Source organism: Lissotriton helveticus, chromosome 11, assembly GCF_964261635.1.
Source record: "Lissotriton helveticus chromosome 11, aLisHel1.1, whole genome shotgun sequence".
NCBI classification, from domain to species: Eukaryota; Metazoa; Chordata; class Amphibia; order Caudata; family Salamandridae; genus Lissotriton; species Lissotriton helveticus.
This window is the reverse complement of record NC_136072.1, coordinates 834650136-835803568: the sequence shown is the minus strand read 5'-3', so window position 1 is coordinate 835803568 and position 1153433 is coordinate 834650136. Positions and strand designations below refer to the sequence as shown.

Sequence of the window (1153433 nt, the reverse complement as noted above, 5' to 3'; positions counted from 1 at the left end):
TTTTTGCTTTGTGACTTTTATCACATGTGTATTTAGTTTCACCTCTTACTTGTGTTTTAACACTATTTTATGATGTACTTTTCCTCATTACTTCCTGTGTTATTTGGAAGGAAAGGGGATATGTTATATTAATTATTAGCCTATGTTGCTACCTCAGATCATACTGGCTCACGGGGCTACCTGGGCTCGTGGTCATGTTGTACTTTATTGCCTTGAGCCCCGGGTTCCGTGATCGAGCCGTTAGAGAGTAGCGGTTTCTTGACTGAGCTGGTCGGGTTGTTCCTTACGAGCTTAGAAATAAATGCTTCCTTCAACTTACGACAGACTCCGGCTTAATTATTTATTCCAGTCCCAGACCCAAAGACTCAGATGAGACGCCCGTGAAGAGGCAGCTAAGGCGGGTCTGTGCTGCTGACAGGTGACCCTTGTGAGCCACCTTTGGGGCCGCTGTAAATTGTTGATAGCCCTGATGACGCTCCAGTAAAAAGAAGAGATGACGCTGTTCGGCCCCCCTTCAAAAGTGACATGGAGCAGGGATAACTGAAGTCGGTGGCCACCGCAGTCGGGCAGTGGAAAGTAGGAGGTAACCTGACAACGATGCGAGAAGGAGCGAGCGCCCCAGAGGTGAGGAGAAGCGGCACTTATGAAAGGAGGGGAGCTCACCTGCGATTGAAGAACGGAGGGATCTGTAGCAAACAGGGAGCCGGGGACAAGGAGGAGGCGGCTGAGCGGCCCAGGCAGACAGGAGGAAGTATGGCGAGAGGGAGGCGGCCAGCCATTGCAAGGGGAAGGCCGCAAACACAGAGGATGTCCTCACGCATTTGCGGGTGAGTGCAGGCCCGCGGAGAGTGAGAGAGGAGGGGGGAATAAGCGGGACATTCACGCAGAATACTACAGAGGAGGCCCACTCTTAAATTGGGGCCGAGTCGGCCGAAAAGGCAGAAGTGGCCCTCTGGTAGTCGGGGAGGGAGACAGCCTGAAGAGCGGAGGCCTACTGCGATAGTGAAGACGGCCACAATACATGGGGCAGTTGAGTGCAAGAAGCAACTCCTTGGGGGGGGCAGAGTGACACATAGCAGAAGGGCTGGATAATGAACAGCTGATGCCCTGTACAGAGAGGGGGAAAATCCTATAAGCCTGCCTCTTCTAGAAATGCTAGGTGAAGGTATCCGAACACGATTAAAGCCCTCACTCAACAAACACAAAAGGGAAATAGGCCCCTGGAATCTAGAATTGGAGTGGGCCAGATAAATAGTGGGCCAAGAGAACCCCAAGCGCACACTACCAAACTGCCACAGGTGAGAAGCTGCACTTAGAGAGGAGGTCTACAAAACTAGAGGTGTGGCAGGAAGATTTTCCCAGTGAAGGCACCAGAGATATCCAAGGACAGTGTGCCTCAAGACCAAGGAATCACGAAGACAGAGACCACCCAAAGAAGGGGCGGAGGTCCCTCTGCCCCCTCAGAACAGGCTCCCACCGCAGAAGAAATGAGTTCACACTTGCTGGGAATGTGGAGAATATCCAAAGACGTGGGCAGGACAACATGGATCCTGGCAGGAGACAGGAACAAAAGGACGGGGAAGATGATGCCGGGGAGCGACAAAGGAGTTGGCCCAGACCTGTCACATATTGGCAGACATCACACAAGAGATCACAGCATCTCACAAAGCCCTTGAGACTTAGATAGAAGCCACAGGGACAGACTTGAGCCTACTAAAGGATGACCATCGCCGTCTTGCAGAAAGGTTAACAAACACTGAGCACATAATGGCAGACATCCTGTCAGAGGTCGCAGAGTTGAGTATATCCCTGTCAGAAGTAAGGGCCAGCATGAGACCCCTGTAAATGAGGGCAGAAGACAGTGAAGGAAGGTCCCGTAGGAATAACATACGCATTGTTGGGAGACCGGAACGAGAAAAGGGCAACAACATTGTACAATATCTAGAGAACTGGCTGAAGACAGAGGTGGCCCCAGAGGGCCTTTCACAATTCGATGTGCTGGAGAGGGCATATAGGGTCCTGGCATGACCTCCAAAGCTGGGTGTTCCCCCACGCCCAGTTGTCGCTCGCCTGCTCCACTTCAGGGACTGAGACCATATTCTGTCACAAGCCCGACAAACGAAAAACCTACAAATTGGACATAGAAAAATCATGACATTTCCGGACTTCACAATTGAGGTTGCGAAATAGCGTGCCTCCTTTCTGGGCGTGAAATGGCAACTTAGGAAACTACAGTTACCCTATGCAATGATGGTTCCGGCCCAACTGAGAGTGGTCTCAGCGACGGAGACCCATTTTTTTCACACTCCCCAAGAGGCATGGTACTGGTTGAATACTGTCCAGATAAGGAGATCACTGTAGAACTCCCCAGGGGCAACCTCCAGGAAGCAGCAAAGAACCCCTGTTAAAGCCAGTACTCCATCAACATCCCGAAACTCTAGCTAGGCGGAGGACTCTGACACGGACCTTCCTAAAGTCACCCCTAAGTCGGTTGACAAGCTCATCTGATTGCAGCACTACAAGAAGGGCATGTGGAACTGAACAATGACTCTTAGCTATTGTATTGTATCCTTTTGACCCTACATAAGGGGTAAACAAAAACGCATGTGGAGACAGTCAATAATAAAGTGAGGGAGATGGGGGTAATTCACCCACATTTATGGAGGGGGGGAGAGCCGGGAGGTGGGGATCCCAGAGGCGATAAGTCAAAAATGTGCCCCTGAATACAGCTGTGCAGGTTCTCTGTTAAGCGATAGCGAGTGGTATTGAGTTTGGATACGTATTGGACTGTCACCTGTCCTGGGGAAGGGATGTTGGGGAATTTGTTTTTCAAAGGGTTTTCAAGTTGGGACCAGGCATATCTGGGCTAGAGTAACTATTAGGATACTGCTGATACCATCCTAATGGGCTCCGCCGTAGATGTTAAATTCCACTAGTGAAATGTGAGTTGAATGCACACCATGACTAAGCGCCAAAAAAAACATGCATACCTGACTAGGAGGGGCGCACATATAGCGCTGTTGGAAGAAACACATATCACTACTAAGGAGGAGGAGGCCCTACAGAGAAGATGGGGAGGGCAGTTATACTATACAAATTATTCGGCTTTTGCGAGGGGGGTGCCTATATGAGTAAGAGCAGGAGTAACCTTTCATTGTAATAGACACATAGTAGACCCAGAAGGCCGATATGTAGTCCTAGTAGGCAAATTAGACGGTAAAGACATAACAATTGGAAGTATACATCGGCCGAATACAGATCAAGCCTCCTTCAAGCGGCTCTTTCAAGAAACTTGATAGGTTGATAGGTTTGGTGGTACTTGGTGGGGACTTTAACTGCATCACAAATGTTGAATTAGATCGCTCCCAACCATCCCCGAGTGATTCCTTCGTTACCCGAGCGGCCGAAGTCTGTAGAGCATGGCAACACCAGTGGGGACTGATAGATACTCGGAGGGCATTACACCCAAGAGACAGGGATTACTCACTTTTGTCATACCTGCATGATCTGCATGTTAGGCTAGATGTCATACTTTGTTCCCACGACGTACATGAACCCACGAGGACAAGCGAGTACCTAGCCCAAATGATTTCCTACCACAATCCCTGTTGGTAGGGCTTTGGTGGACAAGAGAAAGACCGAGCATCTCCACGTGGCGACTAAGGCCAGGAAGCCTTGGAAGACCTGATTTTTCAGGCAACAATAAGAACAGAGATAGAGCAATACTTTGAGGCTAATGCAGGGAAGTTGTGATCAGGGGGAAATGCATCTCTGAGGTGGTGAGAATTAGGGGGACACTCCCAAGAGAAACACTGAAAGCTGAACAGCACCTTAGGGACCTGGAGAAAGTGAGACCAGAGAAAAGCGAGTTGTAAGAACAATTTCCGGCAGCCAAAGAGACAGTAGCGGAACATGTTGAAAGAGTTTGTTGTTTCGATTATATATCTATATGATCAGAGCCTATGCTGAGAGGGACAAATCTGTTTGATGCAAGCATCGTAGGCAAACGCGGCTAAGAGAGGATCCATTAAACTTGAAATCAGGGACGAATTAGAAGGGGAATCATATAAACAATAACATATTAATAAAGGGTTCTTTAAAAAGTATGCTAAATTGTATAGGAGTAGGACAACGTGCTTAGAGGCCGAGACTGAGGACTTCATATGGTCCCAGGCCTTACCAACTATAGGCGAGGGGGCTGCTGAAATGCTGGGACGAGATATAGAGTTACAAGAAGTTAGGGCAGCTATTAAAACTATTGCCAAAAATATGACAACACGGGGCAGATTGACAAGCCCCTTGCGCCCCGGGTGTATCACTTTTTTGTGACACACCAGCAGCTTATTTTGCTGCCCCATATCTACAAGGGCAGGAAAAGCCACCCTGTGTGACTTTTTCTGTCCTCGTAAATACGGCCCCTGTACACGCAGCACTTTGCGTGAAAGGGGTGTTGCATGGGTGTTGCTGTGGGTGCTCCCATGCAACACCCATGGAACTTGACACATTACCAGATTTACAAGAAATTGTAAATCTGGATATGCGTCTGAATGCTACGCCTCCCCAGGGGAAGGCGTAGGGAAGTGCAACGAGAAGAAATGTATCCATTTCTCTTTGTTTTTTTCTCTTTCTATGCATGCTGCATTCTGCAGCACACATAGAAAGAGGAAATCTCCTCTGGTGATCGTTTATGTACAGGAAGGTGTCCCTTCCTGCACATAAACATTCATTAAAACAATGACGTTTTGCAAGTTCTATGTGTGCTAATGCAGCACACATAGAAGCTGTAAAACGCCATTCTGATTGTTTATGTGCAGGAAGGGAACCAAACTAACGCAGCACAGCGCAGCAAAAGGACTTGCTGTACCGCGCTGCGTTAGTTTATTGTAAATCTGCCCCCAGGTACGGACGACTTCCCAGTCGAGTTTTACTCGATGTATGTAGACATCTTAGGACCTCGGCTGGGTGAAGTGTATAACCAAGCAAAACAAAGGGGGTCACTACCAGGGTATTATGAGAGACATTGATTATCCTGCTGCTAAAACTAGGTAAGCCAGCAGTGGACTAGAAAGCATAAAGACCACTCTCCAGGCTAAATTTAGATTATAAAGTGTTAGCAACACAGCAATGAATATTAGAATATTAATACGTATCCTAGAGTCAGAATCCTACGATAAATATGAGGCAGTCATATTTGCAGTCAATATTGAAAAGGCATTTGATAGCCTAGAATGGCCCTACGTATTCAGGGTAATGGAGAGATTTGGCTTGGACCTAGAGTTTGTAAAATGGATTGTTCTACTATAATCAGATTCTAGGGCTTGAGTCAAAACTGTGGGACTGATTTCCGATGCCTATCAGGTGGGGAAAGGAATGTGGCAGGGGTGCCCTCAATCCCCACTGTTATTTGCTTGGCCATGGAGCCTCTCGCAGACAGGTCCAGAATGGGTCTGCACAATAGGGGTTTGGAGGCGATGGGCCGAACCCAGCATATAGTGCTATATGCTGATGACTTATTACTATTCCTTCAGAACGAGAGAGATTACCTTGTTGGAGCAGGGGAACTGCTTACATCTTTGGTAAGAGTATGGGGTCTTAGACTTAACTGGGGCGAGAAGTCACAAATGAATGCCAATGTTTTGAAAAATGTATCTTATTTTTTGATGTTGAGTATTGTAGCTTCGGATAAAGCGGGATCCTTGTTCTAACTGTGACTGATTTTTTTGCCTTATCTGGGAATAACAACTGTTATCTAGGTTTTTTATTAGCGCTAGTCTTTGCATCCTCCAAGACTTGTTGGCTGTAGCCACGTGCCGCAAATCTATCGCTAAGATCTTCTTGTGCTTTATGAAGCTAATCTGCATTACTAAAATTTCTCCACATGCGTACATTTTCAGCTTAAGCAATGCTTTTCTTAAGTGTGTAGGGGTGTAAACTATGGGCATGCAACACTGTATTTCCCATTGTACTTTTACGGTACGTCTTAGTATGTAAACTTCCATTCTCTACGTACAACGTTAGGTCCAAAAATTGGACCTCATTTTCACTAATGTGTGATGTAAAGTGTAAATTCATTTTTTTATTATTGAGTCTAACTACAACATTTTTAGCTGAAATCTTAGTGCCTCGCCGTATGATAAAAAGATCGTCTATATAGCGTGACCATAAGACCACATTCTTCGTAATTTCTTCAGCATAGTAATAAGCCAGCACCTGCTCCTCCCACCAGCCCGTATGCAGATTCACATAACTGGGGGTGAATCAGGTGCCCATGGCTGTCCCTCTAAGTTGATGATACAAATCTGAACCATAAAGAAAGATATTATTATACAGACACCAATGCAACATACTCAAAAGCATCTCAGTATAGTTATATAGAGTTAATAATCTTGAGCTCAGAAAATTTCTACTGCTCGGATTCCATCAGAGAGAGAGGTGCTCGTATAGAAAGAAGATACATCCAATGACATCAGAATGTAATCTTCCTCCAAATTCATGTCGTAAACTTTCGTTAAAAAGTTCCCAGTATCTTCAAGTCAAGTCAAGATTTGTATAGCGCACTACTCACCCGGAGGGTCTCAAGGCGCTTGAGGGGGGGGTCGTTACTTATCAAATAGCCAAGTTTTGATTTGTTTTCTTGAATAAAAGACGACAAATTCCTAAATGAGTCCTGAAGAAAGTAGTCTAAATATTTCGATGTATTTTCAAACAGACGCACTATAGCCAAGATGATTGGATGGCCTGGTGGTTTACTCACATTATTATGTATTTTCTGTATTAGGCACAGAATGGTTGTAGTTGGTAAATCTATTTTAAGGAACAAGAATTCATCTTCTTTAATAAACCCCAAAGATTTCCATTTGGACAAATCTGAATGGTACCCAGTAGTTACATCTTGGCCAGCTCTCTTATCTATTTTTAAATAGCAGTCGCTGTCACTCAATTGGTTAATTTCCTCTTCATGATACATATCAATAGGCCAAAGGACAATAGTACCTCCTTTGTCTGCCGGTCTCACTACTATGTCTGATCGTGAGCTTAGCCTGGTCACTAAACTTCTGTATCGAATCTCAAATGGATCTTCAGATGTATTAATATCCGCATACAGTTTCTTTAGGTCTAGTACCACTACATCTGAAAACATGTCTATTGAATCCCGTTGGATCATGGGCAAAAAAAGTGACTTAGGTTTGAAAGGTTTCACTGGCCTATCAAAAGCATTGAGATTGACAGATTGCCCATTTCTTCCTGCTCATGGGGATATTTCTGCCCAACTAACTGCATTCTTATTATCAAATAATTTGGTCAATCTTAAATTCTAACAAATTTAATGCAATCAATTCTGGTTTGGACATAGTCCATATTTATTTGGGCACATTATGACAGTCCAGGGGACAGAATCCTATTGTCCTCTTCATTCAGTTCAAAATCTGATAAATTCACTATATTAGTGCTTTCTTGTCCATCTCTTATTTCTTTTTCTGAACAGATTTGGTGTTGCCTCTTTCTCCTAAAGTGCCTGTTCTTCCTCTGCCACCTCCCCGAACATTTCTGTCCAGACCTACCAACGGTTTGAGGTTAGTGTTTCAGTCCCAATGTAAAAAACGTAGCTCATCCTCCACCGATGGTATCATTGGCAACTGACGATTATCCTCATTATCCCTGTCAATCTCCGAACTCAACTCTGAGCTCGTTTCATCATGCCTCTTGGCAGCATTACTGTGTGGGTTACACAATAACTTTTTGTGGCGTATATTGTCAAACCGTTTTGAGAACATAAAGATCTGACCTCTCTGATGATCTAGTTTATCCCTTCTATATTTGATAGCCTTTCGATCGTTAACATTTTGTTCATATTTTTTCACTCACTCTTTGATTTCTGACTCTAATTTCTTAATAGTTTCTTTTTCCGGTAGTTTGCTTAATTGTTCAGTTAGAGTTTCTATTTCTTTCAAAAGACCTTGGCGGTCCATTTCCGCATACTTGACCAAAATAGCCAACATTCTTTTTGATGATTCCGCATTGTTTTCTGCCTACTCTCATAGCATATCAGGGTTGGGATTCTCATAGGTGGGAGCTATGAGTATCCTCAACCCTCTTGACCAATTCCAAAAACTGTGGTAAAGATCTGCTCTCTCACGATTTTGAGGTCTCTTTTTTAATTAACTTCTCAAGTGCCTTGAGTATGACTTTGCACTTCTTTGGTTTGTTTATGCTATTTCCAATGCCCAAAACACTCATCTCCTCTTCAGCATCCACATAGCTGAATAATTTCTCTGCTGCACTTTCCCATGCCTTCAGCCATTCCATGTTCAATGCAACAATTAGCCACTAACCCTGTCCTCTCATGGCCCCATTTGCAGACAAATGCCTCTATCCTCTCTACCCGCTGCTTTCAAGATTATAAATCTTGGCTTACCATTCACCCGGAGATGTTTCGACTTTCGTTTTCTAGGTGCCGAGATAGTCTTGTTGTGCTTCCGCTGGTGGGGCTCCGCGTTGTGTACGGTGTACAGCGTTTCCCTTGCGCCGATGACTGCGGTGCTCCAAACAGAGAGGGCGTGCCTAAATTCAACACCGGCTACGAACATAAATCTTCAGTTTGCCTGCCTTCCAATAAAAACAGGCTCCAGCACTCTCGGGCTCACTTATCAAAAGGATTTTATTGTGGCTACTGGTGACGTGTTTCGACCGCCTCTGCTGTCTTTCACAAAATCAACTAAGTTGCCATTTTGCTTTCTTTTTATACCAACAACGATGTTTTAGAAATACGATTATCGTTGAGTTTAACAGAATTTGGAAATAACTTGACCACTCGGAAAGGTGACAAAAACAAAATGTAATCACATTTTCTCTGTAGAAGTTTAACCTTCACCAAGTCCCCAACTCTTACTTTACTATGACTTACAGCTGTTCATGTGTCAAAGTTTTATTTCCTATTCCTAACTCTTGTTGAGATATCTTGTATTCACCCTTGTCAGGTAACACACTCATAGAAGGGGTTACATAGCATCCATGCTGGTGTTACCATTGTGTTAGGCACCCTTCCCTTAAATAGCTCAACCAGTGACAGAATGATGTGTCAAGCAATAAACTTCGATTCACTCAAATAAATCTTTTCTCCACTCTTTGTTTTAAGTTTTAGAAATCTGAATAGACTCTTCTAATACTCTGTTGAATCTCTCTACCATTCTATTAGTTTCAGAATGATAGAGAGAGCAATGTTTATGTCTAACCCCCCTTAGGGACAAGAACTCTTCATTTCTCGAGACACCAGCTGAACACCATTGTCCGTTCAAATACTGTCCAGAAGTCCTTCTCTGCTGAAAATCTCTTTGAGAAAGGCAATTACTTTGCCCATCTCACACTTTTTGTGATGCATATTTGTGGCCAGCGTGAAAACATATACATTAGCACTAAAACATGTCACTGACCAGCCTTTCCTGTGACTGGTCCTAGAATGCCTAATGCTACTTCCTGTCACACTTTTTCATGGGTGTCTCCCCCATCATTGGTTGGACCTCGTACCACTACATACAATCCCATCACTCGCAGACAGTCGTCCTTCATGTTCCAAAACTTCAAACTATCTTCACTCACACCCCTTTTAGAGTCCCACTCTTTTCTGACTAACTTCGTCACCTCCTTTAAAGTTACATCCTCATTTAAAAATGATTTCTATTCCAACACACTAACGACACCATCAGTAACTTCACACACTTTTCAATCACCTAAATCCCAAATATCGTCTTCCTCCTCAGTTTCAGAATTAGTCTGTCCTGGCACTAAGCGTGATAAATAATCGTCTACTCTGTTCTCTGTCCCAGGAATATATTCCACCCTAAAAATATATTCTTGTAAGGCTCCAATCCATATGCAAATATGGCCCAATTGTACATCAAAACTTACCAAATATATCTTTGAGGGGCTATTGGTCCGTCATCCCCCCAAAATCCATCCCCCCAGAGAAATATCTTCAGTTTTATTATGGCCTGGTAAGTACAAAACGGCTACCCTCTCAATTACAGAATACAAGCTTTCGGGGTCCCACCAAACTTCTAGAAATTATCATTATTGTCCTTTCTACCCCCTCCTTTTCTTGCTTGAGCACCGCACCCAACCCTTTTGAGCTAGCGTCTGTTATTATAATGGAATGATCTCTGACATCAAAATTTTGTAAAGAGGGGATGTTACTAAAAGCAGACTTCATGTCTCCAAATTCAGTTTCAAAATCTAAGGACCACATAAATTTCACACCCTTCTTTAACAAAGACCTCAAGTTATGGGTATGACTGACAAAAGTTGGAACACATTTGTTGTAGTATTCAGCCGTTCAGATCTGAGGAATGTTACCAATTCCTCCTTGTTATAGGGAGCATGCAGGATCTCAATGATACGAACCAGTGCCTATTCACACCATCCTTAGTCAATTTATGACCGATCTATTCCATTTCTGTTTGATTACATTTACATTTGTTCCTTCAAAAGGTAAGACCCCTCGTTTGAACCTCTCCAAACCTGACCTCAATCTATAGACATGTTCTTCTTTGTTCGATCGATATATCAACACATCATCCTGATATATCTATACCCCAGGAACGTTTTCTAGAACACCTTCCATAGCTCTTTGGAAGACCACCGCAGCAGAGTTAACCCCAAATGGTAATCTGGTGAATTTGAAATAAATAAAAGGGCATGATAAAAGAAGTGAACTCTGTGGTTTCATCATCTAAGCAAATCTGATGATAAGTAGAAAAAACTGCAGCTACCTCTAACTGGACAAGCATCTCTGAGATGTTCGAGAGAGGATACTTGTCCACCACTATTGCTCTGTTGAGACTCTAAGTCCACACATAGGCATATATCACATGACTGTTTGCATGCAAGTACCATTGGCATAAGCCATTCTGTTGCTTCAGTCTTAAATATTATTCCTTCCTCTTTAATTTAACGAGCTAAGCCAGCATGTGATGTTTCAGTGTAAATGGTACTCCACGCAATTTACACTCCACAGGGGACACTTTATCTTTCAGGATAATCAGACAAACATCCCAATTTTTCTTCAAACACAAATTATGAGGAATGCTATTTTTACCCTTCTTGACCTCAATTACTGAGGCGCAGGACACAACAGATTTGCCACAAACCAACCCTACCATATCAGGAGAGAGTTTCAAAATAACACATGGCTCACTGTTAGATTCAACATTCTGGTGGAACCAGCTAATGATGCTGTCCCCTCTACAAGAGACATATTTTCCCAGCTTTAAGTCATCGTTGAACTACCCTGGTAACTTTATGGGCTGACCACAGTAAGGTAGGGGCCTGCTGTCAGGTTTGAAGAGTTTGACTCTCCCCATGAAGAATTCATTGAGTATCAATGAGATTTTGCAAAACAGTCAAACAGCATATCAACATATTGTCCATTAACTCTGACTTTACCAACAGGCCCTTAAGTACTCTGTTGTCCAATTTGAAGTACCACCTCCCCACAATGCAGTTCCTCATACTCTATATCATCTTCATCATATACTGATACTTCTTTTACTTTCTTGACTTCACTCTTGTTTGGGATGACCTTCTGTTCTTAACAAGGTTTCCTACTTTGTCACACAGAGACATAATACTTAGCTAATAAGGTAGGACACATCTTGTCATTAGCTAGATAACCAGAAGCACCACCTAAAAAACACTTCCAACTGAAAGGTTTTCTTTGAACAGAAGGATCATTATGCTTTGACAACATTTTGCTTACCACATGTACCTTTTCTAGTGTGGCAGGATTATGTTCTTTCTTTATAATATCAATACAGGCTAATGAGTGTTCACCCTATTTAGCAATCAATGAAACCTCATCAAGTTTAGATCATCCTTTTGCCATAATTCATCTCTGACCTTTTCAATGTTGCATTCTAACAAGATTTGGTTGAAGATGCCTTCTTCTACACATAGCTGCTAATTTACGGAAACTTGTAACATAACTCTCTAAAGATTCCTGTTTTCTTTTATCCTCTTACCAAAATGATGCCTCTCTGGGATTGTACTTACTTTTGAGAGATAGTGTCTGTCTAGTTTTTTTATGTAAAGTTGAAATTCATTCAGCCCTTCTGCTTCACCACCTGTAATTTCTGGAAGATGTTCCAACACGTCTTGACCCTCCGAGCCTTACCAGTTGAGAAGAAAGGTGGTCCGCATAGAGAGAATCATGATAACAGCTTCACTCTAAATCACACAAGCGTCAAGATTATGTGCTTTGTAGAGTTGATATTCAGAAAATAAACCGCAGAAAAGTAAAACCACACAAAAAACGATTTGACTCTGTGAGGTAACGTTTGGGATAGGAAGTATACAGAAAACAAGGCGACTCATGTTGTAAAACTAGAAGTGTTCACCCAATTAACAATGTCTTTTCTAACTAGAGATGCATCGCTTAGGTTGCTGAGAAAATCTGGTGTGCATCTTTCACTATATTTTGCATGTCCTGCCTAGTGTGTACAAAATTGAGATTTGAAAGCCAGTAACTATCATACAGGTTGTGTCACACTCACAACCCATTCAGTGGTACTGGGCCACACAGACATTACTGGGCCTAAACCATGGAAGTTGAGTCCTCCTATCACTGATGTCCCAGGCCTAAGCTACGATGGCCAACAATAACTGAGCGCAAAGTACACCTCTTTAGTACTTCACTCTAGGGTAGTAAGGTAAACAGTCCAAGGCTTCCTCGGGGGGGGGGGAGATGGAATTAGAGACTCACACAATAGTTCCTTATGATAAATGCCCAGATCAGCACTTTTACTTCTGAATAGGTAAATAATTTTAACATAACAATGATGCCACATGACACAAAACTATTAAGTACAAGTAACTCGGGGTATAACTACAATGCCCAAGAAAGGTATTTAAAACAAAATATAAAGGGGAATTCCCAGGTGCAGACTCACAGTAAAGGATGCAAGCAGATTGCTGTGTCAATGACCAGTGGGTCAACTTCTTGAGCATGTTCCTCTTTAGCTAACAGTTTTGAAATCAGAACGAGGAGTGCCTGTGGAATCTCAAAAAATGTCAGGGCCTGCAGATTTACCAGTGTGTTGCTGTCCCACTGGTGCACAATAGGTCTTGGGATGACCTTGGATTGCATTCACTGAGTTACACCTGAACCCTTCAGGTAGCGTTTCCCCAAACGTTTTGCTTTTTCCTCCTGGATTTTGCTGATTCTCTTTTGGTGGCCTTATGGCCTAGGACACTTTCCCACTGTAAATACAGTGTGAAAGTGTGTGTGCCTTCCTACACACAGTAGTGTTAAATATGTGTCCAAAATGGTAACTTAATCACAATTAATGCTGTGTTAAATAATCAAACCAAATTTTATATATCAAAATTATTCATAGTATATACAATAGTCATGGAGTTTATTTCATAATGGTTGCTCCAAATAGAGTGAAAAGAGAAGTGTTTGTAGAAGTGCTCATGTGCACAGTGATCAGAAAGAAGAAGAAAAAGAATTAATAACTGTTAACACACTAATCATAATTTAACATCCATGGCTATGAGAAATTCGAATTAGCCAAAGCCAAGAAGCCTGTCTAAGAGGTTTATACACTAGTAATATTCCTCATTCAAGATGGTGGTGACTGAATTAAAAATACACCCATCAAAGGCATACATATATTCAATCCTGGCTTAGAGTGTAAATGTTGTCGATGTTTCGACCCGACTGTTGATTGAAGTTGATTAAGCCCTTGCATGAGGGTCTTTATCAGGACGGTAAATAGTGGGGTGATTTAATAGGGCAACCTCAAAGCGTTGCAGCCGCACCACAGGTTGGAAAAGGTTTTCCATCTCGATACACCCTTCCCTCTTGATCAAAAGTAAGATATCCAACACCTTCACCAATTCAATCTCATCGTGTGGAGCCAATCTCAGCTAGATGAGTCAGATATAGTTATCCATTAATGGGGGCATGTGGTTCCTGTATTGATCAGAAATTCAATTTCAAAAAGGCCGTGCAAGATGCAAGAAATTAATTCCAAGGCAGCCACATGTAAATGAATAACTCATTATGGGAGCTCTCCTGAAGTTCAAGGCAGAGTGTCCATGCAGGCTGAGACAAAGTGGTAAAGGCTTTGGATATATTTCTTTTGATTAAGAGGGAATGGTGTATTGAGAGGGAACAGTTTAAATATGTCACAGATACTTAAATCGCGCCTGTGTCGGCGCACGCACATTAGATCTGTCTTGCACTTTTCTGAGGCGCAGCTGGCAAAGTTAGGCTCTGCACCTAATTTTAAATTAGGTGCAGAGCCTAAATTTTAAATTAGGTGCAGAGCCCAATTTTAAATTGTGTGTTTTTAAACTTTGCTGTTCGCACTACGCGCGGTGTTTATTTCACCCGCATCGCTACCCCGATTCCCTTGCAGCAGAATAGGTGCTGCCGTGGGAGTGACTCGGGGCTAGACGCCATCTTAGGAGGACTTTTGGGTGGCGGCATAGTTGTTGGGAGACTCCCGCCCTCTTCCAGCTCCTATAAATGGCCGCCATCAATCGACCGCGCAGCGGGCGCACCGACGGCGCGCAGAGGGCGTGCCAAATGTAAGCCCGTCTGCGCCCGTCCGTGCCTGGACAGGCCCCTGGGTATCGTCTCTCGCCAAATCCCTGGCCAATTCCTGCTGGAGCCTCTTTGCTACGATAGAGAGACCCTTCTAGCATTAAATCAAGGTGTCAAGAATTGCGGTGAGTTACCATCTCATTTGGGTGAAACACACCTGAAATGTGCCATATGTGACTTGACCACACCTGCACCTCGCCGTGTGCGAGGAGCAGTGGGAATAGCTCAACAAGTTCAGCTCAAGATCTTCTAACTGAACGTAAGTTCACTTGTCAAGCACCACATGGAAATCCAGACTTTGATTTCTGAGGAATCCCCAGACATTCTTTTTGTCTGCGAAACATGGCTTAAGGATGACATGCCAGGCGTACTGAATCTTACACTCCCTGCAGGATACTTGATCAGTACTATAAACAGGGACTCTAGGGGAGGTGGTATTGCGATAATTTATAAATCACAGTATCCCTGTTCTTTTATTAAGGAAAATATTAGGGAATGCGAATGTGCCCATTTTAGGATAGAAATAAGTGCACATTTTACCTTCTCTGGTCTGTATATTTATCGCCCTCCTGGGCCAGCGGCTAAGTTCATTGAGGGACTATTAGAGACGGTCAGTGCACTGGTGGTTGGATCTGCTAACTTCACGATCTTGGGAGATCTTAATCTCCACATGGATCAGACCCAGGACAGTGCCATCCGTAATTTTTCAGCCGATCTGGTCGCCTTACAGCTGGAGCAATTAATATTTGAGGCTACGCACATAGCCGGACATACACTAGATCGGTATTCTCTAACATCCCTGCTATGAGCACAGTAAAGCCCAAGCCCATGGCCTGGACCGACCACTTCTTGATAGAAATTAGGTTGTGTATCACGGAACCATTTAAGGACGACATTGAGAACTCGATCCTTAGACGCCCATGGCATAAACTTAAATTAGAAGAATTCCACTCCTTCCTGGTGGCCATTCCCTTAGAGGACTTGACTAGCCCTGAGGTGGCTTATAATGCATTCTGCGGATGGATCCTAAGGGGATTGATACCTTTATTCCCGCAAAATGGACCAAAGGGCGTACATCTAATACGAGTCCATGGTACAGTGAGTCTCTGAGAGCCCTGAGGAAAGAATGTAAGAAAGCGGAACATGTGTGGAGAAGGGAATACAAAGGGGGGGATAAATCAACGTGTTTGTCTAAAGTCAAGCTCTACCATAAAGCTATTTCTACTGCACGTGCTGCTTTCTATGCTAACCAAATAAAATCTAGCTCTAATCCTACGAAATGTATATTTAAAATTGTCAAAGAACTTAAAAATAATAAAGCCGCTCTACCTAGCATAGTACCTACACAACACTGTGAGGAGCTTGCGACCTTATTTGTGGAAAAAGTACAAAAGATTTACCAATCCTTTCCACAGGTGTCCCCTGACTCCACCGTTTCAGCGGTTAGGGATGAGTCCTGTCCTATTCTGCCAGCTATTCCGGAGATCTCCAAAGAGGAGTTAACCAGATTATGTGGTAGAATTAAATCTGGGTCTCCTTCGGACCCTATGAGGCCAGCCCAATTTATTGAGTCACTGCCGCACTTTCAGTAGCCGCTGTGTCAAATACTCAATTTGTCCTTTTCCATGGCCAGTGTCCCTGTTGCCTGGAAACAGGCCTGGGTGTATCCTATTAATAAGAAACCCACGTTAGACCCCTCAAACCCTGAGAATTTTAGACCTATCTCCCTTCTCCCTTGGGTGGCCAAGATCGCAAAAGCCCATGTTAACAATACTCTATCCCAATTTCTGAGCTCTCATAACATTCTGGACTCGTCACAAAATGGTTTTCGGCCGGGCCACAGCACGGAATCAGCCCTGCTAGCCACTACGGAACATCTTGGGGAGATTTTGGACGCCGGTCAAAGTGCAGCGTTGATTTTGTTGGATCTCAGCGCTGCCTTTGATACGGTGTCACATGACATTCTCCTTCATCGTCTAGAGGCAGTAGGGGTCACCGGTACCGGCTTAGAGTGGTTCAGGTCATTTCTGACTGAAAGATCTTTTCGTGTGTCGGCCCCTCCGTTCCTTTTTCAATCCCATACCATCGGTCAGGGGGTCCCCCAAGACTCAGGATTAAGCCCGTCTCTGTTTAATCTCTATGTACAGCCACTAGCGGCTGTGGCAAAAGAATGGGACCTAACAATGGTGTCCTATGCTGATGACACCCAGCTTGTTATCACCTTAGCTGAAGGACCATCAATATCAGCCACTAGATTCAGAGATGGGATGGCAGCAGTGGCCCAATGCATGGCAAAGAACTGTTTACAGCTAAATGCAAGTAAAACCGAGGTTTTATTGGTAGGAAAGAACACCGCCCTTTGGAATGAACATTGGTGGCCGGCGTCCTTGGGTACTATGCCAACGCCTAAGACATTGGTAAAGAATCTAGGAGTCTGGATGGATTCTTCACTTAGCTTCCAGACTCACACAAAGAGAGTCGCTGCCACATGTGTTGGCTTGTTAAGGGGTCTCAAGCCTCTCTTGAAATTTTTTGACCCAGCAGTACGACAGCTCATTGTGCAATCTACCATACTTTCACGATTAGACTATGCTAGCTCTCTGCTCCTGGGGGCTAATAAAGCTGAGATACGGCGACTGCAACGGGTTCAAAACTCGGCAGCCAGAACTCTGGTGGGACTCCCCCGACGGTGTTCGGTTAGGACCACCATTCAAAAGCTTCACTGGCTCCCGATTGACACCCGGATCCAGTTCAAAGCTCTTTGCCTATCTTTCAAGATCTTAAAATCTGGGAGCCCGGAGGTACTGGGCAATCTTTTGACCCCGTACGTGCCCCACCGGCAATTGCGCTCGCTGGGACAGCACATGGCGGATGTCCCACGGTTTAAACTCGGCCGAGGAGGTGGTCGCTCATTTCGGTACCTGGCAGCCAAGCTGTGGAATTCTCTGCGGGTACACATTCATGGGATGGAGGACTTGCTTGCTTTTCGAAGAGCCATTAAAACCTTCCTCTTCCCTTTAATATAGCTTGGGAATGACTATGGCTGTGATGTCTCCGGGCGATGTGTGATTCAGATTTGGCAGCGCCGGGACGCCCCTTTGCTGGGGCAGCTGTGCGCTTTAGAAAATTATTAACATAACATAACATAACATAACATAACATATGTATTCAGCCTGCCATTGCAGACTAGGGTGCACTTTTCATTGACGGTGCTCCTAAATATGTGCCCAGACTGCCATTATAGGCTGTTGGGTGCTCTGCCTGCGCTACAGATGCTCTTAAATATGTTTCCAGCCTGCCTTTGCAGGCTGATATGTGCAGTTGTGTGTTTACTCAGACTGGTCTGTGTGTGTCACTAGCCATCATGAAAGGACCTTTCCCTTTCAACCGACACCTGAAGCGTGGTGCCCTCTCAGGTGCCCACATCCTCTGCTGGATTCCACCTGGTAGCGCAACGTACGTGTGAAACTAAGAATTGTGCCTGGTGACTAGATCGCTTTGTGCAAAGCCCTGGAGTCTGACCTGCACCTAAGGCATATGCTCTCCCAATGGTGGGGACCTTGGCATGCATAAGCATCTAGTTGGGGGGTAGCAGATTCACCATGTGCAGGACCCAACATGTTCTGCTTCGTCAATCATGCTGCATCTCTCTTGTGTGACATGCCGAGTGCATGTTCATTGCATGGGGTGTCCGATCATATGTTGCGGCTCTTGGAGGCAGGGCGTAACCATAGTAGTGTCTCATTCTAACTCGTGAGGCATTGTAGAATTTGCACCTGTTTGTGTGACCGGAACTGTCTAGTGCACCGGACATTGTGCCTCATTTCCAGGGAGATGCGAATTTGCAAATCTTCAATCTTGTGAGTGACTGGAGCTGCCAGGTGCAGCCACAATGGACATTCACAAGGCATTTTGCTCCATTTCCAAGGAGGTACGGATTTGGTGTGACCAGAATGGTCTGGTGTGACATGTATCATTGTGCACCCAACGTTGTGCCTGGATTTCCTGGATTGCCTTGGTGTGACTCTGAACAAAGTGTACCTGACGGGATGCCTCCTCCTTTTGAGAGCCCCCCATTTCATTCTCCATTCATCTACTGTTCCCTTACTTGGCCCTCAGCATGGTGGACCAACTGCCCTCTCCTGACCTGGCCTTCCTCAATGACACTGTGTTGACAGGTAGGATTGGCCAGCTCGCGCCTGTGTGGTGAGAGTGACTAAAGGAGCTGGAGGAATGCTTCGGAGAACTAGAAGAAAAGGGTCAAGAGACTGTATTACCCCCTGTGCTTCGCAGAACTGGGCTGCTCCTGGGAGGCCCTTAGGGACCCCTTTGGTATGACTGTCCTCTGCCCACGGTCCGTGTCTGCTCCGCATCCTGTGGGTGAACTTCTCAAGTGGCTGCCAAGCCTCTCTTACCTTTCTGCCTAACCCCACCTGCTTCCTGAGACCCTGATTAAGAGTGACTACAATTGCATGTATCTTAGTGTCAAGGGGTAGGACAGGGGTGTCTCCAATCTGTCGGTGTAGGATAGTCGGGTAAGTTGGGAAGCGGAGGGAGGCTCAGGCCACAAGGTCTGCAGAGTGTAACCAATTGACCTGCTGGGTATCAGTTGCACCACATTAGGGTGTTAGGTGCGTGTGAGTGAGTGCTGACATATGGACTCACTTGTCTGATATCCGTTGCACCGCAAAGTGGTCTGGAGTGGGTTTGTGTGTGTGTGGGAGTGACAGTGGGGAACTGCCTGTGATTCACGACACTGGACGGAAGTTTGGCTGATATGTTGATTTCCTGCCAGAAAAGCATTTCATTTTACATCATTTTTTACCCCGTGCAGCCCACAGTTCTGCTAAAAAGTGGGATCATTTTGTGTATGTACATATTTCTGATATCGTTGTGAGCTGGGGTGATCCTTCTAGCTGTGTAGTATTAAACTATAAGAAATGCTATGGTGGGCCTGGGATGGACAACGTGTTGCACTGCATAAGAGTGCTGGGGGTGTAGATTACAATCTTTTCCAAGTGCATATATTGCTGGTGTCATTTGAACACGCTGGGCTTAGTACTATTAGTAATAATTCCAAATGTGTTTTATGCTCAGAAATACATGATGTTCATGTTGTGTTGATTATCATGTGTGTTGAACATAAAGGTTATTTGCATACATCATATGTGAAGTCTCTTTTGTGATGCTCAAGGTACTTACTGTGAGTGAGTGTTGTGCCAATGCTTTACACATTGCCTCTGTGGTAAGCCTGACTGCTCAGTGCCAAGCTCCCCAAGGGTGAGTGGGTTATACAGTGTGTGTAATCACCTGCCTCTGCGGCGGTTCCACCAAGCATACTACTGCCTCCTGACCACCTCAACACCGCCAGGGAACCACCGCTGCAGCGGAACAATGGCGGTCCAACCGCCCTTATTGTAATAAGCCGGTCGGGAGACCACCCAGCCTCCATGAGTGTGGCGGTCCGTGGACCGCTAGACTCATAATTAAGCCCTAAGTGTTATAAATAGGAGTTTTGGATGATTCCACAATTCACAGGCATTGTCTGAGAGGTCTCTTGAGCCCACTAAACACAGGTTACTCTAGGCCTCACTCACATAACACGAGTCATTGGTCACCTAAGACTAACTTGGATACATAGATTGATAAGAGTGTAAATTCTCATTGTGTACTCACAAAACATTAATTTACACTTGAGATGTTTTTTTATTCAAACGTCCTATATCAGTATGTTGTGACATTACCTGATAGTGAATGCATTCTCAGGGTCTTCCAGTGAAATTTCTGGGTGGGTATACCTGCAAAAGTAAATGGTCACAGAATCCTAACTGAAGGTGTGCCATTCTTATGTATTCGCTATTTTAACTCGTCACATTATTCAATGTGTTAGAAATTGAATATTGCTTTCTGAACTAATAATAAAGTGCAAATGCACTATAAAAATGACCTCTACACTGCAAACATTTACACATGTAAATGGTAATAAATGTGAGTGACATGAAATTCTCAAGATAATTCCATGGCTACTCCTTGCAATCTGTTACTAACGCAGATTCCTTGGGGGAGTTGCAGAATCCTTTGTTAATGCCATGGTTGTCTGGAAATGTACTCCAAAGGTGGGAAGAAACCTACGGGAAGAGATTAGAACTATTCCAAATTTCCCAAAACAATCTACACTTCCTTCAATGTTTTTATATTTTGAGGTTATTGAGAAAGAATCTAAACAATGTATTGCTTAATCTCACACCCTGACCACCCTGGCATTCTTCACAGCAACAGGTCAGGTATCCCGGGAAGAGGGCTGTTAACAACTGGTATAGCTCTCAGCAGAAGGCAAGTAATCCTATATTATATTGAATGGACATGGATATCCAAAGCAATTTGTAAGATTTAAACTATGACAATCCTTGGCATTTTGTGGTATCATTTATCTTTTGCTCATGTGCCAAGGCTCAGGTATAGTTACTGCTGAATCTTTGGTGAAGTTGCTATTTCTCTGTACCCTTATGTATTCCCTGGTGCAGTTATTGCTCTAGTGTGGTTAATAATTCCTCTAGCAAAAGTTGATCCTTTTGTGCAGTTACTGACCTTTAGTTTAATGTAGTTATTGGTCCTATGGTGCAGTTAGTCATCCACTGAGAAGAAATTGATCTACTGGAGCACCTATAAATCACCCATCCCAGCTAGTGGTTGTCAGGTGCAGTTTTTGGTCTGATGATCTGGTGCAGGTCTTCACCATTCCCAAGTGCTATGAACCAAATGGTGCAGTTGTTTGTCATCTAGTGATGTTATCACACACTGGTACTGTTACCGTTTGTTGTGGGCAGTTATTGATCTTACGGTGCACCTACTGATCCATTCATGCAGTCACTGATTTTTTTGTTGCAGTTATTGATTCCCTGGTGCTGCTATTCATCTCCTAATGTGGGTACTGATAAGCCTCTGGTAGTTATTCATCTACTGTTCTATTATTTAATGGTTTGATGTAGGTTTTCATTCTCTGTTGGTTGCAATTATTGTCACCTGATCAGGACTCTGCTCTTGACATGCAGCTCCACAGTAAGTACATCGTTCAGCTCCACCTGCAGACCCCGGTTCGAGGCCCTGTGCCCCTGACGCCGGGTTATTCTCTATTTTTCCTTTTCTGCCTGTTAGTCTTCTTTTTGTCTGTGTATATTTCCTTTATCCTTTATTGGCTGTGTATTTCTTCTTCATTCCTTACTTCTGCTCCTTGGTTTTTGAATTTCTCCCTATTCTCCTTTTCTCTCTGTCTTTCCTGTTTCTGTCTCCCTTTCCCTGTGCCACTGCTGCCCCCATGGCGCCTCCTGCCCGTTGCCGCTCCCGACACCCGCCTCCCAGCTGCCCCACCCCGCCCCAAACCACTACCTAATGGCAGACGCTGTGTGGCCGTGCAGCTGGCACGCCAAAGGCAAGCCCGTCTGCGCCTGGCCGTGACCAAGCCACGACCAGTGCCAGGAACCCTGGTACTCCAGCCCACCAGAAACACAGCTCCTCGACTCTCCACAAACTCAACGTCGGCAAGTAATTCAAGCTCTCCTCACCTCTCGACACACACAGACCTTTCACCTGCCATCATTGCCGCCTTTTTTTCACCTGTTCCAAGACCAAGGACCCTGTAGCTCCCTCCATCTACAACCCCACTGCACCCCAAACCCTGCGATGCATCCTCCTCAATGTCCGCTCCCTCCACAGACACACCACGGAAATCTGGGACCACCTCAACAGCCCCTCCCCGGACATCGCCATCCTCACCAAAACCTGGATGAACGCCTCCTCCAGACCAGACATCGCCATCGCCATCCCCGAAGGATACAAGTTCACCTGTAAGGATCACCCCAAACGCCTTTGGGGAGGCATCGCCATCGCCTACAAGGCCAACCTCTGACTTAACACCTACACCAACGGGCCCACAGACCTGATGGAACACCTGCATTTCAAGAAACAGACCAACGTGTCCATCACCACCTGAGCCACCCTCATCTACGGATCCCCGCACCTTTCTCCTATTCCATCAACAACATCATCACGCTGCACGCCATCACCTCCACCGACTACACGCTGCTTGGAGACCTCAATTTTCACCTCGACAACCGCCAAATAAGTTATAGCAAAACAACAACGGCTCCAGTGGATAGATATGGAACACTTATAATAAGTATTTATGCACAATGGCAATATGGGTGTTTTAAGGTGGACATCAAATAAAGGAGCTGCATACACACTTCGTAAGTTGTTAAGATATTTCCATATTTTATACACACTTAGAAAATGGGGATTAACAATACATAGTATACAAAACATATACATACACAATATATCAAGTGAAAATGTGTCCCATGATTGTGTATGTATATGTTTTGTATACTATGTATACATTGTGCATAAATACTTATTATAAGCGTGCCATATCTATCCACTGGAGCCGTTGTTGTTTTGCTATAACCTTACGCCCAGGCTCCAAGTGAGTAGGGTTCCCTTGTTTTCCTTCGCAGTGCCCAAGAAGGGCAGGGTCTGACTGCAGACTGAGTACCCAGCTGTACCCGTGCCCAAGACCTCGGGAACGGCAGGCCCAAACAATACGAATTCCGACCTGAAATAACCTCAGAAGGACTCCATTGTGAGGTGACACCCTGGGCTGCTGTGCCTGCTGAGGAAGACAACACACCGGCCACTCCCTCAATTGAAGGCACCCCCGGGGCTACTGAGACGACCACCCATCAAGCCAGAGTGATATCCGGCTCACGGACCGGGAGTCTGACTGCAACAAGGCCTGTAATATGAAGGCCGATGGGTCTACGCTCGTGGAGGCTCCAAGAGTTAAAACAATCCCAGCCAACCCCTCACAAAAAGAAGTAAAGGCCCACAATCCATGAGAATCATTTAAGCGTCCACACACCGAGATGGTCCCACACCCTAGCGGTAAGGGCAAAGACGGCAGGCCCAACAAGAATGATCCCAGCCACCTCCACCAAGCAGCCTAAAGTGAATCTGAGTAAAAGCATATAGGCCGTGGGAGTCTCCAAGAGATCCAGACACGTGCAGCATTGCACACCTTCGCTGTAACCGAGGAAACGAAGGCCCAACCCATAAGAACGGGGTCTGACTCACAGACCTGAAAGACCCGACTGCAGTAGGGCCCGTAGGGCGACTGACCCGTGCTTGCAGAGGCACCACAACTGAAGAGACTCCGGACACCTCCGCTGAGCAGAGGCAGAGGGCAGAGGCCCACAGGCAGTGGAAGTCTCCAGCTCACCAGAGAGGTCCTACACCCTAACTGTCTACAACGCTGAGTGGAAGGAGCTAACAGCAGGACCAGGATACCCCATTCCCCCCCCCTTCCCCAGGATTCGACCTGGCCTGGGGGAACGGGCACATAACCCACGGCGCTCACCAGGCACGCCGCGACCAAGATATCCCCCTTCCTGAAGATTCACTTTCATTCCTTGCTGCAGGAAAACAGTGCATACGACGACGGTGCCCCAGAGGGATCTACAACAATGAGACTGAGCCCCCAACGAAGCATGAGCCTGAAGAGATGAGAGGGTGTGGAGAAGAAACACGGTGCAGCACTACAGATCCGAGAACCCAGGTGGCGGAATCCCACAACCACCAAACACGGCATTTCCCCCGAAGACCCGCACCATGTTACGTTCCTGAAGTGACAATCACAGGCGTGAGACAGCGCTCACGATCTCCTGACTAAACGAAAGGGGTTGATGAAAGAGAAGCTTTGAGGGCCCTACGGACCCAGCCACATCGCTAACCAAGGCAAAACAGAGGAAGACAGATGGAGCACACGATCCTCCGGATGAACGACAAACCACCCCAATACACCGCCCAGGTAGAAATGAACTACTTGCCAGGAGTCCGTAGAGATACCAAGGAGACTGGGCAGGCTCCCCACCTGCTGGTCCATCAGCCAGGGGAAAAGATAAAGCAATAAAGCCTCCCTCAACACAAACCCGAATGGATCAATACACCACAAGCAGGACTGGGGCCAGGAGAACCCATCCATGGGAAAGCCACCCACCCCGAAGGAGATCTCGCCGCAATTTGAATTTTGAATTTTTAGCGATTTATAAAGCGCACTTTCACTATGCAGTTTCTTGGCGCTAGAGGATTCCTGAGCTGGGGAGGACACCGGGGACTATGAGCTAAAAGCTTGCTGAAACAAAAAAGTCTTAAGGGCTTTACGGAACTCAATGTAGGAGGGGGAGGATCTGACGGGGGCGGAAGAGTGTTCCAGAAGGTGGGCGCTAGGACCGAACATTTCTGGCCTCCCGATTGTTTTTTCTTAAAGCGGGGGATGACTAATAAGGATTTAGTGGAGGAACGTAGGTCTCTGGAAGGGCTGTAGTTGGTGATGGCAGAATTAATGAAAGCAGGAGCAGTGCCCGCCCGGGCTTGAAAGGTGAGGCAGTCGAGTTTGAAAGGGCTCGTTGTTTGATGGGGAGCCAGTGAAGGGCCGTGAGGAGGGGTGAGGAGTGATGATATTTAGATAGGCCATGCACCAGGCGGGCTGCCTGGTTCTGCACCAGCTGAAGGCGTTGAAGTGCATAGGCAGGGGCACCATTATAGATAATGTTCCCATAATCAATCTTGGATAAGACCATGGCCATTACAATCAGTTTGAGTGCAGAGGGAGAGAAAAACCGGGATACTTTCCTAATAATACGCAGGGAAAAGAAACAAGAAGAAACAACAGAGCTAATGTGGGTGTGAAGTGTCAAATGATGATTGAGAGTGATACCGAGGGTCTTAACTGAATGAGAGGGGATGGGAGGAGGGCCAAGAGAGGGGGGCCAGAATGATGACGACCAGGGGTTGCCACTGCCTCCAGTCAAAATCAGCTCTGTTTTATCCGGGTTGAGTTTGAGATGGTTAGCATTCATCCAATCCCGGATAAACAGCATGACAGACTGGAAGCTAGTGATGCCTGGTGAAGGGGAAGAAAAATGAAAAATAAGTTGGAGGTCATCAGCATAGTTATAAACTGTGACCTCTATTTTTTGGAGTGCAAAAATAAGAGGAAAAATGTAAAGGTTAAATAAAAGGGGAGAGAGAGAGAAGAGCCCTGAGGGACACCACATTTCACCCTGCGGGGCGGGGCCGAGAATTCAGCAAGGTGGACCACCTGAGTACGGTCCTCCAGGAAGGAGCCTATCCAGGTCAGAACCTGTTCCCCTATGCCCGCCACCTTGGCATGGGACAAGAGGATGGAGTGGTCCACCGTGTCAAAAGCGGCGGACAGATCCAGGAGGACCAGGGCCTGAGGGGTGTTGGTATCAAGTCCCTCCCTGAGTTGGTCCATGACTGAAATACCCAGCTTCTCAGAAGAGTGGCGGGGGCGAAAGCCCGCCTGGCAGGGTGTAAGGTAGTTACTGTTCTCTATGAAGGAGATGAGCGCCTGGGTGACAATCCTAAAAGCTTTACTGTCCTCACAGGACTCAGTGGAGAATAAAATAGGTGAGGTGAGGTTGGACATGGCCCTCATCAGGGAAGACCTTTGCAATGCTACTGCTCATATAACGGAAGCAGAATCCCGCTTAATCACAATGGAAGATGATGTTCACTGTTTAGAAGAATAGCTCTCACTACTCTAATCCCACACAAGAGAGGTACACAGCACGCAGAGGATGCAGAAAACCACTCACTGCGCAACAACTTCCAGATAGTAGGCATTCCTGAAGGAGCAGAACCCGGGCAAGTGGAAAACTTTGTTATGACCTGGATCAAGTCATGGATGCCGATGGACGGACTATCATTATGGTTCGCAAGTGGAGCATGCCCACTGAGCTCTAGCACCTAAGCCACAAGTGACCCACACAGGCCGATAATAGCCAGAATCCTCAACTTCAAAGACAGGGATGCTATCCTACAGGCTGCTCGCTCCCAGACAACCCTGTCCTACCAATGCCACAAAGTCATGATCTTCCCTGACTATACTAAGGAGGTCCAATCATGGCGCTGCTTCTATGTGGAAGTACAATAGAAACTGTGAGCTCTGAACCTCCAATACAGACTGCTGTTCCCGGCTCGCTCGTCTAAGAGTGGTCTTCCAAAATAAAACCTTCTTCTTTGACACCCCAGAAGAGGCATGAACTTGAGCATCTGAGGAACGTCTCCTCCCTGGAACTGCGAGACCACCTCTCCCCTGCATTGTGCTCTGGAACTACGGCACCCAAAGGCCCTAGGTCTCAAAGACAATGCACTCGCTCTTGCAGGGGACGAAACAGCCACAGAGAGACATCCAACCTCAATCACGGCTACCACCAGAACCTCCAATGAATGGCTCAACTTTCTGCATTTCACAGACCTACAGCAAGATCAAGAATTGGAGGAAAGAAGAACCGAAGGGAGACCACATTCACCGGTGAACGTTAGATCAGAAGACACCGACCTATCAAAGACCCTGACGATCTAAAAAAAACTTAATTGGAACCAACCCTTGCAGCCATCTATAGCTGACATCCACTAAAAGCTGACCTTAACATTTATGGCACTAGTGTAATAAATATAACTTGATTGAGACAACCACATTCGACCACATGGAGGGGTCCATTGTTTAGTCTTGCTGCACACCCTGTTCTAGTTAAGGTGACAGATCAATCAATCAATCAGGGAATTGTGAAGCGTGCTACTCACCCGGGAGGGTCTCAAGGCGCTGGGGGGGGCGGGTTTAGCAGCTCCTTTCACTCGCAGAGATAGGTTTTGAGTGTCTTCCTGAAGATGTTCAGGGAGGGGGCGAGTCTGATGTCGATCTGGAGTGTGTTCCAGGTCTTGGCTGCTATGTGGGCGAATGCTCTTCCACCTGTCCTGGCTTTGCAGATACGCTGGATTTCGGCGAGGGCGAGGTGGGCAGATCGGAGGTTTCTCTTGGATACGTGGAAGGAGATTCTCTCATTTTGGGATTCAGGGTTGTTGAGGCATTTGTAGGCTTGTGTGAGTATCTTGAAAGTGACTCTCTTCTCTACAGGGAGCCAGTGGAGGTTGGGCAGGTGTTGGGTGATGTATTCCTGCCGAGGGATGCCGAAGACGAGCCTGGCTGCGATGTTCTGTATGGTCTGTAGTTTGTGGGTGAGACACTTGTTGATTCAGGCGTTAAGGGCATTTCCGTAGTCCAGTTTGCTGGTTATGAGTGCATGGATAATGGTCTTCCTTGATTTGGGGGTATCCATTTGAAGGTCTTTCGGAGGATGCGGAGGATGTTGAAGTAGTTGGAGGCGACGGCATTGACCTGTCGGGTTATTGAGAGGGAGGAGTCGAGCACGATGCTGAGGGTTTGGGCGTGGTACGTGGGTGTGGGAGGGCTGCCGGTGGCAGTGGGCTACCAGGTATTGTCCCATGCGGAGGGGGAGGGTCCGAGGATGAGGACTTCTGTCTTCTTTGAGTTGAGTTTCAGGCAGCTGTTGCTCATCCAGGATGCGATGTCCTTCATTGCTTCCTGGAAGTTAAGTCTGGTGGTGACGGGGTCCTTGGTGAGAGAGAAGATTAACTGGGTGTCATCTGCGTAGGATACTATGCTGAGTACGTGGTGTCTGACGATGGCCGCAAGGGGGGTCATGTAGATGTTGAAGAGTGTTGGGCTGAGTGATGATTCTAGGGGTATTCCATAGTTGATTTCCATGGGTTCGGAGAGGAAGGGTGGCAGTCTGATTCTTTGGGTTCTGCCGGTGAGGAAGGAGCTGATCCATTTGAGTGCGGTTCCCTGTATGCTGGCTTCGTGGAGTCTAGCAGTGAGTGTACGGTGGGAGATAGTGTTGAACGCTGCAGAGAGGTCGAGTAGGATCAGGGTCGTGGTGTGTCCTTGGTCGAGGAGGGTGCGTATGTCATCGGTGGTGACGAGTAGAGTGGTCTCGGTGCTGTGGTTGCTTTGGAATCCGGATTGGGAGGGGTCGAAGATGGAGTTTCTTCGATGAATCTTGTTAGCAGGGCATTGATGATCTTCTCTGTGCCTTTGGCTGCGAAAGGGAGGAGGGAGATGGGTTGGTAGTTCTTGAGGTCCGTGGGGTCTGCTGATGGTTTCTTGAGCAGGGGTCTGACTTCTGCACGTTTTGAGTCGGCGGGGAAGGTGCCAGTCTTGAAAGTGGTGTTGATGGTGCGTCGTAGTTCGGGAGCGATGGCGGCTACGTGGTAGATGTGAGGTGGGCAGGGGTCCTTGGGGGCTCCTGAGTGGATGCTTTTCATGGTCGAGGTGGTGTCCTTGGTGGTTGCTGGGCTCCAGGAGGAGATGGTAGGCCCATTGGCATTGCTGGAGAGGGCTGTGGTTTCAGTGTCAGGTGTTGTAGAGGCCCTTGATTTTCAGATGGAAGTAGAATGCAAGGTTATCGCAGAGGTCCTGGGAGGGGGTGATGTCTGTGGTTTTGTTGGGGGGCTTGGTGAATTCCTGGATGACGCTGAAGAGTTCCTTGAAGTTGCTGGAGTTGGCGGTGATCTTGTTTCGGATGAAGGTCCTTTTGGTGGATCTGATGTGTTGGTGGTATTCTGTCATGGCGATCTTGTAGGTGGTTTGATCTCCTGGGGTTTCGCTGTTTCTCCAGTTCTTCTCGCGATGACTGCAGGTGCGTCTGGGGTCTTGTAGGTCGGTGGTGAACCAGGTGGCCTTTCTGGGGCGGTGTCTGTTGGAGTTCCGTAAGGGTGCGAGTTTGTCTGTGCAGTTGGAGATCCATGTGTGAAGTTCTTTGGCAGCGAGGTTGGCGTTGGTCAAAGTTGTGGGGGGCATCGCAGATGAGGGTGTGGTTGAGCTGCTCCTCAGTGATTTTGCTCCAGTTCCTTTGTGGAGGGCTTGTTTCCGATTTGGGGGCAATGAGTTTGTCGATGTTGAAGTGTATGCAATGGTGGTCCGTCCAGAGGGATGCTTGGTGTGGCTGACATGAATGTTGTTATCTCCTGCGAAGATGGGGTCGAAGATGTGTCCTGTGTTGTGGGTGGGCATGGTGACAAGCAGTTTCAGGCCGATGTTGGGGAGGTTGTCCAGGAGGGTGGAGGAGTTGGGGTCGATGGGGTTGTCGAGGTGGAAGTTCAGGTCCCCGATGAGTATGTAGTCCATGGAGCCGATGGCGTGGGATGCGACGAATAAGGCGCAAGGTTCAGGGGGTCTGTAGGTGAGGGAGCTGTGAAGAGTGGTTCTCAGGCTTTTCTGTATCTGGAAGTGAAGGTGCTAGGTAGTGTAGAGGGTGTCATTTATGGTGAAGGTGGAGAGTCGGAGGAAGCTCTTGTGTGCGGTGGCGAGTCCTCCTCATGGGCGGTTGGGGCGGTCTTTCCTCTGCATCTTGTTTCTGTCGGGGATGGCGGTGGTGATGTCGGATGTGGAAGAGGCATTGGTCCAGGTCTCTGTAAAGATGGTGACATCTGGTGAGAGGGTGTCGAGGAAGTCCCAGATTTCAATGGCGTTTCCATACAGGAAGTCAAATATCTACATAAAGACAACTGTAAGCCACTGTTGGGGCTCTGGCTCCCAGTCAACTTCCCTTTAAATATGGCACAATCTTAACACACTCTTCCGTTCACATAACACTCATCACTTCTCTTTGTATCTCATATACTTCCACCTATCCGGCATTCAGCAGATTCACAGTGGATTACAGTTGTCTTCATGTAGATATTTGACTTCCTGTATGGAAACTTGAATTATAAAACAAACTAGAGGAGGGGTTGGAAGATACCAGGATGGAGGTTAACATATTTACTGCATTATATAGAGTGTCTTTGGCTAATGCTTTGGAGAAAGGAATGTTCCACAATGTTTTTTGGAATCACCAATGACTATGAACATGTTTTTATAGATGTATTGATAGATGGTCTGAAACTACATAGAAATAATGATTGTATTCTATTGTAGGTGGCTCTATAAGGTTTTTTCCATCGAAACGCGTCGATGCTAAATCTTAACACACAATCCGCCCATTGGGCATTGGTGTAAAAAAGCCAATTATAGATTGCTTAAACTCCATGCCCCTACTATGATATTATGACGGATGTGTAAATCGTTAACACTGAGTTGTTCTGTCTAGCTCTTGTTTTTGCACTCTTCTTATATTTTCATGCATATTGTGATATATATTTTAACTGTATTGTGTTTTTATGAACTTTTGTGATATCAAATGTATTGAGTGACGGGTTATTCCCATGTTTTTATTGATGTTAACAATAAATACATGTCTTATATTTTTTTAATACAAAGTGTTATAGTGATTTCCCTATTACATATGGCTTAATCCTGAATGGTGTGGATAGTAATGATTGAGAATATGAGTGCATAAGGGTGAATGTGACTTTTAGTTAAGTTCTACGCTGTTAAAGAATTTTACCCAAGGGGAATTTTCTTCGTTCACTTTGTAAGTGCCCTATTCCCTTTGGTTTTAAGGGGCCCCTCTCTTTCTCCAAATATGACTAGATATCTAGACAGAGCCGGCCTCAGGCACCCCGGCCCACCAATTACACTGCTGCTGCCCCCTAACCCAGTGCACGTAATATGGCCATAACCCAATATCAGGGACAAACCCTACAACTCCCCTCCTCAAATGTAAGTGGGCTCCTGGACAAAGTGAAATACACAGCAGTACTGAAACACTCTCATTAGGCCCCGATGTCCTTTTGTCCAGGAGACCTATCTCATGGGCAACCACAGCCCCTACCTTGCTTGCCAAGGGTTCAACAAGGTCTGGCATTGTGGGTTTGAACAGGGCTCTCGAGGAGCTACAATTCTCCTACGCCGTACCCTCCATCACACTCCCACTAGCATAACCCGAAATCCACAGGGCTGGTTGGTGTCCTTTACTGGGACCCTAGGAGATATGACCATTAACCTGATCTCACTTAATGCTCCTCCAGCAACCTTTACACCCACCCTGAAAGTCGCGGTCAATGCCATCTCCTCTCTACCCCGGGCCTAACAATAATTGGAGGCAATTTCAATGCTGTCATGCAACCATCCCACAACGCCACCGGCGCACCATCTCCATATAGGTCCCAAAACGCGAAATAAATGACGGAGTGGGCAGCATAGATGGGGTTATGCAACGTCTGGCGTACCTTGAACCCCAGAACGTGACAGTTCACTCACAGTTCAGCGGCACACCATACCCATGCGTGCATTGACCTATTATTCATGCCAGCCCCCAACTGTTGCACGGTCATATATGTCCGTTTCCTCCCTCGAGGTATATCGGACCATTCTCCCCTCTTCCTCCGGATTGGAAACCCTACAGATACCCTGCGCCCCCTCTGGCGACTCAGTGACTGGTTCCTCCAGGGTGATAAGTTTCAACACATACTTGAGAAAGATATCAAACAATACATTCAAGATAACCAAAACTCAGTCCACTTACAATTCACACTATGGGAAGCTGGCAAAGCCACAATTCGCAGGTTCACTAGGGGCCATCTCAAAGCTAAGCGATTGGCCAATGAAAGCCGGTTCTCCCTCCTAGAGGCCCAAGCAACTCGCCTGGAGCAGACCGTGGTTGAGACAGGGACAGAAAAAGAAACCCAACAACTTGATCTTCTGAGAAAGGGGAAGAAACATATATTGCTTGAATCGGCAAAATTCTTATGGAGGTCCTCTGAATCCCATGTTTACAGGTGGGGAGATAAAAATGGCAAGTTGCTCCACTGGCTGGCTCCCCAACCCTTGGCAAACTAGATTGTCCCAGAGAAAATCGACCAACAAGGTCACACCCATCGCGCGCCTACCTCCATCGCCCAAGCCCTCGCTAATTACTACTCCTGGCTCGATGCGTCTGGCCGGCACCACAGCTCCGATTCTAGGACGCTGGACCTCACTCTCCTTCCCTGTCTCACAGGGCCAGAAAAGACTCTGATGGTCCAATCTGTCACAAAGGAGGAAATAGGAGAAGCTATCTCCTTAACCACTGCTGGAAAGACGCTCTGGCCCAACAGGTTCCCAGCGAATACTATACAGCAAACCATGACACCCTAATATCTCACCTACATGCACTTTATGAGGAAATGGTAGAGGCAGGAGCCTACCAGCCGGAGATGGATATGGCAACAATAGTAGTCATACCCAAGACGCAGCCCCCATTGGCCTCCTACTCAGAATAACACCCAATCTCATTAATCAACACTGAAGTCAAAATCTATGCAACAGTCATAGCCCTGCACCTTAAATTGATCCTCAACAGCCTCATCCACCCAGACCAATACAAATTCATGCCATGCCTCAGCATGAGACACAGCATAATGTGCCTTCACCTGGCATTGGCCTACTGCCACCTCCTCCACCTCACCCCTCACCTTGCCGTGCTATTGCTCGACTTCAAAAAACCTTCAATACTGTTGACTGGCAATATTTGGAGGCAGTACTGGAGGTGGTGGGTACGGGACACCACTTCCTCAGTCTAGTGTGAGTATTATACTCTAACCCCTCGGCACGGGTGCTCATAAATGGAGACCTCTTGAACACTTTCCCCATACAGCAGGGGATTAGACAGGGGTGCCCTCTGTCACCCCTCCTCTTTACCCTGACCATTGAGCCTCTAGCCTACCATGTCCGTGCAGACGCCCAGATCCAAAGGTGGCGCTGGCAAGGAGAGCATGAGAATTGCATCACTTTCTATGCGGATGATGTCCTCCTATTTCTTGCAGATCTGACCCGCATGGGTCCCAGATGCCTCCAGCTCCTCCACTCCTTCGAAGCGGCTTCAGGCTTGTGTCTAAACCCAGTTAAATCGACTCTGATCCTGTTAGAATTGGGGGTCTCTGGTTGGCGCAGGTATACACGTGTGTCAAACAGGGACACTCTCCTCTAGTCAGGGCAAAGGACTATTCCTAGAAATGTAGTCCTTTCACCCTCTAGGCGGCGTGGCGCGAGCAGACAAGGCTAATCCCCAGAGTACATATGGTTAAGCATTTGTCATAACATACACAGTGACCTATTAACCCACCACACAGAGACACAAGACTGTTGTTTAGTAAAAATATACTCTTTATATATATACTTTCAAGCAGGCTTGCATTACAGACTTCACGATTCCAGTTACTCTTAAAATGTTGCCACAGTTCTTAAAAAGCAATGTTCAGTTCTTTGGGAGGTATCTACAACTCTAGAAACGGCTCCACAGTAGTCAAAGTAGTGTCTAAATCGTGCTTATCCCTTTCGTTAAAGCTTGTGCGCTTCGCAGCGCTCTGGTACGTCTCGTACTGTCAATACTGTTAGGGCCTCGCTAAACCTCACACGTCTCGCGTACCATGCGTACGGCACGGTCGAGGTAACAAGGCGTACGAGGCGTAAGGCTGCTGTGCGACTCGTACGGCGGCAGTGAGACAGGCTGGAGGGGTCTCACGCGTACGGTGCGCACAGCGTTGGAGGGCAAAAGCTTTTACAGCAGGTGCGCGCCTCACGGACACCTCAGTCCGGAGCGCTGTGCACTATACAACACGGACACAGTACCTTTGGCTTTGTAGGGGTTTGAGGCGGACAGATGTGGGGCTCAGTCATCCCACGTCGCGGTGTCTTCCCGGGGGCGACGAGAGCTACGGCTCGAGGCTCCAGTAGGCGCGGTGCACTTGGGTTGACGATCCTTTGTGGGGCGGCAGGTTGACACGCAGCATACGCTTTGACCCTGGAGGGGGAGCGGCCGGCTGCGGTGCGAACGGTGGCACGATCCTTTTGGACACCACGTACCCCACTCGTAGTACGCGCCACAGCTATTCACTTCAATAGCAGTGGGGCGCTTCTGCAGTATGCTGATCAGGAGAACAGATAACACAGACGGAGTCCGACGTTACGGTGCGAGCCACGGCTCGGGGCCAGTAGATCGCGGTGCTTGGAGCGGACATGTCTCGGCTTACGTTGTGAGCTACGGCTCGGATTCCTCCACAGTCACGATGCTCGTGCCGGCGGGGGGCTGGTCCTTACGGTGCGAGTGCGGCGTAGCTTAGCAGAAGTTGCGTTGTTCAGCGGGGACGGAGTGGCACAGGTTCTCAGAGTGCATGATGCAGACTCATGACACACTTCGCTCTTCTTGATCAGGGCTGCAGGGATAAGTGATGGAGCAAGGATTCGCACGTTACGCGACTTGCTTGTACTCATGAACCTCGTATAGCGTTAATAGTCTAATCAAAATGTTTGTCTTACTAATATTGTACATTTTACACTACACGGGGGTGTCCCAGTGACGCTTGCCTATGTGTACTAAACAGTAATAACGCTTGCTACTAAAATGGCCGCGGCCTCGCGGGAATAGAGTCTGCGCATGCGTCGGTCATAATCACGTGACATGACGTACTTGCAGTTCTGGTGGGAAACGTTTGCTCATGCGCAATACTGCTAAAATGGCCGCTTTGTTTTCTCATATGCTCCGTGCTTGCAAAGCTGCTTTCGCAAAGTTGCTTGTTACGCACTTATCCTAATGCTATAGTTATTATAAAGTAAGGGGTATAGTGTAGCTATTCATGGTATACAGTGTATTCAATTTTTCTGTATTTCTAAATTGTTTTCCCTTACTTTTCATGTACTGCATTCTTTGGGGCCTGAGGAACACTCGTGACTCCATCTTGAAAAGCCTTTCTGGTACTTGTCACGTGATGAGGGAAAGAACCTCATGAGGCAGTGGAACCCAGCCAGCTGGCAGCCAAAGCCAAGATGCTCCTGGGAACCTGAACTACGACCCAGCTGCAGAAGCCGACTTGTACCTAAAACTGTTACAATTGTATTTCACTACTGTATACTCTATTGTATTCTGTAAATCTAGTGTCACGAGAAGATAGAACTTAAGGGGTGGGTACGAAAACTGAATATTAAGTCTGGGAAAGTCAAAATCGTAGGTAAATGGTGACCTAATCCTCTCCTTTGTCCAATCAGAACTTGGGGACCCTTTCACTTGCAACATTAGTGGGTGGTACACTGACCCGAAAACAGTATAACTAGCCTAGGTTTAGCTACAGAATTTGTCCGACTTGTACGAATAGCTGACCTGTCACTGACCCAACGAACTCTATAGGTGATTGATACAGAGAGCTGCGGAGCACTCTGTCCGTAATTTCCACAAACTCAATCGGGGTTTGGAAACCTTAAGTGCTGGCGAAGCACTTTGCTGGGAGATTCGAGAACCCAATCGGGGTTATTGGCAGATTCCTTGCAGAGAGGGAGTAGCGCAGGCGTTGCATCCGAAGCTGCAGGTGTTGGTCGTACCCTTAGACGAATCTGGTCCTGATCAAAATCCTTGGGTTATCCTGTCCTGACTGTCCATGAGCCGTACCTGTTCGCCTACCGGCAACCTAAGTCCTTGAGGGTCCTGTCCCCGCTTTTCCCAACTGACCCGTGGCCAGGGTTAGTTCTTTAATCTGTCCTAGGTAAATATAATCCATGTGGGTGTCCGTCATTCTAAACTCTTTCCTATTGTTTCGAACGAAGTATACTTTTACATATATCATTTAACCTTCTCTCCTTAAATGAGATTTTTCATGTTTTATTGTTTATTAGCGTGTTCCACTTTTTTACCTACCTTTAGTAAATGCTAAACTGTTTGCATATATGGTTGTTTCATTCTTACCCGTCCTATAGAGAATAAGCATATCTGGATAAATCAAATAGTCTGAGTCTCATTTCCTCTGAATCGTTAGTCAGTTTCAAAAGTCTACTTTGATTAGTATGTTCCCTTTCTTTACCCGCCTTTAGTGAAGTCGTGAAGTTCTGTTTATCTAAAATAGCGTGTTCCTTATTTTCCCTTCCTTTATTTTTCATGATTCTAAATGTTTCTTACTTTCATACATAGTTATACAATTGTTATGATTCTCGTGATAGATAGTTTGATTGGGGTGAACCTTTGGCTCATGACACTAGAAGATAATAATGATTAGATAAAGGTCTTGAAAACTTCACGAGTCTGTGGTTATTTAAGAGTACAAAAACATTATTAAACTGTATATATTTTTGTTTTGCTTACTTATTTTCACAGCTAGCTCCCTGATCCATTGTGATCATAGGTACCCGTAACAGTGGAGTGGTAAGTCGGGTACATTGGTAATACAATAGGAAGGAACAGGGATACTGGTAGTAGAGTGTAAGGTTACCCGATTGATAAATATGGAAGATTGAATTTATGGGCCCAATGCGTATATGGTAAAATTTGTGAGCCGGGTGACCTGCGCGCTCTATCAGTATTTTTCTGGTAGCAGAGGATGGTTTCGATCCATCGACCTCTGGGTTATGGGCCCAGCACGCTTCCGCTGCGCAACTCTGCTTTGTGACCTGCGCGCTCTATCAGTATTCTTCTGGTAGCCAGAGGATGGTTAGGGACTAGTTAAAGATAGGTAAGAACTAGTTAAGATAGGTAGGTAGGTTTTTTGCTGCTAATTGTGAAAATTTTGCTGCTAAACGTTCGAACAAATTTACAAATGTTTTATTGCTTTGAAAATTATGAAATGTTTTAAGTTGGTTTTCTTGCTGCTATATTTATATATGTTTTAACAAACCTCGTTAATGATTGTTATATGTTTGTCTGGAATCCCCGGGGAATAGAATAGCGAGTGGTGAGGAGAATCCACTTCGCTCTGAGGTCAGTGGCTCGAGGAAAATTAGTGCATGGTTAGGCAGAACTGGAAGCGCTAATCAGGGTTTCTGTAGGAATAGTTGAATAAATTATATCAACGAGTTCGCTAATGAAACTTCAGTTGTGATATAACCTAGTAAGGGTCACACGAGAAAGGAGTAGTAGGTTCATCGGAGCTTGAGTGATAGCAAAAGAGTTCGCTAGTGAAACTTTAGACTTAGTATATATCCCGGAAAGAGTGGATGAGTCGAAGAAGTAGCAGGTTCTCTAATGCTTGAGTGAAGGGTAGGCAGAAGAGATCTATCCGTAGTGTATGAAAAGTAGACAGAAGAGGTTTACTTGCAGTAAAACAAATCTTTCCTTTCTAGACACTCGAGTACAGTGGCGAATGTTTTACGTTGTAAATTAAATAAAGCACTTGCACTTTAAGAAAGAAATCAAGTTTCCGTTACCTTGTGAAGGAGGGAGTCAGTTGCGGAGCTGCTCTGACGTCACTCTGTACCGCGCTGGTATTGGTAGAGACAGCGGGTGTGTAGCGGAGCTGGTATTGTAAAGGAGGGGTGAGCGCAGAAGCGTGAGAACTTGCCTCACGAAAAGGCCGCGCACCCATTGGTCAGAAATATTTGCAACCACCGTGTTGATTGGTTGCTGAAGAATAAAAGACGCATTTGGATTGAGAGTGATTTTGTAAACAAAGTCGCTAGTGGAAAAGTATATGTGGCATTCGTATACTCCGGAGACTAGACCGGATCCACGATATCTAGGGTTTGGAAAAGATCAGTGGAAAGGTCGTAGATACGACATTATGTACAGAAACAAGAGGAAAATGACCTTAGTAAACAAAGTGAAAAATTATTTCAAAAGAGACAAGCCTATCAAAACTAGAGAAGGAGTTGTCATCCCACCACCTAATACTCCCGCATCTTTCATGATGTTTGATAAAGGGTACCACTCTTGTGTATGGTTGGAAAATTGGGTGGAATACACGAAGAATGACGGAGTTTTGGCATTTCCGTTAGATGGTACATTTAATAGCAGGATTCTATTCAATTTGAGAACCCGAATGAATGACTTGCATCCCAGACCCAGATTGACACAGTACGAAGCCTTAGAAGAATGGGAGATAGAGGCTTTTGAGAGAGACAAACCTAGAATGGATAAAGGGTTAACCAAATGGTATCCTAAAGTGAAACAAGAAACCCGAGAGAAAAGAATGAAACAATGGAGACAGAATATGATAGTAGAAGGACTGTACCCTATGATGGCACTAGAAGAACCTGTGGGAGGGAAAAAGACAGAAAAGACCAAACATTGGGTGACCAGTGGGGATTCAGATGACGATTATTTGGAGGACTTGTTTATGAAGAATCCACCTCCCTATAATGAAGGACCCAGATCCTCAAGTGTAGGGGATGCTTGCCAAAGACCCCCTTACCAGGAGGGATCAACACCAGTAAGTGTAAGAGACGGCTGTCAAATACCTCCTTATCAGGAGATGCCGAGACCTTTAACCACAGGGAATCCATTCCTGAAACCTAACTATGGTGAGGGACCCAGTATGATGTATCCAACTGCCCCGACTTATGCCCCAACCCTGACTCCACAAATAGTACATGAAACAAACCTGGAAAGAGTACTGCAGGAAAGAGAGCGAGAGGCTATAGCTAAACAGAGAACAGAATTAATTCAGAAAATTTCCCAACTAAATACAAGTCCTGAAGCCTTGACAATTCCAGTAACTATTGGACCAGTTGTTCCTTTGTATGGGGATAAACAGGGGTGTCCAAAGACTCCAGTTATTACCCCAGCCGTAGTGCAGCCGAGAAAAGATCCCTTGATTGTAGATGACCAAGAAAGTGAATGTGGGTCTGTGATTTCCTTAATGGATTTACAGATAAGGGAACCAGAAAGGGGTTCAAGAAAGAAGAACACTCCTTTCAGTTCAGGAGAAGTACAGGTTGAGTCAGCTTCTGGTACTAGAAGTGCCACCGTAGTGACTCCTGAAGAAATCGAGAGATGGAGTCGAGAATTAGAGAAACCAAATCCTCAATTGAAACCATTAGATATTTACAAATTAAGAAAAGAATTGATGGCTGGAAATGTGGGGTTAGACAGACTAAATACCTTTTCAGAGGAAGAGTTGCTGTTTATCTGCAAGAGTATCACCCGTAATACCAGGGTGTTCCATGAGAAATTAATGGACACCGCGGCTAGTATGGGAATAGATATTGGGAAATCTACAGCGTTGCAGAAACCCTACAGAGCAGAGTTCTCAGACAAAGATTTAGAAAATATGAATGTGTCAGGGAAAAAGGTACAGATCAGAGAATTATTGAACCTGTTGCAAAAATGGGGAGAATTAGAAAAATGGAAAGCCTGATGGGCAAAGAAAAAGGAGGAAATTAGATCAAAACAGATGGCTTCAGAGTATGTCTTAAAAGAAGCAGACAAGGCAGAAAAATTATATCCTATGCGAGAAGTGCCAGGTGGAAAATATGTGCATGTTCCTGGTCCCGACAGGATATTGTGTCCTTTACAAATGACTTCCCGAAATTACGAGAGAAACCTGCAGGTTGGTACAGACAGGTAGAAAGGTTTGTGAAGGTACAAAAATGCCTGTGGAAGGATCTGGATGGGTTTTTCGATATTGTAGTTCCTGTAGATTTGTGGACAGAATGTAAAATTGCTATTGATTGACCTATTGAGGAATTCCCGAGGGACCCTATCACTGGGGTTCCTTCTGATGATGTAATGAAAAAATACAATCAGGTAATATTGCATCTGAAGGGAAAAGTGCCTGCAAAAGAAACTGATTGGACCCGGATAGATAGAACTACCCAGGATAGAGATGAAACTGTGCATTCTTATTATGAACGACTGTTACAGGTGTTCAAAACGTACAGCGGCATAGATAACATAGAGATGAAGGACATGACTCATTTCATTTACAGGTTTGTATCAGGTTTAAGACCTGAAATTTCACAATGGATCAAAGACAATAAAATCTGTTGGCAGTCTAAGAAAATTGATGAGGTTTTAAGGTACGCCAAATATTGTGAGGATGAGATGGCTGACAAACGAAAAGCAGTGAAGGAAAAGGTCATGTGGGCACAAGTAAAATTAGCAGAACAACAAGAAAAGCAGTTGAGTAAAATGAATAGTAATACCCAAAATCAAGGTTCAGGGGGTGGAGGGAAACCCAGAGTAAAAATGAGCCGAGAGGAGGCCAAAAAGAAGTTCCCCTGTCACGGGTGCGGACGGATAGGTCACTGGAGAGACGAGTGTCCACATGCACAGAATGGTAACATCCAAATTAATGATGTAAATCCAAAGACGCAGAATGAGAAACCAAGAAAGACCCAGCAACAGGTAAAACAGAATCAGTTGCCCCGTGCACCTAGACAGAATTTTAGGAACAAAGCACAGCAGGGTGAAGACACCGAGGTTTGGGAAGGAAAGGAGGATAGAAATGCAGCAACTTCGCAATTTTTGTTGAATGATACCTTCCTCTGTGATGAACCTTACTGACGGTGCCTGAGGGGGGAGGACGAGGAGTGCGTGCTTGGCGCCTCCTTGCCGGTGGACCAGTCAGGGCCATACATTGAAGGAAAGGTTGAAGGAATTGATGTCACCTTTCTGTTGGACACTGGGGCTACCCGTTCTACTGTGAGAACAGCAGATGTTCCAAACCTACCCCTCTCGGGAGAAGCGATCCAAGTAGTGGGCGTATCTAATCAATTGATTAGTACCCCAGTTACCGAGCCCATGGAGATTACAATAGGGAATTTCAAAGAAATGCATAGATTTGTTGTCTGTGATTCCAGTCCTGTAAACCTATTGGGACGTGATTTGTTGTGTAAAATGAACTGTACCATCTTTTGCACACCAAAAGGCGTCGAACTTCAAACCCCAGACGAAGATGGAATATACAAATTAATGCTAATAAGACCTGACTCAGAAATTAAAAGACTGACAATACAAGACTTACCTGAAGAACTCCAACAGACAGTGAAACCAGACGTATGGGATTTTACTGGAAAAGATGTAGGATTAATGGCAAATGTTGACCCAATTAAAATAGCCATAAAAGAAGATGCAGTTTACCCAAATACTAAACCATACAAAATGAGTGCAGAAGTGAAAGCAGGAGTTGCCATTGAAATAAAAAGATTGCTAGAAGCAAACGTCATACAAGAAGTGTTGAGTAGTCCTTGTAACTCCCCGATAATTGACATCAAGAAACCTAGTGGTAAGTACAGGGTAGTGCAGGACCTGCGCAAGGTAAATAAAATCGTTATTCCTTGCTGTCCTATTGTTCCGAACCCTGCGGTGATTTTGTATCAAATTCCATGGAATGCTGAATGGTTCACCGTTATTGACTTATGTCACGCATTCTTTTCAATCCCATTGCATCCAGACAGCAAATTTCTTTTCTCATTTGATTTCGACAGTCACGTGTACGTCTGGAATCGCGTCCCTCAGGGGTATACAGAAAGCCCCTCAATCTTTAATCAGATTCTGAAAAAGTGCCTTGAATCCTTGGTTTTACCTGGAGAATCAGTTTTAGTGCAATATATAGACGGCCTCTTGGTGGCGTCTAAAAGTCAGAAAGACTGTGTTGTTGACACCATTGCCCTACTGAACCACTTAGGTGAAGGAGGACATAAAGTATCACCTGACAAACTACAGTTCTGTACCTCTTCAGTAAAATATCTGGGGCACCAGATAGAGAAGGGTATCAGGAAAGTTACTTCAGAAAGAATTAGAATAATTCGAAACCTGCATTTACCCAATACTCAGAAAGAGATCAGAATGTTCCTTGGAGTTGTAGGATACTGCAGACAGTGGATTGTGGGATTTGCAGTCCTAGCAAAACCTTTGATAAAAATGACAAAGAAAGGAGCTAAAGACCCAGTTGAATGGGATGAGGAAAGCATGACAGCTTTTACAAAATTCAGAGAATGTCTGTGTACAGCTCCCGCATTAGGAATGCCTGATTACTCGAAAGAATTTGCACTGTTTTGTGATACACGAGACAATTGTGCACTGTCAGTCCTAACTCAAGAGCATGGTTTGACTAGACGTCCAGTAGCATATTTCTCTGCTACTTTGGATCCAGTGGCTGCTGGCTTACCTGGATGTCTGAAAGCAGTAGCTGCAACTTGCATGAGTCTTGAACAGAGTGAATCCATCATTATGGGACATCCTAAACTGTGTATGTTCCACAAGCAGTTGTAATCCTACTGACCAGAACTAAAACCCAGTATCTCACACCTAGTCGGCTGACTAAGTATGAGATAATCCTTGTGGGTGCAGCAAATGTAACCATTACTCGGTGTAACATACTGAATCCAGCTACCCTATTACCAAATTCACTGATTGCAGAAGCAAAGGGAGAGGTCGAGCATGACTGCATTGACCTGACTGAGTTTAGTACCAAACCACGCCCAGATATCAAGGAAATGCCCCTGCATGTAGAAGATTTCAAGCTGTTTGTAGATGGCTCATGTCTGAGACATGAGGATGGAGGCCTAAGTGCTGCCTATGCTGTAGTTACAATATCACGTGCCGTAGAAGCATCCTATCTATTTGGAGTAAAATCTGCACAAGTAGCCGAATTGATTGCATTGGCAAAAGCCTGTAAATTTGGGAAAAATAAAAGAGTAACCATATATACTGATAGCCAATATGGTTACGGGGTTGTGCATGACTTTGGCCAATTATGGCTGCAAAGAGAGTTCCTGACTTCTTCAGGTACTCCTATCAGAAATGGAAAAGTGGTACAGGAATTACTGGAAGCAATCCAGTTACCAAAAGAATTGGCAGTGGTCAAGTGTGCTGCTCACAAATCTGGCGATGACAATGTGACAGCAGGTAATAGATATGCTGACCAACTGGCCCAACATTGTGCAAGACATAGAATGTCAGTCAATATCAAATTGGGGGGAAGCGGAAACAGCTGCCAACTTATGGTGTTTGAGAATGTACAAACATGGGAGGAACTGAGAGATTTACAGAATGCAGCAGGACCAAAGGAAAAGAGAAGATGGAGAAAGTTTGGTTGTCACCAGAGGAACGAGGATGGTATCATTGTTTGCTCTGAGGGTATGCCTGTATTGCCTGATAGCTTGCTTGCTCCTATGGCCCAGCTAATACATGGAGATGTGCACATTGGTAGGGATGCCATGGTCCGTGTCTTCAGACAGACATGGTTCCATTCGAAATTCAGGAAAGTAGCAGAGAGACTCTGCCAGAGATGCTTGACAAGTCAGCAATACAATGCCGGGAAGAAAACAGTAGTTTCACTGGGTAAAATTGGGAAAGCAGAAGGTCCTTTTATAAGGTTACAAATTGACTTTATCCAGTTACCCCCTTGTAAAGGAATGAAGTACGTCCTTGTCATTGTTTGCCTATTTTCAAAATGGGTAGAGGCTTATCCTGCAAAGAAAAATGATGCCATCACTGTAGCCAAATTGTTATTGCGAGAACTAATACCTAGGTACGGTTTTCCAGTCGCAATTGAATCAGACAGAGGTGGGCATTTTCAGAATGAAATAATAAGTCAAATCTGTGAAGCATTCAAAATTACTCAAAAACTGCACTGTGCATATCGCCCAGAGGCTTCTGGAGTGGTGGAACAACTGAATGGCACTATCAAGTCGAGACTAGGAAAGATGTGTGAATCTACTGGCATGAACTGGATAGACGCTTTACCACTTGTCCTAATGGGAATCAGAAGTATTCCAGACCGAAAGACAGGCCTGAGTCCCCATGAGATCCTGATGGGAAGAGTAATGCGACAAGCATGGGTACCAGGACACAAACTGATAAGCATTTCTGATGATTTGGTACTAGAGTACTGCAAGCAACTGGGTGACTAAGTGCGTTCTATCTCTCACCAGATTGTGGAAGAAGCCGTCGCCAGGCCAGCAACTCCAGTCCATAATCTGAATCCGGGTGATTGGGTGGTACTAAAGAAACACACCAGATCAAGTTGCCTTGCACCGAAGTGGGGAAAACCAAGACAAGTGAATCTGGTAACCACAACAGCGGTGAAGTGTGCCGGTGTGCCAAAGTGGATCCATGCCAGCCATACAAAAAAGGTAACCGAAGACGAAGAAACTGACGCTGAAGGTTGTCCGGCTGAGGGGTCTCCTGATGTTGGTCCTGAAGTAGCTGATGACGAACAACCAAGCACCAGTCAAGATGAATGGATTCCAGTAATCGACCTGACATTCGATCCAATAAGAACCAGAAGTCAAACATATTCAGACAGAGAGTGGTGATAGTGAGGAGGAGACAAGAATAGAAGGAGATAATCAGATTATCGAAATCCATGTCAAATCTGATGAGGAAGAAGGTCATATAGGGACAGAATAGGCTATTGACACACCTCCAAGAACTCCTGAGACTGAGAAGGGACAGATAGAAATTAGGGCGAAAGTTCAAGCGGAAGAAAATCAAAGGTTCGAAGTGCTTGAACAGGATCAGATAGAAATAGACGAATGTGTTCAGGACACAGAAATTGAAACGTCCAAAAGTCAAATCCAGCCTACACCTGAACAAGGCCAGCTTAGCAACCAGGCAGAAGAAGCTGAAACAAGACCTGCGACTAGTCAGACAGAAAGGGAAGAAGCAGACGTTGAAGCAGAAGTGCCACAACTGAACGAAAATAAAAGAGCATTAGAAGAAAGGCAAACAACAGTGCCAGTTAAAAGATTCAAGAAAAAGAATAGAGAACCAAGATACATCAAAAGACTAAGACTGAGACTGAAAACAGTAGAAGAGAAGCTTGAGCAAAGGAAACAGGGTTCCAGTAAAACAGAGCAAACTGGAGAAAACTCTAAGCGAAGAAGTGCCCGAATAAAAAGACTGAACGAAAAGTATCAGGATCCTGAATGGACTTACCTGGTGTTAGAGGAATTCGAGGATCTTGATATAAGTGACGAAAGTGATGAAGAATTGACTGCTGACCAGTCTACCGAAGAAGAAGAACCAACCTGAAGTTGCCCTGTGTAAGCAACCTGTGCAAAGTTACAAAGAGGGGTTGGAAAGCTTCTTTTGAGCGAAAATGTCTGATTCCAATATGAATGGAAGACCTAGACGCAATTGTTGTAAAACATGCTGCAAAGTATGTGTATGTAGTGTAGCTTTAGTACTAATATTATGGATAGGATTAACAATTACTATTCCTTATATGATGAGTAAAGATACTAATGTTGACTCTACAAAGACTGTGACAAAGGACACAGATGAGCTGCAAACGAAAAATACACCACAAAGTGTAGAAGGACATGAGAAAGCACTTAGCATTAGACAAACTAAAATGGACTGAGAAGCATCAGATGAGTAAGGACTACATTATCACAGAATCAAGAACAGGACTCATTTAAACGTATTCGCAAACCTTTTAGTACATTAGGTAGAAGCCATGGAAATAGAAGACTGTTTGCATGAAGCTGCCTACTTCTGTAGCTGAGGGAGTGACCTACCATCACTTGCCACTAACATACGGAATTTCCTGTAGTATTTTAGCTAGCTTATTCTATAAAAGAGGACCGTTACAGTACTATTACTCTAACTCAGACGTGATATTTTCTGAACTTCCTATACGTGGAAATCTGAACCCTGTACATACCAAAAGTGATGTAACACGTTATATGGGAGAATATTGTCTGCCTATAGGTACCATAGATTTAGGTGAAGCACATAGAGATAACTTGACCTGTTCGTTACATGAACAAGAAAAAATGTTTCTAAACATGGCAGAGAAAAGAAGAGAACGTTTCCAAAGAAAGTCGAATGATAAAAGACAGAAAACTCCTAAGTGGGCTGAAAACATGGGAAGCACCTCAAATGGTGGAGCTAATCCTGCTTTGTTGCTGGATTTCGAAAGAAAGGGGAAACTCTGTCTTCACAGAGAAAAGACTAGTTATTATAATAACATTTTCATTGGTTCCAGTCAATGTGAACACAATTACAAGGTAATTGGAGGTTGGGGTTTCAAAAATGGGTCAGAACCTGTGTTTCCCGGAATTTATTACATATGTGGAAACAAGGCTTATTTCAAATTGCCGGATCACTGGTATGGAAGCTGCTACTTTGGAATTGTCTTCCCAAAAATATACCATGTGAATGAAATTGCTGGAAGCAATGAAAACACCAGCAGTGGGAGTGACTCTGAACACACACAGAATTTGCAAATTGTCAACAGTAGTGGATCGGTTATCTACTGACACTACTGCAGGTTTCCTGATGGTCAATATCGAAATGGTTGCAATCAGATCTATGGTTTTGCAGAACAGACTTGCTCTTGACACCTTATTAGCAAAAGAGGGCGGAGTCTGTAGAATGTTGAAAGCGCAACATTGTTGCACTTACATACCTGACAAAAGTGTCGAAATCAAAAGGTATGTTGGAACATTACAAATTTGGAAAAACAGCTCAAACCACTGGAGGTTGACAGTAACCCTGGGCGTCCGAATCGGCTACGCCCACGGAGTAGGCGCAGTGTTGCCTCCTACGCATTTTGCATAGACAGCGTAGCCGGCAACACTACGCCCACTCCGTGGGCGTAGCCGAGTCGGCCGCCACCCGCCTCCCTCCCGCCCTCCCCTACATACATTATTTAAGCAACTAGCCTTAATAAAACAATTTTAAAGCACTTACCGTGTCCAGGGCTCGTCCGGGGCTCCCTCTTGGAATAGCATCCTTTCCTGGATACCAATGCGCATGCGCGGCCGCCCGCGCATGCGCATTTTTCGGGAGAAATGCGCATGCGCGGCCGCCCGCGCATGCGCATTGGTATCCAGGACGACGCAATTCCAAGAGGGAGCCCCGGACGAGCCCCGGACACGGTAAGTGCTTTAAAATTGTTTTTATTAAGGCTAGTTGCTTAAATAATGTATGTAGGGGAGAGCGGGAGGGAGGTGCGTAGTGGGGCTACGCGGAGTGCGGGAGTGGGCGTAGCTTCTCGCCCACTCCGCGTAGCTCCGCGGAGCCCCACAACGCCCACTACGCCCAGGGTTAGTTGACAGTGCCTGGAAGAGACTAACTGATGGTCTCTCCTCTGTAGGTCATTGGTTTTCTAACATAGGTAAAAATCTTGTGAGTAAAATACTGATGCCAATAGCAGGTATAGGTTTAATTGTGCTAATTGTCGTAATCTGCTGCAAATGTCGAAAACACAAAAAGAAATATGCGATGAATAAAAGAGGAGTGAAACAGAATGTGGATGAACTAGAATTAGAGGAACTGAATAATCAAATTTAGAAAAGGGTGAAGAATTCTCACCCTAACAAAGAAGTAAAAGAAAAATTGAATCAAATGTTTGAAGAAATAGAATTGGGAAAGCTGTGAGAAGTTGGCATCTGGTTCCATTAATAGTGATGATAGTAAATATCATCAAAGAGGGGATTGATGGAGCAAGGATTCGCACGTTACGTGACTTGCTTGTTCTCATGAACCTCGTATAGCGTTAATAGTCTAATCAAAATGTTTGTCTTACTAATATTGTACATTTTACACTACACGGGGGTGTCCCAGTGACGCTTGCCTATGTGTACTAAACAGTAATAACGCTTGCTACTAAAATGGCCGCTGCCTCGCGGGAATTGAGTCTGCGCATGTGTCGGTCATAATCACGTGACGTGACGCACTTGCAGTTCTGGTGGGAAACGTTTGCTCATGCGCAATACTGCTAAAATGGCCGCTTTGTTTTCTCATATGCTCCGTGCTTGCAAAGCTGCTTTCGCAAAGTTGCTTGTTACGCACTTATCCTAATGCAATAGTTATTATAAAGTAAGGGGTATAGTGTAAGGGTGGGCGGCCAGCTACGCTCCGTGCACGGAGTGCGCGTAGTGCCGTCTCCTATGCATTTTGCGTAGCGGGCGTAGCCAGGCGGCACTACGCGTGCTCCGCAGACGGAGCGTAGCCGGCCGCCACCCGCCTCCCTCCCGCCCTCCCTAAATATGCAAATAAAAGGATTTAAAGGTTTTAAAAACACTTACCTGTCCGCCGCGTCCCCGGGGCTCCCTCTCCCGTCCCTGAAATCGCGCCGCCACCATTTCGGATACTAATGCGCATGCGCGGCCGCCCGTGCATGCGCATTAGTATCCGAAATGGCGGCGGCGCGATTTCAGGGACGGGAGAGGGAGCCCCGGGGACGCGGCGGACAGGTAAGTGTTTTTAAAACCTTTAAATCCTTTTATTTGCATATTTAGGGAGGGCGGGAGGGAGGCGGGCGGCGCGTAGTGGGGCTACGCGGAGTGCGCGGGTGGGCGTAGTTTTGCGCCCACTTCGCGTAGCTCCGCGGAGCCCCACTACGCACACTACGCCCAGGGTTAGTATAGTGTAGCTATTCATGGTATACAGTGTATTACATTTTTCTGTATTTCTAAATTGTTTTCGCTTACTTTTCATGTACTGCATTCTTTGGGGCCTGAGGAACACTCGTGACTCCATCTTGAAAAGCCTTTCTGGTACTCGTCACGTGATGAGGGAAAGAACCTCATGAGGCAGTGGAACCCAGCCAGCTGGCAGCCAAAGCCAAGATGCTCCTGGGAACCTGAACTACGACCCAGCTGCAGAAGCCGACTTGTACCTAAAACTGTTACAATTGTATTTCACTACTGTATACTCTATTGTATTCTGTAAATCTAGTGTCATGAGAAGATAGAACTTAAGCGGTGGGTACGAAAACTGAATATTAAGTCTGGGAAAGTCGAAATCTTAGGTAAATGGTGACCTAATCCTCTCCTTTGTCCAATCAGAACTTGGGGACCCTTTCACTTGCAACATTAGTGGGTGGTACACTGACCCAAAAACAGTATAACCAGCCTAGGTTTAGCTAGAGAATTTGTCTGACTTGTCCAAATAGCTGACCTGTCACTGACCCAATGAACTCTATAGGTGATTGATACAGAGAGCTGCGGAGCACTCTGTCTGTAATTTCCACAAACTCAATCGGGGTTTGGAAACCTTAAGTGCTGGCGAAGCACTTTGCTGGGAGATTCGAGAACCCAATCGGGGTTATTGGCAGATTCCTTGCAGAGAGGGAGTAGCGCAGGTGTTGCATCCGAAGCTGCAGGTGTTGGTCGTACCCTTAGACGAATCTGGTCCTGATCCAAATCCTGGGGTTATCCTGTCCTGACTGTCCATGAGCCGTACCTGTTCGCCTACCGGCAACCTAAGTCCTTGAGGATCCTGTCCCCGCTTTTCCCAACTGACCCGTGGCCAGGGTTAGTTCTTCAATCTGTTCTAGGTAAATATAATCCATGTGGGTGTCCGTCATTCTAAACTCTTTCCTATTGTCTTGAACGAAGTATACTTTTACATATGTCATTTAACCTTCTCTCCTTAAATGAGATTTTTCATGTTTTATTGTTTATTAGCGTGTTCCACTGTTTACCTACCTTTAGTAAATGTTAAACTGTTTGCATATATGGTTGTTCCATTCTTACCCGTCCTATAGAGAATAAGCATATCTGGATAAATCAAATAGTCTGAGTCTCATTTCATCTGAATCGTTAGTCAGTTTCGAAAGTCTACTTTGATTAGTATGTTCCCTTTCTTTACCCGCCTTTAGTGAAGTCGTGAAGTTCTGTTTATCTAAAATAGCGTGTTCCTTATTTTCCCTTCCTTTATTTTTCATGATTCTAAATGTTTCTTACTCTCATGCATAGTTATACAATTGTTATGATTCTCATGATAGATAGTTTGATTGGGGTAAACCTTTGGCTCATGACACTAGAAGATAATAATGATTAGATAAAGGTCTTGAAAACCTCACGAGTCTGTGGTTATTTAAGAGTACAAAAACATTATTAAACTGTATATGATATTTTTGTTTTGCTTACTTATTTTCACAGCTAGCTCCCTGATCCATTGTGATCATAGGTACCCGTAACAGTGGAGTGGTAAGTCGGGTACATTGGTAATACAATAGGAAGGAACAGGGATACTGGTAGTAGAGTGTAAGGTTACCCGATTGATAAATATGGAAGATTGAATTTATGGGCCCAATGCGTATATGGTAAAATTTGTGAGCCGGATGTCCTGCGCGCTCTATCATAAGCAGCACAGCTAGCAGCTCTTCCTACAGGGGGGGATAGCGCCCAATGTTCCTGGGGCACAGTTCAGGGGGCAAGTTCACCAGCAAGCCCTTGGAGATTGTTCACAAAGATGCACAAGTAGATTTTAAAAATCCTTCAGTCTTTCTCCTCTCCTTCTTGCAGCAAGGCACCCACCACAGGCCAGTCTCTCAGGCTAGAGACAGTAGTCCTCCATGCAGCTTTCCCAGGTGCTTCTCTTCCGGCAGAGTTTTTTCTTGGCGTAAACAGGATCTAATTTCTTGGGAGCAGGGCTCCTACTTTTATACACCATTTATTTTGTCTTTACAGGCCAGGGGGCCTGAGCCTGGTTCAACCCAGTTTTGGAGCACTTTGTTGACAGGAAGATGCCTTCTTCTTTCAGGGAGCAGGGCAGGGAAATCAGACGCTCCGCGGGAGGTGGAGCCAGCATTGTGGTGGCAGAGCACAGCCCTATTCAGAGTCAAGGGGCACTCCTCCCACCTATCCTGGGGGTAATCCCTCTATTCACCACCTGGCAGCCCAGACTATCCCCTGGAATTCCCCAGCCCTGTCACTCACAGAAACCAGACAACAGATACACATCCTAGCAGAAGCGGGCTGAAATAGTCAGGCAAGCAAATGCTAACTTTCTAAAAGTAGCATTTGCAAACACAGGATATTAAAATAAACTTTACTAAAAGAAGTATTGTATTATTCTGAGCTCAGGCATACTAAACTTGACTTTCTACCATGTTCCCTGAGCCTGCTGGGATTATAGAGTGTAATAATTACCGCAGCCTATTCTGGGCTTTGAGAACAGGTAGCCTTACAATAGTGAAAAACGAAAATGGCTGTAATTCACTATTAGGACATGCCACACACATCAGGGCTTGTCCTACCTTATGCTTACAATGCACCCTGCCCTGGGTCTACCATAGGGGTGACTAATATGAAGTTAAGGGAAGGTTTAGGGACTGGCAAGTAGGTGCACTTGCGCAGTCAGCATGACAGTACCAGACTGCACGCAGGTTCTGCAACGGCAGACCTAGACACATTTTGCTAGGCCGCTTCTGTGGGTGGCACAACCAGTGCAGCAGGCCCACCAGCAGCATTTGTATTTACAAGCCCTGGTACTCCTGGTGCACTTTACTGGGGACTGACAGTAAACCAAATAAGCCAATCATGGAAACCAATCAATGTATACACTTTTCATAGGGAGCACTTGCACTGTGGCACTGATTGGCAGTGGCACAGTGCTCTGAGCAGCTAACACCAACAAAACACATGAGGCACATCAGCAAAAAGTGGAAGGGAGACTCACGCCAAGGTGCCAGGTCTAACAGATCCCATTACACATGTCTGTGCATGGACTGAATCCCTATAAAATGCCTCTTTTTTAAGTATTTGAGCATTTGGGTGGCACTGCTCCCAGAACTCACCTGGTAGCTCAACGTCACTCACTTACTCCGGAGAACAAAAACTGACCTCCGCAAATGGCAATCCCTTCCTCACAACCTGATGGATAGAGTTGGCTTATTTAAAATGATGGTACTCAACCAGTTCCGATACATAATTCCGAATATTCCACAACACCTCTGCCGTGGACGGTTCCGAACACTAGACAGACTGGCCATGGCTTTCCTATGGAATACCTTAAGACCGAGCATGGCACTCACCTCCTGCCAAAAGGCCCCTTACGATGGTGGATTGGGCATGACCAATCTTTTTCGATACTACCTGGCTACTCGCCTCGTGGTGATACATGACTGGTTCACCGGCGGATGGTCCGACCCGGCGTAGCCAATTGAGCTGGAGAGCCTCTGAGTCTCTCGGATTCAATCCATGCTCTACGGAGTCCTGATCCCCTGTACACTCCCCGCAGTCACTAGACCGGTTTTGGTCGCCTGGTGCTAAGCGCTGTATTACACACAATGGGACAATAAACTGATGTTAGAAACACCCCTGTGGCATGGCACCTGGCTTGGTGAGCTAGGAACACTAGAGGGTTTTCGTAAATGGTACTTGGTTGGAATCTCGCAGCTTGGAGACGCATGGAGAGGTAATCACATGTGTTCATTCTGAGACTTACAGAACTCGTATTCACTGCACCCTACCCAGTTCTATAAATCCCTGCACTCCAACATGCCCTCGCCCCGTACACACCTGCAGACAACACGCTCCCAGCATTTAGTCCTTTAGAAGCCCAAAACCAGATGGGTGACCTTGGGAAATGAGGGGTATCCAAGATCTGCCACTTCCTAGTCAATAACTCCCGACCTCCCTAGACCCCCTTGGATGTCTCTGGGAGGCCTGGATGCCCCCCGCCCCTGGAGGAGGAGGACTGGAGAGACACCCTGATGGGCTCTACATAACCACCATGTCTGCTAGGTTGAGCCTAACTCAGCTATATTACCTACATTGTCCATACTTGACCCCGGACCATCTACACTGAGTGGGGCTTCTGGCTACCCCATGTGCCCACGATGCCAGATGCAAAATACAGATTTCTATCACATGGTATGGACCTGTGGCCCTCTCACCTTGCACTGGGAGGAAATAGTGTCTGAGCTGAGCGCTGTCCAGGGTTGAAAAGTCCCACTAGCCCACTAGCCCTGCTCTTGGGAGTAGTGGACGGCAGAGATGGGTCCAGGCTAGAAGTTTTTTTTCCTCCGAAGAGCGATTATGGTGGCCAAATTCGACATAGCAGTGGTGTCGAAGGACCCTGCCCCCTTAATATCAATAATGGCATTGAGGGGTAGGTAGGAGCGCAGCACAAGAAAAACCCATATACAAAGCGAGAGGCTGTCCCGCCAAGCACGGACGCATGTGAGGGAAATCATGGCTGGGACTACTGATTTGATTGGGGATAAGGAAACAATGGAGCATGAAATGGAGATCAACATGTCTAAAGTAATTTCGCACTGAAAATATACAACTAGTCTTGTGATAACACTTACTACACAAATTGTAAGAGCTACCTATGCTGCCGGTTTATCGTATTTGTATGTTTTTAAGAAAACCAATATGTTATGTTATGTTATATTATTAAGACTTCTATAGCGCACAGCTGCCCCAGGAAAGGGGCGTCCCGGCGCTAGGACAAGCAGAAGAAACACAACACCGCAAAAACAACAGAAAAACCAGAGAACGAGAAAGCAATATACTAAGGTACAGGAGGGAACAGATAAGTTTTAATGGCCCTTCTGAAATCAAGCAAATCATCAAGTGAACAGATATGATATGGAAGTGAATTCCAGAGTTTAGCAGCTAAAACACGGAAAGATCGCCCACCTGCTCTACGGAGCTTAAACCGTGGGACTACAGCCAGGTTTTGACCAAAAGACCTCAAAGAACGAGAAGGAACGTAGGGGGTAAGGAGATTCTCAAGAATCTGAGGGGAAGACAATTTGAGGATCTTAAAGGAAAAACATAGAGTCTTGAAGTCAATCCTTTGCGCCATCGGCAGCCAATGGAGTGTACAGATAGTTTCTTTCACAGAGCAGAACCTCGGTAGACCTACCAGGGCCCTAGCCGTAGCATTCTGCACACGCTGCATCCGGGCAATTTCCGCCTGATTAGCCCTCAACAGGAGCGAACTGGCGTAATCAAGCCGTGATAGAATAGTTGCCTGAATGATCAACTGCCTAGTAGGGGCATACATTTTTTTAAAAATAGGTCTAAGTCCACGCAGAATCCCGAAGCATGTGGCTGCCACTTTTTTTGTGTGGCCACAGAAACTGAGGACGGGGTCTAACCAGACACCTACATTTTTGACCTCAGATACTGGGATAGGAGTGACACCTAACTCTGGAGGCCACCACTTGTCACCCCAGAGATTGCTATGCTTACCCACACTCAAAACCTCTGTTTTCTTAGCATTAAGCTGAAGACAGTTAGCTGTCATCCAGCCAGCCACTGCCAAGAGACCATCTCGAAACCTGGGGGCATCAAGGTCGGAGTTCCCACTAAGAGCAACCGCCCGCAGCGTGTCGTCAGCTTAGGAGACCACAGTCATACCACAGCGCTTGGCGACCGCAGCCAGCGGCTGCACGTGGAGATTGAACAGTGTGGGACTCAATGCCGATCCCTGCGGCACTCCCAGTTCTAAAGGGTAAAGTTTGGACTCAATGGGTGGGATGGCAACCCTAAATGAGCGATCCGCTAAAAAAGACCGGAACCAGTCAAGTGCTATGCCGGAGACACCTGCTTCTCCCAGACGTTGCATCAATATCGTGTGCGAGACCGTGTCAAATGCGGCACTGAGGTCAAGTAACACCAGTGCCGCAGTTTGACCGGAATCCAGCACAGACCGCAGATGTTCCGTCATCGAGAGAAGGGCTGTCTCGGTGCAATGGCTAGCATGAAATACGTTCTGGGAGGGATCCAGAATATTGACCCTCTGCAGATGTTCAGACAAGATGCCATTGACATGAGCCTCAGCAACCTTCGCGGCCCATGGGAGAAGGGAAATAGGTCGATAATTCTCTAGTTTAAGGGGATCCAGCGTGGGTTTCTTCAGAATAGGGGTGACAACAGCCTGTTTCCATTTAGTTGGAACTATGCCTGAAGAAAAAGATTGGTTTATGAGGTGGCGCACAGGGGGAAGACATAGGATAGATGATTGTCTAAGCTGTGCCGGTCTAAGTGGGTCGGCAGGAGACCCAGATTTAACCTTAGTCGCCAACCTGTCGAACACCTCCACCGACATACCAGGGAGAATCGAGAGAACCACATTCGAGGTAGAATTGGGCCTCAGGGCCTCGCTCACAGAAGTGGAACTAGGAAAAGAGCGATAAATGGCCTGTACCTTTCCAAGAAAAAAGGCCGCTAAGTCTTCACAATGGGACGCTGAACAAATTTCAGCTGCTGGGGCTCTCTTGGCAGTCAAGTCTTTGAGAACTTTAAAAATCAGCTTCGAAGGATTAGGGCTGTTTTTAAACTCCTGGGAGTAGTAGGCCGCACGGGCCCTACATATGGCTCTATGGTAGATTTTGACTTTGGTAAGATATAGTATTTTTTTCCCAGCCTCGTAGGTTTTACGCCAGCGCCTTTCCGATTGTTTACAAGCTTTTTTCAGAGGCAATAAGGTACTATCGTACCATGGACTGGGTTCTAGGGAGCGACACTTGCTCCAGGTGGCAGGGATCAAAAAGTCGAGAGCCCGAATAATTCAGTCACAGAAGAGATCGTAGCCAGATTCAACATCAGTAAGATGACCAAGCGGATTTTCCTCAAGTAATCGATGGAAATCTTCAAGCTTTAATTTTTTCCAGGAGCGTTTGAGAACAACTCTATCTAAAGGTTTAAAGAAGAGGTCCTTGATCGTAAGGTGCAATTTCACTAGAAAGTGGTCGGACCAAGCTATTGGGCTTGGCCGTGACACCTTAGCCCCTGTCAAATTCGTGAATATGGGGTCCAATATGTGTCCACCCACATGCGTAGGGTGGATCACCAGCTGACTTAGTTGCAGTGCCTCAAGATCTGCAAGAGTGCTGCTAATAGCTGGAATATGACAGAGATCAAGGTGAAGATTAAGATCTCCAAGGATGCTAAAATTAGCAGAGCCTATAGCAAGAGAGCTCACAATTTCTGCAAGAGCCTTCCTAAAAGCAGTATCATTACCAGGAGGTCGGTAGATCAAAAGTCCAGAGAAAGTGAAATGGTGGCTAACCGTTATCCTAAAATGCGCACTCTCGCAGCCATCCAAATTCAATACCTTCCAAACACAAGGAAAGCATGACTTCACTATCACAGCAATACCCCCACCCCTAGAGTTACGATTATGGGTGTAGATGGAATATTCAGGAGGGAGTGCAAGATTCACTATAGCCGTAGCTTCATCCTGTAGCCATGTTTCAGTCATAAAGAAAATATCCGGGGCCTCCTCAGTAATGAGATCATGGATAACAGAGTAATGTTTGGCCAAAGATCTAACATTGAGATTCCAGATTATAAGATCTCGAGGGGCCACAGACTCTGTGTGTGGAAATACACCCAGAGAGGACTCAGTAACGACTGAAATAGGGACTGGGGTCTTAAGTGAAAAGTTGCCACATGCACATTGGAAAGGACCGCACAGCGGATCAACAGATCCAGAAGCACAGTATGGGGACAGCTGCCGAATACTCAGGAGCTCGTCCCTCAAGTACATACCTCCATTAGACTTAAAAGGTACAGAGTCCCTGGCGCTAAGCGCCTCCTTAGCGCTGACGGGCGCAGACGGGCAGGACTCTGGCACGACTCCGGCGCGATTGCGGCGCACCCGCTGCGCGCAGTCGCTGCGCGCTTCCATTGCAGGTTTAAATAGGGCTCAAGCGTGGCCGCCGGAACACTAGAGCGCTCCCTAAAATGGCGCCCGCAAGACGTCCCTTTCTCCCCCCAAGATGGCGGCAAAATATCAAATGCACCGGCAAAGGACCCGCTCAAGCAGCGGTGGATTACACAATTATAGTGCAAGTATGCTCGAGTGACTAAATCTAAAACAGGGGTCAAGAAACAAAGAATGAACCAAAATAGTAAAAAAGGGAAATAGTATTAAAATCACAAAATCACCAAATGATTAAGGCTAAGAGCGCGCGAAGCCTAATGCGCTAGTAAAACAAAGGGTACCTTGTCCAGGCTAACCCAGCTGAAGTAATCGCCTTAAATAGGGCTCAAGCGTGGCCGCCGGAGCACTAGAGCGCTCCCTAAAATGGCGCCCGTAAGACGTCCCTTTCTCCCCCCAAGATGGCGGCAAAATATCAAATGCACCGGCAAAGGACCCGCTCAAGCAGCGGTGGATTACACAATTATAGTGCAAGTATGCGCGAGTGACTAAATCTAAAAACAGGGGTCAAGAAACAAAGAATGAACCAAAATAGTAAAAAAGGGAAATAGTATTAAAATCACCAAATCACCAAATGATTAAGGCTAAGAGCGCGCGAAGCCTAATGCGCTAGTAAAACAAAGGGTACCTTGTCCAGGCTAACCCAGCTGAAGTAAGAGCCTTAAATAGGGCTCAAGCGTGGCCGCCGGAGCACTAGAGCGCTCCCTAAAATGGCGCCCGCAAGACGTCCCTTTCTCCCCCCAAGATGGCGGTAAAATATCAAATGCACCGGCAAAGGACCCGCTCAAGCAGCGGTGGATTACACAATTATAGTGCAAGTATGCGCGAGTGACTAAATCTAAAAACAGGGGTCAAGAAACAAAGAATGAACCAAAATAGTAAAAAAGGGAAATAGTATTAAAATCACCAAATCACCAAATGATTAAGGCTAAGAGCGCGCGAAGCCTAATGCGCTAGTAAAACAAAGGGTACCTTGTACCTTTTTTTGTTATGAAAAAAAATAGATCCATTCAGCAAATTCATGAACTAAAAGCCTTTTTGGTTAAGTGTTATAGATACATACCTCAAGGTACATCAATAAACACTCACTTTGCACATATAATCAATGCAAACATAAATGTATTCAGCCGCCTTATTTCCTTTTGTTTTGTCGCACAAATATGCTTCTGTTGAAGGACCTTGGGTCCGAAATGAATTGAGAATTGTTTTGAGGAGCATCTTTGTGTTATGTTTTAATCAAAATGAGATCAACATTTCTAATATTGTTTTGCCAACACGTTCAGTGTTGTATGTTTTCGTTTTATTTCCACGGAGGATTGATAAACAATAACTGGAACCCATAAGAAGTGCGGGTGGAGACACTGCACCAAGTTCGGTATAGTGCATTGGTGAGTAGTTACCGTTAGTGCAGCAATTACCATCCACTGCATCCCAACAATGGCTTTTAACACCTAATGGCGTGGGGTGGGGGTGGAAATGAAGCATGTTTTTTGCTTGATCTGGGTCCCTGTTGGCTGTGCTACGCCTCTGGACACCTTGGTGCAGTTATTCATTCTGTGGTATACAGTTATGGGCCCCCTGGCACGGTCATTACTCATTTTGTGAATGTAATCGCCTGCTGGTTAACGGCCCTCGTGGTGACAGTTCAAGGTGTTCTCATTGTCGGCAGTTCAAGGTGTTCTCATTGTCGGGGCCTTTACCTGGAACATGAACCCATTGCACGTGGCCTCGCCTGGGCAAACCCTAGAATAAACAGGCACTGCGTCCTGCTGCTCTGTAAATCTCTGACGAGCTGCGAGCAGCTGTGTGCGCTTTATGTAATCACCGGAGGCTCCACCGAGTGACGTCAGGATTTAACCAAAGGTAAATGAAGAGCCGGCCAGGCTTTCGCTGCGCTGACAGACAGGCCCATCTCCCGTGGATGAGACGTGCTACCGAGCTGCGCTGCTGCAGCGAGCGCCTACACGGGGCAGGGGCTGACGACTCTTTCGTACCGCTCAGAGGCACAGCGACAGCGCTGTCGGCACACTGTGTGAGGGAGGCAGGCCCGCTCAGCAGGGTCAGTACACAGCTCCTTCACACCTCTCTGTGAGCCACAGCAGAGTCAGTAAACCTAGCTCACAGACTGACGGTTCCCTTATACCTACCTCCCTGTGAGGCACAGCGATGTCGGTACACCTGCTGGTACACCTACCTAAGTAAGTGAGGCACAGCACAGTAAGTACACATAGCTCACAGGTTGACAGCTCCGCGAGGCATAGCACTGACGGGCGCACGACGCCCATTGGCCTCAAAGTACTTAAAAAAAATACGCCTCAGGACCCTCTGACGCCTGTGTCTAACGAATATTCATAGGCCACCTGAGGATGAAGGGAGGACTCTTGAAGGGTAGGTTGACGGGCAGGGCGGATAGGCAATAGGACACTCATCTGTTCCCTGATTGGCCTTGGCCCTAGGGCAGCTGGTTTGTTTTCTATTGATGAAGTGCCCCCACCTGTCAGGATGGACGCGGCTGCTAAACCTAAAATGTTGCTGCCTTTCAGAGTGAGCAATGATTGGCCTTGGCCCTAGGGCAGCTGGTTTGTTTTCTATTGATGAAGTGCCCCCACCTGTCAGGATGGACGCGGCTGCTAAACCTAAAATGTTGCTGCCTTTCAGAGTGAGCAACACAAGTTGATACAGTTTACAGAGTGTTAGTACGAAGCTAAACTGCTCATTGTCATGCTTAGAATTACAACAGGCCTGCCATAACGGCCACAGCATGAGATACACAAACACCAGATCCTCAAGTGCATCTCCCAGTGGTCCTGTATTGAAAAAGCCCCACAGCTCAGAAACTATCCTAGGTTGGGGGAAGGAAGGAGAGGAAATAGATTGGAAGAGAAGGGCAAGGTCTGTAGTGGGGACTGGTGAGAGAAGAAGGTGGTCAGCAAGTACATTCTTCTGTTTCATTCATCCCCTGTGGTGCAGGCCTCTCCTGAGCTTCAGCTAAGCGCAGCATAAACATTAGGTAAGGTGGCACCCCTCTCACAGGCAAAGCAAAGGGTGGCCTCTCACTACCCATGCCTCACCCTCCCATTTCTTGTTTTTACTAATGTGACATTTTGGTTTTATTATCAGAAACGAAAACCTTAATGTATCCAGTGTTTTATAACAGTAAGTTTTATTCATAACATTTTTGTTGTTGTCATTGTGTGTTAACCCTAACATATACATACCCAGTGGGTGCCCACCTCTGCCAGGATACAAGAACCGTGATCTGCATATCCCTAGATCTATTGTTAAGGGCTAGCATTGAATACTGTGTGATTGTGAGCCCCCAGATGCCTTGGTATGTATTAGCACAGACTATTAGCTGATCTTGAGCCCCTGATGAGTGTGTATTCGTTGGTATGGGCTAGCGTTGACCATGGGCTGATGTTAAAACCCAGAAACATCTGAAGCAACACCAGCAGGCTAGCATTGACATAAACTGTGATTTGGCTTTACTTGCAGTGGTTGACAGAGAAGGCAGATCATGGGAGGAAGAGACACTCTAGTAGAAAGTCTTTAGACACTGCAGGAACAGCCAGGAATATCTAGTACCCAGTGGGATTGGGTGATTCTTGGACTTAAGACCACTAGGGATCCTCATGTCGAAATTCTCCCATCCCCAGGAGGGATATCGGCTTAGCCAATATATATAGAGTGTACAATATAGAGCTGATGTTCAGTTAATGCACAATTCAAGGAACACACACAAGCTGTTCCAAACAGAACTAAAAAAACAAAAATATGTAGATCTGAGGGACTGGGACAAAAAAACGGATATTATTACATAAAATTATGTTTTCATGGGGAAGGGAAGGCCTCATTACAATCATGGGGATATATGTACACACCCTGGCTGGATGCCTATATGTGACATTTCCATGGTTTATGGCCTGGATCATTGATGCTTATGTGTGACATTTCCACGGTTTATGGCCTAGCCCTGGCCTGGATGCTTATGTGTGACACTTCCCCGGATTATAGCATGCTTTCTGGCCTGGGTGCTTATGTGTGACATTTCCATGCTTTCTGGTCTGAGGGCTTATGTGTGACATTTTCACGGTTTATGGCATGGGTGCCAGTTGAGGGTGTAGGTGGAGCCAATAGAAGAAGCGGGTGGAGCCGGGGAAAGTGGCTGTGGACTCCGACAAACATTTGAGCACCTGGACTTCATAGTTTACAAATTAAGCTCTGCTTCCTGCACTAAATTTATGCTGACACACACTAAATTAGTTTATTCCTTGTCCTTCATTAATGGTTTAGCTGTAAAAGGTTATGAATACTGGAATGACATGGTTAATTTAAAATCCATTTGGGGTACTAAAGAATGGCAAGTGCAGGGCACTGAGTCATTGCATCGAGCATGTCTGATACCATCTCAGCTCATATTTTTAAATGAGACGGTGCAACAGACTACTTGTTTTGGTTTAGCCATGGCAAAAAAATGGAATACTCCATCCACTCTATAATTGGAACCTTATGAAACATGGCAAACGCGTACCAACTGCACAATTGAGGACGTTGCAGTCAAGTTCCAGAATGGCACACTTCCACTATTGAGCCTTTGACATGGTTACTTTGGTCCACGAACCCTAATGCATGTCAATTGTGTTTTCTCAATAAAGGGTTTACACCAAGTAGACCTGATCCCCGTTTACCACAGTCCCATACAGTTACCAAATATTCAGTGGGTAAATTGAGTCAGCAATGGTTACAACATTTCACCCTTTCACCTGTGAAACAACATCTTTTTTTTTTTTTGTTTGTTTTTTTTTGTTCAAAAACCTTTATTGGTGACCAGGAGAATGTACACAGCCAATCGCCTACAACCTGTCTCTCACAGGCCGGCAGCAGTACCAATGCAAGTAGACACGGAGGCGAATGGGATCGTGGAGACAGAAATGATGAAACAAGGCAGTTTATAACCACAGCAAGTCTCCAACAACCCAGCGGCCGGCCGCGTTGGAAGGAATATTCAAACTATGACTCAGTGGAACAACAAGCTTGCAAGTCGGCAATGTACAAATACAGTAGCATGGTATGAGGTTTCATTTTATGCAAGTAAAGCAATCAAACATGTAACAAACTAAAACAGTCCCAACTGTGATGCTCTAAACATTTCGAAGGGTGTGAAGCTAGCGAGGTGTAGAACCGCCAGCGACGGAGTAAGGGAGAGGGGGGGAGGAAGGGGGGGGAGGGGGGAGGGGAACGAGCCGAGCCAAGTAAGGGACATTCAGGACATGACCAAGGTGGCGTTGTCCGCGACGTGGATAGTGCGGTATGGCAGCAGCTATGAGAGGGAATTGACTACCGCACGGCAGCGGCGTGGGGAGGGGGGAGGTGGGGAGGGGGCTGGGTGTTACTGCTGAAGTAGAGGCCTATACGTGTGTGGACAGGTCCGTGATGTTAGCCTACCCTATGTGAGGCGCTTAGCAACATGCATGGAAGAGGTCAGTGCCCCGGAGTGCAAAAGAGGGAGGAGGAGAAAGGAGGGGCCATGGCGGCGGGGGGAAGGACGTTCGTGGGATGGGGGCACATCTAGTCATCAGGATCGCCACCGGCCACTCGGGGGTCGTCCGTCTCTGGGAGTGAAAGGAGATACGAGGTCAGGGGGGCCCATAGGTCTTTGGGGCGCGACTTCGGGGGCAGCAGATCAGCATATGTGTGCAGGTGTTCCTGCCATGTTGTCATCGTGGAAAGCCATGTCTTAAATTTGGGTGCACGGCCCCTACCCCAGCGGCATGCTACATGTCTCTTGGCCAGCAGAAAACTCAATGCCAGGAACTTAAGGTGTGTCTTGACTATTGGGGGTAGGAGACCCAATAAAGCGATCCTAGGGCAAGGTGTGACGTCCACTCCCGCCATGTCACATAGTGCCTGAAATATTTCTGCCCAATACGAAGCTACAGCAGGGCATAGCCAGGACAGGTGGAAAAAATCCGCTCCCTCGGAGCCACATCGCAAGCATCTATCGTCGTCGCGTAAACCAAAGCGGAATAGGTTGGCAGGGGTATGGTAGAGTCGGTGCAGAAATTTATAATGCGCTAGTCTGAGTCGTGCGTTGCTCGTGACTGCGGAAGTGTGCGAGCAGCTCTCTTCCCACTGCTCATCCGTCAGTGGTTCGCCGAGGTCTCTGTCCCAGTCTCCTCGCGCTCTGAGCGTCGGGGGGAATGGGGGGGCCTGGGAGCATTTATAGAGCATAGAAACCACGTGTTTCGGGGGGTCGGGTTGTAGGAGAGTGTGTAACGGGGCCACCGTGTCCGGCTCAGTTGGAAAGGTGGGTGTGGCCGCCCGGACATTCTGGCGTAAGCGGGTGTACAGGAAGGAGTCCATAACCGAGGGTGCAGTGTCTCCAAAAAATTGGGACGAGGTGCGAAATTGGCCCTCGAGATACAGGTCTCCCCAGGTGTGCATCGCGTACTTCTTCAGAAGCTGACGGCCTATTTCTTCGCATGCAACGCTCAACCTGGGATCGTGCGCTAAGAGCATGCGGGGCGAGTACAGGAACTCGACCTCCAGCCGGGCCGCAATGCGGTTCCAGGCCCGCACCGTGCAGTCAACCGTGGTAGGGTCTCGCTCGCAAGCCCGGGCGGGAGTGTAGAGGTACCCCGACGGTTGAGCCGGCCTTATATAGCCGTCTTCCACCGCGAGGTGAGCCATGAAGGGAGGGGGGTGTAGCCAGTAGGTGGCGAAGTGCCCCTGGGCGCAGTCGTAGTAGAGTTGGAAATTCGGGACGTCAAACCCGCCCTGGTGGTATGGCAACATCAATGTCCTGAGACTGAGTCGAGCCTGCTTTCCACCCCAAATTAGGCGGGACAGCTGGGAATTTAGCACTCGAAAGAAGCTGGCTCATGGAGAAAATGGGATGTTGGTGAAGAGGTAAAGAAGCTTGGGTAGAATGACCATCTTTATAAGGGAGATGCGTCCCGCCATCGAAAGGGGGAGGTGAAGCCACCTAGTGATGGTGTCAGTTATCTTGTCGATTGCAGTGCCATAATTGGCTCTGATAAGGGCTTCCCGATCCCTGGTCACAATAATGCCCAGGTATTTTATTTCGTCCGCCTCCCACATTAGGGGGTAATCCAGCGGGAAGGGGATGGTTTTGTCCGTCAGAGGAAAGAGGGCCGATTTAGACCAATTGATCTGAATCCCTGATATGGCACCAAACTTGGTTATCTCTCGCAGTAGAGGGTTAAGGTTCTCCCTCGGTCTATCGATGTATAAGGTCACATCGTCAGCGTATAAGGCGATCAGCAACTGTCGTTCCGGATAAATCAGGGAGCGATGGTTATGATGCTGCCGGAGTTTGGCCGCCAGTGGTTCAATGGCAATCGCGAAAAGGACCGGAGAGAGCGGGCAGCCCTGTCTGGTGCCCCTATGGATCACAAATGGGGCAGAGCGAGAGCCATTTAACAACACGGAGGCTTGAGGTCTGTAATAAAGCAGCCTGACCCAATCTAGGAAGGAGAAAGGTATCCCCATCCGTTCCAGAAGGGCAAGCAGGTAGTCCCATTCAAGGGAATCAAACGCTTTCGTTGCGTCTAAGAAGACAGCTGCCGCCTCGCATCTAGGGTTAATGTCCTGTAGGACCGCTTGCAGGGTGCGTAAATTATGGGATGTCGCCCTGTTGGGGACGAAACCGGCCTGGTCAGGTAGAACCAGGCGTTCCATCAGTAAATTCAGGCGTGTCGCAAGCACTTTAGCCAGAATTTTCACGTCCGTGTTGAGCAGCAACAGAGGTCTGTAGGAATCGCAGAGCTCTGGAGGCTTCCCAGGTTTCAACAAGGAAGCTATGAGGGCTTCCCGCATAGTGAGAGGCAACTCGCCCTCCTCCAGGGCAGAGTAGTAGACTCGCTTTAGGAGAGGGGCAAGTACGTGGATGTAGGCCTTATAGAAGTCTATTGGAAGCCCATCCGAGCCAGGCGATTTGCCAGATTTCATAGACATGATGGCGTCCTTGATTTCGTCTAGTTCGAGCTCGTGATGGAGAAACTTCTGCTGGGAGGGGCCAAGCCACGCGACTGCCGTGTCCTCAAGGTACGACTGCAAGTCGAAGGACGAGTGCCGGTGCGAAGTGTAGAGTGTAGAGTAATGCTGCGTGAGAATTCGCATTTGTTCCGTGAGGTCACAGTGAGGGGTCTGATGTTCGTCCAGAAGGGTCGAAACATAGTTATGGTACTTGATAGGTTTGACCGCAGAGGCCAATGCCCTGCCGGGCCTGTCGCCTTCTCCATATAGACGGGCCGTGTATGGCTTACCCAGGAATTTGCATTCTGTTTCGGCCGCTTCGGCGTACTCATTAAGTTTGTCTCGGAGAAGGGCCTTGGCAATGGGATTGCGTGGGTCTCTAGCCATGTCTCGTTCGAGTAACTTGAGCTCAGCTTCTAATTTACCCAAGTCGCCACGAAGCGACTTGAGGACACCCCCACCCTTCGCAATACACCAGCCCCTGACCGTGACCTTGAAGGCCTCCCACACAGTAGTGAAAGATGTAACAGATTCCGTGTTGCGCTCGAAGAAGTCGAGAATGTCCTGTTCTAATTCCACCCTGAACGCAGAATCTGTGAGATGGGCGGGATTAAGGCGCCAGCTCAGATAGGGGGAGACAATGACGGGTATGCGCATGTTAAGGAGTACTGGCGAGTGGTCAGAGAAAGTCCTGGCCAGGTGGAGTGCATCCTCTAGCCAAGGCAGGAGGCCAGCCGAAAGGAACACATAATCAAGACGAGCCCATGAAGAGTGCACCGCCGAGTGGTGGGTACCCTGAGTGAGAGTGGGGTGAAGGTGCCTCCATGCGTCTATGTAATGATGGTCCCGGACAAGATCGGATAGTGTGCGTTGGGTATGGGTGTAGTGTAGAGCCTGGGGGTGGGACCTGTCGAGGCTCGGCATCAAGGATGTGTTAAAGTCCCCCCCTAGTATGACATGGTTGATACCTAGGGTTTGAATTCTACCCCACAAGGTAAGGAGCGAGGAGGTATCATCCGTGTTAGGGCCATAATAACAAGCGAGAAGGATTGTATGTGAGTAAAGCATCCCCCACAACATGCAATATCGCCCACCCGAGTCCGTCTCGGTGCCAGCAGGTATAAAGCGAATCCCCCGTCTAACCAGGATAGTAACCCCTCTGGCGTAGTTAGAGTAAGAGGAGAAAACCTTACAGGAGGCCCATCTAGATGCAAACACAGGGGAGCCGTCTGGCCGTAAGTGTGTTTCCTGAAGCATGGCGATGGATACCCCGTGTCGATCCAGGTAGCCTAAAATTTGCCTCTTCTTGCGCGGGTCGTTGAGCCCCCGAACGTTCCATGTCATGAGGCAAAATTGCTGCATCGGGTTCGGTTGCCTCACGTCACCCATGCTGCCAAGTATAGCCGTGTGCAGCTAAATATTACCAGAAGTCGGCCTACAGCAGTGTAAAGGACAGTAAATAGACACACCCCCTCCCCCGCCCATCCCGCCAGCCCATCCCACCCACACCCCCGCACCAAAGCATCAATAACAGTGTAAATCAAGAGCATCCACCCACCCACAACGGCTACCCCAACTTGCCGTGCAATACTGTCCCACCCACCCACCCAGAATCTCAACCAACCTGGAACAAAGGCCGAGAAGTCGGCTACAGTAACCTCAGCCCGCAATAGGGGAGAGGAACAGTGGGGAATACCCATTGGTGGGTCCGAACTAGGGGCTCCAGACCTGCCAACCACCTCCCTACTCACACCCGCTTACAACCAGGTCGCCCCAGTTAGCACTATGGGACGGAGGTGGTCTAGTGAGCACACAAAGTTCATTAAAACCAGCCATAGATGTAATAGAGCAGAGACCTCACCACAGTACTTAAGTGTCCAATGCAGCAGGACCGCTGCACAGTGAATCAAGCGTCTTATGGGGCCATCGAGTAATGTCAGTCCTGCTGTGACAGCGGGGAGGGCGATCTAGAGCGTCGACGGGTGAATTCCTCTCTTTGCTGGGCCTTCTTACATTGTTTAAGATAGTCTTCAGCCTGTTGCGGGTTCTGAAAGAAGTGGTGTTTACCCTGATGGAAGACTTTTAGTTTCGCCGGGTACAGCATGGCGTAAGAAATGTCCTGGGACTGCAGTTTCTTTTTCACCCCCGCAAATTTGCGCCTGGCTTCTTGGACAGCAGGGGTAAAATCAGGGAAGAAAGAGAGCGTCGCATTTTCATAAGGCACAGATTTCATTTCCCTTGCCCGGCGTAGCACCGCATCACGGTCTCTGTAGTTGAGAAAGCGCGCTATTATGGGCCGGGGAGGGAGGCCCGGGGGAGGGGGGGCAGCCAGGGAGCGATGGGCTCGCTCTACAATAAGATGAGGGGAGAAGGATTCCTTACCAAACAGTTCTGTGACGAGGTTTTCAACAAATAACTCCATCTTCCCCGTGTTGGTGGACTCCGCAAGGCCCAAAATTCGGACGTTGTTCCGGCGCGATCTCGCTTCTAAGTCCTCGTTCTTGTCCGCTATTAGTTTGAGCAATTTGTCCATGTGCGTGAGTTGGCGATGCGAGGAAGTGGCATTGTCTTCCAATCCTGAGATCCTTTCCTCAGCCTCCTGAAGCCGGGTGTCATGGTGTTCAAGTTTCGTAACTACGCTGTCCATACGTGCATTAATGGTGTCGATCTTGGAGTCAATGGATGAGAGGCTTTGCCTCATACCCAGCAGGAGCGTTTTCCAGTCCTCCTCTGGGGGGGCCGATGTAGAGGGGCTCCCCCCACCCTCCGGCGTCACTTTGGGAGTCTTTTTCGATTCAAACGGGATTTTCGATTGTCTGGTATCGTTGCGGCCCATGGTTCGTAGTGGCGTCCGGGACGCAGCAGCAGAAATGGCCGCCAGACCTCCGAGGAGAGGAGACAAGGAGGGGGATTGCAGACGTAGCTGTGCAACCGGGCCCACTAGCACCGACGCAATTGGTGATATGGATGCGCTTCAGGAGCCGAGAGAGGGGAGGAGAGTGCCGCCAGTGGACTTCGAGGACAGGCGCAGGAGGTGTAAAGCAGGTTCCTAGAGGCGATACAGTTCTCCAGGGGTGCAGTCCCCGTTCCAGAAACGAGCCCACCCAAGATGGCCGTGTGCGTTGATGAAATGGCGGTGAAATGGCGAGGGAGGAAGGCGAGCCCGCAGAACCAGGCTAGGCACACCAGGGAGCAGGCTGAGCAAGAGAGTCCCACGCCGCGCAGAGGAGGAGCCCAGGGGGCAGGTTCGGCAGCCGAGAAGACGCCGCCACAGGCAGCCGGCTCCGCAGAGCGCGCCGCGCCCCACGCCGCAGGTCAGGCAAGTACAGGCAGCTTTTTTCCCCGTAATTCGCTGTTGGTACCAAGTGCAGGCAGCAGTCCGTTGGGAGGCTCGGGGATCCGGCAGAGTCCGGGCACACCACCAGGGTTTTGATCGGGCGCACACCCAGCGCCGAGGCGGTAGAAGGGCGTCCGAGCCAGCAGCAGGTAGACAAATCCGGCCTCGCACAGGAAGGGGGAGGGGCCCACCCGTCTAGGCCGCGAAGCCCGGGCTGCCGCAGCTGAAGTGTCCAGAGAGGGCGAGGGGTCGGTTGAGCGCGAGGTGCCGGTATCAAATTTCAAGCCAATTTGCTCCGGCTCCGGGAGCGCGGCGTGGAAGCTGAGGATACCGGAGCAGTCCCCGCAGTGAGGAGGTCAAGATGCCGGTAAGCAGGAGACGTTAGAGCTGGTCAGGATGGCTTGGAGGATGGCGATGGGGCTCGACTGGGCGAGAGCCTCACAGCAGTGTGGCCATCTTGGTCCGGCGCCACCTAGCGCCCCCGTGAAACAACATCTTTCTCTTTTGTCCGGTGACTGTCCGCTGATTTTCTCTTAGGTCCAAGTCCCCTCGTACAAAACATTTTGTTTATTCAGCCTATAATGAATTTTGGAAGCTATCACAGATGGAAGCTGTGATTCTCCTGCACCAAATTGACCAAGCTAATTTGGAAAAAGTTCTTGCAATGGTTGCTAACAGCATTAATACACTGTCTTCCTGTATATGTACTTTAGATAATATTGCACCGTCAGCCATTGACATTGTTCAACATTAAATGTCTGTTTTGTACCATGGTCAAAATCAGTTATGTTCTGTGATGCATTTTGCATGGACCTTACAAACGCTCAAAAGTGGAGAAGTACCAGGAGATTACCTCAATGCTTCAGCACTAGTTTTGCCATTTAATTTGACTGATAAACAGAAATTAATGTCAATGAAAGATGCAACATATTGAACAATTTGAAAAGTTACCATTTTGTGTGGTAGAGACTGATTCAGCTGTGTAGTCAATACATGGGGTTATTTTGTTGCCTATCTCACTTTTTTGGTTCACGGCCTGCATGAAACACTATCCCGCAGGAAGATATGAGCCCCTCGGCACTAGTTATATTAATGAATTATGGTCCTTGCCATTCGCTTTTAGATGTCAATGCACAAATAGGGACGTTTTCCTTACAGGGGAGGATTGCGACTCCACAGTAGGACATTCCCTAGTCTTTAAACAAGTAAAACTTCACAGCGCCTATAACGTTTCGGCACCTAATCTGGCTTGTTTTTATAAAGGGTACCCCTGTTCCAGCTATTATTCCCGCATTAATTTTGCTTTCCAATGGCAGTTATCTTATTTTGAACAACAACAATTACTGTGGCTTGCGGGCAGGCATCCTGTATATAGTAAGAGTTTCTTGACGTGTTGCAGCAATGTCCTGTTTCCACCCCGCATGGGTTTGTAGATAGTTCGCTTTCAAAATACACTAAGGGGGGTCAGAGGGAAATTTAACGACCAAAATGCTACGTCCCTTAAGACTACTAAACACCAACTAACAAGTAGCATTAAGTCGAGGAACCCTAACACGTGAGGGTTGGATGAATGCGTGTGCTGATGGCAAAATCAATCATGGGGCACCTTCAAGCTTGTTACAGTGTTCCCATCAGAGTCCATCCTGTACCGCCCTACATCATTTGGGAAAGCCACCATAAGTACACACGGAGAGACCCAATGTGTGATTTGGCGCAGCGTAAGCCTGGTGGTGATCAGTTACCCAATGAACTATATCTAGCAGGTAGGGATCAGGATGTAACTAGTAAGCAGTGCTGAATAATAAAGAAAATAAAGAATTTTTCAAAAGGTGGTGGTTTAAAAATGGGTGGAAGAAGGAAAATGAATTTATTAGCAACCTTCTGCTCCCACTCTCTAAAAACAGTGCAAAAGGTAGTGTCAGCAAATAACTACCTAGACAGTTCACATGGTCATGGTCGACATGTTTCTGCAGCTTTACCTGTGCCCCGGGGTCACTTACTGCTTCGTCAGGACCTATGTTGCTACTGCTTAATTAGTGCATAATAAACAAGGAAACTCAAATAAATTAAATGTCACCTTCGATTCTCCTGATGAGAGGACCGTTGGGTTTCACAAAACAGCACATACACAAAAGAGAAAGAAAAAGAGAACATGCCTGTTAGCAAAACTCTCTTGCGAGGCTGAGAGTCTATACAGTGTCTCGCTTATAATGATGAATAATCCATTACTTTTAGCACTCATCTTGTTCTAACAAATATTCACAAGAGAGCCAAGTTACCACTCGTGTAAAAACACACTCACCCTGTATTAAGGAGAATGTTGCCCCACCTCACCCGGCATTAGCTCAGGTACTGCGGAGCCCCGCTCTGTGCAAACAACAAACACACAAAATAAACCAATTAGAAGGAAGTACTTTAGAGTCAAGGCAGGCCGATCAACATCACATGGTTCTAAACGGCCTGAATCGTGTCTCATAACTCACCTAACTGTCGGTACTCCAGACGTCCAACTGGGCTGTCTGTGGGAGGTACCGGCGGCATGAGTAAGCTTGCTTTTATAAGCCTGAACCTACATACCGGGTAGTGGACGCTGCGATCGTTGCTGGGAGCGTCGTCTGTCCATTTCCGGGTATGCTGAGGTGTTTCCTCATTGGTCGGCGCGGTGCGATGACGCACTTGCGTCGCACTCAGACTTCTGGGCAATGTGGTTCTTCTGAGGCCCGTTATGATTATGATCACGGACTCCTCAGTCTCCGTTGTGATGTTCACAAATGATTTATTTATATTAGTAGGGTGAAAGCATCACACCACATATTGTGGGATCCTCATAACGAAACACCAAAAATAACTTTTGAAGACATTTTTTTTATTTTTGGAACACTTCGAAATCTCTCGTGTCATTCTTAACAGCGGCACATACTACATCTAACCCCCGACACCCTGTTTTCAGCTGTAAAGCTCTTTTGTCAGCTGAATGTCAGTATCATTTTAACCTTTAGCGAGTTAAAGACGGCCATTTCAAGGTACTCCAAAGGAAGTCCATGAGTGATCGCGCCACTACTGCGACCTGTCTTCTCATTAGTGTACAACAAGCTGGTTAAAATTTGTACATAAAAGGGGGGGGGGGTTCTTGTGTCGCGTAGCCTTTTCCTCTCGTATCATTTACCTCTATGTCTCCTGCTTGAACAGTAAACACACCCAATAAGATCGTATCTGACGTCAGTGTATAGTAACGCCCCTATGGCATAAAGTCATCATGTAGGTTGTGTTCAGAAGAATTATTGCGAATCAGTCACATGACACTAGTAACAAAGGGAAGATTCATTAGTGATGTACCGCAAGTACATCTTTTGGGGTATACAGCTCATAAATGTCAAGGCACTGACTATTAGATGCTGCTAGCTTTAGAGTGACATCCAAGGAATATCTTCATTCAATCCTTGCTTGTCTGTCCCCAATTTGTAAATCCATCTCTGTTCACGTCGGAACAGGAAACTTTTAATGTCCGTGATATGAGTTGGTATCAATGGTTGCTCTATCACAGTCCAATGCAGGTCAGACGGAGTATGCTTGGTTAGTAAAAAATGGTTCGTCAGTCTGGTTGACTGTCTAGAGCATCGGATGGAGCTTTTGTGTTCACAAATGCGTGTCTTAATTTTGCGGGTGGTCATGCCCACGTATCTCTTATTGCAAGGGCAGCTGATCATGTACACCAAATTGGAGCTGTTACAATTTGTAAATCTACGCTGCTCCCACGGTCTGTCAGTCCCTATGTCAATGGTATGTGATCTAGTTGTGTTCGGACAGGCTGCGCAATTCCCACAGGGATGATGTCCTGTGGCCGCAGGCATGTCCCACAATGTGCCCAGAGCTCGTGGTAACTCTCCTTTCGGACGCGTATGGACCAGTCTGTCCTTTAGATTTTGCCCTCTTTTGAAGGCGAACAGTGGAGCTGGGATAGTATCACCTCCAGTATTAAGAATACTCCAACGTTTTTTTATAATCCTCTGAATTTCATTGGACTGTGTGGTGAACGTGCTCACACAAGTCATCCGATTGTGATGAGGTTTAGGTGGTAATACCTCCAATAACCCCTCGCGGTTGTTGTTAGAGGCTCTCTTTTTTGATCTCCGGACCAGGTATTTAGGATAATGCTTTTGTCCAAGATCTTTTTCAAGGCATTCGGCATGGTGTTCGAAACGATCTCTGGTGGAACAGTTTCTTTGTATGCGCAGGAATTGCCCATAGGGCAAATTATCTTGAAGAGATTTCGGATGACAGCTGTTATAGTCTAGTAATGAATTTCGTGACATCAGGATAACATCGCTTCACAATGGAGCAAAGTAGATCTAAATTAGCGTTTCTTGATATCCTGATAACGCCCTCAGCTACCGGTTTGGCTTCAGAATTATACCGCAAACCGATGTCACGAAATTCATTACTAGACTATAACAGCTGTCATCCGAAATCTCTTCGAGATAATTTGCCCTATGGGCAATTCCTGCGCATACAAAGAAACTGTTCCACCAGAGATCGTTTCGAACACCATGCCGAATACCTTGAAAAAGATCTTGGACAAAAGCATTATCCTAAATACCTGGTCCGGAGATCAAAAAAGAGAGCCTCTAACAACAACCGCGAGGGGTTATTGGAGGTATTACCACCTAAACCTCATCACAATCGGATGACTTGTGTGAGCACGTTCACCACACAGTCCAATGAAATTCAGAGGATTATAAAAAAACGTTGGAGTATTCTTAATACTGGAGGTGATACTATCCCAGCTCCACTGTTCGCCTTCAAAAGAGGGCAAAATCTAAAGGACAGACTGGTCCATACGCGTCCGAAAGGAGAGTTACCACGAGCTCTGGGCACATTGTGGGACATGCCTGCGGCCACAGGACATCATCCCTGTGGGAATTGCGCAGCCTGTCCGAACACAACTAGATCACATACCATTGACATAGGGACTGACAGACCGTGGGAGCAGCGTAGATTTACAAATTGTAACAGCTCCAAGTTGGTGTACATGATCAGCTGCCCTTGCAATAAGAGATACGTGGGCATGACCACCCGCAAAATTAAGACACGCATTTGTGAACACAAAAGCTCCATCCGATGCTCTAGACAGTCAACCAGACTGACGAACCATTTTTTACTAACCAAGCATACTCCGTCTGACCTGCATTGGACTGTGATAGAGCAACCATTGATACCAACTCATATCACGGACATTAAAAGTTTCCTGTTCCGACGTGAACAGAGATGGATTTACAAATTGGGGACAGACAAGCAAGGATTGAATGAAGATATTCCTTGGATGTCACTCTAAAGCTAGCAGCATCTAATAGTCAGTGCCTTGACATTTATGAGCTGTATACCCCAAAAGATGTACTTGCGGTACATCACTAATGAATCTTCCCTTTGTTACTAGTGTCATGTGACTGATTCGCAATAATTCTTCTGAACACAACCTACATGATGACTTTATGCCATAGGGGCGTTACTATACACTGACGTCAGATACGATCTTATTGGGTGTGTTTACTGTTCAAGCAGGAGACATAGAGGTAAATGATACGAGAGGAAAAGGCTACGCGACACAAGAAAACCCCCCCCCTTTTATGTACAAATTTTAACCAGCTTGTTGTACACTAATGAGAAGACAGGTCGCAGTAGTGGCGCGATCACTCATGGACTTCCTTTGGAGTACCTTGAAATGGCCGTCTTTAACTCGCTAAAGGTTAAAATGATACTGACATTCAGCTGACAAAAGAGCTTTACAGCTGAAAACAGGGTGTCGGGGGTTAGATGTAGTATGTGCCGCTGTTAAGAATGACACGAGAGATTTCGAAGTGTTCCAAAAATTAAAAAAATTTCTTCAAAAGTTATTTTTGGTGTTTCGTTATGAGGATCCCACAATATGTGGTGTGATGCTTTCACCCTACTAATATAAATAAATCATTTGTGAACATCACAACGGAGACTGAGGAGTCCGTGATCATAATCATAACGGGCCTCAGAAGAACCACATTGCCCAAAAGTCTGAGTGCGACGCAAGTGCGTCATCGCACCGCGCCGACCAATGAGGAAACACCTCAGCATACCCGGAAATGGACAGACGACGCTCCCAGCAACGATCGCAGCGTCCACTACCCGGTATGTAGGTTCAGGCTTATAAAAGCAAGCTTACTCATGCCGCCGGTACCTCCCACAGACAGCCCAGTTGGACGTCTGGAGTACCGACGGTTAGGTGAGTTATGAGACACGATTCAGGCCGTTTAGAACCATGTGATGTTGATCGGCCTGCCTTGACTCTAAAGTACTTCCTTCTAATTGGTTTATTTTGTGTGTTTGTTGTTTGCACAGAGCGGGGCTCCGCAGTACCTGAGCTAATGCCGGGTGAGGTGGGGCAACATTCTCCTTAATACAGGGTGAGTGTGTTTTTACACGAGTGGTAACTTGGCTCTCTTGTGAATATTTGTTAGAACAAGATGAGTGCTAAAAGTAATGGATTATTCATCATTATAAGCGAGACACTGTATAGACTCTCAGCCTCGCAAGAGAGTTTTGCTAACAGGCATGTTCTCTTTTTCTTTCTCTTTTGTGTATGTGCTGTTTTGTGAAACCCAACGGTCCTCTCATCAGGAGAATCGAAGGTGACATTTAATTTATTTGAGTTTCCTTGTTTATTATGCACTAATTAAGCAGTAGCAACATAGGTCCTGACGAAGCAGTAAGTGACCCCGGGGCACAGGTAAAGCTGCAGAAACATGTCGACCATGACCATGTGAACTGTCTAGGTAGTTATTTGCTGACACTACCTTTTGCACTGTTTTTAGAGAGTGGGAGCAGAAGGTTGCTAATAAATTCATTTTCCTTCTTCCACCCATTTTTAAACCACCACCTTTTGAAAAATTCTTTATTTTCTTTATTATTCAGCACTGCTTACTAGTTACATCCTGATCCCTACCTGCTAGATATAGTTCATTGGGTAACTGATCACCACCAGGCTTACGCTGCGCCAAATCACACATTGGGTCTCTCCGTGTGTACTTATGGTGGCTTTCCCAAATGATGTAGGGCGGTACAGGATGGACTCTGATGGGAACACTGTAACAAGCTTGAAGGTGCCCCATGATTGATTTTGCCATCAGCACACGCATTCATCCAACCCTCACGTGTTAGGGTTCCTCGACTTAATGCTACTTGTTAGTTGGTGTTTGATAGTTCGCTTTCACCTTCCATTGCAACTTTGAAAAAAGATTTCAATAAGCTAACCAGACTTAAAGTGCTAGTGTTACAGCAAGAAGTGTCTCTCATATCAGCTCAAAAGAACTTCGAATTGCAGGTGGCAAGAACCGCAAGTGAGATTCACTCACTGCTAAACATGAATCTCCCCCTCCATTTTGCAGAATCAATTCACAAAATAATTAATGCGTCTGATACCGAGGGCCTAGCCCACTTTTTTAAAGTTGTGGGATCCAGCCTCATCACCTCCTTTCAAACTATTTTTGGAGTACTCCCCGCTTTTATCCATTCTATTTTTCCACCGCCTTCGGAGGGTTTCCCCTGGCGCTCCTGCTAATTTGAGGCGTCCTTGTATTAATATTGCTGCTGCGCAGTAGCTGCTTGATCTGTGGAGCTGCCAAATCCAGTCCAGTTGCCGCTGTATTATGACCGGATGCGCCAGCTTTTTGCTGCATTGCCATTATAAGCTCTTGACATCGACTACTGGCTCATCTTCCATTATCCCTACTTCACTTGCGTGCAGCGTGTGTTTGATTGCCTCCGGTGTCCTTTTCAATGGGCCCTGGATGTCTGCCTTTCCAATACAACACACGCTGCCCTGAATTTCGACCTGTTAATGGGTCAGTTGAAGGCCCATGACCAGAAATGTTCCATGGATAGGGACTGGTGTGTGACCAATGGTATACAACCGTTACCACGCATCTTTTACCACGAAGTACTGTTACAACGAAACCATTACAACGCAAGGGTATTTACAACGCATGTATTTACAACGCATTACACTACAACGCAGCTACTATTACAACGCATACCATTACAACGTAAGTATAGGTAAGTTTATCTTTTTTTAATACATTTATTAGGGGTATTGGGTTATGGGTACAGGGGTATTTTTAGGGTTCAGGGCTAGGTTTGGGTTTTGGGGTACAGGGGTATTTTTAGGTTTCAGGGCTAGGTTTGGGTTTTGGGGTACAGGGGTATTTTTAGGTTTCAGGGCTAGGTGTGGGTTTTGGGGTACAGGGGTATTTTTAGGTTTCAGGGCTGGGTTTGGGTTTTGGGGTACAGGGGTATTTTTAGGTTTCAGGGCTAGGTTTGGGTTTTGGGGTACAGGGGTATGTTTAGGTTTCAGGGCTGGGTTTGGGTTTTGGGGTACAGGGCTATTTTTAGGTTTCAGGGCTAGGTTTGGGTTTTGGGGTACAGGGGTATTTTTAGGTTTCAGGGCTAGGTTTGGGTTTTGGGGTAAAGGGGTATTTTTAGGTTTCAGGGCTGGGTTTGGGTTTTGGGGTACAGGGGTATTTTTAGGTTTCAGGGCTGGGTTTGGGTTTTGGGGTACAGGGGTATTTTTAAGTTTCAGGGCTGGGTTTGGGTTTTGGGGTACAGGGGTATTTTAAGGGTTCAGGGCTGGGTTTGGGTTATGGGTCTGAGTTTGGGTTATGGGGTACAGGGGTATTTTTAGGGTTCAGGGCTAGGTTTGGGTTATGGGGTACAGGGGTATTTTAGGGTTCAGGGCTAGGTTTGGGTTATGGGGTACAGGGGTATTTTAGGGTTCAGGGCAAGGTTTGGGTTATGGGGTACAGGGGTATTTTAGAGTTCAGGGCTAGGTTTGGGTTATGGGGTACAGGGGTATTTTTAACATATATATTTACAAATTCTTAAATAAAAATTAATATAATAAATTAAATTAATTAAATAATTATTAGTTACATTATTTTACATTATTTTAAAATATTATATACTTACCTATACTTACGTTGTAATGGTATGGGTTGTAATAGTATCTGCGTTGTAGTGTAATGCGTTGTAAAGCCATTCGTTGTAATGGGTCCTGCGTTGTAAAAAATGCGTGGTAATGGTATGCATGCTAAATGTATGCGTGCTAACATCATATATCCGTGACCAATGGCAGACTTGAGTACCTGTGCCCGTGTGAAGCTCCTCATCGATCGGAGTTTCAATGAAGTTAATGCAGGTTGCCATGAAATTCTCCTAACGGCCTTTGGATATGAGGAGCATGTGTGCTTGTTCGATTTTCTCAATTGGATGGCATGCCTCTTTACTATGGAAGGTTCAGATAACATACTGAGTTTATGGCATTCCACTTTTCCTGCTTCATTTTTCTAAAGATTAGCTATGAATGAATATGTTTTTGTGTCCCCTATCGGCTTTTTTTTTTCTTTTGGTGACAAAATTATTTTTTACTGTGCACACAAATTTCCTAATTGGTTGGAACTGGAACGCTTTGCCTCTGCTTACCTCGGATTTTTGTTTTGGCATAGTACTACTGACCTGGCCAAGGGTAGGGTGTGGCGTGGCCCCTAGGGACATTGTCGCCTTCACTAACTTAGCTTGAGCACTCGGCAACTTGCCTGCTGCTTTTGCACACATTACTACAAGGGGAATATGGCCTTGCTTTTGCAAAGGGCACAGCTGGCCCATTTCCCTGAGCCCTCACTTTTGGAAAGGGCATTGTGGGACGAACCCAGGACGTGGCCCGAGGATATTTTCACCCTTTATGATGTAGGTGGGCATGTAGCCCAAGGAGCCTACGAGGGGGTGCCATCCTTAGAGTTGTCCTGACATATGATAAGTGTGCACACTAGTGAGTTGTATATCTTATGCCCTGAGATGCTACAGGAAGTCTGCAGGCGAATGTGCAAGTAACGTGTACCTGGTGCACTGTTGGCATGATGTGTTTATGAAATGTACACTACTGCAAGTGTTTACTTGGGTGCACTGTTGCTGAGGTTTAAGCATAATGCTGAAAGGTGATCCTACCAGTAGTTACTGGTCACCCTGATGATGTTGTGACAGAGGCCCAATTGCCCTTGTGATGTATGAAATGTTATGACAATTTCCCGATTGGCAAGGTGGTTTATATAATACCCGTAAAATCATGACAAGTGCCTGGTGGCACAGTGATATATGCGATTATGTTCTAATGTGTTTTTATGGATAATGTATAGGCTATTTTTATACAACCTTGTGTGGAGTTTATTTTGTGGTGTGCCTAGTGTGTCGTTGCTGTGTGAGTGTGTTGCTCAAACGCTTTACACATTGCCTCTGGGATAAGCCTGACTGCTCTGCCAAGCTACCAAGGGATTGGGAGGCGGATCATAGGTGTCTGGTTGGTTGGTGGGAGGTCATGCGTTTATTGATGTACGTTGGTCCCTTGTTGTGCAGGGCCTTCTATGCATGACGCTATCCGTCTGGGGATTTCGAGGATAAGTCTTGCGGCTGAGTTTTATATTGTTTGTAGTCTCTGTAGGAGGCGTGCAGTGATTTCTACATAGAGTGTGTTCCTGTAGCCCAGTCTGCTGGTGACAAGGGCCTGCGTGATGGTCCTTCTGTTGTTCGCTGGGAGCTCTTTGAAGCTATTTTGGAGCATGCATAGTGTGTGGAAGCAGGCAGATCAGACTGTGTTCACCTGTTTCTTCATGGATAGCTTTCTGTCTGAGATGATGCAGAGGTTCCAGGTGTGGTCTGTCAGAGCAGGGGAATACCTGAGTTCAGCAGGCCACCATGCATGGTTTCATGGTGAGGTGTCTTTGCGAAGATGACTACTTCCGTCTTGTCCATGTTGAATTTTAGACAGTTGTTCTTCATCCACTCAGCGACATTCATCATGCATCCGTGGAAGTTGGCTCTGGTGGTAGAAGGGTCATGACAGTGAGAGGATAAGCTAGGTATCATCAGCCTAAGAGATGATGTTCAGTCCTTGCGATCTGACGGTGGTGGCCTGGGGGTTCATGTACGTGTTGAAAAGGGTGAAGTAGAGGGACAATCCTTGGGGAATGCCCCAAATTATCTTCTTGGGTTACAAGGAGAATGGTGGGAGATGGATTCTCAGGGTTCTTCCGGTGAGGTACGAGGCAATTCATTTGAGGGCATCTCCATGGACTCTGATGGGGTAGGGACTGTTGATCAAGATGTGATGGGAGATGGTGTTCATTGCAGCTTACAGGTCCAGGAGGATGAGGGCTGCTGTTTCGCCACTGTCCAGGAGGATATTAGTGAGCTGCTGCAGTCATACAACATTGAAAACACACATCACTATCCCTGTATATTAGATGTAAACACATTTAGAATTTGAAAGTGTGTGCCTGTGCACTGTCAGTGACCTGGCTAAAGAGGTCATCGAAGGGCTGAAATTCGATCATAAATAAAAAGCTGTTCTGAACATGGGCCCCCACAATATGTTTGGCCCAAGGCCCCCAAAATCCTAAAGATGTCCCTGCTCTGAGCTCATGCTATTGGCTGTTTGATGCATTATTTCACCTCTAGCTGTGATGAGTAGGAAGTGAAGGGACAGAACCAGCAGTACTAGACCTATGGAAGACCCAATGGCATGGTGGAAGATCCAATGACAAGAAATGCTGTGGGACCTCCTGGTCTGCCTTTGCCTGAGCTGGCCAGTGAAGCCACCCCAGTGACCTCTGTGCACCTCACACCACATATTGTCAACACAGGCTTGCCATCAACAGGAATCAGCACCATTCAGCTTTGGAAGTTTCATTTTGATTGGAAAGGGAGTCATACAGTCAGAGAACAATGCCCTTTTATGTGGATGTGAGAATGTTCTCATGACGTGTCATGAATACAACCTCTTTCTCTTTGTGATTCAATGTTCATATCCAAGTGTCCATTTTCAGGTCCCAGAGTTATTATGCTTGTTCTCACAATAGTAATGTGCCAGTGCGCCTGCTAAGTCAAGGAAAGTCAGAAAACTCAGGAAAACAGACTCCTAACAGATGTTTATGCTTAATTTCTTCCTCCTAGAAGTTTGAGGGATTCACTTCTGCCAGCGAGAAATGGAGAAGATAAAGGAGTTGGAACTTGGGAGCTCAATGTAAGTGAATGCCAAGCAGTGGACTTGCATAGCTAAGACACCCCACAGCCAGACACACATACAATAAATACACTGAATAAATGCATGCAAAGGTAAAGTCCTTACGCCAATGACTGACACAGCACCAGTTTTCTTTGGAGAAAATTATGTTGCAAGTTTTTTTGCTAAGGTAATGACAACCTATAAACGATCCAAGGGCAACTAATGATGATATGACCTGAGCTGGATGCCTGCCTGGTAGACAATGAGCACCAGGAACACACAACATCTGATGCTTTGGAGGTTTACTCCACATCTGGATCCCATAGTACAGAAAATGAATTCATGCATAGAGGCAGAGCATTACTAGGTAAGCTCCCAGTTGCTCATGCTTACAAATGCCCAGGGAAATAACGGGGTGCTGTCGCTTTAATATCCTGGCCTTGCCATAAAGACTCCCTGTGTACTTGCATAAAGACTCTGTGCTCCTTCTTGTGGTTGCTTTGCACACTAAAATCCTTTGCACTGTACATATAATTCCTCCTGTAATGCAGAACAAGAGAAAAAGCATGACAAACTTACATTGCATTAGTAATCACAAACTTGTCAATAACAGTATGTGGCGGGGTGGGTTTCCCTATATTTAAAAGCGAACCCCCACGCTGCCGCAGAAATGACTTAACTGAAGGGGTTTAGTCTTCCTTCCCAAATAAAAGCACTCCACTCAAACCCCATTCATGCCACAGGAGAAATAAAGTGGGCGAAGAAAGGTATGTAGCATGGCAGGGGAATGCTGTACTGAGCTGCTGCCTGTTTAAGTTATCATCCTGAGTGCGACCTTGGCAGCCACAGTCCTGAATAGTAGACCCCCTTTTTAGGTCTCGGCTAGCATAGGCTGCGCATGTGCAGTCCCGCTTGCGAGATCTCATGTCTTAGAGTAGGGAGGCTTGAACCCGCCCCTCTTCTCCATTGGCTGGCTCCCTAAACGGCGGCCAGCCATTGGAGAAGAGGTTTCTATTACGTCATTTTTTGTAGCTAAGCCCCGTCCGTTTCGGATTGAGGGGCGTGTTTTTTTCATTTCTTTCTCTCCTCGAAAAACACGCCCCCCCAGGCTGCAAAGGACAGGGCTTAGCTTCAAAAAATGGCGGGCGCTTTTTTTTTTAACTGCGTGTAACCAAAAGCAGAGGGCGCGAGTCTAAGGGAGGCGAGAGTGACGTGCAAAGAAAGAACGCCTTCGAGAGCTGCGGGACCCAAGGATCCACCGGTGAGACCTCAGACCTGTCTCGGTTTAGCGGCTAGAAGTCTACTCACACCGGCACTGTGCCTCCTGGAACCCGTGCGGGAGCATGGCACGGTGAGAAGGCGCTGCAGTGCTTGCCGGTCTGCGCGAGACATGGCTCTGTGCTATGACGTATCTAGTGTGTTCCTGCTGTGGCCACCTTCAGGAATTCCACACAAAATCACAGCAGCTGGACAATGTGAGAGACATGGCAGGGCCACCCCGACAAGCCATTTCCTGAAATCCACATCTCTGGCCGACATGGCGTACCATACGTGTCTCTCCCTATGTCTTTCTTTGCTGTCACCAGGTTGCGGCCTGGTGAGCCTCACATACTACGGCGACCCCGCTGATAGAGCTGGGGCGTGCTCACCATAGGGGAGTAGCAGCCTGTCATGGTGCCACGCTTTGCCCTCATACCGTGGTACCACAATGTAAGCTGCTCTGCCAAACTGGCTGTTCCCAGGGCGCCTTCAACCCAGCAGGAGAGTGGATCAAAGTTCCCCGCCCCTAATGCTTATGGAGCACGGCCCTGCACCCTCCATGCATCTACATCCTTATAACCCTGGAATAAAGCCCGGTGAAGGGCTGTGGGGAATGAAATGTGGGTGTTAGGTCCGTTATTCACCCATCTGCATGCAAAACACATTTGTTTAATCACCCAGGATAGAAAGAGTCTCCTTGTCCCCCACACTCCACATAAACATCTTGCCATGTGCCCGGCTGGACGCAGGGGCCAGTTGTGGGCGCACAGCACGCTTGAGTTCATTTGTTGTCCATGACCCATAGTACTGTAAATGTACAGAAAGACAGATTGCCTAGGATAAACTGGTGTCCAGATACCGGAAGTCCGCCATTACTGTTTGACTAACTGCCTTGAGTAATTACTTTTGAGGCTCAGTAGAGTGATGTCACTGGCACAGGTTATTTATGTCCTGCCTCTGAGGTGTTGAGCCAAGGTGCTTTGGTGAAAACAGAGACCTAATCCTCGCATAACCACAGAGCTAAAGCAATTCAGTGGCAAATGTGTGTCTGGTGATTACAAAGACTAGTGTACTAAAAGTGTGTGTGAAGAGAATCCATGAATATTGGTGCTTGAAAAGATAAAGCATTGTTTGTGTGTCTTTTCCTGATACTTTGAGAACTTGAAATAAGTCACATTTTACAAGCAATCTTAAGAAGATAAGACCCTGGTACTTAGAGCTGCACCAAAGCATACTATTTTCAGACATCCACATAAGGTGCAAGCTTCTGCAGTGCCGGACTCATGACTTGCAGAGATGCTGCCCAACACATCTGCTTGTGGCAGCTGAGGAGCTGAGTGATGGAGGGAGGGTGGCATGGAGCAACCATGGGGTGGCAATGAACTCTGATTCCCGTTGGTGGTTTAAGGCTGGAGCGCCACCTTTTCTACCCTTAGTAGACCTCGGCAGCACCTCCATCTCTCGCTAGTTGCCCCCTCACTTCTGTCATGGTTCATTCCAACACCAGGTGTTTCCCAACTGGAAATGGGACAGAGGAGCTTCCAAAGCTGTACTCTGTCCAAACACAGAGGGCGCGAGGCTGCTGCTCTTCCATCTAGGGCTGCTAAGAACAGTGAAACTCACTCTGAGACAGGGTCTGTTCCTATGGTGGCCCTTAAATACACACAGGTGGTGATACAGCACTGAACGCCAACGGCTAACAGTCCTAGGGCGCGCTGTGTGGGTGGTGCACTTCCAGAGGTGTAATTGTAACAAAAGAATGTGTTGCAACTGTGAATGACAGGCAGGAAATGGGAAAGCAATGGATTACAGGTTAGATGCCTCCCAGGCTATTGGCACACAAGTGAAATCATTAGATTCAATAGCCAAATAAAAAGAGATTTGTTTTCACTGCTAAAGGAAGTATAAGAAATGAGAAAATGGTTATAAAAATTAAAGTACTGTACAAAGGGTAAAAAAAAACACCACAGTGGAACTCACCTCCATTTAGCTAATGTTCATTTCAATGTCTCTGCCAACCCCATAGGTTTGCATCTACAGCGGAGCTTGTGAGATAAAATTAGGAGAATTTGGGTGGGGTTGGGGCAGGGGTGTAGGCTTTGTCTACTGGTTAGTGCGGAGTTCTTGTTTTCATTATTATTTGTCCTTCCAAACGAGAGAGTACCCTGTCTGCCAAACTCTGATCAATCTGCCTCCTTTAGAGGAGGGCGGACACTGAGTTTTCCATTGATGGAGCCACTGTTGGCTTCATCAGTGGAAAACTTTCTCTGATGGCCCGATGGAGTAGGACAGTCAGTGGAAAGACATTACATCATCTGCCATATTTTTCTTGTCTGTCACGAGTCTTGTCTTTTCTAGGAAAAGCCTGATGGTGAGAGACAGAAACAAAATAATGACACCCACCCCCTGGGAGAACAGTACCAGAGCATGGGTTTATTTGGTTTTTTTTGTATTTCTGAAACAAACTCCCATTTTGGTAGTTTGTGTCAGAAAAACAAAAACTTTGGAAAAGGTTGGTGAACTACCATCAAATCTGACAAAAAAACTGTCCACCAAACGTTTTGTACATTGAAGGGAACTAGAGTGATTGCAGCTCCTTTCAATGTACAGAGATGACTGCTGGGCTGGCGGCCGTCTCTAAATTTGACAGTCAGAGTACCATCTGTCAAACTATAAAACAGGCCTTGCATCTGGGAGTGCCCAGCTTTAGCAGAGCTTGGTTTCTTAAAGTTCTGTTTCTGCCAGGGAGGCCAGCCGCACAACGGAGAGACACTCTCCCCCCCCCCTCCCCGAGCCGGTAAGTGAAGCCGGCTGGTATTTTTCGCTTTTCTTGCCTCTGTTGCCTGATTGTGCTTGTTTTTGTGGCCTCTGTTCCCTGATTGTGCTTGATTTTTTTGCCTCTGTTCCTTGCTTGTGATAGCCTCTGTTCTCTGCTTGTGATTGGTTTTTCTTGCCTCTGTTCTCTGCTTGTGATTGTTTTTTCTTGCCTCTGTTCCCTGCTTTCGATCGTTTTTTCTGGCCTCTGTTCCCTGCTTGTGATTGTTTTTTCTTGCCTCTGTTCCATGCTTGTGATCGTTTTTTCTTGCCTCTGTTCTTTGCTTGTGATCGTTTTTTCTTGCCTCTGTTCCCTGCTTGTGATCGTTTTTTCTTGCCTCTGTTCCGTGCTTGTGATAGTTTTTTCTTGCCTCTGTTCCCTGGGGCGTTACTGGGCAGAGAGCTCTGTGTGTGTGTGGCTGTGTGTGTGTGTGGCTGTGTGTGTGTGTGTGGCTATGTGTGTGTGTGGCTGTGTGTGTGTGGGTGTGTGTGTGTTTGGCTCTGTGTGTGTGTGGCTCTGTGTGTGTGTGTGTGTGTAGCTCTCTCTGTGTGTGTGTTGGGCTCTGTGTGTGTGTCTCTGTGTGGCTTTGTGTCTGTGTGTGTGGCTCTGTGTGTGTGGCTCTCTGTGTGTGTGTGACTGTGTGTGGCTCTGTGTGTGTGTGTGTGTGTGTGGCTCTGTGTGTGTGTGGCTCTGTGTGTGTGTGTGTGTGTGTGTGTGGCTCTCTGTGTGTGGTCGTGTGTGTGTGTGTGGCTCTATGTGTGTGTGTGTGTGTGTGTGTGTGTGTGTGGCTCTCTGTGTGTGTGTGTGGCTGTGTTTGTGTGTGTGTGGCTCTGTGTGTGTGTGTGTGGCTCTGTGTGTGTGTGTGTGTGGCTCTGTGTGTGTGGCTCTGTGTGTGTGTGAGACTCTGTGTGTGGCTCTGTGTGTGTGTGTGTGTGTGGCTCTATGTGTGGCTCTGTGTGTGGCTCTCTGTGCGTGTGTGGCTCTGTGTGTGTGTGGCTATGTGTGTGTGTGTGGCTGTGTGTGTGTGTGTCTCTGTGTGTGTAATGTAATGTAATGTAAGGTAACCAGTTTTATATAGCGCGTGGTTACCCGGAGGCATCCCAGCGCTGCACTAGAATCAGACTCAAGAGGGAGAAAAGAGAACAAGGGGTCATTTTGGAAAAAGGAAAGTTTTCAGGAGCTTCCGGAAGCTCAGATGGTAAGGTTCCACACGTAGTTTCAAGGGAAGAGAGTTCCATAGCGAGGCCGCGTTCACAGAAAAGCGGCGGCCTCCTGTGCGTGCTTTCTTGAATCTAGGCACTCTCGCCAGGTACTCATTATCGGAGCGCAGGGGCCTATTAGCCTTATAGGGCGTAACTAGACTCTTCATAATAGAGGGTCCTTTACTTTGGAAAAGTTTATGAGTAATACATAGGGATTTAAATTTAATCCTCTTCTGTATGGGGAGCCAGTGGAGCGAATTAAGAGCAGGTTTAGCTGATGTCCTAACTGAGAGACCCATCAATAGCCTAGCTGCGGCATTTTGAGTCTGTTGAAGTTTATTGATAGTGGCTTCAGGGGCTCCCAAAAAATCGCTTTACTGTAATCAAGTCTGGACAGAACCAGTCCTTGTACTAGTAACTTCCTGGAATGCTGCGGGAGAAGAGGAAGGACTCTCCGGGCAGACCGAAGAAGACCAAAGCAGATTCCTGCCGTTTATTTTTTGCTTGTGTTTTGAGCGAGAGGTCCTGCTCCAACCAGTCCCCTAAACTTTTAATTTCTTTTTTTTGGGCTAGGGGAATCCCCCAAACAAGCAGGCCAGATGGAGGTGGGTATTGAAGTCGCCTTGTGACCAAGTAACATAATTTCAGTTTTCGACCCGTTTAATTTAAGGGAGGAATCACACATCCAGGCATGTATTTTCGTCAAGCATAGACGAAGATTGTCAGGGCATTGATTAAGATGGGAGAGTCAGACGACAAGTTGGGTGTCATCTGCATAGCTTACAATTTTGATTCCAAACGGGGCAACCACATCCTCCAGGGGGGCCATATACACATTAAACAATGTTGGGCTTAAAGATGAGCCCTGCGGCACACCGCACTGGAGGGGGATGGCGGCAGATCGTGCGTTACCTTCCCAGACTTGAAAGGTGCGGTTAGACAGGTATGATGTTAACCAAGTCAGGGCGGACTCCCCGTACTCCCACCTCAGCCAGGCGCTGGATAAGGATACGGTGATTCACCGTATCAAAGGCTGCACTCAGATCCAGGAGGATCACTGCCACTGATCCTCCCGAATCCAAGATGCACCTCGCCTCCTCGATGACAGAGAGGAGGGCCGTATCCGTGCCCTGGCCTGGGCGGAATCCGGTTTGAGAATTACGCAGTAGATCATTAGATTCCAGGAAGCGGGAGAGTTGGTAGTTCACCAGTCTTTCTGTGATCTTGCTAAGTCCTGGGAGTAATGAGATCGGCCTAAAGTTTGCCAGCTCCAAAGGGTCAAGATGCAGTTTATTTAGAAGGGCATTCACAATGGCCCCTTTCCAGCTGGGCGGAACCATGCCCTGAGAAAGAGAGGTGTTAATGAGCTCAGTTGCCGTTATAGCTATGGTGGTGGCAATCTGTTTGAGGAACCGCATAGGGACCGGGTCACTAGGGGAACCGCTTTTAATGACAGATAGGATTTTAAGAAATTCCTCGACTGAGACTGGGTTGAAAGCATTGAGCTGAGGACTCAAGTCCGGGAGCAAGTTAGCAGTAATAGCGTGGCCGTCCGAATGGCTCTGTGTGTGTGTGGGTGGGTGCGTGTGGCTGTGTGTGTGTGTGTGTGTGTGTAGGTGCAAATGCAATAGGTCTCGCATTTGCGAGAGATTAAGCTATTGGCATTGTAAATGACAATGCCATTTATTTATATGTTTTAAAAACAAAATAATGTCATGAGCAATGCCAATAGCTCTAACTTTAACAAGGACAAGACCATTGCATTGTAAATGTTTGTTAATACTTCAGTAGATTTGCAGTTCGCAACAAGGGGAACACCTAGCAACAATCAATGTTGATCCAGTATGGGTTCTAATGCAAGTGGCTGTCCGTGTGTCTGAGCGAAAGTACGTTTTAAACCTGCCTTTTCTGCATGGTCACCCCGTATTTTTTCTGGACGCTGTAGTTTTTGGTGATTTCAGCACGCTTTGCACTTTGCCCCTGCTAACTAGTAGTACATGTCTGTGCTCCCCTTTATTGGTATATTTAAATTACCTATATGTTCCTAGTGTATGGCACAAAAGGAGCCCAGGTCCTTCCATCACAAGAACAGAATAAACATGGCTTCAGGTCTACCATTGTACTCCGCTTGTGGCAGTTTAAACACTGTAATTCAACCTGTCAAAATATACTCATGTGTAGTTCTTAACACCCACAAGGCAGGGTGCATGCTATTTACAAGTAGGCCATGTAGAAATGTAATGTTAACATGTCTATACAATGATTAGCACTGAAAAGCTATTGTTTTCACTGTGGCAGGCCTAACTGCCCTATGTAGTAACATGGTAAAGATTAAAATGGTAATACTGTATATTGGGGGTGGGACTATCTACAAATATAATGAAAACACTATTTTTAATAGTTATGAAATATCAAATTCAGTGGTGAAGTTGCATTTGTAATAAATAGTATAACAAAAGTAACTTTTAGAAAGTTCCTTTTTCCTACTTGATGTTCCTAGATGGTAAATGTGCATTTGCTCTCCTACTCCTGCTAGCCAGTAATTAGTGTTTAAATAGGCTTGAAAAAGGTGTGAAATGCTCCCCTGTAGCAAAATATAGACTGACCTGAATGGGCAGAGACAACTCCTCTGAACCTGATAGAATATGCAAGATAGTGCTGTGAGCTTTTGACATTACAGTGTTTAATCCTACTTCGATGTTAAATCCTGCTTGACAGGTCTGATGGATTTATATATCACACTGGGGGTGGGAATCTTGAAAGGAAGCCAAACAGGAAGCCAAAGCAATTCTTGTATATCCGCTATCTGGTTGCTTAAGGATCTTCTTTGCCCCTCCAAACTTCTGTCTCTGGGTTTTACATAGAACACTGGGGTTGCACTTGAAAGGAAGGGAAACCGGGTTGGCAAAACTATTCTTGTGTATCCATATCTGCTTACTGAAAAACCCTATTTTTATTCTATCAGACTTCAGTCTCTGGATTTGTTTAGGGTTCTGTGACTTCCCCCAACTTGATTTTAGTGTTGCATGCAGGAGGGAACTAGGATTACAATAGGACACTCTCCATACACATACCTAGCACTCAGTGATTAAGGATGGCCCAGGGAACTTTTACCCCATTGTTTAGGGTGTGCCCAGGAGTCATTCCTACCAGGAATCATGGCTCGTGCCATGCATAAATGTGCCTAGGTCCCAGTCCACCATAACGATTGACTTCATTGGCCCTTTATGCTTCTTGGTGCTGTTCCTACTTAAAACTTTAAAAGTCCATATCTGTAGCACCCTTATTGCATTTTTTGTCATTTTTGTGTCATTTTACCTATTACATTTAGCTCTGTTTCTAAATCGGTTTGGGGTTTTTATTGTTTTGCCTTTTGACTTTACCACTGTTATGGGACTACATTAATAATTTATACAATGCTCTAAGTTAAGCTTGCCTGCTCTGGGCCGTAGCTACCAGATAGTTGAGCTCAGGTTAATTAATGAATTTGATGGTTCACCCTCACAAGGATTGAGATTAATCCTTGAGGAGGGTAGTTACACACCCCAAATAATATTCCAATTTCTTACAAAGTCCAACAGTGTGTCTGTAGTTTTGGTATTCCAAGAATGTTGGAGTCTGATAATTATTATCAAAATCCTATATAGCACATAGGTACTCAAGTTTTCAGTTCCTTGCGGAAGATAGGGCTTCAGAGAGAGTGTTCTATAGTTTGGGACCCAAGAAGGAGAAGGAATGGCCACCCATCTGAGTACGTTTGAATCTGGGAATTGTGTAAAGGAATTGGTTGATTGAATGCAATGCGTGGGAGGAGTTGTAAGGAACCACCAGCTTTTGGAATGCAAGTTGATTTTGTGCATGAAGTAGAGTGCCTTAAACTGGATTTGCTTGTCCACTGTGACCCATTGAAAATTGCGTAAGAGGCCAGACACAGAGGCATGTTTAGGGATACATAACGGAAGCCTGGCAGCTGAGTTCTGGACCACTTGAAGGCATCTCATCACAGCCTTATCTGCCCCTATATAGAGGATATTACCTTAAACTAGCCGTGATAGGCTCATGGCCTAGATGACTGTCTTTTGGTACGAAAAAGGAAGCATTCACAAGATCTTTTTAAGCCATTCAATAATGGCAAAGCATGTAGGGCTACTTTAGTCACCTGTGGTTTCATGGACAGGGTGTAGTCCAAGCAGAAGCATAAATGATTCACCTTATGGGTTGGTTCAGGAAGATCCCCTAAAGTAGCAGGCCAGTGTTGAGCTCCCAAGAGTCAGGGATTCTTTCCCAATACCATTACCTTGATCTTATCAGAGTTTATTGTTAGAGAGTTGGTGTTCATCCAAGTGGAGACAAGTCCGAGGGAGAATTATAGATCACCAGGGTTGTATTCCTGCTCGGACGACAGGGAAAAGATGATTTGGGTGTCATCTGCATAAGAAAACAGGGTGAGACCATAACTTTCCACTAAGTCCGCTAAAGGGTGGACGTATTTATTAAATAACATCGGACTGAGGGCTGAACCCTGTAAGACTCCTGAAGTAAGGGCATGTGAGCCAGACACTACAGTAGTCAAAAAAAAACTGGAAAGTCTGATTTGCCAAGAAGGAGGTCAGCCATGCGAGAGCCGTCCCTTGGAGACTAGCTGAGTCAGCCTTGCTACAAGAGTGTCATGTGACACAATGTCAAAAGCCGCACTGAGATTTAAAAGAATCAGATCAGCTGTGCTGCCCATATCCAGGAGCCATCTCAGATGTCTGGGACTCTTAGAAGGGCGGATTTGGTACTGTGACCCGCTCTAAAGCCTGACTGTGAGGGGTGAGGAGAAACTTGGGGCTCCACAAAGGTGGTCAGTTGGGCCTTGACGTGTTTCACTTATACCTTGGAGAGAATAGGCATTGAGATAGGTCTAAAGTTGGACCAGTTGGACGGGTCCAAATGAGGTTTTTTTCAATAAGGAGAGGACCATAACATGCTTACGTGATTTCGGTATGTGCCCCTTGTGAAGAGACGAGTTCAAGAGTCCCACCAGAAGTTACATGAGGTTTGGGCTCAAGGTTTTCAGCTTAGCTGGTGGGAGAGGGTCTTGAGGCAAGCCCGATTTTATTGACTGCAATAGGTCCGTATGGAGAGGAGAGTCCAAAGGGGCCAATAATTACAATCTCACAAGGGAGTGGCCCTTGTCTGAGGGATTTCCTTCCCTAGAAGAAGGTTGAGTAGAGCTGGTGTTCAGGGCTATTCATCACCAATTGGGATTTGTCTATCCTAGCTGTAGCTGGGGCGTGTTGGATGTAAGTCACCTTCATAACACAGAAGCTCACAAACTCCTTGCATTGAGATTGTGACAGCAAAGGGGATGGAACAATGTTGCTGGGGTCTGAAAGTTCTTGGACTACTTTAAAAAGTGTTTTGGGACAATGTTGTGCCTAGGAAATGTTGTCTGAGTAAAATAAGGCACAGGCATTTCTACAATGCTCATAATATTGGTTCACAGCTGCTTTTTATTTAAGTTTTAATTCCCATCGTATGATTTCCTCCAGACTCTTTCAAGTCTCTTACAGAGTTTCTTTTCTTCATATAAGGCCTCATAAAACCAGGGGGTAGGGGGGTGTTGCCTGGGTGGTGATTTAAGTTTGGCTGGCAAGATTGCATCTAGAGAATCTTGAAGCCAGTTGACAACCATAGGTTGGTCTAGAAGATCAACCTTCTGTGCCAGCTGTGGTGAAGTGTTCGACAAACGAGTGTTGAGAACCAAGATGTCTAGTTTAGAACAGTTCCTGGCCATGACTTGTGGCCCAACTACCTCCGAGGATGGTGAGTAGTGATAGGGTATGTGGAAAGCACTGCAAAGTTGTCTGACGAAAGTAGCGGTACAGAAGGATCTGAGGAAAGATCTGTAATGTTAGAGAAAATGGGTTTGAGCAGATGGCTCACCTTATGAGTGGGGGCAGATTTAGTGAGGTTACGGTTCAGAGAGCCCAGGTCCTCTATAAAAGCCTGGCTTAGCTTGCAGGTGGCATCCTCCAAGTGCATATTTAGGTTTCCAAATAGAGTCAAGTTAGCACTTTTAAGTATGTAAGGAGAGAGCTAGTCGGGAATTGTTCCACCAATTCCCGGCATAGCAGGGAGGATGTTAGATTAACACACCATAGTCTGTGTGTTTTAGTGTGGGGTAGAACGATGTGGAAGACAGGCAGCTTCCTAGTCTATCGATGGTGGGAAGGCCGGTAATGACGGAGCTGAGCAGCATGAGAACCTGGTAGTGTTTCAGTTTTGTTCGAGTCTTACAATGCAGGAGTCTGATTTTGTGGGAGGAAAGCAGCGTGGAAGGCTGCCAAAAGTTGGAAGTCTGGTAGGGTGATAGGCAGAGCCTTTTACTGTGGGGTTCCTGTGTTTTGGAATACTACAGTGTGGTACAGTGGGAGTCTAATTTGGGGAGTTTGTGAATATGGCTGCCCAGTTGTGTCAAGTGCTGGTGGTGTGGGAGTCTGCCAACTTTTATAGGAGCCCAACAGACCTCTACAGCCCCAGCAGCGAGTGCGTTCGGCAACACAGCAAGGGACACCCACCTCCTTCGAGGGGGCTGGGTGGCATTCAGCCCAAGGCCTATGAATTTTTGTAAGACATATGTCTCAGGGGCCCCATATCTTTTTTTTTACTGAGTTTTATACAGCGTGAACTTGTCCTAAATTGGGAATCAGAGCGCTTTACATAGCACCAGTGCACTACATGAGGACACATCCATTTTTGTTACGCAGGGGAGATTACGTGATTTGCCCAGAATCACAGGATGTTCAGCGTCATTGCCGAGACTCGAACCCAGTTCCCTAGAGTCAAGGTTGACCGCCCTAGCCTTTAGGCCAACTCCTCTCCCAAGCATTCTGCATTGCCCCACTCCATTTTGCGGTACTCCATCACTGTGGTAGCCTGGCAGTGTAGAAGTCTGACACTGTGGAAGTCCAGTTTGGTATAATACAACAGTGTGGAAGTCCAGTGGAGTAGAAGGCTGGCAGTGAGGGAGCCTGCCAAAAGTTGGAAGACTGGTGGCGTGAGAGCCCAGTATCCGACAGCCTGGTACTGTAGGAGTCCAGTGTTGTTGTGGGGGCTGTCCGTGTGGGAGTCTGACGACAGTGGCTCGTTAGGGTGACATGGTGATCTCACCAAGGCTGCGGCATCTCCAGCAGTCTCGGCCATGGATAGGGATAGCTCCACCTCATTGGCGCAGGTGTTTGGTCCGTCTTCGACATTTGCTGTGAACCTGGAATTAATGATTCTCCCTTATGCATGCTTGGAAGTCGCTGGCTGCTGTCTGCTCTATTTGAAGAGAGCCTATACTGGAGGTAATTGGCTGCTTAAAATAAAGAGCAGGGGCGGTGGGTTGCGTGGGGGGAGGGGGTCGAAGGACCGTGGGCGGTTTCCATGGGAACTGTCATTGTGGTGGGCTGATGTGTTGCTTGAAGCAGAGCCGGTAACTGGAAAATACATTTAACACAGAGATTTTGAGGAATACAGAAATAAAGTGCGCGGTCTGAAGGCCACCACGCGCACACACGGGACCCTACCTCTCACAGCCTTCATACACCTGAGTTAAGCTGAAGTAACCCCGGCCAGCCAACCGAGGGCGGCGATAGGCTAAGAATGCAGAGAGAGAGCGGGGGAAGGAAAGGGTGAAAGGTCAGTGGCACTACCTGAACATGATTCCAAAAATAGAAAAACCGCCTTCATGCAGATTTAATCTCTCTTTCTTTTAATAGGATATATCATAGCACATAGCACAAAGAGTACATCACAATTGAGCACTTCTCTTAAAAAAGCATGCTCCTTTCTGCGGATGAGCTTCAGTAACAGTTTATTTTTCATCACCATGTCCTACTGTTATAATATTATGCTTTCTGGCCCCTTCAGTTCAGCTCTGCTGTAAAATGTTCCATTCCGCTATCGTACGTACCCCGCGCGATAACATGTTGTGGAGCCATGTCTGGTGAGGTAATCTTCTGACACCCCCCTGCCGAGTAATATAGGTTTTCTCTCTGACTGTACAACGGTACGGTAAGAACCTCCTTTCTGTGAACGTACCGCCTCTGGAACTAAATGATTATGAAATGCGTAGTAATGGATTTACAACACTTGCCATATAATTCACCATCTGAAGCATCGTTTTCAGATTTCAATTCCAAATCGATCAACATTTTTTTTTAAGTGCTACTACCCTGGTAGCAGTGGTAGAGATGTTATGGTCATCATGCAGTTTGCTGCTTGCTTTATTCATCTGACACCTATGTGGTCAAACTTTCTCAGTAAAATGTGTTAAAATAATGTAGCAAGATAATACTAAAGTCACAAAGGGAGGGACGGGGGCCTAATAGGTCCAGCATACAGGCCCCAGGAAGACTGATAAAATGAAGAAGTATGCTGTTCCTAAGTGTGTTGAAGAATGGAAAGAGAAGGAAGTGACAGGCCATGTCAGTAATGGCTGTTTTCCACGAAGTGCTACACAGGACAAGGTCTGGAATACTCGTCCAGGGATAGCTCCAATAAGGAGTAAGGGCCCTCACACACCCCGAGGGGTGTCATGCTTCATTATAGGGTAGCTCCTCGTTGGGCCGGCGCTACAATGCCCAACAGGGGGGCTCTTTGCCAGAGGGCTTCTCGGTTTGCCGTTGTGAAGCTAGATGGTATTATGTGAAGGTGCCTTTATGTGGTGAGTAGTAGTGGGACAGTGTATGTGAAGTATAAAGTATAAAAATGGCTCCTGGATTCTCCAAAGACTTTTATTCGAGGAGTACCTGGGCAATGATTAAAAACAGACTAAAGAGTCGTGGACTGAGCAGGGAAAATTAAACCTGCATCAGTCCTAGTGAGTTGTGCAGGGTGTCAACATGTTTCTTGCCTCAATCTGTCCGATAGGTGACACCGCGCCGTATTTGCCACATAACTACACCACTACGTCTACTATGCAGCATGTGTGCATAGCAAGTGTGCCCCCTTAGAGTAGATGAGGATATACAGGTCCTGAGGAATTGCCTAGATTTTATCGGACTGATTGAGGCAAGAAACATGTTGACCCCCTGCACAACTCACTTGGGCTGATACAGGTTTAATTTTCCCTGCTCAGTCCACGACTCTTTAGTCTATTTTTAATAATAGTTCTAATCACAAATGGGAAAGGATCACTTGTCCTGCTTAAACCATTAGGTTTCACAAGTCGAGGAAGTGGTATCTCCCAAATATAACTCTCATACACGTGTCATTTTGATGGTTCTTTCTCAGCGGTATATAGTGGGTACCCGCTATTTTACACGTGCGTGCGTAATCATCGAGTTATTTTTAGTATTGTGCACCCTCCACCAGGAGGTTTTGCCTTTGGTTTAAGGCAGTAGTGATCGTGAATAGTTGGGGAGGGGTTGTGGTGATGAAAAAGACTTAAAAAGTACCGGACAGCCAGACTTGGACAATTTTAATAGGTCTGGATTCGGACTTGGTTAAAAAATTAATGGTGCACTTTTAGAATTGATAAGGGATTCAAGTGGTAGTTCCGGGTGACTGAGAGGCAGCGCCAGCACATGCGGCTGAGTCTGAGTAAGAAGGAATACAGTAATCCTCGCTCGACAAGCCCTCATCCCCGATGAAGTAATTCTTCATCATTGACAAGGTACAATGAAACCTTGAAACCCGAAGGATCAGGTCAATTTACCTTTTCTTTCTCACTAAATTTGCTTTTTTCACTATTTATTCACCCCCATTGGTCCTGACGAAAGCCTAAGATCTCCTGACTACCAAAGGCTGAAACATGTTGACCTCTTTTTAGACATGAAATGCACTTGAATCCCTTATCAATTCTAAAAGTGCACCATTAATTTTTTAACCAAGTCCGAATCCAGACCTATTAAAATTGTCCAAGTCTGGCTGTCCGGTACTTTTTAAGTCTTTTTCATCACCACAACCCCTCCCCAACTATTCACGATCACTACTGCCTTAAACCAAAGGCAAAACCTCCTGGTGGAGGGTGCACAATACTAAAAATAACTCGATGATTACGCACGCACGTGTAAAATAGCGGGTACCCACTATATACCGCTGAGAAAGAACCATCAAAATGACACGTGTATGAGAGTTATATTTGGGAGATACCACTTCCTCGACTTGTGAAACCTAATGGTTTAAGCAGGACAAGTGATCCTTTCCCATTTGTGATTAGAACAGTTAACTACGGAGACTGAAAGGATCTTCTCTCTACCTCCCCACCCTCTTGATGATACATATTTTTAATAATAGCCCAGGTACTCCTTGAATAAAAGTATTTGGAGAATCCAGGAGCCATTTTCAAAAACGGTGTTTAGAGTCCATGGTCATCCAATCGTTGGCCTCTCTGCAGAGTGCACAACGCAAATGTCTCCTATTCCAGTTGCAATTGTGATTCTGTGCAAATGTGTGTGATGGAGGTATATAGCTGTCAAAATATTGACAAGGCAAAAGTAAAAGAACATACAGTGCTTACAGGTGAATGGGTGCTTTGTGTTTTTGGGGGGTTGTGAAGTGAAGGAGATGCGAGGAAGTGTATTCAGGAGAGAGTGAAAACAGGGTGCTGAAAAGGAGATAGATGAGTTGTAAGTTATGCTGAGGGACGAGATGTGAAAAGAAAAATGTGTACACGTCAAACAGAGTGAACCAAACAGGAGTCATTGAGACACTCTGTAGGCGACTACCCCTTCCACAAGCCTCAGCAGTATTTAATTTACAGTCTCACAATTTCATAATTGAAACATTTTCAGTAGTCATTTTTTAGAACAAAATCATTGTTGTTACTCATTTATCTTAAACTGTTGAGAGCCATTGATAAGGCTGACAGTCATGACTGGTTTTAGGTATATGTCAGTACTTGTGCTACATGTTTGGATGCAAAAACGGAAAGCTCAGAGACGAACCAAAACAACGGTTGGTGCCACACTAAGGGAATCACATAAGATACCGTTTGGTTGGCACACTATGGGAATCACAGAAATGTATTGTACATGTGTAAGCCACACCCTTCATTACATAGGCATTGCCTCTTTTAGAGAGCTCTTCATTTTTTTCATTCCACTTAAAGCCCTGCTTCTACCCTTTGAACATAGAGTAATCAGATCTGAAAAGGTTTCCCCATTAGGTGTACGTTTTGATTCTTGGTGCTACGCAAACTGTTTGGCTGATGTCACATATTACAAGTGTACTGAAGTTTAGCTTGGTATAGAATGTGGTCGAATTTTGGCTTCAAAACAGATTTTGTGTGTTGGCTATGAGTGTGTTTTATGTGTACATATTACATCGTGTTAAGATTGTACAGATATCTTACGTTACTTGGTGTTTTATATAATATGCTGCTACCTTTGGTGTCTTCTGGCGTCCTTGTGGCTGTCCCGACAGATATGGGGGATCTTGCAGCCTTGAGTCTGATGGGTGGGATGCCGTCTCATTTTCCTTATTCTTGTCGGTCACATCTAAGCTCATTGGAAGTTTTCCCCAATCAGGATACACCAAAATATTCAGAAAGCTAAGGCAACATAGTGGCAAGGAAGGACAGACTATGCGGCATAAAAGGTGGTCAAATGCAAATGATTCCGCATATTCTGTGACATTTGCATCTAGCTTTTTTGAAATGTTAACATACATAAATATAAACTTATTCCAAACTCTGTTGAAAATATATATGTTTCATCCAATTCAAAGCTATAAATATTCAGTAGATCCTGTTAAAAATGTTATTCACCAATAATGTATTGCTTTGTGTTGCATGAATGTGCAGGTGCACACTTTTTTCAACACCTTTTCTATTATCTTTGTAGGGTTCTTGTCCAACAATATCATTATCTTTCCCTTAATCTGCAAATTTAAGATCAATAATACTATCCCCTCACTTAGGAATCATGTCCAGACTAGCATCATTCAAAGTGGTTGATTTCTAATGTTAGCCCTAATTCCCTTCCAGTAGGATCAAAGCTTTTTGCCATGTTAGAGGTGATTTGTAAAACAACTTTTGAGGAACATAAGGAGGTTTTACAAAGCGGAAATTAGGTGGGAATCTAAGTGATCACTTTGTAGCTGAGAAAACAAACTAAAAGATAGCTTACTTCTCTCATCCAGCCCCATGTCCGAAGTAGCTTTATGAGATTGCGTTTCTAGCCAGTCGATATTTTGGCTCTCACATTGTGATGGAGGTCACTGAGCACTATAATAACTACAACAACGGCCACTGCTTAGTGGTTTAGATTCCAGTTATTTGCAGCATTTCTTCTACTTTATGGGCAGGACTGAAGCTGGCACCAGTCCAATTTCTGTCAACATTCTGTAAAGGAAACCGCATAAGTACCTGCATAGAATCTGTGGGCATGTGCCTAGAGGACACTACAAATATTTTTCGACTTTCAAAGTTATAATTAAAACCTCAAACACATTAAATTCATCCTAACACTAGTGTAGCTAGGCAAGACATAATAGTAGATTGGTTTACTTTGTTTACTGCTGTGTGCTTTCCCAGAAGAAAGACTTCTTATCTCTTCCACTGTTGCAGATTAAGTGTTGACCTATTTATATATTGGATGTGTATTAATTTGGGTGCTTCTCTATTCTGATTAACCTTTTCTAAACTATTGACATTTCTGAACCCAACGTACTAGTGGTGATTAACACTGTTTTACTATCTGTGCCTCGGCCTCACCTTATACGGGATCCACATTTTGTAGTATTTAAGAAGTATTACAAAATTGCTGTTTTTAACATTTTTAAACCTACTGTATTGATTCTATTGATGATGCTTACTGTTGTTTGCTTTTTGTATGGGTCTCCAGGTATGGCACTCTTAGAGCCTTGATTCACAAAGGTAAATTTATACATATAGATTTACCCAGATAGTAACTTACAACTGCATCTATGTGTATATCTAAACTTTTTTTGCAATTCGCCTTTTTTGAGTATATTTACACATAAGTGTAAACTTACACGATTCCACCGCCATTGGAGTCTTCGATAACACCATGCATGACTGTAATGTTACTGCTTATAACTTTTCACACATAGGTGAAGATCTCTGCCACTATGGTGAAGATTACCCTGTGGGAAAGACCAAGGAAAAATATGAAAGCTTATGATTAAAAAAAGTCTTTAAAATATTTTACTATATATATATGTGTTTATAAACCTCCAGCTATTACAATAAGATGTTACAGCACATTGAATTAACTCAGTAAATTAAATATGTTTTAAATAATTAATCAAAATATATTTAATTTATAAATATTATTTGTTACATAATAAAAAATCTGCAACATTTTCATTTATTTAATGCACACTACATTTTGTTAACATTTTTGTTTAGAATTAATTTAAATTATTAAGATTTGTGTGATAAAAATGTAACAGTTTAATTGAATTTTATTTTTAAATTAAGTTTATTATTAAAAGTCAAAAATAAAAGTTAAAATAAGTAGAACATAAAGTTAAAACACTAAGATAATTATTTAATAGTCATATATATTCATGTAAAATATGTTATATTTGTTAACAAGCCATGCTGCAGTAGAGAATGGATTTGACACCCATACAGTGAATGTGCTACTGTTTTATTGCTGATCCACCATAATGCATTTCGCCTGTGTCATACAGCATTTTTCAACCACTCATCCCTCGCACTTTACTACTAAAACAAAGAATTACAAGTGCATAGATCTCTGCCAGAAAAGATAGGAGGGGCAAAGTTCTCTACCCATATGTTAGTGAATAGCATTTTGTAGTACACAAGTAGTACTTCTGTAGTACTACTTCACACACTGCAAAATATAGTTTGCAAATAGACCCCTTAGTGTTTGATTTTATGTAACAGAAATTGCTTGGGATCAAGCAACATACTAAAAAGAATGGTTAATCCCAAATGGGTGAATAATTTTAATTGCTGTATTCATTTTAATTTTATTGTATATCCATAACAGAATTGGTGATTCACCTAAATGATAATATATTTTATTTACCTATTTTATTATTGAATTTCTCCCAAATTTTGCTTTAGCTGTCAGTAACAGAACAGGAGATCAGGATGACGCCGCTGGCCCTTCGCATCCATGGTGACCCTCCCACCCGGCACCTAGTTCTGACTCCCAAAACATCTGTGCTGACATGTTGGATCCGGATGACATTCTTCATCTAAATCCTCAGATTGGGCCCCTTCGGATAAGGTCGCCCAATACGTCGCCAGCAGAATCCGCTGGCTGTTAAAGGCTACAGCCCGCAACTGTCTCAGAGCGGAATGCCCCCGGCCCTCCTTGGAGGGTAAAGTAGCTGCCACCCCCGAGATTGACTCCCCAATGGTGACGTTTCTTGAGAAATTCGTCAAGGACCCGAAGAAGGATATTGACAGGTCTTGGCGTGCTTGCCAAGATAAGCTCCTTGATATCCTACGGCCTATAACCAAAGTCCTAGACATGGCAGAAGAAGCCAAGTTGTCAGGGTCCCTGATTTCCCCTGAACACCTCTCCTCCTGGGCCCAGCGCGTGGTGGTGTTTTTAGGAAATACCAACTGGGCTCTTTCCACCAAGCAGCACAGATCTTTGCTGAATAAGGTGGACCCCAACCTTGGGGATCTAGCCGATTTTGAAGCGGGTGGTGTGGGGCATGGTGGCCTTTTTGGTGAGCCATTTATTAAGAAATTAGGAAGGTTCATTAACACCTTCACGTCTTTAGACAAAGCGCAAGCCTCCATCAGTAAGGTGTTTCACCCTCGGGTTTTCCGAGGGGCCGGGCGAGGCAGGGGCTGCTCGTCCGGCCGTCCTACTCCACACAGAGGACAAGGCTCCAACCATGGACAATATCAAGATCAGGCCGGATTCAGAAATTCCTATCCAACAAGAGGGGCAAGTACAGAGGCGGCAGAGGCGGTGGCGCCTCCAACTCTTCCGGTGAGTGTTTCCCCTTATTCCCTTCTAAAGGTGGGGGGCTGTCTGGCGCATTTTTTCCAGGCCTGGACTTCTGTCACACGGGTCGCCTGGTTCCTACAGACCATCCAAGGGTTCCACATAGAGTTTCACGGGAAACCTTCTCAACCAGCCCCTCCGTGCCCAATCTCCTTTTTGTACGCAGACACCGCGCTTGTCGACCAGGAGGTCCATTCTATGTTGGACAAAGGGACGATTGTGGAGTCTCTCCTCCACCCCAGAGGTTTCCTCAGCAACCTCTTCGTGGTGGACAAGACACACGGGGGCCAGCGGCCCGTCATCAACTTGCGCAAATTCAACAAGTGGCTGGTTTACCGCCAGTTCAAGATGGAAGGGATCCATCTCCTTCGCGACCTTCTCAGACCCAATGACTGGATGGCCCGACTTGACCTCAAGGACGCCTATCTGATGATACCCATTTACCCCTCTCACAGGAGATTCCTGCCATTTCTCTGGCAGGGAAAAGTGTTTGAGTTCATCACTCTACCATTTGGCCTTTCCCCTGCCCCTTGGTGTTTTACCAAGGTTCTCAAGCCAGTCATAGAGCAACTGAGGACGTCCGGTATGAGACTTATTGTTTATCTGGACGACATCCTTCTGATGGCCCAGTGCCCCAATTCCTTAGCACGTCAGCTTTAGATGATGGTCAACCTTCTTCAAAGACTGGGGTTTGTGATCAACGAGGCGAAATCCAATCTCGTGCCAGCCCAGAAGGTAGTTTTTCTCGGTTTCTCGATAGACTCCGTAAACACTACTCTCAGTCTCCAAGCTCGCAAGTTGGCGAAAATTCGTCATGAGATCAGGAGAGCTCTCTCACAGTCCCAACTCTCTTTCAGACAACTAGCCTGTATAGTGGGTATAGGGGGTCTCCTCTCGGCCTCAATCTAGGCTATCTTCCCAGGGCCGCTCAATTACAGAGCACTACAGTGCCTCAAGGCGCACAGTTTACACAGAGGCCTCTCGTACTCACAGAAAGTAAACCTCTCTGCGGACGCCAGGGAGGAACTTCACTGGTGGCTCACCAACATGGAAGCCTGGAATGGACATGCAATATTCGGTTCCGCGCCAGATATCGTTATCGGATCCAATGCCAGCAGGTCCGGCTGGGGCGCGAGGTGTGGCGACTACACTACAGGAGGTGTGTGGTCACCTCAATAACAACTGTTGCACATCAACTGTCTAGATCTCTTCGCGGGATCGTTTATGATCCAGTGTTCGACCAAGGACTCAATCCGTTCCTGCGTCCTCCTCAAGATGGACAACGTATCGGCAGTCCGATACATCAACCATCTAGGGGGCACGCGATCGAGAGCACTCTTGGATTTGGCAGCGAATTTCTGGCAGTACTGCCTACATCACCACGTTTCTGTTACCTTCTGGGTCAGGACAACCAGGTAGCAGACTTCCACACTTGCCATTTCCATGACGCGAGTCTCTGGAAGCTACATCCAGGCGTCTTTGTGGACCTGCAGAGTGTCTGGGGCCCATTTTTGGTTTATCGCTTTGACTCTCATCTAGAGCACCAGCTTCCCCAGTTCTTCAGCTTGAGATCGGATCCCTTGGCAGCTCGGATGGATGCTTTCCTTCAGGATTGGTGGGGCAAAACTGGCTATGCCTTTCCCCCATTCGCCATGATAACCAGGGTCTCGGCCCAAGTGCATCGCCAGAGACCAGTTCTAGTCTCGCCGATTTGGAGATCTCAAGTTTGGTTTCCAGTTCTTCTGGAACTTTCTTGGGATTCTCCAATCCCACTCCCCTGGTTTCCAACCCTCCTTCTCAGACCGGACAAGATTCCCCACCTGTTGATTTCCCAAGGCTCCTTAACCTTGATGGCGTGGAGGATTACAGAGGATGATGGGTGGTCCCAGGCCTTTCGAGAGCAGCTGAGAAATTCATGTCCAAGGCCTGGGCAGAAAATACAGTCAAACGATATCGATCCACCTGGAGACGGTGGTGTCATTGATGTATGCGACGGTGTCTCAATCCTTCTACCCTGAATTTTTGGCCTCTTTGGCGGAGGACAGTTTGGCTTATAGAACCATCAACAACTTCCGTTCGGCCATTTCAGGGGGTCATAACATTGTGGATGGTTCTCCCATGGGTGAGCATCTTTTGGCTAGCCGTCTTCTTTGGGGCATCCTCCTCTCCTTACCTCCTGAGCCTCATTATTCTCAGCTATGGGATGTCAATCAGGTCTTGAATTTGTTCCTGTCTTGGCAGCTGAACAGATTCCTCTCCCAGAAGGAGCTGTCCGCCAAGTTGGCCATGCTTCACTGCCTTATTTCCTGCAGACGGGTTTCTGATGTTAGAGCCCTGGATATTACCAGCAGGATATTCTCCCCCTCCGGGGTTACTTTCAATATTCGCCGCCGGACGAAGTGTGGAACGGCGTCTATTTCTTACCTGCCATTTCCGGATTCTCCAAAGCTAGCGTAATGGAATGTTTCAATTCTATTAAGGACTCGGAGGCGAAGATTATCCCACCCAGGGTACAACTGCTTGTAACTTCCCTCCCTCGTAATAGAGTAAGTAAACTGTTTAACTTTCTCAGGTTTGACTTGATTGCACATACTTTCAAATGCAGTTTCGTGTTTTTTCCTCCACAGGGCTAATCCTTAGCCAATGCTGTCGCCTAACGGTGTTGTTTGCTTCCAACAGGAGACTCCAACAAACAGGATTCCTGAAGCATTCGACCTGGCTGACCACGAGCGACGAAAAAGGGGGACTAGAGGTTGACAGAGGACTATGACACCCAGGGAACTCTGTGATTGGTGGATCTACATGGACACTCTGTACTGGAACACTATTGTTAAACTTTGTTATTCCCTATGTTTCTTGCGAATAGTAGTTTTTTACCAGTTTATCTGAATGGCTGCTATTCAATAAAGTGAAGAAAGAATAGCATAAGCCTCCGAGTCCTTAATAGAATTGAAACTTTCTGTTATGCTAGCTAGGAAATTTTTCATTCTCGCTTACTATCATCAAGCATGAAAGTGAAGATTTACACATCAGAAGCAGAACAACTTGGTTCCACGGTTAATGTAAGTAAATACATTTGCAGGTGATCACAGTAGTACAAAGGCAAATCGGAGAATTTCACAGTACCGTAGTGGCAGTATTGTTGGGCAACAGAAAGAAAGAATGGAGCAAACTAAAGGGTACTTGCACACAGATTATGTCATGCTACAACCTAGTGAGTTTGGGAACAAGACATTTCAGGGCAACCACTATACTTGTGCTGTCTCTATACACTTCATTGAAGTTCCTTTTTTCGCCATGCCTGTGTCTCAGCTTCTGGTGCCAAACCCTGCAATTCATTTAAATCTTTCATCTCAGATACAAGAGATTCAGTAACTTGGGCTATGCTGACCAATGCGGAATTTGGGAATAGCACTGCTTTCTTAGCACCGTGAACAGCAAAAACATAATGTATCCCCAGAGGATTAGTGGGCAGCACATTTAACAACAGCTGCAGAAGATAGGACCCCAAAGTCACGAGGCACTCCAATAGGATACTTCAAGTCAGCACATATGGTCATAATTGTTTGAGCACATATTATGTAAGTCTGGGAGAGAGCAATCAATTCAGCATCTTACGCACTTGAAGGAAACAACGATCGTCAATCAATTCATATAGTGAAACTAAGGCATACCTAATGTGTCATGATAATTTCTGAGGCATTAACCATCAACGTAATACGTGTTCCTATTTGATTATTGGTGCATCAAATAGATCAAATTGGGTCTCCGTTGGCAGTAACTAATAAATAATTGTGGGACTTATCATTTGAGCTGTAAGGAACAAGGTAGCAGGGCTCAAGACAGGAGAATGGAATAGAGTAATGTGTAAGGCAGACAAGAGAAGAATTTCATACTGAGAGAAAGTGGCTGTGAAAAAATGTTAGGCTGGGGCAAAATGCCTGCGTAATCGGAGTAATTTCATTAATTTTGCATTATTCGGAAATTCTTAAAATGATGCTGCTACTCTACGTCACATAATTACGTGTTGTCCACGGTAAGACTTTATTGCAAATATGCTCATTGCTGTAACAGCGTACAGTGAATGCATGGTAAGAATGCAAACCACTGAGCGTGAGTTGCTGTTGTTCATCATGATTTTTTTGTACTAATTTCAGCAACAATTGCATCCTTGCATCCTGTGGACCTGTGATGCATTTTAAAATACAGTACCAAATGCCAGTTTTGCATTCATGTAAGTCTGCATAATTTTGCCCGAATTTTATTATTATTTAAAAACAAATTACCCAGTTTTTTGTAAGGTTTTAATGGTGAACAGGAGGGCAGAAACAGCATAAGGCATAGCTGAAATGAGAGTGGAGCTGAGGTATTTGACGTGGCTGAAAACCCATCAAGACTGCATCAAGAGCAGAAGAGTAATAAGCTGCAAGTTTTTTTTGATCGCCATAATCTTGTACCAATAGCCCAGAGGCAACCACATTTTTTTATGAAAGTATGAAGATTGGTTTTGAATAATTTCAGCAGTTATTATATAAAAAAATAGAAAAATTAAATCATTTTACATGACACATTCCTTCTGTTCCAGATAGATGAGCCTAATTCCAACCTAATGCCTAAATATATGTATATATGGCCAGCCTCATAGTTAGTGTAATGACTGAACTGTCTGTAATTTCTCTAGCTGCTTTATACTAAGCCAGAAGTATGTTGGGCCTGCAGTTGGATATTGGTGCACCTTCATGTACCATGTAGCAATCTGCTCCTGCCAAATTCCCAGGTCACATTATGCTTTTCTCCCCAATGATTCTCTATGTAAAGAAAAGAGGCAGTGTAGTGAAGTTAGCAGGCTAGTGGTTGTGGGTGGAGCTTAGGGGGTGGACAGGAAGAGGAGGGAACCGACGAGGAAGGGGCAGTTAGAGTAGGGACAGGGGACAGGCAGGGAGCATGCTAATAAAGCTCCATTGATAGTACATATCTGTGTCTGTGATTATTGTAGCGGGATGCTACAACTGGCGACGAGGGTGGGATACAGTCAAACCCACTGAACCCACTGCCTGCAGAAAGTCTAGAGAGACACCCTGTCCCCGGCAGCATCAAGAAAAGAAAAGGCTGCCGAGAAGTGCGAGCCGCTGATGCCCCAGGAGAAGAGGCCAGCCGCAGGCAAACTGCGCCCCCCCCCCCCCCCTCAGGAGAGAGCTGTGAGGGGCTGCGCATCCGAGCGCTGAAAGGCTCGAAGAAAGAAGAAGCGGAGCGCGCCGACACGCGACCCCGCCAAAACGTGAGCATCAACAGTGCAGAGATCGGGAGCCTACTCCGACCCTGCTGTGTGCCTCAAAGTGAAAGAAAAGTGCCCCCCAGCGTCGAGTACGACGTCTGTCGCGACCGACCAGCGAGAGTGACCAAGCGCCGGAAAGCCCGAGCCTGAGATCCCGCCGTCGGTGAAATCCTCACGCTTGATGCGTGTAAGTCGGCAGGTCGCCGCGAAGAAAAGCGGGAAAGTGCAGAGCGAGGCGGGAGCCCACCCCAACCTCACCTGGTTGCTGTGGTGGCCAAAGAACAGTGTTGGCTGGAGCGCGCTGCCCTGTGACTGCTGGCCGGTGAGTCTGGAGTGCCTGAGCTGAGAGAGAGAGAAAGCATCGTGTACCGGTACTGGCGGCGGCCATCTTAGAGTCAGGCGCTCGTCAAGACAGACCCCTTGATTTTCAACGGGCGGCCATTTTGAAGTCAGGCACCAAGGAAAAGCAATAAGCATTGGTACCCAAGACAAACAAGCATTGGCAAGGAAACAAGCATTGGTACCCGAAAGCAAACAAGCATTGGCCAAGAAACAAGCATTGGTACCCAAAAGCAAACAAGCATTGGCAAAGAAACAAACATTGATACCTGAAAATAAACAAGCATTGGCGAGACCAAGTGAGTGTGACAAAGACACAAACAAACACTGCAAAGATGTCCGATGACAATAGAAATCAGCCGCCACCGGCAGATGCCAAGCCTAAGATTCCAGGTGGGTCGCACCTGCGAGCGCCTGAACCCCTAAAAGTGACCACTGGGGGAACCATGGGTCCCAAATGGCAAGAATGGCTCGAAGAATTCAAGGATTATATCGAAGGATCAGAAGTGACTGAGGATAAAAAGAAGTTGATTGCCCTGCGTAACTTGGCGGGGCGGGAGATAGTCAAAATAATCAAAGACCTTCCTGACGCTGAGTCGGACACCTATGACAAAGCACGTGACGCATTAAACAAGAGATTCCTTCACAAAAAGAATGTCGACTATGAACGCCATACATTTCACTCGGCTCGTCAAGGGAAAGAGGAACCAATGAGCGCTTTCATGATGCGACTGAGAAGACTAGCTAAGCATTGTGCATTTGATAATTTCTCGACAGATGCCGCGATTAAGTCGCAAATAATTGATGGATGTCACTCCGACCAATTGAGGAGAGGACTATTGAGAAAGGAACACAGCCTTGATGATATAGAGGAGATGACACGAATATTTGATCAAGCAGAAGAATATGCAGCAGACATCGAAACGGGACACAAAGGAAGTCGCGAACAAGTGCGACGCGTGCACGCCAAAAATGAAAGTCGAAGACGCTCGAGTGACAAACACTGGAGATCACGTCCGTCATCCCGTCGAGAGCAATCAGGACATCAGCGGCGAGAACCGTGGAAGAAGGAAAGGAGATCAGAGAACGTGAGGAAGTGTTTCCGCTGTGGGTACGATTACCCCCATGTAGACAGCTGTCCTGCCATGGTCCAAAGATGTCGGAAATGTGGTCGAACTAATCACTTTGAAGCGATGTGTGGGGAATACAACAAGGAGAGAAGCAATGGTGCCACAAAAACAGCTCAGCCCGACTCACGAAGAGGTACCCCGAGAACGTCCCGATCTGGCACTCGAAGACATCATGCCCGAGCTGTCCAAGACCAAGCTGAACGGTCTTCTGGGTCATCACACTCCAGCCGAGAGTCACGTCGGTCCAGGTGGGAACGGAGATCACCATCCCAGGAATCGAGACCGTCATCCAGAGACTCAACTTACACCATTGAATATCTAAACTTAGCCGTAGATCAAGACCACCTTAAGACATATCCCAGACTGGATATCAAAGTTGGCAATCATGACACGCAATTTGTACTGGACTCAGGTGCATCTCTGAACTATATTCCAGTCACCGAATATGAAAGAATGAAGCCACGTCCTCCACTGACCTTTGCACCAGTCAGAGTCTTTACATGGATGGCTAAGAAGCCACTCCCCTGCCTCTGGAAGTTTTCAACGACCCTCCAACATGAGGACACAACTATCCCAGCAGTAATCCACGTCATTAAGGGCCCGGAAGCGGACTGTCTACTGAGCCTCCCGACAGCTGAACGCCTTCATCTAGTGGAAATCCTTTTCAAGGTCAGCGGAAATCAAGATGTGACCCGCCAGTTTCCCAGACTATTCCAAGGACTAGGCAAGCTAAAGAACTGCCAAGTACGATTACACATTAATGAACAAATCAGACCTGTCGCTCAACACCCTCGACGGGTACCATTTCACCTCCAAACCGCTGTAGAAGAAGAACTCCAAGATTTGCTAACTGCTGACATCATCGAGCGCACCGAGGGTCCAACACCATGGGTGTCCCCAGTAGATATTGTTCCCAAAAAGGGCACGGCCAACAAAGTCAGACTCTGTGTGGATATGCGCCTGCCCAACACTGCAATTGAAAGAGAGCGACACCCGGGGCCGCACTTGAGTGATATGATTTCGGGCCTGAATGGAGCGAAAATATTTTCCAAGTTGGATTTAAACAAGGGGTACCACCAGTTAGAATTGGAGGCAAAGTCGAGATATATCACCACATTTGCAACCCACCTGGGGTTGTTCAGATACAAGAGACTAAGCCTTGGGGTTTCCTCTGCAGCAGAAATATTCCAGAAAGCCATTCGGCAGGTCATTCAGAATATTCCCAATGCCTTCAACTACAGCGACGACATCCTTGTCTATGGCTCAGATCTGCGAGAACATGATATCGCACTCAATCGTGTCTGCCACGCACTACTAGAAGCAAACCTGACCCTCAACAAAGAGAAGTGCGAATTCCATCAGGACACACTAAAGTTCTTTGGTCATATCTTCTCAGGCGCTGGCATGAAACCTGACCCCGACAAGATTGGGACTCTGAACAACACCAAGAGCCCCCAAGACGTAAGTGAGCTCAGGTCGTTTCTCGGCATGGCCAGTTACTGTGCTCGCTACATCAGGGACTACGCAACCATCAGCCATCCCCTTCGCTTGTTGACCAAACAAGGCCAGCCGTTTGAGTGGACTCCCCAATGTGAAAAATCCTTCAAGGAAATCAAGAAGGCGGTAGCATCTGCGGATCACTTATCCTATTTCAACCCAAAGAGAAAAACCGAAATCACTGTGGACGCCAGCCCCGTTGGTCTTGGTGCAATCTTGGCACAGTATGACAACGACTCAGACCCACGTCGGATAATTGCATATGCGAGTCGTAGCTTGACTGACCCGGAGCGGGCATACTCGCAGCCTGAAAAAGAAAGTCTTGCCGTAGTGTGGGCATGTGAACATTTTCATGTCTTCATATATGGAAAACATTTCACTTTAATTACGGATCACCAGGCTCTTGTTACCATTTACGGAAACCCACGATCCAAGATGCCCCTAAGAATCGAAAGGTGGGGTTTACGACTACAGGAGTACACATTCACCATCATCCACAAGCCAGGGAAGTCAGAAAACCCAGCTGACTATATGTCCAGACACCCGGCCACATCTTCAGTCTCTAAATCGTCCATTGCGGAAGAGTACATACACTTTGTGACCGATCAGGCTCTTCCCCCCGCTATCCCAATGGACACCATCAGAGAAAGCACAGCACAAGACATCATCCTGCAGAAGGTCTTGCGCAGGATTCGACATAACAGATGGAGGCATGATTCTCAGGATGCAGAGACTGATCCGGTCCTTAAACAAGAAATGCAAGCCTTCCGGCATGTGTGCAGTGAGCTGTCAGCCACCACGGATGGCATAATACTGCGAGACCAGAGAATCGTGATTCCCACTCAACTGAGACAAGGAGTGGTTGCCCTTGCCCATGAAGGACATAGGGGTATTGTGTCAACCAAGCGCGCATTGAGAGAACGAGTGTGGTTTCCGTATCTCGACCAAATGGTTGAAGCTACCTTGAAGGACTGTCATCTTTGTCAACTCACGAGCAAAAGTGATCCTCCAGCACCCCTAAACATGACCCCTCTACCACCTGGAGTGTGGCAAGAAATTGCCATTGATTTCTATGGACCCTTGGCATCGGGCAAGTATGTGCTGGCCATCATCGATGAACACTCTAGATACCCCATTGCACGTTTTGTGTCATCTACAAATGCCGTAAGCACTCTCAAGGTATTAGACGAAGTCTTTGCGGCCTGGGGCGTTCCCTCCACGGTTAAGACAGACAACGGACCTCCATTTAATGGAAATGACTTTGCAGCATTTGCGAAACACCTGGATTTCCATCATCGTAAAATTACACCCCTCTGGCCACAGGCCAATGGAACAATTGAAAGATTCATGGCCACGCTCAAAAAGACTTTTCAACATGCGACAGCGGAAGGGAAAGATTTACAAGTCGCCCTTAACGAGGTCCTCCGAGCTTACCGGACAACTCCTCACGCTACCACAGGAAAATGCCCGGCAACACTCATGCTGGGGCGTCCTATGAGAAATCGCATCCCAACGTGGGAAGGGGCATTACGACCGTCTTTGTCACCCACTCGAGATCATCAAGAAATGATGAAGACAGACCAGCGCCAAAAAGACAAAATGAAGTCATATGCAGATCACAGGAGAAGGGCGAGATCACTCTCGTTACATGAAGGAGATCGGGTGCTTGTCAAGCAAGAACAACAGAAAAAGACCGACTGCCTATTCAAGGACGAACCGTTACTGGTTACGAAAAGGAAAGGAACCATGGTGACTGCTGAATCAGAACAGAGACGAATCACGAGAAATATCTTGCATTTCAAGAAATTGCCACACGATGCCACTGAGACCTCAATGAGTGAAATGGACACTCCCGGTTCGGAAGAACCACCTTCAGTTAGTCGTGAGAACACTAGTCCAATCAATGAAACAAGGAGTGATACCAATCAGGAAATGAGGTCACCACGACCTCATCGTGACATACGTCCACCCAAAAGACTTATTGAAGAAATGGACTAGAAAGTCAGTATGTTGTTTGTTTTGTTACAAAGGGGGGAGATGTAGTGAAGTTAGCAGGCTAGTGGTTGTGGGTGGAGCTTAGGGGGTGGACAGGAAGAGGAGGGAACCGACGAGGAAGGGGCAGTTAGAGTAGGGACAGGGGACAGGCAGGGAGCATGCTAATAAAGCTCCATTGATAGTACATATCTGTGTCTGTGATTATTGTAGCGGGATGCTACAGGCAGCAATTTTGCAGCCTCTCGTATCTGCACTCAAAAGCACAATCAATGCTTCTGTTGCAGAAATATTCAAAAGGCCAGCAGTTTTAACCAAATCTGCCTCTTCCTTCCTCCCAAGCTTGTTCTGTCCAAGACTGAATGGTCTCATAGTGCTTATCACTACATGAAATGGAAGATCCTTTAAGCTGTGTTACTGTTATGTTATTTTTGTTAGCTCGACTAATGTCAACCTGTAGTAAAATAATAAGGCAATTTTGCACACTATGCCAGCTAACATCATCCTATCAAGCCCTGTCAAAATTTAATTCACACCAGCTTCCTGAATTTACGCCATTACATCATGTGACATAATTATGCCACTTTCTGGGCAAAATTGTTGCACAGATGCAGCACAAATAACTAGTGCACAAATGGCAATTGTTTGTGAAAATTGTATTGTTTGCCCTATTTTTTTAGAGCAAAATAGATCCTCGCTCCAAAATTTGGCGAGAAGGCTCATTTCAAACTAAAATATAGTGCTGAATGATAGATTAACCTTAATTTGGAGATATTACAAGAGAACAAATTACGTAAATTTCACACACCCCTAATGCCTGTTTGTATTAATAATTGTGAACTCATTTTTATACCTGCTTCAACCACACTAAAGTCTTAGCACTCTTGCATATTTAGAGATATTTGAAATGCACTGCCATCTATGTATGCTATTCCGTGTAGTATACTGTGCATGTTAGCATAACTGCTCGAGTAAGCATTGCCTCATTCTGAAGCAGGAACAATGAAGTGAGAAATGCAGATATAGTCAAGTCAGCCTTTTACCATAGCTTGTTCTATCTCTCCCTCAAGGTCTTCTCAAATTCTTCCCACGGGAAGAGCTCAGCACCTGCTCATTGTGTGGACATTCTTCTGTTTGATCACATGTCCTTTCCTCCACATATTAAATTGAGAAAACGTGTATATGCTTTATGGCTAGTTTGCACTATATACGTGTTAGACTTTTATGGGATTTCCAGCCTGTCGGTTTTCTTTCTCTGAATATTGGTGTTTTTTAGGCCCTAACCCTTATGCATTTTGCTCTAAAGGATTAGTGTCTTCATGCTGATACAAAACTAGGCCTGGTTAGTATGTAATGTGTATGTATTACCAAGAAAGCCCAGCCACACATAACACCCCATCTTGTGTGACAAACGTCATTATTTTTTTCTGAAAAATAGTAAACAATTTTTTGTTAATTTGGTAACATAGGTTAGACCTGGCATCCTTTGCATGGTTTTCCCAATCTTTTTGCCTGAACCTCCTGTATTTTTGACTGCGTGCTGTACTTCTTTTTTGCTGGTTTAGATAATCTAGTCAATTTGCCACTACTGATCAGTGCTAAAGTGCAAGTGCTCCCTGTGTAAACTACAATTCTGATTGGTTCTCCATGATTGGCATATTTGGCTTACTGGTAAGTCCCTAGTAAAGTGTACTATGTGAGCACAGGACCTGTAAATGAAATGCTACTAGTGAGCCTGCGATACAAAAGGGGATGATAGACGGAGCATTTGAGCAAATCAAACACTCACCCCCAGTCAACTGATCTGGGTTTAATCCATCACCATTCTTTAGCTCACTCAGCCACCCCATTTCAGACATGGCCATATGCAAATCAGTCTGACCCTGTGCCTCATGGGAACAGTCCAGCCCGAACTGCCAAGCCATGTCTTCCATGGACCGGAAACAAGCATCCTGGGACCGGTTTCAGATTCATAATCCTCATCAGCCAGGCTATCTTGAATCCAGTGGCCAAGTGAGCAAGGGACTCACGTCAAAGCATACCCTGTCACACTTAGGGCGAACAAAGCGATACAAAAGGGGATGATGGACGGAGCATTTGAGCAAATCAAACACTCACCCCCAGTCAACTGATCTGGGTTTAATCCATCACCATTCTTTAGCTCACTCAGCCACCCCATTTCAGACATGGCCATATGCAAATCAGTCTGACCCTGTGCCTCATGGGAACAGTCCAGCCCGAACTGCCAAGCCATGTCTTCCATGGACCGGAAACAAGCATCCTGGGACCGGTTTCAGATTCACAATCCTCATCAGCCAGGCTATCTTGAATCCAGTGGCCAAGTGAGCAAGGGACTCACGTCAAAGCATACCCTGTCACACTTAGGGCGAACAAAGCGATACAAAAGGGGATGATGGACGGAGCATTTGAGCAAATCAAACACTCACCCCCAGTCAACTGATCTGGGTTTAATCCATCACCATTCTTTAGCTCACTCAGCCACCCCATTTCAGACATGGCCATATGCAAATCAGTCTGACCCTGTGCCTCATGGGAACAGTCCAGCCCGAACTGCCAAGCCATGTCTTCCATGGACCGGAAACAAGCATCCTGGGACCGGTTTCAGATTCATAATCCTCATCAGCCAGGCTATCTTGAATCCAGTGGCCAAGTGAGCAAGGGACTCACGTCTGAGCATACCCTGTCACACTTAGGGCGAACAAAGCGATACAAAAGGGGATGATGGACGGAGCATTTGAGCAAATCAAACACTCACCCCCAGTCAACTGATCTGGGTTTAATCCATCACCATTCTTTAGCTCACTCAGCCACCCCATTTCAGACATGGCCATATGCAAATCAGTCTGACCCTGTGCCTCATGGGAACAGTCCAGCCCGAACTGCCAAGCCATGTCTTCCATGGACCGGAAACAAGCATCCTGGAACCGGTTTCGGATTCATAATCCTCATCAGCCAGGCTATCTTGAATCCAGTGGCCAAGTCAGCAAGGGACTCACGTCTGAGCATACCCTGCCACACTTAGGGCGAACAAAGCGATACAAAAGGGGATGATGGACGGAGCATTTGAGCAAATCAAACACTCACCCCCAGTCAACTGATCTGGGTTTAATCCATCACCATTGTTTAGCTCACTCAGCCACCCCATTTCAGACATGGCCATATGCAAATCAGTCTGACCCTGTGCCTCATGGGAACAGTCCAGCCTGAACTGCCAAGCCATGTCTTCCATGGACCGGAAACAAGCATCCTGAGACCGGTTTCGGGTTCATAATCCTCATCAGCCAGGCTATCTTGAATCCAGTGGCCAAGTGAGCAGGGGACTCACGTCTGAGCATACCCTGCCACACTTAGGGCGAACAAAGCGATACAAAAGGGGATGATGGACGGAGCATTTGAGCAAATCAAACACTCACCCCCAGTCAACTGATCTGGGTTTAATCCATCACCATTCTTTAGCTCACTCAGCCACCCCATTTCAGACATGGCCATATGCCAATCAGTCTGACCCTGTGCCTCATGGGAACAGTCCAGCCCGAACTGCCAAGCCATGTCTTCCATGGACCGGAAACAAGCATCCTGGGACCGGTTTCGGATTCATAATCCTCATCAGCCAGGCTATCTTGAATCCAGTGGCCAAGTGAGCAAGGGACTCGCGTCTGAGCATACCCTGCCACACTTAGGGCGAACAAAGCGATACAAAAGGGGATGATGGACGGAGCATTTGAGCAAATCAAACACTCACCCCCAGTCAACTGATCTGGGTTTAATCCATCACCATTCTTTAGCTCACTCAGCCACCCCATTTCAGACATGGCCATATGCAAATCAGTCTGACCCTGTGCCTCATGGGAACAGTCCAGCCCGAACTGCCAAGCCATGTCTTCCATGGACCGGAAACAAGCATCCTGGGCACTGGTTGTGCCACCCACATGAGTAGCCCTGTAAACTTGTCTCAGGCCTGCCATTGAAGTGTCTATAAGCACAGTTTTTTAAACTGCCATGTCGACCTGCCAAGTGTACCCACTTGCCACACCCTAACCTTCCCTTTCTCTGCTTGTAAGTCACCTCTAATGTAGGCCCAAGATGACCCCATGGGCAGGGTGCAATGTATGTGAAAGGTGGGACATGTACTGGTGGATTTTACATGTCCTGATAGTAAAAAACTGGCAATTTTGTTTTTCACTATTGCAGGGAATAGCTCTCCCATAGGCTATAATTGGTGCTGCCTTGTAACAGTTTACAAGTTTAACTGTCAATTGGGAACAGCTAGAGATTTGGAGTTTGGGCTCTCCGAGCCCAGAATTAAAAAAACTTATATATATATTTTTTTCTGGAGTCCTGGTGGAATTGGCCGCCCAGGTGCTGGCCTGGAGGGGGCTGCTGACTGCTGAAAGGACTCACCTGGGGCGCTGGTCGGGATGCACCAGGGGCATATCTGGACTGCTTGGTGTGTGCAGAAGCACAGGGCGCCATTGTGGAGCCCCAAGGAGCGGGTCTGGTGCATGTGAGGGCCGGCCCAAGAGATCCGGAGAGCGGTGTGGCCCCAGAAAGTGGAAGCTGAAGCACCGGCAGGTGACGGGGGCAATGATGGGAATTTTGTAGGGGGGAACCCTAATCTTGCTAAGCTAGTGGAGGACCTGGCGATTCTCCCTGTCTGGCTCACAGCCGGGAGGGGTTGTTGGGGATCCCTTTGACGTGCGTCCTGCGGGTGAGACCCTCGGATTACTGAGGCGGTGGTCATATGCAGAAGCGAAGCATTGCCGGCCCTCTTGTCGGGGGCGGCGGGGAGTCGCCACTGGGGCATCGGCGAAGCCACTGAAGCCGGCCGAGGCGCAGATACGTAGCCCATAAGACCCAGCGAAAGGGGGGTGCCCACTGCATCGGCGTTGGTTGCATGCAGGGGCTGGTGGGCACCTGTTGAAGCTGCTTAGGGCCCCTGGGGGGACCTGATATTTCTCTGGGAGCCGTACGGTGTGCCGGGGGCGGCTCGGCCTGGGTGGCTGTGGGTGCTCCGGAAGAGGAGGCTAGACGCGGCTAAAGGAGGCCAGTAGTTGACCACTGGAGAGGAGCAAAAGTGCGGAGGTCTTCCCTACTGCCGTGGAGTGAAGACGTCGAGAGGCGGGGGGTGAGATGGCGACCAGGACAGATCCGGAAAAGACCATGCCCCGGTCCTCCAAAGGGGCTAGAAATGTCCAGTCCAACAAACTGGACCGTTACACTACGCTCAAGGGATCCCCAGTGGAAGCGAAAAGGGCCATCACTGGGGGGGTGGGGGGGAGGGGAGACGGCACCTGCTGGGGACGAGCCGACATTGAAGGATCTCATGGCAGCAGTCACAGGAGTTCAGTCGTCCCTCGGCCAGAAGATGGAGGCCCTGGACACCAAACTCGACACAGTTACTATTGAGATGGGGCTAATAAGAGCGGACCTCGCAAAGGCTAATGAAAAGGTCAAGACTCTGGAACTCAAAATAGCTAGCCTAATAGATGACGTGAACCTGCTGCAGCAGGAGGTGCATGATCGTAAGGTCTCACTAGTTCAGGTGGATCGCAAGTTGGATGATTATGAAAGACGGGCACGACGAAACAACGTTCGAATACTGGGGGGTGCCAAAAAAATCAGAAGGCAAAACACCGGACTTGTTTTTGGAGGACCTCATCCTTAATCACCTTAAACTTAAAGGGCTTAGCAACTTCTTCATGATCGAGCGCGCTCACAGAGTTCCGGGGGTAGACCCAAATCCGGGGCGCCCCCCCCCCATCCGATGATCGTGAGGGTTCTACATTATCGAGACCGGGATGCGATCCTCCAGGCGGCCCGAGCTGGGGCTCCGCTGAAGTTTGAAAATGCGACTCTCTCTTTCTTCCCTGATTTTACCTAGATGGTTCAAAAACAACGCCAGGGTTTTCTTTCGGTGAAAAAGAAACTGAAAGATAAAGGGATAAAATATGCCATGATGTTTCCGGCCCGGCTCCGTGTGGAACTCAATGGGAAAGCCTGTTTTTTTTATAATCCTGAGGTGGCGACAGACTGGCTGGAAAGTATCCACAGGCCGGGCCCTGACAGCCAGGACCGAGGAGAGGGGGATGAACAATGACTCTGATGAAAATAGTGGTTGCATGGACCTCTATTATATTTCAGCATTGTGGGCGTGGGGGTGGGCTAATGTTGGATCCCCTGACCCATAGGGTTTAGCAGATATCTGAGTGGATTAATATGCCCAGGGGCTACGATGGGGTGGCGGGAGGGGGGGCGAGGAGCCTGTTCGTGGGCCCTCCTCTATTTTTCTACTTTTAGTTAGCTGTAGATTAGATCGGGGGCGACAGGCACACTGCTAGTTGGGGATGAGCGCAAGCTGCATGCAGGGGTGCAGGGTGGGGGGAGGAGGGTTGAGTGTTTTGGGGTGGTTTGTGTTTTTGTTCTCAGTATGCGCCCAAGCATTTGCTCTTTATTTTGGTTTTGTATTAGCATCAGGTGACCTCGGCAAGCTTTATCGTTATAATGACACTTGGTAGACAGGGTCTGGGGATTACGGCGCTTAGTTGGAACGTGAATGGCCTTGGTGACAAGATTAAAAGGGGGATGGTCAGCCAGATGATTAGGAGGCACTCCCTGGATGTTGTATTGCTGCAGGAAACACACTTGATCGGTAATCGTTGTATGGCCCTCCACAGGGGAGGTTATAAATTGGTGGCGCATGCTGGATTCATGACTGGGGCCCGGGGGGTGGGTATTCTGGTGAGGAACTCCTTCCCGTTGATTGTTCCGCCCACATGGGCGGACAAGAGAGGCAGATACATTGGCATTTCAGGATCGTGGGAAGGCAAAACAGTGACGTTTTTGTCGGTGTATGTCCCGCCGGGGCTGCAGTCTGACACATTTCGGGACCTGTGCAGAATTGTTTTGTCCTTGCCTGTGGGGCTTTTGATAGTGGGGGGCGACTTTAATGCTGTGATGGATGGTGAAATGAACAGATACCCGGCCCGACAGCTGACGCCATCTCAGGGGTGGTTGTCTGACTTTGTAGAAACCACTGGTCTCATTGACGGGTGGAGACATAGGAACCCAGGTGGAGTGCACTACACACATGCCTCTGCTGCACATCACTCCTTTTCCAGAATACACTACGTTTTGGTGCCGGCACTACAGGGGGCGGAGGTCTGAGAGGTTGGACACTCGGGTAGGGGGATTTCGGATCACTCCCCGGTCTGACTCAGTTTGGCAGTGGGACAGAGAGACGTGGGCAGGATCGTTCCGATTAGCGCTTGGCACTTAAAAGACCCGGATACTAAGAAAGAAGTGGTACAAATTACAGACCGTTATTTCCAGGACAACGTGGGGTCGGTGAAATCGGGGCGGTCCCTGTGGGAGGCCTACAAGACGGTCATTAGAGGGGAGGTATTGACGTTAGTCTCAGGAGAGAACAGGAAAGCTCGAGCTGAAGTGGATAGGGTGGAGACTGACTTGTCAGTACTGGAGGGGGAGGTCTCGGGTGAGGCCACTCCGGAGGGACTGCACCGACTGAAACTCCTCCGTGATGAATGTAGGAGCTTAGTCAGGGACAAGGCCAAAGTTCAAATTGCCGACACGCAAAGTAGGATTTATGAGCATGGCGATAAGGCAGGAAAGTTGATAGCGTGGTTGGAGAAGGGGGAATGGGCCTTGCGGTTAGTGCTGAAATTGCGGACGGTGGAATCAGGACTGGTGACAGACCCACAGCAGATCGCAGACGAATTTTCTACATACTATAAAAGGGTATATCAGTCGGAGGGGACCTACACAGAGACCGAAAACGCAGCTATGATACACGATATCCCAATGCCCAGCATCTCGGAGGAGGACATGAAGTATCTGGACTCCCCACTCACGGATGACGAGGTGGCGCAGGCTCTTAGGGGTGTCCGCTCTGGGAAAGCCTCCGGCCCGAACGGAATCCCCATAGAGCTCTATAAACTTAACGTGAATAGACTGGCGCCATTTCTCCATGCCATGTTCATCGAAAGTAAAGAAGCGGGCCAACTCCCCTACGACCAATGTGTTGCAAACATCGTTGTTATCCATAAAAAAGGCAAGCCTAAAACAGAGTGCTCTTCCTATCGGCCAATTTCACTACTTAATGCTGAACCTAAATGGTTGGCTAAATTATTGGCGACTAGGCTGGTTAAGGTCATATCTACTCTGGTCCACCCGGACCAGTCTGGCTTTATGCCACGCCGAAATACAGCCCTCAATCTCAGAAGACTGCACGGGATTCTGGGTGGTGCATTGCACATACACGAGCCTGCAGTCCTGTTGTCACTGGATGCAACCATGGCATTTGACAGGGTTGAATGGCCCTACTTGTTTGCGGTCTTAGCGAAGTTGGGAATCGGCAAGGAGTTCATTGACTGGGTCCGTCTCCTATATACTAGTCCTCTAGCCAGGGTTGTGGTAAACAACCACAAATCCGTAGACATTCCCTTGGGAAAGGGTACAAGGCAGGGATGTCCCCTCTCCCCATTACTATTTGCGTTGGCACTTGAGCCACTCGCTGCATGGGTCCGATGGAACCGGTCAATTCGCGGGCTGCGCTGGACGCCAGAGTGGGAGGATAAGATCTCGCTCTACGCAGATGACATCCTGCTCTATCTTACCAACCCCCGGGCTTCCTTGATCAACTTATGGACGTCCTGGCCGTATTTGGAAGGTACTCGGGTTTCGCCATTAATTGGGCGAAATCTGTACTTTTTGTCATTAGCGGTGACCCTCCGGTCGTCCCGAGTTCCTGCCCACTGCAGATTGAAAATGTGGGGTTTCGGTATCTGGGCATATTTGTGACCAAAGATCCGAAACTGAGGTACGACAAGAACCTGGTGCCCCCACTGGCCAAGTTCTGAAGGGACGTGGTGAGATGAAAACCACTGCCGCTCTCCTTGTTGGGCCGGGCTATGTTATTTAAAATGATGGCTCTCCCCCGCTTTCTGTATGCACTCCAAAACGCAATGGATCCAGTGCCCTCCTCGTATTTTAAGGACATAGAGTCCCTCCAGAGACAGCTTCTCTGGGAGGGCCGACCCCGTATTGCTTTCTCCAAGCTTAGTCTTCCCTGGTATGATGGAGGGATCGGTTTACCGGACCTACGTAAGTAAGTACTATTGGGCTTCCCAGCTGGCGGCGATCAACCACGCTATTTATGGGTCCCCTTTGGATCCTGGATATCCGATGGACCGTGGGCAGATGACCGGGGGTGATTTCACCAGGGCACTCTACGCTAGGAACGGGCGCTTTCCCCTCGTTGGACCAGCAGCACATGTGATTCACATATGGCACACTGCTACGCGATGCCTGCAATGGGAGGGGAGACTCACTATGGCAACCCCACTGTGGAGCTCGGAAAGGCTTGGCAGCCTGTGGAAGACGAAGGGCTTTGATAGATGGGACCTCATTGGGATCTCACAAATTAAGGACATGTGGGGGAAGGATGGGATAGTAACGTTGGCCGCCTTACAGGAACGTCATCAGATGCAGGAATGTGAGCGTTTTTTATATATTCAGCTCAGGCATGCCCTGCTCGCTAATGTTCCCCGTGGCACTGAACTCCCGGAGGCCTCCCCACGAGAGGACCGAGTACTGGATGGTATTCTACCGACCAAAACCATATCATTGATAGATAAAAAACTGATTAACCATATGAGCGACCCCCTTGTGAATATTAGGGAGAAGTGGGGCGCGGATGGCCTAGTCTTGGATAATGAAGACTGGAGAGAGGCGGTTTCCTCCCCAAAAGTAGTAGCCATCCAAATGCGACTTAGACTAGTGCAGTTGAAGATTTTACACAGGACATACATTACGGGTCCACGTCTGGTACATATGGGTTTTGTGGACAGCGGGGACTGTAGGAGAGGGTGTGGGGAGACCGCAACGTTCATGCACATTTTGTGGCAATGTGTAGCAATACAGGAATATTGGGTCAGGTTCCATGAGAGAATCCGTGAAGTAGTAGGGGTGGAATTGGCGGTTGAGGCATGACGTTGTATATTGAATGTCTGGGAGCCCACTGATATGACCATACATGAGAAGCAATGGGTGACCCTGGCATGCATGATTGCTAAGCGTAACATAGCTCAGCTGTGGGGGGCTAGTCAGGTGCCACAAATTGGGAAATGGATGGAAGATCTCGACTGGTGCATGTTCAGGGAAAGATCGGGGTTCGTTGCTAGGGGCCGGCCCCAGAAATGGGGGAAGATCTGAGGAGCGTGGAATGGCTACAGGGGGATATATGTACTCCACCGAGTGTTGGCGAGGAAACGGCAGCGCTGGTGTCCCAGTGACCCTTATTGTCATTCTAAATGTATTCTAATATATGGAATTGTGTAATTATTTACTGTGAAAGAGAGGTATGTCACCGGATGCTTTTTGTATTTGTTCACAACAATAAAAAGAATTTTTTTAAAAACTTATATTTTTGTAAAGGTGATTTTTAAATTGTGTGTTTGAAAACGGCACTTTTAGAATTTGACTATATGAATAAGAAAGATTACAGTATTCCGGCGTTTTATACGCTACCTAAAATACACAAACACAGTCAATGTCCCCCCGGTAGACCAATTGTGGCTGGATGTCAGTCGATACTTCAACCATTAGCTGAATATGTTGACTATTTTTTAAAACCTTTTGTTTGCAAAACAAGATCCTACACGCAAGACAGTAGGGATGTCATCATTAAATTGGAAGGAAAAACATATGATCCAGTCAATAACCTCCTTGCCACAATGGACATAGAGAGCTTGTATACAAGCATTCCACAAAGTGAGGCTCTCTTTGTCATTGGCAACGTCCTAGAGGACCGAGTCAGACCACACCAGGTCCCTACGGAGTTTATAGTAAACTGCGCAAGGATTGCCCTGAAAGAAAACTACTTTATCTTTGGTACAGATTTCTATGGCCAGCACAAAGGTGTGGCAATGGGCGCAATATTTGCTCCTGATATAGCCAATTTGGTTGTGGCTGCTTTTGAGGAGAGGGTGATTTACAACAATAACCCCTTTATTGACCATCTCAATCAATACCTTAGATATATTGACGATGTATGTATCATGTGGAATGGATCAAAAGAGCAGCTACTAGGGTTTCATCAGTGGCTCAATCAACAAGACATGAATTTACAACTCACGTTAGAAAGCCATGATAACACAATCAACTTCCTAGATCTAACCGTAACGAATGATAACAATAAACTAACCATGGGTCTCTATACAAAACCCACAGCAAGAAACACGTTATTGGAGTATAGTAGCCACCACCTACGTAATCTGCGGGATAACCTCCCTCTTGGACAGTTTTTGCGCATTAGACGCAACTGTACCAGGAGGGAGGATTATTTCAGGGAGGCCAAAATACTACAATCAAAACTTGTGATGAGGGCCTATACATATAGATTGGTGAAACGGGCACTAAAACGTGCATGGTATTATGACCGTGAGGCCTTGCTCACTAAGAAAGAAGAAAAACAAAGAGAGGTCGCTATTAACACTCAATCTATAACCTGTGTTTTGACCTTTGGAACAGAGTCCAACCAGATAATAAAGATCATAAAAAATAACTGACATCTGATCAAGAAAGTTGAACCTCAATTGAGTCTTCCGCGTTTCGCCTTTAAAAGAGGGACGAATTTGAGAGATCACTTGGTGAGGGCCTATAAAGAACCACCATCTGGCTCAATACAGAACCTATGGGGTCTTTCCCCAGTGATGGGACATTACCCTTGTGGTAATTGTGCTGCATATAGTACAACGAGTGTAGTAAAGAGTTGTAACATCAATGGGCAGGAAATCAAATTATATCATCACTCTAATTGTTTGACAAAAAATTTAATTTACTGCATAGAGTGTCCATGCGGTTTAGCATATATTGGAAAGACAACCCAGGAGGTTAAAAAACGAATAACACAGCACCAGTCACGAATAAGATGTAAAGTGACTTCGGCCCCTCTGGTCGAACACTATCAAGAAAAATCACACATGCCAACTGAAATGAAATGGTTCGTACTAGAGCTGGTCAAAAATTCCAAACGACACCGCAGTGTAGATCGGCTGCTTACCCAAAAGGAGAACAAATGGATTTGGGCCTGCAACACTGTGGAAAGGGGGTTGAATTCAATGATTGAGTGGCATGCTTTGGCCACTCTATAATGGCACACTATAGCTTTTTCTGGGGCTTTATTTGGTCCCTTGATGTGACCAACACTGAGATGAGGACAAGGTCCATAACTGATCCTCATGATTGCCTTGTGAGCCTTGCTATTCTGGGTTAGTAGGTTATGATTTATTATCAGTTTCTCTTTTAAGCAAGTTCCAGGATAGGTATGGGTTGATACTTAGATTATGTCACAATCTTTTTTCCGTTCTAAGATGGCCGCGATCGGAGAATACCTGTGTTATAAACATGTGTAAAAAAACATGCGTATAAATACAAACTAAAATCTATGTACACACCTATTATTTTTCTTTGAAGGCATCTTTTAAGGTATTAGTTTTGTCAGACGATATGTGATCTTGATTAGGAGTCAGTATATTACCTACTGCATGATTATTACAAACGTTTTACATAAATATATTTGAGATGTTTTTTGAATAAATCATTGTAGTTTGGATATTGGTGATGACTCTAATACCAAATGTGGCGTATTTTCTAATATATATCATTAACGCCACGATCATTTTAACCATTCTAAGATGGCCGCGATGGTTTGTTAGCATGTGACGTCACGATCTTCGACTATGTTTAGAGCGACTCCACTACACACCGTACTCGGTCTTTGTGAGTCGGGTGAATGTGGAGCTAACGCCGCGGGTACCACAGAACTGAAGTAAGTGTATCAATAGTCTAGTAAATTAATCAAGATATTGTTGCCGATTACTTTAGGACCACTGTACTATTGGGATTTAAAAGGTTTTTTCGCAATATAGGTAACTGATGTGCTTCCTCGCAAAGTTTTCTTGTGAGTATGTCTTGATTTGTACACATATTTGGGTGTTCGGGCAGGACTACGAATCGTGAAATTGGCCATTTTGATGGGTAACTGAGCTGTTGTCTTTAATTTTAGATAGAAATACGACGCAGCCTTGTGCAGAGATCTTTGTAAGTATAGGGTGTGATGTTCCAATTCTAGCTCTGGATCACTAGTGTTTTGACTTCTGAATTTCACATATTTGTGTTATTGTTGTTGTTGTTTTTGTGTTTAGGCATGGGGTAATCTCCTCCTAATATTAAGGAATACTTCCGGCTGGAAGTTCGTTGAATTGTGAGTTTTATACATTGATATGTTGTGGTGGTGGCTTAATTTTTCCTTTACCCACACTGATGTATGTCTTGGTGTGTGGCTCTCTGCTTTTACACGGGGGTGTGTTGCATTTGTTTGGGTCCCTTTTGGGTGAGCAGACGATACTTTATGTAGGGATATGTAAGTTTTTACATTGGTTGTATATATTTTAATCTTTACTAGATATGTATGTGCAACATCCCGTCCTGATGATGGTCCTGTGGATCGTGTAGACCGACGTGGGACCGAAACGTCGACATCTAACACCGTTTTGCTTATACATCATTTGTTTGGATTTTGAACCTAATGTTGTATAATATGAAATTAATGTGCTGTATGGTATTTAAGCTCCCCATACTCTGAGCAAAAGGTGTTTCTTGATACTACTAATATTTGTGGTTAGAACCTATGTAGTATATATGTGTTGCCATGTTGCAATTATAATAATGAAAAGTACACAATCTTATTAAACATTTGTGTAAAAGTTGTAAAATTTCCCTGCATTCTTTGATTTTGGATCACGGTTGTGACATCTCTGAAAAGTGTATATTCTTGTGAAACAATTCCTATGTGGGACAATTCTTCTTTTGTTATTGATAATACCCAGTCCTCATGGGATTATTGGGTGGCTCTATTGTGTTTAAACTTTTAGAAAGTGGGCATTTTCTTGTTTAAACATCTTTGTGCCTCTGCCTGACTGTGAACTCAACGTCTGGTTAGACTGACAGGGGCCTGTTTGTGCATTCAATCTAGACAGCCACACAAAGGGAAGTCAAGGTGTGCCATGCATATACTGATGGCCCATCACCAACTGATGGGCCTTCCTGAGCTAGAGTGGTGGGAGGAGCTGTTACTTGCACCTGAATAGGCCTGTGCCTCTACACTCACAATGCTGTCTCCACCCCCTGAAGTGTGTCTGGAGTCAAGGCCAGGAAAGGCAGGAACTGGTAAACTACAAAGACTTCAAAGGTCGAAAGGGGTAGCATGGGACCTAATACCTCAGACTTTTATAACACTTCTGGATCAAGAGGACCGTGCCAAGCAGAAGAGCTTAAGAGCTGTCAGGAGGAGTCCTGCTACTTTGCTATTTGTTGCTATGCTGGGTTGGCCTGCAGTTGCTGCTTCTGCCTCTGGGCAGTGGAAAGGACTAGACTCTTACTTTGCTATGTCATTCTCGGAAATATTCTCAAAGGGCTTGAAGTAGAGCTTGCTTCCTGTTAAGAAGTCTCAGGGACACACCTGCAGCATCCTTGAACTCCACTGCTGGGAGTTCTGACCTGCCTTGTGGTTCTAATTCTGGTTCTGGGCCCTTGGAGGTTGTTCCTGCTACACAAAGCATCAAGAAGACGTCAAAATTGACTCATCACCCTTCCAGGTCTTGTTTTCCTGACACAGCACCGCCATGCGTGAGAAATTTCCACGCACCATCGCCATGCAGCTGAAGAAATCAACGCAGTACCTGTCTCCGGCTGAAAAACCCTCTGCACGCCAAGTTTGGTACACCGTGTGTCCGAGGTCTGTACAGCTGTTAAGATTGAAGCATTGTGGGGCCATGACTGAAGAAATAGAAGCAGCACCTGTTTGCTGACGTCACATCGACCTCCAATGCTTCCGGATTTCCACACATCGCACCTGTGCGGCAAGTTTTGCGATGTATCACCCGCAGACCAGAACCGTCTTGGAATCGACGCATCACTTCCCCTTACAGTCCGATTCGAAGCATCACTTTTCCTGCATGCAGCGATTTGTCGCATTGCTCCCCAAGGACTCAGGAACTGATGCATCGCTGTGTTTTCTGACTCTACCTTCCTCTGCAGCTGTTTTGCCTTTTTGTTTTTGTGGCATTTAAGGTGCTTTGTGTAAAAATCACAAACCCATAGATTTCTTTGGACAAAATTGCTTGAAACCTTGTAAAAGTCATATTTTGAGTTGTGTTTGTTGGATTTTTTGTTGTTTTGGTCTTTTTTGGTTTAGATGAAGATACTTGATTTTTCTAAACTGGTTTGTTGTCCACTTGTAGTGTTTCACTGTGTTACTGTATATGTTATGTACAAATGCTTTACACATTGCCTTTGAGATAAGCCTGACTGCTCGTGCCAAGCTACAAAGGGGGTGAGCAGGGGTTATCTTGGGTGTGTAGTCCCCTTATGCTAATTAGAAGGAAGGGTCCATACTTGGACAGGGTATATATGGCTACCAACTAGAGACCCCCGTTTCTAACAATATATTTCATTCTAAATATGTAATATGACTGTGTGTATGTAGTACATTGGTATTGCAATGTAAAGGACACATGAGCAAAAAGAAAAGCTCACTGGGTTTTAAATGAGTACTCAGTGCTTCATACCATATTGTTTTATGGTATTATTCTTCCATGGATGAAGGAAGCACCAAGTCTCATCCTCCATGTGTTTGCAAGAAGGCAACTCTCAGATGAGATAGTCCCAATCCTCCATCAGATTAGGCCAGGTTATTTCTTCGGGTTGTAGGCCAGCCCATTTCTTTAACCTAACCCACCCTGTGACACTTTCATTAGTCTAACTGCACTGCTCAATTATTAGTTATCAGCATGATAAACAATGCAATTGCACCTAGCAGCGAATGGTGAAATGTTAAAGTGGTGGGGTGTAAATTTGTGGCCTGAATGCCACGTGGTGAGCAAGTGCAATTCTTTCAAGGTGTTTTCTTTCAAGGTGTTTTCTCCTCCTCATCCCTGAGAAATGTAAAAAAAAAATAGAGGGAAAACAACGCATTTTACAATATAATTTTAAAAGGTTTTTCTAAAGGGGTGCCATTGAAATATGTCAGAGTATGCGTCACTTACGTTAAGCCAGATGAAGAAAACAGTTCATGGGATTGTTGAAAAAGCTAATTGAAATGATTTGACTAATGGAAGTGTGCGATGTCACAGTGACACCAAAAGTGGGTGGAGGTGCAACAGCCTCCTACACTTGTAATCCTTGTCCTCTCTGAAGAGAGAGAGTGAGTGACAACTGCTTTTCTGCACACTTCAAGTTTCTGTGCCTGCCCAAATAATTCAAAATATATTTATTTATTTATGTTATGTTATGCTAATAATTTCTTATAGAGCGCACGTTCACCGGGAGGTTTCATGGCGCTGACTCTAACGAATGCCGGAACCAGGCAAGGTCTACATGTGTGCCTGTGTGAATAACCATGTCTTGAGCATCTTCCTGAAGCTCAAGAGGTTGTTGCAGGATCGAATCTCTAATGGGAGTGAATTCCATAGTCTGGGAGCCAGAGTTGCGAACCTGAGTCCGCCCTAGCGATGGAACTTAAAGGAAGGAGTGGCCAAGAGTTGAAGATTGGCGGAGTGGAGGTTGCGGGCAGGGATATACCTAGGTAGAAGGGATGTGATAAACTTAGGACTGCGGCCGTGAAGGGACTAAAAGATGATACAGGCCGTCTTACATGCAGTGCGTTCGGGGATGGGAAGCCAGTGAAGTCTTTCTTAGCAATGGTCTGGCAGACTGCCACCTAGGTTGTTGATGGATTAACCTGGCCGCCTGGTTCTGAACCAATTGGAGGTGTTTGCAGAGGCAGAGTGGATGGCCCAGGTATATAGCATTGGCATAATCCAGATGTGATAGTACCAAGGCTATCACAACCTGGATCAAGGCTGAGTGGGTGAACATACGACTGATTTTCTTGGAAGAAACAGGAGGACACCACCGTGCCTACTTGGGTCTTTAAAGACAGATCGTCTTTATAAAGTTTTATAAAGTGTAAACATGATCCATGGGTATCAGAGCGTTGTTCAACATTTCCCATAAAACCTCATACACATAAGAAAACTTAATGTTAAATATCATAGTAACATATCACGTTGAACCTCATACACATAAGCTTTATGTTCAATACCATAGAAGCTCTTATATCTGCATGACAGTGCATGCTAGCTGATATATATGAGTCTGTCAGAGCGGGAGCCCTGCTGGTGAGGAGAGCTTAATGCCTAAACCTTAATCTAGGTATCTGTTTCATAAAATCTTTTTGAGCTCTTTCCTGAAGGTGGATGTTGAAGGGTTCGACATGATCGCAGAAGGTAGAGTTCCAAATTATTTGTGCTGATCCAAAGAAGTTACGTGTGTAGATCTTCTTTTTCCTGAATCTGGGAGGTTCTATCAGGTGGGAGTTTGTGCTACATAAGGAGCGGCTGCACCCTGATATCGCGAGCTTATTTTTGAGGCACCTAGGTGTATCATTGTACAGGGCTTTGTGTGTCAGGCAAGCTATTTTCAATTGAATCCTGGCTTCTACTGGGCAGGAACGTAGAGACTTTAGAGAGGGAGTGGTCTTGTTGAATCGTCTCTTTCCTGGCATTAATCTTGCAGTAGCACTGAGTGTAAACTTTAGTAGTGCAGTGCGTGCATTTGGTATGCAACTAAGGTTGCAGATCCCTAGTCAGTCTTGGCACTACCAAGGATTGTTCAGCGATTTTAAATTCATGTGGTGGCATGGCAAAATGAACCATTTTACTCAATACAAGGGCTCTGAACCTTGTGGATTTTAGAGAGTCCTGCTTTGTGCATTTGCATTGGGGAAGGAAACACCCGTGTATAATGTGTGTACTGTACTTTAACCAAATTGTTATCTCAGGAACAACAGGATGTACAAACCTCATGAAGATGAAGGGAATTGTTGGAGCCTAGCTGTTTGATGGGATAATTTCAAAGAATACATGTGTGTTCATAAATTTAAAAAATATATGGGGCACAGTTGTAAAATCCCAAGATTCTTGGTAATATTATCGATTTTACAGAGATCCAAGACATATGGCCATATGGTTGCTGCTCTCTTTTTGAGAGAGCTATGGAGGAGTGATATGAACCACATTGTGATTCAGTGAATATTGTCATCAACTTTAAATAAATCTGGGAGCTCTGAGCCGTGCCATCAATTTCACTAAGACATGGAGCATCCTCAAATTTGCGGAAATATTCTATTCACCCAAAGTGTGACGCATAATCATAATGCAAACTTTGACATGTCAAACATGCAACGTGAAAACTAGACTGCTATGAATAAAACATCCAATTTCCTGATAACAAGAGATACCTACTTTCCTCTGCTTGCTGCCCATTTCCTTGGTAGTAATCTTTACTGTATCCAGCATGCTGTAGCCCCCAGTCAGCCTGAACAAAGTGATTTCAGAGACACATGTTTTCAGTACCTCTTCCATGTGAGAGTTACAGTGAGCAGCTTGTCTGGGACTACATGCAAAGCAAACCACAACATGAATACGCTCTTTGTGTTTTTTTAACTCTGTTTTTTTTAAATAATTTTCCTAATCAGTGGTAAAATTTCAGCACACATAGGAGACAATAGTCACATAGTTGTCGAGTTCAAGAGTTGTGTGTGACACCTTCAATCTGGTTGGTCTTGTGCGCAGTAAATTGTACTCTGGGGGTTGTAGTTCGTGGCAGGCTAAAACACTAGCGACAGGACTTGCTGCCATCCATCAACCAAAAAGAGTGGTGGACAAGGTTGAAAACATAGATTTCAACCTTCAAAAGTCAGAATGTATTTTTTTAAATGTAACACAATAGAGATGATCAGATACCAACCTTTTTAATTAGCGAAACTCCAGATGTGTGAAAGAGAGGACAGAATATCATTCAGCAGCATAACAGCTCAGTAGGAGACCTTTCATAAATCCTCACTTTGACATTTTTGTAAAGGGTTTAATGAAGAAGTTGTGCAAATAAAGATAACTCCAAATATGAGCAGTTTTTTTTTACCATTTGCCATTAACAAGGAAGTCCTGCACAAACCTGCATAGAGTCAGTGTTAAGCCCGGACTCAGGGCCACAGACATGCAGCTGTTCTTAACTCAGGTAAGTCCCGATGCTTCAAGAGTGATGGATACAAAGACAGTACAATAAATCACAGACAACTGATTCTGGGTTAGCAGCTCCACAACATAGTCTGTTCCTAATCCTTAACCATTCATCTAGTTCACATTTGCGACGGACTCTATATGTTCAATCATTCTCTGCATTGCTACTCACTCAGGTACTCCTGAGATGCCCACCAGGTTAGGGCTGGGACAAAAAAATAGGCCCAGGCACCAAAATAAACTAGTCCTCATTAGTGAACAAGTTGGTTGAAAAAGTGGCCCACATTTGCAAATCAGGTCAGTTTTGAACTTCAGTCAGTCAAAATTCTTTATTGCGATAACTTAATATCATATAAAGACAATGGCAATATACATGTTATTTAAAATCCATATACCAAAAAATACATATATACAAAACAGTTAAAACACTTAATATAGTAAAAACATACAACATGTTACATATACGTGTCATATCAGTATAAAATACAAAGTGCAAATGCAGAAAGGCTGGTAAACCCCAGAAAGGCAAACATTTCTGAAACCAGATATGTCCCTATTACAAATCCAATTACAATTACATAGTGCCTATTAAAGTGCTCAGTTTGTACAACAGTGGGGGGTGGCCATGCTTTTGAGTCTAATATTCCTGCTCCTTATAGCACTCACCAGGAAACTAGCCACATGGAACATGATCCTAGGAGTCTGTAAAAGCTGTAAATAAATAAGGGCAGGTTTGACTTGAATAAAGCCAGCCTCCTTAAGAATGGGCACTAAAAACTTCCTCCTTGCATCTATGTAATGACTGCAAAACATCACTAGATGCATAGTATTTTGTTCGGAGAAATGGTCACAGGAACATGGTATCGCTTTTTCAGGGGTACTCCATACAGGATAAAAACCAAGATTAAAATGTATTAAATTAAAACGAAAACGAGTTAAAATAAACCTGTGGTAAGGGTGAGTCACCTTATTCAGGTAATTTTCTGGGCCGCCAGGTATAGATAATAATAGACTGGCCCTGACACAGGGGTTTTTCAGCTCACTCTCTTCTCTCTCCAGAGATAAAAGCTCTCTCATTGCACTCTTTACGAGCACAATATCTTTGGGTGTTATGGTCTCTACTGCAGAGTATAACTCTGGCCTCCCCAGCCTGGAAAAGTTTTCCTTGATGTAAGTTAACCATTTAATGTTGTTAACTTTGTCCAAACACAAGCAATCTCTCAAGATAATATGATTTAAGGGGATTTCATTATTTAGCCACGTCCTCAACCATGCTACTAAAGGTGCTGTTTTTATCAGGTCTGTGATGTAGCCTTCCCCAAGTTCCAAATGGACAGTGTAGGACGGAGTTGATTGTGGAACACCAAGAACAGATCTAAAAAATTTATTTTCCATAATCTGCAGGGGATCCAGTCCCCTATAACCCCAAATTGAGCTGCCAAAGGATGCCACTGAAATACATTTAGCTCTATAGATTTTCAATATGGCTGTGATTGGCCTGGCCACCAATTTTTTAGAGAACCCCTGAAGAGATGAAGATGTTCTTGCTAAAGAGGTTACTCTATTCTTTACTTGGTTTTGAACTTGTAAAGGCATGCTGTATGTGTATTTTGCAAGGTATGGTAGATGTTTGTGTTTGTTGAAGGCAATGCTTCGGCAAGATCAGTGAAATCAACAGAATAAAATGGCACACCTGACCATAAAGAGGCCCACTAAGTGCTAAAAACCAGTCCACGCACTGATCTGTCTGAGCAGCCCATCGGTCACTGCCTGATTGCCCTTTATGCCATTCCAACCCTGATGCCCACTCTTCATTATTTCTTGATTTCTTTAAAGTATTTTATTCATACTTCTAGATCCAAAATCATGGATTCTTCGATTTCCTATAATTTCATAGACTTTCATATGTATCAACGTTTCTTATTCGTCCGTCAATTTATCCTGAATAACTATTTCCAATGCATTTCGGCATTAGCCTTCATCAGGGAAGTCTGTAAATATAAAAAAAACAACATTGTGGTTCTGTAACCGAATTTCTACCTCTGCAGTTAACTAACTCTATTCATGCCTGTATACGTGTGACTCGTGATGTTAATTACACATTACAGCTATACATTCTTGAAACACATGTTCATGTGTATTTACGCACTGGGATTACATTTCCATTATCGTGCAGTACTAAGGGTTAAAGTGGGTTGTGCAAAAGTGCTCATGGCAAGGTTCTATGTCGGCTAGGTGTTTCGGCGTGCGTAGCGTTGCTTGAAAATCAGAAAAAGGTGCTCAAATAATATGAAAACGTGATCTGTAGCGTTCGCGTGGCGTTATTCGTCATGCTTGATGCCAAAATCGTGACCATGAACGTTAAGTGAAGCGTGCGATGCGCTTTAATCAAAATCGCTCACCAGTTGACATGTAAATAAAAATAGCTTACCGCTATTAAATTGCAAAAACGCCTAAGCGGGATTCGGGGCTTCCGCCATGGTTCTCCTCACGGTAGTGTGTTGGCGTGTGACGTGCTTAAAAAGAGGTGTGTTTCTGACAGTGACGCTATGCCCTGATACCATGTTAAAGGAACAGGACATCAATATTCACTCGTGTTCGCCGCTGATCTAAATAATGATATTCAGTGAGTGCAATGAACCTCAAAGCAAACGCTCATGGACAACTATCTTCTCCGACGTACCAGTGATTTTGATATAGTGTACATTGGCATTATTATTTAAATAATAATAGTATGACTTTTTGACCAACATGTAAAGTGTGAGCCTCAACGTCTGTTCAGCTCTGCTCTGCTTTACTCATAGGAATCACAACAATGTATAGCAACATATCATATATAGCAGCCAAATTCAGTCCTTTCGTTCATCCCCCTAGGCTTAAGGGTCTGTAGATGAAATATCCAGTAATTCTCACGTTTCAATAATGTTTTCTTATTGTCTCTATCATCACGTTTTTCTACAACTTCCAAAATACATGCTTCAATTTGGTTGATTTGATGATTCGCTTCAATGTAATGGGTGGCCACTACTGATTTCATAGCTCTAGTCCTAATGTTACTCTTGTGTTCATTAAGTCTCACCTTCAGTTTCCTTTCAGTTTGACCAATATATGCTTTGCCGCATGGGCACTTAATCATATAAATAATGTTGGTCGTGTCGCATGTAGCATTCACCCGTAAACTGATTTTGTTACCCCTCATCGGGTGTGTAATTATGTTGCCTTGTAGGATATTATTGCAGTTACTGCAGTTTCTGCAGGGGACAGTGCCCTTGAACTTTTTTGCTGGTCCTTCAATGGGTGCTTGTTTGATAACTGCTCCCAAGTTTCTCCCCCGGGAAAATGCGAAAATAGGCATTTCACTAAAGATGTTTTTAAAATCCAGTTCTGTTTGTAAAAAAGGCCAGTGCTTCTTGATGATACTTTTATATTGTGGACTGACTGTAGAAAACGTACTCACACATGTGATTTTGGGTTCTTTTGTAACCTTCTGGTATGATAGCAATGATTTTCTATCGCGTGTTATAACACGCTCCATTGATTGTTTCAAAACTGTCTCCGGGTATCCTCTATCTCTGAAACGTTGGATCATTTTGTGTGACTGCTCCGTGAATTCCATAGGGTCCGAGACAATTCTCTTCACCCGCAATAATTGCGAGTATGGTAAATGGTGTTTAAGTGCTTGTGGTGGAAGCTCTGGTATGCCAACATGTTATTCCGATCAGTCTTTTTGATATATAAGGTGGTTTCAAACTTGTTGTTCTTCTTCATTACTGTAACATCCAAATAGTTTATAGTTTCATCTTGAACTTCAAAGGTGAACTGTATTCGTTCATCTACTTTATTTAGCTCCATTATGTTGTTTATCAACACTTCTTTAGTTCCTTTCCATAAGATAAATATGTTGTCTATATATCTTAAATATAGACGACAGTAAGAACTTCTAAATTTCACGCTTATGCACAGCTATTTCAAATGGGAGAACCAATGGTACCTTCAAAAAAGCGGCACATCTATGGGGAATTCGGCAGCACATTCATATGCTAATATCTTCATGCACCAATATGAAAATCAGCACATACTACAAAATCACATGTGGAAAGATCACCTACGTCTATATTTCAGATATATAGACAACATATTTATCTTATGGAAAGGAACCAAAGAAGTGTTGATAAACAACATGATGGAACTAAATAAAGTAGATGAACGAATACAGTTCACCTTTGAAGTTCAAGATGAAACTATAAACTATTTGGATGTTACAGTAATGAAGAAGAACAACAAGTTTGAAACCACCTTATTCATCAAAAAACTGATCGGAATAACATGTTGGCATACCAGAGCTTCCACCCACAAGCACTTAAACAGCATTCACCATACTCGCAATTATTGCGGGTGAAGAGAATTGTATCGGACCCTATGGAATTCACAGAGCAGTCACACAAAATGATCCAACGTTTCAGAGATAGAGGATACCCGGAGACAGTTTTGAAACAATCAATGGAGCGTGTTATAACACGCGATAGAAAATCTTTGCTATCATCCCAGAAGGTTACAAAAGAACCCAAAATCACGTGTGTGAGTAAGTTTTCTACAGTCAGTCCACAATATAAAAGTATCATCAAGAAGCACTGTCCTCTTTTACAAACAGAACTGGTTTTTAAAAACATCTTTAGTGAAATGCCTATTTTCGCATTTTACCGGGGAAGAAACTTGGGAGAAATTATCAAACAAGCACCCATGGAAGGACCAGCAAAAAAGTTCAAGGGCACTGTCCCCTGCAGAAACTGCAGTAACTGCAATAATATCCTAAAAGGCAACATAATTACACACCCAATGAGGGGTAACAAAATCAGTTTACGGGTGAATGCTACATGCGACACGACCAACATTATTTATATGATTAAGTGCCCATGCGGCAAAGCATATATTGGCCAAACTGAAAGAAAACTGAAGGTGAGACTTAATGAACACAAGAGTAACATTAGGACTAGAGCTATGAAATCAGTAGTGGCCACCCATTACATTGAAGCGAATCATCAAATCAACCAAATTTAAGCATGTATTTTGGAAGTTGTAGAAAAACGTGATGATAGAGACAATAAGAAAACATTATTGAAACGTGAGAATTACTGGATATTTCATCTACAGACCCTTAAGCCTAGGGGGATGAACAAAAGGACTGAATTTGGCTGCTATTTATGATATGTTGCTATACATTGTTGTGATTCCTATGAGTAAAGCAGAGCAGAGCTGAACAGACGCTGAGGCTCACACTTTACATGTTGGTCAAAAAGTCATACTATTATTATTTAAATAATAATGCCAATGTACACTATATCAAAATCACTGGTACGTCGGAGAAGATAGTTGTCCATGAGCGTTTGCTTTGAGGTTCATTGCACTCACTGAATATCTTTATTTAGATCAGCGGCGAACACGAGTGAATATTGATGTCCTGTTCCTTTAACATGGTATCAGCGCGTAGCGTCATTGTCAGAAACACACCTCTTTTTAAGCACGTCACACGCCAACACAATACCGTGAGGAGAACCATGGTGGAAGCCCCGAATCCCGCTTAGGCGTTTTTGCAATTTAATAGCGGTAAGCTATTTTTATTTACATGTCAACTGGCGAGCGATTTTGATTAAAGTGCGTCGCGCGCTTCACTTAACGTTCATGGTCACGATTTTGGCATCAAGCATGACGAATAACGGCACGCGAACGCTACAGATCACGTTTTCATATTATTTGAGCACCTTTTTCTGATTTTCAAGCAACGCTACGCACGCCGAAACACCTAGCCTACATAGAACCTTGCCATGAGCACTTTTGCACAACCCACTTTAACCCTTAGTACTGCACGATAATGGAAATGTAATCCCAGTGCGTAAATACACAAGAACATGTGTTTCAAGAATGTATAATGTATAGCTGTAATGTGTAATTGACATCACGAGTCACACGTACACAAGCATAAATAGAGTTAGTTAACTGCAGAGGTAGAAATTCGGTTACAGAACCACAATGTTGTTTTATTCATATTTACAGACTTCCCTGATGAAGGCTTATGCCGAAATGCATTGGAAATAGCTATTCAGGATAAATTGATGGACGAATAAGAAACATTGATACATATGAAAGTCTATGAAATGATAGAAAATCGAAGAATCCATGATTTTGGATCTAGAAGTATGAATAAAATACTTTAAAGAAATCAAGAAGTATGGAAAAGCTTTATTGAAGAACATTGGCTGTTGGAGAACAGCACCAATATCTGTGCCCGAGGAGACACCCACACATCTCGTGTCGGGGCAACCATTTTTCATTTGATTATTACTCCCGAGCAGGGAGTAGTCCTAAGGAGCACGAACTAAAGTGAATAACAGCTGAAAAATATAGCAGTGCACAGTCACACCACAGAACTCACTCTTCATTATTCTCACCATGGCATGCCCCTTCCCAGATCTGCGAGTCACATGGCTCTCCAACCGTCCCTGCGATCATGTAATTCAGGGCAGTGGGGATGGCTTCCTGACGTCCTAGCCCAGCCAATCCCAATACTGCCTCTCTAAAATAGTGTGTCAGACTTTCAGTAAAGCGTCTGAGAGCGGTATTGGGGTTAGCTTGGTCAGGGCAATCCAGCACTCCTGTAACTGCAAAATTGTGGCACTCTTCACATAATGTTTTATGAATGTTTTAAAATGACACAGTAGTATTAAAAATTAAATAACACAGTGCAGCTATCAGACATTGTGTGGCCTCTCCCGGCTAAACGGGCAATGCCTAATCGCCCTTACAGACTAGCTGCCACTGATTGGACCGTTTATTAGGGTTGGAGACAATCCTGTAAACATTTTTTACTGTATAAACGATATTGTTTGTACAGTTGATCCTAATGTGTATTTAATTATTCGTAAAATACCCTTTCCTGCTGCTTTTTTAAGTATTACATCTGTTGAGTTATAAACATTAAACATACTTTCTAATGCTTTAATGAAAGAAGGTGGTTATGCTGCCCGTAATCAATGTACTTTCTGCTTGCACTATATGAAACTTGAGCTCTGTAATAATCACTTACTATTCTAATGCTACATCTTTCTTTGATTACTATGAAATTATGCTTGATAACTTATTAAGATTCGCATACGAGAGCTTGTTAATATTTGGCCAAAGAAGTGTTGATTTCACTTCTCGTATTGGCAGGTATTGGCAGTATATCAGCAAAACACTCAATCAAGTCACTCACAGTCACTAAATATGTAAAATGTTTGTTACCGGAACAACATTTTTTTCTGAATCTCACAATATAAGACTGTTTCATAATTCTAAGATCTCAATATTTTCAGTTTTTGCTGATACCTTTAAAGTGCAGACATTATTAACAACTGTTGGATTATATTCATTGTAAAATAAATTATGTGTTTACATATGAGTGATATTCCCATCAGTCATGATAAACAGTGATTGCTCTTTCAAGAAACAATGCATTAAACATGGAGTTTTACTTATATATTAAAAGAAATATTTGAGTTCCCTACTTAAAAGTACCACTAAGCATTTGTCTTTATGACACCCTTCAAATTGTAAATCATGTAATACTTTATTTTTTATATAGCGTATATGGTATTAATTCAAACTTCTGTATTGAGACCAAACTATATGTACAGTTTTGGTATGTTATAATTTTTTGATGATTGCTTGAATTAAATATATGAAATATTTTAACATCATTAACCGGATTCTATGAAAGTTTTTGTGTTTCAACTCTTGTAACAATGGGCCTCTTTATGGTGTTGGTGGGACTGCCACTGTCCCACTGACAGACAGCCCTTCGGTCCGACCTCCGCATTAGGATGCAGGCGGTTAGACTGAAACCATTCAGGGGAAGACCACCACCTATTACAGGATCTCTGATCCTGTCAGGCCCGCGGTCGGAATCATATTAATTGAATGGTGGTGGTGCTGAGGCAGGCACCACTGTCGGGATTAAGATGTCCCTTTCCAACAGCATTCTCATGGTGGTCCGACCAGCACGAAAATGCTCTCAGAAAGGGGCTTTAGGGGCACCAAACAGAGCCTCTGTCCCTCGTGGGCCGCTGCAAAGTGATCCTGGGGGCATATATAGTGCCCCCACTCACATGCATGCACCATGTGCCATGCACCAGATGGTGCATGGCACACTGTGCAGGGATGTGCACTAAGTGCTCCTCAACACAGCAGCCTGTGCAGCAGCACTTTTCCTGGGCCCCATCACAAGCTACAGTATAAAGGAGCACTCTCCGACCGCCACTACAGCGGTCATATCGTAATGGGCAGACGGACCTCCGACAGCTTGTCGAGAGGCCTCCTGACCGCCGCAACAGCGGATGACAGTCGGGCCACCCGATATCATAATCGGGCCCAATGTCTGTAATACAAATAAAGCTTTGAACTCTTCTTGGTCACCTCTATAGCTTTCTAATGATTTTATAATAACATCGAAAGCATTTAAAATCATTCCGAAATTGAATACATTTTGTTCATTATAATTTCTAAATCATTGTCTATTACTTTAAATGTTTCCTGAATATTTTCTGCATTAAGTTATCTTATCTTTGAGGAGCCTCTCCAGCAGTTCTATGTGTTATAGCCATAACAATTAATGCAACTGAGTCAAGTTTTATTCTTTTCTGTCACCTTGGACAGTTAGGAAAGCATTAACAGCCGAACGTGTGTGGAGGACTGAATATACTTGGGAGTATAAGATATCCTACAATAGAGCACTACAACGGTATAAAGAAGCTATTATACTCGCTAAAAAGAGTTATTACTCAATAAAAATGAAGGAGTCTAACAACTCCACGAAGGTATTGTTCAAAAACATTCTAGTGTTATCACAACCACGTCAGAACACTCGTTTCATCCCTGATTCTGCTCTATGCACCAAAATGGCAAATTTTTTTCAAACCAAGATACAAACGATCTATGAGGACCTTCGGAGTACTAGACAGACAAATGATACTGGCCAAACCACTATAACAGAGGCTAAGTTGCAGCATTGTCAAGTAAATACGTTCATCACACTGGCTCCTATTGAAGTAAATAAACACCTTCTATCCACTAAGTCATGATCCCCAAGGGATCCGTGCCCGCCTATGGTCATGCATGGGATGTCGGGGACTGTTAGTATCCGTTTAACCTCATCCTAAACCAAGTGATTCAATTGGGGTTCTAGCCACTAGTCTGGAAACAGGCGTGTATTCGACCAATTCTCAATAAACCCCAGCTTGATCCATTGGAACCCAAGAACTATCGACCTAATTCTTGTCTGCCGATTGCAGCCAAGATCCTTGAGAGGTCCATAAATCAGGAGTTGTCGACTTATCTTGACACCAATAACTTGCTGAATGTAAGTCAACACGGATTTCGATCAGGTCATTCGACCGAGACCGCACTAGTCGAGGCAACAGAGGTTTCCGGAGATAGTTGGATGGGGGGGGGGAGCGAACCTCATCCTCCTCGACCTATCAGCGGCATTTGACACCGTGAATCACACGGTGTTAGTGCAACAGCTGAAGGCGATCAGGATTGGGGAGGCGGCTCTGTCCCTCCTGTCATCTTTTTAAGATGACAGGGAACAGACTTTGCATTGGGAAAATCTACAGTCTGAAACATTCCGCCTGCCTTGTGGTGTCCCACAGGGATTGGCACTGTCTCCAACTCCATTCAACATTTATGTCACCCCTCTTGCCAGTCTCATCGGACAGCATGGGTTCTCATTTGTATCTTACACATGTGACACATAGATTATTATCTCTGTGTTTCAGCAGGTGGCGTCTGCGGCTGCGAGTTACCATGCATGTCTGACTCACACCATGAGCTGGATGAGTAACAACTATCTGAAAATAAATACAGATAAGACGGAGGTGATGGAGTTTGGAGGTGGACCATCCCTGTGGGATCCTACCTGGCGGCCAACAGAGGCTGGCATATGTCCTATACCATCCTCCAAAGTTAAGTACTTGGGGATCATAGTCGACGAACAAATGGGCTTTGCGGCCCAGATTAACCGTGTTACCTCCACCTGTTTTTACATCCTGAAGTTACTCAGGAAGGTGCTTCCATTTATTCCCTGGGAATTACGGAAAACCGTGGTAGGGACGTCAGTTCTATCCCGGTTAGACTACTGCAATGCCCTGTTTTTGGCCATTGCCAAGGCACAGAAGTCCAAATTGCAGTCTATTCAAAATGCTGCTGCGCGGCTTTTGTTGAACATCCCCAAAGGTCACCCTACGTCGGATGACATTAAGTCATTGCATTGGCTTCCAATACAGCAGCGTTTTGAATTAAGATACTTTATGGTGGAGGGGTTGCGGACCTTCATAAAATCTTTCACTGGTACGCCCCCACAAGAAATCATAGATCTGCAAATTCAGACCTTATTGCTGCGACGAAAGTTAGTAGAGCCAGATGGGGTGGTAAGAGCTTAGCTCATGGCGTTCGTAGGCTGTGGAAACCAAGTACCTATCACAGCCAGACTCCAACCAAACATGACAGTGTTCAGGAAGCTTATAAAAACTTGGCTGTTCCCCAGGTCCTAAGGTGTCTGTTTAGTGGGCATTGGTCCTTCCTCTTTTTTTCTCTCACTTCAGCGCCACGACGCTTCGGCATTCGTCTGCTCTATAAATGTCAATCCAATCCAATCCAACATTTACATTTTCATGGAATGTGTCTGTATGCTGTTTCACTGATCTAATGAATGAATAATCGCTCACCCATCTTTGGTAGAATTTGCCTATGCTTCAGGTGTTAATGCGCACTCTGTCATATCTGGGGTCTGCTTTATTTGGTTCTGCTGCTCCTTTAGGAAATCTGTTCCAACATTCATGTGCTTGCGAACTCCAACTACAACTTCTCCCCGATTCGGGAGACACCTTTTTAAATGTACATTCACATTTACTGCATACATTTCATTATTACTCAATGATCTTTCTCATTTCAAGTTTGAGAAGTGAGAATGCTTCTCTTTCGGTATTAACGGTATTAGTGATTCATTAACGTTAGCCAAACCTGCTAACATTACCAGCTAAATAATATCTTTTGATTACAGGCATGTTGCAGAAAGATTTTTGTATCTCAATGGAGATTTAAAATGAAATAATTTTGCTTGAAACTCAGGTTTACTCCCTATTACAGGAACCTGACACGGTCCCCATTGTTATTGTTCTTGTTGCATTCGATACACGTAGGTACCAGTCAGCATATTTGGTTATAGCAGGACATCTCCTTGTATTTTGCACGGTGAGATCAGAATCAGTTTTGTACATTGAAACTTGTGTTCATAATTCTATGAGTAAATTCTTCACAGTGTCTCCGTACCAATTGTTGGTAAAAGTACTCAGGAGCAGGAAGACTAATAAATAGAGATGTGAAGTGTGTGGAACTCGTACAGTTTCTGCTGGGCATAGTACTGGATGCTTTAATTCTTCTCAGTTGACACCATCGTGTGGCAGGGTGACAACTCCATGTATTTCTTTTTGTTTGGTTTGCATTTTAATTGATGCAACTGGATTCTTTACATCTGGAACATATGCCCCATGCTCTATGCTCACAAATAATAACACAATTATGAGCGAAATCATCAGTGAAATGAAGGCCTATGTGAGCCAAACATGTATGGAAGGTGGTTTGATATTTTCTTTCACACTGTTTTCCAATTTCTTCCAATTATTTTGCAAGGGAAACTCTTTATTTCCCTGTTTTTTGAGTTTGTAGACTTTTCCACATTGCAGGCCTTGTTTAAAGTTTAGCGGATAAGATAATCGATCAAAATATGACGGATATCGAGTTTGCCATATTACAAGTGCTGTAGGCTATAATGCAATTGTACTGCAACAAATGGGATATATGCCACATTTGTGACAGAGTATTGCATCCACCAAGCTCAACATAGGGCCCTAAGTCATTTATTGGCATTGCCTCACATTCTGATACCTTGTATCAGATGTATGCGATAGGCACGTGATACAGTTTCACTGGTCCACTGATACCAGTCTCACCCTCTTCCGCCCAGGTAATGGTAGCAGTATCACCATTCTTGTCCTCCTCATCCCCAGCACTGGACCTCAATATGTCGGACCAATCTCTTTCTTAAGTTCCAATCCCTCATTTATCAGCATGCCAACCTTCGGTAAACAACTAACCACTGGATACAGGGTCAGACTTGCAATCTGACTTACACCACCCCAGGCATACTGCTAGTCCCACAACAGAGTAACATATGAGTAATATTGTGTATTCTCCCATTTTGGACGGTCAGGTGCAAACATGTTGACTCTGAACAGCATCTCATATGGAGAACAGTTGAATAGGACACATTCTGACCTATTATTTGTAGCTCTCTGCACTGAGCAGGTTCTGAACCCTCACCTCATCATTATCTAAGTCCTTACAAGAAAGGCTTGGTTTAACATGATGTTTGCTCTGTTGACAACACCATTTGCACTGGATGTAAAGGGGTGCAACTTTTGGAGACTTAGCCCCACCATGGCAAGTACCTCTGCAAATGCTTTAGAGGTAAAAGGTAGCCCTGGATCAGAATGAAATGCATGAACTCTGCCCACTGCGACTGAGCTTAGCAAGTCTTTTAAGACTGCGCAAGGGGTATTATGGCCACACACATATAAAACATGTAGGCAAGTCCATAGCGACCGGTATATATTTATACCTATCTACTGGCTGAATTGGACTGACTTGGTCGAGGTACAAGATTTGTAAGAGATGTTTTGCTTTATTCAACAGATGTTTGCAGGGGGTCTTACAGTTGACAAATTTCACAGGGTAGTGAATACCAGTGCTTTAAATAGGCAGGTAATCACCAGTACTTAGTAACAGCAATTTTAAATGTTCTCCTCTTGTGTAGCAGATCTCCTCTGACAAGGAGAGTACTCAAAGGTTAAGAGCTGCACAATTTCCACCCAAACAACCAGTAGCTGACTACCAAGACTGTACCACATTTTTATGAGTGGATAACTGCAACAAGGGTTTAGGTTACCCTCCGAAAAATGTTTATTCACACCTGCAGCTGCCTTTTGGCTGATGATGTTCAGCTGAGGCAGACCAAGCGACATGGGACGCTATTGTGTGTGCACTCTCTCCCTGTCTGTGCCCACTTCTGCTCAGCCCGATGCTCCTAGGGCCACCAGTGCATATATACTATAGGATGTGGAACCTGGCATGGGAGCACATTCTCAGTCTCATATCGACTGGCTGAACCCTTGCGCTCCATCACCTCCTGGATACAGAGGGGAGGCCTTCAGACTAATTAGGATGTGGATACCCATCTAGCTTTATCATTGGTGCAGCAGGTGTAGTTGTAGCTGGGTCCAGACTGGTGAGGCCCACTAGAGATGGGAAAGTTGGCAAATTAATTGAGGGATTTGAACCAGTGCTGAGCCGCAGGTGTAGTCTGGCTATATGAGGTATTAACAAATGTTGTGGGCAAGCCAGTGAAAAAAAGAGAGAGCTGAGCCAAGCCCGAAACAAGGGTCTGGCTTTGCCCTAAAAGTCAGGCCATTAATACATCTGTGGCATCCTGTGGGTGTAAACACAAAAAGGTGCTTGGAGATATCCCAATACCTAGAGGGTGAGAGAGGTTTATCAGTAATCGGAGTATGTCCTCCCTGAGTAGTATATATCACAAAAGAATACTCCAAATGACCAAACAGCGGTCAGTGGTGTTAATGAACTGACTATGTCTAGACCTGGGGACAAAACAAAAAAGAGGGAAAGAACTCTCTAGTGAAAGGTTGTACCTAACCCAACCATGTGGGGGAAAAAACTTTTATTGTTTTAATTACCCTCACACACCCTAGTGGTGTCATGCTTCATCCTCTGGTCACCCTGTCCCCTATACGTCAGGGTGGGCTCAACCACAGTGTTGGGAGCTCTTTTAATAGATAAAAGACAAGGGGGTATAAAGATAAAATACCTCAGGCAGATCCCCGGTTTCCCTTTATTCTTGGGTCTCTTTGGGTGATTAAAACTATCTAAAATGGGTCTTCGTTGGAATATTATGGTCCTAAGACCCTAGTGCCGACATGTTTCAGTCCGTAAATAATAAAGGGAAACCGGGGATCTGCCTGGAGTATTTTATCTTTATACCCCCTTGCCTTTAATCCATTAAAAGAGCTCCCAACACTGTGGTTGAGCCCACCCTGACTTATAGGCATCCTGTGGGTGATCAGAATGTATTTATTTATTTATTTTATGCATTTAATATATAGCGCGGACTTTACCCGAAGGTGTCAGAGCACTTCACAGTAGGAACAGAACTGATACATGAGGAGAAACATTACAAACGAACAAAGCAAACGTTAAGTTAGGTGAGGCAAAAATGACAATTGTGAGCAAACAAGATACAAGAGGTAGAAAACGGTGCATTACAGGAGGAAAAAGTGACATATGTGCAGTTTACAAAAGCGTACAAAGTACAAATAGAGGTATAATACTGCAATACATGGCAGACACTCAAGCACAAGAACAAACGTTATCTAAAGCAAGAGGTAGCAAACAGTGTGTTGCAAGAGAAAAGTGACGTGTGCATGTTACAAACGAGTACCAAACACAGGTAGAAGGATAATACTGCAATAACTGGTAGAACACACTGGGAAGGCACTTCCATAGTCATGGAGAAAAGGATTCTCTGTAATGGAGGATCTTCCTTCAGATAATAGAGAGTGTGTGATTTACATTTGGAAGTGTCTTTGAAGGAGGAGAACTTTGAGGTCAGTTTTGAAGCCCTGGGGGAAGGTGGTGGTCCGGAGCTGAGGCGGAAGTGAGTTCCAGATTCTCACCGCGTTGCCTAAAAAGGATTGGGCCATCGATCTTTCCTTCTTGAAAGTGGGAGGTTCAAGCAGTAAATTTTCCGCACTCCGTGAATGGTCTAGAGCAGTGGTTCCCAAACTTTTGACTCCTGAGGACCCCCATTGAGTCACCACTGGAAGCCGGGGACCCCCAAGCAATTTGTATGAGTTAAATTTCAAATATTAAAACAGTAATTCGAAAAAAATACACACGTGTGCACACAAAACAAATACTCAAAGTACTTAGGGGCAGATTTACAATAAGTGACGCATCCATGCATATCAGCAAGGATGCGCCACTTATTGTGCGCCATGCCTCCGCCACCATTGATGCGCCGTATTTACAATGCTGCACTTCATGGGGCAAAAAAGCACAGATGCATGACGCATCTGTGCCGTAAAGGTGGCGCATTGCTGGAGTTGCGTCGCAGGCGTGACACAGCTCCAGCAATGCTCTGGGGGGCCGAATCTTGTTAATGCTGCGTCAATCCTTACGTCTGCTTCAAGCAGGCGCAGGGTTTTGATGCAGCATGGGCCCCAAAGTGACTGAGTGAAATCTTGTAGATTTCACTCAGCCACTTTTAGGAGGCGTTCCTGCACCAGAACGCCTCCTTCTGGCGCACGGCTTTACAACGTGGCGCATCTCTCAGATGCGTCATGTTGTAAATACCCTGCACCATGGCGCATCTTTTGCGTCGCCGCTGCATCACGAAAGTGACGCAATAGTGGCGTAAAAGAGGAGCAAGGGGCTTGTAAATCTGCCCCTAAGGATTTTGGGGCCAGATGTACGATCATTTCATTTAGCGCCTCGCAATTGGCGACACATTGTGAGTGGCAAATTGCGAGTCGCTAAATGAAATGTACAACAGTGTGTTTAACACTGTTTCGGATTCCCAATGGGGTCGCAAATTGCGAGGTTCATTAATATTAATGAGCCTCTCGCAATTTGTGAGCCTATTGGGAATGCCAGCCCTCCTAGGTATGGTGCCTGCTGGGCTCTGCAGGCCACCATGTCTGGGACTGCTTTTAAATAAAGCAGTTTTAAAAAAAATGCAGCCCATTTACCATGCATTTAAAAAAAAAAAGGAAATGAAACGTTTTCGTTTCATTTTCTAAGGGCAGGCAGAGGTCCCTGGGACCACTGCCTGCCCTTAAAAAATAATTTTGGATGCATTTGCAAATGGGAAGGGGTCCCCAGGGGACCCCTTCCCCTTTGCAAATGCATTACCATCTACTTGAAGTAAGTGGTAATTGCGAGTGTTTTGCAACCGCAAAACATTTGTACATGGTTTTAAGACTCGCTATTTGGAAGGGAATGCCCCTTCCAAATAGCAAGTTGCAAAACCTATTTAGCGAGTCGCAAACAAATTGTTTATAGGTCCCTCTGCTACATTACGATTGTCACTTATGAAGTGCACAGTAACAAAAGAATCTCTGTGACAAAAGCAGTAACCACGAACCTATGCACATAAAATGCTGCTTTTTAAAATGCATGTTACACGTTCTTTGCAGTAGGCACATTAACACTCTGTGCTACATTAGTTAAGTCAAAGCTGCCACTAAACAAAACTCTCCTCACGCTCCAGCAAGTACATTAATCCCTGGCTTTATCTTGACACTTTTATTGCTGCTGGAAAGCTGCTAATTATACAAGAAACTTTTCTGTGCTTTTAAAACTGTTGCCTGCGGACCCCCTCGGAATGTGTCACGGACCCCTGGGGGTCCGCGGACCACAGTTTGGGAAACACTGGTCTAGAGCCTCCGGAGAGTTTCAGTTTGTTCGCCAGGTAGCAAGGAGAGGAGGAGTGCAAGGCTTTGTGGGTGATACAGGCAGTCTTGTAGATGGATGTATTATGTTACAACGCATACCTTTACAACACATTTTTTACAACGCAACATCCATTACAACGCAATTACAACAAATTTTTAAAAACTACCTTTACAACGCATTCCATTACAAAGCATGCTACCTTTACAACGCATTCCATTACAACGCATTACATTACATTGCATGTATGGTAAGTATTGGATAGTGCAGGGCTAAAAATTACTATTCTAACTCCAAGGGGGTGCAACAGTAGGGTAAGTGTTGGATAGTGTAGGGGTAAAAATTACTATTCTAACTCCAGGGGGGTGCAACAGTAGGGTAAGTGTTGGATAGTGTAGGGGTAAAAATTACTATTCTAACTCCAGGGGGTGCATCAGTAGGGTAAGTGTTGGATAGTGTAAGGGTACTATGCGTTGTAATGTTATGCGTTGTAATGGTATGCGTTGTAATGACATGCGTTGTAGTGGTATGCGTTGTAGTGTCATGCGTTGTAATGGTTGCGTTGTAATGGCATGCGATGTAATGGATGTTGCGTTGTAAAAGTTTCATTGTAATGGTAGTGCGTTGTAAAAGTTGCGTTGTAAAGGTTGTTTCCCCTTGTAGATAGATCTTGCCTCAATGGGAAGCCAGCGGAGGGTGGATAGCATGGGTGTGATGTGGTCGCTTCTTTTGGCCCCATGAATGAAGCGAGCTGCTGAATGGAGAATAGATTTAAGGGGGGACAGGTGGGATTTGGCTCAGCTAGTTGTTGCATGCAATATCTGACACTATGGGCCATATTATCAAGAAAGGGCAATACATTATCGACACTTTTATCGGCAGGAAACCGCCGCTAAAGCGGCGATAATGGGCTTGATAATATGCCCTTGTGAATACCCATAGAAGCCCAGGTTTACACCAGAACCTGGGCTTCTATGTGAATTCACAAGGGCATATTATCAAGCCCATTATCGCCGCTTTAGCAGCAGTTTCCTGCCGATTAAAGCGGTGATAATGTATCACCCTTTCTTGATAATATGGCCCTATGTTAGTATGAATGCAGTGCTCTCAAAGGTAGGGAGATTCACCCCACTCCCCAATCATGTGATCAGAAGATCACTGTCAATACCATAACCTAACCTCAAGCCCACGCTTATATAAAATGTTTACAGTCCACAAAAGTATGTCCAAAAATCACAATCTGTATTTCCAAGTTGTTTTTAAATGTTCAGCCTGTTGATCACTTCTTTCTTTCTAGCCACAAACCCAAGTTGTGTTTTGTCGTTAATGGGGATTAACCAAGGACTCTCTCTGGGCCAGGGGTCTCCAACCTTTTCTGTAGTGAGAGCTAATTCTCCTCAAGGAAAGTCCTGCTGAGCTACTAGCATATTTTATCACTATAAAATGCTGATGATATGTATTAACATTACACTATGACCACCCTAAGCACAATTATCAGTAGTAACCACCCAAAAATTCCAGGTGAAGTTATCAGCAGAATGCTAGGAAATCGTTTATCAATATTAAATGCTTGTAATCAAGTAAAATTCAAATCATCACCTGATGTGTGCCACAAAGGGGATTACCCAGCAGTAAGTCTCCCCAACTCAAATTGAATTATCATTCAACTTTAAATGTGTTTTACAATTGCAATTTATTGTCGTCATTAACATATTCGTTTTTGAAAATACACATATTTGTCGATCAAAATCCCTTTCCACTTTGAGCAATCAAACTCAATTTTCCAGAAGAAAAACCTTTTCTGAAAAAGCATAATGTTTTCCTTTAGAAAATACAGTCCCTAAACATCAGCTTTTTATTTTCATTGAGTACCGCCATGTAAAAATGCCTCTCATGGACAAATTATGCTTCAAATACCCAGGTATTGGAATCATAGGCCAATCTTCCTCACCATAACACTAAGAATGCCTCTGTTATGCCAATAATGCCTACCATTAAACCAGGGCTACCACTGTGACACAGCTGGAGGCCCAACATATATCAGTAATGGCCATTGTTATGGGAGAAGTGGTTGCCACTCTGTCAGGAATGGCTAAAAGCAGGCCAGTCATGCTCTTAATATGTCAGTGATGGCAGCAAGTATGTAATTACTAGACGTGTATGCCTAAAATAGTCAAGGACGAAAATATTATGGCTATGGCACAATTATACCATGAATGTGCGCAATTGCTTCAGAGATAATACTCTTATGATGTAGATCAGCATACATATTTAGCAGTCCTTGACGCTAGGAGTAGCTTTAAGGAATCAACACTATTTATTTAGGAAGGACACAATGTCACACACCCACACAAAAATGAATGTGATGCTTTTAAACTTCTCTGCCCTAGATGCATACTCTCATCTCCTCAGCTCTTTAGTTGATCATGCTCCCAACCAACACATTTTCACTCTAGTTCTTGCAGTCACACCCTTTGGTGGGTCAGCCCTGGTTACTGCTGATACTATTCTTTGATGTCACACACAGTGCGGCTGATCGAGCAGGGGGGATACCATGGCCAATCTCCTTCCTAGGCAGATTTAAAGTGGATAAAGATGGTTCATGTGGCAGACCCATAGGCCAACGCTGCAGCTTCCACATGCTTCACCACCCTCCCCATACTCAGCAAGACCTTCAAATGGACCCACCCTCCGAATCCAGGAAGACCGTCACCCATGCACTCATCACCAGCAGGCTGGACTACGGGAACACCCTCTATGCCGCAAACAACAAATCTCTATTCCACAAACTTCAGACTGTACAGAATGCCGCATCCAGACTCATCCTCAGCATCCCACGACAAGACCATATTACCCAGCATATGTAACTCTTATGGGTAGTGAAATGAGCAGTGCTGCCTTCTTTAATATACACAGAATCTCTGAGATTGGCTTGGCTTGGCTGTACCTCTGAGAGCTACTTTTAGGGTGCTGGTGAGCTACCAGTAGCTCCCGAGCTACTGGTTGGAGACCCCTGCTCTAGGCTGTATATTTCAAAAGAATATCCAAAACTTGTTGCTGGTTTTGCTTCTGTCCCAGATAAAATCAATATTATGCCCCCTTCAGTCTATCCCCTCTATGTCCTCAAGCGTCCTTTATTCAAAAGCAGTTCTGTGGTCACTTTAAATTGTGTTGCAAAGGTCTTGGATATTCAAAGATCACCATTCGATTATGCACATCTCTGTATAAGTTTTGTTGCGCATGTACACTCGATAGTCCGCATACGTAACAGCGTTTGTAATATGGATTGTGATTTTTGGACATACTTTTGTGGACTGTAAATATTTTATATAAGCGTGTGCTTGAGACTAGGTTATGGCATTAACACATCTGCTTTGTATTTTGTGTAACAAACCTCATGTGGAAATATCATATAGAGTTGACTCTTCATAGTTCAAAAAAGTGTATTTCTAAAACATGCAAATGCATGTTATTTTACTACATTAGATTGTTTCACCTCATTTGGTGGCATTTATTAGAACATTCATGCCCCCACTGCCATGATGACCATGCCATTAGTGAACCAAGGAGAAATTCATTTGTTATCATTCAATCAATCAATCAATACAATTGTAGCGCGCACTACTCACCTGTGAGGGTCTCAAGGCACTAAGGGGGTGGAGGGAGCAGCTACTGGTCGAACAGCCAGGTCTTGAGGAGTCTCCTGAAGGTCAGCAGGTCTTGGGTCTGCCGTAGGTGGGCGGGGAGGGTGTTCCACGTCTTGGCGGCAAGGTGGGAGAATGATCTGCCGCCGGTGGTCGTTCAACGGATCGGAAAGGGGGGAGGCAGACTCTCTGGGTTCTGACGGGGAGGAAGCAGGTGATCCAGTCCAGGGTTTTGTCTTTTGTCAGCTGGCTAGTCTTTATCCAGTCTGCGACGGCCTTCATTCTCTCGTGGAGGTTGGATTTGGCGGTGGCCAGGTCCTTGGATTTGGCGGTGGCCAGGTCCTTGATGAGGGAGAGGATCAGCTGGGTATCGTTGGCGTAGGAGACAATGCTGTGATGGTGTGCTCAGACGATGTTGGCAAGCGGGGTGTGGTGGCAGACGGTGTCGAAGGCGGCCGAGAGGTCCAGGAGGATGAGGGCTGCGGTTTTGCCATTGTCCAGTATGGTTCTGATGTCGTCCGTGGCGGCGATGAGGGCGGTTTTGGTGCTGTGGTTTCTGTGGAATCCAGATTGGGAGTGGTCCAGGACGTTGTTCTCCTCCAGGAAGCAGGTCAGTTGTCTGTTGGTTGTCTTTTCAATGACTTTCGTTGGGGACGGGAGCAGGGAGATGGGTCGGAAGTTCTTGAGGTCCTTAGGGTCTGCCTTGGGTTTCTTGAGTAGGGCGCTGATCTCGGCGTGTTTTCAGCTTTCCGGGAAGGTGGCGGTCTCGAAGGAGCTGTTGATGATTTTTTCGGAGCTGAGGTGCGATGATGGAGCTTGCCTTGTTGAAGATGTGGTGGGGGCATGGGTCAGAGGGTGAGCAGGAGTGGATGGTGTTCATGACTTTGATGGTGTCTTTGTCGTGGTTCCAGGAGAGCAGGAGGTCGGTGTGTTTGGTGGGTGTTGAGTCAGGGGTATTGGCATCTGTTGTTGGCGCCTGGGAGTCAAATCTGCTGTGGATGTCTGCGATCTTGCGGTGGAAGAAGGTGGCCAGGGAGTCATAGAGTTCTTGCGATGGTGGGATGTCGCTGGAGCTAGAGCTGGGGGAGGCGAGTTCTTTCATGATGTTGAAGAGCTTTTTGCTGTTGTGACTGTTATTTTCGATGCGTTCCTTGAAGGAGGTTCTTTTGGCGGATCAGATGAGTTGGTGGTGTTTGCATCTGGCGTTCGTGAGGGCGGCGTGGTTGCCTGTTCGTTGCGCCACTGTTTCTCGAGTCTTCGGCAGGTGTGTTTGGAGTTCCGGAGGTCGGCGTTGAACCAGATGGCTCTCGTGTTGGTGCGTTCGTTGGAGGGTTTTCTGATCGGGCGAGGGTATTGGTGCAGTCGTCGATCCATTGTCTGAAGTTGTGGGCTGCTGCTTTGGTCTCAGAGGGCTCGAGTAGAAGGTTTCGGGTGAGAGTCGCGATGAGCTGGTCTTCAGTGATTTTTTTCCAGCTATGATGTGGGATCTGTTGTGGTTGGTTGTGTGCGGTGTGTTTCTCGAAGGAAAAATGGATGCCGTGGTGGTCGGTCCAGTGGAGTTCGGTGGTGTGGCTGAAGGTGACATGGTGCTGGAGGAGAAGATGGGGTCGAGCGTGTGTCCGGCAGAGTGGGTGGGTGTCGTGACCAGCTATTTGAGTCCGAGGTTGGAAAGGTTGGTGATCCGGGTCGTGATGTTACTGTCGTTGGCGTTCTCAAGCTGGAAGTTCAGGTCCCCGAGGAGGATGTAATCTGTGGAGGCGAGGTGCTGGTGTGCACTGGCTGGTATATTTGCAGTTTTGACAGGAGAAGGGACCGTGGGTGAGCTTCGGGGTGGCCTGGAAGCAGATGGAGGGTCGGCCGGCGTTGAGTGCGTGGAGGGTGTTGGAGTTGTAGCGGCGTCGGGTGTCGTGGTGCTCGCGGGGGCCAGCGGGTCTGGCACTGGGCGCAGTCCAGGCGCGGACAGTCGCAGACAGGCTTGCCTTAGGCGCGCCATGGGCGCGCCTTTGGCGCGACCGCGCAGAGGTCTCAATTATGTAGGGGAGGGTGGAGGGTGCGGGAGTGGCTAGGTCAGGGGGCGGGGCGTGTGGGAGCAGGACCGGTTGAAAAGCAGGAAGCGTGGAGTGCTAACAACAGTAAAGCAGAACAGTAATGCCCCAGAGTGGAAAACACGTAATAACACACAATTACAATATCCCAATTACAGTACCCAAAAGAACACAAGACCTGGGGCAGAGTCGGGCACGAGGCTTGAACTTTGCTCGAGACGGACTGCGGGAGAGCAATCAGCTGGCGGAGCTGCCGGGGAGAGTGCTGCCTGGACCAGAGGTGAGCACAAGGTGATCAGCTCTGAAATGCAAAGAAGGAAAATGAGGCACGGTGAAATAAAGTAATTGCTTAGGATCAAACAGCTTGATCATTAAGAAAAATAAATTGATTCCAGATTTCATGGTGTCACATAGCATAATGCATCCATAGGGCTATCTCTTTCTCTGTCCTATTTTACATCAAAGGTTAATTCTTTGTGTTTAAAAGGCCTGGCTTAGCTCACAGAGTTTTCCAAAAACGCTGCCAAATTTCGCCGAGTTTCACGCGTGGTCCGAGTTCAAGGAAGGACTGGCTTTGAAGAACTTTTTATGGCAAACACATTGATGTCACACTTGAGTCAATGTTATACGAATCAAGTTTCTACATGGATTGATAACAGGATGTGACCATGTTGCTATGTGGAACTCGATCTACTTCAATATGATAGAGCTTTATGTATTAAGCATGTCTGTATTAGAGAGATCAGTCATGCCCCGTCTTTTTGGAGGTGACTGCAGAGTGGGCAATCGGTATGCCTCTCCACTGATATATATCTATTATGCAGACCCTGATGTACATAGATTGAAATGTGGCGCAAGGTAATGCTGGCTTCCCAGCTTTCATGGTGTGCACAGACACACCTAAAACTATGTGAAACAGTGCACTCCTATATCCCTACAAACCCAACAGCCCGCACCTAAACTATAACTAATATATAACGTAATTACACAATTTACATAATTAATAATCAATTAAATATTTAATAGTAAATTATTAATTAATTGTAAATTGATTATTTCTTAATTAACTTCCCACCCTTTACCCCTACTAACCCAGCAGCACACACCCAAAATATAACTAGCTAATATAATTATTAGACAATTTACATAATTAATTATCAATTAAACAATGAATAATTAATAAGTAATTGGTTATTAATAATTACTTAATTAACTTTCCAGCCTACACCCCCACAAACCTAGCAAACTGCTACAACACTATACATTACTTTTAGCAATTGAATCAAAAATGATAAATCGCTTAAAATTACAAACAAGATTTAAAAATGTTAACAATTATACAAACAATAGCACATAAAATTAATATATGAACTAAAACACATCAATGAAATTAAAAAGTTATATTTTATGAAATTATTACTAAAGAACAATATTCTTAACAACAATATTTCTACATGACTATATTTTTGTATCACAATTTTTTTCCCGATATTTCTGTATCCCGAAATTTACAACTCAACATTTTGTCTAAACACCACCCAGACTTTCACACAGAGCCCACACCTTGTGGGCTTTTTGCATTCTTCATTGCACCCCTGGGATGGGGGCAGTGGGTCAGAAGGGCTGATCATCAAGACACTATAGGTCTGCTCTCACAACAGACTGATTGAAAAAATATTAGCATAATAACATCTTCTGAACACCTACCCAGAATACTGCAGTGTCTTAACTCTCAGCCCAACAGCAAGAATTACAGCTGCATTGGGCAACACAGACAAACAGAATACTCAACAGTGGGTAGAAATAGCTCTGTATTGTTATGAACAGTTGCACACTGAGAAATCCTAAACTCAAAATAGATGTTTGGAACCCAGTGCCTTCTTGTCCCTCCCTGAGGAGCACACTTTACCCCACCCCACACTCTAACCCTAGTCCATGACTCCATTTAGTGAGTACCTGCTCTTATTTTTTTTCCACTTAAAGCACTTGTACATACTGCTTGAGTTTTTTTTATGCATAAATGGCTACAAGTATTTCTCCTGTAGGGTGTGTAGCATTGCAGACACCCTAGCCTGCGCAGCGCCTATTCACTCTAGAGTAGCTTTAATTATGCTCAATTGGTTAGACTCCTTTGGCATGGAGTGTTCTTCCATTTTAGGTATGCTAACTGCAAGGTAACCATGTTTTCCCAGAAAGTTATTGTACATCTCCAGAAAGCCAGGAGGTGGAGCTTGTTTACTGTGTGATGATAGGACTGCTTTGTCTATATCCAGATCAATCCTGGTCATTGCTGATACTTTACAAACCTGCACCTGCACTGCAGGGATTGCAGCCTGCTGAGCGACAGAATTGTGTTTAGAGTAAAATCCCTCACTCTGGTGTGCCAGCGTGTACTGGAGCGCCACCAATGGAAGCTGTCATTGAAGTGCAGCTATCCAAGCCCAGGGATGCTTAGCTCTCATCATCTCTACACCAGTCTTTGTAAACAATTATCTCCCAATGCTTTAAGTCAACTTCATATCCCTGAACATAAAATGATGAATCCATTACAATTAATTTAGGAACTGATTAAGTTGTTACATTCAAAAAGAACAGTTTAGATTTCCAGAAATAAATCATATAATCTACTTAAGCAAGCTCTCTATGTTGACCATGTGTTGTAACTTTTCTTCCAAACCATCATCTGTTATCCATAAGAAACTGACATAAGAAACTATACTCAGGCTACACTGCAGTGATTTGATTATTCTTGTAGAGAGCACTCCAGTGCTATTTTCATACCCCTGAGGGAGTTGTCTTAACTGCTTTGGATCCTCCTAATGTAAAAGTGATCAAATGATATGATTCTGGTGCTACACATTGTGTGAAAAAAACCCATTTGCTGTCCCTAAAGTGATTTTGTATTGTCTGCGAGTTAGCTGAATCATTAATCCAATGCTGCGCGCATTCTCTACTGCACATGTTTTGCAACGTAAGTTCATTGCAATTGTGATATTATAGTATCTGAAAGTTTTATATGATTCTCCAAGGCTTATCAGGCTTTAACATTGGGTAAACAGACCTATTCATCATGAATGGACACAGAACTACAATTCCCTGTTACTATAATTCACCTATAATTTGTTTCACATCTTTTTATGCCTCAAGCTTTATTGGATTTTGTTTTTTAATTTGCTGTTCATCTCTCACAGGAATCACATGTTTTGTTGAACCTCTATATGTAATGCAAGAGCCAGTTGTAATGGCCACTTAGTTGCATAGTGGTCCTTAAGTGGCAGGGGCACTATTGAGTCAATAAGATTATTCATTCAATATCTCTTTCAATCTATATTTGAAGTTTACGAATGAAATCTGGTCTGTTTGGAAGCACTTCATGTTTTTTGGTATTTGTACATAGTCACCAAGCTCCTACACGTTCAGGTGGGGGTTGTGATTCTGATGGGATATAGGGGCATATTACCAAGTGCCTTATCGCCGCTTTAGCAGGACTTTTTCCCGCTAAAGTGGCGATATTTTTATCGCCCTATTACCTAGCTGTCGCTAACACCAGTTAGCGACAGCTAGTAGGAGATAGCGAGCTTCTGGGGGCCCACTTTGCATGTCAGCGATATATATCGCTAATGACATGCAAAGTGGGTGTGCCAAGATGTTAGCGACTGGAAACAGTCGCTAACATCGCTAACTCCTATTACCAACTTTTGGAAATAATCACGCTAAGCGCGATTATCTCCAAAAGCTAACGCCTGCCCAGAGCAGTTCTTAGCCATGTTATCCAATGGTAGGTTGATAACATGGCTAAGAGCATTTGCTTGGTAATGCGTGAATATCGCTGACTTTTCAGCAATATTCACGCATTTCGGCCGATATTTATCGCTTAGGAGATAAACCTTGATAATAGAAAGGCTCCTAAGCGATAAAAATAGGCGAAGCACGGCGATATAAATATAGCCGCTAACTAAGCTTAGCGATATTTTACGCTTATGCTTGGTAAAATGCCCCATAGTTATTTCCATTGCACTCTGTAGTACAGCCATAATCCATGTTTCATACCTTATTAGAATTCTCTGTGAAGCAATGTTTTTCCTTGCTTCAGCTACCCCTTTCTTCATAAAATGTTGCTTTGATGGTCCTGGACCTCAGCTGTCACCTCTTCCATGATGATTAGCTTGTCCCTTCTCACAGCATTGAGAACAGGTAGCTTTAATCGATCTTGCTTCTCATCCCTACGATCCTATGAAAAATAAAAAATAGTGCTCATCAGAGGATTGATATCTCAATGGAGCTTTAGTTTCTCTCCCATCTTTGTACTCTGCACACTGAATTATTGCAGCTCCGGCATTCCTTTTTTTTGGGTGGGGGCGGGGGGAATCTCATCCTCTGCCCTTCTGCCCTCATTTTTAATTAGGGTCTCTGTGTTCTCGCCCCTTGGGTATCTCTTCCCAAGCAAATATATATTTGGGATTTTGGCAACTCCACCTCCTTCTGACCATCTCAAGTAGGAGCATATCTTTGGAGAATAGCCAGCAGTGCTGAATCGCATTTAATATTACCAAGGAGTCTCCATGTTACCTATAAGCTTCATCCAAAAGTCTACTGCAGGTAAAGCTCCATGTTTTCCTGTATCTGTTTCATTACTTCTGTCAATAGTGTGAGTGATGAAATGCCATGCATGGTCATACATATTGTAGCATACACACTTCCCTACTATTGGCCCATTTCACATTTGGTACCATGCCCATTGGTAAACGCATATTTAATATTCAGTGTTTATCATCTGGAGTAGAATGAAAGACCAGTTCTAATTGATGGGTATTTCTTGCCTCGCAGAGCCTTCCTGCCCCCGGGTCCGCCCTCAGGCCACGCCCCCCGCCTGTTGTTTCTTCCGTGTTGTGTACCACTGTCTGCCTGTTTCTGCTGTATTGTATTTTTACTGTCTGTGCCCTGATACTTTGTTTATTTTTGTCCCCGTGCTGCCCTCTGTACCTGGTTTCCCCCCCCTGTGCTCCTGACCCCTGCACCCGCTCCCCGCTGCCGATTCCCGCCGCCGGGGAGTGTAGCCACGCCCCCTTCCTCCCCGCTCCCGCCTCCCAGCTGCCCCTCCCTCCCTGCACTTGGCCATAAATGGCGACCGTGCGGCACAGGTGAGTGTGACCTACTTGTAGGACACCCCCGCACCGCACGGCCTCCAGCTGCTGCGTGTGCCCCCGCCTGCCGATTCTGCCTGCCTCGCAGAGCCTTCCCGCCCTCGGGTCCGCCCTCAGGCCACGCCCCCGCCTGTTGTTTCTTCCGCGTTGTGTACCACTGTCTGCCTGTTTCTGCTGTATTGTATTTTTACTGTCTGTGCCCTGATTCTTTGTTTATTTTTGTCCCCGTGCTGCCCTCTGTACCTGGTTTCCCCCCCCTGTGCTGCTGACCCCTGCACCCGCTCCCCGCTGCCGATTCCCGCCGCCGGGGAGTGTAGCCACGCCCCCTTCCTCCCCGCTCCCGCCTCCCAGCTGCCCCTCCCTCCCTGCACTTGGCCATAAATGGCGACCGTGCGGCACAGGTGAGTGTGACCTACTTGTAGGACACCCCCGCGCCGCACGGCCACCAGCTGCTGCGTGTGCCCCCGCCTGCCGATTCTGCCTGCCTCGCAGAGCCTTCCCGCCCTCGGGTCCGCCCTCAGGCCACGCCCCCGCCTGTTGTTTCTTCCGCGTTGTGTACCACTGTCTGCCTGTTTCTGCTGTATTGTATTTTTACTGTCTGTGCCCTGATACTTTGTTTATTTTTGTCCCCGTGCTGCCCTCTGTACCTGGTTTCCCCCCCCTGTGCTGCTGACCCCTGCACACGCTCCCCGCTGCCGATTCCCACCGCCGGGGAGTGTAGCCACGCCCCCTTCCTCCCCGCTCCCGCCTCCCAGCTGCCCCTCCCTCCCTGCACTTGGCCATAAATGGCGACCGTGCGGCACAGGTGAGTGTGACCTACTTGTAGGACACCCCCGCGCCGCACGGCCACCAGCTGCTGCGTGTGCCCCCGCCTGCCGATTCTGCCTGCCTCGCAGAGCCTTCCCGCCCTCGGGTCCGCCCTCAGGCCACGCCCCCCGCCTGTTGTTTCTTCCGCGTTGTGTACCACTGTCTGCCTGTTTCTGCTGTATTGTATTTTTACTGTCTGTGCCCTGATACTTTGTTTATTTTTGTCCCCGTGCTGCCCTCTGTACCTGGTTTCCCCCCCCTGTGCTGCTGACCCCTGCACCCGCTCCACACTGCCGATTCCCGCCGCCGGGGAGTGTAGCCACGCCCCCTTCCTCCCCGCTCCCGCCTCCCAGCTGCCCCTCCCTCCCTGCACTTCGCCATAAATGGCGACCGTGCGCACGCGCAGCGGGCGCGCCGATTGTTCGCCGAAGGCGCGCCAAAGGCAAGCCCGTCTGCGCCCGTCCGCGACTGGACCGCGCCCAGCACCAGGACCCCTGGCTCCCGCCAACACCAGACCACCCGCCGGCCCTACAACGCCACCGAACTCTACACACTCCCGGGTTGCTACCAAGCCACCCCGAGACGCACCCACGGACCCTTCTGCTGCAACTCATGCAAGTTCACCTGCATCCGGACCCGCACCACTCCAGCAGTGCCCAAGACCCCGACGAGCAACAACAGCAGCCACCTGAAGTGCATCCTGCTCAACACCCGCTCCGTTCACAGACACGCCGTCGAGCTCTGGAACCTGATCGACACCACAGCCCCAGACGTCGCCTTCCTCACGGAAACCTGGATGAACGCCTCCTCAGCGCCCGACATCGCCATCGCCATCCCGGACGGCTTCAAGATCATCCGGAGGGACCGCGTCAACCAGACAGGAGGAGGCATCGCCATCATCCACAGGAACTCCATCCGCATCACGACCAACACCGACGACACCTTCGCTGTCGCTGAGCACCTGCACTTCCAGATCCACATCGACCCCAAGACCACCCTCAGAGGCACCCTCGTCTACAGACCCCAGGGACCACGCACACAATTCAGCGAGGACATCGCCGACTTCATCACCCCGCACGCCCTTCCCTCCGCTGACTACATCCTCCTCGGGGATCTCAACTTCCACCTGGAGAAAAACAACGACCGCAACACCACCACCCTGCTGGACAACCTCGCCAACCTCGGTCTCAAGCAACTGGTGACCACCCCCACCCACTACGCCGGACACACACTCGACCACGTCTTCTCATCCAGCAACGACATCGCCTTCAGCCACACCACCGGACTCCACTGGACGGACCACAGCTGCATCCAGCTTCAGAAGGACCACGATCCACCACCACCAGCAACAGGTGGCCCGCAGAAGCTGGAACAAGATCACAGCCGAACAGCTCGCAACTTCCCTGAACAAGAGCCCACCCACCAACGCAACGAACCCCAGCCAAGCGGCCACCAACCTCACGAAGTGGATCAGCGACTGCGCAGACGACCTCGCCCCTCTGAGGACCCCGCCTAGCAGACCCGGCAGCAAGAAAGCCCCTTGGTTCACCGACGAACTCAAGTGCTCCAAGAAGAACTGCAGAGCCCTTGAGAACACCTGGCGCAGAGACCCCACCCCGGACAACATGAGTGCCCTCAAACTCGCCACACGAAAACACCACCAACTGATTCGCACCACCAAGAAGACGGCATTCAAGGAACGACTGGACAACAACGCACACAACAGCAAGGAACTCTTCAACATCGTTAAGGAGCTCTCCAACCCCAACGCCGGAAACAACGACATCACCCCTTCGCAAGACCTCTGCAACTCCCTCGCCTCCTACTTCCACAACAAGATCGCGGACATACACAACAGCTTCAGCACGCAACCGACGCACGCCACAACCAAACCGCCGCCCCCCACCACCACCCTCCGTGCCTGGAACACGATCAGCACCGAAGACACCATCCGCACGATGAACTCCATCCACTCCGGATCTCCGACCGACCCCTGCCCCCACCACGTCTTCAACAAAGCTGACGTTATCATCGCACCCCACCTACGGGACATCATCAACACCTCCTTCAACACCGCTACCTTCCCGGAGAGCTGGAAGCACGCAGAACTCAGCGCCCTATTGAAGAAGCCATCAGCCGACCCCACCGACCTCAAGAACTACCGACCCATCTCGCTGCTCCCGTTTCCCGCAAAAGTCATCGAGAAGACCGTCAACAAGCAGCTGGCCGCCTTCCTCGAGACGAACGGATCCCTCGACCTCTCGCAGTCTGGCTTCCGAGCCAACCACAGCACCGAGACCGCCCTGATCGCAGCAACCGATGACATCCGAGCCCTGCTCGACAACGGAGAAACGGCGGCCCTCATCCTCCTAGACCTCTCCGCGGCCTTCGACACAGTCTGCCACCGCACCCTAATACAGTGCCTCAGCAACGTCGGAATCCAGGAGAAGGCACTGGAGTGGATCATCTCCTTCCTCGCCGGTAGGACACAGAGAGTCCGCCTCCCCCCGTTCAGATCAGGAGCCACCGAAGTCATCTGTGGCGTTCCTCAAGGCTCCTCGCTCAGCCCAACCCTCTTCAACGTCTACATGAGTCCCCTCGCAGCCATCGCACGCCAGCACAACCTCAACATCATCTCCTACGCCGACGACACCCAGCTGATCCTCTCCCTCACCAACGACCCCGCCACCGCCAGAGCTAACCTACACGAAGGGATGAAAGAGGTAGCCGAATGGATGAAGAACAGCCGCCTGAAACTGAACTCTGATAAGACGGAAGTCCTCATCTTGGGATCCTCACCCTCCGCCTGGGACGACTCCTGGTGGCCCCCCGCCCTAGGCAGCGCACCCAAACCAACGGACCACGCACGCAACCTGGGCTTCATCCTGGACTCCTCCCTCTCCATGACCAGACAAATCAACGCCGTCTCCTCATCGTGCTTCAATACCCTACGCATGCTACGCAAGATCTTCCGATGGATCCCCACCGAGACCAGGAAGACGGTCACCCAGGCACTCGTCACCAGCCGACTGGACTACGGCAACTCCCTCTACGCCGGAACCACCGCCAAACTCCAGAAGAGACTCCAGCGGATCCAGAACGCCTCAGCACGACTCATCCTGGACATCCCCCGCCGCAGCCACATCTCCGGACACCTCAGAGACCTGCACTGGCTCCCAGTCAACCAGCGAATCACCTTACATCTCCTCACCCACGCACACAAAGCCCTACACAACCAAGGCCCAGGATACCTCAACAGCCGCCTCAACTTCTACGCTCCCAAACGCCAGCTTCGATCGACCAGCCACGCCCTCGCCGCCGTCCCACGCATCCAAAGAGCCACCACAGGGGGAAGGTCCTTCTCCTACCTCGCCGCCAAGACCTGGAACTCCCTCCCGACCCACATCCGCCTGACCCAGGACCACCTCGCCTTCAGGAAGCAGCTCAAGACCTGGCTATTCGAGCAGTAGCGGACCCCCCCCTCCCCTAGCGCCTTGAGACCCCCCGGGTGAGTAGTGCGCTATACAAATGCTTTGATTGATTGATTGATTGATTGATTGATTGATTGCTAACCAACATTGTGCCTCATTCTGTTTGGTCAGGTTCTTCTTCATTGTATTCCATGTATTGTCTTCAGACTGAAAGCTGTAACTTGTGCCTATGTAGTTGTTTGCACAGTCTCTTCTAGCTTAATGGTGTAGCATGTGTTGCATCGACTTTCTTGATAGGATTATAATCCCAGTGGTCTTGTTCTGGGTGAGGTATGTATGTAGTAAGCACTGGCCAAGTCTGCCCTGCCATTGTGAGTGGACCTAAGCATACGCTTTGCACTACATGTGGAAGCTTTCCCTGAAGCTGCACATTGGCTCCCACTTGCCTCTCCATAAAAGATCATTGAAGAGAAAGGTATAAAGTGATTTGGGATTTGTGTGTAACATACAATGGGACTGATTGCTAGATGGGAACATGTTGGAGCATCATTATCCTACTGAGGACCCATTCCGTCATGATCCAGGTGGCCACGTTGCCAGCATTCCTCTGGAGGATACTGACGGTGTTCCCCCCATCATCTCTATTATTCTCCCTTTGCTCCCCCCTGTCTTCCCGGTGAAGTTCACTTTGCATTATCCGCCACTAAGCACATAAATATAAGTGGATAACATGACCTGCCCCGAGTTGAGTCTGGGGTTTGAGTTTCCTTTTCTTTTTTTTAATGTTTATCTTTGTTATCTCTCCATGGGCCTCCCAGCTTTGGAGGTGTCTACTAGCAACATTCCTCCTAGGGGAGGGGGTTGGACCATTTCTTCCTGATCTAATTATAAGGGGAGACCCCCACCTAGGTTATTCCACAATTTGTACCCTAGCGGGAGTGGGGAATGCCCTACGATTATCTTGTAACTGTTGATGTGATGCATATATCTGACAGGGTTGCCTGCCCTGGTCTGCCTCTTTTACTCTTTTCCTTGTTTGCAGAAAAGTCATAAAAAATGTTTTTGTCTTAAAACAAATAAGGAAATTACTAACAGCTCAGCCAATACAATATCCATGAGGATGACAATGCATACATGTGTATATATATATATATTACCTACTGGCGGTCACCAGTAGGTATATATAGTTAGGACCTAGTTACCATAGGAAATTCCGAACATTCTATTGGGAATAACTTTGGCGCCGATTGAGGGATCTGCCTGTAATTTTCCTTAAATTTGCCTTTCTGCGCTCCGCTCCTTCCCTGAAAGTTTCGAGGGGATTTGTCAAGCGGGGGCCGAGAAAAAAAGGGGGTCCCAAAACGTGTTTTCCCCATGTTAATTTCTATGGGGACATTCTGACAAGGCTACAGCTCGAACGGCTGAACGGAACTACACCAGATTTGGCAAAATGGTAGGGACTGGTATGCAGCAGTGCCTTTTGTATGTTTGGTGTAAATCCCTCCTGTCGTTTTTGAGAAAATTGAATGTGAAATTGAGTCCAATGCAATTTTCCATAGGACCTTTAGACACAGCTACAGCCCGAATGGCTGAATGGAATTACTGCAAACTTGGCAAAATGGTAGAGCCTGGTATGCAGTAGTGTCTTTTTTATATTTGGTGAACATTGCTCCAGTAGTTGTTGAGAAAATTGAACTTTCCCAAATTATATATCTATGCATGGCACACCGTGAGTGCACTGTAAGCTTACTGTACTCTGTACCTTCCCGAGTATGAGCTGCATGCTGATTGGCTGCCACTGTCTGTCAACACTCCAAAACAGAAATTGTTGGCAGCCATCTTGTGCCTCGGTAGACTGAGGCACAGGAAAGCAGAAAAACAAACGTGTAGAACTCAAAACGGGGGCAGGGTAGAAGCACCCTGACCCCCTAGGCCAGCTCAGGGGGTCCCACAAGGCCCCCCCAGGCCCCCAAAAAATTCTTTTTTTTCGGAAAAGCGCCGGTGTACGCGCACCGTACAGAGTACAGTAAGCTTACAGTAAGCTTACTGTACTCTGTACGGTGGGCGTACCCCCGCGATTTTCCGGAAAAAAAATTGGGGGGGGGGCCTGGGGGGGCCTTGTGGGACCCCCTGAGCAGGCCTTGGGGGTCAGGGTGCTTCTACCCTGCCCCCTTTGCGTGTTTTGCACCTTTGTTTCACTGCTTTCTGGTGCCTTTGTTCTACCGAGGCACAAGATGGCTGCCAACACTTCCTGGTTTGGAGTGTTGACAGACAGTGGCAGTCAATCAGCAGGCTTTTTACAGGAAAGCAGCATGCTCATTGGCTGTCAACACTTCTAACCAGGAAGTGTTGGCATTCATCTTGTGCTAGGTAGACCGAGGCACAAAAGAAGCAGAAAAACAAACGTGTAGAATGCAAAAAGGGGCAGGGTAGAAACACCCTGACCCCCTAGGGCTGCTCAGGTGGTCCCACAAGGATATTAACATATTTAAACGTTATCCGCTAATAGAATTAGCATTTAAAAAACCTTTGAAATTCACTGAAAAAACCATAGGTTTCAGGCCTTATATAGTTAGGAATTAGCATTTAAAAAACCTTTTAAATTCACTGAAAAAACCATAGGTTTCAGGCCTTATATAGTTAGGAATTAGCATTTTAAAAAACCTTTGAAATTCACTGAAAAAAACATAGGTTTCAGGTCTTATATAGTTAGGAATTAGCAGGTTTTTTAAAATGCTAATTCCTAACTATATAAGGCCTGAAACCTATGGTTTTTTCAGTGAATATATATATATATATATATATGCATATACACACACACACACACACACACACACATCCACTGCATTGTTTGGAACCTCGAGACGCATAAGCGTCTAGTTGGTGGTGAGCAGATTCACTGGTTGAGGGATCCAGCGTGGCCCACTTCATCAATCGTGCTGCATCCATCTCGTGTGACACCCCAACTGCATGCTCATTGCTTGCGGTGTTCGATTCACTGGTTGCAACCCTGGGAGATGGGGGCATAACCGTAGTACTGCTTCATTCTACCTCGTGTGGCATTGCTAAACCTGCGCCTGTGTGTGTGACCGGAATTGTCTGGTGCGACCAGTATCAATGCCCACCTGGCATGGTACCTCATTTCCAGGGAGGTATTGTTTTGTACGATTTTAGATTACGATTGAATTTCCCAATTCATGCCCTTATATAGGTAGAATTTGTGTTGCTCTAATATAGGCATAGAAATCCAGTCCTTATTTAGGCATAGCTCATGCAGTCCAAATACACGCATGGCTACTTCCATCCATTCATCGACATCACAGCGATTTCTTGGAAAACCAGACTCTTAAGCCGTTAGCGACTTCTCCTTGCTTGAATATTGATTTCTCCAAGAACTCAGTTACTTTACATGAACATCTATTCCTTAGGGGTTCATTCATGACGTTCATATGCCCGACTTTACATCAAAGCTGGCATTCCTAAACACCTTCATGGTATAAATATACCTTCACTTGCTATGGCAAAGCACGGTGTGGTTCGGTGCAGTTCGACTACCTACTTGCACTACGCAGCTCGCTACAGCAAGTGCCGAAGGAAGCCAACCCTTCAGCTGACGCACTGATCAGAAGCTGTCCTCCTCTGAGAAATCCAGCTCCAGTGTTTCTGACTCCCCTTGCGGGGTGTTGGGAAATCTAGTCCGTGACAGAGATACCAACCTCTCTCATTCTAAGGTATGGAGCTGATTAGAGCCGAGAGAAACATTTGGCAACTCTTGGCAAAACAAAACCTTTGCTAAAGACCACACTTACTTCTTCCCTCGTACTATACCTAGATTAGGTACATTGAGGTAGGCGTATTTTAGAAGCACCAGTTGAGTATTTTAGCCTGTATTATGTATGTATGTATTTTTATATGTCATAGCACCAGACAATGCGATTACAGTATTATTTTATATCACTGTTTATGCTGTACGCATTATACTTTGCATTCTGTCTAACATTTGTAGCAGTTTACTTCGCTTGCATTAGAAAGAAGACTGTTCAATAAACACCTTTTATTGAAATGTCCGTCTCTCTATTTTGTCTGCAACTCTGTAGAAACGAAGCATGCACGAGTGACAGTGTAAAATAGTTATCTATTGTTTCCACGACTCTGAAGATACGTTTTATTCTTGGGAAACAAAGTTGTCATGTTTATGCGGTTGTCAGAAACGAATCCCTTCTTGTTTATTCGAGAAAGTTTCTAGAGACCTCTGAGCTAGCTGGCACTCACAATTAAGTTTAGTATACTCGATAGAGACATACTGACCTCAGTCCTATGTCATATCTATAGGGTATATTATTCCAATGCGCAGAGCCTATTGGGAAAATAGAAACTACACTACTTGGTGCCCAACGTTTGGTAAGGGACTAATTTAACGCTAGATACTAAAGTAACACAGTCGTGCTTTTCTCAGAAACCCCTTATTCCGTTAAATACTCCAATAGATGTTTGGAGTGGGTAAAGGGATAATATCCACCATAGCTGAGTAGGACGAAAAATCCTATGTATTAGCTTTTTTTGTTTGTTCAACGTCGAAGGATACAGTGTTCCAAAATATTGTGCACCTTATATTTGTTCCCTTGAAACTTGCTCTGCAAACTTTCAGTCAACAAAATGGCCGACGAAGATAATCCTGGGGCCAGTGGAGCTACAGGCGACAGCGCCGACAGAGCTTTAAACTATACAGGTTTCCAAGAAACCGACGAGGATGCTATATGCATTCCTATAAATTTAAGGAAAGCCATCACTATAAAACTTATAAAAAACATCGAGAGGTGGTAGAATAGTTTTTGTGATAGAGGCACATGAATATCACCAGACAGAGGTATTCTATTGATGGATAGTCTTCCCCGAAGCAAATCCACTAACACATGTGTTTCACATGTGTTTCACTTCTACAAAGAAGATGAACCACCAGAGGAATACATTCCTTTCGAGATAATTGAAATTCCACTAACTTACCAGGAGCATGAGCTCTGGTTTAAAGGCACCCTAAAACATTTAAATCCCATTACCAGGCTCCGTCCACTAGGTAGACCAGGAGCAAGCAACATTAGCCAGCTATACACCACATCCTGACATTAATGAAATGTCAGATGTAGAATTACGAACTCAACTAAAAGAGTGAATCAAAATTATAGACAATTGGTTCAATATGTCATGCAGACTCTTACAGTCCAACCTGCAATAATGATTCCACAACATACCCCTCTCCAGGGAAATACACTAAAAATAACACCACAGACTCTACACTCAGTCATTGGTAAATTACCTGCAAAGCGGGTACAAATTCCATTCTGGATAGCTCAAACATTACTCAAATCGAAGCAGTATTTCCCAATACTAACCCTCATGCGAAACACAGAATTTTAACAATCTGTCTACCAATGGGGATCACACCACATCTGGAGGAATGCACCACTTGGGGTACAGTCTTTGCTGATATTTACACTAAAACGCACGATGTTCTGTCCATGGCGGTAATACCTGATGTCCTGAAACAATTTCAGAACAAATACGGGGCAGAGCCTGCTTTAAATTTAGATATGAAACTACTGAAAGATTTCAAACGGGTCTCAGCAATAATATTAGCTAATATTAAATGTGAAGCAGCATCAGGGAATTTGATGTAACTGAGCAACCACAAGAATTAGCCAGAATAATTGAAAAATCCTCTGAAGAATTAGGCAGAGACAGTCAGGGTGGGAAACCAGTGAAACCCCAACTGTCTGAAAGTCCTGAAAAGGTTTTTACTAAAAATACTCCTTTTCCTTCTAAAAAGAAGTGGGAAAATAGCAAACAAACTTCTAAAGAGAAGCGTTCTCATTCCAGAGGTAGGTCTCCTCAAAAGGAGCCCGCTGAAAGGATGTATAACCTCAGGAATAGGGATATTTTGAGAAAATCTGATAGATATCAAGATACTGATACACGTTCCTCTCGTACCTTTCAGACTTCGTCACAGAAATCCAAAAGAAGAGGATGGTCAGAGAACAAGGAAGAACGCGTGAAGTCCAAAGACAATTAACACGTTCAGAAAAACAAGAAACCTCAATTCACCAAAAAGAAGGTAGCAGGTCTAAAAATCAGACATGCCGAGGATCTTGAGGACACAACTCAAGAACGGAGAATGGGCTCAGACAATGTTGGACAGCGCAGCAGAAGTCACCATAGCTCAAAAGAACATGAAGTATCATCTGGAGACAGTGGACTTGAATGAATTCATCCAAGGTGAAACTGCAGATACCAGGGTTAGTTCTCCACATAGGTTATATGAAATAACACTCCGGATGGAGGGAGACAAACCAAAAAAAGTGAGAGCACTCTTTTGGGAGCGACTTTCTAAGGGATATGACATTCTTCTAGCTGAACAAGACTGGCCACCAGAATTTGTCAGGGAGTGCCCACATGGCGAAGACATCTTTATGCCAGCCTTCTCCAACCACATTCCAATTCATTTAAAATACACTTATAACAGGAAATATGCAGAAGCCCAAGCTCCTGCATTATACACAAATCATGTAGGATGGGATGAGGATTCTCCTCACCATAAAATCCAGTTAAAAAATCAACCAACTGCACAGAGGCAGTACCCAGTTAAGCAAGAAGCTAAAACACAGGTCAGGGAGATATTAGATCAACTTGAATACCAAGGGGTGATTGAAACATGCACCTTGTCATACGGACATACTATTTTGCTTCACAACAGAACAGAACCAGATTGGAATAAATGGTTGATCTGGCCCACAGACAAAAACAACTGTCATGGTAGATTCCTGAACAGAACACAGGGTTTCACATTCAATACGCCAGACCGAAGATATGTTCAAAGACAGCATCCTGGAATAGTAACAACATACAGTGTAGGGAAGCTTTGCCTTGGTTGGCTACAAAGATCTATACTCAAGGATGTAAAGCAACACTTACTTTACTTAAAGATAGCGCTGATCTTAGGGAATTCTTGCTAGGACCAAGAACACCGCATCATAAACCTTTTATATATGCCGGTATCTATGCTGCTTGTAATGAAGTATGGAAGATTACGCAAGCAGAGACTGCAGAAAGAATGCGAGAAATTGATCGCATTAATTTAGAGAAAACTCTCTGTGGTTGACAATGGGTTAACAACTCTCTCGTCCAGGATATATTCATTGGACAGCATAGTGTCTTCCGCCATAGACATCATGGAACAGGATTTGGTCATGCTACAACATGGTCAGTCACAATTACGTTCTATCATGCTATTAGGCTGGACGTTGCAAAACCTTCCTTCAGGCTATGTGCCTTGGCGTTTAATCAATACTACGTCACTGTTTTCAGAATTTAATCTCACTGATAAACAGACCAAATTGGCACAAAGGGGAGCAGGCAATACGGTGCTGAGCATTGAAAAACTGGAAAGATTGACATTTACAGTAGCAGAAAAAACAGCTATTGAATGGATAATACATGGAACATTCACTCTGCCTGTTACAATTTTCCATTTTCAGTATTGCCTAAAACATATAACAGCAGGCACATATGAAAGGTTAGGTAAAGAATACATCAAGACATCTTGGGAATTACCATACACACATAGATGTTGGAGTGAGGAACGTGAAGTGTTTCTTAGCGGGAAAAACTGTGAAAACACACTTAGCGGTTCTCTCCTTTGTCAGGGTATTAACTTACACGGGGCCTGTGATGGTTCCTCTAACAATTTATCCTGCCACCTGCAAGGTTCACCAGCTGCAGTGATTGATCCAATTTTTTGACAACTCTCGAATGGGAGTCACCTCATGTTGAATGATCACAGATGCTGTGGCATGTTGCCAAGCGTACCATATCTAGTAACTGTGTCAGCCAGGGTCACTTGCTGTATGCAAGTATTGTTTCCTAAAACCAAGACAGACAATGAATCACCTTTATGACCTTCAGTGAACATCTCTTCTATATGAATTGATACGTTAAGCAGAATGAAAGCCATTCTTTTGCAAAAAAACGTGCCACTGACCTCAGCCAAAGAAACCTATGATCTACAAGTCGCAGGAACTTCTGCCGAGATACATGCCCTCTTAACTACAAACTGCCCTATACATTTCTCAGAAATGTTAAGTTGTATCTTCAACATGTCTGATACGAGTGGTATTGTACATGTATTTAAGACCGTATTTTCTGGACTGTTAGCACCCTTTAAAGCAGTCCTAAGAATATTTCCAAACTTCGTGCACTCTGTGTTTGGCAGACTGCCCCTCATTTTGGGACTCCCTGAAGGGATACTATTTTTGCTCCTACTGCTGCGATATGGCAAGCCAATTCACCAGCGACACCCAGTTCTTTATGGAGACAACTCTACTGATGATGAAGTGTCCTGAGCGCATCGTCCCAATTTTGGGACTACCTCGTCTTCGAGAATTAAATACCACATGGTTTCTGTCATTCAGACCAATTTGGAAAGATTGCATCTTACCTGTTCTACGCTCCCTGCTATACGGAGAAGAATGCGTGTTAGACACATGTCTCACACTGCCATCAGTCATGCCAACGGATGTTGATACTTTGCTTGAACCAGTAGCGGCCCATGCACTGTGTTGTCCCCAGCGGCTACCAATTCTGATGACGGCATTCATTGAGATCTCACAGAAGCTATTTGCAACTGCTGAGGTACGAGAGGAAACAGGCGCGCAGGTACTATCCATTACCAACATTGCTAATGCGACCAATGCTGATGGCGATGCTTCACATCTATGTGCGGTTAATCTTCTAAACGAGGTAATTCAACTTTCACCTACTATTAAGCATGGGCGGATTTTGCGGATCCACGATTCACGAATTTGCGAATTCACGGATCGTGGATCCGCAAAATCCGCGGATTTAGCGGATCAGCGGATTTGGGGGCGAGGCTTCCTCGAGTGTGTGGGCGGGGCCAAACGGACGGGGCTTCCATGCGAGCGCACATGCCTCTTGTGTGTATAAAAGGTCAGAGACCGATCAGAGCAGCAGATTAAGAGACAGAAGCCCCTGGTCACAGGAACAGCACGGGGAATGCGCTCGTGAAAGTCAAAGATGCAAATGCCTCTGGCCAGCATCACAGCGGATTTTCGATGGTATATTTGGGAAGAAGGCACATCTGCCCAGCCTCCCAACGCTCACGATTTTTTTTGGGCTGATGAATGAGTCACTGCATTTGCGCTTCAACTAGTTCCAGCGACCAAGTGTGTGTTACTATGCAATCGCGCCGAAGTGCGCAGGGGTCCCTTGAGTGAAATGTCCATCATAGTGGGTAAATGGCGGGAAGACGGTGCACACCTCGAGTGTGTGGGCGGGGCCAAACGGACGGGGCTTCCATGCGAGCGCACATGCCTCTTGTGTGTATAAAAGGTCAGAGACCAGCATCACAGCGGATTTTCGATGGTATATTTGGGAACAAGGCACACCTGCCCAGCCTCCACAACGCTCACGATTATTTTTGGGCTGATGAATGAGTCACTGAATTTAAGCTTCAACTAGGGCACATGCGTTATTGATATCTGCAAGTGTTTCCTGTTGAGGTTTATTTTTTGTGCCAGGACCGTCGTGCCAGAATGAACCCTGCCCTTCATATTTATTCAAGAAGACACCATGTAAATAATTTACGATGGCGCCGGCAAGCTGCCAGCGCCATCCTGCAAAAGTTACTTAATTAGCTTCAACAGGAAGCTCCAACTGATAAAATAAAGCAGGCGCTCGAGCCCCTGCTTTATCTTATCTGTTAGAGCTTCCTGTCGAAGCTAATTAAGTAACCATTTGAGGATGGCGCTGGCAGCTTGCCGGCGCCATCGTAAATTATGCATTAGGCTTGAACTTTTGACCGCAAAATCCGCTCCGATCGCGGATTGCGGATTCTCGGTAAATTCGCGAGAGTTCGCGGATCGCGGATTTACCGAAAATCCGCAAAATCCGCAAAATCCGCGATCGGAGCGGATTTTGCGCTCATGCTTACCTACTATGGTAGATGAATTTTTGTCAACAGACTTAGAAGATTTCATGTTTTCTCCAGGCCCGACACTGACTTTTGATTTGGCACACAGTGTTCTGAGAGACTTTGAATTCGACCTTCATTTTTTTAAAACAAAGTTCTAACTTTGGGACTTTTTTTTCTATGATTAATTTTTTCTTATGCAATTTTTTGGGCACAAGTAATCTGCTTAAAGTAGAACTATTCATAGAGAACAAGATTTCTTTGAAAAACTTCCAGAGACAATATTTGACCTTGTCCACATACAAACAGTTTTTTATGTGATCCGACATGAAATGGTTTCGGCACCTTTTTCTTCTGTATTTACGAGCCATTTCATAAATGTATAATTTCATGATTCATTCAGATAGCATTTTCAAATGTCAACTATATGCTTAGAATGAAACATTGCTTTGAATGCATACAGCACCAATGCTCTTTTGTGTACAGCCGGTACCAATGCATTTTTATGTGTTTTGGGTGGGTTTAAACACTTGTTGTGTAGGTATATTTTAGATATGTTTCAACATGTTTAGGACTTAGTATTTAGTAAAAGTCGTACATAAGAAAGTGGAGTGGGTGCTGTGTACGAGTTTAGATTCCGATTAAATTTCCCGATTCATGCCCTTATATAGGGACAATTCGCGTCGCCTTAATATAGGCATAGAAATCCAGTCCTTATTTAGGCATAGCCCGTGCAGCCCAAATACAGGCATGGCTACTTCCATTCATTCATCTACGTCACAACGATTTCTTGGAAAACCAGACTCTTAAGCCGTTAGGGACTTCCCCTTGCTTGAATATTGATTTCTCCAAGAACTCAGTTATTTTACATGAACATCTATTCCTTAGGGGTTCATTCATGACGTTCATATGCCCTACTTTATGTCAAAGCTGACATTCCTAAACACCTTCAAGGTATAAATATACCTTCACTTGCAATGGCAAAGCACGGTGTGGTTCGGTGCAGTTCGACTACCTACTTGCATGACGCAGCTCGCTACAGCAAGTGCCGAAGGAAGCCAACTCTCCAGTTGACGCACTGATCAGAAGTGTACTCTAAGATTCTAGCTTCATGCATTTCTAGAATTATTACACCACTAGTCTCAAAATACCAACATGAGTTTATTCCCACACGCGATACAACTGATCACATACCTCACGTGATTATATTTGTGGATTGGGCTCAGGCAACAGACTCTTCTATCGGTCTTACCCTGTTGGATGCTGAGAAAACATTCAACAGGGTTGCCTGGGCATATATGTGGGATATATTAACAAAAAAGGGATTCGGTCCCGGTATTTTAAAAGCTTTAAACACTATGTACCGTTCCCCGTTTGCCTCTATTCGCCTGAATGGGCAAATATCTACACTGTTTCAATTTCTCATGGCACGCAGCAAGGGTGCCCGTGCTCACCCTTACTCTTTTCTATCTACATCGTCCTTTTGTAAACTGTTTAAATTATGCCGAGAACATAAAACCAATTCACTTAGCCCATATAGACTATCGAGCCCTAGCCTACGCAGATTATATTGTGGTAGTCACAACGGATATCGAAACTGCTCTTCCAGTTATTAATGATTTAGCAGCACAGTTCGGGTCCTTTTCAAGCTACAAGCTGAACTTATCCAAAACGCAGATTTTGTATGTTGGAGGTACCCCGCCCATTAATGTACCAACTGTGCCAGAAGTTACATACTTGGGAATCAAGATCTCGCTCCCAGTCTCTAATATTCCAGAGCTAAATTTAAATCCGGCAGTGGCAAAAGTTATTACGACATTAGAAAGATTAGATCATCTTCATTTGTCATTATACGGCAGAGCAAATGTATTAAAGATGCTGATCTTACGCACATTTTTATATATGTTTCGTACAATACCTGTCGAATTCCCTTTTTCCTGTTTTAAAAAATTAGAGAGGGTAACCTCCAGATTTTTGTGGGGCTACAAACGGCAACGTAGAGTCTATAAAAAGATGATTCTTCCTACAGAGTATGGTGGGTGGAACATTCCGTATTTTCTATTTTATTATATTGCTGCGTCCTTACAACCCATTAGCCCACTTATAATTGGTGATAAAGCCCGAATCCCTTTTTTGCAATACTCCATCAATTTAGGAGCTAGTTTTGGGAGAAGAGATGAAAGGATGTCTTGTGAAGGTAATCGAACCTAGCTACTTCAAGAAGACTAAATTTAAGATCTTAAAAGCTGCCTTTGTAGTCTGGAAAGTTGTTCGGCGACACATGGGTATATCAAAATTAAATGTATATACGCCTTTTACCGCACCTGATTTATTACCCTATATTTTTAGGGATCAAGTTGCCATCAGGTGGGGGGTTGAAGGAATTTGTTGTTTAGGGGATTTGTTTAAAGAGGGTCACTTAGTTGCGTTTAATGATATACAAACTAATTTTGCTTTATCCAAAAATGATTTTTTTAAGTATCTGCAAATTCGCAGCTTCTTACAGAGTCGTCGACCATCAATAGAAAATCAAATGAACAAAATCCCCCTTATTGAATTTATGACAAAAAAGACACCTATTGGCCTAGTCTACTCTTGCTTGATTCAGGAATTCCCGGATGATTTGGTAAATTCTCAATTAAAGTGGGTGAACAAGCTCGGGATACCTGAAATCAATATTCTTGAATCTATCATGTTAGCCAATCGAGTGCTTATAATGGGGATAATGAAGTCACAATATTTTATGTCCATACACGATCTATATTATACCCCTAAAAAGGTATGCAAATGGAGTACAACAATATGGATAAAATGTAATAGGTGTGGCCAATTTGCCGCTGATGCGGTTCATATGTTTTTTCAATGCCCTAAACTTTGCGAGTTCTTTTTGCATATTGAACTTTTTCTGGCCGTAATTTTAGGATGTACAATTACACTAACCGCTGAGATGGTATTGATTGACCTTAGCTCGGGAACAGCTGATCAACAGATACCTAAAGCTACGACATCTTTTCTTTTTATTTGTATGGCCGGGGTACGAGCTTGTATCACAAGAGACTGGATTAATCCCGAGCCCCCTTCCTTTTTCAGTTGGCGTGAAATACTAATGTCAATATACAATTTTGAAATAGCTATTTATAAAACTAAAGGGATAAAGAGGAGGGCTATGGGAGTAAAGATGTGGGCACCCATTACAGAATAGATTTAGGAAACTGCAATGTGTTCAAGATGTATCTTTTTTATTTGCTGTTGATTGTTTTTGATGTAAATATTTAATAATTTTGCACTACTGTGAAATATTTGATTTGTATTTGCTGTTTTCGCCACCTTCCCGGAGAGCTGGAAGCATGCCGAGCTCAGCGCCCTACTGAAGAAACCAACAGCGGACCCCACCGACCTCAAAAACTTCAGCCCCATCTCGCTCCTCCCTTTTCCTGCCAAAGTCATCGAGAAGATCGTCAACAGACAGCTTGCCGCCTTCCTCGAGACGAACGGATCCCTCGACCCCTCGCAGTCCGGTTTCAGAGCCAACCACAGCACCGAGACCGCCCTCATCGCAGCCACCGACGACATCCGAGCCCTGCTCGACAACGGGGAAACAGCGGCACTCATCCTCCTGGACCTCTCTGCAGCGTTCGACACTGTCTGCCATCGCACCCTAGTTCAACGCCTCAGCAACATCGGCATCCAAGAGAAGGCACTGGAGTGGATCATCTCGTTCCTCGCCGGAAGAACACAGAGAGTCCGCCTCCCCCCGTTTCGATCCGAGGCCACCGAAGTCATCTGCGGCGTACCGCAAGGATCATCACTCAGCCCCACCCTCTTCAACGTCTACATGAGACCTCTCGCAGCCATCGCACGCCAACACAACCTCAACATCATCTCCTACGCCGACGACACCCAGCTGATCCTCTCCCTCACCAGAGACCCCGACACCGCCAGAGCCAGCCTACACGAAGGGATGAAAGACGTCGCCGAGTGGATGAAGAACACCTGCCTGAAACTGAACTCAGACAAGACGGAAGTCCTCATCCTAGGACCATCGCCCTCCGCCTGGGACGACTCCTGGTGGCCCCCAGCCCTGGGCACCACTCCCAAGCCAACAGACCACGCACGCAACCTGGGCTTCATCCTGGACTCCTCCCTCTCGATGACCAGACAAGTCAACGCCGTCTCCTCATCATGCTTTCACACCCTACGCATGCTTCGCAAGATCTTCCGATGGATCCCGACCGAAACCAGGAAGACTGTCACCCAGGCCCTCGTCACCAGCCGACTGGACTACGGAAACACCCTCTATGCCGGAACCCCAGCCAAGCTATAGAAAAGACTCCAACGAATCCAGAACGCCTCCGCCCGACTCATCCTGGACATCCCCCGACGCAGCCACATCTCCAGCCACCTGAGGGACCTGCACTGACTCCCCGTCAACAAGAGGATCACGTTCAGGCTCCTCACCCACGCACACAAGTCTCTCCACGACCTGGGCCCCAAGTACCTCAACGACCGCCTGACCTTCTACACGCCCACCCGCCAGCTACGGTCTACTAGCCTCGCCCTCGCCGCCGTACCACGCATCCGAAGAGCCACCGCCGGAGGCAGATCCTTCTCCTACCTGGCGGCTAAGACATGGAACTCCCTACCCATCCACCTTCGGCTGACCCAGGACCATCTCGCCTTCAGGAGACAACTCAAGACCTGGCTGTTCGAGCAGTAGCGGACCCCTTCCCCCAAGCGCCTTGAGACCCTTCCGGGTGAGTAGTGCGCTATACAAGTGTTATGATTGATTGATTGATTGATTGATTTTTCCTTGCATAAAATAAAAAAACCTTAAATAAAAAAAAATTTAAAAAAGAAGCTGTCCTCCTCTGCCGAGAAATCCAGCTCCAGTGTTTCTGACTTCCCTTGTGGGGTGTTGGGAAATCGAGTCCGAAACAGAGATACCAACCTCTCTCATTCTAAGGTATGGAGCTGATTAGAACCTAGAGAAACCTTTGGCAACTCTTGGCAAAACTAAACCTATGCTAAAGACCTTACTTACATCTTCCCTCATACTAGACCTAGGTTAGGTACATTGGTCTAGGCGTATTTTAGAAGCACCAGTTGAGTATTTTAGCCTGTGTTATTTATGTATGTATTTTTATATGTCATAGCACCAGACAATGCTATTACAGTATTATTTTATATTACGGTTTACGCTGTACGCATTATACTTTGCATTCTGTCTAACAATTGTAGCCGTTCACCGCTCTTGCATGAGAAAGAAGACTGTTCAATAAACCCCTTTTATTGAAAGGCCCGCCTCTCTATTTTCTCTGCAACTCCGTAGAAACGAAGCATGCACGATTGACTGAGTGAACTAGTTATCTATTGTTTCCACGACTCTGAAGATACATTTTATTTTTGGGAAACAAAGTTGTCATGTTTATGCAGTTGTCAGAAACTAATCCCTTCTTGTTTATTTGAGAAAGTTTCTAGTGACCTCTAAACTAGCTGGCACTCACAATTAAGTTTAGTATACTCGAAAGAGACATACTGACCTCAGTCCTATGTCATATATATAGGGTATATTATTCCAATGTGCAGAGCCTATTGGGAATATAGGAACTACACTTTGAAACTCTTCATTGTGTGTGACCAGAATTGTCTGGTGTGAACCCTATAACCAAGCTTCAGACATTATGACTCATTTCCAGGGAGTTACGGAAGTTGCATCTCTTCGTTGTTTGTGACTGGGATTGTCTGGTGTGAAACATATGAACACGCACAGGACATTGTGTCTTATTTCCAAGGAGGTAAGGAATTTGCAACTCTTCATTGTGTGTGATCTGAACGGTCTGGTGTGACCCGTATCATGGCACACCAGACGTTGTGGCCAGATTGCCTGGGCATGACTATGATCAACGCATACCTAACGTTGTGCCTCCTTCTTCCGAGAGGCTCCCCTGCTCCATTTGCCATTCATCGATTGTTTCCATTTTGGCCTTCAGTGCAGCGGACCAACTGCCCTCACCTTACCCGACCCCCTACGACATTGTGTTGACAGGTAGTATTCCATCTTGGGCTTGGGCAGTGAGAGTGATTAACTGGGCTGAAGGAACGCTTCAGAGAACTATCAAAAGTGGTTCAAGTGACTGCATGAACCCCCTATGCTTCGCAGAACTAAGCTGGTGACAGAAGGTCTTTGAGGAACTCTGTTTGAGTGACTGATTATTGCCCTCAGCCTGCTTTTGCTCCTCAGGGTGAACTTCCTGAGTGGTGGCCAAATCTCCTTTTGATGACTGCCTCCTTATTAGTCCTTCTACATACCCTCACCTGCTACCCTGGGACCCTGACAAAGTGTGACTTCGGCCGCATGCTTCCTAGCTTTCAGGGGAGGGCAGCTTATCTTCCATCTGTGGGCGTAGGATAGTCGGAGTGAGCTGGAAGGTGGAGAGAGGCTTGGACCACAGGGTCTGCAGTGTTCTATCAATTAACCTGCTGGGATCAGCATTACGGTGCTGTGTGCATATGTGCGCAAGTGCATTCTGTACGGACTGCACTGCATATCAGTGCGGTGTGGGTGTGTGTGTGGGAGTGATAGTCTGTGGGCCACCTGTGGTTCATGACACTGGCCGGTGGTGCTGCTTTACACATGGATTTCTTGCCAGGAGAGCACTACGTTTGACACTGGTTTTACCCATGCAGCCTCGGCGCAGCTAAAAAGTGTTATCACTGTTTATATGAACATATTTCTGATATAGTTGTGGCTGGGGGCACACCCTATAACTGTGCGGTATTGAATTATAAGAATTGTTAGGGTGGGCCTGGGGTTCCCAATTTGTTGCACCACATAAGGGTGCTGGTAGGGGGGTTAGAATAGGATTGTTCCCAACTGTGCATATTAATGAGGTAATTTCAACACGCTTGGGCCTAGCACTGCTAGTAATATTTACAAGTGTGATTTCTGCCTCGAAATACATGATGTCCATGTTGTATTGATTATTGTGTGTGTTGAATACATACATTATTTTCATATATCACATGTTAAATCTCTTTTGTAAACGTTACTGCTCAGTGCCAAGCTACCCAAGGGTGAGTGCAGGTTATACATTGAATGTAATCACCCACCCTTAATAGGAGTGGTAGGTTCTGCCTGTCTGGGGCCTTGCCTCAGCCAATCAGAAAGTGTCACTTCCAAACACACAGAGATGTGTATGTATATATATATATATATATATACGGTATGTTAACGTCCAAAACTCAGGAAATCAGCCACCAGAAGTTGGTGCAAATTATTTATTCTTTAGCCCAACACCAATCTGCCATGACGCGTTTCGGCTTAACGAAACCTTGATCACATCATATATATGTATATATGTATATATATATATATATATATATATATATATATATATCAACCAGCAACCAGGATACACGCGCAGCTACCAGCAACATCAGACCAGCCACCACACCATCGCACTCTTCAAAGGCTTTATTCTTGGCAAAAACACAATGACGCGTTTCGAGGTACAAATCCTCTTAATCATATGCTTAAAATCAATGGTGGGTTCGTTAGCTCTTATTTAAAACGTGGCTTGGGCATTGAAGAAGGACTAACGTCCGTTACTTTTAAAGAGGCAGTCCATTATTCTGTATATTTCCCCAAATAGATTTGCTCAGTTAAGGTTAAAGTACTTTCATAGTTCTTTTAACACGTTAAGTACACAGGTTTCGAAAATGTCACATTGTTCACCTTAACTTTCTGCCGTTCCGCAGTTTCATTTCATCATCGGACTGCAAGTCCCACAGTGCCTCTTGTCAGTACACCAACTTCCAATTATACTCCTATGCCGCTCTTGGCAAACTTCCCAAATGTTACCCCAACACTTCTCCAAAGCCTTCATAGGTTTAGTACCGTATTCGGCTGCATTCCGATGGTCAGGGCAACTTTGGTGATTTCTGCAACCACCGTTGTTCGTTCCTCCTTGCCATACAACATTCCTCGGTACGATGTGCTTAGGGAAATCCCTATTGGCAAACTCTGGCATGTTCAAAAAAAGCACATCAAAGATGAGGCGGGCCGAACCTGTGGCCTCTTCCTTTCAACTTATTCCGTGGCAATTATCTTCTGCCGGAGGGTGCTCCTTACGTTTGTTTCACACAAAAGTCACCAGAAGCCTGACAAACGAAGCACCTCTTCCTCTCGAGTTGGGGCTGGTCACAGGTGTGTCAGACACCTCGTAAATCAACCAGGATACACGCGCAGCTACCAGCAACGTGAGACCAGCCACACCATCGCACTCTTCAAAGGCTTTATTCTTGGCAAAAACAGCATGACGCATTTCGAGGTACAAATCCTCTTAATCATATGCTTAGAATCAATGGTGGGTTCGTTAGCTTATTTAAAACGTGGCTTGGGCATTGAAGAAGGACTAACGTCCGTTACTTTTAAAGAGGCAGTCCATTATTCTGTATATTTTGGCAAATAGATTTGTTCAGTTAAGGTTAAAGTACTTTTATAGTTCTTTTAACACGTTAAGTACACAGGTTTCGAAAATGTCACATTGTTCACCTTAACTTTCTGTCGTTCCGCAGTTTCATTTCATCATCGGACTGCAAGTCCCACAGTGCCTCTTGTCGGTACACCAACTTCCAATTATAATTAAACCTTAACTGAACAAATCTATTGGCCGAAATATACAGAATTTAAATGCGCGTGTATCCTGGTTGATTTACGAGGTGTCTGACACACTTGTGACCAGCCCCAACTCGAGAGGAAGAGGTGCTTCGTTTGTCATATATATATATATATATATATATATATATATATATATATATATACACATATGTATATATATTACCTACTGGCGATAGCCAGTAGGTATATATAGTTAGGATTGTTTTCCATAGGGAAATCGCAACATTCTATTGGGAATAACTTTGGCGCCGGTTGAGGAATCTTCCTGAAATTTTCCTTAACTTTGCCTCGCGGCGCTCCGGTCCTTCCCTGAAAGTTTGGGGGGGATTCGTCAAGCGGGGGCCGAGATAAAAGGGGGTCCCAAAACGTGTTTTCCCCATGTTAATTTCCATAGGGCGGTTGGACTCACTTTTAGCCCGAACGGCTGAATGGTTTTCCACCAAACTTGGCAAAATTGTAGGGACTGGTAGCCCGATGTGCCTTTGCTATGTCTCAAGATATGTGCTCCAGTGGTTTTTACGAAAATTACTTTGAAAAAATATATATTGGGCTACATTGGGCTATATATATGTTAGAGCCCAAATGTAGCCCAATGTAGCCCAAAGATGCCACCAGAGACAAAAAAAAGCAAATGTAGCCCAAATATCAGCCAGATGTAGCCCAACTATAGCCCAATGACAGAATGTCCCAGTGTGTTCTAAAGAACAACTAGAGCGCTAACAGTCTTACTTATGACAAAAGTATGGCACACCTGAAGTCATCTTGATTGGAATAAAGTGTTAACACTGAAAAATTTAATTTGCAAAGGAACAAAATGAGGGGGTTCATTTTGCCATAGAAATTATGATTAGTGCTGAAGAAAGAAAAATTAGGGCACATTTTTAGTGACTTCTCAAATCCTCTTATATTTCATTAAAAAAATTCTGATATGCAGTCTCCCAAGATGGCCACCAGAGACAAAAGAGCCTGTGCCTCAAAACTCTGTTAGCAAAGCAGGCATTTGAGATTTAAAAAAACGTTTTAATATATAAAAACGTTATCCGCTCATAGAATTAGCATTTAAAAAACCTTGCGAATTCAATGAAAAAACCATAGGTTTCAGGCCTTATATAGTTAGGAATTAGCATTTAAAAAACCTTGCGAATTCACTGAAAAAACCATAGGTTTCAAGCCTTATATAGTTAGGAATTAGCATTTAAAAAACCTTTGAAATTCACTGAAAAAACCATAGGTTTCAGGCTTTATATAGTTAGGAATTAGCATTTAAAAAACCTTGCAAATTCACTGAAAAAACCATAGGTTTCAGGCCTTATATAGTTAGGAATTAGCATTTAAAAAACCTTTGAAATTCACTGAAAAAAACCATAGGTTTCAGGAGTTATATAGTTAGGAATTAGCTTTTAAAAAACCTTTGAAATTCACTCAAAAAACTATAAGTTTTAGTGGTGTTATAGTTAGCTGGACATTTTACTCATACAAAACCATTGAAATTGCTCCTATATAGTTAGTTGTACTAACTATATTTCGCGCACCCGATAATCCACGGCTGATGATGTCACATATTAGATCATTCATGACATGGTCAGTGACATCACTGATGACATCTCAAATGACATCACTGATGACATCACTGATGACATCATCCACGTGACAATCACATACACCTTTTCATACACTATTACAATTTTTCATCACTCTTTGTAAAATACAGAGTATCATATTTAAATCCATTGTCACAGCAATACAAGTATCTAAAAATCCACTCAGTGATTCATAGATGTATACACACATCTAATCACTTACCTATGGATTCACTCATACATGCTGTCAATGAACAATAGAACACTATCAAAAATACTTATACATCTATATCGACATTAAACAACAGCACGCATCCTATTCACATATGAAGTCATCCTACTCACTTATGCAAACAATGGATCATACTTACATATTTACTTAGCAAAACACTTATACAAACACCACTTCTTCGATTCATTTAGATAGTAAGTCATACTTAGTGAATTATAAAATCATTATTACAAGTATACAGTTATCCATACAGTCACTCACACAATCATTGTGTCTTATGTATACTTATTTATATACAACAACTGACACATACACTGCCTTTTATTTTTCTAGTTTGTTGGACCTGTACCATTGAGAAATATATTTGCTCATCACCACACCCATAAAGATATTCACTCACCCAAACAACTGTTAGAACATGTAGTTTTAACTTCATATATCTACTGAATCAACTATTCACACATCTTTGGACAGTCACACCCCCCCCCCCACCGAACCACACACACTTTCACACTCCCATACAAATACTCAGTTAACTAATCAATAACTAATATAGACTTTCACATAGCTAGTAACCAACTGTAGAATCAGTTTACACAACAACTGACAAAGTGATACAGATATTCACACAGTTTAGTCACTATCCACTATATTTAGTGAGACATTATAAATTGGTCAAGTAAACAGTCAATTACACTGCTACTAAATCCTCCATCCAAATATTTTTTTATATATATCCACTTATTCTTCAATGCAAATTGCTATATATATAATGCATATTTAAATAACGAAGCAAACCACATTCACTGGATGATGTCATCAGTGATGTCATCAGTGATGTCATTTGAGATGTCATCCGTGATGTCACTGACCATGTCATGAATGATCTAATATGTGACATCATCAGCAGTGGATTGCGGGTGCGCGAAATATAGTTAGTACAACTAACTATATAGGAGCAATTTCAATGGTTTTTTTATGAGTAAAATGTCCAGCTAACTATAACACCACTAAAGCTTATAGTTTTTTGAGTGAATTTCAAAGGTTTTTTAAAAGCTAATTCCTAACTATATAACTCCTGAAACCTATGGTTTTTTCAGTTAATTTCAAAGGTTTTTTAAATGCTAATTCCTAACTATATTAGGCCTGAAACCTATGGTTTTATCAGTGAATATATATATATATATATATATATATATATATATATATATATATATATATATATATATATATATATATATATATTATATATATGTGTGTGTGTGTGTGTATCTTACATTACCTACTGGTGGTCATCATTAGATAGTTATAGTTAAGACTTAATTTCCATAAAAAAGCATTTTTGATTTTGCTAATAATTTTTCAGGTACATTTTCAAACTAGTTTGCCACTCACTTCTGCTGTTTGGAAAGTTGCAGGGTGATTGATCAAGTGGGGGCAGAGAAAAATGGGCAGTCCCAAAACTCATTTTACCCGAGCAATTTCCTATAGGGAATTTAGACACGACAACAGTCCAAACCGTTAAACAGATATACACCAAATTTGGCAGAAAACTAGAGCTTGGTCCAGAAAGAGTGCTTTTTATAATTTGACGTACAACTGTTCAATAGTTTCTGAGTAATTTAAAAATAAATGTATAGTTATGTTCAGATTTTACACACATAAAACCATAGAATTCAGCAGTTATAGTTATCTCAAGAAATTCCAACTCAACTTGTGCCCTAAGGTAACTATAACTCACACCCTCGCCTTGCTTTGCTTATTTTCCCACATATTACTTCAGTCATGACATCTTCAATAACATCATTGATAATATCACTGCAACATTTGCAATAAAATTATTGATGAGAAAACTGTGTATGGTGGGGCGCAAGTTTTAGTTACCTTAGGGCGCGAATGATAGTTTCTTGAGTTAATTAAACTGCTGAAATTCTATGGTTATACGTGTGTAAAATCTGAACCTAACTATAACGTCCCTGTAACCTTTTTTTTGTGTATTTCTAAGGTTTTCTTAATTCTATTTCCGAACTATAATGTCCCTCTCACGTTAGTTTTTTCCAGTGAATATATATATATATTTATATATATATATCTTTTGAGAAAAACAAACCTTAACATGATGTTATAGTTAGCTGAAAATGTCAGTTACAACTTAAATTGCACCTGCACCATGCACAGTGATGTCATCAATGATGTAATTTAAGTTGTCATCAGTGATGTTATCATGTGATAGAATGTTCCATGCAGGTTTGAAATGTACAGCAGCGGCTGCTCCACTGCTTTCTCGCTGTGCGAAAAATAGAAACAAAAAATTATATAAATACCATTTTATGTTTCTGTTTCTCGCACTGCGAGAAAGTAGAAGAAGGGTGTGGTTGGGGGCGGGCGGGTGGGCGGGTCAGGGAGGAGTGGCTAGTCCTATGTTGTGAGTGCTGAATGTTTGGTCGGCCCCAGGGCCATCCAAACCAGTCTTCCACACTCTCTCGTTTTCTCCATGTAGGCTGCATGCAGCCTGCGTTGAGAAAACGGCCTCCCCATAGACGCCTGTGGGGTTGGCGTCCCAGCCAATCACAATGCTGCTATTGCAGCGTTGTGATTGGTTTTGGGGAGGAGAGGGAGGAAAGGGAGGCTGCCTGCTTCTGCTTCCTGTGAGCAGAGAGAGGTGATGGGACGCAGGACCGGAGGCGAAGGTAAGTTTTAATTTTTATTTTTTTTAATTAAATTACCCCGCCCTACCCCCCCACCCTCGAGTCATGTGGGCGGCGACTGGAAATATATGAGGTCATAAGCAGTGCATGGTAAGAGTGCAATTATGGTCTCTTGAGTTCACTCTAACTAGTGAATGTAAGTAGCTTTTTAAATTTAAATTGTTGCATTTTAACTGACATTTTTCCTTGACTGTAATGTCATAATTATGCCAATCCCTCCTGCCACATCAACTTTGGCTGTGTGTGGTGTGCGGTTGGCTGTAGGCCCTGTGACCACCCCACTGTGGCTGGCCAACACCCACCATGCATCGACTTTGGTATTGCGTGGCAGAGTGTTGCACACAGGGCCTGACCACATGCCAGGTCCTGTCCCCGCTCCCCCATGGCTGGTCAACGCCCCACCACACACTCCCCTGCAGCCAACCCCAATTGAGTCAGCTAGAACTGGTAATTTCTTTGTTTTTTTCTAGGTTTCATTTTTATTGTAAAGTAAGATTTTATTTCCATACCTAACTATGCCAACCTCCCACTGTGTACGACCTTTTTTGGTGCATGCTGTGCCCTGAACCTGACTGGCCAACACCCCTCCCAGCCAGATGGCTTTGCAGTGCTAATCACTAAACAGCAATAGAAGATTGTGTTCTGCTGAGTTTCTGTAATTAATTTTTGTATTTTATATTTTTATTGAGATCCAAAATATAGTTATCAATACATCAAATCTTTACCATCCATAAATATTGTTCATTGACCAGTCATCCATTAACACATCATACATGATCATAAAGTACATGCCAGGTTGGACAGAGAAATGTTACTAGTTATAACAAAGCCCACATAGGGAAAAGAGACATAAAACAATGTAATTCTAGAAACCTCCCAAGATAAACATTGCATAGTTTGTAAAGTGCATCCAGTGCTAAAATGTGCAAAGTAGCAATATTGCAGCTGAACCTTTTGTGCTACTCATTGTTTTTGCTCAAAAAACAGCCCCCACAATATATCAAACTTCTTAATTCCCCCATTACATATTGCATATAGATCTTCGCTGTTTCTGATTTGCTTCATTTTCCGCACTCACTCCCCTATTGTAGGAACCTGTCGTGAATGCCATTTTTGGAGCAAGAGGGATCTAGCTTCCACCATTATAACATAAACACATTTTGCCCATTTGGTGGTTAGGCCGAGGGTCAGATCGTATCCCAAGACTTTCAACCAGGTAATAGATACTAGTCTGATTTGGCCTCCAGGAACAGGAATAATTCATTTTAGAACCCCTGGATAAAAGAACACTAGTCGATATAAACCCAGTTGGCTTCAGGCCCATCTAGACAACGAAAACAGTAACTCAATAGATTAGGATTAACTTGTGTAAGAAATTGTGGGGTTCTGTATAATAGCCATTTACAAAAAATAACATCCGCCGCCAATTAGCTCCTCTTAGCAGACAAAAATTAAGTTTATTCACTTCCTCCCACATCCTAGTTGTTAATACCAGACCTTCGTATTTTCCCCATTTTTCAATTGCTTTCTGGGAAAGATCGGGCTTTTTGTATAAACCAGCAGTCTTTTCCATTCCCCAGGATTTTTATTTTCACCAGCTTCAAATAATGTAAATGCCATATTTTTACCACAATTTATCTGACCCATATTTAGATTGCTAAGAACTTTAAACAGCATTCTATATGAGCCGAGAAGGAGGAAATCAGTTTGAATTAATTTACGGATTTCTGATTCACCGTCAGGAGGAAGGCTGATATTTTCCTAAACGCTACTTTCACCCACTTTTGGACTATTTCCGATGGCAATTTAGTCCCAGATTCGATAACGAGTTTGGACAGGGGTGTTGCGGCGTTAATATAGGGAATGGCATATCTTCTAAAAAAATCCCTGCACTCCTGAAAAAAACACTGCATGCTCTTATATCAGACTTTTTTCTGTGATTTCACAATTTTTAGCACATTTCCCATATATTCTGTTCAAATTAGCTGCATAACAAAATTAAAAAATATTTCAATGTGAGGTTTTGCTTTAAACCTGACATGTACTTGCAAAATAGGCATAATAATAATACTTAAGATTGGGGAGCGCCATCCCCCCTTTCTCCAAACCCTCATATAAAGTGCTTAATGTGATTCTGGTGATTTTTTGGGCAGATAGAAAGACGTGAACATGGGCTCTACCTTTTTGAAAAAGGATGCAGTTAATACACATGGAATAGCCAATAATAAGAAATGTAATAGTGGAAGAATAGACATCTTAATCAAAGAGACCCTCCTCACACTGGTCAGAGGGAGAGAGTTCCAGCGTGAAAATAGATCTTTTATTGTTTTAGAGAAATTGAGAGAAATTGAGATCATATAGATCCTCAATCCATTATGAGAACTTAATTCCCAGATATCTCTTTGGGTGCAAATTCATGCACAAAACGATATCTGCATGCAAGACGTCTGGGTTGCATCCGCAAAGTATTATTTCAATTTTTTCTAAATTAATTGTATATCCTCCCAGTCCTTCGAAATATGCGAAAGTCTCAAATAGTTTCACCTGGCTGCTCTTACTACTATTGTGGATAACATAACGTCATCGGCATAAATGTTATCTTCCACAATAATGGTAAAGTAGGACGAATATCAGCGTCTTCTCTAATTGCAATTGCCAGAGGTTCGATAAAAAGGGCAAATTAAATAGGGGATAGCGGGCAACCCTCTCGGGAACCACCCAAGACCTTTATTTTCCCCACCTTTACGGTGTTAACTATAATACGAGCTTCTGCATTGTGGTACATCCTTTGCATCAACCCTGTATTCTGAGGTGGTATTCCAAACCTGGTCAGAATACAAGACCACAAGGTCAAATGCTTTCTCAGCGTCTAGCAGAAGCACTAGGGCAGGTGTGTTAGCCACAAAGTATTCCAGTGCTTCAGCCAAATAACGTGTGTTTGTCCCCAACTGCTTCGTTGCAAAAAAACTATTCTGGTCTGAATGAATTAACTTTGATACTAATAAGTTGAATCTGTTAGCTAAAAGTTTTTTGATGATTTTGTATTCCGTATTTAATGGTGAAATTGGACAATACGAATTTGGGTCCCCACAATCCTTCCCCTTTTTAAAGAAATTTACGACAATGTCCTCATGAAAAAACGTCGGTATAGGTCCTCCCCTAACATTGCGTTGACGACTGATAGAAATTGTCTGACTAAGTCTTCTGAAAAAACTTTAAAGAATTCTGCTGGGAAACCATCTGGGCCACAGGGTTTGCAATTCGATAGATTCCTAATAACCTCAACCAGTCCTTCTTTTGAGAAGGATCGCATGACATTTACCCCTTCTTCTATGGATAGCACCAAAATATTCTGTTGCGCTGGAAACTGCTTGAGGAGCTCTTTATCAAGTGAATGATTGTGTGTGTAAATCGGACTATCATGTTCTAGCATGATTACCCCACCCGTGCCGTATCCTTACTCCTAATGCAAGTGGCAGGACATTTCAGAAAATCAATATGATTATTGGCAGCTTGTTCATGGGCCTGCCAAGCTAGAAACATCCCTGTAAAATTGCTTTCCTCATATGCTTTTTGTGTGTAACCGTAATTTAATGTTTCACATTTTACGTAATACGCTGCAATTAGCGCCTGCCTGACTTTATCGAGTTTTCTTTTATTAGACACGGATGGATTTCTTAGGAAATGTTGCTGGCTTTGCTGTACATTTCTCCTAGGGTTTGCTTTTGTAATTGACCTTTTTTCATATTTTTGTCATCATTACCTATCCCCAGCCTTTGGATATATGCCTTTAGAGCATCCCAAACAGTGCTTAGGGGTGAAGTCCCATGATTTATTGCGAGGAACTCCTTTATCTTGCTTTTACAAAATTGCACACACCCTTCCTCCTTAAGTACTGCTTCTTAAAAATCCAGTCAAGCACTTCCAACCCCTATCCCTCAAAGGGACATCCTGAGCCTTCAAAGGAAGGTTATTGTGTTTATTTCGGGTGGGGGCGCATTTCTCTTCCACAGCATTAATGCTGTCACGAGGCCAGGGAGGGCTGGCGAGCCCCGATTTTATTGTTTATTATTGGGCATCGCATCTGCGCTATGTCTCAGAGTGGGTGGCTCACGAAAGCGAGAAGCATTGGTTCCACATTGATAGAGCTGTGGCCTGCCGCCTGCAATGGGACCTGGCCAGGTTGCTGAGGGGTGCTTGCCATCGCAGCTCTTATATTGCCACCTCAACATGAACTGTTTTAGAGATCTGGGACAGAATTGAAGTGGCCCGTGGCCTTCTCTCCTTTCCCTCCCCTAACACAACCCTGGCGCGCAACCCGGGGTTTTTTCCCGGCACTCCACCTGGCGTCATTTTCAGCATGGGCAGCAGGAGAGTGTCATACAATCGCAGATCTATTTGAGGGGCGGATTTTTTAATTTTTTGAGCAATGCAGGCAGGAATTCCAACTCCCCAATGCAGCGCGTTTGGAATACTTTTAAATTCGCCATTGGCTATATATCCATCATACACAGAGGGCGCCACATGCCAACTCACCCCTTTTGAATCCTTAGTCCGCTCTTTTGATGGCTCCTGAGGCCTGATTTCTAGAACTTGCAAGGTCCTTCAACACTCACATGAGCCACCACCACATACCACACAGATCTTGAGGAAGGCATTCCCCCTGATCAATGGGAACAACTATGAAGAGACATTCCTGGCACTTTTAAAAGCATTGCACAACAGGAGAAAGCTTATAAAATCATGATCCGTTGGTACTACACCCCCCTCAGGTTGCAAAAGATGTTCCCCAATTCCACACCTATCTGCTGGCTTTGCCAGGCCGCCAAAGGTTAATTCATGCACATACGGTGGTCTTGTCCGCTGATAACGATTTTTTGGAAGGAGGTTTTGAGCCACATCAGTGGTGGGATATCCCATTCCGAGTGCCCCAGGCATAGTGATTCTAGGACTTTGACCGAAGTCTCTTAAAGCCATGACACACTCGGATTGGCACTTGATCTTCCACATGCTTAATGCGGCGAAGCAGGTTATAGTGCTCCATTGGAAGAAGGCCTTGAACCCCGCCCTCCTCGGTGTGGCTCACCCTTCTACGGTAGGTAATGGCGATGGAGCTCCTCTCGCATCGTCTAGCCCACACTGACACTAAGTTTAAGCGCACTTTGCAACCCCTAGTCTTACATATCTCTAAACTGGAACATGCTCGATCTGTCCCTCCCCGCTTACGAGCCCTCCAACTGTTCGATGACCCTCTGCTCCCTAGGGCAGGAATCCTATGAGGAGGATCGGGGGTAGGCGGGGTGAGGGTGGACGGTTCTCCCTGGGGGTGGTTGGGCGTGACGCTCTCACCCGGGGACTCAACCCTCTTCTTCCATAGCTCGTCCGCACCAATGGGACACTGTGCCATCTCCTCTTCCATCTTCCCTCCTCTTCTTCTTTTCTCTTATCTTACCCTCTCTCGTTTTTTGTGTGGGCTGTTTTTGTTTCTCTCCTTCTTCACAGGCTAGCAGAAATGGGGGCTTTCCCCTGATACCTTGTTGCAGGCTGCATTTTGCGCCTCTAGCGGCTGTTGGTCCTTGATAAGCTGGGTTCTAGCAGATCGCGACTAACCTATGAGGTTTTCAATGATATGTTACATACCACCAGGGCCTGCAGTGATAACCCACAGTCAGGACTCCCTTCTTGTTATAATTATTATTGCTATCCATGTTCTTATTCATTTGTTGTATTCATTGCTTGGCGATACACTACTGTCTAAGCAGCTCTCGTAATCAGTGCACTACAACTCTCCACAGATCTATAATAGACGCAAATGTATTCTCCCAGGTATCCTAGGCTCGAGTAACTGAGGGACCCATTTCTGCTTGGTTAGTATTGGTGTTTCTGAGCAGAGAGGGGGCTTCTCCTATCCATTTTGCCATACCAAGTCCTCTTGTTGTTTTTGTATTTGATGGCTAAGTGATGTGCCATATGTTTTATAACTTCACTGTGGACCAACGATGTATACACTGTATTCCCGCCTGACTACTATTGCCTGTTGCCTGGTGTTTGGTAATACTTTATCTTTTTTTATAAATTTAATAAAAGAGATTTGAACAAAACAAGAACCCAGTCCTAGAGCTCTCTCTCTCTCAAACTCGAGAATGACCATAGCATGGTCAGAAAAAGCGTTTGATAAAATGTCTTTAGTGTTGAAAACCAATTTAGACAGTAGAAAGAAATCAGTTCAGGAAATGATACTGAATCTTCCGTAGAAACTGGTATACGCAATTTCTGTGGAAAAAGCCTGGCCTCCAGGGATCAATTAACCAGAGAGTTTTACAATAGTTTTGGATAACTTTAAATAGTTTCTGTAATTTGTGATAGCTTGGCTAATGTCAACCTGCAGCTACCATAATATGGCATTCTCGCACACTCTGTTAGTTAGCATCACCATTCAGAATATTGGTTCTCTGAACCCTAAGTCTTATGCATACATACTCTTTAAGTGAGTACCCTTTATGTTGAGATTCTAGTCCTGGTTTATATGTAACATATGTATTATCAGGAAAACCCTAGCAAACACAAGAAGATGATGGACGGAGCGCTGAAACTTTTCAGACACTCACCCCCAGTCACAGATTTGGGTTAAATCCATCATCATTCTTTGGCTCACTTTGCCACCCTAGTTCACACCCAGCCATATGTAAAACAGTCTTGACCCTATTCCTCATGGGAATAGTCCAGCCCGAACTACCAAGCCGGTTCTTCCCTGGACCAGAAACAAGCATCCTGGGTCCAGTTTTGGGGTAACACCCCTCATCAACCAGGCTAGCTTGAATCCAGTAGCAAAGTGAGCAAGGGACCCACGTCTGGGCATACCATGCCAACTTAGAGTGAACAAAGCAAACACAAGGAGATGCTAGACGAAGCGCTGAAACTTTTCAGACACTCACCCCCAGTCACAGATCTGAATTGAATCCATCATCGTTCTTTAGCTCACTTCGCGACCCCAGTTCAGACTCAGCCATGTACAAATCAAACTTGACCCTATTCCTCATGGGAATAGTCCAGCCCGAACTGCCAAGCCTGGTCTTCCCTGGACTGGAAACAAGCATCCTTGGACTGGTTTCGAGTTACACCCCTCATCAGTCAGGTAAACGCTGCCATACACAAGAACACTACCTACAAAAAAGCATTAATTCAAATTTTAATACACCCTTCTCATCCTACCAAGTACTCTTACTTAGGGAGAGCCACCCTTTCTCCTTGTTGAAATACCCGCATCAATTAATTCCTGGTTATAGTTTTAGTGCCTGCACCATTCCACAGTCATTGACCGAGCAGCATGCAATGACATCAAAGAAGAATGCCAGTCTAGAAATACTTAATGCGCCTCACCACACATGTTTCCTTCACAATGGCAGCTTGTACACACTAACAGCGTAGGATATAATAGTATTGACATTTCACAATCTATTTGGTGTTGGTGGAAAGTTGTTTTCATTCTGCATGTGCTTACTTGAAAAAGGCTTTGGGTGCCAGGTATCAAGAATTCCTCTTTTATCGAGATTAGTTGAAATAAGATCAAAGTAGAGTTTACATCGCTGGTTGACAAGGCACTACCTACATGTCCTGACCAGGATGACCACCTCCCTACACGTCATTACGGACACTGTCTCCAGTCTTAAACTTTTCACCTACAAAATTATTGATTTCATGTTTGTACGTCTAGTTGATTTAAAGCAGACTAAGACTACAACACCAATAGTACATTAGCTACAATGCAAAAGTCCAGAAATTGAAACAGTGTCCATAATGGCCTGGAGCAAGGTAGGCAAACTAGTGCTGACAAAAACGCCTGTGAACCAATCACCATGCTTCTAAAAAGACAGCTGTCAGTTTACAATCCCATTACAAACTAATGGTGTAACCCAAAACGGCCAAAGACCCTGGGTGCAATACGATACAAACAACAATTGGTTCTATTGGCTAGGATACACACAAAAAATTCTCAATACTGTATTTACATCACATGCAATGTATATGCGAGAGAGAAAGAAAACACATTAGGACACTGTAATATGAAAATCAATTCAATTTAAAAAAAAATAAACGAAAAAATTCATTTTCATACAATCAGTGCTTTAAGGTTGCTCTCATAAGTGCATGAGAAAGTGCTCACAGAAGTGCTCACGTGACGTGAAAGAAGTGGAAAAAAATGGAGTGAATATTGGTGTGTATCCTAGCCAATAGGACCAATTGTTTTTTGTATCATCAGTTTACTATCGTCAGATGAAGCAACACTCACCATATGACTAGCTAACGTGGTCACAGGTGCTAACATCTATTAGCCAGTGGGGCCTGTGCCCTGCCCCGAGTGCATTTTTAGGGGCTCATAGCACTGAAAGTCAAAAAAGGGTTCTGAAGGCAGGTTTATTCATTCGCTCCGAGAGATGCAGTTCTGCTTCCAAGAATGCATTGGCTGGCAATCTGGTGGATCTTTGGCACAGAATAATAACCCACTTTTTACTTTTTCATAGCAAAATATCACTCAACATTCAAGTAGAATTGCTTCTGCAGCACTCATGTTAAATGCTTTGTTGACTATTGTTTGCTAATTTGAATCATTGCAGCTACTTTGTTTATCAAGAAGTTAGTTGCCGAGAATACTAGAGATGATAAGTGTGCATTGGAGAGAATATCTTCAAACACAAAAACACGTTCTCCGATTATTTCCAAGTAGAGTACTGCTAGTTCAAGAAATAACATGCATAAAATATTCAAGGAAGCACTAAAAAGAGTAAAGAAATGTACAGCTTTAAGAAAATATTTGCTAATCAAAATATGTTACAACATGACCAATTAGCAGCACTTCAATAGAAACTGTTATATAATGTAGCATTGGTAAACACAAGAAGTCTGGCTTATATTTTCAGTTATAATCCAGACCTGTTAGCTTTGTCAAAGACACTGGGCCTACTGAGGGTGCACTACAGCAGTCTCCCGGTGACATGAGCTGGGAAGCTCCCAGGCTCACTGAATCTTACAGAGCCCTGAGGGCTCAATGGGATCAGTAGAGATGGCAAAAAGGAAACCATTAGAGGGTGTTTCTCGAATGGAAACCATTATTGGAAGCCAATGGCCTTTTCCTGTCCCTAGCAAATCATTTGTTTTTCTCTAAAATTAACCAACGCGTCTTGCACTGGAAACATTTAAAAAAAATTGTATACAATGCATGTATGAGATAAAGAACTGAACGTGACAAAAATTGCATTGATTGAATGTACTTTTCAGATGTAAAATAGTCCATCGAGCGATACAGTGGGACCACTAGAGGTGGAGTGATACACAAAACAACCAGTAGCATCGTCTGAGCTTATCCAAGTTGTGCTGAATGCTAACCAGAAAAGAAGACCGAAGAGGGCTGATCAAACGCCTGCTCTATGCATATTTTAAACTGTAGGCCTTGCAGACAATTTGCATTGTCAAGCCAGCCATAAAACAAAGTCATTATAACTTATTTTGCAAATATTGATAATCTGCCATTCTGGAAGGGCAGGTGTGTTTGACAGAACATGAATATCAATAGGGAAGCACTTACTTCTTTAAAAAATAAACTTAACACTTTGCAGGTATGAGTCTGTGAACTTCACAAACATTTCTACCTGGTGCATTGATTGTCAAAGATTTTGGGTTGGCATTAGTGATTCCCTGCTGGTGCCAAGAGGTGGTGCAGTCTAGTGGCTGTATTATAGACTTTGGAACTAAAGGACCCAGAGACTACTGTCCAGTTTTTGACTTTTAATACTGGTTAATGTGGCCTGGTGGTTTGTGCTCCTCTGCTTCAATTTGCTTTCCAGTGGGCACAATGCAAAATATTCATTTGTTTATATTACCGTAAGGCCAAGCTCTTCGACCTGAATCTTAGTATGTTTGTATCTGTAGCAATGCTCCATATAGTCCCCAAGTCTACAACATAGCATCCCCATTAAAACTCACCAGGCTGTTATGAAATGCTGATTAATTGACACCTAGACACCCACCTGAATTAACCTCTCGTGGTTAGTCTCTTACTGGTACATCCTCCTAAATCCTAATAACTAATTCTGCTCTGCGCCTTACAATGGGGAAAATTAGGAAAGGCTATATCATCCTCACCCAGTGCATTATTAATGTGTCTCTGGGGAAAAAAAAGGCAGAACATAGATTCATTGCTCAAGATGGAAGAGGGGAACCACTGCCTGCCCCTCAAAAATGTTGGCACCCACATTCACAAAGGGAAGGGCTACCTTGGGTACTCCTTCCCGTTTGCGATCAGGTTACCACCTCCTTCACAGAGTCGGTAAAGTTTGGAATATTTTGCAACCGCATTCCGGTTGCAAAACATTCATACGTGGCCCTGTGACTTGCCATTAGGAAGGGACGCACTTGGCACTCCTCTTCCTACTAGCAATTTGCAAACCCTATTTTGCGAGTCAGTAAAATGTTACAGACTCGCAAAATAGGGTTAGTACATGCCGGAAGCCATTTTAGGAGTCGCAAATGGCCCGATTCTCCGTTCGTGACTGTTAAAAATGGTCGTACATCTGGCCCAATGTTAATTTCCAGACTTGCAAGATGTACCTAGCAACCGGTTGATAAATTGCATCGGAGCCCGTCTGAAGGCACAACATAATAGCCTCCTGATGCCTCCTTATGTTATATTTAAAAAAAATAGGGGTCTGAGTAATCATCTTCTTTCCTCCATGGTATAGTTGTAAAGGGGCATACAATGTACCAGAGTCTCTAGTATTCCAAATTTACACATGCATACGTCCATGCTCAAACTGTTGTTAGAGCATCCTTTTATAAAGGTCAATGATGGAAAATGCAAAGTCCACATTTCAGGTGCAGTCTCCTTTTCTCAGAGGGTAACACGTGATTCAGATACGGTGCATATGGTATTGATAATTTAAAATCCCAAAAGAAATGTGTTAGACGACCCCACTGGTTGGCCCGAGAGGCGACAATATGTCCCCAGGAACCCTCTTGAATTTGCTTCGTACTATCTCTGGCCGTTGAGCACGGGTTGTCCCAATACTCTAGGCATCCAAAATCTATTAAAGTTGTAGCTATATGGTCCAGCCAAGTCAGTAACAAAGGCCTGTTGATGACAAGACTATCCATGAGTGCTTTTCGATTAGTCTCTATGTGTTTGCTTCTCCACGGCCTAATCCTCTACAGAATTGGCTTGAACATCTCAAAAGCAATACTTCAAAGCCACAAATTTTCCCTTAACGCCTCTATTGGTGTCCTTGTTCCAAGGCACAAGAGATTGCAAAAGAATCTGTTCTCGACCTTTTGTACATGTTCTGTCTTCCAGTAGCCCTATAGCTCAGTTCCATAGGAGCCAGTGGCCGTAGCTTTGAATCTGTAGGCATTTATTGATGATTTAGCCAATCTTGTGCCAAATATGTTCGCTAAATTTATGATTGCGGCTGAACCCACTGCTAATTACATCACAGTACATGGAAACTACCCAGAAGGCTGACAGATGCAGGCACTAGCAGATGAATAAACTCTGGATCAGACTTTCACCAGGGGAAAATTTGGTTAAAGGGATGCAAATGTTTTTTCTTTCTTAATTCCCATTGTAAACGACCAATTTCTCCTACACCAATGCATGCTAGTATTAGTATTGTCTGTAAAAATTGATCACTACTTGCCTTGTGTGACTGATCACTGCCAATTAGTGCATAATGCATGATATGGAATGTTTGAAAATCACATACATTTTTTTTTTTAAATGATTGCGCTTGAACAAAAAGTCATTAATAACTCATTTTGTGCCAATTATTTAGACCAGGTCAGCTTCTCATCTGTACGAATGTCAAGATAACCGAATAGCACAACTCTTTTCAACTTTCCTCCATTGATCTTAAAAGCAGATTTAAACTTGTGGTGGGCATATCTCGTGTAATTCAGTGTAGCGTAATCATGGGGAATAACCCCAAAATTCAATGAGATTACGTGGAATTATGCGAGAAGAGTATTTCTGCATATAGCACTATTTTCTTAGTGCAAAAATGTGCCCTGAATATAAAATGAACACAAGGATGCATGTTGTGCTAAGAAATAGCACTAAATTCAACAGAACATTAATAGCGAGCACAAGAAGCCTCTCACCTTAACTAAATGTGCACTTGGGGTTGGATGTTCCCCCAATTTACTGCCAGCATTTGCCACTATTTTCTTAGCACAAAATGCATCCTCACATCCAAAATTAAAAATAGTGCTAAATGCAACAGAAAATAAACAGCAGCAGACAGCTTCTCGTGTTCACTAAATTTGCTCTCAGAGTAGGATTTTTTTCTCCCAAATTACTCTTAATTACACGAGTAGAAAATCATATTATTATCGGTATTTTTGTGTCAAAGTGTAATGCAGAATTACTGAAATGACTCTGGCTTAATTGAAATTCCACCCAGGCCTAATTTTAAGAAAGTCATCATATTTAATTGCACAGATTTTGCATTTGGAGTATTTATAGTACGTTTTTGGAGATTTGTATAATTTTGTTAACCTAGGAGCAATCAATGCATGCCTATCTCAGTCCATAAAAGTGGTACTGCTTTGTCAGTAAATAGAAGCATAGGAAGTCGAACACTGTCTATCTTCAGCACATCCACGTTCATGTTGGTGAGACATTTGCCGACATAGTCGATTAAACTATTTAATGATAGGAGGGCATGAACACAACCTTGTCGTTCTCTAGTTAGATCTTGAACTCAGGTGTGCATTCACTCCTTGGGCCATACCTTACCCGTGCCTTGCTCCCCTGATGCAGGAGCTGAATTGCTGAGATTAGTTTTATCGGTACCTATTGCTCTTAGAGTTGCCCTAGTAAACTTCTGTCCACTAAATTAAAGGCCTTCTTCTGCTTGATGAAGGCTGGGCAGATTGGAACTTTCTTAATTTTGGTTTATTTTAAGGATGTTAAGTTCAACCTCATAGCTTGATCTACAGTTTAAACTCCTTTCTGGAATCCAGCTTGGAGATTGGATAATATATTACTTTTCTTGCTCCAAACATTTAGAGAAATTAAAACACGATTACCATAGATTACTCCGGCTTCATCCAGTTATAAAATTGTTCTATTATTAACCTAAGTATTAGGAGGGCCTTATTAATGTATGGGTATTGTAATAGCCAATTTCCAAGACGCACATACTTCATTGTGGATCCAAATTGGGTTAAAAGGTGTTCTCACTATTGAAGCCCACACTGTAAGATTGTTCTGAAAAATGTCTGACAGCACCTTTTCTGGGCCTGGGGCTTTCTGTCGCCTTTGGCAGATTATAGGTGCTTGGATCTCCTTCTCTGTGAATTCCAGTAGTGCTTTACCGAGCTCTGGTGCAACCTAAGCTAACCAGTCACAAGCCTTAACATTTGCCAGGGTCATGTGCTGCACTCCGTAAGTTGGTTGCTCCTGATCCAATTTCGATTCTTCAGGAAGATTGGGTTTTTCCTGGTACATTCTAGAAAAATGTTCCATTGAATCAATGAGTTAACTCCAGATTCCAAGAGTCCTTTTCGAACCTAAACAACCCCGTCTAATTTGGTCCCAGAACCTTATGGTGTTTTTTGCCCCAGCAGCTATCTGAAGGGAACACCATGCTCTAGTCTCCAACTCATTCTTTTTGATTTTGACTTAGCCCTTAATTGGCCGACCTTAGTAGTCTAAGAGTTTCTTCAACTCTGACCACATCATGCCCTATTCATAGGGCACGTGCCACATAAACACACAGCATCAATCAATCAATCAATCATTGTTTCGAAAATGTACATTTTGGTCGGTCTTTCCAGAAGTTTGTTGATATTGCAGTAAGTAGAGATTTGGGGCTTTTGACTGCTTTCCTGTACGATGGTTCACCTATTTTCTGTAGTTCTTGTTAATTGCATTTGCAAGAGGATTTAGCCTTTATGGTTTGGCTGGTCATGGTTGTTACTTTCCCAGGCTACTTTTATGCGAATAGTGTTCTAGGCTAGAACTCTGGAATTCAAACAGGATTTTCTGGGCAGAGTAGGTGCAGTGCTGAACAGATTTAATCCGGCAGTTAGAGGATTTGTGTAGATGGGATTTGGCACCATTCTGCTTAATATAGCAGGTCCCACTCGGAATACATTCACTCTACGGATCTATTTTAATGGGATATCCCTATCCAGAAAAGCGTCACTAAAAGAGAGAAGAACAATAATTTTTGTAATCCCTGATGAAGTCCCTGTTAGGGACGAAACACATTGGTTGGGCTGCTGTTGGATTTTGTAAAGAATAAAGAAAAAGTTTGCTTTGAAACATCATGCCTGGTCTCCTATATTACACTAAAATCTATCAGAAGAATCTCGGTGTTTGAATGATCACTACATCAAGCCAAATTTGAAATAATTCTTACTGGGCTTCCCAAGCAATTTTTGTGCATTGGCTGGACCTGAAAGAAGATGTTGCATGATTGGAATAAGAATTTGGACTGATACTGTATTAAGTTAATTAAAATTTACATTAAAAAATAATGTTGGACTTCCTAAGCACTCCCTTTTTAAATATATTTGTTCACTGCAGTTAGAGGGTCGTGGTCACTCTCAACTCATTGGATAACTTTCATATCACTGAACACATGCAATGCTTCAAAATTGATCATGTGTGGAAATGGGGTGAAGAAAGAGAACAAAGAGGAAAGGGCAGAGGGAATAGAGGGAGCCAGGGAAATCTGCAAGGGGACAAATGCTTTAATTATTGGGGTATCTATGGGTTAAAAATGTATAGCAAGAACATTGTACAGAGGTATCCTTATGTCATACCCACGTACTAGCTCAATAATGTGTTCATGTGACAAGGTCCATCTTTAAGTTCAGTAAAAATCATGCTGCTTGTGAGCGTCACTAGGCCAAAATTTAGCCAACACACAAGGCACATATGAAAAAACAGTCTGTTGTTGTTATAATGTTTTGAGCATATACCCAGCTCAAAATATAATTAATAAAATCTGGGTTTACGGTGTTAGATATAGTAGGAGTGAACACAATTATTCCCACCCATCTTGTGGACCATTCCTCATGGATGATGGTCCCACGTATTAAAGGACAGAGGTATAGAAAGTGTATTTTACATCATGTTTCCTATTATGGTAACAAAGTGATGTAGTCATCAATTACAATTGTTATATTGGTGCGAAATAGAACTATTATAATACCCAATTTGTTGTTAGAAAGAAAGTGAATTTTATGTCCCTACACAGAGGCATAGAGCATGTGTCACATATCTTGCCTCTTCATATATGTGTGGGGTATGTGGTAACCAATTAGGGTAATTTTAGTAATAAACAGCAAAACATCATGCATCACCTATTCGATCATATCCAAGAAAACAAAAATGAGAACGGAACACCATTGAACAATGCATACACGCCAAACAACACTATACTCTCCATGCAGCATTTTTTGATGTGTGTCTTGTAGCCATTTACCTGAGTTTCTTGCCAGGGTGGCCTTGAGTGCAGGCTGTACAACCAACAGTAGCAGATAAGCATTTAATTGTAATTTTTCACTGATGGTGCCACAATTATTATTATTAGTGAGCATGTAAAGCGCAATGGTTACTCCAACCGGAGTGTCCCCGCGCTAAGACAAACAGAGCCCTAACAGCCCTCCCCAGCTGCCTCACACGGGGGCATCCAACGAGGTGGAACCCGACCACTACATTCCTCCATGGGAAGAGCAAAGTCTTCAGTTTTTTGCAAAACAAAGACTCCGACTCAGTTGTCCTAAGATCCACTGGAAGCTCATTCCTGGCCTTGGCTGCCAGAAAGCCAAATGATCTTCCGCCCAGTCGCGCATTAAGCACCCTGGGCACAATCACTCTTGCACTACCCAATGATCTTAGATAACGAGCAGGCTGGTGAGCTTTCAGGAGAGGCCATAAGAGGCGTGGTCCCCTCTCCCCAAGAATACTGTGACTAAGGCAAAAAGCCTTAAAGGTAACTCTAGCCAGAATAGGAAGCCAATGCAGTACCTTTAGGGCTTCTCCCACCGATGCCCACTTTGGTATATTCAGGATGAGCCGGGCTGCAGCATTTTGGACTTTCTGCAGGATGTTCAAATTTTTAGCCGTTACCCCATATACAGGACATTGCAATAGTCAAGGCGAGATGTCACCAACGCCTGTACAATCGACCTTTTAGCATTTAGGGGGAGAAAGTCCAAGATCTTACACATCACCCTCAAAATGCCAAAACACGCCACAGCTGATATTTGTGAGGAGAAGGAGAGAGCATCGTCGAACCATACTCCCAAATTGTTCACCTTAGCTTTCGGCACTGGACAAGATCCCAGTGCTTCGGGCCACCAGAGCTGTGTCCAGAGAGAAGGCTGTTTTCCAACCACCATCACCTCTGTCTTCCCCGCATTCAGCTGAAGACAGCTCAATCTCATCCAATCCATAAGTTCCCTCAAGCAGGCTCTAAAATCGGCCGCTCTTTCAGGTTCCTTATGTTCCAGAGTAACAACTAGCTGAGTGTCATCAGCATATGACACCAGCTGAATTCCATATTTCAGGACGATGTCTGCAAGTGGGCACATATAGATATTAAAAAGGGTTGGGCTGAGAGGCGAACCCTGCGGCACCCCCTGGTTTAGAGGGCAGATTCTAGAACTGAAAGGATGTTGCAAAACCTGGAAGGAGCTATTTGCCAGAAAATTCTTCACCCAGGTCCACGTGATACCTCCGACCCCAGCCTCCCTTAGCCTTTCTAATAGAAGGCCGTGGGAGACCGTGTCGAACGCGGCGCTCAGGTCCATCAATATCAGGGCCGCAGTCCTACCCTCATCAGCCGCAGCCCGCAGTTTCATTCGGTCGCCAGCAGGAGAACAGACTCAGTACCATGCAAAGTCCTGAACCCAGACTGTGTATCATGCAGGACCCGCATCTCTTCCAAAAACTTAGGAAGATGGCCATTCAGATGTTTCTCAGCAATTTTGCCACATAAGGAAAGAGAGATATTGGTCTTAAATTTTCAGGAAGAGCAGGGCCCAATGAAGGTTTTTTCAACAGAGGAACCACCATTGCATGTTTCCAATTACTAGGGACCTGACCGGTTTGGAATGACAAGTTCAATAGCGAGGTGAAGACAGGGGCAATCATTTTCTTTCCCAGCAGCAGAAATTTAGGAGGGATCGGGTCCAAAGGAGACCCAGATTTAACCACCTCCATTAGCCTGGTAACCTCAGCCTCCACCAAAGGATGAAGGACAAACATGTCCTCAGGCCCCGGAGTATCCAAGCCAGTTGCAGGAACATAACTCCTGCTGATTTCTGGAAAGGTGGCATAGATCTTAGCAATCTTATCAGTAAAAAAGTCAGCGACCTTATTACAGTAGTCCATAGAGGCAGGAAGTGCAGGTGTCACTCGTTCCAGAGAGGACAGTTGTTTCACTTCCTGAAAGATGGCCTTCGTTGAATTTTTAGCTAGTTCAATTTGCCCAGAATAGTATTCCCTATGCACTCCCCTGATCTGGCGATGGTAAAACTTTAAGGCCTCCAGATATTTCGATTTGTTCTCGTCCCTGTAGCTCTTCCTCCATTGGCGCTCAAGATGCTTACAACTACTTTTCATTAGCACCAAATCTGGTTAGAACCACTTTGCAGAGGCAGAGGTTCGCCCACTTTTACATTGTTTTAACGGAATCAGAGAGTTCACTGCTCCAACATCCAGCATTATCAGCATTCAGGATGTTATCGACCTCCTCTGGGAGGCTGTCCACCCATACTTCTTCAAAGTCATCCTGAGTTAATAACGCCCACTTCCTAACCAGTGTCGGTTTTGAGCAATGTGTGTGCACTAATGTTTGGCCTGGTGACTCTCATAGGCAGCATGAATTTTATTGCACTTTGGGGTGCACCTTGTCACATGAACACATTATTGAGCTGGTATGTGGTTATTGCGTGGGGATGCCTCTGTTTGACCAACGGTCTAACTATACATTTGTATCCTATAGGTACTCCAAGCGGTGGTTCCCAGCTGCCTATTGGTGACCCATTACATTTTCAAAATGTGTTATATTTCATATTTATCACATTCATTTTTCAGTAGAGTGACTCAATAGGTCCTGACCAATGGCCACCACACCTTGTAAAAGGTAACTTTAGGGCAAAAACATAACGACCAGCCTACATAGTCAGGGGTGAGTCTCTGCCCTGCTTCACTTTGCTGTTTTTATAACGTTATCCCTGACAGACAGAATAGAGTTGCAGGGTAAGACCAAGAGATAGTTTTAAATTCACCTCACCTTTTTTCTCCCAGGGTATGACCAGGAGATAGTTTTAAATCCACCTCACCTTTTTTCACCCGCCACTCTGCGCAATTCACCTCCAGTTCAGACTCTCTTAGGCCCGGTTTACGATCAAAGAGCTTCTCCTGTTCTAAAAGGTGTACCCCAAACCACAATAGGTTTTTGTGGTGTGAGGAGGGACACTATGATGAAGCATGCCACCTCAGGGAAGGTGAGGGTTCTCACCCAAAAGAAGGCTCTCTTCTTCGTCAGAAACATTCACCTTTGAACGGTTGTTTAAAGATTATATATATTATATATGCTAGTTGATGGACCCTGGTACATTTTGTGTGGTTGTAGGACCGGTTTTACCCTCATTAGGGCTCATCAGCCAAGTACAGCTTGGTTCCAGTGACACAGTGTGCACGTGACCCATGTCTGGGTATTCCAAGGTCAGGACCTGGGGTCCAGGTGCCACGGTATCCCAGGGAAGCACATACAGTGTGAGTCAGCAGTGGTGCGACCCCTGTGGCCTGGGCCCTTCTACTAATATTCTGCACAAGGGCTTTAAATGGGCCAGGCCCTGCTGCTCCAAAAAGCAGGTGCCAAGATGGGTCCCTATCGGGCTCTGCATTTTTGCTTTCACTCTCAGGGTGAAAAATAGAATCTTAGCTCTGCAGCAGTACCACCCTTCACTGCCTTTGATGTAACTTCAAAGATATTCGTTATAGTTCTTTCGCAGTCTCATCATTTCAGAACAGAAGCGTTTTCAATACTATAGACAACGAAGCCATAGATGTTGCTAAGTTATCTTGTGCAACTAACAACCCTTGGCAAAGCCAATAGACCTGGCTTGTTGTATGTGTAATATCTAGATGCAATGATAGAAACAGCAAAATACCAGTCGGACGGCACACTATGCTAAACACAGATTTTTAGCTTCAGTGCTTAAAGCCACGCCCTTAATTACATCGGCCACGCCCTTCCGAGAGACCCCACCCCCGCGCCCCCAGTTTTTTTATCCCACTAAAAGGCCTTTTCTGCAAGCTGCTCCCATGTACTTGGTGACAGGCGGGGCAGGATTTCAGACTGTGTCGCCCTATAGTATTATGGCTGTCATAGCAATAAAAACACAATTTGCACATCCTCAGAAGCAGCCTGGTGGCATTGGCCACCAGCTCAGAATTTGAATGCTGTGGTCGGAGAGTTTGTCCAAAAGCAATTCGTCACTGAAGTGCCTAGATCTCTTTTAAAACATCCGTTCCTCTCAGGTTTGGCCCTATTGACATGTTTTAGTTCACTGTGCGTGCCTGCTCTCTGGAAGATGTTTATGAGCGTAGCCTGGCGCCTGCAGGGAGTTGAGGGGTTAACACGCAGCTCCGTTCAGGGGCGGCATGGTGGGCGGGATTCCCTCCACGCAGGGGGCTGGCCCTGGTGCTGAGTCTATTCCATTCCTTCCTCTCACAGCCTAGAGATCAGCCGGCGTCCAGCAGAGAGCAGCCATGCAGGTGAGGAGGGAGCGCGCGACTGTCGACAAGGGACAGATCAGGGACTGCGAGACAGGACAGGGGTGCGGGTGGGCACGCCTGGCGGGTCCCGCGGTGACTGCCTCTCACTGAATTATGGGTGCGCGGCTGGTGTGGTGCGCTCTGGGGGGTGATGCCAACCTGGGCGGAAAGGGGGTGTGCCCCAGGGTAGGAAAGAGAAGGTGGTGTGCACCAGATAGGGGCACACATAAGGATGGCGGGGTTTACGCACCTGGCGATAGTGAGGCGTACGTAACGCCGGCTCCGGGGGGAAGGAAGCCTGGGCATTTAAAGGGATAACCTCAGGGGGCAACGGGGCACCCTCCTCCCTCTTTGGGGGTGGTGCACGGAAACCCCATGGATCAAAATAGGATGCGCACACCTGTGGGTGACAGGAGTACACATCTGGGAATAGCCAGGCGTATGTACTCTGAACAGAGGAAACGAACATACCTGGGAACGGAGAGGGGGAAGCACCTGAGGAAATAAAGGACCCTCCCGCGGGTGATGGAGCTAAATCACCCCATGGGATGAAAGTGGGTGTGCACACATGGCTGGTGAAGCTGATATGCACATGTGAGGATGGAGCAGGGGTCTGTACGCCTGGTGGTAGAGTGCACACCTGTGGATGGAGAAGGGGTGCACATAAGAGCAGATTGGGATGCACTCCTAAAGAATGCGGATGGGGTTTGGAGATCCTAGGGAGTGTGCACATCTGGGGAATGAAAGGGGAGCCCCCTGAAGGAGCGCGGTGCACACTTTGGTGCAGCGGCGGATGGATGGATGCACCGGGAGCGAGAGGCAGGTGCACATCTGCATGGATGTATCCCCGGGTGTGCAAAGGCAGTGAAATCCCAGAGAAGGAAGGGGGTGCATTCCTTGGACCCGAGCGGGCGAGCAGAGGCCACGAAGTCGTTAGACACACACACCCGTCAGTGGAGTCGGGGCCTCACCTGGGAAAGGGAGGGTGTGCACAGTTCAGGATAACAGGGTATTGCACATCTGTGCCTGACAGTCCGCACCTTGAAGGTAGTTGGATGAAAGCTTGCAATGGTAGCGTAGGGCACCGCTGCGTTTAGAGGGAGGACACCTTTGAGGGATGGAAACGGACCCTGCGGGAGCTGCCTTTCCGTCTTGGTGCAGGGGTGTATGTGAGTTGGAGAGTGTCATCAGTCGTGTGGCAGGGGATGAAGGTGTGATGGTGGCTGCACATACATGTGATGGGAAGAGTCTGTCGACACTTTGGGGTGCACACCTGTGGGAGGGGTGGGGTCATTACACATGCCCATTGCATGGGTGCATACCTGTGGGGTGTAGAGAACTTTCACACGTGTATGCAGGGCACAAGTCAAGGGTGAATGGCCTCTACCCACTTTTTTTCAGATGGTGAACGTTGTCTCGCCTGCTAAGTAGTTGGGCCCCACAGAAACTAACTGAACTTGTCCCGGTGTAGACACAGGTACCATTCAGCTGTTCCTGCAAGTTGTCTGCTTTCATTCCGAGCAGCAAGATGCATGTGGCCTTCAGCTCGGCCCATAACAAAGGCCAAAGATTAGGGGGCATTAGACCTCCTTTTGATTGAGTATCCTGTCTGGCAGCTAGCTGGAACCTCACACCTAGCTGCAAATGCAATGGCGGGGAAACAAAGGCTAGCAGCTTATTTCTTTACCTAAGAGATGCATGCTTATGACTTTGTTCAGGCCCTGTATGTAAGACAAATGCATGCACTGGAAAAGTGTCAGATGTGTTGGTCTGTCCCAGTATTTACACAATTGGCAATTTAAATACAACTATTTTGTTTTATTTCTTTTATAGTGCCACTCATCCAACTTCAGGGTGTAGGAGCGCTCTTTATCACACATACACATTATACATTGACAATAAATCATATGTGTGTAAATCAATGTACATTGCATGTGTTGCATAAGACAGTGAGGCTTACAAGGTGTAGGAATCATATGCCCTTCATAGCTCACTCTGTTATATTAGAAGGATTACAACTTATGAACTGCAAGTAGCAAAAGGATATCTGTGTTAAAAGCAGTATCCCACTTACCCATCAACATAAAATAAAAATCTGCCATCTGTTTCACATGATGTACTTTGGAGGAGGACAAATATTAACCCTAATTATTACTTTAATTCAAAACTGGAGCTAGACAAAACACAGATCTCTCTAGCAAGTGTGTTAACCTCCAGAGTTATCTTACCATTATTATTATTCCCTGGGATTTACTGAGCACATAAAGAGCCATGCAGCAGGTTCCTTAACCTCCATAAGATATTTTAAAATGCATACTTTGCAACCAATTAAACATGTTTCTCCTAGTTGCTAACTTTGTGGCAGAGTTAAAAAAAAAAATGTGTAAGTTGAGGCCCAGATGTCGGGTTGCCTCACTTTTTTTGTCACAGCCTTGATGCAAATTCTAATTTGTTAAATATTGTAATGTGCTCAAATGTACTGCCAAACATATTAGTGAGGTCTTAAGATCTGATGTCACTTCTTGTAATGTAACTTTTTATGAGGATCATGGGTTGTGATGCCACTTCCTGTGATGCCATGTGCAATGTCACGCTCCATGATGTCACTTGCATATTGCCCAACTTGGTTACTTCCCCTCCCCCTCCCCCTTCCTCCCCCGGTCTTTTTTTTTTTTTTTTTTTTAGGACTTCTGCCCTTATGAAGTGGGTGAACACCTGCATGTGGAGATTTGTACACATGAATGGGGGGAGTACACACCTCTGTGTTGTAAATTGTTTGTACACGCGTGGGTGGGGGATCTTACCCACGCTGAAAGAGGGATTCGCACAGCCTGTGGATGGGTTGTGGTGATTAAATGTCTGTAACGACACTCGCACATGGCAAATTGGTGCCTGCAAGGGTAGGAGGTAGACGCTGTGATAAAGGGCTGCGCGATTTTGCGCTAACGCGCTTATTTTTTTAAATGTAACATAACGTTTCATTTTTTGTGTGTATAATTTGTGATTTTACTACAAATACTATCCATCTGCCTTAGCGCTTGTTCTGGCCCCTCACCTGCATTTAAAACATTATTTTGCACCGCCGTTTGGTGGGCCCGGTTCTGGGGTGGTGAGGGAGCGCCATGTTGGTGTAGCCTGCGAAGCCTGACGCCGCCATCTTGGTGCGGGTCGTGGCGCCTGGGTTGCTCTACTTCCGCCGGCCTACTTAAGGCGGAACCTTCGGACGATCCTTCTTGGCAAATTGGTGCCTGCAAGGGTAGGAGGTAGACGCTGTGATAAAGGGCTGCGCGATTTTGCGCTAACGCGCTTATTTTTTTAAATGTAACATAACGTTTCATTTTTTGTGTGTATAATTTGTGATTTTACTACAAATACTATCCATCTGCCTTAGCGCTTGTTCTGGCCCCTCACCTGCATTTAAAACATTATTTTGCACCGCCGTTTGGTGGGCCCGGTTCTGGGGTGGTGAGGGAGCGCCATGTTGGTGTAGCCTGCGAAGCCTGACGCCGCCATCTTGGTGCGGGTCGTGGCGCCTGGGTTGCTCTACTTCCGCCGGCCTACTTAAGGCGGAACCTTCGGACGATCCTTCTTGGCAAATTGGTGCCTGCAAGGGTAGGAGGTAGACGCTGTGATAAAGGGCTGCGCGATTTTGCGCTAACGCGCTTATTTTTTTAAATGTAACATAACGTTTCATTTTTTGTGTGTATAATTTGTGATTTTACTACAAATACTATCCATCTGCCTTAGCGCTTGTTCTGGCCCCTCACCTGCATTTAAAACATTATTTTGCACCGCCGTTTGGTGGGCCCGGTTCTGGGGTGGTGAGGGAGCGCCATGTTGGTGTAGCCTGCGAAGCCTGACGCCGCCATCTTGGTGCGGGTCGTGGCGCCTGGGTTGCTCTACTTCCGCCGGCCTACTTAAAGCTCCACCCTATTCAACGCGCAGCGGTGACGCGCAAGGTGGCGCCTTCCCTGCGCCTGAGTCGTGCCAGAGTCCTGCCCGTCTGCGCCCGTCAGCGTTCCGGCAGCGGACGGTGCAGGACGGCTGGCAGGCTCTTTTTAAGTAGCTGGTACTGTACGTTTCTTAAAGTCTTATAATGTGCTATTTTTATTCTTCTGAGACTCTTTCTGATCTCCGTCCGCCGCTAGGGCGCTGCCACTCGGTTTTTCCGGGACATCGAACCTTAAGGAAAGGGTGTCAGGTTTGTGGTTGGCGAGCCCCTTCATGTAATAGACCAAAACATATTTCCTCGGAAACTACTATTACTTGTTTACTCCTTAATACACGTTCATTAGGCTGTCATGCCTTAGATATATGGAATTTACTTGATAACTCCGACATATCTTGTCTTTTTCTCACGGAGACATGGTTGAGTGATACCTCGGCCCCAGACTTAGCCAACGCCATCCCACCTAATTATTCCATCTTTAGGAGAGATAGAACATCTGGGCGTGGGGGCGGTGTAGCAATTATTGTCAACAATAAGCTGCACTGCACCACTTTTACGGTAGATAACATCCAGAACACCGAGGCGCTGGGTTTCACTCTCCATTTGTCTCCTCATTATGCTTGTACTGGCATTTTGGTATATCGTGCCCCTGGTCCATTAGGTTCTTTTCTGGACGAGCTACAGGTTGCTCTTTCAGTCCCATGTCTCAAATCTAAACATTGTTTATTTTTGGGTGATTTGAATATACATATGGATGAGGCTGTAAACCCCGACACGATGAAACTTCTGGAGGTTACGGCTACATTAGGACTTACTCCTTTCATTCATGATCCTACTCACAATAAGGGTCATACTTTGGACCAAGTATTTTCCACTGTTTCGATTAATGTACTCGCCCCCCAACCCGTATTATGGTCAGACCATTCCTTAATCACTTTTAGTCTTTCAAGTGTCTCTTCTGCCAGATTGAACCCCGTTAGTTCTGCCAAACGTTTGTTTAAGCCTTTTCATCTGCTATCTAGTGACACGTTACTCCAGGTCTTGGCTCGTTCACCCTGCACTTTGTCCGGTGAGGTGGAAGTTGACCTACCCCGTTATACGGAGTGGCTCACGGCCATACTGGCGGATCTCGTGCCTGAGAAAGTTGTCAAACCTGGAATGAAACGTTCTTCTGCTCCTTGGTTCTCATCTAAGCTTAGAGAATTACGTCAAAATTGCAAGAGAGCCGAAAGAACTTGGAGGAAAGACTATAACCCTCGTGAGAGAGAAAAATTTAAAGATCTGACCAAATCCTATCATAGGATGATCTGGAGTGAAAAAAAATCCTTTCTTGAACGGCGGATAGATGAATCGGATAATTCCTGTAAGGAAATTTTTAAAATTGTTAGAGACTTCACTTCCCCATCCTTAGCCACGTATGTGCAGTGTCATTCAGAATCTTGGCTGAATGAACTTGCACGTTATTTTGTTGAGAAAATAACCACTATTCAAGCCGACCTTGCCACTCATTCCATTCAGCCTCGGGCTGTGGATCCTGATGCTATCTCTCTTGCTATTCCCACTCTTTGGGAATTTCCGCAGCTAAGCCTTACTGCTTCACTGGATCATTTGACAAGCTTGAAATCGGGCTCTCCCCTTGATCCTTGCCCGGTCTCGTGTCTTAACAAAATAGCCTCTGTGCTAAATAGTCCCATTAATTCCATTCTAAATTCCTCATTGTCCGCCGGCATTGTGCCACAGGCCTGGAAGAGCGCCTGTATTATTCCTTTAATAAAAAAACCAACTTTGGATCCCATCATACATGCCAACTATAGGCCTATTTCCCTACTCCCTGCTTTGGCAAAGGTGGCGGAAAGACATGTGCATCGATCCATCTCCGATTTTATCGAGATTAACAACTTATTGCACAGTACTCAATCTGGGTTTCGTGCGAATTATAGCACCGAGACCACATTACTGGAAGTCACCACTGCCATTAGGGAGGTTTTAGACTCAGGAGGAAAGGCCATGTTGGTTATGTTAGACTTGTCGGCGGCGTTCGACACCGTTCCCCATGACACTCTCCTAATTCGACTCTGGGATTGTGGTCTAAGGGGGACGGTGTGGAAATGGCTTAAATCATTTCTAGCCAACCGTCGACAAACGATCTGGGCGCCACCTCACTCCGCAGCTATGTCAGCCCTGGAAGTGGGGGTCCCTCAGGGGTCTATTCTTAGCCCCCTGCTTTTTAACATCTTTATGGCCCCCCTTGCAGAGGTTGCGGAGTTGTTTGGCGCCCAGATCGTGTCTTATGCTGATGACACCCAGCTCTTGTTCACTCAGAATAAGAACGAGGTGTTTGATGGGACCCGCATCAGAGGCTGCTTAGAGGCAGTCTTTGATTGGTTCAGGAGGCATGGCCTGAAATGCAACTCCGATAAATCGGAGCTGCTCTTTTTCGGGTGTGTCTCCGAACCAAACTGGAAGAACTGGTGGCCTCAGGATCTTTTTCCCCCTGCCAATGCCAGTACCAAGGCTAAAAACCTTGGTATTATTGTTGACAACGAGTTGACTTTTGGACCTCAAATAGCCTGTCTTGCAGGGAAGTGCTTTGGTATCCTACGGATGCTTAGGAAATTCCTCCCTTTGGTTTCTGTGAATCATCGAAGGGTTATTGTCCAGGCATTGGTAGGGTCGCGCCTGGACTATGTTAATGTCCTTTATTTAGGTCTTCCTAAGTATCTTGTAAGAAGACTTCAGGTCGTGCAAAACTCAGCTGCTCGGGCCATTTATGGTCTACCTAGACGAGCTAGTGCTTCCAATCTGCTGAAGGAATTGCATTGGCTTCCTATAGCCAAAAGGGTGCTGTTTAAAAGCCTGACGCTTACCTATAAGGCCCTCCATGATTTGGGCCCTAGGTATATTAGAAAGCGCCTTGCTTTGTACCAACCGAGCAGAGCTCTTCGCTCCGCCTCCTTGTCTACAATGCGCGTTCCATCCATCAAACGAGCCAGACAAGGGGGGCGTTCGTTTCATTACCTGGCCCCACGTGCTTGGAATGAACTTCCAATTGCTCTTAGACAGGCCCCTAGTCTGTTGTCTTTTAGAAAGGCATTAAAAACATGGCTTTTTATTTAGGAATCGTGTTGTCTTTTATTTTCAGTTATGTTTCCTTTCCATTAAAGGTCCTCTTCGCCAAAGCGCCGGGACACTCCATTGTGAGTAGCCGTTGCGCTATAGAAGAGCCAATTAACATAACATAACATAACACATCTGAGGCATGGGAATAGTCTGTGCAAGTTTATGGAGGGGTGCGCATAACAAATGTAAATTACACATATAGAAAGTGGGGTGCACACCTGTATGTATGGAAGATGGAACGCCCCTGCACATGTGGATGGACAGGACGCGTTACTGTGTCCTGGAGGGAGTGCACTCATATGGGATGGAAGGAGTCAGTACATGTGTGAGTGGAAGAAGTGTACAGGTGTGGGGTGGAACGATCCGGTGCACGGATGGATGAAAGGAGTGTACCCATATGAGAAGGAAGGAGTCGGAATATTATACATGTGCGGATGAGAGAAGTGCACAGATATGGAATGGAACGAGCCTGTGCATGTGTTGATGGAGTGAGCGCACACCTATGGGCCCGATTCTTTGTTAGGTGTGATTGGGATCAGGGCTTTAAGCGGGCCGGGTCCTGTCGATTCTCAGCCCCGGCAGTTCTAAAAAGCAGCTGCTGGGACAGGTCCCCATTGCGCTCTCCATTTTTGCTCTCATCCTCAGGGTAAATAAAAATCTTAACTTTGCATCAGTATCACCCTTCACTGCCTGTGTTGTAACTTCTAAGAGACTCGTTCTAGATCTTTCACAGCCTCATTATTTCAGAACAGAAGCATTTTCAATATTATATACAATAAAGCCATAGTTGTTTCTTAGTTAATACATGCAACTGACCAAGCCAATAGACCTGGCTTGTTGTAGGTCTAATGTTACTTGTTGTAGTCAGGCCCGGACTGGCCGTTGCGGGCACCGGGCAATCCCCCGGTGCGCCGCAAGGGTGGGGGCCGGTTTTGGGCCCCTGGGGGCCGTTTTTGTTACAGGGCCGTTTTTGCAGCGTAACAAAATCGTCCAAAAACCGCCCTGGCAAAGAGAGCGGTCGCAGGGCGTTGGGAGGAGGCCAGCCGAGCACTTTGCCAGGGCCGGTTTTGGTTCCCAGTCCGGCCCTGGTTGTAGTATATATCTAGATGCAATGACAGAAGCAGCAAAATACCAGTTGGACGGCACACTATGTTAAACACAGATTTTCAGCTTATGTGCTTTTAAGCCACGCCCTTATGGCCATGACCCTTTGAGAGACCCTCCACCCCAGATGTTCCATCCCACTTAAAGCCCTGGTTAAGATAATGAACATGGAGGCTCCGTGGGTGCACATCTTTCAAAGGATGAAAAGAAGGACTTCTTTTCACTGTGTGTGTGTACACACATGGAGAGAGAGCGTGATGGCTGCAGTTTTTAAAATCTATTTATTTATACTTTTTTTCCGTAGTGGGAGCTTCGCCCTAGGGCAGTAGTGCGCTTTACTAGAGAACAAGAGCTCTTAGCAGTTGCCAAAAGCAAATAGTTAAACAACAGAGCAGGAGAGACGGCAAACACGTCAAATTAGTCAGTAAATAAGAAATCACGCCCTTAAACAACATTTTTGACAGAAATATAAGAATCAGTCAAGGCCTTGCCTAAAGTACCTTGGAAATAGGAGTATTTTATTTCTTTGTAAAGGTGGCATGACAAGGGGTCGTGCGGCTAATAGAAGAGAGTTCAAATCCTTTTTGCATTTCCTGAAAAGGCCTATTTCACGTAGCGTTATTGTTTACATGTGGGAGACTTCAGGAAAGGAGGTTCTGTGATTCCACCCCTTTGAGCACCAGAGAGTTTGTTAGGCAAGCAGGAGGGAGAGGAATCCTGCAAGGCCTTGTGCATCAAGAAGGCGGCATTAAATTGAACCCTAGCTTTTGTGGAGAGCTACTGTAGGGTTAGCAGGATGGGAGTGAGGTGGTCAAATTTCTTGTGGCCTGTAACACATTGAGCCTCTGAGTGCAGCCCTGAGGGAGCCTTTGCACACTGGAACCTAGAGGTGGGGCTCTGATGTTGCTTTTACCATTATAAAGGCAGAGTAACAACGACCAACGGAAGTAGTTTCAGGGGGGCGTTTGGGGTGTTTCCTCCCCTAAAAAATGTATTTTCTGAGAAATAGTTGGGTGCAGGTGCTTTCAGCGTGGTACAGTGAGATGTCTGTCGAATTTCACCAGGAATTTGTACAAATACACATAGACAAAAACGCATCAACACTCTCTCCCTTTCTGTTATGAAATTCGGCAAAAATAATGGTTATTTTAGAAAATATTGCGTGTTCCCTCTTAGTACTCCTACAAATCCGCATTGGGAGGGAGGAAGGGGGGCAAGCACACCGACTACCATTTTGTGTGTGTAAAAGGCCGCTTTATTGAAACAGGTGCACATCACATTTATTAAACTGGCAACTGCCTTACAAAACTGAAACCTCTCTAAACATCGAGTTACCTGACCCCTTTTTGTTTTACTCCCCCCACCCCTACGATCCCCACATGATAAAATCCCCCACCCTGCAATATACAAACATATAACTCAATTACATCATAATACTATCCAGTTTTATCCCCTACCTCCTAACTCCAAAACCTCCCAAGACCTACCTTCCTATTTGCCTTCTTGCAACTGTAACTAACTACCCTCTAATGTCAACTCCCAAACTGGTTACGCTTTCCCCGCTCCCGTTTCCCAACTCCCCAACTTCACGAGAAAGTACCGAAATCCAGCCAAACTTGACCAACATCAAAAACAACTCCGCCAGCACCTGTTCCAAGCGACAACTTACATATAAACACCCCCTGTGCACCTGTCCCAACCCAGCCACCTGACACAAAAACCCTTCCTGTCCTCACCTTCCCAGCACAACCAAAATCCCAAGCCAAAACCTGGGGAGGGTGGGCGGGGACAAAAAGCTCCTGACTAAACCCGTTCCCAGCCACCAGGTCTCAGTATCTAAAATGGTGGCTGGGAACACTCTGGAACGCTATTTAAGCTTTGGGCTTTGGGCTCCTTTTGGGCTGCTTTTGGTCCGACCCCAGCCAGCCCAACGCGGCAAAATGGCCGTTCGCTTGTTCTCCCCCCTTCCCCCTCCCAAATCTGCCCGGGGGGCAGACCTCGCGGCTCGGCTGCCCCCCAAACCCCCCTTGGGAGGGAGGAAGGGGGGCAAGCACACCGACTACCATTTTGTGTGTGTAAAAGTAAAAGGCCGCTTTATTGAAACAGGTGCACATCACATTTATTAAACTGGCAACTGCCTTACAAAACTGAAACCTCTCTAAACATCGAGTTACCTGACCCCTTTTTGTTTTACTCCCCCCACCCCTACGATCCCCACATGATAAAATCCCCCACCCTGCAATATACAAACATATAACTCAATTACATCATAATACTATCCAGTTTTATCCCCTACCTCCTAACTCCAAAACCTCCCAAGACCTACCTTCCTATTTGCCTTCTTGCAACTGTAACTAACTACCCTCTAATGTCAACTCCCAAACTGGTTACGCTTTCCCCGCTCCCGTTTCCCAACTCCCCAACTTCACGAGAAAGTACCGAAATCCAGCCAAACTTGACCAACATCAAAAACAACTCCGCCACCCAGGGAAAGGCCGAGGTTAGGTGCTTACACCGCCTCCCCCTTTTCCTGCCCCCCCCCCCCACCCCCCCTTTTTTGATGCAAAAATTTAGACATCAACCGCCTGCCCCCAACTCACGGCACACCCCCCAATAACGGGCCTCCCTGACCCATGCAACCTGCAACCATTCAGGATTGAGACTCAGCTTACCACCAAGTAAGCTATCCCGTGCTTGCCACTTGGCCTTCTTTACAAACGAAAGCTCCGCCATCCAACTCAACACGTCCCGGGCTAAGAAACCATTCCCGACCTGCACGAGCAACCATTGTCAATAACTATACCCCCTCACTTCCCGTGCGCGTTCAAAAGAAATTCGCTGCGCACATGACCCCGATACCACTGCGGATCATCGCCACCGACGCGTGAATGTCCCCCCGGCCGCCACACCGTCCATGCGTTTCCGACGCCCCACCACTCCGAAGCCGGAACGTGCCCTACCACTGCTATCCTCCCCCCGCCCTTACCTGAGGCTTCCACCCCGCTAACCTCCCCGACACGTACCACTCGCCCGCAAAACCACGGTGTCCCCCCAGCACATGAGTTTCCGACACTACCCCCATGTGCCATGCCACTAGAACTCTAGCAGCCCCGATATCCGCTGCTGCCTATCTGCCGGCAACCAGGCCTCCAGCAACACCCGCGTTCCCGACCCAAATATTGACCGCGCCAAGCCGGCCCCCACTGTCTTTGAATTTCCAACACTGGCACTTTGTGCCATGCCTCATCACCTCGAGCCGCTACAACACCTGCCGCTACTTGCCTGCCGGAAACCGTGCTCCTAGTAAACACCAATACCAGCTCAATACCCAGAAGTGACAGCGCCGTGCCTGGCCCCACTGTCTTTTGACGTTCCAACATTGGCACCTCGTGCCTTGCCTCCATCCCCTCTAGATGCCTCAACATCCGCCACCGCCTGTCTGCCAGCAACCGTGTCTCCAGCAACCCACGGCCCGTTCCATACCCAAATTTGTCCATGCCATGCCGTCCCCACTGTTTTTGTCACTTTCCATACTGGCACATTGTGCCTTGCCTCCATCACCTCCAGTAAGCCCCGAGACTAGCTCAAATCCAAAATTGACAGCGCCGTGCCTGGCCCCACTTGTCATTTGAAATTCCACACTGGCACTGTGTTCCTTGCTTCCCTCACCCCTAGCAGCCTCCACATCCGCCGCTGCTTGTCCACCGGCAAACGTGTGTCCAGCAACACCAAGCCCAGCTCCTTCCCAAAATTGACAGCGCCGTGCCTGGCCCCACTTGTCTTTCTGAATTTCCCCACACTGCCACTTTGTGGTTTGGCTCCATCACCTCGAGCCGCCTCAACATCTGTCGCTGCTCGCTTGCCGGCAACCGTGCCTCCAGCAACAACGAGACCAGCTCCTTACACAAAGGTGACAGCGCCGTGCGTGGCCCCACTGCCTCAACCGGCGCCCATGGCACCCCAAAGACCTCCGTGATCTCCTGAAACCTGTCCAGCGCCACCTGGCAGTTCGTGGAGTCCGGGGCCCCGCCACGAAAAAGAGTCATCCAGGTAGGGCTGAAACTCCCCAGTGACCCGTTCGTTCCATACAGCCATTGCTGGAACCTACGAAACCTTCAACCCCGCGCATGACCTCGCGCAGCCCATCGGCAATGCCGTGTCCACCTACCTAATGAACATACCTTTGGCAAAACAATATTCCCCAGGAACTGGGCCTAGTCAAAAACTATAATAAAGAAGTGGTCCTCAGGGAATTTTTTAAAGTTTTTTTTTTTTTTTTTTTTATTCTTTCAACTGTGTCACCATAGTGAACAACCTTCCATAACGCTCCAGGGATTATTATCAAATCAAAATGTTGCAGTGTTCATAAGCCACCTAAGAGCCTATCTTACGTACATCACCAATGTTAAGCCATATTTCATGCATGTCCGGCGACTCAAATATCCAAGCTACTCGGGTTTACAAAGTGCAGCGGTGTTTGACCCTTTCCCCCCCACTATGTGGTCAATCAATCAATCAATCACAGACATTTATAGAGCGCACTACTTACCCGGATGTGCCATTCGCCATATAACCTTATTCCCCCCTATCTACCTAAACCCAATACCCTGCACAGTAGTCTTATCCATGGAAGAGTGTCATAGCGTTGACGTTTGTTCTCACACACCATTATCCCAGATACCCTCGCCAGGACAAGTGTTGCACCATGAATCTATTGTAAAATCACAGATGCACCAACCAGAACATATTTACGACCCATCTCCTAAGAACATGTATATGTATCGTCTGCCCACCCCACACGGAATGCCCCAAGCGCATATTCATAATGTCCCTCACCTATTCCACTCCCAACGTGTCCGAACACCACTACCCCATCACAGCTTCGTGGAGTCAAACGTAACCCAGGTCCCATACGGCTGTCCCATCCGTGGTGCCGCCCCATACTACTAGGCGAAATGCACCCTCCTCTAACATCCATGTTTGCTCCTCATTACTCACCAACACGACCGGCAACGAAGACCTAACGTCTGCTCCTAAAAGGAACCAACGACCGCCACCGCAACCACCTGAATTGACGTCGCGTCCTAATGCTGTGTAACCATGCACCACTCCGTATCTTATACCCTCCGCCTCTCTTTGAGCAGAAACTAAAATTGCACACATGCCTCAACAGTACCGATATTCTATCGTGTTATGAGACCTTAGCGCCCCCATGAATGAATCCAACTGTACGTGCATCCCCTGTACTTTGCCCGTGCAACCTCGCAAGGGAACATAACGTGATAAACTAACATAATGACCGAGTTCCGTGCATAGCGCTGTACAACCCCACAAAAAACCCCCAGCCACGGTAGAAAACTTACAGACGCATGGTTGCCTGAATCATTCCTCCTCTCACGAAACTCGCTTCAACCGTCGAGTGCTTCGCTGGTGCGGTGCAGCTAGGCTATGGTCGCTCCTGCGATTACGTGACCCAACTGCACGGCAAACGTGTCGGCCATAATGGTATGGAGTCCCATGTCTGACTTTGCCTCTAACACAACGGGCACGTGGCTAATAGCCCCAATATCCCCAACTTCACTGCGACAACTTTGGACCACTTTAAAGGCATAGCATTACTGTCGCCGTTTACCCCGTCTAATGTCTCCCTTCCCACCTGCAATAGAGATCTCCTACGTGGCTGCATGACCAAACCTCACACCGGCGATTACCACACACTCCTGCCCGACCTTGCGAGCCACAACCTCTGTATAACAACCTACCCACTGCTACCCACTCAGGGGTACTCATGATCCCCAAAAAGCCCCTTTTCCTGTCCCTTACTGCCGCTTGTCGAAAAAGGAACACTGACCATACGCCGCGTCCTCCATCTGTAAATCTCGCGCTAGCTTATTCTCGTATATATTGGAACTAATGTGTCGGAAAAGAAATATACCACAACCTCCCGTCCAATGTAGTTCAACATCCACCCATAGCTTTGCATAACCACAGGCCTCATCCATTATTCCCACAACTATACAAAATATTGTCTCAGCTAACACCACCACCTCGTTCCATCTAAGAGCGCCTTACCCTTGCTGCCCGCGTAAGGACCACCCAATCCTCCCGTTAGACTGATTGTCGCAGGTTGCCCATCCATCTTACCCCACTGGCGACATACGTTGAGGTTCCCAGAAAGCCTGATGTGGTAATGACGAACTCCTATGCTAGATATAGTACCAGTGTGCTTAAGCGTGTATAAGGAAAAGCCCGTGACAATGAAATGAATATCCTCGGCCTCAAGGCATGTAAAGCTTGCATGCGAGCCTTCCACAATTGTAGCCCCCAATGTCAACTGCATTGTACTCGTGTAGAAGGAAAGCACAGGACAATGAATTGAATATCCTTGGCCCCAAGGCATGTAAAGCTTGTACGCGAGCATTCCACCATTGTAGCCCCAATGTCACCTGCATTGTCTTATAAAGAGGCGACGCCCTCACCAAGTCCCCCGCTGATTTGATTGGTAAACACAATTTCATCTTTGATACCAAGACTAGTCAAGTATTCCTCTGTGCCGTTGCTCCATGGCTGCTGTCGATCCCCAAGCCGCTGGGGGCCCTGTGGGTGTGAGGGACTGCCGAGCCCGCCTGGGGCCTTCTTACTCCCCAAGCCGCTGGGGGCCCTGTGGGTGGTGGGACTGGCGAGCCCGCCTGGGGCCTTCGTAACCAGCCGCGTCGAGACCCTCGCGTACTCCGGGCCTGCTGCAGGAAGCACAGCCCTCCCTTCTCCTTGGTGCCGCCGGGCCGCCCCAAGCCATACCAAGTCTGGAGCCCCACGCCGGCCGCCCCCCTGCCAAAGAAAAGTACTGCTGGTGTACTGGGACCCTGAACCGCGCCCCCCTCCCTCCCCGCCCCCCTTTTTTCCCCCCGACCTCCTCGTACCCTCTCCCTGTTAACCCCCCTTACCCCCGGTGTTCCTGCCTGTGCTGTGTGTTTAATGTTTTCATACAGTTATGTGGTGTTTCTAAAGAGAAATACCTAATAGAATTTTGTTTCCCACATCCCTGCACTAGTCAGGGTGGTCACACGAAGGGGGGCTTCACTGGCTGTGACTGACACTGGTGTCTGTGACATGGGTGGTGTCACACAAATTCAGACTTAGGAGAAAAGAGAAAGCAGGCGGGCTTCTATCAAAATGGACGATGATTGGGGTGTCTGACTGGGCTGCTGTTCAAGCCACCTCCCGACCTCGCGTCGTCCTCCAGAGCAGACAATGTGCAAAGATGCACTTGAGCCCTCCATATAGAAGTGGCGCAGAGCAGACCTAATTGTTTCTCACCCAAAACGTTATCTCTTTCTTGACAGATCGGCTATCCCTGCTTTATTTCGGGACACACGCGCCTCAGCCGGCAGTGCCTGAGGAGTACTATGCATGCGTGCATTAGCCTACAACCGCATTGTGCATGCTCCATTTACATACAATGGGGTCGATTAGGATCGCGGACGGACTTGAGTCCGTCCGCGACCCCTGAGGAGGAGGGAACGTCCGCATGGGCTGCGGCGTTCCCTCCGATCAAATTAGGATGTGACCGCCAGTGTGGCGGTCACATCCTCCATCTCTAACATTGCGGCGGGTGCAGCTTCAAGCTGCATCCGCCGCAATGTAAAAAATCCATGCACAGCATTTGCGTGCACAAAGCGGCAGGCACCGCGCGGTGCCTGCTGCATTGTGCACGCAAATGCAGGGGGGTACCATAGGTACCCCCCATGTGCACCCCCCACCCCACCTTCACCCAGGGGCCCCGCAACGGGCCCCCGAAGTGAAGGTCCGTATGCTTTTCCACGGCGGTAAAGTCGCCGCGGAAAAGCATATATTTTCAGACACCCTAATATGCCTGGCGGTGTCTGATAGACACCGCCAGACATGTTAGTGCTTTTCCGCCGCGGTCGCCTTCCGACCGCGGCGGAAAAGCGGCGGACAGATTATCAGACCCACCAGCCATCCTAATTTGGCGGTGGGTCTTTGGAGTCTCCGCCGCGGTTTTTCCGCATCCTCCAGGCCGGCGGACACTTCCGCCGGCCCGGAGGATGCGGAAAAACCGCCATCCTAATCGACCCCAATGTGTGGTCATTTCAATTCCATCCCAAAACCAGAATTACAAAATTGTCCTTTGGCTCTGAACCAAAACGCCGCCCTCCCCGCCGATTCCATTCCCAAAGACTGCGGGGCGCCGCTGCAGCGCGCCTCGTCGCCCTCCCTACATTATTTTGTTTCCCGCGCCGCCTGTCACAGACCTACCTGGGAAAGCGCAAACTTCTGTGGCGGCGCGCAGGCGATGGCCGCCCGCCTCGCCCAGCCGTGTAGTGCATCGAGGACTCGCCCCTCGTCAAGCCCCTTAAAAATAGCGAAAGCCGCCGAAGAACTAACAATCAATAAACTTAACAAGAAAGACAAAACTAGACAAAAAGCTCCTGACTAAACCCGTTCCCAGCCACCAGGTCTCAGTATCTAAAATGGTGGCTGGGAACACTCTGGAACGCTATTTAAGCTTTGGGCTTTGGGCTCCTTTTGGGCTGCTTTTGGTCCGACCCCAGCCAGCCCAACGCGGCAAAATGGCCGTTCGCTTGTTCTCCTCCCTTCCCCCTCCCAAATCTGCCCGGGGGGCAGACCTCGCGGCTCGGCTGCCCCCCAAACCCCCCTTCCTCTCCATTTTCACTGCCCCTTATGCCCCTCTCATGCTTTCTGCTTTTCCTATAATGTATTTAAACATTATATGCCAGCCTAATTGTTGGGAAATCCGAAGCTTCTATCCCCCCCTCCAATCTTACTAACCAGGCCATGCCCCTAATGACCAAATGCAAAGAAGAAACTGATGAGCCACATCTGGTGTGAGGCATCACATGACCTCCATTGAAGATGAAAGGACAGCCAGCTGCAGGATCAGGGGCTGCTTTGAATGGGTGTTTTATAAGTGTAGGAGCTGTAGACATGTACATATTTTACACCCGTTTTAAGTAAAAAATTTGCCAGAACATTATAACAGATTTAGGGTCTGAGTTTGGTGGTGCAACGGTGTACCCTCTCCTCCAAATGTGTTGGCTCAGCTGATTTAGAGGTCGGCGGACTGCCCAGTTTATGCTGACGGAGTAAGATTTACTACGTTAGTGTAAAATTCTTCTGATGGTCTAAGGGAGTTGGGCCATCAGAAGTGAACCAACCCATTTAAAGTGAGTAGTCACACATCTTTAATTAAAAAAATTATATTTTACTGTCTGTCGCCAACAGGAACACCCTGCTGGTGATAAACAGTAAAAAAAGACATACACTAGGGGTGAACTCCCATGGTGTGGGGTCAGTCATTTTTTATTTCTCAAAATCAAACTCTCTCTTTGGGAATTTGTTTTTGATAAATGGAAAAGAAATCAGGAAAAGTTTGATGGTCGGCTGTCATGTTTGGCGGCGATGTCCATCAAACGTTACCTATGTTGACAGGGTTCACCTTGACGGCAGTTTCTGCTGATATATAGAGATGTCAGTGGGGTTTGTGGACATCTCTAAATTTGGTGGGCAGAGTAAAGGCAGTGTGATGGATATAAAGTTCTCCTCTACTCTGTCTACCTTTACTCCCTTCAGCAAACTCTTAATCAGGCCCATAGTATTTTTAAAGAAATGCACATCTTATTATTAATGCTCAGGGTACATGCACGAATAACTCATGTTTAGTGCTAATAGATCTGTAGGACTATTATTTATGCTAGGATTTTGAGTGTTACCAGATTTGCTGAGTAAAGGGGGTGTCAGTAATCTACGGTAAAAAAACTGAGAGTTGACAGTTTTGTTTTAATCACAAAATGGGATAGGCTGATCCAGCCACGTACTGTTGTGCACATCCACCACATTATAGGGTTCTTTCCCTAAAAAGTAGGTGAGTGTGTGCGTTTAGCGACACCTTTGAAGCAAGATAAACAATGCCTGTGACTTCTATGTGCTCCTCCTGATCAATATAAACATTCATGCTCCCACTCGGAGCACTTTTTGACTGCGGAAGAGCTTTGCCCACAATGTTTGGTGGATTGAAAGTACATGTACAAAGCCACACTCAGGTGACGTTCAACCGAGTGCCTGATCTTGGGCCATGAACCATATATCGCTCTCTCCTTCCTTTTCCCCCAGAAAAATGATCCGAATCAAATTCTTTGAGTGAAGCTTTGGCATGTGCAGTCTGACCAATTACACTCCACTTTACATCTATGCTGTGTACACTTCCCTCTGTAAAAGTTCAAGAGGCCACCTTTTCACAGGTCTAATAGAGCGATAGACAATGCCTTTTTGCTGACCTGGCACTCCTTGCTGTATTTGTAAGTCAAAATATCAGAGTCAATAATGCTGCTCTACACTTATGTCAACTTCAGCATATCAACTAGCATACATATGGAAGTACATATTTACTAACCTTGGCTTCACATAGGCTTATTTTCACAATATGTTGGTTATCGATATTGTGCAGTCGATATCGATGCAGGGGTTATAAAAAAAAGCGGAAATTTTCTCACTGTGCCACCGGAACCCAGCTACACCTGACCACTGGGGCCCAATCAGAAGAAAACCAACCAGTCATGGGTTGCTTATATTCTGGTTCAGAGAGGACTGGGCTGTTTCTATTGTAGCAAGCACAAGACTGATTTGCATGTGGTTGGCTCTAATTTGAGGTGGCATGGTTGGCAAAAGAACGATGGGTTTGAATGCTCCCCCGAGCGATTGCTAGAAGTTAGACTTCTTGCAAGCATTCCACCCTCCCCATTACCTTTTGTGTGCATAATATTTTTCGAATGCTTGGCTCTAAAATCCAAGTATCTCTTTCTTTTCACTGAGTTTAGATTCATGCATTGTGACCAGTAACTTAATAGGCAGTGCTTTGGACCACCACACTGATGCCCATACCTCATTCAGTGACATGAGATCTCAGAGAAGTGTGTGAGGGCTTTCAGGAGCATTTTTTCAACCTCTATACTGCACAGCCATGAGGGGCCCCACCCAATAATGTGTCTTCTGTACACTCCATACATTGTTATTAGTGGGACTGGTATTTTAATAGCTCCTGGGTATTTAGTTAGTAACAGCAGCACAAGGATACAACTTGCGTTACCCTCAAGGTGAGAAACCCATGTTTGGCTTATCACAAATCGTGACCCTCTCAAGTTGAGACCAGTGCTGATGCCCAGCTGATCTTGTAGCGCTGGAGTGACTTCTAAGCATAGACCCTTATTATCCAGACTAGATTGTAGTGAAAGGGCCTTTGAAGGTTTAGTTAAAATTATCATTTTATTTTAAAACACTCTCTGGCATCAGTGGCAGCTTTAGGTCACAGAGTTACACACTTCCGGCCCGATTTATTTAAGGAAACGTTTTATGTTTTATACTCCGGCTAGACAGCTTTGGTCCGCGTCTCAGCTTCTCGCCCAGATACCTCGCGTTCACCTCCAAAGAATGGGTGGCAGCTCTCTTGCTTTTAGGGCTGCCACGGCCTGGAACTCTCTTCCATTTGCTCTTCGCAGCATCCAGGACCATATTATTTTAAAAAAAATTAGCTTGAAACGTTTCTTTTTAACTAACCGGTTCTTCGTCACTTCTCAAGGCTCGCGCCGGGACACTCTTTGGAGTATCTGTGCGCACTACAAACTTCCATAACATAACATTACAAAAAACAAGTTTTGGCAAAACCAACAGGTCTGGCGCTGGCAATGCTTGTTTAGTTTTTTCATGGTTTTTGTAAAACTTTACCATTAGAGCAGCTGCTGGGTCTTTGTCAATATAAAAAAAGAAAAAAATGACAACAAAATTAAATATGCTCTTTTCTCAAAAGCAGACATTACTGTTATAGTCACTGGGACTGAAGGGAACTATTTTGTGTGATAATGTGCTCTTTGTGAAAGAGAAGAAAGCTGTCAATCACAGTGAAGTTAGCCAATAGCTACTGTGAACTGATCCACTGCCCCTTGATGTGTGCTGTAGTGGGCAGACGAAGAATGAGTGATCAAGCGGTAGGCCAATGAATGAAAAGGTTGGCCGAAAGTCCCTATAAGTAGGGCGACTGGAACTATGTGGCAGGGAAGAACCAACTTATCCTATAACCTATAAGTAGATAACATATATATATATATGTGTGTATATATGTCACAGAGTGGCACTAGCCACTGTCACAGAATGGCGGTACTGCCAGAGACAACAATTCCTCAGATGTTTGCCCCTTAATAACTTTGCACATGTTTGACGAATCTCTGTGAAACTTTGAAGCTCTATTGCACCCAATACATTGGCAGAGGATGTAAAGTATTGCAGCGTTTGGTGAAGGGGGTGCAAAGATAAAGCATGTTTTGACCTGAAAGCATTTTACATGGACTTTTTGTATTGGCAGTAGTGTGAAAGTGGGCTGAACTGATTTACATGAAATTTGGCAGGATTGGACAGCATGCCCAGATGATCCTTTTTGGGTAATATAGGCAAGTAGAAAAAGTATTTAAGTTATAATCTATTTTAACTTAGTGATATCAGTTGTAGCTATATTTTTGTGACATTTTACAGTATTTAATGGCAGTACCATGGTACATAGTGATGACAAGTAATTAGATTATTGGCTAATGACTGACTTTACAAAAGTTAAAGGCAGCCATGTTGTTTTTAGGTACAGTTTGTCTGTGTTCTGAGTTACACCTTCAGATCTAGGTAAGCATAAGGTGTGGTATTTTTCCCCTACCTATTACCACCGTAGTAAAGTGTTAATAGGTAGGGAAAGATTTTTTTACAAGTATCTATATATTTAAAATAAGAATAAGAAGTATCTCGGTACTACCTCAGGATTATTATGGTACCAAAAAAATGAATAAATAAAAACACAAAAACTTTTTAAAAAAGACTGTAATACACTATATTTTAATAACACAGTGTACTAAAGTCTACTTTCTAGTTTTATTATATTTAAATATGCACTAAAAGTCTACGGAGTAGCAGGTTAATACCTACGAATTGCCATACTAATTAAAAAATATGCAGTTCTTACTAGACTGCTAAAAATATATATAGAAAAGTATAAATACAATTCTCTAGCTATTACCACTTAAATAAAGTGGTAATAGGTAGTGATCAACAATAAAATCTAATACTTATCTATATCAAAGGTCCTAACCCAGAACACGGTGAGACAAAAACTGCAGAACACAAAACTGTGATAAAAATGACATTGCTGCCTTTTACCTTTGGCAAATAGTCATTAGCCACTCACATACTGACTTTTTATCCCCATGTACCGCCCTATACTGTGAACCTGCCACGGTATACTGCAGCACCATATATAACTACACTTTTTAAAACTTATATCATTAACACTACTTACATATACTATCAAAATTTAAGATTTACACTTCATAATGTATATTCCTGCTACATAACATTTATATCCATTCACTACGCCACTACACTCTGCGATATCATACTGTACGCATCTGTATTCTATAACACTCCAGTCTACTGTTTTTATTTTATATATAGAAACTTATAAATACTTTCCCTGTCTATTGCCACTATACTAAAGTGGCAATAGGTAGGGGAAAAATACCTAACATAATACTTACTTGGATCCGAAGGTGTAATGGAGAACACAGGCAACTGTACCTAAAAACAACATGGTTGCCTTTAACTTTTGTTAAGACCGTCATTAGCCAATCACTTAATGACTTTTTAAAAAAAGAATAGCAGTTCCTGCCACCAACGCCGACAGCCGACTCAGTGCTTCTCTCCCGCAGTCACTGTAAAGCACAGGCTCCCCACCCTATCCAGATGCAAAAATACAGTGACAACAGATATCACTAAGTTAAAATGGCTTATGGCTTAAAAAATACCTACTCTGATCATCTGTGCACCATAATGTTTAATCCTTCCAAACTTCATGTAAATCCATTAAGTTGTTTTTACGCTACATTTAATACAAAAAGTCTATGTCAAATGCATGGGGGATGTCAAAACATATTTTGGAACCCACCCCCCTATTTTATCTTTGCATTCTCTTCCCCAAACAATGCAAAACCTTACATCCTCTGCCATTGTATCGGGCACAATAGATTTGCAAAGTTTTGTGGAGATTCGTCAGACAGGTGTTAAGTTATTATGGTGCAGAAATCTGAGGAATTACTATATTTAGCAATGAGAGAGAGATTTAGTGGCCTCAATTAGGAGTCGGTTCATTAGTGCCTAGTTCTTTAACACATGCACTTCACAGAAATGTTTAAGACCTATGGCTTGTTACAGTAGCTTGCACACTAGCAGTCATGGCATACCCTTCGGCAATCAGGGTATTCACAATGGCATGTAATCAAGCCTACCGTATATTGGAGGCATTTATAATGGTCTTGTTTCACAGAGAGAAATTGTGTGCCTGCGAGTGGGGGGGTCACCTAATCTCCCACACTGATACCCATTGGAAAAATAGTATTGACTGGTGGCTAATACATTACTATGCAAATGCTTTTGTTCTTTCCAGTCTTTATCTTTTTTAATTTTTTTAGTCATCCTTGAGTGTTCAAACCATACCTTGAGGTTACAGTAGTGAAAGCCAATAGAACCATTCCTTCCACCAATATGAATGTTATATTCCACTGATGCGCCTTTGTGGGGCGCATTAACACTAAAAAGGGTTCCTGTTCTAAGTACCCCTGCCTACCAGAAAATGGCTGTATTGCTATATTAAAAGTATAAAGAGTTTACACGGCGATTATTTTTTAATGTAACGTTTTTGTACCACAAGCATAGGACTGACGTTTTAGAGGGTTGCATTGTTGTCCTATTTAATTTTGGTGGTGTATGCTTTAGAAAAAATGGAACCCTCATTCCAAGGCCAGACTTTTTGGCTTTGTTAAGGCTAGTTATATTGGGCAAACTGTAAAACACACAAAATCAGTTGTAGATAGAAGTTGATGTCAGTCAAGCCAGATGTATGTTGCTCAGTGAAAAGGGCTTTATTACCTCATGGCCCAAGTGCAACACAGCCTGCAGTTGAAAAATACCGCCTGCACTTCCATATTTCGGTGTTTCACTCATTACATGAAGGCCACCTGAAAAGTGCTCAGTAGCCAATTACAAAAACAAACCAAATAATACTCCCACATGATTAAAGGATCAATATTGATTGTAGCTTTTGCTTGGTAAATTTCCGAACAATCCCCACAAGTGAAATGACTGTGGTATTGACTATTTCCGTGGAAGGTTGCTTGGCTAGATGCAAAGTTGCATATTTTGCAAGCAGTAGATTTAGGTATTTAATCATTTCATCAAATATTGTGATCTTGGGCATATGACTTGTTGCTTGTGCCATTCTTTCCAAAAATTATGCGTGCACAGAAGCTGTTCCGTTTGCAGTGTTTGACCAGTTTATACTTATTTTATTTGCTTATTGGTACTCGTACCTTTTTGGTTTTCTCCACAATGAGTGCAGGACCACAAATACCAGACTGTAAAGTAAAAACAGCGTTGCCTGAGCTACTCATACGTGGCATGAGTCTATCTGGTACAGGGCTGAGCTTCCAGCTCCCCACGACGCAAGGGTGTCTGCCTGGCTCCCTCACAGTGAGCATATTGCTTTCAAAGTCTCACTCTATAATCGGTATCTTATAGTATCTTATAGTATACATAGGCTGGCGCTAGATTTAAATCCATTACTGCAGGATGAAAGCAGGGAGCCTTCGCAGATTTACACACACATAAATTCACCTGGAGTTGTCCTGCCTCTTGTTCTGGCACAGCCTCACGCCTCCGAACTAGCCATGATGTTGACCGCACTTCAGATGGACTAAAAATGGCCATCATTGGAGTGGAGAAAGGCTTCCTGCATGGCTCTGGGGAGTGCGCACCTAGAATAAAGTTCGTCTTGGCAAGTTGTAGCTTTTCGATCAACACACAAATCGATCGTGCATGTGCACTGGAAGTATTTGTGTGTCATGGACTGAGACCCAGAGCGAGGCTTTGTGGTATAGAGGGGTGAACAGTGCAGCGGCAGTGGCAGCCGCAGCATAAGGCAAGTGGGTGTGTGAGGGGGAAGGGTTACGGGGAACTAGGGGAAAAAATAATACTAATTTTAAAAAAATATAGCAGTTCCTGCCACCAACGCCGACACCCGACTCAGTGCTTCTCTCCCGCAGTCACTGGAAAGTACAGGCTACCTGTAATGCCCAGCACAAGTCAGCATTCTAGTGCTGAGCCTGTATCTACACTGAACACCCACCCACCACTAATGTCACTGGTCAGGTGACACCGCATTAATAAAAGGGGCCGAGCCCACGTGCTCTGGGCCAGTTGCAGCCAGTGTGTCCGTGTCGCAGTTCTTTATCAGTATGAGGGCCTAAGGCCCAACCCTACAATGGCGATGAGGCGGTAACGCGATGCCACGCGTGCCAGCTACAAGAGATAGACATCGAGGGGAAATGGAAAGGGGAGCTGCCAGCAGTAAAGGCACACCCTCCTGAGAAGGAAGCCGGCCGCCGAGAGGCCCACGAGGCGTGTGTCGAGCCCCGGGCCTAGACAAAAGGAAAGAGGTGACCAGAGCCCACCCGCACCTCTCCAGCCTGCCGTGGCCCGCCCTGCCGTGGCGGTGCCCTAAGAGGACAGAGGAGCCATCGCGGTGCCCACCCGCGTGAGAACAGGCCCGTCGGCCGAAGGTGAGCTCAGGACTGTACAGCACCAAAAGCGGAGCCCACCCGCAATGAACTATGAACATTAACTGTGCCCCAGCAGTTGCAAGCGGAGCTAGCCGTTGCCCGTAATTAAGCAAGGCTCGCGGAGCCCACCCGCGGCCTGCCTACAGCGACGCGGCGTCGGCCGCAACTGCCCCCGTGGAAAAAAGCAAGGCTCGCGGAGCCCACCCGCGCCCTGCCTGCAGAGACGTGGCGTCGGCCGCAACTGCCCCCGCAATTAGGCAAGACTCGCGGAGCCCACCCGCGGCCTGCCTGCAGTGACCCCCGCCTCAGCGTATGACTGAAGCTGCGGCGGCGGGGGAATAATCCCGCAGCGTATGGAGGGCTGCCGGACATTGCCCAAGAAAAGCGAGTCGAGCGGAGCCCACCCGCATCGGCCGCAACCGGGACACAAACGGATGCCCCTGCGCATGTTGGTGAAGTGTAAGAAGCCAAGCGGAGCCCACCCGCGGCTACACTGAGCAGCGCTCCCACCCCGCGCCGCGTGTGATGTGAAGGCGACGGGGGTGGAGAAGCGAGGAAAAACAGCACCCAGCCCGCAGCCGGTATGGGCAGTGCAAGGTCCCCTGCGCAGCCTGATGAAATAAAATGACTCACTGCAAAACAGCGGGGACCGCCTGCCCCGTATCTGAGGCATAGAGGAACCGTCCGGAGACTGAGCTAAGCCCAGACTGCAGCTCCGACCCTCCCCGCCGCGCAGCGAGTGAGCCCTGAAGCCGCAGTGGCAGGGTGAGTAGGATTACAAAGCCCCCAGCGCAGCCCGGAGGATAGGAGGCACTGCGGAAGAGGAGCGGAGCAGGAGCCCAACCTGTAGGTGCCTGCAAGCTGCGCGGGCATGAGGTGAGGCACCCCCCAGTAAGGTGACTGTACTGTCGTCTGCAACTCTTGCCCCACGCCAGCACCAGAAACGAGAGATCCTGCTAGGACAGGCCGAGCACACAAAAGGGACAGTGTACTGCATGGACCCAGATCTATATGAACAAGTCACTGACTGCGCGTTGGGGTAGTCGTCCTGCGGCCTGTATGTGTCCCAAGCAGCAGCCATCGGGAAAAGGAGCCATCCACAAGGTGAGAGAGCGCCCGAAGCGAGACGCTCTGCATAGCAGTGCCACCTGGTGTCCACCAAACGATACCGCATTGAAGGATTAAAAGGACAGTGCAAAGAATCCAGCAATGCCACTCTGGAGCAGTGACTACACGTGTCAAAGCAGATGGTGAATGTGCAGAAGTGAAAGGGGCAAAGCCACCACCCCCACATGTGTCACTACCAAGTATTACAGAGGTCCGGCTGTCATGCATCATATGTTGGGCAGTTTGTACGACAAACAGGGGCAGTGCCGCAGGAAAAGCAACACTAGGACACAGTGGGTACTGCCAAGCACAAAAGTGGACACACTGCAGCGCGAGACTGGCGCAAGGACGAAGCGAGAAGAGACTACCAAGTGCAGCAACCTGCCTGCTGCCACGTCAAAGGAAGGTTGCAACTGATCACGCAGCGGGAAACAAATGACAGCACGCAGGTGTGCCAGAATGAGACAGGGACGTCTTCCAGTCACAAGGAGGAAGCTAGAGGACAGACCACAACGCCACGAAGAAACGCAAAATTGGCGCAGCAACGCCACACGTTACCAAAGGAGTATGAGGAGGATCTAGAGTGCGACACGGCCAGGAGCTGCTCAAGGGAAAAGACAGTGACAGTGGTCACGCGCAAGAAAGCACCAGGAGTGCCCAAAGTGCTCAAAGAAGAGAGCGAGGAACAAAGGTCAGCACTGCGACGCCAGAAGCGAAGGTACTCTCCAGAAAGCGCAAGGAAGATGCCAGGAGACAGCGGAGGAATGCGACAGGAGTGCAAGAATTCCACACCCGCACGACAGGACCGCGCAGCACTGCGCCGGAACGTGCCAGGAGAGTCAGGAATCAGGAGCGCCAGAAAGACGCCACACGGCGACGCGCCAACGCCAAAACACCGTGACGGTGAATAGCGACCAGGAATAAGATAGCACAGCATGACGACTCATGCCGACGGTGAAAGCCGACCACCCAGTATGGTCGCCAAGGAAGGAAAAGAAGCAACTGAGAAGATGGCGACAACCGGTCCAGTCACTAGAAGAGAAGACCAGTGTCTGAGAGCCATGCCCAGACCAGAGAGAACCAGGTGGAGTGCACGCTACCTGGAGAAGACTAGCTGGAAAGACCAAGGCAGTACAGTGACCAGATCACGTCGCAAGAAGGAACAGGCAGAAGAAGGGCGTGACGCCATAAAGAAAAGGAAGAAGGAACAGTAGAAAAGGTCGCGACGCTAACCCTGGAAGTGAGTGACAAGAAGACAGTGTCCTAGGACTAGGACAAGACCAGGATGACACGTGCAGAGTGCGCGCGCTGCATGGGGAAGCCTGGCCAGAGAAGATGAAGAAAAGGGGACCAGGGTACGTCGGGAGAAGAGGAGAAGAGAAGAAGAAAGATCGGAGTGGCACGCCGCCACCGAGGAAAGGAAGAAGGGAGAAATCGGAATGGCACGCTGCCACTGCAAGAAGAAGCCGCCCCTGCGGAAAGAAGCAAGGTGACCGGCACTGGAACACCTGAGTGCAATGGAAGACAAGCCTGGCATGAGCACCGGCAGCGCAAACCAAAGACAACCACCTACGAGCCATCCATCCACATGGCAATCGCAGAAGAGAGCAAGCTAGACGGTTGGCGACATCTACCTCTGGAGTTTGAGCGGAAGATTGGATGGCGAGACTACTCAGGCCTCCGGAAGTTGAGAACCTGACCACCTCGCACCAGCCCGTGGCAAACCAGAATCAGAGGCCTCGAGGGACTCTGGTGGCAGCAAGTCCCGCACGAGAGACAGATCTACCGAAGCGCGTCTGCAGGACCCAAGGGGAAGAAAGCCTCGCGAGCAATGAAGAGAGTCGACAACTCAACCTTCAGGTGGAACTAGGACACAACGGTGAGGCTCGTGGAGCGCCCTGCTCACGGCCCGAAGGCTATGGTGGAGCAACACGACCGAAAACACCAGTCCAGTGGAAGCCTAGCAAAGAGGTCCTCCCGGATATCTGGTGAGAGAGGAATACCGGAGAGAGGGGCATCCTAGTGAGAGGGATGTGTGCACCTACTCTATTCACCTGCCAAGAGTCAACACTAAAGCCTGCCCGGAAAACTTCACGAAGCCAGAAGAGAGAACAAAACCAGAAGACTGGTGACACCTGGGTCATCCAGTTATCTCTCGTCACCAACGGAGCGAAGCAAAGGCAGGGCTGAGAACAGCGGACAGACAGTACAAACAAAGAATGAACCCGCCGAACAACTGCGAACCGTGCCACCGAGAACTGTTAGTCCTGAATGCAAGAACTATACTGCCTGCGGCTTGCAAGCAGCCAAAGAGACTTGTTTTGAAAGCGAAAGTCCAATGATACATTTCTATGTTTTCCTTCCCCCACAGGTTTTGGACTTTTTCTGTTTGGTTTAATTTTTTTAACCAATTTGGGAAGGGATGTAATGCCCAGCACAAGTCAGCATTCTAGTGCAGAGACTGTATCTACACTGAACACCCACCCACCACTGATGTCACTGGTCCGGTTACACCGCATTAATAAAAGGGGCCGAGCCCAAGTGCTCTGGGCCAGTTGCACCCTGCAGCCAGTGTGTCCGTGTCGCAGTTCTTTATCAGTATGAGGGCCTAAGGCCCGACCCTACACTACCCACCCAATCCAGATGCTTCTCTCATGCTGAGAGCAACGCTAGGATTGGTCTCAGTAGCCTGGTCTGCGACTCAGACAGTGCTTTTAAGTCCAAGGAACATCCAGAACAACGAGTTCTGGAGTCACGCAAGTCAAACAACAACTTGCCCAAACAACGCCTTAGCCTGACCTACGCACATGCGTGGTTCAGGCTAAGACGGTCTAGTGTTCAGGATGGGCGGAGTTGAGAGGAGCGACAGAGGAACAGGACAGGTAGGAGGGGTTTGGGGGCGGGTTTAAGTTTAAGTTTAAAATATTTATTAAGCGCGACATACACCTAAACGGTTTCTTGGCGCTAAAGTCGAAGGCAGCCCACTGAGCGGGGACAGTCACTGAGGCAGCGGCTGGAAACTGGACAAAACCTAAGGAAGAGTCTGAAGGAATAGAAAGGTCTTCAAGGCTTTGCGGAAAGCGGAATAATCAGTGAGGGACCTAAGGTAAAAAGGGAGAGAGTTCCAAAACAAGGGGGCAAGAAAGGAAAATTTCGAGCCACCCTGTTTCTTTTTCCGGAAGCGGGGCACAACTAGGAGGAGTTGGGCTGAGGATCGGAGGTCTCTGCCAGGGACATAGGCCTTGATGGCCGATGATATGAATAGGGGGGCCAGGCCAGTCCTGGCCTGGAACACCACGCAGCCGAGTTTAAACAAGGCACGTTCCCGCACCGGGAGCCAGTGAAGGGTTTTCAGGAGAGGGGAGGAGTGGTGGAATTTGGGGAGACCAAAGGCAAGACGGGCAGCCTGGTTTTGCACTAATTGCAATTTACGAAGGCTGTACTGAGGGATACCATTATACAAAATGTTCCCGTAGTCCAGGCGGGACAGGACCAGTGCGGACATAATTAGCTTGAGTGCAGGGAAAGAAAAGAAGCGGGAAATAGAGCGAATGGTGCGGAGAATAAGGAAGCAAGAAGAAACCACAGAACCAATCTGGGAGTGCATGGTGAGTTGATTGTTGAGCTTGATACCAAGAGTCTTGACAGAGGAGACCGGAGTGGGAGGGGAACCAAAGGAGGGGGGCCAGAAGAGTGAATTCCAGGGACTGGAGCAACCACCCGTCACCACAAGTTCCGTTTTATCGGGATTGAGTTTCAGGTGGTTGAGATTCATCCAGTCCCTGATGAAAGATAGAGTAAATTGGAAATTAGAAATAGAGTCAGAATTAGAAGAGAGATTGAAGATGAGCTGGAGGTCATCGGCATAATTAAATACCGAGACCTCCAGGTGCTGTAGGGAAAAGATGAGCGGAGCGATGTAGAGATTAAAGAGTAAAGGAGAAAGAGAAGAACCCTGGGGGACACCGCACTGGACCTGGCAGGGGGTAGCTGAAAACTCCCCAAGATGGACCGCCTGGGTCCGGTCCCTCAGAAAGGACGAGAGCCAGATGAGGGCTGATCCTCCTACGCCCGCCGCCTTGACACGGGAAAGCAAGATGGAATGGTCCACCGTGTCCAAGGCGGCGGACAAATCAAGAAGGACCAGCGCCTGAGGTCTACCGGAGTCCATACCCTCTCTGAGGGAGTCAGATACTGACACCACCACTGACTCGGTTGAGTGCCTTGGCCGAAAACCCGCCTGACAAGGGGCCAACCTCCCGTTCTCCTCGGCGAAGGCGCTGAGTGCAGATGTCACATGCCGCTCGAGCACCTTCGCCAAAAAAGGGAGAAGGGAGATGGGGCGATAGTTAGCCATCACAGAAGGGTCGGCTCCCGGCTTCTTCAAGATGGGAACGATAGAAGCGGCTTTTAACGAAGGAGTAACAACCCCTCGGGCTAGTGAATCGTTAAGGAAGCCCAGAGGGGGCGACGGGCAGGCAGTGTAAATCTGCCGTAGAATATGAGCCGGGCATATATCAGATGGGGAACCTGACTTAATTTTAGGGAGAAGGGACAAGAGGAGTTCTTCAGAAAGTGGAGGAAAGGAAGTAAAGGTGGCAGGGGACGGGTGAAGGAGGGGGTCAACAAAAGAGGGAGAAGGCGGAGGGATATTGGATTTGATTGTCGTGATTTTATCGACAAAGTACAAGTTCAATGAATCGCAGAGTTTCTGGGAGGGGGGGGGCTTGAGTGTGGTCCGGTCCGAGAACGCCAAATCATGAGTGATGGTAAAAATCTCCTTTGGTTGATTCTCGGCCGCTAAGATTTTTGCCGAGAAATATGCTTTCTTGGCCTCAATGATTTTTCGCTTATAGGTCCCCAGGAGGTGAACGTAGTGGGTCCTGGTGTTCGGAGAGTAATCCAGTCTCCACTTGCGTTCAGCCCTACGAACGGTGAGCTTCAATTCCTTCAGCTCGATGTTGAACCATCGATTGGCGTCTTTAGGGCGCCTAATCGAGGTACGCCGGAGAGGAGCTAAACAATCGCTTCCCTCCGTGAGCCATGAATCAATGGCTGAAGCTTGGGCTGCGGAATCTAGTCCGGATAGCTGGGGAAGAGAGGCCAGGAGTGCGGTCGAGAGATCAGGCAAGTTGACCTTACCCCAGTTACGGGCCCAGGAATTTTTGATATACATAGGGGTCTTAGCTACTAAAAGACTAAGGGAAAACGAAATAATAAAGTGATCGGACCAAGTGCAAGGGGCAATCACCAGCGTGGAGAGGGTACAGTTAAGGGACCAGACCTGGTCAAGGATGTGCCCGTGAATATGAGTAGGGGAGTGGACAAAAGAAACAAAATTGAGAGAAAGAAGAGTTTCTGAAAAATCCTTAGATGACACGCACTCCTTAGGGTCCGAAGGCCAATAATTGAAGTCCCCGAGGACTAAAACCGAGGCATAGTTGACCGCCAGGGTGCCAAGTAGGTCTTGAAAGGCCGGGAGAAAAGAGGGAGTTTGTTGAGGAGGACGATAGACAAGGACTATGGCTAGATGGGGTGAAAGGGAGGAAGAGCGGACCACCAAATAGTCGATTCCGACCAGGGAGGGAGAAGGGAGGACTTGAAACTGGAAATCTGAGCGGGCGATAAGCGCAACGCCTCCGCCTGTTTTCCCGCCAGGACGGTCGGCGCGGATGGCATAATAAGTGGAGGGAAGGGTGGCCAAGAGGGAAGGGAGGGAAGCTTCAGTGAACCATGTTTCTGTAAGCAGTAGAAGGTCGGGTTTATCGGTGTCTAAAAGAGTAAAGATTTCATGATGATGTTTAGCAGCAGATCTAGTATTAAGTAATATGATAGATAATGAGGGAGGATGAGAGTCATCAGTGATGGGTGGGGCGGGGGACGGAGATGACACGTGAGGGGACGGGCAACCAGATGGACAGGCGTGACAGGGAGAGTTACAGCCCAGCAGTGCAATCCGATGAATAGAGCAGGGATCAAGGGGCCAATGGCCCCGCAGTCGGAGCAAGGCCGCGGCTGAATATTGGAAGCGAGAGCCAGGGGTGATGGCCCCTAGCCCCGGCCGGCCGCGGACGGGCGCAGACGGGCTTAACTCTGGCGCAACTCCGGCGCGCCTACGTCGCGCCCGCTGCGCTCGTCCGCTGCGCTTACACATAATGGGTGGCTATATAGGTGGTGACGCGGTGGGGGAGGGATCAGGAGGGCGGGGTGGGCGTGGTGAATTTTTAAAATACAAGTCGCTGTTCCCCGCTTGTAATCAGCGGGACGGCGGTAGGCAGAGCAACGAAGCCGCTAGCAGTCAGCAGCGCAAACAAGGTAGAATTAAAAGCAAAAAGTCAATCCCCAGCGCTCAGCGCGAAGCCCTCAGCCCTCTGCCACAGGGCTTTAGACAGCGCGCGAGGGGGAACAGGCAAGATTAAGTAGATAGTGACGCGGTGGGGGAGGGATCAGGAGGGCGGGGTGGGCGTGGTGAATTTTTAAAATACAAGTCGCCGTTCCCCGCTTGTAATCAGCGGGACGGCGGTAGGCAGAGCAACGAAGCCGCTAGCAGTCAGCAGCGCAAACAAGGTAGAATTAAAAGCAAAAAGTCAATCCCCAGCGCTCAGCGCGAAGCCCTCAGCCCTCTGCCACAGGGCTTTAGACAGCGCGCGAGGGGGAACAGGCAAGATTAAGTAGATAGTGACGCGGTGGGGGAGGGATCAGGAGGGCGGGGTGGGCGTGGTGAATTTTTAAAATACAAGTCGCCGTTCCCCGCTTGTAATCAGCGGGACGGCGGTAGGCAGAGCAACGAAGCCGCTAGCAGTCAGCAGCGCAAACAAGGTAGAATTAAAAGCAAAAAGTCAATCCCCAGCGCTCAGCGCGAAGCCCTCAGCCCTCTGCCACAGGGCTTTAGGGTGGGTTGGTTGTTCGTTTTTAGGGGGTGGGAGGGGTTTGGGGTAGATTTTAAGGGGTGGGGTGGTTTGAGTTAGTTTTAAGGGAGTGGGAGGGTTCGTATTAGTTTTTTGGGTTGGGTGTTTGTGATCGTTTTTAGGGAGTGGGAGGGATTTGTGATCGTTTTTAGGGGGTGTGCGTGGTTTGTGTTAGTTTTTAGGGGGTGGGAGGGGTTTGTGTTAGTTTTTATGGGGTGGGTTGGGGTTAGTGTTACTTTTTAGGAGGTTGTGAAGGGTTTGTGTCAGTGTAAGTTTCTAGAGGGTGTGAGGTGGGGAGGGCACAGGGTAAAAGAAACTGTGGTAAAAAAGAAAACGTGGTTGAGACGGGGTCGCAGTACAGACCGCATGGCTTAGGAAGTCATTGTTGAGGAAGTTGTTCCAACATACAACCTTCAAGTCTACTGCTTTTCTCCAACCAGTCTGAAACACAAGTGGAATGGAGAAATAGAAGTGCCCATGTTTGTTTGGCCAGCCTAAGACGGCCGACCAAACTTACATGTGCATTTCTAAGTGCCCAACACTCCTCCCTGTCAACGCCTGGCCCTGCCCTGCACAGGCATGCGGGCCAGACCCAGTCACAAAAAATATATATATTATGGTTTTATTATCATTTTATTTTTCTGTGACTGACTCTGACCAGTGGGGCGATGCTCCTCCGCCATTATGGAGCAATGAGCAACCTCATTTTACCAAGTGTGGCTGCTGTCTGCATACTGAGATGTGGGGGACTGTCAGTGGTGGAAGCGATACCATTTACATTAGGAAAGCAGGCCTGTTTTTTACCTGCGTTAGCCCATGAGCGTTGCTGACTGGTATCTCGAAGCATTCTGTAAAAGTGTTTGTTGGTCATTTGCAAACTGGTCCTTTGCCCACTCATGTGGGACATGGATGTGTGTGTGTGCCTTTCTGGGTGTACTCGGGATCCGTATTCATGTCTGGAACATATTTGATACACATGGACAAAGTCAAGGGGATTTATTTTGTGTTTGCTATTTCCGAATGGTACCTAAGATGAAGGGTTGGAGAGAACTCATAGTAGATGCCAATTGTTGGGTTCTTTCGTGAAATTCCAAAGATTCTTTTTAGGGAGTTTGGCATTTGGATGCGGAGGAGAGAAGACAAGACAGAGTCCTCTTTTGAAGCTAGAGAGTTCCCTCTGTGCACTCCTGTCTCATCCTTCTCTGAAAGGACACCTACCCTTTAATGGGCAGTCAATCGGGACAGCCACACTCTTTGGAACCTTTGATTTTGTTTTCTCCTGCTTAGAGACACCCAAACCCCAAGCAGACCTAGGCTGGACAGTCCGAGTGGAATAAGCAAAATGGGAGAACTACCCAGAACCAGTCTCAGAGCTGATTTTTGGAATACACAACTAATGTCTGCAAATTTAGTATAAAGATGGGGCAGAAATTCCCACCCAGAGTGCCAAGATCTTTCAACCTGAATCTAGGGTGTCCACGCCAGTGGTGAATGTCGAAACTCTTATGTGCACCAGGGGCGTGTAGGAGCTAGGGTGGAACAAGGCAAGGATGCCCATCGCCACATCAGGGAAAGAACTGCACCACACTACGAGGGTGAAGCTCATGGATCCGAAAGTGACCCTTCAGTGTGAGCAGAACTTTGAACCTCTGTGGGGTCGGAGGGTACAGAAGAACTAGTGTCCAGAGTTCAGTTGGTTATCTAAGCTCCAAGAAGCTATACAGCACTTAAGAAGGCTGCATCACAATCTGTGGCCGCTGCAAAGAAGAACCAAGAGTACAGAGGAGAGCCACAGTAACCAAAAGTCTTGCATCCAGAACTAAGTACTCAACAATACTGCACCTAGCTTGTTTTGCTGATGGATTTTAAATGTGGGCTTAAGGAAGCCTCCTCAACCGGCACCGACTCTGCGCACCTCATTATGGCACCGAAGATTTCGCCTCTTCACTAGTCGGCAGAGCTGAGGTAGGCTCCCCACACCTCTTGTGCTGTGGGCTATGCTTTGCACACCACGTCAAGCAGGGCCCTCTGTCAGCAGAATGCAGTCACAGCCTGCATTGCCAATGAAATGAGACAACAGAAAAGGTGGTGTTAATACCCAAAGAAACCAGGGGGTGGAGGGGAGGCCAAGATCTCCACCAATTGGGATGGGGGGCAAATATTGTGAGGCGTTAGCCAACCAACTGGCCAGTGCTTCCCTGGACCATCCAGATAGCTGACCCCTCCTAGGAAGGCCCCATAGACATGTGCTCCCACACGGAGAGTACCATTTGAGATTGTCATATGAGAGTAGCATTGGCTAGGCACTGAGTAGTTAATTAGTACTGGTTGTTTACAGAGTTCTGGGTCGCTAACTCCATATTACTTCCCTGAGAAAGCCTTGGACTGCTCGACTTTTCTAACCCGAGGGCCAGGTGTTGGAGGGGTGTACTTGGTGTTCAGCATTGGGCTCAGTAGTAGGGTGACGTCCCAGGACACCAATGGTTAAAAACTCCGATTGGCGCAATCTGAGCCCAGTAGCCATTGAGACTGTCCTAGAACCCCTGATAAAGTTCCGAAGCCATGTTATAAAATACATTAATCCCAATTATGAATAGGCAGAATTTAGTTGCCGGGACACCATGTGACCAGAAATGACATTTACAACCAGTATCTTCAAACCTAAATCTGTGTCTGAGTTGAACTCTACAGAACGTGAAAACACATACAGACCGGAGTTTTCCAGAGCAAAATATGCGCAGAATTTCCATTTAGATTCAATCTACTGTTACATTTACTACCTGGTGGCACATACTGGCGGTAGGTAGAGTTAGGGAGGGTGACCGAGGGAAGGGTAAGCTGTGAGCTGGCCGGGGGGTGGGTTCCCTGCTACCCCTATTGAGCAGGGTTTAGCCTGGGACTTTTTATGTTACCCAGGCCTCTTACAACTTTATTGGGAGGATTTTCAAAGTGGTGAAAACAGACAGTGAACACTGGGCCTTAAGGGCATTTTAGATTCAGCTCAGCTATGTTCTCATGGCTTAACTAAAAACAAACTACCCTTTTACCCTCCACCCCAAACCATCATCCTTTTAAGTGACAGCAATACAGGTCATGTCATTTAAACTGTCGCTGCAGACAACTGTATGACCTACAAGTCACAAGTCCCAGCAAAATCAACTGGGTTTACATCCTTTCGAATTTGATAAATTGGGTATCGTTAACCTGCGTATTAACATACCCTGTAAAGTTCTTATAAATTACAACGTTGTGGATTAAAATAAAAAACAAAAAAGTTACTTAATACAGAGAAATTCTGTCCTGCTGTCATTGGGCTGTGTCTCCCAGATTTAATGACGGTGGATTTGTTACCTTTACACAGGATTAAGAGCCTACGTTTTATAGCATGTGAGGGATTCACACCAGTGTGCAATCCTACACTGTTTGACAAGTACAAACGTTGTGAAAACATAACACCAACATTTTATTAGCAAATGAAGACACATCTTAAGAAAAAAAGAAAGTGATTAGAAGTGGAAGCCGGGCTCCCTGTCTAAAATAATCGTGATGGGTTTATAGAAACTCACACTTTTTTTATGGGTCGTATTATTGACAGTTTCTTTCTAGCAAGTTTCTGGGGAGAAGCTGTTGGCAGTGTGAAGGGGGGTGGGACTAAAGCATTGTGGAAGGTCAAAGGGAATAATGGGAACACATGTTTTGTTCTGAGAACCAACAAAAACCTGTGACTTCTGGGTCCTACCTGCTATTAGTTAGCCGTGGCTTCGGAAAGCTCAGTGGTGACATCACTGATCCAAAAATCATGACGTGCAATGAAAAGCTCTTGCCTGGACTACGCAGGAATGTTGGGCACTCAGTGCACTGGGGGTCCTTTCCATCCCTGGTCCCGGGATATCAAGAGCTACGTCAGACCCAGAGCCCTGGTCATGAGGGAGGCAGAGTTAGGCACAAAACTGGTCACAGCCTCAGAGAGGCAGCACTGAGGTACACCCCTGTGATCCAATGGATTCAGGACGAAGCATTTTGTCTCAGGCCTGCTACTTGGTGGAAGCCCATCTGACTCTGAGGGGAGCAGCAGTTGGACTATTCCAGGTCAAGTGTCTCCATGTTCGTGTGGCAAGCACATAGCAGCAAGCCAGGCGAGCGACAACATCATAAGGCTCAGTTAGGTCCAGCAGCGGTGCGTCCATTGGGGCGTAGGGGCGTAGCCCCACTAAGCCTGGTGGACGCACCTGCGGCTGCAGCAGAGAGAGAGCACCAAATAATTAAATCCAGCGCTTCATCGGGTTTTCCGACCGGGACAGACCCGAAGGAATAGGGAGTGAGCAGGGGGTGGGGCTGGGTTAGTGTCTGGCAGGGGGTGGAGCTGGGTTAGTGTCTGACTCGACTGACAGGCTGCGCATGAGGAATTCAGTAGGAAACTTCCCAGCGCATGCGCTTTAGCCGTCAACTTCGTCAAGTTGACTGAGAGGGAGGGGGGTGTGTCTTTTGCTGGGCCCCGTCCTTTAGAGAAAATGCCAGGGCGAGTGACTGTGTGCCCCCCTAGCCAATCCTGGCGCTTATGTAGCGCCAGGGGCGGTGGGTGACATTTCGAAGCGGTGGGGCGCAAAGTGATTTGCATACAGCAACGCAGCAAGCGAGCGAGCGAGCGCAGCGAGCTTGCCCGAACCTTAAAAGGGGGGTTTGGGGGGATAATCCCCCCCAAGAAAATTTTTAAAAAAAAGGAAGAAAAATCGTGCATTTTCAAGCAAATTTGAGAAAGCAGGAAGGTTAATAAAGCAATTGTGAAAGTGCAGTTATTACATTAATAGATGGCATAACATAGGTAGCTGCTTATTCAGTATAACCACAGAATGACCATGCAAGGTTCTACAGCATATTCTAAAGCAGAACAAAACAAGTGGAACTACCCATCCCTTAAACCATACAAAAGAGGATGAATGAACTAGTCAAATAGTGTCCACGAGGACACTAAATGAAGCACAACGATGTTAAGAGAAACCTGGAGCCACTACCAAAATGAAACTAGCCGGTGAATGAAAACAAAAAACAAGGAGGAGGGGCCATCACATGCTGTACAGTGTGATGGCCAAACAAAACGTTCTCTGAGTGAAATCGCCTGGGGCGGAATTAAGCAGCAAAGGAGGGGCATTTACACAAATGCAACAGTAACAATTAAGCATTTCTGAATGCCACAGATCGTAACCAATGGCTGTAGGGGGTGTGCCAAACCCCACAGAAGAGATATAACAGGTTGATCGAAGCTCGACTTAAAAATGGTGAGCGAGATAGAAGCACCTGGGAAGAATGGATAAGTAGCGGGTGAGACTGAGCAGATAGAGTGCAGGAGCAAATGATTGTGTGTGAGTTTCTACCTTGAAGGATGCCTACATCCGTGAAGTGCCATTGACAGATGTCAACACTGATGGAAAATCCTGGTAGCCAATGCCAAAAGTTCACTCAACCACATCAGCCAATGAATTAAATTGGCTGTTCAAAAACCCCTGCTTGTCTATGTATGTTTTATGTTGTGTTCTGTATTGGGTGTTGGGTCTGACAATATCTCTTACCATACAGCTAAAGCTACCTCTAAGTACCACTTGAGGCCCGGGGAGATAAGATAGCTTGATAGCTTTCTCTTCCTCACTTAATGGATCTGTTCTCTGCAGTGTGCAACAAGTCCGGATGTACACTGCCTACAAGTTGGCATTACTGTTCAATACCTCTGACTGCGCAATACCTCATTCACTGCACAAAATGTGTGCAATACAGTCGACTGTGCGTTAACTTGCGCAGTACCTTTGAATGAGCACTGCTATGTGTAAGAGTCCGTGACGCCTGCCTCTGCACAAGCTCTTTAGTATTGAACGGCTCAAACAATGAGAGCAGGTATATATCACCCACTCATGACAGGCATATCTCATTCATTCATAGCAGGCGTATCTCACCCATTCATAACAGGCATATCCCATTCACTCATAGCAGGCATATCTCACCCACTCGTAGCAGGCATATCTCGCCCACTCGTAGCCAATATATCTCACCCACTCATAGCAGGCATATCTCATTCACTCATAAGAGGCATATCTCACCCACTCATGGCAGCCATATTTCACCCACTTATAGCAGGCATATGCCACCCACTCATAGCAGCCATATCTCACCCACCCACAGCATTGAATACACATTTCACCCACTCATAGCAGCCATATGTCACCCGCTCATAATAGACACCTCACGCATTCATCACTGTCACATCTCACCACTCAAAGTAGGCACATCTAACCCACTCATAGCAGCCATATGTCACCCATTCATAACAGACACCTCATGCATTCATCGCTGTCACATCTCAACCACTCGTAGCAGGCACATCTGACCCACCCACATCATAGCAGACACATTTCACCCACTCACAGCAGCCTTATGCCGCCCATTCATAACAGACACCTCACTCACTCATGGCAGGCATTTCTCACTCACCCACAGCACTGAATACACATTTCACCCACTCACAGCAGCCATAACCCACCCATTCATAACAGACACCTCACGCATTCATCGCTGTCACATCTCAACCACTCATAGCAGTCACATCTCACCCACCCATAGCATAGCAGACACATCTCACTCACTATAGCAGCCATACGTCATACATCGTTTGCATACATAACCCACTACTCCAAAATTAGGTTTGAGTAATTGTGTAAATTGCTTGTAAAAATGTCTTCTCTCTATTTTGCAAAAGTTGTGGGAATGGTTTTTCCCAAAAGGAAATCATTTTAATCGTGGATAATGTTTTCTTCAAAAAGTGTAGGTTTTTCCATTGAAATACACCAGATAGTTTCATGCTCCATGTGGATGAAAGCGCTGCTGTTGCACTCGAAGATGACCAGCACACTGATATCGGATGTAGTCCTGTATGTTACACACCTCCCAGAGTTCTTTTCGGTGTGATTCGACACCTGGTCTTCTAAGTACAGAACAGTGCCTATTTATTATTCATTTAATTTTGAGCGCTAGGTAATGAAGTAAACGTAGAAGGCGTTGCCTTGCCATATACTTGTCAGCAGCTGCTCTTTATGTATTTTAATCTCTATTATTTGCCACTAGTTTTCAGATCACTTGTTTTTGCCTAATGTTATTTATTTTGCTTGCTGTGACTTTGGTGGGCCCAGTGGATGCCAGAAGAGTCCTGGGAATGCTATGCTTGTTTAACATAATTTGGTATTTGGCCTGCCTATGGAATCTATGCATCTATGGTTGTCGACTGCTCTAATTTATGTGCTTCATTCAGAGGATGAATGTTCTTTACAGAGCATGGATGTGTGTGGTGCTCTCTACTTGTTTGAACGCACATAGAGGATAGAGATGAATCAATATGTTACAGACTAATGCACAGATCTCGGTGTGGACATGCGCTTGTGTAAATGTGACCAGCTGATTTTTCTTGATTCGTTTGCCTTCATTTGCATTTTTATACTTTTGTAGTTGTATTTGTTTTTTCTAGTCTGCTGAAATATCTTGACAGGGAGTGAGGTCAGCCAAAAGATCGGTTTGGCAGTAACTTTTGCGTGAGTAAAATTGCACATTGAATATATAGCTGTCAAATGACCCTAGATCAATACTTTGGCCTGCTTTCGAGCTAATACTAAGCATGCTTGGAGGAGTTGTGTCACTTTTTACACGCACTCTTCAGCAAATCACGACTTGAAAGTTGTTTCTACTAAGTCCAATGGAGCAAACCCGGGAAATTACACAACTCATTCACCTTCTGAAAGTCGTAAACACATGGCTGTTAAAGTTTAAGCCCCCTAAGTGTCCCACATTTCTCTACTTGATAATACCAGTTTGACTCCTTAATCACAGTAACCTAGTGCACAGTAAGGCACTCCCAAAAAATTATAGTCTAATGCAAATCGACACAGCTTATCTCTGTGCTCCACACCAAGAGCTCAGACCGAAACCACAGACACCATGTTGTGACTCATCAACTAGGTACGTAAATAAATACTGTGTGAAGCGCTCTTTATCCCTTCTTGCATTCCTCTGTAACACCGGGCTTGCATACCAGCAGCGACAAGTTCACCATGTCACAACAAGGCCACACATCTGGGCCCCGCATCCTGCACCCGCCTCTTCCCATGCAGATCATACTACTCACCCCCCACTCAAGCCAAAGATTCAGAACTACCTGTATTCACTCCTGACAGTGTGGGTACTACAATTCCATACTAGTGGCAGTCGCACACTTCACAAATGCTAGATGACAAAACGTGTGTGGGTCTGAAAAGTCTGAGCATGCCTAACTCAAACTCCCACGCGGTCGGTGTGGTACATTCTGTGCCCCCTAGTGGCGGGTCCATTCCCGGGGGAGGTGATGGGTGGTGGACTGCCTCCACAGGGTGTAGGCTGCGGCCTACAGGATGGGACATCGCGTGACATCGGTCCTCGCGCCGATTACCAGCTGGGCCGACAGCCCGATGCCAAATGTCCGAGCCCGCTCAGACACAACACGCAAGCATGGTTGTTGAGAGAATTGTGGCGTTCGAAGACACAGTAGAAAAATTAAATTGGATAATTAAATTGCACAGGCAGGCAACAACGCCAGTACGCATGTGAGAATTTCCACTTTCCAGATCCCAATGATCAAATTAAAAGAGTGCATTTGTGTCAGCGTGGAAGGTGGGTGTGTGTCTGGCTCCAGGATTAGGAAAAAAAAAACAGCTTCTGCCTCAGTGAATATTTCAGACAGTGGCGGCCAAAAGCGGTACAAAAGGGGGTGGTGATGGACGGAGCATCTGAATCAATCAAACACTCACACCCAGTCAAAAGATCTGGGTTTAATCCATCACCGTTCTTTAGCCCACTCTGCCACCCCAGTTCAGACATGGCTATATGCAAATCAGTCTGACCCTGTGCCTCATGGGAACAGTCCAGCCCGAACTGCCAAGCCATGTCTTCCCTGGACCGGAAACAAGCTTCCGAGGACCGGTTTCTGGCATGGCTTGGCAGTTCGGGCTGGACTGTTCCCATGAGGCACAGGGTCAGACTGATTTGCATATAGCCATGTCTGAACTGGGTTGGCAGAGTGGGCTAAAGAACGGTGATGGATTAAACCCAGATCTTTTGACTGGGTGTGAGTGTTTGATTGATTCAGATGCTCCGTCCATCACCACCCCCTTTTGTACCGCTATCAGGTAACTAGGGCCCGTGATTATGGGGCATTGATGATTAATGTCATCCCTCTCCAGTCATCTTTTGCTTTTTGCACAGTGCTCCTTTTTGGTCTCGTGTCACAACCTTGTCCCAGAGGCAATGCTTCTCAGGTTTGTGAATATCCACTCCCAGAGTCAGAGCATTCGGAGTCACATTGTCCTTGTATTGTTGGGCCTGGTGTAAGTGTATTTCTTGTCAGTGCTTTGGGTTCCTGTGTCAAGTCCGCTGGTTTACCTCATGGAAGTCTGAAATGGATTGGCGTCCCGTGACTCCTCCCTAAATTAGCACCAGAAGGAAGATCCAAATAGGTAGGGGTTCTTCAGAGTCTGACAGATGCACCTGCTTGTAGGGTCAGGTATGAGGGGTCCATAGGACCCTGTTTCTCCCCCTCCCCAGAGGGCTGCCTTTAAAAGTTGCAATGAAAGTGCTACCTTTTTGTGGCGCACTTTCAGTGCTCCTCTTAAAGGCATGTTTTCCTCTGCGCCCACATTGGTAATACGGCACAGGTGCAAAAGCAAAGTGATTCCCTCATTTGCATGGAGCCACGCCTGATGCAAATGAGGAAACATCCTCTCGTGATAGTGCTGGCGTAACATGTTCATCAGTGCTATCAGTGTTACAGAAGGGGACGCGCAAGTATCTGCAGCCCCTTTTTTGCAATACCATTGTGCCCCAGGGGCACTCAAAGTGTGCACACACGCCCGTTGCAACCCCAGAGCACAATGAATATTGCGGGCCCAGGGGTGCATATTTTTGCAAAGCTGAAAAGCTCATGATGCTCCCATCAATACCAGCAAGCAATATACAATTCAACCCAGCTCCCTGGACAAAGATGTTCCTTGCTCTTTATTAGAAATGCATGCCCTTTTCTATTCTCTCTTATAGGGTGGAAAACCATATGTTACAGACCTCTCTGTTTCTCAAAATGTTCGTGAGAATATGTAATGGGAATTACAGATATATAGCATTGTTTATCTAGCTCTTATTTAGTATCACATTGTATATGTAAAAGCAGCAGTAGTGTATTCGAGGAGGAGAAAATCTATTACCGAAAAACGACCATAAGATCAATTTCTATCTAAATACACACAAGTGTATATAACACAAGTATGTCATGTATGAGTGAAAATGCACAGTTGTCTTCGTTAAGGATATTGCAAGTCACTGAGGTGTTTCTTGACCATACAGAGACACGAGGCCGCAATCTGAGTGCTTTTAATGGCCAAGAAACTCCGAGGTGACTTGCAATAACCTTCATAATGCAAATTAAAGGGGCATTTTATTCCATCTACTATGGGAACCTCTTGCCGCCTGCTTCTCTCAATATATATTACATGTGTGACATGCAGCACTATTACGTGTGACACCTTCTGTTGGGACTGATTATTGAGGCTATGACGGCATGACCTGCTGATAGTGTAACATATGAAATGGGCTTCTTGGCAGCTAACTTTAAGCAGCCTCCAATCAGCAATAGCACTGGCCCATAAAAGAAACAAAAATAATGTATTCCATCAGGGAGAGAAGCCCATTTGCACTCCTAAAACCTTCTTCCACAAAAGAAATCATTTTTTTGTTTCTTGCAGAGACGGGCGCTGCTCTTTCCTGCAGGCGGCTAAGGTTGTGTTTAAGATTTAAGAGCTAGCTAGGGACGTTGGAATGTGGGCCCAAGTACTGTCTATGTGCCGAGATATATAGTTTTACAAACTGCTCCTGCACACCAACTTCATTCCCCTTAATTTCCCTGGGGCGCTATGATGGCTCGAGTTGCCCGTAATAACTTATTACAAACTAATAAGTGCATCGTTTTCGTATAACACATTCTGATGCTGGAGCGCATTTGTAATAAAGAAATAACATGCAAAGTAATATAGGGAAATTACAGTCTCCACTTGTTAGAAAGATGCCATGCTAAATGCCATCAGGATATAGGAAACAGGTTATAGGTTACACAGGCCATAGTGTTAGCGGGCACATTCCTTATCTAAGTGTCTTCCTGCACAGAGATGGCATTTCTCTCTTTATAACGCGTGGGAACTGTAATTTCGCTATATAAACATTCAGAATTCAGACAGGGATAGAATCACACCGGGAAGGAGAAGAGGATAATTTGTCACTGTATCCCTGTTTCCATGTCAGTCTTTTCCCTTTTTTAGTGACAGTCTGATCTCACTCCCAGAATCTGTTTATTTCCTCTCAGGATTAGAGTATTCTCTGCCCATCTGTCAATGAGTTATTCCCTGACTCCTTGTCAGTCTGTCATTTGCCCAAGTGCCTGTGTGCCCCCATGGCAGGCTCTACAGAAGAGTTCAGAGGAGCAAGAATTGTAACGCGACACAAGGCTTTTTCATTAAACATGCTCGAGTCATTAAACATGCTCGAGTCAGCAGGAAAAAGAAGGCCACGGGAAAGACGCAACACTGAACGGAGCCAGGATTGGCTAGGGGGGCACACAGTCACTCGCCCTGGCATTTTCTCTAAAGGACGGGGCCCAGCAAAAGACACACCCCCCTCCCTCTCAGTCAACTTGACGAACCCAGCTCCACCCCCTGCCAGACACTAACCCAGCCCCACCCCCTGCTCACTCCCTATTCCTTCGGGTCTGTCCCGGTCGGAACACCCGATGAAGCGCTGGATTTAATTATTTGGTGCTCTCTCTCTGCTGCAGCCGCAGGTGCGTCCACCAGGCTTAGTGGGGCTACGCCCCTACGCCCCAATGGACGCACCGCTGCTGTGTAGCGCCAGGATTGGCTGGGGCACACCGCGCTGAAATACAGAGGGGAGCCGGGGAGAAAATCTGAGGAGACAGACTCCCTTACCGGTCCACCCCGCCGAGCTACCGAGGAGCTGTTGTGTGTCCAGTGCCGGGGTACGGTATGGCAGGTACAGTGTGTCCAGGTGCTTCATATTCACCCACCGGGGACTCTATGTCTGTTTTTAACTCCGTTCAGTGTTGCGTCTTTCCCGTGGCCTTCTTTTTCCTGCTGACTCGAGCATGTTTAATGACTCGAGCATGTTTAATGAAAAAGCCTTGTGTCGCGTTACAATTCTTGCTCCTCTGAACTCTTCTGTAGAGCCTGCCATGGGGGCACACAGGCACTTGGGCAAATGACAGACTGACAAGGAGTCAGGGAATAACTCATTGACAGATGGGCAGAGAATACTCTAATCCTGAGAGGAAATAAACAGATTCTGGGAGTGAGATCAGACTGTCACTAAAAAAGGGAAAAGACTGACATGGAAACAGGGATACCGTGACAAATTATCCTCTTCTCCTTCCCGGTGTGATTCTATCCCTGTCTGAATTCTGAATGTTTATATAGCTAAATTACAGTTCCCACGCGTTATAAAGAGAGAAATGCCATCTCTGTGCAGGAAGACACTTAGATAAGGAATGTGCCCGCTAACACTATGGCCTGTGTAACCTACAACCTGTTTCCTATATCCTGATGGCATTTAGCATGGCATCTTTCTAACAAGTGGAGACTGTAATTTCCCTATATTACTTTGCATGTTATTTCTTTATTACAAATGCGCTCCAGCATCAGAATGTGTTATACGAAAACGATGCACTTATTAGTTTGTAATACGTTATTACGGGCAACTCGAGCCATCATAGCGCCCCAGGGAAATTAAGGGGAATGAAGTTGGTGTGCAGGAGCAGTTTGTAAAACTATATATCTCGGCACATAGACAGTACTTGGGCCCACATTCCAACGTCCCTAGCTAGCTCTTAAATCTTAAACACAACCTTAGCCGCCTGCAGGAAAGAGCAGCGCCCGTCTCTGCAAGAAACAAAAAAATGATTTATTTCGTGGAAGAAGGTTTTAGGAGTGCAAATGGGCTTCTCTCCCTGATGGAATACATTATTTTTGTTTCTTTTATGGGCCAGCGCTATTGCTGATTGGAGGCTGCTTAAAGTTAGCTGCCAAGAAGCCCATTTCATATGTTACACTATCAGCAGGTCATGCCGTCATAGCCTCAATAATCAGTCCCAACAGAAGGTGTCACACGTAATAGTGCTGCATGTCACACATGTAATATATATTGAGAGAAGCAGGCGGCAAGAGGTTCCCATAGTAGATGGAATAAAATGCCCCTTTAATTTGCATTATGAAGGTTATTGCAAGTCACCTCGGAGTTTCTTGGCCATTAAAAGCACTCAGATTGCGGCCTCGTGTCTCTGTATGGTCAAGAAACACCTCAGTGACTTGCAATATCCTTAACGAAGACAACTGTGCATTTTCACTCATACATGACATACTTGTGTTATATACACTTGTGTGTATTTAGATAGAAATTGATCTTATGGTCGTTTTTCGGTAATAGATTTTCTCCTCCTCGAATACACTACTGCTGCTTTTACATATACAATGTGATACTAAATAAGAGCTAGATAAACAATGCTATATATCTGTAATTCCCATTACATATTCTCACGAACATTTTGAGAAACAGAGAGGTCTGTAACATATGGTTTTCCACCCTATAAGAGAGAATAGAAAAGGGCATGCATTTCTAATAAAGAGCAAGGAACATCTTTGTCCAGGGAGCTGGGTTGAATTGTATATTGCTTGCTGGTATTGATGGGAGCATCATGAGCTTTTCAGCTTTGCAAAAATATGCACCCCTGGGCCCGCAATATTCATTGTGCTCTGGGGTTGCAACGGGCGTGTGTGCACACTTTGAGTGCCCCTGGGGCACAATGGTATTGCAAAAAAGGGGCAGCAGATACTTGTGCGTCCCCTTCTGTAACACTGATAGCACTGATGAACATGTTACGCCAGCACTATCACGAGAGGATGTTTCCTCATTTGCATCAGGCGTGGCTCCATGCAAATGAGGGAATCACTTTGCTTTTGCACCTGTGCCGTATTACCAATGTGGGCGCAGAGGAAAACATGCCTTTAAGAGGAGCACTGAAAGTGCGCCACAAAAAGGTAGCACTTTCATTGCAACTTTTAAAGGCAGCCCTCTGGGGAGGGGGAGAAACAGGGTCCTATGGAGCCCTCATACCTGACCCTACAAGCAGGTGCATCTGTCAGACTCTGAAGAACCCCTACCTATTTGGATCTTCCTTCTGGTGCTAATTTAGGGAGGAGTCACGGGACGCCAATCCATTTCAGACTTCCATGAGGTAAACCAGCGGACTTGACACAGGAACCCAAAGCACTGACAAGAAATACACTTACACCAGGCCCAACAATACAAGGACAATGTGACTCCGAATGCTCTGACTCTGGGAGTGGATATTCACAAACCTGAGAAGCATTGCCTCTGGGACAAGGTTGTGACACGAGACCAAAAAGGAGCACTGTGCAAAAAGCAAAAGATGACTGGAGAGGGATGACATTAATCATCAATGCCCCATAATCACGGGCCCTAGTTACCTGATAGCGGTACAAAAGGGGGTGGTGATGGACGGAGCATCTGAATCAATCAAACACTCACACCCAGTCAAAAGATCTGGGTTTAATCCATCACCGTTCTTTAGCCCACTCTGCCAACCCAGTTCAGACATGGCTATATGCAAATCAGTCTGACCCTGTGCCTCATGGGAACAGTCCAGCCCGAACTGCCAAGCCATGCCAGAAACCGGTCCTCGGAAGCTTGTTTCCGGTCCAGGGAAGACATGGCTTGGCAGTTCGGGCTGGACTGTTCCCATGAGGCACAGGGTCAGTCTGATTTGCATATAGCCATGTCTGAACTGGGGTGGCAGAGTGGGCTAAAGAACGGTGATGGATTAAACCCAGATCTTTTGACTGGGTGTGAGTGTTTGATTGATTCAGATGCTCCGTCCATCACCACCCCCTTTTGTACCGCTTTTGGCCGCCACTGTCTGAAATATTCACTGAGGCAGAAGCTGGTTTTTTTTTCTAATCCTGGAGCCAGACACACACCCACCTTCCACGCTGACACAAATGCACTCTTTTAATTTGATCATTGGGATCTGGAAAGTGGAAATTCTCACATGCGTACTGGCGTTGTTGCCTGCCTGTGCAATTTAATTATCCAATTTAATTTTTCTACTGTGTCTTCGAACGCCACAATTCTCTCAACAACCATGCTTGCGTGTTGTGTCTGAGCGGGCTCGGACATTTGGCATCGGGCTGTCGGCCCAGCTGGTAATCGGCGCGAGGACCGATGTCACGCGATGTCCCATCCTGTAGGCCGCAGCCTACACCCTGTGGAGGCAGTCCACCACCCATCACCTCCCCCGGGAATGGACCCGCCACTAGGGGGCACAGAATGTACCACACCGACCGCGTGGGAGTTTGAGTTAGGCATGCTCGGACTTTTCAGACCCACACACGTTTTGTCATCTAGCATTTGTGAAGTGTGCGACTGCCACTAGTATGGAATTGTAGTACCCACACTGTCAGGAGTGAATACAGGTAGTTCTGAATCTTTGGCTTGAGTGGGGGGTGAGTAGTATGATCTGCATGGGAAGAGGCGGGTGCAGGATGCGGGGCCCAGATGCGTGGCCTTGTTGTGACATGGTGAACTTGTCGCTGCTGGTATGCAAGCCCGGTGTTACAGAGGAATGCAAGAAGGGATAAAGAGCGCTTCACACAGTATTTATTTACGTACCTAGTTGATGAGTCACAACATGGTGTCTGTGGTTTCGGTCTGAGCTCTTGGTGTGGAGCACAGAGATAAGCTGTGTCGATTTGCATTAGACTATAATTTTTTGGGAGTGCCTTACTGTGCACTAGGTTACTGTGATTAAGGAGTCAAACTGGTATTATCAAGTAGAGAAATGTGGGACACTTAGGGGGCTTAAACTTTAACAGCCATGTGTTTACGACTTTCAGAAGGTGAATGAGTTGTGTAATTTCCCGGGTTTGCTCCATTGGACTTAGTAGAAACAACTTTCAAGTCGTGATTTGCTGAAGAGTGCGTGTAAAAAGTGACACAACTCCTCCAAGCATGCTTAGTATTAGCTCGAAAGCAGGCCAAAGTATTGATCTAGGGTAATTTGACAGCTATATATTCAATGTGCAATTTTACTCACGCAAAAGTTACTGCCAAACCGATCTTTTGGCTGACCTCACTCCCTGTCAAGATATTTCAGCAGACTAGAAAAAACAAATACAACTACAAAAGTATAAAAATGCAAATGAAGGCAAACGAATCAAGAAAAATCAGCTGGTCACATTTACACAAGCGCATGTCCACACCGAGATCTGTGCATTAGTCTGTAACATATTGATTCATCTCTATCCTCTACGTGCGTTCAAACAAGTAGAGAGCACCACACACATCCATGCTCTGTAAAGAACATTCATCCTCTGAATGAAGCACATAAATTAGAGCAGTCGACAACCATAGATGCATAGATTCCATAGGCAGGCCAAATACCAAATTATGTTAAACAAGCATAGCCTTCCCAGGACTCTTCTGGCATCCACTGGGCCCACCAAAGTCACAGCAAGCAAAATAAATAACATTAGGCAAATACAAGTGATCTGAAAACTAGTGGCAAATAATAGAGATTAAAATACATAAAGAGCAGCTGCTGACAAGTATATGGCAAGGCAACGCCTTCTACGTTTACTTCATTACCCAGCGCTCAAAATTAAATGAATAATAAATAGGCACTGTTCTGTACTTAGAAGACCAGGTGTCGAATCACACCGAAAAGAACTCTGGGAGGTGTGTAACATACAGGACTACATCCGATATCAGTGTGCTGGTCATCTTCGAGTGCAACAGCAGCGCTTTCATCCACATGGAGCATGAAAATATCTGGTGTATTTCAATGGAAAAACCTACACTTTTTGAAGAAAACATTATCCACGATTAAAATGATTTCCTTTTGGGAAAAACCATTCCCACAACTTTTGCAAAATAGAGAGAAGACATTTTTACAAGCCATTTACACAATTACTCAAACCTAATTTTGGAGTAGTGGGTTATGTATGTAAACGATGTATGACGTATGGCTGCTATAGTGAGTGAGATGTGTCTGCTATGCTATGGGTGGGTGAGATGTGACTGCTATGAGTGGTTGAGATGTGACAGCGATGAATGCGTGAGGTGTCTGTTATGAATGGGTGGGTTATGGCTGCTGTGAGTGGGTGAAATGTGTATTCAGTGCTGTGGGTGAGTGAGAAATGCCTGCCATGAGTGAGTGAGGTGTCTGTTATGAATGGGCGGCATAAGGCTGCTGTGAGTGGGTGAAATGTGTCTGCTATGATGTGGGTGGGTCAGATGTGCCTGCTACGAGTGGTTGAGATGTGACAGCGATGAATGCGTGAGGTGTCTATTATGAGCGGGTGACATATGGCTGCTATGAGTGGGTGAAATGTGTATTCAATGCTGTGGGTGGGTGAGATATGGCTGCTATGAGTGGGTGGCATATGCCTGCTATGAGTGGGTGAGATATGGCTGCCATGAGTGGGTGAGATATGCCTCTTATGAGTGAATGAGATATGCCTGCTATGAGTGGGTGAGATATATTGGCTACGAGTGGGCGAGATATGCCTGCTACGAGTGGGTGAGATATGCCTGCTATGAGTGAATGGGATATGCCTGTTATGAATGGGTGAGATACGCCTGCTATGAATGAATGGGATATGCCTGTCATGAGTGGGTGATATATACCTGCTCTCATTGTTTGAGCCGTTCAATACTAAAGAGCTTGTGCAGAGGCAGGCGTCACGGCCTCTTACACCTAGCAGTGCTCATTCAAAGGTACTGCGCAAGTTAACGCAGTCGACTGTATTGCACACATTTTGTGCAGTGAATGAGGTATTGCGCAGTCAGAGGTATTGAACAGTAATGCCAACTTGTAGGCAGTGTACATCCGGACTTGTTGCACACTGCAGAGAACAGATCCATTAAGTGAGGAAGAGAAAGCTATCAAGCTATCTTATCTTCCCGGGCCTCAAGTGGTACTTAGAGGTAGCTTTAGCTGTATGGTAAGAGATATTGTCAGACCCAACACCCAATACAGAACACAACATAAAACATAGATAGACAAGCAGGGGTTTTTGAACAGCCAATTTAATTCATTGGCTGATGTGGTTGAGTGAACTTTTGGCATTGGCTACCAGGATTTTCCATCAGTGTTGACATCTGTCAATGGCACTTCACGGATGTAGGCATCCTTCAAGGTAGAAACTCACACACAATCATTTGCTCCTGCACTCTATCTGCTCAGTCTCACCCGCTACTTATCCATTCTTCCCAGGTGCTTCTATCTCGCTCACCATTTTTAAGTCGAGCTTCGATCAACCTGTTATATCTCTTCTGTGGGGTTTGGCACACCCCCTACAGCCATTGGTTACGATCTGTGGCATTCAGAAATGCTTAATTGTTACTGTTGCATTTGTGTAAATGCCCCTCCTTTGCTGCTTCATTCCGCCCCAGGCGATTTCACTCAGAGAACGTTTTGTTTGGCCATCACACTGTACAGCATGTGATGGCCCCTCCTCCTTGTTTTTTGTTTTCATTCACCGGCTAGTTTCATTTTGGTAGTGGCTCCAGGTTTCTCTTAACATCGGTGTGCTTCATTTAGTGTCCTCGTGGACACTATTTGACTAGTTCATTCATCCTCTTTTGTATGGTTTAAGGGAGGGGTAGTTCCACTTGTTTTGTTCTGCTTTAGAATATGCTGTAGAACCTTGCATGGTCATTCTGTGGTTATACTGAATAAGCAGCTACCTATGTTATGCCATCTATTAATGTAATAACTGCACTTTCACAATTGCTTTATTAACCTTCCTGCTTTCTCAAATTTGCTTGAAAATGCACGATTTTTCTTCCTTTTTTTTCAAAATTTTCTTGGGGGGGGTTATCCCCCCAAACCCCCCTTTTAAGGTTCGGGCGCGCTCGCTGCGCGCGCTCGCTTGCTGCGTTGCTGTATGCAAATCACTTTGCGCCCCACCGCTTCGAAATGTCACCCACCGCCCCTGGTTAGGTCACTCCACCGCCCGTTCTACAGCACACTGGCCAAAGCAGAGGTTCTCTTCGCCTCGCTTCCCCACAGCACCTGTAACTTTGCCCAGAATGGCTCAACTCTCCGCTATGAAGGCTTCAGAAACATATGGCACGTCACCAGCCTGAACCGGTGTGGGACAGACAGTAGTCACACTGGGAAGGTAACATAGCTCGCAATCACTCACAACAGCTTGAAGGGGGAAAGCAAGGCTTCTCGGTGGTAGAGGATCCAGCCGCATGAGATTCATTGAATAGTATTTTCGATGATTTAGGATAGACAGGCTGCTAGATCTTCCCTCACCCCCTCGTGAAGTACCTCCTCTGCACTAATGGACTCTAGCAATGTGAGTTTCATTTCCCAAGGAGGTGCCTTTTCAAGTATTAAGACTTTAGCAGCGGGTCCTTCCTCCAGCGGTGACCTTTGGGCGACAGGACCCCAGTGATTTGAGCTTTCTTTAGTGGTGTTTTTTCTTTGCATTTGGATCACATGTACTGCTGGCTTCCTCCAGGACTGCCTTCAACGTGACAGAAAGCATGCTATCCATTTTGCATATCATTTTTTCACAAATGTAATCCTAAGCGCCACAAATTCTTATGTTCAGACACGTTTACAGATTCGTTCAGGCACTGGGGTTAGAAACAATTATGGGTGCATTACTGCTAATGCCCTGAGGTTGTCCCTGTTGCCCCTAGATTTTTGCTATCTCCATCAACTTCTTAGTACAAGAAACTTTATGAACTAGGTCACAACCCACCAGAAATGTTATTCAATATTGTGAGCAACCCTATATGAAGTAGCCGGGCTTAATCTCTGGAGCTACGGTAGTTGCAATTGAAATCTTTTTATCAAAATATAGAACGAGATTTCTACCTGGAAAGACCGAATTGCCAAAGCCACTTTAATTAAGTATGTGGGAATGGAGGGCCAAATTGTGGCAGAGATGATAAAAGTATACGGCAAGAAAGGCAAATTATGGGGCATGATGCACCACAATCTCTCACAGTATTATCATTTCAACTCCTATTGATGCTGTTTATTAATGCTGCTCTATTGGCACATTTTCATCTTATTAGAACCAGGATAGCACCTTAATAGCGCAATCAGCAACTGAAAGATCATTGGTTAAAGTTTTCAATGGGCTTGGTTCAGTCCTCACTTGTGGCTCTACCCACCCTCACCTCCATGTTCCCTTTATGTAGGTATGTTCTAGTATTGTCCGTAAGAATGTGTCTGGTTTTGTCTCTCGTTCTTTAAGTTGCATTTCCCTTATTTCTTCAATGTTCTCCACAATTTTTTTTCACATGCTTTCTTGGTGTCCTTAATACTATTCTCTGTTACTCTTTCTTCCATTTCTTTCTTAAACTCATCATTGCATATGCACCTTCCATTAATCTGTCTTATTCTCTTTTCTTAGCTATATTCCTTCCCATCTATGTTGTGAGCACAATATTCTTACTTCTCAATCTCCAACTTATTTCTTGCTTGTTGCTATACTGTCTCCATTGCCTTTTCTATTTTAAGACTAAAGGGTGTATATGGTGGCGGTGTCTATCAGACACCGCCAGCCATATTAGGATGGGCTGTTGCAGATGCCTTTCCGTGGCGGCAATGCCGCCACGGAAAGCCAGGTGGGAATTGCTTGTGGGGGCCCGTTGCGGGCCCCCAAGGACTCTGGGGGGTGGGGTTGCACATGGGGGGTAACTATGGTACCCCCCAGCAGTTCCATGCACAGCATGGTGGGCACTGCGCGGTGCCTGCCATGCTGTGCATGGAAGTGCACAGCATGCCTTCCTGCCATTGTGGCGGGCGTGCCGAGCCACAATGGTTGGAACGCTGGATGCGCCCGCCACTGTGGCAGGCGCATCCTAATACTGGCCACGGGACCCCGCCCTTATGGCGGGCGGTCCAGATCACCGGTGTCATCCTAATGGCCCCCTTAATCTTTCACTATTCTTCTTTTTTATAGTCTTTATTGCTTCTTGACTGAATTAGGCATTCATTTTACAATCTTAGGTCAATCTGTTTTTATTAATCTATGTCATTAAATGTGATTACTTGGAACGTAAGGGGTATGACTTCTCCCATTAAAAGGCAACAGGTTTTGATTCACTTAGCCAAATTAAATGCTGATATTGCTTTTTTGCAAGAAACTCATCTTTCAGAGGTTGAATCATCCAAGTTACAGAAAGGTTGGGTAGGAGAAGTTTTCTTTTCACCAGGTGATGGCAAACGTAATGGGGTAATGATACTTTGTCGTAAATCCCTTTCGCTTTCACTTATATCTCTCTGAGTCGGATACTTATTCTAGATGGTTGAATGTTAAGCTGTCTTTAAGGGGTGTTCTAGTCTCTCTTCCAAATGTCTATGCCCCCACATGTGGAGAACCTTCTTTCTGGCCCACCCTTGCCAAACACATTTCCCACTGCATAGAAGGTAACTTTATTCTAGTTGGTGACTGCAATCAGGTTCTCGACCCATTTCTTGACAGAAACTCTAAGATCTCCTTTGTACCCAACAAGCCTCACAAATCTTTTGTGCACACCATTACTCAGCATAAACTCCTGGACGCATGGCGACTTTGCAACCTGACCATCAGAGAATTCACTTTCTATTCCCCATTTCATTATGCTCAATCAAGGATTGGCTATATTTTTGTCTCCCATAATATATCACAAACTCTTTCCCGTGCAGAAATTGGTCCCATTCTCCAGTTTCAATTGGCCTTGATATTTTACCTAAAATCACAGGACCTAGGAGGTGGCGTTTTAATAACGCCCTTCTTCTGGATCCAAAAATCACTGCCGTCCTTTACCACTGTTCATGATGAGTTTTACATGATTAACCAAACTGAATCCATATCCTTCTCTACTTTATGGGATGCATTCAAGGCCTCACCAAGAGATTTCATACTAACTTTCATTGCAAAGAAACGAAAAACTGCCCGCATACAGACTATGGCTCTCCTGCAAGACCTAAAGAGACTGGAGCACTCCTATTACACTTCCCTCTCAAAAGATTGCATGACAGCCCTTATCAATGCTAAAATGCAATTTAATAAAAACTCCACGGAGGACGCTTCACTGTACTTGTTAAAATCTAGCGCCAAATTTTATGGTGGCAAGAATAAAGCTGGGAAAATTTTAGCTCATTATTTGAAAGTTAAGCATAATAAGTTGAACATTGACTCTATATATGATGAAAATTTAGACCTGAAGTTTAAAGATGATGATATTTTAAGTGAATTATCTCGTTTCTACAAAACATTGTATGCTTCCGAAACGCAACCTACTGACCATTCCTTATCACATTTTTTCTCTAACATTCAAAAACCTCAAACCCCGAACTCCCCGCCCCCGATTTTTTTCTTCACTGGAATTCGATTTAACACAGCTAGAGCTGTCAAAAGCACTTCATTCCCTTAAACCTAACAAAGCACCGGGACCTGATGGTTTCACTGTCGAATTTTACTTACATTTTACCAAACTTCTATTACCTAAATTATACTCACTAATAAACTCCTTTAGTACATTAGGACACTCCTCTGGCTCTTTCTCCGATGCTCACATTTGCTTAATACCTAAAGAAGGCAAAGATTCCAAACATTGTAAGAATTACAGGCCTATATCTTTGGTGAACATTGATTATAAGATCTTTTCTAAGGCTTTAGCCATATGCCAAGATTCTTATTTACCAGACTTGTTAGGAGCAGAACAATCTGGTTTTGTCAAAGGTCGCTACATAACAGATAATACGCGACTATTATTATGTCAAAATCTTCACGATTTAAGGAGTCATTGGCAGCAATAGCGCTTGATGCTGAGAAGGCATTTGACAGAGTTGAGTGGACTTACCTGTTTTACACCCTCAAATGGTTCTGATTGTGTCCTAATTTTATTTCCCTGATTTCTCTTCTTTATTCTAATCCCAGAGCAGCTGTTTGTGCCAATGGATTGATATCTCAATTTTTTGATTTTTTGAGTGCGTCAAGGATGCCCTCTCTCCCTTTTCCTTTTTAATTTGCTCTGGAACCATTTCTCTCTAAACTACGTCAGAATCCAAATTTACATGACTTCCAAACATTACAATCCCATATTAAATTTGCAGCATATGCAGATGATATTCTGCTTTTTGTTTCTCAACCGACTTACTCAATCCCTGCTTTCTTAACAGAAGTACAAGCTTACTCTAGCATCTCAGGTTACAAGATAAACAGTGATAAATGCAAGATTCTACCTTTAACAAAGTACACCTTTAAACCTGATTTTGATGCCTCTAATTTTGCGTGGAGCCCTAACCATATTAAATATTTAGGCTTGCATGTCACTTCTTCAATTTCAGACACGGTATCATTGTGCATGAATAAATGTATACAAAAGATTTCAGATCTAACCACCAAATGGCATTCTCTTTACCTATCATGGTGGGGCTGTCTGGATACTATAAAGATGATGTTATCACCTATAATTATTTATACTATTTCCAGTACCCCAACTCTAATCCCAATTAAATTCTTTAGGAGGATCAACTCCACTCTTTCTTCCTTCCTTTGGAATAATAAGAAACCTTGAATGTCTATACTTAGACTTATTCGTTCCAAAACTGAGGATGGAGTCCACTTTCCCGACTTCCCAGCATATCAAAAAGCATCCCTTCTATGTCAAGCCTCTTTGTGGTTATGTGATCCAAAAGAGGATTGCCCCTTATGGACCACAATTGAACGTCTTTTTCTATTCCCCTTCTCTTTTGATGAACATCTTTCCTTTTCACGCAAACCTCAAGCCTTATCTACTCCCATTATTAAACTGACATCTAAACTCTTATCACCTCTACTCTCTCCTCCCCATCACACTATAGACTCCTTCCTCAACTCCACAATTTGGCATAATAAAAGCCTACATATTCGGAATAAGATCTTCTACTGGAAGAATTGGCATCAAAAAGGTCTAATTTGGATTTATCAACTTTTCTCCCATTCAGATATTGTACCTTTCTTCTCTCTTAGGCAATCATTCAATTTGCCTGCTTCATTCATTCACAAATACCTTCTACTCAAGAAAACTGTGATGGACACACACACTCAGTTGCTAACGACACTTAATGTTCCCACTATTTGAGACACAACCTCACAATTACAAAACCAGTTAAAAACTACACCCAAAGCTTATGCTATATACAATTTTCTACACAGCACTGACAAAGTCCGACAGAAATCCAAAATTGAAGAAGCTTGGGAGTGAGACTTTGAAACATCTTGGTCAACATCTCTATGGAACAAATTATGGGCCAAGATTCGTAAGTCCTCTAGGGCTGCAAACACAACGCAAATGTTATTTTTTGTTTATAACAGACTTCTGTTATCACCGTGTGCTTTGAATAAGAGCTATACTAATGTACCCGATATTTGTTGGTCATGTTCTTCTCCAAAAGCAGATATGTTCCATATGTTATTTTCTTGTCATATTGTGTACAACTTTTGGAAACCGGTATGGTCTCAAATTAATTTGATTTTTGACACTGCATTTTCTTTTTCATATACTCATGTCTTTCTAGGAAGTCTATCAGCCTTTTGGGAAAAGGTTATGCTCAATGTTATAATTGTTGATTTATTATTAGCAGTCGCATATCAGTAAATCACAGCAAACTGGAAAGACTTCTCCAAAATTTCATACAAAGCATGGTCGTCTGCTGTTTGCCATAATCACAGGTTAGATACTTCCTTTGTATACCCCATCCACTTGGCTCCAAAAAGATTGGACTTATGGTCACCCATCACAATTTATTTAGATTTATGTGCCAGTCTTTCCTTTCAATGACGTCCAATTCAACAAGAAGTTGCAAAACCCCCTTGAAACTCCCCAATTGTTCCAAAATATTAATTTTTTTAAAGCATTTTACATTATCGAATCTGTTGTTTATTCACTTTTAATGTTATCTTTAAGCCTGATTCATTCATTACATTGTAATTCTTCCTTCTGTATAACATGCATTTGGTATGGTGAACTTTGTTGTGACACCTTGTATCTTTTATCAATAAATCTTTTTCTTGAACTTAAAAAAAAAAGTTTTCGAATGGTGTTTCCTATAGCACAGGAATACCTTTGGTGCTTTCTAGTACCTTTAGATCCATTAGAGCTTGAAATAATTTTTGGGTGAAAACTGCAAATTATGCAGCAGATGGTGCATTGTGTGGCAGATTTGGTAAATACATAATTATGTAAAAACGCTGTGGCGGCAGAATCAAATAATTTTGTTGACCATGGGAACAGCATATTGACTTGGGGTAAATGGGATGGCTCTAGGGCTAGCATTAACAACCCCTTGACGAAAGATCAGTTTTAGAGAGATTTTCGTTTTGTTTCATTTGTTCTATTTTTTCCATTTCCTATTTAGTGGAAACAAGACCCATTGAGGGTGATGCAGCACTTTACACGAGGAAGTTAAACATCGTGATGATGAGGAGAGAAACCAATGTATGTTAAAATGTTCATTGAGATATGGTACAAATAAAGATTACAGAAAAATACAATAATTTCAATGTATTGATCCTTTGGATACAGTACTACAGGGTCATACTCATGTGGAAAACCTATTGTTAAGGACCAAATGCACTGGTTGTAATCAGATTTAGAGAGATGAAAAGTATAAACATTCTGTCTTTGGTTAAGATACAAATCATTGGCCCTTATTACGAGTTCTCCATCTGTTGATGCACGGATACCCAGGGCTGGAAGCACTGGTCCATGTGATGCATGGCAGATATGACCAGAGAAAATGCAGAATTGCTTCCAAGTGTAGAACTAATTCCCAAAAAAGCAGGAACTTTAAACGTAGCACCCGCTCACCAAACTTTCAGTGCTGGGAAGTGAGCAGCTGTGGCTCCTGCGGTCATGCTAGTGGCATAACGAAAGTTTAAGGGGACGCCCTTGCAAGTTACACATAGGGGCCTCTGCTCCGGATTTACCTGGAGCGCTTAGGCCTGAGTACTGTGCAGCTAGGGCCCCCCGCACCGCACCGCGGGGGATGCAGGGGCCTGTGTTACGCCCCTGGGTCATGGCCTCTTTGAATGGCAGGGTCTGAATGAAGCCCTGTCTAGGAGTTACCATTGTTGAAGGGTACAGGGTTTTACAGTCAGAACACAACCCATATACAACAATAATATCAGGAATCAGCTTGTTGATCTGTGCATTCCGAGTGACGGAAAACTGTCGCACATACCCTGGTCGCAAACAAGTTGCACTATGGGAACACCCTCTCTGGCGGGATCAAAAGAAAACTCAGCAGAATGCCGCAGACCATTCATAACACGGAGGCCACAATCACTCTCAACCTCCTGTGCTGCACTTGCATCACACCACAGCGGAACGAGCTCAACTGGCTCCTCATTCACAAACTAGCACAATTCATACTCCTCACTCACAATTTCAGGGCAACGCATAACACTGGCCCAGCATACCTCAACAATCATATCTGATGTCACAATCCTTTCAGGCACCTCCGCTCGTCTGGGCTCCTACTCGCACAAATCTCACGCTTATGGAAAACCAGAACCGGGAGTTAAGCTTTCTACATCATTCCTAACGATTGGAACGACAAACCGCTGCGCAAAAGAGCCTCTCCTTACTTCTTGAATTCCACATGAAGCTAAAGACCTGGCTTTTCGATGAGTTCCACTAGGCCCTAGGTGTCCCTAGCCTCACAGCTGCTCAGTGCCAGGATACCTTCCTGGGTGAGAGTGCACTCTACAAGACTGCATAACATAACAATGGGCCTTTAATAGTGTTCATCTGCTGTGCGATGTCAGATCCTCTGGCCACTGCATGAGTGCGAGCAGTTCCTGGAGGATATTTCCTTACAACGTTCATCAAGCCACAGAGGTGTTTGACTTCACAATAACCTTCAACCATCAGAAATTTTAAGCTTTAGACAAGCTTAGAGGTGGTCTTCCTATGGAGCGCTTTTTAAATTTAATTTACGTGAACAAGTATGTGCTGCGTGCTACAACAGAAAACGATTTAACCCCTTCCATGCTCATGACGAGCTCAACTCGTTATGCAGTACACTGCTCGTGTGCTCATGACGAGCTCAGCTCGTCATGAAAAATGGAAATATGAAGAGTTCAGCACCAGGGGAGAATAGCTTTAGCATTGAAGGTGTTAAGGGACACCAGTGTTGGTGTAATAAGTTTCCGTACTCAAAGTCTATGACCAGAGCCTGAGGCATTGGTTTCAAATCAGCTCTGTTTCGAATAATCTGCAATTGATAATTCATATTTCTGGCCAGGGTTTTGATGTCGAAATAGTGATGTTGTTAGTGGCCGGCATTACTCGCGGGTGGAGGAGTGTGGGCGGGCACGGGGTGGGGGGGTCGGGCGCCGGCGCGCATACTGATAAAATACATTTTAAAAAGTTAACTTACCTTGCTGCCGGGTCCCGCGTCTCTGTTCTTACTCTCCTCGAGAAACAGGAAGCACAGTCAGGCCCCACTACCAATGTCAATGCTGCAATGCAGCATTGTGATTGGTTTTGAGCGTTCTGGTTCGACGCTCAATCAGGGAATGGGGGCCTGGTCTGAAGAATCATAAAGGCAGCAATAGCCAAAAAATTTACACAGGCTTCAAATGGTCCTCTGGGGTCAAGTAAAAGAGCATTTTAACTGTTGCAAACCATACAGTTCACAATATTGTGGGCTTAACAGCTGCAGAAAATGAGAAAAACAAATCCGCTCATGGTGTACAAAAGTCACACTGACTCGGAAATGGCTTCTCAACTCACACAATGTATGTTTGGGCCTACAAAAAATGCAAAGGAAGGGGGGCTTGTAATAGTCATCCCTCTCTCGTTTGCAATTCAATATGCAATGTATGGATGCTTCTCTACTGATTTTTAGAAACTTCCGAAAGCCAAAGGTAAGGAATTTGTGAAGTTCCATTTTGTGTGTGGTGTTCCCTGGCACTGGGGAGAGTAGCCAACTGTTGAAGTTCTCCCAGTGAAATTCATTGGATGGTAGGTTTTGTTATTGAAAGCAGACCCTGTCTCTTAAAGGGACAGGGGCTCCTTATTAAAAGTCAGCATTCAGTGTTTGTGGATGCAGGGAAAGAGGGGAGCCTTTCATATCTGCATTCACAGGGGGGCTGAAAAACGGCTTGTGCCTCAAAAAACTAATGAGGAGGAGTAATTATTAATCCAGGCGAATGAGCAGTTTGTGCTGTGACTAATTCGTACATCAGTCGCGGTGCTCAACATCCATGAATCAGACCAAAGAACATGGTTACTGTTTGCTGTTTTCCACTCCTTGCTCTTCTCTAAGTCTGCCAGAACCAAGCAGGAGGATTTTGTGCAAGAAGCCAACCCAGGGCTTTAAGTGGTATGAAAAAAACAGGTGGTTTCACAAAGGGGCGTCGTCAATGTAATTAAGGGCGTGGCTTAAAATACGCAAACTGAAAATCTGTGCTTAGAATAGTGTGCCGCCCAACTTGTAGTTTGCTGCTTTCTGTCATTGCAGCCAGAAACAGAACACAACAAATAACATTACACCTAAAAGTCAGGACTGTTGGCTTTGTCAATGGTTGTTAGTTGAATAAGATAAATAAGGAACAACTATGGCTTTGTTGTATATAATATTGAAAATGCTTCAGTTTTGAAATGAGACTGTGGAAGAACTATACCGAGTCTCTTTTGAGTTCAGGGCCGGACTGGCCGTTGCGGGCACCGGGCATTTCCCCGGTGGGCCGCCAGGGTTAAGGGCCGGTTTTGGGCCACTGGGGGTCGATTTTGTTACAGAGCCATTTTTGCAGCATAGCTGCAATATCGGCTGCTGAAACCGGCCGTGGCAAACAGCTCAGACACCTCCACCCGAGGTCCGGCCGAGCACTTTGCCAGGGCCGGTTTTGGTTCCCAGTCCGGCCCTGTTTGAGTTGCATTAAAGGCAGTACAGGGTGGCACTGCTGCTGAGTTAAGATTTTTGTTTTTTTTACCCTGAGGATGAGGGCAAAAATGGAGTAGGGATCCGTCCCAACAACTGCCTTTTAGAACTGTCTGTTCTGAGCACCGGCAGGATCCGGCCCACCCTGGGCTCACCCTGTGTTTTATTTGAGAGCTAAATGGTGCAGGATCTTACTCTGTACCACTACCTCTGGCTATAGCATTTTGGTGAACCATGTTTCTTGCACTTGTGTGCAGGAATATCATTGTGAACAGGCCGTACTGAACCCAAAGTATCCCTTGCAAATTTTGTCAGACCAGCCCCACATGATGCGGAGCAAGAGCGAGGAGTGAGCAAACCTGACCATTATAAGGGGGGTTTGTCTGTTCTCCCCCAAGATAATATGGAGACAAATGATGAATTCTACAACACATTTTGCATTATACTCAGTTGTATTAGCTTTTAAAGCATATCAAATAATGACCTTGGAGTGCATCAGGATACAACAATCTTTGTTGGGGCCCTTCAATTACTCCCTCACCATCACCCTCCAACAGTGCCCCTCATCTCTCCATAGCTTCTTTCTCACATGTATTTCATGTGTTTCATAGTGCCTCTCATAACAGGGTAGGACCTCAGAGCACTTTACATCACACACACATAGAGAAAACGTTACATGCTACAAAGTGCACTACAAGGTAGGTGTAGGCATTTTTAAGAGTGCTTAATCTGGAGAAGCACAAATTTAGGATTCAAAACATTACACAGTGGCTTACTAATAGAGTTTATATCTACCTAAACAAACCCTTTTTAAGCAACATAAGGATAATGAAAGACTTGGGGGGGGGGACATACATTTCTAACTTGTAGCATACAGTTTGCATGCAGCTCTTTATCAGTTCATGTCTCACTCGACTAGATTATGATTGCAATTTATGAACTGCATAATAACGAAAGGATCTCTGTGACAAAAGCAGCAACCTACTGAGCTATGCACATAAAATGTAGTTCTGTGAGCTGCTTGATACATGTGTTTGGCAACAGGCATGTTAACCCTCTGCGCTACATTAGATGAGTCAAAACTGCCACTAGACAAAATTCCAATCCCTCTCCAGGAGGAATAATAATCACTATAAATATCTTTACTCATTTTGTGTTACTGATAACCTATTTCAAAACACAGGGAGGCCGGAAACTAGAATGAATGCTGAGTGGATTATGCTGACCTGCTGATTTGATTACTGGGACCCATATTGCAGCACTGCTGCAAAACCACTGCCCCAGTAACAAAACCACCCACAGGTCCTTCTCTGCTTTTCTGGCTTTCCAGGGAAACATCCTGAATGACAGTCCTGCTCTGCTAGAGAAAGGTTTACAGCAGCAGAATTGTGTTCTGAATAATTGATTTACCCAAGAATTCATATGTTGAATTCTTTCCTATTCTTTTTTTTCTTTCAATTTTCCAAATGTTGAATATTGTGACTGTGTAAAAGTAGGGGTGTGATGAATTCCTGTCATTTGCTTACGAATAATTGTTAGACCCAAATATGGTATTTAGCACTATATTTTAAGGCAAAAGGAACAAGTAACAGTAATGGTGGCCATTCCCATTTTGGTCATTCATGTTGTTCCCATGTTTCCTAGCTATAATTTTGCTGGGAATACAACATAGTTGTGCGACATGACTTTCCTTTTAGATACTTTATTTCGGCCAACGATCATAAAGGCAGCATAAAATAAAAGTCACATTGGGTTAACAAATGATTAAATAAACCCACAGCTGAAGTTTCACAAAGGGACAATCCCAAAGATAAAAACATTTGGCATTTAGGTTTAAATAAAATCTGAATAAAGCTTTTGCACTTTAAAACATTAATTTGGAGGTGATGCTGTATCAAATCAATATTTGGTTAAAAGTGAGTGTATTCTTGAGCAGTTATGTTTAGTGGTTCATCAAATGGTGGTGTGCAGCTGTAGCTAAGGTGACATGATTACAGTCAACTTATATGCTAAGTGGTTAGGTTCTAGCGTTTGCATAAGTATCCTAGTGCGAATAGGCCAGAGTGCTGCTAAAAATGTAGCAAGTAAGAGAATCATACATGACACTGTATCTGACCTGCAAATGCACCTTGATTGTTTCTGTAGCCTTATTCCAAGGCGTCTGCACAAGGGGACAATCCAGCGTCTTCGCTGTTTGGTGTATGCAGGGCAAAAAAAGAGTAAGGGGGCGACATAACTTAATAGCTGGAGCTTCAAGCAACAAAAGATGCAAAATTGCACAAATTAGGCAGAATTGATTAAAATTTCACCCGAGCCTATGTAAAAGGACAGTGGTCAACCATGGGGCGACAAACTAGGAGAAGCCATTCCAAAATGTTAGTCTTAAACATCTCTGAGACATTCTGGGGCATTTTTACAATAATAAAGTAACAGAGACTGTGGTCCTTCAATCAGACACCAGAACACTCTGAGTGACTTGAGCTCATGCACTTAGGGAGCCTGGCTGAACTAGTCTTGGTGACTCGTACTAATATGACAGAATTCTTACAATTCAAGAAGACACTGTGTTGCTGCCTGTAAGTCGGTACAGGCCACCCCTACCTCTTCCCAGTTCGGTAAATGTATAATGTACTGGGCTTCCCCCTCCCTGAGAGTGGCTTATATACAGTGACGGTCATTGTGAGCATGACCTCGCTTCTGATATTGAGTAAAGTGATGTGTTGCCTTTTCCTGTAGGGGCGCTCTGAGGCTGCGCAGGGCGGGCTCGTCAGGCGGCTGTGACGGCTACTATACAGCCACATACCCACAAACTTACACATGAATTTGACCATGTGAGTATGGGCAAAGCCTCATGCTGAGAGCTACCTAAGATTTGTGAAAAAAGAGGGACCCGGTCACTGTTTTAATCTGCCGCTTTTTTTATTTTTGAGCAGAATCATACCCAAAGGTAATTAATCCTTGGGCGCTTATATGTACTTTTTTTGGGAAAAAGGATAATACAAATTTCACCAATTTTTTAACCAAGTCTGAGGTTTTTGTCGTGCCCGTACACGGGACATATATTTACACTTACTATATACACTTTTTACAATACAAAAGACATTGAAAACATTTCACCATTACATATTACACAATACATTTAACAAGAAAAAAAAAAGTTATCTAACTTCACAGTTGTACCCTACCACATGATTCTACCAGGTTTATATATTAGACATTTTTAGTTTAAACCTGATCACGCAAAGGCTCAAAACATAGTGCGTAATTTTTTATCCATTACATTCATGGAATTATTATAGGGCCTTTTGCGGAAAGAGCATTCGTTTTTACGACGAATGTACCAAAGCCGACGCGTTTCCAAGCCCGTATTTCATTTATCGGACTTTTCTTCAGGGCTTATTAGTTGGGTACCTGTATTAAAATAAGCGAAGGACATACTTTAATGTAGGATTCTCACATTTAATGTCACCTACAAGTAAGTTGTCGACAATTATTTTTACCTCCTTATGCTGTATGTACTGGTCTATTCTGTTTATTTCAGACTCTTGACTGGTGTTTTTCTGCAAAGTGAAACACAATAAATGTTTCTTTTTATCTTTGGGGACATCGTGTTGTTACTTGTTATGTAGAACCAAATTGAACACAGTATGACTTACTGTTTAATGAGCTTTCGTATACAACAAACAAACTTAAGGGTCTAAACTCGAAATCCTTTGGTGATTTCTTACAGATTATCCTGATGCCTCATAGAGTGCACAGGAAGAAAACAGATTAAACTAACAGACCAAATCACCAAAATGTGAGACACCTGTGATTGTCAGTCAACCTCATTGAGGATTCCCATCAATGTCTTGTATCGATCAATATTCTCATCTGGTAATCCTATCAGGGTATTGTGTCTCTTGATCATTGAGACAGCCAGCATACCCCTATGGTCGGCTTGGGGTAACGACCTACAATCACTCAGTTCTACCACATGATGTTGATATGATGGGAAGGTGCAGGGCAAAAATTATACAAGTGGTGATTAAAAAAGGATAGGGAGCTAAACGAAAGATTTATTGGTCGTAAGCCCCTTCCGGTTTAAAAACAAGAACAGTGCATCTCAATAATCGCAGTTCAAACAAATAGCTGCGAAAGGGCCAACATGTTTCAGCCTGTAGCGGTAAGTAACCATAGGCTTTCTTCAGGGCCTCTGTACTACATTCATGCTACTGCCTGCAAGTGACTAAATGTGTGAAAAAATAATTAAAAAAAACACACAAGTGAAACATCAGCAGTAAAGGATATAATGTTCCTTCAACTGTCTGAAATCCTCTTCGGCACCTGGTGTCTTAGTAACATCGTGTGTCCGGGGAAAGGACCTCATCTCTTCCTGGACCTGGCTCAGGATATGAGAGACCCCGCTCTGTCCGTAGTTGTCTCGGTCTGTGACTGAGCTTTCATGTCTGCCAGTGCTTGTCCTCTGGGACGAATTTATGGCAGGCTTTCTATCGAGGGGCACACCAAGTTCTGTAACATTAACACAGAACGGTTTCAATTAGAGGCTCTAAATGTTGTTTGTTATCGTCTAACCTTTCCCGAATTGTCTTTTACTTACTTCAGGCTCTCGGTGTGTTTACACGACGCCGTCGTTTAGGGAAGGGGCGCCGCCTCTTTCGGTCGTGTCGTATTTACCGCATGCACTGTGATTTTAAACAGGGAAAATAATGTGCGCATTAAAAGATTTATTTTCCTTGCGGCGATTTCGATATTATTTATCAGCTATGGCATTACCTGCAGTGTTCACTTATGGCTGCTTGCGTCCTGCCGAGTTTTTCCTCCAGTGAGTGTTTGGGCAAAGTCACATGACCTCATTTGAACTGGGACATGCACTCGGATGGTTGTGGGACATGTAGTTCGAAGGTTCATTAAAGTGTACAGGTTAATTACTGCGTGTGGTCGAATTTCTTTTCAAATTTGGGTCAGTGGTCATTTATACATTGAACTCGTGTAATCTACTTCAGCATTCTCCATACTCGTTCAAGCCAACACTCACGCAGTCGTATTTCGCGATAAGGTACGCTTCTCTTCTTAACAGTAGTGTCTCTACATTACCACCACGTGGAGGAGCCTTTATTCCGGACAGTACGGACTATTTTAGATCTTTTTCTGTGTGCCCGAGGTCCATAAAATGCTGTACCATGGGTGCGGTCAGCACCTTTTGTTTGATTCTTGAACGGTGTTGTGCCAATCTTTGGGTGATTTGCTGGTTTGTTTTCCCAATGTATAGTTTGTCACAAGGGCAGACTATTACGTAAATGATGTTTTTACTTTTACAATTGGTAAATTCGTTGTGGGTCCATTTAATGGTGTTATGTTCGAACATGGTTCCCTCAATAGTGCTGGCACACGATATACAGGTACCGCACTTGTGGTGGCCTTTCACCGGATTTTACTTCCATAGGGAACGTAAATCACTTTTGACTTTTGTGGTACCTAGGTCCGCTCTGATTATTTGTTGCCCTATGCTCTTGTTCTTTTTAAGCGCAAACATGGGTTTGGCAAACGGAATTTCTAGATTAGACAACAAATGCCAGTTTTTTAAAACCACAGATTTGAATTTGTTGGTCAGCGGCCCATAGGTTGAAACGTATACCAATTGTTCAAGTGGTTTTTTCTCTTTTTTAGTTAGTAGAGCTTCTCGAGGTGTGAACCACGCTCGCTTGGTGGTGTGTTTTAACATTTTTTTGGATACCCTCGTTCTTTTAGCTGTTTGCACAACACCTCTGCATGTATCAAGTAATCTTCTTTTCTGAAGCAATTGCGTCTAATCCGCAAAAGCTGACTGTATGGAAGATTCTCTTTGAGGCTCTGTGGGTGGAAACTCCGGTAGTGGAGAATGGTATTTTTATCTGTCTGTTTTCGATGTAGAGTGGTTATCAATTCATGATTTTGATGAAAGACCTCGACGTCTAGGAATGTTAATCGTGAATTACTGTAAGTCATGCTGAATTTTATGTCTGGATGCCTGCTGTTTAACCAGTGGTGGAATTCCGTCAATTGTATTTTCGTACCTTTCCACTGGCACCAGACGTCATCGATATAGCGATACCATCTGGTGATGTGTTCGCTATACGGATTATTTTGATAAATGAACCGCTCCTCATACAGGGCCATGAAGAGGACCGCCATCTCGGGAGCATAAGGGCATCCCATGGCGGTCCCCTTCACCTGCATGTAGAAGGTGTCCATGAATCTGAAAAAATTCTGTTTTAGTGCCAAGCTGGCCAGCTCGATTATAAATTTGGTTGGGACTCTTTGAGGTTTGGTCTGGTGTCCAAGAAAAACTCGATGGCTTCTAGTCCCTCGTCTTGGGGGATTTGAGTGTATTTTATTTATTTTATTTATTTTATTCGATTTATATAGCGCGTTATAACCCAGGGGTCTCAAAGCGCTTTGTCAGGTACGCACAGCAGAAATTCCTAAAAAGCCCTACCAGGAGTTATAGCCCAACCCAGGCCTTCTGAAAAAGAACAGTTTTCAACTTCTTCCGGAAGTACATCAAATTAGATTCCTTCCGCAAATCCGCCGACAGATTATTCCAGACTGCTGGGAGGGTATTGGAAATGGCGCGGCCACCCACTGTGGCCAGTCTGAAGCGTGGTTGGGTAAGAAGGGTTGCTTCAGCAGATCTTAACGATCTACCCGGTTTGTATAGAGTCAAACGGATCATGATATATCTTGGCGCCTTTCCATAGAGCGATTTGTGTGCGATGCAGAGCCCTTTAAAGAGCACCCTCTGCCTAACTGGCAGCCAGTGTAGCTCGCGCATAAGTGGGGACGCATGCGAGCTCCTTGGTTTCTTAAAGATGAGCCTAGCGGCATCATTTATCACCACTTGAAGTTTATCCAGAAGTTTTTGGGGCAGTCCTAAATAAAGCGAATTGCCATAGTCCAACCTTGATAGTATCATTGCAGATACCGCCCGTCTCAAGGTGAAGGACAATAATGGCGCAATTTTCCTAAGTTGTCGAAGAAGACCAACACAGGTTCCTACCACCGTGGTGACTTGCTTCCGCATGGATAGTTTATCATCCACATGGATGCCTAGGCTTTTTACCACCGCTGCAGGTTCTGGGGGTGGCCCAAGTTCTCTTGGCCAAAACCCGTCGTGCCATGGATTACCGGCAATGGTGATTGGTAAAACCTCCGTCTTGTCAGGGTTGATTTTTAAGGAGTTCAAAGACATCCAGTTGGCTGTATGCTTGAGGATATTTTGCAGCCTTGCTAACGCCCCAGGAGCATCATCCATTTGGATGATGATTTGGGTGTCGTCAGCGTAATTATATACCTGACAATCCGTTTGATTGAGGAGTGAAATCAACGGTTGTAGATATATATTAAATAAAAGGGGCGACAGAGCAGACCCCTGCGGCACTCCACAAGAAATTGGTGTTGCAGTGGAAAGCAATTCTCCCAGCTGTACTCTTTGCGTCCTCCCTTGTAGGAAAGAGGCAAACCAGACATGAGCTGTGCCCTGAATGCCGAAGTCCCTCAGCCGCGACAGAAGTTGTTTATGACACACAGTGTCAAACGCCGCGGAGAGGTCTAACAACACCAGGGCACCAGGTATCTTCCTATCTGCCCTATTACTGAGCTCATCTAAGATAGACAGCATGACCAGCTCCGTGCTGTGATTCGCACGGAACCCCGATTGATTTGGTTCCAACAAACCATTCCTTTCCAGATGGTCAGAGATGTTGGACAAAACATGCTGTTCTAGCACTTTGGCCAGGAAAGGAATCTGGGAGATAGGCCTGAAATTTTTCAGGCATTACACGTCTGCCCCTGTTTTTTTTAGCAAAGGGATCAGACATGCTTCCTTGAAGGCTGACGGAACCTTGCCTGATACTAAGGAAGAATTCAGGAGAGCCAAGACCTCTTCCTCTATTCCTGGCATAGCCAGTTTGAATACTTCAGGAGGGCAATGATCAGCCTGAGAGCCAGACTTAACTCGCCCCATAAGCAATGACAGTCCATCCTTCGCAATCAAGGGTAGAGTGTCCAAAGGACTGTCCACCAGCTTCTTAACCGGGGTGGTCTGTAAGGGGCAGGCATGCATGGGAGTACGAGCAATTTCAGAGATGAGGTCTGTTATTTTGCTGGTGAAAAAGTCCTGAAATCTCTGACAGTCCTCTAGAGTGAACTCCGGCCTCTGATCTTTTGTTTTCCTGAGTTCATTTAGGACTCTAAAGATTTCTTTTTGTGGATCTTTAGCTGTAGTGATCCTTTCCTCATAGAACTCGGCCTTCCTGGCTGTTATTGCCCGTTTATAGGTCGATAGTTCTAGCATATAGAGACTTCGCGCATTGGTGTCATAGGCTCTGCGCCAAGCTCTCTCCACCTTGTGTAAAGCCCTCTTCTTCTCCCTTAGAGAGTCATTATACCAAGGGGATCCCGAGCCTCTATTTACTAAGTTGACCCTTCGTGCTGGCGCCACGTAGTCGGCCGCCCTTCGAAGTCTATCAACCAAATTACTGCAAAGAGCATCCGGATTCTCATCCAGAAAATTCTGAGGTGGATTTGCTAGGAGATGTGCTACCATTTTGTCTCCATTAATATTTTTCCATTTCCTCACCACCCTCTGCCCTTCTACAGGTTTCATTTTTTGTAAGTTCATCAGGAGTTCTCCCTTCACCAGATGGTGATCCGACCAGACACAAGGCAACGTAATCGTCAATCCCTGTACCGGAAGTGACGTCCACACCAGATCAAGCGTGTGACCTTTCACATGTGTCGGCCCCTTTACTTGTTGGACTAGCCCTAGTGATGATAGAGCCTCATCAATCTGGCTAGCCTGCCCTTCTTTCGGGGTAGTTTCCCAGTGGTAGTTAAAGTCTCCCAATATAACCATATTATCATACCTCGAGCGCAGATCCTGCACTAGCTTCAAAAACAGGTCTGGAAACTCCGGCCTGGCCCATGGAGGACGATACACCACCAGGACTGTCAGGCAGTCTGTCCCCAACCCCAGTTTAACACCAAGCACCTCCGACCCTCCCAAATTTTCTGCCAAGATTGTTTCTCCTCGCATACAATCTGCAAAGAAAAGTGCCACCCCTCCGCCTCTCTTCTCACCCGCTCTATTACAATATAGAGCCAAAAAATTTGCCGGTAGAGCAGCCACAAGATCCGGCAGCGAGGAGTCCTCCAGCCACGTCTCTGTGACTCCTAACACGTCGAGCTCCCCGTCCTCCAATAATGAAAACACCCCTCCATGGTGTTTTTGGAGGGAACGGGTGTTTAACAGCCCGTAGTGCAAAACCCCGGCTTTATGAGCATGAGGCCATCCAGACCCTTTCTCCGGAACCCTCCACAACCCTTCCTGTCGAAGTAGGGCTGCACTCCCCTCCTCGAGAGATGTATTACTCAGGTTAACTTCCAATAGCTCACCTCTATCATAGATGGTGCGCGGCCAGGGGTCATGGCCCCGGGTCCCGTCTGGTCACGGATGGGCACAGATGGGCTCGCCTCTGGCGAGCCTCCGGCGTGCCCACGGCTCGCCCGCTGCACGCATACGCTGCGCGCTTGCATGTGGCAGGTTTAAATCGCCTCCTGTGAGCCTATCGCGTCAGGCAGCAGCTAGCAGCTAGTCTGCTAACAAAAATGTCTGCCGCAGCCAGCACTACCTCACCCAAGATGTCCCCTCACAAACAGAAGCAGCTAAAGGGCCGCTGTAACAGCGGTGAGATTCACCAATTATTGTGCTAGCAATGTCCTAACATGCCCTGTTTACCCCTACATAGACGCAGCGGAATTAAAGCGGCTGAAGAGCAGAGAGATTCAAATGGTCAAATGTAAAATAAAAGCGCGACCAGGTTGCGCAGATCAAGCATTAAGCAGCGTTTTCTTAAAATATGCAAATTATCCTTAGGAACCGCAGCGCTTACCTTTCAGTAGTGTATGGCGAAATGACATCAAATGCCACCATCAGCTCGTTATTATCATCAAATGGTGATTGTTCGATCTTATTGATGAAGTCAGCCGTATCTTTAATGTGCGACTTGACCTCACTCATGAATGGCTTTAAGAAGATATCCACATACTTGGCAATCGGCTCTAGGATGGACTCGCACCCGGAGACGATCGGTCTCCCAGATGGGTTCTGTAGGTTTTTGTGAACCTTTGGTAGGAAATAGATTACAGGAATACGGGGATTTTTCTTGTTTAAGTAATCAAATTCCTTTGGGCCTAATATGCCCTCGTCAAGTCCTTCCTTTAATTTGATTTGTATCGCATTTTGTATCTTATTTGAAGGGTCTTCAGTTAACTTCCTATACCATTCAATGTTACCAATCTGACTGTTGGCTTCTTCTCCATATTTCTCTTTCTGCCATACCACCAGGGCACCCCCTTTGTCGACCTAAGAGGCACTCTGTCCTTTACCAAGCCCTGTAGTGACGGTGCCACCCGGCCCGTTCACGCACGCATGCACCCTGGTGGGCTGGCTCGCCCGAGGGTTTAAATAAAGGGGCGTAAGACCGCTCGGGGTCTTAGCCCAGTACCCATAACCAAGTGTACATGTCTCTAGAGCATGTGCCCACCCTGCACTGCAGCGGGTGCCCACCCTGCACTGCAGCGGTACCTGGCGGCCTTCCCCGGAGCCTGGCCTCGACAGAAAAGAGGACCGGCGGTGCCGGCAATGTCAGCGAAGAGGTGAGGCCGATCCTGCACTCCGCGTTCTGGGCGTGCGCCAGACACGCTGCTCCCACGTCCGTGTGGTGGAGCCCGAGCCCTGCACAATCAGAACCCAGCCGCGCACTGTGCTCCCACTACCACGTGGTTGAGCTCGCGGCCAGTGGGCTGCGAAGCGGCTCCTCAAACGTGTGGAGAAACACAGGAGAAACACAGGATCCTGGGGCACGTAGCTTCTCACCACCACGTGCTACTCCCTCCTGGCTCCTCACCATATAAGAGCCGAGGGAAGCTCGTCCTGCAAGCGCTCTATGACACCGGCAGATGGCCGCTTGCTTGCATCCGCTTCTCTCAAGAGTCGACAAGCTCTTCTGCACATCTGTGCTCCACACCCAGTCTCTGTGCCTGGGGCATATTCAGCACTTGCCCACAACACTGGAACTATTAAACCTGCCAGCACCCTCACCACCCCCTGACTGTGATCGGAGGCACGCCCCAAGACAAGCGGCACAGCGCCCCATGCCCACTTACCTGCTCTGTAGCTCATGCCCTGAGGGGTCAGTGGTGCGCGCGACTGCCCAGTGATTAATGTGTCGGCCGCAGGAAATGGAGGCAACACCCCTGTGGTGCAACCGCTGGTCCCGCTGCAGGCAGCTGTACCGGATCACCCTGGCCTGGTCAGGCCATGGCGGCCCCTCCTTCCACCATTCAGTGAACTCTTAGAGCCCGCCGCTGCTGCAACACGCTGGAAGTCGTGGATCGCCCGCCTGGGCCACTACTTTATGGGTGTGCGGGAAATAGACGGAAGGGTGAAGAGTTCGCTTCTCATGTACTATGGAGGGTGTGAGCGGTATGATTTGTTTGAGAGGCTGCCCAACACGGGGCCGGACGACGACTACAAAGGAGCGGTGGTGGCCTTGAACAGGCACTTTGACCCCAAAATAAACCGCGACTTCAATCAATCAATCAATCAGGTCATTTGTAGAGCGCACTACTCACCCGTAGGGTCTCAAGGCGCTGGGGGGGGGGGGGTGCCGCTACTGCTCGAACAGCCAGGTCTTGAGCTTCTTCCTGAAGGCGAGGTGGTCTTGGGTCAGGCGCAGGTCGGTCGGGAGGGAGTTCCAGGTCTTGGCGGCCAGGTGGGAGAAGGATCTTCCTCCTGTTGTCGCTCTTCGGATGCGGGGGACGGCGGCGAGGGCGTGGTTGGCTGATCTGAGGAGGCGCTTGGGAGTGTAGAAGTTGATCCGGTTGTTGAGGTAGCTCGGGCCTTGGTCGTGTAGGGCTTTGTGCGCGTGGGTGAGGAGACGGAAGGTGATTCTCTTGTTGACCGGGAGCCAGTGTAGATCTCTCAGGTGTCCGGAGATGTGGCTGCGTCGGGGGATGTCGAGGATGAGTCTCGCCGAGGCGTTCTGGATCCGCTGGAGTCTCTTCTGGAGTTTGGCAGTGGTTCCGGCGTAGAGGGCGTTGCCGTAGTCCAGTCGGCTGGTGACGAGGGCCTGGGTGACCGTCTTCCTCGTCTCGGTGGGGATCCACCGGAAGATCTTACGTAGCATGCGCAGGATGTTGAAGCATGACGAGGAGACGGCGTTGACTTGTCTGGTCATGGAGAGGGAGGAGTCCAGGATGAAGCCCAGGTTGCGTGCATGGTCTGTCGGTTTGGGTGCGCTGCCCAGGGCAGGGGGCCACCAGGAGTCGTCCCAGGCGGAGGGCGTGGAGCCCAGGATGAGGACCTCCGTCTTGTCTGAGTTCAGTTTCAGGCGGCTGGTCGTCATCCATTCGGCTACGTCTCTCATCCCTTCGTGCAGGTTGGCTCTGGCGGTGGCGGGGTCGTTGGTCAGGGAGAGGATCAGCTGGGTGTCGTCAGCGTAGGAGATTATGTTGAGGTTGTGTTGGCGTGCGATGGCCGCAAGGGGGCTCATGTAGACGTTGAAGAGGGTGGGGCTGAGCGAGGACCCTTGAGGGACGCCGCAGATGACTTTGGTGGCCTCTGACTTGTACGGTGGTAGGCGGACCCTTTGTGTTCTTCCGTCGAGGAAGGAGGTGATCCATTCCAGTGCCTTCTCCTGGATTCCGATGTTGCTGAGGCGCTGTACTAGGGTGCGGTGGCAGACAGTGTCGAAAGCCGCGGAGAGGTCCAGGAGGATGAGGGCCGCTGTTTCTCCGTTGTCCATCAGAGTTCGAAGGTCGTCGGTGGCGGCGATGAGGGCGGTCTCGGTGCTGTGGTTGGCTCGGAAGCCAGACTGTGAGGGGTCGAGGGATCCATTCGTCTCGAGGAAGGCGGCCAGCTGTTTGTTGACGGTCTTCTCGATGACTTTGGCCGGGAACGGGAGAAGCGAGATGGGACGGTAGTTCTTGAGGTCGGTGGGGTCTGCTGTGGGTTTCTTGAGGAGAGCGCTGAGTTCGGCGTGCTTCCAGCTCTCGGGGAAGGTGGCGGAGTCGAAGGAGGTGTTGATGATGTCCCGCAGGTGGGGTGCGAGGACAGCGTCGGCTTTGTTGAAGACGTGGTGAGGGCAGGGGTCGGTCGGAGATCCGGAATGGATGGAGTTCATGGTGCGGATGGTGTCTTCGGTGCTGATCGGGGTCCAGGTGCGGAGGGTGGTGGTGGGTGGCGTCGTTGCGGTTGTGGCTTGCGTTGGTTGGTTGTTGAAGCTGTTGTGTATGTCCGTGATCTTGTTGTGGAAGTAGGACGCGAGGGAGTTGCAGAGTTCTTGCGACGGGGTGATGTCATTGTTTCCGGCGTTGGGGTTGGATAGCTCTTTCACGATGCTGAAGAGTTCTTTGCAGTTGTGTGCGTTGTTGTCCAGCCGGTCCTTGTAAGCATTTTTCTTGGTGGCGCGGATCAGTTGGTGGTGTTTCCGGGTGGCGAGCTTGAGGGTGGTCATGTTGTCCGTCGTTGGTTCCCTTCTCCAGACTTTCTCGAGGGCTCGACAGTTCTTCTTGGAGCTCTTGAGTTCGTCGGTGAACCATGGTGTTTTTCTGCTGCAGGATCTGCTGGGTGGGGTTCTCAGAGGGGCGAGTTCGTCCGCGCAGTCGTTGATCCATTTCGTGAGGTTGTCGGCGGCCTGGCTGGGGTTCGCTGAGTTGGCGGGAGGGTGCTGGCTCAGGGAAGCGGTGAGCTGGTTGGCTGTGATCTTGTTCCAGCTTCTTCGAGCGACCTGTTGCTGGTGGTGGTGGATCGTCGTTCTTCTGAAGGTGAAGTGGACGCAGCTGTGGTCCGTCCAGTGGAGTCCTGTTGCGTGGCTGAAGGTGACGTCTTTGCTGGATGAGAAGACGGCGTCGAGTGTGTGTCCGGCGAGGTGGGTGGGGGTGGTAACCAGTTGCTTGAGTCCGAGGTTGTCGAGGTTGTCGAGCAGGCTGATGGTGTTGCAGTCGTTGTTGTTCTCCAGGTGGAAGTTGAGGTCCCCCAGGAGGATGTAGTCGGCGGAGGGGAGAGCGTGCGGGCTGACGAAGTCGGCGATGTCCTCGCTGAATCGTGTGCGTGGACCCGGGGGTCGGTAGATCAGGGTGCCTCTGAGGGTGGTCTTCGGGTTGGTGTGGATCTGGAAGTGCAGGTGTTCAGCGGTGATGAGGGTGTCATCGGTGTTGGTAGTGATGCGGATGGTGTCTCTGTGGATGATGGCGATGCCTCCTCCGGTCTGGTTGTCGCGGTCTCTTCGGGTGATCTTGTAGCCCTCTGGGATGGCGATGGCGATGTCTGGGGCTGAGGAGGCGTTCATCCAGGTCTCGGTGATGAAGGCAACGTCGGGGGCGGTGGTGTCGAGCAGGTTCCAGAGTTCTACGGCGTGTCTGTGGACGGAGCGGGTGTTGAGCAGGATACACTTGAGGTGGGTGCTGCTGGAGTTCGGCTTGGCGGGTGCAGGGAAGGTCCGGATGCAGGTGAACTTGCAGGCGTGGCAGCTGAAGGGTCCGTGGGTGTGCTTCGGGGCGGCTCGGTGACATCCTGGGATGCGGCCGGTGTTGAGTGCGGTGAGGTCGGTGGCGCTGTAGGTTCGTCGGGTCGGCTTCCGTCGGTGGGGGCCAGGGGTCCTGGCGCTGGTCGCGGTCCGGTCGCGGACGGGCGCAGACGGGCTTACCTTTGGCGCGCCTTCGGCGCACAATCGGCGCGCCCGCTGCGCGTGACCGCTGCGCGTTCGCACGGTCGCCATTTAAGGCGAAGTGCGCGGGTGGGCGGAGCAGCTGGGAGGCGGGAGCGGGGAGGGAAACAGAAGAGAAAAGGGGCGGGGCTGAAGGCGGTGGCGGGAAGCGGGAGCGGGGGGCGGCGAGGTGGGCAACACGACGAGAGACGGCAGATACAGGAAAACAAGCACAAATTCAGGGCAAAAACGGGGGAAAAATGCAGAGACACACGATCAGGGCACAGGAAGAAATAAGGAAACAAGCACTAATTCAGGACAAAAACGGGGGAAAAATACAGTTACACGCGATCAGGGCACAGGAAGAAATAAGGAAACAAGCACTAATTCAGGACAAAAACGGGGGAAAAATACAGTTACACGCGATCAGGGCACAGGAAGAAATAAAGAGACAAGCACAAATTCTGGACAAAAACGGGGGAAAAATACAGTTACACGCGATCAGGGCACAGGAAGAAATAAAGAAACAAGCACAAATTCAGGACAAAAAACGGGGGAAAACCAAGGAGAGCTCTCAGGGCGGCTGCGAGGCCGGCGCTGAGGCAGAGGCAGGCACTGGGGGCACACGCAGCAGCTGGTGGCCGTGCGGCGCGGGGGTGTCCCACAAGTGGGTCACACTCACCTGCGTCGCACGGTCGCCATTTAAGGCCAAGTGCGCGGGTGGGCGGAGCAGCTGGGAGGCGGGAGCGGGGAGGGAAACAGAAGAGAAAAGGGGCGGGGCTGAAGGCGGTGGCGGGAAGCGGGAGCGGGGGGCGGCGAGGTGGGCAACACGACGAGAGACGGCAGATACAGGAAAACAAGCACAAATTCAGGGCAAAAACGGGGGAAAAATGCAGAGACACACGATCAGGGCACAGGAAGAAATAAGGAAACAAGCACTAATTCAGGACAAAAACGGGGGAAAAATACAGTTACACGCGATCAGGGCACAGGAAGAAATAAGGAAACAAGCACTAATTCAGGACAAAAACGGGGGAAAAATACAGTTACACGCGATCAGGGCACAGGAAGAAATAAAGAAACAAGCACAAATTCTGGACAAAAACGGGGGAAAAATACAGTTACACGCGATCAGGGCACAGGAAGAAATAAAGAAACAAGCACAAATTCAGGACAAAAAACGGGGGAAAACCAAGGAGAGCTCTCAGGGCGGCTGCGAGGCCGGCGCTGAGGCAGAGGCAGGCACTGGGGGCACACGCAGCAGCTGGTGGCCGTGCGGCGCGGGGGTGTCCCACAAGTGGGAGTCCCGAGCGTTTCAAGCCCAGACAAGCGCGTCAAGGGGAGGCTGAGACCATTGATGTTTTCTGTGCTCATCTACGGAAGCTGGCAAGGTCCTGTATGCTGCCAGACCAGAGGGAGGAGATCAGGGCACAAGTCATTCAAGGATGTCGGTCAGTGACACTGCGCCGCCTGATACTACGCCAACCAGGCATTTGTCTGGCGAGACACTTGTGCTCGCCAGATCCCACAAGCTGTCCAATGCTCGTGCAGACGAGATGGCGGCGGCCCTCATCCGCCTGCCCTGCCCCTCGCACCGCCACAACTCTCTGTGATCAAGGAGGAGAGAGTGGGCGCTATTCAGAGACGTCCGGCATCGTCATGAGGACCCACAACACAGCCCCAAAGAAGCACATGTGGGAATTGTGGATTGGATCATCCTCCGGCAGGGCGGTGCTTTGCGAAAGGGAAGACCTGCTCTCAATGTGGGAAGCTCAACCACTTCGCAAAGGTCTGTAGAGGTGGCAGAGGGAGGACGAAAGCCCCAGGTCAACATGGACCGATGGCGGCAGTGAGGCAGAGGACTCTCGAGGACTCTCTAGATCAGACAGACAGCACCCCGCCAGGGTTTGGACTTGGAGCAGATGATGATGTGTCCTTCGTATCGTTCGTTGGCCGAGAAGGCACAAAGCGCCGGCCGCCACCCATGTGTACCATCACCGTGGCCGGCTCCCCTATGAGTGCTCTCATAGACAATGGACAGTTCTCATACAGCATTAGGAATGTTGTTCTGAAACAAAAACTGCTTTGAAAAATTGAAATTATATCCTATGCTGTGTTGTATAATTATGGTTGTAAATAATTGTTTTGTAATAACTGATGTAAATTGATTTGTTGTCTTGTCTAGTGTGTATGCATGGTTGAATGTTCTTAATGTAGGAATTGTTGTTGAGAGTAAATGTGGAGTGAAGTAAGCAATGTTTTCAATTATGTGAAGTTTTTCTAAATATGCATTGACAAAAATATGAGATTAAAAATTGATTTATTCTGGACTAAAAAATTTGTTCCGAGACTTACTGTTTAGATCAGTAGGTTGAGTGGTCATCGTAGACCTTTGTAGAAATTAGGTGGCAATATTGGTGCTCGTTTTGGTTTTTCTTTCTCATAGACAATGGGGCATCTGTAAATGTAATGGACAGCGATCGGTATGAGCGGCCCTCTCGCGTCCTCCACTCCTACCGTCCAAGGCAAGGATATACACATACGATGGAAATGAGCCGCTTCCCCTACGAGGAGTAATGGAGGTCGAAGTTGTCAATGAGGGTCATCGTCTCAACACAAGATTTCAAGTCACAGAAGGAAAGCGAGGAACCCTCCTCAGTTGTCACACAGCAGAGGACCTAGAGTTAGTTTTCTTCGCGAACCAGGTACACTATCTGGACGCTCGTGAAATTCTCAAAGACTTCCCCATGTTGTTTGAAGGACTGGGATGCCTAAAAGGGAAGACGTTCAAGCAGCACATCGACCCCACAGACAAGCCCGTGGCTTTGAGACACCGTCGGGTATCATTCCATCTGTGCCCTCAAGTGGAGGAGGAGCTGAAGAAGCTGGAGCAGCTCGGCGTGATAGAGAAGGTGTCGGGCCCCACTCCGTGGGTGTCACTGTTGGTTGTAGCTCCCAAACCAAAGCAGCCAGGGGCCATTCGGCTCTGTGTTGGCATGCACCTTCCAAACAAGGCCGTGAAGATGGAGCGTCATCTTACACCTACTATGGATGACATAGTAGCCGACCTTAATGGCGTAACGTGGTTCACCAAACTCTATCTCAATACCGGCTACCATCAGCTGGAGCTCCATCCAGACAGTAGAAACATCACGATCTTCTCCACTCACATGGGGCTGCGTCAGTATAAGAGACTGAGCTTCGGAGTGTCTTCGGCAGCGGAGGCGTTTCAGTACGGGTAAGGGAGACGCTCACTGGGCTGCAGGGTGTCATAAATTTGAGCAACAACATCCTCGTATTCTCCAAGACACTGGCAGAGCACCATGTGCATCTCAGGGCCACCATCCAACGGCTGGCGGAAAGTGGGCTCACCCTGTACCGAGCCAAGTGCTCATTCTATCAAGAGCCGGTGGATTTCTTCAGCTACATTTTCTCCAGAGACGGGCTGCGGGTTGACCCGAAGAAAGCAGTGGCCATACAAGCTGCTCCGTGGCCTACGTTGCCCAGCGAAGTCTGCAGCTTCATTGGGATGGCCACGTATTGTGGACGGTTCATCCCTAATCTGGCGTCCCTCTCTGAGCCACTCCACTCTCACAAAGTCTGGGCAGCCGTGGGTCTGGTCTGCGAAGGAAGATCTGGCATTCCATGCCGTCAAGGAGGCCCTCATCGATGACCAGGTGATGGCGTATTTTCGGCGAACCGAAGTGGTAGTCGATGCAAGCCCTGTAGGCCTGGGAGTGGTCTTGATGCAAGAGACAGAATCTAAAGAGTGGGCCCCAACTGCATACGCCAGCTGGGCGCTGACTGGAACAGAGATGCTCCATGCACAGATAGAGCGCAAGGCCCTGGCCATCAAATGGACATGCCAACATTTCTATCTCTATTTGTATGGACACAAATTTCGGGTGGTCACAGATCACAAGCCACTCGTTCCCCTCTTCACCGGCACCTCTCAGCTGGCTCCTCCACGGATAGAGAGGTGGACAGTTCAACTGCAGGCATATCACTTTGAGGTGGTTTTTCGTCCAGGAATCAACAACCCAGCCTACTTCCTGTCGAGGCACCCTGGACTGCCTGTGCCATCCGTGCCACAACCCGATGAAGACAACACCGAAGAGTATGTCAGGATGGTATCCCTAGAAGCGTGCCCAGTTGCCCTCACGCTTGAAAACATTGGCAAAGCGACCGAGTCTGATGAGTGCCTTGTCAAGGTTAAGACCATGTTAGCCAACAGGAACTTGTGGCACTTCCTTGACTGAGTCAGTGCAATGACAGCGGATGAAAGGTTGTTTCCGCAACAGATGTGGAAGGCGCAAAGCGAACTAAGCAAGGGTCTCTATGGAGTTGTTCTGCATGGCAATACCCTCGTAATCCCGAAGGGCCCACAGGAGAAAGTGGTCCATCTGGCTCTTCAGGGACATCAAGGGATCTCCAAAACAAAGGCCAGGTTACAAAGCAAGGTCTGGTTCCCGGGCATGGATGCCATGGTCGAGGAAGTCATCTGCACTTGCCATTCTTGCAACATCACGGGCAGCGATCTGGCACCCCATCCGGTGATCACTGAGGACCCATGCCAGGAGCCCTGGACCAAAGTGAGTATCGATTTTGGGTTGTTTTCTGATGGACGAAGTACTCTGGTGTTCGTCGACTCACATTTCCAAATTCCCAGTGGTAGAAGTGGTGTCATCAACAGCTTTTCACGTAAGGACACACGCTTGAGCGTGTTTTTTCACCATGATGGGACTGCTGAAGAAATAAGGTCAGACAACGGCCCACCCTTTCAAGGTCGAAAGTTTCAGGAGTACTTGGCCTCCCGGGGCATTAAACATCACAAGATCACGCCACAGTGGCCTCAGGCAAATGGGGAAGTGGAGCGGTTCATGCGAACTATGAACCGAGCTCTCCGGATTGGAGTGTAAAGAGGAGAGGAGGTTGAACAGTGCTTTCAGCAATTCCTAAGTGCCTATCGCCAGGCGCCGCACTGCACCACCTTGTGTGCACTGGCCCGCCTCATGTTCCGAAGAGCGCCGAGAGACAGTGTCCCTGCAGACCCATCGTGGAGCCCTCCAGCGCTGAATCCAGAAGCCACACAAGCCCGGCGAAAAGCGACAAATGACAAAGCAAGTCAGGATCGAAGAGCAAGGCCGATGAACATCCAAGTTGGTGGCAGGCTCATCGTGAAAGACCGTTATCGTGGCTGGAAGTATTGCACCCCGTACAAGCCTGAGGTATGGGAAGTCATCAATGTGCAGGGTACCATGGTGTCAGCCATGCGTGGGACTTGTGTGGTCACCAGGAACACATTTTGGTTAAAAAAAGTAGAGTGTGACACCAGGCCGACTGAAGGTGCCACTGGAGGATCAGACGAAGAAGAAGAAGGAACAGCCCCAATAAACACTCCCATCAGCAGTCCGGCACCTGTGTCACGTCAAGAAGACGAAGAAGAGTCAGGAATAGCAGTAGAACAGCAGAGCCCTGAAGCTGTGTCCTTGGCGGCAGCAGAAAATTCCCTGGGGTCAGGAACAGAAGAGAACTCCCGGAGCCAGAGGTATGGTCTCCGGCCGAACCCTGTCCCCAGCAGAAGGCTAAAGGTACTTTGCGTGGTGTGTAAAGAAAGATTGAGCTTGTAAATGTGAAGGACCTTAGTATCTAAAAGATTGGAGGGATGTAGTGACGGTGCCACCTGGCCCATTCACGCACGAACACATGCATGCATGCACCCTGAGGGTGCATGAGTGGTAAGACCGCTCCGGGTCTTAGCCCAGTACCCATAACCAAGTGTCTGTCATTCCTGCTGCGTAGCCACTCCTGAGTCCTAGCCTCTGCGTGGCACGTGTCCAGCCAGGCCTGAACACCACAAGCCCCTGCCCACCGTCTTAAAAAAAAAAAGGTCATTGGGGCTGTCATCGATGTCCTGGGGGATTTTCATACCTGTGAATGGACTTCAGCTGTTTCCTGCCTCTGAAAACGGGCTGGAAATCCGCTGTTTACAATGATTATCAGATTGTATCCCTGCCACTGTGGGATTTTGTCTCCTCACTGTGTGAACAGAGACGAAATTGTGTAACGCACGGTGGCACCGCGAGTCGGCATGTCTGCTCCCATTAAACTCAGAGCTGTGGGACACATCTGTTATTGATGTTTGAGAAACCTAGTATGCCATGTGCCTTAGTGTAAGTTAGGAAATAGCCCCTTTGGCTGCTGTTGGGTTTGTAAAATACAGCAATTCAAATCAAATCAAATCAAGCTTTATTCGGGAGTAAGAAAAACATCCATAAAAGCACAGTGGTATTCATATACAAAGTTCCCAATAAAAATGTTTTTTAAAAAGAGTAGGTAAAACAGATAAAAGCATGATAAAAAAAGTGCAAAAGCATGATAAAAAAGTGCAAAATTCACAGTTTACATCAATTCTTTGCCCTGTGTTCAATTTCGCCCGGAACCAAATTATCAGATAAATAAGTACAATACTGGGCAGATTACAAAATTGACAGTCAGAAAAAAGCACTAGTTGGAGGGGATACAGCCCTAGTTCAGTCCAGGTTCTGCCTATGTTTAACGACTAATTTCAGGAATATTGCTACCGATCTAGCAAAAGGTTCGGCATCTAGGAACTGCAGAGCAAGGTAAGCTGGCCGGCACCTACGTAGGCCCATAACCTTGAGGATAGGCAAGAGCCAATGATATCTCAGTTCCTGATAGAATTTGCAGAACAATATGATGTGAATTGTCGATTGGGGGGAGTTGTCGTCACAAGGACAAGTTTGAAGGGGTTTTTTCCAGATGTTGGTTTTGGGAAAAGTAACCAGATGGTGGAAAATATTCAGTCTAAACCTGGTTAACAGGAATCTTTCATAGCCCGTGAGACTGTAAGTTAAATAGGGCTGGACGGAAAGTGAGGTTTGAATCTTTAGTGAGTGCTGGACGGTAACTTTTGAAACCTCACTGACAAGTCGGAGAGATTCTAAGTGGGCCAGGCAGATCTTTGTGAACTTCTTCCTCGAGATTACAGCTATTAAAGTGGGGGAGTAATGATACTGAATCATGCCAAGGTCGCTGAAAAATTTTCTTATATAAGCGATCCAGCCAATCTTTAGTGTCATATCTAGGGAAAGGCAGTCCTCTATGATTCCCCGGCAAAGAGTTGTTTCACGTGACGTCCAAATGCGATGCCACAAGAGAAGGGGTTGAATCCGAATCAGGTCTAATAAGTAGGGGATACCCACTTCCAAGTGACAGGCATAAGTCGATGTGCCTTGAGGCACTGCCAGAAGGAATCGCAGAAAAGTGTTTTCCACCTTTTGTATCTCCGCGATCTTGGCATGTCCCCATTCACCCGCCCCATAAAGTGCACTTGATATGCATTTGGCTCTGTAAATTTCTAATAGTTCTACCGTGGGCCGGCTGCCCAATTTATTCGCAAACCTGACTAACCTGCAGTTGTTTTAATAAGGGAGAGTTTCCTAGATTCTATGGCAAACTTCCAAGAGCATTTGTTGTCAAACGTAATTCCCAGGTAAGGATACGTGAGTGTGTTCTCTACTTTCTGTAAATCGACATACACAGGCTTGGTGTTATTAGTCCTTGACCCTGCAACCATTACGAAAGTTTTCTTGATGTTAACCTTTAGGTCGAGGCTAGCCATGAATGTGTGATATCTTGTGAGACCGCTCTGTAATTCCATGGGGGTACGTGCCAGAATTACGGCGTCGTCCGCATAGAGTAGGACCGGGATTGTGCGCTTGTTAATTATAGGAAGGTCCTGGCCGTCAGCATTGCTTTTTCCAAGCCATTAGTATACAAATTAAATAAAAACGGGGCCAGGACACAGCCCTGCCTCACCCCTCGCTCCACTCTGAACGACTTTGTTAGTTCACCCCCAGTGCCGTATCTTACTCTAGCTGTGGCGTCTGAGTATAGTTTGCGGAGAAACGTTATAAGACAGGACTCTATACCCATATCTGCCAAAATAGTCCACAGCTTATTATGGTTTACACAATCGAATGCTGCGGAGAGGTCAATGTAAGCCATGAAAAGAGGCCCTCCCTTAGCGTCTACATATTTTCCTATCAGTAGGGATAAATTTAGGGCTTGCTCTGTAGTTCCCAATCCCTCGCGGAACCCGAATTGCAGGTCAGAAAGAACTTTATTTTCTGAAGCCCACAGTTGGAGGCCCTCTAAGATAACACGACCGGCCACTTTCCCCAACGAGTCCAGGAGAGAAATTGGGCGATCGCAGGATGGGAGTTGGCGATCCCCTTTCTTAAAGATGGGGACGAGGATTGACTGGGACCAAGATTCAATAAGTCCCAGCTCACATGTTGCTTGAAGGACCCTAGTTAGGATTGGGGACCAAAGATCCAAGTTGTGCTTAAAAAGGTCAATTGGGACCCCATCGGGACCAGGCGCCTTGCCGTTCTTGCTGGCCTTCAGGGCAAGTTCTACCTCCTCGTGAGTAATTAGAATGGACAACGGGAACTGCGTTTGATATAACCCAGATGATGTGGGGCGATTTGTGGTTAAAGGAAGGCTGAATATCCGCTCGAAATATTCAACCCACAGCCGCTCGTTAATCGCAACATCAATACTGGGGTTATCCATTGTATCTAATAAGAAAGGGGACTTAACAACCCTCCAAAAGACAGCGCTATCCCTCAAAATACAAGATCTGTGGAGTTGCGTCCAGAGTTCTTGTTTGAGAATGTTCTTCCTGGATTTTAGGGCCTGGTTGTAGGTCTTTCTGAGAACTGCAATATCCTGTGTGGTTCTGTCTTTGTTATTTAAGGCTACTTTAACCCCTTCGATGCTCATGACGAGCTCAGCTCGTCATGAGGTACACCTCTCGTACACTCATGACGAGCTGAGCTCGTCATGAACCGCGGGTTTTTGCAATCTTCAGCGCACCGCGGTAAATCTGCACCACGCTGATGAGGTTAAGGTTCCGATGTGCTGTTGTGCAGGAACTATCGAACCATCCCTTAGCTCTGGTTTTACCTGTTTTCGTTTTAACGAAAAGGCTTTCCTTAATTGCTGTCAATAGTTTAGAAAAATTTGCCATTATTCCCTCACTAGTAGTTGCTGGATCCAAACAATTTGCAAATATTTGGCTAAAGTTTGTGACTAGGCTTGTTGTAGTTGCCTGTGGGTCCACTTTTTCCCATTTTAACGAATAGCCATTTGTTCTATCCATTGAGAGATTGTTCTGACTTAAAAAAGTTTCGATGTTAGACCTCACATAGCTCTTGGGAGCTTTTATGGTGATGCTATTCGGGTAGTGGTCACTGATGGCAATATCATGAGTTTCACATTTTAAAAGGGCCGTTCCCACTGTCCCTGATATAAATATAAAATCTATTGTGCTAAACCTTCCTCTACCATTATAGGTAGTGACAACTGGTGCAGGAGGGTTTACCAGGTCATTAGCGATAAGGTCTAGGGCACACGAAGTTTCATTTAAGATATGCCCGACAGCAGTGTGAGGGAAATGGGTGATCGGATCGTTATTTTCATCCTCTACACCGCAGAGGAGATTTGCACTATGCTTGCAAAGAGTTTGGTTAAAGTCCCCGCCCCAAATTATAGTCAACTCCTTGCGGGCCTTGGTAACTAGTTCGTGGAGACATAGGCCTATTTCCTTAATTGTGTTTATTAAGTCACCCACGGGTAAATTGTTATAAAAGTTCACTATTACCAAAGCGCTAGCATTTCTTTGGTGAAGAATAACTATTTGATAGTTTGGTTCCAATTTAACAGAATCAATGCTTGCAAGTTGAAGAGTGTTGGATACGTAAATGACCAGTCCACCCTTTGCCCTGCCGGACGAAGATGGTAAGGCTGGAGAGAAAAAAGTTCTATAACCATGAATGTGAAGCTCCACGGTTGCCCATGTTTCCTGTAAACTAATAACTTTATAGTTGTGGATAAAATCCAACCAAATGGTGTTTTCAGCCTTTAGGCGTATGCCCGCGATGTTCCAGAATAGGATGCCCAGAGAGGGGTCAGCCTGAGTGGTTGCAGGGTTGAGAGCTACTTCCAGGTGTTCCACCCGGTGGCTGACCTGTGCAAAGTTAGATAGAACTTCTTTGTTTATATCTCCACTGTGTTCTAAATACCCTAGGGGTGAAGAACTAGCAGGTGCATTGGCCTCTATAGGTTGAGTCAGGACCCTGGGAGCAAGTCAATCCACCTGCTCCAAATCCGAAAGCGTATCGAAATAATTAAAGGTTGGTATGTTATATCTCACCCCTCCACCCTGTAAGTGAGCCCTATTTACAAAACTCCTATGGTGCTTGATTGTTTGTACTGTGGGAAGTTGGGGGTATAAGAAACTCAGATCCCTGGTAAGGACGTTACTCTCACTAAACTGGGGGGGCTGGTTAAGAATATGTTCTACCACCCGCGTATCCCCAAAATTTATAACGCAATCCCCCGCGTGGTCCTTTCTTCTGTGTCCCAACCAGCTCCACCTTCTTGCAAATAATATTTTTCCCGACGTGTCAGGAGTGAGGGGCCTGTTCTTATTAAGCCAATAAGCCGCTTTATTTCGTAGCTCGGGGAAGGATTCTAGTCTTCCTTCAGGTAATTCCGGAACACCTACTAGCACTACCGTATATGGTAGTGATTGCGGGGGTAGGTCAATGCGTCTAAAAGACCTATTTAGATTTCTAATCGGGGAAAGGTCCTTTGATACACTGGGGTTTGTGTTTGTAAGTCCCTCGTGGTTTGTGCCCTGTCCTGTGTGGTCCTCCACTCTTTCCAGCTCCTTAGGTTTGGTTGTAGTTGGACTTTTCTGTGGGGGTCTACCCGCGGCATCCGCATTAGACGTTGTATGTTTAGCTAAAGGTCTGTGCTAGGTGGAGGTTGAGTCCTATTGTTCGTGGGAAGGATCTGGGTGGTAGAACAAAATTGTTTAGTAGTAGGTTTTAAATTTGTTGTACTAAGTGGTTGCCCTGGGACAATCTGGCCGCCAGCCAGTACTTTCTCCAGATTGTCTAATTTGTCACCTATGCGCCTTCCCCTTTCCAAGAGGGGGGACATTAAGGATTTCATTAGGTGCTCGATTTTGCTCAGTAGGTCCTCATTATGTAAAGGGGCAGATGAGGAGCTAGCTGGAATATCGTTGGTTCTACCCTGAGGACCGCTATCATTTCTTGGAGCGAGTGTTTCAATTGGCGCACTGTTATTAGGGTTTGCGCCCCTTGTTATATTTGATGTGTTAGCAGCCTTTTTGGGTTTCTGCTTCTGACCACCTGCATTCCCCTTAGCATTTGTGATTGAATATTCTAAGTTACAGGGCATTAACTTAAGCTTAGCTTTCTGCCCTCTAGTTGTAACTCTCGGGGTAACATTCCTCGTCGTTAAAGGAGAGGCAGGAATCGTAATTAGGCTTGCAGATGAATCACAAGGGCCTGCAACTATGGGGTCCTCAACCTGGGGCAAATGATCGATTAATGACTCATTTAGAAAGATGGTGGGGTCAAGGATAATCTGGTCGGCGGGAGAGGAACCTCTAGGGATGTATTGCCTCTAGTAGGGGGAGTAATGTGAGTATTTGCAACATAGTGTAGACCTGGGAGGGCAACAAAGGATGGGGCCAGAAGTGAGTCTTGAGAGTTAATAGTCGTCGTGGATATATTGGTGGATGACGGAAACGGGAGAGACCCAGCAGGAAGTGAGAAACGTTGTTCTGTATGCTCTATGGCATTAGCTACCACCCCGATGGTTTTCTGGAGCATACGATCGATCGCCGTCAAGCTGGGTAACTGGGGTTTTGAGGCCACTTGCTTCTTTCTCGCTCCAGGATGCATCACAAAAACCTAAGACCTCCGGAATCGTAAATACTACAGTGGAAAATTACCAAAAGTAAAACTCCTAAATTGGAGCAGTTGCGCTTTACTTTACGCTATGTAAGCAAAATTAGCCAGTCTGGTAATCTTACTATTTCAGGTAATGGTCTGACCCCGTTCCACAGGGCCAAGGGGGGTGACCCGACTCTGCCCCTAATGGTCACAAACGGTCCCGCCCTTGTCCCAGGCTTCGCTCGGGCGCTCCCGCGCGCTCCAGCGACGCGGGGAGTGATGCGGCTATTTGTGCGCCTCCTGGCGCCTTTTCCCGTTGTGCGGCTTCCGGCCGCAAGGCCCTCTGGGGAATGTAGTTCAGCCCCGCAAGCTCACCCCCGCACAGTGGCCACCGAGATGTCACATAGATGTGGCGGCAGGGGGTGAGCAGGAACGCCAAAACAGCCGAGACAGGTAGCGGTTCCACCAACGTGCAGGTAAAGTCCCAGTCTCGCCAAAGTTTTTTTTTTAAATGAGAAGAGCAGCCCCGCTCCACGCGCCAAAACAGCCGCGACAGGTAGCGGTTCCACCAACTTAAAAAATGAGAAGAGCAGCAATTATCCGGGTTCTGTGGCTCCTCTGGGATCAGGGCCCTGGTGTCCCTACACCTGCTGCACCAACGGCAGCTACGCCTCTGCTGCTAAGGGCATGCTGTACAGAGGCAGGTATTGTGGTCGGTGCGATGCACTGTGATGCAGGCACTGGGGCAGTGGAAGAAGCAGTGGTCCAGCTGTCCTGCAGGAGGTACCAGAATTTCGTCCATTTTACGCTCTTTCAAGGGGATGGTCAGGCTGCTGCACTGTATGGAGGGGGTGCTAGTCAGTCTGCTATATGTATGGAGGGGCTGCTGGTCAGGGTTGAATTGGGATCAAAAATAAGCCTTGGCACCCTAAAAAATAAAAGTGGCCCACATTTGCCGATTGGACCTTTTTCACAATGCACTGCTTCAGTGTTTTAAGAATAATGAAAAGGAGGCGGGGGGTTCTCCTAAAGAGGCATGTTTTCTTAACTCCACTGAGATTTTGTTTTTTTTAATGCAAATGTTGCCAGCACTCTTTGTGCACGGATTAGTTCACAATGATGACCCACACCAAAATATATGTATTGTATTGTATTGTAATTGCATTTATATAGCGCTTACTACCCCTGACTAGGCGTCGAAGCGCTTTTTCGGCGAGTAGCACGCTACTCCGGGACCCATAGAGGATTAGTGCTGAATTAGTATAGTGAAACATGCAAGTAGGTTTTGAGTGCTCAGGCTCCCTGCTCAATCTACATTCGATTCATAAATGGGCCGGCCCAGTGAGAGACTGGGAATGACGCCTCCACCCCGTTAGGAAAGGGGGGATAAAGGAGGCCCATCTGCCTCTGGGAAGGCCGCTCAGAACAGCACAGATTGAGCCCAAATCGGCCACTACCTGGGCCAAAAAAGCGGCCTACAGCTGCAACTCCGATACTGGCCTATTGCCCGAGTGCTCGCCTTACCCATCCGGCCCTGCTACTGGTCATTGACGAGGGACTGGTGATCGGTGTCCGTCCAGACAGGTGCGTCTCTCAAAAGCATCCGGGGCAGGGGTGGCGGCGGCCTTGTGGCGGATGAAACGGTGCAGCTGTTAGTTTTAATTAGCACTAGGTGATGAATAATCGATGTCCCTGTAAAGTGGGGAAACAAAAGGAAAAGCTTGTGAATTATGGATGTGTGAAAGGAGGGCTCAGAGGGACAGGTGCACAAACCTTCTCACAAAGCGGTCCTCCCGCCTTCGGGCTCCCCTCTCTCCACAGCACTCGTGGTCCTTCCCGAACAGAGCGCGTGCGGGAAGCCCGAGCTAGGGAAGTGGGGCACATGAATTACTAAAGTAGAGAAACGGGTAGTTACACAGAACGAACTAAAGGGCGCATCCCTCGAATCACCACAACTACGTCAAAACTAAAGAGGCCAAGAAAACTTAGGCAGAGAGTGATGGAGTTATGGATGGATCAACTAATGAGAGTGCAAAACAAATGCAAAAAGAAGCTCAGCGTGTCGGAGAGGAAGGGGTAGAAAGGGCACGAGTATAGTAAACACTGTAAAGCAAAGGTGGGGGGGGGTAGAGCGTGTCAGGAAGGGGTAGAAAGGGCACGAGCATGTGATCCCTGCGAAGCAAAGGAGGGGGAGGAGGAGTAGAGCCTGCCAGGGAGGAAGGAGTAGAAAGGGAAAGCACGAGCAGGTGAACCCAGAGAAGCAAAGGTGGGGGAAGTAGAGAGTCAGAGGAAGGGTTAGAAATGGCGCAAGTGGGTAAACACTGGGAAGCAAAGGTGGGGGCGAAGAAGAAATAGTCAGAGAGGAAGGATTAGAAAGGGCACGAGTAGGTGAACCCTGAGAGGCAAAGTGGGGGGGGGGGAATAGAGAGTCAGAGGAAGGGTTAGAAATGGCGCAAGTAGGTAAACACTGGGAAGCAAAGGTGGGGGGGGAGTAGAGCTTGTCCGGATGGAAGGAGTAGAATGGGCACAAGTAGGTGAACCCTGAGAAGCAAAGGTGGGGGCGAAGAAGAAAGAGTCAGAGAGGAAGGGGTAGAAAGGGCACGAGTAGGGGGAACCCTGAGAAGCAAACTTAAGGGAGAATGTATGCCAAGATACCCGACATTTCCTGCACAGTTCTTGGATTTTTGAACATATGCTTCACGAATAAGGCAAACGTATCCTCCATCACCGCGTAGAATACCAGCTGACAAGTTACGGCAATGCCTTCTGGAGGAAATCTTTGGCTAGGCTCAACATTGCAGATGCCTTCCCTGAAAATGTTCTCGATGGGGAGATTTCACACTCCGGTCCATAGGGATGGGTAATGCCATTAGAAGCCATATGGACTCACTGGAGGTCACCACCACACAGCAGCATTCACCTTTAACTCAGCAAATAGATGCACCATGAAATCTGGTAATAATATCACCTGATATTTACAGCGCTTAAAAATGACAGAAATGTAGTATCCAGCACTATATCAAAAGAAGATCTCATTTCAAACATGAAGATACCACTCACTTATGCAGACACTCGCACTTCTTCTCTGTAACCAGGGAGGAGAAGTGGTCTGCTCAGCTACCATGTCATTTCTGGACTGCTTTAATGATGTGCCCAGGGGCCACCCAACGGCCACTGGGGAAACTGCAAAAAATTCAGAACCAGACAGGCAGGCAAGAAGAGAAAGCATAACATCATCTGAAACCATGCGGTGTGTATGTGAAATACAAGGTGACATTTGAAACCAAGTTCACAGTGCAGAAGGCTCATCGAGTCACAGGTCCAGTGCTGCCCCAAAATCTGTCCATCAGACACTACCACCATACTCAAATGATCTACTCACCCCTAGTAATCTGGCAGGTGGAGTCTAACACATCGGACCCACTTAAGCTTCAGACCCACATCTCCATAACACTCCAATCCACCATCTGAGAGCTCGGCCAAATTATGGATTTATTAATGCATGCATCTGACTATGCACACACTGATGTATGTTCTTTCCACTCTTCAGATAGAAGTAGACCACTGCACCCTTGAAACAAGCGTTTGAACTACAAATACATTTATTTGGATCACCATCCAGGGCTACGGGACCGACAGTGTTATGAAGAACTATGTAGCTGCTACAGCACAATACAATCATGTTGGACCTAACCCTTCCTAGAGGGTTAAACCCAAACTTTTTGCCTTTCTCTGTCTATTTTTCGGACCTTTTTATTGGCTTTAAGACTCTGGGAATCTTACTGTTAATCAGTGATAAAGTGCATGTGGAGTGGAGATAAAGTGGATTGGTGTGGCTCACTGGTTAGAGGCGGCAGCCCCGGAAGCAGAGGTCATCCCGGGACCAGGGTTCGATTCCCGACGCGGCAGGGTCTTGGGCCATGGTCAGTGGGCACGATAATTCTCGCCTCGGTGCCTACTCCAACCATGGGTCCCACTCAGCAACTCTGGGCAATAGCTTGCTTAATCTCTACTAATGGCCCCATCAGCGCCGGGGATGCTTGTCTTCACCTTGGAGATGCCCAGGAGGGACCATCTCACAGGGAAAGCCAGGATGGGTTTCCCAGCGGTATACAGCGCCGGGACGCCCCTTTGCTGGGGCAGCTGCGCGCTTTACAAGTATACAACATTTAACAACATGTACTCTCTCCTCTAAATATGATATGATTGGTTTACACCTGTTTGGCCTATTTGATTTACTCTTAAGTCCCTTGTAAAGTGGTATTTGATATACCCAGGGCCTGTAAATTAAAAGCTATTAGTGGACCTTCAGCCCTGCTTGTGCCACCTCCAGAAGTAGCCATTTAAACCTGTCTCTGGCCTGCCACCGCAGAGCAAGTGTGTGCAGTTTACAGCCACTTCAACTTGGCATTTAAAACTACCTACCAAGCCTTAGACTCCACTTTTATTATACAGAGGTCACCCCTATGGTAGGCCCTAGCTGGCCCTGTGGGCACCGTGCTGTACAAGTAAAAGGTAGGACATGCGCCTTTATGTGTGGCATGTTCTAGTAGTGACAAACAGCCTATTTAGTTTTTGACTCCTGCAAGGCCTACTTCTCCCATAGGGGAGGACCCTTATATACTTTTAAGTAGTAATTCCTGATCAGAAAGGATGGCATTGCGATGTTTGGTATTTTTAGAATAGTGGTGATAAATCTTACTTGCTGGTGTGGTTGGATTTTATATTACTATTTTAGAAATGTCACTTTAAGAAAGTTTCATTTCTCTCTGCTTATGTATCATTGTGCTTTGCAGCCTGACTTCAGTACACATCTGGGCTAGGTGACAGCTACACTTGTGCATAATTTCTAGACATCCACTACACAGCAAGAGCTGGATGTGGCAGGGGATACATCTGCATACTGATAGTCTTCCTGGGCTGGGAAAGGTGGTTCACACTTTACATTTGTATAGGTTGTGTCTTTACCCTTGCACAAAGGGCTGATTTACCCTCCCCCCGATCATCTGGAGCCAGGGCTGGGCTGAAATTGGATTGTTGCGCACTTCTAAGGGTTCCTTTGAAGTCACCCCTTCATCAAAGACATTTTTGAGTATAAGTACTGGGGCTCTGACCCCATGTTTTTAGACACCGTATGGAACTTGTAACCAGACGTTGCTGGCTCTACAAACTGCACGGGGGACTGCTGTGCTGCCAGGAGGGACTGCCATATTGCTAGCCTGCTTTGCTGTGTTGGCCTTCTTCCTGATGATTGTTCGGCTACAGGATAGACTGCCACTTTGCAACTTGCCTTTATGTGCTGGCCTGCTGCCCGCTACCTGCTTTGGGCACTTACTAGTGTTCTCCATGGTCTTTTTGGCTGGCCCCCTGTTCTCTCCAAGTCTAAGGGCCATAAAAGATTCTGTACCAGTGTGATTGCTGAATCCGGCAATTAAAACAACTTTTTCAACCTGCACTCATTCTGCAAGCACAGCGCCACATTTTAACTGATTTCCCATGTGCCTAGGCACAGGCGCTTTTACCAGGACTGTGCGACCAGGGTGGTGATACTGGGGCCACAGCGTTGACAAGGGGCTGTTGGGCCGATTATCCTATGTGCCAGCATGTTTTAAAGTGTGGGTGCTGATGACCGGATTGGGTTTCTAAACCCAGCACCAAGCAGCACTGAAGATTGCTGTTAGACGTGGCACCATTGGTGTGAGTCTCCCTTCCATTTTTAGCTGGTGCCTCATCTGTTTTTGCTAGTCTAGATGCTTTGGGCACTTTGCCACTGCTGTTCAGTGCCAAAATGCAAGTGCTCCCTAATGTAAATTGTTGTATGGACTAGTGAATCCATGATTAGTTATTTGATATACTTGTCAGTCCTTAGTGCAGTGCACCGTGTGTGCAAGGGGCCTGTAAATCAAATGCTGCTGGTGGGCTTGCAGCACTGGTTGTGCCACCCACAAAAGCAGCGTGTAAGATGTGACTCTGGCCTGCCATTGCAGAGCCTGTGTGCAGTCTGGGACTGCCATGTCGACTTGGCAAGTGCACACACTTGCCAGCCCTAAACCTTCCCTTGTCTGCATGTTAGTCACCCCTAAGGGAGGCCCCAGGAACCCCTGTTAGCAGGGTGCATTGTATGTGAAAGATAGGACATGCCCTGGTGTATGTGGCATGTCCTGATAGTGAATTACAGACAATTTCGTTTTTCCCGATTGCAAGGCTATCTGTTCCCATAGTACAGCATGGGCAGTTTGATTATAACATTTTATAAACATAACTGACCCAGGGAACAAGATCAGAAAATAAAGTTTGGTATGCCTGAATGTTAAAGTGCATCTTTTAGTGTGGGCGATTTTAACATTCTGTGTTTGAAAATACCACTTTTAGAAAGTAGGTATTTTCTTGCCTAACTATCCAGTGTGCCTCTGCTAGATTTGTGAATTGCATGCCTGGCTTGTGAGTGACAGGAGCTGGGAGATGGCTGCGGCTCCAGCAGTCTGATGAGTCAGGGCTGGGCTAAATGGGACCAGGGTTAAATCTAGAGTAGGGGGGGAGATTTCCTTTCACCTACCTGGTCCAGGTCTGCTTTCAACAATGCTGTCTCCACCTCCTGCCAGGAAGCTGCACCAGACAGGACAAAACTGGTTTTCGCTTGGTACAGACACTCTCTGGCTTCAGAGACAAAGGATTTGTTTGTATAAAAAGGGGGACCCAGACCCCAGAACTTTAGATCACTTCTGGGAAATCAAGAGGAACCTTTGCCAAGGAGAAGAAACGGGAGAAACTGAAGGAAGATTACTGCCCCTGTGCTGTTTGGGGGTTGGCCTGCAGTGGTTACTTGTTGCCAAGGAAAGGAGAAAAGGACTTTGCTTTGTCATCTTGAGGAAGATCTCAAAGGGCTTGAAATTGAGCTTGCCTCCTGTCTGAAGTCTCAGGGACACAGACTTCACCACCAGCTCCCCTAAATTTCCTTACTGGAAATTCTTACCTGCAGAGAGGTGCCTGCTGCTGTGTAGGACGTCTAGACACTGTTTGCGCTGGGAGCTGAAAGTGCGACGCAACGACAAAGAAGCGTGTCACATCCGCACCGAGACCCAACGCATCGCCGAGTCACGGGGGAGAAGCCTGCCGCATCTACATAGCGTCCCGACGCATCACCGAGAACATCATCGTAGCACCTGCCATGTGGCTGCAAAAGTTCATGCATCGGACCGGCTCGTCATATCACATCAAGCCACCATTATGTCGCATCACACCGGATCATCGCACCATATTGAGGCGCCATCTTGTCGCATCGTAACCGGAACACATTAAGAAACAAACACATCAACTTCCCACACAGTAAGGAAGCGACGCATCTCCTCCTCTGCACTGCAGTAAGGAACAGACGCATCCACTCCCCTGAGTGTAAGGAAAGGCGCATCACCTTCCCTGCGACCCTTTTGTTTGTTTTGCGTGATGCATCTAAGGTACTTTGTTGGGAAAGTGTTGCATTTACAACATGCATTGATCTGAACTATTTCTACCATTGAAGAACCTATTTTTGATACTGTATTGTAGATTTTTGTCGTTTGGTCTTGTTTAGATAAAGGTTACCTATTTTTCTAAACTGGTGTGGTGTCCATTTGTAGTGTTTTTACTGGGTTACTGTATGTGTTCACAAATGCTTTACACACTGCCTCCGAGATAAGCCTGTCTGCTCGAGCCAAGCTACCAAAGGGGTGAGCAGGAGTTATTTTTAGGAGTGTATCCCCCTTTCCCTGACTAGAAGCAAGGGTCCCTATTTGGACAAAGGTGCAAACCATTGCCAACTAGAGACCCCTAGTTCTAACAATCGCCCTCTTTCAGATTCCCTGGCGTGTTCCATGACCGTGCTCTTGCCGCGCAAGCAGGGCAGGCATACCCGGCGAGCCACCTCTTCCGAGACTGTCACTACAGCAACCAGGGAAGATGGTCTTATCCGATGTCCTTGCTGTGGTGCTCCGCCACCAGAGCCACGTCATGTGAGAGCAGCTAGGCGGGGCTGTGATCTGAGGAGGCGAGTCCAGCCCAGAGGCCCAACGATATCCCTGCTGGAGTCTCTCCCCCCCCCCCCGTGACGGCCAAGGGAATCCCCTTTTTTCAAAAGGTACTGTCCGCCTGTGCCTGCACAGTGCACTCTGTTTGGCAGCAGAGTCTGGGCGCAAAGGCAAGGGACCGAGAAAAGTCTCTTGCATGCTCCCTGAGAGAGTGTTGAGCCAGCTGCACCACACGCTTGTGGGCAGTTGGATTCTCCTAAAGAAAAGCCAAGGAACAAGCAAGGTCTCCTACGCACCCACAAACTTGTGTCCACCTCCTAAATTGGACTGTCCGTAGGGGGCATGGCTCTGACCCCAACCTGAGGAAGTTTGTTGCTTTGGGGTCATTTCTTGGATGTACTGTGCATGGTACAACAGAAGGTACACATACTGCAGTGGAAGAAATTAATGTACTGCTTGTAGTGAGCACGGAGGGGCTTCTATGCCCTCCATATTACACTTTTTTCGTGGAAGCCCATTGAAATTACTGTAACCCTGCTAGTAGGAGCAAAGGTGTTCCTGTGCCCTATGTTTGCCTACTGTGATTCATCCTCTTTTCTCACCATATAGGTTACTGTCCCTAAATATACTGCACTACTTGTAAAATATTCCTGATGTATGTCATTTTTGTTCTTGCCTTGTTCAGGATAATGAGTACTATCTGAGTACAGTGGGCACTCCTCCGTTAAGGCGGTGGAGCGTTGCCCCACTGCTTTTTAGCAGTGTAAGTAAAGGAAAAATAAAATTATAATAACTCAATACTATCATTCTATTTGTTCCTGCTGTGGCAGCTTTGCGGGTGAGGCTGCTCTGCTGACAGAGGAGTAGGGGAGGAGTAGTGGGCACTCTGTTAGTACACATGAATGATTGGCCGGCCATCTCAGCCCGGCCAAACAGTCATGCTCACTTTGCATGTTCTCCACCCAGGCTGCATTACAGCCCGGGTGGAGAAAATGCCCAGGCCCCCTGTTTGAGCACTGAACCACGGCACTCAGACCAATCACAAGGCTACATTGCAGTGTTGTGATTGACTTAGGGGAACCTGGGTGTGCTTCGTGTTCTGGCTGGAGCGGAGAGATGACGGAGGAGAGTTGCAGCGAGGAGGTCAGTTTAATTTTCTTTTTCTTTACCTTCCCCCTCCTACCCCAGATCCTTGCTGGCTATCACTGTTTGAGTAACTGCATACTGTGCACAGTATTTATGATTCATGTCATTTTTGTCTGGTTTTTATGTACAATGTAATATATATTTTTTATATAATCCTGTGTGTAGTCTCTTTTGTGGTGCATTCATTGTGTTGCTGTGTGAGTGTGTTGCACAAACGCTTTACACATTGCTTCTGATGATAAGCCTGCCTGCTCTGCACCAAGCTACCAGAAGGTGAACACCGGTTATCTTTGATGTGTAACTGTCTTGCCCTGACTAGAGTGGTGTGTTCTGCCTGGCTTGGGTGCATACCCTAGCCAACCAGAAGCCCAATTTCTAACAAATCAATATAATCCCCTTCCACTGAAATGGCCAGGCCAACCACCAAAATCAAAGTCTCCTACGAGATGTATGTCACAATATGAAGTGCTAAATATAGACTTTCAACAATATTGAGAGCAGGATAGCAACAACTGCCATACATATCTGTACTGTAAGCTATTTTGGTAAGTGCAGACTTCCTGAGTTAGTGTGTTATCCATTCTACCTGGCTGTAGATCAAGTAGTGTGCAGCATCCTAATGGGGCCGGGTTCCCTCTCGTCAATGTACTCTGGAATCCTCAGTCAATGGACCGTTTGTACCTGCTTTAGAAGTATAGAGGGGGGAAATAACTCATTAGGTCAGACTCTCATGCTCAAAGAATCATTACTCCAAAGAATCACCGACTCCAGGTTTCTAGGTTGCTGGGTTTATTACAAAGCCAAAAATAACTAAACATACAGACACCTCAAGACGAAGTTGTAAAAGTACATCGGAACTAATACAAAGCCAAATCTGCATGCAAAGTTTTGTTGCTGCATCATGAAAGCATGATAAATTCCAATTCCAGAACGCAAGCAAAAAGTGCCCCATGTCAAGATCATACTTCATTGAAGGTTCATAAGTATAAAGCATTAATCTGTCCCTACACTACTGCTAACATGACATTCCTACTTAGCATTCCCCAGGCAAGTTAGGAAATGGTGTTGGCGCGTGAAGACTTCCTAAGAAGTGTACTCACGTTGTATGGGTCAAGTAGCCTAAGGCTACAAAGCTTGTTCTAAGATGCTCCTTTTCTCTCCATCGATCTCCTCTCTTCTAACTCAACCCCGGGGCACTGTCCCTAATTCAAAACAGCAAATCATAAAACACACCCATTAGGTATCATCCAATCGCCTCATCCTGCTGGGTGCCTCCTCATAGGTGGTTTTCCATTTAGTTTTGATACTCCTAGCTCTTGGCTCAATGACCTTGATTCCCAGGCCTTCTCCAGTTAGAAAGAACACTGTCTCACATTATCAGAACTCCTCGTACCCAACGAGGCTGTAGACTTTGACATTATGACATGTCTCTATTCTAGTAAAATTAAATCACTCATCAGTGAGGGATACAAATACTTAAATCAATCTAAAACCGATGACTGTATTAAACTAGCAGCTAAATGGACCACCAGAATGGGTGGTAATATAGTCCCAAACCAGATATCAGCCTCTTTGTGTAGAATTCATCAGCTGGTTCAGTCTTGTAGTCTAAGACTCCAGACATATAGAACTATCTGCCAACTTTACTATACCCCTCAAAGAATCTCACGTTGGACACCTAATAATTTATACAATCTCCGTTCCAAATGCCCCAAGTGCGATCTGTTTGCAGCAGATCTGGAGCATATGCTCTTTTCTTGCCGCGCACTATTTGAATTTTGGAAGGGAATAGAACGTATTTTGAACGAAAAGCAGATAATTTTTTTCCCTTTTCCACTATCACGGTTCTGTTAGATCTGCAGGATATCAGTGGACTTCATAAAGATTTATATACTATTCTAACTGCTTGTGCAAGATTGACAATTGCAAGGGCTTGGATTTCTACGAAACCTCCACATGTCATGGAGTGGTGGTCTTTAGTCAGTGAAATATAGACAATGGAATCTGCTTTAGCTCAAATAAGTGGCCTGCGCTCTATGAAAAAGGTGGAGAGAATTTGGGGTGTCCTATTTCATTCTGAGAATTAACTTTACTTTCTCTTAAGTTCTTGTTAAAACTACTAGAATCATACATCTAGGGGACATCTGTATACTATATGAACTGTTTTATTATAATTTATATCTCTGTATTTATACTTGACAATGAACTCTTCTTTTTTTTTTTCTACCGTGCCTGAATTGAATGGCTCTTTGTCTTTATACTATGTTTCTGTCTCTCGCAATGTTAATAAAAATGTCAGCACTCCTCGTACAAATGTATCCTCTCCTCTCCTCCTCGAGCCTAACTCCTAAAACAAAAGCGTTATTTTAACTAACAAAGATGAATTTATCCACCTGCAACAGAAACGTGAGAAAAGAACAAATCCAACATGCACATGAAATTCAACCTTTAAATCTAATACGAGAGCTTCCAGGGAGAATACATTTCAGGCCTACAGAAACTGGCCAATATGAGAGTAATGCAAATAGAACAATTGATGGACAGAATGCAGAACAATGTCATACATTCACCCCAGTACAGAGATCTGGGCCTAAATCCATAGTTTTTTTGCTCACCATGCCATTCCAGTTTGGACCCAGCCATACGCAAATCAGTCTTGACCTTGCGCTCAATGGGAACAGTCTAGCCCGAACTGCCAGGCCAGGTCCTTTCTGGACTGGAAACAAGCATCCTACAACTGTTTTCGGGCTTTCAGCACTCATCAGCCAGGATAGCTTGACTCCAGTGGCATGGAGAGCACGGGACCCACATCTGGGCATACCCGTCCCACTCGTGGTGGCAAATGCAAAAAGACAATTGATGGACAGAATGCAGAACAATGTCATACATTCACCCCAGTACAGAGATCTGGGCCTAAATCCATCGTTTTTTTTGCTCACCATGCCATTCCAGTTTGGACCCTGCCATATGCAAATCAGTCTTGACCTTGCACGCAATGGGACTGGAAACAAGCATCCTAGGACCCGTTTTGGGGTTTCACCCCTCTTCAGCCAGGATAGCTTGAATCCAGTGGCACAGTGAGTACGGGACCCACGTCTGGGCATGGGTGAATGTTTTGATTTGCTCTGCATTCCCTCCATCAATTGTGTGTCTTTTGCTTTCTCACCCTAAGCGCGCCGCGTATGCCCAGACGTGGGTCCGGGGCTCACTGTGCCACTGGATTCAAGCTATCCTGGCTGAAGAGTGGTGAAACCCCGAAACCGGTCCTCGGATGCTTTTTTCCTGTCCAGGGAGGACCTGGCTTGGCAGTTCGGGCTGGACTGTTCCCATGAGGCACAGGGTCAATACTGATTTGCATATGGCCAGGTCTAAACTGGGATGGCATGTGAGCAAAAGAATGATGGATCTAACCCAGATATCTTGACTGGGGGTGACTGTTTTGATTTGCTCTGCATTCTGTCCATCAATTGTGTTTCTTTCGCTTCTCACCCTAAGTGCGCCGGGTATGCCCAGACGTTGGTCCGGGGCTCACTGTGCCACTGGATTCAAGCTATCCTGGCTGAAGAGGGGTGAAACCCCGAAAACGGTCCTAGGATGCTTTTTTCCTGTCAAGGTAGGACCTGTCTTGGAAGTTCGGGCTGGACTGTTCCCATGAGGCACAGGGTCAAGACTGATTTGCATATGGCCAGGTCTAAACTTGGGTGGCATGGTGAGCAAAAGAATGATGGATTTAACCCAGATCTCTTGACGGGGGTGAATGTTTTGATTTGCTCTGCATTCCGTCCATCAATTGTGTCTTTTGCAATATAAGAGTAAGGCACATAGGCCTTATGAAACCACATATAAATGAACATTTTACTAAGCATCTGTAAATCAACACGTTACATGGGCACATCAAATACGTGAATAATTGTAAGCCTCATATACAAATTCTACACGTTAATGTTTTCAGCTAATCACGTATGTATTGCAATTTTAATTTCTTCATGTTTACATGAAAAATACACCCAGCACATCACCTTTTCACATTATTACAGTACACATTCTACTGTCAAGTTAATACGACAAAAGAATAAATGCAGATGTGAACTACTTATAATTATTATGCACCCCTACAATTGGAAGAGCACAATCACGCTCCAGCAGTCCCCTCCTCTGATGACCAGTGTCATCACAACTCCCTGTAGAGAGACCTGACCTAAACAGAAGTGGTAGACGTTCTTCCCTGCCTGAACTTCTCTAGACTTTTGAGATTCTCATAGTGATTGTCCTGCAGTCACTCCATTTTCCTCTCTCACTCTCTAAAAGATCTCTCAGCCTGTCTTGCCTTATGCCATTTGTAGGCCGTTACTACTCTGACCAAAAGGATCACACAAACCACGACTATGATGATAGGCTTCAGAATTTAACCAAGGATTCCCTCACCAAGGTTAGCAAATCAACTTCCTTTCCTTCCAAATACTTTCCAAACTTTATCCCAAATTCCTCCAGTTGCCAAGTCATGCAACTCATGGTGAATCTCAATGATGTTACTTATATACGTCCTCAGATCCTTGCTATGGTCTGGGATATAAGTACAGCACTGTTGGACCCCCAACATTTTACAGACTTCGCCCTCCTTTGCTAATAATACATCTAAAGCAAGGTGATTCCGCATTACCATGGCTCGTATCGACACCATCTCTCCATCCACCAGCAATAAAGACTGAGCTGTATTCGCTGACAACGTATCCACAATGGTTGATAACCTTCTAATCTTGAAATCATTCAGGATCACTCCCAAACTTGGTATCAATGCTCCAAATATGTCTCCAACAATCTCTCCTGCACTCGCACCTCGTTTCTTACTATGGTGTAATCCACCTTCCAAAGGGCCCAAATCTTCAACATGGTAAATCTTAGGAAACACAACAGCCACATAGCATGTAACATACCAATTCAGTGGCAACCCCACACACGCATTTTTTCCCACACACAAAATACACATTTGGCACCACTTTCACCGCTTCCTGCAAAAACTTTTTCGCAGTGGCTTCAATTGTGAAGATGTGATCACACACGCTCTGTCCTAAAAAGATCTTATCCTAGTAGGTATGTACCTGTCTAATGTCCTTGCTGTTAAAAATCTAAAGCTATTGGACCATAACTCCCTTTCGCCTTGTGGCCCAACTCCTCCTCGGTCCATGCAAATTTCCCTTCTCTACTATTAAATTTGATGGCTAATTGCATATGTCTATCTTCTACTTGATCTATGAACTTCTTCTCTACATCAGTCAGCATGCACAGCAAATTGCAACAATGCGCATAAGCTGCATCTAATGTAACTGTAGGTATGAAATACTACCCTATTCTCTCTTCCTGCTGGTAATAATCATACTTATTCAGGTGCTTATAAGCTGGAACTTCTGAAAGCACTACATCATAGTTGGAGAAATAATAGTCATAGTGACCCCTACCGTAAACTTACCTAGCAACAAACTACATGTAATGCCATACGTCAATGGAAGGTGGTGATAACGGTTACCCTCCTCCACAGACACAGACAACTGCATACACAAATATTAATCCCTCACATCCATCGTATTCACATTCTCCTACAATAATTTCGCATAGGCATTCAACGTATAATCACCCTTAGGCAAATCTACATGCAACATGCGACTAATTTTATGTAGCATAGCTTTATCTGCTCCTACGGTACCCTTTTTTTTTTTTTTTTGCTAGAAGTAACAGATGTGGATGTCCTGTGCACTCCCACCCCCTCAACGTTTGCATCATGTGAAACTTTTGCATAGACTATGATAACTACTACCATCACCACTCCTACTATAAGTGTACCTATCACGCACTTTGCTCTACGGTTCGGATTTCAAGACTCCATTTTTAACTGAGTTGGCTTAGCACAGCAAGAGGATCAATGCAAAGTCTCTTTCTACGCTTCTGATTGCTGTTCAGTAATGTTCACATACAACTCCTTGGAGTCCTGGAAATCACTTCACAGTTCGTTGCACAATTATTTACACAGTTCAAAAGACTTCCTTAGCCCTTTTTCTTCTTCTTTTATTCTGCTTCCACTCTGGCCTAGGTAATCTTTTTTAAAGCAAGTGTTTTATTTACAGTTCGCATTTACTCAACAGTCTTTCACAAGCTCCGAGCCAATTTCATCAATGACACACTGTAAAATCTCAAGACGAACTGCTGTAATCTTCTGAGCCAGTGGCTGGTATCTAAATGTTGGGAAAGACAGATCTTGCAAACCAGCACCTTACTCAATATCTGAGGTCTTGGCACAGTCACTGTCAACACTCCATTGGCTTCTATTCCGGGAACTAATAGTTCAATTTCAATGTTCAGTTCTGGGACTCTGCTGGCTACTTGCGAAGACTTTAGTCTCCCAGTCCCTACTGTTCTCTGCATTTGTGATCAAATGGGTCCAGTCTAGGGCAGCATACCTCTGGCAGGGCACTCTTACTCTTACCATCTCCTCAGGCCCTCTTGTGCATGCTCTGCGTCACATAGCTCAGATTCAGACATTTCAGACATAGGGGCAAGATCTCTTTCAGATGCCAGTCTCCGGTTTTGCCTCTTCTGCCTCACAGTCCACGATTCTCTGCAAACTCTGCTCTCCTTCTCTGCACCCGATCACTGTGCACACCAGTTCTTCCAGCTGAGTCTGACTCTGTCTCACTCGCAATGTTACCGTCTCCCTCAGAGTCAGTACCTCGGCCTTGTGTAGCATGACCCCCCTCAGCTTGCTCTGGTGGTCGACCAGCCTCATCAGTAAGCCTCACAGCTTGGCTTGTCCTCTCCAGTGACCTCGCAGCAACAACTGTATTTTCTTCAGAGAGAGGAACTGTTTCTTCTGAGGGTCCTGAAACTATGCTGATTTGCGAGGCGGGGATCCAGTTTGGCAAACCTCCACACTTCACAGCTGTATTCGTCACCAGAATCAGATGATATGGACCTCTCCAGCGAGCATCAACGCAGTTCTTCCTCGCATGCTTTCGAACCAGGATCCAGTCTCCTGGGCTCAAATCAAGGCAGAGGTCCTTTGAGGTTGGGGCAGTTGCAGCTTCAATCTGACAAGACACAGAACAGACCATTTCAGCCAGTCCTTTGCAATAATCAAGGATAAAATCAATCTGTGATGTTTATCAATGCTGTATACGGCACTGCTGGCAATCATATTGCCCTCCCCATCAGAATCTCATGGGTTGAGAGACATGTCCGATCTGGGATGCTACGGATACTCCTCAACACCAAAGGCAATGCATCAGGCCATTTAAGGGACGTGGACGAACAAACGTTTGCCATTCGCATCTTGAGAGTTCTGGTATTTTGTTTGACAAGGCCAGATGCCTCTGGTTTGTAGCTACAGTGCAATCTCTGATCAAATTGTAAGGCAGTACAAAGCAGCTTCCTAATCTCTCTATGGAAATGCGTCCCTCTATCTGACTCCAACGAAGTCGGAAATCCGAAGTGTGGAATCCACTCTCTCTAAGTAACAGCTTCGCTACTGTGAGACTATTGCACCTTCTCGTTGGATATACTTCCACCCACTGTGAGAAAACACACACCACCACCAGAAGGTATCTCAATCCATTGCACCTAAGCATCTCAATGAAATCTAGCTGGATCCTTTTGAAGGGGCCCCTAGATCTCCGAATGTGACTCGATACAACCTGAGTTTTCTTTCCAGCATTCATCTGTTTACATGTAACACATCTGTGACACAATGCTTCAGCAAATGCATGAAACCGTGGGTTAATCCACGTCTGCCTGAACACTTGCACTATAGCATCCCTTCCAATATGAACTGCTCCATGAATCTGCCTCGCCAGAGGGCTCAATAAACTATCTGGCAACACTGCTTGACCATCAGTTGAAACCCACATGCCATCACCTCTCTTCTCACAACATGCTTTAATCCAACCAGCTTCTTCCTGAGTAGACCCCTCTCCCTGCAGACACTTGACCTCATCCCAAGTGTCCACTATGGCTAACATCATGCTGAGCTCTGTTCTGTCTGTGCTCTCTCAAGTATATTAATTAACAATGCACCCTCGTTTGGCACGGAAACGTGCAACTTCATCCGCATACCTGTTGCCTAGTGCCACAAAATTTTCAACCCTCCCATGGGCAAGCCACTTTACTACATCTATTTCTTTCGGTCGCTGCAAGGCTTCCAACAATTGTCTCACATATTCCCCATTTCTGATGGGAGATCCAGATGACGTGAGGAACCTCCTCTATGGCCATAGCTGTCCGAAGTCATGAACCACACTGAACCCATATTGCCTATTGGTTTAGATAGTGACTCGGATTGATCAGAGACCAGGCATGCACGTATCAAGGCAATGATTTCAGCTACCTATGCGGAGTGTACTCCCTGCAAACAAGCAGCTTCCCCAACTCCAGAAATAGTACAGACAGCAAACACTATTCTCAAATGACCCGCATTGTCCCTTAAGCATGAACCATCTACAAAGATGATTTTATCTGATTCAGGCAGAGGCTCATCAACAGTGTCGGGTCTCGGTTGGATGCAAAGTTCAGTCACATTAAGACAGTCATGGTCCCCAGAATCTTCATCTTCAATATTTGGAATAGGCTTCAAAGTAGCAGGATTCAATACAGAACATCTTTTCAGAGTCAAATGCTTCGAGGCAAGTATAACTTGCTCATAGCATGCGAGTCTGTTTTGTGCCAAGTGCTGTGTTTTGGTCCTCGTCATCAGAAGCGAAAACTGAATGTGGAATATATATATATTAGGAGGATTACCCATCACAATACTCTCACACCTTTCAATTTCTTATATTGTAGCAGCGTGTTGCGCTCTGTTGGTTTTCTGTATAGGCTTACAATCAATTGATTGTCTTTAGTCTTTATTTCCAGATCGAGGAACGGAATTTTATCCTTGTTAACATTGTAAGTGAAAGTAAGGGAGGACTTCCATTCATGGAAATAGGCCATGAACTGTCATATAGCTACTGTATATCTTTATAATGCGTTAAGTTAGCATAGGCACATTACATGTTTAAACGCATTTTTTCCTTTTGCTGCTTCTGCACACGACACTTAATTGTTGATTTAGCTTTCAACTTAGTAGTTCGTTGTGGTTTACACAAGAATAATATGTTATTACTCTGATATCAGCTTTGCTTAATAAACTATGTCTGTACAGAGAGTGCTGAAGTTTCAGGAAAAACACGATACAGAATTGTTATGAGGTCTGATCTTCGCGCCTTCATAGACATAACATAAGTGCAGCTTCTGCCAACTTTGGGCATTAGGCGGGTTTGATATTGCTTTGCTTGAAGCACAAACACACACTTGATGCTGGTCGCATGCAGAGAGAGAGCTGGTGTATGCTGATGTGATCTCTTCAATTTACAGACCTGAGGTATGGGCCCGCCCTAATTCAACCCAAAGAGACCTTCTTAGCTATTAATATAATATGCGAGTTAGGGAGGGTGAGAAATAAGTGTTATTAACCCTTATACATTTACAGCATGTTAACATGCTGTCACCGTTCGCTTTCTATGGACTAGTAACTATGCTGGTAACTTTGCTTTTGATAATATATTTACTTGTATTATCTAAGATACTGCGCCTGAGAAGATGGCATTAGTAAATAAACATTTCAAATGCTCAAGTGTTCTTCTTTACTCCAAGTTCTGGTTTGAAATGATTGTATAACGAAAGAGTGCTCATGTGTTCCACGTAACCCGAGGTTTGTAAGTTCATGTTCTGGTTTGTCTAAACATTGGGAGTTGGTTATGACCAATGAGACACTGTAGCTAGCTCGGTAAGGGGTTTGTTGGGTACTAAGGTGAGTTTTGGGTCACCCTAATTCGCTGAGGTTCCAATCCTCTGTGCACAGTTCTGTGGGAGAACAGAAACCCTGCTACATGGCGCCCGTACGTTGGTGGTCTTATATCATGGCACTCGAGTAGTATATCATTCTAACCTTAACCCCTTCACTGTCGTTTCCGGAAAACGGTGGTGTCGGTGATACCTACCTATTTTTTGAAATAGGTCTTTTCAAGCTTGAATCTTTCTAAACGGTTTCCTTGAATTACTACCCAGTTGTGCTACAAAGTTATCTTTGTTTTTCAGTAGTTCCGGTGAAATCATGGCTGTGGCTGTGGCCATTGCACAGCATAGTCGCATTGCGGTGCGCACCCATCTACAGACATACCAGGTCCCGGTGGAGGGCATGGCTGTGGTTTTAGTGGTGTGTGCAGATCCGGCGTACCCGTTCGAACTGTTTTACTCATGGGTAACGTTTCCAGCAGTGGACGCTACTTCTGGTGTGTTCCACTCCTACACACCCTCCCCTGTACCGGCTGAATATACACCGTACAGGGCACTGGAAATACCTATTGATCATTGGCAGCATCGCGTTTGGTTTGATGGCGCCCTCCCCCACTCTTTATCCGATGCGAGGTTAGGTCCTTTGTCCATTCCAGGCACGAATTGGCCTGCTTTGGGTGGCTTTACCCCGCACCCGAATCACGGCGCTTGTACCCTTGCGGAAATTCGCAGGCTACACGTTGTCTCAATTGCCGTGATTCGTGCCTTAGTGCAATACATAGGTCGACATCTCCTGGGAGGTCCCCAGGGGGGTGCGGCCGTTCACACGGAACATGGCGGTTTAAGGCTCAATCCGGTTATGGTCAATTCGGTTTTTGGTCAGCGTCCCGTTGATAACGATGACTTCCCTTTCTGGCTTGCCGAGAAGTTTGACCAACTGGAGGCTGTGTTTCCGAATTCTACTCCTGCTGATAAACATAGAATGTTGACGATCACTTTACCAAAGGATTTAACTCCTGAGCTCGTTGACTGTGAAAGCTGGGGAAAGACTTTTGCGGCCGTTTATACGAGGTGTTTCGGCACCCCGTCTATGACCGCACTGCCTGAGATCGTTAAAAGTGTTCAGGATGATCACGGACCGGAGGCAGCGGTTGAATTGGGTATGCGCCTGTGTGGTTCTTTTGAGATAGTAAGCGATCTCATACTCTCCAATATTAAAGGAGATGCAGTGAACTTTCAGGTGTCGAATGCTTTGGCTGCTCTGCCCGATGCCGATAAACCCAGACAGTTAGCGAAGATAGTTGTGGCCGCATATAAAACTATTGGCCGCACAAGTAGGGGTCTGAAATATTTTTTAGTTAAGGAGAAAAAACAACCACAAGGACAGTCTGCTGCGGCAGATGTCCAACCCAAGTCCAAAAAACAAGATTGGCCTAAAAAACAGACACAGGGGAAGCAACAAAAGCAGACTCAGGATTCTTATCCTGCACCACAAGTTCCTGCGCCGACAGAAAAAGTTTATGATTTGCGCGATCGCGCGATGATTAAATCACCTGATCGATTTCAGGTTTCTGATCAACGCTCTCCGTCTCGAAAGAGCATGCGCAGCATTTTGCAGAAGAGTGGGCTCGGGCTCTCGCACCGGCTCTGTACCGTAACCAATGTGGTTGGGATAAATTGTCTCCTTGCCACGAAATTCCGTTGCGGTCTCAGCCGCAGCCTCAACCTCAATATCCCCTTCGGCGTGAAGCAAAATCTTCCGTCGCGGAAATCCTTGAACAATTGGAATATCAGGGAGTTATTGAAACATGTGTGTCACCGATGAATAACCCTCTTTTTACTGTGACCAAGCCTGACGGATCATATCGTTTGGTATTGGATTACCGGCATTTAAACTCGCATTGCCGTAACTGTGCAGTACAGAATACTCACGGCTCTGCCCTAGTGGATAGTCTAGTGCGTAAGCGTTTTAAAACAACGCTTGACATTTCCAACGGTTTCTATGCCCATAGATTGGATAGCTTCAGCTCCCAATGGACCAGTTTTACGTGCGCTGGGGTCCATAAACAATTCCGGCGTCTCCCAATGGGCTATAAGAATAGTCCAGGTATTTTTACCGCACGCATAGTCTCCCTTTTGGAGAGTATCGACACAGATGCTTGTTGGTATGTGGATGACATCTATCTCACAGACGACGAAATTTGGATGCATCTGTGTCGAGTAAATTCAATTATTTGTAACTTTGCAGACATGGGTTACAAATTTAACTTTGCAAAATCGCACATTGCTGAGTACACAGTGTTGTTCCTGGGCTATGAGCTCAACAATGAAGGTAGAGGTTTAGCTCCTCACTTCTTGGAGAAATGCGCTCAGTTGCGCGCTCCAACAACACTGAAAAAATTACAGTCTTTACTGGGTTTTCTAAATTTCGGGAGGACATACATTCCGGAATATGCTCTGATACAACCTACTTTTTCAAAATCATGCTGGCTGCCTGAGCATTCAGCCATCTTGCAGTCCTTGCAGGCTGATCTGCTCGCTTCTAAATTCTTACTGACTCGTGATAACCACACAAACCTGGTGATAAGAATTGTTCCTGGGACAGTGGGTTTCACGTACCTCACTTTTAATGAAGGAGACACAGTACCTATTGCTTACAAGTCACACTTGTACACTTCGGCTGAAATGCGGTTTCCCACTGTGGAAAAGGTTTTAACGGCTGTGCAGATGGCGATTCTTAAGGAACGCGCTCTGTCACAGGGGAAACGCATGTTGGTTGTAACACCCTGTCCTCATTTGGTGGCAGTCACGAAAGCCAGTGTACCAAATTCAAAAGCTTTGCACCCTCAGTGGATTCAATGGGCTGCGTCCTTGACGTCCACAGATGTCACGTTTATTTTTGATGCCTCATTACGGTCGCAAGAGTACTTGCAGTATGAGTTCGTTCATCCTGCTCCTCTGGCTATGCGACCTTTGGAGGACTTCCATTGCATCATTTACCCTGATGGCTCGGCGCAGGTTGCGCATGGCTCTAAACACGCCTACGTTTCCGCTTGCGCCATTGTGGTCGGTGCTATGTTGGATGATGAGTTCATTTCCAGAGAAGTGCACACGTTGCCACTGGGCGATTGCACCGCACAATTGGCAGAGCTTCGTGCTCTCTTACTAGCGTTGGAGTACGCTGATCCTAGTGTTACTACTCTTATTGTAAGTGATTCTTTCTACTGTGTCCAGTCTTACAATGAAAACTTCTTCTTTTGGATTCAGAATGACTTTCGTGATTCCAAGGGTAGCGCAATAAAACACAAGATGATCTGGGTTCGAGTGGCAGAACTTAAGGCTAAGTTGCCGCTCGTTTATGTGATTCATACTCTCGGCCACCAGCGTGTTGGGGTCCACGCTGTCGGTAACTCGCTTGCTGATGAGGCAGCGAAATTAGCAGTGTCTACATACTTAGTTGCAGCAGTTACTAGGTCCAAAACTAAGATTGATAGTGACATCTTGGCGGCTGTTGCTGCCACTGAGAAGGGAGGTAAACATCCTACGGGATTCCCTTCGAAGTACACATACCACTTAAGTCCCAAAAAGGTTCCTTTTGTGAAAATTCCTGATGTTGGTGAACGTTTGATTCCCAACTCGGACCGCAGGGCTGACTTGATTACAGGGGCACGTGGAGGTGTGGCGTCTGCGCATGCGGGCGTCTCGGCCACTGTAACTCAATTACAACAACGCTTCTGGTGGCGGGGACTGTACAAACAGACGCGTGATTATGTCCTTCTTTGTGACATTTGCCAGCAGATTAAACCTTCAACTGCCACGCGTCCGCCACAGACACAGTTGTACATTTCTAATAAACCACTAGGTTGTGTTTATTTGGATCACTGCGGTCCTTTTTCATCTGATACTGCGTATAAGTACATCTTAGTAGCAGTTGATTCATGCACACGCTTTGTGTGGGTATGGCCCCATCGCAGCGCTGATTCACGGACTGTCATTAGAGATTTGCGTGTCTTTGTAGGGATTTTTGCCTGTGGTACCTTCCATTCGGATCAGGGTCCGGCTTTCGCCTCTAAGGCGTATAAGGATGCCATGACTTCGTTGGGGGTCCGAGTCAAGTTTTCGTCTCCCTACAGACCTGAGGGTAATAGTGTAGTGGAGCGAATGAACCGTGATTTAAAGCAATCTTTGACAGCTCGAGTTATAGGCACTGGCAGAAACTGGCTGACCCACCTCAATGGCGTGCAGCGTGCGCTTAATAATCTCCCTAGAAGGTCTCTGGGTGGGCGGACCCCATACGAAATGCTCTTTGGCATCAAGATGTACGTTCCTGACCTTGACGGTCTAGACTGTGTGGTTCGCGCCACTTCCTTTGACGCAGATGAACATTGCAATGTTTTACAGAATCTACAAAAGACCAGAGACAGTCTTGCAAAAGAACATTTGCCCTCCACGTCGGATGTTGCGTTGCAGATCCCGGTAGTCGGCTGGCTACCCCAAGTTGGAGAACTGGTTCGAGAGAAGATAAATAACAAGAAAGAATTTGGTCCTTCCTATCGGGCTACGGTTCCAGTGCTTGGAGTGAAGGGCACAAGAACAGTCGTATTACCACCACTTCCTGGTCGTAAGGAAAACAGGTTTATTTCAATTGACAATGTCAAGATACACAGAGTGGCCGAATCTTTTTAGAATGACACCGGCTGTTTCCTGTCCTTCCATTGTGAGAAATTCAGTTTTGCCCACTGCTTCTAATCATGAAACTGAAGTAGCCATTGAATTACCTGCGATTTCCAGTCCTTTATTAAGTACTTTGCCCGGTACAGTCCATGATGAAATTGACTATACTTACCCCACTGACTTGTCCATGCCTGACCTGCAAGCACGTTTGGCCACAGAATCCAGATTTTCCTTTGACTCTGTTTCCAATGCCTCGAAGAAACCTTCACGTTTTGCAGTTTATGCTACCTTATTTAAAAAAAAAAATTAATTCCCCCTTGGACATATATTTGGCTGGTGCTTTTTTCGATATATCTTTTTATGTCAATTGGTTTTGTATTTTATTTTTTCCGATTGGTAAATGGACACTATGTCGAGGAAAGAACATGCATTCGCCATCTCATGGAACTTTGGCCCCCCTTTCCTCATCGCATTCTGCACATAGACTGAGAAGAGACTTGACATTTGTTAACATCACTGCTTGGCCTGTCCTTGATGGGATCGTGTGGGATGCCGTTCGATTTCAAATTCATGGCCCTACGGAGGTTGTTAATGTCCCTAACGTGCTTAGAGTTAATATGGGGGATGTGGTGAAACAAAACATACGTTCTGATGATTGGGATGTTCAGGCCGTAGAGTCTTTGTTTTCTGATTTGAAATACTATGCTGCCTTTGATGCTGAAGATTTATATTTAGAATCTGCTAATTATGGTGATTTGTTTTGCTTTCAACATTTTGGCAATCACTTCTTACATAAAACAACATCCAGAAGGAATACTGTGAATTATACACAATGGGAGCATTGTCCGGCTCCTATACAAGGCAGTTCAAATACTTTTTTGAAAAAGTACACATATTTTACTGACTTCAATCAGTCTAATCCCGAGTCCTTTTATTTCAAAATGACACAGAAGCCTATGTCCAAGGTTAGACTTACCGATACCAAACTATTGTATTCGAAGTACTTTCTTGATCAGCTAGCTGTTGGCGGTTATGAATTATGGAAGGAAACAATTGACCTAAAATCAGTTTGGGGTTCTAAAAACTGGCAGGTACAAGGCGCTGAGGCTTTGCACCGTGCATGTCTCATCCCGAATCAGATTTTGTTTTTGAATTCTACTATTTCACAAACGACATGCTTTGGATTGGCTACTGCTAAAAAACTAAATTTTCCTTCTATCCCCGAGTTAGAGGAATATTCAGGCTGGAGTAATTATACTCAATTTTCAATTAGGGACTTACAGACCCTATTGCTGAATTCTTCCTTTAACATATCCAGTATAGACCCTAAAGGTTGGCTGGTGTGGCACAAGAGTGCTGATTCTTGCCAGCGCCGTTTTCTGGGTTTGTCTGACGGCTTTGCTCAGGTTAGACCTGATACACGTTTTGAAACTGAGCATTCTGTCACAACTTTCTCTGTGGGTAAATTATGTCAAACCTGGCTGAAACATTCTAAATTATCTGCAGTTAAATTACATCTTGCAAAACTAAATGATGATGTAGATTTAAATGATTTCATCAAAGGCCCGGCTAGTGGTAGGTCAAAAAGATGGATATATGCTGTCTACAATGAAATCTGGAAAACATCACAGATTGAGGCAGCAACACGACTTAGGGCTATAGATCAAGCAAATCTAGAGAAAGTGCTTGCAGTGGTAGACAATAGTATTAACATGCTTTCTTCCCGCATTTACACTTTAGATAACATTGTGTCTTCCATAGTGGATATTGTGCATGATGAAGTATCTGTGTTGTACCATGGTCAGAATCAATTACGTTCTATCATGCAATTTGCATGGACCCCGCAAACGCTTAAATCTGGCAAGGTGCCATGGAGCTACATGAATGTTTCTTCTCTCTTTGCCCCTTTTAATTTAACTGACAAACAACGCTTGCTTTCTATGCCAGATGCTTCTTTTTCTATGTTACATATTGAGAAATTGGAGTCCTTGCCTTTTTCTGTGGCAGAGGCCTCAGCTGCAACGTGGCTTATCCACGGTCTGATAACATTACCTTTTGCTTTGTATAAATTTACTAACTGTATGAAATATGTTGCCATAGGTCGCTATGAGCCTTTGGGTAGTGGTTTTCTCCATGAAGTATGGTCCCTTCCTTTCACTTATAGATGTTTGAAGGACACCCAGGAAGTTTATCTAAATGGGGAGGAATGTACAGAGACTCCAGATCACTCGTTTATGTGTAGGCACATACAATTACACGGTTCTTGCAACCAGGACCGACCAAACTTAGCCTGTGTTTTAAAAGGCACTCCTGTAACCAGCAATCACTCCGACTTTTACCTTGTTGGGGAACGGGAGTTATTTACTTTTGAATAATGAAGATTGTTGCGGGTTAATTAAAGGTGTAGCTTATGTAGTAACAGTAAGTGAACGTGTCGTTTGCTGCAGAAATGTCCTGTACCCACCCACACATGAAAATAGGGAGGTTTCCATTTGGCCACGCATACCAACCTTGAAGGCAGAGTTCAACGGCATGACTAGAGTGAGGGCTCTATTGTCCCAGAAAGAAGTGGCCTTGAGTTCGGCTCGGGAAACTTTCGTGCTTCACATAGCTAACACCCGGACTGAGGTTCAGGCCCCTTTAAATACTGATTTACCGTTGCATTTTGGCGAAATGATACATTCTATCTTTAACGCGTCCTCGACATCTGGGCTAGCTCATTTTTTTAAAACAGTTAGCAGCGGCCTTGTGACTTCCTTTGAAAATATATTTGGAGTGATCCCTAGTTTCTTTCATTCCATTTTTTCGAGTCTGTTTGGTGGATTCCCGGTTTTACTGGCACTAGCGGCAGGCGTCCTGATTGTACTTTGCTTCCTTAAATATGGAAGCCCCACATGTGGAAGAAGCGGCCCAGCCCCTGCTGCCGCTGTTTCGCAACCGGATGCTTGAATATTTTGGCACACTGCCGCTTGCGATTTTGAGCACGGCATATGGATTATCCTTTCGATTTTCCTACTTCACCTGTGTCCAACCTGTGTTTCACTGCCTGAGTTGTGATTTTGATTGGGCCATTGATTTGTGTCTCTGCGGACCGGTTTCTCCTGACGTCGATTTTAATCAGCTGATGAGTCCTATCACTGCTCACGAGTTGGTTTGTTCTGACGAAAGGATTATGGCCTTAGCAGCGGTGCATGGACTAATGGGTCCCTGGGACTTATTCGCAGCAGCGCAGGATTTCTTGGGACTGAGCTTTCTTGAGTACCCACCGAGTTGTCCTCTGATGGTAATAGAGGCTCCAATACTTGAGGAACACGTATGTTCTTTTCCACTTTTGAATTGGATGGCTGAACTGTTTTCGGATGAAGACGGTGATTTCATGCTGGAGGCTGTTGCGGCATATTTTGCTTATACGGTCTTGTCCTAATAACTTTTCCATGGTTTATATCCGGCAATTTGACTTTCAGCTTACATATTTTTGCGAATTTTAATACATTGGTTAATTTCCCAGACCTCTTGACTTGAGCAGAATATTAAATTTTTTTATGGTATATTCCTGGCTCGCAGTTCTTGAACTCTGCTTTCATGAAGTTGCCCTTATCTTGTCTTATCCGTCCTCGGATCATGGGGGGGGTGTCATATAGCTACTGTATATCTTTATAATGCGTTAAGTTAGCATAGGCACATTACATGTTTAAACGCCATTTTTCCTTTTGCTGCTTCTGCACACGACACTTAATTGTTGATTTAGCTTTCAACCTAGTAGTTCGTTGTGGTTTACACAAGAATAATATGTTATTACTCTGATATCAGCTTTGCTTAATAAACTATGTCTGTACAGAGAGTGCTGAAGTTTCAGGAAAAACACGATACAGAATTGTTATGAGGTCTGATCTTCGCGCCTTCATAGACATAACATAAGTGCAGCTTCTGCCAACTTTGGGCTTTAGGCGGGTTTGATATTGCTTTGCTTGAAGCGCAAACACACACTTGATGCTGGTCGCATGCAGAGAGAGAGCTGGTGTATGCTGATGTGATCTCTTCAATTTACAAACCTGAGGTATGGGCCCACCCTAATTCAACCCAAAGAGACCTTCTTAGCTATTAATATAATATGCGAGTTAGGGAGGGTGAGAAATAAGTGTTATTAACCCTTATACATTTACAGCATGTTAACATGCTGTCACCGTTCGCTTTCTATGGACTAGTAACTATGCTGGTAACTTTGCTTTTGATAATATGTTTACTTGTATTATCTAAGATACTGCGCCTGAGAAGACGGCATTAGTAAATAAACATTTCAAATGCTCAAGTGTTCTTCTTTACTCCAAGTTCTGGTTTGAAATGATTGTATAACGAAAGAGTGCTCATGTGTTCCACGTAACCTGAGGTTTGTAAGTTCATGTTCTGGTTTGTCTAAACATTGGGAGTTGGTTATGGCCAATGAGACACTGTAGCTAGCTCGGTAAGGGGTTTGTTGGGTACTAAGGTGAGTTTTGGGTTACCCTAATTCGCTGAGGTTCCAATCCTCTGTGCACAGTTCTGTGGGAGAACAGAAACCCTGCTACAGAACCATTTCAATCTATCTTCTGTGCCTTCCCATATCAAAAAAATGTTGTCGATATATCGTTTCCAACATTTGATGTTGTCATCGAATGGATTGACTAGCGTAGTGATTTCTTTGGTTTCCAGATTACCCACGTACAGATTCACAAGATTGGGAGCAAAAATGGCCCCCATAGATGTTCTGAGCACTGCTGATAATATGTTGAATTAAACATTAAGTAATTGGTAGTTAAGGCAATTTCCAATAGATCAGTGATAAATGTCGATGGGACAGCAACCGGTGCTAGGCGTGAATGCAGAACTTCCTTGATAACCTAAATGCTTTCTCTTTGTGGAATGTTTGCATATAAGGATTCTATGCCCAATATCACTAGCAAATGCTCCATGGGGTTATATTCCATCCCTTCAATGAGATTAATCATGTATGTGCTATATCGCACATATGTATCTAGGACTGGAACACATTCATTAATAAAGCTGTTTATATATTCACCCAATTGCTCCAAGACTGATTCACAGCCAGACAGAATAGGTCTACCAGAAGTATTGGTCACATTTTTGTGAATATTTCATAAGGTGTACAGGACCGGAGTCCTGGGATTTTTTTGATTGAGGAATTTGAATTCCAACTGTGTAAGAAAACCCTCTTCAAGGCCATTTCTAGTCACTTCTTTTATCCGCTGCTTAATCTCTGTTAGTGGATTTCTGTTTAATTTTTATAGTGATGGACATTCCCTAGTTGTCTCAATATTTCTGCTTCATAGCTTGTTCTATCCTGGATAACGATCACTTTGCCCTTGTCGGAGGGATTTATGATGATTGACTCCTCTTTCTTTAACTTGAGTAACAACTGTTGTTCCAGTAGTGACATATTATACGGAGTTAAAGTCTTCTCGGATTTCATTTTATTGATATATTCTAGAACAGTTTTCTCGAAAGCCAGTATCTCTGCTGGCACCAGGGCATTTGCTGGTATGAAAGTTGACTTGGGTCTTAAAATGGAGTTTTGGACGAATGGGATAGCTTGGTTGTCCTGGAAGAAAATCTTAGTCTCAATTTCCTGAAGAATTTATGTAGTTCAGTTTGTAATTTAAAGAAATCTGTTCTTTCTGTCATTACATATGATAATCCTTTGCTCAGGAGCGATAGTTCACTGCTATTTAGCTGATGGAGAGAAAGATTAAAGATAGGAATAATATTCTCTTGGTTGATGAGCACTGAATCTTGAGTTTCAACCATCCTCTGATCAGTGCGTTGAGACTGGTTGTTCAATCCGTTGGAATTTTGTAAGTCAGTGTTGACTAATTCCCCACCTGACCCCACACGTAATACTGTCGGCGCGTCTGTCGCTCTCCTGCAAATTGATGCCATGTTCTTTTTTTGGTTCCAATTGGTACCTCTTCATCGCTGGGCCTTGTGGCTGGTTCCTTTCACCGAAGATTGGTCCTTCTCGGCATTGTTGGAGAATTCCGAGCCTGCCGATGAATCTGAGAATCCATTCAGAGTATTATTCTTGTATCTGTCCCAAGTCACGTTCTTTTTGGCAGGCTTGGTTGTGAATAGTAATCTTCTTGTAGTTAGGGAAATGCTTGTTCTCTGCTGTAAGCTTTTATATCTTTCTGGACTTTGTCCGCTTTTTTTCTTCAATTCAAAAGTATTACATTTTTTAATTCTTTTGTTTCATTTTTCCGAGGTCCACTTAGATTCTTCTATATTAACACTACCAAATAATTCCTTTTCTAAATGTTCAATTTCCAGTAGCTCCTGTTTGCTATGTTCTAATGCCGTCTCTATCCCTAGCACCATCCAGTGCCTAGAGCAAGTGGTAGAGATGTGAGAAACCCCCCCTCTTGAATTTTTTTGTCTTCTCGGAATATTCCTGGGACGTTACGTACTACCAAGCCTTGTGGTATGATGTTAGCTTTCAAATACTCAGTTAACATGCATGCGTGCAGTTCTGTTCACATGGTTTTTCTTTGCTCGTTCTAACCGCTCTAGGAGGACTAGTCTTGGATTAGTGCTGGTGGTTTGATTAGTTGTAGATAAAAGGGAAGGTCCACTTATTACTGTAGCTATGAATTCTTCTGTGTATATATATAATTGGGTCTCCCTATCTGACATCGTCAGTCAACGTGTTTTTTATGGACTGATCATGGTTATACAGAGATGGTTCAGACAATGTATTCATGCACAATTGTTTAATACAAGACACAAGACAAGGACATCACAAATTACAAGAAAACAAAACATTGGGTAGAGTGATTCAAAAGTAAAGCTCTTGCAGTAAACAATGAGCAATGCAATCAATTTATCAAAACACAAGAGCAACCCATACGTCCTTGCGAACTGGATATAGCTAGTCCACTTCAGCACAATTGTTCACAAGGAACTCAATTCAAAATTTTAATTTTCGCATTTACCTTCTATCTTGCAGTGATTTAAGCGTAGTTAGCACTTGTCAAAATGTAAAAAATCTTTTAAGTTTCATTTAGTCTATGACTTTAGAAAGAAACATATGACAGGAAAGAAAAACAGCCCAACAGAGATTATATTCAACACTTACAGCCTGATTCATCAAAGACCCGTTTTGCGAGTCTTTAATAGCGATTCATAAGGAATCGCTATTAAGGACTTGCAAAACGGGATTCATGTAGAAATTGCATAAAGAAATGCGATTCCTACACATTCCTTATTTGCGATTAGCAAATTGCTAATCGCAAATAAAGAATAACTCCCCATGCATTCCTATGGGCCTACAGGCCCATAGGAATGCATGGGGAGTTATTCCTTATTTGCGATTAGCAATTAGCTAATCGCAAATAAGGATGCGATTTCAAGGGTGCAGGGGTGTCCACAGGACACCCTGTAGCACCCCTGAAATGTAATCTACATTGGTGTTGCGCACACACATGTCCAAAGGACATGTGTGTGTGTAACATGCAACTTAGAAAAATGCATTTAAATGCATTTTTCTAAGTTTTCGCTATTTACCACAAGGTTTGACCTCGTGGTAAATAGTGGCCCTAAATAGCGAATTCGCAATTTTTAAATGTTTCATGAATAGCATTTAAGGAATCTCTAATAGAGATTCCTTAAATGCTAATCCTCGCAATTTAGCGTATTCTTTATTAGCGATTTTTGCATTTGGGATGATGAATCCCAAATGCAAAAATTGCACTCGCAAAGGGCCAGATTCTCAGAATCTGGCCCTTTTGCGAGCGCATTTCGCTTGATGAATCAGGCTGTTAGTTCAGCCGAAGCGAGTGCTCTTTATTTGCAACTACAAAATATGTTTTAAAAAACTATACACTCATAACCTCCACTGTAAATTGACACTATTTACATACTTATGGAGAGACAAAACATGTGACGTATGTGACCCCAGTGAAGTGACCATAACCAAGATGTGAATAAGGCTAAAGTGACGGTTTTAGAACAAAGGGTGGTTATTGGAGTTAAAGGATGCCCTTTGAGGGTTCTGAATAAATCATAGAGTCCTAGAGTGTTTTCTAGTGTTCTATGGACTATCGGTTATCAATTGTTGATGACATTTCGACCCTCTATTGTTATCGGGGTCTCTTCAGGAAGGACATTCTGGGGACTGTAAATATGATAGGGGATTAGTGAGGCTGCAGGTAATTAGTGTGGACTGTTAATTAGTAATGATGACCTGAGCTTACCGAAGGCACTTCAATGTATGCCAAAAGGCACCATAATGTTTCCTTCATCCAAACATCAATAAATAGGTTCAGCCAGTGGCAAACCTACCAAGGACCAGACTGCCCTTGATAGGTATTGTAGGATAAATTAAGACATATGGTGAAAAAGTTAATTTTCACCATGAATTTCGTATAAAATAATATAAAAATCAGGAAAATGAGTAATGGACCACTTCCCAACTCACCAGGTAAGGAATGAATTCTAGATTGAATAATTAGACTTGCAACAGTATATTAATTGTAGTCTTATGGAAGTATAATGGGTATTCAACTTACCCCCCCAAAAAGATATTCTGCCATAGCATTTTCCTGGTCAGCTGCAGGTTAGGGGAATGCTTCCAGGGTAAGATGGGCTGCCATGGCCCAAACATAACCCCACAGACCCATTCTAGTTGTTGCCTCCCACAGTGTGGGGCTGGTTGGAACATTTATGCAGGGCTAATTTTGGTGTAAAGTCCGACCTTGTCTGTCACCTAGCTCTGAGATTTCTGTCTGTGGACGATTAATAGGGACACACTGCATATCCTGGAGAACCTGAGGAGTTTATATACCAGGTCCACTCGACACTTGGCCGTGAGGGTCTTTTTTTGTCATGGGGCAGGTTTTGCAGCTGTGCTGCAATATTGGCCTCCTGTAACAAAAGCTGGAGCAGTGCTTCCCTTCCAGCTCTCACAGGGCCGATCGAGCAGCAATCTACCAGGGCTGGTTGCTGTTCCCAGTTCGGCCCTGGTGTGAAGGGTAAAGAAAGAGAGCCAGGTTCACCAAATTATTGGTTGGGTCTTGACCAGTTGACCAAGTACTGAATATAAACGTCAAAGATTTTCGAGTGCAGAGTGTATCCACGAATGAAAGATATGCAATTTTATCCATTGTAAGATTGGACAAGGATCTAATACTATTACAAAATGCTTCCTATTTCAGATAATGCCCACCGCCTCCATGTCCCTGGTCCCACGTAAAAGACCTCCACTCGCTTCCAGTTAAAAAAACTTGCCATCTTTAAAGCACTGTGCCTAAAGCATAGAGCCATTTACAAATCTGGCCCAATTCACTTGAAAACCATGGTCAAGCTTTATCTTCCATCGCTGCTCCTCTTCTTCCAAGACTGTTGTCCTCCTACAGCCCCAACCAGAAAAAACAGACCAGAAGGCTGGGCTTTCTCCCACCTCTAGGCTAAATTTTGGAACTCCCTGCCTCTTGACCTTCAAACCACATCTAGTTACTGGTTTCCACAAGAAACTTAAAACATGGCTTTTTTAACCCCCTTTCTCCACTGGTCTGCTGCATTCTCCAACCCACTTAGTGAAAAGACACCTTTGGGGGTAATCACTCGCTACATAAAACCACACATCCCTTCATCTCTCAGGTGCCCACACTGTCCTCTATTCTTTCTGCCACTTCTGCTCTCACACTGCCCTGTCTGCTCACACCATGACTTCTTTTCTCCCTGCCCTGTCTTCTCTCACACTGTTCTCTCTGCTCCCTCTAATCGACTGCTCTCTCTGCTGCTTGCAACCTCTGCACCTCTGCACACTCACTCCCCCTTCTATTTACACCCTGACCCTTGCAATATGCTGCTTCTCTTCACACACTGCCATTACACACTATGTTCTCTCTTCACTGTGCCCTCTGCACACTAACTACCTTCCTTCTCTGACACTTATGTTCACACACTGCCCACTCAGCGAATACACTGCCCTCAACTCCCCTGCTCCCTCTGCCTTCTGCTAACACATTGGCCATCTTCTCCTTGCCCCTTCTGCTCTCACATTGCCTCTCTTCTCCTTGCCTATTCTGCTCACATATTGCCCCTCTTCTCCTTACCCTTTCTGCTCATACATTGCCCCTCTTCTCCTTGTCCCTTCCACTCACACATTGCCCCCTCTTCCAGTGGCATAGCAACGTCAGGTGGCACCCAGTGCAGAAAATGTCATCACCCCGGCTTGACAAAATGGCAAAAATGTGTTAAAACACATAGTGTTGCCATTTTGTCACACCCCTCAGTGATGACACCCGAGGCGGCTCTCACCCACCGCACCCCCTCCCTACGCCACTGCCCTCTTCTCCTTGCCCCTTCCACTCTCACATTGCACCCTCTTCTCCTAACCCTTCCGCTCACACATTGCCCCTCTTACCTTTCCCCTTTTGCTCACACATTGCCCCCTCTTCTCCTTGCCCCTTCTGCTCACACATTGCCCCCTCTTCTCCTTGCCCCTTCTGCCTTGCCCGTTCTGCTCACACATTGCCCCCTCTTCTCCTTGCCCCTTCTGCTCACACATTGCCCCCATCTTCTCCTTGCCTCTTCTGCTCACACATTGCCCTCGCTTCTACTTGGTTCTTCTGCTCACACATTGCCCTCGCTTCTACTTGGTTCTTCTGCTCACACATTGCCACCTCTTCTCCTTGGCCCTTATGCTCACACATTACCACCTCTTCTCCTTGCCCCTTCTGCTCACACATTACCCGCTCTTCTCCTTGCCCCTTCTGCCTTGCCCGTTCTGCTCACACATTGCCCCCTCTTCTCCTTGCCCCTTCTGCTCACACATTGCCCCCTCTTCTCCTTGCCCCTTCTGCCTTGCCCGTTCTGCTCACACATTGCCCCCTCTTCTCCTTGCCCCTTCTGCTCACACATTGCCCCCATCTTCTCCTTGCCTCTTCTGCTCACACATTGCCCTCGCTTCTACTTGGTTCTTCTGCTCACACATTGCCACCTCTTCTCCTTGGCCCTTATGCTCACACATTACCACCTCTTCTCCTTGCCCCTTCTGCTCACACATTACCCGCTCTTCTCCTTGCCCTTCTGCTCACACATTGTCCCCTCTTCTCCTTGACCTTCTGCTCACATATTGCCTCTTCTGCTCACACATTGACCCTGTTCTCCTCCCTTCGGCTCATACAGTGCACCCTCTTCTCCTTGTCCTTCTGCTCACAGATTTCCCCCTCTTCTCCTTGCCCTCTCTGCTCACATATTGCCCCTCTTCTCCTTGCCCCTTCTGCTCACATATTGCCCCTTCTGGTCACACATTGCCCCATCTTCTCCTTGCCTCTTCTGCTCACACATTGCCCTCGCTTCTACTTGGTTCTACTGCTCACACATTGCCACCTCTTCTCCTTGGCCCTTCTGCTCACACATTACCACCTCTTCTCCTTGCCCCTTCTGCTCATACATTACCCGCTCTTCTCCTTGCCCTTCTGCTCACACATTGCCCCCTCTTCTCCTTGCCTCTTCTGCTCACACATTGCCCTCGCTTCTACTTGGTCCTTCTGCTCACACATTGCCGACTTTCTCCTAGCTCCTTCTGCTCAAACATTGCCCCCTCTTCTCCTTGCCCCTTCTGCTCACACATTGTTCCCTACCCTTTCTCAGTGCTTTAAATGGAAATGTAGAAGTGCAGGTACTCTCCAGATGGACTACCTGTTCGCTCCCGAGAAGTGCAGGTACTTTCCCATTAAATGTATCGAAACAGTGCTGAGAAGTGCAGGTACTTTCCCTTTCAGATTAAAGGAGTGCAGGCATTCAGTACCGGATAATACCTGCCCATTCAAAGCAGGGCCCTCTCTGCTGCCTGCAATCTCTGCACTGTCACTGCCACCTGTGCTCCCTCACCTTTCTGCTCACTTTGCCCCTCTGGATCCTGGTCACTGCTCTCCGCCTCTCTGCTACCATTCCCTTCAGTTCACTCCATGCCCCTGCAAATGTGGGGCACCTGAGCTGAAATATTGCAGGGACCCAACTTCCAGTTCCCCGCACTACTTGGCGCCTGTGACGTTTACCCAAAATACTTCTGGGCAGCATAGAAGTGAAGTTGAACAAATCCCCTTCTAGACAGACAGACTTGAAATATTTATAAAGGCAGCCTGTTAAAATATTAACCTTTTTTTCTCCCAAGGGGAATCTAGTTACCAATCAGAAATAAACTCAGCCTTGCTCCTCATCACCAGAACAAGGCTCTGCACTTGTCCTGTCACATCGGATTACCGCCTTCTGAAAGGATGCGGCTGGAAGCGATGCCTACTCTCTGCACGCTTCGCTGGTGGTGTGTTCACTGCCCTCCATGTAATGTTACCAGACACAGGAGCTCTTCCCTCCACGCCTTCTACACAAGAGCCCATGGGGCAGGCCTGCCCTTGGCCTCCTTTGTTTTAGGATAAATCCAGGCAAGCTACTCCTCCCGTCCAAAGTCGCTCTCCAAGTGGTTCATTTGTTAAAGAAAGATAACAGCAAGTGTTAGGGGCCAACTTATTCCTCATACCATCCACTACCCTTGCTAAGTCTACCAAATGCTAGTTTCTGTGCTTACTACTAACCATCACACTGATGCAAGATTGTTATTTTGCAATATTTCAAGCTACCTTAAATTGTGTAAATCTACTAGGCACTACTTCATTGTTTTTTTGTTAATTTTATTTTAGAATATGGAACTGTGAAAAAGCTTTTTTGGCCTGGAAAAAAAAATCACACAACGCCACCATTTGGTGGACTGTCAAAATAAGCTGCCAGTGTTTGTTAAATGCCGAGTACCGGCAAACACTGGCTCAAATGAAGCAGGCAGCTATCCTCAACCTGTTCTTTGTCCACAAGCAACCACCTTGGGTCAGTCAGCTTCTTGTTCAAACTCGCTGGGTACACTTGGAATAGAGTGATGTTTTTTAAGAGTATGGTACATACATTTTTATATTCTAAATTGAACTGCTCCGCAAAAGTTACCTTTTCATAGCCTTCATGAGAAGGCATGTGAGTAAAAAGACAACAAGGTACATAATTATAATGGGGGGATAGACACAAAGGGAAATATAGTTTAGACTTACTGTTAGAAATGCTGTTCGTAGTACGAGTAGATTTACTCAACATAGTAGTCTTACCAGTAATGAAAGTATTGGTACTGTCAGTAATATCAGTAACAAGGAGAGCATTAGTAGTACTAGTAGCTCTGCTAGTTTAGGAAATACCTGTAGTAATACTTGCAGCAGTACTACTGCAAGTAAGTATTAGTTCTATCAGTAATAGGTGTACCATTAGTAGTACTAGTAGCTGTACTAGCAGTAATTTAGAAAATATTTGTAGAAGTACTCATAGCAGTACTACTACTGGTAGTACTAGCAGTGTTACTGGCAGTAGTCCTAATAGTAGTGCCAATACAGTGCGAATAATAGCAGTAAGTGTTAATTCACCAATACCAGTAGTAGACCCTGGAGTAGTGGTAATAGATGTAGACCAGTAGCAACAGAATAAATAGCAGAATGTGTTGTCCTACTACTAGTAAGAGTGCAATGGTAGTAGTAATAATAACAATTTAAGTAGCAATCACAGTATGTATTACAGTACTATCTTACTCCGGAGGAAAGCAGTACTGGCAGCATTAGCGGACACTCGACGAGAAGTAGAAGAAAGGGAGGTAACAGTAGTGGTAGTAGAGTTTGAGGACTATTTTAAAGTGAGAAAAAAATTCCTATTGTACGTAGAAATATATTTTCACGCGTTTCATTAAAATCCAGACACAAGTGGCTGGACATGAAGGGCCTCGTGAGATTAACTATGTACATTCAGGCAGAATGCTGGGTTGGTAACTGAGTTGTGGTACTCTGTCCTGGTCTTTCAGTGTTGTGGAAGATGTTTATTGCCTGATATGAATAATCTGTCGGGGAAAGGTACTAAACAACATAATCATTACCTCCCTGCTTTAAGTGGGTCAGGTCCCTCAGGGTCTCAGACACGTTAGTAATTAAAAACAGACTTTGAAACGGGTCCCTATTGGGCCCTATATTCATGTCTTTCACTCTACTGGTAAATAACACTGATTTATTTCTGAACAATTAATGTACATACGGTAAAGTATTCTGCGTTTGTGATTTAATTTCTGTTTATATTTCAGTGCAGACAGTGTTCCCTCTTGCTGCACACTCATTGTTTAAAAGACATTACCCTGTTCACCTCCAGCTGTGCGAGTTCCTGTTCTAGTTATATTTCACGTTTCACTTAACGTTGCATTCAAACATGGGCTTGGTGGTACACTACAGGGATCACAAAAATGTAGTTTATGTGTTTAAGCAACCGCTTTAATGTATATGGCATGCCCCTTTTTAGAGACAACCATGCCCCAACCCCCCCCCCCCCCCCCCACCCCTCCACCCCCTCGGTCTCTTGCTTCCCACTTAAATCCCTGCATTACCTATACTCTTTATGTGGTGGAGGAAAGTCCGAGCCTGGCTGGGACAGTTAAGTCATGAAACTCTTCCTTTTTGTTGACCAGTCTTTGCTGGTGAAGGTGTGTCCTTCCTACTCTGACTTGTATCTACTGAGATTTGGTCACCCTTTCCACCCAGCTGGAGTACATGCTTCCGGCCCCTGGGGGCGCCAGAGAGCTCAAGGGATTCTGACGACAATGAGCTAGCAGTGCAACTTGAGAGTGAAGGTGGAGAGTGAACCTTCGGGAATGACTAACTCTGGGACGTTTGCAGCTAGGGGAGGAACAGACAGAAGGCTAACCCAAACTGGGTTTAAGACAGACATTCCCCGGCTTTTGATGCCCCAAGTCTGACACATACTTGTTGTGTTAAACTGTGTTGACTCTTGTTTGTATTTACTGGAAACATTCATGGTGCAAATTAGATTGTCTAGGTATTGACCATAAAGTACCATGTAGTGATCCGTGGGCACAAATTTAAAATAATTTGAATAGGTTTTTTAACATAACATAAAATAGTACCAAAAAGGGCTGAAACATAAAATAGTACCAAAAAGGGCTGAAACAACTGTGTTGTTGCCACATGTTTAATTAAACATCTTCAGGTAGACCTTCTAGCAACAATGGCAATGTAATGTACCCCAAAATGTCTGGTGTATTTCAAAATGTAAGGAGACAAAGGTGACACGTCACAAACACCTCATTCCATCCATTTATAAAAGACACTAAACATTATTTATTATCAAATATGTTAGCCTGTGATATAAATACAACGAAAGTAATAGTTTAAGGCCAATGTAGAAAACATCTAACTTTTATCCTGTAAGGGACCAGCTTGGCTCATGTGGCATATTTCGAGATTTTGGATATGCTATTTCCTATATTGGGAAGAAAGAATAAATACAAGACAATCAGCCTGATTCATGTAGCCAATAGCGCTCCCAAAAGGGCCAGATTCTGAGAATCTGGCCCTTTGCGAGTGCGATTTTTGCATTTGGTATTCCCAAATGCAAAAATCGCTATTTAAGAATTAGCAAATATGCGAGGAATAGCCTTTAAGGAATCTCTATTAGAGATTCCTCAAATGCTATTCATGACACATCAAGAAATTGCGATTTAGCACTTTTGGGGCCGCTATTTACCGAGAGGTCAGACCTCTCGGTAAATAGCAAAAACTCGGAGAAATGCTTTTAAAAGCATTTTTCTAAGTTGCATGTTGCACACACACATGTCCTTTGGACATGTGTGTGCGCAACACCTGTTCAAATGTGCTTTTTGGGGTGCTACAGGGTGTCCTTTGGACACCCCTGGCACCCTTAAAATCGCTATCTTATTTGCGAGTAGCAAATTGCTACTCGCAATTAAGGGATACTCCCCATTCATTCCTATGGGCCTCTTGGCCCATAGGAATGAATGGGGGGTTTTTGCGAGTAGCAAATTGCTACTCGCAAATAAAGAACATGTAGGAATCGCTATTTAATTAGCAATTCCTACATGAATGCCGTTTTGCGTGTCCTCAATAGCGAGTCGCTATGATTCGCTATTAGGGCCACGCAAAACGGCCTGTACATGAATCAGGCTGAATGATTTATGAAGGCTACTTCTGCGACTCGCACACTATCTGGACTGACGGGAAGAAATGAAAGCTGATGTTAATTAACTTTGTGGTTAAAGAGTAAGAGAACATTGTCATATTGAGCCCTAATGGTAGAGCATTGTCCCTGTGATCACACTATTTCATTTGCTCATTAAAGGTTGAATTGCTTGGATAGCAACCGAGAATCAAAATATTTACGAACTTTCCTGAGGGATGTAGAGGAAAATCTGGCATCAATCTCTGACGTAATTTAATGAAATCACATGTATTTCAATGCAATTAATGCAAGTATATCCCTATCCAGGAAGACTGATATTGAAAGTCCACCAATGTGGAGAAGCTCTTATGAATCGAGATACCCATCAACATGGTCTAGAACGAGATTTGGTTGTGTATGCATGAGAACCGGTTGAAAATGTGTGCCACCGTGCGGAAATGGGTATGCACAACAGAAATTAAAGATAATGCATTCGGTAAAATGAACTATCAACTGAAATTACTATGTTCATTCTATCCGAAAGAAACTATTGCCTAAAACTCCTTGGTTTTTGAAGAATGGTGACTTTCGGAAGGTGCGCACTACTATCATAGATCCCAAAGTTAAAGGGGCCCTCCTATGTAAAAAAAACAAAAATTCTCTATGCCTAGTCCTGCACTGCTAATGATCACCAACAATAGGCCATTCTAGCACGTTGCTTTAGATGATGACTGCCAGGGTTTGTAGATGTATTGTGATATTAGAACATTGGAATGTTGGTAGCTCCATTGAAAACAATGGAGTAGCTCCGGGTTTATAATGGCTGGTATAATCCCGGCGCTCCAACACTCCATTGCTTCTTTGTTAACAGCTCTGGCTGTGAACAAAGGCTTCAGGGAGCCTGAGGGAATTTCAATCCCCTCATGCTTCCTAAAGCCTTTGTTTAATTTGTTAGAGCATCTAGTGGCAGAATGTTCTAAAGTCTGTTGTTAAAGTCTCTCGCCTTCGGCTTGGACCTTAAACTCTGCAGCGGACCTTTAATAGCCAGTAAAGCCTGCTACGGTGGGCTATAAGGCTATATTATTCAATAAATGGCCCTTTTCAGCGGTAACAGATTAGTAATTGGGTACCAATAATATTGTTATTCTATGGGATTTTGTAGAGTCCGCTAATTACCAGTAAGGCGTCTTGGCGCTAGTGTCCCGGAAAACTGAGCACAATGAGGAAAAAAGTGGTGAGAGAAGCAATAGACCTGGGGAATAAAAAGCCAAAAAGCTCTAAAGAATTAAGGAATTAGGCTGCAGAGTTAAAACGCCAGGTTTTTAAGTCCTTCCTGAATTTCAGAAGATTGTGTTGAGATCCTTGATGGTTCTGTAAGAAATTCTTACAGCAGAGCAGGAAAAACTTCTCACACTCCAATGGGATTTTCTTATTCTGGGTACCTGAACTTTGTTTGTGGTACTGGACCATAAAGTATGAAAAGGGGAATAAACCTTGAAGATGTCCTGTAGAAAGAAAAGACCATCTGATGTAGCCCCTTATGGACCCAAAAAAATGCTTTGCTGTGAATCAGTGATGAAATGGGAAGCCAGTGGAGTTCCCTAATAGAGTTGGAAATGGAGCAAAACTTAGGAAGTGTCAGCAGAACTCTGGCTACCGCATTTTGAAGAGTCTGAAGTTTGTTGAGGAGACGTGTTTGAGATCCTACAAATAAAGCATTGCAGTAATCCATTTTTGAAATAACAAGTACTAGAATCACTGATTTATTTGCTCAAGTGGAAGAAATTGAAGGGTTTTTTGGAGAGTTTTCAGCATGTAAAAGCAGGAAGAGGTCACCTATTTTAAATTTTCAATAAAGGCTAGTCTATTGTCAAGGATGGCACCCAAATGTCTTGCACTGCACTGGACCAGGTCGATGACCTAGATTCGATGGCCACCAGGTAGTTTTCTAGAAAGTGTAAATGTTCCCAAACAATAGTACCTCCATTTTACCACAGTTAAGCTTTAAAGAGTTCCTTTGCATCTACTGATCAATTCTGTTCATGCATGCACTGAACTGTAAAGCTACTTGTTCAGGGTTGGAAGAGGCAGATACTACTAACTGTGTGTCATCAGCATAAGAGCACACTGTGAACCCATAGGATCTGATCAGCTGAATAAGGAGAGTGATGTAAGCATTAAAAACGTTTGAACTGAATAAGAAACCCTGAGGGACCCCACAAGGAAGCTTGAAGGGGGTAATGTGTATCCTACTATGTTCACTACCTGCTCTCTATTGGAGAGGAAAGACCTGATTTAGATTGAGAGCTGTCCCTTTTATGCCTATTGTTTTGAGATGGTTCACTTGGGAAAGATGGTCAACAGTATCAAATGTAGCCGACAAGTCCAATAGGACCAGGAACACTTCCCCTCTGTCGACAACGGATCTAATCTGTCCTGTGGCTGCCAATAGGGCAGACTTTGTACTGTGTCTAGGCCTAAAGCTGAGTTGTGTAGAGTCAAGACATTGTTTGAATCTAGGAATGAGATCATCTCTTGATTCATTGCTTTCTACAATACCTCTGCAAGAAGTGGTAGACGAGAGATAGGTCTGTCATTTTCCATTTCAGAAGGATGAAATAAATTATAAATAAATGATAACAGATTTGTAAAGGGCAACTTCTCACCCCTAAGGGTATCCAGGTGCTGGGGGTCGTCGGGGAGATTAAATGAGCTATTGCCCAGAGTCACATGATGATGAGCTGAGAGAGGGTTTTTTGGCAAGCGGCGAAATTAAGGCTTTTTCGCAGGCTGTCAGGAAGCAGTCTGTTTCCAAGATCTTATTCATAATTAAGGATACGGGATAGCAATTGTTTCAGAAACCAGATTTAGTACTTTGGGCAGACGGGGATCTGCAGGGGATTCAGGCTTAATGGTTTTTTAGAAAAGAAGCAACTTTGTGTATCGAAAGATGAGTGAAGGAGCTTAAAACTGGAGAAAAGTCCGGGAACCATATAACAGAGGGTTCGTCATCAGTGGCAGTTGTATGAGTAGGAAAAGGACTGGTGCTAGGATTTTTAAAATGTTGATAAATAGTATTAACTTTGGAAAAGAAAAAAATGGCTAATTGATCACAGAAATCTTGTCCCTGTTTTTGTTTGCGAAAGATGATAATACTTTAACCATCTTCAATAACTCCCTAGAGGAGTTTCTAGCTGCGTTAATCTTATCAGTGAAATTTTTTTTTCGGATGCTTGAATTGAGTTTTCGTGTTCCTTGAATACGTTTTTATATTTTAGTTTTTCTTTTGTACTATATTGCATCCCCCAAGGCTGTTGTGATGTCTACTTTTTTTCTTTAGCTCCTTAAGATCTTGGGAAAACGATGGCGCAGAAGGCGTTTTCCCATGGTTTGGTCTATTTTTTAGGGGGGCAAGCTGGGAGACAGCTGCATTTAACTAAGAGTCATAGGAGAGGCTGAAGCTTGCTCCAGGTCATCATTAACTGGAGGTGTGAATTAATTTAATAAGGTATCGAGAATGGAGGAATTAATTTTGTTCCAAGCCCGGTTATTATCATGCTGTCGCCATCTGCTGTAAACAACACCCACATAAATTGGTCCCTTAAAATACTGGAATTCCTTTAGCAATATCTCCTCCCATACATGGTGGGTTACTTACCTTAGATGCACATACCTATCCTAGTCGCATGACAAGAGCAACCCTGTTGCATCACAACGCATATGGGAAACCCAAGACAACTTCATTCACAACTTGTAACATCCGTAAGGGGTCCCATAAATTCTCCTACACAGACATAGCATCCACATTCTACCTCAATTCTGACAGACTACCAACAAAAGTACATGGCTCCCTCTCCTCTTATCTATGTTGCCTCTTTCTTTTTGCTATTTCTAGCTCTATTTATGTGTTTATCATGTCCTCAAATAGAGAGTACACAAACTGTTGTTTTTCTTTTTCGGAACGATGTTAATCTCTGCCATTATTTACAGTGACCAAATTTGACCCAACATTTTATCTCGACCTCCTGGATCAACGATACCCAAAAGATGTACTTTAATATCACCTCTATCGTCATTGTTTCTGTGTTGTTGCTGTTCTCCTTAAGCTCTATGGGGACAATTCACAGAACTAATCTAAGATAAAATCCTAAACTTACTTCTTTTGGTATTCACAGAAGGCATTTAGTAGTAGTAAAGTTAGAAATCCTAACTTTACTACTACTAAACTGAGACAATCCTAACTTCAGGACTTTCGGTATTCACAAAAGGCATTTAGTAGTAGTAAAGTTAGGAGTCCTAACTTTACTACTACTAAATGCCTTCTGTTAACACCAAAAGTAGTAAGTTTAGGATTTTATCTCCGATTAGTTCTGTGAAGCGGTCCCCTTATGTCGGCATTTTGTGTAGCTATATTTTTGTTGATCTACCTAAAACATCAATAAGATATTTAGAACTTAAACGACATACTGCTAACATTACACAGTAGCGCACCGACGTATGTCTTCTATATTAATGTGTGTTTGCATTTAAGCCACACAGCGCATGATCTTAGTTTTCTCTTCAACAGTATGGCCTGAGCTCTCAGTTACTCCAATGATCAGCTAGAAATATATGCCAAACTAGCATAGTTAATTACCTCGGGCTATGCCCTGTACCGGTAATGTACCTTACTTCTGATGTGCAGTGGGAGGGGGTGAAGGCTTGGCAAACGTTTAACCACTGTTTTAAAGTTATACATGTAAATAACCTGTAGCTTGGTCATCAAGCAAATATTAACAAAAAGCAGACCTGATTAATGTTGAGATCATGTCAGCACAAATTTGTAAATTGGATGAAGTGTGAATGTTGCCACTTTAACCCATCTTTGAGGGTCAAGTATGAAACTTCTCCGAAGCCTAATATTGACTAATTGTTTGCGAACAGTACTTGTAAAGGTGAATGTAACGCCATAGGGATATGTAGAAATATCTCCATAAGTGAATCTGAAGTTGATAATGGAAAACTGGCACTAGTTTACTACTCTGAATTGCAGAGATCACTTTCTGGAGTGACCGTATTAGCAGATAAATCCTAAATCTTGGGCTGTTAACAAAGGGATGAATCATGGAGAGTTTATTCAGTAGGGTTGACCAGTGTTTAATTTGAGGTGGTGGTTGCCGGTGGGGTCCGCAGCACTAATTTTTGAGGACCACCACTTATTTTTCTGCATCAGATATTTAAGACAGATAAGCACACACAAAGGGGAAAGGCGAGGAACAGAAAGTGAAAAAGCATCACAAAGGAAGAAACAAGGTAAGGTAATACTTTATTGTACATGGTTATTTAAAACCTTTACAATATAAAAGAAAGTTCGGTTAATAAATCGTGAATCAAGTTCATACATGTTGAGGTAATAATTCCTTCTATAAAAACATAGTAAGATAGCAGCAGCAGGGTTAAAATAGGCTTGAATTTATGATGGTTGGCCTGATTTTCATGAAAAATTATGTAGTAAGTTCATCCTGGGTGCTGGCCAAGGGGTAATATAGTAAAGTGCCGGTGCAATAGAAAAAAAAAAAAGCCTGTTTGCATTACAAAGAAGAGTAATTGATTATAGTAACAGTTCACAGTATCCCTGTTGTATAGTCAGTGTTGATCGGTATAAGACAAAGTTGAAGTGACCCGCTCGAGCTTGCTCTTCGGTGGTACCGATGGATTTATCCTCTCGTCCTTCATGGTGCTGCTAAAATTGTGTTCGTTTCCTTCAACATTTTGAAGCGGGCCTCTGCTGTTTCAAGGAATTTTACCATTCAGCAGCTCAGTTGGATATCATCGCCTTTGAAACAAGCGAGCTCCGCTTGCCTACAGGTCCGTATCTTACGGATGTTAAAAAGTGGTCTCAGGAAGGAGCGTCTTTCTTGAATGAGTTTGCTGCAGATGGTGATCAGATGGACTGTGTTTTCTTTGCCGTTCCCGCAAAGTCCACATATTATTGGTGATTGTGGCCTTATCCATGGTAGTAAGTGGGCCGCTGACGGCAATAGCCCTAGGTGAAATTTCAGGAACTTCTTTTATTTTTTTGGTAAAGCCTGTCTGTAGATAAGCTTGGGATGAGGGCTTGATGTATGATTGAACTGTAAGCCAGCCGTGAGCCCACTTTGACAGGGCGGCTTTGTCCTGCAGCAGTGATTCTTTCCGGACTATCTTGTTGACTGCTTTTTTGAAGCCTGCTGGAGAGCCTGGGAGTTTCCATAATTGCTGTAGGCGAAGATCGTCAATAGCAGCCTCCAAGTACAGCCTTGCAGGGCAAGTTTCTTTATTTTGAAATCCCTTCCACAGGAGAGCATTTAGGGTTCTCGGGTCTCCCCTGCTTACTTTGTGCCAGCTTTTTATGTAGGTTTCTTTGCGTGCCAGCTCTTCTTTTGGTAGCCCAAATTCTAGTCCCATTTGGGCAGGCGATGTATACTTAGGGAGGCCAAAGATCATACGTAGCGCCTTTGCTACCGTTCTATCTACTAAGGAAGCATCCCTCCCCCTCATAGATTCACTGCCGTAAGAGATGGCTGGAATTAATTTTGCCTGAATCACCTTAATGAGAGGAAGTAAGCTTGGGCCAGAAACCGTGTTTTTTAAGTTTCTCGATGCCACCGCAATAGTTAGCCCTCTCTTTTTTATGGCTTCACATTGCGACTTGAAGTTGCCCTTGCAGTCAATGATGACCCCCAAATATCGATATTCCCAGACCATTTCCAGCTTCATGGATGACAAGAGCCAGTTCCGTGTTACTTTCTTTTTAGGGAGGTTAATGCACATTATTTGGGATTTTTCACGGTTAATGTTAAGCCTGTTAGCAGCGGAGTATCTTGAAGTTATATCCAGTAGCCGCTGCAGGCCTACAGGACTCCGGCTAATAAGTAACAGGTTGTCTTCGTAAAAGAGATTCGACAGCTGGGAGCCCCCTAGCTTTGGTGCATGCGAGTTGCATTCATTTAGCAGCGTTGATAGCTCTCCCATGAAGAGAATAAAAAGTATTGGGGCAAGTACGCAGCCCTGTTTTACTCCTGTATTTGTTGGGATCTTCCTTGTTAGGTAATCACCAGAGCCTAGCCTAACTTTCACCCATGTCTCACTGTGCAGGAGAATTAGTTGGTTTAAGAGCAACAGGAGGATGTTCAGCTTGTTTAACTTTTCCCACAGAAGGTTTCTGTTGACATGATCGAAAGCCGAGCTGTAGTCAATGTAGCACAGATATAGTGGCTGCTTTGCTTCAAGGGCGTTATCAATTAATAAAGAGAGAGCTAGAATATTGGTAGTGGTGCCCATACCTTTGAAAAACCAGTTTGATTGTATGGAATTGCTAAAACAACAGCTGCCCATGATGACAGTTCCTCTAGAAGGAGTCCCGCAAAGTATTTTGCCTCGTTGACAAGCAGGGCCACTAGTCGATCATTTTTAGAATCGTTTTGGTCTCCCTCTTTGAAGATAGGTGAAATGATGGCTCCCCTCCATGATGATGGGATTATTGACGTCTGCAGAATTTTATCGAACATTGGTTTAAGAGCAGCGGCCCAATAATCCGGATCTTGCTTGAACAGTATAGGGGGAATCCCGTTTGGTCCTGGCGCCCCCTCACGTCTTCCCTTTGAGATTCTGTTGCAGATCAGTGCGCACTTAATTACAATTGCCTGATCTAGCTGCTGAGGGTCGTGGTGTTCACAGCGGAGCGTTAATCGGCCCTCAGTGTCCTTCGTGGTTATAGACATTCTTTGGGTGTTTGTGTCAATACCATTGAAATGCATGCTAAGAAAGATTATCCAGTCATCTTCTGTGACGTGTGAGTTAATGCCATGACTCCACTCCTTGGACAGATTGTTAATCTTTCGCCAGAATTGAGCGCTGTTGTTAGATTTGACATCTTGTAAAAGTTTGGCCCACAGGAACTCTTCTGCTTCTCGCTTAAGTCGCCAGACCAGCCTCCTGTGATTGTTCTTTAGCAGCCTCAGTTCTTCCTTGGCAGCAGGATCTGTCCTTACCCTTCGTAGTTTTTAACCGATCAGAGTCTTTAGATTATTTAGGCGGGCATTGTTTTTAAAATTATAATTATAATACTGTGTGTGCTTCACAGATTTGCCCGCTGCTTCGAGCTGATTTTTCCCCTGTGTTGTTCCCATGTTGTTGCGTAGAGTTTCTGCAAATTTCTCCCAGTTCTTGATTAGGTCTGTGGTTTCATTTTGGGCTTCGCCGAGTGCTTGCTTAGCGTAGAGCAAGAGGCACAGAGGGTCATCTGTTCTGCACTTTATCTGCCTATCATTTGCAGTATAGACTAGTTTATGGGCATTGGCGCATACTGGATTAAGAATTGTGAAGGCCCCAAGTGTCACTTCTTGGGGTAAGTGTTCACTTAAGTCTAGTGAGCCGATGTGAAAATCACTTACCGATTGAAACAGATTACTGGAGAGGAAAGTAAAATCAATTGTTGAACTGGTCGTTATACTGTGGAATGTTGCCGCTTGGGGGCGGTCCCCTGGAAATCTTCCATTTAGTGCTCGGAGACCTAGTTCTTCTAGTGTCGCTAGGAGTCGCTGTGCGGTTTTTGTACTTCTTCCTCCAGAAGAGTAATCTTGAGGGTGTGGTTCCCGTGCAAATGGGTCCTCATCTGTGCTAATTTATGTGGCTGGGTTGTTGAGCATATTCTGATTAAAATCGCCGCTAATGATCAGATTATTTGTTTTCTCCGCGGTTAATAGTTTTATAAGCTCTTCTTTCAGTTGTTGGACTCCTTGCTTCTTGCCTCGGGGGTGTAAGTAAAGGTTTATCAGAATTATCTCCGTGTTTTTTGCCTGTTCCCGAATGGAGATGCATAGTACTTGCATTGCGTTTAGAGGGTCTAATTTGTATGCTAGTGGCTCTACTGCAAACATGCTTCTTAATGAACTGTATGTAGCAAGGCCTCCCTTTTTGTGGCCAAATCTTGCACTCTGTGTAATTCAGGGTGTAGCCTGGGAGTGGTGGAGGAGAGTCTGACCAAGTTTCTTGCAATGCTACGAGGTCGAATCTTTGCATGTACAGGTTTAGTTCTGTGTCCATGAGCTTATCTCCGAGACCATTGATGTTCCAGGAGCAGAGTTTAAAATGTAAAAATTTTTTAAAGGATTTCCCAGTAACGGACTTGTTTTGTCAATGTTTTTCCGACTTGTTGTTTAAGGTCCCGGACAACCAAGTCCAGTCTAGGTTGGTTGCCTCTTTCACAACGTATTGCCTTTTATCCAAAGGGAGAAACAATGAACCTGCAAGCAGGGTCGGCCCGGTAAGGCTGGCACTTGGGCAATGGGTGATGGACCGGCATCTGAGTTGCAGCTGTGGGCTGCTTCTTTACCCAGCGTGGTGACCGATTTGAGCTGTGTCTGTGCAGTTCAGATGCCGCCAGCAGACCAGTGGGAGCCTGAGCGGCCTTTCTGGAAGCAGATGGGCCTCTATTACCTTCCTTTTTCCAACGGGGGGAAGTTTCATTCCGGTCTCTCGCTGGACCGGCCCATTAATGTATTCAGATTGTGCAGGAGCCTGAGCAGAAGTGGCATCACTGAAATTCAGATGTGGTTCATCATTGAAAACTAATCCGTGCACAAAAAGCCTTGGCAACATTTGCATTTTTTTTTTATCTCAGTAAAGGTAAGAGAGCATACCTCTTAGAGAAACCAACTTCATTATTTTTATTACACTTAAAACACTAAAGCAGTTTATTGCGAAAAGACAAAATCCGCAAATGTGGGCCACTTTTTTATAGGGTGCCTGGGCCTAATTTTTTATTCCAATCCAACCCTGCCTGCAAGAGTGCAGTAAAGGGGGCAAGGATTACAAGGCAGTGGGTTAAGGAGACGTGAGATGGTTTAAGATTGCGCAGTCTTGGTACTGGGTGCACCAACTTTTAATTGCACTGGCCGTGGGATTCTGAGCAGAGTTTTGGGCACCAGCACTCTTTCTTTCACGAATTAAGCACTGGGGTTGATCGAATAGAAAGATCAGGATGTAACAACAGTGATATGTTCTATTGGTGGCCATACTAAACAAGCGAACTAGGTTGCAGAAGATTTGTGGGAATCCGTATTCCATCCTCAGAGCTTCTTTTAATTTGTGCTTTTCGTAGAGCGAACCGTAGTAATAGCTCCTTGATTGTACTTTATCCCCACCTTACCCGTACTTACATACCTTGATCCCTTAAGCCCTCTACCCACCAGTAAAACTAGATTTACGTCTTACTAACCAGCAACCCACCCATGCAGACGATTTAAACTACTCTTATATAACTTTTCTGTTTTGCTTTGGATAAGATAAATAGGTACTATTGTGTGGATATGAGGCCACTAGGCACTTTTAAGTAGTGATTGTCTTCCAGGAGTAGTTCCTCCCTTTGAGAACCGCCTGAGGGATAAACAAGATTTCATTTGTTCTGTGAAACTACATTCTTAAGCTGTAGAGCTGAGAGCTCTCTGTTGCCGCCTAGCCTAGCCTTGCCAGACCAAACAGTCGAGCGCAGATCGGAGGGCGCGAACGGAATGCCGGATCATCGAGGACACCGACAGTGGGTAGCTCACACCTGCCAACACCTGTGAGACCCCCCCCCCCCGAGACGCCCCCCGGCCCCCAACCACGCGGAACGTGCAGAACACGAAGCGCGGAGTGTCGGGCTGTGTAGGGCACTTGGTCGGTAGAACGCCGCAGGACACCGGTAATAAGCCGGAAAAGTGAAGACTCCGGCACCCAGGACGTGCAGAACAAGAAGAGCGAGGGTGGGGCCGTGCAGGGCTGCTAGTCGGCAGAACGCCGTAGGACGCCGGTTATAAGCCGGCACCCGGGATTCAGTACCCGTGTAATTCCCTGAGACACTCCTCAGCCGTGCAGAACTCGCAGAACTCGGAGCGCGAGTTTGCCGGCTTGAAGAGACAGTATCTAGCCGCCCCTCAATCCCCCACCCCCGTGGAAGCATAACAAGAGGGGGTGCCCGCAAGGAAATCGGCACTGCCAGGAAACAGCAGAGGCACGCCGACAGCGGTAGGAGGGGGGGGCCTGGCGGAATCTGTATCTCTCCGCAGAAGTGGAAGCCGGACCAAAAATAAGAGAACGTCTGAGGCACCCGAACGAGGAAGGAGCCAAGAGCAGAAGGTGTCATTTTAGTATCCCGGCCACATTATCTGCGTAGTATAAGGAGGACAAGTTTAGGAAAAGCCTGGAAGACACCGTAAGAGAGGATAATAAGTGCAGCAAGGCAGGCTGGTGGGTACAAGGCACAACAGAGGTAAGTGTAAGAAGTTAGTTTTTTTCTTTTTTAATTAAAACTGAGAAACGAATAACAGCAGTACTACAGATTAGGCAACAAAAATCAAGAAATGGCACCGAAAAGAGGGCAAAAGCGTAAGGAAGATAGCCCAGAGAAGAGTAAAATATTGGAGGGTTCAATATCATTGGAAGAGAGCCAGGAAAGCCAGGCCTCAATCATGGACAATAACAAGGGGCGACGTAAGAAAGGAAAAGTTAAAAGGGCAACTAAAAACGCCCGGCAGGCTCAAAGGGATTGTATTCCAACAACTTCCAAACAGAAAGATAACATGGCAGCGTCCAAATCTATAAAGGACTTTGTAGGGAAACACTACAAATCTATAGAGCCAGTAATAAGCCAGGATCACGAGGATGACGTGGAGGAATATGGTGCGGAGGGAGGAGAAGAGGCAGGGGCAGCAGTTGTGAATCAGATAAGGAAAGATACGGGAGAACACCCCGAAGAAGAACCTCCTGATATAGAGGAAGGAAGGGAGGACCCCATATCGATAAACCTGACGCTCTTGAGCCAAAATCTTCACATATCAGCGCCTCGTCTCTCATCATCTCCAAAAATGTTCTCGCTACAACCTTTGGGAAATGAAGGGCTAAGGGGAAACGAAAGACAGAGCCAGAGCTACATCTGGGGAGGCACGCCAGATCAATCCCCACAGCACCAAAACGCCCAAAAAACTCAATCGCAGCAAGACTCTACAAGAACTGGCCACAATATAAACCCAGACAGAAACTACAAACAGGATTCGGAGTTTTCTGTAACGCCTACCTCATCATTGGTGGACCTAATATTGATGTTACAGAAGATATTACAAGGAATCCTAGAAGTAACACTTTCAAATAATGGAGTGATGAAAGCGCAGAAATTGTACCTAACAAAGATTGAAGAGGAATTGGCGGGGATAAAGAACCAAATGCCAAAGATGTTAAGCCCAATAGTTACTGCACCACCCATTGATGAAAGTGTAGAGAATGAACCGGTAGAGGCAGCTGCGGGAAACCCAGCAGGGTCTCCACAACCCACAGATCAAAGTATAACAAATGAATCCGTTGAGGTATTAGATAACGTATATATCTCTAGACGACCAATGCTAATAAAAAGGCGCGGGGTGTAGGCAGTGGCCCCCACCAAGAATAGGGTTGGAAAGAAGCAAGCCCTAAACCTAACAGCAAAGAGAAAAGGGAAGAAACCAGAGAGGGAGGCACAGTCAGGCCTAAACGCATCAGCCCCGATCTACGTACCAAACAGACCAATGCAATCGGAGCTTAAATCAATAAACACCTCAATAGATACAAGGAAAAACTGGAGAAGCAAGGAGGTAAAGGAGAAACCAATAACATCTCGTACTGTGATACAGAAAGTAAGGATAGCCTCAGGACAACCCAATAGTGGCCATAGACTTGAAAGCCCACAGGTGCAGGCACTATCCGGAATGGGAAGTAAAGGGTTGCAGATAGGGAGATCAAAGGCCAGACAGCAAAAATATGAAACTCCCAAGAAAGTACAAGAGATGGACAACAATAAATGGGTGTACTTGGATCACATGCTGGAGGGGAAAAGGGGAAATACGGTTAGAAAAATGAACCCCCTAAATAGGGCACAGATTTTGATCGCCTTCGCCAAATGTAGTAGCCTGTGTGGGATCAGCACAAATGACCTTCGGCAAATTGGTTTTGTAGAGAATAGAAACGGTAGGGAAATAACAAAAGTGTCACTTCACTCAGACCTGGTAAAAATGGCAATCTTGAAAGCCACTAGTGAGAAAAACTATCTGGGTATAAGGATAATTCCGGAGAGGGAAGTAAAAGCCCTTATAGATAATACCTTTCTAAAATATCACGCAGGTCTGGGGAGGAGACAAGTGAATCTATATAGAGATAAGGAAAGAAACCATAGCTGCCTGAATATAGTTATAGATAATACAGGAAATGAAGCCTCATGGGATAACTGGTCTCAATGTAATAGCCCGAGGGGTGACCCTAATGAGAGTTATACAGAGGAAGAGGTAGAAGAGGGTGGCATGAGTGAGGTAGAATAGGATGAGGGGGTGCCGCAAAGTCTAGGTCTCCTAACATGGAATGTGAATGGGCTAGGCAACGAGCTAAAGCGAGAAAAGATAAAGGACATAGTAAATAAAGTGGATATTGCCTGCCTACAAGAGACCTGGTCATGCGACGAAACCCCAATCATCGAGGGATATCTACAATTAAGTCGCCCGGCTACGAAAAAAAGCTTTGGCCGCCCGTCTGGGGGACTAATGACACTAGTCTCAACAAAAGTTCTTAGAGAAGTAACACCGTTAAAAATGAAATGTAAATGGGTTCAATCCAGCAGATTAGAACTATTGACAGTGGAAAAGAAATACAAAATGTTAACTGTGATGAATGTATACATGCAGTGGGATAATGGTGTAGAGTATGAGAATGAGATGAGGTTTTTTAAAGAGGATCTCAACATTATACTAGAAAAATATGCATCGGATATTGTGATAATAATGGGGGATTTTAACCATAAATTAAACCCAAAAAAGGCTCACCTCTGGAATAGAGAACTGTTAGAGGTGTATGAAATAAACCCTGCTAGCTTCCCAGCAGGGGAGATATCGAAACAGGAATCAGAACTAGTACACTTCCTAGGAGGTAGGGGTCTCCAATGCCTGAATGGTAGAATGAAGACAGATTGCCCAGCAGGGAAGACCTTTAAAATAGGCTCACAGAATTGCCCAATCGACTACATGTTTATACAAGCCTGGAATTTCCCCCAAGTACGGGATTTTAAGTTAGAACAAAAAGAGGTTAGTGACCATAACCTACTGCACCTAACAATACTTGGGGAAGAAATATGCCCAGAGACAAAGTGATCCCCCAGGAGGTTGAGTACCCCAAACGTGTGACGACACGACTTACGGAGGAATATCAGGCAAAACTGAAGGCTATGCAAATTAAAGTTGAGCCTGAAAATTTAGAGAACAAAAACTTGAAATGGTTTATAGAAAAGTTAGAGGAAGTGGTCCGGTGTTTAAGAATAGAACTAAAAAGGGATAAAAATATTAGTGGGAAACCACCCAGTAGAGTAAAATGGCTTTCTGTCGAGTGCCAATCTAAAAAAAGGGAGATACGGGCAGCACAAAAAAGACAAAAAAAGAACTTCACCCATGAGAGACAAGATCACATAAACAAGTTGAAAAGAGACTTTAAAAAAATGGTAAAGGACGCAAAAAGGTCATTTAAAGAGAAATGTTGGTCAAACCTGTTGGAAGCAATTGAAGAAAAAAACCTTAGACAATTTTGGAAATTGGTAAAGGCAGCAATTGGCCCAACGGATGGCGAACTAAAATGTGTAGTTAGTGAGGCAGCATGGGAGAAGTATATAAGGGAACTGTACGGGATAAGAGCTCCTTGAGATCATGTAGAGACCCAAAAATGGCAAGAAGTTTCAGAAGATCTTAAATCTAAATTTAATGAAAAGCAAGTAGAACATACAATAAGGGAACTGAAGCTAACCCGTGCGGCAGGACCCGACAACCTTCCTGCAATAATATTAAAGTCAGAAGTAAAGTGGTGGGCTAGATTTTTTGCACAGATGTTCCATATAATATTAACAGAAGGCATAATGCCACCTAATTGGAAGGGTGCAATAATCAGGCCAATCCACAAGAAAGGGAGTATGGAGGCACCACAAAATTACCGTCTGATTAACCTCCTAGATATAGGAGAGAAAGTTTTTTCAAAAATTGTACTGAATCAACTCAACGCATGGGTAAAGGAGTCCCAAATTGTCCCCATAGAACAGGGAGGATTTAGGGAGGGACATTCCACGATAGACCATGGATTTGCATTGTGGGCTATGGCAAAGAAGTCAACGGAACAAAATGGCAAGTTATGCTGTTTCGTTGACTTCCGAGCAGCCTTCGATTCAGTAGATCGGGTATGTCTATGGGAAACACTATTGAAGGTAAACATTCCCAGCGACCTTCTGACTATAATAAAGGAACTACACAGTGGGAACTGGACGCAAGTCATCAAGGATACCGTGGGATCTTTGACGCAAAAAATACCCATAGACAATGGTTTAAGACAGGGTTGTGTCCTAGCCCCACAGCTATTCTCCATATTCCTGTCAGACCTCCCGGCCTATTTAGAGGTTGAGGGTAGTGCAAGCCCCAGAATGGATGGAAACAAGGTGCCCTGCCTACTATATGCTGACGATCTGGTAATAGTAGACCAGACCGAGAGAGGCCTCCAAAGAAAGCTTAACGCTTTCAACGCATACTGTGCTAGTAAATTTCTAACTGTCAACCTAGATAAAACAAAAATCCTATGCTTTGGGAAAAAAACAAGCAGATTTAACTGGTACCTAGGTGAGCTTAAACTGGAGACGGTTAATGAGTATCGCTACCTAGGTATATGGTTTGACAAGAGACTAAACTGGTACACGCATCTGGAAACACAAAAAGCAAAAGCACACACTTCAATATGTGGCCTAAAAATGTTTAATAGGGATTATGGAGAGATGTCACATCGACCAATGCTAAGAGCCTTTGAGGCAATGATCCCCCCCCAAGTCCTGTATGGAGCAGACATCCTTTATTTGAGCGGTAAGGGAGCCTAAGACTTGGTTGAGGGGAAATTCCTCAAAGGCCTTCTATCTCTTCCACAATCATCTATGGTACAAGCTATAAGAAGAGAAATAGGCACAAAGTCTTGGGAGATACAAACACAAATGGCAATAATCAGACTTTGGAAACGATTTGAAGATCCAGATGGGCAAAAAGTAGCACAATGGTGCAGGAATGAAATCCAAAAGAGTGACCTAAAATGGGCAAAAGCATGTAGGGATAGATTGATGCAAATTTCCAAAAGGCTAAAGGTAGAGGTGACCCAGGAAACGCTTCAATTACTTTGTACTAGGAGTGAGCTTAAATTAAAGGGGAAGGAAGTATCTGGAATGATTGATATGGGATACTTAGCGAAAAAGAAATCAGTAACACACATGGTGAGCTCTTGGTCAAACGAAAATTGGTTTCCTTACCTAGACTTCCTACCAAACCGCAGCTATAGGCAGGAGATATTAAGGCTGCGGATTGGGATTAATCCATGGTTAACAAATAAAGACCTGAAAGCAAAAATGTTAGATCAGAAAGGGTGCTGCAGGTGTAACCTGGGATGTAAAGGAGACCTGGTACATATCCTACTTGATTGTTTGACATTTCTGGAACAGCGGAAACTGTGGCTGCGGCCTGTGTTCCTAAAACATGATATAAGAACTAGGGCGCAGGCAGCTAACCTATTAACTGAAATTCCCACTATTGATATTGCAATTGCCCTCGGGAAATACATAAAGGGGGTACTGAGTGATCTAAGAAACTAGGAATAGTCTGTAGGATTGTATGAATTTTAATCTAATGAAATTATACTTGAATTAAAGGAATTGAATGGGTTTTAAATGCAATGCTAAGTTTTATCCTAAATGCAATTTTATTGGCGCTGGTAAACGTATAAGGGTATGTAAGAGTCTTAACCAACAATGGATCAATTTTTACAATGTTTTATTGTTTTTTATGTGAATATTTTAAACTTGTGATACTGCCTCTTGCACCTGTTTAAAGACTATGGTCATAATAAACTTACTTTTGACTTGACTTGACTACATTTTTAAGTCACAATGAACCGGTTTTTTTTCACAGACTTTTTTCGTAGACAAAAATCTTTCTTGCTGAGTGATCGCTTATTGACACTGAAAAGGCATCACAGATTCTCTGCCCCATCCATCCTGTCATTTCAGTACAGGTCATGCAGTTGCCAGTAGCAACAGGGTGCAGCAAACTGCAGTATTTTCAATGTAAAGCATGCGCAGGAAGTGCCCTGGGTGCTGAAGCGCTCCTGCTGGAGATTCCCCCCTGTGCATGTTTGACGTACCACTGACCAAGCACGCACGCGAACGCACCCACGCGCATAGGTGACGCTGACGCCTCGGAGCAAGCAGGAAAATCAAATGCCCGGGCTCTGGAACAAACCAAAGTCCTTTTAACTTTTCACCACCAGATCTGACATGGCACACTCTTCAGTTGCTATTGAGAAAGAGAGTGTGGAAGAAGATACAAATGCTGCCAATGCGGCTATTTCTACCTGCACAAATACCAGCGAGAAGTCCTCTCTAAAAATAAAATTTCCTATTTCGTGAAAAAAGAAGTTTGAAACGTTCTTGTTCACCATTCACAAAGCTGGCCTGGCGTCTGACCTGGTCCAGTTGCTTTGTGTCTGTGCCCCAGATTAGTACACCTTGAAGCAGCTTTCCTGGCACAGGAAAGCTGATGATCTGACTTTTCCTTCATCCATTCATAACTCCCGGTGCTTGTGGTGTGCCAGTTGTTCTAGATGGTGAGATCTGGCACAAATTGTTTGGGGACTGGACTTATTTTCCATCCTCCGACTTAGACCAATATAAAGGGAGAGGGAAATGCAAAGAAGGGGAAAGGAGGAAGAGAAAGATATGAAAATATTGAAAAAAGGAAGGAACTAGAATGAAAAAGAAGTTGCAAGAGACCGATAAGGAGACAGGGAGTGTAAGGTGTTGGAAGGAGGCCTGAAGTGGAGTTAAAACTGAGCAGCCTTTGTCCTTGGCAACTCTGGCATATGGCAGCTCTGGGGACTGGCTGCCAAGAACATCTTAAGACCCCTGCACTTTTTTTTTTATATATAGAATTTAAGAACTGACCATTCCTCTCCTAGAGGTTTGCATTCTTTATTAGACGAGGTTAGATCACTGATCAGGTCAGCTGCTCCCCAAAGCCGCTCTTGTTGCTCCACATGTAGTGAACACTGCAGGGTGGTTGCGGGATAACCACACACTAGCTTTTGTGTTCTCATCAGATGTCACCTGTCTGATAAATCAAGCCTCACTTCTCTCCATCACATGAAGAATTAAGTGATGGGCCCAAGGTGATAGCTCACGTGCCCAGTTAATTTGAAAATGTACCTCAGACAAGGTCCAGAGCCAGACCTACCAGATGCCTGCCGCTGCCTGACCCCGACTCCATGTGCATTCTGTGTTCTTCCTTGATATTTTAAAGTCACTGCTTCGTAGTTCTGATACACTGTTGTTTCCCTTCTCTCCCGGTCTAGGAAAAAGTCATAGACAGCCAAAACCTAAAATATCTTACAAAACCAAAACCTACCCCCATCCTGGAGGGCGTCCTGGCCTGGCTTCAAGTCTATGTCCCACAAACCCACCAGTCTCGCTTGTGATGTTGTGTATTCTTAAACATTGGGTCGAAACTGTGCAACTCGCTCCCTGCAGTGGTTCAAGATCACAGGGGATTCCTTGGGCTTAAGCAAGAAGTAATCATTCACAGACTCGATCCTGATTCTACAGGCTGGATACACCATGATTTTAGTGGTACACAAAGCCTCCTAAAAAACAAATTATCGAGCACTGTCTTCAATCTCCCGCAGGGCTGGACTGGGGAACCAAAAGCAGTCCTAGTGAAATTGTTTAAACCAGCCTCGCTCCCTTAATCTCCTAGCGCAATCTCTCTTGTCATCCATTCTCTCTCCCTCCTTTGCTCATTTCTCCCTTTCTGATCATTTTGCACCATGTCCGCTGCCATTATCCTGCTGGATCGAGTGACCGAGGCCGCATCAAGGGCCGTAGCTTTTCAAAACAGGTCTGCAAGGGCACCAGCCCACTGGGGAAATGCCCGGTGGAATAAAATGCCTTTCCAACCCTGGTCCCTCCCCATACCTAGTTAGCCTGCTAAGGATAGTCTTTTTTTTCTTTCTTTTCAGAATGATATCAAAGAGACGGACGGGAGCCTACTGGGGGAGGCTGCCCAGGATTCTCAAGGGAAGAAGGATGGTGTGAAATGGCAGAAACCCAGGCTGAGCCGCAGGGCACTGATGAAATGCTGCCTTGTGAAGTGGATCCTGTCCAGCGCCTCCTCACAGGGACCAGGTAGGTCATTTCAATGGGTTTTTTTAAAAAAGAAGGTAGCACACGCCTTAGAAGTATGTATTGTACCCCTCATTACAGTAGCCATGGTAAGCCTGGCTGTGCCGCTAATAAGTATTTTCTGACAACAGGGATTCTAAGTAGTGGAAACATACCACACTAATCTTATGTTTTTTCCCTCAAATTCTGGTATGTAAAACTTGCAGCTTAGTCTGACTGGAATATGAGCAGCATTATTGCATTTCTGACTATTCCAGGCTCCTGAAGATTTTAGAACGGCTTGGGCGGCAGGTATTAGTCATTTTTATGTGTATTGAATTAATAAACAATTGTGGTGCTCATCTCTAAATTAGACAAACAATGCCACCACGTGGCAGACTGTCATTGGTGTTGACAATTAAGTGCCGGTGTCCAGCACTGGAAACCACCAGCTCAAATGAAGCACTGGAGGGAATACTGCACCGGGGCAAAACCGATCGATGAGGTATCCGGGCAGCTGTACCTCCTGGGGAGTTCTGTGGCCATTGTAGCGAGGGTGTAAGTAGGAGTTGAATGACAAAGTGAAGTACTTGAAGTGGCTGTTTGAGATTGTAAGGCCTGGTGGTACAGATGTTCACAGTTTCAGAGTTAAGCACCAAAAATATAATTTCTAGTGAATATTAATATTCCCAGGTAGAAGGCCCACACCAGTGTCATAGGGCACTTCTATTACTGTCGCCCAAGTTCTAGGACTCACTCAAAGGAGCTGAAAGTGGGAAGGTGTGGATTAAGGGGTGAACTGCTGTGTCTAAAACAAGTACATCATCATTTTAATGAAACTGGAACTCACTATCCCTCTTTGCAAATAACAAGCAGGGAGCCTTTTAGCAGGCAGGCTCAAATGGGGTCAGATCAATACCTGGCAGAGCTCAGAACAAGTCTAAGGGTATGGCTTTGCTCTCTTACAAACTGAAGAAGGCTTGCCATATAACACACCTGTTGCTAGCTACTGCAATCCTGCATTCTCTGCTGCCACGGAACTAGTGGCGTAACAAAGGTCCTGGCAGCTACCGCCATGCCGGAGGGGGTGGGGGGAGTGCGGGGGTGGGGAGGGAGCTCCAGTGGGTCCTCTCAGCACAGTACCCTGGCCTGAGAGCTCCCGAGTGTGGTCTGGTGGGGGCCACACCATGTACTTTGCGAGGGGCCCTAAAGTTTCATTACACCACTGCACAGAACTGATGGTCACCACCATGCTGCAGGCATGATGTGAAAATTAAATATATGTAGACACTGCACCCTGCACCAGTGTGCATTTATATTGTCTCTCCCGGACCTCATGCCTGATTGGTCTGACCGAGGTGAGAGGAGCAAGATGTGTTTTCCATGGATTCCCAAAGGTGGCCTAGCACCAGAATCCCAGCATTCTCAGTGATCATCACAGCAAAGCATAGCAGAGCCAGACACCTGGCTGCCGTCGTTCTTGGTTTCCTTTTCAGCTGATCTGTGGTGCATCCCCAGGTTTACCTCCATCACGCTCCTGTTTCCAGATGATTATCGATGGATCAGAAACCGTCCTGCAGCATTTACCAAGGTGCAGGGAGTGGCCATAGTGGAATTGGTGTGTTATTTATGTATTTGCAGTGCGTATGTGTGACCTTTGAGTAATGCCTAGCAAAGCACTTCTGAGGATTGAATTTGTTTACTTTTGCACGTTTTATACGCAGTGGTAGGATCTATAAACAACATTAGATTTGTTGTAACATACCTCCTATGATGGTGGTATTGAGGGGGGCAACTACTTCAGTTCATCTACTAGCATCTCAACACTTGCCCTAAATATGATTTTCCTCTCTTTAGAAACCAAGAAATGCAACGTACTCCGTTTATGCACAGCTTTACCGCCTATTGTCAAAAAACCTAAATGAAATGGGCTTTCGTCAAGATTACCGGGCAGTGACAGTTTTTACGTGTGAAACTCCTACTGCACTTCTTATATTAATACCCTACAAAGAAGGTCTGACACCCTACTGTAGCTCTCCTACAATGGATCCCAGAATGCAAGCGCTCCTGGCTGACCTCCCAACAGCAACTTGATGCATGTTCTTCTTAAGGACGCTAGAGCATAGGGCTGATCCACCCACGTTCAGTAGGGGGGCTGCTCCATGTCCAAATAAGAAGCTGAGCTGCTCCCCAGTAACCCTGGTCTGAAACTTCAATGCTGATATTCTTTGAGCCTGGCATGATCTCTCATCACAGCAGGAAGAGACAGAACTGGAGGCAACACACACACTCCAACACAAACTTCACCCAACACACACACTCCCCACCCACACGCACACACTCCCCACCCACACGCACACACTCCCCACTCACACGAACACACTCCCCACGCACACACTCCCCACTCACACGCACACACTCCCCACTCACCCGCACACTCTCCCCACACGCACGCTCTCCCCACCCACATGCACCCTCTCCCCACCCACACGCACACTCTCCCCACCCACATGTATACACTCTCCCCACACACTCCACACTCCACCACACACTCCACACTCCACCACACACTCCACAATACTAATAAAGCAGATCTGTGTTCAGAAAATAAAACGTATCTGATATTTTGCTGGCAGTTAAATATAGAAAAGAGTGGTTTATATGAAAATAGTCCTTTTGATAACATCCAAGGAATATGCATCGGCCTAATCAACAGTAACTAAAATAAACGACTAACAACTAATAAAACTAAAAGAAACGACAGCCAAATAAATTGGTGAAAACTCATTCACATTGGACTGTGGTATGAAATCTGTTCTATTTTGCCACATAGACAGTGTTGGATATAGAATACTGCTCAGTGCTCGCATTTGTGCAGTGAACAATTCCTCCGACTAAAACACTGAGATATGTGCTGATTAGTGTTGAGGTAAGTTCGGTCACATGAACGGAAATATGTATTCTTCATATTTGCAAGTCAAAATCCTACAAAGCTCTGTACCCACACTAGGCTGACTGATTAAACTATCATATACTGATATGAACCTTGGTAACTGCACCCAAGTTTGGGTTAGTCCTTAGTTTTGATGCAATTAATAACAGACTTGGCATGGAGTCTAACTCTGTCCCCAACTGCAATCATGCTCGTTAATACCTGTTTCTGTCCTGATGATAGAGCCATGGACAGTTTAGCTAGTAGGCACCGAAACGTTGGCTTCTATGCTACAAATGTGTGTTTGATTGCATTTACCAATGACATATTACAAACTAAGTATTATATTATTTTAGCAGAGTATTTTTTCTGCAGCATGGACTGTGCATCTGGCCAATTGGTAACTGAATGCAAACATCTATTTTCCAACAGGGTAATTAATGAATAGTTTGGGAACACCGCATTTCACTTTATCAAAGTATATGTGGATGAGCCTAATCAGTAGATCACAGCCATTGTAGAAGTCTGACATCAATGCACCCAGATTGAAAACAAAAAATGCAGCCAACAAAGTCAGAAAGATGGATATTCTTACTTTAAGGACACTGTCCATCTTTTACCCATGTACCACTATTCTAACACTGATGCAATAGTTGTGTCCCAGGGCATTGTCATGACCAAAGCTGGAATGGGCACGGGCATCTGCTAATTTACTGACCATCAAGGTGGGGAAGAGGCGCCATGCCCAGAATTTAGGGAACACTATAGATCGCTCGTGCTCCTGATCAGTGATGTAAGCTAATCCTTAGGAAGTTGCAGATCTCTGGATGCATAGTTGTGGGCCTACACATTGCTCAGATTACAACTAGGTACACAATTCACAAAGACATTCTGAATAAGCAAGGCACATAAATGTATGTAGGAGCTGCATACCTTTTGTGGCACACTTGTAACCGAATTCTCCATGTTCTGTTACTTTACACTACAGAAAATCTGCAAGGTGAAAATTTTGTGAAATGTCTTTTATATCTTTTCTCCCTTTTGTCCTTCACGTGGACAACTGTTTTGCTGTCTTATAAAGGGGAAGAGCCCCGCCCGTCACTCCCATTCCCCTTTTGGGAGGCAGCAACTCTTAAATGTTAACTTTGGCGTCTGGGTCTTCTTAGAATTTGAGACTGCCCACGTATCCATGGCACTGCGAGCATAGCTGGCTAACGCAGTGCCTGTCTGCATCTCATTTCTGCTTATTTCCCGCCTCCCGGCCCGCTCGCCCCCGAACTGGCTGTGCAGCATGGTGGGCTGCTGGCTTCTATTTCTGGGTCTGGCCCGTTTCCGTCTGCCTGCCCCCGAACCAGCTGCTCCGTGCAGGCTGCCGGCTTCTATTTCCGGGTTCTGGCTCACCTCCCCGTCTGCCTTCACACTTGCTGTGCTATTATGGTTCCTCGCCGTGGAAATGATAAGCGTTGAATATACAACATGGGACCCGTTGCATAAACCAGGCAGGGGAATATTGTGAAATGGGTTGCCTTAGCTGACGCTTATCTGTAGTATTGAAAGGGCGAGATTTTGATCGATACCTTATATCTATTGATCCAAACCTCGATCTGGTCGACTGAACCTTTATTGCCTGTCTTGGAAGGAAACAGTACACCTATCTGCAAATTAGTTCACCCAAGAAAGGACTCTACTCTCAAAGATCACGGACAACTTCTAGGTTTCAAAAGTTTATTGTAAAGATATAATGAGCTGCAAATACAAGCATCTCAGAATGAGATTCACGAGATACACAGGTCCAATTACATACATGTGCTCTCGAAAAGCCCTCAGACGAGCAACAGAAATCACTAACACAAGTTCTAAAAATAGCAAAGCTATCAGCATAGACGCATATCTCTCCTTCATTTAGGTTGGAGGAAAACAAACACAGGTTAGGCGTCCCTACCCTGTTCTAGATGGTATCCCTACTTAACCAAATCCCAACCTAACAAAGGTGTCAGCAATGAATGACCCCCAAGGGAAGTCACCCACTCTAAGTCTCTTGGTGAAAACCTAAAGTTCTCCAGTCATGACCCCTCACTGCCTACCCATCCGCTCTCTAAAGGGTCCTCAGGTCTCTGCTCTAACTCCACCCAGGGGTGCTGTCCCTAATACAAAACAGTCAACAACATTTGAGACGCCCCTTGCGAAACGCCTCTCACGTGGTGCAACTTCAGGCTTTTTCCATGATGCTTCGTATTGGGCCTCAGACGTTAGAGTTGACCTTGCTTCTCAGTCTCTTCTCCGGCCCGCTGATACCCCTTAAACATTCCAGAACCCTCCTCCATGTCTGGGCCGTCTACTGAACAGACCTCTATTCATTCACTTATAATTGGATCCCCCCTTTCCTGTTGCAGACAGATATCTGCCGCCAAGAACCCAACTCTCATAGACTTCTAAAAAGGCTTGCAACATTTCTCAGCCCAGACATGTACGTGTAAATCACTGCTAAAACATTTCAGGCCTACAATATTTCACATTATGATTATAGCATTCAAATTCTTCATTTAATTAAAGCATGTTAAACTCTTATTCTATTATTTAGAAAACATTACTCTAAATCACGGTCCATTAATGCAATGACCAAAAACGTTAAACAATCTGTGTCGTGAAAAGAAACACCTTCCCTTTTAGCTCCAGCTCTGGCCCTGAGGCCTACCACGTTCTGCGTTTTACCACAGACCATCTTATATGTTAACAGCTACACGACATAGATTCAAAATAATCACGTCTAATAAAATCATATAATGTCACACATTTCTGTATTAGTTCCACTTCTACTTAAATCTCTATATTAGCTATACATTTAGAATATAATTTCAGATACTATTAGCACTCATGGCATTTCTCATCATGACTTGTGCTTACTATAGGTAAGTGTGATGTACTCATACATTTATATCAGTTTGCGCTCTCTCAGTTCCCCCCTTTGATGACCCTCGGGGTCATCACTAACATTTAAACTGCAGTTATTGCTGGCATTCTCTGCGCTTCCAGAGCTCTCAGGCTCCTGTACTGATTATCTTGTATGGCAGCCAATCTCTGCAACTGTTCTCTTTGGGCCCTTTCTGACCTTCTTGCTCTGTACCATTTGAATACCCTCACCAATCCCCACAATATTGTCCCACAGATCAATATTATGATGATAGGCTTTAGGATATACCAAATAAAGCTTTTGCCTAAGGTGGAAAACCACCCTCCAACTGTACTCATTCCGTGGCCCACCTTTTCCCAGACATTTTCTCTACTCAAGTCTTCGATCTCTTTGTGTATATTAGTTATGTTCTTAATAACTTTCTCAAGGGGTTTTGAAAGGTCTGGAATGTAAGTGCAACATTCCTGAACCTTCAAAGCCTTACAGACTCCGCCCTCTTTTGCTAATAAGACATCTAATGCAAGCCGATTTTGAAGAACCATAGCCCTTATCGATTGCATCTCTCCTTCTACCAGCATTAAGGACTGAGCAGTGCTGGCAGACAACCTGTCGACAACTGTTGCCAGTCGTCTAATTTTAACATCATTAAGGATTATTCCCAAAAGAGGGAACATAGCTCCAAAGACATCTCCAACCATTTCTGCATCGCCTAAATCTCTCCTTCCCCTCGATGATGTCTGGCCCTCAATGATCAATAAGTCTTGTGCATGATATATTTTGGGGAAGACTATTGCCAAGTAACATGATCCATACCAGTTGTCAGGTAGTCTCACGTAAGCATTTCTTCCACATACAAAATACACATTTGGAATTACTTGCATTCCCTTCAGGAAATCCTTAGTGTAGTACTCTAAATTAAAAGCATGTTCACAGTCAACTTCACCCACGTATACATTTTCATAATACGTTTTGGCTCGGTGAAGACATAACTTTCCTTTCTGCGCTTTATCTAAAGCTATTGGACCACTACTACCCTTTCTCTTATGTGACTTCTCTTCCTCGGTCCAATCTAATTTCCCTTGTCCTGATTTTTTCAAAATCTTTTGTCTCCTGTAACGATCATCCACCTGCCCTATGAACTTTTTCTCGACTTCTGACACCTTGCATGTCAGATTATTTCTACGGGCATGTGAAGTATCTAAGGTAATCCAAGGAATGAAGAACTTGGCCAATCTGTCTTCACTCTTCCAGTAATCCCATTTATTCATCTGCTTATAATTCGGGACTTCTGGCAACACAGAATCATAATTGGAGAAATAGTATTCAAAACTATCTCTCTCATAAAATATACTAAGCAATAAGCTACATGTAATGCCATATGTCAGAGGGAGGTGATGATATCGAATTCCTTCATCTACAGACGCAGGCAACTGCATGCAGACGTAGCAATCCTTAACCTCCATGGCATCCACGTATTCATACAAAAGTTTAGCATAAGCATTTGACCTAAAGTCTCCTTGGGACTCGTCTACATGTAACCTGCGGGCTTCTGCAGCCAATAACGCTTTCTCTTGAGTGTTTTCCCTTTTCTCACCTGCAACAGTGGGTGTAAGTGTTACTACAGAATTCGCATCAGTTACCTTTACCTCTTCCTCATGTCCCTTTACATAAGAAATTGTTACCACTAAAGCTATTAATATTATCACTCCTACTATTAGTGTACCTATTATACATTTAGCTCTGCGGTTCGGGGTGCCGGCCTCCATTTCGTCAGACAATCTAGCTTTTCCCTTTCTCTTTGCAAAAAAATTCTTTTCCTCTCGTTCCTTTACAGTCTCTTTCAATCCTTTTTTGTCTTTAGAATCCACACAGCTGGAGGCTGACAGCCTTTTTCGCAAAAAGTCCTTTCACAGTTCAAAAAGACAACCCTAGCCCTTCTCCATCCACTCAAGGGGTTCCCTAAAATTCTCTGCTTCCTGGGCGCTAGGTAATCTTCTTTTCTTCTACTTGCTTTATTTACAAAGTCCTTTAACAATCGACTATTAGATTTGTGGTTGCAGCTTCAATAGCATAGTTCAATATTTCCATGCGAAGAGTATGCTCTTCATGTGCTGTTATCGTGGTACCAAAGTCGGGGAATTTCAATTCTGTAAGAAACATGTGTTTTAACTTGCTGAGGCGGGGAGGTCTGGGGAGCACGAATGTTAGTGACCCTTCTTGTTCGACACCGGGTACCAACAGTTGTATTTCCACGGTGATAATGGGCTCAGAACTGGACACCACCACCGCTCGGATCCTCCCTGTCTCCGGTTTCACAGACATTTGTCGCCAGATATGTCCACTCAGGTGTGGAGTATCTTCTGTTAGGCACACGCACTCTTCTTGACCTTCTTCGGTCTGGTGCTTCAGCGCCCTGAGCACCTTCTTCTGGGTCTGAGTCTTCTGATATCGGAGGAAGGGTTGCTTCTGGAGTTGACCTCAGGCTAGAACTTCTTCTTTGTGGCCAATTTGCTTCTCCACGTGCCCTTCTACTCCTTCTCCTTCTGGTCTGTTCTCGCTCTCTTTCAGACCTGTCAGGGTCAGACTCGTACTCCCAGCTGTCTTCTCCTTCTGTAGCGTCTTCTGTTTCGCTGTTGTACTGACCGTCCTCAGCTTGGTCAGACTCGTTCCCTGCTTCCACTGGCACCTCTACAGCTTGGCTAGCCCCCTCTATGGCTTCTTGGTCCTCTGCTGGACGTCCATTCGAGAGAGGAGCTGTTTCCAGAGGTGCTGGAACCCTTTTCGTATGCGACGCGTGTATCCAGTTGGGCAGGCCTCCCACCTTTACAGCTGTACTTGTGATCAGGATGACCTGGTAGGGCCCACGCCAACGAATATCCAAGCAGCTTCTTCTCACATGTTTCTTCACCAGGACCCAGTCCCCAGGATACAGGTCATGGCAAGGGCCCTGGCACGCTGGAACCTCTGCAGCCTGCACCTGAAGGGACACAGAACGCATGGCGTCAAACAGCCCCTTACAATAGTCCAGGATCATATCATCTGTGATATTTAACAGTGCAGTAGCTGGAATAGATGGCAGTCTCATTGCTCTCCCCATTAACACCTCATGTGGTGACAACCCTGTTCTTCTGTCTGGGGTACTACGAAGGCTCATGAGTACCAACGGCAGGGCGTCAGGCCAACTCAGGGTCGTTGAGGAGCAAACTTTCGCTATTCTGGACTTGATCGTGCCATTAATTTGTTCCACAATTCCTGAGGCTTCTGGTCGGTAACTGCAATGGAGCTTCTGGTCGATATTCAGTGCAACACAAATCATCTTCACAAGCTCGCTGTTAAAATGTGTTCCCCTATCTGATTCCAAAAAGGCCGGCACCCCGAACCGAGGGATAAGTTCTCTAAGCAGTAACTTAGCCACTGTGAGGGTGTCGCACCTACGTGTAGGGTATGCCTCAACCCATCTGGAGAACACACAAACAACCACCAAGACATAGCGGAGGCGGTTGCATCTTGGCATTTCAATGAAATCTATCTGCATTCTGTTGAATGGACCTCCAGACCTTCCTATGTGACTTAGTGCAACTGGTGTTCTTTTCCCTACATTCAGCTGCTGGCAGGTCACACAACGCTGGCACACTGCTTCTGCTGCTATTCTAAACTTAGGATTGTACCAAGTCTGTCTAAACACTCTCAGCATAGCATCTCTCCCTAAGTGTACGGGACCATGTATGAGTCTAGCCATTGGACTCACCATCTCGTTGGGCAACACTGCTCTGCCGTCTGCTGAGACCCAAAAATGAGTCTCACCCACTACACATCCTGCCTTTACCCATGTTTCCTTTTCTGAATCAGGAGCATTTTCTTGCATGGTTGACAATTCATCCCAAGTATCAACAGTTTCCAGTATCATGGCTAATTCAGTTCTCACATTTATTCCACCCACATCCACCTCTGTGAAAGAGTAACCTTGTTCTGCGCAATACCGCGCAACTTCATCAGCATATCTATTGCCTTTCGAAACAAAGTCCTCATTTTTGGTATGTGCGATGCACTTTACAACTGCGATACTTGCTGGACATTGCAATGCTTCTAACAACAAGCGCACAAACTCTCCATTGCGAATGGGAGAGCCTGAAGAAGTCATGAACCCTCTTTGAGACCATAACTGCCCGTAATCATGAACTACCCCAAACCCGTATTGGCTGTCGGTGTAGATGGTGACTCGAATTTGATTGCCTGCTAAGCAAGCACGTGTTAGGGCAATAATCTCGGCTACCTGAGCGGAGTGTACTCCTTCCAGGCACCCAGCTTCCACAACTCCTTCAATTGTACAAACAGCATAAGCTGCTCTCAACTGCCCAACTTCGTCTCTTACACATGAGCCATCGACAAAGAAAACTTCGTCTGGGTCGGTCAGTGGCTCATCTACGATGTCGGGTCTGGGTTTGGTGCATAGTTCAGTCACATCGAGACAGTCATGGTCTGTATATTCATCATCATCATCAATATCATTTGGAAGTGGCATTAAGGTAGCAGGGTTCAAAACAGAGCATCTCTTGAGGGTCACGTTCTCTGCAGCAAGAATAACTTGCTCATAGCGCGTGAGCCTGCTATTGGTCAGATGCTGTGTTTTGGTCCTGGTCATCAACAGTTCAACAGAATGTGGCACGCACACCTCTAACGGGTGCCCCATAACGATATTTTCACATCTCTCAATGCTGACACCCGTTGCAGCAACGGATTTGAGACATCCGGGCAACGCTGCGGCTACTGGGTCTAAAGTAGCCGAGAAATAAGCAACTGGTCTACGGGCATTCCCATGGATTTGGACCAACACAGACAACGCACAACCTTCTCTCTCACAACAGTAAAGAAAGAATTGTTTATTGTAATCAGGCATTCCCAATGCCGGAGCACGACACAGGTCCTCTCTCAGCTGTAAGAATGCCATCAAACAGTCTTTGTCCCATGGTACCGGATCACTCACCTCTTTGTGCGTCAGTTTTTGCAAGGGCTTTGCTTTCAGTGAAAAGTTCACGATCCACTGTCGGCAATAACCCACCATCCCTAGGAACATCCTGACCTCTCTCTGTGTCTGAGGCGCGTTCATTTTCATGATCGCCTCTATCCTGTCTGGTGACACCTTTCGTTTGCCTTTCTCAATTCTGTGTCCCAAGTACTGCACTTCTGTCAGGCAGTACTGCAATTTTCCCGGGGACACCTTGTGCCCATTGGCAGCTAGGTGATTTAACAAAGCAATGGAGTCTTCCCTGCAAGCTTCTTCTGTTTCTGACGCCACAAGGAGGTCGTCTATGTACTGGACCAGAACTGACTTCTGGGGCAGCACTAGACTTTCAAGATTTTTCTTCAGAAGCTGGTTAAAGATCGATGGACTCTCTGTATACCCCTGAGGGATACGACACCATGTTAGGACGCGATTTTCCAGCTTAAATGCGAAAAGAAAATGGCTATCTTCGTCCAAAGGGATCGAAAAGAAAGCCTGACAAAGATCTATCACAGTGAACCACTCTGCTTGGAATGGAATCTGAAACAGTATCACTGATGGATTCGGTACCACTGGACAACATGAAACGACTATGTTATTAATCTTTCGAAGGTCCTGCACTATCCGAAATTTCCCATTTGGTTTCTGCAGACCCATAATCGGGGAGTTACATGGACTACCCACGATTTCTTTCAGTATTCCCTGTTTAATCATGGACTCGATCACGGGTTTTATGCCTGCAATCGTTTCTGGAGTCAATTTATACTGGGGTGTTCTTGGGAACTCAGCATGCGGTTTCACTACAATTTTCACTGGGTCCACCCCTTTGACTAATCCAATCTCTTCCCCAGTGAAATCCCATACCTCTGATGCCACTGTCTCTCTCAAATCCCAGGGAAGCTCGTCTACTGTCAAAGTAGGGTACAGCTCCACACATATTCTTGAGTTTGCAACTTTGAAATCTGCATCATCATCATTAGTCAATACCTCCACTCCCTGGGGTGTACAATATATAGTACAATTCAATTTGCACAACAGGTCTCTTCCTAGCAGACACACAGGGCTTGAATCGCAAACCACAAATTGGTGCTCATCGCTGTACTTCCCTATTTTCACCTGTACCGGTTCTGTCAATTGGCTGGTTATTCTCCTGTTTGCGACCCCTACCACCTGTATGGTCTCTCCAGACATGGGCAGGTCTGGAACTGCAGCTGATCTGATCGTGGATCTAGTGGCTCCTGTGTCCACCAGAAATGTCGTAGGGCACCCTGCTACTTCTGCTTCCACATAGGGTCCCCTCTGATCTACCTCTAAGGCTGCCCCAAGGGTGCAGTCTTCTCTTTCCACTCTCTGTCCGGTTAATGGGTCCACATAATAGCATTCTTCACCTTCCACAAACAGGGGCATTTGTCTATAGGTCTTACCCATACTCCCTACTCGAGGAGGTTGCGGGAACTGGGCTCGGGGAGGAGCCCCCCCCCCTTTGAGCACCTTTCCTTGGTATGGCGTCGCCCCTCTCATAGGTGCGCTCTGGACCTCTTCCTCCTCTATCTCTTGCTCTCCTATCTCTACATTGTAAGGGCACTCGCGTTTCCAATGCCCCAACTCGTTGCACTGGTGACACCTAGTCGTTTTCTTCAAGGTAGCTATGTCTACTCTGGGTCTGAAGGTAGTACTCTCCTCATTACCCTTGTTCTGACTGTACTGCTTCTTACCTCCTGTACCTGTCCCTTGCTGCTGTTGTTGCGGTCCCCCCTTTCCTGCTGCCTGCAATTGTACCACCATCAGCTTCTCTTTTAGTTTCTTAGCCTTGGAGTCTACCTCATCACAGCAGTACCTGGCATATCTCAGTATTTCATCTAGGGGTCTACTTTGCCAACAAATCGAGTGTTGCTGAATCATTAAACTAATATCCGGTCTCAGTCCCAGGACGAACTTGGACACGAATTGCCCTATGTCCTTTGGATCCATTACATCCAAGCCGCTATACTGTTTAAACGCCTTCAGCAATCTCTCGTAATATTCATGGACTGTCTCTTTGGGTTCCTGTCTCGTTCTGTCTATTCTGACCCAATCTATGTCTTGCATTGGCACTTTTTCTTTCAGCCAAGTCATCACTCTCTCGAATTTTGCCATCACGATCTCGGACGGCCCATTAGTCCTAGCATCTCTCTCTGGTTCCGTTGTGGGCCACTCAGCGCTAACCTTGCATACTGTCCACAGATCTCCTGGTACTACAATGTCAAACAGCGTGTTCAGATCTATCCATAGGACCTTTGAGATCTTTACAAACCTCTCGACTTGCTTGTACCACTCCACGGGGCTCTCTCGTAACTTGGGGAAAGATGTGGTAAAAGCAGCTAAATCTCCCCTACTCCAAGGGACATGTACATAGCTCCCATTGGCAACTTCACGCAAAGGGTAAGCTTCTATTCCCTGCTGTCCTGGTGTTATACCAATCATGCTTCTTCTGCCGGTCCCTTTCTTGGACCACCTCTCTTCCCATTTATCTAGTGCCCTCCATGTCCTTATTCCAGTAATCAATTCCCTTATGTGTGTTTTCAGCCCAATCGTTCTCCTCTCATCTAGATCTCGATCTGAGTAATGTAGCCTGTGGTTACCCTGTAATGCTTTGGTTCTTGACAAGTCCACCATATATTTGCCTGCTAGTTCGACTAACTTCTCATGGACTGCTCTCGCCTTTCGTGTGATGTCCTTTGCCATATACAGTATTTCATCCTGTTCATACATTTCCATTCTTTCTAAAGGCAGGGTACCATCTACCATGTCATCCAGATCTGACCTTAAGCTGGAGACATCAAGTCTCTTGGCTTTTATCTCAGCTCGCAATATGTCTTTTGAAGGGGGCTCACTGGTCTCCCTCCCATCCCAACTTCGAGCTCTGCGTTTGGGCTCAGGAGAATTAATGGGTGGCCTCCCTTGCTCCCATCTCTCCAGGTCCCATGCTCGGCCATCCAATCTTGGAAGGTGATGGAACACGGGCCTTTTATCCCTACTCTCTCTCTGCCCACTCTCGTCTTCTTCTCTCCTCTCACCGCACATCTCTCTGTTATTTTCCCTCTGGTCGCTACACTCCCTTTGCCTCGTATCGCTCAGTATCCGATACGATCCTTCCTGGTTCCCCATATTCCCTGGGCTGCGCTCATTTCTGTCATCACAGGGACTATGGTGCGACCTCTCACAACTCCCATTCTGTTCTCTGGTGCCAGGCACACAGTGTGGACACTTAAAGCTGTTCCTGTACTCTTGCGCTCTCCTCTCCCCTTCACTGAGTATTGGGCACGCCACCCCTTCACTCCCGGGGCCCCCGTTCTCCAGGTCTGTTCTACCTCCATTCCGGGCCCAATGGGTGACTCCCCTACTCCCTCTACAGTCCCACTCCGGGCTACTCTCCCCAGCCCCGCAGTGAGTTCGTGCTCTGCTGTCCTGACTTTCCCTTTCTGCTTCTGCAGCATTGATGCACTTTTGAGCCTTCACTGCCTCATCCCACTGCTTCATGTACTCATTTAGTTCTTGAAAGGACTTTCGTCCAGATCCCCTCAAATCCATTGGCCATCTGGGGCCCCCAGGATCTCCTCCTGGGTCCCCTGCTGTGTGCATCGGGGTGCTCCACTCTCTGGGTATCGGCATCTGACTTGGGGAATTAGTGGTATCGTTCCTCCTTGCCTGCTCTGCTCTTTCTCTGTCTTTCCGTTTCCGTTCTTCCCCTTTTGCTCTCTCTTGGTCATATATCGATATTATAGGACCTATGGTAACAGGTACCTGTAGTGCATCTGGCAATGGGTAGGATGTGGCGCTTTCCGTTTCCGGCGCTCTTTGTACCACAAACCTACCGACCACCTGTTGCACCTGACTAGGCTGGAGCAACTCTTTCTTTGGCTCAGGGTCCCACTCTGAACTGGGAAGCAGTCTATGCTCTCCTGCATTGCCCCCCTTTTCTCCTTCTGTATTCTCGACCTCTCCCCCTGCTCTATTATACGGGGGTGGCCTGTCTGTCAGTAATCTGTTTATCAGGCTGTCCTCTGTTTCGCTCTCATCATCTTCTTCTAGGGGGCTTTTATTTACTGGCGCCTCTAACACTGGGTACAGTTTATTTATTTCCAAATTATGCACTCTCCATCTTTTAGCATCCGCATCCCACCTGGCATCCTGTACTGCCCTTACCGAGCGTTTCACCCTTTCTTGTCGTCTGTTCATATTCCTTTCATGCGCTGCCCTAAGCCATGCTTCAAGGGCTTCAAACTGGGTTGGTCTAGGCAAGGGTCTCTTTGAGGTCATGACTGATTTCAATCGATGTAACACCTCTAATCTGAACGTCCCGTACTTCGGGAACGTCAGTTCCTCATTTCCTTCAGTAATCTTACTCCACTCTGATATCCAAAGGATCGTATGCAACCCAACATTTACTGCCATATAACGAGCTGGCGTACCCTCCGGCGGGGCTTCTTCCCCTTCATACGATCCTCTCCTCTCTTTCTTAAACAGCGCTTTCAACCATTTAAAACACTTCATAATTATGCGCACAAAATCCAGCCTCGCTACTCTGTTTACTTCCTGATGACAATCCACCAATCCTGTCGCGGCTTTGCTAGCTTGGCCTATCACAGCGCGGTTTTTCTCCTGTCGGCCAATCACGTCGCGACCCTGTATGACGTGTTCGCTAGCTGGCCTATCACAGCGCGGTCTTTCTCCGGTCAGCCAATCACTGCGCGACACCACCTGACGTCTCTTTTCTCCGCTTCGCAGCAGCACCCCTCCTTTCTCAACTCGTCTCCCGGTTATGCATGCGTCCCATTCATACACTGAAAAATGACTACTTCCGACCAAGCGGTCACTTCTCTCGACTGTACGTCCACAGTCTATCTGTAATTGTCAACACAACTGACGAGATGTCTATCGTCTCTCTGATAGGTTACTTACACACACAGTAACTTCCGACCAGCGTCCGTTACTCACGCACTCACTCTTACGTTCCCCCTATCTCGGTCTCTCGGGTGATCAATGGTACCTCATGACCCCCTTCACACTAGTTGACAATTACTCTGGGTGTCCGATACACCCGAACCACTTAAGCTCTCCTTGAACTTAAGATTTCCACCGGTTGCGCGCGCTCACAACCTGTTCCACAGTCACTCTACAGACATTCAACTCCGCCAAACATTACAACATAGATACAATACAAAAACACCGCAATCTAACACGCATAACCCTTTATACTCACTCTCTCTGATACTGCTGCTTTTTCTGTCTTACGTCATCCGGATCTTCATCTGCGGGCTGTTCTTCCGATCATCGATTTCTAGGGGCCTTGGGGTAAGCTAACCTGGCCTAGGTCACCGTCCTCAAGAAGGCAACCATCCTCTATAGCTACCAACTGAAAGGGCGAGATTTTGATCGATACCTTATATCTATTGATCCAAACCTCGATCTGGTCGACTGAACCTTTATTGCCTGTCTTGGAAGGAAACAGTACACCTATCTGCAAATTAGTTCACCCAAGAAAGGACTCTACTCTCAAAGATCACGGACAACTTCTAGGTTTCAAAAGTTTATTGTAAAGATATAATGAGCTGCAAATACAAGCATCTCAGAATGAGATTCACGAGATACACAGGTCCAATTACATACATGTGCTCTCGAAAAGCCCTCAGACGAGCAACAGAAATCACTAACACAAGTTCTAAAAATAGCAAAGCTATCAGCATAGACGCATATCTCTCCTTCATTTAGGTTGGAGGAAAACAAACACAGGTTAGGCGTCCCTACCCTGTTCTAGATGGTATCCCTACTTAACCAAATCCCAACCTAACAAAGGTGTCAGCAATGAATGACCCCCAAGGGAAGTCACCCACTCTAAGTCTCTTGGTGAAAACCTAAAGTTCTCCAGTCATGACCCCTCACTGCCTACCCATCCGCTCTCTAAAGGGTCCTCAGGTCTCTGCTCTAACTCCACCCAGGGGTGCTGTCCCTAATACAAAACAGTCAACAACATTTGAGACGCCCCTTGCGAAACGCCTCTCACGTGGTGCAACTTCAGGCTTTTTCCATGATGCTTCGTATTGGGCCTCAGACGTTAGAGTTGACCTTGCTTCTCAGTCTCTTCTCCGGCCCGCTGATACCCCTTAAACATTCCAGAACCCTCCTCCATGTCTGGGCCGTCTACTGAACAGACCTCTATTCATTCACTTATAATTGGATCCCCCCTTTCCTGTTGCAGACAGATATCTGCCGCCAAGAACCCAACTCTCATAGACTTCTAAAAAGGCTTGCAACATTTCTCAGCCCAGACATGTACGTGTAAATCACTGCTAAAACATTTCAGGCCTACAATATTTCACATTATGATTATAGCATTCAAATTCTTCATTTAATTAAAGCATGTTAAACTCTTATTCTATTATTTAGAAAACATTACTCTAAATCACGGTCCATTAATGCAATGACCAAAAACGTTAAACAATCTGTGTCGTGAAAAGAAACACCTTCCCTTTTAGCTCCAGCTCTGGCCCTGAGGCCTACCACGTTCTGCGTTTTACCACAGACCATCTTATATGTTAACAGCTACACGACATAGATTCAAAATAATCACGTCTAATAAAATCATATAATGTCACACATTTCTGTATTAGTTCCACTTCTACTTAAATCTCTATATTAGCTATACATTTAGAATATAATTTCAGATACTATTAGCACTCATGGCATTTCTCATCATGACTTGTGCTTACTATAGGTAAGTGTGATGTACTCATACATTTATATCAGTTTGCGCTCTCTCAGTATCGTCATTATTATGAGGATGTCATTGAAATACTCCAAATTAAAATGTAATATTGAGTCCCTCCCACTGCACTTCTCAGAATAGACTTGCATTGAGCTCTAAGCATGCAGGCTTTCCACCTCTTATAAACAAAATCTGGGTTCTTATTTCAGGTTGCAATCCATATTCAGAGACAATAACACAGCCAGGGTACATATGTACAGCCATGAAAACAGTGGTACTAGCTGATGCACATGGAAGCAGAGGACAGCATGTCCTAAAATGATACAGAAACACATTTCACAGCAATATGACTGCAAACGCTGAAGGGAAATGGAATTCAAAAAAGTTAGCTGTGTAGGCAGGGCGATCAGATCTCTAAATGTAACCACTGTATTGCAATACTAAAGACCTGCCTCTGGAGGAAATGTGTCTGCATTACTTTGAAGTCCTTGAATGTTTCCCTCACATACAGCTTTTAGGACTCGGCTGTGGTCTGTGTCTACAGGCCTTTTCCAGCCCTCCGAAGTTTCTTTTTAAATGGCAAAATCTTCCACCATGTGCACAGCAGACTGGTGCTATGGGTGATGCCTGTCTCAGGACAGGCCTGTCCGAGCCCATTTGGGGTGGGAAGGGTTGACCTGGGTAGGTAGGTGCTACTGGGTCCCAACCAGGGTGGCTGAGGTTGTCAGGGTAGCAAAGCCAAGCAGTCATAGGCTTCTCAAAGAGGGGATGGGCAGTGTGGGGGGCTAAAACTCAGAGCTCAACAGTAAACCAGCAGACTTAATTACATATTGTTCAACCCAGTGCTTATCTTTTGAATTTAAAAAAGTACTGTCATCGTGCAGCATAGAGTAATACTACACAGCACTATTAGGGGAATGCAAAGCCGGGTTAAAATCCCGTTAAAGGACTACAACCTTCAGTATCCTTCCCCTGCTAATGGAGTTTGGCAGCATCAAAAATCACTGTCATCTGGGATGCAGCACTGATCAGGCACAAGAGGAGTTCTCTCAATCATCCCCAAGATGCAAATCCATTAAACAGCTCAGTTCAGTTTTCGCCTCCTATGGTTATTTGCAAAGAACTTTGCGATGCAACACCTTGGCATGATAGGCAGTCTCTCATTCTCGTTGAGAGAAAAACCTCCAGAAAAATGACCAAGCGCAAAGGTAAAAATATGACCGAGGCCTCCTGCTCAGTGTCTTTGACCCGTGCTCCATCGCGGTCCGCCTCATACTTTGTCCAGGTCAAGTGCGATCAGTTGTCCTAAGTTGTTGCTTTTAGGCAGGGGAAAGGATTTAAGCTTTAAAAATTCACATCTCTTGTTCCCTACCTTTGGATTTTTGTCATTTTAGTGTCATTTTAATCATAAAATTATTTCCTATTTTTATATACTGGTTCTGGATTTTTAGTGTGCATTGTGTGCTATTTATTTAATGTATTGGTGTTTTTAAATGCTTTACACACCTGTCTCCTAAGTTTAACCTGCCTGCTTGTTGCCAGCTACCAAGGGTTGAGCAAAGGAATAATTTATTGAGGCCTTGACTCGACCTTATATTGTGACCTTAATACTAGTGGTAGGTCCCTACCTACACCTACTAATAAACCACTTTCCAACACATTGCAAGTGAAATCACTTTGTATGTGTGTAGGGCAACTCGGCTCTGGCAAAATAAAGCCGAACTTGAGAGCCTCTCTCTCTAGCCTTTGTCCCCCAAGATTATTCCGTTAATGATGCAAATGCACTACAAACGAAATATGAATTTACAAATGAATCGGACAAAAGATGTTAGTGTCCTAGAGGCAAGTCATTCCAGACTGTGCTGGAATCACTTTGCTGTAAAAGTAGAAAAAAGATTATTTAGAGACAGTTCACGATTGGTTAATTTAAGGTTTAGACAAATTACCAGTGAACCCAAACCTTCACGTAAAAATGTTTTATTGGGCCATTAGCCTCTGTAGTAGTTTTGGGAATGTTTGGGTGCATCGTTTACCAGGGAGAAGGTGGATCAACTAACTCTCCACTTATCCCTGAGAGTAGTAAGGTACTCTCATTGCTGCTATACTCTACTTGCCCGCTGTTTCAAGTGCCTTGAAACCTGAAGGCGACCTGTTAGCTAAAAGGCCCAAGAGGACGTAGAGACTGGAGCATGGATACTCCTGAAAATTGAGAGGCCTTGTTGTACTTCCCAAAGACCCCTGACTGTGGAAGGAGACTGAGACTTCGTGGGTGCCCACTGGACCTCTTTTGTGCATGGGGCTTACTTAATCAACTTTACAAAGAGACAAACTTGGATAAAGCTAATTCTTCACCCGTCATGTCAATTTTACCCAAGCAAAGAACTAGAGCGAGGAGGCAGAACTCTCGTTTAAAAAGCTACCGAGATCACCCTATCCATGTGCTAAATGTCCAGAGTATATATTCACAAGTCTGGAAAAATTACCACAGAGAATCAGCATAGTTTTATTAAGTGGACTGCCTTCTGCCTTGGTCCACATGCCCCGTGAAGTCAATGGGCAGTCATTGTCTCTTAGTTGAGATAAAGCGGTGTGTGCTGCCCTCTAGTGGACCATTCTGATAAAGTATTGTTTTGCGTGCAAAGTTTTGTCAAACCTGCCTTATAAAATTGATTTACCTGCCTTCTAAAATTGATTTGTAAGTGTTTAGGAAATTACTCTTTATTATTGCGTTTAGGCATTCTTGATTTTTATTTAGAGTTTTTTGTAAACAAACTGGTTAGGTATTTTTCCTCTTAACACCTACTTTTTTTCCAAATTCACTTTATCACTAAAAATACATTTTTCTCTTTTGTGTTTTTTTTGTTTTGTTGTTAAAGCATTGGTTATTCTTTACTAAGTTGGCATCCGCATTACGTTCTAATTCTTCAATCGTTTGATATTTGTGCTTCCTATTCCCTGCACCTCTCCATGCCCCTCTAAAGACTTCAACCTCGGCTCACGCTTGAATAAGACGAGTACTTTCTAAGAAATATTTTCTCTGTAGCCCCCTATGCCCCCAACCAGGCTGGTGTGGGAGCCTGGTCGTGGTCATATTAACATTCCATCGCTCCAGGTAAACTTTTAACAGTTTCATTGTAGAGTCTGTTAAGTGAAAAGCCAGTCACTTGTAGCTTCTTGGCCCCAACAGAAAAAGCCCATTATACTATTTAGGAATCCTCCTGTGGCTTGCTTATGAGCAAGGTTTGGATTTTAACTTTATGGCTGCCAGGTCATAACTCCGTTGTGTATACCTGGGGCAGGGATGTTGTTGAGGACACATATCCTACCTGGGACAGATGTGAAGCCTCGGACAGGGGAATGATGCGAGTCTGACTGTCACATGGAAGCCACAGGGTCTGAATAGAACGGAGTGTGGTGGATGGGAAAGGGTGGCTCAGTTACAACCCTGGGGCGGCACTGAATCTGTGCTTCTGTAATCTCACTGGAAAGTCAGACAACAGCAGCAAAGACTAAGCCAGTTCCCCCAGCCCCCAAATCTAGGCTCAGCAGCCACGCCTCACCCTTGAACTAGTTCGGCTCGAGGGTCTCCTCATGGCTCAGAGTGCTGCCTGTTCAGGATGTGGTGTCACGTGGTCACCGATGAAGCCAAGATCCTGTGTTCGTAGAAGATACTTTGTGTGCAGGCCTTGGGGCGGTTGAGCGGGATAACTATTCTTGAGTTCAGACCACTGACTCACTCACCATACTGGGTCTTGTGGTTTATTGGTCTAATGCGTCCACTATAGGGGCCTGTGTTCGACCCCATGGTCACAGGTTCATATCCTGGCGGGTCCACTCAGCCTTTCATCCTTCTGAGGTCGATAAGGTGAGTACCATTGAGTTGGGTAACAACAAACATCTGTTATTCAGCTCGAATATACCCTTCTGGGTGAACGTGTGCTTTACAAATACACATGTTATAATGGCATAACCAGGGTGGCTTGTAGGGTCCTGTCGAGCACCATGTGGGTTACACCATGTGAGAAGGTGCCCTTCCCTTTTTCTCGTAGGAGCCATGCTTGTTACCCGATGTTTCACCCACTTTAGCCTCTTCAGCCAGTGGCTGGATCTGAGCAGAAACCCACTCTGCAACATGCTAAGCGCAAGGCATTCTGAGTCATAGCTTAAGCGGTGTTTTTTTCAGTTTAAGATGAGAAAGGGGTTTACTCTGCATCATGCCAAGGAGCCAGGGCTTGTGCTACTACACTTCGGTCAATATAAACCGCTATCTTATGCACCCCTGCAAGGGGTCATAAGAAGGCATCAAACTGTTAAAGAGTGCCAAACAGCAATACCCCATTTTGCCTGGAGCTCCGAAAATCTTTGTATCGGAGCTGCAGGAAGCATGCAATGGGTGTTGTGGTACAGATGTCACATCACAAGCAATTGATGGCTGGCGATATATGACCACAAATGGAAGCAGTGGTTGAGTGAAAGAGGAGTCCAAGAAGAAGAATGAAGGCGAGTACCTTGCCTGGACCACCTGCCTTCTTTCTACAAGAGGCTGCCACAGTAGTGAAGGATCCTTCACAACCTATGTTTCCTCTAGCCTGCGTGCTTTTGACGGGTGTAGCTCCAGGGGGGGTGGGAGGGGAATCTTTGGGGTGTCATAACCCCTATTAAATGTATTTTCTTGTGAATAGTTGGGTACAGGTGCTTTCAGTTGGGTATGGTGAGGTGTCTGTCGCATTTCACCAGGAATGTTTACATACCACAGACAAAAGCGCACACACTCTCTCCCTTTCTGTTTTGAAAGTTTTCAAAAACATTGTATTCTGTCACTTGGTTCCTCTACTAATCTGCATTCCTCTCCTTTCCACTGCTCCTTAAGCCCCTTGCGTCCACTCTGCCACAGCATAATTCATTTTTACATTCTAGGTCAGTGTGATTTTTGGAAAATCTGAAGCACACCTACATCCCCCCCCTCCCCCTCCCCCTCATCTTACTGACCAAGTTACGCCCCTGCACTCATCCTTGTTTCTTCCAGCACCCAGAATACATACCTCTGGGAGCGCTCTCCCAAGACAAAAAGACAACGAAAGCCGATGCCAGCCTTTATGTTCACAAAGAAGCAGTAGCCGTGAAAAATTCCCTTTCTCTTTTGTTGTGATAGGCGGCACCCCAGGAAATCGACTTAAAACAAAGGGGCTGCTGCTGCCCTCAGGGCACATGCCCTAAAAAAAGAAGTGGGGGGACGCTGACGTCACGACAGGAAGTGATGTCACGAAAGGTGACTTGCATCATCAGACTCATTGCTTCCCCTCGCATACCCCTTTGTTGCGATTGCATCAGAGAAGCCAGTGCATGAGCAGCGTTCTTAATGAGCTCCGATCTTGCCCCAGAGAGGCCAAAGAGTGAATGTGTGGCTCCATTTGCTCCAGTAATTGAGCTCCTGGTAAAATAAGTGGGGGGACGCCGTCCACCCACGTGGTACCCTGATTTGAGCCCTGACTGCCCTTAATTTATTTAAGAATGAGGTTCTTCAGGCATGAGCATGATCCCATGCTGTGTGAAATAAACACATAATTGAAATTGTGATTCTTGCAGCAATGAAACTTTGAGCTTGATTATTTTGCTGAAACAAAACATTGAATTGTATTAATGTGTGTTTCTTTTTTCATTCTAAGGCCATATCCCCTACAATAAGTAAATGGTAAAAACTTTTTTAAATGCTCAGCCAGTTTCAACTTTAAGTGCTTGTTTCAAAGTCCTCTCTTAGAGCCCGTGCATGAGCCGAGCCCTTAAAATATACTTATGTAAATGGTACAACAAACCTCACGTAAATTATAACATGCTCCCTTCAAAATTCAAATATGTATATTTCTTTAACATGTGGAAGCTTTTGTATTAATATGCCACATTATAGCACTGCACTTATTAAAAGTGATAGTTTTTAAATGTGAACTATTAGTGAACTAAGAGGCAAGACTGTTTTCATATAAACCTTGTACATAGCCCAGATTAATATAGAGCAACATTTTAGTCCATTGCATCATACATAATAGTTTTTTACAACTGGTTTTCTGAACTCACATGTTTGAAAGTACTCTCATTTGCCATATTGAATAAAAAAGGAGTTATGGTAAAATAAAATGTGTCTAAGATTATACAACTCAAGTGGAGAAGCTGCAATTTATCCAGGCTTTCTGGTTTCACTTTGAATCAGTTAGTCACTAAATGGGCATCGTGTTGTCTTCCCTCTTTTTTATGTTAACGCTTTGCTTTTACTTCTTTGTGCATTTTTTGTGTAGCCCAAACTTGACCGACGATGTTGGAGTGCTGTACTTGAGCACCAGCTGCATTACATAGGGTCACATGAATTTATTGGGCACGGGGAGGTGTTGTGTCGAAAATCACAGGCTGTTGAGAAAATACCGAGACTCGAACCTGGTTTTCCATTTCCAAAGTCAGCAGATCTGGCCTTCATGCCACATCCTGTGTAGAGGTAGAATGGCAGGAACAAGCTTCATGAAAGCTCAGCTTGTTATAAGCACGAGGTTCCAACAGGTCCTCTGGCTGAGTCAGAGCTAGGCTTCGGGAGGGCAGATATGGAGGCGAGATATTGAGGAGGAAAATAAAGGAGGGACATTTACGTGTCAATTAGACTTGGATATTAAGTAGCGAGAATAAAGGAAGTGGTGACAGCCCAATAATTTGGACAAGGGAGATTGGAAAGTCAGAATAGAAAGAAAGATGAAAGATTAGAGAAAAGAAGATAACAGGGAATGCAAAGAAAGTAAAGGTACAGGATAGGAAAGGAGAAAGAGCAGGAAGGACACAATTAATAGAAATACATGTGGTGAAGGAAGAATGATATTTGGAGGAGAGAGCAAGGGAGAGGATTGTAGGGGAAAAGGAGCATCTATGGAGAGGATGAGCTATGGAAGAGAGATAGAAAAAGAAGAACTGAATATGCATAAAATGGAGAGGAAAAGAAAAGGGGAGTGAATTGTAGCAAGGTGATGAAAAATGAAGTGAAAGAAAGCAGGAAGGCAAGAACAATGCGAACAAACAAAACGAAATGGGAAGACAAAAATGTGGCAAACAACGAGGTAGGAGACTAGGAAAGAGATAGAGAGAAGCATAATCAAGATATTAATTTGAAAGAGAGAGTGGAATAAGAGGATAGGGAGATCAGAGGGAAACCAGGATAGTACGTAGATTAAAGAAAGTGGAGACAGGATAAGGGGTAAATGGAAGAGCGAAGAAAGGGAGAAAGAAAAGGGACGGTAAACAGGTGTAAAGAGAGAAGGCCCAATGAAAAATGGGAGGGTGGAGATCAGGACACTCGTGAGATAGAGTGGAAATGGAGAGGGGTGAGAAAAGTGCAAGACCGAGGTAGGAGAGGCATGGAGATAATGAAGAGAGAGGAATGATAGGTGGAATGGTTAGGGCACAAGATGCTGTGGCACTGGTGCCCAGTGGTGCAACGAGCCTACTGCAGCCCTGTGATGGGTGCCTTTAAATACTAACCCACCAGTGATGGGGTCACATTTTTTAGATTTGCACTATGGCCCATGGCACTCGCACTACGCTACTGACTTCGGTAGCTTGCACACTGCACGTTCTTGCATATTAAGTTGTCGATTGTCTTCAGTGTACGCACCCATGGCAGCAGTGAACAGAGGATCTAGAGAATAAAGAATTAGAGGGAACATTGTTCGCACCCAGTGCACATGGTACCCCCCTAGCCATATCTCCTCCACTTTCTATATAGAGCTCATTGTGACTATGCCATATGTCTCATTCCTTACTAACCCACAAGGGCTGCTCCAGTGTTTACGAGGCCCTTCTATCCTGCACCTGAAGTGTTAGCTAATGCCATTGGAACGCTACTCTGCACACCACATTTCTGTATGTTGTGTATATAACAATGTGCAGCTTGGTATGATAGTGTAATGCGCTCTTTTCAAGTCTGTATTGCGTGTTCATGCTTTGTTTACCTTCCTGCCTCAAATTCCACTACTTTAATTCCAAAGCAATGTGTGTTGCCCAGGGCACAAGTCGGGGGTACACACGGTTAGACTGCCCATCCGCGCCTGGACCGCGCCAAGCGCCAGACCCCCTGGCCCCCGCAAATACCACCCTTCCCGCCTAACATACGACGCGCCACCCTCACTGCACTCAACACCGGCCGACTCCCCGACTGCCACCGAGCCGCCCCAGGACGTACCCATGGACCCTTCACTTGCCAATCCTGCACGTTCTGCTGCATCAGGACCCACACTACAACCAATAACGCCAAACAGAGCTCAAACAACAACCACCTGAAGTGCATCCTGCTCAACACCCGCGCGATCCACAAACACGCCATTGAACTATGGAACCTACTCGACACCACAACTCCGGACGTCGCCTTTCTCACGGAAACCTGGATGAACGCCTCATCAGCGCCCGACATCGCCATAGCCATCCCGGATGGATACAAGATCATCCGAAGAGACCGCATCAACAAAAAAGGAGGAGGCATCGCCATCGTTCACAAGAACACCATCCGCATCACGACCAGCTCTGACGACACCCTCACAACCGCAGAACACCTTCACTTCCAGATACACACCGACCCCAAGACCACACTCAGAGGCACCCTCATTTACAGACCCCCAGGACCCCGCATACAATTCAGCGAAGACATCGCTGACTTCGTCAGCCCACACGCCCTCCCCTCCGATGACTATATTCTCCTTGGGGACCTCAACTTCCACCTGGAGAATAACAACGACAACAACACCTCCACCCTGCTGGACAACCTCGCCAATCTCGGACTCAAACAACTAGTAAACACCCCCACCCACTATGCCGGACACACACTCGACCCAATCTTCTCCTCCAGCAAGCACAACTCCTTCAGTTCCTCGTAGAAGCTGGAACAAAATTACCACCGACCAGCTCACCACATCTCTGAACCAAAACCCTCCCGCCAGACCAACGGACCCGAATGAAGCAGCCATCAATCTCACACAATGGATCACCCACTGCGCTGACGAACTAGCACCCTTGAAAAACCCTCCCATCAAGCGAGGAAGCAAAAAAGCCTATTGGTTCAACGACGATCTCAAGAACTCCAAAAAGAACTGCCGCTCCTTTGAGAAAGCCTGGCGAAGAAACCCAACCACAGACAACATGACCGCCCTCAAGAACGCCACCCGCAAACACCACCAGCTGATCCGCACCACCAAAAAATCAGCATTCAACAATCGACTAGACAACAACGCCCACAACAGCAAGGAACTCTTCAGCATTGTCAAAGAGCTCACCAATCCCAGCGCCGGCAACAACGACATCACTCCCTCTCAAGACCTCTGCAACTCTCTAGCCTCATTCTTCCACAGCAAGATCGCAGACATACATAACAGCTTTGGCGACCTGACCACTCCCCCAACCACAGAACCGAAGCCCCCCACCACCACCCTGCGCGCCTGGACCCCGATCAGCACCGAAGTCACCATCCGCACGATGAACTCCATCCACTCCGGATCGCCAACCGACCCATGCCCTCATCACATCTTCAACAAGGCCGACTCAATTATCGCCCCCCAACTCCGGGACATCATCAACTGCTGCTCCTTCAACACCGCTACCTTCCCGGAAAGCTGGAAACATGCCGAACTCAGTGCCCTCCTGAAGAAACCTACAGCAGACCCCACCGAGCTTAAGAACTACCGCCCCATCTCGCTCCTCCCATTCCCCGCCAAAGTCATAGAGCAGACCGTCAACAGTCAGCTCGCCGCCTTCCTTGAGTCTAACAATTCCCTCGACCCCTCACAGTCCGGTTTCCGAGCCAACCACAGCACCGAGACCGCCCTCATTGCAGCCACAGACGACATCCGGGCACTGCTCGACAACGGGGAAACAGTGGCCCTCCTCCTCCTGGACCTCTCCGCAGCGTTCGACACAGTCTGCCACCGCACCCTTGTACAACGCCTCAAGAACGTCGGGATACAAGATAAGGCCTTGGATTGGATCATCTCGTTCCTCTCCGGAAGAAGCCAGAGAGTCCGCCTCACCCCTTTCAGATCAGAGGCCACCGAAGTCATATGCGGCGTACCACAAGGATCATCGCTCTGCCCCACCCTCTTCAACGTCTACATAAGTCCCCTCGCATCCATCGCACGCCAACACAACCTCAACATCATCTCCTATGCAGACGACACCCAGCTGATCCTCTCCCTCACCATGGACCCAACCACCGCCAAAACCAACCTACACGAAGGGATGAAAGACGTAGCCGAGTGGATGAAGAACAGCCGTCTAAAACTGAATTCAGACAAGACAGAAGTCCTCATCCTAGGTTCATTCCCCTCTGCCTGGGACGACTCATGGTGGCCCCCGGCCCTAGGCAGCGCACCCAAACCAACGGACCATGCTCGCAACTTGGGATTCATCCTGGACTCCTCCCTCTCGATGACCAGACAAGTCAACGCCGTCTCATCATCATGCTTTAACATCCTACGCATGTTCCGAAAGATCTTCCGATGGATCCCCACCGAAACAAGGAAGACGATCACCCAAGCACTTGTCACCAGCCGACTGGACTACGGAAACACCCTCTACGCCGGAACCACAGCCAAATTACAGAAAAGACTTCCAACGCATTCAGAACGCCTCCGCTAGACTCATCCTAGACATACCCCGCCACAACCACATATCCGGCCACCTGAGAGACCTGCACTGGCTCCCCGTCAACAAGAGAATCACGTTCCCTCTCCTCACCCACGCACACAAGGCCCTCCACGACCTAGGACCCAGATACCTCAACACTCGCCTGACCTTTTACACCCCCACCCGCCAACTACGATCATCCAACCAAGCCCTCGCCGCGATTCCACGCATCCGAAGAGCCACCATGGGAGGAAGATCCTTCTCCTACTTAGCGGCCAAGACCTGGAACTCCCTCCCCACCCACCTCCGTCTTACACAGAACCACCTCTCCTTCAGAAAGCAACTCAAGACCTGGCTGTTCGATCAGTAGCGAACCCCTCTCCCTTAAGCGCCTTGAAACCCTCTGGGCGAGTAGCACGCTATACAAATTTCTTGACTTGACATCCACCCTCTATTTTCACAGAGTGGATGCCATACCCCTTGCTAGAGGTTGGGCCCCCACAAACTTGTTATGCTGATCTTATCCCAGAATTTGTTGTCTTTTAACAGAGCCATATTCAGTATAAGAGATTTTTACCCCCAGCTCGGGCACATTCATATACAATTGGTCCTGGAAATTTACAGGGCCAAGTGCATCCCACTAGTGATGTATGGCAGTGGAATATGGGGATATGGCCGGGTCGCCCCAATTCATGTAGCCGAAAACAAATTCTTAAGGGGCCTTCTGGAAGTTCAACTAAGTGTTCTTATGAAACTGTCCACGAAGAACTAGGCTTAGATTACATTATTAACCAGCTCCATCTTTGTCCTTTAAAGCTTTGGCACTCAATTTGGGTAAAAAAGGAACTTAGTTTTAGCAGATTAATTTTGCAGCGTTGTTTAAAATTAGATAAATCCTCCCTGATCCCGTGGCTGGCGTATGTGGCGCATAATTTGTAGACTCTAGGGAGGCCCGACCTGTATGATAATCCCTCTGTTATGACCCACTCTGATGGCAAATGGGTTGAAACAGCCTTCAGGGACAAGTTGGAATCGGAACGTGAGGACTCCCCATTAATGCAACACTCTATGCGTCACTTGATTGTAGTGAAAACTGTCAGCAACATAGAACTTATTTGACCTGGAATATGACACGTCATCAACACCGCCTGTTGACTTATTTCAGGTTGAATTTATTCCCCCGTCTAGTCCCTTTTATTCACAGCTGTTTTATGTACTCAGACCTGCCCCTTTGTAATTGTGATACTACATTGATCAACGACACATTACATATTGTTATGCTCTGTCTAAAAGTTAATAATCAGCAACATAGGTTTAAAGGCCCAATTTTAAAACCAATGACTTTTACACAAGTCAGGTCTGCATTCCTGTATTTAGAGCTCCTATATTTTTGCACAGTTTGCTTTTTTCTTGTACGTTTTCTCACTGGGTTTTTTAAAATAAGCATGAGTATGGTAATGATAATTTGTGTACAATTTTAATGACTTGGCTTTTATGATGTTATTTGTAAAATCAAATGGAGATTACGATGATGATTATCCTGGTGTAATTTCCCAACACAGCGACACATTCAGCAGGGCCTGTATGTTGCCTGCTTTCCATTTCAAGCTGCAACGTGCAGGCGGCAAGGTACTTTAATACTTTAGATACTAGTTGAGCCCAAAACAAATGCTGAATTTAAGGGGCCATCAGACCTCCATTTGTTCCAAGATGATCCTGGCTGGGATCTACCTGAATCCCATCACCTTGGTTACAATGCAATGGAGGGGAAACAAAGGTGCGCAACTTGCTTTCACTTCACAAGTACTTAAGAGAAGGGACGATTTGAAGGCAAGCTTCTGACTCTGTTCAATCCCTGTATAAAAGAGAAATGTATGAACTGTAAATATGTCAGATTTATCAGTCTGTACGAGTATTTGCACAAATAATTTAAAAAACACTAATTATCTGAGTCCCATATAAACCTGCATAGCTCACACTGCTGTATTGGAAGGATGGCAATTTATGAACTGCAAGCAACAAAAGGATCTCCATGTAAAAATGCAGTAACCTACTTACCTAACTTCATAAAATAAAAATGTGTTATCTGCATGTTGCACACAGAGCTTTGCAGGAGAAAGATTAAACCTCTATGCTAATTTGAGTCAAATATGTGAGTACATAAGCACAGATCTCTCCAGCAAATGTGTTAGCCACCAGAGTTATCTTACTATTATTTTTCCCTGAGAATTACTGGGCACACAAAGATCTCTGAAGCAGGTGGCTTAACTCCATAAGATATTTAAAAATACTGCCCTTTGCAACCAACCCAGAACAGCTTTACTGTGACGTTTCTTTGTGTTGTCAATGTCTATCTAACTAATTTTAAAAAAGGAGCACATTTACTAAGGAATTGAGGTGTCTTTTTGTGACACAAGTCTCCGCAAGGTAATGCAAGTCCTTAACTGGGATTTACTAAGCCATGTCAATCCAGTTTGCATGGCTTTGTACGGTTTAGTTAATACAAAGTGATGCAGTACATAGAGCTGCCTTGCATTACTTTGTGTCTGGTATGTGTTACATGGGCGTTCCAATGCATCCTTCCATGTCTTTTGATGCAAACCCAGAGTTACAAAGACTTGTAAACTCAAGTTTGCTCCAAAATGGTGCACCTACCCGATAGAGGTGTAACAAGAAGAAATATATTTATTTCTCCTTATTAATTCCTCTTGCCACATATGCTCCATTCTTCAGCACACCTAGAAAGAGGAATATGCCTCCAGGGCAGGGTTCTCCAACCATTTGTGTAGTAAGAGCTATTTCTGATCAGTGAAAATCATTGTGAGCTACTGTAAGCTAAGCAACTAATGCATTGTTCCCAAACCCCTCACACCCAATTTAGGGGCTGATTACGATGGAGGATTTTCCGCATCCTCCGGGCCGGCGGAAGCCACCGCCGGCCAGGAGGATGCGGAAAATCCTCTGCGGACCCACCAAAGACCCACCGCCACATTAGGATGGCTGGTGGGTCCTGGTTTCAGTCCGCCGCTTTTCCGCCGCGGTTGACTTACAACCGCGGCGGAAAAGGCCTAATATGGTGGCGGTGTCTCTCAGACACCGCCAGACATATTATGATGGTTGAGAAAACATGCTTTTCCGCAGCGGCTTCTCCGCTGAGGAAAAGCATGCGGATCTTCACCTCGGGGGCCCGTAGTGGGCCCCCTGGGTGAAGGGGGGGTGGGGGGTGCACATGGGGGATACCTATGGTACCCCCCTGCATTCGTATGTAGAAATCGGCAGGCACCGCGCGGTGCCTGCCGCTTTCTGCATACAAATGCAATGTATGCATTTGTAACATTGCGGCGGGTGCAGCTTGAAGCCGCACCCGCCGCAATGTTATAAATGGAGGATGTGACCGCCAGGGTGGCGGTCACATCCTAATTGGACAGGAGGGAACTCCGCATGCCCATAAGGAGGTTCCCTCCTCCTCAGTGATCGGGGACGGACTCAAGTCCGTCCACGATCATAATGGGCCCCTTAATTGGCTTTAAGCCTAATGTGCATAGAGCCAGATGCTATGGTTTCAACAAAATACTTTGACTAGAGGGACTGTGATAAGGGCTACCATGTGTGTCAGGGAGAGTGTGGTATTTGCGGGATATATGAACATGTGTGCGTATGAATGGGATATATGTGTGCGGGTGACTGAGAGACTGTGTGGTATGTAATTGTGACATAGGACATACCATTCACCATATGTGGAACTGTTACATGTATTACACAGATGGGAGGAATTTAAAGTGCAGAAAAATGTTCTGCAAAAATGTTCAGAGTATGTAACATTTTTCTGCACTTTAAATTTCACAAACTTAAAATAATGGACGTATTGTGTCGAGAAAATTAAACTGAAGAGTTAACTTTATGTAGAGTCCATAAAACTCTTTTACATTTTCTTCCATTCCCAAGTGCCACATTTACAAATACCAAGTTTCTTGCTCACAGTGGCCTGTAAACATGGTGCCATATTTTTACCAGAAAAGTAAATTTGTTTAAATGAGAGAAATTTTAAGTGAATAAACCTGCTTTGTAAGACATTAAGAGGTATTTGGATTAATTGAAATCGGAGAAAGACATTAATACCTAATGTTTCATAGAAAAGGTTTCTTTCACTTAAAATGTTTCCCATTTGAAAAAAATGACTTTTTTCAGTTATAAATATGGCACAGTGTATACTGGCCACTGTGAGCAAAAGGTCTGCTGCTTGTAAATCTAATAGTTTGAAATGGGAGAAAATTAAAATGAAGAGTTAATCATTAATGTAACTTTTTAATTAAATTTTCTTCCATTTAAAAGCATTCGGAAACATCATTTTGTTCTCATGCTTCAATATTGAGTTGACCAGGACTTTTATTTAACAGTTAAATACTTCAGTGCTTCAGACTGGTTGGAGACACCTTTTCTAGGGATTATTTTTGTGCCGGAAATTGTCCCTTCTGGCACAAAAAAACAATCCTGTCGGTAATGCAGACACTCTTGCTCTATGGTGTTCTAGGCAGCACACAGTCTGCCAGTGCAAGGACAGAGCAGAAATGCTCCATATCTTTGTAAAAAGGGAACCTTTCTGCCCTCTTCCTTTCAAGCAACGCAGTGCAGCCCATTGCTTTGCTGTGTTGCATTGCATGAAAGAATATTATATCTACCCCTCAATGTATAATGCCAAGATTTACTAAGATTTTGTGTCGGGGTTGCACCACTTTTTTTGTCGCATCCAGGATCAAAATATAGTTTGGTATTTACTAAGCAAATTCCAATTTCCATGGCTTTGTTTAAACAAAAAAAAGTTTTAAAAAAAGTAATACAATGCAAAGCATAGTGCTGCTTTGCATTATCTTGCGTTAGGAATGTGTAACGTGGGTTACCTGGGTGGTGCATGGGCATGCATCCATCAATGTATTTTGATGCAACCCCTTATTTACAGAGACTTGAAAACTTGGGTTTGTGCCATAATGGTGCACCTACCTCAGGGTTGCGAAACAAGGAGAAATATCCTCATTTCTCCTCATTATTTCCTCATTGGATAGTTTTTGTGCAGGAAAGCATCTTTTCCTGCACAAAGACTATCCTGATCACAACGCAGGCACATTTGTACCATTACTTAAGAGTACCTTCATTTGTGCTAGGCAGCCACAATTGCTCCAACGCTAGGAAAGAGCAGATCTATTATGTCACTTCTTGTGATGTCACTTCCTGTGATGTCATGGGTCCTGATGTCACTTCTAGGAATGTCGTTTGCGATACCACGTGTGACGTTAAGTGCCTCGATGTCACACGCCATGATGTCACTTGCATACTCCTTAATTTGGTTAGTCCACCCACTTCATTTTTAAAGACTCGTGTCCTGGTCCTGCCTGAACTGAAGACATATGTGATTGACCTTGATGCTCCTAAGGAAACCCAAGTTTTCTACTCTTTGTGATGAAACATGTTTTCAATCACCCACAGCTGCACAGTTTTAAATCTTCACTAGATGGCAGTGCACGACAAATGAAAGTAGCTTTGCATGTTAGGTCTAAGGGCCATATATACTAACATTAGGGATATCGATTTCCTAATTGCGATACTCTCTGAATCACAATTAGGAAATTGGTATTCCTAATGTGTGAAACTATTTTGAGTTTCATTAACGATTCTTAGTGGGTTGCAAATAGACCTAACTCATGCATATTAATGAGGTAGGTCGTCATTTGCGACCCATTAGGAATCGCAGCCATCACAGGGATGGTGACCTGCTGAGATCAGAAGACCACCCTGTCTGACTGCTTGTGATAAAAGCAATTTTTGTAAATAAAATTGAATGGAACCGTGTCCCTTAACCTTTTGAATGCTATGGGGATTTTTCCCCTGTGCTGGAAAATCATGATTACCATTATTCATGACGAGCTGGGCTCGTCATGAGCGTAGCAGGAGGCTACTGCATGACGAGCCCAGCTCGTCATGAGCGTCGAAGGGGTTAAAGGAAAGGGGCTCCATTTAAAAAGATTTTTTTTTTTTACTTTGCAGTTTGATTTTTAAAAAGTAGGCAACGGTAGCAAGAAAACTTACTTGCTGTGGTTTGTTAAAACATACAGGGCCAGGTAGTCAACGCAAACAGGCAAATTCAGCTGATCGGGCCGTTTGCAACGGGGAAAATGCATTGTACACCTGGCCCTGTAGGTTTTAACAAACCACAACTACTAGGTTATCTTGCTACCGTCTTTACGAACCCCCCCCCCTTTAAATAGCTGAAACTGTGTTTGGTTTTATTTTTTCAACCTAAAAAGGCCGGGGGGGGGGGGCGTAACTTTTAAACCAGTCAAAAATGAGATTTCCTTTTCTCATTCCATTCCTTTTTTAGATCCGTAACTCTCCCATTATAAGCTAAGTAAAAATAGCACTCCCTACCTAGGTCGGATTTTGCTATACAATTCACCACCAAATATTACCTGATGATGGTACAACAGAGTACAGTAGTCATGGAAACAGTACAAAAGGATGCTCCAACCGTATGCGTATATTCTTCATTTAAGAAAGAAGCATTAAATATAGCTCATGAACTTGGCATAGACCCTGTGCAAATGTAAATTGGTCCTGGGAGGCTTTGTGCTCAAACTAGCGCATATTTATTTTTAATTATGTTAAGTGAAGACAATACATAACAGCAAGATATACATCAATATAATAAGTCAAAGTACAGAGTTTAAATTGATAGTCTTTTAGAATAATACATTATATTGATGAAATTAATACATAATACACTTTTCAGTAGGATCCTTAAAAAAGTATGGACATTTAATCTTATGTTGAATTTGGAATTAACCAGTTTCTAGAGAGCCCAATCTCTTTCGACCTTTTCACAAATTGATTTAATTGCATTTCACCTATGGTTTTGTTATACTTCAAAGACGTTAATTTTATTACCTGTGTTTTATCATGCCACGTGAATGTAAACATTTCCTTGTTTACACATTTGTATATTGACTTCAAGGTATATGTGACTTTTAGATAGATGTGAGTATGGTTATTTAGATTTCATAGACTCCGCTTTCAAATGTACAACGTTTCACCCATAAACATAAGTCTGGCAATTAAACAATAAATACATATTTACAACTCACTCCAAACTACATACAGTGGTGTGTAAATATTTATAAATACAGTGTTATTTATACTTACAGTGGTAAATATTAACCCCTTAACCACGGCGCAGCATCATGGAGGTAGTGCTTGCGTAGGCCATTGGCCGATTGGCCGACGCAAGCCCCGAACGGGTTAAGGTGTGTGTTGGACTTGGCCCTTTTTGCAGGGTCATACCAGAACTACTTGCCTTCCTCCTGTATTTTTTCTGACCTGCGGTTGGTGGTTTTATGACTCTGGGCACTTTATCGCTGCTGAGCATTGCTAAAGGGCATGTGCTCTCTTGTAAACTTTTTAAGATTGGTCTACACCTATTTGGCATATTTAATTTACTTGTGAGTCCCTTGTACAGTGGTATCACATATACCCAGGGCCTGTAAATTAAATGCTACTGGTGGGTTTGGCAGCGCTGCTTGCGCCACCCACCGAAGTAGCCTTTCAAACCTGTCTCAGGTCTCTGCCTCTGCAGGGCCTGCGAGCGCAGTTTACTGCCACTGTGACATGGCATATAAAGTGGTTGCCACGTCTGCAACTCCCCTTTTACTACATATGTGTTACACATAAGGTAGGCCCTAGCTAGCCCTATACAAAAAGAACAATTGACGGACAGAATTCAGAACAATGTCATACATTCACACCAGTACAGAGATCTGGGTCTAAATCCATTTTTATTTGGCTCACTATGCCATTCCACCATGCCATTCCAGTTTGTTCCCAGCCATATGCAATCCGTTTTGACCCTGTGCCCAAGGCGAACAGTCCAGTCCGAACTGCCAGGCCAGGTTTTCCCTAGACTGGAAACAAGCATCCTTGGACCGGTTTCCTATGGGCAGAGTGTGGTGTAAGTAAAAGGTAGGACATGTGCCATAACTGTGTTGCCTGTGCTGGTAGTGACAAAAAGCCTATTTGGTTTCTCACCGCTGTGAGGTTACTCTCTCATAGGTTTGCATTGGGGATTCCCTGATATGTGCTTTAGTGGTAATTCCTGACATGAGAGGGATTGTGTGACCATGTTTGGTATGTTTGGAATAGTAGTGCTAACCCCTGCTTATTGGTGAAAGTGGATTTATTCTTACGGTTTAGCCTTGGGCATTTCTGTGTGCTATGTGTCTTTGTGCCATGCCTGGATGTTTATTGACCATCTGGTTCTGACTGACCGGGGAGAGGGGATGTGACACTCCAGCCAGTCCCTGGGGGTTGAGGTGTGTCCTGCCCTGCCTGGGTGACTCAGCGCTTGGCTGAGTAGACCTTGGCTGAATTTACAGTAGCAGTAGGAGTTATCCCTTGCACCTGAATAGGCCTGGCCTGCATTTAGAGTGGTGGGAGGAGTAGCACCTGCACCTGATAGGGCTGTGCCTGCCTTCCACAATGCTGCCTCCGCCCCCCTGTGGTGTGTCTGGAGCCAAGGCTTACACTGTGAATGAGGGGTGATGTGCACTTGTAAATGTATTTTAAAGTGCCCCCAGAACAAAGACATTTGGACAATAAGTGAAGGGGCTGTGACCCCATGAAAAAGGAAGATGCTGCATGGACTGCCAGGAGGATTGCTGTGTGCCAGGAGGAACCGCTGTCGGGGACTATTTGCTGCCTGCTGGGTGGCTGAAAGGACTTCTACTCTGCTGAGTGACCCTGTGTGCAGGCCTTCCTGTGCCCAGCTCTGCCCTAGGTGATTTAAAGCAGTGCATGGTTCCTGCTGGATTTCCACCCTGCTATTTCAAAGCGTGTGGATCTGGAGAGCTCTTTCCCCTTCTCCCGCCTTTTGCTTGGGGCAAGAATGTGAAGAGCGCCCTCCTGTGGACCCCAGGAGGTGTGTGGTGAGTGCAGTGACTTTACCCTTTGTCTTGGGGAAAGTGTCTGAGGAGCGCGATCTGTGTCCCATAGGTGCGGACAGCACTGCACTCTCTCTCTACCAGGTTCTGAAGGAATGGGAGGGGAGAGCTGAGGGAAGAAGCGCTCTCGCTCTCCCTGCTGGCAATTGCCATGAGAAGAAGTTGGAGCCCCGCAGGCTCACATCAGGAAGAGGAAGCCAGGCAAAGAGGACAGGCCGCATGGCCGAGTCTGGTTGTAGGTGGGGCCAAGTGGGACTGCCCTCTGGGTTTGGGCAGATGAGCCCCAAAGGGCATGCCAGTCACCAGGTCAGCAGTGAGTGGAGAGCATTGAAGGTCTCCCGTGTGGTGAGCCGCCGAGCCCACCGTTGCCAGCCAGACCGCGGCTGGCCCGTTGGCCTGCAGTAGTGGCCGGGCCCCTCTCCCATGTTATTGGTAGCCGTGCCCCGTGTCGTGGGCGGTTGCCCCTCATTTCTAAGAGTCCTAAAGGGGAAACCTCGACGGAGGTACCCGCTCCTCATTGGGTCAGAGGAGTAGCATTGATGGTCTCTTCAGGAGCATTGTTTTTGCATACAGTTCTGCGTCCCTTAATAGAGGCACAAGAGTGAGCTGCCCTATTGCCTAGAAGGCTGCGGTAACTAATCTACCTTCTGGGTAAACTGTAACTAAGGCAGATGCCTACGGTGGGCACGATGTGATTATGATGTGTGTCCTGCTACAAGTGTTTACTATGGCGCAATGCTGATTATGTTTTTCATAATGTGCTATGCTAAGTACAGTTTCTGCCAGTAGCTACTGGGTTGTGCTAACTGATGTTCATGACAGTGGTACGATTGGCCAAGTGATTTATGTAATACCTGTGAATCCATGACAAGTGACCGGTGGCACAGATATATATGCGATTGAGTTCTAATGTGTTCTTCTGCATAATTCAAAGGATGTTTTTTCTATAACCTTGTGTGGAGTTTCTTTTGTGGTATGCCTGTGTGTCACTGTTGTGTAAGTGTGTTGCGCAAACGCTTTACACATTGCCTCTGGGATAAGCCTGACTGCTCTGCCAAGCTGCCAAGTGGGTGAGCAGTGGGTGTCTTCGGTGTGTAACTCCCTTGCCCTGACTAGAGTGGTGGGTTCTGCTTGGCTTGGGTGCATACCCTAGCCAACCAGAAATCCCATTTCTAACAGTGTGTAAATATTTATACATAGTGGTATTTATACATACAGTGGTGTGTAAATGTTTATAGAACGGGGCCCGCCACATTCACGGAAGTGTACATGTTTGAGACTGAACCTGCCAAATTCAGCAATGCAGAAGCAGCAAATGAAGTAAAGCCTGAATATTTATGGTATGGACCCCACCACACACGATTATGTATACATACTTGCAGTATAGCCCATGTGCTATCCAGTCATGTACACTTATGCTTATTACAGACTATCCAAATGTAGTGCTTCATACATATTTATAGTACAGACATTCTACAATATTGAGATATTCTCAATACATACCAGGCTAGAAACGGTGGTATGTAAATATTTACAGCTCAGAACCTACATGGTTAATGATTTGCAAATATTTACAATACATACCCTGTTAGTTAGTAATGTGTAAATATTAGCTGTACAGACTACATTTAGTGACATGTAAATAATGCATTTGGGGCCCGATGTAGGTCACCAAATACCGGTCGGTAACGGCCGAATTCGGCCGTTACCGACCGGTATTTGGTGATTGAGATGTAGGGGCCATTACTTTACAGAATCGGTAAATTTACCGATTCTGTAAAATACCGAATCGGTAATTTTACCGATTCGGTAATTCCCAGATGTAGGTAGCACTGTTTACAGTGCTACAGGCCTTCAGAATTTGGTATGTTATCACCCAATACAATTGGGTGGTAAAATACCGAATTCAGGTGTACATGCACATCTGTGCATGTACACCTGTGCCATGTGACACACAGACATGCCCTCAGGGCATGTCTGTGTGCCACATGGCACACAAGCCTGGAATTGGGGTGCTACAGGGTGTCAAAGTGACACCCTTGCAGGATTCGGTATTTACCGAATCGGTAAATACGGTTTCGGTATTTCCCATTGATTCCTATGGGCTTCAAGGCCCATAGGAACCAATGAGAAATATCGATTCGGTATGTCCCATTGATTCCTATGGGCTTCAAGGCCCATTGGAATCAATGGGAAATACCGATTCGGTATTTACCGATTCGGTAAATACCGAATCGTAAAGAATCGGTAATTTATTACCTACATCTGCCTGCTTCCGATTTACCGACTCTTAAATACCGAATCTGTATGATTCGGTATTTAAGAGTCGGTAAATCGGAATTACCTACATCGGGCCCTTAGTTACTTGAAAATACTCGTAATATACACTGCCCCTTTCAGTGATGTGTAAACATGTACAATAGACACTCTGTTACATTCAGTAATGGGTAAATATTAACTGTGCAGAATGTACTTAGTGACGTGTAAACACTGCCTTTAGTGACTTGTAAATGCTCGTAATATACACTGCCACTTTTAGTGGTGTGTAAATATAGGCCTGACCCTGATTTCTAGATCTTTAGAGAACATGCCAGCCATGTGTAAGCATATATACTCTACAGACCAATGAATTTGCGTAAACTATAATGGTAGAGCTCCTTCCACATTCAGAAATGTGTAACTATTTACAGTGCAGACCAAACCACATTCTGTAATTTGTACATATTTGAATTTCATTATGACTGCACGACCACAGACTTCATTTATTTTCTGGATTCTGTGGTTTGGGTCTTTTCTCTTAGGAAACACCCAAAGCTGAGATCATTTGAACACTCCTGAGGTCAAGGTGGACTGCTGGGGCAGTTTCACAACTATGGTATAACCTCTCTGGTGCTGATTCACAAAAAGCTTTGAAGGTATAATGTAGTATTAAAGGAGTACTCTTTTACGTATACTCTCATTGCTTTTTGAATCGGCTCCACACGTCCAACTCCCTATTTTTAAAAGTGAAAAGAGAGCCCAGTCCCTGTGCTTAATTTGGGCCGGTTGTTTCCGGTGCAGTGCACTCGCACTTAAATGTCAACAGCACACGAAGATACTGCGCATCTAATTTACAGATGATCAGAACGGTTGTTTATGAATACAATATATACAAAAAATTACTAATACCTACCTCCCCAGCCATTCTTTTAGTTATGGTGACCTCGAATAATCGGAAATGTCGCACTTGCAGGTGAGAGAGTTGTTTTGGTACCCTCATTGGCAGCAATGACGGGGGCAATGGGTGGTTCAAGTTGCAGTGGATTCCTGTCCAGGGCCCTGGCACTTATTCATTTATAAATTAAGCACTACCTATTCTTTTATTTTTTATACTAACTGTATATGAAAATTCCCATTTAATTCCAATTTTAGGTGTTGTCATTCATATCTTTGTGAAATTGCCTGAATACAGGTGTACTTTTTTACATACTCCAAAGTGCCTTTGTTAAAAGGCCATTCTATCTGACCACTCTTAAGAACAGTTAGGAATACAAAATTGAATTATGACTCCTATGCAAATGATGCACAGATATGTGAACATATCAAAAGACCAGGCAATGTTTTTGGGGTCTTCAAATCTGGATGGGAAGAAGAACCTCCTGGGTGAGCAGTAGAAGTCTCCAGCTCAATGGAGCATGGGTAGTGAATCTCCTCTAGAGGTCACTGTCCTGTTCGGATTCCCAACATCTTTTGACAAATAGGCAAAAGATCTTGCAGTTATCTGAGATGCTGTTAAATCTCAATGACCGTAACTGCCCTGTTATTATGCTTCTTATGTCTGAATCAGCATGAACAATCCATTCCATATATCAACTAGAAGCATCATCAAACATGCAGTAGCAGCAGCTACCGGGCATGAATGGTGAGGCAGGGAGGGTGGGAATGAAAAAAAAATAAAAAAGCACTTACCTGGTTATGGCTAGCCGCAGCCTCACCTCCATCCTCTTAATCTACTTCCTGTTCTCTCCTGCCAGAAGCACCAGGGCTCCCAGGCTCCCCTAAGCCAATCACAATGCTGCTTTCACCATGACAGTAGTATCGTGATTGATCTGAGTGCTCTGGTTCAGCGCTCAGACTGTGACTGGGAGACAGGTGCATGTTCCCCAAAAGGCTGTGCATTACAGCCTGGTGGGGAACATGCAAAGTGTGCATGATTTCCCAAGACAGCCATTCAAATCATCATGCACACTTAGAGAGTGCACCACTCTTCCCCCGCCCCTCCGCTCTGGCTAGGTCTGCCCCACATGAAACTGAGCCACTACAGTAGGGAAAAGAAAAAATTATAATAACGCTACTTGATCATTTCGTTTTTCCTGTTGAACAGTGGGAACAACTCTCCTCCGCCTCAGCTGCAAACAAATTTAGTATTACTTATAAGTGCCATACTCGATCATGCGGTCGCCATGGTTGGGACCTTGCAGAGTATCAAATAGCCTGACCACCCATTAAATCCTCAATATCAAATTTATGGAGAGCATCTCAGTGGGATCTGCTCTCCATGCTTGTTAAAAGCCCTGAAGTGCATTCGGGTCAGAATCCAATGCCCAGTCTATAAACTCCTCAATGACGTGGCACCTCTTTTTTTTTTCCTCGAAGGAAGATTGCGGCATTGCTTGTTAGATCCTTAAGATCTGCATCCTTTGACTACTATCCAGGCCACAGAACTGCCCCTGGAGCTGATTATCTGCAATTGACCCCAAGGCATGTCCTTCCATTGAAAACCTAGAGCAATCTACTCATGTAACTTTCAGGAAGGTCATCATAGCTTGACATTCTTAATTCGTCATATATGTATTATTTTTACCTTCTCTATTTTTAACTTCTCAGTCAGGCATTAAGAGAAAATGTAATTTCTAGTATGAGCCTTATGAGTATATAAAATAAATATAAAGTCACTTGATAATGCGTCAACATTTATAGTATCACTTCTGCCAAACTCAGTTATGTGTAAATATTCATTACATTGAATCACTTTATCATTTATATTGCAGCCAACCAAATTCTTCTTTATGTAAATAATAACCGTACAGATCCAGTGATGATGACATTTTTACTTCAAAGAAGTAGTAAGACATGCCAAAGTATATTCGCAAAATCTACCACACAATGAGATGCACATATTTATAGTTGGTTGCACTAGTGCTTGTTGTTCACGAAAAACTTGAGTTTGGCTGTACGTGAGAGAGACTCAGTATGGCTATAGTGCAAATGTAATATATGCAGGCTGTGTCTCATCAACTAAGGAATTTTTGAAAAATGTACACACGTTTTGAGATGGTTGTCACCCATGTACTGGTAACAAAAAAGTATACTTTTTCACCATCTTAGGGAAACACTCTTAAAAGGCCACTGGCATGAACAGCCACATGTTAGATATTGGAAGGGTTTACTTATTTACACAAATATTTGATATTTTGTATTTATTTGAGATTTATTTAACAAAATACGTCACCTTGGCCACTTTAGAGTGCTGGAACTGTAGGAGAATTCCTGACAAAGTGGAGCTCTAAATAGAGTTAGAATCCAGACATCTGCATAGGATGAATCTAGATATGGCATTTTTGGGCTCTTCCATGTAGATGTTGGACTCTGCTTAAGGAAGCCCGCTAGCGTTCGAAGATGAAGGCTTAGTAGTCTCCTATTTTTAATCACAGGACTCCCAATGGTCTTCCAGCATGCTTAGAGGAGAAGTTTGATCAATTGAGCCAAAGAGAAACAAAGGTTTCATGCTGGAGCGTTGAGGCATTTAGCACAAAGACTTTGTTCGGCTTTGTTTCAACTTGATCCTCGATTCATCCTGGGTCCAATGCAGATCTTTCAGAGCTGTCTTAATGTGTGGTCAGGTTTTCATATAAGCAGACACATTCTGTTTGCCCCATTTTGTACTTTTGTAGTTGGACAATGTGTTTTTGTTTTTTGGCAGGCCCATGTAGACTACATTCCAGTAGCTTAATTGGGCAATGATCAGGGCACATGTTAGGTCTCTCTGCTGGTTACTCTGTAGAAGATGGAGAATTATCCAGAGGAGGAAGTCTTATAGGTTACTTCCCTTCACCAGTGTGCTGATTCATGGCGTGAAGTCATGGTCCGAAACAAAAATGATCCCCAGATTGTGACATGTTGGAAGAAGGTGGGAGGGAGTCCATGTAGAAAGGCAGCTGAAGAGAGGTGTCTGTGAGCTACCCCCGCCTACGATTAGGGATTTAGACTTTGATGTGCTGGAAAAAAATATATGTTTCCTTCATCTAGCAGTGACCTGGTTATTTAACTCCGGAGCGATGGCATACATCTCCGCACTGTTTTCTAGGTGAATATGTATCTGAGTGTCATGAGAACAATTCTGGAATTTTACCATATGGTAGGATAGTGTTTGAGCCAGAAGACGTATGTAGATGTTGAAGATCAGTGGCCAAAGAGAAGAATCGTGTAGGACTCTGTTTTGTACATTGCAGGAGGGTGAGACAGATTATCCCATTTACAGTCATATTGTGGTGAAGTTGATCATGTTTTTTTTTTATATATGTTTGACAAACTGAGTTTGCATATTGCGTTTGTTGCCAAAATAAAACAGCATTGCACCCTCTTCAAGAACAGACCTACTGGCTATTGCTTGTTTTTAAAAGAATTTGCAATGAAAGGAAGAAGAAGAGGTATATATCAAATAGTTTTGCTTTAATATCAATTTGAAAGACTTTGGAATGTTTATATCTTCAGGAAGACAAGAGACACAGGGAGATAATGATAAACCTCCACAGTGGAGAATCGTGAAAATTGAACTGTATCTGCTCTTCCAAAGTAGAGACCATATGCTTCAAAGAAGAAACAAAAACTCCAAACTGTCATGTAGAAAGAATAGTTTTCATAATTCTAGTTTGTGCTGAAATTTAGATCAGAAATGCAAATGTTCTAGAGATGGTTTAACTAAATGGCATTCACATTACTTTGTACAATAAAATGTGGTGTTTTCGGTGTGCACTGTTCCCTCCAAATAATACTGCAGTTGGTGTGATATTAGAAAATAAATCGTGGAGCACTTCATGTTAATTGGCAAATAATTTCCATCCTTCTACAATCAACACATAAGAGTAAAGATAATTGTCTGATAATTCTAAACTGCATCAATGCAACCAGAAAATGTCTGAATGCTTGGATTGCAGATATACAAGAGACACAATGAATGATACATTGTAACAATGGAGAAAAGTGTCAAAGGGAGAAACACTACAAGACAAACTGAAACAAACTGATGATCACCAGAAACTGATAGACCCATTCTCAAGACAATTATTCAAGATTATTAAAACTGTTGACAGACATTGGACCATACTGCAAATTGATGAAACCCTACTTTTCTTATGTAAAAAATACATTGATCATGTGTACACCAAAATTGGATTTAAGGAACATCGCAATAAAAGCTGAATTAAAACATGCTACTAATCCAAACACAGATACAATCAGGGTGGGCGCAATAATGCGTGAACTGCTATGCTAATTACTCAATATAATGAGAATGTGAGAGATTCTACATTTGCCAAACTTCATGAAAATTAAAACCCAAATAAAAGAATATAAATCGACAATTCAAAATGCAGATGTGAAGTCAAGTTTACCATTTCATTTTGCAGAGTATGGACTTTCACCGGATCTGGTTCATTTCCATGCTTAAAGTGTGATGAAACCTAGAAGAGACAACATCAATAGCTAACTGTTATGGCAGTAAGAATTGTGGTGTATGATGCTCCAATGTAGGATTAGACCAAATGGATTTGAAGAGGAACAAGACTGGATATAAAGGGTCAGATTTAGAGTTTGGCAGATGGGTGCTCCATCACAAATGTGCTGTATTTCCCATCCGCATTAGGATCTAATTCACTTGTAATCGGATGGACATGTTATCCATCACGTTTGTGATGAAGAACCAATCCGTGAAATGCTAAATCAGGCCCATAGTCTTGAAAGAGTTATGATGAAGTTGGGAGTCAACAAGTTTGAAGTTATAGATGGGTTCATTTAAGAATTATTTTGCTTCTGGTAAAACTGATGTGCCTATAAATGGACCACTCCATGCTGAGGAGAAATGATGGCAATAGATCACACTTGGCATTTCAACTGAAAAAGAATGCTGCATATTTAACCAGCTTTATTCTTTAATGCTGGGAATAAGAATGTTTTCAAGGTTAAATGCAGCTGATAATTTTTGTATTGTGCATGAGCTGATTGATCCCTTCAAGATCTGCCTCCATCCTAAAATAATTAAACACTGTCATTGGGACCAATTATGTACTCGGAGTCGAAACCATCTTGGGTTATTCCCAGGATATTATTGGACTGCAAACTTTGTAGTTTGGTCACGTAGTTTTCTAATATCTTTGCTGCTGTTGGTAGAAGAGCAATGGGGTGGAAGTTCTTCATTATTCTGGGTCTGAACAAGACTTTTATTAAATTGGTGTGACAGGCAGACTTGGGAGAGCTAAGAAAAAGGACTTCTGTAAATTGTTATCTATTAGCCTACAAGGGGATAAACGAGCTGCTCTGAAGCTGCTTGAGAATTATAAATGGGCTGGATCTTAATGTACCCTGGACTTTAAATTGATTAGGTATCCTGAAAATGCTTGATAGAAAATAGAGTGAGGCTGGAGAGAGTGTAGATTAGCCAGGATTCATTCATCAAAAACATATGTAAAATACATTTTTGTATAAAATCAGACTTCCATCACATGTTTCACTATGGATTGAACATTAACCTAGCCTACTTTATATTGTTGTCAACATGGGGGAGGAATAGATGTCCAAAGTCCATGGCCGGGCTGGGGAATGGAGGATATGTCAGATTCTCTGTTGACTGATTCAGGCCATGGTTTTTGTAGTCATACCACAAGTATTATGTAGTAACCTTTTTAAGCTTTCATGTCGATAAACTAATGTTTTGGTAGCGTCTTTCCCATGGATTCCAGATAGTCATCTTTGATGTGCTGTGCATCGACTCCTCTTAAGTACCAAAGAGGGCCTTGCCGCATGCTCATGTGCTGTCAGACAACTAGACCTCCTAGAGCAACAGATCAGAAACTCAAAAAGGCCCCCACAGTTTAACAAACCACCTACTAGCGAGACCAAAAAGAGTGTCCAGGGATGTTTTCTCTTCAGCAGGTGGATGAATTACAATTCATAGGTCACATTCAAATTACATTAAACGGGTCAATAATTGCCCATGAGAACAAAGTCTAAAAACTAAAGAGCAAGTAACAATAGATTGGAAAAAAGAAAATTAATGATCACATCTGGGAAAACTGACAAAGTGGAAGAACTCAAAGATCGTCCCACCTAATACAAGTGAATTGAGAAGAAAGAACGTTATCAGACAAATGCTGTATCAACAAATGCAGTTGAGTAGCAACACCATTTTTCATTACCTTTTATTTAAGAATTTGTACAGCAAGTTGAGTCCCATTTCAACACTATACCATATTTTGTGTGCCCTCCATTATCACTGTAGACTTTGTAAGGCTTAATGGCACTTCAGACAATGCAGTATCACCTGAAGAATCTTTGCGGGGAAGGGGCTAGACCTATTTTGGTGGCCCTTGTTGGGAACAACTTTGAATTTTGTTATCCATTTTTTGCTAAATTCAAGCCCGCATGAAGCCAAGTAAATCTACAGAAATCAGTGCACCCAAAAACAGTTGAAATTTGCCTTACCTGTTTAAGGATGAATATTCTTACTATATCTATTGCCAAAAAGTTAAAAGCAACAAAATGTATTAATAAAAACAAAATATTCCTTGACCAGGACCTCAGAAATTCTTAAGATAATCAAGGCAAAAAACAGTCCGAGCTAGAGGTAGGCCGAGTGGAGAAAGGTTTACATACAGAACTAGACATAAGTGAGATAGTGAGAAAATTCACTGTTCCAGGAGTGCGCATGGAATATGGAAGACCTGGGCAATTGCCCATTTTACCCATGCCTTAAAGTGTCTCTGGGACAATGTATTGCAAAGTTGGTTCAAAGCTGACCGGCTAAAATCAAATTATTTCTCCACATAGATCAATTATAGAAAATTTGTTACAATAGGGATAGTTTTCCAATGTATTTGAGTGATGCGCTATGGCTTGCTTCCACTGACATTTCTCATCCTTCATGTTCTTCTGCTCAGCACTGCAGCAACAAGTAAGTCCTTTTTGTGTTTCCGTTTACTAAAGACTTGCAGTTTACATATTATGGAGGAGGATCAACCGCTTGTGTTGGTGTTCCTGTACTTATACGAAGAATAACCATTGACTTGGTTGAAGTGGGCTGCAGCTGTCTTTTCCACAATAAACTTGTATGGAGAGCCTACAACTGCTCTAATGTTATGTTATGTTAATAGATACTTGGTATCGCGCAGCAACTTGCCCCCGAAGGGGTATCTTGGAGCTGAGGCAAGAGATCAATAGAAAAGCAGCCTTTGCAACAGCTAGGTCTTGAGATTTTTTTCAAACCGTGGAACTCTGTGCAAGCCCGAATGAACAAGGGAAGCCTGTTCCAGTGGTAAGGTACAAGATAATAAAATGCTTCGGCCACCGTACCTAGACGTTCGAATACACTTGGTGCATAGAAGTTGGCTCTTTAATCTGTACTATTTGTTCAGTGCTGATGTGATAAGCTTTGCCTACTACCTGAGGTCCTGGACAGGAGGATCTGCCTTTGCCACCTAGCGTGAGCAAGACATAGACAAACTGTACCATACTCCAACACCCTAGAGGTCTGGTCGGCACTTTATAAAGGCCTGTACATAATAAAATAAACCTCAATAAGGGCTGCTTAGACCCCAAAGCTCTCGGGTTTCCCTATTCTAGGATTTCCCTTTGCAATCTGAGACTTGTAGTCCTGTGATCGCAATGAGATAGACAGGTCAACAGATCTCAGAATGTAAAGAAAACAAGCATGAACTAGATGAACAACTCATGCATTGAGCTAGGAAACTTGAAAGTTTCACGTCTCCATTGTAAAATGGACTGAAATATATCCCACTGTCCAGACTCTGAATATAATCCAGTGCTTCAGGGCTATGGCAAGATAGGGACGGATGGGCATGGTCTGTAGTTGATGAATTCTCCAAGGCCTAGGCAAGATTGTGTTAGAGGTTTGACTTCAATAGCAGCTGCCTTCATGGTAATGGGAACCACACCAGAATCTCTGACTTATTTTTGTAATATCCTTGGTTATCAATGCGTAATTTCCCTAAGAATTCTAACCTAATAACTTTCTTTTCCTTCAAACCGAACTGAAGGCTACTTCTTTAGACGAGACCCCACTGAAGGGCGCTCCCTCTGGCTCTAATTAATATACCTCTGCCCTACGTAAGTAGATACATAGATAGATGGATAGATGGCTGATTCATTTGTAGGTAGACAGCCAGTTGTTCCACCACGGGACAGAATAAATTACTCCGTCCCCCTTGTGGAGAGACTGCCCACAGATTTTATAAATAACCACCAAGCTGGCAGTCGTTTATAAAGCATTGGCAGGAATCACTGTCACAGCGATTCCTGTCAATTAATATCTGTTTGGTGCAAGGTTGCATCAGCATGACCCATCCCTACACCAACAAGTTTTATTTTGAAAAATAAAATCCCAAACGTGATTTATTTATCAAAATAAAAACAAAATGTTTTGCTTGCCGTGGAAGTCATTTTCCATAGAGGGGGAGCATTATTTATATTGTACTGTCCCTCACTGCCAGGGTTTGCATGGCGGTGACTTACAATAAAACAAAATGGCTAGATTCTGCCCATCTAAATTCGGCAGCCAGACTTGTAGCCATTTCTACTGAGTAGTCACCACCATAGCCAAATCTATGGTCCATCCGCAATTAATTTGGGCGGGCTGACATTATGTTGACAGTGTGTAAACTTTGTCACCGTTTCGATCGAGTTCACACCATCAACATATATATCAGCCCCTAAATTACATATGCCATTTTTTTTGTCTCCCTATATGTCTGAATAAGGGTGTGCACAATTACATTTTCATGCAATTGCACAGTTTACAGCTTTGCAAAACTTTGCTAGTGGGCACCGATTCCCACAAAACGAATATTAAATGAAACGTCCCCATCAAATAATTAGACTGTGCATTTCTTTGTCACAAAAATCTCCTTTGTGCACAATATTTGATACACTTGAAACTTTAACTGCTAATTTGAAGAATTAAAAAAATGCACAGTTGCAAAAGACAAATGGAACATCCCAAGCCAAGAGATGGACTTTTCATAGGAGTGATAGAACCACCTGCAATGATAAATCTTAAAGTAATATTCCTGTATCCCTATAATTTACAAATATTTGTGGTCTGATTCAATTATGGTTACTAAATTGCATGCCTTGCTCTGGGTTGTTGTTACTATTTAATTACTAATGTTTGATTAAGAATGAGGATAGAGACTAGTTGATATAGGGCTGCAGTTTCTAAAGATAAAACCAACCAATTAAAGGTTTTTATATTTAAATGATAAATATGTTGTCATTTCTATGTTTTGCCTTTCTGTGTTTGTTGATTGGTATAGTTTGTGATATTTCTTTTGTAACAATGATATAACAGATGGTTTTTACAAATGATATCTAGAACTCATTTATTTGAGGTAAGATGTGGATCATCTCCTACTGGAGATACCCAGAAGATAGTTAGGATCAAAGTTCCCATAGGTATAGCGTTTTTGTTTTGCTGATAACTTTGGCACCGCTTGAAGAATCTTTACGAAATTTTCAAAACAAAAATACCCTTTTTGGTTCAGCTGCAGTGTTGAAAGTCTTAGGGTGATCCATCAATCGAGGGCCAAGAAAAAAGGGGGGACCCAAAAACATGTTTTCCCCTTGCTATGTCTATGTGGATTTTTTTCTTTTTTGCACACGACCTCAGCCCGAAACGCTGAACGGAATTACACCAAATTTGACAGAAAGTTAGATGTTGGTCCAGAAAGTGTGCTATTTGTGAATTGGTGTACATCCACTCAGTAGTTTCAGGGATATTTAAGTTGTAAAAAATATAGATATATGGGGTCGTGAGTTGCGGTGGACTCGCGAATGCTACTGAGGTTTGATTGGCTGCCAACACTTCAACCGGGAAGTGTTGGCAGCCTTCTTGGAACTCTGCTTGAAGCTGAGTCCCACAAAAAAATGAATAATTAACAAAAGGGGGCTGGGTAGGGGTACCTTGAACCCCAAGATATAGCGGTGGTCCCCACAGAGAACCCGGCATGCATTAGAAAGATTTTTTGTTTTCAATTTTGCCAATGATTCGCAGGTTGATCCATGGATTCATGGCAAAATTGAAAGAAAGGAAGCCCTCAGTGGGCCAAACCCAGGTGCATATGAAAAATAAATGAGGGGGCGCCTATGTTTTAACCAACCCCAGGTTTTTTATTTAAATCATGCAAGTGATGATCACACAGAGCCCCAGGAACTACCATCTCCCCAAGGCTTCTTCAATTATTAAATAGGGGAGGCCTCTCTGTCCCCCCCCCCACAGCGCCGGGGGCTGCCACTTCCCCGGGGCTTCAACTTTTATTGACCCCCCAGCCCTTAGAAGCGCCACCTTCCCAGGATTTTTGTTTAAAGAATGTGGGGGGGCTCACAGACCTCCCTCCCGCAGCCCCAGACAGAGATAGCTGCATGTTCAGCAGCTCCCTCTGTCCAAAAGCAATGCTGGCTCCTGAAGGATGCGGGGAGCCGGCAGGGATTGTGGGGGCCTTGAGGCTGCCCCGCGTCCCTATCAGTTACAAGTGGGTGGCCTGGGTGGGACCAGGGCACCCACAACGGAGGCCAGGGGATGGGGTCCCTGGGGCCGAAATAGGCCCAGGAGTGGGGCCGCACAGCACCTTGCATTATTTATTATTTTATTATTTTAAAGGCCCAGGCCCCTAGGGATGGGAGGCCCAGGGCTCAAAATTGCCCAAGGAAAGGGGGCCACATGACTCTCCTTTCTAAAAATGTTTTTTAAATGAGCAACAAGTCGCAGGAGGCCTCGACTCCTTTCTCTACTACTCTGCAAACACTGCTCCTGGTGCACATCTGATTTTGGGTTGAAGTCTCCTTGGCTCCAGAGAGTCCTTGGGAGGGGGGGGCCTGTTGCATCCAGTAAGTCCCACACTGTGGGATTGCTGAGCGATCTCCGAAGGCCATGCCCCCTTTCTCTACTACTTTGCAACCGCGCCTCCTGGTGCACTGTTGGTGGGGAGATTAAGCCCCTTTGGCTGCTGAGGGTCCTTGGTGGGCCAACTGCCCCTCCTGCTACTTCCAGTAAGTCCCACACAGTGGGATTGCTGAAAGATTGTCGGAGACCATGCCCTCTTTCTCCACCCTTCTGCAAATGTGCCTCCTGGCACAATACTGGTTGGGGGATTAAGTCCTCTCGGATGCTGAGGGACCTTGGGGGCCAACAAGCCCTCCTCTTACCTCTAGTAAGTCCCTTAAAATGTGACTACCAGTTAAAAAAAAACTAGAAATTCACTTAAAAAAACAAAGGTTACAAGGACGTTCTAGTTAATAAGTAGAATTTAAAAAACCTTAGAAATTCACTGAAAAAAACAAAGGTTACTGGGACATTATAGTTAGGCTTAGACAGGCCTTGAAAAATCATAAAAATGTTACTAGACCTGCAGGTCTACTGACTTAAATAATCTACTTGACCTATTTATAATCCTCTTGACCAATAAACTGGTTTCAAATGATGTGACGTGGTCAACTATTTTAATTCATTGAGGTGCCATTTTCTTCATTATCACATATGAGAGCACCTTCAAATGTGCAAGTTCAGCATGTCTGCTGTACAAAAAACTATTTTGTTTGATTTAATAGACTAAACTTTTTTCCATATATAATACAAATCTAGCCACAGGATGCACATGACTCCTGACTTGCCTCTTAGTTCATTAACAGCATTGTCATCAGGGTGGGTGGAGGCAGGAATGTTTCTCAAATCATGTATAAAATCTATCACTTTTAATAAATGCACAATTAAAGCATGAAGTGGTAGCCCACTGTAATTTGTAATCAGCAGATTTGACATTTTAATTTAATTTTCCACTGACATGCTGTTTTACTGATAAAACTATATAGAGTACAAACAATATTGTTTGAAAATAGAGTTTCTGCAAATATGTCATTTGCATATCACTAAAGTTTTCTGGTTTGTTTTGCTCCTATTGAACTCTTTGTTTGCGTCACACTTAATTACAAAGAATGTGCTTTCATGATTCCTCATATATTTTGAAATATTTGTAATATTACTAGGCTATTTATTTAAATGTTATGTGTTAGAGAAAAATAACTGACATTTCAGAAAGCTTACTTGACAAAAACCTCTAACGCCATCAAAAGAGAGAAAAGTAAACTCCATTTTCCAAGCAGCAGTTAGTAAAAAGACAAACTGACATTTTACCTCTTTCCTTGAACATTCAGCAACTGGGTCAAGATAAAAACATGATTTAATGGCATCTGCTCATTCACTTTCTGAATGAACAGAACACCTGCTCCTTTCTAGCCTAAATTCACTCACCAGATGAAACTAGTAGGTGCTAAAAATAGTTCAACCTGATCAAATTCTACTCTTTTTGGAGGCCTGCGCTCAGATTTTCTTCATTCAAAACCAGTAAAATCAGCAGTTATAGTTACCTGAACTAACTTGAACTTATGCCCCGCAATGCACTGCTTATGACCTCACATATTACGTCACTCATGACATGGTCAGTGAAATCACAGATGACATCTCAAATGACATCATGATGACCTCATCCACAGAACCACTCACACACCCATTCACACCCCATACAACCTCTCATATGCCCACTCACACACCCGTCACCACTCACATAACCGTTCAAACACCCATGCCAGTACTCACATACCCACACACTCTTCCACAGAGGCACTCACACATCTACTCACTCACTCGTACAGTCACTCACACAACCATTCATGCACCCACACAGCCACTCACATAGCACCACACTCATCCATACAGCTACTCACACACCCACTCATTTATCTACAGTCACTCACACACCCACTCACCCATACAGCCTTTCAACACTGCCACTCACTCACCCATACAAGTACTCACACAACCACTTACCCATTCACACATCCATACAAGCACTCACACACCCGTTCACTCACAGTCATTCACAGAGACACTTACTCTCCAATACAGCCACTCACCCACCAGCTCATTTAACCAAACACTTACTCAAATACCCACTCACTCGCTCACTCATACAGCCACTTCCCCACCGAATCACTCACTCATGATGTCACTGACCTTGTCATGAGTGATGTAATATCTGAGGTCATAAGCAGCGCATTGCAGGGGCATAAGTTAAAGTTAGCGCAGGTAACTATGACTGCTGATTTTCACTGGTTTTGTAAGAGGGAAATCTGAGCCCAACTATAACATCCCTATAACCTTTGTTTTTTTTCAGTGAAAGTCTAAGTTTTTTTTTTATTCTACTTCCTAACTAAAACGTGCCCGTAACATTTGTTTTTTCAGTTAATATATATATAAAAACAAAGGTTAAAAGGAAGTTCTAGTTGGGTGAAGATATCAGTTAAAACATACCATTTTAAACTCTGGTGTTTGCTTGGGCTTGGATGCTGGCTGATTACGGATGACCTCTGGAGACTGAGTCTATGAGAAACTGCATCAGTAGACCGGCCCAACCCCCAGAGGGAAACGTCAGGCTCTGCAAGAGTCTGGAGCAGACAGATATCTGATCCAGGAAAGACCACGCAAAACCGCACTAATGAAGGTGAACCCCCACCCGGGGGGAGGGCGGCAGTGCTATCTTGATGCTTTGAGCAGAGTTGCCACCATCAGGAAGGGGGTGTTATGATGCAATGGTTCTCTAATTTTATTTTAATGGATTTAAAAGGTCAGTGGATCGTGCTCCAATTACACCTAGAGAAGCAGGAATCCCCGGTCGATCGGCCTGTTGGCACAATGTCCTGTATTAATTCCATCTTCTGAGAAGCCACACGCTAGCTAAGCATGTACAGTACAAGGCTCAGACAAACAACAAGCAAGGCAAATGGAAACAACTTAAAGTGAGCAGTAAGGCAGAGCATTAACAGAAAATGTTAATAGAGCAAGCATTCAAGGGAATGTGTTAACCAAATTTGTTAGTGTTCAAAGAAAGTTAACCAGAGATGTGTCATTAACAGAGAAAGCATTTAAGACTGTTTGTTATTAGGGGGTGTTTGCACAGTGTTTTAACTAGAAGAAAGCATGCTACTATTACTTCGTAGGTCTTACATCGTGAGTCATTATATTGCAGGAGTTACCTCAGGAGTCATTACATTGCAGGTAAGTTTTAGTACCTTTTACTTCAGTCTTTAATTTCGTAGGTTTACTTTTTTAATGATTAAATACACTTAACCTTGACATTATATATATATATATATATATATATATATATATATATATATGTGTGTGTGTATGTAGGTGTGTATATAGATATCTGTGTATATTTAATTCATGACTATAAAAATAAAGTTATTGAATATTAAAAAATAGGTTGCATTAAAAAATACAAGAGTTTAATCTGTAAAACATGTAAAATATATATTTCATCACTGTGTAGTTCTAGTTAGATCAGAGTTTCCAGTGAGTATTCTTTTTTTTGTTTCTTTAATAACTAAATTTGGCACCATTTGGATGAAACTTTCCACAAAAAAAGTTCATCCACTGTGGCCAAGAAAAAGCATGTTACAAAATGTGTGTTTTCCCATGCTAGTTTCCATAGAAAGTTTGCTCTCCAATACAGAAAAACAGCTGCACAGAATTACACCAAATCTAGCAGAAGTTACAACTTTATTCTGAAACCTTGCCTTTTGATATTTGATGTAAATCCAGCTGTTTGCAAGAAATTAACATTTAAAAATGTGCTTAGGGTGGGCATGAAGAGGTTAATGTTGGTAAAAAGTTAGCGATACCTGTACCATTGGTTTCCAGATAAGCTCTGATTGACCCATTTAAAGTCGGGGGGGGGGGTCCTGATTGGCTAGGCACAATATGGAGAATGTTTTGGGGCAGTCATTACAGGACTTGGGGATATGGTACCTGGGTCCTAGAAAAAAAATGAAAGGCCTCACAAGGGGGCAGGGTGAGCACACCGTGACCCCCAAGACCATGGGAGGGGAGCCAAAGAGTCCCTCACTTAAGTCATTTTTTATTACATATTACAGTCCAGGGGTACCATGGAACCAGTGCCTGGTACTGCCTTACCCAGTGGGGCAGCACCCTCTGTGTTACCGCGGTACCACTAAAATATTTAAAAAAATTAAAAAGTGCCAGGTCATAGACCAGATGCTGAAACCAGCCGCCATTGTGCAGGACGTAGGCAGTGGTAGTTAGGAGCCTTCAGTGGTTTGGGTGCAATGCCAACCCAGGGCTGTCAGTGGGGGGGGGGGGATTGATGTGTTGGGCTACTGCTGGGGGTTAATGCAAGTCCTGACCAGGCCCTGCACCCAACCCCCTCTGTTCATTGCCAAAGGTTGTGTGTATTGGGGGTTGGACACCTGCAGGTAGTTGGATGCACGGCTTGGAGATAGGCCAGGTCCTCTGGCCAACCCACCCCTGTGTACTGCCAGTGGCCATATGTCCTGCTGGAGTGTTGGCTAAAGGTTGCCTTGGGGGTTGGGTGTATGCTTAATTTTTAATATGATAAAATCACAGAAATTAACAGAAAGAAACCAGGGTTAAAGAAATGTTATAGCCAGGCATTCAAATGAAATAAGATGACAGTTTAAAAAACATAAAGAAACACTGAAATTCGCCAGTTGTAGTTTAGTGAACTAACAATAACTTGAGCCCCCATCATGCACTGCTTATGACCTCACATATTACATCAGTAATTATCTACAGCTTTCCCATTACATAGCCGTAGTTCCAATGCTAGCTCATCACAATTTGCCAGTTGTCGGTCATCATCTATACCGAAACAGTTGCATTCCATTGCACATCAGCAGCAACAGAGTATAAGCACATCACATTTTATATTACTATATCTCAACATACGTGTATAACCCACAACGGCGTAGCTGGACACTTTGCTGCCCATGGCGGTCCCTGCCTTTGCGGCACCGCGGCCGTCGCATTGGGAGAGCGGTTGGGTGGCGTTGCTGCGGAAGACTGCAATTGCAGTGGCAAACACATGTAAGCATGGGGGGAAGCCGCTGCCCCCAAATGTCGTTCCATAAAAGGGGGTGGTGATGGACAGAGTATCTGAATTAAGCAGAACACTCCTACCCAGTCAAAAGATCAGGGCTTGATCCATCACCGTTTTTTAGCTCACTGCACCATCCCAGTTCAGAACCTGGCTACATGCAAATTAGTCTGTCCCTGGCCCAGTGCATCATGGGAACAGGGCAGACCAAACTACCAAGCCAATTCTTTACTGGAAAGGAAACAAGCTTCCGGGGACCGGTTTCTGGCATTACAGCCGTCTTCGGCCCGGCTTGCTTGAATCCTTATGGTGCAGTGAGCAAGGGACTCACATCTGAGCATACCCTTCCACACTTGTGGTGGCCAAAACGATTCATAAAAGGGGGTGGTGATGGACAGAGTATCTGAATTAAGCAGAACACTCCTACCTAGTCAAAAGATCAGGGCTTGATCCATCACCGTTTTTTAGCTCACTGCACCATCCCAGTTCAGAACCTGGCTACATGCAAATTAGTCTGTCCCTGGCCCAGTGCATCATGGGAACAGGGCAGACCAAACTACCAAGCCAATTCTTTACTGGAAAGGAAACAAGCTTCCGGGGACCGGTTTCTGGCATTACAGCCGTCTTCGGCCCGGCTTGCTTGAATCCTGATGGTGCAGTGAGCAAGGGACTCACATCTGAGCATACCCTTCCACACTTGTGGTGGCCAAAACGATTCATAAAAGGGGGTGGTGATGGACAAAACCCGTGTCACCTGGGGTGGACCAACTCCCCCCCCCTGCTACGCCACTGATAACCCATCCTCAACCCAATCTTCCTAATTTAACCACACCCTCTGGCTTAGTAACCCGTACTATTCCCATCCACACAATTTGTATTTATGCTGCTCTGTTGCGCTTGTATTATGTAAAGTAATCCAGGAGTAGAAGGTGTAGGGTATCACTGTTGGAATCTGTTGGAATTGTTCCGAATAACGGAGTTTATGTATACATAGATTACATATACAAATTTAATGCCCAAATGGTTGGGGCAGATAAAAAACACCAGGTGCTAGAACTGATTCTTCATTTCCCTGTCCTTTTATCTGCCTCCAGGCATTGCCCTGCACCATTATGTCTGATACCATCACCTATCATGAGATGAGCTCAGTATAGATTACTACCCTGAAGTGAATTGATCTCTAGTATGCCCTCTTTACAAATTCACTCCCCCCCCTATCCAGTGTCCCCATTCCACTTCCTGTTGTGTTGGGTACATGGAGTTCCCAGTTCTCTTTACTCTCACATTATGATAATTCCACTGTCTCTGCCCAGGCCTTTTTAAATTATGTTCCTTATTCTATTGCCCCCACTAATACTGTGACGTTATTCCATGTATCTGCGACTTTTGCCATAAAGGATTTCCTTGTGTCATCCTTAATTATTTTTTCCAAACTACCGCCAGGTTTAACCGCCACCCAAGGAATGAACAATTCGCTCAAGGAAATAACGTATCAATGATTCTCATGAGTTGATGGTACTCTTTATTAAACAACTCATTTTGCAGCCTGTATTTGAAGGACCACTTCCTGGTTAATTCCGCTTTCCTCCTCATGAGGTCAACATAACAAGTACCACTAGATGTGTTAACCTTAATTCCTATTTGTAGCACTACAAAGAGGCAGAACTAAATAAAAAGCAAGGTGTTGTTATTGCATTCAACAAATGTCTTTACTCTTGGATCAACACAGTGTTTAATCCTTTTTACCGCCTTGGATACTACCATAATCTAACTTTTCTGCTTAAATCTGCCTCTATAGGCCTTGTTGTTCCCTAAAGGATGAGCACTTTGTCACAATATAAGGTAGCTTCAAGGCCCTTCTTAAGGTTTCAGTACCTTCCTACCCATCTGCTCGATCAGGTATATGACCCAGAATTTGTGAGCTTATACCTAAGATTGCATTGAAATGTAATGCACTTCTAACGTCCTTGTAAATTATTTTTCCTTGTATTCATTCCCTGTGCTGCTTCTACTGTGTTTGTAATCTTCTCAGAACTGTAGAAAGTACACAGGGACTATTATTTTCTCTTTGTCAGTTCTGGCCTATGAGATCACTCTAGCTCTTTCACCAAACTATTCTTCGTTCAAAGCAATGAATACATAATATACATAGAGGCTTTAGGTCACCATACTTCATCCAATCATATGTTAAGTTGTCAGCCACACTTTGCTTCTTCTCACTGCAGCTTACGGCATGATGCAGTCGATGAATCCATATAGCTTTTCACTCCCCTCTGTGTCAGTGACAGCATTTTGCAGGTGCTTGTTCTGTGGTCATCCCGACCTAAAATAGAGCACAGCAGTGCAGGGCTAACTCGACAAGGTTTTCCTTAAAATTTAATTTTGTTATTTTCGCTTTTTTTCTTTTTCTTTTTTTTACATTTTATTATTACTTTTTTTTTGTTTTTTTGCAAGGCCTGGTAGCTGGAAGCACACGGTTAATGAGCTTCTGGCTCATCTTGAAGTGCTCCGGATCCGTCACATAGTGTAGTTACTATCTTACCATTACAAAACGGCCATCGGCCACCTCGGACCATTAAAATTATAATAATGCATGTCCAGGACCATTCCGGTATGGTTTCCCATGTGTGCTTACGTATGAGCACCCAAGTTAATGAGTTTTGTTAAGTATACCAAATGGCCACCCCTACATATGTACGTGTGGACACGCAGTGGCAGCCATCATAGTATGATTTTAGCCATAGGTTGTGCAAAGGTCATTCTGAGGTGGCCTCTGTATATGAGCATATGTGCACAGTAAACATCATGAATTGTTTTTTCAGTGCTTTAACGGTCCAAGATGACTGACACACTTTCAGCACGTCTGCAGTAAACAGTGAGAACATTTTTTTAAATCTCACAACAATGTCCATAGGGGTATAATTTAGAAAAATGTATTTGAATACTTCAAATAATACTGTGAATGTATGTATTGTATAGGTTAAAAAATTATAAAAGAGGATATGGCCAATGATGATCCTTAGGAATAATTTTAATATATTAGTATTTTCAAATACATCTGTATAATTATCTGAATGGAGGCAGCACCAGATTTAAATGCAAGCGTGCTTGATGTATCCCATAATTCCCATAATTTTTTTCTTTATTTTTCATAGTTTGTTCCGGCTGAACAAAGTCAAAGTTTTTATTATGTTTTGGCTCTCGATGAGGGCCACATAAAGTTAAACACACCATTATACAATAAGAACAAGAAAAAAAATATATAAACATACTACATAATAAAAAAGAAAACACTACAGTTATCAACTCTTAAAGTGAACCTCGGCAACATCCCAGCAACATCAATAAATACTTAAGAACCCTTTAAAAAATTTAAAAATTCTACAACAAAACAGTTCATTTGGAGGGCAGTAAAGTGCATGTAAAAACAATTTAGCATTTGCAATTCCCAATTGTAAACAAATAGGTTTAATCCACTTAAATCGCAAGGAGCGTAAAGCAGGACAAATAAACAAGACGTGGTTACGATCTTGTACAGCGTCATTACAAAAGTTACATATTGGGGAACCCCCATACCACTTTGCTAAGAGTGAATTAAGAGGAAGCAGATCATGACGTAGGAGGTACCATAGTCTACGAACTCCATGGGGAATATTCCAGATCAGATATTGTTGGGCCAGCTTGGGGGTGTATGTTTTTAGGAGAGGTTCCCTGTCATATAATCTAGGTTGGGCAAGGGTATCCAGCTTAAAACATAGCTCCCACGATGCACTTTTTAATGTAGCTTTAAGTTCTAAGGGAGTGAGTAAAAATAAGGTACTCTCATCCAACTCTAACAGGGCTACTGCTTTCCTAAAATTTTTTAATAAAGAGGAAAAGTCATTAAGATTGCCCAGTAACTCCTTTTTAATAAGTTCTCTTAGGGTACCAGGTTTTCCTCTAGCCAAGCAGGCTACCCATCTTACCAGGGCCACCAGTCCCTGTGTCCAACAACTTCGAAGTCCGAATTCTAATCTACATGAAGAAGTAGAACATGCATTACTAAGCGATGTAATTTTCCGTAGTACCCTTCCTTCCATTTTTTGAAGGAATCCCCAATGTTTCAACTCTACTAATTCAATTCCATATAGGAGAGTAGCTGGAACTTTTGCTTTAAAAACTTCCAAAAAGAGTGAGAAATGTCTCTTCCCAGTAGCGTTATATAACGAACATAACCCCATACCATGGGCCAATGCTTTGCGAGAGTTATGTTCGATATGGGGGATCTCACTAAGATTCGCTGATATTATTTTGCCTAAAAAGGGATAAGTTTTAACCACGTCGAGTTTTTGCCCCCCGATAAACCACTTATAGTTGCTAGATCTACATTTTCTCTTACCAAAGATACACATGATTTTACTTTTCGATGTATTAATTTTCATATGATGTGCTACAGCAAATTCGTTCAATGCAAGCAGGCGATTAGATAAACCCTTCGGGGTCAAATCTAAAACAAGAATATCGTCTGCATACATTAGAATAGATATAGCAGACCCTCCAATTTTCGGTGCCACTCCCTCACAAGATGAGATAGTGGCTGGGAGGTCGGCCATATATAAGGAAAACAATATGGGCGCCAGTATACACCCTTGTTTAAGCCCATTATGGGAGGGGATGGATGAAGTAAGACCCCCTTCGCCGCCTTGTAGCACCTTGCACCATGTGTTCATATGCAGAGACCTGACCAATGCAAGTAAGTATCCTGGCATACCCAGAGCCGCCAATTTTCTCCACAGCGATGGGCGGTCCACTTTGTCGAACGCCGTGGAGAAATCAATAAATGCGGCATATAAGCCACCATCACGGACAGATACATACTTGTCAGTAATCACCTGCAGTAATGTCAGGTTATCTAGCGTTCCATGCTCTTCACGGAAACCAGTTTGTTCCATTGGTAAAATCATATTAGTTTCTGCCCATTCCATAATTAACATTAATATACATTTGGCGAAAATTTTTCCTATGGCATCTAATAGAGCTATTAGACGATAATTAGATGGCAACTCCCGATCCCCCTTTTTAAATATCGGAATTAATATACTTCCCCTCCAGGAATCGGGGACAGTACTTGTTAAAAAGCAAGCCTGAAATATAGGGAGAAGGATCCTACTCCAGGTAGAGATATCCTGCTTAATTATTGACATGGGGAGTTCGTCTGGACCCATGGCTCCGGTCGAGCGCATACTCATTATCGCAGAAACTATTGTTTTTTCAGTGGGGAGTATAATTTTTTGCATACTATTTAAACCCAAAATGCCTATATCCTCCAGTACTTCATTAGGAGCATATAATGTAGATACAAATACTGTCCAGACTTCTTCGTCAATGGCTATAGGACGGGGAGTTACTGTGGAGCCACAGCCTTTCCTTATTATGGACCAGAATTCTCTAGATCGATTAAAGGTTATAGCCTCTCTCAAACTAATCCAGAGAGAATCTTCTTTTTCTCTTTTCAACTTAAGTCTCAATCTAACTCTACTACGTTTTAACAATGCTAGTTGACGCTCATTTTCCTCAGATCTATTAAGATATTGTTTCCTGATAAGTGCATTTATCTCCCTATTCAGGAAAAATAGAAGACTAGGAGAAAAATTAGGTCTTTTAGGGTTTCCCTTTTTCTTGGCAAACCCAATAACTTTTTTGATGAGGTTTTCGAGTTGTAAAAATTCTATACCCTCCCACTGATCGAGTTCAAGTAAGGTTTGGGCAAGGAGGTTTTGTACATCCCTCATGATAGTAGGGCCCCAAAAACATCTGCCCGACCTTCGATCAATGGAAAGATCTCTATGCTTTAGAGACCAAGAATTAATTTCAGGAAGGGTTAGTGAGAGAGTTAAATTAATTAGTTTATGATCACTCAGAGAAGAGTGAGTGATCGCCATATCCCTAATCAAATAGAACGACTCATAGTCCGTAATGGCGTAGTCCAAGATAGACTCACCCCTGTATGATCCATGTGTATAATGGGCAGGACTATCAGAGGGCATTCTGCCATTAATAATAAGCCCTTCTCTGAGGCTAAGTTCCTCCAAGAGGATCTTACCTCTTTTATTAGTTTTTATTCTAGAAGGCCAAATCATTTGAGGTATGTTATATACTTCTTCCTTAAATTTATTTCTGAACCTAACTAAAGTAGAGTTGGATAATTTACTATTTAAATCACCAACCAACAGTATATAAGGGGGATGTTCAGCCTCCAATAGCTGTGTGACATAAGAAAACATTCGCTTCATAACTGGATTAAAACTTTCCTCAGGGGGAATGTATACATTTAAAATAACAAGCGAGGACCGCGTGCCTCCGTTGCCTAAGTTACTAATAGTTATGGATTGAAAAAGATTGCTAGAGTCTGAATAATGTGTATATTGCCATTGTAAAGAGGTGGATAAAAGACAAGCAATTCCACCTTTCGCATGGCCTTTTTTTGAAGGTTTTGCTGAAGCCTCCAGGACAAAAAACTCTTTCCCTACATAGGGGAGATTTTTACACCACGTCTCCTGGAGACATATTACATCGGCGTTTAAAGAGAATAAAAAGTCAAATTTCTCAGGGGAATTAAACATACCAGCTGCGTTCCAAGAGACAATTTTTAAATTATTGTTAAAGATGTTGGAAGAGTCGTGGGTTACTCGCGGAATTGGTAGATAGAACCCCAGGTAACCAATTCCACATCTGATTGTCTTCTATTAGAGGGACATCTGTGTTATCAAGCAATGGAAGGACCTGAGATACCATTCTTTTGCCCATTGAGACCCAGATTTTTAGATCTTTATTACCGGAGTAATGATCGACCTGTGTAAGTACTGGCTTAATAATACTATCTCCAGAGGCAATGCATGAGGTCTTATTATAATAAGGTAACACGTCAATTCCTCTACATTGGAAAAATTCCGCCTGATGAAGAACAAGATTAGTAATTATTTTTGAGTAAAATGTTACTCTTGTTCGTTGTCCAATAATTGATTTTATCGGTAGAACTAAGTCAATATCATTTGATAAAATCAATTTTAGACTATCAATCTCTTTAAAACAATTAAGCAACCAAGACCTATTCATTTTTACATCCTGATCGAACAACGGAAGAAAGTCCAGTGTTAATGTATCCACAAATGTCGTAGCGCATTTTACAGGTTGGATATTTAAGCCACTAGCTGTATCAGTCTGGGGCCGGAAAATAGATGCCGTTGGATTTAGTGCTTTTACCACTTGCGAAGGATCTCCCGTAGCATCAACCAGCACTGATAGGGGTTCCGGCGCCTTTAGCACAGGACATGGAATTACCTCCTTTATACAACCCACATTCGAGGTGCCCTCCAATACTTTATTAGATGCATCTTCCGCTACCTTATTGTTGGAAATATTTAACAGTGGGTTATCCCCATTTCCTAACTCCTCTCGCGCTTCAGGGATTATATGTTTTTGGAAAATGATTTGCCTTGGTCTTTTTTTCTTATATTTACGTAATAACTTCCTATTTTTCCCTTTTAATTTTTCTTTTGTGATTTTAGTCTGTGCTAACAATCCATCCAGGCCCTTTTTTTCCTGAGTGAAGATGGGAAAAAGATCATTTTCGACCGTTTGTACCAACTCTACCAAGCTATCTTCCTTGACAATAGGCTTTAAGTCTTTGCTCTGTTCAAGGACAGATGAGATAGGGCTCTTAAGAGGCATATGGATGTCTGCCTTTGCAGAAAATTTCAAAGGGGTATTACCCTGCAAGGGATTGATACAATTTGACACATTTTGAACTACAGATTCAGTAGAGGGTAATGTAACATTAGCAGCCTTTTTAGACAACATTTCCTTCAGTATCTCAGACACAGATGACAGAATACAGTCAGAACTCACAGCAAATTTACCAAGGAGTAACAGTATAGAGGACAAGATTTGTTCAAGAGCTATCAGAGATTCAGAAATTGGTTTCTCATTTTTTGGATAGCTAGATTGAACAAAAGAACAAATCCCCGATAAATTAAATTGAGGAGACTTCAAATCACTATGCGTTAATAAATCATCTTGGGATTTGATTGAAGGAGTGCTGCTGTATAATAGCATTCCCGATGGAGTTGCTCTAATTGGAGTTTTACTATCCCCGACCTGGGCCAAAAGTCTCTTATCCATATATCGACCACAGAGTTCAAGATCAATACTAGTGGAGATAGATGTAGCAGCCATGTCTTCCTCCTCCTTTTCTCTTTCGCTGAGAGTGTTATGATCATGAACTAGGGGATTCAATTCATTTATTTGAGATAGAGGAGATTTATTTATTTCAATCAGTAAGTCAGTGTTTAAATCCATTTCCACGTTAGTTTGCGATTGCGAATGTGGTGATAAAGCAGCCTCTAAGAATATTGGGTCTTTTGCGAGTTTATTAACTGATTTTTCCCAAATATGTTCCAGCTGCATCTGACCTTTCACTAGCGCACTATTTTCAGACTTTTTCCTCAAGCGTGTGGGTTCAGATATCACATATACTTTGTCCCCTAAAACTTTCCCAGAGCGTAATTTCTTTGTAGACATGGTACTACTAGGTAAACCAAACCTTACGCCTGATAGGCAGTCGCAGATATAAACACAAACAGTTTGTAAAATATAAATATAGATCCACTGGAAGGAGCCGATAAGTTCACATTAGCGGATACCAGAGTTACAGTCTGTAAAATACAAATCATCCGTGTGTTTTAGTTCAGGGATTTACTGCAATGGACACCGGCGAAGTTGTGCAGGAGGAAAAATATAAAATAAAATATCAGGGCCCAGCCCGGCCTACCTCGGCCACTGAGGGCCACAGAGGGCCCGCCCTTTGCCCGGGCTTAGCCCGGCGTCGCCCGCGCGCGTCCCGCGATGCGCGTTCCTGCAGCTCAATTATCGCCAGGTGAGGGGGGCGTGTCAGGGCGGTGCTCCAGGGCCAGAAGAGTTATGGGTCCTGTAGTCTGTTGTAGGTCACAGTCCGCCGACCAGCAGAGAAATGCGAGTGTTTCCCGCGAAGCGGGAAACGCGAGCAGTAGTGGTGCAAACGCTGCACAGAAATTCAATATTCAGCACAGCTCCGCTCAGTAGCGCCTTCAGGAACAAAGCGCTAGCAGTATTGTTGTTCACAGCCAAGGGCTCTGCCTCCACACACAGCAGAACGGAGCTCAAAGTAACAGCAGGCTTCAGCGGCAGTCACCTCGCTTCAGCGCGCCTGCAGCTCAATTATCGCCAGGTGAGGGAGGCGTGTCAGGGCGGTGCTCCAGGGCCAGAAGAGTTATGGGTCCTGTAGTCTGTTGTAGGTCACAGTCCGCCGACCAGCAGAGAAATGCGAGTGTTTCCCGCGAAGCGGGAAACGCGAGCAGTAGTGGTGCAAACGCTGCACAGAAATTCAATATTCAGCACAGCTCCGCTCAGTAGCGCCTTCAGGAACAAAGCGCTAGCAGTATTGTTGTTCACAGCCAAGGGCTCTGCCTCCACACACAGCAGAACGGAGCTCAAAGTAACAGCAGGCTTCAGCGGCAGTCACCTCGCTTCAGCGCGCCTGCAGCTCAATTATCGCCAGGTGAGGGGGGCGTGTCAGGGCGGTGCTCCAGGGCCAGAAGAGTTATGGGTCCTGTAGTCTGTTGTAGGTCACAGTCCGCCGACCAGCAGAGAAATGCGAGTGTTTCCCGCGAAGCGGGAAACGCGAGCAGTAGTGGTGCAAACGCTGCACAGAAATTCAATATTCAGCACAGCTCCGCTCAGTAGCGCCTTCAGGAACAAAGCGCTAGCAGTATTGTTGTTCACAGCCAAGGGCTCTGCCTCCACACACAGCAGAACGGAGCTCAAAGTAACAGCAGGCTTCAGCGGCAGTCACCTCGCTTCAGCGCGCCTGCAGCTCAATTATCGCCAGGTGAGGGGGGCGTGTCAGGGCGGTGCTCCATGGCCAGAAGAGTTATGGGTCCTGTAGTCTGTTGTAGGTCACAGTCCGCCGACCAGCAGAGAAATGCGAGTGTTTCCCGCGAAGCGGGAAACGCGAGCAGTAGTGGTGCAAACGCTGCACAGAAATTCAATATTCAGCACAGCTCCGCTCAGTAGCGCCTTCAGGAACAAAGCGCTAGCAGTATTGTTGTTCACAGCCAAGGGCTCTGCCTCCACACACAGCAGAACGGAGCTCAAAGTAACAGCAGGCTTCAGCGGCAGTCACACGTGCTTGATGTACAAAGGGAACACACGGTGCTTGGGAAATTTGGAGTGAACAGTCATAAGCACAGAAAAACAATGGCGAAAAGTAACTATAATCAACTATTGTGCATGGAAAATAAATGAATAGGAGCATTCGTATATTCTCATTGCACAATAAATGCCTCTTTCAGCCTGAAAGCTGTTGATGGTGTTTCGCCTTTCACCATTTAACAGGTCATCATCAGGACAAAGGGAGCACAGAAATTGTGATTGCTGCCTAAACAGAGCAAAGAATCAGAAATAAAGTAGGAGGGAGAATTAGTGAAAAATATTTTCCCTTGACCGAATGTCAAATTTATCAAACATAGCTGAATCATAAAGTACCTATCAAAATACCATTTGGTACTGTATCGAAAGAATTGTGGGAAATATTGATGAATGCACAATCAACAGGTGCACAATTAATGTGGCACTTGATCGAAAGTATATATCAACTCATAACAAATTTTAATGAGGTCCGACTTACCCCCCTTCCGTAAGTATTGACCTGTTAGAATTTCAATTGACAAAAGTCACATTTAATATTATGATAAATTTGACATTCGCTCAACTGGAATTCTTTTTTACTTACTATCCCTCCTACTTTATTTTTGATTCTTTCTCTGTTAAATTCTAATAAAGATTCAAACAATTCATACTTGAATTCAGTTTTTGTATTCGGTTCTCAATGTTCATCTTCAACAAATGATCTTTAAAAACATGAGCACAGGCCACCTTATTAGGGTTCAAAACGCATTCACCTTATACATAATACTGTAGTGTCTGACTGGTTTAGTGTTTGGTGTCTTCCATAATACTTTTTTCAAGACATGTAGTTTGTTTACAACTACTGTCCTTTCAGCCATCATACAAGACTGCTGCACATGAATGGATAGTCACAAATGTGCTGCGCATGAATGGATCGTCACAAATGTGTTGCACAGTTAATGCTTTGGTCACAGTATAAGGCCACACATCCAAATATGCGATTGAAGGTTTATGGGAAAAATATGTTACTGGAAACTCTTTGATAGAGTTGGCATGGAGAATAAATTTAGTTGTGCTCTAGTATTTACAGGCTCCAGAGAGAAGAAAGTTCACTAAAGTGACCATGATTTCAATTACAATTTAGTCCAACAAACTTAGCACGGGTAGAAGTGTGACAGAGGATGTTGAGAGTAAGCCTCTCAATTGCATTCATCATCTTTGATGGGGCCCTGTCATCTCCCAATTTACATAATTCATAATAGAGCACACTTTTTTCTTCCGTGTTTACTGCCTTTATCCCCCCTTTCATGGTCTGTAATAATGATGTAAGCCTTAACGCACTATTTATTGCTTTGTTGCCAGCATGACACCATGAATCTTGTAAATCCATATGCTAAAAACGTGGAGAGGTGGGGTAACTCCAATATAATGCCAATGCTCATGAGCAAATGTCTGTACACCAGCTTCATCATCACAGTAAATAAGATTTTTCTCGGCTCTAAGGGTAATTCTAAAGATGGAAACACAATGGTTGCAGTCTATAAATATGCTATTAATACGATTAACAATTGAGGCCAGAGTAGAGGTTGCCCATGCACATCAACTTTTCACTCAAAGTTCTGTGAAATGTAATATTAATGGTGGTAGGAGGCTGTTTACCAGTTCTGCTGAAAAAGCAGCAGAGTGGCAAGACTGAGATTCTAAAACAACAGAAGGGAATCAATTCTTCTATATCAAACCAAAGTCTTATCGGTTAAACACGTGTTTGCTTGACATATGCCTTATTCCTTAGAACAATGTCTGCTAAATCGCCAAAGGTCTTGCCAAAAACATTGTCCTACTGATTGGTTCGAGCCCAAGCAGAGACATCCAGCAGCTCACAACTAAAGCGTGAATGTTGTCATAGCACGTTATACTGTGAGTAAGTGAGCGCGCTTAAACGTTTTGTGCATTTCATATTATGCTGACCTGCTTGTTGCTTGCAAATATTCTTTATTAATTTGATACTCTAACTTTGTAACCAAGCTTTTAACAATGCTGAATGTGGGTGGTAAATATTTGCTATATTCAGTATTTCATCTAAACCACCTCTCTTTCATTTTGCTTCTGTTGTGATTTTCGGAAACATTCTGGCCATTTCCCCTTTATCTTGTTAAGATTATCACACTTTGCATGTAGAATAATATCCAGGGCAATATTCAGTTTTAGTGATACGTTTATCCACATCTGTGTCAGTAAAGTTGCTGACATGACATATCAAAATGTTCAAAATATAGCAGAAGCAGTGGCCAAGACAAATCAGTTATGAACTGCCAAATACTTTCCAAGAAACTGATTATACAACTTCTGCTAATAAACAAGCATTGGCAAAGTCAGTAGGTCTTACCTATGTGAGATTTGGTGGAGTGGAGTGGAGTGCCACTGAATTGCCAAATAGCTCTGCAAAGCCTCATGCTATATAAATGCACTTATAATACATGTTGCCAGTTATCTCAACCTATGATCTATGTCGTGGGTACTCACAAATATTTTCCCGGGGGCGCAAAGTTCGGTCTATGGTGTGACTGAGGGCAGCACTGATGCCAATGGGAGGTGTAAAGTGTGTGTAGGGGAAGCAAAGCATGTATATCTAGTGGCGGTCTTTAAAAATGAAGGTGTTCCTAAAGTTAAGGGCCTAATTACGTCCTTTCCCTAACTGTGATTAATCATTAAATAAGTGATTGCTGTATATTTAACATTTTTTTCCACATTAGTGCTGAGTCGAGTAAAAAGCAGCCCAGTACTGCTGTTGCCCAGGGTGCCGCATGTAAAGGTCAAGAGGGCCGCACTTTGAGTATCACTGATGTATGTAAACGTCTGATGCCTTTGATGTGATGCAGGAGCTTGTTAGACGTTGCCTTTGATGTGATGCAGGAGCTTGTTAGCAACATTTATCGTACTGGTTGGAGATAGAGGAGATGGGACCCAAGTGGCTGCGACGTTGTGGAGCTAGACATTGGGTGGGGGGCAGGGGAAGAAGCAGCACGGAGAAGGAGAAGAAGAAATAGTACCTCAATCACAGTATGAGCAGCAGATGGGCACTAATTAAGATGAATCCGTGTGTGCTTGATCCATGCCCCACACAAAGAAAAGGAAGTGATGCCAGTCATGCACTGGCAAAAAAGAAGAGTAACACTGTTGCCAGCGAATTTTGAGCAATGGGCAGGCTCCACACCATTTATAACAAACAATACCCCTCTCAGCAGACCGCGCAAGCACTGTCAGCAGTCGAGACCTAAAAATCTTAAATGGCATATTTTGCCCATTTGAATACAGGAAGAAAACTGCTGATTAGAAGACTTACAATTTCTATCCGTTTTTAGATAATTCTCCTCCTTTTCTCAGTGCATGGCTGAAAATTCTCTCCTATTTTATGGCCGCAACCATGTTCTAAAGGCTTGCCTGCTCCTGACTTGCATTACATATCTCATCGTCCAACTGACATAATGTGCGCAATTATAATTCCTGGTGAATGTTTGAATTAGTAGTGATTACATCCTTTTCGTAGTTGGCTTTTACTTTGCTAATTAGTTCAAATGTTGGCTCTTGTTCTCACATATGAAAAGATACTTGTTTCCCTGTTACAGTGATGAGCATTGGTTTCAATGTCCTGTGTTCTGTGATAAGCAGACAGTCTTTCTTAGTTTCAGTGATATGTCCTAGTAGAGTTGTTAATGCCATAATGTTTGGGGACATCTTACCCATCAATCTCTAATCATAGAACCAGGTCTTAGTTTGTTATTAGAGATAACTCCTGGATTCATGGCTGAGCATAATGGAGCAAGAAGCATGTCTAGATCCCCTGACCACGGGAAGTGAGACCTTTTAATACCTCGCTTACCAAAGAAAAGCATTTCAATGTTTTCGTCATTAAGTGCTGTATAGTTCTTGTGCATCTAGTCTGCTATTGCTGACATGCACTATTGGAGCATTGTGTTAGCAATAACTTGATGTGACGAAATGGGCACAATATGGAGTGGATCAATGGCGTAAAAGACCAACGCAAGGCCAATGGTGTCCAGGGGGGACAAGACATTTAGATGGTGAAAAACAGGCTGAGGGATGAGCCCTGGGTACCAGCACGACTTACTGAGAAAGGAGTGAAACCGAAAGGAGTGCAGATTACAGGCTGAGATCTCTCAACTAAAAAGCATTTCCACCAACTCAGGGCCTTTTTACATGTCGCAAAATCTGTAAGCCTCTAGAAAAGGACAGATGTGAGTGTGAAAGAACCAGCTCGACACATCTCTCTCCTAGTGATGAGCCCAACACATCTGCCTCCTATCAATCAATCAATCTATTTGTAAAGCATGCTATTTACCCGTGAGGGTCTCAAGGCGCTGAGGGAGGAGGGGCAGGGGGGGGGGGGGGGGAAGCTTCGCTACTGTTTGAAGAGCCAAGTCTTGAGGAGTCTTCTGAAGGCGAGTAGGTCTTCGGTCTGCCGTAGGTGAGTAGGAAGGGCGTTCCAGGCCTTGGCGGCGAGGTAGGAGAAGGATCTGCCGCCTGAGGTTGTTCGTTGGATGCGGGGGACGGCGGCGAGGCTGGCGGAGCGGAGCTGGCGGGTCGGGGTGGGGAAGCTGAGTCTGCTGTTCAGGTAGGCAGGTCCGGCGTTGTGGAGTGCTTTGTGTGTGTGGGTGAGGAGTTTGAAGGGGATCCTCCTGTTGACGGGAAGCCAGTGTAGGTTTCTCAGGTGGGGGGTGATGTGGTGAGGGACGTTGATGATCAGTCGGGCGGAGGCATTTTGGATGCGCTGTAGTCGTCGTAGGTGTTTGGCTGGGATTCCGACGTAGAGTGCGTTGCCATAGTCCAGCCTGCTGTTGACGAGGGCCTGTGTCACCGTCCTTTTTGTTTCGGTCGGGATCCACTCGTAGATCCTGCAGGGCATGCGGATGGTGTTGTAGCAGGAGGAGGAGACGGCGTTGACCTGTTTGGACATGGAGCGGGAGGAGTCGAGGATGAATCCGAGATTGTGTGCGTGGTCGGTGGGTGTCGGTGCTGTCCCCAGAGTGGTTGGCCAGCAGGAGTCGTCCCAGGCTGAGGGGTTGGGTCCGAGGATGAGGACCTCCGTCTTGCCTGAGTTCAGTTTCAGACGGCTGCTCCTCATCCAGTCGGCGATGGCCTTCATTCCGTCGTGGATGTTGGTTTTGGCGGTGCGTGGGTCCTTGGTGAGGGAGAGGATGAGCTGAGTGTCGTCGGCGTAGGAGATGATGTTGAGGTTGTGGTGGCGGGCCACTTGTGCGAGGGGGGCCATGTAGATGTTGAACTGCGTCGGGCCGAGGGAGGAGCCCTGGGGGACGCCGCAAATGATGTTGGTGGCTTCGGATCGGAAAGGTGGGAGGCGGGCGCTCTGGGATCTGTCGGAGAGGAAGGATGTGGTCCAGTCGAGCACCTTCTCTTGGATACCGGCTTCTTGGAGGCATGTTTTTAGAGTGCGATGGCAGACCGTGTCGAAGGTGGCCGAGAGGTCCAGGAGGATGAGGGCAGATGTTTTGCCGTTGTCTAATTGGCGCCTGATGTCGTCTGTGGCGGCGATGAGTGCTGTCTCGGTGCTGTGGTTTCGTCTGAAACCGGATTGGGATGGGTCCAGGATGTTGTTGTCTTCGAGGTGGCGGGTCAGTTACATGTTGACGATTTTCTCGATTACCTTCGCCGGGAACGGGAGCAGGGAGATTGGCCTTAAGTTCTTGAGGTCCTTGGGGTTCGCCTTGGGCTTTTTGAGGAGGGCGTTGATTTCGGCGTGCTTCCAGCTTTCCGGGAATGTCGCTGTCTTGAAGGAGATGTTGATGATCTTCCGTAGTTGGGGTGCGATGGCTCCGTCTGCCTTGTTGAATATGTGATGTGGGCATGGGTCTGTCGGTGATCCTGAGTGGATGGAGTTCATGACCTTGAGTGTCTCGACGTCGCTGACGTTGGACCAGGCGGTCAGGCGGTTGGCGCTGTTGGTGTTTGGGTGAGGGGTGGAGTCTGGTGTGGTCGGGTCGGTCGTGGTGTTGAAGCTTTCGTGGATGTCGGCGATCTTGCGGTGGAAGAAGATAGCCAGTAAGTCGCACAGTTCCTGTGAGGGCGAGATGTCATTGGTGTTGGCGCTGGGGTTGGAGAGTTCTTTTATAATGCGGAAGAGCTCTTTGCTGTCGTGTGCGTTGTTATCCAGGCGTTCTTTGAAGGAGGATCTCTTGGCTGATTTGATGAAGTGGTGGTGTCTGCGGGTGGCGTCCTTGAGGGTTGCGTGGTTGTCCGGTGTGCGTTCGTGGAGCCATTTCTTCTCCAGTTTCCGGCATGCGCGCTTGGAGGCCAGGAGCTCGTCGGTGAACCGGGTGGCTCTCTTGCTGGCGTGGTTGTTGGAGGGTTTCTTCAGTGGGGCGAGGGTGTTGGCACAGTCGTTGATCCACTGTCTGAGGTTGCGGGCTGCGGTATCTGGGTTGGAGGGGTCGGTGGGTAGGTTCTGGGAGAGGGTGTTGATCAGCTGATGTTCGGTAACTTTGCTCCAGCAGCGGCGAGACAGCTGTTGAGTGCGATGGTGCGTGGTTGGTTTTTTGAAGGTGAAGTGAATGCAGTGGTGGTCGGCCCAGTGGGGTTCGGTTGTGTGGTTGAAGGTGACTTGAGTGCTTGTGGAGAAGACGGCGTCCAGCGTGTGGCCGGCGGCGTGAGTGGGCACGGTGACGAGTTGTCTGAGGCCGAGGTTGGCGAGGTTGGCGATCAGCGTGGAGGCGTTGGCGTCGTTGTTGTTCTCGAGGTGGAAGTTCAGGTCCCCGAGGAGGATGTAGTCCGCGGAGGCGAGTGCGTGGGTGCTGGCGAGGTCGGCGATGGAGTTGCTGAAGCGGGCCCGGGGTCCGGGGGGGTCTGTGGATGAGAGTTCCTCTGAGGGTGGTGTTGGGGTCGGTGTGGATCCGGAAGTGCAGTTGTTCGGCGGTGTTGAGGGTGTCGTCTGCGTGGGTGGTGACCTTGAGGGTGGACTTGTGGACGATGGCTATTCCTCCTCCGATGCCATTGGCCACGGCGATGTCTGGTGCAGAGGAGTCGTTCCACCACGTCTCGGTCAGGAAGGCTACGTCCGGGCCTGTGGTGTCGAGCAGGTCCCAGAGCTCGATGGCGTGTGAGCGGGTGTTGAGGAGTATGCAGAGGAGGTGGTTGGGTGTGGTTCTTGGTGGTTTGATGGTTCTGTCACAGGTAAATCTGCAGCTGTGGCTGGAGAAGGGTCCGTGGGTGTGTTGCGGGCGGCCTGGTTGCAGCATTGGTCTCGGCCGGTGTTGAGAGCGTGGAGGGAGTCGGCGTCGTAGCTGAGTCTGGGTCGGGTGTGGTGGGGGCGCGGGGGCCAGGGGTTCTGGTGCTGGGCACGGTCCAGGCACGGACAGGCGCAGACGGGCTTGCCTCTGGCGCGCCCCACTGCGTGCGTCCGCGCAGGGGCCTGCATTAAGAAGGGGTGGAGGGAAGGAGTAGCAGCTGGGAGGCGGGTGGCGGGAAGCGAATTGGAGAAGGGGAGGCGGGGCTGCCGGGGAGCAGGGGCGGGAAAGGAATGCGGGGAGTGCGGGAAGCGGGTGGGAGAACTGGTACAGCACAAGGGCACAGAAATGGGCCAAACAGAGGGCAACAGTTGACAGGAAGCGCACAGAGAAGTAGGCAACAAATTACAGGCAACAGTTAGCTAAAGCAGAGTACAGAGAGACAGTGCAACAGATACAGGCAACAGTTAACTAACGCAGCGCACAGAGATAACAGGAGACAGAGACCACACAGTTACAGGAGACAAAAATACGAGGCGGGGCACAATAAAGCAGGCAGCAGAACAAACCGAATACTTACCGCCCACCCCTGGGCCACCAAGGATGAGGCGCAGGCGGGAGCCTGCGAGTGGAGGAGGGCCTCGACTTCCTAGCAGCAGCGAGAGGCAGCGGACAGGGACACGGCACCAGCAGGGGACGCTGGAGCAGTGGGGGAGCTTCCTGGTCTGAACACAGGTCAAGGTTTGCGCCCTTACCGCACAGCGGCCTGCATTAAGAAGGGGTGGAGGGAGGGAGGAGCAGCTGGGAGGCGGGTGGCGGGAAGCGAATGGGAGAGGGGGTCGGGGCCGCCGAGGAGCAGCAGCGAGATAGGAATGTGGGGAGCGGGTGTGAGAACTGACACAGCACAAGGGCACAGAAATGGGCAAAGCAGAGGGCAACAGTTGACAAGAAGCGCACAGAGAAGTAGGCAACAAATTACAGGCAACAGTTAGCTAAAGCAGAGTACAGAGAGACAGTGCAACAGATACAGGCGACAGTTAACTAACGCAGCTCACAGAGATAACAGGGGACAGAGACCACACACATACAGGAGACAAAAACTACGAGGTGGGGCACAATAAAGCGGGCACAATAAAGCAGGCAGCAGAACAAACCGAATACTTACCGCCCACCACTGGGCCACCAGGGATGAGGAACAGGCGGGAGCCTGCGGGTGGAGGAGGGCCTCGACTTCCCAGCAGCAGCGAGAGGCAGCGGACAGGGACACGGCACCAGCAGGGGCCGCTGGAGCGGTGGGGGAGGGTCCTGGCCTGAACACAGGTCAAGGTTCGCCTTCGTGATGAGTCTGCACATCTGCCTTTTAGTCACGAGCTCAGCACATCTGTCTCCTAGTGAGGAGTCAGCACATCTGCCTCCTAGTTATGAGCTCAGCAGCACATCATCCTCCTAGAGACGAGCTCAGCACATCTGCCTCCTAGTGACGAGCTTAGCACATCTGCCTCCTAGTGACGAGCTCAGCACATCTGTCTCCTAGTGACGAGCTCAGCAGCACATCTGCCTCCCAGTGATGACCTCAGCAGCACATCTGCCTCCCAGTGATGACCTCAGCAGCACATCTGCTTCCCAGTGATGAGCTCAGCAGCACATATGCCTCGCAGTGATGCGCTCAGCACATCTTCCTCCTAGTGATGAGCTCAGCAGCACATCTGCCTCCCAGTGATGAGCTCAGCAGCACATCTGCCTCCCAGTGATGAGCTCAGCACATTTTGCTCCTGCGGGCATCCTCCGTCTAGTGATGACCTCAGCACGGCCTTACTCAGTGATAACCTTATCAGATCCTCCTCATAGTGATCGTGCACCACTCAATAAAGGCTTTCACACACCCTCTAGTAATGACCCCAAGTCCTGCACATTCCAGGGATGCCCTCTGGTGATGACCTTGGCAGTCCAAACCCAGTGGCGACCTCTGCGTGCCGGCCCTTTAGTTATGACCTCAGCATCCCTACCTCTAGTTATGACCTCAGCATCCCTACCGCCAGATATGGCCTCAGCATCCCTACCTCCAGTTATGGCCTCAGCATCCCCGCCACCAGTTATGACCTCAGCATCCCTACCTCCAGTTATGACCTCAGCATCCCTACCTCCAGTTATGACCTCAGCATCCCAACCTCCAGGTATGACCTCAGGATCCCTACCTCCAGTTATGACCTCAGCATCCTTACCTCCAGACTTATGACCTCAGCATCCCTACCTCCAGTTATGACCTCCGTATCCCTACCGCCAGTTATGACCTCAGCATGCCTACCTCCAGTTATGACCTCAGAATACCTACCTCCAGTTATGACCTCAGAATACCTACCTCCAGTTATGACCTCAGCATCCCAACCTCCAGTTATGACCTCAGAATACCTACCTCCAGTTATGACCTCAACATTCCTACCTCTACTAATTCCTCAGCATCCCTACCTCTAGTTATGACCTCAGCATCCCAACCTCCAGTTATGACCTCAGCATCCCAACCTCCAGTTATGACCTCAGAATACCTACCTCCAGTTATGACCTCAGCATCCCAACCTCCAGTTATGACCTCAGAATACCTACCTCCAGTTATGACCTCAGCATTCCTACCTCTACTAATTCCTCAGCATCCCTACCTCTAGTTATGACCTCAGCATCCCAACCTCCAGTTATGACCTCAGCATCCCTACCTCCAGTTATGACATCAGCATCCCTACCTCCAGAGTTATGACCTCAGCATGCCTACCTCCAGTTATGGCCTCCGCATTCCTACCTCTACTAATTCCTCAGCATCCCTACCTCTAGTTATGACCTCAGCATCCCAACCTCCAGTTATGACCTCAGCATCCCTACCTCCAGTTATGACCTCAGCATCCCTACCTCCAGAGTTATGACCTCAGCATGCCTACCTCCAGTTATGGCCTCCGCATTCCTACCTCTACTAATTCCTCAGCATCCCTACCTCTAGTTATGACCTCAGCGTACCTACACTGGTGACCTTGGCACACCTGCCCTGCAATTATAACCTCATCAAACCTGCCCCGGTGCCGAATCTCCCGCAGTGCTCTACTCGCCTCCCAGCAGAGGAGCTGCGGGCATCATGTCACCTTAAAGCAACAGGACGGTGGGGCTGGGGCAGCGCAGAGTGAAGGGGAGCACCATGCCAGAGTTGAAGTGTTTGAGAGGAAGGGGCCAGCGCAATGGGCGGGAAGATGACACATTTATCCGACGCTGCTGTAAGCCCGTCATAAGGAGATGACAGCCAAACACCGGCACATTGAGGGTTAAAGTATTGATCAGCGCGTTTTTTCCATGGTAATCGGAGCCAATCTGTTAAAAAAAAAAGGCCTGAATTCCTGGAACACAGGACACGAACGCGCGATTTAGAAGAGGGGCTCGCGCGGCAGAGCCTGGAGAGAGGTGGGAGAGTGAGAGGGGGGGAATGAACAACAAAGAGAAAGAGAGCAGCCGCTAAGCAAAGACGGGAGAGGACAAGTTTGGGCCGAGGGAAAAGTGAAGGGAGAAGAAAAGTAAGTAGGGAGAAGCTGTTTGAGGGGAGAGGGTTTTGATGCTACGTCAAGAGCTTTGTAGAAGCAATGGAGGCCGATTTGGGGCCGCACGAGACAGAGTAAGAGCGGAATCTATACGCCTGGCCGGTGGGCTGTGTAAGAAACGCCGTCTGGGCGAGCTGGAGACCGTCCGAGACTCCCACACTCTCGGACTGAGAAAGAAGCAGCAAGAACGCCGGAGAAGTGTGAAAGACGACACGCAATGATGCTCAAAATCTCTCAAAGGACCTTCGAGTCGGATATAAAACTACTTAGTGACTTTCAAAAAAGACACATTTCAGGAACCCTGGATTAGGCACGAGGACCCTTTGTAGAGCTGCAAATTCTGACACAAAATCTTGTAAAGATAAGTGTGTTAGGCAGAACGACCCTCAAAAACCTTGAAAGGACAGTCGGGTGATACACAAGGATTGTCAAAGACCCCAGCAGTGTCCATTGCATTGACACCAAGAATTTAGGAGGAAAGTGAGACCCAAATATCTTTTAGGACTTGCCAAACTCAGAGACTGCAGACAACTTTTGGGATAGTCCCAAAGATCTTTCAAGACACTCAAGCTGGGCTGAAATTTTCTTGAAGACCCTGTGTACTCAAAGACCCCTGAAGATTCTCGAGTCGGCCACGAAAATTCTAGGAGCCCCACAAGTCAGACATCGCTATCGCCAGGGACCACACGAATTCTTAAAGTACATTTGAGGCGCTTCAGACTTGAGGAGGGCAGCAGGAATCTCAAAGAGAGGATTTATAGTAAAAACTGGACCGTGGGAGCCAGGGAGGAGTGTTGGTGGTTGGGCCGAAAGCAGTGTGGCACTTTTGGAAACCTAACAGGACCACAACGGACGCCAGACTGGCATGGGGGGAGGCCAGGTTTGGCCCACGTTCCATGACATGATGATAGACTGCAAAGATCAGTGCAAGAGACAACTGATGAGCCTGGCGCGGTGCTTCTTCTGTCTGGTGTCTGGAAACATAGTGACAGGTAAGGAACTCTACTTCTGCCACCTGCAGTATTGAGGGTAAATATGGACTGACAATGGGGTAACTGTAGGGAGCACGCACAAATCAATTGGTGGGGATCAGGGAAGGTGTCAACAAGGACCAAAAAGCAGCCGCCGTCCGTACAGGTAAAGGCAGTGGGGCAGTGGGGCAGTGGAGCAGTGGGGCCGGGTAAGGGGGGATTTCGAGGGACAATGGGAGGGAAAATTAAATAAATAATTATTTTTCCCACTGCATCGTCCATCGAAATCCCCCCCACCCCCCCTTAACACAGGCCCACCGCTGTTACCTGCACGGAACGCAGCTGCCAAAAAGACACCACAGGTCGAGATTCATGGATGTAAGGGGTGTATTAGAGCAGAGAACAAGTGTGCCAGCTGGCACGCGGGGCAAGAGATAGTGCCAGGATAGAAAATAAACGGAGTCCAGTGAAGTTAATTGATAATGCTGCATTGACCTGCCTTGTACTGTAGGGGCTTTGGAAGTGGGTATTTTGATTAGTTCATGATGAAAGAGGATGGCCGTTGTGCTGCAGTTTTTGCGCCATGTCTATGTTTTCCACCTTACTGAATAGTAATCTTGCTTTGGTCTTTCAGCACTATGAGTTCAGGTCTTCCAAGAGATTCCCTCCAAGAGTTCCTTTCACACACATTATGTGGCTTAATGTGTGAGGAAGAGGCCCTAATTTGACACTGGTCCAGGTCACTTCTTGACAGAACAGCCGTGCTCTGCTTTTTAAGTCTGTCCACCTCTTATTTCAATATTTAGCCTGTGATCCTTAACGCTTTTCTTTGTTATTTCCCACTTAGTATCCCTACTTGTGCCTGTCACAATCTGTATCTTGTGGCTTCACACACTGTTCCTCATTATCATTTCCCATATTGGTGTTTGTAACTGAGCCGGTGCCAGCCTGTGAGCAATTACTCTGCTGGGAGATACTGCTGTCTAGCAGACAATTTATTTTGTGTCTGGGTTTTCCCAATGGTCTTTATACATGAACTTTGCTTATTTGTTCCAGGGCAGGTCTATAACATTTGCTATTGTTCTGTGGCAGATGTTCGAGTCAACTGAAAGTGAAGTATCTATAAGGCGAATACAACATCTAATGATTTTAAACCCTTTGTCGGCCATTTTACCCCCGTCGCAAGATGAATCTCTGGCACTAGCTTGAATGAGCATACCATCTGGTGTCACAGACCACTGACGTGCAATTAATATATTTAAAGAAATAATGATACTATCCCCAAGTAAATGATCTATCAAGACATTGAATCGACCTTTTACTTTGTGCATAAGTTGTGTCAGTTATTCTTAAAAGGGCAACAAAATACAGGGTTTTGCTATCTATGAACACATTTTAAGTGTCTCTATATCTCAGAAGCCCTGTAACTGCCCATATATGAACAACTGTATCTTATTTTAAAGCAAATCGTTCACTCACTATAGTCTACACATCATATTGATTTATTCTTGCCAACTTGGATAAACTAAGTTTGGAGTTAGGCAACAGTTGTGTAGGGGCTCCTGATATGTTCTCATCTTCCAGCAGCTATTAACAACATTGATCATTACTACATGTCCAGGCTGCATGAGATGCATATAAGGGGGCAAGAACAAGATTTTGTGTGTTTACGCATATCCGATAAAACGTAGACATTGACCGCACTATCAAGTGAATAGTGGTTTGACGTGATTCAGCTCCCTCACTTTTTGATAATTTTTTGGTCCCACTGAATAATTAAATCCTGTCTTTTCAGGCTCTTTACCATGCTAACAATACACAACCTCTTACTTATGAACCAAGGGATTATCAATATACAACCTCTTACTTATGAACCAAGGGATTATCAATATACAACCACTTACTTATGAACCATGGGATTATCGATATACAACCACTTACTTATGAACCATGGGATTATCAAACATCTTCTAAAAATGAACCTTGTAAAAACAGATGATGATGGTGGGGACATATTCTTGGTCATTGCCTTCCCACAACAATCCTTCGACTTACCCAGTGATAATTTAATAGTGCTTTATCCACATCAGCATCGTCATTCATGACCATAAAGTCAAACTCTTTAGTAAAGGAGTCAGGGGCCACTTTGCGCCAGTGTCTGGGAGGGAAGGTTACAAATATACTATAATCAGGTGTCAGAATGTGATGGTCTATGACCCTAGAATTAAGCACCAACATGTTTCAGCCCTCCTTGACTGGCCTAAATAAGTTGTGGGCTTTCATCAGGGTGGGACGTAAAAAGGTTACTTCCCCCAGAGACGTGAGTGCACACACGCTACCTGCCTAGGGCACTTCTAAGTGTAAAAATAGGACAAGCCGGGGAGCTCACAACGAGTAGGTTACAGCAGGGCAGGACCTTTGACGAATGTGTGACTATAAGGCCCCCCTCCTGCTCTCCTTTGGGCATCAAAAGCCCTGATTACATGGGGTAATTTCTCATCCGAAACTGGTTGCACGTCTTAGGCTTGTTCCTTTTTTTACACTTCGAAGTGCCAATCACGTCTCTGGGGGAAGTAACCTCTTTACGTCCCACCCTGACGAAAGCCCAGGACTTATTTAGGCCAGTTAAGGAGGGCTGAAACATGTTGGTGCTTATTCTAGGGTCATAGGACCATCACATCCTGACACCCGATTATAGTATATTTTGAACCTTCCCTTCAACTCCACTAATAAAGAATTCTTTAGGAGTGGGCGAAGAATTTCATCTTTAATGGTACACCCCCATACACCTTATCTTTAAGTGCTCCCTGAAAGATGGTTGAGCCCACCCCGACCTTTAGGAGTTGGGGTGAACCCAATGATGAAGCATGTCACTACTAGAGTGAGTGAGGGCTATAAAAAGAAAAGGGTCTCTTTCCCTTCCCACCCGTAAGAACGGGTTGGCCACATATCAGATTCTCTCTACAATCCCTACTTGAGAGACTTAGCATTGCACACTCAGGAACCCCCACCCACCCCTCTTTTTTTCCTCTACTACTGGATGATTATACAGTACTTTCCGAAGGGACACCCTTAGTTGTTATGAGTATATGAATTAGGGAGGACGTGTCCTTTGTAACCTCGTTGTCGAGGACCCCTCTACCCTCCTGGGACCTCCCCGGTCCCAGGGATTTGTGTGCCAGATACCACCACCTGTGTTTCTCTCCCTATCCAGTCTCAACATGCAATAGTTGTCTGGGAGTGCTAACGCGATGGCAGGAGAGGTAGTGGAGTTCAGCAAGGTTTCAGTTAGGATTAGGAAGCCAAACTCCAGTCTCATTGAGGATAACAAGTCCCAGAATTCAAAAGCATGTTTAGGTAATAACCTCACATTGCAAATAAAGCACTTAAAAAACACGAGAGGTTAGTGGGAGAGAGGATAAAGAGGAAGAGCTTGATGAGTCATCAGAAGTATTTGAAAGTATTTGATTGTAGATGGCATCTGGTGGACTTGGGGTATGTCTATCTTTAAAATCAGCCCGAAGACAATGAAAATGTACATTTTAAACAAGTCACAGGACCTTGTAAAAAAGATGGAAAACAGCCTCCTCAACAAGTACCCAAAGGGATAGCATCCTTTTATAAGGTTGCCAAGGTTATATAGTTCCTAATCTGTATTCTTCTTCTTCACTTTTTCTTATTCTTTATTCATATACTTTTCTTCATCCAAACCAAAACAGTATTCTTCCAAAATAATTTCAATATAACAGCCAACACATGTTTCGTCTAGACCGTCTTGGACATTAAGACTTCTTCAGGGCTGTAAATAATTACAGTATGTAAGAGAATGTTACTTATATATTTTTCATATTAATAAATTAATCTTCAAGAGAAGATCACCAAGAATTTGTGGGGTGTAGTAATGCTACACCCCACAAATTCTTGGTGATCTTCTCTTGAAGATTAATTTATTAATATGAAAAATATATAAGTACCATTCTGTTACATACTGTAATTATTTACAGCCCTGAAGAAGTCTTAATGTCCAAGACGGTCTAGACGAAACACGTGTTGGCTGTTATATTGAAATTATTTTGGAAGAAGAATACTGTTTTGGTTTGGATGAAGAAAAGTATATGAATAAAGAATAAGAAAAAGTGAAGAAGAAGAATACAGATTTGTGGACTTTAATTGACATTTTGAGTGCTCGGTGGATCATTGGTAACTGGTCAGACCACATATGTGGTCCTATTTGAAGCTGAGGCAACAGGCTCATATCTATCTGGAGCACCAAGTACTTTGTTATTAGAGAACTATTTTCCTAAATTTGCTGTGCGCTCTAAGAAACTGTTGCCAAATTTGTGTTGTTATATAGTTCCTCACCCAAAAACAATTCTGGAAGAGTACCTATTGTCTGCAGTGAAAGGAGCAGGGTTCCTGGCAACGTTCTGGCATGGACGGGCACAGACAGGCTTGCCTCTGGCACGCTGTTGGCGCTGGCATCTGCCTAAATGAGGAACCGGGATTCAACAACTAGATTGTGGACCCAGCGTGGTATTTACCAGGAAGTGTGTCAAACCCCTCCAGCTCTCTCCACACAAACGGTACAAACTGTGGTGGAACAGAGAGCCGAGTCAGCGCAGATTAAAAGGCAAGAAAAAATTACACAGATGGAATTGCCTAAATAAAACAATACAAGTAAGGAGGTCCGCTTAACAGAGAGCTAAAGCCAAAGGACCAGCGTCGGCATCGACTTGCATGAGGGACCTGGATTCAGCAACCAGACTGCTGACCCCAGAATGGTAATCACCAGGAAGTGTGTCAAACCCCCCAGCTCTCTCCACACAAATGGTACACACCGCGGAGGATGAACTATTTTTTTTTAAATCTTTCTGAGGATTAGTAAAGTGCCACCCAAATGATTAGTGAAACCAAAAACTCTCTTCCTGTAGCATCTCTGACCCATGTACAACTAACTACACAGTAGTGACTGACAGTGTGTAATATACATTCATAGATATATCACCAGGCAGGACGCTAAGTTCTGTATAGCTGAGACTAGTTGTGGTGCCTAACATCAAAATGTAGTGTAGGCCCAGCTTTCTCGGTAGGAGCAGAAAATTTGTAAAATGCACTTCCCTTACACTTAAAACTGATTGCTTAGTACCTTTCCTTTAATGAAAGCCTGATTGATTAGTATTTTTCCTTTAATTAAAGCTCTCAAATCGATCTTTACTTTGTGTAAATGTTGGCACAAAAAAGCCCTTAATTTTAATGCCATACACAATATAAATTTAATTACGTACTAGTTTAATCTGAGCTTCACGTGATATTCGCAGCTAGAATTTGACTTTTACATTAAAACATAAAACTGCACGTCCTATTCTTGATAATATTTCAATTCTTAGATCCAGGATGCTGCAAAATTAGACCATGTGGTCAGAGCTTTAAGTGGGCCGGGTCCTGCTGGTGCTGAGCACTGGCAGTTTTAAAAAGGAGGCATCAAACCTGGTCCCGATCGGGCTCTGTTTTTATGCCCTGGCCTTTTAATGCCCTGGTCTGGCAATACCAACTGGTGGACAGGCCTAGCAAGCTTGGCTCATGCTACGTGATTCATCTGTAAAACGTGCCAGTCCCACATTAATCTCCATCACAAAATGGGCAAATTGATGTAACTGGAAGAAAGAGGGCCCGGGATGTTGTTTTATAGGCATCTAGGCCTGCCATGCCTACTTTCCCTGCTTGATTCGAGCAACATGGTTAGAGTAACCTTAGAGCCAGATGCACAGCTAGATGTTCTGACCTATGCTGCTGGATGTGGTGCTGTTGACAAAACTTAATTCCACTTTCCACATTTGTAAAGCACAAACGTATTACCCCAAAAGGTATACAGACACTGGGGGGCCGTCTGGAAGATTAAGTGAGCTATTGCCCAGAGTCGAAAGATGCTGATCTGAGCTGCTGCCTGCACTGGGGATCGAACCATGAGTCCAGCTCGCCGGAGTCAGCCGCTCTGGCCACTGCACCACACCTCTCCCGATGATCTCTGGACAGACACTGCATCGGAATAAAGTGTGTCACGATTGGCACTTGGTGGGTACTTGCCTAGTTTTAAGTAATGATTTCAAACCCACACATTTACCTTTTTTGATACTTCCAGATCACCTTTTTTAGCTGCAGAGACAGGATTCCGGGATGGATGTATATATCTGTTATGGTGCTGGAGGTAACCACTTTCGGAGTGAAACCCCTCCAATTTTAGGGTAAACAAAACAAGTTATGCAAGGCATGAGCAGGAATTCAGTAAGCTTCCCTTGGGTCATATATTCATTCATGTGGCATGGAGGATTGACACGTCTTTGGGCAGTCATTGTTAACATGTTGTGTTTATTCATTCATTGGCTGGCACTGCCATTGCTCAAAGGCGGGCTGGTAAGCTCGGAGTGTCATGTGCCCCACCGCATACTCAACAATGAGACAGAGACTTGCCTTCAAAATAGAGCACACAGACACATGCATGCTATTTATAGCAATTAAAGAAGATGTCAAGTAAATATCAGGGTTTAAAGCACTACAGCTGGGTAAGCTTTCCCTGGGATCCCCCTTGGCTTCTGCATGCATACATTTGCGTTTTCCAAGGACAATGTGTACTCTGTGCCTTCTGTGGTCTGGTTTGGAATGTACATGTAAATTGTGCAACAAACTTAACGTCTGAATTGAATTTGTCTGTCAAAATGTTTAAAAGTTGATTTTATGAACACAGAGTAGTGTTTTACCTTAGTGCATCACATTACATCGCCGCATTGAGATGTATTTAATAAAAGTGAGAGTTTTCAAACGTGTACTGGCCAACATCACTGCCCCACCCTGATGGCAAGACTATCCGTGAACTAAGAGGCATATGTCCGTGTACCCTAGATTTGGCATCCGTTATTAGGCATGGGGCAACTTTAAAGACTTTTAAAGCAAAAATAAGAGGTTTTTGTACAGCGCACGTTCTATGTAGGCCATGCCCCTTTAATACGTTTGCCACACCCCTTTCAGAGATTGCTACCCAGGATCCCCCGCTCCCCTTCACCCTCACACACACTACCACCCCAAACCCTTTCCGGTTATTTTTTACCACTGCGTGGTGTCTTCACTAAAGCCCTAAACAGGGGATCTAGACTTTGGCCACCAGATAGCGCTCCCGTACAACGTATCATTCTACTTAATGTAGGTTAGATTCTGTCTCTGATGGGAGAGATATGGTTGTCAATGGTACTGTCTGCAACTCTGCATTGTATGGTAGCATTTCTTTAGCGTTCTCCTACTTCTTGCTGACGCGTCAATGTACTTTATGGCAGTCGATGGAGCACTTTCTATATTTCTTTTAAACGAACGAGAGATGGAGGAATGTAAATGTCACATTTCTTAAGGCCCAGTTGCAAATCCGACAGAGCGAAGGTGGCAGCAGGGATAGTTATAAACGATCTCACCTGGCCCGGTGATCGCACACCCACCATTCCTACGTGCCCGTGGAAATGTACCAGATAAAACTGCTTTTGAACAGGTCACTGGATACGAACATGGGTACAGCCATCTGTCCTTCCCACCACCGCCTAAAAAGGCTGCTAGTGAGGTCTATAGAGGGCATTGAGTCCCACCAGCTGACAAACGCTCCCCCTGGCCTCGGATGCCATGACCACACCCCACACTGCTGCAGCAATCCATGCTCCCCTTTACTCCCTGTGTAAAGCTCATGGTACTGGTCTGTACCTATAGTTTGATTGGCTGCAATAGTGTGATCTGTTTCTGGGTTTTGTTGTTGTGTATTATGTCAATTTCTGCCTATGTTTCCTTATGGGTTGGTGCTGGGGTGCAGCCCTGTCCATTTGGTCTGATGGGTGGTGGACTTGTGTGCTGCTGTGCCTCTGGTTCGTGCGCTTGTGGTGAGTGTTTTGTTTGGCCTGCCAGGATTCCTGATGGCAAGTTGTGTTGTGTATGAAGTTCTGTGTGTTTTCAAGGCTGGTAGTGTTGTGCACTGCTGTGCCCATGTTTTCATGGTTCGGAGTCTTCTGCACAGTGGTCTCTGTAGTTTAGTTTGCACTGTCCTCATTGTTTGTAAATGGTTAATAGAGTAGTGCACTGCGGTCCTTGTTTCTTGAGGATGACTACTGTTATGCACTGCTATTCTTGTTTCTTGATGGTAAATATAGTTGTGCACTGCTGCCCCTGTTTCTTGAGGGTGGGTAGAGTTATGCACTGTTGCCCTTGTTTCTTGAGCGTGAATATAGTTGTGCACTGCTGCCCTTGATTCTTGAGCGTGAATAGAGTTATGCACTGCTGCCCTTGTTTCTTGAGCGTGAATAGAGTTATGCACTGCTGCCCCTGTTTCTTGAGGGTGGGTAGAGTTATGCACTGTTGCCCTTGTTTCTTGAGCGTGAATATAGTTGTGCACTGCTGTCCTTGATTCTTGAGCGTGAATAGAGTTATGCACTGCTGCCCTTGTTTCTTGAGCGTGAATATAGTTGTGCACTGCTGCCCTTGATTCTTGAGCGTGAATAGAGTTATGCACTGCTGCCCTTGTTTCTTGAGCGTGAATAGAGTTATGCACTGCTGCCCCTGTTTCTTGAGGGTGGGTAGAGTTATGCACTGTTGCCCTTGTTTCTTGAGCGTGAATATAGTTGTGCACTGCTGTCCTTGATTCTTGAGCGTGAATAGAGTTATGCACTGCTGCCCTTGTTTCTTGAGCGTGAATAGAGTTATGCACTGCTGCCCTTGTTTCTTGAGCGTGAATATAGTTGTGCACGGCTGCCCTTGTTTCTTGAGCGTGAATAGAGTTGTGCACTGCTGCCCTTGTTTCTTGAGCGTGAATAGAGTTATGCACTGCTGCCCTTGTTTCTTGATGGTAAATATAGTTGTGCACTGCTGCCCTTGCTTCTAAGTGGTGAATAGAGTTGTGCACTGCTGACCTTGTTTCTTGATGGTAAATATAGTTGTGCACTGCTGCCCTTGCTTCTAAGTGGTGAATAGAGTTGTGCACTGCTGACCTTGTTTTTTGAGCGTAAATATAGTTGTGCACTGCTGCCCTTGCTTCTAAGTGGTGAATAGAGTCGTTCACTGCTGCCCTTGTTTTTTGAGCGTAAATAGAGTTGTGCACTGTTGCCCTTGTTTCTTGAGCATGAATAGAGTTATGCACTGCTGCCCTTGTTTCTTGAGCGTGAATAGAGTTATGCACTGCTGCCCTTGTGTCTTGATGGTGAATAGAATTATGCACTGCTGCCCTTGTTTCTTGATGGTGAATACAGTTATGCACTGCTGCCCTTGTGTCTTGAAAGTGAGTGGAGTTATTCACTGCTGACCTTGTTTCTTGATGGTGAATAGAATTATGCACTGCTGCCCTTGTTTCTTGATGGTGAATACAGTTATGCACTGCTGCCCTTGTGTCTTGAAAGTGAGAGGAGTTATTCACTGCTGACCTTGATTCTTGAGGGTGAATATAGTTGTGCACGGCTGCCCTTGTTTATTGATGGTGAATAGAGGTATGCCCTGCTGCCCTTATTTCTTGAGGGTGAATAGTTATGCACTGCTGCCCTTGTGTTTTTTTCGTGGGTGGCAATGTACCTGTCTCTACGGTTGGTTATGTTGTGCAGTACCACACCTGTGGCTCTTTTCATTGGTATTATTTTACACTTCAGTCTCTATTCTTTGATGGACAGTGCTGTGCGCTGCTGACCTCGTTTTTCTACAACTGGGAATTCTGTACACTACTTCATCTATGTCTTTATTTTTGTAGTGTACTGGCTAACTCTTTAGCTATTGTTATTCAGTATTCCAAGTATGTTTGTGTTTTCGTGTCCCAGTTGCTTTATTAGTGGTGGTTGTGCAGTTCTGTCTTTGTTCTTTATGTCCTTATGTGTAGTGGCATTGTTATTGATTGGATCGCTGTCACTGTGGTTGGTAGTGTTCTGCATTGCTATCCATTTTGGTTTTAAATGTAATTTTGTTTGATGGTTGGAAGTGTTGTGCATGACTTCCATATTTCACCGTGATTGGTAGTGCTGTGAACTATTGCCCATGTGAACTGTTGTTTGGAAGTGTTTTCTTGCTTTTGATACTTGCTTCTGTTATGCAGTGTTGTCCCTGTGGCTTGACGAGGGGTAATGTTGTGCACTGTTGTCGTGTTTTCTTGACTGATAGTGCTGTGCATCGGTGCTCTTGTTGCTTCTGGTTATTACAGTTTTTCTCAGCTTTTCCTGCTGGTTTTCCTATATCTATTTCTTACAGTTGGTAGTTTCGTGCATAGGTGTCCACATTCTGTACTGGCATACCCAGCAACAGAATGATTACTTTTTTCCATGCACTGCAGTCTGTTTAGGTCCAAGCATTTGGTTTCCTAAAGACATCTTAGGGACATTCAGAAAGGTGACCTAGGAATGCATTCTGTCTATTACTGACCATTAGCTTTGTGGATTTTAACTCACATTTTTGTCTTTCTATTTTCTGGCTTTATTTGTTTTAGGCTGTCCAGCTTGAGTTTGTCCCTCCAGTTGCCCAAACCTGTGTACTGTATTCTTTCACGAACTCGCTTTCTGTGAATGGGCCTTTAATTCTTGTTCTTATCCTGTCACATTAGCTGTGTATTTAAAGACAGAAGTCAAATGTCAATCTGTCTTCTGAGGGAGCTTGGTGTTTACTTTTCTTTCTCTGACTTCAAAGTGAGGGAGGTTATGTGACAATCCTGCTTAGTACCTAGGTAAGAGGAGAGTGTGCAGGATGCTTTTTTTCTTCTTGCACACAGACAAAAATCTGCTGATGTTTCTAAATATATCCAAATTGGTACAAATGAAGAATATTTTTTGTAATTCTGAATTGTGGTGGAAACAAACATGTGAATACAATCAAAACCCATCAATACACTAGGTGATGACATTTGCACACATTACCATTTGTGTGCAGTAAAACCATATGTCGGTGCTAATGTAATGGTCATTTCAACTGAATGTGTTGTCTGTAACGGCAATGAGCAACCACACCATGCATACTCCACACTATGCCATTTCTCTCCTCTCTATGCCCTTCCACTAAGTTCCACACCCCTCCATTTTACGACACTCCACTATACGACATGCCTCTTCACTCTACACCCCTCCACTCTAAGACATTGTACGACATGCCACGCCATTCAACTTGATACCACTCAATTGCCAGCTGCTCCAATCTACTCCACTTACTCCATGACAAAATACGCCATTCCACATCTCTCCACTCCAGCTCACTTACCCACACTTCACTCTATCCCACTTCAATCTACTCCACTTCAATCTACCACATTGCAATCCAGTTTACCCAAACTACCCCACTCCCTTTTGCTACAATCTTCCCCAATCTATTCCACTCTACCCCATTCACTTCAGTCTACCCCACTCAACTCTACCCCACTCTAATCTACCTCACACAATCTCTGCCTACTCCAGTCCACTTTACCCCACTCCAATCTATCCCAACCACTCAAATCTACCCCACCTCCATCTAACTCACTCCATTCCAATCTAACCATATCCACTCCACTACGGTCAATCTACCCCACTCCACTCTACCCCACTCATCTCCAAACTAGTCACCTCCACTCAGTCGAACTCCGTAAACCCCACCTCACTCCCATCTACTTCACTCCACCCTAATCTACCACACTCCACTCAAATTCACCCCATTCTTCTGTAATCTATCCCATTCCACTCCAAACCACTCTTATCTACCCCACTTTAGTCTATCCCAATCCACCCTACTCGATTGTACCTCAATCCAAACCACTCCAATCTACCTAACTCCATTCTACTCCAATCTACCCCAGTCCAATTTACCCCACTCCAAACTCCTCTCAATGTATCCAACTGTTCTTCATTCCAATCTACCCCAATCAACTCCAGTCTACCCTACTCCACCGCAATCTACCCTACTCCACCACAATCTACCCCACTTTACCACAATCTACCCCACTATACCACACTCTACCCCAGTTCAATCTACCAAACTCCAATCCACTCAATCTACCCCATTCCTCTCCAATGTACCACACTCCACTCTCCAACACTCTACTTCTATGAACCACATTCCATTCCAATCTACCACACTCCTCAAATCCAACCCACTCCACGCCAATCTACCCCACTTCAAATATCTCACTCCAATCTACCCCACTCCATTCTACCCCACTCCATTCCACCCCACTCCATTCCAATCTACTCTAGTCTAATCCACCCAATCTACTCCACCCCACTTCACCCTAATCTATCACACTGTACTCTACTCCAATATACCCCACTCCATTCTTCCCCAGTCTAGCTCACTCAATTCCAATCTCGACTACACAACAATCTATCTAACTCCACTCCACCTCACTCCAATGTACCCGGCTCCACAGTAACTGTCTACACCACTCCAATCTATCCATGTTAATCCACCCTTCTCCACCCTACCCCAGTCTACCACACTCCATTCTAATCTACCCCACTCCAACTCACTCTAATATACCACACGTCACTCAAACCTTCCCCAATCCAATCCAATCCAATCTAACTCACTCCACTCCAATCTACCCCACTCCACCCCAAACTACCCTACTCCAATCTACCCTACTCCAAATGACCCCACTTTATTCTACCCTACGACTCCACTCCAAATCTACCCCAATCCACCCCACTCTTTCCTAGTCTATCCCACTCCACTTCAAATCTACCCCAATATATCCCACACCACTTTACCCCAATCTACTGTACCCTGATCAAGCCTACACATATCTACCCCATTCTAATCTATCCCAATCTACTCTACTCCAGTCTACCCCACTCCACCCCAATCCACACCACCCCAATCTAATATCTATCCCACTCTACTATCTATCCCACTCTAGTTCCCCCCACTCTAGTTCCCCCCACTCTAGTCCCCCACTCTAGTCCCCCACCCTAGTCCACCCACTCTAATCCCCCCACTCTAATCCCCCCACTCTAATCCCCCCACTCTAATCCCCCCACTCTAATCCCCCCACTCTAATCCCCCCACTCTAATCCCTCCACTCTAATCCCCCCACTCTAATCCCCCCACTCTAATCCCTCCACTCTAATCCCTCCACTCTAATCCCTCCACTCTAATCCCTCCACTCTAATCCCTCCACTCTAATCCCGCCACTCTAATCCCGCCACTCTAATCCCGCCACTCTAATCCCGCCACTCTAATCCCTCCACTCTAATCCCTCCACTCTAATCCCTCCACTCTAATCCCTCCACTCTAATCCCTCCACTCTAATCCCCCCACTCTAATCCCCCCACTCCAATACCACCACTCCAATCTACCCATCAAATCTACCCCACTTTTCCTCATTCCAATCTGCCAAAATCTACACCACTCCAATCTACCCCAATCCACCCCACTCCATTCTACCCCATTCAACCCTCATTCCACTACACACCAAGCTACCCCACTACACCCCAATTCTTCCTCATTCCACTCTACCCCAATCTACCCTACTCCAATCTCCTGCTCCCACTAACTTTTAGCTACGCTGAACAGCAGCCACAATGGTGTACAACATGTCTAAAACACCTTGCCACAGCCAATAGCTTTTGCATAGGCGAGACCTATTATTGGCTTTACCAATGATTGTTGCCCTTTTTCTGTTTCAGTTTCCATTTGGTTGGCAGTGCTTTGCAGCTGTACATGTGGTTTGATAATTGATCGTAGTATGCTATTTTGCCTGCGCGTTTGAAAGGTGTTTGGCACTGCTGTTCTTGTGTCTATTATTAGTATTGTTGTGCACTTGAACCTTATTCTTGGTTAGTATTCTAGAGCTACCCCTGCATCTTAATGGATTGCAGTAGCACACACTAAGATGGGTAGTGCTTGTGCTGCTATGTTTTTTTCTTGATGGTTTATGGTCTTCTGCAATGTTATCGCAGTAGTTTGGTGGTTGGCAGTTTTATGCACTGAAGCTGGATGGAATCATAACCTCCGGGCCCCTTCGCTGATTGCAGACAATCTCTCTGAACATTGTTGTGCTTTGTTCTCGTTCTTTCTAACTTGCCTATTGTCCCTTGGTCGTTTTCTTTTCTATTCCTAGTGATGCCCACTGGGTGATGTGGATCTGGGCTCATGTACTTCGGATCCATTCTAACAATCCTATGCGGTATTTGCACATTTATCCCCAGGTTTCGTTGACCTTCCTCCAAAGGTCATGGTAAAAGAACCTTCTTTTTGTTCACAGTGGTTAGTTTGATCTCCTGGCAGGGAAGGGGTCTTGATGTTCTGCATCTTTTGAAGTGTTGAAAAGTGTAAAGGTCAGATTCAAGTCGGGACCTTTGGACCTGTGGGGGGTTTGTGGATGGAAAAGGTTTTGATGGGGAGTCAGAAGAGTGAAGGAGGGGAACAGCGCCTATAAATACCAACAAGATGCACGGCGAAGAACAGGAGACCAGGTGGTATCCAGCATCACTAGACCACTGCCCTCCATGGAACCAGCAGGGAGCACCCTACAGCCTTCTTCCAGACCAGCACACAATCCCTTGGTAGAGCACACAGTCTCTGAGACTAGAGCCCAGCAACATTTTTCCTAGAAAGCATTGAATTCGCCAGACTAGGCTACCACCCATCAACCGGTCCCTCGGGCTATCCCCACACACTTAAATACTCACTCCTCCAAACCTACTTCAAATGGTGGCTCGTGGTTGCATACAACAGCTACTCCTTCAGATTAGCACCCATTCCTTCAAACCAGAGCCCAGTGTCCTTTCTGTCCCAGACCAGCACTAACATCTAGCATGTCTGGGTAGTACCCAAGTTCAGTCCCTCAGGCCGGCATCCAAATTCCAGTCCTGAACGCGAGTCCCCATCATAAAGTCACTCAGAATAGCACCCAACTGATACAAGGACTAACACTCAACAACTCGACTTGGAGGCAGAAACTGGCACCCAGTCCTTGACCTAATACTCCACACTCTATCCGTCAAACTGGCATTAAAACACCTGCTTCCTCAGGTCAGCACCCAACACACACTTCCTCAGAGTAGCACCCAAACCTCATACCATTTGGCAAACACCCAACACATTGTCACTCAGACCAGGGCTGGAGCCTCAGTCCAGTACTTCAGACATCAGCTAATCACCCAGTCCTGCAAACAAGCACTTAGTATTTCAGATGCACACCCAACACCCAGTCCTCATGACCAGCAGCATACATCCAGTGCCTGAAGCCACCAACCAACACCCAGCTCTAAATGATGGTCCCCCTGTGTGAGGAAGCTCACCTGTGGCCTTCTGTGCTGTGCTAATGCCAAATTCCCACGCAGAGTAAAATCTTCAAAACCCTGTGATTGTTGCCTGATGTCCCATTCCTTGAACCGGAAGCCAATGTCCACTTCCTGCAGGCAATGTTCAACATCATTCGGGTTCCAAAACCTGCACCAAACCTCGGAGCAATCCTAGAGTATGAAGTCATTGCGCCTGGGGTTTGCATCTGAACACCTCAGTCTCATGCATCTATTAGCCTGAGCTTGCCTGGCTTCTAGAATTCTCTGGCAAACCATGGACTTCCAGCACCTCTTGTCTCCATATAACCACACTCCAAAGTAGAGACTTAGATGCCACCAGAGTGCACACATTTACAAGCCAGCACTGTTCTGAGGAGTATTAGCAATCACCTCCCCAACACTGCCATTAACCAACCAGGCTGTTTAGCTACTGCAAGGTCTCTATATTGAGGTTTTGGAAGCACCAGTGGTAATGGGTGGAGTAATGGCAACCGTTTCATTGGAGACCCGGCGCAGATTTAGTCGCCGAGGGCAACAAATCTTCTTCTGTGACTCTCGGATACCGAGCATCAGCGGTGGTCTTCAAGCAGGTAATCGTGTTTTGGGGGGCTTGTAAGAAAAGTGGGAGCGTTGTTTCGAGATCTTGGCCTATTTGCAAGATTGAAACGTTCAGTATTTTATTGCAACGCAAGCGGGAGAGCACAGCGTTTGTCAGTTTTCATCACCCAGGTCACGGGTCATGGAAAGCAGAAAAGTAAACAAGTGGTAGCTAGATTTGGTGGACATTAGTTTCCAGTGGTAGGGTGACCAACTGCCATGGGTGCAAATTCAGGACGTTGAGTGTAAAAATTCAGGACAAAGGGTCAAATTTCAGGACAGGAGTTCAGAATTCAGGACAAAACGTAGGAACAAAAGGTACGTTTTACAGACGCATCAGAGGAGGTCACGCAATAGTATATAAGTAAGTAAATAGATAACCACTTAAGTACAAGTCAAAATAAGTTTATATTAGGTTGAGACAATTGTGCACTTCACAGTTTTTCAGTATGTGCGCAGCTTTGAGCAGCTGTGCAGGTCTTTTGTGGTATTTCATATGATAATAATCTATGCATATGGTTACTGTGCTTGGTTGTCCAGGCTGGTATTTTGTTTACAACTCCTGGTCCTGAGAAGGCATGTTTGGTGAGAGAAATGGTCTGGAAGATCTGCTCAGAGGCATTGTGTGATGTAAAGTGGCACACATAGGATGCAGCTAATTGGGACCTGCAGTGCTGGATTAGTGTTCAGTCCTCCGAATGACCAGCTTTATGTGTCAGATCCCTTCAAGCATTCCATTTCCGTTCAGCTGGTGATGACTGGTACAGGGGCTGGTATAGTAATGAGTGATGGATAAGACCCATAGCAGCGAGGTCTTGTATAAGGGTAAGAGCATTAAGCAGGAAAAGGGAGTTATTAACCAGACTGCATGAGCTGTAATTGGCTGCACACTGCGGAGTGTAATGGTATTATTGTCGGTCAGAGCGGTTAGATAGGTGTTGACATTGCTATATCATGCCCAGGCTAGCCATATATCAGCCCTCCTTATTTTAGCTGTATATTGGAGATAGTATACTGATTGGGACATTTAATTTCTGTGAGCTTTAAACTTCAGATGCTCATTGATGCACAGAAGTGTGCTACAGACTAGAACTTGTATACGCCGTTGAGGCAATATTGTGGGCAGAAGGAAGCACTATTTTTTACATACAGAACATTTTCTATTAAAATGGAAGCAAAATGCCATCATTCCGTTTTGGTGATAAATCTAAATAGCGCACAAATACTAATGTGTGGAAATGGAGTTTCAGCATATATGTTTCATTCGAACATCACCAAGTAAAGTGCCTTGATTGTTTTGATCCTATTAAAACTTTGTTTCCAGCACACTTCTGAATTACAAACAAGTGGCCCATTTGTCATTTCCTAACTGGTAATATGTTTTGAAACATTTGCACAGTTCATTTGCAGATATTTAAAAGTTGTGTGTTACAAACAGACAGCTCACAGCCATTGTTTTCACACCCCAAGCAAATTTGGGAAACATGGTTCATTCTACAACACATTTTTCATTATATATCAATTGTATTAGCTTCTAAAGCATAGTAAATAATAACTTTACTGTACACCAGAATATGACAATCTTTGATGGGGCTCTTCAATGATTCCCTCACTATCACCAACATTGCCTCTCACCTCTCCACAGCCCCTCTCTTCCATGTATTTTATTTGTTTTATAGCACGTCTCGTACTAGTATTAGATGTCGAAGCACTTTACATCACACTCACATACAGAGACAATGAATCTTACGTGTGAAAATCAGTATATAGAACATGTTGCATAAGGCAAAGGGCACTACAAGGTGTAGGATGCACATGTCACCTATACTGGTAGACATTTGTGAAGAGTGCTTGGTCTGAAGAAGCACAAACTCGGGATTCAGAACTTAACACCACAGTTAACTTCAATGATAAGAATGATTCATACCCAAACAAACCTTTTTTAGCAACATCAGGATAATGAAAGACTGGAAAGAAAACATAACTTTGTAACCTGTACCTGTACCATGCAGCTTGCATGCAGCTCTTTGGTGGCAGTTCATAGCTCAGTGCTAGATTAAGTATGTAATTTATGAACTGCACAGTAACAAAATAATCTGTGACAAAAATAGTAAACCACTGAGATCTACACATAAAATACTATTCTTTGATATGCATGGTACACATTCTTTGCAGCAGGCATATTAACCCTCTGTGCTACCTAGATGATTCAAAACTCCCATCTCGCTCCTGCAGGTACATTAGTCACTAGACACTGGTTGCCTGAAAAATGCTGGATATATATAAGGAACTTTGGAGTGCAAACCCCCAGTAACAAAACTGCCCCCGCCAAGTCCAGCCAGTCTGGCCTTGCTACCACTCTCCAATGATGCCCCTCATCTTCACATAGACCCTCTCCTGCGTTCATTTAATTTCTTTTATAGTGCTACTCATCCCAATTACGTAAGGCAGGGTGTCCAAGTGTGTTACATCCAACTGTGAAAGTCAATGTATAGGAAAAGTTACTTAAGATAATGGGGGTTACAAGGTGTAACCCTACTTTGATCCATCATTCAGTCTTTCACCATTCATTCTGTCCTTCCATCTGTATGCCCATCCATGTCCATATTCAACCATTTACAAACCTATCCATCATGTATCCTCCCATCATTTTACTCATCCATCACCTCCATCCACCCTTTCACTCATCCATGGATGTATGACATTACAACGCATGCTTTTACATCGCATGCCTTTACAACGCTGTTTTTACAACGCATGCCTTTACAACGCATAGTGCTTTGGGGCACTGGATAGTGAATAGTTTAATTTACTATTCCAACTCCAGTCCCCGTGGATAGTAGGGAAGGTGTTGGATAGTAAATTAAACCTATTCCCTATCCTAGAGCGCCCCCCAGCGCAATGCGTTGTAATGGTTTGCGTTGTAAAAGTTGCGTCGTAAAGGCACTGCGTGGTAAAAGTTGCGTTGTAAAGGATGTTTCCCCTCATCCATCCATTATCCATCCATCCACTCATCCATCCACTCATCTGTTCACTCATCCTTTCAGCCATTTAGCCATCCTTTCACTTACTCATTCATCCACCGAGTCACTCATCCTTCCACCCATTTAAGTGTTCAGTCATCCATCCACCCATCCTCTCTCATCCCCTTTTCATTTGGCCATCCATCCTTCCATCCATCTACTCATCCACTCATGAATCCATCCATTGACCCTATCACTCATCCATCCTTTCACTCATCCATTCATCCTTTCTCTCATCCATCCACCCGTTCATTCCTTCACTTATCTATCCATCCTTTTGTCCATCTACCTGCCCTTTCACTCACTCATCCCACCTTACATCCACCCTTTCACTCATCCGTCAATCTATTCACCCTTTCACTTATCAATTCATCAATCCATCCATCATTTGACTCATCCATCCACCCATTCACTCATCCATCATCCACCCTTTCACTCATCCATCCTTCCACCCATCATTCATCTATTTACCTTTTCTCTCATTCATCCTTACACTAACTCATCCATCCATCCTTTCTCTCATGATCCCTCCATCCTTCCATCCTTTCATTCATCCATTCACCCTTTCACTAATCGATCCAGCCATCCCTTCACTTACTCAACCATCTTCTCACTTGTATTATGAGCTGAGCCTTTGTCTGCAGAGTTGCAGACAGAAGAGACCCTTCAAGAAATCCACCCTTGCTGTAGTTCCTAAAGCAAGGGGTGGGGTGACGGAGGGTTCACTATTCCCCTGCACATAGGCAATCTGAAAAAGTGGAAGGCATGAGTCATGCATGATGCACAGTGCCATGACGTGAGGCGATTGTGACATGGTACTGTTTCCAGAGCTTTAAGTGGGATGAAAAAACTAGGGGGGGGGGGCTCTCCGAAGGGGGTGTTCAATGTAATTAAGGGCATGGCTTAAAACACCTAAGCTAAAAATCTGTGCTTAGTACAATGTGCCGCCCACCTGGTATTTTTGTTTCTTCTGTCATTGCATCCAGATATAAATTACAACAAGTAACGTTACACCTAGATCAAGTAATGTTAGACCTACAACAAGCAGAACTATTGGCTTTGTCAGTGGTTGTTAGTTGCATAAAATAAAAAAGCAGCAACCATGCTTCCTTGAAAATAATATTGAAAATGCGTCAGTTCTAAAATGATGAGACTCTGAAAGAGCTAATCCTTTCCTTTTAACTTCTTTCACTGCCTTCCTTTGATGAACTGGATTTTCATGTAGCAGCTGCATGGGTGGTTTTGCTCTTCCATGTGACAGAATGCCCTGCCCTGGACCGAGGCTGGATGAAGCCAATACATGCTGTACCAGCCCAGTGTGACCCACTGTCATTCTGGATGTGGCAATCAGCCAGCATTCAGAATTACAAAGGGCGGGGTGGGGCTAAAGGCGTCCATAAAAGGACATGGTCTGGGACTGCCGGCCACCTCCCCCCTTAACACACTGACTGAGTTACCTGATTCAACCAGTCAACACATGGGGTCTTTGGAAGTCAGGGGGTACAGGCCCCCCCCCTGGCCGTATTTATTAAAATAGAAAAACAAATCAAAATTTTAATAAAATAAACATTTCTGACAATTATTAAAAGATGCACGTTTCAGAACATTAGATTGACATCCGTTTCGACATGGTATGATGGGCTAACCTTAACAAATATCTAGTACAGCGTGTTTCCTAACCGAATCTAACATCCTGAAAATTAAAACTGCATTCTAATAATTAAGTCGTACGGCAAGGTCGCCAACCGGTGTCAGATCCTTTTACAGCTGCGCTTTCACGTTCGAAATGCGCATGCGCAACCCAGGGCACGTTTCACCCACGTGCGCTCCCTGAACTCCATTTAACCATAACAGGAGGGCCCAGACACTCGCGCACCTTAGTGACGTCATAGTGTTGTGAGGGGTGGCTACCAGCCTGAGGAAAGCGTAGACTCCCTCCCCCGCACCCTTTAAAATACTGGATATCATATCCTGCCCCTGAAGTTCTGAGAGAGGCCAATGGCCCCTCCCGACGGGCGGCCCCTTTCGTGAATGGGCCCGCCCCCCCGTAAGGACCTTAAAATGCTGCTCACCGATTAATGACCTTACCGCCAGACACACATAATAAATACGACATTGCTATACTAAGAGGGAAAAAGGCCTAAGGAGAAAATTGGTTAATACACAGCAAAGCACAAAACATATACATAATATAGATATTCCTGTAAGCGGGAAAAAAGGCCTAAGGATAAAATTAGTTAAAAATATCACAGCAACGCACAAAACATTTACATCTGTTCATTCCTCCAGTAAACGGGAAAAAAGGCCTACTGGATCGAGCATATTATTCCTATAATCCGACACATTGCTAAACATTATACCTACCATTGGCTGGCCCCAAGGTCTGCTAAAAAAGGGGATGGAGGGCGGGGAAAATTAACAGCCCCACGGTGGGGCGAGGAGCGAGCCTGGGAGCGCGGGCACAAAGAGGCCGCTTCCCGCGCTCCCCAGGCTCTTAACCCCTTCGCCGCCGCGGCCCCGCCCCCTCACCCCGGAAGTGCACAACTACTTCCGGGGCGAGGGCGGGGGCAAGCGACCACGAAAGGAACGGGGTGTGGGAGGGGCCGGGCCCCGCCATGCCTGCGTGGGGGCCGATTGGCCCCCCCTTCTCTCATGGTCTGGGACTGCGGGCCACCTCCCCCCTTAACACACTGACTGAGTTACCTGATTCAACCAGTCAACACATGGGGTCTTTGGAAGTCAGGGGGTACAGGGCCCCCCCCTGGCCGTATTTATTAAAATAGAAAAACAAATCAAAATTTTAATAAAATAAACATTTCTGACAATTATTAAAAGATGCACGTTTCAGAACATTAGATTGACATCCGTTTCGACATGGTATGATGGGCTAACCTTAACAAATATCTAGTACAGCGTGTTTCCTAACCGAATCTAACATCCTGAAAATTAAAACTGCATTCTAATAATTAAGTCGTACGGCAAGGTCGCCAACCGGTGTCAGATCCTTTTACAGCTGCGCTTTCACGTTCGAAATGCGCATGCGCAACCCAGGGCACGTTTCACCCACGTGCGCTCCCTGAACTCCATTTAACCATAACAGGAGGGCCCAGACACTCGCGCACCTTAGTGACGTCATAGTGTTGTGAGGGGTGGCTACCAGCCTGAGGAAAGCGTAGACTCCCTCCCCCGCACCCTTTAAAATACTGGATATCATATCCTGCCCCTGAAGTTCTGAGAGAGGCCAATGGCCCCTCCCGACGGGCGGCCCCTTTCGTGAATGGGCCCGCCCCCCCGTAAGGACCTTAAAATGCTGCTCACCGATTAATGACCTTACCGCCAGACACACATAATAAATACGACATTGCTATACTAAGAGGGAAAAAGGCCTAAGGAGAAAATTGGTTAATACACAGCAAAGCACAAAACATATACATAATATAGATATTCCTGTAAGCGGGAAAAAAGGCCTAAGGATAAAATTAGTTAAAAATATCACAGCAACGCACAAAACATTTACATCTGTTCATTCCTCCAGTAAACGGGAAAAAAGGCCTACTGGATCGAGCATATTATTCCTATAATCCGACACATTGCTAAACATTATACCTACCATTGGCTGGCCCCAAGGTCTGCTAAAAAAGGGGATGGAGGGCGGGGAAAATTAACAGCCCCACGGTGGGGCGAGGAGCGAGCCTGGGAGCGCGGGCACAAAGAGGCCGCTTCCCGCGCTCCCCAGGCTCTTAACCCCTTCGCCGCCGCGGCCCCGCCCCCTCACCCCGGAAGTGCACAACTACTTCCGGGGCGGGGGCAAGCGACCACGAAAGGAACGGGGTGTGGGAGGGACCGGGCCCCGCCATGCCTGCGTGGGGGCCGATTGGCCCCCCCTTCTCTCATGGTCTGGGACTGCGGGCCACCTCCCCCCTTAACACACTGACTGAGTTACCTGATTCAACCAGTCAACACATGGGGTCTTTGGAAGTCAGGGGGTACAGGGCCCCCCCCTGGCCGTATTTATTAAAATAGAAAAACAAATCAAAATTTTAATAAAATAAACATTTCTGACAATTATTAAAAGATGCACGTTTCAGAACATTAGATTGACATCCGTTTCGACATGGTATGATGGGCTAACCTTAACAAATATCTAGTACAGCGTGTTTCCTAACCGAATCTAACATCCTGAAAATTAAAACTGCATTCTAATAATTAAGTCGTACGGCAAGGTCGCCAACCGGTGTCAGATCCTTTTACAGCTGCGCTTTCACGTTCGAAATGCGCATGCGCAACCCAGGGCACGTTTCACCCACGTGCGCTCCCTGAACTCCATTTAACCATAACAGGAGGGCCCAGACACTCGCGCACCTTAGTGACGTCATAGTGTTGTGAGGGGTGGCTACCAGCCTGAGGAAAGCGTAGACTCCCTCCCCCGCACCCTTTAAAATACTGGATATCATATCCTGCCCCTGAAGTTCTGAGAGAGGCCAATGGCCCCTCCCGACGGGCGGCCCCTTTCGTGAATGGGCCCGCCCCCCCGTAAGGACCTTAAAATGCTGCTCACCGATTAATGACCTTACCGCCACAGGCCAGGTAGTTGACTATCTGGCCCCCCCCAAACCGCCTACACTGAAAGGTCATATCTTCCTAATCCAAAAACCCTCTACCCCTGCTATTTTGTTCCCTATCCATAGGGCATTCCTTGACTCTGTCCCCTGGACCCCCCACCCTGTGAGTAGAGCCTCTTATCTATCCATCCTTTTGTCCATCTACCTGCCCTTTCACTCACTCATCCCACCTTACATCCACCCTTTCACTCATCCGTCAATCTATTCACCCTTTCACTTATCAATTCATCAATCCATCCATCATTTGACTCATCCATCCACCCATTCACTCATCCATCATCCACCCTTTCACTCATCCATCCTTCCACCCATCATTCATCTATTTACCTTTTCTCTCATTCATCCTTACACTAACTCATCCATCCATCCTTTCTCTCATGATCCCTCCATCCTTCCATCCTTTCATTCATCCATTCACCCTTTCACTAATCGATCCAGCCATCCCTTCACTTACTCAACCATCTTCTCACTTGTATTATGAGCTGAGCCTTTGTCTGCAGAGTTGCAGACAGAAGAGACCCTTCAAGAAATCCACCCTTGCTGTAGTTCCTAAAGCAAGGGGTGGGGTGACGGAGGGTTCACTATTCCCCTGCACATAGGCAATCTGAAAAAGTGGAAGGCATGAGTCATGCATGATGCACAGTGCCATGACGTGAGGCGATTGTGACATGGTACTGTTTCCAGAGCTTTAAGTGGGATGAAAAAACTAGGGGGGGGGGCTCTCCAAAGGGGGTGTTCAATGTAATTAAGGGCATGGCTTAAAACACCTAAGCTAAAAATCTGTGCTTAGTACAATGTGCCGCCCACCTGGTATTTTTGTTTCTTCTGTCATTGCATCCAGATATAAATTACAACAAGTAACGTTACACCTAGATCAAGTAATGTTAGACCTACAACAAGCAGAACTATTGGCTTTGTCAGTGGTTGTTAGTTGCATAAAATAAAAAAGCAGCAACCATGGCTTCCTTATATATAATATTAAAAATGCGTCCCTTCCTAAATGATGAGACTCTGAAAGAACTAATCCTTTCCTTTTAACTTCTTTCACTGCCTTCCTTTGATGAACTGGATTCTCATGTAGCAGCTGCATGGGTGGTTTTGCTCTTCCATGTGACAGAATGCCCTGCCCTGGACCGAGGCTGGATGAAGCCAATACATGCTGTACCAGCCCAGTGTGACCCACTGTCATTCTGGATGTGGCAATCAGCCAGCATTCAGAATTACAAAGGGCGGGGTGGGGCTAAAGGCGTCCATAAAAGGAATCATCATGGACAACGGACGTGAGGTCCAAATTACGGGCGGTCAGTGAATTTTACGGACAGTTGGTCAACCTATCCTGCGGTCGGTCATATGCTGTTTTAGGAAACACAGTGGTAAAACATAACCAGGCTCCGTTCGCGTCTCCTGTTATTAGCCATGTACTATGCGAAAACCGAGCAGTTGAGGGTAGTCCCTGGTTAAGTCTGTTTTCACTGTCCATACATTGAATGGTGTCATGAACTCGGCGTGTCTGCTGCAGTTATTCATGTGCAGGGGGTTTGGAAGGAGATCACGCATAGCAATGTTGGTGGAACAGATACGTTTCTTGGTTCTATTGTGTGTGTATCAGTTTATTTATGTTCAATGAATGGTTAAACGTAGTCTAAGTTAAGTCTAAAACTCCAAACACATCATATAATAAAATAAAAAAACTAAAGATGGTACAGTGCTGTCTGTCACGCATGCTGCTGCTTCAGGGATTGAACTGAAGAGTTAGCTTGTGGACTCTTAAAGCGTATATGTCGTGCTTCTAATTAGTCTATGGAGAGGTATGGACACCATGAATGTTTGGACTCTTTTGATAGGTGAACGGCCAGCACTTGGCCCCTGAGGGAGTAGGGTGTCTCACTCGAAGTTTTGAGTGATTGGTTGGAGGATGGAACCGGTTATGGTTGACTTTAGAGTATCCCCACTAGTATTCGTGGCTGCATTAGCTGAATGCCACAGCCAGGCCTCAGACAAACGATCCACATCATTTTCCTCTATGCACTTCGGCGTCTTTTGAGAGGTGTTCGATCTAAGGCTGAACTCTGAGACTCCGCAGTTTCATTGAGGAACTCCTACCATAACTTCAAAATTTTTTCCTTATAGAAAGCAAAGCAGGGGGTGACCAACTGCGGTTCAGAAGGGCTGTAACAGACCAGATTCGTAAGATAGTCACATAAGATACATGTGCATTCAATGAATCTAAATGTAACTTATTTAAATAGTCGCTGGTGTCCTAAATAACAAACACAGATCCAGCCCTTGTGGTCCTATGTTGGACACCCCTGATGTAAAGGCAGTGCCATTGAAGTCTGAACTTTGTAATTCAGAAACTGGTGCGCCATGGGTCACCCTCTGCCCAGAAGCCCCCCAGAACCTCTTCTTCAATACCCTTTCACAACACGACCAAACACATTTTTGCGGTTAGAGGTCTGCAACCATATTAATATGTTTTTAAATAAATGCTTTAAACGCAGCAGTGGTGCCTGTTATGGAGCCGTGCTGGTGGGGTGGGCGGGGAAGGAGCGGGCAGGCGGTGGGGGGTTAAAAAAAGAAAATGTGACTTACCTGGCCGCTGCCCCCCTCCTCCGTTCTTCTTACTTCAAGACAGGAAAAGAAAGCACCAAGGCTCCCTAGCCATCACAACGCTGCTGAAAGCAGCATCGTGATTGGTCTAAGTGCTGTAGCTCAGCGTTCAGAGAGAGAGTGGGACATGTTCTCACCCAGGCTGTAATGCAGCCTGGGTGGAGAACCTGGAGAAGTGTGCATGTCGGTGTAAAAATAACATAACAACAACCTTATTTTATCTTTTTTTTTCATGTGGGGCGACGCTCTTCCTTAGCGGAGGAGCGGCCACTGAAACTCAGAGAAGGCTGAGAGATCACCAAATAATTTACATTATTGATACCTCCGGGAGGAATGCGGCTGCCTGACCGCCATTCCTGTATTATTAAATTTTATGTGGAACTCATACCATTTAATAATGATGATTATAGAACGACATTATGTCATGCTTTACATGATACGTGCTATTGGTTCGCCATAAAACTACTTAGGGCCTTATTTACAGTTTATCGGAGAGGATGCTACTGCACCAATGTGGTGGATATCCCGTCCCCCGTATTACAAGTGTACTAAAGCCGATGGCACTCGGAATACGGAGAACGGGTTGACAGAGTAGCTCGTCCGTCAAACTCAATATAAGCCCCTTAATATCTTGCAGTCACCCTTCTACACTCTTTTGCAGGGCTTTAAGTGGGCCGGGTCCCCCCAGGTCTCAGACCCCGTTGCATTTTAGAACGTTCATTGAAACTAGTTCCTATCGGTCCCTATATTCATGTCCTTAACTTTACTGGGAAAAACACTGACGATTTCTGAGCAATTATAGTAATAAATGTCCAGGTAATCTATGTCCGTAATTTAGTTCCTGTTCATATTTCGCGGGTTGCTGAGTCGTGCACTGCATTAGAGTGTTACCTATTTCCATGATGGGTTTTTATATATATTTTTTCGTTTAGCTTATTACTTCTGTATGTAGTGCTTGCTTTGAAATGAGTGGCCTCCATGTGTTTATAGTGGGTCACAATTAGGAGCTCTGGAGCAGAGGCTGAAGGCAGTGTGAGTTTCTCGCAGTGCCTGTCAGTGGGTCAAAAAGTTGTTCAGAAATGTTTTCCACCTTGCCTGGCAGTGCCCGCTGATATGACTACTGGCTACAGGTGTTCGAGGGTATGTCACACATGATAGACAAGCAGCTACTGCCAACCCCACTAGTAGCACTGTTGGGATGCACATAAGATATAGATATTTGTATATGGAAAATTCCTTGCATTGGGATTCCTCATAGCCAAGCGCAGAGTGGCTTGTAGGTGGGGACGTGGAAGTGCCCCTAAATTTAAAGAATGGATACAGGACCTCACTACCCGGCTGGAACAATCACTCTGTTATGCCGAGTTGCTTCCACTCACTTCAAGACCAAAAGACATGTGGAGTCCACTAACCACAAATCTCTCTATGGCGACCGCTAATGAGGCGTACCAGGAGGAGGTGGAAGACTGACTCTCACCATGGGGGGTGAAACACCATTTATTCTCCTCCCTGGGGATAGAAAGATGTACGGAATCTGGGAGGCGGGCTCACAAGGGAGTGTAATGAGTCATACTAGAAATAGTGGTACCCGGGGTCTCCCTGATTGACAAATTTTGCACCTGTTCCCCGATGACTGGATGTTCTTCATTAGTTCAGTGATATATAGACCTCTATACCAAAGGCTTGGATGTGATGAGATGTATTTTAATAATGGGCAGCTCAGGCTAACGAGGTTGGGGAGGGGATTTGTCTTTAATTGTTACCCAATCTGAGGTTGTTCGGCAAATACTGAAATTTCGTTTTTGCATAATGACAATATTGTGATGTAATCATTTGTAAAATCAATAAAGACATTCAATAAAAAAAAGAAGTTCATAATATGTGGCCTCTCTGTGGAGCGTCCACACAACTATTGACAAAGCCAATAGTCCCGGCTGGTTTTAGATGTGGGCCAGTTGTTGTGTCCTAGTTCTGGATGCAATAATAGAAAGCTCAGCGAGGCACCAATATACCTGTCAGGTGGCACACATCGGTGTTACAGAAATTTAAATTTATCTGTTAAGGGACACCTGTCACTACAGAGATCACGCCAATTTTATAGGCCCAACTTTTTTCATTCCACTTGAAGACCAGCTCTTTTCTCGTTTCTCCGTAAGTATACATTGTGCAGGGGAGTTGGTGGGGGCGTCGCAATGGCCCTGATAAAGCAGTGCCTCCACTGAACTCCTCCTTTTTCTCTCACTCTATCCCATTTAGGGTTGGCCACCGGCGACAGGATTAGTAGCTGTTTCTCAGGTCTGGTACCAGGCAGGTGTGTGTGGGGTGTGTGGTCTGGTGCCAGACCAGATATTAGGATTTGAGAACAGGTGACCGGATTTGAAATTCAGGTGCCATTCTTTTGCGGGGTCAGGCCCCAGACTGTAAGAGGTGATGTGCGAATTCACCTGGCTCTCGGGTACATTTTATGGCGTTGCACCTTCCTCCGAACTCCCGCCCGCCATCTTGTCTTGTCAGTGCGTGGATCCTGTCTGTTTTGTCGCTTTTTTTTTCTTTCATGTTTTCCAACATACCATGCTGAATTTCAGCGAGGTGTGGGGCGCCCCCCGCCCCTGACCCAGTGTGTCCCTCTTTGGGGTAATTCTGATGTTGAAGAACGAGCCTCGGGTATTGATTCGTCGTGTTAAGTACACGATTGGCCACGGCCCAGGGACAGAGCACAACACACAACAATAAAAGAAAATAAATATTTGCAGCCATTAGAATGGGACGAGCTGGGGGAGATTGATTGATTTCGATCGAGCTCCCCACAGCGCAGCGATGCCTGCTTACTCACTGCTTATTAAAAGCGGCCCCTTTCCTCTCCGCGCTTTAATAATTTAGCTCGCTAATTGTCTGGAAACTCAAAGTTTAAAATGCCAACTCAGTGACTTCCCTCCGTTGCCCGCGCAGAGAACCCTGCCCCAGTGCACACGAGGCCCGGTCTGTGTACCTCACACAAAGGCCCTGCCCCTTCTGCCGTTAAGGTTTTCCTGTACCTCACAAGAGAGGCAGTGGCTCGTGCACATCAGTTTCCCCTCTGCACCTCACACAGCCACAGCCCTGTGCACTTTCTAGGCTTCACAAGAGTGGCTCCGCCCCTGTGCTGAGCAGGGGCGTAGCTTCAGGAGGGGTGTTTAAGGTATTACACCCCCGCCTAATAAATGTATTCGTTGTGATAAATAGTTGGATACAGGTGCTTTCAATCTGATATGATGAGGTCGGATTGCCAAAGGTGGGTGTTGTATCAGACATCAATCTTGGAATATCCTGGTTTTAATAACACAGATACTTTATTTCTCACTCGAAGGAATTTTATTTTAATAAGTTGCCCTGAAATTCAGTTTTGTGGTGAAATACAAAGTAGTAATTTCTTTTATCTCTGCTTTTGTCCGGCAGTTGGGCCCTTAAGATTGTAAAATTGATTTGTCCAAGTTTCTGTCAACATTGTCACCATTGCGGCAGCCATGTCTAGTACTTCCTGCATTTAAACCTGCTTGAAATGGCTTAATCATGGCATGGCACACTGGCGATATCTAGCCAAGTGTTGGCTGAAGTGCCAGTCACAAGCCCCAGAGCCATGTAAAATAAATGATACGTGCTAGGTTGTAATAAACTAATGACTTGACACTACAATGACATATTGATGAGGGAATATGAATCCAGTGTTCCTGGGTGTTATGCGTTACAACATAAATCCCACAAATACTCTAGGAATTTGTTCTAAAATCGCCTGCTTCATCTAGACACTTGTGTGGTCTTAAACAGGGCTGAACATTCTGTGGACCTCTCACGAACTGGCAGATATCCTTTAAACAGGGATTGGGATCAACTGTCCCAACAAGCCCACCGGCCGCCGCTTGCTTCAGAGGGGAATGGAACAATAGGAGTGCCCCGCGCTGTGCCACTGACGACAGGACCGTTGTTGAGTGGCCTAACCTGCTGCAGAGAAGGGTAGAAGCGGGCGAGACACACAAGCATGTACCACTTTGCGATTTCAGTGTGCACCGCTTGAGCCTTGCGAGGGTGACTCCTAGGGGGAAGACACAGCTAACTCTGGGACGAGGAACAAACGCTGTGCCCACAATTGCCCCCAAAGTTAGGAAGTGCACCTGATCTAGAGATCGAGCCGAGGGACTTGGTTGAAGCCAATTTATTCTTTGCAGAGCCTTCTCAGGGCAGTGCCTGACTTCAAGATGGCGACTGGGACCAATCTTGACCACCTCCGACTGGGAGTCCGGAGGCTCCGGGCCACTCCTGAGCTGTTGGGCATCCCTTCTGATCCCCTTTTACATAGGTGCTCCATCCTGGGCGCATTTCAAGGATGTGATGTCTACCGTACCATCGGGCCAGGAAAATGCCTGACTCTTAGATGGTACTCAACCCCGTTCTGCCTGCTGTCTTCTCCAGCTCTGGCGTCTGCCTCTCCCGGCTATCGAGCCGCCTGCTGAGGGCGCCTTGATAATCACTGAAACAATATCCCCATGCCCATCTGGATTTTGTTTGGACAGTGGGTTTTTCATCTCTCCAACTCCCAACCGGACATCCTGCTCAGCCTCTCCCCATCTCCCTGTTTGGTCTTCCTTCCACCCCACCCCCTGACAGGGGAGTCTGAGTATTATAGCCGATGCCCGGTGCCAGACAGCAATAGAGGAGATCGGCACTGGTTCATCCCCTTGACGGTCACCTACCCAGCCGGACATTGAGCACAGTTTCTCCCCGTTCTCCCTGTTTTGTCTCCTTCCTCCACCTCCCTTTGACAGCGGAGTCCAAGCATTATGGACAACGCCCGGTGGAGTTGCCAGACAGCTATAGATGAGATTGGCCCTGGTTCTTCCCCTTGGCCGTCACCTACCAAGCCGGACATTGGACACAGTTTCTCCCCGTCTCCCTGTTTTGTCTCCTTCCTCCCCCTCCTCTGACGAATTTACCTTAACACTGCTTTTTAATCCTATGTTTGATTATGCTTTGTAACACATGTAACTTGTAACCTGTAATTCACTGATCCTCATGTAAAGCTCTCTGATAACTACGGGCCTAGCCAGCGCTATATAAAACTCAATAAATAAAAACATAAAATAAAACCATGTGCTTTCCCCAGTAGCGTAGCTGAAGCGGGGGCAGTCCACCCCGGGCGGCACGAGTTTTGGGGCGGTACCCCCAGGGCTTTTTATATGGGCTGGGTCTCACTGGGGCTGAGCAAAAGCAGTTTTTTTATAGGGGGACTCAAAATGGGACTCTATCAGGCTCTGTTTTGTGCCTTGGCACAGTCCTGTTTTTTTAAGGAGTGCAGTGACAGCGGCACATCGATGTGCGCGTGCTCACACTGCTCACTTCTCCCTAGTGGAAAAGTTACGGCATAACGTCCTGCCCGGTGAGCGTTTATTTATTTATTTATGCAATTTGTTAAGCGCACAAATACCCGTAGGTGTCTCGGCGTTAATGACGGTTAATGGAGAGGCAAGGGTGGGCTAGAGTGTTATTGGTTGAACAGCCATGTTTTTAGTTGTTTGCGGAATGTAAGGAGAGTAGGGGCCGTCTTAATGTGGAAGGGGAGTGTGTTCCAGAGTCGGGCTGTGGCAACTGTGAATCTTCTGTCGCCCCAGGATGATTTTTTTGTTCTGGGGACGTTTATTAGGTTGGCTGCTGAAGAACGTAGTGGTCTGGTAGGTGTGTAAAGGGTGAGTGTTTTTTTTAGAAATTCAGGTCCTTTGTTATTTATTGCTTTATAGGCGATACACAGAGCCTTGAACTTGGTAGGGGAGGGAAATCCTTTCAAGAGAGTTGTTTTCTCTCTGAATTTCCCTTCTCTTTTTGAAACTCAAGAGCAGCACCATTGTTGTGGTGTCACCAGGGCTTTGAGTGGAAGCTTTTTCAATATTATATACAAGCCATAGTTGTTGCTTATGCATCTTATGCAACTTACAACCATTGACAAAGCCAATAGCCCTGACTTGTTGTAGGCATGATGTTACTTGTTGTATCATATATCTGGATGCACTGACAAACAGCTAAATACAAGTCGGGCGGCACACTATGCTAAGCACAAATTTTTAGATTCTGTGTTTTTAAGCCATGCCCTGAATTACAATGGCCACGTCCCTTTGAGAGACCCCCCCCCAGTTTTTTCCTCCCACTTAAAGCCCTGGGTACCCCCCGCCCTTACTTGTGCCACCGCAGGCCTGCAAATGCAAAAATCACCACCACCACCCCCCCTCCGCTCTTAGATGCGGCAAGCACATGGGCCGCCACGGGTGGCAAAAGGTCCAGCTACGCCACTGGCTTTCTCTCACTTAGTACCCTGCCAATACACATTCCTCTCCATTTCACTGTCCCTTGCTCCCTCTTGTGCATCCTGCTTGTTGTATCCTGTATTTTAATATTGTGTCAATGTGATTATTGGGAAATCTGACGCTCACCCCCCACCACACCCGAATATTACAGACCAAGTTACTCCCCTGGTGCTGAGGTCAGGAGGATAGTCTCTTCACTCACCATGACACTTCTCAGACTCATGGGACATGATCAGAGGAGGAACAGCTCGGGCATTTGTATAGCAACTCCATTGCACCTGATTTTTGTTACAGCTGTGAACTCTGGCCACCCGTGATGCTCGGATTCTTCATGTCACGTCTCAGCTATGACCCTTGAACCTCGTAAATATGGAAGGAATTATCTTTACACCTCATACCAGAGCTCGGACCCCAGTACAAATGTGAGGCTCCATTCTTTCACCTAACATATGCGTTAACAAATGAGCTGAATGAGAATTAGCTCCTCATCTGTCTTCCTCATCCCAGTTCTTACGTCATGAGATTTGCCTCATTAAATGGACAGGATTTACCTACTTTAGCCCTGAAATCAACTTAAAAACAAATACATATGCCCAGCCCCTAACTTATCCTCCACCTTCTCCAGGGGGTCCTATAGAGGGACTTCACTGCCACACTATCTGTTTGTTCGGCTCACTCTGAGTTGGTTTTAAATACTGTACAAAGAGTACTGGGTGCCGCTCCCCCATAGCTTTTTAGGTTAGTTATGGTAGTTACACTTGTGTTTTTTTTTGGGCAACTGCATCTGATCAATGCCCACACAATTCACATTTAATTTACTGAATATATATATGTGTGTGTGTGTGTGTGTGTGTGTGTGTGTGTGTGTGTGTGTGCGTGTATTTTTTTATGTATATGTATAATGTATAGATTTTTTCCCTCACTGGGAAAAACAAAGGTTAATGTGACAATATATGTTAATATCTTTCTTTCGATCAAAAGACACAGTAGAAATTCACAGAAAAAAACTAACGGGCAGTTAGGTCAGCTCCTGTGTTGAACGTTTCGGGGTGATTCATCAAGTGGGGGACTAGAAAAAAGGGGGGTCCCAAAACGCGGTTTCACCATGTTTCCATAGGAAACTGTAAACACAGCTACAGCCCGAACTGCTGAAAAGAATTGCACCAAATTTGGCAAAACTGTAGCTCTTGGTCCAGAAAGCACTATTTTTGTTAAATGGTGTACATCCGTTCAGTAGTTAGTGAGAAACTTTAACATTTCTCAGATAGCCATATTTCTCCAAGTCTGCGATCTGATTTGCTGCCAACAGTTCCAACCAGGAAATGTAGGCAGCCATCTTGTCACTCGGTTGAACCGAGTCACAAGAAAAAAGGTAAAAAAAGGATACAAAACCAGAAAAGGGGGCAGGGTTTAAACACCCTGACCCCCTAGGCCTGCTCAGGGGGACCCACAGGAAAAATAAAAATATTTTCGGCAGAGTCGCATAGAGAGTGCGAGTACAGCGTAAAAAAATAAAATGAAGCGCTTTGTTTTCTTTAAGACCCCCGGGTGGGCCAGGTCCCAGGAATAATGTTAAATAATGATGCGGGGTCCCACACGGGCCCCCACAATCCCGGAGACTGCCACCTCCTTGGGGCTATGTTCTTTAAATACGGGGGGCACTTGGGCCCCCCCACAGCCCGCCAAATCCCTGGGGCTATATTGCTTAAGTGGGGGGCCACCGTCCCCCATCAGTTCCGGGGACCGCCACCACCACGGGACTTTATTATATTTTTTAAATGCATGGGGGCGCATGCCCTCCCACGCAGCCCCGGGGACCACCACCTCACCAGGGCTATATTAATTAAATGCTGGTGGGCCACGCGGCCCCCCGTAGCCCTGGGGACCGCCACCTCCGTGGGCTAGCTTAAAAAATGAAGTAAGGGGGGCTCGAACCCCCCACACACTGCCTCCCCAGAGACAAATTAATTACCCCAATCAAGAGCGCGCCATGAGGCACGTTTGCTGAGTGGTAGAGAAAGGGGGCTTAACCTGCGACTACCTCTCAGCAATCTCACTGTGTGGGGCTTACTAGAGGTAACAGGTAGGTTAGTTGAACCCTAAGCACCCCTAGCAGCGAAGGGGACTTCATCCCCAACCAAGAGCATGCCAGGAAGCACGTTTTTCAGAGTGGTGGAGAAAGGGGGCGTGCCCTGTTATCAGAACACAGCAATCCTGCTGTGAGGGACTTACTGGAGGCAATAGGAAGGGTAGTTGGCTCCAAAGATGTCCTTGGGGACCAACTACCCCTCCTGTTACTTCCAGTAAGTTCCACACAGTGGGATTGCTAAGAGGACTTCGGAAGCCGTGCCTCCTTTGTCCACCACTCTGCAAATGCGCCTCCTGGCACACTACTGGTTCGTGAATGAAGTTCACTTTACTCCAGAGGGAACTTGGGGGCCAAGGAGCCCTCCTGGTACCTCCTGTAAGTCCTATGCAACGAAATTCCTGAGAGCTGGTTGGATGCCCATAACCCTTTCTGCACCACTCTGCAGTCATGACTGCTAGTTAAAAAAACATTAGAAATTCACGGGAAAAAAACACAGATTTCAGGGGCGTTATGGTTCGAAATTAGCCTTTAAAAAACATTAGAAATTCACTGAAAAAAACCACATGTTTCAGGGACGTTATTGTTAGTCTGACATTTCACTCGTACAAAACCAGAGAAATTCAGCCGGTCTAGTTAGCTGAGGTACTATAACTTGTGCCCCTGCAATGCACTGCGTATGACCTCATATATTACATCCCTCATAAGATGGTCAGTGACATCACTGATGACATCTCGAATGACATCAGCGATGACATCATCCACAGCATCTGATGCACCCACTCACACCACCGTAGAATCTTTTATGCAGCCACTGCCACTCCAACACAACCATTCACAAACCTGTTCACAGAGCCATACCAGTATTTACACACCCACTCACTGATTCATTGATCTGTACACACATCCATACTGCCACTGATAGACCCACTCACTTACTAATACCTCCGTACCTCTCAAGCGCCAGGAAACTTATGGTGTCAGTGCACTATACAAATCTCGCTTAACATAACATAATACAGCTATTGACATATCCACTCTTACAGGCATACAGGTGCTGACACACTGAGTGAGGCACCCATAGAACTACTCACACACATACACTCACCCATACAGTCAATCATACAGCCACTTACTCACCCAAACAGTTATACGCCCACCCACTTACTTACTCATACAAATAGGAACACATACTCAGTCAGCTATACAGACTCGCACAACTTTTCACACACGCAACAATACCCCATACAGCCACTGACTCACACACTCACTGATCTATAAAGTCACACACCGACTCACCCACAAGCACAGACACCCAGACAACCATAGACTTAGTCAGACACCCAATCACCCATATAGCCATTCACGTACACCCTAACACACTCATACACCCACTTAGACATTAACTGACAGACAGATACACACATTCACACAACCAGTCACTCACCCATACATTTACTGAAACACCTAATTACTCACTTATACAGTGAGTCTCGCACACACTGAGTCATCCATACAGTCACTCATAAACCCACTGATTCACCAATACACCTTGGTATATATATTGAATACTCATAAACTTGTCATTTGAGATGTCATCAGTGATGTCACTGATCATGTCATGAGTGATGTAATATATGAGGTCATAAGCAGTGCATTGCAGGGCTGCGAGTTATAGTTACCTCAGCTAACTATAACAGCTGGGTTTCTCTGGTTTTGTACGAGTGAAATGTCAGACTGACTATAACGTCCCTTTAACCTTTGTTTTTTTTTCAGTGAATATTTAAGGTTTTTTTAAATGCTAATTTCCAACTATAACATCCCTGAAACCTGTGTTTTTTTAATATATATATATATATATATATCACAAAAACCAAGGTTGCCCTCACGGAGTTGTCACACACAAGGAGGTTACTGCACACGCACCACCGGCAGCCGCCGTCACCAGCCTGCCCTCATGCCTCGTCTGTTTTGGCCATACGCGTTTCGAGCGCTGGTATGCTCTTGATCACTGGCAACAGAAAAGCAAGGATTAGCGGATTTCAGGTGAAACTTTTCAATTTTATTCATGATACAGTCCCGCCCTAATGGGCGTCAACCACTGAGGCATGATGGATATAGTAGTCCATTAAATTCGTACCGGACTGTAGTTTCTTCCAAGCCCAAATGGGTACCACTGAAACCTGCAAAGTTCGTATAGTTCTCAATCTGAAAATTTTAAGCAAATACCACCACAGTGGGTCAAGGTTCATCGGGGCAAGCAGTTAGGCGCACCAATGTAATCCGATGGCGAGGCCCCCCTCGTTCTTTTACGGTGCTCGTGTTGTCCAAGCACCAAGATCCGCCATTACAGCAGCGGGACTCCTCCACGGCTGGACTAGCCGTATATATCACAAAAACCAAGGTTGCCCTCACGGAGTTGTCACACACAAGGAGGTTACTGCACACGCACCACCGGCAGCCGCCGTCACCAGCCTGCCCTCATGCCTCGTCTGTTTTGGCCATACGCGTTTCGAGCGCTGGTATGCTCTTGATCACTGGCAACAGAAAAGCAAGGATTAGCGGATTTCAGGTGAAACTTTTCAATTTTATTCATGATACAGTCCCGCCCTAATGGGCGTCAACCACTGAGGCATGATGGATATAGTAGTCCATTAAATTCGTACCGGACTGTAGTTTCTTCCAAGCCCAAATGGGTACCACTGAAACCTGCAAAGTTCGTATAGTTCTCAATCTGAAAATTTTAAGCAAATACCACCACAGTGGGTCAAGGTTCATCGGGGCAAGCAGTTAGGCGCACCAATGTAATCCGATGGCGAGGCCCCCCTCGTTCTTTTACGGTGCTCGTGTTGTCCAAGCACCAAGATCCGCCATTACAGCAGCGGGACTCCTCCACGGCTGGACTAGCCGTATATATCACAAAAACCAAGGTTGCCCTCACGGAGTTGTCACACACAAGGAGGTTACTGCACACGCACCACCGGCAGCCGCCGTCACCAGCCTGCCCTCATGCCTCGTCTGTTTTGGCCATACGCGTTTCGAGCGCTGGTATGCTCTTGATCACTGGCAACAGAAAAGCAAGGATTAGCGGATTTCAGGTGAAACTTTTCAATTTTATTCATGATACAGTCCCGCCCTAATGGGCGTCAACCACTGAGGCATGATGGATATAGTAGTCCATTAAATTCATACCGGACTGTAGTTTCTTCCAAGCCCAAATGGGTACCACTGAAACCTGCAAAGTTCGTATAGTTCTCAATCTGAAAATTTTAAGCAAATACCACCACAGTGGGTCAAGGTTCATCGGGGCAAGCAGTTAGGCGCACCAATGTAATCCGATGGCGAGGCCCCCCTCGTTCTTTTACGGTGCTCGTGTTGTCCAAGCACCAAGATCCGCCATTACAGCAGCGGGACTCCTCCACGGCTGGACTAGCCGTATATATCACAAAAACCAAGGTTGCCCTCACGGAGTTGTCACACACAAGGAGGTTACTGCACACGCACCACCGGCAGCCGCCGTCACCAGCCTGCCCTCATGCCTCGTCTGTTTTGGCCATACGCGTTTCGAGCGCTGGTATGCTCTTGATCACTGGCAACAGAAAAGCAAGGATTTGCGGATTTCAGGTGAAACTTTTCAATTTTATTCATGATACAGTCCCGCCCTAATGGGCGTCAACCACTGAGGCATGATGGATATAGTAGTCCATTAAATTCGTACCGGACTGTAGTTTCTTCCAAGCCCAAATGGGTACCACTGAAACCTGCAAAGTTCGTATAGTTCTCAATCTGAAAATTTTAAGCAAATACCACCACAGTGGGTCAAGGTTCATCGGGGCAAGCAGTTAGGCGCACCAATGTAATCCGATGGCGAGGCCCCCCTCGTTCTTTTACGGTGCTCGTGTTGTCCAAGCACCAAGATCCGCCATTACAGCAGCGGGACTCCTCCACGGCTGGACTAGCCGTATATATCACAAAAACCAAGGTTGCCCTCACGGAGTTGTCACACACAAGGAGGTTACTGCACACGCACCACCGGCAGCCGCCGTCACCAGCCTGCCCTCATGCCTCGTCTGTTTTGGCCATACGCGTTTTGAGCGCTGGTATGCTCTTGATCACTGGCAACAGAAAAGCAAGGATTAGCGGATTTCAGGTGAAACTTTTCAATTTTATTCATGATACAGTCCCGCCCTAATGGGTGTCAACCACTGAGGCATGATGGATATAGTAGTCCATTAAATTCGTACCGGACTGTCTTCCAAGCCCAAATGGGTACCACTGAAACCTGCAAAGTTCGTATAGTTCTCAATCTGAAAATTTTACGCAAATACCACCACAGTGGGTCAAGGTTCATCGGGGCAAGCAGTTAGGCGCACCAATGTAATCCGATGGCGAGGCCCCCCTCGTTCTTTTACGGTGCTCGTGTTGTCCAAGCACCAAGATCCGCCATTACAGCAGCGGGACTCCTCCACGGCTGGACTAGCCGTATATATCACAAAAACCAAGGTTGCCCTCACGGAGTTGTCACACACAAGGAGGTTACTGCACACGCACCACCGGCAGCCGCCGTCACCAGCCTGCCCTCATGCCTCGTCTGTTTTGGCCATACGCGTTTCGAGCGCTGGTATGCTCTTGATCACTGGCAACAGAAAAGCAAGGATTAGCGGATTTCAGGTGACACTTTTCAATTTTATTCATGATACAGTCCCGCCCTAATGGGCGTCAACCACTGAGGCATGATGGATATAGTAGTCTATTAAATTCGTACCGGACTGTAGTTTCTTCCAAGCCCAAATGGGTACCACTGAAACCTGCAAAGTTGACATTATGAGGCACTGGATCCACTTGGGCATACAGGGAACGTGAGTTTAGGCATATGGACTTCATTTACCAGAATGCTGTGCCTGCACACGGCCACAGGGGCGTTAACTTCATCAGCCAAAAAATTTTCCTAATCTACCGTGGTGCCTCACTGTGTTCATTGCATGCCATTGACAAAGGGCTTACGGCTTGAAACGCGTTTGGCATATTGCAAGACGGAGGAAGCGAGTGCTCGCTGTGATTGCTGCTGCCGGGGATGGTGTGCGGTAACTGTGCCACATGTGATGCCTCCATGTGGACACCCTTTGCTTTTTACATATATATATATATATAAACTCCAAAGTTTGTCTGCAATGAGGGAGCCGCACACCGGTGAATATATCTTGCCTTCATTTATTAAGAGAACAGCAGAGTCCAGCAGCGAAGTGCTTCGCCAAATCTTAAGTCCTGCCCAACGCGTTTCATGTGCTCTGACACTTCATCGGGGGCTCTTCACATCCAGCTGAGACACAGAGAATCTTTGTCGGCACCACATTTAATTAAATCACTCTTCCTCCGCCCCCAAGGGCGTGGCCACCCCCGTGGCATCTTGGTATTTGTAGTGCGTCTGTCTTGTTACAACCATGCCTGTTATCACAATTATGTCACTTACCTGATTTATTCACTCTTCACAAAGAAGCTACGGCTGCTCTCCAAGCATGTTTTTGGTGCATTTGGAAAAATATAGAAATAATGACTATGGGGAGTCTCCATTTATATTTCTTAAGGAGGACTCTCAGAAGTTATTGTGAAATGTGTATCAAATACATGTGAACCTCTTTTCTTGAACTTTTTATTTATTCTTTTAGGTTAGAATTTTAGATCTAGCTTGGGATTCTGCATACACATAGGTCCAAAAACCTCCTCTATCTCTAAATATTACATCTAAACCCAGTCACAGATCCTGCTTTTGTGTAGGGTAGGGGTATTTTATCTGTTAGTCCTGTAGAAATGCCATGGATTCCTTCTGGACCACTCAGGCATGAAACATGTTAACCTTAGTAGACACACTGTGAGACTGTCACGGTTCATAATATCCCACTGACAACACTCACATTCTTGTTTTCACCCCTGCCGAGGGGACCAGTAATTAAAATCTAATGGTACCACTTAGGTAGTTTTAAAACACATCTCACTATACATACTACCCTGCTTCCACATTCCCTCACTTATCATAATGGCAAAAAGAGAAGACCTCTACCAAAGAACCCTCTTGTGGGGCCCGTGGGGCATTGCAGCGCCGGCCCCACGTGAAGCAAAGCTCTATGATGAAGCATGACACCTATTCGGGTATGTGAGGGCTCTATCTTCTGATAAGGACAATTTTCCCTATCACAATACATTCCAACGGCGCTTTGTCGCTTTTTACATTTCTCTATAGGAATAGCTACTCTCCTTTTGTATGTAAATATTTTTATCAAGACCATGTTTTTAGATGCTGACAAGCAGAAATAAATATGCAATGCTGGCCACTCTGAAGATTGATGATTACTACAGAATGACAGTTTAGCCTGAACAGTACTTTTTCCTTTTTCCTGAATTGTTCCTCCCAAGAGGGCAGGAGGTAATGATTCTGCACTTCAGACATTTCTAATCCCTGTTCACCTGAGATCCTGTCCGCTTCATACAGCCCATCTTTGATCTTGTATCCCCATGAGACTCTCTCTTCTCACTACACCCCAAATCTATGAAGTACTGTCTGCACCTCACATCAGATCTCTGATCCCTGTGCTATGGTGAAGCTCTGTTGGCACCTTACATCAGATCTCGGATCCTTGTGCTGCGGCGAGCTCTGTCTGTACAAAACTTGAAATGTCTGATCCTTATGCTCCTTTGAGCCTCTGTCTGCACCCCACATCATATCTCTGATCCATGTGCTCCTTTGAGTCTCTGTTTGCACATCGTGCCACATCTCTAATGCCTGTGCACCTATAATCTGAACCAGTGGTGGCCAGTAATTTGAGCTGGTTCACACATGTATGCTCACACCCATGCATTCACACACACACATAGCCATTCACAGCACTCACTCACAAATACACATACATTCATACAAACATACAAACATACACAGTGCAAACATTTGTTTTTTAAAACTTACCTTACCTGGCCACATCAGTGATCTAAGGTGGTCGAAGGACGACTTGGTGGTCATTGGCTGACTTTGTTATTGGTCAGTCACTAATAGGATGTGGCAGTCCCTACCTCACCACAGAGTGGGATCAGGTTAGTGAGACTGCTGACCCCACGCCACTATGTGTTGGGCATTACTAATGGACATGTGGTCCTGGGTGCTTCACGGCTTAAATTCAAAGTGCCCAGGTCCAAGGCTATCCGAGACTCTCCCCCTTGTCATGAGGGGGGAAACCATCAAGCACTTGGCTGCCTGTCCTAAACCAGCGGCGGCACTAGGCGGCCCTGAGCAGGAAGCGTAGGTAGGGGGCCCGGAAAAAAGGGGGTCCAGGCGGGGCGGAGCACGGAGGCCAGTGAAGAGGGAGGGTCAGGGTGTTTGGAAGTGGAACAGAGCCGGAGGCTGCCAAATCCCTGACAGAGGCCGCCACTCAAATATGTATCCATCCTCCGAGGAATATTATATTAGGGATATATATTGGTGTGGTGGCCCCTGGGGTTTGGTGGCCCTGTGCAGGTGCACAGCTTGCACATGCCTAAGGCCGCCCCTGCCTAAACATGAAGAATGTTTGTCAGGCTGTCCTTTGCTCAGCCTGACAGACACTCTTCATATCTGGAAAAAGGTGGGGGGCAGGGCTCCTCCACCCTTTAGGACGGGCACCTCTGATCTGAAACCTGTCTACGTATGAAGTACTGTCTGCACCTTATGTCACTCTGTCTGCACCTCCCATCACATCTCTGAGCCCCGGCAAGGCTCTGTCCGCACCTCACATCACATCTCTGATCCTTTTCCTCTCATCAGGCTCTGTCTGCACCACACATCACATCTCTGATCCCTTTCCTCCCACAAGACTCAGTCGGCACCTTACAGCACATGTCTGATCTCTGTGCTCCAAAGAGACTCTGTTGGCACCTCACCTCGCATCACATCTCTGACCCATTTCCTCCCACGAGGCTCTGTCTGCACCTGACATCACTTCTCTGATGCCTGTGCTCCACCGAGGCTCTATCGGCACTTGCCATCACATCTCTGATCTCTGCTCCAGAGAGGCTCTGTCGGCACCTCACCTCACCTCACATCACATCTCTGATCCCTTTCCTCCCACGAGGCTCTATCAGCACCCCCCATCACATCTCTGATCTCTGTGCTGAGGAGAGGCTCTAACGGCACCTCACATCACATCTCTGATCTCTGTGCTCCAGAGAGGCTCTGTCGGCACCTCACATCACATCTCTGATCCCTTTCCTCCCACGAGGCTCTATCAGCACCTCCCATCACATCTCTGATCTCTGTGCTCCAGAGAGGCTCTGTCGGCACTTCACATCAAATCTCTGATCCCTTTCCTCCCACGAGACTCTGTGGGCACCTCACATCATATCTCTGATCCCTGTGCTCCAGAAAGACTCTGTCGGCACCTCAAATCACATCTCTAATCCCTTTCCTCCCACGAGGCTCCATCGGCACCTCCCATCACAACTCTTATCTGGCTTCAGAGAGGCTCTGTCGGCAACTGACATCTGAAGTTCTGGCCTCACAGTCTGCAAATGCTGCACAGCCGTCCTGCCGTGCTTATCGTGCCCGGGTGTCTTCTGTTTGGCCTCTTCACGCACTTCACGGCGCGTACTAAACAACACGGCGTGGTGCACTGAGACGCCACACGCCCTGTCAACGTCATCCAATGGCGTACTCAGCCGCCACACATTTCCAACACGATAGAACCCTATTCTCAAGCTCCACGGTGTACTCAGCCGCCACACATTTCCAACGCGATAGAAGGTTATTCTCACGCTCCAAACGTACGCACATGCCCACCTCAGAGCTGGTGCTACTTCCAACAGACTTTGTCCCACAACGTGCTTTGTCCCTTCCAAAGTATGTGTTGCGCTGGTGTATAGCCTATGTCCATCTGCTTTGCCTCATCTTTCCAATGCTGTATGCGGTGTTCCGGTTGGCGCAGTGGTTTCCGGAGCTTACCCGCCTCAAAGGTTTGGTCTCTCTCTTTATATTATTAGTATGGATGTGCACTCAAGAAACTCTGCCTGTGCATCACGCCTCATCTATGGTCCTTGTGCACATGTGAGGTTCTGTCTGCAACTAATACTTCCCCTTCTGATACCTGGGCACCTGTGATGCTCTGTCTTCACCTCAGACTACATCTCTGATCCCTGTGCACCCATGAAGCTCTGTCAGTGCACCACACCTCATCTCTGATTCATATGCATCTATGAGGATCTGTGTGCACCTCACATCCTCTGATACCTTTGCCCCCATTATCTCCCTGCATCTCATGTCACGCCTCCAATACACGTGGATGTGAAGCTCTAATCTACCTGTTCGTCTTAATACTTAATATATCCTTAATTCCAGATATATTCGACGTCTTCTCTTGTATACTCACCCACCCCTCCTTTATTATTCTTAGAGATTCCAGATTCCAGATTTCATTTTCAATGTCTCAATTTTCTTTCTTTTTCCCTATGTACATTTTCATTTTCTTATTTCCACCATACTTTTTAGGTCTCGCCTACACAGCACGCATTCGCTGTATAGGAGACCTTTAGCCGTCACTCTGCTCTTTTTAGAAGCACATACTTGTGCTTGTTGCGGCATTCACCTTGCGGGAGCGAGCAGGGGCGTGCCACAAGCATGAGTATGTGCTTCTAAAAAGAGCAGGCTGCGCGCGCACGCACCACTGCATGCTTGTTCTCAATCTGCTTCGGCCACGTGTTTATTTTTGCATCCCTGTGCTTTTCTTCCCTTTTCTTTGTCCACTTCCATCCCACCCCAGTCCCTTATCTTCAACAAATTCTTCTCTTATCTTTAATCCCATTCTGTCTCGCCGAAACTTCTCCTGTCTTCACCACGTCAGACTAAATGCTCCCCTCATGGTTATTCAGCAGTCCTTTCCCTGCCTTCTGGTTTTCTATCGCCACCCTCATACACTGACTTTACTTTCTCTCCCAGGAGTTGAGAGTTTAAAACACCGCGGTGAAATGCAGTCCTCACAGCATCCTCATGAGCCTTCCAGCAGCCTCCCGCGAGCACAAGCTGACCCGCCGGTGACTCACGAGCCGCACCCTCCCTGACTCTCAGCGGATCACGCTCCAAACCGAGAAGCGCGCTTTTTTTTTTTAATGTCACATTTCCTGGTGACTTCCACATAGCTTGTGAGTTTTTGTATACTGTGCTTGGTTTGATCATGTACACAATGTGCACTATCCAACATGACCCCTTGTATAGATCGTTCTTATTATGAGAAGCTATTTATGCGGGCAGGATTCTCCATTTTTAAAAAATATGATTTTTATACTGTCTAAAATGGTAAATGTATTCTGTTTTATATTCAATGGTACTTTCATGGTTTTGTCATAAACCAAATAAAGATTAGTACTACTGAGGTGATGCCGATGGCAAGCACCTCCACTTTGAAAATTGTTCTGGCACCACTGCTCACCTCTTCCCCTGCAAACGTATCCCCCTCCCCCCCCACGCCCAAACACATGATTTACATTCTCACATTTCCCCCAACCACTTGGTCTACTCCCACAAATGCCATTCTCCCTTTCACCTCTCCATTGCCTATGTCTGCCCTCTTCACCTGCAGCCACTCAACCTCTCGAATTCTCTCCCTGCGGCTTACCACCTTCCTCTCACGTCACCTGAGTATCCGGAGGCCCTTTTCCTACAGGCACATTTTCGGCACAGTACTGGTCTGCTAGCTGCTTCACTCACCATGAAGGCAGATGGGCTCGAAACATGCACTTTAAAAATGTCTACAGACTGTAAACACGCAATACTGCTTCTCGATGGGTGTTGCTTTATATCAAACCGCGCCTAGGCCTGCCCACCCCACCTTATACATGAATTAAGCCTCCAACACAACATCCTGATACCAGCGCATGACCTCCCTCCTCTCCCCCACACCCCCTCTTTGCCAACTCAGAGGTGTTTGGACATTCAAAATCAACAAGCATTGGCATAGCCAATAGGTCTCGCCTTTGGGACCTTATAAGTATTTAGTTATGCAGCACAATATCCTTTCTGCAACAACATTAACTGCTGCATGGCTAAACTCTTATAAGGTCCTAAAGGCGAGACCTATTGGCTCTGCCAATGCTTGTTGTTTATACCACGTGTCTTCTCGTTTTTTATATATTTAATCTATTTTTTCAGTTTAGTTTTCTTCTCCCTTTCATCTAACAGTCTGCTTAGTTTCTTTCAGCATTTTCATTTGTCCTTCCATTTAGTATGAAATTTAGTTCCATTTGCTCCGCTATTTTTTCCTCTCCCGTTTGCTTTTCTTGTGCTTTTCCCTTGTCTCCTCCCTTGTACCCTCTTCCTTTTTCACTCTAATTCATGTCCTCGCTTAATTCTTAATCCTTTTTGTTTATATGAGCACCAGTTACATTACACAAGGAAGCAATCATTTTTTAGGAGAATTTCCACTTCCCACCCACTCTCGTGTTGCTGCTCCCCCTCACACTGTCCATTGTTGCTGCTCCCTCCTATATCTTGCGAGTTTGGTTTAAAAACAAAAAAAAGCGCTATGACATGGTCAATGCTAGCTGCGTCGAAGCACTGTTTTTTTCTTTAAGCCATGCTGCACAGCATGTCTAAAAAACATTGACAAAGCCAATAAATCTCGCAGTCAAAACCTATTAGCTTTGCCAATGCTTGTTTTATTATATTATTTCCCTTCCCTGTTTTATCTCCTTCTTTCCTATGCCCTTCAATCTTTCTTTGAAATAAACATTCGCTCATGATTTATTTTTTTATTCTTCTAGCCTTTTTCCTATACTCTTCAATCCTTACATTTTTACTTCCATGTGTAATTTTTCTACATTGCATTTCTATTCCACAGACCTTTGCTGCTCTTACTTTCGTTCCTTTTTGAATTTTTCATTTTCTTCATCCTTCTTGCCATCTCCATTTTTCTCTTTTCTTGCTTTTCTTCTTTTCCATTTTTCTATTCCTTCTCACATTTTTCTTTCCTTCCATTGTTCTTTTCTTTCCTGCTTCACAACTTAAGTTTCCTTTCCTTTTCTTTTTCATTTATTCTTTTGGTTTTCTTCTACCCATCTCCCCCTGGTTTAGGTTTAGCTTGGTAGTGCGGCTGTCTTCTGACCTTCTATTACCCACTGAAAATGAGCTTTCAGAAGGATTAAAGATAGAGGGGCCTAGGCTCCGCCCACATCTTGCGGATCCCGAGTACAGCATTTGGTTGGGCAGAAGTAGTTTGCTTCCACTGAAAAAGAGTGCTTGTATGGCACTTCTGCCTTGTGCTAGGACCAAAACATGAGGACTGGGTTGGTTGTGGTGGTAATCTAATAATCACAGCTTTAAATCTGATCTGTTTATTCTGAAAAGTTACAATAAATGTAGTCATATTTACCGTGAGAGGCATATATTGAAGGGTGAATTTTTAATAGTGTAGAATAAATCCTGCCGAGTGATGCACTGTTACATGAAATCTCACAGAGTACCGTTGCAGCAAGAAAGCGGTTTGGCATTGGTTCACCCTTCTGACAATCCAGGAGGATAGAAGATTTGCACTCTAATAATCCTAGTAAGGCCTTTTTGAGAGAGCTATTGTTTTGTGTTGCCAACTGTGATTTTGGGTACATTTGGAATGTTATGGTTGTATTACGGATGGTTGCATTGTAGGAATCTTTAGGCTAAGTCTTGTGTGCCTGAGTTGGTTATTGTGGCAAGTCAACGATAAAGGGTATAGGCCTGGTACTGGCTTATTTATTGTAAAAAGCATTTGTTAAAGCCAATAGGTCTTTAAAAGTTGAGTGTTTTCACACTGGGCTACATGCTGTAGATAGGTATTTGGTTAAATGAAATCTCACAGATTTGCGCAGTAAGCATAGATTTTGTTATAGTTACCCCATCTGAAAAACCTTCAGGCAGAACCTTTTCCTTATGTTAATCCTTGCTAGGCTCTTTCGAAAGGGGTTATTAATGTTTTGTGAACTGTATTTTTTACATGTTGGTACTTCAGAACTGTAAGCGTGATTCATGCTTCAGTAGTCCTGTGTTGGTTCTGGTGACACGCTAGCTGTTAAGGCTATAGGTCTTATTCGTTCTTTAGGAACAATGATGCCAGATTCCAATAGATTTGGTCTACTTATTATAAAAGCCGTTAGGCCTGACTTAGTATAGGAAGCTAGCTCTGTATTTACTATACCAAAACTAGGTATAGTGTGCACAGAGTCCAGGGAGTCCCCAAAGGTATGGCAGAGGCAAAAGTATATAATACCTTGCTCTCAATTTAGTGGTATGTGGTCTAAGCAGTTAGGCTTATCAGAGGATAATGTGAATTAATTTGTTGTCCACACTTATACAAGACATGAACACATTCTCAATGACTAACTCCAGACCAATGTTTTGTAAAAAACGTATTATTTTACTTACTTTTATTTAAGGAGCCAAGTCAAACTCATTACAGGCAAGTACTACTTTCAGAAAGGCAGAAGGAATATTTTATGGCTATGGAAATACTTTAGTCTTGTCGATTTGGACCACTAACATTTAGTGCTGATACAATATAGACAGTTGTAGATAATCAATAGAATGCAATGCAATCTAAGGATAGAAAACAGGGTTATGTATCAGTGGATAAGTATACGCCTTACGTTGCCAGCCTTTGAGGGTTAGTTCGACCCTGAGCAAGGGTCAGTTTGAGCTGGACTCTACACCACCAGTGGCACTGGGGCGGCCGGGTGCAAAGTTCAGTACCTCTGCCATGGCGGTCGATATCGGAAATGGTGTTCTCTGAGTCAGCGGAGAATAATGGAGGTGAATGGGATTCAGTAGGCCCCCAAGGCCGGGACCGCGGCGGGCGTCGTCAGAAAATCACTATAGATCAAAGGGACGACCACGAGCACAGCAGTCGCGGTCATGGGCATAGAGATGGAGGAGTTCTGCCGAGGTTGGGCTTTCTCAGAGGCCACGGTTGAGAAGGCGGGCCAGGAGGAGCTGACTGAGCCACTTGGAGCAAGGTACAGGCTCTCGGGAACAGAGCTCATCAGCTTAGGTCATTGTGCCAAGAGGATCTCTCTAGGTCGTGAAGGCGGTCCCACTGTGGTACTTTCTTCAGGCAGGCAGAGTCACGTCGATACGAGTGTCGGTCCTCTACTGCTGTGGTCTTGTGGTTCCTTTTGCGGTAGTGAGTCGCGTCAACACAAGTATCGGCCCTACACTACAACGGTCTTTGTACTGGCAGACACTGGGGACTAGTGCCTCTAGACCAAAGGGAGGTTCTTGGAGATTGTTTGAAGGCTCTAAGGTCTCTGAGGTTTCTCGGAGGCCTTGCAGAGTTTCTGGAAGGACAGCAGGTCTAGTTGTCGAACTGGCTTGAGGCGGCGTGGTTCGTCCTGCAGTAATTCAGTTCCTGGTCCGACAGAAGTCTTCGTCCGTCGTTTTTTTGGCCGTTGAATCTGAGGAACAAGGTTTAAGGGAGCCTTTGAATACTAAATTTAAGGGTGTTACTGAGGTTGGGGAGCAGTAGTCAATGACTGCTGTCCCATAGGGTGACCACACCCTATTTGCCCAATTCTCCAAATCAAGATGGAGAATTTCTAAGAGAGGGGTTCACCTCATCTCCTGGCAACATTAGGAGTGTGCAAGGCTAAGGTGAACACTTCTACTGTGCTTACTAATTCTCCTGCCTGTACTGCCGCTAAAAGTGGGGCCTGGACGGGGGTGGGCATCTCCACTAGTTGGAGCTGCTCAAATCAGCACATCATAAGGTGAGAGCCTTTGATGCTCACTGCCAAGTGTTGCTGTTCCTGCCATGGGGAGGTGTGAAGCACCTCCACCTGGAGCAGGCTTTGTTTCTGATCTCCGGTAGCACAAAGGCTCTCACCTTGTCTGGTGGTGGCTGGCTGGCAGGGACCAGTAAACCAATGTACTAGAAGTCAGTTCTTTTTCAGGTGGCATCTCTAAGATGCCCTCTGACTGCATTTTATAATAAATCCAACACTGGCATCAGTGTGGGTTTATTATGCTGAGAGGTTTAGTACCAAACTTCCCAGTTCTCAGCAAAGACACCTTGGAACTGCGGAGTTCATAATGACAAACTCCCAACCCATGTACTCAAAATGGCTTTACTGCACTTACAATTTCTGTGAATGGCACGGACACTGTAGGGGCATATTGCTCATGCAACTATGCGCTCACCTGAGGTATAGTGCACCCTGCCTTTGGGTTGTAAGGCCTGCTAGAAGGGGACTTACCCATGCCACAGGCAGTGTTCGGGGGCATGGCACCCAGGGAGGTGTGTAATGTTGACTCTTCACTTTGGATCTGCACCAAAATATGCAGCCTGCAGTGGCAGTGTGTGGGGGTTAAGGTGAAGGGTCTCGGAGGGTGGCATAATACATGATGCAGCCCTCAGAGACTCTCACTGGTCACAAGGCCCTTGGTACCTGGGGTACCTTTTATAAGGGACTTCTATGTGGCCCAGAGTTGTGCCAGTTGTGGAAATAAAGGTACCGTTTTGGGAAAGAACCCAGGTGCTAGGGCCTGGTTAGCAGGGTCCCAACACAGATTCAGTCAAGTTAGCATCTGGTATCTGGCAAAACGTTAGGGGGTACCCATGCAAAAAGGGGCACTTTCCTACACTTGTCTATTGTATAAAACAGGTGCTTGAGGCACTAGGCTTTTTTGGGCAGTTTGTAGCCTGTAAGTAGGAAGTTTGTTATGTGAAATCTCACAGATTACCATAGTAGGCAATGGTTTTGGGATTGATAACCGACTCCAACAAAATGTAGAGACAGAAGACTTGCACTTTGATAATCTGTGTTAGGTCATCTTACAAGGGATTTTTTTTGTTTGAACATCCGTAATTTTAAACATATTTGTAATTTTACTACAGTAAACCTAATCTTTTAGTTTTTTAAAATTTTTATATAGCACAAACTAGGCCAGAAGGTATCGGGGCACTTTACACGAGCACCAGTTGCATTACAGATGGACACATTCATTTTCGTTAGGTACGGGGAGAATAAGTGATTTGCCTAGAATCACAGGATAGTGAGGGTCCTTGTGGTAAGGCTTATGCTCAAAACAGTAGGCTGAGTAGGTTATATTGACAAGCCAAATATAAACACAATAGTTGTGATTGGTTCATTGGGAAAGTCATATAAGTTGCAATAGGTTTGATCTGTTCATTATGAAAAGTCATGACAAAGGCAATAGCCTTGATTTATTTATGAAATGCATATGTCAAATCCAAAAGACATTTAAGGGTGGATGGTTACTTATACCATGGGAATGCCTGCAGACCTGCATCTTGTTACATGAAATTTCACTTACTATTTTTGTAGGCAAGAATTTTGTTTCCAATTGTCCCCTTTGATAAACTCTGGGTTTAGAAAATTTGCACTGTAATCAGGCACAGCCCGTGCAGGTAAGAGCGGTGGGGTAGGGAATTCAACAAACGACAACAAGGAAAACTTAAAAAAAGAAAACTATGGTTTTATTTTTTTAATTTTTTATTTGTTTCTCTCGTCGTATTCCCCCCCCCCCCCCCGCACCCCACACCCCACCGTTCTTACCTGCACAGGCCACACCTGACTATAATAATTCTTGCCAGAGTCTCTTCAGAAGGCCTGTAAGGCTTATTTGCATGTCGGGATCTTTCAATCAAAACAATTTAATAAATATCTATAAATAAGTATAAAAGACATATACATACATAAAGGGGCTTTGGGTAGTCCCACTTCTGCCATTTGCTCTCTTGCTCTATAAATGACAGCATCCACCTGAAAAGATGGATTCTTCGGTGATAGGGTCAAGGACCTAGTCATTTAGTTATCTATTTTCTCCTTTTATAGGCCCCCCCTTTCATTTCTTTCCTTCACCTCTTATTTTCATTTGTACAGTATACTACAGTTCCCCAGACAGTGCAAACGGGCCTCTTGCTTGTTGATCATTTTCTCTGCAGTGCACTGCATCCCATGCTGCCACTGCCTCTAAAACCAGGCGGCCATTATCAAATTGTATTGGCAATAGTGTATCACTGATTTACCATTCCAGGACTTTGATTCTAGATGTCGCACCCATACTGGCACTTAGAACAATGAAGCACTATATACAATGCCATTGCAAGCTGGCCACCCACTGCCATGTTTATTTGTTTTTGGTATTTCATACATTTTTCTACTTGTAATTTATCTTGCATCTGTTGTTGAGTTTGTGTGTTTTTAATCTGGTTGAATAAGTAAATGAATATAAGAATCGGTCAGCGGGTCCATGAATGCATGAGTGCAATGATCTGATAACTTTTGAGTGTCAAAACCTATCAATGACTGAAGCAGCACCTTCATTTATTAGTTAGGTCTATTGACATTGCCAATCCTTGTCTTTGATTAACTTTTATCCCCTTCCTTTACTTTCCCCCCTCCCTTTGCTCGTTTTCTCCTTTGTCTTGTAATGCTTTGTTTCTCTCTTCCTTCTCTCCTTTGTACAGTCTTATTCTTTTTTTCCCAGTAATAATTTTCTCAGTGCTTCTTTTTTCTTCTTGGCTTGTTTTCACCCCTTTTGTCTCTCCTTGATGTTTTCATTTCCTTCAATCCTGTTTCTTATTTATCTTCTTTTTTGTTCTTATTTTCTATTGTTTTCGCTCTAGTGATTGTTTGTATTCATTCTTTCCCTCCTCTCGCTTGACTCCGTTTATTCAGCTTTTCAAATTTGTCATCCTGAATTTGTTGTCATTCCTTTTCTAGGTATTCTATGACTCTCCTTTATTTCTTGTTTCTTGTAGTTCCTGCTTTCCTTATTTGAACTCTCTCTTCCACTCGTCCTATTTATTGCCGTATTTCCTTCTTTCTTTCTCTTGGTCTTTTAACCTTTCCTACCTTACTACTGCCATGTATGCTCTTCCCGTTTTCTCCTTCCTGTCTGTAAATCTTTCTTCCTTTCTAGTGGTCTTTATTTCACTTTGCGCCATTTACTTCTTCCTCTACATACTCCGTACCTCGTTAGTTTGTTCTCTCAACCCTGCTCTTAACTTCTTCACAAACTTCCTTCTTTTCGTTTCAGCCCCTTCCTTATTTTCGCTTTTGTTACCTTTGTATGTCCACTCGTAATTCTTTCCCTCACAGCTGATCGCTCCCCCTTTCTTTCCTCGCGTCCCTCCTTCAGCACATTACGCTTCCGTCCGTGCTCCCAGTGGGAGGCTGGAGAGTAACCCCCGCTGCATTAGCTCGGAGAGTCCAGAGCACTCGATCAAAGTCGGGTCTGACTCTGCAGCCTCTCAATTAGGGAGAAGGAAACATCGCTCACGTTTCACTTAAACTCACAACAGACTCTGCAGAAATCCTATTAGAGGCTCTGAGACGACCCGACTTAATGCGAGCCCGGAGAGAGCAGGAACCCCATAGAGGGAAGGAAGCTCCATAGAGAGAGAAACCACAAAGACCAGGAGGAACCCCAGAAAGAGAGAGAGAGAATGAATGCAAACCCCACACAGAGGCAGGAACTACCCACACACCTCCAGAAGTGAACCACACAGAAAGCGGGGAATCCCAAAGTTAAAGAAGGAAACTCCAAAGAAAGGTACAAACCACGGAGAGACACTCAGAAGGGATTGGGAACCAGAACCCAGAGAGTTTAGAACTACATAGAAAGAGGATTGAACCCAAATGACCAGGATGAACTCTAGAAAGAGACAGAAGGGATCTGACACCCAGAGAGAGGGAGGAGATGCCATAAATAGTGAGAAGGGAACTAAACGGAGAGAGGAGGGACCTTAAAGAGGTAGGATGGATCCCTGCAGAGAACCAGGAACCCCAGAAAAAGAGAAAAAATTCGCCAGTTAGAAGAGGAAATCTTAGAGACACAATGACTCGGAGGGAGAGGATGGAATCCCTCCCCCACCCCCCAAAAAGGAGCGAGCAACACATCACCAAATCAAAAGCACACAGAAGCAAAGCCCCAGCATGCAGCCTCTTGACAAATTGGGAGCAAGTTCCATTACCACCTGCCAGGCCTTTCTTGTCCCCTTTTACATAAGTACTCTTCATGGCATCCGACTGCCCAGGCATCCACACCAAAAGACAAACACTGAAGGTGCCTGGCCTATTTTGACTTGTTCAGGCCAGGAAGAGTCTAGGGCCAGAACCTTTGCCTTTCTGGCAATTCTTCCCCCATGCGCCACATACACGTTACAGCACCCACATACCCACAATCACTAGCACTCTTGCAAGAGGCCAAACCCTCCAGCTCAAACTTCTCAACAAATGTTCAATGGATATCCACACTCGTAGTGCAGCCAACATCCTCACTGACTTGATGCACTCTTCGCTACTGAAACATGGCTCAGATGCACATCCTTGATGTCCTTATCTTCCATGCAACAGCATCCAACACCCACCACTTACTCAGTGCAGAATGGGGGACTCACAATCATCCACAAGTCTTCCAGGCCCTGATGCCTGAGTAACAAAGCAATTCCCATGTCATCAGCGCTCCTCCCCAGCCTCTTTCCTTTACCTGCTTCTCAGACATACTGCTTCAATATGATATGTGGCAGAAACGATACGGGAAACTGTAGACTAGGGTAGCTGAGCAATGCTAGTGCAGTTGGACTTGTCTGCAGCTTTTGACACGGTTTCACATCCGATCCTTCTAGAAAGACTTGAGCTGATGGGAGTGACTAGAACTACTTTTGCCTGGTTCCGCTGATTTCTTGAGGGCCCGTCTCAGCAAGTATTTCTCCGCCCCCATGTCTCCTCCTCTAGCCCTCTTGAGCCCGACTCTTTTTAATATTTACCTCCCTCCCCTCGCTAGTTGAGCAATGTGGTGTAAGGGTTGTCTCGTATGCTGACGATAGTCCGCTTGTGTTCTCTTTTAGGGATCATACCGAGGCAGCATTCACCAATTTCAAGCAGTGTTTGACTAACATCACAACTTGGATGACTGACAGCTGCTTGAAGCTCAACACTGATAAAACGGAGGTTCTGTTTTTAAATCAACCTACACCCCCACGGTCCGAACTTTGGTGGCAGTCGGAGCTTAATCCCCCTCCTCTTCCTGTGGTTTCCGCTAGGAATCTTGGGTTCAAACTTGACTCTAACCTCTCAGGCAAAGCCCAGATATGCCAAGTGTCCTCTTCATGCTTTAGGAAACTGAAAACCTTGCAGAGACTCCTTCATCTCTTGCCTATGGATTGTAGGAAAAAGGTGGTCCACGCATTGATCTCGTCTCAGCTGGACTATGGTAACAACTTGTACTTGGGTCTCCCAGCCTATTTGATCAGGAAACTACAAATTATTCAAAACACGGCACTAGGCTTATTAGAAACGTGCCACTCCGCCACCATATTTCCCCCCTCCTGCACAGCCTGCATTGGCTGCCTGTTAAAGGGAGGATAGAGTTTAAGGCGCTGACCCTCGCTTATAGAGCAGCTAGAGACACTGGCCCTCAATACTTAATGTTGAGTTTTTTCGGGGTTATGCCCAAGTAAAAACTACCCGGCCTGGGTCAATGGTACAATACGTTTACACAATTGGTCGGAGTAGTCCAAAAAATCAAATATACATCAAAGTGCAATCAGAACACATGAAAACAGATCACCATAAATCAAAAATCAATTCAAGAGCAGAAATTAAATTTTCAATATAGCACCAGCATTACATGCAATTGTCAGTCAAAGCATTAATGGGTCAATATGCATTGCTTATTGATAGTGCTCATAGGTGTAGGAAGCAAAAAAAGGGAAATTAGGGCAGTGGTAGTGAGTTGACGAGTGAGGGACAGGGTAAAGGTGTTTGTGACAGAAATACAATACACAATATATACAAATTGGCCTTTTCAGCCTGTAAAAGGTCAGTCAGTTCCTATATACATTGCTCATAGGAACATCTTCAGTTGATACATTTTGATCTATGAGCATGTGCAGGTTTGATAAGACGGTCTACGTTTCGACCCCAGCGGAGAGGAGGGTTAGTGGTTGCCTCACAACGGGGACTTCATCAGGACAGATGAGCACTTGTGTATAGGAAGGACGGGCAACATGGCAACTTCATTCCATTGGCCTCACTCACAGCTTACTGCAAGACCTCGATACCCATGAATTGAGCCGACAACTTCTCTATGTCCTTCTCTATGTCCTTCACACCATACCTTGGCAACAAGGTCAACCAAAAATGAAAAACTGAAATTCCACTCTTTCAAAGAACTCTCCGTGGACACCATCCGAGAAACGCCAATCAACTTACCAAACAGCAGATGGTCAACATTCCTTGCCGACAGCAACTGAACTTTGAAAAACTGCATAGACCTCAACACTCCACTGATATCACTTCACCAAAAAGATGAAAAGAATCAGACTCAACATCAGCAACAGGAAACATACATGCAGCCTACCAATATCACCCTTTGATTCTAATCCAAGTGAACTAGCTTCAAGCTTCCCACACATGGTTGTTTTACCAACATCCAGAACACACTCAACAATATCTCCTATGCATACAATATTCTATCTTCATCAATCATTAAATACCTTTGAGTAGATGGCCTCATTTCCCTCTTCTACATCGCCAAATCTGCCCTCATCCATAGCTGTGCAAGATACCCCTCTATGGCCTCACAGATGATCTAGTAGCACAACATGGACACCACTGTTGTAGAAATGTAAAGTAGTATACATGCTTCTGGGAGATTCTTGTTCAAGAAGCCAAGGAGATCTTCACTAATGTCAGCCAGTGCTAATTGCTTCCTCTCCTCAGAAATCTGCTTTGTTGTCATAAAGGAGTTTTATTCAATTCCAAATGGTTTAGGAGATGGTATATGACGACCTTGTGTTACAGAAGCCCCAGAGAAAGGCTAGAGCAAGATAAACAGTAACTATATACACTAATCAGAAGTAGTAACGCAGAAGGAAAATACTATGGGCTATTTAGGATCATGAACCTAAGTTAATCTTGGATTTGGAGAAAGACATGAAGACCTGGTTCGGAAAGAGGTATAACCATCTCCGGAACAACCTCCAACACCATTTCCCTTGCCAAGAGAAGAGCAGCAGGAATATCATGCTAGAGGCAGGACTCTCATGCTAATAGTAAGTGGAGCAATAAAGGGCTCTTACTTTATCTGTGCTGTCATGGTCATGTCACCTACAATACTATCCCCACATCTGTTCTGTTGGAGTATTATCACCTGTAGAATATTTACTATATATGTGCTGTCCGTGTGATGTTCACAGCATTACATTTCCCAGATATTTGCTGGTTATATTCCCCGTAGTACTTTATTTTCTGTTCTGTTGGGGTCCAATGTCCTGTAGCACATTTCATATACCTGTGCTGTCAGCATGATTTGCCCTGCAATACATTTTCTGTATCTATCATTTCAGCATATTATCCCCTCTGGTACAGTTCCGATATCTGTGCACCTGTGTTATATCCCCTGTAGTACATTTCGTCAATGTGCTGTGTAAGAATATCCTTGTTGAATATTTCCTGTATCTCTGCTTTCAGTAAGAAATCTCCTGAAGCACATTCACAATACCCAGTGCTTGAAATGGAAAAATAGAAGTGCAGGTACTCTGTACGGGAGAACCTGCTTATTTCTGAGAAGTGCTGGTACTCTCCAATTAAAAGTATTACATTTCTCGTGAGAAGTGCTGGTATTCTCACTCTCTAAATAAAAAAGTGCTGGTACTCCGTACCGGACAGTACCAGCCCATTGAAAGCACTGACTATTCCTATGTTTGTTTTATGCCCTGTGCTGTAAATGTGGTTTCCCTGTGGTAGATTTACTATATGTGTACTGTTGGTTTGATCTCCCCAGTTAAAAATATCATAGAACTGTGATTTTAGTATTACATCCCAGGGATGGGTTTTGTTTGCCGCGATTCTGCATGATTCCTGCTGGATCACGGCAAAAATGGAGGCCTTTTTTCAGTTTTGGCCCCAGGGGGAGTCCCTTTGTCCCCCCCACCCCCTCCCCCCAATGGGACCTAGAGTGTCGGCATATCCCTACACTGCCCCCTTATATGATTTTTTTTTATTATTTCAGGAAAGGGGACTAATTCCCTAAGTCCTGTAATGGCTGCCAGCAAAATGTTTCTTGTGTTGCTGGGAGCCATTCAGAGTGGTCGCTAACTCTGGAGTCTGGCTCCCATATGTGTTAGATGGCCCAAGGGAATAAAGATCCCTGGACCAATGAGAATGCTCTATTTTGCAGAATTGCGTTTTAGGGACGTTTGCAAGAGTCTCTCAAACCCAACAGTCCAGATATACAAATATTTTTAACCTTCATTTCACAAAAACTACTGAACGGATTTACACCAAATCATAAAAAGCTCAATCTACAGACCAAGATCTAGCTTCATTCTAAATTTGGTGACATTCAGTTCAGCAGTTTTTGCGGTTGTGCTTCTTAAAGAAGTCTATGGAAAATGCATGGGGATTTTGTATTTTGGGACCCCCTTTTTTCTCAGCCCCCATTTGATGGGTCACCACAAAGTTTCCATGCACTAACCGATCAAAAAGTAGCACCTTTTTAAAAGGTTCATGAAGTTTCCTCAAACAGGGCCAAAGTTATTAGCAACACAAATAACGCATTTCCTATGGAAACGCTGACCTAGCTATAACCACCCACTGGCACGACCACCACTAATATATTTATGAAAAATATATATATTGTAGTTGTGGCAGAGTTTCCATAGGAAGAACTTTTTATGTTTTGCTATTAACTTTAGCACCATTTGACAAATCATAATGATACTTTCCTCAAAAAATAGTCATCTACCTCAGCTCGTCCCATGAAAGTTTCGGGGTGATCCATTACGGTGGGCCTAAGAAAAAAGGAATGCAATTTCCCATAGGAATTTTAGACAAAGCTACAGCTGAACAGAATTGCACCAAATTTGGCAGAAAACTAGATCTTCACCTAGAAAGCATGTTTTTGTGTTTTGGTATAAATTTGTTCAGGCTTTTTTTGAGAAATGAAGGTTCAAAATGTATAGATAACTGTTGCCGCTTGAGTTCCGCAGGACTCCCATGGAACTCCCACGAGGGAAAAAAAGCAACAAAAAAAGAAATCTGATTGGCTGGTACTGCTGGCAGAACCACTGAAGAAAAATGTTGTTTCCGCCATAACTGAACTCGGATTAACATTATATTTAGACCATGTTTTCAATGTAATTGGCATCGTGGTACACTTTAGTTAAAGCTTCAAGACTTGTCAAGCTGCAGATCTTCAACTTCCAGACATGCCCAGTGGTACAAACGCTCAGTCACCAGTTCTTACCCAGCAAAGGTCACTCATGAGTTGACCACAGAGAGGGCCAGAGTCTCCATCATCTATATTTTGGTGCATTTCCCATTAAAATATTTTTTTTCCAAATCCTCCCTTTGTGTTTTTTTGGTTTCTTCACTATTTTTAATCCATATTTCTGATTTTCCTAAATTCTTGTGAAATGTTTCTTATTAAATGCTTGGGATTTTAACAAATTTCATTTGGATTGTTTAGTATTTCTGTTTCGTAAATGCATTGCTGTTTGGCAAGTTGTTATACACATACCACCGGCATTTTCTCAGAGGATGCTTCTTGTGTCTAGATACCAAGGGTGAGATGAGAATTCCTCCCAGTAACAAACTTACCTTTATTGGACAGATTGTTTGAGCCTCGTAGATGCTCAGCCATGTTTGACATTCAGTTTGTGGCCTTTTTATTTCATTAGTCAAGAGCTCATATTCCCTACATAGCTGAAATACATTTCCTGTTTATGTCCTTTGGTTGTCCTATTCCTGTGAACCATTCTAGTCTTAGTGCTTGAGGTGTATTCTGTCCGACTTTACAACAATTATGGTATCTAACTGAAGGAGTAGTTTCTGTCCTGTAACTCCAGTTCTGTAGTAGGGGTATCTCTGTTATAGTCATAATCTAGTGAATAGTCCCGTCCATGTGCGTGGCCCCCGGAGCAATCAAAAATAATCTCTTAGAGTGTCGAAAAATGCAGAAATGCACAGACACTTAAGAGAGAATTTAAAGACAGATAATGCAGCCTAAAAAGGCTACACTGTCCAGTACTTCAACTAGAAATTCCACCAAAAAAATCCACAAAACAGCAAAGTCTGTACAGATTTCCCTTGCTTAACAACAAAAAACCCCTGGAATGATAGAGAGGAGGACCTGGACAGACAAGCCCCATAGGCTGCCATTATGTGGCTCAGAACAGGATACTGTGCCTTTAAGAGAACTTTCCAGAATTTCACAGTATCCCAGAATGCACTGCAGGTCCCAGTTACTTTCAGTTCTTTTTGAAGGCGTAACACGCCAGACCTGTAGCATTCCCTACATGAATATCTCTCACTCCACCGGGGAGGAGGGCGGGCGCTTATGACTATAACAGAGATACCCCTACTACAGAACTGGAGTTACAGGATAGAAACTACTCTTTCTGTAGTAGGGGATCTCTGTGTATAGTCATAATCTAGTGAATAGAATGGCAAGCCCATCCCCACACCAAAGCGGCGGTGGAGAAACGAGAACTAACACCACTATTGTGCGAACAGATTTCGCAGCGAAGCCTGCCCAACCTGAGCGTCTGCCCTGGCATCAGTGTGCAGGCAGTAATGCTTAGCAAAGGTATGGACCGACTTCCAAGTGGCCGCCTTGCAAATTTCAGCAATAGGCACGTTATGAAGCAAAGCCATCGTGGCAGCTTTGCCCCTGGTGGAATGAGCCTTAGGTTTGCCCCCTAAGGTCTTATTAGCTTTTTGGTAACACAATTGTATGCAGGACACAATCCACCTCGAGATGGACTGCTTAGAGGTAGCAAGACCTGTCCTGACTGATCCATAATTGATGAACAATTGGTCTGACCTACGAATATCTTTGGATTTATCCAGATAAAATGTCAGCACCCTCCTAACGTCCAGGGAATGCAAAGACCTTTCCGCTGGAGATGAAGGATTCTGAAAGAACGTAGGTAAAGTTATAGTCTGGTTGATATGAAAATCAGAAATAACCTTGGGAAGAAATTTAGGGTGAGTACGCAGAACAACCTTAGCAGCATGAAATACAGTATAAGGTTCTTGGCAACACAACGCCTGAATTTCACTCACCCTGCGGGCCGATGTAATGGCCACGAGGAACGCCGCCTTCCAGGACAGGTGCTGCAACGAAGCCTTATGAATAGGTTCAAAGGGCTCCTTCATCAATCTGGACAGCACCACATTCAAGTCCCACGAAGGCGAAGGAAGCCTGACCGGAGGGAATACTTTCTTCAAGCCTTCCAGAAAATCTTTGATCACAGGGATCTGGAAGAAGGAAGTCTGTGAAGGGCATTTCCTGTAGGCAGTCAAAGCAGCCAGATGAACCTTAATGGAATGAACATTAAGGCCAGACTGCACCAGATGCAGTAGGTATGGAAGGATGACATCCTCCTTGCATGTCGTAGGGTCATAGTTCTTAGACTTGCACCAGATGCAAAACCTCTTCCACTTGTAAGCATACGAAGTCCTAGTGGAAGGTCGCTTAGCCTCCTTCAGTATGTCCATACAATCCTCTGGGAGATTCAGTTGGCCATACTGCACTATCTCAGGAGCCATGCCGCCAAACTCAAAGACGAGAGGTTGGGGTGCAACATCCGCCCCCCGAACTTCGTGAGAAGGTCCGGCCTGCACGGCAGCTTCATGTGAGGAAGGAGAGACCGGTGAAGCAGGTCCGTGAACCACCACTGTCTGGCCATTCCGGGGCAATCAGAATCATCCGCGCCCTGGACTGGGACAGCTTGATGAGAACCGTCGGAATCAGGGGAATGGGTGGAAAAGCGTACAGAAAGCTGTTCGACCAGTTGATCCATAACGCGTTCCCCAGCGTCCCCGGCTGGTAGTACCTGGAGGCGAAGTCTCGGCATTTGCTGTTTTCGGCGGTGGCGAACAGATCTACGTCTGGAGTTCCCCACCTTGCGAAGACTTCTCCTAGTACTTCGTCGTTTATGACCCATTCGTGGTTTTCCTGAATCAGTCTGCTCAGTTCGTCTGCCTGAACATTCTGCACGCCTGGCAGATGGGTGGCCGTGATCGTCAGTCCTCGGGCCAGAAGCCAGTGCCAGATCGCCTGCGCCTCCTGCAACAGAGTGCAGGATCTCGAGCCCCCCTGCTTGTTGAGGTAATACATCGTGGTCGTATTGTCCGTCTGTACAAGGAGAGAGTTGGTCTGGAAGGACGGGTGAAAAGCCTTCAGCGCCAAGTGAACAGCTCTGAGTTCCAGGAAATTGATGTGGTACGTGGACTCCATCGGGGACCACGTCCCTTGAATCTGTAAGTCTCCGGAGTGCGCTCCCCATCCCTGGAGAGAAGCATCCGTCACGATAGTCTGAGCGGGAATGTCCTTGTGAAAGGGAACCCCTCTGAGGAGATTCTCCGCTGAACACCACCACTTCAGAGACTGAAGAGCATGTAGAGACAGTTGAATTTTGTCGTCCCAAGATCCTCTCCTCTGGTCCCACTGATCCTCCAAGCACTCCTGAAGTGGTCTCATGTGCAGCCGCGCATGTGGCGTCAGGAAGATACAAGAGGCCATCGACCCCAGTAGAGAAGACACCGCCCTCACTGTCGTAGATGGAGTGGACATGAGAGCCTGAGCCTTTCGAAGGAGTGATAATCGTCGTTCCTCCGAAGGAGACACGCTTGCCGACAGCGTATTGATGGAGGCTCCCAAGTACTGAATGCACTGGACCGGAGTCGGGAGACTTGGACATGTTGATGTGCAACCCCAGCTTGTTCAAAAGAACCCACGTCTTCTGGATATGTGCTTGAGCTTCCGAGAAGGAGGAGGCCTTGATCAACCAATCATCCAGGTACGGGTAGACAAACACCTCGTTCTTCCGTAGGTGTGCCGCTACCACTGCCATGCACTTCGAGAACGTCCTGGGCGCAGACTTCAGCCCGAACGGAAGTACCGTGTACTGATAGTGATTGGTGCCGACTTGAAATCGCAGGAACTTCCTGTGTTTGTGTGCAATGGGCACATGGAAGTATGCATCCTGTAGGTCTATGGCGCAAAGCCAGTCCCCCTGTTGCAGCTGAGGATAAATATGATGCAACGACAGCATGCGAAACTTTTCTCTGCGAATCCACTTGTTTGCCTGTCGCAACTCATTCTTGTCCTTCTTGCGGACCAGAAAGAACCGGGAGTACAGACCTCTTCCTCTTTGAGACAGAGGTACGTCTTCTATCGCCCTTTTCCTTAACAGGATATCGGCCTCCGCCTGGAGCTCGTGCAGCTGATACTGCGAGCTGACCGGAGGAATCGATGGAGGCGGGCTGGTGAACCGAATACTGTATCCATTGCAAACAATATTCAGCACCCACTTGTCCTGAGTAATTTTTCTCCACTCTGCCAGAAAAAATTGAACGCTTCCCCCCACCGGAGCGGGTAACGGATGAAGGGGAAGTAACCGCTCAGGGTCGAGACCCGGCCGGGCCCTTGTTCGCGGTAGAGGACTGCTGTCCACCTCTACCCCTCTGACGTTTTTGGAAGGGTCTTCGGAACTGCTGCTGTTGTTGCTGCTGCTGTTGCCCAGAAGACTGTCCTCTTCCTTTCCCCTGCGAGCCACACCGCTGTTGGAACTGACGGTAGGGCTTTTTGTCCTTGGGTTTCTCCAGACCCACAGCCGTCAGGGTTTCAGCCTCGGCCTTCATCCGGGCCATTTCGTCATCGGTATGTTTTCGGAAGAGTGTTTCACCGGAAAACGGCAGATTGGCCACCCGCTGTTGCGCCGCAGGCTTGAGTGACGTAAGCCTGAGCCAAGCATGGCGGCGCTGGTTGACCCCGTGACAGTAGCCATGTGCGGCCAACAGCGCTATGTCTGCAGAGGCACTGATGGCCTGGTTGGAAACCAGCATCCCTTCCGAGACAATTTCCATGAAGTCCTCCTTGCTGTCGCGCGGAACCAGGTCCGCGAACTGTTCCATGGAGTCCCACAGCGCACGGTTGTACCGCCCCAACAAAGCCGAATCGCTGGAGGCTTTCATCGTGGTGGAAGAAGTCCCACAGGCTTTCCTACCAGCCGAATCAATCCAGAGGCTCTCTTTATCCGGTGGCACTGTGGAGGACGGGGAGGTAGAATGTAGCTTCCTGGCCGCCGTCACAATCACCGAGTCGGGCACCGGGTCCACACGCAGGAAGGCCGGGTCCGAGTCAGGAGCACGGTACTTTTTCAGGAGTCTTGAAGGAGCAGCCTTCACCACTGCCGGTGTAAGGAACAGCGCTTCTGCCGGTTCGACCAGTCCTGGGACCAACGGCAGAAGAGGGCGAGACAGGTGCTTCTTGTGAAGCGTCTCGAATATCACGGACGTCGTTGGTGTAGGAGGCATCACCGTGATACCCAACTTCGCAGCCCCCCTCAGGAGCACCTCCTGGAACGTGCCAATGTCGTCGATCGGCGACACCCTAGTCTCCGGCGAATCCGATAGAGTAGGTGAATAGGAACGGGTCCTAGATGACGCTGTACGGGACCTGGACCTATGCCTCCTGTGGCGATGTCTAGATCTGGTGGAGGACCTGTGTCGGCTCCTCGACCTATCTCTCCGTCTGGAGCGCAACCTTGACCTCCTAGGTCTGGGACGTTCTGCCGGTTTCCCCGGGGCGGACGTCTTGGGCTTGGGAGGTTCCTTAGACCTAGGAGTCTTCTTGGGAGGGGTCGGAAGCCCGGGCAACGAGACCGACCGTGGCACAGGGGTCCTAGGTCCTGTCGGAAGTGGAAGCAGCGGAGGCAACGGAGGAGGGGTTGAAGCCCTCGGAGGCAGACCTCTAGGCAACGGAGGAGGAGGTGGAACAGCCTTCTTCGGGGTATACACCTCTGAGTACACTGATCCCGGCGACCCGCCATCCTTTCCAGACTGAGGGGATCCCCCCACAGTCCTAGGCCTGTCAGCACGACCCCTCGACGCCGAAGAACGGTGACTAGGCGTCGAACGAGGGTCCCTCGACGTCGAGCGCCCTTTCGGCGTCGACCTCCTTCTATGCTTCGGCGTCGAACGGCTACCATGCCTCGACGTCGAGCCCGACCATCTCGACGACGATCCTTTATGTCTCGACGGTGATCTGTCGCGCCTCGACGGCAACCTCTACCTCCTCGACGGCGACCTCTTCGACCGCCTCGACGGCGACCTCTTCGACCGCCTCGACGGCGACCTCGACCGCCTCGACGTCGACTTCTTCTTCGCCGGAGATCTCTTCTGCCTCGACGGCGACCTCTTCCGCTTCGACGGCGGCCTCGACGACGAGGATCCCCTTGACGACGACGATGTCCTGTGCGTCGACGGCGATCGGCGGTGTCGCCTCGACGGCGAGCGTCGATGCCGGGCCCGTCGACGCCGTTCCCTCGACGTCGACGCCGAGGACGACGACGATGAAATCGTCACTGGGTTCGACGGCGGCCTGTTTAAGTCCCTCGACGTCGACGGGCGACGTTTTCTCAACCCAGAGCCCTGGGGAGACCGGGAACTGGCCGTGGACCTCCCTCTCGACGTCGTGGTCAGTGCTACTGACCCAGACGGAGAATGTGGACGTTTGCTGGGCTTCCTGCCCCTGGGGAGCCCCCCAGAGGCCTCAGCATGGACAGATGAAGCCCCTCCAGACCCACCTTGCGCCTTCAGCCTCCTTTCCTCGAGGCCCTGAAGCCTGATCTTCATTCTGTCCATCAGGGTCCTGCCAGAGAAGCCTTGACAGATCTCACACTCCTCTGGAATATGGAAAGATGGCAGGCAGAGGATACACACCTCATGAGGGTCTGACTTTGCCTTCTTCCTGGAGCACTCCGGGCATTTGTGAAATAATGCAGGCATATTTGACATCAAAAGAGTGCAAAACACCAAGAAGAAAAGCCTAAAAGTACTTAGAAAGTACTCAAATCGATTTTACAGTGAAAAAACACCAATAAGCCCTTGAAAAGGGAGAGCTCAATGCTCCAGGGTCCTGCTTGCAGGAGCCGGAAAAAAGAACTGAAAGTAACTGGGACCTGCAGTGCATTCTGGGATACTGTGAAGTTCTGGAAAGTTCTCTTAAAGGCACAGTATCCTGTTCTGAGCCACATAATGGCAGCCTATGGGGCTTGTCTGTCCAGGTCCTCCTCTCTATCATTCCAGGGGGTTTTTGCTGTTAAGCAAGGGAAATCTGTACAGACTTTGCTGTTTTGTGGATTTTTTGGTGGAATTTCTAGTTGAAGTACTGGACAGTGTAGCCTTTTAGGCTGCATTATCTGTCTTTAAATTCTCTCTTAAGTGTCTGTGCATTTCTGCATTTTTCGACACTCTAAGAGATTATTTTTGATTGCTCCGGGGTCCACGCACATGGGCGGGACTATTCACTAGATTATGACTATACACAGAGATCCCCTACTACAGAAGGGGTATTCAGTGGCAGCTGGCATAGATCATGGGTGGTGAGGCGGGGAGGGGGGACAGAGGGGGGTAAATAAAAATAAAATTTCACTTACCTCCTCGTCGCATCTCTCCTCATCTCTCTGCCCCAGAACAGAAAGCACCCAGGCTCACCTGATCCGATCACAATGCTGTACAACGCTACAATACAGCGTTGCGATTGGTCTGAGCGCCGTGCTTCGGCGTTCAGCCACGGAATGGGAGCCTGGCATGTTCTCCACCCAGGCTGTAATGCAGCCTGGGTGGAGAACATGCTAAGTGCACATGAATGTTTGGTCGGCCCGAGACGGCCAGCCAAACATTCTTGCCCACTTAGGGAATGAAAAGCACTCCTCCCTGCTCTGTCAGCAGAGCAGCCCCGCCCCGCTTGGCAAAGCTGCCACGCCTGCAACAGGAAAAAATAAAATGATAATAACATTGAGTTATTATCATTTTTTTTCCTTACACTGCTGAAAAGTAGTGGGGCGACATTCCTCCGCCTTAGCGGAGGAGCTGCCCCTGGGTGTATTTCATGCCTAATACAAATCTTCCTGTATTTGGGCTATAGGCCATATCCTTGAATGTTTTTTGCATCCATATTATAAAGCATGTCCATTCTTAAACACTTCCTTTAGCTGTGCAGTTGGTATATCTTATTTTGACAGAGTTTATTTATTTTTTTCACAAGTATAAATCCCACCTATTTGGATGTATGTATTTCGCATAATAACCACTCCCAAACCCTGGGCTTTTTGCATAATTGATTGCAGGAGGTTGGTTTGTGCAGAAAGTGTCTTTCAGGAATTATGATACTGGATGTGTGCTGCTTGATCTATGGGGCTGAAAACTGGTGCTTGTCCATTGATAGACTTTATGGGTCAAATGTATCAAGCTAAATTGCGATCGCAAACACTGAAATTTGCAGAATTTCAGCATTTGCGACCGCAATTTAGCTGTGTACAATGTAGGTAGGCAAAAACCTACTCGCAAAATAAGGACTCACAAAAATTGCGATTCCCTATTTTGCGATGCATTTAGAGAATCGCAATTTGCGATTCCCAAAATGCTATGCTAGTAGGCATGGCAAATTGCGATAATGCCTTAAGGAATCGCAAAATACCTCCAACTTCAAGTTGTCGGTAATTTGCGCCTTCCTAAAAAAAAGGACTTTTTTGCTTTTTTCAAAGTGCTGTGTGGCACACATACATGCCCTTAGGGCATGTATGTGCGCCACATGTTCACACATGCACATTTCAGGGGTGCAACAGCATGTCGTTTTGGAACCCTTGCACCCTTGAAATTACGTGCGCAATTAGCGAGTACCTAATGGGTACTCGCTAATTGCGCACGAAATTCCCATTCATTCCTATGGGCCTCTTGGCCCATAGAACTGAATGGGAAGCCATTCCTTATTTGCGACTCACAATTTGCGAGTCGCAAATAAGGAATGTGTAGAAATCGCTATTTTAAATGCAAATCCTACCTACATAGCAGTTTGCGAGTCCTTTATAGTGATTCGCCAAAAATCACTGTTAAGGGCTCGCAAAACTGTACTTTGATACATGTGCCCCCATGTGAAGTAAGTCGACATTACTAAAGCTCACAGATTGACCGAGGGTATATACGAGGAAGTATATACAACTGGCTCCCACAATACAGTGAATGTGTCGACTTATAATTGTATATATCATTGTCACAGTGCATCACTATTCACTGCGCTGTCCCCACCCTCACCTTGCACCATATATGATTCTGCCATCATTCCGGTATCAATAATTATTCATTTTTTAAGCATTTGCAAAATCTAAAAGAAAATATGAAATAATAAAGTAGGGATAATTTTTTCATGAAGGCCTTTTAGCATGTATTATATAGTTCACTGTTGCTTCCACACAGATAATCTGATCCCTTACCCTATCACTAGCCAAAAAACGTTAAGAATATTTTCCATGCAGCCTTTCCGTGCATTTACTGAGTTAGCAATAATCACTGCATGAAAACACACACTGTAATGTAGCTACATTGAGAAAGGTCTTTGCGTGATTGCTTGTCAAATGTTTTCAGGCAGATAACCATCCAATTAAAATCTGTGTAATTTTCACCTAAATCATGACCTTTACCAGACAAAGGTTTTGCCTTACCTTACCCTCTGTCAAACTCTTAGGGCCAAACCTGTGTGAGTACCGTGCGCCGTATTATGACTTTTTTTAAGTCATTGGCGGGCGGTTCCTTTGGCGTTCCCACGGCGATGCCTATAAAATACGAAATACAGTGGGAACATCAAAGGAAGTTCAAGCACGGCATGAACCCTGAAGTCCATGCCGTGCTGGAACTGGGGGTGCATGCACACAGAGAGGCACATGTTGTGCCCCTGGTGTGCATCCACATGGAGTGAGGCACAAGGGAGCCCTACTTTCTTTCCTCACCGCCACTGTTTTCATGGAGGAAAGAGCTCAATGAAATCAGTGGCTGTGAGGAAAGTCATAATATGTTTGGCGGGATCGAAGCGGTCCTGCCAAGCACATTATTGCCTCAAGCCTGCCGCACCACTGCCAGAGTACGGCGGTTCCCTGGTGGAGTCGGCATTCCCAGGGCGGCACAACCGCCGAGGTCATAATGTGGGGTCAGAAGACTGACACTGCTGCCCCACTATGAGTCTGGCACCAGAATCGCAATTAGGCCCTTAATCTATCTGCTGGGTGATGTTCCACGTTAACAAACAAAAAAAACTTGCTGAGCTGCTGGTACATTATCTGTACTGATAATGTAGGCTAGTAAACTTTTTTTATCAGTGTTGTAAGTAATCTATCCTTCTTAGTTTCTTATGTCTGCAAGGGTCTTATCCCAGTACACATCATGTCTCTGATGTAAAAAAAAATTAAATGCCAGCATTTGTAAAGCGCACAGCTACCTACAACGGAAGTGTCCCCGCTCTGTCCGTATACCGCTTAGGAACCCTTCCTGGCTTTTTCCCTGTGAAATGTCCACTCCTGGGCACCCGTAAGGTGAAGCCAGGCATCCCAGCACTGTTGGGGCCGTTGAAGAGATTAAGCAAGCTATTGCCCAGAGTTGCAGAGTGGGACCCATGATTAGAATAGGCACCGAGGCGAGAATTATCAGGTCCGAGGAAATTGAGCCCAAGACCCGCCGAGGCGGGTATTGAACCCTGGTCCCGGACCAGACCTCTGCATCAGGGTCTGCCACTCTAACCATTTGAGCCACACTTCTCCACATAGACACTGTAGAATACTTCCTGTATTTAATGTGAGTGGAGCATATCTAGGTATGTGTGAAATTCATGTAATTTGCTTTTGTGTAATTACACAAAATTTCAAGACATGTACCTGTAATTACGCAAAATATATGAAATGCAAATTTGTTTTTTAGCACTGTAATATAGTGCAAAATGCGTCCTTGCATCAATTTTTGCCAAATTTCCTTTCCTTTCGTGTTGAATAATTAAGCAAAAAAACACAATTTCTGCGTACAACAGCTGCTTGCATACTAGTTGTTCATATTGTTGCTGTGCTATATATTTACAACGGTCAGTGGCATAATTGTGCAAATGGCATCATTTCGGGAAGTTCACATAACAAGCATCACGCGAAATTTCAGTTTAAATTTCACCCGGGCCTAATCATACCCCCATAGTATACATACATTTTGTGGGCTGTAAATGGCTGGTCCATGAAGACCACTTTCCTGTGTCTGTGTCACAAGTATATTATATATCCACTGGAGAGAGTTTTCAGTATCGTTAGGTGTGTCACATCCTTTGACCCTTCCAGTAACTTTGGCGTAGGTTTTTATATCCCTATGGACGCTTCCTTTGTCTGTTCTGTACGTGTTATATGCCTGAAGAATGGTTTGTATGTTTGCACTGAAGGTTCTGACCTCTGTGTCACATTCCATGCAGGGCCCTGCTATTTTTTGTTGATCTTTATCTGTGACCACTTACCTGTTTCTGTGATATAGATTTCTTGTGTAGCCTAATGAACACTTCCTGTATTTACTCTAATTGTTCCATATCCTCTGTAGAAGACATCCTACGTCTGTGGGAGGAGTCACATCCCTGTAGAACTCTGTCCTTTATGTATTGTAATCCTCTTGCACAATATTTTGTCTCCAGTGAATATCTCGTCTCCCTCTTCCTGTACTTTTGCCACACGAGTGACATTCCCTCTGTAGAATACAATCGCTGTGGAGTTATTGCTGTACCTGTTGCAGATGAATGTGTCATACTGTTTTATATGCCTCTTCTTCTAGATGTGATACAAGTGCTCTGTGCCTGTAGAATGTTCCCACTGTATGGGATTAAGCTGTGTCACGCCCTGTTGAACACTTCCTGCATGTTTACTGTGGCTGTCCAATCCTCTCTAGAACACTTCATATATCTATACTAAAGGCGCTGTATCCCTCTAGATCAATTTATTTATACTAGACTTACTATGTCACCTAGAAATCTTCCTATGTCCGTGATGTAGGTTTGTCATATCAACTGCAAAACATTTCCTTTGACTGTGTTGTGTATTTCATATCTCTGAAGAACCTACACTTTGCGTATGCTCTAGGTGGGTTGAAACCATCGTAGGGCCCTTTGTGTATCCATGATATAACTTCTAACTTAAGTGCCTGTGAGGCAGATGTTATATCCACTATAGAACACATCCTGCATCCCAGCTTTAGGTGGTGCATTCCCTGTAGAACACTTCATCCAGCTTTGCTGTAGGTGTAATATTCCCTGTAGAACACCTCATGCATCTTTGCTGTGGGTGTCATATTCCCTGTAGAACACCTCACTCATCTTTGCTGTAGGTGTCATATTCCCTGTAGAACACCTCATGCATCTTTGCTGTAGGTGTTGTATTCCCTGTAGAAGGACTCATGCATCTTTGCTGCGGGTGTCATATTCCCTGTAGAACATCTCATGCATCTTTGCTGTAGGTGTTGTATTCCCTGTAGAAGTCCTCATGCATCTTTGCTGTGGGTGTCATATTCCCTGTAGAACACCTCATGCATCTTTGCTGTGGGTGTCATATTCCCTGTAGAACACCTCACTCATCTTTGCTGTAGGTGTCATATTCCCTGTAGAAGTCCTCATGCATCTTCGCTGTGAGTGTCATATTCCCTGTTAAACACCTCATGCATCTTTTCTGCGGATGTATGACGTTACAACACATACTTTTACCACGCATACCTTTACAACGTGGTTTTTACCACGCATACCTTTACAACGCATAGCGCTTAGAGGTGCTGGATAGTGGTAAGTAAAATTTTCTATTCCAACTCCAGTCCCGTGGACACTAGGGAAGGTGTTGGATAGAAAATTAAACGTATTCCCTATCCTAGAGCGCCCCCCAGCGCAATGCGTTGTAATGGTTTGCGTTGTAATGTCAGCGTTGTAATGGTATTGCGTGGTAAAAAATGCGTGGTAAAGGTTGTATACCCTTTTCTGCGGGTGTCATATTCCCTGTAGAAATCCAGATGCTTCTTTGCTGTGGGTGTCATATTCCCTGTAGAACAACCCATGCATCTTTGCTGTAGGTTTTATATTCCCTGTAGAACACCTCATGCATCTGTGCTGTGGGTGCCATATTCCCTGTAGAACACCTCATGCATCGTTGCTGTAGGTGTCGTATTCCCTGTAGAAGTCCTCATGCATCTTTGCTTTGGGTGTCATATTCCCTGTAGAACACCTCATGCATCTTTGCTGTAGGTGTTGTATTCCCTGTAGAAGTCCTCATGCATCTTTGCTGTGGGTGTAATATTCCTTGTAGAACACCTCCTGCATCTTTGCTGTATGTGTCATATTCCCTGTAGAAGTCCTCATGCATCTTTGCTGTATGTATCATATTCCCTGTAGAACACCTCATGCATCTTTGCTGTGGGTGTCATATTCCCTGTAGAACACCTCATGCATCTTTGCTGTGGGTGTCATATTCCCTGTAGAAGACCTCATGCTTCTTTGTTAGTGGTGTCATATTCTCTGTAGTACATCTCATTCATCTTTGCTGTGTGTGTCATATTCCCTGTAGAACACCTAATTCATCTTTGCTGTGGGTGCCATATTCCCTGTAGAACCCCTCATGCATCTTTGCTGTAGGTTTTATATTCTCTGTAGAACACCTCGTGCTTCTTTGCTGGGGGTGTCACATTCTCTGTAGTACATCTCATGCATCTTTGCTGTGGGTGTCATAGTCCCTGTAAAACATCTCATGCATCTTTGCTGTGGGTGCCATACTTCCTATAGAACACCTCACACAACTTTGCTGCAGGTGTAATATTCCCTGTAGAAGTCCTCATGCATCTTTGCTGTGTGTGTCATATTCCCTGTAGAACACATCATGCTTCTTTGCTGTGGGTTTCATATTCCCTGTACAACACCTCATGCATCTTTGCTGAGGGTGCCATACTCCCTGTAGAAGTCCAGATGCTTCTTTGCTGTGGGTGTCCTTTTCCCTGTCATATTCTCTCGAGTACATCTCATTCATCTTTGCTGTGGGTGTCATATTCCCTGTAGAACACCTCATTCATCTTTGCTGTGGTTGCCATATTCCCTGTAGAACACCTCATGCATCTTTGCTGTAGGTTTCATATTCCCTGTAGAACACCTTGCGCTTCTTTGCTGGGGGTGTCATATTCTCTGTAGTACATCTCATTCATTTTTGCTGGGGGTGTCATATTCTCTGTAGTACATCTCATGCATCTTTGCTGTGGGTGTCATATTCTCTTTAGTACATCTCATGCATATTTGCTGTAGGTGTCATATTAATTGTAGAACACCTCATGCATCTTTGCTGTGGGTGTCATATTCCCTGTAGAAGTCCTCATGCATCTTTGCTGTGGGTGTCATATTCCCTGTAAAACACCTTGTGCTTCTTTGCTGGGGGTGTCATATTCTCTGTAGTACATCTCATTCATTTTTGCTGTGGGTGTTACATTCCCTGTAAAGCAACCCATGCTTCTTTGCTGGGGGTGTCATATTCTCTCGAGTACATCTCATTCATCTTTGCTATGGGTGTCATATTCCCTGTAGAACACCTCATGCATCTTTGCTGTGGGTGTCCTATTCCCTGTAGAACACCTCATGCTTCTTTGCTGGGGGTGTCATATTCTCTGTAGTACATCTCATTCATTTTTGCTGTAGATGTCATATTCCCTGTAGAACATCTCATGCATCTTTGCGGTGTGTGTCATAATTCCTGTAGAACCCATCATGCTTCTTTGCTGTGGGTGTCATATTCCCTGTAGAACATCTCATGCATCTTTGCTGTGGGTGTCCTATTCCCTGTAGAACACCTCATGCTTCTTTGCTGGGGGTGTCATATTCTCTGTAGTACATCTCATTCATTTTTGCTGTAGATGTCATATTCCCTGTAGAACATCTCATGCATCTTTGCGGTGTGTGTCATAATTCCTGTAGAACCCATCATGCATCTTTGCTGCGGGTGTCATATTCCCTGTAGAACATCTCATGCATCTTTGCTGTAGGTGTTGTATTCCCTGTAGAAGTCCTCATGCATCTTTGCTGTGGGTGTAATATTCCTTGTAGAACACCTCCTGCATCTTTGCTGTGGGTGTCATATTCCCTGTAGAACACCTCATGCTTCTTTTCTAGTGGTGTCATATTCTCTGTAGTACATCTCATTCATCTTTGCTGTGTGTGTCATATTCCCTGTAGAACACCTAATTCATCTTTGCTGTGGGTGCCATATTCCCTGTAGAACCCCTCATGCATCTTTGCTGTAGGTTTTATATTCTCTGTAGAACACCTTGTGCTTCTTTGCTGGGGGTGTCATATTCCATGTAGAACATCTCATGCATCTTTGCTGTAGGTGTTGTATTCCCTGTAGAAGTCCTCATGCATCTTTGCTGTGGGTGTAATATTCCTTGTAGAACACCTCCTGCATCTTTGCTGTGGGTGTCATATTCCCTGTAGAACACCTCATGCTTCTTTTCTAGTGGTGTCATATTCTCTGTAGTACATCTCATTCATCTTTGCTGTGTGTGTCATATTCCCTGTAGAACACCTAATTCATCTTTGCTGTGGGTGCCATATTCCCTGTAGAACCCCTCATGCATCTTTGCTGTAGGTTTTATATTCTCTGTAGAACACCTCGTGCATCTTTGCTGTGGGTGTCATATTCCCTGTAGAACACCTCATGCATCTTTGCTGTGGGTGTCATATTCCCTGTAGAAGACCTCATGCTTCTTTGTTAGTGGTGTCATATTCTCTGTAGTACATCTCATTCATCTTTGCTGTGTGTGTCATATTCCCTGTAGAACACCTAATTCATCTTTGCTGTGGGTGCCATATTCCCTGTAGAACCCCTCATGCATCTTTGCTGTAGGTTTTATATTCTCTGTAGAACACCTCGTGCTTCTTTGCTGGGGGTGTCACATTCTCTGTAGTACATCTCATGCATCTTTGCTGTGGGTGTCATAGTCCCTGTAAAACATCTCATGCATCTTTGCTGTGGGTGCCATACTTCCTATAGAACACCTCACACAACTTTGCTGCAGGTGTAATATTCCCTGTAGAAGTCCTCATGCATCTTTGCTGTGTGTGTCATATTCCCTGTAGAACACATCATGCTTCTTTGCTGTGGGTTTCATATTCCCTGTACAACACCTCATGCATCTTTGCTGAGGGTGCCATACTCCCTGTAGAAGTCCAGATGCTTCTTTGCTGTGGGTGTCCTTTTCCCTGTCATATTCTCTCGAGTACATCTCATTCATCTTTGCTGTGGGTGTCATATTCCCTGTAGAACACCTCATTCATCTTTGCTGTGGTTGCCATATTCCCTGTAGAACACCTCATGCATCTTTGCTGTAGGTTTCATATTCCCTGTAGAACACCTTGCGCTTCTTTGCTGGGGGTGTCATATTCTCTGTAGTACATCTCATTCATTTTTGCTGGGGGTGTCATATTCTCTGTAGTACATCTCATGCATCTTTGCTGTGGGTGTCATATTCTCTTTAGTACATCTCATGCATATTTGCTGTAGGTGTCATATTAATTGTAGAACACCTCATGCATCTTTGCTGTGGGTGTCATATTCCCTGTAGAAGTCCTCATGCATCTTTGCTGTGGGTGTCATATTCCCTGTAAAACACCTTGTGCTTCTTTGCTGGGGGTGTCATATTCTCTGTAGTACATCTCATTCATTTTTGCTGTGGGTGTTACATTCCCTGTAAAGCAACCCATGCTTCTTTGCTGGGGGTGTCATATTCTCTCGAGTACATCTCATTCATCTTTGCTATGGGTGTCATATTCCCTGTAGAACACCTCATGCATCTTTGCTGTGGGTGTCCTATTCCCTGTAGAACACCTCATGCTTCTTTGCTGGGGGTGTCATATTCTCTGTAGTACATCTCATTCATTTTTGCTGTAGATGTCATATTCCCTGTAGAACATCTCATGCATCTTTGCGGTGTGTGTCATAATTCCTGTAGAACCCATCATGCTTCTTTGCTGTGGGTGTCATATTCCCTGTAGAACATCTCATGCATCTTTGCTGTGGGTGTCCTATTCCCTGTAGAACACCTCATGCTTCTTTGCTGGGGGTGTCATATTCTCTGTAGACCATCTCATTCATTTTTGCTGTAGATGTCATATTCCCTGTAGAACATCTCATGCATCTTTGCGGTGTGTGTCATAATTCCTGTAGAACCCATCATGCATCTTTGCTGCGGGTGTCATATTCCCTGTAGAACATCTCATGCATCTTTGCTGTAGGTGTTGTATTCCCTGTAGAAGTCCTCATGCATCTTTGCTGTGGGTGTAATATTCCTTGTAGAACACCTCCTGCATCTTTGCTGTGGGTGTCATATTCCCTGTAGAACACCTCATGCTTCTTTTCTAGTGGTGTCATATTCTCTGTAGTACATCTCATTCATCTTTGCTGTGTGTGTCATATTCCCTGTAGAACACCTAATTCATCTTTGCTGTGGGTGCCATATTCCCTGTAGAACCCCTCATGCATCTTTGCTGTAGGTTTTATATTCTCTGTAGAACACCTTGTGCTTCTTTGCTGGGGGTGTCATATTCCCTGTAGAACATCTCATGCATCTTTGCTGTAGGTGTTGTATTCCCTGTAGAAGTCCTCATGCATCTTTGCTGTGGGTGTAATATTCCTTGTAGAACACCTCCTGCATCTTTGCTGTGGGTGTCATATTCCCTGTAGAACACCTCATGCTTCTTTTCTAGTGGTGTCATATTCTCTGTAGTACATCTCATTCATCTTTGCTGTGTGTGTCATATTCCCTGTAGAACACCTAATTCATCTTTGCTGTGGGTGCCATATTCCCTGTAGAACCCCTCATGCATCTTTGCTGTAGGTTTTATATTCTCTGTAGAACACCTCGTGCTTCTTTGCTGGGGGTGTCATATTCTCTGTAGTACATCTCATTCATTTTTGCTGTGGGTGTTACATTCCCTGTAAAGCAACCCATGCTTCTTTGCTGGGGGTGTCATATTCTCTCGAGTACATCTCATTCATCTTTGCTATGGGTGTCATATTCCCTGTAGAACACCTCATGCATCTTTGCTGTGGGTGTCCTATTCCCTGTAGAACACCTCATGCTTCTTTGCTGGGGGTGTCATATTCTCTGTAGTACATCTCATTCATTTTTGCTGTGGGTGTCATATTCCCTGTAAAGCAACCCATGGTTCTTTGCTGGGGGTGTCATATTCTCTCGAGTACATCTCATTCATCTTTGCTATGGGTGTCATATTCCCTGTAGAACACCTCATGCATCTTTGCTGTGGGTGTCCTATTCCCTGTAGAACACCTCATGCTTCTTTGCTGTGGGTTTCATATTCCCTGTACAACACCTCATGAATCTTTGCTGAGGGTGCCATACTCCCTGTAGAAGTCCAGATGCTTCTTTGCTGTGGGTGTCCTTTTCCCTGTCATATTCTCTCGAGTACATCTCATTCATCTTTGCTGTGGGTGTCATATTCCCTGTAGAACACCTCATGCATCTTTGCTGTAGGTTTCATATTCCCTGTAGAACACCTCGCGCTTCTTTGCTGGGGGTGTCATATTCTCTGAAGTACATCTCATTCATTTTTGCTGGGGTGTCATATTCTCTGTAGTACATCTCATTCATTTTTGCTGTGGGTGTTATATTCCCTGTAGAGCAACCCATGCTTCTTTGCTGGGGGTGTCATATTCTCTCGAGTACATCTCATTCATCTTTGCTATGGGTGTCATATTCCCTGTAGAACACCTCATGCATCTTTGCTGTGGGTGTCCTATTCCCTGTAGAACACCTCATGCATCTTTGCTGTAGGTTTCATATTCCCTGTAGAACACCTCGCGCTTCTTTGCTGGGGGTGTCATATTCTCTGAAGTACATCTCATTCATTTTTGCTGGGGTGTCATATTCTCTGTAGTACATCTCATTCATTTTTGCTGTGGGTGTTATATTCCCTGTAGAACACCTCATGCATCTTTGCTGTGGGTGTCCTATTCCCTGTAGAACACCTCATGCTTCTTTGCTGGGGGTGTCATATTCTCTGTAGTACATCTCATTCATTTTTGCTGTGGGTGTCATATTCCCTGTAAAGCAACCCATGGTTCTTTGCTGGGGGTGTCATATTCTCTCGAGTACATCTCATTCATCTTTGCTATGGGTGTCATATTCCCTGTAGAACACCTCATGCTTCTTTGCTGTGGGTGTCCTATTCCCTGTAGAACACCTCATGCTTCTTTGCTGTAGATGTCATATTCCCTGTAGAACATCTCATGCATCTTTGCGGTGTGTGTCATAATTCCTGTAGAACCCATCATGCTTCTTTGCTGTGGGTGTCATATTCCCTGTAGAACACCTCATGCATCTTTGCTGTGGGTGCCATACTCCCTGTAGAACACCTCACGCATCTTTGTTGTAGGTGTCATATCCCCTGTAGAAGTCCTCATGCATCTTTGCTGTGGGTGTCATATTCCCTGTAGAAGTCCAGATGCTTCTTTGCTGTGGGTGTCCTATTCCCTGTAGAACACCTCATGCATCTTTGCTGTGGGTGTCATATTCCCTGTAGAGCAACCCATGCTTCTTTGCTGGGGGTGTCACATTCTCTGTATTACATCTCATTCATCTTTGCTGTGGGTGTCATATTCCCTGTAAAACATCTTATGCATCTTTGCTGTGGACGCCATACTTCCTGTAGAACACCTCACACAACTTTGCTGCAGGTGTCATATTCCCTGTAGAAGTCCTCATGCATCTTTGCGTTGTGTGTCATAATCCCTGTAGAACCCATCATGCTTCTTTGCTGTGGGTGTCATATTCCCTGTAGAACACCTCATGCATCTTTGCTGTGGGTGCCATATTCCCTGTAGAACACCTCACGCATCTTTGTTGTAGGTGTCATATCCCCTGTAGAAGTCCTCATGCATCTTTGCTGTGGGTGTCATATTCCCTGTAGAAGTCCAGATGCTTCTTTGCTGTGGGTGTCCTATTCCCTGTAGAACACCTCATGCATCTTTGCTGTGGGTGTCATATTCCCTGTAGAGCAACCCATGGTTATGTGCTGGGGGTGTCATTCTCTCGAGTACATCTCATTCATCTTTGCTGTGGGTGTCATATTCCCTGTAGAACACCTCATGCATCTTTGCTGTATGTGTCATATTCCCTGTAGAAGTCCTCATGCATCTTTGCTGTATGTATCATATTCCCTGTAGAACACCTCATGCATCTTTGCTGTGGGTGTCATATTCCCTGTAGAACATCTCATGCATCTTTGCTGTGGGTGGCCTATTCCCTGTAGAACACCTCAGGCTTCTTTACTGGGGGTGTCCTATTCCCTGTAGAAGTCCTCATGCATCTTTGCTGTGGGTGTCCTATTCCCTGTAAAACACCTCATTCTTCTTTGCTGGGGGTGTCATATTCTCTGCAGTACATCTCATTCATTTTTGCTGTGGGTGTCATATTACCTGTAGAGCAACCCATGCTTCTTTGCTGGGGTGTCATATTCTCTTGAGTACATCTCATTCATCTTTTCTGTGGGTGTCATATTCCCTGTAGAACACCTCATGCACCTTTGCTGTGGGTGTCCTATTCCCTGTAGAACACCTCATGCATCTTTGCTGTGGGTTTCATATTCCCTGTAGAACACCTCATGCATCTTTGCTGTGGGTGTCCTATTCCTTGTAGAACACCTCATGCATCTTTGCTGTAGGTGTCATATTCCCTGCAGAACATCTCATGCATCTTTGCGTTGTGTGTCATAATTCCTGTAGAACCCATCATGCTTCTTTGCTGTGGGTGTCATATTCCCTGTAGAACATCTCATGCATCTTTGCTGTAGGTGTTGTATTCCCTGTAGAACACCTCATGCTTCTTTGCTGGGGGTGTCATATTCTCTGTAGTACATCTCATTCATTTTTGCTGTAGATGTCATATTCCCTGTAGAACATCTCATGCATCTTTGCGGTGTGTGTCATAATTCCTGTAGAACCCATCATGCTTCTTTGCTGTGGGTGTCATATTCCCTGTAGAACATCTCATGCATCTTTGCTGTGGGTGCCATACTCCCTGTAGAACACCTCACGCATCTTTGTTGTAGGTGTCATATCCCCTGTAGAAGTCCTCATGCATCTTTCCTGTGGGTGTCATATTCCCTGTAGAAGTCCAGATGCTTCTTTGCTGTGGGTGTCCTATTCCCTGTAGAACACCTCATGCATCTTTGCTGTGGGTGTCATATTCCCTGTAGAGCAACCCATGCTTCTTTGCTGGGGGTGTCACATTCTCTGTATTACATCTCATTCATCTTTGCTGTGGGTGTCATATTCCCTGTAAAACATCTTATGCATCTTTGCTGTGGACGCCATACTTCCTGTAGAACACCTCACACAACTTTGCTGCAGGTGTCATATTCCCTGTAGAAGTCCTCATGCATCTTTGCGTTGTGTGTCATAATCCCTGTAGAACCCATCATGCTTCTTTGCTGTGGGTGTCATATTCCCTGTAGAACACCTCATGCATCTTTGCTGTGGGTGCCATATTCCCTGTAGAACACCTCACGCATCTTTGTTGTAGGTGTCATATCCCCTGTAGAAGTCCTCATGCATCTTTGCTGTGGGTGTCATATTCCCTGTAGAAGTCCAGATGCTTCTTTGCTGTGGGTGTCCTATTCCCTGTAGAACCCCTCATGCATCTTTGCTGTGGGTGTCATATTCCCTGTAGAGCAACCCATGGTTATGTGCTGGGGGTGTCATTCTCTCGAGTACATCTCATTCATCTTTGCTGTGGGTGTCATATTCCCTGTAGAACACCTCATGCATCTTTGCTGTATGTGTCATATTCCCTGTAGAAGTCCTCATGCATCTTTGCTGTATGTATCATATTCCCTGTAGAACACCTCATGCATCTTTGCTGTGGGTGTCATATTCCCTGTAGAACACCTCATGCATCTTTGCTGTGGGTGGCCTATTCCCTGTAGAACACCTCATGCTTCTTTACTGGGGGTGTCCTATTCCCTGTAGAAGTCCTCATGCATCTTTGCTGTGGGTGTCCTATTCCCTGTAAAACATCTCATTCTTCTTTGCTGGGGGTGTCATATTCTCTGTAGTACATCTCATTCATTTTTGCTGTGGGTGTCATATTACCTGTAGAGCAACCCATGCTTCTTTGCTGGGGTGTCATATTCTCTTGAGTACATCTCATTCATCTTTTCTGTGGGTGTCATATTCCCTGTAGAACACCTCATGCACCTTTGCTGTGGGTGCCCTATTCCCTGTAGAACACCTCATGCATCTTTGCTGTGGGTTTCATATTCCCTGTAGAACACCTCATGCATCTTTGCTGTGGGTGTCCTATTCCTTGTAGAACACCTCATGCATCTTTGCGTTGTGTGTCATAATTCCTGTAGAACCCATCATGCTTCTTTGCTGTGGGTGTCATATTCCCTGTAGAACACCTCATGCATCTTTGCTGTAGGTGTCATATTCCCTGCAGAACATCTCATGCATCTTTGCGTTGTGTGTCATAATTCCTGTAGAACCCATCATGCTTCTTTGCTGTGGGTGTCATATTCCCTGTAGAACACCTCATGCAGAAGTGTGGCTCACTGGTTAGAGGAGGCAGACCTGGAATCAGAGGTCAGCCCGGGACCAGGGTTCAATTCCCGGCTCGGCGGGGTCTTGAGTCCTAAAATGTCCATGGACTCGACAATTCTCGCTCCGGTGCCTACTCGATTCACGGGTTCACACTCTGCGACTCTGGGCAATAGCTTGCTTAATCTCCACAACGGCCCCTCGCAGCGGGATGCCTGGCTTTCACCTTGCGGATACCCTGCCGGGGTTATCTCACAGGGGAATACCAGGACGGGTTCCCCAAGCAAGCGCTTAGAAACCGCTTGGTGATTTGCGCTATATAAATTCCTGTACATTTACATGCATCTTTGTTGTACGTGTCATATCCCCTGTAGAAGTCCTCATGCATCTTTGCTGTGGGTGTCATATTCCCTGTAGAAGTCCAGATGCTTCTTTGCTGTGGGTGTCCTATTCCCTGTAGAACCCCTCATGCATCTTTGCTGTGGGTGTCATATTCCCTGTAGAGCAACCCATGCTTATGTGCTGGGGGTGTCATATTCTCTCGAGTACATCTCATTCATCTTTGCTGTGGGTGTCATATTTTCTGTATAACACCTCATGCATCTTTGCTGTATGTGTCATATTCCCTGTAGAACACCTCATGCTTCTTTGCTGGGGGTGTCCTATTCCCTGTAGAATTCCTCATGCATCTTTGCTGGGGTGTCCTATTCTCTGTAGAACACCTCATGCATCTTTGCTGTGGGTGGCCTATTCCCTGTAGAACACCTCATGCATCTTTGCTGTGGGTGTCCTATTCCCTGTAGAACACCTCATGCATCTTTGCTGTGGGTGGCCTATTCCCTGTAGAACACCTCATGCATCTTTGCTGTGGGTGGCCTATTCCCTGTAGAACACCTCATGCATCTTTGCTGTGGGTTTCATATTCCCTGTAGAACACCTCATGCATCTTTGCTGTGGGTGTCCTATTCCTTGTAGAACATCTCATGCTTCTTTGCTGGGGGTGCCATATTCTCTGTAGTACATCTCATTCATTTTTGCTGTGGGTGTCCTATTCCCTGTAGAAGTCCTCATGCATCTTTGCTGTGGGTGTCATATTCCCTGTAAAACACCTCATGCTTCTTTGCTGGGGGTGTCATAATCTCTGTAGTACATCTCATTCATCTTTGCTGAGGGTGTCATATTCTCTGTAGAACACCTCGTGCATCTTTCATTTGGGTTTCATATTCCCTGTAGAACACCTCATGCTTGTTTGCTGGGTGTGTCATATTCTCTGTAGTACATCTCATTCATCTTTGCTGTATGTGTCATATTCCCTGTAGAACACCTCATGCATCTTTGCTGTAGGTTTCATATTCCCTAAAGAACACCTTATGCATCTGTGCCGGAGGAGTCCTATGCCCTACAGAACATTACCTCCATCTGTATTATTGGTGTTATATACCCTTGGGGCATTCCTGCATCTTTTCTGTAGGCGTTGTCTCCTCTGAAGAACACTTTCTGCATCTCTTGTGTAGTTGTCCTATCCTATGCAGAATACCTGCTTTATATGTACTATGTTTGCTATATCCGCCTAGGTCTGTCTTGTATGCTCTACATCTCTGAAGAACGCTTCCTGTTTGTGCTGTTGTTTTCACATCTCTTGTCCTGTTCGCTTGGCGTGTCCCATAATAACCGAGCAATGGATGCGTATCTCATGGAGTAACTCTGTTCTGTGATTATTGGGTTGGTGTTGCTTGCCTCTTAAAGGCCTCTTGGTCTTCTAGTGTTTAAAGTGAGATTCCCTCTCTTTTAAGCCCCCCTCTCTATGCCGCAAGTATCGGTTATTTTTGTTTGTTATACAATCTGCATTGGCATGCAACAGCCCACTGGACGTTACAGCAAGAATCGATCGTATGAATTTGCGAGAGTTGATGTGGATTCGTTACTCAGCAGAATAGACAGGGAAATTGGGTGGGTGCAGGGTTGAAGTGGGCACGAGCCAAAAAAGCATAGCCTTGATATTTGATCAGGTGAGGGGTGGGGTGGTGATGAGTTAATCAAGAGAATTTGGTGAACCGAGATGACGTCACAATGGTAAGAGTTCGGAGAGGGAGAGGGGGCAGCGCCGGGCTCAATGAATGGGCTCTCCCACACCCACCCTCTTCTACAGCGCTTGGATTGGTTTGTCCCACATCTGCAACGTTCTACGACCGTTAGAACGGTGGCTCCGCCGTGGCTGGCACGTGCAGGTGTTTGAATTGAGGTGGCCGCTAGCAGCTTTTTTTCCCCCTAGATTGTTTCTTTGAAGTCTTCCTGTATCTAGTTCCTTTAGGCTCGGCGGTGCTCGCTTCTCTCCTGTTTCGGGGACCCGGAGGTAAGGTCCTCTTTCACTTAATACTTGTTTTAAGCAGTTTCTGGTTGTTTTGTTTCTTTTCGTTTTTTGTTACCCGCCCCTGACTCCCACAACTTGGCACAAACGTTAGGCCGAGCGAGGCTGGACGGCTCTGGTGTCAAAGGGGTCTTGGAAGTCTTGAGTGGGCTTTGGGGATTTACTTTGCCTTTTTGAGGCTGTGGGATATCGATTAAGCATCAAAATCAATTAAGACAGGCCAGGGACGTGCCACGGAGACAGCCGGGTCTCAGGAGGAGCAGCCCAAGCGAGCCTGGCGAAGCACTGGAGCGCTGGGAAGGAAGAAGAATCTGGAATGGAAGGCGAGGGAGAGGCGGTCAAAGGCCTCGGGGAGAGGGGGAGGGGCGTGGGGTAGAGCAGGGTAGGGGGGGTTGAGACGGTGCATCCTGCGAGGAATGAGAGCAAGAATTAGAACACGTACCACTGCAGAGGCACCTGAGGGCGCATACTACAGGTATCCTAAGGGATTTTCCCCTAAAATTCCACCCGCCTGCTAGCTACTCCGGTCTATCCTAAGCAGAGTATTCTTCAGCGCCAGGAAGCCTGCAAGGTATCAGCCGCACTTTATAAATATTCGAAATAAATAATAATAAAATAAATAAGTATAAGACTGAGGGGTGAACTGAGGACTAGCCTGAAAGATACACAATTTTAATAGGGAAACTGAGGAAGTTTACCGCAAACAAAGTATGAGACTGACAGATGAACTGACAAGGTGTACTCTGAAAGAAATGGGAGATTGTTCCCCTGTTTAAAATGGGGTTTCTGGTTGGCTCGGGCATGCACCTAAGCCAGGCAGAAACCACCACTCTAGTCGGGGCAAGGGAGTTACACACTGAAGATAACTCCTGCTCACCCCCTTGGTAGCTTGGCAGAGCAATCATGCTTATCCCAGAGGCATTGTGTAAAGCGTTTGCGCAACACACTCACACAGCAGTGACACACTAGGCACACCACAAAGGAAACTCCACACAACGTTATATAAAAATAGACTTTGTATTATCCATAAAATACATTAGAACATATCACATGTATACATACACTGTGCCACCAGCCACTTGTCATGAATTTACAGGTATTTGCATAAATCACCAGGACAATCAGGCCACTGTCATAATATCACAACTCACAGTTAGTGAAGACAACCAGTAACTACTGGTAGTGGTGCGCCTAGCCCACAAGATTAGGCATAAACCTCTGCCATAGTGCACCACAGTAAACACTTGTCATAATACACAATTAGCACAACTCGGTCACCATTGGTAGGGACTGTTCCTAGCATCACACATTATGCATACATCATAATTAGCAGTGCACCTTAATACCCACTAGTAGTGTGCACATTTTAAGAACTCCTGTCCCGTGAGGGCAACCCACAACCTGTTGAAACCTGGGTCGGGTCGGGGACAATCGGTATTTGCCCGGCGGTATTGCCTCTGTGACCCTCTAGTTATTTAATCAATGAAGAGGCAGGCGCTGGAGACTGGAAGGCAGGAAACAAGGTTTTTATTCTCTCCGGAGGAGAACACAACAAAACGGGCAGAAGGTATCGTTCTGAGGTGCTCTAACTACATTTCTGAGGCCTGGCCTCTTATACACTGTTTTATGACTTTATTGCAGATTTACATATTCATGTTAAAGCTTTGATGTATGGAAAAGACATTCCCGGAACTCCCCTTTGGGCCCGTTCCCACACACATTTACAGTTGAAGTCCCCACCCTAGTCACAACAGGTGATGAGTATCGCGCAGCTGGATATTCCGCCGAGTCACGGAATGTGGGGGGTTTGATCGGATCTCATGGAGTGGGGGCTTTGATCAACCCGGGGATCCTTTGATGGGGGAAGCTTTCTATTGTACAGGGGGGGGCAAGGAATGGTATCGGCAGAGCTGGGTGTCGGCCTGGGAACGGGGAAGACAAACGGGCACACGGGGAAAAAGGGGATCTTGCATCTAAGGGCCGGAGATCATGAAAAGGGAAGAAGGGAGGTGTCGCGCTGGGAACAGGATGAGGGCCTGGGGCAGAGCAGCGCCGAAGAGGGGTTTATGATTCTAGGCAGGTGCAAGCAGGGGGGGTGGTCAGCGTGCAGGTTTAGTGAAGGCGAAGGGCTATGTCAGGGGCCAGCGGCATGCAAAAGGGTTCGTTCTGATCGGGGCATCTTAAAATGGCGGGTGCGCACGACAAAAGTGTGGCATCAGGGGAAGAGGCAAGATGGCGCAGATAATGTTCACCAAACCGTACTAATTTTCAACAGTCCTCCCTTTAACATATTCAAGACATCTTGCTGGTTCATTTTCTACTCGGTTCTATTGTGGCGGGCATGAGAAAGAAAACGGTAGGAACCCTAGATGAAAAAGAGTTGTAAACAATACATTTTAACATTTCTAGTTTTTAGGAGGTGGACCTATTTGATAAACTTTGATCAATTTGTTTAGCAGGAAAGTCATAAAAATGTAATACAAAAAACGATTCTGTAGCGAGAGCAGCGAATACATTTCATAACGTGAACTGGTAAGTTACTACATATATCGGATTCGGATTGGAGCATGATCAATACAATGGCGGCTGGGAGAGAAATGAGGCATAGCAGAAACGGTGATTGAGGATGTCAAATGTTCGAAGTTAACGAGTTCTCATTATTCTTTGTTGTCTTTCGTTGGCGCTGAGGAGCACCGGCGGTGGAGCTACAAGTCCAGCTCTATTCTAAGTCCGCGTTGCAGGGCACGACCCTTTCCTCGCGTTTCTGGTCGGAAAGGTCCTTTTCGCCCTGTGTCCTTTGAGGTGATTGTCAGAAAGTTCAGATGGAAGAAGAGCGTACAAAACAGTCCATAGGGTAGGTCGGAGGAAAAGGGGGATGGAGCAAGGCCAAATTAGGAACAAACTAGGGGAACGAGAGACTTCAGATAGGCGGGCGTGTGACCGAATTCAGAGAGCGGGGACTTGTCGGCAAACACTGGACATCGAGCAGGGGCATCAGGTCGGCCCTTTCTTCTCATGTTGTCGAAAACAGTGCCTCGTCCTGCAGCTCTTTTCTGTCGTGGTCTCGCCTTGGCTAATGTCGCAGGTGTTCCTTAGTCTGCGGTCAGGCCTCGTGCTCCCACATCCGGTCCTTCTCTCCTCCAACAGCAGTACCCTTAAACAAGTTTGAAAAGACAGTCTTTAGAGAATTTGCAGATGAAGATAATCAAAAAGTCTATTTCTCTCCCAGCTCTAGGCAAAGAATGAAAATGTCCGTTATATTAATGTTCACAACTGGCATATGAATGACTGGGGACGAGCCTGTTGGATTTACTATGACTTTCCTTCACAATTATTTATTACAGTCACGACAGTTCGTCTGATGGTGACCCACCTTCGTAAGACGGGTTTGACAAAGATGTGCCGTCCTCTAGGGCTTTATATTTACCAAGGGTACTGTGTGCTATCGACATGGTACTAAACAGATATTTTGCTGATGGACGAACATAGGCTAAACATTTATTTTCTATCAATGCCTCCTGCTTTTCAACTAAACATTTTCGCTTTCGGCATGGTACAGTGTAATGGTTTTCTTTGCTCCAGTCTAATCTTAAACTTTGCAAAACATCATTCTGGTCCCTATGCAGCCTCTCGCGGCCGGATTACTAAATTAGAGAAGACAGGGGTCTCATCGGAAGACACCTAGGGACATAGAAAACTTATGGTAAGGGCGTAAATCGACCCATCTCTCATAACCGGGAATGAGGGGTAGTTTCATAACTCCAATTTGGAGCGGCTGATACAGGGGATGTAACAGGGGTGATCATTTTTCCTGTCTGGGTATTGCGACAATTCGGGGCGGGGAGGGTCGCGTATTCTGAGGTCCTTGTTTTATACCATAGGAGCCGTTGACATGTAGTTCCCTTATTACGGGCCAGATTAGGGAACCTCTGTCGTCTTACCTGTCCTTTCCCTTACGGCCCAACCTCGGTTCATTGACTTCTAGCGGAAAAGGAGAGGTAATGACACGGTCTCAGGGTGATTGTATTAAAGACAAGTTTTTGTGCAAATACTGACGGTATTTGAAGCCAATTAGGTGGTGCGCTAGGGGTGGCAGTCTGCCAATTTCGGGGCTAATCACTCGGAAGAGTGGGAGTGCAAAAATAGAGGGAGAGAGAGAGAGAGAGAGAGAGAGAGAGAGAGAGAGAGAGAGAGAGAGCGCAACGGCAGGCTAAATAGTACACGTGCAACAGAGAGGGTGGCAGTGTATTCAAGAAAGGCTATTTAGTGCATTACACAGTAAAGGGCATTCACGGGTCTGCGTTAGAATCTTGTAATCATGCAGTTTGAGCATTAGACAGGGTAGAGGGGGCGTGCCTTGAGAAAAAGGAAAGAAGAAAGGAGGTACCATTTTGTCGCACTTTCTCGCATTCTCGGTCCTTCGACCAGTTGGGTCAACGCCTCAGTCACACACACACATTCTCTCATAGTTTCGCATCATACGTGACATGGGTTCATTCGTCCGGTCTGGTTTAAGGGCGATCACTTTTTATCAGGTTGTGCTAATTTTTTTTTTTTCGGGTTTGTTCGACACGTGAGTAGTTTGCAGGCGTGCTTAGGCACCACCTTGCGGCGCTAGTCTGCTTCGTGTATTAGACATGGCAAGGCTTCAGATCTTCGCCACACCTCGGCTGTAATCTCTGATGTAACCTGCAGAGGGAGGGAAAAAAGGGGGGTGGGGGAGACAGCATTCGCGCATATTCAGATACATGGATTCATAAGTCCTTTACTTACCTCTTACTCGTCTTTCCTCCTCGGGGCAGGGTCCCGGAGGTATGGTTTCTGGGGTCGGGAGGGGAGAGGGGCAGTGTGTCCTTATAGGTCGTGTGCGGGGAAAACGTAAAAAGGAAACCAGAGGTGCCTAGTGCGAGGTATCTTAGTCAAAGGATGTATCTCATTATCGGGATCCTTAAACCTCTTTCAACGCTGTGGCGTTCTAAGGTTCTTCGGTTCTTGGGTCAGCTCCGTTCCCTGATACCTTGGAACGTTGTACTTTATAACATTTACATTATTTCATTTCACCCTCCTTTTACATTCCCTCATTTACACCGTTCGTTTTACCCATCCTTGGAAGTCAAGGTCTTCCTCTACGCGAGAGTTCATGAGTCAGTCGCGTACTTTGAAGGCAGAGTGTCGTGTTGTCGATCCGATCCGACCTCCAGGGCTGGGCAACCATCTTCTTTCAACCTTAAAGAGAGAGCAGAGTAGGGTGCACAGAGAAGAACTTTCCCACCGATCCCACAAAATAAAGCATGCAATACCCGTCCATAGTTTCAAAAAAACTTTATTTTGCAAAATCATTTCAGCACGTGGATTATGAGGGTGCGGTCGTATTTGGCCGGTCGTGGCAATGGCTAAAGTGCGTACAGTGGGGGGTGTCGTTTGCAGCAATAAAAACATCGGAAAGTTTTATTCATTCATTTGTAAGAAACTAAAACGTCTATTAATTGGCTGGGGGTTCGGGGGCATTTATTTTCATAATTTAGAAGCGTAATCATAATAGTTGTAATCAGATTTCCTATAGGCATACCGTACGTGTGCGTCGTAAATGAGGTTTACATCAGCTATAAAAATATAATACATTGTACATTTGTAATCAACATTTTTAATGGGGATCCTTTCATACTGTTCGTCGAGTGAGTTCTCCTTGTCTTTTCTAGCCAAGTGTACAAAGGATCATATAAAGTCTCAGAACATCAAGTTTATATTAGTGCGAAGGAACACCACGAGGTGTTCGTAAGTTCCGATTGATACCAGCGCCATTTTGGGCGGGGCCGGCTCGGTCCGGAAGCAGCATCAGGGGGAAATGTTTCCCATTACTGGCAGTTTGGACCAGAGTCCTTTTCGGCAGTTCTAGAATTCATGCTAACAGAAGGAGTGGCAATGTCATGTTTGTTTCGTTGGCGATCAAGGCAGCCGTCCCTTACCGGAAGCCTGCAGAGGCCGAAGGTTCCGCCGGGGACTTTTGTAGGGTCTCCAAGGCTGCGGAGATGCTGTCGGAGATGGGGGCTCGTGCCCCTGTGGGCAAATGTCCGAGTTATATTGCTGGTCAAAGTTACTCTAGTGGCCGGGGCCCGCCTTCCAGCGGACCCAGACGCCATTTTGAGGCCCTACAGAGGCCACTCTCGTCGAGTTTGCAAGAGCGGAAGAGATCCTTCGGAGTGAAAGGAAGAGGTCCCTGTTGTGTGAAAACGGGACGTTCAGCTGGGGTGCAGCTGTGATGCCCCCACCTGGGGGGGGGGGCGAGGGAGACTCGTTCGCGCCGTCTCCTTCTCCCGGTGCACTCCATGCTGTTCTTTTTCATCGCCCCGCATGAAGGTCTCTCCACATCCGGTGTTCCCCAAGTCTTGTGCTCAGTGCTGTGGGAGTATGGCCACCTGTGGCGCGCATTCGGCGCGGCACGAGTATCAGTGCAGTCATTGCAGGTTCGGTGTTCCGAAAATATGGCCACCATTGCACGTTCGGTGCTGCGCAAGTACTGGGGTGCCACCATGGTGTGTTCGGTGCTGTGGAAGTATTGGCACCATCGCCTGACTGGGGGTGTTCGGCGTCGGGCCGGGAGCTGGGAGACCTCCTATCGGTGGAGGTGGGAGAGGCTCGTCCGCGTCGCCTCTCCCTCCCAGCCCAACTTGGACAAATTGTTGTGGAGGTACGTGCAGGACATCCCGCCGTCCAGAGCTGCTGCGGCTGTTACGGAAGGGAAAAGGAAGAGGTGCCTCGTTCTTCTCTGGACATGTGGCGGGACTACTTAAGTCTATCCAGGCCCGTTGCGGCTGGCCGAGGAGACATGTGGCGGGACTACCTACAACTGCCCAGGCTGCTGGCTCCTGCCTCTCCTCCGGCTCCCCCATACGTTAAGATTTCCTGACCAAGAGTTGGCGGCCGGGCCCGCCTTATATGGGTTGCCGTTGGTTGGGCGTAGCCGTAACCCTGCCCTACTTTGGAAGGTTCCAGAATGGGGGGGGCGAATGTTCTGTTTGACTTTCATTTTCTACAGTTTACCGTTATTATTCCTTGTTTGTTGTGCTAAATTAAAAGTTCAAGTTCATCAATGGTCTACGGATTTTGTTTTACCATTTCTTTCTTTCCAGGTTGCTTTTATGTTAAGTTTCTGCTAACAGAGGTTGAGTAACACGGAAACACGTGTAGAGGGATGATGCAGATTCGTACATTACATACACACAAACTCAGACGGGGGACAGTACAAGTACGACATACAAAGACCCAAGACGAATATAAAACAGTTATTGGTCATGATTATCTCTTTCCGTCTGTGAATTTTAAAGCGAGGCTGGGTTCCCGTCTTGACGTTGCCCGACCTAGGAGAACTTGAGCATGCCGCTGAAATTGTCCTGGCGAAATCTGTGCCATCGGGCATAATCAAACGTGGTGGTTCTATCTGGTCTGTCTATGTAAGTCGGGTTCTTCTTTGTCTCGCGCTTTTTCTCGTACTGCCGGTCTGTCGTTCCTGTCGGCCCTTTGCCTTTACTCACGCTCAGTAGAGTCGGGCATTGGGCTTTCCAGTGTCCGACATACCTACAAAAAGCGCATTGGTCTGGCCCTAAGTCTGGTCGTCTTTTGCATAGTGTCGGGGGATAAGTTGTGGGTAGCGGTGTCCTGGGGTTGTCCTGTCGGTATATTTCTCTACTTGGTTTGTCCTCGTCTTTTCTCTGTCGTTGCATAGCCTCTCTGCGCCACATACCGAGACTGTCGAGCATAATTGGCGTTGTCTTATTATTTCGAAGGGCTATTTCTAACGTTTCTATTTTATCAAGGTCAAAGGATCCTGCCAGTGGCCACTGTTTGTCTTGACTTTCTTCGGTATACCTGTGCCACAATTTATTATAGGCTATGGTGACTAATCCATAGTTTATGAACATGTCCTTATTAGGGGTGCCTTCTAGTGGAGCTATATGGTCCACCTCTAATACACGGTCCGGGCTAAACAGGCTACTAATCAGTGGGGAGAAGACAGACATGACGGCTCGTAACGAGGGACTAAAAAGTCAGCACTGCCTATCTTATCACTAGGTGCAAAGACTGGACAGAATATTTCTATTCTACGTTGTTTGCAGGCAGTGAATACCTCATGGATCAAAAATAACAAAAAGACCAATAAATAACAATGGGGAGAATGAGTAGGTCCGCAAAGATCTGCGTTACCTACCCTTTTCACTATCTGCAAAAAGGGTGGTCTCTTCCCTGTTTGCAGACAGGGAATCTCCAGGAAACAATAGTTTTGCGAACAACAGTTCAGTTTCAAGTAATTATTGAGTGGGGGAGAAAAAATAAGCACGGCTGCTGCCCTACCTATCCTCCACTGCTTGCAAAGAGAGAGCCCGTTGTTTCTCCGTTTGTAGACAGTGAATCTCCAAATAAATAAAGAGCAATACTAGTATTTTTAAACGATCAAGCAATCAAACAATCAAGCAATCATTTCGCAACTTGTCGTGATTACACGACCTTACCCGGACCATGTGGACAGTTTCTTGTCTTCCGAATCCAGCGCCCGATCGTCCTCTTTTTCTCGTATTTCTCACGGCACTCCTAATGGTCCCCAGTCAGGACCGTAGATCACTCGAGAGAGGTCTGTTCGGAACTAGTGAAGTTCGGATGATCGGCTGCCAGACGAGGGTCTATTGGGCAAGAGCTCTCCCGATCGTTGCAGTCGTTCACTCTGTCGTCGGGACCTCTCCCACTGGATCCACGAGTCGCTGATGGGCCCCACGCTTGGGACGCCAATTGTTGAAACCTGGGTCGGGTCGGGGACAATCGGTATTTGCCCGGCGGTATTGCCTCTGTGACCCTCTAGTTATTTAATCAATGAAGAGGCAGGCGCTGGAGACTGGAAGGCAGGAAACAAGGTTTTTATTCTCTCCGGAGGAGAACACAACAAAACGGGCAGAAGGTATCGTTCTGAGGTGCTCTAACTACATTTCTGAGGCCTGGCCTCTTATACACTGTTTTATGACTTTATTGCAGATTTACATATTCATGTTAAAGCTTTGATGTATGGAAAAGACATTCCCGGAACTCCCCTTTGGGCCCGTTCCCACACACATTTACAGTTGAAGTCCCCACCCTAGTCACAACAGGTGATGAGTATCGCGCAGCTGGATATTCCGCCGAGTCACGGAATGTGGGGGGTTTGATCGGATCTCATGGAGTGGGGGCTTTGATCAACCCGGGGATCCTTTGATGGGGGAAGCTTTCTATTGTACAGGGGGGGGCAAGGAATGGTATCGGCAGAGCTGGGTGTCGGCCTGGGAACGGGGAACACAAACGGGCACACGGGGAAAAAGGGGATCTTGCATCTAAGGGCCGGAGATCATGAAAAGGGAAGAAGGGAGGTGTCGCGCTGGGAACAGGATGAGGGCCTGGGGCAGAGCAGCGCCGAAGAGGGGTTTATGATTCTAGGCAGGTGCAAGCAGGGGGGGTGGTCAGCGTGCAGGTTTAGTGAAGGCGAAGGGCTATGTCAGGGACCAGCGGCATGCAAAAGGGTTCGTTCTGATCGGGGCATCTTAAAATGGCGGGTGCGCACAACAAAAGTGTGGCATCAGGGGAAGAGGCAAGATGGCGCAGATAATGTTCACCAAACCGTACTAATTTTCAACAAACCCAATTACATCTGGGCATAACACATTTGCGTAAGTAGTGCATCATAATAAACATTTATAAGGTGCCCACATCAAAGTGCACATCACTAAATTACTTTACACCCAAATTGCCCACCACTCTTGGTGCGGCTGCAGTGGTAACTGAGGTGGGGGCTTTCTTTGGACTCTCCCCACGATACCCCCAGGAATAATAGGAGGCCCCTAACAGGGCACACAACTGCCAGCTGCTGATGCCACACGTTGGAGACCTCTCTGGGTCGCATACACTTGAAGTCGGGATAGACCCCGCAACACTTCCAAGAGGCAGCGCAATGCCCATCAGGGCAGGAAGACCTCACTTGGTACTCCCCTGCGAAGGCAAATTCCCCCTGGCAGCTGGCCGTGGTGCCCGGACTCACTGTCACTCCGGGTGAGTCAGAATTTTGGGGTGGTCTTCTACACACAGATTGAAGCCTCCACCAGCTTCCCTTCCCCACCGGCCAACTCAAGGTTTTGAGCCCCGCCCACAACCAGGCAACTGCCGCCTGACTTCTGGGCAAGAACAAGGCGCTGAGTATGTCTGCCACCTCCAAGGCATCCAACTGCTCCGGCAACACCTGGGGCCCCCTGACTCCTCTCGGGTGCAGACACCGAGGTCCGCCAAGTGCCCACCACGTTTGGGGAAAAGTGTTCCAATCCACGCAGCAGCTGCCTGACTTCCGGCGGCTTCTTTCTTGTGGCCACAGAAGCCCACGAGGCTCCGGCTCAGTTGCTCCTGCCGGCCCTACCCACAACCAGGCAACAGCCGCCTGGCTTCTTGTTCTGTGGCTTCGCTGCCACGGCACGATGGTGCCAGAGGCACTCAAGGTTGGAGCCCCCTCCTCGAGCTCAGGCAATTAAATAAAAAGCGCCCACCACACGTATCTGCTGTGTGGGCACAGCACTGAGGGGCAAAGTGAATATGAATCACTCCTCTCGCTCCAGGGCAGTGTATAACACACAGCGCTCAATCAATCAATGAGTGACACTTATAAAGCGCGCTACATACCCGTAGGGTCTCAAGGCGCTGGGGGGGGGGTGCCGCTACTGCTCGAACAGCCAGGTCTTCAGCTTCTTCCTGAAGGAGAGGTGGTCTTGGGTCAGGCGCAGGTCGGACGGGAGGGAGTTCCAGGTCTTGGCGGCCAGATAGGAGAAGGACCTTCCTCCTGTAGTCGCTCTTCGGATACGGGGGACGGCGGCGAGGGCGTGGTTGGCTGATCGGAGGTGGCGTTTGGGAGCGTAGAAGTTGATTCGGCTGTTGAGGTAGCTCGGGCCTTGGTCGTGTAGGGCTTTGTGTGCGTGGGTGAGGAGGCGGAAGGTGATTCTCTTGTTGACGGGGAGCCAGTGAAGGTCTCTCAGATGTCCGGAGATGTGGCTGGATCGTGGGATGTCGAGGATGAGTCTGGCTGAGGCGTTTTGGATCCGCTGGAGTCTCTTCTGGAGCTTGGCGGTGGTCCCGGCGTAGAGGGCGTTGCCGTAGTCCAGTCGGCTGGTGACGAGGGCCTGGGTGACGGTCTTCCTGGTCTCTGTGGGGATCCACCAGAAGATCTTCCGTAGCATGCGTAGGATGTTGAAGCACGCCGAGGAGACGCTGTTGACTTGCCTGGTCATAGAGAGGGAGGAGTCCAGGATGAAGCCCAGGTTTCGTGCATGGTCTGTCGGTTTGGGTGCGGTGCCCAGGGCGGGAGGCCACCAGGAGTCGTCCCAGGCGGAGGGTGAGGAGCCCAGGATGAGGACCTCCGTCTTGTCCGAGTTCAGTTTCAGGCGGCTGGTCGTCATCCACTCGGCTACCTCTTTCATCCCTTCGTGCAGGTTGGCTCTGGCGGCGGCGGGGTCGTTGGTCAGGGAGAGGCTCACCACGCACTGCTGTGATAGGAGCCTTCGCCTGGGGCTCAACACCTAGGAACCCTGTCTTGCTCCAAGCCCCGGTCCAGGGCAACCAAGATAGAGCACTCAGTCCGGCGCCAAGTCCCCCAAGTCCCACAGGTCATAACTGGGCACAGGTAGGCCAGCTCACAGGGCCTCCCAGCAGAGGGCATCCCCTTCACATTGGGTGCTGTGTCCCATGGTTGTTCCTCCTTGCACACTGCAGTCCATGCAGTGTGCTCGCCCAAGTTCCAGAAGTTCCAAGCAAGCACAGTTTAGTGAGTTCAACAGACATGGGGTCACAGCCCCAATATTTATACTTCCAAGTGTCTTTGTTCTTTCCCCTGGCACAGGGCACTGTGCCCAGTCCAAATCCGTTCTGGGGGCACTTACATCTTTTCAAGTGCAAAACCACCTCTAGTGTCAGTATAGGCTCTGGCCCCAGACACACCACAGGGTGGCGGAGCCATCATTGTGGAAGGCAGGCATAGCCCTATTCAGGCTCAGGTGCTACTCCTCCCACCACTCCAAATGCAGATCAGGCCCATTCAGCCTAGTTCTGACTCAGCCAGACCCTCTGGAGCCACTGCACCTCCCAAGCGCCTGTCACTCCAAGGCCAGACAGTCAATACACAACAGGCAGGCACAAAGACACATTGCACACAGAAATGCCTACTTCTAAAAGTGACATTTCTAAATTAGTGATAATAAACCCGCGAGCACCATTATGCATCAATTATCACCACTATTCCAAACATACCAAACTTGATCACGCTACTCCTCTCATGTCAGGAATTACCACTGAAGCACATATCAGGGAATCCCAATGCTTTCCTATGAGAGGGTCGCCTCACTGAAGTGAGACACCAAATAGGCTGTTTCTCACTACCAGGACATGCCACACAGTTAAGGCACATGTCCTACCATTTACCTACACTGCACCCTGCCCAGAGGGCTAGCTAGGGCCTACCTTAGGGGTGACTGATATGCAGTAAAAGGGGAGTCACGGATGTGGCAAACACTTTATGTGCCACGTCACAGCGGCAGCAAACTACACGCGCAGGCCCTGCAGTGGCAGAGGCCTGAGACAGGGTTGAAAGGCTACTTTGGTGGGTGGCGCAAGCAGCGCTGCAAGCCCACCAGTAGCATTTAATTTACTGGCCCTGGGTATATAAGATACCACTGCACAAGAGACTGACCGGTAAATTAAATATGCCAAACCGGTGTAGACCAATCTTACCAAGTTTAGCATAGAGAGCACATCCACTTTAGCACTGAACTGCAGTGATAAAGTGCCCAAAATCCTAAAACCACCAAGAACAGGTCAGAAAAAATACAGCAGGAAAGCAAAAAGTTCTGGGATGACCCTGCAAAAAGGGCCAAGTCTAACAGCCCCTCAGTATAGATTGGGTTGATCAGGGTGGGTTATTTACCACTCAAGGTATATATGATTACTCCAAAGTGAGGCATAAATCACAAGTGATAAATACCGCCTGTTCCGAGTTTTTAACTTTAAAATAAGGCTTAGCATGTTGAATAGGTATTTAAAATAACAAATTACATGTGGTTTAATTTTTTTTTATTGGCCTGTTTCCCTGATAAACTTCCACAGGTTTGACTTGCCAGAATTTTTCTGGGAAAAAACGTAAGGGTGTAATAACTGTAACATAACTTATAGTTCCGAACCGTGTGCTCATTTTTTGAAGGTCTACTAGGAGAGAGGTGGGAGATGGTCTACCCCAAGAGAGATACAAAACTGAGAGTGGACTTCGGAGGCATAATCTGAGAAAGGTATGAACCTGAGAGAGGAATTGAAATGAGCAACTGTGGGAGAGGAACGGAGAAGGAACTAAGAGATGCAAAAGCCTGAGAGGGAAAATGACAAGGTTTATCCTGAAAGACTACCAAGGCTAAGAAGAGGATTGAAAGTGTACCCTTCGATCTAAAAAAAAAAAGTGTGGAACAGACAGTGGACCTCTGGAAAGAAATTGGACTGAGAGAGGAACTGCGAAGACCTATGCTTACAGAGGTGCGAGATTGAGAAAGGAAAGGTAATAATGAATGCCACCAAAATGAATGTCCACCTATTGGGCTTAGGCCAGCATTTGGTATGATCCAACTGCCCTTAGTCCACAATCTGAATGTGATATGCAGAAATGCAATCTCACATAAACATAGTGCCCTAAATATATTTCACAAAAATATTTTCTCAGTCGGCTTAGATTTTCTATTATTAGTTAAAAAGGGGCAATATTAGTTATTATTGCAAACAATGTTTAGGATAATATGTTTATGTCAGATGACATTCTCACTATGATTATCTGGTAGCAAACGTTCTTCAGGGAGAGGGAGGACAGTTTGTTTTGGATGATCTGCACCTTGAGACAATTTTCTCCCATGTGCTTAATGAATAAAACTAAATAATAAATGCAGATGTAACTTTAAAGAGAGGTGTGGCAGTGGTGAACTGAGGTTTACCTTAAATGTGGTATGAAACTGGACTGAGAAGGCTTATGTTGAGTAATATGTGTGACTCTGAAGGGAACTCAAAAGAGTATCTGGAGAGAGGAATAACATGGGCGTGGCAACTGAGGGAAGGTGACCCAGAGAGTGCTATGAACCAGAGAAAGGAACTGAGGAGGACTAAGACTATGAGTGTCTGTATAAGTACTAAGACTATTTGTAGAAGATTTACCATGTGAGAGCTATGATGCTGACTTACAAGGAGATATATATTCGCCTGAGAACAGAACTGGGAGGAGTACTCTAGGCGAGATGCAGAGTGGAGATGTAGAGTTAAGGTGGAGGCAGATTGAGGGCACCCAGAAGGAAATAGGAGGCTTAGAGGGGAGAAGCTAAGGGCTACCCTGAGAGAGAGATGGACAGAGCATTACAAGAGAAGAGGTACCAAGAGAGGAGAATGAGAAAGGGTACTCTTTGAGCAAGAGGAAGCTGGTGGTGGGGAGGAAGGACAAGAATGTCTGTTTTGGGAGGTATGCGATGAAGGCCATGAATCCAAGATTGGAGGAGAAACAGACCTCTCACTCCTGCCAATCCTTGCTTCCCATTCCTCATCCTCATGCCTCTCCTACTGTCCCTGCTCCCCCAAACCTCTTCACCCTTTCCCATTGCCATACATACTGTCCTCACTGCTCCTCTCATTTTACTTCTTCCGGGGTCCTTTCAATCTTTTCAGTTCTTGAATTCTACCTAGTCCTCTTTACCTCTTCACTCCCCTCTCACCACCCTCCCAATCTCTTCCCTCTGCACTCCAATCATCACTCCCCCTCAGTCCTTCGAAGCTCTTTACTCCTGCCTCTCCACCACCCTTCATTCTTACCCTCTCGACTCCTCGCCTCCGTCCCTTCCCCTCTTCCCTCCCACTGAGTCACTTCTCCTCTCTCCCTCGGCCCTTTGCTCTCCTCAGTTCCCTCGGTCCCTTCCCTTTCTCACTCCCCTCAGCACCTGCTGTTCTTCACCCCTCAGTGCTGCCTCCTACTCACTCTCCATGAGTCTTTCCCCTCTCCTACCCTCAGCCTCCCCCTCTCCTCTCTGCCACCTTCTCTTCTCTCCCCCTCACTCCCTTCCTATCCCCACTCCCCTCAGTCCCTTACTTTCCCCACTCCCCTCAGTCCATTCCTTTCCTGCCTCCCCTCAGTCCCTTTCCTTTCCCACTCCCATCAGTACATCCCATCCTCACCCCCAGTGCCGCCTTCTCCTCGCTGTCCTTCAGTCTCTTCCCCTCTTCTGCCCACAGTCGCCCCCACTCCTCTATCCTCAGTCCCTCTCTCTCCTCACTCCACCGCAGACGCTTCCATTGCTCACTCCCAGCCAGGGCTTTCAGTGGGATAAAAAAAACTGGGGGAATCTCTCAAAGGGGCGTGGTCAATGTAATTAAGGCCGTGACTTAAAACACTTAAGTTAAATATCTGTGCTTAGCATAGTGCGCCATCGGACTGGTATTTCGCCTCTTCTGTCATTGTATATAGATATATCATACAACATGTAACGTTCCACCTACAACAAGCCAGGACTATTGGCTTTGTCAATGGTTGTTAGTTGCATAAGCTAAATAAGCAAAAACTATGGCTTAGTTGTATAGAATATTGAAAACGCTTCAGTTCTGAAAGGATGAGCCCGTGCAAGAACTATAAGGAGTCTCTTCGAAGTTACATCACAGGCAGTGAAGGGTGGTACTACTGCTGAGTTAAGATTTTTTTTCACCCTGATGGCGAGGGCAAAAATAGAGAGCCCGATAGAAACCCGTCTCGGCACCTGCTTTGTAGAACTGCTGGCGCTGAGCACGGGCAGGACCTCACTGCCCTCAGTACCTTCCACTTCTCACTCCACACACAGCATTTCCCTCCCCCATCAGCCCCATCGCTTCCTCACACACCTCAGTCCCTACAGCTCTTCTCTATCCCCAGTCCCTTCCTTCGCGCCCCTCATTCCCTTCCCCGCCGTACTTCACTCGGTCTGTTCCCCTCCTCAGTACCTCTGTCCTAAATTCTTTAACCCCCCCTTCTCTCTGTTCGTTTTTTTAAACCGCCCCCGCCTTTCCCTTCGTCTCGCCACCTGTTTGTATTTCTGTCCAATTTTCATCAAGTTTGCCTCGACCCCAGCTCCGTCAATTTCCCCATTTGTCGCCAAAGCCATCCTTTCTTCCCATCCTGTCTTCCTGTACCAGATATCTTGTCTATAAGTCTTACAATACATTTTCCTTTTTTTTCCCTTGGGAAGCTTGCGCATGTTCCCTTCTTCTAACTCCCACCCCCGCCCCCTTTCCTCTGTTCGCTTCTTCGTTTATACTTTTTTATATATATTTTAGCGCGCATCACCACCGTCGAAGTGTTACTTGGTGCGTAAAAGCTCGCCACGCCACCCAGCTAAGTGGTACTCCTTTTATGAAGCTCGGAAGGGTGAAAGGCTGAGTAAGGCTGTCAGCGTTCTGATCAGTTAACTTCCGACTTCGCGTGCGTCCGTGCAACGGGCGCGGCGCTGACACCGCAGAGATTCTTTTACCCCCTGCCTCCTCCTCTTCTTCCCTCCATCCCCTCCTCCCAGCACCCCTATACATTATCTGTTGATAATGGATCGGAATGAATTGTTCTCGCTACTCACCCTCTCATTTAAAAAAAGACAAATGGAAAAGTTTGCAGTCCCAGCAAAGCTGAGAGAAGCTTCCACCCTGAGCAGAGCTCTTTCTCCCTCTCAGCAGAAAGCGGAGCAGGGGCCTGAGTCCTGGCAGACTGCAGCTCGGGGAGCCCGGCCCGGCCGTCCATTAAAGGAGCGCCCTGCGCTGCTAATGCAGAAGAGATTGCTGAGAACTCATCGAGAGCTTTTATCCATTTAACCATCTTTAATATTTTACGTTGACAGAAAGAGAAATCAATGTCATGTTTATGGCCCTGCGTTTATGGGGGGATCCGGCGATGATTCGCAGGCACAGCAGCTGGGGATGGGGCGAGAGGGCAGGGAGGCTCGCGTAGGGACGACAGAGTTAGGGAAGGTGATAGATGAGAGGGCTGTGGAGGGAGAGCTGGGAGGTGGAGGAGAGAGAGGACAGAGATGGGAAGTTAGTGGGAGAAGGTATGGTGTAGGGAGAAAATACATTAACGAAGGTACTGTAGAATAAAGGGCAAATCAGCTATTTAGGGGAAGGCAGAGTCAAGATGAGTGTGATCACAGGAAGGGGATAAGACACAGGGTGAGTTAAAGTGAAAACAGGCAGAAACTAATAGGAAGCAACATTCACTGCAGTTACATGCAACTAACCAGAGCATGGATCAATCAGCATGTTTCCCTTCACACATCAAACTAACCAAAGCATGGATCAATCAGCATGTTTCCCTTTACACATCAACTAATGCGCTAGTTAACCAACCAACAATCCTCAATCATATTGAATAATCAGGATACATATCAACAAAAACGCCCCATTCATCATCATCATCATCATGGTTTTATTGTATGATTAATTAAAATCTTTACAATGTGTGCATTCAATAAAAAGTAATACAACACAAGTTTAAAATGCAAATTAAGAAAAAAAAAAGAAATTAGTAAATAAATTGTCGTAGGGTCTGTATATTATCTGTCCATAGTCTTTGCGTTTATCATAATCCTCGGACACAATATATAAAGTCAGTTAATTTCAGTTTAGTCAATGTATGTTCATTAAGTCAGTTCCTTTTCTAATATCTGCTTTGTTGCCTTGGCCATGAATTTGATTCCCCGGCATGAGAGTATGGGAAAGATACCACTTAACCACCGTATAACCGCCTGTCTGCATGTGCGGATTTTCAATGTGTTGAAAATTGCCCGCAGATATATTCTTCTTAAGGCTTGTAGCGCAGGACATACACATAGTATGTGTGACACTGTTTCATTCTTGTATCCGCAAAGTCTGCAGCTTGCACTGTCTGTTTTCCGTTTCCAGGAAGGCATTAAGTCTTTTGTAAAATACATGCCCAGACGGTACGCTATTAGGTTTTTTTTTAGATGTTGACAGAAGTGTTGGGCTAAATAAACTTGCGGTTTTTGGATGGAATAAGAGTTTACTACTGTCCAAGCGTGTCTCCGTTTACTTAGGGTTTTTTTGTCTTTGAGCAGGGAGATCTTTTTTGCCGAGCCATTTGCTATTTTGCAAAATTGCTTGTGATCCATGTTTATTTTCCAAGCTTCTTGGAGTCCAAGGGATGACAAACTCAGGTTTAGGAATTCTCCCCAATGGGTGGTATTCGGCTGCTCTAAAGAAAAGTTTATTTCTTCCCAGCACATGTTGTCCCAGGAGCCGCTGGAAGCAAGTCGGATCTTGTGGCAAAATTTTACAAATGTAGAATTTGACCTGATGTCTTGATTTTGTAAACCGAATTCTAGTCGAACTTGGGCTGCCGATGCTGCTTTTGGCAGCCCAAACACCACTTTGTATATTTTGTTTTGTAGGCTGTTTAAGATTGCTGATTCGCTCCCGAGCCATCCGATTAAACCGTAAGACAAAGTAGGGATAATTTGGGCGGCCATGACTTTAAGTAAGTGGGTGTAGTTTGGACCACCCACTGTCTTTTGCAGTTGTTTGTAAGCGAATATTAGTGATTGCGCTTTCCCTCTTAGTACTTGAATGTGCTTCTTTTTTGTATTGCCGCGCTCGATGGTCATCCCCAGGTATTTATACGAGTCCTGTTCTTCAAGGAGAGATTTATTGATTGTCCAAGTGTATTTCAATTTCTTACACTCAGTAATACGAAGTACTTTGGTTTTGTTTTTGTTCAGCTCCAGGTTTTCCTCTGTGAGGTACGAAACTAGCGTGTTCACTAGGCGTTGCAGCCCGACTGGTGTTTGACTTAGTAAGACTATGTCGTCGGCGTACTGCATTATAGGTACGGGCACGTTGCCTAGTTTCGGTGCATGGCTTTCTGTCGCATCAATTTTTCTTCCGATGTCGGCAAGGTATAGGTTAAAGAGACTGGGTGCAAGGACGCATCCTTGTTTTAGTCCGTCCTGTGTTTCAATTTTGTTGGTCAGGCTGCTACCGTTCCCTTGTTTAACCTTGGCCCATGTCTCACTGTATAGACTTGAAATTGCATTTATTAGATATTCTGGCGTCCCCCATTCTCTTAACTTGCTCCACAACCTGAGCCTGCTTACATGGTCGAAAGCTGATTTTATATCAACAAAACAAGCATATAGGTGTTGTTTTCTTTTTTTGGCATTGTCGGTTAATAAGCACAGGGTAGCCAGGTTAGTAGTTGTCCCCATCCCCATTCTGAATCCAGTTTGGAACCTGGGTATTATTTTTGTTTCGGTCTCCCAGTCCTGGAGCTCTTTTAACAGGCATGAGGCGTACAGCTTTGCTTCTACGTCTATTAATGAAATTAAACGATAATTTCCAGGCTCTTTCCTGTCCCCTTTCTTGTGAATTGGGTGGATGATGTTTCCTCTCCATGTTTCCGGAAGGATTCCTTTTTTTAAGATGACATTGAATAGTGTAGATAAAAGGTCAGCCCAGAAGTCCGTGTCTGCTTTATAGACTGCAGTTGGGATGCCATTTGGTCCCGGGGCCCCTTCTGATTTTAATTTCTGTATTAGCCTTTTTATTTGGGCATGTGTAATCGTTGGTTCTTCCTCAGTGAGATTTGGTTCTGTAGTGACACTGTCTCGTGGGTTTGAACTGTGGTCCTCGCTCTCCCGTGGTCTCCCTTGTTCTTTTTGTTCAGTTCTTTGGGGATCCTTTGTTAGGTAAAGCTTCTTCACGTAAGTCTCCCATTCCGTGTTGCTGATCCCGGGATCCTGTTGTAGTGTCTGTCCCAGATTTAGTTCATTAATGATTCACCAGAACTCTCTAGAGGATGCTTTTTTGGTTGAATTAAGTAGCCTTGTCCATACCTGTTCTTTATATTGGCCTTTTGCAGCCCATAGTTTTTTCCGGTATTCCTTTCTCATATTTCTGAGGTCTACGATGTTTGTATGTTGGCACTTTACTGCCGTTCGCTGGGCCCTAGCTAGTTTCTTTTTTTCTTGTTTTAGATCCATGTTAAACCAGGGCGCTGGTGTTCTTGTTTGTTTTCTATTTCCTTTCGAGTGAAATGAGTGGTTTTCCATTAAAACCTCCAGCAAGTTTTCCCAAGTTTTTATTGGGTCACAGTCGTCGAGGCTCCCGTGTTGCAGCATTAAAGTGGAGGCCGTGGTCATGATTTTTTGTGTGTCCTCGCCCCTCCATTTTATTTTCCGTAAGTTGAATTTTTCTGTTTCTTGGATTAGTGATCTCGGTCTCTCGGCTCTAGGTGCGATAATGTCCAGCCTGAGGATTTGCGGGTGATGATCGCTTTCCGGGCGCTGGACTATTGTGTATTCCACGATTGAGTTTGTCAGATTCGTTGTTACCAGTGTAAAGTCCAGCGCTGATTTAACTTTGCCGCTCACGTAGGTGGTACACGCTTGTGTCAGACCTTCCTTTTTTTTGCTTTTTAATATTAATAGGCCCATTTTTTCTATTTTCCTATGATTAATTTGAGAGGCCATTCCTTCTATCCTATTGACTCTGTTCATTCTAGTCGTTTTAGTGTTTAGTAAATTTTGGTTAAAGTCTCCTGAGATTATCAGGGAGCATTGTTTATTTGTTTTTTGTAACGTTTTGATAAGAGTGAACAGTGTTTCCATTTTTTCCTTTTTTGTTTTCTGATCTGGATGTATGTAAATGTTTAATATTAGCAGTTGCTGCCGGGGCTGTACTGTGATTTTTATAGCTTGAACCCAATTAAGTCCAACGTCCATTATTTCTTGGATCCAGTTGTATTTCTGAGAAATGAGGATTGATAAACCTCCCCGGGGATGACCGTATTTTGCATGTTTTTCTGCTAGTATGTGATGGTCAGTGAAGCCTGTAATTCCAAGTTGTGATAGGTTCCATGTTTCTTGTAGGAGTATTATGTCTGACTTATCAAAAAATGTTAGAGTTTGGTGGTCCTGCTCCATTGAGTTGAAACCATGCACGTTCCAAGAGCAAAGATTGATTTGATCTCCTGTTGTTTTTTCATTTTGTCTGCCAATTGCTTGTTTTCTGAGTGTGGTTGTTATCTCAGTTCTAGGAGCCCTTTTCACTTAGTACGATTGGGATCCAAGACCAATCTTGATTACTACCGTAGAGCCGGTGAGTAAATGTCTGATGTTTCAGTCTGGTTTTTGTTTCTGTTCCTTTTTCTGGAGTGGTTGCTCTTGCTGCTTGTAAACATGATTTCGTTTGGGGCCTTTGGTGCTCCTTATCCTTTTGGTAATCCGAGCTGTTCTGTAGAGGATAAGGGTATTTCGGTTGCTTGTGTTGAAGTATTTTATTCCCCAGTTCTCGAATGTTTCTTTGTGTGCGTAGATTTGTGCTGCTAGCTCTTTCGATTTCCAAGTAGTTACTGATTTTTCTGTTCCTGGCCTTGCTCTGTTTTGCTGGAACTCGACTACTTCCATGTCTTGGGAAACAATTCCCTTAAGGGCTGGAATTTCCTTAAACAATTTTAGAATGTTTCCTCTGTTGAGGATATCATGTTTTCCCTTTGTTTCGAATTCTGGCATAAATGTTACTACTGGTTCGATTTCCTCTGATGTTGTTCTGGTGTGCTCCAGTTGTGGATTTGTAGTGTTTTTAATACTTGAGGTCCCTAATTTAGGATCTATTTCTGTTTCGTGGACGGTTAGTTTTTCCCTACTGTTTTCGATTTGCTTCATAAATCTAGTTCCTGAACGTTGGTCTGGTTGTATAGAGTCCCGGAGATCTTGTTTCGATATTACCCTCCTGCCTGTTACGTTAGTCGTGATTTTTAAAGCTCTCAGGTCTTGATCGTGTTGTGAGTTTTTTTGTTCACTTACGGCCCTGCTTACATGTTTGAATCGGTGTTTTTTGTCCTGTTTACTAGTTTCTTTCTCCTCTTTTGTTTCGGGTGTGGACAAGTTGGGGTGTAGATTGCTAGTGTTGGTGTGGATATCCTTGTCTTTATCCTCGGCTTTTGGGCCGTTATCAGCATAAGATCTTATGCAAGGTGATTCCTTGGTGTTACTTCTGGGTTTGGTTTTGTCTTCGGTTGGTTGTTTGGATGTAGTTGGCCCATTAGGGGTTTTTGGTTCTAGTTTTTGTATTTCTTCCGTCTTTGCTGAGGACTCGAAGGAGAAGCTTACCCTTTCCGGGTCTTGTTGATCCTGGGTACTGTCAGAGTGTTTACGCCTAACTTTTTGTTCGTCTGGATCTTGGCTGAGTCTCTTTCTGAACATTGGAAAGATGTGGTCCGGGACACCGACGGGTTTTTTATTTTGTTTGGTCCGAGCCTTTCTTGCTCTTTTTCGTTGACGTTTTGTTAATTTGTCCTGGTGTTCGTTCAACAGGGTTGGCGAGCCTTCATTTATTTGCTCTTCTTGGCTTTCCAGCAACCCTTTGACTTGACCTTTAACTATTTTCTTCTCTGCCCTATTGGGGGGTTGGTCCTGGGTTTGGCTTCCGGATGGTCCAATTGAAGTTCTTTCCTTATGTATGGGGATCATGTGATCCCGGATTCTGTTTTCATCGCCGGTTGTTTTCACTACACCCAGGATGTCAGTTAGAATCTCAGGGAGGGTGGCCAGTTTTTCAATTATACTGCCACAGTTACATCGACTAACTTTAGTTTGGTTTTTTGTTTGGGGTCCATTTCCTGAATTTGTACGATTTCTACTTCTGTTTACGGTGGCAACCCCCTTTTCCTTCTTGGGTAAGGAGGTTAATATTGTGTCAACTTTAGAGCTTATTTTGGAGATGTGCTCGGCAATGATGTTTATCAAGTCTATTTGTACTTCCATTTTGTCCGATTGGAAGTTTAATGCCTTTATTGCTTGATCCAATGTACTGATTAGCGATTTCCCCCAATTTTGGTTGTATTGAGGATCGGCTATGTTTCCTGACATCGCGCTAGTCTGTTCGATCCTACTTGTCGATGAAATTAGAATAGGGTCCGTCTGGACTTTGTTTAGTGCTTCGTTACTGGCAGTACTGGTGTCGTCAATCAAAATTATTCTGCTACTGTCGTGGTCTTTAATGTTTCGTGGTGTGGAGGCCTTCTGCTCGCGTATACGCCCCTTTGTGGAGGGAGATACGGTTGTTGATTGTTCGAAGTCTAGTGCACTTTTTATTATTATTTTTTTGGTTGTGTTAATCGACTTTGGAGTTTTTTTAATTGAAGCGGGCTTTTCAGACTCTATCTCACGGTCTGGTTTCTGGGTTAATGTACCTCCCGTGTCCGTTCCTTCTACTGTTTTCTTGTTGTCGATGTTTTCTTTGTGACTTGTGTTTTGAGGACTTGATTTGGCAAAGAGATTTTCTAGCGTTTCTAGATCTTGTGTTAATGAAAAATAAGTTTTTGATTCTTTTTGCGCTATTGTTTCTTGAACATGTGAGCAAGTTGTGAGTTTGTTGTCGCCTTCATAGTTGAAGTCGGTTTCCTCAGGAGGACTGGGTGCGATGTGTACTTGAACCTGAACTGTTTCTGTCTGTTTATTCATGATGTTGGTTTTCCATATATTATCGGGGTTACCTTGTAAGTTTACCTGTGTATTTGGCGTTTTTGGCCCCCATTCCTTGTTTGAAACCCTTGATGCTATGAACGATTTTGTTGCCTCTGGAAGAATTGGGCTCTGGAGATGTTGCGACTCCGCTGTGGTGGAGAAAATCGCTGAAACCGGATCTTTCAAAAAGAAAAATTTATTAATTTTTTGCTGTCCGTGATTGCGTGTCGCCGAGCTGGGATTTTCCGGTATTGCCACCAACTTTCCCGGCATTGTCTCCGACTTTCCTGGGTCTTGCCTTTCCGGTGTTTTCTCATTCTCTTCGTCTGATGGCGAAGTGAAGGACTCTTTAGGGGTTGGTTTCACGTTAGTTTTTTTTTGCTTTTTGCTGTGATTAGTTTGCCTTTTAGTACCGGATCTCATTCTGTATCCTAACTGTCGCGGTCCTGTCTTGTCAGACCGACTGCTGCGGGGGCTTAGTTCTTGGTATTGGAGTCCTTGTCTCCCCCTTTGGCGGCTGTGAATTTGGAGAGAACTGATGCAGCGGCGGTGTTGTTATCACAGCGCTCTTCCTGCGCTAACACCTGCCCGCCCAACCGCTAAAGCATGCTTGGGTGGTTCCCGGTCTTGATTCCTTACTCCTCTTTGTCGGTTACGTCGGTTTTGTTGGTGTCAACTGTGTGAGAGATCAAGTGTGCTCTTGAATGCACAGTCTACTACTCGGAGCTGTAGCTCGTTCCCCGTTGGTGTGTCTATGATGCGACAGGAGTTATTACTGTCCCAGGCTACCCTAGCGTTGAGGTTGATTGACCCCTGCACAACTTGGGGGGTACTTGTGGGGCTCTCTCTCTTACTTCGCGTGAGGATGTGATTAATAGCGGATGGGTGGAAGGAGGAGGCAAGATTTAAATGGTTTTATGACTTTTTAGATTTGTTGCCAGTTATTTTATTGGATTTATTGGCTGGTTGGTCCCACTCAGTGCGCTGCTCTGATGCCTCTATTGTCTCTTTTGACTTTGTCGTTATGAGGAGCTGGAGTGGCAGTGTCGGTGACAGGGGGCGGCTAGGCGACAGGGCGGTGTTGTTGGTTTTGCAGCGCCACTACAGCTACTACAGCGCTCACACCGCCCGCCTGCCCTGCCTGCCCGGCCCGCTCGGCTTTCCCTTCTGACCGCCCTCCTTCTATCTCCTTTCGGCTAATGTAAGAGCTCCGTCCGATCTTGCCTCGGGACTCGAGGACACGGGCTCACATCAAGTGTTGGCATGCGGCGGGGGGCGGGAGCGGCGGACGGCGCTGATGTCACGGCGCTACCGCAGCACTTCCACAGCACTTCCACAGTGCTCACGCCGCCCGCTCGCTTTTTCTGCCCACCTGTCCGCCCGCCCTCCCTGTATCTCCTTACCGGCAGCTTCTCCCAGTCCCAGGTCCGGTCCGGTCTTTGCCTCTGGCACTGGCTCGTGAGCTGCGTGGGCTGCGGCGGCGTTCGGCACAGAGAGCAACTCTCCTCTGTTGTGGTCGTGCTCCTCCAAAGTCCTCCAAAGTTGTAAGCCGCGCCGCACCTCTCCCGGCCTCTCCCAGCAGCTGCAGCACCAACGAGAAGCACCAACGAGAAGCAGGAAGTGGCTCTCTCGATCTCTGCTCTGAACTGTTAGAATCCCCCCATTCAACATGTCAACCAAGTGACATCCACCATATCAATATGTAAGTTGGTATGCTATCCAACTAACATGGCAATCATCCGATTAACACACATTAACTGAGCAACATGACAACTAGCTAAACATAGCAGCAAATATGCTAAAACACTTCATACCAATTAGTGAATTTACTAACCCTAACACAGCAAACAGACAGGAAGTCGATGTACCAGCTAACTTGCCATTCATCACAACAACCAGCATACTACTTAACCAAAATGTCAGTCAGTAAACATGTCATTCATTTAACATGACATGGCAAATAAAATGATGGTCTCACCAGTCAACGTTGCTACCAATGAACATGCTACAATCAGCACAGTCTGCCAATCAGTGGCATACTAATCAGTGTCAGCCCAGAAAGTAACTTGCCAATCTGCTAAACAAAAATAGCCTAATTTTAAAAGCAACATAAGGCCGACAGTCACAGAGCTGACAACTGCCTACCAGCACCCAACTCCAGTAACTAACTAGCATGCTAAACTCCTGATCAAGAAGCTAACAAAACAAGTAACAAACTAGTCCCCATTCACACCAAAATGAAAATGAAGCACCATCAAGGTAATAAATTAGTACTTAAAATAACCAATGAACATGGCAAGCAACATTTCAATCTATTATCCAACATGACAATCAATCAGCTATTTAAACCACCAAACAGCCAGCAAGCCCACCAACTGACTAAATGTTTACAAACCAACAAAGAAGTAAACGTATGACCATAACACAGTTAATCAATATCTCATTCAACACAGCACCCATTAGCCACGCAATCAACTATTCAGCTTACCAGCAAATTCCACAACTGACCAATAAAAAATCGAAGCACCATCCGCCTAAGAGGAAGGCAATCTTTCGGACACAGCCTCTTTTCTCAGAATGGTGCATTATTTTCTGTCATTTCCAATCCTCAATGATTTGATCTCCTGAATTTTCTAGCATGTCTGCTCTTTCAATTTATTCTTTCCAGAAACATTTATAGCTGAGAAGGAGGATGTCTATATGTGACTTGTCTAACCAATGCAAGAAAAATAAAGAAAAGGTGTGTCTGACAGTCAGTCTGTAGCATTGAAAGAATGTTTTAACCTGTAGCAAACAACCGGCGCATGGGGGGGGGGGGTTGGTGTGTGTGCGCCATAAACACCATAAAACAGCTAAAAATACAATAGGTTAAAATTCTATAACAGAACCATAAAACCGGATTAGGGGACTGTTACAAATTCATAATTTCTTTGTCTCATAAAAACTTGTTTCCCTAGTATCAATTACTGTGAACCAGATCCAGATGCGTAAAGATCTTACGTTTAGTGACTATGTTAAACAACTAAAATTGTCCAATTAGACTCTATTTGTCCCTCCCTATTTTACATCATCTTGCACTCAAGACTGTCTCAAAGTCATCCCCAAAGTGCAAATGTGTATTTAAACCTTTAGAAATCTGTATGAGAGGCTCGAATAATGTAATTGTTTTCTTGGTAAAATTAAATAAACGCTTAAACTTAGAGAGGCAGCTTGAGGGTCTACTATCGCTCAAGATTGAATTTAGAGAAATGTGAGGATGATAATCTCAGACTTCAATCTCTTGGGAAAATATTTTGTTGTGTGTGTCTGAACCTAGTCTTATGAGGATCAGGACAACCAACACCGTGGCATAATCTATCACACCAAACGAAACAAATACAATCACTTAAGACCGACAACATACTAAGCAATCATCCAATAACGAAAACATAACAATGATACAATGAGAAATGTAACCATCTAAATGACCTAATAGACTAAAGAACCAATAGAACCAACTCGCTACCTACTTAAGCCATACCGAGGTCAGACAATAAATACCCAAATATGCATACACACCCACAAACCGGCATATGCAATCATCCACAGGCCATGCTAATTAGCACAACTCATCAACACAAAGATCAGTACACCAACTGGAATAGAAATCAGAAAAAGTCCAAATATGAGCAACAGATAATTCACCAATCAACACATGGTAAAACACTTAGGCCCTGATTACACTCGAGACAGTATTACGGGTTTGGTTTTATTGTATTAGGACAAAAACGTAGGACATCAAAACATGACCAGGAGTTACCCAGCAGACCGACTGACCCGCACATCCATCAATCCAAATACATAAACCAGAATAAGAGTCAAATAATAAAACAAATCAACATCCACATTGCTGAACCAGGATTTTAAACATATAACAGCCGAACCAACCTCTTAGCAGCCGTGCAACTAACTTACGGACAAAAAAAACCTAAACCAAAAATCTAACATGTATATCAAATAAACAGGCAAACTACACACCAATGTAACACCTAAACAGTTCGCACAATAGCCAAGCAACCAACATACCATATATGGAAAAAACTAAACTAAAAAAAAGCCCCAAACAACAATCAGTCAACACAATAAAAAAATCAGCACAGCAGACAAAAAAACAACTGAGCACGCCAGCCACATAAGTCTTAACCATGTAAAAGCTCCAATACATTATCCACTGTCAAAGAAAACCAAAGGTGTAAACAGTCTTCAATATGCACATGAACATTAAATGTGTAGACATTAACTACAGCAAAAACTAACCAATTGCACATGATAAATGCTCGCTTTCTACTGAACATGACTGACTGCAAATAACCAAGGCACCCAGTCCTCGTCTCTCATCAAATCGACTAACAGCTACAGTCGCACTCGTTGCAACACACAACTATGCTTGTACAATGATTTTTGCAAACCGTACTAATCTCTCATACTCTCATCAACCAAACATATAGTCACGAAGCATACACCATCACATACAGACCCAAAACTTGATTAGAAAACTCACCTCACCTTACATGCTCTGGTAAAACAAAAAACAACTCTACATACCCCCAACAAACCTTACATGTGCCAAACTAACAAATGCCAGAAGTACGAACCAACCAAAAAAATGTAACCCCGTTCTATTTGTAAGCTGCACCGGATGTGCCAAACGTAAGGCCAACTACTGTGCTCACTTATGTGGTTACACTTGCCTACCTACCCCATGTACTTGGATCGCCAATGGCATTTCAGGACTGTGGGCCTGATTCACAGAGGTAAAATACATATGTGCATATTTACTCATGTGTATACTTACTCCTACACCTAGGTATAATTCTCCAATGTTTTGCTATTCACCATTTCTGTGTGGAGATTTACATTTAGGATTAGTAAGCATTCACCCATTTAGAAGATTAAACTTGGAGTATGAGAAGAATACCAGTCTTGGAGGATTGTTCATGTTAGGGGTCGAACTAATGGTTCCAAGTAAAGACTGAACTAGTGGTTCCAAGTGAAGACTGAACTGTGGATCCAAGGTGGCAGATAGACTTTTTATTTGAGGACCGAAAGGAAAAGCAGTTTTAGCTGGCACTCAAGGAAGCATTTTGAGCCAGGGCGTTCAAAGGTAGATTTATATATTTATTAGCGTCACTTGGTGCATTATCTGCCATTTAAAATGTGTTTTGCATATCTTAATTTCTTGCATAGAGCAATAATCCATCTGAAATTATAAATCTCCTCTGCCTCTGTACTCATCGTACCACGCTCCAACGCACCCTCCCAAATACAGCCCTACTCTGCTGTCTTGCTGCCATCCCTTCTTTCTTGGGAGTTTACGCCTTAGACACCAACTTTCTTTTCTTCTCATACTTTTTGTCTCTCACCCACTCATTCCCTCGTAGGTTCGTTTAATTTCTTCTTTACATGCGGGCTCTTATTAGTTTGGGCAAAAGGTCCTGTATCTCTGCTCTCTTCCTCGTGCCTACTACCTACATTCTCTCTCCCCTTCAGTCTCTCTCTCTCTGCTCTACTCCTTCAGCTCTCTTCCCTACTACCCAGCTCTCTCCCTCGTCTCCTTTCCACTGAGCTCACATTCTAGTGTCACCTTCCCCTCAGACACTCTGATTACCTCACATGCTATGAAGAGAAGAAAAAAACAAAACCTCAAACCACTTTTTGAAACCATCAGCACAGGCGGCTGCTCGAGTTTCTCTCTGGGTCCAGCATCCCTGCTGTTGTTATGGAAACTCTTCTCCTAATCAATGCAGCCGGTATTTTTGTAGCAGGGGATGGAGAGTATGGGACGGGCAGAGTGAGTGAGAGTCAGAGGGAGGGATGCTGAGAGCACTCCTGCCTCCGGCACCCCTCCCCTCCCGCTCTCAAGGGGAAATTGAAGCCAGTAGTAATTCTTGCAGCCCGTGATGCAGCAGAGGGCGGGCAGGGAGGACCATGAGAAGTGATTCCTGGAGCCCAGCTTTGCAGGACACAGGAGTTGCCCTCCAAGCCTCCTGATGACCCTACCGAGTCTGCAGCTGCAGAAGTCTGCACCTGTACTGCCACAGTGCTGGGCTGATGCTGCACCCAGCTGTGTGCCTTTGTCCATCCAAAGAGCCCGGAAGCTTCGGTACAGGTCGTGAATGTAGAAGGCACATCGACAGAGCCTGCCCAGTGGCCACCATGACTTGACCTCACCTGGAAAAGTTTGTTTCACCAAACTTCAGGAGCTCTCCCTGCTGTGGGGATCCAATTGTGGTTTGCTCCCCTTTCTATAAATCGATAAATCCATCCTACGGTGCAAAGTTCGAGCCATACTGAACAGAGTGGAGGTTGGCAGAGTCCTCTTCATTTCCTCTGGGAGCCTTCGCAGACGAGGTAGCGTGGAAGTCAGCACAATTCTCCAATTCCTATGGGAGCCTTACTCTACAAGCCAGCGACCTCCAGGATCAAGAAGGGCCCTCAGGAAATGGGACTCCAACTCCTGGTAATTTGGGAAGATTAGTCCCTGTCTCCACTTAATTCCAAGAACAAGCCAGAATCTTTGTCCCCCGATAGCAGAGTGGGGTGACTCGCATGTCCGTCGTTCAAACCCGCACCCTGAGGGACGCTGGCCGACCATGGGGATCCAGGGCATGGAACTCTGTGCGGTGGCTGTGGTCATTGTCCTCTTCTTCGCCGTCCTCAAACAGTTTGGGATTTTGGAGCCCATGTCCATGGAAGGTAATTTAATGCTTTGCATGAAGCCATGCCTTAAGACGTTCATGGGGAGCTCAGAAGACCCCAGTCAGGCAAGCACCTTCTCCTTTAAGTTCGCCCACTTCCCCAAAATGTCCTGTGTTCAGGAAGCGTGTTCCCTGTGGCCGTGAAGGAAGGAAGGGGTGCTGCCCCAGGACATTGCATCCCCAGGCACTCCCCTCTAAGTATGTCCCACCAGCATGCATCATCCTGCACCTGGGATAAGATGAAAAATGTTTTAACTAAAGCAAATTTCTTGCATTGAGTTAAGTTATATTTCTCATACATCAATACAGGAACCAAGGAACAAATCCGTGGTAATTTGGAAGATTGTTGTGTAGTGCAGAGTGCTAAATAACACACAGTTAACAAAATAACTACGTTCTTAAGACCTTGGCCTACAATAGTTCTAAAGCTGGTCCATCACAACGCACCAACGGTACAAAGTTTTTGTTGGAAAACTCTACATGACAGAGACCACTTTTCGTGTTATATGAGATGCCGTTAACTCCGTGGTGAAAACTTCAGGGTCTCCGTGCCATCACTTTGGCACGAGAGTCGATGACAGCGGTGTGGGTGTGTCTGAGCGTGTGCAAGGGCAGAGGGCTCGGCTCTCGCCACTGATGGTTGGAAAGGCGGAGGCGATCTGTATCAGGGCAGAGGGCTCGGCTCACTTCAGAGCCAGCGGAGTGTGTCAGGGCGGTAGTGGCCCTTATGCTCGTATTCTTGCCTCAGCACAAGAGTCTGGAACAGCTTTGCTGTGTGTTAGGGCGTAGGATTTGCATTATGCCGAGATGGCTCACTTCAGGACCATGGCCAGGGACCGCGAACGATTGTAGCAGATGCAAGGGAAGAGAGCTCAGTTCTCTAATAGTGAGCCCCTGAGGGCACCGCATTTCAGCACCAGAGTGAGTTTCAGCTGTGTGTGGGTTTGTGCGTGCCCGTGTCTGTTTGGGAATAGTCGGCAGAGTTCTTTAATGTGACAGCTGAAGGGGCCCCATGTTTTCACTTGAGTACCAAAGTGCGTGTGTTGCGTTCGCACGTGTGTACTGGTCTGTCTATGTTGAGATAACTGTGGTAGGGGGGCTCAACTGCAGGTGGTGATGGCGTGCTTCAGCATCAAAGAGAGAGTAGTGTTAACGGACCAAGGGCTCTGCTCTCTGCCGTGACGGCTGGACGCTCACCGCATTCTCGCCTCGGAGGCAGGGTCTGCAAGAGTACCGGGAGCGGAGGAGCACTATGTAGCGGGAGGGCCGTCAAGGTCGGGGCTCACCTCCTTCGCGATGCTGACTGGAGTGGTTCCCTCTCTTCACTTAAGCACCGGAGTGCAGAAGTGTAGATGTGTCCGTGTGTGGGGACGTCAGGGAAGAGGGCTCATTTCTATGCTGTGTGTCTGGAGGGGTAACATATATCTTCAGTTTTAAAGTCGGAGACAGCGGGTGTTTGCGTGTAGGCGAACAATATATGTCTTTGTGATGTTAATGCGGTTACTATCAACCAGAAACAGACAATTTATAGCAATAAAATAAATATCCCTCGGACATTTTAATGTACCAGCCTCATATGGCGCTCTGAGAGTCACAACCTAACAAAGAGGGCTCCACAGACGTTGGGGGCGGAAGGACGATCTCCCCCCTTCTCCCCCTTCGCCCCCCAAGTATTTCGTTTTTGAAAATGAACAACAAATGTAATGTACCGACAGTGTTCCCACTGTTGGGCATGTTTTAATGGCAGTTATGAAGGACTTCAGCAACATTCAAAGTCTCCAGGGTGTGACGCAGATCCCATGAGAACTATTTTCCACAAAAGCCAACCCTGTGTGTTTGTAAACAAAATTCTGTGCTGCTCCCTCGGTGGTGCTTGGAGGGCTGTCTGAGGTGGGGTTCCGTACAGCCCTGAAAGCATTACCTTGTTTTTGAACTCCCGGGGGAACGTGCTGGGGGCCGGGTGGGGCAGTGGAGGCTGTCTCTGTGGCCAGAAAGGCACGTGGGGCTATCAAAGCCGAGGACTCGGCTTTTTGCAGGGGCTGCTACAGATAAACACGTTCCCTTCAGCACCAGAGACAGTGACGTGTGTGTGGAGGGTGCAGTGGTGAGAGCTGGAGACTTGCCTTCTTCAGCATGTGATGAACAGGCTAGGTAACCAATTCCGACCACAAACCAGGGAGAAGGTTCCATGTGTGCAAGTAGATACATCCAGGGGCGTCGACGTGTGTACAACAGAATGCAAGGAATTGTGTTGTCATAACAAGCCCCACGAGTATTAGCAAAGTAAAGGGAAGCTCTCCACAGCCCTGTATAACAGGCAGTGGTCGTTGCATAAGCTGGAGGGCAGGATGTTTGCTACCGGTGTCTCTTTTGGTGATATGCAAGGGCATATTTGCCGCCCACTCCACTGTTTTTGAAGGGTCTCGTGGTATGAGACCTCTTTCTTTAGTTTTAGGAACACAGATTTCCTTTTATACTTGAAAATGTCCATAATGTCTTTGTAAGCTGGGCATTGTGGGAGAAAGGGTCTCTACCGCTGCAAGGAGACACTGCTGGCAGATTGTGTGCTCTTTCGCTTTCAGCTCTGTATGCTGGTTACTGCTTCCAGACAACTAGCTTTTATTTGGTGAGCGTTTGCGCTTTTCGTTTTTGCCCACAGGGTGGAGCTCTCCTATTCTACAGTTTCCTGCATGAAATATGTAACAGTCTATCTTGTTTCATTACCGGTGTATTTTGCAGTGCTTTGTTACTATCTTTTCTACGTCTTTGGGCATTCCGACTCTTGCCAATTATCTTCTCTATCAGGCTTTTGTATGCTGATGCTCCTTGGGGACTGTAGAGCTGTTGTAGTGAATCCGTATTTTCGTGATTTTCTGTAGGGTTAAGCCAAGCAGTAGAGGTGTTTCGGTCAAATTCTCGATTGTAATTATGTGCTTTGGGGCATTAAGTAACCAGGAGAATCTCCACAGTTCTGCTCTCCACTCATCGCGTGGCAGTTTATGTGACGACACAAATTAAGCCTCTTCTAGGAGTCGCACTATGTCACCCAGCGCGATCACGTCAAGTAGAATTCCGCCACCCGAATTCACAAGTCACTCAGGGTTGCAATTAGCGGTTCTGCAAACTCCGAACCCGACATTATTAGGCTCTGAAACACCAACCCTGTTTTATTGCTACCGGGGCTGCAGGCACCAGCCAGCAACACGCCTCGGCTACTGCACGACCACTTCAACAGCACCGAAGGAGCAGACATTGCTTACCCATGGCAGATAGAATCCTGGCCCAACCCACTGCACCTCTACCCTAGCCCCTGACCCACACCTGCTCTCTCACTGACATTTTCCACCGGACGAGCACAGGCAGAACATGTCAACATATTTCTCTAGGGTGGGCAAAAGACACAGAAAAGTATCCAGCATTTCACAGTCTATGAAGTTCTTCCCTGGTCCAGGGCAAAAAGTCAGAAGAGCTGGAATTTGAAGCATGGATACCCGAACCAAATTCCAGTCGCCTCGTAATGAGGGCCTACGTGTTTGCATTTATGTATGTGGGGTCATGGGGAGCAGCAGTCATCATAGTGTTTCCAATGTAGTAAGTCTGTCTTTGTGTGAATGTCTGTCTCTGGGCATTTATTAGCATTTGCCTGTGTAGGTGTGGGCCATGAGTATAGTTCTGTGTGGAACTAGTTGGAGAATCCCCAATGTCCTCTCCAGCATCATGGCAACCACGTGTTTTTGTGTGAGTCTGCATCTGTATGGGTTTCAGAGGGGGTCAGTGTTCTAGCCGGAGATTGTGTGTACTGCATATGTCATTATCTCTATGTATCTCTGTATATATTGGTATCTCTGAGTTAATATGTATCTGTGTCTTCTGTGGTTACTTATCAATATTTACTCTGTGTAAGCCTGTGTATGTGTGTTGCATAATTCAACAATTTCTTAGCCTCTTACTGCTGATGTGGTGGCCTTTGCAGTTGACAGCTGCAATGTGAGAGCTTAGTTCAGTCAGACATAATGCATTACAAGATGTAAAGCTGCCTAGCTGCTAGCTATTTGACATCAAGGTGGTGTGTTGTTCTATGTGAGAGAGTGAAGTGGTAGTCGCAAAATATAGTGATCTCTTAATACATGTGAATGGTACCATAATTCCAACTTGGGATAATCGTATTTTGTATCGTGGTATATAATGTGCATTGTATGGTTTGACCCATGTCATGGACTGTGTAGTTAAGACTTTTTGAATAAATGAGTCTGAAGAGTAGTTTATTCTTCCAAAACAGGCTCCAGCAAAACCCGGAGCGAGAGTAGTTATCTGTTCCTCTTACAGCCTCTCATGTTCATTACCTCAATTCAACATTCAATATGACATCACAATACAGCTAATGACATAGGATATTAACATTAATGCAGCCTGAGGGACATGCTTTTAACTCTTATTCTATTGCTACACACCTCCATTACAACATACCCCCTCCCCAATTATAACAACAAAAACACAAATAAAATAAATATTTAAATCCTAGAACTTTCTATACACACGATACACATTCAAATCGATAATGGTTACTAGATGACTCAGTCTAAACACCGTGCAATTCTAATACTTATGTCGCAATATTGATAAAGTTAAAGGTAATATCATGCTTTACCACAAACAGTCTTTCAATTTCACAGGTATTTTTATTCTTCTTCCCAATCTACTCTCCTTCTCAACCCCTGACGTAGAGGATTAGGGTTGTTCACTCCTAATATGTTGTTCCCCCTTCTCTGACCCTGACGTGGAGGATAAAGGTTATTCATTAATAGCACACTGTTCCACAATTAGTAACCTCCATCAGCCTCATTCATATCTGACTTATTCATATCCAATGCTTGCATGTCACAACCTATTTCTTTGTTCTCATTTTCCACCTCCTCATCCGGCGCCTGTGAATTATCCTCATCCAGAAGCCAGTCTTACTGATTCGAATGAGCAACGCTCTCGAGATCTTTGGTAATATTCATACTGACCTTATAAAAAGAAACACAACTTAAATGCCTCACTTTACCATCACTTAGTTGGACTGAGTTACACAGCACTTTAACAACTTTTAAAGGGGATAAATACTGTTCTTTGTTGTTTATACATACTCCTGGTTTCTTAATTCTTACCCAGTCTCCAACTTGTGTATTTACATGTTTGCATTTGTTTTTCCTGTCAAAATAATCTTTACATTCCACCTGAGCCTTGGACAAATTCTCCTTCACTACTGTAGGTGTCCAATTACTAATTTTAGATCTCGACATCCATTCAGCATTGTCTTTCATAACAGGAATCCCGCCTCTCATAATTTCAAACAGGCTGAAACCAGCAGACTAACAAGGTGACACCCTATAGGCCTACACAGTTCTCCACACTTTCTTGGCCCAACACAAATTTGTCTCTTTAACTGTAACGTGTATTTTTAGCACTCTATTAAAGCGCTCCATTGCTCCATTCCCAGCAGGATGATAGACAGATGTAGTGTTATGTGCAATACTATTCCTCCTCGAATATGTCTTGAACACCTCAGAAGAGAATGGAAGCCTTTTGTCAGTCAGAATCACTCTGGGAAGCCATTCTCTTAAAATGTTGTATCCCTAAATGTTATTATAACCTGGGCATCTACCCTAGACACCATTTCTATATTTGCCCATTTTGCAAAGTGGTCAATTAACACAATAATGTACTTAGACAGATTTGCATCTTGAACCAGACCCAAAATGTTCAAACTTATTCTCTCCCAAGGCATCTCTGCTCATTTTAAGTAAGGGTGGGCGGAGCTAGCGGATTTGCACTATGCAAAGTTGTGTGAAAACTCCGCGGAGTTCCGTTCTGCCCTACTTATGAGACAAGTGCAAGGGGGCACATATTTACACTACTCTAAAATAACAAATCTTGATGAAAAGGGTATTTGTTACCTCAAAGAGACCCCTGGGGGATGTAGGCCCTGTTTCATAGCAGCACCCGGAATGCCCACCCTACCAGTGACCAGTAGCAGCAGCACCAGCAGCTGAACACATCGGAAATGGGAAGATGAAAGGCTCACTTTGTTAATCCTAACACAGAACACTAACTTTTAGCAACAACAGCCCAACGTTCATTTTAATGAAGAAATTTGGTATGGCCGGAAGAAGAAATACAGCTGGCGTGCCATACACTCGCTACGGTCCCGATTTACCAGAGGTTCTGCATTGTTCGCATCATGCTGTGTAATTAAGAGCTGCGCACACGGTCCTTTAAAAATGGTGGTACATTATTCACCCTGCCACCGTGGTTGCATTGTGAAGTGTGAGTCTGTACTTATTTCAATGCTTATGGGACAATTAAGACAAAAATAAGACACATCTTATAGTGTATGTATACTGCAATTTTATTGCTATTTTTTTTTTTTTTTTGTTACCATTTTTTTTTTTATTAAATCTTTATTGTCAGGAGTACAAAAATTATATTCACATTAGTGCATGTAGTTCGCTTTCTTACATCAGCAGTATATGTGAGCAGTAAAAATGAACAAAACAGATCGTGTTTCCGTAAGTATCATGCGCTACCCTGTTCTCTGCGCGTAGCAGTCAGGAGTGACCAATATACACAAATTGTAGCATACCTTCGCTTCCTATCCACATGACTTTCCCTGACAGTACATTCCTGGTACGTATATCTATGTCTAACAAAATTAACTTTTACAAACAGCAAAAACATTAAAACCCAACTAAGGTCATCACTTGGTAATTTAGCGTTTCAATCCACAGTCAATCTTCGGCCATTATACATGTTCAACACTATGCCCGAGGTAATGTATCAATCCCGCACCCTCCCGGCATCCACCCGCACTTTGCACGGAGACCCGTGTCGTCTAGTCCTCATCCTCCTCTGAGTCCGATTCCTCGCCCTCAGGCAGGGGTGCACATGGTTCTCCCCTGTATTTGTTCCACGGCGCCCACACCTTATTCCATTTGCGGGGGCATGCCGGCATCACATAAACTGCCCTCTCTTTTACCATTAGGTGGTCCATATTCCTGATCCACCCTGCTACCGTGGGTAACTCCGCAACACCCCACCTCTGTGCAATGTCTCGTTTGGCCACTGTGACCGCCAGCGTAACCCATAGTTGTCCATACCTGTCCAGGTCAGTAGGATCCCAAATGTTCAACAGGCATTTACGGGGCTCTGGCAAGACTGATGTTTCGATGGCCTGGGAGATTGTGCGCATGATCTGTTTCCAGACTTCCTGGATCTGAGGGCAATCCCACAACGTGTGCAGCAGAGTCCCCTCCTCCCCGCAGCCCCTGAGGCAAAATGGGTGTGGTGCCCTCTGTATTCTGTGAAGTAGCGTTCGGGTGTAGTAAGTGCGGTGTAAAATCTTGAGCTGCACCAAGCGAAACCTGGCCGATATGCCTACCTCTCGTGGTGACGCAAGCGCCTTGTTCCATTCTGTATCATCCATGTCCCCTAGTTCTCCCACCCATTTCTCTTTAAGCTTCTGCGTGGGGTCCGGCATGTTGTTTATCAGCTTTTTGTACGTGAGAGAGGTCGCCTTGTGCTCCATAAATTCGGTCAGTAGCCTGTCCTCCAGTGGTGATGAGTCAGGGAGTGTGGTATCAGGTGGAATCGCTTGCAGCAGGGCGTGTCGGATCTGTATGTATCGGAATGTTTCAGTGGGGCCTAGACCGTATTGCTGTTGGAGTTGCGGAAAAGCAAGAACCGTGCCCTTGTCCCAAAGATCTCCCACCACTGAGATCCCTATGGTGTCCCATTGTGTGAAACCCTTACATGACCGCAAGTTTCCTAGTGCTTTAGTGTCCCACAGTGGCGTTGACTTGGTGATTTTCCCCTTCCACCCTAGACGTGATTGTGCTGTATGCCATAACGCCGCCGTATGAGATGTTGGGCCTATTAGGGTCTTTACTTGTGAGTAGTTGTATAAGACAGAAAGCATGCCGGCAGTCCCTAACTGTGACCAATCCGCCTTATACGCGGGGTCGGCTCGCGAGATGTGGATCCAGTGATTAACTATTTTTAGTTGTGATGCCCAGTAATATAATTGGAGATTGGGCAGCGCAACCCCTCCCTCATACCAGCTCTTCACCAGTTTATCCTGTGCTATTCGCGCTGGGCCATTGCTCCACAGTAAGCTGGACACTAGTGCAGCGACCTGTTTGAAGTACCGCGGGCACACCCTATAGGGTGAGTTTTCGAGCACATAGAGAAACCGCGGGAGCGCCATCATCTTATAGAGCGCCGCCCGCCCTAGGAGGGTCAGCGGTAGCGTAGCCCAGTATTTGACGTCTGCACGAAGGCGTGCCAGTGGTGGTAGCAAGTTTTCGGTATAAAACTTCGCAGCATCGGTAGCAATAAAGATTCCCAAATACTTAAAGGTGGTAGTTGTGATCTTTAGGGGACAGTCGGCCTGCAGCACTGGGCCCGGGCCCTTGAGGACATACAGTATGGATTTGGACCAATTTAGGGTATAACCCGACGCCTTACCGTGTTCGTCGCACAGAGTCAACAGGGCAGGGACCCCCTCATTGGGGTTGATCATGTAGATCAGCATGTCATCGGCGTATAAGGAGACTTTGTCCTCCCACCCTTCTTCCCAGGTGATGCCTCGGAACAGTGGCGTTGCTCTGAGTAGGATTGCCAATGGTTCCAGCACTAGTGCAAATAGAAGGGGCGACAGCGGGCACCCCTGTCTAGTTCCCCGCCCCAGTGGGAAGGATGGCGAAATGTGACCATTCGCAACCACCTGTGCAACCGGCGATGCGTAGAGCAACCTCACCCATGCAAGATATTTGGGGCCAAACCCCATTCGAGTCAGGACAGCAAACAAGTACTCCCATTCCACCAGGTCGAACGCCATTTTGGCGTCTAGGGATAGTATCGCAGCTTGGTCCGAAAGAAGATGCGCCCGTGCCAGTACCCCATGCACCCTCCTTAAGTTCAGCGCCGTACTCCTGTGAGGCATGAAGCCCGATTGATCCGGGTGTATCAGTGTGTGTAGGTGCTGGGTCAGACGACGAGCTAGGAGTTTCGCCAAGATCTTCGCTTCTGTGTTAAGCAAGGAAATGGGTCGGTAAGAGGCGCAGTCAGTTGGGGGTTTGGCTGGTTTGGGAATGGCCACGATTGTGGCTGTGCGCTGGTCGAGGGGGAGCAGCGCCCTATCTACACTGTCAGTGTACATCTCCAAGAGGGGCTTGGCCAGCACCGAGGCTGATTTTATTGCTATTTTAAATGGAACTAAGTTCAGGCTGAAATGATTCAGGGCTTGATCGTGTGGGTTCTTCCATGATACAATCGCTCTGTGACTAGCTTGCATGCCGTTCCCAAATGTTTTGTTTCTCCTCTTCCTTACAGAAAAACCCAGAGCGCAATCCCTCAATGGGAGTCACTTGCATGTGTGGGTTTCGCCGCCCCCTTTCTCTCTCCCTCGTATCTACTCAATAATATAGGTGCATCTGCTGCATTGAACAAGTAGGCCTTAAACTTTCTTATGTGGCAAATATAGGTCTGTAGATAGTGGGGTACTATGGTCTGGCTCACCCACTTTCCATGTATCTACTACCTCACCTATACCACAGACTCTTCCTTTACTCCGGAAACAAATTCATAGTGGCTGCGACTCCCACCTGCGGTAACAACACCACCTCCTCTCCAGTCGTTAATTCTAAAAGATTCAAACCCCCGTATCACTTCCTGTGGGCGGCATCACTTACTGCCTGCCCAACGCAGTTTCCTGTGTTTTTTGTTTTTTTTGGTCTTCAGTTGAGCGGTTGTGTGTTTCTGTTTGGTTCACACAAAGCTAACTCTCATTGGCTACAGGTAGTGCAGTCTCCAGAAGAGACTTCTCTGATTGGCCAAAACACCAACGTCTGTAATTGTTGCACTGTAGTCACGGTCGGAGGATAATGCACTTTTTTCTCAACTACTTTTTTATGAGCAAACAGCGGAGGAGTTCAAAGTTGGGAGGAAGTGTGCTCTGCTGCCTCCATTGAAACCCCAAAGCATCTACAGCACGTGGTACATGATTGAGAGGGACTGAGGGAGGCTGGAAGCACACGCAGGAAACTGCAGGACTGTAGGGGTTCGGTAAACTCTGCTCTGCCAGTGGTTGGTGGAGATTTTTGGCCAAACTACGTGCTCTAAGCGGAGTACGGAGTGCCAAAAACTCCTCAAACTCCACCGTCAGCGCAACATTTACTGCACACCCTTAGTTTTAAGGGACATAGGGAAGGCTTCATTGTGACCAGTGACTTTTCAGCATTGTTACATAACACGCATTCTCTAACCTTCCTTTCTATAGCTAAATCTAAACCGGGCGACCATTACTAGTACTTGACCCTGTTTTTCATTTTGGACATCCCTAAATATCCCTCATGACATAAATGTAACACTTTTTCTCTGAGACTTTTCAGGGAGATTACTCTACCACAATGTAGTATCCTGTGTTTTTGCATGAAAAGTTCATGCCTTAACTCCTAGTTCACTTGTAACTCTTCTCCAACATCCTTCTTGGAGGGCCAGCCATTCTGTATCCAGTCTTTGATTGCTTGTAAAACTTCACCCTCATCCATTGCCTTCTTCCTCTCCTCTTCTCTTATGCCATCCACACTCATTAATTTAAGCCACACAGCATTTCTCCAAATCATCATTTGGCATAATTTTCATAGAAAGAGGCATTCTACTCAATTCTGTTGTTTTACTCCTGGTAGATAGCACCCCTTGTAGTTATAATCTAGCAACTTTATTGACATACGGGTTAAACGTGGAGAAGCATTCAACAAACCCTTAGTTAGAACATTTGTTAAGGGTTTGTGATCAGTTCGAACAATAACTTTTAATCCCTTTATATAAGCCCTACAATCTTCCAAACCCCTCACACATGCCAGTTCCTCTTTTGATTACAGCATATTTCTCTTCTGGAGGGTCAGAGATCTTGAAGCAAATGCTATATTGTCTTCGTTACTTTTGCCATCCAAATGCATTAACACTGCACCCTGACCCTTGCAGCTAACTTACGTGCTTACCACTGACCTTAACTGAGGGTCAAAACTCTGTAGTGCCATTAAATTTCTTGAAATGCTTCTTGACATTCCTTTGTCTACAGGAAATCACATTTGCTTTTAATAAATGTCTGATAAGGAACGTTTAAGTTGGAAAATTAATTACAAACTTGGAATTACATTCTGCCATCCCCAAAATTGTTCTCACCTCATCTTTGTTAGATGGGTGGAAGAAGTTTTTGGTTCAACCCCAGTTCCACCTATCTCATGACTCAAATAGGTTACTGTTCTTCTCACAAATATGCACTTCACATACTTCATATAGTCTGCAGTTAACCTTTTAGCTTACAATTTTTTTTAACACTGGTCTAGGTTTGGAATCATGCTCCTCTCTCATTTTTCCCATTACCAGGATATCACCCTGGAAGAACATCAAATATTTTTCGCTCTTAAACAATTTGAGCATTAAACGTTGGAACTTCGCCTCTGCTGATGCCAATCCAAAAGGTATCCTGACAAACTGAAAGTCACCAATGGATGTAATGAATGCTGTTAACCAGTGGCTCTCAGAATGTAAGGGTACCTGATGGTCTGCAGTAGTTAAATCTATAGTCATAAGCCTATGTTGCCGACAATATTTCCTTAATTCTGGGTAGCAGAAAGTGGTCCACTCGAATATTCTTGTTCATATCTCTTAGGTCAATGCATAATCTAAGTTCGCTTTAGCGTTTCATGCTATAACTAATGGAGCCACCCAATCTGAAGATTTCACTGACTCTATTGTGCCAGCACCTTGTAGCTTGTTTAATTCTTTCGACACTTCTTCTCTAATTGCCATTGGAATATTTCTAGCCTTGTGGACACATGGGACTGCATCATCTTTTAAAATTATCCTGTAGCGGGAGGTGTCCAAAATGGTGCCCATGTAGAACCTTGCTAGCGGAGCTCCACCGCCTGACATCAGCATTGGCCCCGATGCTGGGCTGCCCTCGAACTCCACAACTACTGGGTCGTCATTCCCTGGGGGGGACCCCTGGCCTTCATTGCCCTACTGGGACCGTACCAGAGCCAGTGGCGAAGTGATACTGCGAACTGCTGCGCAACAAAAATGGCGGCCACAACAGAGACCTAATTTTGGGCCCTGGTGACTGGAGAGCCCAGACGGGGGCTGCCCCATGGCCAGCAATGCAGCCATCTGACCGGGTGAGTGGAGGTGTGGACCTGCCCCCGTCACTTCACTGCGGAGTTCTCTGCTCTATGGGCTCTGCTGGACCTGCCGGCTGCAGGGACGTAGGCCGTATTGCCTTGCACCGGTGTGGTCGTGCTCGCGTGCAAGCCAAGCCTTGTCCCTACTGGTGAATCCTGACACTGGGCTAGCCGCAGGCCTCATCGAGCCATCTGTGTTCACCCAGCAGAGAGAGAGGAGACCGGGTGGGCTGAGGGGGACACCCGTTCGACCCCCGGCAGCCTGTGGTAGTTTTGTGTGGTCACAGGGCCACTGGAACGGGCTCCATCCCCCACTCTGCGGGGGGGTCCACACAAATACCCAGCCTGCTGCTGCTGCCTGCCACCGATTATCCCACCGGACTGCTCTTGGGCCAATAAACTGGCAGCTGCCATAAACTGAGGCCTTAATGCCAGCCAGATCCCCGCCTGCCCTAGGTGTTTATCCTTGCGGCCTGTCCGATCTGACATGCCTTGCCCAATACGCCCTCCCCTACATAGTGGAACTGAACCTGCCAATGGGTTTGCTAAGGACTGAAGCTCTGCCTCCGCTTGGACCGGGGTGGCCCTGCATGGTAGCTCTTGGACCCCAGCGGCTCAGACGCTGCTGGCTGCACTCAGGCATCCCCTCGCTGTATATGAGCTCCTCATTCTCTATCTGGCCGGGTCTTCTCTAGCCTGGTGCCCCTGATTTTCTATAGAACAGGCGCCAGCACCTGCATTTTGGTGGAGACCTGACCGCTCTCGAATATACGCTGGACTCTTGATGGTCACCCCAGACACCGGGAAGGCAGAGTTGAGATTGGCTACACTGGGGGTCTCCTGAGCTCTGGGCGTCTATGGTGGACCCTCTGATCTCAATGCCGGGTCTGGGTGCCTGGCTCTCTGCAGGGGATGCACTCTTCACCCAAGCGGGGCCTTATCCTGGGGCTGCGCCACCCCTCTCTCTTAAGTGATGTAGTTGTCCCAAGGTGCAGATAAGTCTTCTCAATTAAACTGCAAAAAGTAGGCCACCCTCAAGGATCTGTTTGCCAAACCCCCGCCGAGGAGAGTGGATCAGGAAGGGGAAACATGTGACTGCACCCACTCCTGTGGAGGTCCCGGCATCAGGGTCTCGTACTGAAGCCGCACCAGTCACAAGAGAATTCTTAGAGTCTTATTCAGGACCCTCAAAGACAATTTCACTGCCCTCTAGAATGATATTGTGGCTGTTTAGCTTATCAGGTGGAACATAGGAGAATTGGACCAACGGATCGACCCTCTGGAGCAAAATACAACATCTTGTGAGGAAGAGTTGGAAGGTCACCAGTGGGAACTCATCAACCTACAGGAAAAGTACTCGAAACTCCGCTACCAGCTAGAGAATCTTGAGAACAGATTCAGACGTTCCGACATACTCATACAGGGAGTCCAATTGCAGGCGGAATCCGGGCAGCTGGAGGACTTTGTCATACGCCTGTTTAGCCAAGTGGCCCCAGAACTTGTTGATCAGACAATCATCGTTGATCGCACGTATACAGCGAGGTGGCTGCCCGCTCTCTAGGCCAACCACAAGACATTCTCACCCGCCTGCACTATTAATAGCAAAAGGAGACCATCATGTCTGCGGTTCGAAATAAGAATGCTATAGACTTCGAAGGCCTTAAGATCTGGCTGTACTAAGACCTTTCACCTATCACTCTACAACTGCGTTGCTGGATGCTGACCAACCTCCTCAGGGATAAAAGAATCAAATACAAATGAGACCACCTCTTCTCACTTCAATGTATCTGGGGCAAAGAAACTAAAAGCATTCAGACACTTGAGGTGGCCCGCTCCCTACTCGCCATGGCTACCTTTGCAGAGGAACTGCCCACCCAATCATGGGTACAATAGACCGCCACCCCCCTGACAGGGATGCGTTGCTCCTCTCGCCTATCCAAGAAACTGGTTTGCAAGCCCATGGAGAATGAAAGCCGGAAAAAAAGAGTAGCCTTGATACGCCAGCTACAATGCTGTGATAGTGCATCGGATAGTGACCACTGATCCCCTGGACCCCTTGTGGCCACTTCTACGATGAAGTGGTAGCCAGTGAATCCTCTTTATTGCAATTGCTGCCATGATCCTAACTCTGCAACATATCTGGGGTCGGTTTGGTCTGGCTCTGTCTTTGCCTTGTTACCCGCAGTGGAGCTCCCTCACTTCACTACGCCAAATGGAATAACTGATGCGAGCTGGCGCTGATGGCATGGAACCACAACAGTTGGTGCACCCTGTTCCCAGGCGGGTAATTTGTTAACTGTATTGTTTACTGTTTCACCCCTTTGTTCTCTTTTCCTGTTTGCTCTCCAATAGTACCACACTTATTCCATGTGCCCCCTCATACACCGGCTCTCCCACACAGTGTACAATTTCAACCAGGACACTAGCCATCTTCCAATCCACTCCGACACACAATCCCTAATGTTTAGTATACTTAGCTTGAATCTACATGTCCTTAACGCACCGGCGAAGCGAATGACACTTCTATCCTTTCTCAGGGATGCAAAGTGCAACATATGCCTTTTTCAGGAAACCCACCTCCATAGGGCGAAATGGCGATACCTGCATTCCAGATGGTTTGATCGCCAGTATGATGCAGAAATATAAGGGAGAAACCCTAATGCTAAGGAAAGGGACGGGTTTGTCAAGCGCAAAAACAAAGAAATCCCTTTTCAACTAGAATGATTGTAACCGTGATGGAAAAACAAGTAAATATTATAACCTTCTTTAGATGCGGATCATGTGGTATAGGTACTTAACATACATATAAGCAAGCAATAACATTTATATTAATGCAAGAAATTGAGAAAAAATAATCAGTGTTGAGGTAGTTGAGATCCTAGAACAGTGATTCCAAACAAGCAATCGCCAGTACTTCTCCTCGGGATAGGAGAAGAAGGCAGGAGTGGCGATCCTGTTTGCTACACACTTCCCAGGAAGGGTGACCCACACACAGACGTAGGTAGCGGGTAGGCTTCTTTCCCTCTACATTGGTCTTAACGGTCATACAGTCACCTTGGCAGACCTTTATGCACTGAGAAACCATCAGGAAGCCTTTATTATATTAAGGATGCTGTTGGTCGTATACTCACTACCCCAGACTCTAACATCATAATAGGAGGGGACTTTAATATTGTTACTGAAACCCAGCTGGGTCACTCTACGCAGAGGGTGGGGCAAACCGGGGCACTCACCGCATCCTGTAAGCAGCGCTGGCAGAGACAGGACTGAGTGACCTATAGAGACGCCATCACCGTGCCGTGAGAGAATATACCTTCTTCTCTGCTGACCACCAGATCTATGCTAGAATTGATCTTTTGTTGATGTCCCCCCACATCATGTCCGCCACATCAGCGGTGGAGATTGGGAAGGCCGCTTTGTCCAATCATTCTCCCATCACTCTGAGGTGTGCCTTTCCTCCTATTACACCCCCTCCACGCACATGGCGTCCTAACCACAAATTGCTCACCTACGAGAAGACAGCCATGGACGGTACTGCCACCATCCACTCCTTCTGAGCCACCAATCATACATGCATAGCTCTGTTCTGGCACATACTTAAGGCGGTGCTACAGGGCCACTTTATTGCCCTAACTTCCCACCTTAATAAAGACGGGCAATCCACTTGGTATAAGTTGGAAGAGAACATAAAAGATTTGGAAGCCCTACATAAGCAGACCGGTGCCCTGGCTGTTAGGCACCAACACACGGCAGCACCCAAACAGCTTAATGCGTTGGACATGGATAGAGCAGAGAATGCCCTGTTTTGCACAAAACAAGCTTACTACACAGGTATTAACAAAGTGGGGAAATTGTTGGCCCACTTCCTTTGAGCCCAAGCAGTCGTGCAAAGGGTGGAGAAACGTCTGTGTCCGGATGGTAGCATAGTTCACCAGGAAGAGTTAATTGCTAAAGGATTTGAATGCCTCTATGCTGCTCTTTATACAGTGTAGTAGCTATAATTGGGAAATGCAGCCCCATTCTTCGTGCAAGTCCCACTAGCACATATCCCCCAAGATGATGCTACCAAATGGATAGCAATATTTCCATGGTGGAGGTCCTTATGGCCATACAGCGTCTCCAGCTGGGCAAAGCCACCGGAGCAGACTGTACTGTGTTGATTTGTATAAGACCTTTGGGACGGTACTAGCGCCCATATTTTCGTGCCTTTATAATACATTTACCACTCCAGGCACACTGACTGACACCATGCAATTGGCCACTATAACAGTGATCCCCAAACCCGGTAAATAACCAGCCCTGATCAGACTGTATTCATACCAGAAAGAGACTGTAGTGATGGTACGAAACATAAGTCCCATTTTCTGGACAAGGCACAGCGCTCTCGGATTCCAGCCCTTCTCCTTTCTATCGACGCGGAGAAAGCGTTTGACTGGGATCACTGGACGTATATGTGCCTGGTGTTGGAGTGGTTTGGTCTGCGCCAAAGTCTCCGACAGTGGATCTAGTTTGGCTGTGTGTCCCCAAGGGCACAATGTGCTAAATCCCCTGCACAGCGACGATGGGAAGAGGAATGTGGATGCACATTGCAGTGATCGATTGGGCACACTCACTGACTCGCCCTGTATGGACCATCCATCCCCTCTGTTTCTCCCTTAGACCCCACCTTCACCCACCCCCCAGATCTCATTGCTTGTTCACCAGTTTTGGCTCCTATATGTCCACCAGACGATGGTTGTAGATGATTGTTGTATACTACATTGTATACTACATTTAAAATTAATTAACCGATTTAAACCATATAAATATCCTGTGCAGGAACCCCTTAAGTTCACCTTTGGTGCCTGAAAATACTCGAGCAAATTCTTCTAATATCTTTTTCTCATCCTCATTACTTTGGACTACCATAATAGGATCGGCACTATTGAGATTCAAAATGATTTCAAGTTTCCACTGGTCCCACCACCCCAACACCGAAGGCCAGATTTGGCAGCGTATAATATACATTCCGCATCACAGTTTTTTAAAATGAACACCAATTTTTTAATAACCATTGAGAATGAGGGATTCACCCATAAAGGTTTTTGGAGCAATATCTGGTGACTAATTTGTTTCCCAAAACTGGCATGAATTTCTCTTCCCACACTTTTTCATTCATTATGGTATACAGTGAACCGGAATCATCAGTAACTATAATAGTCACGCCTCCCATAGATTTTTCACATTTGGGTTTCTTTTTCTCACTATGAACACTCAAGACTTCAGAGTCCGAACCCACACCCAACACACATATGTTGGTATTTTTATCATCATTGTCTTGTGAAATAGAGCTTGAGTCCTCTTCTGAACCCACCCTTAACACACACATGTTGGCATCTTCATTTTCAGTATGTTTTGAAAAAGAGGTTGAATTCTCTTCTAGTGCCTTTATTGATATCTTCCTATAATTAATGTTTCTCCTACATACTTTCTGAAAATACCCTACAATCCCACATCCAGAACATTTTTGATTACGAGCTGGACATTTTCTGTCATTGGCAAAATGTCCAGCGAGACCACATAACTGGCATAAAGCAAAATGCCCTGTACAATTTAACAGACCAGTGGATGAAACTAGTTGACCAAAAGCTGCTTAATGTATCTTTATTTTTAATGTTTAATGTTTTGGAATAATAATAGAATGGGCCTAAATATAAAGAGTGGACTGCACATAAAGATGCATTTTTCTCTCACCTCATGTAATTGGCTCATTAGTGTATCCTTGGGTTTTTCTGGAAGTGGTTCAATTGGAAGACCAGAGGGAATATTTTCCATTTGAAAAGTGTTTGTCACATTCAGTACTTTATCTCCTAAATACATTCTATACAGAACACAATCCTTGTTGCTACTGTTTTTTTCCCTAGCAGGGGCAAGGTGAAAAGGGCAGGTTTGAATGTGATAAACAACACATATGCATGTATCACTTGTAAAAAAAACATCTGGGAATGACTGTAATTGCACGCGTTGGCACATTAAATATGTATGGATCTGCTTTGCCAGTGCTTATTTTATCTTGGGTTCCAGTATTCTTACTCCCACCCTTTTCTTGCCCAGGTGACCTCGACATACCATTCTACAGAAGTGCCCAGGGCCCCGGATCTTGAAGGAGCCAATGGGCTGCTTGTTGCCCAGTTTGTCAGAGGGATGTCCCAAGGACCGTGTCACTGTCCTGTCTCTGTAACTACTTTTTGGCACTCTCCACTCCTCGATGTGAGTGCTGGCTCCTTTTGGGCTCTATTTACCCATGACCCCTTGTGAGTAAGCAATTGCCACTCAGAATAGGACATTCCTCCAACACCTCCATGCCCATTGCTTTAACTCCCCTCCCCTGCAAGCAAGCTGCTAGCTGATTTCAGCAGAAACAGCGGTTGGTGGTTCAACAACAATACTGCAAGACACCTGAGTGGATATTGTGGACCACTCGCGCTTGAACCACGTGCCGTGCAAACGCACCCCTCGCTCCACCTTGTGCTGCTACTGCCGAGGCTCAACAGAACTTAACTGTGAGTGTCTTGTGCTAGACCAGAGACTTCACTACCTCCTGGTCACACATCACACAGCCTTTTTTTCAAATGCCCCGCCCATCACAAAGTGTGAGCCAGCCCCCACCTGGCTACCAATAGTAACACAAGGATTGCCAGAGTGTGGTTCGGGGCAGAACTCCATCAACCTGGCCCTCAACCAATAGAAAAGCAAGAAGGGTGAGCTCGAATAGCTAGATTGGATGATCTCCTTTGACAGGCAAGCAGAAAATCAGACATACCCATGAGACATGCTTTTGTTAGAGGTGTCTGTTTTCAGTGGCATACCAGACCCTGTAAGCACGCTCTCATTCTAGTCTACGCTCAATTGTTCATGCTGGTACAAGAGCACTCTTTCAGAGTAAGCCTACAACTGTTGCCCAATCAAATTGTGTAAACAGGACTCAACATGTGGGCAGAGCCAAAGTCGCTCTCCATTGATGCTCACGTAATTGGCAACAGCTTCGTTGTGAAGTCAGACCGCATAAAGGGGTTTTCAATTTGCATCATTCATCACTGTAACTTCTTGCACATTGTAAGACAAAGGAAGCGATAAGAGGCATTCCCAAAATACTTACAAATTGCGAATGTATCAATTGTTTGCAATCACTCCATGGACACAAACCATTGAAAGGCTACAGACTACCAATGTAAGTCTATAAATATTCACAAAGGGGAAGGTGGGTGGGTGACTTCCATTTTGTAGTGGAAGTTGCAGGCATTAGAGGAAGCAGGAAGTTGTTCCATTGACCATTACATGCTTCCAAAGTGTCTCATTTTGTGCCACATTTTCCAGTACGACAGCTCCTGTCCCTGCAAGGTGCAGTGGCTGTAATGCTTTCAATTAGTTCTAGAATGCCGCAGTCTCAGCATTTGCTAACAGGCCACCATTTCTGCATTTTGAGGAGTTTGCAAGGATTTGCAGAAGTAATCCCAGCTCAGGATCATAATTCCTTCTAAATAACCTAAGCACTGTCGGAGTATTACATCTGGTACAGGGCAAATACTGACTGAACCATGTAACAGATGCCGTAGAAATGTAGACTCCCCAAACTAACACTTCCAGAGCCTCCTGCTCTGTTCTGCTGCTTCGCTATATTAACATAAAGCTGTGATAAACCACCATAATGGAAGGCGTCTTGCAAAGTAGTTGTCAAAGACTGGCTGCTGAGAAGATCTGTCAAGTTTTCCTTCTTCATTGCTTGAGGAAGGGACAGCCACTCCTAAAGCCATGGTGCCCCTTTGCACTTTAATCATGCATTTTAAATTTGTCAGGTGTCTTTCTTAAGTGGGTCCAAGTTAGGAGCTCTAAAATTGCTAAGGAGGGTTTTTTATGCCCTCTGTGACTTTCCTCCTGATTGAAGATGAACATTTTGTAGAAGTAGTTAAGCAAGGCACCAAACTTTCCCTGAGATCCAGAAAGGAAAAAAGGCATGAAAGGTCTTCCAGAAGAAAATCCAACGGGAAATCAGACTGTACAGAGGAAAAATCAGGGACAAAAATAGCGAATGAGCGAAGAAAGTTAAGAATAATAAAGGAACAAATGCACTGTGATGCATCTTTCACTTGTTAATGCCTCTGTTATACATGACTTAAACGGGAAATGATGCCATAAGAAAAAACTCAAATTCACCTTGAATGGAGAACCTTAGGCAAAAGTCTCTTGACCAATGTTCCCTCTAATTTTATTCCTGTGTGCAGTGTAAGATCTATGTGTGCTGTTACCAAGGCTATGTGGGCCAGTAACCAGACCGTGCGTGTGAGTGCAGCACCAAATATCACTCCAAACTTAAAGTGAAAAGACAATGCATTTCCACACATACAACGCCACGTGAACAGTCTTAAGGCAGGTTTGAAACTGTCCCACATGGAAATTTGAAACCTTGGCAGCTAAGTTGCTGCATTTCTTTTCTTAATATAGCTGGGTTGCTGGGTGATTGTGTGCATTTGTTAAAGTTTTCATGTTAATTGCAGCTCATGTTGGGAGCTGCTATCAAAATGAAAACTTTAACAAATGCTCTCTTTGAGCAGGGAAAACAAAATGATAATAACTCGGTTATTATCATTTTATTTTTCACAGGTTCGGGGCTGGGTTACGGTAGGGCGGGCCTGGAGGCACAGGGGGAGGTGTGGTTTGTACACTCCAAGTGTACATGACGGCTTGGCTGGCCGTCTTAGCCCAGCCAAACAGTCATGCTCACTTTGCATGTTCCCCACCAGGCAGTATTACACAGCCTGGTGGGGAACATGCCCAGGCCCCCAGTCCCCATCTGAGCGCCGATCCAGGGCACTCAGACCAATCAAAATGCTCCCCCTCCCCCTCCCTCTCCCTCACCCTCTGAATTCAGGTAGAATAATAAATAGTGGGAGAGAGAAAGAAAGAAAACGAGAAGTGCATACATCAGGCAGTATATTTTCAAAATAGATTTCACCTTAGGGGGAAGCAAAGCCTATTGACTCCCAGTGCCCGTTCATACTGAAAGATTCCAGATAAGCATGAATCCCTGGTTCCCTCACCCATGCGTAGTAAGACCGTATTAAAATATTGTGTCAAGAAAGTCCTTTTCCGTAACGGGACTGTAGGCCTCTCACTTTGAGGGTCGGTCTGTTTGTTGTGTCGGTTCTAAACCTTTAGATTCGTTTTAGAACCACACTATAAGTTTTGCGAACGGAGTGCACATGGCACAGTTTCTGAGACATTGGCACATGATGTAGCATTCAGACTCCGGCTGACTCATTATTCTCCTGACACCCCAGATCATCTATCATTGGTTGTCAACACAAATGTCACAGAACTTCTAATTGCACAAGCATGCACCTCAGGCTGGACCGCAGCTCCCTCAGCAATTAATAGTTTTTTCAACCCTGGCGACAGTCAGATTCTGCTGCTATTTTTTTCTTTATTTTCTTTAATTTTATATAGTATAAACCTGGATCAAGGCCATAAGAGCACTTTACATGAGCTCCAGATTATATTTCACGTCAGGTTTTTTTAGGCGCCTGGAGATTTTGTGATTTGCCCAGAATCACAGGACGTTGAGTTAAGCTGGAACTCACGTTTCAAAGTCTTGCAGCTTAGGCTGTTAAGTCACATGTGCTTAAAGAGTGGCAGAAGTTTGAGCTTGAATTTGTTATATTGCAAGGTTTTCTATCTGTCTGAGGCAGCCCTGCCAAGTACCACGCATCTGGCGTTAGACTAACACATTTCAGTGTGGTGATCCACATCACCGCACTGAAATGCAAAGTCACGCATACGGGTATCGCGCCTCCTTGGCTACTAGTGCTGCTAATCATGCACCAATGCTGGTGTAGTATCAGTTCCATGTGGCCGACATCTGTTTTCTGGTGCTTCACCTGTCTCTCCTAAGCGCAATGTGGTAACCCTTGTTATGCAGTACAGCTGCCTGCGAGGTAGTTAAGTTATGAATGTCCCTTTTCTATCTCTACATTTTGCCGTATTTCCATGTATCCATAAAGTCAGGGCTTGGGAGGATTAGTTGCAGACAGGTGCGCCACACACCAGCAGCCCTACGATGTCAGCCGCTTCAAGTGCAACATCAGCAAGCCAGGACTGAATCCAATGTGGGTGAGAACCTGGGGGGAGAATGACGGGAGCTAGGTGTTTGGGGAGGGACAGAAGATCATAGAGGAGATACTATAGGGTAGATAATTGGGTCTTACTGTGATTTTAGTATCCTAGAAACGGCCTAATTACTCACTGATGAAAGCAGCTCTTTTTGGAAGGTTTAATTCGACTGCAGATTAGTATTTTAAAAAACGTTGCAACATTTCTACGCAGAGTAACCAGACATTATGGAAGGCCTGGATTGGACCTTGAATAAACTGACATTTCTAAAGTGCTGGAGTAAGCGTAGACTGGCACAGGTAAACCTCTGATTTCTGCAGAGAACATCCCAGGTATTCATTTTGTTGAGTTACTTTAACATGTAGCTGATGGAAAGCTGTTTAGCGCTTGTGAGTTTGCAAAGACACCTGGCTGGCGGTCCACATGAGAGTGCAGAGGAATACACCTCAATTAGAGCACATTATCAAACTGATTCACTCATAGCTGCCAAGGTTTCAGATTGCGAAGTGTGACATTTTCATAATTTCACTGTATTTATGGATGACATTCATGTAGTCTGACTCTGCTCAATTTTCAGTAGCCTGCTTTTAGCGCTCTTAAGTTCAGTGACTTTCTTAGTTTCTCGTTGCTCAAATGGGTGTAATTTCTGATATTTATATGCTTTCCTTGTCTTCATGCTTGATTTTGCTATCGAGAAAGTGTCACTCAGTCATTGAAATGTCACTCATAATTACACTGAAATTATGAAAATGTCACACATAGTAATCTGAAACCATGGCAGCAATGCTGAGATCTCCCTCCCATCACCCCCCCGCCCCGACACTCACCACTCCAAAACCTCATCAGCCACCACTGCTATTAAGAAAATAAATTAAGCAAGTCTACAAACACGGCGTGTGCTTTCAGGTAATTATGAAAGCACACTCTATATTTATAGACTTGCTGCATTTCTTTTGTTACTAAAGCTCGGCTGTGGGGCAGATTGTTTGCTCTTGTGAAAGCATTCATGTTAATTGCAGCTCATGATGGGCGCTTAACATGAATACTTAAACAAAAGCACACAATGTGCCCCGCAACCACGCTCTAGAAACAAAAGGAATGAAGCAAGTGCAGGTGCCCTCCTAGATCCCACAGGCTGCCTCTTCCTCCGCAACCAGGAAATGCCAGTTTGTCACGCCGCTCGCCTTTTAAAAGCAGCAGCGCGAACGCTCTTGGGGGATGTGCTGTGTGTGTGCGCCACACATACGGCACTCTGCGCTCGGGGGGGGACAGAGGTGCACTTGCGCACCTTACAGGGAACAGTGCTCTGGACATACCACCATCTTGGAAATGTCATTTCCTATGTTTTGGCCCAGGCTCGTTCATCCAACGCTTGGTATCTACTAGGCAGGCAAATAAGCAATCCAAGTTTGGAATCTTTTCTCTGATGCATCCTGCAAGTCCAGCTCTATGCAAGTCAGAAAGCACAACTTCACATAACTGCAGAAAGACTGGTGCAGGCTAGGCCGCAAGAATTCTCAGCAGTATAGCAAGTCCAGGGACGCGCTCCAAAACTGTTAAATAAGCACACCATCTCCTTCTCAAGACTCGTGGTCTTAGAAGTACGAACAGAAGTCATCAGTCTTCTGCTCCTTCATTAGTGCCTATTTAGGAAAATTATGCTGTTTGTGTAATGTACTTAGCCTTATAATAGCATAATAATTAAGTGGCAAAGACAGGTGTTTCAGAGAATGGGCAGGAAACTGAATGATAAAGTCCAAAAGCCAAGAAAACCCTTCCAGGTGTCAAAATAAACACATAAGTAGTGTGGTAGTAGAAAACCAAGGCCAGGAGGAGCCAGGCACTCGAGCTGTACAGCAAGCGGGTCAGAATAGGACAGTGACGGCCGGCATGGCTCACGGGTGGGGGACGGGCGAGTGGTCGTGAGGGAATGGGGGGTGTCGCCTGGGGAGGGGGGTTTAAATAAATACAAAAATAAATAAAACATACCTTTCCTAGGTCCCGCATCTTCACTGCTATGTCTGCTCCTGCTTTCCTGTCTCCACAGGAACAGGTTGCAGGCAGCCTCCCTCTCCTCCCCTAAGCCAATCACAATGCTGCAATGGCAGCGTTGTGATTGGTTGGGACGCCGACCACACAGGCGTCTATGGGGAGGCCCTTTTCTTCATGGTGACTGCATGCAGCCTACATGGAGAAAAGGGAAGAGTGCGCATGACTGGTTTGGTCGGCCCCAGAGGGCCGACCAAACAGTCAGGGCCTGCAGCATTGGGCAAGCCACTCCTCCCCTGCCCTCGAGCAGACCCACCCCCCAACCAAAGCCTTCTGCTTTCTCGCAGTGCGAGAAGCAGAAACATAAAATGGTATGTATAATACCATTTTATGTTTCTGCTTCTCGCACTGCGTGAAAGCAGTGGGGCAACGCTTCTCTGCCAACATGGAGGAGCCGCCCCTGGAATAGGACCCAGTCACGAACCAGCAGGAATAATTAAGAATGTATCTTCTAGAGCAAAATGCGTAGACAAAAACTAGCCGTGAATTTAGTGAAGTCTAACCCAATCTGCAACAGGGGAAGATCTGTAGTCTCTTTATGTTTGTTGCTTCTCCTGCCTCTGCTTTGAGGTTTATTGTGACCCCCTTGCTTGATTTTGCACTTTCATTTAGCGCACGGTTCATGGTCACTGCAAAGCGTGGCATCAGAATTGCAGATAGATGCATTATTGGACAGGGCAACAAACTGACACACAGCTGTGTCAGAGGTAAGACCCAAGGCACTTTGGACAACCGTGGTGGAGGGGACTGCTGCTGGACCTGCCTGGGAGACTAACAGGCAGCAAGGGCCAACCCCAAAGTCCATAGAGAGTCGCCTCTAAGCCAGTTGGATCTCTTTGGAGACATTATATGCATGTGTCAGGAAGGAGTCCAATGTTGTACCACCCAGAGAATTGGTGGGGGCAATAACCCTATTTTCCTTTTGCTATTGTTCTTCCCAGGTGTATAAAAACCACAAGCGGATATGATTTAGAGAGCAGTAACAATAAGTTGGAGGCTGAGCTCACCAATACCGGCACCCAAGAAGGTTGGATGAATGATTGAATCAAAGTACTGCCTCTGGGATCCCAGATGGCAGGCCTCGGGTCCAAAAGACCAGGCCTGGCCTCATCTGGCCGCGATGGGCACAGACAGGCCTGCTCTTGACCCGGTCATTGTCCGGGCACGTGCCCAGGTATGTCCTGCGCTGCAGAATAATAGCGCACTTTTTATGGCACCCAACTGATGCTGTGTCACCCCCCGCCTCCTGCAGGAACAGCACCATTCTGGGGCTTGAAGTGCCTGTGAGTCGCATTCACGGAGAAAAGTGTCCCGCGCTGTAGGATAATAGTGGGCGTTTTATGGTGCCTGACTGCTGCTGTGTTGCCCCACGGCTCCTCCAGGAACAGCAGCACTCTGGGGTTTGAAGTGCCTGTGAACCCCAGTCATGGAGATAAGTGTCCCACACCACAGGGTAATAGCGGGTCTTTTGTGATGCCTGGCTGGCGCTGTGTTGCTCCACAGGAACAGCAGCACTCTGGGACTTGAATTGCCTGTGAGCCCATCACGAATTTGAAATTCTGTAGTGTGATGGAAAAAAGATTTTAATAGGATCAAAACAAATTAAACACTTTACTTGGTAATGACCAAATAATAAATATTCACTGAAACCCAATTTCCACATGTTTTAATTTGAGTGCAATATAGTTTTATCAGTAAACTGTATGCCTAGACAAATTTAGTGGCCATTTCAGTTGAAGATGTAAATGACAGTGTACTACCACACAATGCTTTGTCACACAACAAAAATAAAGAAGCTAGGTAGGTCGCAACAGTTTGTCATTCTCAAAATTAGACCGTGGTTCTGCAAGTTTTGGGAAGCACTGCTCTAGACCCCTCAAATAGGTGGAAACTGGGAATGACTCATGGTAACCGAAAGAACCCTGATGGAATCGGATGAAATTCTTTATTGTTTTCTTTCTTAAAGAATATTTTTATTTGCTTTTTATAATGCATAAACATAACAAGCATGTCACAGAAATCCATTCTCCATACTCTACCCCCCTCCACCCACCACCCCCACACCTCACAAGAAACTACACAGTGATACAATGATGTCCCACCTGTTGCCATATGGCCCACCTCTGTCCAAGATCACCCACCCATAGACCGGAATAACCGGGTGCCCTGTCTTCCTTCTCTCACAGACTCCCGTCCATGCCATGGTATTGTCTCAATTTCCCCCATACTCTATTGAACTTCTTGGAACAACCCCTAGCTTTGTATGTGACCCTCTCTGCTGCCATGTAGATGTCCATGCCCCTTCTCCATTCGTCTAGTTGAGGAGGTGCGGGAGCGCCCCAAGCCCGGGCCACATCCCTCTTGACCACCACTAAAGCTAGAGCAAGGAAAATCAGGAGTGGGCAATTCAGATCCACCTCCATTATTATTCCCAACAGAACCAATTTAGGCTCCACCGGGAAGGCCGTTTCCAATATTTCACTTAATTCACATAATATCTTGGCCCAGTATTCCTGGATAACACGACAATCCCAGATGGTATGATAAAAATCTCCCTTCACATACCCACATCTTAGACAGTTAGGGTCACTAGCTCGCCCCATCCGGTGCAATCGGTGCCTATCGTAGTAGACCCTGTGGAGGATTTTAAATTGAATGAGCCGCAGACGAGACTTTATCGTGACTTCCCTGGGGTGCATCAGGGCTATCTCCCAATCAAGTGTGTCCATTTCCCCCAGATTTAGCTCTCATGTTTCTCTCTGTTTCATCAATCCGTCAGGCATATTATTAATCAAAGTTTTATAAGTCAGGGAAACTAGTTTACTCGGGACGTGCTCCTGCAGTAGACGGCCCTCAAGCGGGGCATACTCTGGCAGGGGACAGGAGAGCGCCTTCTCCGCCCTCCATGCGTGACGTAATTGCGCATATTTCAAATACTGAGTATGATGCAGTCCGTGATCCACCCTCAAAGCCTGAAAGGACTTCAGAGCTCCCCTCTTCAGCAAGTCTCCCAGAACGGAGATACCAATGTCATCCCATCTTTTAAACCCCTTCAGCGTATGCAGCTCCTTTAGCCATGTACAATGCCATATTGGGGTCTGTTTCGTTGGTTTGTGTGTCCAGCTAATCACCCTAGTCGCCCTCTCCCACGTCACCACAGTCACCCGCGTTGCTGAGAGTAGTCTCTCCTTCCCTCTTCCTCCATATATGTAGTGAAAACAGGTGCGCTTCGCCATTGTCCCTCTCTCTAGTCTATATGTGGGGTGATCCGCCGGGGCATGTGGAGCCAGTAATTTATCGGCGATAAATGTTAGTACGCTTCAATATTTGGCAAGGAGATCCCTCCATCATACTGATTCCTCTGCAGTGACTCTAGGGTAATCCTGGATTGTTTCCCCAGCCAAAGCAAAGCCCGGAGCTCGGCATTTATATCTTTAAAAACCTGTCTGGGGAGGGGGAAATACTCATTCTGTAGAGCATACAGAAACAGTGGGAGCGTTATCATTTTGAACATTGCGGCACGTCCTAGAATCGTGAGGAGAAGGCTCTTCCAACTGGCCGCATCGCTAGTGAAATTTGTGAGCACTCACTGAATGTTTCTCTCATACGAGATTGATCGATCCTGTGTCACGTATATCCCCAAATATTTAAACCCTTCATCGGTGACCCGAAGCGCACCGGGCAAAGTGGGCCACCCCTCTCCCCCTCTGGGGCTATACAGAATTGACTTATGCCAATTTATCCTGAATGGGAGCAATAGCGGCCCAGCAGGGTGAATAACCGCGGGATCGAAACAGCTGGGTGGGTGACATATAGGAGGATGTCATCCGCATAGAGCGATATTTTCTCCTCCACTGTATCCGCCTGTTCAATTTTAAACCCTCTTATCTCTCTGTCCAGTCTTATTTCGCACGCCACTATCTCTAAAGTGAGGGCGAACAATAACTGGGATAGGGGACACCCCTGCCGGGTCCCTCTCCGTATGGGGAAGTCCGCTGATAAGGCCCCATTGACCTTTACCCTCGCTTTTGGGTCTGTATAGAGAAGGTTCACCCACTTCCGAAACTTGGGACCAAAGCCAAACTTAATCAGTACTCCCTCCAGGAAAGGCCAATGTACTGCGTCAAACGCTTTTTCCATGTCCAAAGACAGGAACACATGGGGGTCTGGGCTGTCACACACCTCCATTAGCCAATTATCGGTTCTCCTCAGATTTAACCTGGTTGCCCTGTCTGTCAGGAAGCCTGTCTGATCCAAGTGGACCAGATCTGGAATCACCCGCCGCAGCCGCAGCGCCAAAATTGTCGCCAGGAGTTTAACCTCCACGTTCAGAAGATAAATAGGGCTGTATGATGCCCATTCCTCGAGCGGTTTCCCTTGATTATAGATAGGTATAATTGTGGCCATACGTAGGTCTGGAGGCAACGTGCCCTCTTGGACCGCCCCCGAGAACAAGGCCCGCAGGTGAGTACTAAGTAGATACGCCGTTTAAAAAAAATATTCAGCGGGAACCCGTTCGGACCGGGGGATTTCCCCGGGCGAAGTCTAACTAAGTCCTCCGTGACCGTTATCTCTTCTTCAAGGCTCAACTGATCTTCATCAGCCAGGCAGGGGGTTTCAATGCTGTCCTAATACCGCATTACATCTGCTGTCGTGCCTAGGTCTCTGGCCTTGTAGAACTTCCCATAGTAATCAGCGAATGCCTGAGCTATCTGGACATCGGTCCGCCTAATACAGCCCTGCCCGTCTGTCACTTGTTCCACCCATCGAGCATCCTGCGCTCTACGACTCAACCACGCATGGGGTTTTCCAGACTTGTCCCCTACATCATACAATCTATGTAGGGTCGCATGTGCCTGTGTTTTAGCTTGGTCTGTCACTAGGGCCTTGTACTGTTGTTGTGCATCTACTGGTAATCTAAGAGTCTGCGTGTCACGATCTGCCACGTGCCTCCGCTCTAGATCCAAAATACGAGTTTCCAGATCGTGCAGTTCATCCTGCATTTTCCTCTTTTCCCATGATATGCTATTCTCGGCTCTATCTCGCATGACAGTCTTAAAAGCTTCTCATAAAACCACCCCTGATGGTACCGATCCTAGATTATCTGCGAAGTATACCTTCGTGTCCGCCTTAAGTCCCCGCAACAAGTCCTTGTTCTGGAGGTTCCATGCCGTCAACTGCCAACCCCTGCCCCCTGTACCGTGTCTCACCCCAATTCTCACCAGAAGAGGCGAGTGGTCCGAGATTCCTAATGCCTGATATTCTGCCTTATCCTTAATGCTAAGAGCGTGGCGGGGAAGAAAGACATAATCCAATTGTGAATATACCTTGTGGGCCCCTGAGAAATAAGAGTACGTTTGGTGTCTGGGTGGAGCCACCACCAGGCATCTGTCAGTCCCAGTGTGTCAACCGTCCTCGCCAGTGGGGACGGTACTTGGGCGTCAGGCCGATCCCTTGACCTGTCTAGTGGAGAGTACATAACATCATTGAAGTCCCTACCTACCACATGTAGTGTGTCTGGTGTGTTCAGAAGGATATCAGCTAGACCAGCCAGGGGCCTAGCTTGTAGTTTCGGTGGTGCGTAGACAGAGATTATCGTGATCTTCTGGCGCCCCCTTGTTCCCGTTACCCCCACATATGTACCCTGTGGGTCCGTCCATGTCTGAGTAGCTGCAAAAGGGGGGGATTTCTTGATCAGGATAGCAAACCCTCTAGAGCCCGAAGTGTACCCAGCATGGGCCTGAACCTTATACGACACTCTCGACAAGAGCCCACATCTCGTACCGTGCAGGTGGGTCTCCTGCAGCAGGACTATGTCTGGAGCCACCCTCCTAACGTAGGACATAACCAGCCCCCTTTTTATCTTGTTGGCCAGGCCGTTCACGTTCCATGTAAGGATTTTGACACTGCCACTATCTTGCACAGCTGTCTGAGGGCTACCCACCGCTTCAGGAGACATCAGTTGTGACTCGCTCATGAGAAGGCAGGTGTCTGGTGTGTGGTACGCAGGTGTATGTACTGTTCCTGTCAGTGACATGCCTTAAAAAGTTAACTGTAACCCCCCCAACAGTCGTCCAATCCTTCCCCCTCCCCTCCCCGAAAACCATTTAAATCTCCCCCAATATCTCCCCTCACCCCACCTCCCCCTCCCCTTCAGTCCCATCTCCATCCAACTGGCAGAGATAAAGCTTTTGGGGTGAAGGAGGTCTGTCGCCCACCCAATCACAACGCCTCAAAATAAGATAAACCCGCTCTAAACCTTCAATAAAGGAACATGTAAAGGTAGAAACAAGAGCAGGCAATAACCAAAAAGAAATTTAGACCAAAAGAATAAAGCAAACAGGAGGGGGTGTCCAACTTGCGTGATCCATGGCAACATAGTCAATACTTGGTCAGCCAGTACCGTCCCATCTTCACGAGTTAGAGTCCGGGGGTCCCCCTGAGATGCCACCGCCTCTGGCGTAGTCTCGTGCTCCATAGCATTTATTTCAGCTACCAAAGGATGCAGCGAATGCCCTTCCGACTCTTCTCCCTCGGACGAGGAACACCGAGATTCTTCCTCCCCTTCTGATTGCGCTTTTCCCACAAGGCAGTGGAATCGGGATCCCGTCAGCCAATTAGAGTCAAGGGAAGGCAGCGCTCCGATGCCTCAATCGTACGGGTCCAGGTTTGGGGTATGGGGTCGCATCAGGGTTACGACTTCCACGCCTCTATCGCGATCTCTGCGATTTCAGCGACCCTCTTGGGCCTTCCAAGGGCCTCTCTATAGTTGAAGCCTTTTGAACCCCATTTGTGAGTCTTGTCGACGGAGGGCGTTCCTCTAGCCACTGCCATGCCTCTTCCGGGTTTTCAAAAAAGTGCGCTTTCTCTTTGTACATCACTTTTAGCTTTGCCGGGAATAAGAGCATATACTTGATGTGGAGGCCTCTCAGTTTAACTTTAACCAAGTCGTAGGAGCGCCTTTGTCTCTGCACTTCCTGTCTGTAGTCTTGGAAAATCATTATTTGGGCATTGTCTAGGCGGATTTCCCCATGTTTTCTAGCTTCCCTTAGAATCATATCTCTGTTCAAGAAATGAGCAATCACTGGCCGAGGTCTCGCTCCTGCCGGTGGCTTAGCCAGCAGCGCTCGGTGCGCCCTTTCTATGATGAAACAAGTAAAAATGTATCATTTGGGAAGGTGCATAAGAGCCAAGAGTGCAGGAACTCTGCCATGTTTGTACCTTCGATTCCTTCCCTAAAGCCCACGAAGCGGAGGTTGTTGCGTCTTGCTCTGTTTTCTGCATCGTCCACCTTCCACAGAAGCTGCTCATGAGAGGACTGAAGGTCTGCCATGCCTTTCTTCATATCTCGTATGGTATCCTCAGCTTCCCCCAATCTCGTTTCTGTTTCCGTTACTCGCCCCGCAAGATTTCGGCGGTCTTGCCGTAGGAGCGTTACTTCCGAGGCCACCTCGGTCCTTGTCCTTCTTGCCCACGATGCCCTTCTGGAGGCCGTCCACCTGCAGGGACTACTCCACTCAAGCACCGATCAGCCCCTCGCCGCGGCCCCCCACCCACCAGTCCCCTTCCAATCAGTCCCTCTAACATCGGCCACTCACCGGCCGCTCGGCAGGTCACTCTTCCCGTGCTCCAGCAACAACCTGTTACTCCGTCCCCACACAAGGGGGGGGGGCCAGGAGCGGGAGGGCAAAACAAGGGAATCCGGACCTCCAGGAGTCCAATCCCCGCAGGGTCCGCTGTAAGTCACAGCAGGTTGCGTCCAGTGTAATTAGCCAAGTCCTCTGCAGGTCGTGTAACCCTCACAGATCAGGGCATGAGGTGTTGCGGGCAAATTCGCTGTGCCGCCAGATTCGGATCGCCAAGTTCAACTGTCAGATACACCTCATTCCACTGAGCCCGTAATCAGAGGAAGGTGCGATATGTGCCCCTGGCCTGAGCTGTGTCCTTTCAATGCCGCCAGGGAAATGATCAGGGGCTGCCATGCACCGCGACCGCTCTTGACTCAGATCCCCTCTAGAAGGGGTGGGGGAACGGGACCCACCGGGTCTCCCTTTGGCGCCGCGAGGGTGGAGGCCCCCCGTATAGTCCTGCTGTTCACTCGGACCCCCTTACTCCTGCCGCAGCTCCAGGAGGCCTCCCTGACTCTCTCCAGTCCAGGGGCCCAGGCTGTTTCCTCGTTGCGAGCTCAGATAGGCAGGCGGGGCGGTCGCTCCGCGCCATAGATCGCTGCGGCCCAGCTTCCCTCGAAACAACCACTGCAGGCGCTGCTCTCCCCGGGACCAGCCCTCACCTCCAGACTCGGCCAGAACAGTCCGGCTGGCATGCCAAGACTGGCGTCCGCTCCTCCTCCGCTCCGCTCACCAGCTCCCCGGGGCCAATGCAGCATTCCTCTGGAGCCCCCACTCTCTCTCGCAAGTCCAGCCACCTAGGAGGATTGTGCCTCTCCACGCCCGAGGCGGCCGGCCCACGACAGTACCTCCGGCCGCGTCTCCTTTCCATTCAGCGTCCCCGCAGCGCCATTTTCGGACCCGCTTCGCGTCCCCCGGGCCAGTCTTTGCCGCGCTGGAAACGGGCTCGCTACAGCTCCCCCTCGGGACACAGGGTCGTCAGGGGGAATTATGAACCCCCATGGATGAAAGGACGTTGGGTTTCGGGACTTCAAGCCACCATCTAGTGTGTCGGATCAGTGAAAGTTGCCGGAGCAGCGCAGGCACACGCCCTACCCGGCCATGTTGCTGGCCACGCCCCTGAAATTCTTTATTGTTAATGCAGGAGCAGCCCTAGTAGGTAGAGTTTGACTTAGATCAGAACTCTTCCAACAATTTGATTATGTACAATGAACAGAGGCAGACCTTGCTGATTATATGCTTGCGCTGGGTTAGAGTGACTGCCATTTGAATCCTGGTCTTTGCCCCAAGGAAGGAAACACCTTTTGAAATAAGTAAAGGGTGCCATAGGGCACCCAGGCAAACCACAGCACATACGAGCTGTCCTAGCAGTGACCTGCCATTCAGAACAGCGAACCTCCGGGAGCAATAAGGATATAGCTTTGTGTAACTTATTCAGAGGATGCATCCTTTAGCTTCATTCATTCGCGCACATAGAAGATTGTCTGGTAACCAAACTTCATTTTTCCACAAAAGTGGCAAGCCCCTCATTTGTGTGAGGGAGAAAGCTCCAGGCATCATTCCACAGCTGTACCATTCTGCAATTATTTAATCTTCCTTCGAAAAAATAATTTTCCCTGGTGATCTCTAACCCAAGGTACCTGATTTACGATGCCATTGGAAAAGTTAGACTCTGCTTGGTTAAAGTGCATGAATATTTGAACCGACCTCAGTGCAAGATTGAAGCTGTGCCCTTCTCCAGAACCTCTAAACACGGAACATATTCTGTACCACTTAGGCCAGTACTTACTTAATGCTGTTGTGTAAAGGAGACCCCACAATGACATCCACCAGGCACTGGAATCAAAATCTCTTGTCCCAGTTAGTTTGTCTGGCTCTAGTGCCCCTGAGGCCTTCAGACAATTTTTAAAAAACAGCCCCAGCTTTAGACACCCATCTGTGAAATAAGATTTCAATGGGACCAGTGTTTCCCGAAATATGTGTCTTTGTACTTCCAAGATTTATGGACCACAACAAACAAACATAATTTGATAATGTTGGACATGGCCCTTCTTAGTTGATTTCCCTAAAACGTTTTGCTTTGTCTCCTCCTGGGTTGTCTCTCTTTGTGGCCTTAAAACTCTGGGCACTTTCCCACCATAATGCAATATGAGAGGTTGTATATCCTTTCTAACCATGCTAGGAAGTGGTGCTTACTTGATTGGTTTAGGTGTTGTATCTGTGAGTGCCCTGTAAAAAGGTACACCATATACCCAGGGCAGGTACTGTACTGGCTAATGGTGGAACGCAGCACTGATTGTGCCACATACAAGAATAGCATTTCAAACGTGTATCAGGCCTGTCGTTGCAGGCCTAGGGGTGCACAGTTGTGCCTAGGCTCAGGTTGACATTCCGAACTCATTATCCAACCCCGAGTGGGCCTTCCACTACCATTAGAGAACCCATAGGGTAAGCTCTGTAGGGTTGGGCAAGCAGTAGGCAAAAGGCAGGGTAGGTACACATGGGTGTCCCCTGCCCAGGTAGTGAAGAACCCCCATGTGTGTTTTCCCTACCTAGGAGGTTGGCTCTTCCCATGGGACAACACCAGGGTTTTGCTGATAAGTTTATAGTGGCCTTACGGCTCTGGGGACTTTCCCACTGTAAATGCAGTGTGAAAGTACGCGGCCCTTCCTACACATGTTAGGAAATCGTGCTTACCTCATATTTTTAAACATGCCTCAAGCCTGCCATTGCAGGCCTGTGGGTGCGCACTTGCATCTATGAGGTTTTTAAACATGTGTCAAGCCTGCCATTTCGGGCCTGTGTCTGTGCAATCGCACATATGCTCATGTTGGCCTTTCTAAACTACTGGCCAATCCTGAGGGGACCTTTCACTACCACGAGGGCACCCCTGAGGTAAGTCTTAAGGAGTGAAGCACATGGTAGGTGAAAGGCAGGGCAGGTTCCCATGTGTTTTCCCTGCCCAGATAGTGAATGAATACCCATGTGTGTGTCACTACATATGAGGTTTGCTCTTCCAATAGGTTAACATAGGGGAATGGTTGAAATTACTTCAAGCTGCAATAGTAGCTTGCAGTGGAGCAGCCTCATAATGTTTCCTATCCTTGAATTCACAATGACAACCCCTCTCCTGTAGTAAAGAAGGAGTTGTCATTAATAGCTTAGAAATGCAACTTCTACAAAGTGGGCATTTCTCTGCACTAAAACTCTTTGTGTGCCTTTTAGTTTGACTCAAATCCACACTGGAGGCTGGGGGAGTACATCTGTTAATTCCCCAGAGACAGCTATAAACATTGGGCATGCAACTGGAATGACTGACCAATGCCATTTGAGTACCTGGCTGGATAGATTGGAGGAAGAGGTTTTGACACTTGACCTCTGGAAGCCAGATCATGGCCCCACTAAAGATAAAGATCTGAATTCCATGGCCCCATTTCGGACAGGACTGAAATTTAGGGGAGACATCTATGGTCAAAGGGAAACCCTCTGAAGCACCCCCAACTTCAAAGACACTCTACAGTACAACCACCGTTTCCATATTTCAGCAGGGTAGGGATACACTTGTGGGCTCGTGGGACCAGAGATCCTGGAACTACTTGGTTCACACTGCCAGAGAAATCTGTTGTGCACAAGGTGGATTACTGCCATTGGAAGGGACCGTGCACCCTTCCTGAATAGTGACTTGCCTGGGCTGACTACCTGCTACTGTGGGGCACTCTGAAGTGTGCTTTCCAATGGCTGTTTGGCTTGCCTAGTGTTCTCTTGTGGAAGTGTCATTGACCTCAAAGACCCCCATGAGGGACCCACACCGTCTATTTTTGACACCTGGAGAGTGGTGCCCTCATCGTCTGCTGGATCCCAATTGGTAGCGTGGCATGAACGTGGAACTAAGTATTGTGCCTGGAAGCCAGATTGCCTTGTGTGGAGCCCCAAAGTACTGCCCACATGTAATGAGTGTGGCCCCTGCATCATGGAGCCTCAACACACATAAGCATCTTGTTGTTGTTAGTGAGCGGACTCACCGGTTTCGGGACCCCACGTGGCCCGCTTTATCAATCGTGCTGCATCTCTTTTGCGACATGCGGACTGCATGCTCATTGTGTGCAGTGTCCAATTCACAGGTTGGAGGTTAGGGCATACTTGTAGTACTGCCTTATTCTTCCTCATGTGGCACTGCTGAACTTGCGTCTGGGTGTGTGACCGGAATTGTCAGGTGCGACTCCGATCAACACACACCAGGTATTGTGCCTCACTTCCAGGGAGGTACGGAAATTGCAACTGTTCGCTGTGTGTGACCAGAATTGTCTAGTGTGGCTCAGATCAATGCACAGCAGACATAGTGCCTCATTTCTAGGGATGTGTAGAGGAGCAGATTCTTGTTCCATGGTGCCTGTATTGCCTGGGTGCTGCTTGGATCGATGTGTGTCTAACGGGGTACCTCTTTTTTCTGAGAGGCTCCCCAGCTTCACTCCCCGTTCATCAGTTGTTCCTTTAGTGTCCTCCTTGTGGTGGACCAACTACCCTCTCTTCACCTGGCCCGACAACTGTGTGTTGCCAGGTTGTATTGCTTAGACAAGGTTCTTTTTCTTCTTCTTCATGGGGAAACTGATAATGTAAAAGGAATGTATTTTTAGGTGATTAGCTTAACTTGTTTTTGTTTCGTTTGAGGTTCCTGTATTACTTCATATGCAGGTAACTGAAAGTGGAAAAACAAGACATAGAATATTTTGTTCCTTTTAGCCATGTGGTGGCAGGGTAAAAAACGTAGCTAAAAGAACAAAATATTCTTCAAGTGTTTTGCTTTTCACTTTCAGTGAATTGCATATAAAATAATGCAGAAAACAAACGAAAAATAAATGTAAAAAAGCTAATTGGATAGAAATACATTCTTTTATGTTATAAAATTTCATTTGAGGAACGTGATAACTTAAGATGTGAGGAATATCGAATTGCGTATTTTCAGTGCTACAAGGTCTCAGACTGGAGCAGAAAGCACTGTGAATATGCAAGTCATTATTTTAAAATTGTATTATAGACAGTATAAGGAAGACTGCTACAAAATTATTTGGTGTTTTAAGATAAAACAAGTGAATTCAGCATATATATTTTAGTAATAGGTAAACTTTACCTAGTGCAAGCATTTGTGTATTAAAAGTACACTTTCTAGAACTCAACTTATAACACCCTGACATGCAAGTATCAAAAAGAATAACTCATTGTCCCCATGAAGCCTCAGGTGACTCCATCAATTAAAGGTAAAGGCTAAAGTGGCTTCCAAGCAGCCTTTACATTTGGTGGTTAATAAATTACACATATTTACATTCTTTCAGGTATAAGGCACCCTGGTGAGAATGCCTGTTTCGTCCTTAGCTCTGTGTCCCACCCTGAGCTTCACCGCATAGGAAAACTCCTCTCAACCCCAGCCCCACCCTCCATTCACTTTTACGGACAGGCCCTTTAAGGGCTACAATAACTGTTCAGGGATGGTTGTTTTTTATGTTATGTTATGTTATGTTATGTTATATGCGATTTTATAACGCGCTCAATTACTACCAGAGTATCCTGGCGCGGAGTGACAAAAAAAGAAAAAAGCGGAAAAGAAAAGCAGGAAAATAGGGCCGGCGGGGAGAGCCTAAAACGCCATTTTAAACAGGTGAGTTTTCAAAGCTTTTTTGAATGAGCCAAAGTTAGGGTTAGACCGGAGCACCAGAGGAAGGTCATTCCAGGCAGACACCGCTCGGACCGCAATCGACTGCCCACCCAGCCGGGATCGCCGGAATCGTGGGACCTGCAGCATATGTTGAGTAGCAGAGCACAATTGCTTGTTAGGAGACTAACGACAGAACCGTTTCCTCAGGTATACAGGGCCATGACCATTAATGACCTTATGGGCCAGAGTGAGTATTTTGAAAAGGATCCTTTGCGGCACTGGCAGCCAGTGTAAGCTCTGCAAATAGGTCCGGACAATCATGCGGCTGGAGATGTTGCCTAAAAGTCTGGCAGTGGCATTTTGAATTATCTGGAGGCGCCCCACCAGATAGGCCGGTGAACCACCCAACAAAGCGTTGGCATAATCGAGATGCGAAAGGATTAATGTTCTCGCAACTGTCTCTCTCGCTGTAGACGGAAGATATGGAAAAAACGTCCGCATCGCTTTGAGGGTGCCGAAGCACCCCCCGTCAGTTTCTTAATATGTATCTCGAACGAGAGATCTTCCCCAAACCAGACTCCCAAATTCTTAGCCGGGATATTAACCGAGCAGGGTAATGGGAAGCCAGCCAGCCAAAGTGATTCTCTGAAACTAGAAGGAAAGTGACCATACAATAGGATTTCCGTTTTATCCTCATTGCACTTCAGCTGGGCGGCAGCTAGCCAGCTGAAAACCGATGATAGACAGGACCGAATCATGCCTGTGTCCAGGTCAGCGCCAGGCCACGTAAACAGCAATTGCGTGTCATCGGCGTAGGCTATAATTTTGGCCCCCAGTTGTTCTGCCATCTTTATCAGGGGCGTCAAATACACATTGAATAACAGCGGGCTCAACGTTGATCCTTGAGGGACCCCCGTCAAGAGTGGTTTGTCTGTTGATGAAAACGGAGGGAGCCAGACCTGCTGGGACCTAGCTGAAAGAAAGGAACCCAGCCAGTCCAAGGCCAAGCCCGTAACGCCAATGTCAGCAAGGCGGGAGAAAAGGCGTTGATGGGGCACCGTATCAAACGCGGCAGAGAGGTCCAATAAAATTAGAGCCGCTCTGCCGCCGTTGTCTAAACAGTCCCTGATGGCTTCGGAAACTTCAACCAACACGGATTCCTTGCTATACGCCGCACGGAAACCAGATTGGGCAGGGTGTAGAGCCCCAGATGATTCTACAAAAGCGTTCAATTGCCGAAAAGCCATTTTTTCACCAATTTTTGCCATAGCAGAGAGTAGTGAAATCGGCCTATAGTTAGCAGGCCGTACTGGATCAGAGCCGGCCTTTTTCAGCAGAGGCAGGAGCTTAGCCTGCTTCCACTCAACCGGCACCGTAGCTGACCTAAATGAGAGACTGACGATCTGCGAGATCTCCTGGCCCACCACTCCAGCTACTCCCGTAAGCACCTGTGCAGGGAAGGGGTCCATCGGGGATCCTGATTTCAAGGATTTCACCACCGCTAAAGTATCCTCTGTGGAGGGTGGTGCAAACTCCTCGAACCTAGGGAAGACGGACCCTGATACTGGAGAGGTGTCAGAGATGGAACTATTAGAACTGATGGATCGAAGACTAGCTTGAATCCCTGCTATTTTCTGCTCAAAAAACGAGGAAAGGTTCTCACACCAAGCAGCTGAAGGGGGCACTGATAGTTGCTCAGCACAGGGGGAGAGAAAGCTGTTAACAATGGAAAAAATCTCCCGGCTGTTATTGTTGGCCTTATTGATCCTATCAGCAAAATACTCACATTTTGCTGTTTTGATACAGGCATAGTAGTTCCTCTGTGCTTCACGAACGGCCACCTTGGCCATGGGGCAATATGCACGGCGCCATGTCCTTTCCAACATTTTGCAGATAAGTTTAAGATCACGCAGGGCAGGGGAGAACCAGGGTTTAGACGGGGATACACGGGATCTGTGGCTGTTGTTACCCTTAGAGGAGGAGGCCACCCCTGCTGAAACCCACGAGTTAAAGATCTGCACTGCATTGGTCAGCTCGTTCCCCAGCACGGGCCGACTCTCCCTCAGGAAGGCAGACAAGGTGTGCACATTAATCTTCTGGGTGCAATAAGGCTTTAAAACCGTGGGAATAGTTTTTTCGGCAGACCATGCAAATCTGATCAGCCGATGATCCGACCACGTGAGGACTTGAGGTGATTCAACCCCAAGAGGGAAGTTAGAACAAATCACGTCGATTGTGTGGCCCCCCGAATGCGTAGGCAAAGTAACCCATTGTGAAAGATGGGCCAAGCTTAAAGACTCCAACAATAATTTACAATCAGGTAGCTCGGTTGCTTCCGCGTGAATATTAAAATCGCCCAAAAGGAGAAATCTCAGAAACCTCAAAGCACGAGGCACCATAACCTCCGATAGGGCCTTAAGAAAAGGACCGGGGGCCCCGGCGGCCGATAAATTAATGTGCCACCTAAGGAATAGTGGGGTGAGAGGACAAGGGAGAAATTCAGAACTTCCCCGTCTCCTACCTCGTCAGGGGAATCTACGTGGAGAACCCAAGATTCTTTCAGAACAATTGCCAGTCCCCCCCCCCCCTCTTCCCTGTGCTCGATCTTTCCTGCAGATCTTAAAACCTCTGGGGATAGCCAGTTCAACATCCGGCGCACTGGCGCTATTAAGCCACGTTTCAGTCACAAACAGAATGAAAAGTATGGGAACTGCTTTTGTAAAAGTAAAAAAGCATGGGGCATAACGATCCCCATAGATCCCTCCCACTTCAACATGTTCACATGCATATATCCTTCACGGTAAGTCGAGTGGGTGACAGGGAAGAGGTCAGCAGGGTCACATTTAAATGGCGCACTCTGATCAGGGCCTTAGAGTAACAGTCTAGGAGAAAAAGGAAAGTAGTAAGATCCTTGGATAGCATCAAAGAGCTGGCCCAGACAAAGTTGTGCTATATTTGGTCATTTTATTTACTACAAATGATAGAATAAGCTTCCTCACAGAGATGCCTTGAGGAAGGTGGGGAGTTTTGGGGGCTTTCTTTAAGGACGTTTTGGTGCAGCAGGTGCAGTTGCATTGGGACCCAGGCTCACAACACCCCAATTATGGGGACTAGTATTTTTGGTCAAGTTTTGTTTTGTTTTGATATATTTGTACTTTTATAAGTCTCACATATAGCGTGGGTTATGAGCCACAGAAAAATACCTCTGAAATGATCTCCTAATCGCCGTCCTCAGCCCCTGCCCCTCCCACTCTCCCTTTTCTTGCGATACATTTTTGGAGGGGGGTCTGACTTCAAAACATTTTGCTTAGAGGGGGCTCAGAGTAAAAAAGTTAGAAGACCTCTGTCTTAAAATGTTTTTGGGTCAGACTTGTGCCACTGACCATTTATATCAGTTTGCATATGAATTGTGCAGTTTTACAGTTTACAGCGCTAAGTGGAAAAGTAGTTTGTACTTGGTGTAGTTTGTAGCACCATGAGCACTGCAGACTCTCAAGAGGCAGAAAAAGACAAAGTATCTCAAATATCAGCTCCGCACTTGAGGGATCTTCCACCTGTTCCTGGCACTTCCTCTCCCAGATCTGTGAGGCATCTCCTGCAATGTATGTGCAGGTGTTTTCAGCTCAGTCTGAGACACCTATAGGTAGACAAGGCATCTGGAGCTGCAAGGTGCCTGTGCAGGTATGCCCACCATGCTTTTTGGAATAGGCTGTATTCAGAAGCGCCTGATCCTGCTGTCACCTTAGATTCGCCATGCCAGTACCAGCTTGTGCCTGACCCCCTGATTCTTGTTGTGGCGACCTCAGTGGACCGGTCATAACAACAGACCTGGGGCTGTATTATGAATACGGTGCACTTTCCTTCTTTGCACCATGGTGCACGTTTCAAAAGGTGCGCTGGGCACAAACGGACAGTGTGCTGAATTACAAATAATCGCTGCCCCCAGGGCAGCCGTTAACAGGGCAGCACATTCAAGAGACATACGGAGCAGGTATTTAAAAGCTGCCCCGTGTTTCACAGTCCAGGCGCCAACCCGCCTGCACTTTAAAGAGGGGAGAGAGATCTCCTTACAGGCGAATGCAGTGAGTGACTGCATCCGCCTGTAGGGGGATGTCAGGGGGTCCATGGGACCCCCTTTCTTCCCTCCAGAGGGCTGCCCTTTGGATACACCTTTTGTGGCGCACTTTCAGTGTGCCTCCTAAATGAATGTTTGTCTCTGCGCCTGCGTTCTTAATACGGCGGGGGCGCAGAGCAAAGCGATTCTCTCATTTGCAAGGGGCCAATCCCCCATGCAAATCAGGGAACACCCTCTTATGACAGCTCTGGTGCCAAATGTCTACCTGCGCTATCAGTATTATAGAAGGGAATACCATTGCACCCCATTGGTGCACAAAGAGTGCGCTCATGCCTTTTGTGCCCCCAGGGCACAATGTATAATACGGCCCCCGGTGTCTGAGTGGGACTTCTAAAGGATGCAGGGTATGCTGTAGCGATTGAGTGACGGGCTCCTGCTGCACTCCACTAGCCAGCAACACCCACAGTTTGTCCCAGTGAAGATGGATCAAGGCGAGAAGCCCTTGCACTTGAGCAGCACCTAGCTTGCTTCGTTAACATATCATTTCTGCCGTCTTCCCAAATGTAAATAGTAGTATATTTGAGCACCAAATTTAGGACGTTTTTCTTCTAAAAACCAATATCTGTGCTGTGGTGTGGCTGCAGGTGATGTCCCACTACATTTAAACAAATAAAATCAATGCATATCTATAGGGTGGTGCAGTCTAGAGGGGCAAATTAATAGTATTACAAGAAAACCGGGAGTACAGAATTGGGCCGAATACATCCATGCCCTAGATCCAAGTGCATAATACAACTTCAGACATGGTTAAGGAGCTATGAGGCCTTATTTCTTCCGGTTGGGAAGCTAAATAACAGGGTAGTGACCTCTACATAATGCCTATGCAGATGTACATAACTCTACTCATCAGGGCTCATCCACAAATGTACCCATCACTAGCTATGTCCTTAGGTCCCAACTACATCACTTGTATTTAGAGCCCGAAATGAGATGTCCGCTTGCTTTGAAGGGTGGTCCCACAAAGAGTTAAACCAGTGTGAATCCCTGTATATTGAAGTAGTGTGATGTCATCCTACCTCTCACCTCCATTTTTCATCCTAAGCACCAGCTCTGCAGCCTGGGAGTCTCCTAATGCGCCTAGTTTTCCTCACGTCTGCAAAGTGCAGCGATAAGAGTTCTTACCACAGATGCATCTCACTCGTGGAGGGGCAGCAGGGAGCTCTTCTGGGGGCGCTGCCTCCTGATTCTCACTGCGATCTCCAGAGGCTACAAATAGTTATTGCTTTACTTTGAATATTCTTGATAATTTTCCTTGATTACTAAATTTCAGTTTGGTCGTCATTGTAAGTTTCCGTCTCTTGGAACTTCATAATGTTGACTCTGCCTTTAGCTGTACTTTATGGTGTCTGAATGAAAACAAAAGAATTTTTAATACCATCTAGTGTCAAAACCACTTGTCTCATGGTGCTTTTTAGACTTTCGGTAGTCAAACTCTGATTTGTTTTATCCCTTTTTTTTATTTTCTAAATGTTTTTATTGGTATTTCCACATACAACATGTAACAAATAACACATTATCGTCGTCGCTTTGTCATTACAGGGGTGTTCACCAGCATGGAATGGTTGTTGATAATACAGTTAAACAGAATACAGATATGCTAGTCCGTCCCTGCTTTACTTTTTGAACACATGTAACATATAACATATAACATTAAATGCCCGAGTTACATTGTCAGAAAGTCTCTTCAGGAGGAACTTCATAGAAAGGGAGTCATTTCCTTTCTCTCCGCAGAATCTGTGTGCTGCGTTTAGTATTTCACTTAATGGATATTTTATGTTTAACTAATACAGAGAACCTGGTGCAACAATTACACACGCGTTTATACTCCTCTACAAATAGGTTTATATCTTTGCTAATAATTGATGAATCATAAAAGCCCAGAATAATGTGATTTTCTCTAATGAGCAGTGAAGACGTGACAACAGAGAGAGTCTGGAGACGCTTCCGTTAGGATGAAGTGAATTCATAGACTAGAGAACAGGACGTGAATCCTGTGAGTGAACCAACCCCGGTGGTTCTCTCAGGACCGTCTTTTAAATTAGAGATGGGAGCAACATGCACACTCATAACATTGTATTGTATTGTAATTGCTTTTATATCGCGCTTACTACCCCTGACAAGGCGTCAAAGTGCTTTTTCGGTGCGTAGCACGCTACTCCGGAACCCAGAAAGGATTAGTGGTAAATTAGTATAGTGAAATATGAAAGTAATTTGAGGTGGATATGTTAGTCAGATTATTTGGATTGAGATGTAGGCTGACTATGCGACAGAGGAGTGAAGAATATGACCTTCCCCCACTCCTAGCAAGGTTCCAGTGCTTAGTTTTGAGCAGGCGTGTGACAGGGCTTGTGACCTGAATTCATTTAAGTGCACCTAGATTTAATTGAAGCAGTTACATTAATGAGTGAACTGGTCGTGCTATTACCAGATAAAATCAAATTGCTCATTGAAGACCCATTGCTGTTGAGCAGCATTATTGTGAGATTTTTATTTCGAGAATGGCACTGCTGCCAGAGCAAAGGGGCAGAGGCACCAGTGGCATACAGGCTGTCTCAGGTACTACCACACTGCCAAGCTGTGAGCCTCACTGGCTTACCTACTATTGGTTGATTTGAAGCAGAGTTTACCAGGCCAGAGGTATGCTGCCAACACAAGTCCAGCTGAACCATTTAGCAGGGAAAGACTAGTAGGTAAGTCTGCCAGTGGTACAGACATTTTTAGAACCCCAACCAAGCAAATAGGAGCTCTAACGTATAATGTATAAATGAATGAATGAAATATAATTTATATAGCATGCAGCTCCTCCAACAGAGGCGTCCTGGTGCTCGTGCTTGCAAAGTGGAAAGATAAATTAAAGTTCTCTGAAGAGATGGGTTTTTAGTAAAGTTCTAATGACTTTTGCCATGTCCAACCCTCTAAGAGATTTAGGGAGCAAATTCCAGTATTTTGCAGTCAAATAAACAAAGGAGCATCCCCGCCTCTTTTGATGTATCTTAGGGATTCATATTAATCCCTGGTTGGAGGAATATAGAGATCTGTATGGGAAATACTGTTTAAATCTCCTCTGTAAACAGAGAGGATTGGAAAGGTGAAGAGCCCTGTAGGTGATGTAAAGGGCTTTGAACTTTATCCTCTGGCCAATGTAAGGTGTTCAGATTCTGCATAGAGGATTGTCTTTTTGGACATCTCAAGATGAGATGAGCTGCAGCATTTTGAACTAACTAGTTTGTAAAGAAGTCCTCTAGGCAGTCCAAGATACAATGAGTTTGCATAATCTAATTTAGCTGTGAGCATTGTGTGGATTACCATTTTACAGGACTGATCAGGTAAAAATGCAAGAATCTTTTTTCAAGATTTTAGTAGAAAAAACAGGTGGCTGTGGTCTTTCTGACATGAGGCTTAAATAAGAGATTGTCCAAACTGACACCAAGATTCCAGACTGCTCCTTTCGACACTGGGGGAGGTCCTAACTCAACTTGCCACAGAGATGAATCCACCTTGTGAGGCTCCAAATAACACATTTTCATTTTTATCTGAATTAAACTTCAGATAACTCTGCTTCATCCACTTCATAATGGCCGTCAAACAGTTCTGGGCATTTTTCACCAGCCCACTATCCATTTGTTGTAAAGAGAGCATCAGCTGTGTATCTTCATCATAGGATATTAGATTAAAACCCCAGTTCTCCACTAACTTGCTCAGAGGAGCAAGATATATATAATAAAAAGAGTGGGACGTAGGGCAGAACCCTGAGGTACCCCAAAACACACATAATTAAAATTTGATGAAAATGGAGGAAGGTGTACCACTTGCTCCCTGTCTGATAAAAAAAAAGTTCGAGCCACTTCTTGACATCGTGTTAATTCTGGCATCTCTGTCAGTCCAGCAAAATCTCATCAGAGACTGTGTCGAACGCGGACGAGAGATTCAGCAAAATGACTACAGCTTGTTTACCCAAGTCTCAACTGATTCTGACAGATTCTGTCACCTCTAAAAGTGCCACTTCCATATTGAAACCTTTAAGAAAGCCAGATTAGGAAGGATGCAGTGAGTCATTAGTTTAAATCTGGCTGTTGACTGACTGTTCTAATAGAGTGCCCAGAGCCAGCAGGAGCTGGATTGAGTAAACAGGAGGGATCTTCATTAATTTTTTTAACATAGGAAGGACCATGGCCTTCTTCTATGATTTAGAGAAGATGCCCAATTTTAATGATTGATTATGAATCCTGTTAATGTGTTTGCAGAGTGCTGCAGAAGTTAACCTTAGAATACAAGGTGGGCATGGATCTAGAGAAGCCCACGATCTTACTGACGCCAGAGCCCTTTCTGTATCATCCAAAGAGATAGTTTTGAATTTTGATAAAGTAGATCTATCGACCTGTAAAGACATTTCTAGATGTAACTCGGAGCCGAGTGATGAACTGTGAGGGCAGGAAGTCTTGCTATCTTAGTCCAGTCTATTTCCTGAAAGAAATTTGAGAGATTATCGCATAGGATCTGAGATGCCTCTGTGTTATGATTGGTACAGTTTGGAGAGAAAAAGGACTTTACAGTCCTAAAGACAGCTTTTGGCCCATTTTCCGTTTGACCAGCCATGTCAATTTGTTTTGCAATGGCTGCTGATCTTGCTAAAAATATATTCTTACGCAAAGCTTTGAGTGCAGCTTTATAAGTGATCTTGTCATTTTGGCCCTATTCTTTCTGCCATTTTGTTTCCAGCCTTCTACAAGAAAGTTTTTCATAACGCAAATCTTGCGTAAATCAAAAAGCAGAGGGAGTTTTAAGTTTTAAAGTGGTAGATTTTACTGCATTTTACTGAGGCTTGAAGTCTCATTCAGCCAAGTCTCTGTAATAAAAACAACATCCCACACTTCTTCTGAGAGAAGTTCCAAGACATCTAATATGTGTTTAACAAGGAATCTTGCATTGATTATTCAACAGACCCATCTTCTCTACAGGCCTATGATCTTCACAATTATGAGACTTACTATCACTATACAGGAGGATCAGGTGATTAGGAGTAAACTGACAATGCCTAAAAGACGAGGAAATAATCAAATCTGCTTCAAGAAAGATCTTACCACAGCATTTCTGATTCCTCATTGAGTAGTGGGCTTCCCTTCTATGGACTATTTGAGGTCCAGCTGGAAGGGGCACCATTTGGGCTGCACGGCTGGCGCTGGATGCATTCAGCATGCGGACGAGTGAAGACGGGCATGTCTTTGGCGTACCTTTGGCCATGATAAACAAGTAATCTATCCAGAAATGTTTTTATTCGTTGAATGCAAGCTTGTTTTCCATCATACATAATGGACAATCATAAAATAATTCAAAGTAAAATAGCATAAAACACTCTACTCGCCCCAGGCGGAGCAACTCAGGATCTGCATACATGTGGGAAGGTGCTTCTTTCAAACAATTGCGAAATGCCATGTGTATATTGTTGTTCCTCTAGAGCTGTGTCAATCTAAGTGGAGGTCGATAGAGAGCTGTACTTTGCAATATGGCTCTCATAGGAATGATGTCACAGGAAAGGACACACGATAGAGTGGCTCAGTGGGTAGCACCAGTAGTGGGCAGTTATCGTGGCCACAACCTAAGAAAATCTTTAGGCCATAGCACTCGTGTTAGCTACAAATTAGGCACTGTAAAGGGATAGTCCTTTCACAGTAAAGAGCTTCCGTGCCGCTCACAGCACAGAGATCCAATCCACTCCCAGCACAGAAGGGCACTGTGCTCCCAGCACACAGGAGCACCCCTCTCCAGGCTCCTGGTATCCCTTTGCTCCCAGCACAAAGGTCTAGTCCATTCCCAGCACAAAGGAGCTCTCTGCTCCCAACAGAAAGTGCCACTGAGTTTGCAGCTTAGTGGGGAACTCCTTTCAGCACAGAGGGGCGCTCTGCTCCCAGCGCACAGGAGCACCCCGCCCCCAGCCTCCTAGTGCCACTCTGGTCCTAGCACAAAGGTACTGTCTACTCCCAGCTCAGAGGGGCACTCTGGTCCCCGCAGAATGTGCCACTGCGTTTGCAGCTGAGTGGGGAACTCCCCTCAGCATATCGAGGCACTCTGCTCCCAGCACACAGAAGCACCCCTTTCCAGGGTCCTAGTGCCACTCTACTCCTAGCAAAAAGGTACAGTCTACTCCCACCTCAGAGGGGCACTCTGCTCCCAGCACACAGGAGGACCCCGCACCCTGCACAGAGTGCCACTCTAGCTCCACCACAAAGGGCCTATGGTCTTCCGTCTCAGAAGGCAATCCACTCCCAGCACAAATCAAGGTTACAAGGGAGCAAGCCCATTGTTGGCATCGAGGTGTTCCTGGAACTAGGCAGCCCTGGCTTTCTAGTTTTTTTGCCAAGACAGGTAAAGTGATAGTATAACAAAAATTGACCAGCGCCATTGGATCTAGATTAGATTTTTTTTCTAATCAACGATGTCAAATCCCTTTTTATAGAAAATGTAACATACTTTTCCTGGATATATGAAAAAATGATTAAATAATACTTCATAGCCATGCTGATGACCGGTCCATAGATGATGAGTTTTAAGAAGCTTTCTGTCTGTGCCACAGTGGGGGATGGTGCATGGAGGAAACCTTATTTGGCTGCTTTGAGCAGTCTGGCAGATGATATGGTTGCTTAGCACCTGCAACCAGTCCTCGTCTCATTGTTTCTATTGCATACACGAAAACAAAAACATCTCATCACACAGGGCATTCCTGGGTAACATTTGGGAAGGTCCCGTGGCAGCAGCTACTAATTTAAAGAAAGCAGTGCATTGTTTTTCAGACTTTTTTATGAAGTCAACCCAGAAGCACTTGGCTTCTCTGATGGCAGCCAGTGATCTTCAAATAATTGGGCGTATAGCTATTTATTAGCAAATGGGGCACGGAGCACCTTGACTCAGTGAGGCTCCCAGCTCACAACAAGCATGTGGGGAGGTGACGGTGATCTCCACCGGTCCATACTAGCTCTTCTCTTCAGTGATTCTTTGCTTCCTTCCTCAGAAATGATTGGATGTTTATTTAAGTGGTTTAAACGCTATCTCTTCTAAAGTTTCCCCGTCTTTCTTCTCTGCCTCGTTCCTCTCTCACTCTCTCTCTACCCCGCTTTCTGTCCTGTATCTCGACATTCCTTTGCCCTCCCTTTCCTGGTCCTGTGCCAGAAGCTTGGTTTCGTTTGATTGCACCAGTGACGTGCCTCCGATGCTCTCTCCTGTGGTAGGAACATGTGGTCTGGCACGTACTTGGCTGCAGTCCAGGCCCTTCTGAGCTGCTGTGTGTTGAGCTTTTCTGCATGTTTACCGGCCTCTGGTGACCCAGCACACAATACAGTAAGCAATTTTAGACTTCTCTGTACACAGTTTCTGGTGGTTAAGGTCAGGCCCAGAGGGTAGACTGGAAGAAAGCGAGCATTCTTTCTGAAAGAAAGGTGGTCATTTATCAGAAGTGAGGACATATAGTAAAGTTTAAAATACAGCCAAACATGCAAGGAGTGAACACGAAATAAACCGGGTGATGAGCATTAACATTGCCACCCTGTGGTTATGGCTTTCAGTCTATGGAATGTATGCAGAAAGTTGCACCGTATATACTGACATTACTGGGACATTCCTAATAGCTCTTTAAAGATGGCTCTTGAAAGCCAAAGACGTTTTACGAATGGCTGCTAGAGCGCCACAGGTCCTTTGACATAAGAGCGAAAGTGTCCAGAGTCACTGAAAGATGACCACTGCAGTGTCGAGAGGCCTTTAATGTGGCCATTATAGTCAAGGGCGTGAAGCACCCACTGGACCAGCTTCAGGGGGGGTGTCATTGGACAGGTCAACTAGTTTCTAAGGACTTTCTTAACTTAGATTTGAGACTCGACGGTGACAAGGTCAAAGCAGACACTAATCTAGAACACTGCAAGAGAGCATGACATGCTGCGGGGTGAGGTCAAGGCATGGGATGGCAAAGCAAACCAGCATGTTTAGAGAACGAAATGATAAAGAATGCATAGAAAGTGTAAGTGAAAGACTAATGGAAAGACAGCATGAAAGAAGGAAATGTAAAAAAAACAAAAATAGGAAGAAATAAAAGGGGAGGAAGGCTGGGGGGAAAATGGAAAATGGATGGATAAAAAAGGAAAAGAGAAGGAAAGAAAGGAACAAGAAATTAAGGGAAATTTACATGGGAAAACAATTACAGCAGACCTTCTTAGAATGCGTCAAGATGGCATGCTTCCCTCTCTCTGTGTGGTATGGTTCAAATTGAGCTATATATTATTTTTCTGGTTATCCCCTTGACTGCAGTGCATAGAGCCCTTTAAATATGTCAGTGGCAGCAGTAGGTGCCCGTTGACGATGGCTGCTACAATAGCAAGAGTATTTAAAGATGGCCACTATTGTGTATAGAGTTACTTAAAGGTCGCTGGCGCAATGTCAAGAGTCCCTATAAGAAGGCAGATGCTGTGCCTTGAGTGTTGTAAACTTGAGAACGTTGGCTTGGGCTAAGTGATGGTAGCAGGCATTGGTGTGAATAAAAAACTATGGAATCTCAGGGAAAAAGAGACCCCTGTAAATAAGTCTCCCAAATAGCTCCATCTCAACATGGGTTCATAGCGTCAGTCTGTGGCTTTTCTTGTGGAAATCATTGTTTGTCCTTGTGTTAGTTCGATAATGGCGATTGAAGTAAACCAGGACTACAACTCTCAGAACTTATTAGGTTGTTAACCTGAACTTCAGGAGTGGATCGCATTGTTTTTGGTGATGAGGAATCATGTGGCAAGCTTTTCCGTACGTAAGGGACGTTCATTCTTGGCGCACTTTATTTGAAGCAACTAGATTAGCACATCTGAAAAGACTGATTGTAAACAGGAAAAGCCACCTCTGAATGGCTTGTGATGTCCCATTGGCATAGTCATCCTGTAACCCAGCACCTTATGCCCTCAGTCCTGCATCCCCTTCATCCCTCTCTGTCCACGCTCCCTGAGTCTGCTCTCCACTGATCGATCTATCTCTCTATCTCTCTATCTATCTATCTATCCATCAAATTGTTAATACTCCTACTCATTGGAGGGCAACCCAGTTGATTTTCAGGGAGTGGGATAGACCGGTATGAGGCAGGAGAAAGGTACCACAGTGATTCATGGCCCAATAACAGCCTCTAAAAGCTGCTGAGGAAAGACCTTTCACAAATAGCTGGCTATGGATTAAAATCTCTCTGTGACGAGGTATGGATTTAAAAACACGCCCTGCGGAAGCATCATCTGCCGCGGCTCCACTCCCACTCCCCCTGGGAGTCCAGTTTTCCTGGATTTTACAAGTGAGAGCTATAAATACAGTCCGCTAGAGCAGTGCACAGGCGTCACTTTGTGCTTGGGCCGGGTGCGGCTATAGTGCCGGCGCAGCAGTGTGACCACCCTGAAGTAGGAATCCGAGCCCATCCAACCCTCGATACAGGGACTGCGTTCACTCGCTGCCCACAGGACAGCTCCGGCAGTTTAGTGTGTGGAAAGTGATTTTATTTAGAGCAGGCTTCTCCTACTAGTAGTTCGGGAGTTATTAGCAGCTCTCCAGCTACCTGGAAATAGCCCTCCTGTGTGCAGCCCTGCGTTCTAAATGAGAAGCTTTTTTATGTTAAATTAATGTATGTGTCCCAAAATTTAAAAATATGCATTTAAGATGAAAATGTGCATTTTTTTCAGAGCTCAAAAGCTGATGTTTACAGTAAAACTGATTTTCAAAATATATTTAAGCTGATATTTGAGTGAATCATGCAATAATACTAAAATCACCTTGGTGACAAAGGAATTTTAGCTATGGCTGTCATGTATTACCCATGTGGAGACATTCTAAATTGAAAAGGCCTTTTTACATTACTGCTGGCAACCCACCTTGATGCACTGAAGTGAATAACTGCTGGTAATCTTGCATGGGGTGGCCACTAATGTGATGATTTTGTCCGATGGGGTCACTAGTAGAACACTAATATTAGTAGCTCCTAGTGCTTTTCATTGAGCCGGAGTATCTGTTATCATAGGAAAGGTGGGAGAACCCGGATTTAAACCCTGGTGTCAGCCAGCAGAATGACCCTGTGAGTTGAACCTGGCCTCCGATTAATTAATTTCCATCTGACGTGACATCTAATGAAATGACAACCCTTTATCATTCATCCTCTTTGGCATCATTTCACAGGTAGTAGCTTCCCTAGGTCGGGCTTTATGAAAAATTGATAAAAGAAAACATATATAAAAACTCCAATCAAAATAAATGCCTATATTCTTATATTCACCAATGTCTTTTTTATTTTTATTTAAAAGATGAGAATTGCACCATAAAGTATGTAACATTTTTTACACTCACAATTCCAAATATACAGCATGGTATCCATTAGCTTTGATCCACTGTATAGTGACAGAGCTCCACAGTGACTTGCAAAATGATTACAATGTATGGCAGGGGGTCTTTTATTCCATGTACATGAAGCATACTTAGGCTGTCTATTCACATATCTATTCCAAGACTGCACGAAGATCAGCTGCACTACTGCTATGTATGGATGTATGACGGTACAACGCGTACCGTTACAACGCGTCCCTTTAGGACGCAGTTTTAACAACGCAAGTCCTTACAACGACTTGCGTTGGGGGGGCGCTGATAGTGAATAGTTTAATTTACTATTCCAACACCAGTCCCCGTGGATAGTAGGGAAGGTGTTGGATAGTAAATTAAACTATCCCCTATCCTAGAGCGCCCTCCAGCGAAAGTCGTTGTAACGACTTTTGTTGTTAAAACTGTGTCGTAACGGTACCGCGTTGTAGCAGTTCTGTTGTAAAGGATGTTTCCTGCTATGTATTGCCACTGTATGCCTTAGAACTGTTGCTTGCTGACATATTAAAAGGTCCACTCTTTTCCCCTCCTACGGTAGGATCCTAGCAAAAAGTTCAGGTGATGTCCATAACCCTTCTCTGTGCACTGTGTACGTGTGTGTATGTGTTGGTGAGTGTGTATCGTTAACTGAGTTGTGCAGCAATTGAGCTCTGTTGTATATAAGCGGGACCTGGGCGACAATACATCAAGTGGGGCTGTTCTATAGATTTGAATTACATAATTGCATTTCAGAAGTTTCCATTTGCGATACTTCTGAATTATTATTCATTTTTGAATTATTATTCATTATTCATTTTTTATTTTTAGATTTCAAATTTACCCAACGCAGATTCACCGCAGTACTAGTCTGGGCTTATAATGTATGTGAGTAGAAAAACATCAAGCACAGGGCATATTTAATACTAAAACAGCGAAATTGGTTAAAAAAATACCTCTCCAGGTCACAGTTACCAATGCCGACTCAACCTTTTATTGTTGGGGAAGGTTGGACAATAAGTGAAATTGACTTGTTTTAAAACCTACTGTTCAAGTGCCAAGAGAACATTGGTGGGGCTGACGCACCGAATGACGCGTGTTTGAACTTTGGCCTTCACTAATACAGCTTCACCGGCATGCACTCCAAGAAAAGAACCCTTTGCATATACCGACCACTGCCAAGTCACATTCTTGCAGAATCTAGGGAGAGAAACTGCTGGGAAACATAGGCCTGAAATGAGGTCATTTGAAAAAAGACTGGTGGTGAGGATCCAGATGAAGTGGGAGATTCTCACAACCGATCACTTGGGACAACACACACGCATAATGCAAACTGCTAGATAACTGAGAGGGCCTGCTGGGACCCAGTGATATCTGAGAGCTAGCTGGGTCCAAGGATAAAGACTGGATAGTAATCACCACTTACAATGTTGTACCTCCTAAACAAACGAATACAAACACTGACAAAGCCAATAGGTCTAGACATGGCAAATTAGGGAGATGACTAAATAACATATTGCAAGCTTATGTCACAAAAAGACAAAGAGAAAAAATATGCAGCACCGAAATGTGGCTGCCAAATGGTTGCAATTAAAGTTTTAAAGCAAAAAAAATTGTGATCTGGCTTTATCAGTTCTTTTCTTTTTTTTAAACTTGAAATGTATTCAGTTGTATCATTCATTTCAGTATTATTGTATTTGAAGGCGATAAAGATGAAATCACAACCTAACTAATCACTCATAATGCCAGAAACTACAATGTTGCAATGAGCTATAAACACTTTATAGCAGAAACCTTAAATAATGAGATGAAAAACAAACCACCATCTAACTTTGCACTCAGTGTAAGCAAAACAAATAAATGGTATTTAAAGTTTATATAAAAAACATACTTTGAACCATCATTGCCTATCGAGAAAGGAACTATTTTTAAGCAGACGTGAACAATGTGAATATGCTTTGTACAGTCACTTAAAGTGTAGGCACCAATAGATAAAGTGAGCTGACCCACTGCTCTATGCTGTTTGCAGTGGTGAGTGGTAGCTAAGTGGGAATGACAATTTAACAGACCAATGAATGAAGCCTACTGACTAAATACCCCTCTATGTATGTTATGTATGAATTTCTTGGAAGAAGAAATCGTCTGGAGAGACCCATAAAGCTGTGTGACATACCCGATCTAAAAATAGGGAACCATCTGCCCCCTAATACTATGCCCAGAGTATAATCTAAAACATCTGGATAGTTCCTGTTGGACTTAGCCCTCTCTGCAAGGGCACCAACATACGTGTGCTGTGGCTTTTAAAATGAGAAGTGTGTATAGGTTGTTTTCTGCATTATATATGATAGGCACACAATTCCTGTATCTATCAGCCTATTATAGCAACTGGAATGGCAAAATATGTTGGGAAGCTATTGTGAGTATGGGTGTGAGATGTACAATTTGAAGGATAGGTGAGTGGGCAATTGTATCTGCTGAAGAAATCTGTGCTCAACCTAAAAATGATTAGTGTGGCTTGACTATCTTTACAATTAATGGCAGGCTGCCCCCTCTTCCAGTAAGTGAGTAATCAGGCGTTGTGTGTGATGCCATAATTGTGGGTGGTGATATGATGGTGGGAATTCTGCAGTGGCCTGTGGTGCATGATGTGTGTGTGATGTGGAGCAGAGTGTAGGGAGTGTGACTGTAGGCTTTGCTGAGTACCGCTTATACTAACTTTCACTGTGCAGCTATTCTAAGTTGGGCACCAAAACAGTTTCTAGCCACCAGCTCTAGCTCCCAGCACTATTTAGCAGGCTTCTTAGAACTTTATTAGTTGCCAAGTGTCTGTTTCTAGGTGAGACACATGAGGTGGCAGGAAACAGGTGGCAGAGGCTGAATATCATGGGAGACTGAATAACAGAATGTGACAGAGGCTTATGGAAACAATGTGCTCATTCGATGAGTTAATGGGGCAACAGAGAGGGACACCAAGTGTGCAACTAAGGCGGAATGAGAAGGGCATGGTGACCAGAAGGCTTTGTTCTGAAACCGTGTTATGTGTTTGGTAGCAGGTCCTCGAACACTTTTTGGAACGGTCTCTCCCTTCCACACACCATCCTAAGTTCCAAGCCTCTGCACTTGGTCATATACTTCTTTCAGCTCTTAAGCCTCTGACACCAGAGAGGGGAACAAGCAGCAAGGTTGTACTGGGGCGAGGCATTGTATTGTAGCTCTTAACTTCCATGTCATGTTGCAATGAGCCAATAGAAGAGCACACAAAGTAAAAGCAATGATTGAGTCTTGGGGCACACCAACTGTGGAATAGTTCCTAGAAGAAGGGAGGAAGTGAGATGATGAATGGTCTCAGTGGGCAAGGAGGCACTCTATAGCAGGACAGTTCTTTGAACTCCTATATTCTCATGTCTCTGGAGAAATGTAGGGCGATGAACCATGTTGAGTGAGCCAGCGCATAAATAGGGAGAGCTGAACAAAGGGTCTGATTTTGTTCCAAAATCCATAACACAAGCCGAGCCGTCAACATATTTGGCATGTACATCATCATGTAAAGATATAATTCTGAATTTAAAAAGTAGGTTTCTTTAATATGAGAAAGCATGTAATATTAGTGCATTAGGTTGTTTCACTGAATTGAGTGGCATTTATTAGCAGTGATAGTTTCCAAACAAGGAATTTAGAAACATTTGTGCCACCCCCACCACCCTTCCTACTATACTTCTAGTGAACCAAGTGGCAAGTAATTTGTGTTCAGTACACTACACTTGGCTTAAGTTGTTAGTATAGACCGTGCAACATTAAAGTCTATTAAAATATATATTGAAGAAACATTTTTGTATAGCGTATATCCTGAGATGATGCACTTTAAGGTGCTCTCAGATGTGATAACAGAGAAGGAGGCACTGTGAAAAAAAGTAGTTGTCTGGGATCTCACAGTATGGACTGCTCCCAGGCTTCATGGTTGCATGATGTGCAATTCATCCATTAGATGAAGGCCAGAGCAGACCTGCCAACTCACATGGTGCCAACCTGTGTCACACATTTAGGGTCCCTTCACAGTGTCTCACTGTGAGGAGCCAACACTGTGAGGAGCCAAAATCACACAGTGGGAGGGAAAAGTAGGCTTTACTGTGTTATTCTCTGGTACACAAACACCTTAGATCGTTAACTTAATCAACTTTGTGAAAGTGTAAGGAGAATCTCACAAAACAGAAGGAGAAAGTTCAGCACTTCATCCACTTATAGTCATAAAGGCGGTTTTACGGTTTGAAACACGTTGAACTTAAGCATTGTAAGTTAATTATGACCTCAAAAGGTTTGATGTAGAGGTATAGAATATAGTCCCAGAGAAGATGCAGAAGTTGTGACAAAAGATTGTCTTAATTAGGTGAGAAGTGAAGTAGGAAACACACCCACTAGGATTAACATTAGCTTCCAGCTCAGCCCCTGCTCACCGAACACAGCCCCTCATTTCTGGTGTGGCATACGTGCCAAGCACTCCACTTACATCACTACACTTAGGACTGAGCAGGAGAACCTGAAATATACATCAAGACCCTCTCATTTACGTCCACACCACGAAAACAAGACACCATTTGGATTGTTTGTTTCAAGGATAGAAACATTAGGGTTCACTGCTACTTTATTGACTAGCCCCTCTTTCCAATAAGATCAAAACATCCCACTGAAATAAGACAGTAATTTTTTTTTTTAACTTAAAAAAGCCATAGTTGGAAATGTTCCCTTTTTCCATGCTTGTGAATTTGTTTTAATCACGTTGTGGTCAAGGCAACACTTTAATCATGCCTCTCAGCTGTTAGTTGTGGTGAAAAGTATTTTTAGATCGTTTTCTCATTTCAGGGCATGCTGTTACCTATGTTTCCTCAACAGTATTCAGAGCCTATCTCTAGTGACGACTTCATTTTCAGTTTGGTGCATAAATCCATAAGTTCTATTTACCGAATATAACATTCCATTTCTTCCCCTCTTTCTTTTATTTGTCCATACCTTATTTCCTTTGCTCTTGTCATTGCTGGTAGTCCATGATTACTTGACCAATAGGGACTTTGACCCGCACCCCTAAGTTAGCGCCAGGAAGCCCCTGTGAGGTGAATATGCTTAATAAACAAAATAAAATGAATATACAGAAATCGAAACAAAATAAATAAACTTTTATTCCCTATTATCCTTATTTGTGTGTATATTTTTACTGTAGGTATCAAAGAGAAATTCTGCACAGAGAGAGCATTTTGCATAATTATCACAGAATCAGATGAGAAGCTTGGTGCCCTCGATTTTCAAGACACAGGGTTCTATACCAGCCAACAAAACCTTCAGTCTATTGACAAAGTTGCAAAGATTGCTGGGTTGTCCTATAAAACTGTGAGCACCATCTCTGCCATGCTTCACTTTAATTGACTGTGATTTTTGCAAAATGTGAATGCCTTTCTGAGACTGTTCTACTGTTATTTATTTATGAGTAAACAAATATGCAGTAGTTTTAACCAGACTCACACATACACAATATATGCTTCCTGTCAAAAAGTGTTCCTTTGAAAATTAAAACAAAATGCAGAGTATGTACCATCAAAAATACCGAAACGTAAATTTCTTTGTTACTCTATTCTAAATGGACAATTAAAGTCCGATTTGAGACATAGCAAATGAACACTATTGTAGCAATACGATTTTTCAATTCAACCAATGTCTTATTGGCCTCCTCCTCGCACCTTCCATGTTTTCTGGTGCCTGCCGCTTTACTTACTGGCTATTCACACTTATTGAATTTTTGTTATAAGGATCCCACTGCAGAATTGATTTAATGTTGGCACTTTAAATAAGGGACTCAAACCTACTGTTTCAGAATAATAAATTTGGTCAAATGGGGAACCAGGGATACAGACGGTCACAAGACGACATCTCTATGTTATGCCTGCTTGCTCCTATTCCTTTACCTGATGAAGACATAAAGATCTAACAAGCATTTGCAATGCAATAGGTCTCGCATTAACGCAAGTTTAAGCTATTGCCATTGTAAATGACAATGTCTTTTATTTATGTTTTAAAAACCAATACCAAAATAAAAGGCATAGCCATTTACAATGCCAATAGCTTAAACTTGCGTAAGTGCAAGACCTATTGCATTGCAAATGCTTGTTAATCCTTGGCATCTTTTCAGAAGAACCTCCGTTACATTTTTCAACTTTTGCTTGGGGATAGAAAAAATTAATGTGTTTGGGATATATTAATGAGGAGTATTTAATGTTAGTGCCTTTTCCTTTGCTCTTACTTGCTACGTGTCTTTGTATGTAGAGCATATTCCTACAAAGATGCCAGCTACTGGGTGATAACGTGATAGTTAAAATAAAATAAAAAAGTAACATTATTCATACTTTTTCCGCCGAATCATTGGCTTTAAAAACGGATATTTCCTATGACGTACGAAGGGCATTAGGCAGGGGTCCTAATGATCTTCGAGAATAGCCCCCTATTCCTATGCTGAAAAGTAAATAACATCATTAATTAGGGCGCACAGCCCTCCCTCACAGCCGTGTGCCTGCTGCATCATTATTAGCTATGCCCCTCTAACTTTTCTATTGAAAGTGTACTTTAACACGACTTCTGCTGGAGGCGTGAACTTGGGTTCAATCCCTTGTAAAGACTTGTCAGGGCATGCAACATGCTGCCGGAGATGTCGAGAATTTTCATTTCACTGTACACAATGCAATTAATGTTTTCCCCTTGTGTGTTCTTGTCTGAACACTCACTTTATTTAATAAATAAAAGTCTTCCATGGTGGTATAACATGTTCACAAAACCCACGCTCTGTACGACAACTGAACGTAAACAACACAACCAAAACTCCTAAACTCGAGGAACAAATTATAAAGTTAATTAAACAGGATGGTGTTAAAATCAGTTTGACGTGGTTTACAAAACAAAACAAGTATCTTCCAAAATTAGGCCATGGGAGTGTGCCTGGTAAAATAGTGTAGAACATCGCACTTAGGTGTATCGCACACAAAGAGGTGCACGCTGAAGGAACTTGCGTTTGTTAATTCATCTTTGAGGCACAAGAGGGCACGCTTCACAAAGAGAACAAGCGCGGCCAAACAAGTTGACAAGGGAGAGCGAGGGTAAGACAGTTAGTGGAGGAGCTAGCATGCGCAGCCATGCTAATTGAAAACAGATGGCCCCTGCGTGCTGCTGCTCGCTCCCTCAAGGTGGATGTCAGCACAAGCACGAGTGCTTGAAAAGAGCTGACCAATTTCTAAAGTTATCTCCTAGAGCAGCGCATGGGCGCTGCCTAAGCGCTTTTGGCCTTTCAGTTAAAGTTTTCAAACTTCGCCCAATTTGCTGCAGGTGAAGTGGGACTTCAGCCTGCCACCATATTGATGATTGTCTAACCAGAATGTTCCCTTTTGGGGATCCAAGAGCAGAAAATTGACCAAGACCACAACATTCCTTGCATCACCCATGTAAAGGGTAACAAACAGGAGGGGCCACAGAGTGGCACAGTGGGAAGGGCGATGTGCAAGGGGGCCGAGGATCTGAATTGGGTAACGAGGAGACCCGAGGGCTATGCCGAGCAGCATGTAGGTGAGGGGCTCAGTCAGAAGTGTGAGGTCAGTCTTTTGCATTGGGAGAGGTAATTCATTGCAAGGCAAATGGAGGTGAGTGGCTGCCAATCAGCAAAGGCACCCACTTTGTCTCTTTAGAGTAACTAGAATGTTCCCCACTGCGGTGCAGGCTGCAGAACCTGCTCATCTTATTTGTCTTCAATTTGAGAATTTCAGACTTGCCAAACTCTTAAGTCATAGGTCTTTGCAACATTACACACTCCTAGAAATTGCAATATAGATGATGGCAATGGAAGCTACAGCAACAGTCAGCACCTCTGTTAAGTTTAGCAAGTATTTGGGATAGCTTGTCTTATTGCATGCTCGATTTTAAACCACTGTGCCATCCACAATGTCCCCCTGCGCAGAAGCAAAGCCTCTAAGGACATACAATCTTACCGTCCAGGAACACGTCAGGACCAGTGTGGCACCTAAATCGGGCATGGGGTAATGGATTGAATGTTCCATACTTAGGAACCTCGGATGACAGTTTTGGACGAACTACTTAGGACTACAGATACCACTTGGACCACTTTCAGAATTATAAAAAATTTGCCTTGGCTACCCTCCTCATGACTGAACTAACAAAGAGAAAAATGTATTAAGGGCATACTTGGAGATCCCGACTACCAAATAATTACACACTCCTGGTTGGTCTTTAAAGAGTTATTAAATGAAAATGTATGAATTTTGGTCACATTACTATCTCAAATGTGGTCACCTAAATGCCACCTGATCACGTGAAAATCGTTGCTTGTGATTAGAAATTGATGATGTTGGAAAAAATGAGTTAACTTAATGAAGTCTTGAGCCTTCCCCTTTAACAGTCCATCATTTCCAGCACCAAAACAGTCTGCATATATAGGTTTTAATCGCACCCTTTATTCAGCTCCCCCCCAACACTGCTGTAAGTGGAAAGAAAAACAATACACAAATTAAGCGTCATAATGAGTGCAAAAATTGTTTTTTTATGTCATCAGGTGATAAAGTCTGGCAAAGCCAGAAAAGGAGCTATATGGTTCCCTGCTAAGTGTAGAGTGAAACGTTAAAAGATGCCCAAAGATTGTGTGGGTCATACCCTGGCCTTCTAAAAAAAGCTGGTTACACTAGGCCTAGTGTCCCAGCTCTCGGTCTCCTGCAGCGCTTCCCAGGGGATCCAGGTGGCTCCTGCTCTCCTGTATCTGTTGTACCCTGGGCAATACAAGTCCATGTGATCTGAAGTTCATGATTTCAGATTCCAGTAAGGTCGACTCGACCTTGTATTATTTGAGGTACGTAAAAATCCAATAATTTACAGTACTTAAAGATGATAAAACTGGTATAAAGTGTTATATTATTAGTAATTCAACCTGAAAACATCAAAAGTAAATAATACTTGATTCAACACACATACCTGCCCATTAACAGGACACCTAGTTTAAAATTGTTTATCCTCTGGTTGCACATTATAGGAGGATTCTAGGTTGTGGACTGTGATGCCTTGAAAAGGTTTTGGAAGGATGCCAGGTGTTGGACAATGGTATTCGAGGAGTATGTACTGAAGCTAGATATGGGGCAGTGTTGTTTGGGGTCTATGGCAGGACGTGTGTATGCGGGTAATCGTCCTTACAGATAGGGTGTAAAGGTAGGTTTTCAGAATCTTGTGAAACTTTAACTGGTTATGGGAGTGTTTAGACGTAGAGGGAGGCAGGCCATCCAGGTATGGAACTGCTTGGAATAGGAGTAGCAGGGCTTCGAGGTATGGTATATTTTGCTGGTTGGGTGGGAATAGATTTTACGTATGCCATATTTTAGGGATGTGAGTGTAACAGGAGAACGAAGTATGGAGATATATATTTATAGGGATGGGTGTGGCAGGAGAACTAGGTGTCATGCTCTATGGAGATCAAGGACAAATAGGACTCTGATAAAAGGCTTCTAGAGTAATGGTCAGTTCAGCACAAAGAATTACAAATTCTGCACCCATTGTAGATGTAATCCGTATATTTGAAAGGGCGATCTTCTTCTGGAGCAGTTGCATCTTTTAAAGGCTGAGCACTATAGCTATGATAAATTAATGAATGTATATAAAAAGCACTAATAAAAGCTGCAGAAAAATGTAATTGTGTGCTGCAAAATGTGCCCGTTTCTGCCACGAAATTTGCTAAACGATGCAAAAAATATCCTAGGGCGTCTCTTTGCACAGTTTCTTACAATGGAAACCAATGTCGGAAGAACAAGTATTGAGAGAGAAGTTACAAGACTATTACAATGACTGCATTGGTAATGTATGGTTGATGTATTTGCGCCCAGGACGTCCTGATGGCATCCTTAGAGCAAATGTGGTATTTGTGGAAACTGTGAGTGCAAGCACTCACTGGAGCTGAATCAAGCTATACTTTTATGGGGCTTTTACATTTTAGCATCTACTGATTAATACAAACGTGTATAGCGTGCAGTGACTCTTTAAGACGATATATTATGAGGCGTACCAGACCAGTGACAGGCTGTAGCACCATATCCTTCCTAAAGTGCTTCTATTACGTTCCTGCAGGGGGGATGTCTCAAAGCCTGTCTCTGCAAGCATGGTGCATGCATGGTGAAACTTCAAGCAAGCAAAAGCGTCCTGGTACTGCATTGATGTAAATGCATGTCTGTATACCCTTTGTTGAATGCATGGTGCATGTAGATCATCCATTCGTTGTGAGTGGGGCTTCACTGTCTTATATTGTGACTCACTACATTCACAAACAAAAACAAGTTATTGGCAAAATTGATAGGTGTGACCGGCATTTGAGTTCTGACTCAAACATTTAAATTAAAAAGCGACTGCAGTGGAGAAAAAAAACGAGTTGATTTCGGTTTATAATGCACCACCGAAATACAGAATTTAATGCATGATGATTCAGCGTACTTTTGAGATGGAAAGTTGTTCCATACGCATGGCAATACACGCACTACATAGGAGGCAGAATGATGCCCCAAAACGACCTATAACATATGAGAAGAGTCTAATAGTTCTCTGGGTAGAGCCAAAGTCCGATATATGTATATTTTAAATATTTGCTAACAATAGGTCTTTCAACTAGTTGCACTGTAAAGCGAGACCTAAAATAGAGGAAAATAATGTACCCAGTTACAGTCTTTCATTGTCAGGCTGTTGCTTGTTTTACAAGGAGGCCATGTTCACAGTGCAGAGATAGATGGAGCATGCTGGCCAGCATCCAGAGGACACTAGCATGGCATGGGCTCTAGGGTTGAAAGCCTTGAGCAGACAGCGATGGCCGGGTACTGGCAGTCATCTTTGAGATAATGCATATATCCATACCTATACATTGGCAAAGTGCCCTGGGGTTCTAAACTTGGCTGAGCCCACTACGCTTTCTAAGCTTACTTAAATGTAACAAGATCTCAACAAAACTAGTCGGCACTGTATAAGTTTCATACAACATGATTTATTGACACTTGGGACCCACACTGCCCCATAGCTGCCTCAATCTCACAGTGCTTTATACACCAGGCTGTCAGAAATGAAACAAGCATTTACAATGCAACGGTCTCGCCTTTGCAAATGTTAGAGCTATTGGCATTGTAAATGACAACATTTTTATTTATGTGTTGGTTTTGAAAACAGATAAATACATGGCATTGTCGTTTACAATGCCAATAGCTTAATCTCTCGCAATCACGAGACCTAAAAACATTCCACCTACTTGAGAAGTAAGGGCACCTCGCAAAGATAGCAAAGGTTCAGATCAACGAAAGGCTGACATGTTCAATCAGACTCGAGACGAGGACCCTCAATTTCCAGGTGTCTCATTCTCTGCTACTCTCTCCTAACTTTGCCACATTTAGAAAACAAGTTCGGCTCTTTAAGACTGCACCCCACCACCAAACACATATGAATGGGGAATGCAGCGCCCATAGACCCCTGACAATGCAGGACACATCTCCAGTGAGTACGGAAGTCGCACTGACCACTTTAACATTCAGCGCACCGTCTTTAGCTTCCTGCAACAGGGTGACAAACTTGGTAGTGAGCAAACCCAGGCTCTTCTCATGACGGCCGGAGGCGCCGCTCTGGCACTCAGTGGCAGCAGCCACCCTCACGAGCCCTCCTGCGTCGCAGCCTTCTCATCAGTCGGGATCGTACACGGCCGCCCCATGCGGAGCAGTAGAGACACACGCGAGCCCTGGCAGAGCCTCCACGGACGAAGTGACTTCGCAGCCGCTCACAGTTGCCAGAGCAACGTGATTGTTGGCCTGTGTACGGCATGAAAGCTGCCATGCTATTTACACCTGACTCATGTGCTGAAACTAGTACGAGTTTTAAACTTAGAAGTAAGAAGAATGGCAGCGTCTGTTGAGGGAAGGACTCAAGCCCTACGCTCCGGGTCCCTTAGGAGGCTCCGTGCGGGGACTCAGAGGGGGCAGCAGTGAACTACAGGTACGGGGTCCTTACCTCTTGTCTTCCGGTCCATCGACGGTGCATCGTGGAAGCCAGAGTCCAAGACCAGCCTCCCTCAGGTCAGAGTGAGTCCAGGCTCGGCCGCTGGAGGAGGCTCGGTCCCGTGTCCGCCGGCAGCAGCTCAAACGAGGAGCCTACTCTCTAGCTGCGCCTCCATTCAGCCAGGCCCTGGGACAGATGGGGGAACAGACCAATGACCGTCCGAGGCTGGGGCAGAGGGCGGGGGAAAACACATAGGAAATAAAAGAAATTACTCTTCAAAGCCCTGTCCCTTTCATACTGGGTGCCCCGACTTCCTGCTGTGGTTAAAGGTTCCTTATCTTCTTTATGGGGCCATCTGGACCCATAAAAAAGATAAGAAACCTTTTACCACAAATGTAAGACAAGGAACCCATTCTAAAAGGGACAGGGCTTAGCGAGAAAGGAGAACGTCACTAGGACCTCTTCTCCAATGGCTGACCACCGTTTAGGAGGCCAGCTAATGGAGAAGAGGGGCGGGGCTTAACCCTCGCTAGTGAAGTACTCCTAAAAACATAAAATCTCACGAGCTCGACTGCTCATGTGTGCAGTACGCCATGCGAGACCTAAAAAGCAGACTGGTAGCTGTGCTCCTCCCCTTTGCCCGTGCCCTGCTCTGCTTCTGGCTGAAAATCTACGCCTGTAAGCCCTGCACAGCCACACAGCTGTAATGGGTCTGCAAGCATTCACCATTTTGTTCCTAAGTGCTGCTAATTATCTCAGTGCTTAATTTGTGCCGGTGCTCAGCACTAGCACTATAAAACCGGCAATTATGACAATCCGCCACATGGTGGCGCTACCTGATTTCTTTTTTTAGCTAAATAAGTGACCAATATTCATAAATCGGGAACTTTTGTGAAAACATTGCTTGGTTAGTATTATGTGAATGATTTTTTGAGAAATGTTGGTAAATTAATATTTGGAAAAAAAGTCAACAAGAAAAACGAGCATTGGCAAAACCAATAGGTCTTGCCTATTGGAGAGCTATTTGCTTTGCAATTTCTTTTAGACATGTTGTTCAGCAGTGCTGCTGCCTGGGAGTATGATTGAAAGTTAGGGGGGGAAAAGAGATATGACATGGCCAGAATGGACAGCAAGCGTCAGTGATTCCTTTTCTATGTAATAGATTATTCTCTGCCTTCACAAAAAAGAAAGCAGTTAATTGTCTTACATCCGAGCTTTGATATTTTGACCCAGCATGAAGATGGTGCCAAAAAGGTGACCCAAAGCAGGGAGCACAATGCATCTTTGTAGCATCTTGACACCCGTTGGCATTACTTTTGAACACTTTTTTTATGGCACAATAGGAGGGTCAAGCAACAAAAAAGGAGGTGGTAGGGGGTGGACAGGGCAAGCAACAATGAGGGAGGGGTGGAACGGACAAGTGAGGAGAGAAGAAGTGGGTGTAAATAAAAGGGGATTTAAAGAAGATCTGAATGCTGTGAGCACGGTATTTATTCTGAACAAGATCAGCATTACTTGGACTATGCTCCGGTATATGGACAGATCGAAGAAGTGAAGCCAGGACATACTAACCGAAGAGAGGCAAGGAAATGAGTGACATTGAAGCCAACCAATGGTAAGCAATTAGTGGGCTCTAACCTCCTAAGTAAACAAAATGTCTCGCAAGTGACGGCACATGTGCTGTCTTAGGTAAGACCTAAAGTTTAGGGTGTGATGGGTAAAACTGTCAAAGTGGCAAAGATGCCCGAGAAACATACTGAAGGGTATGAAACAACAGATAGTGTCCCCAAAACATTTGGCTACTGCCCAAGAGGAAACAAACTTTACCCCCCAGTGTTACTCCATGCAGGACCTTTATCACGCAGTCTTTACCACATAGGTAAGTATTTGAACCATTACCACTCAGTATTTTAGCACCCAGTAAGTATGTTTTTTATAATAACATTGTTGGTATGTTACTTTAAAAAGAAATGTGGTTTTAGGGTTTAGGGATGTGTAGGGGTAGAGGTAGATATGGGTGACGTGAGGGTTCAGGGATGGGTAGTGGTAAAGGCAGGTGAGGGGGACTTGAGGTTTTGGGGGTGGGTAGAGGTAAAGGGAGATGAAGGTGACTTTTAGGATTTGTTTGATAGAGGTAAAGGAAGATGAGGGTGACTTGAACATTCGAGGGTGGTTAGAGCTAAAAGGAGATGAGGGTGACTTGAGGATTCGGTGGGTAGAGGTGAAGGGTAGTGGGGCTGACTTGAAGGTTCAGAAGTGGATAGGGGTTAAGTAGGGTGAGGTAACATGGGGGTTCTGGGGTGTTTAGGGGTGGGTAGAGGAAAGGGGAGTGTAGAGGAAAGGGGAGTGAGGGTGACTTAAAGGCTTAGGGGTGGGTAGAGGTAAAGGAGAGTGAAGGTGCCTTGATGGTTTAGGGGTGGGTAGAGGTCAAAAGAGGTGAGGGTGACATAGGATTTTGTGCTGCGTAGAGGTAAGGTGAGGTGAGACTGATCTAAGGGTTCAGGGGTGGGTAGAGGTACGGTTGACTCGAATGGCCCATGGGTGTGTAGTGGTAAAGGGAGGTGAGAGTAACATGAGGGTTCATGGGTGGGGAGGGATAAAGGGAAGGGAGCATGACTTGGGGGTTCAGGGGTGGGCAAAGGTAAAAGGAAGTGATGTGACTTGATTGCTTAGTACAATATGGTACGGCCTGTTATGATATGGTAGTCATTTTATAGCATGTAATGGTAAAAAAGCAAACATAAAGCAGCATATAAGCAGCTAAAACGAGATAGAGAAGCAAAGGAGAATGCTAAATTAATATACAATCATTGCACACTCACAAAAAACTTGAGGGTCCTGAATATGCAAAAAATAGTGTAGATCCTCACTCCACAGTGCTCATAGCACCAAAGTCAATTTTGGGAGGCACTTTACTACAATGGGGGGAGGGAAATGTGCAATTTCTCTATCTTCTGGGGCATATACAATATCTCTAATAAGGACCCTGCTTATAATTACATGACCCCACACCACAGGACACCTAAGGGAGTCCCTGGATTTGCCTAGTATGTAAGAATAATGTAGATTATCACTTTGCATGTGCCCCTATCACCAAAGTCGAGTTTGCATTTAATATACTTTTAAAAACAGTGCTGCAAGACATGACTGCTTTTAAAATTACCTCAGGCTCTCAGCCACTGCAAGCGCAGAAAGGGCTGCTGGCCTCTAAACTGCCATGCCCCATTATATACTTTGGACTTATAGATAGTTTTAAAACCCCTTGCCCAATTATCTACTAGGGACTTATAGGGAAGGTCATGCCAATTGTAAGTGTACCCTAATACATAGTGTACCCTAAAGCATGTGTGTGTTTATTGACTGCATTTTCAACATACCACTTGCCCTAGGCCTGGTTAGATAGAGCCCAGGGACAGTCAGTCAGTTACCACACAGGATGACGCATAGGGCACACAGGATGACTTTGCAACAGTATGTTTGTCAACTCTTTTTTTTAGTTGATCCTTTCTGAATGAAAGCATGTCTATCTTAGAGTCTATTGACATGAATCTGTTGTTCATTTCCAGCTGTAATTGCTTTATGTCTCCCATCTGGGGTGTATAATGTCATTTCAGAACTTGTTTCGCGTTCTGCCAACACTCCATCTAGATTTGATTTGTTGGTGTTTTTGGCAATACATTTACCACGTATTGCCTTTACTACAAAATGGTAACCATAAATCAGGTAAGTGAAACCCTTATTATATGTGTATATATATATCAACTCCAACCCCTAAACTCACCCACCTAAAAATACCCTTACAACTCAATACCCTTACCCAACCATAAATCCAAAAAACACCCTTACCACAAAATACCTGTACTCACCCAAATCCCTAAAACGTGCTAAGCACCCAATACCCTTAACCATCCCTAAACCCTAAAAACACCCTTACCACCCAATTCCCTTACCCACCCCTAAACCCTAAAATCCTGGATATATTTATAGATATAGATCTATCATACTGGTGGGTGCCGCTAGGTAGTTATAGGTCTGCTTTTCCATAGACAGAACATGTTTTGGTTTGCTAATAACTTTTACCTTGTTTGACTAATCTTTACAAAACGGGTCCCCAGAATCAGGCCCTATGTTCAACGTCCCATTGCGCATGGCAGGTGGCCGTGTGCAGCGTGTGGTTGACTGTATGGGGGTAGTGGCCGCAGGGCCTGGCCACAGACGGGGGTTGCATTTAAGTATGGTAATAAAGTATTACTTTGTTAAGAAAATGCTAGAAATTCACTGAAAAAAACAAAGTTTAACGTTTTAAAGTTAAGTGAATTTGTCAGTGACAAAATTAACATTTTGAAATTAAAAAAACACAGAAAGCCACCATTATTATTAGCAGCTATAATTACACTTGTCGCTGCCATGTACTGCTTATGACCTCACATATTACTTTTCTATGTAATTTTGTACAGCTTGGGCCAAGCTAATAGTTGTAAGTGTTTACAAAACAAATATGCTCCTAATGCACCATAGCTGTGTAGAGGTATTGAACATGTTATAAACGTTTGCATTTAAGAGTAACTGTGTGCAAGTGACAGTTGACTTGAATTCATTATGCTCTATGCAACTTTTTGGTTCTGCGGAAAAGGTTTCCAACAGAAGAAAGATTCTACGTCATACATACTAACTTTTGTAAGCAGCCTTGAGTTATTAGAGAGAATCGTGTCAGCATGTTAATTTATACTTAACATAGAAGAGTGTGTGCACCAGGTAGAACCTATTGACGCATGCTTGTTTTGCTTCAGAAGGTGGGCTATCTGTAAAGTTTTTACCACAGTATGAAGGGTGCAGGTAATATGATCTTTAGCACCTTCAGATGTTGGTTATTTTTAAGAAAGCAGAGTCTTTTTGACAACTGTTGTATAGAATGTACACTGTTCTTTGTAAATTATTTGGAATACTTGCAAACAGTGTGGTATAGAATAAATTTTCTCCATAGTATAAATACTGTTTACATTTCTCTACTGATATCAACTTCATTTCTTAATGTCTTAACGTTGGTGCGGTGTGTGTCAGGGGTTTGATAGAGATAAAAACTGTCAGTAGGACGGCATTTGTTTTGGAATTGGCATTCTCTATTTTGGCTTTCTCTGAACAGTTGTATACAGATTGAACACCATACTCAATGAGGGTTTCCTGTATATCTGTGGTTGATTGTTAATGTGAACTATGCTACCTGTAAAGTGTATGTTATATGGTCAATGTTGCACATATTGCTTGTTTTCAACACCTAAGGGAGTTGTTTCTGTGTTGGTAGTAATGATGCCTGATCTTCACCAGCGCTATTTTGTACTTACTGTCAAACCTCTAATGTATAGTAATTTTTACAGCAATATGCGGGAAAATGAGGATTGGATGATGTCATTGGTGATGTCATTGGTGATGTCATCGGCGATGTCATCAGTGATATTATCAGTGATATTATCAGTGATGTCATAAATTATGTAACATATGTCGTGAGTGATGTCATATGTGAGACCATAAGCAGTGCATGGAGGGGTGCAAGTTGTAATTAGTGCAGCTAAATATAATAGGTGAATTTCTGTGTTTTTTTTTACTTCAAAACATTAATGTTGTCACTGACAAATTCACCTAACTATAACATTAATTCAATCTTTGTTTTTTTCTGTGAATATATTATATAACACATTCTTACCTGACATATTCATGGTAAAGGTATATGCGTGGTAAAGGCATATGCGTGGTAAAGGCATTGCGCGGTAAAACAACTGCCTGTTAAATGCCGCATTGTAAAGACTGTTTCCGTTCTCTTGATCCACTGTGCAGCCACTTTCCAGGGCGGGTGAGAACAAAAATAAAAAGGGAAAAGCCAGCAATATTAGCACCTCCAGAGATAACTGTTGGAATAATCTTTATCTCCGGGGTCAATCTAAGGGGGTCTTTGCACATTCCAAATGAATGTTGGCTACCTTTTTTTCCCAAGCACCTCATCGCTCTTTGCGCCATGCGTCCTGGCACAGCTGCAGCCTTCCTTGCAAACAAAGTGGCACTGCTTCAGAGCTAATAAGCACCCAGCTATGTCAGTGCCATGAGAGTGGAGCCAAGGACATTTGTTAAAGACAGTGCCAGATGGCTGTCCCGCAGTCCCATCTGCAGGAGCATGAGCTGGTCCCCAGGGTCACCAGCAGCCTATGTCACAACAGGGCCTCCTCAGACCTGGCCCATCACTGCCACCAATGCTCCTCGCTCTAGGAACATTGGGTGCTGCCTCCACAGTGACTTCAGGGTCAGCTCCTCCATTTGAGCAGAGAAGCGTCGCCCCACAAGCTGAAAAATAAAATGGTAAAGTGTATTTATTACCATTTTATTTTTCAGCAACCCGTCTCAAACTGAGTGTCATGATGAGATGGGGACATTGCTGGCAAGTGGCAGCAGGGAGCTGTGCCTTTAATGTTTGAAATGTGCATGGCTCTTTGGCCAGCCATCTTGTGACGGCCAGCCAGACATGCACATTTTAAAGCTCTCTAACCCAGCTGTCTTAGACAGTTGGGTTAGAAAAATCTCAGACCTCCAGTGCTCTTGAAAACGCTGAGTGAGGCCGCACCCTCCAATCCTGGTAATTATCTCTGGCTGGTTAACAGCATGACGCAGCACCAGCATTGGTTAGAGGAGCTTGCCGAGTCATGCGTTGGAGCCTGCATCGAGGAGAGAAGACCAGAGCGAGGAGGACATCAAGCAGCAAGCCAAGAAGGTAAGTATATTTTTTATTGTGCCCCCTGCCCACCACCCTCGATACATTCCAGCTGCCACTGGATAACTTGCCCCTTATATCGCTCCCAACAGCCTCCCTTCCCTATGGGCGGCGTTTCTGATCTCTGAGTTCTGAAGGGAACAGTCATTTTACAGAGATCTGGCAACGTGGCCATGTTCTAAAGCCACTGGTCACACCCCTTGCATAGAAAGTTTTGTGTGCAATCAGACCTTGCGTTTGCTTCCATCTGTAGTGTAGCTGTTCTGTAAAATAAGGATTTCCTGCATCGTTTAGTGTCGTACCTCTTAGTGTCGTATGCATGGCTTGCTGTGTTATCCTAGAAATGCTTCTCCACAAAACCGTGCACAGCTGCAATCAGAATTGCATCCGTGCTTTGTGTGAGGAAGTGTCCTCTTCTGCTGTCCATAAACCACACTTCCTATGATGTATAATAAGATATGGCTGCAGCCTCAGGGTGCCAACAAATTACAATAAAAGATCTAAAAAGTGTATTTTTATCAGTGTATGGTAAGCACAACAGTAGGCAAAATGATATTCTGCTTGGAGCACTCAAACTCATTGCACCGTTCCTGCTGCTGTCAATTCTGTATCTACACTGTTTTCATGTCCCTTTATTCTCGTTCACGGTGCTTCTACGTCTCCCTCTCCCACTGCAATCCATATGTGAGGCCTTCCCTTTTACAGGGGCTAGTTCCATGATTTTTGGAACATCCTGGAGAAACAAAGAGACAGAAAAGGAAGCAACATTGCAACTCTTGTGCTAAGCGTGAGCGGTACACTTGTTTCACACTACTTCTGTGAAAGAAATTTACTGTTGATTTGTGTGTGTGTGTGTGTGAATGAAGATTGATCTGCTGCTGACAGTACTGTTGCAACTATGTATGTTTCATTAAAGCTTGAACTACTGATGCCTTTTGTTTTATAGTTCGTTATGTCCCAGGAGTAGCTAGGCTCACACTGTGTCAATCAGAGCTTTTTACCATCGAGGTGCTCGGGTTTAAGCTCGCAGTTTAACCCAAAACAGATCCTCAAGTATACCTCTTTAGCACCTTCAGGGTTGAGACGTCAACTAGTCTGAGGCCTTACTTAGGGTGGTGATACGAGGTTTGAGGCGTAGAACTCCATAATTCAACATAACCCTGGGCGAAGTTTGCGCTACCTCGCACTACGCAAATTGCACGTAGCACAGTGCAAACACGCGTAGCGGTCATTTTTTGCTTGCTCGCGGTCCTCAACGTCAAATTGGCGACTGCGTATGCTAGCGGCCGCTCGCGATGAGAAACTACCAGTCCGCATTGAGAAAGCTGCCGCTCGAGTATAAATCTACTCGAGTGGCAGGAAACAACCGCTTGCACTGTGCAAGATGCGGTTTGCACTGATTGCACAGTGTCGGATGCTTGTCCGCACTGTGCAATCAGTGCGAACAGCATTTTGCCCAGTGCACTACACAGTTCGCGTAGCTTGTGTAGTGCGAAGTGCACTTTGCGTAGCTACGTGTAGCTCTACTACGTGAACTACGCCCAGGGTTAGCTATTGCTTGTTCTCTTTAAAATGTTGTATTTTTACAAATCACACACAAATGCAGTAAACAATTTTCAAGAAACAACAAATGATCCTGGGTAATATACTAATACACGTCAGAAGCTACTGGGGCCGCTGCTGCACCCATAGAGCAACTCGTAACATTTCACGTCTTGAGGGCTTTGTTCGGAGGGTTCTATTACCTGGAGGGTCCTGGAGGAGGGCTGACCAGGTTGTGGCCCAGTACATCAGAATATTTCTTCCCGACCATCGGTAGAAATCCAGTTCTTCCCTTCTCCTGGATTTCCTGGGAATGTACAATAACTTTTCTGTTGTCTCGGTCAAATTGTTGGTGCAGGGCTTGCCTGGGTACTGGTGGCAGATCACACTGCTCAATCTGCTCTGCACTATGCAGCCCATGACAAGCAACTGATCCTTCCCGGCCCTGCCAACTGGTGCACCAGAAGAGTCTGGCACCAGCCTGAGGTGATTTGGGGCAACCCAGCACAAGTCGTGGAGGCTGCAGGGAAGCTGTGGTGCTTGCAGCTTAACAGATCTTGCAGACTGGGTTTTTCCTTCAGCCTAACACAAAACCCTACACCCAAACCAAGCTAAGCGCCTAGCCCTCGAGGTTTTGGCGAGTCCTTAGTTCTTGATGCAAGCCTCTTGATGTATATGCATCTCCTCTGGTACGCTTCGTTATTCTTTGCAGGGACTGCATACCGCTGTCAGGTGTTCTTTAGCATTACATCACTTCTTGGTGCTCAGTTCTGAAATGGAAATCCACTGGACGTGAGTTCCTCACTACTCTCAATCCACATGGTTCCTGTGTTCCTTTCTCACGCTGTGATCACTTTGGAAATCATGGGTCTCACCTTCGCAGATTAGTGCAGGTGCACTGATGCAGCAGTGGGCATGTTTGGCTCAACCCGCCTTGACTCCTTCACAGCTCCCTCCTTCTAAATGGCGTGGTCCTCATGCAAACTACAGCTTTCTATGATGAACGCAAGGCCAGGATGCATGGTATCCAAAGTCACGAGAGGGCCTTTTTCCATCCCAACAGCCTCCTCTGCAATCAGGGATGTTTAGGGAGGGGCAGGGCAGAAGGCTGGAGCAAAGCTCTGCTACATGCTAGCAATCAGATTTCTCACAGAAGAGTGACCTCATCGGGTAATCTCACAGAGATAATTTCATTCCCTCCTATATTGCCATGCTCGTGCCCACCCATTCAGTAAGGACTGGGGTTGTGTCTGGGACACAGAATAGGGCCGGATTAAGGATTACATGGATTACGTAGATTACTTTTGGTGTTCAGGAGCAGACTAATCAAAAATAGACAGCAGAACAAAGATTTTTGTAAAATCGTTTCAGTTACTTTTATTAAAGGGCAGAAGTATTAGGGTTAAAGTTCCGGTAAGATTGCCAGAATCCTCCTAAAATACAATTGTGTCAAAAGAACGTAGAAGCGTGAAGTTGGAGGTAGCAAAGCATCTAGTTTAAATGCCTACTTAAAGCCCACAAGATACTATGTCTGAAAGCTTTTTAGGCTTTTGCACGAGTTCCTTCACGCAATCTGCATTATGCTGCCCTGTCCACCTTTGAGGTGCCTTGAATAAACAAAGACGCCATCAAAAGGTTGCTTTTTAGGTCTTGAGTACAGCATTGCTTTAGCAATGCTGGTTTGTCGAGATTATACTAAGGTTTTCAAAAGTCTACCCAAAACTGCTGATCGGGTACAGTTCATTTCATGTGAGCCTAGCGCGTGCACTTCGCCAGCCGCACATCGCACACCACCATTTGTCTGAGCCTCGACATCAGACTTAAAAGGAATCCGCTCCCCCGCCCTGCCACCAAATGCCGCTCCCCCGCCCCTGCCACCCAATGCCGCTCCCCCGCCCCCTACCACGCAATGGCGAGAACTTGTTTATTAACTTCAGCGTGAGGCACGCGCTGGTTCTTTTTTGGATCCTTTATCTGCATTATAGAAAGAAATGGAACATCGGCACCCTCTTGTGGCAACATGCGCGCGCGCGCGCTTGTTTGGACTAAAGGATGCACGTGTCATCTGTCCTGACCAATTTGTTTTCGAATCCTGCTAATCCCCGTTTTCGCTTGTGCGCAGTGCAGGGTCTGCACCTATCTGTTTGCAGCTGCGCGTTTGCTGCTATTTTCAATCCACTTTGTCTCCGTTGCCAGTGTTCGCCTCTAATGTGTGAACCGAGGGTGAAGGCCTTAGGCTGTAGGGCGGGCTGTGGAGGATGGAATGCGGGCGAAAAACCAGCAAAGAAACAACTTTGTATTTACAAATAGACAAAAAAGGACAGTTTCTCTTATAAAAGATGCAGTCTAGAATTAATTAAACGGCAGTCATGCGAAAAGTAAGATTTCAACCAAACAATATCTTGTGAAATGGAGCATTTGAGACTTTCAGTGCCAAAGACCGAGACGTTCTTTGCTAACGTCTCTGAGCCTCGGCTCCCTTTCTTGGCGCATGTGTGGCTGCTCTGTTGAACCGCCACTTGTGACCTGTGTGGTCATCTCTAAGCAGATTGACGTTAAAAAAAAAAAAATACTCTGTTTGGTCACTTGTGAAATCTAGACACTGCGTGCTTGTTTGAACTTTAACAGTGATAGCAAAGAACCCTGTGTGCAATTCTTGTGCCCCCCCTGGATAAAACATGATATTTTGCAGTTTGCTTTTGATGACACAGATCCGGGGTCCACTGTACAGAGATGAGAACACTGCTCCACCGTTCATATTAAGAGACACTTTTAGTGCTCCTTTTGCTTTCCTGGAACCCTTCCTAATGGTTATGGATGCATGATATTTGCACTGGTTCATATTTTCATTCACACACACACCCCACACACACAACCCACACACACACCCACAACCCCCCCACACACACAACCCCCCCACACACACAACCTCCCCACACACAACCCCACACACACAACCCCACACACACAACCCCACACACACAACCCCACACACAACCCCACACACACAACCCCACACACACAACCCCACACACACAACCCCCCACACACAACCCCCCACACACAACCCCCCGCCCCCACACACACACACACACGCCCAGACAGATACAACCACACACACACACAACCACACACACACAACCACACACACACGACACACACAACCACACACACAACCACACACACACACAACAAGCACACACACACACAACCACACACAACCACGGACAACCACACACAACTACACTCAACAACACACAACCCCACACCCACACACACAACCCCACAACCCCACAATCCCACACACACAACCCCACACACAACCCCACACACACAACACCCCACACACACACAACCCCCACACACAACCCCCCACACACACAACCCCCCCCACACACACAACCCCCCACACACACACAACCCCCCACACACAACCCCCCACACACAACCCCCCACACACAACCCCCCCACAACCTCCCCACACACAACCCCCCACACACAACCCCCCCACACAATCCCCCACACACAACCCCCCACACACAACCCCACACACACACAACCCCACGCACAACCCCCCACACACAACCCCCACACACAACCCTCCCACACACACAACCCCACACATACTCAACCCCCCACACACACAACTCCACACACACAACCCCCACACCCCCTCACACACACAACCCCCCCACACACTACCCCCCACACACTACCCCCACACACAACCCCACACACACACAACCCCCACACACACAACCCTCCCCCACATGCACACAACCCCCCCACACACACAACCACACACACACAAACACACACACAACCACACACACACAACCACACACAACCACACACAACCACACACAACCACGCACAACCACACACAACTACACACAACTACACACAACCACACAACCACACACACAACCACACAACCACACACACAACCCCACAACCACACACACACAACCCCAAACACAACACACAACCACACACACAACCCCAAACACAACACACACAACCCCACACACACAACCCCACACACACAACCACACACACACAACCAAACAACCACAACCACACACAACCATCTATCTATCTATCTATCGCACTCACTCGATCTCTCTATCGCCCTCACTCTATCTATCGCCCTCACTCTATCTATCGCCCTCACTCTATCTATCGCTCTCACTCTATCTATCGCCCTCACTCTGTCTTTCGCCCTCACTCTGTCTATCGCCCTCACTCTGTCTATCGCCCTCACTCTATCTGTCTATCTATCGCACTCACTATGTATCGCCATCACTCTATCTATCTGTCTAACGCCCTCACTCTATCTATCTATCTATCTATCTATCTATCTATCTATCTATCTATCTATCTATCTATCTATCTATCTATCTATCTTTCTATCTATCGCCCTCACTCTATCTATCTATCGCCCTCCCTCTATCTATTGCCCTCCCTCTATCTATCTATCGCCCTCACTCTATCTATCTGTCGCCCTCACTCTATCGCACTCACCCTTTCTATCTATCGCACTCACTCTATCTATCGTATCACCACAGCATCACCCGGCACCACCACAGCAGCACTCAGGGGCACCACAACATCACTGTGCCCTACCACAGCATCACTGAATGCCACAGCATCACTCGTCGCCACCACAACATCACTCCGCACCACCACAGCATCAATCTGTGCAACCATTCAACAACAACTGGTTCAAATATGTTCTCTCAATGTTTCAAGCTTTATTACAAATGTCACAAAAAGATGTTAATATTTCACTTCTATTCTTGGATTTTCGTCACAATAAAATACACTAAACATAATCTTCACAAAAGTTATTTACAAAAGTTTAAGCTATTGCCATTATAAATTACAATCACTTTTATTTAAGTATTAATTATTTACAAAAATTAGAAGCCATCGTTATGTGTAATAGCAATACATCTAAGTCACGTAATTACAACACAAATTGCATTACAAATGCTATAGGCATCACTCGTCGCCACCACAACATCACTCAGCACCACCACAGCATCAATCTGTGCAACCATTCAACAACAACTGGTTCAAATATGTTCTCTCACTGTTTCAAGCTTTATTACAAATGTCACAAAAAGATGTTAATATTTCACTTCTATTCTTGGATTTTCGTCACAATAAAATACACTAAACATAATCTTCACAAAAGTTATTTACAAAAGTTTAAGCTATTGCCATTATAAATTACAATCACTTTTATTTAAGTATTAATTATTTACAAAAATTAAAAGCCATCGTTATGTGTAATAGCAATACATCTAAGTCACGTAATTACAACACAAATTGCATTACAAATGCTATAGGTGTCACATTTGCGAAAGTTATAACTATTGGCATTGTAAATGACAAAGCTATTAATTTAGATATTTTCAAAACCAACACCTAAATAAAAGAATTGTCATTTACAATACCAATAGCTCAAACTTTCCTAATCCGAGACCTATTGCATTGCAAATGCTTGTTATAGTAACCCACCACACCTAAAACTTTGGAATGAGCTGCCTGAAACCCCCAAAGAAAGAAATTTACCTTCAATTGCATAAAGCCCTAAATAATATTCTTTTCTGTTAATCTACCTTCTTTGTTGCTGTTTTTATTCTTTTGGTTCCCTGTTCTGTGTTAGCACACAGAAACTGTGTTTTGGTGTGTATGTATGTATGTATGTATGTATGTATATATATATATATATATATATATATATATATATATATGTGTGTGTGTGTGTGTATGTATATGTATGTATATGTATATGTATGTATATGTATATGTATATGTATATATACATATACCTATATACCTCAGTCCTCACTGGTGCATTGGAGGCCCTTAAAGAGGAGGGGATGCATGCCCATGAATGTTGAAAGGCGGATTCGCACAAAACTTGGGAAAAGGGGTGGGACATTAGAGCTATCGAGTGGTTGGTTTGGAGGGTGGGGCAGTTACAAAAAAAACATTACTTGCTATGAGTGACAAGACCAGTGAATATAAATAGTGAGTTAAGGATGCCACATTTTTGTGCTTTATCAATCTTCCAATGAATCAATCCTAATACAAATGAGAAGTGATGTGAGCCTAACTTTTCACAGGTCCTCAATACTTTCTGCAATGTTATGAATACCTCATATTGCACCCCATCGTTGCCATACATCCACTCTTCAACATATTTTGTTCCCAGCAACCCCTGCACTTTATCCCCGCCTTCACATCCTGTCACATCTTTTCCATTGCCTGTGCACTGTCATTTGTGCTGAGTATCCCAAATCACCTGCTTTATAGTAAGCCCCATTTTGTCTTCCAGCTGGTCTTTCAGTTAAAGTTTCCCTTATTTATTCACTGGCCTCTCAGCTCCCATCTGCCTGCCCACCAACCTGTTATCGAGTTCCTCTTATGAATTCTAACAGCATTCAAATTATATCTCAGGAATATGCTATGTGTTCTACTATGCTGCTCATCAAGAAAACTCATCTCGTCGCATACTTTGAGTGCCCACACCCAGTGGCGGCTGGTGGTATTTGAAAGTGGCAGGGCGTAAAATGTGGGTATGACTTTTATGTAGAGAGCCAGCATAAAGGACAAGCATAGGGTCCAGGGTGTGTCTTCCTCCCGGGAAAAAAGTGGCAAATTGTGCCTTTTAAAGAAATTAATTTTGTGGTAAAGCAAGGCTTATAAAGCAGTGGGAATGTATAATCTTGAAATATTAAACACATTAAAAACGGGCCTCTATCTTACTGCATTAATATGTGCAACAGTTACTGTAATGTGCAAACTGTACAGCGCAACAACTTCAGGCCCTGCATGCAGCATTAACTTTGCTAAAAAAATGTTCTAACCAGGATTTTGGAAGCACCCACAGCTGCTGGCTGCAATCAGTCATGTAGAAATATGTCCAGAAAGGTCTCTAAGCGGGATGAATTTAGTAGTGACTCTCTAAAAGGGAACTTGTAACATACATTTCTGTGATTCCCATAGTGTACCACCCAACCATATTTTGGTTTCTCTCTGAGATAATAGTGTATCCAGATATAAAACACAACAACTAACGTACACCTATAACCTGTCAATATGATTGGCTTTTTCTATGGTTGTTAGCTTGATAAGATAAATGAGTATAATTATAATCTCACAAAAAGGTCTCTATTGGAGGAATTTTCACCATCCACGTTAAGACTCCCACTATATAGTACACACAAAAGATAACCAGATGGTATCACAACCTAGCATGTGGATGTGAATGTTCAAATGAACAAACAAAAGAAGGGCGGCATTTGCTTTTTAAAGATGAGAACCCTCACTCACCCGTAGGTGACATGCTTCATCATTGGGTTCCCTCTTGCACACAGTGCCCGCAAGGTGCACTGTGTGGGCTACAACTCTCCTTCGGGAGAGGAGCGTGAGGTGTTTTCTACTCCAATGTTTTTTGGAGAGTGAGGGGCAGAGTGCAAAAAATATATCTAAAAGTGGGTTAAAACTGCCTCAAAAGGAAAAATATGTTTATTACGTATCCCAATGGACAGTATTAAAAAACAGTGTGAACGACAGGGATAAAGATGTTCCCTATCTGGTCAGGATGTTTCTGCCCGGATGACCAAAAGGTTCCTGGCATTCATCAGGACATTTAAGTGTCACTCTGCTAAAAGTGTGCAGAAAAAGAAAAAAACATACTTAATTCTATGGATATCTTCAGAACTAACTTCAGTCTGGTCTGTTTCTGAAACAAACAACCATGTTAGTCTGTCAAAAGTACAATCAACTCTCAAACATTATCACATGCCCAGGTATAAGTGAGGTGCAGTGTCACATCACCACCCACGTGTAAAATCACACACAAAGAGTGAATATTATTCATCTCACCAAATGAGACCAAATGTCTGCGTCTACCTTTACTCGGTCCTCTATATACATGGTTCACGGGGACCTAAAAGCAACATCACAATCATGGGAAATAAACATTATGCACAACAAATGATCACGGTCCATACATTGTAACACTTAAGATGTCTTCAGAATCTCTTAACTCAAAAAGAGTGCATGTATGCCACAACCTTCATAGAACGTAGCTAAATCAGTCCTGCATGCATGCCTCATGATACTCATACATAACTAATTCACCTTTGGTGTCTCCGTGCTCAGATCTATTAATCATTAGCACCCACAAGTCTCTATTTTGTATGAACAGGGCTATTATCAAATTAAGTGTCTCCAATGCTGACTTGTATGTACAATGCTAAACAGATTGTGTATCTACCAATCCGATCATCCTAAACTACAAGAGTCCTCAAGAGACCAATCATAAGGGCTCCTATAATCTAAATATGTCAAACCTTCACCCGCCACCAAAAAATAAATAATTCGTCAGGACTATAGTTATCAATATACGTACCCTTTAAAAATGAAGATGAAAAACTCGGGGCTCACAAAGTCTGACCACCTCCGCCCGTAAGCGCTTGCAGGACACACTACTAATGCCCATAGGCACTCATGTTTCATGTAGCGCGCTATCTCTGCCCATAACCTCTCCCGATCCTGAATGGGGTTTTACCGCTACACGCTACTACTGCCGGTAGGCACTCGTATTTCATATAGCATGCTGCCTATGCCTGTAACCTCTCCCGAGCCTATATGGGGTCATACCAGCTATTACTGCCACGGATCTCCAAATATAGAGGCTGTCAGGGGACTGGTACCGAGGCTGCACTTCCTCCTAAATGCTTGCCTCGCATCCCCGTATAACACGGAAGTTGAAGCAACTACTTCCGGTTCTTCGTTCGTTTGATCGGGGCAAAATTTCAAATACTGTTAAAAACATATACACACTGCAGCTAGGACCTCCTATATAGCGAAACATTAATGAGTTCCTCATATAAATAAGACAGTAGCATGTAGCGGTAAACCCCCATTCAGGCTCGGGAGAGGTTACGAGCAGAGACAGCGCGCTACATGAAACATGAGTGCCTACAGGCATTAGTAGCATGTCCTGCGAGTGCTTACGGGCTGAGGTGGTCAGACTTTGTGAGTCCCGAGTTTTTAATTTTAATTTTTCATTTTTAATGGGGACGTATATTGATAACTAAATGCCTTTTGTGAATACCGAAAGTCTTAAAATTAGGATTTTCTCAGTTTAGGAGTCCTAAACTTAGGAGTCCTAACTTTACTACTACTAAACTGAGAAAAATCCTAATTTTAAGACTTTCTTACTACTACTAAACTGAGAAAAATCCTAATTTTAAGACTTTCCGTATTCACAGAAGGCATTTAGGAGTCCTAAAGTTAGGAGTCCTAACTTTACCACTACTAAATTGAGAAAAACCTAATTTTAAGACTTTCCGTATTCAAAGAAGGCATTTAGGAGTCCTAAAGTTAGGAGTCCTAACTTTACTACTACTAAATTGAGAAAAACCTAATTTTAAGACTTTCGGTATTCACAGAAGGCATTTAGGAGTCTTAAAGTTAGGACCCCTAACTTCTGTGAATACCGAAATGAGTAAGTGCCTTCTGTGAATACCAAAATGAGTAAGTGTCTTCTGTGAATACCAAAATGGTAGTAAGTTTAGGATTTTGTCTTAAGATAGTTCTGTGAATCTGGCCTATTGTGATTTATACTAAACACAGTTCAAATAGGGAACAAGAGTCCAAGGGAAAATATTTACCGACCCACTACAGATTCAATCCCCAAAATCCTACTAGTTCAAAAACACAAATAGAATCTGGTGGTCAAAAAAGGGAACTAGGAAAACAAAGATTAAGAGGAAATACAATTGCTGATCATACGGCTCCCTAAGAAATGTGTTACACCAACAACATTTGTTCAATTGAATGAACCCTTTACAACATAGGAAAGTGGCTGTTGGATTTCCATCAACTGCCCTTCGTGGCCAGTGTCATCATCTGGAATTCCAGCTTCCCTGTCACAGCACCTCATAAACCCAAGAGGTGACTCTGTGAAATGAACATACTATACAGAGAATAGGAAATCATTAGGTCGATAGTATAGACATCATGCGCCTATGATCCTACATGTCAAGGCAGAATAATGGCAAAACAATGCAGTGCAAATAAAGTGAGGGGACCTCCCATGAACTTGGGTCAGGACCGAGGCACCGACGGACAGGGCGGGGTCTCTTAATACCTGAGTAGGTACCAGGTGAGGTGAGGTCAATACCTTGCACAGGACAGGAGTGAAACCCACCCTGCCTGTATGGAGGTATTTTGATTCATCACTTTTTATATGATTTATCTTTCACCAATTGCAGTAGCTCAAATTTTGATAGGGTCCTGAAGAAAGCCAGGGTGCAAAGCCCTATCTGGCTGAAACTAGTAGACCAAAACCAGCGGCATATTTGTTGAAAGCCGTTCCTGCACTATTTTAACAGGTTTGGAAGCAATACTCTAATAAAAATATTTGTTTGCCTCCATATCCTTTTTAAACCTTCACTATCTTGATAAATGTATTTCGCAAGGTCATTCACTGTTATTTTTACTTAAAAATTACTTGACACCAACTATAATGAGGTTGTCGGACAGATCTCTAATTGCACGGGATCACAGTGGCCGATGGGGCATGAGCCGGTTATTAAGGGGCCCCCAGAGTTTTTCATTAGCCTGGGGCTTGTACAGTCCAAAGGGTCAGCTCTAGGATGTTTTGCTGTGAGTAGTGCAGCTTGTTAGCCTGTAACAAAGAGAGGAGGAATAGGCAATGAATCACCGCAACCTGCAACCATCCAATGGAGACGATCTACCGAAATGTGCATCAATAAACAGAAGTGGCTTTATAGGAGGTTCAAGCAAGAAGATCAGACAGCACAGGGAGGTCTTTGTCTACGTCTTACAGGCACAGAAGAAATCGTATGGCTGGATAACGAAAACAGAGCATTCTTATTTGCCAATCGACTGTCCCCAGCAAAGAGTAAGATAAGAGTGAGTGTGTTGGAAAGTGCTCCTTTTTGCATTGTTACCCCACCCCCCCACACACTTTTTGCCTGATATCTGATGCACTTTGAGTATGCCCTGGGACCCTGCCAATCAGGTTCCCAGTGCCTGTGTTCTTTCCCAAAACGATACCTCGGTTTTCACAATTGGCACACCTCTGACCCACATGCAAGTCCCTTGTAAAAGGTATCATTGGTACCAAGGGACTTATGACCAGAGAGGGTCTCTAAGGGCTGCAGCATGTATTGTGCCACCCTCAGAGACCCCTCACCAAACACATGCCTACTCCCATTACAAAACTTAAGAGTCGACATACTCGCAAACCACTGCCTGTGGCATAGGTAAGTCACCCATCTAGCAGGCCTCACAGCCCTCAGGCAGGGTGCACTATACCACAGGTGAGGGCAAAGCTACATGAGCAATATGCCCCCACAGTGTCTGTGCCCATTCACAGACATTGTAAATGTAGTAGAGCCATATTTAGTACAATGTGCTGGAAGCTTGTCATTATGACCCCACAGATTCATGATGGCCTTATGCAGTGCTAAGGAGTTTGTTATATTTTATTTATTTATTTTATTTCAAAAGTTGTATATAGTGCTAGCTTGACCCGTGGGTATCAGAGTGCTTTACATACACACAATAAAGAGGTAAGGAAGCAAAACAGAGATAAAAAATACAGTTTACTATGTAAAGGTGTTCCTTGCGATTTGTTTATCACATCGAGAATTGTTTCCGTAATAAAGCGCGAGCCTTGCCTGAGCCCCCTTGCGTGTTTCCTAACTATTTGTTCATGTTTTGTAGTAGGATGCAGGCTTGTATCCCACTTTCTATATTTTTGTTTGTACACATTTTGAAGAATTGTTAATTATTAGACCTCTGTCCGGCTGGACAAGTTCAACCAATATAGTACTGATTGGGTCTGTATTCATTTATGTGCCTTTATCCCTATTTTCCTAGGGACCATTGTAGTTTAAAATAATAGAGACTTAACTGAGTCGGATAGTACGAGGGGGCAGTTTAGGGCATCCAGATTCTTGAGCCACTCTTGGATTGGACGGTGGTTACTTTTTGGAGAGAATAGAATTAATTCCGTTTTATATGAGTTGAATTTTAAGTGCTTTGCGTTGAACCAAGTTTGGATCTCGGTTAGAGTGATGTTGAGGTGTCGGATGTCGTTGGGTGATTTGATTTTGTAATAGATTTGGGTGTCATCTGCGTAAAGGTGGTAATTCACTCCTGATTTTTTCAAGATGATTTTGAGGGGCCCCATGAAGAGAATGAAGAGGCAAGGAGAGTGGATCGCGCCTTGCGGGACCCCAAGTGTGACTTTTGTTGGCTTCGAGAGGCAGGAGTTGATATTAATTTGTTGCAAACGTTGCTGAAGGAAGGAGGTGAACAATTTTAGTACTGTGCCATTAATGCTGGAGCGCTTCCTCAAGGTCTCCAGAAGAGCTGGATGATTTACTGTGTCAAATGCCACACATAGGTCAATAAGGATGAGTAGGCAGGCATCACCTTGATCTAAAGCCCTGTGAATATCGTCAGAGATGTTGAGCATAGCTGTTTCAGTACTACAGCCTTTCCGAAATCCTGATTGAAAGGTGTCGAGGAGGTTGAACTCATCAATGTGTTTGTTGAGTTGGTGGAGAACGAGTTTCTCCAATGTTTTTGCAAGGAATGGGAGGTTGGAGATAGGTCTGAGGTTGTTGAGATCGTTAGGGTCGCCCCTGGTTTCTTGAGTATGAGTGTGATTTGTCCTAGTTGAAGGGAGTCTGGGACACAGCCTGAAATGAGAGAGGAGTTGATCATTTTTGTCCAGAGAGGGGAAATGGTGTTGTTGAGTTCTTTTATAATTGTGGATGGGAGGGGGTCCATAGTGTTGGAAAAAGGTTTTAGGCTTGCAATTATACTGAAGACCTCGTTTTCCGACATTAGCTCGAAGTCGGACCAATGCACATTGTCTTTTAGCTGGAGGCAGATCTGATTGTCCTTGGTAAGAACTCTTTCTGATTGGTCAAGGGTGATTAAAGGGTGGCAGGTTAAGAGGGAAGGAAGATTTGAGGTTTGGATGAAGGACTGATCAATTTTTGAGACTTTATTAGAGAAGAAGGTGGCAATTTTTTCACATCGCTCTTTGGTGGCTTTGATTTTGTGAGAGGGGGTGCAGTTTGTTTGGCTTTTGACAACGTTGAAGAGTTCTCCCTGTCTGTTTTTCACCAGATCTAGTTGGCTTTGGAAGAAAGACGCCTTTTTTCTAAAAATTTGTTTTTTGCCAGCCGAGCAGATCTAAGTTGCGCTAGGTGCAAGGTCGAAGGGTTTAGTCGCCAAGACTTTTCTGTTTGTCTGAGTTGACGCCTTTCGTTATTAAGATCCAAGTTAAACCAAGGTTTAGATTTGATTTGCCTCATTTGTTTGAGTTTGAGTCGAGCTACTTGGTCTAAAACCTCTGTCATTTTTTAATTAAAGAGTGTAGTGAGGTTATCCGCCGTCAAGGTGGATGGTTGGAGTTGTAGATGGGCATAAATCCTTGATTCAAGTTCGGTTAAAGGGACTTCTTTGATGTTTCTGTTCCAGTGCTTAGGTTTGTCATCACAAATAGGTTGGTGTCTGACAAGTGTGTCAAACTTGAACAGCCAATGAGAGAAATCGCTCTCAGAGAGACTAGTTCATTTGTGGTAATGATCACATCCAGCGTTGCACCTTTGATGTGAGTTGTTTGAGGTTGTATATTTCAAGTAGGTTGGATAGGTTCTGGACAGTGGAGTCTTCTGGATTGTTCCAGTGGATATTGAGGTCACCCAGGAACACGTCTTTTGTGTCTGTCAGGGAGAAATGTGTTATTAGGTCTGTTAATTCTTCAGTGAAGAGGGCATACTCTCCAGGAGGATGGTAGATGGTGTGAAATTTGATGGGTGAGGTGCCCTTGGCAGTGAGTTCGACACCCAGGTATTCAAACGATAGGTATTCTGCAGGTTTAAGTTTGGTGATCTGTATTCCAGCTTTGTGGATGATGGCTAGTCCCCCACCAGTTTTGATCGGCCTGTCTTGTCTGATGATGTTGGACATTGAGCCTGGATTCTGTGAGGAAAGCAATGTCTATTTCTCCAGCGAGTAGAGCTGCAGCAATGTCTGTGGCATGTTGTACTGCTGATCTGCAGTTTAGGAGCGTGCAAGAGAGAGGGCAGGGAGCCTCGATGAGGGGGAAGCTGAGTGGGTAGAGGTGTATTGAGCAGGAGGTCTAGGAAAGTGGACAGTTTTAGGGATCCTGTTAGTGCCAACAACAGGAATGGTGAAAGGGGCAGAATTCTGGTTCAAAGCGAGGTAAGAGTTGTTGATCTCATCAGGTTTTAGTACCGAAAAGGGGTGGCTATCCCTGTTGGGTCGATGAGCCTGACTCGCAGACGGAATGGAGGGTCGAGGAGTGCTCTGTGGGTCCATGGGAGAGGTATTGAGGGGGGGTGAGAGCAAATCTACCTGGGGAGAGGGAGCACGGTGGCTTGATCCTGTTGAGAAGGTCTTGTTGTAAATATAGGAAATCGGCAGCAAGGCAGGGCTCGACGAATCATAAAAAATGCTCTAGACCTACAGGTCTAGTAAACTACAAAATCTCCTCGACCTAACTTAAATGAACTTGACCTCAAACTCTGAAAACTGAGCAAATGTGACAAATTAACAAGATTTAAAAGCATTTTTATTGTTCATTTACTTTGTGAGCAATAAAGATGCCTTTAAATCTTCCTATCTTGTCACATTTCCTCTGCTTTCAGAGGCAGAGGTCAAGTGTCAAGTTTGTATTCCTACTCGCCAGAAAGGGCGAGTAGGACCTAAAATTAGCTCGTCCTTAATCAATCTCACTCACAAATGCGAGCGGTCGAGTGAATTTGTCGAGCCCTGCAAGGGAGTTAATTTTTCGCTCCATTCTGTTCAGTTGCTATGTTATTGAACTGAAAACGCTTAATGTTTTTGGCAGGAGCCGAGAATGACTTGGGTCTGTGGAGAGAGAGAGTGAGAGAGAACAGGAGTGGAGAATTGGATGGAGTTGGTAGGATTAGGAGAGGGGAGAGGTTGGACGCTGGGAGCCGGGTTAATAATGCTCCCATTCAAGGTGTTCGGAGTAGAAGTAGTGGGTCTAATGTCCAAGGGAGGAGGGAGAGAACTTTTAGATAGGAAGTTAGAGTTCCGGGGAATGTCAGTGAGATTATCGGTGGAGACAGGTTGTGTAAGTGGATGTGGGATGGAGGAATGGGAGTGGGCAGTGATAATAGGGAGGAAAGTGTCCGCTGGATTGGTGATGACGTTGGACATGGGGATGCCATGGGGATTGTCAGTGAGATTAGCGGTGGAGACAGGTTGTGCATGTGGAAGTGGGACAGTGGAAGGGGAGTGGGCAGTAGTAGTAGGGGGGTGAGTGTCTGCTGGATTGGAGATAACGTTGGACATGGGCATAGTAAGGGCAGGGAGAAAAGGGTCTGTGTTGGAGGAATGGGTAGTTTGTGAGGGAGGGTTCAGATTATCAGGGGCCGAGAGGGGAATGCCTGTGGTGATTTCAGTCGCGGGAGGGCTGTGGTTAGTGTCCTAGCTGTCTAGATTGAGATCAGCCTTGTGGTGTTTGTTAATTGTGCGTTTTCTGTTCCTGGTGAGATCAGTTGATGTAATAATGGTGTGTGTTTGGTGATGGAGAGTAATTAAAGGGGCAGTGTGATTGTAGTGAGTGATGGTGAATGTCCATGAGTTGAAGAGTGGGTCTTCAGGGCAGGGAGATTGGATCAGTTCCACGTTATTAGTGAGGGTGGAGGAGGATAGGGGAGATAGGGTTTGATGGTTCAGTTGAGCTAACTCCCCAGCATAATAAACCCACACTGTTGCCAGTGTTGGATTTATTACAAAATGCACTCAGATGGCATCTTAGAGATGCCCCCTGAAAAATGACAAAGTCGCTAGTGTGCAGCTGACTGGTCTGCACCAGCCTTCCACTCACAGACATGTTTCTGAACCCCAGAGATGGGAGGCCTTGTGCTCTTTTGGGTCAGAAACAAAGCCGCTTTGGGGTGGAGGTGCTTCTCACCTACCCCCAAGCAGTAACAGCATTCAGGGCCGTGTTCATCAAAGGCTTCTTGCCCTTCATTATACTGACCAGGGCCTCTCCAGTTAGTGGAGATGCTTGCTCCCCTAACCAAACCCCAATTTTGGCAGAAAAGTCTGTTGGAAAATTAGTAGTCAGGTGAGGTGTGTTCCCTCCCTGTCAGGACCACCCCTAAGGTGCCCTGCATCGAAGTGACCCCCTCCTTAGGAAATCCTCCATTTTGAAAGGAAGGATTCTACCCAATCAAGTTAGTGGATGCCCCCTCCCCAAAGATAGGGGACATACAAAGGGTGTAGTCACCCTAAGGAAAGTAGCTCATTGGCAACCAGCTGCCAATAGCTATAACGCCATGAAATTCAATATTTAGAGGCACCCCGGAACCTTTATCCTCAGATTCCTGTGACCAAGGAAGAAAAGGATGAAAGAAGATGTTTGCAGCCGAGCATGGAGACGACTACTGATTTGGCCTTAGCCCCACCGACCTGACTCCTGCTCCAAGACCCTGAAAAGAAGACAACGCCTGTCCAGTGGTTAGCAACATCCAAGGACCCCAGGAAGGGTGCCACCCTTCGACAAAGACCCGATCTCCGAAGGACAAGGGCCCTGTTCAGAAAACTCTAACTGATCCGGGCAGATCCGAGAACCCTGCCCACTCTACAACTAACACCCACGGCTCGAGTCTGAGTTGATTGCGTGTCCAGGGATGTAGCCCCAGTGATCCAGACCTCAACTCCATTGGTAGCTGACTTCTCCTGGACACCACAAAGTCGGGTGCCGGCTCTACACAAAAGGTCCCCCTGATCGTAACCGGCTCTGCCAAAGAAAACCCAACACCAAAAGGTGCCCCTGCATCCTCAGCCCCCCTGCCTTGGGGAGCCGAATCAATGGTGCCCAGACTGCCCTCGACATTCCAACCTACCTGTCTAGTCAGAGGTCACCAACATCCAGCCTCCTGGCCTGAGCCTGCAGCCTCTTTGTGCGTCCAAGATGCCCCATTAAAGAGCATTGGGCACCCGATCCTGATTTGCATCCTGCATCCGGCCGCCCCTGTGCTGCTGGTGGAGTAGCTTTGGTGCTGCTTTGTTGCCTCCCTGTGCTTACCTTAACTCCTGGGGCAAATGCCCTGAAACCGCAGGCACCTACCTGCAACCTGCACTTCTTGTGGGTTCCCAGTGATCTCTGCACCCGGCTGCCCCAGTGCCGCTGATGGTGCAGTACCTACTTTGCCCAGTGTTGGTCTAAGCCCCCGAAGACTGGAAGAGTAATTTGTATACTCACCTGTTAATGCATATGCATATTTTCCTCCCTTAGGATTGCATTGCATTTCTCCTATTCAATTCAATTCAAAAGTCTAACTTTTACACTTGTCAGTTGCTGATTGACACTACCAAAGATTTCTAGTACTTTAAAGCATTTTTACTACCTTGCAAAACAATTCTCTCTACCTCTTGAAATTTATTATTGCTATTCTTGAAACTGTTATTTACCTGCAACTGAGTTCCTCTTGGTTCTAAAATAAAATAACAAGGTAATAACTTTGTATACAAAACAATTGGTCTTGGATTCAGTCTTTGAGTGTGTGCAGTCATTTTGGTCTAATTGTGTACGACAAATGCTTAAACCAGCCCTCTGAGAAGCCTAACTGCTTGACTACACTACTACAAACAGAGATTTTAGTATTATCTACTTAAGCCCCTGGGGATACACTGAACTCTGTGCACACTATGCATTACTTTGGTATAGCATATACAGAAACAGCTTCCTACAGAGTGCAACTGTCCCATCTCTCTGCAGTCCACCGGGAAACAACAAATGACCTTTAAATGATCAACTAGGATGTCCAAGTTTAATGACATCTTGGTGAATACCACAATATAGTAGCAATGACCCCATTTCAGGGATTGACATAGTCTTCCTGGACCTGCCATCACCTGCTGAGCCTTGCTTGCAAGTTAGTGAGCCTGATGTGTTGCAGTGAATGGAGGATGGTGCTGTTTTCAATTATAGATGAGGCTAAAGTTCACATTTTTGTTTCACAAGTGCAGTGGCAGCTGTTGACATTTGAAAGCGGTGGACCGTAAAAGTCGCAAGCAAAGTGAGCAAGCCTATCTTAAGGCATGATCAGGGGGATTCTTTTTCTGAAAAAAAAGAGTGGGCAAATCATTGCTTTAGAATATTATCAGTAGAACTACATGGTTTGAAAATGTGATCACCATTTCAATGGAAATGTGTTGTCTATGAATGACAGTGCGCTACTGCACCATCCTTTAGTAATGTGTTTGCGACACTATGTAAATGTTTTTGTACTTGTATAGTGCACAGCTACCCGCAGTGGGTTTCCCGGCGCTTGTACGAATACCGCAAGGGAACCCTTCCTGGCTTTCCCTGTGAAGTGTCCACTCCTGGGCACCCCCATGGTGCAGACCAGGCATCCCTCGCGTTGTGGGGGCCGTTGTGGAGACTAAGCAAGCTATTGCCCAGAGTTGCAGCGCGGGACCCATGATCAGAATAGGCACTGAGGCGAGAATATCCGGTCAGGGGAATTAATGAGCCCGAGACCCGCCAAGGTGGGAATCGAACCCTGGTGCCTGGCCAGAACTCTGCATTGAGGTCTGCCTGCTCTAACCATTGAGCCACACTATGCCCCAAATTGCATCACCACCAGTTACATACTACACCCCTATCAGGCTCCTAATGAACGGATGTATCTCATTTTTAACACTTGCGCTTTCTGCTATCTTTGCATGTTTCACAAGTCCTATGAGTTCAGTGATGCAACAACAGTGGCAGTACCCCCACTCTGAAAATTGTTTCAGCACCATTACAGCGTTTAATTGTGGCACACTCGGTCCATAGACCTTGACCCGATGCAGTTCCATTGTAGGCCTGAGGATGGTGAAGTTAAGTGCTGCACTTTTTCAACAGCATCCTCAGGCCCAGAATGGAAGCTGCACATCTGCTGTTCATTTGAGTGGGAGAATTGTATTTTACTGCTAAGTTCTTCTCATCTTCAGGGCCGGACTGGCCTTAGTGGGCACCGGGCATTTCCCCGGTGGGCTGCCAGGGTGGGGCGGTTTTAGATTCACTGGGGGTAGTTTTTGTTACAGGGGTCCAGTTTTGCAGCATAGCTGCAGCATCGGCTCCCCAGCAACAAAAGCGGCAGAAAGCTTTTAGCTAGAACCCCCAACAGCCCCTCCCCCTACACACGCCCGGCCGAGCTCTTTGCCAGGGCCGATTTCGGTTCCCAGTCCATCTCTGCTCATCACCCCTGTGTTGTTGCAGCCTCAGTGTGGAGGAGCTGCGACATGCATGTCGAAGAAGAGCTCATTTTCAAAACGGTCTGAGCGCTCTGGGCAGCTTGTACTTGTGAGCACAGGGGATGCATTTTGAATGCAGGGCACCTTCAAGGCAGGAAATATGATCTGGACCTCACGAGTGAAGCTAACATTTGGGGGGCAGGTTTAGCATTCCTTCTGCAACCTGCAAGCAATTATAGAACACCTTATAAAAATAGAACATACATTCTATTTTTAGAAAGTGTTCTATCATTGCTTGTAAGTTGCAGAAGGTATGCTGAACCCACAATCACTAGGACTGCGGCAGTGGCAGTGCTGGAACCAAAATGCAGGTTGTTGGCAATTCCATGCCACCCTACGCAACCATTGGAGTTATACAAACGACGGTTGGGGGTTCTGTATGGTGTAAATCAAGATGCACTGCACATCTGCTAAACCTCAGGACAGTGTTACAGGATCAGAGTGCGCATCAAAGGTAAGGCTGGGATTTCCTTCCCCCAAATTGGCATACTACAGCCTTATCCCATCATGATTAGCATCACTATCTACCCACCCTATCAGTTCAGTTCATGAAGCTTTATTCGGTTCATGGTAAAAATGACCATAAAAGCACAGCAAACAGGCAACCGAGTTAAAAAAGTACAAACATAATTAAAAACTCATAGTTTTTCTAAAAGCCATAGATTTACATATAAAACTGGCAGTATAAAAACATATATCGGGGTGGTCCAAATTATACAACAAACACATAGCATCCTCCACATTTAAGACTCCATACTTAAGAAATAATGGTTTTAAAAAGGAGATCCTAACGTTCTGAAATAGGGGGCAAATGAGCATAAAGTGCATTGTGCTTTGCTTGGAATGTCCGTCACAGGGACAAGGACCCACAGGGGGCTTTTTAGGATGTGGGAAGGCCACTAGTACATGAGCAATGCCAACTCTTAATCTGGTCAATACAAACCTATGCGTTGGCCTGGTTACTACGTTCAGATAACGCTGGAATCCCTCGACGGCAACATATTTACTGTAAATTTTAACAGTAGCGAGGGAGTTGGTTATTACTGAACATTTAAGAGCTTTATGTGCCATAAAAGTTTTTTTAAGATCCTGTTTCGCAAGACCTCTAGGGTGACAGTTTTCTAACAGCAAATTGATATCAAAGATACTTTTATAACAATCTACAATATATTTAAGCCACGGTATCTGCATACAGTTGTCTAATCCAAGGCAGTCCCTAATTATAAGTTGATTGAACTCGGTCTCTTCCTTAAGCCAAATTGCTCGGTAAAGCAGGCCTAAGTGAGGCGAGCTCGGTCAGGTGAAAAACCCCTGCCTCTCTATGGATCAACTCTGTTGGAGCAGATTTAGGGAGGCACAGTAATTTCTTAAGAAAGTTGTTTTCTTCTATCTGTAGACAATCAGTATTGCAGTAGCCCCAAAGCCCCGCCCCGTAAAGGGCAATGGATACACTGCGTGCCTTGTAGATTTCCAGCATATCCTTGATTCGCCTATCCCCCAGCTTAGACGCAAATTTAAAAATGCCATAAGAGCTTTTGCTCATTTTGGTTCGAACATTCGTTAATTCGTGCCCCCACCTACCATCACTAGTAAAAGTAACCCCCAGGTAGCAAAAACTATTCACATTCTGCACTTTAACCCCTTCTATAAAAAAGGGGTGATTTCTGCCCACTTTAGTCCCACAAGTCATAGTATGAGTTTTATTCTTGTTGATCAACAGTCTCCTGCTCCCAATAAATTCAGTGAACTTGTCCATCAGACGCTGATGACCAATGGGTGTCCGGGACAGGAGCACCGCGTCGTCTGCATATAGCAGAACTGGGACACTATCCCCTGCAACCTGTGGCGCATCAGCCTTGATGGTTTTCAAGGCGGCTTCAACCCCATTAACAAAAAGGGTAAATAAAAGGGGCGCAAGGACACAACCCTGCCTGATTCCCCGTTTAACATTAAAATTACTAGTACATTCCCCACTGGCACCATACCGAACGCATGTTTTCAGCTTACTGTATAGTCTGGCGAGAAAAAAGATAATTTCTTTCGGGGCACCCATGTCAAGCAAAACTGTCCAAAGAAGTGAATGATTAACTAAATCAAAAGCACTGCTACGGTCAGAAAAGCAAAGATAGATGTTACCGGGTTTGGCTCTGGTGTACTTGCCTATCAACAACTCCAAATTCAGGCACTGATCTAGGGTTCCTCTACCCTTCCTGAATCCATATTGTGAGTTTGCAAGTATTCCATTCTCATCAGCCCACTCCTTTATTCTGAAAAGCAGGACTCTGCTCATAATTTTTACAGACGAGTCGAGCAGGCTGATGGGCCGGTAGTTACTTGCCAGAGCTTTATCCCCCTTTTTATAGATTGGGACTATAATGGAGTCGCCCCATGTTGGTGGGATCATGGTGGTTACGGCAGCGTTAAGTACCAATGTAAGTATTGGTCCCCAAAGCTGCGGTTGAGCCCTGTAAACATCTATCGGGACTCCATCTGGCCCCTGGGCCTTACCCCCCTTACTATTTTTAATACCATTTTCCACCTCTCCCAACGTAATATCTAAAGGCACTACAGGCCAAGTCCTATTTCCGTTGGCCGTCAAGGTATTATCTTGAAAAATCGCGGAAAAATGGTTCACCCAGTCCTTGCTGCCTACATTAGATGAAAGATGCAGGATTTTGTCATCTTGGAGGAAAGGGGAGTTAACGGTGGACCAAACCAGGCGACTATCGGCAGTTTCTGCTGCCTGGGTAAGATGCTCCCAGGCTTCCTGCTGTAATTCCCTCTTTCTTTTGGATAGCGCCCGTTTATAATCAAATCTTAAGAGTTTGACTCTATCCTTGTCCCTTGGGGTATTGGCCAAAGCTTGTTTGAGTTGTGAGAGCAGGGACGTACAGGCATGGTCAAACCATCCAATCCCTTTCCCTCCTCTGCCTACTTTTTTCCCCGTAAAGATTTTATTAATGACAGTATTGATATTAAGAAAACGAGTCATAACCTGAGCGGACGGGCATCCTAGAGATAAGATAATGTCAATGTCCATCATGCATTTATTTATAATTAAAGGTTCCACTGTGACCGAATTTTCACCTTTCCATCTCAGCCTAACCCCATTAGGCCTATGTGGCTCTATATTTACCAATACTCTAGTGGGTGGTTCAATTCTAATCATCCATGTAGTTATTTGCAAGCTAACACAGTTATGGTCGCTCAGGGAGGATGTATCCTTTACTTTAATTATGCAATGGGGTACCAAGTTGGATGAGACCATAATATGATCGATGATGGAGCTCACATTCCTTCCGGTAAAGGTAGGAATTGAGCACTCACTTCCCTCCTGTACAGTACTCAATAGCTCTAGATCATACGAGACCATAGTGCTATTGATTGCCTCTCCATAGGCATTATGTGGAAAGTGGGCCATATTCTCCCCATTGTTAGTTAGGATCCCACAGACCCTAGAGGAGGATAAACTACATACTTGTAAATTAAAATCCCCCACCCAAACAAAAATAAAAGTGCATGTTGCTTCGCTTACCAGCTTCATTAGGGCACAGGATAACTCATCTATCACTTGGTGCCGAGAATTAGTAAAAATATTGTTATAAAAATTAATTAAAAGCACATTAGTGCTATCCGGTAAACGTACCCACAAGATTTGTGAGTGTGGTTCGACTAACAAATGTTTAATGATAGTCAACTTTACATCTACTGAGATAAGGATAAGGAGACCTCCCTTTGCCCTACCATGGCTAGATTCAGAGGCATCTAAACTGTAGCATGTATACCCTTCGAGGCTAGGTTTATTAACACACCACGTCTCTTGCAGGCATAAAATATCGTAGGATCTTACGATATCCTCCCATTCTACTTTAAATGCCTTAGATGCCCATCCGGCAATGTTCCAACTTGCCATAGAAATCCCCACAGAAAGACAATCATTGGCGATATCAACAGTGTTATTGGAACAATTACCTCTATTACTTAGGTCTAACCCTGGTGCACCTATACAATTGCCTGTGGCAATCCCTGTAGCATTCACTGTATCCTCAACAATCTCATTTGCACAGTGAACTACTGTCCCACTTTCAGGAATGCCCATAATGGCAGAACATGGGTCCTCTCTCACCTCACTTACATTGTTCTTGGTGGTACTCAGAATAACGTCCCTCCCAGTCCCAGGCCCCATCTGATGTCAATCATTTTGGTCCAAGAAACTCAAGGACTGGTACCTATTCTGGACCGGGACTTGGTAGACCATCCCATTGACAGGTGAAAAAATGTTATCGCAGTTAGGTGCAAGATTGGTAGTATGTGTTACAAATCTATTACCACTGGGGACAGGATTCAACAAGGGCGTGGGCAAGATAGAACTACCACCAGTAAAACCAGGGTTGAAAGTTGGTAGCAAAGGTCTGTTACCATTAGATATAACGTTAGAGTTGAAAACCCCATCTCTACAATTAACGGAAGGCAACCTATTAAGATGATTGTAAAAGTAGCCCAAAGGTCTTGCGGCTACATCAGTCTCGGACTGTGTTAAGGCAGCTGCTCTGAGTAAGACCGTCGCAACATGTTGGGGGTGTTTAAAATTAATAATCACACAGTCACCCCCGCAGGTCTTCCTGGTGTTACCGATCCAGTCAACCCTTCTGATAGATATAATTTGGTCAGAGTAGTTGACTGGATATCCACAGTGGCGATTTAACCAGGAGACCGTTTTATTTTTTAAAGACTCTCCGGACTCCTGTGGGTGTGGGGCCTGGATTAAAGGCGGGACATTAGTTAAAACCACAACATAGGGTACACACTCTGGTGGGAGGTCTACTGGGCGGTTATTTATACCCACATACACCCCATCGGACCCTGCTACAACAGTTGGCGCAACTGGCGATTGCATGGTCCTGACTCTATTTGATGCTGGTAATGTACTTGCACTGGAATTTACACCTGCAAGCCCTGTGGCCGCTGGTGTAACCACCGGTACCTGCACAGATCGACCCGCATTACGTGCTGGTAGTGGTTTCGGGCAAGTCAAAACAGGTGTCGCCTGTGGTGGTTGTCTTCCTACATTTGGGCCAGAGGGGGCAGTATTGATATGGCGAGGCCTTCCCTTATCTAGCTTAGGTGCAGGTTGGGAACATGTATCAACTCTAATTGGTAGTACGGAATTATCCAATTTGGCTACGTGCTTATCCACCATAGCCCCTAATCTGAATACTTCAGCCGACAGTGCATCAATTTTAACTAATAAAGGCTCCACAACCAACTTCAGTTTGTCATCGATACAACTTACTAACAGGTCGAATTGGTTAATATTAATGGTAACACAATTGTCCTTGGTAGAGGTCCCTTGATCACCAATATTCTCCTTGGGAGCGGTGTCCTTTTTTTTCCTGGCCGAGTGACTTCCCCGTTTAAGAGCAGGTTTCCTACATGCTCTCATAAAACGTGTAGCCCTAGTGGATTGTTGCGGGGTGCCATCGAGAGTCTCAGATAGGTCAGGTAGGTCTTCCGCTGCAGTAGGATCATCTGGAGCCTCTGCAGCAATGGATTCAACATTAATACTGATGTTATCAATCTCAGCTGCCACATTCGTGTTGTTACTGCCCTCATTAGTGGGATCCACTGGTAGGTCCGATGGAAGGTCATGTAAGGTGCCTTTCCCTAGCGATTTTCTTCTATCGCAGTTAATTCTGCTGACAACTTTCAGCAGATAGTTGTCCGTTAAAGTAGTTTGGATTGACATGGTTGGTAACGGGTCAAAGCAGCAAGCAGTTACAAAACAGCACACAAGGGGTCAGAAGTGCAAGAACCACACAAAACTTGCTAGATGCTTGATAAACAGCTATCAGCCCTAAGAGTTTGGACTGGTACTCACAGTTACAGCCAAGGGGGATGGCCCGTCCCGTCCCTGGTCGCCCCCGGACGGCCACAGACGGCCCCGCCTTTGTCCCGGGCTTCTCCCGGGCAGCTCCCGCGCGCGACTCGCAGCGCGGCCGTTCCCCTCACGGCGCTGATGTTGGACTGTGAGCGCCCTGTGCCCCTGCCACGGGCTGTGCAGGTAGGCTTGGTCTGGCTTGTTCTCCCCCATTGGAGTTATACAAACGACGGTTGGGGGTTCTGTATGGTGTAAATCAAGATGCACTGCACATCTGCTAAACCTCAGGACAGTGTTACAAGATCAGAGTGCGCATCAAAGGTAAGGCTGGGATTTCCTTCCCCCAAATTGGCATACTACAGCCTTATCCCATCATGATTAGCACCACTATCTACCCACCCTATCAAACGAAGCCTGCCATCATCTACTTCCAGGCCCCTCTTTATGTCCTGACAAATATATCTTATTGCTTGCATTTAGAGTGCCTGCTATCAGGAAACCACTGTTTTATTCAAGCTGCACAAGCCATATGTCAGAACATAAACACGATGACCATAAACATGGGGCTGTAAAGTTCAGTGAAGGAAATACCAGCCTTGCTTTTCCTCTGAGGAGCTTGGAACCACCAGGGTTCGAGACAGTTCACAGAACTTTAATGGAAAGAAATCTTAAACGGACAATAGCACTCCTACACATACAGTGCTTTACTTTTATGTAATGTAATATACTGGCCGCCTTCATTAACGCCAGTGAGTGCACTGAAGCGAGGCTCAAGTCACAGACTGGCAATATGATGCGGGTAAGAGAGTGAACGTGCACGTCCACTGACTGCGTCACGTGTGTACTAAGCAGGGTTAACACTGTGCTTTGAATCAGGTGGCTTATAAGTGCTACTGTAATGCTTCAATGGCAGTGATCTGATACAGTGCTGTAAAATGTTATATCATGACCTAATAGTTACTACAGTGTAAAAATATAAAATCAAAATGTACTTTCCTACTTTGCTGACTTGCGTTCTCCGGTCCTCGTGCAGCAGTTGAATTCTCCACACCAATACAGATGTGTCTCTCATGCTGCTGATAATGTTAAGCTGCATTGGAGCAGTGCCAGGATTGGGCTACCTTGACGCTTTTGCAGGAACTGGGGCCCTTGTCGTCTCTCCACCCAGCTGTCTAGGACATCTGTCTGCATGTCAGGTTGACCGTCGCTAGACATCAGCCAAAATGACATGCACACTCTTAACTGGTAAAGTGAGCCCCACTTCGCTGCTGGCAGCCAGCAGCAGTGGCCCCGCCCTCAAGTATGGCTCAGCTGGGGAAAGGGAAAAATAAAATGGTAATATATTAATTTTATTACCATTTTATTTTTCACCTTTGCTGCACTGGCAGTGGGGGTGGGGGTAGGGGGAGTGGAGGTGACACTCCTCTGATCTAATGGAGCGGCTGCCACTTCACAAGTGTGAAAGCTTGTTATTATTTTATGTCTTGGACATGGTTTGCACTGGTTGTTTTACCAACATCCTCGTTCTTTTGTATCTGGTGAATGTTGCCAGTGATTGGTTTACTTCCTTAAGACCATCATACAAATGACATTCTTGAGTGATTAATGTCAGAACAGTAGAACATTTACACAGCACCAAATTGTGTTTTATTTCATCAACTTTCCAGAGCGCTAATGTAAAGCACTAAAATGTGTGTGATGTGATACAAAAAGAAGAGGCAAAAGGAAAATGCTTCAGGGTTATTATGAAGGTGAATTGCGATTCTCCTATTAACATGACCAGAGAATCTGGATTTCATTAAAGACACGGAGGCTAACATTATGCATACAACTTTTCATGCAGTCCAAGCATAGCCGCATATGTCACAAAGCAAAAGTTCCAACTTAGAATACATATGAATCAACAATAGCATGAATCACTAGGCAATCAGCCTCTTTTAAATTTGGTGACAATGAAAAAGGAAAAGTCCAAACAACTTCAATGAAACATCAAACTTGAAGAAGGATGATGGAAGAATACACCATCCACGATTGATCCACAGATGTGAAATCAAGAAGACAAGTTATCTGCAAGGCAAAGAAAGGTTGTTAATAAATCTCAATAAAAGTATTAAGGACAAGAATAATAAACCATCATCTAAATAACAATTCCTGAAAAGGAAAGGATGTAAGTAATCCTGCAAAGGAAAATAATGTTTGTATGTAAGTAAACAATTCAAATAAGCATATCATAACATATATTATATATATATATTATAACAGTTAATCAACCACCCAGGGAAAGGGTGGGAGGGAGAATGTTAGCCTCCGTGTCTTTAATGAAATCCAGATTCTCTGGTCATGTTAATAGGAGAGTCGCAATTTCATTACAAGACCGGAGGCTACCATTATGCATGTTGGTAGCCATGTAAAACAACATCAGACATGTGAGAAACAGGTTTGCAATAATGATGAGCAAAGGTTCTAGAATTAGACCAATCAGCAGCCTTTAGAATATCATCTAACTTACCACCTGACCAGAATGACTTACTGGCCATTGTGCCTCTTATAGAATGTGGTTTAAAAATATTCAGATTGATTCCAGCAAGTTTCATGACTGTTGTAACCCATCTAGCAATAGATGGAGAAGAAATTCCTTTATGGGGTTTAACAAAAGAGATGAGTAGCTGAGATACATTCAAAGGACGAAGAGAGTTCATTCTCACATCATATTCTTTCATACATTGAACAACACAGAGTTTAGTGCAAGTATAAAAACGAGGATAGAAAATAGAATCTGACATGGTTTTAGTTCTTCTATGTATTTCAAATTTGACTTCAAACATATCGTAAGATCTAAAAGAAATATATAGAGTTTTAACATCAGAGACTCTTCTGCATGAAATTAAGCAAAGAAGAGTAGCTAATTTGATAGAAAGATTCTTCCTGCTAAGAAGAGAATTAACTGGCCAAGAACAAAAAAGGTCAAGAATTAAATTAACACCCCAAAGGGATTGATATCTAGGTTGAGGAGGTCTTCTAAGTCTGATACTTTTAAGTATTCTACAAATAATAGGATTTGTACCTACCGTTTTATTGTTAATTAGAGAATGTCCTGCAGAAATAGCAGATCTAAAACAATTGAGAGATCTGTAACTTAAACCTCTATCGAATTGTTCTCCAAGAAAATTAACTATATCACCAATAGGTGCCTCCACGGGATCCAAGTCCCTTTCCAAGCACCAACGTGACCAGACTTTCCAAATGTTGTTGTACCGGTAATGTATTCCAGGGGCCCATGACTCTCCAAGGAGAGTTGAAGCTGTTGACGAAAGTCTAGCGAGATCGTTAGATCTCCTGACACCTTCCAAGCAAGAAGGTTCAAATTCCCTGTCTGAACAAGAGGGTGAATGTGTCCGTCTACGTCTGTAAGAAGATCTTTCAGAGGAGGAATTAGGAAGGGAAAATCGTAGGTTAGTTCTAGAACTGTTGGGAACCATGCTTGGGATGGCCAAAACGGAGTTACTAGGACAATTGAGGATCGTTCTTGTCTCACTTTCTGAAGGAGTCTTTGGATCATTGCAAATGGAGGGAAGGCGTTGATCCCTACCCAAGGTTGGAGAAAGGCATTCACTGCTAGAGCGCCAGGATCGGGCATCCAGCTGAAATAAGATATCAATTGGGTAGTCAATCTGCTCGCAAATAAATCTATTTGGAATGGGCCCCAGAAATGATTGAGAGAGTTGAAAACAGAAGTGTTGAGCTTCCAGTCGCTGTAATCCAAGATGAATCTTGAATTCCAATCTGCGCAAAGATTGGATTTCCCGGGAAGGTATTCTGCTCTCAGAGAGATTTTGTGTTCTAGGCAGAAAAACCAAAGCTTCTTTGCTAGACTGGAGAGGTCTTCTGACTTGGTCCCTCCTAGATGGTTTATGTAAGCAACGGCAGACATATTGTCCATTTTCAATATGACTGATCTTCCTTGAAGAAAGTGTTTGAAGCTCATTAGAGCATAAAGTCCTGCAGTTAATTCTAGATAATTGATGTGGTGCAGGGACTCTTGCTGCGACCAAATTCCTCCAGTGTTCTGGTTCTGTAGACAAGCGCCCCAGCCATGAAGGCTGGCATCCGATTCTAGAATAAAATATGGTGCTGAACCAAGGATCGCTCTCCCATTCCATGCATCTAGATTGTCTAACCACCATGTTAGTTCTAAGATTGCATCTGGGTTTAAGGATATTCGATCTCCGTACCAAAGACCTGACCTGAGAGCTCTTGCTTTTATTCTCTGAAGGGCTCGATAATTCAGTGGTCCTGGAAAAATGGCCTGAATGGAGGAAGATAGAAGGCCTAAAAGTCTGGCTAGTTCTCTTAGGGAGAGATTTTCTTGTTTCAATACATGTCTTATCTCCTTTCTGATTTTGGCAATCTTCTTGGGAGGGAGAAGGAGAAGACATTCTGTTGTGTCTACTGTGAAGCCTAGGAACTCCATCTTCTTTGAGGGGACTAGAATGGATTTTTCCCTGTTTATGATAAAACCCAGACTTTCTAAGAGGTCTATAACTGTCTTCAGATCTTCGATGATTTGAACATAGTCTTGAGAAAGAATCAGGATGTCGTCTAAGTAAATGATGAGACAAATCCATTTTTCTCTTAGACATGAGGCAACTGCTCTCATTACCTTGGTGAAACACCATGGGGCAGAAGAGAGGCCGAAGGGAAGAGCCTGAAATTGAAAGAGATGGTTTTTCCAAATGAACTGAAGAAAGGGTTGGTGTTCCTTTGCCATGGAAATTGTAAAGTAGGCGTCCTTCAGATCTAATTTGACTAGCCAGTCTCCTTCTAGTAAGAGGTCTCTGAGAAGATGGATGCCCTCCATCTTGAAATGACGGTAGACAAGGAATTTGTTGAGTTCCCTGAGATTTATAACCAGTCTCCAACCCTTGTCTTTCTTTTCCACAAGGAAGAGAGTACTTATGAATGTCATAAATTCCATGGATACCTCTAGAATTGCTCCTTTTTTTAGCATTGAGAAAATTTCTTCCTCTATGAATTTTCTTGATCTAGTGTAAGGGGTATCGGTCTTGGAAGAGAGTACTGTATTGGAGTTTGGATGAAATCTATACAAAAACCTTGAACGGTGTTCAGAACCCAGGGACCTTGTGTGATAATTTTCCAATTGTGGTAAAAGAATCTTAGTCTGCCACCAACTTTTGGATTCAAAGAAAGGGAAGGGGAAGGAGTACTCACTTTGAGGGGTGGAGTCGGCAGGTGCTCCTCTCGCTTGGAATCAAAAGGAAAATGCATCAGGATTATTATGAAGGAGAATCACAAGCAAGCAAGTGCTTGTTCGTATTGGTGTAGCAACAATGCTATGGGTCCTTTTGCAAGCAAGGAATGGCCCCTTTGATTGCTGTTGTGATAGTAAAATACAGTGATTGTCAGGGTTCAATGAGGCCCTCAGGGCCCTGGTGTCGCTGCACCAGCTGCACCAATGGTAACTATGCCTCAGCTTGTTAGAAGGAGGCAAAGGAACGAAAAGAAGCATAGCAGACAGAGAGGAGTGGGTGATTATGGGAAAGGCCTGAGAAGTACAGAAATGAAAAGTGCGTGAAGGGAGAATGATTGGTGAGTGCCTAAATGATAAAAGGGGAATTTGCCTGGGCCTCTGAAAAATGTTGTAAAGTAATACATAGATACAAAAAGATACAAATGAGCATAATGGAAGCCAGCAGGTAGAAGAGCGAGATGAAGAAATGAGAGCGCTTGTTAGGAAAGACTAATGAATAATTAAAAGTAGGCTGCATGGGTGTTTGGAGTCCAAGAAAGAGGAAAGAGCGTTAGCATAGGCAACATAGTACAAGGGTGGCAATAAGGATCCTGGCAGAGGCAAAGTCAATAAACACCCATGGCAGTGCCTGAGAGCGGGCATTGCCTTTAACTTGATTTGCAGTGTCCTGACAGATCTCCGAACAAATCTACTCCGCTCCAGTTCTGGAGTGAAAGGTGAAAGACCAGCCAGTCAGCCACTTCCTAAATATTTCCATACCTATCTTTCCCTGGAGGGAGAGGAATTGGTATGCTTATGAAGAGATGGCCTCTAAATCATCGTGCACAGGTCAGGGTTTATGACCACTTTTAGCAGATGTATTTAATGCCTCACCACGTTTCCCCTCCAAGAATGGCTTTTAGCAGTAAAGTGCAGAACATTAACTGCATACTAACCTCTTAATCCACTAGTGCAATTGTTGTCCACAGGTCCTTCTCTTGGGCCTCTGCTGCAGCAAACGAGTAGAGATAAGACACACTCTGAACGGACAGGATCGGGCTCCGCTCCACCCTGTTTTATTTTAAAGGGATATCTAATGCAGTACTTAACACACATTACTGCAAGGAGAGCAGCCCCCTGTATCCCTCCTACAGCCGATTCTTCTGTAATGACTAACAAATTGTTGCCACCCATTACTTCCTTGTCCTCCTCGGCCTGCCCCACCCCCAGCCATTGAAGTGAATGGAGTTATGCTAGCTCCTCCCAGGGCCACTGTATATGCACCTCAAAAGCATCTGGCTCAATGGCATTCTAATTCAACAGTCCCTCTCATATGATGTCACTGCGGTAGCTTGTGCCTGCAGGTCAAAGAAAACCTTGCCCGGCTGGCACTTGTGCAGTAAGACCTCTGCAAAGTTCATTACAGTTCACCAAAAAAGGGATTCGGCACACTGTCATTGAGCAGTGATTTTTTTCCCCAGCTGCTCAGTGGTTTTTTTTCCATGTTCTTGCCTCTCCCCAGAGGGTAGCAGGGTAACACCCCTTGCAGCCCATTAACTCCAGTCGCCCCTGGAAAAAAGGTCAGTGGATTAAATGCTGCAGGAGTACAAAAAAATTGAAACAAAAGGAAGTTATGGTGATGTGTTATGAGGTTGTATTCTAATCAGCCTGCAAGAGTAGTGGTAACCCCTCAGACTAAGTAATGCTAAAGAAGAGAATGGTGGATTCTTGTTCTCATTTAACCATCATTTCAGAAAATACTTTTAATCAATACTTTAAAGGTGGGTTTAATTGCATATGAAGGATATTAGACCTATGGGCAATGGAGGTCTGGAGATCAAGATGGTGGATTACTTTAAGACTGAAATAGAGTTTCAGACCAAAATAATTATAGGAATCATGATGTATCCAAAAAGGTAAAACAATATAATTGGGTGGCCTCACGTAAACGTTTCTGAGGGTATCTTTATACCTGAAAGCTGTTTCACAGGTCTAAATTAACTTGATAGAAGGTGGTTGGATAGAGGTCTTTAAAAGTGATTACAGTTGCTTTTGGTCACATTTGCACACAAATAAGTTAAGAGGGAGTGGGAAGATTGCCCATCAGTGTACATGTGGCTATCAGAGTGGAGTTGGATAAGATGAGTAAGTCAAGGGCTTTTGGACCTGTAGAAGCAACTGAAGAGTTGAGCCCAATTGTGCTGGCCAAAATAACTACTGGGTACGTTTAGCTTGTGTAGACTTAAGGGCACTAAATAAGGAAGTTGTAGTGGTAAAGTATCTGCTACCCAACATTTCAAAAATCATGTCTGTGTCGTCAGGGGACGAGATCTTTACTGCCCTACAAATTGGCTACCTCATATCACCAGAGTCACCTACACAATAACTCAGAAGAAATGACCTGCTTAATTACTTTCCGTGCAGTGTACAAGTTTGGGAGGATACCAACATTACTGGTGTTTACAGCCGCTGGTTTTCTCTGCTACGGTCTTGTTCTTTCAGGATAATCTTTTTCGGCAGGCAAATGCAAATTTGGTCTGCAACTGCTATCAGACTAAAATGAGATTTAGTCAAGACAATCAAGCACATACAGACACCAGGGAATGAGGATGAGTTAAAAATCATTCCTAGGAATAATTACATTTTACAGTTATTTTGTTGAGAAACTAACCGACAAGACAAAGATCGTGTTACTAAAAAGTAAGGTTTAATTTCAGTGGAGAAGCAAGTAAGGAATGGATTTTATTTAGTAAAGGAAGAGTTAAAGGTGGCCTCAAACTTGCAGGCATTTGAACATGGAAGTAAAACAATTGTGGTCCCTGATACAACTTTGAAAGGTTTAGGTGAAGTTTTGATACAAAAGTTAGAAGGAGGAAACAATAGCTTTTGCTCCAGACCATTGAGGGAGTAAGAATGTAACTATTCTGTAACTGAAAGGAAAGTGTTGCCTGTTTATTGATGATTGGACAGGCAACTTTTATAACTTTCTGTCAGATGATTTGTTCAGAATCAGACAACAAACCTTCACAGTGGAATGTGTTCAAGTAGCCTACAGTAGGGCAGTGGATTCTCTATCAAGTCTGCTGACAGATAGGGTAGAAGATAATGATATGGAAAAGGTGGAGGAGTGTTTTACCACAGTGTTGCATAACTCCTGAGCAGTGGAAGTAGTTTAAAGGGCAGGTGATTGTGTTGGTGGATGATGAATAACACAACAAGATAATGAACGGAGTGCTGACATTTTTCAACCTGTCAAGAGATCTGGGTTTAATCCCTCGTTCTTATGCTCACTATGATACCCCAGTTTGGACCCAGCCATATGCAAATGTCTTGACCCTGTTCCTCATGGGGACAGTCCAGCCCGAACTTCCGGGCCAGGTCCACCCTGGGCCCAGAAATAAACATCCTGGGACTGGTTTCGAGGTGTCACCCCTCATCAGCCAGGCTAGCTTGAATCCTGTGGCACAGCGAGCAAAGGACCCACGTCTGGACATACCCTTGGCCATTTAGGGCGAACATAGCAAGCACTACAAGATGATGGCTAGAGTGCCGAAACTTTTTAACCACTCACCCCTACCTCACAAATCAATTCAAAGATTATAACCTCTCCTTAATTTTAAAGTCCCACCCCAGCAACCTAACAATACTTAATCTCCTCTAGTTTATCTATTAATCCCACCAAATATCTATGAATGTATATGCTTCGTCCCCACACAGATTATCACACCTAAATCCTATTAATTTAATTTAGCACAAAGAAACTGGAGTGAATGCGTGGAATGGTTTGCTTAAGCGCCCAAGACTAGCGAGATCCTTTGTCGTTGAGCAGATGTGAACGAGCACGCTCACATTCAGATGTGCACTTGCCCAGACAGCCGGCACACATACGGCTCGCGCATTCAGCACAACGTGCGCTTTCACTTTCCCTTGCTCACCGTTGTGGAAGCTCCAGTTGTGCACGGGCTCAGTCTGTCTCCCAGTGGTTCGCCGTGGAGTTTGTGGGCGGCATTCCCGTGCAGGTCAGGACGCGAGAGTAGCGCAGTCATTCTCCTGGTTCCCACTTATTTTAGGAGACACCTTCTTTACAGTTTTGATGGATATTATTGTTTTTCCACTGGCGCAATCAAAACATTGTACCCTGCCATCAGTCCTTGAATTTCTTTGGTGCTAGCAATTAAATCCATGTTTGTGGGGCTAGGTACTCTACTGGCAAATAGCTGGGCCATTCAATGCACATCCTGATTTCTGAGCGGATGAAAATGAGGCATTGGAGTTGTTGCTGGCATAAAGCACCACTCGCAAAGTGCGTGTGATATGTCTGTGATGTGTGTTATGTTTTTTGATCCAGCCAAGTTCTGATGTTTCCTATGTTCATACTTAAAAGGTTAATCAGGTCCCATGTTTTTGCTTTGCATACTGGGGTCAATTGCCCAGTTAATCCGATTTTACAATGAGGACTAAAAGTCCCAGAATGGCAGCTGAACACAGGACGGAATGATCTAATCACTGCTTGACCAAAAAAAACCCACTCGAGAACGTTGCTCTCTTTCCCCCGTAAATGTGATGTGTATGGTTGCAAGTGTTGGCTACGGCTAGTGTGTGTTACCTTCTTGTGCTTCAGGCCAGTAAAAACAAACGTTGTGTGATTTTTCTTTGGTGTTATCTAGTTTTTTTCCTTCCTCTATCGGTATCTTAACACATTAGGAACAGGTATTGTTTGGGTGTAAACCAGTTATGGTACGGTTAGTGTTTTTGTGCAGTGTCGACTTAATACGTGAGTGTCTGATGTGATGACATGTGTATTGTACAACTTGTTTTACAAACGCCACATTCCTTCTCTCCCCCAGCATTGTCTTGTCCTGTGTCACCGGGATCCCTCACTCGCCTTCCCTCTGCTCTGTTTAATTCCAATGTTATCCGATCTCCATTCTTGTGCTGGCAGTAGGGGTGGAAAGCCTGGTTTTCTTCCAGGGGATCCTCATCAATAGTCATAAGCATTAGAATATTCCCGCCCATGTGCGGGACCCCGGAAACACTATATTATATGTGCCCCACATATATATATTTCTGTGAAAGCTGGCCTATACACCGGGTTATGTGTGTGTTTCTTAAATATTATCACATATTGTTGCTCAAAAAGATTGAAGAACACAGTGATGTGCGAATTTATAAAAAAATCAATTGTTGATATATGTATCAGAATATATAGTATGAATTATTGTCATTAGGTGTATATTTACGATTACAATTTTTTATGAATTATTGTTAAAAAAGAGTGTACAAATTGTCCAAAAAAAAGAAAAAAACAATATAATAATTGTGAGAAAAATGAGAAAAAAAGACAATTAAAAAGAAGTTTTATAAATTCACACATCACTGTGTTCTTCAATCTTTTTGAGCAACAATATGTGATAATATTTAAGAAACACACACATAACCCGGTGTATAGGCCAGCTTTCACAGAAATGTTATATCCCTACTAGGGTTTATCCGTTTAGGTAGGGGCCTCTTTCTTTCAAAACCCCACATATATATATACACTCATATATAATATATATACATATATATATAAAAACATGCAATAGCAGCCAAATAAAGAATAGAGCTGAAATATGCTCCAAAGAATTTCCACCATACATGAGAAATAAGCATTAGAAACATGAGAAAACAACACAAGGTTTGTTTTAGAAACTGTTTTAATGCTCAGAAAGCAGTAGAAATTCTCATAACTCACTGGAAGCATAGAAAAGCTCCCAGGCTGCATTGCAAACACACAGTCTAAAAAGACTGAAAAGCTAACCTGTAGCTGCATAGCAATAAACTGACACCGTGCCTTTAAGGCACCCATGACCCCCAGTATCCCATCATGCCTCAGGGGTGACAGTTAGGTCAGTTGTTCTTTCCGGCTCCTTCAGAGAAGGACCCTGGTTACACAGCTCCACTATTTTTCTGGTTTTTGACAGAAAAATTCTTCACTTTTAACAATTTTTTGCTCTTACTCGACGTTTAACAGCTAGTCAAGTAAGATACTGTCTTTTTCAGTCAGTTTGGTGAGCATTTTCTCCTGAGAATGCCTTCACTATTTGACAAGTGTCCTTCTTGTGGCAACAAGAAGGCCAAATCAGACAACCACGACGTCTGTATCCTGTGTCTGCCTGAAGATCATGATCCAGGCAACTGTCCTCATTGTGAACACCTGTCAGGAAGAACTCTTAAGGACAGGGAGAGGATTCGCATTTATGGCCTAGCTCATAGGTCATCAAGAGGAAGATCTCCGGTGAAGAAGGGCTCCAAGAAGACTCATACAACTTCCAGAAAGAAGTCTTCACACCCTTTACCTTCAGCGTCGGGCTCGGCGCGGAGAAAAGAACCACCGGTGGATCATTCGCCGTCTAAACTACCGTCGACGGCGGGCTCGCCGTCGAAGAGAAGACCAGGTACGTCGACGACGTCGAAGGATCCGGTTCCATCTTCGAAATCCCCTCCGCCGGCGTCAACCGGGCGACGTCCGACGTCGAGGAAGGGTACTCCGCCGCCGTCAACCGGGCGATGGTCGGCGTCGAGATCCAAGACCCCTCCGCCGTCGTCAACCAGGCGACGACCGGCGACGAGGGAGGTCACCTCTCCGCCGTCGTCATCCAGACGTCGACTGGCGTCGAGAAGTGGGACTCCTCCGCCGTCGTCAAAGAAACAACGTTCGGCGTCGAGGACCAAGACCCCTCCACCGTCGACAGGAAGAAGTCGATCGGCGTCGAGGATACAGTCTCCGTCGGTGTCTCGGCAACTCTCGGCGTCGAGGGTGTCCAATACCCCTCCGCCGTCGTTGCACAGACACTAGACGTCGAGGCAGAGGACTCCGTTGACGGCTGGGCATCACCGTTCGACGTCGAGAGAAGGAGCTCCGTCGACGACTGGGCTTGGTCTTTCGACGTCGAGGGAGAGACTTCCGTCGACGACCGAACATCGTCGTTCGACTCCGAGTAAACCTCCGTCGACGACTGGACACCGTCGTTCGATGTCGAGAGAGAGGGCTCCGTCGACGCCCGGTAATCGCCGCTCGACGTCGAGACAGGGAACTCCGTCGGCGTCTGCTCATCGACGTTCGACGTCGAGAGACCATACATCCTCGCAGAGGCAATCTAAGTCAAGATTGTTTGATCCGCCGACTCCCCGAAGGCGCACGACGACGAGGGAAGATCGATCGACGTCGAGGGGTTCAGACGTGGTTATGGTGACGGAGTCAGCTTCCCGTCATTCCACTTCAAGGTCCTCTAGCTCCTCAGCTGCATCTTCGAAGTCCAGAAGTTCCGTACGCAAGTCTCCTGAGCGTCGGACAGACCCTCGAGCGGATAAAGTCAGACTGTCACCTAGATGGTACAGATCTTTGGACCATTGGAGAGAGTGTGGGGCTGCAAAGCGTATGCAAGACTATGCCAGCTCACATCACAGATCTCCTCTTCTGGATCTTGTGGAGGAGATGGACAAGCCTAGCCCTCCCAGGCGCAAATCTCCTGTGAGGACACCAACCAGATCTCCAAGAAGGTCCCGCTCTCCCAGAAGAGAACCTCGTTCAGAGGATCGGGTCAGATCTCGCTCTCCGAGACGGGAGGAGCGTTCAAAAAGATCGAAAGAGAGGGGGCGCAGTGATCACCGTAGACGTCGACGAACTCCGTCTACTTCATCCACCTCTTCTACCAAGTCTTCTAAGAGGGACTACTCCCCTACTCTAACGGACAGTCCTACGTCCAGATCCTCCCCAGTGGATGACATTGGCACGTATCTAGACGTCTTGCAAAGAGGAGCTCAAAAGTTGAACATTGAAATGTCTGTCCCTCAGGTTACAACGACAGTCATTTTTGAGACTTTACACAAAAAACCGATCTCCCGTCCTCTACTGCCATTGGTCCCGGGAATCATGGTTCCTGTCAATGAGGTATTCCTGACTCCGGCGGCCATCAGAGCGGTGCCAGCCCGCATTCAGAAAAAATACAAACCGGCCTCTTCTGACCCGGTGTTTGTAAAATCTGACCCTCCAGCAGACTCGGTAATTGTGGCAGCGGCGAGGAAGACCCACGCAGTTGCCGGCTCTTCTTCAATCCCACCAGACAAGGACAGCAAGACCCAGGATTCCTGGGGTCGCAAGGTTTGCAACTCCGCTGCTTCCACTCTTAAGGTTTCTAGTGCTGCTGCGCTCCTGGGTCGGTACGACAGAGCATTATGGGACTCTATGGAAAGATTCAAATCCAAGCTGCCAAAAGAAGATCAGCAGGATTGTGAAGAGACTATGACTGAAGGATGTCTGGTAGCCAATCAGATGATAAGCACGGCTGCGGATGGTGCTGTCCTGGCGGCACATTCCTATTCACATGGAGTTTGTGCTAGGAGGTCTGCATGGTTGCGGCTTACAGGCCTGAAGCCAGATGCTCAACATCGCATCCTTAATCTCCCCTTTTCGGGTTCCGCTCTCTTCGGGGAGCACGCTGACGAAGAAATGGCCCGAATGAAGACGGAACTGGACACAGTGAAAGCGGTGGGCTTGGAAAAGAAGAAAGAGTTCAAGCGCCGCTTCAAGACCAACAGGGGGAGAGGGGCTCAACAGAGGGTTCAAACCCCTCAATGGTCCCAAAATAAGAATCAAGGAAAGTCTCAATTTCGAGGTAAACCCGGCAGAGGTAGAGGAGGTCATCAACAATCCTCTACCACCACGAGAGGAGGAAAAGCCTGAACAGTGGCTTCCTCTGGCGCCGTTGCCCACTCCAGTGGGAGGAAGTGCTTCGCAACACCTGGCAGAGTGGCTCAGCATCACAAAGGATCAGTGGGTGCTGAATATACTGCGCAATGGATACAGGCTACGTTTCCGTGCGCCTCCGAAAAACATTCCTCAGAAGAGCTCTTGCCCTCACCAGCTGAGCTTGCTCCGGAGAGAAGTGAAAATCCTACTGCAAAAAAGAGCGATAGAGGTGGTCCCTCTCGCTCAAAGAGGAAAGGGAGTTTACTCCAGATACTTTCTGGTCCCCAAAAAAGATCAGGAGGACAAGTTCAGACCTATACTCGATCTACGACTCTTGAACAAGGTCATCATCAGAGAAAAGTTCCGCATGTTGGCTCTTCACCAAATATGTCCACATCTTCAAGTCGGAGATTGGATGTGTTCGGTGGACCTGCAAGATGCATACTTTTACATCCCTATTGCTCGACAACATCGCAAGTACTTGAGGTTTGTCGTGGGGAACAAACACTACCAATACAAAGTACTACCCTTCGGTCTCAAGTCCGCACCACGAGTCTTCACCAAATGCATGGCAGTGGTGGCGGCTTTTCTGCACAAGATGGGGCTCTTCATATATCCATACCTGGACGACTGGCTCCTAAAAGGTCCATCTCCGGTACAGGTAAAACACGATCTTCATCTGTGTCTACTCCATTTACACAGGCTCGGTCTCCATGTGAACCTGGAGAAATCAGTCCAGCAGCCTACACAGTCAATCCACTACCTAGGCTCCGTTCTGGACACAAAAGTGGGAAAAGCGTTTCCTTCGGAGGAGAGACTTTTTTCCATGAGCCAGAAATGTGGAATCCTACTAGGATCTCGGCATCCAACAGCTCGACAAGTAGCATCCCTGCTGGGTTCCATGGCGTCCTGCATCTTTCTCATCCCAAACGCCAGGCTGAGAATGCGCCCTCAACAGCAGGCTTTGTAGGATCAGTGGGATCAGGCGACAGGTCTTTGGGAGGATCACATCAGGCTCTCCCAAGCGACAAAGGATGCTATCAAATGGTGGACACGGAGAAAGAATTTGCTGGTGGGGGTTCGTTTTCACCAACCTCTTCCAACCCAGTCGATAGTGACGGATGCCTCTCTACAAGGTTGGGGAGCGCACATGGGTCCGCTTCAAATTCAAGGCCAGTGGTCTGCGCAAGAGCAGACATACCACATCAATATGTTGGAACTCAGAGCGGTCTTCCTGGCTCTCAAAGCTTTTTTACCAGCGATAGAGTCCAACTCAGTCCTAGTTCAGACGGACAATACGACCACCATGTTCTATCTGAACAAACAAGGGGGCACACGATCTCGCCCACTCTCACGAGAGGCTCAGGCAATCTGGCATTGGCTCCTCCCTCGAGGCCTCACGGTAGTGGCAGTGCACCTCCCAGGCGAGTTGAACGTAAAAGCAGACGCACTCAGCAGGCACTTCGAAGATCAGCCAGACTGGGTGCTAAACGACGAAGTAGTAGAAGAACTTTTTCGTTGCTGGGGTCGTCCAACCATAGATTTGTTTGCAGACGACGAAAACTCCAAATGCCACGTCTTCGCGTCCAGGTTCCACCGTCCAGGGACTCAGGGGAATGCTCTACTGATGGATTGGTCAGGGACATTCGCTTACGCGTTTCCTCCCCTGGCTCTGATTCCGAGAGTAGTTTCCAAGCTCTGCAAGTCGAACATGGAAATGATCCGGATAGCTCCGGACTGGCCGCGGCAGTGGTGGTACCCGGACCTTCTACATCTGTCTGTGTGTCCACACAGACGACTTCCTTGCAGGCCGGACCTGTTGAGCAAGATGAACGGGAGGATAATGCATCCCAACCTCCCATCACTGAACTTAACAGCATGGCTCCTGAGGTCCTGCAATACGGACATTTGAACTTGCCTCCGGAATGCATGAACATTTTAAAGGAGGCTAAGAGACCTTCCACGAGAGCGTCCTATGCGTTCAAGTGGAAGAGGTTTTTCTTATGGTGTAGGGATCATAGTCTTGATCCGACTAAAGGTCAGGAGGACGTCATCTTGCCATACCTCCTTTCCCTAGCGACTGCTGGTTTAAAATACGCTTCTATTAGGGTGCATTTGTCAGCCATAGTAGCATACAGAAAATCACCTGATCAAGTTTCTTTCTTTCAGGTTCCAGTGGTTAAGGACTTCCTCCAGGGGTTGAAAAAAGTGTATCCCCCTGTGCGAAATCCTTCTCCTCCATGGGAATTGAACCTGGTGCTATCCAGGTTAATGTCACCGCCTTTTGAGCCCATCCACAAGGCCTCTTTACAACATCTCTCTTGGAAGGCGGCCTTTTTCGTGGCTATTACCTCTGCTCGCAGAGTAAGCGACATTCAGGCTCTCTGTGCGAAAGAACCATATACTGTCTTTCATCACAATAGGGTAGTCCTAAGGGCTCATCCAGCTTTCTTGCCTAAAGTCATTTCTGATTTTCATATAAATCAGTCCATTTCCCTCCCTTCGTTTTTTCCAAATCCTACGACCCCAGCCGAGCGGTCACTTCACTCATTAGATCTTAAGAGAGTACTCAAGTTCTATTTGGAAATGACCAAAGGGATTAGGAAAACGGATCAACTGTTTGTGAACTATGGTTCTATGCGAACAGGTTTTCCAACGGCCAAGAGGTCTATCGCGAGATGGATTGTCTTGTGCATTAAATTGGGTTATCAGCTTGCAGGCAAGCCTTTGTTGCAGTCACCCAAAGCGCATTCCACTAGAGGGAAGTCCGCTACGGTAGCTTTCTTGCATGACGTTCCAATGTCGGAGATATGCAAGGCTGCGACATGGAAATCAGTTCATTCATTTACGAGGCATTACTGCCTAGAATCTGATTCCAGGGCCGATACTCAAGTAGGACAAGCCTCTTTGAGGAATCTATTTGGGTAGCCTACGGCCTGTACGAGCTTAGTGGTTACTAGGCTTAATATGGTTATTACTGTATTGTTACTCCTTTGCCCGCAGGGAGATGAGGTGAGGCTCGCTATTCTATTCTAATGCTTATGACTATTGATGAGGATCCCCTGGAAGAGAAGGATTAGTTACTTACCTGTAATCCTAGTTCTCTTCCAGGGGTATCCTCATCAAAGTCATAAGCAACCCTCCCGCCTCCCCGGGCAAAGGACATTCTTTAATAAGGAAATATTGTTAACCTATCTGTTACTGGGTTTATTTTCAGTCTCCGAAAAGAACAACTGACCTAACTGTCACCCCTGAGGCATGATGGGATACTGGGGGTCATGGGTGCCTTAAAGGCACGGTGTCACTTTATTGCTATGCAGCTACAGGTTAGCTTTTCAGTCTTTTTAGACTGTGTGTTTGCAATGCAGCCTGGGAGCTTTTCTATGCTTCCAGTGAGTTATGAGAATTTCTACTGCTTTCGGAGCATTAAAACAGTTTCTAAAACAAACCTTGTGTTGTTTTCTCATGTTTCTAATGCGTATTTCTCATGTATGGTGGAAATTCTTTGGAGCATATTTCAGCTCTATTCTTTATTTGGCTGCTATTGCATGTTTTTATATATATATATATATGTATATATATTATATATGAGTGTATATATATATGTGGGACACATATAATATAGTGTTTCCGGGGTCCCGCACATGGGCGGGAATATTCTAATGCTTATGACTTTGATGAGGATACCCCTGGAAGAGAACTAGGATTACAGGTAAGTAAGTAATCCTTACCTACCAGGAAGAGCTGAACCGGGCCTTAATCTCTCTTGCAGCTCTCTTTGTAAGAACCTCAGGTGCTGGGATGTGGGCTTAAAGGGACCATGAAGCCCAAACAAAGGTTCTGCTTATGGACACCCAGAGCACACTGTGTCCTGCCTAACAGTCTGTGAAAGTTGGAGAGGATGTGGCGATGTGGCCAGAGCTACCTACTATGAAAGTGGGAAACTCGATTCGAGGCTCGGCACCCACTCAACACATCTTGTGATTCTGGGCAAATTACTTACTGTTCCAGTGCCTTAAAAATATGAATATATCCTTATATAATGCAACTTGTGCTCATGTTAAGTGCTCCAATACCTTCAGGTCGAGTTTGTGCTATTGTAATTGAATTTATATAGCGCTTACTCCCCGTGATGAGGTGTCAAAGTGCTTTTCAGTGAGTCACACGCTTCATCGGTACCCAAAACGGATTAGTGAAGAAATAGTATAAGGAAATATGAAAAAGGATAGTGCTGTATAACACTGCAAAAAAAGCATTAATGCACAGAAGCTGAGGGGCTCATCCTTTACCGGTGTTATGGCCCCGGAGAAATAAATCACGTTGTTTCCTCTCCGTGCCTACCCAGCGCATTGCTGATATTTCAGCAGAAAAATGATGCCACTTTTGTTAATAAGCTGCACTGGTGCCATTAGGACAGTTTTCACATTTGTTAAAAAATTGAGTAAAGACTGCATTAGCAAAGCCTTTGAACTTGGCGAGCAGATGTGCTGTATTAAAAAAAAAAAAGTTTTAATGACCAGCAGATGGCAAAAAAGCAGCTTTTCAAAATGCATATATAAAAGGCATTGTCATTTACAATGCCAATAGCTCAAACTTTTGCAAATGCGAGACCTATTGCATTGCACATGCTTATTGTAAGAAGTGGTGGTGTGTACCTGTTTGTTGTGTGACATGGCTAGAAAAAGGAGAGTACATAATCGTCCCAAAGGTTTGGGATAGGTCAAAGAGAGGAGGGATGGGACAAAGGTTGAAAGGAGGATTTTATTTTTTAATAGCAAAAAAATGTAAATGATCTTATACATACATTTATGAACGACACTTGGTAGGCACAATTGGCTTCAGGACAACCCCTCTAGATTACTACCTATATGGGCATAGAAGTAGCAATAATTACATGGTTGGTTGTTCATTTTTATCTTGTGGTAAAATGTGGAACTTTTTTCATGACATTTCTTAAAGTTTTGGTTTCAGGCATAAACTCCTCCATATAAGCAATTAAATGTACACAGAAGCAGCAATTATGACATTGTCTTATAGACACATAAACTTGTGGTGTAATATAAATGTTTTCTCCTTATATAAATGTACCTGCTTATAACAGGAAGAATAGTACAATGTAAATGACGTATGTATAACTACAACTTTATCTCCATGATGTGAGAAGCATTGTTTGTCATGTCCGTAAAAACTGTTGTGTGCACTGTTGTGTTGAGAGTATAGTTGTCATGTAGGGAACAGCCAGCTCTTGTGATTTTCTGAAGTTAAGATGGTTGTCACTGGAACTTGTGTGTCGCTAGTGAATTTCATAGTTTGGCTGCTTGAGCAGATACACAAGTTATTCTGTAATGTAGCTGGAATGTTAAAACTAGAAGGAACTTTATCTGAGGGAGTCAGTTATGAGAGAGAGTCAGTTGGTGTCTCAGGGAAGCAGACTGACTTGGTGCTTGAACCCCAGATTGCTTCCCCTGGCCTTCCCCACCGTTCCTCTACCGCAGTCCATAGTTCCTCAGTCATCACCAACATTCTCCACACTCCTCAACTCAACCAAAAGCAGCCCATCTTTCCCCTCCCCAGCATCGTCTGTCTCCCTCCTCAACCATGCATCATATCGCCTGCATCACTCTTCTCCTGCCCTCCCATCCCTACTCAGCCCCCCAAAGTCCCTCCAGAGCGCTCCCAATTCTCAGCCTTCACGGCGATCCACGCCTCCCCCTTCCTGTAAAGGATTGATCTGAAGTGTGAGGCACCGCCCTCTCCCCGCGTCTGCTTCACGTCGGTTTCACAAAGTCAAAGAAAACACACAGATCACCACATCCTGCATCAGACAGGAGCGGTGTCCAGGGACCTGCGGGAAGAGGGGAGCGGTGGAAAATGGACGTGCAACAGCAATGAAAGAAGGTGTCGAGGCGTTGCTGCCTAACCCTCCTCCCCTCCTGCCTTGCATTCCCTTCACACTCTCCTTCTGCTGCACTGTCAGTGGCGTATCGCAAAACGATGGGAACCTCTGCTGAATGTGAAGAGGGGCCCCCAGAGTCTCCCACTGTCTCGCATGTTACAAATTGGCTCTGGGATGGATGGAGGCCCCTTGAAAGGCTGGGCAGCGCCCACCCCCTCTCCCTACACCTCAGGGACCTGCTTTGCCCCCGTGCACTTCCTAACCCACTCCTACAAACCTGCATTCTCCTACACTTTTACCCTTCTTTGCACTCGCCTGGTGAGACCCCTTACTATTCCACGTTGCTATCTTCTTCCCACTATCTCCTGTGCCCTCCACCAGACTGCCATATACTCACACCCTTTCTTCCACTCCCATAACTCTCCATCACTGTTGAATCCTTCCAAACAGCTTCGCACTCCTTTGCACACACGCACTCTCCACACACCCAACCGTATACTCTCTCTTTCACACTCACGCACTCTCCGCATCAAACGGCAGTGAAAAATCAGATTTGTTATTTTTGGTTCGACGTAAAATATAACGAGAAAAGTACAAACTGTACTCACTGGGTGCTATTTGGCAAAACAAAGTGAGCATACATGCTGAGATTTACATCTATGCTTGATCATACTCAGGACTTTAAGTGGGCCGGGTCCCGCCGGTGCTGAACACTGGCAGTTCTTAAAAAGCAGGTGCTGAGACGGGTCCCTATCGGGCTCTCCATTTTTGCCCTCATCCTCAGGGGAAAACAAATCTTAGCTCTGCAGCAGTGCCACCCTTCACTGCCTTTGAGGTAACTTCAAAGAGTCTCGTTATAGTTCTTTCACAGTCTCACCTTTCAGGACTGAAGCATTTTAATTGTTAAATAAAATTAAGCTGTAATTGTTGCTCATTTATCTTATGCAACTCACAACCATTGACATGGCCAACATTCCTGCCTTGTTGTAGGTGTAATGTTACTTGTTGTATTATATATCTGGATGCAGTGACAGACGCAGCAAAATTCCAGATGGGCGGCACACTATGCTAATCACAGATGTTTAGCTTACATATTTTTAAGCCAGGCCCTTAGTCACATCGGTCACGCCTCTTTGAGAGACCCCCTAGTTTTTTCATCCCTCTTAAAGCCCTGGCTAGAGGGGGCAACAAAAACAGCAGGGCAACACCTCCAATGTTCCTTTAGAGGAACAGCCCCAGCCCAGACCGGGCCCAAAATTCCGAGGGTGCTGCCTGATTTAATGTTATGCAGACAGCAGCTACCTGGTCTCAGTTGGTCTGTTAAAGACTTTGTAATCAGCCCTTATTGTACCTGAGCGTAATTGTTAGCACCCCATCAACCCCCTGCCCTCCTCCTATCTTCCTTGCACCTCCTGCCTTCACATGCAAGGACCCCTGCCCCCTCAACAAACACCAAATATTCTTTCCGCCAAGGGCGCTGTCCCAATCAGTCCGATTTAGAGCTGGCTCTGGTTCAAAGTCTAATGAGGTAAAAATAAGTGCTGCCTCTAGCCCTCAAAGTGCCCCTGTATTAAATATAAATGGATACGTATTTACAAAGTTTTTTTATGGGCCGCAGCATTGTTTTTTTCAGCCACAGGCAAGATTGCAGGATTGTATGAGTGTCCGAGATAGAGCATGGGGTAGCTCTTATAACTGACGTCAGCAAGCCATGATTGCAATGTAGGCTCAGGCTTAACTGGGTCGTCGACACATACACTCTCAAAGTGCACGTCAGGTTGGCCGACTGCCTTTCTATGACCAGTCTGACATGCATACCAGGAATATGTGATGTAACAACGTGATCAAAATGATCACGGTATGTTACATCGCAGTTTTTACAACGCAAGTCGTTACTACGACTTGAGCAGGAGGGCGCTGGACTTAGGAGTAGTAAGATTTACTATTCCAACACCAGTCTATGTACAGTAGGGATGGTGTTGGAATAGTAAATCTTACAATTCCTTAGGTTATAGCGCCATCCAGTGCTGTAACAGCTATGTTGGAACTGTATCGCGGTGTACTCACAGCGATGTAAAGGATGTTTACCCGCATACCAGAGGCCTCCACCACCCGCGCAATTAGTGAGCCAGGGGGGATTTCTAACTTGTGCATCAAGATTTTTCAATTCTATTAAGGGCACTGTGGCGAGAATTATGCTTCTCTTTTCTATACTACCAAATTTCAGAATCCAATCTCTTGAAGTTAAACAAAACAACATTACCCATGTACCCATGTACATCATATATCACATGCTCCAATCATAGAGGAGGAACCCATATAAGTACACATGTCACCGTTTTGTGTCCTCCTTCTGTCGGATAAGATTATAAGTATAGAACACTCCAAAGGGAAACAGAGTAATAGTCACCAAAGTCCAAATCAATCCAAACGTGGACTCAACAGCTTCCATATGATCCAACACAGATATCCAACAACCAATCAGGACCAGCAACAGAACTTTGAACTGGACTTCCAGGAGCGAAGAAGGCAATGAGCCATACACAACTCCATCTCCTGGGAATTCAGCTAACCAGACCGGAATCAGCTTCTCAACCGTTCTTCTGGTCATTTCCTGAAATGTAAAAGAGCAAACGTAAAGCCTGGAAATGGATGTCGGCAACACAGAATACTGTAAACAATTACAGGGTGAGAGAAGAAATCCCCACAATTTTACATCAACACATTGTCATGGAAGTTCCATGAAGTACAAATGAACACAGGAAATGCATCTAATGGGTGAGATAATCCTCTCCTCTGAGCCCTTAATAGATTTGAAAATTCGGAACAGATAAGCTAGAAAAATGTTAATTCTAAGTCAGGACCAGAGGCTCAGATTATGCTTGTTCAAAGCTGCGTTACCACCACAGACGCAACATCCACAATAGGTTTATAGAAAACCTGTTAATGTAGATTTTGTAGACCATGCGCTCTCACAATAACCTCTATGCAGGAACCTAAAGCATATGACTTGGACGCCATGGTTCCCCTGGCGGAATGCGTTCCAAAAAAAGAGATGTCAATACCAGCTTCCACCAGCAACCATCTCATCCACCTGGCTAACGTAGCCGAGGACATTGCTCTAAAAGGTTTTTGTAAAGCAATGAGCAATTACCCATCAGACTCCTGTCTCACATCACTAGTAGAAACCACATAGTCTTTTAAACAATGAACAACACATAACTGAGTATTATCTGGAAGAGCCAGGTAAGTCACCAACCTGGAATTAGATTTGGTACAACGACTGATAGTGAATGTAACACCTTCTGAGGAAAAAGCCATGCCTGCCAAATCCAGAGCACAAACATCAGATACCCTCTTACATGATATTAGACATAAGAGCATAGTGAGCTTAGCCAAAAGCTGTTTACGCAACAAATATCTGTTCGCCGGCCATAACTCCAGGAATCTGAGGACAACATGCACATTCCAAATAGATGAGTCTCTGAGGATGGGATATACGTAGTCTTTCATTCATTTGCAGACCAAAAGGTGTTCACCCACTGGTTTACCTGAGACCAAAAGATGCCCTGCAGGAATGGCAGACCTGAAATTATTTACAGTCCTGTATCCCAAACCGGAAGAAGCCAGATCAGAAAAGAAACCCCATTCCTTGCACCGAGCTCACCATCTCCTCTAAGCTGAGGTAGAGCAATTGTGGGTGCTACTTGCCCATGCCTTTCTGATGAAAACATTTAACAACAAGGGGTGGTGATGGACAGAGTTTCTGAATTAAGCAGAATACTCTCACCCAGTCAAGAGATCAGGGCTAGATCCAACACCGTTTTTTTAGCTCACTGCACCATCCCAGTTCAGAACCTGGCTATATGCAAATTAGTCTGTTCCTGTCCCAGTGCATGATGGGAACAGGGCAAACCAAACTACCAAGCCAATTCTTACACTGGGAAGGAAACAAGCTTCCGGGGACCGGTTTCTGGCATTTCAGCCGTCGTCGGCCCGGCTTGCTTGAATCCTGATGGTGCAATGAGCAAGGGACTCACATCTGAGTATACCCTTCCACGCTTAGGGTGGACAAAATATTTAACAACAAGGGGTGGTGATGGACAGAGTTTCTGAATTAAGCAGAATACTCTCACCCAGTCAAGAGATCAGGGCTAGATCCAACACCGTTTTTTAGCTCACTGCACCATCCCAGTTCAGAACCTGGCTATATGCAAATTAGTCTGTTCCTGTCCCAGTGCATGATGGGAACAGGGCAAACCAAACTACCAAGCCAATTCTTACACTGGGAAGGAAACAAGCTTCCGGGGACCGGTTTCTGGCATTTCAGCCGTCGTCGGCCCGGCTTGCTTGAATCCTGATGGTGCAATGAGCAAGGGTCCCCGGAAGCTTGTCTCCTTTCTGACCACCTGGATCTCATCCAAGACGGTCGCTCCCCCCCACGCTCCGTGGCAAAGAATTCTGCTGCAATATCATCTGGCTGGTATCGTAGCAGCACGCTTGCTCGCACTTGCATCTGTGTCAACGCGCTTGTTTAAATAGCTGCTTCCGACTTCGCGCTCGTGTAGTCTAGCCCTTTAAATATCGCGCGTCATTTATAAGGAACTAATAACATCGGACTCCATTGGAATAGCACTGTTAACATCGCGCTCGACATTTAATCACAGCGCCCAAGTAATTTTGCTTTGTTAAACATCGCGCACGACAGGATTAGCAAATTCACATAGCGCTTTGTTGATTCATCGCGCCGTACCTCACACTAAGCTAGCATTTTGGTAATACTTCGTGTGACTGCCGCCTTTTATAATCTGCATCTTTTTCTGCTGCCTCAATTGTGTGCACTATTGTTATTTAGCTTTGCACTGACCAAAGGCTGCCCAAGTTTCACTTTCTAACTCCATTTTGTATCCAGGTTGTTGTCTACTCCCTTGCCCCGCCTACCCTCCCGGCTAACTCCTCCCAGCTGACCCTCCCACGCTCCGCCCCCTCCACTATCCATTTAAAGCAGATGTCCCAACGCGCAGCGTCCACGCGCTGCGGCCGCGCCGAAGGTGCGCCAAAGGTAAGCCCGTCTACGCCCGTCCGCGCCTGGACCGCGCCCAGCGCCAGACCCCCTGTTCCACGCAATGCCCAGCCCACCCGCATTACATACGACTCAGCCACCCTCCTAGCACTTAATCCTGGCCGACTCCCCAACTGCGCCCAAACCTCACCTGGACACACCCATGGACCCTTCACATGCATCTCCTGCAAGTTTGACGGCACAAAAACCAATTCCGCATCCACTAACACCAAACATAGATCTGACGCCTACCACCTTAAATGCATCCTACTCAACACCCGATCGGTCCACAGCCACGCCATCAACCTTTGGAATCTACTAGACACCATCTCTCCAGACGTCGCCTTCCTAACAGAAACATGGATGAACGCCTCTTCGGTCCCAGACATCACCATAGCCATCCCGGAAGGCTACAAGATCATCCGAAAAGATCGCCCCAAACAAACAGGAGGAGGCATCGCCATCATCCATAAGAACTCCATCCGCATCTCAACCAGCTCAGACGACAACCTCTCTAGCGCCGAACACCTTCACTTCCAGATCCACACCGACCCCAAGACCACACTCAGAGGCACACTCCTATACAGGCCACCAGGACCCCGTGCACAATTCACTGAAGACATCACTGACTTTATCACCCAACACGCCCTCTCCTCCGAGGACTACATCCTATTGGGAGACCTCAACTTTCACCTGGAAAAGAACAACAACAACAACACCACCACCCTTCTGGACAATCTCGCCAATCTAGGACTCAAACAACTTGTTAATACCCCCACACACCGCGCAGGACACACTCTTGACCCTATCTTCACCTCCAGCAAACATATTTCCTTCAGTCACACCACAGTTCTCCAATGGACGGACCACAGCTGCGTTCACTTTGTCTACAAAAAGACCACATCCCACAACCATCCTCAACCTACTCTGCAAAGAAATTGGAACAAAATCACCATCGACCAGGTCTCCACATCGCTTCTTCAAAACCCCCCTGCCCACTCATCGAACCCCAACCAAGCAGCCATCAACCTCACACAATGGCTAACCGACACTGCCGACAACCAAGCACCTTTGAAAAAACGTCAAATCAAACTAGGCAGCAAAAACGCCCCCTGGTTCAACGATGATCTTAAGAAATCCAAGAAACTCTGTCGCTCCCTTGAGAAGACCTGGAAAAAAGACCCAAACACCAACACCAGGGACGCCTTCAAAAACGCCTCCCGCATACACCACCAATTGATCCGGACTGCCAAGAAAACCGCATTCAAAGACCGACTAGACAAAAACGCCCACAACAGCAAGGAACTATTCAACATCGTCAAAGAGTTTACCAACCCCATTGCCAACTCCAACGACATCACCCCCTCTCAAACCCTTTGCGACTCACTAGCTTCGTTCTTCCACGACAAAATCGCAGACATCCACAACAGCTTCAACAACCAACCCGAAGACCAACCCACCAAACCCTCTGACGTACCTTCACCCCCCTTGAACATCCTTAAGGACTGGAACCCAATCTCCACTGAGGACACCATTCGCCTGATGAACTCCATCCACTCAGGATCCCCCTCAGACCCTTGCCCTCACCACATCTTCAACAAAGCAGACTCCATCATAGCACCACACCTCCGAGACGTCATCAACTGTTCCCTCAAATCCGGCACCTTCCCAGAAAGCTGGAAACACGCCGAACTCAGCGCCCTTCTGAAAAAACCCACAGCTGACCCCACCGAACTCAAAAACTACCGCCCCATCTCGCTCCTCCCATACCCGGCCAAAGTCATCGAGAAAGCTATCAACAACCAGCTCGCCGCCTTCCTCGAAGCCAACAAATCCCTCGACTCTTCACAGTCCGGCTTCCGAGCCAAACACAGTACTGAGACCGCACTCATCGCAGCAACAGACGACATCCGAACTCTACTGGACAATGGAGACACAGTCGCCCTCATCCTCCTCGACCTCTCCGCAGCCTTCGACACAGTCTGTCATAACACCCTGCTACAACGACTTAGAAACATCGGAATGCAAGGAAAAGCACTGGAATGGATCACTTCTTTCCTTGCCGGAAGAACTCAGAGAGTACGCCTCCCACCATTCAAGTCAGAGGCCACTGAAGTCATCTGCGGCGTGCCACAAGGATCTTCACTCAGCCCCACCCTCTTCAACGTATACATGAGCCCCCTCGCGACCATCGCACGCCAACACAACCTCAACATCATCTCCTACGCTGATGACACTCAACTGATCCTATCACTCACCAAAGACCCAAACATCGCCAAAACCAACCTACATGAAGGAATGAAAGAGGTAGCCGAATGGATGAAGCATAGCCGTCTGAAACTGATTTCAGACAAAACAGAAGTCCTTATCTTAGGTACCTCCCCCTCCGCCTGGGACGACTCTTGGTGGCCAGAAGCCCTTGGAAAAGCACCCATCCCAACGGATCACGCACGGAACCTAGGCGTCATCCTGGATTCCTCACTCTCGATGACCAGACAAGTCAACGCCGTCTCCTCATCTTGCTTCAACATTCTTCGCATGCTCAAAAAAACATTTCGCTGGATCCCCACCGAAACTAGAAAAACGGTCACCCACGCACTGGTTACAAGCCGCCTTGACTACGGAAACACCCTTTACGCCGGTACCACCGCAAAACTTCAGAAAAAACTCCAACGCATCCAGAACGCATCAGCCAGACTCATATTAGACATCCCGCGTAAAGAACACATTTCTGGTCACCTGAAAAACCTCCACTGGCTCCCCGTCAATAGGAGAATAACTTTCCGCCTCCTCACCCACGCACACAAAGCTCTCTACGAACTTGGACCCGAATGCCTCAATTCACGTCTTTCCTTCTACACCCCCTCCCGCCAGCTGCGCTCTTCCAACCAAGCCCTCGCTACTGTTCCCCGCATCAACAAAACCACCATGGGAGGAAGATCATTCTCCTACGTAGCGGCCAAAACCTGGAACTCACTTCCCATGCACCTTCGCCTCACTCAAAACCACCTAGCATTCAGAAAGCAGCTTAAAACCTGGATATTCGAGAAGTAATTCCCCACCCCTCCCCAAGCGCCTTGAGACCCTCTGGGTATGTAGCGCGCTATATAAATTTATTGACTTGACTTGACTTGACTCACTGCTCCATCAGGATTCAAGCAAGCCGGGCCGACGACGGCTGAAATGCCAGAAACCGGTCCCCGGAAGCTTGTCTCCTTTCTGGTGAAGAATTGGCTTGGTAGTTTGGTCTGCCCTGTTCCCATGATGCACTGGGCCAGGGACAGACTAATTTGCATATATAGGAGGTTCTGAGCTGGGATGGGGCAGTGAGCTAAATAACGGTGATGGATCAAGCCCTGATCTTTGGACTGGGTAAGAGTGGTCTGCTTAATTCAGACACTCTGTTCATCACCACCCCCTTTTCTGAATCGTTTTTGGCCACTATAGGTGTGGCAGGGTATACTCAGACATGAGTCCCTTGCTCACTGCTCCATCAGGATTCAAGCAAGCCGGGCCGACGACGGCTGAAATGCCAGAAACCGGTCCCCGGAAGCTTGTCTCCTTTCTGGTGAAGAATTGGCTTGGTAGTTTGGTCTGCCCTGTTCCCATGATGCACTGGGCCAGGGACAGACTAATTTGCATATAGCCAGGTTCTGAGCTGGGATGGGGCAGTGAGCTAAATAACGGTGATGGATCAAGCCCTGATCTTTGGACTGGGTAAGAGTGGTCTGCTTAATTCAGACACTCTGTTCATCACCACCCCCTTTTCTGAATCGTTTTTGGCCACTATAGGTGTGGCAGGGTATACTCAGACATGAGTCCCTTGCTCACTGCTCCATCAGGATTCAAGCAAGCCGGGCCGACGACGGCTGAAATGCCAGAAACCGGTCCCCGGAAGCTTGTCTCCTTTCTGGTGAAGAATTGGCTTGGTAGTTTGGTCTGCCCTGTTCCCATGATGCACTGGGCCAGGGACAGACTAATTTGCATATAGCCAGGTTCTGAGCTGGGATGGGGCAGTGAGCTAAATAACGGTGATGGATCAAGCCCTGATCTTTGGACTGGGTAAGAGTGGTCTGCTTAATTCAGACACTCTGTTCATCACCACCCCCTTTTCTGAATCGTTTCTGATGAAAACAGCAGCTTGTATGCCAAATTCCTGGGGTATACCATATTTCCATGAAACCATCCAAGCCATGACAGTACTAAGGGATGAGGATGTTCCTCTGGGTCCAAGGGTAGATCCAGAGAGTCCGGAAGTTGAATCAGAGGAGCACTCGCTATAGATAGGGCTTCCGAGAACCAAGGCTGAGCCCTCCAATATGGAGTCACAAGAATGATCCCCAATCTGACGTCTGAGTTGCGTAGGGACTCTGCGTATCATAAGGAATGGGGGGAAAGCATAACCCCATAACTGAGACCAGTCTTGGAGAAACGCATCCATAGCCTGTGCTTCTGGATCTGATCACCAACTGAAAAACTTTGCAAGCTGTTGATTGAGCCGAGATGCAAACAAGTCCACTCTGCGTGGTCCCCACAAGTTGTGAAGGTGATGGAACACAGAGGGTTCAGCTTCCAGTCGCTGAAATCCCGTAAATGACGGGAATTTGGCTATTGTGTTTCCCTTGCCTGGGAGATATTCCGCTGTGATGCAGATTTGATGACTGAGACAGAAATGCCAGAAATCATTGGCAATCTCCGCTAGTAGATGGGACTCTTCCCCTCCCCCCAGCTCGTTGACGTATCAAACAGCTGAGATTTTGTCCATCCTCAGCAATATACAACAGTCTGTCTTTGGTGAACAAGCCTGATGGTGAACAAGCCCTTCAGGACTTCTAGACAATTGATATAGAGACTCAACTCCATTTCTGACCAAGGACCTCCCAAAAAAGAAGAAAAGCATGGGAGGTCACGGGCATTCGCATCTCATGCTGCAGCCCGCACAAGCAGATAACACAGATGTGAACTGAAGCACCATAATCATTAATTATGATGCTATGCAGTGACTGGCGATTTCTGTTTCTTGCTCTCTTCGTCCCTTTTTGTGTGCCTCACCAGTAACAGCTTTGCGCACGAGGGAGTGGTGGGAGACAGATAAGTGTATGTTCATGTCTGTTGTTGACTTTGTAAATAGGTGCATTTGTATTCTCAGAAATCCTCATTAACTGTAGGTCTCAATAAACCATTTTGTGCAGTTAGGTTTTCATTTCCCTGTGAAGAAACCGGGACGGCCCTGTTATAACAGGCACTCAGGCTGTGGTAAATGTATGCCACGTGCCCTGTCCTTGTCTTGGCCTCGTGCTGGTGATTGATTATCATTAAGGCTCCCTGTTTTCCGTTTTTACTGATATTTACAGATAAATACATCCCCAAAAAATATTATCTGTATTTATAGTTAAATGTGGGTAAAAATGGAAATTGGGTTGCTTTTTGAGTAACTCTAAATACTGCCTGCCAGGCCAATAGATGTGTGGATTGATAGGTAAGGGGTTTAAAAAAGAAAGGGATTTTAGTAAAGAGGCTTTAACAGCAGTAGATATGCACAAGGTTGATACTGAAATTTGCATATTTTCATATAAGTGCACTGATTTATCTTCTGCAGGTGTTCACAGCACTGAAACCTAGCAGACATTCAAGCATGAACGCATATTTATCGGTTAAATAAATGTGGAAATATACTAATTTCAGCTTAATTTTTCCACAAAACCCAAAATAAATATGGATAAAATACAGATAAAATAAGCAAAAAATAAATATGGATAAATACAGACGGAAATGGCAAAAAAATAAGTACCATAAAACTGGGAGCCCTAATTATCATCTCCCTCCGAGTTTTCATCTTCTCTCTCGTCATGCAGTGTTCTGCGATTGTCACTATCACGCCCCATTGCACAGATGGAAATCATTGTGCAACATCTTTCTGGTTCGAGTTATAACCAACCCCTTAATTTGTGTAGGGCCATGTACTGAACATTTTGGATTATCAAAACACGCAGTGTACCACACTACAAATCCTGCAATGTGTTGTGTCGAGGCACCACTGTCTTCCTGTAGCGGAATGAAGCGAGAGTGATTAGCTACAGATTTATGACATAAATGTCATGTCTGCTTGCACGGTATGCTACAACTATATAAACTATACCAGGGATTACGTTTAAGTATGTATAGTGTTTGTATAGCTTGAGTTTGCCACAAGGCGACATAGCGCTTATTTTGATTTGAATGAGTGCGTGCCGAGGTGTAAAAGTGGGCACATCAGGAAATGTGTCCCACCAGTGGCATCAAACACAATGGAAACGTTTGCAATGGCATTAAGATCCTGGGTACACCACAAAATAGCAAACGCCTGTGAAAGAAACAGGTGTTTTACCAAATGACTAATGTGTTAGGGGACTGGTGCAGAGAATGTTGCACTCCCTGCTGGACACCCATCTGCTATGAGCAGCAGCGTCGGATTGGTAACGCGGGCATTCGGGCAATGCCGGAGGGGCCAGCGACCGAGTTCTGCTGTGGGCTGCTTTTTTAGGTCTCGGCCTGCGTAGGCTGCGCTTGCGCAGTCTCGCTGGCGAGAAATTTTGTCTTTCAGTATGGGGGCTTGAACCCGCCCCTCTTCTCCATTGGCTGGCTTCCTAAATGGAGGCCAGTCATTGGGGGAGAGGGTCGTCCCTCGGTTCAAGCCCGGATTCGGGGGGGGTGTTTTTTCGCTTCTTTCTGTTTTCTTTCTCTCCTCTTCCCATTGGCTGGAATTTTACATTCCAGCCAATGGGAAGAGGAGAGAAAGAAAACACGCCCCCGAATCCAAAAATGACGCTGCGTTTCTCCGAGGCATTTCTGCTTTGCCTCGGAGAAACGTGGTAGTGTGGAGCGCTCCTCTCTTGTTGACACCCTGTAGACTGTGTTCCACCCTGCCCGCGTTCTCCTCTCTACACCGCTGGGCGTGCGGTGAGGAGCCATCCCATTTCTGCCGTCTCCCCTTCATCCCCATTTCCCCTCCTCCCCCCCGCAGAGGGAAGCTGATGATGCGGCGGGGCTGGTTAATTGATTCCTCTCGGGCGGCCAGGGCGCTAATTATCTGCTCCTCTCGTCTCCTCCTCTCCCCCCACCCCTCTTCTCACCTCTCTCCTCATCGGCTCTCCCCCTCCCGGACCGTGCGCTCCCTGCCTGCCGCTGGGCTCTGTGTGTGTGACTTCAAAAATGCTTTGAAGAGCTTTTGTATAAACATTTGAAATACGCCAGTCTCTTGGAATTGGATTTGTTCCCAAAATTCGTTTTAAATCATTCTTTTTTCGTGTCTGACTCGTTTCTAGACCCCCGCTTTATTCCCGAGATGGCTACCTTGTAGACCAACGAACGAAATCTTCAGCTTTATGTCCGTTGTCTATTTCCACTTGGTCTCGGCTCTCAAACCACCAGATCTCTATGCTCTTTTGTTTTCATTTTCGTGTCACACGAGGCCAGACTAGAATGCTCCAGGGGGAAGGAGGGAGGGAGAGCGAGAGGGCAGTCGGGGAGGAGCATCACCACAACCTGGGCTGCTTCTGCTGCCTTTTTCGGTGCATTGTGGGATCGCGGCGGGCTCCTCCGGAGGCTCGAAGCCTGGTAGCTCCCCTCCTTCCCCAGCAGGTCCAAGATGGGCCGCCACGGAGACGCAGGCGCTCGTGGAGGAAGACACCTGCCCGGGCTCCTTGTCGGATTTCGCGGTGGTCTGCTCATTCCTGGAGCTCCCTCCCGCTTCGTGGCAGCCCATCTCCCTCCCTCCCACTCTCGCTCCTCAGACTGGCCGCCATGTTATGCACCGGAGAGGGAGTGAAAGGAGGAGGGGCAGGAGGCAGGCAAGAAGGTGCAGCAGCCCTGGGAGCAGCGAGTGCAGCATGCGTCCCTCTGCCCTGCAGGGCCCGAGCCGGCGCTGAGTCTCTCCTGGTCGCGGCCCGCAGCTTGGATAACGCAGGTAAGCTCTCCCTCCACACCGTGCCCCCTTGTTGAGTGCTCGCTTTTCTTGCCTCTGTTCCCTCGTTGTGCTTGCTTTCCTGCCCCCTGCCCCCTCGTTGTGCCTGCTTTCCTGCCTTGCTCTCCTGCCCCCTCGTTGGTTGTGCTTGCTCTCCTGCCTCCTCGTTCTTTGTGCTTGCTCTCCTGCCCCCTCGTTCTTTGTGCTTGCTCTCCTGCCCCCTCGTTGGTTGTGCTTGCCCTCCTGCCCCCTTGTTGGTTGTGCTTGCTCTCCTGCCCCCTCGTTGGTTGTGCTTGCTCTCTTGCCCCCTCGTTGGTTTTGCTTGCTCTCCTGCTCCCTCGTTCTTTGTGCTTGCTCTCCTGCCCCTCGTTGGTTGTGCTTGCTCTCCTGCCCCCTCGTTGGTTGTGCTTGCTCTTCTGCCCCCTCATTCGTTGTACTTGTCTCCTGCCCCCTCGTTGGTTGTGCTTGCTCTCCTGTCCCATCGTTCGTTGTGCTTGCTATCCTGCCCCCTCGTTCGTTGTGCTTGCTCTCCTGCCCCCTCGTTGGTTGTGCTTGCTCTCCTGCCCCCTCGTTGGTTGTGCTTGCTCTCCTGCCCCCTCATTGGTTGTGCTTGCTCTCCTGCCCCCTCGTTCTTTGTGCTTGCTCTCCTGCCCCCTCGTTCTTTGTGCTTGCTCTCCTGCCCCCTCGTTGGTTGTGCTTGCTCTCCTACCCCCTCATTCGTTGTGCTTGCTCTCCTGCCCCCTCATTCGTTTTGCTTGCTCTCCTGCCCCCTAGTTTGTTGTGCTTGCTCTCCTGCCCCCTAGTTTGTTGTGCTTGCTCTCCTGCCCCCTCGTTCTTTGTTCTTGCTCTCCTGCCCCCTCGTTGGTTGTGCTTGCTCTCCTACCCCCTCGTTCGTTGTGCTTGCTCTCCTGCCCCCTCATTGCTTGTGATTGCTCTCCTACCCCCTCGTTCGCTGTGCTTGCTCTCCTGCCCCCTCATTCATTGTGCTTGCTCGCCTGCCCCTCGTTCTTTGTGCTTGCTCTCCTTCCCCCTCGTTGGTTGTGCTTGCTCTCCTGTCCCCTCGTTGGTTGTGCTTGCTCTCCTGCCCCCTCGTTGGTTGTGCTTGCTCTCCTGCCCCCTCATTGGTTGTGCTTGCTCTCCTGCCCCCTCATTGGTTGTGCTTGCTCTCCTGCCCCCTCGTTCGTTGTGCTTGTTTATTTAGCAGTCTGGGGGCCATTTGGGCACTGTCTCTATTGTTAAAATACAGCCTGCGACCCAGTGGGTGTCTGAGTAGCCTTTCTAGAGGTCACTCCCTTTGTCTCGCTGGCCGGCCCATTAATGTGTGCAGATACTGAGCGGGGACAGGGGGCCTGGGAAGAAGTGGCCTAACTGTTTCACCAGTGTAGACTAACGCGTGCATTTTTTTACCCCCATCCTAAAGTTTTTTTTATAAGATTACGCTAAAGCAGTGATTTGAGGATTGATTATGCAAATGTGGGCCGATTTTCAATCCCAATCCAACCCTGATGAGCAGCAGTGGTGACTTGTGAAACTTTCCAGGTCGGAGCTGCTGACCTTAACCCCAAGGTCGACTCGAAACGCAGCAGGTGCACTCAGAGTCGGCGACAGATGCATCGCCGTGTAAAACAAGAATAAAAGGGGTAAAAACATTATGACTGTCTGGATTCTGTGCACGTTTTCAGACATGCGCTGCCTTAGGCTGAGTCAAACAGTCAGCGCTCTGACGACAATGAACATATAAATATCATGGCTTTTTGAGACTTTGTGACTCACGTCAGTAATGATGTGACGTACTGTGCGTGACATTGTATAATTACTATTGTAGCTTGTTTGAGGGAATTTTAAATATTTTTAATTGTGATAATGTGCTTTAATCTGAGCTAAGGTGGACTGTGTGACATGATCCCTGAAGCATTTCGGAATCGGGTTAAAAAGCACATGTACACCTAACCTATTACTTGCTGCGTCACAAAATTATGGCACAGCTATGCCGGCATAAACACTCAAAATTTAAACACAGTGGCCGCACAAAGAGGTTAACATTTATCTCAGAGATTCCTCTTCGTCCAAAAATATCCATTCCCTTGCAAAGAATGTATGCCTGGCAGGGTTTCTGTCCTAGCCTAACCAGCTTTGAATTATTCATGGACTGGAGCTTGCTGGCACCTTACTCACATGGCCCCGACCAGTGCCACTGCCAAGTGCTCTTCCTGTCTGCGTGCGTGTATTTGTTGCGTACCCCGGTCCAACGGCAGCAGTGGAGATGGTGAATAAAAAATGTAATAAATATCAGAGTCTTAGCTCAACTCTAAAACTAACGAGTTCAAGGGTGAGTGACGAAATGGCATTGAACAGTGTTTAACTACGGTTTTAGCAATTAGCCTGTGCCCTATAGGGGGATTTCAACTACTATGGTATATATGTCTGCACTTCCGCAATTGCTTTATAAACTGTGTTGCTTTGTCAAATTTCCTTTAAAATGCACCTTGTGCCCACTTTCACTTTTTTTTCCAAATTTTCTCAGGAATTATGCCTGCTAGAAATCAGTTTGTCGATTCTTGGTAGGCAATAAAAAGTATTTTCATGCATAAACTGAAGTTTATGTCCAAATTTACCTTCGTAAATAGGCCCCACTCTATTTATTTTGAACATTTCATGAATCATTAAAAACAAGTTCATTTAAATATGTAGAGCCTCTATCCCACTGATGCACACCTCCCAGCACCCTTTGCATCCTAAAGTCAGTGTATAGACACCGCGACACCTTTCCCCAGGCTCCGATTTGAAAATTTGAACCAGATGACCACATGTAGGACTAGACGCTGAAACTCTTTGCGGCTTTCATTCTTCTTTGCAAAATCCTACTTGTGAATCCCAAACATTATGGGACTATGACGCTGGTTGTTCTTTGAAATTATCTGAGAGTTGATTTCTATAAGGAAGCCTTAAAAGCCCTGAAGAAGTCTGGTAACGGACGAAACATGTTGGCTATTCATTTTAAAGCACTGTTGTGAATAAAGAATCTATTTAAACTGAAGAGACTTCATTTGAAATTCTTGGGAGAACTTTTTGGAATCATCAATGAGATAAACAATGTTGTGAATTGTATTAAGTACTGTAACAATATTTGAAGGGTGCGGGGTCATTTTTGTGCAGTTCTCATTGAAAGTCAAGGTTTCCTGTCTTTTAACCAATGGGACCTAGGGATTGTTTCCCAGACCATTTTCACCTTCAACTTAGTAGATACTTACATTAAGGACTTCAGTACCGGTGCGGGCAAATTAGTCTTAATCCCTGTTCTTTTGTGATTGCTGTACATTTAGAATGCACATGTGTCTGCTGCATTCGGTCAACCAGGGCCACTGAAAATATGCAACATTATTCATCAGTATTTACTAAATTATCCGGTATGAACTGGTAAATCATGCAGCATTATATGGCAAATTATATGGCAGTTTTCACCATTTTGCCATATTAACAAACATTAATACTTTCTGGGTGGAAGCTTCAGCTTATATTACCAGTCTATCACTGGACTGCAGCAGTCATCACCTGCAAAGTAACCGACTAATAAGTGCAAATGGATTCCCTGCAAAGACTTATTAAGCAGTTGTAAACTGTTGACCCAACCAGCAACTTAACTAAAGTACCATTAAAATGAATGAGTACTTTCATCAGTGCATTTAGCGATTCTATGTCAATTGGGTCACCACAGCTCTGCCTCCCTAGCCCCAGTCATTCTGTCTCCCGTTCTGACATTTCTTGTCACTACCTTTCTGGATAATTAGGCAAACCTCGGAAATCTGTGATAAAGCCCCAAATTCAAAGTGTTGCAGAACTTAGAAATCTGCATTATTCACAGGAAAAATCTGCACCACTAATTTGGACTTTCCCCAGCCTCACTATAATGGTCACTTGTAATCTATACATTGCGGTCACTGCATACCCTGTTTTATGAGCGTTGTTGTAGTAAATGTCCTGTGAATTGGGCCGTCGCACAAGAGAGGTCTGTTACTTTCTCTCCTATGTGATTTAGCACTGGTCTCTAGCCTGAGAGTGTCACTCCGCCCTTTGTCGGTGAGCTCTCGGTCTCTTAGCGATGCTAGTAATGTGTCCAAAAGAACCTCATAAAGAAGTTTCTAAAAGGCACTCCGCATTAGTGCATTTTTATCTGTGTTAAAAAAGTTGCCACTATTTCAATAGTATAGTTTTATATGCACATAAATGCTTGTCATAGGATATTGAGTTTTGTCATCTTTGTTAAAGTTTCATTGCATGGAGAATCATAGGACATAGAATCTCTGTACCAATGATCTATCTATATATGCATTAATGCCTAATATCGGACGCAGATTTTCGGCACCTTTCATATAGTTTTATGTCCAAAAGAGTGTCATACGAGGACGAGTCTCGGCACCTCTGATACAGTTTGATGTCCGTAGAAGAGTGGCATAGGAAAATAAGTCTCGATGCCTCTGATACCATTTAATGTCCATGGAAGAGTGACGTAAGACGATGAGGCTCAACATCCCTGATATTGTTTAATGTCCATAGAAGAGTGGCATAGGAAGCGGATTCTTCGAATCTGGCACATTCCCTGATGACTGGAAACACACAGAAATCTAGCTACTCCTCAAGAAACCCTCTGCAGACCCGACGGACCTGAAAAACTACCGATCCATCTCTCTCCTTCCCTTCGTGGCCAAAGTCACAGAGAAGATCCCCAACGGCTAGCTGACTAACCATCGAGGAGAACGCCATCTTCGACCCTTCACTATCCGGATTCTGCAACAACCATGGCATAGAGACCGTCCTCCTCGCTGCCACAGACGACATCTGCACGCTCCTGGACCAAGGCCACACCTCGGCCCTCAACCTTCTAGACCTCTTTGCAGCCTTCAACACTGTCTCCCACTGTACTTTCACAGCCAAACTCCACGACGCCGGCATACAAGGTGCTGCCCTCGACTGGCTCCACTCCTTCCTTGCCGGCAGAACCCAAAGGACCAGACTTCCGCCCTTCCTCTCCAAACCCACAGAGATCAACAGCAGAGTACCCCAAGGATCGTCGCTCAGACCCACGCTCTTCAGCATCTACATGCCCCCCCTCGCCGCCATCATCAAACAACATGGACTCAGCATAGTATCCTATGCCGACGACACCCAGCTCAACCTCTCCCTCACGAAGGAACCAGACACCACCAGACTCCGCTTCCAGGAAGGAATGAAAGACATTACAACCTGGATGAGCAGCAGCTGTCTGAAACTCAAGTCAGAGAAGACAAATGTCTTCGTCCTCGGACCCACCCTGTCAGCTTGGGACAACACCTGGTGGCCCACCACACTCGGCAACCCCCCCAACCCCACGGACCATACTCGGAACCCCTGAATCATACTCGACTCCTCCCTCACCATGACCCGCCAAATCAACGCCATCGCCTCCACCTGCTTCAACACCCTCCACATCCTTCGCAAGACCTTCTAATGGATCCCCCCCCCGAATCTATGAAGACTGTCACCCATGCACTTATAACAAGCAGACTGGACTACGGATATGCCCTCTACGCTGGAATCAACAAATCCCTGTTATACAAACTCCAGACAATCCAGAACACCACGGCCAGACTCGTCCTCGGCATCCCACGACATGAACACATCACCCAACACCTGCCAGACCTCCACTGGCTGCCCGTCGAGAAGAGAATAACTTTCAAGCTAATCACCTTGAAAGGCCTACAAATCCCTCCACAACACCGGACCCCAATACCTCAACAAAAGAGTCTCCTTCCATGTATCCTGGAGACACCTCCGCTCCGCTGACCTCGCCCTCGCAGAAAACCAGCGCATCCGCAGAACCAGAGCGGGAGGAAGAGCCTTCTCCTACATCATGGCAATGGCCTAGAATGAGCTCCCAATCAACATCAGACGCTCCTCCACTCTGTACACCTTCAGGAAGAGCCTCAAGACCTGGCTCTTTGGCTGACCCGGAGCTGCACCCCCTGCCCCCCAGCGCCTTGAGACTCTCACGGGTGAGTAGGGCGCTTCACAATTCCCTGATTGATTGATTCTCGATGCCTCTGAAACTGTTTAATGTCCATGGAAGAGTTGCATAGAACGTTGAGTCTCAGCACGTCTGGTACCATTTAATGTCCGTTGAAGAGTGGTGTAGGATGATGAGTTTCAGTAACTGTGATCGAGTTTTACGTCTATAGAAGAGTGGCTTAGGACAGTGAGTCTTGGCACCTCTGGTACAGTTTGATGTGCATAGAAGTGTGGTGTAGGAAAAGGAGTCTCCGCACGTCTGGTACAGTTTGATGATCATTGAAGAGTGGCGTAGAATGATTAGTTTCAGCACCTCTGGTACCATTAAATGTCCATGGAAGAGTGGCGTAGGACAATGAGTCTCAGTACCTCTGGTAAAGTTTCATGTCCATAGAAGTGTTTCATAGGACGAGTCTCAGTATCTCTGGTACTGTTTAATGTCCATAGAAGAGTGGGGTAGGACAAGGAGTCTCAATGCCTCTGGTTCAGTTTAATGTCCGTAGACGTGTGGTGTAGGAACATGGCTCTCAGCACCTCTAGTACAATTTTATGTCCATAGAAGAGTGCCGTATAAAGAGGAGTCTCGATACCTCTGGTACAGTTTGATGTCCATATAAGTGTTGTGTAAGAAGATGATTCTCAGCACCACTGGTACGGTTCAATGTCCATGGAAGAGTCTACTAGGAATAATGAGTCTCCGTACCTCTGGTGCAGTTTAATGTCAATGAGAGACTGGCATAGGATGATGAGTCTCCGTACAGCTGGTGCAGTTTGTCAATGGGAGAATGGCATAGCATGATGAATCTCCGTACCTCTGGTGCAGTTTAATGTCAATAGGAGAATGGAATAGGATGATGAGTCTCCGTACCTCTGGTGCTGTTTATTGTCCATGGAAGAGTGTACTAGGGCGATGAGTTTCAATACCTCTGAAACTGTTAATGTCCATAGGAGAGTGGGGTTCGATCAGGAGTCTCAGTACCTACCTCTGGTACAGTTTTGTGCCCATCAAAGAGTAGCATAGGACGATGTAGCCCAGTACATCTAGTACAGTTTTATCGCCACAGAAAAGTGGCATGGGACGACGAGTCTCCTGTATCTCTGGTATCATTTTATGTCCATAAAAGAGTGGCACAGGATGATGATTCTCAGTACCTCAATTACCGTTTTATGTCTTTAGAAAAGTGGCATTTGACAGTGGGTATGAGTGGTCATCTGTACCTCTGGTACAGTTTAGTGACCGTGTAAATATTCTCACCACCTTTGATACAATTTTATCTCTGGGGAAGAGTGTCCTAGAACAGTGAGTCTATGTGCCTCTGGTACAGTTTAATGTCCAAACAAGAATAGCATACGAGTGTCCGTGCCTACCAATAGTACCATTCTATGCCCACAGGAAAGACACGTAGGATGATGAGTCTCGGTATCTACCTCTACTCAGGTACCGTTTTATGCCCATTGAAGAGCACCATAGGGCAATGAGTGTCAGTCCCTCTGGTACCGTTTTATAACCATAGAATGGGGGCATGGCATGTTGAGTATCAATACCTCAATTGCCGTTTTATGTCTGTACGAGAATGGTATTGAATGATGCAGTCTCAGTACCTCTGGTACTGTTTTATGTTGGTAGAAGAGGGGCATAGAAAGATGAGACCCAGTACCTCTGGTACAGTTTTGTGTCCATTTAAGAGTGGTATAGGGTGATGAGGCTCAGTAATTCAGGTACAGTTTTATCTCCACAGAAGGGTGGTGTAAGACAATGAGTCTCAGTGCCTCTTGTACATTTTTATGTCCATAGAAGAGTGTTTTGTGACAATGAGTCTTATTACCTCAAGTACTGTTTTATATCCTTGGGAGGGTGGCATGGCACGATGAATCTCAGTAGCTGTGGCACCATTTTATGTCCACGGAAAAGTAGCATTGGACAATGAGTTTCGATGATGCTGTCCTAGTTTTATGTCCTTAGAAGAGTGGCATAGGGTGATGTCTCTCAGTACCTCTGGTATAGTTTTATATCTATAGAAGAGTGGCATAGGACGATGATACTTAGTGCTTCTTGCATTGTTTTAAGTTGGTAGAAGAGTGACGTAGGATGATTAGTTTCAGTACTAACAGTAAAGTTTATGGTGTGTAAAAGAGGAACATAGAATGCGAGTCTTGATATAATTGCTACAGTTATGTGTTAGTAAGAGAATGTGACTATGAAAGTAGCCTAGGAATAACGATCTCCATGTCAGTAGTATTTTTTTATATACATATTAAAGAGTAGCATAAGATGGTGAGTCTCTGTATCAATAGTATAGCTTATTTGCATATAAAAGAGTAGCATAGAACTATAAGTCTTGTAATAAATGTTATCAATGTTATAGATTATCCTTGTGATTAGGCATCTCAGTTTCAATGGTACACATTTATGTCTATTGAAGAGTATCATAGAACGGTTAGTCTCAAACAATGGTGTACTTTTATGTTCATAGAAGAGAATTTTATGACAAGTCTCAGTAGCAATGGTATACTTTTAGTTCATATGTCACTGACTTTCGGTATCAATCATGTACTTTTATGTCTATAGAAGTGCATTATAAGACAATCAGTATCAATAACAATGGTATGCTTTTATGTCTTCGGCGTGTATTGGAAGACAATGAGAATCAGTATCAATGGTATGCTTTTATGTCTACAGAAGTGTATTATAATACTATCAGTATCAATGTTATACTTTTATGTCTATATAAAACTATTGTAAGATAATGAGTCTCCGTATCAATGGTATTTTTTTGTGTTTATAGAGGCGTATCTTACAACGATAAGTCTCAGTAGCAATGGTATACTTTTATGTCTATAGGACACTATCGTATGACAATGAGCATCGGTATCAATAGTATACTTTTATGTGTATACATATGAATTCTATTCCTTGTTACCTCTTACCTGTTGATCTTCCATGGGAACTGTCTGTGCCAGTAGCGGCAGCTACCAGACGTGAGTGGTGAGACAATTAAAAAAAACACATCGGCCAGCCGGCAGTCTCTCTTCAGTCCTCTTCCTTCTTCCTGTCTCCGACAGCAGCAGGAGGCACCCAGGCTCCTCTTAGCCAATCACAACGCTACAGTGTTGTGACTGGTCTGAGTGCTGTGGTTCGGCGCTCAGATGGGGACTGGGAGGCTTTGCATGCTCCTCACCAGGCTGTGTAATGCAGGCTGATTGGGAACAATAAAAGTGTGCAGGACTGTCTGGCTAGCCTAAGAGGCCGGCCAAGTAGTAATGCTCACTTACGAGTGCAAATCACTCCTCCCCCTGCACTGGCCAGCCCCCCTCCCCCCAAGAGCCACTGACTTCAATAGAAAAAATAAAATGATAATAACGATACGTTATCATTTTATTTTCTTTGAGCAGTGGGGCGACACTCCTCTGCCTTAGCGGAGGAGCCGCCACTGGGCTGTGCTTCGCATGTCTGATTGTACATGCCGATGCCAATAAAATAATGTTTTTAAAAAAGTGTAATAAAAGACAATGAGTCCTGGTATCAGTGGTATACTTTCATATCTATTCAAGTGTAGTATAAGATAATGAGTCTCAGTATCAATGGCATATTTTATGTCTATGGAAGGCCATCATATGACCATGCGTCTTAGAATCAATGGTATAGTTTCATAGTTTCATGTCTGTAGAAGGCCATCGAATTAAAATGAGCCTCCCTATTAATGGTATACTTTTATGTCTACAGAAGGTTATTATAAGACAAGGAGTCTTTGTATCAATGATATACTTTTACATCTACCGCAGTGTATTATAAGACAATTAGTTCCCCAACATCCGGAATACCGGAATTAGAAACCTAACCATAGGAAGAGCAGGGATTCCACTGAACTGTGTGAAAAACCCTCTTTCCAGAAAGAAAAATTATTTTCTAGAATCCCCTCACCCACTAGGTTTTCCCTCTAGGTGGCATGCTTCATCATTGGGGTCCTCTCAATCAGCTGTGGATTGAGGCGTCCTGCGACTTGCGAACTATGTAGGAGCACTTAGTTTTTGGAAAATATGTGTGGTGCAGTGATGTGAAGTGGGAAAATAGGTTAAAAATACCTAGCTAGTGAGCTAATATTTTATTCCTGCTCCTAGTCGGTGAATCCAGTGAATAGGAAACAGTGGGGTGCACACCTAATGTATATTCACCTGATACTTAATACATACGGTTGTACACTGACATGCTGTATTTTTGTTTAGGCAGAAATATGCCTCATGATCTGCAGGGAAAGAGGGGTTTGTAGTCACACCTTCGTCAAAGCAATCCTCTCTGAAAATGACCTGATGGGACCCCTGGAGACCGCATCTATAAGACAATTAGTCTGCGTATCAATGGTATACTTTTATATCTATATAAGGCCATCATGTGACAATGAGTCTCAGAATCAATGGAATACTTTTACATCTACAGAAGTGTTTTATAAGTCAATGAGTCTCAGTATCAATGGTATACTTTTATATTTATAGAAGAGTATCCTAGGGCATTGAGTTATGAGCATTAAGCGTACCTTATGACCGGGGGGTGGCCTGGCGTCGGCCAAGATGGCCGCGTGAGTAGAGCGCTCCGCCGAGGCCGGGTAGAAAGCCCGCAATATCCTGATTTTCTCCAGCAGTTGCAGTGCAGTATCGTGTGTGGAGCTCCATGAGGCTCAGAGCTATCCAGCGGGCCCACCCGCAACGTGCTGCGTTGTGGGGCTGCCGAGTTACACGACGAGGAACCTAGTACATCGGTTGTGTGCGGAGGCCTACAGGGGCTCAGCTGGGGCCCCGGTGCTCTGTTGCGGCTGACCGGCGGAGGTGTGCGCGGACCCGACCGGACCGTGATCTGAGTGCAGCTGCCTATTAAAATGTGCCTGTGTCCCAAGAGCTGAAAACATCGGAGGAGGCGGCGGTGCTCATTGTGAACCCCGCAATGGTGAGGCATTACAGAGTGCAGTGGTGGGTGCGTGGAGAACGGCCTGGCTGCGGAGGTGGTGTGGGGGCTGCAGCGACCCCAGCTGGATTGGTGGGCCCCACGGTGGGGCCGAATACGGGCTAGTGTTGACTCTGCACCCGGGCCAAAGATCAACTCCTGCTCGTGTGATGGAGGTGCAAGGGAAGGAGTAATTGGCACCAAGTCACTGAAGGCCCGGATGAAGGGAGAGCCTTGTAATTGCCTGGACCGGACCCCCGCCTGTGGTTCCCTTGCTGAGTCTACGTGCTGGGAGTGAGGCCCACCCCACGATTGGTGTGCTTGCTGGGTGCACGTTGTGCTTCTCACCCCCGCCCCGAGGAGGATAATCGGGTGGGGTGCAACATCCTCGGCCCCCTGGGCTGCCTGTTGAAGCCTGGGCCCGTGTGTGGGAAGCAGGCAACCATATATCCGCAACTCCACCTGGCCTGCGCTGCTGTGCAGTGGGGGACTAAACCTGATCTTAGAAGGGGCCAGTGTCGAGGAACACGTTGATGGCTGTGTGGGCGCCCTCCCTGCGAGTGGATATTGGTGGAGTGACTCCCCACTGTGACAGTTGATCCCGGCAGGGCAGTGGCCCGGAGACTGCGGGCCGACTGGTGGAGCACCGGTTGCAGGTGAGACCAGCATGAGACCTAACCCATGTCGCTGTTGTCGGAGAGGGTAGCCATGAAGCCGAAAGGAGGGCAGCAGGTGCAAACGAACAAATTAGACAGATATGCGTTCTCTAAAACTTCACATGGAGATGAGGACAGTGCTGGGGGGCAGGCTGTGGCCTCGGAGCCCTCTCTCAGTTCAATCATGGAGGCCATGCAGACGCTGGGCACGACGCTGGAGACCAAAATTGATAAAGTCTCTATTGAGGTCAATCTCCTCAGGCAGACATGAATAAAACATCGGAGCGTGTAAAGGTGGACGAGATAAAAATTACTGATGTACAGTCCACCACTTGGGGCCTTGAAGAAAGAGTCCAGCACCTAGTTCATCAGCACTGTCAAATGGCCCTTTGGCTGGACGATCAGGAAGGGAGTGCCCGTCGGAACAATATCCGTGTGGTGGGGGTACCGGAGAGAGCGGAGGGTCCCAGTATGGACCTGTTTTTGGAAGACCTTATCTTGAACCAAAGAAATACTGCGATACGTGGTTGGGTAGCGTCTTGCGCAAAACCAATAAAAGTAATGAAAGAACAAATTGTCAAATAGCAAATGCTCAAGGGAACAAACAGGCAGCGACCACTAGCGTGCCAGAAAGGCTCCTTCCATATACACAGAAGAAACTAATTAGAAACAAACTTGGTTCCCGAGCAATACAATACAATATTAAGTGGAAAATATCAGTCCAAAGAAGGTTCTCCAGGTCGTATCTTTCAATGAAAGTCTTTATTTTCAAGATACAAATTTCAGTCGGTGATCCTGTGTAGTTGGGATCATCCAAAGTAGCCAAACAAAAAAACAGCCAACATGTGTTTCGTCTTGGGAAGATACCCAATGACTTCCTCAGGGCCAAAGAATTCTATCAAGATCACATCTGGAATGGCTTCACCATGTTATTGTGAAATCTCATATAATGGTGTTCTCAAGTAGGCAATATGGTTCCGACGTATATAGCGTGTTCCATATAATATCAAGTAGAGTTCAGAATAAAAGGTTTCCAGTCGTTATATTCACCATGGAAGGACTGAAAGAACAAGTCCAAAGTAAGTTGTAGGTATAGTTTCTAGATCAGGTCCCGGAGAGTACTCCCGGCATATTCAGACATCACGAGGGATGGCGAAGACAGCAAAGATAGCAGAAGATCGAAAGATGATGCATCGCGAACACTTTACTACATTGACCAGAGTCCTTAGGGGCGACACCGCCGGTGTGTGAGTAGTGTGCGACCCCACCCCCATTTGTAACTTTAAAGCTCCCGTGAGCAGAGGGCTGGCGAGCCTGGGATCCCGCACCTACGCGCCTGAGTGGTACTATACCTGGCAGATATTGGCAGCCATCGGCAACCCCAGTACACTGCCTATCCCTGCTGATGAGGGGTAATACCCCGAAACACGTATCCAGGGATGGCGAAGACAGCGAAGATAGCAGAAGATCGAAAGATGATGCATCGCAAACACTTTACTACATTGACCAGAGTCCTTAGGGGCGACACCGCCGGTGTGTGAGTAGTGTGCGACCCCACCCCCATTTGCAATTACCAGGACAGGCTGTCCAGATCCCTAAGCCCAGCGGTGCCTGAGGCTGTCGGCTGACAGCCACCCCATCTGGACTGTATGGCTTGAACTCTGGATGGCACCATGTAAAGTATGCTGGGGGCTGGGGAGGTGGCCACCGGGCGTATGGTGATAATTGATCTCTGAGTCATATGGACTGAATACAACTGCATGTTTATTGAATGAGGGCTGAAATGGGGCCTGGCGGACCTGTGAGTGGACGAGGCTCGTCAGACCCCCATTTTCTGGTTATCTTTTTGGTGGGCGACAGGCTCTCTGCTAGTTGGGGATGTGGGTAGTTTTAGGCCCACGCAGGGTAGCAGGGTGGGAGGTGGGGGTACAGGCTAGAGTGACTGGGGGGTGGATGTGGGTGACGGGTGGAGGGATTGGGGGTGGATGTTTGTTCAGGGGATTTTTTGCTTATTGTGTTTATCTTTATTGCTTTCCATTATCTGCAAATGTGGACAGGGTGGTTGTGGGCAGCGAGGGTGGTGGGTGGGCGTGTGAGGGATGAGAATGCTTTTTATGGATGGTTGCACAGAGGGCTAAGCGTATCAAGGTACTGTTGTGGAATGTGACTGGCTTAGGGGACAAGATTGAACGTACCATGGTCCTTCAGTACCTCCACAGGCACTCCCCAGACATAGTGCTCCTTCAGGAGACGCACCTAAAGGGTAACAAATACCAGGCCCTTAACTGGTTCAGCTACACTCTGCTGGCCCATGCTGGCTTCACCTCTGGTTCCAGGGGAGTGGCGATTCTGTCCAAAAGCTCCCTTCCTTTGATAGTGCGCCGGACGTGATGCAATCCTCTGGGTCGGTACGTGGCGCTGACTGTGACGTGGGAGGGATTCACCCTGAACATCAGATCTGTTTATATTCTGCCGCAAATGCATGGGGGGACCTTTCCTGATCTCTGGAAGCTCCTGCTTGACATGCCTGGGATCCTGAGCATGGGGGATGGGGGGACACGAATGAGACTATATCACAGGAGGTAGACAGGGACATCACACTGCACAGAACCCAGGGCACTCAACCATTGACAGCGTTTGTGACTGCGTTGGGGTTAGTGGACCTCTGGAGAGCACATAATCATGATACACTCCCATTTCGGCAGCACATGGCCTTTGTGCTCGCTTAGACTACATTTTTACGCATGCAACCTCGGCTGGCTTGTTTAGAGACAGATGCCATAGGGCCAGAGGCATTTCGGATCATTCCCCGGTGGTGACCTACCTGTGGGTCCCTGAGAGAGAGTGGACGGTTCCCCCGCGTTTGGATCCCTACCTCTTCCGGGACCATGAGTTCCAAGAGAGGTACCAGGAGCGCACGGAGCAATACTTTACCGAGAACGCTGGGACCGTGCAGTCCCAGTGTGTACTATGGGAGGCCTATAAGGCGGTGTCCAGGGATTTTGTCCAGGCGAAGGTGGGGGCCCGACACAAGGAGAAGCGGGCACAATGCGATGATCTAGAATGTGAAATACTCTTGCTGGAGACAGGCAGGGACGAGGACTCGGGGTCTGAGGCACGGTGGGTGCATGCACTTCAGCTTAAGCAGAGAGAACTCAGGCATCTGGGTGAGAACCAAGCGCGTGCTCATGCGCTAGCAATGCAACGGCGTATACATGACCTGGGGGACAAAGCAAACAAGATGATTGCATGGCTTGAGAGGAAAGACAAAAGTAGGAACTGGGTCTCTAACATTCAATCCCCCGACGGCACGATAAGGCAAGGGGGAGAAGAGATCACAGAGGCATTTGCGCAGTACTATGAGGGAATCTATCAGTCTGGGGGAGAAGAGATCACAGAGGCATTTGCGCAGTACTATGAGGGAATCTATCAGTCTCAGACCGACAGGGATGAGGCGGAATGTATTGAGTTCCTCAAATATATATGATTGCTGGCATTGGGCCAGGAAGAGCGGGAAACTATGGACTCAGACCTGACAGTCGAGGAAGTTGAAGGGGCTATCAAGGACTTGCAGGCCGGTAAGGCGGCGGGCTGAAATGGGTTCCCGGCCGAGTCCTTTAAATGTGAGGCAGGTACGGTGGCCCCGTTCATGCTGCTGATGTTTAATGAAGCGCGAGCGACAGGACAACTGCTTGAAGATCTACGTACGGCAACTATCGTCGTGATCCATAAAGAGGATAAGCCACAGGTGAGATGCAGTTCCTACAGACCAATCTCCCTGCTTAACTTTGAGACCAAAGTGCTTGCAAAGGTTCTGGCCAATCTGCTGGGCCCTGTCATTCAATCCCTGATACACCCAGATCAGTCTGGGTTCATGCCCCATAGGAGCACCAGGCTGAATCCACGGCGCCTCTATGGCGCGATGCACGTGGTATCCCAACACCCGGACACGCCGGCAGCACTTCTGTCCCTGGACGCTCATATGCCATTCGACAGTGTCGAATGGGAGTATCTCTTTGCGGTCCTGACCAAGTTTGACTTTGGGCTGACCTTTCGGGCATGGGTCTGGCTTCTCTACATGGCACCAATGGCGCGGGTCAGGGTGAATGGGACTATGTCCTGAGTCTTTAGCCTCGTCCTGAGTCTTTGGCCTTGGTAGAGGGACTAGACAGGGGTGTCTGTTGTCCCCAATCCTATTTGCACTCGAGCTTGAGCCGCTGGGGTCCTGGGTGCGGAGCAACCTAATGGTGCGGGGTATTGATACAGGAGGGGGTTGGGAGGAGCGCGTCTCTCTATATGCTGACGATGTCCTGCTCTTTGCACATCCCCCAGAAAAACATTCTCAGAACCTTTGGTAATTATTCCGGCTACCGCGTCAATTGGGACAAGTCACTGGTATTTGTACTTGCAGGGAAGGCACTGGTGCGGACATCAGCTTGTACAGACCTGACATTCAGGGACTCGTTCAAGTAGCTCGGCTTACGAAATCTGACTCTGACTTTATGCGCCTGAACATCCATGCTCAACTGGACAGATTGAGAGGGGATGTTGCCCACTGGCGGGGCCTACCAGTGTCACTGATGGGGCGTGCAGTTTTATTTAAGATGATGGCCCTGCCGCGTTTTCTGTATGTGCTCCAGAATACTCCCTTCGTGGTACCGGAGAGTTTCTTGCGTGCAGTGGAAGCGGAGCAGTGCACATTGATGTGGGGGGGAGGGAGCCCCAGAATAGCCCTATGTAAATTGCAACTTGGGGTTTGAGGGAAGGTTGGCAGTACGGGACCTCAGGAAATATTACTGGGCGACGCAACTGGTCAATATTAATGGATGGGTTTTCTCCCCCACTGAAGAACCTGCATATTGGGTGGATCGTATGTTCATGGGGAAAGGCACCTATCTCGCGGCCCTGTACAGGAAAAGGAGGGATAACTCGGGTCTCCCAATTAACACAGAGACAGTGTTGGCAGCATGGCGGAAGGCAACGTAGATGATGGGGTGGGAAGCTAGGCTCACGGAACAAACCCCACTGTGGGAAGGGAATTTGCTGTTGGAGACTGTGCGCCTGAAGGGCCTTCGTGGGTGGAGTTTCATTGGTATAGATCCGCTGGAGGATGTTTGGAAACAGGGGAAGATGCTTACTGCTCTACCATGCAAACAGAATATCAGATGGGTGCGGGGAATTTTTGAAATATTTGCAGGTCAGGCATGCCCTTCATTGCCATCTAAAGGAGGGGGAGCGATTGCCGGAGTACTCTCCGCTAGAAGATAGACTCCTACTCGATCCCATGGTAGACAAGTCTATCTCACTTACATATAAAAAGCTAATTAATAACACGCCCGAGCCATTGGGACCGTTACGAGAGGCCTGGGAATCTGATATCAGGCTCCTTGAAGATGACTACTGGGATGAGGCCCTGCAGAGCCCCAGAGAGATAGCAGTCATGTCATGGTATCGCCTGGTTCAGCTCCGGATTCTTCAATGTTTCTATGGCCCCAGATCTGTGCAGCATCGAATCGGGTTTTGTGGGTCGGACAAATGCATGAGGGGTTGCAATGAGACAGGGACGTTCTTTCATATCCTGTGGGCGTGCCCATTGATACAGAGGTATTGGGAAGCCATCGCGCGGGTTATGTCTGAGGTGGTGGGCTCTGAGGTCCCATTGGACACCAGATGGTTTCTCCTGGGAGTGACAGGGGAGATAGTGTGGCCCAAATGGGCTACTATTTGGCTGACGCTGGCAGGAGTGGTGGCGAAACTAAATTTAGCTAGACTGTGGGTTGCCACAGAGGTTCCGTCAATTGAAGGTAGGGAAAGGGATCTTGATTGGTGTCAACGAGCTGAACACGTGGTGTACCAGAGCAGAGGATGCCCACGCAAATGGGAAAAGATCTGGGAGGCATGGATGGCTTTCCGGGGGGATTTATTGACTGATTGAGGATTATGGTTCATAGGGGCGCTGGGGGGGATTGGGGGTCCACTGGAAGAGTCTCGGACTATTACTGGCTTAAGGGTATGACCTTAACTATATACTGTACTATCACTGCTCGGCTGACCCACTGCCATGTGTATTATCTCATTAAATGGAAAGCTTTATTAGGTTAATAAAAAGATGTTTAAAAAAAAGAGTGCCTTATTACAATGAGGCACAGTATCAATGGTGTAATTCTAAATGTATAGAAAAGTAGCATCGAACGTCTCAATATTATGTATTTAGATGTTTTTCAGTAGAGTGATTTAACTGTATTGTGATCTGGTTGGAAAACAAGCTAAGAAACCGAGGGCTGGGTTCTACTGTTATGAATTATGCGCAAAATAGCAAATCTGCCTGTAAGTCAGAGTTGTTTCAGTTTTGCAGGTCGTTTTGTATTTTAAAGCCGTGCACTAGTTGAAAGGTTTTCTATTAGGTGATTATGTCTGGCTTCCTTAGTAACCTCCAAATTTGCTGTTTCATGACTGTGGACCATTACTGGATTCCAATTACGCTTAAATCCAATTTTACAATGTTAACAGACAGGTAAAAATACTCTGTCTCTGCTGCTTGCTGAAATAGGTTTCCTAGAACACAAAAGACAAAGCAGTTTGGATCAAGCAGTAGTCTGAGTCATCAAATGTGTCAGTTGGCTAGCACCAGCACACAAGGGCATGTGTGCTAGTCCTCAGAGAGACTGTCCAGGGCTGGAAAAGTTCCAGGCCTGTCGCAAGAGGCTAGGTAGATAAACTTTATTGTGCGATTACTTAAAACCATTTCAAGGATGTCAAAATGACAGTACAAATAAAAAGAACATTAATTTACAATATAGCATCAATTCGTAAAACCATTAAGTAACAAGCATTTGCAATACAATAGGTCTCGCATTTGCGAGAGTTTAAGCTATTGGCATTGTAAATGACAATGCCCTTTATTTATCTGGTTTGCTGATTAACACATAAATAAAATGCATTGTCATTTACAATGCCAATAGCTCAAACTCTTATAAATGGGAGGCATATTTCCTTGCAAAAAAGCGGCCACTATTGCCCTGGGCTGCTAGGCAAGTGGAAGCGTGCATGGCGCGCTGAATGTAGCAGGAAAGCATGTTGTGCCAGCAGTAAGAGAAGCTCATTAAAGTGAATAGTGCTCACAGACTAAATAAGACACACCATGTAACATCAGAAGTAAAAGGGCCAGTCTGCCTGGGAGGTTACAAATGAAGACAAGGAAGTACGAAGGAGGGACTAACAAGCCTATTAACTAATCAGGAGCCAGTATTTACAAAGGAGAACCACACAAGAAAATTAAAAATATGGATGAAGCTTCAAGTCCATGCTCTAATACAAAAGGCCTTGCAGAGCAGCACATGCGCTGCCCAGGCTAGACCTGCCTCATATCCAGTAAAAGGTCATTGAGTCGCATAAGTTTGTTGTTCTAAAACGCTGGGTCGAGGGTCGTAGAAGTTTGGAAACCACTGCTCTATGGTTCGGGCCACTGAAATTATGTGATTGTGGGGCTGCAGTGTTTTCCCAGCATTAATATAGATTTGCAGCATTTGCCGCAGAAGCCATCATCTGCTACATGATCTGCAGATTTTGAGAAAATAAATAGTTTCTAGCTCCAACGGTTCAGGTTTCTGAAAAGCAGCAACTGGTATGTAGTGGAAGACCCTTTGCAAAGATTGAATGGGGACCTTTCTGTTGCTTACTGCTACTGCAACCTATGCCCATACAATGTAACAAGTGCTTATATTCTATGAACAACCATCATTCGCTCCATTTATTTCACTTAATTTTGCCCCCACGTACTACTTACAAAATAAAAATCCATGCTTTAAAATTCGCTTCCCCAAGCACTTTCTCGTCTCCTCCCCGCCACAGATTTTAAATGATACAGAGCAAAACAACGACCAGTGTTTGGCTCTAGTTTGTAATGTAATGTTTGCCCTCCCAACAAATCAATAACAACAAGCATTTACAATGCAACGGTTTCGCCTTTGGAAAAGTTTGAGCTATTGGCATTGTAAATGACAACATTTGTATTTATGTGTTGGTTTTGAAAACAGATAAATAAATGGCATTGTCATTTACATTGCCAATAGCTCTAACTTTTCCAAAGGCGAAACCGTTGCATTGTAAATGCTTGTTTTCGATGTGCTTGGGAAGTATTCATTTCCCATCTAATTCAGTGTCAAAACGTGAACCGTGGCTGTGCTAACAACGCAGCGCTAGGAAAAAGTGAGTGCGTCCCAAGGTGCTGCGAGGCAGCGGTGACAGCATCGCCCAGTTATTTGGCAAGAGCCTCCTGATCCCCCGCCCATTCACTGGGGACGGGAGGGGTGGGGGCGGGAGGGGCGGAGGGGGAACAGGTGGCAAACTGCAGAGTGAACAGTCCTTTTCGAGCGGATCTGCAGGGGCACCATTCTGTGCAGGCGAGGCTGATGGACAGCCACCTGGGAGGGAGGGCAGGATAAAGCTGCCCCCCACGCACACACTAACATAACTTGCTGGCTCCCAATTAACAAGTTGCGAGTGTACGCAGTTGCGATACCCTGTATTTTGCCCCAATACATATACACAACACTTAACAAAACTAATGCACCATAAGCGATACACCAACTGTTCTCAGTACCCCACAAAAAAGCAAAATGAACAAACGACCAACTATCTACCTCGCCTTTAACCCATGGATAGTTCGCGCACCCCCAAAATTATAATTATGTGATAGGGAATTAGCAACTAGAGGTGAACAATGTGACCACGATGAAACATCAGATATTCACAGATCGACCCCCACTCCCCCATTAGTTCAAATGGATACTGATCACCTCCACTTGCCAGGATACGATGGTGAGATGTAGTCCATGCCCACCTGCAAAAGCATTTGAGAAGACAGAACCTCACACAAGAAACCCCCAACGAAGGGATACAAGACTCACTCCACGTTACCAGCACTCCAACGACAGAGAATCCATCTCCCACCTGCATATCAGTATACATATAATCTAGACCTCTAGGCTAAATCTCACCCAGTAGTATGCAATGGTAGTAGGAGACGAGTCCCCCCATCAGCAAAACAATGAACACATATACTACTTCTGAAAGCACCCTATGACATATAGATACGACCACCTTTAACACGGGACAAAAACATACAACGGAACCAGAGAGTTCGATTCAACCCCCCCTTGCCCGCGCCACCCAAAAAAACATAAACCCAAACAAATAGCACGCCTAGTTTATTATGTACTGTTTCCAGCTCCAGGCGTGTACTGAGATTGTAACACCCCAGAGATATATGCAATCTTCTCCGATGTTATTTCCCGCACCCCCTCTCGTACCCAATGTGACTCACCTACAGGACCCCCTCAGGCTATCACTCAGGGTCCTAGTCTCTTGCCGCCATCTTACTCGCTCTCCCCCTGCAGCTCCTCCTGTGGAGACAATCTATCTCGCTGCCGCCTACCCTTGACTCTATGATTCTTCCCAATTCATGCTCCGCCCTCTGCATCCGCCAAAGGCAGCCACGTAGTGTGCGTGGAAATCCCATGCCTGGTGTCCTTGTAAAGTCAAATCTGAATATTGGATGGTGGTGGAGGACCCTATATTATCCTCTAAAATCGAAAAAAGTCACATTGAATCATAGGCTCTCTATGTAAATGCAAATAAAGAGAACGACTCCTCTGACACAAATATAATACTATGTCTATTATACTCAAATTCTCTAGTCACGACGTCAATAGATAGAAAACAAACCCTCATCCAAACGCGGTAGCTACATTCCCGCCATTACATAACATACTAAACATGTTCACATTACTGATCCACATTCCGTACCATGAAACTTATTCCAGCTCATTTATCACAGTTCACCCCGACCAGCTCACTGCTATCCTTAGTCAGTGTCTAAGCTCCGATTCCGCGGGCATTCTTCCTACAAATTGTTCACTTCCTGGCTCATCGTTTAAAGAATGAGGTCAACCAATCACGATGGCTCTTTTAAAACCAATTGAAATGTACTTCCTGGTTGTAAATTCACCAATGTACTCCCTCTTAACAAAAAAAACGAGTACGGCCAACCAATCACTGCTTTCCCCAATTCTGGAAGTGAATGGAAATAGCGTCTACTCTCCGGTACGCCGTCTGGATAAGTTCAAAAACGATAAAATCAACAAATCTTGCCTCATATGCAATCTTTCCTCATATTCAACATTAATGTGTGTTAATACATGCTGGGAGCTCCCTCTCCGGTCCGCCATAGGCTAACGCCCATAAGAGGCCTTTATTTTTTTTTCGGATACGTCCATTCATACGGGAAGTTTTCTCTCCGGTCCGCACATTGGAACAAGCAATCAGACGCTTAGGTATCTAAAGCTGTTGGCGTCTGAAACCCTAAATCACTCTAAAACGACAGCGGTGAGAAAAATCCTGAGCGAAAAGTAATAATGCATAACAAATAAGTTCTACCCCATCAAAACACCACAAGAGAACGTTTTAATTATGTAGGCGCGTGCAATTAATCAGAGGCCTTTCCAAGTAAAGCTGCCAGCCTGAAAATCACAGAATACGTCATTCCCTCCCAGGAGAGCCTCCTCTGGTTTGCCAAGATACTTCACCAATCAGATGCTTGTTAAAATCCAATAAAATGCCCTCAATCAGTAACATAATACGTCACTTCATACCGGTAGTCTTCTCTCCGGTCCGCTCCCTGGAATCAACAATTATAGGCGAACGTATATATAGATGGCAGCGCCTGAAGCCCTATATCACCACAAAACGTAAGCAGTCAGGAAAAGCCCCTTCGTAAAGTCATAAAAATAACCCATCAAAACGTCTCAAAAGAGCATATAAATTATATGGGTGCGAAAGATGACAAAAAACACAGCGTCCTGTAGGGATTCGGGGGCGTGCTCTCCCCTTCCCATTGGCTGGAAGGTAAAATTCCAGCCAATGGGAAGAGGAGAGGGCGGGACTTAAAAAAAGACCCAGAAACGCCCCCGAATCGCGTCAAGGCGGGACCTGAACTCAGTGACGCTCCTCTCCTCCAATGGCTGGCCAGCATTTACGAGGCCAGCCAATGGAGAAGAGGGGCGTGTTCAGCCCCCATACTACAGACAAAAGATTTCGGCTCCGCCCACTGCTTACGCAGTGCGACGGTAGCCGAAACCTAAAAAGTGAAGTTATGACGTACAGTTCTGGTCTGAATCGTCGGTTAGCACGCCCACCTCCTAGGACCTAGGAGGTCCCACCCTATAATTTAGACTATACTTACTAACCACTAAACCACGCCCCACGACAGCTGTCATCATTCACGCCTGAGCACTCCCGTTCAATCCTGACTGCTGCACGCACGCACCAGCAATGCCGGTGCGCCTGGGTCTTGCCCCTGCCTCACGTGTGTAGCCTTACCGCTGGCCGTGCTCAGTGATTCTCCCCGCTCAGTCACTTAATTGCCTCCCACGGCTTTTTATGCGCAGGGCTGCGGCTCAGATGCTTGAAATGAGCGGCTGGCGAAGTTTTCAACTATGTCTACCATGGCACGCTGTAGTTAGGCTCAATGCAGTTCAATGAACGAAAAAAGAATGGGGCCATTCTTGATCTTACAATTAGCCGGTTTTACAGTGCGTAAACCATCCTGCTGCAGTCTTTCTTCTGTTGCTATGACCATGCCTGTGTCGCTACATACCTTGGAAATTAGAAGGTCACTAGTACCCAGGAGTGTGAGCTGACTGACATATTGAAAAAGCATTTGCAATGCAATAGGTCTCGCATTTAGGCAAGTTTAAGTTATTGGCATTGTAAATAACAATGCGATTTATTTATGTTTTAAAAACCAAAACGTATATAAAAGGCAGTGTCATTTACAATGCCAATAGCTAAAACTCGCATAAATGCGAGACCTATTGCAAATGGTAGGCATCACGGACAATGTAGGGGGAGAAGGCATGGACAACGGGAAGGGTAAAGAATGCACGACATGGAGAGGGAGGGCGGGTTGTAAAGAAGGCACCAAAGCACGTCGTGCCTGCAGTAAGAGAAACTGGATAAAGAAAATAGTGCTTACAGTCTAAATAACATGTACCATGTAACAACCAAAATACAGGGGCCGGTCGCCACAGAACGTGACTAATGAAGAGGAGGTGAGACTAAGAAGCCCATTTAAGAATCAGAATACTGCATTATGGACGGACAAGGACACAAGCCAATGGCAAATATGGGCAGAGAGTGACCGTGGTTTCTATTCCCTACTCCACTACAGTAGATCACCAGAGCAGTCCATGCGGGCTGACTCAGACTCGACCTAAAAAGTATGCATAAAAACATCTAGTGTATAAGTGCTATGCTTGTTACGCGATGTGCTGCTCCCAAGAAGAGGGGGCAAAGTCCAGCCTTTGGTGGTGCTGTTATCGACAAGCTGTCTTTTATAAGCGTCTGCACCAGGTGTAAAAATCTGCCAAATTTTGGCATAACTGACACTGTTTCTAAAGAGAATGAGAAATGGTGAGCCTTCGTAATAGTATGTGTGCCATGGAGTAAAAAGATTTGTCTCAAGAGGTTACAACAGGTGTTGTGTAACACTGGAAAGCAGCAAAGCAGGTGAACCAACTATTTTTTGTAATAGCACAGTCTGCTGCAGCAATAGTGGTGATCCATTTCCAGCCCGGGTTCAACTCTCTTATTTCGAGGGGCACCAACCTTGCCAATAGTATTAGCTTTAGGCAACGTTTAATCAGTGCTTGGTGCAGATGCTGCTGACTGGGCTAGGTTGTGTAGTGTGGTGTTAGTGGAGTACGCTGGCCCTTTGCCAATAAGACCTCGATATTGTTTTTTTCATGATCAGAGATCAATTGCTTTTTGCTATGGCGATTTTAATGCCCGACTAGGGGATGATGTTTTGAGCCCAATTTTATGACTAGTTGCAACTTATCCACCGCTGTGTTTAGTAGGTTATGCCGTGGATTACATCCAGTTGTAAAGAGCGCAAATAAGTCCAGTGCCAATGCGTAATCAGTTGATAAAGGCGGATTTTGTATAGCTGCAGCACTGCTGTGAATTTTGTTCTGGAGAAGACGGTTTTCTTTAGGGAGAGGGAACAATGGAAGTGCGGGGGAGCAAATACCAGTCCCAAAAGACGCACCCCAACCATGGGCTGCTTCCGCATGGTCAGACTTAACCCTGTGTGGTGCACTAAGCATCCACCCTACTGGCCTCCTCTGGCTCACCTCCGCTTACCACCTTCCCCTGCAGATGCTCCCTAGCTGCTCTGGTTCAATCTCGTTCAGCTGCTGAGGCTCTGGCTCCAAATGGTGGTCCAATGGATGCCCCAATGTGGTTTTCCATATGCCTTGGGTTGGGCTGTTCGTTGTTGGCCCCCCTCTCCCCCGGGTGATCTAGGGGCACACATGCTTTCCGGCCACGTAATCTCTCTATATATATATATATATATATATATATATATATATATATATCTCTCTCTCTCTCTCTCTCTCTCTCTGTCTCTCTGTCTCTCTGTCTCTCTCTCTCTCTCTCTGTCTCTCTGTCTCTCTGTCTCTGTCTCTGTCTCTGTCTCTCTGTCTCTGTCTCTGTCTCGTCTCGTCTCGTCTCACTGGTCCGGGTGGATGAGGGCCGGCATCAAGTCCTGGAGCCTTCTCGCGATGATTGAGGAATACAGTTTGGCATCCAGGTTGAGGAGGGCTATCGGGCGATATGAGGAGCATAGGGTGAGGTCCTTCCCCGGCTTAGGAAGGATGGTGATCATAGCCTCAGCCATGGTCCCAGAGGTCCGTCCGTCGGTTGCCATCTCATTAAAGAGGGAAACTAGATAGTCGCACAGCTCCCCCGCAAACGATTTGTAAAACAAGGCCGTGTAGCCATCTGGGCCCGGTGCCTTGTGGAGCTTCAAAGCCTTGATAGCGTCCAACACCTCTTCCCTAGAGATAGGGGCGGACAGCAGCGCATTCCATTCTCTGGAGACTTGTGGTAGAGGAAGGCCATCCAGGAAGGCGGATTGGGCATCCCGATCTAGATCAACGCCTCATAGAGACCGGCGTAATAGCGACCAAAGGTAGCAGCCTTATCCGCACCTTGGTGTTGCTCATTCCCCGCTGAGTCCCGAATCCCCCCAATGTATTCCCGCTCCCTCTTGTCTCGGAGTTTCCGGGCTAAGTGCCGTCCCACCTTGTTCCCCTGCGAATAGGAAGCCCTCCGTAATCGCAAGAGAGTGAATTCGGCCCGGTTGTTATAATGGGCCCGCAGCTTCCCCCGCACCGCAGTTAGAGGCCGGAGAGACACTCGGGGCGGATTCGACTTGTGCGCCTGTTATAATACTGCGAGTTCCGCTTCCAGGGCCTCCCGTTCTTTCCTCCTTAATTTATTAAGGTTGGCATTAATGCTCAGGCAGGTGCCTCGTAATGAGGCCTTACAGGCATCCCAGGTAGTATACACCGAAGTGTCCGATGGTGGGTTAAGAGCCAGGAAGTCCCGAATGGCTTTCCTCAGCTCCTTGCATGCGACATCATCCCGTACCAGCGCCGCGGGGAAGTACCATTTTCGCCACCCATCCCCCCCATCGACCAGCGCAACCCGAGAACCACCAGGCTGTGAGCCGACACCGAAAGCGGAAAAACGCTAGAGACACGGATGTCCCCTCTAAGGGCTTGGCTCACGAAGATATGGTCAATGCGAGAGTAAGAGTGATGGACGTGGGAGAAGAAGGTGTAATCTCTAGTTTGGGGGTACAGGAAACGCCAACTATCAATCAGTCCCAGGTCCCCCACCAGTTGCTGCGTTGCATTGGAGAAGACCCCAGTTCCCGCTCTCTGCGTACAGGAGCTGTCCAGGTCCTTATCCCATACCATATTAAAGTCCCCCAAAAGGAACAGATACCCCTCCACAAAGTCTCCCACTCTTTCCAACAACGCCTGCAAAAAGCTATTCTGTTTAGCATTGGGGGCATACACTACCACAAACGTACACATACGACCATACAACAAGCCTTTCACCATCAGCCAACGGCTCTCCTTGTCACCACTCACCCCCCAGGCTGAAAATGAAGGGACGCCCGAAACATGAGAGCCACCCCTCTATGCTTAGTGGATGCAGATGCCCTATAGATGAGAGGGAAGTGTCTGTGTCGGAGTCTAAGCTCATCTTTCCTAGCTAGGTGAGTCTCCTGGAGCCCAACCACGTCCAGATGATGATCCGACAAATACTTCCATAGCTTCTGGCGCTTCTGCGGGGAGTTGAGACCCTTCACATTCCAAGAGCCAATACTAACAGGCATACTGAGTCAGAAGGCCCCCATGCTGTGTGTTCGCCAGGTGAATCCGCATGCGCCTCTCAGCCCTCCCCCGCGCCCATGCCAACCTCCCAGAACCAGCCTCGACCCCAATCATTCCCGCCAAATACCCACTCATCCTCTCCCCTCGCAGAGCCCAGGACCCCGAGCCCCCCACGAGCCCAACAATCAACAGTGAGCATAGATTCTTTAGCAGAACCCAAGGCAACGACAACGCTCGAAGAGAAGCACCAACAGTAAAGGCCAAATCAGTAAACCTCCAGAGCATACACTTCACCTCACACACATCCATTGGTCGACACCACCCTTCCATCCCCCCCTGCCCCAAACCCCAACTCCCCCCCTGTGCACCCCACCCCCCCCTGCAAACAGAAGAACATTAGGAAATAACTCAAGGCACTGAACCTGAACAATGTACTCAGCAGTTCCAGTAGACCATAGTTCGTAAGGGCCCCTCCGGACTGGAATCGGGGTAGGGGTACCAATTTAGTAACCCCCAGGGCCACGGTCCGGGGTGTCTTCTCCAAAAGTACAACCGAACCCCGGGACCATAGGGCCAATGCCCCTCCGGCGCCAAATCACCAGTGGTTCAGGGATCACGCCGCTCCAGAGCTTTGTTGAGAATCTGCTAGCGTAGCTGAGGCCACCGAAGCCACCGCAGCCCCCCTTTCCTGCAAGCTAGCAGTGCGATCCGGCCGTCGCCGGTCCGGGGACGAACCAACTCTGCGCCAGGAGGATGACCGATGCCGTCTCCTTGATGGTGAGATGTGTGCCTCTTGGGAAGGTGTGACGTCATCCAGGCCCAAAAGATCCTTTGCCACCTGAAGAGAGCGAATCTGCACTAGCCTATTCTGCCAGCGAAAGATGATACGGAAGGGATGCCCCCACGAGTAGGAGATGTTGCGTTCCCGCAGGAAGAAGGTCACGGGGCGGAACTCCCTTCTCTTCTGAAGTGTCGACACCGCCAGATCCTGGTAGAGCTGCGGACGGTGGTCCCGGAATTGCAAAGATGAGATGGCTCTGGCCTTCCGCAGGATGCGCTCCTTCACCTGGAAGTCGTGTACACAAACAAGGATGTCCGGAGGTGGTCCCCCTCCTCGCCTGGGCAAACCAACCCTATGTACTCTATCCATTCTTATGTCCTGTACATCCTCCTCATCCAGAATCTGTAAAAACAGGGCCTGGACATATCCACGCAAGTCCCCCGCCTCTCCGTCCCATGGGACCACGCGAATGCGGATGTTGTTCCTTCGGGAACGATTCTCTAAGTCTTCCGCGTGGGCCTGCAGGTCCAAATTCTGTTCCGTGAGGCGGATGACGTCTTGCTGTAGCTGGTGCACGTCGTTCGCCACACTCAGGTCATGATCCTCCAGCGTCGCCACCCGTTCGCCAATGCCATCTACATCTCTCCGCACCTCCCGGAGGTCTGACGCCAATTGAGCGCGAAGTTCAGAGATGTCCTCTTTAATAGAGGCGAAGAGCTCAGTCATAAAGGCCTTGGTGGCGGGCGCCTCATCATCCGATTGCTTGGACGACCCATTGGCTCCGGGAGAAGCCGGCTGCTGCGAAGATTTAGAGGCGCCATCTTTCCCTGGTCTCCCCTTACGGAGCGTGTTGGACATCGTGGAACTCCGGTTGCGGCGCGAGGCCAAGGCGGTCCCTCACTCTCCAGGATCAGGAGGCGGAATGCCGCTATGGGGTCTCCGGGACAGCCGGCCGTATAGTACCCCCCCCAGCCAATCCAACCAGAGGTATGACTTCTCCCTCTCCGCCGGAGAACCCCGCCAAGCTCCTCGCCGCAGGGGGCCACCCGCGTAAGGGCTCCTCCGATGTACACGCCACTCCAGGAGAAGGGGGGGGGAATCAATCGCCGTGGGTCCCCGATGCTGATTCAGACAAGAGTGTTCAAGGGCAATGCAGGGCCTCCCCACATATCCAGCCCAGGCCACGGATGATCGGGATAGGCAAGACCGGACTCGCTGGCCTAGCCGATCAACGCCTCAGTCACTATAGGCCGGGGATTCACAGGCCTCGGACCCCTGGCTCCCACAATATCCCTCCTCACTCCTTCCGAGAGCTATGGCGCGTCTCCAGCAGGAGAAATAGTCCGGCCGGGCCAATCGGCCCCAGAGGCGGCGTGGGCAGTACCGCAACTCCCGGTCACGGTGGGACCCCGGCTGCCAGACTCACCAGCGTCTGTCTTCCGGCTTCCTCAGGGCACCCGATGATGCGTCCCAGCACCGGCAGACAGTAGATTTGGCCAGAGGGCTCCAAGGCCGCCGAGGCACCTCTCACTGCCGGGACCGCGGTGCTACGGAACTCAAGTTCCAGCCCCTCCTCCACGCCAGATCGGTGCTCCCCAGGCCAGGACCCGCCACGTCTCCACCAGCCGTACCAATCAGTTTTCAGATCCGCCGGCAGTACCGAGCCGTACTCTTCTGCGGTAGATCCGGCTCACTCCTCCAGTGGCCGCTCCCGGCACCTCTCCGCTCCGTCGGCAGCCCGGACCGCACTCCTCCGCGTCAGGCCTGACGAACCAGCTTCCATCCTCCGGCCGCAACAAAACGCCCAGGGTAGCCGCCTCTTCTCCGACGGCGCGCCTCAGTCCCCGCAGGTAGCAGGGGAGACCGGGAAGTCCCGAGGCTGTCGCGGCACTTCGCCCCGAAGAGTCCGGGCTCTGCCGAACTCAAGGTCCAGCCTCTCCCTCACGCAAGGCCGGTGCTCGCAAGGCCGAAATCCGCCACTCCTCCACCGGCTGATTTAGGCGCCTCACAGCCCCGCCGACAGCGCCGGACCGCACCCCCCGGTGTCAGGGGCCTCCGCTGGTCACTGGAAGCCGGTCAGCACCCCTTGAATGATGCTGTACAAGGCTGAGCTGGGTTGGCGCCGGAGGGACTCGAAAGAGCGTCCTACTCCGTCGCCATCTTGGCCACGCCCCCTGCGAAAACATTTTTGAAGATGTTTAGGGGGCCATCTGAATTCAATGAGGTGACCACCAGATATGCAGCAGCTCACAGAACATACATTTGAAATGTGAGAGGAAAAAGAATATCTTCCTGTAGTAACACACAGCTAACTGACACAAGTGGAGGCTCCACAGGTATATTACCAAGATAAACACCGATCTCAAGATGGAATAAACGATCCAAAAGATCCAGAGGATCCACTATGGACCAAGGGCTGAAGGTTCTCTTCCCCGGTCCGTGCTTCAAAAGGGAAAATGCCAAATTTGTAGGTGATGCACATTAAAGGATGAACAGTACAACGTGAGGCACCCACCGGACACGTTAGCCAGAATCTCTGAATAGAGGAGAAGGAGGACTAATCATAGCATGATTAGGGTGAAAAGGACATCCAGCCTCAAAGTCCGAGCTGGACAGGGCAGGATAGAGAGATTCCAGATGCCAAGATTCGAGGGGGCTCCTCACTGCGTGTTACTGGTTCATGATGGGAAAGGTCAAAACTGCGTCATCACGGGATGAGGCTTCTCCTCCGTTATTGCTGCCAGTGTCCCCACCTGGTACCTTCTTGGCTTCCTACATGATATCAAGTTGCCAGTATTTTAGAACAAAACACACTGACACTTCGAAGCTGCCTTGCTGACTACCTGTTCCCCACCCATTCCACCGACCTGGCATCAACTCTAAAGCAAACTCTTGAGTGGTCCAACTGCTCCCCCCATAACACCACTGCCATTCCCAAAGGGCAACATTTTTATAAGTCTGTGCTGCCACCACTCCACGTCCCTTCCGGGGGCCACACCTCGGCACACCAATGCCCCTGCAATAACTCCCAAAAACAAAACCCACCACCGCTCCTGCAAAGATCTGAGCGTCCAAATCCCAGTCTGTCAATACTACTAGGGGAATCCCATTAAAGGGCTGTAGAAAGACCCGCCACCTTGGCAGTGAGCCTGATAAAGACAGTGTGTAATAGCAACCTAAGAGTGACACCCCAGCCTCTCAGGCCCCTGCCAACCCGCTCTCATTACCCTGTATGCAAGGTTCCCCATGGCCCAACAGGATCTGCATCCCCTGACCATTATTTTTGTCTGCCCCAACATTGCCTCCAGAAGCCTCTGCTTTGTAACTCTCCTTTCCCCCAGCAATCAGGTTTCTATAGACTTTTAATCAAGCTCTATACCAATAAAAAACATGACTGTGTTGGTTCTCACCATGACCTTCTGGTGCTAATGGCAAGCGTGATCACCCATGAACTCCTGGAACTTTCCAGTCTGCGCTGGCAGTCCACTGAACCGGGTTTCCTCACAACCAGGAAGTCATTAAGGGCAATGTGTTATGTGCCGTGACCCGTACATCATGTGGAACACATTGCAAGAACATACATAAGCACTCCATGAGAGCACGCAAAAAGGAGCAACCCCTTAGATGCAGTTTGCCGCCCTAGTATCTGTCCAGGAATTGGATTCCCACACTGGTGAAAGTCGTCAGGGTCTATCGGCAACAAACGAAAGACGGACTCAATGCCACTCATAAGCTCCCCCGTCACACTCTTCCCCTAGAGGTAATGCTATATTCGCTAATGAGTATGTCACCGAAACATATTCATCAGGTATCGAATCATTTACTGACAATCTGTCTGGCCACAAAAGGTATTGAATCAACCTAACTGCCCCTATTCCTCTTCAGTACCTCTCCGAAAAGGGACACAGTTAACTCATTTCTTGCCGCCCTCAAAGGAGCGCCACCATCCTACCTTATCGAATCTCTTTGCCCACTTTACCTCTCCCAACCTGCCAGTGCACGCTGGCTGATTCAAATGTATCCGCCCAGCTTCGCACTCTTGGTTCTTCCTCCCAGACTGAATCCCCACAGAAAACCTTGCAACCATAGCCTGGTGTCGTCCTTCCATTCATAGCAGGAAAGCCCAAATTCTAATCTGTCAAAATTAAGTGGCAAACGAGCATATACTTCCAGACCCTATCCACCCCTCCCCGTCTGTGGAAAACTACAGCTGCCCATGTCTTGCTGGACCACTGGACTGACCCCGGCCCGCAGCCATGTGCCCTTGCATGTCTGTATGCTCACTTGTAACGTTCATGTCAAACTTTATAATGCTACCATCATGTAGAGCCCTAAATTGCAATTCCCAAAAACTCCAAGTTGACCACTAGCTCCTTTGCCGAACACCGCTACTCCTCCCAGGTTGGGGTGCCCCTGGAATGACTAGTGTACGAGTGGTGTACCTCAAGCTGTAAAATAGTTTTACCTAACTTAGCTGGTCCCATATTATAGTACCATGCCCACAGTCAATGTCGCCCAAATGTGCCACTGGATAATAGGCCATCCGAGCCCTGAGTTTGTCATCCTACCATTCTCAAGCTTAACCTCCTTAATTTATTTGGGCTTTCCCATCACGTCCATCTGTGAAATTAGTGCATCTGGCCTGTCCGTGAACTTTACAGTACACTCTAGCATAGACAAAATGTTGCTGCACAGACTCTATAACCGCCGGCACCTTCAGCCATTTGTACAGCTTGAATTCTTCCTCTTTTTACTGCTTCATGAATAGTTTGTTTCCTCTCACTCGCTTGTTCTTCTCTTCTCCTTAATAGCAACATGCGGTGAGCCCCTAATGGCTTTGAATGTCCCATAAATGGTAGTAACTCCCTACTCTCATATGCCTATCTTCCCTAGCTCCACTGCCTGGTCCCCTGTGTCCCACCCCAGTCTCTGAACTTGCACTCCTGTCTGCGACATGAATGGAGTACCCATATTGTCCGGAAACTAACTTCACTTACCTTGATGTTACTCCCCATGCCCCCACAGTGAAGTGCTTGTCTGTATGTTGTGCTCTTCCAAACCAAGACTCATGTCCCCCCAAAAGTGACCTTCCCTGAGGACTGGCCTCCCCGCTCATATCAATGTAAGCTTAGGCAGGCCTCCCCGCTCGTATCCCTGGAGTAGGCTTCTCATACTGACACCTGCTTAGGCGGGGCTTCCCACTCGTACTGCTCTGGGAGGCCTTCCCACTCACATGAGGCTCCTTCGCCTCCACCAGCATAGGCATGCCTCCCTGCTAGTACCGTTAAGGTGGGCCAGTCCACTCCCAGGAAGCTCCTTCGCCTCCTCGAACAGATACCATTTTAGCAGTGCCTGCCCCACCACACGTCATCTTACCTGGTGCCAAAGCTCTGAGGCCTGTTGCTTCGTCATGCCTTCATGCTGCAAGGCTCCACCACTCCCACCTTGATGGTGCCGAGAACCTACATCCTGCAAAATATACTGGCATATGGATTAATGGTATCCCCACACACAGATAATCCTTGCAAAAAACTTGGCACCTCCAATTGTACCTCATTCTCACTCTAAATCCCCTGAACTCATCGTTATGCACTTGCATGCGCACATCATGTTTCACCCCCAAACTATTTGTAGCCAATGAGGAACAACTACAAAGACTACAAGTAGTCGAGAACACTGCAGCGAGACTCGTTCTCAATGCTCAGCCAAGGACAGCTTCACGTCCTCTCCTGGACAAACTTCATTGGCTGCCGGTTAAGCAGCGTGTAAAATTTAAAATCTGCTGCACAATACACAAATGTCTGTTTGGCACTGGACCTAAATACCTGAAAGAACATTTTTACCCCTATAGTCCTGGACGCACTCTGCGCTCTAGCAGTCAGCAACTGCTCCATGTTCCAAGGATTAAAAAAGCTAGACAGGGAGGTCGTGCCCTTTCCTACAAAGGCCCCACTCTATGGAACTCACTCCCCTCAACCTTGAAACAAAACACTAACTTTCAGTCTTTTAAAAAGACTTTAAAAACGTATCTATTTCCAGCCTGCTAAGATATCAACACACTGACTCCTTCACAGTCCATGATCATGATTAGGTTTTCTTGGTAAAAGCATAAGCGCGGAGATACCCCTTCGTGGGTCGAGTCCTGCGCTATACAAGAATATAAATAAATAAATAAACCAACTGATGTTGGGGGCCTTACCTTGCCCTTCAAATCCAGCAAAGGATGCGAGATGACCCATCCCATATGCCGGTCTGCCGGGGGTTGTATGCACTGAGGCTACACCAGACCTTCTTGGGGCGATGATCTTGTTGTTCACCAGCTCTGTCTAGCTGGCCGCACGGGGCCATGCCTTCGCTTTCCGTCGGGGTCCTAACCCGCACTAAGCTCTCCTAGTCTGCCACTCTAGTTGCCCTATCAACCTGTGAAAAGCAATAACAGGCAGGCCCAGTGTGCTGGTACAACCTAAACCTTTCGCCTCCAACTAAACTGTCCTAATCTAGATAGTCATGCCAACCCCACCTTCTGCATGAGCCTGCCACGCCAAACCCCTTGTAGTCCCCCAAAGTCCTCTGTCAGGCCCTTACCAGTCACTCCCCGCTCTAGGCTTCCACATCCTCTCAAACTAAAACCCCTTCAAAGCTGTCCTCCTACTCCCTGCTTCCCCGGGCCCTAATCTCAGCTGATACTTCTTCAGGTGTAATAAAGGACATAGCTTAAAAACACAGAAACTGAAAATCTGTGCTTAGCCTGCCCTAGTATGTCGTCTGACTGGTATTTTGCTGCTTCTGTCACTGCATCCAGATATGATATAACACATAACATTACATCTAGAACAAGCCAAGGCTATTGACTTTGTCAATGGCTGTTCGTTGCATAAGATAAATAAGAAACAACTATAACTTTGTGGCATATAATATTTACAATGTTTCAGTTTTGAAATGATGAGACTGTGAAAGAACTATAATGAGTCTCTTTGACGTTACTAACCCCGGGCGTAGTGTGCGTAGCGGGGCTATGCGGAGGTTCACGGCTGTTGCAAACAAACTCAGTGGAACTCCGCTACGCCACCCGCCTCCACCCTCCTATTATAACAAGTAATTAAACATTAATAAAAATTGAATTTAAAACCACTTACCTGTACTGCTGCGTCCCTGGGCTGCCCTCCTTCTCCTCTTCCTCGCCGTCTCACTAATCCTTGTGAAAACTGCATATGCGCACGTGCCCACGCATGCACATTTCTTGCGAGAAATGCGTATGCACAGTTTTCACAAGGATTAGCTAGACGGCGAGGAAGAGGAGGAGGGCAGCCTGGGGACGCCGCAGTACAGGTAAGTGGTTTTACATTTATTTTTTATTAATGTGTAATTACTTGTTATAATAGAGGGGGTGGAGGCGGGGGCTGCCCAACTCCGCTCTGGAATGTGCAGAGATTTGCGTAGTTCTCCACGCAGGGTTAGATGTTACATCAAAGGCAGTGAAGGATGGCACTGCTGTAGAATTTAAGATTTATTTCATTTTGTATATTCTTTTTCTCTTTTCACCGAGGGTGATGGCAAAAATGGAGAGCCGATTGCGGCCCATCTCAGGACCTACTTTTTAGAACTGCAAAACCCGGCCTACTCAAAGCCCTGGTGCTCCTCATAGTGCTGCCCCCTTTCCTTACCCTTTCTGAGGCTGCGCACGCTTCCGGTGTGGTCCGCCCTCTTTACTCACTGTGAGGCCTCTATCAACTACCAAGAGGCCTTGTGTTCGCCCAGTGCAATGCCTGCGGTCTCACCTACAAACTGGAGCTGCAAGGCCCCGCTCTCCCCCAGGCCGCACCCAGATGATGGTGTGAAAACATGCCCTACAGGCCACCTGAGACCTCACAGGGTGGCTGTTTGTATGGTGTGAACGCCACGCTACATTGCCCCCTCACCCCCTTAAGGTGGTGCACAAGTAAGGAGACTAAAGGTACACCGACGGAGCACCACGGGTCACTAAAAATTGATGCTACCTTCAATACGATAAAATGTTATCTACCAGGTACCAGCCACCATGTCACCAAGATAAAGTGGTGGCTGGTACCGTAAAATGGCAGCATTTATACCCCGGGGCTACAAAAGTAGTTCAAAAAATGCCCAAACCCCAAACAGTTGTCCGACTGCTCCACTTCCCCAAAATACCCGGGGGCCAGACCTCCCTGTGGTCGACTGTCCCCCAAGTCCCACTTTCCGATGTGGGCCTTGTCAAGCCTCTTTCGGCAACCGGCAGTGGGAGGCAAATGTGGTAACCCCAAGGGGCCGGGTCGGCACTAAGGCTAAGCCATACCTGTGCCGCTTCAACCCACCCCGCCCCTTCCTCAAGCTGTTCCATGGTCTCCCGGTCTTTCCCGTGGTAGTGACGTCTCAGAGATTTGCGTCTTGTACCAATGCCCACCTCCTCAAGCATTCATGTCTGCGTCCTAAGAGACCTGACACACCTCTAGGCCTTCCCACTTGTGGTGGTCTGCAGAGTCACCAGTAAAGGTAGCCTCGAGTGCTCTAGGTGTCAGCCCTGTTGTGCCAGTCATACATCATAATCAGTATGTCACTTAATAGTCTCTTGTATCCCTCTTGGTGGGTTCAGGAACCTCACTGTAATGAGTTGGGAGAGGGGGAGGTGAATGAGCAATAAACTGAAAGCTGGAGCCTGCATAAATTGCAGCTTTATGTTTTCTGCTTCAGGTATTGAGGTCGGAGGAAGCTGTTTACCTTCTCCTAAGGGTCTATCCAACTGAAGACCAGTGCACACAATAAATGCCTCAAATGTGTGCATGTAAGAGTGTGTGTGTGTAAATGAGCGAGTGAAAATAGCTGTGAATGAGTGACTGAGATAGAGTTATTTGATATTTGATATTTATTGATTTGTATAGCTCTGAATCACCCATGAGGGTATCTCGGCGCTGGGGACGGAGGAACATCAGAACAGGAGGGAAGAAATTTAGAAGAGGTGGGTTTTTAACATCTTTCTGAATTGAGTCAAATTGTGTCCTGAGCGTAACTGAGGAGGCAGGCTATTCCAGAATCGGGGGGGCAAGATAAGAAAATGCCTTGCCACCACTACAAGCCTTTTTGATTATGGGAATGGTGAGCAAATGTTCGGTGCTAGACCTGAGATTTCGTGACGGGATATAGGAGGAGAGCTTGTTGGCGAGATACATGGGGCCCTTGCCATTACAGGCTTTGTGAATAATGCAGCCTATTTTGAACTTTACCCTTTTCTTTATGGGGAGCCAGTGATGTTGATTGAGTAGGGGTCCAGAGTGTGTTCTAGATGGGGCATTGTTGGTGAGTCAGGCAGCAGTATTCTGCACTACCTGGAGTTTGTTAATGGCACTTTCGTTGGCCGAAAACAGGAGGGCATTACAATAGTCAAGCCTACTTAATATTAGGGCCTGCATCAGTGTTTTTTTTGTTGAGGAGGGTAAGACTGGAAAAATCCTACGCAGGAGGCCAAGAACATAGTAGCAGGAACCTGCGATGGTGTTGGCATGTGTGTTATGTGTGAGTTTGTGATCAATCCTGACACCTAGGTTCTTAACCACTTCTTTGGGAGTGGGGGCGATTCCCAGCTCTTCTGGCCACCAAGTAGGTGACCAGAGAGTGGTAGCTCCTCCAAAATACATGATCTCTGATTTGCCCCCGTTGAGTTGTAAAAAGTTGTTACGCATCCAGGCAGCGATAGATTTCATGCCTTCGGAAAACAACAGATCAATGTTGGGTGTATTTTTATCAAATGTTAGAAGGAGCTGGGTGTCATCTGCCTATGAGATTGGAGTGAACCCCAAGGATCTCATGAGTCTGGCCAGGGGGGTGACATATATATTGAAAAGGGTAGGGCTTAGGCAGGATCCCTGTGGGACCCCCTTGCTCACTTTGGTAGTGGCCGATGTAAAAGATCCCATGGTAACTGTTTGAGTTCTGTCTGTAAGAAAGTTGGGGATCCACTTCAGTGCTTACCCCTGGATGCCTATGTCTTGGAGCCTTTCCAGAAGGATGTGATGTGAAATGGTGTCAAATGCTGCTGACAGGTCAAGCAGCACCAAAAGCGCTGCTTAACCATTGTCAGGAGCCATGCGTATATTGTCGGTAACCTCAATAAGGGCGGACTCGGTACTATGTTTAGCCCAAGACCCAGATTGAGAAATATCCAGTAGTTGGTGAGTTTCCAGATAATTAGACAAGTGTCTATTAATGTGTTTTTCAATGAGTTTAGACTGTAAGGGTAGAAGAGATATGGGTCGATAGTTAGTGATTTCGGTGGTTGGGACCTTGGGGTCTTTAGGTATGGTTTGATTTGCGTATCTTTCCAGTTAGGGAGAATACTTGAGGCTGAGTGAGAATAAGAGAGCGAGACTGAGTGATAGTGAGTCTGTGTAAGTGAGTGACGGTACATGAAAATGAGTGCGATTGAGAGAGAGAACTTGAATGAGAATGAATGTGAGTGAGCTAGACTCAATGAGTGTAAAGAGTTCTGAGAATGAGTAAGAATTAGGGTGAGAGTGAGTGAGGAAGTGCGAGTGGTTAGGAGTGTGAATGAAATGCATGAGTGAGTCTGAATGAGAGAAATTGAGTGTGAGAAAGAGAGACTGATTAAGAATGAGTGTAAGGACTTAGAATCAACCAATATGAGGCAGTGTGAGTGAGAATGCATGACAGAGAGAGTAAGTGAAGAAGTATAAGAAAGTGAGTGTTGGTGAGACCTGAGTGTGAAGGAGTGAGAATGATTGCGTGTGAGGGAGTTAGCATTATAATTAGTGGTGTGAGGAACTGAATGTGAGGGTGTCAGTCTGTTTGTGTGTGTGTATGTTATGCTTCCATGTCTGTCACTGGCCCTGACATAGTGAAAATAATTCTTGGCCAACTGAAGCATCCGTGTAAAAATGCTGGTGCTGGCAAACTGGAAGTAATTCTATGAATATGGAGCACCTATGGCAAAATGCTGGCACTGGCATCGTGGAGGTAGTTCAGGGCATAATGGAGGATGACCATTATTTATTTATTTTATTTATTTATTCAAAGTTTTATATAGCGCGAACAAGATCCTTACAGATATCAGAGCGCTTCACAAAGACAGGGAAGGGGCAACAGAGTAAACAGAGATAATGGGAACAGTATAATAATCAGTGACAAGGTAATAACATGGGTGATAAAAACAAACATAAAACCAATCCATATATGATCAGGTAGGTAACATGGTAACATGGTAATAACATGGTAATAACATGGTAAGTAACATGGTAATAACATGGATGAAAAAACAAACATAAAACCACTCCATATATGATCAGGTAAGGGCGTATTATATAGCAGCACAGGTCATTGATCCCACTACCATGGCGTACAGGTGGATCAGTAAACCAACGTGTATCATATCTTGGTCGGTAGTAATAGAGTAGCGTAATAGTGCCCCCAACAAGTCGAGGATAGGCAGAGCAGCGATACAAGCAATGCAGAGTCTCTGACCCAACATCTGTAGCGATCAGGAAATATTGGCCAGAAGCATTGTTTTCACCTCTTTCTTGAAGAGTGCAGTGGAGGTGATTAGCCTTGTTTCAGGAGGGAGCGCATTCCAGATCCTGGGTGCCATTCCTGAGAAGGAGCGTTTGTAAGTTTTCGCTTTCCGAAATCTACGAGGTTTCAGGAGTAGATTTTTAGTACTCCTATTGGATCTCGACCCTCCTGATATAGACAGCTTTTGAGCGAGGTAGTAGGGTGCCTTGTGGTGCACGGCCGCGTGTGTCATAGTTGCAATTTTTAGGTGTATTCTGGCTTCAAAAGGCAGCCATTTTAGAGACTTTAGGTCTGGGGATATGTGCGAGTGCTTTCTTGAGCCAGTAATGAGTCTCGCGGCAGCGTTCAGGGAGGCTCTTAAGGGTGCTGTTGTGGATAGCGGGAGACCGCTGAGGGTCGCAATTCCGTAGTCTATTCGAGGGATGACTAGAGCTTGTACAGCAGTTTGGAAGTCTTTGGCAGGGAGGAAGGGTTTAATTTTCCTCAGCGTGTTAATTTGGAAATTAGCTGCTTTTGTGGCTTTGCTGACGTGCTGCTGCATGTCGAGCTTGGCGTCGAGTGTGATGCCTAGGGATTTCGCCGAGTCCACGATGGTAGGTTGGACATTGAGTGCTGTTAGGTTGTTGAGCCAGGTTTGGGTGGTGGAGATTTTCGCCGGAGGTGAGATGAGTAGGAACTCAGTTTTTAGAGCATTTAGTTTGAGGTGATTATCGGCCAGCCAGGATTGGGCGTTAATAAGCGTGGAATTCAGCTGTTTGATATCTTCCGGGGACTGTAACTTTAGGTAGAGTTGCGTGTCATCAGCGTACATATGGAATTGAACATTGGATGCTTGAAGCAAGGTGGCGAGGGGTTCCATAACGAGGTTGAACAGTGTAGGAGAGAGGGTGGATCCTTGTGGAACCCCAAGATCTGCAGGCACCGGTGTAGATAGTACATTGTCGATCTTGAACCTCTGAGACCGGTTGTGAAGGAAAGACGAAAACCATTTGAGAACAGTTCCCGATAGCCCCATCCTAGTACTTAGCAGCTCCAACAAGTTCTCATGTTTGACCGTGTCAAATGCTGACGAGAGATCAAGAAGGATGAGGAGGCAGGACTCATTACGATCCAGAATTTGGAGGGCGTCATCAATTATGTGTGTCATAGCTGTTTCCGTGCTATGTTTCGCTCTGAAACCTGATTGATGAGGGTTGAGGAGGTCAAATTTATCAATGTGTTTTGTTAGTTGGAGTTGGACACATTTCTCCAACAGTTTGGCCAGGGTGGGGATATTGGTGATGGGTCGATAATTGTTTAGGTCAGACGGATCAGCTGTAGGTTTTTCGAGTATAGGCGTGACTTGCCCCACCTTAAGGGAGTCTGGAATGTGTCCTTGTCGCAACGAGCTGTTAATGATCTTGGTCCAGAGAGGGAGGAGCAAGGGGATAAAGTCTTTTACCGCATTAGCAGGTAGAGGGTCTGTGAGGTGATTAGAGGGCTTCAAAGTGCAGAGCAGTTTGTGTATAGCTTCTTCCGAGTAGGTATCGAAGTACTGCCAAGATGCCTTGTTTTTAGGTTGAGTGTCAGCCATTCTGGTGTAGTTGGAGTATCTATTTACATCCATTATGAGGCCATTTCTTATGTTGTCAGTCTTATGTTTAAAGAAAGCAGAGAAGGCTTCACAGTGTGGAGTGTCGTTTGTTGTGCTATTTGCTTGTGTGGGTTGTGCCTTTGTTTGGGTCTTGATTAACTCGAACAGTTTTCTTGGCCTATTCTTCGCTTGGTCCAACTGGCGGCTGAAGAAGTCCGACTTTGTGCGCTTTATTTTCCTAAAGTAGGCATTTCTCTTGTTCTTGAGCTTTTTGAGATGCAGTGCTGAAGGGACCGATCTCCAGGTGCGCTCTGCCATTCGCATATTACGCCTTTCGTCATTGAGACTGTCATCATACCATGGGTTAGAGGTTTTGGTGGAGACTCTCTTCAGTTGCAGAGGGGCGACTTCATTGACTATTGTATTCATCGAGTCAAGGTAGTGGTCAGTCAGTGATTGAACATCTGAGGCACCTGAAGGGGGAAGGAGGAGGTTGCCGATGTGGGGAGGTAGGGTGGAGGGGTTAAGATTCTTCTGATCCCTTTTCAATGTTTTGGATTTGATTGGTTGAGTAGAGTTAGGTTTAACTTTTTCGTTGATAAAGAAGGTGATAATGTGGTGATCTGACCAGTCGCAGGGTAGAATCGCTTCCAATAGAATAGCGTTCTCTTTGGCAATGATGAGATCGAGTATCGTGCCTTTGTCGTGTGTTGGTTTATCGCATAATTGGGTGAGGTCAAGCGCGTTGAGGAAAGTTTTTAGACTATTCACTGCAGTGTCTTTCTGATCGTTCCAGTGGAGATTGAAGTCACCCAGGTAGACTTGAGTGGTCTGCCGACCGGCGTTGGAAGTGATCAGGTCCATGACTTGTTGGGTGAATACGAGATTGTCACCAGGCGGGTGATAAATGAGATGTAAAGTACATACTTGTTTGCCCTCACTGATGATGTCGAGGCAGAGGAGTTCACAGGAGGAAAGGGAGGGGGAGGTGACTTGAGTAACGGAGATGTTGCTCTTAACAATGCATGCGATTCCCCCGCCCGTCTTGCCAGGAGACCTGTCCAACCTAATGATGTGATAATTGGGGGGGACTAGTATGTCCATAATCGGGGTGGAGGCTTCAGTGAGCCATGTTTCCGTTAGAAAGGCTAGGTCTAGCTCCCTATTTGAGATAAGATCCGCGATGTCGGAGGAATGTCTCTGGGCCGATCTGCAGTTTAGTAGGATGCATTTGAGTTTGGGACAGAGAAGGGTGGACGAGCTTTCTAGTGTGATGGGAACTTTCCTGAGGTTGTTAGGGACGGAGCCTCTGTTGTTGAGTGTTGGGAGCCTCAGAGCGTTTGTGGGAATTGTGGGTATGGGGATGTGGGAATTGGAAAGACCTTTTACCGGACCTGGGCCATAAGAGTGTAGGAGAGAGCAAAGGTCGAGGTCCGACAAGGGGCTGAGAACACGACGGGGGCGGTGGGAGTTATTGCGAACGGGGATAGTGGACCATTGCTGGAGTCGTCGGGGGCGAGTGTATGTAGGAAGGGTGCGTCGTTTGTAGGGTAATGGGATGGTGGGAGGTAGACTGGGCTGTGAGGAGAGAAGGTCTTTGATTGCGTGGATGTCCTTTTTGATTTGTAAAATTTCTTCCTTGACTTGTTGGAGTGTGGATAAGGTCAAGTCAGGAGGGTTGTTGAGGTGTTCCGCGGTGCTAATGGGTGGGATGGTATTCAAGGTGTGGACGTGTTTGTGGGCGAGGGGTGTGAGTGGTGAAGGTGAGGCAGGCGGTGGGTGGGAAGCATAGATAGTGACTTCAGTGGGAGACGATACAGGTGAGTAGAAGAGTGAGTGAAGGTTGAAGACAGTGGGGGAGACAGGAGGGTAGTGAGGGCTAAGAATAGGAGGTGGGAGAGAGGGGGGTGCTAGGGTAAGGGAGGAGGTATGTTCTGTATCTTGTGTTGGGAGGGGGATGACGTTATGAGTGGGAGTGGGGAGGGAGCGGGGAAGGGAGAGGAGTCTGCCGTGGGGGGGATGGGGTTGTTGGGTGGATAAACTCCGCGTGATGGTGTGTGCAGATGTAGGCGTGTTGTGGGTGGGAGTTGTTGTGTCGGGTGTGAGAGATACGTGGGTGGGAGTGGAGAGAGAGATGGGGAGGGAAAGGTGTCTGTCGAGGGGGGGATGAGAGGGGGTGGATAAACTTTGGGCGATGGCTTGTTCAAATGGTGGAGTGTTGTGGGTGGGGGATGATCTGTCCGAGGGGAGATGGATGGAGGGGGTGTGGGTGGGGATAAGAAGTGTCGTGTTGGAGGGGCTACTAGTATGTGCGGCGGGGATATCCGTGACTGTCCTTGGGGAGTGGCGTGCGTTAACAGCAGGTGGGCCATTTACTGGGGTGCTGGGGGTAGAGGTGTAGTAGGTGGTGGCTGCGAGGTCGGGGGGGATAGCGCTGGCGGACTTCTGGGTTCGGGTCCGCAGCTTGGAGAGGTGCTCTTTGAACTTGGGGAACAGGTTGTCTAGTAGTTCCAGGTTCTTGTCCGTGGCTTGGATCAGGACAATCCCGGTATTATAGATTGTAATGGTAGACCTGCCAGGGAAGAGGTGGGAAGGTGTGATGGTGAGAGTTGAGCCATGGGCTGTTCTCTTGGTGATGGAGACTGTGAGTAGAGATAGGAAAGTTTTTCTCCATTGGGCTCTGCGTGAGGTGTGGAAGATGAAATCAGTATTCAGGGCTCCATTGCCCGATGAGAAGTAGGTGTCGGCAAAGGGTGTTTCCGGGTGCGCCCTCAAGAAGTTGTGTTTGAAACGTTTAGTGGCATTTTTGGAGAGAGGGGTGGAGGGGTAGTTAATTCTAAAAGTGTGCTTGCCGTTGAGCTCCATTTTAGAGAGGCTGTGGTGTTAGGTGTCTGAACTAGGGCGATAGTACACGCTGTCAGCCGCTAGTTACAAGGCCAGGGAGGACACTTGTGAGTGAGCATAGATGTAGGGGGTGGAGGTCAGTGTGATCCCCGAACAGCCAGTGCATGGGAGCATCTTATCAGATGTATCCTATATACAAGGTAGCAGTCAACTTACACCGTATGACCAGCTATGCGAGGTAAGGCCTATTAGGTGGAGGCTTAGTTACATATCAGAGTGTACATGGTAGCAGCAATGTAGTCTAGGCTTAGAAAGTGGCTGGGCGCGGTTTGCCTACCAGAGAGAGTTGGATGAGGTAGTAATAATCAGTGCAATATCATGACGTAGCTTACAATGAAAACCCAATAAGAAAATAAATAAATGTGGAAGCGGACAGTGAATGATGGGGATAGAGGTGAGATATGTGCAGCTTGTCGCATATAAAATACAGGCTAGAATAGAGCTAGACTACTAAATAGTTACTAAGTCCCCTAAATGTGCATACTTATTGCCGTAATAACAATATAGCACTACAATAAAAAATACAATAACATACAGGCTATAATAGGGCTAAACTACTAATGAGTTACTAAGTCCCATAAGAGTGCATATATATAGCAGCAATAACAATATAACACTAGAATATACGATGGCAGTGTGAAAGCAATGCCTAAAGCCTAAGGATGATCCAGTAATAGGACAGTAAGATAAAATACTTGAAATAAAATTGGAGCCTGCGGTAAAAGGCAATGACTAGTCCGTGATGGCCGCTGAGTAGAGAGAGAGGTCAGTCTTAAATGGCCGCCTGGAGACGCTAGTCCTTTATTTGTTGTTATTGCCTGTGAGCAGAGTGGAGAGGTTCCAGGTTCCGTTTGAAGCAAGCCCAGTTCCAGGCTGGGTGTGAGGTAGCGTTCGTTGTGTCACAGGTGAAGGAAAGGGGGTTACAGGGACAGTGTCAAATACGATTAGAAATAGCCTGAGGAGACCAGATCTTAGTACATAAGGTGCAAAAGAATGATTAGCCACGATGGTGGTCCGAGGGGGGAGACTGTGTCAAAATGGCCACCACATATGGGGAGAAGAGACATTAGTCCACTATTTATTTCCATGCTTTGTGAGCAATGAGATCAGACATTTAGTCCTCTTTCTATTTCCATGCTTGTGAGCAGTGAGATAAGTTTCGTTTCTCCCTCTGTGGGGGAGACTCATCCCGATGGACTCTCGTGGGCACAGTAAGGTGATTTATGGCCTTAGGTTCTTGTTTTTTTCGACCCCCGCCATTTTGTACAAGTACAGCAAAGTTCAGAGCCAAAGAAAATGTACATAAATACCTTCTCTTGTAGATAAGGACTGTGTCCGCTGCACGCTAATGTGCTCACCAGTGACTGCAAATTATTTCTATGCCGGCGTCAGGTGCTCCTCTCAGCCCTCTAGTCCGTTGGTGTTCCTTTACTGCGGGGCGGGTGGGAGAGTTCCTTTACTGCGGGGAGGGGGGTGCTGTCCTCATCCCGGTGTGCAGTCGGTGGCTTCTGGGGGGGGGAGGGCGTCCGTTGCTTCGGCGGCTACGGCGGCTTCTGGGTGGGGGGAGGGGGTCCGTTGCAATCGGCGGCTTCTGGGTGGAGGGGGGTCCGTTGTTTCAGCTCATGCGTGGAGGCGGGGTCCGGTGTTCGTCCCGCGGTGCTCCCCTGCTGCGCCTGTTGTCCGTTGTACCCCTGTAGCGGCCAGCATCTGCCAATTTAGAGAAGGGGGGGGGGATGGGTCCGGTGCTCGGTGCTCGGTCCACCTTGGTCCCGGTGCAGCTGGGCTGGTCTCCGCTATTCCTCGAGGAGAGTGTGGTGTTTCTGGGTTCCTCTGTTGTGGCGGTGCTGGCTCGGGACCCTCCGCCGAGCCGACTCAGCTGTTCCCCGGGTCTTCAGCTGCGCCGCGATGTGGTGTTTCTAAAGGCACGGGTCTGGTGGCCGGTTGCGATAGCTCCGCAGTCCGAGTGCCGGCTCAGCAGGTCTTGCCTCCTTCAGTGGGTGTTGTCCGTTGTTGGGGCGAGGGCTTGAATCCCAGCCCGTTCACGCAGTTTCAGGGCAATCCTGTTACTTCCCAATCCAGTTACATGCTCCAGTTACTTTTCTGCTGCAAGATCCGACGAGCTGGTATGTGCTAAGCAGGGATAAAGCCCAAGGGAATCCCCAGCACCAGGAGCTCTTCACGGGAGCTGCTGCCAGGCGGCCATCTTGCTGGTCAGGCAACCAACTGGTATATGTCCATGGTATAAGGACATCATTCGTGGCAAATGTTTGGTATGGAATTCTTGTCTTAAGGGGTTGCCCATGGCCTTGGGTAGCACCCATGACTAAATGTAAACTCTGGCTTCATTGACTTGGCTCATCATGAAATACTTCAATATTTAATGATTTCCAGTTCAGAGGCTATGTTTTTTTTTAGCAAATGTATGCGACATCCTTGCTTTAAAATGCGCTATTTTACACTATTTAAAACACATGGTTTGAGGGAGAAACCCACCCTCTTCCCAAATCATCCTAGACTAAATTAGGCTTGTTTAATGCTTTGCTGGAATTTAGGGCAGGTATTTCACCCTACCACTTTCAAAGATCACCAGCCGGCACTGCTCCAAGACCCTCACACAAGGCAATTTTAATTGTAAATTGTATTTATAAAGCACTTAATACAACTGATGAGGCTTTGGAAGGCTTTGCAGCGAGTAGCATAAAGTTCAAATTAAATAGTTAGTACACTAGTAATATGTGTTTTCTTTTTTCCATGTGAATTAGTGAATTAGTTGTGGTAAGTTAGTGGTCTTGAATTCTTGAAAAATTCACAGTGTCAATCAATCAATAAATCAGGGAATTGTAAGTGCACTACTCACCCGTGAGGGTCTCAAGGCGCTGAGGGGGGGAGTGGGGGGTCGCAGATCTGTTTAGCCTAAGAGCCAGGTCTTGAGGGTCTTCCTGAAGGTGTTCAGGGAGGGGGCGCATCTGATGTCTTCCGGTAGCTCGTTCCAGGTCTTGGCTGCAATGTGAGAGAAGGATCTTCCGCCTTCTCTGTGGATGCACGGGGTTTCGGCCTGTGCGGGGTTGGAAAATGGGAGGTTTCTTTTAGGTACGTGGAAGTTGATTTTGTAGTTGAGGTATTTGGGTCCGTTGTTGTGTAGGCATTTTTAGGCGTGAGTGAGGATTTTGAAAGTGACTCTTTTCACCACTGGGAGCCAGTGAAGACTTCGTAGGTGTTGGCTGATGTGTTTGTGTCAGGGATGCCGAGGACGAGTATGGCGGCGGTGTTCTGTATTGTCTGGAGTTTGCGGAGTAGGGACTTGTTGATGCCGACGTAGAGTGCATTTCCATATTCCAGTCTGCTGATGATGAGTGCGTCGGTGACTGTCTTCCTTGACTCTGGGGGGATCCACTTGAAGGTCTTGGGGAGGATGCGGAGGGTGTTGAAGCAGCTGGAGGTGATGGCGTTGACTTGTTGGTTCATGGTGAGTGATGAGTCGAGTACGATGCCAAGGTTCTTGCCATGGTCTGAGGGGGTAGGTGGCTTCAGAGGGCAGTCGGCCACCAGGTGCCGTCCCATGCAGGAGGGGTGGTAAAGGAGGAGGACTTCTGTCTTCTCAGCGTTGAGCTTCGAGCAGCTGTTGGTCATCCAGACTGCGTTTTGCATTCCTTTCTGGAAGTTGAGTTTGGCAGTGGTGGGGTCTTTGGTGAGGGAGAGGATGAGCTGGGTGTCGTCGGCGTAGGATACGATGTTGAGGCCATGTTGTTGGACAATGGCTGCGAGGGGGGCCATGTAGACTTTGAAGAGGGTGGGGCTCAGGGATGAACCATGTGGGACTCCACATGTGATTTTCGTGGGTCAGAGAGGAAGGGTGGGAATCTGATCCTTTGGCTTCTTCGGGTGAGGCATGATCGGATCCAGTCCAGGGCTGTTCCTTGTATGCCTGCGTCGTGTAGTCTGGCGACTAGTGTGCAATGGGAGACAGTGTCGAAGGCCGCTGATAGGTCGAGTAGGATGAGGACAGCAGAGTGGCCTTGGTCCAGGAGGGTGTGGATATCATCTGTGGGGGCAAGTAGGGCGGTCTCTGTGCTGTGGTTGCTTCGAAATCCGTATTGGGACGGGTCGAGGATGGCGTTCTCTTCAGTGAATCATGTCAGTTTCCTGTTGACTGTTTTCTCTGCAACTTTGGCTGCGAAGGTGAGGAGCGAGATGGGTCGATGGTTCTTGAGGTTGGTGGGATCAGCTGTGGGCTTCTTGAGCAAGGGTCTGACTTCTGCATGCTGCCAGTCATCGGCGAAGGTTCATGTTTTCAAGGTGGTGTTGATGGTGCGTTCTAGTTCGGGTGCAATGGCGGCTGAGGCTCTGTGGTAGATGTGCGGGGGCAGGGGTCAGTGGGGGCCCCGAGTGGATGCTTTTCATAGTCTAGGCAGTGTCTTCGGCCGTGATCGGTGTCCAGTTGGAGATGGTGGGCTGGCTGGTGTTTCTGGGGGGCAGGGGGCATCTGTGGCGCCTGGTGGATGGTCGGTGAAGTAGTCGTAGAGGTTCTTGATCTTGAGGTGGAAATAGGTTCCAAGCTTGTCGCAGAGGTCTTGGGATGGGGTGATGTCTGTGGCTTCGCTGCGTGGGTTTGTGAATTCTTCAATGACACTGAAAAGTGCCTTGGAGTTGGTGGAGTTGGCCAGGATTTTGTTGTGGATGAAGTTCCTCTTGGTGGCTCTGATCTGGTTGTGGTAGTATGTCATGGCGCCCTTGTAGGGGGTGTGGTTTTTGGTTGTCTTGGTGTTTCTCCAGTTCTTCTCCAGGCGTCTGCAGGTGCGTCTGGCTTCTTGGAGAGCTGTGGTGAACCAGGCGGCTTTCCTGGGGCGTTGTCTGTTAGGGTTGCATAGCGGGGCAAGCTTTTCTGCACAGTTGCAGATCCAGGTGTGGAGTTCTCTGGCTGCGTCTTTTGCGTTGGGTGCCCAGGTGTGGCTGTCTTGGGTGAGGGTGGAGTTAAGTTGCTCATCTGTAACCTTGCTCCAGTTCCTTCATGGTGGGTGTGGGACTGGTTTGGGTGCCTTGGGTTTTTTGATGGCGAAGTGTACACAGTGGTGGTCGGTCCAAGGAGGCTGAATTGTATGCCATTTCCTGCCGTGATGATGGGGTCGAGGGTGTGTCCTGCTCTGTGGGTCGATGTGTTGAAGAGTTGTTTAAGTCCGATGCTGGTGAGGTTGTCACAAAGGATAGTGGAGTTGGAGTTGCTGGAGTTGTCGAGGTGGAAGTTCAGGTCTCCAATGAGTATGTTGTTTGTTGAGGCGATGGCATGGGGTGCGATGAAGTCGGTGATGGTGGCGGCGAAGGGTCTTCAGGAGCCCGGGGGGTCTGTAGACGAGGGTTCCTCGGAGTGTGGCTTTGGGGTGGTCTGGATCTGGAACTTCAGGTTTTAGATGGAGGAGGTTTCGCTGGAGGTGGTGAGGTGGAGGGTGCTCTTGTGGGCAATGGTGTGGCCCCCTCCTGGCTGATTGGGGCGGTCTTTTCTCTAGATCTTGTATCCATCTGGTATGGCGGTGCTGATGTCGGGGGCGGAGGATGCATTGGTCCAGGTCTCTGTGAAGAAGGCGATGTTGGGCGAGAGAGAGTAGAGTAGGTTCCAGATTTCCATGGCGTGTTTGCGTACGGAGAGTACGTTGAGGAGGATGCATTTTAGGATGTCGGTGCTGCTGGTGTCGGCGGTGTTGGAGGCCGGGGTGCCGGTAAGGGTCTGGCGGCAATGGAGGCAGGAGAAGTGGCCGTGGGTCATGTTCGGCAAGGCCTGCTGGCATTCCCTAAGTCTTCCAGGGTTGAGTGCGAGGAGGGTGGTGGTGTCATAGCGATGGGTAGTGGGAGGTCCAGGGTTCCTGGCACTGGCCGCGGACGGGTCGCGGATGGGCGCAGACAGGCTTGCCTTCGGCGCGCCGGTGGCACAGCCGCCATTAAGGAGGGGAGGTGGGAGGGAGGAGAGGCTGGGAGGTGGGAGCGGAGGAATTCCATGGGGGAATTCCGGGACGGAGGGGCCGCAGGGGCAGCAGCTGCGAAAGGCGAAAGGAACAGGCAGGCACGAGAAAATACAAACAGTGGTGGAATTAGAGCACGACACAGATGGGCATAATAACAGTGGCACAACAGGGAAAAATTAAGAAAATAAACGGCTGAGAAAGGTTACGGTGGTTGCAGGCAGTCTGGTCCTAGTTGGAGTGGGCAGCAGGCGCAACAGCCGGCAGGAGCCTCGAACCTCCCAGTGAGGAGGTGGTTGTTAGGAGGCAAGAGATGGCACACCAGAATTGCGAGGAGAGAGTGGACCTAGACCGAGGGTCGGAGGTCTATTTAGTGGATTAAAAAGGGGAAGTTGTTAGATGTTAGCAATGTTTGTCCAGTTGTTTGAATGTTATTGTGCCAATTGCTAATAAGCTTCAAAGGTGGCCTAATATGAGGTAATACACCCACTTGTAGTCGATAACTGTACCTGAACACTTTGTTATATATTACACCAAGTCCGGCTTTAGCGCTGGTGGCACCCGGTGTGACAATATTTTTTACCGTCCCCATAATTACCTCCTTCTCCATGGATTCCCTCACTAGCACCCTCACGGTGCTCCAGATCTCTCCATAGCCACTCTCTCACATACATTTCATTTGTTTTATAGCACTAATCATACCAGTGTAGGGTGTTAACACTTAGCATCACACACACATTAAACACAATAAATTATAACTGTGTAAATCAGTCTATAAGACGCATTACATAAATCAATGCGGATTAAAAGGTGTAGGAATCATATTGTCATCCATACAAGTAGACAATATATTTTAAGAGTGTTTTGTCTGGAGAAGCACAAACTCAGACTTTAAAACATACCACAGTGATTGGGTGGCTTTGCTAATAAGAATATATTTCTACCTAAATTCTTATTAGCAAAATTAGGATAAAGAAAGACCGGGGTTGGGGGTGAGAGGGGAAATAACGTTCTAACCTCTACCATGCAGTCTGCATGCAGTGCTTTGATGACAGGTCATAGGTCTCTGGGCTATATTAGTATTGAAACGTATGAACTGCAAGTAACAAAAAGATTTCTGTGACAAAAGCAGTAACCCCCTGAGCTACACACATAAAATACAGCTGTGATCTGCATGCAGCAAGCACAATAACCCTCTGCGCTACTTTATGATGAGTCAAAACTGCCATTGACAAAACTCTGATCTCTTTCTTGCAGGAGCATTAAACACAAGAGTTATCTTGACATTTGTATTTTTACTTGAAAACTGCTGGACACACATGAAACTCTGCAGCAGGGTCTTTTAACCCCCATATGTTATTCTATACACCGCGCTCCCCGAGCTTAGCGCCAGGTGCGGCAGCACCATTCGCACCGGGCACCGCCCTAGAGCTAGACAAGTATTGCACGTTGCTTACAATCCGTATTATTTTAAAGCATTAAAAGAAAGAAATGTTAGATGTAGTTCTTTTCTCCACTCATTCGGTTTGGAAAACATACATGAAGCATGTGACAAGCTTCCTAAATTTGAAGATGTACATCGTCTGGACACCATGGATGCGGACATGCTCAGCGGTCCTCCTCCATTTCTGATCTACATTTGGGACTGTTATCTATTCTCGCTGTTAATTTTGTGTTTTTCCCCTGAAAGAAATAACTTTGCTGAAGCGACTCTCATTCAGTGAGAGTTGGACCACGAAATAACCAAACAGCCTTTGAGCGAGTCATGCGTCAGGAGATTTGTGGGTTCCGGGTCCTCAATGTCATGCTTGCCCTTGCCGAACCCATCTCTGGTGCCTCAGGAAGACGCTCAAAAGGAAAACAATGCTCTTTGGCATATTTCAAAGCAGCGTTAGTATATGCCCCCATCTAGTGGCAACATGTGTTACTTGCCTCAGAATAGATACAGCACAAAAGGAAACGAGGCCTTCTTGTATATTATAAATATATTAAATCAGTGGAAGCGTGAGTCCCTGTAAAAATCTGGACCTGCCTCATATAGCCCCGGCTGCTCTCCCTCCCCTGGTGTCGGACCTGGTGTGAGTGGGTGCGGGCACTGTAAGAATACCCAGTAGAAAACTGGTATGTCCGGACACAATCTAAAGTTAGTAAGTAGTCCCTCCCCTATAGCTGACCCTCTCACCTTCTCCTCCGACCCCATGGTGAATTTCACCTTTGCCCATCCCCTTGTCATGCTAGAAGACTCCATCGACTACAATAAAGCTAACTTTGTATATGAGTTAATGGTGTGCAAGGAAATTAGCTCTCTACACTGCTAGCCAGAATTCACAGGGCGAGCAGAACTACTCCAGCCTCTTACATCCAAAGTACGAGCCAAGATTCCCTTTGAAAGATCAATAAAGGGAATCGTAAAACATATTGCAGACGGATAAATGACTAAAATCTTTGAAATTAAAAAATGATTGATTATTTCTTGATATTACATTTTAATCCAAACGATAACCTTATAGCGTCGAGCGACAGATATTAAAATTCACGTCCAAAGGTTGATTTAGAACTATTAAATGAAGAATTGCTTGATGATGTTGCCATTATGAATCCAAGGAACGGTTATATTTTTGGTTTTCTCTCTATATGAAGGGTCAATATTGTTAAACATGGAGCAGAATCTACTCATTACAGAGGTCACTGAGCTGAATACTTTCTAGGTGTTCTTACAGGTAGCAGTTAAGGAAAATGAATCACTGCTTAGAGCGGGGTACAATGGTTTGCACAGGGTAACACATTGTAGTCAAGTTTGAATCTCGGATCTGGGCTTTCCAGGTGAAGATTCTGCATTTTAAAGAAACCGATAATGCCCTCATGTCTCTAGTTTTATAGGATAAGCCACTGATTAATGCAGGGTTGACAGGTTTACAGAATTTCGAAATCACATAATAAATCCACTTGATACACTATATACGTTCTTACAAAGACGTGATTCAAACCGTGAATAATAGAACAACAAAGGGATTAAGATCACAAAAAAGAATGACTGTCTGTGAAATGAGTCCAACTCAAAATTCATGGATTCAAGAGCATATAAGGCTGCAGATCACTTGTTTTATATATAAATATACCAGGCCTCTTTTGATTTTTAGGCCAAATTGAGTACGCCCAGTCTCGCATTACATTTTCCTAATGTCACAGACATGTGGCATTTAGCTTGGCTGCATGACATATTTTCGGACAGTGACAGTTCCCTGGCTCAGCTGCGATCTGCCTCTCAAATTCGACCTTGAGTTGACCCAGTGCTCAACTGCATGCAATGACAAAACAGATATAGAAGTGTAGATTTTGGAAACAGATTTGGTAAACATAGACATAATTACCAATTTGCTGCTGAAATACTCACTTTCTGTTAAACCAGCGGGCAGGTTGGAAACCCGGCTCTGAGCATGGAAATTTGACAATTATGTACCCTGCCAGCGAATCCCTTCCAGTAATGCTTTTGTCACCATGAAAATGTACTGAATTTGATAGAACTGCAGGCCTAAACCGTTGAACAGTTCACCATGTATTTCCTTTAACAGAATAGAGGCCTGTCTGTGTTTAAATTACTTATTTCTATGAAAGGCAGCAGGCCTTGAGTTATTTGGGTGCATGTTTCACCTTTTAGACAAATGTTCACTCACACAGCCTATGCCTTGCAGGAGCGAGCAGAGCGCCAGCTGCATTCTGGGAGTGAGCAGCGGTGCGCAGGGTGGCATCTGTTGTGGATGAAGTTACTTTGATGTTGGTTTCACTTTCACAGCAGCTCTTGTTTTATAAATGTAAATAAAGACTGTCGGACCCTTCTTTTCAAACTCGGTCCCTCATGACTCCACCTTTCCTTTGCCACAACTCTATCCCTTATTTATGATTAGATAATCACCTGAGTAATTTTTGTTCAATTCCGCAAAGAGTGGGGTCACCGGGTGGAGAGGATGGGACGTAATGGCCAGCATTGCCGACCTTGGGGCTGGGTAAACTCTTAATCTTACTTCGCCTACAAAAAACATGAATTTATCCTTGTGTAGATATGTAACTGGTGCTCATGCATAGGGTTCCAATGCCTGCGCGGTCTAATTAGATTCCTTAGTTCTGTCCAATGGCCAGTGCCGGGCTGCTTATTTGCATCTCCTTGGGGGCATGTCGCTGTGAGGAGTGTTTGTGTAACGTGTAGTGGTGCGTCAATTACAGTATGCCCGCTTCCTCCAAGGCTGCATTGGTTGACAGTCATGTAGGCTGAGTGCCGCGTACAGGGACCATCCCAGGGCAGTGGAGTGGGTGACTGAGGCAAGAACGAGACCCTCCTGCCCAGCACAGCTAGCTGCTCCCTGGACGGCACCCCTCCGTGCCACCACCTCTGCCTGCTGCACTGCAATGAGAGACTATGACCAATCGATCTCCTTCGTGGATGAGTGGGGGGTCCTTCCAGCTCACCATCTTCTTCCTGCTCAGCGCCAGCTTGATCCCCAATGGCTTCAATGGCATGTCCGTCATGTTCCTGTCTGCCACCCCGGAGCACCGCTGCCTGTGTAGCTGAAAGTTATATTGCGTCCAATGTTACCATTCTACCATGTAAAAGTAGATTATGCAAATCCAACTTAAGGGGCATACTGGAAAAAATAAGTGAAGTAGGATCTACATACATTTTCATAAGTGATAGGCCTTGTGAAAATGCATAATCTTGTTAACTGACTGTAATTTATCTAGCTCTTTTAAAAACCTCTAGCATAATTGTGCTGTGGTGTGTAAGACTAGTGCAGCACACCACACAATAATGGCAATATTTCATTATCTCTACTTCACTATCAGGATTTGTAGTCTAATTATTTAAAAAAAATGTGCTGCTGAATTCATCACTGCGCACTACTACATTTCCCTAAAAAAAATGTTGGTGGGATTAGGTAGTGCACTAACTAACTAACTCACTCACTCACTAACTTTCTCTCACTAACTCGCTAACTCTTTCACTAACTAACTCTCTCATTCACAAACTCACTCTCACTAACCAACTAACTCGCTCACACTAACACTCTCACTAACTCACTCACTAACTCTCACTAATTAACTCTCTCACTAACTTTCACTAATTAACTCTCTCACTAACTGACTCTCACTCTCTATCACTAACTCACTAACTTTCACTCTCTCTCCCTCACTCACTTACTCTCTCTCACTAACTCTCACTAACTAACTCTCTCCCTCTCACCAACTAACTATCACTCTCTCTCACTAATTAACTCGCTAAGTCACTCACTCACTAACTAACCAAGCTTCCCCCTTCTATTATTTATCCCCCCATAACAATAAAAACCATAACAAGCACCCATTTTGACAGGCAGATACAAGTTGCCAGCATTCAAAGGACGAAAAAACCTCAAGACATTTATTATTAATACTTTTTTTAATATGGTCGTTCAGTTCTACATAATACTTTCTTGGTCATATCTAAAGTAACAAAAATGCTTCTCACACGTCTTTATTATAACTGTTCAGCATGGTGCAGACTTCTGTACAGCACAACTTAAAAACATATGCAAAGTCAATATCTATGGCTAAACACATATAAGTTCCCAAAGGCGAGACCTGTTGGCTATGCCAATGCTTGTTACAAAATGCTGTAATGACCTGGTTACTAAGTATAATTAAAATGTCCTCCAGGGAAACGGAAACAATAGCAGCTATGGCACTTCGCACATCTTGTGTCGTGGTCATGTAAGCTACCTCATTAGTTAAAAAAAAAAGGTAGGCTTGTTTTAAATCAAAAATCTATAATACATTTTGCTGACGCAATGCAGGCCTTGAAAATAGCTTTCCCCCAGAGTAGGACAATTCTCAAGATCAAATAAAGTAAGTGTGTTCTTTTTCCTCTCTGTTTCTTGGTCTTTATGAACACTGAGTGAGATTAACATGCAAAGTATATCTTTTCTTATTTTATTGTTGGATCTTTTCACTGTGTGTGGAGGAACAGAAATGTAACTCTCTGCTTATTTTTGCTAAAGTCTGCAGGGTATGTCATGCCCGCTAAACAAATGCCATGCAAACATCCTGGCCTAGCCCAAGGTACCAGAGGGTGGTATTTGGAGAACTGGAAACTTCCCAGAACACTTTTTTAAATACAATATTAAATTCCCCTCTCCCTTGCCCTTGGTAAAGCGAATGGGAAATGGCACAGCACTAATAACCTTCACACACCGTGGGCATGGCCCAAAGATGGTACATGGGCTAATGATGCTCATTAATGCTCCATTGATAATCATTACTGCTTAGGACCATTAAGGCTCACCGATGCTGGAGCCATTGAAATTCATCGGCCATTTTTTCTCACAAGGGCTTACCCCCATTGATGATATTTACTCTATGGGGGCTTTATGCTCATTAATGCCCAGGACCAAAGGAAAGGAAATTGTTACTGCGACTGTCTATTAAGCCGTATAAGTTCCCAGGAACATTGATTTTTGGGTCTCGCCTACGCAGCGCGCATGCGCTGCATAGGAAAAAGACCTTTAGTAATCAATTCTGTTTTGTAGTGAAAAACGTGCACGTGTTGCATTGCTTTCAATGGCAACGCGTGCACGTTTGGTGATTCCCTTGTGGGAGTGGGCTTACAAACCATCTGTTTGTAATTAACAGATGGTTCCTGCTCGCTCCCGCAAAGGAAACAGGCGCAGCCACCCTTCTCTCTCCCCTCCCCCTGCTGCCTCTCGTCTTGTTTGAGCGCGAGGCACACACACTTGTTTCGTTCTGCCCTCGCCTTGCAGCTTGCTCTCCTTTCCCCTGCTATTTTAGGCACCCCGGGTTCTGGGGCAGACCCTCTCCACCCCCGCCTTTTGAACTCTCATTCCCTTTGCTGTCTGTTTCACTTGAGCTTCCGCTGGGCGTAAAGAGGCCGAGGGTCCTTGTGGCTAAAGGGTTGACGCGCTTGCAGTAGATAAGTAGTTTTCCTATGATGATGTTATATTTAATTAGAGTTGAGAAGGACTGTACGTTGCCAATTTTACCTATTTAAGCACAGGGGTGATCTGTGTTCCCCCTTCCAACGCATAGTTTCGGCTAGGAGTTGCGTACGGATTGCAATAAAATGCACCAGGCATGGCTGAAGAGTCAGTCAAGCGCCTGACACCAAACAATGACAATGCTGTCTCTGTGTGCTTTATTCTTGCAGCCATGCACAGCGTGCAGGAGGGCCCAGGTGGTTCTAGAGCCCCTCTGCTGCCTAACCCACCACCACTCCAGATCCTGAGTTACATGGGGCTGTTAGATGGGGCCACACTGCAAGCTGTACAGCAAATAATACCAGCACCATTGTTCACATTTTATTGATCAGAGGGCTGCCTCATTAACTCTAGCACAGACCCGGTGTGAATCTAAATGGGCACACACTTGTGAAGCAGCCATTTTGTGTCAAGCAGCTTACATTGGACTGAGCCCGGAAATAATGCTTTAAGGTATGTTTGAACATTGATTGCACTTTGCCGTCAGAACACATGTAGAGAAAGTACCCCGGGATAAACCTGTAACGTTTTCATCAGTAATCCATTTAATAAGTAGATTAAATAAAAAACATCTGAAATGTTTAAAGTCCTAAGAGGATTTTTATCTTCAGACAATCTAAGGACTTTAAAATTTCAAATTAAAAAAAGTGTCCCTTTTATGTTTTGAAACCTGACAGGATCTTTGTTTGCTTTATTTTTCGCTTGCAAAAAAATAAATGTTCTCCGAAAACTTGAAGTTACCAGGGGGGAGTTAACTGACCACTCAAGCCATCTTGGCTCAGCTCTGAATGATTGACCTTTTTTTACTTGAACGCACAGGAAAGAGATTTTGCCAAAAAATGGGTGGTATATCTAACTATTTAAGGCACTCACTAGAGCGGCAGGGCTTGCCAGCACAGCCGGTTTATTTGTTTTGATTATATGGTGCTGCTGGCACTGAATGAAAATCCTGGCTCTTCCACTCCGGTGGGCACCGTGAATAAACATGTGAACAAACAGGGACAAATGCAATTATGCTCTAACATTTTCACTGATGGACTGATGCAATAAATGTGTTTTTGTTCCAAACATTTAATGCACATCTTGTTGTTTTTAATAAGGGTTGATTTGGTGTAAACTGTTATACAAAATTGGCATTCTGATGCAATCTGTACTGAATCAAATTATTGTTCATGAACACTCCTTCCTACAGGTGTCAATTTGAGTGCCAGCTGTCTCCCTAGAAAGCACTCTCATGACTTTGTGCCATGTTCACGCTATATAAAAATGCAAAAGAAAGTCAATAAGGAATATAATCCTTATGCATCAGTGCCAGCAGCGTACGCTGCCCACAAGTGCTCAGCCCACATTGTGTCCAACAGTGTTCAATAGTGCAATATCACGTCAGCAAATCCATTCCCAGAACTTTAAGTGGCCTTTCGAGGCGCTGCATACCTTCGTACTTTCAAACCTTCATCTTCTGCTCCTGCCCTGATACACATAAATGTAAGCATTCCTTACACTAGCACCCACATCACAAAACAGAAATCTACTGTATGTGGTAGGCCAGCCTACCACACCCAGGTTCATAAATACACATCACAGCACCTTAATTCAACTATGATATCTGGTGACAAACTCTTGGCATTTAACTCACGTTATCCCTTATTCACCTCTGTAGTCCTTAGCACAGTTATGGAACATTCCCTGTTCACAATCTCATTAAATAATTCCCTATTTCTGCAAATAGCGAAAGTCACAAACCCCTTATCGAATACTAGCTGCCTATCATATTTTACTATACTGCTTCACTCCTCTGACTAACCCTTATTACCTTATAATGTTTGGGCTCTCAACACACCAGCACCAGAGCAGCACCACCACCTCAGCATCACTCAGCACCACCTTAGAATCACTCAACATCACCTCTGCACCAGCATACCACCACCTCAGCATCACTCAGCACCACCTGAGTGTGCCCTCTAAATCGAGCATCGGTTGGTTCTCCCCTAGTCTCTGTCCGCTGCTCGTGTCACAATTCAGTTACTATTTCCCAACCGCCACCCTCCTGTTGTTTATGTACCCCCGCCACCCAATGAACAAAACAACTATAACAAACAAAGCATTAAAACAGGCAATAAAAGTTGCCAGCATTGCTAGGACAAATAAACCTAGAAGAGATTATTTTTGTAAATTCTATTTTTAATAGGGGCGTTCAGTTGTACACAATGTCTTATTGGTTACATATAAGGTAAAAAAGATGCTTATAACACTTTTTTTTATTATATTTCTCAGCATGCTGCACAACAGCCACAATGCTTTACCACACAGCTTAAAGATATTAGCAAATCCAATAGCTCTGGCTAAACACTTTAATGGCCCCAAAGACGAGACCTATTGGCTACGCCAATGCTTGTTGTTACTGCCTGGGCAATATTAATGTTCTTTAATGCATGGCTACGTCGATAATCGTTACTGTCCAGGGTAATTGAGTCTCGTTACTGCCTTACAGCATCAATGCACCTTGAGAGTTGATACTGCCGTGGTACATTAATGCTCATTGCTCCCTGTGGACATTGACATTCATTACTTCAAGGGGACATTACTGCTCATTACACCCCATGCCCATTCAAGCGTGTTACTGCATTGGTACATCACAACTCCTTACTGAGCAGGCCATTAATATGGACCAGTGACATGCTGCAATCAGGATCTTTACTGATTGGGCACATTGATACTCGAAGGGGGTGTCATTTGTGTTTGAGACCATTCAAAGAACTGACGCCCTTTCCGCCCAATGGTGTTGTAATTGTCTTAGGGCCGCACTGTTTCCGGAGAGGCAGCTTTTCAGCTAGTAGATGACTGATTAATTCATATGGGATAAGAGTATTCCTCAAATGATGGATTGGATCTTGCCCAACAAGAGAAACTACTTCCTCAATCTTGTTTATCGATTTAGGGCCAAATTGTCTTTCACACTTCTCTCAAACTGTTTGTTTTATAATTGTGTATATGGTGAATGTGCTGGTAATGTCACTGCGTTGGAAAGCAAGCATGCATAAGTGATTTGTTCAATTGGAAAGGACCAGGTGTGTTGAATAACAAACATGAATAAGTGATTTGTTCAATTGGAAAGGACCAGGTGTGTTGAAAAACAAACATGCATAAGTGATTTGTTTCAATTAGAAAGGACCAGGTGCAAAGTTCTGTCAAGAGCATTACGTACAAAAATATTTGTGCTTCGCAATAGCTGCATCTGCAATTCAAAACTTTTGCAAGAGCTGTCTTTGCAAATTGTCACTGTCATTTGCCCCATGACGAGCTCAACATCTTGCATTGATATGTGTGATGGAACCAATACTTCCTTTTATGTTTTTCAGACAGCAGTGAGAGTGACCTTGAGCTGTCAACGGTGCGTCATCAGCCGGAGGGGTTGGACCAACTTCAAGCTCAGACGAAGTTTACCAAGAAGGAGCTGCAGTCATTGTACAGAGGCTTCAAAAACGTATGTATCTTTTGTGCTCTAGCAGTCATGTACCATTAATCAAGGCTTTACTCTGATGTAAACCATCTCATCCCAGATTTCCAACCACTATTACCCAATCCTACCACCTTTTACTTAACCTTTCTCTTTCACCAGCTCCGTCCTCCTTTCTCAATCTCCACCCAACTGTTCCTCATCTTCAACCCCCCATCCTCCATTCATAAATGTTTTGTTCTCAGCTACTTATCACTATCCTATCTCCTCTTTCTGTTCCAGCAACTCCAACCACTTTTTCCCATCTCCATCCAGTCTTCCCATCTCTAGACCCTCATATTTCATCTTCAGCTCCCTGCCCCCCTTTTCTAATCCTTTGCTTCATCTGGCATCAGTCCTGCTTGCCCACTGCCAGTTACATATCCTTCTCCCCAGCATTGCATCTCCCTTATCCAGTCTGAGCAATCTGTAGTAATACCTCGGCTTCTCAGCCAGTAACCCCATGCCCTCAAAGGATGCTACTGGGTACCCCATCACTTATCCTAGTGCCCTTCACTGGTCCTGTTTGACCACTTTTAAGTAGTTTTCCAAAGTGTTCTCAGTTCTAGCACTGCTGGCAACACGTGTAAAGTGAAAATCAGTAAAGTATACACTAAGGATGTGGATAATGAGACGCAAAAGTCTGCCATTCAGATTTTCTAAAGTATTGTTGATAGTAGATATGCCTGATGTAGCTGAGTGCAGAGAACTTAAGTCATTGCGTGAAGCTATCATTGATGGTAAAAAAGTGACGGTCCTGGCTGCCTCTGGGGCACCAGTCACTGTTTTGGCAGATTGCACCTACTACAGGGTATGGCCTAAGTCCATGGTTTAGAATGCCCTGACATGAATCCTAGAGTATTTGGTGTCCAGGATATTGATCTTCTTGGGTTCTTCTGGTCTTGGATAGATCTACAGTCACCAAAGTGTATGTTGCCATTAATGGCAGAGATGTTGTGGGGGTTGAAGGATTTAGCCAGGTTAGGCATTATATTGCATCCTGGTCATGATCTTCCTATTGTGTTGGAAGAGCTGCCAGAATGTGGTGAGTGTGTCTGTCATGTCTGTAAAGGTGACAAGTGAAGTAACAACGCAGATGGTCTCTAGGTTTCTTGAGGTTTTCAAGGATGTGGTTGGTTCAGTTCAGGGCTTTCAACATTGCAATAAATTGAAGAAAGGAGCATCACCTGTTTTACACAAAATTAGGCCAGTACCTTTTGATCGTAAGGCAGAATTTGAAGGATTTGTTGGAAAAATTGCTATGAGGTAATTATAGCACCCACAGATTCATCTGAATTGGTATCTATGATTGTTCTTACCAAGAAGAGGTCTGGGGATCTCAGGCTGTGTGTGGACCTGAGGTTCCTCCATAAGAAAGTATTAGTGGATTGTCATCCCTGTCCCCATATAAAAGAGATGATCACCAATGTGGGGAAATCCAAATTCTTAACACATTTGGGACTCCGTATGGTGCTTACAAGTATCTATGCTCACCATTTCGACTCACTTCTGCAGCAAGTGTCTTTCAAGAAATGATGGACACCCCGTTTGGGAACATGGTTAACGTTCAAGCCTTCCAGGATGACTTACTAATTTTTATGGAGACTGCTGAAGAGCACAGGTATGTTTTGGAAAATGCTTCTAGTATTTTACAGTCAAGAGGTATGACAGGCAAAGCAGAGAAATGTAAACTAATGGTAGGATATGTTGAGTGGGGAACATTGTTTACAACGCGGTGTTTACACCGCAGTACCTTTACAACGGTGCCATTACAACGCAAGTCGTTACTACGACTTGCGCTGGATGGCGCTGTTGTATAAGGAATATTGTAATTTTATATTCCAACACCTTCCCTACTGTTACGTGGGCTGGTGTTAGAATATAAAATTATAATCATCCACAATCCACGCACACCAAGGCAAGTCGTCATAACGACTTGCGTTGTAAAGGTAGCGTTGTAAAGTACCGCGATCTAAAAGATCGCGTTGTACTAACGTACATCCATGTTGAGTATCTGTCACACCATTTCAGGAGAAGGTATAAAACTGAAACTTTGCAACCTGGAAGTCATCAAGAATGTCACTCCACCTTCAGATAAAGGTGCGTTGTGTCCTTTCCTGGGGCTTTGTGAGTACTGTGCCAGGTTTGTCCCGGGGTATGTCTTGACAGTGCAACCTCTTAGAGCACTGCTCAAGAAAGGGAATAAGTTTGGTTGGGACAGCCAGGTTAGTAGTGCTTCTGAGAAGACTAAACAGTTAGTACTTACTGCTCCTGCTCTGCAGCCTTTTGTTCCTTCTGGAAGGCCGTTCATTACCGTGGATGCTAGCCTCAGAAGGCTTGGGCTGTCTTTGACCAGTGGGTGAAAGGGCAGGAGAACACAGTCTCCATCGCATCCTTCGCACTCTCAGAAGCAGGAAGCAATTACAACACTAGAGAGGGAAACTCTGGCGTGTGTAAGTGTGGTCCAGAAATTAAAAACCTACATATGGAGAACCACTTGTGATGTCACAGAACTTGGAGAAGCACCAACACCTTGCTATTGAAACCTCAAAAATTTCAGAAAAATAAAACCTACAACCGCACCTTCTCAGGCCTAGCACCTAGGATCTGGAACGCCCTGCCCCCTGCAATCAGAAAGAACCCTTCAATCTCCTCCTTCAAAAAGAAGTCAAACTACTTCTAATGAACAAAACTCTCTCCTGATCCCAGTTCTGGACTGAGCTGGGTACCATCCAGACTCCGCTCACCTACCAGGATCTGTGCTGAATGAACTCTAAGCGAGAATGACTAAAGCACTCCTGAACTACGCCGGACCTCCAATTTTTACTGTCATCATTTACATTCTCCTGTTAGTTACTCATATCTATGTTCCTAGTTCTCACTTTTTTTTTTTTGATGTAACATTTGTAAAGCGCTCCGATACCCTCACTGGGTCTTGTCTGTGCTATATAAAACTTCATAAATAAATTTCTAAATTCAAGCCTCAAGAGAAGGTTTTGGGCATGTGCCCCATAGATGCGGAGGAAATATGCAAGTAGTGGTCAGAAGGTACTCTTTGCAGTTAGGATTTATCCTCAATGCTATAAATTCACCATTAAAGAGTGACTAAAAGGGTGTCGATATTTGTAAGAAGGAATGCCTGCCATGCACTTCAAACTAATATGGATGTTGATCATGCACTTACTTCGTATTTGTAATAACAGCCCGGGGTTCTGAATAATAATAGTAATAATAACAGATGTTAGATGGTGACACCCTGCAGGATATCCCATTATGCCAAATGAAGAGAACATCTCCACATGGAAAGAGCTATTTGCTGTATATGGGGACAAGGATTCAAGCCAAGATCTTGGATAGCAAGATACTGTTTTCAGTTATAGGTGGGTGATAGTGTTGAAGGCTGATGAATGACCCCAAAAGATCCATGCTTGACACCCTCACTATCCATCTCCTTTCTGATGCCGCTAGGCACCTAACATCCCTGGCCTTCACTGCCCTTACATTGCTGGGGGCTGAGTGAAAGGAATCAAGAATGTTGTAAAATCAAACATAATAAGGATGTACGATTCAATTGCTGTGTCAAATGTACCTTCGTGTTACATTGCACTGTCTGATGACGACTGCGTACTCAACATAACCTGCATATGTATATTGGGATTTGCTTGTATCTGAAGCCTGTTTTCTGGTGTAATAAAAAGATTTTTTTTAAAACATAATAGGGGTGCTGACCCCCTCCACCCCGACCCACTCCTCCCCCCACCCAAGCAGATCGCTTGCTTCATTCAATACAAGACAAATATACTGGGCAGACATTGTAAAGATTAGTTGGAAACGTGAATTTTTCAGGAGCGGGCCCACCAATGCTGAGTTAGGGCAATTACAACATTTCTAATTCATGCAATACATTCTCTAGATGTGTGAATGTGACAACCAGGTGAATAATTGCATCAGAAGACTTGAACATCTTTGCTAGGCTTGGATCATGGTGTAAACCCATGCACCTCCTAGAGGTGAAGATTGTTGAATAGTTCTTCAGAAAGAAGCTAAAATTGATGCATGTGTGGCCAGGACACTGTTCTATTTTGTGGATAGCAGAATATAGGAAATATGACTATCCGAACATGTGGAACAGTGGTAAGGTCTTCCTGTGAGCTGTAAATGAGTGGTCATCCTAATAAATGAAATAAAAAGCTCAGAGGTAAACAAGTTTCAGTAACGTTTGCATCTGCTTTTGGCAGCCTGACCAAGGCAGCCAATCAGTCCTCCGGGAAAATGTGTGCCATGTTATATGCAACAAACCAAGCAGACACAATGATAGTTGGAGAAGGAAAGAATTTAAAGTCTCTCTCTTTTGAGAGGGGAGGGAAAATCTTTTTAAAAAGAGCACCTGTGTCTGAAGCCTTGTAATCCAGTCTCACTCTGTATCAAGGGTCAAATCTCGAAAGGCCAAACATGAAAAAAGCACAGGGAGACACATTAACCAGATGTAATTTCTCAGTAAGGGCAACATTCTGCTAGCTTTTCAAAAATACCTGGTAAAAGAATAGCACTGTTGATGTTGCTGTTTAATAGTTCATTGACCCAATCAACAAAATAGTGTTTTAAGTTAATTTAGCACAGAGGAAATTTGCCTTAATCAGGTTCCTATGCATTATATGTTGTTTCTGACTTGTGCTGGCATGGTTTGTTTTATCAGTGCAACGTCAAGCCCACTCAAGGATCCTCAGGTTTTTATTTTTATCTCTGAGTATTTGAGTGAACCTGTAGGAAACCAGGTTTTTGTTGCAGTATACCCCCCCCCCCCACACACACACACACATTGTGCCTGTTTTTGATACATCTTTGATTGAAGTGCACTGGGTCTCCTCTAACCAGTTTCTTAGTACCATAATTCTTTCCCTAAAAACTATACCTTTTGTTTCCCAATTGGCACAACTTCAGTGGCCCTTGTAAGTCCCTAGTAGATGGTACCCCTGGTATCTAGGGCATTGGCACTGAAGTGGGCCGCCTAGGGCTGCAGCACAAATTGTGCCACCTTAGGGTCTACTCACCGAAGCCCTGCACGCTGTCAGTACTGACTGTGTGCCTTGGTGCAGACCAATCTGAATAGTCGGCATGGCACACATCCCTTTGTGCCTTGCCCACAGACACTGCATGGAATATGGAAAAGTCACCCCTATAGAAGGCCTTGTAGTCCCAAGGCAGGGTGCACTATATCTCCTGTGAGGGCATATCTGCATGAGCAGATTTGCCCCTGCAATATCCATGTCGATTTCTGGATATTGTAAGTAAACAAGGGAGCTATAGTGAGTACATGGGCTGGTCACTCGTCATTATGAGTCCCCCAGCTCAATGATGGCTTCACTGAATTATGGGATGCTTGATGCCAATCATCTCGTAATAAACCTGCACTGATTCCAGTGTCAGATTGATTAAATATTACTCACACAGGACCACTAAGATGGGGTCCCGTGAAACCTATCACTCCACTAGTGTTTGCCTGACTAGTCTCCACCAGTCTGCCACTTCTAGACATGTTGCTGACCCCTGAGGTGAGAGCCTCGTCCTGGGCAGAGGTGCTTCACACCTCTCCCCTGCAGGTACAGCATAGTGAGTCTGCAAGCCTCAAAGGCTTCCCGTCCTTTGTTATGAGACCACTGGAAATTCCAACTAGTGGAGTTGCCTGTCCCTGTCCATGCCCCACATTTTGGCAGCAAGACGGATGGGAAAAATAGTGAGAACAGGAGGTGTGGCCACTTCCAGCTGGTGCCACCCCTAAGGTGCTCTGAGCTGAAGTGGACCCCCGTTTCACGTCCCTCCATCTTGAATTAAGGGAAACTAACCAACCAGAAACAGGGATATGCTCACACCCCATGTGGAGGGAGCTTTTAGAGGGTGTAGTCACCCTTAAGGGAAGTAGCCCATTGGTTACTACCTGGCATTCCCTTAATGCCCTTAAATGTAGTATTTAGGTAGCCCCTGAGAGCCAAGAACTTTAGTTCCTGAAGACCTAAGAAGAACCGGACACCTCAGAGCTGCAAACGCAGAGAATACTGCAGTAAGCACCTGACTTGGCCCCAGCCCCACTGGCCTGTCTGCAGCCCTCGATAAAAACTGCCCCAAAGTTGACTCATCCTGCAGTCCAGCCACCTCCAAAACCTTGGGAGAACTGCCTGCCTTCAACAAAGATCAAGACCACCCGAGAAAAGCGGAACTGTTCAAAAACAACAACCTCCAAGCAAGGCCACTGTGACCTGAAGAACGTGAAACCTGACACCAGTTCCCACTTCTGCATCTGCCACTTCCTGCCTGAGTGAAAGAGGCCCACTGGCAGCAACGAGGGTCCCCAGCTCTCTAGAGCCCGGTTCCACTCTTGGCTGACACCTCCTGGAATCCTCGGTGTCACTTGCAGCCTCTGCACGGAGACCCACTCAACCGCGACCTGCCCCAGGTAAGCCGTTTCCGACACCAAAAGGCACTCCTGCACCCGTCTGCCCTGGGCCTTGGTGAAGAGGACCAAAAGTGTCCCTACAACCCCGAGCATCACAACTTACCTCTCCAGCTGTTCAGTTCCCCGACCGGCCTCCTGGCATAAACCTGCAGTCCTTTTCAGATTTGACCTTTCTCCATTGACTTGCAGTGGGCGCCCAATGCTGTGTTAGCACCTTGTACCCAGCTGCCTCTGTTCCACTCTTGGTGTACAGTTAGTGCTGCTTTGGACCTTTCTCAATGCTTGTCTCAACCCCTGGAGACTGGTCTCCCAAGCCGCTGTTACTTACCTGTAAGCAGCCTCTTTCCTATTTCAGCAGTTTCCATTGATTTACATTGGGCGCCCGGCCCCGTATTTGCACCCTGCACCCAGCCCCCCTTGTGCCGCTGGTGGTGTACTGTTGGTGCTGTTTTGAACCTTGTCCAGTACTTGTCTTAACCTCTGAAGACTGACACTGTAAGTCGATGTTACCTACCTGTATGCCAAATGTTTTCTTACTCCCATACGTTAACATGGCAAAGTCTAAGAATTTCATTAAGTTTCTACTTTGTGTGTTGAAATGTTTTGTTTTATTCAAAACAGACAACATTCTGTGGTTCTACAAAGTAAATATAAACAAGTATTATTTTCATTAGTTGGTCTTGGATCTATTCATTGAGTTTGTGTCTCATTTATTGCCTCTGTGAGTACAACAAATGCTTAGCACTACCCTCTGATAAGCCTAACTGCTCGCACTACCACAAAAGAGAGAATTAACATTATCTACTTCAGCCTCTCTAAAGCCTCTGGGGATCCATTGGACTCTGCATACTATAACTCTTTTTTTTATAGTATATAGAGAGCCAGCTTCCTACAGAACCATTTGGAAGAAGAGTGTTTCTGTGAGATGGAAAGTAGGTTTCTTGGGAGCAATCTTGTTTAGCACATCAATCATGCAAGACTGACAGTATCTGGGTTGGATCTTAAAACACATCCTTTGTCACTTAATTGTGAATTGTTCCAGTAATATGGGTCTAACATTCTCCAATGTTTTAAAAGTTTTAGGATCTATCAGATTTCCCGTATTTGCCAAAGCAAGCAGGTATTCTGTTCAGAAAGCCAACTGTCAAAAGGAATTGCCAATTTATGCAAGCAGAAACGTAAGAATGGTATTTGAATAATAGTCGAGAAGAAAGGGTCTTGCATGTATCCTTCCTAGCTGATCTTCTTCCTCTGATAAAAACCACCCATTCTTCAAATTTCACCACCCATTCTTTAACTTTCACCACCCATTCTTTAACTTTCACCACCCTATGCCTAATTGCTGCTCTCTCTCCCATCTTTGTTGACCCTGTCCTCATGCTCTTGTCCTCCCATCCTTCCCTGTTGACCTCTTGCTCTCCGCTGCCAATTTTCTGTCTTTCACTGCAACCCTGCCACCACTGCTGGCTTCTACGTCCCTGCTGATCTCATTAATTTAGTTTCAGATTTCCCCCATTGCTAACTTCGTTGCCTCTGTTGTTTACTTATCATCTTTCATGCTTTACTTATTTTCCTTGTTTGCTAATGTTCCTTCTACTGCAAAACGTCAATTAACTTTCTTTACTGTAGATTTATCTTCTTGTCCATTGCCTCCCTTCAGTCCTCACTGCTGACCTCCCTTCCATTGCTGCCCTCTCTTCCTCCATGCACAGCGTGGCACTCACAGAGCTCTGGGAGAGTGGTAGAGGACCAATATATATGTAATTGTGCCTGACAGCGGTGCTTTGGGGCCAGGGCATAGCTGTGCTGCTCCTAGAGACGGGGCTACTCTGAAGTTTAGAAGATTAGGATGACCCCTACAAGTGTGGCACAAAGTCCACTCTGGAAATCAGGGATTTGAAATGGCTTCTGCCACTTGGGTCAGGTTTTTTTTAGGTGTGAAGGGTGGGTGAAAATGCTCCTATATATTTGGGCACAGGGGCTTTCTTGGGTCGATGGAGTGGGAATCCTTCTTGAGATGTCAGGCACAGGTGGCCTGTGGATGAAGAGACACTAGTTAGGAACAGAAGTTGGCATAGAGCTGATAAGGTTAAGGTGGCATCTACCAGTGGTGGGGTATCGGTGTCCTTGGTAAAAGGATATAGTGTGATGAGGGGTGCTCTGACAGTAGGAGGAAGGAGAAGCTCCCTACTCCTGTGGGACAGGGGGTACTTGGGGATGGAAATGCTTGTATCGGATGTTAAGGGACTGAAGAGTACCCACTGTTGGGTGGGATAATCAGTGTCTTTGGGGTGTGTTGAAGGTATTGTCCTCCACCAATATGGAAATGGGGTTTCCTAGGGCGGAGGGGTATGAAGATGCCCCCAGCTTGTTTGGGCAAAGGGTGGTACCCTGGGCTGAAGAGGTAGTGCTGTGCTTACTAATGATGTGATCTTCCCTCTGGAAGGTGGCATGACCCTTCTAGTGTGGGACAAGGGTACTCTATTTATGTTGACCACCACCCAAACCCATGGCGAATGTGAGAAGCTAGGGTCAAAGTCTAACCCATGTACATTGATTTCTGTTTTTCAGGAGTGTCCCAGCGGGATGGTGGATGAAGACACATTTAAGTTAATATATTCTCAGTTTTTCCCACAAGGAGGTGAGTGTTGTAGGAATTCATAGTTCTGTATTAAAGCCCCTGTCACTAAATGGTTGCGGAGTCGAGACACACATTCTGGATGTGTTTATGTGTGAGGTTTGTGTATGCTGGCTGTATCCATGGTGTTGTAGTCATTGTGTACATACTAGAATGTGCTGTTAGACAGTATCATTTTCTTGAGCTTTAGGAACAGCTGGATATGAACCCATCTTCTGCCATGCGAGGCGTGGAAAGAGGCCCTAGAAACCTTTGCCTATGAAGACGTCTGGTGGTATCAGTGATACCTGCTAGTTCTTTGGTGCCCCCAATATGACTAAAAGTGATGGGTCCCCAATTTTGTCTGTCCCCTTTCCAGCATCTTTGGTCAATTTATCTTTGAGTACCACAAGAAATAACTTATTTGATCTGTTTAATGGCTATATGTACGGTGGTTGCTTTTTGATCACGGTTTAGTTTTGCAAAACGATATTGAGTCTGGTCATGTGATGCATGAGAGAGGAGAATGGCTGTCCTATTGAAATGGGTTCCTATAGACAAATTAAAGGTGGTGCATATATTCAGTGAGAAGTCTCCATGTTGCAAAGAAATGAGTTTGCAAAAGATTCCAGTTAGTTGTGTTTTTTTTTTTTGTCTAAGCTTAATGAACATTTAGAAAATCTGCGCTCTTTACCTTTTCTTGGCAGGTTTCAATTTCCCTCCTGCAAATAAAGTAAACTGTAGTTCACTTTGTTTACCGAACAACCGAGGTCTCCATTTCTTAGACTTTCTCTTTTGACATCAGCACACTGATATACCCAGGGACACTAGAATTATACCGCAAGGGTGGACCAAATTATTCACCAAGATTGACTATACTGAGAGGAAAACTTTTAAAACTCAAATGCATCAATAAGCATCTAAAAGGTGACCGGTCAGTCAGTAAAAAACTTTATTCGTTATTCTTCAGTAACATAAAAGTACTTCAATACATAAAATCAAATTAAAGAATAAACCATAACAGTAAAGAACTGTGCAGAATAAAAACCTTCAAACTTTAAAAACAGCATTTCATTTAGACTGGATCCAGCTCACACTTTTCTTAACTTTTTTAAAAAGTCATATATAAGAGGCCATTGCACAGCAGAACTACGGATTTGTCAATTGTTGCAGGAATAATAGAGCTGGTCTACACTGTCTTACATTAAACATTTTAAAACGGAGGAGTACACATTTTCTTCTTGGCAAATCATAAAAAGGACAGAAACGTATAATATGCCGGTTAGTTTGGGAGGAAGCACAATCACAGGGGCACGGGAGAAATCTGAGAAAGAATGGCAATTTGCGGGATAACTCACCATCAAAGGCAAAAGATCACCCCTGAACCTGGTCAAACAAAACATTGCTGGACGTTCTGAACAAGAGTCGGGTAAAAATGCAAACCCTCTTGGAAAGACGTTGTCGTATAAGCACCAATAGATGTCTTTATCCTCCCAATGTCCCATCTTTTTCTCTATGCCTTTACATGGACCAGATATTTCAGCTTGCCCTTCGCAAACATTGTACAGGAATCAGGTTTGCTAAAGATATCTGGGTGGCCAATCCCTTCACAACATGTTTTTATGTATCCCAACCACGGAATCTCTAAAGCATGATCTAAGCTCACAATTCTGAGTATTGCTTTATTTATTTATTTGAAAAGTTTTAATAGCGCGAACAAGACCCATGCAGGTATCAGAGCACATTACACTATGAGGAGAACAATGATCAATAAAACAAAGGTACATACGGTGTAGCAGAAAAACAACTAACAATACGGAGGAGAGAGAGTGAGGATCTAAATCAGGAATCTGTTCATTAATAAGAGTTTGACTTTTTTCTTGAAGAAGATACTGGAGGGAGTCATTCTTATATCAGGGGGAAGAGCGTTGCAAATTCTGGGAAAAATGACCAAGAATGATCTGTTATAGGTTTTTTTCTTGAAAAAACATTGTGGTTTAAGCGGGAGGGTGGAAGCACTTCTGGTGGATAAAGCGCCTCCTGATAGCTCAAGTTTGCTGGTGACATAGGTTGGGGTGTTGAAATGTAGAGCTTTGTGTGTCCTGCATGCAATTTTTAGTTGGATTCTTGCTTTGTAGGGGAGACAGTGAGGGATTTAAGGTCAGGGGAGATATGATAGAACTGTTTTCACACCTTGATGAGCCTTGCCATCTAGGTGACCGTATAGAATGCTAAAGTAAAAGTTGGGCCATCTTGATCTTATCTTGGTATATGGGGTCCCCCATTCAGAATGAGAAATAACATTAGAGCAGTATGGGGAACTGCTAAAAGGTTTTTCATAAAGACATTTTCCACTCTTTGAATGCTCTGCGCATTGGTCATACCCCATACCCTTGCACCATAGGATGCCACTGCCACACATTTCCTCTCATAAATAGTCAAGGGTTCCCTCGCAGACTTTGCACCCAGTTTTTTTGTAAAGAAGTAAACTCCATTAATGGATTTCTCCATCTAGGTTCACCTACCATGGGAAACCAAGAGTAGTTACTGTCAAACATGACCCCCAGATAGGAGAAGGAAAGAGCTTCACTCCGTTTCGACCCTACAGCAAAAAAGGTAGGTTTTTCCTAGGTATAGCCCCACAAGTCATGACATAAGTCTTGGCGCCATTGATTCTTAAGTCCATCCTCAACATAAAGGAGATGTAATCATTAATAAGACCTTGCAGCCCTGTCCCTGTTCTAGCAATTAACACTGCATCGTCTGCATAGAGTAGAACAGGGAGGGGACGTGAACTGATAGAGGCTGTATTGCTCACCCGTGTCTTTAGGGCTAACTCCACCCAGTTAATGTACAGAGAAAACAGGAAGGGGAGTAGAATGCAACCTTGCCTAACTCTTGATGTTAAAGGTAACCATACATTCACCATCTCTGCCAAAACAAACGCCGGCATTTGTGTCACTATACAATTGCCTAATAAAAGTATTGATACCAACCTCCACCCCAAAATCTTCCATATTTAGCCACAATTTTGAGTGCGAAATACAGCCGAATGCTGCTGACAAGTCCATAAATTATAAGATCGTGCCTTTTTTAGCCACTGTGTACTTCCAAATTATTATACTCAAATTCAAGCATTAATGGAGTGTGCAGATCTCTATCACACCAAACAGACATTCCATTGTAAAATATACAATTATATCATAGGAGAACACAATATAATTCTTCAGGGATCTTTAATATGTAGTATCTCGTATGATTTCCGCCACCACGTGTTTCGTCGTATGGGGAATATCTGTTAAGATAGGAACGCCGCCACGGCAGGAGGATTGTTTTGCGGTGCCGATGCCTAAAGCACCGTTTTGATCAGACGCAATACTGTCTGTATGGATAGCACCTATTTGTGCTAACATTCATCACGATTCGAATTGACAAATGCGGTCGTATCCTCAATTCAGGAGGCCTGATATTTATGCACAATATTGACGCGAGAACAAATTTCTTCTATACCCAGCCATCCTTAGGCTGGGACGGAATTATAACCAGTCAGAAGGCTCACTGACTATCGCCGACAAACACAAGCCCTGAGGAAGTCGTGGGTATTCCCCATATGGTGAAAAAGCAAGACGTGTTTTAACTATGTAAACATTAGTAAACCAAATACTGAGATAGAGAGTGGTATGAGCCTTGGTATGAATAATATTGTGAAATTTAGCGACAGCAGCCTTGACTTGAAGAATGACCTGGATCGTATAGGTTGTAATGAAATAGCCATTCTTCTACGTGGCCTTCGATCAAATGGTGCTCCCGGGCCTAACGGGCTTCCCAATGCCTTGTTCTGTGCCAACATTGATATGTGGGCTGAAATATTAGCTCCATTGTTCAATGAGGTACTGGTATCGGAAATTGTGCCTTTATCATAATAAGGTAGTATCCTGCAGCCTATCTATAAAAGTGGCCCAGTCGATGCTAAGGTTTTTGCCTCATGTCTATTGATAGACCTGGAAAAATGGGCAACACAGCAAGGTATAATTCTCCAGTATTGGGTGTCTTTCATAGATTCACATGCCTGAATCATTCCCCGTCGTCGGAGTGGGAGCCCCAGGGTACATAAAAAAGCAATAATATGCACATAATATCCAAAAGACTTTGGTAATAACCAACCAGGAAGTAAAGTAGCCCAAGCTACAAGAGTAAAAACTTCCACACTCATGACTATCCTAGTCATTTTGTATAGTCCAAACTGCAGCCAATCAGGCGACAGCACCCACCAGAATGTTCTCCCCAGAGGCTCAGGCGCTCAGATTTTCTACTGCACGTCGTGTGAAGGGAGTCTCCCTGAGATCTGCTCAGTTCTTCTCAAATTTCTTCAGGTTCTCTTCCAGGGGATACTCATCAATAGTCATAAGCACTGAATAGTCCCGCCCACGTGCGGGACCCCGGAGCAATAGCCAATAATATGCATATATCTACATATATTGGTTACCAAGCACAATTCCTCTCGATCAAGGATGGCACCGACTCCATGAGTTCAACTAAAGTTTAAAGTTTATTTCCAAAGCTGCATAAAGACGCGTTTCGGCGGAAGCCTCCGCCTTGCTCACTTCATCTAACCAAATGATGTTACAAAACATATATACCTCTGCATTCACACAGTTACTTCACTGTGATTGGTATCTAGTTACCACGGTGACCCTAGTTCAGTCATGTGGTTTGGCAACAAACATAAAAGAGTCACTATACATCATTGCTCAGGCTCGTATTGTGCATAATCATTATACAAGAAAAAACCATCTGATAAAATTGACTAGCATCAGTGCCTAAATTACGTGCAATATACATTCAACTAACAAATTAATTAAGTAAGCATATTTGTTGCATACTTGTAAAAGATGGCACAAAGAAGTATAGCAAAGTTGGTAGACATAAACGGGTGGGGATATACATGGAGTCCAATATCATTTCCACAGTCTCTGGCAAATGCTCGGGGGAAGATTCTAAACGCCCATTATGATAATCATAGATCAACATATAATGATGACTCGACATGTGGAGCTTTTTTTAGGTAATTACCTCATAAAAGTCAGTAATAGTCACAGGCAAATGACAATGAATCATACTGTGAAAATAAAACCCATTCAAATAAACAAGTTGCATTAACCACGATACATAATACACACAAAGGATACTCAAACGAGCCTCGTCTCCAAGTGGAGTAAATTTGTATGTGTATCATTGCATGAAGCATGAAACATAGTTATATGCCAAAGTACGATTTGAATTCCAACAGCCCCAATGCGTCTAATATAAATAAATAAAGGACCCCATGTCACCACCCATAATTGTATGAAACTCAAGGTTGCCCTGCTAGATTCACTCAATGTTGAATAATTAAATCAAAGTACTACAGAGGGAACAAGTTATTTACATAAGTGATGGTATAGATGTATCATGAGCGGGAAAGGGGTGAGGGGGTATACTGCGTTAATTTATAAATGTACAGTTAATGCTTCATCGGCATTGAGCCCATTCGGGATCTTAGAATCCAACAAGATAATATATCTTGATTCCAGACGCCTGAGAGCAAGTCTGCGATTCCCTCCTCTGATACTTTTCGCAATGCTGTCAATGACAAAGTATTTTATGTCAGCACTGTTACCAGCATGTGCTTTGTGTATGTGCCTAGCCACAGGGTAGGTCTCATCATTGTTATTTATGGCTCGCAAGTGCTGCAGGATACGGACATGTGCCGGATGGATAGTGCTTCCTACATAACGTTTGCCGCATTTGCACACAAGGACGTAGACTGCATACTCTGTTTTACAAGAGTAGCAGCCTCTGATGGTGTACGGTTTATTTCTAAAAGGAACAAAAACCTCTTTAGTGTTTACGCCTTGTTTGCACGCTTTGCATTTTGTGCACTTGATGAAACCTTTTTGATTGTTAAACCAAATGGGTGGCTTAGTAATAGTCGGAGCACTAACTACAAGCTGGTTGCGCATCGACTTGGCCCTCCTAAAAGTGATTGAAGGACTTCTGTCACACCATTGCCCTATTACTGGGTCATTTTGTATCAAAGGCCAATGTCGCTGCAAGATCTTTCTTACGTGATTGTGATAGGCATTGTACCCGTGATCAATCTTGGCATATTTGGGACAGATTTATTTTCTTGTTTGCTCTTCTTATTTTCTGAAAATAGAAGATCCCTTCTATTTACATTGCGGCATTTGATTTCTGCTCGAGATAAAGTCTGAGCACTGTATCCTCTCTTGCCAAGCCTGTCAAATAAATTTGATTTGGCTTCACTGGCCCCTGCTTGTGTGCTGCAATTTCTTGTCATGCGTAGATATTCTGCGTAAGGGATAGATTCCTTGAGTTTGACCGGGTGGAAACTCTGCGCATGTAATACCGCGTTTCCTGCCGTAGGCTTGCGGTAAGTTTTGGTTTGGATTTTATTTTTGTCTACGAACAACTCTAAATCTAGAAATTGTATGTTCTCTTTGCTAGTGGAGCATGTGAATTTAAGGTTAAGGTTGTTTTCATTAATTGCTAATGCAATTCTCTCGGCACTCTCTTCTGACCCTTTCCATAGAATGAAAATGTCATCTATATATCTTTTATAGATTATCACATTTTCCTCCATGCTAGATGCCTGGGTGACTGCCAATACTTGCTCCTCCCACCAGCCCATATGCAGATTAGCATAGCTGGGGGAGAAGCGAGTACCCATGGCCGAACCTTGCAGCTGTTTATAGTGCAGGCGATCAAAAATGAAGGTGTTATTGGTTAAACACCATTCTACCATCTGCAGGAGCATGAACGTGTGGTCATATAGTGTAATGGGTCTTTGGTTAAGATAGTATTGGAGTGCTTTGAGCCCATCTGTGTGTCTAATGCTAGTGTACAGCGACTGTACATCTAGGGTCATGAAAACATATTCATCATTCCATTCAAGATCATAAATTTTGCGGAGAAAATCACCACTATCTTGAACATAAGCAGGTAGGTTTTTTACATACATTTGCAAGAAACTGTCCACATATACACTGGTATTTTCAAATAGACTGCCTATTGCAGAGATTATTGGCCTTCCTGGGGGTTTCAAAGTATTCTTATGTATCTTAGGTATAAGATACAGTTGTGGCATTGTCGGATAGTCATTTTTAAGGAATTCAAACTCTGATTTGTTTATCAAATTTGCGCTTTTCCACTTATATAGTTCTGCATATATCTACATATAGATATATATATATATATATAAATACATATAAATATGCATAAAATAACCATATATATATATAGATAATATGCATATACATATACATATGCAGCCCAAAATAACCATACTAGGCTCAAAAAACTGCCATAATAGCCTGTAAAAACTTTACATTTGCTAAATAAAGACATATAAAAAACATTATATGATAATGTAAAGAAGAAAACACTGCCTAGGTTTTCTTTGAAACACAACTACCTTTATTTTCAAAGGTAAAAACAGGCAGGATCATAGAGGCAGCTTTAGCCTAGATAGGCTGCATTGTAACAGAAAAATCTGGCGCCGTGCCTTTAAGACCTCTGTGAGCCTCCAGGCTCCCATCATGCACCACAGGTGACAGTTAGGTCAGTTCTTTGTTCCGGCTCCTTCTGTGAGGATCCTGGAGCATTGAGCTCACCAGTTGGTGATATATTTTCACTTTTTTCTGGTATTTCTCTAATTTTTTCGTCTTTACTCGACGTTTTTAGTCATTATCTGACTAATCCAACAATTTTTTACTGTTTTTTGGCTATTTTTCCAGTCATAATGCCGGCCTTATTTGCTAAGTGTCCGGCCTGTGGTAAAAAAATGGCTAAGTCAGACCCTCATTCGGTCTGTGTTGCTTGCCTACCTTCTTCTCACAAGCCAGAACTTTGCTACCACTGCAGCAAACTTTCAAGTAGGACTTTGAGAGAGAGAGAGAAGAGCAGGCTTCAGTCCCTGTATGACAGAGGAGAAACTGTGAGTGGAAGAGAAGATGTTCACTCTAGGAAGCCTTCTTCTCAGCGCAAGGACAAAGGGGAGAAGAGGAAACATCGGTCTCCTTCAACTTCAAGAGACAGATCTTCTTCCAAGGTATCTGTGTGCTCGAAATCGGCATCGAAATCACCGTCGCGGCATACGTCGACGTCGAAGCATCCCTCGCCGTCGAAGAAGAATTCGCCGTCGAAGCAAGGTGAGAAGCGACATGAGCGTAGGCGGTCCCGGTCTGGCTCGCCTGCGACTGCAAGGGGACGGGACTCGACGTCGTCTCGTCGACGGTCGCCGTCGAGAGGCTCGAAACATCAGTCAAGGTCGCCGTCGAGAGGTGCCATGATGTCGACGTCGAACCGGGCAGAGGTTTCGCCGTCGAAGAGCCCCAGTCATGCGACGTCGAGGCACACGACGCCAAGAAAATCATCGCCGTCGAAACGCCTGACGTCGACGCCGAAGAGGCATTCGTCGTTGAAGAGGTCGCCGCCGAGGAGGTCGCCGCCGAGGAGGTCGCCGTCGAGGAGGTCGCCGCCGAGGAAGTCGCCGCCGAGGAAGTCGCCGCCGAGGAAGTCGACGCCGAGGAAGTCGCCGTTGAAAAAATCGACGTCGAAGAGGATGTCGTTGACGTCTCCTGCTGCAAAAAGGCCTAGAACGGTGTCCAAAGACCGTTCTGAGGTGTCTGGGTCTGCTGGGAGGTCCTCTTCCTCACCTGAGTTGCGGATTGTGCAAATCTCTCCAGAGCCTTCAAGAGCGCCTTCGCCTACAGGGGCTAACATCTCTCCACGATGGCTGGGTGAGATCAGAGACTGGAAGATAAGAAAAATTAACCTTCCAAGGTCTCGTTCCAGGTCTCCGGTGTCTGCTAGATCAAGGTCACCTCTGGTACGGGTGGTACACTCTGCGATACGACGTGAGCGTACTCCACCGAGAAAGTCTCCATCGGAGAGAATATTTTAAAGGAAAAACAATATCCTAACAGGTATGAATAGAAAGACAATATATATTGCATGCACAAGGCATTACAACAGTCAAGGAAAGGAGACGCTTATGCACAGAAGTTCGAATTACAAAAATGATCTTTAGTCTCTTAATATTCAATTCATATCAAGACAAATTCATGCCACAGAGAATATGTACAGCACATAAATGGACAATTCAAATGACAACCGATAAAACTTGGTGCTCAATATATACAAGTGATAAGTGGCGACGCAAGTGAAATAGGTGAACAGCGATAAACGGCGCAAGGTGAGCAAAGTGAAATATATACACAGTGATTAGCTCAACAAGTGACCAACAGTCACTGACTTTGTGTAATATAATTCGCATTTTTGGTTAGAGTCATAGCAGGATGCGCCTGTAAATTGCGCTGTGGAGTCGACGACGTTTCGGTCCTTATTAAATGCAGACCATCATCAGGACTGGGTTGTCTCGTTTGGAGTGCTGTAGGCTGAAAGTGCTCGAGTCCTCCTCCGAGGAGCTGGCACGGCGAAAAATTCACCTCTAGATACTGAATCTTCTAGGGCGGTCACAGGAAAGTTCGTGGACCGTAATGTCGAGTGGACCGAGGGACCTGATCGAATACAGGAGCCTGTCACGTAATGAATACGTGTTAACAACCAGCCAAGGGTCAGGGGGCCAACAGGTAGCGTCTGAGCCCTAGAAGATTCAGTATCTAGAGGTGAATTTTTCGCCGTGCCAGCTCCTCGGAGGAGGACTCGAGCACTTTCAGCCTACAGCACTCCAAACGAGACAACCCAGTCCTGATGATGGTCTGCATTTAATAAGGACCGAAACGTCGTCGACTCCACAGCGCAATTTACAGGCGCATCCTGCTATGACTCTAACCAAAATTGCGAATTATATTACACAAAGTCATTGACTGTTGGTCACTTGTTGAGCTAATCACTGTGTATATATTTCACTTTGCTCACCTTGCGCCGTTTATCGCTGTTCACCTACTTCACTTGCGTCGCCACTTATCACTTGTATATATTGAGCACCAAGTTTTATCGGTTGTCATTTGAATTGTCCATTTATGTGCTGTACATATTCTCTGTGGCATGAATTTGTCTTGATATGAATTGAATATTAAGAGACTAAAGATCATTTTTGTAATTCGAACTTCTGTGCATAAGCGTCTCCTTTCCTTGACTGTTGTAATGCCTTGTGCATGCAATATAAATTGTCTTTCTATTCATACCTGTTGGGATATTGTTTTTCCTTTAAACTTCTGAACCCCAATCCCGATTGGTTTATGGGTCACACTCCTGTTCCTTCCTACTCCATCGGAGAGGAGGCGTGCTTCACCATCTCCTAGGTCTTCTCGTCGTCACTCTTCCAGAAGACGCGATACTAGGTCTTCTACAAGGTCTACGAATTCAAAGAGGAACTACTCTCCAACGCTGTCATCAACTCCTCCGAGTAGGATTTCACCAATTGATGACGTGATTACTTTTAATGAGGTTCTCTGTCGTGGTGAAGCGAAACTTCATATCGAGATGCTTGTCTCTACTGCTAAGTCAACGGTCATCTTCGAGACCTTACATCAGAAGCTGACATCAAGGCCTTTGCTTCCTCTGGTCATTGGTCTAGTGGAACCTGCAGAGCACAAATTCTTAACCCCGGCATCCTTAGGAGCAGTTCCTTCGCGGATCGCAAAGAAATATAAGGCACCGGACAATGATCCTTTATTTCTGAGGTCTGAGCCACAACCTGATTCAGTCATCGTCTCAGCGGCTCGTAAGAATCAGACAGGAGCGGCATCATCCTCTGTGCCCCCTGATAAGGACAGTAAAGCTATGGACTCAGTAGGAAAGAAAATGTGTGCTACTTCTGCTTCCTATATGAAGGTTGCCAGCGCCTCCGCTTTACTGGGTCGCTATGACCGTTCTCTTTGGGATTTCTTGTCTCGTTTTACAGAAAAACTTCCAAAAGAAGACAAGGAGGATTTTCTGGAAATCCTTCAGGAAGGAGGGCTAGTGGCTAACCAGGTGATTAGCGCAGCTGCAGATGCTTCAGACTTGTCTACACATGGCTATGCCCATGGACTCTGTGCAAGACGATCAGCTTGGCTAAGGCTTACGGGTCTTAAACCTGAAGCTCAACACCGAATTTTGAATTTGCCGTTCAATGGAAAATCGCTCTTTGGGTCTCATGCTGACGATGAGATGTCAAGAATGAAGACGGAGCTCGATACTGTGAAAGCTGTTGGTCTTGAAAAGAGAAAGGACAACTTTAGTAAAAAATACCATCCTTATGATCGGAGACAGAACCAGCAGAGGGTTCAAACCCCTCAATGGTCGTCACAGCAGAATCAGGGAAGATCTCAGTTCTCCCAGTGTCGTCCTGGTAGAGGAAGAGGGGGCATTTCCAGACAGTCTGCACCTGGAAACAAGCAGCAGCAACAAAAACAGTGAGTGCTTGCTTCCCCTGAGCCCGTTACCCACTCCGGTGGGGGGAAGTGTTCGTTTTTGCCTGGACGAGTGGAAAAACATCACAAACGACAAATGGGTGCTGAATATTGTGCAAAATGGATATGCAATCAGATTCAAGTCTCCTCCATCTTCCATTCCTCCTCAAAAGTCTGTGTTCCATCGACTTCTTCTTTTGAAGCAGGAGGTGTCTACATTACATGTAAAGAATGCCATCGAGGAAGTCCCAAGGGCACAGCGTCGACAAGGCATTTACTCCCGATACTTTCTAGTTCCAAAGAAAGGTCCAAACAAGGAGTTCAGGCCCATACTAGATCTCAGGTGCCTCAATCAGTTCATTCGGCGACAAAAGTTCAGAATGCTGGCGTTACATCAAATAATTCCACTTCTGCATCAAAGGGACTGGATGTGCTCCATAGATCTTCAAGATGCGTATTTTCACATCCCCATCGCCCCAAAGCATCGGAAGTTTCTAAGGTTTTGCATACAAACCAGTCATTTCCAGTACGCAGTCTTGCCCTTCGGGCTAAAGTCAGCTCCTCGCACCTTCTCAAAGTGCATGGCAGTCGTAGCGGCTTTCCTAAGGAAAAGACACATTTTCGTCTATCCCTATCTAGACGATTGGCTGCTAAAGAGTGCGTCCCCGAGTCTGCTTCAACGCCATCTCACGTTCTGCATACATCAGCTGCGGAGGTTGGGCCTGCACGTGAACTTCAAAAAGTCTATCCTCAACCCCACACAGAGGATACACTATCTGGGCGCACTTCTAGACTCAAAAGACGCAAAAGCGTATCCTTCGGAGGAGAGACTATCCTCTATTCTCCTCAAGTGTCAAACCTTACTAAAGAATCCTCGACCAACGGCCAGACAGATCTCGTCTCTGCTAGGGTCCATGGCGTCTTGCATTTTTCTCGTTCCGAACGCCAGGCTGCACATGAGACCTCTACAGCAGTCGCTGGAGGATCAGTGGTCCCAGTTTTCAAACCGTTGGGAAGACAAGCTGTCACTACCTCTGTCAGTACGGATTTCCATTCAATGGTGGATGCAGCGGAGTCATCTGATAGTGGGAGTGCCTTTTCAAGAGGACATGCCCAGACGATCGCTGGTGACAGATGCGTCCCTGCAGGGATGGGGCGCCCATCTGGGCTCCCTTCAAGTTCAAGGAGTGTGGTCAGAGAAAGAAAGACTGTATCACATAAACATGTTGGAACTCAGAGCGGTACATCTGGCTCTCAAGGCTTTCTTCCCAGCACTCACGTCATCCTCTCTGCTTGTTCAGACGGACAATACAACAACGATGTACTATCTGAACAAGCAGGGCGGAACGAGATCCAGACCTCTGTCGCTGGAAGCGCAAGCAATCTGGAAGTGGCTTCTGGCTCGGGGTATGACAATTTCAGCTGTCCATCTGCCCGGTGTCCTCAACGTCCAAGCAGACGATTTAAGCAGACACTTCGCAGAAGCACACGACTGGGTCTTAAAAGACGAAGTGATAAGAGATGTCTTCCAGGCCTGGGGGACACCAGAAATCGATCTCTTCGCGGACGCCGACAATGCAAAATGCCGCGTCTTCGCGTCCAGATACCCACAACGAGGGTCCAAGGGGAATGCTCTATGGATGGACTGGTCAGAGAAATTACTCTACGCATTTACACCGATTCCACTCATTCCCTTGGTGATCAAGAAACTGTACAAGTCGATGACAGACATGATTCTAGTTGCTCCGGATTGGCCTCGCCAATGGTGGTACCCGGATCTCCTGCATCTATCCAAAGTGCCCCACAGGAGGCTTCCCTGCTGTCCGGATCTGCTGACGAGGGAGAACGGCAGAGTGTTCCATCCCAACCTGCCGTCCCTGAAGCTAGCAGTATGGTTCCTGAGTTCGTCCAGTACGGACATCTAGGCCTTTCACAGGATTGTATGCACATTTTAAGAGAGGCAAGGAGAGCTTCTACAAGAAAGACGTATGCTTTCAAGTGGAAGCGGTTTTTCATGTGGTGTGCTGCTGAAGGACATGACCCGATTCGAGGTCAGGAACAGGTACTGTTACCAAACTTACTTTCTTTGGCCAAAGCAGGTTTGCAGTATTCCTCTATTAAGGTCCATCTGGCAGCAATAACAGCATATCGAAAGTCCCCTGGCCAGGTGTCTTTCTTTCAAATGCCAGTTGTGAAGGATTTTCTCGAAGGTCTCAGGAAAGTGTATCCTCCCGTGAGGGTTCCCTCACCTCCTTGGGAGCTTAATGTGGTTTTGTCTAAATTGATGGGTCCTCCATTCGAACCTATTCACAAGGCTTCCCTTCAACATCTGTCGTGGAAGGTGTCCTTTCTTGTAGCGATCACTGCTGCGCAGCGGGTGAGCGAGATTCAGGCCTTTTGTGCTACAGAACCCTATCTCGTTTTCCATGCGAATAGAGTGGTGCTTCGGACACATCCCAGATTCCTTCCTAAGGTAATCTCGGATTTTCACATTAACCAATCAGTGACACTACCTACGTTTTTTGCTAATCCGAGCTCTTCAGCTGAAAAAGCTCTACACTCTTTGGATTTGAAAAGAGTTTTGAAGTTTTACCTTGATAAAACTAAAAGTGTTCGAAAGACTGATCATTTGTTTGTAAACTACGGTCCTCTGAATACGGGCTTGCCTGCATCCAAGAGGTCCATTTCTAGATGGATTGTGTCATGCATTTTGCTTTGTTATCAGTTGGCACAAAAACAGCTCCCGGGTAGACCGAGAGCTCACTCCACTAGAGGAAAAGTGTGGGAAGTTGGCCTGATGTGCAGTGTTCACTATTCTAGTGATCACTATATATCAGTCCAAACAACCCTTATTGATGATTGGTTGTAAGTCAACCTTATAGACCAGCTATCCTAGTAGCATGGATACGAGCAGTCTAAGGCTAAGACTCTAGAGGGCGTGTTAAGCCAGCTGTTTTACCATCACATTACCCCTTGAACACCCAGTGAAAGGACACCACACAAGTGTTATGAAAATAAACAATGTATTTATTAGAATCACAACAACCCTGTACTCTTTATGAGGACAGGGTGCTAAGCACACGACAAAACTCTTACGAAAATACTTAAGTTAGCACGTTATCCACAAATGCCCGAGGGGCATGAAAAACCATATACTTTAAAAGTGGAATGCGAAATTACTAGCAGGTAAGTACAGTACTAATAGGCTTTGGAATCGCTAGGACTTGACTAGGGAATTGTTAGATTACTTCTAGGAGACCTAGGGGACTCGGGTGCAGAGTGTGCACTCTCACGCGGGATGCGGGACAAAGTCTATGGGAGCTAGTAAAGGCAAAGTTAGTGTTCACGGGCGAACCCGACCTGGTAGGAAGAAAACGACAGTGGATCCTGACCCTAGGATAGTGAGGCTATGCTGGGACACCGAAGTGCCGAAGTTACCTAGCCCAGGGGCTGCAGCTGCATAGGTCTGAAAAGACGTCGGGGATCTCGTTGCCGGACCAGGAGCCTGGAAGAAGGAAGTTGCTGGCAGGCGACCAGTGAAGGAAAGTTCGTTGGATCCAAGCCTGGATCGAGGAAGAAGAAACCTGAAAGCAGAGGGGACCAAGTTCTTGAATCACTAGCCAGTGATTAAGTGGGCACCAGGATGGCACCGGGTGAAGTCACCTCGACTAGGTGAGTGGGCGACGCTGGCTCTGCAGATCTCACGGACCAGGAGGCGTTGTCGGCGACCAGGATGGAGACCCACGATGGATGAAGCTGTCGGCGTCGAAGTTACCCAGGATTGGGCAACAAGCCTTGGCTAATTCAAGCCCACGCGGTGGACTCAAAATGGCGTCTTGAGTGGACCAGGAGGGTCCGGGGTGCTCCTCTTTTGGAAGGGAGCAAGGGCCAGCCTGGAGCAACCAGACCAGCAGCAGAAATGTCGTCGGGCGTCGTTCAGAAGGCCACAAGCCAGCGGGCTAGTAGCCAAACAACGCGGTGAGCAGCAAAAAGCAGAAGGGCCCCACGCAGATCGTGGAGATGCTGGGAGGCTGCACTTCGGTGCTGGAGCTGCTCAGGGTCGGGGCTTCTCGGACCCCAAAGCACTCACCAGGAAATTACTCGGCGGGCTTGCTGGAAAGAAGTCGTGCAGTCTTGAAGATGGCCGGTCCCTCGAGGTCTCGTCACACCCACGAATCTCAGCGTGACTGATGATGCAGGTAGAGGTCAGAGGTGCCAGGGAAGCCGGTTCTCGTCGAGCTGGGCAGTCTTGATCCGGAGGAGAGACTTGCAGCAGACCGCAGTGTTCTTAAGATGGTGCCTGCGGATGCAGGGTGACTACTCCTTAGTCACAAGGGAGAAATCTTAGGAAGAAGTCTTGAGTTCCTTTCGTGGAAAGTAGTTTCAGGATTCAAAGATGATCTGATTTGGAAGGGGGCCAGTTCCTACCTTTATCCTGTAAAAAGGGGCTGGCACGCGACTAAGTCCTGCCCTAGGGGTGGGACTAGGAGGGGGGTGGTTACACCCACTTCCTTGGCGGGCTTTTCCCCAGCACAGGGTCTGGAGGGACCCTGGAACTGGTTCCAGCCAGCCTATGCACAGTGAGCACCGGGGTGCCACGTGTAGTCACCTTCCTCTAAAGCCCTGCCTACCTACAATACACAAAACCCTGTCTGGGACGGTGCTGGCACCGCCCCTGGCAGGAAACCCTTTGTCCTTATCTCCTGCTCTGGGAGGACTCCCAGCAGCAGGAGGGCAGACTTGTGTCTCGGTGGCAGCATCCATTTTGTGGAGCTGAGGCTCTGTTTGACTTTAACCGGGGTTAGGGGTTACATACATGTCGTGTCCCTCTAGAAGGGTGGAATGCTAACCCCGTCGCCAGAATTGGCGAGGGGTTAGTATTCCAATTCGTATGACACCTTACTCGACATGTTTTGATAAAGCGATACCAGAGTTGGCATATAACCGCGAGGATTATAATGCACTTAAGAGTATATGGTATGCGATATCATGGAAACGGCTAAGGGATGGATCCCGAAAGCCGCAGACAGGCTCAGCTCATGCCAGAGCACCATCTCACACGATTCCAAGCACTCTGCCTTCAGGATTGTTAAGGCCTGCCATAGGAGTGACTGATAGGAGATCTGTGTGTCCATTTTAGGGTTAGATATAGGTATACTATATCTAAAGCAAAGGGTGAGTACACCACCTTGCCCCAGCTGTCGTGCAGCCAGTTGTGTCAGTTTAGTTAGTCAGCCCAGGGGTGGCATAATACATGCTTCAGCCCCTGGGAGACTTCTGGGTACACCTCAGCCCTGGGTACAGGGACTTGGAGAGGGCCCAGTGCCAATTCAGTACCTGAGTACAATTTGGATAGAGAGAACAGCTAGGCTGTGGGTCTGATTAGCAGGCCCACAGCCAGGGAAAGTCGTAAACCAGTGCAGCAAAAAGCAAAAATCTGGGTGATCATAGGATTGCAGACCCTACTCTCCTACATGACCCCCCCCCAAACTTTGGGACAATAAACTAACCTTGACCAGGTGAGTCTTCTTGCTCTAAGTGGAAATACCTGGAGAGCCCATCAGCATTGCTGTGATCAGTCCCAGGTCTATGCTCCACTGTAAAATCCATCCCCTGTAGGGAAATGGACCACCTAAGCAGTTTGGGGTTTTCACCCTTCATCTGATTTAGCCACAAGAGGGGCTTATGGTCTGTCTGAATGGTGAAGTGAGTGCCAAACAAGTAGGCCCTCAGCTTCTTCAGGGCCCAGACCACAGCAAAGGCCTCCCTCTCAATAGCTGACCAATTTTTCTCTCTGGGTGTCAACCTCCTACTAATGAAAGCAATAGGCTGATCATTACCATCAAAATTCAGTTGAGACAGAACAGCCCCCACACCCAACTCAGAAGCATCTGTTTGGACAATGAATGGCTTGGAGTAATCTGGACTCTTTAGGATAGGTGCTGTGCACATGGCCTGCTTTAGGTCATTGAATGCTTTCTGACAGCTTGCTGTCCACTGAACTTTCTTTGGCATCTTTTTGCTTGTCAGGTCATTAAGAGGGGTCACTATGGACCCATAATTTCTGACAAACTTCCTATAGTACCCAGTCAGGCCCAAGAAAGCTCGAACCTGGGTCTGGGTGATTGGAGGAGTCCAGTCCTTGATGGCCTGTATCTTACTCTCCAGTGGCTGAACCTGGCCTCCACCCACAAGGTGGCCCAGGTACACAACCTGTGTCTGCCCTATCTGGCACTTTGTGGCCTTGATAGTGAGGCCTGCCTTTTGCAGGGCCTCTAACACTTTCCTCAGGTGGACCAGGTGATCCTCCCAGGTGGAGCTAAAGACAGCAATATCGTCTAGATATGCTGCACAGAAGTCATCCAGCCCAGTGAGGACTTGATTCACCAACCTTTGGAAGGTGGCAGGTGCATTTTTCAGTCCAAAGGGCATTACCACAAATTGATAATGCCCTCCAGGGGTAGAAAATGCTGTCTTGGGTTTGGCCTCCTCAGCTAACCTGATTTGCCAATACCCAGCTGTCAAATCAAATGTACTTAAGAAGTTGGCAGAAGCCAATTTATCTATAAGTTCATCTGCTCTTGGTATTGGGTGGGCATCAGTCTTAGTGACTGCATTGAGGCCTCTGTAGTCTACGCAAAACCTCATCTCTCTCTTACCACCCTGGGTGTGAGGCTTTGGCACTAGAACTACTGGGCTAGCCCAAGGGCTATCTGAGGGCTCAATGACTCCCAGCTCCAACATTTTCTGCACTTCAGTTTTGATGCAGTCTCTAACATGATCAGGCTGTCTGTAGATTTTACTCTTGACAGGCAGACTGTCTCCAGTGTCAACATCATGGGTACACCAATCAGTTTGGCTGGGTGTCAGAGAGAACATATGTCTGAAGGATTGCAGAACTTGCCTGCAATCCTGTTGCTGATGTTCAGAGAGGCTGCCACAAAAGACAACACCATCAACTGATCCATCATCAGGATTCTGAGTAAGCAGGTCTGGGAGAGGGTCACTCTCTTCCTCCTGTCCCTCATCTGTGGCCATGAGCAAGCTCATGTCCTTCCTGTCAACATATGCCTTGAGCCTGTTAACATGGAGCACTCTGAGAGGCCTCCTGGGAGTTCCAAGGTCCACCAAGTAGGTAACCTCTCCCTTTTGCTCAATGATGGTGTGGGGCCCAGACCATTTGTCTTTCAGAGCTGCTGGGGCCACTGGCTCCAGCACCCACACCTTCTGTCCTGGCTGGTACACAGTCAGAACAGCCTTTTGGTCATGCCAAGCTTTTTGAAGTTCCTGGCTGGCCTCAAGGTTTTTAGATGCCTTTTCCATGTACTCAGCCATCCTGGAGCGGAGACCAAGTACATAGTCCACTATGTTGGTTGCAGGCTTTTTGAGAGGTCTCTCCCATCCTTCCTTCACCAAACACAGGGGTCCTCTCACAGGATGCCCATACAGAAGCTCAAAAGGGCTGTAGCCAACCCCCTTCTGTGGGACCTCTCTGTAAGCAAACAAGAGGCAGGGGATCAGGACATCCCATCTTCTCCTAAGAGGTTCAGGTAGTCCATGAATCATCCCTTTGAGGGTCCTGTTGAATCTCTCAACAAGCCCATTGCATTGTGGATGATAGGGTGTGGTGAACTTGTAGTTCACACCACACTCTTTCCACATGGCAGTCAGATATCCTGACATGAAGTTTGTACCTCTGTCAGAAACGACCTCCTTTGGAAAGCCCACTCTGGAGAACACTCCAACTAGGGCTCTTGCCACCACAGGGGCTGTGGTGGTCCTCAGGGGAATAGCTTCAGGATACCTGGTGGCATGGTCCACCACCACCAGTATAAACTTGTGCCCTGATGCTGTCTGGGGTTCCATTGGACCAACAATGTCAATCCCCACTCTTTCAAAGGGGACCCCCACCACAGGTAGTGGTATGAGGGGGGCCTTTGTTGTGCCACCTGACTTACCACTGGCTTGGCAAGTGACACAGGAGCGACAAAACTCCTTGGTATTCTCATTCATATGGGGCCAGTGAAAGTGTGAGACAAGCCTGTCCCAAGTCTTTGTCTGACCTAAGTGACCTGCAAGGGGAATCTCATGGGCCAAGGTGAGAAGGAAACCTCTCAGAGACAAGGGGATGACCAGCCTCCTGGTTGCACCAGGCTTGGGGTCTCTTGACTCAGAGTACAGGAGTCCATCTTCCCAGTATACCCTGTGGGCACCTGTGGCATTCCCTGCAGCCTCAGCAGCAGCCTGCTGTCTGAGGGGTTCAAGGGAAGGGCAGCTCAACTGTTCCTTCCCCAGGTCTGCTCTGGAGGGTCCCCCTGAGCCCAGAAACTCAACTTGATCAAGTTCAAGCTCTTTAGGCTCAGTTTCCCTCAGCTCTTCTAGATCAGCCTCCTCAGAGACTTGATCCTCAACCTGGGGCAAGGGGGAAGGCAAAGCCTTACCCTTACTGCTCTTCTTCTTGGAAGGTGTCTGGTCCATAATTTCAGGATCCAGCACCTGTTCAGTGGGGCATTTTCTGGCCTGTGACCTAGTCACAGCAAGCACATGTGCTGGCAAGCCTAACATTTCCATGTGAGTCCTCTGCTCCACTTCTGACCACTGTGATGACTCCAAATCATTGCCCAACAAACAATCAACTGGGAGGTCTGAACTGACTACAACTTTCTTTTGTCCCTTCACTCCACCCCAGGAGAAAGCCACAATTGCCACACTATGACTAGTAGTGACATTGCTGGCATTGGTCACCAGGAAATCAGTACCTGGCATGATCTGTCCAGGGTCCACAAAGTTAGGTGTCACCATGGTGACACTGGCACAAGTGTCCCTATAGGCCTGAGCCATTTTGCCATTAATCAAAGGCGTCTGCCTGTATTTTCCCAAAGTATTGGGACTTATTTCAGGGGACATATCCATATCCCCTGTACAGACAAGGACAGCCTGAGTGAGTGTGCCAACTAAGTTGTCAGACCCCTCAGTACCCAAGGTTAACCCAACTAATGCCTTGGGAGGTACACTACCACTACTGACTGTACTAGGGGGTGCAGTTGCCTTAGGGGCTGTAGTGGCAGGAGTTTGTCCTCCTCTTTTGGTGCACTCACTAAACCAGTGAGATTTACTTTTACAGTACTGGCACCACCTTTTTGACTGGCCTTCTTGAGTCTTCTTCTTCTGGGAAGCCTGACCCCCACCCTCTTTGGTTTGTTGGGGACCTGGTGAAGACTTCTGGTCATTTTGCTCATTCTTAACATTACCCTTCTGGTCTGCTTTCTTCTGACCCCCCTGGTTCTGGTTCTGGTTCTGCTTGATCCTTGTCCTGACCCATTTGTCTGCCTTCTTTCCCAATTCTTGGGGAGAGGTCAGATCTGAATCAACAAGGTGCTGGTGCAGCAACTGGTTCTGACAATTGTTTAAAATGTGTTCTCTCATCATTAGATTATACAATCCTGTGTAATCTGTAACCTTGCTACCCAGCAACCAGCCCTCCAAAGCCTTAGTGGCACAATCCACAAAGTCAGACCAGTCCTGAGACTGAGTTTTCTGGGTGTCTCTGAACAGCAACCTGTACTGCTCAGTGGTTAAACCAAACCCATCAACCAGTGTATTCTTCAGGACCTGGTAATTGTTAGCATCCTCTACTCTTGTAGTGAGGAGCTTATCTCTACCTTTACCATCAAAGGAGAGCCACAGTATAGCTGCCCACTGACTCTGGGGAATGCACTGCACAGTGCAGGCCCTCTCCAGAGCAGCCATCCATTTCTGGATATCATCCCCTTGCTTAAAGGGGGGCACTATTTTAGTCAGGTGTTTAGTGTCTAAACCCTTCTCTCTATCTCCTGGGAGATTGCTGCCACCAGTGGGAGCTAACCCACTCATCTGCTGCTCTCTTGCCAGGGCAAGCTTCTCTTTGGCCAGGGCAATTTCTTCCCTTTCAATCCTCAGTTCAGCTTGTCTCATCCTAGCTTCATGCTCCCTTCTCTGAGGGGAAGTAAATCTCCTCTGTGGAGGATTCCTTCTCCCCTGAGAAGAGGCATTAGAGTGCAGAGATCTATTGGAGTCCCTAGAAAGAGATCTATCTCTCCTAACTCCAAGGTTAGGCCCACTTCGGGTTAGTACTGGGGGTCCCCCAGATCCTAGCCCAAGTAAGTCTAAGTTGGCCCTGGTTAGCCTTCTGACTACCTCAAGACCTTTGTCTACCTCATCCCCAGAGAGTTCCTCTTGATCCTCCTCCTCAACTGCAGTAGCAATGTTGGGGAGATCTGGATCCCCAGAGGTTCCCTCTAAGGCTGGCATGTTCTCATGTAACTGAGAAAGCTTTCTGGCATCATATGTCTCTAAGAGACCTATCAGAAAGGGAATGGTGGGGTTAGACCCCTGCTTCAGTTTTCTGGAGACACAGATCTGTCTCATCTCCTGGAAACTGAGAGCTGCATATCTTGAAGTGACCTGTGGAGGGTCAACACTGACCAGGGGGGTCTCAGTAGAATCTCCCTGGGTAGACATGCTTTTCTAGTGAGGTGTAAGTGGTGCACTTACCTACACTATGTGTTTGCCTACTGATCCCTTGCTAGAGTTGTAGTTTAGGGTGTGCTAGGCCCTAGGAGCTACAACAGCTGGTTCAGTAGAACTCAGAGTATTCTAAGCTAAGTTATATGTACCTTTAGTACTTATGTGATCTTTCACAAGATATTCTTAGGGCATGTGTGGTAAAACAACAGCAAGCTCAAATCCCAACCGCTGCTCACCAATGTGGGAAGTTGGCCTGATGTGCAGTGTTCACTATTCTAGTGATCACTATATATCAGTCCAAACAACCCTTATTGATGATTGGTTGTAAGTCAACCTTATAGACCAGCTATCCTAGTAGCATGGATACGAGCAGTCTAAGGCTAAGACTCTAGAGGGCGTGTTAAGCCAGCTGTTTTACCATCACATTACCCCTTGAACACCCAGTGAAAGGACACCACACAAGTGTTATGAAAATAAACAATGTATTTATTAGAATCACAACAACCCTGTACTCTTTATGAGGACAGGGTGCTAAGCACACGACAAAACTCTTACGAAAATACTTAAGTTAGCACGTTATCCACAAATGCCCGAGGGGCACGAAAAACCATATACTTTAAAAGTGGAATGCGAAATTACTAGCAGGTAAGTACAGTACTAATAGGCTTTGGAATCGCTAGGACTTGACTAGGGAATCGTTAGATTACTTCTAGAAGACCTGGGGGACTCGGGTGCAGAGTGTGCACTCTCACGCGGGATGCGGGACAAAGTCTATGGGAGCTAGTAAAGGCAAAGTTAGTGTTCACGGGCGAACCCGACCTGGTAGGAAGAAAACGACAGTGGATCCTGACCCTAGGATAGTGAGGCTATGCTGGGACACCGAAGTGCCGAAGTTACCTAGCCCAGGGGCTGCAGCTGCATAGGTCTGAAAAGACGTCGGGGATCTCGTTGCCGGACCAGGAGCCTGGAAGAAGGAAGTTGCTGGCAGGCGACCAGTGAAGGAAAGTTCGTTGGATCCAAGCCTGGATCGAGGAAGAAGAAACCTGAAAGCAGAGGGGACCAAGTTCTTGAATCACTAGCCAGTGATTAAGTGGGCACCAGGATGGCACCGGGCGAAGTCACCTCGACTAGGTGAGTGGGCGACGCTGGCTCTGCAGATCTCACGGACCAGGAGGCGTTGTCGGCGACCAGGATGGAGAGGCGAGCTGTCCCACGATGGATGAAGCTGTCGGCGTCGAAGTTACCCAGGATTGGGCAACAAGCCTTGGCTAATTCAAGCCCACGCGGTGGACTCAAAATGGCGTCTTGAGTGGACCAGGAGGGTCCGGGGTGCTCCTCTTTTGGAAGGGAGCAAGGGCCAGCCTGGAGCAACCAGACCAGCAGCAGAAATGTCGTCGGGCGTCGTTCAGAAGGCCACAAGCCAGCGGGCTAGTAGCCAAACAACGCGGTGAGCAGCAAAAAGCAGAAGGGCCCCACGCAGATCGTGGAGATGCTGGGAGGCTGCACTTCGGTGCTGGAGCTGCTCAGGGTCGGGGCTTCTCGGACCCCAAAGCACTCACCAGGAAATTACTCGGCGGGCTTGCTGGAAAGAAGTCGTGCAGTCTTGAAGATGGCCGGTCCCTCGAGGTCTCGTCACACCCACGAATCTCAGCGTGACTGATGATGCAGGTAGAGGTCAGAGGTGCCAGGGAAGCCGGTTCTCGTCGAGCTGGGCAGTCTTGATCCGGAGGAGAGACTTGCAGCAGACCGCAGTGTTCTTAAGATGGTGCCTGCGGATGCAGGGTGACTACTCCTTAGTCACAAGGGAGAAATCTTAGGAAGAAGTCTTGAGTTCCTTTCGTGGAAAGTAGTTTCAGGATTCAAAGATGATCTGATTTGGAAGGGGGCCAGTTCCTACCTTTATCCTGTAAAAAGGGGCTGGCACGCGACTAAGTCCTGCCCTAGGGGTGGGACTAGGAGGGGGGTGGTTACACCCACTTCCTTGGCGGGCTTTTCCCCAGCACAGGGTCTGGAGGGACCCTGGAACTGGTTCCAGCCAGCCTATACACAGTGAGCACCGGGGTGCCACGTGTAGTCACCTTCCTCTAAAGCCCTGCCTACCTACAATACACAAAACCCTGTCTGGGACGGTGCTGGCACCGCCCCTGGCAGGAAACCCTTTGTCCTTATCTCCTGCTCTGGGAGGACTCCCAGCAGCAGGAGGGCAGACTTGTGTCTCGGTGGCAGCATCCATTTTGTGGAGCTGAGGCTCTGTTTGACTTTAACCGGGGTTAGGGGTTACATACATGTCGTGTCCCTCTAGAAGGGTGGAATGCTAACCCCGTCGCCAGAATTGGCGAGGGGTTAGTATTCCAATTCGTATGACACCTTACTCGACATGTTTTGATAAAGCGATACCAGAGTTGGCATATAACCGCGAGGATTATAATGCACTTAAGAGTATATGGTATGCGATATCATGGAAACGGCTAAGGGATGGATCCCGAAAGCCGCAGACAGGCTCAGCTCATGCCAGAGCACCATCTCACACGTTTCCAAGCACTCTGCCTTCAGGATTGTTAAGGCCTGCCATAGGAGTGACTGATAGGAGATCTGTGTGTCCATTTTAGGGTTAGATATAGGTATACTATATCTAAAGCAAAGGGTGAGTACACCACCTTGCCCCAGCTGTCGTGCAGCGAGTTGTGTCAGTTTAGTTAGTCAGCCCAGGGGTGGCATAATACATGCTTCAGCCCCTGGGAGACTTCTGGGTACACCTCAGCCCTGGGTACAGGGACTTGGAGAGGGCCCAGTGCCAATTCAGTACCTGAGTACAATTTGGATAGAGAGAACAGCTAGGCTGTGGGTCTGATTAGCAGGCCCACAGCCAGGGAAAGTCGTAAACCAGTGCAGCAAAAAGCAAAAATCTGGGTGATCATAGGATTGCAGACCCTACTCTCCTACAAAAAGCTGCTACTATAGCAATGCTTAAAAATGTTCCTGTTCGTAAAATTTGTAAGGCAGCTACACGGCGTTCGGTTCACACCTTTTCTCGCCATTACTGCCTTGATTCTGATTCTCAGGCGGATGCTCAGGTTGGTCAAGATTACCTGAGGAATTTGTTTGGGTAATGTCTATATGAGTGTACCGTTTAGAGAGTCTGATATTGGTCCGCAGGGTATGGGATGGGCTTGCTACTCTATTCAGTGCTTATGACTATTGATGAGTATCCCCTGGAAGAGAAGGATTAGTTACTTACCTGTAATCCTAGTTCTCTTCCAGGGGTATACTCATCAAAGTCATAAGCACACCCACCCGCCTCCCCGGACTAATATCAGAACTATCTCTTTTACAGGTTACCCATGCAGTTATCACACTGTTATACGCCATCCAAAAGAACTGACCTAACTGTCACCTGTGGTGCATGATGGGAGCCTGGAGGCTCACAGAGGTCTTAAAGGCACGGCGCCAGATTTTTCTGTTGTTACAATGCAGCCTATCTAGGCTAAAGCTGCCTCTATGATCCTGCCTGTTTTTACCTTTGAAAATAAAGGTAGTTGTGTTTCAAAGAAAACCTAGGCAGTGTTTTCTTCTTTACATTATCATATAATGTTTTTTATATGTCTTTATTAAGCAAATGTAAAGTTTTTACAGGCTATTATGGCAGTTTTTTTAGCCTAGTATGGTTATTTTGGGCTGCATATGTATATGTATATGCATATTATCTATATATATATATGGTTATTTTATGCATATTTATATGTATTTATATATATATATATATATGTAGATATATGCATATTATTGGCTATTGCTCCGGGGTCCCGCACGTGGGCGGGACTATTCAGTGCTTATGACTTTGATGAGTATACCCCTGGTAGAGAACTAGGATTACAGGTAAGTAACTAATCCTTTTCTTACTTTCAGGATGTCTTCCTCTAAGAAATCATTATTCAGGCCTTGTGAATCTTGTGGTAAGCTCCGGCTTTTCTCAGTAGATCCCCACAAGAAATGCATCTACTGCCTGTATCTGGACCTTTCCTCAAAAGACCCTCAGGCATAGAGAGGGCCGCTTACTTCTGTGGCTACAGAAGCTTAAGGACCAGGACAATCCAGTTTCTGAGGTAGGAAGTATTGCCACTGGGTCATCTGTGGCCTCTAGGAAGAGAGCTGCTGAGGAAGTTTTATCTTCTCCTATTGCTAAGGTTGTGAGGAAACAACAACCCTCTAAGGGTTCAGAGAGGCCTACCACTTCTAAGGCTACACCTCTTGTCAAGACTAAACCTTTGCCTTCCACGCCCCCGGGAAGATCAGTAAATAATTTGCCTCCAAAACCTACTTCGGAGAAGACTCTTTCTCAGAAAAAGACCCCATCGTCGACGCCGTCGACGACCCCTTCGTTGACGAAGATTCCCGTCGACGCAACTTCTCCAGTATTAGGGGTGTCTTTCATAGATTCACATGCCTGAATCATTCCCTGTCGTCGGAGTAGGAGTCCCACGGTATATGAAAAAGCAGTAATATGCCATTTGTACATAGCAAATAACAGTTATAATAAACCAGGAAGTAAAGTAGCCTCAGCTACCAATGAAAAAACTTCCACATTAGTGACTATCCAAGTCATTATGTTAGACCAAACTGCAGCCAATCAGGCCACAGTTCCCACCAAGGTATTCTCCCCAGAGACCCAGGCTGTCAGATTTTTTACCGCACGTCGTGTGATAAGGAGTCTCTCTGAGCTCTGCTCAGTTTTTTCTCTACTTGAAAGTTCCCACTTTCAAACATGTCTACATCTAAGTCCCTTTTCAGGGCCTGTGATTCTTGCGGCAAGGCAAGACTTTTTAAGGAGGACCCGCATACTTTATGCATTTATTGCTTGTATCCAGATCATCAAGCAAAGGAGTGCAAGATTTGTCGCACTTTTCCTGCTAAGACCCTCAGGGACAGAGAGGGTCGCCTACTCCTGTGGATCCAGAGGAATAAAGATAAGGACTTGCCACTTTCTGAGGTAGGAAGTTTGGCCTCTATATCTTCTGTGGGATCTAGGAAAAGAATGGCTGAGGGTAAGGTGACTACCCCTATGGCTAAAGTGGCGAAGCAGGCCCAGCTCACCCTTGACGCTGACGAGCCATCTACCTCAAAAATGAAAAAATCCTCTGACAAATCTGTGAAGCCAGTATCTAAAAAGACTGCGTCTTTATCGTCACCTCAGAGGCCAGTTACCAAGGCAGCGACTTCTCTGCCGGTTTCCTGTCAGACAGCCACTCCAGCGACTTCTACTATGTCATTTTCCTCACCTAAACCTTCCTTGGTGATGTCCTCGGCGTCCTCTCCAACTTTTGTCCATGTCCAGATTCGTCCTATCTCGTCGACGAAGAAGGTCTCTCCAACCGTCGACGAGCCTCCGTCGAAGACGCGCTCATCGGCGTCGGCAAAAACCTTGCCGTCGACGACAGCTTTACCGTCGACGAAGAAAGCTTTACCGTCGACGAGATCACCGTCGACGAAGGTGCCGTCGACCATCCCATCGTCGACGAGGAACACCCCGTCGACCATTCAGCTATCCACAAAAAAGGCCCCGTCGACGACCACGTCGACGAAGATCCCGTCGACGACCCCGTCGACGAAGAAGTTGGTTCCGTCGACGGCCCCGTCGACGGCCCCGTCGACGACCTCGTCGACGAAGAAAACAGTTCTGCGGCGCCGTCGTCGACGACGAAACACGCCACGACGACGAAGTCCCAACCACATTTGTCGACGGAACATTCAACGACGGCGTCTGCATTGCTCAAGACGAAATCTACGCCACAACACATCCCAGTGGCTCAAGACAATTCAGTAACTCCAAAGCTGTCATCTTGCACAGATATCCAAGTCTGGTCAGCCAAGAGTAACGTTACCTCTTTGCCATCTCCAGCCACCACTGTGGCGCTACTACAGCAGCGCCCATTCCAGTCTGCATGTATGTCGCCACTAACAATGCCAGACAGGCTCTTGGACTCTGAGGTAGAGGACTCTGGTGATGATCTATTTCCAGCAGCCAAAAGTCCTTCTGAATTACTTATCCTGGTAAAAGATCAGGAAGAAGAGGAGCAAGTGACACATTCGCCCAGGTTGGATACTGCACCACCACCAGGGACACAAATGCCCATGGAACTTTTCAGAAATTTAATGTCCATGTTGGATGATTACTATCAACGTTTTCCGCCCTCGGAGTCTGGTGACTCGCACATCTCGTCCCCACAGCCCAGAGTAGTCCCAGATTCCATGCCTACTATACCTGAAGAAACGGGGCATAACCCACGCATACCGGTGCCCTATAACCAAACGGAGGATGAACTTAATGAGGATGAGGCTCAGGAAGAAGGTGAATTAGATGAATCAGATTCGTCGGAGTATGAAGATTATCAGGCGGACTCACCTTCTCCAGATGAACAGCCAAAGTCTGAATCGCCACCGGTGGATATTGCGAATTTCCATAGGATTATGGACAATGCCACCAAGAGGTTCCTCATTACCATGGAGACTAAACAGGACGATTGTTTCCTGTACGATTTTAAAAATTTGTCTCAGAGGCAAAGTTGGTCTATTCCAATTATAGACTTTATTTGGAAAGAAGGAAAAAAGATCATGGCCACACCGAATTCTTTACCTCCAGTTTTACCTCGAGTGGATAAGAAATACAGAGCACCAGCTTCTTCACCGGCTTGCCTGATTGGCCAGGCAAAGACAGATTCAGTCATTGCCCAGGCAGCTCAAAAAAGAGCAAAGAACCCGTCGTCTCAAATCTCCACTCCGACGGACAGAGACGGGAGACGACTCGATACCATTGGGAAGAAGGTGTCAACGATTGCAGCAACCACAGTGAGGGTTGCTAATTCTATGGCAATTCTTGGCCGATACGATAGACAAATGTGGTCTGACATATCGCCTTACATTAAGAAACTGCCTGAACCGGACCGGTCTGAGGCTATCAAAATTCTGCAAGAAGGGGAGTGTGCATCGTCAGAGATCATTGATGCTGCAGTGGATGTAGCAGCTACAGGATTCAGACAATTGGCAGGAGCCGCAGTCCTTCGGAGAGAAGGGTGGTTGAAATCTACATCCTTTAGGCAGGAGGTACAGGCCAAGGTGTTAAACATGGCTTATGATGGCGAGTACCTATTCGGCTCGCATGTAGATGACGCTTTGCAGGCCATAAAAAAGGATACGGAAACTGCACGATCTTTGGGTACTCTGCAGTATCGCAAATCTTCCTTTCGTGGCTCTAGAGGAAGAGGAAGTTTCTCAAATAGAGGAGGATATTACCAACAACGCTCCTATACAAGCACTCAAAACACCCAGAGGTACCAGCCATATAAACAACAACCTTATGCCCAAAGAAGGAATACTTACTCACAGCCCCGAGGAAAAGCCACATATCGGGGGAGAGATAACACCAACAAGAAGTGAGAATCACTTCCTGCCGCCAAGGTGTCCCAGCCAAAAACGAATTGGAGGAAGAATATCCCTACATTGCTCAAAATGGTCAAGGATTACTACAGACAAATGGGTGCTGGATGTGGTGTCCAAGGGCCACATATTAGAATTTGTAAAAACCCCTCCAAATTCACCACCGAAGGGGCCGCCCCCGGCACATCTCAAGGAGCTATTCGTCCAAATCAATACAATGATTCGAAAGGGGCCAATCGAGAGAGTACCTCAACACCAGAGAGGAACAGGCTTTTACTCTCGTTTTTTCTTGATACGCAAAAAATCAGGGGAATGGCGCCCAATCCTCGATTTGCGTGCCCTGAACAAATACATCAAAAAATTGACGTTCAGAATGTTAACTCTCCAAGAGATCCTCCAGTTTTTGGCAGAAGGAGACCACTTGGCAACACTCGACCTTCAGGATGCCTACTTCCACGTCCCTATCTTCCCCAGACACAGGAAGTTCCTAAGGTTCAGAGTGGCTGGCAGGGATTTCCAATTCAAGGGGCTTCCCTTTGGACTACGTTCAGCCCCGAGGGTATTCACAAAAATGCTAGCACCTGTAACGGCCCACCTACGATTACAGGGGATTCAGATATACCCATATCTGGACGATTGCCTTATCAAGGCCAATTCCTACGACACAGCAAACGAACATGTACAAAAATGCCTTTGCCTGTTTCAAAGCCTGGGGTTTTCAGTGAACTTCGAGAAATCGGATCTGATTCCATCACAAAGGAAGTCTTTCCTAGGAGCAACGCTGGATTCCAAGCTCGCTCAGGTCTTCATTTCAAAAGAACGACAGGAGAAGATCCGAACAATGGCAACCATCCTCCTCAGAAAAGAGTGCGTTTCTGTTCGGAGATTCAAATCTTTCCTAGGGATGATCTCATCGTGCATCCCTCTCACTCCAAACTGTCGTCTGAGGATGAGACCCTTACAAGAGGAACTCAGTCACCAATGGGTACAGATATCAGGTTCCTTCGAGGATATCATTACCTTAACACCTCGAATGAAGGATACAATCCTATGGTGGAGTCAGAAACACCACCTGCAAGTAGGCTGTGCTTTCCTCGCAGAAGTCCCCAGATACATAGTGACCACGGATGCCTCGCTAGAAGGTTGGGGCGCTCACCTTCAAGGGATGACGATCAGTGGCAAATGGGACATTCCACAACAGACATGGCACATCAATCTGTTGGAATTAAGGGCCATTTTCCTCGCCTTAAAATCCTTTCATTATTTACAACAAGGGGTGGTGAGGGACAGAGTCTCTGAATTAAGCAGAATACTCTCACCCAGTCAAGAGATCAGGGCTAGATCCAACACCGTTTTTTAGCTCATTGCACCATCCCAGTTTCAGAACCTGGCTGTATGCAAATTAGTCTGTTCCTGTCCCAGTGCATGATGGGAACAGGGCAAACCAAACTACAAAAGCCAATTCTTACACTGGGAAGGAAACAAGCTTCCGGGGACCGGTTTCTGGCATTACAGCCGTCTTCGGCCCGGCTTGCTTGAATCCTGATGGTGCAATGAGCAAGGGACTCATGTCTGAGTATACCCTTCCACGCTTAGGGTGGACAAAATTATTTACAACAAGGGGTGGTGAGGGACAGAGTCTCTGAATTAAGCAGAATACTCTCACCCAGTCAAGAGATCAGGGCTAGATCCAACACCGTTTTTTAGCTCATTGCACCATCCCAGTTTCAGAACCTGGCTGTATGCAAATTAGTCTGTTCCTGTCCCAGTGCATGATGGGAACAGGGCAAACCAAACTACAAAAGCCAATTCTTACACTGGGAAGGAAACAAGCTTCCGGGGACCGGTTTCTGGCATTACAGCCGTCTTCGGCCCGGCTTGCTTGAATCCTGATGGTGCAATGAGCAAGGGACTCATGTCTGAGTATACCCTTCCACGCTTAGGGTGGACAAAATTATTTACAACAAGGGGTGGTGAGGGATAGAGTCTCTGAATTAAGCAGAATACTCTCACCCAGTCAAGAGATCAGGGCTAGATCCAACACCGTTGTTTAGCTCATTGCACCATCCCAGTTTCAGAACCTGGCTGTATGCAAATTAGTCTGTTCCTGTCCCAGTGCATGATGGGAACAGGGCAAACCAAACTACAAAAGCCAATTCTTACACTGGGAAGGAAACAAGCTTCCGGGGACCGGTTTCTGGCATTACAGCCGTCTTCGGCCCGGCTTGCTTGAATCCTGATGGTGCAATGAGCAAGGGACTCATGTCTGAGTATACCCTTCCACGCTTAGGGTGGACAAAATTATTTACAACAAGGGGTGGTGAGGGACAGAGTCTCTGAATTAAGCAGAACACTCTCACCCAGTCAAGAGATCAGGGCTAGATCCAACACCGTTTTTTAGCTCATTGCACCATCCCAGTTTCAGAACCTGGCTGTATGCAAATTAGTCTGTTCCTGTCCCAGTGCATGATGGGAACAGGGCAAACCAAACTACAAAAGCCAATTCTTACACTGGGAAGGAAACAAGCTTCCGGGGACCGGTTTCTGGCATTACAGCCGTCTTCGGCCCGGCTTGCTTGAATCCTGATGGTGCAATGAGCAAGGGACTCATGTCTGAGTATACCCTTCCACGCTTAGGGTGGACAAAATTATTTACAACAAGGGGTGGTGAGGGACAGAGTCTCTGAATTAAGCAGAATACTCTCACCCAGTCAAGAGATCAGGGCTAGATCCAACACCGTTTTTTAGCTCATTGCACCATCTCAGTTTCAGAACCTGGCTGTATGCAAATTAGTCTGTTCCTGTCCCAGTGCATGATGGGAACAGGGCAAACCAAACTACAAAAGCCAATTCTTACACTGGGAAGGAAACAAGCTTCCGGGGACCGGTTTCTGGCATTACAGCCGTCTTCGGCCCGGCTTGCTTGAATCCTGATGGTGCAATGAGCAAGGGACTCATGTCTGAGTATACCCTTCCACGCTTAGGGTGGACAAAATTATTTACAACAAGGGGTGGTGAGGGACAGAGTCTCTGAATTAAGCAGAATACTCTCACCCAGTCAAGAGATCAGGGCTAGATCCAACACCGTTTTTTAGCTCATTGCACCATCCCAGTTTCAGAACCTGGCTGTATGCAAATTAGTCTGTTCCTGTCCCAGTGCATGATGGGAACAGGGCAAACCAAACTACAAAAGCCAATTCTTACACTGGGAAGGAAACAAGCTTCCGGGGACCGGTTTCTGGCATTACAGCCGTCTTCGGCCCGGCTTGCTTGAATCCTGATGGTGCAATGAGCAAGGGACTCATGTCTGAGTATACCCTTCCACGCTTAGGGTGGACAAAATTATTTACAACAAGGGGTGGTGAGGGACAGAGTCTCTGAATTAAGCAGAATACTCTCACCCAGTCAAGAGATCAGGGCTAGATCCAACACCGTTTTTTAGCTCATTGCACCATCCCAGTTTCAGAACCTGGCTGTATGCAAATTAGTCTGTTCCTGTCCCAGTGCATGATGGGAACAGGGCAAACAAAACTACAAAAGCCAATTCTTACACTGGGAAGGAAACAAGCTTCCGGGGACCGGTTTCTGGCATTACAGCCGTCTTCGGCCCGGCTTGCTTGAATCCTGATGGTGCAATGAGCAAGGGACTCATGTCTGAGTATCCCCTTCCACGCTTAGGGTGGACAAAATTATTTACAACAAGGGGTGGTGAGGGACAGAGTCTCTGAATTAAGCAGAATACTCTCACCCAGTCAAGAGATCAGGGCTAGATCCAACACCGTTTTTTAGCTCATTGCACCATCCCAGTTTCAGAACCTGGCTGTATGCAAATTAGTCTGTTCCTGTCCCAGTGCATGAAGGGAACAGGGCAAACCAAACTACAAAAGCCAATTCTTACACTGGGAAGGAAACAAGCTTCCGGGGACCGGTTTCTGGCATTACAGCCGTCTTCGGCCCGGCTTGCTTGAATCCTGATGGTGCAATGAGCAAGGGACTCATGTCTGAGTATACCCTTCCACGCTTAGGGTGGACAAAATTATTTACAACAAGGGGTGGTGAGGGACAGAGTCTCTGAATTAAGCAGAATACTCTCACCCAGTCAAGAGATCAGGGCTAGATCCAACACCGTTTTTTAGCTCATTGCACCATCCCAGTTTCAGAACCTGGCTGTATGCAAATTAGTCTGTTCCTGTCCCAGTGCATGATGGGAACAGGGCAAACCAAACTACAAAAGCCAATTCTTACACTGGGAAGGAAACAAGCTTCCGGGGACCGGTTTCTGGCATTACAGCCAGGTTCTGAACTGGGATGGTGCAGTGAGCTAAAAAACGGTGATGGATCAAGCCCTGATCTTTTGACGGGGTAGGAGTGTTCTGCTTAATTCAGATACTGTGTCCATCACCACCCCCTTTTGAATCGTTTTGGCCACCACAAGTGTGGAAGGGTATGCTCAGATGTGAGTCCCTTGCTCACTGCACCATCAGGATTCAAGCAAGCCGGGCTGAAGACGGCTGTAATGCCAGAAACCGGTCCCCGGAAGCTTGTTTCCTTTCCAGTAAAGAATTGGCTTGGTAGTTTGGTCTGCCCTGTTCCCATGATGCACTGGGCCAGGGTCAGACTAATTTGCATGTAGCCAGGTTCTGAACTGGGATGGTGCAGTGAGCTAAAAAACGGTGATGGATCAAGCCCTGATCTTTTGACGGGGTAGGAGTGTTCTGCTTAATTCAGATACTCTGTCCATCACCACCCCCTTCTGAATCGTTTTGGCCACCACAAGTGTGGAAGGGTATGCTCAGATGTGAGTCCCTTGCTCACTGCACCATCAGGATTCAAGCAAGCCGGGCTGAAGACGGCTGTAATGCCAGAAACCGGTCCCCGGAAGCTTGTTTCCTTTCCAGTAAAGAATTGGCTTGGTAGTTTGGTCTGCCCTGTTCCCATGATGCACTGGGCCAGGGTCAGACTAATTTGCATGTAGCCAGGTTCTGAACTGGGATGGTGCAGTGAGCTAAAAAACGGTGATGGATCAAGCCCTGATCTTTTGACGGGGTAGGAGTGTTCTGCTTAATTCAGATATTCTGTCCATCACCACCCCCTTTTGAATCGTTTTGGCCACCACAAGTGTGGAAGGGTATGCTCAGATGTGAGTCCCTTGCTCACTGCACCATCAGGATTCAAGCAAGCCGGGCTGAAGACGGCTGTAATGCCAGAAACCGGTCCCCGGAAGCTTGTTTCCTTTCCAGTAAAGAATTGGCTTGGTAGTTTGGTCTGCCCTGTTCCCATGATGCACTGGGCCAGGGTCAGACTAATTTGCATGTAGCCAGGTTCTGAACTGGGATGGTGCAGTGAGCTAAAAAACGGTGATGGATCAAGCCCTGATCTTTTGACGGGGTAGGAGTGTTCTGCTTAATTCAGATACTCTGTCCATCACCACCCCCTTTTGAATCGTTTTGGCCACCACAAGTGTGGAAGGGTATGCTCAGATGTGAGTCCCTTGCTCACTGCACCATCAGGATTCAAGCAAGCCGGGCTGAAGACAGCTGTAATGCCAGAAACCGGTCCCCGGAAGCTTGTTTCCTTTCCAGTAAAAAATTGGCTTGGTAGTTTGGTCTGCCCTGTTCCCATGATGCACTGGGCCAGGGTCAGACTAATTTGCATGTAGCCAGGTTCTGAACTGGGATGGTGCAGTGAGCTAAAAAACGGTGATGGATCAAGCCCTGATCTTTTGACGGGGTAGGAGTGTTCTGCTTAATTCAGATACTCTGTCCATCACCACCCCCTTTTGAATCGTTAAAATCCTTTCAGGCAGTTCTACAAGGCTCGACAGTGTTAATTCGAACAGACAACACAACGAGCATGCATTACCTGAACAAACAGGGGGGCACAAGATCAGCCCGATTGTCTCACCAGGCTCAAGAGATCTGGAATTGGGCTCTGGATCACGACATCAACTTGTCAGCGGTGCATGTTCCAGGAGTAGCCAATGTACTAGCAGATTCGCTGAGCAGATCCAAGAACAGCACTCACGAATGGGAACTGCATCAACCAGCGCTGGATCGGATCTTCCAGAGATGGGGTTTCCCCGATCTGGATCTTTTTGCAACTTATCAGAACAGGAAATGTACTCACTTTGCGAGCTGGATTCCCCACAAAGAATCTTGCGGGGATGCTCTGTCCATGAATTGGGAACGGATATTTGCCTACGCCTTCCCGCCAATTCCGTTAATTCCCAAGGTCATCAAGAAAATGAGGAAACAACCGTGTCGAATAATCCTGATTGCTCCACGGTGGCCACGACAGTATTGGTTCACACAGCTTCTCCTGCTGTCAGAGCGCGAGCCAGTCCAACTGCCTCAAATTACAAATCTTCTGACAATTCAAGATGGCAGGGTGTGTCATCCGGACCCTCATTCTCTGAAATTATCAGCTTGGCTCCTCAACACCATGAATTTGCACACTTGAACATTCCACAGGACTGTCAAGAAGTCCTGGCCAATGCTAGAGCGCCTTCAACAAACAAAACTTACAAACTGAAGTGGAAGCGTTTTTGTGTTTGGTGCCAAACTATGAATCTACATCCAATGAAGGCGGAACCGGCACAGATCTTACCCTTCTTTTTGCAGTTGGCTAAGTCAGGTTTGGCACACTCAACACTTAAAGTGTTTTTAGCGGCCATATCATGATACCGTCAGGATGGTAAGAATTCTCTATACTCCTCGAGAATAATCCAACAATTCTTTAAAGGTTTATTTCGTATGTTTCCTCCTGTACGTCGACCACCTCCATCTTGGCATTTGAATATAGTACTGGCTCAGCTTATGCGCCATCCCTTTGAGCCTATCCATAAGGTCGATCTCAAGTTCATCACCTGGAAGGTTGCATTACTGCTGGCATTAACGTCTGCCAGACAGGTGAGTGACATGCAAGCGTTCACCACTAAGCCACCATTCTTGCAATTCACACATGACTCTGTGATATTACGCACCAACCCGAAGTACATGCCCAAGGTACCATTGGATTTTCATCTAAATGAGCCAGTGATACTTAAGACATTTTTTCCCAATCCGCAGTCACCAGCTGAGCGGACTTTACACACATTAGACATTAAGAGATGCCTTAAATTTTATCTTTCGAGAACTGCTGCTATCAGAAAAACGGATCAGCTATTTGTAGCGCATGGCAGACCTAGACAAGGCTGTGCTGTTACAAAACAGACTATCGCCAGGTGGGTCTCATCCACGATAGGGCTCTGCCATCAACAAGCAGGTAAACCTTTACAGACCTTACCTAGAGCGCATTCTACGAGATCAGTATCCTCTTCAACTGCTTTGTTTGCTGGTGTGCCTCTCCCGCACATTTGCAGAGCCGCAGCATGGTCCAGCAGACACACTTTCACGAGGCATTACTGTCTGGATTCTTCAAGTGATACCGATGCCTCGGTGGGGAGAGCAGTCCTGCGTAATCTTTTTCAATAAGGTGAGCCTCTGGTGATCTCTCCCACCTCATTTTGCTCTTTGACGCTTTCATATGTTATTGCATTGCTTTCTTTTCATGCATGAAAACTGTTCTTTTGGGCGTCTAAGAGCGACATATTGTATTACTGCTAACTACTCGGATTCAGGCATGTGAATCTATGAAAGACACCCCTAATACTGGAGAAGAACAATAGTTACTTACCTGTAATCTGTGGTTCTCCAGTATTGGTGTCTTTCATAGATTCACAGGCACCCACCCACCTCCCCTCAGAGTCTCACCCAGACTGTTTAGATATATATTAGATACTCTGGTACACTCCAGTGCTACAAAAATCTGACAGCCTGGGTCTCTGGGGAGAATACCTTGGTGGGAACTGTGGCCTGATTGGCTGCAGTTTGGTCTAACATAATGACTTGGATAGTCACTAATGTGGAAGTTTTTTCATTGGTAGCTGAGGCTACTTTACTTCCTGGTTTATTATAACTGTTATTTGCTATGTACAAATGGCATATTACTGCTTTTTCATATACCGTGGGACTCCTACTCCGACGACGGGGAATGATTCAGGCATGTGAATCTATGAAAGACACCAATACTGGAGAACCACAGATTACAGGTAAGTAACTATTGTTCTTCTACATCGACGGTGACTTTTTCCTCTCCTAAACCTCAGATGATTGTCGTCGGCGTTGTCCCCGTCGACGCTGGTCCACGTTTTGGTGAGACCCATTTCGTCGACGAAAGAGATTGCATATACTCCTATCGTAGCGCACTGTCGACGACGTAGACTAAGAAGATCTCGTCGACGGCCACTTCATCATCGTCGACGACTTCCTCGTCGTCAAGAACTACATCGTCGACGACCAAATCGTCGACAAAGCCCTCCTCGTCGTTGAAGACAACTTCGTCGATGACCACTTCCTCATCAGTGTTATCACCTTCAGGGATTATTCCATCGTCGACGGGCCGTTGACGACTCTTCCGTCGACGCAAAAATTATCAACATGTACTGAAATACAAGTATGGTCACCGTCTACGGCTTTATCATCAACGCCATCTACGACAAAACCTCCTTTATTACAAAGAGTTGGTTCCACGCTTGAACCCTTATCTCCATTGCATCTTTTTCCACATAAGGTACCTCTACAGGTTCCTGACAAATTGCTGGATTCAGAAGATAGTGAGGAAGATTCTGATGTGGATGATAGATTTAGAACAGCTACAAGTCCTCCGGAGCTGTTGATCAAATACCAGGAAGATGATCAAGATGATCAACCTTCGCCTGAACATGTGGCTTCACCTACTGCTAATGTCCCTACAGCTCAGATGCCCATCGCTTTATTAAATAATTTTCAGTATATGCTGGACGATTATTACCGCCGTTTCCCGCCATCTGAGTCAGCGGATTCCGTGCCTCCAACACCAGTGGCTCAAGCTTCCACATCAGAATTCCGGTCTCCTAGACCTCCTTCGCCAGTGGTTTCACATCATTCTGCAGAAGCGCATTCATCGGATGATGAAGATAGAGAGGAAGGTGAGGTAGATGACAGATCTCTATTGTCGGAGTGGGATGAATACCAGATCCAAACACCTTCTCCTTCACCTCCGGCTCCTGTTGATTCACCTCCAGTGGACATTGGAGGCTTTCACCTCCTTATGTAAAGAGCAACCCAATGTTTCCTTATCCCTATGGAAACTAAGAAGGAAGAATGCTTCCTCCATGATTTTAAAGACCAGCCAAGGAGACTAGTACGAGCGATTCCCATTATAGATTTTATATGGAAAGAGGGATTGAAAGTGGCGTAAAATCCTGCATCTATTCCTCCAGTCTTGCCACGTCTGGACAAGAAATATAAAGCGTCTGACAAGTCTCCAGCATGCCTCATAGGGCACCCAAAAGCGGATTCCGTGATCGTGCAGGCTGCCCAAAGACGGGCTAGAAATACATCTTCTCCGATCACAGCCCCACCTGACAGGGACGGCAGGCGACTGAACTCGATTGGGAAACGAGTCTCCACTATGGCAGCAACAACAGTCCGTGCGGCAAATTCTCTAGCCATTCTGTGCCGGTACGACCGACAAATGTGGTCTGAAATTTCACCATACATAGGCATGCTACCAGAGCCATCAAAATCTGAAGCTCTGAAGGTGCTACAGGAGGGAGAAAGAATTTGGGCAGTGGACGGTGCTTCCACAGGTTTCAGGCATCTGGCGGGGGTGCTGCTGTTCTACGTCGACAAGGCTGGTTAAAGGCTACTTCATCTCCCCAGGAAGTACAGGCTAAGATACTTGACATGCCTTTCGACGGGGAGGCTTTGTTTGACCCACATGTAGAAGAAGCCTTACAAACCATTAAAAAGAACACAGAAACAGCCAGATCTCTTGATACCTTACAGTTTCGTAAGCCGCCCTTTCGGGGTGCGAGAGGACGTGGATCGTCCTCTAATCGAGGAAGCTATAGCCAACAATCTTCCTACAGGTCATATCAAGGAAATCAACGCTACCAAACGCAACGTTACCAAGCATATGGCCAGCGCACCACATCCTATTCCCAGAATAAGAGGAAACCTTCATACCACGGAAAGGATTCCAACAAAAGACAATGAGTATCATTACCTGCCACTGTCGCAGTCCCATGTAAAAGTTGGAGGAAGAATCTCAAGATTTTATTCAAACTGGTCCTCAATAACATCAGGCAAGTGGGTCCTAGACACTGTAGCCAAAGGCCATGCTCTAGAATTCGAAAAGTTTCTTCCAAATTTCCCTTCAAAGGGCCCACCTCCAGCTCATCTCAAGGAATTGTTTTCCCAAATAATTTTTATGTTACAAAAGGAGCGATCGAAAAGGTCCCTCAATTGCAGAGAGGAACGGGATTCTATTCACGGTTCTTCCTGATAAAGAAGAAATCCGGAGAATGGCGTCCAATTCTAGTTCTCTGTTCCCTCAACAAGTATCTAAAGAAATTGTCATTTCGGATGTTATCGCTTCAAGAAATACTTCATCTTCTGTCGGCAAGGGATCGCATGGCCACCCTGGACCTTCAGGATGCGTACTTCCACGTCCCCATTTTGCCCCGTCACAGGACGTTCCTGCGTTTCAGAGTGACTGGCAGGGATTTCCAGTTCAAGTTCCTTACCTTTTGACTAAGATCGGTACCCAGAGTGTTTACGATGGTCCTAGCTCCAGTAGCAGCGCACCTCCGTCTGGAGGGGATTCAAATATTTCCTTACCTGGACGATTGCCTTATCAAGGTGAGTTTTTTCTCAGACACAAACACCCATGTCCAAAGATGTCTGTCTCTGTTCCAATTGCTGGGTCTCTCTATCAACCTCGGCAAATCACATCTTGTTCCTTTGCAAAGACAAACATTCTTGGGAGTGACCTTGGACACGCAACTAGTTCAAACCTTCATGTCAGATGAAAGGCAAGAAAGAATCCAAAAGCTGGCTCACATGTTACGATCAAAAAGGTCAGTTTCAGTCCGACTGTTCAAGTCCTTTCTGGGAAGGGTCTCTTCTTGCATCCCGTTGATACAAAATTGCTGCCTCAGAATGAGGCCCCTTCAAGAGGAGCTCCACCTGCAATGGTTAAAAGTCTCAGGTTAATTCGAGGATCTCCTTCATATCACTCCTCGGATGTGGGAGGCATTTCTCTGGTGGGCTCAAGAAAGAAATGTAAAGAAGGGATGTGCATTCCTTCAAGAAACGCCGAATTTCACTATCACCACAGACGCATCTCTCAAGGGTTGGGGAGCACATCTTCAAGGGCTAAAGGTCAGCGGGAAATAGAGCCCTCAACAAAGAAAGTGGCACATCAATCTACTTGAACTAAGAGCCATCTTCTTAGCCCTCAAGTTGTTTCGTACCATAATTCTGGGAGCCACAGTATTGGTTCGCACAGACAATACTTCAAGTATGCATTACTTGAACAAACAGGGAGGAACAAGGTCAGCTCTTCTGTCTCAAGAAGCCCAAGAAATCTGGGCTTGGGCGAAACGGCACAAGATCAATCTCTTGGCAGTTCACGTGCCAGGAGTTTAAAATGTTCTGGCGGATACCCTCAGCAGGTCAAAGGTGTCCACCCATGAATGAGAACTGCTTCAGCCGACAGTGGATCGAATCTTCCATCAGTGTGGTCACCCCAATCTGGACCTCTTTGCGACCAAAAAGAACAGCAAATGCCTATTCTTTACAAGCTGGCTTCCCCACAAAGATTCTCGGGGGAATGCGTGTTCGATGAACTGGTCTCAAATATATGCTTACGCCTTTCCTCTGATACCGTTAGTTCCCAGAGTTCTCCGGAAGATGAAGAGAGAACCTTGTCGCCTGATTCTCATCGCTCCCAGATGGCCTCGCCAATTCTGGTTCGCCGAACTTCTCCTCCTATCAGAGTGTGATCTAATTCAGTTTCGACCAGTACAGAATCTCCTGTCCATCCAGAACGGTCAGATTTGCCATCCGAATCCTGCGTCTCTGAAATTAGCTGCCTGGCGTCTGAGCACCTTGAATTCGCTCATCTAAATATTCCTGCAGATTGCAAGGAAGTTCTGGCTAACTCGCGAGCGCCTGCCACAATAAGGACATACAAACTTAAATGGAAAAGATTCTGCGTATGGTGTCAATCTGCTGGGGTTCACCCGATTCACGCAACAGTCGGAACTGATATTACCTTTTTTCTTGCACTTGGCGAGATCAGGCCTCTCTCATGCAACGTTAAAGATCTTTCTGGCAGGCAGTTCAAGGTTTCCGACAGGATGGGTCCAATTCTCTTTATTCAGCAAGAATAATGCAACAGTTTTTTAAAGGACTATTCCGAATGTTTGCTCCTGTGCGTCGTCCACCTCCATCCTGGCATCTTAATGTGGTATTAGCGCAGCTCATGCGCCACCCATTTGAACCAATTCACAGAGTGGATTTTAAATTTCTATCCTGGAAGTTTTCTCTGTTGCTAGCTTTGACCCCATCTAGAAGAGTCAGTGACATTCAGGCTTTCACCATCAATTCACCTTTCTTACTATTCACGTCCAATTTTGGACCAATCCTAAATTTATGCCTAAGGTGCCTTCGGATTTTCACCTGAGCGAACGAGTCATCTTGAAAAAAAAAATTCCTAACCTGCAAACCCCTGCGGAGAGGGCATTGCATACCCGTGACATCAGAAGATGTCTTAAGTTCTATTTACAAAGGACCTCTACCATTTGGAAATCCGATCAATTGTTTGTTGCCTACAGAAAGATACGGCAAGGACAAGCGGTGTCTAAACAGACCATAGCTAGATGGATTTCTGCTGCTATTGACTTTTGCCATTTACAAGCTGGAAGACCTTTGCAGACAACTCCAAGAGCACACTCTACGAGGGCGGTTTCTTCATCAACTGCTGGTGTTCCTCTTCAGCAAATCTGCAGAGCAGCTACTTGGTCCAGCAGACATACTTTCACCAAACATTACTGTTTGGAAGCTGCCAGCGATGCTGATACTTCAGTGGGACAAGCGGTTCTCCGCAATCTTTTCAGATAAGGTGAACCTCTGTTTCCCTCCTCCTCTGTACTGCTTTTCAGACGCTTATTATCATGCCTAATATTGAGTACATTCTCATGTGATTGCACGTTTTTATGCATTTATGAATATTAGCATTTTTAATATGTAATTGCATATGCTTGCTATGTACAGATTTATGTTACAAATAGCGTCTTCCAAGCATTGTTTGGGTACTGCTATCTACTCTGATTCAGGCATGTGAATCTATGAAAGACACCCCAATACTGGAGAAGAACAATAGTTTCTTACCTGTAATCTGTGGTTCTCCAGTATTGGTGTCTTTCATAGATTCACATGCAACCCGCCCACCTCCCCTCAGAGGCTCTTAGGCTATGATGTTTAGGTTCACTCCTGTGCAAGAAAATCTGAGAGCCTGAGCCTCTGGGGAGAACATTCTGGTGGGTGCTGTTGCCTGATTGGCTGCAGTTTGGACTATACAAAATGACTAGGATAGTAATGAGTGTGGAAGTTTTTACTCTTGCAGCTTGGGCTACTTTACTTCCTGGTTGGTTATTACCAACGTTTTGGGGATATTATGTGCATATTATTGCTTTTTTATGTACCGTGGGACTCCCACTCCGACGATGGGGAATGATTCAGGCATGTGAATCTATGAAAGACACCAATACTGGAGAACCACAGATTACAGGTAAGTAACTATTGTTCTTCCACTCAATCAAACAGGTTTTCGTAAGGGTTAATCTACCATTACCAACTTGTTGGCCCTTCCTTTATTAGCAGAGCGGGCAGTTTAAAAAAAACAAAATCTATACATCCCCTTTATAAATTTAAAGGCAGCCTTTGATTCAGTTCCACGGGAGTTATTATGGCAAAAACTGGTTGGCTGGGACATTCCACGGAGTGTGATAGAAGCCACAATTCTTTTGTATACCAATACTTGGGTTCAGGTAAGTCTGGGTGACGGTGGTACTCTATGACAAAAAATTAAAACTTATAATGCCTTAAAGCAAGGTTGTGTTCTTGCTCCTTGCCTTTTTAATTTATTTTGATCAGCTTTTCTGCAGTATTAGGATTCTGTTTAAGCCCATTCTCCAAGATTAGGTGAGGTGCAAATTAGTTATCTTCATTATGCGGATGATACTATGCTGTTGAGCCAAAACCCTATAGGTCTACAAAGATTGATAAATGTTTTTGGTGATTATATATTAATAAGTTGCCTGGAACTGAATGTTAGAAAAACTAAAATCATGTAAATTGGTCTAGCAAAACTAAAGACTAATTCATAGAGGGCCAGAGGTGGGCCAAATGAAACCTAGAGTTTCATTTAAGAATCATTTTAAAGAACTATTGGCAAAAACTGTAATCCTAATTCATGCTTGTAAATGTCTGCATAAATCCCTAAATTGCCAATCATATGATCATCTCCTCAAAGTCATGAGAGCAAAGCTCCAGCCAACTATTACATATGGCTCACCTATTGCCAGGGGGAAAGATGCAAAGCTACTGGATCTATTAATAATCAAGACTTATAAAGCAACTTTTGGGCGCCCCAGGTCAGGTGGTCAAGCTGAAATAAGATTAAATTTGGTCTCCAAAGACAGTGTATGGTGTCGCAAGGGGCATTTTTGAAATTCATGTTCTCTGGTTCCTTCCGATCCTGCCTACCTAGTGAACAATTGCTGGCTTACAATAATTAAATCGTCTTATACTGCTACCTAGAGATCCTATATTTGAACTTTTTTACATGAAATTGGCTTGCAGATTGGGCTCAACGAACTGATAATGCCCAATCATAAATAAATGTAAAAAAAAACAAATCAAAGTTAATTCCTTCAATGCGGATAAAATGGCTTTAGCTGGAAAAATGTATGCATGGACTGTGATTAATTCATATCAGTCTTTGCATATCCAGCCATACCCCAATACCCACTTTTTGGCTTCAATAAAAAAAACATTAAAAAAATTAGATTGGATGCAGCAGTGGCCTAGTACCAACTGTAGACTTTGTGGGTGGCTACATGAATCTCTATTGCATATAGTATCTGTGTGTCCCAACTTGGCTAAAATACGACACATATTTTTACAACCCTTATTTCTGAAGTTTGGGGTAAGATCGGCTCGTCAGGTGCTTATTTCATGTCTATCGGGCAAGTCAATTCTGCTACTATGTCAACTGATAAAGTTTCTAGCTGCTTTAAAAAAATGTTTGGTATTGATTGTCCAAGGTATGCTATAATCAAATCCAATGGTTCTAAGAGACATTTTAAATACATGGATGCATGTTAATTGTTTATTTGCACATTACGGCCCCCTGAAAGATTTAATGTCTATGATGCTATGGTAATTTATTAGAAATTTAAAGAATGAAGATACTGTTGCTCCCTTACACCTTGTTTGCACAGTGGAAGATACTGATGTACCTTTATAGCTTGTCTGCACAATGGACATATAGTTTACAGTACATTTGCACTAACATGTAATGATCCAGTCTATCCCTTAAAGGATTTTATAGTTGATTTGCACAATGGAATTATAAGGCCAATTGGATTCTAATGTATAACTATAAATTGTAAAATACATTTATGTGGCTGTAAACAGAAGTTCACAACAGGTTTTATAGTTATGGTATGGCTCGTAACTATAGACTTGTCTTTTTATACAGGTGCTTACTATTTATAGGAATGTGATAATGTTTTCGTATTCGTATTGTTTCTAAGATATTTAATTGTAATGATTTTTGTTAATCACGCAATAAAGAATGTATTCATACATTCAAAGAAAAAGCCTATCTTTAGCCTCACAGGAGTAATAATGCTGATTTATTTGCATTTGCTAATGATTACAGACCTTTCATGGGATTTAGAAAATGCAGAGTTCCCATTTTCAGGAAAAAATGTATCCCATAGTTCAAACTTTTCATCCAACCTCATGTACTGAACACAGTTAATACTGTAAGTGTGAGCCTCTGGTTAAAAATTGTAATCTCCCATTTTACAGACCAGGGCGTGTAGGAGGCTGGCTTAGTATATGGTGCACACTTATTTATGTAAAGCACCTTGCACTAATCCAGACAACCCTTATGGTGATTTTAGTGGTCTTAGACAACCATAGAAAGCTCTCTCAGTGGTAGCTGTGGAGAGCAGCCTTAAGGCTTAGTCCAGAAGGAGTGTTAAGCAGCTTGTTTTACCAGATCTAATCATATAGTGCAGGTTAAACGAAATAGAACCACACAGTGTAGTTCTACAAATATGCCTATTTATTATGCACACTCATTAACACATTAGTATTTCTCCTACCCGGAGATATAAACACAAATACACACAATACTTCAAATGTAAACAGGTAAGTAAGCACAAATACACACTGGTCTCCAGGGGAAGACCAAACCATATACTAAAGAAGTGGAATGCGAACTGCAACTGAGGTCTGAAATTGTCTCAGAAAACTCAGAAGAGCTCGTGACAAAAGGAGCCCCCTGAAGTAAGTACCCAGGAACCCCACAGAGGCTGTATACAGAGTGTAAACACAGCCGCATATTTAATATACGTCAATATGAAAGTCGCGGTTGCAGTTTCCAAGAATAAGGACCCTTCCCAGTGGATCTTAAGGAAACCCTATGGAAGACAGAAGGTTGGAGAGTCACCCCACCTCTGGATACCCCAAGAACCAAGATCCCTACACTGGCAACCTGGGTGCATAGGTGTGAAGCGACATCAGAAACCGCTGTAGACCACAATGGAAGATTTCAGGAAAGATGCCACTCGTGAAGAAGGTGGAAGAGTCCAGTGGAATCCAAGGGTGGATTCTTGATGAGAAGATCCTGCAAGCGGAGGAGACAGTCTATTCTACACGGAGGTGACCAGGAGGCATGGAAGAGCAATGACCACAGATGATGGACGATGCAGGAGTGTTGACGGTGACCTTGTCGCTGGAGCTGTGAGGACCAGGCGATACTGTGGAAGACCAAGAGCCGTTCATGAGCTGCCCCACATTGGAAGTCAAGAACCAGGGAGTCGGTGTCCGATGGGAGCACCAACAAGCCTTGGCAACCGCAACAGATTTGGTAAGTGGAAAAGGTGCAATGTTGGGACCAGCAAGGTCCAATTGCAGGAGATTCAAAGTAGGATCGAGCAAGCAGGGAAGCCCACTGAAGCCAAGAAAGACTTTCAAATGGACCCATAGGCCGAAGGCACAGAAGTCTCTAGAAGACCTTGAGCAGCTCCCCAAAGATACAGGCCCACGGTGCAGAGGATGCAGTGAGGACAAAGATCTTGGCAGGAGGGGATGCTGGAGGCTGGAGCTTTTTGTAGCCCGAAGAGCTTTGGAGTACTGAGCCAACAAGCCTTGGCAATGGCAAGTCTATGCGGCGCACAGGGGTTCAGATGAGGGATACTGGCCTCAAACTTACTGAGAGGGCAAGCAGGCCTTGAGGGAGTTGCAGAATGACCACCTGTGGTGTTGCGCTCTTCTGAGTCCGTAGGACGTCGGGAGCAACAGACCGGTCAGCTTTGTTGCGGGTCCTGCAGATGCAGGGGAGTGACTCCAAGGGAGAATCCTTCGGGTGTCTTCGATGCTCACAGGCCTTGGGAGGAACCTGGATGAAGCACAGACAATGAAGAAGACTTGCAGAACAGCGAGACAAGGAGCAGCAGGAGTCTTCCTTGGTGTAGTCTTGGTTCCAGGTGAAGTCCAGCGAAGATCAAGGTGCCAAGACGGTCGAAGTTGAAGGGGTTTCAGGTTTGGATCTTGTCCACGATGAATCTGAAGAGACACCCACAGGTGAGCCTTTAAGTACCCAAGGGGAAGGGTTGGAACAATTCAGGGTTCCTTCCCAGTGGAGGGGCTGGACAGAGAGGTGGATACCTCTATGTCCTTTGTCTAGTTTAACGCTTGAGCGAGAGCCAAGTGCTCCCTGATTCACTCAAATTGGAGTATACAAAGAGTTTGGAACCGGCACTGACCAGAGAAGAGGAATCACCAGGAGGCCATCATTGCCCCTTGAAGATACGCTTTGAAATTGCCAACAGTGAGGCTGACTGCTATTCATCACCGCGCAGATCCTTGTTAGTTCTGCAATATATAAAAGTTCCAAAGGTCTATTTAGCCTACTAGAGATTCGTGCCCTTCTTTTAAAACGACAGCCAGGGTGCTGCATAATTGAATGTCCGACCAGCCCCGTTAACAGCGGAATATCCGTACTAATATTTTTGGATTTGTGCCCTTCTTTTAAAACGACAGCCTAAGTGCTGCACAATTGAATGTCCGACCAGCCCCGTTAACAGCGGAATCTCCGTACTAATATTTTAGCGTTTTCATAGTGATTGACACGCTCGCCCAATTACCACACATATCACTAAGACACATCAGAACCTGATGGTGCAGTGCCGTAAGTTCAATTTTTCAGATTAATTATATGATGGTACTTTCCTGACGAAGACACTTGGTGTCGAAACGCGTTGAGGAAACCGTCACTACTTCACCCTTACCATCATTTTTAAATTTTATGTTCAAGTCTGTTTTAATTATATGGTATATGGTGTTTTAGAAAATATATGCATTTTTGTGTAATTTGTATTAAGAAAATTATTAAATACTCTGATGATTTTTTATAAAAATCGTTTTTTAGTAAAGTGTCATTTTTAATTTGCTGGTTTTCATTGCACTTTGGAATTTTGGTTTGCCTGGGGTTGTTACTAGTCATTATATTGCTTGCCCTGACCCAGGAAATTGATCCACAATCAGGGGGTCCTTGTTATTTACCATTGTATACAAGGAGGGCACCATATGTGCCCTTCAAAGCAGTCTGGTGGCTCTGGCTAGCGCCCCCACCCCAGCCCAATACAAGATGTCCTGTCTGGGGGGGGGGGGGGGTCACACGTCCCTGTGGCTGCAAACGTATTGTTCTACCTTCCACCGCTCAAGCTCAGCTCAGCAGTAGGAGGGCAGAATCCTGTCTGTGGTAAGCAGCAGCACTAGCTTGCTGGCAGACCCTGGAAGGTTGTTACCGGGAGCAAGGGGGGCTTCCTGGAGGAGCACCCTGGTGCATGGAATCATACCTCCAACACCGGTAAAGGCGTTGGAGTATGATTCCAACATGTTTGATACCAAACATGCCCAGATTCAGCACAACCAATATATAGTTAGCCATCACGTAATGACGCATGGCCACTAGATGTATCAAAATGGCTGACCGCACTTACAAAGCCTGGAGAATCAACTCCAGGGTTTGTAGTGGGTGTCTTGCTCGTGCAGGGCACCCTCTCACTTATAACCTAGCACCCTGCCTTCGGGATTGAAAGGCCTTCCTTAGTGGTGACTTATAGGTTTTAAGTACAGGGCCCACAGATATAAGACAACTTATATATTTTGCAAGTGATGGTAGCACCAGCTTACACAGGCTGCCAAGGCAGCCTGTAGTCACAGTTTGAGTGATCTCTCATGGGTGGCCAATAGATAATGCAGCCAATGGGAGACCCCTGGGGTACCTATGCCCTGGGTACCTTAGTACCATATACTGGGGACTTAGAAGGGTACACCAGTAGCCAATGGGGAAGGTACCAGAGTACTGATCACTTTCCAATTTAGGGAAAAAGCACAGCGATTGGATCCTGATTAGCAGAATCCCAGTCAGACTAGTCATAAAACATAGTAATACCAGCAAAAAGTGGGGGTAACCATGATAGCAGATCCTATTTTCCTACAGAGAGGTGTCCACGTTTTGGGGTCAGATCACAAAGAAAGTAGTACATTTACACTTGTAGATTTACACCTACTTCAGAGTGTAGATTTTCTATTTCCGGAATTCCAAAATATTCCCAGGACTCTGCATGGAAAGCTGCGTGGGGTGCAGTACTCCAACAGGATTTCCGGTAAACTAATGTGATATTTTCCTCCGACTTCCATTCTCACTCTGCGCAGAACTCCATACAGGAGTTCTCTACACAGGGGAAATAAGATCCCATATGGAAAGACACTTTTTTTGTTTTCCTCTGTGGGGTAATATTTTTTCAGTATGATCAAACTACTCCTCGTACACTCCTGTTAGAACTGGGGTTCTCTAGTTGGCTGAGGTAGGTACCTTAGTCCAAATAGGGACCCTTGCTTCTAGTCAGGGAAAGGAGGGACACACTCTTAGATAACTCCTGCTCACCCCCGGTAGCTTGGCATCAGCAGCCAGGCTTATCTCCAAGGCAATGTGTAAAGTATTTGCAACCACACTCCCAGTAACACAGTGATAACATCACAAATGGACACCACTCTGATTTAGGAAAATAGCGGAATCTTTATCGAGAAGAAATACGATGAGACCAAACAATAAAAAATATCCAGCATATGCGTATTCGTAATATTTCACTGGGCCAGTTATTAGGCCAACAATCACTTGTAGGTTCTTGCGGAATTAATGAGCAGTTCACGATGATCTAATGCAGTCCTGATGCAAAGCTATGCAGTTCATATTGCTGTTCGTAATGTAGAAACAAGACAGTCCTTAATGCAAGTACTAATGCGGATCGTAAAAGCAAGTCATAATGCAGTTCATAGTGCACGTATTAATGCAGATAGTAAAAGTAAGTAATAAGGCAATTCGTAGTCCTGTATTAATGCGGATCGTATATGCAAGTAATAAGGCAGTTCGTAGTGCACGTTTTAATGTGGATCATAAAAGCAAGTAATAAGGCCGTTCTTAGTGCACATATTAATGCGCATCATAAAAGCAAGTAATAATGGTTTGGCACCGATCGCGGTGCTCTGGAAGGTCTCTATGCCACTCTTGGCTGACTCGCGGTCAGCATTTGCCAAAATATGCCCCCAATACTGTGACGAAGGAAACAAAGTGCAGCTCCCCAATCTGACCCCTGTTCCGTAACTCCTCCGCGAGCACGGGCCGCTATACTGACTTGAGCTTAGGCTTGCGCTGCAAAGATGGGAAAGGCCGAGAGCGGTCTCTAGTAGCACGTACTCCCCCCAGGCGGCGATACGCACACTCGATGAGCGTTAACTGGGCAGGTGCAGTCTCTCCTCTCCTCGCGGCTTCGGGTTGGCGGTGGCTGCTACTCACAGTGAAAGTTGTGCTACCAGGCGACGGCCTCGTAGCTGATCGGCTCCCGGTGCAACTCCGTTGATCTTGGGCAAAGGACCTCGAACCCACGATGAAGAAGGTTCACAGGTCTCTCCTTGGCCTAGGCAGGCTCGGGCCGGCGGCGGTGATTTCTCACGGCTCCCTCCTTGGGACGATGGTCCGGGCCGATGGCGAAAACGATCACAGCACTTCTGGTCACGTAAAGATCAAAGCAGAGCGCAAGACTGCTCCGGGGCACACAGTCACGGGGAAATTCTCACGACGGTCTCTGGCTGCAAAAACACATGCACACAGCGTCACTGAGACACACTTGGAAACGTTTCTGTTCCTGAATTTCCCAAGACTCCTCCGGGGCACACGGTCACGGGGCAATTCTCACGAGGGTCTTGGGCTGCAAAAAGCACATGCACACAGTGCCGCTGAGACACACTTGGAAACTTTTATGTTCCTGAGTTTCCACTACAGGGAGCCAGCTCCTTTCGGGCCCTTGGAGACAAGTTACTTCAGGACACAACAAAGTCCTTTCATGCAGGGGGACACAGCACACAGCAAAGTCCCTTGTCCTCTCCTTAGTCAAATCAGTAAACTGCAGGCCAGCTCCGGAACACACAGCAAGAGTAGTCCTTTCTCTTCAGTCTCTTCAGCAGTTCTTCCTTGGCAGAGGTTCCTCTAGATCACAAAGTAGTTTCAATCCTTTTTCAGGCTTGAGTTCGGTTTTGAGTTCAGTGGTTTCAGATCTCACTTTTATACCCCTAAATGCCTTTGAAATCTTTGTGTTCAGGGGGCTCTGAGCCCAGTCCAAACCAGACCAGACCTGGGTGTCTTCCTGCCAGTGCAAACCCTCTTCCTTTGATCGTGAGGGTCTGGGCCCCAAATGCTTCACATCCAGGGGGCTCCTCCTCCCCCCACATCAAATGCAAGCCAGCCTGTTGCTGTCTCACCTACTCCTCCCTGATGTCAAGACACTCCCCAGACCCTGTCACATCCAAACCCAGACAGTCAATCAGTACACAACCAGGCAGAGGCACACAGGATGGTTTAAGACCAGAAACCAGCCACTTCTAAAAGCATGGTTTCTAAACACACAATTTAAAAACCATCTTCACAAAAAGATGCGTTATTAAATTCTGAGTTCAGGCACACTAAACTCCATCTCTCCATCTTATACCTATGGGAAGATATGCTGGAAACATGTGACACAGCATTCCCCTTTCTTTCCTATGGGCAAGGTGGCCTTGCAACAGTGAAAAACGAATTTGGCAGTATTTCACTGTCAGGACATGGTATACACCTCAGTACATGTCCTACCTTTCACATACACTGCAATCTGCCCAGGGGGGTACCTTGTGCCTACTATAGGGGTGTCTGATGTGCATAAAAAGGGAAGGGTAAGGCCTGGCAAGTGGGTGCACTATTCAGGACAACAAGGCAGTTAACATACTGTGCGCAGCCACTGCAGTGGCAGGCCTGAGATCTCTTTTTAGGGCTACTTGTGTGGGTGGCACAATTAGTGCTGCAGGCCCACTAGTAGCATTTGCATTACCAGCCCTGGCATGCATAGTGCACTTTACTAGTACGACAAACATACCAATCAGTTACCATAACACTTTATACAGGGAGCACATGCACTTTGACACTGATCAGCAGTGGCAAAATGCCCAAAGCATCTAAGTCGGCAACATCATGTCAGAAAAAGGTCTAGGAGGAAGGCAAAAAGTTTAAGGAGCTTTAGCCAAAAAGGGCCAAGTCCAACAACTCCCAACAAATGGGGGCGATTCTTTCCCCTTCCCAACCTGGAAAGGGCTTACACTGTACCGCAGTAAAAATCCAACCCATTTCAAGTTGATAAAAGGAGTGGGTTGAATTGGCGAATGCTCACAATCTTAGTTCTTTTTGGGCGTTCCCAAACTTCTATGGCTACCCATCCTTTGAGACGCATTGGAATGTCCATATTTCCACCCCTTGAGTGGCAGCGATCTCTGTATATTAACGTGGCAAACCTATTGTTTCTAGTACATAACATATACTTAGTGGGCTTCTGGGCAGCCCCTTGCCGCTGATGGGATGAGCTTGTTGTCCATCTCAGGTGTTTGCCTTTAATTCTATGGCTTTCCTCCTTATGTGTTTTTGCTTGTCCCACCCAGGAGGAATTTGGTCTCAGTATTCTGTTTGTATGAATTGTAATCTTCCACTGGTGACTTGCTCCCCTCTCACTTGTTCCTGTGCTTTAAACATAAACTTTCTTTTTAAGCTGTTAATCCATTCTCTGATGCTTGCATCCCACTCCCTGTCCCGCAACCTGTTTTTACAAGAGCTACGCACAAATAGATCACATGCTCACATGCACTGGATTTTCAGTTGTTTTTTTAAATTCTAATTTAATTTCCTATACTAATATGGCCTTCTACCAGGTTAGAACATAACTCCCAATGCAAACGTGTTTATGCATCACCATTCTGCAATTTCTGGCCCTGCATCTGCAGGCGTCATGACTCATGCATTCATATGCAAATAAAAATGCATTTGGCACAGCAAATATCTCTATCATTCAGGGCTAAGCTGTTTGACCTTGCCGATGCCTGTTAGGCCTTAGCTACAGACAGTTTTAGCCGTCTGTAGACAGACTTGTTATTTCCAGTATATATCCTATACTTAGAATGGGCTTTAGGTCAGTCCTGTGACTATTATTATTATTATTTGAACGTTTTATATAGTGCGAACCAGACTCTTGCGAGTATCAGAGCGCTTTACATGACAGGTAGAAATATATACAGAATATATAACGATATAATGAGTCACGCAATAGTTAAGTACAAGATACATCTAGAACAAGACAATGCGGTGCAATGCTAGTGCAAAATGGCAAAGATATAATCGAAGAAAGAATATAAGCGAGGCAATGCAAGTAATAAAGTACAGCGAATAGAACAGAGTTCACTTGGATTGAGCCATGAGGATAGCTTTTACTTCTCTTTTGAAGGAAGCCGGGGCTCGAAAGCTCTCCTTTCTGTTCTTGTATTTGTAACACCCAGGAGCATTTCAATATCAGTGTTTTGATTGGTTGATGTATCCTTTCATGGTTTACGTCATGTTTGCAGTGTATGTGAAGAACTGTTTCTCTCCCTGTTTCCACTGGTCTCCTGATCTACACCTCTTTAACCTCCACCTTTCTCACCCCATCTCGTGACTGCTTCCTCCCCATCTCTTCTTGCTGATGATGTACCATCCTCCTGCGTTAATACTGCAGAAAATCGTTTGACTAAGCCTCGTGATCCAGCCCCTCAGTCCTTCAACTCCACCAGCCAACAATACACATTACCTCCGCTGACGCCCTGTTGACTCGACAGTGGGAACCACCTAACATGGAAAGAAACAGTTATTTAGTTCCGTCCATCCGGAGTAGATTTCCAGGCGCCCAATGGTACCTGCATGAGTGTGGGATCGGTATCCCCTGCAGACAAAATATTATGACCCAAGAAGCTGGCCCATCCCCACTCAATTGAAATTATATATGCCTAGAAGTGGGCTTGAGTACCCACAAGCCCTCAAATAACTTTTCCATAAATTGGATTCTATATTTACATACCTCTTCAAAGCACTGATTGAGTGAGTTTCTTTTGCATGTAATGCAACTAAAGGAATTTTTGCTACAAGGACCAGTAATAAGGAAGAGATATCTCTACCATCTGAAAGAATTCTGAAGGTCAAATCCCACTGCTTTTGCTTTAGAGATTTGGCTTGTACATTGTTCACCCATGTTAGATGTTTAGATAGATTCACTCCTAAATGTGTGTAATCTTTTACCAATTCAAGTTTAGTGGCTTTATAATGCCAGTGATTTTGAGTGTTCATACCTAGGGCTCTGATAATCATGATTTTTGTCTTCTCTCTTAGTTACTGATACATTATGTGTTTCTGGAAAATATGCAAGGACATCCAACTGTCCTTTTAGGCCTATTGGTGTGAGATTAAAACCAAGAGATCAGCATACACGAGTGAAAAGAGTACATTAGAACCCAAATTTGGAGGACTGCAATTTACCTCTTTCATCTTTTTTGGATAATCAACTAAATAAAAAGAAGATAACAGGAGCGCTACAGTGCATCCCTGTTTAGTCCATTACGAATAGTTACTTTGGAAGTATATTCAGAACCTAAGACCTTTAGTCAGTTCTCAGAGTATAGGTTAACCGGTGTTTGCAACAAGGAGAATGGAAACCCCAGTTTATTAATTTTTGCCACAGAGTTGGTCCATCCACCTTGTCAAATGCATTAAATTCAACAAATACCACATACAGTTTTGACTTTCTCATCCTAACATATATTTCAGCAATCATCATCGGACAAAAAAGCCCGCAAAGGTGATCTCGATAGAGGACATTTAGTAAAAAATAAAAAAAATTCCCCATTACATCTAGGTTGGCAACCGGACTGTGGTCTTTAGAATGATTTTTTAGGATGATTACCGTCTTGTTTTTGTATATAATGGAATAATTTTACTACCCTTCCACGAATTTGGTATTGAATTAGTATTTAAACAAAAGTCAGACAGTTGTTTAAGATACATAGCTAAAGAGTGTGCACAGAATTTTAAAATTTCAACAAACTTCATCTAGGCCCACAGCTCTTGAATTTTACAGCTCCATAACTATTTTCGGTGTAGGAACCATGAGGATCGGGACATCTATCTACCCCTGATTATGAAGTTTGGCTGAAGCAGGGGACAATAATTACCAGATTTTTAAGTGGAAACTGAATTTAAACAGTTGCATATCATCTCCATTAAGCCATGCTGCAGAGCTCCCAAGTCATATGCTCCCCTCCGTTTTGGTTAATTAGGAGCATGTTCTCCAGGATTTCTAAGTTATTTTCCCTTCTCGGTCTTTTTGTGGTTTGCCCTCTTTCCCTTTTCCTGATTTGTTCTTCTGGGTCTCTAGATGCTTTTGTATACCATTCCGCACCCTTGTACTGTCGATGCATTATCTTCATGGATCTTTAGATGTTTCATTCCTCCTGTTCTCTCCAGTCTTACTATGGTTGTTTTTTATATTCTTTTGTTCACCCGTTGATTTATATTGATTAATTTCCCTGACTCTACCCATACCTTGTTCCTGAGTTCTTTCTATGTTTTTCCATTCAATAGTTTTATGCTTTGCTTCCAGGATCTTTAAATGCTCTCTTCCCCTCTTGTCTGATTTAGCTTACTTGATCTTTAGATTAACTGACTCACTTGGCCCTTTGTCAGTAGATGCTCTGCCACCCAGGGTCTTTCAGTGCCTTATCTGCCACATGGTTCTTTAGGTAGTGCTTTTTTCAATGCATTTTAATTTCCTGTCTTAAAACAACCCGCCCACTTGTCCTTTAGATACTGTTTCTTTCTATGGGGTGTATTCCTAAGCCATCCATGCATCATTTATCGTATTGTTAGGTGCATTAGATGCCCTGTCTATATAGGTCTTTCTATGCTTTATTACCCTGTCCCTGATTTCTAAGATGTACTAATCCACGTGGATTTTAGTCATTACAGTATAATTTTAGGAGCTCTGTTCTTATGCCGCTTTAGATGATTTTTTTCCCTTACATTTTATGTGCCCTGTCTCCCTGGGTTATAAAGTGCTTTGTCGCAAACCATCTTTCTTTGTTTTTCTCCCTGGATCTTTTGATGCTTTCTCCCCTAGTATTTCTATGCTTGGTCCATTAAGTTGTTGTGTCTTTGTACCTGTGAATCTTTCCATATTTTGTTTGTCTGGTGGTAAAATGTTCTCTTTCCCTGGTCTTTAGATTCTCTGGGTATTTATGTATTTTGCCTTTCTTGTTCTTGAGGGACTATATTTTCCTGGGTCGTTAGGGAATTTGTTCCCAGTCTCTATGTGCACTGTAGATGTGTGGTACCCCTATGTCTTACTTTACTTTGACTTCTTGGTCTTTAGAAGTATTTTCCTAATGGTTCAAAAGGATCCTAGCCTCCCTAGATCATTTGGTGCTTTATTATCGAGGTTTCCTTATGCTTTTTCCTGTTTGGTCTTTAGATGTTCTGTCTTCCAAACCCATTAAACGCTGTGCACCCATGGCTCTTTACATTTTTGTCAACTGCTCTTTATAGCCCAGGAGCATAAAGTACCTAAAACCTCTTTACATCTAAAGTGTATGAGCTATCTAAAGAGTTTGGTGTTTCTGGGTCATTTGGTTCTTTTTCCCAGATTGACCTGTCAATCCTGTGTTCATCTGGCCTTTCTGTGCGTTGTTTCTTTGTACCTTTAAATGACATGTCCTAAGTCTTTAAATGATAAAATACTTTTCATGCTTAAATATGTTTAAATGTTTTGCCACTGTGTGTTAATAAACAGTATGCCCCCCAAGATGTTTAGATGTTTTAGCCCCAAGAGTTGAGAAGTACTTTGTTTCCCAGCCTTTTTAGATTGTTTGTCCTCTTTTAGGTTTGTGCATTTTGTCTAACTTGGTCTTTAATGTATGTTGTTTAATATTTTCTCCTCTTATCCCACAGATGCCTCAATGTATGCTCATTTCCTTTTCAATGCCTTTGATATAGACCGAAATGGTGCCATTCGTTTTGAGGTAAATCGTTTTTTCCTTTTGATTACTGAAAACAACCTTGTCGGAACTGAAGGCTTTGAAAAATTATGACTTACGAGAGAATAAAGTACAGATTTTTGTAAGCTCATCTTTGCTGAATGGATAAGACTAATGATCAGACAGAATCCCTTTGTTGTTACTGAGACTGAGGAGTGAGCTAAAATCCCAAACAGAGGTTGGTGAAAGAAAATTCCGACTTGTAAATGTTCAAATAACTTTCTTAACATTTGGTTAACAATTACATGTTGTTGTAATGCCGAAGTGCCTTTTAATACTATTTAGTAAACAACCTTAGTTTGTTTTCATGAAAATTTGTGTTTTTATCACCGTTCACTAATGCCAGGTCTTAGATAAGTAATTAAAAAAATATATTTACAAAAGAGCCAATTGATTTCTTAAAACTCCTCCATTAGCTTATTTATAATAATTAACCCCAACACTGTTAACATTATAAATGGTATCTATACATTTTATTAAACAATCACAACTTTAATAGCTGGCAAAGCAAGTTATACATTTTTTACTAATCAGCCCAAATGGTAAGTTATTTTAAACATATTTAAAAAACAAATGTTTTTAAACAAACCTGCCTAGTCTTAAAAGTGGCAAACTTGGGGAGCGAGGCCTAGCCTAACATGGTGCTGGATTTGTGAATCTGGAGCTCCCACCGCCCTTGGGCCCCAAAACCTGTGTATGCTGCTTTCTTGGCCCATCTCGGCCCGCAGCGGTGCCGGAGCCTATACATACCTAATCTGACTCCGTGGAAGCAATACTAAATCGAGCCTGCTCCCGGAACCTCTGCTCAGCTGCCGCTCCGGAGGCCGTGAGGCCTGCCACCATTATCCTCTGAGGCCTCTCCTACATCTCATGGGGTCGCCAGAAGAGTTGCTGCAGTTTCTTGGACACCTGGAGCTTCAGTTGTGCTGTCTGCCCCGCATCACCGGTGACATCACCTTGCTGTGGGCTGGACCCGTGCCAGTGGGAGACTGGTCTGCGCATTGGGTACCCCACGGCCTTCCCTGCGTCACCACCGGCTCCCGAAGGGGTGCCTCTGCGGCCCCCTGGGCTTCTGGTCCTGCTGCCCTGCCACGCCTGCTCTCTTGCCGGCAGTGCCATCAGCCCCCTCTCCTGACCCGGTTTGCGGCGTCCGGCTGCTGGGGCGGAGCGCCTGCCCTGTCTCCTCATTGGATTGCCCGCCCTTCAGCCTCCAACTGTCGCTCAGCACCTGCTCGGCCTGAGCCTGTAGTAGACCAGAGTCACGCTTGGGCCAAACCAGGTGGACTAACCGCAGACTGCTGTACCTCGCCGCCCCTGGACCTTTTGGCTGCAGTGCCTCCGTCAGCCTGGGCTGTCCTGGCTTCTTGCCTCTGGGCCCCCTGCCCCTTCTCGTCCCTGCAACTGCGATGCCTGATGCCGCCATCTTGACCTGGGCAGCCCTGTGCTGCCTGGCGACCCGGGGGCACCTGCCTGGGCCCGGTAACACTCTGGGGCCCCCACTCTGTTGAGGAGGACTTCCGGAGGGATGACCAGGGTCCCCAGGTTATTCTGGACCTCCGCAGACGGCCTTGGGATCCTTGGCTTTGGACGGCCTGGGGCGCTGCCTGGCTCTCTCCTGCGTGTTGACCTGGGCCTTTGGATCCTGCATCTCCCCAGCCCCCGTCGGCAAAATTGATGACTCATTCCCTCTGGGGGCCTGGGGGACCCCTCTATCGGAGGCAAACCTCTTCTCCACATCGCTGACTGCCTACATCACGGCCTCCTCACTCCTGCTGTCACCCGGCCTGGCCATGTAACTCTGTGGCCCCGGCTGGGATTGGCCTTAAGGCCCACCTGGGACTGCGTGAGAGAACTTGCCACAGGGTGCCGGACCCCTCTGTTTCCTGGCCCACAGTTGTGGATTCAGCCTGATGAAGGATCACCCTGGTGGGGGCTCCCCAACCAGGGGGTTGCGCGTGCCTTACAGCTGGACCTTGCTTCCGTGCCCGCCGCGGGCCCTGGCTGCACCTCGCCATCCCTATGAATGCTAGACTTCCTACCCTTGCCTGCCCTGGGCCTGGTCGCCCCTTGTCGCGACAACCCCGAGACCTGATCCTCCGCTACCTCCGGGGACCGTCTGCCACGCCCAACCATTATGCCTGCACACCACACCAAGCCACGGCCAACTGGATATAGCCAAAAAGAGCTCCCATGGCTAGCAGCGGACTTCTACACAATGGACCCGATGTCATGCCCAGAAGTAAGACTGCCAAAAGACAGCTTGGTGGCCTACCTCTGGGCCAAATCTGCCTTAACAGACATGGGCACCAAGAGAGAACAGACTCTGCAGCCCCTTGCAGCGTCTCCCACCGTTCCCATAACACAGGGCTACATGGAAAAGTTCCTCTCTGACATACACCAGGAGATCAGCTTTCTGAAGACTGACTTCAAAAGCTGCCTCGGCAGGCTGCACAGGGACATCACTGAGGTGGGAGACAGGGTAGACGACCTGGAGCGTACTGTCGACTCTCTGGCCGAGGACCAGGAGGCCCTATGGTGTCTAGTGAATGCTCTGGCGGAGCATCACATCGAGCACCAGGCCAAACAGGAGGACTTGGAAAACCAAGAGCCGCACAAAACCTTCGCAAAAAGGGCGTCCCCCGTAGAGCGGAGAGGGACGACATCATGACTTTCACCAGGGACCTCTTGATGGCTGTCCGTGGGAGGTCTGGGTAGGCATCCGTGGTCCTGGACAGGGCACATCAGGTCGGCGCTGCCCTGGGGCACCCGCAGGCTCCCCTAGACATTCTCACCAGGGTCCACTTCTTCCAGGATAAAGAAACAGTGCTTCGGGAGGCAAGGTGCATTTGGTGTTCCAGGGCCACATCATACAAATTTTCCAAGATCTCTTCCCTCTAACCTTGAAGAAGAGGTGAGATTTTAAGTCCATAACCGAGCACTTGCGCTCCCAAAACGTCAAATATCAATGGGCTCACCCCTTTAAACTGTTCTTCATCTGGAACGACGAGAAGTACATGGTCTGCTCTCTCATTGAGGCCAGATCTCTCTGGGGCCTCCCGGGGATGGAGGCCTCCACCTCTCTTCCTCTGTGCACTGAGATCCATGGCAGCCCGGATGGCCCACCGGCGGGGTCCCTCCCGCCATGCAAAGTCCTCCCAGGCAACTTGGACTGTGAAAGCAGATATCATTGTGAACGTTCAGAACATGAAATCAGAGCAGACACCTTCTCCAGCTGATGGTTAATGACATTTGCACCTAAGCCCGGTCCCCTCTCACCGCTGCGTGGCCAGGTTCCTAGCTCGTTGGACTATTGCTCACCCAGCTGGGCCCAGGCATGGAGCCCAGCCCACTGTTGCTCATTGTTTGTTTCTCACTGGTTTCTTCTCCTTTGCAGGATTGATTACTTGACTACACTGGTTGCTTGACTTGCTAAAGTCCACCCCTCTCACATAGCGAGCTCTCCTCCATTGAGATCCCCTCCTCCTCTGGGTCCGATACATCTTTCCTGGCCCTTTATGGATTGGCTCGCCTGGTTGGGCCCCGTTGGCCCCTTTATCCCTCCCCCACATCCTTGCATGCATTTCCAGCCTCCTCAAGGTCTTCTTCACACAGCAGCCTCCATGATACCCCTTGGACACAATGAGGGGTTCGCCCTCTCCAGCCGCTGCTCACCCTGTCACCTTCTGCACGCCAAGTCCCCTGTCTCCCAGTCTTCTCTCATGACCTTCACACCTGATCTCAAGCTGCTTTCCCTAAATGTACGCGGCTAAACTCCCCTAGCAAGCACTGTCAGGTATGGCGCTATCTCCTACAATAAGATCCAGACATCATATTCTTGCAGTAGACTCCGCTCATCCGTGAGGACTGTCACCGCATGGCCCACCCCAAATACCCGCATCAACACTGGGCATACACCACCACAGAGACTCGGTGTTTCCATCCTATGCAAATGAAACATCTATACGAAGGTTCTTAAGCTGAGCAGGAATTCAGATGGGAGGTATCTCACTCTTAGTCGAGAGGGGAAGGAACACCCTCACACTCCTCAACCTCTATGCACACACCCAAGCCCAATATGCTTTCATTCTTTGTATCCTTTTGGGCCAGATCGGTGCACCGTCTGTTGTTTTCATCGTGGGGGTTGATTTTAACTTGGTCTGGGACCCCCTGCTTGACTGAAGCACCTCACATATTCTGGGCACCAGAGCAATGTCTGGGTCTCTCAAGAATGATATCCAGTACAGTGGTTTGGTCAATGCTTGGCGCTACCTCCACCCAGACTCCAAAGACTTCCCTTTCTACTCACATGTGCACCAATCCTACACCCACATGGACCACCTATTTGTCTACTCCTCCCTGCTGCCCGTTCATACCTCGGCGCGTATATCCGACATTTCCATCTAAGATCATGCCCACATCAAACTCACATGGACACCACGTGTTGCTGACATCGCTCGACCCTGTGATGGTGTCTCCCCCCCACTCTTAAGGACCTGGTTGACAGGGCAGCAGTGCAGGATGCCATCACAGAGTATTTTAAGATCAATTCCCTGCCTGAAACCTCCCCTCACATCCTGTGGGATGGTTTCAAAGCCACCATACATGGGGTGCTGACCTCGATCTCCATAGATAGGACTCGAGAAGCGAGCCTCATTGAAACCAAGCTCACAGCAGACATTGTCACCCTGGAGTGCGCCGACAAACAGCACCCCACATTGTGAACTAAGCGTCAACTGGCACTTTTGAGGGGAGGGGTTCAAGCCATATGGGTCAACAAGACCGAGCGCTCACTCCTCACTCTTAGGCAAAAATATTACGAGGGGGGAGATAAGGTAGCAACCCTTCTGGCACACAGATTTCTCCAACAACGCGCGGGTTTCGCGAATCGGATAAGCAGGAGCCCCTTCGGGACTGAACCCTCTATACCCCAAGGGAAGAAGACCCCACCGAGATATGTAACTTCCTCCAAAACTGTCCATGGCCCCCTCTGAATCCCTCCCATATTCACGATCTGGAGGAACTTTTATGGCCGCTAAACTCCGCAGGTAGCTCCCAAAAAGGAAACCTCTTGGCCCTGATGGCCTCTCCCCATCCTTTTAAAGGACTTTCTTGCCGTAGCTCCAGACCCCACTGCTCACCCTTTTTAATTCACTCACCCACTCCACAGGCCTCATGCCCACCATATGTAACTCTGAAATCATTCTGATCCCTAAATCTGGCAAGGACCCTGTCCTGTGCTCCTCCTACTGACCGATAGCCCTCCTAAACACTGTTGGGAAGCTCAATGCCAAAATCCTGGCCAACCGACTCGATGACCTCCTCCCGGGGTAATAAAGCCAGACCAATTGGGAATTATAAAGGACAGACAAGGCCCTGACAATCTTCGCCGCTTGGTCCAGCTGGTCGAAAAGGCACAGCGCTACTCCACCCATGTTCTTCTCTTTTCCTTGGACGCGGAAAAAGCTTTCGACCGGGTGAGCTGGGCCTTCTTGAGGGCGGTGTTGTGGAAGATCGGGCTCTGCCCGGTCATGATCAATAAGCTTACAAAGCACCTACTTCCTTCAATCAGATCACTATTCCGAGGCAGCCGTGAGGACAGTGCACTGTCCCCTCTACTCTTTGCCCTGGTGGTGGAGCCCTTGGCTATCGAATTCCGGCATTCGGTGACCATCAGAGACATCCCCTTCGCTGCACAGGAACGTAAGGTCCTGCTATACGCTGAAGACCTACTCCTGGCACTGACAGAGCCAGACACCTCCCTCCTGGCGGTCGTACAGATCCTGCAAGCCTATGAGCGCATCTCTGGGTTTAAGATCAACTTAGCAAAGTCGTTAATTGTTATGTACTTTGCATTGTACTGTACTACTTTTTGAACATAAATAAATAAAAAAATTTAAAACGTAGCAAATTTGCAGGCCATCAAGCCCACCTTCCCACCGCAACGCCTCTTGCATTTGGAGATGTTCTGCCCCATTCAATGGGCCTCGCACTCCATACAGTATCTGGGTCTTACTATCACAGGCTCCCTCCCCTCTTGGACAAGGGCAAACTGGATGTGTTTTCAGAGGGCGGTTAATGAGGACCTCCGTCGATGGAAGACGCTCTACATTTCTTGGTTGGGCCGTCTCAACGTCCAATCGCTCCCAATGCCCATTCCCATTCCCATCAAAGACATCACCAGGTTACCGGCTGACCTTATCGCTTTCATCTGGAGAGGTAAACACCCTTGCATATCTGCAGCACTCCTAATGCTTCCCTGAAATCATGGGGGACAGGCATGCCCCAACCTCTTGGATTATTATTGGGTGACGCACTTACACTTCATCTCCAAGTGGGTAATGCAGGAGAGCAAAAAGCACTATGCTGGTTCTGGTGGCTCAGTGGACTAATGCGTCTACTTCAGGGGCCTGTGTTCGACCTCATGGTCACAGGTTCAAATCCCGGTGGGTCCACTCAGCCTTTCATCCATCTGAGTTCGATAAAATGAGTACCATTGAGTTGGGTAACAACAAACATCTGTTATTCAGCGCCAAGATACCCGTAGTGGTGAACGTGCGCTTTACAAATACACATGTTATGTTATGTTATGTTACATGGATAGAGCTGTTGCCTCAGGCCACTATGTGACTTGGCCTGGCAGCCGAAACATTCCCGACCACACAGCGCCAATGCCGCCACCCAACACACACAATGGTGGAGATTAAGGGACAAATTGGCTACAAGACGTGGATTGACCACATTCCCTCTGCCAAATACCCCCATAGCACGCAACCCTAACTTTTCCCTGCTCTCCCCGAGAGTCCTTCCCAGAGTAGGGGTCTGGCAAATGTCGGCTCCTGCAAGACCTCTTTCAGGGCCCAACCTTTTGAATAATGTAAGCAGGACTTTCACCTGTCTGAAGCCACTCGCAACGAATATTTCCAGTTCCTACACTGGGCACTCCATCCCCCTATGCGGAGGCCACTACCCGCCCCCTTACACTCTTTAAACAACTTGTTCGTAACTACACAGGTTCCCGTGGATTGTTATCTAACACATATGCAGTCCTGCAACAATCGCATCTTCTCCCCTGCCATCCATATCAGTGGAAATGGTCGCCGGATGACACATCTGCAATTACCCAAACACAGTGGGAACAACTCTGGCAGGAAATCCCGCGCATACACAGAAGCATTCCTAAACAAGAAATGGCCTATAAGGTCATGTTCCAATGGTACTACACCCCCACCTGCCTACATGCCATGTGCCCCACCATCCCTACCTCCTGCTGGTGCTGTGAGGAAGCACGAAGTGATTTCCAACACATATGGTGAGCGTGCCCCACCATGAAGGCCTTCTTAAAGGAGTTCTTGACTGACACTAAGGGCACTCTAGGAGATCCATTACCAGGCTACTATTGCACCGTTATCCTGGGCATTCACCCTACATCTCTGACTGTAATGGCAGACTGGTACCTAACATGACAGGTGCAGCTAAGCAGCTTTTAGCACAATCCTAGTGCTCTCCGTTGCCCCACCTCCCCCCACTGCCTCCTGGTTTCACAACTTTGGCACACTATTGCCCTGGAGCAGATGACGCATAGGCTCGCCCACCCCAACAAGAAATTCCAGAGACTCTGGTCACCCCTCATCCCCTACCTATCTCGCCTGAAATACTTGGGCTCGCCATCTTTTTGTCAATCTTTTTATTGGTTTTCCAAAGATGTACAACATTTGTAGCTCGACCGAGCTCAGTTCACATGCCAAGATCATCAGTTGTCTAAAGACAATACACAGCTTGTCCACAAGTTCTCCGCATGACTATTGGCCTTACCTAGGTGAATACGTTCCATGAGTACAGTGCCTTACATGCATAACTTACATGTCTTGAATTGAATTGAATTGGCTTTTGTATATCGCATGGCTACCCGGGAGCATCCAAACGCTGAAACCATAACTAGAAGACAGATACCCTAAGGGAAAAGCCAGGTCTTTAGTTGTTTTCGGAACTTCAGGTGATTTGATTCCCTACGGAGGTTCAACGGAAGGGAATTCCAGAGTCTGGAGGCATTGAATGAAAAAAAGCCGTCTACCACTTCTGGCTTTCTTATTCCTAGGGACCACAGCAAGGTGAAGATCATCTGAGCGAAGTTTCCTGTTTGTCTTTGCACTCTACAATGGGGAGCTAACAAATTAAACAAAACTTAAACAACAAAACATTTCCGTGGTACCCCGTGTACATAACTCTAACGTGGCTGAGGGGGGTGTAGAGCGTGCTTTACCCAGAACCTGGAGGCCCCAAGGGGGCCACTGCTCCAGGACCGGGGGGGGGAGTGGAACCACCCCCGGGTAAGTCAGTAGAAGGCCTGGATGCTCCTGGGAATTCAGGTCCAGGGTCCTGTTTTATCTGGAAAAAGGGGAGGGCTCACAACATAGGCCCACAGGCAAATAGAGGTAATCCCTCCGACGGGTAACCCACCAAGGGATACCAAATGGAATCAAAGCTCTTGCGGGAGTCTTCAATAATATCTGTCATCCGTTCAAGGGCCAGGGCTAGCCATAAACAGGCATGCCATTGGGTGAGAGAGGGGGTTGCCGGCTTCTTCCATTCTTCCGCTATTGCCATTTTGGCCGCCCCCAGGCAAAGCCACATAACTGAGGGGTCTCCCTGTGCTTGGTGCTTCAGACTGGGATCAAGTACCCCCAGTGTATGTTCTACGGAAGCGGGCTTGGGTATCCCAGAATTAGTTTGATTTGGGAAAGAATCTCTTTCCAGAATGGTTGAATGGAAGGGCGATCCCACTAAATATGACAGAAGTTTCCCCAAAGCTCAGCATCTATCGGAAGTGTTTGGGAAAATGGTGTGTAGTTTCTGGGGGTGTAGGTACCATTTGTACAGGATTTTGTAATGGGCTTCTCTCAAGAACATGGCAATGTCTTTGTATAGAGAGCTCCACTGTTTCTCTGTTATGGGGGTGTGTAGCAAGTCATCCCAGAGCCTCATGTGGCGCGGAGCTTGGTGCGGGCCCACAGTGAGAAGGAGAGAGTACGGAAAGTATATTCAGCCTTTAATCATATTGCCGGTTTGAAAGAGCCTCTCTAATGGCAGCAAATCCCTGGTCGCGGCCAGCCACTCCTGGGGTTGTTGCACCCAGTTTTTCATTGAAAATAGTGGTATTCTTCTGTGGGCGGGAGCTTAAAGAGAGTAGCACAATAATTGAAGGAGCGTATTTGTCCCAACTTAAAGAGATCAGATAACATGAGGCACCCACCCTCCCTCCACTTATCAAAGAGACCTTTTAGTAGCACTGGAGAAAAGGCATGGTTGACGTGGGTAGAGGTGTGGGGGGATGGAAAGGTTGTTAAAGCTAGTGTCTTAGTTACGCTGTCCCACAGCTTTTAAGGTGGAGGCTGTGGGAGTGCTCAAATAGACATTGTTTGGTCTGTCTTGTTTCGGTTTCCAAGTTAGGTCCCAGATGTCTTCCCGCTATCTGCCTATCCATATGGAGCCAGTGTTTATCTGAGGCTTTAAGGGACCATTCAGCCAAGACCAGCAGTTGAGTGGCTCTATAATACATGAGGAAATCAGGGCGAGACAGACCTCCTTCCAGGCGTGACCATGTCAAGATTCACTGGGATAAGCGGGCTCTTTGCCCCTGCCAAATAAATTTAGTGGTCATCTTTTTCGCTCTATGAATAAATCTTTGTCCACCATGATCGGGAGTCCCTGTAATAGAAAGAGAAGGCGGGGTAGGATGTTCATCTTAATTGTGTTTATTTGTCCTATTCATGTTATCTAGGTGGAGCTCCATTTTTTAAAATCGGTTTTGAGCTGTCGCAGCAAGGGAGGACGTTAGCTATGTGGAGGTCTGTTAGTTTGGGGGTGATCTTAATACCCAGGTAGGTGATTTCTTTACGTGCACACTGAAAAGGAGATGTTTCCTCAATCTCTGTCAGCATTTCCTGGGGCATTGTCAGGTTAAGTAAGAAAGATTTTGAAAGATTATATGTAAACCCTGCCACTCGTTCAAAGTGATTACGATCGGCCTGTATGGCTGGCAGGGTAGCACTAGGGTTAGTGATAGGTAGCAGCACATCAGCCGCGAAGAGCGAAATTTTGTGTTCATCTGGGCTGTATCTGATCCCGCTGATCCCTGGGTTAGATCTTATCCTCACCACGAGTGGTCCTGTGCAGAGGGCGAAGAGCATGGTAGATAGGGGACAGCCCTGTCTCGCGCCTCGGGATAGTTTGAAGAAGTCTGAGGCTACTTCATTTACTAGAACTCGGGATCTCAGGGAGCAGTAGTTGGCTTTCACCATTCCCAAGAAGGCCTCACCAAACCCAAAGCGGCAGAGGGTGCACATTAAGAAGGGCCAACTGACTCGGTCAAAGGCCTTCTCTGCATTTAGTGACAGGAGGGCCGCCGGGATACGTTTCTTTGGGACTTTATCAATGAGGTGGCATATCCTGCATAAGTTATCATGGGTCTGGCGTCTTTTGATGAAACCTGATTGGTCGGGTGAATTAGGGTAGGTAAGATATCTTCTAGTCTGCTGGCCAATATCTTGGAATATAGTTTGGCGTCTAAATTCAGTAGTGCTATGGGCCTGTATGAGGCACATAATTGGGGGTCTTTCCCTACCATGGGGATTATAGTGATTAATGCTCCCCCCATGGATGGAGATACTTGTTGGATCGTTGCTATGTTGTTAAAGAGGTCCATGAGGTGGGTAGTTAGCTTGGCTGCAAACGTTTGGTGGAACTGGGCAGTCAGCCTGTCGGGTCCTGGGACTTTAAGGAGTTTGAGGCAGTCTATTGCCTTCTGGACCTCCTCTCTTGATATAGGTCTACTAAGCTCATCATTGGTTGTTGGAGATACCTGTGGGAGCTCCAGTGAGTCCAGGTACTGGGATTGGTCCTGTTCTAGGAGGGGATCTGCTTTGTAGAGTGAGCGGTAGAAGCCCCGAAAGGCCTTCGCCTTCCTTCCCTCACTAAGGTGTGTGGTGCCATTGTCCTCAACTATTTGTTTAACATATTCTTTTTCTTGTTTTGCTCTAAGCTGATGTGCTAGCAGAGGGCCTATTTTATCATTCCCACCATACCTGGAGGCTCAGAATGTTTTTTTCTTCCCTAATGGTATATATTGACTTGGGTTTTCCTTTTAGTGCAGTGGCTTTCGCAGAGTTTGTGTAGACGGGGTGTCCTTGTGTGCCCTCTCTGCCTCCTGCAGTCCCCCCTCCAGTGACGGTCGTTCCTCAGTCTGTTGCTTTTTCAGGGTTGTTGCTGGTGCAATGCATTTCCCCGTATGACTGCCTTGAAGGCATCTCAATTATTCAAGTGAGCGGTATCTGAGGGGTCATTGGTGGCGAAGAAGTCTTTAATAGACTTCCGCAAGTCATCCTGGAGAAGCCTATCTCTGCTAAGAATATTAGGAAAGTACCACCTAGCAAGTTTGGAGCGTGAAGTCGAACAGTTTAGCAGGATTTCCAGTGGAGAGTGGTCGGAGAGACATATCAGGTGAAAAAAAGAGAGATTAGACACGCACCAACAAAGGTTGAAAATTTGTAAAGTTGTCGCGTGCTGCTGGGGCTTCACTCTCTGAACCACGGAGCGTTTGGAAGAAGAATCAAAGAAGCAAATCCTGATAGGAATTGTCCCCCTACGCACAGCGTTGTGGATACCCGAGCTGGGTATAATGAAGTTAATAGGAACAGGAAATTTAATCCATCATTAATTTTATTTAATTAATGGTTTCAAATGTCAACAGTTCATTTGTATGTTCCAAATTCGATGCAAAAAGGTATGTCCAAAATGCTTATTTATGTATCCCTATGCATTTCGGGCTATCCATAACCCCTTCATCAGGGAAAGATTCTAAAAAGAAAAACAAATAAGGATCCAGACTTCAGAGCCCGACGAGACCCGGATTCCCAGACCTCTCCGACCTCAACTCACATCTGCAGCAAAGCTGAGACCCGTGGGTGCGACGAGACACGTGGGACCGGCCATCTTGAACGAACCTGCACTTCGCTTCCAGCACGACTCCCGAGGTAAACTCGACCAAGTGCTTTGGGGACTGAGAAGCCCCAGCCCCGAGCAGCCCCTGCACCGAAGATCAGCCCTCCAGCATCCACGAGATCTGCGTGGGGCCCTTCTGCTTGTCTGCTGCTCGACGCGTTGTCTGGTCACTTGCCGGCTGGCTAATGGCCTCCTAGACGACGAACCTTTGAATCTTTGCTGCTGGTCTGGTTGCTCCAGACTGGCCCTTGCTCCCTTCCAAAAGAGGGGCACCCCAGACTCTCCTAGTCCGCACCAGACGTCTTTTCCACTCACCGCGTGGAAAAGGCCTGTTGACTCCAATTCCGGATCCGACACCGCCGACAGCGAGAGCCTGCGTGGGACAGCTCGTGCCTCCATCCTGGTCGTCGAAGACACCTCCTGGTCCACGTGGCTGCAGAGTCAAGCGTCCACTCTTCACCTAATCGCGACTACAGCACCTGGTTCCTTCCTGGTTCCACACCGGTCACTGGCTAGTGACTTTGAACACTGTCCCCTCTGCTTTCAGGTCCTCTTCTTCACCGATCCACCCTTGGATCGCACCGGACATCTTCCTCCTGGTCGCCTGCAGCATCTTTTCTTTCAGGCTCCATTGACTTCAACATGAGAACCCGACACACTTTGGCACCTATGCACCCGCAGCCCGTGGGTGAGGTAACGAGAGCATTTTGGTGCTCAAGGGTAGTATAACTGTCCTAGTGTCCAGTTCCACAGTCGTTTTAGTCCTACCTAGTCAGGATTGTCCGTACTCACCTTTAACTTGAACTGTACTGTCCATAGACGTTGTTACGCATCTCGCGTGTGAGTTCACACTCTGCACACGCGTTCCGTGGGCCTCCTATTACTTACCTGAAGTTAGTGTAGCGTGGTCCCATCGATCCTACAGCGTCTGGACAGCTCCATTCCTTTTATCGACTTTCACATTCCACTTACTTAGTATATGGTTTGTCATGCCCCTAGGGCACCATTGTAATTCTGTGCAACTTGTCGTATTTTTCTTAAGAGATTGTCATGTGCTTAGCCCTCTGACCTCATAAAGAGTTCAGAGGTGTTGTTATTAATAAAAATACTGTTTATTTTCATAACAACCTGTGTGGTGTCTTTTCATCTGGTATTCAAGGGGTTATATTGTGGTAATACAGCTGTCTTCACATGCCAAAAGAGTTTAGCCTAAGACTGCTTTGTCCATGCTACCATTAGGATAGCTGGTCTATAAGGTTGACTTACAACCAATCACCATAAGGGTTGTTTGGACTGATACAAGGTGATCACTAGAACTAGTGAGCATCATATATCCGGCCAACTTCTCACACTCATCAATAGTCATAATCTATGAATAATCCCCGCCCATGTGCGGGATCCCGGAGCATATAGAAAATACATATAAATATATATGTATATATATGTGAAAAACATATATTTGCAGCCTAAAACATTTCCCAAATGGCAAAGCTGCTGCAAAATTACATGAAATAGCATACACACAGTAGAACTCTCCCCACCCCTGAGGGTAAAAGAGAGCAGTAAACATTTGCAAGCAACAATGCTTTATTGCCATAGGAAAACCTGTAATTGCAGGCATTTGCCAGTAGGCTGCAGTAGAGTATAAAGAAACAAAGAAAAACTGACAAATTGCCTTTAAGGCAATAGAGTAGGGGTAGCGTGCCTTTAAGCCCTGAAGGCGACCCCCTGCTCCCATGAAGCACCACAGGTGACAGTTGAGTCAGTTCTTTTTTCCGGCTCCTTCTGTGAGGATCCTGGAGCTTGAGCTCTTCAGTTTTTGACTGAAATTGTGATTTTGAGTGATTTTCCTCAGAAAATTCGACATCTTCTGGTTTTCTAAGGCTTCTAAGTTGGTTTTTTGTGGTAGAATGCCTGCTTTGTTCCGGAAATGTCCTTCTTGTGACAAGAAGATGGCTCTGTCTGTTCCACACGCAGTGTGTATTGTGTGTCTTCCATCAGCACACAACCCTGACCAATGCCACCACTGTCAAAAATTCTCTAGACAAACTCTTCGTGACAGGGAAAGGATTAGACTTTATGCCATACTGGAGAAAGACAAAAGTCCTCACGTGGGTGCTCCTGCAGTCCCCAGGTCTTCTTCTTCAAGCAAACATAGCCAAAAACGGCGACGTTCCGCCTCTCCTGCCACCAGAAAGAGGAAGGAAGGACAAAGATCTCCGTCGAGGTCGCCGTTGAAGAGGCCCAGACACTCTTCAGGATCACCATCGTGACATCGAAGGTCTCCGCCGCAGTCACTAAGTCGGCGTTGAGACGCCACACTTCGGGCTCGAAGTCTGTGGCTTCTACCACCTCCAAGTCTCCGTCTCCGTCGAGGCTTCCGTCGACGTCGAGGCACTCTCCGCCGCCCCCGAGGGGGACAGCGTCGAGAGTGAAGACGGCTTCCTGGTCGCCGCCGGCTGGCGGGCCGCCGTCGGGAGGGTCTTCAAGATCCCACCTTCCGACGTCAATGAGGTCAACGTCGAGACGACGCCAGGAAAGGTCGCCATCAACACAACGTCGAAGAAGGTCATCATCGACACAAGGTCGAGGGTCGTCGTCGACACGACGTCATGGAGGCTCTCCAGCTCATCGACGTCGAGGAAGATCGACGTCGAAGTCACCGGGTCGACATCGACAATCGCAGTCGAGCCCCTCACGACGTCAAGAGCATCCAAACCCCGCTCGACGCCATTGGTAACACAGACGTCTTCGACGTCGAAACTTTCGCCGTCGAGCGATCAGGTGATGGTCATTGTGGAGTCTCTTTGTTCCATGTCTTCAGGAGACGAAACATCATCTCCTGGATTGAATATCGTCGAGATTTCCCCGGAACCTTCTCCCAGATCTGCGGACAGATCACGCACACCTCATCGTCCTCAGGGGGCTATATCTGGCAGTCACAGTAGTCCGGGCTCGGGTTACTCCCGCACATACTCTCCGTCTGCTTCAAGAACCCCGGCCAGACCGTCTAGGTCTCCTCCTCAGAGGCCCCGGGCTTCACCAAGACCAAGATCTCCGGCCAGATCACGCTCTCCAGTGCGGCCAAGGACATCGATCAGGCCAAGACCTTCCCATAGACCGAGATCTCCGTCGAGGCATCGCTCTAGGTCCAGGGACCGTCACAGCAGGGATCGTGACAGGCCCCATAAGAGGCGGTGCACAAGATCTCCAACGTGGTCATCTTCCACTAGGTCATCGTTCCGAGATTACTCTCCGACCTTCTCTTCTACGCCTCCTTCACGAGTCTCGCCAATTGATGGCATCGCGACTTTCTGAGATGTTCTGGGCAGGGGAGCAAAGAAGCTCAATATTACGCTTCATACCCCAGTGGTATCCACTTATGTGATTTTTGATACCCTTCATCATCGCACTGCGCCCAGACCTCTGCTGCCCCTGGTTCCCGGCTTCCTTGAACCGGCTATGGCTACTTTCCTCACACTGGCGGTGGTGGGGTCTGTTCCATCTAGGATAGCCAAGAAGTACAAGGCTCAGGTGGAGGATCCCTTGTTCCTCAGATCTGATCCGCCCGCGGACTCTATAATTGTGGCGGCTGCCATGAAGTCCCATTCGGCCTCTACCTCCTCCTCCGTGCCACCTGAAAAAGACAGCAAACTCATGGACTCGTTTGGCAGAAAGGTATGAAACTCCTCCGCTTCCTATATGAAGGTAGCCAGTGCCTCTGCCTTACTTGGAAGGTACGACAGGTCCCTCTGGGACTCCCTGACTCGCTTTACAGAAAAGCTTCCTAAGGAAGATCGACAGGACTTTGTTGAAATTCTTCAGGAAGGAGGGCTTGTAGCCAACCAGGGCATCAGCACCGCAGTAGATGCCTATGACCTTAATCCCATGGCTACTCCCATGGAATTTGCTCTTGTCGTTCGGCCTGGCTCCGCCTTACAGGACTTAAGCCGGATGCCCAGAAAAAGATATTGAACTTCCCCTTCAATGGTGCCTCTCTTTTCGGGGCACATGCTGACGACGAAATGTCCAAAATTAAAGCGGAAATGGACACTGTCAAGGCTGTGGGCCTAGAAAAGCGTAAGGAATTCAAAAAGCGCTTTCGCCAGGAAGACAGGAGGTCGTTTCAGCAGAGGGTTCAAACCCCTCAGTGGACATCCCAGCCTCAGCAGAAAACGCAGTTCCAGCAGTGACGTCCTGGCAGAGGCAGAGGCAACAATAACAAGCAGCAGTCTGCCTCCAAGCAGCCTCCTAAGCCCTGAGCCGTTGCTTCCTCCACAACTGTTCGCCAGTTCGGTGGGAGGGAGTGTTTCTCATCATCTGACAGAGTGGAAATCCATAACAAAGGACAGATGGGTGCTGAAAATTGTGCAGTTGGTTACTTGCTGAGGTTCAAGTCGCCCCCTCCGCAAGTCTTCCTTCAAGCAAAGCACCTTCCCCGATTCCACAGTCAGCTGCTGCGAGACGAAGTCTCTGTCCTCCTCATAAAGAAGGCCATAGAGGAGGTTCCCCCATGCAGAAAAATCAAGGAATTTACTCCCGGTATTTTTTGGTTCAAAAAAGAGGAGCAGTCAAAGAATACAGGCCCATTCTGGATCTACGGCTGCTGAACAGATTCATCAAAAAAGAAAAGTTCTGCATGCTCGCCCTGCACCAGATCTTCCCGCATCTCCATCAGGGAGACTGGATGTGTGCCATCGACCTACAGGACGCTTACTTCCACATACCAGTGTCAGTAAAGCACCAAAAATTTCTAAGGTTTCAGATCGGACGCCATCATTACCAGTATCGAGTGCTCCTGTTTGGCCTGAAATCTGCACCTCGGACATTCTCCAAGTGCATGGCGGTAGTGGCTGCTTTTCTTCGCAAGAGAAAGATCTTCGTCTACCCCTATCTAGATGATTAATGTTGAAAAGCTCCACTCCGGCTCTGCTTCAGAACCATCTTTCGTTCTGCCTCAGACTGATGGACTCGTTGGGGTTGCAAGTCAATCTCAAGAAGTCAAAACTCAATCCTTCCCAACGGATTCACTACCTGGGCGCTTCCCTGGACTCTGTACAGGCAAGCGTGTGTCCTTCGGAGGAGAGGTTGTCATCTATGCTCCTGAAGGGTCGCCTTCTACTGGGCACTCACGCCCCCACAGCCAGACAAGTGTCCTCTCTTCTGGGGTCGATGCCCTTGTGCATCTACATCGTGCCCAATGCACGCCTTCACATGAGGCCTCTGCAGCAAGCCCTCGAGGACCAATGGTCTCAGAGATCAGGTCGCTGGGAAGACAGTGTTTCACTTCCTCAAGAAGCCAAGGACTCAATAAAATGGTGGTTGAAATGTGCCAATCTCCTTCGGGGGGTTCCATTCCATCGCCCTACTCCATCCCAGTCACTTGTCACGGATGCCTCCCTTCAAGGCTGGGGTGCTCACATGGACCAGTTCCAAGTTCAAGGCCTCTGGTCCAAAGTAGAGCAAAGCTACCATATCAACTTCCTGGAGCTTCGAGCAGTTCATCTGGCTCTCAAGGCTCTTTAACCGTTTCTGCACACCAACTACCTCCAGGTTCAGACGGACAACACGACAACTATGTTTTATCTGAACAAGCAGGGAGGCACCAGGTCAAGAGTCTTATCTCTGGAAGCACAAGCCATCTGGCACTGGCTCCTGGCAAGGGGCCTCTCCATCGTGGCAGTTCATCTATCAGGACTCCAAACGTCCAAGCAGACTGCCTAAGCAGAGTCTTCGTAGAAGTGCATGATTAGGTGTTGAACGAAGAAGTCACGCAGGAGGTTTGTCAGCTATGGGGCGTAACGGACATAGACCTGTTCGCAGATGCGGCCAATGCAAAATGCCCTGTCTTCACGTCCAGGTTCCCCCAACAGGGATCACTGGGGAACAGACTTTTGATCAGCTGGTCGCAGACATTCTCTACGCCTTTCCCCCCCTGCCTCTGTTCCCGGCAGTGATCCAGAAATTATACAGGACGAACATCAGGATGATCCTGATAGTGCCAGAGTGGCCACGCCAGTGGTGGTACCCGGATCTCCTACAGCTGTCGGAGGTTCCGCACTGGTGACTTCCTTGCCGTCCAGACTTGTTATCCAAGGACCAGGGGAAGGTATTTCACCCCAACCTTCCCTCCTTTATCTTGACGGCATGGCTCCTAAGGTCATCCAGTATGGACACCTAGACCTCCCAGCAGACTGCATGAACATTCTTAACCCCTTCTCTGCGGGGGTAATTTCCCCGCTGTGCTGGTGGGCGGGGGGCGCGCTCAGTGCCCCGGTGCTGATGACGAGCTCAGCTCATCATCAGCCTCGGTGCTCGTGTGCTGATGACGAGCTGAGCTCGTCACGGCCACGCCCGTTCCTTAGAACGCTCAGCACAGCAGGGGAATTATCCCCGCGCGTGAGCGTTCTAACGGCCATGACGAGCTCAGCTCGTCATCAGCACACAAGCACCGTTGCTGTTGACGAGCTGAGCTCGTCATCAGCATGGGAGGGGTTAAAGAAGCTAAACGACCCTCCACTAGGAAGTCATATGCTTTCAAGTGGAAGAGGTTCCTCTTATAGTGTCGTGATCACTCTCTTGACCCGATACATGGCCAAGAGCAGGTGATTCTACCTTATCTGTTGCATTTAGCGAAATCAGGCCTAAAATACCCCTCCATCAGGGTTCATTTAGCTACCATCACAGCTTGTAGGAAGTCACCTTCTCAAACATCTCTCTTTCTTATGCCTGTAGTTAAAGATTTCTTAGAGGGGCTTAAGAAGGTCTTTCCACCAGTGAGGTCCCCCTCTCCTCCCTGGGAGCTTAATATCATCCTGACTAAACTGATGAGTGCTCCTTTCGAGCCTATACATAAGACTTCTTTGCACCACTTGACCTGGAAAGCTGCTTTTTTGGTGGTGATTACCTCTGCCCATAGGGTTAGCGAAATCCAGGCCTTGTGTTGTAAGGAACCTTACACAGTTTTTCATGCCAACAGGGTGGTTCTGCGAACGCACCCAGGTTTTCTGCCTAAGGTAGTCTCCGACTTTCATATCAACCAGTCGATTACCTTGCATACCTTTTTTCCTCAACCTACCACTCCCCCGAAGAGGTCATTACACTCTCTAGATCTCCGGAGGGTCCTGAAGTTCTACTTGGCTAAAACCCTTCCACTTAGAAAGTCTGACCGGCTTTTTGTTAATTATGGCAGCACTAATAATGGCCTGTCAGCCACAAAATGGTCCATTTCTCGCTGGATTGTCTCCTGTATAGCTTTAACTTACCAACTAGCTAACACGACCTTACAGGGTAAACCACATGCACACTCTACTAGAGGTAAAGATTCAACTACAGCTCTCCTCCGTAATGTTCCTATTTCAGAAATTTGTAAAGCAGGTACTTGCGGTCTGTGCATTCCTTTTCCCGGCCACTATTGCCTGGACTCAGATACACAGTCTGATGCCCGAGTTGGGCAGGCCTCTTTAAGGAACTTATTTGCATAAACTGTTTGTGCAAAGTGTAACTTATTCAGTCTTTGATGTATTATTTCTTGCTCGTCCGCGAGACTTTGGGTATGAGCTTGCTAATCTATTAATAGATTATGACTATTGATGAGTATCCCCTTGATGAGAAGGATTAGTTACTTACCTGTAATCCTAGTTCTCATCCAGGGGTATACTCATCAAAGTTATAAGCTCCCGCCCTCCTCCCCGGACGAGCATGATTTGTAAAGTTATGTTAAGTTACTACGGATCTACTCAGGTGTCTTGCACCTCCAAAAAGAACTGACCCAACTGTCACCTGTGGTGTTTTATGGGAGCAGGGGGTCGCCTTCAGGGTTTAAAGGCACGGTACCCCTACTCTATTGCCTTAAAGGCAAGGTGTCAGTTTTTCTTTGTTTCTTTATACTCTACTGCAGCCTACTGGCAAATGCCTGCAATTACAGGTTTTCCTATGGCAATAAAGCATTGTTGCTTACAAATGTTTACTGCTCTCTTTTATCCTCAGAGGTGGGGAGAGTTCTACTGTGTGTATGCTAATTCATGTAATTTTTGCGGCAGCTTTGCCAGTTGGGAAATGTTTTAGGCTGCAAATATATGTTTTTCACATATATATATATACATATATATTTATATGTATTTTCTATATGCTCCAGGATCCCGCACATGGGCGGGGATTATCCATAGATTATGACTTTGATGAGTATACCCCTGGATGAGAACTAGGATTACAGGTAAGTAACTAATCCTTCTCCACACTAAAAACTTGATCCAACTTCATACCAAGGTGAATAACAGGAAACAAATGTCAATTTTACGTATTAAGAGGTTAATTTGTATCAATGTAGTTGTCAATCCATGCCCTATTACATTAGAGCATGCCCCCCAATTCTTTCCCTCCCAAGTAGTAATGACTTTAGTGGGTAAGCACTAATAATGACTGAATGCAGAAACCTGGAAAACCTAAGAAGACGCGTGGAGAGTGGCATTTTAATAATGTAAAAATTGACTCAACTCCTCACTATAAATGTTTGGGAATATTTTTAAACTCCAGAAGCTCGTTTGCCAAGCAAAAAGAAGCACTGAGGACCAAAGCACTGGCTTTAGAGGCTGCAGCAACAAAACTGTCAAAAAAACTACTTGGTCCCAGCTTAATCCCATTGTCAAAAGGGATGAAGGCAAAATATCTAACCCACTGACGTACGGCCAAGAGGTTATTATTATTATTATATTATTATTATGAGGGGGAACCGCAAACATTCTTCTAAACAAATTGACAATTAAAATCTTTAAACGTGCGTTCCATCTGCCAAATTCAGCATCACCTGCACAAGTCTTGCCATCGAATTCGGCTTACTTGACCACCACAGTGTAGAGGCTGGGGCCTTCATAAAGTTTTGTAACAGATTGCGTCAAGCCTGGGAAGATTCACTGGAGGCCAGACTTTGGCAAGAAATTCAGAAAAGTCACACCAGTCACAAATATCGTCTCCACCTGGACTATAGTCTACGATTACTCGGTATTAAGGAATTTTGGGGAACAAATCCCCCCCAGTCGGCATTAAAGCTAGTTATCAAGAAGAGTGCCAGGTTGTGGTCCTTTCACTCAGACAGGGCAATACTGTCAAAAATGAAACACGCCTGGGCAGTATTCACTAACTTTAATCCAGGAGTTGAATCCCTTCATTTATCAAGCACCTCAGCACTTTATTTGAAATGAAAGTTCCTGGCGCTGAGGTTGAGTGAATGGCCTTTTTTGAAAAATCTTCCTGAATGGCGCCGGAAGGACAGTCCCATTCAATGTAGGTTGTGCGGCTACCACGCCGAAGGAATGGAACAGATAGTTTGACTATGCCCAGCAATGCTTATTTTTAGATGTTTATTACTGCGAGAAGAATGGATATGACTTGGAATCCGATCTTACCGCCAAGCCATAACAGCAGCCTTCGACCCGGACAACACGAAGCTGAATATCGGGTTAACAAAACTTGTTATTAAGGCATTAAACCAGTTGGAAGCTATTGGAGTCACCAACCCTGTCCCATTATAGCTGCGCGATATCCGATCATTGGACATATCAACGGCTTGTTGATCATCAACAAACTGTTGATTCGAACCTGGTCCCCGAGTTTTATAACCGCAGCTATGAAGCCAAGTAGAGTTTTAACCAAAAAGTTAATCATCATTCCAATAATTTTAATCAATGTACCTTTTTTAGAAAATGATGTTAGTGTTTCTATATTGTAAGGGTTTTTAATTTACCAACAATAAAGTTCTTATTACCAGAGACTGAATGCAGTCCGGAATTCGGTATTGCTGCACTTAATATTCATGGGATATGATAACAAAAAAATCATCCTATAGGAGGGGCTTTGTAGATTTACTGGCTGTGCAGAACAATCTGGCTTGGTACAGCCCTCAAAGTTGATTATTGAATACTCATGACCTGAGATCACCAGATCCATTAACTTTCAAGCAGATGGGATGCTGGTAGGAAGCTGGTCATAGTTGGAGATGTCGTGAAGGTTGCCTGCTCCATTTGACCATCTGCCCAGATTGGATTTGTTGTAACTCTGTATTTTCGTTTTGCTTATGTGCATGTATTTGACTTTGTGGCTGATTCACATTTAATAATACTGATTGTGTCTCTACAGGATTTTGTGATTGGCCTCTCAGTCTTACTGCGTGGAACTGTTCATGAAAAGTTGAACTGGGCGTTTAACCTTTATGACATCAACAAGGATGGGTACATCACCAAGGAGGTACTGAGCTGCACAGATCAAAACTGATTGATCAGGATATGAGAATGTTGTGTGTTTCTTGTATGGCCCATTGTCACATTATTTTTGTTACTACTGTGCCAGCCTTAGAGGATATCCCCAAAGCTAAAGCTCTAAACACGAAAGCCCTCCATCCTAGAGGGATACAATGGGCTACTTCCTTAACATCTGTTGATGTGGACTTTTGTCTTTGATGCTTCTTTGCAGACACAAGAATTTCTTTACTATGAGCATGTTTACCCTTTACCCTCTAATGTTCTGCCTCTTGATCAGTATAAATATAATATTCAAACTGATGGTTCAACTGAACCTGCTATAGGTACTAAGCAACAATACTCGGCGGCATGCAGCATCGTTATTGGTGTTATGTTGGATGGAGTATTCCAACCTCAAACAACTCGCACACAGTCTTTTGGAAACTGCACAATGTAGCTGGCTGAACAGAAGTCTTGCACTTGAATGTACGAATCCTGAATTCCCCACTCTTATTGTGTGTGATTCATATTACTGCGTACAGGCCTTTAATAATAATATACATTATTGGCAACCTTTGGATTCAGAGATTCAAAGGGTAGCATAAACTGCTTTGGGTTAAAGTGGTTAAATGCAATTATAAACTGCACCCCTTTACCAAAGGGTTTTCCTTCTAAATATTCTTTTCATTTAAATGCCCAAAATGTTCCTTTTGTCATGATTCCTGGAGTTGGTGATCACTTGATTCCCAACTAAGACCACAGACTTGTTCTGATGTAGCAACACATGAAGGAGTTGCTTCACACATGCTAGGCAGGCAATGAATGGCAACCTTGGGGAGGGGAGGAGGTGCCATCAGTGCAGGTGTCATTGACACACATGGCATCATCATAAAATCATACAAGTAACTGAGACACTATGTGATAGTGCATTACCACAATTGGCTTCAACCCAGCAGCAGTGGACAACTCGCTTGGAGCAAGCAACTCCTGGATATGCATGTAGCATTGCAAATGTTCAGTAGATTTACACAGTACTCACTGCCTGCGCAGCACTGCTCGTGTTCACAGTTCTCTCCCCTGAACACTATTGGCCGGTTTCTCAGAAATCCTCTCACTACAATGCGCTGAATAGGTTCACAGTTTCCAGTATGGCACTTCTGTGTGTTGGTGTCGCCTCTGTATTTTTTATTCTCTAGTGATTCAGATGCATAAAGTAATGTGCTTGTTGGGGTGGAAAGGTAACATATTCAGCTTGCTCAATGATGCACGCAAGGCGCATTATGTCAACAGTAAGGGTGAGCGCCGGTAAACTCTGCCATGCAGCGGTTGGCGGAGTTTTTGCAAAACTCCACGCACAATCAGACCGCTCTGCGAACTCCACCCGTGGAGCAGAATTCAACGCCCATCCTATGTCTTTGTCCAATGAAGCAAACCAAGTCTAGACCCTTTTGCGACTTCTCAAAATCCGAAATGCAGGTTTTATGCAAGCTGGCATCCACAACCAGTGTTGTGGGGTAATGCGTTTTCGATAGCATGGACAAGAATCTTTGTCTGCACTTTCCCCCCAATGCTTTCTATCTTTTCAGTGAGACTCCCATTTCGACAGTAGAATAATTTAAGCATTTCAGTCTTTCAAACATAACAGTACTGGAGAACTACAGTTTCAGGTAAATAACATACTCTTATTATTAGTAATAGCAATAATTGAAGCATTTGTAGTGTGTACAGAGGACTCTTTGGTGGTTGTAACTGCATCTTGTAAATCACCATACCTGTTTTCAGTAGTTTACGATAACATCAATTGGTTCAAACATTGCATAGGCCTCAGAAGAAGGGCAAAAGATATTTGCTACCTTTATAAAATCTGCTATTTATCCCTAGTTAATTAGTTATTGAAAGTATATGTCCGAAGAATTAACCCTTTCGGTGCTCATGACGGAATGGTTCCGTCATGAGCACCAGTGCTCCTGTGCTCATGACAAAACCATTCTATCAGGTGCACAGGCGCACTAAATCCCTCTGCTGCAAACAGCAGAGGGATTTCTATTTTTTTTGAGGTCTCAGGAGTTGGGGAAGAGCTTCCCCAACCTCCCGAGGCCTGTTTCTATTTTTCAAAGTAATGACGATCGCGTGCATGGCACGCTGTTGTCTTTACATGGAATACGAAACTGAAACTTAGTTTCAGTTTCAATGTTTCGGTGCTTGTGGGGCTATCTCAGCCCCTCTAGCTCCAAAACACTTGGGAGAGGTATTGTAATCTCCCCTTTTGAATGGTACCCATCCCCAGTGGATTCCTGCTTGGGGATCGCCCTAGGAGGGCCCACTAGGCACCAGGGATTTTTTTATGTACGCAGGGGCTGCACAGAATGGGCATGCAAATGCCCCTACCCCCAAAACAATGCTAGTTTTATGCCCCCCTGGGAGGCAGATGGGGCATTAGCCCCTCATCTGCCCCCCAGGGGGGGGGGCAGAAAGCCCACTAGACACCAGGGATTTTATTTTTCCAAAGAGCCCCACCCCCCCAACAAAATGCTGTAATCTTTCTACCTCCCCAGGTGGATGGGATAGTAGACCCTGATCTGCCTCCCGGGGGGGGGGGGGGCAGAAAGCATAATAGGCACTAGAGATTTTTTATATATACATAGGGGTGGGGGTAGTGCAGAATGGGCATGCCTATACCCCACCCCCAAAGAATTGCCACTGTATTTCTGCCCCAGGAGGAAGATGGGGGTAACAGACCCTTATCTGCCCCCCTCGGGGGGGCAGAAAGCTCACTAGGCACCAGGGATAAAAATAAAAACCAACATTCAGGGGTGGGGCTGCCCAGAATGGGTATGTCAATGCCTCGAACCCCCTGAAAAATGGCAGTCTTTCTGCCCCCGACAGGAGGCAGGAGGCAGATGGGGGCAGTAGCCTCTGATCTGCCCCCAGGAGGGGCAGAGAGCCCACTAGGTGCCAACGATTATGCTGCCTTTTTTATGGGCAGCCCCAATGCCTCCACTCCCCCCATAAAAAATAGCCACAATCTTAGGGCAATGGCTCCCGATGCCCCACTCTCCAGGGCGACAGAAATCCCACTAGGCACTGACTTTTTTTCGGAATGTGCCCACCTGTGGATTTTGGGTTCTAGCGCAGCCGGCACCCAAGGAAACCTAGCAAGCCTATACATTTTTTAAAACTAGTTACCTAAGGAATCCAGGATGTGGTGACATGTGTGGCTCTACCTAGGTTCTGTTATCCAGAATCCCTTGCAAACCTCAAACTTTGTAAAAATAAACACACATTTTCCTCACATTTCTGTGATGGAAAGTTCTGGAGTCTGTGCAGATCCAAAAACTTCCACCCACCCAGCATTCCCCAAAGTCTCCCGATAAAAATGCTACCTCACTTGTTTGGGCATGCCTACTACCCGCAACAGGAAACGGCCCAAAACGCAAAGTGGACACACCACATTTTTACAGTGAAAACTGACCATTTTTTGTAAAGTGCTTAGCTGTAGATTTTGAACCCTATCTCTGCTGGCACCTAGGAAAACCTAGCAAACCTATACTTTTTTTAAACTAGACACCCAGGGGAATCAATGATGTGGTGACTTGTTCAAAATCCACAGCTAGGCCCCTTGCAAAAAAAGGGTCTGTTTTCACTATTAAAATGTGGAGTGTCAATCTTGCGTTTTAGCTCACTTCCTGTTGCGGGCACGAGGCCTACCCACACAAGTGAATTACCATTTTTATCGGGAGACTTAGGGGAACAAAGAATTGTGGAGGAACTGTTATTACCTATTGACTTTTGATGCATTTCTGCCTTCCAAAATGTAAGACCATGTGTAAAAAAGAAGTCACTTTGAAAAATGTCCTATAATTTGCATGCTAGTATGGGTTCCCACAATTGAGATGTGCAAATAACTACTGTATCTAAACTCTATATTTTGTTCCCATTTGAGAAATACATAGGTGTTGTTCATACCTGTTTACATTTTCCCAAATGAATTTCTATATACCCAGTACACAATAAAAAACCATTGCAAGAAGCTGCTCAGTTATTGGCTCTGGGTTCTTAGTGAACCTACAATTCCTGTATATCCCCACAACCGGAAGGGTATTGCAGATGTAACTGTATATTATTTAAAACATCTGTCATACTTAGAAGAAGTTACAGGTGAAAACGTTGGAACAAATGGCAGTTTTTTTCAACTCTTTTTCAATTTGTCTTATTTTTAACTGTTAGTTTCTATAAAGAAACCTTGAAGGATCTATACAAATGACCCCTTGCTGAATTCAGAATGTTGTCTACTTTTCTGAAATGTATTGGTTTCCAGAATACATTATTGCCCTCGTAACCATTTCTACCACTAACTGGAAGGAGGTTGAAAGCACAAACATTAGCAAAAATAGGCCATGTCCCAGTACAATGCCAAACCTGTGTAAAAAAATGTTGGTTCTCTGACAAAGACTGTCAGTCCCTGAAAGCTGGGAATATGGTGATTTCAGCACGACAAACCCTTTGTTGCTACCATTTGCAGGGAAAAAACACGCTTTCATCTGCAACACTTTTTTCCCATTTTTCCACAAAAAAACAAAATGTAGCTGTATTCGGGCTAATTTCTGGGGCCCTTCCAGCGGAATCAACAAACCCTGGGTATCCTTAAAATCCCCATGATGTTGGAAGAAAAGGACGCAAATTTGGCATGGGTACCTTATGTGGTCAAAAAGTTACAGGGGCCTCAGCGCGAACTCCCCCAAATAGCGAAAAAAAAGGCTTAGCACGGAGGAAAAGACCTAGCAGCGAAGGGGTTAGGAAAACGAGCATATCAAAAAGTAATATCATGTTCTTCACACTAGTAAACCTCTTACTTGGAATTTTTCAATAGCAATTTCCACAGCCAACACATAATGGGTAATATTGCAAAGTAAGCAAAAAATACAGCAAATATCATGCGGTCATGCCCACAAATGTATGAAGTTATGATGATCCTGGTGAGCGATCTGTAATGTGTGTGATACTACGTTGTTACTCGATGTGATGAATCTAAATATAATTGTGTCCCCTATGTTTAATAAAAAGATATTTTTTTCAAATACAGCAAATATCAAAAATATTGTCAGTGTTCCTGCAATGCTCTACTGTAAATATGGTGGACATAACAAAAAACGATTGTATTTACCCTCAATATCCCTGTTGTTCTTGAAGTACAAAGCTCTTAAGTGTATAGCAAGATAAAAATACCCAAAGCACCCAACATATCATATTAACCTTCTTATCCTTTGATGTGGTTTATATTATATCGTTATATATGCCAATGCATACACCCACTATCCACATGACTACTGAATGTATCCAATTTCCTCATCCTTAGATACAAATACACTGTTTCGTCTTCCATTCAATACTAAATCCGGTGTCTAATAGTAAAGTGTGATTATGGAATGAGACTGTATTTGTAATGAGGGATACTGAATACAGTTTTGTAGTTATATTTGAGATGGTCATACTTGTAATAGCTGTGAAAAAGCTCTACTGAGATCTGCTGAAGTGAATCATCTGTTGCTGCATATTAACATATGAATCATCATACATTTTATTATCTGAAAGAAAGGATCACTCTTTACGGAAATCTATTTGAACCACGTTGTGCAGTGATTTTGGATTGATGTGAGTGGATTCCTTTTAATTTCTCATTTATACAAGTATTGTTTATTTTTCTGTATCCTATAACGTGGATTATCACCCTCAATCGAGTATCTTAACCCTAAATAAAATAAAATTACTCATAACATAAGACACCACTAAAAAAAGCAATGATGTAAATGCAAGATTAAAAAAACATGTTTTTAAGACTTTTCCGAAACTTTAAAAGATTTGCTTCCTGTCAAAAATAAAACAGCAAAGAATCGTATCTCTGTACTACAGCCACTGACAAAGTGTGTCCACCAATGGTTCTTAAAATAAATGTAGGGACTTTTAAAGATATCATTTAATCATAGCAAAGAATGTGACTGGTGCAATTTAAGATGAAAACTAAGAATAAGATAGTGACCGGAAGAGAAAGACTTGTGTACTTTGCATAAAGACATGATTTCAGTCTGTTTACCAGAAACCAGTGTAACTTGAGAAATGCAGGAGAGATCTCTGGGATTACGTTTTAATGCCAATCCAGCTGCAACATTTTGGATTAGTTGCAATCTATGAATAAGGTTGTTAGGCAAACAAGATGAAATGTATTAATCCAATTGGGATTAAACAAACCCATTTAAGATCTGAATCCTATGTGACAACGCAACCAATTGAAAAAGGTATTTTAGTGTACTGGGCTGGAAATACAAGACTTGACTACAGAATTAACTTGATTGACCAGGGTTAGTCAGCTGTCAATTGTATGCCATGGTTTCTTACACAATAAGGTCAGGCAGGCTTAAGGCCAATAGACGCCGGCCAATACCAGAGATCCCAAAAAGGGCATGGCTGTGCTAGAAAAAAAATATTTTTTTTCTCACTATTGAGCTTCAAATTGTTATTCTGCTTATCCAGCAATCTACTTTTATGAGACAGTCATGCAGTCTCACAGCAGCAAACGTTTCCTCCTCTTTGATCTTTTGAATAACTTGTGTATTGTTTGCATAGATAATTAGTTCAAACCACAAGACTGAATAATTGGGTACATCAAAGGGAGCATATATAGATTAATCAAAATAGTGCCCTGTGGCACCCCACAATTCAAATTTCCAACAGAGGTAAACAACTGAGGAATTGAAAGTTCGATTGTCCGGTTAGTCAAGAAACTAGCAAACTACGCTAGTGCAATGTCTTTAAGGCCAAGCTTAGACAGTAATTTAAGTAATCATTAAGTAGTCATGGCTCACAGTATCAAAGGCCATGGATAGGTCAAGTAAAATTAAACCTGCCGGTAAATTGTTCTTTATACATCTGCACAACTCATCCGTGGCAATGGGAACTGCCAGTTTTGTACTAGACCCTTGCAGAAAATCCAACTGGGAAGGATGTAATGTGGAGATGGTTGAGATGGTATTATTGAGCAGATTAAAATCTGCCTGCCTCAGTAACCAGAATAAGAAGGGCACTTGTGATTTTGGAAGGAAATTTTTCAGATTGTCAGCATCTAAAAAAATGTTTTAAACAATCGTCTGACCACAGGTAGCTTAAGTAGAATAGGGATGTCGTGTTACACCTAGTGGAATGTTCATATTACATCTTACGATCTCTAATGAACTTAAACTACTCATAAACTGGGACAGAGCCAGCCTTCCCACGTCGGCCTATAACCCTAATATTGTGGACAACTTTTACCCACATTTTCACTTTGGAAAAATGGACACTACCATACTAAGGGGCATATTTATGAAGGGTTTTGCATTGCATGTGCCCCGCACAATGTGGTACAAGCGCGACTCAAACCCAAAATGCGATTCAAGCCATGCAAGGCCACTTTGCGTTGCTCCGAGTAGCTTAATCAGAAATAACGCAAAGCAGTGCAAATCACTGCATTGCATTACTCTGCACTAGGAAGGCATTCCATGGTTGTTGCTTGAGTGTTCACTCACAACTCCGAAAGATTTAGAATGCATTCCCAGATTTACCATTACTGGTATACCTGGGATTCCCAGATTTACCATTACTGGTATATCTGGGATTCCCAGATTTACCATTACTGGTATACCTGGGATTCCCAGATTTACCATTACTGGTATACCTGGGATTCCCAGATTCCCAGATTTACCATTACTGGTATACCTGGGATTCCCAGATTTACCACTACTGGTATACCTGGGATTCCCAGATTTACCATTACTGGTATACCTGGGAATGCGCAAAATGCTATGCCTTCCCAGGGGAGGCCTAACGAGGAGAAATATTTTAATTTCTCCTAGTTACTTCCTCTTTCTATGTGTGCTGCAGAATGCAGCACACTTAGAGAGAGGAATATGCTTCAGGGGATGTTTGTGTATGGTGTCTCTTCCTGCACCAAAAATCCTGCTTGCAATGGAGGTGGTGCAAGGCTGCCTGCGCTGACGCTAAATAGCCCATAAAGAGCCAGCACTGGGGAAAGGACAGGAATGCACCGTATTGAGATAAATATGGCACATTCCTGCCCTTTCCCTGTAACACAGCACAGCAAGGTTAATGTCTGCTCTGTGTTACTTTGTCATAAATATGCCTCTAAATGTCATGTAGCCAGACCAGCGCATGTATTGTAACATTTGAGTTGGATTGGCATTTTATTATTGGGGGATTCGTACAACAATATCCGTTTGTGCGTGAATGCATCCAATGACACCACCAGTAGAAATAAACTGCACAGGAGCCCTAACACATCACCAGTGCAACACCAGTGCAACACCAACAGTCTTTACGGATAAAAAAAGCCATTCGTTTTGACATTGACAATTCTTGTTATTATGTGTTTCTCGTCTATCATTATGCCAACCAGGAAGTCAACTCTATAATCCTCATCTTAAGCAATTATAATTAATTTTACAAACTCAATAAATAGCTGCCTTGACTAGAGACTGCATTCTAGAAAAGCAGTGTCAGAAGCCTCCCTGCAATCTGAACGCACATCCATTAATATCCCTCACAAATGGACTGAGAAGGATAACAGCTTCGCTAATGTGCAAATTGACGGTCTCCTCTTCATTGAGAGTTCCTGTAACTCCATGCCTCGTGCCCTTTCTTGATGTAGGTAAATATTTACATAAAACCTAAGCAAAAATTTCCACTGTCAATATTCTACCACCCCTGCTTCCAGAATGTGACATCCCCTTGCATAGTGTACACCAATTCGGTATCTACTGATGATGGTGCCCTGGGTAGCTGCCCTGTTTTCCACAGAGGTCACTCAGGACCAGGCTTGACTAGCCATTCTGCCTCTTTGGCATTTTCCGAGTGGGCTACGGCCTAGGTGGCTTTTTTCAGAGCTGGGTGGACTGTTATTTGTCATTGATGCCTCCTGGATTGTTGACCTAGTTTGAGCATTTTGCCTGGGTTGATTTTGGTTTCTGGTCCAACCCTGCTGCAGCCACCCGTACTCTTTTTCCAGTTGCAGCGCCTTGTGGGACTGGTTTGAAGATTTTTGGCAGGTCTGATTTTGGTTTCAGACACTCTGATATTTCCCCGGTGGGCTGCTGGCTTGGGGGATCCTTTCAGAGCGGGACTTGCTGTTGTGACACTTCTGTGGCCACATTCTTATTGAAGTCTCCTGAGTTGCGGGGCTAGTTTGAACATTTTCCTAGGGCTGATTTTGCATTTCAGTGCAGTCCTGCTGCAGATACTTCTTGTCCATGCAGGGCAAGATGCAAGCAAACTAACCAATCCGATCTGTCTTTTTTGCTTCTATAGAACCTTCTGCCTGTGACCATATTGCAGCATTTTTTTATTTTAAATTCTACCATGTCCACTCCAATGGCGGCGCAGTTTGTTTTCCAGATTCTGAGTTATGTTTGTATTTGCAACCCAATGAAATTGTCGAAGTCCAGTTTCATTTGATGATTAACTTTATACCCAAGGAGCAACTCTTAACCTTTAAGCCTGACTCCATTCACTATAAACCTAGCTCAATACAGGTGCACCAGCCTAGAACTGCCCCCCGCTGTATTAAAGTGAAACACTTTGAGACGCCCTTTCTCCTTAATCAGTCACACTAAATAGATATAAAATAGGTTTAGTTTATTTTGTCAGTACTTTCAATCAACAATTGCTGAAATCATTGTTTTCCTTTATTAATCGAGTACATTAGTCTGGCTCATTAATAATAACCCAGGATCGAATCCTGCCTTTGTAATCTAGCCATTCACGAAGCCCTGAGTGTCATTACAAATATAAAGAATTCTCTTCTGTTAATTACTTACTTAGGTGTATAACTAAAAGAGGAACAATACTATATCATATATAATGTATTCCCCTTGTACCCAACAATCGGTCTCTCTGAAAACCCACAAATTAGGTACTCGTGATAGAGTAACGTATGTATGCACGTTTCTAAAAAAAAAAAATCACAATACTTAAAAATTGGGCAGCTCCTGGCTCTGCAGTTGTGATCAGGATTTATTAAAAATGAACAATTAAACCAATACAAGACCTTGACTATTATAGTGTAAGAGAACCATTGTATAATACTTAGAAACATTATAACAGGACAGAAACAAGTAGATCTATTTAGAGAACTCAAAGATGTAGCAAATGTAGTATCCACTGATCTGAGGGGTCTTGTAGAATGTGGTCTCAACAAAAGCAGTTGCCACTAATCTGCAGTGTCTAGTAAAATGTGGTGTGTCAGAATAGTGCTAACTAAACTTTGATGTCTAGGAAAGATAATCGCTATTCCCAGCAGCATGTAGGAGATGTGTGCAGCACAAAATAAGGGACATAGGTTCCTAACCTGTGACCTATGGACCCTGGGGATTCATGATGCCTACTAAGGGGGTCTGTGACCGGTTAGAAAATTAAATCATGCTGTGCCAATCAAGGCTATACATTAAGTTGGTAACCTTAGTTTAAAAAGACCAAGGGCCAGATGTAGGTCGCCATTTACCGGTCGGTAACGGCCGATTTCGGCCGTTACCGACCGGTAATTGGTTTTCGAGATGTAGGGGCCAATATTTTACAGATTCGATAAATTTACCGAAACGGTAAATTTACCGAATCTGTAAAATACCGAATCGGTAATTTTACCGATTCGGTAAAACCCAGATGTAGGTAGCACTGTTTACAGTGCTACAGGCCTTCAGAATTCGGTATTTTACCACCCATTCCAATTGGGTGGTAAAATACCGAATTCAGGTGTGCATGCACATCTGTGCATGCACACCTGTGCCATGTGACACACAGACATGCCCTTAGGGCATGTCTGTGTGCCACATGGCACACATGCCTGTATTTGGGGTGCTAGAGGGTGTCAAAGTGACACCCCCTGCACCCTTGCTGAAATCGGTATTTACCGAATCTGTAAATACCGATTCGATAATGCCCATTGATTCCTATGGGCTTCAATGCCCATAGGAATCAATGGGCATTACCGAATCGGTATTTACAGAATCGGTAAATACCGAATCTTAACGATTCGGTATTTACCAAATCTGAAATACCTACATCTCCCCCCCTCTATTTTACCACTTCTTAAATACCGAATCGGTATGATTCGGTATTTAAGAAGTGGTAAAATAAAATTACCTACATCTGGCCTCAAGTGATATGCTGGAGTTCAGCGTATTGCTTTAGTGTTTTAGAAATTGAATCATGGTTTGCAAATTCAATCTAACCAAGTATAAACAAAAATCAATATTTGTAATTTTTTTTGTTTATAAATCAAATGAAATGTTTTATGTCTTTATTTGTTTGATATATACTTGGGTCTGTTTTTTGTGTATTGTGTTGTGGTTCAAATTGTAGCTATCACCTAGTCCGGAGTCCCTAGCTTACTGTAATGATTCAGTGGTGGTCCACAGAAATCTAATGGTAAGAACTGCTGACATAGGAACTAGAGTTTATGGTATGGTTGCAATATTCAGTGCCTTGAAGGGGTTGACGCTTGAATAACAGAGGGTCTAGGAATGTATGGCCTGGAATGAGTATTTAGCAGTTTGTAGGGGTGGAGCGTAGTGTAGGATATTGATTTTAGGAATGTATGATCTGGGAGAGGTATACTATCTAAAACCAATGAGAAGTATGGGTGTGAAATATTGTTTGAATGTTGGAAGGGAATTGTACTGGATTTTCTGCAACTATTTTTAAAGCGTTTTAATTCTCTAGATTATAACCGTAGGAGATTGAAGTTTTTACAAGGAATTCACCTTTTTACAGCAAGGTGAATGACTGATTGAATGTAATGGCTATCTGATAGGATTCCTGACAGAAATTCAGGACATTGGAAACATTTTGTAAGTGTACTCATTTGGAGCTTGACAGTTCTTTAAACTGATTCTCAGGGTAATTTAAAAAATCTAGTTTTTTTTACAGTTAGCAGATATAAGAACTAATGGGCCGTATTATTTCAGACAAATCTCCACTTATTACAGGCATTTGGACTTTATTGATGTAGATCAATGGGTCTTGGACCTCGTAAGAAACACACACACACTGGAGTTTGTCCAGAATCTCTACCTACTCAAACGTAAAGAACATCCTGTCAACATCTTTGTTGCTTACAAATGGAGAGTCTCATCATGTTGGAGAAAGGAGCAATAGAACAAGTACCCTGTGCCCAGCGAAAATACATTTTTTTGGGCACTATGAAAAAATCAGGTGAGCAAAGACTGTTTTTTAGTTCTTTGACAGGAAGCAAATGTATGAAGAAAACGTCATTTTGCATGGCTGTGGTGCAAGCAGTCCTTCGGATCACGAATCAAAGGGATTTCATGGCATCATTAGATCTCCAAGATATATTTTTCACATCCCCATACATCCGAGCCACTGAAAATATTTAGGATTCAAAGAGGCCGATCGCCACCATCAGTTCAAAGTTCTCCCATTTGGCCTTAAATCCATTCTTTGCTTATTTACAAAGTGCATGGCTCCGGTGGCCATATACTCAATAGGAAAAAGTCATCAGATATCTTCCTGTGTCAATGGTTGGCTGGTGAAAAGGATTTATTTTCAGACCACCAATGATTCTACCAGAGCTTGTCTGCAGTTCTTCAACAATTTAGGACTCACTCTCAACAAATACAAACTATCTCTGCAACCTTGATGGAAGATAACATTTTTGTGAGCTATTCTGGATACTGTGCAGAACAAGGTCTTTGATTCCGACGAAAGTCGAAAAAAAAAATCCCCTTGGCCAAAAAACTACAAAAAGTAGTGTTTCAGTTGCCTATTCCGTCACTCTTAAGGATGATGTCATCCTGCATCCTTTTAATCCAATTTTGACATCTACAGATGAGACAATTTCAGGAAGAATTAGACAATCAGTGGACACAGTCAGAGGTCATTCAATGATCACAACCAAAATGAAAGCTGCTGTGCCCTGGTGAACAGGGCTAACATTTCTGAATCTAGTGCCCACAATTCGCGTTGACCATAATGATTCATTGGAAGATTGGGGAGATCATCTACAAAACCTGGAATTCAACGGACGATGATCACCACCATAAGCTCAAGTTCATATCAGTTTCCTGGAGTTGAAAGGCATTGGGTCTACAGTCCTTCCTTTCAAGCATCAGGGGTAGCTCACGTAGGGGTGGGCGAAATATGCGTAGTCGCGCTATGTAAAGCTCCAAAAAACGGTAAAAAATCTCCGCGAGCACACATAGTTCTGTGAACACGCGGAATTGCTTCTTCCGCCCATTCACGATTTTTATTTCCTGTTTGCGAGCGATGTTTGCATGCTCGGGGGGAAATATCTTGCGAAAACGCATTTTGAAAGCGCAAACAAGCAAAAAATACTGCGTATCGCAGAATTTTGGGCAATTCTGCGTTTTCCACGGAACGCGAAATTCCGCAAATTCCGCAAGCAGAACGGAATTTACCGCCCAGACCTAGTAGTCAGTACTGGCACATAAAGAAAATACCATGACTATGTATTGCATAAAGAAACAAGGAGGAAAAAGATTGTGACTGCAGTCACTGGGAGCGCAAAAAATCCTAGGAATGGAAGGTTCGTCATAGCATCACATTAACAACGTAACATGCCAGGTGTCAGCAACTAATGAGCAGACACTCTTAGCAAAACATCAAGAGTGTAATGAATGGGAACTAAATTAAGTAACAACAATAAAACAGTGGGAACTAATTAAGCAACAATACCTACAACGGATGTATGTCAATACATCGCATACTTATACCACACGTGCCATTGCAACGCGGGTATTACTACGCAATGTTAATGACATCACATACCATTATATTGCATACTTTTACAACACACTACTCCCACCCCTACACTCCCCTTAACACAAAAACACTACCACACTACAACACTACCCCTACACCTACACAACACACTACTCCCACCCCTACACTACCCCTAACCCAAAAACACTACCACACTACAACACTACCCCTACACTAAAACCTAAATCACTACACTACATAAACACTACTACACTACCCTAAACCCTAATACACTACACTAAAAAAACACTACAACACTACACTACCCTAAAACCTAAATCACTACACTACATAAGCACTACTACACTACCCTAAACCCTAATACACTACACTAAACAAACACTACAACAGTACACTACACTACCCTAAAACCTAAATCACTACACTACATAAACACTACTACAATACCCTAAACCCTAATACACTACACTAAACAAACACTACAACACTACACTACCCTAAAACCTAAATCACTACACTACATAAACACTACTACACTACCCTAAACCCTAATACACTACACTAAACAAGCACTACAACACTACACTAAACAGACATGACAACACTACAACACACACTAAAACGTTTTTTTTTAAAACACACACAACACAAACATTACCACACTACTTTTACACTACCCTAAACACTACAAAACGTAACCCCCACCCCATGCGCAAACCCCCTTACCTCTCTCCTCTCCAACGTCGCCGTCGGATCCTGCTTCCTCCTTCCTGCTTGGTTCACGTCATTCTGAGGAAACAGCCTAAGTTTCCTCACAACGACTTGGATTGCCGCCCCCGCCGCCATTACACATTACATCGCATGCGTCGTAAAAGCGCATGCGATGTAATGGTATGCCTGGTTTTACCACGCGTTGTAACATCGCATGCGTTTTAACGCATGCGATGTAAAAGCAACGCGTGGTAAAACCCGTGTTGTAATGGCTGTTCCCCCCTACAAACATTGGGGCAAGCCAAATATAGATTTGTTTGCAATCAGTAAGATTGAAAAGTGCCTTTTACGCAAGGAGGCTTGCCAACAGTGGTCATGGCGGAATTTCTACTTGGGAGCATGGTATGCTTTTTCTCCACTACCCATAATTCCAAACGTTCTGAGCAAGATCAAACAAAAACCATACCATCTCATTATAAAAGCTCCTTTGTGCCCTACACAGTATGGGTTCACATAGCAACTTCTATTTTCAGAGCAGGATCACATAATACTGAAACTAGTATCCAATTTACTACCTTTGCACAACGGCTAAGTTCTTCATTCAAAATAGATTGAATCACTTTTATTCCTCCACTGTAATTGGCTCGAATGAAAACAAAAAACGAGACTGCTGGGGTTTCAATTACCCACACAAAAGTGCTGCTATTTACATGTTTTACTACGCTTTTATCCCCAGGGCCATGGTGTGAATGCCAAACTGAAAACCAATCTGACATACAGATTTCAGCCCCCGCTGGCTACACATTAACGCCAAACCAAAGGGCATGATGGACGAAGGGTTGAACATTGCAAGCACTCACCTCCAGTCAACTGATCTGGGTTTAATCCATCATCATTATTTAGCTCACTCCGCCACCCCAGTGTAGACATGGCCATATGCAAATCAGTCTAACCCAGTGCCTCATGGGAACAGACCAGCCTGAACTGCCAAGCCATATCTTCCCTGGACCGGAAACAAGCATCCTGGGACCGGTTTCTGGCTAATCAGCTGTCATCAGCTAGGCTAGCTTGAATCCAGTGGCAAAGTGAGCAAGGGACCCACGTCTGGGTATACCCTGCTGACCTAGGCGAACAAAGCAAAACCAAAGGGGATGATGGACGGAGTGTTGAACATTGCAAGCACTCGCCCCCAGTCAACTGATCTGGGTTTAATCCATCATCATTCTTTAGCTCACTCCGCCACCCCAGTTCAGACGTCGCCATATGCAAATCAGTCTGACCCTGTGCCTCTTGGGAACAGTCCAGCCTGAACCGCCAAGCCATGTCTTCCCTGGACCGGAAACAAGCATCCTGGGACCAGTTTCTGACTAATCAGCTGTCACCAGCCAGGCTAGCTTGAATCCAGTGGCAAAGTGAGCAAGGGACCCACGTCTGGGTATACCCTGCCAACTTAGAGCGAACAAAGCAAAACCAAAGGGGATGATGGACGGAGTGTTGAACATTGCAAGCATTCACCCCCAGTCAACTGATCTGGGTTTAATGCATCATCATTCTTTAGCTCACTCTGCCATCCCAGTTCAGACATGGCCATATGCAAATGAGTCTGACCCTGTGCCTCATAAGACTAGGCCAGCCTGAACTGCCAAGCCATGTCTTCGTGTTGCAGGGATTCTGCTTATGCGCAGAACCATGCGCAGGAAACCAGGACCTCAGTGAATTGTGGTGGACCAGAAACTGGACCAGAAACTCACCTCAGAACCCAGAACCCCTATCTGACTAGCATCAGTGGCAAAATGACATTTAACTTCTAATAAGCGTATGCTAACAGAGCAATGTGTGCAATCAAGGCCCTGTCTTCACTACACCCTCCCCTGATCGGAACACGTACAACAAGGGAGGCAATTTAGGAACGCAGAGTTCAAGTTTGAGTGAGACATAACCAAGTTCATAATTTGCCAAACTGGATTATTGGAAGTAATACGTTCGAAGTAGTAAGGAAAAATTTAAAAAACTTCAAAGGGCGGTACACAGCCCATCATGGAAATAGAAAAAGGTAAAAAGTACAGTACGCGCTGAAGCTGGACATATGGCAATTCAATCCATCAGCATATAGGCACAGTACGTCGCAATAGCCTCCAATAGGAAGTCATGGTAATCATCAGAAAATAACTCAGCCATCCAATTCAATAACGAGAAGGAACATACATGTTCTTCGATAGCCGGAGCCTCTAGCACCATCAGAGGACAACTCAGGTGTTCTTCGATATAACTGCATGCCAGGAAGTCATGTGCAGCAGCACATATATTCCAATTTCCTAGGACTCCATGGGCTGCTGCACAGGCCATAATCCCTATGCCAGAACATTCCAACTCATGAGCAACTAAGGGACTCATCAGTTGATCATAATCAGGGTTAGGAGACACCGTATTGCAGAGACACAAATCCAGAACCCATTCAAAACAGCAATCCAGGCAATGAAAGACAGGCTGCACACATGTAAAGTACGAAAACCAGAAAGTAATCCATAGAATACACTCAAGGTGGCCAGAGGTAGCGTTCCATAATATTCAAACATTTGGTTGCGATGCTGGAGCAGCCATGGCAGGTTGTCTTGTGACACAGACTGTGCAGCCACATTTTAGCAAGCAAAGCAACCGCAGTACACCGGCAGTCAAGGTGAAAATGAACTGTAAACCGCCGAAGATGCTCGAAAAAATAGAATGAAAAAATGCTGGTATCACATCAAATATAGTTAGGAATAAAGTCACAAGGCCAGAACTTACAACTTAAAAAAAAATGTGCCAAGTCTGTGGTCGATGAGGCATTGAATATAGAGTGAATCAAAGCACAGAATTGCAGGAGGAGATCAGTATATAAAAGGGCATGCACCTCGGTACAGGTGTTTGCCACATGAAGGACAAATGTTTCACGTTAAGAAGTAAGGGCGACTTCTTTCTGGGACAATAGAGCCATTATTTGACTCATCTTGTTGAACTCTGCTTTCAAGGTCGGAATAGAAGGCCAGATGGACACATCAAGCTTCCCATGCTGAGGTGGGTAAAGCACATTCTAACAGCACACTACACATTGGGAGACGGTCACAATGTACGGAATCCCTGCCAGCATACAGCAGCAATCTTCATTATTTAAAGGCAAATAGCTACCGTTTGCTAGCAACGTGAAAGTTGGTGTTATAGCTGGCAATGATTACCCTTGAAAATGCTGGCTAAGTTCGGAGCTTGCGTGTTACACGAGCCGTGCAATTGTATGTTCTTGCAAACCAGTGAGTGATCCTGTGTAGAAGTGCACTCTTCACCCTTTAAATAAACTTCTTTACCCTCCCTCAGGGATCTATATGTGAATTGTAGAGATCAAACTTCATGAAGATAGGCGCTTCCCAAAGGTTCATATCTGCCTATGACATAGTGTTTCATGCATGAACTGAATTTAAACAAGGGGAAGGCCAGTGTTATTACCCATGAATGAGCCATACAGCTGAATTAGATTCGGCCACAGAAAAAGGTAAAGGTTCCAATTTTCAATATGCAAAAGTGAATATGCAGCATCCTTCATAGACATAAACTGTTGTTTTTCAGTCAAATTAAATGGTAAAAACAGAGGAGAGATATTTATGTAGTCCCAAGGAACTTTCCCAGATTTTAAAGCTTGTAAAGTCCAAGCAAACTTCATAATGGAACGTAATTGATTTTGACCATGGTACAAAACAGACACTTCATATTGCATAATATCAACAAAAGATTAACCAATATTATCTAATGTATAAATGCAGAAAGAAAGAGTATTAATGCTATTGTCAACAACTGCATTTTCTAAATTAGCTTGATTATTAGCTCTCAATCTAGAAGCAGCTTCAATTTGAGACAGTTTCCAAACTTCGTTGTATATAGCATATGTCCATCTTTTTGACCTGCCTCCTACAGGGCCTTTAACAAAAGCAGCATAATATTTCAAATCAGAAAAAAGAGCCTCTACTACTTTGACATCCCAATCGTCAGAGTGTATATTTTGTTTTACAACATCCCCCATCGAAATACGAAGTACATTGGGGACATTTATACCCTCTGTAGGGCCGTGCATTTGAAATTTAACAGTTTCCCAAACAATCCCATCTAATACAGGCCAAGCTGTGATGTTCACAAAAGTCTGGTCCCTCTTCATTCTGTGAGATGAGGAGTGGGGTGCCAAGGTTCCATCAATTAACCTATTTGTTGATCTTTCTTTAACATAATGTCCATTTACTAGACAACGTTGGGCGCCATGTTGCAGGGATTCTGCTTATGCGCAGAACTATGCGCAGGAAACCAGGACCTCAGTGAATTGTACTGGACCAGAAATTCACCTTAGAACCCAGAACCCCTATCCGACTAGCATCAATGTCTTATTAGCCCTCTGTCCTAGAGCAAAGCTACCAATGATTAGACGACCCAGAACATGCGACTTAGGGTACTCTCAGGAATGGTGGGAATCAAGAACACTCTTTCGTTTTATTCTCATACCAGTCCACAACGTGAGTAATTAGAGACACAGAAAAGTTTAAAATGTTTATTTTGAACTACATGCTCTAAGATGCAGTATTTTGGCTAACATAAGCAGGCATATGATCAGAAATAAAACAGTCAGCATTGTTACAATTCCATAAAACACAAAGGGAGAAATCCTATTATAATGATAGTGGAAACATGTCCTATAGCGCATTGTGTACCACCCTCCCCTGCTAGGAACTAGGTTTTATAATAATAGAAGGTCTCTTAGGCTTGAATGGGGAACCCCATAGCTCCAAGATCAGCAGAAGTGAATCACATCAGGATCAGCAAAACTCTCTGTCTCTGGAAACAATAATCTACAAAGTGCTCAAATCATACATGCAGTGCAATATTAAAAGCACTAGAATTTCAGTTAGCTGCAGCCGTGTTCGTGTAATGTCTACAGTGTAGGCCAATCAACCTGAATAACAGATGCATTGTTATGGTGACCTTGAAGGCTTCTGCACACAGCGTACAGACTGAGGTCGCGATGTAAGTCTAGGGATGTTAAAAACAAGCAGTTCTCATGCGATGAAAATTCAAGCAGTCTAACTTACAACAACAGTTATATGTAGTGTTGTGTGCAAAAGCTGCAAAGTGGCAAAATGGTGTTTAACTTCTAATAAGCTTATGCTAACATAGCAATGTGTGCAATTAAGGCCCTGTCTTCACTACATTCCCAGGACCGGAAACAAGCATCCTGGGACCGATTTCTGGCTAATCAGCCGTCATTAGCCAGGCTAGCTTGAATCCATTGGCAAAGAGAGTAAGAGACCCATGTCTGGGTATACCCTGCCAACCTAGGGCGAACAAAGCAAAACCAAAGGGGATGATGGATGGAGTGTTGAACATTGCAAGCACTCACCCCCAGTCAACTGATCTGGGTTTAATCCATCATCATTCTATAGCTCACTCCACCACCCCAGTTCAGACATGACCATATGCAAATCAATCTGACCCTGTGCCTCATGGGACCAGTCCAGCCCTGGACAATGCTTGCAATGTTCAACACTCCGTCCATCATCCCCTTTGGTTTTGCTTTGTTCGCCCGAAGTTGACAGGGTATGCCAAGACGTGGGTTCCTTGCTCACTTTACCACTGGATTCAAGCTAGCCAGGCTGATGACGGCTGATTAGCCAGAAACCGGTCCCAGGATGCTTGTTTCCGGTCCAGGGAAGACATGGCTTTGCAGTTCGGGCTGGACTGTTCCCATGAGGCACAGGGTCAGACTGATTTGCATATGGCCATGTCTGAACTGGGGTGGCGGAGAGTGAGCTAAAGAATGATGATAGATTAAACCCAGATCAGTTGACTAGGGGTGCGTACTTGCAATGTTCAACACTCATCCCCTTTGGTTTGGCTACACATTAACAACAACACTGAAAATGAAAGATGCCTGGGAAAACATGTCATAATAATTGCCCGGGAAAACATGTCATAATAATTGGACTTCAGAACGTTCGTAAGGATTTATGAATTGCACAAAACAACAGCAAAAGCACCCCTAAAACCAAAAGGCGGCGAAGCCCACACGTCGCGGGCCATATTAGATCGTGCGCCGAGAAGTGAACACCATGACTTGTAGTAGCTATGATGTTACTTGTTGTATCATATATCTGGATGCAATGACAAAAACAGCAAAATACAACTTGGGCGGCCCACTATGCTAAACACTGATTTTTAGCTTACGTGTTTTAAGCCACGCCCTTAATTACATTGGCCATGCCCCTTTGAGAGACCCCCCAGTTTTTCATCCCACTTAAAGCCCTGTGTGTAAGTACAGAGGCCATGTGTGGTGCAAACTGCGGTAGCTTCCTGACGGGGGCCCCGGCTCTTCATCTTTTTTTTTTTTTTTTACAAATTTAGCACTCTGCAATGCATGCCAAGGCTAAACGTTCCCTCATCTTTTGTAAGTTGCTTCTGCGGCAGCCATCACAGGTGTCCGAACAGAGGCCGTTATTATGTTCCACTGAATAAAAATGAATAAAGCTGCAACTATAGCTGTCTTCTGAACATGCCTTCAGGGCATAAACAAATATAAAGCACAAAGAAATGTAGTCAAAGTCGATAGACTGAATCACCTTTATTCCTCCACTGTAATTAGTTTGAATGAAAACAAAAAACGAGACTGCTGGAGTTTCAAGTACCCACACAAAATTGCTGCTATTTACATGTTTTACTACGCTTTCATCTCCAGGGACATGGTGTGAACGCCAAACTGAAAACGATCTGACATACGGATTTCAGCCCCCGCTGGCTACACATTAACAATAACACTGAATATGAAAGATGCCCGGGAAAACATGTCCTAATAATTGCCAAGGAAAACATGTCATAATAATTGGACTTCAGAAAGTTCGTAATGATTTATGAATCGCACAAAACGAGAGCAAAAGTAACCCTAAAACCAAAAGGCAGCGAAGCCCACACGTCGCAGGCCACATTAGATTGCGCGCCGAGAGGTGAACATCATGGCCGAGGGTCCACTCGCAGCCGCAGCACCTAGATTTCATCACACAACCAACCACACAACTGAAGGCATCAACTTTTCGAAAACAAAGATTTGCTATTCTTGTAAAATGTTGTAGCCGCTATCAAATGCAGGCTGCTGCCAAACTATCAACACGCGCAATTTAAAAAAAGAAAAGTGGCAGAAAGTACAGGCGTCAGTCTGTGAAATAGCTACAAGGGGCTGCTTGTAACATCTCTATGTCCTCGTGTATCATGTGGTCAAACAAAATAACAAAAAACTTAAACAAGCATCTGTGTCTCTGACACAGACATAGGGATGGGTCTGCTCGGGGAAAGAGGCAGAGGGAAGGGGAAACAAATAGTGCTTCCCCAGTAATTAAACCCCATAGTCTAACGCCACCAGTAAAATATCAAATCCTGGTGGGTGGAGCCAAAAGGGGACAGGGCGGCAACAAGGAGGGACTAAGAAGCCTCCTTTACAATGAGAAGCTTCCTTTACAATGAGAAGCCTGTGTTTAGCCTAAGCTATGACGCGAGCCAATGGGAAGAGGGGGCGGGCTTCAAATCCCCTTCCTCGACCGTATTGATTTCAAGAAGCTCTCGGGTGCAGAGAGCAGCACATGCACGCTGCTTTGGCCAGCCGAGACCTAGAAAGAACTAAGAAGGCCAAATGGAAACATTCCTATTTCATCACTACCAGAACAAGTGATGCCTTATTTGCTATACTTGACATATTCTAGCCTCACTCATACTTCAGTTAGTCTATTCTGTAGCTATTTCTCACTTCAGAAGATAGTCAGATAACAAACCACGTTGATCAACCATGATCATAAAAGAAATCTTAAAAGGATTGTTGAGAAATGTTCCTCAAATAAAACATCCATCAAGTCCATGGCAAACGAACACGGGTCTTTCTCAATTAATGAATATTTTAGCCAATAGAGAGGACAGAACTAAAATATCTCACTTGGAAAAAGGCTTTGTTATTAGCATTACATTCTCAAGAAGGGTAAGCAAATATGAGGCTTTTATTATTTAAGAGCCACATATCAAGTTTTGTAACGACCAAGTTATGTTAAGAACAAATCCATGTTTCATTCCAAAAGTGCAGACATACTTTCACTTAAACGAACTTGTGGTTTTAAAGAAGTTTTTCAAAACCTATGTGATGCAACAGAGAGCGGACTTCATCTAGATCAGAAGATGGCTGAGATTTTACATCGACAGGACAAAATAAACCAGAACAAGCTTTGGTAATGCATTAACAGGTAGATTCATGAAAGGAAATTGCGCTCGCAAAGGGCCAGATTCTCAGAATTTGTCCCTTTGCGAGCGCAATTTTTGCATTTAGGATTCATCATCCCAAATGCAAAAATCGGTAATAGCGAAATCGCATATTTGTGAGGAATTGCATTTAAGGAATCTCTATTTGACATTCCTTAAATGCAATTCATTAACCAATTTTAAATTGCGAATTCGCAATATTTGGTCGCTATTTACCACGAAGTCAGACTTCGTGGTAAATAGCGAAAAAAATAGAAAAAAGCACTTTAGTGCATTTTTTTCAGTTGCATGTTACACACACACATGTCCTTTGGACATGTGTGTGCGCAACACCTGTGTAAATTTGCATTTCAGGGGTGCTACAGGGTGTCCTTTGGACACCCCTGGCACCCTTGAAATCGCATCCTTATTTGCGATTAGCAAATTGCTAATCGCAAATAAGGAATAACTCCCCATTCATTCCTATTGGCCTGCAGGCCCATAGGAATGAATGGGAAGTTATTCCTTATTTGCGATTAGCAATTTGCTAATCGCAAGTAAGGAATGTGTAGGAATCGCAATTTATTTAGCGATTCCTACATGAATCCCGTTTTGCAAGTCCTTAATAGCGATTCCTTATGAATCGCTATTAAAGACTCGCAAAACGGGTCTTTGATGAATCTACCTGTATGTTTCACCTATGTGATTAATAATAAGCAATTTTTTATTGTAAGTTTTAGCTTGGTGAATAGTTGTGCACTTTAGGTTACTGAAACTCCGTTCAAGTGTTACGACTTGTTGTTGTATTACTATTAAACAGATTTAGTGTTACTATTTCAGTGCTGCTCCGTTCAAATGCAGGTGGCTCCAGGCATACCTATTGTCTCCAACAATTACACCGTGACAAACTAAAATTTACGGTCTTTCAAAAGCCAAAGAACTGGGAGTGAATCGCATGCTGGTGACGGAGCGGTTCCGTCACCAGCATGGAAGGGGTTAAGTGGAGAAGTGTGGCTCAATGGTTAGAGCGGCAGACCCTGATGCAAAGGACTGGCCCGGGACCAGGGTTCAATTCCCGCCTCGGCGGGTCTTGGGCTCAATTTCCTCAGACCTGATAATTCTCGCCTTGGTGCCTATTCTAATCATGGGTCCCACTCTGCAACTCTGGGCAATAGCTTGCTTAATCTCCACAACAGCTCCAAAAGCGCTAGAATGCCTGGCTTCTCCTTGGGGGTGCCCAGGAGTGGGCGCCTCACAGGGAAAAGCCAGGAAGGGTTCCACAGCGGTATTCGTACAAGCGCCGGAGAGACCCCATGTGGGGTGATTCAGGCGCTATATACAAGTACTACAACATTTACATTACATTTACATTTACTGGAGAAAAAATAAAAGCTACTTACCTGTAATTATGGTTCTCCAGTATTGGTATCGTTCATAGATTCACATGCGACCCAACCTCCTCCCCTTTGAGGCTCGCCTATCGAACAAATTATTCCCTCAAGGGAGTGGTGTTCAATGAGCTGTTGGCTGTTTGGTTAAAGTTTCGATCTTTTCAAATGATGTGATTAAGAAACAAAGTAACGGTTTCAGGCCTTGCAGGGCTGCTTTGGAACTACAGTGAGACTCCCAGCTCAATGACTGGGAATGATTCAACTATGAGGATCTATGGAAGACACCATGGAGAACCATAGGTACAAGTAAGTAACGTATTTCTTTTCCCCAATGCAATGCGTGTGACCTCAGATTTGATGTCGCAGATTGCACGGTGAGGTAATCTGTGATCTCACTGATGATCATGAGCAGTGCATGGGGAAGCGTTATTATTGCATAGCCTACCAGAACTGATTAATCTTTCAGATTTTGATGAAAATCGTAGCCATAACTTCACAGGAACAGTATTTTTTCAGGAAATGTATCCCTACACTTCCCCTGCAGTAATGTAAAAGTATCTGCACCTATGTGGGGGCTTTCCCTCCTCCAAATTTGGAATGGCACAAAGCCACCTTGAGAGTAAAGGACAGTAATGTTAGATTGTTGTCATTTCATTTTATTTTTGCTTAATCTGAGTGAATGTTTGTACTATTCAAGGTGAACATTGTGTGACATTACATTTCCAACTGGAGGTTATACCTTTGTGAGGGTGGAAATGCTGGGCCGCTAATAAGTTGGAGGAGAAAGCAGGTGAAGGGTGGGATAGGGAATTGCGATCAGAGGATGAGGTTTTAAGGATACAAAATCACAGTACTTGTGACGTGATTGCTCACCACATTGCCTCTTTTCTTTCACAGGAGATGCTGGCCATAATGAAGTCCATCTATGACATGATGGGTCGTTACACTTACCCCACCCTGAGAGAAGATGCACCTATTGAACATGTGGAAAGGTTCTTTCAGGTGAGACTCCCAACAAGGTCCAGCAGATGAAGGTAGACCTCTTGCCAGTTTGGCAAGGTGTGACTAGCCACTCTTCTTTCTTTCAGAAAATGGACCGGAACCAGGATGGGGTTGTCACCATCGATGAGTTTCTGGAGACATGTCAAAAGGTGAGGATGTTCTTTGTTTGAAATTTGCGTCATCATTAACAAACCACCATATCCCACTGCAGCCCTGCAGACAGCAGACTTTAATTCACTAAGCAAAACAATCCACAGGGCACTTCACTGTCCTTGACACACTGCATCACTGGAACCTTCCATCCTAAGCCTGTAAACCTGCCCTTCTACAATCTCTATTCCTGCCTTCCACTCTCCATGTCGGCACTCCATAGTTTTCGTCTTAGTACTCTGTACAGTCTGTCACTATGCGCCTTTAGTCTGTATTCCTGCCATGAAAATAACTTGTCCTACCTCTGTTTTCTCAAATTTGTGTCTGTATTTCACAGTTCATATCTACTGCCCACCATTAATTTAACACTCATTCACATCTTGTATGTCTGTTTTTCACAATCCTTACCATTGTTTCCCCTCCCAGGTGCTCTATGCACAATTCTAAGATTTCTAGAACATCATGAATAATTCAATTATATCTAATAACCATTATCAGAGAACCGTTTTGAAATGAATAATAGCAAGTCTCTTACTACAGGTGATGATATGACGCAATTCAAGAGAACTTGACATGTTCCCCTTGAATTTCCTTAGATACAGATCCATGACCTTCACATTGCACTCTGATCTCTGTGACTGTATTAACTCACTGCACTACCATAGCAACCACTGGAATATGCCAAGAAGGCCTTTGACTTAAGGTGTACTCTGCAGACCTTTTGTTCTCCATTTTTAAATTGGTTTGCCAGCTATAACCTTATACTATTCTGTGTTCAAATGCTACTCCTGCCATTGACACCGAATGCATGTAGACAGACTTGAGCACCACAAACAGGACATAGACAAGAACATAAACACAGATTGTTGTAGCACTCAAAGAAAGCAGCACAAAACAATCTGAAAGAAACACATAGTTGTAGATTCCTTACCTTAGAATTACCCCCCGGTGTCAGACTGGATCCGGAAAGTTTTCGTCAGCAGTACCCCTGCGCGTCTGTAGGTGGCATTGTGTGGCTCTGTGTACGTCGTCATCGCCGAGATGACGTCCCTGGAGCTACTTAGATGCGCCCAAGCGCGCTAATCTCAGTTCTTTGTTTTTCCGTGCCAGCAAGCGCAGATCCGGGAAGAGTACGTACCGCAAGTCATTTTTTGACTGAGTTTTTTTTTAGGCCTTTTACCTCATTTCTTCTGAGTCGATCGACTCTTGGTGTTGTAGGGATGCCCGGTTTCAAGTACTGTGGGGACTGTCATCGCCTGATGTCGGTGACGGACCCGCACCGCGTGTGTCTCTACTGCCTGGGGCGAGCCCACAACTCCAAGTTGTGCCCCGACTGCCGGGCCATGGCACCGAAGACTTTGCGGGAGCTGTCCCGAAAGTTGCTGGAAGTCTCGCAGTCGCCTCCGCGCTGCTCAAGGTCTCGGTCCTGTGGAAGGTCGAGGAACCGGTCGTGGAGCCATCACCATCGTTCATGTGGATCTAAGTCTTCGCACTCTGGGTCAGGTAAGTCGAAGCATTCCAAGAAGAAGTAGAAGAAGCGTTGTCGCTCTTCGACTTCCCCTTACCACTGAGGGTACGAGTGGGGCCACCCCCGCGGGGGAGCCTGATACGTTGCCGATGACCTACCCACCTTTTCCGGGTCCGTCATCGACGCCTGCTCAGGTGCAAGAGTTCCTTGTTGCCATGGCCTGACTCTTTGGGCCATCTGGGGGTTCTGCCCTTTTGACGCCAGTGGCTACGGCCGAAGCGCCGCCGTCGGCTTCGGCCCTGGTGCCAAAGGACCACCCTGGATCCGGCCTCAGATCCCAGGCGACACCGGTTGACCTCATAACACCTCCACCGGTGTGGGCACCACCTCCGACGTCGTCCGGTGCTACCGCCGACATCGGACCCAGTTTCAGCCCTGAGCCGGACGCAGCTCCGGAATGGCGTCGATTCAGACGCCGATGGCACCTTTCTACTCCTACGTCCGTCCTCCTTATTTTCAGCATGTTTCACAGACTTCGGAGGAAGGGGAGGATTGGAAGGGGTCTTAGGACCCTCTCACACAACAGTGTGGCTATGACCCAGACTGGGCAGAGGACTTGGGGGATGCCAGTGGTCTTGACACCTCACCTGACCTTGGAAAAAACAAAGGTGGTGATGGACGGAGCGTTGACAATACAAACACTCACCCCCAGTCAACTGATCTGGGTTTAATCCATCACCGTTCTTTAGCTCACTCTGCCACCCCAGTTCAGACATGGCCATATGCAAATCAGTCTGACCCTGTGCCTCATGGGAACAGTCCAGCCCGAACTGCCAAGCCATGTCTTCCCTGGACCGGAATCAAGCTTCCCAGGACCGGTTTCTGGCATTACAGCCGTCTTCAGCCGGGCTTGCTTGACTCCAGTGGCAAAGGAAGCAAGGGACTCACGTCTGAGCATACCCTGCCAACTTAGGGCGAACAAAGAAAAACCAAAGGTGGTGATGGACGGAGTGTTGACAATACAAACACTCACCCCCAGTCAACTGATCTGGGTTTAATCCATCACCGTTCTCTAGCTCACTCCGCCACCCCAGTTCAGACATGGCCTTATGCAAATCAGTCTGAACCTGTGCCTCACGGGAACAGTCCAGCCCGAACTGCCAAGCCATGTCTTCCCTGGACCGGAATCAAGCTTCCCAGGACCGGTTTCTGGCATTACAGCCGTCTTCAGCCGGGCTTGCTTGACTCCAGTGGCAAAGTGAGCAAGGGACTCACGTCTGAGCATACCCTGCCAACTTAGGGCGAACAAAGAAAAACCAAAGGTGGTGATGGACGGAGCGTTGACAATACAAACACTCACCCCCAGTCAACTGATCTGGGTTTAATCCATCACCGTTCTTTAGCTCACTCGGCCACCCCAGTTCAGGCATGGCCTTATGCAAATCAGTCTAACCCAGTGCCTCATGGGAACAGTCCAGCCTGAACTGCCAAGCCACGTCTTCCCTGGACCGGAATCAAGCTTCCCAGGACCGGTTTCTGGCCTTCCAGCCGTCTTCAGCCGGGCTTGCTTCACTCCAGTGTCAAAGTGAGCAAGGGACTCACGTCTGAGCATACCCTGCCAACTTAGGGCGAACAAAGAAAAACCAAAGGTGGTGATGGACGGAGCGTTGACAATACAAACACTCAACCCCAGTCAACTGATCTGGGTTTAATCCATCACCGTTCTTTAGCTCACTCCGCCACCCCAGTTCAGACATGGCCTTATGCAAATCAGTCTGACCCTGTGCCTCATGGGAACAGTCCAGCCCGAACTGCCAAGCCATGTCTTCCCTGGACTGGAATCAAGCTTCCCAGGACCGGTTTCTGGCATTACAGCCGTCTTCAGCCGGGCTTGCTTGACTCCAGTGGCAAAGTGAGCAAGGGACTCACATCTGAGCATACCCTGCCAACTTAGGGCGAACAAAGAAAAACCAAAGGTGGTGATGGACGGAGCGTTGACAATACCAACACTCACCCCCAGTCAACTGATCTGGGTTTAATCCATCACCGTTTTTTAGCTCACTCCGCCACCCCAGTTCAGACATGGCCTTATGCAAATCAGTCTGACCCTGTGTCTCATGGGAACAGTCCAGCTCGAACTGCCAAGCCATGTCTTCCCTGGACTGGAATCAAGCTTCCCAGGACCGGTTTCTGGCATTACAGCCGTCTTCAGCCGGGCTTGCTTGACTCAAGTGGCAAAGTGATCAAGGGACTCACATCTGAGCATACCCTGCCAACTTAGGGCGAACAAAGAAAATCCAAAGGTGGTGATGGACGGAGCGTTGACAATACAAACACTCACCCCCAGTCAACTGATCTGGGTTTAATCCATCACCGTTCTTTAGCTCACTCCGCCACCCCAGTTCAGACATGGCCTTATGCAAATCAGTCTGACCCTGTGCCTCATTGGAACAGTCCAGCCCGAACTGCCAAGCCATGTCTTCCCTGGACCGGAATCAAGCTTCCCAGGACCAGTTTCTGGCATTACAGCCGTCTTCAGCCGGGCTTGCTTGACTCCAGTGGCAAAGTGAGCAAGGGACTCACGTCTGAGCATACCCTGCCAACTTAGGGCGAACAAAGAAAAACCAAAGGTGGTGATGGACGGAGCGTTGACAATACACCTCACCTGACCTTGGCATGCTGTCTCCTCCTTCTGTGGCTATGGAGGAGGGAGCGAGTTACGCAGTGGTGTTGCATAGGGCGGCCGAGGCCCTCCACCTCGAACTTCCCTACAGTGGCCTTCAGGACTAACCCACTGACTGAAGTGCTTCAGCCGGCAGCAACCTCTTCGGATCCCTTGCTGCCTTTTAATGATGCACTTTCTGACGTTCTTTTGGGCACTAGGTCCAGGCCCAACACAGGGGTTCCTCTGGACAGGAACGTGGCCCGATGCCATCCCCGGCTGCGGGCGACCCCCTCTTTCTCTCCCAACACCCCACTCCTGAGAGCTTGGTTGTTCAAGCCTCTGCTTCCCAGAGCGCGTTCCCTTCCGCACCTCCGGATAGGGAATCCAAGAAGCTGGAGCAGATTGGCAAGAAGCTGCTTTCATCTGCCAGCTTAGGGCTGCAGTCGGTGAACACTGCATGCCTCTTGGGCCGTTTCTCCCACTCTGTGTGGGACACGGTTGCGCAGGTGCTGCCCAACTGCCCGGAGGAGGCCCAGACAGTACTCTCCCAAGCTATTACAGCTGGAAGAGACACAGTTAAGTTCACTATCCGTTGTGGGTTTGATACCGCGGACTCCCTGGGCAGGGCGATTTCCACGATGGTGACGCTTCGGCGCCACGCCTGGCTGAGAACAAAAGGCTTCTCGGGCATGTCCAGAGCACTCTGATGGACATGCCCTTTGATGGCATTTGCCTTTTTGGCAATAAAGTGGATAGTGTGTTGGAGTGCTTTAAGGACTCACAGGCTACGGCCAAGTCCTTGGGCCTGTCGGCCACCTGGCCTCCTCCGTCTTCTGCTTTTCGTTCCTTTCGTGGCCACGGAAGGGGTGCCCCACCATGTTCATTTCAGAGCCACAGGCCTGCACAGCAACAACCGCAGCACGGCCGCAGGCCTGGGAACCGCCGGGGCAGTTCTGGGGGCCAGCGGGCAGGTCAGTCCACCTCCAATCCCGCAGCATCCACTTCAAAGCCTTCCTAGTCCAAACTATCAGGCCCATCAAACGCCTGTGGGTGGCAGGATTCGCCTTCATCTCCCCCACTGGCGCAACATCACCTCGGACAGGTGGGTGCTGCAAATTGACCAAAGGGGCTACTCCCTCACCATCAAGACTACCCCTCCAGCCATGCCACCTCAGTACCACCACATGTCGGGGACCATCTTGCGCTTCTTCAGCAGGAAGTCATGGCCCTCTTGGCCAAAGGGGCCATCAAGCGTGTTCCTGGGCCAGAAGTAGGTTGTGGTTGTTATTCCCACTATTTTCTGGTGCCCAAGAAGGACATGGGCCTGCGTCCTATCTTGGACCTCAGGAACGTCAACCGCTTCCTCCGGGAGGAGAACTTCAAGATGTTGACGCTAGCTCAGGTCTTGTCTGCCCTCAATCCTGGACACTGGATGGTCGCTTTGGACTTGCAGGATGCATATTTCCAAATCCCCGTCCTGCCGGCCCACTGGTGTTACCTGCGGTTCACGGTAGGCTACGAGCACTTTCAGTTTACTGTGCTCCCCTTCTGCCTTACCAGCGCCCCTCAGGTTTTCATGAAAGTGATGGTGGTGGTCGCAGCTCATCAGCACAGATCAGGGGTTCCAGTATTCCCCTATCTCGCCGACTGGTTGTTTAAGGCGGGCTCGCCCCAGGCAGTCGTTTCCCATCTCCAGACTACAGCCGACCTCCTACATTTGCAGGGGTTCTCCATCAACGTGCCAAAGTCGCACCTGATTCACTCTCAGAAGCTCCTCTTCGTTGGAGCGGTTCTAGACTCTGCGCAGTTTCAGGTTTATCCTCCCGAGCAGTAAGTATGGGATATTCAGGCTATGATTCTGATCTTTTAGCCTCTATCCTGGGTTTTGGTCAGGATGACCCTCTGGCTCCTGCGCTTGATGGCCTCCTGCATCGTGCTAGTGGATCATGCCAGATGGCATATGCAGGCTCTGCAGTGGGACCTGAAGTTCCAGTGGACACAGCATCAGGGCAACCTGTCCAATCACGTCCAGATCTCGGAGGGCACTGCATGACAATTGCAGTGGTGGCTCATGAATCGGGATTGTGTCAATGGCAGATCCCTCTCCCTTCCCCAACCGGAACACACAGTTGTGACAGACACGTCCCTTCTGGGATGGGGCGGCCACATGGGAGAGGCAGAGATCAGAGGCCTCTGGTCTCCGGCGGAGTACGGGATCCACATCAACCTTCTGGAGCTTTGGGCAATCCGGCTTGCACTGAAGGCAATCCTTCCCTCTTTTTTTTTTTTTTTTTGCAGAGTTTTATATAGCGCGAACTAGAACCGAACCGAATCAGTTATCAGAGCGCTTTACATAGCACCAGTTACGTTACATGAGGACACACTTTCATTTTAGGCACGGGGGGATTAAGTGATTTGCCCAGAATCACTGGGGGGTTTTGGCGTCGTTACCGAGACTCGAACTCAGATCCCCAGGTCCGAGGTCGAGCGCCTTAGCCGTTAGGCCAACCCCTCTCCCCTCTGTCTGGACAACACCACCGCCATGTGGTACTGCAACAAACAGGGTGGGGTAGGGTCGTGGACCCTATGTCAGGAGGCTCTGCACCTCTGGCCTGGCTGGAACATCAGGGCATTTCCCTGGTGGTTCAACACCTGGCAGGTTCTCTGAATGTCAGGGTGGACGAACTCAGCCGCCGTTGCATTATGGATCACGAATGGCGTCTGAACTCGGATGTGGTGCAAGGTCTCTTTCAGCAGTGGGGAGAGCCTTGGTTTACCTATTCGCCACCGAAGAGACCGGGCAATGTCATCAGTTCTGCGCGTTGGAATTTCCAAGGCGGCACTCGCTCGGCAACCTTTTTCGTCGCGAGTGGAGTTGCATTGTACTATACGCCTTTCCGCCTATACCACTTCTACCCAGAGTGCTGAAGAAGATCAAGCACGACCGGGCTCAAGTCATTCTTGTGGCTACAGACTAGGTTCGAAGAGTATGGTAGCCCGAGCTACTCAGCATTGCTATCGATCCCCCGATCCGACTGCCTCTTCGGGGGGATCTTCTGTCGCAGCAACAGGGGACGGTCCTCCACCTGGACCTGTCCAGCCTCCACCTCCTTGTGTGGAGATTGAGCGGCGGCAGTTGACGTCTTTTGACCTGCCTCCCGAAGTTTGTTATGTAATCTTGGCAGTCAGGCATCCCTCCACTAAGACGTTATACACCTGCAGGTGGAACAAATTTGTGTAATGGTGCACAGCAAAGGCTGTGGATCCCCTTTAAGCCCCTCTTTCAGCGGTTCTTCTATTCCTCCTTTCTTTGACCCAGCGGTTCTCTGCTCTGGACACTATCAAGGGCTATCTCTCGGCCATTTCAGCCTCTTTATGGCTTCCAGACCAGCCTTCCCTTTTCAAGTCCCCTGTTGTAAATAGATTCTTAAAAAGCATTACTCATCTTTTCCCTCCTGTTCCTTTCATAATGCCTCAATGGGACTTGAACTTGGTTCTGACATATTTGATGTGTGCTCCATTCGAGCCACTTCATACCTGTCCTCTTTGTCTTCTTACTTTAAAGACAGCTTTCCTGGTGGCCATCACCTCGGCCAGAAGACTGAGTGAGCTCCAGGCTCTATCTTCTAAACCTCCTTTTCTCTCTGTCCATCCGGACAAAGTTGTTCTAAGGACTCGTTCTTCCTTTCTGCCAAAGGTTGTCACTGCCTTTCACATCGGGCAGACCATCACTTTGCCCACCTTCTTTCCACCTCTGCATCCCTTGAAAGAGGAAGAGGGGCTCCACCGTCTGGACCCAAAACGTGCACTCTCATTCTACCTGAATCGAACACAACAGTTACGGGTGGATGACCAGCTCTTTGTTGGCTACGTGGGCGCCAAGAAAGGTCGGGCCGTGCACAAGCGGACCATCTCTTGGTGGGTCGCTCTGTGCATTTAAGGTTTGTTATTCTTTGGCTAAAAGGGATCCTCCGGTGGGGCTGCACACCCATTCTACTAGGGTGACAGCAGCCACTAATGCTTTGGGAAGGGGAGTTCCCTTGCATGACATCTGCCAGGCAACTACGTGAACATTGTTGCACACGTTTACCAAGCATTACTGCCTTGACAGCCAAGTCCGGAGAGATAGCTTCTTTGGCCGTTCTGTTCTCCAGGATTTTCTGGTGTGATCTTGGTTTGCAGACCCACCACCGGGGTTGGTATTGCTGGGGTATCTATTCTAAGGTAAGGAATCCATCACTATGTGTTTCTTTCAGATGCCCAAGTTACTTACCTTCGGTACCGCTATATCTGTAAGAAACAGTAGTGATAGATTCCTTACCGCCCCACCCATCCTCCCCGCTCTGCGAACTGATTTCTAGGGTTAAGGTCATCCCTTTCAGGGCCCTAGTTTCAAGGCACCAGTGGTCAGTTTCTTGCATGGCTCTGCGTTACTGGCGTGGAAAGTCGTGTACAGAACTGATGTCAGCGCGCGTGGGCGCTTCTATGTAGCTCCAGCGATGTCATCTCGGTGACGACGACGTCAACGACGCACGCAGAGCCGCACAACGCCACCTACCGACGCGCAGGGGTACTGCTGATGAAAACTTTCCGGATCCAGTCTTTTGACGCCAGGGGGTAATTCTAAGATAAGGAATCTATCAATACTAATGTTTCTTAAAGATATATCATTACCGAAGGTATGTAACTTGTGCTTTACATAGATATGTTCCTTCAACACGTATTGTGTATGACTAAAATCTGTAGTCTGACTTAGCGGGTACCATGTTAGAAGCGAGGAGGTAACATCAAATAGTAAACATGATGCCTAGGTTGTGAAATTGATAGCTGTTATGAAAGAGAATCTAAGTACATGTATATATCGGAGTCCAGTGGCCATGTAAAGTAAGTGAATAAATATCACTTTAGCATCATAGTCATCATAGCATTACACTCTGAACTAACTTAGCTTCTGTGTATCTACTCTTGTTCTGAGTATTTTGGATACTTTGCTTGAACAAAATAAAACTATAAACATAAACTAATACATAACAAGACATGAAATGTAACATTTTAACGCTTGCTTACCCTTGTATCTAAGATTGTCAAGCATATACCTATTTGGAGAAACTAGAGTATGCCACAGAATCAGAGAGCTAAACAAAAATAATAGATAATTCCGACAACTCTGCTTTTGGGCGGGTGCCATTATAAGACAGTGGGAATTAATAACTAGAACCGGTTTATGGCGACTGAATATACATTCTTTCAACTGTCATTCATTATTGTAGCTTGATTTTTGTGTCGTAATTCTTTATTGAATAATTGAAGGAAAATAAAATTCATAAAAAAATAGTTCAGCATAATAGACCCACAATGGTCTAGTGACAGTACATATACAATTAATTATAATCATGGGATAGGTTAATAGAATAAGTTGTGAAACAAGCAAATATTTTAGAAACATTACATTGCTACGTATATAAAATATGAAATATGATGCATATTAGGAATGATGAAGAATCAAGAAAACCAATAAATAAATAGATAAATAAATAGATAAATAAGTAAATAGGTAAATAGAAAGATAAATAAATAATTGGGAAGATAGATGATCAAATAGGTGAATAAATAAATAGTAGAGTGAATAAATAAAGAAATAAAAAGAAAAGAGAGGAAAATCATGAGAAGAGACAGACACAGACATCTCCCCACCCGGATAGAAAAAGGTAAACAAAGAAAGGGTAATCGAAGAAAAAATAAGCAAAGAAAAGGTGGGAAAAAGAGAGGAGATAGAGCAATAATAGTGAAGTATTCAAGAATCACGCAGAAAGGAAGTCCACACTTGTTGGAATATTTCTTCTTGAACATGTAGTTTATATATTATGCGCTCATGCGATGCTGTCTGAATCATCGCAATGATCCAATCCTCTTTGGAGGGAGGGCTGGGTGATTGCCACAATCTTAAGTTACAATTTTTAGCAGTAGAGAGAGCAGTATGTAAAAGTCGGCGCTGAGGAAGTGTGATATCAGGTAAGCTCCCAAGATTGTGTAATAAAATAATAGAAGAGGCAAGGGGTAAATGAAGAGGAATAGTTTCCTTTATTGTATCTCCTATTTGCGCCCAGAAGTGTTGTATAGAGGGACATTTGCAGAGTTTATGGGGAAGCTCACAATTAACTTCAGAACATCTCCAACATTTGGAATGTGTAAATAATCTTGCTCGTTGCAATTTCGATGGTGTCCAGTACCAATCATGTAAAGTTTTGAAAATACAAAACTTCAGACTCGCTTAACGGGTATCTTTGTCAAGGGCTTCCAATATGTCCGGCCAAGTGTCTTGGTCTATAGTGATATGTAGGCGTTCTCCAGTATTGGGGTATCTTTCATAGATTCACATGCCTGAATCATTCCCCGTCGTCGGAGTGGGAGTCCCACGGTACATAAAAAAGCAAAAATATGCAATAATATCCTTAGAAAACTTGGTAATAACCAACCAGGAAGTAAAGTAGCCCAAGCTACAATAGAAAGAACTTCCACACTCATAACTATCTTAGTTCCTGCCATTTGTCACGAAGAGCTTTAAGAAGTGGTTGTGAGTACAAATGATTAGTTAAAGTGCAATATATTCCTGACATTACACCTTTATGTCGACCCCAAGTTCAAAGATAGTCCAGGATTGGTGAGGATTGTGATGACCATGGGAAGGGACCAAAACATCTCCTCAGACAGTGCTGTAATTGTAGATGTTGTGAAGCTTGATGCAGAGGAAGATCAAATTCCTCACAAAGGAGATCAAAGGATTTCAATTCACCATTCTTTATAATCTGATCTAATGTTTGGATTCATTTTGAACTCCATTCAGACCAGAAGAGTGCATGACCGTTGATTTGAATACTTTCATTAACCCATAATGAAGCTTTAGAATACAAGCAGTGGGCGACCCCTGAAAGACTGTGTGTAGCATGAAGTACAGGATGTGGAGGAGAAATACAGGGTTAACCAGCACTGTATAAGAAATTAAGACCATCATCACGATTGAGTATTTAGTGTTCTACTGTGACCCATTGTGGAGTATCATTCACACCTGGTAATAGATAGGCCAATTGTGAAAGATGCAAGGCTAAGGTAATTCCAATGATGGCAAACCTAAGCCGCCATGTGAGCGACGAGCAATTAGCTTTGCAGCAGTTAAACAAGAATGCATAGTTCCCCATACAAAAGCCCGAATACAAGAATCTATGCGACGAAGTGTGGTCAAAGGTACTACAACCGGAAGCATTCCTAAGACATAAGTAAAAAGGGGTAAGGTAACCATTCTAACCGCCTGTACTCTGCCCCACATAGAAAAGCCTAAAAGCGACCATTTGGCAAATTCAATTTCCATTTGCGCTATAAGAGGTGAGAGATTATCCGAAACCATCCCCTCTAGACCTCGATTAATCAAGATTCCTAAATATTTTAAGTGGGACGATTGCCAGCAAGAGTGATATCCATAGATTGAAACTTTAGTAGTACCAGGAGAAAGTGGAAGAGCTTCACTTTTATCCTAGTTTACTTTATATCCAGAGAAAGTTGAGAACTCAGTAATAGTCTCGAGTAAAGAAGGTATAGAGTTGGAAAGATCTTTAAGAGTGAAAAGAATATCATCATCGTATAAATATAGTGTTGATATGCCTCCAGCTATGGGAATACCCTGGATTTGAGATGAATGACGAATGAGGGAGGCAAGCGATTCCATCGCTCATAAAAATAAGAGGGGGGATAATGGGCATCCTTGACTAGTACCTCTTTGAATTTGAAAGGGGGCAGAGAGAAAACCTCCACAATTAACCTGGGCTGTAAGAGTGTCATATAGTAAACAAACATTGGAGATAAATTGATCTCCTAGACCAAAACATTTCAAAGTGTTAAAAAGGTAGACCCAATTAATGCGGTCAAACACTTTCTCTGCATCCAAGGATAGAGCGACCAAGTCTTCCGACAAATCTCTTGTAGACCATAATGTATGTGTGAATTTTCTGAGATGATTTCGAAAGGAATGACCTGGGACAAAGCCAACCTGAGAATGGTGTATTAGGGAGGGAATAACTTTACGAAGTCGCGATGCAAGTATACTTGCCAAAATATTAACATTGCAGTTTATTAAGGAGATGGGGCGATAGCTTGCACAAGTGACTGGATCTTTACCCGGTTTAGTGATAACCGCAATTAATGCCTTATTAGAGATAGGACCCAGAGAGGATGTATGATCAGCCTCTTGAAAGGCAGAATGAAGAGGGTCAAATATTTCTACCCCAGACCATTTATAATATTCTGCAGGGAATCCATCTTCACCTAGGGATTTGTGATAGGGTAGTTTGGAGATGGCTGCAGCTATTTCTTGTTTAGTGATATCACCACTAACTTGATATCTGCCTTCATCTGTAAGATATGGAAGGTCAATAATTTCAAGGTAGGGGAGGAGCCAAGATGGCGATCGGAACGGTCGCATAACCGCCTCGCTCCGTGATCTCTTCCTCCCCGCCACCTATCCTGTATTTGATCCTGCTCGGGGTGTTCCGAATTTGGTCACTGAGGAAGAGCCTTCACTTACCATCCTTTTCCGGGGCTCTGGCGTGCAGTGATTCCGGCGTTCTGCCCTGGTCACTTTGTTGGCCTTCCCGGCCCTGACGCCGGGGCCTCGAGTGCTGTGCCTGCCCGGAGATGATCGGAGTGCCGGCGGTCCGGAACCGGTGGAGAGACCCAATGGTGGGAGCCTGAGAGCCGCGGGCCGGGACCCCTGGGGCAGACCCGCCCCCGCTGGTGGGCCACCCCGCATGTCCGTTCGCCTACCGGCCCGAAGAAGAGAAGCCGCGCTGTCCGGCACCCCTCAAGTGAGAAACCCACTCCTGTTGTTAGTCCCGCCCGGGATCCGGTGCTGGGCTCCCCCCGAGTGCTGTGGGGAGCACGCCCGTTCTTCTGGTGACTCTCCTTTCTCCGCCGAGCGCCATCCGCCGCGGTTTGGCGGTGAGCCCTGGGGCCGCCGGTGCTCCTGATGGACTTGGAAGAACCTGCGGCGATGGCGGAGGGTGCTGTACTTAAGATGGCGGCTGGCCCCTCGGGGTGTCTTTCTCCTGGAGACAGGGAGGTTGCCGCATTTGCTTTCTCCAGCTCTCGTTTGGTTTGGGCGGCCCCTACTCGGAGTGCTATCTGGTTTGCCCTGTCTGCTCTGCGGATCGACCTGTCCTTGAAATGTCGAGCCTTGGAGTTGCGGATAGCTGCCATGGTGGCTCCGCCATTTTGTGACGAAGTGTCGTCTCCCCGAATTGTACTGCCTGAAACTTCGCCGGCGGCTGTGCTGGGATCTCCGGCTGGGTGCTCGATTCTATGGGATCTAGCGGACCCGGTGCCGATGCTGCAGTGCTTTCTACATCCTGTTTTCTTTGCTTCGTGCTGGATGGCCCAGATACTGTGCTTGACCACGTGGATCTTTGAGGAACTTTTGCATTCTGACTGTTGCCGAGTTCTCCTGGTTGCTTCTAGTTTGCCGGGACGTTGTTTTGCGGGGATCCCACCGGCTTTTCTTGACTGGTATGGACCCACTGTGTTCTGCTGTTTTTTGGCTGTGGCGGGGTTGGGAAGCTCGACTCTTCATAAAAGTGGACAGGGGTGATCGTGCCCGGATGTCTGTGGGACCCTTTTTACATGGCATCTCCGGGCCTCGTTATTCTGGATGGTTCCTGTTTACATCCTGGTGTAGCCTTTTTTTTTTTGACTCTCCTTTTCGACCTCGATTAGTGCATTATTGTTGCGGGGGGGGTAGTGTTTTATGTCTCGATCGCTGGCTCCTCTCCTCTCTCTTTCTTCCTTTTCTTCTCCTTCCTTTTCTTATTCCCCTCTCTTTCTTCGTTATGATTCCCTTTCTCTTTTTCTATATTTCGGGTGACTCTGGGCGACAGGCACGCTGTTTAGTGGGGTAGGCCGTAGCCATTACAGTGATGTAGGGTGGGGGGGTGTTTGTTATTTTAGTTTGTTTTATTCTATGGCCCCTTTTTTGCCTTTTCCAGGGGGTGGGCTATGTCCCTTGGTGTTTACTCCTCTGTTTCGCTAGCGTCTGCACTTTCTCCTTTTTCGGGGCGGGTGGGCTGTACGTGTGGCGTCCACTTTATTTGTATGCTGGTATTCTTCCTCTATTCTGCACCTGGTATGGGCGTGTGAGGTCTTTGGGCTTTGCCCTACTGTGGTCGTCTGCTTGCGTGGGGGGCTATTTCCCTCCCGCCCCCCCCCCCCCTTCTTTTCTGTATATGTTGCATGACGCGCTGGTAGATATGGTTGCTGCCTCCTTTATATAATGTAAAATGAAACCTCTTTTATCCTGGCGCTGGCGATGTAACGACTTTATTTGCATCCATCCTGTATTTACCCTATCGTATACATTGCTTTGTTATTTTGATTCTCCTGACTTTGCGGCCGGCCCCTGTGGTTGTAGGCCAGCGCTTGTACTTATACGTGTCTCTCAATAAAGGTTTTAAAAAAAAAAAATATATATATTAATTTCAAGGTATGCATTTATTTGGTCTTCGTTCGCTGTATTTTCAGTAGTGTAAAGTACTTTATAGAAGGATGCGGTTTCGTGAGAATCTCACCGAATCCGCTCATATTGCAGATATAGCCATGGAAGATTCACGTTGTTTTAGCTGTGTTGCAAGTAATCGACCTGCTTTCTCACCTTGCTCATAATGTCTACCTTTTGGACGTTGGAGAGCATATTCTGCTTTGAAAGTATATAGGTTATTAAGTGTCATTTTAGCTATTCTAGGTTTTTACGGTTTGTAACATTGGGACCTGAAGTATATAAACGAGTAAGGGAAATGATTTGGCCCTCAAGTTCAGTAAGACACTGGGATGCTGACTTATTAGCCATAGCTGCATCTCTCATTAATTGTCCGCAAATTGTTGCTTTCGCGGCCGCCCAGACTGTTCTATAAGAAGTAACTGATGATGTATTGTTAGCTAGGTATTCAGAGAGATGAGAACGTATTTGGGTTTTACCCCGAGGTGAACGGTATCTTTAGCTATTCATATGCTATGGTTTTCGACCAGGAGAGGTTAAACCTATTTCCAGAGTGAAAAGAACTGGAGAATAATCAGATATAGCAGCTTTTAAAATTTGGGATTCATTTGTGGTTTTGACTACTGAATGGGAAATAGTCAATCTTAGATTGTGTACCATGACCAGAGGAAAGAAAAGTATATTGTTTATCTGATGGATGACAGAGTTGCCAGTGATGTATTAGCGAATGGTCTGTTGTTATATTATTTAATAAAGCTCTGTCCCCAGCATTACATCTGTCCAAGGGTCTATTCTATCTAGAATCGCATCCCTAGTCAAGTTCCAGTCACCACCAATGATGTAGCTAGATGCTGCAATTTCCACAAGTAAATGATTCAGGTTGAGAAAATAGGAGCGCTTAGCACCTGTTGGGGCATAAACAGAGTCTACACAGAGGACCTTTTCTACAAATTTTTACTTTGCAAAGACATATCTGTCCTCTGGATCAATCCAGGTTTTGTCAATTGTGATAGGTAGAGATTTGTGTGAAAGGATAATCACACCACATTTCCGTGGTGATTCTTCTTAGGAGAGGATTGTGATGTGAACCCCCAATGAATAACTTTTACCACCCAATCTCGTTGCAACTTGGCTGATTCTAGAGCATGTAGATGAGTCTCTTTTAGAAGAGCAATATATGTTCTCGTCTTTTTTAGATAAGAGGGAACTTTTTTTACGTTTTATAAAGTGCATAAAGCCATTAACATTCCATGAGATTATGCGTAATGGATGAGAGAAAGAGGATGCATTCCCTACCATGTGTGCAATGAAAGTGAAAAAGGTTCATTTGATAGAGAAGTTGATATGTATGATAAGAGGTGTGAAGTTATAAAGATGGTGAAAATTAAGAAAGGAGTAAAATATGGAGATAAAGGCTGAACAAGTATTGAAGGGGAAGATTACAAGAAAAAAGGGAGGATAAAGGGTAAAATAAGAGATTATGTGAGGGGAGGGAGTGAAGGTAAGAAGGAATGTATGAAAGAAGGAGGAATAATGAAGAGAAAGGATACATTCCGGGTAAGGAGAAGATTAAGGGATAGGAAATATTTGAAAAAACTCAAGGAAGTAAAGGATAAAGAAAAAATAAATTATATGTTAAATAGGGGAATTAGTAATGGAAAAAGCAAAGAGAATGCAAATATAAAAGGAAGGAGTGATATATGTACTGTGTAGGGACACCACAGCACCACTGGGATAGGACTTTTTACTGTGGGTGTAAGCTTTTGGGCTATTTGCTCCCGAGGAGCCCCTTCCGGCAACTTGGTAAATAATGCTACAGTATCCAATAATCAAACAATCAAACACACCTTTCATAGCATAAAAATAATAATAGAGGTGCGATCTAAAAATCTACATGGACAAATATTTTCAGAGTTAGCTATTATTTGTTCTAAATAATGTCAAAATATAATTTATTAAGAGCATGAATACATATAAGGATTTTCAAGTAGTATATAATAAATATAGTCATGGTAAAATGATATCATAATTATTGGTTTAAGACAGAGAAATAGAGAAAGTAAAGAAAAGAAGAAAGAAGAGTGTAAAAAGGGGTTGGTAGAAGGAGAGTGTGATAATACTTTAAATTTATACCAAGTTCATGACCTATAAAAAACAGATAAACTATTATTCATGTGTATTTTATGTTATCCAAATTGTCTATCTTATCAAATTTAACAATATACAATGAGAAATATAAACAAACAGTTTTTGGAAGATATAATAAAGATAAGAGGTATACAAGATATAAACATAACATAACTTTGAAGTAATAACCAGAGATTAAATGGTTTCCTCAATGTATATTACCACAGAAATGTTTTATCATTGCAAAATATCAAGAGTATGGTTAGATTTCATCGCAATTACATATTAGGGTAATTGAATATAAATGTTATCAAAGTTAATTAATATCTTAGATACTGATTAGATGCAGGAAGAAAAAAAGTAGAGTGTGAAAATAGATTAAGAAAGATAAAATATAGTGGTACTTGTAATTTATAATAGATTTATAATATTTTTTTATAAATAAGTGGTAATTCATATGTATAGTTATTTAAGATTTTAGAAGTGTAAGGTTTGAAAATAGACAATGATAAAAGATATAAACAAGTCCTAGAGAAACCTTTAAAAATAGAAAAATTGTAATTTTAAATATATATCATCTAATCGCCATGTTTGAAGGTAGTGAATGTTCATCAGATCATTAGTTCATAAATATAAATTTTTAGATTGAAGTTCAGAGCATACCTTCTTTGAATGGAAAAGGAAGGAAACAATAGAGCATACATAAGTATCAACTTTTTCCTATGTGGAGGGTGTGATTGCGTGAGGATCTGAGGAACCTATCTGAGATCAATTTCTCCGTCAGTGTCTTCTTCGTCAATAGACATCTAAGCAGCAAGTTTTAACTCAGTTCAGGTCACATTTTCTTCTAATTAAGGGGATTTTAGAGGAGAGCGTGATTTGTCCCTATCTCTTTCCTGTGTGAGGGCAGCAACAGCCTGAAGGTCCTGGGCTCGGTCACCTAAAGAACAGACATCACGGTCTAAATCACAGCTCCAGGTCTGGGATTGGCCTTGATTATGTCAAAATCCACTCGTAGATGTCATAGAGTTTTTTGATGAAAGTGAGGATGCAAGATCTTGTGAAGTCATGGTGTATTCCATGTCCTGAGAAGAAAGATTATCTCAGAAGTTTCGAAGATCTTCTGGATTAAAGAACTCCTTGGAGATCCCATCTTTGGTAATCCACTATTTTGCAGGCTCAAATAAACCATATTTGATATCAAGCTGACGTAGGCAGGGTCTAAGAGAAAGGAAAGCCTTGCGACGATCATTGGTTTCTTTCGAGAAATCCGCAGCACTACTGATCTTGTGACTTCCAAATGCTTATGGGCCATGAGTACGAGCTGCTATGATCAATAGTCGAGCTTCTTCGTGTCGTAAGAAACATACAATGAGTGGGCGTGGCCGCATATTTTTCCCGGAGTTGGGTGGACTAATACGATGAGCTCTCTGCATTTCCAGTGGTGGATCAAAGGAAAGGCCTGTAAGCTTTGGAAGAGTTTGTTTGAGGAAGGATTTGACGTCTGTTCCCTCAGATTGTTATGGAAAACCAAAAAAGGACATTGTTTCGACGGCTTCTGTCTTCCAAATCTACTGTTTTACTTCTTAGGAACAGAAGTTCTCGGACACAATCCGGTATTGAGTAAGGCCATCCAACCAGATCTGGAATCCAGCTATATCTGAGCGGAAGGGTTTGGTTTCAGTTGTGAGAGTATATATAGAGGACTCTATACCCTCTAATCGTTGACCCACTGCAGAAATTTCTTGAAGGATCTGTTCCATGGTAGAGTCTGATGAGGCTGTCATCATGGGATTGGGTGGTTTCTGAGTCAAGGGAGTGACACTGTTCGTATCTGGGTTGGAGCGGCCTTGACTTAGGACTTCTGAGAAAAGAAGCTGTTTAGCGGGGTTTCCAGATGTCTTACCAGATGGCATCCCCAAATCTTTTGTGCTGGACCTCTGGTATAAACTATTTACAGAGTTGGTAACTGTAATAAATTCATCAGCGAACGTGACTATATAAATATGTGTAGTAGAGAAAGGAGAGGGAGCTAATATATAAGTATCAGTTTGGTTTTAGCACATAGCTAGACTTGATAGCAGATCGACCTAATGAAGAGGAAAATTGGTAGTTGAATCAGACTATGAGGGCTATAGTCATAAATAACCTAAGCGAAGCTCAATAGTAATATAAAACTATTTGCTGTCCAATTAACATGGAAATCATCCCAGGAACAGTAATAACAGCGTTGAAAACATACAATGAGGCTGGCATATTCAGCTCTTCACCTGTGGTATCAGTCTGCTAAACACAATGAAGTGGACGGTCACAAAAAGAGTCCAGATCAATTTAATATGTCTACTCAATTTGACATTAATACATGCTAATCCTTGAAAGAACCAGAATAAGAAGGCAGAAAAGCACCACACATGCTGTCGCAGGTCCGTCATAAAGCCTGAGAATACTGGGCACGTCTATCTTAGGCTTGTCACCTCCATTCCACAGACCGCAACTTTGCACTCCTCAAGCTAATCAAATACATCTATCAAGTTAAATAACAGTGCAGCCTGGTTCATTCTGGAGAGTAAAGACCGGAATAAAGAGGCAGCACTTCAGAAAATACACGGCCGTTAAACTGCAGTGTAGTTTAAAGACATTAGGTGCACTCATCACAGATGTCTCTTTTCGGCTCCATATATGTGCCGTAAATTGCAGTTTTCCACCTGACAGGTCAGATAAGTATGCCTACCCCGTCCGGTACCAGCGCATTCTGCTTGCCTGAGGGAAAACGAAGTCAAGAGGCGGCACACGACAAAAAAAACTCAGCCGCGGGATCAACATGCAGCTGAAAGGCTTCTTAGCATGTACTGCACAAGCTCTTCTCCTCAGCTCTGTGCAGGCCACAAATTGCCGCTTCTCAGGCCGTGTTCAGGTATTCATAGAAAAAACGACACCTGCGGGCATCATTCAGCAAAATAGTCACCGCAAAGTGATCTCCATCTGTTCCGCTGCCTAGAATCAAGCTTTAAGTACAGGTCAGACTCCTGAGAAAGTATTTTGTCGCCGTCCGGGGATCCTCACAGCACGGAGCTCCGGGATTAAGCAGCCATGTCGTGTGGCCAGACCATGCCCCTCCATTATTACCGATAGAGAGAGAGAGAGAGAGATATATATATATATATATATATATATATATATATATATATATATATATATATATATATCCCAACACAAGTTCCAAAATTGATGGCGCTCCACTCGGGGACGTTTTTCAAGGGTTTTATTCCACAACTGTGATCGCAGTTGTGGAATAAAACCCTTGAAAAACTTCCCCGAGTGGAGCGCCATCCATTTTGGAACTTGTGTTGGGATATTGAAACGGGATACTGCCTTGATCCCGGCGATGGCACCAGCTCCCGAGTGCTCCCCCTGCGACGAGGCAAGTTGCGAGGTGGTAATATATGTATATATATGTATATATTACCTACTGGCAGTCGCCAGTAGGTATATTTAGTTTGGATTTTTTTGAATAGGGATTTCTGAAAATTCTATGTTGAATAACTTTGGCGTTGATGGACGGAATTGGCTGAAATTTTCAGGTAAATGGCACATTTTGTTTCTGAGCGTCCCCTGAAAGTTTGGGGGGATGTCGTCAAGCGGGGGCCGAGAAAAAAGGGGGGTCCCAAAACGTGTTTTTAACATTGAGTTTTCCATAGGGTGGTTGGACTCACTTTTAGCTCGAACGGCTGAATGGATTTCTACAAAACTTGGCAAAATTGTAGGGACTGGTAGCCCGATGTGCCTTTGCTATGTCTCAAGATATATGCTCCAGTGGTTTTTACGAAAATTAACTTTGAAAAATATATATTGGGCTACATATATGTTAGAGCCCAAATGTAGCCCAAAGATGGCCACCAGAGACAAAAAAAACAAATGTGGCCCAAATATCAGCCAGATGTAGCCCAACTATAGCCCAGTGACAGAATGTCCCAGAGTGTTCTAAAGAACAACTAGAGCGCTAACAGTCTTACTTATGACAAAAGTATGGCACACCTGAAGTCATCTTGATTGGAATAAAGTGTTAACACTTAAAACATTTAATTTGCAAAGGAACAAAATGAGGGGGTTCATTTTGCCATAGAAATTATGATTAGTGCTGAAGAAAGAAAAATTAGGGCACATTTTGAGTGACTTCTCAAATCCTCTTATATTTCATTAAAAAAAATTCTGATATGCAGTCTCCCAAGATGGCCACCAGAGACAAAAGAGCCCAAATGTAGCCCAAATATCAGCCAGATGTAGCCCAACTATAGCCCAATGACAGAATGTCCCAGAGTGTTCTAAAGAACAACTAGAACGCTAACAGTCTTATTTATGACAAAAATATGGCACACCTGAAGTCATCTTGATTGGAATAAAGTGGTAACACTTAATACATTCAATTTGAAAAGAAACAAAATGAGGGGTTTCATTTTGCCATAGAAATGTTATATATATATATATATATATATATATATATATATGTATATATATATATATTACCTACTGGCGGTCGCCAGTAGGTATATATAGTTAGGATTTTTTTGAATAGGGATTTCTGAAAATCCTATGTTGAATAACTTTGGCGTTGATGGACGGAATTGGCTGAAATTTTCAGGAAAATGGCACATTTTGTTTCTGAGCGTCCCCTGAAAGTTTGGGGGGGTTTTGTCAAGTGGGGGCCGAGAAAAAAGGGGGGTCCCAAAACGTGTTTTTAACATTGAGTTTTCCATAGGGCGGTTGGACTCATTTTAGCTCGAACGGCTGAATGGATTTCTATGAAACTTGGCAAAATTGTAGAGACTGTTTGCCCGATGTGCCTTTGCTAGGTCTCAAGATATGTGCTCCTGTGGATTTTGAGAAATTAACGTTCAAAAAAATATATATATCTGTGACAGCGTCCCGGTTAGTGCCCCGGTTCGCGTACCAGACGCGTAACGGAACTTCGCGAGGAGAAGCGGATTGGCTCTCCGGTGACTGTCAACATTCTAAACAGTCCGGAGCGGCCACCATCTTGTCTCTCGGTAGGATCGAGAGACAAGAGGTGGAAATAAACGAAGGGGGAAATTAATGAAAGGGGGCAAGGTAGACCCCTCCTGACCCCCTAGGATTGATGTGGGGGCTATTAAAGGGCCCCGCGGGGCAAAAAAATTAAATATTTTTTTTTTCGATTTTTCGCGGTGGAAGCGCTACCCGGTACGCGAACCGGGTAGCGTAACGGGAGTCCGCCATCTTGTGTTTCGGACGAATTTAGTCACAAGATGGAGGATAAACAATGTTGGGAATGGGTATAAGGGGGCACGGGAGACATATCCTGACCCCCTAGTTTTTCTGAGGGTGGCTGAGGAGGCCCATATATGTAAAAAAAAAACCTTTTTTTTTTTCAAATTTCCGCACGGTTAGCGCCCGGTCCGCGCAACCGGGTAGCGTTCCGGAAAGCGTAACAAGGGGAAAACCAAGGGAAATATTAAAATAATATTTTAGAGTGCTTTGAGGTAGGGTAGCTCTGAATAGAGCTGTTGTGTTGTGTGGGTGATGTAAGTACCAACATGTAGGTACCAATGAAGAGTCTAAAATTCAATGTACACCGTCTCCTCTGTAGATATTTTGTATGTTCTAATATGGGTTATTTAAATGTAAATGTGTGGAAAAGCACTTCATGCTTTAAAGCAATTGTATTTTTGAACTGATTGTTCTTTCCTCTTAGTCCTCCTCTTTGTTTTTTTTCCCCCACACTCTTCTTCAGCATGATAGTTGATAAATTTGTTCCCTCAAAAAATGTATATACATAAAAAAATTATATTAAATACATATAAAATATATTTTTCCTTTAAAAGAAGAATACATTTTACAGCTTTTGATATTTGCTATTAAAAAACCATTGAAATTCACTAAAAAAACATAGGTTATAGACCATATATAGTTAGGAATTAGCATTTACAAAACCTTGAAAATTCACTGAAAAAACCATAGGTTATAGACCATATATAGTTAGGAATTAGCATTTACAAAACCTTATTTTACTCACACAAAACCATTGAAATTCGCATATATAGTTAGTTGCACTAACTATATATCGCGCACCCGCAATCCACTGCTGATCATGTCACATATTACACCATTCATGACATGGTCAGTGACATCACTGATGACATCACTGATGACATCTCAAATGACATCACTGATGACCTCACTGATGACAACATCCAGTGACTGTATGTTTCTGTAAAGTTAAAATATGTCTTACATATTGAAGAATGAGTGGATGTATAAGTGTCTGGATGAAGGATTTAGTAGGTGCATGACTGACTGTATGAGTGAGTGATTAAATGTGTCTCACTGAGTGCATGGGTTAGTGACTAAACTGTCTTAATTTGTGCATCATTATGTCTGTTGTTCTGTAAACTGCTGCATGTGTTGATCAGTAGCTATATGAGTAACTATATGGGTTATTGATTGGTTGCCCAAGTATTTGTATGGGAGACTGAGTGTGTGTGTGGGTGGCTGGGAGGTGTATGACTCTGTGCATAGATGTGTGAGCAGTTGATTCACTAGATCGGTGGTTCCCAAACTGTGCGCCGCGGCTCCCTGGTGCGCCGTTAGCAGTTGCCAGGGGCGCCGCGCACGATTTGGGAAAGAGCTTGTGCCGAGGTAGCAGCTAATGATGTGATAATTAAACATCTCCTTTACAAAGCCTTCGATCCACTGCTGGATGTGCCACGCTTCAATGAATACCAACCTGGGGGGCGCTCACCTAGGGATGTTAATAGCAGGGGATCCACAGAAGGCGGCGCTCTCATCTGATAGCACTGAAAGCAGGGGCGGCCTCTGGCCAGCCAGGTTGGATGGAGCAGGGCCGCTATGGTGTTACTGCGCTCAAACAGCAGAATGCCACTTCGGTCAATTAACTCCTCACATTTGCCGAGTGTTTGCTATTGTAGAACTTTTACACCGAACATGGTATTCAGTTGTGTTATGCTGTGTTATCACTTGTCAGAGGTCCGACTTTTATCCTATGGAAAGTATAAACACGTACTCTGGGTCTCTCTTGTGGGTTGAAGGCAGTGTCAAAGTGCTTTAAAAAATGTATGTGTACTGGGATGCAATGCACAATGGGTGAGATTTGGACGGGGTCAAAGCCATAGACAAAACATTCAGTATTGTTTTTTTCTTTTACCATCAGATAACTACTTACTAAAAATAATGCACACTGAAAATGAAAAATAAACGCGAGCTAATTTAATCAGTGGGAAATCGTACGGGGGATAGCAGGATGCTCACCAAGCACGAGCACCGACTGTATTCGCTCACCTGGAAACAAAGTCAGCAGAGGGGCTCGCTCCCAAGGCCCTGGCAGGGGTGGCGCTATCGCGACCTCTACCCTTGAGAGACAGTCTGCAGGGGGCGCCTCCGACCAACCAGTTACAACAGAATCATAGGAAATAAAACATGTTTAAAAACAATCTTAGAATCTTAGACGGGAAGAACCGGTGTCCTGTGAAATGTTCCACTTTGCTATGAGCAACAAGCATTGGCAAAGGCATCAGGTGGTCTCACCTATGCTAGATATATTGGCTTTGTCAATTATTTTTGAGCCATGCTGTACAGCAGCACAGCTTCTGTGCTCCATTTTTCAAAGCAATGAGGGGGCAGGATACTGAATGGGAGGGGGGGAAGTAGGATGTGAAGTAGGATGTGGCGCTAAGGCAGAGCTGCCATCCTCTGAACTGGGGTATCTGGTTTGAGTCTCGGCATCAACTCAACATCCTCTGGATCTGGGCCAATCACTCAATCACCTTTTCTTTCCAAAAATAGAAAAATGTGAAGTTGTTTGATGTAATTAGTGCTCATTTGAAGCCCTAAAAAAAAGAAAAAATATGAATTTGTGGAATGTAACTGATGCTCCTGTAAAGCGCTGATACCTTCAATTCGAGTTCACGCTATAAAATAAAAAGCCAAAAAAAGAAGAAATGGTACTTTAATCACAGCACGAGCAGCCAATGGACACTAATTAACATTAATTAATCTGTACTTTTGTCATGCGCTCGCAAACAAAACGAAGTGACGCCTCAAATATTCTGCCGAATTAGAAGGCAGCAAAAGAAAGAGTGATAAGGATGGCAAAAAATGATAAGTAATGGGTGGGCTAAACGCCCCATTTTAGAGTTTTTTACTTAGATACAAGTGTTCATCACCATAGCGCGCTGCCTGCAACCGAGACCTAAAAACGGGCTTACATCCACCCAACGATAAAAAAAAGTGACATGATGGGGAGCCACGGCCAACTAGGTCGAGGGAGCCACAGGTCCAAAAAGTTTGGGAACCACTGCACTAGATGTATGGGTTCAAAAGTGCATGTGGAAACAGCTGTATGGGCGGTTGACTGTGTGCATGAGTGTATTGGTGAGTGAATGGATATCTCAGTGCTACATGTCAAAGTAAGTACATATGTAAAACACAGTACATGTGAGAGTTGACATATATAAATAACTGTGCATAAGAGCCAGTGAATGTGTGAGTGGCTGTATGGATCATTGTGAACTTGTATCAGGGATTGTATAAGAGAGTAAATATGTGTTAGTATATGTTTGAATAAGTAAGGTGTGTATAACTGTATAGTTGAGGAAATGGAGGTGTGATTGATTCTTTGCATGACTGACTAGGTGTGTGAGTAACTCCATGGATGAGTGACAGTCTGTGAGTGTCTGTTTACACTGAGTGTATCTAAGGTTATATTAGAGTCTGAAGAGGTTCATCGTATTATCACATGAATGATGTCATCAGTGATGTCAAATGAGATGTCATCAGTGATGTCATCAGTGATGTCATCAGTGATGTCATCAGTGATGTCGTTTGAGATGTCATCAGTGATGTCATCAGTGATGTCATCAGTGATGTCATTTGAGATGTCATCAGTGATGTCATTTGAGATGTCATCAGTGATGTCATCAGTGATGTCACTGACCATGTCATGAATGATGTAATATGTGACATGATCACAGTGGATTGCGGGTGCGCGATATATAGTTAGTGCAACTAACTATATATGCGAATTTCAATGGTTTTGTGTGAGTAAAATAAGGTTTTGTAAATGCTAATTGCTAACTATATATGGTCTATAACCTATGGTTTTTTCAGTGAATATATATATATATATGTATATAAATATATATATAAATATATATATATATATATATTTATATATATATATATATAAATAAACACACCCACGCCATATTTTTTTTAATTCTATTTCATCTCAATGAAAATACAAATAATGTAACAGAAGGGTAACCACCAATCAGTGGCAGCAGGTGAACTTTGTCACTGGTGAGAACTAATGCTTGCCCCAAATTCCAGGGAGTGAGTCTAACGTCTTGTAGTCAGTTCAAGAAGGGATTTCTACCTTTTGAAAACTATGAAAAAAATTGGATCAAACTGTGCATGTTCAAGCACCATTTTCACATAAATTTTTCTAAAAAGTCATAGGCTCGATAGGGCAGTCAATAAATATTCGTGTACTTTCCTAGAGTGCCAAATTTATGAAGCCTGGTGCGCCCCATGAGCTGACTGTACTATAAGTGCACCCCATAGGGGAAATAATTATGTCCATTGTGCCAGAGGCAACATTTTGTAATGGGAGCTGTCCCTTTACAGTGGGGGATTCCATATGCCAAGAATTATTTAGAATATACCAGTGCCAGAAGTTTGCCAATGATGCAGTATGCATACCCTGTGTGATCCATTTGTTACAAATTAGCTTGAGTATGTCAGGGACAGCATTCTGTCATATTTAGCAATCCTTATCTCTCCTTATGCCATGGTTGTCCTCTCTTTTTTCCAAGACTTATCTCCAATACACAGTGAAAACATTTTCCTACGGATGCCAAATATCTGATACTCTGATGCGCACTTATGTTCATTCTCACTCATGCTCCGTCATTCAGTGCTTCACACACTAATTCACTTGCACTCACAACTTAGTCTCTCATTCATTCTCACCCAGTTTTAGTTATTCTCTCTCTGACTCACTCATTCCGTCAGTCACTCAATGTTGCTCACTTTCACACATGCACATCCTCTCTCTCTCTCAAACACATACACACACACACACACACACACACACACACACACAGACTGACCTTCATGCACACACACATTTCAGAACACTGTTTTTAGTAATGCTCGGGTGCTAGTGGTAGTGTGATTCGGTTCCTTTGCTGCTGAAAGTATCTGGCACCTTCGGGCAGGCACACAGCTCCTTCATATCTCAAGCACTGAAGAAAGAATCTAAAAGACTGAGCATGTGCAATGCATATGCCACGCAGATACAATGTGAAGTCTCAAGCTTATAGATAAATGCTCTACCGCCTCATGCTTTTTCATCCTACCCTCTCCTAACTCGTCAGAGTAGAGAGTGGTCAGTGAGGTTCACTAACCCCATTGTACCATGTGATGAGTTTAGAGAGTGTGGGGTGACAGGCGTATTGACATGTAGCCAAGGACACTACATAGCTGAACCTTAAGTGCCTGGGGTTACCTTCACAGGTGACGCTGCAATGTGTCACAAAGGTGGAGGGAGCCTGAGGTATGGCAGATACCTGACCAAGGCTGGGACTTTGCCAGCCCCAGACAACTTTTCTGATGGCACCTTCCTTCGCAGGCTCCCGCCATTTGAAAGATTTCTCTGCTGCTTGACCTTTGCTTGCAGCGAGGGTTAGATGTTTTTTTATTCCACTAATAGTGAATAATATATCTGATTGAGACATCTAACCACAGATGCCTTACCTTTGACTGTCCCCAGGTGTCAAACTGGATCCAGAGGATTTTTTATGAGCAGTACCCCCGTGCGTCAGTAGGTGGCATCGGTCGGCTCCTTGTGCCATTATCTGCGCCGGAAGTGTGTCCACATCACCTATATAGGTGCCACCTTGGCGCACTAACATCAGTTCTTTCCTTTCCGTGGCAGCCATCGCTGATCCGAGAGAATATCTAGCCCTCTCTCCGTTTTTGACAGGATTTTTGTGACGTTCTGTTGACCTTTCTTGAGGTATTTTCTTCCTGGTGTGTCGAGGATGTCATTGAGGAAGGCAGTTTTTAAACCCTTTGTCCTCTGTCACCGTGCCGGGTTAGTGACGGACCTACACCTTGTGTGTTTATGGGTTCTGAAGTGTGACCACGACTGCAAGTCGTGCTCCGAATGCTGAATGAATGAATGATTACGTATTTATACCGCGCAATGCTGGAGCCGTCCCTGAAGCTGCAGTGGCCCAGCATGCAACTCAGCGAAAACTACAGAACCCCTCAAGAGGAAGGTCTCTGGACTGTCCCAAGAGTTTGCAGTCCTCTTCGTCACACTCAAAATCATCCAGGCACGTGGGTAGGAGGCACAAGAAACACAAAACGTCAAAGTGCCTTTCAACTTATCCTTGTTTGTCAGCCGATGCAACAAAGGAACATGAGCATTCAAGGCCTGGTTCCATGGAAACTGAGCTTGGGCCAACTCTGCGCCTCTTCAGCTTTACGAAAGCTGTAGTGACCCCCTCTCAAATTAAAGAATTTTATTAGGTAATACTTCTCATTTTTGAGAGGCTTGACCCCTCCGGTGCGCCTTTGGGCCACGTGGGGTTGGAGGGGGCTCCATCTGGTTCCACGCTGTCAGCTTTGGATCTGATGGACCTCCATGGATTCCTTCATGGATGCAGATCGGCACCAGTCATGCCACTGTGACCTTCCATTGTGTTCCCCGACGACATGGAGCTGCATTAACTGACACTGATTCCGGCGCCGACAGAACCACTGTGTCCTAGGTTGGAACCTGAGCCCTATTCTGAAGGGCTAGGCCACTGTGAGGAATGGGAGGGGTCACTGGACTCCTTCAAATACCAGACTGGGCATGTCTCCAGATACTGCCATGCTTTCTTTCTCTCCCTACCATGACTATGAAGGAAGAAGCTACAAATGCAATGGTGGTGCGGAGGGCAGCTGAGGTCCTCGACAATCAGTTGCATTTGTGCCGTCGAACAAGTTACTTACCTTCGGTAACGATATATCTGTAAGAAACAGTAGTTAGTATTAGATTCCTTACCTTAGAATATCCCCAGGCGTCAGTCTGGATCCGGAAACTTTTGCGTAGCAGTACCCCTGCGCGTCGGTAGGCGTCGTCTGCAGGCGTCCCCTGCGGCTCCGCGTCCGTCGTTGGCGTCGTGCGCCGTGATGACGTCGCTGGAGTATATAGACGCCGCCTCCGCGCGCTGACGTCAGTTCTTTGCACACAGCTTTTCCGCGCCAGAACACGCAGAGCCATGTAAGAACCAACACTGGTGCCATGCGAAACTAGGGCCCTGAAGGGGATGACCTTAACCCTATGTATCAGTTCGCAGAACGGGGAGGATGGGTGGGGCGGTAAGGAATCTATACTAACTACTGTTTCTTACAGATATATCGTTACCGAAGGTAAGTAACTTGTTCATCTGAAAGAAACAGGTTAGTATTAGATTCCTTACCTTAGAATAGATACCCCAGCAATACCAACCCCGGTGGTGGGTCTGCGAACCAATACAGCTTACACCAGAAAGTCCTGGAGGACAGAACGGCCAAAGAAGCCATCCCTCCGGAGGCCCACGTAGCCGCCTGACAAATGTCCTGCAAGGGGACTCCCCGGCCCAGAGCAGTAGTAGCCGCCGTGGCCCAAGTGGAATGGGCCCTCAGCCCAACAGGAGGCTCCTTCCGAGCCAAAGAGTAGCACGCTTTGATGCACAGGACGACCCACCGAGAGATGGTCCGCTTATGCACCGCCCGTCCCTTCTTCGCACCCACGTAGCCAACAAACAGTTGGTCATCCATCCGGAACTGGCGAGTGCGATCCATATAAAATGAAAGCGCACGTTTTGGGTCCAGACGATGGAGCCGCTCTTCATCCTTTGAAGGATGCGGAGGCGGGAAGAAGGAGGGTAAGGTGATGGACTGCCCGATGTGAAAAGCAGAGACTACTTTGGGCAGGAAAGAAGGTCTAGAACCACCTTGTCTGGATGAATGGACATGAAAGGAGGTTTGACAGAAAGAGCCTGGAGCTCACTCACTCTCCTGGCAGAGGTGATGGCAACCAGGAAGGCCGTCTTTAAAGTCAGGAGACGGAGAGGACAGGAATGAAGTGGCTCAAAGGGAGCACACATCAAGAAAGTCAGAACCAGGTTCAAGTCCCACTGAGGCATCACAAACGGAACAGGTGGATACATGTGCGTGATGCCTTTCAAGAATCTCGTTACAATAGGGGACTTGAACAAAGAAGGTTGATCAGGCAGCCTTAGAAAGGCCGAAAGGGCAGAAAGGTAGCCCTTGATAGTGCCCAGAGCAGAGCCCTGCTGGGCAAGAGAGAGAAGAAAGAGGAGAACCTCGGAGAGAGGGGCAGAAAGAGGGTCCACAGCCTTTGCTGTGCACCATGCCACAAATCTGTTCCACCGGCAGGCGTATACCGACTTTGTGGAGGGACGCCTGGCTGCCAGAATCACATCACAAACTTCAGGAGGCAAGTCAAATGGCCTCAACTGTCGCCGCTCAATCTCCACGCATGGAGGTGGAGACTGGACAGGTTCGGGTGGAGGACCGTCCCCTGCTGCTGCGACAGAAGGTCCTCCCGAAGGGGCAGGCGGATCGAGGGACCGACTGACATGCTGAGTAGCTCGGGATACCAGTACCTTCGAGCCCAGTCCGGAGCCACAAGGATAACTTGGGCCCGGTCGCGCCTGATCTTCTTCAGCACTCTGGGCAGAAGTGGTATAGATGGAAAGGCGTACAACAGACCGCAACTCCACGCGCGCCGAAAGGCGTCGCCGTGCGAGTGCCGTCTTGGAAACTCCAACGCGCAGAACTGATGACATTGCGCGTTCTCTTCTGTGGCGAATAGATCTAACCAAGGCTCTCCCCATTTCAGAAAGAGGCCTTGCGCCACGTCCGAGTTCAGACGCCATTCGCGATCCACCGAGCACCGACGGCTGAGTTCGTCCGCCCTGGCGTTCAGAGAACCTGCCAGGTGTTGAACCGTCAGAGTCACGCTCTGACGTTCCAGCCATTGCCAGAGACGCAGAGCCTCCTGGCAAAGGGTCCACGACCCCACTCCGCCCTGCTTGTTGCAGTACCACATGGCAGTGGTGTTGTCCGTGAACACCTGCACCACACTCCCGTTGACAAAAGGGAGGAATGCCTTCAGTGCTAGACGGATCGCCCGCAGCTCCAACAGGTTTATATGGAGCCGGGACTCCGCCGGAGACCAGATGCCTCTGATCTCCGCCTCTCCCAAGTGGCCTCCCCAGCCCTGGAGGGACGCGTCCGTCACAACCACGTGCTCCGGTTGGGGAAGGGAGAGGGATCTGCCTCTGACCCAATCGCGGTCCGTAAGCCACCACTGCAGTTGTCTCGCAGTGCCCTCCGAGATCAAGACATGGTCGGACAAGTTGCCCTGATGCTGGGCCCACTGAAACTTGAGGTCCCACTGCAGAGCCCCCGGGCGTGATGCACCAGAAGGATGCAGGAAGCCATCAGCCCCAGCAGCCGCAGCGTCAACCTGACCGAAACCCGGGATAACGGCTGAAAGATGGGAATCAAAGCCTGTATATCCCGGACTCGCCGTTCCGGAGGATAAACCCGAAACTGCGCCGAGTCGAGAACCGCTCCGATGAAAAGGAGCTTTTGAGAGGGACACAGGTGTGATTTTGGCACATTCATGGAAAACCCCAGCTCGTGCAAGAGGTCTGCCGTCATCTGAAGGTGGTGGACGACTGTCTGGGGTGAGCCCGCCTTCAACAACCAGTCGTCCAGGTAGGGGAAGACTGAGACCCCCAACCGGCGCAGATGGGCTGCGACCACCGCCAACACCTTTGTGAACACCCGTGGGGCGCTGGTAAGGCCGAATGGGAGCACGATAAACTGAAAGTGCTCGTGGCCTACCGTGAACCGCAGGTAACGCCGGTGGGCCGGCAGGACAGGGATGTGAAAATACGCATCCTGCAAGTCCAACGCTACCATCCAGTCTAGCGGGTCTAGAGCAGCCAAGACCTGAGCCAAAGTCAACATCTTGAACTTCTCCTTCCGGAGGAAGCCGTTGATGTTCCGTAGATCCATGATAGGACGTAGGCCCCCTTTGTCCTTCTTGGGCACCAGAAAGTAGTGGGAATAGCAACCACATCCTACTTCTGGCCCAGGAACGTGCTCGATGGCCCCCTTGGCCAAGAGGGCCGTAACTTCCTCCTGCAGAAGTGTCAAGTGGTCCCCCGACACACGGTGGTTCTGCGGTGGCATGGCTGGAGGAGTGGTCTCGAAGGGGAGGGAGTAGCCCCTTCGGACGAGCTGCAGCACCCATCTGTCCGATGTTATCATGCGCCAGTGGGAGAGGTGATGGCGAACCCTGCCGCCCACCGGCGTCACATGGGCCTGAAAGCACGGACTAGGAGGATTTAGAGGCGGATGCTGCGGGGGGAGGTGTGGTCTGACCTCGCCGCTGTCCCCGACCGCCACCACGGCGGTTCCCACGGCCACCGCCGCGTTGAGAAGTCTGTTGCAGCGCGTGGCTGGCAGCACGTGTGGGACCGCCCCATCCGTGGCCACGAAAGGAGCGAAACGAACCCGTTTGCTGGCGCTGGGTCGAGAGACCCAAGGACTTGGCCGTGACCCTGGAGTCCTTGAAGCGTTCCAGCGCGTGGTCCGCCTTGTCGCCAAACAGGCGACTGCCATCAAACAGCATGTCCATCAATGCAGACTGGACATCTGCCGAGAAATTGGCGGATCTCAGCCAGGCGTGGCGACGAATCGCCACCGTCGTGGACATCGCCCTGCCCAGTGAGTCGGTCGTATCAAGACCACACCGTATGGAGTATCTTGCTGCGTCTCGGCCTTCAATCATAGCCTTGCCGAGCTTAGCCCGCACCTCCTTCGGGCATTCAGGCAGCAGTTCCGCGACCGTATCCCACAGAGAGTGGGTGTAGCGGCCTAAGAGGCACGCGGTGTTGCAAGACCGCAGTCCCAGACTCAGGGATGAAAAGACCTTCTTACCATACTGGTCGTACCTCTTAGATTCCCGGTCGGGCGGGGCCGACGGGAATGCGGTCTGGGAAATCGAGGCCTGGATCTCCAGGCTCTCAGGGGTGGGATGGGTGGACAAGAACTTTGGGTCATCCGTACACGGACGGTGGCGTCTGGCCACGTTCCTATCAACAGGCGAACCTGAAGCGGGCCTGGACCACGTGCCCAAAAGAACGTCAGTTAAGGCCTCATTGAACGGCAGCAGTGGCTCCTGTGGGCATGACTGCGGTTTGAGTACCTCAGTGAGGATGTTAGTCCTCACGGCCGCGACGGGGAGCTCAAAGTGTAAGGCCTTGGCAGCCCTCATCAACACCACTGAATAAGCTGCCCCCTCCTCGGTAGCCACGGTAGGAGGCGAGTCAAAGCCAGGGTTGGGGGAGTCATCCAGACCACTGGCGTCACCCAAGTCACCTGTCCAGTCCACATCGTACTGACACTCGCGGGTCAGACCCCTCCCACTCCTCTCCGCAATCTACATCCTCACCATATTCGGAGTCAACAATGTAGACCGGCTCCCCGGGGTCAACAGGCCCCATCGGGGTCGGACTCGGCGTCGGGCAACGCCGGTTCGACTCCGCGGCCGGAGTCGGAGAGGGAATGGGGGCGGCGCCGCCCGGAGCCGGCGTCGGAGACCCGGGGCCGCGCGGGGGCGGCGCCGTGGGTTGCCCCGATGGAATCGGCGCCGGAGAGGCCGGTTGACCAGCCGGCGTCGACCCTGAAGGTCCCTGCGGCGCCGGGGCCAGAGCCGTCGGCGACGTCGGGGCCGGAGCACCCAACGGCGTCGAGGCAGGAGCACCCGAACCGCTAGGACCCCCGGACGGCACCACCGGGCCCGCAGGCGCCGTAGGCCCCGTCGGAGGAGACAGTGCCCTCATGGCCATGAGGAACGCCTCTATCTCCTCGGGCGACGCGCCCTGCCCAGGGACCGCAGGGTATGGAGCAGGCCGCGTCGGTGACTCACGCGGAGCCGCGGGGGTGGGGCCACCCGAACCCCCGGCCGCATCGCGCGAGCGTCGGGGGGAGTCGGGGGTACGAACGCCCCGACTTCTTGTGCTTCCTACCTGAGGAACCAGAGGAATGGTGACGACTCCCGGAGCGCTCGTGACGGCTCCGCGACCGCTCCCTCGATCGCTCCCTAGACCTCCGTCCGGACCGGGACCGCTCTCGACGCGGGGCCGACACCCGGAGCTCGAGTAGCTTGCGGGACCGCTCCCGTCTAGCTTTAGTCGTCAAGACCCGGCAATCGACACAGTCGTCCACGGCGTGGTCGGGGCCCAGGCACCGGAGGCAGAGTCGGTGATGATCCGTGACCGACATCGTGCGGTCACAGTCGTCACAGTTCTTAAAACCGGGCATCCTACCGGCACCGTAAGAAGAATCAAGGATTCACAAAAAAATTTTGGTCAAAGACCGGAGTACTGCTCTTCGGACCTGCGCTAACTGGCGCGGAAAAAAAAGAACTGGCGTCAGCGCACGGAGGCGGCGTCTATATACTCCAGCGACGTCATCACGGCGCACGACGCCAACGACGGACGCGGAGCCGCAGGGGACGCCTGCAGACGACGCCTACCGACGCGCAGGGGTACTGCTACGCAAAAGTTTCCGGATCCAGACTGACGCCTGGGGATATTCTAAGGTAAGGAATCTAATACTAACCTGTTTCTTTCAGATAAGACTAACATCTTGACAAAGGTCCTGCAACTGGGAGTATCCTCCTCTGAACCCCTATTCCAGTACTCCAGTTCAACAAAGCTCTCACCAGCATCCTTCTGGGGAGCTGCTCCAGAGCCAGGTCAGGGGCTCCTGTGAATAGGACGATTGCCCGCCACTGCCCCACTCCGGGGACCCAAATTTCCTCACCCAACATCCTAACACAGAGAGGTTGGTGGTCCAAGCCTCCACTTCCTGTGGTGCATTCCCTGCTACTCCCTTGGATAATAAATCCAAGAGGTTTGACAGCTTGGGAAAGAAAACGTTTTCTTCTGCCAGCCTTGATTACAGTCAGTAAACACCACATGCTTATTGAGCAGTTATCCCCACAAGCTGTGGGAAACAGTTGTGCAAGTGCTGCCACAAGTCACGGAGGAGGCCTGGGCAGCTCTCTACCAAGCAGTTAAAAATGGAAGAGACACAGCAAAGTTCACTACTCACTGTGGCTGGGACACGACCGACTCGCTGGCCAGAGCGTTTCGTCAAAGGTGGCTCTCAGACACTACGCCTGGTTGAGAACATATAGCTTTTCAGGGGATGCCCAGGCTGCCCACATGGACATGCCCTTCAATGGCACCCATCTTTTCAGAGACCAGGCACGGCGCTGGAGCGCTTTAAGGACTCGCAGGCTATGGCCTAGTCCTTGTGCATCTTGGCAGCGCCACGTCATCTCTAGTCTGCCTTTCGCTCCTTTAGTGGTCACGGAAGGGGTTTTCAACCGCACCAACCCTATTCCAGGCACCAAGCCACACACTCTTCTGTGCCTCTGTGTAGAGGAGGGCGCAGTTCATATTGATCTCGTGAGTCGGGTAGCAAGCGGTCATGTACAGACACCATCCCCCGCCCGGCAGCTGCAGCCTCTAAACCCTCCTAATCTTGTCGTTCTAGATCATAGGCATCCAGTTGGTGGCAGGATCCACCCTCACCTCCACCACTGGCACTCCATAACATCGGAAAGGTGGGTTCTGCAGATCGTCCAAAGGGGCTACTCCCTCCCCTTTGAGACTACTTCTCCCTCCATGCCTCCATCTTACTACCAGCTGACAGAGGATCATGTGTCCCTGCTCCATGAGGAAGTCATGGCTCTCTTGGCCAAGGGAGCCATAGAGAAGGTTCCAGTGCTAGGTGGTAGCTGTGGTTGCTATTCCCCCTAATTTCTGGTACAGAAAAAAGGAAACGGGCCTTCGTCCTATCCTAGATCTCTAAGCCCTCAACTACATTCCTAAAAAGGAGAAATTCAAGATGCTCACATTGGCTCAGGTCTTGTCTACCCTGGACCAGGAGACTGGATGGTAGCGTTGGACTTGCAGGATACCCATTTTTACATCCCCGCCTTACCTGCCCATAGGTGATATTTGTGATTTACGGTAGGCCATGAGCATTTTCAGTGGTCACTTTTGGCCTTACCAGCACACCACAAGTGTTAAACAGGGTGAGGGTGATGGTTGCAATTCATCTGTGCAGATCGGGGATACCAGTCTTTCCCTATTTCGATGACTGGCTGCCGAAGGAGGGCTCCCCAGGCTGTTGTCTCCCACCACCAGACTAAGGCAGACCTCTGGCATTCACTGGGGTTCACTATCAACATGCCGAAGTCACACCTAACATCTTCTCAGATGCTCCTTTTCATCGGAGCTGTTCTGGACACTGTGCAGTGTCAGGCTTATCCTCCCAAGTGGCAAGTCCAAGATATTCAGGCTATGATATCGATGTTTCAGTGAAACCGACTCTAAGGCTGCTGGGTCTCATGGCCTTATGCATCCTGTTAGTGAGACATGCCAGATGGAACATGTGGGCTCTGCAGAGGGACCAGTGGATGCAGCATCAGGGTAATCTCTCTGACATGGTGCAGATTTCAGAGGGAAAGGGGCTGCAGTGGTGGCTAACAAACTGCGATTTGGTCAGCGGCAGATCCCTCTCCGTTTCCCATCCAGATCTCACAGTACTGACAGACGTATCACTCCTGATATGTGGCGGCCAATTGGGAGAGGTGGAGATCAGAGGTCTCTGGTCTTCAGCGGATTCCGGACTCCACATCAACATGCTGGTGCTCCGTGCAGTCCGACTGGCATTGAAAGCATTTCTAACCTCCATCAAGTGAAGGCTAGTGCAGGTGTTCACGGACAACACCAACACCATGTGGTACTGCAGCAAACAGGGCATGGTGGGGTTGTGGACTCTTTGTCTGGACATCTTTGGAACAGCAGAGTTCAACCCTGATGGTTCAACACCTGGCAGGTTACCTGAACACCATGGCAGATGAACACAGCTGTTGATGCCTAGCGGCTCACAAATGGAGTCTCCATCCTCAGGAGGCTCAAGGTCTCTTTCAGCAGTGGGGAGAGCCTTGATTTGTTCTCTGCTGAGAACGTGCAATGTTAGCAGTTTTGCGTGTTGGAGTTTCCAAGGCGGCTTTTGCTTGGAGATATTTTTCATCTCAAGTGGACCTCAGTCCTCCTGTATGCCTTTCCCCCTATACCATTCCTGCCCAGAGTTCTCAAGCAACTGGGCCCTAGTTATCCTTGGAGCTCTGGATTGGACATGGAGAGTCCGCTATCTGAGCTTATGAACTTGAGCATCGATTTACTAATCAGCCTGCCCGTTCTGGAGGATCTTCTGTCACAGCAGCAGGGGAGGTCCTCCACCCAAACCAACCAACTCTTCGCCTTCTGTGTGGAGACTAAGCAGTAGCAGGTGATAGCTTTCAACCTTCCTACCGAAGTCTGTAATGTTATTCTGGCAGCCAGGTGTCCCTCCACCAAGACGATATACGCCGTACGATGGAAAGTTTGTATCATATTGTACAGAAAAGTCTATTAATGCTCTTTCTGCCTCCCTTTCTGACAATGCATGTTTGTGGACTCCGTTCCCTATTAGCAGCCCTTCACCACGAGTCCCCTAGGACAAATTTGAATTCTAAAATCGGAGCGGCTTACTTGTGCACACACCCCTAGCTCAAGACTACCAACAGGGCTTCGGTGGCGCGGAGGTACTATGCCTCAAAGGAAGGTTGTGACCACATGAGGGGTTTGCTTCTGCAGGTTACAGAACTGCCGAACTGCCTGACTGCGAGGAGCTGCGGCTGAGCTCCGACGCTGCTGCAGCTGGGGGCAGCTGGAAAGCAGAAAGGTGGGAAGTCAGAGAGCCACAGTCTGCGAGCCGGTCGCCCACTCAGCCCCCCCGCCTTCCCTCACCTGAACCGGGACCTGGGCGGGAGGCAGTGCACGGCTCTGCCTGTTGTGCTGCCTGTTGGCGGGAGCGCGGGGCCTGTGGAGCGCGGCGGGAGCCGCGGATCGCTTTGCTCCCTGGTGTACTGCCTATTGGCCAGGCGGGAGCAGCGGGGTCTGGGGGGCGCGGCGGGAGCTGCGGATTGCTTTGCTGCCTGTTGTGCTGCCTGTTGCCTGTCGGGAGGAAGAGGAGGAGCCACACGCCGCCACTGTTGCTTGCTGCCTGCCGGATTTGTTCACTGTCTGCAGCTCGCCTGCCCCGCTCTGCTCCCTGCCGCCTGCCGCTTCGTGCTTCTTCTCCACTGCCCCCGCATCGCACTGCAGGCGACCGAGAGGGGCAGGAGTGCCCGTAGTGGTAGCGGACTCCTGGAGCAGAATTCTGGAGTGGAGGTGAGAGCCGCTGGGCCGTTGTGAACCGCCGTGGCCTGCGGGGCAGCTGTGTATCTGGCAGACCATCACTGCAGGGATTGCTGACGGACTTCTGTGTAGTCCAAGTCTTTGAAGAGGCCCCCCTCTTAGGACCCCAAGCAGGACCTGCACTTGCAACCCTGTAACGCATTCAGGTACTGTGCATAAAACACCACACTGACCACGAACTTGTTTGATTCTGTAATTCCTGCTGGAGCACCTGGATTTTCGGAGGCGGAGCCTGTTTGTGTTGCTGCTGAGCTTTGAGTTCAGAACCGCGGCCAGTCCGCCCGCCGAGACCGCCCGCTGCCTGCTGAGACTGTTACCAGGTCGCGAAGAGCACAGTCTCCCTGCTGAGCCCCCTCTTAGGACCCCAAGCAGGACCTGCACTTTCAACCCTGTAATCCTTGCAGGTACTGTGCATAAAACACCACACTGACCACAAACTTGTTTGATTCTGTAATTCCTGCCTGAGTACCTGGATTTTCGGAGGCGGAGCATGTTTGTGTTGCTGCTGAGCTTTGAGTTCAGAGCAGCGGCCCGTCCACCCGCCGAGACCGCCCGCTGCCTGCTGAGACTGTTACCGGGTCGCGAAGAGCACAGTCTCCCTGCTGAGCAAAGCGCTGATCCCTGAGGGGTCCCGGTGTGCGGTGGGGGGCTTGCCGGTTTGCCAGAGACCAGGCTTCTTTGGGTGGTGTGACGCTACAGAAGGATTGTGCAGGGACTGCAGAAGCGTTCCGGCGACACCGTGTGGCGAAAGTTGAACAAAAAGGTGGAACAACAAAGTCCACGGCAAATCCTACTTTGATTTTTGTTTAGCTACTAACACCCAAAGTTTATCAGAGCCCAGGCCCAGGTTTGAGCCGGTGGAGTCCTGGATTACGCTGCCTGGCTGCCTGCAACCCCCAGCTCCTGGGCCGTTGGCAGTTGCCTTGGTTGGTGCAGCAGCAGCAGGGGAATTGGCGTAGCGGCAGTCGCTGCTAGTTGTTGAGGCTCTCTCTGGTCGTACTACTCACCGCCGAAGTAAGTGAAGTGCCTCGTCGGCGCCCCGTGTGCAGCAGAGACTCAGGGTGGCTGCAGGAAGGTACGCCCGAGGCACAGAGGGGTGACTTCCTTTGGCCCCCCGGGTGAGAGGTGACTTGCTGATTTTCTGAAGTCTTTCTTTCCGGTGATCAGCTACCCCCAGAGGAGGGTAAAGTTTACTGGGTTAAAACACAGTCAGTGGCAGTTGGGACTCAACCACAGGATGCCTAAAAATAAACAGCTTCCCATCGTCAAGGAAACGCCCTTGTAAAATCAAACCCCTCGACTCAAGTCTCACCCAGAAACTTAAGGATTCAAGGGACACAGTCCCTGACCCAAAGTCATTTTTAAAGTCACAAAAAGCAGGCCTTATCACTCAATTTTTTCACAAACGTCATTTTAATGATAAGAATCCCCCTTCTCGATCGACTTACCAATAGGGACTTAATCCAGCAATGTCAAAACACCCCTCCTGGAGAGATCTCACAACATTCAACTCTCTGCAATATTAGGCCAGAGCACTCAAACTGGGAGACGTCAGTGCCAATCCTGCACTTGTCCGGGAAATGAATATAAACAAGCATCTGATCTATCCGATTTACCTGGGACCACCTCTGCTCCAATCCTGGGAAAACATGAGCAGGTTGTCCCAGTTCAAATACACTGCCACCAACAAGCGACGTTGCAGACCCCATTTTGATGTCTTCCTCAGGACTTTGCTCAATTAAGACTGAAACACCAGCACAACAAGGAAACTGTGGGTTCCTATCACCAATATTTTTACAGAATTTGAAAACAAAGATACAAAGAACTTTGGAGCTTACCCCAAAACTCCTCAGAATGGCCAACGATCCTTGGCTCTCTTCTTCACCAACTCAAAGCTTTCAAAGCCAAAGTCTACATAGTAGCAGCTTCATAAATGACCCTGGTCCTACCTTAACTGGTGAAACGAACCAATCGACGGCAAGGGCACTACTTTGTGAGTCCAATAAAATGGAGCTGCAAATTGATTTGCTATCTACAAATGCACAATGCTTGGTGGAGCTAAACAACAAGGCTGATTTTATAGAAAACAAGTTTAGTGACATGCAGGACAATCAACACTGTACTTGCACGTGCACTGGGCAACACTCCCTAAAATCCTAACAGCTTTGGTAGCCTTATTGAAGGAACAAACAGAAGGAACTACTTGCCATTTAAATAACAGTGGCACGGCTTCCACAACAAACAGTGAAGAGCATCAAGCCAATTTGGTTACAATTTCCCCGAGTAATCTTACAATAAAGCTCGACAACCAAGTTTTATCCACATCCACCAAAGTTTACATCAGCTCACTAGGTCTCAACTCCAGCCCTGGACCTATACATCTAGCCAAAGAGCTTGAGAGCAACGATCCCACCCAGGGAAGAATGGATGTACCTCTCTCAAGGAGGGCCCAAAAAAATCTAAGGAAATTAGAGAAAAAAACAAAGGCTATTAAAAAAGTTGCCTGCTCCGTGTCAACCTGCAGTCAAATATCACAAGCCAACAATGGGAACATACCCAATTTTCCAATTTTCACTATAAAACAGGCCCTGAGTGATCAAAAATCTACAGTATCCATTCCATCAGAAGCAAAACAAGCGACTGAAAGATCATTACAGTCAATTCCCCGAACGGGGGATTCGCACAGCTTACTAGGTCCTGCAATAAATACTCAACCAGTTCCCCCCACCAAACATCAACATCAAGAAGTCGGAGCACAAAGTTCGCCCAATGAACAAGGATCTGATTTTGGGATCTGCGCCCCCCAGGGCCCTCTCCCATGGGCTCCTTTGAGGACCAGTATGCCAACACAAAATCCTAGGACCAGCTTAGAGACCTGTCAGAGTGACATAGGCTCAAGCGCCAACCAAAGTACCTTATACGCCGGTTTAAACATCTATCACAAAGCAGAGCAAGTCAGCAATCTAAGTAAAGTCTGAAAAAAAACATGAGGTAATCCTTATGCCTAGATATCTCATCAAAGGCCAACATGACATCTTAAACAGGGGCAATGTACTTAGTCTATTTAAACATATTCCGACGCTGTCAGGAACATACTCTGATTAATTAGTCTGGGTTAAGTTCCTTTGCCTTACCAGTGACACCCATGTCAACCTCGATAGGGCTAAGTCGTCACACCAGTGTGGAGTTAACTTCAGATGAAATATCGCAAATGGCAGCCTGGGGCATTGATATTGCTTATCCCGTCCCAGAGAAATATCCGCATGTGTTAGCGGCACCGTCACCTACTAAGGAAGTTTACTCAGTCCTAAAGGGGACAGTGTGCAACCCACTAGCGAAAAAAGTAGCCGCAGAGCCAAGTCTGTACAATACATTCAGGATTACAAGTACCTCTGAACATAGGACAGTGCTCTCAAGTAGGCCAAACCATTCCCCTGGGGTGGGCATTAGGTCTAGTTCAGAAGAGCAGCAAATACGACGGCACCTCTAATATCAAAAACCCTGCACGCCATCTGTTCAGCACCAGAACTCCGGGAAATAAAATTCAGCTGTCCATGATCTCCTGGAATGTAGCTGGCTTAAAGACTGCTCAAGTACAGTTTAGTGAGTAACTATTTTTGTGAAAATGACATCTTGTGCCTACAAGAGACCTGGGCCACCGAACCATTAATTCTTCATGGCTTCTACGAATTACATACCACAGCTATAAAACGCAACATATTCGGGAGAGCTTCTGGTGGGCTGGCAATCTACATAAACCAAGCACGCAGACTAGAGACATTTTTTATTGCAACTAACATCCCAGACATGCAAGCGGTCCTAGTTAGCGAACTGAAAATTAACAATAACCCAGTTAGTGCACATCCCTGAGAGAGTCGAAGGTAGTGTGTGTGTGCCCTGGGGCTGTAGTTGGGTTACTGTGGATATGCCGTGTTTGTACCATGAGTGCATGTCAAGCGTTCTCTCTCTGTATTTGATCTTGGGGTTTTGCCATATGGACTCCCACTGAGTGTTCCGTACACTCGTGTCCAAAAGCTTGTCTATCTTGAGGAGGGCCATTCTAGTGTTTCTCAGAATAGGGTTGTGCTTAATGGCGGGGTGTTTTGTCGCTGTGAGGAGGGCGATGGGTTCCATACCTCTTAATAGTTTCCTCTCTAGTGATAGCCATGCCGGGGTGTAGTCTTGCCTGGGGGTAAGCCAATAAAGCCCCTGTTTCGCTATACATGCAGTTTGGAAGGTTTTGAAGTTTGTTATGTTGAGGCCCCCTAGGTTCTTGGCCAGTCTGAGTTTTTGTAGGCTGATTCCGGGTTTCTTCCCTTTCCATAGGAAGGCATTGAGCAGCTTGTCCAGTTTTTTATGGAAGTCCGCTGTGTTAATCAGCAGCAGCATATGGAGCATGTAGTTAACAATTGGCGTGAGCATCATCTTGATCGTTTCTACTCTACCCCGCCAAGTGGTGAATTTGGGTGACCATCCTTCTACTCTGTCCTTTATTTTGCGTAGCGTCATTTGTTCGTTTTGGTCTAGCGTGGATCTTAGATCTCTCTCGAAGAGGAGGCCCAGGTATTTGATGGATTTTTTCTGCCATACCAGTCCTGAGACAGCATCGAACTATACAACTTTCGTAAAATTAGGTTAGTGATCAGCAAAGCAGGCCTCATCAATCAGACACCTTCAATTCTACAATACGCCGCCAGCCTAGACAGACTAGGACATCAGGTAGCACACCTATACAAAGCCCCGAGCCCCAAATCCACCAAGCTTCACAACAAAATCACAGCCTACTGGGAATCCCAAATAGGTAGGGAGCTCAGCGAGGAGGAAAGGTCCGACCTCTGGAAATCCACGTCAAGGAAGAAAGTAACAACCACCCTAGACCAAACCAAATTCTGGCTTATACATAAGGCATACTGGACCCCCGCCAGACTAGCCTCCATGGGTATCCGGGAGACTGATACCTGCTGGAACTGCAACACGCATAGAGGAGATCTCGCACACCTGAAATTCCACTGTCCTAAGGTGAAGGATTTCTGGCACAAGATAGGCACATTAATAAACGACATAACAGGCGCCAACCACCAACTCGAATTCCAAAGCCTAGCCATAGGGTTCATGGATCCTACAATAAAATCCAAAGAAGATAGAGATCTGGTTGACCTCCTGCTATCGGCAGGGGTAAAGACAGTACTAAACAACTGGAAGGACACAGGGAAGGCGTCTTTTCAAACGTGGTTCAGCTGGGTAACATTCCTCAGGGGGGCAGACAACATCACGGCCAAACACACACCGAAGACACACAAAAAGTGCGAAATGTGGCTCTCCCTTGACAACTACCTGTCCTCGCACAAACCGCCGTAGCCAAGGCAGAATGACAAGCCGCTGGAAATAGGAAGACCCTAACACAATCAGTGCCAAGTCACAAAGAAACAACTCTCTCACCACACCTCTCGAACTCAACTCTGTGCTTCCTCCTCTGTCTTTTCTTTCTTCCTTTCCGGCCACTGAGGGGGCGTACAACAAAACTGCGTGCGTGACACAACCGCAGACCACTAGACTGCACACAACTGCAATCGCATGGAGGGTGGGGGGAAGAAGGGCACAAACAAATGAATAACCGCAAGAGCAAATGAGCTACGAGACTCTATGCCAGGACTGCAACACCAAAGAAGGACAATGTTATGCGAAATTGGACTACCCTAACATCAAGGACAATGTTAGGCTACCTATGATTACACTCTTGTGTCTACCTCTGGAAACCCTTCAATGGGTGAAAATGTTTACCTTCCTCAAAGAAAGGGGACATATCCAACTTTGGAGATATATGAAGCAATTCACTTACACCGGTCTGATAAAAGAAAACGGAGTGGCAGCCTTGGAGTGGGTTAAACATGCAACTCAGCTGTACTCAACCCATCAGAATATCATTCAAACGTATTCCCATAAACAATCTCCAATAAAAGATAAAGTCGTCAAAACTACTAACATCATAGTGGCCGAGGTAACTACCCTGATCTAAAAAATGAGGTCAGATGGCCCTTCAAGACCCAATGGAGTTCCCGCATCTGTGTTCAAAGCTTTGCAGGAATTCTGGGCAGAACAGTTAACAACACTTTTTTAAGCATACCTTCGCCACTTCTACTGTCCCATCATCGTGGAAAGGCTCAATACTTTCCCCAATTTATAAAAAAGGGAACAGCACAAAACCCGAAAATTACCGGCTTATTGCTTTATTAGATGTTGCTGCGAAAGCATATGCCAGAATACTTTTGAAAGAACTGGAAGCCTGGGCAACAGATAATAACATTCTTCACCTTTTTCAAACAGGATTTAGGGCCCAAAGCTCTACCACAAATAACATCTTAGTACTTGGCTATCTGTCTAACTGCACTACCCAGCCATCTCAGTTACCACTTTTCTGCTGTTTTGTGGACTATAGTGCAGCTCAGCTTTTGATCAGGTCAATCGTGGGAAGCTGTGGGAACAACTGCATTCTTGGGGAACTCCCCAACAGCTGCTAAAGGCCATAATTTCTCTATATCAGGGGACCTGGGTCCGTATAAAAAAAATCAGTCAAACATCAGTCACTGCCAAGGTACCAACTAATAACGGTCTAAAACAAGGGTGCTACTTGCCCCTATACTTTTTAATCTGCACTGCTGACCTGGGGAAATTGCTGGAGGGGGCAAGTCTAGTGCCTCCAAGACTGGGGAATAAGCAGCTTCAAATACTCCAGTATGCGGACGACATCGTAATAATGGACCACACGAGAACCGGCTTACAGGAGTCCCTAAATGCTTTGCACGGATATAACCAACAGAATAAACTCCGGGTGAATCATGAGAAGACCAGGATACTTATATTTGGGAAGTACCCACGAAAGAAGACCATACATTGGCGACTTGGGGCCTTGCAAATCAAAACAAGTTTGAACTACAACTATTTGGGCTTCTGGCTATCGGAAGGGGCAAAACCTGCAGCCCACTTGAAACATCTGAGAAGGAAAGTGGCAGGCATCATTTTTTCCTTAAAAAGCCTTAACCAGCGACTTTACAGTCCAACTGCTGAACCCATTTTGAAAGTTCCTAAGGCAAAATTAGTGCCCTCTCCTAATTATGGCCATTTAGTTTTTCCCGGTGCCTTCAATAAGTTCCTTGCGAACCATTCAATTTTGGCTTATTAAAAGGTTCCAGCTCTCCCTAGACCAGCCAGGAGAGCAAGAGTAAGGCTGGAGTTGGGTCTTACCAGTCCGGACATTACTTGCTCATGTGATTTAATAAAATACTATATCAGGACTACGAGAGCTCCAGAATTGTAATTAAAAAGACAAATTAAAACGCTCTTCGAAGAGGAGGGTTCCCCATGGCAGGTGCACTTGGCAGCAGCCACTAGATTACTGGACATTGACGTCCAAAATCTGCACAACCCTGTCATCCCAATAATAGCCTGGAGGAAAACAGGGAATATTCAGGCAACGAGAATATCTTTTGAAATGGACCTGGAAAGCCTGCATCACCAATTCAATCTTTCCTCACTGGACTCCTCATACATCATGGGAAACCCTCAGCCCTACCTTGAGCAAGCTCTGACAGTCCTGGCTCGGGAAGAATCACCTACATGAGACTTCTCGCTTTGCCCATCACGCATTTTAACTCAACTTGGGCCCGGCAGGACAATTCAGTGGCTTGCCGACTCTGCAACTACCACCGTGAATCTTGGCTCCATCTGTTGTGCTGCTGCCCAAAGTTAATCAGTGAGCAGCAGCGCTTGGTTCTCCCCATCTGTAGGTTGCTTGGCCTACAAAGTTGCAGGGAAGTTTCAGACCTGTGCTTCTCCGCTAAAACACCTCAAATTGCGGCCTGAATAGGGAAATTCACACACACAATCCGAGCTGCACTGAAACTTAAAACTGAGTTATAAAAGCATTCAGTCGGCCATTAAGCAAGAGAGACTATGATACACTTTTCCTCAAGTCCCATGTACAGCACCTTACTAGATAAGACAATAGTTCTAGTAATAGTCCTTTTTACTATTTTAATCGTTTTAAATGCCTTTTTATTCTTATCTTAACTGTGTGAGATTTTAAACAAGCTTTTGTTCATTGATAGAATATTGTAACAATTTTAATTAATTGAACAATAAAGATTCATTTCATTTCCCTTTCTGATATTTTGCTTTTTATTGTGACCATTGCCCAACAGGGCTCCGCTCTGGGCCCTCTAAAAGGGTATCTTTCGGCCCTGTCTGCCTCCTTGCGCCTGCCTGGCCAACTCTCCTTATTTAAGTCTCCCAATATAAATTGATTTCTAAAAGGTCCTCTACATGTGTTCCCACCTTCCCCTTTCATTATGCTTCACTGGGACCTTCATTTGGTTCTCACATTTCTGATGTGTGCTCCCTTCGAGCCTTTACACAAGTGTCCCCTGAGCCTGCTCACTATCAAAACTGCATTTCTTGTGAAAATTACATTGGCCAGGAGGGTGAGTGATCTGTAGGCTTTATCATTCAAGCTTCTCTTTCTATCAGGCTTTCCTGACAAACTGGTGTTCCACACTAGGGCCACATTCCTGCCAACAGCAGTAACACCATTTCATGTCAGCCAAAGTGTCACCTTGCCCACTTTCTATGCTCCTCCACATCCCTCTAAAGTAGAGGAGCACCTCCACTGTCTGGACCCAAAAAGAGTGTTGTCATTCTACCTTTAGCACACATGTGAGTTCTGGGTGGATGACCAACTAATCATGCGGTATGTTGGTGTGAAGAAAGGTCGGCGGTGCAGAAGCGGACCATCTCTCGTTGGGTCATTCTTTGAATCAAGATCTGCTACTCACTGGCAAAGAAGCAGCCTCCTGAAGACTTAAGAGCTCATTCCACCAATGCTATGGCTGAAACCACTGTGTTAGCCTGTGGAGTTCCAGTCCAGGATATCTTCAGGCAGCAATGTGGGCGTTCCTGCACACATTTACCAAGCATTACTGCCTGGACAGTCAGGTCCACAGGGATGGGCAATTTGCCTGTTTGGTCCTGAAGGACTTCTTAGTCTAAATTTGTCTGCAGACTCACTTCCAGGGATGGTATTGCTTGAGTATCTATTCAAATGTAAGGAATCTGTGGCTAGATGTCTCTGTCAGATGGACAAGTTACTTACCTTCTGTAATGCCTTATCTGGTAGAGACAATATCTGGCTACAGATTCCTTACAGATCCACCCATTCTCCCTGCTCTGTGGACAGATTTTCAGGGCCCTTTTAGACACACTAGTGTCAGTGCACTTCATGGCCCGCACTTCTGGCATGGAAAGTCGTGAAAACTAACTGACGTCAGTGTGCCAAGGTGGTGCCTTTATAGGTGACAGGGATGTCACGGCGCAGAAGACGCTATGCAGAGCCGACTGGCATCACCTACAGCCACCCAGGGGTATTGCTCATGAAAAATCTTCCAGATTCAGTCTGATGCCTGGAAAAATTCAAAGGTAAGGAATCTGAAGCTAGATATTTTCTCTACCAGATAAGGCACAACTTGTTCTTTATTACTCACTAGTATTGTAGTAGGGGAAAATGGCAGGTAAAAGGGAGAACAGAGCCACATCATCCAGAAAGGCAAACCACCTCTACTTGCACAGTTGCAAAATGTAGACCAAGAGAGGACAGAACTGAAATATAACTCCTTTAGACAAACAGAGGTAAGTGCAAATCAAAACAACTGGCCAGATTCATAATTTAAAACCTAGTAGAATAATGAGTAGAGCAGATGAACTTACATGTCTTTAAATACCCTACAATGTTTCGTTTGTACTGTAAGTTTCTAGGTTGTACCAACTCATTTAGTTGACCTGTACTTCGTTCCCCTTCAGGATGAGACCATCATGAGCTCCATGCAACTGTTTGAGAACGTGATCTAGGAACGGATGGAGCCCCATTGTTCGTCTTGGTTATGTCTCCAGCACAGTGAAAGATGATTATTTCCAGCCCAGCACTCAGGATCTCCTCAACCACCGTCCTCTCTCACAGGATTGCCTGGAACACTTACCTTGCTGTCAGGATGGCATTGTATGTCCACCTCCCCCTTTGCACTTTGGAGGTTGGAAGGAAGGCAGAAACACCACTCCCTTCCTTCTGCACCCCAGCCTCCTACTCTTTAAGCACATCTTTATGATAGAAACTGTTTTATATCAACAAATGTAAATGTTCTCAGTGAGGAAATGGAAAAGGGAGGAGACGCTTAGGGTCAGCACTTGAAGAACCATCACAGTAGATTGAGAAGAGGTGTTGCTTGTGGTCTTGCATCTCTCTTTTAAAGCACAAATATTTCCAGGCGGGCAGTAGAGTACTGGTTCTTCCCTCTCTAATAGTCCCTCTACTCACAGGCTTCCAAACAGTGTGTCTGTCCCAAATGGCTTAATAACAAAGAAGGCCTGCACTTAGAACCTCCTTCCACTTTGCTCAGGGTTTTGATAACTCATCTCCACAGCACACCTTTGACAGAGGCCCAGCCAGATTCGTGGAAGATGGTATCGCAGAATGTGGAAGGCCTGCTCACCCCAATCTTTCCATGATGTCCATCTACATCTATTTCTAACCCATACTGGCTACATATATTATCCTGTTGTTTCACATTCCAGCTACCACTTTGACCCTTAGCCACCCTCCTTTACAAAAATACCTTATTTTTCACCTGACTTTTTCCACCCTCAGCCATACCCCACCCACATTCTAAACTACTCCAACTTCTAAAGGCACTTCAGTTAGTACTGCTCCCAATCGTTTACCTGAATCTTCTGTGCTCCCTCTCCCTTTTTCTCCCTGCCCCCTAACCACTTTCTCTTCCTTTCCCTCGACCTCTCTCTCCCTCATAACACTCTGGTTCTGGGTCGTAAGACTCTCGCCAGCTTTCATTGTTTGTCTTTTACATTTTTACAACCAATGAAGAATTAAAGCCACTACAATATGTTGTGACCCTTAAAAAAAGCACAACCTTCTACCCGTACTAGGCCTCAGCTTGAAAGCCACTAAGCCCTAGTGACTCAGTTTGAAGGAGGTGAGTTAACCCATTGAACATGCTGGCCCTGTGCATGAGGATCACGTAGCCTTTGATCTCAGTGCCCTTCAGCATGGAGATTACATGACATTTGAACTCAGCTGCCCTTATCTCAAGGGTCACCTCATCCTTCAGATCCTAGTTTGCCTTGGCACTGCATCACATTGTAGTAGGAACTCGGTGACCTTTAGCATTAGTACCACTTCATCTGTGGAACTGCTGCTCTATTATTGGTGACCACATAGTTTTCAGACACTGGGCTCCTCAGCCCAACCGTTTACATATTCTTTGCACCATAAAGACCCTACTCATAGGGATCACATAGTCTGTGAAAATAAATGACCCTCGCATTGGAGATCACATCATCTCTTGATGTTGATGGCCTTGGCAGTAAAGATCAAATCATCTTTCAACACCAGTGGCCCTAAGCATGGGCATCATGTAGTTTGTGGACTCTGGTGACCTTCTACCTATTCTTTGGAACACAGAGTCCCTCCGCATAGGGATCATATGATCATTGGACCCTGCTGGTCCTGAGAATATGGCTTGCCTAGTCTCTGGCCAGGCCATCACTCTGGCATTGTCTCACCTCATTGACAAACACACTGCCCTACCTACCTAGTTCTGACAAGCTGTGGAGTCTGGCGCTCTCACCTAGGTTGCACTGAGACCACAAAGACGTCTCTGGATGCTGTGAGTTTGCACTTGTTACCTCTTGACGTGTATTTATATGGAATGGCCGCATGTTTACACAAGGAGAATTCTGCCCCAGTCAAACGGAGCGCAACCAGCGCTCTTCAATCCCTTCCCCCCATCACCACTCACAGCACCTCTCGCACAGGACTGTCCTTGGATCTCAGATCTCTCAATACTTGATAGTCAGCCACTGTATATTTTAATAAAATAAGCTTGATAAAGTAGACTCTTCTCGGTGGTGTAATTTGTGGCAAGGTGGGGGAAACCCATGATTGGAAAACAGGATGATGGGGACTGGGGCACGCTAAAGAAGAATAGTAAATGCATGGCAGAGGAGCACATTTACAGATTATAGATTCATTACAGAGGCCTTCAATCTACTGTTACATGTAAGACATGTTCTGGCTTTATTTTGCAACTATTCCTACAAACATATGTAGCACAAGAGTTGGATAATTGTTCATCCATCACTCTCTTCATATTGGGCAGCACAGCATCAGCTGTCAAGACTTTGAAAAGGTTATTTGGTGCTATAGAAGAGCCTTAGAATATGCTTCTACATTGTGAAGGTCGAAGGTAATGGGTGCGTCAAATGGTGTTCAATACATATGTCCTTCCACCTTGCTGTAAACAATTGGGTGAATCGACAGTGGCACTTAACAAGAACAAATCAAATCAGAATCTATGCCCCTATGTTATCAAGTCTCAAAGTTGGGAACAATGGGCGACTGAATGCCTGATCAGGAACACATGAAGATCCCTTCATGATAAATTACCTCTTAGCATTCTTGTCACCCTCGTTAAGACCTGGAGCGGAAAAGGAAAGCAAAAATAGAAGTCGGAGCCTGACTCACTGGTTACCTGTTAGCACATGGCTACATATAGGTAATAGGAGGAGAGGAGAGGAGAGGAGAACCTGTCCTCATCCAGTTCCTAAATATGCACTTATTAGCCTCAGGGAAAAGATACAGCAACTCCTGTAGATGCAGAAACTAGGCACCAAAACATACCAATGCTGCACTTAAATCCTCTGAGGGCTGCTTAGACTGGGAAAACAGATTACTTTCATAGCAGACCCTCCTCTCAAGTGTCTTATAGAACAACAACCTGACAAATCATACCTCTTTTTCCAGCACAGAGATAGACTTCAGGTGATACCTACATTCTCCCTCATGTATGCAAATTCACAAACCAAAGATTGACATAGACACCAACCACTCGCACGTTAAATCAAGTTGATTCGCCAGTCATGCCACCAGGCAAACCTCAGAATGTTAGGCTAGCGGCAGTGAGAGGAATATATATTTAATGAGGCAAGTGCATCTCCTCCTAAACATTATGATCTAGCAACATACGAACAAATTCGCCTCAATAAAGGACACCCAAAGGCACACCTACCCTCCATTTTGAAAGGTACTCTTGTAGCCAAACATGTCTTTCAACATGTATAGAAGTGTACTAGTCAACATGAAAAAACGCAATACATTGTTTTGCATACATACATACCTTTTAATTTTGATCTGAAATAATCTCAACCGCTAAAGGAGGGGAGAAAGAAGAAAAAGCCAGTGTTGCACCCAATCGCATGAATCTTCGCACCTGGCAAAATTTGAGGAACTTGTATAAATGGTAAAAAAGGAAATCAGGTTTACCACAGAGAACCCCTGGGGATGGTGGACCTGTCTCATGATGTGTGTGTTTGCCCCACCGTAAGTGCTTTCGGTACCTTTATACAAGTATCTAAAATAGGTTTCCTTCAAGTGGAATAAGCTATAGGGAAGTATTATACTTGGCAACCAGAAATCAGCTGTAATTATGCTAGGGTACGTAGTATTAATTTAATTTGCAACCCCCTCAACTAGAAATCATTGCTGTATCAAATCGACTAAGCGTGTAAAGTCTGCTTTTCATCCAGCAACAGGTCCAGGAGAAAAGTGATGCATATGAAGGAAACTGTTTTCAGTGGGAATGAAGCTCGAGTTTATATACCACTTAGGAACCCTTGCTAATCCATGTAATCACAGCATTATTCAAGTACCACATATAATACTGAAAACAACCAAAGACCACCAACAGTTCAGCCACCTCATTTGTATCTATGTTTGTAAATATGTGGCATTTGTAAAATGTGAAATTTGTATAGTGTGAACCTAGCCTAAAGGCAACAAAGCGCTGTACAGGGTCAAAGGCAAGCATACAGACAATGAATGGTTTGAGAAGTATCTGGTTATTGGATCAATACGGCTTTGTGATGTAGTGGTCTGTAAAGAGGAGAGTCTTCAATTCTTCCATAAATTGGAGCAGTATTGGGACACCCCATATGGATAAAGGGATGTTGTTCCAAATCATGGGTGCATAGATCCAAAGGGCTAGTCTGTTTTTTTTCTTTTTTTAAACTTCTTACTCTCTAGGCTGTGAGTGCGCTGAGAACCACTAGAGATGATGAGACTGTACGTAACATATGCATGAGCTGGCAAGGGAATTCAATGAACTTCCATCAGGATGGGGGTGATGTGATCATATTTCTTCCAGCTCGGGATGAGACCTATTTTGGAGTGGAAGATGCCTTTAAGGGGTTTTAGTGTGGAGTCTGGGGGGCCATACAGCAAAGCTTTACCCCATCCAGATGCAAGAGTACGAATGCTTGAGCGGCAATTCTGGAATCATCTTGTGGAAGAAAGTTTCACATTCTTTAGAAGAGTGAGCCTGTGCCAAAAAATCCTTGTTTTTTGGCAATATACTTCTGGAGGGTGTGGTTGGTGTCCAGGGTAAATACACATGCCTTGGCACTCAGTTAAAGTTGGTGTTCAAAGCTGTCAAGGCTCATGTCATTGAGCCAGGTTTGTACTATTTCTTGCTTGTTGTTCCTAGCAAATAACAGGAATGCTGTCTTGTATGATTTGAGCTTCAGGGAGGTGCACAACATGCAGGTGATATGACGTGCAGTTAGTGTACGAGGCAATGGATGTCTGGAGCAGGGGTATCCAGAGTGAATACCAACATTTCTACCGATTTTAGGCATCTGACTGCATGGTGACTCAACTGCAGAAAGAACCTTTCTCACCATCAGGGCACTGGACATCTGTTTTGGGAGTTCTCCTCAAGGGTCAATTAGCAATAAATAATCATTCAGACTTTGGTGGTGTAGCAATCACTCTAAAGGATCATCATGGATGAAGATAATTAATGAATCAACCTCAACTCACCAGTTGAAGCGTACTGATGTTACCTAAGCTGTGGGCAGACCATCGAGAATCCACAAGACATGATAGGGAGTACCAGACCTGCCCACAAGTTGCCAGAAATGACCCCATTTCACCAGGGCCAGCATTTTACCAGGGGAGAATATCAAACAATGGATACCCACAAATTGTCAAGAAATAACACCATTATACGGATTTCTAACATTTAACCAGGAGTGGACAATGGTTATGCTTTCAGGAGATAATACAAGTTGCCAAGAATTGCCACCATTGTGACAAGGTATGCTTTTATTAGGCTAGCGATAGCCAGCAAGCTGTGGATGCCCACAAGCTGCCATGAATTAGCACAATAGGGTCAGGGTTAGGTATTATGCCATAGTGACTAGTATTTTACCACAGCTTGGCAATGGGCATCATCCTTTTGATACCCAAGAGGTACAACACTCACATACTCCTCACTCATATGTAAACACACACACAGATATGCGTGAGCACATACAGACACACAGAGACGGGCATTCACACCAACAGAGCAACAAGTTCAATGCTTTACTGCTTCAAGTTGCAAACATATTATTGCAAATACAATACAAATAAAAACAATTCGAATATTGGAATGCTAAGAGCACCATTGAAGACAATGCAGCAGCAGGGGCCTATATAAACTGGTATAGGTCCGCTGCTGTCAATATTACAATGTCCTAATACACAGCCTCTGCCTCTTTTCCCAGCCTCTCCAAAATATATGGCATGGGAAGGGGAAAGCAAAAAGGCGGAACCTAAGCAGCAGGCCATCCATGAGCCCCCCCACCCCTTCCTCCTCCCGTAGTTCACAGTGTCATGGAGCCTCAGAAGGAGGTAGGGGGGAATGCTGCTCAGCTCCTGAATCTCCCTGGCTTAATTGAATGAGGAAAGCCGTATAGCTGAGCCCAGGGAGAACGAGGGGATTACTTCAGTCTTCTTTCACAGCTATTCCTGTGATTGTGGCCCCGCGCACAGCTGGGATCTGTTGAACATTCACAACAATAGATGTGAAACAAACGCTTCCAAGCCATGGGGTTTTTCAACCCCCCGGGGCTGTGTAAGGACTTTGTTTTTTTAATTAGGACATTCTGCCCTTATGAGGTAGAATGTTCTAATAGCCCTCCATAGCAGGCTATACCAGCCATTAAAGGCCTGCTACCTTGTTAAAGGCCCAAGCCGAACGGGCCTTTAATGTCTGGTTCATACAGCGGGCTATAATATACAATCAAACAAATACCAATATACATAACATCATTAGAAAAAACTGCAACATAATTCATAACCATACTATTCTCCAGTATTAGGAGTGTCTTTCATAAATTCACATGCCTGAATCATTCCCCGTCGTCGGAGTGGGAGTCCCACGGTAAATAAAAAAGCAATAATATGCCATAATAACATAGTAAAAAACAGTAATTCCCAACCAGGAAGTAAAGTAGCCCAAGCTACAGGAGAAAAAACTTCCACACTCATGACTATCCTAGTCATTTTGCATAGACCAAACTGCAGCCAATCAGGCGACAGCACCCACCAGAAGGTTCTCCCCAGAGGCTCAGGCTCTCAGATTTTCTACCGCACGTCGTGTGAAGGGAGTCTCCCTGAGCTCTGCTCAGTACTTCTCTTTGCCTCAGTATTGGAACTTTCATAGATTCCCATGCTTTTGTATCATTCCCCGTCGTCGGAATGGGAGTCTCGGTAACAAACATACCATAGCAGTAGGTACAAAAGAGAAGGAAAAAAGGCCTAGGCCTCATTCCCTTTTGTAGCATATCACCCTCTTTTTGTAAAAGAGACCAAACTTAGGCATCAGCCAATCAGCAGTGCCTCACCCCTTAGAACCCTCCTGAAGGAACCTCAGAGCCTCAGATTTTCTAAGGCACATTGTGCTTAGGGAGTCTCCTTTGAGCTCTGCTCAACTTCTACTCTTCAAGGAGTTTCTTCAGGATTTTTTCTTCAGATTCTTTTCAGATTTACTTCAGGATTGTTAGCAGCTTTCCAGGATGTCTGACAAGGAGAGGAAGGCCCTTTTCAAGCCATGTTCCACCTGTGGCAAGAACAGGCTTTTTGTGGAGGATAAACATCAGGACTGCTGAGGCTATTGCCTCTATCCTGACCACAAGGCTGCGGACTGTAAGAACTGTCGCACCTTTTCGACCAAGACCCTCCGGGACCGTGAGGGTAAGCTTCTGACTTGGCTCCAGAAGCTGAAATCCAGGAAGGATACTGTCTCTAGTGACAGTGAGGATACAGCATCGGCATCTTCCTCAAGAAGGTCAGTGAAAAGGGGTAGGGGTTCCCCTTCTCCCTCTTTGGAGCGTCCTCCTAAGGCCTCAAAAAAGACCCCCAGTGAGTCTGAGAGCCAGGGTCCCAGCAAATCTCCTCACCGAGGTGAAAAGGAGAGGGTAGGACCAGCTACGCCTTCCAAGCGTGAGAAGACTGACTTAGCCTTCAAGAAACCCTCTTCCCAGTCTTCTGAGAGGAGTTCTAAGTCCTCGACGACGAAGGCGTCGACGGCGGAGTTTCTATCGACGAAGAAATTGAAGACAAAATTGAAATTGGTTCCGTCGACGAGCTCGTCGACGGGTGATTGGTCGACGAAGGGATCATCATCGAAGAAGGATGCGTCAACGGCAGGTTCATCAGCGTCGACAGGAGGTTTACCGACGACGGCGTTGTCGACGAAGGCGTCAACGAAGACGTCGACGACAAAGACGTTGACGACTACCACAGCGTCGACGACGAGAGTTACAGCGTCGCCGACGATAATGATGATGACGACGTCGACGGTCTCGTTGACGAGGGCGTCGACAACGACGACTTTGACTATGACGACAGCTGGATCGTCGACAGTAACATCGTTGACGACTTCGACGACACCAATCTCGTTTACGTGTGTGCAACAGTCGCCAGCGGACATTGGAGGTTTCCATCAGCTGATGGAAAGAGCAGCTGGCAGGTTCAAATTAGCCATGCCTGCTGTGGCTACAGATTGTTTCTTATATGACTTCAAAGAACCCTTCAGGAAAACAACAAGGTCTATTCCTATTGTAGATCATCTGTGGAAGAAGGGCCGGAAGGCTATGAAAAACCCAGCGACGGTGGAACCTGTGCTACCGCGTCTGGATAAGAAATACAGGGCACCTGACAATGGACCGGCAGCCTTAACGGGCCATCCCAAACCGGACTCGGTTATTTCGCAGGCAGCGCAGAGGAAATCTCGTAACCCCTCTGCCCCCTTAACAACTCCTCCGGACAAGGAAGGGCGGAGATTGGATAATGTGGGCAAAAGATTCTCATCGATGGCGAGTCTGCTAGTGCGAGCTGCCAATGCCCAAGCGATCTTGGGCAGATATGACCGCCAGCTTTGGTGTGATGTTGCCCCGTTCCTAGACCAGCTGCCTCCAGAGTCAACATCAGAGGTGAAAAAGATCTTACAGAAGGGAGAAGCGACGTCAATGGAGATCATTGGCTGCGCCATGGACATTGCAACAACAGCGTTTCATTCCTTGGCTGGGGCGGCAGTCCTCCCTCCCCAGGGGTGGCTGAAAGCTACTTGGTTTCGTCCTGAGATTCAGAACAAAGTCCTGGATCTTTCCTTTGATGGGGAGGCGTTATTTGGAAAACTGATTGATGACACTCTGCAGGAAATAAAGGATATGGAAACTGCCAGATCCTTGGGTACCCTTCAATACGCAAGTCTACTTTTAAGGGTTCAAGAGGTAGAGGCAATAACTATAGGGGATCCTATCAGCAGCAGCGCTATTCTTCCGCAGGCTCAGGTTCCCAGCAATACCGTCAGCCTTATCAGCAGAGACAAGGCCAATCTTCCAACTACTCCAGGCCTTACAATAAGGGAAAACAGACTGGACGAGGACGAGATTCGTCCAAGCGCCAATAGCAGCCTCCTGGCTCTTCCTACTGGACCCTCCTCCAAGAAATCATCAGTTGGAGGCAGGGTAACCAAATACCTTCAAAACTGGTCCAGGATAACATCGAATCGTTGGGTTCTCAACATCATTCGGAAAGGGCATACCTTGGAATTTACGCAAGTCCCTCCACCCAAGCCCCTGGCAGTCATTCCATCGAAAAACCTGTGTCTCCTGCGGCTCGAAGTCCAACAGATGCTTCGGAAGGGAGCAATAGAGCCGGTCTCCTCCAATCAAAGGGGGCAAGGGTTCTATTCCAGGTTCTTCCTGGTAAGGAAAACGCTAGAGAAATGGCGCCCCATTTTAGATCTCAGGGAGCTCAACACCTATCTCATCTCCCTCTCCTTCAGGATGGTCTCTCTCCAGGATACCTTGAGGCTTATCAGCCCGGGGGATTTCATGGCCATGCTCGATCTCGAGGATGCGTACTTCCCTATTCACCCAGCACACAGAAGGTTTCTACGATTCACAGTAGCCAAGAGCCACTTTCAATTCAGGGTTCCACCCTTTGGACTCCGCTCAGCCCCGAGGATTTTTACAAAGGTGCTGGCGCCAGTAACAGCATTCCTGTGAAGGAACCATTTTCAGGTCTTCCCCTACCTGGACGACTGGTTGCTGAAGGCCCCGTCCAGGGAAGCAGCGCTGGATGCTGTTCAGGCTTGCACAAATTTGTTTCAGAATCTGGGACTCACTCTAAACAAAGAAAAGTCATCCCAAGTCCTGTCCAAAAAGCCTTGTTTCCTGGGAGTCATCCTGGATTCAAAGGTTTTGAAAGCCTTCCCTACTCTGGAAAGAAGGGAGAAGCTACAGGCCTTGGCTCGGGACTTACAAGAAAGAAGGTGTCTTTCAGTACGCCGTTACAAATCTCTGCTGGGGGTAATTTCATCTTGTATTCCCCTGATTCCTCATTGCAGACTAAGAATGCGTCCTCTGCAGGAGCAACTAGACAACCAATGGAAGCAGGTTCACGGATCATTCGAGGACAAGGTGACCGTCACTCCAATGATGAGGGAAGCGGCCTTATGGTGGACAAATCAAGACAACTTGTCCCAAGGTCTATCCTTCGTTAACGACCCGTCTCCTCAAGTAGTAACAACGGATGCGTCATTGGAGGGTTGGGGAGCAGTGATGCAAGACCTGCAGGTCAGCGGTCATTGGTCTCCTCAGGAACAACAACTCCACATCAACCTTTTGGAGCTAGGGGCAGTAAAACTGGCTCTGCAAGCCTTTCTTCCCCGCTTGGGAGGTTCGCAAGTGCTTATAAGGACGGACAACACCACGGCCATGCACTATGTGAACAGGGAAGGAGGGACCAGATCTCGTCCATTGTCACAAGAGGCTCAACAGATCTGGGAATGGGCGATCCTTCAGGGAATATCGCTAAAGGCGGAACACCTGCCAGGAGTTCTGAACGACAACGCCGACAGACTGAGCAGGTCATCCTCAGTCAGCCACGAGTGGGAATTGAACCAGCAAGTTCTGGAAGAGGTCTTCAGCCAGTGGGGCAGACCGGAGGTGGATCTCTTTGCCACACCGACCAACAAGAAATGCAGGTCTTACGCAAGTAGATTTCACCATCGAGGGTCGCTGGGGAATGCGCTTTCGATAGCCTGGTCAAGGACATTTGTCTACGCTTTTCCCCCCATCCCTCTGATCCCGCGGCTCATCAGGAAGATCAAGGTGGAGCCGTGCAGAATGATCTTAATAGCCCCTGCTTGGCCGAGACAGTTCTGGTACACGGAACTCCATCTATTGTCGCTAGCTCCTCCTCTTCCTCTGAGGGTTATACCAGATCTCCTCACAATGTCCGAAGGACAAGTTTGGCACCCAGATCCGGAGTCATTACACCCGACAGCATGGCTCTTGAGCAGCGAGAGTTTATGAATCTTCCCATCTCAAGCAAAATTAAGGAGGTCCTCTCCCAGGCAAGGGCCCCTTCAACGAACAGGTCTTACCGTCTTAAATGGAAAAGATTTTGTTGCTGGTGTAGGAGACAAAAGAGGGACCCCTTTGCTTCCAAGCCTCATCAGCTACTACCTTATCTGCTGTCCCTGGCTAAGTCGGGACTACCCCATTCATCGATTAAGGTCCATTTGGCGGCCATTTCAAGATACAGAAGGTCTGGGTCTGGGCCTTCCTTATGGTCTTCCCGGATTGTGAAGCAATTCCTGAAGGGCTTGTTCAGAGTCTATCCACCAGTGAGGCCTCCGCCTCCTACTTGGCATCTAAATCTAGTCCTTTCTCAGCTTATGAAAGGCCCATTCGAACCAATTCATCGTTCTGACATGAAGTACCTTTCATGGAAATTGGCCCTCCTCCTCGCTCTCACATCGGCTAGACGTGTTGGAGAGTTGCAGGCTTTTACTATCCAGGAGCCTTTCCTACAATTTAAAAGAAACACTGTGATCCTGAGAACTAACCCGAGGTTTTTGCCTAAGGTACCCTCTGACTCCCACTTGAACGAGCCTGTTATTCTGAAGACGTTCTTTCCTCAACCGGCTACACCAGCGGAAAAAACACTGCATTTGCTGGATGTGCAACGATGCTTACAATTCTATTTGGAACGGACTAAGGGATTTCGGAAATCCTCTCAGTTGTTTGTTGCCTTTGGGGGTCCAAACAAGGGCCTCCCGCTATCCAAACAGAGTATTTCAAGATGGATCACGAGTACCATTCTGCATTGCCACACTGCGGCAGGAAAACCTCTGACTGGCAGGATCCGGAAACATTCCACAAGATCTGTGGCATCTTCAACAGCCCTCTTTGCGGGGGTACAGATTAAGGACATTTGCAGAGCTGCTACCTGGAGCAGCGTTCACACCTTTACTAAGCATTACTGCTTGGAGTCCTTACAACAAGATGATGCGGCAGTGGGACAGGCGGTCCTGAGGAACCTCTTCCAATAATTGGTGAGCTTTCCTTTCTATCCCACCTTCCGTTGTTACACATTTTGTTATCTCTATGTCATGTTGGCTATTGCAATGATTTTATGACACAAAATGTGGTTCTTTATTGCTGACTGCTTGCTACTCTGATACAAAAGCATGGGAATCTATGAAAGTTCCAATACTGGGGCAAGAAAACAAGTTACTTACCTGTAACTTTGGTTCCCCAGTATTGGTAACTTTCATAGATTCCCATGCGCCCACCCACCTCCCAGAGGATAGCTCAGCTTATAACGGATATGGTGTCTGGTACACAACGGCTACGAAAATCTGAGGCTCTGAGGTTCCTTCAGGAGGGTTCTAAGGGGTGAGGCACTTCTGATTGGCTGATGCCTAAGTTTGGTCTCTTTTACAAAAAGAGGGTGATATGCTACAAAAGGGAATGAGGCCTAGGCCTTTTTTCTTTCTCTTTTGTACCTACTGCTATGGTATTTTTGTTACCGAGACTCCCATTCAGACGACGGGGAATGATACAAAAGCATGGGAATCGATGAAAGTTACCAATACTGGGGAACCAAAGTTACAGGTAAGTAACTTGTTTTCATTTTCCTTGTAGAATCTAGTTTTGAAGATGTCTTCTTCCATGAAATCTTTATTCAGGCCTTGTGACTCTGGTGGTAAGCTCCGGCTGTTTAAAGAAGATCCCCACAAGAAGTGCATCTACTGCCTGTATCCTGAACATCAAGTGAAGGACTGCAAGATTTGTAGGACCTTCCCTCAGAAGACCCTCAGGGACAGAGAGGGCCGCCTGCTTTTGTGGTTACAAAAGCTCAAGGTTACAGACTATCCTGCTTCTGAGGTAGGCAGTATTGCCTCTCGGTCTACTTCAGCCTCTGGGAAGAGAGCTGCTGATGATGTTTTATCTTCTCCTGGGGCAAAGGTTGTGAGGAAGCAACAACCTACTAAGGGGTCTGAGAGGCCTTCCACATCTAAGGCTACTTCCCCGGTTAAGGCATCTACGCCCCGAGAAAATCTACAAAGAAATTACCTCAAACATCTTCTGATAAGACTTTACCTCAGAAACAGACCCTGTCGTCGACGATGCCGTTGTCGACAAAGATCTCCGTCGACGCTACGTCCACATCTACGGTAACTTTTTCCTCTCCGAAACCTGAGATGATTATGTCGACAGCGTCTTCATCGCCGAGGATGGTCTATGTTACTGTTAGACCTATTTCGTCGACGGCAGAGTCTTCATCTTCTGCCGTCGTCGGCGCCACGTCGACGGCTAAACTTAAGAAGATCCCGTCGACGATACCGTCGACGACATCATCGTCGACGCTTGTTTTTCCGTCGACGAAGAAACCATCGTCGACGAGCTCGTCGACGACTACCACTCTGTTGACGAAGACATCGTCGACAAAGACACCATCGTCGACGAAGACACCACCGACGACGGAGCCATCATTGTCGACGACGATAACTCTACCATCGACAACGACCTTGTCGTCGTCTACCACCAAATCATCGTCTACCACCAAACCCAGGTCAACGAGCCCTTTGGTGGGGCCTCCGTCGACGCCACAGCTATCTTCCTGTACCACTTTACAAGTGTGGTCGCCGTCTACGGCTTCCCTGTCGACACCAAAAGCGTCTTTACTTCAGAGACGTGGTTCTACCTTAGAACCTTTATCTTCTCTGCATATTTCACCGCAAAAAATACCCCTACAGGTTCCAGACAAGTTACTGGATTCTGAGGACAGTGAGGAGGACTATGTCATTGAGGAAACATTTGGAACGGCGACAAGTCCTTCCGAATTAAACATTAAGTATCAGGGGACGACCAAGAAGATCAGCATTCGCCTGAGCAAGTGACATCGCCTGTGTCAAATGTCCCTTCAGCTCAGGTGCCAATTGCATTGCTTACCAACCTTCAATGCATGCTGGATGACTATTACAGGCGTTTTCCGCCATCGGAGTCAACAGGCTCTGTACCTCCTACACCTGTGGTAGAGACGCCTATACCTGACTTCAGACATCCAAGATCTCCTCCAACTGCATCATCCAATCAGCCGGACAAACAACATTCTTCGGACGAAGAAGAAAGAGAAGAAGGAGAAGTCGATGACAGGTCCTTGATGTCGGAGTGGGATGATTACCAGGTACAAACTCCTTCTCCTTCACCACCGAATACTTCGGATTCACCTCTAGTGGACGTGGGTGGATTCCACCTTCTAATGGAGCGGGCTACGAAACGCTTCCACATTCACATGGAGCATACAGTAGAGGAATGCTTCCTATATGAATTTAAAGACCAGCCAAGGAAGCAAGCGAAGTCTATACCTATCATAGATTTCATCTGGAAGGAGGGTATTAAAGTCATGTCTACCCCGGCTTCCATACCTCCGGTCCTGCCAAGGATTGATAAAAAGTATAAGGCTCCTGAAAAGTTCCCTGCTTGCCTTATAGGACAACCGAAACTGGATTCAGTCATCGTTCAAGCTGCACAAAAGAGATCTAGGAACACTTCATCTCCAATCGCAGCCCCACCGGATAGAGACGGCAGGCGCCTGGATGCCATTGGTAAGCGTGTATCAACGATGGCAGCTACCACGGTCCGAGCTGCTAACTCATTGGCCATCCTGGGCAGATATGACCGGCAAATGTGGTCGGATATCTCGCCATACATAAACCTACTTCCAGAACCTTCTAAGTCTGAAGTGCAAAAAATCCTGCAGGAAGGTGAAAGGATCTCGGCTGAGATGATTGATTCTGCTGTTGATGTGGCCTCAACTGGTTTCAGGCAATTGGCAGGTGCTGCTGTCCTGCGTAGGCAAGGTTGGCTGCGCTCCACTTCGTTCCGTCAAGAAGTGCAAACAAAGGAATTGGATATGCCTTATGACGGAGAGTTTCTGTTTGGTCCGCAAGTGGATGAAGCCCTGCAGACAATCAAAAAGGATACAGAAACTGCAAAATCCTTGGGCACCCTGCAATTTCGTAAGCCGCCCTTTCGTGGAGCGAGAGGACGTGGATGGTCCTCTAACAGATGCGGATATACGCAACAGTCCTCCTACAGGCAGGGGAATCAACGCTACCAAACTCAGCGTTATCAATCCTACGGTCAACGAAACAATAATTATTCCCAGAACAAGAGGAAACCGGCCTACCGCGGAAAGGATAAACGACAATGAGCCTTATCACCTGCCACCGCTAGTGTCCCAATCTCATGTAAAAATTGGAGGACAAATATCAAAATTCTACTCAAAATGGTCATCGATAACATCGGACAGGTGGGTCCTGGACATTGTGGCCAAGGGCCATGCCCTTGAATTCGAACAGTTTCCTCCAAACGTTCACCCCAAAGGGACCACCTCCAGCTCATCTAAAGGAGCTGTTTGCCCAAATCAATTTGATGTTGAAGAAAGGAGCATTCGAGAAGGTTCCTCAACCTCTGAGGGGAACAGGATTCTACTCCAGATTTTTTCTGGTAAAGAAGAAGTCCGGAGAATGGCATCCAATTCTGGATCTCCGTGCCCTAAACAAATATCTGAAGAAGGTAAAGTTCAGAATGTTGTCGCTACAGGACATACTGCATCTTCTATCGGCTGGAGACTACATGGCCACCTTGGATCTCCAAGATGCGTATTTCCACATCCCCATCTTACCTCGACACAGAAAGTTCCTGCGATTCAGAGTGGCTGGCAGGGATTATCAATTCAAGGTCCTTCCCTTTGGGCTGCGCTCGGCACCCAGGGTATTTACAAAGGTCCTGGCTCCGGTAGCAGCACCCCTCTGGCTGGAGGGAATACAAATATTTCCATATTTGGACGACTGCCTTATCAAGGCCAGTTCTTACGCAGACACAGACAACCATTTACAGCAGTTTCTAGCCCTCTTTCAATCTCTGGGCCTTTCCATCAACGTCAGCAAGTCTCAATTGGTACCATCCCGAAGACGAGCTTTCTTGGGAGCGACCCTAGACACCCAGCTGCTCCAAGCCTTCGTGTCGGACGAAAGACAAGTCAGAATACAGGACATGGCTCGGAATCTACTTTCAAAAAAGTTAGTTTCAGTCTGACGGTTCAAATCCTTTCTGGGGATGGTAACGTCTTGCATTCCGTTGATACCGAATTGCCGTCTCCGGATGAGGCCTCTTCAAGAAGAATTCAGCTTACAATGGCTGCAGGTCTCGGGTTCATTCGAGGACCTCATCCAGATCACCCCTCTCATTCGGGGTTCCCTTCTCTGGTGGATACAAAAAAGGAATCTGCAACAGGGCTGCGTGTTCCTTCAGGACGCACCAAACTTTACGATCACCACGGATGCATCCCTCGAAGCCTGGGGAGCTCATCTTCAGGCGCTGACAATCAGCGGCAAATGGAGCCCTCAGCAGAAACGTTGGCACATCAATCTGTTGGAGTTGAGAGCCATCTCCCTCGCCCTCAAATCATTTCAAGCAATCATTCAAGGAGCCACTGTATTGGTTCGCACGGACAATACAACAAGTATGCACGATGTCAACAAACAGGGAGGGACAAGATCAGCTCTTTTGTCTCAAGAAGCCCAGGTGCTATGGGCATGGGCATTACGGCACAGAATCAATCTTCTGGCGGTTCATGTACCTGGAACAGTAAACCATCTTGCAGACACTCTCAGCAGGACAACAGTGTCCACTCACGAGTGGGAGCTTCATCAACAGACGGTGGATCGGATCTTTCGGCAGTGGGGTCATCCAGATCTGGACCTCTTTGCGACCAAAAGGAACAACAAATGCCGGTTCTTTGCAAGTTGGCATCCCCACAAAGACCCTCAGGGGAATGCGTTTTCGATCAACTGGTCTCAAATATATGCTTACGCTTTTCCAACGATACCGTTCCAAGAGTCCTGCGGAAGATGAAGAAAGAACCGTGTTGGCTGATTCTTATTGCCCCCAGATGGCCTCGCCAATATTGGTTCACCGAGCTCCTTCTCCTATCGGAGTGTGAACCAATTCAGTTGCGTCCAACTCCGGATCTACTCTCCATCCAGGACGGTCAGATTTACCATCCGGACCCGACATCTCTGAGGTTAGCGGCCTGGCGCCTGAATACCTTGAATTCGTCCACCTAAACATTCCTGCAGATTGCAAGGAAGTACTAGCCAAAGCAAGAGCACCTGCTACTATAAAGACGTACAGTCTCAAATGGAAACGTTTTTGTATCTGGTGTCGTTTGACTGGAATTCATCCTTTTTTGGCTAAGCCAGAGCAAATCTTACCTTTTTTCTTACATCTGGCAAAATCGAGATTGTCTCGCGCAACCCTAAAGGTTTTCCTGGCAGCGATTTCAAGATACCGACAAGATGGGACCACTTCTCTTTATTCTTCAAGAATTATACAACAATTCTTCAAAGGTATTTTCAGAATGTTCCCTCCGCTACGTCGTCCACCACCATCGTGGCATCTTAATGTAGTCTTAGCGCAACTCATGCGCCATCCTTTTGAACCTATCCACAAAGCCGATTTGAAATTCCTTACGTGGAAGGTGTCACTTTTATTGGCCTTGACTTCCTCTAGAAGAGTCTGTGATATCCAGGCTTTCACAGTGCATCATCCTTTCTTACAGTTCACAAATGACTCAGTGGTGCTCCGCACGAATCCGAAATTCATACCTAAGGTGCCTTCGGACTTCCACCTTAACGAGCCTGTCATCTTAAAGACATTCTTTCCTAACCCACAATCCCCTGCAGAAAGGGCATTGCATACACTGGACATTAAGAGATGTTTAAAGTTCTATTTGCAAAGAACATCTACGTTACGCAAATCTGATCAACTGTTTATCACCTATGGTACGATTCGTAAAGGCCAAGCAGTATCTAAGCAAACAATTGCGAGATGGATCTCTGCAGCGATCGACTTTTGCCATACACAAGCAGGACGACCTTTGCAAGCAGCTCCAAGAGCGCACTCTACAAGGGAAGTGTCTTCCTCAACTGCTCTTTTCTCTGGAGTCCCCCTCCAGCACATCTGCAGAGCGGCAACCTGGGCCAGTCGGCATACTTTCACCAAACACTACTGTTTCGATACAGCCAGCGAGACCGATGCTTCAGTGGGTCAAGCAGTTCTGCGTAATCTTTTCAAATAAGGTGAGCCTCTGTTTCCCACCTCCTCTTACTGCTGTCAGACGCTTGTTATGCTTATTTTTATTGTTCACATGCTCAAGTATCTGCATTTTATCATGCTTTTAGTGATGTGATTATTTATGTATATTTCATGGTTATGTGCATCTCATATTTACAAGCTTATGCTACAGAGAGTGTCTTCCAAGCACGTTTTGTGCTGTTACGTTCATCTTTGAATGAAAATGGAGGTTGGTTTTGAGTTTCAGGCACAGATGATCTCAAGTCCAAGATGTGTTCTGCATGAGCATGATAGATGCATTTTTCCAATGGCAACTTTTAAACTGTAATATTTGTTGCCGGAAACCAGACACAACTTTCTGAGCTGTGTACGATAGCAAAGGCTTTCAGGCACAGAAGAACAAGTTACTTCCCTATCTATCTAGTCACAGATTCCTTAGAATAGTTCTCAGGCATCAGACTGGATCTGGAAAATGTTGAGCAGTACTTCTGTGTGCTGGTAGGTGGCGTCAATCAGCTCCACGTCTGCTGCGCCGGATATGATGTGTGCAGTGCCTATATAGAAACCACCCCAGCGCACCGACATTAATTTTGTTTAAGGACATTTCTGCGACCGAAGCATGAAGCCGTGTTAGAAAGCAGATGGACTACTGTGCAGACACTAAGGACCTATAGCAACATTCTAGATCGAATAAACCACCTGCAGAAGCAGGGTGGATGGGACGGTCAGTAAAGAATATGTGGCTAGATACAGGCTGTACTCAATAACAACAAAAGAGTGACTAAAATCAAAAAAGTACTGGGAAAGAAAGAAACACACATCTGTTTATTAAAGGACCCTCACTCACCAACCTGGGGTGACATGCTTCATCATAGGGTCCCCACCGGAACAACCGAATGTCGTTCCGGTGTGCTACGACGCCTGCATTTGCAGCGGAGCAGGTAAAGTGAAGTGTATAAGTGCAAGTGGTAAAGTGCAAGATTAAGAAGCAACCAGAAACTACCCCTAAAAAACTTTTATTTATAGGTGATCTGGTTACTGATTAAAAAAGAAGTGACGGATCAAGCCCAGCCGAATAATGAAGCTGGAAGAACCGTGAAAATGTGATGTTTGGTCGACATGAACATGTTTCAGCTTATGTAACGGTGCATGTTCTGATAAGCATTCATCAGGACCTAAAAAAGTGTGTGACCATGGCGGTATACGCACGCTAAGGCGTATCTTAACCACTGGTCATGTGTATGTGGTAAAAAAACTCACGGTGTTACCATGAATCTCGGTCTTCTGGTATTCTCCAGGCCGATAGTGACCTGTAAAAAAGAGAGGAAAGCGAACAGGATAAACCTCTATGTTTTCACAATCGCTCAATCCCTCGCTATGTAGCTACAGGCATCTACAGAAATGGGTGTTTCAGTCTTCCCATCATTTTCCACCTTTGTACTACCACGGTAGAAAGAGAGGGAGGGGGGGGGGGGAACTATAGCTGGATGCCCCAGTTGGGACCACAAATTACCCACAACGCATTATCATTTCAGTCAGCCAATCTCTAGTCTCCGTACCTAGGGGCGAGCCCCACCAAAATGCACGAATAGTACTGAAAATATAACCAGCACCTTCTCTTAAAAGGAGGCCCACAGTCAGTTAATGACCGCCATTCACCGGCCTCCTGTTAGAGGCCACAGCCGATAGCTATAAACACCACGGGTCAAATTAATTAAACCCAGGTCAGGCTTCAGCACGCTAGAGCTAAACCGTTGAGCAAACAATTGACAAAAATGAGGCTTACATGAATTAGGTATGTTAGTCACTTCATGGAACTCAGACCGGGGGATCCCATGGAAGTTCTAAGAAAAAACAAGCAACATGTACGGGGCAATTCAAGACGTCTGAAAGAGAAACAGAAGGGGAAATCTTATCCCTCCCAGCGTCTTCGTAAACTTCCTTCCTTAATTGCAGGGTCCCGCGGTGTGCACACCCGGAAGATAAGGAACTCCCTATGTTGGTCACATGGGGCGGTGTGAGGGCAACGTCATTATGTTACGACTGCCTATGCGTGAAAGGCTAGTGCGATAACCTCACCGCACATCGTGTAGCGGTGAATGTAGGCAATAAAGTTATATCCCCATACTAGAAAAAATAATAAAAGAATGAAACTTTCTAATCACCCCTATGCAATGAACTCCCATAATCCCGCGTTACAGAGGGTCTGGGCCGTCATAGTAAAACCCGTTTTTAATAAAGGGAAGTCTGGCCTATCAGCGTCTGCTGTCTCAAGTGGCCATAAGCTGATCAGTGCTACGGACCATGAAGCTCTTTAACGTTCTGATCAGGTGATTACTTCTTGCACCCAAACCTTGCCTTTATCAGCCTAGCGTACCGAACCAAAGAACGGCCCTGAAAAGCATATCGTGCAGTGAGGGTTTTTATATAGTCCAGACCCCTTTGTGTAAAAGGTAGATACAGGTCGGTCGAACCAATTATATGGTAAATTGGTTCAGGTAGGGAAATCAAAGCATCGTGAGCTGTAGAGCTCGATGTTGCAAAACAGCCCCTTAGTGTCATGTTTTTATGTGCCTGGGCGAACTTGGCCAAATCTCTCGTCCCATTCTTCATCACAGGGGACAAAGCCCTTATTTCTAACTATAAATCCCTAAAATTCACAGGGTTAATTCAGTGAGCCCGAGCCGACCCCAGGGTACAATGTTATAAACAACTGGGTAGTACCCATATAGCCAAAGGGACCTGGGTGAGTAGTCGTTGAGAACAAAGGGGTCCCAGACTGGAGACAAGAAATCAGTTTTTTAGCTATACAGATATTCAAATATTCAAAATAGCTCGAACAACAAATCTGGAAAGTGTAGTGTTTTTATTATCACCACACTTATATTGCCAGTTTTTGGTTGTAAGACATGTATCAAAAAGAAAAACATTCCATATATTTCACAAGTCAATGTGCCCATATAAGAAAGAGGAAGGGGAGTGCAGGGTATAGTTAGAGATAGTTGTGATTCACTATTCATTACTTCGTGACATAGACAGCATACATTTAAATTCATGTATATGCTCTACTGTCGGGTGGTCCCCATCTGAGAGGGGCCACACATATTTAAGCAATAGTAAAAAATCAGGCTCCTAACGGCTGTGCGTATCATGCTGATGGTAGGAGTTGATGAGGTAAGTGACGGTCTACGTTTCGACCCAGAGGTAGGTAGGATGTTTGATCCTTACATCGCGGGTCTTCATCAGGACGTGCAGGGGAGGGGGAGGGGAAGGGCTAGAACTCCTAGGGTTAAGAAGAAGAACTAATTTTAGTCAGAATGGTCTCAGAATGAGTCCCACACACCGAATCCGTAGCGGAAGGAAACCACTCGGTATGTTAGAAAACACTACAGAATAAATAAAAAGGGTTAAAATACACTGAGGACTATACAGGGAATAGAGGCCGCGTTTACCTGCCACACTTTGTAGTTCGGGAGGTACCTGATGCAACACAATTATCACGTGAGCAATCTGAGGGGGCAAAGTAGAAATATGGGTGCGGGTCAGTTTGTTGCGCGGCGGAAGATCCTGCGTCAACACAGTGGATAATCGTCACATAACATCAATTAAGGCAAAGAGGCAAGGTGGTTACCTGTTACTTAGGTGAGCATGCCGGAGAATAATTCTTGCAGCTGGCCGAATCTGCAGAAATGGAAAATATTGTGGGGAGCCCAGTCAGCACTCGTTGGAGCACATTAGGAACAGATAATATACTATGCGTAACCCGCTCGTGAATCTTACCCGTTAAAACAAGGTTCTTAGAATCAAAGGAGGGCTCGTTGCTGCGACCGATCACCGCTCCCGTAACCAGGAAGTGAAAACGCGAGTCGGACGCGTTGCACACTAGTTGGCTGGATGGTAGAAAGTGAAGAGATACTATTCTCGGGTGGTTGTTAAGGAGCCTCCATTGTGTACATGGAAACGGAATCGTCATGACAAAGTGGGTGTGTTGTTTAACCAAGGCGGTAAATACCATCACCATATTCTGAATGCTGCTGAATAGGAAATGCACAAACTGTTATTAAAAGATCCCCATACTGCGTGAACCTACACAAACGGTGGTTTAGACGCATGACATTCGGCATTAAAAAGATTAAAAAGATTCCCATTGCAGGCATATTAGCTCGGGCGGTATCAACGAAACATCCATTGTTTACACAAAAAACCAGATCGTCACATTTAAGTGGATATATTCTTCCTTGCCAAGGCGGAAAAATTATATTATATATTTTGTGAAGTCAAAATTGCAATATGTTTGTTGGAAATCCCATTACTGCGTGAACCTACGCACATGGTGGTTTAGACGCTAGACATTAGGCAATATTAGATTGCATTACATACACATTTTTAGTGAATAATATTATAGCATGAAACTACCACTAAGTAGTGAAATGCAACATACTGCAGGGGGAGAAGAAGATTACATACAATTACAGCAAACACGAGTCATAGAATGGCCAATTGGGCAAAACTGCTTTCAGATTCATTCAAGCCATAGCGCACAGAGTCAAAGAAAAGAATCCATTTCAGTTCCCTAACATTGAGAATGGGTGCTATACTGCCACCTCTGGGACCCAATTCGACCCGTACAATCCATTTGAGACTTTCAGGTAAATGATTGTTCTTATTGCAATGGTCCACTAAGGGGGCTCCTTGGACCTTGCACCTGACCCGGCTACAGTGTTGTAAGAACCGCATTTTTGCTCTTTGCTGTGTTTGTCCAACATAAATAAGGTCACATGGACAGATTATACAATACACCACGTTGGTGGTGTTGCAGTTTGTGTGTGACTTCAAAGGGACCCGTAGTTGCTTGTGGACAAATTCACTAGTCTGGATCGTCGATGCGCATGCCTTACAATTGCCACATCGAAAATGACCCACAATTGGTGGAAGTCTCCACATGGAAGTGATGGTTGGTACATGATTGTAGTCTAGAAAGGAGCACACGACGTGGTCTCGAATATTCTTAGCCTTCTTGAAAGAATGTAGTGGTAGATTGTTGATGTCAAGATCCTCAGAGATCAGGCTCCAATATTTGTTTATGACTTTTTTGATCGCATTACTTTGGGTCGTAAAAGTTGTCACACACACCAGGCGCTGATCATCGCTGCTCACTCGTTCATTAGACTAACAGAACTTCTCGAGGATTGAACCAAGCTCTCTTCCTTGCTCTTCCTTGCTCTTTTGATCAGGCGTTCAGGATAGCCGCGTTCCATCAATCGTTCCATGAGGTTCTCAGATTGCTCCATGTAGTCCTGTTTCATGCTACAATTGCGACGGATTCGCAGAAATTGTCCAAAGGGCAAATTGTCCCTGAGGCCCCTCGGGTGATGGCTAGAGTATAGGAGTAAAGAATTTCTCTCTGCAGGCTTTCTGAACAGAGTTGTATGTAATGCACCCTCTTCAGCTATGATGGAGAGATCCAAAAAGTCAATGGTTCTTTTGTCAAAGTGAATGGTGAATTGGATATCCTTTGACCTCCCATTTAGCCAAACAAAAAACTTTTTGATCTCGTTTTCGGTTCCTGCCCAGATGAGGAGGATATCGTCAATATACCTCATCCACATGTGTATATTGGATCTGAATGGATTTGAATCATTTAGTATGAAAGCATCTTCATACGTGGACATGAAGATTATAGCTAGATCCGGGGCGAAGGCCGCCCCCATCGCCACGCCTTTGATCTGGAGGTAGAAACAGTTCTGAAAAAGAAAGAAATTGCGCATCATGGCAATCTTAAGAAGTAGGATGATGAATGATGTGGGGACCCGGACGGGTGCCTCTCGTTTGTCCAGCACAAGTGTAGCCACAACCAACGCTTCCTCTTGAGGTATGCTAGTGTAAAGTGACACAATGTCACAAGTCGCCAGTAGTTCTTCTTGTGAATTGAAGGGGCGTCCGTCTATGATGTTGATGGTGTGTGTCGTGTCTCTTCAGTAGTGGCAACAGAGTGCCACTGATGAAGCAATTGCTCTACCTATTGAGTCTATTGTATAGAGTCCCCAGCGTATAATGAACTTTGCTGCGTCCTTGTCAGAAGCAATAGCCTGGGACATGATGGCTGGGTCTCGCCTCCAAGACCATGGGTGGCATGTGCATAACCAAATCACAAACTGTGTGGGAATATCAGCCCAAGAGGCACGCTGTGTTCAGCCTCATGGATTCTCTATCCGTTGGTGTGGTAGAGAATGTGCCCAGGTTAACTTTGGGCGTGGAGGCATGAACAACCAGACTCTCTGAAGTGTGGTTCTGGGTGAGGAAAGCTGGATCCCCAGGAGCGAGGCGATGGTGGCAGGCTAATGTCCTGTGCACAGGAGCCTCTGTGCAGGGCTTGGCCCATGCCCAGAGCAGGATGGGAAACATCATTTACCACGAAGGCATTACCACTACTAACGTTTACCACGTGACACTTACCACGCAGGGTGCCTTCCACGCAGGGTGCCTTCCACGACGTCTTTACCACGGGCTGGGGGGGAGACGTGGTATTCCTTCAAGTCGTTGTGCGTGGGCTTGGGGGGCAAAGGGGGGGGGGCTCGGAGGGGGGCTGGGGGGGGTCTCCCCCCCCAAAAATAACAAGCAGTTTACTTTAAAAAAAAACGAACATAAATTTAAAAGAAAAAGGAAAGAGCCTCCCCCAAAGACGTGCCGTGTACGTCAAAAAAGCAGTCCTTTTTTTATTTTGGTATACGTGTTTTGACGCTTGTTTCAATGGAGGATGGAAGTAAGGGCTCGTAGAGAAAGACGTGCAGGTAAGACGTTTCTAGGCGTAGTAAAATCCTACGTTGTAAATACCAGCGTGGTAAAGCCACTTGCGATGTAAAATTCGCGTGGTAAAGCCATGCGTGGTAATTGAAATCGTGGTATAATCATATATTCAGCAGGATATCAGTGAGAGCTTCATTAAAGTGGGCAAGAGGTTCTGTCAGGGCAACTCCAGGTTGAAGCCCCTCTGTCAGGACATTTGTCTTGACTGCCACAGAGGCCAGGTAAGGTCCAGGACCTCAGCTACCTGCTTCACTACCATGGAAAATGAAGCTCCTTCCTCAATAGCCACACTAGTAGAAGAGACTTGGCCAGTGTCTGGAGAGGTGCTCGACCACTGGCATCCACCTGTTCCTCATACCACTTATCCTCTGGCTCTTCCATGGGGTCGGGATAACAATAAAGATCCTCAGATCTGCCGCAGTTGTATTCCCACATGGTCTGTCAGTGAAAGGAGGCACTGTTTCCGACTCGGAAGGCCGTGGACCGGCTGGTGCAGGAGTTCATGCCGGTAATGCCAATCAGGGTCCATATCAGAGACTGGTATAACGATGGGGACACCTTCGGCGAAGACCAGCGCGGCACCACTGGAACGGGCTCTGGGGAAGGTCGCAGTCTCATGACCATTGCTAATCCAAATCCAGGAACCGATCCAAAGGCCTCAACTGGCACCGAAGGTGAACTGGTGGTGTGAATCTAGAGGGGGCACCTGCTAAACCCGTATCACACGAAGGTCCTCTGGAGGTGTTGACCTACCCAAATGTGAAGTACATGGCCTCATAAAACTCTCGGTTGATGAGGGGTCGCTCCGGCTTCAAGAAATTCTGGGAGGCACGGATCCAGACTCAGGCCCTGTAGATGATGTGTGGGATTGGAGCCTAGATTTGTGACGTCCTTTCCACACCTCGGCCGAAGACTTGGACCAGTGAAGTCGAAGAGCACTTCGACTTCTCAGACTTTTTGCACTTTTTGTGGGACTTACCTGATGACTACTGTGAGTGCAATGATAACTGTCGGGAACGACATTGCGAGCCGGCCTAGGACCTTCCTTGCAAATACGACCTGGAGTGTTGTGGTGTCGGGTGACAAAGAGCTTCAGGGAGTGCTCCTAAACTGTCTTAGGGTTCCTCCCTCAACAATCTGGGCAGGTCTTGGAGTCGTGGCCGGACTCCAGCCACCAGAGGCAAACCAGGTGGAGCCTGTCACAGACATCTGCCTGTGACAGGATCCACATGGTTTAAACCCAATAGGTTTTTAAGGGGACAACCCCATCGCACACTGGAAGATAAGCTCCAAAGAAGTTCAACAAAAGTTCAAAACATAGCTTAAAAAATTGAATGAGGTAGCACTCTTGATATGCGCTGATGTATCAGAAAGAAAAGAACTGATGTCAGCGCGTTGGAGTGGCACCTATATAGACAGCCCGAATGTGACATCCAGTGCGGCAGAGACAATCGACATTACCTACTGGCACACAGAAGTACTGCTCAAGATTTCTGGATCCAGACTATTAGATTAAACAGTGCCTTAGTTTACTCACTCATGCTATTTCGGTTTCTTTTAGGTTCTCTCTCACAACCTTGTTCTCAAGAATTCAACTGTTTACCTCTTTATTCATTTTGGGAAATGCCTTGTGAAACCCCTCTTTACTACGAATGTTGTGCTCTTTTCTGTTCCTCATCACCCTTTTCTTCTTTCATATCTTTTGCTTACAAAAAGTATGTATTGTACGTAGCAGTAGCCGATATGCGGGAGCACCGTTTATGACCTGCGCTTCATCATGGACTCCCGAGGAATTTCTCACGCCGTCTTCAACTAATAACTGTAGCCTCATCATCCTAAAAAACGACAGAGATCCGGAAAGGATAATACACATCAGATTACACTGCTGTCCACGATACTTCTACTCTGGTGCTATCAGTGCTTTGCTAGCCTTGACAAGGGGGTTCAGTCCTGGAAAACCTAAGGCAACATGATGGGAAGATAGTGTTGAGGAATAATAAGGAATATGTAATGTCAATGTATGGGATTCAAGAAATTATACAAAGAGATAATTAAAAATTGCAAGAAATCGATTGGACTTTTGCTACTTTTTACTATACCGTTATATATTTGATGAATCTAATGTACTTGACTTAGCTTCACAGTCTCAGGGTGCCCCTACGGAAGTCCATCTATTAAAAGTGTAATACAGTGCATATTTGATGTCTTAATGGTGCACCTCAGAAGCTGGGCCCAAAAAAACGAATAGTTCATTGTTTTGTATATATTGTAATATCATGCTGCTGTTGTGCGTCCTTCAAAAACATTCAACTTGCCCCTTAGAAATAGAAAGCTAAAACGGGGCCAGCATTTTCAATTCAAAAAGACCCACATGCCAGTACAGCACAGTGTAGTATGCCCCATTTTACATACTCAACGTCATGGATATACAATGAAACAATGGCTTATAATATGCGATGTTTTGTCCCATATTTTCAAGAGGTTTTTGGGGGGGAATTTACCATTGCCACAACAATGGTTTGTGTAAAACATAGTAGATGGTATGGCCAACTTCTCCGTTGCTCTTCTGCTTCCTAATCAGGCTGTATATGCAAGAGTGATTACTGTAATGGACGGTTGTAATAGACAGCAGCAATGCTAGACTTTTTTTTGGGTGATGGGTGTGAAGGCACTCCTTAATATATGAATGGCTGAGGGGCGTGGCTTGGCTAGCCAAGATGGCGGTCGCACTCTAAGAGTGCTCCTGGCACCTTTAGGATCCGTCTCCATCCTGTACCTCATCCAGTGACTTCCTTCCAACTAGTGCATTCCCAAAAATGAAACCCCTCACTGTGAAGCAATCCGCTGACAAATAAAATCCTGCGGCGGGCAGGAGAGGTGGTGGCGGCAACCCAACGATCAGCCCTGAGTGGGTCAAAATGGCAGTGGCCCGGCTCTTCTCCCAGAGGCCGACTCCGTGACTCCGGTGGCGGCTGTCCCACTGCGGAGGAGTGTGAAGGAGACCCTGCTGTTCGACTGGCTGCCTGGGCGGTGAGTCGCTCCCTCTGCAAGATCGCACTAAGCAGTTCTGCGGGCTCGGGGGAGCCATGGCACCTGAAATGGGAGCCCGCCTCTCAGAAGGCCTGGTGGAGCTTGCGTAGTCATACGAGGTGGTGGGGGGACCCTGGAGGAAGCGGCTGAGCCTCCGCGCAGCCTCTGAAGTCGCCGACGGTCCTTGGCCACCCTCGATAAACAAGAGTGATGGTTCCGGCCTGCGGCTGAGGGCGTGCCCCGAACGGATTGGTGGCTGCCGCGGGCCTTGGTGTCAAACCTCACGTGCAGACCCGAGGCACGCTCCCCTACCATGCAATCCTGCCCTCTCTGACCTGCTGGACTAGCACAGGCTCTGCAGAGACCAGCCCCGCCCGCACCCAGCTTCTGGGAACTGCGATTACTGGGCTCGGAGTGATGGCTCCCAGCAGCAGTGGGCGGACGAGACCCCCAACTGAGTGTCAGATGAGGAAGAGGTGCCTAGGCAGGGCGCCTCGTAGGTGTGAATGTGGGTGCAGGTGTGGCTCTCCCCGCTGACTCCCATGTATTCGCCATGGGGCCCTTGGTGAGCCTCTCCGGGAGTGGGCCCTGGCTTCCATGACTCCCACTTGGAATCTGAGGGTGCCGCCTACACCTCCTGCGGGTACCCACCTGGAAGGTAACCTGGCCACCATCCTACAGGCCATCAAGACCTGTCAGGAATCAATGTACACTAAGATCTGAGAGGTGCAGGTGGACATGGCCCTCATTCAGCAGGTTCTCCGAAATGCAACCGCTCGCATCACCGAAGCGGAATCCTGCATGTCGGAGGGTGTAGACGTCTCCACCCTGAAGGTGCTAGTAAAGCAGCTCCTATCCCACACGCCTGACCTTCTTAGACGAGCAGAGGACGCCAAAAATCGATCGCAATGTAATAATCTTCGCCTGATGGGTCTTTCTGAGAGGACGGAACCCTTGCAAAGAATGCTTTAATTGAAGATTGGATTAAGTCCTGGATGCCCCCAAACGCCTTGTCAGCATGCTTTGTGGTAGAGAGGGCCCACCGAGCGCTCACGCCCAGGACACTGCCGGGGACCCCACACCGGCCAATAATAGCAAGGATCCTGAATTTTAAAGACTGCAATGCCATTCTGAAGGAAGCACTTCCTGGCCAGAGCTGTTCCACAACAGCGCCAAAATTATGATCTTCCCTGATTACACCAAAGAAGTGCAGGCCCAAAGAAGGTCACACATTCAGGTGAAGCAGAAACTACGGGCCCTTAACCTGCAATACCGGCTCCTCTTCCCAGTCTGCCTCAAAGTGATATTCCAGAATAGGAAATACTTCTTCGACACGCCAGAGTGGACCGTGAGCTGGCACGATGGCGAGCGCCCATGTGGGATGCACAGGGTCTCGCAGAAGATGCAATTCCCATGGAGTGACCTCCGCCTCGCCTGCAGGATCCTCCCGGGAGAAAAGCAGATTATCGAGATTGCAGGAACAGGCAACCTCCAGAGAGAACGTTGAGAGATCTGACTCGACACCCGTGTGGCGTTCTATAGACTCTCTGGGGCCAAGCTCTGCAGACACCGACCTTTCAAGCATCCCCCATATCTGACCTTAAAAGCCAATGACTTTATCTGGATGGTTGTGGATCCTTAATTGTAAAGGGTCGGTATGCAGCGACCCACACCACGCTACCGTAGCTTGTTTTTCTTGCACTCTTAGTCTTTGTTTACTGGGTGACAGATGCTTCAGTTGGGGAAGTATGGAAGGAGGCTTGGTTGGGAATGAGGGTAGGGACTGTTATCCCTGCTTCTGATTTCGTTTTTGTTAAGCTGTTTCCTTGTGACACAGTGCACAATACTAATAATCTTTCCCTGTTCAGTCCAGCTGGTACAGTTGAGTGCCCCCAGCCGCCCACCAGGTTTATCCTGTGGGAACGCTTAAGCACCCCAGACCTCTGGCCCCGCATGTCACCACCCTACCGTAATGGAGCAACCTTATAACAGGAGTGAACCCCTTAGAGTCCTCTCATGGAACATTAACGGACTCTTAGATAAAATTAATCGGACGGCTATTTTAAAATATGCACTGATAACCCTACCAGATGTCCTTTTATTGCAGGAGACACATCTGATGGGAAATAGGTGCCCCTTTTTAGCGCACCAGGGGTTTGATAGGGTGTGGCACTCAGGGTTAGCTAGAGGGGCTCGTGGTACTGCGATACGTCTGCAGAATTCATTTCACACCGGCCCATACGGTCAGCGACCCTCTGGCCATTTTGTCGCCCTCACAGGTACCCCTTGGGGATGCTCCCATCAACCTATTGTCAATTTATGCCCCACCGGAAAACCTAGATTCCACTCTCCAAGCAACAGTATCGGCAATATCCTTCCTCCCTCACGGTCTGACAGTGATCGGCAGTGATATCAATAACATCCCTGTGCCTGCTAAAGATACCACTGGCTCACCGTCCTCCTATAGGAAAGCAGGGGCCAAGCAAACGTTGCACTCTACAACAATGCAGTACACGCACGTATCGGCCGCACACAATACTCACTTCCGCATTTACCTCATTTTCATGCCAGCCCCAGATTGTAGGTCGGTCACGGAGATCCAATTCCTGGCATGAGGCGTATCAGATAATTCCCCAATCCTGCTGGAATTCGGGGCCCTACGGGCGCTCCCCTCCTATATACGCATGGTTCCTTCAGGACACAGAATATAAATGTGTGAATGAAGGGGAGCTGAAACATTACTTTCAAACCAAAAAGGGCATGGTTCAACTCAGGGGTACACTCTGGGAGGCAGGTACAGCCACAATCCGTGGGTACGGCAAGGGGTTCCTAAGGTATAGACGGCGGGCCCAAGACCATCATCTCTCCCAACTTGAGGCCAGAGCCCACCGCCTAGAAATGGCGGTAGCCACGACGGAGGCAGAAGCAGATAGCCGGAAACTTCACGTCGTACAGGAAGAGATTAGGACTATCTCCCTCAAATCTACTAAAATGATCTGGCGGTCTTCAGTGGCCTGAATCTATGGTTGGGGAGACAAAAATGGTTAATTGCTTCATTGGCTCGCTACTCACCCCCTGGCCAACCAGATAGTCCCTGAGATGCGAGACCCCCGAGGTCAGGCCTAACGCACTCCTGCAAATATTGCGCAGACCTACGAAAACTATTATGCCAGGCTGTACACAGCAGACTGCCCACGTAACTCAACCGCTGGCTCCCTCTTCCTGCAGAGTGTCCCCCTTCCACAGCTCCCAAAAAGAGACGCTAAGGCCTTGGAAGAGACCATTAGTCTCGAAGAGATCGGAGAAGCGATCTTGGCAGTGGCTACCCGCAAGACGCCCGGACGGGCTGCCAGCAGAATACTACACGGCATTCCAGGATATTTTGATCCCAAGGCTCCATGCCCTGTTTGAGGAGGTGCTGGAGAGAGGTACCTTTCCCCCTGTCACAGACACAGCCACCATAGTAGTTCTACCTAAATCGGACCCCCTCCCCCCTCCCAGCCTCATGCTCCAACTACCGCCCCATTTCCTTTCCTTGCTTAATAATGAGATTAAAATGTATGCTACGATTCTTTCCACCCGTCTGAAGCTGGTGATCTGCACCCTCATACACCAGGATCGATGCAGCTTCATGCCGCACCGTAGCACATGACATTGCTTGAGACGCCTCCATGCGGCATTTGCTCACCGCCATCTTCTCACGCCATATTTAGCCTTAGTGCTACTTGACTTTGAAAAGGCCTTTGATACGGTTGACTGGAGCTCCTTGGGGAGTGTGCTGGAGAGGGCGGGATTTGGTCCTTTGCACCGGAAACTAGTGGGAGTCCTGAACTCCAACCCATCTGCCAGGGTCCTTGTGAATAGGGCATTGTCAGACGCCTTCCCCATCAGAAGGGGAACCGTCAGGGATGACCCCTCTCCCCTCTCTTGTTTGCTCTAGCGATAGAGCCTTTGGTCTGTATCATACGTGGGACAGACAGATAAAGGGGTGGTGCTGGCATGGTTCCCATGAAGACTGATCGCCCTGTATGTGGACAACAGCCTGCTTTTTCTGGCCGATCCAACCCAATCGGGACCACAACGCCTTCAGGTACTCCAATCTTTTGGGGATGTGTTGGGTTTGCCTCTTAACCCAGCTAAATCCAACTTGGTGCCCCTCCAGGCCTCGCAGGAGTGTGTGGACTGGCAACTGAGCATTCCGGTACAGACACTCACCTTTAAGTACCTCGGCCTGTGGATGGCCCTTCTCCCGGAGCTGACTTGGGCCCTTAATGTCAGCCCGTTACTCAAGCGTACAAAAGATGACCTCCGTTGGTGGCGATCTCTTCCACTCCACCCCCTCAGCAGGATTGCCCTGTTGAAAATGATGGTTCTGCCCCACCTCCTATACGTGCTCCAGAATCTTCCCCTTCACCTCCCTCGCAGCTGGTTCAGAAGACTAGATGGTGTGCTTGTGACCTTCCTCTGGGGTGGCCCTCGGTCACGCCTGGCTCTCCCACATTGTCAACGACCCCCATACGAAGGGGGAATGGGACTGACATACCCCTTCTTGTAATACCCAACCACTCGCCTCCTGGTGATCCATGACCAGTTCAATGGTGGATGGTTGGATCCAGCCTATCGGCTGGAGTTGGAGAGCCTCAGATTCCCAAGGACCCAGGCCATGTTGTATGGGGCACCAATTTCTTGCCAGCTGTCACCCAGACGGCTTTCCTAGCATGGCAATATGCGCTGCGGCACACTCAATGGGATCACAGAATCGCACTACAGACACTCCTGCACATGGTGGCGGAAGGTTGGCGTGTCAGTGGGTTTCCACAAATGGTATATCATCGGTATCACTCACTTGGGAGATGTCTAAGGGACGGGCACTTGTCCTCCTTTCAAGAGCTGCAGCAAACATATTCCCTACAGCTCACCCAATTTTACAGATACCTCCAACTGCGCCATGCCTTGACTTCCCACATTCCCGATCGATCTGAAGTCCCGGAATTTAGCCCTATGGAAGCTAAGCTCCTCATGGGGAACCTGGGGAAGGGGGAAATATCCAAAATATACAGATCACTGATAAACAATACCCATTCCACTCTAGACAGCCTTAGGAACAAATGGTAACAGTGGGTTGGCCTGTTAGAGGAAGAAGACTGGAGAGCTGCACTGATTGCCCCCAGGGTGTTAACCATGTCAGCCAGGCTCCATCTCATTAAAATGTACTATCTTCACTGCGCATATCTTACTCCCGTGAGGCTTCACAAAGCGGGCTTCCTCTCATCCCCTAAATGCCCACGTTGTGGGATGGAACCAGCTGACTTTTATCATATGGTTTAGTCCTGCATCCTATCCTCTCCAGCTATTGGGGGTCGATTGTAGCGGAATTGAGTGGCATACTAGGTTGGACTGTCCCCCTTAGTCCTCTTGCCTTTCTCCTGGGAGTGATGGATGGACTGGATGGTTCCCGTAATAAGCTATTCATGCGTACAGCTACATTGGTGGCCAAGAGAGACATTGCTACGGCCTGGAAAAACTTGGCAGCTCCCTCTCTGGCTACATGGATTAAGGGAGTTAACTGGTGCGCCGGTCAAGAAATATCTGTTTACAAGGAGTGAGGCTGCCCGGCCAAACACGGGTGAGTATGGGGCAAACGGTTGAACTTACTGGACTGAATGGTCACAGACAATGGTTGGGGAGGCTGGGGAGCATGTTTGATTCTATCTGTTCCTAAACTAACGGGGGAAAACTCTATGATTGTGCTGAAACGTCTAACATATGGACGGTGCAGTGAGCTAAAAAACGGTGATGGATCAAGCCCTGATCTTTTGACTGGGTATGAGTGTTCTGTTTAATTCAGATGCTCTGTCCATCACCACCCCCTTTTCTGAATCGTTTTGGCCACTATAGGAGTGCCAGGGTATGCTCAGACATGAGTCCCTTGCTCACTGCACCATCAGGATTCAAGCAAGCCGGGCCGAAGACGGCTGCAATGCCAGAAACAGGTCCCCGGAAGCTTGTTTCCTTTCCAGTAAAGAATTGGCTTGGTAGTTTGGTCTGCCCTGTTCCCATGATGCACTGGGCCAGGGACAGACTAATTTGCATGTAGCCAGGTTCTGAACTGGGATGGTGCAGTGAGCTAAAAACGGTGATGGATCAAGCCCTGATCTTTTGACTGGGTATGAGTGTTCTGTTTAATTCAGATGCTCTGTCCATCACCACCCCCTTTTCTGAATCGAAACGTCTGACATGTCACAGTGTCGATTTGTTCTGTTTGTTGTTTATAAAATCCAATAAAATTGGTTATAAAAAAAATATATATGAATGGCTACCATCCTCTTAACTTAGCCATGCAACTAACACTTTTTGGCAGCTGCTTATAGTGGTGTGATACACCTGTGGGCTCCAGTGGGGCTCAGCTAAAAAAAAGAGACTATTGGCTTTTCCCTTCTAAACTCGTGAGGTAAGTCTGGGCAAGACCCATTGTTTCCCCCTCCATATGGAATTCGTTGTGAAGCCAAATAAAACATGGTGGCTTGAAACGTCTTAGAGAGAAAAAATAAGGAGACACCTTGTGTTGCACTGCCCTGAAACAAAGCTTATGTCAGCTGGATGGAATGTGACCCGGCCGAGGCCCGAATAAAGGGGTTGTATGTCAATACTACGCGGGCTTTTACCCCGCATGCCATTACAACGCGGGGATTACAACGAAAGTCGTTACAACGACTTTCGCTGGAGGGCGCTGGATAGTGGAATAGTTTAATTTTCTATTCCAACTCCAGCCCACGTTGACAGTAGGGAAGGTGTTGGATAGAAAATTAAACTATTCCCTATCCAACAGCGCCCTCCAGCGAAAGTTGTTGTAACGACTTTCGTTGTAATCCCCACGTTGTAATGGCAGTGTGGGGTAATCCCCGCGTTGTCATGGCTGTTCTCCGAATAAAGGAATGGCCCAAGACTGCTCACCTCTTTTAAAACAAATGGGCTGCCTGTCCATCCCCCGCATTCTATACTTTGTGTTGCTGACCCAAAGAGCATCCAGAAGAAATATACAAACTGTAAACCACAGCATCGCTTGAGATTAGATGTCATGAAAATTGGGCATATTAAGAGGAAAATACACTTTAGGCCCATTGGTTCCACCATTAGTTTAAGACTAACAGTAAACTTGAATGAGCGGATGGATTTGGATCAAATGCCCACAGACTGTATATAATCTACCACTGCAGCATATCCAGTGTTCACCTTTCGCTTGAAGAAGTTCTGTACACCAGTGTTTTAAAAGGCCAGAACCGGAATATTTGCTGTCTCCATTAAGAGTTAGTGACTATACCTCTAGGATAGAGGAGGGGAGTATTTGCTACTGAGCCCTGCTGAAGAAGGAGCTAAACCATCTGCAGAACTGAAACCCTGCCTTGTATTGCCAGAGCCTAGGGTGCAGCTGAGCCGTGTACTTTTTGCGAGATACTTAGTGCTGCTCAGTAAGACTGGGACTGAAGCCTCTATACTGCTGACCAGCCTGTTCCAAAGAAGCAGATGGTAAAGAGTGGTATACTTGAGAGCGAGACCCTTTACAGGTGTGACAACGGTGTCGCTCCTTAGCCTTGGTGGCTGACGTGAGCCCATGAGCGAGAAGCTTGCAGACATGAGGCTGAAGTGTGCGATCATGCCATAACCCCTGCGAGTGGTGGCCCTAACCATCATGAGTCCCTTCATTGTGAACTCAGTGCTCACACTGAAGACCAACTGCAGGCACGAGGCCAGTGGGCAGGACCCTGTTATGGAACCTAAAAGTGGTAGTCCTTCCCCTCTGTGAGCCACTGAACCAGGCCCCAGGCGTACCCTATATCAACATCTCCCATTTAGTGATCCGAGTGCAACCAGGGAAGATACAGTTCGATCTTGCGGAGGCTGGTTTTGCATTGACAACATCTGCTTCAAGCAACAAAAGTAATCAGAGGAAGGGGTCCCAGCCCTATTGGACAATTTCTAAAGAAAATTCAATTAATTAAATTACACAAAAACTGAATCGGTCCACATTGTTTTAATCACGATGGGAGATAGCGATACATATCATACTATTGACAATCAATACTATATTAAACAGTGCCCCGGTTAGGGAAAGGGGGGTTGTGAGTGATGTCAAGTGAGGAAAAAGTGATAGGGAAAGGATGTCGTGACAGAATAATCAATCAATTGATATAGTATATAGTATTGATTGTCAATAGTATGATATGTATCGCTATCTCCCATTGTGATTAAAACAATGTGGACCGATTCAGTTTTTGTGTAATTTAATTAATTGCATTTTCTTTAGAAATTGTCCAATAGGGCTGGGACCCCTTCCTCTTATTACTTAGCTCACCCAGGTTCCAGTAACTATAGTTGGGTACAACCCGTATTTTCATAAACATCAAGCAACAAAAGTGGCATAGAAAAGCATGTACCTCCCACAAAGGATGCCAGGTCCTCTTTGTGTCCAGTAGAACTGTGTAACAACTATTGCAACTTCCCCCTGCAGCACACACACAACCTTGTAGAAGACTCCATGATAGTCAGATAAGCGTAAAAATCATGTTCATCGAGAAGTTTATGCACTTGAGTGTAAGGTCAATTATAAATGTACCTTGTGTCCCTGATTTCCCACGTGCAGCCCTTCTTATATAGCATGTGCTGTAATGACATAGGAGTAAGTCAAGTCAAGTACGTGTATTGCTTTCTTAATTACAACCCTCTACAATATTAGAAAGCAATAAGAGAAAAAGAGACCTAGCAATACTAGTACAATATTAACTAAATAAATCCAATTAAAAATAGAAAAGATTAACATCCCTTAGTAGGGGTCACCCTATAGTACAGAAATGAAGAAAATTAATTACTCACAGCAGCCACTGCTGAAGACCCAAAGAAAACTCAGCAACCACATTTAAAACAAAGCCATTGTGAATTTGTCAGACATTCTATAAAACAATCACAATATCTGGTGTTTTAACAAAGTAAGGCACATCTTAATACATTCAGAGATTGTACACATACCCTTATGAATGAATGAATTAAATGTGTACTTATAAAGCGCACTTATACCCCAACTGGGGTGTCCTGACGCTGTACGCATACCGCTGTGGAACCCTTCCTGGCTTTTCCCTGTGAAATGTCCACTCCTGGGCACCCCCAAGGTGAAGCCAGGCATCCCAGCGCTGTTGGGGCCGTTGTGGAGATTAAGCAAGCTATTGCCCAGAGTTGCAGAGTGGGACCCATGATTAGAATAGGCACCGAGGCAAGAATTATCAGGTCCGAGGAAATTGAGCCCAAGACCCGCCGAGGCGGGAATTGAACCGTGGTCCTGGGCCAGACCTCTGCATCAGGGTCTGCCGCTCTAACCATTGAGCCACACTTCTCCACTATCAATTATGTAAAAGGACTGCTTGCAAGAGATGTTTACGATATGGGCTAAATACAGTACAACAACAAATTAAGAGTGGGAGGAAAGTGGTTTATTATATGGTGTTGTTGTGCGACCTCACAGTGCAATAAACTCACAAATCCATATTGGGTCCAGTCAGGTGTGTTTGAAAAACCTTAGCTCAACGCTGGATAGCTGTGGCTTTGAGAAATCCGGCTTTATCAAAGGAATAAGTGTAAAGCATAAAGAAGTACCAACACAGTTGAATAAGAAGAAAATGCAACACAATAAAAATCCAGCATCAATTTATAAAAATAAGTCGTATTTTTGATCTTTAAATAGACAACTCAAAGACAAAAATCCCCCGGAGGGTTCCAGACATTGTTTAAAGGAACAGTAAATAACAGCTTTTCACTGCATAATAAATCATTGTATTGGATCAAAGTAGTGGAAAGCTTTACAAACTATTATCAAGTTATAAAAAACGTCTTCGGCACTCTTCGGGCGACCAACTCCAGCAGGGAGCTGGTTAGAGTGATCAACATGTTCTAGCTGAAGGTCCAGTTACCCTGCAGTCAAAGCAGTCTCCAGTCCAGTTTCAGGCTCTGTGGGTGAACCGCCTTAGATTTTAATGGAGTGGTCCTGGTGCATGGGATACAGAATGCTGAAGATCCCCAAGAATGCTGAACTGTAAACTAGGCTCTTCCTGGGGCCAAGGCCCAGTCCACGTACATGGTGCAGTGACTCTGGCCACAGAGTTCGATGTCCCTTGAAGACTAGGTGAAGTCCAGCCACAAACAAGTTGCCATTGGTCTACTGGTCTCCGTTTACAGCAAAACCAGTGGTTCCCGGGGCGTGGCCACGGCGGCAACCGTAATAGCCGCATCGCTGTGAGGCTCCTCCGGGCGGGCACCCGAAACGGGCGAAAACGGAATGTGATTTGCATCCCCGCCACTACTGCTGGCCGTGTCCTGCCTCCGGATGTTCACTGGCAGCCCGTGAGGGTTTGATGAGCTGTGGGGACGGCTGCTAGCTTCGGCCGCGGCGGAGGACAGCTGAGTGTTCCGGACCTCGGCGCCATCTTGACAGCGACGCTGGTGGTCCGGTGAGTGCTGCTCGGCCGAACGCGGCCGCGGCTTGGTTCCTCTTCTGCTGCCCTTCTCTGCCCCGCGCGCGGTCTCGCTGCCTCCGCTTGATCCCGCTCTTTCCCCGGTTTTTTTTCCGGGCTCTTGGGCGCGGCTGCGGCCGTCGGCCTGTTGAGGCCCGGGAGCCGGGGACTGGATTTTGGGCTCGGGCGGAGCTGGGGGTCTGGCTGCGGGCGCGGGGGAGGGGCGGAGGCGGGGTGAGCTGTGTGTCTGCTGGACGGTCGGAGGGCGCTCCCGGGCCCACATCACGGCCCCGCTGAGAGGCTGGGCGAGGCGCCGCCCTACCCTGCGGCCTGAGGGCCCTACCTGCTGCACTCCGTCGGGAGTGGTTACCACCTGCACACCGGAGCTTTCTGTAGAGCTGCCTGCCACTGCTTGGTCTCCCCTGCTTCTGCTCCTCTGGCGGTATGCCTGCCACTTGCCAGTAGTGCTGCCCAGTTCTTCCTGGCCTTGGTGGTCTGGTGCTTGGCCTGCTCTAAGATTGATCCTTGCTCCCCGCCATTGTCGCAGCGTCTGCGACCTCGTCAGCCATCCTCCACTATGGGGAAGAAGGACCCTGCGCAGAGGACCCTACAGTTTGACAAGCCTCCTCCTCCGACTGCCGACCTCCCTCCGGGTGCTACATCGGGGGCCCCCGTGGCGCTAGATACAGGCGACGCCGCGACAATGATGGCAGCCATGATGGGGGAGATGCGCGCTGGCTTCAAGGCGCTGGATACTAGGTTCGACAGCCTAGAACAGAAATTCTCTGCCATTAACTCTACGGTGCAGGCCCACGATCGGCGCCTGGATCTCGCGGAGTCTAGAGTATCCGACCTGGAGGATGGGTCTTCCAAAGCTTTGAAACGCCTGGAAAGGGTGGAAAAGATTTTAAAGGATGTCGCCATCAAGAACGAGGATTTGGAGGCGCGCAGCCGGAGGAATAACATCAGGATCCTTGGCGTGGCGGAGACTACAGCCACTGGCCGATTTGACACGTTCGTGGAGAACCTACTTATTGAACTGTTTGGCAAAGACACCTTTACGGCTGGTTTTGTTGTGGAAAGGGCACACAGGTCCCTGGGTCCCAAACCGCGTTCTGGTCAGCTGCCCCGGCCCATCATTGCCAGGATAATGAACTTTCGTGACCGTGATGCCGCGCTTCGGGCGGCGCGTGAGATGGGTGAGGTGAGGTGGCAGGGGAGCAAACTGTCCTTTTTTCCTGACTATACTGTTATGGTGCAGGAGGCTCGGAGGAAGTACACCAGCGTCAAGGCAGCGCTCCGAAACCTGGGCCTCAAGTACAGTATGCTCTACCCGGCCCGGCTGAAGGTGGAGGCCCTTGGCCGGTTCCGCATCTTTGACTCTCCAGCTGAGGCTCAGGACTTCTGCCACTCGTACAAAAAGGGGCCTGGCTCGGCCACGGGCTCCGGCTCCACTTCTCCTGTCATTCATGACACTCAGGCGAGCGATGATTTGTTTACGGACGCTGGCCAGGGCTGAATGCCCCCATCACTCTAGCTCTGTTGCACTCTTCTTCTTTGCAGGGATGACTTCCAGTTCTTCTACTAACATTCATCATTGACATTCCCACCGTTCCGTTGGGTTGCCCGCTCGGGGGTTTGCGTTGCCTCCCCCCATGGTGCGTGCCGTACTGTTTTGTTTCCTCTTCTTGGTTTTGCTGGATCGAAATATGCAGCTGATTTCACATGTTTTACCGATTTTGCATTTATTGTGCTGCACTACTGATTTGCCACTAATGGGGTTCTGCCTCTCATGGGGTGCTGGGAGGCTGGGTGGAGGGTTGGGTGGGGGGGTTGGGTTTTTTCCTTGTTTTTTCCTGTTTTTGGTATTTGAATGTGAGACGCAAGACGAAGGTTTGCTAACTGGCCTCTTCACGCCCTTGATTCTTGTTCTGACCCTATGGCCCGGTTGGGATTACAGACTGGCCCTTCTGGTTTAACGTTAATGACATGGAATGTCCGAGGCTTGAATTCCACCCGCAAGCGGAAACTGGTTTTACAGTATGCTACGAGACATAATGTTGATGTGCTAGTTTTGCAGGAGACGCATATGGCTAAGTCTGACACACTTTCCTTTGCGCGGGGGTGGGGGGCCCATAGAGTGTTTTCGTGCTTTAGTCGGTATGCACGGGGTGTGGCGATCTTGGTGCACAAACGTATACCTTTTGTCCTGACGGGTAGCAAGGTGGATGGGGAGGGGCGCTATGCGATTCTCCAGGGGGTGCTCTTCGGGTATAAGGTAGCAATTGTGGGGGTATATGGTCCTAATGTAGACTCCCCGGCCCATCTCGAGGAGTTGCACCTATCTCTGCTCCACGCTGACATTGACTTGCTGGTGATGGGGGGTGATTTTAACTTGCTGATGAACCCTGGCAGGGACAGCACTTCTATCTCCCCCGACCGCAAACCTATCTCCCGCGCTGTGATGGCAGATATCTGCTCCCACTTTTCACTACAGGACATAGAGGCGACGCGTCACACTACCTCCCCTTCCTTCACGCACCACTCCAGCTTCCACGGCACGAGCACCAGGATAGACTACTGGCTCCTTTCTCCGGGACTGCCGGGCTGGGTCACTGATCTCCGCACCCTACCGCGCACGCTCTCTGACCATTCTCCCGTGTTGCTGGCGCTTGCGGTCCCAAGGCTGGGTGGATACGAACGGCAGTGGCGATTCCCAGGGCGCGCGCTTGCGGATCCAGTATTCACCGAGGGGATCCGCTCTGCAATCGAGGACTACTTTGACCTCAACACTGGCTCGGTGGCCGCATGGGCCACTCTGTGGGAGGGGTTCAAGGCTACTATTAGGGGGGTCTGCATCACCAAACATGTCGGTGCGCTGCGTGACATCCGAACTTCCCTGACCCGCTTAGAGGCTGACCTGTTGGCCCTCGAATCCCGAATTGTCGCTGATCCCTCCCCTGTCAACGAGGCGAAGCGCATTGAGCTCCTTTTGCAGTTCAGGGACGAGGCGAACAGAGAGCTGAATTATCTGGGCAAATATCACACTGCGCGCCAGTACGGTGAGGGAGACAGACCTGGCAAATTGTTGGCCCAATTGCTGCGCCCGCCTCGACAAGCTGCATACATTACACAAATAACTGATGACGATGGCATGCTGCACTACACTACTCCCGCCATATGCGATACATTCCTGACCTACTACAAACGCCTTTACAAGTCTACCCTTTCCGACGAACACTGTGACCCGGGTCCCTATATTGATGAAATAGCTATGGTCTTCTTGGAGAGGTATATGCAGGATTTCTTGGCAGATCCCATCACACCCGAGTTGATAGTGGAAGCGATAGACTCACTGAAGGGGTCCTCAGCGCCGGGCCTGGATGGCTTTACGGCAGATTTCTACCAGACGTACAAGCAGGAACTAGTGCCCATTTTGGTTGAGGTGTATGCCGAAGCTTTGGAGTCCGGTATTCTCCCTCCCGCGCTCCGTGAGGCGGTTATAGTACTGTTACCCAAGCCGGGCCGCGACCCAACGGTTTGCAGCTCTTACCGCCCGCTGTCCCTCCTGAACTTGGATAATAAAATCCTGGCCAAGGCGCTTGCGCTGCTGGTGAACTCAATTATTTCGCCGGTGCAGGCTGGCTTCGTCCCTCAGAGATCCACTTCCCTTAACCTTCGCACTCTCTTCTCGGTACTGCATAGAATTGACCCTGACGTCCCGGCTGCTGCAGTCTTTCTGGATACCGAGAAAGCGTTTGACACTCTGGAGTGGCCCTTTTTTTAGACGTAATGCGTAGGATGGGCATGCCTGCAATGTTTGTGGCGACTGTGGAATTGCTGTACACAGCTCCCATGGCTCGCATTCGCCTCAATGGCACCATCACTGATAGGTTTACTCTATCCAGAGGTACGCGACAGGGATGCCCCCTTACTTTTTATACTGGCCATGGACCCCCTGGTCCGTCACTTTCAGGAGCAGCATCTGCACAGGGGGCTCCAGTTCCGTACTGGACCTCTTCTGGTGTCACTCTACGCGGATGGCATGGTCCTTTATGTCCGTGCCCCTGAGACCAACCTGCAACCTTTGCTTTCCGAAATTACGCGATTTGGGGACTATTCTGGTCTAAAGGTTAATTGGCACAAATCGCAGTTGTTCCCTCTCACCAACGCCACGGCGAGATGGCCCTGCTCCCTCCCGCTGGAGTGGTGCGAGGACTCGGTCAAATACTTAGGGATACATATCCATTTAGATACTACGTCCATTATCCGCCTGAACTATGGCCGTGCCCTTGATTTTTTAGAAGACAACACTGATCGCTGGCTCCGACTTCCGTTATCGATGGCTGGCGCATAGCAATAGTAAAGATGGTGGTGCTGCCCCGGGTTTTATATCTGTTCAATAACATCCCCATCCCTTTGAAGCAGTTTTTTTTCACCCAATTGCGCACGGCCCTACTAAGACTGGTTTGGGGGGGCAAACGCCCTCGCCTCGCCTGGAGCACGCTGACACTGCCTTACGAGAGGGGCGGTTTTGGGGTACCTGACTTCCATATGTATTACCTGGTGGCCCAATGCTCCTACTCCCACCCCTGGTACCACCCAGATGCCAGGATTCAACATTTAAAACCTGAGGCAGACGCAGCGCTACCTGTGTCGCTGGATGCCGTGCTTCCCAAAGGCTTCCCCCGCGACCCTCACAACATACTCCCTCTCACTACTACGACTTGGGCTTGGGACAAACTCAGACGCTTGCTGCGCGTGGACATACTATACTCCCCAGCACTCCCACTTCCCAACCCGCATTGTCTCCCCATTACTGGCGAGACATTGATTAGTCGTACACTTGCTAAGTACCAACTGCACACTGTGGGTGACTTATTCCCTGACGGCCACGCTTTTTCTATTTCTGAGGACCCCCGCTTCACCGACCGCACTTTTATGGACACGTTTGTGTTTGCGAGACTGAGGGCGCTGTTGCGGGCTACATTCCCCACTTTCCCATTGCCGCCCGCGGACACTTTGGCTCTAACACACATCATCCAGACCTCTTCAGGGGCTCACGTTGTGTCCAAACTCTACAAACTCTGTCTGTCCTCCCTTCCAGTGTCGGACGAGGCGGTGCGGGCCGCATGGGAACTGGATCTGGGCATTCAGATAACTGACGACCAGTGGGGCGCATGCTGTGCCATGACCGGAGAAGTTTCTATGAACAGCAGACACAAACTCATTCATTTTAAATTCCTTCGTAGGCTGTATCACACACCTGCGCTGGCTCACAGGATTGACCCGAATCGTCCCCATACTTGTCCTAAATGTAATGCCCCCCAGGCCGACTTCGCTCATCTTGCCTGGACTTGCCCGAAGCTGCACTCTTATTGGGTTGATATACACGACACACTAGGTGAGATCTTGGGGCTGCCCCTATTGGTTCTTCCAGAAATTGCGCTGATGGGCTACATGTCTGAATTCCCCCGCAAGCTTCGCAAGTTGGCGTCTATCTGCCTCCTTCTGGCCAAGAGAGAGGTCGCGCTGCTATGGTGCTCGAAACGAGCTCCCTCAGTTGCCACTTGGCTTAGGAGCGTGGCATTCTGCAATGTAAATAGTGTGGAGTATTCTGACCAACTCCCGGCCCCCTCCCGCCCTACAGACATCTGGGGTCCATACCGCCAATACATTGCACGGAAGACGCTGGTGGCTCCCTCCCAGTCCCTGCATCCCAACAATCCGACAGGAGTGGGCTAGACCTTGGGGCCCGCATTCCACACCCCCTCACTGATTGTGCCTCTGCGACTGTTGGCCACTGCTTTCTTGGTGTGGAGATGGGACCTGCCGGGCGGGGACCCGATGATGTTCCCGATACTAGGGTACTTCGGACCTATGCAGGGGTATGTCCCACCCACGCTCACGCAGCACACCTTTCAGCTCTTTTCGACGACTTGGCACTACACAACCTCATGTTGCTGGTCCAACTCCTTCCTGGGTGAAAAGGCTCCGGATATATGTTTATGGTGCTGTGATCATTGGCTAGGATACCACTTACTGTGATAATGATGGCTTTACTGTACTAGTCTTGCACTCTAATTAGCATTTTGTTGTCCCCTTTTTTTTTATTCTTTGGTTGTTTTCTGACCTATTGGTATTGTGTCATTTGTGTGCAGATTGCTTTATTAGAAAATGGTTTTCAACTGTAACAGTTCTCATGCTGCATGGTGCAACCCAGATGTCTGTTTTTTTGTACTCATCACTATGCGGAGTAAGCTACTGGACAACCTACGAACAGACTTTGTAACATGGTATTGTTTCTCTTATTCATTTGACACTGTGGTTTGCGACATCTGCCTCAATAAAAATGTTTAAAAAAAAAAATAAAAAAATAAACCAGTGGTTCCCTTTAACTGGTGGTATCTTCCTTGCTGGGTGACTAAACTGCACTTTGACTCTCTCATGTCCAGCAGACTTGAGTGCAACTTTTGAGGGTTGGGACTCAGCCTCCCAGGCTGCACAGTGGCGATCAGGCGTTCTTCGCTACCAACTTCGCTACCAACTCACCAATGCAAGCTTCTTTAGCTTTTGTGGCCCTGCAACTGTAACAGGAAGTCAGCCAACAGACTGTTGGTATAACTTCTGTCTGGGGTTCGGGCGGACTTTTCCTCAAGCAGGGCACCATAATCACACTACTGTCTTTGCTAGCAGGAGCAGCAGATGCAGTCCAGTCTTAGGTACGGCCTCTTGTTGTTGGGTCCAAGGAACAGCAGGGCAGTTCTTCGGTTTGCTCTCCAGTACAGATGTGACCTAAGGTCTAGGTGCCAGGGTGCCACTTTTAAGCTCAGTTTGTGAATGCAGCGAGAACTAGTTGATGGGCTACCAGGTCTACTCCTGCCCAGAGATGACTTCCTGTAAAGTGTGGCAATTATCTAGCCCAGAATGCTGCAATCTGCCCACTCTCAACATGTCAGAACCCTTCTCTTGGTGTGTGACGCTCTCTAGCCCATCCCAGAGGATTGGCTACTTAGGGGCTTCATGGCCCCAGAAAAGACAATTTGACTTCCCCCTCTCTGTACCCAATCCCAGGATGTGTGCAAAAACAAAAGTGCAGCCCCTCTCATGTGTGTTTACCATTTTCCCTTCAAAGGCGATTTCGCCTTTGAAGCTCGCCTTTTATGCTCACACCCTGTTTGGCCTTCCTGCCAGGGAGAAGTAACACCTCTTCCAGCACCAGGCCTTCTGTGTTCCTTCCTGAGAGTGGTTCACACCTCCCCTAGAAGGGCAGAATGCTGTATAATGTCTAGCAACCGTAAAGGGTCACTGAAAAACTTTTTAAAAGTGGCAACTTTAGAAAGTTGCCACTTTGTTGCCCAAACGTTAAAGTAAATTCGACTTGAGCATCAAGACTGGTTTAATGCAACGATTCTTTTGATACCTTGAAGCCTACACCAGGGTACATATGCTAGGGTGAGGTATGGGAGGAGTGGGGAGTTGTCCACTCCATTCCTGGTTGAAAGGGGAATAAGACAGGGGTGCGTTTTAGCCCCTACCCTCTTCTCCCTTTTCCTTAACGGGCTAATAGATCATCTCTCGGGGGCAAAAGATTTGGACTCTCCCAGTCTAGCCGGGCGAAAGATACCTGCCCTAATGTTCGCCGATGATACTCTCCTGGTGTCAAAATCGTCAGGGGGTATACAGCGCACATTAGAGGCATTCTGTTCTTTTTGCCGCTTGAGAAATTTGGAGATCAATATCTCCAAAACAAAGTTCATGGTCTATAATAACAAATCGGCTAATTGCCCCCGCCCACATATGAATGGAACGGTGTTGGACCGAGTGTCTACCTTCGAGTATTTGGGGGTCACACTCAACGACAAGATGGACTGGGGAACCCACAAAGCTAGGGCCAATCTAAGGCTGGCCCAATCTTCGGGTGGTATCTTAAAGGTTTTTAATGACACCTCACTGAAACTTCTCAGTCCGCCCCTCGAGATTTACAAGGCCCAGGCTAGAGGGGGCGCGCTCTATGGCGTAGAGCTATGGGGCCATACTACAGCTGCCCCCCTGACGCTCACGGAAAACAGCTTTATTAGGCGTCTGCTCCGGCTGCCTATGGGCTCCCCCTTGATTCCTCTGCGGTTGGACCTGGGCCTGGTACCTATCCAGGAGATTGTAGCAAATCGCCCTCTCCTGTATTGGAGGCATCTCTGGGCGACCCCTGAGCTCTCAAGCTACAGGGAGGATCTGAGAGACATTCTGGAGAGGGGGTCTTTGGGGAAAATACCCTGGCTGAATTATATCAAGCACCTCTGCCATGCCCTAGGTAGAGGAGATTTGTGGCTCTTTCCACAAGACACCTGCCCATTGTTTTCCAAGAAATTACTGAATGTGGCTGTTAGACCTGTCAGCCCTTTGGGTGGTCCATCCTATTTATTTATTTATTTTTGTCCCCTTTCTGACTTCCAATTCCTTTCATTTTTATGTTCCCCTGACTTTTTGGTGTTGTCCTAGGGGTTAGGTGCGTCCTTGACCCTCTAAATTCCTCATAGGCCTAGAAGTCCCTCCTTTTCTAAGGGCAAATTTAGCTACACAAAATGGTGGCTGGTAACTGCCACAACTGATTACCTCAGGGACTGGCCCATAGACACACATGGGGAATCTAGAACCTTCTGGCCTGTTCTGGACACTAGGGGCTAGCGGTATAAAAGGCCAACTGAAGGGCGGCCATTTTGTCATTCAGAGAGGGTCAGCTGGAGTACAGGCTGTGGCGCTAGGTGGGGTAGGACATTCAGAGGGTGGACTGCTTTTTAAGGGTTGCCTCCTTACTGTAATCACCGCCTCCTTTTCCTGCAGACCTGACCCCGTTAGACTGCGTTCCTGTTGACCCTGGACAGGAAGTCTGCTCAAGTTAAAAAGGTCTAACCCCTAGCTTGGGGTGAGTTTGAGAGACTTTTCAAGGAGTGGAGGGGTGGAAAAGTCGGCCCCGCTGTCCATTATTGAGGATTAACTAAAACCTTGAGAAACTCTGCAAGGCTGGTGAAAGGATTCAGGGAATCGATTATTTCCCCCCCCCCCTCCTTCGCTCTCTGTGCCCACCTGCCGCCTGCGCTTGGTCCATCAAGTCTCCCCTCACCTTCACTTAGAGGCGCGGCTGGGAGATTCTTCCTCTGCTCTTGGTAACCCTGGTGAAGAGAACCGAGACCCCTGAGGTGTGTTCCGCCTGTTCTACGGCCCGTTTCTGACTGGGAGACCAGGGACAGTTGGAGGCTGCTGTGGTAGCGTAGCGGAGTGGGTAACCGGCTGTAACTGAGGAGGCGCGATTCTACGCAGGCCCGGTACAGCGTCCACTGATCGCCTGAGGAGAAGGGGGCGGAGAACTAGCCAGGAAAAACCTGCGATCACGCAGGTCCGGAGAAGGGCCACTGATCGCCTGAGGAGAAGGGGGCGGCATTTGCCTAACGCCGCTACTCTTCCGCATCTGCGCAGTGACGCCGATCGCCAGGAAGACGACGGAATCGGCTTGAAGCAGAGCCCGACGGAAGAGAAACCAACGGAGCCACCGACCCAGTGCGACTTTCCCTCGGTGCCGGCTTGGGTGACATTCGGTCTGGCCCACGAGGGAGGCGCTGCTGGGGAGAGGGAGCCTGGTGGTGAGAGCCGGTCCGCTGCGATTGCGCAGTGTCGACGGAAATAATCCAAAACTTTCGGCTTCAAGTAAGAAGGGAGCTGGGGGCTGCTGTGGGTCCGGGGATTAACATCCGAAGGTCCCGTAAGGGAGACCCCCCCCCATCCCTTTTATTTACTGGAAACACTGAATTGGCAAGACAGGGAAGATTGAGTCCAGGAAGCCACCGGGACTCGTATAAAAGGGAACAAGTAAAGTGAAGAAGGGTGACAAAGTGGGAAAGAGACCATTGAACCCATTTTAATGCTGACATTGTCTGAATTTGTTGCTTAACCTTTCTTTTACAGTGGAGGAAGGGAAAGATTACTCTGAGTTCCCTTTGTCAACCACCTGATGTAATTTAGTTAAGCAGGTTGTAGTAATTAATTTACCATCTGGACCCATGTGGATATTCCCTTTTCCTTTGTGGGTGACAGACTCTGCTTCCTAATGTGCCAAGTCAGTTTAATCATGGAAATGCCTTCATTATAGGTTACTTAATGCCGTGTTGAACTCATTGAGTTAAGAAACAATGTATTGCTGAATTGATTGGGGGAGAAATACTTAATGTGAGTAGTGACAAATCAGTTAGAAGAAATAAGCGAAAGTATACAAAAGCTTTTATAAAAGGGAACCGTATTTTTCTAAACTGGTGTAGTGTCATTTTTGAATGGATGGACGCTGAGTTACTGTAAGGGTGTGACGCAAGCTTAACACATTCGCCTTTGGATTAGATCTTTCCACTCTGTGCCAGGCTACCCTGTGTGGACTGGTAGCCCCAGGCCCAACATAATTGGTGTTCAGCGGTGGGATAGAGCTTGTGCCCACTCAATACTAACGCAGTGTGTACCACATGTCTACACCTGGAGTTTTCTCCAAGCGGACTTCCTAATTAAATTTTTGCTTTTCCAAATTTTCTCCTGGTGGTGGGTGGAAGTAGCTTCTAATTACCATCTTAACTAATTTCTTCCAAGTGGCTGTCCCTGACTCTCATTGGCAAAATGGAATTTGCTCTGGAAGAATTGGAGACCTATACTGTGGCCCAACTCAGAGAATTTTGCCAAAATATGAGAGTGTTCTTCAAGCGTGGTGCTAAAAAGGGGGAACTCCAAACCAGCTTGAGAGCGTGGGTGGCAGCGCACCCAGATGGAAAGGAGGAGGAGGAGGCCGACCGGGACACTGTCATCGGGGTAGATGTATTGTACCGACCTGAGGAGGAGAACCTACTGACAGGTCCCAGAACACTCTCAAGGGAGGGCAGCAGTGTTTCCGTGAGGAGTCTAACTGAAGCTGAACTAGCGGACAGGAGGGAGGAGAGGCAGTTGAAATGGGAGTTGGCAAAATTAGAGAAGGAGAGGGAGGAGAAGAGGCTAGCTCATGAGTTGAGTCTCAGAGAGTTAGACTTTAAGGCCCTGCAAGTAGGGACTCCCAGTACTCCTAATGGTGGCAGCGAATCCAAAGATACAACCAGGGAACCCAGACCCTATTTACCAAAGGACGTAGTCCCCAGCTACAGCGCAGGGGATGACATCGCCAAGTGGCTGGCTGCCTATGAGGTCTCCTTAAGAGCCCATGGGATTCTGGAGAAACACTGGGGGGGTGGCTTGTATAAATACATGCCTCCGGCAGGGAGGGATACACTATTGGCCCTAGAGCAGGGAGAGCAGACCCAATACCCCACCATGAAAGTGGCGCTGATAAGAAAGTTTGGACTGACTCCAGAAAAATACCGACAGAAGTTTAGGGGTAGTCACAAACTAGGCACACAGAATTGGGTGGATTTCTTGGACTACGCAAAGAAGGCATTAGAGGGTTGGGTGCAAGGCAGCGAGGTGGGGGACTATGAGGGGTTGTATGACCTTATCCTCAAGGAGCACCTACTCGAGAAATGTTTTCCCGAGCTGCGACAACACCTGGTGGACAGCAAGCTGACCAGCCCCCGGAAGCTTGCTGAGGAGGCGGACATCTGGGCTAGTACCCGGGTGTCCTCAAAGGGGACTGGAGTAGATTCCCAAAGGACCGGACAGGGCGCTCCCCAGAAGAAAGAGGGGGGAGATAAAAAGAGGGAGTTCTCAAGAGGTCCCCAAAACAGTTTCCAGGGAAAGGGAACAGGTTTCATTCCCAAGGCTAACCCGCCAAGAAACCCTCATCCTGACCATAGTCAGCAGCCAAGGGTTGTCCGCTGCTACGAGTGTGGTGGGGTTGGGCACTATAAAGGTGATGTTAAGTGCCCAAAAAGACCACCCCCTCCCACTGGAGGAAAAGCCCCGGGAGTAGCTAGTGTAGTGCTCGGGGAGGAGTTGCCCTTAGATAAGGGGGGGGGAGTGGGCGGGTGTCACCTTAGTGTCCCTGGGAGATCGGGAGATGGTTCCTAAGATCCAGGTGCCCTTAAATACTACTAAGTATGGGCAGTGGGTCACCATCAATGGCCAAAGAGGGGAGGCTCTGAGAGACACAGGAGCCAGTATGACTATGGTAAGGAGTCAACTGGTGTCTCCAGAGCAGGTGATTTCACATGTACTCCACCCCGCCGCGATGGCTGACGGCAGAATGGGCCACTATCCAGTGGCCGAGGTTCCATTTGAGTGGGAAGGGGTTCGCAGGTTCACTTCGAGTTGCCATAAGCCCTGCCGTGCCAGTCAATTGTCTGTTGGGTAATGATATGGAGCACAATGCTTGGATGGAGGTGGAATACCGGACTCATTCTGAGATGCTGGGTACACCTGACTGGGCCTGTGCTAGCACAAGGTCCGCGACTACCCGGAGGGGGAGTTCGCTTGGGCTGGAGCCTGAAACAAAGGCACAGCCAGCTGCCAAAAAGGAAAGAACCAATGACAGGAGAAGCCTTCCTCGGCATCCACGCCCCGTGAGACAGATAGGCCACCTGCGGTGGTGGACCAGGAGTCCACGGAGGGGGATATTGTCTCCCTGGAGAACTTACCTATCCCTGCTGAGTAGCATGTGGAAGGAGGGCCTACCAGGGAGGAGTTTTGTAAGGGCCAGAAGCAGTGCCCTACCCTTGAGGGACTGAGGCGACAGGCCGAAGCCCAGGCAGCAGGGAACATTACTGGGAATTACCATATTTACTGGGAGAATGGACTCCTCTACAGTGAACCTAAGGCACCAGTGCACGGTTCATCACGGGCCTTGGTTGTCCCTCAACGTTACCGAGCCTTTCTTTTAGAACTGGCTCATGAGATACCCTTGGCAGGACATTTAGGTCAGGACAAGACCTTTGCCCGGCTTGTCCCCCACTTTTATTGGCCTCAAATGAAGGTGGCGTCCGACACTTACTGCCGGACATGTGTGTCTTGCCAAGCCAGTGGGAAAACAGGGGTGAAGCTGAAAGCTCCCCTGGAACCACTTCCTGTCGTTAGCACCCCCTTTGAAAGGGTGGGCATTTACATTGTGGGGCCATTGGATCCACCAACTACAGCTGGTCACAGGTTCATCCTGGTTCTGGTGGATCACGCCATAAGATACCCAGAGGCAATTCCTCTGAGGATCATTACTGCACCTGCAGTGGTGAGGGCCCTGATGGGGATCTTTACCCGAGTGGGTTTCCCCAAGGAGGTTGTGTCCGACAGGGGGACCAACTTCATGTCAGCATACATGCGGGCTATGTGGAAGGAGTGTGGAGTTACCTACCGGTTTACCACTCCTTATCACCCACAGACCAATGGTCTGGTGGAAAGGTTCAACAAGACCTTGAAAGGCATGATAAGAAGTCTGCCTGAGAGCCTGCGGAGGAAATAGGACGTCCTCCTACCCTGTCTGTTGTTTTCCTACAGGGAAGTTCCACAGAAGGGAGTGGGCTTCTGCTCCTTCGAGCTTCTGTATGGGCACCCTGTACGCGGACCTCTCAGCCTGGTGAAAGACGGATGGGAAAAGACTCCCAGGAAACTTCCCCAGGATGTGGTGAGCTACATGCTGGCCTTCCGGAGCCAAATGGCTAAGTTGTGGAAGCAAGCTTCTGACAACTTGGAAGCCAGCCAAGCAGTGATGAAGGAGTGGTATGACCACAATGCTCACCCGGTGGAATTGGAGCCTGGCCAGAAAGTGTGGGTGATGGAACCTGGAGAGCTAAGTGCCCTCCAGGATCGCTGGACAGGCCCCTTTGAGGTGATGGAGAAGAAGGGTAAGGCCACTTACCTGGTGGATCTTAAGACCCCTAGGCAGCCCCTACGGGTGCTACATGCCAATCGTCTCAAACCCCACCATGAGAGGCCCGAGGTCATCTTAATGATGGTGACTGATGGAGCAGAGGAAGCGGAAAGCGAGCCTCTCCCTGATCTCTTTTCGTCTCAGGAAAAGGATGGGTCGGTGGAGGGAGTGACTCTCTCACCATCCCTAACTCCTGAGCAGCGAGAGGACTGCCGCCAGGTCCTGGAGCAGTACTCCTCGTTGTTCTCCCTCCGGCCACGCCCACTTCCTGGCCACGCCCCCTTCGGGGCCGCTACCTACTTAGGAGCTGATTACGAGCTCGCTTCCTCAATAGGATCGCTCCCCTGCCATCCGCGGGAGCTCTTAGCCACTTTGTTTGTTTTATTTTCACTGGCACCTCGCAGCGCCTCAGCGCGCTTTTTAATCCACTGTCCCCTTACCTGGCTCTGGGACCTCGCCCTCATTCCTCCCTCCCGCGCAGCCGAGCTTGACGCTGCCGCGGCTTCCCTCTGACTTGCCTGCCGCCTTCAGCGGACGCTCCTCCGGCCACGCCCACTTCCTGGCCACGCCCCCTTCGGGGCCGCTACCTACTTAGGAGCTGATTACGAGCTCGCTTCCTCAATAGGATCGCTCCCCTGCCATCCGCGGGAGCTCTTAGCCACTTTGTTTGTTTTATTTTCACTGGCACCTCGCAGCGCCTCAGCGCGCTTTTTAATCCACTGTCCCCTTACCTGGCTCTGGGACCTCGCCCTCATTCCTCCCTCCCGCGCAGCCGAGCTTGACGCTGCCGCGGCTTCCCTCTGACTTGCCTGCCGCCTTCAGCGGACGCTCCTCCGGCCACGCCCACTTCCTGGCCACGCCCCCTTCGGGGCCGCTACCTACTTAGGAGCTGATTACGAGCTCGCTTCCTCAATAGGATCGCTCCCCTGCCATCCGCGGGAGCTCTTAGCCACTTTGTTTGTTTTATTTTCACTGGCACCTCGCAGCGCCTCAGCGCGCTTTTTAATCCACTGTCCCCTTACCTGGCTCTGGGACCTCGCCCTCATTCCTCCCTCCCGCGCAGCCGAGCTTGACGCTGCCGCGGCTTCCCTCTGACTTGCCTGCCGCCTTCAGCGGACGCTCCTCCGGCCACGCCCACTTCCTGGCCACGCCCCCTTCGGGGCCGCTACCTACTTAGGAGCTGATTACGAGCTCGCTTCCTCAATAGGATCGCTCCCCTGCCATCCGCGGGAGCTCTTAGCCACTTTGTTTGTTTTATTTTCACTGGCACCTCGCAGCGCCTCAGCGCGCTTTTTAATCCACTGTCCCCTTACCTGGCTCTGGGACCTCGCCCTCATTCCTCCCTCCCGCGCAGCCGAGCTTGACGCTGCCGCGGCTTCCCTCTGACTTGCCTGCCGCCTTCAGCGGACGCTCCTCCGGCCACGCCCACTTCCTGGCCACACCCCCCTTCTCTCACTAATAAATCATGTGCCTCTACCGTTCGCGCAGCGGACGGGCGCAGCGGGCGCGCCGTTTGCGCGCCGAAGGCGCGCCTAAGGCAAGCCCGTCTGCGCCCGTCCGCGACCGGCCGGGACCAGGGGCCACAGACCCTGCCCGTCCTCTGATGTACTCTTCTGCCCAACTCACTTCGTTTCCTGCCTCCACCCCCCCCTCCCCATCCACAGTTAAACTCTTATCCTCGCATGGCATCTACGTCCCCCCTCTTATTGGTCCAGTCCTGCCCATTCCCCCTCCTCTATCATCTTCCCTGCCGTCCCTCACTCGCACTTCCCCCGGTTTCCCAGTCGCCTCTGCCCTTCTCCTCAACACTCGCTCTGCTGTGAAAAATCAATCTGCTCTCTTCAACCTTTTGGACACTGACGCCCCGGACTTTCTGTTTCTTACAGAAACTTGGTTTTCCTCGGACTCCCTTCCCGACTTGCTGGCCATCCTCCCTGACACCCACTATGCTCTTCGCGCCGACCGCCCAGATGGTAAAACTGGAGGTGGTGTGGCCATGATAGTTCGCCGCTCCCTCCAATTCCAGCTCTTGCCGCACCCCGGTATTTCCGGTGTGGATTTCCTGGTGGCCCGCTCGCTCAACCTCCCGGTTCCCCTGACGGTGATTCTTCTCTACCGCCCCCCTCAAAATATGCCGTCATTTGTGTCCACCCTGCAGGATCTCCTGGCCACTCTGGCTGTAAACAATTCCTCGTTACTTTTGCTCGGGGACTTTAACTTCTGGCCGGGTGACCCAAGGGAGGACTCCTCCTCCAAAGACTTTTCTGCCACCCTTCGTTGTCTTAATTTTCTCCCTCTTGTTTTGGCCCCTACCCACATCCATGGTCATACCTTGGACCAGATTTGGTCCCTACGCTGTAACTCCTCGGTCACCTTGATCTCCCCTTGTGTCTGGTCCGATCATTTTTTGATTTCCTTTTCCATCAGCCTAGGTCAACCCGAGAAAGTCTCCCCGCCCAAAAACACATGGGCCCGGAGTTGGAACAAGACGGACCTTAGTGATCTTTCTTCTTCTCTACTTTCATCGGCTCCCACCCTGACCAACCTCTCTGTGGAGAACCAGGCGGCTGCTATTAACAACTGGCTCTCCTCGGCTTGCAACCGGGCCGCCCCACTCAGAAAGATCAGATCAGCCCGTCCCTATGATGCACACAAGTGGTTTTCCAGCGACCTCAGGTCGCTGAAATTAGAACTTAGGCGCTCTGAGCGTCGCTGGCGCCGCAATTACTGTCCTGATCTTCGCCTTATTTATAAAGCTCTTCTGAACAGCTACAAATCGGCCATTCTAGCGGCAAAATCCAAGTATTTTTCGGAGCGCGTAGCCCTTTCGGCCAACAAATCGCGTGAGATTTTCTCACTGGTGCGTAGTCTTGCCACCTCCGACCGCGCTAGTTTGTCCCCTGCCCCCTCTCTATCCCTCTGTCACTCGCTTAATGAGTATTTTATCAATAAAATAATAACCATCAAGTCCAACATCCCGGTTGTACCTGAACCCAACTTCCCGGACCATTCCTTCCGTTGTTCTCTTGTTTTTGATCACTTCCTACCCATCTCACCTGAGCTCTTCCGTGACCTCCTTGCTAAGGTCAAGTCCGGTTCTCCGGCAGATTGCGCTCCTGCTCGGATCCTTAGATCCCTTTACACTTCTTGCCCCACTCCTCCCTTAACTCTCCTCAATTCTTGTTTGGCTTCGGGCTCTGTTCCTTCTTTCTTTAAAACTGCCATTGTGCATCCCATCCTGAAGAAAGCTGGCCTGGATCCTTCCCTTCCATCGAACTTTAGGCCGATCTCCCTTCTTCCCTACCTCGGGAAAATCCTCGAGAGCTATGTGACTTCTTGTCTCTCGAACTTCATCGAGGAGAATAACATCTTGGCCTCCCGCCAGGCTGGCTTTCGACCTGGCCACTCCACTGAGAGTGTGGTCCTCGCGGTCTTGGATGAACTGAAGGGGAAGGCTGATTGCAATCTCCCCCAGGCCTTAGTTCTCTTGGACTTGTCCGCTGCGTTTGACACGGTCGATCATGCCATCCTTCTCGACCGTGTCGGCGCAGCGGGCATCCAGGGCACCGCCCTCTCCTGGATCGCGTCCTTTCTTCAGGGCAGATCACAGGCAGTTCACCTCTCTGATTTCTCTGCCCCCCCTCTCCCGGTCACCTTTATATCCGCCCTCTTATCTCTTCCCTTCTCGAGCTGGGGGTCTCTGTGTACAATTACGCAGATGACCTCCAGCTTGTCTTTGATCTATCCTCCCCTACTCACTCTCTTTCCAAGTTCAGCTCTACTCTACTCTTTATTTCCCAATGGATGAGCTTTAATCATTTAAAGCTTAATCCTGACAAGACTGAGCTTGTCCTCACTGGTGGTCCCTCTAACCCCTGGTCTGCTGTTCACTGGCCCCTTTCCTTCGGTCCCCCTCCCTCACCAGTTCCCTCCGTTCGGACCTTGGGCATCAAGATCAGCAATGATCTTTCTATGCATGCGCATATCAGCGCCGTCGTTTCAGCTTGTTTTCTTTCCCTCCGCCTCATCCGCAAAATCTCCCGGTTTTTTTCTGTTGATGCCCTTAAAACTATTATTTCTGCCCTTATTACATCTCGCCTGGATTATGGCAATGGCCTGTTTGTAGGCATCCCGGCCTACGAAACTCGCCGCCTCCAGGCCATCCAGAACCAGGCAGCCCGTCTTGTTTTTCGTCTTCCCAAGTTTTCCCACATTACCCCTGCCCTTAAATCCCTTCACTGGCTCCCTGTTCACTTCAGATCTCTCTTTAAACTTGCCTGTTTGGCTTTCCGGGCCCATGCCCGATCTGCTCCTCTCTTTATCAATTCTCTAGTTTCTTCTCATGCCCCTTGTCGCTCTCTTCGCTCGTCCTCTCTCTCCCTTCTTCACGTTCCCCGCTTCCGCAAATCCCGCACCGGAGGCACCCGCTTCTCGGTGCGGGCTCCCCAGATCTGGAATTCTCTTCCCCTTTCTATCCGCTCTATCCCTATTTTCTCACATTTCCGGAAAGCTCTTAAAACTTTTTTCTTTCTTCAGGCTTTTCCTGTCTAATCTCCCCCCGGTTTTCTTTGCAAATTGTTGGCTGTGATCCTCAGCGCCAGGAAGCCGCTTGGCCGCAGTGCGCTTTTATAAATATTTGTTTCATTTCATTTCATTTCCCTTGTCCCGGGAAGAACCCACCTGTGTACCCATGATGTGGACACAGGAGACAGCCCACCTGTGAAGTCTAAGATCTACCGGCTGTCACACAAGGTGAAGGCCATCATCCACAGTGAAGCCACTAAGATGCTGGAGCTAGGAGTAATTGAACTTTCTAGTAGCCCCTGGTCCAGTCCGGTGGTTCTGGTACCAAAAGCTGCCCCACCGGGCACCACTCCAGAACTAAGGTTCTGTGTGGATTACCGGGGACTGAATTCAGTGACCAAAACCGATGCACATTCGATCCCTAGGGCGGATGAACTAATTGACCGGCTGGGAGCTGCCCAATACTTGAGTACCTTTGACCTCACTTCAGGGTACTGGCAGATCTCCCTTACAGATGGAGCAAAGGAAAGGTCAGCCTTCTCCACGCCTGAGGGCCACTACCAGTTCTGCGTAATGCCCTTTGGGCTCAAGAACGCCCCTGCCACCTTTCAGCGGCTGGTGAACCAGGTCCTCTCTGGGATGGAGGCTTTCTCCGCTGCTTATCTGGATGACATTGCCGTCTTCAGCAGCAGTTGGGAGGACCATTTGTGTCACTTACAACCTGTTCTCCAGGCCCTGAAACAGACTGGCTTGAAAGTTAAGGCCAGTAAATGTCAGATCGGACAGGGGTCGGTTGTGTACCTAGGCCACTTGGTGGGCAGGGGAACGGTGCAGCCCCTCCAGGCGAAGATTGAGGCTATCATGGCCTGTGAGCCCCCCAAGACCCAAACTGAGGCCCGAGCCTTCCTGGGCCTCACAGGTTACTACCGTCGCTTTGTGAAGGGGTATGGCACTATTGTGGCACCCCTAACGGAGCTTACATCCAAGAAGCAACCCCGACGGGTAGTCTGGACGGAGGCTTGTCAGCAAGCCTTTGATAAGTTGAAACAAGCAATGTGTGAGGCTCCAGTCCTAAGGGCCCCTGAGTTCTCCAAGGAATTCATTGTCCAGACAGACGCATCAGAGCATGGCATTGGGGCAGTGTTATCGCAACTCAATGAAGAGGGTCTGGATCAACCGGTTGTCTTCCTGTCTAGGAGACTGCTTCCCCGGGAACAGAAGTGGAGTGCAATTGAGCGGGAAGCCTTTGCAGTGGTATGGGCTCTGAAGAAGTTGCGGCCATACTTGTTTGGCTCGCACTTCCTGGTTCAGACCGATCACCGACCCCTTCGTTGGCTGATGCAAATGAAGGGAGAGAATCCCAAGCTGTTGAGATGGTCCATCTCCCTACAGGGAATGGACTTCCGGGTGGAACATCGGCCAGGAGTGGATCACGCCAATGCAAACGGTCTCTCCAGGTATTTCCGCCTTAGTGATGAGAACTCCCAAGGGGTTGGGTAGCTCTCCCCACTTTCAGCTGGGGGGGACGCGTGTTAGACCTGTCAGCCCTTTGGGTGGTCCCTCCTTATTATTTATTTATTTTTGTCCCCTTTCTGACTTCCAATTCCTTTCATTTTTATGTCCACCTGACTTTTTGGTGTTGTCCTAGGGGTTAGGTGCGTCCTTGACCCTCTAAATTCCTCATAGGCCTAGAAGTCCCTCCTTTTCTAAGGGCAAATTTAGCTACACAAAATGGTGGCTGGTAACTGCCACAACTGATTACCTCAGGGACTGGCCCATAGACACACATGGGGAATCTAGAACCTTCTGGCCTGTTCTGGACACTAGGGGCTAGGGGTATAAAAGGCCAACTGAAGGGCGGCCATTTTGTCATTCAGAGAGGGTCAGCTGGAGTACAGGCTGTGGCGCTAGGTGGGGTAGTGTTTTATTGGATGAGGGAGCACTCCGTTCACTCTGTAGTTTTACACTTGTCTTTGGTGCTATGGTTACTGGGTTTGTCAGTCCCTGGTAATTATAGCTTGTTTATGTTGGGTATGATGGCCCAACGAACCATGCACTATTCACTTGGTGCTATGCACCTAAACATATAATACTTTTTTACAGCAAAACATGAACCTGTTGTCATTACAGTATCTTGTCTTTTATTTTTAAACTTCTTTTATGTCTTGTTTATCATATATGCACTTCATCATCCTTTGTTAATCACAATCTTTCGATTAACATAAATGGTTCAAAGTAACAATCAATATATTCTTAACATTTCATATTCATGTTATGATTTACTTTGCAAAATATTGTACATTTTGTGAGAGAGCCCAATGCATTTCGGCACTACCAAAGTGCCTTCATCAGGGGCAGACCTGTAAAAATAAACAAAATAACCTTGTAAATACTGTTATTGGGTGCCCATGCGTGTTAGTGAATGTGTTTTGTCATTGTTTTTACCTGAGTATGGTGTATTCAGTGTTCTCGCCTGCGTAAACACAATTGTAATATTCATGAAAAACAGCTAGACAACTAATCTTTAATTATTAAGCCGTGCCAATATCAAATCCAACTAATGAGAGTCCCAAACATCCTGCTTACCGCTAATGTCGTTATTTCACCAGCTTCCTAAATGATAGATAGTAGACATAGATCTCCACATACCTCGGTAAGCTGGCAGTCTAGGGGAGTTCAGAGGAATCTAGCGTAAAAACGTGTTGTTAACAGCACGGCATGACGCTGAAAATGGTTTTCTTTTGTTTTTTCTCAATATAGAGATAACGGGAGAGTTGAATTGCAGAGGTATGTGGAGATCTGGTACCGGTTTAAAAAGGGAAATTGTGCTTTGTTTGGTGGCTTACAAGGTTAGAATCTGAATATCAAATACGTGGTTTGTCTGTTTATGTTTTACAGATAGATAAAGTTTTGGAGAACCAGGTAGGCACCTTAACATACGTTTTTGTAGCACCAACGATAAAGGATTGTCCAAAATCATAAGCTGGACACTAAACTAGATCTATGTCTACTATCTATCATTTAGGAAGCTGGTGAAATAACGACATTAGCGGTAAGCAGGATGTTTGGGACTCTCATTAGTTGGATTTGATATTGGCACGGCTTAATAATTAAAGATTAGTTGTCTAGCTGTTTTTCATGAATATTACAATTGTGTTTACGCAGGCGAGAACACTGAATACACCATACTCAGGTAAAAACAATGACAAAACACATTCACTAACACGCATGGGCACCCAATAACAGTATTTACAAGGTTATTTTGTTTATTTTTACAGGTCTGCCCCTGATGAAGGCACTTTGGTAGTGCCGAAATGCATTGGGGTCTCTCACAAAATGTACAATATTTTGCAAAGTAAATCATAACATGAATATGAAATGTTAAGAATATATTGATTGTTACTTTGAACCATTTATGTTAATCGAAAGATTGTGATTAACAAAGGATGATGAAGTGCATATATGATAAACAAGACATAAAAGAAGTTTAAAAATAAAAGACAAGATACTGTAATGACAACAGGTTCATGTTTTGCTGTAAAAAAGTATTATATGTTTAGGTGCATAGCACCAAGTGAATAGTGCATGGTTCGTTGGGCCATCATACCCAACATAAACAAGCTAGGTGGGGTAGGACATTCAGAGGGTGGATGCTTTTTAAGGGTTGCCTCCTTACTGTAATCACCGCCTCCTTTTCCTGCAGACCTGACCCCGTTAGACTGCGTTCCTGTTGACCCTGGACAGGAAGTCTGCTGAAGTTAAAAAGGTCTAACCCCTAGCTTGGGGTGAGTTTGAGAGACTTTTCAAGGAGTAGAGGGGTGTGAAAGTCGGCCCCGCTGTCCAGTATTGAGGATTAACTAAAACCTTGAGAAACTCTGCAAGGCTGGTGAAAGGATTCAGGGAATCGATTATTTCCCCCCCCCCTCGCTCTCTGTGCACACCTGCCGCCTGCGCTTGGTCCATCAAGTCTCCCCTCACCTTCACTTAGAGGCGCGACTGGGAGATTCTTCCTCTGCTCTTGGTAACCCTGGTGAAGAGAACCGAGACCCCTGAGGTGTGTTCCGCCTGTTCTGCGGCCCGTTTCCGACTGGGAGACCAGGGACAGTTGGAGGCTGCTGTGGTAGCGTAGCGGAGTGGGTAACCGGCTGTAACTGAGGAGGCGCGATTCTGCGCAGGCCCGGTACAGCGTCCACTGATCGCCTGAGGAGAAGGGGGCGGAGAACTAGCCAGGAAAAACCTGCGATCACGCAGGTCCGGAGAAGGGCCACTGATCGCCTGAGGAGAAGGGGGCGGCATTTGCCTAACGCCGCTACTCTTCCGCACCTGCGCAGTGACGCCGATCGCCAGGAAGACGACGGAATCGGCTTGAAGCAGAGCCCGACGAAAGAGAAACCAACGGAGCCACCAACCCAGTGCGACCTTCCCTCGGTGCCGGCTTGGGTGACATTTGGCCTGGCCCACGAGGGAGGCGCTGCTGGGGAGAGGGAGCCTGGTGGTGAGAGCCGGTCCGCTGCGATTGCGCAGTGTCGACGGAAATAATCCAAAACTTTCGGCTTCAAGTAAGAAGGGAGCTGGGGGCTGCTGTGGGTCCGGGGATTAACATCCGAAGGTCCCGGAAGGGAGACCCCCCCTCCCCATTTATTTACTGGAAACACTGAATTGGCAAGACAGGGAAGATTGAGTCCAGGAAGCCACCGGGACTCGTATAAAAGGGAACAAGTAAAGTGAAGAAGGGTGACAAAGTGGGAAAGAGACCATTGAACCCATTTTAATGCTGACATTGTCTGAATTTGTTGCTTAACCTTTCTTTTACAGTGGAGGAAGGGAAAGATTACTCTGAGTTCCCTTTGTCAATCACCTGATGTAATTTAGTTAAGCAGGTTGTAGTAATTAATTTACCATCTGGACCCATGTGGATATTCCCTTTTCCTTTGTAGGTGACAGACTCTGCTTCCTAATGTGCCAAGTCAGTTTAACCAAGGAAATGCCTTCATTATAGGTTACTTAATGCCGTGTTGAACTCATTGAGTTAAGAAACAATGTATTGCTGAATTAATTGGGGGAGAAATACTTAATGTGAGTAGTGACAAATCAGTTAGAAGAAATAAGCGAAAGTATACAAAAGCTTTTATAAAAGGGAACCGTATTTTTCTAAACTGGTGTAGTGTCATTTTTGAATGGATGGACGCTGAGTTACTGTAAGGGTGTGACGCAAGCTTAACACTTTTGCCTTTGGATTAGACCTTTCCACTCTGTGCCAGGCTACCCTATGTGGACTGGTAGCCCCTGGTCCAACAGTGGCCTTAAGGAGGCATCGATTGGAGTCCACAATAAGAAATTCCTCCATGGGAAGGCTGACTGACACTTTTTTGAATATTAAGGCCTATCCCCTTTTTGAAGTCTTCCTGGATGAGATCCAGTCTCCCTTGGCTAAGAAACTTTTTATTCAGTTTAGACACAGCTCATTGCCATTGAGGGCTGTAACACACAAATGGCGGAATGTCTCCCCCATGGCGAGCACTTGCCCAGGGTGTTCAAGCGACAGAGAGACAGATCTGCACATTTTGCTCTTCTGCCCCTCCTACGCCAGGGCAAGGGAGAAATGGATTTTGCAGCTATGTAGGGCTAGGGGTTTTAGGGACTACAGGGAGGTCTTTAGGATCCTTAAATATGATACCACCCCCCTGATAGTCTTTGCCACAGCTAGATTTCTTCAATCTATGTGGTATAAGAGATGTGCAATATTAAAGCTGGAAGTTCATATTTTACCCTAAGGGTTACTTTTAGGAGGTGTCACACTTTCTATATAATGATTTTATATACTGACACTCTGGCCTTTTAACTGATGGTTTTAAAATTTGCAGGAACTGTTCATATGAGATTTTTTAAATATTTAAATTTAGTATTATTAGTTCTAATTTGTTATCTTGTTCCGTTTTTTGTATATGTATGGCCTTTTTATGGTATGTTTACCAAAATAAAGTACTTTGACTGACTGACTGACTGAAGTATCATATTTAGTAGTCCGAGTCAGGCGTTAGCACTGCTGCGTTGCCTTCATGTAACGCAGTCCTCACCAAAGGGGCTACTAGCCTTTCCATAGTATAAACAAACAATGCAGGGTTTTTACTGTCCGGACATGGAAAGTTAGAAAACACATGTCCAACTGTTTAATATAATATATTTAGGGAGGGCTCCGTAGCCGTGCCTAAGTGGTGACATAAATATCAATAAGGAAGGTTTGGGCTTTGCCATTGCTTGAAATAGGAAAGTTGAGGTAGCATTTGGAAAACTGCTCTGCCAGCCAGCAATGGCAGCCTGGGAGTCATGCTTTGCTTTGCCACTCATGTGGTGGCACAATAGGTGCTGCAGTCCATGAGAGAGACTTTTACTTAGAGGCCCTGAGTACCGCTGGTACCATACAATGGGAACTTATAAGTACGTTAACTTATACTGATTGTGGGTGAACCAATCAGACATATACTTTTTAAGTAAGAAAACTGGCACTGAAGCCTGTTTGGCAGACAGGGCTCAGTGCACCTTCACAGTTGAAAAACCAGCAGCATCAGTTCAAAAACTTGGGAGTGATCATGAAAAAAGCGGCATTTTCTTACAAAGAGGAACTGTATCCTCTCTGCCATAGCCACATTGCCTACAATAGTAACATATCATATGGAACTTCTATTGTCTGCTTGAAGTGTAGGTATTTTAACTGAGAGTAGCTAGATCTTGGCTTTCTGAAATAAAGCTGGGTTGAAGTGGAAATAAATGTATGTAACATTTCCCTGTATCTTTGTCCTGATATCCATAGAGTCCCCTTAAAAGTAGGCTATGTTAACATTTTCCTTTAGCTCCTTTTTAAACAGTCAGAACGTTATTTAACCCTTAGTGGGCCTTCTGCCAACACTCCCCGAGGTTGGTGGAGGTCATGAAGACCCTCTGCCATAACTATAAAACTCTGTCAGCCTGATGGGGATGTCTCTGCTGCGAAGGCAATTACCCTCATGGAGACTCCCTTCACAACAGTGATGTTTGCAGAGCAGGAGCCATTTTCTCATTCTGTCATACCACAGTCATCCCGCCCTCAATAGGGCACAAAGACCATTACTGTGACCCATCTGTTCTATGGTCGAAGGACCAATGTTTCAGGGGTAACAGCCAGCCGATGCTCTGCTGAGAATATAGCATTTTTTCTGACTCTAAATAGAGTGACGGAACTGCTGGTTTTGCAGGAAGGAGGGCTACTGGTTTATAGTGTTTCTCCTTGTAAGGAAATGCCTCTTTTTATATGGTCACTCCCAGGTCTTTTGACTGATGCTGCTTGTTTTTTGAACCCGAGAGTACACTGAGGCCAGCTAACCATACCCCAGTGCCAGTGCCCTAAAGTCTATGTCAAATTGGCTGAACCCAAATGGAGATGGCTAACTTACCTGTAAGTCCCTAGTAAAAGGTACGCTGGTACCCAGGGCATTTAAGTGAGAGGGGAATCCCAAGGCTTGTACCACTGGTTGTGCCACCTTGAAGGTCCTCCAAGTAAAACGAGTCCCCAAGTCCACCACTGCAGACTGGGAGAGCAGCTCCGCACTGTTAGCCCGACTTTGCCAATAAAAGCAATGGCAAAGCCACAACTTCCCCTGTACATGTGTATACCCATATGGAAGACCTATTGAGTCCTAAAGGCAGACTGCAACATATGACACAGGCAGGACATATACTGTTGATCGTTCACCTGAATGCTTTGGTACGATCAATGTAGAACCGGGGTCTCCAACCGGTCGATCGCGAGCTACCGGTAGCTCGCGGAGACCCTGGGAGTAGCTTGTGTAGCCCTTCAGTAGTATTTGGTGGTATTTTGGGCTATTAGCCTTTCCGGCTCCATTTGCCCGCCCTCACCCAAACCAGCCGCTCGGATTGGAGCTAAGCTGGGGTGGGGGCGGGCGAAAAGGATGACGCTCCTCTCCTGGAGCTGCAGACTCCTCTCGTGAGAGTCTGATTCTTGTGACATCATGGAGAGGTGACTTCCACCGCCAGAAGCAGCCAGGAGACGTGCCTTGCAACGCCAGGAGACGTGCCTTCCACCGCAGGTAAGCTCAATGGTGGAATTAGGGATCCCGTGGGAGGGATGGCTGACAAGGCGTCAGAAAGCGCTTGTGGAACAGAGGGCAGAAAGGCACAAAAAACGAGTTAAACAGAGGGCAGAAGGGCACAAAAAACAAGGGGAAAACAAGTGGAACAGAGGGCAGAAAGGCACAAAAAACGAGTGGAACAGAGGGCAGAAGGGCACAAAAAACGAAGCAAAAACGAGTGGAACAGAGGGCAGAAAGGCACAAAAAACGAGTGGAACAGAGGGCAGAAAGGCACAAAAAGCGAGTGGAACAGAGGGCAGAAGGGCACAAAAAACGAAGCAAAAACGAGTGGAACAGAGGGCAGAAAGGCACAAAAACGAGTGGAACAGAGGGCAGAAGGGCACAAAAAACGAGTGGAACAGAGGGCAGAAGGGCACAGAAAACGAAGCAAAAACGAGTGGAACAGAGGGCAGAAAGGCACAAAAAACGAGTGGAACATAGGGCAGAAGGGCACAAAAAACAAGGGGAAAACGAGTGGAACAGAGGGCAGAAGGGCACAAAAAAACGAGTGGAACAGCGGGCAGAAGGGCACAAAAACAAGGGGAAAATGAGTGGAACAGAGGGCAGAAGGGCACAAAAAACAAGTGGAACAGAGGGCAGAAAAGCACAAGAAACGAGTGGAACAGAGGGCAGAAGGGCACAAAAAACAAGGGGAAAACGAGTGGAACAGAGGGCAGAAGGGCACAAAAAACAAGGGGAAAACGAGTGAAACAGAGGGCAGAAGGGCACAAAAAACGAGTGGAACATAGGGCAGAAGGGCACAAAAAACGAAGCAAAAACGAGTGGAATAGAGGGCAGAAAGGCACAAAAAACAAGTGGAACAGAGGGCAGAAAGGCACAAAAAACGAGGGAAAAACGAGTGGCCTTTTGGTGTTCTAGGGAACTCTTAAGTCAGGCCTGTCTTGGGTATTTTGTTCAAACCACAGTATGGGCTCTGATGAAATTAGGCTTAAAGTCAATGAAACTGGGTGAGGGGGGTCTCTCGGAAAAATGTGCGAGTTGCTTCGGGTTCAGTAGCTCACGACGATTTTCACTGGCCAGAAGTAGCTCTGACTACACAAAAGGTTGGAGACCCCTGATGTAGAACAATAGTGCTCTTTTTGGGTCAAGGCGGTGGAGTGTCTTCTCTTTGGAGGGGTGAGGCAGAGCAAAGAAGGTCGGCTGTGTGATTGTGATGTATTCCTATAGGTTCTGTATCGATCCCCCTGTTCCTGACCCTGTTCTGGTTAACAAACTAACTAGCAGCCATCCCATGATGCAGAAACCGTTATCTGATTAAGCCACACCACGGCACAGGAGCGCGTTATCTGATTAGGTCATAACGCTTGCCATCTAATTAGGCAAGCAATATTCCTCCAGCCCCTGATAAGGCATACGGAGTTCTCAAAACAAATCAAACCTATGACAACCTGGGAAAATCCCTGCGGCCATTGTTTTGATTTCACCGAGAACTTCAGTAAAAGAATGTGCTAACGACCAGTTCGTATGACATCCTTATTGACGTATCTATGTCCATCCTTACGTCAATCTCGGCACCTTACAGGTATAAATATTACCGATATTGCCTTAAGCAAACACACGCGGTGGTGACGAGATCGGAGCAGCGAGACTTGCCGAAGAGGCCAGCACAGAGCGGACCCCGCTGGCGCTGCCCCGCCTTCCTGACGCGCTGAGAACGAGACGCTGCTTTCTCCTGCCGAGAAATCCAGCTCCGGCGCTTCCAAACAGCCCTTGCAGGCAGCCTGGAATATCGAGACCAAAGACGAGAGATACCATCCCTCAAACATCCTAGATCTCAGGTACAGAACTGAATAACCCCTTACAGAGAATTCTTGAGTCAGTCACTTGGCAAAACAAACTTAACTTAAACTGCTACTTTCTATTCCCGCCCACGTATTAGGCTTAGGTCAGGTACACCGGGGTAGGCGTAGTTAGAAGCACCAGTTGAGTACGATTAGTCAAATGTATATATGTATGTATCTATTTTATCCATTTTAAACCACCATATGGCTTAGAAACCATATAAATGTTTTTACAGTATTATTTTATACTTCTGCTTTTATTGTATGCACTTTACTTAACCATAAGTATTGCAATAATATCGATTCATTTCTCTTGTACGAGAAAAGAGACTGATCAATAAATAACATATTTTATTGAACACGCCCGTCTCTTCCTTTTCTCTACAATCTGGTGAAACTAAGAATGCACTGAACTGACTGAGTAAAATAAGTTGTCTTTTGTTTTCACACGACTCTAGAGATACACTCTTGATTAGGGGAGAGCAAAGTTGTCATGTTCTATGGTTGTCAGAAACTAAATCCCTTCTTGTCTATCCAGGGAGGTTCAACTCCTCCTTGCCTATTCGAGAACGTTTCTAGTGAACTCTGAGCTAGCTGGCAAACCCAAAACTTTAAGTCTAATATCGACAATAGAAGACCTAGTTAACGTCTGGTCTAGGCCTATACTATTGAAGGTATTATTCCAATGCGCAGAGCCTATCGGGATAATAGGAACTACACTACATGGCGCCCAAACGTTTGGAAAGGCGTTAAAACTAACGCAAGACATTAGAGTAACTCAGTCGTGCTTTTTCACTCAGACCCCTTTTTTTCCCATAATACTCCAAAGACGTCTGGAGTGGGTGAAAGGTAATATCCGCCAAACCTCGCAGGAGGAAACTCCTATGTATGGTTCTTGGTTCAATCAACGTTGAAGGATACACTGTTCCAAAATATTGTGCATCTAATCTTTGTTTCCATAAGAAACCTGATCTGAAAACAAACGGAATAACCTTCTGGACAGTACAATGTCAGACAGTGAAGGAGAAAGAGAGGCAGTTAGAATAGCAGCTGAACTCGTAGCAGCTGATAATACTATGCAAGAAGCAGACCCGGATATAATACTCATCCCGGTCAACATAAGAAAATCTGTAACTTTAAAACTTATAGAAAATGGACTGACACCTAGAGGTGGCACAGTCATATTCGTAATAGAGGCACACGAATATCGGCAGACAGAGGTATTCTATTCATGGATACACTTTCCAGCAGCAAATGCTGTAACAAAGCACTTCCACTATTACAAAACAGAGGAACCTCCTAATGAGTACACTCCTTTCGAGGAGGTGGAAGTACCACTTAAATTCCAAGAGCACCTGCTCTTGTTTAATGGCGCCCTAAAACATAATAATCACATCACCAGGCTCGGTCCACTAGGTAGACCAGGAGCAACGTGGCCGGTCCTAGCCGGATACACACCACATCCAGACATCGAAGGAATGCCTGCAGCAGATCTTTTAATACAACTAAAACAATTAATAAAAGTACATAGACAATTAGTCCAATATGTAATGCGGACTTCGACAATCCAACAAGCAATTAAAATTCCACAGCTGACCCCTCATCAGGGGAACACAAATAAAATTACACCACAGAACATACAGTCCTGCCTAGGTAAAGTACCAGCTAAACGGGAACAAATACCATTCTGGTTAGCACAAAAAATCACCCAAATAGAGGCGGTGTTTCCAGACACCACCCCGTTAGAAAAACACAGGATTCTGACTATCTGTCTTCCAATGGGAATCGCACCACACGTGGAGGACTGTGACACTTGGGGTACAGTCTTTGCTTCCATTTACACAAAAACGCATGGTGTTCCATCCATCTCGGTAATACCAGATGTGCTAAAACAAATTCAAGATGAATATGGTCCAGAACCCGCTTTAACTCTTGGTATGAAATTACTGAAAGACTTCAAGCAGGTCTCGGCTATATTATTAGCCAACATAAAGGGAGAAGCAGCAAACGTGGCGATCCGCCAAAGGTTAAAAGAGACAGATATAGCAGACCAACCAGCTGAAATTGCCAGAATTATAGAAAAATCCTATGAGGAACTAGGTAGAGATAGTTTAGGTGGAATACCAGTAAAACCCCAACTGATTGAAAGTCCTGAAAAAGTATTTATTAAAAATAATTTAACAACACAAAAAAAGAGCTGGGAAGGAAATAAACAATCCTATCCTAAAGAAAAAAGATTCCAGACCAGAGGAAGGTCTCCTCGGCGGAGAGAAAGATCTCCTGACCAAGGACGCAAGTCTCCCCAAAGGGAGCCCTCTGTTAAAAAAGACAACCTTAGAAATAGGGATAATATAAAGAAACCTGATAGATATCAAGATAATGATACACGTCCCTCTCAATCTTTTCAGACTTCCTCGCAGAAATCGGAAAGAAGAGGACGATCAGAACACAGGGAAGAGCACGTCAAGTCCAAAGACAAGGAACCTGCTCATCCAAATAAAAAATTACAATTTCCAAAAAAGAAGGTAGCCAGTATTAAAGTAATCAACAATGCCGAGAATACTGAGGACACAACTGAAAAACGGAGAATGGGCTCAGACAATGCTAGACAGCGCAGCAGAAGTGAGCATAGCTCGCAAAGTCCTTATGAATCATCTGGAGACAGTGGACACGAATGAATACCTTCAAGTGGAAACTGCAGACACCAGAGTTAGCAAACCTCACAAAATATATGAAATAACTTTACGTATAGAAGGGGATAAGACTAGAAAAACAAGGGGCCTATTTTGGGATAATCTCTCCAAGGGCTATGACATCCTTCTAGCTGAAAAAGACTGGCCACCAGAGTTTGTCAGTGAGTGCCCACATGGCGAAGAAATAATTATGCCTGCCTTCTCAAATAATATTCCAATCCATAAAAAATACACACTTGCTAGAAAATGGGCAGTAGCTCAAGCTCCTGCTTTATATAAAAATCATGTAGGATGGGATGAGGACTCTCCTCCTCACAAAATCCAGTTAAAATCACAACCTACTGCACAGAGACAGTATCCAATCAAGCAAGAAGCTAAAAAACAGGTAAAAGAAATACTAGATCAACTAGAATACCAGGGGGTGATTGAAACTTGCACCTCACAAATGAACAACCCTTTGTTTCCGGTCTCCAAACCAGACAATTCATATCGTCTAGTTTTGGATTACAGACACCTTAACTCATGTTGCAAAACTTTTGCAGTGCAAAACTCGCATAGTGCTGCACTAATGAATAACATAGTGCGCAAAAAATATAAAACAACATTAGACATCTCTAATGGATTCTTTTGTCAAACTATAGCACCAGAGAGCAGATACTTGTCCACGTTCTCAATAAATGGCGCTCAAAAACAATTCTGTCGGTTACCCCAGGGGTACAAGAACAGCCCAGGATTATTCTCAGCGAGAGTAACAGAGTTACTACAAACCTATGATGACGAAGCGTTATCTTATGTCGACGACATATACCCAACAGATGATGACTTGGATACTCACTTGAAGAGAGTGAACACCATAATACTTGGGTTCGCAGCAGAGGGTTACAAATTCAACTTTAAAAAATCTAGAATTGCCCATCTAACAGTCCTGTTCTTAGGATATGAATTATCAAGTGAAGGTAAAAGCCTGGCTGACAATTTCCTAGAGAAATGTGCCGTACTCCAAGCACCTAGAACACTAAAAAACCTACAGTCAATTCTAGGCTTCCTAAATTTCGGAAGAACATACATTGCAAATTACGCAGAAAGGGTCAAACACCTTTATGATCTAATAAAACCAGATTTTAAAAGAACCAATTGGACTCAAATACACACAGAAATTCTGAGATCCTTACAAACAGACATGTTAATTAAAACAAAATTAGAAACACGTGATAACACACGCAATCTTGTGATTCGAGTCATCCCAGGAAGATGCGGATTCACATACCTGACCTCTAATGAGGGAGAAAAGGTACCAATTGCATTCAAATCACACTTGTACACTAAAGCTGAAATGAAATTTAGCCCAACGGAAAAAATTCTTACTGCAACACAGACAGCTATAGCAAAAGATCGAGCCCTGGCACAAGGTAAACGAATAATAATCGTGACACCAATACCAGCCTGTAGACGGGACCTGGGTACCAGGGGTTGTAGCGGTCTCGGGTGGTGGTGAAGGAACAGGCAGGACACTGACTCTTGGGGTCAACGAGGGCTTTATTGGTATCCCACGTTGAGTTTTTAACATAAGAGTTCGCCGTGTTCTGAAAGTAAGTCTTTCCCTCGCGAACTGACTGGGTTCCGTTGTGACGTTCGGGTGTTCTCCCTTCTAAGCTGGGTGTCTCTGGCCCTCCGAGGTCTGGTCACGGTCGGGGTCGTTTCGCCGTCGTCTTGGCTCCGGAGTCCCAGGGAAAGAGGAGACCAACAGAAAAGGGCCGTTAGTTCGGTTGTCCGCGGGGAGTGCATGCACCGGGGGACCAGGTGTAGTGAGTTGGGAGAGTATTCACCAGTGATCACACAACTCTAGCACACGTCAGTGCTGGGGTGGGGGTGGAACAGACAGTGAGGGTAAACGCGGGGTAAAAGGAAACGAGAGGAGGGGGAGGGACGTGGGATCTCAAACAGGGGATCTGTACACTATGTTACACGCTTGTTCCCCACCCACGCTGCCATACGCTGCCGTACCTGGGCAAGCCACGCTCCTCCCCCGGGAGAGTGGCACGGCGGCTCGTAGGGTCGCTGACCTCCTGGCTTTCCCTCGGCCGCTCCTCCGCTTGCTCCCAGCTGTTCTTCGGGTTCTCTGCTTCTTCCTTCGGTTCTGCCGTCTCCGTTCTCTGGTTCTCCGTCCTCGCTCCTCGCCGGCGCTTCAGGGGTGATGTCACACGCCATCCACATCGCTTCCTGTCTTTTGGCCAATCCGGTCTGGCTGACGTATACACTGGGCGGATCCTCCTCCTCCGTGTAGTTCCACTTAAAGGAGCCGCGTTCTTCTTCTTCGTGATGCTCGGACTCCGTACCCCATGGCTCGGTCTGTAAGGAAGGAGGACGTACCGGGTCAGAACCAGGTGCCCACCATTCTCCTGCAGCGCTCTGCCTCACCCCATTACACTCCTCCCCCCCTGCTTTCGCCCGATTGGGGAGAACGGGCATGCGAGAGAGGTAATCGGCGTTCCCGTTGTCCTTCCCTTTCCTATGTACAACCGTAAATGCGTAAGGCTGGAGGAAGAGGAACCACCGCAGTATTCTAGCGTTCTGTGTCCTGTTCTTTTGCATCCATTGCAAAGGGGCATGATCGGAGTAAAGGGTAAAGGCCTTCCCCTCCAGATAGTAACGTAGCTTCTCCACTGCCCATCGGATCGCCAGACACTCTTTCTCAACTGTGGGGTACCTTTGTTCCCGAGGGTGTAGTTTTCTGCTTATATACAGTATCGGATGTTCTGTATTGTCTTCTCCTATTTGTGACAGTACTGCTCCTACCCCTGTGTCAGAGGCGTCTGTGGCTAGTATAAACGGCTTTTCGAAGTCTGGGGGTATTAACACCGGACTGGTTGTGATGGCGTTTTTCAGTCGTTCGAAGTCCGCTTTGGCTTCCTGTGTAGGAGGGACGGGCAGGATATTTCTGACGGATTTTTGGAGCAAGTTGGTCAGGGGAGTGGCGATATCGGCAAAGTTCTCTACGAATCGCCGATAGTAGCCCATGAGGCCTAAAAAGGCCCTGAGTTCCCTTTTTGTTGACGGAAACGGGGTTCCGGTGATGGCTTTGATTTTCTCCTCTTGGGGAGCTATCACCCCGTCCCCTAACATGAACCCAAGGTATTTTACTTTTGAGAAAGCGGCCCTGGATTTCTTGGCGTTCACGTGCAATCTGGCGTCTCTCAAGGAGGCCATAACCCTGGTTACATGTTCTCGGTGCTCTGTCCAGGTTGGACTAAATATGACTATGTCATCTAAATATACGGACTGTAGCCGGTATGAGGGGATAACACCGTGTTCATGAGCCTTTGGAACGTGGCAGGCGACCCGTGTAGGCCAAAGGGAAGGACATTGAACTCGTATAACCCTTCCTCAGTGGCAAAGGCGGTTTTGTGGCGGTCCTCCTCCCTCAAGGGTACCTGTCAGTATCCCTTTGTCAGATCCAGAGTTGTTATGTATTTGGCCTCCCCTATCCGCTCGATTAACTCGTCCACCCGGGGTATGGGGAACGCATCGAAGGAGGAGACGGCGTTTAGGGCCCTAAAGTCCATACAAAAACGGGTTGACCCGTCAGGTTTGGGCACCATAACGATCGGGGAGGACCAGTTGCTTTTTGAGGGCCTGATGACGCCTAGATCTAACATGCTAGCGACTTCCTTCCTCACGTCAGCCCTTTTTGCTGCTGGTATGCGATATGCTCTTTGTTTTACCAAGCTACCCGGGGTAGTATGAATCTCGTGCTCTGCCAAGTGAGTGCAACCGGGAGTGTCAGAAAACAAGGGGGAAAAAGGGCGGAGGTCGCTCAGCAGCTCCTGTTTTTCCTTGTCGGACAACTCCGGGTTGATGGGTAGGTCCGCTAGGGTTGATTTATCCCCACCTTCCGGAAGGGTCAGATTGGCTGATCGAGGTATGGGACCCAACCATTTTTTTAAGAGGTTTATGTGAAAGGTCTGCTTGCGGGTGGGAGACATTAGTAGCCGGTAGGTGGTATTGCCGATCTTCTCTAGAACTCGATACGGCCCTTTCCATTCGCTCCTGAATTTCTGGGTGGAGGAAGGAAGCAGCACTAGAGCCCAGTCCCCTTGATTCATGGTTCTCCAGCGTTTACCTTTATCATAATGTCGCTTTTGTCGTGTTTGGGCCGACTTCAGGTTTGAATATGCCAGATCCCTAAGTTTCCCCAGTCGCGACCTCAACTGCTGGGTATAGTCCAGGAGGGATCGCTGTTCGTTGGCCTCCTCTTTTTCCCATGCTTCCTTGGTTATGTCGAGCAGGGACCTAGGTTGCCGGCCATACAGCAGTTCAAAGGGTGAGTATCCAAGGCTGCTCTGTACCTGTGCCCTCACTACGTACAGTGCCAACTGGAGCATTCGGTCCCAGTCCTTATTCTCAGAGGACAGCAGTTTCTTGAGGGTGGTTTTGAGAGTCCTGTTGTACCTCTCCACTAAACCGTCCGTTTGTGGGTGGTACGCAGACGTGCGGATGTGTTGGAGGTCCAATGTCTTGCATACCTCTCTCATCATGCGAGACACAAAGGGCGTCCCCTGATCCGTCAGGATCTCACGGGGAAACCCAACCCTCGCAAATAACTCAACGAGTTTTTCTGCTACGTTCTTTGTGGTAGGGCTGCTTATGGAAAGGCCTCCGGGAAACGGGTGGAATAATCCACCACCACTAGGGCGTAGGTGTGTCCCCTAGTGAAGCGGGGCAGTGGCCCTATGAGATCCATGCCGACGCGTTCCCATGGATTGCCTATCACGGGCAGGGGTTGTAACGGGACCGCTGGGGGTCTGGACATGTTCTTCCTCTGGCACACCTCACATTGTTGACAATAAGTCTCGGTCTCTTTGTAGATACCCGGCCAGTAAAATAAGCGAAGAATATTTTGTGTAGTCTTCTCTGTCCCGCTATGTCCTGCTGTCAAATGTGCGTGGGCGTAGAACAATATCTGGTCTCGGAAGTCACTTGGTACCACCAGTTGCCTGGGCTCTCCCTCCTTTCCCTCCCGATATAACAGGTCGTTTTCCACAGTGAAGCGGGGATATCTCTGAGGAGCTCCAGTAGTCTGGGCGATGTGGGCGGCCTCCCACGCGTTCAGGAGAGAGGGGTCGTTGGACTGTGCGAACTTGAACCCCCTGTCTAAGACCCATGGTTCGGTGGACAGGTAGGCGTCGGCCGGAAGTTTTTCTAGTTCCCGTTTAAACAGGGCCAGGAACTGCGGATTGTCCACCCCTAATATCAGTTCTTCAGGCAAGGATCCCACCACTCCACCCTTTACCGTACAGGGTTCCCTCCCCGTTGAGTGTATGGTAATGCGTGCAATGGGATACGTCTTGACATCCCCATGGACGCACCTAATGTGTACTTCGCCCTCCTGCCCTATCTGTGATGGATATACCAGTTTCCCCCGAATTACAGACTGTCTACAGCCCGAGTCTAGGAGAGCCCTCACAGGAGTGTGGTTTACCCGTACCCTTACGTAGTAAGAAGGCCCCATCTCTGCGCTGTACATCACGGCCTTCGGAATGTACCCGACTTCCATGGGTTCCTCCGTTGGTTTTCTTCTGGGGCACAACCGTGCGATGTGGCCCCACTCCCCACACTCAAAGCACTGGGGCCCCCGTATAGGGGCTATGTCCGGGCGGAAGGGCCGTGTTTTCAGGGGCTCGAAGACGGCCTTTTTTTTCTCTGGTTTGGGTGGAGGGACTGTGTTCTTGGAGTGCTTCTCTGGTTCCCAGGGAAAGGTACGGGGAGCGGCCCTTGTGTAGTTGGCCGCCATTTCAATCGCCTGGGCAGCAGTCAGGCCTGGATGTTGCCTCAACCACCTTTGAGTGCCGTAGGGCAGAGTCTCCATGAACTGTTCCAGGATGACACTTGTCATGACTTCTTCTTTACTCCGGGTTTCGGGTCTCAGCCACTTTTCCGCCGCCATTTTCAGACGTAGATATAACGTTTTCGGGTTTTCTCCTGTGATACCTTTTTCCTTGCGAAACCTGAGTCTGTAGGCTTCTGCGTCCATACCAAGGTGGTCTAGGATCACCCCCTTGATCTCGGAATAGGCGGCTGTTCCTGATTGGTTAGCGACCTGGTATGCTGTCTGCGCTTCTCCCGTCAACAAGGGAGCGAGAAAGAAAGGCCACTTGTCCTCTGGCCACCCACATGCGCGGGCAGCTCTTTCGAAATTGACCAAGAAGGCATCCGGGTCTTCGCCCATTACGTACTTCTGTAGGGATACCCCCGACGGATGGGGTCCGAGAGGTCGTCGGTCTGCCGACACTGCTGTTCCTGGGGATGCCACCACTTTCTGTAAATTGTCCATTTGTTGTGTCATGGTGTTGCGAAACAGGGCTCGGTCTGCATCTGCTGTACTGATTTGTTGGCCGATAGCCCATTCCAGTTTCTGTTGCCCATCTATTAAGGTTTGGATCACTTGTTCCATGATCGGGTCTGGCTTTGAGGGAGTAGATCCCACTTCTGATACCACTGTAGACGGGACCTGGGTACCAGGGGTTGTAGCGGTCTCGGGTGGTGGTGAAGGAACAGGCAGGACACTGACTCTTGGGGTCAACGAGGGCTTTATTGGTATCCCACGTTGAGTTTTTAACATAAGAGTTCGCCGTGTTCTGAAAGTAAGTCTTTCCCTCGCGAACTGACTGGGTTCCGTTGTGACGTTCGGGTGTTCTCCCTTCTAAGCTGGGTGTCTCTGGCCCTCCGAGGTCTGGTCACGGTCGGGGTCGTTTCGCCGTCGTCTTGGCTCCGGAGTCCCAGGGAAAGAGGAGACCAACAGAAAAGGGCCGTTAGTACGGTTGTCCGCGGGGAGTGCATGCACCGGGGGACCAGGTGTAGTGAGTTGGGAGAGTATTCACCAGTGATCACACAACTCTAGCACACGTCAGTGCTGGGGTGGGGGTGGAACAGACAGTGAGGGTAAACGCGGGGTAAAAGGAAACGAGAGGAGGGGGAGGGACGTGGGATCTCAAACAGGGGATCTGTACACTATGTTACACGCTTGTTCCCCACCCACGCTGCCATACGCTGCCGTACCTGGGCAAGCCACGCTCCTCCCCCGGGAGAGTGGCACGGCGGCTCGTAGGGTCGTTGGCCTCCTGGCTTTCCCTCGGCCGCTCCTCCGCTTGCTCCCAGCTGTTCTTCGGGTTCTCTGCTTCTTCCTTCGGTTCTGCCGTCTCCGTTCTCTGGTTCTCCGTCCTCGCCGGCACTTCAGGGGTGATGTCACACGCCATCCACATCGCTTCCTGTCTTTTGGCCAATCCGGTCTGGCTGACGTATACACTGGGCGGATCCTCCTCCTCCGTGTAGTTCCACTTAAAGGAGCCGCGTTCTTCTTCTTCGTGATGCTCGGACTCCGTACCCCATGGCTCTGTCTGTAAGGAAGGAGGACGTACCGGGTCAGAACCAGGTGCCCACCATTCTCCTGCAGCGCTCTGCCTCACCCCGTTACACAGCCCTAGAGGCGGTAACAAAGGCAAGCATTCCGAATGCTAAAGCACTACATCCAAGGTGGATACAGTGGGCTAATTCTCTTGCTGCAACAGACGTGGTATATGAATTTGATCCCAACTTAAAAACTCAAGAATTTCTCCAATACGAATTCGAATGTCCTCCGCCGACCGAAATTCTGCCTCTAGAACATTACGGCTGTATAATATATACAGACGGATCAGCACAACCCGCAGTGGGGGGTAAGCAAGCTTACAGTGCTGCGTGTGCGATTGTTAAAGGTCGCTGGCACGAAGGGAAATTTAAACCAGCGGTCACTAAAACGCAATCTCTAGGAGATTGTACAGCTCAGCGAGCTGAACTACTGGCATTCAAGATGGCGCTTGAAAATACAGATCGAGAATTCCCCGCACTCATAGTGTGCGATTCGTATTATTGCGTTCAGTCTTACAATGAATACTTGCAGATCTGGCTTCAGAATGGTTTTAAGGATGCAAAAGGAGGCACAATTAAGCATAAAATGCTCTGGGAACAAGTAGTTCTTTTACAGAAAGAACTACCAAAGACTCACGTGATACATACACTGAGTCATCAACGTGATGGCGTTCACGTTGCAGGGAATTCATTGGCTGATGAGGCCGCGAAGGCAGCTGTGCAAACGGCTTCCGTAGCTGCCATCACACGGTCAAAAACAAAAATAGACAGCGATATATTACAAGCTGTCAGCGCTACAGAAAAAGATTCGATAGAAACACTCCCGAAAGGCTTTCCAGTGAAGTACTCATACATAACTGATGCAAACAATGTTCCGTTTGCTCGAATCCCTGGAGTGGGGGATAGGGCAATTCTAAACATGGAACATAGGTTAGGACTCATCATAGCGGCACACGAAGGGCTTGCTTCTGTACATGCTGGTGTCTCAGCCACAGTATCGTTATTAAAACAGAGATACTGGTGGCCACAAATGAGAAGACAAACACGGAACTATGTTCTAGAATGTGAAATATGTCAAAAAATGAAAGTATCAACAGTGAGACGATCAGCGCAGACGCCCCTTCTAATCTCGGATAAACCATTAGCCTGTGTTTACCTGGACCACTGTGGTCCCTTACAAAGGGATGGTAACTATAAATATATCTTGGTTGCAATGGATTCATGCACGAGATTCATATGGATGTGGCCCCAGCGATCGGCTGACGCCAGAACTGTTATAAAAGATTTGCGAGTCTTTATCGGCACATACGCAATTGGCATGCTGCATTCTGACCAGGGTCCTGCTTTTAGCTCTAGAGCTTATAAGGAGGCCATGACCAGCATGGGCATTGCATTGCGGTATTCTTGTCCATTTCATCCTGAGGGTAACGGAATTGTAGAAAGAAAAAACCGTGACATAAAGCAATCTATAACAGCGAAGGTATTAGGTTCAGGAGCTGGGTGGGTCAAACATCTAATAAGTGTCCAACGTAGTCTAAACAACCTGCCAAGAAATTCTCTGAAGGGATTCAGTCCGTACGAATTGTTGTTTGGGACTAGGATGATGGTCTTAGATCTTGACAGTCAGACTTCAGTGGTGAATGAAAAAAGCTTTGAAATCAAAGATCGTTGGGCTATTTTGCAGGACTTAAACGAAACAAGAAAAGACCTGAGCAACATAAAGTTGAAACAGCAGCCAACAACCACTGAAGAAAAACCACCTGTCCCAGCAAGACCTGTGTGGATTCCAAAAGTCGGCGATCTAGTCAGAGAAAAGATCGCGGTAAAGAAGGAATTTGGGCCTTCTTACAGAAAAGCAGTTCCTGTCTTGTCTATCAACGGGACAAGATCAGTAGTACTACCGCCCCTTGCTGGTGAAAAGGAGAACAGAGTTGTATCAATCGACCTGGTAAAACCACAATCATGTGGCCGATAACAAACAGTAGGCCAAGTGGACTCCCGATAAGTAGTAGAACACCAAGGTTTGCTACAAATACAGAGGTCCTAACTAAGAGGCTAATCACATTCGAAACGCCTACAGAACAACAACAAGGACTATGCAACAATGCATTGGAACTCAGACCTCTAAAAACCCAAATAAAAACATTTAGTAGAGACACACCAACCTGCAATGAAGTAACAAATGAATATGCTGAAGCTGCAAGAAACAGTAATCCTGAGGCAATTGGAACAATAGACAGAACGGCATCCGGCTACTTCATCAACTTCGATGATTTTTCTGAAGATCTAAGTGAATCAAAGGAACAGACATCAACAAAAACCTTTAAAGATAAAGCTAAGGAACTTTTGAAACAACTGAAAGAAACCTATCTGATTTCTCCATGGATTGAATTTTGGGTGGCCTTTGGTGTCTTTATCCTCATACTTTGGCTCATCATGGTACTATGCTTGGGACGCTTCATTGAGGGAAAATATACTAAAATGGACACAGCAAGCCAGAAAATCAACTTGATCCTCAAGCCACACACGTCTTCACACGTCGAGAAAAGAGAACTTTCTTCAGTCAACTTCACAGCCAATCCTATACCGGGTGGGGTAGCATGGGACAATACTGACTATGACATTTTTATGGTCTGGTGGAAATCCTGAAATATCCACACCAAATCAAGATCTCGTTGAATGACTTTGTAAAACCAAGCTCATTTGCTGATGATTGGGACTTTGAAAGCATTAATGATATGATGTCTGACCTAGTGATGTCTGCTAAATTTACCAAACATGATTATTTGCAGGGTTCATCTAATTATGATAGTATGTACTGTTACAACCACTATGGTAACCATTTTCTACATAAATCGGCACAACCTAGAAATGTTTTAAATTATAATCAATGGGAACATTGTGCAACCCCTCCAAAAGGAAGCTCAAGAACCTTTTATGACAAATATTCATATTTTTCAGGGTTCAACACAAGTAATGCTGAAACATTTTATTTCAAATTGACAAATAAGACAGGAACAAAAACTATGCTTACAAACACGAAATTGATATATTCGGACTCGTTCGGACAAAGGCAAGCATTCCGAATGCTAAAGCACTACATCCAAGGTGGATACAGTGGGCTAATTCTCTTGCTGCAACAGACGTGGTATATGAATTTGATCCCAACTTAAAAACTCAAGAATTTCTCCAATACGAATTCGAATGTCCTCCGCCGACCGAAATTCTGCCTCTAGAACATTACGACTGTATAATATATATAGACGGATCAGCACAACCCGCAGTGAGGGGTAAACAAGCTTACAGTGCATTTGGTTTTGATTATTGGGACAAAAATGTTGAAGTAAAAAGTGTTTGGGGTACAAAAGAATGGCAAGTACAAGGTATAGAATCATTGTTTAGAGCCTGCATGATCCCGGAACAAATTGTATTTTTGAATGACACTATTCAACAAACTACCTGTCTTGGCCTAGCCAAAATCAAAGACTTAAATAAACCGTCTATTCCAAAGCCAACAATAAACAGCAATAGCTCTACAGATGAAGAGATAGATGTAAACTATGTATTAAACCAAAACAGAACACATCCTGATTGGAAACAATGGTTAATCTGGCCCACAGATACTAATAACTGTCAAGACAGATTCCTGAACAAAACACAGGGGTTCACATTGACCAGGCCAGACCCTAGATATTCCCAAAGAAAACACCCAGGGATAATCACAACCTACAGTGTGGGCAAACTCTGCCTTCAATGCTACAAACTTCCACACTGACAGAAATTAAGCAACACCTAACTTTACTTACTGATGGTGCTGACTTGCGTGATTTCATTATGGGACCGCGCAAACAGCGTCAAAAACGCTTCATAGCAGCCTCTATATATGCAGCTTACAACGAGGCCTGTAAGATAACTCAAATTGAGACAGTAGAAAGTATACGGGAAATTTACCGTATTAATTTGGAAAAATCACTTTCTGTAGTGGACAATGGGCTAATGACTCTGTCCTCCAGAATCTTTTCATTGGACAGCATTGTGTCTTCAGCAATCGACATAATATCGCAAGACCTACTGTTGTTACAACACGGTCAGTCTCAATTGCGTTCTATTATACAGCTTGGCTGGACGTTACAAAATCTGCGTTCAGGCTATGTGCCTTGGCGTTTAATCAACACAACGTCACTATTCAATATCTTTAACCTTACTGATAAACAAATCAGTATGGCACAGAAGGGTGCTGATTATACAATCCTGAGCATTGAGAAACTCGAGAGATTACCATTGACAATGTCAGAACGACCTGTCATTGAATGGATAATACATGGGATAATTAATATTCCAATATCTACTTTCAGGTTTCAATACTGCCAAAAATATATACAGGCTGGCATGTAATAATTGTGCGATGTCACTAAGCGGTACACTTCTGTGTAATGGAATTAGTTTGCATGGAGCCTGTGAAGGGAACTCGAACAACCTTTCATGTCACCAGCTAGGCACACCTGCAACACAGATAGAACCATTCTTTAAAAGACTCTATAACGGGAGTTACATTCTAATTGTGGATCGCAGATGTTGTAGTTTACTGCCCGGGGTTCCTTATCTCATAAGTACGACTGCGAAGGTCATGTGCTGTGGACGCTTATTGTTCCCCAGCTCCTTTCCAGACAGGGAGGCAAGGACATGGCCCAACTTGAAAATTACTTCTATTCGAATTGATACTTTAAGCAGAATGAAAACAGTGCTTCTTCAGACACCGACCAGGCTCACGTCATCAAAAGAGACGTATGATCTCCTAGTCGCAAGGACGACTGCAGAGATTCACTCATTGTTATCAACTAATTCCCCCATACATTTCGCAGAAATCCTGAATGAAATCTTAAATATTTCTGATACCAGTGGAGTCTCAAATATATTTAAGACAGTGTTTTCAGGGGCATTAACACCATTCAAAACCATACTGGGTATTTTTCCAGACTTTGTCCATTCGATTTTTGGCGGACTTCCCCTCATTTTGGGACTAATTGCAGGAATCCTATTCTTGGTCCTTATATTTCGTTATGGCAAACCATGTCACAGACAAAACACCTGCGACAAGGGAAGAAACAATCCGAGCCATTGGATACCGGGACCGGATATCAAAAATCCTGGGACTATCCCGGCTTAGAGACCTAAACATGACTTGGTTTCTTTCATTTCGACCAATGTGGCGTCGATGTGTTTTACCTGTATTAAGGTGCATGCTGTGCGGAGAAGAATGCGTGTTGGACACCTGTCTGATGCTACAATCGGATGCGCCAATGGATGCAGAAACATTGTTGGGTCCGGTAACGGCTCATGCATTGTGCTGCCCTCAACGGCTGCCAATCCTGATGACGGCATTCGTGGAAACTTCACCACTACGATTGAGGAGTAGTGAAGTTCAAGATGAAAGCAGCATCGATCAGGTACGACCTTCTGTCAGCAATACTAATCAAAACGTCAATGGAGACAATCATGCACATGAATGCATGGTTACATCCTTTTCCGAGTTAGTGGAACTTTCACATGAAGCTGTTGACAGCTTTTTCGACAGTCTCAATGATATGATGTTCTCTCCAGAGCAGAAATAACGACTTTTGAGCAAGCTAGCACACGGCGTTCCCAACACCCTGAATTTGGCCTTCAACTTTAATAATAAAGTAGCATGAACAATTTTCCCTCCAGTTCACGGACAGCAATTTTTCAGCAGCCCCAAAATATTTTTACAATTTTTCGGGACACTTATCTTCTGCTTAAAGTAGAAACTATTCTTAGAGAACTAACTGGCATATGCATCAACGTTCGTAAATACCAGTCGGTAATACCGAAAAATAACGAATCGCTAATATGAACATGCAAACCGCGATGCATCAAAGTAATCGGTAAAAAATACCGAGTCGGTAATAATCGCTAATAAAGAACGAGTAAACGCCAGCGCGAGTAACAAAAACCGTAATCGGAAATACCGAGTCGGTATTACCGGATCCGGTAATAGCGGAATCGGTAATACCGAAAACGGGAAAATAACGCGACGCTTCGGAAGCAGGCTGATGACATCACAACCAGGAAGTAGGACACCCACGCTGCATTCAGTGTCCGGAGTTGCACAGAGGAGGAGGCAGAGCTCAGGAGCTGAGGTCCCACACTGAACCAGAAGCAAGCAGGAAAAAGGTAGCAGGACAGGATGGAGAAGGAGGCCCCCCAGCATGGAAAGGACACATCCCGAAAGCGAAAACGAAAGTTTTCAGATAAGGAGCTGGAAATCCTCATACAGAGTGTGAGCAGCAACCATGATCGCATATTTGGCAAGTTGTCGCTTAAGGTGCCAGAGGCAGAAAAAAGGAAGATGTGGCTGCGCATCATGGACAAGGTGAATGCCTGCGGAGTCACCCACCGCAGCATCGACGACCTCAAAAAACGATGGTACGACCTGCGTAAGAGGGCCAAGGAGAAGATTGCGCAGAGGGTCAGGGATGCTGCTGGCACAGGAGGGGGACCATCAAACGTGACGCCTAACACTGACCTGGAGGATCTAGTGGAGGCCACCATAGAACGTGAAGCTGTTGTGGGGGTCACAAGTCTGGACACCTCAGGTGCTGCGGAAGGAGGACAAGGTAAGAGGCATGCCAGCGTAACGATGCAGCGTGTACGTAGTCCCTGCCCACTCCCCCATGCCAGACCCAGTGCACATGTAGCGTTGCCCTACACACACACCCTCACCACTGTGTTGCACCATGGGAGATGTAGTCAATACATGAATGGGTGCATGCCTGAGCCCAGAGATGAATACAGCTGCCAAGGGTCAAATGTCAGTCAACAAAAGTAATTTATTGTGAGATGCCACAGCTATTGTCACATACCATACCATGATATTAACTATGCACTGTTTCACACACAGATGCATCCCCCATCGATTCAGACGACAGTGGCCACCTTGTCATCTCAGAGACGCCAGTGTTGTCAGAAGCGGAGTGCTCAGAGGGAGCTGAAGTCATGTCCTCCCCTTCACCACCACGCCGGACAACACCTCCACCGTCCTCCCGGCCGAAGCAACCACCACCGCCACCGTCCTCCCGGCCGAAGCAACCACCACCGCCACCGTCCTCCCGGCCGAAGCAACCACCACCGCCACCGTCCTCCCGGCCGAAGCAACCACCACCACCACCATCCTCCCAGTCCAAGACACCACCACCACCACCCTCGCGGACCAAGACACCACCACCACCAGTGCTGCCCACTCCGCAGAGCCACAGAGCAGATGTTGCCGCCCTGTCCGTGATGGAGTCAGATCAATCTTCATCACACCCAAATGTTCCACGCCAGGCTGTCGTCACTCCAACCAGCCACACTGCAGGCCGACAGCGCATCAGGCAGAGGGTTGTGTCCCCGGGTCGGGCTGCTGCAAGACCGGTCGATCTGTCCGGAGGGTACGGAGTAGTGGAGGCCCGGATGCTGCGTGTCCAGCGCCTGCAGGGGAGACACATGGGTGCCATGAAACTCAGCATGACACAACTATGCAACAAACTAGGCTACATGACTGCCGCAGTGCGTGAGCACACCACTGCCGTATCTGCGGGCAACAAAGACATCAAGCTGTGCCTGCAAGAACTGACACGTGCCATACTCGCAGGCCAAAGGAGTGAGCGCCGGCGTCACAGGCAGGTCATGCTGGCAGTGAATACCACAAACAAGGCCATCAATAAGATGTGCAACAGCACGGCTGTGCTGTCACGCAGGTCCGTGTCCCTGCAAGTGGATCTTGGTCATTTATGTGGGGATGTGGCAAAGGCCCTTGAGAGGGTGACCACTGCAGTGGAGCAACTGCAGCCAGGGTCAGCCAGTGTCAGCAGTCTGGGGGCGGAAGAGGGGAGTGAGGCAGCCTCCAGTGTCAGCAGCGTCTCCCTGCCGGACACCAGCGTGAGGAGGCGCAGTGGCCGCAGTGCAACTGCCACTGACTCCCATCGTGTACAACCCGAGGAGTCACAGGACAAGAGACTGGGGGTACGCGGCAAACGGAAGTAAACATGTGGCATAGTCACACTGTCCTTGGTGAGGTAACCATGGACAGACCAAAGTGCCTCACGCGCCACCTGTTCTGAGAAGGGACATTGCTAGTTTTTTTCGCTGCGGCAGCAGCTTGTTTGTGTTACGTTTTTCTGCACCAGTCAGGTGTCCATGCCCATTAAACCCTTGCAAAACTGATCCTGTTGTCAAGTCACTCTCTTACCTGTCTCAGAAATGATTACGTGTGATGTATGCCCGTCTCCTTTGCCCTTCAGCTGTGTTGGGCACATGTGCCTGTTGGTGTTGTGGGGGGGGTTGCTGGGCACGCAGTTCTTCCTCTCCCTCCACCTCTATGTGTATCCCCATGCGCGTGGCGATGTTGTGCAGGATGGCACACACAGCAATTATCTGGCAGCAGGTCACTGGGTCGTACTGCAAAGCACCTCCAGTCTTGTGCAGTATTCGGAAGCGGCTCTTCAGGATGCCGAATGTTCGCTCAACCACATTCCTAGTACTGATGTGTGCCCTGTTGTAGCGCTGCTCTTGCGGGGTAGCTGGGTTGAGATAGGGCGTGAGGAGATATTCACGCAATGCGTATGCGCTGTCACCTGCAGGATGGGGAGAGAATGGTAATCAGCATTAATGGAATTATACATGTGGGGAAGGAGTGGATGGGGAGTACGATGATGCAGCTATTTGTACCTAGTAGGTGTCCCTCTCCGAATTCTCCGTTGATCAGGCGCCTGTGGAGGCCACAGTGACGGAAAATGTAGGCGTCATGTGTGCTCCCGGGAAATTGGGCTACAATGTCGGTAATGATCAACTTGGCATTGCACACCACCTGAACATTTATTGAATGATACGATTTCCGGTTGCGGTAAATGTATTCGGTGGCTGATGGAGGACAGATGGGGACATGCGTGCAGTCGACACACCCGATGACATGGGGGAATTGTGCCACCTGGTAGAATTCCCGTTTGGTGCGGGTTAGCTGCTGGGGGGTTCTGGGGAAGGTGATGTGGCGATTGAGAAATGTCAGCATGGCCTCTAGAAACCGGTGGAAAAAGCGTGATAAGGCACTTTGCGACACGCCTCCTGTCTCAGCTATTACCCCCTGGAAGCTTCCAGATGCAAGCAGGTGCAGGCAGCATAGCACCTGCACATGGGCAGGTATGGCGTTGGTCCGACGGGTCTCGTGCTGCAGTAAGGGTGTCAGGTCTGCTATTAGGTGCATTATCATGGCACGGTTCAGTCTGTACTTGACGTACACCTGTTCCTCGGTCTGCCCCAGCAAAGTGATGCGAACCCTGAAGATCCTGTCCTGTATCATCCTCCTGCGCTGGGCCTGGGCGTTGATCCTCCACCTCCTAGCAAGCACGTACAGGGCAGCCATTTTGGTGTACATGTGGGGTTTCCCAGGGCATTTATGAAGGGTAACTGATTGTCAGCACCTGCTGATGGGGTTTAAATTTTTTTTTCTGTCCTTCTGTTAACTTTACCTCCTGATTGTGATTCCCCTTATTTTGCTCATGCTAAATAGCGATTTTGGGGATTTCCGGTATTAGCGACTGTTCATGCATACCATTTCCATTCGTTATTGCCTATTCGGTATTTCCGAACTATTGCTTTGTGGTTCGGTATTTCCGAATGTCTGTTTAACGATTCGGTAATTTACCGCGGGGCCATTTAGCGGTTCTTTATTTTTTTCCGATTTTCGGTTTGATGCATTGCAATTTATGGTTTTGCGGTCGGTATCGGCCTGTTTTTCCGAATCGCTGTTTTACCGGGAGGTATTTCCGTTGATGCATATGCCTGTAAATTTCTATTTTTAGTAAATTCATAAACATTAGCTGCTCGCTGGTATGTTCATAAATATTTTGATCTGTGATGAAGTGGTCTCGAACTTTTTCTTCTGTATTTAAGAGCCATTTCATGTGTAATTCTCATATTCGATTAATACTAATGTATACATGTGCGTGATTAATTTAGCATTGTTCTACAGCTTGAGTGCATATAGTACATGTGACTATTTTTTTTTCGTATATTACATAATTTCGAAATGCATTATATGTATTTTGGGGTGGTAAGGTATACACGATACTCTACAGTATGTTTTACTATGCCTAGATTCGTAAATATGGCCATAGTTAGCGTGGAGTGGGTGTGATGTATTCCTATAGGTTCTGTATTGATCCCCCTGTTCCTGACCCTGTTCTGGTTAACAAACTAACTAGCAGCCATCCCATGATGCAGAAACCGTTATCTGATTAAGCCACACCACGGCACAGGAACGCGTTATCTGATTAGGTCATAACGCTTGCCATCTAATTAGGCAAGCAATATTCCTCCAGCCCCTGATAAGGCATACGGAGTTCTCAAAACAAATTAAACCTATGACAACCTGGGAAAATCCCTGCGGCCATTGTTTTGATTTCACCGAGAACTTCAGTAAAAGAATGTGCTAACGACCAGTTCGTATGACATCCTTATTGACGTATCTATGTCCATCCTTACGTCAATCTCGGCACCTTACAGGTATAAATATTACCGATATTGCCTTAAGCAAACACACGCGGTGGTGACGAGATCGGAGCAGCGAGACTTGCCGAAGAGGCCAGCACAGAGCGGACCCCGCTGGCGCTGCCCCGCCTTCCTGATGCGCTGAGAACGAGACGCTGCTTTCTCCTGCCGAGAAATCCAGCTCCGGCGCTTCCAAGCAGCCCTTGCAGGCAGCCTGGAATATCGAGACCAAAGACGAGAGATACCATCCCTCAACCATCCTAGATCTCAGGTACAGAACTGAATAACCCCTTACAGAGAATTCTTGAGTCAGTCACTTGGCAAAACAAACTTAACTTAAACTGCTACTTTCTATTCCCGCCCACGTATTAGGCTTAGGTCAGGTACACCGGGGTAGGCGTAGTTAGAAGCACCAGCTGAGTACGATTAGTCAAATGTATATATGTATGTATCTATTTTATCCATTTTAAACCACCATATGGCTTAGAAACCATATAAATGTTTTACAGTATTATTTTATACTTCTGCTTTTATTGTATGCACTTTACTTAACCATAAGTATTGCAATAATATCGATTCATTTCTCTTGTACGAGAAAAGAGACTGATCAATAAATAACATCTTTTATTGAACACGCCCGTCTCTTCCTTTTCTCTACAATCTGGTGAAACTAAGAATGCACTGAACTGACTGAGTAAAATAAGTTGTCTTTTGTTTTCACACGACTCTAGAGATACACTCTTGATTAGGAGAGAGCAAAGTTGTCATGTTCTATGGTTGTCAGAAACTAAATCCCTTCTTGTCTATCCAGGGAGGTTCAACTCCTCCTTGCCTATTCGAGAAAGTTTCTAGTGAACTCTGAGCTAGCTGGCAAACCCAAAACTTTAAGTCTAATATCGACAATAGAAGACCTAGTTAACGTCTGGTCTAGGCCTATACTATTGAAGGTATTATTCCAATGCGCAGAGCCTATCGGGATAATAGGAACTACACTACATGATGGTCTGGCCTACATGGAAGGATGTCACCCCGTTTGGTGGGAAAAAAGTAATGTAAGTAGGGTGCTGTTTGGTAAATCCTCCTGGCCAATGTAATAGCCTCTAGAAAGGCTGTTTTGATGGTCAAGAGACATAGAGGGCAGTTATGCATAGGCTTGAATGGTGAGCACGTCAAAAAAAGGCAAAATCAAATTCAGATCCCATTGGGGCATGATGAAGGGTTTAGCGGTAAACATGTTTTGAAGACCTTTGAGAAAACGGAACACAACAGTTGACTTGAACAGAAAGGCCTGATCAGGTACCCACAAGAAAGCCCATATCACTGAAAGGTCACCTTTAACTGTGCCCAAAGCAAAGCTTTGCCAAGCTAACAAAAGAACATATAACACCTCTGACAAAGGAGCAGAAAGGGGATCAACATTTATATGGCAGGTGTATACTATCATGGTTGAGGAACTCCTGGCTGCCAGAATGACCTTGTAGACTTCTGTAGGATGGTCAAAAACTGTCAACTGCAGCGACTCAATCTCCATGCTTGAATGCATGGCCTGTGCAGGTTCTGGTGCAGGACCCTGCACTGTTGCTGCAACAGGAGATCCTTCCAAAGGGGCAGCCTGATCAGAGGACTAATGCTCATGCTCCTCGGAGTTCAAGTTACCACATTCTCCATGCCCAATCCAGAGCCATAATAATGGCTTAAGCCTGGTCATACCTGATCTTCTTGAGACGTCCGGGCAGGGACAGTGTCGGTGGAAGGGCTGGCAAAAGGCCTGGGCTCCACTTGACACAAAATGCCTCGCCTGGCAAGAGTGGCCTTGGAACTCCAGTGTGCAGAAGTGCTGAAATTGCACACACTCAGGAGTTGCAAATATATCTAACAACCTTGTATCAACTCTGGATGGAGGCGCCATTCATAATACACCAGGCATAGATGGCTGAGTTTTTCTGATCTGGCTTTCAGAGAACCCACCAGATGTTGAACCACCGGGAATATGTCTTAATGTGCCAGCCTTGCCCAGAGAGGTACAGCCTCTTGTCACAGGGTCTATGACCCCACCCTGGCCAGTTTATGCAATACCACAAGGGGGTGTTGTCCGTAAACACTTGAACCAGCCTTCCCTTGATGGAAAGAAGAAAGGCTTTCAATGTCAGGGGAATAGCTCTCACATCCATCAGGTTGGTTGTGAGCCGAAACTCGTCCGGAGACCAAAGTCATCCGATATCCAACTCTCCCTGATGGCCACCACACCCCAGGAGTGATGCATCTGTCAGCACACTCAGTTCTGGGTGGGAAAGGGACAGGGGTCTGCTGCTGACACAATCACGTTTCGTCAGCCACCACTACAGGTCATTTGCAGTTCCCTCTGAAATCTGGACCAGGTTGGAGGGATTACCCTGATGCTGTGTACTTCAGGTGTAGGAAAGTGACCCTTTTTGCATAGTTACCCCCACTTTTCCCCTGGCATTTGATTCACCTTGACTTGATGTGCTCTGTGTCCCTGCCAATCAGGTTCCAGGGCCTGTGTTCTTTACAAAATCTGTACCCTTGTACCAACAATTGGCACATCTCTGGCCATAGGTATGCCACTCTAAGAGCTGCAGCACCTATTGTGTCAACCTTAGAGGTGCTGCACCATCACACACACACACTGCCATTTCAGGCTGCGTGATTTGGTGCAGAGAAAAGTGAATAGTCCACATGGCACACATCTCTGTGTGCCATGCCTGCAATCCACTTCCTGGGGTCTAGGTAAGTCACCCCTCGAGCAGGGTGCACTAGTCCCCGGGTGAGAGCACAGTTGCATGAGCACTGTGACCCTACAGTGTCTAGGTCAATTCTTAGACATTGTAAATGCAGTAAAAGCAATAAAGAGTATATGGTTTGGGCATTGGTCATTACAAACTCCATAATGGTTTTACTGAAACCTGGGAAGTTTGGTAGCAAACTTCTCAGCACATTAAACCCATACTGATGCCAGTGTGTAATTTAATTTAAAAGGCACCCAGAGGGCATCTTTGAGATGCCCCCTGAAAAAGAACCAGTACTGGTGTGGTTCCTGAATGGGTACCTGCCATTTGCCACCACCAGTCAGGTTTCTGGACCCCTGGGTAGAGGGCCTCCGCTCTCTGGGTCCAGAAACAAAGCCCATCCTGGGCAGAGGTGTAATGCCTCCTACCCCAGGCTGGGTCCACGAAGGGGAAGCTTCAAATGCTTTAAATGCCTACCACCTTTGTAAGCTGTACTGCCTTTTGCTGGGCCCAGCAACTGGTTCCCACTGGTTCTGACCCCCACTTTGGGTGGGAGAATCAGCAGGCAAACCAAATTAGGAGGTGAGGTGTGCCCACCTTTGCCAACCCTACCCCTCAGGTGGGGGAAGCGAGGAGAAGCACACATCTCAGCCCCCTTCATCTTGAAGATGAGGGGACCCAGCCAATTAGGGAGAGGCTCATGCCCCCTCTCACTGGAGGGTGACGTAATAGGGGGTTTACCCACCCCACGGAAGGGACCCATTGAACCCCACTAGTTCAACCCTGTAAACGTCCCTAAATGTAGTATTTAGGGGCAACCTTGAACCTTGCCTCCTCAGATTCCAGGAAGAAAGAAGAAGGACCAAAGAGCCGGACTGACCCTGGAGGAAGAGCACATCAACTGCTTTGGCGCCAGCCCTACCTGCCTGTCCCATGTCAGACCTGCCTACAGCAGAAATCCTGGCATGTCTAGCAGCCACCAGGCCCCCAAAACCCGGAGGACCTGCTCTGCACCCAACTTAAAGACTCTGTCTCCTGTGAGCACCGGATTTGCTCAACAAAGACTCCAGCACAAAACACAGACCCAGGTCGAGCTGCGGTTCTGCACCGCTCTACACCAGGCACCCACAGCCCGAGTTCGAGTGGTCTAACACCATGAGGAGGTCTCCCCAGTGATCCTGACCTGGGATCTGGTGATCCCAGACCTACCTCAAGCTTTAAGCCGACGTCTGCAGCCTCAACCTGAAGAGTCTCGCCGACCGGTAAGAAGACCCCATGCCAAAATATACCCCTGCACCTGATGCCCCACAGCCTTGGGTGCCCCAATTTACAGTGTCTAGGCATCCCCAAATAACCCAACTTACCTCTCCTGCTGGTGGTTGCCTTCAGGAACCTTCCCTGCCTAAGCCTACAGCCTTTTCTTTGAACTAAAGAGCTTCATTGAAAACCACGGGGTCCCCAACGTCTTCTTGGCACTCTGCCTCCAGCCGCCTCTGTGCCGCTGTTGGTGCAGCTCCTGTGCCTATTGTTGGACCCTGCAGTACTGATCTTAAACCCAGGAGCTTTTCTCCCACATCCAAGTGGCCTGCTTGTAAGCCGTCCCTGACAGAAGGCCCCCTTAGCCTATTGGCTAACATTGGGCTCTGCACCCGGCCGCCCCAGTGCCGCTGGTGATGCAATTTTGAGTGCCTACCTGATCCTTGGGGAACCTTGGTTCTAAACCCAAAAAACTATTCTTGCAGGTAGTTTGCTTACTCCAAACTGATAACCTTCTTTTTCCCTTAGGAACCAATGTTGTGATTTGTGTTCCTAAAAATGTTCTAAGTGTCGAGCTGAACTTTTGTATTTGCTTTAAACCCAAAGTACTTACCTGTCAGTGGTAAACTCCAGTGTGTGATATCTAGGCATGCCACCTCCAATACTCAAAGTAACTTAAAAGTACTCTAAAATTAACACCAGTTATTTCTATGTGTTTTGAACTGTTTGAAAAGCAAATACAAACCTGTAACAATTGCGATTTGATCCACTACTGCATTTCCTTGGAAGGTTTTGCATTTTAAAGTATATTCTACTCACCTGTACCAAGTTCTGCTTGGTTCTAGAAATAAAACATAAGTATACCTTTTGTATACTTACCAAATTGGTTTGGATTCTGGTTCTGAATGTGTGTCATCAGTCCTTGATTGAATGAATACAATAAATGCTTAACACACCCTCCTGATAAGCCTAACTGCTCAACCACACTACCACAAAGAGAGTTGTTGGTGATTATCTAATTTAGCCTCTGGTACAATCCTGGAGATCCCCTGGACTCTGCACACTATATCTTACTTTGGTATGGTGTATATACAGAGCCAGCTTCCTACATCAGGTCCCACTGCAGAGCCTACATATGCCAGCAGGCATGTTTCGCAAGCAGGATGGAGGAGGCTATGTGGGCCAGCAGCTTCAGTCAGACTCACCGAAATCCAGGATAGAGGCTGAAACATCTGAATCATAGCTGAACTATTCTAGACTCACCACTCCGGAGAATAGGCCCAAAACTGCACAGTGTCCAGAACCACTCAGATGAAAGGGAGCATCTGAAAGGGATTCAGGTAAGACTTTGCGACATTAATAGTGAACCTTAGGGAATGTAGGGGATCTGCTCTAGTCTGGTGGTGAGAAATGACTGCCTGGGGCGAACTTGCCTTCAGAATCCAATGGTCGAGATAGGGAATGACTAGAACCCCTCACCTCTGCAGATGTGCTGCAACTACCGCTATCACCTTTGTGAACAGCTGACCGGTGCTGGTTAGGCCAAAATGGAGCACAGTGAACTGAAAGTGCTTGTGGCCCACCATGAGCTGCAGGTAACACCTGTGGATTGGGAGGACGGGTATGTGAAAGTAGGTGTCTTGCAAGTCCAGTGTTACCATCCAGTATTCCGCTGACAAGATCTGAGCAAACATGTGCATCCTGAATTTTCTCCTTCTTCACGAATAAGCTGAGAGGGCGCAGGTCTAAAAGAGGGCAGATGCCTCCGTCCGTCGTGGGCACCAGAATGTAGTGGGAATAGCAACCATGACCTACTAATAATGCTGGAACCTTCGTAATGGTTCCTTTTGCCAAAACAGCCTACATTTCCTGACAGAGTAGGGAGAGGTGGTCCTCTGTCAGCTGGTCTGAGGATGGTGGCTCGGGCAGCGGGGTTTCCACAAAAGGGATGGAGTAACCCTGCTGAAAAATCAGAAGTACCCACTTGTCTGATGCTATTGACTGTCAGCAGGGCAGCTGGTGTCAGTTCTTGACAGCAACCAATTGCCCGTGTTTGTGAGAGTGCAAACTAAAGGGGTTTGGAGGCTGCAGCTGCTGAGCGGCTCTCCCTAACAGTCCTCGCAGTCAAGGCACAGGGGTGACTGCCCATTGTGGATCTTATCAAGAACATCTAGGTGTACAGATACTCCTTCACAAATAAATGTGAGGCTTGGATGGTGCTAGCAGATACAGAGGTTTAAAGTGAATAGATTTTCTTCTACTTACCATTAAGTAATGTTTCATGAGGATTGCAAGCACCTTACTGTCAACTGTGACACATTCAAGAGCATGTAAGTTTAAAAAATGTCGTTTGAAGTAGCCTCTCTTGTGGGAGCATTCCAGTGTGTTTTGCAAACTTTGAAAGGGCCAGTAACGTAATGTTCTTCCACGGTGACATTCTAGATTCAGGTTCTATGTGTGTTATTGCAAAATCTGCAGGATAGTGTATTGACCGTAAAGAGGGGAAAATACCAGATAAGTGTAGGATAAGTAACATATCTTGGCTGCACCATCTCAAATGATGGTATCAGTCATAAATTGGATATAGAAGAAGGAGTAATGAAAACCACGCCTGCCACTAAAAATAAGGCGAACAAGTGAAAATGTAGACTATGTCAGGGACTTTGGAATCATCTCAAGAATTTGATGTAAAAAAGGTGGAAGCATTTGCTTCAAGGGCTGCACATGATGGAGAGAATAAGTACTCAGTGGTCCTTTTGTGTTGCTGGGCACTAGAAAGCTTCAAGGTGTATTCATGCAATGTATCCTGTGTTGGAAGAATAGCCCACAAAGCCCTGGTCTACATATTTACATGCATGTTAAAGTATAATCAGCACATCTCCAAGGATCAAGATGGATGAAAGAAAAGAGAATTCCCTTTTCTGCTAGAATACTTACCGGGTTTGGGAGGATGGTGGCAGGTTGCATGTCCAGGTTATCGAATGAAAAGGAAAGACGTCTGTGAAATGGAGGATCAAGAGGCAGTATTAAGAGGTCTGGAATATGCACTAACAAAGAACAATCAGAAAAATAGTATAGAATGGACAAAGCATTTGGAGAGGTAACCAAGAAAGTAGGGATAGGATGGCTGGACCAGGAAGTATTGAGTTAGGAAGGGAAGAGGTATTGAAGGGTTAAGGATGAGCTGAGAACAAGTATGGGCAGGTTGTGCAGAGGTGAGAGTGGATACACCTAACAATTTGAGGCAGAATAGGGTGTGATGAATATAAGGGTTAGAGAAATTGACTGGTAGCCCATGATGAATGTACAGATTGAAGAGTTTTGAGACTGCTTCAAGTGTGTCTGTGTGTGGTCAGTGACAAGGGAAAGTTTACCATAGTTACCTCCTTTGTCATCTGTTCAGGTTCCAGAGTTACTTTTGGAGAAGAGGGGTTTGGAGATTGTCGCACCCAGAAGATTGTTACTAGTTGTGGGGGCAATGCAACGCTACAACGCTTTCAACACCATTCATGACTTAATTACAACACATTTTAGGGGTTTAAGGCAATGAGTTTTTAGGGTTCAAGCGAATGGTAGCATTAAAGGACAAAATGTGTATGTTCAGGGTAGCATTGAGGGTTGTTAGGGTTCAGAGTAGTGTTAAGAGGTAATAGGGTCTTTTTGAGGGTTCAGGGATGGGTAGCTTTAAGGGGTAGTAAGGGTTTTTAGGACTCAGGGAAGAGTAGCATTAATGAGTGTCAGGGAGTTTTTGAGGGTTCAGGGAACATTAGCCTCAAGGTGCACTAAGGAGTTTTTAGGGTCAGGGACTGGTAGCATTAAGGGGTAAGGAGGTTTTAGGGTACAGCAAAGAGTAGAGTTAAGGGGTAGTAAGATTTATTTAGGGTTCAGGGATGGGTAGAGGTAATGACTAGTATGGGCTTTTTAGGGTTTAGGTATGGCAGCATTAAGGGGTAGTAAGGGTTTTTAGGGTCCAGGTACGGGTAGTGTTAAGGGATAGAGAGAGATTCTGGGCTTCAGGGAAGGGTGTTAAGGGATAGTAAAGGGTTTTGAGGGCTCAGTGATGGGTAGTGTTACGAGGTAGTAAGGAGTATTTAGGTTTCAGGGTCAGGTAGCATTAATGTGTAGTAAGAGTTTTTAGGGTTAACAGATGAGTAGCATTAAGGGATGGTAATGATTGTTTAGGGTTCATGGAAGAATAGCGTTAAGTGATAGTGAGGAATTTAGAGTTCAGGGGAGGGTATTTAGAGTTCATTAAGGGTCAGTAAAGGGGTTTCAGAGCTCAGCAATGTCTAGTGTTGAGGTAGTGTGGGTTTCTAGGATTTAGAGATAGGAAGCATTAAGGGGTTGTAAGGAGTTTTTAGAATTCAGCGAAGGCTGACATTAAGGGCTAGTAAGGGGATCTTAGGGTTCAGGGAAGAGTAGCACTAAAGTGTAGTAAGAAGTTTTTAGAGTTTAGGGAAGGGTAGCTTTAAGTGGTAGTAAGGGAGTTTTAGATTAAGATAAGTGCCGCGTTTAGAGGGTAGTATTGGTTTATAGGTTTCAGGAATGGGTAGAGTCAAGGGGTAGTAAGGGGATTTTAGGGTTCAGCGAAGGGTAACGTTATGGGTTAGTAAGGGTATTTATGGTTCAGAATGGGGTAGGGTTAATGGTTTTTAGGGTTCAGGAAAGGGTAGTGGTACGGGGTAGTCAAAATAATTTTTTAATGGTTATATATACTTATATGCATAAAAAAGAAGCAGAGAACTCTGGGTAGTTCTCAAGTCTAAGTGAAGAGCAGCTCCTGTATAGAGCACCCTCAACACTAGCAACACTCTAAATTTACTCACCTCAAATGTCTGCTTTTCTATAAAAATCTTTGAGCAAAGGATTGGCACAGTGCCATCCACGCCGAGATAGAAAGGGACAAAGTATTTTGCCATTTCTACAGCAAAGTTTTTAAGCGTAGGATTAGCACAGTACCATCCATGCTGAGCCTTAAAATGACAAAAGCCTTTTACCTAATAGGCCTCGTTACATCATATGCAATTACAACGCGGTCAATACAACGACCACGTTGTTACATCGCATACCATTATAACGCAAGTCGGAACAACGACTTGCAGTGGGGGTCAGGGGGGGCTGGATTTTGGAATAAAATAATTTACTATTCCAACTCCAGTCTATGCAACAGTAGGGAAGGTGTTGGATTTAAAATCCAACACCTTCTGCCCCCTACAGCAAGTTGTAATGGTGTGCGATGAAACAACGCAGGCGTTGTAATGACCGCGTTGTAATGGCATGCATTGTATCGCGTGCATGGTAAACAATGTTTACCCCTTTTACCACTCCAGCCACAGTTTTGACATGGTAAAATACCAACCAAGCCAACCTAAAATTAATTAAAGCAACCCCTGACACATGTTTCACTATTATTTTAGATTTTCAGAGTGGTTTAGCTTTATCCAGACACAATGGAGCACCCAGTATAAGTCAAAACAATACCCTTTCAGGCATAGAGTGACACTTAAATTATGCAAAAAAAGAAGCAGAGAACTCTGGGTAGTACCCAAGTTTAGTCAGAGTGCAGCTCCTGTATAGAGCACCTCCTGTATAGAGCACCCTCCACACTAGCGACACTGTAAATGTGCTCACCTCAAATGTCTGCTTTCTAGAAAACTCTACATTTCCTCACCTTAAATGTCTCCTTTTTAGGTCTCAGGCCGAAGGCTGGCTTGCCAGCCGGAAGTCGGAGATTTTATGATCTTCAGTAGGGCAGTTTAACCCGCCTCCCTGCTCCGTCTCTCCTCCATTGGCTGGCTTCCTAAACGGAGGCCAGCCATTGGAGGAGAGAGGCGTCCCTCGAAAGAAGCTCCGTCTCTTTCGGATTCGGGGGCGTGTTCGTGCTGTTCTTTCCACTTTTAAGCCACGCCCCCGAATCCGAAATTTGCGGAGCTTTGCGGCCGCCATTTATTATTATTTCTTTTTTGCATCGGCGGTCAACGAGTCTCTGCGTCTGCCAGTGAGGATCGTCTTGTTTTAGGAGATCTCGAGTAGAGCAAGAGAGGGCACGTCACTCCTTTCAGACACGGCCTGATTCGCCAGGTCGGAGACAGCAGTACGAGTACGAGTGTACCAGAGTATGGTAGTACATTGCCACTAGAACACAGCTGGGCTCCTCGCCATAGGAGGCGCCGGGAAGAGGAAAGATATCAAGATCCTCAAAGCGCTGCCAGCAGACACCAGCAGCACAGCCTCCGGTAGCGACGGGCATGCCAATCACAGCGGCCTCCGTTTACAGCACGTACTGCAAACACAACAATGATGGACAGAATGTGGATCAATGTCACACATTCACCCCAGTCCAAAGATCTGGGCCCAAATCCATCGTTTTTCCACTCCACACCACCCTGGGTTAGACAATGGCGATATGCAAATCAGCGCTGGCCCTGTGCCCCATGGGAACAGTCCAGTCCGAACTACAAAAGCCATGTCCTTCCCAGAACGGAAACAAGCATCCGAGGACCGGCCCGGTTTCGAGGTAACACCTCTCTTCAGCCCGGCTAGCTTGATTCCAGTGGTGTGGAGTGCCTGGGACTCACGTTTGAGCATCCCCAGTACACTTAGAGCGGTAACTGCAAACACAACAATGATGGACAGAATGTGGATCAATGTCACACATTCACCCCAGTCCAAAGATCTGGGCCCAAATCCATCGTTTTTCCACTCCACACCACCCTGGGTTAGACAATGGCGATATGCAAATCAGCGCGGGAACAGTCCAGTCCGAACTACAAAAGCCATGTCCTTCCCAGAACGGAAACAAGCATCCGAGGACCGGCCCGGTTTCGAGGTAACACCTCTCTTCAGCCTGGCTAGCTTGATTCCAGTGGTGTGGAGTGCCTGGGACTCACGTCTGAGCATCCCCAGTACACTTAGAGTGGTAACTGCAAACACAACAATGATGGACAGAATGTGGATCAATGTCACACATTCACCCCAGTCCAAAGATCTGGGCCCAAATCCATCGTTTTTCCACTCAACACCACCCTGGGTTAGACAATGGCGATATGCAAATCAGCGCTGGCCCTGTGCCCCATGGGAACAGTCCAGTCCGAACTACAAAAGCCATGTCCTTCCCAGAACGGAAACAAGCATCCGAGGACCGGCCCGGTTTGCAATTACCGCTCTAAGTGTACTGGGGATGCTCAGACGTGAGTCCCAGGCACTCCACACCACTGGATTCAAGTCAAGTCAAGTCAAAAGGCTTTATTTCGATAAAAAAGTTATCATAAAAGCAACAGGTAAAACACAATAAACAGTAATTTATAAAAACAGTAAGGCACATATAGAACATTATCACAAATTTACAAACAGTTCATTAAAGAACAATTTTTTTTTAAAAAAAGGATTAAACAATTGATTTTAGCCTTTTGATACGGATAGACCAAGCCCATGATAGAAATTTTGCTAAAGCACAAGCATAGGTGGCACGGCTATCAGACTTAAGTATCCTGATTGCAGTTACATGACTCTTGGTGCCTAACTGCCGACATAGATTTTTAAGCCAAACCCTCCTTGGAATTACATACTCTGAGCATTCGAACAAAAAATGCGCCAATGACTCTGGTTTAGTGGAGCACGCTGGGCAGAGCTCTGACAGTTGAACATTTGATTTCCAACTCGAGGTAAAAGAATAAAGGGGAAGGGTTCCTGCTCTAAATTTTAAATATAGAGCCCTATCAAAAGGTTTTTCAATAATGTCAAGATACACTTCCCGTTTGGGTTGGTCTTTAAAATTAAGAAAGTCCTCAGTGAGTCTGCCTATAGTAGTACAAGTGTTTCTTTTTGTAGAGACCCAGTCCCAATAAAGTTTCTTAAGCATTAACTTCGGGGGGAAGTTCTATTTGTCCACGCCTCAGTTAGGCCCAGATTTACTAGCAGCAATTTCATGTCCCTTAACCATTTGATTTTGTGCCACCCAGGAAGTGACATGATTTCTGCAAGACCTTGGGCATATTTACTCAGTTCCTCCACGCGCCACAGTCGCGCCCATAGCAAAAGTGGTAGAAATTTTGCAAGGTCATCAATTGGACGACATCCTAGGTCCAGCATTAGCGGGACCGTAGGGGTTCCCTGCGGTAAAGACATAATCGCTCTGCAAAAATTCGTCTCAGATTTTGGTAGGGCGTCGGAAATGGATGACCCCCAGAGTTCGGCCCCATAGAGGGCAGAACTGACACCCTTGGCCGAATAGATTTCTAGGACAGTAGCTATAGGTCTTATTTTACAGGAGCGTTGTTCTTTCAAGAGAGCTCCTGTAATTCTCTTGTGAGTTAAAAGCATTTTGTCCAAGTGTGGTGTCCAATCCATTTTATGTGAGAGGCGTATTCCAAGATAGTCGAAAACTTCGACCCTTTCCAGCGGTTCAGCATTTAACATAGGAGAGCGGACTGGTTTTTTGGGAGGATTCAAGACAAGATATTTTGTCTTACTTGTGTTGATTACCAGGCCACGATTAGCACAAAAAGATTGGAAGTTGTTTAGAAGATTTTGGAGACCCATCGGGGTTTTGGATATTAGAAGCGTATCATCCGCGAAGAGGAGGGTTGGTATGCGTTCGCCAGCCAGGGATGGTTCATCTGAGGGATGTTTCTGAAGATGCTCAACCACCCCATTGATATAAAGGGAAAAAAGGGTGGGAGCCAGAACACATCCCTGGCGGACACCTCTCTCTACCGGTATACTATTAGTTTTTTCCCCGTCTGGGCCCCACCTAATCTGTGCAAAACTGTTTTCGTGCAACCTAACAAGCAACACAAGCAAGTAGTGCGGTAGCCCCATATCGGCAAGCACACTCCATAAGGACTCCCTGGGTACAAGGTCAAAGGCAGTCTTTAAATCGATAAACGCGAGATAAAGACTGCCCTTGCCTATGATCACGACTTTTCAGTAGACCATCATGAGTCTGAAGGCTTGCTCGATTGTCCCAGTTCCTGCTCTAAAACCCGCCTGGTAGTCAGTGAGGATTTTGTTTTCTTCTGCCCAACTTTGAATTCTTAGCAATAGAACTTTGCCAACTACTTTTTGGCTGGTATCCAACAGGCTAATGGGCCTATAATTTGACGGATCTTCCCTGGGGGCCTTTTTTATAGATAGGGACCACCTCCGCCCCTTTCCACGAGGAGGGGACAGGGGCGCCCCTACAAATGGCGACAAGTAGGGAATGAATAAATGTTCCCCACTTCGAGATGTCAGCTCTTAGGAGGTCACCAGGGATACCGTCCGGGCCAGCAGCTTTTTGGGGAATAATAGTGCCTATTGCATATTCAACCTCCTTAATAGTAAAATCACAATCGCTAGGATGAATGTTCCAGATTGGAGGGGGAAATAATGGGCCCCCAACCCCCCCTGGGGAAATGCTCATCAGCGATTGGTCAGCTTGGCGGGTATATAGCTTAGAGAAATGTTTAATCCACGCCTGACTAGGGATGTTACAAGTTATTAAATCACTGTCAGGCCTGTTCCGTGCTCTAATAGCATCCCAGAAGCTTTTAGAATCCTTCTTAAGGCTAGCTTCTTTAAGAATAAGCCAGTAGGCCTCTTCCCACTCCTTTTTGGCTAGGTCCAGTATTCTCTTATATTCTTTCCTGGCTAGCTGTAATTGGGGTTGAGATTTGCCTTTAACGGCATCGATTAGCCGGGACTTAGCTTTCCTGCAAGCTCCTGTGTACCAATCATGCACGCCCTTAGATTTGTTCTGAGGCCTAGTCTTCCCTGCATTGCCCTTGACCCAAAAAGCTTCCCCTATAGTCTTGACAGCCGCTTCGAAAATAGGTGTTGCTCTATCCGCTGCCGTGGCTAAATCAATAGAATCAAAATCTGTTTGTGAAGCCACAAGAACCTCTTCTATATTAGCAAGTATGCCAGGATTACTGGCGACTTTGTCCCACTTTAAGCGCCTTCCACAAGAGGAAACAGTGACCTTATGCAAACATTTGGAGGGTGCTGAAAGTGCTACATTTGACCTGGGGTTCTTGATAGTTAGGGAGAGCGAATTATGATCGCTCTCAACGGTTGGTATGACTATCATACTGGATTCAAGCTAGCCGGGCTGAAGAGAGGGTTTACCTCGAAACCGGGCCAGTCCTCGGATGCTTGTTTCCGTTCTGGGAAGGACATGGCTTTTGTAGTTCGGACTGGACTGTTCCCATGGGGCACAGGGTCAGCGCTGATTTGCATATCGCCATTGTCTAACCCAGGGTGGTGTGGAGTGGAAAAACGATGGATTTGGGCCCAGATCTTTGGACTGGGGTGAATGTGTGACATTGATCCACATTCTGTCCATCACTGTTGTGTTTGCAATTTCCGTTTACAGCACTGCACAGTCCCGAGAGCAGGTCACCGCTCCACGCGCATGGAGGCGGGACTCCAGGCCAGGCCATCACTTCTAAGCCGCTCACACTCGTCACAGACTGGTCCACACAGCACACCGGCCTCGTGAATCACACACCGCTAGAGCACAATTAGCGAGCCCCACCCCCTCTCTGTATCATCGCTCCTAAATCTCCCTCGTGTTATGTTTCCTCTCCCACTTGCATGCGCCTCCTCGCTGATCTCGCAAGCCACATCTGCCCTTCCTGTCAGCTTCTCGCTCTCTCTGCCCTTGTTTCCCGCCTCTCTCGCTCCCCTTCTGAGCACCCTGTATGTGTAGAGCTCTCCCCTCTGCCCTGCTTCCTTCACCCCTCTCTGCCTCGTTCCACTTCTGATCCCGTTTGCACATCTCCCTCCTGCTGCCCTGGTTTCCATCAGACCCTCTATTCCGCTCCACTTCTGACCCTGTGTGTGTGTACGTTTCCCTCCCCTAGGTTATGTCTCCCCCTCGCTATCTTGCTCCACGCCTGGCCCCCATGCATGTCACTTTATGCTACTTTCCGTCTCCCCCTCACTTTCTTCTCCCACTTCTGAACACCTGTGTATCTCTCTCTGCCCTGTCTCTATCTCCCCTTATGACCTCCATGCGTGTCTCCCCCTCTGCCCTTATTACCCTCCCACTCCCTATCTCGTTAATTCATTTGAGCGTGTACAAACGAACTGTGGACTGCGGGTATTCTCTGAGTTTCGTTGGTCGCACGCTGTGGATGGGGCCGGAGATGGCGTCACTGGACCTGGGCTGCACTGCCTGCATGCAGCGTCTGCGGGTGATGAAGCGCTGTGTCTGGGGCAGGGCGACTTTTTACTGGTGAGAATAATCCGCTCCTTATGCGAATGCAACACCTATCTGGTTGGGCCACCGCCGACGCTCAATGGCCACGCACGCGAACAGTACAGGGCAGGGTCTCATAAAAGTGTGTGTTGAAGATACATTCTCAACTGACATATTTCAGGCACTTTAAGAGTATGTGCATAGCTGCTAAGTAGTCAGCCTATGTCACAATGCCGAATTGTATCCAATCCTCCTTATTTAACTAACAAACAGTGCTACATACTTCTGGTAATTGTAGGTCCATACTCGTAATCTGGAACTGCAGGTCCTTGCATGTTATACAAGCATGCCAACATTTTATATAAGAAAAGTGTGGGGTTTTAAGAAACATATCTGGAGAATGCACCCCCCCCCCCTTAACTTCTATTAAGGGGCTCAGGCTTGAGGAGTAACGCGTCTGCCCAAGATCACACAGGTTTTCATAAACGGAAGCCGAAGTAAGATCCACTTTGGTTTTTGACTCCGGTGGGCACAAATCCACATTTTCACCACAGTCCATGTTTTTATTTTAAAGTGTCATAAAGGTGGCGGCAAGTCCTAAATGAAGAATTTGTGTGGTCAGGGCACAGCTGTACGTCATCTTGGTGAAAAAGAGCTCCGTGCACCAATGCACGCTTGCATGCCTCTGATTTCTCAGTCTGGGAAACTCCACTTGGGGGGTCGGAAAGCAGTGAGTGAGGTTGGAGGAGGGTGGGGCTGGGGCAATGCGTTCCTCTAAACCACGTGTGGCTCCTTTAACCCTAAACCCTGAGGGGATGCCCCCATGATTGTCACTCCAGAAATCACCGAGTCACAATGCCCTTTCTATGCGGAGTGTCCTTTCTACATTGCTCAGTGGGCCATGGTGCCGGCTGCAGTCACCAGTGTGCTGCAACGTGCAGTTCACAGGGTTAAATGGTGTGGGGTCAGCTCATTCTCTTATCTGCACGAGGACGATAATAAGAGCATAGCTGAGTAGGGTAACAGCCTGAATGCCACATGAGACTGCAGCAGCATTCCTACCGGCCATCACCATGCACTAAGAGGACAGTCCGGTCCTGCTCGACTATCCATATTGTGCCGCACTTTCTCACACAGAAGTGCTTCAAAGTAGTTGCTAATCGCTCTAGAAAACTAAATCTAGCACTGAACTATTGGCAGGACCACTGGAACTATGCGATTCTGAAGCTGTGGCCTTTTTTGTTTGTTTATTAGCCGCATTTGCCACATAATCCACTATCTGCTGCATAATCTGCAGATTATAACAAATAAAATGTTTCTAGCTCATACGGATCAAAAGTTACTAAAAACATGGGGATATGTGTTGCCGCGCTTTAGAAGACCATTGCCAAAGTTAACTGGCCATCTTTCAGTTGCTTATTTATGTATTTCATTTGTTAAACTAGTACTAATAAGCTGAAGCTTTTGCCCAGACAGTATTGACAGGTGTACAAATGACAAAATAATGAAGTAATAGAATCAAAAATGTGCCTTGTTATGCCACATAGTTTATTCAACTCTGCAGCGTAATTTTAATAGCCCTGACTGTTGCAGGCAAGATTCGTAGGTGCTAAAGGAAGCCATGTTATCATTGTTTTACTCTGACTAATGGCGACTTCTTGGCCCACAGTTCCCGCCGAGCCCTCTGTTGCTTGCCTCCAAGCTGTGTCATAATAACACCTCATCAAGGGGCCACGAGTCTCATCCTGGAGAGGGAGTGCGCTAAATGTTTTTATTACTACTTTATATTCTCCCTAACGGGTTTAATGGGCATCAGAGTGTGTTACAACAGCCAGAGAGAATACTACTTCACATGGAGGTCATGGTGTAGATGGAAGAGGAGTTGCTGACCGGTTGCCATATGATAATACACAATGTTTCATCCGGGTCTTCCCTTGACAATGGAGCATCGACTGATAGAACACAAAATAATGGGCAATCCCTGCAGGATGTGGAGAGGATGTGGCCTAATGGCTATAGTGGTTGACCTTGGAGCTGGGGAACCAGATTTTAATCTGGCCTGAGACGCTCAACATCCTGTGATTCTGGGCAAATGGCTTAATCTACCCGTACCAAACAAAAATGAATGTGTCGGTCTGTAACGCAACTGGTGCTCGTGTAAAGCGCTCTGATACCTTCGGGTCTACTTTGCGCTATATAAAACTCAAAAACAAAAAAGAAGTCTCTGTGTGTGTGGCTCTGTCTGTGTGTGTGTGCGTGGCTCTGTCTGTGTGTGTGTGCGTGGCTCTGTCTGTGTGTGTGTGGCTCTGTCTGTGTGTGTGTGGCTGTGTGGATAGCTTTTTTTGTAGGTGGCTCTATGTGTGGGTGGCTCTGTCTGTGTGAGGGTGGCTCTGTGTAGGTGGCTCTATGTGAATGACTGTGTGTGGGTGACTGTGTGTGGGTGGCTTTGTGTGTGTGGCTCTATGTGGGTGTAAATGCAATAGGTCATGCATTTGCGAGCGATTAAGCTATTGGCATTGTAAATAACAATGCGATTTATTAAACGATTAAGCTATTGGCAATATAAATGACAATTCCATTTATTTGTGATTTAAAAAAAAGAAAAACAAAAAAAGAAAATGTCATGAGCAATGCCAATAGCTCTACATTTAATAATACCAAGACCATTGCATTGTAAATGCTTGTTTCGTTTTTGTATGAAGATAAGCATGGAGTGAAGGGGGCAGAATGCAAGAGTGGAGACTGGGTCAGAGTAACATCACCAGGGCCAGCCTGGACACAGAAACCAGCCCTGGCAATTCACCAGGCTAGGCCCGGGAGGGGGGTTGCTAGCAAGAAGCGCAGCTTCCGGCTGCTTTTGTTACAGGGGTCGATATTGCCCCTAGTAACAAAACCAACCGCCCACTGCTCGAAAACTGGCCCCCATCCATCCAACTGACTGGTCAGTCCTGCTACTGAACATCACTGACACATTTACAGAAGTAGTGGTTCTGAGTCCATGAAGATAAAAGCTGTAAAAAAAAAGCAGTTGAATGAAATTAATGAAGTCTGAAGCAGATCTTGTTGCCCAACGTTGAAAATGCTGGGATACAAAGAAGTACTGAGGAATTGGAGGAGGTTTAAAAAACACTCAACCTTGAGTGTTGAGCAAGTAGAAGTCAAACAGGAACAAAGTTCAACCTAAATAGATTGAATATTATGTGAAGTGCTGTTGAGACCGGAATGTCCCCTGCATAGAAAAGGACATGTATTGCCTGGCGAGTGACCCAAAGGGAAGAGAATCTGGCAGCATGATTTTATTTACGCCTCGTGACACATAAAATCCTGACTGCTGATTTCAGCCTAAGGCCCTAAAGTGACATTGTGGCCAAAAGGCCAGCTTTGAGATCATGAGGGTCATAAAATATGTACCCGTCAGTGGGCACTACCATCTGTGCCCCATGCAGTGGCGGCTGGTGACATTTAAAAGTAATGAGGCGTAAAAGTACTGGATGAGTGCCTGGTGGCGAGCGGGCATAATGGTGTGAGTACGGGGGATTCTTTCCATGAGAAAAATTTGAAAAAAAGTGGGTACATGAGGCATTTTCAGGTATATTTGAGATAATAAGGTCAATTAAGCCATTGTGAAAGTGTAGTTAGGACATCAATAGAGATGGGCCTTAATGTACAGCGTGTTCTTTCAGCTGCCTATCTTGGCCACTTTAACACTCTCGAGCATCAAGCTTTAAGTATCTGACTTGTGCAGCAAATAGAATAGCCAACGTAAAATGTACCCTTCTAGTGTCGTTTCTGATACTGTAATTTGGGTCTTTTTCTTGCTGATGAAAGTGCATTGAAGCAATGTACAACGTGGGCACACTGGCTTGGTACTATGTAGAGCAGGGTTCTTTCATGTAGTAGGCTCAGATCAACGTCATATTTCAAGGTATCCACTGTGTAAATGCATTAAATCTATGAAACGTGCAATTGCCAAATGCACTTGACTTCTTTTATTGGCATGTGTGTTCCTGGGAGTAAACAACTGAAAGAACTCCGCGTACTACCTTCCTTGTGTGCAGCCTGCGCTTGAAGCATGTTTAATGCCTGCTTTAATAACGCATCTGTGTATCTCCGGAGCGAGAATGAACACAAACTCACCTACATATTTAGGAAAAAACATTAGCACACACTACAGGGAAAGCACGAAAAAGACCACGAGAGATAGCGCAGTTGTTAGCATTCATGGCGGTTTCCAGACAATAATGGATCATTTCTTTGCTCACCACGAGAATAAATGGGGCATTCCTGTTTTGTAACTAAATCAGTGATTCATTTGAGTCGTTGGTTTTCGAGCTCGACACCGGCACTGATCTCCAGTCTGCGGAGCGAGGAGGCACACAAACATACGCATTACCCAACAATAGATACAGCACTTATTTTATTTACAAATTAAGAACTGTTGCTAAGTACATGCCGAGAGCTGAGATAGAGGAGACTCGAGAGCCCCTTATCACATGCTGCAGGGTGCGGGCGGCATTTTGCGTTACGCCTCTAATTGAAACTAGTTGCCTCACAGATTTACAAAGGTCCAGAATAAATGGCTACACGCCTTTCTCAACAGAGTTGGAGCAGCTAAAAATACATTTTTACCAAATTGCTTTGAGCGAAAGTTTTTTTTTTTATTAACACTTTATTAGGGCTGATGAGGCAATCCACAGTAGTAAAAAAAACTGAGACAAGTCATGTACTTATGGACAGCAAGTATCACAAGCAGCACAGCAATGAGTACAATTAGGCGTATTGTAGGGTTGCACCAGAGAACACTGTAAATGATACAATAGGAACTTTTTTTGATAAGGCAACTGAAATACAAATTAAACATAACCAATAGCACAAAAAGTAAAGAAAGGCTAAAAAGGGACGAAAATCAATAAAACCAGATTGCGAGACCAGCACAGTAAATCAGGTCGTATGACGTTAAGTGGCACCGTTGACAACAACCACATCACAGTAAAATCAAACAATGAACCATCCCACCCTACAATGAGCTGAACGAGAAGCAGGAGTTTGCACAAACCGGAGTAGACGTGAAGGTCCAAAAATTGAACCGCACCATGTGTGAAAGCCTTCCACCACGGGCACGAGGCCCCCGAAGCCTGGGATGTCGGTGTGACCCTGACCCACCAAGTCCCCGCCCCAACACCTAAGGGGCGGCAGCATGCTGTATCAAAATCATCGCCTGAGTGGGTGTAAGGAAGGGGAGTCCCACGGTCTAACCCACCCCGGTCGGTGTATTGGGATGTAGGGACTGAGAGGGCGCCTCCAACGCCTTCCCTGCAATGTATTGGCGGTACGGACCCCAGATGTCAGTAGGGCGGGAAGAGGCCGGGAGTTGGCCAGAATACTCCACACTGGTTACATTGCAGTACGCCACACTCCTTAGCCACGCAGTGACTGTGGGAGCACGCCTCGAGCACCAGTGCAGTGCGACCTCTCTCTTGGCCAGCAGTAAACAAAGTAACGCTAACTTGCAAATTTTGCGGGGAAAATTGGACACATAACCCAGCAGGGCAATTTCCGGTAGGACAGACAGCGACAGGCCCAATATAGCACCCAAAGTGTCGTGTACCTCAACCCAGTAAGTGTGCAGTTTCGGGCAAGTCCAGGAAAGATGAGCAAAGTCGGCCTGAGGGGCATTACATTTGTGGCAGGTGTGGGGACGTGCAGGGTCAATCCTGTGGGCCAACGCTGGTGTGTGATACAGCCTTCGAAGGAATTTAAAATGTATGAGTTTGTGCCTGCTGTTCATGGAAACCTCCCTGGTCATGGCACAACACGCCTCCCATTGGTCGTCAGATATCTGTGTGCCTAAATCCTGTTCCCATGCAGTGCGAACCGTCTCATCGGACGATGGGAGAGAGGACAAGCACAGCTTGTAGAGTTTGGACACAACGTGAGCCCCCGAAGTGTTTTGAATGATGGATGTAAGTGCCGGAGTGTCGTCGGGTGGCAACGGGAAGGTGGGAAATGTAGCCCGCATCGCGAACACAAAGGCGTCCAGAAAAGTACGCTCGGTGAAGCGGGGGTCTTCGGTTATAGTGATAGCGTGGCCGTCGGGGAATAAATCGCCGATCGTGTTCAATTGGAATTTCGAGAGTGTTCGACCAATCACCGTTTCGCCTGTTATGGGGAGCCAGTGAGGATTGGGCAGTGGGAGGGCAGGAGAGTACAAAGTGTCAACGCGCAGTAAGCGTCTAAGTTTGTCCCAGGCCCAAGATGTCGTGGTGAGGGGGAGTATGTCCTGTGGGTCGCGGGGGAGGCCTTTGGGGAGAATGGTGGCCAGAGACACCGGGAGCGCCGCGTCGGCTTCGGGTTTCAAATGCTGGATCCTGGCATCAGGATGGTACCAAGGGTGGGCATACGAGCATTGAGCGACCAGGTAATAAAGGTAGAAGTCTGGGACCCCAAAGCCGCCCCTCTCGTAAGGTAGTGTCAGCGTGCGCCAGGCTAGGCGAGGGCGCTTCCCCCCCCACACCAACCTCAGCAGGGCCGTGCATAATTGGGTGAAAAAAACTTTGGTGAGAGGGATTGGAATGTTGTTGAAGAGGTATAAAAACCGGGGCAGAACCACCATTTTAACTATAGCAATGCGCCCGGCCATTGACAAGGGGAGGCGGAGCCATCGTTCAGTGTTGTCTTCTAAAATGTCAAGGGCGTGTCCATAATTCAGGCGAATGATGGATACGGTATCGAGATGGACATGAATCCCAAGGTATTTAACGGAGTCCTCGCACCACTCCAATGGGAGGGAGCAAGGCCACCGCACGGTGGCGAGGGCGAGGGGAAACAGTTGTGATTTGTGCCAATTAACCCTGAGGCCCAAGTACTCGCCAAAGCGCGTAATTTCAGACAGCAGGGGTTGTAGATTGGTCTCAGGAGTGCGGACATACAAAACCATGTCGTCCGCGTAGAGTGATACCAGGAGAGGTCCGGTGCGGAACAGGAGCCCCCTTTGGAGATGTTTCTCCTGGAAGTGTCGGACCAGGGGGTCCATTGCCAAAATAAAAAGTAAGGGAGATAGGGGGCACCCTTGCCGTGTACCTCTGGAGAGAGTGAACCTGTCGGTGATGGTGCCATTATGGCGAATGCGGGCCGTGGGTTCAGTGTATAGTAACTCCACAGTCGCTACAAACATAGCAGGCATACCCATCCTGCGCATCACGTCCAAGAAAAAGGGCCACTCCAGAGTGTCAAAGGCTTTTTCGGTGTCCAGGAAGACTGCAGCAGCCGGGGTGGCGGGATCAATTCTGTGCAGGACCGAAAAAACCGTGCGAAGGTTCAGGGACGTCGACCTTTGAGGGACAAAGCCAGATTGCACAGGCGAAATAATGGAGTTCACCAGTAGCGCAAGCCGCATTGCAAGCACTTTGGCCAGGATCTTATAGTCCAGGTTTAGAAGTGACAACGGGCGGTAGGAACTGCAAACCGTAGGGTCGCGACCAGGTTTGGGCAACAACACTATAACCGCTTCACGGAGCGTAGGAAGGAGAATACCGGACTCGAGGGCTTCGGCATATACCTCGACAAGGATGGGGACCAATTCCTCCTTATACTCCTGATAAAAATCGTCCGTGAAGCCATCCAGGCCCGGAGCCGAGGACCCTTTTAGGGAGTCGATTGCCTCGACGATCAATTCGGGCGTGATGGGATGTGCCAAGAAATCTTGCATATATTTCTCTAAGAAGACCATAGCAATTTCGTTAATGTACGGACCCGGGTCGCGACGCTCGTCAATAAGGGCGGACTTGTACAGATGTCTGTAGTAAGTCAAGAAGGTGTTGCAAATGGCAGGAGTGGAGTAGTGAGTTGCACCATCGACATCGGCTATTTGTGTAATGTACGCAGCCTGCCGAGGTGGGCGCAGCAATTGGGCCAGCAGCCTGCCCGGCCTATCCCCCTCGCCATACCGGCGCGCCGTATGATATTTGCCCAGATACCTCAGTTCATTGTCCGCCGCATCTCTGAACTCCAAAAGGAGCTCAATGCGTCGCGCTTCATTGATCGGGGAGGGGTCAGCAAGGATCTTGGACTCAACAGCTAATAGGTCGGATTCTAAGCGGGACAGGGTGGCGCGTATGTCGCGCAGCGCTCCAACATGCTTGGTGATGCACACCCCCCTTATGGTAGCCTTGAATCCCTCCCACAATGTGGCCCATGTGATCACCGAGCTGGTGTTAAGTTCGAAATAGTCTTCGATTGCGGTGCGAATCTCCTCAGTGAAGACCGGGTCCGCAAGTGCCCGCCCAGGAAATCGCCACTGCCTCTCATACCCACCCAGTCTAGGGACCGCAAGAGCCAGGACTACCGGTGAGTGATCAGAGAGGGTGCGAAGATCCGTGACCCAACCCGCTAAGCCTGGAGAAAGGAGCCAGTAGTCTATTCTGGTACTCGTATTGTGGTAGCCGGAGTGATGCGTAAAGGCAGGGGAAGCAGTGTGTCGCGTGGCTTCTATGTCCAAAAGTGAAAAGTGCGAGCATATGGCCGCCACCGCAGCTCGGGTAAGTGGCTTGCGATCAGGGGAAGGGGATGTGCTGTCCCTACCGGCGTTCATTAGTAAATTGAAATCGCCCCCAATCGCCAGTAAGTCAATGTCTGAGTGCAATAGGGACAAGTATAGCGCCTCGAAGCAGGCCGGGGAATCAACATTAGGACCATACACCCCCACAATGGCAATTTTATAACCAAACAGCAGCCCATGGAGTATCACATATCTACCCTCCCCATCAACTTTGCTACTCGTCAAGACGAAGGGTATCCGCTTGTGTATTAAAATCGCCACCCCTCGCGCGTATCTACTGAAGCATGAAAACACTGTGAGCGCCCCAACCCCGTGCAAAGGAAGCTGTGTCGTTTTGAACCATGTGCGTCTCCTGTAGAACAAGTACATCAACATTATGTCTCTCTGCATACTGTACAACTTGTTTCCGCTTTCGGGTGGAATTCAAGCCACGGACATTCCATGTCATCAAAGTGAGACTCGAAGGACCAGTCTGTAATCCTATCCGGGCCATAGCGTCAAATCAAGAATTGTGGGCAAGAAGTGGTCATTGAACAAACCAGTACCATGTGTCACGCAATCATACACCAAAAAAAAAATAAACCAAGAAAAATACAAACATCCCCACCCCCACCCACCACCCAGCCTCCCGGCACCCCATGAGAGGCAGAACCCCACTAGGTTAGGAACAACAATGCAGAATGATAATAGCCAAGTAGTCAAAGCACATGAAAGTAGCTGCATAACTAAATCTAACAAACCCCAGGGAAAGAAGCAGAACATATCGGCCCGCGCCATGGGGGGAAGCAACGCTAGCCCCCGAGCGGGCAACCCAACAGTGCGAGGAGAGTGGAATTAACGAAGAGGAACCCAGGTACGCAGAGCCACCCCTGCAAGTAGAAAGTAAACCATGTCCGGGGCGTTGTGGACAATCAGCCCAGACCAGCGTCTGTGAACAAGTCAGCACTGGCTTGTGTGTCAGGCTGCTGAGGAGAGTTAGGTCTGGAGCCAGAGGCCGAGCCCGGCCCTCTTTTGTATGTGTGGCAGAAGTCTTGGGCTTCAGCTGGAGAGTCGAAGAAGCGGAATCTGCCATGAACGTCTACTTTCAGACGGGCGGGGTAGAGCATGCTGTACTTCAGGCCGAGATTACGAAGTGCCGCCTTGACGCTGGTGTATTTCCTCCGAGCCTCTTGCACTATCACAGTATAGTCCGGAAAAAAGGACAACTTACTCCCCTGCCACCGCACCTCCCCCATCTCTCGTGCAGCCCGGAGAGCGGCATCACGGTCACGAAAGTTCATTATCCTCGCAATGATGGGTCGGGGCAGTTGCCCGGTGCGTGGTTTAGGCCCCAACGACCTATGAGCTCTTTCCACAACAAAGCCAGCCGTGAAGGTGTCCTTGCCGAACAATTCAATAAGGAGGTTTTCCACAAAACTGTCGAACCGGCCAGTGGCTGTCGTCTCCGCCACGCCAAGAATTCTAATGTTATTCCGCCGGCTGCGCGCCTCTAAATCCTCGTTCTTGATGGCAACATCCTTAAGAATCTTTTCCACCCTTTCCAGCCGCTTTAGAGTCTTGGAGGACCCGTCCTCCAAATCAGACACTCTAGATTCAGCTAAGTCTAGTCGCCGGTCGTGGGCTTGCACAGTAGAGCCAATATCAGACAGTTTTTTCTCCAGACTGTCGAATCGAGTGTCAAGGGCCTTAAAGCCTGCTCGCATCTCGCCCAACATGGCGGCCATCATGGAAGTAGCATCGCCATTGTCGCATGCCACCTGAGCGCCCGAGGTCGCCCCCGGAGGGGGGTCGGCCGCAGGGAGAGGCGGTTTGTCGAAGTTGAGTGTTCTCTGGGCTGGATCTTTTTTCCCCATAGTGGAGGACGTGTGGCGGGGCCGCAGCCGCTGCGACAGTGGCGGAGAGCAGGGATCAATGGTAAAGCAGGCCCAAGTCGTAGGTCGCTAGAGCCCGTACAGCATGGGAGGTGCAACAGGCAAGTGGCCAGGCCTCAGACCAAGAAGCAAGAGCAGGGGTATCCCAGCCAGGGACAAGCAGCGCAATGGAGTGTCACCGAGGATCCACAGTAGTCAGGTAGGGCCACCTCAATCGCGGCGGAGCAAGGTAGGACCTCGTGGCAGCGTGGGAGGTGCAGCAGTCAAGTGGCCAGGCTTCAGACCAAGAAGCAAGAGCAGGGCCATCCCAGCCAGGGACAAGCAGCGCAGAGGAGTGCCATCGAGGGTCCACAGTGGGTAGGAAGGAGCCGCCTCAAACGTGGCTAATCAAGTAAGGACCTCGTGGTAGCAGCGCAGAAGCCTGGAGGGCGTGTCGCGTGATTGCACGGCGGGGCCGCTGTGCAATACCGGGGATCGCACTCAGGCCGCCCAGTGAGCAATGGTGACACATAAAGCATTGATACCAGTCAGCCAGCACAATAGAGGACTTGGAGGTTTTCAGGGGGAACCTCTAAGGTGCCCTCTGGGTGCATACCATAATACATCTAGGACTCACATCAGTACAGATTTATTAAGACAAGGTGTTTGATACAAACACCATTGGTTTCAGTGCAGCCAACCTGTAACTGGGTAACTCATAATGACAAATGCACAGTAGTACATGTCCTTAAGATGGCTGCTTGATTACTTGCAATATCTAGTGATGGAACTAGACATCACAGGGGCCTATCTGCTCATGCAGATGGGCCCTCACATATATTATAATGCACACTGCCTTAGAGCTCTAAGGCCTGCTGTAGGAGTGACTTACTTATAGTATATGGAGGGTAGCTTGGCATGGCATACAGGGAATGTGACATGTCGTGTTTTCACAATAGTTTGCACAATTTCACGAATCCTGCAAAGGCAGTCTGTGTTCAGTTTTGTGTGAGTCCCTCTGGGTGGCATAATACATGCTGCAGCCCATAGGGATTCTCTTTAGTACCCATGCTCTGGGCACCAGGGGTACAATTTACTAGGGGCTTACAGGGGTGCTAAAGTCTTTGCCACTTGTATTACCATAAGACATTTACCTTGTTTTAAGGGCAAGAGCACTGGCAACCTTGTTAGCAGGTACCCAGTACACTTTCAGTTGAAAAGCATCAGTACTAAGGCAAAATGTGTGGGTGACCATGTCAAAAAGGGCACTTCCCTACAGAAACCACCACCTCAAATTAAGCACTGATGGTGAGAGAATAGAGGTGAGTTAGCAGAAGCATTTGTTAGCAAAAGAGACGTTTCAGGGGACAGCCTGGGTTGTTTATGTTCCTTTCAGTGGTCCATCTTTGAAGGCTTAGACCTAGGTGTAGCTTTTTACACTTACTGTGCTCTTGTGGTGAGTACTTCAACTTGGAGCCAGCAATGTCAATGTCTCCTATGTGGCTGGACTGTTCTTACAGGAGCAGGGTCAAGTCTGATTCGCACATGGCTGTGTCGAAACTGAGGTGGCATATTGGGCAAAAGAACGATTGATTGGAATGCAACCACAAGCGATTGTCAATGGTTAGATTAATTGCAAGCATTCCTCCCATCCCCGTTTGTGTTTTATGTAATGCCCTAAGCGATCAAGGGTATACTCAGACATGGGCGTTGGTCCTCTTTGACTGTGTCACTGGAGCCAAGCTGCACCCGACTGAAGAGCCCCAATCAGGCTGAAACCGTTCTTGTGTCGATTGTGTTCCAATTCAGAGAGGACCTGGCTTAGCAGTTCGAGCTGAACCTTTCCTGTTGGAGTCCTACCAAGACTGATTTGCATGGGGCTGGGTCTAATCTGAGGGTGCATGGTGGACAGAAGAACAATGGTTAGAATACTACCCCAAGCAATTGCCAGTGGTTAGACAAATTAGAAACATTCCTTCCATCACTTTTTGTGTGCTCGATGTGTTTTCTTTTGTAGATTCAAACAGGTCATACAACACCACATACATACTGCTACAAAGAATATACACTTAAAGCAAGTAGATTTACTGTCTTAGCCAATGATTATTTACCTTTCCTTCAGGGCTTTGCGTGTGGGAATGACACCACTGTCACCCTGTGGCATTGGTGGATAATGTGGCCTCATAGTAGATAGTGCAGGGTCCATTGTGGCAGAAACACTTCTGCAGAGGACAGAGGGGCTGTCCCACTGTCTGTTTCACTCTCTTTCATCATTCTGGGAGTGGGTTTTGATAGATCGTGCACAGAACCGGTGTTCAGTTTTTTCGCTGCCCAACTGTGCACCATCACCATGCATGCGCTTTAAATTCAATCAGCCTAAACTGTTGAAAATTAGTACGTTTTGGTGAACATTATCTGCGCCATCTTGCCTCTTCCCCTGATGCCACACTTTTATGCCCCGATCAGAACGAACCCTTTTTGCATGCCGCTGGCCCCTGACATAGCCCTTCGCCTTCACTAAGCCTGCACGCTGCAAACCCCCCCTGCTTGCACCTGCCTTGAGTCATAAACCCCTCTTCGGCGCTGCTCTGCCCCAGGCCCTCATCCTGTTCCCAGCGCGACACCTCCCTGCTTCCCTTTCACGATCTCCGGCCCTTAGATGCAAACCCTTTTTCCCCGTGTGCCCGTTTTGTCTTCCCCGTTCCCAGGCCGACACCCAGCTCTGCCGATACCATTCCTTGCCCCTCCCCGTACAATAGAAAGCTTCCCCCATCAAAGGATCCCCGGGTTGATCAAAGCCCCCACCCCATGAGATCCGATCAAAACCCCCCACATTCCGTGAATCGGCGGAATATCCAGCTGCGTGATACTCATCACCTGTTGTGACTAGGGTGGGGACTTCAACTGTAAATGTGTGTGGGAACGGGCCCAAAGGGGATTTCCGGGAATGTCTTTTCCATACATCAAAGCTTTAACATGAATGTGTAATTTACAATAAAGTCATAAACCAGGGTATAAGAGGCCAGGCCTCAGAAATGTATCTAGAGCACCTCAGAACGATACCTTCTGTCCGTTTCGTTGTGTTCTCCTCCGGAGAGAATAAAAAAACCTTGTTTCCTGCTTTCCAGTCTCCAGCGCCTGCCTCTTCATTGATTAAATAACTAGAGGGTCACAGAGGCAATACCGCCGGGCAAATATCGATTGTCCCCGACCCGCCTCAGGTTTTAACAATTGGCGCCCAACGTGGGGCCCATCAGCGACTCGTGGATCCAGTGGGAGAGGTCCCGACGACAGAGTGAACGACTGCAACGATCGGGAGAGCTCTTGCCCAATAGACCCTCGTCTGGCAGCCGATCATCCGAACTTCACTAGTTCCGAACAGACCTCTCTCGAGTGATCTACGGTCCTGACTGGGGACCATCAGGAGTGCCGTGAGAAATACGAGAAAAAGAGGACGATCGGGCGCTGGATTCGGAAGACAAGAAACTGTCCACATGGTCCGGGTAAGGTCGTGTAATCACGACAAGTTGCGAAATAATTGCTTGTTTGTTTGATTGTTTAAAAATACTAGTATTGCTCTTTATTTATTTGGAGATTCACTGTCTACAAACGGAGAAACAACGGGCTCTCTCTTTGCAAGCAGTGGAGGATAGGTAGGGCAGCAGCCGTGCTTATTTTTTCTCCCCCACTCAATAATTACTTGAAACTGAACTGTTGTTCGCAAAACTATTGCTTCCTGGAGATTCCCTGTCTGCAAACAGGGAAGAGACCACCCTTTTTGCAGATAGTGAAAAGGGTAGGTAACGCAGATCTTTGCGGACCTACTCATTCTCCCCATTGTTATTTATTGGTCTTTTTGTTATTTTTGATCCATGAGGTATTCACTGCCTGCAAACAACGTTGAATAGAAATATTCTGTCCGGTCTTTGCACCTAGTGATAAGATAGGCAGTGCTGACTTTTTAGTCCCTCGTTACGAGCCGTCATGTCTGTCTTCTCCCCACTGATTAATAGCCTGTTTAGCCCGGACCGTGTATTAGAGGTGGACCATATAGCTCCACTAGAAGGCACCCCTAATAAGGACATGTTCATAAACTATGGATTAGTCACCATAGCCTATAATAAATTGTGGCACAGGTATACCGAAGAGAGTCAAGACAAACAGTGGCCACTGGCAGGATCCTTTGACCTTGATAAAATAGAAACGTTAGAAATAGCCCTTCGAAATAATAAGACAACGCCAATTATGCTCGACAGTCTCGGTATGTGGCGCAGAGAGGCTATGCAACGACAGAGAAAAGACGAGGACAAACCAAGTAGAGAAATATACCGACAGGACAACCCCAGGACATCGCTACCCACAACTTATCCCCCGACACTATGCAAAAGACGACCAGACTTAGGGCCAGCCCAATGCGCTTTTTGTAGGTATGTCGGACACTGGAAAGCCCAATGCCCGACTCTACTGAGCGTGAGTAAAGGCAAAGGGCCGGCAGGAACAACAGACCGGCAGTACAAGAAAAAGCGCGAGACAAAGAAGAACCCGACTTACATAGACAGACCAGACAGAACCACCACGTTTGATTATGCCCGATGGCACAGATTTCGCCAGGACAATTTCAGCGGCATGCTCAAGTTTTCCTAGGTCGGGCAACGTCAAGACGGGAACCCAGCCTCGTTTCAAATTCACTGACGGAAAGAGATAATTATGACCAATAACTGTTTTATATTCGTCTTGGGTCTTTGTATGTCGTACTTGTACTGTCCCCCGTCTGAGTTTGTGTGTATGTAATGTACAAATCTGCGTCATCCCTCTACACGTGTTTCCGTGTTACTCAACCTCTGTTAGCAGAAACTTAGCATAAAAACAACCTGAAAAGAAAGAAATGGTAAAACAAAATCCGTAGACCATTAATGAACTTGAACTTTTAATTTAACACAACAAACAAGGAATAATAACGGTAAACTGTAGAAAACGAAAGTCAAACAGAACATTCGCCCCCCCCCATTCTGGAACCTTCCAAAGTAGGGCAGGGTTACGGCTACGCCCAACCAACGGCAACCCATATAAGGCGGGCCCGGCCGCCAACTCTTGGTCAGGAAATCTTAACGTATGGGGGAGCCGGAGGAGAGGCAGGAGCCAGCAGCCCGGGCAGTTGTAGGTAGTCCCGCCACATGTCTCCTCAGCCAGCCGCAACGGGCCTGGATAGACTTAAGTAGTCCCGCCACATGTCCAGAGGAGAACGAGGCACCCTTTTTTTTCCTTTTCTCTTCCGTAACAGCCGCAGCAGCTCTGGACGGCGGGATGTCCTGCACGTACCTCCACAACAATTTGTCCAAGTTGGGCTGGGAGGGAGAGGCGACGCGGACGAGCCTCTCCCACCTCCACCGATAGGAGGTCTCCCAGCCCCCGGCCCGACGCCGAACACCCCCAGTCAGGCGATGGTGCCAATACTTCCACAGCACCGAACACACCATGGTGGCACCCCAGTACTTGCGCAGCACCGAACGTGCAATGGTGGCCATATTTTCGGAACACCGAACCTGCAATGACTGCACTGATACTCGTGCCGCGCCGAATGCGCGCCACAGGTGGCCATACTCCCACAGCACTGAGCACAGGACTTGGGAGACACCGGATGTGGAGAGACCTTCATGCGGGGCGATGAAAAGGAGCGGCATGGAGTGCACCGGGAGAAGGAGACGATGCGAACGAGTCTCCCTCGCCCCCCCAGGTGGGGGCATCACAGCTGCACCCCAGCTGAACGTCCTGCTTTCACACAACAGGGACCTCTTCCTTTCACTCCGAAGGATCTCTCCCACTCTTGCAAACTCGACGAGAGTGGCCCCTGTAGGGCCTCAAAATGGCGTCTGGGTCCGCTGGAAGGCGGGCCCCGGCCACTAGAGTAACTTTGACCAGCAATATAACTCGAACATTTGCCCCCTGGAGCACGAGCCCCCATCTCCGACAGCATCTCCGCAGCCTTGAAGATCCTACAAAGGTCCCCGGCGGAACCTTCGGCCTTTGCAGGCTTCCGGTAAGGGACGGCTGCCTTGATCGCCAACGAAACAAACATGACAGTGCCACTCCTTCTGTTAGCATGAATTCTAGAACTGCCGAAAAGGACTCTGGTCCAAACTGCCAGTAATGGAAACATTTCCCCCTGATGCTGCTTCCGGACTGAGCCGGCCCCGCCCAAAATGGCGCTGGTATCAGTCGGAACTTACGAACACCTCGTGGTGTTCCTTCGCACTAATATAAACTTGATGTTCTGAGATTTTATATGATCCTTTGTACACTTGGCTAGAAAAGACAAGGAGAACTCACTCGACGAACAGTATGAAAGGATCCCCGTTACAAACGTTGATTCCAAATGTACAGTGTATTATATTTTTATAACTGATGTAAACCTCATTTACGACGCACACGTACGGTATGCATATAGGAAATCTGATTACCACTATTATGATTATGCTTCTAAATTATGAAAATAAATGCCCCCCGAACCCCCAGCCAATTAATAGACGTTTTAGTCTCTTACAAATGAATGAGTAAAACTTTCCGATGTTTTTATTGCTGCAAACGACACCCCCCACTGTACGCACTTTAGCCATTGCCACGACCGGCCAAATACGACCGCACCCTCGTAATCCTCATGCTGAAATGATTTTGCAAAATAAAGTTTTTTGAAACTACCGACGGGTATTGCATGCTTTATTTTTAAAAAAAATGTGGGATCGGTGGGAAAGTTCTTTTCTGTGCACCCTACTCTGCTCTCTCTTTAAGGTTAAAAGAAGATGGTTGCCCAGCCCTGGAGGACGGATCGGATCGACAACACGACACTCCGCCTTCAAAGTACGCGACTGACTCATGAACTCTCACGTAGAGGAAGACCTTGACTTCCAAGGATGGGTAAAACGAACGGTGTAAATGAGGGAATGTAAAAGGAGGGTGAAATGAAATAATGTAAATGTGATAAGGTACAACGTTCCAAAGTATCAGGGAACGGAGCTGACCCAAGAACCGAAGAACCTTAGAACGCCACAGCGTTGAAAGAGGTTTAAGGATCCCGATAGTGAGATACATCCTTTGACTAGATACCTCGCACTAAGCACCTCTGGTTTCCTTTTTACGTTTCCCCGCACACGACCTATATGGACACACTACCCCCCCCGACTCCAGAAACCATATCCCCGGGGACCCTGCCCCGAGGAGGAAAGACGAGTAAGAGGTAAGTAAAGGTCTTATGAATCCATGTGTTTGAATATGCGCGAATGCTGTCTCCCCCACCCCCTTTTTCCTCCCTCTGCAGGTTACATCAGAGATTACAGCCAAGGTGTGGCGAAGATCTGAAGCCTTGCCATGTCTAATACACGAAGCGGACTAGCGCCGCAAGGTGGTGTCTAAGCACGCCTGCAAACTACTCACGTATTGAACAAATCCGAAAAATTAGCACAACCTGATAAAAAGTGATCACCCTTAAACCAGACCGGACGAATGAACCCATGTCACGTATGATGCGAAACTATGAGGGAATGTGTGTGTGTGTGACTGAGGCGTCGGCCTAACTGGTCGAAGGACCGAGAATGCGAGAAAGTGCGACGAAATGGTACCTCCTTTCTTCTTTCCTTTTTCTCAAGGCACGTCCCCTCTACCCTGTCTAATGCTCAAACTGCATGATTACAAGATTCTAACGCAGACCCGTGAATGCCCTTTACTGTGTAATGCACTAAATAGCCTTTCTTGAATACACTGCCACCCTCTCTGTTGCACGTGTACTATTTAGCCTGCCGTTGCACTCTCTCTCTCTCTCTCTCTCTCTCTCTCTCTCTCTCTCTCTCTCTCTCTCTCTCCCTCTCTCCCTCTCTCTCTCTCTCTCTCTCTCTCTCTCTCTCTCTCTCTCTCTCTCTCTCCCTCTATTTTTGCACTCCCACTCTTCCGAGTGATTAGCCCCGAAATTGGCAGACTGCCACCCCTAGCACACCACCTAATTGGCTTCAAATACCGTCAGTATTTGCACAAAAACGTGTCTTTAATACAATCACCCTGAGGCCGCGTCATTACCTCTCCTTTTCCGCTAGAAGTCAATGAACCGAGGTTGGGCCGTAAGGGAAAGGACAGGTAAGACGACAGAGGTTCCCTAATCTGGCCCGAAATAAGGGAACTACATGTCGACGGCTCCTATGGTATAAAACAAGGACCTCAGAATACGCGACCCTCCCCTCCCCGAATTGTCGCAATACCCAGACCGGAAAAATTATCACCCCTGTTACCTCCCCTGTATCAGCCGCCCAAAAACTGGAATTATGAAACTACCCCTCATTTCCGGTTGTGAGAGATGGGTCGATTTATGCCCTTACCACAAGTTTCCTATGTCCCTGGTTGTTCCCCATAAAACCCCTGTCCTTCCTAATTAAGTAATCGGGCTGTAAAAGGTTACGTAGGATCCAGAGTGATGTTTTACAAGGTTAACAGACTAGTCCAAGGTAAAGAAATCATCGAAATGAACCCCGTAGTAGTTAAAAGGCAGGATGCATCGATAGAAAGGAAATGTTTAGCCATGTTCGTCTCTCAGCAAAATACCTGTGTAGTACCATGTTAACGTCTCACGAAGGTGGGTCACCATCAGATGAACTGTCGTGACTGTGATAAATAATTTTAAAGGAAAGTCATAGTAAATCCAACAGGCCCGTCACCGGTCATTCATATGCCAGTTGTGAACACTAATATAACGGGCATTTTTCATTCTTTGCCTGGAGCTGGGAGAGAAATAGACTTTTTGATTATCTTCATCTGCAAATTCTCTAAAGACTGTCTTTTCAAACTTGTTTAAGGGTACTGCTGTTGGAGGAGAGAAGGACCGGATGTGGGAGCACGAGGCCTGACTGCAGACTAGGGAACACCTGCGACATTAGCCAAGGCGAGACCACGACAGAAAAGAGCTGCAGGACGAGGCACTGTTTTCGACAACATGGGAAGAAAGGGTCGACCTGATGCCCCTGCTCGATGTCCAGTGTCTGTCGATAAGTCCCCGCTCTCTGAATTCAGTCACACGCCCGCCTATTTGAAGTCTCTCGTTCCCCTAGTTTGTTCCTAATTTGGCCTTGCTCCATCCCCCTTTTTCTCTGACCTACCCTATGGACTGTTTTGTACGCTCTTCTTCCATCTGAACTTTCTGACAAACACCTCAAAGGACACAGGGCGAAAAGGACCTTTCCGACCAGAAACGCGAGGAAAGGGTCGTGCCCTGCAACGCAGAACTTAGAACAGAGCTGGACTTGTAGCTCCACCGCCGGTGCTCAACAGCGCCAACGAAAGGCAACAAAGAATGATGAGAACTTGTTAAACTTCGAACATTTGACATCCCCGATCGCCGTTTCTGCTCGACCTCATTTCTCTCCCAGCCGCCATTATATTGATCATGCTCCAATCCGAACCTGATATATATGTAATAACCTGCCAGTATGAAATATGCTTGCTGCTCTCGCTACAGAATCGTTTTTGTATTGCATTCCTATGACTTTCCTGCTAAACAAATTGATCAAAGTTTATCAAATAGGCCCACCTCCTAAAAACTAGAAATGTTAAAATGTATTGTTTACGACTCTTTTCATCTAGGGTTCCTACCGTTTTCTTTCTCATGCCCACCACAATAGAACCGAGTAGAAAATGAACCAGCAAGATGTCTTGAATATGTTAAAGGGAGGACTGTTGAAAATTAGTACGTTTTGGTGAACATTATCTGCGCCATCTTGCCTCTTCCCCTGATGCCACACTTTTATGCCCCGATCAGAACGAACCCTTTTTGCATGCCGCTGGCCCCTGACATAGCCCTTCGCCTTCACTAAGCCTGCACGCTGCAAACCCCCCCTGCTTGCACCTGCCTTGAGTCATAAACCCCTCTTCGGCGCTGCTCTGCCCCAGGCCCTCATCCTGTTCCCAGCGCGACACCTCCCTGCTTCCCTTTCACGATCTCCGGCCCTTAGATGCAAACCCTTTTTCCCCGTGTGCCCGTTTTGTCTTCCCCGTTCCCAGGCCGACACCCAGCTCTGCCGATACCATTCCTTGCCCCTCCCCGTACAATAGAAAGCTTCCCCCATCAAAGGATCCCCGGGTTGATCAAAGCCCCCACCCCATGAGATCCGATCAAAACCCCCCACATTCCGTGAATCGGCGGAATATCCAGCTGCGTGATACTCATCACCTGTTGTGACTAGGGTGGGGACTTCAACTGTAAATGTGTGTGGGAACGGGCCCAAAGGGGATTTCCGGGAATGTCTTTTCCATACATCAAAGCTTTAACATGAATGTGTAATTTACAATAAAGTCATAAACCAGGGTATAAGAGGCCAGGCCTCAGAAATGTATCTAGAGCACCTCAGAACGATACCTTCTGTCCGTTTCGTTGTGTTCTCCTCCGGAGAGAATAAAAAAACCTTGTTTCCTGCTTTCCAGTCTCCAGCGCCTGCCTCTTCATTGATTAAATAACTAGAGGGTCACAGAGGCAATACCGCCGGGCAAATATCGATTGTCCCCGACCCGCCTCAGGTTTTAACAAAACAAAGTTTAATATTCTTTTTTTTTTATAAACTTTTATCGCAGCAATAAGCAGCAACTTGCCATGGTACTACATTACACGTAACCGGCCCAAGGCCAACAAAGCACATTCTATTTATATCTTACACAGCCATTGAGCCAACAACCCGAAGCGGGCAGGCGGCAATAATAATTAAGACCCAGTGCTCGCACATCATGACTTTCAACAAAAAATTCCTAGTGGCTCCTCACAAATGTGTGCACTGTGCACCCTGCTATTCTTGAGTGTCAAACAAATGTAAGCATTCCAGAATGTGTACCACACCCTCGCTAAAATCCCCCTGTTCCCCCAACTCCCCTATCCCACCCCGCAGCCCCGTGGAAAAACTCGTATCACCGCCACACAGGTCTGGGGAACCCCCTTTGTTCAGCTCGGGGAATCTATAGTGCCCGTCGCTGCCTCACTGGCCACTCCCTCCTCCGCACTCTCCATCGCACCACCTTTGTGTAGCCTATAGGTATTATATAATCCCCAAAAGTTTTTCGGTCTGCTCCTAGGTGGGAAGAGTATAGCTGTAATGCTCCAACTCCACACAGCAGTACAGCATGTTGTGAGACCATTGCCGGAGTGTCGGGACTGTACCCCTATCCAGCACATCGCCACCCTCCGCTTGGCCACAAGGAGCCCCATATCCACCATCCTACGTGGCGCCTTAGGTAATTTCTTAGAGTATTCCAGTAGCGTCACCATAGGGTCAGGCATGGGGTCTGTCGCCACCACTCTCCCCAACTCTCTGAATACCTCCATCAAATGCCAAGCTAAATGCAGAAAATCTGCCGACTGTGCTTGGCATCTCTCACAGGATGCCTCTGCCCGGATGCTGTACCTGCAGAGTCTCTCCGGTGTATAATAGGTCCTATTGAGGTACTTGAAGTGAACAAGCCTATGTCGACCGTAGAGCGAGATCTTTCTGGTGTTCATGATGGAGCGAGATTTAGAAATGTTTTTCATTTCAACTCGCAAAGTCATATTTCCATAACAAGAAATAATAAAGCTAACAATTGTGCTGTATGTGTATTAATTCAACCTAGTTTTAAGTTACATACACGAGAATACATATGGGATATTAACATGTGTGCTCATAGACTTTACGGAGAAAGACATTGGGAACTTTAATACAGGAGGGAGAATTACTCACATAAAAGAATTAATTGTATACATTAAGAAATTGGGTGACGTGAGTAAATGGAGAGTGAAATGGACCAACAAGAGGGAAGATGAAAGGTTGGATAAGTTGGATCAACTGTCTAAACAGTTTCCAATGAGGGAAATTGCAGGTGGAGGGTACGTACATGTCCCATGGACAAGACAAGATATTTTGCTTTTCACTAATGATTTTCCTCGTCTGAGAGAGAAACCTGTGGAATGGTACCGACAGGTAGACAGATTCATTAAAGTTTCCAAAGTTCTGTGGATTGATCTGGATGGATTTTTCGACATTGTCCTGCCATCGGATCTTTGGACAGAATGCAAAATTGCTGTGAGTTGGCCAAAAGTTGAACCAGATCGAATTAAAGAGACAGGTGCTCCAGCACCAGAGGTCATGGATCTCTATAACAAAGTGATTTACTGGTTGAAAAAGAAAATTGCCCCAAAAGAAGTTGATTGGGTTAAAATAGATAGAACAAATCAGGAACCAAAAGAATCAGGTCATTCGTTTTATGAAAGGTTACTACTGGTTTTTAAACAATACAGTGGCTATGAAAAGCTAGATGAAAAGGACATGAGCCACTTTATTTACAGATTCGTCTATGGTCTTAGACCAGAAATTGGAGAAATGATTAGGAATAACATTGTCGGATGGCAATCAAACTCAGTGGATGATATTCTGAGAAAGGCACAATACTGTAGTGATGAGTTGGAAGCTAAACAGAAAAATCTAAAAGAAAAGGCAATGTGGGCACAAGTGATGGTGGCTGAGCAACAGATTGCAAGCCTTGACAATAAAAATGGAAATTTTGTACAGAACCAGAATCAGGGTCAGGGAAAGTTTAAAAATAATTTCAATAATTTCAACAAGCCAAAGTTTAATGCAAAAATTGAGGAATTAAAGCAAAAGTTACCTTGTTTTAATTGCGGCGAGATTGGTCAGTGGAAGAACGAGTGTAAAAATCCACCCAGAAATTATAAAAATACATCATTAAACCCACAGATGCAGAATGATGATGATCTGCAGCAACAGCTACGGCTACAGCGTCAGCTAAATGACGTGAGTCTTCAGCGACAGCTACAGCAGCAATTAACACAACAGCAAAATCAGATTCCACTGCCTCCATTTCCTAATTGTGGGGGAGGTCAGAAATACAATCCAGATATTGGTTTCAGCGGAGTTGAACAGGTAATAAGAGCTCAAAGGCAAAATTTGCAAAATGCATCAGGACAATTTTTGTTAACAGGAAACCAAGGAAGCGATTCTAATGACTGCTTCTGACGGTGCCCGAGAGAGGGGGAAGAGTGTGTAATTGGAGCCACTCTTGAGGTTGACCAGTCGGGTCCATTTGTAAATGGAAAGGTGAATGATGTAGAAATCACTTTTCTTGTGGACACTGGTGCTACCCGTTCTACTGTTAGATCAGTGGAAATTGAAAACCTACCTCTCTCTGGGGATACCATCCAAGTAGTCGGTGTAAGTAATCAGCAAATAAGAACAGACCTTACAGAGCCTGTGAATGTGGAGATTGGTGGTTTTAAGGACAAACACAGATTTGTAGTTTGCAACAGCAGTCCTGTGAATTTGCTGGGGAGAGATATATTGTGCAAAATGAATTGCAGAATATATTGCTCACCTGATGGAATTGAATTACAAACAATGGAGGAAGATGGGTTGTACAGAATGACTATGTTAATGGTTGAAGCAGAAGAAACGAAATTGTTTCCTTCCTTTGATAAAGAAAATTTACCAGAGGAATTGAAAAAGACAGTCAAAGCTGAAATTTGGGATTTGACTGGAAATGAAATGGGTCTGATGAAACATGTCAATCCAGTCAAAATTATAGTGAAGCAGGGAATAGAATTTCCAAACATTCCTCAATATAAAATGAAAGCAGAAACAATTGAGGGTGTTATTCCTGTGATTGAGAAATTCATTAAGCAAGGTGTCTTAAAAGAGATTGTGAGCAGCCCTTGTAACTCACCGATTATGGGGATCAAAAAGCCAAATGGAACGTACAGAATAGTTCAGGATTTAAGGAAAATTAACCAAATTGTTGTTCCTTGTTGTCCAGTTGTTCCAAACCCAGCAGTCATTCTTTACCAGATTCCGCATGATGCAGAATGGTATACTGTCATTGATCTTTGCAATGCGTTCTTTACTGTTCCATTGCATTCAGAAAGCCAGGAAATCTTTGCTTTCCGGTTCCAGAGTAGGACCCTCGCATGGTGCAGAATTCCTCAAGGGTATACAGAAAGTCCTTCTATCTTTAATGAACTATTAAAGAGATCTTTGGAAGATTTGAATCTACCTGGCAGATCGACATTAGTCCAGTACATTGACGATTTATTGGTTGCAGCAAAAACAAGAGAAAACTGTGTAACAGATACAATAACTCTTTTGAATCATCTGGCAGATGAGGGACATAAAGTGTCTCCTGCAAAGTTGCAGTTTTGTAAACGAGAAGTAAAATACCTTGGTCATAGAATTGCAAAAGGAATGAGACAAGTGACGATCGAGAGAATTAAAATGATTCAGGGAATGCTTCCTCCAAAAACACAAAGACAGGTCAGAATGTTTCTGGGAATGGTTGGTTACAGTCGTCAATGGATTAGTGGATTTTTAGTAATTGCAAAACCACTGCAGAGATTGACAAAAGCAGATGTAAAAGATCCAATTGTCCTTACTAAATCTGAATTGGAAGCTTTTGAAAAACTAAAAAGAAGTCTGTGTGAAGCTCCAGCTTTGGGCATGCCAGATTATGAAAAAGGTTTTGAGCTGTATTGCAGTGAAAGAGAGGGATGTGCCTTGTCTGTGTTAATCCAGAGACATGGAAACATGAGAAAGCCTATTGCTTACTTCTCAGCAGTTCTTGATCCAGTTGCAAAGGCCTTACCAGGTTGCTTAAAAGCAGTTGCAGCAACAAGTGTTAGCCTTGAGCAGAGTGAGGGAATCATAATGGGATTTCCTGTAAAAGTCTATGTTCCCCATTCAGTTGAAATTCTTCTTACAAGAAGTAAAACGCAACACCTTACAAGCAACAGGTTGACAAAATACGAGAAGATTATTCTGGGATCAGACAATGTGTCAATAGCAAGGTGTGTGAATTTAAATCCTTCCACACTGTTACCTGACACTGAAAATATTGATGAAAATGACGTGGAGCATGAGTGCTTGGATGTCATGGAATACTGTACCAAGCCAAGGCAGGACATTAAAGATGTACCATTGCCTGAGTCAGATTTTGTCTACTTTGTAGATGGCTCCTGTCTAAGATCAGAAGGAGGTGTTTTGAGAGCAGCATACTCAGTCTGCACAGTAGCAGATGTTGAAGAAGCATCATGTCTTGAAGGAATTCGTTCAGCACAGGTGGCTGAATTGATTGCTTTAATTCGTGCATGTGAATTGGCAAAAGATTTGAGAATTACCATAATTACGGATAGCCAGTATGGGTACGGAGTTGTGCATGATTATGGACAGCTCTGGTCTCAGAGAGGCTATATGACATCAGCAGGTTCACCAATTAGAAATGCAGAATTTATCAAAAGACTAATTGATGGCATACAGTTGCCAAAAGAAATTGCTGTAGTAAAATGTGCAGCTCACAGAAAGGGTGAAGATTTTATCACCAGAGGCAATGCTTATGCGGATGAAATTGCAAAGTATTGTGCAAGGAATAATTATGCACTTAATCGGGAGAAAAACAAAGAATTTGGTTCAAATTCACTGATGCTAACATCTGTTGTTGAGACATGGCAGGAAATTAGAGATTTGCAAAATGAAGCTGATGATGAGGAGAAAAACACATGGTTGAAGGCAGAATGTAGACAGCGAGATGAGGACGGAGTTTGGACTTACAAAGATGGCAGGGTAGTTTTACCAAATTGCATGATTGCTGACATGGCCAGAATGTATCATGGCCCTGGTCATATTGGAAGAGATTCTATGATTAGGCTTTTCAAAGAGACATGGTTTAATACCAAATTTAGAACAATTGCAGAGTCTCTTTGCCAAAGGTGTTTGACTTGTCAACAAATGAACCCAAACAGGAAATCAGTTGTGGGAACAGGAATCATAGGTCGGGAGGGTGGTCCTTTCACCAGACTACAAATGGATTTCATTGAGATGCCGAGACACAACTGTTTGAAATATGTTTTGGTGATTGTGTGTTTGTTTTCAAGGTGGGTAGAAGCATTTCCAACACGTCACAGTGATTCAATTACGGTGGCAAAGTTGCTTCTACGTGAAATTATCCCTAGGTACGGTTTCCCTGTCACTATTGAGAGTGATGGAGGGGGACATTTTGATAACAAACTTTTGAAATTGATCTGTGAAGCATTACACATTGAGCAGAAGATACATTGTGCATACAGACCAGAGGCATCTGGAGTAGTTGAGCAGATTAATGGAACAATAAAAAATAGAATTGGGAAAATGTGTCTTGATACTGGCATAAAGTGGACAGATGCTCTTCCACTTGTTCTGATGACTCTAAGAAGTACACCAGATAAAAAGACAGGTCTAAGTCCTCATGAAATTATAATGGGCAGAGTCATGAGACAAGCTTTTGTACCAGTAGGAAAACTGTTAAGCATTAATGACAGTGCGATTTTGGAATATTGCAAAAGGCTGTCTGACGTAGTGACTTCTGTGTCTAATCAGGTGGGAACTGAAGTACAATCGAAAGACAAAGTACAGACACATGATCTGAGACCTGGAGACCGGGTCAGAACAAAAGTTCATCGAAGAAGAAACTGCTTGGTCCCGAGGTGGCAGAAACCAAGGCAGGTGATTCTTGTAACAAAGAATGCAGTGAAGTGTAGAGGATTAAAAAGGTGGATTCATCCCAGTCACACTATTCCGATACCTACACCTGAAAACTCTGACGAAGAAAGTAAGACAACAGATGATTCAGATTCTGAAGAAGAAGCTGAAGGAAATCCAGATTCTGAAGGTCGACAGAGAGGTCGACATCTGGAAAAACCATCTGTGAATGGAGATTTGATTGGAAAAGACTTGAAGATTATTGAAATAGATTCTGAAGATGAAGAAAATCTGCTAGATAAAGAATCAGCAGAAAAGGACACAGAAGAAGTAAAAGAACGTGATCAGGATAAAGGAAAAGAAACAGAAACAACAGAAGAATTTGATCAAGTTCAGAAGCAAGACCAGGAGAGTATCGAAAAGCAGAAAACAAACTCTGAAAGCAGGAACGAAAAGCCCGGAACTGGGAAGTTAAAGGTGATTGAAGAAGTGGAGGAAGACGAATTGCCGAGTACCAGTGATGGAAGAAAGAGTGCTGTTCCTAACGGAGTGAGACTGCCGATTAGAAAAGATCCTGAGTCAAGAATCGAAATTTCTGACAGTGACTCTGGAGAGAGTGATGAAGAATGTCAGAGGGAAAGAGTGAAGAAAAGATCGTGGAAAACAGAATCTAATGTGACTGAGCCAAAAAGAAAAATCTTGAGAAAAGGAGAGACCTGGCCAACTGAAAATGGAGGATTGAGAGTCAGGTTAGTAAAGAGATCGAAAGAGCAGGTGAATGAAATAACGAGTCAGGAGGATCCAGAAAAGAAAGCAGAAAAGGGAAAGAAAATAGAAGTAATTTCTAGAAAGACAAAGAGAGTTTTGAGACCGAATCAAAAATACAAGTCTGCTGAGTGGGCTTATATTATAATCCCACCTGTAATTGAGATAAACAGTAGCAGTCAGGAAGAAATTGAGGACAATAGTGACAATGATTGAAGTACTAACCTGTTAGAATTTAGGATTAAGTTTAGGTTTCTGTTCTTGGCATAAGGCTGAAGAAATTGTGTTAGGTGACACAAGGTTGAAGAAATTGAATGTGACGAAAGGTCGAAGAAAGATTGTTAGAGGAAAAAAAAAATGTTTTTTAAAGGGGTGTGTTTAGAAATTTTAGGTAATTTGAAATTTTTGAAAATGTTTGTTTTCTCTTTTTGCAAATAAGGCTTCTTTTAAAAAAAATGCCTTTTGTTATGACGCGTGGTACTTCAAAATGTTCCATCTTCAAGAAATGCTGCAAGATGACTCTGGTGTGTGTGCTCATATTGATTCTGCTCTGGTTAGTTTTAGCTGTCATCTTTCCTTTCGGGATCGATAAGGAGAGGTACAAAGTCAATATGACAAGCAAAGCTTCAGTTAGTCAAGACAAACATAGTGAAACACACAAAGCTAACAAGGTTATTGATCACAGACCAGATATTCATCAGGATAGGTCTGTTGGTGATTTTTCAAGCAATACATTTTCGTGGCTTTTGGGAGAGTATGATAAGGTCATGAGTGTCAAAGATTGTTATATTTGTGTAAAGTTGCCTGCTTCTGTTCCAGAGGGAGTGACATACAATATGCTTCCTCTTACTTATGGCATAACCTGCAGTGTGATAGCTAGTCTATTTTACCAAACTGGTCGCTTAGAGTACTACTATTCAAATTATGACGAAATCTTTGCTAATCTGAAGATTGAAGATGCTTTAAACAAACACAAGAAAGCCAAACAGCTGAGGGAATTCTTTTTAGTCACTAATGAACTTACTTATGAGTACGCATACAGAAATAACTTAACCTGCAAATTGAGAGCTGAGGAGAAGACTTTCCTGAATCTTGTTGAGGAGAGAAGGGCGATTTATAAAAGAAACGAGATGGTTAAACAGACCAAATCGAAGTTCTGGCAGAAGGAGGATGAAAAGCTTAATGGCAAGACTTTTGATAATGTTGCAATTCACATAGACAAACCAATTAGTGGCAAGCTTTGTATTAGGAGAGATAATACCCTTTTTGATAATTACTTTGTAGGAGCTAGCAATTGTGAAGACACTTACCAAATCATGGGGGGTTGGGGATTCAAAGGTGGCAGAGATCCAATTTTTCCTGGGATCTATTTTGTCTGCGGAGATAAAGCTTATTATAATCTCCCGGACCATTGGTACGGGACATGTTTTGTTGGTCTTGTTTTTCCGAAAATTTTTCATGTTGACAGAAATGCAGAGGGTTCCTTTGAAATCAGTAATCATTTAAACAGGTTTAAAAGAGAACGTTTCTCAGAAATTTAAGGAGACATCTTTGAGGCAGTGATACCTTTAGTTGGTATAACCCTGAATGCAGGAAGAATCAGAAAATTGTCCACAATTGTTGACAGATTGTCCACTGACACTGCGGGCGGTTTCCAGTTAGTGGATGTGGAGGTCATTGCGGTTAGATCGATGGCGATGCAAAATCGCCTTGCCTTGGACATACTCCTAGCAAAAGAGGGAGGAGTCTGTGGGATTTTACATGTGCAGCATTGCTGTACTTACATCCCTGATGAGAGTAAGAATATTGAAATGTACATTAGAAACATCACAGAGATGCACTCAGAAATAGTCCCTTTAGAAGAGGATGATTTTTCAGAACGTCTTTCAAAAAGATTCCAAGCTATCAAAACCTGGTTTCAAGAAATTGGTGGTTCAGTTCTTGGCAAGATTCTAACACCTTTGATTGTGATTATTTGTGTGATAGTTTTGACAAAGATCAGTTGCATGTTACACAAGAGAAAGAAGCACATGAGGGAAAAGAAGAGAATTTACAAAATCAAAAAGGAGCAGGAGAGGGAGGTAGAGCTTGAGGAGTTACGCAGAGCACAATATGACAGTTGCAAGGATTTTGCTGAAACAAGTCTTTATAAAATACTAATACAGTGAAATTGAACCATTTTCGTTTAAGATAAATTTGCTAAATTTTGGGTGTAGTGTGGTGATTTGGGAATCACCAGATGAGGGAGTTGATGGAGCGAGATTTAGAAATGTTTTTCATTTCAACTCACAAAGTCATATTTCCATAACAAGAAATAATAAAGCTAACAATTGTGCTGCATGTGTATTAATTCAACCTAGTTTTAAGTTACATACACGAGAATACATATGGGATATTAACATGTGTGCTCATAAATGTGCATTATGTTGCATTTCTTTGTATGTGAAAAATAATAAATTAATTGTGTCTATTGTCATGTTAAAAATTAATTGCAGCTGTTTAGAATAAATGGCATGTGCTTATTTTGCTTTCCTGTCTATGTGGTGTCACTCTATTCTCTATAGGTGCATTAAGAACCCTGATGGATTAAATGAAGAATGGTAGATATAAAATGCTGCTTTATTTGTGCATTTCAGCTAGGTAATTTAAACTAATAGGTTAATCATTAGCAATGGAGGGTGGCAACAGAACGAACTGTATTACTCGCATTAATTATTCTTTTGTGTTTGTTTATATGATAGTTTATGAAAAAGGTTTTGGGCCTAGTGAATATTCGCGTTTATTAAAATCTGCTTGGAGCCAGAGAGAGTCCATGTTGGCAACGACTTCCTCCTGCCTGAAACAAATTTGTCGTGCTGAACTGACAATCCTTTAGTCGAGCAAGGCCAAAGCCAGGAACCGGCAAGAAGGCCTGAAACAACTGCGTATCCGAGGAAGCCAAAACTTTCTTGTATCAAATGTTGCAAACTGGAGGAAGCTGCGTTGTTCGAAAACTAGAGACAATGGTCTCTAAGAACGTGACGGAACTGTGATTCTGAAAATGTGGTGACATGTCGCCTGTCACTTTTTGACCAATGGGACTCCGATTTCAGCAGAGAAATATGCTTTTTCTTAGATTAGCTTAGCGTAGAAAGGTATAAAAACTGCCCCGTGGAAGAGTTATGCTTCTCCTTGCGGACCTTTTGATGAGGGCGTTGTGCTGATGAACTTTCCTTGGAGCACGTAAGAGCCCTCAAAGACTTTACTCTTTAATTCTTTATTATAATTAGCTTAGTTAGAGACTTAGGTTTTGAAAATGGCAAACTGATAAATTTCATTTGCAATAATATTTTGATTCACATTAAAATTGTCATAACCATTTGCAATGATTCAAATAAAAATGCATTAATAAAAATTCTAATACATTTTCCAAATGAGTAGCTAATAAAAATCTTACTTTGGAAAACAAGCTGGTCTTGTTATTTCATGAGTTTAGGTTACCATTAGCAAGATCTTATCGCCACAGTGGCTTTGTAGGGTTTGTAAAGTATGATGAATTCATTTACCGCGGTTGTATATAAATGTATATAATTTGTGAATAGGTTAATTAGGTCACATGATTCAGTAGGTAAAAATATGTCATGTTAGATTTATGGGCCTTGTGATTGATTATTGATTAATAGTGTATATTGTGAAGTTGGGTAGCGTGGGTAGTGTAGCTTATGACATATTTCCTATAGCCCGCTGGATCATTCATACAACAATAAGTCCACGTGGAGTCGTCCATCGTAGTCTGCAAGTCACGCTGCCAAGCAAGCGTAGCCACAGTGTATCTGTTTTTCCTATGCGCAATGGCTAATTTGTAGATAGCAGTTATCATTTTGCAAGGGGTTTTAGTCTTGATCACATAGGACAATTCCAGCACTTCTGGGGGTCCAGCCAGATCTTCCCCTAGCATGTCGCGCAAGGCCCCACGTACACTGTGGTACTGAAATCTGCTCAGCAGGTTGTTTGCGCCCTCTGCGTCCCCCACCTGCTCCCAAGTCTTAACCACCCCCTCTTGGAAAAGTTCTCCAGCTACTTCTATTGACAGAGTGCGCAACACCTGAACCTCTCCCCTATCTCTACATGGCCCCAGCCATCGCATCCACTCAATTGGCATTACAGGGGAATACAATTGAGCTCCGTCTTGCTGCTGCAGTATATTGTACCAAGCATGTCTGGTAGAATTTATAGAGTCTAAGATGCCAGTTCTGCGGTCCAAAGACTCAAATATCATGGCCGGTAGGGGGAGCGGTTCTGCAAACAGTCTCTCCATGCGGAGGAAAGGTATATCTGCCTCACCATGAATCCAGGCATGCACATGAGCACCCTGCGCTACTCTATAATATAATTCGAAATCCGGCGCCCCAAGACCCCCCAAATAATATGGCAGGGTGAGGACGTTCCACTGTACCCTCGCTTGCTTACCAGCCCAGGCTAGTTTTATCATGGACTGACGAAGTCGCAGGAAGAAGGAGCGCGGCAACACTATTGGTATGTTCGTAAATAAAAATAGTAGCCTGGGCAGAACCACCATTTTCATAATCAAAATTCTTCCCATCAGGGACAAGGGGAGGCGTATCCACAACTCTACATCGTCCTCAAGCCTGTCTATGGCCGTCCCTTAGTTTTCCCAAAATACAATCTCTTAGTCAGTGCGCAGCCTAATGCCTAAATATCAAATAGATTCGGTAGACCATTGCAGTGGATAGTCCATTTCAAATTCCACGATAGCTGGAGTGAGAGGGAACACTATCGACTTTGCCCAGTTAACCTTCAGCCCCGATAGCTCTCCAAAGTGGACAACCTCCCTAATGACTGAGGGTAAGTTGTTTTCAGGGTCCCGCATATACAATAGTGTATCATCCGCATAGGTCAACACCACAATCCTGTACGTCGGAAATCCAATCCCCTCATTGCCATGGTACTCCCGTAATGCACACGCTAATGGCTCCGCCACCTGGGCATAAAGTAGTGGTGAGAGGGGGCAACCTTGCCTGGGTCCTCTGGTTATGGGGTAGGGGTCGGTGATCATGTCCCCCAGGCAGATGCGTGCCGTAGGCCTGTAGTATAAAACTCCTATCAACTGTAAGAAGACCGTCCCCAGTCTCATTCTCATCCGTACCTGCCTCATGAATGCCCATTCCACTGAATCAAAGGCTTTTTCCATATCTAGGAAAACCGCTATCACCTTATTTTCCTGTCTCACATGTTGCATTGTACCGAACACAGTGCGAATGTTATATGTAAGGTTCCTATTAGGTATGAAGCCAGCCTGCTCCGGAGCAACAAGAATATTTGTCATAAGGGCAAGTCTATTAGCTAATATTTTAGCGAATATCTTGGTATCCACATTAAGGAGCGAGAGGGGGCGATATGAGCTGCACTCTTCAGGGGGCTTCCCTGGTTTGGGAATGGCGACCAAAAGAGCCTCCCTCATCGTCCGAGGCAACATGCCCGTAACACATATATTCTCAAATAGGGTGGCCAAATGCGGTAGCAGCAGATCTATGAAAGCCTTGTAGAAGGTAACCGTTAGGCCATCCGTTTCCGGGGCGCTATTGGTTCTCATACCTGCCAGGGCCTCAGAGATCTCGTCCTTCTCGATAGGATGCATTAGAAGATCCCTGTGCGTGTCCGGGAGAAACTGTAATTTAATGTGCCCGAGACAATCCAATATTTGCTCCTCAACCCCATCTGTGTACAGGTCAGAGTAAAAATATTTAAAGCGATCCGCAATTTCCGTCTCCTCTGTCAGAAGCGCCCCCGACAATGACCTGATCTGCGATATCTGTGTCTTATCTCGCCTCGCCTTCATCACTTGGACCAATACCGATTCCGGCCTATCTCCTTAACCGTAACATCTAGCAGTTGCATATTTACCCATATGTCTCACTTCGCTGTCAGCAGCGTCGTGATTCTCCTCTATCAGCGTTTTGATCTCCGCCTCCAGTTCTTCACCCCTCCAGCAACCTGCCGCTGCTCCAAGTCTTTCAGTTTTAGTTCTAGATCCGCTAACCTTTTCCGTATGGCATTGAGCACACCCGAGTGTTTGGACATTGCAATGCCTCTAATATATACTTAAAATGTTTCCCAAACTGACTGAGAGTTATCTACTGAGCCAATGTAAGTAGCAAAGAAAAGTTCTATGGCGTCTGCAAGCTCCTCCTTGAACAGCGGGTCCAGCAAGGAGTAGGATGGAAAAGACCACGTGAACGGAGGCAAAGTCTTCTTTGGCGTGGCAAGCACCAACATAAGCGGAGGATGGTCAGAGAGTGTGCGGGGCAATACTACGCATTGGCGTACCTGGTCAAGTAGCGAGGACAAAGCAAGCCAATAATCTATGCGCGTGTGTATATTGTGAAATGCTGAGTAATGTGTGTAGCCACCCTTATCGCTATTGCGAACCCGCCACACATCACGCAGGTCCATACTAACCATAACACTGCCTAACCTTCTTGCAGCCGCCACCGGCTTTCTAGTAGGGCCTGCCGATCTGTCTAAGTCTGGATTGCGTACTAAATTGAAGTCGCCCCCCCATAGGAGCCGTGCATTCCTATATGGTTTGGTAACAGTAGCTAACATCGCAAAAAACTCAGGACTGTCATAGTTGGGACCATACACATTAACTATGATCAAGTCAAAGCCCCGGCCCTGGCAGCTAGATATGACATATCGGCCATCAATGTCCGCATGCAGCTGCGTAATAGTGTATGGTGTTCTGGGATTAATCCAGGTCAGTACCCCTCTAGCGTGTGATGTGAACCCCGCTGAGTTGATGTTACCTAGCAGTCCCCTACTGCGCAGTATAGGGCTCAGTTGCGGCAGGTGAGTCTCCTGCAGCAGCGTAATATCCACATGGTGTCGATTCAGGTAACTAAGCTCTTTCCGGAACTTACGGTGATCGTTAAGTCCCCTGTCATTCCAGGACACAGCCCACATACAATCTATCGAGAAACTAGAGTTGTGTGCGCTATGTGACGCCATCACTGCGGCCGGCCTTCATCACACATTCCATGTCAGTGCAGCATTCTCGTGTGTAGTGTACAATAGGCAAAAATGAAAAACATGCCCCCGACATCCCCTACCCACCTCCCACAGCAGACCTCCCCCAACTTGGCTGCATGTAGACCCAAAAGGAACCCCTCCCCCCACACACACCTCCCTCCCATGGTCTCCCCAAACGTACAACAGCAGTGCACGGCACACAAGGGCAGAGGTAGCTCCTCGTGTCATCCTCAACATCATTCGCTCTATCTAGCCCAGCCGCGCTTGCGTCTTCAGCAACTGTTTTCGGTATTCACCCTTAAGCATATTCCGCCTGTGGGTTATATCCCCTCTCCAGGCTTCTGATCTCACTATCCATTACCCACTCCAGTTATTTGGTGCTCAGTCTGCCGACCCTCGTCCCACAGTGTCACCAAATGTAATACTAGACCAATCTTGTGTCCAATGTAGCCTGTGCTCCGGTGCCTGTTACTTTAAACCTGCATTAATCCCCTTCAGGCCTCCCAGTTTCATAATGTATACTACAGGTAACCAGGCAATACAACAAGCCACATCCTCCCACCCCCGATCACCTTACGCCCTTGTAGCCGGCAACTCTCAGCTTTAGTCCTGTCCATCAAGCGTGCCACCTGCTGCTTCATCCAGCAGCTGTCTCTCCGGGCTCTTGCGTTGTTCCTTGGACCAATTCTTGATCGCCTATTGTAAAGCCTTGGGGTCAGTGAAGATGTGAGACTGACCCTGCTTATTGACCCTTAGCTTCCCTGGGAACAGCATGGCATAGTCAATCCCTAGGTCTCGAAGTTGCCTCTTCAGCAGTACAAAATGTCTGCGGGCTTCCTGAACCCGAGTGGTGAAGTCCGGGAACAGCGATAGTTCAGAGCCCTCATACCTTAAGATTGTCTTCTCTCTGGCCACTCGGAGCGCTGCGTCCCGGTCGCGGTAATTAAGTAGTTTTGCGATGATCGGCCGCGGAGGAGCTCCCACCGAGGGTCTGGGGCCCAAGGAGCGGTGCGCCCTCTCCACCACAAACATCGCTGAGAAGACCCCTTCTCCCAGGAGTGTTACCAGCAGCTGCTCCACGAACTTCTCCATGTTTACCGTGGGAGTGGTTTCCGGCAGGCCAGTGATGCGTAAGTTACCTAGTCGGGAAAGCGCCTCCAAGTCCTCCGTCTTGTCCTGCAAGACACGTAGAACCTTTCCAAGTTGTTTATGATCAGCGTCTAAGGTAGTGTGCGCTTCTTCAACCTCAGTGAGCCGTCTTTCCGACATATCAAGCCGTTCCGCGTGCTTGTCGAGTCGATCAGCCATTCTGTCCATTCTATATGTGAGAGCGTCCATTTTTGTGCCCAATGCGGTAATGCCACTCTGCAGGGACTTTTCCATCCATTTGAGAATACTGCGTCTGTCCGAGTCTGAATCGTCACTCGCTGGGGGTGGCGTCCTAGTGACCTCACTCGTGGTGGCGGCATGGGACTTTGATCGCTTCTGGTCGAAGGAGAGCTTGGATTGCGTTTTGTCCCCCCTACCCATGGTACCAAGAATGCAGCGACTTCAACAGCAGGGCAGGAACTTGCGAATCTCGTGTTTGTGGCAACAGCGCTCCAGCGCAGTCGCACTTCTCCTGCAGCTCTGCCACTGTCACTCGTGTGCGCCTATACAGGAATCTGTCAGCCTGCTGGGCTTACCGCTCAAGAGGGCCAAGAGTAACATGCCCGGGACCATCTACACCCCTCTGTGCACACCCCACGAGCACCGGTTCAGATGAAGTCCCTGATGTGCTGTTTCAGACACCAGCCGCCACCGAGTGTGACACTGGCATCCACTGTTACCCCCACGTTCCTCACAACAATGGGGGCAGCCAATCCTCGTTGCCACTATTCCTTGCAGGAGAAGCGGGAATGGCTAGGGGCGGGGAGTGGGGCCAGATCAACCCACCAAGCCTTATGTCTACGCAAGGGGGGGCTCCTTGCAGCGCAGGTCTCGCCTTAGTGCATCCAGCTGCACAGGTCACCAGACTGCCAGGGCACCAGATCTCGCACTCCTCAGCGGGACAGGGATACTACTTCCAAGAGGCAGATGATGTGTTACCTCCACCGCCAGCCGCCGCAGCTCATATTGTGCCCACCCAGCCGCACCAAATCAATTCAGGGCTGCTGGGTGAAGCTCCCGAGCACGCGCCGAGCTCCAGGGGGCCCATTCAATGACGACAGGCTTTCTCTGCATCAGAGTGCTGCGCAGTATCGCGGCGCTCCACTGTCCTGCCCGGGGCCCTTCAGTGAGGTCCGTAAGTGTGTGGCCTGCAGAGGGACAACTCGCTCCTCTCCCCCGCAGAAGTTCTTCGCGCTTCGGTGCTCCTTCGCCCTTCAACACCTCGCTGGGCCCCCACCTTTGGCCTTACAATAAAACTCAGTGCGCCTGGGTGAAGAGCGAATCACCCCGTCCCCGGGCGCGGCGATCTTCCACAGCGGGGCTCCACGAGGCTCCAGGGTCCACCGCACGTAGAGTGACACAAGGCAGACACCGCTCACACGTCAGATCGGGGATCAGCGGCCTGCCAGTCACGCCGCAGCTTCCACGACAAAATTGCCGTATTCTGCTCTTAATGACCAATCCAAGCAGGTCGGCAGCACCCGCACTCCTTCCGATAGCGAAGGCGTTGTTGTGGGCTAATAAGAAGCGTAAACACAGCAGGATAACTGTAGGATAAACGAAGATCGCAGCAGAGCTCCGGGCTCAAGCGGCCATCTCGGTCGCGAGCTAGCTCCGCCCCCCACAAAGTTTAATATTAAAATCTTGCTTTGTAGTTTACTGTGCAAAGGCAAGGAATGCTAATATTGGTACATCTGGCAATCAATTTCACGCGAACATTTGAAGTGACATCATTATCTATCATCTGCAGTAAATGCTTTTAGCAGCAGAAGAAATCTCAGATAGTAATAAGTCCCCAAAACTCATGTTGAGAGTCTTGTCAAAACAAGTAAGACCCAGTAAGACTCATACTCCAGAGAAAGTTTAAGATGCAAAATGTATTTTGGCTGACGCCTTTCGACCTATACCCAGTGCTTTAAAAGGGCCGGTACTCGCTGGTAGGGAGTACCAGCACTTCTTTGATTTATCACTCTGAGTACCCACACTTCTCTCCTGCCGAGGAGTGTACCGGTACTCATAAAAAGATAGTCTCATTGGCTGAGAGTGCTGGTGATCAGGAGTGGAACATATCTCTGGCAGTCAAGGCGCCGCTTCTGTAGCCCCGATCTGAGTCCTAGCTGAGCTATTCAGCAGGAATCATTTGAATAATGTCTGGGTGCTCACCATCACGCTGTGTTTGACAGAGCAGGGTCCATCCAGGCCCTGTGCTGTCAATCATATTCACACTATCCTGTACATTTGTTCAAACACAGGAATCATGGCAGTCACCAGGCAGTGACAATCAGGCTGCGGCCAGTCCTGCTCTGGTAGCAATAAAAAAAAGCCATGGTAGGTGAAGATTATAACACGGATTTTATCATACCAGAGGCTTTTGTGTGTCTGCTTATGTTTGTGTTTGCCTGCATGTGTATGCCTGTTTTTTGTAAGAAGAAAGTGAGCGAGAGAGACTCAAGACACTCTCAGGAGGTATTTTAGTTTTAAATCATTTTTATTGAAGGCAGGACACGCAATAGAGGAGGTATTTTAAAGAAAATGGGTGGCACTTTGTGTGTACATGTCTGCTCGGCGACACAGATTCATACCTAACGTAAAAGCGATGGTTGGTGGGTGGGTGAGTGAGTGGATGGATGGATGAGTGAGCAAGGGTGGATGTATAGATGGATGAATGAATAGATAGATAGATGGATGGGTGTGTGAAAGCATGGATGGATGGGTGAAAAAGGGTGGATGATTGGATAAAAGGGCGGATGATGGGTGAATTAGTGAAAGATTTAATGGATGGATGAAAGGGAGAGAAGATGGATGAATGGGTGAAAAATGGATGATTGAAAGGAAGGATTGAGTGAAACGGTGGATGGAACAAAAGAGTGTAAAGGATGATGGATAAATGAGCGAAAGGATTGAAGGATGAGCGAAAGGGTGGCTAAAGAGATGAATGTGAAAAGATGAATGGATACATTTAGAGATTGATAGGTTTGGATATGAAGGGTGGCCAGACGGAATGGTGAAAAACTGAATGATGGATGAAAGACTGCATAGACTACAGAATGTAAAGATTAAATGGTGCACATCAGCAGGTAAATGGTAGGATAAAAACATAAATGGATAGATTGATGGAAGAGACAAGAGATATTTTCTGGGGAGGGTCATGATGACTTGCTTCATTTGCTTGGTGCCATAAGAGCTTTGGTTCTGAATGGGGATATTTTCAGTTTCTTCTTACTCACGTGCTCAAAAATATATAGTATTGTGTCAAACAACAGCCATTAACAGTATGGCATTAAGAAGGTGCAACTATTGCAAAAATAAACAAGCATTTGCAATGCAATAGGTCTCGCATTTGCGAAAGTTTGAGCTATTGGCATTGTAAATGACAAAGCCTTTTATTTATGCGTTTGAAAACCTGCAAGTTGTGCGTAAACAAGCACTTTGTACTCAGTCCATGCTTATGAGAAGCAAGGCTGACAGTCTTTAACTGCCAGCCTTGCTTCTCGTAAGCAAGGACTATACGTTCAAAGTGTGTGTTTATGCACCAATTGCGGGTTTTAAAAACAAATGAATAAAAGGCATTGTCATTTACAATGCCAATAGCTCCAACTCTCGCAGATGCGAGACCTATTGCATTGCAAATGCTTTTTTTCTTTGTTATGCTGGGCTTCAAAACGCTAACACTAAGGGGCATCAGAGATCTGGGCTGCAGCAGGGAAATACACCAGTAACCGGTTCCTGCAGAAGTGAACTCATAACTTGTACAAGGGAAAGGCGCTCAAAAAACAAGTTGTATCTTGGAAAACGACCCGATTGAACTGTGGATATCTGTGAATCTACCCTTGTATCAAGTTTTGCAAAAGTGACCTGAAAGAAGAATATGGTAATAAAGAATTGATAATTTGGAACAATTTATAGGATCTGTCTTTATACTTTGGACTGTTAATAGAGATTTTGTGTGCTTGGGGTAGACCTCCATGTAGGAAATATCATATCTCAGTTTCCTGAGAGATGGCGTATTTGGGGTGCACCTATAGGCTTAAATGAAGTATTTGGGGACTGGCATTGTGGGCCCAGAGCATTTGTGGGACAGCAACCTATGAAGTCTCACCCGTTATCATGATTTTACAGAACGCATGTAAGAACATGCTTCTAACCTATAGGCTGACTAACAGGGAAACACAAAAACAGTTCCTCTATAGTGCCAACTGTAGGAAGGGATTACAAGAGACTGACTTCCAAAGCTGTGTGGTTTAATCTATTCTATTTCTAGGGAAAAATAACATTATACCGTTAGATCAATAAGCCTGAAGACCATTGGATGGTGAGCAGGTAATAGGTGTTTGGCTATTAACCCGTTGGCTGCTTCCGCTTTTTTGCGGCAGTGCGGCCGTTTTAAAAAACGGGCGCGGTCACGTCGGCCATTGGCCGACGGCAGCACCAGCGAGGTAGTGCTGCCGTCAGCCAATGGCCGACGGCAGCAGCCAATGGGTTAAGGAGATTGTTAAGGACTTTCTTCTTCAGTAGGTTAATCCTGAGGCTGGTGGGAGAGCACTGTAACTCATTATGGAGCGAAGACTCCTGCCTTGTGGAGAGGGGAAGGTGGTTTGAGCACTTAACCAGTTGTATCACAGAAAGAAGGGTAGTGGAGAGGCAATAAGGTAGGGGGGTGTGATGAAAAACACACACACATTTTGTTTTTGTTGTTGTTTTTTTTCCTGTTTTTTAAATCGTGGCCGTAGAGTCCTAACATTCCCCGACTCAAGTCATGTTAGGTTAGACATGAGAAGAACAATGTAGCAGTTGACGCACCTAAAAGATCTGAAAGGGCAGGCTGCAGTCTTTTATCCTACTTGAAAGTAGTGGTTTGTGATAAAATCTGAATGTTGACCCACACGGAAGCGGCATCTAGTTTTGTTGAAGGGCTCCGAAAGAAAGGTAGGTAGGGTAGGGATGGGGATGCTGTTGCGAGGGAACTGCAAGTGACATTCAAGATGCTTGTGTCCTTCGAACATCACCACCAATGCAAGCCGCTCATTCCCTGCCACATTCCAAGAAGAGAGGACATGGCATCCTAATGCCCACATTCACCCTCCTCACTGAAGGCTTTTTTATTTATTTATTTAATGCATTTTTATGTAGCGCGGACATTACCTGAAGGTGTCAGAGCGTTGTAAATAGAACGTTACATGAGAATAATGTTACACAATAGAGCGTTACAAAAATAAAACAGGAGACTAGAAAAGGTAGGGTACAAAAACACAATATCCAACACAGCAAGCAAGGGTGAGGAATGTACAAGAAAAAATTACAAATTTACAATGATGAGCGAACTTCCTAGAGGGGCCTGAGAATGAAAGTATTAGGTCTGAAAGTATTAGCTCTGAAAGGATCCGCCTCTAGATACCAAACACACAAGATACTCACTGCACCGCTGCATATCACAATTCTCCTGATATAATGCTAATCCCTGTGGTGTCATGCCAGATGCCAGTCTGATGGGACAACTGCAACACTCATGTTCACGCGTCTTCTGGTGCCCTCTGTCCTACAGGCATGAGATAGAGGCAGCTCTGGTGCGGGCCAGGGGAGGTGTCAGAGAGCGAGAGAATACATCTGGAGAGACAAGGTAGCCTACATTTAGGGAGGAAATTGTTTCTACTTTTGTGGCATCTTTACTGGTCACATCGACCAGGTATCACTTCACAGCAGTGTTAAATGATCCCAGCAGACTTGCAACAATTCTCGTTTCAGGGCCTGACTCTCACAGGGGCAAAAGCTCACATCAGGGCTCACAAACAAACAAGCGCACGATGCGAGAATCATTAAAGTGTGATCCCTGCAACCTGATTGGAGTTGAACTAATTCAGATCAGATTTTCATCCTACTAGACCCCGCTACGCTTTAGGTTAGCCATGTTCACCCCTATCCATTGTGTAACATTAACGATTCCAAACACCAAGACACTAGTGTGAATGCATAAGGACTGCTTAGAAGGACAGATAGGGTCCCGTCTTAAGAGCAGAACAGCTGGAACATCATACTGAATCACTGAAATAGGTGGTCCTGAAAACAGCATTAGTCCTCCGGCCAACCGGGGGTCTATAGCGCTGCGTCAAAAATGGGAACAAATAACCACATTAAAGCAGCAATGGATGCTATGAAAAAGACATTAACCAGCACAGTGGCATGAGATCCACTGATCTCATGCCACTACGTATTCTAGTTGAAACTGGAGAGTGACAGCTAGTAGGCGGGTTATTAACAGGAGACGAGGGCTCTTGTTTTCTAACAAAGTGTAATGAACACACTAGCCACTTCATTTGGCCTCGAACAATATAGCTATTGCAAGGGAAACATCCTTTACAACGCAACTTTTACAACGCACTACCATTACGACGCAACGTTTACAACACAAGTTATTACAACGCATTGTGCTGGGGGCGCTCTAGGATAGGGAATAGTTTAATTACTATCCAACACCTTCCCTACTATCCACGGTGACTGGAGTTGGAATAGTAAATTAAACTATTCACTATCCAGCGCCCCCCCAACGCAAGTCGTTGTAAAGACTTACGTTGTAAAACCTGAGTCGTAATGGCATGTGTTGTAAAAGCATGCGTTGAAACGTCATACATCCCTATTGCAAATGTATGGAAAAATAAGTAAGTTGGTCAAACATGACTGTATCTGTGTTCCGTTCAAGCCATCCTGTCTCTTGGATCAGAGTTTGGTTTCATCAGCTTCCATTACAGCACAATTAGACGTCTACAGTCCATATGTGATCTAGGCCAAGCAAAGAGGTACATCCATCTGTGCAGCTATATCAAATTACACTACAGCCGCCTGAATGTACTGGAGTGAGAATATTTCGTCTATGCCTCATAAAAATATAGATGCAACCAGAAATTGGAACCCACATTTTCTTCTGCCATGCATTCAACTAGTTGTTAATATTTGATTATCTCCCAGTGTCAGCCTACTATTAGAGCACAGAGTCAAGACAGGCTTGCAGGAGCAATGGCAAAACTGGAAGAGAGGAAAATGCATAGCCTAAAGTAAGCACATGAATTAGAGGCCTGATCAACATGCCTCTGTCACAGCAGAAATCAAAACAGCGAGAAATCCAACACAAAAGAACAGGGGGGACACCAAACCAAAGAAGTTCATACAGTAGTACACTAAAATTTGAAGAATTGCTTTCTTTTAGACAATGCACATGGTTTAGAACAGTAAAACTGCTTTTTTTAATATCCACAGATCACAGACGTGTATTTTCTCTTAAATAATCACCCAGATGATGTGTGGTGGTTTATCATAATACATTTATTCGAAGCACAGCAAACCTAACAATGGCCAGGAGTGTGGCTTGGTGAATGGAAAGCAAGCCGCCATGCCTGGCTGAATGTGCCTCTGACGAGCCCCCATCATGACGCTCAAAGGATGCTGGCCTAATTGCTGTCAATGCACCTGTGCTCAGGGCAGACAAGACTGACAGGCGAGGAACAATCACTGATTGTGATGCACAGACCTGTGTTTTGACTGATTAAAGATCATCACCCACCAGCATTATTTAGCAAACGTTTTTCCCTTCACAGATTGTACCCTTCTGGCAGAAATCAAAACATAATCAGGAGCCATCAACCATCCAAAATCAGAACGCTTCAGAGCAGATAAAACAATCCTTAAACTACATTACAGTGAAATATACCAGCAACGCCTAACAAGACAGGCGCCCTGACAAAGGGAAAAGCATCATGAATCATGCAGAGCAGCCAGGGCGCATCATAGGCTACATGATACCGTGTGTGCCACAAACAAAAGCAAGAGTTTCGCCTATACAATACCACACCGCACAGAACACAGAACACAGAGAATGCGGTCTCAAAGAAAGTGAATTTCCACCAACTCAAGAGCCGGGGACTGCATGGAGCATCATGGCTGATAAAAAGAATTGAAACAAATTCCTCTTGTGATATACAGTGCAAAAATCACGCAGGAAAAGTGCTTTGCCTACACTGTACGGTGGTTCGTGGACCACTCTGATGTTTTTTTGTTTATTAAAGTTTTACCAATGTTCATCAAAGAAACTGGGCTGCAAGCCAAGATTCTGAAGTTGGGATAATAGTAACATCTGCACTCTCATAACTGTATGGTGATATACACATTGTAGATTGTCACAGTATAGGTAATAACATTAGAAACAAACAACTGATCAAACTGTATTAATTTGGAGCAGTAAAAGATGGTTTGAGATAAGTAATGGGGATGTGGGGGGAGGGGTATACCATGTTAGGCTAAGTCACTGTGCACTGTCAGAGAGCCTAGACACACCATCAGAGAGAAAAGTATTCAGAAATGAACTGAATTTGCTTTTACAGAGGAGTCCCTGCAAAACCTATATAAAAAAATTATAAAAAGACACGCTCAAAAAATCAGGCAATACCAGCGCCAGCTCTGTACTGCCCCCACCCTCACCTCCTGACAGCAGGACAAGATAGCTGCACTGTAAAAGGGGGGGCAGGATGCACACCTGTTAGTCCATTTCTAGCAGGTGTGCATCCTGCCCCCCCTTTTACAGTGCAGTTTATTAAATGCCCTACACCAGGATTGCACCCACAGATGAAGATAAAGAACACAGAAGATACAATGGAAACAAAATACGAGTCTGCACGCCAGTAACAGCAACGTGGTTCATTAAAGACAGTGACAGAGACGCTTGAGGATTGTATTTCAGATAAACATGACATTGAATATTCACACTTTATAATGTTGTGCACTATTTGGTATATTTAGCTACATTACCGGTAATTGCACTGAACGGTTTAAAATCATTTGCGTTGCATTATGGGCGCGTTAGTGTTTCACGAACAAAATTCAACCAGTAACACAGGGAGGGCGGGAAAGTTTGACTGTGAGCCTAATTGGGAAGTTGAAACCAGGTGTTTATAAGAGAGGGTTTCAGGGAGGGAGATCAATGGGAAACTCGGACGGAAGAAGATTGTATGGCTTTTAAATAACAAGAAGGCAGGTACGTGATGAGTGGCGCACATTGCAAAGGCATGGTTTGGTGGGCAAAGCACTAAATGTGGAGGGATGGGAACAGAGAGAAGCTAATACTGTTTGATAAATCACGGAATGAAAGTAAAACGAGAAACAAGCTTCGGCGCTCTGAACAAGGTTTATTATTGATGAAAAGAATGCATGTAGAGGGCTTTTGCATATACAGTGGTTTCGAAAGGGCACACTAGTGAGACACTGTAAGGGAATATTTGAAAGGCAATGTGAGAACTCGGGACGTAAGGGACCGGGTGATGGGGAGGTTTCAGCTGCTCGTCGAATTGAATTCAAGGAATTGGGTAATGTAGTGGTTTTGACTGTTGGTATAATGGGAATGTGACAAGGTTTCACACAGGTAGGAGTAAACTAATAAATCCGCTTGTGATTCAGGGACCCTCGTAACGCATAGACTTATGGCATGAAGCTTTTGTAATGTATAATATATCTTTTGGAATTGTGCAATAGCTCAATTATATTGGTCAGTAGTTGGTAATGCTAACATGAAAGTGGATAATGCATTTTTGTGATAGATGTCATTTTTATTTGTTTACAGACACCCCCGAAGAAGGGCGTTGTGCCCGAAATGCATTGGGTATTTGTTGAATAAACGCTGCCTGAAATGAATTTATGCTTTAGTCCTGCTCTTTCTTAAAGTCTGGATAGACATGGATTGATCAGTAAAAACTCGGAAACCGCATTTGCACTTTTGCGTGTGGACTCGAACTAAAATAGAAGAATAAGCATGATAAATTTGAAAACTATGGATTAAAATGGATGAGTGTTGAAGAAATCAGTGAACTTTTTTGCAATTGTGCACATTAAGCTGTGCGATTGTTTGGGGCTATATGTAGTCCCCTCTACAGTGAAGCAGGACAAGATAGCCATCAGGAGAGAGATCAGAGAGGAGGGGTCATCATCCTCGCAGAGCTGAGTTTCTAAAAGAAAACAAAGGTTGAGATTCTTAGCTCGAATAACGCCTCTAACCTGAAAAGAATGTCTGACAACAGAATGCGTGGCTTAATTCAGAACAGGGCCCCGGGGAGGGAGGAGGGCTGTTTCACAAGCCTGATGAGATAAAGGAATAACATATTTCCTCGGTTATCAAAGTGTGTTTCGTTGAGTACTGGTACTGTGAGAAGACACCTTGATGCCACGCAGGACGTTTTAATACAATACTGTTAGTCCCTGTTAGACTTCTAGTCCTATAAAGAAGAGCCTCGTGAATCAAGCAAGACAAGGTTTGTGTGGGAACAATGAGGGCGAAATACATCTATTTGTGGATGTAAGCCATGGCAGGGGGTGTTTTTGTCCTGCTACCACGAATTAATGACTATAAAAAACGAGACCTATTGCATTGCAAATGCTTGTTTGCTTAGCATGCGTTTTAGAAAAAATGTACCAAAGTTATACAGTGCCTAAAAGCATATATTTAAATCAATATTAAATCAGGTATTAAACAACTTTCTGATGTGTAAAACATTTAGACATGTTTTGTACTCGCATTTGCAAAGGCAGTGAAACTAAATCTAGGACAAATGTAGTGACTAAAGTGCAATCCTCCATATATTATGCATAACAGTGCAACCCTCGCGTTCTGTTATTACTACAGTACAATATAACAAGGAAACTGTGCTGGCTGCCTGTTTAACAAAAGCAACTTGCTACTTATTACCATTCTTAAGGGAGGGGAGGGGCATGAAGACCCAATTGAGGCTTCGTCTTGCCTGAGTACTGGCCCGCTACACCCACACCAATAGTAATAAATAAACAATGTTTCCTATTTTACTTTACGCAGCTCAGAAAAGGAGTAAGTCACAAACAATATTTCCAGTCCCAGATATTCAAGCGGAGCTAAACAGCAAATGGAAACGCAGGTGCCCTCTGATTGCTTTTTTGAGAGCTCTGCACCCCAAACGGTTCAAATGTCTCAGGAAGTCGTGGTAAACTTCCCGACTTCCTGCGCCAAGGGCGCCACACTAACTGCAGCGGACCGCGCAACAGTGAAAGTGGCAGCAGGGGGAGGGGGCATGGGCGATTTCCTTTGGGGAGCGTGCGACCATATGGCGCTGCGCGCTCCCGAAAGGAAATCGCCAAGATGTGCACGCGTTGCATTGCAAGCAATGCAACGCGTGCACTTCTTTGTTGAAAAAGCTCTGCCGATGGCATTAGGTCCCCTCCTTTGCGTTGCGTAGGACGAGATCTAAAAAAGGAAATGTTAACATATCGCATTTCTCTTTCATTTTGTGTAATGCGTTAAGTTGCTTTGTTTATATAAACACATTTCTCATGTATTTTGGTATGTGCTGCAACGGATATAGAAGTCGTTAAGTATCATCATGTTTTGCCCTTAGCCACGCCCCCCACTGCAGCTCTAACTCATTTTACCTGCACTTTTTTTTACCCCATTTAAAGCACTGCCTATACCTCGTGCTGCTGTACAGCATGGCTAAATATCATTGGCCATGCCAATAGATCTGACACAGGCTTTGCTAATGCTTGTTTATTGGGACACGGTGAGAGTTCGAGATTAGTCCAGAACCGCAGGATTTTGAGCCAACGCCAGGACTCGAACCTGCTTCCACAGCAGCCCAGGACCGTTGATATGGTCTTAAAGCCCTTTTAAGACAATATCAACTGTCTTTAAAAATGATTGAACATGCACATTTTAATGTAGTACATGCACATTTTAATGTAGTGGTCGCGTTACCTCAGTTAAACTTACTACTTCTACCCTTATGCATGGGAATACAAAGAATTCTTAATTGTTTAGTCCAGCAGCATGGCGGTCGTTGTTGGATGTTCGTCTATCCAAGTTAGCACTCTAGTTAATGAACAGATATCCACAGCGCAGCGCCAGCTCACGGGACCGACCGCCGAGCTCTCCTCTACTTCCGTACTCGGTCACGAGTTTAACAACCTGTAATGATCCACGTATATGAACGTGCGAGTCCTATACGTCTCGGCGTTCAATAAACCTGGCGCTGAACTGGCTAATATTTTCATTTCTTTCTTGCACTATGATTACACAGTCTGCACTGCTATTGGTAGCTCTTGGAATCAGCGCCTAACAAGATTTGTGGCGCCTCGGCGGCTTTGACCGCAGCAGGAAGAGGCATCGCCAAGTCCACATTTTATCGTCAATGGAAGGGGAGAGTCAGTGATTATTTTCCTGCATTCTACCAGGTAACACTTCCGGCTGTGTGACCCACAGCTTCCGGTACTTCATATCACCGTTCGAGATGACGACGTACATTTTTAGAAGTACAACTTCAAAGAGGTGTTTGCTCTTTCGCAACGAGGTTTGTAAAACTGACCTCTTCGAGTAGTGTATGCACTCCAGAGTAGCAGACGAATTTTAGCACGATAGACTGTATGCAGACAGGTAATAAGTAAAGTACAAATATTATTTAGTGCAATTACGCAAAGTCGCTTGCTGAACCACGCAACATTGTAATTAAGTACGACTTGACACGGATGCAAGTATGTCGACTTGGTTTTGTATGCACTTGATACAATTGCATCATGGGAGTTGTAGTTTTGGAGCTTTTAAATACATTTGTCTAAAGCAGCTGCAATGATTTGATAAGCTTTGGCATGGCCAATAGGTCTCACATACGCACGAACTAATGCCAATATGTTTTAGCCATGTTGTACACCAGGCTGTTCAGCATGGTTAAAAGTTAGTGGGGTAAAGGAGAGTGGCATGGAGTGTCATAATGCGGAGGAGAGTGGAGTGCTATGTAGTGGCATAGAAAGTCATGAAGTTGTGTAGAGTAGAGTGAGTGGCATGGAGTGGAGGAGCATAGAGTAGAGTTTAATGGTGCAGTGTGGAGTCGATTGTCATAATGGAGTCGAGTGATGTAAAGTGGATTGGTGTAGAGTGGCGTAGACAGTGTTGTGTGGAGTCAATTGTAGAGCAGAGTAGACTGTCGTAGAGTAAGTAGTGTAGGAGAGAGGAATGGCATAGAGTGTTGTGGAGTAGTATGTCATAAAATAGAGTGGAGTAAAGTGACATGGAGTGGCACAGACAGAGTTGCCTAGAGCCTTGTAGAGTGGAGTAGTGGCGTATACTGTCAGAGTGGAGTAGAGTGTTGCAGAGTGGAGTGTCATTGAGTGGAGTAGTGTTTAATGAAGTAGAGCGTCATGGAATGGAGTGGCGTGGAGTATCATAGAGTGAAATGGTGTTAAGTTGACCAAGTATTGGCAGTTAGGGGACACATTTACAACACTACCAGAAGTGTTATTGTTTATGCTTTGAACAACTGTTGCCCACCTCTGATGACCAGCTACCAATTGGGCATTAATAAAAAATGTTAAAACACAATCGAGAGGCAGCAAAACAGAGCATCCTTATTAAAATGAGTGCATAGAACATCAATAGGAAATAAAACATATATGTTCTTTAGTTGATTCTCAGACTCTTTAATCAGTTTCTTCTTCACCAAATGCAGATAGGTGCAGCCAACGCATTTTGCCTGGTTACAGGATTCCTCAGGGCAAGAACCTGTGTCCAGTCAAACCAGTGCTTAATTTGAGCCGGTGGTTTCCGGTGCTCAGCACCGGCACCTAATTGCCAACACTGGGCCTTATGACAGTCTGCCATATGATGGCGATGTCTGGCTAATTTGGGTATTGGCACAACAACAGCTGTGTGTGATGGTAAGTAGCTGTGTTTGTACTGTCATTGCCAGATGGCAGGGGCAATGTGTGGTGCAAGCTGCAGTGGCCTCCCTACGAGAGGTTTACAAATTAAGCTAAGTCAAACACACAGTTTTGAGTCTTATAGCAACAGAAACTCCGTAATTCTGTTGGCTGCCAGTAGGCACGAGAACCGGTTTTATGCCACTTCAATAGGAAATATGTGATCACATATCGTAAACGCTGTACGCTGGCAGTTAGAATACTTATTGCTGAACACTGCCCTATTTGGATGGATGCAATTTACTGCTGAAATGGCATAAAAACATGTTCTCTCGCCTATTGGATTGAGGTAGAATGTAGTGGCGTAGAGTGCATTGGTGTTGAGTGCTGTATAGCGGTGCATAGCCAAGTGGCTTAAAGTTCAGTGGCAGAGAGTGCAGTGGTGTAAAGTGGCATAGAGTGCAGTAGTGTAGAATGCAGTGGCATAGAGTGTTATAGACTATAGTAGTGTACAGTGGTACAGAGTAGACTGGCGTAGAGTGTATTGGTTTTGGGTAAAGTGGTGTAGAGTGCAGTGGAGTGGCACAAGGTAGACTGCAGTGGATTATAGTGGAATGGCACAGAGTGGCCGAGAGTGAAGTGGTGCAGAGTAGATTAGAGTGGCGTAGACTGCATGGGTGCAGAGTAGCGTAGAGTTGAGTGGTGTAGAGTGTAGTGGCATAGAGTGCAGTGGTGCTGAGTAGAGTGCCGTTGAATGCAACCTTGCAGAGTAGAGTGTCATAGAGTGCAGTGTCCTAGATTGCAGTGGCATAGAGTGCAAGAGTACAGTGGTGCCATGGCGAAGAGTGCAGTTGTGCATAGGAGAGTGGAGTAGAGTGCTCTGGTACAGAGTAGAGTGGTGCAAAGTAGAGTAGAGGGCGCAGAGTGAAATGGCGTAGAGTGCAGCATGGTGCACAGTAGATCAGAGTGGATTGGCATAGAGTAAAGTGGCATAGAGTGCAGTGTGCCTTAGAGTGGCAGAGAGTCGAGTAGAGTGCATTAGTTTAAAGGGCAGTGACGTAAAGTTATGCAGAGTAAAGTTACGTGGAGTGCAATGATGTAGTGTCCAGTGGCATAGAGTATTGTAGAGTTCAGTGGCATACAGTGCAGTGTTGCAGAGTAGATTGGCGTAGAGTGCAGTGTAATGGTTTTGAGTAAAGTGGTGTAGAGTGCAGCGGAGTGGCACAGGATAGATTAGAGTGGAATGGCACAGAGTGAAAAAGAGTTGCAAAAACTGCAGTGGCGTAGAGCAGATTGTTTCAGAGTGTAGTGAATTGGTGTGCAGTGTCAGAGTAGAGTGCATTGGTGCAGAGTGGATTGGCGTAGAGTGCAGTGGCGAAGAATGCAGTGAGGCATAGTAGAGTAGTTGTGGGGAAGAGTGCATTGGCAAAGAGTAAAGTGGTATAGAGTAGAGAGGCCTCAAGTGAAGTGGCATAGAGTGGATTGGTGCAAAGTAGAGTGCAGTGACGTGGAGTAGAGTAGAGTATAATGGAGTGACGGTAAAGTGGAGTATGCATGTTCTAGTAGTGTACTGCCATTACAGTCAACTCCTCTTCAATTGAAATGACCCTTACATTTGCAGAGACATACTGATTTACTGATAAAACTATACATCGCACAAACAATGATGTGTGGAAAGGCCATCACCTAGTGTGTTGATTTGTTTTGATCGTATTAAAATATGTTTCCACCACACTTCAAAAATAGGCATCATCTGTGCTTTCCATATTCTGAAGTATCTGTACAGTTCATTTATAGACATTAACATTTTGTTTTGTGTTAGAAAACAAAATAACATTGTACAGCATACCGAGTAGACAATAACATTGTACAGCATACAGAGTAGACAACAAGAAAAATTAACACCCTACAGCCTTTCTGTCTCACATGGGTACCCAGCAGGATTGTCACATAAATCCTCTCACTTTGAAGTCAGAGAAACAAAAGTAAACACCACGCTCCCTGGAATACAGAGCCTGACATTTGACCTCTGTCTTTGAATGCATAGCAAATGTGAAAAGATAAGAACAATATTTAAAGACCTGTGTACATAAATTCAGTACTGAATTGAAGAATACAGTACATAGGGTTTGGGAAAGGGAAGGGACAAATGCAAACTAGACAGCCTAAAATAAATATTGCCAGAAAATAGAAAGCATGCAAATTTACAAACCAAACAGCCAGTGGTAAGCAATGGGTAGAATGCATTCCCAGAGAAGTTTTCCAAATGTCCCTGAGATATTGTTAGTAAACGAAACAGCTGTCCTGTCTCGTAGGTTTTGACCTAAACAAGCACTGGCAAAGCTGATCGATCTCAGCAAGCCAAGAGCTAGTGACGTTATCTAAATGGCAATGTTTTTTAGCCATGTGTTATGGAGTGGATGTATGTGATGTGGAGTTGAAGTATGTATTGTGTAAATATGTGGCATATGTGTAGGGGAATTAGGTTGCATGGTGTGGAGTGAGGTGGCATGTAGTGGAGTTGAATTATGTGGCATGATGTTGAATTATATTGTGTTTATGCAATTATGTTGTGTGGAGTGGTGTGTGGTTAGGAGTGACGTTCGCTGTGGAATTGCTTGCAGTTGCATTGAGTGGAGTTATGTGTAGTGGAATTGTGTGGCATGGTGTGCCGTAGAATTATGTGGTTAGTTATTATAGGGTATTGGGGTAGTGGAATTATGTGGAGTGGTATTATGAGGAGTGGCATGTAGTGAGTGGAATTATGTGGCGTGGCGTTGAATAATGTGGAATTCTGTGGTGGGGACTGGATGTATGTAGTGGAATTATGTGGTTTGTTGTAGAATTGTGAGGACTTATGTGGCATGGTGTGGAGTTGAATTGTGTGGAGTGTAATTATGTGTTTTGGAGCTGAGTTGATATATGTGGAGTGTCATTGTGTTGTGTGAAGTGTACTTATGCAGGTTGGTGTGAAATTCAGTGTAGCAGAATTATCTGGAATTGGATTGTGTTGCATGGAGCGTAATTATGTGGTGTGGAATTATGTTGCGTGGAGTGGTATTATGTATAGTGGAATTATATGGCATGGAGCAGGGTGGAAATATGTGGAGTTGGATTGTAATTATGTGGCATGGAATTGTGTGGCCTGGAATTACGAGATGTTGAAATGTGATGTCTGTAGTGGAATTATGCAGTGTGGATTTATGTGTTGAGGAATTGCGTGGCACTTAAATGTAGGGCGTGTTTAATTATGTGAAGTTTAATGCTTGTTGTATGCACAGACCAGCTGATTGTGGGGCACAGTCTGCATCGGTTGGCTATATTGTCCAGTGATCTCAGTGGGGCTTAGATTGCTCAGGCAGCAGATCTACTGCAGTGCTCAGGGAGCCACGTTCATGGGAGGTGAAACAATGTTGTTTCTCTTTTCTGTCCTCCAACCCCTCAAATTGTCTAAAACAGCTTGAATGGCACCCAGCAGCTGTTTCTTCCTCCCCTGCGAGCGCTCCAGCCTTGAGATGGATTCATCCCCACTTTGAAGTTTGAACGTGGGCTCTGTTGGGGTGATTAAAGGCGGTTTGCTGAGTCCTCTGTATTTAGTCAGCGAGTCATTGGCGTTTCAGCCGCTCTTCTCTCTGGTAGCATGTTTATTTTAAACATGCATCTGCATGAGCGGCATAAGTAGTTATTCAATTCCTCCTGCTAGACCATGGCGGCAGCAGCGTGTCTGCAGTGATGTCCTTTAAATTAGGAGCATTTGCAGCCCTTATTGCAAGGCTAGACTGCTGACTTTGGTGCTGGAAACCAAGGTTCGAGCCTCAGGGTCGCGTCTACATCCATTGATTCTGGGCAAATCACTTAATCTTCACGTCAGGCGCACAACGCCCATTGGACTCAAAGGGCTCCCCCCCGCCCCCTGTTGTGTGTGTCAGCCCGGGATGAGACAGGTTCCCGGGCACACACACAGCCGCACCCGAGTACTTCACAGGTCTTTTAAAGACCTTTTGCGTGTTAATGAGGCTTTGATGTCCCTCCCCCCACTTAGAGCCCCTGCAGCTCCACTCAGCATTTTGCTTGACGAATCAGCCCCCCCCCCCCAAAATGTTTAGCCCCCCCCCCGAAATCTGACTAGTTGCGCCTCTGCTCCCCGTGTCTGAATTTGTAACGTATCTGGTGCTCATGTAAAGCGCTCCAATACCCGAGGTTCGAGTTCGCGCTATATAAAATCTGCACACAAAAAAAACACCATGAGGGCGGGCGGCAGGAATAAAAAAACACAAGCAAGGGCGGGTGAGGAGGGGGATAAAGAAAGACACACATTACAGCACGATCTGCGGAGGAAAAGAAGCAACAGGGACGGGGGTGTGGGGCAGTTGGGATTAGACGGAGTGAGTGAACACACAAACACTTGTATGGAGTGCTCAAAGATCAATGTAACAAGCATTTACAATGCAATGGTCTCGGCATTATTAAAGGTAGAGCTATTGGCATTGCTCATGACATTTTTAAAAAAAAAACATAAATAAATAGTATTGTCATTTACAATGGCAATAGGTGAGCATTAGAGAGTACTAGAGAGTATTCGCGGATACAGAGCCACACACTCACACACACACACAGACAGAGCCGTGCACACACACACAGACAGAGCCGTGCACACACACACAGACAGAGCCACACACACACACACAGAGCCACGGGATGAGGTGGGGGTGGGGGGGGGCCGAGCAGCGATGGGGTTAAGGCATATTACATTTTTCTCTGTGATCATAGTTACTGCTTGATTTGTCATAAATGATTAAGCATTGCTAATATAGGGTCACACAACCCCAACCCTACCTGGTATGCCTGATTGGATGAAGCATTTGGTGGCACTGGTAAAATGGTCAGCCAGTAGAGAAAGTTGTGCCAAGCATAGAAGTTTATATGAAGGAAGTACAACAAACCTATCTCGCAGGAAGGAAATACTACACACAAATCTTCTATTTCAATGAGGATACCAAAGTGAATGTGAAACGACTGCCTGTAAGTGAAAATACCCAATAAACTGATGCCTTTACTCTTACAGAAAAAAAGGTGGTCTCCTTTATTGGCATGTTGGTGTGTGTCAGCCTCGGAGGTATCACCACTATGCTTCGCAGGAATTAAAGTGTTGTGCACTGCAAGTGTCAGGCTACAGACAAACCGTACCCCCACCTCCTTTCTGAAAAGTCTCTTTATTGGGCTCTTCCGGGCGCTGCAGTGTCTGTCTCCACTGAGTTGTCCTGCCGCACTCTTGTCATCGAGATTGGACACTTGGCACAACTAAAAAGAAAAAAAAACACACACACACACACAGAGCACTGGGCACGTGCATACCATGTCCTGTTCTGCCTCTTGTCGTGTGTCTGGACAAAGCGCCAGGAGCGAGCGTTTGGAGACAGGACAGAGAAGCTATTTGGAGAAAAAAAAAAACCCACAGCCGCTCAGAGAATCTGTGTAAACATCGCCAGCGGGCACCGGCTTTCCCAAAGCAGATAACAGACCAAAGCTTTCAATCAAATTTCGAAAACCAGTACTGAAAAACACTCGTCATTAGGCGTGTTGGGAACAGCGAGTCAGCACCACCTTGAATGGGAAACAAACAGCCCCGTCATCCTGTTAAAGAAAGAGAAGACACCACTTCCGACAAGGAAAGCGCTGCCGCACACACAGTATTAGGAAATGACAAGTGAAAAGTTCATTATGAAAGGTGTTAAGACTGGCGTTTCAGTTTTGGCACATAGCATAGCGCCTGTAACCGCTGTTTTATTTTTGTACCACTGAGAATACTAGGGTCCAGGTTGCATACACTGCCCATGGGATGATAGTTTACTGCGAGGCGCTATTTAACATAGTGCATATAATAAGTACGAGTGCATGACTGTTAAAAGATCAAGAGTCGATGTTTTTCGTCCACTACACTAAACTCACGCGCCGCGCGCTGGTATGCAGACTCCCCCTGCATTCCAAAAGGCGCGCGTCGCGATCCGGGCTGCATTAGCACTGTGGAGACAAGACCTAGCCGCGCGCACAACGTTATCCTATGGGGAAACGCTGCGCGCGGCCAGGTCTTGTCTCACTTCGGTGTTCTCAGACTGCTGAGACCCCGACAATAGTTCTCTGGCGAGAACGCGCTTTTCAGCGCGTTATAGCCGAGACCTAAAAAGTAGCTCCTAAAACAGGAGCAGTGGATGGACACAAGTACTTGATCCATACATTAGGGGAGGGCCAAACACCAGAAAAGCATGACGCACGCTTGACATGGACAAACGGGAACGAAGGATACGAGGGCGACGTTGGAGCATACAAATGGTAAGCTATGGGAGGGCTGTAGTCCACTGATTGTAAACGATGCGTCTCAAAGACACAGCGCTTGCACTGTCTAGCTAATTCCTAAAAACGAAAGCGACAGTGATGTATTGGAAACATTGCGGTTTTGTAGCTATAGTTAGTATTTTCTTAAGCCTTTTTCCATGTCTTGAAGTTTTTAGGGACCACTTAGTAGTTTTAAGAATCAGCCTGCATGCTGACCAGAATACCAGAGTTCTCGAATTGTCCAAATTCTTTTAAGTGAAAGTGTGAAAAAAGACAAAAACACTGTTTAGAACGAGGAGTAGTGTCTATTATGTCTTACACCACCAACAGGTTCTATTCAGATGGAATCAGCTGTAGAACCTTTGTCCACCAACAGAAGGAACATTCCAAGGGGAAGGGAGGGGGAAACGGGCAGGGATAAACCTAGGTAGATTACAACACACCTCCCTGAGCAGGGAAACAAACAATGCAAAAAGCAAAAAGGCAGGGGAAGTGTAAGAAAGGAAAGGAAGGTCCAAGATAATCACATCTCATAAAAAATTCTAGCTAATTAGCATACATGTGGCATCACAGGTATTTGGCTCCCATGACTTTTTATGTTGATTACGTCACATGCAGAGAAATCTGCGAAATGCTAAATGAATAAAGAATGATCAAAGTAACACAAAAGCCCCACTAAACTAGATATGCAAAGCAAAAATGGAAATAAATGGGTAATATCCACAAGGACCACAAACATCCTAACACACTCGGTGAAAGAGGAATACTCAAATTTTTCCAAAAGATGACGAGTCCTTAGCTTTCAAACACACAAAAGGTGATGGGAGGAATTCTTGAAAATAGTCTAATTGGCAGTCACTCTGGTTAGCATTCCAACCCATCAAGTTTTTTTAAATGAAAGCAGAAGATTGCATTTTTTCAAGAAATGATGGCAATACTTTACATTTCACTGGCGCAAACATTTTTTTTCACCTCGGTGCAATTTACTATGCTCCCAAATGTTAGTTGTCATGATGAAACAATGGATAGCCGTCAATATGTTGAGGATTGGTATGCTGTGTGCAGATGGCTCCTGTTGGACCTGGGGTTACCAGTCCACATAGGGTAGCCTGGCACAGAGTAGGTAAGACTAAACTCAGAGGCAAATTGTGTTAAGCTTGCATCATACCACGCACAGTAACTCAGCGCCCATCCACAAAAAGAATGGCTCTACACCAGTTTAGAAAAATATAGTCTGCTTTTATGAAAAATCTTTAGTGTTTCTTTGTTTCTTCAGCAGAGTTTACATTCAGCACGTTACATTTCTCTGTATTCAATTATTGACATATGCACCGTTTTACATAGCATTAATAATACTTATCTCCCCCTAAAAGAGAGGAGCTCAGAGGTAACTCCTGCCCCTTCAGCCAATAGTGTTTAAGTCCGAATGAGGTTGCACACTGCTCGTCCCATCAGCGTGTGACCCCGGAGCATGATGGTCGATGTGGTCGGTATCAGCGGGTGCGCTTCTACCCGAGTTTAGAGTCTTGAGGGTGTTCACTGGTGTGCTTGCCATCCCTGGACAAGTGTTTCGCGTTCATTAACGCTCATCAGCAGGGATTAGGCGTGTGCACGGGGTTGCTGCGTGGGCTGCCGAAAATATTCATAGGTCCAGATACCTCTTAAGGCACGCAGGTGCGTTGTCTCGAGGTCGTCACCTCCAACGGCTCAAGGGAGCCTGTATAAATAGTAAGTCCGAATGAGGTCGCACACTGCTCGTCCCATCAGCGTGTGACCCCGGAGCATGATGGTCGATGTGGTCGGTATCAGCGGGTGCGCTTCTACCCGAGTTTAGAGTCTTGAGGGTGTTCACTGGTGTGCTTGCCATCCCTGGACAAGTGTTTCGCGTTCATTAACGCTCATCAGCAGGGATTAGGCGTGTGCCTTAGCTTTCAAACACACAAAAGGTGATGGGAGGAATTCTTGAAAATAGTCTAATTGGCAGTCACTCTGGTTAGCATTCCAACCCATCAAGTTTTTTTAAATGAAAGCAGAAGATTGCATTTTTTCAAGAAATGATGGCAATACTTTACATTTCACTGGCGCAAAAACATTTTTTCACCTCGGTGCAATTTACTATGCTCCCAAATGTTAGTTGTCATGATGAAACAATGGATAGCCGTCAAAACGTTGAGGATTGGTATGCTGTGTGCAGATGGCTCCTGTTGGACCTGGGGTTACCAGTCCACATAGGGTAGCCTGGCACAGAGTAGGTAAGACTAAACTCAGAGGCAAATTGTGTTAAGCTTGCATCACACCACGCACAGTAACTCCGCGCCCATCCACAAAAAAAATGGCTCTACACCAGTTTAGAAAAATATAGTCTGCTTTTATGAAAAATCTTTAGTGTTTCTTTGTTTCTTCAGCAGAGTTTACATTCAGCACGTTACATTTCTCTGTATTCAATTATTGACATGCACCGTTTTACATAGCATTAATAATACTTATCTCCCCCTAAAAGAGAGGAGCTCAGAGGTAACTCCTGCCCCTTCAGCCAATAGTGTTTATTCCACAATCCTAGTTAAAGTAAACAGCAATATCAAATCTCCTTACAATGAGGCAAGGCTGCACATTACCCTTGAGGTCTCAATGTTATTACAAGCAGGAAGTTACAGGTTTCAATCATAGCACACTAGTACCATGGTTCAAGCAGCTGGATATCTGGGTAAAGACAGGCAGAATATTTTATCTTTCTCATTAAGCTATATAGATTGCTCTAAAACCACAGTACAATAACAGGTTTTCACAGTGACATTCTTTGTCTCTAATTGATCTGCACACAGAAGTAATTCCCCAACCAATGATTCCTTACTTCCTGAACGGCCCTGTTACCTCGGCTTTTATGAGCAGAAAATTAAGCCTCATTCAGAAGACTCTTCCCTTCAGGCTACTTTCACCAAACAGAGGAAATGCTGTATTTATAGAGTCGCACACTTATGAAGTGCTGTTCAGGGTGCAGTTTAACAGATGGGAGATATCCCAAGGTCTGATGATTATTTCTTGGCCCCCTCCCGATGATCGACAGTTATTCTATTTCGGGCTGATAGCTGGGTAAGCCAGACTCTCCCCTCCCTCTACAGTTCCGCCGGCAGTAGCGAGGCCCTCTCAGCCCCTGGGGCCCCGCTCTTCACTTTTGCGGCCTTACCGGGTTTTGGATTGGTTCATCCTGGTCTGTTCGCTCAGTCGCGTTAGCTCCACTGATCACGCTATCTATGCTCGGGAGTAATCCCGGCCCTCAGCGCTGCCCGCTCCTGACAGCTGACTGGGCCGGAGCGACGCCTCGCCTCCCTCGGCGTTCCTCACAGCTCTGCGTCCCGCCCTCACCTCACTCGTCAGAGAGGAAGGGTTTACGCGGGCCAGCCTTTCTCAATTCCCGCCCCCTTCTTCCGGGTTCACGCCCATCCGCGGTCACTTGCCTCCGCGATGCCGTCTTTCACAACCGCTGCCCGGCTGACACCAACCAGGCCCTACCCGCCGGATCTTCTCAACGGGGGCCCGTGGATAAGAGGCAGCGGTCCAGTGGCAGGAACTTCAGCCGCAACCAGGTAGGATTCTTTCTATGATCGTGTGGGTACAGAGAACCTTTATGAGAGGTGGCAGTGATGTAACCAGCCCCACACTTTCGGGAGAAGCAGTTCCGGCTGAGTCATGAAGGAGGGGGGTGGGGGGGGGGGGGAGGGGGGGGGGAAAGAACGCTGGACAATCTCCTCTACAATTAGATGTCCTCTCTGTTGAATTCCCAGGTCAGCTATATATACTCCTCACAGGAATACTAACAGGATTAGAGAGCTATTGGAGATAACGCGATGGCAGGGCTTAGTCAGTAGGTAGGGGGTAACGTCAGCCAGGTAGAGCAGCCGGCCCATAGGACGATCTAACCCCTCTAAGTGCGCCTTCCTCCCCACACTAATGCTTCGCTCCTCACCAGGCTCCACTCAAGCTCTCTGGTCACTCTAAAATGGCTGCCCTGGTTCTGGTCCTTTTATAGACTGGGCCCTGGCTACTGGAATCAGCTGGAAGGTTCTAGAGCCTTCCCAGTGTAGTTCTATGGCACAGGTCCCTGAGGTAAAAATGTGGCAGTTACAAGGCACCATTTTGTGTGTCTATATTTTTACCATGTTAAGCGAGCACCTAGGCCTCAAAAAGGTATAGGGAAGAAGGCACTCAGAACTCTAGGGACAACACCAAAAATTGTGGTGGACGCAAAAATAAAAGAAGAATTAGGAGGCAGAAAGGAGGGAAAAGAAAGAAAAATAGGAGGGACCACCCAAAGGGCTGACAGGTCTAACGGCTCCCTTCTCCTGAACCCAAGGAGCAGTCGGCGGGATCTCCTTCAGCTGGGAGAAGTTAGTTCTATTGACTTCCAGGAGCTACTGTGCGTACAGCCCATGTCTGAACAAAGTCACATAAAGAGTTCTGTTTCTAGCCTTTGTTACCAGGTGTGAGACTCAACCCGATCAATAAATGTGCGACTCACTGGTGAGGAGGTAGATTTCAGGTCGCTGAGGTGAGTGGTCTGAAACTCCAAATTGAGCCAATTAGCTTATATTTGTAGGTTGGTTCAGCAGCCAAGGTCTTGCTCATGGGAGGTGGTGCGACAGGTAATTATCAGTTACACAATAATTAAGACCGTCCAATCATAGGTATTATTTATTAAAAATAAATTGTGAACAACATCAAAATTACAGTGGACATTAGAAGAACGGTGCTAGTCTCATTCTATAGGCATCTAAGGAATATGCAAAGATGGTTGTAGGTTAGAAGCATCCTCCGTGGACCTGTTTGGGTCCAGATTCACAGCAGAGAAATGGCAATAGATGTGTGCTTACGGGGCATCAGGCTGACTCGCTGTTGGGTTAGGACTTCGAATGTGTAGCTTGCTAGGCGGCTTTACCAATCCTGAGTATGGGGTGGGAGGGGGATTCCTGATTAGAATTGTGTGTGGTTTGGGTTAACTCCCGTCGCAAACACTTGTTTCTAATCACAGCCTTAGATTAACCAAGACATGGAAGCAAGACTTCCGCAATAGCACACCCGCGTTCCACTGCGGGCGGCCATTTTGGGTTAGCGCGCTAGTGTTTCAGGAAAGACTTCACCAGCGCGCAGTGCAGCTTAAATGTTCCACCGCTCCCCACACGCGAGCATTCTACAGAGCGGCAACACGGGTAGAAGTAAGACTTAGGGACTATGCGGACAATGTAAGTCATAGACTTTCACCCAAGGTCTCAAAACGATTGGTTTTCGAGATATGAGTTTCACTCCTCGCAGAGTGTGTCTGTTTACGACGCTAAGGGCGTGGTTTTCTTTCTTTCAGAGCGCCGCGGTGATTTCCTACCGATTGTCAGCTCATGGGGCATATCACGCTTGCCACAGCAGTATGTATCGTTAATCATTCAAAAGTTGGGGTGTGCCCCATTTTGGGGTTTTTATTGAATCAATGACTAATTCTAAGACCAGTATAAGAAATTGGGTTCCTCGTTTTAACCCTGTGGGGTGTCGCTGTATGCATTGAGTTATGAGAGTGTGTGTGTGTGGAGATTGAAACAGCCCTAATTACAAGGGGCACCACGATGTTCGGTGATTTTTCACGAACAGTCAGGGGATGGCAGATTGAACCATCACTCTGTCCATAAAGTCTTGAGTTTAGGCTTTAGGCAATGGGCATATGAAATATGATGAGTGGAATTGTGGCGCAGACAATAATGAAAGCGCAGAGATAAACCACAGCTACTAATATGAACATCTGTGTTTTTCTCCTATGTTCTGCGATATTCACGGACAGCCAGGGGATGGCAGATTGAACCATCACTCTGTCCATAAAGTCTTAAGTTTATTCTTTATGTAATGGGTAAATGGATATGATGAGTGGAATTGTGGCGCAAACAATGATGCAAGCGCAGAAAAAACCACAGCTACAAATGTAAATATCTGTGTTTTTCTCTTTTTTCCTATTTTCTTTACAGAGACCGCATTCGGGTCATCATTTTTTGATATTTTTGCTTCCCTGGGGCCAGCTCATGCCCTGAAGCATAAACTAACAGTGGATTTTTACTGCTAGTTTGTAGGAAGACAGGCTGACAACACTTAGCAACTGAGCTTTGTTCCAGTAGGGACCATTAGAAGGTCCTGATGAGTAGGCAGTAGGGGACTGCCTACGAAACATGTAGACCAGGTTGTAGCGATCAGCTCAACCCCAAAACCCCCTTCTTAACGTCCCCAGCTAGGGAAGTGAATAAATTGTTTTTTTCCACTAGCCAGAGGATTTTTAACTTTTTTATTCCCACACATCGTTAGGTCCCTACACTTCACTGACACCACCCACCTTGCACCATCACATAGTCCTGTCACCACATTAGTGCTCCCGCGTAGTCGGTCAGGTCGTAGCACGCCCCGCCCCGTAGAGGGACGGGAAGACCCCAATGATGAAGCATGACACTACTGGATTTTTTTAGTGTGTGAGGGGTATTTTAAAAAGCACATTGCGCTCTCATCTTTACTACCCTAAGAGAGAGTATTTTCACTATTTTTTCACCACTAAAAAATAAATAATACAAATATATCACTACACATTGATAGAATCTCTTTGTTTATGTAAATCAGTTTGGAGGGTGATTCTGTCAACACCTCTGCACTTCCTCTATTGTTTTGGAATCACGCCCTGATGTTCCAGCCACTGCCAAAGGCGCAGAGCCTCTTGGCAGAGAGTCCACGACCCCACCCCGCCCTGTTGGTTGCAGTACCACATGGCGGTGGTGTTGTCCGTGAACACCTGCACTACACTCCCCCGGACAAAGGGGAGGAATGCCTTCAGTGCTAGACGAATCGCCCGCAGCTCCAAAAGGTTGATATGGAGCCGGGACTCCGCCGGAGATCAGAGGCCTCTCATCTCCACCTCTCCCATGTGGCCTCCCTAGCCCTGGAGTGACGCGTCCGTCACAACCACGTGCTCCGGTTGGGGAAGGGAGAGGCATCTGCCGCTGATCCAATCGCGGTCAGTGAGCCACCACTGCAGCTGTTTCGCAGTGCCCTCCGAGATCAGGACATGGTCGGACAGGTTGCCCTGATGTTGGGCCCACTGAAACTTCAGGTCCCACTGCAGAGCCCGCATCCGCCACCAGGCGTGATGCACCAGAAGGATGCAGGAGGCCATCAGCCCCAGAAGCCGCAGCGTCAACCCGACCGAGACCCGGGATAAAGGCTGAGAGAGTGGAATCCGAGCCTTAATATCCCAGACCCGCTGATCGGGGGTATAAACCCGAAACTGCGCCGAGTCGAGAACCGCTCCGATGAAGAGGAGCTTCTGAGAGGGGCACAGGTGTAACTTCGGCACATTGATGGAGAACCCCAGCTGGTGCAGGAGGTCTGCCGAAGTCTGGAGGTGGCTGACGACTGTCTGGGGCGAGCCCGCCTTCAATAACCAGTCGTCGAGGTAGGGGAAGACTGAAACCCCTAACCTGCGCAGATGAGCTGCGACCACCGCCATCATCTTCGTGAACACCCGTGGGGCGCTGGTAAGGCCGAAGGGGAGCACGGTAAACTGAAAGTGCTCGTGGCCTACCGTGAACCGCAGGTAGCGTCGGTGGGCCGGCAGGACGGGGATGTGGAAATAAGCGTCCTGCAAGTCCAACGCTACCATCCAGTCTCCTGGGTCCAGGGCAGCTAAGACCTGAGCCAGTGTCAGCATTTTGAACTTCTCCTTCCGGAGGAAGCCGTTGACGTTCCGCAGATCCAAGATAGGGCGTAGGCCCCCTTTGCCCTTCTTGGGTACCAGAAAGTAGTGGGAATAGCAACCACACCCTACTTCTGGCCCAGGAACGCGCTCGATGGCCCCCTTGGCCAAGAGGGCCGTAATTTCCTGCTGCAGAAGTCGCAAGTGATCCCCCGATACGCGGTGGTATTGCGGTGGCATGGCTGGAGGGGTCGCCTCGAAGGGGAGGGAGTAGCCCCATCGGACGATTTGCAGCACCCACCTGTCCGACGTGACAGTGCGCCAGTGGAGGAGGTGATGGCGAACCCTGCCCCCCACTGGCGTCGCATGGGCCTGAAAGCACGGACTAGGAGGGTTTTGAGGCGGATGCTGCGGAGGAAGGTGTGGACTGGCCTCACTGTTGTCCCCGACCGCCTCCACGGCGGTCTCCACGGCCGCCACCGTGTTGGATAGTACCCTGCGGTGCGTGGCTGGCAGCACGTGTGGGGGCGCTCGTTCCTTGGCCACGAAAGGAGCGAAAGGCACCCGTTTGCTGGCGCGGGGCCGAGAGGCCCAAGGACCTGGCCGTTGCCCTGGAGTCCTTCAAGCGCATGGTCTGCCTTGTCGCCAAAAAGGCGACGGCCATCAAACGGCTTGTCCATGAGGGTATTCTGGACATCGGCCGAAAAGTTGGCGGACCTCAACCAGGTGTGGCGACGAATCGCCACTGTAGTTGCCATCGCTCTGCCAAGTGAGTCGGTGGTATCCAGCCCACACCGGATAGAATAACGTGCTGCATCCCGGCCTTCCACAAGGGCCTGGCCGAGTTTAGCCTGTACCTCCAACGGGCATTCTGGCAGCACTTCCGCATCCCACAGAGCGTGGGTGTAGCGGCCCAAGAGGCATGCGGTGTTGGAAGACCGCAGTCCCAGACTCAGGGAGGAGAATACCTTTTTGCTGTATTGGTCATACCTCTTGTATTCCCTGTCCGGCGGAGCGGACGGGAATGCGGCCTGGGAATTTGAGGCCTGGATGACCAGACTCTCGGGGGTCGGGTGGGTGGACAGGAAACATGGGTCGCCCGGGGCCGGGCGGTGGTATCTGGCCACGTTCCTATCTACAGGCGAACCTGTAGCGGGCCTGGACCAAGTGCCCAAAAGAACGTCCGTCCAGGCCTCATTAAACGGCAGCAGAGGCTCAGCCGAGCATGACTGCGGTTTAAGGACCTCAATGAGGAGGTTAGTCCTCAATGAGGAGGTTAGTCCTCACGGCCGCGACGGGGAGCTCAAGGCCCAAGGCCTTGGCTGTCCGCGTCAACACCACACTGTAGGTTACCCCCTCCTCCGTAGCCACGGTAGGAGGTGAGACAAAACCATTGTCTGGCGAGGTGCCAATACCACTGGCCTCCCCAAGTTCGCCTGTCCAGTCCTCCTGGGACTGACACTCATGTGCCAGAGGGTCTTCAGACCCCTCCCAATACTCCTCACCACCCATCTCCTGATGATCAGGGTTGTCAAATGATGGGGCCGGCTCATAGAAACTAAACTCCCCAAGCGGAGTCGAAAGCGGCGCCCAGCGGCGCCGCTCCGGAGCCGGATCGAGGGAGGCATCGGGGACGGCGCCGGAGGCGACACCTGAGGAGCCGGTGCCGGTGAAGTCGTCAGGTCGACCGGCGACGACCCGGATCCAGAAGCGGATCCAGTGGGGCCCTGCGGCGCCGGGGCTGAAGCACCTGACGGCGTCTGGGCCGAAGCCCCCAACCGCTAGGGCCCCCAGACGGGTCCGCTGGGCCCGAAGGTGCCGCGGAGCCCGTCGGAGGAGTGAGAGGCCTCATGGCCATGAGGAAACGTTCGATCTCCTCCGGCGTCGCGTGTGGCCCAGGGACCAGAGGGTATGAGGTGGACGCGACGCCCACGACTCAGACGGAGCCGCGTGGGCGGTGTCACCCGAACCCCCGGCCGCGTCGGGGGGAGTCGGAAGAGCGATGACATCTCTTCGACTTCTTGTGCTTACCTGACGACTTCGAACCTGAGGAGTGATGTCGACTCCCGGAGCTATGATGGCTCCGACCCCGCGACCTGTCCCTCGACCTCTGTTCGGACCGGGACCTCTCTCGGCGCGGGACCGACTGCCGGAGTTCGAGCCACTTGCAGGACCAATCCCGCCTAGCTTTCGAAGTTAGGGCCCGGCAGTCGGAGCAGGTCTTGTCGTCATGATCGACGCTGAGACAGTGGAGACACCGACGGTGAGGGTCCGTGACCGACCTCAGCCGGTCGCAATCCTCACAGGGCTTAAAACCTGGCATCCTACCGGCAGCGATTGGAGTCGAAGACTCGAAAGAAGGATCAAAAAGATCTCAAAGTTTAGTAAAAAAATGACTAAGGTACCACTTTTTTCGGATCTGCGCTGCTGGCGCGGAAAAAAGAAGAACTGACGTCTGCACGCGGAGGCGGCGTCTAAGTACTCCGACGATGTCATCACGACGCCGACGACGGACACGGAGCCGCAGACGACGCCTACCGACGCGCAAGGGTACTGCTACGCAAAAGTTTCCGGATCCAGTCTGACGCCTGGGGATATTCTAAGGTAAGGAATCTAATACTAACCTGTTTCTTTCAGATACCACCAACACCAGGTCAGAAAAAAGACTAGGAGGAAGGCAAAAAGTTTAGGGATGACCCTGCAAAAAGGGCCAAGTCCAACAGAGGGGATAAAGGCAAGCATGGTTGAGAGTAGAATAAGATGATTGAGAGGAAAGTGAGGCCCACGGCGTATGTGGGATCCATGGTGCATGATGGGTGAGTGATAGGTGAGCAGATTAAAGGAAAGCAAGCCATAAGATGGAGTGGTGACTAGATCATGCAACAGCTGAGAGAAGAAACCATGGCAAACGGTGGATGAGAGAAGGGGGTGAGGCCTGAGACATGTTAGGAGGCGAGTTAGACACAACAGATGAAAGAGGAGCATGTGGTAGAAGACAGATGGGAAAGAGGAGTAAAGCACAACACAGAAAGAGGAGGGACCTGAGGCAGACAGTGGTGAAAAGAAGTGCTGAGGCAAAAGGTGGGTGCCTGAGTAGCGTAGTCCACATAATGGTGCAGAGACGGGAAGGAAGCTCCAGCTAGAGGACAAAGGGAACATGAGAGTTTTGTGATTAAGCTTCAAGAAAAAGTGTAGAGGCTTACACTATATATGAAGATACATCAAGTGCATACCACATTCGGCATGAAGACCTATGCATCTGACGTGCCTACACTCTGAAGACCTCGGAGAATCCATATCTGGGATCACCTGCCAGCTAAGGCTTCTTGCGGGACTGAAGCCAAACAAAAACACAAACTTACAACATTCGACAGATTCAACATTCGATCCTGGTCAGTTAAAATGTCAAACACACGAAAATATCCCTATGATTTGGTCCATCAAAAAGTATATGGTTTGCTGTTTCCATACTACTCAGGGTTTTTTTTCTCCAAAGAAACAGAGGGCTTCTTACTACTATTCTCAGGACAGTATTTTTATGTTTGTTAGCTTATAAGAATTCTGGCACACCATCACAAGTTCTATATAAAAAAAAGTTGTTATCCACTATGATGAATTCTTTACTGATAATACATTTATGTCCAGCTGATACATATTCCGCTCAGTCGTGTTGGCCAATGGGTTTTCGCAAGGTGCTGGGTGCTGAATAGTAGTCACAATGAAAATGTTGTGTAGTTGCTTTTACACAGAAAGTGATAACATTGTTTCATTGGTCACCACTGAGTGTCCAGTAAGTTAGGTTTTGGTACAGCTATTATGTTCTAAGTAAACTGTCTGTTGCCTTGTGGTTAGGCCCGCACTCTCTAAATACCAAAAAGAAATCAATTAAGAGGGCTAGCCTTACAAATTGCCCACAAAAATGTGGTTGGAGGCTTCAGTTATGTGGAGTGAGTGGAACACCAGGACCATTGTGTGCACTTGTGTTTATCGAGTATCTCAATACAAAGAAGGCACAGGAGAGTGAAAACAAGCTCCCTACTGTCCAACTTACTTTTTAGGTTTCGCCCTGGCCGTTGCAACTGCGTAGCAGTTGCTCCGCCCAGGGAGAAATCTAATGTAATCTCAATAGTGGGGACTTGAAACCGCCCCTTCTTCCATTGGCTAGCTCCATAAATGGAGGCTAGCCATTGGAAGACACGGTTGTCCATCACTCTTTCCCGGTCAGAACGCGAATCGTGGGCGTTTCTGACTCTTTTTTTAAGTCCCGCCCCTTGTTGCCGTGTGTCCCGGGCCGCGCTGTGATTGGCTGCCAGCCCGGGACACCCCCGTGACGTCATTCCCCGGCCGCGCCGTGATTGGCTGCCGGCCCGGGACTTGACTTGTTTTTCCTTCTGTTTGCTGAACCCCCAGGTGAGGTAGTTCTGCTCCCCGCTGCCTGCTTAACAATACTCCCCGTCAGTACTGCGACCCATTTTCCTTGGGAAACAGAAACCCGTCCAGCTTATCTCTGACACGCCGAGATGAGCAGTTGCACCACGTAAAAATGCTGAAAACCACATTCTCAGCTTTTTTCCAGGTGCAGAATATTAACAGTGACCCCCGAGCCCTTTCCGAGGCATTTTATTCATTAGCTGCAGAGAAGGGTGAAAAGTTAACCTGCTTCCCCTCCTGCCTCATTTCACAGAAATGCCTCCTCGCTTAGCATTTTTTAATACATTTGGCCGTCCTGAATAATGGGGGGACGGCGCCCCATCAGTGGCTGCCCCATCCATAGCCATCTCCGGGAACAGCAGAAACAGGAGTCAAATGGAGCGTGTGTGCTGCAGCTGTGAGGCGAAACCTGGCCATTTTACAAGGCAGAGCACATATTAAGGAAACTGTGCCAAGGTGGGAGCACACGTGTCTTTGTAAAAGTTGCAGACTTCTAAAGTGCAGACAAATTACATATTTTTTTGTTTTGTTTTTTACTGTTATTGATTAAGAAAATCTGAGCATTTGTTTGTCTAGTAATTTTACGCCATCTTAATCTCCCTTTCCTAGAAACAGTTTTGTGTTTTTGATACCAGAGTTTAAAAAAAAATCTATTTCACTTTGTAGTGCTAACACAGCATGTTGACTGCATCAGTGTGCATTGCATTTATGAAGTGCGCAACAACAAACTGGTATTTGACAGAGAGTTGTTTCCAGCCAACTGACGTGTACTCGGTTTACCGACATCGTAAAAATGGCCACCAGGTCCTCCGAATTTTAATTTGTGCCCTGCAGGTTGCACCCGGGTCGTGGCAGTAGACGCTCAACCCACTGAGCCATTTAGTTAATGCTCAAAGGTAAAGAAAAAAATGCCAGAAAGCAAAGAAGCCACGGCTTTGTCCCAATGATGTTAGGACATATAAAATGCTCCCATGAAAAAACGACAAAACAAAAGGAAATAACACGTTATATAGGTATTTTGGATTGAGAGCGGACATTTTCCCCCCCCTAGTTGACCGACTCTTTGCATTTAATAAACAATTCTTCAAAAATGTTGACAAATAGTTTTTCAATGTTCTTTTTCACAGAGTTTATTTCAATGCAGGTCCGTTTTAAAACCTCTAGAGTGGAGTTATTTAAAAGTGTGGCGCTCTACCAAATGCCAAAAAGTATTGCATGAACAAAGCAAGGAATGGGGGAAAATACGTGTCCATTTCCCACTCCACACAATAAATTGGAGGGAAGGGGCGACATCAGTTTGGCCTCCGCCTTATTTTAAAAAAACTGTTTGTAAAGTAGTAACCACAGCCTGCTCCTCGCCAGAGTTACTCAATCAAATTCCTAACGCCTTCCCGAATTTTTAAATCAAAGTTTTTGAAAGTATAAAACACAGTTTTCTTCAATGTTGGCTGGGTAGAAAAAAAAATTGCTTCTGAGGAGAACGCACTTTATTTTCTTATTTAGTCTTTCCGTATTTTATTTTTTTTAAAAGCGAATAACCGCAGGAGTGCATTGTGCGTCAATTGCGATTTATTGTTCTTCACCCGGAGTTTTTTTTTAATGGAGAAACGTATGTAAGGTTGTATATAAGAACAACGTTTTGCGCCCTAACGTAAATGAAGTTACCGCTTCATTCATGTTAACCACCGTCAAGACGTGTTTGCTTTTATTCCGTTTTCCCACACGTTTTGACTCGCGAGGCGTAGTTCCCGACATGCTTTAAAGACGGATGTCCGCACCGGCGCCAGTGTGATATCACTGGATGCGGCCACCCTTCCGTGCCTGCGCCTATTTTTTTAAGACCCTGCCCGGTGGATGGAGCTCCTCGATGCAGTGAGTATGGTTACCCCGAGATTGGTGGGTGAAGCGCTGCTGCTATGGGACTTTGCTTTCCGTTACCGCATGTCGAGGCACTCACGTGTATTAGTTTGATGCCAGAACCATTGCGGGTATTTTGAACTATAGTCCGCTGCCCCCGCCACGCAAGCCCATTGCTATTAATGCCTACGTAGCTGATGCTGTTCTATTGGTCAAGAGCTGCGAGCGCCGTGAAACTTAGCCTGCGGTCAGCGCCCCTCGCCCCCCCCTTTTTGTAATCCTATCGCTGCATATAAAGTCTGTGCTGACGCTGGCTAACCGGTGATTTGTTCCCAGTGCTATGTGTGTCAGCCCGCAGCTCCATGCCTTGCATTTTGCATGATCGTATTGGCAGAGGCCCCTCTAATACCGCTCTCTTTGGCCCATGGATGGCAATTATATTGTCAGAACAGCGTCTTGATGCAGTCTATTGCTGACAGCTAGAGCAGGGCTCGAGGCCTCCCACTTCATGGCCTCTGGCAATGCCTCTGACCCCGGCACGCAGTGTTCCCACGGCATGCTGTACCCCTGGATGCGGAATACTAAGGCCCAGCAGCCAGTGCGAAGCAGATGCGGAGCTCCGTGCACAGGTGAGCACTGCCCGGCCGCCACTAACTGTCACACAGCCGCCTCTCTGTTACGCGAGCACCAATCACTTCACCGCCCCCGCAGCACTCACCTCAAAGCCACTCAATCACCACTCACCTCACTGACACACAGCCACCATTCACCTATCTGACATACAGCCACCATTCACCTCACTACCCCGACGCAAGATTCACCTCACAGCCTCGCAACCATCAATCATCTCACTGACACACAGCCACCATTCACCTTACTACCCCCGCTGCATTCAAATCACAGCCACTCAATCCCCAATCATCACACTGACACAGTCACTATTCTCCTCACTGCCATGTAGCCACCGGTTAAAGATGTGGCTTAACGGCTAGAGCGGCCGACTTTGAAGCTGGGAAATATGGTTCGAGTCTGGCAGAGTCTCAAGCATCCTGTGACTCTGGGCAAATCACTTAACACATAATCTCCCCTCGCGTAAAAAAATGTAATGTGTACGTCTGTAATGCAACTGGTGCCCCTGTAAAGGGCTCTGATATCGAGTTCGCGCAATATAAAACTGCAACATCAAAAACACTGTCCCACAGCTATCAGCTCACTCATTCGGAGCCACCACTCGCATCCCTGCCATGCAGCCCTCACTCACCTCACCGCCCCAGAGTCCTTACTCATCTTACCACCACAGAGGCTTCACTCACCACATCTGCACACACACATCGCTCATCTCACTGGCTCGCCGACACCACTCACTCAACTTTATATTGCAGTCACCACGCACCTCACTTACACACAGCCACCCTCGCCTCACTGCCATGCAATCAAAACTCACATCGCTGCCACACAGCTAATACTCACCACAAGCCATCACTCACCTCACTCCCACGCAGCTTTCTTATGTGGTACAAGAGAGACGCTCAGATCACAGGTCCGTGATTATTAGATTTGAGAATTTCCTATTGACAACTGTACATTTTAAAATATTAAAAACTGGAGTTACAAGTTAAACACAAAAAAATGCTCCAATGCAACTAATTAAACAGTAAGACACCTCACAAAAATGAATCAAGTTGATTGTAATATTCTACTGTTAAAGCCTGACTGATCTGAGAAGCTCATAACTTGAGGCAGGAGAAGGAGCAATGGAAATGCAGACAAGGCCTGTGTTCCTCTGCAGGCAAAATGCATCTTCTCCGCAGAATCTCCAGTGCAGAGATTGCCTACTGCCATATTGCCTATGGCGCGGGGATATTAACTAATTTGCACAGAATCACTGGGAAGTGAGCAAACGTCGTAACTAGATTCAAAACTATTGTAAACATATATAGGCTAATTTCTTAGACTTATCTATACCACAATCTATTTTGCGCCCTGAATTAGGTCCTAAAAGCAGCGTGTTGTGTTTTGTGTGCGTGGCTCTGTGTGCGTGGCTCTGTGTGCGTGGCTCTGTGTGCGTGGCTCTGTGTGCATGGCTCTGTGTGCGTGGCTCTGTGTGTGTGGCTCTGTGTGTGTGTGTGTGTGTGTTTGGCTCTGTGTGTGTGTGGGGGGGGGGGGTGCAAATGCAATAGGTCTCGCATTTGCAAGAGATTAAGCTATTGGCATTGTAAATGACAATGCCATTTATTTGTCTGTTTTCAAAACAAACACATAAATAATGTTGTCATTTACAATTCCAATAGCTCTAACTTTTGCAAAGGCGAGACCGTTGCATTGTAAATGCTTGTTCATGTATGAGAGAGGCCAAACGGAAACGCCCACTATACAGAAATTCTGAGTAGATCACAGGACTTCCATAGTTTTCATGACCGATACTCCAAACTGACATTTTGGATTCAGTCGCTTCTGAAGTAGTCACCCTTCATTCTCTCCGGTGTATTGTTTCTGAGCATCACACAAGCCTGGTATTTCTATACTCCTGCGAACTAGGCGAAGGTCACCCTTTCACAAGAATAAGTAGTGTTCAATGGAGACAGAACGAAAACCTTGTTTTGAAAGATGTCATGTTCTTCACAATGTCTTGCTAGATCATCGGAGCTAAGGAAATTGTCCACCGACCAACAAAATTCCTAGGATGTGTAAATGTGGTTGTGTTTCGTTTCTAAGGCCGAAAGTCTGATATATGCAACCTAATTTCACAAACTCTAAACTGACATTTCAGCTTCAGTTGCTTCTGAATTTCCCGGCTTCACTAGTCTGTATTCTAGCAAACTGGGTCCACTAAAAAAAGATTTACAGTTGATATCCACATACACGGGGGGATTCGGGTTACTCAGTATATGAGTATCCTTTCTCCGGTGACATGCTTCTGCGTGATAGAGCTAGAAGGAAATAGCAGCAGGTTTTACAACTGCAAGAAATAAAGAGAATGAAAAAATACCAATATTTCCTACAATCTCGTAAAGTTGTGACTTTCATTAATAAATGCATGAAGCTGTTAAACTAGGTTTAACGATGTACTAACATCACCCAGCACAAGCTTCAAATTCACTTGCTGGAGGTGAAAAAGAGCAAAGATGAATAATGAAAGTAGAATATGCATTTTTAATAGTAAACCTCGTTTTTCTACTCATAAAAGAGTTAAAACAAATAATTATCCTAAATCTATTTTAGACATCTTGAAATTTAAGTCGATCCCAAATAGTTCTCAGCTTTCCTCCATCCCTCCGACACAAAATTTGCCCAATGGGGAGGTATGCTGCCTTTGGTAGTTTCCATGTAGTTCTAACTGCACCCAGTGTGTGGCACTTGATATTTGCTATTTTAGTATCTTATCACTCAGGTCTGTACCACTGAGTCAGTTGCAGAGGATGCCCTTTTTATTAGTTCGAGCATTCAAGACCTCTTGTATATACTTGAGTATATACTTATATGTGTATGACTTTGTGGGCTCTGGAGATTAGCCCTAGGACTTGTCTGCTTCTGCGTAGGGACTTTTTTTTCTGTTCAACTACCTCAATTTAACTGTCTTGGTAGAAACCGACCAGCAGAGTTCAGTAAAATACCAGAATTGCTCTCTGCTTAGGGTCTTTATTTTTTTATTTTTTCTGGCAACTGCCTCTATTTAACTTTCTTGATAGAAAACGACCAGCAGAGGTCATTAAAATACCAGAATCACTTTAGCGTTCTCTAGATTCCAGTCCATAGAAATTGTCTTCCACGAGCACCCGTAGACAATGATATTTTTTTCAAATCTTGTATTTTCAGCGATATGACCACCGAAGGCCCTTATTTTATATTAAACTGAGCTTTGGACAATACAATTTCCCACTGAAAGGCAATATTTCTCTCCATGTGTTCCTATACCTGGCGTGTCACACAGTTTGGTGCTTACTTTCCCTCCATGTTCAAGAACAGTAGATGTTTCAGTACCCAGGCTAATGTGCTGCATAGCTAAATAAATATAAGATCCCAAAGGTGAGACCGATTGCATTGCAAAGGCATGTTCTCATGTGCCCTCTTCCAAATCACCGCCGATTTTTCATTCTTTTTACAGATCTGATGTGGTTGCTTCTCCAAACCTGGCTGAGCCGGACACAAACATTCCAGGGTGTTATTGCCTCTATTCCCAGGAGAGGACTTTGCCAGCTCCCCGGTGCCAGGATGAGACTCGTCCAGTTCCTCAGCCCTGGCTCCGACGGGCCCAGGATTGGCGTGGAAGAGGCGGATGGAGGGAACATTGTGGACTTGAACGCCTTCGATCCATCTCTGCCTCGGCACATGAGGGCCTTTCTTGAAGGAGGGGACACCGCTTTGGATGCGGCCAAAAGGTATTTGTGTGCATCCCTCTCTAGCAAATGGATTGTCGGAGCCTCGGGCAAAATTTGTAAACTTGATTCTTGAGATGTATGACTTGTTTGAAACAGACTTAGTATCCCATGTGACTTGTATGAAGACAGTCAAAGTAAAGGGCAGATTGCTTCTACAGGAGTGGCATCACTTTGACCTAATGCTAATCTCCAGATGTGCGCCTCCACCCTGGGCAGTTTGCATTTTGCAGAATAAAATCATATTAGTGCATCTTAAATAAGAGAAGCATTTGCTAAAGCAAAGGCGCTGCGCTCTCTCAAGTGCCAGCTGTGGGACGAGTGTCTGCCATGGGATAAGGTGTAGAATGCGGCTCTTTGTGTTTTTTGATCGGAATATAAAGTCTACCACACCTCACGAATAACCTTTAATTCGCAGCATCCCAACCCCCTCCCTAGTGCCCGCATGCAAGTCCTGGTGCTCTGGGTTGGGCAGGTGCTGGGGGTAAAGAGAACTGCCAGTAGCACATTTGTAAATGCTCCAGGCCAGTAGCACTGGTCAGTCATTTAGGGGCAGGTGGTTCACTTGACAGGGCCATAGGCAGTATTTTTGGGGAGGGGAGAGGGCCGGAGGAGGGGGAGGGGCGAAGCTTGTGCACCTGCTAGTTTTTCTATCAAATAAATAGTATTGTTGTGAGAATAGACCCCTCCTTTGATTTTTGAAACAGTTGTATGGTAACAGAGAAGAACTAGGCTTACACCTCCCACAGCAGAAGTTTCCAACAGAGTGCCTCAGACCGGCATTGCTCTAACTCTGGAAGTAATCGAATCCCCAAGAGACATGTAACAAACTCAGACACCAAACAGTAGCTCTGTACATATATCGTGACTTCAGACATCCAGGCCATCTTACATGCATTTGCTTTTCTAGCACAAACTGTACATGTTCCGTCCTAAGATATCATAGGTTCCCCTCAGTGGGTGCCAGAATTAAAAGTTCAGCCTTCAGGCAGCTGACAGCAAAACTATTATTCAGGATCCACAGATATAACAGTTTGGGGAATTTGACAGCAGGGCTGCCCCTCTGTTTACAATCTTCCTGCTGCACTCCTGATCAAATATACATCTGCCCCAAGTTGCCCAGGAATACCCCGAGCCAGCAAGAAACTGGGAAGTTCTCACTTGAAACAACTTCTGGTTCTACGCAATGTAATTTTAAGATGCCTAGGTGCCACCAGCACAGGACACAACATTGGCGCTTTAAAACAACCGTTGTGTCTTTTTTGCTATGGGATAGGGTGGGGAAAGGAGACTGACTATGGTGACAAAAACACCTGCACTAGCCCTTCTTGCAACTCACCCGCTGAGTTGCTTATCCTCTCGCCACCTCATCCAGTTCTCCTGGGGACTGCATCAGGGGTGTTTCTGTATTCGTAGCTACTCTGTTTATTGCTTTCTCTTTTTTAATCTGTATTAGTTTCTCTTCTGCTGCAATTCTGCTTCAATTGTAATATTTTATTTTGAGCGATTTCTATTTCTCATATTTCTTTTTATACATAGTTTTTCTATCTCGCCGCTGTCGCGCTCGATCTCTTACACTCTATCTCTTTCCCTTTGGTGTCTCTTTCAGTTTGTCCTATATTGACTCTGAGTTACCTCCCTGTTGTATGACCACTAGGCCAGTAGCAACTGACACATCTTAAAATGGTTTGCTAACTATGTCAGACAGATTCAGGGTTTTGCCACTCCCTTACCCCAATTTGAATCGTCTTTACATTTGTATTGGTTTTGTCCAAAATTACTGACCAATGTGCTTAAAAGTGTGAACCTTTCACCTCAAAAAATACACCAGACTCAAGAGATGCCCTTGGAGCCGTAGTGCTTGCAACTCTAAATATTGTTTCTTTTTTCTAAAACTTGATGACAGTTTCTTTCATTTGATCAAGAATCCCATCTCCCTCCTGTCTGATGTGCGAGAATTAGGTTGTCCTGTGACTGAGGCCCTATCACAGAAGGCTCTCCCTCGCCATTGGTTGTAAAGGCCTGGGGCTGGGTATATTGAAGTTATCAATATCTGGGGCCTTCCATGGTCCTACCTCCTAGGTATGGGTGCCTCCTCTCATCTATTTACTTCTCAGAACCGGTCATGCTCCCAGGATATTGTTTCTTGGGGCTGGGAATCCCGCCACCCCCTTCAAGTTATTTTAATAGTCCCTGCAATAAGTAACCCTTTGATCTCCTTCATATTTGTGCCTGGCACTTGCATCCTCTTTCTGTGGTGTTATCATCGGGGGTTGAGAGATAAAATGGTATCCTGACTGTGAACCCATTTAACAAAATGGTAGAGCCATGATGGAACTCCAGTAAGAGTGTGGGCTACCCTAAGGATAGGAGATAGCTGGGCCCCAGTGTTTTTGGAGAGGGCATTCAGGAAGTGACTTTTTACACCATAAACGTGAGAATTTGTTTTGAAGTGTAAACACTAAACATATGAACGAACATTCAGTGTCCTCTGTTGCAGACATTCCTTCCTGCAACTTTGTATCTTTTGGCACACGTTTTACCTACTGGTCTCGGACAAGGAGGCCTTCAAAATAACAGTTTTCAAGACCTACAAACAGCCTAGTTGTCCAGCAAATCACTTTGTTAAACTCCCAAGTATTGGACGCTCAGGTGAGATCTTTTCGCCGATTGCTTACGTTGTCACTAGTAACTGCAGGGTATCCATGTGGGTGCTGTTAATTATTAGATATCCCAGTACCTTAATAACTGTTGCAACTGTACTGGATTATCAAGTTACTTTCTTTGTACACATCAGTCTTTAAGGGTAATGAGTCAAAACATCCTCCAGCAGCGCTTAGAGTATGGAACTCTGATACTGTATGACACAAGTAATTATAGTCAATAAACTAACGTTCAATCAAGGATGTATCAATGGAAATGAGTAGGTCTTTGGCAATTAAAATAAAGATCAAAGCCCCAAAAATCACAATGCTCTCACAACTCTGGAGCCAAGGTGCCAGTCCCATGCATAAATATGGCGCTTACGCAATACAGTACTGAAAAACTAATAACGCAGGTCTGTAAAGGCAATGTTATCTAAGAGGAGACGTTTGGGTGTCATCGGCACAGACTTATGATCTCCCAGGTTTACTGTAAACTCTGTTTCGTACAGCAAGCCACGGGGGCAGAGGTGCCATAGAGAATGCTAGTGTGCCAAGTGGCTGCTTTTAACCCTAGTTTCTCAGCTGCTTTGGATTCAAGGCTGACAACTCTGTGAGCTTGAAAAAGTGACTGAAAATCTGTTACATTGTTTCCATGTCCACATAATAAAACACAAAATTAAAAAAACAGACGAAAAATGAACATGGGCTCCATGTATGGCCCAACATGCAAGTTTAGGGTGGTAAATAAAGCATTTCACAACATGTTGGTGTAAAGTTAACAGTGCTACCAGGGCTCTGACAGTTGTTATCTACAATTTGGTACAGCTTAAGGGGTGACTAGGTGAAGATCACACAGACTCATGGTCAAAGTTGAACATGGGTGGGTTTATGACTGGAGTTTATTATGTAAACTAAAATACCAGTTCATGGTCTTAGTTTGGCAGAGGCATTCATAAGACTGCAGCTACTCCATGAACCCACAGGGTCACTAGCTGAGATTCAGAATCCCAAATACAGGGTTAGAATCCAACTGTGAATGAAAATATTATCTTCAGACCTGGACGGGCTAGTGAGCGAAATCCAATAGTCCTGGAATCAGGGTGACTAGCTACAACCAACAGGACACTACCATAAGACCTATGGTGAAGAAGAAGCATCTGGGTTTCTCTGGAATTAGAAACAGGTAGCAACAGGTTCCCAAATATTCAAGGATGGTATTGGGCTTGTTGAGAATGATGTTGGCTTGCCACATTCAACGTGCTGGGATGTTCTTAGCAGTTCCACCAACCCTCTCATTACTCAGATGCTTCTCAGGTTTGGCCAACTGGATGGAAGCAATTTGTGGCTCCTGGACTACTCACTTGCTAAAAACCACCCATGCACACTCTTCCGTCAATTGGGCCTCGCTCTTTGTTCTCCTTTTGGGCTCATGCTCAACTCCTCACACTTGTTGCAGCATCCTCTGCTTCATGACAAGTTCCAGCTGCAGGGCTTCACTAGAGTCAAGGTAGTTTCCTAGCCTTCACTGAACATGCAGGGTCTTGTGTGTAGCAAACATCTCTCTAAGTCAGTGCACAGAATCTCCCCTTCAAACACCAAGATGGAGCACAATTGTAGATGAAAGGAGCCAGTATGTATCTGTCTTTATAGCCACTGGGAAGACCACACGCTCAACCAAAGTGCACACGTTAGTCAAGTCTCTAACACTCTCTTAATGAAAAGGTGACATTTACAACCTATCAACACCTAGCATAATAAAAAGTGGTAAAGAGTGACTCATGAGCTGTAACATGCAGAAGCTGGCTGGCAAGGAAGATGATGAATATTCCACCTGACATCTCTGGTCTTGTGGTGACCCTGGGGACTGCCTCGTGATGCCATTTTTTGTGTTTGTATTCTGTTGGCTCCCGAAGGGTCTCCTAGTCACACAACATTAGAATGCCACTGCAAACACAGCAGCACCCTGGAGGAAGTAGAATCCCAGTTATGATTGATTGCATGGATTATCCAAGGCTGGTAGATGACCTCCACCTAAGATGTAATGGTAAAAAAGGCCTGTGCCCCTGAGCTACAACCAGCTTCCGAATTCCCATAGTTTGTTATGAAAGGGTAACAGTAACCCCTCTCTGTGACTGGGTGTAAACTTGGGGCACATCCTGAGGCCGTCAGAATTTAGTTCAAAGTGTACTGGATCGTCACATCCACTGGCGGAAAACCACATATCAAGTCCACAGTCTAACTTGCAGTTTGGCACCACTTTCATGCTAAGATGTTCAGCTCTCCACATAATACTTGTTTTGGGCATACGGATCTTCAGTATTTTGGGCAGTGGAGCCCAGCCCCCTTATAAATATATTCTGGCCAACCATACCATCAACACCCTTTTCTCTGCATTAGGTGTATATGAATCTACGAAATGGAATCTTTGCATTCTTGATATCTCTGGCTCCAATAATGTGTGGATGAAAAACTGTTTCTCCCTCTGACAGGCACCCCTCCAACTGTGGGTTACAGGTTGGTTTGCCCTGGTGCCTCCTATCCTCAAAAGAGCCAATCTGATCTCCACTTCCTGTCCGGGGAAGAGGCGTTACTGTAACTTGCCTGGCTTGGGGCTGGCATCTGCGGCCAGCCCTTATTAAAACAAGTTGTGCCAACGTTGTGAATGCCAGAGAACCCATACGACCTAATGATTGACTTGCAGCATCACTTCGAACCTGCCCCACCCCCAAATTGAGATGAGCATATCCCCATCTTTCTCCTAAAATCCACTTTCCCAGTACATAAAGGATGCTTGTGATCCTGGCCTGCCCTGTGGGACCTGTGTGCTAGTCCTCGGGTGAATCAAACTCCGTGGCCATTGGTACTCCCGGATGAGACCAAGCTAGGACACATCTCTGCCCGGTGGACTGCTTTTCTGCTTCCTCAAGGTCTGGCTGGGGAGGTAGAAGCACTGACATCCTGTGCAGCCAGCCTAGAGTCCAGTAATGCCTGCCTAGTCTTCCCAAGTGATTGTGGACTCTGACAAGACTCAAGAGACAGGGAAAGAACAGATCCAGCAGACCGCATGCAATATTGGACCTGAGTGCAGATAAGTAATCCATGATTAGCGACATTAGTATGGTTATCGGTGCTGCACGCGCTCACACACAAACACACACCCCTAAAGAAATTATTTTTCTGTCCCCACGGGACAATGGCCTCGGGTTCACTCCTCTCAGCTACAGTGCTTTGAAGGTGTCTGGAGGCACCAGGCAGACCCAATACTGATTGCATATTTTCCAGTTGGTCTTTTCTGCAGTCTTCTGTAGCAGGAACTTAATGTCCAGGAGTGTCATTTGCCTAAAATATACTAAGGCTGTTGTGCTAGACGGGGTTAGCACATCTTACTACTGTGTACTATTTTCATTCACTGAAATAAAAACTAAACACATTATTAACTGCGATGTCCCAAGCCCATTGAGACGTGCTAGGAATGTCCTTGTCGGAGATGTTCACTGCTTTATATTTTGGTTCCACTGAAAAGCATTGGGGCCCCAACTACTCAAGCGTTTGGACTAGGGATTTTGGGCACTTTGTGATCTGTCTTAAATGCTCTATTTCTCCCCTGTTATATTAAAGATGCATTCCTGTCCTCAGAAATACATCAATGCTAATGAAGTATGGTGATTATTGGGTTCTGTTATATCTGGCTGCAAACCCCCTAAGAGCCTCCTTTAACCTTCATTGCTAGAGCACATCTACCAATCGAGAGTTAATAAGATCTAGGAGTCTTGGTTACCCATTGCAAGCAGCAGTGCCTGAGCTCTGGGACAGTGAGGAGAAATGCCACTACCAAACGCCGATACTGCCCAGTGCCCTCCACCAGATCCAGGCTTGGAGACAGACCCGGCGCGGAGAATACAAGTGTCTCTAACTCTGGTTATGGTTATCCGCCACAAACTTTCAATGTATACGATGTTACAACATTAATCATGTAAGAACATTTCTGTTGGAGCTGCTGACGTGCTATACTATACCAAAGAAATAATGCATGTGGTCGGACTCACTAGTGTCTGATAAAATGTGACCCTAATTTTGTTTTCGTTCATCGTCATCTCCTGTCTTAAATGCCTGGGGCTTGGTGATGCTAACTTTGTTACTGTTCGATTTTAAGGGTGCGGGAGGAGGGGGGTAGTACTCCTGTGTTAACATATGAAGCTTGGCATATCCCCCTCAAAGCCCTACTTTGTTAGCAATTGGTGCCATCTGAGTTGCACGGTGTTAATGGATGGATGTTTCCAATTTGTTTTTGCCTTGGGCTGGGCATTTTCCCCCTTGTGTTAGTGCCTAGTATGGGATGCCTGCATTCTCTGGGTCTTTTCAGCTGAATGCTCCCACTGCATTAGTATCTGGGACTTAATATCCCTCTGCTTCACCGCCCACCTGTGCTTAGTGTTGCAGCAGTAATCAAGGGCTGGCTTGCTTTGATAGATCTGCTCGTACTTTGCCTTGCTTTGTGTTCTTGTGTATTGTCAATACCTCGAATTTCTTTCCCCATCTTTGCAGAGCCCTGGAGTCTGGACGGTACACAATCAGCCGTTCTAAAGTCCACCTGATGTCGCCGATCACCCGGCCAGACAAAGTCATCTGTGTGGGGATGAACTATGTGGATCACTGCCTGGAGCAGAACGTGGCCATCCCTAAGGAGCCGATTATCTTCAGCAAATTCCCTAGCTCCATCGTGGGACCAAGCGATGAGATACAACTGCCGGCAGAGAGTCAGGTATGACAAAACCAGCCATCATGCCACTTGCTCAGAACCATATATGAAATAAACCACCCATCGTGCCTCCCCTTATAGCCGTGCATGAAATAAACCAGCCATCATGCCCTGCTTATAGCCTTTGTTGACATACACCACTCATAATGGCCCCTGTTTATAGCCTTGTGCTGGCATACACCACTTATAATGCCCCCTGTTTATAGCCTTGTGTTGGCATAAACCACTCATAATGCCACCTGCTTATAGCTATGCATGAAATAAGCCACCCATCATGCCCCGCTTATAGCCTTGTGTTAGCATAAACCGCTCATAATGCCCCCTGTTTATATCCTTGTGTTAGCATAAACCGCTCATAATGCCCCCGTTTATATCCTTGTGTTAGCATAAACCGCTCATAATGCCCCCTGTTTATATCCTTGTGTTAGCATAAACCGCTCATAATGCCCCCCGTTTATATCCTTGTGTTAGCATAAACCGCTCATAATGCCCCCCGTTTATATCCTTGTGTTAGCATAAACCGCTCATAATGCCCCCTGTTTATATCCTTGTGTTGGCATAAACCACTCATAATGCCCCTTGCTTATAGCTATGCATGAAATAAGCCACCCATCATGCCCCCGCTTATAGCCTTGTGTTAGCATAAACCGCTCATAATGCCCCCGTTTATATCCTTGTGTTAGCATAAACCGCTCATAATGCCCCCTGTTTATATCCTTGTGTTTGCATAAACCACTCATAATGCCCCTTGCTTATAGCTATGCATGAAATAAACCACCCATCATGCCCCCGCTTATAGTCTTTCATTACATAAACCACCCAACATGACCCTGCTTATAACCAGGAGTTAAGTAAACCACCCATCGTACCCCCTGCAGATAGCCAGAGGTGATGTAAACCTGCCTCCCTCCTACTGACCCCACGGAGAAAAATGCATGTCCCCCTTGCCTTGGTGCATACAACCATCTGCCTCTTCCTAACAAAACTAGGCAGGCAGATGCACGCCTGGACACTTGGGGCCTGCTGTACAAAAGCAGTTTTCACATGCAAATCCTGCGACTACAAAATGTGCACGTTTTGCGACTACAAAAGCCAAAGTCGCAATGTACAAAAGTTATATTATGAGTTACAATGTACAATATGCAGCTTATTTCGATTTGCAGTGAAGTTGAAGCATGAAAACACGTACCCCACTACTTGGAATTTGAGAGGTTATCTATCAGTGGTTTGGTTTGCGAAGCACGGACTGGATGCAAATACTTGAACCGGATGGTGTCTATTCACAACAAGGAAGATTTCAATGAGGTTCAGCTTCCACTTTGGGAATATGGGTCCAGCCTTTTGTTTTTGGGGATAATACTTTGGGTGCATGCCCCTCCCGATGCCCTTGACATAATTGGAGTTTATTATTATTTTTAATGTCGAACCCTGTCCTTCAGAGGAATCTGGTGTGCAATACTGAAAAATTGGGAAAAAAAAGGCTTTTTGCCAATGCGACAACTTTATTTTTTTCCAGTGGTTCTTTATTGAAGTTTTAAGTATACATGCTGCTGCAGCAGACAGACAGAAGCATTACGGAAGTATATTCATTAATCAAAGACCATATATACGAGGCTTCAATAGTGAATATTTTCACAACACATATATGTTTTTTGTTCTCTGTTTGTGAGACCATGATCTGCAACATTTATGGTATGGTTGCAGAGCATCTGAAACCTAAGTGTATCAACGGCATTTAGTTTGGTGTTCGCACACTAGACCACTGGTTAAAAAACAAAGAAAGAAAATATTTGTTTTCCCAACAGGCGTGGCGACATGATATAGTGTAAGTTTGAAACCTGCATGGTATCTGTTGTGAAGGAGGCAGGTTTGCTCCATATTTCTAAGGAGTTTATGAGGTAGGGGACTCGCTCATGCTCTGAGGTGGAGGAGTAGTGGTTATATTACTAGGTTCATGGGAGTATAGGGGATAGCTCAAGGTGGTAGGACCCATGGTTTATCTCCAGTACATCACAACCCCTTGTATATATGCGGTGACGTGGAGGGGACAACCCATGTCTGCTGGCCCAAGGAGATGGGGGGGATAGGGGAGGACACAGGCCTTCACGGAAACCTGTTGTCTGTATATTTCTTTTAGGTATGTATGGAGGGGACAGAAAAGTGTATTCACCTGAGGGGTGGAGTTGGCAAAGGTGGGCATACCTCTTAGTCTTTCTAAGTTTTCCAGTTGATTTTCCCACCAAAAGTGGGAGTTTAAACTAGGAGCTGCCATTAGATGCTAGCAGAAGAGGCTGAGGGTTGCATTGCAAAGGTGGCAGGCCTTTGAAGCTTCCCCTTCGAGCACTGTGCCCATCCTGGGGGAGTAGGTGTGACACCTCCACCAAGGATGTGCATTGTTTCTGGTCTCGGAGAGCAGATGCTGTCCACCCAGGGGTCCAGAAACATGTCTGTGTGTGGCAGGCTGCCTAAAGTCAGTCAGTGACCACCCCAGGGTTGTTAGTTTTCAGGGGCACCTCTGAGGTGAAACAAAACAAAGAGGGAGTGGAGAGATTGTGGATTCGGTCTCCCTGGCCGTACTATGTATACACAAAAGGAATCCACAGTGTTTTTAGTATTTGGTGCGGAGCCGCGGATGGGATGGTTGGGTCTTGAAAATCTCCTTGACTTGTTGCTCAATGAGCACCAGATCCCTCAGTACATCAGGTTCATGTCACAATTCAAGGACTGGTAAAAAGTCCTCATTGTAGGAACATCGAGTTCGATTAATCACATTTAATATTTTTACCTATTTAGACATAGAGTACGGGCAATTTAACCCCTTGTTTTCTGATCTGAGTAAGGTGGGGATCGTTGCACCCCATCCTGAAGAAGAAGCCTAGCTTCGAAACATGTCGCTGCACTAGTGAGGTAATGTACATTATGTACAAAGTACCTCCTCCACTACCCTTTTAACAATACCAGCATGGAGACAGAATAAAATATACTCCAACACTCATATGCCAGGTATTTTTTAGAGACACTTACACGTTATTTCATCCCTGACCCCACCACTCACATATTGTCCAATACCCGCATGCACCACACATAGAGTTTCACAGCAAGTGCTCCAACATAGACGCTGGTTAGTAACACGCCGCATTCCGTAGAGGGATGCGAAGACCCCTATGATGAAGCATGACATCAAGGGTCCTTTTGGTGTGTGAGGGGTATTAAAGAACACTGTGTGCTCCCCACCACTGTAGGGACCGCACCTCTGAGGTGCCCTCATGATACATGGTTTAATAAATCTTGCACTGGCATCAGTGGGGATTGATTACAAGGAGTTGTTTGGTACCAAACACTCCTAGTGTCGGTGTAGCCATCATGGTGCTGGGGAGCTTGAGTTGTCGAGTTTCCAGCTCATGTACTCCTTATGGCTTCCCTGGCACTGACAGACAATCCTCATGGGAACAGTCCAGCCCAAACTGCCAGGCCAGGTCCTCCATGGAGAGGAAACAAGCATTCTGCGACCGGTTTCAGGGTTTCACCCCTCATAAGCCTGGCTAGCTTGAATCCAGTGCGATACAAAAGGGGATGATGGACGGAGCGTTTGAGCAAATCTAACACTCACCCCCAGTCAACTGATCTGGGTTTAATCCATCACCATTCTTTAGCTCACTCGGCCACCCCAGTTCAGACATGGCAATATGCAAATCAGTCTGACCCTGTGCCTCATGGGAACAGTCCAGCCCGAACTGCCATGCCATGTCTTCCCTGGACCGGAAACAAGCATCCTGGGACCGGTTTCGGATTCATAATCCTCATCAGCCAGGCTATCTTGAATCCAGTGGCCAAGTGAGCAAGGGACTCGCGTCTGAGCATACCCTGCCACACTTAGGGCGAACAAAGCGATACAAAAGGGGATGATGGACGGAGCGTTTGAGCAAATCAAACACTCACCCCCAGTCAACTGATCTGGGTTTAATCCATCACCATTCATTAGCTCACTCGGCCACCCCAGTTCAGACATGGCAATATGCAAATCAGTCGTACCCTGTGCCTCATGGGAACAGTCCAGCCCAAACTGCCATGCCATGTCTTCCCTGGACCGGAAACAAGCATCCTGGGACCGGTTTCGGATTCATAATCCTCATCAGCAAGGCTATTTTGAATCCAGTAGCCAAGTGAGCAAGGGACTCACGTCTGAGCATACCCTGCCACACTTAGGGCGAACAAAGCGATACAAAAGGGGATGATGGACGGAGTGTTTGAGCAAATCAAACACTCACCCCCAGTCAACTGATCTGGGTTTAATCCATCACCATTCTTTAGCTCGCTCTGCCACCCCAGTTCAGACATGGCAATATGCAAATCAGTCTGACCCTGTGCCTCATGGGAACAGTCCAGCCCAAACTGCCATGCCATGTCTTCCCTGGACCGGAAACAAGCATCCTGGGACCGGTTTCGGATTCATAATCCTCATCAGCCAGGCTATTTTGAATCCAGTAGCCAAGTGAGCAAGGGACTCACGTCTGAGCATACCCTGCCACACTTAGGGCGAACAAAGCGATACAAAAGGGGATGATGGACGGAGCGTTTGAGCAAATCAAACACTCACCCCCAGTCAACTGATCACGGTTTAATCCATCACCATTCTTTAGCTCACTCGGCCACCCCAAACTTCCTGTATTGGTGGGAAAACTATTTAGCTTGCATCAGTAGCCCCAAGGACTGTATGTGGTGCAGGCATTGTTGAAACTCTCTAGTGCCGGCTCAGCCTTCTCTCTGAAGACCATGAAGTCATTTAAGGGCATGTCTATTAAGGATGCCTGCACGTCCCCAGTAATCCCGGTTGATTGCATTCAGGCTTGCATTCGGAGCACAACACTGGTGCTAGCAGCTCTGCCAATGCAGAATGTGGTGGCCACAGAGGCCCAGAGAACATACTTGGCTGCATCCTGTCCATCCTGTACTGTTTGGGCTAAGAAGGCCCTCAAATCCTCCGGGAAGGCAAGCAAAATAGCACTGGCCATAGGGCATGGGTGTACCTCCCCAGAAGAACAAATCCGATAATGGATCCTAGTGCCAGACTAGGCAAGAAATGCAGCCTCTGCCTGAAAGCATCAATCCTTTTCAACTATCTGTCTAGAGGGTTAGTCAGGAAAGAAGTCGGTTTACCCTTTTGTTGTTGAAGCTTGAACAATCAAGTTTGTTGGTGTACAGTGCTTGTTGAGAAAATCCAGATCACCAGGAGCAGATTTGTCTCGCCTAGCCACAGCTCAACTCTCTGGTGGCCATGAGCACAGCTTAGACTACATAGCCATGAGAGTATCAATAAGAGGTTTATTAATTGGGAGAATGGGCTCAGATGAGGCTGGCCTTGGTTAAGAAAATTGCATTCAGCACATTTGTTTCCATTTCTACGTCTCAGCTGTCCTACAAACTACCACTGTGAACCAAGCGCTTTCTTCCATTTGTGGTGTAGGTGGTGAGTGTAGCTCTATCTTAGGGGATGGGCTAGGCCACTAGCATTTTGTAAATCATCAGAAAATGAATTTTCAACATAATGAGGGGGAGTAACCTGTACCCTTCATCATCTTCAGTCTTAAGGATCCAGGGGTGCTCTTGCACTGGATCTGAATCGGAACCGAAGGTAGCGTTAATTCTCTGCTGATACCAGCATTGAGGCAGAGGCATCGGATTAGAGTCTGCTTGAATAACCACTAGTGGCTCTTTCGTGATTTCACAGAGCGACACAGACCTCGATCTGCCTGAAGTTAGTTCAGGATCAGAAACCGGCATTTAAGATTAGATCATTGGCCAGTGCAGGTGGAGTCAATATCCGCACTGGGACAGAGGGCGCAGGGTTGGACTGGTGTACCAGAGTGGTAGTCAGTGCTAGAATCAGCACAGGCCTAGTAGTGGGCCTTGAGGGGGCAAAGGGCAGGTTGGAGGTGGACCTGTAAGTCAGAATGCTGACCCTGTTGCATAATCTAGGGCTCTGACCTACTTCTACAAGGTTTGGATTTCTTGTATATGGGTTTCTGAACTTAGTTTAGTGCAACAACAATTGAGGGTGAAAGTCCAGGTCATTGTAGCGCCACTCAACCCCACTTGGCTTACTTGTCGTTGTGGTGTCCATGCTTTCTAGGTTACTAACAGTCCCATAAAGGAATGAGGTACGCAGTGGTAATTCAAACTCAATTGTTTTCTTTAAAGCAGCACTCGCAGGCATTGTATTAAGAGAAGACACCATAAATCTTTAAAAATGTTTATTTCAACAGTTCCATCCTGTTGCTGAGTGCATGAGTAATAACCACACAGAATATAATTAGAACAGCACTAATCCAGGTCACTAACAGTGAGAATAACATGAAAATGTCTACAATGATTGGGATGTTCCTAGCGGCTTAACACCATAAAGACTACTAATATGCGCTACACTAGGGCAGCATGGAGTAGCTATCTTGCATCTAGAGTTTCTTGGGATTCAGCGCACTGCATACTTTTTCATAGCAGAGAAGCAATGGTTATCAAACTTTGGCAGGGAGAGTGTTCCCTCGGAAGGAAAGTGTACATCATCTGGGGTCAGATGCTCTCCGATCAATATCAGCTCTCAGCATAGGGATGGATGCAGTGGTACAGCAGTCTGGCAGGACCTTATGCGAAAACCTTAAGCGAAGAACTCTCTAAATCAGTGGTGAATTCATAAGGTTGACCACCGACTTTTACCCTACATTGGAGGACTTTTCATTTAGTCCAAGACATAACCGGTATGAACCATCATGATAAAATTAACATCAACCCAGGTTATATGTTAATTTTGCACATTCACTGTCAGACATTCAAATGCAGACTTCAGGGAACTTGAAGCTGACTTGCGTTGCCTTAGTTGTTTGTAAAGTCATTGTTTGCATGATTTGGCACTTTCACAAATTGTGAGTAAAATAATGACATGCGGCATATGGTCCAAAGACAGACAAGTTAACGTAACATGCTAAAAATAGAGTTTAACTTTGGAATCTTTACAACAAACTATGTGGGTTCTGAAGTTACACCCGAGGAAGCCTGAACCTCAGCATGGGTTCGACAACGGAGTGGGAAACTCTGGGTGCGCGGGGACCATTTGTGAGATCAGCTCAACTTCAGGAGACAACGGAGGAATGAGATCTTTACCACGATGACCTTACTAAACGTTTTGCTAGATTTCGAGTGGTGACATTGTTTGAAATCACTTGGAATTCTTATGCTTGTGTTTAGATTTCGACTTGGACTTGCAACAAGTCTTCGAGCTGGAAGTCTACTTCTTGTGGGACTGGCTGTGACTGCGATTAGGTCCACGACACAGAGTGGAAACAGAATCTATTCTTCGACGTTGACCTCCTGCTATGTTTTGCAATATATCCCAAAAAGCTTTCGGTGCATAAGGGCACACATTTTTCATGATTTATAAGTTGTGACTGGAGCCCAAGCACTACAGACCCTCCTCGTGCAGGTCAGTGAGTGACATGTACTTCCTGCAGTCTCAGCACGGCTTGAATCCTGTTGTTTTCAGTGGAGGCACTGGAACCTAGCACACTGCAGAGTTAATTTCGGAGTTGCTAGAAGACTGACTAGTTGGGAATGGAGCTCCAGATCCGCCTACAAGGGTGCAAAAAGAAAGCACCACCTGCAGGAATGTGCGAGCATTGTTGAAAAGTTCTCTAGATTCAGTCTGGCACCTGGAGGTGTCCTAGACTCTAGGTAATTGCAAGTGTTTTGCGACCGAAAAACATTTGTGCATGGTTTTGAGACTCGCTATTTGGAAGGGAATGCCCCTTCCAAATAGCAGGTTGCAAAACCTATTTAGCGAGTCACAAACAAATTGCGTCTCGCGAAATAGTCTATTTACATGGCCAAATAGGTTTTTGCATGCGCAAATGGGTTCACAAACCCATTCGCGCATATAAAAACGGATCGTACATCTGGCCCTTAGTATTTTATATTGAAGGAACAGCCCCTCTGTCACATGGATTTCATTTGTTTTATAGCATCTCTCATACCATTGTAGGATGTCAGAGCACTTTACATCACACACATATAGAGACATTGAATCATACATGTAAATCAGTGTGTATATAAAATGTTACATAAGGTAAAGGGGACTACAAAGATTACCTGTCATTCATACTGGTAGGCATTTTTAAAGAGTGCTTGGTCTGGAAAAGAACAAACTCGGGATTCAGAACATAACACATTGGCTAGTAACATTAAACATGTATTTCCGCCCAAATAAATCTTTTTAGCAGCATCAGGATAATAAATAACTAGGAAAAAACATAAGTTACTAACTGGTACCAAGCAGTTTGCAAGCAGCTCTTTGTTGACAGTTTATAGGCCCCTCTGCTAGATTACGATTGCCACTTATGAAGTGCACAGTAACAAAATAATCTCTGTGACAAAAGCAGTAACCACGAACCTATGCACATAAAATACTGCTTTTCTTAAATGCATGTTACACGTTCTTTGCAGTAGGCACATTAACCCTCTGTGCCACATTAGTTAAGTCAAAGCTGCCACTGAACAAAACTCGCCTTGCTCTCCAGGAGGTACATTAATCACTGGAATTATCTTGACACTTTTATTGTTGCTGGAAAGCTTCTAATTACACAAGAAAGTTTTCTGTGCTTTTAAAACTGCTGCCTACGGACCCCCTGGGAATGTGTCACGGACCCCTGGGGGTCCGCGGACCACAGTTTGGGAAACACTGTCCTAGAGGACAGGAATCTGCAGTTAAAACGATCTTTCAGAATGGAAGGGATTCTGCAAATTCTACCAAATGCCATTCTTGCATTATGGCGGAATAGTAAATCGGGCATAGAGCAACTATGGCAAATATGAACATGTTCCCAAATAATAACATCAGAACTACCACTCAACAATACTTCTAGTAAAACCCCAATAGCTCCCTTCTGCAAATTTTCCAACCTGGAACCGAAAACGTTGATTGGGAAGGTGGGGTCTGTGAGGATCGCTCTCGAGTGACCATTTTGCAAAGCAACCACTCTACTAAGGAGGGAATGTTTGTGCCCGCCTTCTACATATTAAGCCGGGTTTGTTCACATGGTAGGTCTGTGAGGGGCACAAGGAGAAAGGCCGTCGGGCAGGATACAGAATACCAGAGCAGGTACATTTTAGAAGCTAAAGGTGCAGACGCAATTTTTGTAACCCTACATAATAGCAGCAGCGGCCTTTGCAGGTAAGCGCGGTGGACCGGGGAGGATAGGGGTGGAGGGGGGGGTGTGGATGTCGATAGACGATGGAATATGGAAAATTAGGTAAATAAATTAGGCCTGGGCGGTAAATTCCGTTCCGCTCCCGTAAGTTGGGTAATTTCGCGTTCCACGGAGAACGCAAAATTGCCCAAAATTCTGCGTTCAGCGACTTTGCGAAAAATTTTGCTTATTCGCGTTGTCAAAGTGTGTGTTCGCAAGATATTTCCCCTCGAGCACACAAACAGCGATTGCAAACAATAAAAAAGCATGGAAAACAAGCAATTCTGCGTGTTCGCGGAATTTATATTTGCTTGCGGACATTTTTTACCATTTCGTGGAGATTTGCGTAACGCAAGTACGCAAATTCCGCCCACCCCTAATCCTATTCCGTCGTCTGTTCACATCCTCCCCGTCCACCTTTCTTACCTTCACCTGCCGCTGCTGCATATTTGCCTTCCTTTATTTGAACAATATTGCGAAAGGTTAAGTAAATTGCTTTTTAACTCTGCAGAGCTGCCAGTCTAAATTGAAGACAATACACTAATTTCTTCTTTAAGCTGCGGGCGCCATCTCTAGAAATTTGGACGAGTTATAGATTCCGCAATACAGATTTGGTTGTGTTCTTGAAACTTCCACTTGAGGTCACTGTTGCTTTTCAAACAGACTATAATTTTTCCAGCACTAAACCGCCAGTACACCTTTATCTGAGTACAGATTTTTCGATTTCTGGAGTCCACGAAGGTTCCGAGAACCGTTTCTGAAAAGTTGCGTTAGGCACAGCTTTCCAGGACTGTTTAATATAATGTGAATTCCCATTGTGAGCCATGTTAGTGTACATAATTATGTGTGGAATACAACTGCAGTCACACTTTTTCTTTTTTCTCAGGAGAAATATTTTTTTAATGGAAACTAGTCCTTTAAACCCCACCCAATTTTAAGGGTGTGCCCACCCCATTTTCGCCTGAAGAACGTATTTAGTCCTGCCCTTGACAGGAGTAAATCTACGATTATTTCCAGTGTGGGAATGGGCTACTAAAAAGTATGTGAATGTCTTCAAACTCTTAAATGTCCAGAGTATATTGCCATAGCACATAAAAGTGGATTTACATCTGTATAAAAACTTGCTTGGAAGGTAATCTTGAGAGGAGCTTCAAATGAGAAAAAAGAAGGGCCAGTACTCATCGATTTATTTGGGTGTCCCTTGATGGGCACTGGGCATGACTGTGAGGGAGGTAGTTACCAATATAAACATTTTCTTGGTGTCGGTTAAAATTGGGTTTCTGGTTGGCAGAGGTATGCACCCTGTCCAAGCATAAATCAGAATCCTAGTCAGGTTAAGTCCCAAGCACACCCTGTACTCACCCTCTGGGAGCTTGGCACTGAGCAGTCAGGCTTAACTTAAAATGCAATGTGTAAAGTATTTGTGCAATACATCAGACCGTAAAACAGTGAAAACATCAAACAAAAAGATTCCACACAAAGTTAGAAACAGCTCTTAATTTAATAAATGAAATAAGACCAAAAGAACAACTATCCAATGAGTAGATGTCCAGATATGAATTTCTGAAGAATAAATCCAAATAGCACTTGAAAGCAATAAGCACCTATTTGGGATAGTGCTGGACCAGGACAAAGTCAAAAGTTCAGTTTGACTGTGATGAAGCAATACAAGGACCATGCAAGGTCCACTGAAGAAAAGTACTTTGTCGCAACAGGAAGATGCGAGGTGCAGTCGAGTAATGTGTCAGTGTTGATCATGCAATTGAGGTGATGCATCGATTTTCTCCAAGCAACAATGGCAATGCGCCGCTTCCAAAGATGATTTACAACAAGGGGTGGTGATGGACAGAGTCTCTGAATTGAGCAGAGTACTCTCACCCAGTCAAGAGATCAGGGCTAGATCCAACACCGTTTTTTAGCTCATTGCACCATCCCAGTTTCAGAACCTGGCTGTGTGCAAATTAGTCTGTCCCTGGCCCAGTGCATCATGGGAACAGGGCAGACCAGACTACAAAAGCCAATTCTTACACAGTGCTCTGCTTAATTCAGACACTCTGTTCATCACCACCCCCTTTTCTGTATCGCTTCCAAAGATGAAGCACCGGTTCTGAGATGCAGTGGTTCTTAAGCCAATGCACCGGGTTTCTCCACGCAGTCGAGGGAATACTTTGATCGTCTCTCTGCAAAGGCGGCGATGTGGTGGTTCTGATGGCGATGTGTTGATTCTGCTTTCACAGCAGAGGGTGCATAAGTTCTGTTGTAGCAAGTACCTGGGTGCACTTCCAAAGGGCCATGTAGGGTGGAAGACTTTGGTGGCCCTGAGTCTTAGAATAAGAGACTAATCAACTAGCCCTTGGAGTCAATCTAGATTTAGTGAAGGAGGCCCAGTATTTATCCAGTCCAAGAGAACAGCAGGGCAGCAGTCTTCAATTGCAGCAGTCGGGCACAGTGGCAGTCAGTAAGCACATCAGTTCTTCCTGGCAGAATGGGTTCAGGTCCAGAAGTGTACTGAGTTGGTAGCGTCATAGGTCCAGTACTTATACCCAGCTGTGCCTTTGAAAAGGGGGTGACTTCAAAGAAGGGACTTTAAAGTGCACAGAGGTCCTTTCATCCTGCCCTGGTTCCATGCTCACTACAGATTGGAAATGCAGCCATTTGTGTGTGAACAGGGCCCAGCCTATTCAGGTGTAAGTGTGAGGTTGTGCCCGGCTCCTTCCTCACTGGAAGATGTCCAGGAAAAAGTCTAAAAGTGGCATTTTCAGAATAGTAACAAATCCAACTTTACCATTAAAGAGGATTTACCATTACCATTCCATAGGTACTACACATGACTAATCTACCTTCTATATATTAGGAATTACAGCTGATTAAATGATATAAGGAATCCCAAATGTTAACCTATGAGAGGGGTAGACCTCTCAGTAGTGAAACATGAGTTTGGGAGTTTTTCACTACCAGGACATGTAAAACTTAAAAGCACATGTCCTACCTTTTAATTACATAGCACCCTGCCACATGGGCTACCTAGAAATTACCTTATGGATGACTTCTATGTAATAAATGGGGAGTTTAAGGCTTGGCAAGGGGTTTTAAACGCCAAGTCGACATGGCAGTGTAAACTGCACACAAAAGATCTGCAGTAGCAGGCCTGAGACATGTTTAAGGGCTACTGGAGTGGGTGGCACAAGCAGTGCTGCAGTCCTGCTAGTAGCATTTAAATTACAGGCCCTGGACAAATATAGTGAACCTTACTAAGGACTTATAGGTAAATTAAATGTGCCAATTGTGGATATATAATCAAACCAGGTTTAGGGGAGAGAGCACATGAAGTTCAGCACTGGTCAGCAGTGACAAAGTGATCAGAGCCCTAAAGCCAAAAGAAAGGAATCAGCAAAAATATAAGGCAAGCAGGCAAAAGTTTGGGGAGGACTACCCTTAGGCTGTCGGGTCTAACAGCGTCTATCAGAGTCTTGTGATCGTTGAGCCAAGTAGAGCATTTTCAGCATTACTTTCACACAAATTTGCAAAAATACAACAGAAAGTACACCATTCAAATATCTTAGTGCACAAAATAAAGTTAAGGATCGAACATTGCGGTGAGGATTTAGTCTTGTGGATAGCAGCAAGCTGTATCATTATGAGACCCACATTCTGATCGCCGTTGCCCAACTACACCAGCCCTGTGTGTTTTAGATAACATGAGCTTAATCTCTTACTCTACCAGTTCCTTTTTTTTGCCCCACCTGACAGTGATACGTAGTACACTTAATGTTCCACATCCACTTCTAGGGGTTCTTGTACTGTGGCCCTCTTCGTCATTAGGCTGCTAAGGTAATTCCGCACAAGCGGACAACACTGATTCGGCATTCTTTGTACATGATAGAACAGAAGATTTTTTGTAGTTTTGCAGTGCTTCTAAAGAGCACTACAGTTTACTACGATCAATCAACAGGTGTGCAAATACTATGAGCTTTCTTGCTACCAGTGATGGAATGTGCACCCCTGATCCTGCTCACTCTTGAATATGCATGTAGACAGTCCATTACACACAAAAGCTTTGAAACCTACCCCTATCCCACGCCCCAAGGTCCCCCACCTACTACCTGTGCAACAGTTTAATAACAAAAAAGACTTGAAGGGTTGCTAGCAGTAATGGGCACTGCAGCCCTCTCCCTTCCAATACCCCCGCTTCTGGAATTGAGCATTAGAGGGAGTAACTCTCGGATTGTCTCTTTTAGCTCTGCCACTACGTGTGTGCCAGTGACAGCAGGGATAGGCATGCACACATACATATAACACTGTTGCAACAAGTTTCAATAAATGTTTGTTTTATAAATGTGGCTGGGGTCCCGTTTATGTACGCTGTGTCTCAACTTACTGCCTCGGCTACGCCACAGAAAACTCAGCTCCCAACGAGTACATTTGGATTTTGTGTGTGTTGTGAGACATGGCAGGCATCAGCCTCTATGTAATATGTGCAGGATCGATTTTTTATTGCCGTTTGATATAGTGTGAACTTGGCCCAAGGGCATCTGAGCACTTTCCTTGACAATCGGAGGTTTTACATAAAAGCGTACTTTTTTTTTATCAAGCACGGCTGGTTTAGTGAGTTGTCCAGAATCACAGGATGATGAGCTAATTCCGGGATTATAACCTGGTTCCCCAGTTCCATTGTCGGCAGCTCTGGCCACATCTCCTCATTTCCGGTCCAGGGAAGACATGGCTTGGCAGTTCGGGCTGGACTGTTCCCATGAGGCACAGGGTCAGACTGATTTGCATATAGCCATGTCTGAACTGGGGTGGCAGAGTGGGCTAAAGAACGGTGATGGATTAAACCCAGATCTTTTGACTGGGTGCGAGGGTTTGATTGATTCAGATGCTCCGTCCATCACCACCCCCCTTTTGTACCGCTTTTGGCCGCCATAAGTGTGGCAGGGTATGCTCAGACGTGAGTCCCTTGCTCACTTTGCCACTGGATTCAAGCAAGCCGGGCTGAAGACGGCTGGAATGCCAGAAACCGGTCCTCGGAAGCTTGTTTCCGGTCCAGGGAAGACATGGCTTGGCAGTTCGGGCTGGACTGTTCCCACGAGGCACAGGGTCAGACTGATTTGCATATAGCCATGTCTGAACTGGGGTGGCAGAGTGGGCTAAAGAACGGTGATGGATTAAACCCAGATCTTTTGACTGGGTGTGAGTGTTTGATTGATTCAGATGCTCCGTCCATCACCACCCCCCTTTTGTACTGAATAGGCAACGCACTACATATTTGGTTGGAATGCCCCATATGAAAGACATATTGGTCAAAGATCCTCACTTTTAAAATGTCCACATTGGGATTTCCGATTCCTTCAGACCTGGGAACAGTAACATGGAGCCTCAAATGAAATAGAGCTGTTTAACTCCGTAAGATGTAATGGGGACTTGTGTTCCAATTGCTGATTACTGCTAAGTTTGTTATTGCATGGAAATTGAATAATGTATCTATTCACTCCCTTGACGGGATACGACCGTCTTTCTGACTCTAGCAATGGAACACTTGTCCACCTACCTGGTGAAACACAAAAATACATGTCTGGGGGTGTGCCTACCTGTTCTGCAATAAATGGAAAATGAATGAGGCAAGTTAACGGTCGTCCCTGATTGAGAACCGATCCAATAAAACGAATCAAAAAAATGCATCTCCAGCACACCGTGTTAAACGCTTTCTCGGAGTTCACAGTCCGCACCACTGGGTCAAATGTTAACATCAATGTCCACTGAAGTACAAGGAAGATGTGTGAAATATCAGGGGAGGTGACTTGGTCTGACACATAGCCACTCCAGTCGGGTTGGCGGATTGTAAGATCTTAAGTATACACTTTGTCATGGCTTTACTAATTATGTTTTTGTTTGTTTATAGAATGGAGTGGTCTAAATGACATTTGATATTTCACGTCACAAAACTATAGTAGCAGAGTTTAATTTTGTTGCAGGGGGCAGCTCCCCTTCAGATATGCAGCCTCATACAATGCCTGCAGTCTTGGGTGTCAGAATGTCGACCTAGCCCAAGAGAAGCACCTGCAGGCGATGACCTATACACCTAGCATTATCTCTGATCTTAGTCAGTGCTCACTTTTCTGATATTTGGTATCGTCAATGGGCCCTCGAATCCCTCTACCTGATTCACCAGTAGTTATGTTTGCCCTGTCTAGGTATCACAATATATTTTGTATATCTGCAGTTTCCCCCAGAGTAGAACTGTAAACATACATTAATAGTTACTGTTTGCATGTGAATTTCTTGGTCGCTGTTGTCATTGCTGGAGGGAGGCCTTTGGGACTACCCTGGTATCTGGCTTGATCAGCCAGGCCGGAACATGCCTCGTCTTGTCACCCTCACTGTATACTCTGGCCTTGTATTATAAACAGTCCAGGCATTTTAGCCTGTCTAGTCAATGTACCTACATGTCCCTGTCTCAGCTCAGGTACTCGCAGGTTTCAATGTAAGAGATGCATCTCTTTTGAAGCCTTTCAGGTTTTTTTTTTAACCTAAGAATACCTTCTCGTTCTCAACCATTCTTCTAATCCCAGCTGTTCACCTATTGCAGTGCCCTCTTATCACTATAGAGGCTTCGCATTCAACTGGAGTAGGAGTGGTAGAGCAACCGTTTTCCATAAAATAGTATATGACTTTTTGTTTGGTTGTGTTTTAGAATATTGGGTTTTTCTAGTACAGCCTGCTGGAGTTTCCAAGATGGAATCGCTATGATGTGCCTGCCCCAGTTCAACTGCAGTAGCAGTAGGTGATGGTCGGAGCCTGTTCTACGTAAAAATTTGGTAGGAGTAACCAATGCTAATAAACTCTTTTTTAGACAAATACATTTTGTCTACTCTGAAATGTTGTTCATGGACACAGGAGTAAAAGGAGTGTTCTCTTACAGGTGGGCTATGTGATTGCAATGAGTCTACCAGGTCCCAGTTTAACTCCCAGCCCTAGACAGCCTTGGCTACCAGTGTTACAGACAAGGATGGTAAGGGGAGGGTGAGATCTGGCTTGTTTAGCGCGATCCATGCTATTATGATTTCCTAGAAGAATTTCCTGGTGTGCATATCTGTGCCCTATGCGTGTTAAATGAGCTTTGCTGGATGTCTATAAGCTTGCTAATAGTAAGTCTGTTCTATCTCTGCTACTGGCCAGCATCACGCCTCTCGGTCTATCTGCGTTGTGATTGCTCTGAAGGGCCTTGCCCACATCCTGACTTCCCTGCCATAAGCCTGCTCTCCTGTATGGAAACGTTTGCCTTGCCACCGTTTTTGTCACTTTGATACTTTTCTCTCCGGCCAGGTGCTTTTTCTTGTAAAATGATAACATGAGCACACCCTACATAGATTCGCCGCATTATACATACTCCTCACATTCCCCATCAATATTGTGTTTTACTCAAAGAAGCCATGCTTCAATCCAGAACAATAGAACCAAAAAGACTTCCTTGAAACCCTTCTGTCCCGCCACTGAATACATCACAGTTATGTGGACCAATCATCTTGGATCTAAATAGAAACATATTATAAACTTTAGCATGTAGGCTCATATCTAGCCCGCTTAAAACTACCCCATAACATTTTCTCCAAGGCAGTAGAGCAACGGCGTTATGCCCAGCATAACAACTAGAGCAGTTCTCAAGATTTCAATCTCCAACTCAAGGAGGAAAGAGTTATAGGGGAAGGCACCGATCATGGGCCTCTCTGTCGGGCATTCCAGCTACCGACATTGATTATGTTCCAATTTTAAAGTGCTTTATTACATCTGTCCTGCCAAACTGAAGCTCCTTCTCCTGACAGATGCCAAGATATGGTGTGGCGGATTTAGGCGCACCAAGCCCAGACCATATTTAAGGGAGCAAGCATTTTACATAGGTATATACCCTGACAGAACAATCTTCAAAAATCTTCTCCTAGTCTTAGGAGAGCAGGGGACCCCATACCCTTCAGGCCCCCAAAACGCCCTTCTTAGTGGCATCACTACAGTAGTGTTTGCTTTGAAGAGCTTATATCAGTGCTTAATTTGGGCTGGTAGTTGCAGGTGGGACTCACCGACACTCATTTTTGGAGTATTTTGTCTCATCAGACTAAGCAAAAGAATGAAAGACACATAGTGGGGAAAGGAGGAAGAAGAAAAGTTGGGGAAAAACATGACAAATGTTGAAAGCAAGAACCTGCAAAAGTTAGATAAAGAGGCAGGGAGTGGTGCATTAAGGAGGTATGGTGACGAATCAATACTACGCAGCCTTAAAGGCCTCCCTGATCAGTCGTATGATGGGCCGGAGATGCAGTAAGCAGTAAACTGTTAACTTGAATCACAGATAGCGGAATTAGAGGCCTGCTGTTTGAGTGATCCAGATTAAGAGCTGTGTAGACAACTGACCCACACTCAGACCCTGCTCCATCATACACTCCTTTATGTGGCACAGACAATGTGGCTTGCCTCCTAATCCCTCATATATCAATGGTTACACTTCTTCATCGCTTGAGTTTTTACTTACAGCACCATGAACCTAAACTATACATTACGGACCCCAACTTGGTGAAAATTACAGGTGATGCGGAGGTGGCCTGAGGATTTGCCTGCTTTTATGCCCACCTGTATGGCTGGCACGAGGTGCTTCTTGAATCAATGATCATCGACTTTGTACATGACCTGTCCCTCCGGAACCTCACGGAAGTAGAGCGACAGTCCCTAGAGGACGAGCTGACGAGCAAGCAAAAATAACCAAGATCACCCTAACTCAGGGAAGGCACCCCCAACCAAATGGGTTTCCGATGGAATCTTTTAAAGCTTTATGTATTGGTTGCCCCACGGAGGCTGCCTTCTTGGAGACCCTGGAGAGCAGACAACTGCCCCCGGGTTTTCAGAGGATTGAAATTGTGGCCATCTCCCTTCTGAACACAGAAGCAAAAGTCTCGCCAAAGCGTTGGAAGACCTTCTCTCGGTCATCACATCCGTGGTGCATTCAGACCAGCCAGGCTTCATGCCGGGACACGCCACTAGACTTAATATTAGATAGCTATATAATGCCCTGGTCCTATCGGGTAGATTGGGGAGACTGGCCAGGGTTCTTACAGCTGACATTAAAAAAGCATTTGAGTCAGTGGGTTGGCCATTTTCACCGTTCTCTGACAGCTTAACTTTGGTCTGCACTTCCTGGGATATTAGGGTTTTCTCTACACTGAGCTTAGGGCTTGTGTCCAGGTGGGATTGTTTAGCTCCATTCACTATACAAAGAGGCAAGCGGCAAGGGTGACCACTACCCCCACTCCTCTTTGCCATCGCGATGGAGCTGCTGGCACAGGGGTTCCGGAATGATGCACAGATAAGTGAGTTTGAGTAGGGACCGGGGACCTCAGACAGGAGTCCTCTACGCTGATGACATCATTGTCTTCCTCAATGACCCTGAGACTTCAGGCCCTCGGGCATGTTTCATGTATTTGGGGTAACATCTGACCTCTTTATTAATGTGGCCAAATTCTCTTTCTTCCCAACTCCTAGTGACCCATAGGACCTCCAATGGGACACCAGCTTCCACACTGAATACCTTGAGGTGTACATTACATTAAAAACGCACACAGCATGGGTGCACAACATCCAATCAATAATGAGTGCACTAGAATCCTATGTCTGGATAAGGCCCACACTTCTACTGTCCATCATGAGCCTCTCCACAATCGTTAAGATTGTGTCCCTCGCACAATTTATCAGCTGCTAACCTATCCCTGTAACCTATCACGATCCATCTTCCACACCCTTCAGTTCCAACTTTGCAGTTTTTTGTGAAATGATGGTGCCCTTCATATAGCCCTTTAATCCTGTTTCTAATCTATTTATTAGGGTGGCATCGCGGATGTTGAGGCGTATTATGTGGCCTCTCACTTGCCAGTCATCAGTGAATGGTGGTATGACACACAAAGCGATCCTACACAACAGAGAAATGGGCACTCCAGGGGACGACCATAAGGCATTTGTTTTATGGTGGTAATTGACCTTTGCATTTGGACTTGATGGTAACCAAGAGAGACACTGCTTGCAGATGGAAAGACAAAGACCCCTCCCCCTGCCTCCCCTCAGTGGAGTGCTGGTGGGAGGGTCTTGACTAGTGCATGAAAAGGTAGTCCCCTTGTACTTAGCCAATGACAGTCACCAGAAACACACCAAAATCTGTAAGAAATGGGCTGACTGTAGAGGTATTGCTCTCGACCCCAGACCGCAGCCGATGACGGACACAGATTTTTTAAATGTAGGCACAAAAGGACTGATATACAGTTGTTCCTCATGCTGACTTGGGAGTGTGCATGTGGGTGGGGGAGGGTGGTTGGGAAGCTCTGGGCAAGAGTCATTGATACCGTAGCTCACCATTATTTTGTTCTTGTTTTGCTTATTGAGATTCCATAGTACTAAAATCAAATCAATAAAATGTAAAGAAAAAAAATACACGCAGCCCTAGTATTTGGCACGCTGACATACAATAGCCCTGGCCTAATGAGCAAAACTTTGGGACCGACCTTTATTCTTTCACAAATTAAGCACTGGTTATTTCAACTTCTCTTTATCTATTTTTTGAAACAGGAAGTAGGGGATGTGCTAATTCAGGATTAGTGTAATCAAATAACATGTGGAATCCTGTGCTGTTATCCTTGTTAGCATATTATTTGGGCCACAGGTCTTTGCGATGGGGTTGCTATTTCCCATAATCTTTTGTGATGTTTGCCATGAGGTCGAGTCTGACGCCGCTTTTAATCGCACCCCTTCACACGAGAGGAGGATTGCAAAACTTTCCCCCACACCACCGCCTGAAACTGTCAGCTCACTCCTCTGTGGGTGTCTGATTTCTAGCAACAATTGCCTTCCGAGTTCTCATCTTCTCACTCCCGTCGCCATTTTGTTAGACCCCTGAGTGAGCCTCAAAGTGCAAATTTGCATAGTGCCAATATCAGCAACACGCCCCATCCCCCATACAGCAAATACCCGAAGAAATAAACAGACAAGACACCCTTTTTCGTGGGGAAAATTGCTGCAGGTTTATTTGCATACCAAATAGGTCAACATGGTGGGTTATCTTACAGGCGATCCAAAGGCAGGCAGCACCTCCGCCGCCTGCCCACCTGATGAGTCAAATTACACCGTGGTCTTAGCCAATCAGTGTTTACCAATTTTGGGTGATGGGCTAACTCCTCCCACCGGTGGACCGCCAGTCCACCCCATTACTCACGCCCCCTGAAATGGGCGGAGTGTTCCAGGCAACCCCCGGTTGCTCAGGTTTACAACTGCCCATAGGACTAACGGGGAGCCATCGCTCCTCCAGGGTCCATCGCGAGGACTTCCCGGGGATATTTGGCATTTGCACCCTAGTGCTCCTGAAGAGGGTACCCCTGGGTACCTTTCAGCCTCTGGATCGCCCTGAAACTCCGCCCGCAACACAAAATAACAAGTTAGAAAACCTCTCCCACCCCTCACCCTGTTAGCACGCCAGGTAAGCGTAGGGAGGGAAACGGCATCAAGGGTAGTGGTAAAGAGGACGCCTAGGTGGGCAGGAAAGGTACTTGTACCTCGCCCCCGCCCACTCCTGCCCGGAAATGAGGGGGCGCACGGACCCCTAGGGGGTCCCAACAACACTGGGCTGTTTCATGTGCTCTTATGTGACACTAAGGCAGCCGCCCTCTTAGGAGGGTCCCATTCTTGGACCGCGGGCAGCCAACCAGGTTTCCATTTGGGCCGCAGGAAAGCTTGCTCTGGTTTCTAGCAGGGGAGGCTCCCTCCCCGATACATAATGACTTGGTGTAAGAGGTCAGAGTCCGCGAAACTGAACAGGACGCGCCGGCGGGAAGCACAGACGGAAGGCTTCTCAAACTGGTATTGTTCGTTGCCATAACCGCGGGCAATATAATTACCTTAATGACAATCATAACTGCATTGAGTTAATGCCACTGCCCAGTGTTTGACAGCAAGTGCCCCAGCTGGTGAGCCTTTGTGAGGTGCCAACCTGCTAGAGTGCCAAAGGACCCTGAAGGCAGGCGCTGCACGTAGGCTTCCCTGCTGGGGAGGAGGTTTCAAGCCGTGTTGGGCTTTGTGTTCAGTTTTTGTATTCAGTCACAAAGTCTGCGGGCAAAAAGCAGCACCTGATAACCCTGAATCTACCTTTGTGCAACCCCACCCTCACGCAACCCTGCTCTGTGCCTGCCAGGCCTTGGTACTTGGAAGCAGCCCTTGCGTTGGTAGCCCTACGTGCTGTCAGCCTGGGAGTGTCTGCCAAAGAAGGCAGCTTCGTGCTCTTCTAGCCCTCCCTGTGTTAAGCCAGCAAAGCACAGCAGCAGTTCAGCGCGCATCCACCCTCGTGAGCTGCCTATCAGCCCTGCATGTTGACTCCCAGCCCTGTGCAGCTACCAATGGGCTCTGCCATCCCTACATTCAGTCTTGGCATTCGCCAGCCCTTATCACTGCTAACACTGCACAGTGTAAGCCATTCACTCTGTCTGCCGGCCAAACACAATGTCATCACTGCACATTTGGTGCTGAAGGATGCTTTGCACTCCTGCAAAGCTAACCGTAGCACTCAATGCCAGCCTTACTTCAAGTAAGCCACGAAGATGCCTCTGACAACTTCCAAGGCTGCACCAAGGCAGTCTTTCCATCAGCTGCCCATGCGCAGCACCTCTGTTCCATCCATGCATGCCTGCCCTGCAAGCCTTCATGGCCTGTATCAGCACCACACACCACCTACTTGAAGGCAGGCCAACGCTGTGCCAAGTCTGCTCACTGCTGGCCCGCACACTGCCTGCCAGCTGCCAGCCCTAGGTACTAACAGTTCTGCTTGCAAATAAAGCATTCGCCTTTAACGCCCTGCCAATGACAACACTGGTGTGGATTCTTTTAACCCTAAAGTGATTCAAACCCTTTCGTTAGCTTCATAAAGTTGTAGAGAAGCTTTCACTGTTTGCTGCACTCCCCTTGCCGAGAGCGTTGGTTTCATTTTATTTTCTTACTGTACACACGTATTGGGTTTATCAGTGTGTGTTCTAAAAAGTCCATGTAAAGGACAAATCGAATTGCGGAACAGCAGAGATAATCCTCGTTGTCCACCTAAACCGCATTGGATCCAAAGATTACATTTCAACTGAATTTGGAATCACTTGTCTGGAGCATCTATTGATGAGTTATGGAAATCCGGGTTTGAAACAAAAGGATTTTCGATCTAAGAATTAAGAGTATATTCTTGAGTCTGGTCTATGATGGGTTGGAGGGGGCTTAGTTCCTTGTCCATGCAGGACAAAGCATGAACCGTGTCCTTTCCCGGAATGCTCACATCCCCTCCATTGCTATCGGTTTTAAAAACCCAGGATTCGAGACGTGTGATGGATCACGATGCATAGTTGCTATTTTGATTCACCTTTATATCCTGGCAGATGTTAGAACGGTAAATGAGAATGTTAAAAGAAAAGTGAAAAAAGGACGGGAGCTTGGCAACACTTGCCATCTGCTGGCCCTTCGTAAAATAATTTTTTTTTAAAGTTAAAGCACTCAAAGCACAGGTAAGGGAGAGGTGAAAAAAGAGGGGAGGTTTTGGGAGTTGTGGTGGGAATAAGTGAGGACTCAGTTAATAACGATAATTGGCAAAGCCAGTTGGCTTCGCATATGCAAGATCTATTAGATTTGTAATTTTTTTTACATGATGCACAGTAGCAACAAGGCTTAAAGTAAAAAAAAATCAAAAACGCTGACACGGCCTTCATTGACCTCATCACAGCACCTTGTTTTCCTTTAAGCCATGTTGCATAGCAGACCTTACTGCTGTGCAATATATTTAGAAACCGCAGGATATTTTGAAGGCAAGCAACATGAGAGCAAGTGCGAGGGGAACCAGACAGTGGACTGTGGGAGGAGGGTGCGGGGGGTAGTTGGGGAACCAAACAACCGATAGCGGGTGGGGGAGCCGAACAATGGACAGAGGGAGGAGGGCGGGGAACAAAAGAGACAGAAAGAGAGCTGGTGGGTGAGGGGATGGGGAGCCAAACAAACAGACAGCGGGAGGAGGTGGTGGGGAGAAACAACAACAGCAGCAGTAGGAGGCCATGTGGAAAGCAACATGAGGAAGGAAATAGTAACAGCAGGGAGGGGCAAGAGAGACGGACTGTAGAGGCATACATTCTATATGAGTGCATGTTAAAAAGTACAAAGGAAGCTGTACTTGGTCCATGCTCCACAGCAGGAACAAATTTGAAGCCTCAAGAAGAAGCCAGAGGCAAGAAGCAGGCACTAACCAATAAGAAGCAAGAAAAGAAGAGTTACATGGAAGCCACCCAATGATAAGTAATAGGCAAGCAATTGAAATGTTTTCATTGTTTTTACTAGAGGTTTTGCAAGCGCTGTAGAGGCGAAACCTACCCCCATGGAGTGCTTAAAAAAACTAAGCATTGGCAAAGCTAGTATGTCTGGCCTGTTACTGAACGGGTCTCTAAATTCATAAGCTTGTGTGTGTGTGTGTGTGTGTGTGTTATTGGGGATGGTTAAGTGGGTGAAAACATGAATGCATGAACAAGTTTAAGGATGAAGATAGCAAAGAAAGATGTCAAGCATGCAGTGAAAGGAAATGAGGAGCAACTAAATTTGTGGTAACTATAAATTACCTGACTGAGAGAACTACAGTTACTGCCAAGTTCGATAGAAAAATAATAACTGTGTAATAGAACCAAAGAGAAAACCAAATGATAAATGAAAAAAGTACAGGGCACAGAAAACAGCAATTCCTTAAACAAACCATATTTTTTTTTGTAATTACAATTTAATAATAAACATGGCAAAATGCACAATGTGGTCCACTTTCACTGTACTTTTTGTGCAGTTGAAGAGTTGACTAGGCTGGAGTTATGGGTCTCCTTGTAGACGAGTGTGGTGATAGTTCCCTTGCCTCAGATTCTGCTTTAGTGTACATGGAAGTAACTTATTGATAGAGTACATGAATACACACAGAAAACTCAGAACAGGCTTTAATTACAAATCCTTCAGCAGCACTGGGGCACTGCACCTGGGGTCCGTTATCCCCTCCTGCCCAGGTGTCCATCCTACGTAAGTCCCCCCACTGTCTGGATTAAAGTTCCTTCTGGACAGGTGTCAAGTCACAGGTGCAGATTACCCCTTTTTACTAACTGGTGTGCTGAGTTCGCTCTGCAGTTCCACGTCTTACTTCTCACCACAGCCGAGTCACTCCCTCCTTTTAAGACGGGTGGCTACCACCATTGTCTGGCTCCCTCTCCTGGAAGGAGTTGCAGTGGTTGAATGTTCTTACTCTGGCTGTGACTTTAGCAGACAGGCACCAGTGCAGTCTCTGGGAAGGTGTAACCCTGTTGTTGACACAGCTCATTGTTGCAATAGCACAGTCCACTGGGACACTTTGTTGATGCATAGTCCACTCAGGCACAATTTGTCGATGCAGTGGCACATCTGCTTCTGCACACTGTATTAATGCAGCAGCACAGTCCTTTTATACCACGGAGCCAGACTTGTCCTCGACATCCCTTGACAAGACCACATCACCCAGCACTTATGAGACCTCCATTGGCTCATTGTCGTAAGGAGAGTGACCTTTGAGCTGCTCACTTATGTCTACAAATCCCTCCGCAACACCGGACCCCAATACCTTAACGAAAGAGTCTCCTACGCACCCAAGAGAAGCCTTCGCTTCACGGCCCTCGCCGAAATCCCTTGCATCCGCAGAGCCAGAAGGGAGGAGGAGGCTACTACTACATCGCGGCCAAGACCTGGAACAAACTCCTGCTCAGCATCAGACGAGCCCCCACTCTGCAAGCATTCAGGAAGAGCCTCAAGACCTGGCTCTTTAGATGAGAAGGATCTGGACGATAAACCCTCCCTCCTCCCAGTGCCTTGAGACCCTCATGGGTGAGTAGTGCGCTTTACAAATCCCTGACTGATTGAAACAACTCGCCTTTTGATCTTTTTATGATTTTAATGTTTCTCACTGTTTGTTTTTTTTTTTTTGTAAAAGTTTTATTTTATTTTAAGTTGCACAGGAAAATAAACAGAGGGCTGCGGGGGAACCGCACATAACTCAAAGTCATGGTAAAATCTTTGTACGCACAGCAACAGTGACTCAAGCCATTCCATATGCATATCCAGCCCAGGCGCGAGACCACATAGCAATTAGGACCATTGTACACAGTGTTCTAACAGTTTGTCATTAGGTCAGTCCAGCTGAGACACCCAGCGCCGCACTGCGCCGGGCCCTAGCCCTCCAGGAACCATACAAGCGGTGCAGATAAGCAGTTCGTGGATCCTCCACAGCCCAAAGACAGAAACAACCAACATCCCCACCCCACCCCCTCCCTCCCCCCAGTGGTGACGCCATTCACTCAACACTCAATCATACCTACATTACACTTGAAAGAGGTGCATCGACCTCAAAGAGGCCGGACAGACGGCCGAGGGCAACCCCTTAGACAGAAACGTAACCAGAGGACCCCACTGATACCGGAAATTCTTATACTGGCCCAGGAAGATGTCCGCCACTCTCTCCAGACTGAGCAACCTCCACAGCCGCGCGTGCCACAAGGAGACCGCCGGGGCCTCCTTCTTCTTCCAGGCCGCAGCCAGTGTGAGCTTCGCTGCACCGAGGCACAGCCACATAATCTTTTTATCCGCCCTGGTCTGATAGATGAGGCCAGGGTCCCGCAGCCCAAGCAGGACACAGGCCATAGAGTCATCAATGGGATAAGGCAATATGTCCTTCATGTGGGAGAGGATTTCCTCCCAGTACGGACGGATCACCGGGCAGTCCCACCAGATATGGCGGAAGTCCCCCAAAAGCCCGCAACCCCTCCAGCACTTATCCGAGGTCCTCGGGAAAATGCGGTGAAGCCTAGTCGGGCACATATACCACTGCATGACCGTTTTGAGATGGGCTTCCCTCAGGTGCAAGGAATGGTTAAAGGACGACAAGTCGCGCCACAGCGCCGACCATTCCGCGTCTGAGACATCTCGCCCCAGCATTTCCTCCCATTGCCCCATATAACGAGGTCGAGGAGCTATAGCCGATTGAAGCAGCAGTTGGTAAAGGAAGGAAATGGCCCCCTTCATGGCAGACGTCCGCAAAATAAAGGCTTCGAACGGCGTCGGTGGTCTCGTAGCCGCCTCCACCACTCCAGGCGACGTAGCCCAGTGAAGCAGCTGCACATGCCGGAATTGCTCAGTCTGGGCAACCCCATAATCCCTCATGCAGTTAGCGAAAGTGAGGGTGTCCGGGCCGTGGAACAAATGGGTCAACGCCCGACACCCCCCCTCCCTCCACACCGCAAACGGCCCCTCATGTAGCGCCGGCGGGAAAGCCGGGTTGAAATGCAAGGGCGTGAACGGCGAAGGGAACGTGGTCCAACGGTCATCTCCCGCCAGTGAGTCCCACACCTTCAACACCGTGCCGGTGGGAGTGCTGATATATGCATTGAGGGGGCGGTCCTTCTTCGGTTTCCAGGCCAGGTCCCAGATTGACCTGCCGGCAACGCATCGGTCCATATGGAGCCAGTGTTTCTCGGAGGTCTGTTGCGACCATTCTACCAAAACTCTTAGTTGCGCTGCTTTGTAATACAACTGCAGGTCCGGGAGCCCAACCCCACCCTCCGATCTCGGCCGACGGAGAACCGCATAGGAGACCCGTGCCTGACCCCCCTGCCACACAAAACGCAATAAAGAAGTCTTGAGGCGCCGAAAGAAATCGCTGCCCACGGGGATAGGCAAGGCTTGGAACAAATATAAGAATTTGGGGAGGAGGACCATCTTCACGGCATGGATTCTGCCCAGCCACGACAGAAACTTCGGCTTCCACCTATCCAATTCCGCCTGGGATTTCGCCAGCAAGGATGGGAAATTAGCCTGGAACAGCCCGCCCACCGTCGGAGTCAGGTGGACCCCCAGGTAGACAATCGAACCCGTGGCCCAGGACAACGGAGTCAGCGGCAGCACCCTGTCCCTCTCGACCTGCGACAGGGTAAGATTCAGGATGTGCGACTTGCTATAGTTGACCTTAAAGCCCGCCACTCCCTCAAACTCCAACAGGGCCTCCCGGACGCAAGGAAGCGAGCTCTCCGGATCAGTAACAGAGAGTAAGACATCGTCCGCGAAGAGCGAAATCTTATGCTGTTCCCCCGCGAATGGTAAACCTCGGATCCCCTCATGCTCCCGCACCGCCACCGCCAGCGGCTCAATGCTCAGCGCGAATAGCAGGGGGGACAGAGGGCAACCCTGCCTGGTGCCGCGAGTGTGAGCAAAAAATGCCGACACATGACCATTCACCGCAACCCGGGACCGGGGGCAGCAGTAGTTGGCCCTCACCATAGTGATGAAGGTCTCCGAAAAACCAAAGGCAGTCATGGTATTGAAAAGGAACCCCCAATCCACCCGATCGAAGGCCTTCTCGGCGTCCAGGCCCACTAGAACCGCCGGTATACGAAACCGTTCCGCTTTTTCTATAAGATGTACCACCCGACGCGTGTTATCATGCGTCTGGCGCCCCTTGATGAAGCCAGACTGATCCGGATGGATCAGCGCCGGCATAAGGTCTTGGAGCCTACGCGCCAGGATCGCCGAGTATAGTTTGGCGTCCAGATTAAGAAGCGCTATCGGGCGAAAGGAGGCGCAGTGTGCCGGATCCTTCCCCGGCTTTGGCAACACCGTAATCATCGCCTCTGCCAGGGAGCCAGTGGAGGAACCAGAGGAGGCCACATCATTAAAAAGGGCGACCAAGAAATCACAAAGCTCGGAGGCGTAAGATTTATAAAACACAGCCGTGTAACCGTCCGGGCCAGGCGCCTTGTGAAGCTTCAAGTTCGTAATAGCCGCTAGCACCTCCTCCCTGGTAATCGGTGCCCCTAAGAGCTCATTCCATTCCTTAGACACCTGCGGAAGGGTTAGACGCCCCAGGTATGCCTTCTGGGCAGCCGTTCCTAGTTGTTCCCCCCTGTATAGGTCCGAGTAAAAGCGACCGAAGAGGGCCGCCTTCGTCTCGTCCCGATGCTGCAGTTGTCCAGCAGAGTCGCGAATCCCTCCAATGTACTCACGTTCCCGCCTGTCACGAAGCTGTCGGGCCAAGTGCCTCCCCACCTTATTACCACAAGAGTAGGACTGTCGGCCCAACCGCAGTAGGGTAAACTCCGCCCTGTTATTGTAATGGGCCCTCAGTTTCCCCCGTACCGCCGTGAGAGGCCGGAGGGTCACCCTCGAGGGGTTGAGTTTATGTACCTGCTCGAGAGAGGCCAGTTCAGCCTCCAGGGCCTCCCTCTCCCTGCGTCGCATCCTATTGAGTTGTGCGTTAAGGCCCAAACAAGTGCCCCTGATGGACGCCTTAAAGGCATCCCACGTGTTGGTTACCGAGGTATCCGACGGTGGGTTGAGGGCAAAGAACTCCCTAATGGCCACCCGCAGCGCCTTGTTAGAAGCCTCGTCTCGAAGCACCGAGGCCGGGAAATACCATTTCCGTTGCCCGGAGCCTGTCGACGACCAGCGCAGAATAAGTACCAGCATGCTGTGGTCCGAGACCGAGAGGGGCAGTATGGTGGAGTCAAGGACATCTCCTCTAAGAGCCTGGCTAAGAAATATATGGTCCAGTCGGGAATATGAGCGGTGCACATTAGAAAAAAACGTGTAATCCCTGGACGTTGGATGTAGAGATCGCCACCCATCAATCAACCCCATGTCCACCACTTTTTGCCGCGACACCTCTGAGAACACACCAGTATCCGCCCTGCGAGCGCCAGAGCAATCCAGCGCCCCGTCCCACACCAAATTACAGTCCCCCATGATAAACAACTGCCCTTCAACAAAATCACCCACTTTCTGCAGTAAACTTTGTAAAAACTTATTCTGGCCAGTATAAGGAGCATACAGCACAACAAAGGTACAGAGCCTCCCCTGAACTAATCCCCGCACCATCAACCAGCGACCCTCCCTGTCCGTGCGCACCGCCACAGGCTGGAAACGCAGCGAGGCATGGAAGAGGAGGGCCACCCCCCTGTGCTTTGTGGAAGCGGAGGATCTGTATATCATGGGATATGCCTTATGCTTAAGCCGCAGCTCATCCGTGCGGGTAAGGTGAGTTTCCTGCAGACCCACTATATCCAAGTGGTGGTCCGTTATGTATTTCCACACCTTATGCCTTTTCTGCGGAGAGTTCAGTCCCTTAACATTCCAGGTCCCTATGCTAACAGGCATCGGGAGACAAAAAACAAGAATCCTCTATACCTCGGGGGCAGGCCCTCCACCCCAGCCGGTAGATGCCCTGTTTACAACACATGGCAAGATCAAGCCCCCGCCAACCCTCCGCCCCACAGTCCCAACCTCGAGTCCCACGCCCATCCGCCTCGCATCCCCCACACCAACAGCACCTCTCAGTCTCCCAATCATCACCACACAGCACCATCCACAGCACAGCCGCGTCACCACCAACACCCCCCCTCGCCCCCAACCCCAACACCCCAAACAACCCCACCAAGACCCTCCCCCCCCCAGAAACCCCCCCACAAACCATCAGAAGTCCAAAAGAGTCCTCCATGGGACGGCAAGGAGACATCGGCCGATGTCCCCCACGAGTCTCGTATCTGGGCGTCTTCTCCCAAAGTACATAGGAACCCACGATACCTGTAGGGGTGCGCCCCTCCGGCGCCAGCCAGATCCCTCTTCAGAAATCACGCCGCCCCGGAACCAAGCTGAGAGGCAGATAGCGTGGCGGTGGCAACCGAGGCCACCGCGTCGACCCGTTCTTGCAAGCTGGTGGGCCTGTCAGGCACCCTCCTCCCCCCCTCCCCGCCCACCCTGTGCCAGGAGGGGGACCGCCGCCGGCCCCTTGCGGAGGGACTCCTGTCGCCAGGTGAAGCATCCGGTCTGTCGATCCCCAGTAGATCCATGGCCGCTTGAAGAGACCTGATCTGTTCAAGCCTGTTGTTCCAACGAAATATGATGCGGAACGGGTGGCCCCAGGAGTAAGCAACGCCGCGGTCCCGCAGGAAGGCAGTCACAGGCCTGAATTCACGCCGCTTCTGAAGAGTAGAAGCTGCCAAATCCTGATACAGCTGTGGGTGGTGTCCACGAAACTGGATAGACGTAGCCTCCCGGGCCTTCTTCAGAATGCGCTCTTTCAACTGAAAATCGTGGATGCAGACTAGAATGTCCGGCGGAGGGCCCCCCCCGCGCCTAGGAAGACCAACCCTATGGGCTCTGTCCATCTTGACATCCGTAAGTTCTTCGTCGCCCAAGATCTGCCGGAACAGCTCCAGGATATAGCCTCTCAAATCGCCGGACTCCCCGTCCCATGGTACCGACTTAATACGGATGTTGTTCCGCCTGGAGCGGTTCTCTAGATCCTCCGCGTGGGACTGCAGATCCAGATTCTGGTCCCTAAGACGCAGCACATCCTGTTGCAGCTGATGGACATCATTAGCCAGGGTAAGATCATGGTCCTCCAGGGTGGCTACCCTCTCGCCAACCCCATCCAGGTCTCTCCTCACCTCCCGAAGGTCCGACGCGAGCTGGGACCGCAGCTCTGAGATGTCATCTTTAATGGAAGCAAATAGCTCAGTCATAAATGCTTTTGTGACCGGCGCCTCACCGTCCCCGGACATGGAGGAGGAGCCCGCCCCAGGCGATGGCGGAAGATTGGAGCCCCTGGCCAGGCCATCCTTGTTAGGCTTCCCCCTCCTCTGGTTGTTCGCCATCACAAGGTCCGCCGTGTGCGTCCCCTCAAGTTGATCCCAAGTCGCCGTCGACCACAAATCACAGTGGCAATCGCCGGCCACGAGGGCCTCCCGGCGTCCTTCTTCGAGGTGTTAGGGCCGCTATATCCGGACCTCTCCACTGATCGGCCCGCCCTGTAGATCTTGCGACAGCCCCCCCCAGGTCACAGTTCAATGGTGTGCGTGCCCCCACAGACCAGAGAGCGCTTCACATGTCCGGGCCACCGCTCCCAGATTCAATGGTGCCCAGGTCACTGCAGGGCACAGGCCCTCCGAGCCGAGCCTCACGCAGGTCGTAGATCACAGCCAAGACTCCAGGCGTTACGCCTCCTCCTCCACTATAGGCCGCCGCCGTCCAGTGTGCCCCGCAAGCAAGCGTAGGCCGCACTCGGCCGCAATCTGCAGGCGACTCGCCCCGGGGGGGCCGCCCAACCCGCCCAATGCCGCTTCTTCACAGCTCCCGCCCAGCAGTCCGGCACAGCCGTCGCCCTTCGCGGGCCAGATCGCGGTCCCGAGCCCCCCGGCTGCCTCCAGGCGCTCACCTCAGTCCGCGCTGCAGGGCCCCCGCTCCGCCGATCTGCATACAGCCCCCAGCTCAGCCGCCGTGCCCCCAGTGCGGTACACGGGAAGGGGGCAGCGGAGCAACGCCGACCTCCGGAGGTCCCGTCGGCCACTGAGGCTAAGGAGGCGCCGCTCCAGGTATCGGGCCGACCTCCACCACCTCACGGCAACCGCTCAGCCTGCACTTCCTGTCGGCTTCCTTTCTACGCCAGTCCGGCGTCGGACAGGCCCTTCACCGCATCCGCACCAAGAGCGCGCTTCTCCTCGCGGGACGCTCCGAGGGGCCAACGCTGCCGCCAGTACTCAGCCGCTATGCTCCGGTGCCCTTAGGCTACAAAACCACCGGTCCAAGCACGGTCCCGGGGGTGCTATTCGGTGCGTTGTAGAATTCGGCGCCGGAGGGAACGCAGAGAGCGTCTTACTCCGTCGCCATCTTGGCCACGCCCCCCTGTTTGTTTTTTTAATTCAATTTACTTGTAGGGTTCAAGTCACTGGGGAGCCGGTGACTGTACGCAGGGGTTGCTAGACCTTCATTGCCTTTACTTTGCCCTCCCGATTTTAATGGTAATTGGACACGCCTACTAAATGGCTGCAGATTGAAAGGATGGGGCAGCGCGTCCGCGCAGCTGTTTTAGCAATTGATTGACACTTGTACACATTTGATTTCCTTGTGGGCAGCTGGACTGCTGCTTTTCAGGTAGGTGCCTGGCTCCCTCGAGTATAGGGGCCATTTTAGAGGGGTAAAACCCTTCGTATTTTAATCTTTTAATGATCTTAATGTTTATCACTGTGTGTTTTTGTAATTGAATTTACTAGTAGAGTTAAAGTCACTAGGTAGCAGGTGACTGTACCGAGGGGTTGCTAAACTCTCGCTCTGTTTACTTTGCCCTCCCAATTTTAATGGTAATTTGACATGCCTACTAAATGGCTGCAGAATTAAAGGACAGGTCAGTGCATCCGCGCGGCAGATGCACGCAGCAGGCGCACCAAAGGCAAGCCCATCTGTGCCCGTCCGTGCCTGGATCGGGCCCAGGGCCGGACACCCTGGTCTTTTCAAATCAGATCCGGAAACTCCACAACTAAATGGAGAATCCCTACGAGCGCTTAATAAAGGTAAGAGGGAAAGTTGTATTAATCTTGACTGCTCCCTACTTGCACTTAATTTACTGGTCAAATGTCCTTCATGCGACCTAAAAGTTATGGCTGGACCCGGTAAGCTCTCTCCTGAGATTGACCCCAATTCATACAAAATAGTTCCTTCCGCAACTAGCAATAAAACTATGAATAAGGATCAGAAAAATAACATATTAAAGGCACCTAGAAAATAAGTGAACAAAGTGCCAAATTTGTTATCTTGTGTTTTTCTAAATATTAGATCCTTAATAAAGCATAGTTGTGAGCGCCACTTATTCATGGAAACATACAGATCTGCGCTCGCTTTTCTTACTGAAACCTGGGCTGACTCCACCTATAACATAGATATGCAGCCAGCATTATCACAGGGTTTTTATATCTATAGATGCAATAGGGAACTCAAGCGTAAAGGGAGGAGGAGCAGTTATCGATAGAGAAGACTTAGCATCCAGCTGCCAGCCTTCTCTCCTCTCCTTTGGCGAAACAATCTCCTTTGTTATAGAGGTCAACAAGCAACAATCGTTTAAGGGTGTGTGTTCTTATATAGACCACCTAGTTCCACAAAAGGTTTTCCTCAGGAAATAGCCAGCCTTCTGGAGCAATCAGAAACCACACTGAATAATGATCAGGAAAGAGACAAAGGGCTGGCCTCACCTAAAGGACCTTTCTCACCTTGAACAACAGATACTTCACCTCCACTGTCTATCAAATGGCAGTGCTCAGGAATACTAATCAGCAGTTCCTCCCAGTAAAAGGACCCAATCAAATTTCTAAAGGAGACCTGTCTCCTTTTTCCCCATTTGACTGTCTAGATCTCCTTTCTCCAACTTTACGAATGTCACTAATACACTTCCACTGTCTTGGAAATCACCCTCATCTTCCAAAATAGAGCCCCACAGGCCCCCAATACTCTGGTTGACACATAAATGTAATGTATGCATCACATAGGCCATCATCACACACATGCTTAACATACACATGGGAAGTTAGTGCTCGGGTCGGCGCACAGGAATACAACTTTACATGAGTGGGCCAGTGGGCCTCCACTCCAGAGACACAGATGATCAAGGTCTTGCCACTGCTTCTGATTCTCAAAACACGTTATGATGCCATCGCCACACTACATGCTAAACCCACAACAGGAACAGTGGTCCACTGTTATGACAAATATGGGTATGCTTGGTGCGCCCCTCTGGTCACAGGAAAAGTCTTAATTCAACAGATAACTGGGGCCCACGCATGCTGGTTGAGATGCTGCTGCAGGTGTCCTGGGCGCTGCAATCAGTCTGAAAACGAGGCCAACTACAATCCATTCCACACTTGAATGTCAAAGTAGTGAAAGTGAGGAGTCAAGGTTCTCAGGAGGTAGTGTCGGGGGCAAGAGCTCAAAAGTCAACAGTGAACCGACACACACACAATAACGTAATATCCTGCCGTTATTATCTTTTCTGGAAAAAGATAGTACTTTAATAACACTGCAAAACTAAGTTCTACACCACACTACCAGAGTTTAATACAGAATAAAAATCAGTTACACCTAACTGCAAAACACTACACCCTCCTTTCCCCCTTGCACCTCACTCCATCCCACTGAGTGAGTTTCCAACGCATGTAACTCAAAGCAGTCACACTTACTAGTGGAGCTACCCTGTTCAGTGTCTTTTTCAACCCTTTGTTAAACAGTCCTAAGCAGCGTTGCAGTCTTGCCAATTTGCCAATGTGTATCCATAACTGGCTCTGTATGCAGGCTAAGCCCTGCCGTTCTTTGCTCTTGGTTGCATTGCATTTCAGGTGGGAACAGGATGGCCTCCCACCCTTACATTGATGGTCCTTTCTTTGTGGCAGCTGCAACATTGCTAAAATCAGGGTTTAAAGAGTAGATTACCTAGGGAGGTCTGCATGATTTCACCAATTGTTGGCAGAGGCGGCCCTCGTGGCTGGCTGGATACTGGTTATCAGACAGAACGGTTGTGGACTCCTGGTTAGGCTTCTTCGTGATGATGTCTCTCTGGAAGTTACAACTCAAGGCAGATTTTTCTGCCCACCTTTGCTGCGGTGGTGTGATTTTTGTGTTCTCAGCCTGCTGTGGACTACCAGACGAGACATGAATTTTTGCTCTAGTGCAGTCATGATACACTTAACTTGGGAACTGCAGAGAGAGACTGGGGCGACCCAGCTGTAGCACAAGTTTCTCCTGACTTACTCTTTATCATCAGCTTCATCTGGGTGCTCCATACACCAGGAACACACTGTGCCTGTTTTCCTTGACTGTCTCTCCTCCAGGACCAGGCACATTTCTCTCTCTCAGTGGGTAGCCAGGCTTTTAGGCTCTTTTGACAGATCCTCAGCTTTTCAGAAAAAAAAGAGCAGACCTCAGGTGATGTCCCCTCACCTCTGGGAAACTGGCTACCAGACAGACACCAGACATGGTCACGCAGCAGCACTTCAAGTACTCTGTGGCACACTTCCTTCTTTGGTTACAAATAACGTCGAACTGAGTCAAGGTGGGTCAGCTGGAGTCTACTTTTGTATTCATTTTCCACAACAGAGCTGTGGATTCACTGCCTGAGGTTTTGAAAAGTTTGGGTTTGTGCTTTTCCAAGTGTAATTTCCAGGCTACTCTCTTACAGCCTTCATACAAAGTGTTTTTTTCTTACAGCAGGTAGCAGTGGGGCTCACTTCAAGCTGGAATACCCAAAACATGAACTTAATGAAGTCTGAATTGTCTGCACATCGTTGTCATCAGCCTTCCTGAGCTAGTAAACAGAGAAAGACAAAAGGGTAGGCCCTGCCTAGATAGTTCCTCACACCTTGAATAACAGAAACAGAAGTTCAACCCCTACCATCTACCTAAAAGCAGTGCTCAGATGAAATCATCAGCCTTTCTTTGCAAACCGGGGCCTCAGGGAATTTCTAACAGGAGCCACGTTTCCACCCTCCAGCTGCAAGAATGTCGGCAATGCACTTGCGCTGCCTCCGGGGGAAAGCTGTCCTCTTCCTCCATCTTGTGCTAAACCAAGGGCCTTCAAAATGGATCCAACTGCCCGAGTACTCAGATGCACACAGTACAAAGTCTTACTATTAAACATGCTGCTCATACACTACACGCACACTCGACATGCACATAGGATGTCAGCGCTAGGTCCTGGGTTCCACAGAACAGTGGAACTTTACTCCAGAGTGGTTAGAAGACCGAGCTGTGCCTGACTCAGAAAAAGGTCTGGCCACACTACAAATTCACAAAACACAGTACACTTCCACCAATGATTTACGGGATATATACAAGGCAAGGACAATGCCTAATATTAGGGCATGCTTGGTGTGCACCGCCGGGTCACAGGATGGGTTCTGATACTTGCATTGTCAATGACAGGCATACCCATCTGAGCGCACACACTAGACACCAGTGACAAATAAAAGTTAGGATACCAGTTTCACATGCAATAAGGCACTATGGACTGAGGTACACACCCATTTACCATACAGGGAACTGTTACGTCCTAAGAAAGTCTGATTGCAGCAAGGAGTGCTCCTAGAGGCTAATACAAGATAGATAATGCCATTCATCCCATTAAAAAAGAAAGTGTCGCCTTCTTCCGTGAGGGTCCGGCTTCCAGCCCTATTGGATTTTCTCTCCTTTGGCCCATGTCGTGTACTTTTGGCCTCATCGTGATCGGCCATTTTCACCAGGTCGCGAGGGCCCCTCCGGGGCTCTGTTTCCAAGATGGCCACCAAACCGGACACTGAGAAGCGCCAGACGAAAACGCCTCTCCGTGGGGGACTGACTCAAACTAATGTGATGGACCGCTACACCCATACTAAAGGGTCCCCCACCGGCACCGGCCGTACTCCTGAAGACCCATCCGTGGACCTTGCTGCGCCCACGGAGGTATCGCTTCAAGACGCCATGAGCGCCATCACCAGTATGAAGGCCTCCATGGGACAGCAGTACGAGACCCTCGCCTCCAAGATCGATACGGTGGCTGTTGATGTCACGCTGATTAGAGCGGACCTGGCGAAGACCAATGAGAGGGTCAAGGCTTTGGATTTGAAGACCTCCAGCCTGACTACTGATGTCACGGAGGTGCAAACTGAGATCGGCAACTTGCGTTCGTCACAGGACTCGGTGGCCCGCCGACTCGAGGAGTTTGAAAATAGGGCCCGGCGTAATAATGTACGCATTATAGGTGTTCCGGAAAATCCCGAAGATGCTGCCACCGACATCTTGGTGGAAGACCTGGTCTTGAATCACCTTGCTCCCGCCGGTCTCAGTAAATTCTTCGCTGTTGAACGGGCCTATCGATTTCCGGGTGGGAAGCCGAAACCGGGTGCCCCCCCCGAGACCCATTATCGCCACACTCTTCCACTTTCGGGATAGGGACGCTATCCTTCGGGCTTCTCGGGTGAGCGGCCCTGTGAAATTTGAAAACACCACTGTGAACTTCTATCCCGACTTCACTCCATTGGTTCAGCGGCAGAGAATGGCGTTTCGGGATGTGAAGCGAAGGCTGCGCGATTTGGACCTTAAGTACGCCATGTTGTTTCCAGCCAGACTACGAATCGAATATGAGGAACAAACGTTTTTCTTTGATCGTCCAGACAATGTCAGTGACTGGCTTGACTCTTTGCCGAAAAGAGGTGATCGAACTGAGCACCCTGGTGGCGCCGACGGTGGCTCGCCGGAGCAAGAGTGACATTATGGTTCCCGACGTCTGAACTTTCCGCTTATCTGTCAGCTGAGTTTGTATAATTGTTCTTTTGTTCTGTTCTTGACCGACCCGAGGGTGGCGGGGTGTAAGGGGTCTCTTCCTCCTCCTGGGTTTCTTCTTGTAGATTAGTTTAATGATTGGGCGATAGGCACACTGCAAGTTGGGGTGGCTTCGGAGTCGTACGCAGGGGTGCAGGGTGGGGGGCGTTGTACCGGGTTCAAGTTGGGGGGTGGTGGGGGGGTGTTTGTGTGTTTATTTTTTTGTTCACAAGGCATTGTATTGTTTTTCGCCCATTCTAATCATTGGGTCCTGTGAGGGGTGTGCTCTGCCTCCTCTACGGGGATGGGGGGTAGTGAGTTGAGACTGCTGTCCTGGAATGTCAATGGTTTGGGGGACAGGATAAAACGTGGGGTAGTGCTGCAGTTTCTTAGACGTCATTCCCCCGATATTGTTCTTTTGCAAGAAACGCATTTAATTGGTAACGCATGCCAAGCCATGAATAGACGTGGATACCGACTGGTCGCTCACTCTGGATTCACTTCCGGCTCCAGAGGAGTGGGTATTCTCATCCGGTCCTCCCTCCCCTTTGAAATTGATGATGTAATACTCGACGACAGGGGGCGCTATGCTGCGCTCACCGGTAGATGGGAGGGTAAGACGCTTTCCATACTCACGTTGTACGTCCCTCCGGGCCTGCAGACGTCCACTTTTGCTGATCTTGGGCGGCTCCTATTGGGCCTTCCTGAGGGTCTTCTGATCCTGGGTGGAGACTTTAACTCCGTGGTCTCTGGCACTTGGGATCGCCACCCCCCCTAGAGATTTGGCTCTGTCTCAATTGTGGCTGGCTGACCTGCTGGACACTTTTGGCCTTATAGATAGTTGGAGGCTGATGTACCCTACGCAGCTACAATATACCTTTCACTCAGGGGCCCACGGTAGTCTTTCCAGGTTAGCTTATTTCTTAATGCCAGCAGCGCAATTGCCCTCTATCAAAGAGGTCCGTCAGCTCCCAAGGGGCATTTCTGACCACTCCCCCCTGTGGCTTTGTGTCGGGGCTGGGGTGGGTGGAGAGGGTAGAGTGGCTCCTATAAATCCCTGGTATCTTCACAATCCTAAAACCCGCTCTGCACTGCTTCAATCCATCGACCATTACTTTGATGAAAATGTGGGGTCTGTTTCTTCCTCTGTTTCACTGTGGGAGGCCTTCAAGACTGTCATTCGTGGAAATTCATTGTCTTTGATTGCTGCCTCCAAGAAGGCTAAATGTGAGGAACTTGTACGCATCGAAGCTGAAATAACTGTGCTTGAAAATGCTCTTGACGGTGCTGTTCCTCGTTCTAAATTGCATTCCCTCAGCCTGAAACAAGCTGATTATAGGGCCCTTGTGACTGACGCGGCGAAAGCCATGAATAGAGAGCAACAGGGCAGGATGTATGACTTGGGTGACAAGGCTGGTAAACTGATTGCATGGCTGGACAAGAAAGAGAGAGTGAATCGTGTCGTCCCCGTGATTGAAAGGCCGGATGGTGAATGTGTTACTGATCCAGCTGGTATTGTTGAGTGCTTTGCTGATCATTTCAAAACCGTATACGCCTCGGTCAGTGATAGGGAGGAGGAGGATTCCCACTTGTTGTTGCGAGACATAGCATTGCCGCGCCTTTCCGATGATGATAGAGCCCTACTTGATGCGCCTTTCACTATAGATGAGCTCGCTGTTACCATACGTTCCCTTCGCTCTGGCAAGGCACTGGGTCCTAATGGTTTGCCCATTGAACTCTATAAGTTACAACCCGACAAAATGACGCCCTACTTAAGGAATATGTTCCTTGAGGCTTTCGATTCTGGTTCTCTCCCCGTTGATCAGCGACTAGCCACCATCGTAGTAATCCACAAGGAGGGTAAGCCGCGTAATCGCTGCGCCTCGTATCGGCCCATTTCACTACTTAATGCCGAACCTAAGATACTGGCTAAATTACTAGCTAATCGGTTGATTACGGTGATCAGCGTCTTGATCCATCCGGATGAATCCGGCTTCATTCCACACCGAAATACTGCCCTTAATCTTCGTAGATTTCACGGAGTTCTCGCGAGAGCTGGGACTCTAACTGAGCCGGCCATTTTGGCCTCCTTGGATGCCACTATGGCTTTTGATACTATAGAATGGCCTTATCTTTTGGCGGCCCTCTCCAAATTTGGGTTCGGTCCGACATTCATCGCCTGGGTGAAGCTTCTTTATGAAAAGCCCCTCGCCCAGGTGGTTGTTAACGGTAAGGTCTCCGGCGTCTTTACACTTGGGCGTGGCACCCGGCAGGGTTGCCCGCTGTCTCCGTTGCTTTTTGCCCTTGCTCTGGAGCCGCTGGCGGAGTGGCTCCGTTGGGAGCCCTCCATGAAAGGCATCAGGTGGACTCCCGACTTTGAGGACCGAATCTCGCTATACGCGGATGACATCCTTTTATATCTTATGTCCCCCCAGAAATCCCTCAATGTGCTTTTTGATGTTCTGACCTCCTTCGGGAAGAACTCGGGTCTCATTATCAATTGGACTAAATCATGCATCTATATTCTGTCCGGTGAGCTTCCCCCACTGCCTCGTAGATTCCCGATTCAAATTGCTGATACTGGCTTTAAATACTTGGGGATTTATGTTTCCTTGGATCCCGCAGTTCGCTATGAACGCAACTTGCTACCCCCTCTTCACCGGCTCAAACTTGACGCTGCACGGTGGTGGCAGTTGCCTTTGTCGCCACTGGGTCGCGCGGCTCTTTTCAAAATGATGTCGCTGCCCAGATTTTTGTATGCACTCCAACATTTTTTCGACCCCCATTCCATCCGGCTATTTTCGTGAAGTGGAACACCTGCAGAGGCGGCTTATCTGGGACGGGCGTGCGCGCATTGCTCTGTCTAAGCTCGCGCTTCCGTGGTACGATGGAGGCATTGCCCTCCCAGATATCAAGCGTTACTATTGGGCTTCTCAATTAAGTGCTGTTAACCACGCAACTTACGCTCCTGGTCCTACCCCGGCCTTTGCCATGGACAAGCACCTCTTGCCCGGTGGGAATTTTAATAGAGTGCTATATTCCAAGGGGCTTCATAGGACGTTGACCGGGCCCACGAAAATCGCCGTCAGAGTATGGCACGATGCGAATGCGGCCTTGGGATGATGTGATAGGTTGACGCGTGCGACTCCATTGTATGCTTCCGAAGGTGTGGGCAATCTATGGCGGACGAAAGGTTTTGATAAATGGGACATGATTGGTCTAAGTAAGGTGGGTGACCTCTGGACTAAAGGAAATGTGAAGACCTTTGAGGTGCTCAAAACGGAATATGAGCTTGAAAACAGGGAATTCTTTAGATGTGCTCAGGTACGTCATGCTCTGCTGTCAGTTTTTGCTGTGGGAACTGCTATTCCCGAAACCTCGCCTCTCGAGGACCGTATCCTGGACGGCCATGTCCCCGATAGTACAATTTCATTGATTTATAAAAAACTGATCAACACTAGAATTGACTTGCTTGCACACCTCAGGGCTTTATGGATTGCCGACGGGCTGGAACTGGACGACGAGGACTGGCAGTTTGCTTTGTCCTCGCCTAAAGAGGTTGCCATACCCGCCCGCCTTCGGTTTGTCCAACTTAAGATCCTTCACCGTGTGTATGTCACTGGTCCGAGTCTGGTTCACATGGGTTATTTGTTGGATGGGTTGTGTAAGCGTGGCTGTGGCGTGATTGGCACCTTCCTTCACATTTTGTGGGAATGTCCCGAAGTGGCTGGTTTTTGGTCCCGAGTGCATGCGATTATGGAAAATGTCACGGGGGTTCCGCTCCTACCTGAGGCCCGACGCTGCCTCTTGAATGTATGGGAACCTAACGATTATACTGCTTCTCAGATCTGCTGGGCGACCCTCGGCAACATGGTTGCTAAGAGGGATATTAGCTAGGGGGCTCCCATTGACCGCCCACCGTACTGGCGTGGAAGGAGAACATGGACTGGTGCATGTTTAGGGAAAAGACAGTATACTTGTCCCGGGGCAGGCCCAGAAAGTGGAACAGAATTTGGTCACAGTGGAATGCTTATCGTGGAAATATATGTACTCCCCCACATGACTCTACCCCTGATGTCTCCTTGTCCCCCTAATTGGCATTCCCAATGTTTTGTATCGACAGTATATATTGCATTGTTTCCTTGCTGCTCCCCCCTCCCCCGCTACTGCTTTCAGCTATACTGTATGTTTTGAACTGTTCGGAGCTGCTCCCACTTGGACTCAAGATTACCATCACTGTATCTTTGCCTTGTGTTTTCTGTTTTATTGTTTGTTGTTAATTTCAATAAAAGAAAAAAAGAAAGTGTCTGCTCTCTCCAAAATTGAATATTACTTTAGTAATTAGATACATTACCCCCAAAAATATATGATGCAGTACCAAGTGTAGAACCTAGGGTCTTCACTTACAAAGCAAGAACATAACTGCTAAATTATGAAAGAGATACTGAACTATGTGTGCGCATGGCTTTAGTAAAGGAGCCATGCACTGTGAGAAAATCGAAGAACCTACTGAAGGCAAGACATTGTACACGCTAAAGCAGTAAAAACATGATTATTTGCTTCCACAGCATTGACTTTTATGTTGTGTTCTTGAGAGCTTTTCAGGTATTTTCCCAACAATCGGAGAATCCTGGAAATCTGCACCCCTTGTGTCTTCCCCACCATACATTTGTAGATGCTCCTCTGTGAAGTACTTCTAAAGCTTGAAGAATCAGAAAGGTACATTTTGTGTGATGAGAGTGGCAGTGCAGATCAAAACATGTCACACATTCCTTTGAAAACGAAAGTTTTCACCCTCTCAAAAATGAACATACCACACGGAAAATAATAAAAGAATGTAGTAACAAAACAAAAAATCCAAAGTAAAACCAGGGATTGAACCACCAGGTTCTCGGCTCAGACAAGAATATTGCCACTGAGCCACCAAAGTGTGAAAGATGCCTCGCAGAGCTTTAGTAGATAAGCCAAACAACATTGTAAGACAGTCTAAGAATTTAAAGTATACATTGCAAGACAAAGTACCTCAGGAGAATATGCTTCATTTGTAATTCCGACGACAGTTTACTTTTATGTTATAGTCTTTGGCCCTTTTCAAGTTCCTTAATAACATTTAGTCCTGTCTGACGATAAATGTGTAAACGAGGGGCAGACGCTTCCCACTTTGAACATTTGAAAAGGTGTTTTATGTGCTGTGAGGGGCAGACAAAACGGAAGAATGTAAAGTATGCCTGTGACGTACCCGTCCTCTGAATAATGAGCATAGTTCAACAAAAATTATGAAAGAAATAATCATGACAAAAATGTAAATTTTGCACGGACGCAGGAAAAGAACCCCAGGACTTCAGTGCAGGAGCAAGAATATAGGGACACAGTCATCAATCCGACAGTGATTTTTTTTTAGCATGCAACTTTTGTTAAATTGCTAAGCAGCATTCTGAGAGAATCGAATAATCTAATATCAAGCAAGGCCCCATACACATTTACTTTGGTAAAAATATGCTTATTCTATGATTGTTTGTCCCAACAATGTTTACTTTTAGGCTGTATTTGTGGCTCATTTGTCTGCCCTTGAGTCCCCTCGAGTATGCAGAGTTAAAATACAACTCACCCAGTCGGTAAAATGCTCTTGAGCAGGACCAACTCAACAATAGGGAGGAAATGCATGAAATCAAGAGCAGGAAAGTGAAATAGACAATAATTCCATCCAATCATGAGCAAGGGCTGCGCATAAGCCACTATAAGTGTATATATTGTACTGAAAACAATAGGTTTTGCAAGCATACAGCTAAAGCTGTCTACAGTCAAGACCTAAAATATGTATTGAACTCTGTTTTTGCTAAAGCCAGGCTTCCTCGAGGTGGCGTGAAAGCAATGGGTGTAGGTTTCTGGGTCTTTATTGTTGATAAAACATAATTATTATAAAAATGCAGATGTTACATTCTTATAATATTTATGGGAGCGTGCTCCACCACTTATTTTTCTAGTACAGTAAACCACTCTACTGTTCTTTCTCTCGCTAATCTGCCCTTCCGTGAGCTACTTTTTTATGGTCTGGCTATGCAGCAGTCGCCAGACAATTATGTGAGCATTACTAAAGAGCGGTTTTGACTCCACCCACATATTGGGAGCCAGCAGTGCATGATTTTATGGTAAAAGTTGTGTGCTTCCACAAAAAAGTGCTTGCTCTCCACGAAGCTGTGATCATTTTGTTTACAGTTCCAGCTGCGTGAGCTTGAAATTTCAGGGCCCAATACACGCACGACATTGGAATTCTGTTAAAGATACCTTATCTTGTATTTCTCTGACAGCAGTACAGGTGGGAGGAGGGCAGTCATTAACCTACATGGAGTTTTAGGTCTGGCTTGGCAGTGCAACGGTCACCTGGCCTTTTACCCTACACAAATATAATTCTACAGTTCTTTGCTGCCTCAGAAATGCATATTCATTCCCATGCTATTTACTTGTTACGCTCCATATTCCCATATAACAGTCTTTTGAAGACCAACCTGTTGGTATTGCCAATGCTTGTTTTTATCCCTACACCTTTGACCATTCTTTCCATGTGTTGTCTCTGCCCTCTTTTTTTTATTGCTTTTTTATTGCAGAGTGCTTTGCCATGGTGAACACTGTTTTGTTTCTATTGCTGAACGACATCCTTTTTTTGCTGAAAAATAGACAAATAAACCCCCGATATTTTTATACTAGATTTATTTTACTGCCATCACCGATAAAGGGGGTGTAAAATCTGAGAGGCAGAACAGTGTAGGGGAAGCAACAGGAGAAGCGATTGTTGCAAAGTCAAGTTTACGAAGTACAGCGGGGTGAAGAGTTTCAGTGGTGAAGTGCGGGCAAATTCATAATAGGACAGTCCTAGGAGAAGAGGTTTTTCCTTGCTAAGGCCAACACAAGGGGTAAAGGGGATACGGCCTATTTAAGCACAAAGCAGCCTCGGTGGCAGTGAGGCTATTTGTTGTCCTGAAATAGATTAGAGGGATGAAAGAAACAAAAGTCTACGTATCGACTGTTGAGAGGTGGTTTGAGATGCTGATGGAGGACATGATATTTACATTTGTGGTCATGGGCCAGAAGTGAACAAAGAACCATATCTTGGGAAGATGTGGGACTTGAAGTAGAGTGAAGACCAGCAAGGTCTGAGGGACTCGCCATGCGGTGGAGTGTCAGGGAACGTCTGGAGCAACCAGGGAAGCCCAAAGGAAAGTAGAGTTAACTTTGTGGGGACCCACCAGTTGACGGACCAGGGATCGCGAAGGGGCCACAAGCAGAAATGCTAGACGCGGGCTCACGGAACACTCGTAGAGTGTAGGCCCACTATCTTCGGTGCAGATGGTGGTCGGGGCTTGTACTACAAGTAGCCCAATGCACAACTTCGGGGAAGCTCGGAAAGTCGATGCAATTGCAAATGTGCACGTGTCCAGGAGTTCTGGTTCCACGTCACTCGTGAGGGCTGCGGGTCTCAGCTTTGCTGGGATCTCGTGTCGGCCTCCGAGAAGTCTGGAAGTCCGTGTCCTGAGTCGCAAATACTTCGGCGTCCGACGGGAGCTTTGGAAATGCAGACCGGCAAGATGCTTCTTTGGTGTCTGTTTGAACAGGGGAGTCACTCTGTGACCCCCAAGGGAGATTCTTCAGTCCTCTAGTCGATATAGTGTTTTGAAGTTACAGGATTCAGCTTCAGAGTTTCGTCCAGATATAATCTAAAGTCCTGTTGCCAGGGGTCCCTTACTTATACTCAAGAAAGGGGTTGGACATACTTTGTGGACCCACCTGTGGGAGGGTCTGGGGAGAGGGGCGGTTACACCCCTTTCCCTTTGTCCAGTTTTGCGCCAGAGCAGGGGCTGAGCGCCCCTGCAACCGGTTTGAACTGGGGTATGCACAGGGACACCAAGTGTGCCCCCAGCACTGTATGACACCAAGTGTGCCCCCACCCAGCCCCAATACACCAAAGCCTGTCTGAGAGGTGGTTACACCTCCCTGTGACAGGAAACCTATTGTCCAGGTCTCCCCTGCTGGAGTTTCGTCCAGCAGCAGGAGGTCCGACCCGTGTCTGTGGCTTCAGCATCCATTGCGTGATGCTAGGGTTCTTTTAAACTATTACCGGTTAGGTTAGTGTGTACATGTCTCTCCCTCTAGAAGGGTGGAATTCTACCCCCGCTGCCAGGTCTGGTGGGGGGGGGGAAGGATTCCAAAGTGTTTGACACCAAACACAACATGGTTCCATGCAGCCATTCCAAAGTTAGCATTTACCGTGAGGTTATAATGCACTTAAAAGTATATGGTCTGTCTGCATCACAGAACAGCTTCAGAGAATAGATTCCGAGAGCTGCAGAGGGGTCCTGCTCATGCATGGGCACCCTCTCACACAAAACCAAGCACTCTGCCTTCAGGATTGATAAGGCCTGCCATAGGAGTGACTGATAGGTTTATATGTGTCAGTGATTAAACCTATATCTTAGTAAGAGGTGCATGCGCCACCGTACCCAGGCTGCAGTAGCAGACCTGTGGTGTAATTTTGGAAGGCTTCCCAGGGGTGGCATAATACATGCTGCAGCCCCTGGTAGGCCTCTGGGGTACCTATGCCCTTAGTACCTAAGGTACCATATACTAGGGACTCACAAGGGTACCCCAGTAGCCAAACTGGAGTGTACCTAAAGTACATGCAATCATTTTAGAGAGGAAGCAGCTAGACTGGGGTCCTGGTTAGCAGGGCCCCAGCCAGTCTAAAGTTGAAAAACAGTGAAACACCAGCAACAAGTGGGGTAACCATAGTAAGCAGATCCTACTCTCCTACAACGCCAAGTTGCCAGAACCACATCACAGACTTCGAGCGGTCGGTCGAAACCTGTCAACTCTCACCGCTTAATCTCCATGCATGAAGGCTAAGCGTTGACAGGTTTGGATGGAGAACTCTCCCCTGCTGCTTCAACAGAAGATCCTCCTGAAGGGGAAGCTTGATCGGATGACCGATGGCTGTGCTCAACAGCTCAGGATACCACATTCTCTTTGCCAAGTCCAGAGCCACAAGGATGACTTTGGCCTGTTTGTTCCTGATCTTCTTGAGAACTCTAGGCAGGAGTGGTATGGGCAGAAAGACATACATGTGGCCTGAGATCCACTCAAGACGAAAAGTGTCTCAGAGTGAGTGCTGCTTTGGAAACTCAAGCCCGCAGAACTGCTGACATTGTGCATTCTCGAGGTGGTGAACAGATCTAACCAAGGTTCTTCCCACTGCTGAATGAGACCATGCACCTCCTCCCAATGGAGACACTATTCATGATCCTATAGGCATCTTCAGCTGAGTTGAACCACTAGGGAAATGACTTGACTTTCCAGCCATGTCCGATGCACAGGCCCTCTTGACAAAGGGTCCACGACCCCACCTTCTCCAGTTGGTTGCAGTATCACATGGCGGTTCGGAAGGCTTTCAATGCTGGCGGGATCATTCAGAGCTCCAACAGGTTGATGTCGAGCCCAGATTCCGCCAGGGACCAGAGTCCTCTGATCTCCACCTCTTCCAGACAGCCGCCCCAGCCTAAGAGCAACACATCTGTCACTACTGTCAGATCTGGTTGGGGAAGGGAATGGGGTCAGCTTTGACCCAATGGTGGTATGTTAACCACTACTGCAGGTCTTTTGCAGTGCTTTCTGAAATCTGGACCATGTCGGAGATATTCCCCTGATGGTGTGCCCACTGAATTTCTGGACCCAGTGCAGAGCCAGCAGGCATGTGTCACAAGCAGGATGCAGGAGACCATGAAGCCCAGCAGCCTCGGAATCAGACTCACTGAAATCTAGGATAGAGGCTGAAACATCTTTATCATACACGGACTATCCTAGACTCACCGTTCGGGAGGATAAGCCCGAACCATACTGTGTCCAGAACAGCTCAGATGAAAGGGATCGTCTGAGAAGAGGTCAAATGTGACTTTGACACATTGATGGTGAACCCCCAGCAAATGCAGGAGGTGTGCCGTAGGTGGGACAAGGCCGCCTTCAACAGCCAGTCATTGAGAAAGGGGAACACTGGCACGACTGATCTCGGCAGATGAGCTGCAACCACTGCCATCACCTTAACGAACACGCGAAGGGCACTGGTAAGGCCAAAGGCATGCTGAACTGAAAATGCTTGTGGCCTACCATGAACCACAGGTAACGTCTGTGGGCAGGCAGGACATGAATGTGGAAGTAAGTCCAACAGTACCATCCAATTTCCCAGGTCGAGTATTGCCGGGACTTGAGCGAGTGTGAGCATTTTGAAGTCCTCCTTTTTCAGGGAGAAATTGAGAGGGCGCTAGACTAGGATAAGATGATGGCCTCCATCCTTCTTGGGCACTAGAAAGTAGCGAGAATAGCAACTGCGACCTACGTGTGACACCAGCAGCCTCTCTATGGCTCCCTTGGCTAAGAGGGCTGTCACTTCCATGGCAGAGTAATGAACCTGTCGCAAGTGGGCGGAATGGGTGTAGGGTTAGTCACAAAGGGGAGGGAGTAGCCCCTTAGGGCAATGTAGAGAACCCAGCGGTGAGATGTTATCAGCCTCCAGTGGTGCAGGTGAGGGTTTATCCTGTCTCCCATTGGGTGTCCATGATGGTTGGAGGGCAAACTAAAGAGGCATGCAAGCTGAGGCTGCAGCTCCCCGGGTGGTGGTGTACTGGCCTGACCTCTGGCTTCCTGACCAATGAGTTCTGGGTTTACCGTGTCCTTGGCCACGCACGGGCTGGGAAGCTTGCGCCCCATGGTGGCTCTGCCGGTAGTGGCGTGGCTGGAGCAGAAGGCAGACTGGGGTTGGGGAGGGTCCAAGGAGAGACCCAAGGACCTGGCTGTAGCTCTGCTGTCCATGAAGGTCTCTAGCGCGGAGTCCACCTTGTCCCCGAAGAAACAGGAGCCATCAAAGTGTATGTCCATGAGCAAAGCCTGGATATTCCCCAAAAAGCCAGTGGTTTTAAACCAGACGTGACTCCTAAGGACCACCAACGATTAAACCGTTCTACCTAGAGAGTCAGTTGTATCCAGCCCACAGCGTATGATTAGCTTAGAGCCCTCCTTTCCTTCAGCAATAGGTTGGGAGAGTATGGCTGTGAACTCCTCCGAGACCATAGGCAGCACCTGCGCAACCGGGTCCCAGAGCGAATGGGAGTATCTGCCTAAAAGGGACACTGTGTTCACTGACCGCAGTGCTAGGCTGGCGGAAGAAAAAAAATCACCAATGAATCTAGCTTCTTGGATTTCCTGCCCGGTGGAGTGGTAGGGAATGTGCCAGGATTTACTCCAGAGGAGAAGGCTTGGACCACCAAGCTGTCAGGGGAGGGGTGTTGGGTGAGGAAGTTAGGGTTCCCTGGGGCATGGTGTTGGCATTGGGCAATGGGAGAAGCAGTGACTCCAGGCTGAAGCACCTCCAGCAAGACGTTTGTCTTGACAGCCACGGAGGACAGCTCAAGGTCAAGGACTTCGGCCACCCTCCGAACCACCATAGCAAATGAGGCTCCCTCCTCCATGGCCACAGTAGGAGGAGAGACCAAGCCAGTATCTGAGGATCTGTTCATTCGCCTAGCATCTGCCGAATCCTCAAACTTCGTTTCCTTACTGAGATCTAGTGGCCTTGTATTCTCCAGGGTCCAGTGGCGGCTCCCATATATCCCCATGTCGTAGACAATAGGAATCGAGCACGGGCTGTGGACTAGAGGGCATGGCTCCTATCTGACTCAGTTTTGGAGTGGGGATGAGAATGGGGGCAGCAGTGCTGGGGACATCAGCCGTGGAGCCGGCACCGGGGAAGGTCGAGGTGGCCCGATGGGCACCGGGGGTCAAACCTTCAACGGAAGACCAGTAGGGGCCCCTCTCGAACCCACAAGCCTGAAGGCGCTCCAGTGGGGACTGGCTGCCTAAATATGAGGTGCATGGCCTCATAAAACGCTCGGAGTTGGACGAGGGTCGCTCTGGCTCCTGGAAACTCGTAGAGGTGCGGAGACGGCCCAGCGAGAGGCTTAACTGTGGGGCCTGGTCTCAAATGCTGACACTACCTTGCCTCGTTGGAGGACTTTGACGAACAGGGCGAGTCAAAGACCTCTTCAACTTCTTGTTCTTTTTGTTTATGGGACTTACCTGAACGGCCGGACAACTTCAAGTGTGATGTCGAATGTTCCAGCGGCTCCGCGACTGATTTTGGGGCCTTCCTCTTGGCCCGGTTCGAGACTGTCGTGTTGTCACACGTCGAGTGGCAAGGAGCTTGAGGGAGCACTCCCTCAACGCCATAGGGTGCATTGTAAGACAATCAATGGAGGTCTTGGCTTCGTGGTCACGCTCGAGACATCAGAGATAGACGAGGTGTGGGTCTGTCACCAACATTTGCCAGGGACAGTCACCACAGGGCTTAAAATCAACCTTCCTCGTGAATATCCCTTCCACACCAGGAGACAATTTTTCAAAAAATATTCAGCAAAAGGTCGATCAAAGGTCAATAAAAAAGTGACTTGGGGTAGCTCTTCTCCGGATTTGCACTGACTGGCGTGGAAAGAAAACTGATGTCAGCTCGCTGGGGTTAGGCCTATCTAGACAACACGCCCGTCACCTCCAGTGCGGACCACACCGATGACGCCACGCTGAGCTGAACGCCACCACCTAGCGGCATTTAGGGATACTGCTCACAAACAAATTTCCGGATCCAGTCTGATGCCTGGGGATAATTCTAAGGTAAGGAATCTGTGGCTAGAAGTCTCTATCAGAAATGCCATGCTTGCCCACGAAGTCATTAATTACCATAAAAAGGCAGACAGAGCATTTTAGCAGGTGCCGGAGCTCTAGATAACCACGTTATATCAGGGATGACAACCATTATGTCAGGACAACCATTTTGCCAGAGACCAGCACCATAAAATCATGGGTGCCCAAAATGTACCAAGAATTACCACCATTATGCCTAGGCCATAATTTTAACAGGGCTGGGGACCATGCTATGGATGCCCCAACTGGTGGCCCACATCAAGAAGCAACTAGATTCATTACATTGCATTAAGCCAAGGCTAGCATTTTACCAGGGGTGGCTAGCGGACATCATCCCATAAATGCTCACAAGCAGCCAATAAAAACCCCATCATGCCAAGGCCAGTGTTTTATCAAGATGAGTGATGAGCATCGCCCCAAAGGTGCTCACAAGTTGTCAAACATTACCAAAATTGCAACACTTCACCAGGTGGGGGTGGCTCTGTGCTGCTTCCCCACACTGCAACCTCCACATTAATTCCCCCACCCACACTCCGTTTGCTTCATCCCCGCCCTCCATGTAGCTTCCCCTGCCCGCCCTACAAGTTGCAAATCATTACCAAAATTGAGTGAGGGACAGCATTTTACCAGGTGCGGGTGGAGGGGTGGGTGCAGTGGGCAGCAGGCATCATTCCATGGATGCTCAGAGGTAGCCAAATAAAATCCCCATTGTGCTATGGTCGGTGTTTTATTACAGTGAGCGATAGGAATCCCAAGGGTGCTTACTAGTTGCCCTGAGTGAATGCTCTTGTCAGATCGCTTTAAATCTACTTCTGCTATCAGGATCATGGGTTGGATGCAATACATAAGCTGTGCTTGTATTTACTTTCACTCTCAAAGTACTTTAAAAACCCTTACTACAGTCGCACTATAGTCATTAATCCATAGCTGCTCAAAATCCCAGATATCAGAGAGGAACTTGGTGTGCAGACTGGATATTTTCTGGAAGAAAATTTGGGCTCCGTAATGTCAGCGCAGACAATCTGGGAAGCCTATAAAGTGGTTATGAAGGAATATATGCCCTATCCCTGAAAGTGCAATATGTTGCAAAACGGCGTGAGATCTTGACACAGCTGGAGGAAGCACTTAGAAAACTTGAGGCGGAATATGCACTTCATCCTTCCGATGAGAAATTGCATAGCCTGACGCTCAAGAAAGGGGAGTACAAACTGAAAGCCCGAGAGCATATGTTGGCTAAACAGGCGGCTACCCATCATAGGTTATATGAGCTTGGAGACAGGGCAGGGAAGACGCTGGCATGGTTGGAGAAGAAGGAGCAAGGTTCATGGTGGGTGCCCAGACTTCAGATGCCTAACGGGGAAGTTATATATCGCCCAGATGAAATAGCAGAGGCATTTGCTGACTACTTCGAAACAGTGTACTCGCCTTCGGCCATATATACCGTGGAAGAGTCACATCAGCTGTTAGCGGAATGTGACGTGCCGACTCTCTCGGACGAGGACAGTGAGAAAAATCCGGAGGGCCATAGGCCAAATTAAATCAGGTAAGGCGATGGGGCCTAATGGTACCCCAGTGGAGTTTCTTAAGGTAGTAGCTTCCCAAGTGGTCCCACACTTGCCGGGAATGTTTCAAGAGAGCTGAGAAACGGGAACCCTACCCCCAGATCAATGGCTGGCAAGCATTGTTGTGATATATAAGGCTGGTATACCGGTGGAAGATTGTTGTTCCTACAGACCGATTTCTTTAATGAATATAGAGGCGAAAGTGCTTGCTACGCGACTAGCGAAAGTGATATCCTCCCTGGTGCACCCGGACCAGTCGGGCTTTATGCCAGAACGGAATACGGCTCTTAATATCCGTCGGCTTCACAATGTGCTGACTCGTCAGAGATACCTAGAAAAAGGCGCAGTTATACTATCCCTTGACGCTTCCATGGCATTTGACTCAATTGAATGGTCATTTATTGTTTGAAGTCTTGGAGAGAGCAAGATTAGGCCCTAAATTCATGCGGTGGGTGCGGCTACTTTATACGGACATATCGGGGCAGGTCAGAGTGAACAACTACACATCCAGACAGTTCTCTCTCCGCAGAGGCACCAGACAGGGCTGCCCTCTGTCGCCACTGTTGTTTGCGCTTATGCTGGAGCCATTGGCGGCAAACCAAGGGTTTGCGGTGGTCCCATGATTGTGAAGATAGAATATCACTTTACGCAGATGATATAGTGTTATATTTTGCGAACCCTTACAGGTCCATTCATATGGTCCTTAACATATTTACAAATTTGGGAAAGTATTCAGGGTATGCTATTAATTGGGGCAAGTCAGTATTGTATGTGCTTCATGGACAGACCCCACGTCTTCCAAAAGACTGTGCTCTGATGGTTGCGGAGGAAAGATACTTGGGAATCTTTGTCACGCCAGATCCGGCCCTCTTTTATGGTCGCAATTTAGCGCCCTTGTTGACACGGTTGCGAGCTGATGTCCAACATTGGAGATCCCTGCCATTGTCATTGGTTGGCCGTGCTGCCCTCTTTAAAATGCTTGCTCTTCCGCGGTTTTTATATATTTTACAAAACTACCCTCATAGAGTTCCAGATGCCTACTTTAATGCGATGGAGGGGGAGGTGCGTACATTGCTCTGGGATGGGAAGGCCCCGAGGATAGAGCTTCAGAAACTGATGAAGGGATAGTATGATGGAGACATCGGGTTACCTGATATACGGTTGTACTACTGGGCCTCGCAATTGGTGACTGTGAATAGGTGGAGATACGCCCCACCGGATGATCCGGCATGTGCTCTAGATAGATATCAGATGGATAGATCTGGCTATCTTGGGGCACTTTACTCTAGTACAAGGAGAAAGCAGTTTGTAGGCCCCACCCAACACACGCTGCAGATATGGAGATTGGCCAATTCTCGTTTAGGTTGGACAGACAGGCTCACTAGGATGACGCCGTTGTGGTATTCACAGAAGCTGTGTATGCTCTGCCATCACAAGGGATTCGATAAATGGGACATGATTGGTATTTCAACGGCGGGTGATTTGATTAAGAAGGGTAAGATCTTCGGTTTGAAGGATTACAGAAGACTTACCGACTGGCGCCCAGTGAGGTCTTTCGCTATCTACAAATAAGACATGCTTTGATGGCGGCGTTCCCTAGCTGTGTGGACATACCGGAGTCTTCTCCTTTGGAGGACCGTTTGTTAGATGGACAGTTGGACACCAAGGCGATTTCCCTCACCTATAGGAAACTTAGCAATAATATGCCAGACTCTGTCGGACAGCTTAAGGAGAAATGGGAAAGGGACCAAGGGGTAATTCAGGATGAAGAATGGAGGCAAGCGTTCATGTCTCCCAGAGAGGCTGCCATCACACTTCGATTCTGCCTTATTCAACTCCGTATCTTCCACCGCTCATATCTGACTGGGGTTACTCTAGCAAGGATTGGGTCTAGGCCAGATGATCTCTGCAGTCAGCTAACTTTTACCATATGATATGGGAGTGCCCGATGGTGCAAAGCCGACGGGACAGAATCACAACACATATGCATTCCGCCCTGGGAAAGACACTTACCTTGACGCCACGACTAGGCCTGCTCAACATATGGGAGGCGACAGATCTTACAGAGACAAACAACAGTTTGCAACGTTAGGCTTCACACTATTTAAAAGAGAAATTGCTAGGGGGTGGGGTGGAGGGCGGCCACCTGAAGTAGCGGTATGGAAGAGGGAGCTCGATAAGTGTATGATAGCTGAGAAAGAAGTGTTCATTGCGAGAGGGTGCCCGAAGAAATGGGACAGGAAGTGGTCCAAATGGAATTTGTACAGAGGAGAGATCTGTGTGTCACCTGTGGTGGAGTTAGAACTGCAAAGGAATGGGGATGGGGAGAAAAATATGTAATCTATATGTTTAATTGAACTTGACTTTTAAGAGAATGCTAACTGTAACCTGCATTATGGGATTATATGAACAACAGTGAATTGTCTGTCAATTTCTTTAATAAAATTATTTTTCAAAATTAAAAAAAAAAACCTTACCATTATTTGTTACTCTTTATGGATCCCTGCAGTTACAAGAATATTCAGGGCTTTTTCCTTTACTTTTAGAAAGTGGACTGGGAGGTGGAGCTGGCGTTCATTATTGGGAAAAAAGGAAAAAACATCAAGGTAAGTTGTGTTGTTCTATCCGCACTCCCCAAAGCACTTCTCTGACTCTCTTCTCTCTACAAAACTGTCTACCTCTTTTGTGTGCTACCCTCCCTCTCTGGTGTCCAGCCAGACCCCACACAACCGCATTTCATCACGTTAGCCATCTTGCACCCAAAGCCTGGTGAACCTGTCCTGTCACTCCCACCAATGTCATGTCTGTCTCAGATTCCCTTACTGTCGCCTTGCAGGAGGAGGATGCCATGGGCTTTGTGGCTGGCTTCACAGTGGCACACGATGTCAGTGCCAGAGACTGGCAGATGGAGAAGAATGGGAAGCAGTGGCTTCTAGGGAAGACATTCGACACGTTTTGTCCCCTGGGACCTGCTATTGTAACAAGAGATGCAATCTCAGGTACATCAAGTGGTATCTGTCTGTCACAGTCTTTTAATTGTCATATAGCCAGATGGGATGAAAAGTCAGCAGGTGACTGTGTCAGACATATGATTTGGTATTGGTAGATGCGCCAGTATGTTACTGTCCCAGAAATGCTTTCAGAGGTACAATGAGATATGTCTGTATGTCACCATTCCAGGGGCGCATTCCCAGGTACAGTGATATGTGTCTGTATGTCACTGTTCCAGAGGTACATTCCCAGGTACAGTGAGATGTGTCTGTATGTCACCGTTCCAGAGGTGCATATCCAGGTACAGTGAGATGTGTCTGTATGTCATAGTTCCAGAGGTGCAGTCACTGGTACACTGAGATGTGTCTGTATGTCACCGTTTCTGAGGTGCATTCCGAGGTACAGTGAGATGTGTCTGGATGTCACTGTTCCAGAGGTGCATTCACTGGTACAGAGAGATGTGTCTGTATGTCACCGTTCCAGAGGTGCATTCACAGGTACGAGATGTGTCTGTATGTCACTGTTCCGGAGGTACATTCCCAGGTACAGTGAGATGTGTCTGTAGTCACCGTTCCAGAGGTGCATTCACTGGTACAGTGAGATGTGTCTGTATGTCACCGTTCTAGAGGCGCAGTCACAGGTACAGTGAGATGTGTTTGTATGTCACTGTCCCAGAAATGCTTTCAGAGGTACAATGAGATGTTTGTATGTCACCGTTCCGGAGGCGCATTCACAACAGTGAAATGTGTCTGTATGTCACCATTCCAGAGGCTCATTGACAGGTACAATAGGATGTGTCTTATGTCACTGTTCCGGAGGTACATTCCCAAGTATAGTGAGATGTGTCTGTATGTCACCGTTCCAGAGGCACATTCCCAGGTACAGTGAGATGTGTCTGTATGTCATTAATCCAGAGGCGCTGTCACAGGTACAGTGACATGTGTTAGTATGTCACTGTCCCAGGAAATGTTTCAGAGGTACAATGAGTTGTGTCTGTATGTCACCGTTCCAGAGGGACATTTCCAGGAACAGTGAGATGTGTCTCTACGTCACCGTTCCGGAGGGGCATTTCCAGGTACAGTGAGATGTGTCTGTACGTCACTGTTCCAGAGGGGCATTTCCAGGTACAGTGAGATGTGTCTGTTCGAGGCATGTGGGCTGCTGAATTCATATCTATAGCATAGATCGCCGCCTAGTGTTGGGTCCGGATGATTGCACATTGTTGTCCTGAAAGAGTCTTTGAAGTATCACGAGATAGGTGGCTCCTCCCCTGGACTACAGTGCGCATGGGCATCGACTCCATCCCCAGATTGTTTTTTTCCGCCATTGGGTTCGGATGTGATTTCGACAACTCCTGCTCGGAATCGTTATAGAACTTTCTCAAGGCCAAAAGGCCTTCTCTGAACCGTCGGTATTGTTTGCGTTCGGTCCCGACTTTACTCCAACTCGTCGAGTCGGATATCCGGGGAGTCGTTTGGCTCTTCGGTGATCGAGGCCCAGTCGACGCAGCAAGACTTCGACGGCATGGAACGGAGTCCGTTCAAGAACTGTCCCGTGTGTGGCTCCAAGTACCCACACATTGACGTCCATCCCGTGTGCAACAAGTGCCTGTCGCCGGACCACAACGAGGCCAACTGTATGGCCTGTTCCAGATTTCGATCAAAGAAAACGATCAAGATGCGGCGCGTGGCGCGCCTCGAGGCCCAGCGATCGGCTCCAGCACAGGTGGACATCTTCGACGACGCGGAAGCAGACGAGCAAGAGCTTCAACTGCAGATTTCACCTCCATCGGTGGACGCCGTGTCCGACTACGTAGCGGACGTCGAAGGCCAAGACCTGGAGGACGTCGTCGAGGAGGTAGGGGACGACGACGGAGCATATGGGGCCATGGAAGATAGCTCGGAGGATGAGCTATGCCCAGTTCATACTCTTACAAAGGCTCAGGTCGAGGGATCGCCATACGGCCTTACCCAAGACCTTACACCAAAATCCACGGCCCCGCCTTCCGGCCCGGCTACGGACACCTCAGCGGAGCCGCCATTACCTAAATCGAAACCGAAACTGAAACCATTGGTGTCGACGAAAACAAAGATGGCCGAGACGCCATCGAAACCGAAAGCGTCTGCTCCAACATCGACGCCGTCGTAGTCGGAGGCCTCGAAGCCACAGAAGGCTGTCGACCAGGCAAAGGTGCCAAAGGTGGTCGAGGAGCCGAGCTCAAAGAAGGCCGTCTAGTCGGTGTCAAGCAAGGCGGTCGAGCCAAAATCCAAGAAGGCTGTCGAGCCTACGTCAGGCGTGCCGAAAAGCAAACGGCCCGTCGAGACAAAGTCACCCAAGGGCTCATACACCAAGCAGAGTAGAGGAGGATGCAGGGGAAACAGCTCCAAGGGCAGAGGCAGAGGCAACAACAGTTCCCAATCCTCTGCCACCAACAAACAGTGACTCCCTGTCACTGCCCCCCGACCATCCAACACCTGTCGGGGGGAGACTCCAGCAGTTCCTGCCAGTCTGGAAGTCCATCACCACAGACAGGTGGGTCAGGAAACTTATCCAGTTCGGCTATTGTTTGGAGCTAACATCCACTCCGCCCAACATACCCCCAAAACACCGTCCTATGTCAGCAGAGCATTTGCACTTATTGCAGCAAGAGGTTCTTGCGATGCTGCAAAAAGGCGCAATAGAGCTCGTGCCAGTGGAGGAGTAAGGCAGAGGGGTTTATTCCCTGTACTTCTTAATCCCAAAGAAGGACGGATCACTCAGACCGATTCTAGACCTACGCCCTCTGAACCAGTACATTCTTTCGGAACACTTCCACATGTTAACACTGCAGCAGGTTCTTCCATTGTTAAACCAGGGAGACTTCCTCGCAACCTTGGACCTCAAGGATGCTTACTTTCACATACCTCTCCATCCATCCCACAGGAAATACCTCAGGTTCACCATCCAAAACCGGCATTACCAGTTCAAGGTCCTCCCTTTCGGAGTGACCACTGCCCCCAGAGTGTTCACGAAATGTCTGGCGACAGTGGCAGCGCACCTCAGGAGACAGAGCATAGATATCTACGCTTATCTAGACGACTGGCTGGTTCAAGCAAAGTCGGCCCAGCAGTGCGCCGCAGACATGTCCCACACCATTCACCTCCTTCACAGTCTGGGGTTTTCACTAAACTATCCAAAGTCGCACCTTCAGCCAGCCCATGTGCGGCAGTATTTGGGTGCAACGATAAATACTCTGGCAGCCACGGCTCAGCCAAACCCAGTGAGGATCGACAACATTCAGTCGCTACTCCAGAAGTTCGGACCGCAACACTCACTCCCAGCAATGATGGCCTCCTGCATCTTCATAGTCCCGCACGCACGGTTGCATATGCGTCCGCTCCAAGAATGCTTGGCACATCAGTGGACTCAGGCTCAAGGACAGTTGAAAGACCTAGTGTTGGTGACCGATCGGGCATACAAGTCTCTGCATTGGTGGAATCCACACAACCTTTGCAAGGGCTGACCGTTCCAAGAGCCTGTGCCACAGATTATCCTAACGACGGACGCATCTCTCCAGGGATGGGGAGCTCATGTGCTCCACTACACGGTGCAGGGACTATGGACAACGCAGCAAAAGAAGATGCACATCAACTACCTAGAACTGATGGCAATTTTCATGGCACTCAAGTCCTTCAAAGTACATCTGTGCAACAAAGTCGTGTTGATCCGGACGGACAACATGACAGCCATGTACTATATTCAAAAGCAGGGAGGTACACACTCTCCACAGTTGTCTCATCTGGCTCAGAGCATGTGGAAGTGGGCCATTCAGAGGAACATCTTCCTCATGGCGGAACACCTCCCGGGCAAGGACAATCAGATGGCGGATCTGCTCAGCAGACACAGCCATCAAATGCACGAGTGGGAGATACACCCATCAGTACTCCGCCCGTACTTCCAGCAATGGGGTCATCCAGAGATAGACCTGTTTGCCACAAGGGAAAACGCAAAATGCCAAAGCTTTGCCGCCAGGTTCCCGCACCCACAGTCTCAGGGCAATGCGATATGGATGAACTGGTCAGGCAGATTTGCGTACGCTTTTCCCCCAGCACCTCTCATACCGCTGGTGGCACGAAAGCTAAAGCAACACTCGATGACTCTCATCCTGGTTGCTCCAACATGGGCACGCCAACCATGGTACACCACGTTTCTAGAACTCTCCGTGGTACTGCATCAAAGGCTGCACCTCACACCCAGGCTCTTGACGCAGAACCATGGCAACATTCAGCATCCAGAGCCGCAACAGCTCAACCTGGCGATCTGGCTCCTGAGGTCTTAGAGTTTGGCTACCTTGATTTGCCCCCTGAATGCATGGACATCATACGGGAGGCAAGGAAGCCCACCACTAGGGCCTGCTATGCGGCAAAATGGAAGCGGTTTGTCGTTTACTGTACTGAACACAACATCAACCCGCTAGATGCATCCATTCCTAATATCATCTGCTATTTGTTACATCTTCACAAATGCAATCTAGCATATGCTTCCATTCGGATACACTTATCCGCCATAGCGGCTTATCTCCAGAACAGGCAGCACCTCTCTGTTTTCAGGGTGCCTGCCATTAAAGCCTTCCTAGAAGGGCTGAAGCGGGTCATCCCTCCCAGGACCCCGCCAGCTCCTGTGTGGAACCTCAATGTGGTCCTCACCAGATTGATGGGTCCCCCGTTTGAGCCTCTACACTCATGTGAGATTCAGTTCTTGACATGGAAAGTGGCCTTTCTCATTGCCATCACGTCTCTCAGGCGTGTTAGTGAGCTGGAAGCGCTCACAATTCAAGAGCCATTTATACAAATTCATTCCAACAGGGTGGTGCTGCGCACTAACCCCAAGTTTCTTCCTAAGGTGGTGTCGCAGTTTCATGTCAATCAAACCATCGAACTGCCCGCATTCTTTCCAAACCCTGAAACAGTACCAGAAAGAATGCTCCACACTCTTGATGTCAAAAGGGCGTTGATGTACTACATTGACAGAACTAAAAATTTTAGAAAGACACAACAACTCGTTGTTGCCTTCTCAGCCCAGCACAAAGGCAACCCCATTTCCAAAGCAGGAATAGCCAGGTGGATCATTAAATGTATTCAGATTTGCTATCAGAAAGCTAAGCGCACTTTAACGGTCCCCCCCAGGGCACACTCCACACGCAAGTTGGGGGCCTCCATGGCATTCCTAGGTAATATTCCTTTGGAAGACATTTGTAGAGCAGCCACATGGTCTACACCACATACATTTACTAAACATTACTGTGTAGATGTGCATTCCAAACAGCAGGCAGCTGTAGGACAGGCTGTTCTTAAAACACTTTTTCAGACTTCTGCAGCTGGCACGGGCGGCCACCGTTAATGGAGGGACTGCTATGTATTCTATGCTATAGATATGAATTCAGCAGCCCATATGCCTCGAACTGAATATGCTACTTACCAGTATGCATCTGTTCTTGGCATGTAGGGCTGCTGACATTCATACCGCCCGCCCTCCTCCCCGGCGCCCGTAGCGGCTGCAGACTTTTCTTGCATTCAATCTTAAGCATGGCCATCGCTTACACTATTACACTCCATCTTTGCCACAATGGCTAAAAACAATCTGGGGATGGAGTCGATGCCCATGCGCACTGTAGTCCAGGGGAGGAGCCACCTATCTCTTGATACTTCGAAGACTCTTCAAGGACAACAATGTGCAATCATCCGGACCCAACACTAGGCGGCGATCTATGCTATAGATATGAATGTCAGCAGCCCTACATGCCAAGAACAGATGCATACTGGTAAGTAGCATATTCAATATGTCACCGTTCCAGAGGGACATTCCCAGGAACAGTGAGATGTGTCTGTAAGTCACAGTTCCAAGGGCGCATTCCCAGGTACAGTGAGATGTGTCTGTACGTCACTGTTCCAGAGGGGCATTTCCAGGTACAGTGAGATGTGTCTGTATGTCACCGTTCCAGAGGGGCATTTCCAGGTACAGTGAGATGTGTCTGTATGTCACCGTTCCAGAGGGGCATTTCCAGGTACAGTGAGATGTGTCTATATGTCACCGTTCCAGAGGGGCATTTCCAAGTACAGTGAGATGTGTCTATATGTCACCGTTCCAGAGGGGCATTTCCAGGTACAGTGAGATATGTCTGTAAGTCACCGTTCCAAGGGCGCATTCCCAGGTACAGTGAAATGTGTCTGTACGTCACCGTTCCAGAGGGGCATTTCCAGGTACAGTGAGATGTGTATGTACGTCACCGTTCCAGAGGGGAATTTCCAGGTACAGTGAGATGTGTCTATATGTCACCGTTCCAGGGGGACTTTCCAGGTACAGTGAGATGTGTCTGTATGTCACCGTTCCAGAGGTGCATTCACAGGTACAGTGAGATATGTCTGTAAGTCACCGTTCCAAGGGCGCATTCCCAGGTACAGTGAAATGTGTCTGTACGTCACCGTTCCAGAGGGGCATTTCCAGGTACAGTGAGATGTGTATGTACGTCACCGTTCCAGAGGGGAATTTCCAGGTACAGTGAGATGTGTCTATATGTCACTGTTCCAGGGGGACTTTCCAGGTACAGTGAGATGTGTCTGTATGTCACCGTTCCAGAGGTGCATTCACAGGTACAGTGAGATGTGTCTGTACGTCACCGTTCCAAGGGCGCATTCCCAGGTACAGTGAGATGTGTCTGTACGTCACCGTTCCAGAGGGGCATTTCCAGGTACAGTGAGATGTGTCTGTATGTCACCGTTCCAGAGGTGCATTCACAGGTACCGTGAGATGTCATCAGGTTACCATCCCCACAGATATATTCACGGACACAGGAAGTATAGTGAGACTGGGTCTGCAAGTAACCATCAGAGGGGCTTTAAACAGACAGCAAGGAAAATACAGAAAGGCGGCGTGTACAGCCAGAGCTGATCCAGGTTCGAGTGGGTGTTCGTCAAGTTATGAAACGTCCTGGTATACGGTGAATATTGTGAGCCTATTTACTTGAGACATACAAAGTACATGTAAATCGGCTTAGAAAGGCAGTAATATGTGACAGAGGCGTGTTTGTAGGTCAGCTGCGAAATAGATTTTAAAGAAGTGAGCAATACTACTGACTAAATAGTTAAGTTCGGAATGTCCAAATCTGTAGGGCATTTTGTGATAATAATTCTCCCCAAGATATGCTGAACATAGAGGTTAATAAAGCCCCAAACTAATCAGGGAGCACGCAGTGAGGCCCATGCAGCAGATAGCACCGGAGGGCAGTACTTGTAGGTAGAAAATCTTCACATAGAGTTGACCGATGACAATGAGGACAGACACTATGTTTCCTGATGTGCCGGGAGGTTAGCGCCTGCCCTGTGTGAGAATTAGAAAGCTCAAAAGCTCGAGTATTCAAGTTTGAAAGCAAGAAGCAGGCAATTCAAAAAAGTTTAGTAGTAACACTTTACTATGATTATTTTCAATTATGCAAATGGTGATGTTTAGTTTTTTTTTTTTTAAAGACAGTAAGGTTGTTACAGTCAACACATTATTGGTTTCTGATTACATAATATTCTTACGAACAGTTTTCTGGGTGGCATAAGTGCTACACAATTATCTACAATTAGGTATCGCAGTGTTCAACAGGTACAGGTTCGTCAAGGAGGGGTGGTAAGAAGAAGGGGGGAGCACAAATGTTCTCACTATACTCGTTCCATTTCGACCATATATGAATCCGTTTTTGGGGATATCCTCTAGAAACATACATAGTATGCTCCCTAAACATACACCAATCCATGTCTTGCTTCCATAATTGCATGCTGTTGGTCTCCCTCGCTCCCCACAGTCTAGCAATGTTACGCTTGGCCTTCGTGTATCCCAGGGCTACCCATGTTTTCTCTTTACTTCTCAAGTCTGTCGGCCCCTATATATTAAGCAGACACTGTTTAACATCTAGGTTCAAGTCCTGGCCCAGCACCACTGACATACATTTGATCACATCCGCCCAATATGTACAATTCTTGGTGCATTCCCACATGATGTGCATGAAAGTACCCTCCCTCCCACAGTTTCTTCTACACCCTGAGTCATGCCCATAGTCCTTCCGGGCAAAGGCAATTCTGGAATAATATGTCCTGTATAGGATTTTTAGTTGCACTAATTTCAGTCTCGCCTCTATCCAGTCTTGGTCATCTAGTTCGTTGGTCCATTTCTCTCTAAGGTTTATAAGGGGGTCAGTTGCGTGATTGATGAGCTTAGGGTATGTAAGGGATATTGACTTTTCGGGCACGTATTCTTCAAGAAGCCTGTCTTCAAGCGGCGTTGCCTAAGGTAACTTCTCCCCTACAGTGAGGTATGCATACAGGGCGTGTCTGACTTGGTAATATCTAAATAATTCCGAATCTGCAAGGTCATATTCTTGCTGTAATACAGTGAACTCTATCACTTTACCGTCTCTCCACATGTCTCCCAGCTTAGAGAGCCCAATTAGATCCCATTTATCAAAGCACTTAGTAGTCCGAAGGGTTCCCAACAAGTACGAGTCCCATAGGGGGTAGATTGCATTAGTTTCTTGTCCCATCCTAGGCTTTTGTGTGCTATGTGCCAGATCTGGACCATGTGCGATGTGGGTCCCGTCAGCCACAGCCAAGCTGGTCTGGAGTAGAGAGCCCTAGCGTAGGACCCCCCTGAGTAAAAGCCATCTGTCCATTCGTTATCCAGGGTCATTCTGTGGCCTGTACATGCCCTGGTTAATGGCTACCAATTGTGCAGCCCAGTAATATCTTTTAACATCCTCTATCATATCATCCTCGCGCCAATCTCGGGAATGATATTCGTGGTGTTCCACCAACCCAGAGAAGGGTTTTCTGTTCGCCCTCAATTGCCGAAAAGTAGGACTTGGGGACCGGATTTGGTGAGTTATGTAGAACGTACAGGAAGCGGGGCAGCGCCGTCATTTCAAATAGCACCGCCCTTCTCAATAGGGACAGCGGGAGAGTCTTCCAGTGCGCCACGTTGCGTTGGAGTCGTTGCAAAGGTGGCCTAAGGTTGCGATTATAGTACAATTTAAGGTCTCTGGTAATATATATGCCTAAGTATTTGAAACCATCATTTACCTCCATGATCATGTAACCCCTGGGCAGCTTTGGGAACATCCCCGGATCACATAGATTGATGATTTTAACCAATTGATAGTATAGCCAGAATATCTGCTGAAGGTGTTAAAGATATCGAGGATTCTGTTTATCGAGGCACTTGGGGATGCTAGGTATGATAGGATGTCATCCGCATATAGGGAGATACGATCCTTCCATTCCCCTGACCATTTCAAACCTCTCACAACTGGGTCCCTTCGGATCCAACCGACCAGGGGCTCCAGTGCCAGGGCAAATAGCAGTGGGGACAGGGGGCATCCCTGTTGCGTCCCTCTTCTGAGGGCAAATGTCACAGACTTTTTATTGTTCACCATCACTTGCACCAACGGTTCACTATATAGAAGTTTCACCCATCCGATAAAGCCCTGCCAGAACCCCATTTTCCCCAGCACCGCAAAAAGATAGGGCCACTCGATCATTGGAATGCCATGGTAGCATCTAAGGACATCACCACAACATCCTCCCTCGAAGTGTGTTCTCTCCAAAGTACCCCAAAAAGTCGGCGAAGATTCAGGTAGGTACTTCTAGCCGCATAAAGCCAGACTGGTCCGGATGTACCAGTCTAGAGACTACCCCGACCAGAGGCGTCGCCAGCAATTTGGCTAAAATCTTTGCCTTAGCATTAAATAATGAGATGGGACTATAGGAAGAGCATTGGTTTCTAGGTTTGCTGTTTTTATGGATGACCACTACTGTAGGGAGTCGCTGTTCCTGGGAAGTTGTCCGTTCTCTCGGCTTTCTTCATACATAGCTTTGAGGTAAGGGGTTATTTTATCAGGTTTTAATGTATAGAGTTCAATTGGGAGGCCATTGGGGCCCATCGCCTTTCCAGACTGCAGGTCTCTGATGGCTCGTGCTACTTCGTAGTTCATCAGCTTGCTATCTAGTGGACTGCAGTCATCCTCTGACAAAACAGGGAGCCCTATGCCAACCAACAATGACTTTGAATCCTCGATCGAACTATTAGAGTGGGATTTGTATAATCGTCTGTAATATTTGGCAAATTCGTCTGCGGGTCTGTGATCGTTTCCCCCGCCTCAGCCGTAAGCTCTGCGACCAGGCATTCGGCGCGGTCATAGTGGTCCAGCCATGCTAGTAATTTCCCTGCTGTCTCCAACTGAGTTTACCTCTGTGCAGTGATTTTGCCCTGTCCGCAGCTACGCTTTTATATTTTCGTCCTGTTTGAGGTTGAGTGTATGTACTATATCAGGGTCCCAGGACCCTGATAGATCCCGTTCTAATGGATCCTGTTCTAATGCCAAGATCTCTCCTTTCAGCTTCTCTAGCTTTGCGTTTTTCTCTTTTTGGGCTATTTGGGAGATGGCCTGCCCATGAACCACAGTTTTGAATGCCCCCCAGAGCGTGGTCGCTGACTCCACAGACCCCTTGTTCTCTTTAAAGTAGTGTTCAATGGCCAGTACAATATTTTGCCTTATAGTGGGATTGCAAAAATACCACAGGTTTGTGGGTGCCACTCTACCCACCTGGCCCCTTCCCACTCCCACCTGTGCCCATATAGGAGAGTGGTCAGAAATGCCTGGGGCCATATGTCTAATTTCTGTGATGTACCGCACATGGTCTGCCGGCATAAGGATATAAGCAATGCGGAAGAGGCTATTGTGTAGCCCGGAGTGGAATATAAACTGTGTGTCAGTGGGATGGCGGATTCGCCATGCATCCTCCAGTCCGATAGTGTCAAGAAAGGTGGGCAGAACCATCTGCGCGGGCTCCAGATCCCTGGGTGGACGACGATCACTCCTTCCACACATTACAGAATTAAAATCTCCACCAATTAGTAGTCTCCTCTTGGGAAACTCCATCACAGTGTGCCCCAGATCCCACAACGCCACAGCTTGTAGCCCTGGAGGGGCATAAACTGACACCAGAGTTAGTGGTCCACCCTCCCATCTCCCCGAAAGTGCTGCATATCTGCCCTGCTCATCGGTCCAGGTGCAATCTATTAACATGGGAAAGGCTTTGAGTACCATTATACCAACACCATGTGAGCCCAAGGTGAATCCCAAGTGCACAGCCAGTCTGTATCCCCACCTATCTTCAGCTTTACAAGTGTTTCCTATCAGATGCGTCTCCTGGAGCAACACCACTTTTGGGGCGTCTTTCGATAAGCTGAAGAGGAGAATCGTACTACAATTTATCTCCTAGTCCGTTAACATTCCAGGATAGAAGCCTAAATTGTTTCTCACTCATCAGGTCATGTTTCGCCCCCCCCTCCCCAAAACCCCCTGTACAAACACTTATTGCTGCACATGTACCATCCTGCCCGTTTTCAACAATGTAATTGACTTAATTGTCCCTTAACTGAACTAGTCTGACTCTTCTCGAATTTGAGAGGAGGATTAGCACGAGCCATTTGCAATATAATGTCTCGTCCCTGAAGTTGAGGGGTTTTGCTAGTATCAGCTTGGAGAGGGGGTGGGGGGGGGAGTGGCTTGGGCCTCCCTCCCGGTACCCTGTGTGCTCCTTCAACTGTGAATAACTTCAATAAATTTGTGGGTCGTAGGTGATTCATAATGAGGTCTTCTACAAAGAGGTTGACTGCCGGCCCCTCAGCTCTCTCAGGAACCCCAATAATTATGACATTGTTGCGTCTTGCACGCCCTTCATAATCATCCAGTTGAGTGTCTGTTTTTTTCTGAGTGGCTTGGAGTTCTTTAATCTCTTTTCACATCAGTTGGGATTCATTACTGAGCTCCGCAGTTACCACCTCCATGGTTTTCACTTTCTCACTCGTCTTTTGCAAATCAGCTCTGAGCAGCGTCATTTCAATAGAGATTGTGTCCATTCTAAGTTCAAGTGAAGTACGCACTCCCGCTATGGCTGCCATTACATCTGCGAGTGTCGGCTCTTCCTTAGTTGCGCTCGTCGTCTTCCCCTTTGTTTGATCCATCCACATCGCCTTCTTTTTGGGTGGTGAATTTATCTGATTTAGTCTGGAGCATTCCTTTTTGCCCCTTTGCCCCAGACATGGCGTTGTGTCCAAAGAAGAGTCCCACAGGGTGTCTCCCACTACTTTTCTCTCCAATATTCCCCTCTCCTTCTCTGTCGGTGAAAAGCCTTGGGATCACCATTAATTTGGATCTTTCCCTTAAAGGCCAGGTGGGAGCGGTGATTTCTTCCAGCTTCCATCAATTGCGCAAAATAAAAAAAATTGCCCATCTGCTTACCCACTCCGCGCTTATACAAGTGGTGCTCGCCTTGGTCTTGTCCCGATTAGATTTTTCCAACTCTATTTACCTAGGACTGCCCATGTTTCTGTCCAAGCGCCTACAAATCGTCCAGAACCAAGCGGCCAGACTCCTTTTTAAACATCCTAATTGGAGCTCGGCAAGACCATTGCTAGCTGCCCTCCACTGGTTACCCATGACCCAACGGGTGATTTTTAAAGTAGGATGTCTGGCTTTCAAGGCCCTGCACGGGAAAAGTCCCATGTTTATTAACAGCTTGATTGTCAAACATGAGCCTTCCAGCAATCTTCGCTCAGCTCATCTTTCCCTTCTCACCATACCTTCCTTCAAACGGAAGCGTCAGGGTGGGTGTCGATTTGCCTACCTTGCCCCGAAGGTTTGGAACACTCTTCCTCTGATGATCAGGAGTTGCACTAACCTTATGGAGTATCGGAGAGCCTTGAAGACCTGGCTATTTAAGCAAGCATCCGGTTAGGTTATCTGCTATTAATATCCCTCACTGTTCAGCGCCATGAAACCCTTGGGTGCCTGTGCGCTTAAAAAGTTTTGATTAACATAACATAACATAACATAACACTCAGGTCTGGCTAGGATCGCCCGGGAAATTCAGAGGCCGTATACTTTGTAAGAGAACCGACAGTCTTCCTCACTGTCTGGCACACTGCAGGCATATCACATGTATCGGAACTGCCGACTCCTCCTAATGGTGAATCTGTTTCCTTCAGTTGCCACGTTCCGAGGCCCAATTGCTGTACCTTACGCACTGCGCGCCATGGGGTCGGTGTACTGCAAGGCTCCTCAACACCTCCCTAGGTCGTAATCCAGGTCTCTCTACCCCTGGGGCTCCTCACCTCCGTGTTATCGAGAGCTAGAGTGGACACTAAGGTTGGTCCAGCTAATCTTTAACTCTTCGCAGACCAGGCCACTCTCAGCAACACTGCAGAGCCCAGACACCTTTGCCTGGGTCCCTCCAGGCCAGGCGCGGTAGCCCCACTCGGCGCTGATATCTTCGTCTCTTTGCGACTCCAGTCACCCATCAGCCTGTAAGCCACATCAGATGCCCGCCGGGTCAGTATGTTTGGACACTGCGTCACGGACCCGATCGGGCTAAACTGTTCCCCCTCAGTCGCTTTGCAGATTACAATGCAGGAGGAGGGGGTGGGAGAAAATAGCCCGCCCTTGATAGAGTACCTCGTGGGGGTCCAGTCGTGCAGTGCCGCTTTTGATGTTCAGGGCACCACAAAATGATGGGACCCGTGGCAGCCTCTCTCCGAAGTCCCCCACGGCAGCTTCTTACTCAAGCCCGGGGATTCCTCCCTTCCGTTGACTCAGTCGCCGGTGATTTGTGCAGTTACTGGGCTACAGCGGGTGTGGAGCTAACACTCCGCCATACTTCTGGGGTGTAAAATGGATCTAAGGTCGGATTTATAGGCAGGCTGAGGCCACGGGTAACAGGAGCTTCATCGAGGTGCGGCCATTGCGCTCGGCGATCAAGCCACACCCCGATATTTAGTTTTAAAGCATAGGAGCAGTTTACTGTTTAGGAAAGGTTAGAGTTCACTTTCTTGAAGGGAACACATTGGTTGGGGTACTCTGTGTATTCGAGGTAGAAATAAAGGTTAAGGGCAGGGAGAGGCCTTGGACAAGGGTGTGGAATAGAGAGAAAGTGTGGATGAGGGGTAGAATTAGAAATGATAATGAACTAGGTGAAGACCCAATGTTAACAGATGCGAAATAGGGTTTATGATATTTAAAAGCTTAGAGGAAGTGATGGAGTTAATCTGTGGTAGTTAGGGCAATTTAACGTACAAATAATTGCATTATAAAGAGGTCTTTATAAAATGTTTTCAATTACTATTTTAAATTAAAGTGTAATATAATTACATTAGTCACATGGGCGTTTAACCCTTAATCTAAAGGTCAATAAATATCAGGACCAGTAGTGGGCATTCAGCCATGGTGCTTGCATTCGCAGGTATCGACATTGCATAATGGCTTGTGTACTTCCAATATGCAGAGCGTTGATTGATGTATTTGTTTAAAATGTGCAGAAGATGTAGTAATTGCCAATGTTCAAGCATGTACAGGGCATTAACAGGCTGCTTGGTGTGCCACAGAAAGGCACAACCCAGCATGATAGCTCGTTGCCTTGGACGTACATTGCACAGAGTGACGAAATAGGTAAATACATGATGTGCAGAACACTGAATGAGAGCACGGTATTTGGTTCCAGATATGAAAGATGCTCAGCAAGTGGCCATGCATTAGTGAGTGAACACCCTGATGCTGTAGCATGTGTCACTCTGCATTGCTCATTCCTTCACAGACACATGCTTCAATATTCTTCCTAGTTATTTGTAAAGCGCTGCACTGCCCATATGGCTTAGTCTGCAGTATATAAATTCCTCTAATAAATGCCAGTTTTCATAGATGTGCAAAACATTTTTTGCTGGCCAGACGTGTAAGACAATACACAACTGCATGCACATTACTAGATATGCAAGACATTGACTAAACTGCTGTATGTACTCAGATCTGCTGGGCATTGATTGACCGTACTGTGTGTTCTCCTAATATAGAAAATAACAATTGACAGCACATGTATTCACAGATGTGCCCTTCTCTGTCTCTCATTCAGACCCTCACAAGCTGGGCATCCGCTGTAAAGTAAATGGGGAGCTTGTCCAGAACAGCAACACCGACCAAATGATCTTCAAGACTGAGGCACTGGTCTCGTGGGTGTCCAGGTAAGAATCTGGTAGGACAGTCCAGCGAGACTCTAAAAAGAGCTTAGGCACCTCCAGCCACCAATGTCCTACCTCTGGGCAGAGCAAGAACATCCACAGTCTTTGATGTCCACTTCTGGGACAGAGGTACAGCACTCACTGCCTTTTACCTATCCTCTCTAGAGTTAGAGAGCCCACTGTCCTCGTGGACAACTTTAGGACAGATATAGGGCAATCACTGCCCTCGTGCCCATCCTCTGGATGTGCTAAGGGCAGAACACATTTTTCAATTGGATTCTGGAACACAGCTACCAACACCCAAAAATGATCTAATACCATATTTTTACTTACCAGATTCGTAACACTGTATCCTGGAGACGTTTTCCTGACAGGAACCCCTCCCGGAGTTGGGGTATTCAGAAAACCCCCAGTATTTCTCAAGGTAATAAAAGTAGTTTTTTTCATAGGAGTCATTGGATGGGGTGGGAATGATCCATCAGTCTAGAGTGAGAACAGTGAATTGGAATTGGTTATTGCGGGTTAAAGAGGGGAAGCACTAAAGATTGGAAGTGGTGTAGTTCAGTTAGAAAGAGGTGTGGGTGGTCTCTGGTTACGTATATGCCCATTAGTTGATCTCCCTGGCACCTTAAAAACATTGACTTGTAATTTTGTTCCAGGCAGGTGATGTTGTTGAATGCGAGATCGACGAACTTGGAGCAATCTGCAACAAGGTGGTATAAGAAAAATTCAAGACACTGTAATCAAGACCTACCTGCACTCCACCGAAACACTGACATTGCCACCTTTATCCCCCATGCATCTGTTCACCCCATCAGACGGGCGGAACCACTGGCAAGTCCTGCAGCTCTGCACCCATGAGATGGCAGAAGAAGAGGTTCCAACAATTGCCCTCACAGTAAATGTTCTGCTTCTAAAAATGTTAACTCATTGAAAGTGACGCTGCTAAGAATTGATATTTGGGTATTAAAAAAAAGAGAGCGGGCTAAGATGCCAACAGCCCACTGATGAAGTACATGATTGTTAGTGGCTAAGATTGACATCACATCCCAATTCCCACACCAGATGACTCTAGATGAGCACTAATGCCAGTAATGCATCCAGGATCTCAATTTATTGACAATTGTCCTTGCCGTTCCACCCATCTACCCCCGAGCCCAAGCAGGTGGTCACTTGGATCCCCTGACCAAGCAGTTGCTGGTCTCGCTGAGCTGTGACTGACCTCTAAGCAATAAAACAGCATTGAAATGTACTGAGTGCACAAGTGTATCTTTAAATATGAACTAACTGAAGGGCTGAGTGAAAAGAGGAACAGGCATAAGCAGTCCTGCAAGTTAGATATGTTTATCATGATTGCCAACTCAAAAAGTCTGATTGCAGAGGCAGAACATTTTACGAAGACTTTAGCATATCACAACCCACTACTGCGTACAATACAATAGAATGCAGATGGTCCAGTGCCAAAATATCAACATGGTGCAGACAATCAGCCTCTGAATAACCAGGCCTTTCAGGACAATACGCAATACATTACATGGAGGAAAACGCCGCTCAAGTGGGAAAGATTTAAAGTAGAAGTAAATGGGGCTTGCATGGAGACAGTAAGCAGTGTCAGAAAAATATTTAGGCATGCTAAAACAAACTTAAGAGTAAAATGAAAAAGTTACTTTCAGTAATGATATTCATGGTGAATACTCTATCTACATACAGATCCCTTACCTCTTGAATATACCACCAGTGCTAGATGGGTCCGGAAAATCTTGTTCTAACGTCTCTTCAATGATGGTAGACGATGCCGACTTCATATCGATGCTGGAAGTGACATCCATGTCCCATAAAGCTCACACACCACCGTGCTGACTTAAGTTTCCAATCCAGTTTTGTCTGAATCAGCAGGATGAGAATGAAAACAGATTATGAAATGTGCAAAAACATAATTAGTGAGACCTTGTTAAAGTGGCCAAAAACATCCATCAAAAACGCAAAGAGGGAGCGATTGGTGAGAAATCTGCACATCATAGAGTTTCCACCAGAAATGTTGTTACCAAAGGTGAGTAACTTTTTCTTCTGATGGATACTTATACCTGCAGATTCCCCACCTCTTGATTAGATACCCAAATAATACCGTCCAGGGATTGAGGGTCTAATGGATGGTTCTACCAGTAACAACAAGCAACACAGACAAGGTGAAGTAACCTTTCTTTTGCATCTCCGAATCAGGCAACAATTCTTGGTGAACATGTGGAGGAATGACCAAGTGGCTGCTCTTCAAATGTCTAAGAGGGACTGCCCTAGCCGGAGCAAATGTTGAAGCTTTCGCTCTAGTCAAGTACACCTTACTGCATCCCAGAGGTTCATTTTGGCCCACTGCATTGCAGATCTTAATACCTACAGGATAATCCACCTTGATAAAGTCCTTTTCCTTACGGTTTCCTACAAAGTCAATGAAGAGCTGGTCATCCATCTGAAATTCTTGTGTGCGATCAATATAAAAGCTGACTGCCCTTTTTCGAATCCAGCTTATGAAGACTTTCCTCCACTTTTGTGGGAGGAGGCAGAGCAAAAAAAGAAGGAAGTGTAACTAACTGACCCTGATGGAAGGGGACAGTCTCTGAAAATAAGGGGCTATTTGGTGTTCCTGGCAACTCGGGTGGGAGGAGGCAGAGCAAAAAAAGAAGGAAGTGTAACTAACTGACCCTGATGGAAGGGGACAGTCTCTGAAAATAAGGGGCTATTTGGTGTTCCTGGCAACTCGGGTGATAAAGTAATCAAAATAACAGTGGTTCCCTCTGCTCAAATAAAACATTTATGAGGAACTACATAGGGTGCTGGAACTTCAAGGTATAATACATATACATAAACAGTTTTATAACCAGAAAATCTAGTATTTCAGTTGCTTGAATAAAATATAAACAGCCGATTTATTCATTATAATCAATTTGGTGTTCCATAGGACGGTGCAGGGCAGGAGTTCTGTGAAAAAGTGAATGTGTGCAGTATAAAAGGTGTTTGAGGCATGGGTGCTGTAGATACACTTGCTTTACGTAAGTCTGCCATCTAGTGTTGGGCTCGGATGTTTACAAGTTGTTTTTGTTCCAAGACGTTTTCTCCCAGTAATGAGGTTATGCAAATCCCCAACTTGATAATAACGAACAAGTTACTTACCTTCGGTAACGATATATCTGTAAGAAACAGTAGTTAGTATTAGATTCCTTACCTTAGAA

General features: G+C 46.3%; 2 protein-coding genes across 5 annotated transcripts; both read left to right on the top strand.

Moving 5' to 3' along the window:
• Positions 1-204187: 204187 nt before the first annotated feature.
• Positions 204188-898381, top strand: KCNIP3 (potassium voltage-gated channel interacting protein 3). 2 transcript variants are annotated; one of them, XM_078667021.1, is made up of 9 exons: positions 204188-204235; positions 351512-351677; positions 734411-734535; positions 743570-743639; positions 800528-800598; positions 822745-822852; positions 847928-848032; positions 848119-848181; positions 896278-898381. In XM_078667021.1, exons 1-9 carry the CDS (start codon positions 204230-204232, stop codon positions 896323-896325), a joined length of 762 nt encoding a protein of 253 aa, XP_078523147.1. In that variant the 5' UTR covers positions 204188-204229; the 3' UTR covers positions 896326-898381. The 2 variants fall into 2 exon arrangements, with proteins under 2 accessions (XP_078523147.1, XP_078523148.1); XM_078667022.1 differs by lacking the exons at positions 204188-204235; positions 351512-351677 and adding an exon at positions 542985-543738.
• Positions 898382-1046506: 148125 nt separating this feature from the next.
• On the top strand, positions 1046507-1151461 carry LOC144792141 (oxaloacetate tautomerase fahd2, mitochondrial-like). Of its 3 annotated transcripts, none has more exons than XM_078667019.1 (8): positions 1046507-1046837; positions 1072730-1073003; positions 1080191-1080407; positions 1134681-1134740; positions 1134971-1135133; positions 1150104-1150212; positions 1150546-1150633; positions 1150869-1151461. In XM_078667019.1, exons 2-8 carry the CDS (start codon positions 1072735-1072737, stop codon positions 1150929-1150931), a joined length of 969 nt encoding a protein of 322 aa, XP_078523145.1. In that variant the 5' UTR covers positions 1046507-1046837; positions 1072730-1072734; the 3' UTR covers positions 1150932-1151461. The 3 variants fall into 3 exon arrangements, with proteins under 3 accessions (XP_078523145.1, XP_078523146.1, XP_078523144.1); XM_078667020.1 differs by having other exon boundaries at positions 1046537-1046953; XM_078667018.1 differs by lacking the exon at positions 1046507-1046837 and adding an exon at positions 1046898-1047036.
• Positions 1151462-1153433: the final 1972 nt, after the last annotated feature.

Excerpts from the sequence above, each read along its gene's own strand:
- KCNIP3 (XM_078667021.1), top strand. Across the intron at positions 822,853-847,927 it reads ATGGGTACATCACCAAGGAG|GAGATGCTGGCCATAATGAA; the intron begins GTACTGAGCTGC and ends TTTCTTTCACAG. Across the intron at positions 848,182-896,277 it reads TTCTGGAGACATGTCAAAAG|GATGAGACCATCATGAGCTC; the intron begins GTGAGGATGTTC and ends GTTCCCCTTCAG.
- LOC144792141 (XM_078667018.1), top strand. Across the intron at positions 1,150,213-1,150,545 it reads CTGGTCTCGTGGGTGTCCAG|ATTCGTAACACTGTATCCTG; the intron begins GTAAGAATCTGG and ends TTTACTTACCAG. Across the intron at positions 1,150,634-1,150,868 it reads AACCCCCAGTATTTCTCAAG|GCAGGTGATGTTGTTGAATG; the intron begins GTAATAAAAGTA and ends ATTTTGTTCCAG.